Genomic DNA, 1,153,433 nt, shown 5'->3' on the forward strand with positions numbered 1-1,153,433 from the left:
ACCCTTCATAATTCAATCAATCCATTGCTAGTAAATATTTTATATAGTAGAAATACTTTCCACAGAATAGCTGTGGAACAAACAGCTGAAGACCCTTAATTTTTCCTGCTTTCCACATACATATCACTGATTTATGATTCACAGTTTGTTTCTGTTCAAGCATGGATAGATATCTCAAACAGAATATCTTCCCAAATAATTTAGTGGGTTACGTATTTAAGAGGTGACTGCAGTTTGTATAATGACTTTCATGGTATTTCGATAATTGCTGATTTTAACCAGTTGTCCAACTGTTAGGCATTATTCCTCAAATATGCAACAACCATTAAACATGTGCCAACAAGAATCTAAATAAGCAACCCAGAATTTTGAGGATATTTTAATATTTATCATTTAAACAAATTTATTCTGGAGTGATAATTATTTTGGGTTTATCCTGGGCACACACTGAGTTTAAAAATAAGTAATTACAATCTTACATTTAATGTACCATTACTGACAAAAATGGCAATTGCAATTGTGTTTTCAGATAAATTGCACTGTTTAGTTTTTTTTTGTGTGACACAGAAATGCCATGCTTTTGTATTCATTCTTTGGTTAGTCAGCACTAATTTTTACTTTCAGCATTCGATGTAATTTTAAATTACATATTTTACTTAAATTGTGATTTTTACAGTAGACTTGAATCCACTTGACAAGTTGTGCTTATGATGAGAAAAGTCAACATAAGTCCTTAATGACATTTTGATTCAAATAGTCTGTACATATCTACAGCCATTTGAAATCTGGTAGAAAAAAAAAAAAAAAGGTACGAAGTTAAAGTAAGCTTTCATATTGTAGACAGGATTCTCATATATAGGTGTGCTAATCAGAACACAAGTCATGTAAAAATTTCTATTTTATTTATGACATGATCAGATGCACATTTTATGGCTCCTGCCCCTAGACTATCAAATTTTTCATTTCCTACAGATGTTCCTCATTCCAGAATAATTACTCAGATTTCTCTGAACACACTTTTCATAATCTCACAGCATAAAGCAGTTTCTAACACTTCTCAGGACCCTCCTTAATTACAGAATTTAAAAAGCACACAACCATATACCATTTGCTATCAGCATATTACAGATGAATACTAGAGTTTTCAGTGAGTTTCAGCCCTTTTTATTGTTATGATTATTGCTCCATGAATGCAAATTTCTTTTATATTGTACAAAAAGTATAACAAAATGCCAAATGAGACAACTATACACCAGTGGCTCATTAGCCAAACTTTTACCGCTAGCACTACTGTCTCTGAGATAAAGTTAATCTATCAAATGAAACTGAATTACAGTTTCAAAATTGTGATCATCTTATCTCTTACAGCAATGTTTTTCACTTTATGATCTCCTGTAAAAGTTTCTAGAAAGAGATGCATTATTGGAACACATGTTCTAATGAACAGATATTCTGAAAAATGGGGGTCACACTCTTCAATGTGGTAAAGAAAAGGAGGCTTCAGTTTCCTTCTTTTTTTGTGTGATAACTAGTAAACAGGGCGGAACAGCAGCAATTCAGTCAAAATAGCAGAAATGCACATTATTATTATTAATAGGAAAGAACATGATCAAATACAAACTTATAGTGAATTTAAGGAGCAACACACAAACATAGGTACCGAAAAATGGTGACAACATTTATCATGTAGTATTCTTATGAAATCTGTTCTATGAAACTGGTTCTGCAGTGTGAGACTGACAACATTCACATTTTGAACGCCATTTTACATGCTTCTTTCACTGAGAAATGAGAACAATCAATCCCTGTATGTCCCTTGAATTTCTAAACCATTGCTGCTTAATATGCTTGTTGATCTTTCCTCAAATTTTAAGGTTCAAACTTCTCAATCAAGTGCCTAAAAAGCTGCATAATTCACATCACCAGTTCTCATAACTCACCTGGCAGAATGAGCAGAATATGTATTTCAGATTTAAATACTCAGAAATTCTCTTACACTGGCAGTGACTAAAAAACCACTTCACCCTATGGAGTTATTAATTGAATACTACATAAATTGTAAAATTTATTCGATGCCCATTTAGGAAATTGGGGATAATGCTGAAAGACTGCAAGTATTGAACAGCAACTTAAAATGAATGAATTCTAAGAATTTGAACACCTATTAACAGTCACAACTAGCTGAAAACAAATTTAACTGTATGAATTTAAAATACTGCCACAGGTAAGTCCTTTGAGGCTCAGTTTCACCTTTTCTCTTCCTGTAAGCACTTTAGAATAGTGGGAGAGGACCAGCACTCATTTTAATGTTTCCTAACTTATTTCATATGTACTCCCATAAGATTGGCACTATCAATTTTAATTTACATAGTGATTCCAAACTTTGATTTACTGAACAGTACCAGTCATTAAACAAAAGGTTACTACGAAAAAAACCTTGTTGAGTCTGTAGTTAAGTTTATTTAAACTATTGTTTTAACAAACAATTGTAATTTAGATTGGTAATTTAGCTGGGTATAAATGTGCAGCCAGTTGCTTTTTTGGATTTTAGATACAATTTATTGTACCATTAATTAGTTGTAAAGCCACAGCACGCTCATCAGATGGAGGTGTTACAGGAACAACATTGTATTTACACCTCATGTTTACATTCTGTGTGCAAGTGTGATACCAAGTGCAGCTAAACACTGTGTATATTTGTGTGCACTCAATAATGTACATTGTGGGTATAAATTTGCTATGGATACCACAACGCAGTGCACTGTAATTAGCAAAAATATAACATCATTTCTGTTTCATAAACATTTTGTTACCAGTTATTAAATTTCAGTCATTTCAGCCAGCCTCATCACCATACAGTCTAGCTACATTTGGTCCATGATGTGGTGCTCCTGTAACACCATCTGATCATGAGCTTCCAATGCCTTAAAAACTAGTTAATGGCACAACAAAACTTATCTAAAATCCAAAAAAGTGACTGGTTGCATATTTATGCACAAATAAATTGCCAGTTTAAATCACAGTTGCAGTTTGTCATCCATAATGGGTATACTGAAACTGTAATTTACTTTTACTATAGCTAAATTCTTAGGTACTGGGTAACAGTGCTTTTACATATTTCTTCTCTGTGGAAGTGCTATAATTCAGACATATCAGTAGAGGTTTTCTCTTGTCACATTGGTAAGAATATGACCAGTTCTAACAGTGATTCGTATATCAATGAAATTTATAATATGGTGAACTACTCTCATTGAGACTGATATAACAACATATCTTGTGCCGTAAGAGAGATAAAATTTGAGGAATTGGTCTTCTCATGTTTGTGACCTTGTAGGGAACAATCTCTGTAAACACTTATGTGGTCTCAGATTTCATATCCAATACTACATAACTTCTTTGAAAAATTTTGATATTCACGATAATAGCTCCTTCCTTCAGTGAAAAGCCCCATTCAGATAAAAAAAATTTGCATAATTTCAAATTAAGTGCATTATTAATTTTATTAAATCACTGAGCAAACAACTAATTTACTGGTTGAACTTTAACTGATTGTGTGCTTTTCAAATTTTCAGTAGTTTCTGTAATAATGATAAAAATGTGCAACAGTAAATGAATGACTAGTCAATGCTTACAAAAGAATGAAACAATGTGTAATGTAAACACTCATATCAAAAGGTTAACCTCACTTATCATGCACAATGAGATATGTATTCAAAAATTATTATTTTTTTCCAGTTTACATTATTTAAGGCACACTACATTTATCGAGAGCGCAATGTAAGAACAATGCTGAATCATTTTTTTCAGCTACATGTAACATTCAGACATAAAACTACAGATTTATGTTCCTGAATGTGACGAACAGAATGAGTTTTTAAGTATCCTTCGATGCGTAAGTGAGAACTTATTTAGCACCAATTACAGCAGTCTCTGATTCATAAGGAATTGGAAGCATCACCTGTAAGCCTCAACTTTGTTAGTGAATACCACAGACTCACTCTAAAGAAAACCACGCCTTATTAACAAAAACGAAGAAACCATTTCTTTAAACAGAATACACTCCTTAGACATGTTAATTTTCATTGAATATTTTGTTGCTTATTTTATGAAACTGAACACCAAGACTGTCACAATATCATGACTTGTTTGAATGGTGCGCATTCTTAATATGCATACAGATGAGAATAATTCTATTCCTGGACCTATAGCAGTGATACTCTTAATATAATTAACAACCTTGAAAAATCTGCACGTTCCATTATTGCTGTGGAAGCTGTATTCTCCAGGAGTATACAATTTTATTTTTGACACTCATTTTTAATGGAAATGAATTACATTTTTTGAACTAACGGAAATACTTTTAACCATTTCCAGCACCAGGACTGTATGCTGTTATGAAGTGTTAAAAAATGTGTGAAAACTATTATGGAATGTCAACTAATTGGATACAGTACAAAGTACCTACTCAGCAAAATAAGTTCACTACAATATTTACAAAAATACTATACTGCCATCGAAAGTTTAAAATTCAAACATTAAGCAACAGCCAAAAGAACTATAAAACTATAATTTTTCAGAATACCTAAAACTATATATAAAAGATAAATCAGGTCTCTAGTCAGTACATGCTACTAATCACTAACATATTCACACTTCTTCAGGAAGAACTACTACTATGCATATGCAATGAAACAACTCTTTGGCTTTACACAGTAACACCAACAACTTCCTCAGAACACAGGCTGCAACTGTTAAATAACCTGTCATTTAAACTTTATTCATTTAAAAAATAGTTTGTGGTGAGCATTTCCAGAAAAAAAAAAACACCTGCGTGTAAAGTATCAGAATATTTTAGTGAAACCAATATGAGATTCTTCAACTCTCAGAAATAAGATGTACGATGCGCGCACAATACGCATGACTTCTTACAATGGTATACATCAATCAAACACAATGGCTAGGAAATAAAAGCAGAACATTATGTAAATGGAAAAGATATGTATACGAAATAGTGTGTGACTGAATTGCAGTATATGTCAACAATAGTAAAGAGCTACTATTGTGTCTGATGAAATGGCAACCCTATTGTATGATTAGGTTTTCAGATAATTCAGTAAACATTACTACTATTCTTCTTCACTGAAAATCTTTTCTGCAAAGAAAAATCAAACAAAACTTCAAATGAATTCAGGTAATAAGTGTTTCACAGTAACTATCAAATTCATAACATTCTTCTGCAGGATGCGCTGTGCTTCTATATTTAAAAAAAATTGCTTTAATCATAAGGAAGCTTGACTTCTGTAGAAAATTTGTAGTTTCTCTAGCATGACGAATAATGAATGACTAGATATTTTATTAGAACTTCAGTGACGTGTAAATGCTCACCACTCTGTTTTTGTCCAATAGAATCAAGTTTTTAATGTACAGACGTGAAATAAAAACTACTACTTATCAGTGCAGCTCAACAACAGATAACAGGTATGTAACAGCAATAATAACGTATCCTGAGTAGTCAGTTTCAACATCATCACCCAACCATAAATACAAGTTATAAATTTAGTGTACATTCTATAATAGAATCTTTCACCAATGGTACCTTTTTCAATCCCCAGTACCAAAATACCTAGTCATTGTTTGCATGACCATCATTAACAGAAAACAAAGAGAAACTACCTCTCTCATTACGAGAGAGGGAAAAATGATACAATTCACAAGTGCAAAGCCATCTTAGGCACAATGCACATGTTTCACATTTTTCTCAACACCTCACAGGAATACTCAAATGCATTCTGATGTGGTATTACAAATAACATGTAACAAGTATTGCTATTTAAGTCCACAGGTAACAACAAGAGAACAGATAAACGTATGCAACAAAGTTACAAAAACCCATTTATATATAATTTCTTGTATTTTTAAAAAATAAAATACTGTATGCATTAGCCCAAAAGGTGTCTCACTGTACATAATGCATATATAACATTAACAATGTTTCTCAAATAGTAACAATAAAATCAGTAACATTTTACTGACTCCACATCACACACGCACACACAAACTAGGCCACTTTCAGTTACTTGCCCCTGGGCACTATTTGACAGCTGCAGAGGATTCCAGCACAACACAATGCTTTGCACTTGTGTTCTTGTATGGACAAACTATTTGTAACCCAGAAGAATGGTGTGCTGCAGCTTCTAGGAACACAGCTCCTAATAAATTTGTCACAGAGATACAAAAACAGAGCTGAGAGTTAACTCCTATGGCACTCTGGGATAAACTGAAAACTTACAGCTCTGGTGTACACTTGTCATTTTCCACAAAGGTATGTCAAGTACTGACAGTAGGCACACACTCACATCACTTATTTCACTCTTCGCTTTTTTCCCTTGCAGTTTTACACCTTTACCCTTGTCACTGGACTCTTAGTAATCTGCTCTGAAATCATTGCCCTTGTCTGTACACATGATGAATGCACTATGGCCTCACTAAGCCTTTTCAGCCTGTTTTCAACTTGATTTCACAACTTTTTTCTTTTCAGCATCTTTTATTACTTCTGAAAGAATCTCAGATTTTTCGTCCAAGAGTGCTGGAGAAGATTCCTTCAGCTGACGCTTCTCAATTTCAGCCTTGAAATTTTCGATGTCTTGCTGACTGCAAAAGAAATTGGGGCTATTACTAAGGAAATAAAGAACACACACCAGTAATGACAAAAAGAAGTACACATTGGGACATATAATAATCATCATATTATTAAGTAAACAAGTACAGAAAATCTTTACATTAACAGAGGATCACCCAATATCTGTAGTAACAAAAATAATAAGCAATAAAATATGCAAGGTTTGCATAAATAGTATACTTGTGATAGCAATAAACATTTAAGTACTGAAGACAAGCCATAGGTTAGTTATACAATTAATTTACATATCATAAACATAAATCATAACAATAATGAAGTTCCAAGACGTTAAAAATCATTATTAATACTGTAAAAGGTGATTTATTGCAGGCTAACATTAACAGATTGCTGCTAATCAAATTTATGATATACCCATCTAAATCTACATCTACATACATACTCTTCAAGCCACCACACAGCGCATGGTGTACAACTGCTGTTCCACTCAAAAATGGAGCAAGGCAAAAAAATGACTTTCTATATGCCTCAATATGAGCCCTGAATTCCCATATCTTGTCTTTGTGGTTCTTACGTGAAACACACATCAGCAGCAGCAGAATCAGTCCGCAGTCAGTCACAAAAGCAACTTATCTAAATTTTTCTCAACAGTGTTTTGTGACAAGAATTTCATCTTCCCTCCAGGGATTCCAATTTGAGTTCACGGATCATCTCTGAAGTACAATTTAAAGTCATATCTGCATGATACTCACATGCTGATCGAACCTACCATCACAACTCCAGCAGCACACCTCAGAATTGTTTTGATATCTTCCTTTAACATTACCTGGTGTGGCTCCCAAACACACTAGCAGTACTCAACAATTGGTCGCTCTAGTGTTCTGTATGGGGTGCCCATTGTAAGTGAACTAAACTTTCCTAGAATTCTTCCAATAAACTGAAGTCGATCATTTGCCTTTCCTATTACTGATCTCACTTGCTCATTCCATTTCATATTACTTTGCAGCACTATGCCTAGATATTTAAATGATGTGGCTGTGCCAACCAACACACCACTAATATTGTATTTGAATGTTACGGGATTGTTTATCCTACTCATCTCCATTAAAGTGTATTTTTTCTACATGTAGAGCAAACTGTCATGCATCACACAAATAGAAGTTTTGTCCAGATCATCCTGCAGTCACTCAAAAACAGTACTTTCCCATACACATCATCACTGAACAGTTGTAAATTGCTGCTCACCCTATCCATCAGGTCATTTATGTGCAGATAACAAGAGTGGTCCCAGCATGAGAGTTGGAAATATTAACATTTTCTGATTCCCGTTCAAATTTCACATATTGTCTGTCATATATGGAACATCATTTATGAATTTGTCAACTTTCTGCCGCATACCATATCATTTTTTGTAGTTCCTGTGCCTTTACACAAGGGGTATTAATTTCAACGACAAATTTTTACTGTCATTTTCAACTTGCTTACCATCAGTCACCATTCGAATAAGTACATATGAGATATATCTGAAAAGCAAACTCAGTTGGGCTATAAATGAAATACTGGACTGCTTAAAGCAAATTTATTAGAAAATGTCTTGTATTATTTCTCTACGTAATCACCATTCATATACAAGGGGTGGGCAAAGGTATGGAAACACGAAAAACACAACACATTACCATGCCTAATGTGGTGTAGAACAACTCTTGCCATTCAAAACATCTTCCAGCCATCTCAGAATGGGTAAATACAGGTCCTGTATGGTTTCTGAGAGCATCTTTTATCAGTTTTCCTGCAAACTAGTGCCAAATTCAGGTAATGATGATGGAGATGGATAGTGATCATACACCTTTCTCTCCTGTGGTTGCCAGAAGAGATGCGACAATTCATCCTAATGCTCACAAAACCAATCTTAGACGATGCGAGCTGTGTGAACAGAGGCCCTTGTTGTCTTAGAAAACAGCATCATCATTGGTGAACAAACACAGTAACATGGGATGGACCCGATCAGCCAAAGTGATCGCATAACTGTCGGCAGCAATGCTACCTCACAGAATAACCATGGGGATCATGGAATACCATGATGTGGCTGCCCAAATAATCACCAAACTTCCATCATGTTTCACACTTGGGACATAAACTCAGCCAGAAGTTGAAAACAGTGTGAAACAAGACTCATCCAATCAAATAGCGTCCTTCCGTTGCTACACAGTCAAGGTTTTATGGCTTTGGCACCATGTTATCCTGTTACATGTGTGTGCACCAGTAATGAGTGGTTTTGGAATTCCAGCTAACCCTGCAATTCCCTGCTTATGGAGCTCCCTTTATGTTGTTTTGGTGCTGACAGGGTTTATGAATGCAACATTCAGTTCTGTTGTGACCTTTTCAGCTATTATCCCTCTTGAATGACTGTCCATCATAATCACTCTTAACAGAGTTTTGTCTGTGTTGTGACTCAGTGGATGATGATTTTTTCCACCTTCCCTGTATGATGTATAAATCTTCAATATAGTGCATCTTGAAATAGCAAACCCTTCTGCTATCTTTGTTATGGAAGCATCCACCATAAGAGCATCAGAAATTTGCCCACCTTCGAATTCATTTAGCTCTGGCATAATGCACTCAACTACAGAGGAAACTCTTCAGACCATGAATGACAATATACTGAGAACATTGCACAGTTGATGTTTATGGGCAAATACGACACAGTGCAACCTGCAGGCTTAGCTAGCATCTGCATGTATGTTCAAGCAGGCACGAATGGCATACTCTGTGTATGCTTTTATTTCCTACTGAGTTGACAAATCCTTCTTTATAAAATTCTGCCACAGTAGATAGCAGCCACATCATGGCAATATGTAAGTTCTTTGTCAGAAGCAAAGCATTGGAACCTAAACCACTTTTTTACATGCTTGAAGAAGTAGAAATCTCTTTGAAGTAAGTGTGGGCTGTACAGCACAATATAAGGAGTGTATCATTGGAATCAACAATAATTCTTTGTTTGCCAGTGTAATGGATCTGGGAGATGTGTTATTTTATACCGGATTTGTCGATACCAAATTGTAAATGTTTTCTTATATTTTTTGTCAGAATTTTTTAAATTATAATTTGCCTTATTATATGTTAATTTACTTATATTTTTGAGAGTGAAAGCATATTGATTACTATTAGTAAATGTGTCGAAGAATAGCAAAGAGACTGATTACAAGTGGAAGCTTGTGTGTTGTGTAAAATGTCTTTGACGCTGGAGTCGTCTTTGACTATAGTCAGTCGGCAGTTAACTCTTGGTGTGTGTTGACAGTAGAACAATGTGCAGGTCACCGTCATAAATAATTTTGAATTATGTTACTATTTTTTTTATATAAACTTTAAGAAGAAACTACATTCGAAGAAATGGTATTTGAAGCACCAAAAATGAGGCAGACACATTGAACCAGGTCATTTCTGCAGCCGACAAAGATGCATTGTGGAATCATACTTCCACTGGACAACTGAAACCAAGACCAATATCGCCTTGTAAACATCTAATGGAGAAGGTACTGTCACGAAATATGCCAAATTTAAGTAAATAAAAAATAGTGAGCATATTTCAACTTCGTGTCTCAGCCGGGATACCATATTTCAACTGGGGACTGTAGCCGGGATATTGTGTTCACGAGATCTTCAACAGTGCTACGAGGAAGAAAATTTGTGTGTGTTAATACCAGTTTTTTCAGAATGTGTGTTACAGTATTAGTGTTCATCGGGAAGTAAAAGTTTTGGAGAAGTAGTGTTTCGGCAAAAAATGTAGTTCACGACAGAAGAAGTAATTTAAAGAATTTTGGTCAACAATCACATGGATGGAAAACGTGGATTTGCAACAGTAGAAGAGTGTTCCAGATAAGTCACAAAAACCTCGTATTTTGTTAAAACAATATTTTTATCTTGTTTTGTATTGTTGTGTATAAATTTTTTTCTTCACAATGACTTATGAGATTTTCGAGAGTATTGTGCCTACAGTAGAAAGTAGTAATTTAATAGACTTCGAAAATCAGGACAGGTCAAATGAAACAGAAAGAACCGATCAATTTGATTTAAAAAGTTTTCTTGTAAATTTCACATAAGAAATTAAACAATCAGTTGACGACAATAAGACTTACTGGGATGAAAAAATTGACAACATTTTGTTGCAAGTCCAAGCAGTCAATACCCAAGTGGGTGATCTTTCGAACAGAGTTGGCAGTGTTGAGGAAAAAATTGAATCTGTGGAAGCAAAAGTAAATGAAATTGATGTTAAATTGAGCGATGAAATTAATACTGTAAAAAATGAATTACTGGCAGATAGGGAAAGAAATTTAATTGATTTTAATGAGATAAAAGGGGAAATTAAAAATTTGGATGAGAACACAAAAGTTTTAGTAAAAAATGTACAACAAGAAACTGACAATCGTTTGGTTACTCTAGAAAAAAAAAGTAGAGTGCAATGATTTAGAAAACAAAAAATCTGTCAAAGAACTTAGCGAAAAAATTGAAAGTTTTGACATTGAATTTCAAAGCAAAAATCACAATGTCAACACATGCAATCTTGTATCTAATATTCCAGTGAAGCACTTTTCGGTAGATGGACCCTTACATCCCGTTGATTTTACACGGTATTGTAAGGATTGTTTTTTACCTCACTCACCAGATGATATGAAAATTAGATTTGTGAAAAAATTCTTGAAAGGGGAAGCTTTGACTTGGGCAAACCAGATTGTAACTTTGGGGATGACCTTTTCAGAATTTGAATCAAAATTTCTGGAAAATTTTTGGGATGATCTTAAACAAACTAGAATCAAAAGTGAATTTTTGAATGGGAGAAACTATAGAGAATCAGATGGGAACATGAAACAATTTTGCAAAAGTGAACTTCAAAAACTTATCCATTTAACAAAACCTTTGGATGACTTGATCAAAATTGATACCTTAAAGAGAAGATTGCCCTCAGCAATGCAGTTGAGTTTAGTTCATTGTCCTGATAGTAATGTAGAGCAGTTTCTCAATTATATTGAAAAGTTGGATAGGGTAACAGCAAGAACACACAGTGGGTTTACTCAGAAAGATAATGGTCAAAATTGGGGAAATGACAACTTTCAAAAAAGGGAACAAAACAATTATCATGGTGTCAGTCAAAATTCATGGGGTATAACAATTTTCAAAGGAAGGACCATAATTTTTATCCAAAACAAGAACAACATTTTCGCGGAAATAATCAACAAAATAGAGAACACTTTAGGGATCAAAATCACAGAAATTTTGCTAGAGATCAGTACAATAGAAACTACCAACTATCAGGTAATGTTTGGCATAGGAATGGGAACAGAAATGTTGATCAGGGACATTGGCAGAACCACAATCAGCAGTTCAAGCAGGAACAAGTTGTAATTCAGGAAATAAAAAACGAGACTAGTAGACGCCCCCTTGAAGGTCCGCAAGTTTGAGGCAGGAGGTGAGCATGATGAAAGGACCAATGGATGTGACTATCATAAACCCAAACATGACAGTTCCAAACCTAAGCTATCACACGAGGTCATTAGTTGTTACTTATTGAAGAAATTTCAAGAGGAAAATAATGATGATATTGATAAAGATAAAATTTTCAGTACACAAGAATATGCAATAGATAAAAGTAATTGTGATTCATTTAATTTAACAGAGTTTTACACTTGAGCAAAAAAGAACAACACTTTGTCAGACCGAGCGAGGTGGCGCAGTGGTTAGCACACTGGACTCGCATTCGGGAGGACGACGGTTCAATACCGGGTCCGGCCATCCTGATTTAAGTTTTCCGTGATTTCCCTAAATCGCTTCAGGCAAATGCCGGGATGGTTCCTTAGAAAGGGCACGGCCGATTTCCCCATCCTTCCCTACTCCGAGCTTGTGCTCCGTCTCTAATGACCTCGTTGTCGACGGGACGTTAAACAGTAATCTCCTCCTCCTCCATTTGTCAGATGATGTAATTTGTAGTAGTTAAGAGACGTGTGTGAATGAAAGAGAGAATGCATGCTGTGAGAATGAAAATATTGGTGAAAGGGATCTGGTAACTTTAGAAAGGGGAAATTATATTTTGGGGAATAATTTGAATGTGTATGACCTGAATATGTATAATGATGATGTTGATGATAAAGTTGATAATGATAGTAATGGTATTGATGATGATGTTGAGGAAAGGTATTTCATTAGTTTAAATAGGGAGTTGGGTATACACATGGTTGAAAATGGATTAAATAGTGAAAATGTTATAGAAATTCCCAGAGATGTTACCAGGATGAATAAGGCTCACAAGCTGGGTGTATGTAAAAGTGTGAATTTTGATGTTGTTGGTAAAGAATCTGACTACACAAATAATGATGACACATGTATAACTTGTAGGCTAAGTGAAACTTTTACAGATACTAATGACACACACACACACACACACACACACACACACACACACACACACACACACACACACACACACGTCTTATGAATCTATGGCTGAACAGTGAAACTATTTCTTTTGACAAGAACTTTAGAAAGATGCTTATTAATGTATGTGAAACTTATGTCCTGAGTGGTGGAAAAAGATGAGATATTTTATTTTTGAAAAGCTGAAGGATAAGTACTTCAATAGTATACAATGTGATTTGGATGAAAATTCTTGGCTATTTGAGATAATAGAGAGTACTAATGACAATTTTGTATCTTGGGCAAATTTTATAACTGTGACAAATAATACATGTAATGATATACCATATGATTCTGATAAGTATAGGTTTGGGGAAATTGATAGTGATTTATTACATGAGGATGCAGGTTCTGAGAAAAGTGATTAATTTTGCAGTCCTTATATAAAAGTTCAAATTGGGTCATGGATTGGTAAATGTTTAATTGATACAGGAAGTGGGATCTCGGGAATATCTGAAAGGTTAAGCAAGAAATTGAAAGTGGGGAAAGATTTTGTTGAAATGCCAGTTGTTGGGGTAAAGATAAAAGGTGCTACTGGGAAGAGCAGTAAATTGGTAAAAAGCCAAGCTTTAGTGACATTTTTAATTGAAGGCAAGTTGTTCACACATGGATGTTTTGTAATTCAGGAATTTAATGAGGATTTTCTTTTGGGTATGAATTGGATAGTAAAAGTAAATACAGCATTTGATTGGGTTGAAAGAAAACTTTTGATAGAAACTAGTGATAGAAACTAGTGAAAGGGAATACATTCAGGCAAATTTTGTGAACACACTTGGTGATCAGAGTAATGGAAATTTTGACAGTATCAATTTACTAAAAGAAAATAGATTGGAGAATATTGAAACTCATAGATTTGATACTGATGAAGTTGAATTTGGGAATTTAGTAAATTTGAAAAACACAAAATTTATCTGGGTAGCAAAAACAACAGTTAGACAATCTGCTGTGGGAATACAGTGATGTTTTCAGTGACATACCTGGTAGGGTAAAGGGTTATCAGTGTGAGCTTCAGGTAAAACCTCATGAACCATTTTTCATAAAACCATACAGTATTGCAATATCAAAAAGACCTGCTGTTGAGAAAGAGCTGAAAAAGATGGAAGGATATAATATAATAGAAAGGAGTATCAGTGCATATAATAATCCTCTAGTAATAGTTTCGAAAAAAGATGGTGGAGTAAGATTGGTTTTGGACTCTAGACACTTAAACAAAATTTTGTTCAGACAGACAGACCATCCCAAAAATATTGATGAGTTACTCTATAAATTTACAGATATAAAATATATGTCAAGTTTGGATCTAACTTCGGGTTTTCATCAGGTACCACTTTCGATTAATTCTAGGAAATATACTGCTTTCTTGTACAATGGTAAGAGTTACCAATATTGTGTTGTGCCATTTGGGTTAAATTCTTCTGTTTCCAAATTTATAAGAGCTTTGGATCATGTACTGGGGCAAGAACTTGTGTCGAAACTGATAATTTATGTAGATGACATTTTGGTTACAGGGCAAAATTGGGAGGAACATTTTTCGATTTTGAAGTCAGTTTGTGAAAAACTTAGAAAAGGGGGGATGACATTGAAATTAGGGAAGTGTAAATTTGCAGTTTCTGAATTAAAATTTTTGGGTCATGTTGTCATAGACAAGGGAATTTTGGTAGATCCAGAAAAAATTAAAGCAATTTCAGAAATTCCTATTCCTAAGAATAAAAAAACAATTAAAGTCGTTCTTTTGGTTATGCGGCTATTACCAAAAACATATAAGTGATCAGAGTCTGAATGCACCATGTTTAAGTCAGTTACTTAAGAAAAACACTGTTTGGGTTTGGGATAAAAGTTGTCAGGAAGAGCTTGATAAAATTAAGCAAGAGTTGAGGAAGCAACACTTATTACACAGACCTGATTTTAATTTACCATTTTGTTTGAACACTGATAGCAGTAATTATGGGATGGAGCAGAGTTATTTCAAGAAAGAGTAGAGAATGGAGTTAAGATACATTGTACCATAGCATTTGCAAGCAGAATGTTGCTCAAGCATGAAAAAAATTATACAGTCACAGAGAAGGAACTTTTGGCAATTCATTGGGCTTTTACAAAATTTAGAATTTACCTTATTGGACATAAACCATAGTATTTTCAGATCACAAAGCTTTGAGTTACTTACAAGAGTGCAAATTATACTACAGTAGATTGACCAGATGGGCAATATTTCTGCAACAGTTTGACTTTGAAATCAAACACATGAAAGGTTCTGAGAATGTAGTAGCTGATTCACTTTCAAGGTTACCAATTGGGGGAGAAAAGGAGATTTTTGAACAAGAGGAGGAAAAGCAATTTAAAATTAGATACTTGAAAGGGGTGGAAAATGAGAAAACAATTAGAGCTATGTGTAACAAAATTAGAAAAAAAAATCAAAATTTGGGTCAGAGTTGGAAATTAATCAAAGAATGTTTAGGCAAGAAGGGGTATGAGACACTTGAAAATTTTACAAATTACATAAGGAGATTTTATTTCGGAGAACAGATGTAGATTCTGATAATTGGAAACTGTGTTAGCCAGAGGCAGATGCTGATAAGCTGATCATTTACATACATGAAAGTTTTGGTCATTGTGGGATACAGAAGTGCATTCAAAAGATACAAGAAAATGTTTATTTTTACAATATTGGAAAGAAGGTAAGAAAAGAATTGGCAACCTGTGACAAATGTCAGAGAGTTAAAGTGAGCAATCAAAGATGTGGTGGAGAGATGCAAAACATTATTCCGGAAAAACCTTTAGATCTTATCGCAGTGGACTTATATGGAATGTTACCAAAGAGTGAAGGTAGTCACTGTTACATATTTGTTATGGTAGATGTATTTTCAAAATTAATTAAATTATATCCAGTGAAAAAAGCTACTAGCCATGAAATTATAATAAAAATTGAGAGAGATTATTTCACACAGGTGGGTAAACCAAAAGCTATATTATCAGATAATGGTTCACAGTTCACCTCTAAAATTTGGAAAAAGTTTATTGAAAGATCAAAACTGGAGCATATACTTATATCTGTTTATTCTCCATCCACCAATCCTGCAGAAAGATATATGAGGGAAATTAGGAGACTTTGTAGAACCTATTGTAGCCATAAACATCCAACCTGGTTTGAGCACAATCGAAATTTTGAAGATATTATGAATAGCCTACAACATAGTTCCACAGGATTTTCACCGTATGAGGTTATGTTTAATATTAGACCTCCAAATCTTATATCAGAACTTATTGAATTTCCTAAATGTACACCTTTAACTATGCAATAGAGAGAAGATATTGTCAGGGAAACTATGAGGAAACAAGGGGAAAAAAGAGGAATAAAAGACATAACAATAGGGTAAGATTAACCACTTTCAAAATTGGGGATCTTGTTCTGGTCAAATCTCATGAAAAATCAAAAATGTTAACTTCAGAAATTAAAAAATTCTTTGATATATATATTGGGCCTTTTGAAGTCATAGAAAATCCACACCCTAATGCTTATCGTTTGGTGTATCCTAAGTCAAAGAAATTATTTGGTCTCAGGAATGTTGTCTCTCTGAAACTATATAAACAGAAATCATAATTTCAAAATTTAAATAACCTATTATCATCTAAAACAAAAGTCCTCCACTGGACTACCTGTACAATCAAGTATGTATATTTGCATGTATAAATTAATAATTTGAAGTCACATGTTAATTGAAACTGATGAAAAAACACTGTTGTAACAGAGAATGAGAGAAAGATTTATTTTTACTTTTTTTACAAAAAAAGTCTCCCTAGTGAGCATTTCTGAATTTTTCTAATTTTTGGAAGCAAAGTCTGTGGGTGAAGGCATGCATGTGAGGACATGCATGCAAAGGTATAAGTTTCAAAAACAATTTTAGATAAAGCCTCATCATATATGAGCAATTTATTGTTGTTTATATTGATGTTGTGGGGAGCGAAAGTACTCTTCACAAGAATGTGACTTGTAGTAATATTGTAGTAGAGAGGCAAGTGTACATAAACAATTGAAAAAAATTTAGATAATACTGATGTATCTTTAGCTGTACTAAAAGAAGAAAATCATAAGCAAAAAAAATACAAAATAAAAAGAACATGAGTAAAAAAATTAAAAAAATTTAAAAAGAAAATTATAAGCAAAAAATATATACAAAACAAAAAAAACATGAGTAAAAACAATAAAAAAAATTTTTAAAAAGAAAATCATAAGCAAAAAAATATACAAAAAAACATGAGTAAAAAAATTTCAAAAAAAGAAAATCAGAAGTAAAAATATATGAAAGGCAAATATATAGAAAACAAAAACACTACACTATATATGTTCAGTATCATTTTTACTGTACAATATGTAAGCATAATGAAATTAACATTAATATAAAAAAAATTTAAATCTTATTCTATTATTATATTATTTTCAATCTGTATGCTGTATGTTAGAATATTTCTCATGTATGTTTTATACCATGTATATTTGTCATGTCAAATAATTTCTTTACTTGATTTTTTTGTGTATGAGATTGATGGGGAAGAATCATTGCAACAACAGCCAGTAACAAATCCACAGATTCAAAGAGTCCAAATTTGGAAGAGGTTATCAGACTGCATCATTAATGTACTAATTGTGTAATACAGATCCATTACTGAGAGTGGTCGGGATTTTGTCGTATATGTCCATAACAACAAAAGCCCTGGGGAGCAGTTGTAATGGATCTGGGAGATGTGTTATTTTATACCGGATTTGTCGATACCAAATTGTAAATGTTTTCTTATATTTTTTGTCAGAATTTTTTTAATTATAATTTGCCTTATTATATGTTAATTTACTTATATTTTTGAGAGTGAAAGCATATTGATTACTATTAGTAAATGTGTCGAAGAATAGCAAAGAGACTGATTACAAGTGGAAGCTTGTGTGTTGTGTAAAATGTCTTTGACGCTGGAGTCGTCTTTGACTATAGTCAGTCGGCAGTTAACTCTTGGTGTGTGTTGACAGTAGAACAATGTGCAGGTCACCGTCATAAATAATTTTGAATTATGTTACTATTTTTTTTATATAAACTTTAAGAAGAAACTACATTCGAAGAAATGGTATTTGAAGCACCAAAAATGAGGCAGACACATTGAACCAGGTCATTTCTGCAGCCGACAAAGATGCATTGTGGAATCATACTTCCACTAGACAACTGAAGCCAAGACCAATATCGCCTTGTAAACATATAATGGAGGAGGTACTGTCACGAAATATGCCAAATTTAGGTAAATAAAAAATAGTGAGCATACTTCAACTTTGTGTCTCAGCCGGGATACCATATTTCAACTTTGTGTCTCAGCCGGGATACCATATTTCACCAGGCAGTGCCAAGCAGTGTCATGCAAAAACACTACACTGGCAATAAAAAAACAGGGCCACTTTTTTGAATGATTGTCTTTTGAAAGTCTCACAGAAGCTTTTGAATTTTCTCATCCTTTGGTGTTACATAAAACTGAGATACACGAATCATTTAACAGAACAAAAAATTACAGCCACAATCTTCCTGGCTGACAGAGTCTGGCACATTTTTATTTGTTATTTGTTGGGTGAAGTGCAGTGACACCGTACCATGGATTGCTGTTTTAGCTTAGGAAACCTGTGTCTCATCCCATCAAATCTTTTTAGTTTATCATCTCTTTCTACACTGTAATGAAAAAGGAAGTCCAGGGAGTTGTTATCTGTTGAATTTTATAGTTCTCGGGAAGGAGCTTTGGAACTCCATAAACATATGGCTTGCGGTACACTTGTCATGTAGTCACAACAGTTTGCAACCTTCCCACTCTTAAATGACAAAATCAACACTTTACTTATTCACTCATCCTATTTCATCCATACACAGCGTAAATTTTGTCCTGAATTTAGTACTGTGCCTTTCTTACTATCACAGTTCTAAGCACACTTACCCTACAGCACAAGTCAGTGTGGCAGTTGTTGACTGCTTACCATATTACATGAAAACTAAGCTTACTTTTCGGTTTGCCATTACAAAATGGTTCAAATGGCTCTGAGCACTATCGGACTTAACTTATGAGGTCATCAGTCCCCTAGAACTTAGAACTACTTAAACCTAACTAACCTAAGGATATCACACACATCCATGCCCGAGGGAGGATTCAAACCTGCGACCGTAGCGGTCACACGGTTCCAGGCTGTAGTGCCTAGAACCGCTCGGCCACCCTGGCCGGCTTAACATTACATTTTTACCCAGTTTTGAAAGCAGGTTACTGGTTCCACTTCCACATTTTCGATATGTAGAGAAGAACCAAAGAGCAGATGTGAACTTTATAAAGCATACATACAGGGGTGGTGGAGGGGGAAGGGGAGAATTTCCAGTTTTACAAACCTGATCTGCACGAACAAAATTCCATTGATGACATTCAGCATATCAAGAACGCTGCCCATTGAAGGAGGTTGTATTTGTATTGGAGGCAATGTTGCCCCTGGTTTCCCCGTATAGATTTCGTTCATTTTTTTCTGTAACACCACAGCTTGAGATGTTAGGTGTCTAAGACAGTCCGAAGATTCTCGTGTCTTTTCATGCGATTCACCTAGCTGAAAGAAACAATTTTAAATTAAAATACATTGAAGGAAATTGGAGAAATTGAAAACTGGTTAACGAAAAAAGTATCGGTTGCATCACATAATTCAATAATACGGTATTCTGAATTTAGTGAAGAATTTACCTATGTCTGTGTTACAACAGGAGCATAGTGCTGGGGAAGCATTTACGCAGTTCAAAGCATATCACATTAAAACCAACCAGAGTGAAGAAGGAAATGTTCTTATACAGTGCAAAGAAACATGAAAAGCGCTCAACGTTTCTATGAAACTAAGTATTACATATTTAAAGTGAGTAATGCTGTAGGTATGAAACTTCCATTTCAATGCACTCCCCACCTCCCCTTTTTACCCCTATTTTCTAGGGGCCCTTGCAGACTGCACCTCTTCAGTTTTCTTCATATTTATAAGATTTGAAAGTCAGTGACTGGATTTCACTTGCCTAAATCAGTGTGATGTAATTCCCAAGGAAACTCTAAACAACTGCCTTTGAAGTTTAGAAGAATTCAGAGCACTTTTAAGAACAAAAATCTTTGTAATTGTAAAGTTGCTGGTTCAAATCTCATTAGCAGTAACCTTCTTGTAACTTCCAGTTAAATTCCATATCCATACCAAATAAAATTGTCAATTAACAAATATTGAATCAGAATTTTTTATAAAAATGATAGCTTTTGATTTTTAATTATTAATTCCATGAAAATGTGAGTGCGGAATCATCATACTGAAAATAAAATCTTTTTTTTTTATTTCCAGAGACTAAACAGTTCTACTGAAATCCCTTAAGTACAAACAAATTGAAAGAGTGTTGATCTGTAATGTCCCCTTCTTAGTTTCAATAATGTGAAAGTTTGCATCAGATATTAAGTCTTTTCATATGTAGGAAACAGTTTTGACGTTATGGGAGACCTATTGCAACAATGGTCAGAGCAGGACAGGGGACACATTAAATCAAGCAACATTCACCAAATAACCATAAGTTGCAAATGTTCCATTCTGCACACAAGAGCCATAAACAGCAGTCAGTCAACAACAACAAGTGAGAAGGCGTTTGTTCCATGGCAAGGGGGGAAACGAAGTTGGATGTGTCTGTTAGTGTACTTCTGCTACACTAATCAGCTATTACACAGTGCTATGCTAGTTGTCATTTATTGTATCACACTGCAATAATGAATCATGCACAGTTATGTAAACAGTGAGTTAGCCAACATTCATAATGCTTACAGAGCAGTAAGATGCTGCACTGTTGGTGCGAGAAGATGGTATGCTCAACATTTCCAAAACAGAAGACTACCAATACCCAAAAGGTTTGCAATTGTACTAACATCTGAGAGAAATGAGACCGCTTACATCCAGAAACCCCAATGCAGGATAGAAAACAATAGTGAGGACTTTGGATTTGATGATGATGATCTCTGCTATTTCAAAAAATAAAGCTTTCAATTAGCATTTGAATAATAGCCAACATTAATCTCTACCACAAACACAGGGTTAATGCATGTTTACTAAAATCCAGTATGCACCCTTAAAGAGTTCGTTACAACAATTTCTGAGACTGTGGGAAATATTCACAAAGGCAGGCTTGCCTTTTTTTTTTTTTTCCCCTTTCTTTTTCCTGTGAAAAATATGATTTGCAAAAGCGAAAGTTTCATTTTAAAAATAAGTTCTTGTTTCCTTTCCAAAAAGTGTCTCAATATTAGTTTGTAGTTATTAATCACCTTTTCAGGATGGAAGTTAATTTATTGTTCTCCGTTTATCAGCAAATATTAAAACACATGGGCTTTATGGCCATTAGATTTTTATTATTATTGACATTGCACCTTATGGCACCTCATCTCAGCTTTGACTGCAGTGTTGTTTTTGCAGCACAGTTTATTATCATAATGACAGTTATGGCATTGCCAAAACATCAACTATATCCATTATGGACTATGCTGTGAAAACCACCTGGCTGAACAGCTAATTAGTAATCAAGCTTCACTCAATAGACAAATCTAAAGTTGTAAAGTTTTGACATTGGAGCTTAAGCAATTAACTCGAGTTAATTCAACAGTATCTGTACTCTTTATCATAACACACACCTGTTAGTTAGCACACTTCTGTGCACTCATTGTTACTGCCCTGATTTTAGTGTTATAGCTTTCTACTGTGGTAGATTTTCAACCTATGATTATCTGACTAGCTGTGTTTAATTAGACATCCACTATCACATTGTTACACAACTATTGATGATAACAGAAAGGCTACTGGGTGCGGAAGTTTGCTCCTGGCTACAGTCTGGAAATGGTTTTTATTTTGGTGGACAGCAGCTTCAAGGTCATGCCTACATAAATAGTTGTGAAAAGCTTACAGCGGATTTGGTGTATGATATGACTGCTTTCACAGTTGACCCCGATCATGGTAGGGTGAGTTAGACATATGACAAGACCAGAATACCATACATTGGAGGAGTGTGTACGACAGGAATACCACCTGGGTCTTCCGCAGTGATACGATCCATTTGCCAAAGGCTTTGGAATAGGTGTGCATAAGGATGAATGATGATATTTCATAGATGTGTATATGGTTAAAAAAATTATTTTAATTCTATTTAATTAACGTGTTGGGCACCATCTGAATTCAGCACTATTTCTAGTGTGCTCTGAAACCAAAGGGATTTCTACCTTATGTTTCTCTTTTTGTCTGTGCTCATTGGGGCAACTGAGTAGTTTGCACCAAACTGTCTCTGTGTAAGTACTGTGATGTGACAGTAGTGTCATTCTGTACAGTATATGTGCACATTTATATGGATACGTTTATAAACAGTAATGATGTGTGTGTTTTAGTTCAACCACCTATCCTCATCCACATCTCAGTAACATAACACACTAACAAAAAGAAAGAATAAGTTTGAACTGAACTACAGTTTTATTAGTACTGGATCATCATACCTGTTGCTTGTAGATTGCATATGTCTCCTTTTCATTGTTTAGGGCAGATCGAAAGTCACCCATGCAGCTCTGTGTACGAGCCACCAAATGGTAACTAACAGCAACCTTTAGGGACTTCGGGCCATAGTACCGGATATTGAGTGCTAAAGCCTTCTCCAAGAATCGTAATGAAAGTTCATACTCCCCTACAGCATGCAAGATCAGGCTGATGTTGCTCTGCAAAAGAGACCGAGAACTAAATATCACAGCAGTTAATTACAATTTCTTACTGAATTTTAAATAGAACACTGATACATAAACAATTTGAATGAATGTATTTGTCTCAAATATTTTGATTTGTAAAATAAACTGTTAGAAAGCATTTCAGATATAAAACTTTAATGTGAAATTAAAAGAAAAATACATTGAAATATACTGACAAGTCCCACACTTATAATTCCTGAAACCAGAAATGGAATACCTTGTGTTTAATATCCCTATATTCTTTGCTTTCAGTTTTATTAAAATTTATGTTCTTTGCAAGTTTTGAACAGATTTTCTTCATATATTTTGATATATTATGTATCTTTGACACAGAAGATGAATTTTTATAACATATTTAGTTATTGCTGTCAACAGAAATGGAAATTTAATGATAGGAAATAAACAGCTGCTACAAAGGCAGACCGTAATTGTTGATTTAACGATAGCAGCACAGCAATGAGAACTAGATCCTCTATCCATACGATGTATCATTCTGCTTTTGACCTCTCTGACAGAGATATAACTGAAGACCTCTGAAATAGTTGATATGAATGTCTAACACTTGGTTTGTGCCATACAGTCTGAAGTTCATTTCTTTTAGCAATATACTTTTTATCCCCATGCCATAACATTATAACAAGGCATTCGTCTTCATGGATGACACTTTAATTGTGTGTGTCTGCAACTTAAATTGTCATCTTTATGTCAACTCACACTAACTTTTCCTACTCTCATGGTTAAATTTTATTTTGCATAATCTGAAAAATAAAAGGTCAGAAACTATTTCCTTTGTGATAAGTAATACATTTTCAACACAAAAAAATTGTAATCTGGCAGATTCTGTAAATTGGGTGGGACACATATAACCCATGAACCTAATTAGAGCCACATTTTCATGTAACCTAGGATTTTCAGAGAAAAGTTTTTAATTTCAGAAAAATTTTATCAGGGTGGAAATTATGGAAAAAAGTGTAACAAATCAGTAGCAAAACAGATTTGTTCTCTTGACAATGTAGAACATGAAATATCACACACAAGTTTTCAACATAACATTTGAAGATGGCTTTGACACATCTCGCACACCAGTTTTTCTACATTCTCCGACCCCTGGGGGCTTATGGTTCTTTCACGAGTTCAAGCATGGTGCACATGGAGCCCTCAGCTATTGCAGCCCATTCTTACTTCCCAGACTGCATTTTCTTCCCCATACCTCCCCTCCTTCCCCTCTGTCAGTGTTCTTACTTATTTCAACCTGGTTATCGACCTGGTTTCCTGTATTCCTTGTGGTTTTGTTCCCCTTGCTTTTCCTGTCATCCTTCCTTTTAGGCATTATTTGTCCCTCTTGGGGTTTGACCCCCCACTTCTAAATTCTCTTTCTGTAATGTGACCCATTTGGGGAAGAACTCCCTCTCTTGCATCTACAGTGTGAATTCCTCTCTCCCCTTCCTTCCCCTCTTCCTTCCCTCCCATAGCCTCCTCCACCCTGATAAGTCACCAGCATGTGTATGTAGCCAGTCTGTGTGGCGGGGCTGTTATGTACCCATTTGACTGAGCCCCCTAACAACACAGGGATCACCTGATACCTGAGCTGTTGCCTCCTCCATGTATGCCTAGGAGTGGTTGCTTGTCATTCCGGAATATCGGAACCCCACAGCAACGGCCGCCACGCCAGTCAGCCTTTGCTGTAGCTGGGTGGCACCCATGCGTAGAGCCCCTCATCGAATTGGGTGGTATCAGGATATATGCTTTGCAAATGAGGCATATCACACTCCAAAAATTTGGCTGTTCTCCTATGTCCATTTCTTCAAAGTGGTAAGTGATCATGGAGTGATGTTCTTATGACCCTGTGGCCTTCCTTTCCCTGGTTACACCCTGAGATGATGGGCAGGCTCCCTGGCTTGGGGGCAAAACGCTTTCCACATTACCTGATCTGTACTATGATGGACAGGGATACGTTCACCACCACAAAGCCATTATTTTTTGTTGAAAATATTGAAGGGGGACAAGTTTGATGAAATGGAAACTCTTAGTAAGATGCAGTCGGGTCCCCTATTGATCAGAACTTCTTTTCCCAACCAATCTGCAGCTCTTTGTTCTTGGGATCATCTTGGTGATATCCTGGAGTCCATTACATTTCATCATTCTTTGAATATGGTCCATGGAGTCATTTTTCAGAGAGACCGCATCCTTCAAAGTGATGATGAACTCTGGGCCAATCAGGAACAATGGGGCTTACATTTTGTTCAGCGTGTGCAGACAGGTCATAAAGGACAACTGCACCAATACTGGCACCTTCATTCTGACTTTCAAGGGAGATACCCTCACAGAGAAGATCTAGGTCATGTGTTATTGGTGTGATGTGAAGCCATCCATCCCGCCACCCATGAAATGCTTTTGGAGCTTGCGTTTCGGGCACATGTCTTTCAGATGTACGGCAGACCCTCTCTGTGGTGACTGTGTACGCCCACTCCAGGAGGGGATCCACCATGTTCCACCACCTGTGTGTGTAAATTGTCACGACTGTCACTCTCCATGCTCATCAGACTGCCCAGCTTATAAGAAAGAAAAGAAGATACAAGAATGTAACTCCCTGGATTGTTTATCTGACATTGAGGCTCCTCAGAAATAGACCAACTTCGTCCTGTTCGATGATTTCTAATTTTTCCTCTGTTATGTCCTTTCCCCCTCCTCCCTCTTCCTTACCACAGTCCTGTCCCTCTCTCCTCCCCCCTTCCCCTGCAGTTCCCATGTCGTCCTCTCCGGGGGCTGCTACCCCTCCTCAGCCGAAGAAGTGGCCCCCCTCTTCTTGAGTGACTGCTGGTGACTGGACTCCCCCCCCCCCCCCCCCCCAGGATTCCTTCCCCAGCATCTTTCAGCCCAGCAGCCTTCTACCCCAACTTGCTACGCACAACTCTCTTTCGGTTCTGGATCTTGCAAAACCATGCTCTCCCTCTGTTCCCTAACCTCCTCAACCTAGGAAAGAGAAGGAGAAACAACAGAGGTCCCAGGACAAGCTCCCCCACCCCAGTGCCCCCGGATATGCAACTTCTGCTGTCTCAACCTGAGCCTGAAACCCTGTTCTGGATGCTACCCCACTCTCGTCAGTGACAGATGGCAACCCAACGGCCTGAGTGGTTCTAGCCCATTTGGATATCCGCTCCACGATTCTCCAATGTAACTGTAATGGGGCACTGCCATCACCTCCCAGAGCTGCAATTCCTTATTGCCATTTACTAATCACCTTGAGTCATTGTCCAGGAACTTCATTTTACTGATGTTCACTCACTGACCCTTCAAGAGCCCCGTGCTTTCTGTCGGAACCGGGTTGGCTCTTTGAGGGCTACCAGTGACGTCTTCATGTTGCTCCATATGGATATTGTTAGTACATGGATTCCACTTCGTACTCCATCGGAAGCAGTTGCTGTTCAAGTCCATTTGGACTCTGCTGTCACAGTTTGCAAATTCTATTTCCTTCCTAACAGGTCACCTACATCTGCTGCCAAAGTGCCTTCCTTCAGCAACTCCCACTTCTCTCCTCCTCGGAGATATGCTCATCACCCTTTGTGCGGCAGTGCTGCTTCATCTAGTCAGGGGCTCCTCATTGACCACTTTCTTGTTGACTACAACTTGTGCCTTCTTAAGGATGGTTCCCCTACTCATTTTAGTGCCATATATGGTTCTTTTCCTGGCATTGAATCCTTCACTCACATCCCCTCCCCTTCTTCCTTCCTTACACTGGTCACCGCACAATGACTTCTGTGATAGTGACCACTTCCCATTCATTCTCTCATTCCCTTACCACCTCCCTCTGACCAGGTCACCTCGCTGGGCTCTCCATTATGCTGATTGGTCTCTAAATACCTCCAAGGTCATGTTTCCATCTTGTTTGCCTGGTTGTATTGATGAAGTCACATATATTTGTCTGATAAGATAATCCATGCTGCTAGCATTTCTGTTCCCTGCTCGACAGGCTCCATTCGCCATCGGCCATTCCCACGCTGGAGCATGGCCATTGCCACTGCTATCTGTGATCATCACCACAACTTGCAATTCTTAAGTGGTGCCTATCCTCCGCTGGTCTTATTACCTTTAATATCTTCATGCCAAAGCCCGTTCCTTAATCAAACAGAGCAAACGGGTATGTTGGCAACACTGTCTCCTCTCTAGGTTCTTCTGTCTCTTCATCACAAGTGTGATTTTCAGTGGCTGTCTTCCATTCCAGGCCTTAACCTTACAGGTGGCCTTTGTACCCATCTCCTCCAGGTGTTTAAGCATATTTGGTTCCAAGGCACTTTCCCCTCTCACTGTAGAGTGAGTATCGTGGTTCCTTTCCTTAAGCCTGGCAAGGATCCATCATCCCTTGATAGTTATCAGCCAGTCATCCTGACCAATTTCCCCTCCAAGTACCTAGAATGGATGGTGGCTTGCTGGCTTAATTGGGTCCTTGAATCTTAGGATCTTTTATCTCCTTACTAGTGTGGCTTCAGGAGGGACGGTGTCCGATCAATCATCTGCTTTGATTGGAAACTGTGGTTTGGCACGCCTTTTCTCAATGGCACCATCTTGCCGCAGTTTTCTTAGATCTTTGTAAGCCCTAAAACGTTGCTTGACACCATGATATCCTCCTTACGCTCCATGAGTGGGGTCTTCAGGGCCCTCTCCCAATTTTTATTCACCAGTTCCTGTTCCATCAGTCATTCACAGTTTGAGTTGGTACCACTCTCAGCTCTCTGCAGACCCAGGAGAATGGCGTTCCACAGGACTCCATACTGTGTGTCCTATTCTAATCGCTATTAATGGATGTTGGTCACCCCTGGTTCATATGGGGATGATTTCTGTATTTGAGCTAGCTCCCACTCACTGGCCTCTGCAGAACAACAGCTCCAGGATGTCATCTGGCATGCTTGCACATGGACCCCACTCACATGGTTTTCAGTTCTCTCCCTTTAAGTTGAGAGTGGTGCATTTCTGTTGCTGTACTGTGGTCCATCCAGACCCAGATCGCTGCCTCTATGCCCACTACCTTACTGTGATCCTCCAGTTTCGCTTCTTAGTTGTTCTTTTTGACAACAAGCTTATTTCTGTTGCTGTACTGTGGTCCATCCTGACCCAGGTCACTGCCTCAATGCCCAATAGCTTACTGTAGTCCTCAAGTTTGTTTCTCAGTTGTTCTTTTTGACAACAAGCTTACTTGGTTGCCCCCACATCTGTCATCTGAAGGTTGGCCGTTCTTGTAAACTCAATGTTCTTTGCTTCCTTGCCCACACCTCTTGGCGCGTGGACTGTGGACCGTTCGGCCATTCTCTGTCATTACTGAGCATTAGTTCTGTCTCATCTGGACTATGGTTGTCAAATTTATGGATCACCCACCCCTTCCATGCTGTACCTCTTGGACCCAGTTCACCATTGTGGTATCCATTTAGCCCTGTCAATAGTCTTCAGGTTGATGCTGGGATCCCTCCCCTTTTGATTCAGCAGTCCCAGCTCCTGGTTTCCTATGCAGTCACTATCTGCTCTTCCCCTGTTCATCCCTCCTATTCCATTCTTTTCACAGCTGCACACCATCATGCACCTCCTGCCCACCCTTCAATGGGTTTACCAGTTGGACTCCACCCCACTACTCTCCACTGTGACTTCCACCTTCTCTCCTTATCCTCTTCCCCACGTACCCTCCCCAAGTCTCTTACATTCAAATATTACTGTCTAATGAACACTTCTTTTCATGACAGTCCAGTAACTATACATTTTGTCATTATTCTATGTGTGTGTGTGTGTGTGTGTGTGTGTGTGTGTGTGTGCGCGCGCCTATGCTTGTGCCACTGTCATCCAATCTGCTACCACTCTGACACTCGGAGTCTTTGGAGACACTCATCACCTGTGTCCATTGTCATCTGCACTCTCACCATGCAATTACTCTTTATGAAGTGCTGTAGATATTCCATCTACACAGTTGTTCTTGAGATTGGTCTCAGAGTGATTTTGTTGTGTCACTGAGTGAGGGTGTTAGTCATCTTTCCTGTGACCATCAATAACAGTGTAGAAATGTGTGCTTAGGGATCTCCCCTCTCTCCAAAGCCACAACCAGCCTCCTGATCTAGGTTTATGTGCAGCAAATGCATGAGGTACAGGCCATGGCCAATTAAGAACTGAACTATTCCCTGGCTGGAATTGACATGTTTCATGCTTAATTGCTCCCTGATGTTGGAGCAAAACACATATACCCTACACGCCTTGTTGCAGTTGCCTCACTATCTTTGCCAGGAATTTACACTATGTTTCAAACTCTCTCAAGGTCTATATTTCCTTCCCCTAAGAAGTCTCTCACTGTCTGGTCTAGCCCTTTCCAGCAATTATGTTGCTGTACGATACTTAATAGTTAAGTCTATTGGGTATACCCGAAGCACCACATACAGGTTCTGTACTGATGTAGTGCTGAAAGCCCCCTATAGCTGCAGCACCACACTCCTCTGTCTGCACTTTACCGCCATGGTATTAGCCACACTACAGAGTCAATGTCCCTGTAAGCTGGCAGCAAAATATATTGTTGATGCAGCAGTATGCTGTTGTTATAGTCATGGATAATCTGTAGTTCACTGCATTGATCATGGCACTTGTTTTGCTGTTCTCTCTCTCTCTCTCTCTCTCTCTCTCTCTCTCTCTCTCTCTCTCTCTCACACACACACACACACACACACACACACACACACACACACACACACACTTTTCATCCTTGTATGCATGGTTAGCGGTTTGCCTGCTGATGTTATTGCTTATTCTGAAAAAACTTGTTCTCTCCAATATCCCTAATGTTTTCCATGGCATTATATCAATACCTGTAAATATTTATAAATCTCCAAAATCTGCACAACTGTCAGCCACTACAGTACAGTCATCCAAATAATTTTTCCAAAAACTGATGTAACAAGAACAGAGAAATCAAAGTGACATCTTAAAAAAAATATTGGGACCTCATTGATTGCGATAACAACATCTCCTCAGCATTGCAAAGATGTGATAGATAACAAACAGTGACAAGTTGTTTGCAGGCCTCTGCAATTTCAAGGAGATGTTATTGCTATTATCGACATCATTTTCGTGTGTACAAAAGCTTGAAAGCGGTTAGAAATGAAGTTACTGATGCTTCCAACAAACAAATTATTGAAAGTCCCAATGTATTTAGAAGATGTCATTTTGATTTCTCTGTTCTTATACTAAAATGTAGATTATGGTAAGCCCCCTAAGTCCCATAATTGCAAACTTCTTTATGGAGAAATTCGAAGAACAGGCCTTAGGTACTGCCAGCAAAAAACCAAATGTATGGTTCCAATACGTGGATGACACGTTTGTGCTGTGGAGACATGGTAGGGAGAAACTAAGCCAGTTCCACGAACATCTGAACAGTATAAACACGAGAATTCAGTTTACAATGGAGGAGGAGGTAGACGGCAAATTACATTTCATCGATGTGCTTGTTTTTAGAAACTAAAATGGTACTTTGGGCCACTCGGTATACCGCAAACCCACGCACACGGACCGTTATTTGCACCGGGATTCGAACCACCACCCACAACAGAAGCGGGGTGTTATCAAGACGTTAGCGGACAGAGCTAGAAACATTTGTGAACCCGAGTTGCTCGATGCTGAGATGGAACATCTCCACAATGCACTAATGAAGAACGGATATTCGTCCACCGAAATAAAACGTGCGTTGAGGCAGCCACGCAGAAATCATACTGACGTACAGGCTACTGCAAAATCTAAGGTTTTCCTGCCGTTTGTTAAAAATGTAACGGAAAGAATAGCGAGGATCTTGACGAAGCGAAATATTACCGTAATTTACAAGCCCACCAGGAAGATACAGGAATACCTTAAGCCTGCCAAGGACGTTCGCAAACCATTGGAAAAAGCTGGAGTGTATAGGATCCCATGCAGCTGTGGTGATGTTTATGTGGGTACCACTAAAAGAACGGTTTCTAAACGTTTGGAAGAGCACAAGGGAAATTGTAGAAGAGGAGAAACTGAACGATCAGCTGTTGTAGAGCATGCTTTCCAGCCAGGGAACCACAATATTCGTTTCAAGGAGACGCAAGTACTAGCTGCCACAAGCGGATATTACGAAAGGCTCTACAGGGAGGCAATCGAAATTGCTAACACCCAAATAGTTTCAATCGAAAGGAGGAGGGCGTGAAATTAAACAGTATATGGATGCCGGTGTTAAAGAAGATGTGTACCACCCGTCCACTACTGGGTGATGGCAACGGTGATCTACGGCAACGGACAGCGGCCAATTGCACTGACGTTTTCAAAACACGTGACGTCACGCCGCGGCGTGGGAGCGCGCGGACACGGAATTTAGCGGTAGTCAGTAGCGAACCAGTAGGTGTGTTGGACCTTCCGTCAAGCTACGGACACCCTTGAAGATGTCTCCCGCAGTCGGAGACGAAACGTTGGGAATCGACACAGAATTCATCAACCAACCACGGCATAACAGCCTGGATAATTATAATGGACATTCTCTGTTCTTGTTATGTCTGGTTCTGGAGGAAGTACTTGGATGACTGTATCTTTAGATGCTGGTAGGTATGCAGATTATGGAGGTTAGGAAGCATTTGCAGATACAGATTTATGGTGTGGAAAACCTCTGGGATTTCAGAGACAACAAGGTTATTTCAGAACCCATTCTACACCTTACTGGTTCTTTCTGCTCTAACACTTTTTCTGTTCCACCAGAAAAAGGATCCCTGTATCTGAAAGTTAGCAATTGCATCTTTCCACATGTTTCCATTTGTTGCCACTTTAAGGGGGATATTTTCTTAACAGTATTTATTTAATGAAAATCATTCCAGTGATCACTTTCAAAACCATTGCAGTCTGCATAGTCATAAATACAAAATAAATAAAAAATGTATAGTTTACTTACATCAAGTAGTGCTATTTCGGGGTGGTTCTCGCCACAAACAAGCAGTGCCAGGTATCGTGCTCTATATAGGAGTTTCAGTGCAGTGCTCACTTGACTGTTAGCAAAACAGTATAGAGCAAGATGTGTCTGGAACAAAAACAAATGGATCATTTACTGACACACACACACACACACACACAAAATAATTTTCCTCTATTTTTATTTTTTAGTGTATTTCGTAACTTTTTTTATTCATTACAGTGAAAATTTTGTTTACATGTTAAAAATAAATAGAAATGGAATATAAAACATATAATATGGCATCTCACTACTGATTACCAATTTTATTGTTCATTAATGAGACACCAGGCTTATGCAGTCACCGTCACAGTCACAGTCACAGTCACAGTCACAGTCACAGTCACAGTCACCGTCACAGTCACCGTCACAGTCACCGTCACAGTCACCGTCACAGTCACCGTCACAGTCACCGTCACAGTCACCGTCACAGTCACCGTCACAGTCACCGTCACAGTCACCGTCACAGTCACCGTCACAGTCACCGTCACAGTCACCGTCACAGTCACCGTCACAGTCACCGTCACAGTCACCGTCACAGTCACCGTCACAGTCACCGTCACAGTCACCGTCACAGTCACCGTCACAGTCACCGTCACAGTCACCGTCACAGTCACCGTCACAGTCACCGTCACAGTCACCGTCACAGTCACCGTCACAGTCACCGTCACAGTCACCGTCACAGTCACCGTCACAGTCACCGTCACAGTCACCGTCACAGTCACCGTCACAGTCACCGTCACAGTCACCGTCACAGTCACCGTCACAGTCACCGTCACAGTCACCGTCACAGTCACCGTCACAGTCACCGTCACAGTCACCGTCACAGTCACCGTCACAGTCACCGTCACAGTCACCGTCACAGTCACCGTCACAGTCACCGTCACCGTCACAGTCACCGTCACAGTCACCGTCACAGTCACCGTCACAGTCACCGTCACAGTCACCGTCACAGTCACCGTCACAGTCACCGTCACAGTCACCGTCACAGTCACCGTCACAGTCACCGTCACAGTCACCGTCACAGTCACAGTCACCGTCACAGTCACCGTCACAGTCACCGTCACAGTCACCGTCACAGTCACCGTCACAGTCACCGTCACAGTCACCGTCACAGTCGACCGTCACCGTCACAGTCACCGTCACAGTCACCGTCACAGTCACCGTCACAGTCACCGTCACAGTCACCGTCACAGTCACCGTCACAGTCACCGTCACAGTCACCGTCACAGTCACCGTCACAGTCACCGTCACAGTCACCGTCACAGTCACCGTCACAGTCACCGTCACAGTCACCGTCACAGTCACCGTCACAGTCACCGTCACAGTCACCGTCACAGTCACCGTCACAGTCACCGTCACAGTCACCGTCACAGTCACCGTCACAGTCACCGTCACAGTCACCGTCACAGTCACCGTCACAGTCACCGTCACAGTCACCGTCACAGTCACCGTCACAGTCACCGTCACAGTCACCGTCACAGTCACCGTCACAGTCACCGTCACAGTCACCGTCACAGTCACCGTCACAGTCACCGTCACAGTCACCGTCACAGTCACCGTCACAGTCACCGTCACAGTCACCGTCACAGTCACCGTCACAGTCACCGTCACAGTCACCGTCACAGTCACCGTCACAGTCACCGTCACAGTCACCGTCACAGTCACCGTCACAGTCACCGTCACAGTCACCGTCACAGTCACCGTCACAGTCACCGTCACAGTCACCGTCACAGTCACCGTCACAGTCACCGTCACAGTCACCGTCACAGTCACCGTCACAGTCACCGTCACAGTCACCGTCACAGTCACCGTCACAGTCACCGTCACAGTCACCGTCACAGTCACCGTCACAGTCACCGTCACAGTCACCGTCACAGTCACCGTCACAGTCACCGTCACAGTCACCGTCACAGTCACCGTCACAGTCACCGTCACAGTCACCGTCACAGTCATAGTCATAGTCATCATCATCATCATAGTCATCATCATCATAGTCATCATCATCATAGTCATCATCATCATTGTCATAGTTAGTGCTCTAAAGCATATTGTGGTAAATGGTAAACTGACAGCAACAAAAATACAGTCATCAGAGTTCTGCGATATGAAATAAGCATTCATTTCAAAGTTTGTGAAGATAATTGTATTTATAATGAAGATATTATTTTAATACTAATTTAACACTATTGCTGTATTACATTACTGTGAATAATTCAAAAAAATTAAAAATGACCAGGTCTTCTGAAAAGAGAAGCCTGTAAGGTTATCACAACCACTGAACAATCTTTAACATTGTAACATTCTCTAAAAGATAATATATCCCACAGATCTGCTATTGGAAAAAGCCAATGAAGCACTAGCAGATGTTTACAAATGGTTTACAGAGAACAGAGTAACTCTCAACATTAAGAAAACAAACAGCATGTGCTTTGGAATAAACAAGAAGTATGAGTCCATAAATTTAAAACCACACAACACTTCAATAGCAGATGTAGCTAACACTAAATTCCTAGGACTGTACATCGACAGCCAACTAAAATGGAATGAACATGTCATGATTATCTCAAACAGGGTCTCCACAGCATGCTACACGCTTAGAGTTCTTGCATCAGTATGCAGTGACATCTGTGTAATGTCAGCTTACTCTGGTTATGTGCATGCCATCCTTAGCTACAGAATAATCTTTTGGGGAAATAGTACCCAGAACCTACAAACAGTTTTCAGATTAAAAGAGAGAGAGCCGAAATAATAATGACTAAATGCAATAAATAGGCTCATTGCAAAGAATTATTTAAAAACCTGGGCATTTTGACTGTTCCTTGCGAGTTTATTTTTCAGACTATAATGTATATAAGAAAAAATCTTGACAATTATAGCTTTAATAACACTATTCATGATCATAACACAAGGTTGAGTCATTGCCTCCATTTAGATAGAAAAAAAGCTAAAAGCTCGGGAACAGTCCTGATTATTGAGGCACTATAATCAATAAGCTGCCACAGAATATAAAATAATTAGCAGTATGTATTATTTCTTACAAAAAACTTTGAAACAGTTTTTGCAAGACCATTATTTCTACACTTTGGATGAATATCTTAAATGAAAACCAAAGAATTGTTGGGAACACCTAACATAAGTTATGCCTGATGACATATTTTTTCTCCATTCATGTATTATGTATTTATGCCTATGTATTTATGTCTGCTGTATGCAGAGCTTTGTATTTGTGTATGTTAGTTCTAGGTCAAAATACCTATGCTTATTAAATAATGTATGTGGCATTTGTTAAGAAAATATTTAGACTTCATACCATAATTTGTACATTCACCAAAGACATCTATAGAATGTACATTGTCTAAGGATGGATAAATAACTAAATAAAAATCAACTACTGACACAAAAGTATCTCATGAAGGTCAGACAGACGATAAAACACCAAAAACAACAGGACAGAAACAAACTCAATAGAACAGAAACTGACCATGTCTTAAGTTTTACTTGATATTTCACACCAAACGTCAGTAGCAGTCATTTTGCCATCGCAGTAGAATGGACATTTATGCAATCTGACTATCAAGAGACAATATATTATTATATACAGATATATTTTATCATAAGAAGGTCTGCTGGACTAGACAACCTCTCATCTACCTGCAGATGATTAATGGATAGCTGCATTTTTCCTTTCTTTCTTTTTTTTATTTATTTACATTGGACCAAGAGTGTGGGCTGCTTTTTGTTGGTTGGCTGTCCTCAATTCATGTCTTTGCTTGTTTATTGTTTCCTATGGTGGAATCTCCATTATTACAAACTTTTTGCTAATTGGGCTCTTTTCCATTCTTGCACACAGTCTCTGTCCTCTCTTTGTTGCCATCCTCTATTTTGTCCATCAACTGTTCTTTTTTATTTCCATTTCTCCCCTCTCTGGCATTACATATTTTTCATGGTAATGCAAAGTCCTTGGTGGAATATAAATTTAAGGAGTAAAAACAACAAACTACTAAATAGTTGAGGAATTGAGTTGAGATTCCCTTGCTATGTGTGGTGTAAAACATATCCACTGTTCGTACTGCGAATCCTGACCCCTTATTGTGCACACTTACTTATGTCCATCTATTTCACTTTCATCTTTGCTTTATTAACAGTATGAATCTCTCCTCCTCCTCCTCCATCACCTTTCCAGTTTTGACCATGTGAGGAACATGTTAATTTGAATCAGTTCTTTTTCTTCTGCTCTCAATTCAGCATTCTTTTTTTCTCCACCTTCAGCACTCTTTTATCCATGCTGTTTCTGCACTTAGCACTTAGTCTAATTTTGTCCTGCAAACCTACAGCAAACTCTTATTTTGAATTGGGTACATTATTATTCTTTTAAGTTATGCCAAACCAACGTGCTGAGGATTAATGTAAGCAAGTTACTATCATTATTTTCATCATCTTAAAATACTATACATGTTTTATTGAATATTTATTATTAGTAAATCTTGGGCAGCTGTGGTATGTTAAAAGTAGAAGTGACAGGATATTATAAGAAGTGCTCAAATGGAAAGGTTTGAAATGTCATAACAACCAAGCTTGTTGAAATTTGCGGAAGAATGTGTCATCAACTCCCCCTAAAAAATAATTCGAAGCTGTGCCCTCAGCAGACAAGATATTTTCTACGTCTGAGGTACAATACTCATTGACTTCCTCAATTGAGGAAAACCCTTAACGCTCACAGTACCAGTGTAGGGGTACTTTATGTCCACCTTTAAAAATATTTTAATCCAGTCAGGTATTTTATATTTTAAAATTATGAAAAAATATTTATTGTTTTTAATGAATTCTTCTACCAGATTTCACACGTTTTAAATTATTCAGTTGAACTTAAAACAATTTAAGTCTCAATAGTAAGTATCACAGTCCCCAATGAAAGACATAGTCAATATTTCAAGGTTCAGGGTCCTCCTTACACATTAGTATGTCTTTGAAAAGTATGTCGAGAGTAAAAGTCAGCAACAGTAAATGAAACTTTTATTTTTAATTTTTCTTTTTGGGGTGGTAAAAGTCAATGGTACACAACATAGGAAGTGCATTAATATTGCTGTAAGTATGCTAAAAGGTATTTTTAGGTTCTGGATACCTCTTTTAAAAAGTATGTTGTCCATAGCCTACGTAAGTCCACGAAGGGCAAACGGCCTGTGTTGCTAATGGAGGGAGTGATTCTGCTGCACAATAACCCAAGTCTCCGAGGTTACACAACATGTAATGGCCAATTTCATGTGGGAGCAGCTTTGGCACCCATCCTGCAGCCCGAACATGTCACCCAGTGACTTCCATGTGTTAGGTCTGCTAAACACATCTAAAAGCTAAGCACTTCAACAATGGACTGAAGGACACAGCAGAGGACTGGCTCCTGTCAGAGCCACAGGAATTTAGGGAACAGGGACTAGTTCAGCTCGTGAAACAGTGGGATAGTTGTGCTCTGGCCTCTGGTGACTACTACAATTATACCCATAGCACTTCAATTATACTCACAGTGTTTCACACCTTTTCTTTTGAACACTGCTCATGTACCTGAGAGGGGCATTGGAAGAAAGTACGAACTGTGAAAAATTGCCCCCCGCCCCCCTCTCAAACAAATCCAATCATGGAAAGTGTGAAAGTTCTCCTAATGAATACAGTACATAAGAGTTTGAAAACCTAGAGTTCCATTTTCTGTTTCTCTTCTTAATTTATGACTGTATTTCTACATCCGCCAGCACTAGTACGTTTACTTCTGTTCCAGTGGAAGGTGTGGTTCTATCTCAAAAAAAGAGAATGTTCCATCTTTACTTTGTTTTATTATTGTATACTAGTGAAGGTTTTGATATTATGATGAATTCATAATCCTGACGAAGAGTAAAATCAATTAGCCAATCACAATCTAAATGGGGAGATACACTAATATAGTGTGATACTAACTTATCTGAAAACAAGCCTTAAATTAACACCACGTGGTGTTAGAATACTTGGACCTCTGACATTTCTCCCCCCATTCCCATACAAGAATTAACTTTGTCCTCAGACTGGTCAGCTGGTCTTAAGATGTTGTCAGTCTTAGTCTTACTAAATGCACATATGTAAAGAAAAACAATCTTTGTTGTACAAAGAAAGATAATTTCCATGATAATTCAGCCAATTTTGGCTGTTTCTAATGATCAGGTAAGAATACCCACTTTATAACTAAGTATACTCACATATTCTGTAATGGTGTAAGGGTGGTCAATGCCATTGACCCTCTCCGACATAAGAACAGCTTTCTGTTGGTAAGCCATTGCTTCAGCATGCTCACCCATTATGTAGTTCAGGCGTGCAAGCATACGTAAACACTGTGCAATTTCAGGGTGCATAGCTCCATACACATTATTGAGCAAATTGAGAGCCTCACTTATTAGTTCATACCCATCTTTTAAGTATCCTTGCTGAATCTTTGTCTGGCCAGTAGTGTAAAAGTTGTAAGCATCAGTTGCCTAAAAGATAAAAAGGATAAATAATGAATGGAAGGTATGTACAGTTCTCTCTCTCTCTCTTTAAGAGCAATGAGTGTGTGCATTTTTTAATACATAGTGGTCAATATTTAGGCAACATAAACCAAAGGAAAAGCTGATGTCAGAGCAGCACACATACCAAACTGCCAAACATACAAACTAGAAAGTTATCTAATACAAAATGTGTTAAAACAGTACTTCCTCGTAACACGTAGTTCCCACTCATCCTGGAGTCTGAGTGACCTGTACATTTTTAAACTACTTGAAAGTATCCTCCTCCTCCTCCTCCTCCTCCTCCTCCCCCCCCCTCCCCACCCAAAAAAAGTAGTTGTGGACTGTGTGTGTGTGTGTGTGTGTGTGTGTGTGTGTGTGTGTGTGTGTGTGTCAGCAGTACTAAATATTTTGCTTCCTTTAGGCAAATACTTCCTGCAATTCTCTCTCATAATGTTATAGTTTTCTCGTGTAAACTTTCCTTTTAATTTTAGATTATGGCATACTATGGTGCCAATGTGATTTATATCCAAATACATTACTCTGAGAATCTCTGAAGATATTGTTCAGTGCAACAGAACTGTGCAGACATTCTTTAATAAAGTAGGATTATTGGTTTAACAAAAAACTATTTAATTAATGGCTGTGTTGTTGTGGTCTTCAGTCTGAAGATTGATTCATTGCAGCTCTCCACACTAGTCTATCCTGTTCACATATCATCATGTCTGCATAAAACGGCAACCTTCCATATGAACCTGTCGACTGCTTTCAATCATCTGTTTCCCTTTACAATTTTTACTCTTCAGGCTATCCTCCATAACCAAGATGCTGATTATTTTAACAAAAAAAAAAATGGATGAGTAGGTGTACTGCAAAAAACTTGTCAAAACAATACATCAACAAAAATAATCAATTTTTGAAAATATAATTGGTTAGACAAAAGTTCTGCTCACCAAGTTGCAGCAAGAGAAAACACACAGAAGTTAATGAAATGTGCTAGCTTTGGGAACCTGTGGCTCCTCATTCTGGCAGAAGGATTGAGGGGACAGAAGAGGGATGAAGGAAAAGGACTGGCAAGGTTTAGAAAATGGGAAAATTACAGGAAATTTGTCCATAACCCCAGGTCAGTAGAGAGGCGCTGGATGGGATGAGAAGAAAAGACTTACTGTTGGGGAATGCACAGGATCAGATTTGAAAATCTGAAAGCTTAAACATTGAAGATGGGGCAATAAGCAAGATAGAGATTGCTGACAAAACAGTGCAAGAGCTAGTAAGAATGGAAAGCTAAGGGCATAATACATAGTGGAAGTGGAAAAATGGACAGGTCAGAAAATAAAAGATGTAGAAAACTAAAACAGAGGAATAGTTATTGAGAAGGAATGTTGAGACTGAAGATATTAACATAAATTAAGCACAAGTGGGCGGTAAGAAACAAGGACATATTGGATTGGAACACCAGTTCACACCTTCAGAATTCTGAGAAACTGTGTCAGAGGGAAGAACCCAGATGGGATGTGTGGGCCAATGTCCATTCAACCAAAATGAGAATTTGGCGGTAGTCATACCATTGAACATTGCAGAAAGTTGAACAGTGTTTACATACAGCTTTACAGCTACTACACAAGATGTGTCGTTTCGCATGTGGCTCTCCCCTTCATAGTATACGTGTCGTCAATTATACAACTGGTGTAAGTGGTGGTAGGAGGGTGCGTAGGGCAGATCTTAAAGCAGGAATGGTCACAGGGGTTGGAGCTATAGTGTAGGAGTGGGCAGACGGAATATAGGGTTCTGACAATATATCTGTGGGTGGGGGGGGACAAAGCCATATCCTCCCCCAAATCTCCACAATATCCTGGTCAGAACTCTATGCTCCTTCTGCACCCATTTCCCTTACATACACATTCTACCCCTGTGACTGCCCCACTGCAATACTTGCCCTACACGCCTTCCTACCACCACCACCTATACTAGCCCTGTAACTGACACATACACTATCAAAGGGAGTGCCACCTGTGAAACAACACGTCATGTACCAGCTGTTATGTAAACAGTTTGGCCTTCTACATTGTTATGTCTACCACCAAGTTATCAGTTAGGTTGAATAGGATAGTCATAAGATGTGTGCTAGCAACGCACAATACCCTGTTGCAGAGCATCCTCTACAACATGACAATAATCACCTCAGTGCTTCTTCAGTCTCAATATTTCTTCTCAGTATGTATGTATGTAAGTATGTATGTATGTAAACCGGGGGCCTAGAAACGATTGAGAGGCTCCAACCCCGCTGCAGCCGCAGTGGTCCACACCCCCACGACGACTACCACAGTCCACTTCACCCCTCCGCCGCCCCACACCGAACCCAAGGTTATTGTGCGGTTCGGCCCCCGGTGGACCTCCCAGAGAACGTCTCACACCAGACGGGTGTAACCCCTACGTTTGCGTGGTAGAGTAATGGCGGTGTACGTGTACGTGGAGAACTTGTTTGTGCAGCAATCGCCGACATAGTTTAACTGAGGCAGAATAAAGGGAACCAGCCTGCATTCGCCAAGGCAGATGGAAAACAACCTAAAAACCATCCACAGACTGGCCGGTTCACCAGACCTATACACAAATCCGCCGAGCGGGACGAGGCGCTCCTTCTCGCCTGGAAAGCCATGCGTTAGACCGCACAGCCAACCGGGCGGGCTCTTCTCAGTAACTATTCCTTTCTTCACTCCCCTTTAATTTTCTATATCTTTTAGTTTCTGACCCGTCTATTTTCCTCTGCCCCCACCTCTACCACGTATTACACAGTTAGCTTTCCACTATTATTAACTCTTGCACAATGTTTTGTCAATTATCTTTTTTTGCTAACTACTTGATCTTAAACCTTTAAGCTCTCAGATTTCAAATCTCATCCAGTGCAGTCCCCAGTCCGTCAGTCTTTCCTTCTTATCCTGTACAGCAACTCTCTCCTGACCAGGGGTTCTGGGTGACTTTTCTGTAATTCTTCCAATTTCATAAACCTCTTCAGTCCTTTTCCTCCATCATCTTCTGTCCCCTTCAATCCTTCCACCTGCAGGAGGAGCCACTGGCAGTTTTATCCATTTGTAATTTCAGAAACTTTGGACTATCTTACTTATATTTCATTATCTGAACGGATTACAGTTATGTAGATACTGTTACTCAATGACAAGTACTAAACTTTACGCATTGAGCCTTATCAGAAAGGTGAAAATCTGTTGGTGCTGTACCAGCTGTTGATATTGTCAAATATTTTGTGAATTAACATTTCAGTAAGAGGGCTAGCATTATCTAACAGAAAGTACCAAGTTTCCACATTTAACATGATCGTCCAGAATGATGTTATTTGAAACAGCTATGAGCAAGGACTTCTCTATCTTGAGGTATGATTAGTTTACAGACTGCAGCTACATTTTTATGTCTGTACACAAACATGAGCTAAGAGCAATTTTAAGGCTAGAATGATCCTGTACCGTACTCTGAACCATCTGACAGAGGCAATCTTATAGACACTACCTTATAAGCAATTCTGTTGTGAATGAGGAAATCGCTAAGGCCAATAGTCAGTTTGAAAAGATTCGAAAAGCATTCCAGAATTCACAATTATTGTCTGTAGATTCCCTGGAGAGAAAACATTTCACACAACACTTTTTACATCGAAGTAGCAAGGGAAAGTCAGTATCAGACTACAAAATTCAAGACTCCCATAATTCATTAAGCAGATGCAAGAATTGCAAATAATTTTAGACCAAGGACAACCACAGCTGAAGGACTCGTACATAGCTCAATTTTAACGACAACTGTAATTTCAATGTCATGAACATATTAGTAGCCCAAGGTCATATGTTACTTTATCCAATTTGGTCATCAACTACAACACTTTTAGTTGCTCTAATTGTATTGAATTTACTTTATTTAGTTAATTAACTGGGTTTAATTGCTTGTGTAGTGTATAGTGCCCTCCCAGACCACTCAATTACCATGGCTGATACCTGACATTACGTCACACAATAGACCACTAATTTGATGTGATCTATATATTGATATTATGAACAGCAGTCTCAGCTGTTTTCTTCAATTAAGGATGTGTATTGGGTTCTCACCACAGCACCGGTCATCTGTAAGTTCAGTCATGTATGTTTATGGTGGCTGTGATATTCGTCTTGATCTACGTTGCAGATAGACATTTTTCATTATAGTTACCACTTTACGGCATAAGTTTTATTATAGGGCCACTCTCATGATTTGGATTAAACATTTACAATTTACAACAGTAATGCTTTGACTGCAAAGGCTATCTGCATATTTGATATTGAACAGTATTGGCTTTAAGGTTAGTTGAACTAAATTTTGGGTGAATAAGCCATATGTTTACGGCTGAATGTAAGTCAATTTTATCACTTTCATTGGGGTTCCTGCCGGCGTGACACTAAAGGTGTGCATGTAGGTTTTAATTTTTGCAATTGCTGAGTATACTTCACGTTGGCATCTACCATTACACCTTTTCAATCATAAACTACATTAGCTACATGTAACAACAATGTTAGTCTGCAATATGCCACAATATGTTCAAAATCATTATGCAAAACTAGCCCCTTATCAGAGGGTTGTAATGCAACCACTTTATGTCTAACTTTAAGCAGGTTGGTACTCTGGTTAATCCAATTCCAATTTGATGTGTTTTCTAACTCATTCAATCCACAAATAACTTATCCTACGTAATTACTCACTCACTGCAGTAATAGTACTGGTAATTTTTTTTTTACATAGATGAATCAGAAGATGCAACTAAAAGTGTTGTGAAACGTGTAGTGTGCAACTACAAGGACTTCAATAAATACAGCTATAGTGGATTAATGTCTCCCCCTGTAGCTGAGTGGCCAGTGTGGCAAAATGCCATGCGAGGGGCCCAGGTTCGATTCTTGGTTGGTTTGTACATTTTCTCTGCTCAGCAGCAGGATGTTGTCTTCATCATCACTTCATCCTCATTAACATATAAGTCACGCAAGTGCCATCAGCTAAAAAGACTTGACCAGGCAACTGGTACACTGAACAGGAGGCCCTAGCCACATGCACACACATGGATTCAGCTGTATGTTCATCAGTTTTACTCATTCTGACATTTACATTTTACTGCTTGAAAGTTCCTAGAAATATATATAGATGCAAGTATAGTGAGCCCATTATTCTCTTGCCTCATGTAGCCCAGTCAGCAACATCATCTGCAGCACAGCAACCATCGTCTTCAAGCAGAAAAGCCTACACCCCCCTGGTACCATCAACAACAGTATCAGCTGAACTGTAAGAAGTAGTAAAAACCACCTGCCCCTTAAGCAAAGGAAGACGGTCACCACCAGGCCATTTCAAGAATTTTTTATTGCAGACAGGCAGCCATCAAATAATGAGATCAGCAATCTGATAGATCCTAAGGATATCATCATATTATTAGCCTTTTTTATTAAAACATTTAGGGTATAATAAATAAGATTTCTGAATTAGAAGTACTTTTGATTGATCATCTAAAGGATATTTCAACTTTATGTGTAAGTGAACAATGGTTAAACGAAAACAAAGTTTGTACTGCCAAAATAACAGGATTTGAAATGGGTAGCAGCTTTCATTGAGAAACTCTTAAAGGTGGATGAACAAGCATATGTCACACAAGGTACTGAATGCAAAGAAATTAGTTTTGGTGCGACAAAAAAGTTTGAGTGTTGTGTACGGAAACTTGTAGAATAAATCTCCCCTGAATTGGGCTTCTGGGTGACTTTTCCATAATTCTCTTCGTTTCCAAACATCACTAGTCATCCCTCTTCCTTCCCCTTCAACCCCTCTGCCAGGAGGAGGAGCCACTGGCTCCAAAAGCTTGCCCATTTCTGTAGCTTTCACATGTATTCTCCTGCCTCTGCTATGTGAGTAGATTTTTTATTTATACAGTTACATTAAATTACAGGGCAAGTGAGAAATACATCTACAGGAGATGACAACATTAAATCTTTTAACAAAGAATTGAAAATCCTAAACTGGGATACAGATAAACATGACACTGTAGATATGAAGTCTGAGTTATTTTTGAGTTGTTACAAACATAACTATAAAAAAATCACAGTCTCTCCTAAGAAAATTAAAGTAAAAAGCAAACTAACACATGGATAACACAGCAGATTACAAAACAAAGAGAGCAACTTAGAGAGTTAAGTAAATCAGCAAGGCTAAATCGAGCTCTGAAACAGTATGTCAATTGTTATCAGAAATTGTATATTAAAGTCATTGCCGTAACAAAAAATTAAACAATGGTTTATTCCTCAGTAGAAACAAGGGTAACAAAAATAATGAAATCAGTCTGAAAAGTGATAAATAAAAGCTTAGCCAGAAGCAGATTAAGAAACAACAACATTGTTATTAAAAGTAAGGACAAAACTATAAATGATCCTTTACCTATTGCCAACAGATTCAACTGTAATTTACATATAGCACAAAACGTTATAAAAACCCAAGGCCGTATAAAGATTAATCATAACATCACTATAAATCCTAATACTGCATTTTTGTATCCTGTAGTAATCCAAGAGCAAGAAAATGCCATCAGCAAACTAAAAAATTTGTTGTCCTGATACTGATGGAATTCCGGACAAAGTAATTGATCACAGCAAATATATTGGTTTTTTGCTTTTAGATGTAAGTAATGCTTCTTTCAGCACTGGTACTTTCCCTAAATAACTGAAGATAACAATAATAAAACCATTATATAAAAACTGTGATCCTTATGATTTAACATATTAAAGACCTGTGTGAACACTGTGTCATCAAGCAACATTGCTGCCAGTCAAATGGCACCTTGCGCAAAAAAACTATCAGTTTGTTTGATGTCTCTGTTGAATCCGGATGTTTCTGATGTGTAGGCCTGTTTTGTTAAAAAAATGTGCCACATCAATCAATGGAACATCCAGGATGGAATGTAACAATACTATGAAAATTATAGCTGCTAATCACCATATAGTGGAGATGCTGAGTCACAGGTAAGCACAGAAGCAGCACTGTCAGAAGGGCTTCGGCCAACCAGGCCTTTATCGGATAGGCAAAACACGCACACGATCACGACCACAGTCTCTGCCTACTGAGGCTACACTGCAAGCCATTGAAGCTTCAGCAGCAAGAGACTGTTGTGACATGTGCGAGGGTTTGTGTGTGTGTGTGTGTGTGTGTGTGTGTGTGTGTGTGTGTGTGGGGCGCGCGCGCGCACTTGCTTTCATTTTGTCTATTTCTGACAAAGGCCTTGTTCGTCGAAAATTCTTCTGACAGCCTTTTTGTTGTGCCTATCTGCAACTCAGCATATCTGCTATATGGTGAGTAATAACTGTCCTTTTCATAAGTTTGCTATATTGTACCTGGGTTGTGTGATTATTCATTGCCATCACAGTGTGTACACTGTAGCACTACATTGGTAACCCTGATGACCGTGTCTACACATAATTTAAATATTTATGACTATTGCACTGCAACTGTGTTGCCTTTGTCCCCTCATTGTGATGTGCAATTTATGGCGTTGGACAATGGTTCTCATGTCACATCATCAGATGCAATGGATAACATCTTGCATGAATCTTGTCTGTTAAAAAGTGACAGTGATATTCTTCTGGACAACGGATTGTATCAGACAGTGTACTATTTGATCTTACATGTGACCTTGTTTCACTCGCAGACCAGGCTATTCCATAGTTACAGCAATCTAACCAGTTGGATTTGTGACTACTCACATTTTAACAGGTATCAGTCGTGTCTTATGTGAATCTTACCTCTCTGGAACTCATTCAGCCAGTTTGCACTGTCTCCTACTTTGCCTACCGAACGTCATGACATGCTGCACATGGACAATACTTGCCCAACAGTTCTTCCACTATGAATGTCACCTTGGCAAACCATTGGCCACAAGACATCTCAAGCTACCTCCTTTTTTGGCCAGATCAATAATTTTGTGGTTTGCCACTGTGGACAGCATTTTGCTTCAAGTGATGTCATCAGTGCTTGTACAAAATTCATTGTTTTGCTTAGCCACTAGAGGGAACACATGAATACTGTAAGTATAAGTGATATCTTCCCCTCCAACCTCTGCACCCCCCCCCCCCCCCCCCCCCACTTCCCCTCCCGGGAAAGCTGCTGTACTCTGCAGCCTCACATGTTCCCCGGAGGAGGAAGAAATCTATGTAAATTGTGGCATTGCCTCCACCCACAGATTGATCTCCTCCTCATGCTCGACCACATGTTACAGACCTTTTGGGTTGTGAAGCTTCCCCCGTAAAACTAACTTGCTTGGTCACTCATGAACATGAATCTTAGCATGCACGTCTTGAACTTGCTGATAAAATATATTCTACCATAGAGCATGGACAACACATAAATAATGTTGACAGCAATGGCAGAGAGCATGAATTGTGACTACAGTTGTTGCACAACCAACCTCCTGCTTACCATGAGCTGTGCCAACCTCACTTGACTTCCATCAATTCTGATGTCAATGTATTCAGTCAGAGGGATGACCTTTGCATAGTCACAACATACCCCCACTATCTTGCTGCATCCACAACTGTGTAGAACACCACCAACTGCACTGCACCTGCAGATAATGCCACTGACTATGCCTGTGCAGAATGTTTTGACCACGCTGAGCCTGCACAGAATCTCTTTTGCTGGTACCATGCACGATATGCCGATTCTGCTTGCAACTGTCTTACGCCATGGAGTTTCCCAAACTTCATGCACAATTACCAAGAGGCACACTGGACCATGCAGGATATCCAAGTCACTTGGACACCCAAAATGACGACAGACTGTATCACCCTGCCTTTTTCCCAACACTACTCTCTCTGTATGTGACTGCATCATGGCCATGGCCGACTGTATTTCGCCAACACTAGTTCAGAGGTCTGCATAATGGTGTCCTTTTCACCATGTCAGATGCCAGCCTACACATCCATGCAACTCTGTGCAGCAAATGCTACAACAATCCAAGTCTAAGAATCACATGTCTAAACACTAGTCCTTGGCCTCAGTGACTTATTCACTTAGACATTCATCATCGCAGATGTAGCCGAACCAGTTATTGGTGCAGACTTTCTCTGTCGCTTCCATGTGGTTCCAGACCTGTCCAGCAGCTATGCTATCTCTCATAACCAACAGCCTCTCCACCACAGGTGTAATCAGCTGTGCCTTCTCAGTGCCCAACATACAGGCACAGCCCACTTCACAACATAATCCCCACCTGCAGTGGATATACATGAAAGTCATCAGGTCCTCGATCTCTGATCCATGAGACAGCACTCACATTTACTACCACCGTGGACTTAGGACTTCACAATTTTAAAGCATATGTAGGTTGACTTGACAAATTTAGGAATGAACACAATATCTCTTTTCCAACCATGTGTGGTGAATCCAGTTTGCGAACGAAAACATCATGTTAGAGTGGCAAAAAAGTGTAAGAGGAATTTGTGATGATTATGAAGAAGGAAACATTTTTAACTGTAATGAGACTGATCTTTTCTTCAGAAAAATTCCCAATAAAACAATGACCTTGAAAGATGAAAACTGTTCAAGAAGCAAAATTGCAAAAGAGTGACTCACCATACTACTATGAGTTAATATGACAGGCAAATTTGAAAAGCTCTTCATTATTGTTAAGGCTGCCAAGTCTAGATGTTTTAAGGATATTCATTCGAATAAATAGAACGTGGAGCGGAATGCTAATAAACCATCTGGAGTGATGAGGGCAATAATGACTAAATGGTTGCTGGCATCTGATATAACAATGAAAAGACAAAGGAGCAAGGTGATTTTGCTTGTGGCTAATGCCCTTTTCCTTTATGATGCTGCACTAAAAAATGCAAAAATAATCTTTTTGCTGCCAAATTCAACTTCACGTAACAAGCACTGGATCAGGGGATTATTCAACATTTCAGAGTGTTTTACGTGCAAAAAGTGTTGAGACATATTTTGTCTCGAATTTTGTCCGGATATGAACTCAGAAAATCTATCAGTGTACTGGATGTAATTCTATGGATTTCTCCAGTCTTAAGACAAGTAATATCCACTACAAACAGCAACTGTTTCAAGAATTCATGGTTCATTCTTAATGGCTGTACTTCAGTGATTGATAATGTGAAGAAAACAATTTCAGACTTAAGTAGAGGAATTTGGTGGACCTGAGGCATATGCCAATATTGATGATAAACTGCTCATAAAAAATACATCAACTGACATAAGTGAACTCATACAAGAGCTTCATCAAGAAGACTGTGGTGACTGTTGAGATTGGACAACAGAATGAAGTTGACAACGATTTAATTGAATTGGACTTTACTCCACATCCAAACAAGCAAGCAGTTGAAGAACTAAGAAAATTGAAACACAATTTTTTCAGTAAAATGTGACAAAGAGGGACCCAGTATAACTTCTGCAGCTGAAACACACATTGAGAAGTCATTTACATAAAATGAGTCTGGTTCACAAAAAAATTACATGATTATTTCAAACCAACCTTCCAGGATATATGAAAAAATTTTTAATACTTTATTATGCTAGTGCTTGAAATTTAGGCTTCTTAAAATTGTTTATCATTTTTCTGAGCATTTTAGAAGTCAACCACAGCAAAACTTCTATCATACCACATCTCAAAATTTGCAGTTCTGTTTTTTTTTTTTTTTTTTTTTAAATCAGATATGCTGGTACGACATACAGGTGCATTACCATCACAAATCCAGCAGTGACTGCATTTAAACAAACATAAATTTTCATTAATTTATTTATATAGTACATCTTAGTATAGTACTTTTCTATCCACAGTACATTGTACATACTGTATTCTATACTGTATTTTTATCCTTTATGAATAGTGGACACATTTTAAAAGCAGATATTTTGATTTTTCCCATAGATGTCCATAATTCAGAAGTTTTACTGTAATAATAATAATGTACAGAACTTTTAATATTTGTTCATTTTTTCTGCCCCAAAACATTTCTAGTGGTTTATTGGTAATTATACATACCCGAGGATTGATATGTTTTACAACAGGGAAAATATTAATAATGTCTTCTTCAAAAAATGTTAACCTGTTCTTATTATCAAAACTATATTCTCTCAACATAATTTGTATTCCTGTTTTTAAACAAAATGACCTGAAACAATTAAATTGCTATTAAATTTTTTTAAACATTACACAAATATATAATTTTTAAACATTGCACAAACACAAATATATAATTTTTAAACATTGCACAAACACAAATATATAATTTTTAAACATTGCACAAACACAAATATATAATTTTTAAACATTGCACAAAAACAAATATATAATTTTTAAACTTACACAAACACATATATATTCTGTGAACTCTGGATGTAATTTAGACCAATTTGTATGAACTACACAGCTGCACATTGAACAGACTTATAATGACCACAAACATGTTGTGTACATACCTAAGCAATGATATCTTTTGGAAAGAGAAATGTTCAACAGCTGTTTCAATAGAATCAGCTGGCAAGTCCCAGTCATAGTATGCTTTTAATTCACTCTTCAGTTGACTCCACAGAGACTTTGGAGTTAGATTAGCCCATTCATTATTGTCAGCATTCACAAGAGGATTAGAACGGCCCTTGCGTTTGTTTCGGCGCTTTGAGGTTTTTGTTTGTAGCTGCATGAACAATTGCAATCAATGAATCAGAAGAATGAAAATGATAAACTATTTTATGTAACTTTATTCTTTTTCTCATTGAACAAAATTTATTTTAATGCACTGTCTATTTTGCTTTTAATCATCAATGAAAGGCAAAGACCCTTCCTTATGACTGGTTATCATGCTCTAAGATTCCAGAGTATGAAACATGCCCTAGTTTTTCCAACACAATGCACTAGTATACCAACTTCTGCTTCTAAAAGTTTTATGGAGACTATTTTAACAGGGAGTGTCTCAAAATCCAGCTGCGATACACTTATTTGATTTTATTACATCATGCTCTACTGTCTCAATATTTAAATATTTAACTTTAAGGGGCAAAGGAGTTGCATTAAAAATTTGTTTCAAGCTGAAAAAGAAAAGCTGCAGATGAAATCTGTCAAATGCTAAAATAGGCTTTTGAACAAAAACCCTATAACATTGGAGTGTCAACCTTAGGGGAAATCTCCCAAGGATGAAAAATATTTGGATTGACCCATCATGCACAACTCCAGGAATGATCACAAAACTGTGAGTACTGCTCTGTAATGATAAAAAGCAGACCATCCACAGTGCTCATATCGTTCAGGCATATCATCATAAGCCAGTCACAGTGGCCGGGCGGTTCTAGGCGCTTCAGTCCGGAACTGCGCGACTGCTATGGTCGCAGGTTCGAATCCTGCCTCGGGGATGTATGTGTGTGCAGTCCTTAGGTTAGTTAGGTTTAAGTAGTTCTAAGTTGGAGGGGAATGATGACCTCAGATGTTAAGTACCATAGTTCTCAAAACCATTTGAACCACATCATCTTATTCCAGCATATCAGCTGGCCGTGAGACTAATGACAGTCAGCGAAATTATTGGATTCAAATGTTCATTGTGCAACAGTTCACAATTATAATCTTGACCTAAAGAGAAGACACCACCAATTCCTTTTCAAAAAGTTCAGAGTCATTAACACAATGCTGACACACAACTTCATTGGATTTATTGAATACAAACCTGAGCAGGCTATTCGGTGGTGACACTGGGGTAAGTATGTTGTGTACAGCTTATGATTTTTACTAGGCACTTTATGGAACTCTGAACAACACTTTACAAAGAAGTGGGTGAAATTTGTCAAGCATCTGTGTCCAAGACTATACATATGTGCAGCAGTGCAGCGAGGAAAAAAAAAAGGTAGACCCAGCGAAAGTATTCTGCACATCATCCAGACCATGGCAATGCTTTAGAGGTTTTGTGTACAAGACAGTTTCTAGAAAAAAGCCAGCTTTACATTTACACACAACTGAGCTGAACTTTGCTTAGATCTGCCATTTCACAAAATCAAATTGTCTGACAAATCAAAAGTTCTGCTGCAGTCTATACATGGGCACCTAACATGGTTGCCTGATCATTTGTAATGACATGCAAAATTAATTTGCATTTTTCATGGCAGTTTGTGGAAGTCTGAAAAGATGGTAGCAATTAGGTGCATAAAGTACCTCAAGTACATCATTCCTGCAATTTGTCTATACAATCTGTCTAAACTAAATTCACTTCTGAATGCAGGAGACAGAACTTTTAGAGGAAATGATCCAAATGATAACTAGAATATGGCAGAGATCTACTTCACTTTAAGTTGACAATATAATGGATAAAAATTACACATATGGTACAATCAAACATTCATATGCCCATTTTGTGCTCATTTTTTCTCATCGTTCATGGTATAGTGAACTATGATACAGAGACATACTGATATAACAAAGACCCCTGGAATTATTGTATTAGAAACAGACATTCTATAATTGCTAAATATTACACATTTCTAAATGCTCGGACAGGTTAAGTATTATGACATGACACTGACTGAAAGGCACTTTCAGACGTAGTGATATGGGTGGCTTTCTTGAACTCTGAGGTTTATGAACTATTGATAGTGTTCTCAGTTGCATCCAAAAGATATTCCACAGCCATGAATGTGTGTTCAGTTAAAGACGGCAGGAAATACATTGAACAGAATGCTGCAGATATTAATGTTAAAATATCTTAAGCAAGAAATTGCATAGTTAATGCAATAAGAATATTTTAATGTGCTCCATCAAATCTGCATTGAATTAATGTTAAGACAGTGTGAACACCTGATGAATTAAATTAAAATTATCTATCAGCCTGACTAGTGATTTAAGAAAGATTGAGTGCAACTTCTAGCAGTAATTCAAATGGGAAAAAATAATTTAACACAAGAGAATACACCGAGATCAAATGGCGTTTCTACTTGCTGTTACCAAGAACATTAAAATCATTAGTGGTGATACTGAAGTATTACTATGAGATAAAATGACCACGTTGTACTTTGACTGATTTTTTTATTTACTGCACACATTTTAATTGTCTTCTTTTTACAAAAATTAGGATACAGTATTACCTCATCAGCAACTTGCTGTGGATGAGGTACTTGACAGGCAGACAAGAAACAATTAAGGAAGTGACTTATTGCTGCAGACAGGTTCATCAGCTCTGTACTCTGCAACAAACAAGCGGACAAATGAATTTTTTTTAACATATAGTGTTCAGTCTTTATGTTATGATTTACTACCATTTTATAAAATCATTACTTTCATGCAACAGACTGAAAATTATGTACCTGCATGTAAGTCGTGAAGACGTGTTTTGCTGCCCTGGTCACTAGCTCTGAGGCAGCTATATTATATAAATACTCCAGCTGCTTCACTTTTGCCAGCATAGTTGCAATTTTTCCTAAATACCTAATGTTGATACCACGATTATGGATCATTTCAGAAAGGGTAGTTCCATCCAGTGGGGCTGTTGAATGATCAAGACAATCACGAATCTGCAAGGAGAGGAAAAGTTATATATTTCAGAAAGTGTCTGCAAATTAAGCAACAAAAAATTTTACAAATTATTCATAATACATTTGACCACCTCATTGTAACAGCACAGTTTTCCTAAGAAATCTGCTTGGACATGGGATATACAATGCTTAGATTACCTTGTAGCTACCTCTAAATGACAAGTAGTTCCCTTAACAAATGGCCCTACCATACTGATTCCTCCATATTTGTACAATTACAGCAAGTGCTGTAGCCCTGATGACATCAATGCTGAGAAGTTCTACTTACTAGTTAGAACCTGGGTGTTGCATGAAATATTTTTTGAAAATAATAAAAAAACCACAGGGGTATAATCTAAATCATCATGTTCATGAAAATTTGTAATGTTAGACTATGACAAAAGGAGTCTCAAACTCCCTGCCATTTAGTATGGTGAAGTGCATATTATGGGACTAAAACATGAACTGTGCTTCATCTGGTACATGCTATGCAAATCCAGTCAAGCAGGTCTACAAATTACATCTATAATTTTGGAACTTTACAAGATATTTGTTCTTATCACAGCTCACAGGACATCTATGTATCACTTTGAGGTGTTGGTAATGAATTGCTGATGTGGAATGTTGACACATTTCTGATAGTTATATTACAACCCAGAAAAAATGTTGACAAAATAACATGCAAAGTTTTATCAAAGCAAGACTGACATCTCCTTTTTATCAGACTGAAGGCAGCACTTCACATTCATACCATGTTATGTCATGTTAACAATAATAAAAATTAATTTGATACAAGACTCTCAATAAATATCTTAGGAAGTAAACTTTGAAGATACATATGTCTTCCACAATAACACAATTTTTATAAAAGTTTAAAAACTGAAATTGGAATAGGGACATTCAGTATAGGATATAATATTAATAAAGTTACGCTGACATAGGATTTTAAGGATATCTGTGCAAGAATGGCTCCAGTTTTTAGTAATCTGTGTTTAAATACATGTTGTGATCTGTAATTTGTTAAATGAGAAGCTTATTGTGCTACAAGAGCCAAATGGCGTGAATGATTAAACTTTTCATCTTGTGTCTAGTCACACATAAAGGGAGGGAAGGAAGAAGAGCATTTAACATCCTTCAACAATGAATTCATCGAAGAGATTGTGTACAAGCTAGGATTCACAAGGATAAGGAAGAGTATCAGCTGTTGTCTTGCTGAAAAAACCATTCTGGCATTTGCGGAAACAAGAACCTCTGGAAACTTAAACCTGATAATTTGAATCCTGCCCTCCTGGATAAGAGTTCACTGTGACATCTAGTTCAGTGGTTCTACACAAACTGTCCCAGTGATGCAGACAACTGTGATAGGAACATTTCATGATAATTTGACACAGCCATTATACGTATACTCACAAGTGTCGGTATTTGTACAGTAAGGAGGAACTCGCAAGCATCCTTGACTAGCTGACGCTCCTTTTTAAGCCTTTCCCCATCTGGATCAATGTGCTGAACTCCAGGAGAATAGACATCAGGGTTGAAGCGGATGTCAAACTCAGTTTCCTTTAGAGACCCAACAGCAAGTGCTGCCTTCCGAACTATCTCCTTTGTGCTCTCCTCCACTACAAAAATCAGAATTTTCACACATTACTACATAAAAAATGTTATTGAAAAAAATTGTAATTAGACGACAACAGTAGGAAACAATTAACCTATATTGTGCTACAATTACCTTTGCTTGTTTTAGATGTTATAACTTCCTTATTTGTATAACAGTAGCAAGCCAGAGAAGCAACTACTGCTAAGGACAATTGCCATGAGAAATGGCCTTTGACACAATTCAAATACCATAAAATTTCTTAATCTCTTTGCATTAATAACGGTTTTTCATTTTAATGACATTCACTATAAGCATTTATGGTTTAGTACAAGTATGTTTTTTAGTAACATGTTACAATTTTTTTTTAATTTATCGTTAACAGAAGCAGCAATAGAAATAAAAACTTAAAGCAGTGACATGAAACCAATTTTCCTTATTTTAAGGTATGTTGAAAATTATTAGTGACACCGATTTATTGCGTATAATTAGAATGCTAGATTACATGCATTTTTTAAATGTTTATAAACACATACATCAAAAAAATTTAATTACATACATTTCATATATTGGACTGATGAGTAAGTATAACTGAATGATAATGTGTGATAACAAAAAATGGTCTTTATTTCTTATTCACGTATTACTTACATTTTGCAATTAACTGTCCACAACTTTAATTTTTATTTTAGTATATTATTTGTGTGATGTGGTCTGCTGACTATACAGATAAATGTTGTACAACAAACCTCAAGATCCATCTTCAAATACAGGTCAGATCTAGGAAATCCAGTTTGGAAAAAGTGGCACTGTCATTTTGTCCTGTATTAAACTGAAGGTCACAAGAACGCTACTTCATTAAAGCCTTTCTGGTAGAGCATTGTGGTGGTCAAAGAAACACCCAGGTTTTAAGCAGCCTTACTTATCGTTTTTAATACCAACCAGTATATTTAATACTTGCCATGCCAACCATCCCCCGTAATGTTTTTTAATATTTCATATATGTCTATGCTGGCTCATTTCCTGCTACATATTAACACAACAGCTGTATATCTTTGAACACTATGAATATAAAAGTATAAATGGGAGAAGCAATATTTCTGAAATGATACTTTACATTACTGCCGTGCACTATGATACGTCAACTGTAAAATGCAGCCCAGCCTCCCTCCCTCCCTCCCCCCTGACTACCAATCCAGGGTTTGTAGCACCTTTCCTGTCCTTTTTTCCAACCTTCAGATGTCTTACCTTTCCTTTTCTGTTTCTGATCATTCTCAGTTTGATAAAATTTTTATAAGTTATGAAAGTTAAGAGTGTATCTGAGCTGCCAGAAACTCTGGTTCGTGGGCTGCGAGTAAATACTCCTCTTCTGATGCACCTACTACCTACCCCCCCCCCCCCCCCTCCCTCCATCCCTCTCCCTCGCTCTCTCAAGCTGAAAGACTTTCCAGTTTACAAGTCTTACTGAAAATATGAATCACTTTCTCCACCATGCTTTTGACTACCTCTGCTCATGCCCTGAAATGAGGAATGTCCTACCCACTATCCTTCTCACCCCACCCACAGTGATATTCTGTCTCCTACCGAACCTACACAATATCCTTGTCTATCCCCACACAGCCCCTGCTCCCAACCCCTTGCCTCATGGCTCATATCCCTGTAATAGACCTAGAAGGAGGACTTGTCACATACACCCTCCCACCACCTCCTACTTCAATCCAGTCACAATCATCATCTATCCCATCAAAGACAGGGCTGCCTATGAAACCAGTCACGTGATCTACAAGCTAAGCTGGCATCACTGTGCTGCATTCTATATGGGCATGACAAAGAACAAGCAGTCAGTCTGCATGAATGGCCACTGACAAACTGGACCACCCCATTGCTGAACAATCTGCCCAACGTGACGTCCTTCATTTCAGTGACTGCTTCACAGCCTGTGCCATCTGGATCCTTCACACCACACCAGCTTTTCTGAACTGCACAGATGGGAACTCTCCTTGCAATATATCGTACAGTCCCACAACCCTCCTGGCCTCAACCTTCTTTAACCATTGTCCTTACCCATCTAGTGTTCCCTGTTCCCATTCTAGCACTACACAGCCCTCTTTTCCACCATCACACCCACAGTCTTTTTACTTCTCTCCTTTTTGCTACACCCCCCACCCTGTGCCCTTCGTTTAACCTCCTGTCTGCACCTAGTTGCCCTACTCTCTTTCCACCATGTCCCAGTATGCTCCCACAAGCAGCACTTCAGTGTCCTCCAATGCTACCCTGCTATCTCTCTCCCCCTCCCCACCACACGGTTGCTTCTCTCATCATGTGCTCCCGCTAACAGTCTGGCCTCAGCAGACTGTGGTCTTGTGTGTGTGTGTGTGTGTGTGTGTGTGTGTGTGTGTGTGTGTGTGTGTGTGTCATATATATAATTCCAAGGCCTTGTTAGCCAAAAGCTCATTTTCTCACATTCTTTTTGTTGTACCTACCCACGACTTAGCATCACCACTATATAGTGAGTAGTAACCATCCTTTGCATAATATTGTTGAAAAAAAAAAATTAATTAAGCCGTTTGACTCCCATATTACACCAGAGCAGCATACTGAACTAGAATCAATTTTATTTACTTTTACTTCATCTACCCACCTCTAGCACATGTAAACAAAAACAGTATAAAAATTTGTCATTTATAAGTACAGTGTGAGCTTACATTCTTGTTTCTCTCCATTTGAGATAGAATCAGTAATACTCTCAACTATTTTCTTTGCTTCATCAGCTTCCATTTGATTCTCGGTTGAAGCCACTACATCAGTTTCTGGACTTTTCCTCGTACTTTCGGTTTTTGATTTGTCTACTGAGTCTTTATCCTGCACAAGAAAATCTTCATGTGAACACTAATCTTACATAGCTTTGAGCATGATATTTAGACATACACAAAAACATTTAAATTAAAAAGCTATTGAATGAAAGTATATATACATATTTAAAAATCCCGTTACATACTCAAAAAATACCTAAATCTCATCACAGGCTAAAACCATGAAAAAGGTGGTAGTTCTGGGGACTGTCTTAACTGCTGTTATGGGCAGATGCAGGTAAGGTACATAATACTATTATTTTATCTACTCTCACAGTACTTCATCAGTAATCAGAGAAAAATAATGCAAGAGACATGTTTAATCATGAATATTCATCAAGTGGTTAAGTGCAAAGAACCTGCAAAATAGCCATCGGAATACTTGGCTATGTTAACATTCTAGCTGTTGAGAATGTGCTAGTCATAGAATAGTGAGCTGTTGTTTTGACTCTCGCACAAAAAAATCACTAATATTATTAAATTTGTTTTATTTGTTTTAGTCATCATTGTTGTTGTCTTCAGTCCAGAAGACTGGTTTGATGCAGTTCCCCACGCTACTCTATCCTGTGAAAGATTCTTTATCTCTAAGTTACTTAGAGTATTCATCTCTTGGTCTCCCTCTACGATTTTTACTCCTCACACTTCTCTCCAGCAGTAAATCAGTGATCTCTTTATGTCTCAGAATATGTAATACCGACCAATCCTTTGCTCCGCAGGTCTATTCAGTACTGCCTCATTAGTTATGTGATCTACGCACCTAATTGTCAAACTTTCTTCTGTAGCACCACATTTCAAAAGATTATATTTTCTTTTTGTCTAATCTGTTTATCACCCATATTTCCCTCCCAGACATGGCTAAATTCCAACAAATATTTTCAGAAAAGGCTTCTTGATGCTTAAATCTATACTCAATGTTAACAAATTTCTCTTCTTCAGAAACGTTTTTGTTGCCATTGCCAGTCTACATTTTATATTCCCTCTACTTAATTCCTCATCAGTTGCTTGGCTCCCCAAATAGCAAAACTCGTCCAATACTTTTAGCGTCACATTTCCTAATCTAATTTCCTCAGCATTAACTTTTTACATTTGGCTACATTCCACTACCCTTGTTTTGCTTTTGTTGATGTTCATCTTATATCATCCTTTCAAGACACTGTCCCATTCAGTTCAATTGCTCTTAAAAATTCATTGTTCTCTCATAGAAAATTACAACGTCATCAGCCAACATCGAGGGTTTCATTTCTTCTCTCTGGACTTTAATTCCTACTCCAAATTTTTATTTTGTTTCCTTTACTTCTTGCTCAATGTACAGATAGGATTGTAGCCTATTACCCTATGTTACTCTATTTCACTTCCTTCTCAACCACTGCTTTCCTCTCATGCCCCTCAACTCTTATAACTGCTGTCTGGTTTCTGTACAAGTTGTAAACAACCTTTTGCTCCCTATATTTTGTCCCCGATACCCTCAGAATTCCAAAGAGAGCACTCCAGTCAACATTGTCCAAAGCTTTCTCAAAGTCTACAAATGCTATAAAGGTAGGTTTGCCTTTCCTTCATCTGTTTTCTACGATAAGTGTTAGGGTCAGAATTGCCTCTCATGTTCCTACATTTCTCCAGAACCCAAACTGATCTTCCCTGATGTTGGTTCCTGCCAGTTTCTCCATTCTTCTGTACAGAATTTGTGTTAGTATTTTGCAACCATGACTTATTAAACTAACAGTTTGGTAACAGTCACACCTTCCAGCACCTGCTTCCTTTGGAATTTGAACATATTCTGTTTGAAATCTGAGGTTATTATGCTTGTTTCATACATTTTGCTCACCAGATGGAAGAGTTTTGTCACGGCTGGCTCTCCAAAGGCTATCAGTAGTGCTAACAGGAAATTATTTACTCCCAGGGCCTTGTTTTGACTTGGGTCTTTCATTGCTCTGTCAAATTCTCCTTCCAGTTTCATATCTCCCACCTCATCTTCATATATGTTCTCTTCCATTTCTATAATACTGCCCTAAAGTACATCTTCCTTGTATAGACACCTTATGTACTCTTTCCACCTTTCAGTTTTACCTTCTGTGTTGAGGACTGGTTTTCCATCTGTGCTTTTGAGATTCATACAGGTAGTTTTCTCCAAAATCCTCTTTAATTTACCCGTAGGCTGTATTTCTCTTTCCCCTGTGGTATATGCTTCTAAATATTAAAATTTGTTCTTTAGCTATTCCTGCTTAGCCATTTTGCACTTCACGTCAATCTTATTTTGACATTTGTATTCCCTTTTGCCTGCTTCATTTACTGCATTTTTATATCGTCTCCTTTCATCAGTTAAATTCAATATCTGTTGTGTTACCCAAGGATTTCTACTACGCCTTGTCTTTTTACCCATTTGATCCAACACTGCCTTCACTATTTCATCTCTGAAATATACCCGATCTTCCTTCTACTATATTCCTTTTCCTGCTCTTGTCAATTGTACCCTAACACTCCCTTTGAAACACACTACGACCTCTGGTTGTTTCAGTTTATCCATGTCTCATCTCCTTAATATTCTACCTTTTTGCTGTTTATTTAGTTTTAATCTACAGTCTGTAACCAATAAATTGTGATCCAAGTCCACATCTGCCCTTTGAAATGTCTTACAATTTAAAATCTGGTTCTAAAATCTCTGTCTTGCTATTATATAATCACTCTAAAATCCTCTGGTGTCTCCAGGTGTCTTCCATGTATACAACCTTCTTTCATGGTTCTTAAACTGTTAGCTGTGATTAAATTACTCTCAGTGTAAAATTCTACCAGTTGGCTTTGTCTTTCATTCTTTTCCCCTACTTCATATTCACCTACTATTTTTCCTTCTCTTCCTTTTCCTACTATTGAATTTTAGACCCCATCACAAATTTTCATCTCCCTCAACTATTTGAATAATTTCTTTTATCTTGTCATGCATTTCATCAATCTCTTCATCTGTGGAGCTAGTTAGCATATAAACTTGTACTACTGTTGTGGGTGTGGGTTTTGTGTCAATATTGTATGAAAAAATGATTCTTTTAATCGTTTATTTGCATATATAATTTTTATTCATTGTTCGGCAGTTGTACCTCTGAATGTCTTGTAAACTGCAATGTTTGCAATGTAGTTTTCTTGTTATTAGTACAAACTAGGCTCTTTTTGGACATCATATTTCTTTAGGGGCCTATTTTAGCATTTGGCTTTAACTTAAAGTTCTTCTTTTTCTTGGGTTGCTTTACTACTGTGCCTAAACATTTATCCACAATACAGAAGACAATTTGTGACAATCTTACACTAATCTTTGCATTGTATTTACAGATCATTTGGTCACTCACCCCGTCCCCATATTTTGTGCTGTTATAGAAACGGACAGTTGCCTTTTTCTTCTCGTTTGCTTACTGCCACTTTTGAAAGCAAAGTGCTTAAGAAGAACAACATCCTTATTTTTCTTTCCTTAATATACAACCGAAATCAAGGTACAGGCCTTGTTACCAATCACTAGTCTTCATATCATCAAAAATCTCTCAATATTGTTTATTTTCCTCATTAAAGGCATTTACTTCTCCTGTAGCTTTTTAACTAGATCAAGAGCTGTAAAGAAACTGTTTGTAAGATCTGATACATCTATTATTTGTCTAGCTTTCATGTGCTGGAGTAACAGTTCAGGAGTGATGGTTATATTGTCTCCAGGGTGATAAAACTTAATTTCCAATAAGCTTCTCACAAGCTGTGTATCAGAGTCAACAGCTAGGGTTGATTTTTTGACAAAAATGAAGAAATTTGCAGAGATGATATTTCTCTCTTGGAACTGAGTCCTTGTTTAATTTAGCCCCCCCCCCCCCCCTCCCCCAACTGCATGACTGAATTCCATCTGCTTAAGTTTCTTTTGTACCAATGAGACCACAGACATACATGATGGTAAACCTTTCCCCAATCCCCCCCCCCCCCCCCCCAACTCTTGAGTGGCACAGTCCAAGCACTGTTCTTTAGTTCTCAATTAGTTGACTGCCCTTTTTTTTTTTTTTTTTTTTTTTTTTTTCTTCTTTTCTTCTAAAATCTAACAAGTCTTGATTCACTGAGAGTTCTGAAAGCACTGAAAATAGAGTTGTTGACTCATTAGCAGAGCTAAATACTGAGCCATTCTCACACTTTCAGGATGTTCATAACGAATTTACTTACAGACGACAAAAATTGTGTGTTCAAAACTTCTCTCGCTGTTCCAACTTCAGCTGCCTTTGATGCGGAAGCATTTGATTGAACCTTCTCAGAGGGCTGAGTTTTCCCTGAATTGGATCAGTAACTGCATCTTACTCTAAAATTCCATTCAAAATGTGATTTTAACCTCATTAGTAACCGACACAAAGTCTTTATCACCCCCAGATAACACAGGTCAGAACCAGCTGTAGAATTCTCTGGAAGGCTCAAGATTTCCTCATCAGAAAGTTTATGCTAGTAATGCATGACTGAGGAGTCCTCCTTAAACAAAGAAAATGAGAACAGTGAGATGGGAAGCTAAATTTGCATGCTTCAAGTAATAATGTTTCACGTTTTCTGACTCTCTGTGATTACTAAATGGCATATTCTCATAGATCATTTACTACAGCTGCCAACTGACAGTTGGGATATTCACCACAAAACCACATTCTGTACTGTAGAATTCACAGAAGAAATGAAAGCAAAGCCAAACTGACCCCTTTTGCTGTACATAGAAAGTTTTTGTAAAAACACTACAGAGTGTAAATTTTTAGAAATTGCAGTACATCATTGTGACTGTGTCAGAAAACATAGAACAGGTAAAAGCATTCAAGTATTTGGGAAGTTGGATTACAGAAGACATGGATTGCCAACAAGATATCAAAGTGAGAATGGCTCTGGCAAAAAGAGGCATTTCAAAAGCAGAAGAAGACTCCTAACTAGTTATTTAAACAAGGAATTAAGGAAGCAACTGGTTATGTGATTAATATGGAACGTGGCCTTGTTTGGAGCAGAAACAAGGACTTTGAGAAAGCAGGATGAGAAGAGAATTGAAGCTTGTGAAATGTAGATATGGCATAGAATGGAGAACATCAGTTGGACTGATAAGTCAGGAATGAAGAAGTACTGAGGAGAGTTGGAGAAGAACGGAGGATGCTGCTGATGGTGAAGAACAGGAAACTAAACTGGATACGCCACAATCTAATAAGAGATTGCCTTCGAGTAGAGGCAATTGAAGGCTTCATTCCAGGAAAAAGAGGGAAGGGCAGGAGAAGGATCCAGATGCTGGAAGATGTCAGCAGCCCACAAGAAGGGTTCCAAAAAAAGAAGAGGAATGCAGAACACAGAAGGATGGAGGTCTATGCATTCAAAACCTGCCGCAATGCAGATAATCCGATGAATGAATGACTGTGACAAGGGAAAAAGTTCTGATATTTATTTGGTGCATTTGTTTGACAGTGGGCCTAGGAGCTTCATCCAAAAAATAGCTGACAGACCTTAGGATCACAAGCTGAGACCTGGTCAGTAGCTCCAACCATTTAGTCCCATAAATTCTGAGAATGCTTCAGTGACCACTACGGGCCATTACTATAGAAAATCTTGTGTCTCAAACAGGGTGAGGTGGAGGGGTAGAGAAACTTTCAGTCTTATTTATGTCACTGTCAACAGCTCAGTGACTCTACTGTTTGGTGTGTTGTTACCTAAATTGTTTGCAGTCTATCACCACTTTCCATTACAATATTTAAAAGAAAATAAACTTTGCGAATACCCTCAAATGGTGGAAAAAATACACAACAGCCTTACTTCCTGTTGCAGAGTTGTATCATCCAAATGTAACAGGTGTATAGAGACCTAGTTTCTTTGTACATTCATTTGCACCAAGAATCAGCTTCTATGTAGAGATATTCAACTTTTTTCGCCTTCTGTCCACTTTGGATCTGTTATAGTAAAATTTTCTAACTGTCCGCCTTTTCCTCAGTAATGGTGATTCTTAAGTAGGAAGTCACTTTACTTTACAAAATCTACAAAGCAGGGTTACAGAAAGTGAAAACATAATCCTAATTACTTACAAAATATTTTATCTCAAAATTTTATGAAAACCTAATGAAAATGTTTTTGAAACCCCCATCATCTACCACAACAGTCTAAATGTCCACTAGTGGGTGGTAGGGATCAGGTTGACCATCATTTTTCTACCTTGTACACGACACATACTGCAAAACTGTGAACTGACATATCAACAGTATTACAAATGAACTTCATACGTTATTGTTACCAATACTGAACCAGAAGTATTACATACTGAATGAAGGCCCCTTGCAATAGTGGCTGAAATACTGGTTCATCATTTTGCAGTCTCATGTGGACTAAAACACAGATGAATTTTGTGGAAACCAACTCATTTATTTTTGCTATTCAGTTGTTCTACACTCCTGGAAATGGAAAAAAGAACACATTGACACCGGTGTGTCAGACCCACCATACTTGCTCCGGACACTGCGAGAGGGCTGTACAAGCAATGATCACACGCACAGCACAGCGGACACACCTGGAACCGCGGTGTTGGCCGTCGAATGGCGCTAGCTGCGCAGCATTTGTCCACCGCCGCCGTCAGTGTCAGCCAGTTTGCCGTTGCATACGGAGCTCCATCGCAGTCTTCAACACTGGTAGCGTGCCGCGACAGCGTGGACGTGAACCGTATGTGCAGTTGACGGACTTTGAGCGAGGGCGTATAGTGGGCATGCGGGAGGCCGGGTGGACGTACCGCCGAATTGCTCAACACGTGGGGCGTGAGGTCTCCACAGTACATCGATGTAGTCGCCAGTGGTCGGCGGAAGGTAAACGTGCCCGTCGACCTGGGACCGGACCGCAGCGACGCACGGATGCACGCCAAGACCGTAGGATCCTACGCAGTGCCGTAGGGGACCGCACCGCCACTTCCCAGTAAATTAGGGACACTGTTGGTCCTGGGGTATCGGCGAGGACCATTCGCAACCGTCTCCATGAAGCTGGGCTACGGTCCCGCACACCGTTAGGCCGTCTTCCGCTCACGCCCCAACATCGTGCAGCCCGCCTCCAGTGGTGTCGCGACAGGCGTGAATGGAGGGACGAATGGAGACGTGTCGTCTTCAGCGATGAGAGTCGCTTCTGCCTTGGTGCCAATGATGGTCGTATGCGTGTTTGGCGCCGTGCAGGTGAGCGCCACAATCAGGACTGCATACAACCGAGGCACACAGGGCCAACACCCAGCATCATGGTGTGGGGAGCGATCTCCTACACTGGCCGTACACCACTGGTGATCGTCGAGGGGACACTGAATAGTGCACAGTACATCCAAACCGTCATCGAACCCATCGTTCTACCATTCCTAGACCGGCAAGGGAACTTGCTGTTCCAACAGGACAATGCACGTCCGCATGTATCCCGTGCCACCCAACGTGCTCTAGAAGGTGTAAGTCAACTACCCTGGCCAGCAAGATCTCCGGATCTGTCCCCCATTGAGCATGTTTGGGACTGGATGAAGCGTCGTCTCACGCGGTCTGCACGTCCAGCACGAACGCTGGTCCAATTGAGGCGCCAGGTGGAAATGGCATGGCAAGCCGTTCCACAGGACTACATCCAGCATCTCTACTATCGTCTCCATGGCAGAATAGCAGCCTGCATTGCTGCGAAAGGTGGATATACACTGTACTAGTGCCGACATTGTGCACGCTCTGTTGCCTGTGTCTATGTGCCTGTGGTTCTGTCAGTGTGATCATGTGATGTATCTGACCCCAGGAATGTGTCAATAAAGTTTCCCCTTCCTGGGACAATGAATTCACGGTGTTCTTATTTCAATTTCCAGGAGTGTACTTAATTCAAACATATTGTTGATGGGATGATTTGCCTGGCAATATTCCTACACACACTAAATATTATGTGATATTTTAAGAGCCAGAAGTACAGTCACACCATTCTTACATGCAGAAGAGTATATTAGCGAAAAAAAATGTGGCCATCAAACACACTAAACTGGTCACCAAACACACTAAACATATAATTTATCTCCCTCCTGTCAGCACACGTATAATGACTGAAATAGCATATGGTTCATACTGATGTGTCTCTGGTACATTAATTTTTTAATTGAAATTCACACGTTACAAATAGTTCAACCACAATCTTCTCAAGTTCATTTAACTATTTAAAACTGTTCATTGCCATTGTGTCAAATTTGGTTTCATAAACTTCACAGCACTTACACGAAACAATCCACTGTTTGTCATTGTTGGAAAGGCAGCTTAGTGTATATAGCAGCGTATGTGAACCATGGAGATACTGGCAGGCAAAAATGTTGTACCAACAGGAAAACATGTCAGACTGTCCTCCTTGTACCCCTCCCTCCCACCTAATCCCCAATTTGTGGCAGTAACTGTCTAAATCACAACAATATGTGCATGAGACAGTACCCCTCCCTCCTACCCAATCCCCAATTTGTGGCAGTAACTATCTAAATCACAACAGTGTGTGCATGAGATAACGAACTATACCTGTTGCTGATAAGCTGCATCGTCACCATGAACAATTACATCTATCTATGATGAGGAATTGAATCATGGAAATATTGAAAGAATTTCGACAACTACATTTAATGAGTTACCCAAAATGCTTACGTGAAGTACAGACTTGGAAAAGATACAACACATCCCCATTAAATTGCTTACCAAATGCACATGATGGAATTTAAAATTTTTAAGTTGTTCTAACGTGCTTTGTAATATTCCTTGAATATTTTAGAATAAACAGGCAGGTATAAATCAGTTTCTGAGGGCATTATCTCTAAAAAAAGATCTTCAAAATAATGAACTGTATAAACATTATTCAGTTACATGCATTACACTACTTATCTGGAACATTAAGAGGAATGTAGTGTTAATTAGTAAATTAATAAGAAAGCTTCTCACTTTGCCTTCTTGTTCCACGGCATTATCCCTCTCCTGGCTGCTACGTAAAGCTTCACGCTCACGCTGTTTCTTTACACCTAGCTGCTGGAGGTGTAACGCAGCATACTTTATGAACATCATGTATCGTGACCTGCCAATAAAATTATTTTGTTTCAGTTATGCATATGGTTGAGATTAAAATATTTTGAGCCTACAGGACAGTTAATAGTAGAAAAATTTGTTACTTACTCTACAAACGAGTCAATCAGCTCCTGACGCAAGCAACATAACTTATGTTTGTGTTCAACTGGAAATCCCAAGGCTTGCACTTCCTTAGAAAGCTCCTCTCCTTCCACTAAAGTGAAGAAAAAGATAATGTATCTACTATTGCTTGCTTAGTACTTACTCTTTTACACACACACACACACACACACACACACACACACACACATACATTATTTCAAGCTATAGAAATGGATTCAGAAGAAAGGACCATTGGCGTAGGAAGGCACAATATATGGAGACTGTGAATCACTGTCCAGCAACATAACGTTCACTCACTTCAAGAGCAAACTATTGTTAAGGGGAGTACATAGGCACGGAAACCTTGCTAAAATATGGGAGCGGGAAAAGGAATGTAGAAAATTGTAAGGGAAAAGGAGTAATCCAGTGGAAGATGGATCCTTGCAGATTCATGCCAGAAGAATCAGGAACCAAATGATATGTCCAGTTCCCATTAACACAGTTCAGAACAGCAGAGGGGGCTGGGAGGGGTGGGATTCAGAATGAGCAGGTTGTGAAGCTACCATTGGAGTCCACAATAATTTAGCTGAACCAGCTTTCTTTGTAATTAGATGTCTTGAAGCCTCTTCCATAGAGATGACTAGTTATATCCTTCCCCACAATTACCTCTTCTTTTAAAGCAAGATATGCAAACAGATCTGTGGCACAATCATGATTAACTTACAATGTACCCTCAAGTGCTGCTTACAGGAATCATTCCTAATCAACTGAAAACCTAAACCCCTCAGACAGATTCAATTTGCTGACCACCAACTCCTTAACACCAAAATGTCTCTCCTGCACCAGCTTGGCACCACATTTGCATTGTGGAACATACTGGCAGAGGAACTGCTTGAGAGAGAAGGAGCAATGCAATGAAAAATGGGTCCTTGCAGATTCCGGCCGGGAGAATTAGAGAACCAAATGGTGTGTCCAGTTCCCACTAACCCAGTTCAGAAATGCAGAGGAGGCTGAGAGGGGAGCAGACAAGGGTGGGATTTCATTTAGCCTTCCACTACTTTTCATCCAACACTAAGCTATTTCAATATAGTGTGTACAAGTCACGATAGTAGAAAACAGAATATGTTTTATAAGCTTCTGTTAATCTGATGTCACAAGATCTGTGCAAAATACATCATGTTTTATCCTATGGAGGTATCTACTAATTGACCAGTGAGGTGTATATATATGTAACACGGTTATATTAAAGTTAAATCCATTTGGTGATTGCATGTTTCTATTGGCATGTTATTCTATTCAGTACCTGGGATGGAACACATACTTTTGTCTGATAGTTATGAATAACAATTGTAAATTTTGGACAATGTATGGGATTATCAAAAAATGAAATAAATAGGACTATGAGTAGATATAGAGAACTGATTGTCTGAAGGCAACTGGATGGAGAATTATTATTGTGTTCTAAGTGAGGGCTTATCTGCATGTTGTAATGAATTGATGCCTGTATAAAGGGATGCCCCCTCTAACATCACCTTTCTTTAGCAGAAGTTATCGATACCAAAAATACTTCCTATCTTTTAAACAGGTTAATATTATCTCAGCTGTTTAACTAAAAGAATGTCATATGATTCTGTAAACAATTTCAGACTAAAATGTGTAAAAGAAATATTTTATTACTTTACTACATTCGATATGTATTAACTCTGTACACACAGTTAAAATTACTTTTGTTTTGGAAACTTTTGATATTATGAAATATCTGGCATACTTAAAATTCCTATTATTAATTGCAAAATCTAATGCTAATTATTAAATTTATTTCTTGATTCATTTATAAAATAATGACATAACTTTGTGAAGATTCTTCTTTTGTCAAAAAAGTTTGTAAACTCTTGTTTTGTAAACTCTTTGGAATATTGTTAGTACTGCAGAATGAGAAATAGTGCGTATGCCTCTGATGTGATTGGACATGTTTTTAATTTTGGCAATAACAACGTAATTTTATGGAAGTGGAAATTGTAAAGACAGGGCGATAAAGAAGAATGTGACATCATAATAAAGAAAACAAAACAGTAATTACACAGCAGGCTTACTTGATAGTTATCATGTCATCTGGAACCTACAAAGTCAAAAATTTCAGCCTCAAGAATCTACCCCTAGACGTGATGAACTGCAGCCAACTATGAGAAAATGAACATAAGAAAAAAAATTTATTTGTACATCTTACTCCTCTCGCAGCTTATTAAAAGAAGTAAAATATTATGAAGAAGAGATGTGGGGGAGGGCAACACTACACCTGCCAATGAAGAATACATCTTGAAGAGATACTTAGCAAAGACAAATATTGCAGACATATGTCCTGGGGGGAAAAAATAAGAGGAATGGCTTTGACAATGTTCATTTGCCAAGAACAACTGTTATTCAATCAATGCAATGGATGGAAGTCACGGCTGACAGAAAAGTTTGGCAATCTAATTCCCAAAAGGAATAACCACCAGTTCTACATCCACATCGCTACTCTACAATTCACACTGAAACGTGTGGCAGATGATTCACAGAACTACATTCAGAGTATTTCTCTATCATTCCACACTCTAATAGCATATGGGAAACGTGAGCATCTACATCTTTCCATGATAGTTCTGTCTCCTCTTAATGCATTATTATAGTCATTTCTCCCTATGTACATGGAATTACACAAAACGTTACAGCATTTGGAGGAAAAAGATGGTTACAATGTGCTCCAAACTGCCAATAAAGCTTTTAAGAGATTTGGGCTTAAGATACGTTTTGATTATCTTGCAATTGTACTGATAGTGTCCCTGCAATAGTTCGTGATTCAGTACAATAGTCCATGAAAATGCAACAGAAGTAGAGATACAATCAGAAAATTCAATGGTTTTTCATTATGAACAAAACGTGTGTGCAACAGAGCAAATATATTAAATTCACAAGTATTATGAAATTTGTAGTTAAATTCAATGTTATGAAGTTATGTGCACATAATCACTGGCAATTTAAGTGGTATTTGGTATAACTAATTTCAGATCCCTAAGATGTGCCTTCTTAACGAAAAGTGAGGTGGTAGTGAGGATGTTAAAACAGATATTATCTTTGAAACAAATTCTCAGATTTTATTGACATAAAAGGAAATACAAATAAATCTATTTAAATTCTGTAGCAATCACTAAATATTTCAGTGAACTACACCTTAAACTGCAGCAATAACAGCAGCTGGTTCACGAAATGTACGGACAAAAAAAAAAAAAAAAAAAAAAATCATAACAAACTAAGTTTGTTGGAAAGAAATCCTTAACACACAACTTCAAAGTGTAAAATGTGTTTAACAGCATTTCCTGGTCAGCTTGTCAACATGCTGATTCTGTTTTAGCTTGTCATATTACTGGACAAAATGAAATTTAAATGTAGTTTATAACTATTAACACCTGTTTGATAATATCAAGTCTTTTTATCCATTTTCAACTGAATTACATTAGTCTCAGTTTGCCTGAGACAGACTGATTGCTTTTATCAGTTGCAGGCTGTAGAGAAGACAAAACACTCTACATGGTTACTATTGTTCAATTTTCAAGACTAACAGTGTCTATTTCCACCAACATAAAACTCAATCTCATTTAAAGATCTTGTTCATTGCGTTAATATAGGTCTGTGTAACAAACTTATGCCTTGTCCAAGTACAACAGAAACAAGAATGCAGAAAAATCTTAACACAATTACCTGCCGATACAGATTAACAAGCCTTCCACTATCTCACAAAACAGGGAGGTTAGCCAGGCCAGGATCAAATACACACAGCACATTAATGTCCTTTTGTCTGGTGCACTGGCCAGCCTAAGCTCTCCACCTCTGAAAATATGATGCGCTAATAATTAACATAAATGCTAGGAAAGAGACACTGATGATGGTGATAAATTTTGGTGTGTAGCAAAAAATCCAGTTATAGTACTTTGGAATATAATTATCAATAACCTACACTGGGTACTCCATGCTTATTATTACAAACTTCTAAATGTTGTGGAAGAGGTTTGCATAGGAACTTCAGTCCAGAAATTGTCTATTTCCATACTAAAAGAAAACAAAACTCACTTATATTCTTAAATTTAATGGTACTATTGAGGTTTCTGATACACCTGTCACGTTCGGTACGCTGCCACATTGCATGCCAACATGCTTGTTTAGAAGGTGTTTCACTGATTAAGTTGTAAGTTGCTAATGAAAGCAGTTCAGTACTGTAGTTAGTAAGCCTGAATACATTATCGGAATACAATGAGATGTTAATTTACAGTAAAGCATAAAATAATCAGATAGAAGTTCACTGTCCATAAAAAATGTTGTCTGTATTGCTTTAGACAATCTCTTAAAATTTTTTGCCAGAGTAGAACAACTATGTGAAGCAACTGAAGGGGGCATGTATTTGAGTACCTAAGACTGGCCATTGTGGGGCTTCATGAGCAGTGTTTTTCATAAGGCCTGTTCAATCTGAGAAAGATCCAGATGCAGAGATTATAGATGCAGAATAAATAATGCACCATGTACCGTATACCTGCACCCTTGGCTGAGTTCACTAATGAATACTTGTAGAATGCCATTTGGTTCTGAGGTTTGAATCCAGGTAGTAGATGAAATTTTCATAAGCAATATTTGGCCAGCTAGAGGAGAAGATGTAGATGTGCCACAGCATTCGATTAAATCTGTCACTGTATCTGCCATTTTCTCTCACTTTTACTCTGTGGAGTAATAAACTAATCACAGAATTTCATTTCAAAAGCCAAGTAGATTTTTCACACTATACTTCGAGAATGTAGCACTAAGACTACGTACAGACATTTATTGTTGGTTCAGTTACATTGATCTATGACTTAAGTGTGTGCCAAGTTTCACATTCATCATGTTTTGAATTATAAATTTTCCCGTAAGTGAAAGGAAGACGAGGATGACGACGATGATGATGAATACTGGTTTGTGGAGTGCTCAACTGCGCAGTCATTAGCACCTGTAGAAAAGTCTCAATTTTTACGCAATCCAATCTAGCCTGTCATGAATAATGATGACGATGATGATGATGATGATGATGATGAAATGATGATAACACAAACATCCAGTCTCTGGGCAGAGGAAATCCCCAACCCAGCCGGCATAAGTGAAAGGGGGGGGAGGTGGAGGAGGAGTGTTTGATGCACAAGAAAAACACAACTTTCATGGCATTTTCATTTTTCACACATTACAGAACAAGACAAACTGATCAGCCAGAACATCATGACCACCGACCTACTATCAATATAAATCCATCAAGGCCATAGCAGCATTACCTGGTGTGGAATGACTGCTAGTCAGACATGTACAGCGCATGTAGTATTGGTGACTGTACTGTCCATGTGTAGCAAGCTGTCCATGTGTAGAATGGGGAAAGTGGGCGATCTGAGTCTGAGTGATTGAGTGAGGGCAGACTGCTGTGGGATGGAGACAAGATGGCAGTGGCTGCATTATGCTCTGGAGAACATTCACATAGATATCCACGAGTGCAGTGGAGCCCAAGCAAGGGATCACGAAAGCCAAGTGGTATTGTACACTGGTTGCAGACCATGTACACCCGTTCATGGTAATATGTTTCCAGATGGCAATGGCATTTTTCAACAAGATAACGCACCGTGTCACAAAGCCAGGAGTGTCATGGAGTAGTTCGAGGAACACAGTGGTGAGTTTAATTCATGTTGTAGCCCCCCCCCCAACTTGCTACATCTGAACCCGATTGAGTTTATCTCGCATGTAATTGCATGTGGCATTAGAGCTCATTGCCCCCTCCCTGGAAATTACAGAAATGGGTAACTTTGTGTGCAGATGTGGTGCCAACTCCCTCCAGCGACCTACCAAGGCCTCATTGCTTCCATTCCATGACACGTCTCCGGTGTTATCCATGCCACAGGTAGACAGACGTACCAGCTATTAGATAGGTTGTCCTAATATTCTGGCTGATCAGTGTACACTAACATTTAACTGTTACATGAACCTTTTGCAATCTAATGTATAATTAATTATTGCATAAGATACGTTATAGCCAGTCAGATGAAACTAGAACAAATGAAGGGACATGCAATTTAGACTCACATTTGAGGAAGTTGACATCGGGAGGAAATGTTCGAAGGAGATCGAGAATGTAGTGACGTCCATCGTTGCCCACAATTCCTTTGCATTCCACTGAAGAGCACAGCTCTATTTCCTCATGCTTGTCATTGTATACTTTATGTGGCAGGATCTTCAATTGCTGTCCAGCCTTGTTTAGCTGCGAAACAAAAATACCAAATGATATTAACAGAATACAGTAATATAAATGGACAGCTAAGTCTTCAAGTCTCAATACAACTCTCCCTCTAATGAAAGCGTAACTTTGGTTTCTTGTATTATATGTACATTTGCATTGCAGATGCCTCTAAAATAACATTAATTTGAATAAGAAAAATTAAATAAAAAGTTGTTTATATGATAGTAAAGAAGGGTTTAATAATAGTCCGAATGACACTGTTGGCCACAAAATACCAGTAAACAAATTAGATGTACTATATATAAAATGAATAGCTAATGATTGGTTGAAATCATACCTAGAAAAATCTAGTGCAAAATGTAGGGAGAGCACACACTTCAGATTATGCTAAATTTTTTTGTTGAAAGAAATTTCTCAGGGTATTATATGAAAAGCAGTTGTTTTCTTAATATATATCAGTAACTCTCAAGAAAATATAAGACATGAAGAAAAAATTCTCTTTCTCAATCACTGCAGTATGGAGTCACTTATGAAACAGCAGAATTCTTAAAGAGATAGCAAATGAAATCCTGAATTATGTGTGGGCAGTATGTAATAAATTAATATTGAACATAAAGAAAACAAATTACATATACTTCAGCTTACAGTAGAAAAGTTACTCTTGTCACATTAAACATGAACAGAAGTCCACATACTGTGTAGCAATATTTTTAGAGCTGAATATTTATCATCAGTTGACATCGAATGAAAACATGAAGATACTGGCAAAGAGAATGTCCTCTGTGTGTTATGCTGGTGAAGGTACTATCATTAGTGTGGAAAAACCAGAGCCTTGTGGTGAGATACAATTACTATGTACACTCAGCTCTTAGCTATGAGATTCTTTTGTGACCAAATAAACAAAAATATATCTAAAGACAAAGATTCTGTAACTTACCAGACGAAAGCGTTGGTACATTGATAGAGACAAAAAACACAAAAACACACACACACAAATTTCAAGCTTTCGCAACCCACAGTTGCTTCATCAGGAAAGAGGGAAGGAGAGGGATAGACGAAAGGATGTGGGTTTTAAGGGAGAGGATATGGAGTCATTCCAATCCCGGGAGCGGAAAGACTTACCTTGGGGGGAGAAAGGGACAGGTACACACACACACACACACACACACACACACACACACACACACACACACACACACTATATATATATATATTTTTAAAAACAAAGATGATGTGACTTACCATACGAAAGCGCTGGCAGGTCGATAGAAACACAAACAGACACATACATACACACAAAATTCAAGCTTTCGCAACAAACTGTTGCCTCATCGGGAAAGAGGGAAGGAGAGGGAAAGACGAAAGGAAGTGGGTTTTAAGGGAGAGGGTAAGGAGTCATTCCAATCCCGGGAGCGGAAAGACTTACCTTAGGGGGAAAAAAGGACGGGTATACACTCGCGCACACACACACACATCCATCCACACATATACAGACACAAGCAGACATATTTAAAGACAAAGAGTTTGGGCAGAGATGTCAGTCGAGGCGGAAGTGCAGAGGCAAAGATGATGTTGAATGACAGGTGAGGTATGAGTGGCGGCAACTTGAAACTAGCGGAGATTGAGGCCTGGTGGGTAACGGGAAGAGAGGATATATTGAAGAGCAAGTTCCCATCTCCAGAGTTCGGATAAGTTGGTGTTGGTGGGAAGTATCCAGATAACCCGGACGGCGTAACACTGTGCCGAGATGTGCTAGCAGTGCACCAAGGCATGTTTAGCCACAGGGTGATCCTCATTACCAACAAACACTGTCTGCCTGTGTCCATTCATGCGAATGGACAGTTTGTTGCTGGTCATTCCCACACAGAAAGCTTCACAGTGTAGGCAGGTCAGTTGGTAAATCACGTGGGTGCTTTCACACGTGGCTCTGCCTTTGATCGTGTACACCTTCCGGGTTACAGGACTGGAGTAGGTGGTGGTGGGAGTGTGCATTGGACAGGTTTTACACCGGGGGCAGTTACAAGGGTAGGAGCCAGAGGGTAAGGAAGGTGGTTTGGGGATTTCACAGGGATGAACTAAGAGGTTACGAAGGTTAGGTGGACGGTGGAAAGACACTCTTGGTGGAGTGGGGAGGATTTCATGAAGGATGGATCTCATTTCAGGGCAGGATTTGAGGAAGTTGTATCCCAGCTGGAGAGTCACATTCAGAGTCTGGTCCAGTCCCGGAAAGTATCCTGTCACAAGTGGTGCACTTTTGTGGTTCTTCCGTGGGAGGTTCTGGGTTTGAGGGGATGAAGAAGTGGCTCTGGTTATTTGCTTCTGTACCAGGTCGGGAGGGTAGTTACGGGATGCAAAAGCTGTTGTCAGGTGGTTGGTGTAATGGTTTAGGGATTCCGGACTGGAGCAGATTCGTTTGCCACGAAGACCTAGGCTGTACGGAAGGGACCATTTGATGTAGAATGGGTGGCAGCTGTCATAATGGAGGTACTGTTGCTTGTTGGTGCGTTTGATGTGGACGGACGTGTGAAGCTGGCCATTGGACAGATGGAGGTCAACGTCAAGGAAAGTGGCATGGGATTTGGAGTAAGACCAGGTGAATCTGATGGAACCAAAGGAGTTGAGGTTGGAGAGGAAATTCTGGAGTTCTTCTTCACTGTGAGTCCAGATCGTGAAGATGTCATCAATAAATCTGTACCAAACTTTGGGTTGGCAGGCCTGGGTAACCAAGAAGGCTTCCTCTAAGCGGCCCATGAATAGGTTGGTGTACAAGGGGGCCATCCTGGTACCCATGGCTGTTCCCTTTAATTGTTGGTACGTCTGGCCTTCAAAAGTGAAGAAGTTGTGGGTCAGGATGAAGCTGGCTAAGGTGATGAGGAAAGAGGTTTTAGGTAGGGTGGCAGGTGATCGGCGTGAAAGGAAATGCTCCATCGCAGCGAAGCCCTGGACGTGCGGAATATTTGTGTATAGAGGGAAACATTCGACGTAGGAAAAATATATCTAAAAACAAAGATGATGTGACTTACCAAGTGCTGGCGCGCGCGAGTGTATACCCGTCCTTTTTTTCCCCCCTAAGGTAAGTCTTTCCGCTCCCGTGATTGGAATGACTGCTTACCCTCTCCCTTAAAACCCACATCCTTTCGTCTTTCCCTCTCCGTCCTTCTTTCCTGATGAGGCAACAGTTTGTTGCGAGAGCTTGAATTTTGTGTGTATGTTTGTGTTTGTTTGTGTGTCTGTCGACCTGCCAGCACTTGGTAAGTCACATCATCTTTGATGCACACACACACACACACACACACACACACACACACACACACACACACACACACACACACACACACACACCCCTGTTGCCTCATCAGGAAAGAGGCAACCGTTGGTTGCGAAAGCTAGAATTTTGTGTGTATGTTTGTGTGTCTATCGACCTGCCAGCGCTTTCGTTCGGTAAGTCACCTCATCTTTGTTTTTATATATATATTTTTTCCCATGTGGAATGCTTCCCTCTATTGGCAAAGAGTTTGGGCAGAGATGTCAGTCGAGGCGGAAGTGCAGAGGCAAAGATGTTATTGAATGACAGGTGAGGTATGAGTGGCGGCAACTTGAAATTAGCGGAGGTTGAGGCCTGGTGGGTAACGGGAAGAGAGGATATATTGAAGGGCAAGTTCCCATCTCCGGAGTTCTGATAGGTTGGTGTCAGTGGGAAGTATCCAGATAACCCGGACGGCGTAACACTGTGCCGAGATGTGCTAGCCGTGCACCAAGGCATGTTTAGCCACAGGGTGATTCTCATTACCAACAAACACTGTCTGCCTGTGTCCGTTCATGCGAATGGACAGTTTGTTGCTGGTCATTCCCACATAGAAAGCTTAACAGTGTAGACAGGTCAGTTGGTAAATCACATGGGTGCTTTCACACGTGGCTCTGCCTTTGATCGTGTACACCTTTCGGGTTACAGGACTGGAGTAGGTGGTGGTGGTGGTGGTGGTGGTGGTGGTGTTGGTGGTGGGAGGGTGCATGGGACAGGTTGTACACCGGGGGCGTTTACAAGGGTAGGAGCCAGAGGGTAGTGAAATTGGTTTGGGAATTTCATAGGGATGAACCAAGAGGTTACGAAGGTTAGGTGGACGGTGGAAAGACACTCTTGGCGGAGTGTGGAGGATTTCATGAAGGATGGATCTCATTTGAGAGCAGGATTTGAGAAAGTCGTATCCCTGCTGGAGAGCCACATTCAGAGTCTGATCCAGTCCCGGAAAGTATCCTGTACAAGTGGGGCACTTTCGGGGTTCTTCTGTGGGAGGTTCTGGGTTTGGGGGGGGATGAGGAAGTGGCTCTGGTTATTTGCTTTTGTATCAGGTCGGGAGGGTAGTTGCAGGATGTGAAAGCTTTGTGCCGCAGGGGGGGAGGGGGCGCAAGCTGTTAATTTATGGTACTATCGGGACATCTTGTGATGCCTGTGAGAAAATGTGAGAGGGAAATGGCGTGAAATGTGGTGAGAGAATTCATGGCTCTTTTAACACGATAATACAGCCGCACATCCATCCCTGTTGGTGTGTGACTACTGCACAAAAAATGAAGTCATTGCACTGCCTCATCCTACAGACCTGGCCTCTGCAGACTTTATTTTATTTTCAATATTGACAACCCCGTTGAAAGGACAAAGATTTGTAATGACAGACGAGATAAAAGAAGAGCTGCAGATTGTACTTTGCGGGATCCAGCAAGTGGCATACCGAAACTGCTTACAGAAGGGAAAACTGCGTCGAAGTGATGTATCAATTGTGGAGGACAGAATTCTGAAGGAGACCATGCAAAATAAGTAAAAGGTAGACAAAGAAAAATTTTGTGGCCCAAGTTCCAGAATTTTTTGAACAGACTTCATATACCGTGGTTGTAGCCCACGAATAAGGGTGCTGAGCATGGGCGTTCATAGTAGATTATCCAGGGTGGGACAAGACTAAAATTTCCATTATTTATTTTTTATCTGATATTCCTTTCTGGAGTTTCCATTGTTATAGTAATTCAATGAATTCTAAGAGAGTGCTTGTGATGTGGACCAGTAATATAACAGCCATAAAGTAATAAATGTATAAAAATGCAACCACTGTAGTATGTAACATGTTTTTTAAATATAATTTTTGTCATACTTACCATTTCAAGATATTTAGGATGAGAGATTACTGTCTTTCCAAAATCTATAGAGCCATATACAACCGACTGCTCTTGTTCACGCTCCAGAATACCTGGAATGATGGACTGAGCTGTCACCCTGTAGCCACGATAGTCAATCACCACTGTTCCCAACGTGTATAAGCCAGGAAGGTCTACAGCACTGTAGACCCTGACGCCTTGCAAGTCATTTCGCTAAAAAGTAATTGTAAATTTTTTATCAACTGAACATATTTCCTGAAATGAATAGATGCTAAGGAAAATTAATATATGCTAATATGAGATTATAAATAACACATCAAATTCAGAGTGGCAATCTCAGTTTCACTCCTGATTGATGGGCAGGAATGGGACACTCGTTTTTTCTTTAAAATATTGTATATTCTAGATTAAGAGCTTACGAAAAGTAGAGAAAGAAAAGTTGTAAATTCAGGAATTAGATTTTTAATTCTACAGTAATTTTTAATAAATCCGATACAACCTTTTATAGCTTGCACAAAGTAAATTGGCCACTGCACACAAACACACTTTCATACAGAATGCTGGGAGATTCCACCTTCGTTTGAAAGGGGCAAGTGCCCTCAGTTGACTGACACCTGCTGACCTGAACACTTTGAATGTTCTCATTGGTGTCTCTTTACTTCTTAGCCTGGCACCATAGAGTACACCCAACATAGATGTTCATACTCGGGCACACGTTATTATATAAAATTCCATTAAATTAATGTCATCAGACGCAGAGGAAGAAATAAAAAGATCTCATTATAAGGAGTACTTGACAGGATTGCAGCAACTACTAGCTATTCCAAACACACAATAAAGAGAGTAGGGGGGGGGGGGGGGGGGGGGTACATAGCTAGAAGTACTTCCTAAGGACTCATTACTCCAGGAAAAGACACGGAAGAAGAAGAAGAAGAAGAAGAAGAAGAAGAAGAAGGAGAAGAAGAAGAGAATTTTATATTTACATAATATTCACAAACCAGTTGTCAGGGGACTGACACATACCATTCATGCAATACCCTTTATATTATATTGTCAGACTTGTAGTAAACAACATTGTTGGCTACTGTAATGCGACAGAATTGGTATATACACACTGAATCTAGTGATACCATATCACTTTGGGTCAACCAGAGCTTGTGATATATCACAGTGTTTTTACTACTGACAAATACCTTTCAGCTTTATTTACCTGCTAGCATTTTCCCCACATTTTTGCCCACATATGCATTTGACACATAAATTGAAAACAACATCCCCTTTCCTGCCGCGCCCCCCCCCCCCCCCTCTGTGTCCACCTCATATCTATCACCTCCCCCCCCATTCTCTCTGTCTATTTATCTTCTCCTCCTCATCCCCCCTTTTGTCCATTTCCTCCATCCCCTCTCTCTGACCTCATCTGACTCCCCCCCCCTTCTCCCCCCCCCGTGTGTGTGTGTGTGTGTGTGTGTGTGTGTGTGTGTGTGTGTGTGTGTGTAGCCCCTGCAACACCGTTCAGTAAAGCAGACCAGTACTACTCCCACAACATGCCTGTCATGCTGAACAGGTTATACATCAAGAGCTTGAAAATCACTTATGTGCTCCTGACGCACAGGTTGCCATGCAAAGCAGGTCAATACTATGATAACACCTGTCATGCAGGACAGTCTACATCTCCATTTCTTGGCTCTGACATGTAGGCTGCCCTGCAAAGTAGGTTGCTATGGCAGATTATACTGGTCCCATAAAACCTGCCTGTTGTGAAGGGCAGTCTATTTGCGAAGGGTTGGAAAAAATACGGTTTTGTGCATATCTCCAGTGCTATTGGAGCTAGTAGATTATAAAACCCACAGTGCTGATACTTGTGAGATCTGTTGTTTCTGTGCCAAATTTAGTTGAAATCCATCTGGGGGTTTGGGAGGAGCTCCTGGAAACACACACACACACACACACACACACACACACACACACACACACACACACACACTCTCTCTCTCTCTCTCTCTCTCTCTCTCTCTCTCTGCTTTATAGCAGTTGCATTTGTTGAAGTCATAATGCCAACACTCCTGTTAACTGGCATTAAAGTAATTTTGAATTGAATGGTTTATACATTCATGACTTCACCAGACTGCAAAACATTTTGCCACTGTCAGTACATAAATGATTCCAGTATTTAGACATCGTTAACGTGTGAAGTTTAAGTTCTTGTTCCATAGAATCATTTCATGAGTCATTATAGAAAACGTGTGTAACAGACCTTCACCTCTTTTACCATGCAATGGCACATTCATAAGGGAAACCACACCACTACTATTCTCTCTACCTTGCAGTCTATACAGGAGCAAGCCAAGTGAATTTGTGCACATTCTACCAATAACCATATTCACGCACTACAAAAATGTTTCATTACACATTAAAAATACATTAATTATACCTGACTTATTTAAAATGTCTAGGGTCCCTTTGAACTACTGAAGAAAACAGTAAACATCAAATGTTTCTTTATATAAAGTGATACACAGTTTATATTTTGTTCATGGTATTCAAATGATCTATATAATCTGTTTAATAAAGTCTTTCTCTATATCTCTCTTTCTGCAGCATGGACCTGCAACAGCTCTAATACTACAACATAGCGCAATAGCAATATGTATGTACCCCTTTTTAATGACAAGTAGAAGAAAAATTATTTTATCAACAATTTTGTCAAAATTGCCATTTTAGTTTGTTATCAAAGATGCTTTCTATGCATCAACAAAGTAAAAAGATCACATTATTAGACAGCACAACATTGTCCTAAATGCTTTCTCCGAAAATTATTTCGAGCAGTTAGTCCACGAACCCACGCGAATTGTAAATGGTTGCGAAAACACACTTGACCTCTTTGCCACAAACAATCCAAAGCTAATAGAGAGCATCATGACTGATACAGGGATTAGTGATCACAAGGTCGTTGTAGCAAGGCTCAATACCATTTCTTCCAAATCCACCAGGAACAAACGCAAAATAATTTTATTTAAAAAAGCGGATAAAGTGTCACTAGAAGCCTTCCTAAGAGACAATCTCCATTCCTCCCGAACTGGCTATGCAAATGTAGGCGAGATGTGGCTCATTTTCAAAGATATAGTAGCAACAGCAATTGAGAGATTCATACCTCATAAATTGGTAAGAGATGGAACTGATCCCCCATGGTACACAAAACAGGTCCGAACGCTGTTGCAGAGGCAACGGAAAAAGCACGCGAAGTTCAGAAGAACGCGAAATCCCGAAGATTGGCTAAAATTTACAGACGCACGAAATTTGGCACGGACTTCAATGAGAGATGCCTTTAATAGGTTCCACAACGAAACATTGTCTCGAAATTTGGTGAATCACCTCGAAGGGAATGATCTATTGATACGCAATCAGCATGGTTTCAGAAAACATCGTTCTTGTGCAACGCAGCTAGCTCTTTATTCGCACAAAGTAAAGGCCTCTATAGACAGGGGATCTCAAGTTGATTCCGTATTTCTGGAATGCTTTTGACACCGCTCCTCACAAGCGACTTCTAATCAAGCTGCGGGCCTATGGGGTTTCGTCTCAGTTGTGTGACTGGATTCGTGATTTCCTGTCAGGAAGGTCGCAGTTTGTAGTAATAGACGGCAAATCGTCGAGTAAAACTGAAGTGATATCTGGTGTTCCCCAGGGAAGCATCCTGGGATCTCTGCTGTTCCTGATCTATATAAATGACCTGGGTGACAATCTGAGCAGTTCTCTTAGGTTGTTCGCAGGTGATGCTGTAATTTACCATCTGGTAAGGTCATCCGAAGACCAGTATCAGTTGCAAAGCGATTTAGAAAAAGATTGCTGTTTGGTGTGGCAGGTGGCAGTTGACGCTAAATAACGAAAAGTGTGAGGTGATCCACATGAGTTCCAAAAGAAATCCATTGGAATTCGATTACTCAATATATAGTACAATTCTCAAGGCTGTCAATTCATCTAAGTACCTGGGTGTTAAAATTACGAAGAACTTCAGTTGGAAAGACCACATAGATAATATTGTGGGGAAGGCGAGCCAAAGGTTGCGTTTCATTGGCAGGACACTTAGAAAATGCAACAAGTCCACTAAAGTGACAGCTTACACTACACTCGTTCGTCCTCTGTTAGAATATTGCTGCGCGGTGTGGGATCCTTATCAGGTGGGATTGACGGAGGACATCGAGAGGGTGCAAAAATAGGGCAGCTCGTTTTGTATTATCTCGTAATAGGGGAGACAGAGAGGCAGATATGACACGAGAGTTGGGATGGAAGTCATTAAAGCAAAGACGTTTTTCGTCGCGGCGAGATCTATTTACGAAAATTCAGTCACCAACTTCCTCTTCCGAATGCGAAAATATTTTGTTGAGCCCAACCTACATAGGTAGAAATGATCATCAAAATAAAGTAAGAGAAATCAGAGCTCTAACAGAAAGGCTTAGGTGTTCGTTTTTCCGGCGTGCTGTTCGGGAGTGGAATGGTAGAGAGATAGTATGATTTTGGTTCGATGAACCCTCTGCCAAGCACTTAAATGTGAATTGCAGAGTAATCATGTAGATGCAGATGTAGATGTAGACCACAGTCATAAATGTGTACACTAAATTGTTTATGAAAACAAAGTCATGGCTTACAATGCAATTTTTCAGATTAATGATGTAAAATATAATTGTGTGTTACAAACCATCACTGTTATTTTCACAGTTTGTAAAAAAATTTCCTATTAAATATTACATTTGGACAAATTTCTTGTCCAAGAATGGAAAAAGGCAACTTTAACCAAACATCAGACCTACCGGTGCAACAAAGGCTGCAGCATCTCCTCCTAATTCCTTATAGTGATCTCTGACATCAAATCCAAGTGAGAAGAATATATTGTTCCATATAAACATCTGCATTTTTGCTTCTTCACCAGGATTGATGGCCATTACGTTGCCATCTATAACAGCCATAGCCCCTCGAGTTGCAGCTGCGACAAAGTCACTGTGAACCTGAAACCATAGACCATTGTTCCATTATATCTCTCCTGTCTCAATATAAAATGTACTTCTACCGAAATATCAGCTGTCGGATAGTAAGTATTTTCCTTTGTTAACTCATTTGCATGTATACCTCTGCATTTGGATACATTCCAATAAAAATTCTTTCAACAAATCACGCTACAACCAAAAGTCAGGGAAAACTTTCCTATTAGGCACAAGAAGACAGATACACAAGAACCAGAATAGAAAATACAGGGTGGAGAAAAATTGTGTCATGAAATTTTAACCCTAGATAGCTGATGCCAGTAGGAACCGAAATTAGTAATGTTGTGTAGGCCGACAACGCACCATTTTTAAACTACAGAAACTTTGCGCCACATGCTCCAATTGGCTGCAGGATTGCCCTGTTGCCATTCATTGGTTGATGGGCAGCTCTATGGTTGTCAGTTCACACATACAAATGTCCCTCGCCCTGTCAGTGCCCCGACATGATACGGGCACGTGTGTTGTCTAGAGCAAAGGGGTCCGCAAGATGCTATTAGAATAAAAGATATATTAAATATATTTTTATAATAGAGGGAAACATTCCACATGGGAAAAATATATCTAAAAACAAAGATGCTGTGACTTACCAAACGAAAGCGCTGGCAGGTCGATAGACATACAAACACAAACATACACACAAAATTCAAGCTTTCGCAACAAACTGTTGCCTCATCAGGAAAGAGGGAAGGAGAGGGAAAGACGAAAGGATGTGGGTTTTAAGGGAGAGGGTAAGGAGTCATTCCAATCCCGGGAGTGGAAAGACTTACCTTAGGGGGAAAAAAAGGACGGGTATACAGTCGCGCGCACACACACACACACACACACACACACACACACACACATCCATCCACACATATACAGACACAAGCAGACATATTTAAAGAGAAACTTTGTTTTTAGATATATTAAATATATTTTGTATGATAACAGTATTTTTTTTTTTGCCACTTCCTGCATGAGCAGAGTTTTAGCAAACGCTAACTTCTGCATCTATCATCTTCCTAGAGCCAACTGACACATAGAAAACGTTTAAAAAGACTCTTAATTTGGCTTTTTTAGGTACTTGATCCTGTGATATGACAAAGCACCAATCATGCTCGACGAGTGGGGGTCCTCGAGAAAATTTTGTTGGGAACCCCTGGTCTAGAGCATCTGGCAACAGGGCAATCCCACAGCCAATCGGAGCACACAGTGCCAAGTTTCCATAGTTTAAAAATTGTGTGTTGTCAACTTACACAACATTAGTAATTTTGTTTTCTACTGGCATCAGCTATCCAGGGTTAAATATTGTGACAATTTTTGTCCACCCTGTATATTAGCAAACAGAATCTGGGATCGAGTCATTTAGGAAGTAAGGAAAGGCCTTGAGGAAACTGCTGCCATAAGCAAATATATTATGTGGATTTTGCAAACAAACAAGTTCAACATTTTGAAGTAAGTGATTGCCAATAATTTGGAGTTATTTACTATGGATGGTCACCTATTTCAACAGTAAGACTGTGTCACATATTTCTCTAGTAACATCATTTACATACTCTTTGTTTTATGATCGATACTTTGAAACTCCTAACACTACATCATCAGCATGTACATAGGTCATATCCACATGAAACTAGATGAGAAACATGTAGTCTGTAGCTAGTGATGGCAAACCATAAGCCTTAGGAGCAACGACAACTACTTAGTCATCACACGTATCAGTGTCAACTTTTTTAAAAAAGTTATATTACTAGGAAGCAACCATGTGAATTCTCAGAGTGAAAAAACTCAGATTTTCCTAGCATTTCAGCAATTCAGTCTCACTGTGAGCCAAATTGATGAGAATATTAATACTACACGAAAATAAGGTAATTAATGGATCTTCAGCTGCCTAGTCTCTCTGACGATTCAGTACATGCCAGACCTACCAACGAACAGTAATACCTACAGTTTGATGACAGTTGTCTTCTTTTCCACACCTGCTGCAACTTCAGTCCTGTCACTGGGAAGACAACCCTCATCAAAGTAATACACAAAACAGTAACCTCGCTATCTATGTCATTACATATGCAACTACAATTCCTCTTTATGTATTATTGCCCAGAAGGTTTAGATGCAGTTCCACATGCAGATCGTGTTCATAGTACAGAAAACCATTTAATAATGTTCCTCATTTTATTTGTTAAAGACATCAAAATGAAAAATATTCACTCAGCTGTGAACCTAGATCAAAGTTTTTTTTCATATCGTGTATTCTACCTATGAACAAAATCTTAATATTTCTTATAAACTTTATGTCACATCTATACAGCAAAGCTTCATTTCATTGAGAAATACCTTAGAGACAACCCAACTAAATTGAACTGAATGCTCACACCTATTTAATTACAGAACATTAAAGAAACAGGTTCATCTTAATAATTCTGGAAATGAATGTCCTGGTTGGAAAATACTGATGAAAATTATTTACAGAAGAATGGAGAAACTGGCAGGTTAACTAAGGAAAAATTAGTTTGGGTTCCAGAGAAATACAAGCACATGAGAGATCCTGTAACTTATCTTAGAAGCAAGGTTGAAGGACGGCAAACCAACATTTATTGTTTACAGCATCTGTAGATTTAGAGAACGCTTTTGACAATGTCAAGTTGAATACATCCTTTGAAATTCTGAAGATAGCAGGGATGAAAGACAGGGTGCAAATGTTATCTACAACTTGTGCGAAAGTAAGATTGAAGTTTTTCAACCATCATTCAATCTGTACATGGAACACATTATGAAGGAAACCAAGGAGAAATTCAGAGAGGTAATCAAATTTCAGGTGGCAGAAATAAAAACTTTCTAAGAGCATTTTAATTGTGTCAGAGACTTGGAAGAGTAGTGGACAGAAATGTGCTGGTGGGGGAGATAGTCTTCAAAGTTGTACAGGGAGATCGTGGCTAGGTTGTCAGTGAGTAGGTTCAAATAGACATAGGTTGCAGTACTTACGCAGAGTTTAAGAGGCTGTCACAGGGTAGGCTAGTGTGAAGAGCTGCATCAAACTAATGTTTGGACTGACCACAACATAACACACCCTTTCTCGAAAGGAAACAAACAATGGAATGGCCAGTATGGAATAACAACAATATTACGGAAAGGATAGATTGTTACTCACCATATAGAGGAGACATTGAGTCACGACGAAAAGAGTGCTACTCTTTTAAGCTTTCAACCGAAAGGCCTCGTCCTCAATTAGAAAATGTTCACACTGGTGTGTGTGTGTGTGTGTGTGTGTGTGTGTGTGTGTGTGTGTGTGTTCTAATTCAGAAGAGGTCCTGTTGGTTGAAGCGAACAGCTGTCTTTTCATTGTGCCTGTCTGCAACTCAAAATCTCATCTATATGGAGGACAGTAATTTATCCTTTTCACAATATTGTCACCATCTCTAAATCAGAACACAAGAAGATCTTAAGTCCACTTTATTTGTATACAGAGAGGGGAAACCATTTCTCCTCTGCTTGCCTCCCCTCTCAGAATTCAGAAGCAGAACACATGAGGGAGAACACAAATCATGGGTGGAATGAGGCCATCATTTTGGATTGAAGGAGCTTTTAATGTCTCCAACCAAGACATTTGAAATTTCAAAAGCAAACATAAAAAAAGGAAAGGCTAGACAGCAATTAATTCACTAGTAGTGAACACTGATTTGCACATCAGTTTTATTTCAATCTATAGAGAAAATTTATGTACCACTAAATTACATATATCCTTTCACTGTTGTTGCAATTACAAACAGAAAAAAATGAATAAAACTACTGTAGCAATAAAGAGAAATTGGGAAGTACAATCATATCACTTTAAAACCTTGGAAAATGTATGTACATTTTTAATGTTTTTTAGCTGTAAAGTACTGTAACATGCAACTTATAATTTTTTTTTGAAACAAAATTTCTTTCTCAAAATTACTTGTTTCTTAATAAATCTTGCTATTTTTCAGTACACACACTTCCTGAATTTTCTTGCCTTGAATATGGCCCGTTCTCTTAGCAGCCTCTCTGGCAGATTTTTTCTAGGCAATTCCCTCGTAGTCTGTAACTCCTCATTCCAGTCTCTTGTCTGCCCAGGAATATGTTCCTCATATCCCAGCTTTGATGAAAATGCTGTCAGTCAAAAGCAGAGAATTACATAAGGAAAAGCATTAGTTCTTCATAACAACACGTTTTAATTATCACTATATCTTTTGTGCTAAAAAACTTAAAAAGTGCAAACAAAATTTTAATATTATTTTCCAGAAAGAAATTGAACATCCATCACTAGACTATAAAAATAATTGGGCGTAAAGCAAATTTTTATATTCGCAAGCATAAGGATTCTTTTTTAAAAAATGTAAGAAGTCTGCTTTTTTTCCTTGCATGAATAGCTTTAACAGAACGGTAAAAATTTCTATTTTTTGAAAATTACACACAAAATCAAAACCGTCTTGCCACTGTAAATATTGGACACCAAGTAATAAAATAAGTTACTTCCTGCATTAAGGTGTTCGACACAGCAGGCTATTGGACAGGATGTATGAACGATACGGCACACAAAATTTTGAGTCAGGATCCTGATACCAAATCCAAGGAGAAACTGCCATATAAATAATTTATAATGCTTCATTTTGAAGTTGTTATTGAAATAACATTCTAGGCAATACTGTCAATAGAAGCTGATTGGGACATGATGATACAACAGCAAAGATTTGTTTTTATATTTGTGGTATGAGCACATTGGTGGCTAGTCAGTCTCCAATATTAGATTTGGTCCTCCACGCACAATTAACAGACAATGTCTCCAGAGGTTTTATTGGAATCATCATTCCAGGTATTCCACAGAATGCACACTGGCCTCTGAAAGCATTAGTTACACGGTCAGATTCACACTGATTGATATTTACCAAATGAATGGGTGAGTAAATGAGGATCAGTAACCAATTCCATGGCCTGCAAGTTTACTCTCCTGAGACTGAAATGCAATGGATACACTGCAGCGACTACTGAAGTATGCAAGGAAATGAGTGAAACTACTAAGTATATCTTGAGAGTCTTAAATGTGTATGAACCAAGAAGCAAAGCATGTCTGAAGGTAAAAAGGTACCTTTTGAACATTTTCTGTGTGTTCCTATTAGTTGTGATACTGTAAATAATTCATTTTAATAGAAAATGCTCTTGTATAATGTACTTAAGTGCAAATCGAACAATGCAGCATACTGGGTGGACATATTACCGCACAATATTCTGCCTTGTTTGATGCGAGGAACCTGACCCAAAATTTATCCAAGTATTTTTTTATATTCCCTGTATGGACAACTTTAGAACTCACTCTGCTGTATATTATAAATAACCCATTCTTCTATCGCAGTATCTAAAAAGATAATGACTGCAACAACATATAAATCTGCAATATTTCTGAACTGAGAGTTTAGTGTGGGAGTAATGACTCTAGTATTTCTATGGAAGATATTCAGAAGAGGCTGTAGGATATTCCTGTATTCACCCAGGAATTTTCTAAACAACTTTCTGCAAAACTACTACATGGTCTAAGAGAACTGCGACTATTCATACAGCATTTTTTGTACATGCTTCATGTCACCCATTAATCCACAATGATACACTTTCCACCATCTAAAGTGCCTTCCACTAAGAGCTGTCAATTTTTTTTTTATGTATTTAGAATGATTCCTTCACTGAAGTGCAGTGTGCACTGTTGTAAAAGTTCTTTACAGACTGAAATGTGGACCCATACTCTTGCCTTCTGCAAGCAAGGCTCTTACCAACCTGCCATCTATCCCTGCAACTCTTATTTTGTCATAATTCTTCATAAGCTCTCCTGCATACCTTTCTTGGGAGAAAGGATATTGCCAAAAATCTCCCATCCTTAGACTAGAATTTGTTTCTAAACTGGAATGAATAATATGGCATTTTTCTAATATTTATGTCCCTACCTCTTTCCCTCTCCTAGGATCAGAATGCCACATGTAGGTGTGTAACAGCTAATTAAAGACAGCAACTTGTGAGATTCCAACCATCACATGGTCAGATTAACAGCAATAACTGATGTCTAATAGGACACCTGTTTTCAAGCAGTATGCTAAACTGAAAAAACTGATATTGCTTCGAAATCCAAGTTTCCAAAACAGAAGAGATTAAAACTTAATAATAATAATAATAATAATAATAATGTAAAATAAACTTGAATGTTTTAATTATCAAGAAGTTATTTAAAACAATGTTCTTAATTTGTATTTATATGACAATAGCCCAAATATTCTGATAGTGAAGAAAGTCATACTAGAGGCATACATGATGTAGATGCAAGACTATGGCATCCACATCCATCTGTATGGTCTCTGCAGTTTCATTGCACAGCTGCTAGAAGTAGCATAACTGGCCCATTTGTGCATGTGGGGTAGTAGTGAATACTCCAATGTGTGTGTGTGTGTGTGTGTGTGTGTGACTACACTGTTATAGTTGGACTGTGACAATCAAGGGTTTGCCAAGCATTTGGGAATGTGCAGGTAGGTTCTGCATTATAAAATTTAAAAAGGTGTACCAACAAGCAAAGTGGTTCATTATCTTTTTTATTAAAATAAGAAAATTATAACAACAACGGTGTGTACCAGGTTAGCTGGTGAAGTAGTTATTTCTAAATCAACTACCTCAAACTGGACAAACTGATAAATATGTAGTTCTGTTGATTATTTCATGTTAACATTTGCTGAAAATTTGTTGTACAAGATAATTATTGTTGAACCGAATAGGTTTTTGGATCAGATAATGTAACTGCAACAGCTGGTATTATCAAAGCAGCTGACTGGGCTATTCAACTAACAAATGAACCACTTTCAGATATCTTTCACTAATTGTCGATTATTTCACTTCCATCATATTTGAGTTATACTATCCAGAGTCAACTTCAATGTGTGTTCCCTCAATATTTCCCGTAAAAAAATTGAAAACTGGTGTATTGACAAATGGCACATATTGTTGGAATATTTGGGGATACTCAGTAAACAAAGGATCAAATAAGTAAGAAGGGCAGGCCTAGCAGAAATCCTTAGGTAATAAAAGAGATAAGAAATGAGAATATATTATAAAAGTGCAGAAAATGAAGCAGGAGAGAACAGATGGAAAACCAGTCCCAAGCACAGAAGGTAAAGCTGAAAGGTGGAAGGAGTACATAGAGTGTCTATACAAGGGAGATATACTTTAGGGCAGTATTATAGAAATTGAAGAGGAAACAGATGATAAGATGGGAGATATGACACTGCAAGAAGAATTTGACAGAAGAAGAATGAAAGACCTATGCCAAAACAAGGCCCTGGGAGTATATAGTTTCCTCTTAGAACTACTGATAGCCTTGGGAGAGCCAGCCATGACAAAACTCTTCCACCGGTGAGCAAAATGTACGAAACAAGCATAATAACCTCAGACTTCAAACAGAATATAATAATTCCAGTTCCAAAGAAAGCAGGTGCTGGAAGGTGTGAATGTTACCAAACTGCTAGTTTAATAAGTCATGGTTGCAAAATACTACCACAAATTCTGTACAGAAGAATGGAGAAACTGGCAGGAACCAACCTCGGGGAAGATCAGTTTGGGGTCCTGGAGAAATGTAGGAACATGAGAGGCAATTCTGACCCTAACACTTATCGTAGAAAACAGATGAAGGAAAGACAAACCTACCTTTATAGCATTTGTAGACTTTGAGAAAGTCTTTGGACAATGTTGGCTGGAGTGCTCTCTTTGAAATTCTGAGGGTAGTGGGTGTAAAATACAGGGAACAAGAGGCTATTTACAACTTGTACAGAAACCAGACAGCAGTAATAAGAGTTGAGGGGCAGTGGTTGAGAAGGGAGTGAAATAGGATTGTAGCCTATTACCCTATGTTACTCAATCTGTATACTGAGCAAGCAGTAAAGGAAACAAAATATAAATTTGGAGTAGGAATTAAAATCCAGAGAGAAGAAATAAAAACTTTGATGTTGGCAGTTGACATTGTAATTATCTACAAGAGAACAAAGAATTTGGAAGGGCAATTGGACAGAATAGGACAGAGTCTTGAAAGGGTGATATAAGATGAACATCAACAAAAGCAAAACAAGGATAGTGGAATGTAGCCAAATTAAAAAAGTTAATGCTGAGGAAATTAGGTTAGGAAATGTGACACTAAAAGTATTAGACGAGTTTTGCTATTTGGGCAGCCAAGTAACTGATGAGGGATTAAGTAGAGGGAATATAAAATGTAGACTGGCAAGGACGACAAAAGCTTTTCTGAAGAAGAGAAATTTGTTAACACCGAGTATAGATTTAAGCATCAGAAAGAATTTCTGAAAATATTTGTTGGAATTTAGCCATGTCTGGGAGGGAAACATGGACGATAAACAGTTTAGACAAAAAGAATGTAGAAGTTTTTGAAATGTTGCTACATAAGAACGCGGAAGATTAGGTGGGTACATCATATAAGTGATCAGGCAGTATTGAATAGAACTAGGGAGCAAAGAAATTTGTGACACAATCTGACTGGAAGGAGGGATCGATCGGTACGACATATTCTGAGACATCAAGAGATCACAAATTTCTTACTGGAGAGGTGTGTGTGTGTGGGGGTGGGGGGGGGGGGGGGTAAAAATCAAACAGAGACCGAGAGATGAGTACTCTAAGCATATTCAAAGGGATGTTAGTTGCAGTAGTTACTCTGAGATGAACAGTCTTGCACAGGATAGAGTAGCATGGGGAGCTTCATCAAACCAGTCTTCGGACTGAAGATCACAAAGAGACAACTTATTGACTGCTCCTTGTATTATCTCAAATACTATATATTTTCTGGAAAGTTAAAGTGAAATTCCTCCAAGCAGCAAAATATGAGACTGGTATACTTTCTCTTACTATTAGACAACTTATTCCCGTTCTTTTAAAAATTCTGAGTGCATGCTTAATTAGTGGCAATGCCCAATTTAGTTTTATGTCTAAGAGAAATGTGAACTCACTATCCTCTGCTCTGATAGCATCAATTGTGTGTTCCAGTTGAGGTGCTCCCCATGTGTACACTTGGTATGGTGTGGCTACACGTTCAAATGGGTGTCGCTGTGTGCGCTTTTTCTGCAATACTGAGAAATTCCTCTTAAAAGCAGGGCTTATCTGGTTCAGTAGCTCTATTAATGAGTGACACAGATGGCTTGGGCTTGCTGGTTTTGGATTGAATTCATCCTCTGTAGACCTGGAACAGAAAAATAATGAAAAAATATATTGTAAAGGAGCATTTAAAAGTGAAGACAGGGAAAATTTGAAATTCAGAAGGGAACATTTTAAATTCTCTGAGACATAATACCACTGCTTACAATTACAGCAAGAAAAATTGACGAGACATACATGGCACATCGAAAAAGTAAGATTCTCTATTTTTTGAAGATAGACAACATACTTACATGAAAAACTTTATTAGCAACAGGTACAGCAATGTTTGAACTAATTTTCAACATAGTCACCAAAAGAATTGTGACAACTGTTATTATGGAGTCAACTTTTATGAATCTGTGTGACAGAAGTCTCCCGCCCATGAATGGAACCACCATGTGACAGCCGCTTCCACATTATTTCACCGTAACGGTCAGCGTTCACTGTTTCACCTCTGAGCAGAATGCCCTTTGTCACAGAACAGTGTGCACATCATTTTCCACACAGACACAATGTGTGTGAATTTAGCCTTTCAACGCATTTCGTTTTGTGCTCAGGTGTCAGGCTTTCTTTGCACCCATCTGGCACACAATTTCTTAAACAGCAGGTGCTTAGTGACAATTTCATGCAACAAGAATCGTGTTACCTGCAGAAAATGGCTTTTGAGTTCTCTAATCATGAAGCAACAGTTCCCCTGGATGCACTGCTGCACCAGCTCAACCAAGTGATCATTGATGAGGGACAGTCGCCCACTGCGCTCTACATCATGGACTGTTTGATGACCTCCAGAAAAAGCCTGCATCAGTGACCCACCATCTGTTTGCTCATTATGTTCTGCCCATAGACCTAACAGAGCTGACAATGAATTCCAATGGGCACTACATCTTGTGCATTAAGGAACCGCATCACTGACCGAACCTCGCAGGTAGTGAGAGAAAGAATAAAATGGCCACTTCCGGACACTGCTGCCACGGAGCTGGCATCAGGCAGAACTTATCTGGCCAGCATTCGATTGTCACGTCATAGATCTGTCGCGCATGCACAATTTTCCCAGGTAAATACATCTACTTTACTGGAAACAACATCAGGAAACTTATTTTGTGAATGCGCCTCCTATTCATGTAGGGTGCATGCCATTACAAATAGTGTGTACCAGTTTCTAATGACATCACAGCCTTTTTTTTTTATCTTGGGGCTAATTTGTCACTTTAAGCTGCAAATATTTTAACTTAAATATCTCTATTGTGGCAGTTTATGTCAAATAATGGTACTTTAATGGGAAAATTTGTGTTTGTTAAATAGCTGTGGACCCGTGGTCTATGGGTAGCAACTTTGTTTAGTAAACAAAGCATCCTCAATCCCAGGTTCAAAACCTGCCACTGCTTAAACTTTGATTAATAATCAGAATTGGCAGCCAAAGACTTCTGGCACAAGAAGTCACCCTAATTCTGCCAACAGCCTTGTCAAAGAGGGTGAAGGAGTGGACAGAGGTTCAGGGTACACTCTTCCCCTTGGGGTGGGAAACTGCATCTAAAGGCAGAAGAATCAGCAATGATTAATGGCATGAGGCTCCAGAAGGCAATGGAAACCACTGCATAAAAGACATGTAAAGTTTATCCACAGGACATGGGGCAGGGGGGGGGGGGGGGGGGGGACTGCGAAAGGGGAAGTAACCATGAGAGAAAGACTGAATAACCGATGAAGGGATAACGTTCTACGAGTTGGGGCATGGAATGTCAAGAGAGGGAAGCTAGGAAGCTATAAAATATGGAAAAGGAAGTGCAAAGGCTCAATCTAGACAGTATGGGTCAGTGAAGTGAAATGGAAAGAAGACTAAGATTTCTGGTCAGACAAGTGTAGGGTAATACCAAAAGCAGCACAGAAAATGGTATTACAGGAGCAGGATTCATTATGAATAGGAATGCAGGGCAGAGGGAGAGAGAGAGAGAGAGAGAGAGAGAGAGAGAGAGAGAGAGAGAGAGAGAGAGAGAGAGAGTGTGTGTGTGTGTGTGTGTGTGTGTGTGTGTGTGTGTGTGTGTGTTACTGTGAATAATTCAGTGATAGGGTTGTTCTTGTCAGAATCAACAGCAAACCACCACTGACAACAATAGTTCAGGTGTATGTGCTGACATTGCAAGCTGAAGATGAAGAGAGCAGATTACCGTGGTTGGCTGACTGTGAGAATAAAAAGAAGAAGACAGCCACTCTGCAACACATTAAAACCTCCACCCTAAAAGCACTACAGTGGAGGACATCTAAGGACAAAGGACACGTGCTAAAACTTAGATCAAAAGATAAAATCCACCCTCTCTAATTAAATGTAAAACTAAAGCTACTGCTGTGGCATTGCTGACCAACACTGAAGGTAGGGTGCTGGGAAAGTTAAAAGTCTGCCAGAGTGGCTAAAAGTGGGCAGTCGAGCAAGAGGTGGCCGACCATAATTTGTGAGCCACAGCGACACCGAGGTGGGTCCTCACGATGGAGGCCACATATGGCCAATGCAGAGCTGGCAGAGGACAACTGATTCCCTGCGAGAGAACCCCATGGAGGACTTCCAAACATCTGTAGTCTCCTTAATGACACACAGTTTGTTGTGCATACCGTTATGCCAATCCGTCTCCCAAAGTCGAAAAACCCTGCAGCATATGACAGAACACAGGTCAGTGGCCACCTCCAGAAGCAATTTCCACATAGCCTGTTTGGCCAGCTTGTTGGCAGGTTCGTTGCCTGGGATTCTGATGTGTCCTGGGGTCACACAAACACCACTGAACAATGTGACCATTCCATGGAATAGACAGACTCCTGAATGGACACTACCAAATGATGGCGAGGGTCGCACTGGTCGATAGCAGTGGAGTCAGTACACAGGAGAAATGACTCACCAGAGCACGAGCAGATGTGCTCAAGAGAACAAGATATGGCCACCAGCTCTGCAGTGAAAACACTGCAGCCATCTGGCAAGGAGTGCTGTTCAATGTGTCCTCCATGAACATGCACAAACCCTATGTGACCATCAACAATTGAGCCATCGGTGTAAACCATTTCACGGCCCCAGCACATGGCGAGAATCGAGAGGAAGTGATAGAGGAGAGCCGCAGGGTTAACGGAGTCCTTAGGGTCATGCAGAAGGTCCAGAAGAATCTACGGCCTAGGTGTACACTATGGAGGTGTACATGAATGAACCTCGAAGAGAGGTGGTAATGGGAAGGACTCTGATATGAACCGTAATTGTTAGCCCTGACCTGGGTCACCGATGCAGGAGATGAACCGCGATGGTTGGGAGAAGGATAAGGTAATTTGGATGTGCAGGAGAACTATGAACATGTGCAATGTAACTGACAAGCAGTTGTGCCCACCTAACCTTCATTGGAGGGACTCCGGCCTCCACCAGGACACTAGTCACCGGACTCCTTCTGAAACGAACGCCACAGTTGTGCACTGGGTTGAGTAAACGCAATGCTGAGGGTGCTACCGAACCATAAACCAGACTCCCATAGTCAAGATGGGATTGAACAAGGGCTCTGTAGAGCTGCAGCAGCATAGAGCGATCTGCACCCCAATTGGTGTTGCTCAGGCAATGGAGGGGATTGAGGTGCTGCCAGCACTTCCGCTTAAGCTGACGAAGGTGAAGTGGCCAAGTCAATCCGGCGTCGAAAACCAGTTCAAAGAATCAATACATCTCCACTACAGTGAGTGGATTGTCATTAAGATAAATTTCTGATTCCAGATGAACGATACGACACCAACAGAAGTGCACGACACATGACTTTGTGGCTGAAAACTGGAAGTCGTGAGCTACAGCCCATGTGGATGGCTCCCTGTAGGTGCCACTCGGCAACACCAGTACTTGAGGAGCAGTAAGAGATGCAGAATTCATCGTATACAAAGAAGGTGAGGCCGACGGCCCTACAGCAATAGAGGCACACTCAATACGGAGCCCTGCAGAACGCCGTTCTCCTGAATATGGGGGGAATTATGGGAGGCACCAACTTGGGGACATAGAAAGTACGCAGTGACAGGAAGTTCTGAATAAAAATCTGGAGCGGACCCCACTCTTACAATGTGGCAATGGTATGACATTGACACGTCATGTTGTATGCTTTACGTAAGTAAAAAAATACGGCAACCAGACGTTGGCATCTGGAAAAGGCAGTTCGGATGGCAGACTCAAGGGACACCAGATTATCAGTGGTAGAGCGACCCTGGCAGAAGCTGCCCTGACATGGAGCCAGTAGGCCACGTGACTCCAGGACCCAACAACTGCCAACACACCATACATTCTAGCAGGAATATGAGGAAGTGGTCACTACCACACAGTTTGTCATGTGCTCTCCAGTAGATAGATGGGACTGCAAACAGAGATCCATGGCTGAATATGTGCAATGTGCCACACTAAAATGTGTGGGGGCACCTGTATGGAAGAGGCAGAGGTTGAGTTACGACAGTAAATTTTCGACCTCCCTACCTCAGCCAGTAAGCATGGCACCACCCCACAAGGGGTTATGCACTTTAAAATCTCCCAAAAGTAGGAAAGGTTTAGGGAGTTTATCAGTCAGTGCAGCCAATATGTTCAGGGGTATGGCACCACCTGGAGGAAGACATACATTGCAGACAGTTATTTCCTGTGTCGTCCTTATTCTGACAGCCACAGCTTCATGAGGCACATGTTCACTACAAACCGAGTTTAGGACATAAACGCAAACTCCACCTGACACACTATTATAGTCGCTATGGTTCCTGTAATATCCCCAATAGCTGTGGAGGCCAGGGGTCTACATTGCTGAGAACCAGGTTTCCTGGAGGGCAATGCAGAAAGCAGGTATAAAGCTTAACAGTTGTCGTAGTTCAGCCAGTTGGTGGAATAAACCACCTTAATTCCACTGGAAGATTATGTGATCGTGAGATTGGGAAGGCATGAAACACTCAATGAGGCAGTTTATGCCTCAGGGTCACCTGCTGCCACCAGATGAGTATCTGTGCGATCAACATCCATTGTGTCCGAAGGCCCAGCGAGATCTAGGTCCTCAGCGGATGCCAGAATCTCCGTCTCATCCTCAGACACAGAGCTTGTAGGTAGCGGTGGTGTGGGGTGCCAACACAGTGCCTTGGTTCTTGGGGGTCTTTTTCTTTATACGTTTCTCTTGCTGCTCCTTAGGTTTGTCTGGCTGGGAGGGCTTCACTGATTCAGTCTCATGGACTGAGGATGACTGTGAAGCCTTACGACCAACTACCTGTGGCTGCTTCAGCCACTGGTGGGTGTCAGCTTTGCCACTGGTAGGAACCTGGGATGAGAGTGACCCAAGGGATCCCTTCCTGGTGAGAGGAGCCGAAGAAGACTTTCGCTTCTCTGGCTGAGAAGTGGGGACTGATGTCCCCGATGGTTTGGGAGGGGAGGGGAGGGGGGGGTGAGTGTTGCTCCTGAAGTAGGTTGCGCAGGATCAACAGGGAGGGAAGTACCCCCCACTATCAAGGGGGCAGGTGGAGTCTGATGGCTCTGAGAGCCAACTGTATACGGCAGAACAGAAGATGGTAGATTTGTTGTCGTAGCGGCGGTGTAGGTTGACGTTATATGCACAGGATGTAGCCTCTGTTATTTCCTCTTAGCTTCAGTATAGGTCAGTTGGTCCAGGGCCTTGTATTCCATTATTTTTCTTTCTTTCTGGAGAATCCTGCAGTCTGGTGAGCAAGGCGAATGGTGCTCTCTGCAGTCGACACAGATGGGAGGCATGGAATAAGGAGTATTGTGATGTGAAGGACGTCCACAATCCCGACTTGTGACGCAGGAAGTACTCTGGGAAGACATATGGCCGAAGTTCCAGCACTTAAAGCACCGCATCAGGGGAGGGATATATGGCTTTACATCACAGCAGTAGACTATCACCCTGACCTTCTCGGGTAATGTGTCACCCTGTAAGACCAAGATGATGGCACTGGTGACAACCTGACTTATCCCTTGGACCCCGGTGGATGCGCCAGACGAAATGGACACCTCACCGCTCTAAATTTGTGCACAGTTCATCGTCAGACTGCAAAAGAAGGTCCCTGTGAAATATGATAGCCTGGACCATATTTAAGCTCTTATGGGGCGAGATGGAAACAGAAACATCCCCATCTAGTCACAGGTGATTAGTGCCCTTGACTGGGCAGAGGATGCTGTTTTTATCAAAACTGACCCAGAGCGCATGTTGGACAAGCCCTCCACCTCCCCAAACTTGTTCTCCAAATGCTCCACAAAAAAACCCAAGCTTCATGGACATGAAAGATTCCCCATAAGCTCTCGAACATACAAGGTACTGGGGTGAATAAGCTTCACTGCCATCCTTAGCCTGGCATTCCTCCCATGGTGTGGCCAGGGGGAGTGGAGGGTGGGGCGATGATTTGGGGTCATATTTCTTAGCATTTAAGTTAGACCTTGACTGTTTAGAGACTGCTGGTGTTTTACCAACAGCAAAAGGTGATGTACTAAACTTCATGGCGTGTCATCCACCCTGATACCATCCACTCTGACCAGGGGCCCTCCCCACGGGCGCCACCCAGCCGCAGCAAAGGCCACCTAGCAGGATGGCCATTGCCGGGAGTCCCGATGCCCCAGGATGACAGGTATCTACTCCCTGGCATACGTGGGGAGTTAACGGTGCAGGCATCAGCAGAGCGATCCCTGTGTGGCCTGGGGACAACAACCAACAGGGTACATGGCAGCCCCAACACAATGGACTGGCTACTGTGCTGGATATCAGGTGCACACAAGTCCATTATCGTCAACAGTGCAGAAAGCAATACTGCAGCGAGGAGGGAGGAAAATGCACTCAGAAGGGTGACCTCGCCCAACAGCTGGAGAATGACCGGAAGTGCAGATCCACGTCAACGAAGGATTCGAGAGGTCTCAGTGCATCATGGATACTATGCACCATGTAAGGCACTCTGCCCCAATTGGCTTGCTCTTTGGGAAAATTTTGAAAAATGGAGGTCAAACCTTATAGGGGACCATCACATAAAGGCCAAAACACATGAGACTCCTTTTAGTTGCCTCTTACGACAGGCAGGAATACCTCGGGCCTATTCTAATCCCCGCCCCCCACCCAGACCTGCAGGGGGGAGTATGGCCTCATCAACGGTGGTGTGTAGCGGAGCAGTAGGAATGGTAGCCAAGGAAAAGGCATCCCAATCCACATTAGCAAAGACCCCACATAGGAGGGCATCAAGATGAGTAATGCTGGAGAAAAGATAAAACTATCAGAAAAGATCACTGTTACACTAATTGTCATGAACTCCCCAGTTCAACAGAGGGGAGGAATCCAGGGCTAAAGACAGAAAGATCATGGCTGAGGAAAAGAGTGTAGGGGCTCCAACATTGAGGCAGTGGAGGTCAAGCCCTGCCAGCAGGTAGAATCCTAAAGGAAAAGGAAGGGGTTGAGGGAGCTGTCAAAAGAGCACAAGAAGAGCAGGACGCATAGGAGGCCAGTCTGGCAGGAGATAAAGATTGCATATCACTACCACAGAGTCTAACAGCCACCACTTCCAGCTCAGGATGAATAAGAACCCATGAACTAACATCATCAATATGGGCCAATGTAGGCACACCACCGGAGGCTCACTAAGTGGCAATCCGGTTCCAACAAAAGGCCTGGGAACAATGAAGAGGAGTCAGTGAATGAGTATCCATAAAACAAGATTCCTGCAATACAACACGAGCTACAGAGTAAAGAGAGAGAAGATGCTGGTATTCTGGAAGGTGACAATTTTAACCATTACAGTTCCAATGGAGGACTAGTAAAAGAGGTCAGAAGAAGACTAGTCAAAGAGGCCAGAATTGGTCACTGTCCTGAGTCAGCTTCTGTTACCACTAAGGATGGAGTGGCCATCCATGAATGTAATATCAGACCATAATTGGGAGAGAGGAGGTGACACACCCTGGGATATTGGGGGGTGGGGGGTCTTGTCCTGGGATTTACACATCTTCTTCTTCTTCTTCTTCTTCTTCTTCTTCACGAGGAGAGAGTGTGGTTGGGAAGAGAGTAAGTCACAACAGTATCAGGATCTGAAAGAGATCAAGCAGCCTTGAGACCTGCAGAGCATGGGTCCTGTGTCCGACGAAGTAACAGGCTCCCTGTACTGGAAACAGCAGGGAGAGGGTTTCCTAGAGGGGTGCCGGATGCCAGAGGAGGGGGTTTCTTCTCAGGCCGAATAGAAGCAGCAGTTTCCTGAGGGCATGGATGACAACCACCAGGGAGGAGGAAAGGAAATGGACGGGACGGAGATTAGGAAGAGCAAGCAGGGGGAGGGGGAGGGGGGGGGAGGAGGAGGAGGAGGAGGAGGGGAGGAGGAAAGGATGCAACAAAAGCAAAGGTAGATGTTAAAGATACCAGGTGGAGATGGCCAACTTTCCACTGGGCCTCAGAGTAGGGCAGAGGGTGGAGAATTTTGAATTTATGAATCTTCCTTTCAGCATTTTACAGGTCAGGCAATCCGGTGAGTGAGCAGAGTGTGGTCTGGAACATATAACGCACGTGAGTGGTCAGATGCAAGGACTCTCCATGTGGAGAGGATGGCCACAGTCACCGCAAACAGGATTTTTCTCATATCACGAAGCCATGTGACCAAAACAGAGAGGCCAGAAACAGCAGATGAGAGGTGGGATATAGGACTTCACATCACAACTGTAAACCATAACTTTGACTTTTTCCACAAGGGTATCCTGCTCAAAAGAGAGAATGAAAGCACTAGTATCAATGCAATTGTCCTAAGGATCTCTCTGGATGAACTGAATTCCACCCTGTGCAAGAACAGTCTCGAGTTCCTTATCAGATAGAAGAAATATATCCCTGTGGAAAGCAATGTCCTGGGTCATATATGAGGACTGGCAAGCAGTAATGCTCACCAGAATGTCTCCTAAGTTCTCACAAGCACAAATGGAAGCTGATTGACTGGCAGAATACCTTTTAACCAGTAAGGAACCAGACATCTTACTAAGTCAGTCAACTTCACCAAACACATCTCCAATACATTCTATAAAAGATTGCTGTTTGGTGACAGCGAAAGTCTCCATGTCTGTCCTAGAATGAACTATGTAATGGGGAATGGGTTTCACCACAAGCCAGCATGCCTAGTCCTCCTCCCAGTGGTTGGCCACGGAGGGTGAAGCCAAGGAAGCGAATGTAATGTAGGAGCAGAGAGAGAACCATTCCTGTCTGAAAAGATGGTCGCCATTGTAGAGTGGCCAGAAGTATGGATCTTAGTGCACTCCATGTGTAGAGTGTCCACCCTTGTACCACCCACTCCAATCAGGAGCGCACCCTGCAGGCACTACCTAGCCATGGCAATAGCTATCTGGCACAGCTGTCATTGTCAGGAGTTACAATGTCTCAAAAAGATGAGCAACCACTCCTGGGCACACATGGGATGGTGACAGTTCATGTACTAGAAGTGCGAACCCTGTGTTTCAGGTGCGGGGGGTGGAGGGGGGAGGGGGGAGGGGGGAGGGGGGGAGGGGGGAGGGAGGGGGGGGGGCGTCAGCCAGAATGGTTCATAACAGTCCCTCTACATGGACTGGCTACATACTTGTATGCTGGTAATGTACCAAGGGGGGAGGAGGGGTGGGGGCTAAGGTGGGTGAAGGAGGGTGGCAGAGAGGAACCCACACTATGGAAACATGGAAACAGAATTTAGAAACAGAAGTCAAACCCAAAGGGCGACTAGAAAACGCTGGAGGGAGGGGGGGGGGGGGGGGGAGAGAGAGAGAGAGAGAGAGAGAGAGAGAGAGAGAGAGAGAGGGGGGGGGAGGCTGGAAGGAAAGAAGCTAGGATGCAAAGAAGTGGATATGGGGAAGAGAATGTAGCCTGGGGGAAAGGAGGAGGAGGAAGATTATCTTATCAGGTGGGAAAAGGTTGTTTTGGAGTTACAAGGAAGGGGGTACTGCTCTACAGGAACAGGGGACCAACCTTTCAATACATTCATCAAAAAGGCAGAATTAACTTTGAACAGTAACTGTTGTTTCAGCTTCCTTTCTGAAAATGTATTTAATTGCCTACAAATATTTCTATTTACAACATTGCCCAAAACTTTATTGCAATCACTGAAAGGAAAATGTTGGGCTCTGATCACATCAGGGCATTTCCCCAAACCAAAAGATGCCCCATATTTTAATTGTCAGTGTGGCACCTGCAGTGCTATTCATATAAAATATACTAGAAACTGAAACATTTGAATTGTATAACAAACAGTACTTTTGTGAAACATCCACTTCTTAAATATTTTTGTCAATATCAAACTTTTACAGTGGACTGTATGTGCTACACCTTAAAACAACTGAGAACATAATCTCTCATATACAAAACGCTATGTCCTGACTGACATTGACTGACTCATCACCACCCAGCCAAAACCACTAAGAACAGAAACTTTAAATTTGGAGAACGTGGGTTGGTGTTTAAGAAGGGATTTTTCGAAATTCCAAGCCTAAGAGGGTGAAACAGGCGATAGAGGGATTTTTTGAAAAATGTCACTATTAAGGTAATTTTGAAGACAGACCTACAAAAATTAGTATTTGTTTTCTTGGTTAGAAATAAAGACTTTGGGCTTCAGCATTTTTGGAAATTTACTCCTATGGGGGTGAAATAGTCGGCAAAAGCTTTTTGCAAAAATAATTCAACTCAATGTGAGTGAAATGGGGATAAAGTTTTTATGGAAATATTTCCATGTACAAGCATTTTTGAAGCTAAATCTATGAAAATTTGTCCTTTGCTTCTCTGTTAGAAATAATACATACACATGTCACTGTTTTTGGAGATATGGCCCCTAAGGGGATGAAGCATTTTATGAAAATGTTTCATTGCAAAAGCATTTTCAAAGCTAAATTTTGGAAAATTAGTATTTGGCTTCTTGGTTAGAGATGAAAAAATATGTGTTACACTGTTTTTGGAAATTAAACACTTAAGGGTGTGACGTATGGTTACACTGATTCACCGAGACTAATTCACCGACTCCATTTTGCCCAGCCCAAACCACTAAGAATAAAAATGGATGTTTGGAGAAGGTGTAGATGTTATACTGTAGGCTCATTTAAGAAGCGATCGTCCAAGATTTCACTGTGAGTGAAATAGGTGACGAAAGGCTTTATGAAACTATGTCGCCATTAAAGTAATTTTGAAGCTAGAACTAGGAAAACTGGTATTTGCGAGGTGGAAAGAAGACAAATTGGTACTTACTGTATACAGGATGTTACAAAAAGGTACAGCCAAACTTTCAGGAAACATTCCTCACACACAAAGAAAGAAAATATGTTATGAGGGCATGTGTCCGGAAACGCTTACTTTTTATGTTAGAGCTCATTTTATTACTTCTCTTCAAATCACATTAATCATGGACTGGAAACACACAGCAACAGAACGTACCAGCGTGACTTCAAACACTTTGTTACAGGAAATGTTCAAAATGTCCTCCGTTAGCGAGGATAACATGCATCCACCCTCCGTCGCATGGAATCCCTGATGCAGCCCTGGAGAATGGCGTATTGTATCACAGCCATCCACAATACGAGCACGTAGAGTCTCTACATTTGGTACTGGGGTTGTGTAGACAAGAGCTTTCAATGCCCCCATAAACGAAAGTCAAGAGGGTTGAGGTCAGGAGAGCGTGGAGGCCATGGAATTGGTCCGCCTCTACCAATCCATCGGTCACCGAATCTGTTGTTTAGAAGTGCACAAACGCTTCGACTGAAATGTGCCGGAGCTCCATCGTGCATGAACCACATGTTGTGTCGTACTTGTAAAGGCACATGTTCTAGCAGCACAGGTAGAGTACCCCGTATGAAATCATGATAACGTGCTCCATTAAGCGTAGGTGGAAGAACATGGGGCCCTATCAAGACATCACCAACAATGCCTGCCCAAATGTTCACAGAAAATCTGTGTTGATGACGTGATTGCACAATTGCGTGCGGATTCTCCTCAGCCCACAAATGTTGATTGTGAAAATTTACAATTTGATCACATTGGAATGAAGCCTCATCCGTAAAGAGAACATTTGCACTGAAATGAGGATTGACACATTGTTGGATGTACCATTCGCAGAAGTGTACCCGCGGAGGCCAATCAGCTGCTGATAGTGCCTGCACACGCTGTACATGGTACAGAAACAACTGGTTCTCCCGTAGCACTCTCCATACAGTGGCGTGGTCAACGTTACCTTGTACAGGAGCAACTTCTCTGATGCTGACATTAGGGTTATTGTCAACTGCACGAAGAATTGCCTCGTCCATTGCAGGTGTCCTCGTCATCAATTGCTTCAAATGTCTTCCTGTCAGGACACCTTCATTCTGGAAATCTGTCTCGATACAAATATACTGCGCCACAGCTATTGCCCCGTGCTAATCCATACATCAAATGGGCATCTGTAAACATTGCACTGACTGCAAAACCATGGTTGTGATGAACACTAACCTGTTGATGCTACGTACTGATGTGCTTGATGCTAGTACTGTAGAGCAATGAGTCTCATGTCAACACAAGCACCGAAGTCAACATGACCTTCCTTCAATTGGGCCAACTGGCGGTGAATCGAGGAAGTACAGTACATACTCACGAAACTAAAATGAGCTCTAACATGGAAATTAAGCGTTTCCGGACGCATGTCCACATAACATCTTTTCTTTATTTGTGTGTGAGGAATGTTTCCTGAAAGTTTGGCCGTACCTTTTTGTAACACCCTGTAGAAGACATGATAAGTTGTAGACAGGCACAATTAAAAGACATTTACATAAAGCTTTTGGTCACATCCTTCATCACACACACACACACACACACACACACACACACACACACACCTCATGCACTCATGACTCCCAACTCCAACATCTCGGGCTGAGATGCTGCATGAGGTGGTCATAGGGGTGCATGAGGTGTGCTTGCTCTTGTGTGTGTGTGTGTGTGTGTGTGTGTGTGTGTGTGTGTGTTTTACTGAGATAGGTATTTGTCTTTTTGGTTAAAAATAAAAAAATTGAAAAAAATATTAATGGGTGTTTCATTGTTTCCGGAAATTCAACATCTCAGGAAGTGCAATAGGGAATGAAAATTTTTTAAAAAATATTTCGTTACATTAAAAAAATTTAAAGCTAAATTCATGAAAAATTGGTATTTTGCTTCTCTGTTACATATAAAGAAATATTTGTTAGTGGATGAAAGTTGCTATGGAAATGTCTCCACAAGAGTACAGAAGCCTTGATAAAGAAAAACTTTGGACTCCAGCTACCAGAATCACTTTTTGGTCAGAAGTACATTTGGAAAATACCAAGCTTATATGGCCTTAATTAGTGTGAAAAGCTTAATTCAATTTAAAAAAAAAAAAAGGGGGGGGGGGGGGGGGGGGGGGGCGCAAGCAATCAAGCCAGATAATCTACTTGAATGAAGCACTGGACAATAAGTTAGTAAAAAATAAAGAGAAAATATTTTATGAAATTTTGATGACTTTAAATAATTTTTTTTTACACTATCAACAACTGTCAGTTATTAGGAAAAAAAAAGGAGGTAATATTGTATGACGGAATTACCTGTTTCAACAGTCAGTTACAAAGTGTAACAAACAAAACATTGAATCAAAATGTCAAAATAGTAGAAACTGTTCTTAAGTCACTTACTGGTTCACAAAGAAGCCACGTGAGCATGCTGTAATGTGATAATGTTTCTCTTCAAGGGTGACCACATGAAGGTACAAAAGATCACCATGCATCTTCCGGTAGCCTGGTGGAGGGTTCCAGCCAGATGTTGTGAGCACCTTTACACATTGGGGACCTTTTTGTTCCTTTGCTTGAGGTTGTAATGGAAGCAACGGACGTTCACGACTTCCTGGCATTATGTAGTCTGGTGGAGTACAGTCTACACTCTCTGGTCTCATCTTCTTCTTTTCTGACAAAGAAAAAGGTGCTGCTGGTTGAGAAGTATATTTGCCTTTCATACAAACTGGTGCTAAAAAAAATGTTACAGAAATGATTATAGTGCTTTACATACATAATGTTTTACTGTCACTAATATGTTACTGAGGACATTGCTTTTATCAAGTTAGAGAGTTTCACTCAGATCTGACGAAGTTCCAAGGTAATGGCCATAGCCCTAAAAAAATTGTCTTGTTGCGTACTTTGTTATGATCTAAGATAATTGAAAGAAATGTAACTAAGATAGTCAGAGAAGGAAAAAAGTCCACAGCTCCAGAAAGTGTCGAACAGTAACTTTTCACTTATTCCATTTTATTCACTGAAATCTGAGAGTGTGAACTTTTCGTTGGAAGAAGAAGAAGAAGAAGAAGTGGTGGTCATCACCTTCACCACCATCGCCAACACCTACACACTATCACAGTCTCAAATAATTACTCAAAAATTTATCTTTGCAGGCTAAACATCATTGTTAGAAGTCTCCTGTGGATATTCCCCATTCTCAATTCTTTCTGGCATATGTGTATGAACATTTCTCTAAAGGAGGTAGATTTAGTCATATTATCCCTATACTTTCACATCAGTTATGTTTCAATCTCTTTCCCCATTTTTGTTTCAGATGTGAATAACAGAAATTATATTTTTATATATAAAAACAAAGATGAGGTGACTTACCGAACAAAAGCGCTGGCAGGTCGATAGACACACAAACAAACACAAACACACACACAAAATTCAAGCTTTCGCAACAAACTGTTGCCTCATCAGGAAAGAGGGAAGGAGAGGGGAAGACGAAAGGAAGTGGGTTTTAAGGGAGAGGGTAAGGAGTCATTCCAATCCCGGGAGCGGAAAGACTTACCTTAGGGGGAAAAAAAGGACAGGTATACACTCGCACACACGCACATATCCATCCACACATACAGACACAAGCAGACCTATTGCAACAGCAACACTGCAGACAGAGCAGCAATGCAGGTTTCCAACTCCGCTGCGAAGTTTGGCCGACACAATAGTGTTTACAAGCAAGTACCACAGTTGACGACGAACATGTAGATGCTGCCAATGTCCATCAGAGGGCATCAACCATCAGCAGAGGAAGGGGGTGAGATGATCAATGAACTATTTCCTGGCAATCACGTGTGTGCAAATAGTCCTGGAAATATCCTTCTACCAGCTCAGTCATCTTCGACGTGGAACAGTTGTACGGGTACAGAGTCGAACGGCACTCTAATTGTAGGAATTAGTAGTCATTTGCTTGATCCGCAGAAGGAGTCCTTATTGTCTTGATTGCTTTGAAGAGTGTGTTACTGCTGGTGGTTTATTGTAGTTTTCATAATAAATAAGGTGGCAAAACAAGTTGGTTCTCGCTATGTAGACTTAGCAGTTTTAACATTTTGTTTCCCATAATTAAGGACATTACTGTGTCAGATTTTCTACTGCTTACTAGTAGTTTTTAGCACACATATCAGCTTTACTTACCCAATATATCACCCTGTGTTACAACATTGAGGAATGAGAGAGAACTGCAATCAACACCATTATAAGCATCTGCAGGATCTAGGGATTTTAGTAGATCCCTAACATGTCTTACATGTATCCTTGCTTCCCTCATAGTATATGGTTCTTCAACAACCTGTAGGAAGGATAGCAGAATCTGTTACACAGGTGAAGTGCTATTTTAGAAATATATCAGTTTTTATTATTTAATATTACTGCTTGAGCAGCTGTACTGGGCACATATGGTTCTATGTCCTTACACTCAGCAAGCATATTGGTGCACTGCAGAATTAAAATATCAATCAAAGGTGATCGTATACAATGCAAATATAATCCAGGAGGTCACTCTTAACAATAGAAGGAACATTAAGGTCATATTACACTATCTGTAAATGTATATTTTCCATTGAACATACCTATACTCTTATTCTCTCAATAGTACTAGTTTGTGTTGGACTAGCTTTGGAACAGATATAAGTCAAGTTCAGAAAATAATGCTCTGCTGTGTACATTCATGGTCAGAAAAAACAGAACACCTTTAACGACTAGAGAGAATGTTAATATTCACAGGACATGTACATTAGTATGTTGTGCACAAATGATTAGCATTTCAGTCACCTCAGTTCAGCATGTGTTCTGTTGCCTAGTAGGCACAGGATCCACCATAGTCCCTGATAACTTGTTCCATGCATAAAGGCATCAACTCATATGGCACTAACGGTGTCCTGTGGTGTGGCCATCACGCTTTATTCATCTGTTTCCAAAGTTCGCTTTTGATGGTTGGCATTGTCTCACAGCCCTGCACCCATCATTTCAATACTCCACATATTTTCGATTGGCAACTAGTCTGGTGATCTGGCAGGCCAGGGCAAAGGGCCAACATCTTGTGACACCAAGAAGGCACACGTTCATGCAGAAGCATGTGGTCGTGCACTGTCTTGCTGAAAAATGGCATCTGGGGCGTTGTGCAGAAAGGGTATGCTACAGGTTGCAGGGCGTCATTCACATAGGTCAAACTGGTCACAGTGCCCTGGACATGCACCACCTGTGATTTATGGTTGTATCCAATAGCGTCCCACAACATAAGGCCTTGAGCTGGTGCTGTATGTTTTGTGTGAATGCAGTCACTGTGATGCCACTCCTCCTGTCCGAGACTAACCAAAATGTGGCCATCATTTTCAAACAAAAAGAACCTGTATTCATCTGAAAACACTATCTGATGCCATTCCTATCCCCAGTATCATCGTTCCACACACCATTGCCATCTAGCATATTTCAGCACACTCATCAGAAGTAGGTGGGGAAGTGGATGATGCATACATAGCACACGGTTGGTTGATTTGGGGGAGGGGACCAAACAACAAGGTTATTGGTTCCATCAGATTACAGAAGGATGGGGAAGGAAGTCAGCCATGCCCTTTCACAGGAACCATTCAGGCAATTACTTTAAACAATTTAGGAAAACCTAAACCAGGATGGCTGGACACATGTTAGAAGCATCATCCTCCCGAATGAGAGTCCAGTGTGCTAACCAATGGGCCACCTCATTCTACAGAACCCATGCCGTAATAAATATAATAAATGGTGACGGACTTTCACCCCTGATAGTGTACTCTTACGACGTGTTATGAGGTGTTATGAGGTGTTGAGCTTCTGGGGAGGGGGGATGGTCTGGGTTGTGTGACCTGACCCATCTCGTGATGTTCTATGACCTTCTGTGAAGAATTCTGTACACACTTGTAGTACAAAACACTTCATCCCACACTAGCAACAATTTCCCACCGGTACAGTTCGCGAATATATCTGCAAGGCCTCCTGCAGGTCTGCTCAAGTCACTCTGATGCATTACCTTCAGATTATACTGACAACGAGAGCCACAGGCACATTTTACCAGTTGGTGGTGCCGCACGTACTAATGTACATATGTATATCCTCCTTATTTATGAACGACCTATCTAGTTGTTCAAGGTGTTCCGTTTTTTTTTCTGAACATGAATGTATTTCAGGAAGAATGTGAGATGAAAATGACAGTCACAAATGAAAATGTCAGGAAGTCATTTGGACTTTTTTAAATAATGTTACATGGGCATAACCAGTTAAATCATAAAACTTTTATAACCATATTTAGATGTTTATATAAATTAGAGTTCTTTGATCAAAGATTAGTCATAGGAGGGGGGCTGCAATTAAGTTAATACCACTGATACTTCAACAATATGTTCAGGTTTTCAACATTTTCATTTAAGACAGACAAGAACATCAAAAATAAATGAGTCAATCCACTATGGGGTGTGGCACTGCATTAACTGCACTGCTTCATGTAGAGATCACTTCAGACTCTTGTTGTAATAATGCCAGTTGGCAGGAAATAACATTTAATATATGCACTCCTGTAGAGACATGGTCTACATCTGGAGAAAAGTGGACACAGCCTCCTTTACCATATTTGCTGCCAGGAACAATCTCTGGAATTCATGTTTACAATTTTTACTCACTTTGTGCATTAGGTCAAAGAAGATATTTAATTTGCTCCACTTTATGTCATTCTCTATCTCGTAATGATCACAAAATACACTTGACTGCAATGTATTTTTATGGAAAAGCACTATCAACAGATTACAGTACTGCCATAAATGAGTAGTTCAGCACAGTACAACATATTACTGCTTGATGTTGCAAAATCTGTCTCGTTTGGTACAATCTCAAAGTTTTATAAACTTGGATACAAAACTGGTGTGCTAAAGTTGGTGCCCCTGTATAGGGTGGAGGGAGAGAGACTGAACAGTGTTGCATTGGTATAGCAACAGAATAACAACCAGAACCATGTGGAGTGATTTGCAAAGAACAGAAGGTTATTTAGGATCAACATCACACAAAAAAGACAAAAGTTGGTTCTATTAAGGAAAGTTACATAGATAAAATTTTAGTAATGTCATGCAATGAAATAATTCTAGTGACCACTGATAAAGAAATAAGAACATGTAAAATATGAAATGCTCACCCTAATAACAGACCCTTCTTTGAGACCCTCAACATTCTTCAGCTCAGCAAAATTGTCCAGTGCATTACCATCCAGTTGCAAGGAAAAGCAGGTACGGTGGCATGTATCCTCACGGTCCATGAGTAGCTGGTGAATCTCTTGAACCAGTTCCATACTTGATACCTGAATATCAAATGGCTCTGAGCCTGGACTTGCAATCTTAACTGTGAACCCCATATCCTGTAACATTAACAATTTATCACTGCCGTACAATTTTATGAATTTTATTTACAGATATAAATAGTCCCCTCTTGTCACAGTACTGTCATAATCAACAACAAATGAACTATGAATATCCTGAATAACCACTCACCTGTATAAAGACAACTTCTGGATCATCTTTGTCTTTATCCTTGTCCTTTTCGTTATCATCATCCTTTTCCTTCTCTTCATCATCCTTTTCTTTCTTTTCGTCATCTCGCTCTTTTTCCTTCTCCTTATCAGTTACTGTTTTCTCTTTGCTTTTATCCTTGTCCTTGGGTTTTGATTTCTCTTTGCTTTGTTCCTCATCTTTATTCTTATCTTTTTCTCTCTCTCTAGCAGCTTCATCTTTTTCCATCTTCTCATTATCTTTATCGTCGTCATTGTCTCTTACTTTCTGCCTGAATTTATCTACATCATCCTTTTCCTTCTCTTCACAGTTAGCCTTCACCTTCTCTTTGGTCACCTGTTCATCATTATTTTTCAGTTTCTCTTTGTCTTTCTCTTCACTGTGTGTCTCTGACACCCTACCACTAATAGTCTCATCAATTGATGGATGTCCATTGGATAATTTCTCTTTTTGTTGCTCCTCTGACAGCAACCCATTTTTGGTCACTGACTGTTTGTCCTTAGATTTTTCAGGCTCCTCATCTTCAGCATGCCCATTGGTGAGAACAGGCTCTGGTCCCCTTTCACCGTTCAGCTGTTGTTCTCTCATCTTGCTACCAGAACTCTGGGGTCCATTGGCAACATTTCCTTGTGCACCTGCAATTAGATAGATGATATATAACACTGAGTGACTGTTCACAACAAAGCAAATAAAAGATAGTTAACTTATTTTGCACTCTTACACACTAAGGATCTAACACAGGTGCGAAACATCCATCAGTTTTAGTTACTTAACTGAGAAAATGAATCCCTATCATTCTTTCCCCCTGCACATTCTAGAGGAACCTATACGTGTCATTTGCAATATGTATGTGCATGCAATATGGCTATAGTTTGTAGCTCTTATGCTTGAGTAAGCAATCATGAAATGAATATAGTTTATATTAACACTCATCATTTTTGAAATCATAATGAAAATGTGAGTGAAATAAAATAGAGAAAACCTAATTGGGATAGAATATTAGCATTAATCAGAATTCTAGAATAGCAAAGTGCTGCATTTCGGTTTGTCTTAATGATGAGCTTAAACAAACTCAGAGCAGAAAAATGATATACATTTAATGCTACGAGAGAGGCTTTGGTACATATGAATCTTAGTATCTGTACTGCACAAAGTGAAGTCGTATCACATTTCTGTCGGAATGATTACACTATAAGTCCGTGATTGAGAATGCTGTTGCGGAATATCTGGCACATAACAACAGAAAATTAAAGTTAAAGCAGAAGAGAATATGAATTACTAATAAGTCGATTAACCAAATTGGAGTAGCAGTAGATTTTCAGACAGAGAGCAGAGCAAAGTGCAGCAGCAGCAGCAGAAGAAGAAGAACATAGTTTGTGCACAGACTATACATAGTTTAGTGGTACGCTTACATGCTTCTGAGTAGACGCAAACAGCATCTGTTTACTTATCTGTGTTTAGTAGTGTTATTATTTTATTTTAACAATTTGTGTATCTTTCCACCGTCTGTGTAGTGCAAGTTAAATTTGTAGAGTTGTTTCCTCTTTCTCAATTAGTTTCTGAGTGGTCAGCAAATTTATTCATGATCATAAAGTATTTTCAACATCAAGAAATACATAGGGACTGTGCCTGTTGTGTGCAGACCCAAGCTAGAAGTTACACTGACCACTGTTGAAAGGCTTCAATGCCGTGCCAATATTGGAGCACCAGTGGAATAAGCTGCAACACCTTTAGTGATGTTGGAATCCTCTGGCAATCACAATATTACTGTGTTTTCCAATGTGCATCATGCAAATAGTTTGCGCTTACTCTAAGGTGAGTGGCAGACTATGGTAGTTTGCATATCTCTAGGCTGAAAGCAGAATTGGGAACTGGCTGTACAGCTGCCACTTTATGCCTTAGCAACACACATGAGGTGCAGCACAGGGTTGACAAAATATCTGGACACATTGGATGCCTCACAGCCGTACTTCTGCCAGTACCTCGTCTCCTACCTTCCAAACCTTACAGAAGCTCTCGTGAGAAGAAAGCTTCTGTAAAGTTTGGAAGGTAGGAGACGAGGTACTGGCAGAAGTACAGCTGTGAGGACGGGGCACGAGTCGTGCTTGGGTAGCTCAGTTGGTAGAGCACTTGCCCATGAAAGGCAAAGGTCCCGAGTTCGAGTCTCGGTCCGGCACACAGTTTTAATCTGCCAGGAAGTTTCATATCAGCACACACTTTGCTTCAGAATGAAAATCTCATTCTGCCACCTTTAAAACTGATGTCAGAAGAATATAGTACCTGTCGATGATTACTTTGAAGACCAGTATAGGTATTTTGTTTGTAACTCGTTTCCCTTTATTTTCTAGGACTGTTCACTGAACTTTGCTGACACCTTGTATTTCGAACAATACAAATGACAGTGATTAACTACAAACCAACATAAAGACATGTACATTAACTAGGGTGCTCAAAAATATTTTGTTGTATCTGACCCCATGAGCAATAAAAGTGCTTGGTATATCATTGCTGAATTGTAGTAAACTAAGACTGAAACTTCTCTATCAACTTTAATATGACACTCCCTAAAATTAACAGCTCCTGTAGTTTATCAGTTCATTAGATTTACATAATTGATCTTTAGAGCATAACAATGATCACGTCGAACTCCTATTATAGGTTTCTGATGTGCATTGTAGAGGGTAAAATGAAGTGAATAGCAAGTTGGCTAAATCATCAAAGGGGGAGGGGGTTGGGGGGGATATGCAGCGTTACCGGTGTGCAGAACAACGAAATTTTCGCGGTTGAAGGTTAACAGCGCAAACTGGGGTTAAAAATTTCAGGACAACAGAAATCTACCACAGTAAGGATGACAAATGGTAGACGAACGCGCAATGAAGGAGACCATGGAATTCTCCGTAACAGCGACAGGATGCAGTAGTCAAGAACCTTTTAGAAGGTTTTCACGTCTTCTGCGCTATCGCTGAGAATGGTGTAGAGAAGCGGAGGGCGCCACTTAAACGTGGGGACGCACCTGTCGCAGAGCGTCGGTTATCGGTTGTATAACACGGGCCGAGATAAAACTGTGAAAAGGCGGTTTGGTGGTGGTGACGGGTGAGGCGGGGAGGGAGGGGGCATCCAACACTATCAGCAGCATTCCCCGGCACGCACTATGGTCACCAAATCGAGTACGCAGTCCAAGTTCTAGAAATCCGGCCCCAGTGCAAAAGTCTTCATCTAAAATGCTTGGCGAGACTTATCAAAATTTTCAACGTAGAGCAAACGCTCCATCTCAATGGTGGATACACAAACCATAACAAAGACAAACCACATCACAAGTATTACCAACAAAGCGTGCCAGGTGAGCAATGGTCATTTGTTGATTATCCAAGAAAGTTTGGTTTCACGTCGCTACCTGCTTACTCTGAACTTCTCTACAACACTACCTTCTTACTTTTTTTCTTTCCTGGCTTTATATTTCCTTCGTTAACAGTTAAAAAGTTTAATTTCTGTTACTTTGGTACGAGACTAATTTCGGTACGTTATAGCCTCTATACATAGAACGTGTATGTTTTTTATCTTAATTAAAGCCTTCAAGTCCGTAGAATTCCAATTGTAAAATTTTAATCGAATTTTCCCATCAGTTTTCATAGTCTTCGTAATTAATCCACTTTTCCCGGTAATTTAGTCTAAAGGTCAGTACATACTGAGAAGTTACCGTCTCTGCCCTTTTTACATACGATATAAAAATAGATATATAGACTACAATTTTCATTGTATTTCTTATAGTTACACGGCAAATCAGAAATCTAACATCTAATCGCAAATATGTGATATTAATATAATATATTTACAATTTCTCCAAGCTGCAGAGCAGCAAATGTACAAGAACATCTAACAACAACAATTTCAAATACGTCGTCCCCCCTCCCCCGCTTGTATCCTTCCCATCTCGTTAAGGTTTCACTGATAAAGTAAATAATAATAATAATAGCAGTAATAACAGAAACAAAGATTCTACAACAGCCAGCCCTACTCATTTGGGCACGGAAAGAAGTTCACAGAACCATTACCTATGATAGTAGTTACTGACGAGGGATTGAGCCCCGAATAGAAATTTATGCTGCACGAGTGAATGACGTAAATGTCCGAAGAGGATGAACTTCCTCATTTCTAAAATTTGTAGAGACTGAAACGTCAGCAGTATGTACGTGTGCTGAATGGCTGGCAGCTGGCCAACTGGTCTTTTCCACGCCGTTCTCTAACAGCTTTGCAACGATCACAATGACTCTGCAACATAATTTGGAGATATATATCGATGTGGTCTTCACTATGGTTGTCATTCTCTGATGCAAAGAAATAAATGTTCGCCACTACTAATCATTTTCTCGTGAGTCAGCTACAGAAGTGATTTATCAGTAAAGAACTTTTATTGTTAATTTGAAGCACTCATTTATGTGTTAGGTGACATAAAACTACATGTTTCGTAGGCCAGAGTGACGCATCCCCGGGCCCGCACGTTATTGTGAAAGCAGTGGAGAGTGATACTTGGGTATAGAATACTATAGATACTGGTTGTCTTCTTACGTGCTTTCTTCTAGCTCAGTATCCGCCTGTTTGATTTTAAACCGATTTACCAAAGCCAAAGATATTGCTGTTGCTGTTCCTCGAAACGCATTACAGATTCTCCGAATACTCGCTGGGTGCTTTGTGTGTTATAAAATAGATGCTAGTTAACAAATTTTTTCACATTTGGAAGCAAGGGAGGGAGAGAGAGAGAGAGAGAGAGAGAGAGAGAGAGAGAGAGCTATCATTACAAGTTGTATACGTTACTGATATGAACATACTTATTACCTTTTCGGTTTCCTCCTAATCTAAAATAGATCCTGCATTGAAATGTTGTACGCGGTCACACTATAAAGTTACGGCTCTCGAAACAAATCCACGGATTTAGTTGAACTCCGTATTTCTCGACAAGAGTGTACCAAAGATGTGAGCTAGAGAGAGAGAGAGAGAGAGAGAGAGAGAGAGAGAGAGAGAGAGAGTGTGGGGGGGGGGCGCGTAGTTTCACGGTGAATGACGAAACATTTTAGATTTCGAGAAAAATGGTTCTGATGCACTTGTTACTAGCCAGTATCCATCAATTCCACCATTTTACAAACTGATAATGAACTAATAGGTTGTTTGTCTGTCTGTGGTGGGGGAGAATTTGAGTTCGGCTACGAAGATTTTTTTTCCCCTTTTCTTCTAGCTGCTCCCACCTTTCTGCGCTTGATTTTCTTCTAAATCTTGCCACTGTCACTACCACTACTGCATCCGTTTGCACTACGTATCTGCATGATTACCTGAAGTTCTTTCTCAATCTCATCCAACGGTAATTTCAAAACTACGTATATCATAGATTTGAAGAGGGTGGTGTCTTGTACCTTCAGGGATAACAATACTTAGCATTTACGATCACATTTGTTGGTTTTATACCTCCCGTTAGTTTCATTTTACGTAATTAGGAGATCTATAAAGCATACTTCTCTCTTGTTAGAGCTTCACAATAAACTTTACTATAGGGTACAGGACACTCACTTGTCGCCACCTTTATTTCATTGTAATTACTTCTATGTAATAAAATTTCACCCTAATATCTTCCACAACTCTTTATGTACGGGTAGAATTAATTTCCGGATCATTTATTTAAAAAAAAACTGCTATTGTTTTAGATAAATCCGTTGCAATATGAATACAGCACAAGAGAACCGTAAAATTGGTCAGCCTGTTCCATGTCTGCTTTTCGAAAACATAATGTTTCTACATTTCAAGCGTGGGACCAGTTATCATAATCTTGATAAGGCGTCTGTGGTACCAATAGCGAAGTTTAGTTAGAAAAAAGAAACTGGACGATTCTGCACATTTTAATGGCAACGAATGAAAGCTGTGTTTCTCGTGAAGAAACTTGTACAAGTAGAAATGAGCCATGGGCTGTTGTCAAGAGGTGCGTGGTACAGGTCGACGATGTACAGGTATGAAGTTAGTTGAGTGGCACAATCGAGACAATTAGTGGTATGTGGCTGCTTTAACCACATGTCATGTTTATTCAAGAGCTACTTCAAAAATTGATAAGGATCCCCTATAAGATTAACGAATGTTTACGATTCTTTGCACAACACTTCTCGACCTCACTCTCGTCGTAAAGGCATAACGAAACCTTCTCGAAAGGTTGGCGAGTTGTCAGGTAAAATCGAGATTTATTGAATTTACAGGGAATGTCCGGTAACTTTCAAAGAATTCTGAAAGACCCAAGGCTAGGGGGAGTTTAGCAGAAGTAGATTTTGTCGTTTTGTTACAAATCACCCTGAGAATCTGCTTAGGAAACAGTTGTGGAGTCGCGGAAGGAAATATGAAGCATATTGCATTGTTGTAATGTGTGTTGCTCTGAATGCCAGCGGACCTCTGCTATCTTCTTTGGCAACCCTAGGTTCTTTGATTCCAGGTTTTTTTCCCATTGAGTGATAGCGAGGACCATTGACTATAGTAAGCGTGATAATTTTGTCACAGGTGTTAAACCACGGAAATTTTTTTATGTAAAAATGTAAATACGTAGCCATATCTGAGTACGGATCCATATCTGAGTACATATGTTATGCAGATAAACATTAATTACCCAGGCTTCGGTTGTTTTCCACTAATTTCACTGCAAAGTTGATAATGTGTTACCAGTCCCATGCTTTCAGCCACCGATTGCAATAGTGTAATTAGATTAGGAAATGAGACACTTAAAGTAGTAAAGGAGTTTTGCTATTTGGGGAGCAAAATAACTGATGATGGTCGAAGTAGAGAGGATATAAAATGTAGGCTGGCAATGGCACGGAAAGCGTTTCTGAATAAGAAAAATTTGTTAACATCGAGTATAGATTTAAATGTCAGGAAGTTGTTTCTGAAAGTATTTGTATGGAGTGTAGCCATGTATGGAAGTGAAACATGGACGATAAATAGTTTGGACAAGAAGAGAATAGAAGCTTTCGAAATGTGGTGCTACAGAAGAATGCTGAAGATTAGATAGGTAGATCACATAACTAATGAGGAGGTATTGAATTGGGGAGAAGAGAGTTTGTGGCACAACTTGACTAGAAGAAGGGATCGGTTGATAGGACACGTTCTGAGACATCGAGGGATCACCAATTTAGTATTGGAGGGCAGCGTGGAGGGTAAAAATCGTAGAGACAGACCAAGAGATGAATACACTAAGCAGATTCAGAAGGATGTAGGCTGCAGCAGGTACTGGGAGATTAAGAAGCTTGCACAGGATAGAGTAGCATGGAGAGCTGCATCAAACCAGTCTCAGGACTGAAGACCACAACAACGACAACAGTAACAACAACAAGGAGTGTCTAGTTTTTAACACGATGTATTATTGTTATTGAAGTCTATTGGCATTTACACCCTGATAACAGTTCAATACGTGTTCCAGCGAATATTTCTCATATACTTGATGTCTTTCCGCAATGACAGGGCATGGCAGGGAGTAGTCACGAACAACGGTAACAAAGGAGTTTTCATGGGCAACAATAACTTACAACTTGCGGAATTTTTGATAAAATTGTAAATCCTAACCGAACTTTAATCACTAATAAATGAAGTGTTAACGCAAAAACTTTCATTTGCAACTGAATTGTGCAGAAACTACGTCGAGGAACCTCCATCTGCCAGATACTTTATAGTAAGGACAAACGAACACATACAACACAAAACTGCGCCAGGGAACTTTGGACTGCCAAACCTGAATACCCTAGAAATCTTAGGCAAATATCTCGATTATAATCTCTCTATAATAAAATCTACTTTCGACAAGTAACTGCAAGTTTTGTCTTCCTATCTGCCTCTTAATCTATTGTCCTACCACAGATAGCAGGTTGACTACTGCGCCCCACTTTCTGGCATTACACAGCAGAAATTCTGAAAAATGTCGCAACAGAAACCGCTTCAGTGAGTTGTGCCCGAGCGTCCGCTTGGGCGGCCAGCAGTCAACCGCGCCATTGTCCTTGGTCGTGTTCCTGTTCCGCGCACCCCACCTCCGCGCACTGTGCTTTCCTCTCGATGGCGCCAGGCGGCAGTGTGTATAGTCACTCCATGGGAAAACTGCAAAGATTTTATAGAAGGGGGCAATCAAATTCCTAATAGGAACAGACACCCAACGGGCCACCGAGTTTGCTCAGCTTCCGCAAGACTGCAGTACGAATGTATGTACGTTTACGTGACTGCTATGTATTTAACACTCAAGCGCTTGGCAGAGTGTTGATCGAACAACTTTCAGACTATTCCTCCACTGTGAGAAAAATGAACATCTAAAGCTTTCCGCGCGAGCTCTGATTTTATGACGGTCATTTCTCTCAGTGTATGTGGGAATCACCAGAATAATTTGGTGAATAAAATATCGTGAAAAGATTCCGTCACAACGAGGAACACCTTTGTTTTAATGACCGCCTTCCCAACTCAAGGATCATATTTGTGACAAACTCACTCTTTTTCGCGATAAAATGAAACGAGTTGCTTTTCGACATCCTTAGTCAGTCTGATCTGGTAAGGATCTCATACCGCGCAGCAATATTCTAGAACTGGACGGACAAATGTAATGTAGCCAGTCTCTTTAGGTGATCGTACTACAAGCTAAACAGTTTGTCCACACCTTTTATTGCACCCACCCAAATCACGCACGTTATGAGAATAAGTGGAAAGCGATCTGGTGTGGAAACCTGAGAGTCACTATAATGCTCCCGAATGTGTAAAGATGTCCAGGGAATATTTTGCAGCTAGCTACTGATAGTGTACAACAGCCTTTAACAATATAATGGTGGTTGTAGTAGGAATTTACACATTATGTAGAAGACGAGAAGGAGGAGATTGGTGTTAACGTCCCATCGACAACGAGGTCATTAGGAATGGAACACAAGCTCGGATTAGGGGAGGATGGGGAAGGAAAGGTCACAGACTGTCCGCACTATTGAACAGCACCGCAAAGAACATAAAAGGTGTTTCCGCCCACGCTATCCAGAAAAATCACCTGGAGCGGAGCATGCACAGGAAAACGGACACCGAACTGCATTCGACGATACTACTATTAATAAACGGACCCACGGCTTCTGGTATAGCGTAGTAAATGAGGCAATACAGATCAAAACAGCGGACAACACCCTCAATAAAGATGGTGGATTGCACCTGAGTAAGGCCTGGGATCTATGATTGGGGAGTTGAAGGAGGCAGGACTGGGCACCAGTGACGTCACTGCGGCTGTATAAGCAAGGAAGCAGCATTCAGATGAGTCAACCACCTGACACTGGTAGAGATCTCTGCCGAAAGCTCATGGGCGGATTGAAACGCGAGAATATTTTATTAATGGTGTGCCATAGATTGAAACAATTTTCCGAAAGTCTTCAAAACAATACTTCAGTTCCGGAAAATACTGAGAACTTACGAATCGATTGAGACGTGTGACGAAAAAAATGGCGGCGGAGCTTATCAGCCAACCAGTCTGGTGCGAATTTCACCAATGCCTTCTCTCTACGTCTATGCTCTCTAGCCGAGTGTACATGTAGATGTAGACGAAAGCAACATAACCCAATACGACTGAAATGCGGTGTTTACATGACAATACCGTGTGTGTAGGCTAAAAACCGAAACGAAACTCGTATTTCAGTGTCGATATTTGCGACAGGAGCTTGAGAAATCTGTTTGCGCAAAACCGGATTTGGAGACCGGTCAAATGGAGTGAGAACGTGCTCGGCAGTGTGTGGTGCCCGGCACTTCCTGGGCCGCGCGGTGCCGTACACCGTCCAGCACCGGCCGGAGTCAATTAACGCAGCGGAGCGCAGTGCGAGTCGTAAACACTGGCTCTGACGCAACAGGCGGGCCCCCGCTGCCCCACTGACGCGCTCCGTGACAAACGGAGACATTCGCGGACGCGATGCTTCGCCAGCTCACCTCGCGATTCTACTAGAAATACTGCAACCTGCAATGATACAAGGGTGTCCATGAAATAATGTCCCAGTTATAAATTTTAACAGTATCAACTGTAAACCATGGCAGAGTACTGGTTCAAGGTCACATTCAAAAAGTAACTCGGGCAGTTTTCGGTAAACGCATGCGCGAATACTGCTTCGTTTTTCCTCCTCTTCCAGCGCCACACACTCAGTGTGGTTTGCTACGAGTGAATCCGTAGTTTCCGTTCAACGTGCGTTCCGTTTATTATAATTTAACTAGCTGTGTAACGCGGCTACGATCGCATGTCAGTAAAATGAAATAACACGTGAGATGGCTTTATTGGCCGGGAGACCCCGTTCCGGGAGTTTTTTTTTCCTCTTCATTTTGTTCGGTATTGTTCGTTGCGTTTGGTCTAGGCGGACGTCACAAGGCACCCGTTCAAGTTGATCGTTGATTCCTTTGGTCAGTTTTTTTTACATAGGGCGAGCAGTCCTCTGACCGAACACGCTTTTTTTCATTTTGTTCGTTGTTGACCGTTGTGTTTGGTCGCGGACGTCACATGACATCCCTTCAAGTTCTTTGTTGATCCTTTCACTCAGTTTTTTTATTGCAAAGGCCAACCAGCTCTTCGACCGAACACGCTGAGCTACCGTGCCGGCAAGTAGTTCGGGCACTTGGCGCAAGTCTTTTTTATTGAATCCCACTTCAGCGACTTGCGAGTCGATGATGTTAGAATTATGACGAAGAGACACACACACACACACACACACACACACACACACACACACACACACACACAGCAGCCAGCCATGCTGACCACTCAAACGGTGGCGGACAATTAAAGTATAATACCAGTGAAACTTGGACCTTCTTTAACGGACACCCAACTAATATACTGTATTCTCAACCTCGTCATGTTTTTCGAGCAAGGAATTGTTACATCAGTGGCAGGCACTAAAACCTCGTAATTCCATTTTGTTAGTTTTGCACGTGAAGCAAATACAGTTTTTAAAAAATAAAATGATATTGGAAGTTGCTAAATGTGTAGCTGTATAGTAGAAGCTTAGTTATTGACAAATTAGAAAAATCCATACATTTTCAAACCTCTGATTATTGAGTTACAGGTTACTGGACTTATGGGTTTTCACAGAGACATGGGGTTACGAGGTTTTCATTGCCTACCATAGATATGGCACTGCCGTAGAGCTGATTCCTTTTATTTGCGCTCATTAGCACTTTACACGAAGCATGAGCTCTTCAAGAGTACGACTGTAGAGTAGGAATCTATATGTAGTAACCAGATGAGCAAAAAGAAATTTCGTCGCCAATGAACATTACCTCCAAAGTCAGGTGACTATTGTATGGCATGAAGTTCATAAGCACTCTGCACATTTTGTCAGTACACTGCTATTACAGAGACATATCATTCAAAGATACGGTTTTTACTTTTTGAGGGGGGGGGGGGGGGGGGGGGTGGATGATTTGGAGATCTGTATAAGCCGCAGGAAAGGACTCTGTCATATGTAAATCTTACCTGCACATGAAAGTACAATAGCACGAAAATTTTATACCTTCAACGGATTGACTGAAAACACAGTACCAAATTTATCTAGCTCTTGTCTCGTAAATACATGGCCTCAGACTCGCATAAATTAACCCTTCGATATTAACTCTCTATTACACAGAGTCTCTATGCTGTTCAATACACACACCGTCTCTAACATTTTAACTATAATTAGACCTTCGAGGTACTTAATCTATGACGAATAACTTTCCCTCCTTCGACGTACGAGGGTTGGAATTTTAACAGTGGCAACTAATTATTTACAATGTATACAAAATAGATACACGTCTCGAAGTTTTACAGTTCTTCAAAGCAGCCACCAGCATTGTATATAACTCACTGCCAGCGATGTTGAAGTCATAGATACTCTTAGCAGCGTCGGTTGCATTGATTGTTTGAGTGGAGCGGTCTATTGCCTGGCGAGTCTCTGGAACAGTTCTCAAGCGAATGCTATGAAATGCTTCCTCCAATTTAGGAATCAAAGTCACACGGGCTTAAGTCAGCGTGGTGGGTGATACAGCACTTCCCAGCCTCATCGCGAACAAATCAGTCACAGCCTGCGTCATAAGCGCCCGAACGTTGATTGGCGAGTCGTACAGAAAATGTCGCCGCTTCTTTCTCTTAGCTGGTCGCGGGCTGTGTTCCAAAAACGAACGACCCAGAGAAAGAAGCGGCGACATTTTCTGCAGGGCCCGCCAATCATTTTACAAGGAAATGCTCGGGCACATATGGAGCAGGTGGTGACTAATTTGTTGGATCAATGGGGCTGGGATGTGCTGTACCACCTCCGACATTCTCTGAACGTACGCCCTTGTGACTTCAACTTGATACCTAAGTCGAAGGACGCATTTCATAGCATTCGCTCCAGAATTGTTAGAGATTCGTCGGGCAATGGATCGCTCCACTTTAACTATCAACATAACTGGCAATACTGGGGGGATCACACTATTTCTACATCGCTGGCAAAGGGTTACACATATTAGTGGTGACTGCTTTGAAAGACAGTAAGACTTAAAAAATATATCTGTTTTGTATAAGATGTAAATAAATAGTTTTCAGTGTTAAAATTCCAATGCTCGTATTTTTCGTCCGCCTGAACAGCTGCGAGGTCAGCGCGGTGGGATTGCTAACCGTAAACGCCGGGTTTCGATTTCCGGCCGGGCCAGAGATTGTCTCCACTCGGGGACTGGGTAGTGTGTTATCCTTTCGTTCGAATTGTCACAACTGACATTCCACTATTCAGACAGCGCGGTCTTATGCGCCTCACCGCAGTTCGCGCGGCTCCCTCCCGTCACAGCTTCGACTCCTCCCCAGGCATGGGTGTATGTCTTGTCCTTAGCGTAATTTAGTTTAAGTTAGATTAAGTAGTATGTAAGCCTAGGGACCGATGACCTCAGCAGTTTGGTCCCACAGGAACTTGTCACAAATTTTCCACTATTCAGACGGCTGTGTGGGGCACTTCCCAAAAAGTCAATAAATTAAAAACATACGTATTTCTACTTGCACCAGTAACTCAGCTATTCACCATTGCTGTTACTTATAAATACATGTACAAGAATAGAGCAAACTTACATTGTATAAAAATAGCAAACAAATTTAATATGAAAGTTTCGGCCTTAGCGTAAAATGTGACACAGCATTATAATATTTCGGTTCGATTTCGACGCCATGCGCGGTACATTATGCGCATTTCACAGCTATTCCTACTCTATGGTCAGACTGAAAAGGCTAATTTGCGCATATTCGCACTGTCCTTTAGAAAGTACTAACTCCTCGTGAATATGGCAAAGGTGGCCGTCGAGCCTAACATTCCTATTGAGCACAAGCAAAATTACGGAACGCCGTCACAACATGAGTAACGGCGACCTCAGCGAAGACCGTAGAGGCACTTCGGACTATATATTTCTGTCTTCAGAAACTAGGTAAGAATAAAAATGCACGTAATTTATTGTGGAATGCGTAGGGGTTGTGAGACCGTGGGTAAATAAAATTCATACTTACGTAAAGTAGTGCACTTTTATTTTATGATATTAGCTTTACCACAAAGTAGCAGACGATGTCTGTAATATCGAGATGGCACGCTGATCAGAGAGAAAGAAGACGAACAAGCACATACGTACTATTTAAAATAGGGTGACCAAACGTCCCGGAAAACCGGGACTGTCCCGGTTTTCATCCCTGTGTGTCCGGTGTCCTGAAAATTTGTTTCGGGACGCTCGAAAGTCCCGGAATTCAGTTTGTAAATACATTTCGTGAAACTTTCTCAAGTTTTTGAGATTTCGCTATATTAAAGGAAATAAAACACAAGAAATTAATGTATTTTAGCTTATTTGTCTAAAACCTTCATTGTCCCATACTAGTAATCACAGTATCAGTATTGATACACTCAGGCAATAATTTACTTTGAGCGGTACTTTGGCCAACAAGTAGTAAGTTGTATTATTGTAACAGAGTTATGAAACCGTCCGGCCACTTACACACTCATTGTCAGAACATTGTAGTAGTTTATGTTTTGTCAGACAAACTGCAATAGTTTTTTCTCATATTTATCCTCATCGCCGGTGTTTGATTGGATGTTACTGAAGAGAGTGCCAAAATGAAAAAGTGTTGAAGAGACTGTTTCTTATTTGAAGAGTAAAGAGATTGAAATCGATTATTCCATTCTCTTTGATCAGTTCGGCATACTGACAAATTTTGTTGAAGAAAGTCTTCACAAGTGGAATGATGGAAAAAAAAGCACCATTGGAATGTCATGAGAAGTGGATGAGTTTTTTTAAAAGCTGTGACTGTCTTCAGCATTACTCTGAGTTGGTAATAATTGCAAGGTATTTATTTGCAATCCCAGCCCATAATGCCAATGTGGAAAGAATATTTTCGTTCATGAATATCCAGTGGACTGATGAAAGAAACAGAATGGAGGTGAACTCTCTTGAAGCAATCCTGCAGATCCTGAACAACTACAAAATGGATTGTGCCGAGTTTTATCACTGTTTCTCAAAGAACAAAGACATGATCAAGAAGGCTGGAGGCAGTGAAAAATACGCTTTTCTCCAAGGACAGTCAATTCCATCTACAAGTGCTCAGTAATATTAAAGCTTATGCTAATATTAATTGATTAAAAGTTGAATGGCTGTAAAATTTTGTAAAATCGTAATACATTTCTTTATTACTGTATAAGTTTATTAAAGGTAATTAATTATACAGATAATCTAGATTATATCAATCTTTTGTATCCTCTTATTAGTTATAATAATCGGGTTAACAAAATGTATCAACAAAACATTAATATTTAAAATTAAGAAACCTGGGTACATGTGGAATGAGGTGTCCGTTGGCACCCGGGTGAATGTGTCCCGGTTTTCACCAAAAATAATTTGGTCACCCTAGTTTAAAAGGTTCCACTCCGATTCTATGGAATCAAGTACAGAAGTAGAAATGCCAGCAAAAGCAGCTCTTACCTCCCTAAATTGGAAGTTACACGTCAAAAGCACAGTGTATCTATTATCCCACCTTGTGAAATTTTTAGTGTTCCTTAACTTACTAAACTACAGAGGGACACCTATGACTAAGTCTCTGAAGTCTTGGGAAACTGGTATAGAATGGTGATTGCTCTCAGTTATAAACAGTTTGTAGTATAATAATTTGATTTCACTTTTCTGAAGTAGAAAGCTTCGGTTGCATTTACCTATATTTTAATACCTCCTAGTGGAATGGTGTAACAGCCGAAACACTTTTCTCTAATGGCAAACTTTTATTTCTTGCCGTCAGAAGCTACCTTTAAACCTAGTTATCAGAACTACTATTCGACAAAGCGAACCACAGACTAGGCCGTACAGGAAACTGGAACATGTGACGGTACATAGCCACATTTAAGTTCGACGTTGCGCGCGTTAGAAACCTCGCGGTGCAAGCACACAAAGTGATTTCGGAAAATACGTTCGCGAAAAACAGCAATGACTTGCTGGCAACGTCATTAAATTTACTGTGATCTCCCAGGTTTTGTTGGCTTGATGCTTCCGGCTACTATACCCCCGAACTGATGTTTCCATTTTATGCACAACACTTCCGACGGCCGGCCGGCCAACACTTCGACAACCGACATAGTTGTTGTCTTCTGGTGCTCCGAGTTGTGATGTTATATGTACTAACTGCCTAGACTCCAACAGTCGGCACCCAAGATGTATCCTATTGATTGTATGGGTAAATCTGTAATTTGTTTGAATAAATGTCTAATTAGCCAGAAATTCAGAAATTTGCGAAAACTTGCCAGCTTTCATCGAACAGAATATTGTAGCGTTTCTCCTCTTTAAGATAAGAAGGCGTTCCAGCCGCGACGGGTACACTAACCACGCTCCTCGTTTGCGGAAGGTTGTATGTTGAATTAACCGCAAAGGTAAATACTAGCAAATTACACTTCATTCTTCCCTAGAAAATCTGTGGAGGCTTGCTTACCTCTCTCTTCTAAAGCTCTCTGTATGTTCCCTGCGAATTTCTTCGCTGTAGATAGTAGTTCTTAATAAGCGATTTGAATACAGTGATTTTCGTGTGGCTTTAAGGAATGCTACTACGATGCTACAATTAAGTCTCGATGCATGGGATGCCACCTTGTAGCGTTCGTACCACATTCCTACAGACATTTATTAAATTTTTGTTGCTATGCTTTATAGGAATATTTTATTACGGGAGAGTAGCAAGTAGGTAGGATCACAAGGCAGACACTCAGAACGACGCGACAGATGGTCACAAAGCGTGGGGAAGACCGGGCGAACAAGAGGCGTGTCTTACTGGAACTGAGAGACAGTAGGGATTCATCTAAAACGCTGGGCGTCAAGAAGCGGACCTTTTATTTATATTAGTGCTTTAATATTAATATACAGTTCCAATCGTGCTGATGACATTACTTGCAGTGGCAACTCGTTAACAATAATTTGTATATCAATCAATTCATCAGGAAATGCTAATTTGGTTTTCGAGGTAGCAACACGCGAGCTAGTGATTTAAGTGCAACTCCACGTAAAGACGGAATTGTTATAGTTTACTCGGAAAACATATTTGTTCTATCTCATACGGATTCTAAGATCGTGTGAAGCATTTTTGTGACTTTGGCAGTGTCCAGGAACTAATGATCACGGTACTCCCTGTTCTCTGTCGTCGCTTATGACAACTCAGCCTATCCTTATCGCTCCGCCACACACTGTCCATATAGCTACAACAGCGTAAGCTGTTTGATACGATATAATAAATCATGGGCCTGAAAGTGGCATAAACGCCACAACATGACTTCAACTCTGAGGAAAAACAATGTCTCGTTTCAAAAGGTGCCAGATTAATGAGTCACGTGCGATCGAAACAGCTGTTTTAAAAAAGTCGTGATACAACAAATTTTTACGGAAAATGAAGCATCCGATTTAATCCTACAGCACTAATGGGGGAAAACGTTACATTGTAACTAAACCATCGTCAATTTTATTCAACGGAAATCACAATTTATTGTTTATGCACTGTTGATTACAATTATAATGTCTCGAATAGTATTTACTAACAACACCAGATTGGCAGGAACCTGAAATTGGTACCATCTGCATCGTAAATTTTATGAAGGTTTAGTGATCTTGAGTTAAGGTAGTCAGAAGTGTGCTCAGACAAAACGTGATTCATACTCTTGCCGCAGTCATAGCGTGCCCGGAATATACTCGAAAGAAAGGTCGTGGTCAGTATTTAACTGTTGCGCTATGCAGCTCATAAGCGCGTTGACTCTCAGCATGCGACAGCTCTCCACTTGCAAGAATATCGGAACGTGCACTGTCACTATCTCTCCGTCCCTGGTCCCCTGGCGTAAACACAACGGTGTGGCCACCACCCTGGCCAGGTCTCAAGTTCGCTTCGCTGAATAAATAAATATAAGTAAAAGATGATCGATCGTTCCCTAACATCTGAAACATAGTTCTTTGTGAGGTTTCCCGCTATTTGCGGCCCTGTTGCGCTGTTGGCTGGTTCGTATCGCTCACATTGCGTCACCCGGCAGCGTGTTTATCCGTTGTAACGCTTGTAATCAGCCAGGGCCACCGAGGGCGGGGTGGGGGCAAAGCCTGCCGAGACGTCACTGGATATGATGTGTCTACACTGGGACGGCTGCAACGCACCGGTGGCGGGTCCTGGGTCGTGGGTCTCAATAGGATTACAACGAATATAGCAATGTTTCCACACTTCAGTTGATAACAGAGTGCGTTAAAACGATCCCAGTGTCAACATATTCGAAACGGCACCCGAGTCTCACTCGTGAACGGGCTTGACCAAGACCCAAGTGAGGACCGGGACGCAGTCTCGAAAGGGTTAACCCTATGATAGAACAAGTCACCCACAAGCATAAAATCACCTGCCACTTGGCACGTCTTTGCCTATCGATAGGGTGTGGCGGTCGATGGGTTGCTTGTCAAGCATTGCTGCGAGGACGGTGGCAGTAGCCGGGTTGTTTTCAACATTAGGGATCGTGGAGCGGTAGCAAGAAAGTGCGGGCTGTATGTGGGGCAGGAAGTAACGGCACGTGTGTGTGAGAAGTGGGGCTAGGGCAATCAGTGTTCAGTGACTGCCGCGGAAATTTGCAATGATTACTGTCGTTGAGTCGATGGAGATTTTGAGTCACTGCCATCACAGAAGAACGAAGCCCGTATAACATGGACATGATGGTATGTTTCAGATGGAGCGTTGTAGACAGGAGCAGCTCCGTGTTCAGTATTATGGATGGGCCGAGTCAAGGGACTTATGTCGTAAGCCTTCTGAGTAATTCCGTACTGAATGGAATTTCCTACTCTTAAGGTGATTATTCACTGCTTGTTGTCACTGTTTTGCCGCAAACTCTTGGGCAGATGGTCTCTGACCTGTGGCCTGCTAAGCATTACAGAACTCACATTACGCGATAGACGTTATTGGTGATTGTTTAGTTGTTAGGTTAGTGCGTATATTGTGGTGCGAGTATAAAATCCACAGTACGGTGATGTGGTGAAAAATGAAATGTGATTGTGTTACAGTGCATTTTTGGTACGAAATTTTTTTCCCTTGACTGCGGAGTGCTAACCGTCTCATCGGCCCTCACGTGGATTTTTCTGTATCTTGCTAGGTAGCACGAGCTATATTGTATGGTACCTGTGTTTCAGTCGAACTTTGTGTATGGTAACTACCAGTTATCTATGTGGACAGTGAACAGTAAGGCCCAAACAAAAACGGCTGTTAGATAAGTGGAAATGTACCACGCTGGTGACGAAAGAAGAAACTGAATGAGCCACTTTGCCGACGGTTGCAAGTTACGTAACTGTTTTGTTTCTGTATGTCCTAAATTAATGTGCTTTTAAATTTATTAATGAATGAATTACATTACAGTTTGGATTTTAGTACTGCTATTATTGGTAACAGATTGTAGTTATTATATTTCTGGTATCAAATGAAAATTTTCGAACAACAGTGCAGGGGCACCCTCTGTAGAAAATTGTAATATAGAGATGTATAGGCATAGAACGGCTGGCAGTACATGAAAGGTTCACACAAAAATCTGTTTTGGAATAATTCTCATCTGGGCTCGTTTTGGAACCATATATGTACCGTTAGTATTAAGGGACTGTTGTTTTGGCTACGATATGTGGGATAATTTGTGTGTCTGGAAATAAGCTTTACAGAAACTGTGTGGAGTTGCTTTCGAATTTAGATGGAGCTGAAACATCGTGAACTCTAACGTCTTTCTGTAACGCCTTGCTGCCCATAAACGTTTCTTGCTCCAGAATCTGATTTTATTATGTTTACTAAGAATGTTTTGGTAACATACTCGATAAATATAATATTGATGTTTTAATACATGTCATACTGTACTCATTTTCTGAGGTTAATTTAAATAGTTTAAGTTCCATGGTAGAATCGTTATTATTGCAATCACTTGAAAACACTGCCACATTACCCTCATTTACAGGTCTAATGATGTCATTGTCACTGAAATCGTCCTCAGAATAATACAAACATTTATTCACACTGTCATCCGGATCTTCTTTCTTTCTAGAAAGATCTGTATAATCATCGTCAATAGCCTCTCTAAGTATTTCAGATTGGTTCATTTCTTTTCGTTTTCTGAATAGGGCCATCTCTAATACCAGGGGGAACTTCAATGTGGAAGTAGTAACTACTTGAAATATAAAAATAGTCAAAACGCTAAACAAGCGAACAGTACATTTAGGCCGTCATGTCTGATGCATTGACTGGTATCTACTCTTAAACGAAGTAACTAAAATATATATCAACAGATGACATCTACAGACAGCGTGCAGAAAACAAGAATTATCTCGAGATCCATCCGTAACGGACGGCGCGCGAAACACGAATAATCTCGGGACCCGTCCTCAACGCCAAAAAGGCAGAATACCTTTCGCTAGTGACGTCAAAGGTGACGTCGTCTACGAAGATACGCGAGGGCTGAACGATGCTCGAAAGGCGGCTTAGAAGCTAAACCACCGACTTATATCAACCGATAGTTTTATTTCACACAGCGGTATACGAAACTGAAGTCCACATATGAAAGAATCGCTTCTCCGAGGAAAAAATATAGTTTGCTGCTGCTTCTTTTCTTCTTAGAATGAACGAAAGTGTCATGGTAGTGAATAAACATCAGAGAATAAGCAAGTTGTTACCACTGCTAGAACAAAACTGTGTGAAGGAGATCGTTAAACCATACTGTTTCTTTTCCGAAAGTATGAAATGTTTCCTAATGTTAAGGCACCGTTAAGACATTCTTAGATAATTAACGGACACGATCGCTACTGATAAGCAAAGCTTTTCGAAACAAGCTTCTGAAATATATTGTATCGGTGGCACAAGAACGACTGCACCTTGTTCACATTACAAGCACTCAAAACGATGTCTTACATAAAGTAGACGGCTCAAATAACTAGACAGTTTTTTTTTGTTGCGGAAATCGAGAAAGAGTATTAATAGATCTCTTTTTTTGGAGGGGGGGGGGGGGAGGAAGGTACTAATTTCTCATGACTATTGTCGCCTGCACATGATTTAATCTGGCGTTATTAAACTTAGAAGGAAACAACAACAACTTGATCCCACATTTTCAGGATAAACACCCCCCCCTCCCCCCCCCCCCCCAACCACACACACACACACACACACACACACACACACACACACACACACACACACACACGCGGTATCATCACGAGGAAATGATCCCGGGCGAAGATTGGTGCATAATTCTTGTAGTACGCAGTTAAAACCTGCTGGAAGTACAGCTTTTAAACTTCTGAGCGCACCGTTTGTTTGTCACTCTCTCCGACCCACTCCAGCCACCGAATGCCCGTTCGCGAAGATTGTACATTGAAGTGGCAACGAAAGATCTCCTACTCGTGGGATGTTGAAAGTCAGATATGACCAGTAGGAAGGTGAACACATCTGCCCAATGTGTTCTGAAATTTTGTTCGGAAACATTATTTTACGCAAAAATAGGAAGTAATATGAGTATGTAATTTGTAACGCACATATACATTCATTACTGGTTTAACAATATTCTCTTATTGACAATCTGTATATAGCTACCTAAGCAACTTAAAATTATTACGAAATGAAATCAATTGTGTGGCTAGAGCCTCCTGTCGGGTAGACCCGTCGCCTAGTGCAAGTTTTTTTTGAGTTGACGCCACTTTGGCGACTAGCGTGTCGATGGGGATGACTGATGATGAAGACAAGACAACACAACACCCAGTCCCTGAGCGGAGAAAATCAACCCAGCCGGGAATCGAACCCGGATCCCTTAGCATGGCATTCCGTCGCGCTGACCACTCAACTACCGAAGCGGACAGAAGTTAACGATTTTTGATTTACGATTTAATTATGCCAATCACGTTAAAGAACAGCGCACCTTGTGCAAGATGCAGTTCACTTTAACAATGTCAGCTTTAAAATACAAAGAAAATAACGCACAACAGTGATGTTAATATACAGTGCTATGCTAGAATGACATTTTGCTCTGCAGCGGAGTGTGTCCTGACATGAAACTTCCTGGCTGATTAAAACTTGATGTTGGACCGAGACTCGAAATCGGGACCTTTACCTTTTGCGGGGAAGTACTCTACTATCTGAGCTACCCAAGCACGACGCACGACCCGTCCTCACAGCGTTTCTGCGTGTCCCCTCTCCTACCTTCCAAACTTCACAGAAGCTCTCCTGCGAAACTTGGGAGTACTTGCCCGCGAAAGGCAAAGGTCCCGATTTCGACTATCGGTCCGGCACACAGTTTTAATCTACTGGGAAGTTTCAGTGCTACGTTACTTCTTTAATGACAAGTTCACTCGCTTCATTCAAACATTGCATTTTTCAATCCCAACATAAAAATGTTCCAAGTAAAGGAATCTGACACATCTACTGGTTAAAAACCACGCGATTTGACACATTAGAACAAAGCGTGTTACCAAGGTTAAAACAGATTTCACAAACTTCTCACTCCACTGTACAGTATTTCGCGCTCGGGTATTACGCGGCTGAGCGACTGACAAACAGTGCGCGCCAAAGTTTAAAATCTGTACTTTCAGAAGGTCGTAACTGCGTACTATCAGAATTACGGCCCAAATTTTCGGACGGGATCAACTGCTTCGGCTAATGTCTTGAGCAGTTTTTTCTTCTTAAAATATGTTTCCTTATCTGAAATTGACAAAAAAAAAAGCAGCCGTGAACACGTCCTGCAGTCAAACTATGGCGGTATGTTGACACACCCTGCCACTATCTCATCTCCCTCCCCTACCCACTCTCTGCCACACAGCTTCCCTTCCGATGATAAGGGTTTAACCATTGGGCTTTGGCAGATTTTACAGGAAGCATAGAATTTGTGTCTCAGGATGAGAGAACCGAATCATGTATGAAAATATTCTACCCTTACTCTCGAGGGCTCGATGAAACTATTTTTACAGAGTAAGGTGGCGCTGTGGTTATGACTCTGGATACAAATTCGAGAGTACCGTGTTTCAAATCGCTGTCTGGTTATTCAGATTTAGGTTTTCCGTGGCATCCCTAAATCGCTTATGCAAACGACAGGATGGTTCCTACGAAAAAGAGCAAAGCCAACATTCTTACTCAATTTGAACGTAGGCTCAGACAGTAATACCCTCGACGTATTCACTTGCAGAAAACAGACAGAGCTACAGTGTAGAGGGTCTGGTGTAGCGTATACCAACCGGGAAAAAATGTCTGGATCCACATCGTCAAGTTATCGCTTAATGTCGCTGTAATAGTGTATCACAATTTAAAGAAAAATATCTAGACAGCACATTAGTTACTGGCCGGTCTTCTTTCACGCCGAATTAGGGCAGTTTATCTGCGTACTTGGATCGTGCACATATGACTGCGGAAACAGAATGACGTAACATCGTGTTGATTATTTGCCCAGTGCAAGATATACAGCTGTTTCGCCTCATGATTGATTTACCCTAGTCGCTTCCACACATATCCAACCATATGGAACGCCAGTATTCTGCTAACGGAAAAGAAAGTTTTAGTGATACGTAGTTCAAGCATACACGGGTAATAGCAACAATGGCTTGCTAAGAGACCAGTGAAAAAAAAAAAGTCAGAAATGGAAACAGCAACAGTCGCATAAATAGAATTAAGGTACAGTAAATGCTAGAAGTTGAATAAAATCTGTGGTTTATGCCATTCGCTTAATTTTGCATTTAACAGAATTTTGAAACAAAAGCTTCATTGTAGAAGGTCATACGGTGAAAAGCCTTGACTCAGGTTCTAAGGATTAAGCCCTTAGTTCAGATTATACTAGCTTCAGAGATTTTTTTTATTGCGATTTGGTAGAACCAGCCTGAAACTTATTATTTTACTTCTACCGCTGTGGGGGTATATATAAATGTCATGATGATCTTAGGATGTTTTCCTCCGTTCTTTCCCTCTAGTGTACAGTTTCGTGCATGGAGGTAAACACACACACCAGTAAAAAATACCGTGGTGATATTCATCATTAGTGTAAGCGAAGAACTTAAAGCAAGATTTTTTCCTTATAAATATGGCTAGTCTTTTCTCTACTGATTTGATAGAATACAGTAAGGTAACTGTGGAGAACAAGTGAAATGTAATCCACGTGCCATCCTTTCACTGTATTATTAACAGTCAAATAAGCAGCCCAAACAAGTAACGAACAAATTTATGGAATTATTTGAGTACTATAAAGAAGTATAGTAATAATTTTTTCCTGATTTACAAAATTCTAGGTGTATTTCGAAATCGATGCCTCAACCATTGCGGATGATTGGGGGCGTAATAAAGAATGTAACGTTAATCCAATTCTGCCAACGCTGCAGGACCTTAAGACAATGTGAGTGTCTTTTCTTTTAATCCCAGAGGCTTTCGTACGACCAGAAATTCTTCAGCAGTCATAAAGAGTAAAGGCAACCGCGAACGGGTCCTAATAACAGATCCCAAATATCAGTATTTCAGGAAGTTTCGTGAGCTCATTTGCCAATACGGTTCTCCACAGAAAATATCGAAATATGCAGATACCTGTTACGAAGATGTGGAAATTTAATACCACTACTGCATTAACGCCATCGAAGTTCTGGAAGACAGCGGCAAATTGGTTTCATTTTCTGTAAAATACCTTAAAATCAGCGAAACTATTTCTCATACACATCCACCTCCGCTGCCATCACTGCCTGGCAAAAGATTTCCTCCTCCTCCTCCTCCTCCTCCTCCAGTTCTCTGTTCCTCTACCTCACTCCTTTTCCTTTCTCAACCTCACCCTTTTCCTCCCTTCTACCTTCCATTCCTCCTTCGCGAGGCTGAATGCCGCCTGGTGGGGTTGAGCACTTGATGCAGTCAGGGAGTGAGTGGATCAGAGACGAATGGGGTGGGGGTTGGGGGGGGGGGGGCGAGGATATCAGATGGGACGATAAGGACCACAAATGGGGAATTTCACTGACAAGCAACTTTAACAAAGGGCAGATTGATATGGCTCAGCGGCTGGGAACGAGCATCTCGTGTGTTACTGCCGTGAGCATCTGGAGGATGTTCCATTCACGGTACCTGCTGTTGAAACAATAATACTCTCTTTACTCTTAACTCTCCAGCTTGCGTTCAGTGCTGCTGGATCCTGTCGTGATGGACAGGTATTCTGCTGAACCTCGTGTTTGGTATCACTGAATGTAGTGGAAGAGCGACATATGACGTACATGAGCTGTACTTGTGTTGATCCCGCACCGAGGGCAAGCACGTCACAGTACTTTTTTATCTTAGTCAAGCGTTGTACGTTTTGGTGATTGCATACATACTTTTTACTGTTTTAAAGATATTTTCACAGAAACAAAGATAACTGGGTAAAACAGCAAATAAATCATAATTATATTACTACTCTGTAACTACGCGCCGCGTACCACCTTATCGCTACAGCGCGGAAGCGCTTTAACGAAGATGTTTGAGAATATAGCGCTCAGAATCGTTTTTGGGGTGGGGCGCTGTCTCTCTGCTCGGTTCCTATGCAGGAAAAAGTATTTGGTTTAGCTCGATTTTCTTTTATCCAATAATTCAGCCATCGTTCGAGATACGATGGTTTGAAGTGGACCTAAATGCGTGAACTCATCGTGCAGAAACGTTTTAATCTTTATATATATATTTCAAAATTATGAGAACTGGTTCAAAATTTGTAAGGAAGTACACAAATACATGTAATTAATGGTCGTCCTGTTTAAGCTTTATCCACTGCCACGATATAAGCAACATGGTTCGATAGACCATCCTATACCGAATCAGCAGTAGCCCGAGCCAAAGAAAGTCTACATCGGTTGTCGAGCTATGGCGGTCTATGGTCAAATTTATGATAGGCTAAAAGCTAGGAACCAGAATAAAAAATCCTCCTTGCATAGCACAGAAAAGCGAATATGTCCTGGCAGAGTTAGGGATGTAAAAGAAGGGAACTAGCTTTTGGACTGTCTGGTAGCTTCATGGAATTTAATTCAAAACCTCTTGATATATTTGCGCTTTTTTTACGAGTTAACCCTAGTTTCCCAACGCACACACTTAACTAAAGATGTTTGCACACCTACATCTTGCAATTTATAGGCTGAAGATTCGGGAGTCATAGTAAACAATGTTTAATATCATATGGCTAAAAGAGCGAACACGTAATAATAATTAAAGTTTCCTGGGAGGTAAAATTTCTGGGTTTGCATTTGTACCTGGGGGAATGACACGGTGTATCATGCTACTTTTTACTTGTCACGACGCATTATATTACACGAGTACTAATACTAACAAAAAAAGCGCAAATATGTCAAGATGTTTTGAAGTAAATGTCTTTGAAGCCGCCAGATACGTCGAAAAGCTACTGTAGTTCTCTTCTTTTACATCCTTAAATCTGTCCAGGACATTCTCACCTTTTTTGTGCTAGCACAAGAGCATTTTTCATTTTGGTGCCAAAATAACTCAGAAAATAACCCTGAACAACTTGCGAAATTTTGTCGTTAGTTTTCGGGTTGACTCTGTATGCTCTTAGAACTTCAATGTATAAATGTAACAGAGATCGCGATTTTGTAACGCAGTAGGAAGAAGACCAAGCGACGGTTATTAAGGGGAAAGTTGTCAGCTACACGCGAAGTTGCGTGAGAGCGGGTCTCCAGTGCCGCCATCTGCCACATCCAAATGAAGTACACATTCCGTGAGTCAGGTTACTGCTTCACTGGTCGAGAGGGAGCCGCCACAGTGCCAAGTTCGCCAACATTTGTACTCTCATCGGTCAATTAAAACATGGTCTGTGTTTAGCGGACGTTTTCCACGGACACGATATCCACGGCTTACGACATGAATCTACACGTGTACGTAGGTTACGCTGCAGCCTTTCAACTTCTCAAGGAATCGTACAAATATTCAAAGTGGGCGTTTTTATATTAACTCGTTTCGATTACACATCCATATGATAACATGTGTAAGGGCAGATACTGTTTTACCAAACGATTTTCGTCTCCGTGGTTTTAACATAGATTTCCACTGCTCGCTTCAAACGTTTTGTCTAAATATGCTTCAGTAACTCTTTACGCATCTTGCGCCAAATTCTGCCACTGAGCAAAAAAAAAAAAAAAAAACTAGAGTTGCAATATAATACTTGGCAGGCGGAAAACAAATTCATAGTTCATCTGTTCTGAGGTAACATAATTCGATAAGCAGAACATACGTCCGAGAGAGAGAGAGAGAGAGAGAGAGAGAGAGAGAGAGAGAGAGAGTTATGTATTCCGCATATACGTGAGACAAAGTTTTCCGCGTATTCACGTGGAAAAAACCTCCAAATGCATTGAAAACTGTTTATAAATTACGACTTTTTTTCCTTGCAGCTTCTTTTTAATGTAAGACAATACGTTTTCAAAAAGATATTTTTGACGATGAACCAACGTTTGGCAGTCGGCATCAAAGATATTTGATAAACGCGGCACATAAGTTTCACTCATGTCTCTTCTTGTGTATGTCAGACAAGAATTCAAAGAAAACTAATGCTTTATGGACACTGATGAAGAACAAGGTTTCCCTCTGTGGGCTGTGTAAGAACCATCTGTGTGTAATGCCGACCACGCTTTTACTGAATGGACTGTGGGTAGCATCTGAGATGCAGATGCACTTCACTAACTTGGTAGAATATGGCTATTTAGCGTTGGCCACTCTTGAGCAATAACTGGAGACGTCGCAATTAAACATTAGCGCATGTAACAGGATAATTTAGGGCGATTAAGAAGAGTTAGGGACCAGAACACGTCCCTCACGGGTGAAAGGTAAAATAGCATATATGGCCATATTTCCTGACTATGGGAATTCTGGCAGCGAGTTTCATTACAGCTACATTAAGTGTCTGCAGCACATATGCGGCGCGAATGAAGACAGCCATACTAGACGATACATCTGAGTATTCCTCATGGCAAGACTCGAAACGTCAATCTTGCAACACCTTTCTTCTTCTTCTTCTTCTTCTTCTTCTCCCAACTGTACAAAATCTGTACACACACTTTACGTTTAGCCGTAAATGACTTAGGTCCGGGTTCGAGGTGTCGTCCGCTTCACAATTTTCATCTGTCAGGAAGAAGAGTAACATGATGGCTCATTTTCTTTGGAAACATAGCAGCACTTTTCCGCTCCTAGACAGGGCTGTGCTGCAATTTATTGTCCCGTGACGGTCCCTTGTCCTCGCTTCTCGTAAACCCTAACGAGCAGGCCTTAGTTCTCTGCCACAAAGAGGGAACTGGCAATGAGACTGTCCGTCTAACGGCCGCTTGTCTTCTCCAAGTGGTGTCAGCACAGCGGCTGCCAAATGACATTTGCCACCACAGACTGCGCGGACTCTCTGTTTTATACCTGCTGTATGGAACTGTCACAAGTTTAACAAGAGCCCATTCTATGTGAGAAGAAGAAAAAGAAGGTGACACGACTGCTCGGGGGGCAAGTTGCTGTGTCTGAACAGCTGTACGCGTAATCACAGTGACCGATTCAAATAACAGCTGAGCGCCACTAATTGAGATCTTTCCATAGATCAGATACTGGATTCTTACTCGTGAAGAATCGGCCACAAGCCCTTTTCTGGCTATCCAAATTAAGTTATGCAACCGTTCCCTTCTATGACTTTGCGAAAGTAGCCACTATCTCCCTCACTTCGCCTACGTGAACTAGTGCACTATTTTTAACATCCTACAGCAAGGGTCACCACACGACGGCCCGCAGGCCGGATCCGGGCCGCGACGTGAGTTCATCCGGCCTGCTGACGGTAGTCAAATTTTTTTGATAAAACGTATGGAACACGAGAAGTGCCCGCTCTACTCCTGGTGTTGGTAGGGCTACGTGCAGCCGTTACTCCTGACTTTGGAGCTTCGGCAGCATAATTCGCGTATCGTGAACCATTCTGAATCCCCTCCTAATTTTGAAAGCAACAACATGGCCACCCGTCACGAGAACCTTCGTTCCTACTACAGCAAGCCACGAGTTGCATCTCTACATTTCGCCTGTTGCCGGCATCCGGAACCGGATATCTTTGTGCTCAAGGCTCCACAGATGTCACATATCATGTCGCATGCATATTCTGTCAAATCGCCCTTACAAATAGCGTACACGGGCCCTTTCCCCGCATTAATCTATATAAAATTCATTCAGCGACATGCCCAATCGCCTTCAGTTCTGGACTTTTTTCTTTTTTTATGAAGAAATTGGTAAGTTCCGTGACTTATCACGCAGCAGTGAGGTGACTCAGCTGCTGTAAAATCCTGTTTCGTTTTTACGACTCTGAAACGACATGTGTTTTTCTCGCTCAAGAAGAGAGCTGATCCACAGCTGTCAGATACTGCCTGGCTGTCAAAGTTTTCAATTTGGTCGACATCACATTCCACTTGAATGAACTGAATTTGAAACTTCAGGGAAAGGATAACCCCGGCCGCGATCTCTTCATAACCAACGCATTTCCGAGAAAGCTGGCCTTGTTTGAAGAACAGCTGGAAGGAGAATACCTTTTTCATCTTCATTTCCAAGGGTTTTGTGCTGCCATTTCTGAAGACGTCAAGCTTGATTTTGCGAAAAATAATTATTTGTTACTTAAGAAGCATTTTTTCGAGAGGTTTCTGTTCTAGAATCCATCTGATCGTAACCTTGAAGATGTACCAGTTGAACTACAATTGGAGCTCACTGATTTACAAGCAAATGCCTTGTCGAGAGAGAAGCACAGAAAAGGGAAATTTGTTCAGTTTTATGATTGCTTGCATGATACGGGGTTTCCGAAACTGAAGAAATGTTTCGCTAGTATGGCATCAGTAACTGGAACAACTTGTGTGTATGAGCAAACATTTTCAAACATGATCTGTAGTCAGCACATCGAACGAGATTGATTAATGTACATTTGAAACCAATTCTCTTGACTAGATGCAGCCATACCGAATCGAACACTGATGATACCTACAATGCCAAAAGTCAGTTTCACAAATCTCACGAAGGTTTTTTGCTTTTTAGTTTCAGAGATTCTGATATGTGCACAGTAGAGCATCTTTTTCCTAACGTCGCCTTCTTTGATAACTTTTGTAGTAACTAAATAAGTTGATTGTCCTTGCTTTTTATGCATTGCAACCACTAACTCAAGATTACTACGGAATTCTGAGGTTAGGTTCTTGTCCCCCCCCCCCCCCACCCCCCACCCGAGCTTTCGTTCTGAGAATGATGATGCGGTCCGCGCTCGTCATTTTGTCATTTATTCGGTCCGCTGTGGAAAACGTTCGGTGACATCTTTCCTGGAGAAAGCGTTAAACGCTAGTGTTCAACCACTGTGATTCTTAACACGAGTCAATAGCCAACAATCGTCGAAATAGCTTTTCTCTGCCTCTAATACTCCCGTTGTAAAAGAAATGTTAGCAGTAATTGAGGGAAACATTTAAAGAGGATTTCAAGCTAAATAAAATCGGATAAGGTACTGGAATCTCAGCTACGAAAAGAGGAAAATTCTGAGCTTATTGGAGACGTGCATAAAACAAGTTCTTTAAGAGTTAAAAGTATGGTCCGATAGAAGCAGGCACTGTATCTTGATAGAAACTTCACGTACACAGAGTTGCGAAGTCGAAAAAAAGACAAATATGGAGTGGTAAAGGGCTATGAACTGTGATAGGGAAACTTTTAGACGTTTATTGGAAAAAATCAGAACATGGAAAGACCTCTATCCTGATTGGACGAAAATTTGTGTCAAAAACGCAAGACTGATATCTGCCGTGAAGGGACAAAGAAAAATGATTTATAAGGAACTCCTAGAAAGTACTGCTGAAACAGATTTTATGCGATTGCGTGTTTGGTGACAAAACATAATCCGGTAGGTGACAGAAAACTCTTGTCTACAAAAGTCCCAAGACATATTTTCGAAGGTCAGTTTTCTTCTCGGCTCCTTGAAATATCGCAGACTGTTGTATTATAGACAAGGATCTCGCAAGGTCAAGTATATGATGAACACAGTAATTCTTTATTAGTCATCGGCAAGTTGTAAACCACCATCTCAACGTCAAGTCCTAGATTCGAGTCCCGGACTGGCCCACAGTTTTAATCTGCGGGAAGTTTCAACATGACAACTGACGGGCTCATCTAGTTATGGGGAAGCTTACAGTATGATATTAGGATCACAGTGTCTCTTGGCATATTTCATGCATGCAATGGACTTCTAAATGTGAAAGTCCTGTTCAGTGACAGAAAAATCTTATGCCCATCGCTATAAAATTGCGTTCTAGTAGTTCCCCAACGAATTATCAAATCACATTGTATAGACAATGAGGTGTCGGTGTGATGGGATATCTCCATACCCGTCCCAAAAGCGGAAGTGTTGCTGGTGTAGATTATATGCACGAACTGATCTCACGATTATGTCCTACAAACGTTCGATGGCGTTCATGTCGGGTCATTTGGGTCACCAAGTCATTCGCTCGAATTGTCCTGAATGTTCTGAGGTGCGCTTTGTCATCAATAAAAATACCATCATTGTTTGGTAACATGAAGTCCATGAACGGATGAAAATGGTCTCCAAGCAGCCGAACATAACCATTTCCAGTCAGTGATCGATTCATTCCAGGTAAAACAGTCCACACCATTTTGGAGCCGCCACCAGATGCACAGTGCCTTATTCACAACTTAGGTCCATGGCATCTTGGGGTGTGCGTCACACTAAGCCTATCATTAGCTCTTAAGAACGGAAATCGGATATCATCTGACCTGGCGACGGTTTTCCAATTGTCTAGGGTCCAAGTGAAATGGCCACGAGCCCAGGAGAGGAGCTGCAGGCGATGTCCTGCTGTCAGTAAAGCACTCGCGTCGGTCGTCTGCTGCCATTGCCCATTAGCGCCAAACTTCGCCGCACTGTCCTAACGGATACGTTCGTCGTACGTCCCACATTCATTCCTGTGATTATTTCACGCAGTGTTGCTTGTCTTCTAGCACTGACAACTCTATGCAAACGCAGGTGGTGAAGGCCGTTGGCCATTGCTTCGTCCGTGGTGAAAGGTACTGCCTGATATATAGTATTCTCGGCACGTCCTTGACACTGTGGATCTCTGAATACTGAATTCCCGAACTATTTCCGAAATGGAATGTCCTATGCGTGTAGCTGCAACTGCCATTCCGCATTCAATGTCTGTTAAATCCCGTCGTGAGGCCATAATCACCTGAGTACAAATCACAGTTCCACCAACGCACTGCCCTTTTATACATTCTGTACGCGATTCTACCGCCATCTGTTTACGTGCGTATCGCTATCACGTGGCAGTTGTCACCTCAATGTAATTTTGTCGTTTACATCTACATCCGTACTCCGCAAGCCACCTGACGGTGTGTGGCGGAGGGTACCTTGGTGCCTCTATCGGTTCTCCCTTCTATTCCAGTCTCGTACAATTCGTGGAAAGAAAGACGGTCGGTATGCCTCTGTGTGGGCTCTAATTGCTATGATTTTATCCTCATGGTCTCTTCGCGAGATATACGTAGGGGGGAGCAATGTACTGCTTGGCTCCTCGGTGAAGGTATGTTCTCGAAACTTCAACAAAAGCCCGTACCGAGCTACTGAGCGTCTCTCTTGCAGAATCTTCCACTGGAGTTTATCTATCATCTCCGTAACGCTATCGCAATTACTAAATGATCCTGTAACGAAGCGCGTTGCTCTCCGTTGGATCTTCTCTCTCTCTTCCATCAACCCTATCTGGTACGGATCCCACACCGGTGAGCAGTATTCAAACAGTGGGCGAACAAGTGTACTGTAACCTACTTCCTTTGTTTTCGCATTGCATTTCCTTAGGATTCTTCCAATGAATCTGTCTGGCATCTGCTTTACCGATGATCAACTTTATATGATCATTCCATTTTAAATCACTCCTAATGCCTACTCCCAGATAATTTATGGAATTAACTGCTTCCAGTTGCTGACCTGCTATATTGTAGCTAAATGATAAAGGATCTTTCTTTATATTTATTCGCAGCACATTACACTTGTCTACATTTAGATTCAATTGCCATTCCCTGCACCATGCGTCAATTCGTTGCAGATCCCTCCTGCTGTCAGTACAATTTTCCATTATTGTGACTGATCGCGGTATCTTAAGCTATAGCGAATACGAGTCTAATCTCTATACAAAAAAAGAAAGCATTTTTTTACACTCACTGGAAAAAATGCTTTAGCTGCCAGGAGTAGTCGCTCAGTGGAATCGTACATAGAGGCACATTTACACAAGCGATGGGGCTATGCATAGTTATACATGGTGTTACAAACAGGTACGGCCAAACTTTCAGGAAACATTCCTCACACACAAATAAAGAAAAGATATTATGTGGACATGTGTCCGGAAACGCTTAATTTCCATGTTAGAGCTCATTTTAGTTTCGTCGGTATGTACTATACTTCCTCGACTCACCGCCATGATTTCATACGGGATACTCTACCTGCGCTGCTAGAACATGTGCCTTTACAAGTACGACACAACATGTGGTTCATGCACGATGGAGCTCCTGCACATTTCAGTCGAAGTGTTCTCAACAACAGATTCGGTGACCGATGGGTTGGTAGAGGCGGACCAATTCCATGGCCTCCACGCTCTCCTGACCTCAACCCTCTTGACTTTCATTTATGGGGGCATTTGAAAGCTCTTGTCTACGCAACCCCGGTACCAAATGTAGAGACTCTTCGTGCTCGTATTGTGGACGGCTGTCATACAATACGCCATTCTCCAGGGCTGCATCAGCGCATCAGGGATTCCATGCGACGGAGGGAGGATGCATGTATCCTCGCTAACGGAGGACATTTTGAACATTTCCTGTAACAAAGTGTTTGAAGTCACGTTGGTACGTTCTGTTGCTGTGTGTTTCCATTCCATGATTAATGTGATTTGAAGAGAAGTAATAAAATGAGCTCTAACATGGAAAGTAAGGGTTTCCGGACACATGTCCACATAACATATTTTCTTTCTTTGTGTGTCAGGAATGTTTCCTGAAAGTTTGGCCGTACCTTTTTGTAACACCCTGTATTAGCAATGAGCTGGTACAATAATTAGAGATAATCTGGAGTCTCACGAATAGGACACACATTTATTGAGCATTTGTCGTATCATCAATCATCGGCGGCATGAACGTCGAGAGAGAGAGAGAGAGAGAGAGAGAGAGAGAGAGAAAATGAGTTCTGCAGTATTGCCACTTTCTGTGGGGCCAGGTATTCCTATCACAGGTACAAAGAACACGACCACCCAGTGTTTAAAGAAATAAATAACAATCTGATATCCCGCGAAGGTCGCAGCTATAGATAACACATTTCAACAACGGACACACACGGGAGACACTATTACATCCAGTGTCATCCAACAGTCAATGACGGCTGATGCTGATATAAAAGAGTAGCGTATCAAAGCCAATCTCATTATGCATTAAAACGTAAGAAAAGCTTATTGGCATACATCGGGATCGAAGGAAAGAGACAATGCCCCTCCATTAGCAAATTACCCATCGTAATGCTTCGTATCTCCATAATCCTCTTTTTAAGACTTCTCGAATGCCATTAAAACAGATCATTCGATGTTTCAGTAACTGGGTAGATGAATTAATATCGTTGCGCTGAACACAAAGGTATGCACTTCACTAATGACGCTACTAACACGTAACATGCAGCATCGTTTGGATCTCAAGGGAGCTATATGGAGCTCTAGCGACGCCGTGGGCGTGGGCGTGGTCGGCGGCCGGTGTCCATGGAAACCGCCGCGCTGCGTATATCGCACTGGCAAGGGTCTGAAGGTCGCGACACGACCGTGGCGCAGAAGGCAGACTTGGAAAAGAAGCGACCGGGCAAAACAATACGTCGCGCACCGATGCACGGAAAGCATACAGGCCATCAGTTATGGAAGTTGCGTGATCTGTTTACAGTCAGCAGCGCTTTTTCAAAATTGTCATATTTCAAAACTGATAAGAGCTGCCGATAAAATAATTCTTCATTTGCTGCCGGTTCCGATTTTCTTAAAAAATTCAGGTATTACCAAATTAATTATACTAGCCTAATTCACGATGTTCTTACTGTGGGGTTCCACTTTCTCGTGTGGAGACATTTTACTTTCTGACCCAGTATTTAAGTGGAGGCCAGGATGCGGATTAACTTCACACGAAAAGGTGGAAAACGTTACAGTATAAGATGCTTATTTAACTGTTTACGCAGGATAGTTTTTATTTTATTTGACGCCACAGCAAGAACGTCGCCATGTAGGCTATTATAAATAATTTTATGATACCTGAATATTTTACGAAAATGTAAACCAGTTGCAAATTAATTATTTCATCAGCAGTTTTTGTCGGTTCTGAAATACCATTTTTTTTTCAAATGTTTGCGAGATGTGGGGTATATATATATATATATATATATATATATATATATATATATATATATATATATATATATATATATATATATAACCTACCTGTTCAAAACTATCTCGACATCTATAAGTGAACATTAATATGGGGTGTGTCCATCTTTCACCTTTATGACGGCTTCAGCTCTGATGGGGACACGTTCAATGAAATGTCTGAATGTCTTTGAAGGAATGGCAGCCCACTCTTCCTCAAGAGCCGAAACCAGTGAAGGTACGTAGGACAGACGCTGGCGTCTGGAACAATGTCGACGTTCAGCTAAACCCACATTGGGCTCAGGTCGGGTCTCTGGACAATCCAGTCTCTTCAGAAACGTTATTTCTACAAAACATTTAGTCACAGATGCTGATTTATGAAAGGATGCATTGTCATGGGGGCACATTCAATCATCCTCTTGGAATCGTTCCTCAAACGCACAGTGCTATAAAATGTATTCATATCTTTCCGCATTTAGAGTTTTCGGAAGTGCTCTATGGTGACCTTACTTTATACCGTAACACCACTAGGTCTTTACTGCGTTTCCGGTACATCACATGATGGCAGATAATGTTCTCCACGCATTCGCCGTTCTTCCATCGGACTGCCACACAATAAAGGGTGACTCATCAGTCTACATCACTTGTTTCACTGTCCAGTAGCGACGTTATTTACACAACCTCTAGTGTCTTTTTTTTTTTTAAGCACTGAATACAGAACTATGTGGCTTACGAGGAGCTGCTGGATCGTTGTACCCATTCTTTTTAACTCCTAAAGTACAGTCACTGTGCTAGCTGGACTGCTGGTAGCATATTGGAACTCACGAGTGATTTCTTCTGCTGGTTTCATCTGGGATTTACAACCATCCTCCACAAATCTCTACCGTCCCTCTCTATCATTATTTGTCGTCAGCTGGGTCTTGGTTCATTGGTTCAGCTGTTCACACTTCATGGTCACATCACCAACAGTCGATGTGGGCAGCCTGATTAGTGTTCAGTCGTATCTGACGGATTTGTTACTCAGGTGACATTTCATGAAAGGACACGTTAGACCCACCCATTCTGCTATTATTGCTTCTCTACTGTCAACACAATACCCCCGACTCCTGTTTTAATGGCGGGTCCGCCTCACCTAACATGTAGTCAGTTCAGCATTGCATAGGGATCTGCAGAGAGTTTTGATCAGATAGTTTAAACCGTTACTTCCACTTTAGCTCTATACTTACTTACTCGTAAGGCATAGGTGGCAGGTGGCTCAACGTCATATTGATAATAGATCCATATGTTTTATTCGTAGATTTCAGCAATGGGAGCTATTTTCCCGCGTTTCCTTATGATGCTTACGTGTAATATACAATTCTGGTAGCATAATTGTATTCTCACCTGGTATGTTGCTCTAAATTAATGCAACGAGCTGTTACAAGAGCAACTCTCTCTTACTTTCAACGATCCCCATACAAATTACCTGAGCTGCTTCACAGTATCATCGTAATGACCAAAGATTGGTCACAGCGCTACCTCCATGCATCTGTCTTACTTAGATTTCTTTCTTCAACTCGACTTCGTAATTGTCTGGAACCTCTGAGCAGTACAAGAACCTATCTAGAGCGCTGGTTAGGATCGTCATATCTAGCTGCGTCCTCGTCACCCTGAGATGCGGTTGTGGAAATGAAGTCAAAAATTTATTTAATATATATTTTTTTTTTACTTAGAAGACAATTACACGGAACTTGTTGCGGCAAAAGCAGATGGTACATCATATTTTTCGGAACATTTCACCTTCTTTCACGAAGTCTTTTTTCCCTTTTACGTATTTATAACACCCCATGCAAGTCGGCTTGTAGTCAAACTGGCACTGTATTATTGATTCCGTAGTCCCTCGCAGCAGTCGAATTAATTCACCAGTCCACTGAACCGACATCAGCGAAAATACTATTTCCACAGTGGCATTGTGTGCGAGAATAAAAAACAAATACTAGCATAATTTTAGCAGTTGGCATTTACGCTCAGGATTTTCGGTTTCCTTAAGAAAATAAAACCACATTTCTCCCAATAGTGTGTTAAGGCTTTCATTCTTCCGATTCACGCTTAGTTTCCTACAAGCTCTTCAGATACATACACTTCTGAAAAAGATAGTCGTCTGAAATCTTCACACCAGTTTTAGTCACGTATATACCAGTGTTTTCAGTTATGATCCAATCGGAGGTTTCACACAGCGTCACCCAGTCAAATTTACTTCAGTACTTGAGCCAACCTCAACAGTATTTGGGCTCGCAGCAGTATTTTGCAAAATTGGGTCTCGTCGGGATGTCGAGACAAAAAGTCCATAACGATGACGGTCCCGATATATCGGGACAGATAGCCACCCTAGCGTTGGTGCCTGTGTGGCACGAACTACGTCTAAAGATCGCGATAAACAACGCCGGCCTGTTGGCAGTCGCGTATGCGATCTTACTGTATGAAGCATTAGAGACGCTGGGCCGCCAGATTCCGCTGGAACGCTTCTTATCTCGATAACAGTGTGGAACTGAAGAGACAGCAGCAGCAGATAAGAGTGCCTAGCGCGCTCCGCCATAAACCACACCGCAAATGTGAGGCCCGAGGCTGAGAAAGAGCCCCTTTGTCTGTGTTTCCCCCCGCGGCTTCGCCGTGCGAGACGCACCGAGGCCATCGATTTGGTCTGGTCGCATTCCTCGCCGCAGTCGCGCAGCGTTCGCAATTGCTCACGGCCAACTCCTGTTCGGCTCCCGATGCAAACAGTCCACTGTAATGTGTAACACAGAGCACATACTACATACCACATGCACGCACATAATACAGAAGAAACTCACTCCACTCATCAACAGACGTTTTTATTACTTTGTACGATTGATTTTGATATTGATCATAAAATTTTATATCAGATTTAATTACCCTGAAGTTTCAGTACCTTTCTTTTTTGCGTTTCCCAACTTTTCCTCCTCTTGTCTTACGTAATTTAACACTTTTCACAACTGGAGCTTGTAGTTGAAGAAGCTCGACTCAACATCTTACTCCGTAAGCCACCTAATAGCGTGTGGCGGAGGGTACTTTCGATACCACTATCTGACCCTCCAACACTGTTCCACTCGCGAAGAGTGCGTGGGAAGAATGGTTGTCGATAAGCCTCTGTATCGGCTCTTATTTCTCGAATTTTCTCCTGGTGGTCAATACGGGAGATTTAAGAGTATTTAAGGGGAAAGTAATATGTTGTCCGACTGCTCAACGCTTCTCCTGTAACGTCTGCCAGACGAGTTTGTTTAGCATCTCCGTACGCTCTCTCGCCAGCTACACGATCCCGTGACGAAACGCGCCTCTCTTTGTTGGATCTTCTCTATCTCCCCTATCAGTCCTACCTGATAGGGATCCCAGACAGATGAAAAATACTCAAGAATCGAGCGAACAAGCGCCTCATAAGCCACTTCCTTCGTGGATGAGTTATATTTCCTGAAGATTCTTACGATGAATCCGAGTCTGGTATCTGCTTTTCTCACTATGTTTTATATGGTCATTCCACTTGAGGTCGCTCTGAATAGTTACGCCTAGGTATTTTACGGCAGACGCTGTCTCCAGCTGTTGGTCATAAATAGTGTAGCTGTATAGTAGTGGATTTCTTTTCCTATGTATGCGCAAAGTGTTACATTCATTTTAGGGTCAACTGCCAGATCCTTCACCATTTATCAGTTCTCTGCAGGTCGTTCTGCAAATTCTTACTACCTTCTGGTGTTACTACTTTTGAATAGACAACTGCATCATCTGCGAGTATCCTTAAAGAGCATCCGACGCTTTCTACTAGATCATTTATGTACACTGATAACAGCAACGGTCCTATCACAGTTCTATGTGGTACTCCGGATATTAACTTTACGCCCGTCGATTTTGTTCCGTTACGACCGACGAGTTCTGCAAGAAAGTCTTGACCCAATCGCAAGTCTGCTCCAATACTCCGTAAGGTCGTATTTTATTTTTCTTCATTAAACAGCAGTGCAGAAATGTGTCAAATGCCTTACTGAAACCAAGGAACTCGGTATCAACCAGAGTACCGTTGTCCACTGCGCTGTGGATCTCGTGGAGAAACAGAGCGATCTAAGTTCCGAAGGGTCTCTGTTAGCGAAACCGTGGCCTTCCGCCGTCTTCGTGTATTGTTAGCCTCCATGGGCTGCTTACGCAACATCGGCCCGTTACTAATATGGCGGAAGTACGCACATCACACATGATTTTAAGTTTTACTTACATTGGTTTTATACGACTGGTGTCTACCGGATCCTGGCATATATCTTACGGGATGTTATCCGGTAAGCCGTTTTTCAGATCTCTTCCACTTTTGGAGTGTCTATTCCATACTAGAGTTTTTTTTTATATATTTTCCGTGCAGGTATAGTACTTTCCCTACAAGTTAGTTAATTTTTAGGAATTTCATCCCGTTCGCAGTAGTGTCCCACGCATGTTTTATTTTATCACAGCTTTTTTCTAAAAAATGGTTCAAATGGCTCTGAGCACTATGGGACTTTACATCTGAGGTCATCAGTCCCCTAGAACTTAGAACTACTTAAACTTGACTAACCTAAGGACGTCACACACATCCATGCCCGAGACAGGATTCGAACTTGCGACCGTAGCAGTCGCGCGGTTCCGGACTGAAGCGCCTAAAACCGCTCGGCCACCGCGGCGGGCGCATTTTTTTTTCCTAGGCCTGAGTCATTAATCAGTCACGCTTCGTATTCTCTGACAAGCATCTTTTAGGATACTCAATTTTATTGTGAGGACCCACCAATGTGGTTTGAACCATAACGTGGATTACTTTCCAAATGCTGAGACCTCGTAATTGTCTATATGCGTTATGAAAAACCAGCCCTTGAGAATACTTGGCATTGTGTTTTGTTGAATATCTGCACCATGATTTTGTATTTATACTATTTCAAAAATTCACACAGAGATTTGTATTCTTGACGGATAAATCTGAAGATGCGTCTATACTGTCGTGAAACACGTACTTGCGAGTAAAGCACCTCCAAACAGCTATTCGGTTTTTGGAAAACCGCATCATTCTTTACTTTTTAATTGTAGTAATTTTTATGATAATTTGAATGCTTATTAAGTGCTGAATGTTTTTTAATTGTTATTCACACTGTCTCTGAGCTATGGTTGCACTCCCCACCCAGAACGGTGTGTGTGTGTGTGTGTGTGTGTGTGTGTGTGTGTGTGTGTGTGTTTTCTAAACGTCGCCTGATTTAACATTCGATTACATTCCATTAACCTTGTTTCACTTTTGTTGCTGTTCATCTTACAATCTCTTTTCAAGACACCATCCATTCCGTTGAACTATTCTTCCAGATTTTTTGTTGTTTCTCACAGAAGTATAATGTCATCGGTAAACTAAGTATCAGCTTTTATTGGAAGGACGCCGACAGTGATGTTTTCGAGGGAACTATCCAGCCATTTATATTACGAGATTTTGGGAAACAATGGAAAACTTTAATCTGGATGTACTGACGAAGCTTCAACCACAAATCTCTTTCCAGTGGCTGAACAACTGTGCTGCCTCGCACGCGTGTAACTCAGTAAAAGACGAGTGTACGCTACTGGAGGAGCCGTATGACGAAGTATCAGCTCGCGTGCCATCGAGTCCATCGTTCCGCAATGTGCATGTCACAGAGCGTAGAGATCGCCATGTGAGCTAGGCACTGGACACACGAAGCAAGACAAATTCTCGACTGATGAAAAGAGGTACACGAACATCTAAAACATTAAACGATGTGTCTCTCTTGCATTAGCACAGACGAGGCCCGAGATGGTATATGCGTAGGGGGAAATTTAATGTGGGATTGAAAAACACTTCACGTCTGCATCATCCCCCACAGATGATATATACACCTGCTGGCAAGTAATGTGCTTCCATTTGTTCGTCCGTATGTGCCTGCTGTTGGTTCGTCTCCAGTATTTCGTCATAATGACTATGAACAGTCTACGGTTATTTGGATCTATGTATCGCCTCAGAGATCACAGAACATCAGTTCGTTGCACACAACGGCGATGGGCGATGCTGTGGAGTGAATGTATACACTTCGTATTCTGTCCAGAAGTATCTCCTCGAGTTGTGGGTGGCTTGTTGGGCGTTTGAGACAAGGGCACTGTCACTCGCAGGCTCCATTCTGGCGAGAACAAAGGGAGGGGAAAGGTGGGGGGAGGTGATGGGAACGTCGTAATCGTTACTGTGGATGCGTATAATTGAGTGATCCATTAATCTTGATTCGCTATAATAACAAGCCTATAGATAAGTGACAATGTCTACTTGACAGTAAAGTATGTGCGTGGCTGAAGGACAGGCTGGCTGTAGCAAGGTTCCAATGGCAGCTTTTCAGGCCTCCGCCTAAAGATCAGGCGTCCGACCGCGAGAAAAGGAGTACGCGTATAATCTTCAAAGGCGCACGCGGTGGGTTCCGCCAGTGGAGGTCAGCAACACGGACGCTCTTACACACTTCCTTCTCGCCAATAAGCGCCACTTGGCACTTCTAAATGCGGACGATGTATCATACTTCTACGGCATTTAATGTACTGGGCATGAAGCAACCTAAAGATAGGTTAAATGCGAGACGTCTACTGCTAGAAGGTGGAGCTTTGCAGGTGCAACACAAGCTTTAACTTTACGACACGTAAACCGATATAGTTTCAAGGAGAGCATAAGGGAACAACTGACAGGAATGGGGGAAAGAAATACAGTAGAAGAAGAATGGGTAGCTTTGAGGGATGAAGTAGTGGAGGCAGCAGAGGATAAAGTAGGTAAAAAGACGAGGGCTAGTAGAAATCCTTGGGTAACAGAAGAAATATTGAATTTAATTGATGAAAGGAGGAAACATAAAAATGCAGTAAATGAAGCAGGCAAAAAGGAATACAAACGTCTCAAAAATGAGATCGATAGGAAGTGCAAAATGGCTAAGCAGGGATGGCTAGAGGACAAATGTAAGGATGTAGAGGCTTATCTCACTAGGGGTAAGATAGATACTGCCTACAGGAAAATTAAAGAGACCTTTGGAGATAAGAGAACGACTTGTATCAATATCAAGAGCTCAGATGGAAACCCAGTTCTAAGCAAAGAAGGGAAAGCAGAAAGGTGGAAGGAATATATAGAGGGTCTATACAAGGGCGATGTACTTGAGGACAATATTATGGAAATGGAAGAGGATGCAGATGAAGATGAAATGGGAGATACGACACTGCGTGAAGAGTTTGACAGAGCACTGAAAGACCTGAGTCGAAACAAGGCCCCGGGAGTAGACAACATTCCATTAGAACTACTGACGGCCTTGGGAGAGCCAGTCCTGACAAAACTCTACCATCTGGTGAGCAAGATGTATGAAATAGGCAAAATACCCTCAGACTTCAAGAAGAATATACTAATTCCAATACCAAAGAAAGCAGGTGTTGACAGATGTGAAAATTACCGAACTATCAGTTTAATAAGTCACAGCTGCAAAATACTAACACGAATTCTTTACAGACGAATGGAAAAACTAGTAGAAGCCAACCTCGGGGAAGATCAGTTTGGATTGCGTAGAAATGTTGGAACACATGAGGCAATACTGACTCTACGACTTACCTTAAAAGATAGACTAAGGAAAGGCAAAAATACGTTTCTAGCATTTGTAGACTTAGAGAAAGCTTTTGACAATGTTCACTGGAATACTCTCTTTCAAATTCTGAAGGTGGCAGGGGTAAAATACAGGGTGCGAAAAGCTATTTACAATTTGTACAGAAACCAGATGGCAGTTATAAGAGTCGAGGGACATGAAAGGGAAGCAGTGGTTGGGAAGGGAGTAAGACAGGGTTGTAGCCTCTCCCCGATGTTGTTCAATCTGTATATTGAGCAAGCAGTAAAGGAAACAAAAGAAAATTCGGAGTAGGTACTAAAATCCATGGAGAAGAAATAAAAACTTTGAGGTTCGCCGATGAAATTGTAATTCTGTCAGAGACAGCAAAGGACTTGGAAGAGCAGTTGAATGGAATGGACAGTGTCTTGAAAGGAGGATATAAGATGAACATCAACAAAAGCAAAACGAGGATAATGGAATGTAGTCGAACAAAGTCGGGTGATACTGAGGGAATTGGATTAGGAAATGAGACACTTATGGTAGTAAAGGAGTTTTGCTATTTGGGGAGCAAAATAACTGATGATCGTCGAAGTAGAGAGGATATAAAATGTAGACTGGCAATGGCAAGGAAAGCGTTTCTGAAGAAGAGAAATTTGTTAACATCCAGTATAGATTTAACTGTCAGTAAGTCGTTTCTGAAAGTCTTTATATGGAGTGTAGCCATGTATGGAAGTGAAACATGGACGATAAATAGTTTGGACAAGAAGAGAATAGAAGCTTTCGAAATGTGGTGCTACAGAAGAATGCTGAAGATTATTAGATGGGTAGATCACATAACTAATGAGGAAGTACTGAATAGGATTGGGTAGAAGAGAAGTTTGTGGCACAACTTGACAAGAAGACGGGATCGGTTGGTAGGACATGTTCTGAGGCATCAAGCGATCACCAATTTAGTATTGGAGGGCAGCGTGGAGGGTAAAAATCGTAGAGGGAGACCAAGAGATGAATACACTAAGCAGATTCAGAAGGATGTAGGTTGCAGTAGGTACTGGGAGATGAAGAAGCTTGCACAGGATAGAGTAGCATGGAGAGCTGCATCAAACCAGTCTCAGGACTGAAGACCACAACAACAACAACAACAAACAAACCGATATACATCACAGTGCACTAGGTAACAGACGATTTCTTCAATATGCATGGTCTGTAAAAAATTAAGTAACTTCAATGTGCTACGAAGACTTAAACGAGCCAATTCTTGAGAAAGCAAGCTTAGACCAGTGGGGACTGGGAGAGGCAGCACGTCCCACTCGGGAAAGTCACTCTCCCTGTGCTGTGTGCCTGTATAGTACAGAGCTTTGGAAGTGTGCATAGTGAGCGTCCTACTCCGAGAAGTAGTAGTTTTGGCAGCGCGTAGCTGGAGTCGGCACAAACAAATAGTGCTCGCCACTTTTTTCATGCGACAGCCGGTGTCGACGGAAAGCCCCGGTTTATTTCCCGTAACCAACAAAATGATTTTTAAGGCGGAATTTTACGTGCCCATACAACTGACGGTCCGAAATTAGTCTAATACGATATTTGTTTTATTGATATGTATTTACAGCGACAATAAAACACGAAGTATGACCAGTAGTCCAGTAGCGTCTGCACCAACCAGGTCCGTGCTGACTGCTGCCGCCATGCAGTAGCGGTGTTCAGTCACTGCTGGAGTATTTGCAATTCTTCGTGTTTTATTGTCCCTCTAAATACACCCCGACAAAACTAATATCGCATTAGCCTAATCTCGAACCGTCAACTGATTGGGCATGTAAAATTCCGCCTTAAAAATAATTTTATTTCTAGCGCGAAACGAACCCTACGCTTTCCGTCCGCACTGGGCGTCGCATGAAAGAGTTGATGCTCAGTATTTGTTTGGGCTGATTCCAGATACACATCGCAAAAACGGAATTGCAAATACCTGTCGAAACACCAGAGAAGATACTCCTGACGACTCTCAGTAGAGACAGCCTATACAGGGTGGTCTATTGATAGTGACCGGGCCAAATATCTCACGAAATAAGCATCAAACGAAAAAACTACAAAGAACGAAACTCGTCTAGCTTGAAGGGGGAAACCAGATGGCGCTATGGTTGGCCCGCTAGATGGCGCTTCCATAGGTCAAACGGATATCTACTGCGTTTTTTTTTGTTTTTTTTTTAAATAGGAACCCCCATTTTTATTACATATTCGTGTAGTACGTAAAGAAATATGAATGTTTTAGTTAAACCACTTCTTTCGCTTTATGATAGATGGCGCTGTAATAGTCACAAACGTATAAGTACGTGGTATCACGTAACACACTGCCAGTGCGGAAGGTATTTGCTTCGTGATACATTAGCCGCGTTAAAATGGACCGTTTAGCAATTGTGGAAAAGGTCGACATCGTGTTGATGTATGGCTATTGTGATCAAAATGCCCAACAGGCGTGTGCTATGTATGCTGCTCGGTATCCTGGACGACATCATCCAAGTTTCCGGCCCGTGGCCGGATAGTTACCTTATTTAAGGAAAAAGGAAGTGTTCAGGAACATGTGAAACGTCAACCACGACCTGCAACAAATGAGGATGCCTAAGTAGGTGTTTTAGCTGCTGTCGCGGCAAATCATCAGAAGCAGACAAATTAATCGGGAATCGCAAAAACGTCGGTGTTGAGAATGCTACATCAACATCGATTGTACCCGTACCATATTTCTGTTGTTGTGGTCTTCAGTCCTGAGACTTGTTTGATGCAGCTCTCCATGCTACTCTATCCCGTGCAAGCTTCATCTCCCAGTACCTACCGCAACCTACATCCTTCTGAATCTGCTTAGTGTATTCATCTCTTGGTCTCCCTCTACGATTTTTACCCTCCACGCTGCCCTCAAAGACTAAATTGGTGATCCCTTGATGCCTCAGAACATGTCCTACCAACCGATCCCTTCTAGTCAAGTTGTGCCACAAACTTCTCTTCTCCCCAATCCTATTCAATACTTCCTCATTAGTTGTGTGATCTACCCATCTAATCTTCAGCATTCTTCTGTAGCACCACATTTCGAAAGCTTCTATTCTCTTCTTGTCCAAACTATTTATCGTCCATGTTTCACTTCCATACATGGCTACACTCCATACAAATACTTTCAGAAACGACTTCCTGACACTTAAATCTATACTCGATGTTAACAAATTTCTCTTCTTCAGAAACGCTTTCCTTCCCATTGCCAGTCTACATTTTATATCCTCTCTACTTCGACCATCATCAGTCATTTTGCTCCCCAAATAGCAAAACTTCTTTACTGTTTTAAATGTCTCATTTCCTAATCTAATTCCCTCAGCATCACCCGACTTAGTTCGACTACATTCCATTACCCTCGTTTTGCTGTTGTTGATGTTCATCTTATATCCTCCTTTCAAGACCATATCCATTCCGTTCAACTGCTCTTCCAAGTCCTTTGCTGTCTCTGACAGAATTACAATGTCATCGGCGAACCTCAAAGTTTTTATTTCTTCTGCATGGATTTTAATACCTACTCCGAATTTTTCTTTTGTTTCCTTCACTGCTTGCCAAATGTACAGATTGAATAACATCGGGGAGAGACTACAACCCTGTCTCACTCCCTTCCCAAACACTGCTTCCTTTTTATACCCCTTAACCCTTAGAACTGCCATCTGGTTTCTGTACAAATTGTAAATAGCCTTTCGCTCCCTGTATTTTACCCCTGCCATATTTCTATGCACCAGGAATTGCATGGCGACAACTTTGAACGCCGTGTACAGTTCTGCCACTGGGAACAAGAGAAATTACGGAATGGTGACATTTTTAGCACGCGTTTTATTTAGCGACGAAGCGTCATTCACCAACAGCGGTAACGTAAACCGGCATAATATGCACTATTGGGCAACGAATAATCGACGATGGCCGCGAAAAGTGGAACATCAGCGACCTTGGCGGGTTAATGTATGGTGCGGCGGCATTATGGGGGCAAGGATAATTGGCCTCATTTTATCGATGGCAGTCTAAATGGTGCAATGTATGCTAATACCATGGCCCGCACGTTCACCGGATCGGACGTCCCCGGATTTCTTTCTGTGGGCAAAGTTGAAGGATATTTGCTATCGTGATCCACCGACAACGCCTGACAACATGCGTCAACGCATTGTCAATGCATGTGCGAACATTACGGAAGGCGAACTACGCGCTGTTGAGAGGAATGTCGTTACACGAATTGCCAAATGCATTGAGGTTGACGGACATCATTTTGAGCATTTATTGCATTAATGTGGTATTTACAGGTAATCACGCTGTAACAGCATGCTTTCTCAGATATGATAAGTTCACAAAGGTACATGTATCACAGTGGAAGAACCGAAATAAAATGTTCAAACGTACCTACGTTCTGTATTTTAATTTAAAAACCTATCTGTTACCAACTGTCCGTCAAAATTTGAGAGCCATATGTCTGCGACTATTACAGCGCCATCTATCACAAAGCGAGAAAAGTGGTCCAACTAAAACATTCATATTTCTTTACGTACTACACCAATATGTAATAAAAAATGGGGCTCCTATTTAAAAAAAAACGCAGTTGATATCCGTTTGACCTATGGCAGCGCCATCTAGCGGGCCAACCATAGCACCATCTGGTTTCCCCCCTTCAGGCTACGCGAGTTTCGTTCTTTGTAGTGTTTTTCGTTTGACGCTTATTTCGTGAGATATTTGGCCCGGTCACAATGGACCGCCCTGTATAGTCGGGGTACTTGCGCGCTGTCAGTTACGCTGCCTGAAGACAAACTTGGCTGCTAACTTTAAAACTTGTCATAGCTTGTTAAAGGCCTACATGAGAGTAGACGACAGAAACTCAGATTTTTAAATTCCGTCAATAATTATATGAAATACTGAAAGCCAAATTTTTGCTGCGCCTGCAAGCCGTTAGAAAGGCAACCTGTAACTGGGACTGGTCTACTACCAGGGTTAGTCGCTTAATAATATACCGTACGTGAGTATTGCCCACGACAGGACAGGTTTCGAGTTGGTCCGTAAAACAGTTTAAATATGTCAGGAAGTTTCGAAACAGTGCACCCTCAGCTGCAAAGGAAAACGAACTCTTTTGTTCATAAGGTCACCAAACTGAATAGTCACCGCCTAATTAAGAGCATACTGGTCGCTTTCGAGCGCTGTAGATGATGTACTGCTATCAGCAGGAGGTCATATGACTGTCGGTCGTGTGCAATCTACGCACCGAGATTAATTCATGTGGAACAATGACAGCCAGTATCTATGCGTTTGTATGTGTCCGTGACCACACTCCAAAATCTCGCCGATCGAAAAAAACGGTTGAAAGGGCCCTGCCAGCTGACAGCACAGTCACTCGGGCTCCCTACCCTTTCCCTGTTCAAATGACTGAGCACTATGGGACTTAACTTCTGAGGTCATCAGTCCCCGAGACTTAGAACTACTTAAACCTAACTAACCTAAGGACATCACACATATCCATGCCCGAGGCAGGATTCGAACCTTTCCCTGTATCACCATTTGTCTCACGCGGAGCAAAAATTCAGTTAGTATTGGACGATTCCCTGTTAGCTGTATTTTACTGACAGACAGATGCAGCAGAAATATTCGACGAAGTCTAGCGGTGGTTCAAGATTTGTTGAAGATGGCTCTTATTATACCCTACTGAAAAAGAAGTGAAATGACGAAGATATCTTCAGTCCCTCTTCAAATGACATTCTCAGTCTCTTTCCGAAACGGTATTGAATATTACTTAATTATTTAAATAAAAGTTTTTAATATAAAGCGTTTTTATATAGGACTAAAAAGTATAAAATAATGTCTCCCCTCCCAAACAGATTCTTTACACCATGCGAATAGTTTGAAAAATTGTGATTGTGAGTTTTAATAGGTATGAAAATACGAGTCCTTGCAAGATTTGTAACGATCAAAGTGGGCAGCATGCAGTAGGTAATAGTTAGGAGGTGAACTATTTATGCATCAATTATGCATTGCATGCGTACCGCGGCTTTCGTTGTTAGTCTTATAGGCATTTTCATAGCTATAAAAAATTCACAATCGCCTTCCTGTCCATGCAGTCTTAAATGACACTCCTGCAGATCCCTTGTTATCACGCACCCCACTGTAGCATAATAGAAGAAACAAAAATAAGTTTGACATTAATGAAGAGTGGTGCACGAGACGAAATGCTGCAACAGTAAAACATCAAATTGTTCAAGATCCATCTACCAGGATTTGAACCGAAGAGAAGTGAGTGGACGAGACTAAACAGCCGCGTCAGGTGCACTGCTGCGATGCACAAATGGGGACGCTAAAACTCTCCAGCCTGTGATTGTACAGCCCAAGAAAAATCCGTTCAGCAAATTGTAAGAAAGTATTCAGGACCATTCACGGACTTTTATTAATGCTGCTCCCTCTGCTATCAATTGGGTTCATTCACTAGATGTTGATCACTGATTAAACAGTCCTGATTTTATAGTTTAAATCCTCTTTTAGAGTTACTGAATTACTAATTTTCATAATTTAAACATATTAGCTTTGTGCCTAAACCATTAAATGTGTTACTGTAAACTACATTACCTCCTAGTATTTACTGTCCAATGGCTGTAAGCACTATGGGATTTAACATCTGAGGTCATCAGTCCCCTAGACTTAGAACTACTTAAACCTAACTAACCTAAGGACATCACACACAGCCATGCCTGAGGCAGGATTCGAACCTGAGACCGTAGCAGCAGCGCGGTTCCGGACTGAACCGCCTAGAACCACTCGGCCACAGCGGCCGGAGTATTTACTGTTGTCGCCTCACAATAAATAAATAAATGAGTTACGCGTATGGGTTAGCGAATCATGGGACAAAGAAATTATTTTATACCTTTTATCTGATCAACGTGATATATTAAAAATTATTTTTATTTAAATAATTATTTTCTGCTTTTTAGTCATGTGTGTAAAATTTTTCAATCGATTTCAAACGCCTTGAGATTACAAATTTGTAAATTTAAGGTTTATTTCAGTTTCTCTTCACCAGAGTTTACGACAACCAATATATTGCTTCCTCCCGCATATACCTCGCGAAAAGAGTGAATGTAAAAATTAGAGATATTCGAGCTCAAATAGAAGCTTACCATCAACCGCAATTTTCGCACACCGTTCACGATGGAACAGGAAAATGGGGAAATGGCAGTGGTGCACAAAGCACCCTCCACAACACACCACGCAAGAAAGCGAGTTAATACTTCATTGTCGTCCAGTTCTGAGCTAGGTCGAAAGTCTAAAGATCTAGCTCATCGGGAAGTTACTTTAAAATAAAATGAACATTTTTACCGATCAGACAGACCGACCTAATAAAAGCGTGTTGAAAACCAGGCTGGCGTAACCACGCACGCATAATGAGATTACCAGCGCCATGGGAAATGATGGGAACGAGCAGACGGAGTCTGCGGCTCGGCGCGGCGCGTCGCGCTCGATAGCGGCGGTGGTGGCTCCGGCGCCCAGCGACCCCTGACCTTTCCCGTGCGCGGCGCCCGGGTCTGCCGGCGCCGGCGGCCCCACAGACCCACCGGACACACCACGCGGTCCGGCACGCACGGCGAGGAGCTGGCTAGCGACCGCACCTTCCTCCAGTCGCTCTTCACAATGACGCAATCTGCAACCTGCCACGACGAGAAAGTTTGGATTTTTTGTGGTCAGACTAAGGTATCGTGCAAACCACACCAACTATTTGGAGAAACAATGTTTATATTGCTGATGAATTTTCCAGGTTGTACGGCCGTGAACGAAGAAACTTTTCGGTTCCTGACCCTTAGTCCAAAGCTGCGCTGGACGTCTTCGGAGGTGCTCCTGGCGACGCAGTCTTGCCGACAGCAGACTAGACTCTGCGCCGCCAGGAACACCTCCGGAGACGTCCAGCGCAACTTTGGACGAAACTTCAGAAACCTAAACGTTTCTCCTACCACTGCCATACAACCCGCAAGATTCATCAGCAACTATGACAACGGTCGTGAAAGCCTTCACTGTATGACAATGTTTATGGCTTTCGAGGTCCAGTAGCAACTGGGTCACTTAATATACAGGGTGACCCAAACGTCCATTAACATTCGGAAATTTAATACTTCACTGATTGGTGCAGGTGTTGCGGTCTTCAGTCCTGAGACTGGTTTGATGCAGCTCTCCATGCTACTCTATCCTGTGCAAGCTTCTTCATCTCCCAGTACCTACTGCAACCAACATCCTTCTGAAGCTGCTTAGTGTATTCATCTCTTGGTCTCCCTCTACGATTTTTACCCTCCACGCTGCCCTCAAATACTAAATTGGTGATCCCTTGATGCCTCAGAACATGTCCTACTAACCGATCCCTTCTTCTAGTCAAGTTGTGCCACAAACTCCTCTTCTCCCCAATTCTATTCAATACCAACTCATTAGTTATGTGATCTACCCATCTAATCTTCAGCATTCTTCTGTAGCATCACATTTCGAAAGCTTCTATTCTCTTCTTGTCCAAACTATTTATCATCCATGTTTCGCTTCCATACATGGCTACACTTCATACAAATACTTTCAGTAATGACTTCCTGACACTTAAATCTATACTCTGTGTTAACAAATTTATCTTCTTGCCATTGCCAGTCTACATTTTATATCCTCTCTACTTCGACCATCATCAGTCATTTTGCTCCCCAAATAGCAAAACTCCTTTACTGTTTTAAGTGTCTCATTTCCTAATCTAATTCCCTCAGCATCACCCGACTTAATTCGACTACATTCCATTACCCTCATTTTGCTGTTGTTGATGTTCATCTTATATCCTCCTTTCAAGACACTGTCCATTCCGTTCAACTGTTCTTCCAAGTCCTTTGCTGTCTCTGACAGAATTACAATGTCATCGGCAAACCTCAAAGTTTTTATTCCTTCTCCGTGGATTTTAATACCTACTCCGAATTTTTCTTGTTTCTTTTACTGCTTGCTCAATATACAGATTGAATAACATGGGGGATAGGCTACAACCCTGTCTCACTCCCTTCCCAACCACTGCTTCCCTTTCATGCCCCTCGACTCTTATAATCGCCACCTGGTTTCCGTACAAATTGTAAATAGCCTTTCGCTCCCTGTAAACCCTGCCACCTTCAGAATTTGAAAGAGAGTATTCCAGTCAACATTGTCAAAAGCTTTCTCTAAGTCTACAAATGCTAGAAACGTAGGTATGCCTTTCCTTAGTCTATCTTTTACGGTAAGTCGTAGAGTCAGTATTGCCTCATGTGTTCCAACATTTCTACGGAATCCGAACTGATCTTCCCCGAGGTCGGCTTCTACCAGTTTTTGCATTCGTCTGCAAAGAAATTGCGTTATTATTTTGCACCTGTGGCTTATTACACTGAAAGTTCGGTAATTTTCACATCTGTCAACACCTGCTTTCTTTGGGATTGGAATTGTTATATTCTTCTTGAAGTCTGAGGGTATTTCGCCTGTCTCATACATCTTGCTCACCAGATGGTAGAGTTATCAGGACTGGCTCTCCCAAGGCTATCAGTAGTTCTAATGGAATGTTGTCTACTCCCGGGGCCTTGTTTCGACTCAGGTCTTTCAGTGCTTTGTTTGATTTTTCGCAAAGACGATGTTCTTTATAACAAATGCTAAACATGTCGGCCGTCATTCGTCATCGAGACCTACAGCTGACGGAACATGTTGTGAACAGTACTGTACAGCGTATCTGTAGTATGGTGAGAAGTTGCCGTCGGATGTTGTGTCTTGGCGTCCCTATGAGGTCGGACGATCGCGGTAAACTTGCGAGTTCAGGCAACCTCACAACCAATGATTACACCGGCTGATGTCTGGTGACCTGGGAGGCGAAGCGTGACAAGACTTTGCGGATCAGCACGGATCCTCGCCGAACGATGTGCCACAAGAGGTCTTTCACACGTGTAGCAGTATGGTGTGGAGCGCCATCGTGCATAGAAGTCTTACATTCCAGCAATTAACAAGTTAGTTTGCGTGGCCATCCTCCGCATCGAGCACAGAAATACTTGCTGCAACTTAATTTATTTTTCCCAGACGCGTTTCGCCTTTTTCTTTCTCTAATGCATCTTCAGTGCGATAGTTTGCTGTGATCTGCGTTTCCTCTCATCTGGTCTGAAGGTCGCAATACCACTTTATTTTCGAAACATAAGCGTAGTTTTGAATTCCGAACTTTGTCACACTGTTCATCAAGCTGCTTCTTTTTATGGTACTATTTCTCAGGACTGAAGACCACAACAACAACATTATTCTTTTGCCACTAGATACAGCTATTTGTTCGAACACTGCGCTTTTAACAACGTAAATATGAAGAAAGAAAACGCAGATCACTATCCCACTGAAGATGCCTTAGAGCAAGAAAAGGGCGAACTGCGTCTGGAAAAAAAAGCTGCAGCAAGAAAAGGCGGTTTTATTTACAAAGCAAGTATTCCAGCAATTGTTTATCAGCCAGGCTAGGAACGGTTCGGCTTCTTCTCGCATTACAGCTCATTTTACATACGATTTTCATGCAGCGTCACTGGCGTATTGCTATCCAGAACTATCTGTTTGGCCAATTTTTGCACTCGTTTTTTATTTCAAAAACACCATGTCATTTCAGATATGTATGTCAATTTTTACCTCTCTACCTACATTGCTCCGTGAATTCACTCTTTCTCAAATTTTACGGACTGTTCGATCACCCTGTATAGTTGACAGAAAAAGTGGGCGTGTTAGATACTTCCTACAGCTCTCATGATGAATGTTGTTCTGCGTGAGAATAAATTATTCTGGCGTTCCACAAAGTTCAATTCTCTGACCAATTCTTTTCTTGCTATATATAAACGATCTTACAATGATAAAGCGCCGGCCGCTGTGACAGAGCGGCTCTAGGGACTTCAGTCCGGAACCGCGCTGCTGCTACAGTCGCAGGTTCGAATCCTGCCTCGGGCATGGATGTGTGTGATGTCTTTAGGTTAGTTATGTTTAAGTAGTTCTAAGTCTAGGGGACTGATGACCTCAGATGTGAAGTCCAACAGTGCTTAGAGCCCGTTGAACCATTTGAATGATAAAGCGAGAATAGTACTCTTTGCTAATTAGATAAGGGTCACACTCTGGCCTAAGACGTTTGCAACAACTGGAGGAAGAATTAATGGGAAGTTCAGCAATTTAACAAAACAAAGTTCACTGAATTTTGTACAAAGCAAGATATATCGTCATCGACAACGACAGACCTCGACTAAGTATAATTACCAGAACATGAATTGGGAATCATGTATTATAGATATCAAACAATTGAGTTTATCAGCACTTTTTTTCTTGTGTTGATATGTGAAGGAAAGTGTGTTCATCTTCCTTTACTTCGTGAAACTCATGTAGTGAAGAACGAAATAACAGCCGCCACAACTTCTGTAAAAGCAGATACAGTGTGTAAAGTTTATGAAGCATTTAGCTATCGTCTAGATGATGTCCGTGCTGCTGCTGATGGACACACAGCATTTTTAATGGCATAGCTAAAACTAAGATTTTTTAATTTGCAATTTATCCAATGTTTGTAATATGTTTTATAGATAAATATGGAATTTTGAAATTAGGTCATTTTTTAAACAACCTGTACTACGGTGCATTCTTAAACCAATCTTTTGTCGACTGTAGAAGACTCGTTACTTCGTCTAATGGCTTTGGTTCAGGCGATCTGAGCAAAGGAACGTATGAACATAGGGATAATGAGGAATCTGGCAATGGGCGAAACAGGGAACAGCATCAGAAAGTTGCATAAAGACAATCTCTGCGAGAGCCTGTAAGACTTACAAGGAAGTGTCCGCGAATGGCAGAGTCCAGGCCAGCAGTGATTCTCACTTAAAGCGGATAGGTTTTGTGGGAAGAGGCGAGCCGCTAACGGCCCGGCGGGCGCGTTCCGTTGCGTAAGGTGTTATCGCTTATTTGCCGAGCTCCCGCGCCCGCCTTGGCAGACACATGTCTCCGTATCGCACACGGCCTTCGCCCGCGCCGCTAGAGTGACGCAGCACCGCGGCCACTCAAGTCCCACAGTGCTTTGCGACTGCTGGGGTAGACCGGCAGCGCTCGCTGATTATACTACCGGCTCCCTATAGCGTGCTGATCTCTGGGAACGGAACAAGCGCGAACGTTTCCTTATTTTATTTTATTAAAGCATTTTGCCCACACTCGCATTCTTAAACCAACATTATGTCGAGCGAGGGGAAGCCAGGGGAGAGATACGGATCAGGTGTCTGCCAGCGTGGGAGCGGGAATTCGGGCGAATTTCATCCTGCCGTTTCATCAGAGTCCTGATGAAATTTTAACTCTGCCTGGGTAAGAAGTACTCCGTCAGTCCATCAAGTTTCGAGACTGGATTAATAAAAATTAGAGGAAAGTTAAGATGGTGGTCTTAATCCTTCATGTATTGTATGTAGTCTCCTCTCACTTGAGAACAACACACAGAACGTTCTTACAACCATGTGAAACTGTTAGGAAAGTCTTGCTTTGGGACACTGTTCAACCCGTGCATCACAACTGTTTGCATGTCGCTAAAGCGTTGACTGTTCATGAGAGTTTCTGCACCTCGTAGATCGTATATTTAACACCAAAGCTCGTCACTTTTTAAGAACTGGCTGCGTTTTACATTTCAATGGAGTCACAGCAGGCATTCATGAGCCGTCATTTTTGTTCAGGAGTCAAGGCGTGTGGGATAACTTTGCACACACTTTTCGCTCCATCAAAACAGTCTGGAGAACGTCTTTAACACTTTATTTACAGATAGTGCTCCATTGCAGTTTTGAGACAACGTTTACAGACTACGGCCGCACGTCCGCCACTACTTAGCATTGCCTGTTCACAATTGACTGGTTGAATGCAGTTGTTAGTTCAAACTACCGTCGTTGTTACTGGCGTGACGTCGCTTATACACCACGATTAAAATCAGAAAATCAGTCGCGGAACTGTTTGTACGGACGGTGTATTCAGAAAATTGACGACAATCATTCAACTTTTTGTTGTGAAAATGGAACTGTTTTACATTTGTAATAGGGCAATCATTTCGTCTCATTTCTTCGCACTCACTCGTATCCTCCTCTTTTTAAAATTTTGCTTCCCAAAAGAATCTACGTTTAAAGGAAAAGTCGAGGAGTTCGTAAAACAAAATTTACTTCAATTTACAAACAGTACTCCATAAAAAATGAGCTTGTTGCGTTCGCCGTAAGTTGTAATCAGTTTCATTTTTTTACATTAGTGTGGTTTTCTTCCTTTATGCTGAATCTGACTTCCGCAGAGAGAGTGACAAGTGTAACTGACTGTCGTTTCGAGAAAAAGGACTGTCGCTGGCAACTGCCTAATCTCCGCTGTTTTACGCCATGTGATTCCAGAGAGGACGGGAAATTATCTGTGATGTTTTGCCTGGGGCCATGATCTTTGGCCCAGAAACATGCCGGAAAGCATACTACCTCGTAGCAGTACTCATTCTCGCGACCTAGTTGACGCACTGAACAACCCAAATAAGACCCATTGCGTTTCACACTTTTAATGCATTTTAAATAAAATATGACTTATTTTCGAACATTTTTAGGTCGCACCCTTCGTCATCCTCACCCGACCCCTAGAAGTACAGGAGTATCTTACACCCACAGCATTTTTATAGAAATGATTAATCAAGTATATAAACAAATTTGGTTGACATTGCTTCAGGCACACCGCACTTATGCTCCCTTTTCACTTTGGGAGGTAGATAGGTTTTACCTCCGCCTCCTCTTTCACCGCAGTGCTGCTTTCCAGATATTAACTGATGTATGTACCAATTTTGGTTGAAATGCTTTAGGAGATGCGGAACTACATAAATACATTCAGCGATTTTTATAAAAATATAACATGTAGAGCAGATAATCTGCGCACGGGATGCTCTTCAGTGTGAAAGAATAAGTCTCTCTTAGAGGAAAGTGGGATAAAATGAAAATTCTCCTGGAGCCGCGCGACCGCTACGGTCGCAGGTTCGAATCCTGCCTCGGGCACGGGTGTGTGTGATGTCCTTAGGTTAGTTAGGTTTAAGTAGTTCTAAGTTCCAGGGGACTGATGACCTCAGATGTTAAGTCCCATAGTGCTCAGAGCCATTTGAGCCACTTGAAAATTCTCTAATATTAGGAGCAACATTTTTTTTTTTTTTTTTTTTTGTAAAAGGGCAACTTATTTGTTAGAAGCGCTGAGTTTATAATGGAAAAAGGACATGCAATGCAATGTTCTGGGTGTCATAAAATTATATTACAACTACTCCAGATGCTAGGACCATGACCAAGACAAAAAGCAGCCTCGTTCTAAGCAACACATTGTTGTGTTACTTCGACCTGCTCGCCCGATCTTTCAATCACGGGACGACCGTCACTGTTACAGTTTCAGTTGTTTGACAGCGTTACGCATTTTCGTCGTCGTCTCGGTTATTTAAGTAAAGTAATCCATATCGCTGAGTTGGGGCATACTGTACCGAAGGTAGGTGACAACGCCTAACAGTAGTAAGATCGAACGCCAGTACAGCGAAAAAAAAAAAAAAAGTTCAAGTGATCTTCTAAAAGCTGATAAAATATACTTTATCCTTCTACAGCTACTCCACAATTCCTTTTACATACTTTTTTCCCCTCAAATACGTGAAGGACTCTTACTTTTCCAATCATTCCAATTGCTCTATCGGCACTGCTAAATTCCATTTATTCCTAGAATAAATGGAATTTAATAGATTTTCTGTGTCACGTGAACTTAGCCTTTGTATATGCAGCACATATCTATTACAGCGGCTGTTATTAAAACATGTGGACAAGTTGATAAGACTGAAAGAACTGTTACAGTTGTAAATGATTTATTTTTCGATATTGTCATGATGCTCTGTAGTATCTTTCAGCACAAGAGGCATTGTGTATAACCAAGTACAAAGCGGCTACATCAGAAATTTACAGTCGCTATTTCAACACCTTAAAGTCACAGAACGTGGTGTATTCGTTATAGAGTCAGCGGCACGGTAATAGTTGTACGGAGATGGACAGGCCCGCGCTGCTTTGACACGTGACGCGGCGCGGTGAAGCGCGAGTCCAGCCAGAGACAGGACAGCATAGCTCGCGAGGAGGTATAGCAGCATGCGTGGCTGTCGTCTGATCAGCAGACGACACTTCAGCTTCCGATTTTCGCGAAGTATGAGTGTCACTGAGTAAGCCGGCTGTCACGAGAGCAGGGGGGTAACATGCGAGTGATTCCCCTGGGGGGGGGGGGGGGGGGGGGGGGCGAGTAACCGTTGTTGGCCCGCGCTTGGTGTGAGCTCGGAATGGGCTACACTGTGACTTCTCGATATCAATAATTTTTGTGAGTGCTACTTTTCGGTAACTGTGATATTTACTTGCGAGTTGTCTCAGAGTAAAATACCAGTTAACGAATGTTCAACTTTTATCCCTCTGAAATGTTAAAAGGAAAGGCGATTTCTGTGATTCGTCACCGTAGATGTTACTCTGTGATGCAAGTAGCAACTACGGTGGTAAATTGTAGAAATAGCACTTTAACGCTTCGCAGGGATACTAGTATATCTGCTAATTGGTATTCTGGCCAGGTAAACTGTGTCAATGCAACGGAAGTTATATGTTCTCGCCCGTAAAGTGCGCCAACTGAATATTTCAAGCGTGTGTCATTGAAGTCATTATGCGATTTGAAGTGGTGATAAATGTATACTGAGAGTCAATAACGAAAAATCCATTCTCCCCTAGTTAAAGCTCTCCCGTACCCTGTATTGTCTGACATACAGGTATTTATAACAACTTGGTTGTGTGTTTTAAGATTGGTGATGTGCAAGTGAAAAGAGTGGGTAGTACGAATATTCCAGTTAAAAGCAGATATTGGGAATAGTTTAGGTACACACACAAGCTTACCTGTATATTGTTCTGTTGAAAATAATATACTAGTACATCTTGTAAATACTCTACCGGTACTTCTGAACTTTCGTTAGAAGTTATGTAGTGGGTCGCCCCCTTGCGTTTTTCGTAGTTGTACGACGTACGTGCACAATACGTATCGAAATACTCGTCAGAACTTTGTCCATTATCGAATATACGTTTTCTGTATTTACTTGAACAGTGCGTCAAGTGTGTTTAAATACAATGCGAACTTAGGCCTGCGCAAGAGGTTAATCTGTTATCATAACTTGATTTATTTGACATTCACATTCGTTGGCTTCACCAACTCTCAACCGAATCATTAAATTTCAACCTAACCTAGACCTCGAGCTTCGTGACAACCAAGATTCCATAGAGATATGGGGGGGGGGGGGGGCAACATCATACTCTAGGCAAACATACAGTGTTGCTGCCAGGTAAAGTGTAAAATTTTTCTCAGAGCAAATTAGCTTTTTGGTTCATTTCTTCGACCACGGGTAGGTACACGTACGTCCGTAGTGTCAAACATAATGCTCGTAGAACGAAGTACGAACTTCGGTCAACACAGGGCACATGGCGTTGAATGTTATGGTTAAATGCTACTTCTCGCTGCTGCTTGCGACTTCCAGTTCTGAGTGAAATATTGAAGTCGTTATTCTGGAAAGTCGTTATTCTGGAAACGGATTTCTCAATGACTGCGATTTGTGACATGCGATTTCTTGTCCAAGACTAGTGAGGGTGCTACCATGGCGCAAACTCAGAGCCGCAAATTATTTCGCGATCACCACGTAAGTAAAATTCATTATTCCCAACAATACATAATAGGGAATGGCGCCACATGGAAGAGAGAAACGAGACGAGGAAGCCCTTCTAAACACTCACTGTGTACACATAATATTACTTTAGGTATTGACGATGGAAGGTATGAAGGGACTGAATACCTTTGAAAATTAATAATCTCTAAACGCCTAAAAAAGAAAGCGTCGAAGCATAGTACTTACACAGCGCTATATGAAAACAGCTTCGGAGTTTCTATTTAAGCAACACATTTGAGCTATGAGCCGGAATGTTGATTCTGACGACTAGAGACGCATTTTAGTGCAAAATAAACTGCTAAACAATACATATAGGGGCAGTATTACATAATGAACGACAGTAACTATCTGCAGACGTTTGATTCTCATTGCGTTTAATACAGATAGTATAAGGGACAGTCAAAAGAAAACGAGAGTGTGAATAAAAGAAATTGAACTGTTTATTATTTCAAAAGTAATCGTTCTAACTGTTAATACATGTATCTCACTGAGAGATAAGACGGTGAACGCCTTCATGGAAAAATGTTCGCAGTTGCCTACAGAATCTTGATTGTACTCAGCAGTGAGGTGTGCACCTCTTCGCCTGAAGCAAATCGACGGCAACAAATGTCTTTCTTCTGTGCTCCAAAAATTTAGAAATCGCATGGGTAGCGATCGGAACTGTGTGGAGGATGTGTAAGGGCTTTCTAACGAAACTTCCGCAGCGTTATCGAAACAATATGCACGCCAGCTCTGGCCTCATTCTTTTGACTGCGAGGGCCCGCCGCCCATGTATTTCATGGAACACTGCGCCGTAATTAACGCACAGCAGTATGTGAAGCGTGCTATCAAATCTTAAGCCCATAAATAGTGGCGGGCGGCATCGTTGTGTTGCAGGATAGCACCCGCGCACTTGTTGCCAAGGTTGTTTCAGCTGCGCTGCAGAAGTTTCGCTGGGAAGCCCTTACACATCCATCATAGTCTCGGCCTCTCCCCACGCGATTTCCATATTTTTGGAGCCCAGAAGAAAGACGTCCTTGGCCATCCATTTACTTCGCACGAAGAGGTGCACGCCTTGTTACGATTACGATACCCTTTGCAACCGCACAAATTTTTCCATGTAGGCATTGGCCGTCTTATCTCGCGGTAGGATAAATGTATTAACAGTTATGGCAATTTCTTTCGAAATAGTTTAGTTACTTTTTCACCACGTGTCTAATTTTTACTTCACTGTCCATTGTAAATACTGCTAATGCTATCTACCTGAATAAGATGTAAATTATTCAAAAACTAAGGGCCACAGCAAAAACCGATATTTCCTACAGAAAAACTGGTGAAATTCTACCCTAATTCACTGGCGGCCGAACCTCACAATAACCATGGGTTCGGTGTGGCCTGTTGTGGGGTTGTGAACCACCGAGAGCTACGGCGGGACGGATCATCTCCGTCGTTTCTAGGTCCCCGGTTCAATACACAATGTACATTTTTGTGGGCACTGCAACGATCAATGGAGTTGAATAAGGGAATCGGCCACGTTGGCCTGGGACCAGTTCGTTGAGTAGTCTGTGAGTTCGAGCGTGTGCCGATGAGCGGCGGGTCAGTTGCGATTGGAGCGTTTAAAATTTTTCGGGTGACAGGTAGAAAAAATAAGCTTGTAAAGTTTCTGCGGGAGTTCGGGAACTTAAAGAAATTTTTGGCAGTTGCATTCTGAACAGTAGGGCGGTTAAGACTTGACAAGTTCCGTTATATATTCTTCGGAATTGTAGTGTCATGTTTACAGACTTGTGAAGTTTCTGAACAGGTCCGTGTCAGTAGCTCGTGGTCTTGTGGTTAGCATTGCCGACTCTCGATCACGGAGCCCCGCGTTCGATTCCCAGCCAGGTCGGTATTTTCCCCAACTGAGACTGTCACTGTCGTAGTCGTCATCGTCATCGTCATCGTCGGTGCGCTAGTCGCCAAAGTGGCGTCATATAAAAAGAAGACTTGCACCTGGCTGCCAAATGCCCCAGAATCGAATGCCCGGTCAAATATGCCATATGGACATTTTTTTTTTTTAATAGGTTCGTGAACTTCGGAAAGTTATCCACAACTGATTTTTCGCACTTTAACTATGAACAGGAAAGTGTGTTCCGGACTTAGTGCATTCTTAATTGATCTAGTTATTCGAGCTGTCGCTGTTGTTTCACGATATTAGACAACGGTTGAACACGCATTCTCGTAACTAAACGATACCCAGCTCATGTTAAGCACATTTATTCATTTCATTTCATCAGCCTCATCTTGCCTGCAATTTAATCAATTTAGAGAAAGTTTACAGAACAATAACAGCGTAATGCGAGAGGTGTATGGTCGATCCCCAAACACATAGGACGCCAATGAATTTTACAAATCGCTCACGCACCCTTTGGCAGGCAGCGCAGTGTGAGGAAAGACACAGTATGCTGCACTCTCCACCTGAGACAGTCCATATCGCGTCAACCGTCTAGTACTGCATCTCCGACGAGATATTAATAACGATCTGATGACATTCCTTAATGTGTGTCTGGAGCTCCATAACGGCGTCAGCACTATTCCCTTAGTGTAAGCTGAAGTGTTCACTTTTTAACAAGAATGAATTGAAGTCTGATTAGACACGGAGCATTATCGTCTTTTGATTAGAGGAGGGGGTTGGGTGGAAGTGAAGGTGGCCTATTTAAAGAATCGTCCTGGCACTCGCCTGAAATCTCAATTTAGCCTAACATGGGAGTCCAACACCTCTAGTTCTAAATACGAGTTTGGTGCGCGTCGCCGTTTGATGCGGCAGGAACACGTGCTGCATCAATTTTCTCTTACTCTATAAATTATAATTGATTCAGGGGCACGCCTGAATCTTTCGGAAAGAGGCACCTCATCAGATTCCGACAAATTTTTTTCCCTCATGAATGAACACGTCCATCAAACAACTCTTGGGACACAAACGCTACAGTCTTTGTGTGTGTTAAATAACAACCGGAAATACTGTATCTGAATCACCACTCGATGTCGAATTATTCAGCAATTTTAGCAGCAGCGTTTATCTTGCTTGAACAAACTTGCTTAAACTTCTCTGCATCCGTCTTTAGCAGCGTTCGGTGACGCGACTAGGAGGGCGTAGAAAATATATATTATTTTGTGCTGGGGAAAAACGTCAGCGATAACTTTCACCAACGTAAGGGAAGTGAGTGTTCTTCCACGATACACAATAAGAACCAGTGCAAGGAAGCGTATGAACACTTCGTGTGACTCCGTTCCGTATCGTCCAGAATTAAGATTTAAAATCGTTAACTGGTGGACCTCTCCGCCAAAGATAATGTGACATTTGTCTGTACATGACTGAGGGACGCGCCAGCGACTTTAAAACAATCTGAAGCAAGGCACGTCCTCTTACGAATTACAGATGAGTGCATGTAATTTTAGTCTATCAGAACTGTCAGTTTCAATTGATTCTTCCCAGTGTGGCATTCCTATAGACCGACATGACTTGTTGAATACTGTCCAGTGAAAAGTAACACCGCTTCTACGAAAACTGGGTAATATCTGACTTTTGGAATTAAGGCTGAAACATCAGAGTTTATCGTGCCGTCGAAGACAATGTCGTTATGGACGATTGTTTTTGGAACTAGGCTTACCTATGTTCCTGTATACAGAAAATAAACGTACAGGGAACAGTGTATGTACCACATACTGTACATAAAAACTGCATATTCTGAACTATGAAGAAACAAATTAATATACATATGTCAAATTCGTTTGAGGCGGTCTAATCTTGACGAAATGACTAATCGTAAAACTACGTGTTTCACACAATATTCCTTTACTACCCAACTACCTATCCTTTTTTGTTTTTTGAAGCAACTACAGTTTCAGTACTTCAGTGCTACGGTTAGTTCGTGTACACTTTATTAAGAAACCAATCCGGCATTTTTCCGAAGGTAATATTGCCCTGGGTTCCTCTAGCTGCGTGCCACGGTACTGTACCGCGCGGATTTCATTATGAATAAGAATTGCAGTTAACAGTTTGACTAACCATCGCATATTAGCTTCATAGTATCGAGTTTTGTGATGCTGTGAAATATGTTTAAAAAGATTGATTCTATAAAATCGTCTGCACGTGAACGAAGGTATATTTAGGAGGAGGATCTGAGGTTGGTATTCCGCCAACACATTTCCAATATGTCGCTGAACATGTTGCGTGTCATATGTAAGTAGGTACCGCCAAAAATGTGACTAAACTGATACCAGCCGCGGAATAAAAAAATTCAATAGCATATTTTCTTGTATTTTAGTATATTTTTCCTTAAACGTAATCTGTGATTTCAGACATTTATTACAATGTGCAAATCGCAATGTATTTAACTGCAATGCATTACGTACACGTAAAACAACAACATATGGGCCGTTTTTTCTTTCGTTCTTTCTCGGCAGAAAATTTCCACACTTTATTGTCTTCATTCGCATCACGAAATAGGAAGTTTGTGTGTCTGCGCCCTATATTTTCTTTGTACTTTTGTGTGATGTTCCGTATACTGCACGCGATTCAGCTACGAGTTTGTTCAACGACTAGTGGACACGGAGGTCGTTAGAGGTGGATTAAACGCACTTAGCAACAGCCTTACCCTACAGCAATGGTCGGTAAACTTTTTTGTTCAAGAGCCAACTCCAACTATGACCGAGCGAGGTGGGGCAGTGATTAGCACACTGGACTCTCATTCGGGAGGACGACGGTTCAATCCCGCGTCCGGCCATCCTGATTTAGGTTTTCCGTGATTTCCCTAAATCGCTCCAGGCAAATGCCGGGATATTTCCTTTGAAAGGATACGGCCGACTTCCTTCTCCGTCCTTCCCTAATCCGATGAGACCGATGACATCGCTGTTTGGTCTCTTACCGCAAACAACCCAACCCTCAAACTGTGTGACGACATCTCGGACTGCATATGTACCGATATTATTATAACTGGTAACTTGTATAAACTGGCTTGTTACGAGGCCGCAGTAGACTACCCTGTGGCTATAGTAAGGGCGCGGAAAGTCGGCCCCATTCGGAACACATCGTGTCAACTGTTCTCTGTTCCAGACTGCTGCCACCCTCAGAAACCTCACAGTTGTGACACTAATTGCTGACGAACTGTTCCTGTCTTGTGTGAGAAGGTAATTAATTGATTGATAACAGTAACTGATCTCCTATTTAAATGCATTATGCAACATACGACACCATCGCACACATGCACTAAATGTTTTGAATATCGCCTTTCTTCTGTTCATGGCGTGGTATTATAACAGCCTTAGTTTAATTTCGTGTTCCTTACAAACATGTAACGTACTTGAAGATGACCATCTCTATAATGCGCATTCACGATTCCATGTTATTTCCGCTTGAGTTTTAAACCGTAGCTGCTGATTGGTTGTAAGGCGCACACGGCTATGAGTTATAAGCATTGGAAGATAAATAATAAAGCATCATCCTCTCACGTTCTCTAGTCTTGCAGTGGCCGCTCTGCTTAGCCCCCTGCCCCAGAGATAAACGGCCGACTTTATATAGTTCACGGCCGAACACTAACGTCAATTAAAATTCATCGCATCTTAAATATTACTGTCTCTGTAAGCATTTTTATTTGTTAGAGGTTGTGAGCAGGAGAACTACACTCTTAAGAATCTCTTACGGTTAGCTGACCAGTTTGGATTCGGCTGTTGGTAGATTCACAGTGTTATATAATACACACGAGAACCGCGGGCCCCACGAATATAGGATTCGGGCTGTATACGACCCGCGGGCCGTAGTTTGTAGACCACTGCCGTGCAGGAACAACATTGAAGGCAAGTTATGTCGGCGTACCATGAAGCACGCCATACTACGTTTCTACAAGAACGCGTGACAAAATACATCGTTAGTGGGAAGAATTGTTCGTTGGAGGGACGGCGAGGGAGGGGGAGGGGGGGGGGGTGATATTTTCAGCATTCTAAGCCGTATCAGCAACAGCTTAAAACCTTCAGACCTCTCAAAAATTCGTTACCATATATCGAACCAGACCATTCCTCTTTAACTACTGAGCATCCATTAACAGAGACAACGAAGACCTATGGACTTAGCAAATCTGAACAAAAGGAAAGGAGTTGTCTTCAGCCTCGTTAAAGGATCCATCTAGGCACCCAACTGAACTGTTTTTAGCTTAAAACAGGAAACCAAGATACGAATTCTCGTCGTGCAACAGGCGAATTGAGAGAAGGTATAGATTTAGACAGTAACATTAGGAAAGAAAGAGTATACAGTCGGAGTTGGTCTAATGTCATCAACGCTCGATGAATAAGTTTGCTGATATGACAGGATGCAGGTGATGACTAACAAGACGTTCTATATAAGGGACAACCTCAAAAAATTCCGGTTTAGTCGTCAAGCAGTGGCTGAAGAGAAGTCGAGTGGAACCGCAATCAGAGGCACTTTTCTCGTCGGTCAGAGTCCGCGCCATAGCCGATTACGCATCGAGGTTAGCGAGATAAGCGTAGCGCGCGCGAGGACGTTGTTTCCAATACACACTTCGCATTGCTGCCCACTTCCACGGTTTTCCCACCTCAAACTGGATACCGGGGCTTTCGTATCACTAGTTTCCCTTTTGGGGTAGGAATATCTTATCTACTTAAAGAGCAACGTGTTCAAGATGTTGGATTACAAATCAGCTACGATCTTGCTCGACTATCGCTAAATGAGCGTATTAACCTCATTCGAAAACTAAAGTTTCTTCAATACACTAACTACAATGTTAGATAATATAAGGAAGCGAGGTGCACCACGGAAAACAATTCTCAAAGAAATTACAGAGAGCACGTTTCAAGAGGTGTCGACAACCATTTCACTTAGAAATTATCTCGTCTAGTAATAATAACAATTATAATGTTATTTCTGAAGTAAATATGCCTTTCTCGCAACACACAGTAATCATACAGAGATGAATGAAGGATCGTTAGAAAGGTTTTTCAAACGGCTTCTGACAATGCATACCAATCTTGCGCTTAATCTCACTATTTGCGGAAAATTTTAAAATACAAGAGGCTTGTGACTATCATGGGCAAAAGGGCATCAATGACGTTCCGCTTCATACCTGTAACTTATAACGAGGAAGAGACTTCCTATTCATAAAACAAATACCACTGTTTTAAAGTACTTATAAATTGGATAATTTGTCGTAGATAATAACCGCGAACACTACGGTAGTCCATTATCTCCGCCCGTCGTACAATTTGACTTTCTTAAACGGATATATTTTCCGAAACCAAAACATCTGTACAAGGATGTATTATGAATTCATTATTATTTCACGTCGTTCGGTCCATTTTTAAAGATATTCTGTCTTCATTCCCACAACTAACCTTACCCTGACGATTACGCTTATTCCAAATACTGTCATTATTTGAAACTATGAAAGTGCGAAAGTTTCGCATGGGTCGTCTGGTACTAATTATTTCAGATGCTGTATTAAATGAACTTATATCGCTCTCTTTCCGTAAAAGTGATGGTAAAGACGAAAATAATACCTATTAATGTATCCTCCGCCACAAGCTACCTTGCGGAGAGCAGACGTGAAAAACTGAGCTTGACAAGTTTCAACTGCTGATGTCTAGTAAGGACGAATCTTTGTAGCAGAGGACTAACAATGAAAATCCCCAGTGAAGGGATCGACTTTTTGAAATCATGTATATGATTATGCAGGTGTAGACCCTACGTATCACACACTGCAGCCATTCACCCTGGTGGGCCCCCATTTGCGAATAATTGACAAAAAAAACGGAATTTTTCATGACGTTAAGTTGCATTAAAAATGTTGTGTTAGTCCGGCTGGATGTGTGATGTAATGGGTACGGTAAGTGCTGTGTTCGTATCTCATCAGGTGCATTGGATTCTTTATTTTTAAATCTTTATCGAAATACCATTGATCATTTTTATTCAATTAATTGAGTTAAATGTATTTTTTTTTATTTCTCTTCCTTTCTCACACCATTTTAATCATAACTGCTTCATTTGCTCTCGTTTTTCTTCCTATCATTGTTTCTCCGCTTGCAAATTTTTTTTCATTTCTTTTTAATCAATTTTATGTATTAATTTCGATCTTAGATCTTATCATCCTATTTTTTCGTCCAGGTTACTGCATTCATACTATCTACGCCTCATTTCACTTAAATGTTGTTTTACTTATAAATCCTCCTTTCGTTTAAATCTTTATCTGCGTTATTCTGTCCATAGCGCAAAACATATTTAAGATATGTTTTAAATGTTTGTACGACGAAAACCGTCCAAAAGGCTTGCACATCTTGTAACGAAAAATACATTTTTCACGACACTGCACGGTGAAAGTTACGTAATGGAGCGCCCCCCCCCCCCCCCTCCACCGCCCCCGCTGCCTTTTTACACATGGTGTAGACGTAAACATTAGGCTTCGCCACCCAATTTGTTACCGCATTCAGATTTTCTGCTTTCACATTCGTTGGTTTCGCTAGCTCACAACCAAATTTTCACTTTCAAAAACTAGCCCTCGGACAGAGCTACAGAGAAACATGTCACATCCAATATTTCGGGGAAGAGGGGGGTCCAAATAAGTAACGTTAGCCCCATTGCACAGTCAATATAAATAGATTACTTTGTCTTTTGTTTTTTAACTAACAGATCGCCATCTTCAGATAACTGAATAATACAATAGATAAACGTAATTAAATTTACATTCACAAAAGTTACGAGTGGAAAAGAATGGTACCCTATGAAGAAAAAATGAAGTAAATGAAGTTGACATGGCGATTAAAATCGTGTTAAACAGAATAGAAAAAAAAAATTCAATTAAACCAGTAAACTGGATAAAAATAATGATGGGAGCCATTTTGGTGAAGATTTAAAAGAAATTGATGCACCTGACAAGATTCGATCCCAAGACCTGCTACATATGAAGTCTTTACCTCACCCACTACACCACACAAACAATCTGATTAATACAACTTTTTTAACGATACTGACTGTCACGCAAAATTCCGAACTTTTTTCGTCAGTTATTCGCAAACGAGGGACCCAGCAGGATGAATGTCTGCAATGTGTGATACCTGAGATCTTAACCTACATCACTGTATATTTGGTTTCAGAACGTCGATCCCACCGCTTGGGGACCTCTGCTTATAAGAAGTAACAACCTACTCTGACAGCACCAAGTGAGCTGCTAGACTGAACGTCGTCATGCAACGGCAAACAACACTACTGCATGAACCCACGCCCTAAGACAGAGCCGAAAGGATATGAAACAATGTTTAGTGACCAGGAAATGCCAACCAATCTACGGTGTTACAATTGCTTTCCGCCGCAGGAACTGATTCCGTTTGCTCTGCGTACCGCCACCGCATTGAAGGGACCTCGCTCACAGAGTCACTGTATATCTGTCGGAAACAAATACTATACCACTGGCTGTGCTACAAGATTAGCACGAACGCTCGGTGTCCGACCATATAAACTTATTCACTTCTTGTGCGCCTGTGTATTTTTCCTCTATTTACTATCCTCTTTTAAGTGCAATTGCCTCTATTTGGACCACACGATGTGAGAAAGGTTAGAAATTAACATTCGTCGGCGCCGATGGTATTAGCAGGACAGCCCCAACATATGGACAAGCTGGAGGAAACCTGTCGTCGTCGTAAGAACGATCTAGACAAGTGCCAGAAGTGTCTTACTGGAACCGCTGGAACAGAACTGTGTGGCTCTGTCATCTCATGAGGCATTCGCCTGCCGGTTCGCTCCCTCATCCACAGACTGAGGCGTTACTGGAAGCAGGTTGTAACGCCGGAAATGCATATCCTCCTATTTCCATCTATTGTACTATTATTTTTTTCCTTGTTTTGTTACCTCAAGATATGACATTTCTGTCTCTTTATATATTGTAATTGCTTTACTGTTTGGATATATATATATTTATGCATTTATGTCGATGTATAATTGGTTTGTTTCGTAAATAGTATTTGTATTTTTACGCTGGGTCTTGCCTAGGGAAAACTGCTATCGAACGATTACATCGATGGGTCATGTGAAGAATCAAAGTGTGTAGGATCTTTGGTAGTGTTAACTCTGCCGCGTGGAGCGCGGGCGGAGCGGTGGGAGTCGGAGTCTGGCGGGAGTAGCGAGTGGAGCAGGTGTTGTGTGACGCTCCCGCGAGTTGCCGCGCTTTCGGGGTTTGGCAGCATGTAATTGCGCTCGACTCGCGATGATAGTGTCTGACATGGTGTCGCGGACGGGAAGCATTAGCTGGCGCACATCAAGAGCCCGTTTCGCCTGGTGACCGTGTCGAGAAGAAGGCGCGCCAACATCCAGCTTCTGCAACAGCGACGGCCGACAATGAGTGACTGTCGCCACCTCCTCGATCGACGGCTTCAAACCTTCAATCAACCAACAAGGAAGACTAAAAGCACGTAAAGTTTCAGAACTGTATGGCAGACCTCAGCTTTTCAAATTGTTCCATTTGCCTCGCAAAATTACAGCAACTTAGCATGAACCTTTGTTGCTCATTGTCCCAATTGCATTGCCAAGCAGGGTCCCTTCCTTTTCCGAAATGAACCCGAGTGTCGTTGAAATTCAAACGCCAGCATTAAAATAATATAATTAGATTTCACTGCTTTAATTTCAAAGTTCAGTAGCTGGCTACAATATTTAGGTTACACGAGCACAAATTTAGAGTGCGAGTTTTGTTAGCATATTTTAGCTTACCTGTGACTGCAGCTCAGCTTGGTACGTACTAAATTTTACTATTGTTAATTGTTCAGAATCATTTAATTCAAGTTCAAAGTTAATTCTCTTATTTCTAAATTGCGTAGATTCAAGTAGCTTTTGAAATGATTGTTGAGGTAGTCCAAGACTAACCGTATTTTACTGGATTTCGATGTGCTTCAGAAAGAAAGCTCACTATTAACTTCAGTCACTAAATTAACTTTCGATTTTCCGGTTTTATTAATTCTTTTGCTAAATTAAGTCAGAGTGTAGCGAAATTTATTACTTCTGACAAACTTTCAGTTTTCACACTACACATGTCAACCTTCAGTTGCCACGCTTCTAGTGTTAATTATATGTGTAATAACCTTTCTTTTTCAGTTACTATAGTAATTGTCCTTAGGACTGGCGACCGTGATTTCCCCCAAATCTCAAATACCTAATTACCGCTAGTTAATTGTTAACGTAACGGCTGCACATTTTACCTTCTTTATTAACTTTACCCCTTTTCAAAATTAATTTCCACCAGTTTCATTAGCACTTTTCCTTTCATTTAGATGTAACCCTTTCCTCCCTCTTTACCGACAGGTTAACTTCGGTGACGATTGCTTTTCCAAAACTCCCATTAGGTACACGCGGTTTCATTTTTCACTGTCATTAACGCCGGTAAGTGAGGGGGAGGTTACAAGGTTTGGAAATTTGAGGCGCTTTGTGTCTTCTAAGCAGACTAATTCTCACGGTCAACATCCCTCTCTCCAACTATTGCTAACGAGGCTGAGCCAACACTATTCCTGTACTCCCAGCAATATGAACAACAATCATCGTAATAAAAAGAACTGCACCCAAAAGAACCTGACCGGTCCACAGCAAACTGGGTAGGTATGTCGTACACCATCAGCTACGCCGATGATTACTTTTCAGGTCTGCTGTGCACTAAGGGAGCTTGAGCTGGCCATGACGACGTGCTCATCGGTTGATACAACAGCCCCCTACGACAGCGGGTTGCATCAGTCTCTGAACGTGCACCATGTCCAGGCAACACGTCCGACAGGAGTTTCCCCAGCTAGGTGAGTTCGAGAGAACCGTATCATAGAGCTGAAGAAGGCTGGGTGGTCCTACCGCATTGCGCGCCAAACCGTTCGTGTGGACACCACCATTCCCAGCTGGTGGTGGCTAAGGATACAGGAAGGATCTGGGCGTCTGACGCGTACAACGAGGAGGGAGAACCGGCAGATTGCCTGCCAAATGCGAGCGGATCCAACGGCAACGATAGGGGCCATTCAGCGGGCTGTCCTGCCTTCTGTGCAACATACCGTTAAGTGCTAGTACCATTGGCAAGCGACTGTTGGCCGTTAGGACGCCTACCAATCACACCACCGTAGCATCGCGCGGGTCCTAAAGACTGGCAGCAGATCAAGTTTCGGACGAGTCTCGCTGCTGCCTTGGAGGCGAAAACGACCGAGTCCGTGCCTGGAGAGACAGTGGAGAGCGCCACGAAGAGTGTTTTTGTCGTCTCCCATTATTCAGCCAGCCAACCTCGTGTAATGGTTTCGTGTAATGGTTTGCTGTGTAATATTGTATGGTGCTTGGTCACCGATAGTGTTCCAATGGGATCTGTGACAGCTTCACTGAAGAATGGATGAGGACCTGCAGCCAGCAGCTCTGTTGTCCAGAACGCCCACGCCCATGCTCTTTTTCAACGGGACATCTCTCGTCCTCGTACCGCTGCCACTTTCGAACGCGTCGTGCGGCTGTTGATACTCTGGCATGGTTAGCCGCATCGTCCGATCTCTTCCAGATTGAGAAAGAGTCCCATGGAGCGTGTCATCAGGACTTCACCTCCACCCACGAAAATGCAGAACTGCGCGCCCAGGTGCAAACGGCATAGGGTTTTCACAGGACTACATCTGAAACTTGTAGAATAACATGCTGCGACGTCTGGACGCTTATATTCACAATCATATGAGCCCGACGCAACACTAACATGTAAGTTCTGGCGCCGTTTAGCGCAATACACGCTGGTCCTTCATAGCTGAAAGTGTAATCCTTTCATGTGGTGTGATACCACCGACCTGCCTGCCAAAAATGATCGCACTCTGCCTTGTCCCTCTGGGTGCAGCTCTTTTTATGAAGTTCAGTGTTAACTTGATGCGACGAGTGCTGTGTGGATCTTTCAGGTGGCAGTGGGAAGCAATGGTCGCTAAAGCCATACAAACTAACTTAGACTAACCATAGAAATCTAAATACCGACGACGGAGCAGGAAGTTCAGTTTTGTTATTTGGCATACGAGTCGAAAGCCGTAACTACTGCGCAACATCGCTCTGTGGACTAGGTCAGATGCGGGGTACAGTAATAATCGAATGAGCCGTTTCTGGTCTGAGTGGGACGCCTACTACTCTTCACTTAAAACTTCTTGTGATTACGATTGTCGCATGTATGCGACTACAGAATCAGCATGCCGAGTTATTACTGGGTACTCGAATCTCTGAAGGAAGCTCTCACTTTCCTGAGAATACTTTAGATTTACAGCAGTTCATCAAGTCTCTTCCACTGAAGTGTACTGTGATTTTCTTTGAAGAAATTATCTCGGTTGTAGCTATGTTTGCGGGCAAAGTGGCCCGTTACCTGTTTACATAACATTGCTCAACGCTCAGATCAGTAGAGTGTTGTCTTGTCCTGTTCATAGTGGTGTTGCTCACGGGCAGTTACGTACTATTTCAAGCGGCGCTTCTGACTTCAGATTTCGCGATCAAGGTTTAATGCTTTATCTGTTACTTCAATCGTAACTGTTCCATGAAAGTCTTTTTAACAGGCTAAACTTTTGCCTGTTGAGTTCAACCATTTCATGGGCGATAAGTGTTAGAGGAGACTACCGCATCTTTTGAACTCAAGGGGGAAGAACTCCGTATAAACGCTCACTGTTTTCTAGGACCGAATTGGACTTTGTTGTCTAAAAGGCAGAAAGTATCGTAATAATATAGAGAAGTTTATTACCTCCGACAGCTATAGGATTTAAAGAAACGGGCACCAAGTTTGTTTGAGTTAACACCATGAAAAAATAATACATGTAGTAAAACATTACACAATTAAGAACTATGACATAATTCTGTAATTTGTCTGTATGAACAATGTTGTTAGTGAAATACACACTTTACCGCGATTACAGCAAAGAAGAACACCGCCAATGAATATATCCACATATAAACTTAAGTTGTCCTCGTATGCCAACACCACTCGTGAAAATGTGAGTTTCCGCATTAATTGCTTGGGTTTATCTGTCTATCTACAGTATATGCTATTTAACTTTACGCCCAAGAATTACGTGACCATTTTGGATGATCAAGTCCATCCAATGGTACAATGTTTGTTCCCCAATGGTGATGCAGCATTTCAAGACGATATGGCCACTGTTCATACAACTCGCATCGCCCAAGACTGGTTTTGTGAGCACGTGGATGTATTGAAAATTCAGCATTATCGAACCTTTGAGCCCTACTTTGGGGAGAAGGGTGTATGATCACCTTTGCACCTCCATCATCGTCATTTGAAGTTTCCACTATTTTGCATGACAAATGGTGTAACAATCTTTTGAAAACCATACAGGGCCTGTATTTATCCATTTCGAGACGACTGGAAGCTGTTTCGAATGCAAACGGATTTCCAACGCCGTATTAGTCAATGTGTTGTGTTCATGGCGTTTCCATTTTTTTGTCCACCCCCTAAACAGGCGCTATCGTCGAGCCGCTGCTGTCATTTACAGTTTTCCTTAGTCGAAGGACGTTTGAAACTTGTCAGCTGAACATCCACGAAGAAACTATTGTCTTCGACTTAGCTCGACATTGTTCCCATTCCACTTCTTTCATTTTTCAAATGTGCAGGCAATACACCCCCCCCCCCCCCCGCCCTCCCCCTTTTCAACCCCGGGATGAACAAAGTAGCATGGTTATAATGCTCAGTGCCAGTGGATGTTGGATGAGTTCCAGGCGAAAGCGAAATCAAATACCAGAATAAAGCGATGTTTACTGTACTCAGTGTGTTGCTAACTAGTTTGAAAAGGCAATAAATTAAACGTAACACTGAAACGTCCATATCGTTTCCATCTGAATAAAAAAAAAACTCGGTAAAGTCCGTTTCCAATGTGATATCTACTTTATCTTTTAACGTACGTAAGATAATTCTAACGTCGTGTAACCAACTTTAATTTGTTCGTCGCGTCGGTCTTTCATTATCTACTAGAATCCAGAAAATTTACTTCCTTAGTCCTTGTACCTCCCATATGGCTAGGCCACGCCTACTTCTAATTCATTTTGATTAGTCGTAATTCCGTCTCTCACTCCAGTCTGTTCCCAATATTCGATTAGAATATAAGAAGGAACAAAACAGATGCAGATAAATAAAGACGCGTGAATGGACAAGTCTGGATGTAATCTTGTATGAATCGCGTACATTTCATGGTTAAGTCGTATCATGAACGGTTGTAGTGAGGAATGTCTACAATATACTAAGACTATTTGTAAACTTAGTTGCATCTTCTGTTAAAATTTCTGAATAATTCCAAGTAGTTCATCATTCATTCACTAGCATCAGCTCTCATCATTGAAGCATAAACTGCACTCCCACACTGCTATTCAAATATCTCTCCTAGTCATTCGCATATATTACATAATGGGAACGCATCATACTCAAGACTGAAGGACACTGATAGGTTCGACGTTAACAGTAATCGCACTCTCATTCTTTCCCAGCCGCCTGCGAGGTCGGCAAACCATCTTCGCGGGAGCAAATACAGCAGATACACAGTTACAAGTAAGCGAAATTTTATCCTATTCGCATGTTCTACCAATGTTCTCGTTTAAAATATAGTGGTTGCTTATGTTAAGCAAAAGCCTGCTGAAGATCAGATGGATTGACCGAACAAGGAACGAAGGCGGCCTACAATGAATCTACGTGGAAAAAAAAAATGGTTAATTATATTGAAGCGCCAAAGAGACTGGTATAGGCATGTGTATTCCAATACAGAGATATGTAAACAGACAACATGGCTCTGCGGTCGGCAACGCCTACATAACAAGACAAATTTCCGGTGCAGTAGTTAGATCGATTACTGCTGCAACAATAACAAGTTATCAAGATTTAAGTGAGTTTGAACGTGGTGTGATAGTCTGCGCACTAGCGATCGGACTCAGCACCTCAGAGGCGGCGATGGAGTGGGGATTTTCCCGTATGACCATTTCACGAACGTACCGTGAACATCAGAAATGCGGTAAAACATCACATCTCCGAAATCGCTGAGGCCGGAAAAAGGTCCTGCAAGAACGGGGCCAACGACGACTGAAGAGTGTTATTCAACGTGGCAAAAGTGCAGCCCTTCCCCAAATTGTTGCAGATTTCAAAGCTGGGCCATCAGCAAGTGCCAGCATGCGAACCATTCAATGAAACATCATTGATATGGACTTTCGGAGCCGAAGGCCCACTCGTGTACTCTTGATGACTGCACGGCACAAAGTTTTACGCCTCGCCAAGGCCCGTCAACAGCGACACTAAACTGCTGATGTCTGGAAACATGTTGCCTCGTCGGACGAGTCTCGTTTCAGATTTTATCTATCGGATGGACATGTGTGGGTATGGAGACAACCTCATGAATCCAATGGACCCTCTATGTCAGCAGGGGACTGTTCAAGCTGGTGGAGGCTCTGTAATGGCGTGGCGTGTGTGCAGTTGGAGTGATATGGGACCCCTGATACGTCTAGATACGATTGACAGGTGACAGGTACGTAAGCATCCTGTCTGATCACGTACATCCATTCATGTCCATTGTGCATTCCGACGAAGTTGGGCAATTTCAACACGACAATGCGACACCCGACATGTCCAGAACTGCTGCAGGTACACTTTACTGAGTTTAAACACTTACACTGGCCACCAACCTCCCTGACATGAACATTATGGAGCATATCTGATATGCCTCGCGACGTGTTGTTCAGAAGAGATCTCCACCCCCTCTTACTCTTACGGATGTATGGACAGCCCTATAGGATTCATGGTGTCAGTTCCCTACAGCACCAATTCAGACATTAACGGAGTCCATGTCACGTCGTGTCGCGGCACTTCTGCGTGCTCTCGGGGCCCCTACACTATATTAAGCAGTTGTATCGGAGTCTTTGGCTCTTCAGAGTGTGTGTGTGTGTGGGGGGGGGGGGGGGGGAGGGGGGGGGTAGAGAGAGAGAGAGAGAGAGAGAGAGAGAGAGAGAGAGAGAGAGAGAGAGAGAGAGAGAGAGATTGTTACCAAACATCTCTGAAAGTACTCAACTGATTTAGTTCAAGAGTTCTGGGGCGACTTACTACGAAGTTCTACATTCAGATGAAACAATGAAGAAAAACTGTTTAACAAACTAAATATCACGGTAAACTGACCATAATTCCTATCCCGACAAATTACAGCGGCTTTGCCCGCCTTGGAGCTCGTGCTATCAGATGTCACTAGATCGCGGAAGGAGCGAAAGTTCGACAATGATAAACATCACTGCAAACTCTTATTGATCGATTAGATGCGTTGCTATATATGACATGCCCTAGGAGATATTTTAGTCTGTGTTTGACAGTTATTTCTATTACTACAGTCCCCAAGGCACAGGATCAATCACTTTGTGTGGCAGATATTAAACACCCAGGGCAACGAGAGGCACTGCAGCTCGTTAACATTAAAGCTGTAACAAACGAAGCTGATTGATTGAGTATGAAGGAGCGAGGGTGGGAGGAGATGGGAGGACACGATAGAAGTGGAAGGAAAATGGGAAGCTGCTGCAGTATAATGACCTGATTCTAAAAACGAAACAACACGTGAAGGAGACAGGAATAAACCTGAAGTTCAGAGGCCCGCAATGTTCAGACGTTATCATAGCCGAACCATGTGAACGAGTGTGGACGTTACGGTTTCACAAGGGCTGGGCGCAGTCTAGAGACCGGGGTGCGAACCTGGACCGCGGCTGCTGGCGCGGCGCCAGACAGGCACGTGAGCCGCGGCGTCACGTGAGCGCCGCCAAGGCTATTCCTGTGCCCAGCCGCAGCTGATCGCGCCGCCCTCTGACTCACTCTGCTTTGTCCACACACCTCCAACTCGAAATCGCAATACCGCGTTTTCGAACTTGAGCGATCCACTCGCGGGACGAGTTAGCCACCGCTGACGTGGAGCTGTACGAATTTTGTGACGTCACTCCTTGCTATTTCACGATGAGGAGTCATTTCGTTACGCAAAACTCTACTTACGTTCCGCTATATTTCGGCAACGTGTCACATACAGCAGAACCAATAAGGAACAAGACCAATCTCTACGTCCCAAGCAGAACCCAGGAGACGTTGGACTGTGTTTTTTGCTTGCAGTTGAAGCCTGTATTTGGTGATTTTGTTGTTGTTACAACTTACCGCATGTGAATATGTTGTTGTTGTTGTTGTCTTTAGTCCATAGACTGGTTTGATGCAGCTCTCCATGCTACTCTATCCTGCGCAAGCTTCCTCATCTCCCAGTACCTACTGCAATCTACATCCTTCTGTATCTGCTTAGTGTATTCATCTCTTGGCCTCCCTCTACGACTTTTACCCTCCACGCTGCTCTCCAGTACTAAATTGGTGATCCTTTGATGCCTCAGAACAAGTCCTACCAACCGATCCCTTCTTCTGGCCAAGTTGTGCCACAAACTCCTCTTCTCGTCAATTCTGTTCAATACCTCCTCATTAGTTATGTGACCTACCCATGTCATCTTCAGCATTCTTCCGTAGCACCACATTTCGAAAGCTTCTATTCTCTTCTTGTCCAAACTATTTATCGTCCATGTTTCACTTCCATACAAGGCTACACTCCATACAAATACTTTCAGAAACGACTTCCTGACACTTAAATCTATACTCGATGTTAACAAATTTCTCTTCTTCAGAAACGCTTTCCTTGCCATTGTCAGTCTACATTTTATATCCTCTCTACTTCGACCATCATCAGTTATTTTGCTCCCCAAATAGCAGAACTCCTATACTACTTTAAGTGTCTCATTTCCTAATCTAATTCCCTCAGCATCACCCGACTTAATTTGACTACATTCCATTATCCTCGTTTTGCTTTTGTTGTGAATATATGCTGTGCGTAAGCACCAGCACATTGAGCTTCTTCGGATTTATTTATTATCGTGTTGTAACTCGCGTATTATGAAAGAACGCCGTTTTATGACAGCGGTACACTAAATATCCAAAATCGCGTCGTTCTTGACTGGATTTGTTACAATTAAATGCTATTTATAACATATCATTGATCGAAGCCTTCAGAAGATCGTAACATAAAATACGCGAGCAGGGTGTGGGGGAGGGGGGGAAGGAGCCCAATCGCTAACTTCTGCGACGGATATTCCGACCACGGGGCTTACGATACGGCAAAGTAGGTTTGAGTTATCAAACAAGTTTCTCCCCGCTAGGACAAAAACCCATTTTTGAAAACTTTTGTTCGTTCTCTGTTAGGTACAGTAAGCAAAGTTGGACAGAGGGTAAAGTCAGACAGAAGCGTTACTGTTTCGCAGATTCGGTAGCGCCCAAAGCTGACAGCTCTTCCTCCCATCGTCATAAGGCTCACTGCATTTGTTTCGTTTGCCCCTACAGTAGATTAATACGCAAAATTACGTTAACAATTCTTTTAAGGTACAAAGGAATTAATGACATTAGCTGCCAGGGGGCACTAATTTAAATCAATGGGGAAAGTTGGAAATTTGTTCGGGACCAAGCCTGAACCCGGGCCTCCTGCTTACTAGGCAGATCCGTTGACCACTTCCACACAGTGGTCATCGCAACTGCATGGACTATCCTAGCATGTCATCTGTCGGACTCAAATTATCAACTTACGGCGTCTGTTCTTTCGGACATGTCCCAAATAACTATTTTTTAAATTATATTGTAAATATCTGCAACCATTCTCCGTTAACTGCTACTTCGGTGCTGCTTGTTTTATAGACAAGAATAATTGTTACTCGCCTGTTTTAACTGAATTTTCATTTTTATTTAACCTATCTTGTTTCTCTCACCTGCTTCGTGTCTTCAGTGGTCTACAGGGTAACTTAAATACATTATTATTCGCGTAACTACAAATATTCTCTTTTGAGTTACATGTGGTGCTATGAACCACTGCGTATCTCTAAACAAAAGCCGGCTAGAGTGGCCGAGCGGTTCTAGGGGCTACAGTGTGGAACCGCGCGACCGCTATGGCCGCGGGTTCGAATCCTGCCTCGGGAATGGATGTGTGTAATGTCCTTAGGTTAGTCAGGTTTAAGTAGTTATAAGTTCTATGGGACTGATGACCTCATATGTTAAGTCCCATAGTGCTCAGACCCATTTGAACCATTTCTTAACAAAATATTTGTAGTTAGGCAATCAGTTATTACATTTGTTTTCTTGTAGAATACTAAAAATGCTGGAAACAGATGAAACATGTACGGATAAAAACAATAGAAAGCCAGTTGCAGGAGACGAGTAATACTTATACATCTAAGTATTACTCAAGCCATTGTACAGTACACAGCGGAGGATACATCGTACCAATATTACCGATTTTTTGTCGTATTCTATCCTTTTGTGGAGAGAGGGGTAAAATGACTGCCTACATGCCTCTTTACACCGCCCGATCTCTCTATTATTCCCACGAACCCTAAGCGAGTTTCCGATGTGACAGCAGAATGACAATCCATTTTAAGGTTTCTCTTTCTGTCAGTGCTATCTTCTAATTTTTCCTTCGTTACGACATTCTGCATACTCGAGAATGAATCCTACCATTTCTTTCCCGTTTTGTTTATTTTACACTATATATTGAGTCAATCTCGTCAGCAATCTTCATTTCAAAAGTTATTTTCCTTCGTTACATCTCAGGTGCCTGTCATTTAAGACGTCTACTGCGACCACGTGCGACTCGGTATCCCAGTTGTAAAATGCCACACTTTGTACAAAGAACTCGGGTTCGATTCCCGGTCAATCCCACGACTTCAATCTGTCACATGTCACTTCTTTCGCCTCTCGCAATTTCTGTTGACGGGAAAAATGCCGAGTTACACCGTGGTTCGGAATCCACATTTAACTGTAGTTTCCCCATTAACTGGTTGGGTAAGTCAATTCAAAGAAAAGAACGGCATACCACCTCCAACAAGACCATGCCTAGTGAAGCGCTGTGGTGTTCAAAATAATCTTCGATTTGAGGACAGCTTTACAGCTAAGGCTTTGTTTCTAAGGACCTCTACTCAACGGACATTCAAAAGCAATCTTCATTTTCTCTTTTCCTGCTACCTTTATTTAAGTTTCATAAGCGTACGAGACCGACGCATGATTTCTTCATAGAAACACCGATAAATGTGTTGCTTACGAGTGTTTCAGTTAGCTATTTGATAACTAACGGAAAAGAATAGAACGTTGCTTCCCTTCAAGATTGCGATGTATTAAAAATTCACAACAGATATCTGTGTTGGACACCTTGTCTGAAACAGTCCTTTGGTTCAGTCGTTTTACCACCACCTTGTCCCTGAAACAATGGTCAATTATGGGTCGTGTAGCAAAAAAGCTTAGGCAGCGGTAAGATTGTGGTACCCCCGCTTTGAGAAAGAGCGGGTAAATTTGTTATGGAATTTCGCGGCTCATTCTCGTTCGTCACAACATTGCGATAACTGCTCATGCTAGACAACCCAGATTATTCGCTGATCCCTGTTTAAGCCAGTCCAGCATATGTTTCTGATAACCTTACTCATGGGAGAAAAACACGTACGAAAGTAAAAATATTTCAAAATGCGCTTTTTTGTGTTTTGCTGAGTTATGGCCTGTCAGTGTTCCAACTATACCAACAATCTCATTAGAGAGTGTTCTTTGTTTTCTTTGTCTTATCTCGTGGTTATTTCTTAACAGTAGAAACGAGATGACGTTAGCTTCAACCGTCTCCTGAATGACTACTGGATACTTACTTAATATTAAGAAAATCTTAACTCTACAGCACGTTTAAGGAAACATGAAAAGTCTATTGCTTATATTATGCACAGTGACTGCACTGCCCTGATATAATCCGTAATAAAATCGGATGCATCCAAAGCGCAGGAAAGTTTATGAGCTCGGCTTTTGTTTTTATTGATCTATATTTGTCATTATTTTGAATAGTGTGATGCTACCTTTTCAGCCCTACAATTTCTCCCTTTTACCGGTTATTCCAGTGCGAGGTTTCTGATTCCTCCTTGTCTTATACATACGGAAGGAAAGAACCATTTTTGAGCTAATTTATTTTTGTAGTATTTCACTGTTTTTTCAATGTTATGTTGAAAATGAAAATATATCTATCCATCATCACCCTCATCAACCTTCACCTGACATGTACTAAATCTAATCAATTAGTGAACAAAACGACGGCAACTAAACATCGTTAGAAGTTTTCCAAAAGAGAGGTTTATCGAAACTATAGAATTCTCTGCTGAGATATTAAGCCCCAAACTATCAGCACTCCACTATAATATGACAACTGGCGCATCGAGTTTTTATTTCAACGTAGAAGCCAACTGGCTTAAGCATAACACGTCACATTCCCCAACGCGTTTTGGATAGATTTTTAATACGGAGCATCAGTTAAACTCCATATTTACGTAGTGCACAATTATAAAGATGAATACTGCCAATTACTTTAGCAACCACGAAATCAAAATGGCGTGTTCTTGGTTTGCTTCTTTAGGCCGATCACGGCACAGAACACACGTCACCCAAACATGTTTCTAGAGTGCAATATTTTTACTATTTTGTCTAGTAAGTCAGTAGTGATAGCCTGATCTGTACTTAAGTTCGATGTTTGGCTGGTAACAGTAAACTGCGCAGGCGCCATGTGGAGTTACGTGTCCGTAAAGCTTAAGTGCCGAAAAAAAAAAAAAAAAAAAAAAAAAAAAAAAAAAAAAAAAAAAAAAAAATTAATTTCAGTTGATGCACAGGATTAAAGACATCTGCAAATCGCATAGCTTTTGCCACCATTTGTTGTACATAATGGTCGGGAAGTTTGAAGTCGCGAGCTAGAGCTGTTACCAGCTAACATCACATCTAGGTATCAGTTCTTTATGAGGGAAATATATGGTCATTTAAAGGTTATATGCGTATCTCAGCTTGAAGAAAAAAAATGTCAAGATCAATCTGAATATTAAATAACCATCGTTTACCAATTCAAACACTCGCTGTCTTTAAATGTACGGCATTTATAGACGGGAAAGGAGAAAATACCGAATTCAGCAAGATTTTGTATAAACAGCTAGATTGGATTTATGTATGCAAAACCCGCCGATTCCGTGCTGTTTGTCGCGTTACCATTTACTGCAAATTTTCTACTCCCTATTTACACAACCCCTACAAACATCTACTCTTGCAATTTTAGTATAACCTTATGCTACTTCCTTTGCTTAGTTTTCCAGTGGCCCTCCAAGCAAATTTTAATTTTCTTTTGTACGAGTAAATTAAAAACCTTCTAATTTCTTCTTCTGTGATTTCGTCACCATCCACGTTTCACTTCCAGTTTTTGCTGCGCTAGAGACAATTTTCAGTAACTTCTTCCTCAAGACTAAAATTTCATACCTCTAGTAGTATGTGGGACTTCGATGAGATGGAAGCTCTTGTGCCTAACCCTGCTTCTTCAAGGTGTTTACTGTCCTAGGACAAACGTAATACTTGTCTCAGAAGATGTTCATTTATGTCATGTAAAGCCCCTGTAAATCAACGCATATGTGAGTAATTGTGAATGTGATTTCTGTATTATCTTGGCAAAGACGAAGGCGCCCATCTGAATCTTATCATTTTTCACAGAACTACAATCTCAGGAGTTTTAATACTGGAGTGCGGAACTTGACTGAGACACAAGAGTATTGTAGAACCCGAAATTAGCGGAGCTATTGCTGGTTTTTCCTAATAATATGTTTGTCGTCGTTTACTCTCTTCTTGTATTAATGTCATGTTTTTGTTCAGGCGACAGCTGCGCTTCTTTTGTACAACTCTTCCCTGCTGCTCTTATATGCAATAACGACGCTTACGCTACAAGCATGTCATCATTTACAAGCAGGTTAAAACTGCATCCAACCGAGAACAAAATGGTGTTTATGGAATTTTAATGACTGTTTGTGGTGTTAAACAATAACTAATATCGACAGCGAAGCTGTCCTTTGTACCAAGTACAACAGAGGAGGAATTTCCTTGCGTTACAAAACTGTGGAAAATGGCTCCACTGGAAATAAATAGCTGTAGTTGACACTTTCGCAGCAGGGCCACACGTCGCCGTGTAATGCATGCTGTTCTTGTACAAGTATTCATTTAGCTGTCTCCCAATATTTTTACAATATTGCGGAGATCTCTTAGAGAGAATGCAAATGACAATTTATACATACTGAGTTCGGTTCGACATGACTGTCATGTGGCAGCTCCAAACACACGAACGCCAGATAGAATCAACGCAATGACAACAGAGGGACATGCAGGCTGAAGCCGGTGTATTCACACACGTACCTGAAAGAGAGAAAAAAACATACTGCACTTGTGTAATGCACACATTACAAAATACATGTAGTTGCTTTATAACTAAAATTTCGTCCAGGGCACTGGCGCCTTTGCCCACTAAGTTTCCCGCCCACCTCTGATGACGCTCATAAAACGAAATTGGTCATGTATCACCTTCACCACTACCTGAGACATTACACAACTCAGTAAGCAATCAAAAACCGATACTATCGCCATCAAACCCGGAATTCAGTTGTAAAATTCTCTTAATGGGATCTGAACGTCTGAGATAAGCACCGTTTCTCGGCAGACTATGCTACACTAAATAGGCTGCCTGTATCACTCGACAGTTCTCTGACGACATCCTCCACAGACTCTGGCAGGTGAGCTATTTTTAGTGTATGCACTTTGCACTGCGATCTGTTCCCCTTGAGGATTTTCATTTCACTTTCTTAACAATTTCTTCGAAATACTAGTTCAACAGCGGTGATAAAATGCTGAAAGCTTGAATTACATACTTTCTAATATGCATCCGTTTTTCTCGCTTTTTCGTATTATAACTATTACTAATTTTTTGTGGATATTGTCGATTACGCATCTGTCTATATTTTATCCCCACTCTTCAGAAGCTATCACATATCTTATTCCAACTTGTACTGTCAAACGCTTCGCTTGTGTCTACAAATACTACGAAGGTTGCGATGAGCAACGTCACAACTGCTTCCATGGTCCTTTTAAGTCGACTTATCCGAAAGAACAGACACCATATCCACATAAAATTGTTCAAATGGTTCTGAGCACTATGGGCCTTAACATCTCAGGTCATCAGTCCCCTAGAGCTTAGAACTACTTAAACCTAACTAACCTAAGGATATCACACACATCCATGCCCGAGGCAGGATTCGAACCTGCGACCGTAGCGGTCGCGCGGTTCCAGACTGAAGCGCCTAGAACCGCTCGGCCACCAGAGGCCGGCCCACATCCACATAAGTATATAGTTCTGGCAATACCGGCCATGACCTTCCTCTTCTGTGCGGATGCACACACATTACCCGAACTCTTACGGGACTTGGTAAGAATGTGTTCCACGAGGAATAAGTACGTTACGTAGGGACACTACGAATGTAGTGTGTGGACATATAAGGTGAGAATGTGGGTCTCACGGAAGGCGTGAGCGAGATAGTCCCTGCAGTCGCACTATCCTCTGTGCCCTCGGTGGCTCAGATGGATAGAGCGTCTGCCATATAAGCAGGAGATTCCGGGTTCGAGTCCCGGTCGGAGCACACATTTTCACCTGTCCCCGTTTATATATATCAACGCCCGTCAGCAGCTGAAGGTATTAATATATAATTCTAATAACGATCAGTACGTGGGAGCATGTGGGAAACTTATTAAGCCCTTAATACAGCTGCTTTACTGGCTGCTTGTAAGATATTAATTTACGTAGATTACAAATTAATAATAGGATCGATATATATGCGGCTCGAGGTGCCGCCCCACAATGTCAATAATAGCTCTTGACCAATACGTTTGACAATCACTGATTTGAAGCATAGTTCGATCAGCTAAAGAAGGAAGGAGTAGTAAGACTAAACATTCCTTCGACAGTGATGTCATTAGAGACGAAAAGCCCAAGCAGAGGATTGTGGGAGAAGGACGGGGGTGCAGAAGGGGAGGAAATAGGAAAGGAAACTGACCGAGACCTTTCAAAAGATTTAGGGAAATAAAGCGAAAGCTGAGTCTAAATGATCAAACGTGTGTTTAAACAACAGTCTTTCCGAATTAAGTAATCTACGACGGCAGATTCGTTGCTAAACTGGTCAACAATAGTTTCCACGTGGATCAATGGCCCTAGTAGTCTCAAAAACACACAAGGCTACTCCCATCGCTTTGTGTTCTTCCAGCATTTTCCTTCCTTGACGGTTTTGGCTGTGGGGTCTCGCTGTCCATTTATTTACGTGGACGATAAGCGGAACAACCGAAGTTTTCATGAGGGCAACTCTCAAGGTACCCGTAGCTGTCAAGAGATCTTTACCAGTCTCAAAAACCGCTGTAATGTCTGCACTCCCTATGACCACAAAGATGAAAATCATCTTTTGCTGGTCTTATAAATGGTTTTCTTTTCCCCTGACAGCAGTTGCCGAAACGCAGGCCCACAGCCTTTCGGTCTCTTTCATATCTAATACGCCAGAGGCTATCGTACGGCATAACCATGTGTGTGACATACTCAGGTATCTGGCCACCGGCAACCTTCCAGATACGTGCGCGATGCGGTGCTCACATCGACTGCCTCCGGCGCCGCAGCTGCAGTATCGATCCCTGCGTGATCGACGCCGCCGCCACCGTCACGCGAGGCCCGCGATGAATTCCAGCCGCCATCTGGCCGATCGCCGGCAATTCCGCACCGTCAGGACATCGTTTCTCCTATCCACTCCGTCAGAAACGGATGTGGGAACAGACAGCTGCGAAACGCTCGGAGCGCCTCTTAACCTGGAATATTCGCACGGGGATAGTTCAAACAGAAGTCCGCTTTATTATATGACGCTCGGCGACTAGAAATTTTATTCATCCAAATGACATCATCAGTGGCTGTATAAAGACTGAACCTGAAACCTATCGAAAAGATTGAAGAGGTTCCTCAGGGAGTATTTTCGTGTAACTGTCTAGCCTCTTCGGTGGCTCGATACAGAGCAACAATGTAAATTGTCAGTTATGTTTGTTACACCAATGGTCTGCTTCTTCACAACAGCTTAAAATCTTGTTATAAGCAATCAATCACCAAAACGTACAACACAAAAAAGCGTATTGCAACAAAGCTCAGATGTAGAAGTACTGAGATGTGTCGTCGCTGTAAGAGTAGCATAGCATCGCAACGTGTGCCACACTAAATCCATATATGAGGTGCACATCGGTCATGTCTTCGTCACTAAACCTATCCAAAAATCTGTATATCGCTCTTAAGACACAACTAACCTGCCAAAGAAACAAACCTCCGACAGATCCGCGCAGTACGGAATGAAAACTGGAGTGTGAGGAGCGAAGTTGGTAGTTTTTGTTAACAGGAAGCGCCGTGAGTGAATGGACCAAGTTCGTCTTCGGACAATATACACAACGCAAGCAGTCGATACCTTCACTGTGGTGCAGGTATTTTCATTGCGATAGACACAATGATAAATGGGGGAAGAAATTAAACGATATGCAATTACTTTGGACCCTAGAAGGAGCCACCGAAGATCACGTGTACCTCGTACCAAAATGCTCAGAAAATATGCCGTAAGAAAGTAAGAAATCATGTCAGTGGAATATGGGTTCACCACGTCTGCCCATGTGGTCTCGTAACCAACAATGAAATAATTTGCCCAGCGCGAAATAGCGATGAGACAAGAGTTACACGAACAATGATGACACTGATTTTAAGCAATGACTATGTGTGTGCCTTTACATTTGTACTGCACACGCCATTCTGCAGCACGAACCTGGCCGTACAGCTTAATAGATATTGAGTACGGGATGTAAGCCAAGCTTTAACAGCGCCCACGTACTTTCAACTGTAAAACCAGTACTAGAGATAAATATTTGACTATAGATTTAGGTGGCTTTCTCTTCTTGATGAAACTACAGCTGGTTCGCAACCCCAAATGCGAAATGATATTCTCAACCATTTAAACAGAATTTCGACAGTTTACAGCTGGCTTTCACAGCACACAGAGCTACCAAAAGTGATCGCTGCCGGATCATGAGACTGAGACACTAACTCCTCCCAGGTTGCGCAGGCACTGCTCTACTGCAATTTCCGCGTGCCGCCGTGTACAGAGTGTACCTAATTAAGTCGACACTGGGACGACCATCGCCGGCACAAGACTGCCGGCACCACGTGCTGATGACAGGTGTTACCGTTAACCACCATAGATTCACCAGATTGTAATAGCGCGTAGTCGAGCAACACGTCAAGAACAGCGACATGTTTATGTGAAGCACGTATTTGAGGTGGCAGTTCCTAAGAGGTCACCTACACAGTGAAAATATTTCACGACCCTAGCGCGGCATCTCCCCCGTTACTGCAGCAGAACTGCAAGCCGCCCTTAGGCAGGTGGTACCGAACTGCAGGTGCTTAGGGCCACGGGCTTCCAAGAAGAAATCGCAAGTGTAGCGGCAGCAGGCCAGGCCGTTATCGAACGGTAGTACGTGTTGTCATGCTCTTTATTTTTCTGGGTTACTATGAAAGTCCTGGTGTGGGGGAGAGAGTTCCGATTTACCCCCTTAAGGTAAATTGGACTGCAGATATTACCAATGCCGCATTCGCCGTAATTAATATGCGCCATACCAGTATTCAGAAGTCATATCAACAGCAACAACTTCAGTCTTTTTATTTCCAATATTAGGAAAATCCTAGGATCGTTAAGTGTAGTACAAGTCTATTTCCGTAAAAACGATCTCACTGCCCGTTGACATACACCAAGTAATTCCAGTGCTTGCTAAAAAAAAAAAAAAAAAAAAAAATTGCCACCTTCGGTTGCAACTTTGCAAGTTGTCCTTATAAACCTCTACCCTTTGTCTTAGTTACAATTAATTTGACAAACATGATCATTCCGTTTAACTCCATTTAAGTAGGCTTCTTAAATTTATGAACGGCATGAATCGTTTAAGAAATACACCATTCATATACTGATTTTATTAACAATGTAATACGATTTTAGGCTCAATTTTTGAGGCACATACGCTCCGTCAGTTACAAAGCAAGATACGAGATGAGAAAAAGGAAACAGACAACTCTTTACAGAACCAGGTTTTAATTGGGATCTCTGGTAATACGTGGAGAACTGTTTGTCGTGATGAAAAGCAAAGATGTTCAACGATGTCGAAAAGAGAAGAAACGAACGAAGATCAGGGTTTAACTTCACGTCGACGACAACTTCATGGAGACGGAGCATAATGTCCGACTGCGTACTGATGGTACTGGAAATCGCCAATATCCTTTACAAAATGACCTGGCATTTGCCTTAACCGATTTACGGAAACAACGGAAAACGTTTATCAGGACGGCTGGATAAGAATTTGAATGACCAGCACCTTAATATGGCGCGTTCTCGTTGGGTGAATAGTGAAGAGGGCGTGCCAATGGCGATCCAATAGAGTAACTACCTTAGCTAACAAATTTCTTCACGCTTTGTAAGGCGAACAGCGATTACAAGATGAAAGTTCTTTAACTTCAGAGTGGCAGGAGCCCCAGTAACAGAACAGAGCCACATGCTTTACAGTGTGATCTGCAGCGTTTCCTGCACTAGACCCCCACCCCACCCCGCTAATAATAAAATTACGTAACTCACTCATATACGCTGCTTGTAGAACACCAATAATTACCAACAAACTGACACAGACACTTAAGTATGGAAACGTGGTGCAAACCTTATATGTCAAAAACACATTTAATTGCAATGTCTTTCGCCTAATAGTCTGTCGATATTGGGCTCAAATTCTCATAAAATCCTTGCTATTTCAGGAGAAGCAATTTTGGTAATCTCGTACTGTGATTACCAGACACCATGAAAAACGAAATTAGGATATTTGTACAGGAAAGTTACGACTTGTCTAATGCAAGTACACCGTTTCGAACCACGTCTCAGGCCGTGCCGGTAACAACAAAATTATTCCGCGGGAGATGCGGTGGAGATGATTCGCAGTACCTAAAATCGATATACTGGTTCCTTAACCTTTACTTTGTGCCATATTATCCCGCAATGAAATTACGTCCCGCCATCTACCCGTAACAGCACCCTTTCGCGATTAAACATACAGAAGTAATGCTGAAAGCGATTACTTTTTAGTGGTAATGTAATGTGTTATAATCTTTCGGGAGATAAGTGCTTCCAGCTTCCCATTTTTTGAAGCTATCAGGAAATTTCAAAGAGAAAAAAGTACCATTCTACTGCTTCATTTTTGACAGTATTGTCGCGTTTCGAAAACCCGAAGGATCTCACTTTGTGCACTGTACAAGCGCAACCAGCAGTGGATAGAACACCAACCGTTAAACAGTAACATATGCTTAGCAGCTGTAGGATTGTTCCATTGTCGATCTTTGTTATTTTACGTGCGCGATTAGTTCTTCTTTCTACAGTATACAATACGCGTTCCACTCATTTGCATAGTATCATTTTATATAATGGTACACAACGCAATAAAAATGTATTATTGGCGCGTCGTTAATGTATCGGCGGACAAGAACCATGCAACGCCATTCTGAGCTATAGCAATTTAAACGAAAAAGTTACTAATTTGTGCAGAACGGTCCGGTTTCTACCCAAAGTAGAAAGTGGGCTCGTTTTGCTGGCGTTCACCGTCTCTTATCGTGGTAAGGGACGTAATCGTCAGAGGCATCAAAAACAACTTCTAATTATATCTGTGTTTAACAGTAATAGTACAGAAACAGGAAAAAAAGAGGAAAAAATGTCGGCAGTACACAACTCAGATCAGTGGGAATAAGTAAAGGCGTTGCGCGTGAAGTGCGAAGAATTGATTTTATTTATTACAGATCTACTACTCGACCGGCAATTGTGCATCTTATTAAACTATATGGTTACAGAGACCTTTTCATGTCACAAACATCTACGCTGTAGATATACAGACTCAAGCGACGAATAAAAATTTGTACCGAGGTCAGGATTCGAATCTGGATCTCTTGCTCACTAGGCAGTTGGCTGACCACTGCATTACCCCCGTACAGTGGCTTTATACAACTGCACGGGCCACCCTACCATGCTTCTCTCTTCAATCCAAATTCCCATTCCCGCATCAGCTCATTTAATATGCCCCTAAACAGTTTTGCAAGAAACTCTCCAACTGTACTGGAAAAGCAGCTCAACATCGAACGAAATGGGGGAGACTTGGAAAGGTATCTGGAACCATATTGTTTCATCTGATTAAAGCATTTATGCCTGGATTTCACGCAGGATCCCCGTTTCGTTCGAAGCTGAGATCCTATTACAAAACTATTGGAGGGCCTCTTGAAATACTGTTTGATTTTAGGGGAATACTAAGTGGTATGAGGCGTGACTGGGAATTTGGATTGAGAAGATAGGTTTGCTAGGGTAGTCCATGCAGTTGTGCAAAACCATGCCAGGGAGGAATAGCGTTTAGCGAATGTGCCTAGTGAGTAGGAGACCCGTGTTCGAATCTCAACCTTGATACAAATTTTCATCCATCGCTTCAGTTTACACGGTGGGTGATATAAAAGTGGCCTGGACGAGTGGATACGACTGCACGTGAACATGTATAACCACACCACGTGCATGCCTGCCACGTGACCCACACCTGTACAGAACTTAGTGCGGGCTGTGTCAGCGAGTGGAGCAGTGCAGAGGGGACAATGGTACTCACAGTACAGCAGCAGTTGTTCGTTGTGGAAAGTTACATGACAACGAAATTGTAGAAACGATGTGGTCAGTAGTCTTTGCTGAGAAGTTTAACGGCATTAAAATGCCAGCAAAGAGTGCTTAGACTGAAAATGTCATCAGACAAGATCTGTTTTGAACAAGTCAAAAAACATTTCGAAACGTTGCTGCACACCAGAAAATGCTTCAGAGTCACACCAAATCAACACGATGCCTGTCGCAAGAGACCGGCATATCACGTCGATCATGTGGACGAATACTCCGCATGAACCTGCACATGCATCCCTACCGAGTGTGCGTTGTTCATGCATTAAAACAGCCGGATGCTCCTCAACGGTTCCACTTTTGTGAGTGGCTGTTCTCCGAGATAACAATGAATGGCTTGGACGTGGATCTGTTCTTTATGTCTGATGAAACCTGGTTTCGCCAGAGTGGTTATGTCAATTCACAGAGTCCTAGGTTTTGCACAACGGAAAATCCGTCTAGCTTCCAAGAAACACCATTGCATGATCAAAAGGCTGGGTATGGTTTGTAGTGTCTGCACGCCGCATTATTGGTCCCATCTTCTTTCATCACGAGCTAACTTCGTCGCGTTACATTGGCAACATTCTGAAACCATTTGTGGCAGCATTAACGGAGGAGGAAAAGACCTACAGTTTCTTCCGGCGGGATGGTGCAACTGCCCATACCGCCGGCCGAACCTTGGAGCACATTTACACAATCTTTACGTCTCACAGAGTTGTCAGCAGAGGGCTGTCTGGTGATCTGTTAGTGTGCCATTACTTTGTGTGGGGAGCGCTCAAGTGTAAGGTGTATCCCAACAACCTCCATAGTCTTCAAGAACAGTAACAGAATATTTAGGATAAGACTGCAGAAATTCCGGCACTCCAGCTTCGATCCGCCCTCAGCAAATTGCTGATAGGGCCAAAAAGTGCCACGAGATGAAGGGGGGGGAGTCACTTTTACCATCTGATATAGTCAGGTTAGTATTGTAGTTCCTTTCGTTTGCTGTGTTTCTTTGAATCCTGGTACTCTGTATCTGGGCCACTATGACTTGCCCCATCGTGTACATTATAATTGTGCATCTAGTGAATGTGTGGGTTTAGTAGACGCCCAAGAAGTGTTTTGTTGTTTTTCACTAATTCAGCACGTCTGGACCATAAACCTAAAATAAGTCATCTAAAATTTGTCTACTACAAACACCAAAAGAATTGTAAATGTATCATCAACCAGAAGGTTGGCTTGAAAGCCATAGCGCTCCATTACATAATATCTTACTGCAGATGGTGCACGCTCTTTTTATGGGAACTGGAGAAATGTCGCGAGTAATGAGGATAATGAGCAAGGGGCACTACATCCTTTGTGTGTAGGTAAGTTGACAATTTGGATCTGACGAGAGGGGGGGGGGGGGGGGGGTGCGCTAGGGTAGTTGAGTGCAGTTGTGTTGACCAGTGTGACCAGTTTGCGTAGTGATCAGCATATCTGCCCAGTAAGCAGGAAACTTGGGTTCGAAGCCCCAGTAAGCAGGAAACTTGGGTTCGAAGCCCAGTCCAGCACTAATTTTTCACCTTTTTCCATTGATAAAAATCAATGCCCACTTTCAGATAATGTTTTTGATTCCTTTGTGTCTTAACAGAACATTGCAATTGATCAGTGTACCCAGTGCCAGAAGTAATCCAAGGATCAACTAGTGGTCGCACCAGAGACTTTCAGTGTGTGGGCTGACACTAGCGGAGCTACGAGGCCCCGAGAGCATCCTATCACGAGACTACCCCTGTTCGGTTTGTATCACTAGTCACATCGTGTTGCATCACTAGAATTCACTTCGTGGCTGAACCTCAATGAAATTTGTTCCTTAAACATTGTATCCGATCATATATTTTCCGTCAGTCTGAGTTTACTGTTGCTCCTAGGTGACTATCACCCAACAAATTGTTAAAAATTAATTATGTAGCTCTAGTAACTTAACAATAGGCAGCCCGAGATGGCCAGGAAGTGGTGGTGACTCCGCGAGTCTTTGGTGCGTACTGCACGCCGGACATGTGCAAACAACCAAGTTCTTAGGAGTGCGCTAACTGACAAAATTAGCAGCAAACCAAGCACAGCCACGCATCCGTTAGGTCTGTTGCACATGTTCCACAGCGTCGCTCAATTCACGCACCTCTGCGGCCCACAAACCTAACCCTTTGAATACCAACAATATAAAAGAAAATTAAAATTTCTCGTTAAATTGACCTTTGTCGTCATAAAAGGAATGCATACAAGAAGAAATTGGCAAAAGCGAGCAATTAATTGTTTTTAAGGTGCGGTTTCATTTTGGAACCACTGGGACACACAGTTCTCAACCACACGTTATTTAATTAGATATAACTGAAAGCAATTTCGCATTTTTTGGCGACCAGACCCACATCTCGAACCTCCCAGGAACTCAATGTCTAAAACGGATTATTAGATATCAAGCAAAACTGGGCCTAAAATTTAATGAACTTGTATCTAGTGGATTGATTTGCGTCGGTGCCTTAATGCGAAAGACACTGAAAAAAATTAAATGGTTTCAGGCAACAACCACTGGTACGCAAAGGGTTAAAAAGCGTTCCTTGAATACTGACGACGACATATACTATCAGTATTTTATGTTCGTATCTCATAATCAACCAAGCTTCGAAACAACCCAACATTTACCTCCACTCCATAACGGAAACAATGGAAAACTATCAGTGTGTCCTCACAATGAATTGACATGGTAATCTACACTGAAGAGCCAAAGAAACTGCTACACCTGTCTAATATCGTTTAGGGTACCCGCGAGCACGCGTAAGTAGTGCTGGACACCATGAATCCTGCAGGTCTGTCCATAAATCCGTAAGAGTACGAGGGGTGGAGATCTCTTCTGAATAGCATGTTGCAAAGCATACCAGATATGCTCAATAATGTTCATGTCTAGACAGTTTGGTGGCCAGCGGAAGTTTTTAAACTCAGGAATGTTGCTGGAGCCACTGTAGCAATTCTGGACGTGTGGGGCGTCACACTGTCCTGCTGGAATTGCCTAAGTCCTAAGTCCATCGGAATGCACAATAGACATGAATGGATGCAGGTGATCTGGCAGGATGCTTACTTACGTGTCACCCGCCAGAGTCGTATCTAGACTTATCATGGGTCCCATATCACTCCAACTGCACACGCCCCACACCATTACAGAGCCTCCACACCAGCTTGAGCAGTCCGCTGCTGACATGCAGTGTCTATGTATTCATGAGGTTGTCTCCATACCCGTACACGTCCATCCGATAGATACAATTTGAAGTGAAACTCGTCAGACCAGGCAACATGTTTCAGTCATCAATAGTCCAACATATGTGCTGACGGCGCGAGGCGGAAAGCTTAGGGTCGTGCAGTCATCAAGTGTACACGAGTGGGCCTTCGGATCCGAAAGCCCATATCGATGATGTTTCGTTGAATGGTTCGCACGCGGACACTTCTTGATGGCCAGCACTGAAATCTGCAGCAATTTACGGAAGGGTTGCACTTCTGTTACGTTGAACATTCTCTTCAGTCGTCGTTGATCCCGTTCTTGCAGCAGCTTTTTCCGGCCGCAGCGATGTCGGAAATTTGATGTTTTACTGGATTCCTGATATTAACGGTACACTCTTGAAATGGTCGTGCGGGAAAATCCCCACTTCATCGCTACCTCGAAGATGCTCTGTCCCAACGCTCGTGTGCCCATTATACCACCACGTTCAAACTCAAATCTTGAGTCCCGAGTTCGAGACTCGGTCCGGCACAGTTTTAATCTGCCAGGAAGTTCACTTAAATCTTGATAACCTGCCATTGTAGCAGCAGTAACCGATCTAACAACTGTGCCAGACACTTCTTGTCTTGTATAGGCGTTTCCGACCACAGCGTTGTATTCAGCCTGTTTGAATACGCATGCCTGTACCACTTTCTTTGGCGCTTCAGTGTATATCCACCTGGTAAATGTTTTTGTTCGTTATCCGCTCGATAGTAGCGTATACTTAGATGAATCAAATGCTACTCTAGTACGGTTTGATTCTCAAGCGTTTCCGAGAAACCGAAGTTAAAAGTTTTACGAGCCTGAAACTTACTGACGGATTAAAACTGTGCGCCTGGTCCAGGAGCTTTGTCTTTCGCAGCCAAGTTCTCTACCAACTCAGCTTCCCAAGCATGAATCACGACCCACCTTCGCAGCTTCAGTTCTGCCATTACCTGATCTCCAGACTTTCATACTTCAAACGAGATTTTTTTCTTTACGAGTCTGTCCGCTAGCCGCCGAGCAGCAGTGTTAAGAGTAACGCATTATCGTGGCAGACGAAGTTTGACCCCAGTGCGTTTGAGTATCAACCTTTTCTTTTTCTAGCCAGCCACCAAACACTCCTCTGACGCCTCTTCAATCGTTATTGAAGGCCCTGGTAACGGCCCCACTTTCCAACATATATCTGCGGCGTACAGCGATACGAGTTGTTATGAACTGTTTGGCAATAACTCCATTAGTTCTGGTACCGAAATGAAGCGCTCTGTGCACAGCAGGTTGCAAAGCATGCAATTCCAGCACATTCCTAGAATAGGAGACACAGCTGCTTTCTATTAATGCTCCGATAGCAATACAGATACAGTGCACATTATTCGAAACACATAGTCCGGTACAAGTTCACTACAATACGCGCAGCAGTGTATCGGAGAAAATGAACCTAAGAAATACGGGCAGAATACTGTCTAAAGCAATCGGCACATGGGACGAGGCAATTAATGTTGACGTGCACGCAGAGGGGTTTTCCAATGTCACGAGAGACAGACCATTGGCACACGGGACGATCTGGTTAATGCGATTTTCCGAACTCGGCGCTCTCCAGTGCCAGTCGTCGGCTTCATTTGGTTCGCAAACAACGCAGTTTTTTTTCACGCAAATTGACGTTCGTAAAATTCCTATGTTAGCTCTATCAAAACGCACATTTCCTCATTGTCCATATGCTAGTAGTGTTATTCTTTCTATGGTATACATAAATAAAAATTTTATGTATCTGTGAACACGTAATAAGGCAAAAAGGAAAGATATGTCCAGAATGGACGTCAGCTTATAACAGTTCTCCAAATCGAACAAACTCGCTCCTGATAAAGAATATATTTACACAACATCAGGTATTACATAAATTATTTCTTTTAATTTCGCAAAAAAGTTCCACCATCTTTCAGAAAACGCGAAGGAGATAAATTTTAGTTACAGCAGGACTCGAACCCTTTAACTACGACCTAACTGCTTTGCAACATGGTGCCTCTTCCCATTACGTTAGGCTCTAACTTAAGTGAATTAATTTTAACATTAAAGCCTTTTATACGATTTAATCTTCGAAATGTTATTAGTTTAAATTTAATTACAACAAATCCCAACAACAGCGACTAGGGTGTCAATGATTTTCAACGTGCCGTTGCCTTAAAATGGCATACTCTTACAATACGCGAGTTGTAACGCGATAGTAATTAACTACGAAACTTTTTTCATTAACAAAAAAATGGTTCATTACAACAAATGGTAACAATAACGAGCCGTTCTCGAGACATTCAATGTTCTGTTGCTTAGGAAAGAGCATACATTCATGGGATAAGGCATAACACGAAACCCACCTAACTTTCTGCGGCCATCGAGCAATCTGCTTGTGACGTAGGGAGCGTTCTTGTTTCATATTGGTCCTACTTTAATTGGCCCGTAGCCGAAATATAGCAGAACTTATTTTGTGTTTCATGTGTTCCTCAACGTGAAACAGTAGGGAGGCACGTCGCGAAACTAATAGAGTGCCACGTCAACGTTAGATAACTAGTTCCGTGTGCCATGGCTTTAGCCAGTCCCGCTGACGCAGCTACTGGACAGCTGGCGCTCTCTAATGGTATTCAATTAGTTCGTGGAACTTCGAACCGAGATTTCTCGAAAACGCTTTAGAATCGAATCAACATTCTACAGCAGTATTTGTTACAGCTGGTTATATTCTACAATCCTACAAAAGATGAGCAAAATCGGTGACGCCTTGGGTTTGTGCTTCCATTATGTATTCGAAACATTCGGAGAAAGAGACTGCCTTTAAGAAAATCACATCAAGAGTAAACCGTGCAGGTACTTTCCTAATTAACAGCTGAGAGTTCCCACGTAAGTTTACTTAACAAAAGAAATTACAAATTAATAATTTTGGCGTAACAATCACGTTGTTCTAAAATAACTCGAAATAACTATCATCGTCCAGCACTTGCGCTAATAAACAAAGAGAAATTGGTCTTTTACAACTAAAGTAGGAATTGTTCGACGCCCATTGCAATCTGGGGGGGGGGGGAGGAGGGGGGGGGGGGGGAGAAATTAGCTCGTTATATGGGCGGATTCCTGTCTAGCAAAGTGCCACACAATAGAAATGAAACCTCTGAGTCCCAAAAGATTCAAAGTCGTTGGGTATGTTTTTCGATCTAAAGTGTTGCAACAGTTGACTGTCAACTTCTCAGTTCTCAAGAGACAACTTTCATGAACCAATTCGGTCCGCTAGCCACTGACGGCGTAAGTTCGGTATATTGACCAATCTGGCGGCGGCGGTAGCAGCAGCAGTACCACTACAGTAGTAGTAGTAGTAGTAGTAGTAGCAGTAGTAGTAGTCCGAGGAGCTTTCAATAAGTAATGCAACATTTTTTTCTGAAAGCAGGTTGGTTTCATTCAGGATCCCAATGCGCCATATTATTCTCATCTGTATTGGCTACAAAACCCTATTTTTTAAACATAATATCCTTTCATTGCGGCGGTCTTCCGCCACCTTTCTGGGACGGCCTGTGACGCCCGGCATGGTACCACTCCACTGATCGACGTCGGAGCCAACGTCTTGCTGCCTCAACAACCTTCCTATCATCCACGCCCTGTTTGCTGCGGCATGCATCCTTCATTGGGCCAAACGGATGGAAGTCTAAGTGCGAGATCCGGACTGTATCTTTGAGTACACTAACTGGTGGACGAGTGTGTCAGCACTACCAACTGAGACGTCCAGTTGAGCAGCGAGGTGTTTGTGATTCACCCATCACCTCGAATGAGAGTGTCCACACGTCCCAACATTGCAGGAACCACAGCTGTGAGCGGCCGGCCAGTACGCGTGAAGTCTGACAGGTTTGCGTGACTTTGTTGCGATAATGACCGTCGCTTCGCCCAACAACTCACCGTGCTTTTTTTCACTACCAGCTCTCCGTACACACTCTGGAAGCGCCTATGAACATCTGCGATGCTCTGGTTTTCCGACAAAAGAGACTGTGTCAGCTCTCTGCTTGCTAAGCACCTCCATTACAGATGCCACTTTGAATATTACGTACGGCGCGGTCACTCATCGGAAATTCATGAAACTAGAGGAGCTGAAGCGGGAATATTCAACGATGTCAAAAAAAAAAAAAAGTATCCGCATTTTTTCAATCAGAATTGGCCGAGCAAAAAAATGTGCTGCGTTACTTACTGAACGCCCCTCGTAGTAAAATTGTATCAAGCAACTATTCCTGATCATATCAGCCATAATACAACGTGAGCTGCAGATCTTACTGCAGGTCTGAAAACACAAAATCATCACTCTAAACAGTTAGTTAGAATAGCGGCTGATGAATGTGATTTAAGAAGAAACAATGCAAGGCTTGAAGGATACCTACGACAGCAGAAGCCCCGAAACGATGACATGACATCATTGAGAAGTACCGAAAACAAAGACCATCAAAGGCCCTAAGCGAGAAACAGACAGTGTATAGATACAAAGAATAATGTCTAACGCTAATGTCTGCCCAGATATCTGGATGCAGTGCAAGTAGAAACCGAAAGAAAAACAATACTCTAGTTTGAAAGAGGGAAGAAATTCCACCACACATTAAAGAGACCAAGGATTGGCGCAATATGGCATCCTTCAACATATATGTATGGTAATCAGACAGTACATATATAATAATACGGGAATCGGCGAAAAGCCGCGAGTAATGAGGGTAATGGGCAGTGGCACTACGTCAGTAGGTTGTTGAGAAGCTGGGTCTGACGGGAGGCTTGCAAGGGTAGTCCGTGCAGTTGGGATTACTACTGTGTCCGCATGGCCTAGTGGATTAGGCACGGTAGCTCAGTGTGTTCGGTTAGATCATTGGCTGCCTCTGTAATGAACAAATTGAGTTAAATATTCAACGATAAACATGAAAGGGTGTCATATGACGTCCGCCCAGACCAAACAACGGCTCAGATCATCTGCGTTGTGAGCAGAAGATCCGGATTAGAATCCCGATCCGGTACAAATATTCAACTTTGCCCATTGATGCAAATCAGTCACCACTCACAAAGCTGAATGTCGGTAATTCCTCTGTTTTGAACAACAGATATTACATTCGGGAATCCGCAGATGGCAATATTCAACATGTAACAAAGACGCTACTTGGATCAACGAAGAAAGAGCAGGCTGTGGTGAGTTGTGCGCTCCACCTTTTCAGCGTTTTACGTCAACGAAATGTATCTAATTGTAGATCACTAGGACCCGACAAAATGCAAAATTTATACGCAAGAAACTTATGTGTCACACACACGATCAGAAACACGCACAAAATGAAGACCCCTATTCATGTCGTCTATTATCTGTCTTTATACTCTGTACAAGATTATTAAATAACGCTTGTAATCACACACAGGGAAATACTGCGATGAACATACCAGTGCCGAACAACAAAGTGCTATAAGAAAGGCCTCAGAGGCTGTAAGTGAAACTAATCAGATTCCAAACAAGGAAACATCTATTAAATGCGATTCACTCAGCTCTCTATGGCTCATTATGCATGAGTACACTATCACACCTCGTTAGTTCCAATAGCACGGGTTCTCAATGAAAAAACTTTAGAATGTAAGCAACCATGTATGCAGCAATAACACACAAGGGAGCATGACGTAACTTATTGTAATTTTAGATAAAGACATCACGATAGAGTCTGGCGTGAAAAAGACTCTTATCGCCGCTAAGAGACCATTACAACATTTCTCATACACGATTGAACATTGTGGATCGGCTGAGACGATGCTGACACATCAAAAGCCTATTCGAATCTCGGGATTAGCCAAGCGGAACACAATTACACTGAGATGGCGATAGAACTTGCTTAGAAATTTACACGGTGTGTTCGAAAGACCCTGAAAACTGACAAATCCTAATATCTGTAGTGATGGCGAATCACCTGCGTGTTCATGTCCTAAGGAGGTCGACCAAGAAAAAGCAGACACAAAAGCGTCGTGCTACAGGCACACCTTCAGGCAGTTGTCCTCGGAAAATGAATGGCATCATCCAGGTTACACAAGACCAACTGAGTAACGCAAGAAACTATCTGAAGCATGTCCCACAAGTGTGTTCTGCAGTAAACAACAACTGCCTATGAGACTGGTATTTTCTATGAGATGATACAGCACAAAGGGTCGACTGCAAAAAGCTTGACGGGACTTAATTCAGGCAGCTCTCGATTCGTAAACACCCCGCAATATAAATACGAGCGTTAAGGAATACTAGAAAAGACATGGCAAATGTATTGGCATCGAACAGTACTAGCAGACGTACAATATTTATGAGAAACGTCCTCACATAGTGCTCCTCCATAAATGTAGCCAGAGTTCCAGTCACTAACAAGATAAATCTGAAGCGCACATAGTAACTGAGTAATATCGTGAACTGACTGAACCATTACAAAGGCAGTGACGAGGTGCACGTATTCGTACAATTTCAATAACAGTTTTAAACACGAGGAGTCATAATCCATGCACTGCATAGAAGTCCTACAATAACTGGGCAAGGATTCTGGTGGTTGACGCATAAAGTCGTGATATTTCCAACAACAAGAATATTTCAGAAATTATTGGTAAGCAAGGATTAAACTTGGGTACATCACAGTATTGTATCTTCGCTTTCAACATCTTAAACATAACTTGCCACTATGAAGTATAAAACTATTTTTACTATAGTAAACAACATAATAAATCATCATTTAGGTGGTTTCCACATCAAAAGCGAAGAAAACGCTTAGTTTCCATTCAAAGCTCAATCATATGATTCGCGGGCAAAACACGGCGAGTAACAAACATTTAAGTACACATGTACTTACACCACCTATTCAGCTAACATTAGATTAACTGAAGAAGAGGCACACAAGAGGGTTGTTTAAGAGGTTGACTGATTCACTGTCAGGTTATGCAGTCCCAGCTGACGTAATATTTTAGTTTTGTTGCTGACGCTGCATGTAACGTGATGCTGAGTTCCAGTAAAGAAAAAAAAAAAAAAAAACTTGAGTTTTACATCATACTGAGAGCGAGACGAGCACCAGTTCAGTTGCACAACGTTGACTGACAGAATTATGCTTGGGAACAGTTGGGAATCGTACCGTGATTCCAGATACATATTAATAAAATGTGCAACAGCTGTCATAATCGGAATGTCGGCTGGAACAATTCCAGAATAATTAACAGTTGAAAAGCCTTTCCGAGGCATATATGTAGGTACTCATGACTCAAGACACGTCTACATAAAAAAAGAATCCAGCAAGAAGTATTGGCATTTGAGTTAAAACAGGATGAATGAATGGAATGTTGTGTTGTGTTTAGATCTGTCGAATGGATAAAGAAGCATAACAAGTTTTTCCAAATATATTATGGTGGTTATTTGACTGATATGGTGGCCATCGGGAAACATTTCTTCACTGTATAGTTTGGCACCCATCTGGTTTCAGTAGTGGTCTTATTAACAGTTATTTTAAATGGCTTTGTGTATTGTCCATATGGTGGCAAACAGTAACCAAATTCACGATTAGATTGAAACACTATTGGCACCATTCGTGAAGCATGTATACTGAAGTTTCTTTAGTCTAGGAATAAAATATTAAAGTGATGCTAGCATTGCGTAGCGTACGTAACAATGTTAGCTTAAAGTCAGCTTGATGGTAATGACCAGTCGAATTGTGCACACTCTCTTAAGGCATGACTACTTTCATTGAGCGTCTTGTGAGTTTATAACGGTTGGTCCAAATGATCAATCGAGCGCGCTGCCTCTGGAATGGCTCGGAACGCTGGTACAATAAACAAGTAAATGGACTTTTTTCCAAGCCTTTTGGCGATCATGTTTGCCTCCTGAGCTTACTGGGCCACCCTAAGGAACTTTCTGGTTGGTTTGAAGAGCACTTTGATGAAATTTGACGTATGATTTGACCATCGCGTTATACAAATATGAACCAGTGAAACGCCTTCGAAATACGATCAGGCAAATCATCTTTTCGCACTATACCCTAATATTTACAACAATGCATATGTGGCAGTCTAACGATGACTGGTGAGCATTCATCGGTAGAACCGAAGCTAGCTGAAGGAATTTTTCTTCCACGGCGGGGTGTATTCGGAAGTAGTGACTCTCGGCCTTTTGCAGTTCAGTACTCGCGACAAGGAGTGGCTTAGTTGAGGCTCCGAGATGTTTCTATCGTTATGAAGCACTACGTTCTGTTGTTTAATCATAGAATCACAACACGAGAGAGCGGCAGGGGGAGACGCGTTCCGTTTCATCCTACTAATATCCGTCACTGCCCGCGAATTAGGATCTATTGGTCGCATCATTTCGACCAGAGGGCGAGAATCAAGAGGAATACGGGGAAAAAGTTAGAAGATGACGGCAGACACAATCAGGCGTCCCCCTTCCAACGCCCTACCGAGAACGCTGCCCTACCCAATCGACGACTGTGGAGCAATCAAAACCGCAATCACCACACGCCGGGTCTTTGTGGCCGCTAAGCAGGAAGCCAGCCGAGAGAGGGCCAGCGTGGCTCGCCAAACCACTAGCACGCCAGATTACAGTTCGCGGCTGCGGGGACTTTCCGAGCGGAGGGAGAGCGCCCAGAACGACGTGCGTCGCTTCGCTCAATCAAGCCCTCACTCCGTCCTCTCCCCACAGATCAGTCTTCTTAAGCTGGATTTTCGGACGAGACATAGCATTACCAAATTTCAAAAAACGGTGGAAGCAGGCAATGCCATGATATTTCGCGTCTAAGAGAAAACAGCAACAAATAACAATTACGATTCCACTTTATTTTCCGATTTTCCTGCAATTCATCATTCAGGACCTAAAAGCATCCTTCGTCCGGTTCTTGGTAAACAAAGCTGACAGAGAGATCTGATAATTACGTCAATACTATATAAAACTGAGTTAGCCATTAAACAGTGTTTAATGACTACTACTTGAAAAACACGGCATTGGCATTCATTTTGCCAATTTCCTGTTAGAAACGAAAACGAAAAATAGACCGTGTCTGTACTGTAATATCGAAAAAAGTTCATTTCCATGTATTCGTAAAAACACCTTCGAACGATTGTACACAGAAATATGTGTGCGTAATGTACAATATCACGGACAGTCTATCTTCTGGGCGCAGCTGCTTCGCGTTTCTACAACGTGATATTCTAAACGTCTCTATGGCAACGCCTCATCTTCGCTCTTTAGCTGCTGTCTTTGTCTACAGCAGTTTGCGCTTTTCCTGACTAGACTATACGTCTCAGTGGTAAAGAATTAATATATTAAAACTTCATGAATGATACGGCATTTTTTCACGCATGTCCGTGTTTATGACGTCGTGCCTCTTAAATTATGAGTCGTACAACGTAATATTTGTGCGGGTGCATTCAATAGCATGTGTGTGAATCCTATCTACGAAATATGTTGCAAATAGAATTGGTAGCAAACACCATGCAGGATGCGACAGTTTTTCACGCATCTCGTATCCCCTGAACCGGACCGAAAGGAACGTAGCGTAAGGTCTCATAATATGACAAAGTTAAAGACTTAATTGGGCATATTTTCATTGACGTATTTTTTTTCTGTCTGGCGCCGAACGTAGCCGAGCGTTCGCAACGTACGTCGGGCAGGCGACTCGAGGCCCACGAGAAAGACAGGCCGCGGCCCGTACGTCACGAAGGTAGGCCAGAGCTCGCTCGGTCGGTCGCTTAACTCAGCAGGCAAATTGCGTGTCTAAACCTGTTGTCTCGCAGCTGGGTGTGTACGTACTAACGAAAATTCCATCTTCTACTGGAATATGCTATTATGAAGTCTTACTGATTATCAGACGTACAACAAAATTCAAAATCAATTCTCGATGTAAATGGTAGAACGACTTGTTAATAGCATTTAGTCTCTTCTGAGTAACTGTCCTCATTTCATAGAACATGTGGTGCCTTATGCAAATGATCGTCATTTCGGTATGACTTTAATTGAATTGTACCCAGTACGGCCGCAACAAATTATTAGTCGGCCTATGGACTTCCTATCATTGTAGGATTAATAACAGTATGATTCCATACAAGTGGATTCCAGTAGAAGATTCAATTCTCGTTTGTACATAGACACCTAGTTACGGGTAAACAGGTGTAGAAACGTAGTTTGTCTGCGGCGTTGAGAGAGCTTGGCCTACCTTCATGACGTACGGGCCGCGGCCAGTCTTTATCGTAGGCCTCCAGGCGACTATTGTGACGTCAAAACTTCGTTGCAGAGCCCCAACTTCACTGGGTCCCTTCCTGAACTGTGTGTGGTACTATGATACAATTTCGTTGGTGCATTTAGCGGTATATTTGGACACGGACTGCGAAATTTATTGCAAATAGAGTTAGCAGCACAGAAGTAATAAATTTAAACGTCATGTGTGATATGGCAGCTTTTCATGCATCTCATTGTCTATTACGCCATATCTCCTGAACTGTGATGGTTCTTATCCCGACAGCGATTCTTGCTCTCACAGTAAGGGACATATGTACTAAGTTTGGTTGAAATGGATATAGTGGTTTAGGTGGAGATGTAGAACATACCCATATACAAACATTCATTTTTATAATTCGTATGTATTTGATCATTACTATTGCTACTGTTATTTAGTGGTTCTGGAGAAAAAGGAGATTAGGATTTAATGTCCTGCCGATGACAAGGTTAACAGAGAGCACAAGTCTCATTTGGGTAGGAAATCAGCCATGTCCTTTTTTAAAGGATACATAAAAGCATTTGTCTTAGGCTATGTAGGGACACTACAGAAAACTTAAATCTGGACAGTTACATGGCGATTTGAACCACCGTCATACCGAATGCGAGTTCAGTGTCTTGCCACCGTTCTACCTCGCTCGGTTTAAGGGTACTGAAGCGTAAGTCTTCCCTCCTAAAAATACTATGAATGTCGCTGCTTCACGAAGAGCAGCTTCGCGAGACAAACACATCCCCCACCATACTACAAAATTACAGGTAACATCAGAGTAATTGTAACATTAAATAAATGTCGTGTGACTAAGGCCTCCCGTCGGGTAGACCGTTCGCCGGGTGCAAGTCTTTCGATTTGACGCCACTTCGGCGCCTTGCGCGTCGATGGGGATGAACCGATGATGATTAGGACAACACAACACCCAGTCACTGAGCGGAGAAAATATCCGACCCAGCCCTTAGGATTGACATTCTGTCGCGCTGACCACTCAGCTACCGGGGGCGTTCAAGATACCATCCTTTTCGTCACCACTGTTGAAATTAAGTCTTCGTTGGGTGCTACAAACGCTGATAAGCATTTTTTTGTACTCTTGTATAACTAATGTGCCCAAGGTAGTTTCTAGGCGAGTGTACTCTAAGCTAAATTTGTAAAAATGAAAAGATGTGGTGCCTGTCGACGTCAGTGTCAACGATGCAAGAAAGGCAGTATCGAGTCGTAGCTTCTGTGGCTTCCACTTCGACATTTGACCGCAGTAGCACCTCGCACGCCGCTGCAGGCGTTAATCGACATCTACCGTGTTTGACAGTGTCCAAGCGCCGCTGGTTGCCGGACCTTTCACCGGAGCCTATCATGTAAATAATAAATAGTAATCCGCTAAACAGACGCAGTGCAACATAAGTACAGGCTTTTTCTGATAATCTGCATGGTCGATCCCAATCTGCGTGTATTTTTCAGGAAGCAAATGTCTTCTCAGCACACAAAAGAAATTACAGTTTAAATGTTTTCTTTACAAGCTAGGCAGCAATTAAGGCAGTGGAAGCTTTTCCTTGTTTTCATGTCGCTAGAAAGAACTAATGTTATACGCTATTAGGAAAGAGACGAACCGAGAAAACGAAGCGAGTGCCATCTGGCTGTGTGCGATGAAAATTTGAAAAAGGAGGAGAGAATAACCGACATTTTTTAATTATGCGACATCGTAAAAATATATTATTCTCTTCGATTTAATTCTGTAACCATGATATGTACAATTTCTGTTATTGTAAAAAGGCAGAGGTGGATAATAAAAAGTTGCTCGAGGTTTTAAAAGCAGATATTCTTTGTAGGTTGTCCTATACTGCAGTATAGGATATATTATTGAAAGAAGCTATTTTTTTATTTTCCAGACTGGAATTTTGAAAAAAATCTTTTGTAGAAATCTATAGGATTTTGAGTTTGCTGCGAAAGCGCTTTTAATTAATTTAGAGTCGGGCACAACGTTGAACTTACGTAGTGCACCTGTTCCAGATGGCAGACTGCTTTTTAAGTCACTATAGAAAAAGTCAGCTTCACGAGATTTGACTAAATGTAACCTCCGTTGTAGCTGTAGTGGTACAATATTTGTATGCAGTTACAAGAGTGTGGTTGGTTTGTTGGTTTCTGTTGCAAACAGCCGCGTTCTCTTCTGTGTATTTGGGGAAGTGATTGCTTCTTAGCGTGTGACGCTGGATATGCAGGGACATTTAAACTTTACTGCTTTTTTTTTTCTTTTTAAGCTGACCGAGCAGACTGGTTCTCCTTACAGATACTAGGGAAATATATTTATGGTGTTACACATCTCAGGAAAGATCACGAACTGATCATTTCAGGTTGGAATTTATACTTTCTACCAAGTAACTAGTTTTTTTTTTCGGATACAGGTATATTGGCCGTTAGTGTCCTGGCGATTCAGTTTTCAAAATAGCTTGTTTAAAACGGTACTTTGTTCGCTCCACGAACGATATCTTTGCTGAAATAGTATGCAATCGTGGGACTACCTACTTTAGTGTCATTTTATAATTACAGAAAACAGAAAAAGTATCGACCGTCACTATTTGATCTCCATTAGTGACAAAGACACATGCCAGTAAGCGCTGAGCCGAAGGTGCTGCGATGTCGGTTGGTGAGGATGCATGAGAAGCATTTGCAGTTGGCTCTCCATGCGAAATACAGCCGTTCGGCGATATTTAATGAAGGCAGTCGCACTTGGGCTCACAAAAACAGTACTTAACAGTTACGTCCAATTTCAAAGTCACTCACATCAGCAGTAAGTAAATCTTAATTTGTTGGCTCCACTTACTTGTAGGCATAGTCAAATAGCCCCTTACAGCATGAAGACGGAAATAACTAGGCTAAGTTCATGTGACGATGTCACTGATCGGCATTGGCTCCGACCCATACAGAAGCGGCGGGCGTCTGTAGGCAGCAGTACCTGCTGCGAGATGGAAGAATTCGGAAGCCAGCCTCGCTGGTGGATTATCCCAGGTAATTGCCCCCAACTGATCACCGGGAAATTGAAATCGGGGTTGGTTAAACAGTGTGAGTCCATCTCTTCTCGTGCCTTAAATACCGAGTTCCCTTCTTCGAAGACGTAAACTGTGAAATTTATGTTAGACTGAGTCTCTAGCAAATTATCCTCTAGCAGGTTTAGTTGCCTTAGACGAACTGCGATGTTTTGCTGTGACTCTCATAAAATGATGTGCAACGCATTGCGCGGTTAGTGAATAGTGTTTCAGTTGCTTGAAATCTTTGATAGCTAGTTAACAAACCACCAATCATATCAATAGCATTTCACAATAATGTTTTAACTGTATCTAGTTCGTTAGCATGTAGAAAAACTGGATTCCGTCCACATTTTTAAGCCGAGCCATTGGGTCATGGGCAGAAGTATAACTATCATTAGAGATTGCTCAAGACGAAACAAGCAGTTGATATTTGCTGTGTGCTACAAAATTGCCGCTACAGTCTGAAGTTTTATCGCGGTTCATAATCAGATCCAGAGTAAACAAACCACTGCAATGTTGCCGAATGACTTCCCAACTTGTAGCAACAGATTCCCAAGTTAATCGTCCGTATTACTATGATATCGGAAATCATTCTACTTACTGCAGCTCAGATTAGCACGCGGTTTTCAGAAATAATTTATTAATAGCAACTGTAAAATTTAGCAAGATAATGCGTATTAATATCACGAAGCGCACAAAAATGCGTTAGGTGTGTTTTCCACACCAACACCAACACTTCATCATCTGCTTCGTCTTGTATTTATGCCATGGTCATAATTTAAGCATATTGGCAAAGCTTTGCATATATTTGCCATATGTTGTGATTTTCCACTGTTCGTTTTCAATAGATAGTCATTGTACGTTGCTGATCGGTGATGTGTTACGGCTGTTGCATTATGCGCAAGCATCCAGATTACAGCGATGCGAGATGTTTGTAACAGTTTCCACAACGAAATTTTGTCTCGAAACCTGGCAGGAAATCCAAAGAGATTCTGGTCGTATGTGAAGTATGTTAGCGGCAAGAAACAATCAATGTCTTCTGTGCGCGATAGCAATGGAGATACTATCGAAGACAGTGCTGCCAAAGCAGAGTTACTAAACACAGGTTTCCGAAATGCCTTCACAAAAGAAGACGAAGTAAATATTCCAGAATTCGAATCGAAAACAGCTCACAACATGAGCAACGTAGAAATAAATATCCTCAGAATAGTGAAGCAACTTAACTCACTTCATAAAAGCAAGTCTTCTGGTCCAGACTGTATCCAATTAGGTTCCTTTCGGAGTATGCTGATGCATTAGGTCCGTACCCAAAGACTGGAAAGTTGAACAGGTCACACCAATATTCAAGAAAGGCAGTAGCAGTAATCCACTAAATTACAGGCCCATATCATTAACGTCGATATGCAGCACGGTTTTGGAATATGAATTACCTCAAAGAAAACTGTCTATTGACACACAGTCAACATGGGTTTAGAAAACACCGTTCCTGTGGAACACAACTAGCTCTTTATTCACATGAAGTGTTGAGTGCTATTGACAAGGGGTTTCAGATCGATTCCGTATTTCTGGATTTCCGGAAGGCTTTTGACACTGTACCACACAAGCGGCTTATAGTGAAATTGCATGCTTATGGAATATAGTCTCAGTTATGTGACTGGATTTGTGATTTCCTGTCAGAGAGGTCACAGTTCGTAGAAATTGACGGAAAGTCATCGAGTAAAACGGAAGTGTTTTCTGGCGTTCAAGGTAGTGTTATGGGCCCTTGGCTGTTCCTTATCTACATAAACGATTTGGGAGACAAACTGAGCAGCCGTCTTAGGTTGTTTGCAGATGACTCTGTCGTTTATCGAGTAATATAGTCATCAGAAGATCAAAACAAACTGCAAAACGATTTAGAAAAGATATCTGAATGGTGCGAAAATTGGCAGTTGACCCTAAATAAGGGAAAGTGTGAGATCATCCACATGAGTGCTAAAAGGATATAGTTAAACTTCGGTTACACGATAAATCATTCTGATCTAGAAGCCGTAAATTCAACTAAATACCTAGGTATTACAATTACGAACAACTTAAATTGGAAGGAACACACAGAAAATGTTGAGGGGAAGACTAACCAAAGACTGCGTTTTATTGGCAGGACACTTAGAAAATGTAACAGATGTACTAAGAAGACTGCTTACACTACTCTTGTCCGACCTCTTTTACAATACTGCTGCGCGGTGTGAGATCCTTACCAGATAGGACTGACGGAGTAAATCGAAAAAGTTCAAAGAAAGGCAGCACGAATGAGATTTTCACTCTGCAACGGTGTGTCCGCTGATATGAAACTTCCTGGCAGACTAAAACAGTGTGCCGGACCGAGACTCGAACTCGGGACCTTTGCCTTCGGGGGCACAAGTGCTCTACCAACTGAACTTCCCAAGCACGACTCACGCCCCGTCCTCACAGCTTTATTTCTGTCAGTACCTCGTCTCCTACCTTCCAAACTTTACAGAAGCTCTCCTGCGAACCCTGCAGAAGGTAGGAGACGAGGTACTGGAAGAAGTAAAGCTATGAGGGCGGGGCGTGAGTCGTGCTTGGGTAGCTCAGTTGGTAGAGCACTTGCCCCCGGAAGGCAAAAGTCCCGAGTTCGAGTCTCGGTCCGGCACACAGTTTTAATCTGCCAGGAAATTTCTAAGGCAGTACGATTTGTATTACGCGAAATATGGGAGAGACTGTCACAGAAATGATACAGGATTTGGGCTGGACATCATTAAAAGAAAGGCGTTTTTCTTTGCGACGGAATCTTCTCACGAAATTCCAATCACCAACTTTCTCCGCCGAATGCGAAAATATTTTGTTGACACCGACCTACGTAGGGAGAAACTATCAGCACGATAAAATAAGGGAAATCTGAGCTCGTACGGAAAGATATAGGTGTCCGTTCTTTCCACGCTATACACGAGATTGTAATAATAGAGAATTGTAAAAGAGGTCCGACGAACCCTCTGCCAGGCACTTAAATGTGATTTGCTGAGTATCGATGTAGATGATGTTCCTGGTTCTCGGTTATTCGAATCCTTCCAGTTACATCAATTGGGTTATATCTACATTTGCAGGGGCTGTCGATCACTGCGAATTTCAGACGGAGGGAACTCCGCTATCACCCGTGTATCCACAAGTAAATCTGTATGTTGAAGTACCAACATTTTTTACATACAGGGTGTTACAAAAAGGTACGGCCAAACTTTCAGGAAACATTCCTCACACACAAAGAAAGAAAATATGTTATGTGGACATGTGTCCGGAAACGCTTACTTTCCATGTTAGAGCTTATTTTATTACTTCTCTTCCAATCACATTAATCATGGAATGGAAACACACAGCAACAGAACGTACCAACGTGACTTCAAACACTTTGTTACAGGAAATGTTCAAAATGTCCTCCGTTAGCGAGGATACATGCATCCACCCTCCGTCGCATGGAATCCCTGATGCACTGATGCAGCCCTGGAGAACGGCGTATTGTATCACAGCCGTCCACAATACGAGCACGAAGAGTCTCTACATTTGGTACTGGGGTTGCGTAGACAAGAGCTTTCAATGCCCCCATAAATGAAAGTCAAGAGGGTTGAGGTCAGGAGAGCGTGGAGGCTATGGAATTGGTCCGCCTCTACCAATCAGTCGGTTACCGAATCTGTTGTTGAGAATCGTACGAACACTTCGACTGAAATGTGCAGGGCTCCATCGTGCATGAACCACATGTTGTGTCGTACTTGTAAAGGCACATGTTCTAGCAGCGCAGGTAGAGTATCCGGTATGAAATCATGATAACGTGCTGCATTGAGCGTAAGTGGAAGAACGAACTAAAATGAGCTGTAACATGGAAATTAAGCGTTTCCGGACACATGTCCACATAACATCTTTTCTTTATTTGTGTATGAGGAATGTTTCCTGAAAGTTTGGCCGTACCTTTTTGTAACATCCTGTATAATTCAGATGTCGACATGACTAAGGCATATTTTGTGGAGTTTTTCATTGGTCAAGAACTTGCCGTGAGGTGAGCAGAATCTCACCTGAATAAAACACGGTTTTGACACAGCAGAACTATGTACTCCCGGGAAACGCCTGATGCTGCGGATTCGACAGTACGTTAACGTCTCACCACAGAGAGGGAAACAAAGTGATTTGGGGGGAATGCATGTTGTTTGTCCGGTGCCAAAACAAACAGATGCTTCGAGAATGGCGCCTGGTGGGTCGGGCAGTAGACGTGGGAAGGAAGGTCTGGCGTTCCCCCCGACTTGGAAGCACGCCTGGGGGCTAATGGGCGCGAATGAACCGAATTCACAGCTCACGACCCGCCAGCTTTCTCTAGCGCCAAGTGCCACGTGTTCCGTTGCCTTCACACGTGTGTCTAGCACGTTGTGACCAGAACGAAACAAGGTAATACGGCAGCGATGCAAGTACTGCGTGTTGCAGACGCGGGCACCTAGTTCTGATGAATTCCTATCTAAAAAAGGATTTTGTATGACTATGTAATCACTGATGAAAGTAACTATAAAACGAGTTTCGTGGAGGATTGGATCACACACTTGTAACTGCATGCGAATATTGTACCACTACTGCTACAACGGAGGTTATATTTCCAATCAAATATCGTGAAGATGGATTTCCCTTTACTTACGTTAAAAGCAATCTGCCATCTGGAAGAGAAAGTCGTAGTTAGCACTACGTAAGTTTAGGTGTGCCCCGACTCTAAATATGCTTTCACAGCGAACCCGAAATCCTGTACTATTTTCCGGTAAATGATTTTTTCCAAAATTGCGGGCTGTAGTCTGGGTAGTAAAAAGTAGCTTCTGTCAATAATATTACAGTGTAGAACAAATTACAAAGCACATCTGCTTTTAGCCGGTCGCTGTGGCAGAGCGGTTCTAGGCGCTTCAGTCCGCAACCGCGCTGCTGCTCCGGTCGCAGGTTCGAATCCTGCCTCGGGCATGGATGTGTGTGATGTCCTTGGGTTAGTTAGGTTTAAGTAGTTCTAAGTTCTAGGGGACTGATGACCTCAGAAGTTAAGTCCCATAATGCTCAGGGCCATTTGAACCATCTGCTTTTAAAACCTCAAACAACTTGTTCCAGTCCGCATCTGCCTATTTAGAAGCCCAGAAATTATATATATCATCGTTACAGAATTAAATCGAAGAGAAGTATACATTTTTATAACGTCACCGATGCCGCATTGCACATCAGAACTGAATGGGATCAAGGCTGTATAAATCAGTTTCGAAGCCACTATGGAAGCACTAATTTACAGTAGTTGTTTATTTTTATTCATTGTCCACCACCAAGCTAACTAAATGGGCCTTTTTTTACATTACCTCTGGAATCCAGCTACACAAAAAATTCACACTTTCATGTTTATCTCTTGAAATACGTAGTGTATATTTGTGCCTTCGTTACGTGCCGACAGATGACCATTCCAGCAACGCGCATTCCTTTAGATTTGTTTCTTCGAACACCCATGCCTCCAGACGTCAAACACTCAGATCGGTACCGATCGTTGTGTGTCAATAGAGTATCAACCGAAAATCCGATTTAGTACGTACTATGAGCTGTCGCCCAACAGAACGGACGTAAATGGTAATTAAAACTAACACCAGAACTACCGAGCACAGGAAAAGAATAACTGCGGGTAAGTAGTACGCATAGCATCCGCGGAGAAGTTGGTAGAGCGCTGGATCATTGACCAAGGGGTACTGGGTTCGAACCTCAATGACGATTTTTTTGTTTATTGTATTATGCGCGAAAGTGTTATATGCAACAACATGTTTATGACATGTAAGAGGGCTTTCTGGAATTTACAGCAATTTTCTCTTGGCAGTCTGCTTTCGCCTCGTTTCTTTGAAAGTAGTAAACCTATGTAGCACATTTGTAGTTTCACAGAATATACAGTCAGAAAATAAAAATAAACAATTGCACCAAACGTGCGGAAGTAATGATAATAACAATGACTAATAGTAGTAGTAATAATAAATTATAATACCTGTAATAAGTACATAATGCTCAACAAACGAAGCTAAAAGAACATTGCTACAAACTCAGAAAAGTCCTTTTACATATCAGGAAAATGTTCTGCCAATAACAGTTTCACGCATACACAGGTACAAACAAAAAATTGTAACCAGTCGGGATTGAACGCGGGACCTTCGATACGAAGACCGTATACACTACCAACTCCCTCACGATAGACTTTCGTAACAAATTAGATACGTTTTCCTGTGTTCCGTAGTTCTTGCGTTACTTTTAATTACCGTTAATGCATGTTTTACTGGACAGCACATAGTATGAACTAAATCGGTGTTGCGGTTGACACTAACGACATCAACGATCGGTACCGATCTGAGTGTCTGACATCTGGAAGTTTGGGTGTAAGAAGTAACTAGAAGACAACTATTGCTATTTTATCCATTGCAACTGCACTCAGCTTATATTTTAAAAAAATGATAGTTCACTGGAGCTACTTCTCTTCATTCCTGTGCTGTTCTCTTCCTACACAGCACGTCACATCCTTCCGCCTTGAGCGCGAATATAAACCCAGAAGATGAAAAACTCTCGATCAAAGTCGCCCAAAACATTGTAACGCAAGATCGTCATGTGAGATTGCTCAAGACAGCTGGTACCGCATGCAACTCAAAAATAGAAAAGAAAGAGACGACTGTGTGAGTGTTTGGTACGGTACCGCCATTAAATAGTTGACAAAAACGTATGCAGAACAATGTTTCAATGCAGCGATTAGCGATATGTAAACTTTTTGGACGGATTCGTGACCGTGGTCTGTTGGTAAGATGCCGGTCAACAGTATTTGGGTTAACCAGGGTATATTACTCATGGATTACTTGTAGAAGCGCATAATCATAACTAGGGCCTTTAATTCTTCATTATTCATCGTTTGGTCCATGTAATGAATGAAAAGCGATGAACATTTGCTAGGCATGATGGTGTTCTTTCACCAGAACATGCGATACACTATGGAAAAGAGAGAAGAAATTTTCATCAAATTAAGTGATCGTAGTCGACAGTGTTTATTTCCGGAGTTGAACAAAACCAATTTGCTGTCGGAATGAAAAAGAAAATTGCTAGCTCGCTGGGCCAATGGACATAATGAAGAACGGTCAGAAAGTGAGGGATTTTCCGCACTTACTCCATGGCCCTCGTACAGACGTTCTGGTCCCATGAAAGCTCCCTTAAATGTCGTAAATTCATGTGAAGTGGCGCTGGCAATGGTGACACGTTCGCAGAACTCTTGACAAGAAGTAAGGGGGTGGGGGGTGGGGGGGGCGGGGGGGGGGGGGGACCGGGAAAAATAGTAGTCAATGATTCTAATCTGCATAGAGGCATGGTGCCTTACGCAATTGCAGAGGTACGTATATAATTTTCCCCCCCTGTTTATTTGGATTATAACAGGACCTCGACTCAGGATTTTCATTTGTTGCTTCCTTCTGTTCCTGTGGTCGTTCACGTTCTTCACCTTACCTTACTTCAAGACGGAATCGCACTTTTTCTGTCACTGTTCTTTCTGTAAAATCCTTTTAAACGTCAGATAATTACAGTGATAAAACTTGCTACTTTTTACGTTACTCTTTACGTCTTTTACATTCATCATCCAACTACCATCGCTTTCTTTTCCTAAAAATGTTTCAAAAATCGTTGCTGCCTGCTATACTCGTATATAAACGTCTAACAATTATTCAGCTATCTTCTTCTTGTTTTCGTTATCACCCTTTGCTCAAGTGTAATTATTAAATGATTCTGCATTTAAAGAATTCTATGTAGTTGGTGGACCTAATATTCTTCTACGTATCATCTTTGCTACTTCAACTGACTTCCCAATTTTATAATTTAGAAGTTAGATTTCACTTGTAAACAACTGTCCAAGTTTCATAATAAAGTTGCAATGATTTTTATTATTTTAATGATATTGACACATACTTTCCACTTAAAAGCTATTTTAGCTATTGCGTTTTTTTTACTAAACATTATGCTATGGATAATGCTTTAGCGGTATGTTAACTTCTCATACTTTGCAATCAAATAGTATCTATTGATAACATTTTCATTATAAAAGGTTCTAATAAACAATATGTTAAGATTGTAAGCGTGTTTCGGGGTAGGTTGCGCCGAGAAATAACTTAAGAAAAAATTCCATACATTGCGCTGTTTCCGAGTTAATTAGTTTAGAAGTCACTCAATCGAAACGTTGTTCGTGTAAATTGAAGAGGCCCGTCAGATACCAGTAGTGTCAGTTGTTCTATAGCATAAAAAATAGATGACAGCGCACGAGACTGCTCAGCCTTAGGCTCGGGTTCGATCCTTACTACCACACCACGTCAATATTTGTACCGTTCTCTTGCTCGGTTTTAGGAAACCAAAAATGAAACGTTTGGTGAGAACGCCTCTGGCGGGCTGCATGAATTTGTGCGCACAACGGCCTGACTGGCTAACTTCAATGCTGGTTAACTCTGAAACAGCCGGCCGAAGTGGCCGAGCGGTTAAAGGCGCTACCGTCTGGAACCGCACGACCGCTACGGTCGCAGGTTCGAATCCTGCCTCGGGCATGGATGTGTGTGATGTCCTTAGGTTAGTTAGGTTTAAGTAGTTCTAAGTTCTAGGGGACTTATGACCACAGCAGTTGAGTCCCATAGTGCTCAGAGCCATTTGAACTTTGAAACAGCGCAACGTATTGAATTTTTTCCTTAACTTGGAAGAGCAGTTGAACGGAATGGATAGTTTCTTGAAAGGAGGATATAAGACGAACATCAACGAAAGCAAAACGAGGATAATGGAATGTAGTCGAATTAAGTCGGGTGATGCTGAGGGAATTAGATTAGGAAATGAGACACTTAAAACAGTAAAGGAGTTTCGCTATCTGGGGAGCAAAATAACTGTGATGGTCGAAGTAGAGAGGATATAAAATGTAGACTGGCAATGGTAAGGAAAGCGTTTATGAAGAAGAGAAATTTGTTAACATCGAGTATAGATTTAAATGTCAGGAAGTCGTTTCTGAAAGTATTTGTATGGAGTGTAGCCATGTATGGAAGTGAAACATGGACGATAACCAGTTTGGACAAGAAGAGAATAGAACCTTTCGAAATGTGGTGCTACAGAAGAATGCTGAAGATTAGATGGGTAGATCACATAACTAATGAGGAATTATTGAATAGGATTGGGGAGAAGAGAAGTTTGTGGCACAACTTGACTAGAAGAAGGTATCGGTTGGTAGGACATGTTCTGAGACATCGACGGATCACCAATTTAGTATTGGAGGGCAGCGTGGAGGGTAAAAATCGTAGAGGGAGACCAAGAGATGAGTACACTAAGCAGATTCAGAAGGATGTAGGCTGCAGTAGGTACTGGGAGATGAAGAAGCTTGCACAGGATAGAGTAGCATGGAGAGCTGCATCAAACCAGTCTCAGGACTGAAGACACACAAACAACAACGATTATTACTCGGAGCACCCTACCCTGTCACAACACTCTTACAAGCTTTTCAACGTGTTTCTGAAGACCCTGTACATTTAAATGCCGGTATGACAAATTTAACCGCTACGATGATTTCAATACAGAAAATTATCTGAAGTAGTTAATCTGCTTACACAGAACATGTAATCTTTCTTCGCAATCTCGTTGGGTTACGTTTTGATTGCTTTTAAACTTTCAAATGTTCAAATGGCTCTGAGCACTATGGGACTCAGTCCCCTAGACTTAGCACTACTTAAACCGAACTAACCTATGGACATCACACACACCCATGCCCGAGGCAGGATTCGAACCTGCGACCGTAGCAACAGCGCGGTTATGGACTGAAGCGCCTAGAATCGCTCGGCCACACCGTCAGCTTTTAAACTTTCATTCAATATTTTGTTTAGTTTTTCTATGACATCGTTGAAAATGACTAAAGATGCACTATCATCCTGACACAAACCAGTTCTACACCTAATTTAAGTGCAAGTGTTTTTCATGGGGTATTGTTACTGGATCAAAGCTGTAATCTGTAGCTGAAAACGTTATTAATGGTATCACATGATTCGAAGTAATGATCCATTAGTATTAACTGGCCCTATCTGAGTCAAACTTACAGATCTCTCTCTCTCTCTCTCTCTCTCTCTCTCTCTCAAAACACTGTAATAGTTGCAATCATATTAATATGACGCACCGTCCAGATACATTTGTGCCATTACCTCGTAAAATTGTGTTCTTGAGGTTCACCAAATGACAATATCCACCAATAAGGAGCTACTTTTTGTAGTAATCGACGGACAGGCCATAAAAGCCGCCCGGAGTGGCCGTGCGGTTCTAGGCGCTACAGTCTGGAACCGAACGACCGCTACGGTGGCAGGTTCGAATCCTGCCTCGGGCATGGATGTGTGTGATGTCCTTAGGTTAGTTAGGTTTAATTAGTTCTAAGTTCTAGGCGACTGATGACCTCAGAAGTTAAGTCGCATAGTGCTCAGAGCCATTTGAACCTTTTTTGAACATGCCATAAAAGTCCGTCGCATCTGTGGTGGTCTCACCGATGGCGTTGTAACAGATTTGTTGAATGGAGCCGGGAGGAAGGGAAGTGAGTGTGTGTAGTTTAAGAGAGGGGTACCTGAGCGATTCGAAGTGTCCTGCTCAATATTCGTCACGGCATGTAGGTTCAACAAGAGGGAACACTGCCTCGCTTTGCATAAGGCGCCGGCGAATACCGTAACGAGACTTCATTTGAATAACGGCCGCGGTGTGGTGGCATATTTGTTACCTTTTAAAGGCCTCTGTTCTTCAGGCATTCGTTCATCTGCTACATTTCCCATCGAGTCGAGAGAAGAAGCTGAGCTACGTGTAACAGACGTAATCACTCTCACGTGACAAAGGTTATGGATCGTTTTGATGCCTATCTGGGAGCTGAATATATGTTTGTCAACTGATGCGAGCGCAACCCTTCTAAGTTGGTCTTTAATTTAAAAAATTAAACGTTTACCCTCCCATTGAGGGGGTCAATATAGGCGAAGCGCTGGCTCTGAGACGGTCTGTGGAGTGAAATGTTGGTGTACTGTTTAAAGAAACCATGCCCGCATTTATCTTAAGCTGCTTAGAGAAGTTGCGGAAAACCTGAACTAACGTGGCAGGGTGGACATTGGAATCCCGGTCCTACCGAAAGCCAGTTCAGTGTCTTAAACAATGCGATATTAAATTACCGAACTAAAATTTGTGACGAGAATGGCTTTTCACCATGCAGCGGAGTGTGTGCCAATTTACATCTTCCTGGCAGATTGTGTGCCGGATCGGGACGTCTGCCTTTCGCGACAAACTGCTCTACCTGCCGATATATCTAAGCGCGTCTCACGACCAATCTTCACAACTTTATTTCAGTTAGTATCACTCGCTCCAACTTTCGAAACTTCACTGGAATGTTAGTCCCGCAAGGTATGTAGAAGAACTTCTGTGAAGTTTTGAAAGCAGGGCGGAAATAATGGTGAAAATGAATTTGTGAGTCCAAGTCTCGAATTACTCTTGGATAGCTCAGTAGGTAGAGCACTTGCCCGCGAAAGGGAAAGGTCCCAGGTTCGAGTCCCGGTCCGTCACACAGTTAATCTGCTAGAATTTGTGAGCTTCTACAGAGCATTAAACCGTCTCTGAGGTGCCTTTCCTCTTATTATCCATTCTTCAAAGTACCCATAACGCAGCATGGAGATTACAAATTACTGAAGCGTTTTTCATGAAATGACCATCTTCTCAATGAAAGAACTCAACTCTCAATCTTTGCTTCTCACTGAAATGTTATCTAACGGGAAAAGTCTACCGTGTTTTTGATGAACGTGGCAACGTTACTGGCGTATCGCAGCTGGACTGCGAACTGAACATTCGAGAAGAAGCAGTGTTAACTGCAGCTCGACGAGCATTCATACAAATCTAGACATCGTAATGCTCCTGCGACGTCAATCCGAAGGTGATATAAGGTACTTCACGACAGAGGGCGCATGAGGAGACGAATAGAGACGTTTCTGTGTCCTGGCGGATGCAGTATAAGTGATATTCAGTTATCGACAGAGCACCTCAAATTCTGTCTCTATAATAGAAAAATAAAAATAGTCTACGTACGTATTACACGATCATCATCTGAATTGTGAAGCATTTTCCTCAAGTTTGGACGAATACTTCTAATCCCACTGTGCTTTATGAGAGCGTTTAAATTACTCTGTTTACAGTACCTGATGGACAGTAGCCAAACGGAACTCAGTTATACAGGTGACGTAATTCATTGCAAGAGGTGTACGAAACAGCGACTTTGGTCGTATCAACTCAACAGTACGAAACGATACATCAAAAATATTTTTGTATTTATTGAGAAAACACCACACACACACACACACACACACACACTCGATTAGTTTTATTAATAGAGGCATGAAGCTTATAAGGATACCGTCAATTATTAGGGCTGTTTACCATCTGTGTGCAGCTCCATCAGTATCGACTACAATAGTAACCTCCGCCGCCTGCCCCCCCCCCCCCCCCCCCGCCCTCCTCCCCAAACACAATCCTGTCAGTTGTCAGCACCAGTTCTTTAAAGTATCGACTTCCCAGTATAAAAGTTTCCTCCGATTACTTTACAAATGGTTTAACGTGTTTAATACTTCGTGTTAAACACTTAGAACCTTTATGGTTGAATATATAAAACACTAATTATGATAGTTTTATTAGTTTCGTATTATTTATCCCTACGGTAATGAAAAAGTCCAAACCAGATTTTATGATTATCGTCTGAACTATTTATCACAGAACGTTTTTATTTTGCAGGTATGTTCAGTCGTGTATTTTGAAACTGCATACAGAATTTGTTGCGAATGGGATTAGTAGTAAAAAAGTAATAAATTAGATGGACATGTATGTTGCTGAAGTTTTACTGCGTACACAACGAAAATGTAGTAAGCAATAAACTTTAGTTTCATTACTTTGTGGAGGTGTCAGCGATAAAAAGTTTCTATTCGTTTGAAATTACATATGAAGTTTGTTGGAAGTAGCTAAGAGCTCTCATTCTTAAATATTGGACGAATCTGGTCTGGGTTATCTGCACATCGTGAGAGGCTCCCTCAAAACAGAGGCACAGTTTCTAACTTTAATACGTAACTTATTGTGTTAAACCTTTAACTTAAGATTATACCTTTTAATGAGTAGATTATTACAGAATTTTAAATTTAGTTAGTAATTACTGTATATGTTGTTGTTGTCTTCAGTCCAGAGACTGGTTTGATGCAGCTCTCCATGCTACTCTACCCTGTGCAAGCTCCATCATCTCCCAGTACCTACTGCAACCTACATCCTTCGGAATCTGTTTAATGTATTCATCTCTGTCTCCCTCCACGATTTTTACCCTCCACGCTGCCCTCCGATGCTAAATTGGTGATCCCTTGATGCCTCAGAACATGTCCTACCAACCGGTCCCTTCTTCTTGTCACGTTGTGCCGCAAATTTCTCTTCTTCCTATTCTATTCAATACCTCCTCATTATTTATGTGATCTACCCATCTAAACTTCAGCATTCTTCTGTAGCATCACATTTCGAAAGCTTCTATTCTCTTCTTGTCCAAACTATTTATCGTCCATGTTTCACTTCCATACATGGCCACACTCCACACAAATACTTTCAGAAACGACTTCCTGACACTTAAATCTATATTCGATGTTAACAAATTTCTCTTCTTCAGAAACGCCATTGCCAGTCTACATTTTATATCCTCTCTACTTCGACCATCATCAGGGATTTTGCTCCCCAAATAGCAAAACTCCTTTACTACTTTAAGTGTCTCATTTCCTAATCTAATTCCCTCAGCATCACCCGACTTAATTCGACTACATTCCATTATCCTCGTTTTGATTTTGTTGATGTTCATCTTATATCCTCCTTTCAAGACACTATTCATTCCGTTCAACTGCTCTTCTAAGTCCTTTGCTGTCTGACAGAATTACAGTGTCATCAAAAGCAAATTTTTGTTGCCCCTGGAGGACAGACAATCTGCAGCTGCTTCCGGATGATTTTAGCTGTTAGTAATACAGACATTTTAACCTCTTTTTCGATTTGTACCGAAGGTCGCTTATCCTTCTAAATGAGAAGGAAACATGAAACGCTATGTGTACAAGGAAGCCTCCATGACTATATTGCTTGATAATGGGTTGCCATTTTGTTTTAGCATATCCTATATAATTATCGTTCTTCATCTAAATCTTATCCAGGCTTGCACAAAGGGACACGAGAGCAGCAGCTGAGTTATGTTATTGAGAGGGAATGGTCTTAAGGAAAGAAATCGGGCGTATAATGAATACAGGAACTTCTTGTGTATTTGAAGGAAGCTCTAGTACAGAGTTGCGGAGCCTACACGGCTCGTCACGGTGTATGAAAATACCTCTCTGATGCAACCACTTTAATGTTGAGATATGGAGTCCTTGTTTCCACGTATGAGAAATTATCTGGGTACAAAGACTATTGCGTGGAGTGACGGAACGATGCGCTTTGTACGCCGCACGGGTCTTGGTTACGTAAAGTCCTGCTTGCTGAAAATGAAAAAAGACGAGGGACGAAACAGCTTCAACATGTCAGCTTTCGCTCAGTTAGCGGAAATTCTGCTGGCCGCTGGGAGAAACCCGTATAGCGGGAACTAGTTCGTCTGTTTGTTGAGGTTAATTTAACAGTTGTGAGTGAAATTAAAATAATTCGAAAATGAAAGTTCTGTGTACTTCAGCAACTGTTGAAAGATATCATGCTAGTCATCTACAAGATTTGTAGACCTGGCATTCACATCAGCGAGAAGTATTTAACCCAATATGGTACGTCATACGGAGACTGTTCTAAAATTAGGGTTCCTCGCGTAAAATACAAACTAGGATTTCTGTACTATCGTCTTGTGCTGCTAGCGACTGCCTCGAAGTCCAGACTTAATGCCATCTATATAGCTGCTGGTATTCTTGTTTTCCGGGAAGAAGTCTGTTTAGAGCACGACCATAGACAAGTTATGAGAGCTGATAAAACGCAGTACCACTAGGTCTGACGAGAGATACATTTTCATGTGTTGAACGTACTGTGGACGGGAAAGCACATTATTACTTATGTCTAGAACATGAATTCGCAGTTGCCGAGAAACTGCACATTTATCTGAAACTTTTCTGCAACAACATTCTGCTCAGAAACAGTAATGCTGTCCATTTCGTCTTCATGATGGGCGGAATAGATTTACGCTGGAAAAAATTAATTCCAATTTTGGCCACAAGGTACAAATCTGGCGCTGCGAGTACAAGAAAGACGAAGGTACAGAAATGTTCCCGTGTGTGAGAAGATTCCGTCGCAACGAAAAACGCCTTTCTTTTAATGATGTCCAGCCCAAATCCTGTATCATTTTGTGACACTCTCTCCCAAATTTCGCGATAATACAAAACGTGCTGCCCATCTTTGAACTTTTTCGATGTACTCCGTCAGTCCTATCTGGTATGGATCCCACACCGCGCAGCAGTATTCTAAAAGAGGACGGGTAAACGTAGTGTAGGCAGTCTCCTTAGTAGATCTTTCTAAGTTTCCTGCCAGTAAAATGCAGTCTTTGCTTAGCCTCCCCCACAACATTTTTTATGTGTTCCTTCCAATTTAAGTTGTTCGTAATTGTAATATCAAGGAATTTAGTTGAATTTTCGTACATTCCGTTACTTAGGGTCAACTGCCAATTTTCGCACCATTCAGATATCCTTTCTAAATCGTTTTGCAGTTTGTTTTGATCTTCTGATGACTTTATTAGTCGATAAACGACAGCGTCATCTGCAAACAACCGAAGACAGCTGCTCAGGTTGTCTCCAAAACCGCTTATATAGATAAGGAACAGCAAAGGGCCTGTAACACTACCTTGGGGAACGCCAGAAATCACTTCTGTTTTACTCTATGACTTTTCGTCAATTACTACGACCTATGATCTCTCCGACAGGAAATCACATATCCAGTCACATAACTGAGACGATTTCCATAAGCACGCAATTTCACTACGAGCCGCTTGTGTGGTACAGTGTCAAAAGCCTTCCGGAAATCCAGGAATACGGAATCGATCTGAAATCCCTTGCCAATAGCACTCAACACCTCATGTGAATAAAGAGTTAGTTGTGTTTCACAGGAGCGATGTTTTCTAAACCTATGTTGACCGTGTGTCAATAGACAGTTTTCTTCAAGGTAATTCATAATGTTTGAACAATGTATGTTCCAAAATCCTGCTGCATATAGACGTTAACGATATGGGCCTGTAATTTAGTGGATTACTCCTACTACCTTTCTTGAATATTGGTGTGACCTGTTCAACTTTCCAGTCTTTGGGTACGGACCTTTGGTCGACAAACGGTTGTATAAGATTGTTAAGTATGGAGCTAATGCATCAGCATACTCCGAAAGGAACCTAATAGGATACAGTCTGGACCAGAAGACTTGCTTTTATGAAGTGAGTTAAGTTGCTTCACTACTCTGAGGATGTTTATTTCTACGTTACTCATGTTGTGAGCTGTTCTCGATTCGAATTCTGGAATATTTACTTCGTCTTCTTTTGTGAAGGCATTTCGGAAACCTGTGTTTAGTAACTCTGCTTTGGCAGCACTGTCTTCGATAGTATCTCCATTGCTATCGCGCACAGAAGGCATTGATTGTTTCTTGCCGCTAACATACTTCACACACGACCAGAATCTCTTTGGATTTTCTGCCAGGTTTCGAGACAACTTTTCGTTGAGGAAACTGTTATAAGCGTCTCGCATTGAATTCCACGCTAAATTTCGAGCTTCTGTAAAAGATTGCCAATCTTGGGGATTTTGCGTCTGTTTATATTTGGCATGTTTGTTTCGTTGTTTTTGCAACAGTGTTCTAACCCGTATTGTGTACCAAGGAGGATCAGCTCAGTCGTTTGTAAATTTATTTGGTAAAAATCTCTCGTTTGCTGCCGATACTATTTCTTTGAATTTAAGCCGCATCTGGTCTACACTTATATTATTAATTTGGAATGAGCGGAGATTCTCTCAGGACGGCGTCAAGTGAATTTTTATCTGCTTTTTTGAATAGGTATATTTCTTGCTTATTTTTCGAGGATTTGGGGATTACAATATTCAATCTAGCTACGACAACACTGTTTTCACTAATCCCTGAATCGGTTTTGATGCTCGTTATTAACTTAGGATTGCTAAGAGGTCAAGTGTGTTTTCACAACCGTTTACAATTCGCGTGGGCTCATGAACTAACTGCTCGAAATGATTTTCAGAGAATGCGTTTAGCACAATTTCGGATGATATTTTATGCGTACCTCGGGAATTGAACATGTATTTTCGGCAACAGATAAGGTCAAACAAGTGAGACAGGCATAATGTTGGCATTATTATTAACCCACGATTATACAATTTGTCCAGCGTGAGAACCGGAACGTCAATGAGATGCTGTGCAGCGCCAGGTTTGCACAGACTGGTCGAAATTGCAACTAATTTTTTTGAAGACTAAGTCAGTTTGGCATTGATGCATCAGCATATCTACTAAGATTCGCTTCCATACAATAATTACACCCCACACTAGAACTGCGTGAGCAGCTACACTTAATTGTTAACCACACAGTAAAGGTTACTTCTTAGCCAAAGCTACTGCCGGATAGCTGACAGTGTTTCTGCCAAATAACAGCTCGATGAGAAGACAGAAGTTTGAAATGGAAACAGATCCCATTTCTATTGTTACCTGTACGAGCAGGAAATCCTCGTCTTTTATGAACCCGTCAAGAATTTACGCGTTTTGGTTTGTTACGGGAGGAAGGTGTTAATTCACGCTAAAAACTGTGAATCTAGCGTATGTACGTTAAGATAGATAAGCGATATACTGGGCATACGTTATGACTTAACACCTAATGCCATTAGCAAGGAAGCTATTTATCAGAGTTGCTGAAGAGAATTTCACTGCCTAACGAGCTGAGAAGGCGGGATTTCGGACGCAGCAAAATTATGGAACTGTTCGCGAGTACCTGTGTGTGTTCTGAGGTTATGAGAGGGTGTGAAAGGGGTTAACGTCCGAAATGCGCGTGCACTACGTCGAGAAGAGAGCAACAGAGACATGTAAGACGGCAACAGCACTCAGCTCAAATGAGCCGTGGGTCACCCACACAAGTGTCTAGATCAATTGTTCAACGTACTCGACTGTGTTCCGAAGTTGGGCCGAAGCGTGCAGCTACGCTTATACGGCGCATCAACGAAAAATATCTGACTTTGCGCGTAGTATCTAAACTAGACTGCTGCTGATGGCAGACAGGTTGTGCCCTCCGGTGATTTAATTTTTGAAATATAGGATGAATGGACGTCCGCATATATACTGAGATACCGGGTGACCAAAAAGTCAGTATAAATTTGAAAACTGAATAAATCACGGAATAATGTAGATAGAGAGGTACAAATTGACACACATGCTTGGAATGACATAGGGTTTATTAGAACCAAAAAATACAAAAGTTCAAAAAATGTCTGACAGATGGCGCTTCATCTGATCAGAATAGCAATAAATAGCATAACAAAGCAAGACAAAGCAAAGACGATGTTCTTTACAGGAAATGCTCAATATGTCCACCATCATTCCTCAACAATAGCTGTAGTCGAGGAGTAATGTGAACAGCACTGTAAAGCATGTCCCGAGTTATGGTTAGGCATTGGCGTCGGATGTTGTCTTTCAGCATCCCTAGAGATGTCGGTCGATCACGATACACTTGCGACTTCAGGTAACCCCAAAGCCAATAATCGCACGGACTGAGGTCTCGGTCTCCTGGAGACCAAGCATGACGAAAGTGGCGGCCGAGCACACGATCACCACCAAACGACGCGCGCAAGAGATCTTTCACGCGTCTAGCAATATGGGGTGGACCGCCATCCTGCATAAACATCGTACGCTCCAGCAGGCCAGACTGGGGATGATGTGATTCTGTAACATATCGGCGTACCTCTCACCCGTCATGGTAGCAGTTACAAAACCAGAATCACGCATTTCCTCTAAGAAAAAAGGCCCGATAACGGTAGATGTGGTAAATCCAACCCATACCGTGACTTTCTCGTCGTGCAATGGAGTTTCCACGAGAGTTCTAGGATTTTCGGTAGCCCAAATTCTGCAGTTGTGGCCGTTGACAGACCCTCGGAGCGTGAAATGAGTTTCGTCGGTCCACAACACGTTACTCAGCCAATCGCCATCTTCCGCCATCTTTTGAAACGCCCACACCGCAAATGCCCTCCGCTTCACTAAATCGCCAGGTAAACGATTCATGATGCCGATGGATTTTGTACGGATAGCATCGGAGGGTACGCCTAGGTGCCAACCAAGCAGTAGTGTATGGAATGCTGGTGCGACGTGCGACTGCACGAGCGCTGACTTCCCCGTGCATAGACGAATCCGCTAAAGTCTGCATTTCTTCCTGAACTGTCTCAGCGGCATTACGGCTTGTGCTCGGTGGACCACTACGGGGTCTATCGTCTAAACAACCCGTGGCTTCGAACTTCGAAACCATTCTCGCCACAGCTGCATTTGTCAACGGGCCTTTACCCGTCCGAATCCCCTTCCTATGGAGATAGGATCGTAACGCTGAACTAGCACATTCCCCATTCTGATAATACAGCTTCACTAAAAGCGCCTTTTCAGCTAACGTAAACATGCTGCGACTGCTGGCGCATCTGATTCTCTCTCTAATTACAGCTCCTTTTATACACGATTGTCACGCACAGTCACCGACGTTTTGCTGTCCAGCGCTATCTGTCGGACATTTTGTGAACTTTGTTTTTTTTTGCTCTAATAAAACCCCATGTCACTCCAAGCATGTGTCAATTTGTACCTCTCTATCTACATTATTCCGTGATTTATTCAGTTTTCAAATTTATACTGACTTCTTGATCACCCGGTACAAAGGAGGACAGACAATACAAGCATTTCTGAATTAACACAAGATGGTAGCGGCATTGTTGACAAGCGAATGTTTGCATGCTCTTCTGCATGACCGTTAATTTATGTGAAGTATCCTTGGCCGATTCGCTTGCAAATCCATTCTCGGTAATCATGTTTACCCACCCATCATGCAGTCATCTACAGCTGATGGTGGGTTTGTTTTAGGACACCCAGCTAAAAAAAGTTGCTTAAAATAGGCAAGCAAGGATATCGAATCGTAAAAATCGTGATGTTCAACCATTCCAGGAACGAGGATATTGACTATTTCTACCTGTTACCGACATTGCTACTGGCAAGACATCGGTTCCAGGGTCCCAATACTTTCGAGAATGTTTTAATTTCGAGTTTGAAGTCGGATAGTAAATGACAAAAATATTTTTGGGTGTATGTGACTGTAGGATTTCCCGGCGCAAACTATCGAAGATTTCTCGGGTCTCCACCCGGCTGGAGATCCCAGAAATCCTCATCAATTCTTGTGTGTGTTATAATTAAAAATTAACAACTTCGGTTTGTCCCTCTATTTGTACAGTGAAACCTTGCTTCTTGCCAAATTTCATGATTCTAGTCAACGGGAAGTATCCTATATGTTGTGATGGGTGAGTTTTCGAGCATCAAAATATGCGACAAATGGCTGTAAGCTCAAAATTTTTTAGACCTTAGTATGTGACAAATTTGAACCTGATACACCAAACTGCACATATAAACAAGACAGACAAAGCGATGTTATAGGATTTCCGTTTGGAGAGATTTAGGGATGGAACTCTTAAAAAAAAAAAAACAGTAAAAAAGTGCTCTAAAATGCGTACATTAAAGAGCTGTGAGCACTTGTTCAATAGAAGAGACCTGTTTCATAGTAGCGAAGATGAAGAAGTGGTCATAGCTTTTAAGGTATGTATTTCAGAGCCCATGCTTATTGGACTCTTTCTTGGTATGATGGTTACCACTACCTCTCAAACTATTCGACACTTTTTTAACGCCCAATGTGGATGCCCGGCCGGAGACGCAGAATTTCCATCCCTGTTAATGTGGGTCCAGTGTTCACCATCACCGTATTTCCAACAGTAACAAGGAGGAAGACGTGGGGTGCAAACATTCGAATGTTGGGACAAACGTGGTGGTCGTACTTAGTGGAGGTGGGCAGGCTGTGCGGCAGGAGGGAGGGTGCTGCAGTGACTCACCGTGCACGAGACTTGGGCCCCCGCGGTGCGAGCAGCCGGAATAGCAGTGCGCGCGGACCCGGCCCGCCGACTGGCGGCGGCGCGGCTGCTGCCGTTGCGGCGGCCGCCGGCCTTGACCGGCAACTAACCCGCTTCCCTCAGCTGACCGACCGCGCGCGCATTGTCTCCGGCCTCATACATTAGCGCCGACTCTCACACCCGCTCCCGACTGCCGCTTGCTACACAATCTCGCACTACCCGGGTCGCCTTCTGGTTACTATCGGCAATACGCAGTGCGGCATAGACAGGGTCATTCAGCTGCCCCTACCTCCGCAACACCTTCAAATACCGCGCCCAAGGTTTTCACGTTCTCTCACTCGCTACGCGTCCTACAGAAAAAGAAAAGATCGGATACTTTTTGTACGAAATTTAATGCAACGTTCAAATAACTTGCGGGAATCCAGTCGGGCGACGTCGTCTTAACGGCCGATATTTCGACTGGAGGACACCCTGTCATTTTCAAGGCATAACTGCACCAGTAAATACTGTACAAGGGAATTTAAAACCTTGGTTTTCAGATGAATTCCAGAGAGATAATGCTCACACGCACTGTAAACATTAGCGCCATTACAAACCAAGGGCGACCGACACCGTAAATTAGAAATTAATACTCAACAGGTGGGGGAGCATTAACTCTGTCCTGCTTTTTGACCAGAGAAAGAGCAGGATTCCACGCAGAATTTAAACAAAATCCACCATCTCTATTTTGCAAATTTAATTTCAACATCTTCCTTAACAACACTATTCCAGCAGCTGGAAGTGCATGCCAGAATCTCTGTATTGTTACATTCCACAGTATGACCGATGCCAAGACGTCGCTCAGCAATGGTGGACTTGCTCGCCTGTTGTAAGTGTGTGTGTGTCACTTGCGCTCAGTACACCAGTCCTCAACAGTTCTGATAGTCTGATCAATATATGACATGGCGTAACTGCAAAGAATATGGTAGACACCCGACTTACACAAACCAAAATCATACTTTAAAGACCCTAAGACCACCCTGATTTTAGATGGTGGTCGCAAAACACATTTCACATCATATTTCCGCAAAATACTACCAATCCTATTCGAAATGCTTTACGCATAAGGCAAAAAGACCATGACTGGTGCCACCTCGGTATTATCATCTCTCAGCTGGCGCACTTTGTCGATAGCGTAACTCGGCCGACAAAAACTCAAAGTCCGAGATCACATGGGCCCTGTCAGACACGCTACGAAGTATCCCTTCACATTCAGCCAAATGGTGACAAATATCAGCCAGCAGATGCAGGTCAATGTGAGTGGACTTCTTGTAAATGGCACGTCCCAACCTAGCAACACGCTCTCCCTGACCAACACATCAAGGAAGAGAAGACATCCTTTTCCATTCCCATTGTGAAACAAATATTCAGGTGGATTGAATTCAAGTGTTCTAAAAAGACGTTCAAATTTTCACTACCATTGGGCCAAACAGCAAAGAAAAACAAAAAAATTAACGCAGTTAAATCTGGCACTGGGATATGTTTTCGCTGGAGGCCATGGTATTCGAATTACTCGATAAAAACGCGTTTGAAGGTCACTTTTGTACACTTCTCTTGACTAATTCGAGAACTGCAACCCCTAGCGAAAATGTATCCAGTACAAAATTTAACTACATTAAGCTTCCTACAAATGAAGTCCTGTCCATTTTTTCTGTACGATGTATAGCGAGTGAGAGTATATGAACATCTTGCTCATGGTATTTCAAGATACTGCGGGTTGCGTAAAACCCAACGGTAGGAGCACGTGAATCACCCTGTATACTGTTCACTGAACAGTGCATGGCGGCGGGTACTTCATACCAACATTACCGATTTTTTCTCCTACTCCATTCATATGTCGAGCGAGATAAAAATGACAGACTATATGGCTCCTCATGCAGCGAACTTCTATCGTCTGGTTCCTCATGATATCTACGTGAGATGTGCATTGGTGGCAGTATAGGCTTAAAGCTCAACCCAGCCAGAACTCAGGCGGTACTGGTTGGTCTTCTAGGCTCATTAGACCGAAATATGGGGAATCCCTACCATCTTTCTCTCTAAATGGTACAAATATCAACTTTTCTACTTCAGAAAAATAGTATGAGTAATAATATATGAAAATCTAAATTGGACTGAGCACGTTAACTACAATGTCCAATCAGGCATCAGTATCTCCCCATGCTCTACAAAAACAAAAAAAAGCTCTTCCCTCTTGACATGAAAAAGAAACTTGTACAAATGCTTCCAACTATTAATTACAGCAATGTTATTGTGTGTGGTATCGTCCAGAGATCGCGGTGCCACACCAAAGTCGGCAATACAAATCAATATCACAAACATTAGCGAGGGCTTACTGCAATCACCAACAACCAATGGGAGGTACTCCAAAAGATCACGCCTCCACCTCAAGATAGCAGAGCCCTCATGCTGAGGTCAATACACTTTCGAAGATGCAACAGCTCGACCCAATTTATGACATCTGAAGGAGTCAACATTATTGTGTAGAAACAAAAAGTTATTAAAGTTTCTGAAGAAATTCTACTTAAGTAAACGTTGAACATTATGCTGCAAGAGAACAGTTTGTTAATAAGTGCATCAAATGGTGCTTTGCTGGTCAATGACAGATGTAAATTATACAACAATCCTGTGGCAGAACAGTGTGTCAAAGTCCAGTAAATTTTTATGTTAGAAAGTGAACTAGTATTTCATGCGTTCTAGTTTGATGAGCCTTCTCCAAGAGCAATCAAAGAACCCACAGTTATGACCAGATGAAAGTAGTTTCGTCTGGTCATAACATCCTGCAAGAACTTTCTTAGGAGAGCTCATGGCGCCTGAAACTGGTTATGGACGCCTGTGTTCGTTATATCTGTGACGCTCGACTCTTTGATCATGTTTCACCATCATATGCACAGCTTTAGCCGTGTGAAGACAAGTGTAGAGACTTCTATACCCTCCGTCTTCTCTACTATCTTATCAACGTACGCTGTCCCTCATATTTCTCCTCGAATATCTCTCCTCGACCTCTTAACGCCTGTGTCTGAACAACATGACAACACCTAGTAGACCAAAATCCTTGCTGTCCTACTTCGTCGCTCAGTCACTTTCTGTAAGTCCTTTTCAGTAACAGGAACAAGACTCAAGTTAATTCCCTCATTGTATTAGAGAACTGAATAACATCTGCAGTTTCAAAAGACTATTATATATCTATCGGAGTAAAAATAATGACTACCACCCGTCAACTCTTACAAGCCTTTTTTCCCCAGCCAGATCCTCATTTCCCACTATTTTTACCTGGCCCCGTCCAGCCGGCCGAAGTGGCCGTACGGTTCTGGGCGCTACAGTCTGGAGCAGAGCGACCGCTACGGTCGCAGGTTCGAATCCTGCCTTGGGCATGGATGTGTATGATGTCCTTAGGTTAGTTAGGTTTAAGTAGTTCTAAGTTCTAGGCGACTGATGACCTCAGAAGTTAATTCGCATAGTGCTCAGAGCCATTTGAACCTGGCCCGGTCTACTTAAATTTCCCTTCCCCAGCACTCGCTATATCAGTAAATATTTAATCTGTACAACTACAAATTCCTTTATATTTGCTTCTATCATCATCATCATCATCATCATCATCATCATCATCAGAAGAAGAAGAAGAAGAAGAAGAAGTAATAGTAGGAGAAGTTCTGTCAAAAGTAAGTTTATTAGCTCTTGGTCGTACTATTTATTCGCAATGTCTCTAGACATTCAAATCGTTTAATTACCATAAGCCACATCAAAATTCTTATTTTTTAGGTAGCTAATATGTAAAAAAAAGGTACTGTATGTGTGAAAACATGGGCCCTTGTAAGAGAGGACCTCAAGGTCGTGATCTGACCCAATTAAATACATTAATTAAATAATTAGTATAGTGAACAGAACGTATTCTTCGAATATAGGTTCTTCAAATTTACCTAACAGTTTTACACGAACTACACTGTCTGCTCAGAAGTATCCTTACACCTTTTAACTGACATTAATACAGGCCGTGCTCACCTTCCTTCTTTATGGCTTGAATTCCGCTCTGAACGTTTTCAGTGAGGTGTCTGAATGTCTTTGAAGGAATGGCAGTCCACTCTTCAAGTAGCGAAACCAGAGAAGGTAGTTATTGTATATGACATTCTTCAGCTATTGGGGCGATCTAGATCAATATGGAAATAGAAGTAAGAAATTTCAAACAGTCACGATAGCTATTGTACAGCATTTTTGCTGTACTATTAGCGATCTTGGCTGTTTGCAGTTTTTATTCGCTCTCTTCTATTTTAAAAGTAGTCATGTTGGACACTGGGGTCTGGAGCGCAGTCAACGTTCTGCCTCATCTCAAACGTGTTTCATTGGGTTCAGGTCGGAACTCTGGGTAGGCCAGTCATTTCAAGAGTGATATTATCCACGAACTACCACCTTCCAGATGCTGCTATGTGACACGGTGCATTGTCATACTGACAAGGAATAATCATCTCCGAACCGCTGTACACAACCCAGTAAATTCTGCATTTAGGTTAGGCGCAATACGCGGACTACGAGAAACATCCCCCTCCCGTATTTCATTGTTGGTGCAATACCTATGGTAGCTAACGTTCTCCAGACATTCACCAAACCCAAACCCTTCCATCTGATTGCCATAGGATGTAGCGTGACTGATCACTCCAAATAACTTGTAGTCATCCATTGTCCAGCGATGCCACTCTTTACATCACCTTAAGTGTCGCATAGCAATGATTACAGAAATGTGGGGCTTCTGGACCATTGTACCCCATTCTTTGTAACTCCCCATGCACATTCACTGTGCTAGGGGAACTGTTGGTAGCACTTTAGAACTCTCGTGTTATTCCTTCCGCTGATTTCATGCGATTTTTCCCACAACCAGAGCAATGATCTATGATCACCGTCCGCGAGTACATGAGATCTGCTTGGTCTTATTTTAACTATGGTTTTTCTCAACGTTTTCACTTCAGAATGACTTCAGTGGAAAAAAGTGAGAGATTTGTTACTCAGATGACATCCAATGGCTAATCGACGATCGAAGTCACTGAGCTATCCTGATCGAACCACTCTGCTGTTTCTGCTTCTCTACTGGCAACACAATACTCGCCGCCACCTTTCATACTGGCGGATCCACCTCTCGTAACATCTAGCGGTCAATTCACGTTACATAGAGGTGCACGGATACTTTTGATCACAGTGTATATTGCCACCTTGCCAAGGATTCCCATTTCAATTCCTAGAGTATTTTCTATACACTTTATTACAGGCTACACCGACCTGTTACGATCCTAGTAACGCGTCTCTGAATTCGTGCGACATCTGTGACCACGCCCACTACCTATGGACTTCAAAACACTGGCTGCAAGTTCCTTCACAGAAAGCTTCCAACAAATATGTCTTGCACTCGCCTTCCCTAATACCGGTTGTCCGTGATCGTTCTATCTCACATCGCTTCATAGTATCACATCTAAATATTTACGTAATTCGACAAGCTCAATATAATCTCTACTAATCTTGTAATCAGATAGCATCTAGTTAGTTGTTTATCTTTCTTGCTGCCGTTATCTAACAATTATCCACTTTTTATTAGAGCTACCATTCATTACATCGAGTGAAGCGTACAGTCAGTTCTCAGTCTTTGAGAACGGTCGAATCATTGTCATGGGGGATAGGGGAGCAAAATACCGAGAGATTGCATGGAAAGTTGGCTGCAGTGCAATGACTGCAGAACGACTGGTGACGAGATAGACTGAGGACAGTGTAGCAAGAACAGTGGACACGGTGCCTTCCAGAAGGTCTAGACTACTAGGTGATTCCCGGCGGAGGTTCGAGTCCTCCCTCGGGCATGGGTGTGTGTGTTTGTCCTTAGGATAATTTAGGTTAAGTAGTGTGTAAGCTTAGGGACTGATGACCTTAGCAGTTAAGTCCTATAAGATTTCACACACATTTGAAAATACTAGGTGATTTATAAACTTGTTCGACTGGCTGTCCAACAGATGACATCCGAGCAGTGGTCACAGGCACTGTGCTCTTATAAACAGTCGGAAACGTATTATTGGAAGCTAGATGGAATCACAAACTGCCATACGCTGTTTACCGTTGACACCACACAACGGAGGACGACGACTTGCATGGTGTAGCGCCAGAACCACCTGGCGCAAAGTGGACTTCCTTGTTGTACAACGACGAGTCTCACTTCTGTTTGTGACGGTCATGTGGACGTAATTTTTTTCCACAGATAACATGGTGAAACGTCACAAGCAGCAGCAAATCTCTAGACTCACATCGCTCCAATCCCTGGAAGCATTGTGTGGGGACTGCTGAATATGTCAGTAGGTCTGATTTGCTAACTGTTGCAGGGAGGCTGAAAACTGTTCAGAATGAACAGAAGAATAATGTACCCCTTTGTCGTACCCTTTATGACGAAGGTACCAAGTGACACAGTCCAACAAGATAATGCAAGAGTTCAGACTGTAGTTATCATCCCGAATGTCTTGAGGAATGTGCGGATCCTCGACTTTCATGTCTGGTCCCCGACTTGTCGCCCACAGAGCATGTCATGGGGAAGAAGTATGCTTTCATACAGGCCTCCAACCAGCAATGTTCATGAACTGGCACAGGATGTGTTTCAGGTGTGGCGAAACCGCGTAAAAGATGACATTCGGAGGCTGTATACGTCAATGCCAAAACGAATACAAGTGTGTGTAATTGTGTGTCCACGGTGTCACACCTCATACTGATATGTATGATGGACATCAGTTCAAAATGGAATGAAAGTTTAATCATGTAATATTCGTTACGCAATTAGTATCTACACAATGTTTCATAAATCCTGGACCGGCGCTTCTTAGTGAAACACTTTCCATTTGCATCAGTGCAATGATGTTCCAAATGTAGCCACGAAAATGGGTCACGATCTTCGGGCGATAGAACTTGGGTAACGATCTTCGGGTTTAGTATGAGTACAGGAGAGTAAGTTTTGCTGCAGTAGACGACACCTAGCGCCCTATTTGGCTGGCTTGTCGGCTGGATGAGTCGGTTTGTGGGCGGGAAGCCCTAGAGAGCGGCGGCTGCAAAAGCTGGCGGTGGCGGTTCGATGCGAGGGCAACGGCCAGCGCGCGTGTCTCCGCCTCTGATCAATGGCCACAAGACGCGCCGCGCCGGCCGCCGCTACTGCCCTGGGGAGCAGCGGGCACCCGAGTCTGGTCCCACACCGCACACCGTGACCGCTGCTGGTATAACCATCTTCATAACTGAATCGTATGTTTTTAAAGGCACTCAAGTCAACAGACACACATTTGTGGGACACTGAGAAAACTGTGCAATTTGTATAACAATACAAGCACCTTTATTGGCATTATATTATACACAATCCAGTCACAATAATGTGACCATGGTCGATGTCACAGGTGGCAGGTGTCAGTGCAAACAGTGGAGGAAATATAAAGTATGTCCGGGGATGCGGAATAATAGTAATGCGAAAATGGAGCGATTTATCTGACTCCAAAAGGGCAAGATCATTGGCTTTCGAGTCAAGGGTGGAAGCATTTCCAAAACGGCGAAGTCCGTAAACTGTTCCCGTGTCTCAGTAGTTAAAGTAGGTATACCCGTTGATAGCGAAATTTCACCATCCAAAACCGGCGCCGATGCAACTATGGTGCACCACGGGCCGTAGACGACAGGGATCAACGGCGGCTACAGACATGTTTGCGGGCGAGTTGTCGCCCAACTGTTGAGCAACTGACCCATTAGATGAACCAAGGGGCCACCAACAGTGTCTCCGCAATGGTCATTCAGCGAACGATGCTGTGTATCGGCCTCAACAGTAGGCGCATGGTTCATGCACCCATGATGACTTGTTCATCGGCGACGAAGGCTAAAGTTTGGACGACGTAACTGAACGTCCAGTCAATGACGCTAGGTGGCTTTTTCAGGTGCATCACGTGTAAGTAGGCTGTTTAGGTTTTTTGTGTTGGTAACGTCACCCAGCGCTCTGCGTGAAAAATCACTGGCTGTGCTGTGTGCGCTCTGTGGCTGGTTAGCATTGTTGGAATATTCGCCATTGTAGTGTTGGGGAGTTGGATGTGAACAGCGCGTAGTGTTGCGCAGTTGGAGTTGAGCCGCCAGCAGTGGTGGATGTGGGGAGAGAAATGGCGAAATTTTGAGAGCGGACGATCTGGACGTGTGTCCATCAGAAAGAGTAAATTTGTAATACTGGATATCATGGACTGATATATATATTATGTCTTTTGAACACTATTAAGGTAAATACATTGTTTGTTCTCTATCAAAATCTTTCATTTGTTAACTATGCCTATCAGTAGTTAGTGCCTTCAGTAGTTAGAATCTTTTATTTAGCTGGCAGTATTGGCGCTCGCTGTATCGGAGTACTTCGAGTAACGAAGATTTCTGTGAGGTAAGTGATTCATGAAAGGTGTAGGTTATCGTTAGTCAGGGCCATTCTTCTGTAGAGATTATTGAAAGTCAGATTGCGTTGCGCTAAAAATATTGTGTGTCAGTTTAGTGTTGATCAGAACAAGTAAAGAGAGAAATGTCAGAGTACGTTCAGTTCTGCTCAGCTGTTTGAAAATCAAACAACGTAAGAGGTTTATCAGCACAGTCATTCATAAATTTTTCTAAGGGGACGTTTCACACGTTCTATGTTCCATCGGACAGATGGCTGTTGGTGCGTACAGCCCTGCAACAATCGTCGGAAGCGTTCAAGCTGGAGAAACGAATTGTTATGGTCTGAAAAACGTTTTCGTGGCATTCCCTGGGTGATATCTTCTTTCTGGAACGCACATTTAATCAACACAAGTATGCCTCTATTCTCGGGTACCATTTCTACTCCGACATGCAGTTTGATTTTCCTCGGCACTATGGCATCTACCAGCAGGACAACTGCTCACAGTTCACGTGCGTGGTTCGAAGAGTACCAGGATGAGATTACCGTACTCCCTAGGCCACCACACCTCCTGGAATCGAACCCAATAGAGAATCTGTGGGACTACTACGATCGGACTCTTCGCGCAATGGATCCTCAACGAAGAAGCCTAGCGCATCTGGCCAGGTACTAGGGTAGGCCTGGCTTCACATCCCTGTCGCTGCAACCTCACTGACGCACCTCCTGCACGCCCGCCCCGCGAAAGGTGGTGACAATGTGAGTGGACCGTGTATGGCGCAAATGTGCTTGTCAGACAAGTGATTGAGTTTCTAGTGTTATCTTTTGGTGATGGAACTAACCATTAAAAGCTGGAAACAAATGCCTTAAAATGTATGTGAAAGATACTGAAATCGCACACTCCATTTTATTTACATTAACATTACCTTGATTGCATACAACACATTTCAGAATACTAATGTGTCATTCTACAACAACAATCAGCCCGTCACAATCCATTCATTCGTCGTTCTGGATATAGTTCTTTACAGGTCCCTTCAAAATTTCTTCGCAGAAAGGTAGGTGTTTGTCAGGCAGTTTTTACAAGTCCTCGATTGGATTGGAATGAACTGGAACCTTTCCGGATGGACAGTTAATGTTTCTGGAGCAGTCAACAGATCACATAGGAGGTCCAGGCGTAAAGTGTGACTAATTAGTCCATTTATCGTTGACGAAGTTATAGTGCCACCCTTTCCTGTGTTACCATAAACAAAATGTGAAGAAGTGCTGATGAAGGATAATCTCGGAACACCGAGTTTCTTCAGAAATTCTAATTTTTCTCTAATAAACCTGCCACCATGGAGAAATTTATTTGATTTCGAACTTTGCAGTGTCATGCACAGTATAAAATCTGTCCTGTTTCCTCAGTTTCCTTTTTATAGTGCCCAAATACCTATCACAGGATACAACTGTGCCTTCTCCTTAAGAATTAGAATTGAATTTTGTTGAATTTCCCAGAATCGGTTAGGAACAACAGAAATTTCCTGGAAGTGTGATTCTTATTCTGAGCTGAGCAACTGTCAGAATAGTCGAAGTTCGGTGAATTCTTGCGTTATACTCTTGGAAGCACTCATTATATTACGCATAGTCGGCAAATATTACTGCCGACTTATAATGCAACGCACGTTTAATTGCGTGGGTAACTAAGATAACAACATACAACAGTCAAAACAATTACAGCATTTTTTGTCTTGTGGACACTACTGATAACGCTATCTAGGGTGCGAATGGAATACTGTGAGGAGTAGACAAACACCTGATGCAAGAAAGAAATACTATAACGGAAAAAAATCCTTGGCACTTCGGAATTCCTAACTCGTTAATATTAGAATCTGATACTAATGTATTCGTGATACACACACTTTCTCCGTCGGTGCGAGTTTGTACAGTGCGCAACTAACGTCCAGCAGCAGCAGCTGACAGCAGAGTAGCGGGTTGTCTTTTCCACCAACCAAACCTGTGCTTTCTATATACGAAGGGAGTTCCTCCCTGCTTCAAACAGTCGAGTGATTCAGAGGTAACTGAAAGGCAGTACATTACACCCAAGAAATCTTCAAGGGGGAGGTGGCAATTGTGTGACGATTTTGATGACTTTTGTACAGCTGTTAGTCGTCGGGAAAAGATTGGGAGTCCGCAGTTCCTGGAAAAATGGACATTTAAGATTTCAATCTCACTTAAGTCCTAATGACAACCTGACCGTGACCAAGTCGCTGTGGATCACAGGGGCTGATGCGTGATGCTCTGGATTTACGAACTCTGGCTCACGTCCGTCTCAAGTTTAAGACGAAGCTCAAGGCAGTATGTATAAGAGGCTATCAAAACGTTTCCGTTGGCAGTACTTTGCAAGTCATCCCAAAACTATCAAATAATGTTCATGCCTGGGGAGTTTGGTGGCCAGCGGAAGTGTTTGAACTCAGAAGGGTGTTCCTGGAGCCACTCTGTAGCAATTCTGGACGTGTGGGGGTGTCGCATTGTCCTGCTGGAATTACTCAATTCCTTCGGAATGCACAATGGACATGAATGGATGCAGGTGGTCAGACAGCATGCACTGACGTACGTGTCACCTGTCATAGTCGTATGTAGACGTATCAGGGGTCCAATATCACTCCAACTGAAAACGCCCCACACCCTTACAGAGCCTCCACCAGCTTGAATAGTATGCTGCTTACATGCAGGGTCCATGGATTCATGAGGTTGTCTCCATATCCGTACACGTTCATCCGCTCGATACTATTTGAAAGGAGACTCGTCCGACACGGGCAACATATTTGGCAGTCAACAGCAGCCCAATGTCTGTGTTGACGGGCCCAGACGAGGCATAAAGCTTTGTGTCTTGCAGTCATCAAGGGTACACGAGTGGGCCTTCGGCTCCGGAAGTCCATATCGATGTTTCGTTGAATGGTTCGCACGCTGACAATTGTTGACAGCCCAGCACTGAAATCTGCAGAAATTTGCGGAAGGGTTGCACTTCTGTCACGTTGAACAATTTTCTTCTATCGTCGTTCGTCCCGTTCTTACAGAATCTTTTGCCGGCCACAGCGAAGTCTAAGATTTGACGTTTTACCACATTTCTGATATTCACAGTTATTCGTGAAATGGCCGTACGGGAAAATCCCCACTTCATCGCTACCTTGGAGATGCTGGGTCCCATCGCTCGTGCGCCGACTATAGCACAACGTTCAAAGTCAAATCTTGATAACCTGCCATTGCAGCTGCAGTAACCGATCTAACACCTGCGCCAGATACTTGTCTTAAATAGGCGTTACCGACCGCAGCGCCGTATGCTGCCTGTTTACGTATCTCTATATTTGAATACGCATGCTTGTACAAGTTTCTTTGGCGCTTCAGTGTATATCCGCATCGTAGTCGCGCTATGTTGCATATAACCTGGAGCAAGGCCCTCAAACGGAAACAAAACTTACTTAAAATTTCTGTTCTAATTTAAACTTGTCCAAAACTGTACACTTGGCACTAAGATAAACCTATCATTGTTAAAATATATGTTAGAGGTTGAGGAGGCTAGTCAAAATTTCGCGCATGCCTGACAGCAACCAAACCTGGAAAGGTATGTGAAAGTGATGTGACCTGTTCTCGCAAAGGAGATGCTAACTGCACAAGTGACGGAAACCTGCCCGAACACTTACGGTACTCTGTCACTGAATACATATTTATTAACTTAAATGGTTCAAATGGCTCTAAGCACTATGGGACTTAACATCTGAGATCATCAGTCCCCTAGACTTAGAACTACTTAAACCTAACTAAACTACGGACATCACGCACATACATGCTCGAGGCAGGATTCGATCCTGCGACCGTAGCAGCAGCGTGGTTCCAGACGGAAGCGCCTAGAACCGCTCGGCCACAGTGGAAGGCTCATTTATTAATACACTACATTTTTTGCACGATCATGTAGCCAGATATGTAACGCTTAGCAATTATTCAGTCTACACGTAGTCTAGGACCTGTGGCGACAAGCGTGAAGTTTATCATAGAGTTTTCTTCAAGTATTTTTGTACTGTTTTTGATATCTGAAAGTCATAATGGGTACTTTAAACGATACTACGTCAAGTAGTCTTTGAAGCTATATTCCACTGTTTATCCCAAGCATATGCAAAATGATGCAACGAAGTCCTATTTTCTTCTCTAGAATAAGAGCAAAAAATATTTTAACTACCAGGTATTTGATGTGATGAACGGGGTTACAGAATATTTGGAAACTATATAGTAAATTGACGGCTTTGTGGACGGTCACGTCTTCGCACTTACTCAGCATGTCTCTGAGGCGGAGTTTTAAATCATGTCGATAATTTGAGGGTTGATTTCAGAAATCGTTTTTGGTTCTCGCGTTGAATGGTGGCCACACACTACACCTTAGTCGTCTACACGGATTTTCCTGGTCGGCTTCGACGCTGAATACACCATAAATGTCGCATGAGGAAGTCTGGTTGTGTTTTTCTGACATGTTTGAAAGGAAAGAACTTGTTCACACCGACTTCTCGTCGCGCGTTGCCTTGCTAACAGCTGCTGAGTCGGTGAATTCGCAGCAGCCTACAGCAAGATTCAGTGACAGGTTCCCAAAAAGCACCTGAGTGAAGCAACGAATATTACGACAATTCTTCGTCCTATTCATTGCCTTTGCTAATGGCACTTGATAAAACGCATTCGGCTTTTCCAAAATGCGGACATCTAACAGCACCGCTTGTCCGGAACATTTCAATACTGCATTTCGAACGGCAACAGCAAGTGACAAAGCCTCGTCGACAAATGGCGAACTAGCAACAGACCTTAACAGAGGTTGTCAATGGTGACGGCACGCTTCTGAAAAGGGTCACGGTTAGTGAAATCATATTTGTTCCCCTACTTACTGTGTATCACTCCTAAAGGATGTATGTACGAAATACAAAAAGTTCAAGAAACAGTTTCAGTCCACTACAACCCTCCAATCTCCCAACGATATTACTAAATAGCACGTCTAGTAACACGAGTTGTCGCCTCAGCAGTTTTAAACGTCCAGTTTGTACAATCTCCTCTCGAATGCTCCTTCACTACCAGCACAACCCAGATATAGTGTGTTTTGCGCTTTAGTACGTAGTTTACAAAATTATTACCGGATGACAAACTTACAACTTCGCAACACCGTTTACTTTCAACACAATCCCAGCAGCAAACAAACGACTGATCACTGCGTGTGGTGGAGCCATTGGCACTGAACCTCTAACTGCATATAATAGCTCTGCCAGAAGGTTAACAATGAGCCCGTGATAGACCGATCCGTGAGAAAGTATTCCTTCGCATACGAACTTCGTTATGCAAATGGTCTTCACACTATGCAACCGCAGACGATTGTTACATCAGAGTGGATTTTCCATTTAATGAGAGCTCACGATTGTTAACTTGCTAGGCTGGAAATGAGATACTCGGTCAGTGGTACATTAGCGTTAAATCCTTAAGATATTCTTAATCAACATTAACCTGTAACCTGTTACGGAAACACCCCAGGGAACAGTCAGCAACTTGTACATTTCATGATTACCACTGTTGTCCAAAAAACTGCGGACATATGGAACTGTTTGTTCTCTTTGTAATAGTCTTGCAATTGTAGGATTTAAAAACTAGTGACGATATTGAACATGTCTTTGATGTTGGTTGCGTATTTCTGAGCCTCAAGTCTTCATATCTATAAATATCCACGTCCTACAATGCAGTGAGCAATGCTAGAAAAAAAAAAGGAAAAATTAAATCTGCGACGAACAACAGGGCGATACTGCCATCTAAAGAGTGTCAACGCATCAGTAGCATTCAGAGCCGCCAAGATCGGCATTTCGCTATTAAAAAGCAAAGAAACAAGGCTAAATATTTCACTGGTAGTTGTGAATTACAGTAACAGTCTCTCAAATCCATGCACTATTGCGAAAACATTGTCAGTGGGCTTTTCGTAACGGAGGGCCTGAAACACAAATTCTTTGTCTCAGTAGTAATGCGTATTTCACTCTTCCTTCTGTATAGAATTAAGTGGTGTTTGTCATATCATGTACTTCGTAGTGAGCCATCACCTCTCATACAACTTAAGTGAAATTACCTAACAAAAACTTTTGAAGAAAGCTTGGAGTACCGTTTTACTGCCAAGAAATATTTTCAGTGATAGCATCGTAGAGGAATTGTTTGGCCAACATTATACGCTTCTGCAAGTACAATTCATTTTTACACAATATCTTTGCAAACTTTACGAAACTGCTTAGCAGCTTATCAACAAGTAGGACGTATACGTACCCAGTTACATGTTTGGTGGTCTGTGCACTTGGTAGGGATTCTCCCACAATGGTCAGGTTTCACGAACACAGAGAAATATTTGATCCTGCAAATTCACCGTACACGTACCTGAAAGAAGAAGAAGAAACCAAATTGAATTTGCGAATAATTCACATATTACAAACAAAAGGTAAAGCAACGACTGTAAAGTATCTTTTTAAGTTAATGTTGCGCCTAATTTATTTACGATGCAGGTACATTACGACAGCAAACATGGTACGGAGGGAGGGAGGGGGGGGGGGAGAGAGGGAGAGAGAGAGAGAGAGAGAGAGAGAGAGAGAGAGAGAGAGAGAGAGAGAGAGAGAGACTCTGTTGACAAATCTTCTAATTCTAAAAGTATCTGTAATCTACATTATTTTCTCGATTTCATTTGCTAAGTCATTCAGCGATGACGTCCCAGTAGAGGTGCTCGAAGCTGGCGCGATGCCAAACGAAACTGACATGCCAAGAGAACTGTAAACTGCACGCTGTGTACTATTAGGCGGAGAACAAATAGCTCACATTGTGCATGTCATCGTCACATTACTCAAATAAGGAGGATATCAAAACCAGAGAAATTTTTAAGATTCACCTTTTATGTGATGTGAAGAAAGTATATAGAATACTGCATGTATCGGGAAGTCCTCCCCATTACCATGGGGATATGTCAGTACGCGTAATTTGAAAGATTTTTCAGAATCTACACAAAGTAGTTCGTATAAAGGTACTAGAACTAAAGAACAGGATGGTCTTAAGGAAAAGTTGGGGAACTGCGACGTAATGCAGACAAACAGGGTCAGTTGCCCAAGTCGAAATTGAGGACTCTGAAGTCTTCGGAAAGGGTATGCATCAAAACTGTATGCGGCCGATGTGAGCATTGTGTTTCTGCATCTCACAGGTGTCTGCACTAAAGTGAGTGAGTAACCGAGGACTGAGTTTCGAGGCGAATTTCGAACGTGAGGAATTTTGAACGTAATAATTACACGGCACGCAGAGTCCGCAATTCAACAATATCATTCGCATACATTGTCGCCCAACGAAGTAGAGATGGTAAGTAACAAACTGCCGACGAGAAGTTCGAGCTTTGCATTACGATTATTACAGGCTGTATGAGACGAAACGGAGTGTTTTGCTTGAGCTGCGACCTGGCTGGCATCCAGACAGACGCGGACGTTGGCTCTGCACGGGATGCTGCGGGAGCCAAGCGCGAGACCTTTCCGATACTGCCGCTGCCGACACTAATAGTCTGGACAGGTATCAGGACACCTCTCGAAACCGCCTCTCTTACGGAAGTAAAGACGAAAAGCAAATTTATTTGTATCTGAAGCGTGTCCTATTAAGTACTAGACAAAAACACGGCTGAGTAGTATAAGAGGGAGAGACTGGCTGTTTGTGCAAAGTAGACTATCCACAGCTACCAGACACATTTGTCGATTTCAAACGTCTTCTGTTTAAAATGACAAAGTCTGAACAATGGAGTAAAGTTGCAGACTCATTCAACTAGCCACAGGGCGATATCCGGCAATACGGAAGAGGTACACAATCCTGGTAAAGCAGTTGTCCGGCAGATGTCATATTAAGCTCTACCTGAGGTATCTTCGACTTTAACGAGACCCAAGCGCAGATGCTATGTTTTTACAGTCCGTCTCCTGACCCCCAAGAAACTCAGTCCTAACGTACCTAGTGGGTTACCTGACGATTCAACTGTAACACAAGATCACCTTTGCCCCTGAGTAATCCGCCGTTGGGCGTGCACGTTAACATTACATCTGCCATGTGCCAAACTCCAGAAAACCGATATTTAGTAGCGGCGTCTATAATACTCGTTCAACACATTCTTGAGTACTGAACCTCTATGTGGGGATGCTAGAGTATTATAGGAGGAGCAAGTTGTATAACAAGATATGGATGTGCGATTCACCAGTTTTTGAGTATTACTTAAATAAATTTCCCAAGGAAAAATAAAGGCCAGGACGCATTGCTGTACTCGAGCCCTGGGTTCTATATTGTGATTATCTAAACAAATACGAAGAAAAGTCTTCAACAATTTTAAAGTCAGTGTGTGCTTACAACATGCTAATAGTAAATTTATCCTTCGTGCGAGTCATGTTATGTTTGATACTGTAATATATTTTTGTACCACTTGGAGGTATTACGTTGAAAAATGCCCTTTTAAGTCACAGAGATACTCCGAATTTTTACCCCGTATCTACATTTCATAGAAGATTTGTTTCACATGACACTGGTCGAACAGACTGCTAAAACTGAGTACGCTGTTATTTGCAATAGGTTGCAAAACTCCTGAGAACCCTTCCTACAGACCCCCATTAGAGGTTGTGAGGTTTTCCCTTGATTTCACAATCTAAGTCTCGCTCACACGGGAGCGAATTTATATGGATGCGAGCTTCTGCATGCTTGAGGCGACGGATGTGCCCACTGCCAGTAGACAATAACAATTAGCAGCTGGAATCAGCGAAGTAATTACTGTAATTTTAAAAGTTAACTACATGGTGCTGTACTGTGAATGATACATAATACTCTCTGTATACTGTCTCGGTGTCCCGTGGTGTACCGCTTAGTAATAAGACACAACGAGTGACTCGTGTCCCGCCGTAAGGAGAAAAGGCAAATTGTCAGGAAGCGCCGTTTTCTGTGGGACATGTACTCCATAGAATATCGACTAGTTGACGATGGCATTCCTTTTGTACTCTTTAGTTTACTAATGTTGAAATTACACGATGACCACTACCTTCTAAATTGGGGTGAACGTCATAATCGTGACAAGCTGACACCTTTTTATTCGAGTGCACAGAGTGAAGACTTTGGGGTCTTTGAGGTGAAAACATAGCGAGCTGGTGGGAACGGGAACAAGGAGGGGGGGGGGGGGGGAGGCGCTCCGTTGCTTGAATAATGCACAGCGGTGGCACAAAGGCAGGTTTCACTGGCTCTCAACACAGAAATAGATGCGACCAGAGGTTACAAAAGTTGAAAACCAGCTGGGCTACGCGCTATACCCACTTCAAATGAAATCCAGGTCCTGTGAAACGACCGACATATCCTAATCTTCAACAGTGAGCTTCATAATTACGAATAACTTAAATTGGAAGGAACACACAGAAAATGTTGTGGGGAAGGCTAACCAAAACCTGCGTTTTATTGGCAGGACACTTAGAAAATTTAGCTGATCTACTAAGGTGATAGCCTACACTACGCTTGTCCGTCCTCTTTTAGAATACTGCTGCGCTCATGTTGGATCCTTAACAGATATGACTGACGGAGTACATCGAAAAAGTTCAAAGAAAGACAGCACGTTTTGTATTATCGCGAAATATGGGAGAATGTGTCACAGAAATGATACAGGATTTGGGCTGGACATCATTGAAAGAAAGGCGTTTCTCGTTGCGACGGAATCTTCTCACTAAATTCCAATCACCAACTTTCTCCTCCGAATGCGAAAATATTTTTTTGACACCGACCCACATAGGGAGAAACGATCACCACGATAAAATAAGGGAAATCAGAGCTCGTACGGAAAGATATAGGTGTTCGTTATTTCCGCGCGCTATGCGAGATTGGAATAATAAAAAACTGTGAAGGAGGTTCGTTGAACCACGTGCCAGGCATTTAAATGTGATTTGCAGAGTATCCATGTAGATGTAGATAATCTTCAAAATTATATTCCGTGTAGTTATTTCGCAGAAACTGTCCACAGCTACCTTTGTTTGTTTCACGTTCAGTACTACAGTAATAATAAATGCAAAATAGGTTCATTAATCGACATCTTATCAGCGACATTTATGTACGTTCTCGACGGAAAATTACTGAGAGACGAAGCACTTAACGATTTAGTGTCAAGTCCAGTTACATCACTGCACAACTTCTGCTACTTTTTGATCAGTATTGTGACTTACTAGACTAGCCGTGTGGACAACACAGTGGTGTATGGATATTATCCCAAGCATGGAACTATCTCCCAAAATGACCGGCTGAAAACTGAAAGCCCTCGCCAGAGTGTTAGGTTTTCTATCTGTTTCAGGTAAAATGCCTGTGATACGCAAAACATGTTAATTCATGAACTGCTGTTCTGCACTGAAAACTTTGGTTTCATCGTAATACAATAACCAGCAATTTACTAACATCCCTTATTAAAATGAAGAATTTGATTTTCCATTTCGTGTTGTATGCAAAACGGGACGTATCACCAATGATGTTCGTTTGGAGGAAATTGACGTGATGTGTACTGAGGCTAAACGTTATAAGAGTAAGACTAGAATTCTCAATACACCCTAGACTGAGTTGCATGTCGTAATTGTGAAAATACCCAACAGGGGCCGGCCGAAGTGGCCGTGCGGTTCTAGGCGCTGCAGTCTAGAACCGTGAGACCGCTACAGTCGCAGGTTCGAATCCTGCCTCGGACATGGATGTGTGTGATGTCCTTAGGTTAGTTAGGTTTAAGTAGTTCTAAGTTCTAGGGGACTAATGACCTCAGAGCCATTTTGAACCCAACAGGTAACCTCAGTAGATATTCCAGGCACCACCTAGCTGTTATTCTCCACCAACCGATCTTACGGCTTTACATACATCACGAGCAAAATGAGGGCATTACGACGTCCCGCCGATAAGGATATGATTAATGACGAAGACGTGACTTAGACGAGGATACAAGGGAGACGGAAATATGTCGGATTCTTGTTGAGAGGCTGTAACGGCGTTGACGCGATTTATCAAAATATCACTGGGCACGTAACATATTTTTGCTTTTTCATAACTGAAACGAACGGTGGTGGCTTTGTATAGCACTCATTGTAAGCGGTCTTCTATTACAATTACTATAAGAACTAAATAAGTATCGAGAGGTAAGTAATATCCATTAGTGTCGTATCTAGCGCAGTATTTTGCAACTAGCGCTTTTTGTTATATTGCTGGCTGCTGAAAGAACATCGTAACTAATTCAAAATAAAATTACGAGCACTGTACACAACCATCACCATCCATGGTGGTATGACTACTGAAATTTATATAGTTTCTGCAGAAAAGGCGTAGACTATCGAATAAAATGTGACTGGAAGGGCTTTGTGTTTATGCATTAAAAGTTATTTACAAAACAGTATTTATGAAATTGCAAAACATTTCGTAGAAAGAAAGCTAAGATACTTTAGAAACCTGCAATCTGACTTTTTTTTCATTACTGGAATCAAGAGTTATTGATGAAAATGATCGAAAAGATAAGGGATTGTTGCTAGCGATTTTATGGAGAAAAATAAAGTAGGTTGTTGTTGTGGTCTTCAGTCCTGAGACTGGTTTGATGCAGCTCTCCATGCTACTCTACCCTGTGCAAGCTTCTTCATCTCCCAGTACCTACTGCAGCCTACATCCTTCTGAATCTGCTTAGTGTAATCATCTCTTGGTCTGTCTCTATGATTTTTACCCTCCACGCTGCCCTGCAACACTAAATTGGTGATCGCTCGATGTCTCAGAATATGTCCTTCCAACATATCCCTTCTTCTAGTCAAGTTGTGCCACAAGCTCTTCTTCTCCCCAATTCTACCTCCTCATTAGTTATGTGATCTACCCATCTAATCTTCAGCATTCTTCTGTAGCACCACATTTCGAAAGCTTCTATTCTCTTCTTGTCTAAACTATTTATCGTCCATGTTTCACTTCCATACATGGCTACACCCCATACAAATACTTTCAGAAACGACTTCCTGACGCTTCAGTCAATACTGGACGTTAACAAGTTTCTCTTCTTCAGAAACGCTTTCCTTGCCATTGCCAGTCTACATTTTATATCCCCTCTACTTCGACCACCATCAGTTATTTTGCTCCCCAAATAGCAAAACTCTTATACTACTTCAAGTGTCTCATTTCCTGATCTAATTCCCTCAGCATCACCCGACTTAATTCGACCACATTCCATTATCCTCGTTTTGCTTTTGTTGATGTTCATCATAAAGTAGGTAGAGGATGGTAAAGATGGACCAGATGAGAGACCATGGAGTCTTCGTCGGCTCGAATCCTATACAGGGCAGGCCGCCGTGTTTTTGGACAACGGCACGCTACTCCAGAGGTACGAACGGCGCCTTCGCAGCTGTAGCTGGTGGAGAGCAGCCGTCCCCGTCGGCTGATACCCCCATGGAAGCCGCGAAGAGCGCCACCGCTATGTTTAGCCGCCATGCACCGGCCACGCCACTCAGGCCCCTTCCTCGTTCAGAAATAACACACACTGCTCGCTATAGTTCTCTCTAGGGGAGAGAGTCACCCACAGCGTTCCAGGCTTCTCAGCACCTGCTGTTGCTCTGCTTCTGCCTGAAGGTTCTATTTGCCCCAGACGTTGTCCTCCTGGTTTCAAGAGATCACTCACAGGTGGAAAGAAACGTTGGGTAGTGTCATTTTGTTGTTCACGTCGAGCACCTGAATCAGTGATGCAGCTGATGTAATATACACGCGATTGCTGCGTTCGAAAACGAAACAAACACACACACACACACACACACACACACACACACACACACACACACACACACAGAGAGAGAGAGAGAGAGAGAGAGAGAGAGAGAGAGAGAGAGAGAGAGAGAGAGAGAGAGAGAGAGAGAGAGAGAGAGAGAGAATAGGGGGAAATTTGAACACTATGAATAGTACCAGCAGAAACATTCTATTTTACGAGGTACTGAGGAAGCTCTGTCGTTAAGATAATCTTCGCAGGTTTACAACCGAAGTTAACTGCTGTGAAACTGGTCATCTCCGAACTAGCCGCCTCCGTGTGCCCGTATACTCGACTCTCGCGTTTCTGCGCTGCAACCCACTCGTCACCTGAGTCTGTTGACGGATCAAGTGAACTCGGCTCACTGAGAAAGGAGAGCGAGTACACGAGTTCGCAACTTTTACCACGGACTCGCGGCATTCCCGCTACATACGCTACCGTTTTGAAAAAAATTCCGCCATTGAACTGTAAATTACTATTCGTTTATTTAATTTTTATGGTTTGAGTCTTATAGTCATTGCCAAGTGCAAGTTGAAATGTCGTAAAATGTCCGACCAGCCTAAATAACTGTAGCAAGTTATGTACCAATGCGAGAACTGGTCGGTTACCAGTGAATATTGATCTGTTTAAACATACATCTGTAGAGATAAAACTTTTTCGAGGACTGTTGCAAATTTACTTTAATATTAATATTTACTCAGAAAATGTTTAACACTTTGATATGTATACACGTTGCAGGTGTTGCGGGATCTGTAATGACAGTACCAGAAAACGTGACATGAGGATGAAGTGCAACTGCTAAAGGGGGATTAATTATTAAAATAAATTACAGAAACGAATGATAAGCTACGCAACTCACCGTTAGCCCCTAAATGCAAGTTGCCATGACCAAATTAATACAGAAATAGCGCACTTTTTTTGTTGCTAGTGTGTAGCAGTGACGTTTCTCTGCGCCCAGTTTTAGTTTGACCCAGCACAGATGTTTTCTCATGGTGGAGATGGAATAAACAACAATACACTAACTTTCTTTGCATCTGACCAAATTCGTATTTTTCCGTCTGAAGCATGGACTATAGCTTAAAATTTATTCCGGATATCACTCATCATCTAATGGAACACGTTTGCAACTGTTTACTTTGCATTAATTGATTTTCATCTTACACCCTCCACAGTCGAAAAAAAAAATTATCTTCGTTAAATGCCATGTGATCCCTGCAATCTATCATTTCGCCTTATCAGTGCTACATTCAAAAAATAGTTCAAATGGCTGGAAGCACTATGGGACTTAACACCCGAGGTCATCAGTCCCCTAGACTTAGAACTACTTAAACATAACTAACCTAAGGACATCACACACATCCATGCCCGAGGCAGGATTCGAACCTGCGACCGTAGCAGCAGCGCGGTTCCGGACTGAAGCGCCTAGAACTGTTAGGCCACAGCGGCCGGCAGTGCTACGTTACAGCAGCAAGTTCGTACACTGATATTCGGTACTAACAATTAGTCACGCGTAGCCTTAACGCTCCTGCATGCTTCAGCAAGAGAGGAGAAGGAAGCACGTCAGTACTGGTGTAACAGCAGTGCCTTGATTTATGAAGTATACAACCCGCTCCGTTTCTGATCTCTATTTTATCTGGGACGATACATGGGTCAGCAATAGTTTTAAATCTCTTCGTGTTCCAATTGAACGTTCTTTTTTCGTGTTCTTCCGTTTGTCAGGCATTACCTTTTGGATCTTCTCATTCTAGTTGAATTTTCAACTCTTCAAAGGTGTTTATATTGATGGGAAGAGAAAAAGTATTGGATATGACAAACTTTACACATGTGAGTGATCAAACGCCGAGACTTGATTTGCAGTGAGGGTTTTTATCTCCTTTAGTGTAAAGCAGCTAGCATAGTCGTCCAGGTTATAACTTAAAATGGGCCTTTTTTAAGGGGAAAGCACTCCTTGATTCTTTCAGTTAGTCGACACAGAGGAACATAAATGGCATTAGTGATTCGGCGAAACTATACTGAATAATGAAAGTTGTCCTGAAACGCTCTTTAAAGCGCAATAAACAAAGTAGGATGATAATATGAATATCATCGATCTCCCTTTTTGTTAAGAGGCTGTTCGTTAAAAGCTGCAAAGATAACCGTTGGCCGCGGTCGAAAATTAAATCTCCTTCGCTATGCTGCTACGGCGAATAAAAAGTAGAACGCATCCTACAGCCTGTGTTGTATCTGTTCAAACATGGGCTAGCTGAGATGACGAACGCACAATAAAGCGTAAGCGGTAAACCCCTTAATGCTGAATGTCGCGAAGTCGCATCGTAACAATGCTGTGTTAATAATTGGAAGGTTGAGCGCCTGTGCCGGTAGGTGCTGCATGAAGCTACCAACGCTTCTGATAAGTGCTGCATTTTCCTGAGGCCGGCCGCTGTGACCGAGCGGTTCTAGGCGCTGCTGCTGCTGCGGCCGCAAGTTCGAATCCTGCCTCTGGCATGGATGTGTGTCATGTCCTTAGGTTAGTTAGGCTTAAGTAGTTTTAAGTATACAGGACTGATGACCTCAGATGTTAAAAAAAGTTCCTTAAGTTTGGTTTAGGGTGCGAAATGATGTTTTTATCAAGACACAAATGAATTAAAGACATTAGCTGTCAGTGGGCACTGATTTACGAGGCTTTTTTTTCCTACAAGTAAGGTCCGTTTCAACATAAGTACACAACGAAAGGTTATTTCAAAAAAGTTAATTTATTTTCATAAAGTATATACTTTACTATTTTTCGGCATAATTGCCAAGTTTGTTCAAACACGTATCATACCTCTCAACCAAATTTAAAATACCCTCTTCATAAAAACTTTCCGCTTGCTCCGATAACCAAGAGTTCACTGCCGTTTTCACGTTGTCGTCATCTTTGTAACAGTTGCCACTGAGGTGCTGTTTGAGGTGGAGGAATAGATGGTAATCGCTCGGCGCAAGATCAGAGCTGTAGCGTGAGTGGTCTAATACTTTCCAGCCAAAACTGTCCAATAAATCGCGGGTCTGACCTGCAGTGTGAGGTCTTGCATTGTCATGGAGAAGAACAATTCCCTTTGTCAGCATGCCGCGTCTTTTGTTTTGAATCGCTCTGCGTAGCTTTCTCAGGATTTGGCAGTATGCTTCTGCATAGTCGACCAACAAACACCATGCCTATCCCAGAACACCGACGCCATGATTTTGCGCTGGGACGGAGTCTGTTTGGCCTTCACCTTTACAGGTGTGTGTGTGTGTGTGTGTGTGTGTGTGTGTGTGTGTGTGTGTGTGTGTGTGTCCATTCCATGCTCTGTTGCCTCGATTCGGACGTGATATGCGAAACCCATGTTTCGTCTCCAGTTACGATCTGACTCAATAAGCCGTCACCTTCTTCGTGATAACGAGTCAAGAACTTCATCGCACACTCAAATCTTTGGTTTTTGTGGTCTCTGTGAGGAGTTTCGGGTCCCAACGTGAGCATACTTGCTAAACTTTAGATGTTCAGAAACAATGTTGTAAAGCACTGTTCTCGACACGTCAGGAAATTCGTTTGTGAGACCTGTTATTGTGAAGCGCCTGTCCTCACGATTCCTCGCTTCAACTGAAGCCACTAAATCATCTGTAATCAAAGAAAGGCGACCGGAGCGGTCCTCATCATGGACGTTGTCACGGCCATCTTTGAATTCTCGTACCCACTTACTCACTTTGCTTTAACTCATAACAGTATCACCGTACACTTCGCAAAACTGTCGATGAATTTCTGCAGCAGACAGGTTCCTTGCTGACAAAAACCTTATCACTGATCGAACCTCACACGCGGCGGGCAAGTTGACAGTCTTAAAACATTTTGAAAGCACAGAACAGAACCGTACAGGTTAGCTACAGAGCTGAAACTGAGCACAGTTGTTCCCGAGGCATGACGGTACACGTCGCACGCGCTCGTTGCGGTATGCGCGCGAACACCTAGTGTCTACAACAAAATGGACCTTACTTAAAAATGGTTCAAATGGCTCTGAGCACTATGGGACTCAACTGATGAGGTTATTAGTCCCCTAGAACTTAGAACTAGTTAAACCTAACTAACCTAAGGACATCACAAACCTCCATGCCCGAGGCAGGATTCAAACCTGCGACCGTAGCGGTCTTGCGGTTCCAGACTGCAGCGCCTTTAACCGCACGGCCACTTCGGCCGGCGGACCTTACTTAAAAGATACGCCTCGTATATCAATGGGGCAAGTTGAAAATTTGTGCCGAACTGGGATTAAAACCTCAGTCTCCTGCTTACTAGGCAGATTCGCTGCCCACTGCGCCATCCGGACACCGATCATCGCTTGCGGCATTTCGCTGATTCCATTAAGTTCGAGCTTGATGAGCATCTGCCCTGAAGGGATCACTGGCCGTCATCGTCCTAATTATATATGTGGTGTCTGTTCCTTCGGAGGTGTCTGGTGGTGTAAGTTGAGTATTTGGATCTGACGGGAGGCGCGATAGGGCAGTCCGTCCGGTTGTGGTGTCTACTGGGTCCGGACGGCGTCGTGGTGAGCTCATCTGTCTAGTAAGCAGCAGAACCTGATTCGAATCCTGTTCTCGTACAAATTTTCAGGTTGCCTCATTGATTAAATCAATGCCCACTGGCGGATAATGTCTAATTCCTTTGTGTCTTGATTCGTAGAGGCTGCAGGATGAAATTAGTGTCTGTTCTTTTCGGTTATGTTCGAAAGAAGACAGCACACGAATATGATGTGCTTATTCTGTAAATGCTGTTTAAGTTTATACACTACTGGCTATTAAAATTACACCACGAAGATGACGTGCTACAGACGCGAAATTTAACCGACGGGAACAAGATGCTGTGATATGCAAATGATTAGCTTTTCAGAGCATTCACACAAGGTTGGCGCCGGTGGAGACACCTACAACGTGCTGACATGAGGAAAGTTTCCAACCGATTTCTCATACACAAGCAGCAGTTGACCGGCGTTGCCTGGTGAAACGCTGTGATGCCTCTGTGAGGAGGAGAAATGCGTACCATCACGTTTCCGACGTTGATAAAGGTCGAATTGTAGCCTATCGCGATTGCGGTTTACCGTATCGCGACATTGCTGTTCGCGTTGGTTGAGATTCAATGACTGTTAGCAGAATATGGAATCGGTGGGTTCAGGAGGGTAATAAGGAACGCCGTGCTCGATCCCAGCGGCCTCGTATCACTAGTAGTCGAGATGACAGACATCTTACTCGCATGGCTGTAACGGATCGTGCAGCCACGTCTCGATCCCTGAGTCAACAGATGGGGACGCTTGCAAGACAACAACCATCTGCACGAACAGTTCGACGACGTTTGCAGCAGCATGGACTATCGGCTCTGAGACCATGACTGTGGTTACCCTTAACGCTTCATCACAGGCAGGAGCGCCTGCGATGGTGTACTCAACGACGAACCTGGGTGCACGAATGGGAAAACGTCATTTTTTTCGGATGAATCCAGGTTCTGTTTACAGCATCGTGATGGTCGCATCCGTGTTTGGCGACATCGCGGTGAACGCACATTAGAAGCCTGTATTCGTCATCGCCATACTGGCGTATCACCCGGCATGATGGTATGGGGTGCCATTGGTTACACGTCTCTGTCACCTCTTGTTCACATTGACGGCACTTTGAACAGTGGACGTTACATTTCAGATTTGTTACGACCCGTGGCTCTAACCTTCATTCGATCCCTGCGAAACCCTACATTTCAGCGGGATAATGCACGACCGCATGTTGTAGGTCCTGTACGAGACTTTCTGGATACAGAAAATGTTCGACTGCTGCCCTGGCCAGCACATTCTCAAGATCTCTCACCAACTGAAAACGTCTGGTCAATGGTGGCCGAGCAACTGGCTTGTCACAATACGCCACTCACTACTCTTGATGAACTCTGGTATCGTGTTGAAGCTGCATTGGCAGCTGGACCTGTACACGCCATCCAAGCTCTGTTTGACTCAATGCCCAAGCGTATCAAGGCCGTTATTACAGCCAGAGGTGGTTGTTCTGGGTACTGATTTCTCAGGATCTATGCACCCAAATTGCGTGTAAATGTAATCACAGGTCAGTTCTAGTATAAAATACTTGTCCAATGAATACCCGTTTATCGTCTGCATTTCTTCTTGGTGTCGCAATTTTAATGGCCAGTAGTGTATATAAGAAAACTATTATACTCGATGCTGATTGTTTAATAAGGCAGTAATTCGCCATATCGAACTACATATTTCAACTTTTGAGAATTCTCACACGCAGTATGTGCCACCAATACGTTTCCTCAGAAATGGTCTGAAAATAAGAGATGAAAGTACGGAAAAGATAAACGGCCAAACAAGATGGTGAACCTCATGGGTTCAGTGCCCGGTTCAGCCTCACTCTGTAATTTTCGGACTTTGTATTAGGTTTCTGTATTTGTCACACGTCTTATGTTAACTAATCACAGTATTCTATTTACAATATATTACAATACATACTTCACTGAGTGTGTAGCATCTGATTAATCCTTCAAAATAATCTACGAAACCTACCATGACCTCTTGGTGTACAATATACTGCTATTACATCCATAGCAAATCATTCTGAAAACGGCGCTGTACCAGAGACCACATGTTCCTCACACCAGAGCCACTATCCGATACCTCTGAACGTCGTCGTAAGAGACTGATCCGGCGCCGCTGAAGACTATTTGCGGACGAATGGAGTTTGAAATGAATGGCCGCTTGTGTCACACCTGGCACGCCGCGTCCCTGAGGCGTCGGGGGCGGGGGCGTGGCCTTCCGCCGCTATCGGTGGAGATCGCGCGGCCCGCTTATGCAACTGGCGTGCTGCAAGAGCTGGCACGGCGCATGTGCAGCGGCTATCTGCCGCTAAAGTCAAGGGCGGCCGGGGGTCGCAACCTGCCGCAGCCGCTGACGTCACATCCACGCCGACGGATATCACTCCACCTTTTCCTCACAAATACCGAGCACTCTGTACGCTCACCAGTCTGGGTTACGTCGTGACGAGAGACAAGATACCCCGGAATCATCGTGGATCACAGATTCAACGTCCACCATCATGCTTAATACGTCTGGAATAAAGGCTCACTAACACGAGCCCTCTACCTATTTTTGATCAGCTCAAATGTCTACATCTACATTTATACTCCGCAAGCCACCCAAAGGTGTGTGGCGGAGGGCATTTTACGTGCCACTGTCATTACCTCCCTTTCCTGTTCCAGTCGCGTATGGTTCGCGGGAAGAACGACTGTCTGAAAGCCTCCGTGCGCGCTCTAATCTCTCTAATTTTACATTCGTGATCTCCTCGGGGGGTATAAGTAGGGGGAAGCAATATATTCGATACCTCATCCAGAAACGCAACCTCTCGAAACCTGGCGAGCAAGCTACACCGCGATGCAGAGCGCCTCTCTTGCAGAGTCTGCCACTTGAGTTTATTAAACATCTCCGTAACGCTATCACGGTTACCAAATAACCCTGTGACGAAACGCGCCGCTCTTCTTTGGATCTTCTCTATCTCCTCCGTCAAACCGATCTGGTACGGATCCCACACTGATGAGCAATACTCAAGTATAGGTCGAACGAGTGTTTTGTAAGTCACCTTTGTTGATGGACTACATTTTCTAAGGAGTCTCCCAATGAATTTCAACCTGGTACCCGCCTTACCAACAATTAATTTTATATGATCATTCCACTTCAAATCGTTCCGCACGCATACTCCCAGATATTTTAGACAAGTAACTGCTACCAGTGTTTGTTCCGCTATCATATCATCATACAATAAAGGATCCTTCTTTCTATGTATTCGCAATACATTACATTTGTCTATGTTAAGGGTCAGTTGCCACTCCCTGCACCAAGTGCCTATCCGCTGCAGATCTTCCTGCATTTCGCTACAATTTTCTAATGCTGCAACTTCTCTGTATACTACAGCATCATCCGCGAAAAGCCGCATGGAACTTCCGACACTATCTACTAGGTCATTTATATATATTGTGAAAAGCAATGGTCCCATAACACTCCCCTGTGGCACGCCAGAGGTTACTTTAACATCTGTAGACGTCTCTCCATTGATAACAACATGCTGTGTTCTGTTTGCTAAAAACTCTTCAATCCAGCCACACAGCTGGTCTGATATTCCGTAGGCTCTTACTTTGTTTATCAGGCGACAGTGCGGAACTGTATCGAACGCCTTCCGGAAGTCAAGAAAAATAGCATCTACCTGGGAGCCTGTATCTAATATTTTCTGGGTCTCATGAACAAATAAAGCGAGTTGGGTCTCACACGATCGCTGTTTCCGGAATCCATGTTGATTCCTACATAGTAGATTCTGGGTTTCCAGAATATGCGGACGGACACTAAATTACGCCTCATTAAGGCCATAGTATACCCAGCACTAGTGCACGGTTGCACAGCATAACAATTAGTAAAACCATAATGACTAGCCTAAACGTAGACAGAAAAAGTTCTCTGGTGGAATGAGACTTTCACTCTGCAGCGGAGTGAGAGCTAATATGAAACTTCCTGGCAGATTAAAACTGTGTTCCGGACAGAGACTCGAACTCGGGACCTTTGCCCTTCGCAGCCAAGTGCTCTACCGACTGAGCAACCCAAGCACGACTCACGCCCCGTCCTCAGAGCTTCAATTCTGCCAGTACCTCGTCTCCTACCTTCCAAATGGTAGAGAAATTGCCCGCAAAAGGCGAAGGCCCCGAGTTTGAGTTTCGGTCCGGCACACAGTTTTAATCTGCCAGAAAGTTTCTCTGGTGGAGCCTACAAGCTGCCCCCTCTCACTAGAAGCACCATTCGCCATGAGGAAACCGACATGCCATTACTAAAAACAACTATCAAAAACCCAGGCTGTCGCCTCTATACGAAAGTGGACACACTTCGCAAAGCAATCGTAGCCGAAAAACTGGTTTCGCTATACCGTCCCTCTCATCGTATTAGGAGACTGACAATGACCATCGTTAAGGAAAAAAACGATAATTATCTACCGTCGAACCTGAACGAATACCTCCACTGGATACAGACACCTGCACCCACACCCTCCAGATGAACAACAATAAACGAAACGGTACAGACAACGCCACCTCCCATAGGACTGGACTAACACCGTCGAAGGGTGGTAGGGGACTAAGTCCCACAGAAAGTATCTTCTAAGCAAAATTTTTTAATACATATTGAATCAAACTACCACCAACTCAGTCAGACTAGTTTCACTAGTGGAACTATACTTAACTTTGCAACACAAAAAAAGAGGAAAAAACAAGGCCCTGCTCGCTCCTGTTTCAAGGATCTGTGTCACACGCATACCTCCTAAAGAGTTGAGAAAAGTAATGAGACTTTTCTTATTTATCAAAATATTTTTGCAAACAACAATATTATCCCCTTCAAAATAGCTCCCTTCGGAAGCGGAGTCGTCGTTCCCAGTCTTGGTAGCAGTGCTGAAAGGCTTAAAATGGTAGGGCCTTTAACATGTCGGTAACGCTCCTTTGAATGTTCTCCATAGTCCCAAAATGACTTCATTTTAACACACTTTCAATTTTGGCAACATAAAATGTGACAAGGACTCAGATCAGGTGAATAGAGGGGCTGTGGAACATCAGGAATGCCTTTTAAGATAAAAAAAAATCCTTGATACTAGTAGCCACAAGATGCAGCATCCACTTGCCAAATGTCCGGTCTCACCCTTTTCCTGAGCCTTTCAAGGACATCTTTGTAAAACACTTATGTGACAGTTTGTCCTGGAGGAACAAATCCTTTATGCACGATACACCTATTGTCTCAGGATGGTACTCAAAAATCCAGGACCATCACCTGTGATCACACTACTGAACCATTTGTCGAATATGGCAGTCCTCTCAAGATGATCAACGCAGACCTTTCTTCGATTGTCCTCCCGCTCAGTTGTTAGGTTCCTCGGCAACATTTTGGGGCAAACCTTTCGCATGTGAAAAGCGACGGTCAGAATTTCATGTACGCTGAAAGTGTTTAACAGATCACTCATCATCCTTAAACGATTGTCTGAACGAACACGTTCGACGTCTTCGTCGGTTTCTGAAGTTAATAGTCTCCCTGAGCGAGGTTCATTTTCAAAGTGCTCTCGGCCTTCCAAAAATGATTTGTCTTGATAAGGAATGATCCCTATAGGCAAGTGTTAACCTTTCAAAGGCCACACTCGCCGATTCTCAACATTTAACATAAAATTTGATCGCATAACGTTGCTCTAAATTCCGCTGTTCAATTTTCGTAACACACACTTCTCTAATGGCGTCCTCAAAAATCACTTAATGGCTGTATGGAGCTACAACACCTGAGCGTCTGGAAGGGATGAACACAAGTAGAACAACATAGCGTTGCTAAAACGCTCACTGTATTTTAAGTCTCATTACTCTTCTCTCACCTCGTACTGAAGTTTTGCCACTACATTTTAACAAACAACGTGTTGTCGAGATACTTCCGTAAAAATTTTGATTGTAACCCCTGATTGTACAACCTATTGTTACAAATGAACGTAAAATGAAATGAAGGGAAGGCGAAGTCTACTCTCCTTGAAGGAGCACCAAGGTGTCCGCTGACTGTCACGGTAATGAGGTACTGACGACATGTGTAGGCTTTTACGCAAGAGACTGCCGCATAATCGGCTGATGGTGATCACGAACTGTACGTAGCTATCTTTAGTCTCAAGGCTGGCCGAATTCTGGAAACATTTTTCGAATATTAAGTTTCAAGAGCATCAGCTGTTAAGAACTAATATACCTCGGGAGTGGAGCAAGTTTTCACTGTTTCATGACAGGAGAAAAAGTGTATTATATGTATACGCCACGGAAAGACTAACTAGGGACAAATGGAAATTATAAATTACTGATAGGTGACTCCTGGAAAAAATATCACAAATCAATATGGCCCTAGTGTTAATATACAACATTTTCCGAAACTGCCACCTAACAGCTTCACCGCGCAGTGGTAACGAGTCAATGAAGTAATGATAATGACGGCCAGTGGACATAAATCTAGCTTTTAAATGTCTAAGATGCGTTTTGTGTTGTTCTGTGAAAACGACGTATATTTCTCATCGTCATGTGGTTCGACGATGTGTTGATGGAATGTAGCAGAAGGGCTGTGCAAAAGGTAGGATACGGGTATTACTTCCGACTTTTCAGCTTCCCTGACGTAGTGATTGCTGTTGAGAATAACCGAAGCTCGAAGGAGTCATGACAGGCACATATTAGGTTCACACCTGTTTGTTCATCCTGAATATTCCAAGACACATAATGGGACATGACCCTGAACTATCAGGCGCAACAGCTTAAGGATCAGTAAGAGGTTGCTTTCTCAAACGAGCCACATTGGTCTTGTTAGGCCGGTATTACACTGCCATATTTCTTCGGCAAAGAAATCTGATCAAATATTCGTCAAATTTCTTTGAGCAAGACCTTTGACGTGGCGCTAAAAAGGCGTATTACACTATCGTCATATTTATGGTCAAAGTTCAACATGGCGGACAACAACTGTTATGCGCTGCAGCTGCTTGTATCATAACTGCATTATGTGTGCATTTGGAACAAAAGTGGCGGAAAAAAGGGAAACATAATAGGATGAAACCATAGGTATTACGTCGAGATAAGAGTATTCAGCAAAATTTGTTACTGCAAGTGGAGGACGTCAAGTCTTACAGAGATTACTCACAATTGGATGACAGTCCATTTCAGTCTTTTCCCAGTAAAGTGGCTTCTCATATTACAAAACAGAACACTCACTTGAGAAATGCTACATGTGCAGAACACAGGCTCACCGTGACACTACGATTTCTTGATGCAGGAGAGAGCTACTCCAGTAGCACTCTAATACCACACTGCACATAACCAAAATAATTCCAGAAACGTGTAAAGCGATTTATAAAGCACTAAAGGGGGAATATCTGAAGGTAAGTAAATGTTTGGTACACTATATGGGCAACAAGAACTATTTTTATTATTGAATAATTTAATTGAAAGAACTAGTGTTTCAAGAACTACAAAATTAATAAAAAGTACGAAAGAGATGAAGTGTTTTTTAACTTGTGGCACCCAGAGTTGAAAAATACACAAAATAAAGTGGACAACTAAGACTTTTTTGTTATTTTAGAATATGATCACTTCTATTCCAGCTTGCTGAAAAGCTGCCTGGATGTTTTCAGATTTAGAGGGGGATGACTGTAGTTGTGGATATGAAGTCGCCTGCAATGCATTCCACCTGCCCATCAGCACACGATTAATAGCCTGCATTGTGGCCCTTGCTCAGCCCCCATCCCCAACCCATTCGAAGCAACGTTATTAAAAAAAAAGAGCCCCAACCATTACTGGCCCCAACCGCTGAAGCAATGTTCACAAACACACAACAGAAATGTGAAGTATTTGTTACGATGTCAGCGCTCCAAGTGGTTACATTTCACACTGTGGTGAAAAAACCAACAACTTTTATGATCAAATCTACGGCGAGGCTCTAGATTTGATCGTATTTCTTAGACGGAAGACCAAATTTGACAAAGTTCTCCATTACACTGTCAAATTTTTTGACGTCATTGACATATCAACTTTGACAAAGAAATATGATAGTGTAATACCGGCCTTACCAAATGTATGCTATTTCTGTGTACAATTTGCAGCGTTGCATCACCACTGTAGTTGACCTGATGACAGAGTTTGCCTTTAAATTCACTGTCAGTTACAATGAACTACAGATGCTTTCACCTTATTCAGGTAGAGCATGACATCGTGTCATTCTTCAGTATCATCTTAACAATTATACGGTGCGTTTCAAAGTATTTTTATTAAACGTCTAGAGGTGATAGATCACGCCATGGATAACAACTTTTGTTAGGGACGATGTGTTCGCTGACGCTTATCTGGAGGTGCTAGAGGTTATCCTGTATTGTTATGCCCCTAAGAGGGGTGGGGGCATTGGCACCCTGCAACATGCATGTGCCTCAGGTGTTGCCTATAACCCAGTCATCTGCTCCGTATGAAAGCGGCTGCCCCAGAAAATTTGAAGTACCTTGTTGGCTTCTAAAGTATCTTTCTCCACTTAGAGAAACTCATCCTTAAGGTTTTCCTGTTGAAAACCTCTACACGAGTTAACTGGGGTTAGGTAGTATGCAGCACGCTTGGTTAGTGGACCCTGCTAGTTTGGAGAAATCTCGTCGTCCCAGGACTGGCGAATACCAAATGATAACTAGCTCTGCCGAGAGGCATCAGTGAACATTCTGGCTCTAACTAAAGTTGTTCCCCGTGACGGAATCTATCACTCCTAGGGCGTTTGACGCAAAGACTTTGAAACATCCAGTACAGTATATTTCAGAAAGACAGTGGCACCTCGCTTCTGCTCCAGTAAGTTGAGAATCTCAAGTTAATCGCTTTTTTTTTCCTCACTCAGGTCGTCGGGAAATGTGAGCTAATATCGTAAATACCTTAGAGGTGCCCATAAAAAGTTAGTGGTTGTGAACGGCTGGCTCATTGAAAGAGTCCGTTAAAAAATAGCTCAATAGTGAAACGGCTTTCATGTTTGACGCACCACCGTAAAGGGGATATATTGTAGCTTTCAAGAACTTCACACGAACGTGCTATTATTAGTCAGAAAATCTATTCAGTAATTTTTATCATTAATCGCGGGTGGCGTAAGTTATATTCTTTGTATGGCGTTTAACTAATATGCTAGTTTAATCAGGAAAGAATCACGCCCAACAAATTGTAGAAACGAGTCCCAGACAGCACCAACTTCTATTAGATCACAGAAAAGACTAATCACGTCGAGAAACCGAGCACACACTAGCGTATGTTTTATTTTTCATTAGGCAGAATCGAGCCATCTTTCGTCGAACTAGGTCACATTGTTTTGATTTAATCGCCGATAATACGGAGCGGTGGTATTATACAAATAAGGACACAGTTTTTCAGTATAAATATGTCGAAAATGTTAAAGACGGCATGAAGTAAGATAGTTTAAAGACTAATTCATTGTTTGCGTTTGTGTCACGGTAAACGTAGCACAGGATGATCTTGGAGAAGATGGAGGAAATTGGCCGTGGTCATTGTAAGTAATCATGCAGGCGTACGCCCCAACTCAGTTCAGGAAAACGACAAAACAGTTTAACTAATATGAAGTAAGGGGGGGGGGGGGGGGGGGCTAGTACGGCGAACATAAGACCAGTGTCTAAACCACTGCACCACCTAAATCCTTTGGACAGGGTAATATGAAAACTGCAACTAATTAGCAGACTACATAAAGTCTGCTAACATAGTTTTCGAGGCACGGTCCCTCTTAAAGTAGTGCTTTCTTCGTTCTCCGGGAAACTAATTCCATTTCACATAATTCCGACAGCCTCTTACACAAAATCAGTGCAGACAGGAAAGTTTTAGTTTCTTCATTTTAAAAGCAGCACCATAGCTTGGATTGCCATAAACGTCTGCCGCATATGTCTGTAGTCTCTCTTGCCTTCCATGATACTAATCTTAAAAGTTGTGAAGGCCATATCGTGTTAAAACTCCACGTTTTCTCCAGAGAAGTTCTGCATCAAATACTTGTCGGGAGTGTGACCTGACGTACGACGAAACTTTCTCCAGTCGCAGCCCACGTAAAGTCACTCCAAAACCACAACGTTTCGGAAAGTGACATTCTTTCCAACTCTGACCAAGCATGTAATTTTTTTTCTTTCTGTCAGAACCGAGAAAAAGTTCTCTTTACATTCAGTCGTTCTCTCCGTTTCTCATTTTTATGCGAAGTTTTCGCCCTTGTACTAATTAATACCAGTTGGCCACAGGATATGTTCAGGCTGCACCGTCTGCCGTTGGATCCAAGATTTGCTTTAGTTCCAGAAATATCCAAGATTAGAAAAGATTGGCAATGCTGGGAAAATGACATTGACCAATGGATGTGATGCTGCGGTTAAGGCAGCAGAGTTAATAAACGTGAGTACGGTTCATCTCCTTGTGCGATCATCCTGGTTGAAGCTTTCCGTGATTTCCGTAAATCTATTGTGGCGGCCTTCGCGATAGTTTCTTGAAGATTGCTGTTCTGTTCGTGTCATCTGTGTAAGATTACGTCAACGCAAACGAGATGTAAAATATAGTCATTTTTCATTGCATCCACATTAATGTGGAATCATCAAAATTACAAACGTTGCTCAACCAGCTCACACAATATTTCACATTAACATAAACTATGATCTGTGTGTCTATCCAAGACCTCCATCAAAAACAAATGTGGCTTGTTGGATACCTAAAAAGAAGAGACCTAGAAGATGTCCTAATGGAAGATGGGTAGTAGAAGTCAGCAAGTCATGTATGCGTATAGCTGAAGACTGCAATGGATACAATAGTGTAGAGGAGGCCTTTCGATCAAAGCGAGAGTTCATGGAATGCGGAAGTGGACTTACGAGACCAAGTCGCAGACATGATATCATGAGCTACGACAAGAGTAAATTATCCACTGAAGGGTAAACTGGTAGCATCAACGTCATGTGGTTCCTTTACGGACACGCATGCCTCTTTTACGCGTCAGTACTATTCAAGAGGGTATTTCTAATTAGTTTCATTTCTCTCAGTTACTGGGACCATAGACTACAACTACTTTACTCAGAGTTCTGCGCTGTATTCTTGCGAAGACTGGTTTACAAATTCCATGTGAGGTTTCGCGGAGGTAACACTCTCGAACTGCATTCGGGCCATCAACTAATTCATGACGCTACTCCAATAATCGCAGCGTTGTTTAGGGCTTGTGGCTGTAGAATTGTCTTAGTTTAACTAATCTATATTCCACCGATTAGTGAAAGACTTCAGAAATAATACGGACCAAATTTTCAGCTTTCGTGATATCTTCAACAAAAACCAGTAGTTCAAAGCGTAATTGTCATAGTAGGCCGGTGAACATTTGGTAGCCTCATATCAAGTAACGTTGCGCAAATTTATTGTAAAATGTGGTTTATTGCAATACGATTACTCGTGTAATGTAAAGGCGAGCCAAATTCACCCGATGATATACCCTGTTTCCATTCTTCTAAGATCCAACCACAACTTACCAAGTCTCTTGAAATTTTAAGTAAAACGCCGCTGGATCAAGAGGGGCACACGTGATTGACGTGTGCTGCGGAATGAGGTGTGTTATGTGTAACTACGTGTTCTGAGATACCTGAGCCTCTTGCAGAACCGCACTATCATCAGCTGCGCCACAAGATTGGTGTTTAATTTGCTTTACACAGCTGGCACGCCTCCAATGTCCGCGTTGTTGAATGACGCAAGAACGTCCACGCATTGACCGGTAGCGGTTTCGTGACGGTCAGAGCTGGTTGCAACCACTAAACACGTTCTCTCAGAGCTTGTTACATAAGAAGCCGCTTTATACTCTGGACTGAACATGTATCCGACCGCATATACAGGGTGAGTCAGGAGGAAAAGTACATGCTTTGAGGGGCTGATAGTATTAGTGATTCTGAACAAAAAAAATACTTCATATGGACATATACCCTATTCCGAATGGTTTCCGAGATAGAACACGTTCTGTTACTATTTTCTGTATTGTTCCAACATTCTCATTGTTCACATCGTACCACAGTACAGTAGAGGAAGATGAGACGGAAAATTCGATGCAGGACACTTGTGGTCCAGCAGGTCGAGAAATAAATTCAAATTGGCCCACAAAAGGTACATACGATACAGCGCACGCTCTCTTCGCGCAAACTACACTGAAGAACCAAAGAAACTAGTATAGACATGCATATTCAAATAGACGTATGTAAACAGGCACATTACTGCGCTGCAGTCAGCAACGCCTATATAAGACAAGTATCTGGCGCAGTTCTTAGATCGGTTACTGCTGCTACAATGGCACGTTATCAAGAGTTAATTAAGTTTGTGTGTAGTGTTATAGTCTGTGGACGAGCGATGGGACACAGCATCTCCGAGGTAGCGATGAAGCGGGGATTTTCCCGTACGACCATTTCACGTATGTACCGTGAATATCAGGAATCCTGTAAAACATCAAATCGCCGACATCGCTGCGGCCGGAAAAAGATCCCGCAAGAACGGGACCAACTGCGCGACAAAGCTTTACGCCTCGCCCGGGCCCATCAACATCGGCGTTGAACTGTTGATGACTGGAAAGATATTGCTTGGTCGTAGGGGTCTAGTTTCAAATAGTATCGAGCGTATGTATGTGCACTGGTGTGGAGACAACCTCATGAATCCGTGGACCCCTGATACGTCTAGATACGACTGACAGATAACACGTACGTAAGCATCCTGTATGATCACCTGCATCCATTCATGTTCATTGTGCATGTCGACGGACTTTGGCAATTCCAGCAGGACAATGCGACACCCCGACATGTCCGGAATTGCTACAGCGTGGCTCCAGGAACACTCTTCTAAGTTTAAACACTTCCGCCGGCCATCAAACTCCCCAGACATGATTATTGAACATATTTGGGACGCCTTGCAACGTGCTGTTCAGAAGAGATCTATACTAGTTCTTTTGCCTCTTCAGTGTATTAGTCCCACAGAAAAATGAAAAGGACTTACTTGTAGGGAATTTAACGTAGTTTAATTTTGCACTACGATACGTTTTCGCTGGAGGGTGCCGTTTTCGAGTTATTCAAGAAAAACGCACAAAAGTGATGTTAAATGTGTTCTGTCTCGGAAACCATTCGGAACAGGTATGTCCATATGAAGTCTTTTTGTTCATAATAACTAATACTATCACCCCTCAAAAGATGTACGTTTCCTCCTGAATCACGCTGTATTGCATCAACGGAATACCTATCCTACTTCACAAGTAACTCTGTGCTGATAGGATGGTATCATTTCTAACAAAGTAGTAATCCATATCTGATAGATTCATCGTATATAACAGCGCACACGTACGTGTAATAGGCAAACTATACTATGTGCTACGTAGTATTGCTCCTTCTGTCGTGTTTCACCTAAGTGGAAACTATGTGAAGCATTTCTGCCAATCAAAAACATTTTTGAATGCCAAACCATTTTCAGAGCAACTATAGTTTATACGGTGACCACCTGCTGTGCATTTTGTGAGGACCTGTACAGGTATAGCGTAACTAATCTCCCGGAAGGAGCATATATACATCGGATTATGATGTATTAGTACATCATGGAAAGCGTAACTCTCAAAAATTGCAGTAAAGTGTTATAAATGAAAGACATATTCGACCACAGCAGCAGCCGCCAATGGACGTACATGCAATAAGGCCCCATCATTGTATCACCAAAAACTTGCACATGTCGATGTTGGGAGGCAGTCTTCTAGGCTTAATGAATACCGCGACGGTGGAACGATTTAGCTGTAACCTAGCTAATAAAATTAGTGTTGTAAATAATATTTAAATTATTTGTATGCTTTGGCGCTTCCAGACGAGAACTGGTGGCTCGAAACGCGTCGCTAATAAATGAACGTAAGATTAATAATCGATAAAAATTTTGACTATCTGCAGTACATACATATATTTTTCAATATATCTCAATCACGAAAAACTAAACTGCCAATATAATCATTACATAGGAGATTGCTTGGAGTGCAATTTTTTTTTAATGACATGGTTATCTGTACTGCAAACGAGTTTTGCACAGAGTTGGAAACAAATTTGGGAGAACAAAAATACCGGGTGATCAAAAAGTCAGTATAAATTTGAAAACTGAATAAATCACGGAATAATGTAGATACAGAGGTACAAATTGACACACATGCTTGGGATGACATTGGGTTTTATTAGAACCAAAAAAATACAAACTTTCTAGTAATGTCCGACAGATGGCGCTTCATCTGATCAGAATAGCAATAATTAGCATAACAAAGTAAGACAAAGCAAAGATGATGATCTTCACAGGAAATGCTCAATATGTCCACCATCATTCCTCAACAATAGCGGTAGTCGAGGAATAGTGTTGTGAACAGCACTGTAAAGCATGTCCGGAGTTATGGTGAGGCATTGGCGTCGGATGCTGTCTTTTAGCATCCCTAGAGATATCGGTCGACCACGATACACTTGCGACTTCAGGTAACCCCAAAGCCAACAATCGCACGGACTGAGGTCTGGGGACCTGGGAGGCCAAGCATGACGAAATGGGCGGCTGAGTACACGATTATCACCAAACGAACGCACAAGAGATCTTTCACGCGTCTAGCAATATGGGGTGTTTTTTTTTTTGTTCTAATAAAACCCCGTGTCATTCCAAGCATGTGTTTCAATTTTTGCCTCTCTATCTACATTATTCCGTGGTTTATTAAGTTTTCAAATTTATACTGACTTTTTGATCACCCGGTGTACGAATCTTGCTGGACCAGACGGATTGAGGTCAGCTTCACTATTTTCAAAAAGTAATTCCCGATTTCGCAAGGAACGAATGTTAACTTACCCATTGCGTTTGCTGATAACGCTATAGGCTCCAGGGGAAAAGGGACGCAGGCCGGATACATAGCTAAGAGGATGTAAGTAGTCCACGGTGTGACGGAGTGGAACAACAGCGAGAGTATTCAGGGCAGGTGTACGGGCCTGGTGTGTTCAGACTGCAGAGCAGGCTGCCAGGACAGAACAACGCTAATGACCGCGAGTAGACGGCAGACGGCAGACGGCTGCCGGCTGCCGGCACGTGCGGCAGTGAGAGGGAAGCGGCCACAGGCGCGGGGCAGACGACAACGGCGAGGAAATGCCGCGGTGAGGCAACGAGCTCATATCGACGGCTGCATTCTGCAGTAATTGCCTGCCGGCATTAGTCACTACCGTGAAGGAACTGCTGCTGCGTCACACTGTGCCAGCCTACTCGCACAGCGTCGATGCGCAACAGTAGTAGTAATGAGTCTGGGTCTCATTCACTACGTTTACTTGTGGCATCTTATGGAGGACGAAAACCGAATTTCGCTGTCGCGTTTCCATGTGAAGGTCTGAAGCGGATTTGCTAGACGTGTTAAATATGCAACTGGAAAACAGCTGATACAGTTTATTATTTAGTCAGCACACTCGCTATTCCTCTTCAATTAGACGAGGTGTAAACAGCTTGATTGTAATATTTCTGCTTATAATTCACTGTACAAACATCCTCACCGTCTATATTAACCGGAACTTTTTAAAAACAAGACGAAAACTTACAACCAAAGCAAGTTTCAAAACTGGTTGCTTTTACATGGGAGCGAAAATTGCAGAACTGGGAAACCGGCAACCGGAGGCGGTTACACAGAACCGATTTTGAAACTTTTTCGCGACTTCCCAGAAGCGGTCTTGGGAAATCGGTTCACGAAAGCTGGTTTTGGGAACAGCATAAGCACGGGGTGATTCTGTGCCGCCGTGAATTCGTTACAAGTGTAGTGTTTTCACGCATCGAGGATGGGATGAGCGGCTTTAAGCATTCAGTTAGGAACAGTCCCAGTAGTTCTCTGCAAGACGTGAAGCTGTTATTTATGAGGAGTCATAATTCTAACCACTGTCAGCACAAAGCGGCCAGTGATATTTACTGATGAGATACTTAAATACCCTCCTCCAATAAGGGGAGGGAGTGGGCGGGACGGCGGAGGAGGAAGTGGGGGGGTGGAAGACGAAAGGGCCTGCGTTTAAGACATTCTGCTGCTTGTACTGAGATTGTCATATAGGTGTAGCGATTGCATGTAACCTCATACACTCAAGCTACGATAACGTCAGTAAACAGCGAAAATCAGTCTTAAATAAATATTATTTAAGTTTTAATACAGGAGGAAAAGATAATTCCAGTTTAGGTTCCGATACAAAATACCACTTCCCAAGTCGTGTAGGCCTGCACGCTCCTGTTCAATGTTTTTCGCCAACATTGCTTCCTTCTGCGTGACACTGTTCGGGGCAATGTCGACGGGACGTTAAAGAGTGCGAACAGACACCTTGGTAGATCAGTCACTAATAAATTAAATTTATCGTTCTTCTGATAGTATTCTTGTGAGATATGTGTGTAGAGAGAGAGAGAGAGAGAGGAGAGAGAGAGAGAGAGAGAGAGAGAGAATTATTCTCAGGTCGACAAACAAGTAGAGCAAGCTTCTAAACCAGGCCCATTTTCTACACCTTCGCTAATGGTGAAGATCAGGCGATGACGATGGCTGCGTTGGTAACGATTTCCGGTTTTGTTGCTCCGTTAATTCAAATAGGCACTGGAAGAATTTGAAAATTTATAAGGTAAGGTATCAAACCGCGAAGCTTAATGTTTTCAAGGGAAGAAAATCATTCTGTTATGGAGGAACTCTATGAGACAGTAGGAAGAGGTTATTGTTGTAATCACATGGCGATTTAACACTATTTGACGGCAAGAGAAAGCTGCTGACACCTGTTCTCCCATCGTCGAATATATTGCCTGGCGAATGAGTGTCATCGAAACAAAGGGACTAATATCTCCGGACCACGTGCTCCTGAGATTCAGCGATCTTTGTCACAGAAAAGAAGGCACTAACAGTTCAGCGTCCCGTCGACTGCACTACAGAAGAGTCGAACCCTTGTCCCGATATGAACGCTGGAATGGGTGTGTGGAATATTCACAGCAGGTAGTAAACCCTCTGGGCACTTGTGACCGGAGCATCTTTGCAAGAACAATGATGTACACTTCATATGACGCTCATTTTCAGCAACATACATTCTTCTGTGTCCTCTATTGCTTCTCCATGTCATCACATACAGACTTTACTTGTACCGTAACAAAGAGATTTCAAACAAGGCCTATGTTCTAATACAAAATTGTCGACCTGATCCCTCCTTTCATGGAATGCTATTAGTTGTGCACGCTAGTCTAGTTTCATAATATCTGTATTTGAAATTTTTCTCCCTTTTAGTGTTCGGGTTTTGCAAACTACTACTACTTTTTCTTGTGGTTAGTCCTGTATCAATGCAGGATTGGCTTTGTTATTAACGGATGCGGGGTGGTCGGATACCCTTCCTGTTGTCACTCCGTTAACCCCTCAGACAGGTGTGTACACCTAACTGCCTGAGAGTAGTGCAATTCATGTGGAAGCAGAGAAACTTCTCTCAAAGTTTGCGTATAGTGTAACTGTGGCTGGAACTGGACGCCGACCATGGTATTCACTTAGTGTGATGGAGGAAACCGCCTAAAAACCACACCAGGCTGGCCGGCATACAACGCCTCGTCGTTAATCCGCCGGGCGGATTCGATCAGAGGCCGCGGCAACTGCACGTTCCGGAGCGGCGCTTTAACACGCACAGCTATCCGGGCAGATCTCGAGTTGCACGAACTAGTGTAGATATTACATCAGTTCAGTAGGAAGAAGATTATTTTGCCATGGAGATATGGTACGCTTTTTCTATCTAAGACGGCAAAGTGGTACAGAAAATGCATAACACGGTAGCAACGTTGCAACCACTTGTGCTGACGTAGCTACAGCTGAAGACGACGACCCACGACTGGCGCCAAACTCTACGACCAGCCACAGCTTCTCCATGCAGAAGGCGGCCGTTGCGTCATCAGCCAGCGCTCCAAATAACACTCACTCGAAACACGGCAAGCTTGTCCTACTGGCAGGTGGCGCTGCCGGGCCCCCGTCCTCTCTGCATCTTCCATGAACTTCTCCGTTGGCAAGGACCGGACGTGTGGCCTGTTTAAATGACTCCGAATATCATATTTAGCTTACGAAATCATTTAAAATTGTATTTCAGTTTTTACAATGACTTTTGTTCATGCTGGGTAGTTTTTGTGAATTCTTTCGAAATGTTCGATATCATACAGATTCAGATTAATAATTTCTTTCCTGCCTGTAATTTGCATATTCTGTCTGGCTTCCTTCTTAGTACGACAACTTTCTGCAGACATAATGGTAACCACATTAATTGGTCAAATGGACAACGATGGTGCCAGCTATCACGCGTGTCTTTGTTTAGCTAAGTATAGTGACATTCGCCTCAGATGTGATTTCAGGGAATCACGTAAACTTCATTCAAGACTGACGGTGATTTGAGAGTCTCGCCCCCCTCCCGACTACTGAAAAAAAAAAAAAACCAGCTAACTGCGGGCAGTTTGTGTCCGCGCCGTTGATTTTTCGTGAAATCGTCGGGACGAATTCATAACACGTGTTTCACATTTGTGTGTGTGTGTGTGTGTGTGTGTGTGTGTGTGTGTGTGAGAGAGAGAGAGAGAGAGAGAGAGAGAGAGAGAGAGAGAAATCTTATGGGACTTAACTGCTAAGGTCATCAGTCCCTAAGCTTACACACTACTTAACCTAAATTATCCTAAGGACAAGCACACACATCCATGCCCGAGGGAGGACTCTAACCTCCGCCAGGACCAGCCGCACAGCCCATGCCTGCAACGCCTTAGACCGCTCAGCTAATCCCGCGCCGTGTGTTTCACGTTGATGTGTAATTTAATTATCTATCTCTTTAAAACAATGGTTGCACAATGTAGTACAATGGTTACAAAATAGTTATATCACAGGTTTCGACTGTCGCTGCCCGCTGTAGCCTACAGGGTAACAACCATGCACATGCGCCTATACTGGTACGATAACGTCACAGGAAAAACAAATACTGCGCGAACACCGTGTACACACATGAGCTATCGGTTTTGGGCTCAACCATTGTTCCCGCATTATTCAGTCCCGTAGTAATCAGCGATTCGAATCAGTATTTCATCACATAATAACGTTCTATCGATGAGTGTATACGATCTCACGTCAGTAACTCGACGACCGCAGAGCTTTTCCCTTTCGCCACCACGTAGCCAGTCGAGGCTGCCGATATTCATCAGATGGAGGAACCTCGGCAATACTTCTATCTGAATGTCGACACTATGATTTTTGTGCACCTACACCATGTAATATAACTGACAACAGCTCTGAAGGGAAACCTAATCCATGGTCGGTAAATAAAATATACGTAATTTTATCGTAAGAATACTCATTTTACTAAGGTTTGAAGCTCCTCTTTACTTTCTTCCGTGTTTGCGATTTAAAAACTGTGTGGTTTTCGAAATCAGCCTTATGCAAACAATTAGTTTATTTTTATATTTACCCAGACATGTTTCGACACCAATGTGTTATCTAATGTAGGCCAAATTTTTTATTTCTTAAAATTACATCGCTAACTGAACTGTATTATTATATATCGATTTTATTACTCGTTTTCGTCGATTTTTTGACAGCATGTCATCTGTAAAATTTTCCGTCCAGTTTCGTGTCTCTGGTTGGTGTCTCAATCATCTGTCATTTAGTGCATTGCTTTCACTCAGTTTATCACAAATTTCACCTCACATGCACTTACACAAAATGTTGCGAAATGTGATCTCCACCAAAACCACCCAGCGTTTATTGCAAGAAACAAAAGTAATATCGCTTTGTGTTAGTCGCCAAATATTCACATCAAGTTACAATACGCTTTTCGAGTTGCCACAAGCAACCATGGAAATGAAAATGGAAGCAATGGAGTCTGAGAAACCTGGTGACGACACTGAAGTATTGCTGAACAGCGCCGAATAAACATCCACAACATTTAGCGGCGCTCTCTGATGTAGACCAACAATCCATGATAACATCACCTATCTGAAAAATGTTGAGTGGTTTGTGATTTAATCCAGGCGCTGGCACACAATCAGGTTATCAGGAACTCTGTGTCGTCATCTCTCCTACGCTTCTTGTATTACTCAGAATTCAGCTGGATATCTTCGGGTCGAAAGTCAACGCATATGCGTGTATTAGCTACGTCGACTACTACACCCGACATATATTAGCTCCTACTTAGCCTTCCGAACTATCCTCTTGTCATTAGTCAGATGACAAACAGATCAAAAAATGGCCCAAAGTCGCCGCTTCCAATATCTTAAAGCCTGCTTAACGGCAATGACGCCAAACGTCGCGATTTTTATCGAAACAATAAACATAAAGAAGGTAGATTTTCCACTTTTGCTGTACTAATTTTATTTGTTCACAACTAGTTTCAGTCTTGTAGGCCATTCTCAAGTGATTTTGTGGTTCTGTACAAAATAAAATATTATTATTACCTCCACGAATAGCAAAGTGAATGTAATCGTATTTTAAATACATTTACCTGCAGCAGAAAATACAAAAACACTGAAATACAAATATCTGTCCATTGTTTAGATTTTGTGCTGGCATAAATACCCTTCGGTAAAGTGAAAACTGAAGGTTAATTCTAAGAAAATTGCAGAAAGTAAGTGGTACAGCACTTCCAACTGGCTGCTAGCGAATACAGCAAGAACGTCTACACAGATTAAGTTCAAGTACGAAACTTCCTAATACCACAAGAAAAAAGAAAACCACGCATATTTAAGAAAAGTAGCCAGACAATTGCACGCTTTTTCTGGAGCAATTTTAAGTTACTTACATGTTAGTTAAAAAGTCCATGAGTGAAAGAGTTGGCGTCAGTTCCCTCACATTTCCTCGCAGTTTGCGAGCGGAACCTGCCAATTACGTCACACTTAGGCTTGTTGCCAAGAATGTTTGTGAACAGCCGGGACCAATCTCAGTTAAATTTGTGGAAACAAGACAAAGATGCCAGTACGGGCTACCGGTGTTGTGCGCACTGCACTACGCATCTTGTAGCTTCGAACAGAATCAAGTCAGGTCCCTGAGTGAACATAATGTGGTCCGTACCTCGGTACTCTGTCACATGAAACCACCCACTTTCACAATTGAGATCGATGGTTATTTTACCACCGTAGTAGGATAATTCTTTTTTTTTATGACGCAGGTAAATGCTTTCATGCTCCGTACCCATTTACGTAAGATAGGCTGTATGCGACCGAGACATCTTTCGCAAAAACGTCAGAGAGAAGCGCAAGTACTGTGGCAAATCATCAAGAAAGTATGCGATTTAATAAGGTGTGCTGAAACACTATTACACACAAGAAAATTTTATACAGGGTGGTCCGACCGGGCTAAATATCTCACGAAATAAGCATCAAACGAAAGAACTACAAAGAACGAAACTCGTCTAGCTTGAAGCCAGAAACCAGATGGCGCTATGGTTGGCCCGCTAGATGGCGCTGCCATAGGTCAAACGGATATCAACAGCGTTTTTTTAAAACAGGAACCTTTTTATTACATATTCGTGTAGTACGTAAAGAAATATGAATGTTTTAGTTGGACCACTTTTTTCGCTTTGTGATAGATGGTGCTGTAATAGTCACAAACGTGTAAGTACGTTGTATCACGTAACATTCCGCCAGTGCGGATGGTATTTGCTTCGTTATACATTACCCGTGTTAAAATGGACCGTTTACCAATTGCGGAAAAGGTCAATATCGTGTTGATGTATGGCTACAGTGATCAAAATACCCAACGGGCGTGTGCTATGTATGCTGCTCGGTATTATGGACGACATTATCCAAGTGTCCGGACCGTACGCCGGATAGTTACGTTATTTAAGGAAACAGGATGTGTTCAGCCAGATGTGAAACGTGAACCACCACCTGCGACATATGATGATACCCAAGTACAATCGGGAATCTCAAAAACGTCTGTGTTGAGAATGCTACATCAACATCGATTGCACCCTTACCATATTTCTATGCACTACGAATTGCATGGCGACGACTTTGAACATCGTGTACAGTTCTGCCACTGGGCACAAGAGAAATTACGGGACGATGACAGATTTTTTGCGCGCGTTCTATTTAGCGACGAAGTGTCATTCACCAACAGTGGTAACATAAACCGGCGTAATATGCACTATTGGGCAACGGAAAATCCACGATGGCTGCGACAAGTGGAACATCAGCGACTTTGGCTGGTTAATGCATGGTGCGGCATTATGGGAGGAAGGATAATTGGTCCCCATTTTATCGATGGCAATCTGAATGGTGCAATGTATGCTGATTTCCTACGTAATGTTCTACCGATGTTACTACAAGATGTTTCACTGCATGACAGAATGTCGATGTACTTCCAACATGATGGATGTCCGGCACATAGTTCGCGTGCGGTTGAAGCGGTACTGAATAGCATATTTCATGACAAGTGGATTGGTCGTCGAAGCACCATACCATGGCCCGCACGTTCACCGGATATGACGTCCCCGGATTTCTTTGTGGGTAAAGTGGAAGGGTATTTGCTATCGTGATACACCGACAACGCCTGACAACATGCGTCAGCGCACTGTCAATGCATGTGCGAACATTACGGAAGGCGAACTACTCGCTGTTGAGAGGAATATCGTTACGCATATTGCCAAATGCAATGAGGTTGACGGACATCATTTTGAGCATTTATTGCATTAATGTGATATTCACAGGTAATCACGCTGTAACAGCATGCGTTCTCAGAAATAAGTTCACAAAGGTGCATGTATCACATTGGAACAACCGAAATAAAATGTTCAAACGTACCTACGTTCTGTATTTTAATTTAAAAGCCTACCTGTTACCAACTGTTCGTCTAAAATTGTGAGCCATATGTTTGTGACTATTACAGCGCCATCTATCACAAAGCGAAAAAAGTGGTCCAACTAAAATATTCATATTTTTTACGTACTACACGAATATGTAATAAACAATGGGGGTTCATATTTAAAAAAAACGCTGTTGATATCCGTTTGACCTATGGCAGCGCCATCTAGCGGGCCAACCGTAGCGCCATCTGGTTTCCCCCTTCAAGCTAGACAAGTTTCGTTCTTTGTAGTTTTTTTGTTTGACGATTATTTCGTGAGATATTTGGCCCGGTCACGATAAATGGACCACCCTGTATATAAGACGCACCACAAAGGAGTTATGCCAACTGGTCACTTCGGCGGCCGATGGATGTATGTGCGTGAAGCTGAAACGCTGTTTCACCATGCAGCTTCCAAAAAAATAACCAGGGGACACGTCGATACTAGGCCATGCAGTGTTTACAAATTTCATTCCGTGTACTCAATTGGACAGTAACTGCCTACCACACAGGCGCGTGAACAACAGAGGTAGATATCAACATTTGAGAGAGGATGTGTCTCGAAGAAGCCTATTGCCGTAATCGGCGAATTGCTCTATATTTGAAGAGGAGTGATTACACTATCGGACGATGACGGCAGGATGAGTGACCCATGATCGAACAAAGCGTCAAGAAGAGAGCGGTAGACCTAGAGACGGGACAGAACTTGAAGACAGTAGTAGAGAAGCACTTAGAGGCCCGGATTCATCGTCGTCATCGACGCTAGATGCAACTGGTTCTCCAGTGACCGCAGGTACCATTGATAGGCGGCCCGCAGAAAGGGAGCTCAGCTCACTACTCTCCTTGCGCCGACTACCACTGACGTCTGTACACCAACAAGTTCATTTGCAGTGGTTTCGTGCTTATTTGGCCTGGAATCTTGTTGACTAGAGTAGACTTGTCTTTATTGAAGATTCCCGCTTCGAATTAAGCCGCGGTGATCACTAAAGATGCTTCTGGAGACGCCCTAGACAGCGGTGGGACACCTATATGACTGTCGCCCGACAACAAATGGGGGCGCCATTTCATTTCATAGCACGACCCCTTTTGTTGCCGTGCCTGGCAAGCCATCTTAGGTTTACATTTCAGCATTTCCTCTTGGCTTCGTGTTTCCCGAACACTACCTGGGCCTGCAAGGTTGCCGGACTTGTCCGCTACTGAGAAAGTTTGGAGCATTACGGGCAGGGCCCTCCAATGGCCTCGGTATTTTGACGAACCTAACGCACCAATTGGACAGGATCTGGAACGGTATCCGTCAGGAGGACATCCATCAACTGTCAATTTAATGTCAAATAATGGCTTAGATAAAGGGCAGATGTGGACCAACGCGTTACTGACTTGCTCAAACTGCGAAGCTCTCTCTATTAACCCATCCAATTTTTCTGAAACTGTTGGATAAATGTAATATAATGCCTGTAACAAACACGAAGAACCAGGTAGTAACTGATTACAAGATTACTGGAGAACATTTTGAGCACATCAAATCGTGTAAGTTTTTAGGGTAATACTACGGAGTGGTATGAAACGGGCATATCGCACAAAATCGATATTAGGGAGGGAGAAAGGAAGACGCAGATATGTTGGGAGGGTTCTGGGCAGATTCAGTTCGTCTGTGAAGAAAATCGCATACAAGACGCTAATGTAACGAATTCTAGAGTATTGTTCCAGTGATCGGAGTCCTTATCAAAAATGCGTGACGGACGGCATGCATCAAACGAATTCAGAGGCGCACTCCTAGGATGGTAAGATGGCGCTGCATCCCATACGAAAGTGTAAACAGAATTCTCGGGGAAATTGAATTGGAATGCTTCGAAGGAAAGACGACGTAATTCTTTCGAAACCATGTTGGGGCAAATCGACAAACACTATGGCGACCATTTGTCGTGTAGGGATCATGAGAATAAGAGGTACTTAAGGACGCGTCGCACGACTTCCGCATGAGACCCCGACAATCCAAGAGGCATAACAGTCCTTTTCGTCTTCTCCCTCCCCTCTCTAATCGACACTAGTGGTACAATGCACCCTCCACCACACACTGTTCAAATGTGTGCGAAATCTTATGGGACTTATCTGCAAAGATCATCAGTCCCTAAGCTTACACATTACTTAACCTAAATTATCCTAAGAACAAACACACACACACACACACACACACACACACACACACACACACACACACACACACACCCGAGGGAGGACTCTAACCTTCGCCGGGACCACACACTGCACAGTGGCTTGCGGACTACATATGTCCAAGGGGATTTCAAACATTAAGTTACACGTCATTACGGCATGCCAAGTAATTTTTAATGAATACTGCACAACGCTTCAAAGTGACAAAGATACAGGACATCGTTTTTTCGACCAGTCGCGAAGCATCTGCTAACAGTGGTCGGAACGTTTCACCAATCATTCAAAAAAAATATTCAAATCTGTGTGAATTCCTAAGGGACCAAACTGCGGAGCTCATCAGTCGCTAGACTTACACACTACTTAAACTAACTTATGCTAAGAACAACACACACACACACACACACACACACACACACACACACACACACACACACACGTGAGAGAGGATTCGAACCTCCGGCGTGAGGGGCCGTGCAATCCGTGACATGGCGCCTCTAACCGCACGGCCCCGTCAACTGGTTTCTCGGCTGTAGAAATCCTCTCTTTGGTTAAGAAGCCATTCGAGAATAGCTGCAAAAGCGTCGTCATCGCTGGAAAATCTCTTTCCTCCTCCCCAGATGTTATTTCAGCTTGCCCATAAGATGGAAATCGCACGGTGTAAGATCTTCCTTTCTTCCCTATTAGCATCACCCATGCCTGTGCGGTCCTGGTCAATCTGTTGGGACGGCTGGTCGCGGTGTTGCATTTGGTCCATAGACCGCAAGAATTTAACGGTGAGGGAGATGTACTATCTTGAGACGATGTATCACACTTGTTGCACAATGTCGTCGCGTTGGGACGACATGTGTAACTTATTTTCTGAACTCCATACGTAATTGCTGAGATCGACATATGCATCCTATAATCAGCTCGATTGATTCACAGTCATCTATGCAAGTATAAAGTATACAGCCAAGACCCGCATTGCAACGAAAAGTCGTTGTACAGAATGTGCAGTGTTAACGACCGTCACATCATATCTTCGTCCAGTTTATCAGTTTCGACGTGTCTCTTGAACCGGCGCATACAGTACTTCTGCGACGCTCGGAACAAAATCCACACGTGGCTGCGATAACTGCGTGCTGGCCAGCAAAGTCGGAGCCGGGCGGGGAAAGGATACCCCACCGCGGGCGATCGATTAAGCCGTTTTGCAGCTGGTTCGCGTCAAAAATAACGACTTTCTGCCGACACACTGTACTAGTTGTTGCAATCTGTACACATGAATCTCTCCACTACGTGCGCTTGTCGGTGCTGCCACATGCCCGCTTCTCAAATGACTGCTTGCATCGGATGTAGAAACAAACACGTCTTCCCTATCTCTGCCGCTTCATTCAGTATTGGAAGTAACAGTGTCAACACCATTCCGACGATACTGCACACGCTGGCTACGTGTTACCGCTACGCACTATTTTACGCGGCACAACACACTGAACAATAACTTTGGAACATGGAGAGAAAGCATTGCTGTAAACGTCCCAGTGAATAAAGACGGAAATGAAAACCGTTTAGAGCCGTGCAGCAGCTGTCAGTACAGTAGCGCGTGTCTGTAGCGCAAAAAACAAAACCTAGCGCACGATTCTCTCTCTCTCTGTCTCTGTCTCTCTCACACACACTCACTCACTCGAGCCCGGTCCAGTGAAAAGGTAATGTCTGCAGCCAAACAAAACAGAGATCGAGTTCCTGTTGCAGCCCGAACTAAAATAATAAACTAACCAAGGCCAATTTAACTGCCTCAATGGACAAACTGAGAACAGCTTAATCTTCCTTTAAACTCATTCTTACGTATTCTTCCTCTGGGTGCTTCCTAGAACTATTATGAAGAGAATGGAATATGTGGGTGAGGAGGACAATTTTCTCGTGGAAACGAATCTTCCTCATTAATGTTCGTGTCTTTCTCCTCTGACACAGAAACGCCGCCCCTATGTTACTGCAACTGCATTGACTTGTGCGTAACCTAGGGCGCTCACATTTAAGTAACGTTTGTTCCCGCTTGACACAGAACGTAAACGAGAATGGATAATATATATGTATTATGCCGTTTCAGAAACAAATCTTTCGGAGGAGTTACAGTACAAACGTTGGATTCCTTAATCCTCGAATGGCTATTATAATGAACATTTAATAGCAAGACTCAAATTTAACCACGGACATTTCCGTAAACATCTTCGTAGTTCGCATATCGTAGAGAGATCTTTCTGCTCGTATGGAGAAGAGAATGCAGATCACTTTTTCTTTCAGTGGACTAGACTACATGGAAGTACTACAATCCTTTTGCAAGAACCTGTGAAGCTTGGTCATTCGTTGTGAACTTGTGTGAAGGCTTTTATTACCAACACAGTTCATAGACTTTTCCACTCGATGTACAGAATCACTGGTGCAGCAGATATCCTAATCTAAAGGAAACTTATCACTGACAATGAGTTGCACAAAAGTGTTCTATAACACTTGATTTTACAATTATTATACGATATTACTCTATCTGTAACTATGTTCTGTAAAACGTGTGCAAACTGAGCAATTTTCTAACACCAGTTTTCCATCAGTACCTGGATATTTTATTTTCCTATGAGCTGGCTGAATGGTGTAAGCTGAAGGCCAATAATTTCAATAAAAACTGTTAGTGATTAAACGCCAATTTAAAGCGAAGTTGCTGGGAAGCATTGGTTTCATCAAATATCTCAAAAGATCGAAAGTTCCCTTGTTAAGGAATAGTCTCAGCATCTCATAACTACAGACTGGCCCAAGAAAAGTTTTGCACAGTTAACTCCCACACTGAGGGAATTCTCTCATTTTTGCTGGTTTAATAGTTCATTGTTCTGGCAATTGACACTTCAGCGTAGTTTTGTAGCGTGATAGTCACCACATAAGCGCTTTTGTTTTGTTCTCAATTGAGTAACTATGGCTGATGCATGGCTAACATTCGGTGAAAGGAAGGCATTTTTGAAGTTGTACCTTAATCAATGAGGTTCAAAGCCAATGACGAAATGAGTTTCAAGCAAAGCCTCGTAAGAACTGCGCGCACTCGAGACAAATTTGAAGTCTATGTCTTTGTCACAGATTTCCACAAACAAAGATGTGGACGACTATGGACGACCTGCAACAGTACCAAGCCAGCGAATTCTCAAGGTGTGTTCAATTCGCTCGCTCACCACAGAAGTCTGCGAGACAGTGTGGCGAGTCTCCAAGTATTCAGTGCATTTTGAAGATTGCGAAGTTTATGGGCTACACCCAAGACTACGAAAACACAATGAACGAGGACAACCCACATCGCTGAATGGAGTATTGCGATTGGTTTAATGGCATAGTGTGCAACAGTGAAGAGTTGATTGAGTAGTCTGATGAAGTGCAATTTTAACTAAGTGGTACAGTAAACCACCTCGACATCGTCTACTGGCCCGCTGCAAATCTGCACATCAATGTGAACAAAGCTGTGAATTCGAACCGTTCTTTTTTGACGGCACAGTTACCGGCGAGATCTACCTAGAAAAGGTTCGGACATCCGTTTTAGCTGTCGTTCCTGAGTTGTGCAGGGATGAAAGGTTTCACTGTCAGACAGATGGTGCCCCACCCCAGTAGCATAATCTTATCAGGAAGTACCTCAACGAAAATCTATCCGCATGGCAGGTAGGCAGAACAGGTGCTGTCTAGCATCCACCACGTTCTCCATACTTGCACATACGCGTTCTCTGGACTTTTACCTATGGGGGACCACTGAAGGACATCGTCTACCGACAAATACTACGCAAATTGGATGAACTTAGAGAATGTATCGAACATTCCTACGAGACATCCAACATGACATGTTACAGCAATTCAGCGGCATCACCTCTATATGGAGGTCAGTGGCGATCACTCCGCACACCTACATTGATTTCAACAACTTCACGCTTTACTTGCAACGAAAATGAAGACTTCCGTCAGTCGGTTTTGAAGTTATAAGCAATTAAACAGTGTATGCTTTTTTTGGGTCACGCTATTTGAGGCAACTTGTGGAAAATCTAAATAACCAAGTCGATCAGGTTTCAAGTGCACAAAAGGTGGAGATACAGACGACGACACGGTGCTTACTAACAATCACTATTCAGCCAAGTGTTCTTACATAGACGCTTCAAGCGTGATTCAGTGACTTCTACAATGAACTAAGAACGGTGTATACGTGAATAGTTTTTCAAATTTCAAGTAAGCTATTCAACAGAGTGTCACGTCCTTGCTTCCACTACGAGGAAGGAAAGTTTGAAATTTGTAAGTGGTATTTGCACGTAACGACAGCCGTTATCTCACCCGCTTAATTCGTATTACGCAACAGCTTCAGTCAAGGAGGTGTCTGGAAATCACAAATTCACTATCACGTAACTTCGGGAGGTGTGGCTCGCTTGTAAGAAAGCACTAACAACAGCAATCGTAAATTTCCAGGCACATAGCTGACAAACAAAACTAACACGTGGAACACTATCGAAATTACAATATCTCACACGTAGATAGCAGTGCCGTTCTTAATCATGAAGATAACGTTGGGCATACAGTAGGTGATGCAACAACGCGACGGTGACTTGTCATCGGGGAAATATAGTGGCCAATTCCGGTGCGCGCAAAGCAGCTAATCTTTTCCTATCCCTTCTCATGTGGATGCCGAATGGTTTCTTTATACTAGAGAAAGAGCGTGTCAAATAGCTTCTCTTACAATAGCGGATTAAATACGGATAACAAAATGCGTAGACAAATCAACACAGATGAGAACAGCGTTACAAGATGTTGACTCAATGTCAGTTACAGCTGATGTAAAACAGATTGTTCAGATTTCCTGAAATGGTAGCACCCAGTACCGTTAACGGCTCTTCTGGCACTTACACTGGGGAGGGAATCAGAAGCGACTCACACAAGGAAGCTGGACCACTGGTGCTTCCCCCGAGTGTTCCTGGAAGCTCGTCGGCCACTATGACGTTACGCACGAGGCTTTCTCAGACATCTTGGCCAGCTGCATGAACTATCAGCCACATTCCTCCACGTTATTAACGACTGCGCAACTATAATCACTGCGCATCTGAAAAAGTCGTAGAAAAATTTGGAAATATACCAGCAAACTCTGGCAAAACATTTCCTAACAGATAATTGTTTTGTGTACAGAGATCTTTGGTGCCAAACCTACAGCAAAGCTTTAAAGGCTACACTAATAATTTAATTTGTAAAGCTGTAACTGTTTAGTGTCTTTCGCCTTATTTTAGACAGTCTTTGGCTAACATGCACTAATAAACAGCCTATTTGAGGTTTTAGCGTGTATTCCCTGTATGCGAGGTAGTAAATGCTTGGTACTATACCCCGCTACAAAAATACAGGGTTGTATACGGGAGGGCGAGTTACGTCGTCGCCTCCTGGCTTCGAATGTTCCGTTTGGTCGCTTCGTTAGTTTGTAAGAAAATTGTTAACTTTCCTGCAATGTAAAATTGATATTTTCATTAGGATGCCACATTTTGTAAAACAAAATTGTCAACGTTTTCTGTAATGTAAATTTGATATTTCTTTACTTTTAATGGCTCTGAGCACTATGGGATTTAACTGCTGAGGTCATTAGTCCCTTAGAACTAAGAACTACTTAAACCTAAGGACATCACACACATCCATGCCCGAGGCAGGATTCGAACCTGCGACAGTAGCGGTATGGTGGTTCCAGACTGAAGTGCCTAGAACCGCTTGGCCACTCCGGCCGGCCTTTACTTTTAAAATCTTATCAATAAAAAGACCTTGGCTGCGGAAGCAACACTGATAACTAATAGGTAGCCATTTGCACATGCGCGTATGTATGAGGGCAACACCCACAAAGGTGTCCTGTTGACTACTGTAGGTAATATTTGTCAGTTTGGTTGTGTCAGTAAGTAGCGATGGACGCACACTAAGATCAGTGAGGGTACTTGTTGCCCACTGTGTACTTTGCTGTGCCTTTTAGCACCATATTGTACCAATAATCACGGTTAATTGTAATGTATGTCTATAAGCATGTGAGTCCCTATAATATGGACAGAGATCAGGGCCGGCCAGAAATTCTGCACGCGTGCGGTGCTCCTGCACACGTGCAACTTCCGTGTCACAGCGTGCACGCCGCAGTCGTCAGCGTTCATGTAGTGCATGTTTCTACGCACAGATGTCGCTTTATCCACTTGCTGGGATACTCTGTACCGGCGCATTCTAGTGCTCTTTCCACAGCTTGCAAGCCAACCATGGGAAGGTATTTCGCGTATTAAACATTTAAAATACTGTCACAGTCTACTCATTGAGACTTCTACTTTTATGTTAACAGTTTAACCCAGTAAGACATGTAATACAGTTAACAACTGTGGATTTTTATTAAGGCAGCTTGACTGACGGCACGTAAATACGCGTAATGTTTTTTGAGCTAGAATTTAAGAAAGAGAGCACTTAGTGACTTCCAACGAACCTTATTCATGATTTCAAATAACATTAAACTAATGCAAGGTTTCCTATAACTAATTCGCGGTGCCCTCAGTTACACCCACATAATTTCTGTTTCACTGACCTCTGAACAGAATGATAACCGCAGACCTCTCAATGATCACCTGTTATTTCAATACCATTATTGCTATATCTTTCATCAGTTCCGTCTGAAATCTGCATTATAACCGACGGTTAGATGAATGTTATATTTTATCGACTTCAGCTGAGCGTAGCACTTCACACAATAAAAAAAACCCTAAATGTAAGTATACATTGAAACAATCGGTTTAATGACCAATTTTCCTCTTGCTTGTACCACAAACAGGGAAGTGGAGCCACCGCCGTTCATTTAGGACATGTCTAATAACAGATGTCGCTGTCGCTCCCTGTCGCACACGTGCGCACATGAGCAGCACCTCCGCACGTCTGCACATTGTGCAGCGATTGGCCGGCCCTGACATAAATACTGTTTGTACACATTAATTTAAGATATGTTCTTTGTAATTTTTAAATGTGAGGTTTGAAAATGGTCGTGTCAGCTTGAAACCAGTAAACACATACTCAGAATTTGCGTACTCTGAGTGTAGTATGACCCCATGTGAAGGTGTGTTCACATTTTCGAATCGCATAACTGAGGCGGGACGTAGTACCACCCTCCTATTCACCTCGTCAGATGTGAGAAACCACCTAAAACCCACACCGGCCCGCTTCATTAAACCACCGGGCGGAGCTGATCCGGGGACGGAATGCCTCCCCGATCCCGGGAGTGGTGTACTCATGAACGCGGCTATCCGGGCGGGTCTCCCAAATCACCTAAAAAATTAATTAATTCTGACTTCTAAGCTGTAAAGAAACCACAAGTAATATTTCGATATTTGCTATTCTTCCCGATTTTGCAGCTTTAATGGCCAGTAGGGTAAACATACAAGGCAAATACGTTGGCCGATCTCAGAACATCGTCATCGTGAAATGTAGTTATAAAATGTGCGAGATCCAAGCGGTAATGGACAAATAATTGATAGCTGTCCCTGACGGTAAAATGATAGTTTCGAGGATGTTATTAAAAAAATACTAGCTGGAAGTGCGGGTGAATTACGCTTGTAGTTAACCATACGGCAGCTACTTTTAGCTGACACTTTTCGAGTACATTTACGCATGTCTTGCGCATGCGCGGAGTCGACAACCAGCGCAGCGAGGAGAAGTTACGAGAGCGTCGCGGCGGAGCGCGCCTCGTGTTGGCTTGTGCGTCCGCCTTTGTCGTCCAAAATTACAGGTCCGCGCGCTGGCCGACGCGGGTGTTATTTCCGGCATCCCTCCCCCTCCCACTCCCAGCCCCCTCCATTTCGGCATGTGCTGAGCTGGCGCCAAGACAATCAGATACGCGACCGTCCTTTGCGCACCTCTCCTGCGTTCAGCGTTCGAAGCCGGATGCCTGCGCCTCGGAGCAGTCCTCTCGGAGCCAATAAGCATATTCTAACACCACACGGATAACTCATAACTGGGACCGCGACGACGACCCTTCCCTCCACCCCCTTTTTTCGACGACCATTCTCTATTTATGAGATTATTTTGTGGTATCCAGTCCAAAGATACAGCTTGTAAGACACTGTCCTGTTCACACCTTCCCAACCCAGTGTAACCACACACACTTCCCTCCAGTACTAAACTGATGATTCCTCGATGTCCCAAAGGTATCCTATCACTTCTTTTAGTGAATTTGTGCAATATTTTTTTTTCTCTTCAGTTCGACTCGGTAGCACATTAGTTACACAACATACCCATCTACTCTTCAGCATTCTGCTTTAGCGCCACATTCCAAAAGCTTTTATTCTCTTCTTGTCTGAACTGCTTGTCGTCCACGTTTTACATCCGTACAAGGTTGCACTCCAAACGAATATCTTCGAAACAGACTTCCTAACACCTGAGTCTGTATTCGATGTTAAATTTCTTTTCTTCAGAAACTCTTTCCTTGCCACTGCCAGTCTGCAGTTTATATTCTCTTTGCTTCGGCCATCATCAGCTTGCCCAAACAACAAAACTCATCTACCACTACGTGTCATTTCCCCGTCAAATTCCCTCAAAATTGGCCGATTTAATTCCATTAAATGCTACTGACCTTGTTTTGCTTTTCTTGATGTGCGTCTTATATCTTCCTTTTGAGGCACTATCCATTCCGCTCAGCTGCTCTTCCAAGTCCTTTGCTGTCTCTCAAGAGAATTACAGTACACGGACAAATCGCTAACTTTTTATTTTTTCTGTCTGAACGTTAACTCCTCCTCTAAATTTTTGTTTGGTGTCATTTATGCCTTTCGCTCCTTGTATTTTGCCTCTGCTACCATCATAATTTGAAGGAGTGTATTGCATTCAACATTGTCGAAAGCTTTCTGTAAGTCTAAAAAAGCTACAGACGTAGGTTTGCCTGATTTATCAAACAGACAGTACAGGGATATTCACATCTGTCAGCATCAGTTTTCTTTGGAAATGGAATTCCTGCATTCTTCTTGAAGTCTGAGGGTACGTCACCTGTCTTATACATCTTTCACACAAAGTGAAACTCTGTGCCTTGGTTAGTACAAGGATGACAGACTACAGTCCTTCCAAAATATCGAAGACAGAGGATTCGCGTAAGCTGTAGGAATATAGAACAGCAGACCCTGTAAGACCCCACTAGTTGGCAATAAAAGTATCAACAGTCTGCTAATGTGCAGTTAACCGTCACTGTATTTACCCAGTATTTCATTTCGAAATCATTGTCTATATACCCGATATCTAGTATATATTGTTTTTTCTACAGAAAACAGTCAATATTTTTACCAGCCAGTATGACTAAACAATCGTTTAAACCATGGTTAGAATTTCAACAGGATAACGCGATGTCACTCCCTTTCTGAGACGTAGCGAATATAATGGCCATTTTAAAAGTATGATGATGTATCTAGCTGCAGTCCAAATAGTCAATTGCTCGTTGGTTGTGTAATAGAGGCTTTATGCCTCCAGGGTAAACGCCATACTATCTGCTGATGGGATAGAGCTTTTTCTTCGAAGTGGCTATACCACAGAAATACCGGATTCGAGCCAGTGTCAAAGAAATTCGAGGTATTACGTCAAAGGAAAGGCGGCACCTGAATCAATCTGCTCTAATACATTTGATCTTATGAAAAGGATGGACAGTGATGTGCAGCGTAATAGCCACAGAAGAACAAGGAAGAACAGAGCATGCGAGTTCAGTGTCTGAACCACAGCACAGTACTCGTAGAGGAAGTTGCAATTGGGATGCCCTAGACCAGGGCTTCCCAACCTTTTCAGCTGGCGGACCCCGTCTTCAGTCGAAAATCCATGGCGGACCCCTAATCAGTCAAGAGCACAGTAACTTTAACTTTCAGAGCGAAATCCATGGGAACTGAAAGCTTCTTAATGCAAGTGCCATGTTCCAAATGACATGACCCCCACCCCCCCACCCACCCGCCCAAAGTACGAATAGTCTTTGGTTTAGAGATAAATGAAAACAACTTTAAATTAACGCTCCAATTTGAATTTCCACTGTATCCAGACACTTGCTAGTGGATTTAATCTCTTTTTTTCAACACACTATAGCCTGATTAAAATTACTTTGTAAATGACATTTCACACGTTGGAGCTGCCTTCCTCCAAGAGCAATCAACGTCACGTCCAAACTGTTCGCTGACTGGTCGACAAAGCTCGCTCCGCGCACGCGTAAAAGGTTTCAGCGCATCTAGCGCCGTGAGCCGGCGCACAAACGGCCCCCCGTATTGCCGCGAAACAGTCGATCAGAGAAACCGCATTCTCCGGCACTAAACTGTGTATGCATTCTCGCTTAATAACCGCAAAGGCTGCTTGGGAATACGACCTGAAGTAAAAGTAAACATGTTTTCCACACACACACACACACACACACACACACACACACACACACACACACACAAAAGTGATGAATTTGATTTTCACATCTTTATTCAATAATTTTACTCGTTATTTTTACACGATTTGGTGAAATGTGACCGCGGACCCCCTAGAAAGAGTCGGCGGACCCATAAGGGGTCCGCGGACCATACGTTGGGAAGCCCTGCCCTAGACCATAGGGACACACACATGCAACGTAAGCTCCTGATACTCATTGCTTTAGCTAGATAAACTCTTACATAAGCATCAGTAAATGTGGCAGCCACGATACCGTCAACCAATCACATCTTATCGTGTAGCTTGTAAGAGCTGGGTTTATTTTCAAGTACAGCCTGTCCTTGGCTGAAATCTCGTAATTATCTGAATGTTGTGCGTGCGATATCAGTTCCCTCTACATAACAGATATTCACCAAGCAAATAACTCGGGAAAGCTAGTGGGACTAACACAATTTTTGTACACTATTATTCCTAAAAGAAGAAACGTTATACTATTAGTGCCCCAAGTTCTCTCTTAACTAAAATAGTTCTTTCAGAGTTTCGCAGCTTATCACGTTGTTTGCAAGACAATGAGAAAATAAATCACAACGAATTTCCGTGACAGAGTGGAATTACTATTCGGGCGACGGATCGTGTCCCGCGTGCTTTGCTGGAGTGATATCACTGGGAGTAACGGAGAGGAAAGGGTATCTGGCGTAGCTAAAACAGTATTCGATTCACCGCCCATCACACAATATTTTAATATCTCATGATTTTCATTTCCGTTTTAAAGTAGATTCGACCTGGAAAAAAGCACTGCTCTATTGCTAAGCTGTATCACATCTGCCAGGAATGCTAGTCCAGCAAGGTGGGCAGGAAAGATTCAGTGAAGAGTGGGACTGCAGAAGGAAGCGCTCTGAATCCGTAAGTGTGGCCATGTGGTCTGCTGGAATTGCACGACAGGCACTATGTCCGTGGAATTTTCCTGAGCAATTGTGGCAAATCCGGAGCGAGAGCGCGTTGCATTGTCTTTGAAGATGTAGGGCTCTGTAGGGAAACAAACTGGCGCACATATACAGTAAGTACTGTACGATTCGCTAGAGAGAGAATGGCAAACCTGTCAGATGCCAATCTGAACGGTGTTCTGTTCGCAGGCTGGATACATTGCCTCGTGAGAGTTTCTATCCCTCCATAGTCGCGAATGGTATATCTGCTTACTGGTGGTAGTCGTCCAACAATGGATTAGTGAACAATTTTCCATACTGTGTCCCGTCCATCCGCTATTACAATCCGCAACAGTCGACCCTTTTTCACTGCCAATAAGACGTTGTCCATAGCAGCTGGGTCAGGCGCAGCGATATTCCACGATTTGGGGTACTCGTTGAGCACCCTTCACACGGTAGCATGTGAAAACATTACTTTCATGTCACCTGAGACGGAGCATCCCATGCGTTGGTTATCACATGAGCAGATATCGCGCGTCTTTCCAGTCCAGCTCTGGACAGTCATCCGGACGACATTTATAAGGTGCTTAATCAGTGACTTTCTCCTTTTTTAAATGAAACTATATGGTTCAGAGACCTTTTCAAGCTCAGAAGTCTATCTAGACTGAAGTGATGAGTGGAAATTCGTACCAAGGCCGGGATTCGAACCCTGGTCTCTTGCTCACTAGGCAGATGCGCTAACCACTACGCCACACTGGCACAGTGGGTTTGCATAACAGCACGGACCACCCTAGCTTACCTCCCTCCTCGATCCAAATTACCATTCACGCCTCAGCCCACTTGGTATTACCCACATCTGTAATTTTTCTACGTTTTTGAGAGTACTATGCACATGTCATATTAAGCGACACGATTCTGTTACTAGTGACTCACCTAGAGATTCCAGTCTGCACCAAATGGCCAGGAGAGCAGTGTGCTGAGCACACGCCCCTGCAATGTTGTCGAACGACGACATCATAGGCAGAAGATGACGCAACTACCGACCAGCCGACAGGCCAAAATCCGACAAGACGACAGCACCGCCAACTTTCCTAACTTCATGGAGAAGTAACACTGAAGTATTGTTTTAAGTCACTTTAATATATACCCGCCCATCTTCCTCTTGTATTTGTCATTCTTACCCGAAATCGTCTCCCGACGTATTGGTAAGGAAGAAAAGAAGGAAGATTAGCGTTTAACGTCCAGTCCAAGACGAGGCCATTGGAAATTAAGAACAGACTGCGCCACAGGAGGTGCAAAGTGCGGTTGTGACGATCTTATACGCAATAAAAGCGTCCTATTTCGCAATTTTGAACGAGATCTAATTTGACGAAACATTTCTAATACCACTGTATTTTTACGGAACTGGAGCACTGTTTGATTCGTCGTCAGGGCTTACGACACATGTTTTTCGTGCGGGGATTATTCTGTATGCTGGTCTGCCAAACGTCTAGAAATTCAAAGCGAAATACACGAAGACCCATTATCTTCAAACTGCACACAGAACCGCAGTGAAAGTGCGGTATTTACATTGTAAGATATTCCTATCTTGACTCGACCCCTAATTACGAAAGCCTCTCCGCACTCGTTCGTTATCTTCCTGTCAGCGTCAAAGACCCTACGTTAAAAAGAGTGCCTGTTTATAAGTAATCACAAATCCGTGGGTTGTTAGAATCTAAAGTCGTTTGTAAAATAGCAGTTTTGCACATACCAGCTGATAAGGTCCTGACAATTTCAACAAATCTCAGCCTTCGAGAAACATGTAACTGATTCGAAACATGTTAGCATACAGAAGAGTACATATGGCAATATTGTAATTTCTGTCGGACTTCAACAGGGAAGTGAGAAATTCAAAATTGAAAACAGAATCAAGAAAGAATATTCCGCACCATCAAAGCTTCCACCCTAGAGGAAGCATTCAGATGCTTAAACTTGGAAAATAGAACAGGAACACGTGTTAGTGGAGCATATCTTGGTTTTCTGATGATAGTATACTGTTTCCCCTGGTGCAAGGAAAAGTAAACAGAGAGAGATTGAAACAGGCCTAAAAACATGGTAAGTGTAAAATAACGCAAGATCAACACATCAAAAAAACAATTATACATATTTAGAAACAAGTATTTGAAGCTTTAGATGAGTTTTTGTTGTTATGCGAGATGAAGATGATTAGATAGGCAAAAATAAAGAGGATAAAAATGCTTTGGAGAAATTTTGGTAAAACTAAATAGGATTTTCAAAAGTAAATTGCTGGTACATCTTAAAAAGAATATTTACAGACGGTTTGTGTTATCTATGTTGGTAGTATCCCCAAGATATGCAATACCATTGCGAAAAGCGTTCAAAAACTGATGGTTGTGCATAGAGCAATAGAAACATGCATGTGGAAATTTAGTAAGAGATACAGAAAGGGATGAAATAGATCAAACAATAGCTTGGAGTAGAGAACGTATGTATGACAAATGAAAACGAAACAGAGGTGGGCAGCTAAACGTGCAGCCAGGTGAATGGCAGTTAGATTCAAAGACATAAGACCGGCCATCCTGATTTAGGTTTTCCGTGATTTCCCTAGATCACTCCAGGCAAATGCCGGATGGTTCCTTTGAAAGGGCACGGCCGACTTCCTTCCCTAATCCGAGCTTGTGCTCCGTCTCTAATGACCTCGTTGTCGACGGGACGTTAAACACCAATATCCTCCTCCTCCTCTAAAGACATAAGAAAAATGCAGGAGTAACATGGATGCGTGTGAATGACAAATGATTGGAAGGGTCTAGAGGCGCCCTTTGTCCGTCAGAGAAGGGCAAGTGGTGGTGGTGGTCGTCGTCGTCGTCGTCGCTGCTAATGGTGGTGGTCAGTAACCAACCCCTTTGGTAATACTTTAGTTATAATTTGGATGTGGCAGGTTAGTGGATGTGTGGGAGTATAAACGCACACCTAAGGTACACGTTGATGAGAACATGCTGTAAAAATGTTCCGTACTAATGTTCTAAAATTGGCAGAAACATCATGCTGGGGATTGTGAACTTTCTGACGGGTTAAAACTGTTTATCGGGCAGCAACTGGAACCCAGGCAAATTATTAGTGCAGAACGAGCTGACTGTCGTAGCTCATCTAAACTGGCAAACAGAAAAAACATTTGAAACATTAATTGCGATGAAAGGCATACAAATTCTGCAATTAAACACTGGATCGGTGTACTCTTCTTTGTGACAATGTCACACTTCTTACAGACAAGTGCTATTTTGGAGCAATGCTCTCTCGAGGACGCACCACCGCCACATTGCATGCCGTATTAAGCTGCCTGTATCCCTTTTAAGTTTTCACTAAAGCTTTCCTTCATACCATGCCGGACAAGAACCCCTGACCAAAGAAAACGGCACGGAAAGACAACCCACGGAGTTCAAACAGCTCTGCCTTAAAAGCAACGCTGAAGTGCGCAAGCAGTAAGCTTAAAGCTCTTAAGACTCCATTAACTAGGTTTCCGTATTTTTATTTGCTGACGTTTTACGAGTTACAATAGATTCGGTGTTACCAGTCGAGCTGCATCCTGCTGTAACGGCTCGATTCTTCCCAGAACCAGTCCAAGAAACCAGAGTGTCACATCAGCTTGTCGCCTGAAGCTGACAGCAGTCGAAACTCGACGGCACTTCAAACGTACGAGAGAGTGGCATTCCGAAGAGCCCTTGAGAGTTCAGCGGAAACGACAGTCGGGAGCGCTTGAGAGCAGTGCCTGCTTCTGCGGTTGCGCGGAAGCAGAAACGGCAACGGGAGGTCTTACGTAGCCGCCGTGACGATAACGAGACACCGACAAAACAAGGACAGAAGCAGTGGCATGCCGCTAGCAGCAGCTCTTGCGTCTCTTTCGAAGCAGCGATAAGGATGCAGGCCACCGTACGGGCTGCTATTTCCCCGGCAAGCAATAGCTTACGCAATAGCAATTATTACTATGCACGACAATATAGCTGCTCCATTATTGTGAGTAGAGAGGAACTTTATTAGCGTGCTCCGTTGTCTTTATTCCTTTATTTACGGTTACTTATATTTTTATCTTCCGCTTGCTGAGAAACCTGCTGCAAACTTTGAACACTACTGTAGTCACTTCACGCACGTACACATTACGGGAATACTGTACACACACACACACACACACACACACACACACACACACACACACACACACTTCTTTCACAATCACTGACCACTGATGAAATGAGTCACGTTAACTGTCAGAAAAAAAACCTAGGCTCATCTTGGGGTCAAAACACACACATTTGAATCTGGCATCTCAGACATATGAAACACCGAAGCCTCTTAAAAAAATCATAACGGAAAACAAAGACTGTGGGCGATTTTGTTCATAGCAATTCATTTGTGGCGATACTCCAGCTAGTCCATTCACTGATTTACTTCTTACGCCACGCTCTTTGGTACTTCATTATGTAGTAAATTACGTCTGTAATTAAGCTTCTCGCACTTTTAGTGGCTAGGAAACTGCACACAAGGATTCCGTATTAGTCCGGCTATGGTTTCCGCAGTTTCTGTACAATTACTGTACAGTTATTTTAATACCAGTTGAAAAGACGGATTTTAAACACCTTCAGTAATTACACATGAAAGTTATAACCTTTTTCACATTCTCAGTGGCGTGCCCAAATATTTACTTACAGTTTAACAAGTGAAACGAAATATTCTTATCTCATGATTATATTTCCTGGCCTGCGAGTAAAGTCATCATTTAAGCCTGTTGTTTCATAGAACGGCTATTGTATTCAGAAATGTATTAACATTAACGAAAACGTAAATAAAATGCTTGATTAGGTGTACGCTCCTGTATGTGAAGACTAATTAGCAATACTGAATTATTTGTTAATCGCTGGTCCTTTATTTGCGGAAGTTATGTTACCTGCACGTTTTAACCTAGATTGTTAAACCCTCGTAAAATCTACGATTACAGTAGGATATAAAAATGGATTTTTTTTAAAATGAGCACTATGGGACTCAACTGCTGAGGTCATTAGTCCCCTAGAACTTAGAACTACTTAAACCTAACTAACCTAAGGACATCACACACATCCATGCCCGAGGCAGGATTCCAACCTGCGACCGTAGCGGTCGCGTGGTTCCAGACTGTAGCGCCTACAACCGCTCGGCCACCGCGGGCGGCTTTTGCAGCAATGTAACATTTTCCCCGTCTACTGTTCTAGAGTTAAGTTGAGCAAAAATACAGCAACTGACATAGCGCTTTTTAATGAATCTCCAACTCTTAAGAGCGTGGCCTGCAGCGAACTGAAACACTCTTCAGTTTACCTACTACTTTCACAATAATACTAATAATAATAAATTTAGAATGCTGGTGTTAGTACAGTCCATGTGGAGGAATGAGATACATCACAACAAGCAACTAGCGGCGTATTTATTTACGAAGAACCTGTTGAATTCATTTGCGGCCACTAAAAGCAAAGTCAGTGTACTGACTATGCAATTTCCTCATTCGAGTCCAGCGATTTAGTTCCTCGTCGTTTCTGGTCGTTGCGTCATAACCCAACCGTCAATAGGCACTGTTCAGCAGCTACGGCTTTATCTCAGATTACGCTCCGCTTCGTCGCTTTGCATTATTCATGCTGTATGAGTAATTAATTGAAAAGTTCCCTCACGCACTCCGTCGCTCTGCCGACGTCATCAGCCGCGCCTCGAAAGGGTCGCATTCTCGTTTACTCACAACAGTCTCAGACAGTCCATGCTCGGATGATGTCAGTCCACTTGCCTTTCGGTCGTACTTCCTCATGGTAGAATCTACTATTATCGCCTTTGCTAAGACAATGACAGCTGCTACACCTCAAAATGCACCCCACACTAAGTTCTTCCCCTTACCTTATTCCCATTTTACCCCGTCCGATATATCCAGCTGCAAACCCCAGCCTCATCATTTCGTACCGTATGTAGACTGTCAGGCACTGCAATGTACGAATAATATAAAGTGTGCAACATTTTAGTAACAGGCAGTCGCTACGGACAAGTATTAATGGAGACGCCGCAGTTGTAGGGAAAGGCTTCAGCAATGAGATACTCCTGTAAAATATACTTTAACCTTTCATCTGAGCCACGATGTGTAAGCTTACTCCTGCAAACGACCATACCACTTACTGCTGCAACATAGATAATAGTATCTTAATTACAGGATGATTCAGCTGTTCCTAGCAATATCATTACGCAACACGCAGTTCTGTATCTGGGTTTCAAAAACCACGCACGATATTTTCGTATTCTTTCGCTCGCTACATGCAAACTATTAGTCCTGCAGAAAAAATGAACAGGACATTTTTGTAGAAAAATTAATGTAATTTTGAGTTGGAATATGTTATCGCTAAAAGCCGTAATTTTCGTGTTATTCAAGCAAAACGTACGAAACTGACCTTTGCACTCTCCACTCCCACACACAGCCTCCACCGTTCGAAATTACTCGTATGTCGTTCATGGCACTCCCTCCTACCACTGTAAAAATGCTGCGGCCGCGCGGGGTAGTCGCGAGGTCTTAGGCGCCTTGCCACGGTTCGCGCGGCTCCCCTCGTCAGATGTTTGAGTCCTTCCTCGGGCATGTGCGTGTGCTGGTTTTGTCCTTGGCGTAAGTTAAAGTTAGATTAAGTGGTGTGTAAGCCTAGGGACTGACGACCTCAGCAGTTTTGTCCCATAGGAACGTACCACAAATTTCTAATTTCCAAAAATCCTGCGACTGCGCGAATTATTTCCCCGCGTTCGAACTTTTTTGGTCTTCACTGACTGGTCTTATTTTGCCACCGGCATAGCTGAACACTTACAAACTGTAAAACTGGTGTTTGTGTAAATTTTACCTATTGATTTTGTGACTTTTAACCGAATGAAATAAACAATTACATTGCTGTATTCGTCTGGACTTCTACGAAAAAACTGTGCTTGTAAGTCTGGATCGAACTGTCAAAGTAATCAGTTTTAGCGTAACGTTTAGTAAAGTCATTTTTCTTTCATTACCTTCAGGGGCACGTTTAAATTGATAATGTTAAAATATAGTCGATTACGCTGTTGGCGTAACAACCCAATCAACAGCGACCAGAAAGGTTGAATATCGGAATACGTCGCGTAGTCTGAAATCTTTGTACAGTGGTAGGAGGGAGTGCCACGAATTACGAGTAGAAATTCCGACTGGAGAGGGATGTGAACGGGGTAGAGGTGTGTAGGGAGGCAAGTTTTGCACGTTTTTCGAGATTAACTCAAAAACTGACCTCCAGCAAAAACGATTCCCCTACAAAAATTAACTACGTTAAATGTCCTACAAAGAGATCCCATTCATTTTTTCTGAAGGAATAGTAATTTGTGAGTAGCGATAGAGAGAATGTGAAAATCTCGCACGTGGTTTTTGAAGGCCGGTTATAGAATTCCAAGTTGCATAAAACATATGTAGGAGCAGCTCACTCACTCTGTAAGTACACGGGTTAGACAAATAATACAGTACAAACTACACGATGAACCAAAGTGTGCAATCTTCTGCAGCTTCCCACTGAACACATGTTGTGACGGCTTCCTAAACGCGGGAAACTATATTTGGTAAGTAGTTTGAAATAACGAAAAAAAATCGGTAAATAGAGCAACTACCACCTCCGATGTGTATGGCTGATGGTTTTAATATTTTCGTCTGTCGACATACTGTGGCAACTATAGCAATCTGAGGGGCCACGAAAAGAATAAAATAGCAATATACTGTCCCGTAACGCGATGTGGATGTGGCACACCCAATGGAAATACGTTGTGCAAACAGACAATTTCCCGTATACTTCTGCCAAAGGTTCACTGCAGTCCATGTCCGCCCCCGGTAGCTGAGTGGTAAGCGCGACAGGTCAATCCTAAGGGACCGGGTTCGATTCCCAGCTGGGTCGGAGATTTTTCTCCGCTCAGGAACTGGGTGTTGTGTTGTCCTAATCATCATTTCATCCCCATCGACGCGCAAGTCGCCGAAGTGGCGTCTAATCGAAAAGACTTGCACCCAGCGAACGGTCTACCCGACGGGAGGCCCCTGTCACACGACACATACATATTACGGTCCATTACATTATCATACCACTACGCTCCTCTTTTTCAGACACTCTAATGGCAATAAGAAACCATAGATTTCCGGAAATAAACCGCAGTAGTTTCAATAGCTCGGCAGAAAGTTATGAGTATTAATAATATGTGAGAGCAGTACTGTAACTTGTTGAGAAACCCGGTTTTGAAATTTTTAACTCATTGTGATACATTAACGCAACACACTGTGTTCCAGGATGTGCAGCTAGTCTGGACCTCCACAATGTCGATCCAGTGTCTAATGTGCTGCACCACCTCATTACATATCAACCCACAAAGCTGGAATAATATCATACGCATTATAACAGCTGCTTCGCTATTCATTATTGTTGATGTAATGACAGCTGTCGTAAAAGTGGATTTCGACTGTTTGTGTCTTCAGACACACAAGATAGTCAGCTGCCGGGTCTGTGATGGCTTTTAACCTCTGTACGAAGGACTGATCCCTGTCCCGCTTTATTTAGATAAAGTGATGATTCAACCTTGTTGTAACGTAAATCGGTGTACAGTAAGTGGGCGGACTTTCAGTCGCAGATCAGAGACCCTGTGCATCTAATATCCAACCTAACCTCCTCCCCCCCTCTCCTTTCACGGACGAGCAATTTTGACTGAGGCGACGAGAAGCAGTTTTATTTTTCAGTGGTATATAGGTTAGGTTAGGTTAATGAAATTTCGCGATGGAATATATGTAATGTGAATCTCTCTGTCCAGCTACTGTTTATGACGGTAGTTGCTAAGTGTGAGACAAAGAACGTCAATCATTCAACAGACTTCCTGTATTTCACTTATGAAAGGTGTCCATTGCACAATCCAGTAATTAACATTAATTTCATCCTGATGTGTGCTGAAACCTTTGTTGTGATTCGTTGTTACATAGAATTTTGGGTTTTATAGCGTTGCCTTCTGTAAAACACAAATGATACTATCTGTTACGAAGACACGTTTCGGTTCCGATCTACCATCTTTTCCGAGTCTTACATTTCTCTTTATACTCAATTTTAAATGGATCGCGTATATCGTTATAGGGATAAATTGTTACACTTTGCGAATTTTTGTAGCGGAATAAAGGCAGGAATATAGTATGTGACTGCATTGCCAATGCGTAAAATTCTCCAACGTTTCGGTCTCTGTTGCAAATAGCCTCCCTCATAATGTTGAGCTGACACCGGCCGAAACGTTGGAGAATTTTACGAACTGATAATGGGGTCACATACTCTGAAGAATTTTATTGATGGTGACAACGGCCGCAGTAGCCTTCGCTTACAGACCATAGTAGTTAGGACTAAAATTATAACTCAAAAGCAATTACATCTATGGCGCTTTCACGGAAATAAAGTGAGAACAGGATGTTCCGAATGGTCTGGATCTGGAGCATCCAAATGAGAAATCGCTGCCATTTTCAGAATGTTGAACTTCTAAAGTACAATACATGTGGGTACCACTATTCAAACTTTTAAGAAAAATAACATCCACATTATCTGATGAGATACACTGAACAGTCTCAATTCGAGAGTGTCAGTGGGACAAATATATACACCATTGGAAGAAAGTAACTTTTCTGTTCACAACTGAATCTATCTTTTGGAATGAAAGAAGTACACAGCTATAAAAATTTACTCATGGAGATAATTTTTCAAGCAGACAAGAAAAAATTTGGTAAGCACATTAAATTTGTTCCTGACTGAAAACTCATTTTAACGCTAAAGACAACTTCTCTTAAAAAAATCAAGAAGTCATTTACAATCTGTAAATGGCCAGCTTGTGATTTATGAAATCTAAGCACGTGTGGCTCTGGTGTACAAATTCTATACATATGTATATGTTCGACACACAAGCTTTACCATGGTTATATTATATCTAACATAAGACGAACCTAAGGAGAAAATGTAATTGCTGTATATTTTCATCCACACTACCAACAAGAATTACCGAATACACTAGATTTGTTTTCTACGCGTGTGTTGTCTTTGCTCCCAAAGACGGCACACAATTAAATATGCCCTCTTCTTGGGCAGTTGTTAAAGCCAGAGTGAAAGACGAGCGCCACAACATCGTTGGGCAAATTTAACGGTTTAACAGCGCCATAAATGTCGTAATGGCCCGTCGGGATGTAGTGTTCATTAGCTGACAACTAGCGACATTCTGCAGCGTTAGACACTACAGTCGTATCTACGACCGTTAAGTCAGTTAAGGTTCTATCGACCTTGGCTTTATCACAGCTGTCACCCAATGACGAAGACTTTTGCATACGTAACTTGACGAGATTAAATTCCTTCACATTCTCGAAGGAAAAATGCGTAGTAGGTGAATAATCCATTAGCGAAAGACAGCTTAGTGCAGTGCTGAGACAAGAGTAGAGTGGAGTGGAGTGTGCGTTAGTGAAGATGTGACCAATCCGCCTCGTTTTTCTCTTAATTACTTACTGCAGAGCGGTCGATATGAACCAAATCGGAAAACTTAAGTACTTCCTGCATAATTTTTCTCCAGTGAGAAAGGTATATGTATTGGCTTTTGAAGTTGCTGGACCATGTTTACAATCAATTCTGAAAACATAGCTTCTTTTTTTTTTTTTTTTTTTTTTTTTCAAAGTATAAGAAACATGTTAGTTTGGCACATTTCTGGCCCACCATGCATGTAACGTTCAGTATCTAGCAGTCTATTTTTTACTACTACTTTACTGCACGACATAACTACCACTTACGCTGTCCAGTGGCACATGATCTACATCAATACTCCTTTACTCATGCGTTATAGAACATTTTGAAACAGTTTCTGACGTTATTCACGCACAAATGAACTTCACACTTCATACACTGGACAAAAGATTTAGCTATCATTGCTTATAGAAATCAGCATCGCTCTCGATTTCCCCATATAAGTAGGTGTCCAATATTGTTTCATTTGTGTGTGAATAAGGACAAAAACTGTTTCAAAACGCTCCATACCGCATGAGTAAATGAGTATTTACGTAGTCTGTGTGCCACTGGACAATTAGCAAAGAAGTAGTAAAAACAAACTAAACTGCTAGATATTGTACCTTACATGGAAGATAGACCAGAAATGTTCCAAACCATTATTTTCCTATATTTTGGAAAATAAAACTTTCTATCAAAACTTCTTGTCTGTATGGTCTACTAACTTCAAAGGCCAATATACATAGATCCTATAACAACGTCCGGCCGTCTCCAAGTAGATTAAGGACATAGATTCCCCATACCTTCACTCACCGATAGAGAACCGTCATCCCCGCTGCGATTAAGAAAATACCGTTCTCCAGTTAGCTAATTACAAGCTCCCTATACACGCAAGTAGGATGCATGAAAGTGTCAAAGGAAGGCAGGTTACAATCAAACTCATCGTCGAAGTATCATTTGAGACTGTGACCTAGCTCTGTTCGCTAAGGAGGGAGGAGGATATGAAGGGTGGTATTTTAATAAAGAGGAACCACCCGTATACACGGCTGACGATTTAACGAAACTATGGGAAATAAATCAGAATGACCAGACCGAAATTTTAACCGCGCTGCTCCACAGTTTAGGGTGTTAACACTGTGCAATCTCACTCGGTAAAGTTCACAGGCATTTAAAAAAAGGCATTCTGCTACGATACGGAGTAGTCTAGAGCTTTTTCCTCGAAATGTTTCTGCCAGAAGAGCAGAGAAAGAGTTAATGAGAAGCAATCGAAACCTTAAAAAAAAACATTTTACAAGTAAACCATACCAGGAGAGTGCTCTCAAAATAATGAAACCGAGGACGTTTCGAACGAATTTCCTGATAATCAGCGTCACCATTTCAAATGTGAAGAACATTGAGAGACAAAACTCCAGTCCTTTACTGAGTTTCAGATTTCCGGTCAATAATGAGACTACTGGAGACATTGAGTCTCCTCCACCTACAAACACAATTTAGGAAGTAGGTAACTGCGAAACTAAACATGTTTAGTTTTCGTCACGGAGGTCTGAGGCACACGATATCAAGATTAATACGCGTCCTTTAGTAGTCTCGGGCAGATCAGATATCTTTTTTCTCTAACAGCCTGCCTGATTTTGCTGTGCTGAGCAACGACACTACTTCAGATGTCGTTCGTTAAAGTGTTGACGCAGAAGAAGACGGTCATGAAGGCGGCGCACTAAAAAGTAATTGAATCGGCTCCACAACTTACTTCAGACAATTGTTCTTGAAGCCTTGCCTTCCTCTGAAATGAGAATCGGCTCACTCGGCCTGTTGCAGGGGAATATTCAGTTTCACATGGAATCCGAATCACGGTACAACTTTACGTTTTCCAACTAAAAACAGACTAAAGTCTCGTCGAGAACTATAAAAATTTCCAGAATCGGTCAATCCCGACCCTAGTGTACTTGTATGTAAATTCATATTATCTTCACTTTCCACATTTGGAAAGTATATCAAAACATACCCTACTTAACATAAGATCTTTACGTGCTCAGTCAAGCGTATCTTAATCCATTATTTCCAGGCAGGAATATCATAGTTTTTCGTTATACTTTTTTCCAAGAAAAGTAAGCCGTGTATGAGTATCGCAACTATAACACAAGATACAACGGTCAGCCAAATTAAAACCTTAAATATTTTTTAAAAATATTTATTGTGCAGAAGTGGCACAAGGCTGTATCACTTTTCAACATAATCTCCCCCACACTCAATGCAAGTCTTCCAGCACTTACAAAGTGCATACATTCCTTTAGAAAAAATTCTTTTGGTAGTCCACGCAACCACTCATGCACCGCGTGGTGTACCTCTTCATCAGAACGGAAGTACTTTCCTTCCATTACGTCTGAGTGGTCCAAACATATTCAGATCACTTGGGGCAAGGTCTGGCGAGTATGGTGGATGAGGAAGACACTCAAAATGCAAGTCTGTGATTGTTGCAACTGTTGTACGGGGCAGTGTGGGGCCTTGCATTGTCATGTTGCAAAACGACACCTGCTGACAGCAATCCACGTCGCTTTGATTTGATTGCAGGCCGCAGATGATTTTTTAGGAGATCTGTGTATGATGCAGTGGTGACAGTGGTTCCTCTAGGCATGTAAAGCTCCAAAATGACGCCTTTTTCGTCCCAAAAGAGGGTCAGCATAACCTTCCCTGCTGATGGTTCTGTTCGAAACTTCTTTGGTTTTGGTGATGAGGAATGGCGCCATTCTTTGCTCGCTCTCTTCGTTTCCGGTTGGTGGCAGTGAACCCAGGTTTCGTCCCCAGTAACGATTCTTGCAAGGAAGACATCACCTTCTCGTTCAAAGCGCCGAAGAAGTTCTTCACAAGCATCAACACATCGTTCTCTCATTTCAGGAGTCAGCTGCCGTGGTACCCATCTTGCCGACACTTTGTGAAACTGGAGCACATCATGCACAATGTGGTGTGCTGACCCATGACTAATCTGTAAACGTGCTGCAGTGTCATTCAGTGTCACTCGGCGGTTTTCCTTCACTATGGCTTCAACTGCTGCAATGTTCTGTGGAGTCACAACTCGTTGCGCCTGACCTGGACGAGGAGCATCCTCCGCTGAAGTCACACCATCTGCGAACTTCCTACTCCATTCGTAGACTTGCTGCTGTGACAAACATGCATCACCGTACTGAACCTTCATTTGTCGATCTTCAGTAGGTTTCACACCTTCACTACGCAAAAACCGAATAACAGAACGCTGTTCTTCCCTGGTGCAAGTCGCAAGTGGGGCGGCCATCTTTATACTGATACTGTGACGGTGTGTGTGCATCTGAACTATGCTGCCACCTTCAGGCCATTCTGCACGCTGTAGCACGCTCACCAACTTTCAGGATAACGGCGCGAAATTTCGATTTCTTATTACAAATTTGAGGCTTTCATATGACTCGCCCTCGTAAATAAAGCGAGGTAGTCAGTATTTAACGTACTATGAGAAATAACGCCACTTTCTTTGTATTCCATGAATAAAGTTTTTGTTTGCGGATTTACTTTTTTTCAGTGGAAATATTTACCCGCTCGTATACAGTAATAGCTTTCGCGACCAGCAGTTACACGACATTCGAGTCTGCACACTGCGTAATCGATCTTTGGCTAGCGTTTTCAACCATTGCCATTTCACACCAGTCGGTTCCCACTTCTCGCCAGATCTATGCGAACAGCACAAAAAGAACAGAGACTGCACAATTCCAAGCGTATATGACTTACCAATCTCGGGTCAATGTATCGTCGCTACACATAGTACCGTCGATTACAGAAACAAATTCCAAATTCGTGATTGCTAGTGTTCTTAGGATACGACACTTGAAGTGTAGATAAGAACATATTCACTAACATTTTCATACACAGTTCGCAGCCTTGTTCGTTGGACAGCAACAATGTAACGAAGAATACCGCATGGACAACGAGTACTCAGCCACTGTCCGCCTGTTATGTGCACCACTTTCGAGTAACTCGCAGGCAGGAACTTGGGAAGTTCCCCCTCCCATATATTCGTGGCGTTGTGCACGCAGCAGACTCACCGGAAGCCGAGAGGCGATACACGCAAAGTGGTGTGGCGCCGAAGTGTCGCTTCGATCGGAAGGCGGTGGGGAGCAACAGGTGGGCGCGCGCAGGCGGTGTTTACTGGGTGCTGGCAGCTCCGCGCAGGCTGCAGCGACGTTCGGCAACTGGCCGTGTCGGAAGCCTCAGTCTAATGACGAAACTGAAGAGAACATTTTCTGGCGGGTGGAACGAGTGTTCTACATGCTGTACCTTCTAGCCAGTAAAAACGCTGTACGGTCATTATCAGGCGATTTTTTCTTAGTTTCAGGGAGTCACATCAAAGAGCTCAGTGTGAGTTTTTATCGTCCAACCAGGCTAGAGCCACGTGCCTAACTAGCTCAATGTCGTTGAGACGTTAGACCGTGACCCTCCCCTATCCTCCTCCTCCTCCTCCTCCTCTCCCCCCCCCCAAAAAAAAGAAATATTGTAGTAGTATAAAGGATGATTATTCTTACGCTACTGGTAAATGTATGGCAGAATAAGAAACGTTGCGATGTGGCTTATTAAAATAAATGGGAACTCCTCTCCATAAAATAGCTGGGAGAAAATGTTTCGTTCAGTCACCGAAACAAACATTCCTCACATCATAGTATCCACCGACAAATTATGTATTAATCTCTGTTGATCCATTGCGGATGAGGGACGGTCAAATATTTACCAAGGAAAATCGCGAAGCAACCGTATGTTTTGAGAAGTTATTTTCACAATCAGTTGTCCATAATGCAATCTTCAGGCCCCTACGCATCCTATGGATAGACAATCAGATATATCGATACTTGCATAAATGGAACCCTCAGTATCTGGATTCCGTAAATTTGTATTTGAGTGTGTACTTCGAAGACTTTACCATAACTGGGCATAGCTGCAGTCCGAGACCTGTACAAACTTCTCGGAACATAACTCAGTCTGGCGAATTTCCGTGCAACAAATTATATCCTAAGATGCCTCTAGAAGATTAATGTGGCTAGGTAGGCAGCATTTAGTATGTACAAGATGATGGTTTTTTGTCGTTATTTGATGTTGCTGATTTGGGATTAAGGAGACAACGACATTACGAATGTCGTTGTGGTAGTGGTGGTGGTGGTGGTGGTGGTGGTACAAAGGAGAGCTTCAGACAAGATTGTAATGCGCGCCTACTTCCTTGCTTCCTTCTTTCCTTCCTTCCAAACAGAACAAATTCGTACCATTTGTTTTGGACTTCTGGAAAATGTTTAAAATGGTTCAAATGGCTCTAAGCACTATGGGACTTAACATCTGAGGTCATCAGTCCCCTAGACTTAAGACTACTTAAACCTCACTAACTCAAGGACATCACACACATCCATGTCCGAGGCAGGATTCGAACCTGCGACCGTAGCGGTCGCGCGGTTTCGGACTGAAGCGCCTACAACCGCTCTTCCACAGCGGCCGGCTTGGACTTCTGGAGCACCGTTAGCTGCGTATTGCATCGTTACTGTCTAAGGTAATTGTGGCACTATTGACTTACCCCTGTATTTCGTAGATAATTTCATGATCATGAACTGTACATTGACACTTCATTTCTTACCCACATGTCACTCATTATTTCCCTAAGTGAGATTCCAAACGACTTTGCATCGGTTATTTAAAACGTTTTAACATTGATATACACGTGATACCCATTCAGACACACTCCGGTGTGCCTCCCGAGCAGTGCCGTGAAATGCGTATGCCTCAACTACAGCACCTTAAGCAACCTGCTACTTATTTCCATTCCTCTACCTGTACGAAAACGGCACGAAGACTTTACTGCAGATTGGCGGATGCTGGTATCAACAATTATTTTAGTGGTTTTGCTACCGGTTTCGTATTTCGAAATACAGCGGTATTAACTACGACGAATATACACTCCTGGAAATTGAAATAAGAACACCGTGAATTCATTGTCCCAGGAAGGGGAAACTTTATTGACACATTCCTGGGGTCAGATACATCACATGATCACACTGACAGAACCACAGGCACATAGACACAGGCAACAGAGCATGCACAATGTCGGCACTAGTACAGTGTATATCCACCTTTCGCAGCAATGCAGGCTGCTATTCTCCCATGGAGACGATCGTAGAGATGCTGGATGTAGTCCTGTGGAACGGCTTGCCACGCCATTTCCACCTGGCGCCTCAGTTGGACCAGCGTTCGTGCTGGACGTGCAGACCGCGTGAGACGACGCTTCATCCAGTCCCAAACATGCTCAATGGGGGACAGATCCGGAGATCTTGCTGGCCAGGGTAGTTGACTTACACCTTCTAGAGCACGTTGGGTGGCACGGGATACATGCGGACGTGCATTGTCCTGTTGGAACAGCAAGTTCCCTTGCCGGTCTAGGAATGGTAGAATGATGGGTTCGATGACGGTTTGGATGTACCGTGCACTATTCAGTGTCCCCTCGACGATCACCAGTGGTGTACGGCCAGTGTAGGAGATCGCTCCCCACACCATGATGCCGGGTGTTGGCCCTGTGTGCCTCGGTCGTATGCAGTCCTGATTGTGGCGCTCACCTGCACGGCGCCAAACACGCATACGACCATCATTGGCACCAAGGCAGAAGTGACTCATCGCTGAAGACGACACGTCTCCATTCGTCCCTCCATTCACGCCTGTCGCGACACCACTGGAGGCGGGCTGCACGATGTTGGGGCGTGAGCGGAAGACGGCCTAACGGTGTGCGGGACCGTAGCCCAGCTTCATGGAGACGGTTGCGAATGGTCCTCACCGATACCCCAGGAGCATCAGTGTCCCTAATTTGCTGGGAAGTGGCGGTGCGGTCCCCTACGGCACTGCGTAGGATCCTACGGTCTTGGCGTGCATCCGTGCGCCGCTGCGGTCCGGTCCCAGGTCGACGGGCACGTGCACCTTCCACCGACCACTGGCGACAACATCGATGTACTGTGGAGACCTCACGCCCCACGTGTTGAGCAATTCGGCGGTACGTCCACCCGGCCTCCCGCATGCCCACTATACGCCCTCGCTCAAAGTCCGTCAACTGCACATACGGTTCACGTCCACGCTGTCGCGGCATGCTACCAGTGTTAAAGCCTGCGATGGAGCTCCGTATGCCACGGCAAACTGGCTGACACTGACGGCGGCGGTGCACAAATGCTGCGCAGCTAGCGCCATTCGACGGCCAACACCGCGGTTCCTGGTGTGTCCGCTGTGCCGTGCGTGTGATCATTGCTTGTACAGCCCTCTCGCAGTGTCCGGAGCAAGTATGGTGGGTCTGACACACCGGTGTCAATGTGTTCTTTTTTCCATTTCCAGGAGTGTAGTTACTAGAAAGAAATAGGAATTCTGTCCTGAAGATATGCAGCAGCAACTGTTTTGATTTCTCTCAAATGGTCATGGCATAAAGAAAATCTGTTGACTAAAACTTATTGTTTATCAGATGCGGCAAATATTTCCAAGTATATACGAACATGTTTCGGCAAATACATTACCGACTTCACTTAGCAAACAGAGATAGTGAAACATTGTATCCTATCTGTAAAAGATATTCAAATGTCAGTGAAATCTGTTCATTATTGGCATCTGAATTTCAGAATGGAATGTTCAATCTTTACGGTTTGCAGTGTTAAGTAAGGCCAGCAGAAGCAGTCTTATGTGCGAGATGTTACACTGTTAAGTCGCTACAATGACAATTTTTTAATTATATCTTCAAGAAAAAGTATCTGTTCATTAACTTACTCCGTCATCAATTTGTTAAAATCGCAGAAATGATTCCTTGGATTTCGTCGTAGTTTCAATGCGAAGCAACGATTTCAGCTGACGAAATTCAACCTCTCTTCAGGGTGACGACAAAACAAACGTCTAGTGGCGTAGCTGAATTAGCTGTTCACAAGGCCATCAGCTCCACTCTGTTAGAGTATCACTGTCGTTTGCCTACCACATGGTAGAATGGTGGGCGAGATCTATCCATGAACAGCAACCAATTCTGGAACGCTGATCCCGGGTGTCAAACTCTACTGCACTGCAACAGAGGTACTCACAACAAGAAAACAGAAATGTTACGTTCTCCACAGAAATCCAGTAGTTTGTTTCTCAGAGCTCCTTCTGAATATTATTTGTGAAATATCTGCAATCTTTTACATTCGTCTTTATGTGACTTACGAAACTGCTTTGTGACTTTAAGAAACTTTGCGAACGTTTGCCTCATTGGGCCTCCACCTCCCCTCCCCGCTTTGAGCGACATTTCAAGATCGACTTCTTTCTTGGCAATACAGGACTGAAATACAAGTAATACATCCCAAGAATGGACATGCGACGTAAATAAAGCCTTGGGCCAAGCGCGCACAGCGCGTCACAGACCGGTTCAGCTGTCCAGTCCTATATGTCACGGCCCACTATAGAGTACGTGATATCCTTTGTCACCACATTTCTTAGCGGCAAGAAAAGTGTGGTCTGAATTACAGTCGAATTACGGCAGTTGGGTAATGTCGCCAGGTCGATTCACCGATACGATGTCGGTATACCTTTCACTCACTCCGTTTCGAAAGTATACTTTCCAGGTTACGACTAACGTGACTGCAATGTGATAGAACATCAGAATGCACTCAGTATTTACTTACACGTAACACGTAAACTAAACAAGAATATGGAATTAATATGTGTTAAGTAGTAAGGGCTAGTAGAAATCCTTGGGTAACAGAAGACATACTGAATTTAATTGATGAAAGGAGAAAATACAAAAATGCAGTAAGTGAAGCAGGCAAAAAGGAATACAAACGTCTCAAAAATGAGATCGGCAGGAAGTGCAAAATGGCTAAGCAGGGATGGCTAGAGGACAAATGTAAGGATGTAAAGGCTTATCTGACGAGGGGTAAGATAGATACTGCCTACAGGAAAATTAAAGAGACCTTTGGAGATAAGAGAACGACTTGTATGAATATCAAGAGCTCAGATGGAAACCCAGTTCTAAGCAAAGAAGGGAAAGCAGAAAGGTGGAAGGAGTATACAGAGGGTCTATACAAGGGCGATGTACAAGAGGACAATATTATGGAAATGGAAGAGGATGTAGATGAAGATGAAATGGGAGATACGATACTGCGTGAAGAGTTTGACAGAGCACTGAAAGACCTGAGTCGAAACAAGGCCCCCGGAGTAGACAACATTCCATTAGAACTACTGACGGCCTTGGGAGAGCCAGTCCTGACAAAACTCTACCATCTGGTGAGCAAGATGTATGAGACAGGCGAAATTCCCTCAGACTTCAAGAAGAATATAATAATTCCAATCCCAAAGAAAGCAGGTGTTGACAGATGTGAAAATTACCGAACTATCAGTTTAATAAGTCACGGCTGCAAAATACTAACGCGAGTTCTTTACAGACGAATGGAAAAACTGGTAGAAGCCGACCTCGGGGAAGATCAGTTTGGATTCCGTAGAAATGTTGGAACACGTGAGGCAATACTGACCCTACGACTTATCTTAGAAAATAGATTAAGGAAAGGCAAACCTACGTTTCTAGCATTTGTAGACTTAGAGAAAGCTTTTGACAATGTTGACTGGAATACTCTCTTTCAAATTCTGAAGGTGGCAGGGATAAAATACAGGGAGCGAAAGGCTATTTACAATTTGTACAGAAAGCAGATGGCAGTTATAACAGTCGAGGGACATGAAGGGGAAGCAGTGGTTGGGAAGGGAGTGAGACAGGGTTGTGGCCTCTCCCCGATGTTATTCAATCTGTATATTGAGCAAGCAGCAAAGGAGACAAAAGAAAAGTTCGGAGTAGGTATTAAAATCCATGGAGAAGAAATAAAAACTTTGAGGTTCGCCGATGACATTGTAATTCTGTCAGAAACAGCAAAGGACTTGGGAGAGCAGTTGAATGGAATGGACAGTGTCTTGAAAGGAGGATATAAGATGAACATCAACAACAGCAAAACAAGGATAATGGAATGTAGTCGAATTAAGTCGGGTGATGCTGTGGGAATTAGATTAGGAAATGAGACGCTTAAAGTAGTAAAGGAGTTTTGCTATTTGGGGAGCAAAATAACTGATGATGGTCGAAGTAGAGAGGATATAAAATGTAGACTGGCAATGGCAAGGAAAGCGTTTCTGAAGAAGAGAAATTTGTTAACATTGAGTATTGATTTAAGTGTTAGGAAGTCGTTTCTGGAAGTATTTGTATGGAGTGTAGCCATGTATGGAAGTGAAACGTGGACGATTAATAGTTTAGACAAGAAGAGAATAGAAGCTTTCGAAATGTTGTGCTACAGAAGAATGCTGAAGATTAGATGGGTAGATCACATAACTAATGAGGAGGTATTGAATAGAAGAGTTTGTGGCACGACTTGACTAGAAGAAGGGATCGGTTGGTAGGACATGTTCTGAGGCATCAAGGGATCACCAATTTAGTACTGGAGGGCAGCGTGGAGGGTAAAAATCGTAGAGGGAGACCAAGAGATGAGTACATTAAGCAGATTCAGAAGGATGTAGGCTGCAGTAAGTACTGGGAGATGAAGATGCTTGCACAGGATAGAGTAGCATGGAGAGCTGCATCAAACCAGTCTCAGGACTGAAGACCACAACAACAACAACAACAACAAAATGTGTTAATATGCCATTTTTTTTAATAAATCAATGCTGTATGATGTCAGTCGTTAGTGCAGTTTTTATTTTATCCAAGATGCGAAAAACTGAAGAAAAACGATTAGAAAGCAAAATCAGTAACTGTTCTGGTGTGGTCTAAATTTTGCATTTTGTTTCTCTGTGGATATTCACCCTGTAAGAGCAACGGTGTGGCGTGGTGACTTGGCTTTTTTTTCCTTACGTAGATCACCGCCATTGGTTGAAATCGTATTTTCTGCCCGTAGAATTTTACATACCACTGGGGATCGAACTCAAAGAATTTAACGTCTTATCAATATAGATACTATTAGAGACGTTGCTCTAGCTCGGATGGACGTGAATATGGATCTTTGCTTTATTGGAAGAAATGTGTCTAAATTTGCTTGGTGCGATTTAGTAACGTCAAGAATAACCGAAACAAGAGTGGTCGGACAGGTCTGAACTCCGCTTTTACCAAATATGAATCGATAACCACTGCGAAACCTCGATCGCATCTGTAGTAGGCTATACTCTTAGTTATCCCATTGATCCCTCACGCCCACATACTTGAGTGGCAGCAAAAAGTAAGAAGTGTTTACTATCTAACTACGTACAGTGATATCAACACTGGCTTTATATTCGGAGCAACTGGATTCAATTTCCTGAACGTCTATTCCGATATACGCGTCCCTGGGCTGGCAGGAATCATTTAATGCGCGTTCCAGAGATTGTTATCAAAGTAATGCCAGAGATGTCATCAAAGTAAAAGTCCTTACAAGACTTGCTTTCTTTTAGATCAAAGGGAGATTGTTGCATTGCAGGCGAGTTCACTGAAGACTCGTAGAGTAGGTATAAACGAGAAAGCTGCCCTGTTCGAGGTTGTTGCGAAACTTTCTAATGTAGCCAAAGTAAAATGTAATTTTGTGCTTGAGCTACAGTACAGAACCTCAAAAAAAAAAAAAAAAAAAAAAAAAAAAAAAAAAAAAAAAAAAAAAAAAAAAAAAAAAAATGGCTCTGAGCACTATGGGGTTAAACTTCTGAGGTCATGAGTGCCCTAGAACTTAGAAATACTTAAACCTAACTAACCTAAGGACATCACACACATCCATGCCCGAGGCAGGATTCGAACCTGCGACGGTAGCGGTCGCGCGGTTCCAGACTGTAGCGCCTAGAACCGGTCGAGGAGAGAACCTCACCCAGCATATACAGATTTTCAGTCGACGCAAATCCGACGGTAAGGACGGACCATAACTCTTGATGAAGTACTGCATAAAAAAAACAAAAAAGACTTATGAATAGTACTTCAGTTGTGTAGTTTTCATTTATACTCATTACAACACAATTTCTAAATCTGCGCTCCACAGCAGCGATTGAGTTGGAACGTAATTACCGTGAATGTACTGAACTGCTTGCGTAACACTTTGTTCGGTAAGATTAACACAAATGTTAGCGTACAGTTCCTTATCACCTGATAGTGTGCGGACTTACTGGATAAAACCCGAAATCTCTCCCCAGCGTCCATCAATCAAGGTATGCGACTGCTGATGGCGAGAATTGAATTTTATCTTACGGTGTTTCGGGTCCGTATTCATCCACAAAAACAGCACAGCAGAACATAACGCTATACTGCAATCGCTCTCATGGAAATAAACCATAGGACACAAATACCCCTTTCACACACCGTAACATGATGGAATGAGACATCGGCAAACCACGTCCACAACGAGCTGAAGTGGATTAGCACTGCTGGTTCTTGAATTGCTCAAATTGACCCTAAATAACGAAAAGTGTGAGGTCATCCACATGAGTGCTAAAAGGAATTCGTTTAACTTCGGTTACACGATAAATCAGTCTGATCTAGAAGCCGTAAATTCAACTAAATACCTAGGTATTACAATTACGAACAACTTAAACTGGAAGGAATACATAGAAACTGTTGTGGGGAAGGCTAAACAAAGACTGCCTTTTTTGGCAGGAAACTTAGAAAATGTGACAGATCTACTAAGGAGACTGCCTACACTACGCTTGTCCGTCCTCTTTTAGAATACTACTGCGCGGTGTGGGATCCTTAACAGATAGGACTGACGGAGTACATCGAAAAAGTTCAAAGAAGGGCAGCACGTTTTGTATTATCGCGATAAATGGGACAGAGTGTCACAGAAATGATACAGGATGTGGGCTGGACAACATTAAAATAAAGGCGTTTTTCGTTGCGACGGCATCTTCTCACGAAATTCCAATCACCAACTTTCTCTTCCGAATGCGAAAATATTTTGTTGACACCGACCTACATAGGGAGGAACGATCACCACGATAAAATCTCGTACGGAAAGATATAGGTGTTCATTCTTTCCGCACGCTATACGAGATTGGAATAATAGAGAATTGTGAAGGTGGTTCGATGAACCCTCTGCCAGGCACTTAAATGTGATTTGCAGAGTATCCGTGTAGATGTATAATGACAAGTAGGATATCGACAACGAGAGCTCTACTTCGTACCACCTCAGAACTTTCGAAGACATACCTAGAAATCTTAAAGAAAAAAAAAAAAGAAAAACTTATCGCGTCTTTTTTGTTCCTTAGTATAGGACCTGAAAGAAACGAAATCCGTAAATCATTAAACGGATAAAACGGTCACCCAATACAGGCTCAAAATCTCCACCCAATGGCTTCCAAGGGCAACAAAAATTTGATTTTCAGTATTCCATGTAATTGTTGATAGAATTTACAGATTTAACATGCTGTCAAACTATTAAGCGGTATGATCTTACGTTAAAGATGTACCACAATAAGTATTAAAGTGCACAGTCCGTGAGGCAACGCTAATCACGACGCACAGATTCTCCTGATTACATTAATCCAGTGTCAGATAATGAGAGCATTTGGCGACTTTCAATAAACTTGGAAATAACTTAATTTTCGAAACTTTTCCTGGCTTCCAGCCTCACACATTAATGAAAGGAAAACGCTTGTTAAATGTTCGTTGTCCGTGTGATATAACTTTAGCGTCAATATTACGTTTTATTATTTCTTTACTATTAAGTCCATTCGCTGTCGATTTTGCAGACAGTGTTCACATATACCACTGAAGATAACCACAATTGCTCAGAAACAAATACATTGATATACCACTAAAGATAACCACAATTTCTCAGAAACAAATACATTTGTGGACAGGAATAATCACAGGCAATGATGGACGACGTGATATATATATGTGTGTGTGTGTGTGTGTGTGTGTGTGTGTGTGTGTGTGTGTGTGTGTGTTTGAGAAGTGGAATGGTATATTTATAACGAAAATTGGTACAGATTTCACCACATGGGAAAGCAGCATAACAGACAAACAAATTTCATGTCTGAAACAGGTCAGACTCCGAACATAAGGGTGGTATCGGACTCTCAATAAGAAATATGCCTCCTCGAGCACAAATGCACGATTTGTACCTGTTATTTATGCTGGCTGCCAAACTGTTGAGCAGTCCTTGAGGGGTACAACATCTCAGCGGTCCCGTGTGGGCGGGTATTGTCGTGCATAAACAAAGTCGGGATCCATCGCACCCCTAAACGCAGAATAACCTCCCTGCAATACCGCAGTGCTGGAATGGTACCTAGTGCAAAGATATATGCAGCGGTGTTCGGCCACAATGCAAAATGCCTGCACACACCGTAACGCCTAGGCCGTACCGATGGCGTTCATGACCATTCTGTGGTGCGTAGCGTGTTTCCCTCTATCTCCACACTAACTTGATCACTTGCAACAGTGAAGCGGGATTCGTCGGAGAAAATCACTCTGGACCATTGCTGCTGACCCTCAACTAACCTACTCCCTACACAAAAAAACTTTCTTGACGATGGCGTGGCTGATGTGGGGTACATCTAATAGGTTTTCGAGCATACACAACGGCCTAATTTTATCGCCGCGAAACGGTTCTGGCAAACACAGCTGTACCGGTAGCGGCTGCAAGGTCTTCCGCCATCTGCTTAGCACTAGGGCTAAGCATCGATTCTCTTGCAGCGTGGTGGTCCGTCTACGAACAACGGCATGCTTTCGCATGGCATTCCCACCATCAGCGGCATTTTTTAACCGCGACATGACACTTTTGGACACTCCCATCATTGTGGCCACATTAGTGAAATTTTGACCGGCTTCGAGCCGTCGAACTGCTCGTCCGCATTCGTAAACACTCAAATCATGTCTTACAGACATGTTGCCGTACCACACGGAACGTCCCACTAATCGGCTCCACAACAACCTTCGTCGAACACTGTTCTGCATGAACTGTCGAATGCATACATAGCGCTCATGCACACACTTGCTGCAGTTAGCACGTCCGGCCCTCTACATTTCCTTTTATCATCAGTGATCGGTTGTTCCTTAGCAAGTGTCAGTTGTTCCTTGGTAATTGTCAAGCAGTGTAGTTTAGGAGAAAAACTAGCTTTTCAGTCGCATGTAAGCAGTTCCCAATATCGATTGTACAAATTTGTATAGATGTTAAAAGAAACTGTGTTGGAAGGCAGTTTTAGTTCTGACTACTACTTTAGTGTATGGGTGGACATGCCGAACTAATAAAGTCAACATAATTAAGGTTCTGCATCTTCAGCCATAAACATTTTACATGCTTCACCTCAAACACTTAACACATTAACTAATGGGTAATGTAATTTGACGTTTGAAGTTATAGGTCGATTCCTTAAAGAATCTTGGGTGGGGGCTTGTGTTACTGGGAACGTTCTATTTACTTTGTTACTGGCGCTGTTTAAGAGCACTGTCCGTCTTATATCGGAAGCATAAAGCCAAAGAAATTGCTTTCTTTCGTGTGAAAAAGGAATATTACTGATTAACCAGGGAACAGTGTCAGCATACACGTGAATCACCCTTTGGGTTATGACAATCGACTCACGGGTATGAGAGATTTCAAAAGGAGAGCGTCTCTACAGGACAGCATTCTAAACATTGTCCATGCGTTAATCAGATAATCTAATGCACAGTGTGCACCGATCTTTAAGGTTTTTTTTCGATTGAACAGGACTTTTCCAACGAACAAGTGCTCGTTTGGAAAGAAACCATCCAAGCTGAAAGTATTAATGCCAACAATGCTCAACTAGTTCGTAGCATTATGAGAGTCTGCGATGAAATTTGAAGCGGATGTATCTCGTAGGAAATGGCTCTGAGCACTATGGGACTTAACAGCGGAGGTCATCAGTCCCCTAGAACTTAGAACTACTTAAACCTAACTAACCTAAGGACATCACACACATCCATGCCCGAGGCAGGATTCGAACCTGCGACCCTAGCAGTCGCGCGGTTCCGGACTGAGCGCCTTAACCGCGAGACCACAGTGGCCGGCCGTAGGAAATGTGCTGGAAGTATCTTCTATTGGTCTCCGGGAGGCACTGAATCCAACACACCACTGTGCAGAAAGTCTATCAATATGTACGCTGTTGTCGATTGACCTACTTTCAGGGCTCGCACTGTCCGAGCCTTGTTAGCATGAAATGCCAACATCAGAAGTTTCAATAAAAACTGTCAGCTGCCATCAGAATGGGCGAGAGCGGTGGCCAAGTCTCCTGAAAATGTCGCTGAAAGCGTGATTCATGGAATGCCGCTCGATGTATACATTGAGGAGGTTCCTTGTAGCCCAGGAAGCTTGCAATTTTTTATTGGCTTTCGGAATGTGCTTATGCAGCCAACTCAACATTGAAAATATTATACTACTGTTCTCTGTTGCCAATTCAGAGTACACATTAGTTTAATTCGTGCCCTGGTAAGAAGTTACACATTTTTAACAAAGGACAGATGTCTGCTTAAAATACATTTTCACATGCACAGTACGCTGAAGCAGGTAAACAAGCAGAAAATTTAACGTGGAGTACACAGGTGTTTACAAAGTTGATAAAGTTTTTTACATATCCTGATGTCACAGCTGTGACGAAGACGATGGAGTCACTTACGCACTGTCCTAATATCTGATGAGAAACATCAGCCTTTTCTGATTATATTCTGTCTGAATGCACGTACCCGAGCACACTGTGTTCTGTACACACTTTCGACCTCAGAGAAAGGTAGGGTATCCCGTGTTGGCTGGTTGCCGGCGCTCCACTGCGCATCGCATTAATTAAACACGACAATGCGCAGAGTTTGTTCCTCACACAATGAATGGGCTCTTAGTTAACGTCAGTGTGGATAGAGAGCCGATTATTTATTTGCGTTGTACGTCTCACGGACATAATTGAGGGTGTTTCAAAATCATTCATACAATCACTAATTTCGGATGAATTGTAACTTACCGATATGTTACCTAGGCGCTAATTGTAAGTTGCCGCTAAGGATTTCCCTAGCGTAAGTTAGCTAGCAAGTTCATCACCCAGCGAGCGTCTATATGGTGATCTCACACGAACAAAAAGCGTCGAGTTTCCGTTTAAACAGAAGTTATTCAGTTACAGTTATGTGGCATTGTCTTCGTCATGATCAGTGCGCTGTACGTCCAGCAACTCAAAGGATTCCAACGACAGCCCAGCAGTTTCAAGACACTGTTTATGCAAGGGGAAATCCACAGGTTGCCTCCGTCTGCTCGTTCAAGAAAAGATGCATTCAACAGGGTTCAAGAAATCTACTCACCATGCCAGCTGACCGTTAGCTATTCCTCATATGTATGTGACGTGTTTTGCGGAGGCTTTTATCTTTCAAACCATACAAGATTCAAGTACCTGAAGGCCCGGTACGTGGTGAAAACGCGTAGAGCTTTTTGAATTTATTCTGGGCCTGGAGACTGAAGATACCAATTTTCCTTTACGTTGAATGGTTGGTGATGAGGCTACGTTCCGATGATGGATGTGGGGCGTTCAACAGCATGGTCGTCAACGCCCTTAGAAAGGGTCATAGCGTGCCGTTCGCTTGGGGCACGTAGGTTGGAAAGGGCGAGGGGGAGGGAGTGAAGGCTGTCATCACAGGCGGAGTTGCTCATAATGCATGAAAGCCCACCTATCACATTGGTGGCTGTGTGTTGTGCTGACTTTCTGGTAAGCAGTCTGCTTCTTGCCTCGATGATACGTTGGTTTTTGGCCCAGCGTCACATTTTGCCTCTTTAGTTACAGGCGCGTTCTTGCTACATGGCACAGGATGTTTGCTGTTGCCCAGCTTTTTGTTCACTGACTATCCACCCTACTGACATTATAGATATAACTAGCAAGATTGCGCCATCTATATTCCGCGTTTCGTTGTTCAACGTTTTTTTTTAGTTTTTGTAAGTACATTTGTGTTTTATCTATTTTCATAAGTGCTTATGATCCTGGTATTACACTGATGTATAGGGGTTCAATCACTATCATTGCTCATTTCTTGGTTAGATATGCACCTGATGATGGGGCTACAGGCTACGAAACCGGCTGTGCCTTAATAAAACTAGCTGAAGATACAGCTGTTTGACGAGTTGTTACTATAAAATGTACTACCATGGTTGCGGATGCCACAACAACAGGGTCGTTTGTACTTATTAAAAAACCGTCGTCGTGATGCAATGAACTACGACTGAAAATCGATTAATAAAAATTCTAAGCTTCCTGAGCAAGCTATCCATTCAGAGTACGCTGACCTGCCCTTCCCTGCACTCAACTTCATAATCCGTGTCACACTGGTGTCGGCGTCAGTGAAGATGGTGGGCAGATCTGCAAACTGAGGGTTGCACTTATTTCTGTACAGCCAAGATACTATGAACCAAAAGTGGCGCTCTGCAAACTTGACAAGATGACGGAGCCTGCCGGCGGAAGAGAAAACCGTGTGTTAGTGAGCAATGTCCTATGCACACTCTGGTGAGCAGCACCTCCTTCCATCGGTGTGGTTGGTACCAAATCTGTCATGCCTCTGCAGTCTATTTGGGCGATCGCAGTTTTTTGTTCGGCACTTGCAACCATCCGATTTCCCACTGGCGCTCGATTCTTCTGGCAGACAATGAGATTAAGGCTTGCAAGGAAACAGAACATCGACGCACAATATCATCCCTACAAGCTTCCTTGGCTGCTTTGTCAGATGTGGCATTTCCCTGTATCTCGACGTGTACAAGTATGCAGCAAAAGACCACGTCCTTGCCTCAGTGCTGGATCCGCTGTATCATGGACGATCTGGATCAACTGCTCTACTGGATACATTGGGTAGACCGCTTGTAGCGCACTGAACGAGTGATAGCAGACGAGAAACTATACTGTGACGCATTTGAATCCACTCCAGTGCCGTCGTAATGCCATGTGATGTTCAGAATGTTCAAATGTGTGTAAATTCCTAAGGGACCAAACAGCTGAGGTCATCTGTCCCTAGACTTACACACCCATGCAGGGAGGACTCGAACCTCCGGCGGGAGGGGCCGCGCAATCCGTGACATGGCGCCTCAAGCCACGTGGCCACTCCGCGCAGCAATGCCATGTGACTTCGCATCGTAATTTGTAAAGTGTTCTGGAAGGTGTACTTGGACAACCCTATCAGAGAAAACAACTGAACAGCCGAGCGCATTCCCTTGCCATCCATATATACAACGATAAAACCGCGAGACGTACTTAAAATTGAAGAAAACAGTTTTGGAAAACTTAATCAGCGTCAAGCTTAAGATCACATTGGGCCTCTGAAGACAAGGCTGAAATTCGCTCCATCGCTGGCTGCGTATTCAGAGGTCTGATATATCCAGATCCGTGAGACAGTCGGTTGCACATGAATGGCTTGGGTTACGTTCCAGCATATATATTACTTCTTGAGTCAACATCCCTTTTTCTCAACACATAATAATCGTAAAAGGATGAATGAAGTATCGTTAGAAAGGTTTTTTTTAACCGGGTGCTGACACCGCGCACCGATTTTGCGTTAAAACTTACTATTTGCGGAACTTAACTATTAGAGGCAAACGGGCAGCACGGATTCCCAGATTTTACGAAGTTAACTTATTAATCACGAATAAGAGACTCCCTTTTCATATTATCTTATTACAGATAGCATTTTATTTGTTTTAAGTTACCTATTAACCGGATAAACTGTATGTAGCGTTGTAATAGATAACATCACCACTGTGATAGTCCACGATGTCTGCCCGATGAAGTTTACTTCCGTGAACGAATATACGTATCTTCTGAAAGGACAAGCATATTTGTCACTGTCGCCTTGAAATGTAATATACGAATTGCTACTGCATCCTAACGTGCTTACTGTAACTGAAAATGTTTGTCGAGTTATAGATTATAAGACCCTACTGAAAGTCCCTGATCTCTGCCCGTCGTCCAAGACGGGACTAACATTCCGAATGTAAAACACACCTTTTTGAACACATGAAACATATACAAGGATGTATCATAAATTCATTATTATTATTTTATGCCGTTCAGTCCATTTTTAAGATGTGTTCTCTTCATTCATACAACTACTCTTATCCAAAAGACCACACTTATTCCAAATACTGTCACTATTTATTACTCAAAGAGTGCGAACGTTTCACACAGCCCCCCTTCCCCCCCTCTCCCGGTTTAAATGGAAAAGTGAACAACACCGACGTACGGATATAGAGAAGACAATATTTAAGAACGAGAAACAGTCTCGAAAGCATCATGTGTTTCGTGCCGCTTCCCGAGAAAATATTTATGGCTCGTTCCTTCTTGCGGAAATGGCAGTTACAGGAACCCCTTACCTTTTTCCAGAATAGTGAAAATATATCAAAAATTTAATTTTTAAACAGGGCGGAGCACGTCACGATGTATCAGCCATAAGGAGCGCGCGGGTCTCTCATAGCACCATTGGTCTCCAAGGTCCCCAGTCTGACGGTATGTGATGTTTTGTAGGAAAGAAAGGAATGAAGATTATGGTTTAACGTACCGTCGACGTCGAGGGCCTTAGAGACCGATTCCAAGCTCGGATTGTTCGAATGATGGGGAAGAAAACCGGCCGTACCCTTTCAAAGGAACCATTCTGACTTTTGCGTGGAGCTATTTAGGGAAATTGCGGAAAACTTAAATCTGGACTGTCGGACGCGAGTTTGAACCGTCGTCCTCCCGAATGCTAGTCCAGTGTGCTTAATCACTGCGCCATCTCGCTCCGTGTTTTGTGGGAGTGATACCAGCTGTATGCTTCACCTTCCAGCAACTATGGGGGATCTACGGCGCTGCATAACAACGGCTGTGAATGCTGTTAACTCCAGCGTTCCTCACAAAAGTATGGGACCAGTCTAATTATCGTCTGGACGTTTGGCGTGTGTCCAATGGAGAGCACATTGAACATTTGTAAAAAAAATAAATTGAAATTGATTAGAACATTATATATTTGGGGTTTTAGGGCGCAAAACATCTAAGGTCATAATCACCCATTATAGAACCACAGAATGCTGGCACCGCGAAGGTAAAAAAAGCCGTTGCGAGGTCCAATGCAGAAAGGAAGAAAAAAACAAATCTAAAACGTCAAGACGTTACGGAAGAGTATCTACAAGACGTGGACAAGACACTGGAGTCACCAGGTAGAAATCAAAACTCGTCATATTACTGCTTTTAAAAAAACTTAAAACGCGAGCCACAGCTCGCACGTCATCCGCTAAAATGTCCGGCAAAGCGGGCGGCATCCCGACCCTGAGACGTAAGTGGCTAAAATAGGGGCAGAGGATCAGGAAATGCTGGACTGTTAATAGCTGGCTACAGAATGGACAGCTGGGTGCAGGGTCGCCACTCAACAAGTGGCGGTGACTATAGCGGCAGTGCCTTATTCGCAACCGAGCTAACATTACGTCCTCATGGCGAGACGGCCGGGAGGAAGTCGACCAGGCTTTGGGAGAGGTTTGACTTCCGAGTTTGTTTCCATGAAGGGAGCACCAATGGTCATGTCAAAGTGACGTGATAAGCTGATAGAGAAAAGTACTAATATCTTGCGAGGGAACAGAGTAAGAGGCGGGCCGATGGATGGACTGCGTGCGGCCTTGGCTGCAGCATCAGCAGCGTCATTCCCAGGCACCCAATATGGCCAGGAACCCACATGAACATCACTTGGGCTCCCCCATCCTGGAACAAATGGAGGCAGTCCTGGATCCGTCGAACGATGGGGTGGACTGGATCGGTATCATCCAGACTCTGAAGGGCACTGAGGGAGTCAGAGCATGTCGCACAGCGAGTGAGCTGGTGCCTCCGGACATAGTGAACAGCCTGACAGAGGGCAAAAAGCTCTGCTGGAAAAATTGTGCACTGGTCGAGAAGCCGGTAGTGAAACTTACCAGCCGCGACGACAAAAACACAGCCAACACCGTGGGCGGACTTGGAACCATCAGTGTACAAAAATATGCTATCGGCAAGTTGTGAGCGAAGTTCGAGAAATCTGCAGCGATATGTCAGCTCGGGAGTCGAATCCTTCGGGAGCGAGCTGACGTCAAAACGAATACAAACCTCTGTCTGAAGTCAAGGGGGTGAAGGGCTCTCCCCCATTCGGAAAGTAGCAGGAAATGTGAACTGCAGCTGCTGAAGCAGGTGACGAAAAATGACGCCAGGAGGCCGCAGAGAAGAAACGTACATCTAGTATTGGCAATCAAGAATGTCATCAAAAAAGGGGTCAAAGGTTGGGTGGCCTGGCAAGGAAGAAAGCCGACACGCATACCTACCGAGCTGGATGTCACGCCGGTATGACAGTGGTAGTTCACCGGCTTCTGCGTAGATACTCTCAACTAGGCTTGTACGGAAGGCACCAGTGGCGAGACGGTTCCCCAAATGGTGTATTGTATTTAGACGGCGTAAGATAGACGGCCGTGAAGAGGAGTAGACAATGCATCCATAATCCAACTTGGAGCGGACAAGAGATCGATAGAGGCAGAGGAGGACAGTCCGGTCAGCTCCCCAAGAACGTTATTATAGAAAGCACCCCAAAGATATGCGTGGACGTATGTAAAAGATATACTCTTGTAACATAAGCAGGTTCGTATGAAAATATTGTAGTCCTGTGCGTAAGTTAAAATTTACCCAAAATTTCTGTCTTCATTCATGTAGAAGATGAAGAGTACTGAAATCGTTTGAATCTCTTTCGAACAATCTGTGTATCAACATAACAACCGCAGTACACTTTGCTTACGACTGGTGGGGCTCCATTGACGATAACAACGGTTGGGCAGTACAGCAGGTGCCGCCAAGGGCGTCCCAAACCGGCTGGAGCCGGAGAACCGAGGGACGCAAGTGCAACAAAGGCAAACAAGCCGACTCTTCTCTTTCCTGTTTTCGCACGAGACTCGGGGTATGTGGCACAAACCATTCACTCCACAACTGCTGACGACATTCCCTAGCAGTCAATCAGCCGAATCCGTTCAGACGACAAACCGGAATATTGTGCACATCGCCGGACGCCTTGCAGATATCTTCTTTTAGCGAGCTGTTAATACTGACAACAGCCGTACGGTAGACTTATTCCCTTACGAATTTGCCTGTCAACACAAAATCACTGTTTAGCAAGAACTGTGTCTCTCTTGACTAAGCTATCTGATTAAAAGTAACCGGACATTTATCAGCGTAAATTATTGTGTGCTGTGTTCACCGTTCACTTTTCTCACGGCTTGGACTGCTTGTGACACTGTCAACGAGGTGTCAACGTCTGTGGAGGAGTGGCGGGCCATTTTTCCTGAAAAATCGAAACCTGAGAAGCCAGTGCTGTTGGACGCTGGGGTATGCAGCGAAGTTAAGTTACCACTGCGTTCAAGTCGAGTCTCTGGACAAGCCAGTCCATTTCAGAAATGTTATCCACAAGGCCAACAAATCGCAGTCTTTGGTTAGCCTCCCCCGCAACATTAGCTGTGTGATCGCACCAATTTAAGTTGTTGGTAATTACAATGCCTAGGCATGTAGTTGAATCGACATGCCTATAGATTGTGATTTATTGTGTAACCGAAGTTTAACGGATTCCTTTTAGTACTCATGATGACAGCGTCGCACTCATTACACAGGGTCAACTGGCACTTTTCGTACCATACAGATACTGTATCTTCACTGAATCATTTTGTGGAATCAGCTCCGACGTCAATTTCATCTTGTGCCAGTACCCAGGGTACAAAGGGCCGGTTACAAGAGTTGTGGGGCCAGTTTGCCCCAGGAGAAGGTACAAAGGGCTTGCGATACCCTTCCCAACCTAATTAGTACAAGAACCCACGCCGGGAGTGGCGTGACATGGACTCATACTGTCAAATTCATTGTAAATTTTACTAGTTTCTAGTCACTGCAGTAAAGTCACATATATTCTCAATACGTGAAGTTTCATTTAGTTTCCTCCATCCTTCTGGAGGCGTTCTATTTGGTATAGCAGTATATTTGTCGATCGTCACTTTTATTACCCTAGTTTTCCTGCAGGCAACGTATATATCTTTTCTCTTGTGATATATGCTTCTACATCCTTACATTTGTCCTCTAACCATAAATAGTAAATGTTGCATAAAATTTCTACGCTGTAGGATAACAATACCAGTAGACAGTATCACCCGCAAAGATCTTCCCATCACCCTTTATGGTGGAATATATGAGCAGTTTAACAGAACAGATATAATGGTGCCCTATGGAAGACATGCTTGCAGTGTGAATTAGTGCGATAACCGTTGACAGTTGCTGTTGTTGAAATGGCACGCCGAATCAAGTGTGTGAAAGAACAGAGAGAAATGCGAGTGAATGACCAAAAATGAATTTGAAGGACGGCAAAAGAGAAACGCTGAGCACATGTACGAATCTGCAAGTCTACAGACAGAGGGTATTATGTGCCCCAGAGTAAAACTTGAGAACTTTGTTGGCTGGAAATTAGGCCGCCTCTGAAATTAAAATAGAACTGTCACCTTTGAAACATAAGAAGCGATATGACTACCTTCCTAGTATTAACTTCTTTGTCGAAATGCTAGCAACATCTAGGAGTATAAAATCGACCAGAAGCTTAGCGCTGTCACAGGAGCCTAGCCACTTCCTTGAGTGTGGCCTGGATGTCGAAGAGTGCGACCTCCATAGAAACTTATCACGTGTTCTCAGAGGCTAAATGAAGGTGATCGTTGTTCAAGTGACGGTGAGAAGAAATTTTCCAAGAATCCTGTCTTGCTCTCTCTGCCGCTACTGCAGAGCCATCTGTAACCTATTTTAGTCCAGATAATTTCCCGATACTACGAATCACACTTACTTAGCAATCACTTGAATAATTCCGTGATCTGTGTTACGAATTTAGTGGCTTCAGACGTCTACACTGCATAGAAAAAAATACGACAGTTCTCGAGTGGTTACAGCGCACAGGGGTGTAAATACTGATTGTATATGAAAGGTAAAATTCACTTTATAAGAAACATACATCTTTGAGGAAGGTCCACGAATAGATATTTACCATTTCATGCAGGGAAAGATGCTAAAAAATGGAATAAAATCCAAAAAAAGAGAGGAGTGTTCATTCAAATGGGTTGAAAATCCTAGAAACCGATAACAGGCCAAAATTTCTAATTGATGTATGAACTACAGCTAAAACTAAATGAAGAAAAAAATAAGTTAATGCAGATGAGTAGGGAAAAACAAACCCATAATTTTCTAGTACAGCATTAGCACTGCGCTGCTTGACAAAGTCAAGTCGATTAAATATATTGGCATAACGTTGCAAAGCAATATCGTATGAAATGAGCACGTACTGATTATGGTAGAGAAGGCAAATCGTCGACTTCCGTTTATTGGGAAAATTTTAGGGAAGTGTGGTTCATTTGTAAAGTAGAGCGCATATAGGATACTAGTGTAACCCAATGTTGAGAATTGTTCGGATGTTTAGAATTCGATCCAGTCGGGTAAAGAAATACAGCGAAGCAATGCAGTGGCTGCCTACTAGATTTGTTACCGGTATGTTCGTAAAACACGCAAGTATTATGGAGATTCTTCGGGAACTTAGATAGGGAATCATTGGAGAGAAGCCGACGTACTTTTTGAGGAACACTATTGAGAAAATTTAGACGGCATTTGAGACTGACCGTGGAACGATTCTACTGCCCCCAAAACAAACATTTCGCATAAGGACCATCAAGAAAAGCTTAGAAAGAGTAGGACTCGTATGGAGGAATACACACAGTCGTTTTTCTCTCGCTCTATTTGCGAGTGGAACAGGAAATAAAACTCCTAGTATTGGTACAGGGTACCTTCCGCCACGCAACAAAATGTGTATTGCGGAGTATGTGTGTAGATGCACATTTAACGGAAATTAATAAACGTCATGAAAAGTTTACATTACAGTTTTTGCATAAAATTTCAAAATATGAACTCTAAACAGTAAGCACTAACAGTTGAGTGTTTCTTCTGACAAGTGTGAACAGTTATCCAACGGTTGAGTGAACATTCCCTCCTGAAAATCCTTTCATTCAGCTCTGATATGTTTCCACTACAAATACTCGCTTGTGGCCTTTCACACTTTGCGACACACATATTTCACAAAATTCGAGCCGGTATTGACAGTTAAATTAAGGACTAAAAAGTGAAGTTTTATGACGTCGATAGTTGGGCGATCTCTGGCAGGAGGTTCACCAGTTTTGGCAGCACATTGCTTTACTCGCACGCAAATGTTTTATACTAGTAAAGTATTAATTCTTCGTGTCTTGGCGTAACTTGTGATGATACTGGACTTAACTCCTCTCTAATAGCATTACTAAGGCACAGAGCTTAGCATCCCCTTTTTTGTGGATACATCGCGTTTAATTCGGTCTCAGCCATCATTTCATAGGATCTACAAGAAAAGTTTGGAGTTGGATTCAGAACAATGGCGTAGAGTTTAGTGAATTGGAACTGTTCACTCGACCGCTTTTTTGTCACAGATGGATGACAAAATTTCTTCCGTCTCCATAATTCCTACTGTCTCGTTGAAGGCCACCACAGTACTGCGCTGGAGGCAGGTTTCGAACCGCACTCAATATCTACATCTACTTGGATACTCTACATATCACATTTAAGTGCCTGGCAGAGGGTTCATTCGAGCACCTTCACAATTCTCCATTATTCTAATCTCGTAAAGCGTGCAGAAAAAACGAACGCTATATCTTTCCGTGAGAGCTGATTCCCCTTATTTTATTATGATGATCGTTTCTCCCTATGTGGGTCGGCGTCAACAAAATGTTTTCACATACGGAGGAGAAAGTTGGTGACTGAAATTTCATGAAAAGATTCGGCCGCAACGGAAAACACCTTTGTTCTAATGATCCCGTATCATTTCAATGAGTCCGCAGCTCGTGGTCGTGTGGTAGCGTTCTCGCTTCCCGCGCCCGGGTTCGATTCCCGGCGGGGTCAGGGATTTTCTCCGCCTGGTGATGACTGGGTGTTGTGTGATGTCCTTAGGTCAGTTAGGTTTAAGTAGTTCTAAGTTCTAGGGGACTGATGACCATAGATGTTAAGTCCCATAGTGCTCAGAGCCATTTGAACCATTTCAATGATACTCTCTCCCCTATTTCGCGGGAATACAAAACGTGCGAACTTTTTCGATGTACTTCGTTAGTACTATCTGGTAAAGACCCCACACCGAGGAGCAGTATTCTAAAGGAGGGCGGACAAGCGTAGTGTAGGCAATCTCTTTAGTAGATCTGTTATATTTTCTAAGTGTCCTGCCAATAAAATGCATTCTTTGATTAGTCTTCCTCACAACATTGTGTGTTCTTTCAAATTTAAGTTGCTCGTAATTGTAATACCTAGGTATTTAGTCGAATTTACAGCCTTTAGATTTGACTGATTTATCGTGTAACCGAAATTTACCGGATTCCTTTTAGCACTCATGTGGATGACCTCTCACTTTTCGTTATTTAAGGTCAACTACCAGTTTTTGCACGGCTCATATCTTTTCTAAATCTGTTTTGCAATTTGTTTAGATCTCCTGATGACTTTACTGGTCGATAAACGACAGCATCATCTGCAAACAACCTAAGAGGGATGCTCAGTTGTCTTCTAGATCGTTTATATAGGTAAGGAACAGCAAAGGGCCTATAACACTACCTTGGAGAACGCCAGAAATCACTTATATTTTACTCAATGACTTTTCGTTAATTGCTACGAACTGTGACCTTTCTGACAGGAAATCATGAATCCAGTTAGATAACTGACACGAAATTACATAAGCACGCAATTTCACTGCAAACCGCTTGTGTGGTACAGCGTCAAACGCCTTCCGGAAATCTAGAAATACGGAATCAATGTGAAATCCCTTGTCAATAGCACTAGGCACTTGGTGCGAATTAAGGGCTGATGGTGTTTCACAAGAACGATGTCTTCTAAATCTGTACTGACTGTGTCAATAGACCGTTTCTTCCAGGTAATTCATAATGTTCGGACACAAATATGTTCAAAAATCCTGCTGCATATCAAAGTTAATGATATGGGCCTTTAATTTCGTGGTTAGTTCATACTACCTTTCTTGAATATTTGCGTCAGCACTGTGCAACTTTTCAGTCTTTGGGTACGGACATTTCGTCGAGCGAACGGGTTGTATATGATAAGTATGGAGCTACTGCATCAGCATACTCAAAGGAACCTAGCTGGTATACAATCGACCAGAAGACTTGCTACTACTGCGAGTATATCTACTTCTACGTTACTCACGTTGGCAGCTGTTTTTGATTCTAATTATGGAATATTTACTTCGTCTTCTTTGGTAAAGGACTTTCGGGAGGCTGTGTTTAGTAACTCTGCTTTGGCAGCACTGTCTTCGATATTATCTCCACTGCTATCGCGCAGAGAAGGCATTGTGTCTTGCCGCTAGTATACTTCTCATGCGAACATAATGTCTAATGGCCTTGCCTGATTCTACATCGTCATCTTTACTCCGCAAGCCACCTATCTTCTCCTCCTCCTCCCCCCTCTCCTATTCCTGTTATATTCACGAATGACGCGTGGAAAGAGTGAGCGTCGGTAAAGCTCAGTATGACAATTTCTGACCTCGTCATGCCCGTTTCGCGTGCCGTAACTGGGAGGAAGTAATATGTTCCCGACTTCTCTTGGAACGTACGCTTTCGAAATTTCAACAGTAAACATCTACGTGACGCACAGCGTCTCTCTTGTAACGACTACCAGTGGATCGAGTAAACTAGCCCATGACGAAATGTGCCGCTCTTTGTTCGATGCTCTCTCTCTCTCTCTCTCTCTCTCTCTCTCTCTCTCTCTCTCTCTCTCTCTCCTGTTAATCCTGCTTGGTAAGGGTCGTAGACTGATGGATAATAGAATGAGATTTTCACTCTGCAGCGGAGTGTGCGCTGATATGAAACTTCCTGTCAGATTAAAACTGTGTGCAGGACCGAGATTCGAACTTGAGACATTTGCCTTTCGCCGGCAAGTGCTCTACCAAGTGCTTGGACTTCGAATTGTGTTTGGTTTATTATTTTTTTCGAGAAGTATTCTCCGCTCTGAACTTTGTTCATCTTGGGGTTTTAGCTATTTTAAAAGAAACATTAAGTGAATAATTGCTGAATGATTGTGATTAATATTTGAGGGGTGCTGTTGAACTAACTCTGTAAATATCTGCGGTCGAATCAAGAACACTTAACAGCATTTCATTTCACTCGAATCTGTCCTGAACAAGTTAAAATAAACTCCAATTAGTTAGAACTGTGTTGTGTTCAACGAAAATTATTCCTGCCTGCTAACATTTGTTTTTATAAACTTGACATTAATTTAAAATTACTGGGGATAGTGCAGCGGATGTGGTTGGCACCCCCCCAGACCGAACGTAGCCAATTTAGTTAATGAGTCTAACCACATTTTACGGAACCCCAAGGGGATGCATGCTATGTAGGTGCCTAGATGATAATTTTTTTTGTTTTTTCGTCCAGAAGCACGTGGCGGGTCGAACCATCTAGTTTTACTAGATAACTGACTTTGAACTAAAATTATCGTGATCACCGAGTACAACCAGAGTGTTTCTCCCGATCTCGCGCATAGAGAGAAACCGTAGCAGGTCGCAAATTGTTTTCTCGACCCAGCGAAGCTCGTAAATGGGTATTTCTCGTCCGTAGTAGCTCGCAAACTTCAAAGTTTATGTGTGATGTGTTGGATGCTATTTGCGATACTCTAAAGACTAATTTAAAAGCTTTTTTCATCTTTCACACCAAATACTACGAAATATGAAACCTTGTTACTTCCTTTCTCAAATCCACTGGGCAAGTGTTTAAGGACCATTGAAGCTTCCAAGACTAGAATCTTATTTTCTGAATATAGTGCTAGTACTGAATTAATTTTCACCATTTTTAGAATAATAGTGAGCTGCTGTGAAACCACAAATCTACCTTCCATAAATTAAATAATTCTAGCTTGCTCTCACGCACATCTTATCGATGCATCATGTAATAGAAGCATCACCTACTTTCACCACGTAAATTAAAGATTGTGTGTTCATAACCTTATTGACAAAACCTTTATACACCGAAGTCGGACATCCTACCACTGTAACATCATAAACCGTACTCCCAACAACGAGTTTCCGAGAGATTCTTAATGTGGTGTAACACCGACGCTAATGGGTGATGGGAGGAGAGTGGCATCACAAAATCAAACCGTTTTTAACTTTTGAGAGACGGTGTTTTCCCTTTATCTCACATATCCAAAAAGACTTCTCTGGTAATTCCACTAACTGATGACAGAGTATTTGACACGTTCTTTTCGAGACAGATATACCTCATTTACTGTAGCACTCTTCTCCAAGCAGAGAGCCGTCGCAGTATCCACCTCGCTATTTCAGGTTGAAAACTAACCTATTTCATACGTAGAATACATTCTAACCTAATCTAATCGCCTTGACATTGCTAAAAACTGACGGAGATCGGACGCACCGCGACGAAGCTGTCAGCTAATGTTATCGGGCGACCTCTGGAGACGGCGTCTGATGACCATAGTCGGTGCCACTGTGAACGAACCTAACAGACGTACAAAAGTGGGCAGTAAGTAAAAACGGTTGACTACCCCTGCGCAAGATAATTAATATAAACTGTCAATAATAGCGGTGCTACAACACTTCCTTCGGCTATAACAGAAATCATCATTACGTTCGTCGATTTTGTTTCGTTAAACCCGACGTGTTGAGATCTACCTCCAAATAAGTCGCGTACTAAATCAGAACTCTGATCTGACAATCGGTAAGCTTTTATTTTTTTTCACTAAATGACACTTTGGAACTGTATCGGATGCCTTCCTAAAGTCAGCGGACATGGCATCGACCTGGTAGTCGATATCTACGGCACTCTTTGAACGCACTGACGAACAGAGCGATCTCAACTTTCGCTAGATCTCCGTAAACAGAGTGCATGTTTATTTTTAGAAGCCATTTTCCTTCTCTATGAACTTCATAAAGCTTGAACACAAAACATGCTCTGTAATTCTACAACAGATTGACATCAGGGATGTAGGCCTGTAACTAAGCGCTTCAGTCCGACGACCCTTCTTGAAAACCGGAATGACGTGCGCTCTTTTCCAGTCGCTAGGTACCTTTCTTTGACCCAGTGACCTAGAGTAAACTACGGCTACACAGGGAACAACTTCTTCCACACAGTTTCTGTAGCTCTGGTCCAGCTGCCTGTACACTGTTTTAGTTTATTTTCTATTCCCATTTCAGCATTAGTGCAGCGACTCAAATGCGGAATCGTATTATGAACTTCCGCGGTGAAACTATTTCAGAATACCAAATTTTCTCTTATCTTCAGTTTCGGTGCCATTACAGTCATTGGGCAGCTGAAGAGATGATTTCTATTCACTTACTGACAAAACGTAAGAGCAAATCTTGATAAGATTTGTAGTCAAATCGTTCGGCAAAATTTTATTTTGGAATTATCTCATGCTAACGTTTGTCTTTTCTGGACAATGCTATCCTCTAAAACCAGATAATTAATGGGAAAACTCGTGCAATAGATATAAGTGAAGCATCCACGAATTCTAAAAGTCTTTACTAGGTATGTTCATATGGCTAGGGTGCAGTATTCCTTCGCCTACCTGCGACTTCAGAAATTAACTTACCTAGCCAGTAGTAGGGAGAAGTGGGGGGATGAAGGATATTTGAACAGCGTAGCAGATCGAACGCCTATCATTTTGTATTTAGTACTGATACAAAGGAAAATAGTTGACTCAATTTGAGAGCAAATCTATTAAAGGTCTGTCTTCCTGGTGAAAGACTGGCAGACGTTAGCGAGTAACAATGTATTCATCTGAAGAAACTTTTTTGCACCACAGGAGACACTGAGTTATCGTAATTATAATGCTTCCAGCAAACGAGCATTAACAGTCTGATCTGAAAATATACGACGGAGAAACTCAATGAATAAAAAAGGAAGTGCGATTTTAGAAGAGGGATGGAGACGGTTGGTGGCGGCGGCGGCGGCGGCGGTGGTGGTGGTGGTGGTGGTGGTGGTGGTGGTGGTGGTGAAGGGGATACTCCAACTCGCTCGAATTTTATTAATACGCCAAGAGGGAGGAATTGGATAGGAGTAAATGATAAAATCCAGCAAACGGTTGCACGGTTCTGACAACGTCAAGCAAGCGAGTAATAGGAAGGAAAATGCATTGACGTGTCATGGGATACCGATATGCACAAATACAACTGGCGGTAGTGTCGCGTACACAAGGTACAAAAGGGCAGCGCACTGGGGGTAGCTGTAATTTGTAATCAGGTGATTCAGGTGAAATATTTCCGCCGTGATCAACGACGCACGACGGGAATTAACAGATTTTGAACGCGGAATGCTAGTTGGAGTTAGACGCGTGGGGCATCTCATTTCGGAAATCGTTAGGGAACTCAGTATTCCGAGATCCACAGTATCAGGAGTGTGAAGATAATACCAAATTTGAGGCATTACGTCTTACCATGTACAACGCAGTGGCCGACGGCCTTCACTTAACGACCGAGACGAGCGGCATTTGCGTAGAAATGTATCCGTTAGGACAGTGCGGCGAAATTTGCGTTATGTGGGTTGTGGCACCCGACGACCAACGCGAGTGCCTTTGCTAACAGCACGCTGTCGCTCGCAGCGCCTTTCCAAGGCTTGTGACCATATCAGTTGGACCCTAGACTACTGGGAAACTGGTCTGGTCAGATGAGTCCAGATTTCAGTTCGCAAGAACTGATGGTAGGGTTCGAGCACACCGCATGCTCCACGATTCCAAGTTGTCAAGAATGGACTGTGCAAGCTGGTGGTGGTTCCATAATGGTGTGGGCTGTGTCTACATGGAATGGACTAGGTCCTCGGGTTCAACGGAACCGATCATTGGTTATGTTTGGCTGCTTTGAGAACATTTGCAGCCACTCATGGACTTCATGTTCCCAAACACGTCACTGGACCACAATGGTTCGTGATTGGTTTGAAGAACATTCTGGACTATTAGAGAGGATCATTTGGCCACACAGTCCGACATGAATCCCATCGAATATTTAAGGGCCATGATCGAGAGGTCACTGCGTTCATAACATCCTGCACCTGCAACACTTTCGCAATTACGGACGGTTATAGAGGCAGCACGATTTATATCTGCAGGGGCTTCCAACGACTTCTTGAGTCCATGCCACGTTGAGCTGTTGCACTACGCCGGCAAAAAGAGGTCTGATACGACATTAGGAGGTATCCCACTACTTCTGTCATCTCACTGTACGCCAGCTGTGAGCAGTGGTGGTATTGCGAAGCATCTCCATATGCCTCTCCACACGGCAGGTAAGGATGACTAGCTGCAAATCTATATTCCTTGCTCATTACTTCTAAATAAAACTAGCATTCATCTTTATTGATATACTTGCCTTAGGCAGTATGACGCAGCACCGAGTCCTGTCGAGTGGATAAATTTCTAGAAAATTCTGGCGTATTCAGCTCCGCCAAAAACCGGCGGTGCGAGGCAACGCGTGGCGGAGCGATCGCTGCAGTGCCGCGAGTGGCCGGACCGGTCCCGCGGTGGAGCCCGTGGCTGGCGGGCGGACTCTGCCGGGCTAACGCCCTGCCGCGGACCGCCCAGACATGCCGGATGTGAGCCATTTCTCAAGGACGGCCCCAGTCGCATCAAACGGCCTGCGACTGACGTGCGCCAAGCTCGGCCCAGTTGTTAACAACACGAGGACGGAACCCAAAGTGTTTTATATATCGAGGGTTCTCGTCACTCAGTACATCGTAAAAAGTAAAAAGTGTTTGCCATCTGCTAACAGGAGATGTGGACATACACAAAGAAGGGCAGCTCCAATGGTGACAGGTTTGTCGGATGCATGGAAGAGTATCACAGAAATGCTGAAAAATCTGAATTGGTAAACGCTTGAAGATACGACGTCAAGTATCCCACGAACGCCTACTTATATAGCCTCCTGAAACCAGTAGAGAGAGAGAGAGAGAGAGAGAGAGAGAGAGAGAGAGAGAGAGAGAGAGGGGGGGGGGTAGTAATATACTACAACTTCCAGCTAATTACAGCACATACAGAAGCATTTAATAGATCGTTCTTCCCGCGCTCCATGCGCGAAGAAACAGAAGTCCTTTAGCAGTACAATGGAAACGACCACCCTGCCCAACACTGGTGGGCAGCGTGTAGACACGGAGGATACATAAATTCAGTGATTAATTCGTGCCAGATGGACGACGATGACAGTAAGAAGTCATTAATTCTTGTGACCTGACATCCACAGGGACAGTTTTAACTATAGAATGTTATTACCATCTGGACACGTCACTGGCATCTCTTCAAAAAGCTGGGCACACTCAAGTTGAAACATTACTAAGTATAGGTAGGGTACCGAATGGGCAATACAGGTACTGTTTATTGACGCCAGTACTGCAACCAACTATTACACACTGTTCGTAATATACATCTACATGAATACTTTGCAAACCACACGTCAGTGCCTGCCGGAGGGTTAGCCGAATCACCTTACAATAATTCTCAATTTTTCCACTCGAGCGGTTGATCTTAAAATGCCTTTCTTTTACAAATAGGTATGGCTGTTCTGAAAACCCTCATTAGCTACACCAAGAGCCTCTGTATGATACGAAAAAAGGAGTTTGTAAGCAGTTAATGCAGCAACAAAAATTGTTAAGACTAATCTGTTTTCCATCAAAATGTACTTATAGGTGTCTGAGCATTTTGTTATTTCATGCAGACAAAACAAGAGGAAACACCGTCAATTTGTCTATGACAGTACTACGATTGTTTCCGATCATACACTAGCACCTTTAATTTTGCCAGCTGCTGCACAGTTTCCGAGCAACGAACCAGAGTTTCATGCAATGATCGCGGCTTGCCTGCAATGTATTCGTTTTCATAGAATTTATATCCAATACTCCGCTGTGCGTTGTGCAACAGTAAAATTCGGCACTTTTAATAATGTTCGGTCGAGGCGTTGATGTCGAAGGCCACCTGCGTGTTTTTAGAGAAGAGAATGCTATGCGCCGGCACGGAAGTTTGCCTTCTCCCTATCACTGCAACAGTTATCCGGAACGGAACAAACAATTATACAAATACTCGTCACGTCATCCACTCGCGAAAGATGGATATTTGACATTATCCACCGGAGAAAGACAATAAGAAACTAGGGGGATTAGCGAACTGTCACGATTACAATATCAGGTGTGACACACAGCCGCTGCTCTCAGTCAGTACTTGATTCACTAGGTTACACTCGCACACGATTTGAGTTACTCTACGATAAGAACGAAAAGGTATCAGGCGTGTCAGTTGTGTGCACCGAGCGATACTTGACAATCAGGACGAAGTCTAATCAGAATGAAATTCTAAAAACACGGGAAAAAATACCGGAATTGAAATAATTATTACGTGTATCCAGAATAACTAACAAGTATTCACAGTATCTTGCTTTGCCAAGAGAAATAAGAAATTAATGCGAAGACAACTGCCTTCGTGATCTACAGCAATTGTTAATACGTTGTTTGGTTTAATTTCAGACATAGCTACGAGAACAGAGCAGTGATTATTATTGGGTTAGACAATTACAGACCATCTTCAGATCTATTTGGGTGGTTAGAAAGTAACATGTCGCCTTCATACCCATGAATGGCTGTGTCCAGGGATGTATCTATACAGGTTCTAACTTACATATAAGTGAAAAACGTATTCTCAGGAGGTGGGGGGGAAATTGGCACCACCACCACCACCACCACCACCACCACCACCACCACCACCACCACCACCACCAATGAGCGTACTGGAATTTTAAAGGCACACCTCCTGGAAGAATATCCAGTCCCATAGTCATTGCCGGCGTCTCGTTACGTCAATGTTGGTTGTATGTTTGTGGGGCTGCTGCTACAAGAGGAGTTCTAGCTCAGATATACAGAGTGTAAATTTTAAGTTGACAAACCAGAATAACTCGAAAAATAAGTTTCACACGAAAAATGTGTAGAATCCAAAGTTGATTATTTTCGTGGAGGACATCTGCTGGTGCTAAAATTAGCTCGCCACCTCAGCCCCTTGGGGGTGGAGCGGGCGGCAACTTTCAATTTTCAAATGGGGACCCCATTTTTATTGCAGAATAAGATTCTACATAAAAAACTACATACATTTTGTCTTAAACATTTGTTTTGATTCTTGGTAGTTGGCGCTGTAATTCAAGAAAATCCATGTTCTCATTTTTCCGTGGAAAATGGTTACAAATAAATAAAAAATATTTATTTACATCGTAAATTTTGTTTCGCTAAAACTCTCCCTCTCCCCTATAGGGTGGGGTTTGAGAGGAGGAATTAGTTTTATAAATGTTGACCCAAATATTTTTTCCGCAAATTCGGATTGGGTCAACATTTGTAAAACTAATTCCTCCTCTCAAACCCCACCCTATGGGGGAGAGGGAGAGTTTTAGCGAAACAAAATTTACGACGTAAATAAATATTTTTTATTTATTTGTAACCATTTTCCACGGAAAAATGAGAACATGGATTTTCTTGAATTACAGCGCCAACTACCAAGAAACAAAACAGATGTTTAAGACAAAATGTATGTAGTTTTTTATGTAGAATCTTATTCTGCAATAAAAATGGGGTCCCTATTTGAAAATTGAAAGTTGCCGCCCGCTCCACCCCCAAGGGGCTGGGGTGGCGGGCTAATTTCAGCACCAGCAGATGTCCGCCTCGAAAATAATCAACTTTTGATTCTACACATTTTTTCGTGTGAAGCTTATTTTTCGAGTTATTCTGGTACGTCAACTTAAAATTTACACCCTGTATAAATAGTACAGTAATGCTGCCATCAAACCGAAGACTGGTTTGAACTCCACAAGGCTGTACTAGGCAGGGGCCTGCCATTGCGTTTTTCAGCCCTTCGTACTAACTTACCTACAGTTTAGCGAAGACTCCGAACCACGACGCAGTCCGGCGTTTTTCACGTTAACCAACATTGCCAGAGGTGAAAGAAGTGATATGACAAAGTCCCAACACTGATCGGTGGTCGGAGTAGAGATTCTTGGAACTGAATTCTGGTTCATTACCACTGAGTCAATACCAAAACGGCTTTAATGATTTGTAGATGCATATAAAGCTCATGTATGTGAATCTGACGGTAGACTGGCATTTTCCACGCGCTGAACTGGGTCGTCCCACGCTCACGAAGTGAATGTGTACTTGCACTGCGCGAGCCATGAGGGGCCAAAGTGCACTCATCAGACAACTGCTTACGTAACGAACGCGACACGACATAGCGGGGACCGAGACCCTGTGTAATGCGATGCGTGGCCCCGCCACATGCGTCGACCCCCTGAGGGCAACCTTATACGCATGACAACAGCTCTCTTCTTCACACATCGGCCGCGTCCGTTCCCAGGTGCGTACGGATTTGGGGGAAGGGTCCAAGGAATAGGCCCTCAACAGGGTCATACTCTGTATCCATTAGATACTGCTAAGAGGGTTGTAGTTTTGGGATGGGAAATTTCACGCGATGCTCAACAAAGCCAGTGCAGAAGAAGGCCACTAACGCAGTTCTTTCCAGAGAGGTTCTCTACAGCCTTTATAACATGACGCACGTACGGGTGAACAGTCTGCAGACATCAGCTGGATGAGTATCTGAAATACAATCTGTCAAGTAGATCGCATGTCTACTGCTCAGTTTAAATGTCAGGTGTAGTACGACTGTGGTTTAGTTGACTTCACTTGTTTGACCGTTGTATGAAAGGTCTAGGACGTCATCACTGCCTTGCCGTTATTTCGATACAATTTAAATTACTAAGCCATTAGCAGCTTGGTGATCTTGTACAAGAACGTATCTTCACGACTGCACCGTTACAACCCCTTGAGGTTATAAACAGGACACTTGTTTGGTCTGGTGAAATGTTAATGAACTAACGAACAAAGAAAATCTTTTGGACCAATTTCCAGCTGATACTCTCGGTAATTTTACCATAAATAATGTAGTTTCCTTTCTGCACCAAGAAAAATTGAATAAGCGTAATAATTACGTAGTAGGCTTAATATTCAATGACAGCACATATCTCTCCCTCCCTATACATCCACAAACAAGTAGCTTTTTCGCCATGGCTACTATGTACAAGCAAATATTCTTTAGTGTACAACGAATAACATGTTAAGGACGTAACTAAACATCACAAACAATATTTAACATATAGCTATATTTATTGCAGTAATGAGAATATCTGAAGTTAAATCTGTAGGTTGTACTTTCAATGCAGTAACTTTTCATTTCTACCGTCCATATTAAGAATATAAGTGATAACGAACTACAGGAACATCGGTCGAATGTCTTTAATCGAACGCCAAAAAATGTGGAGACGAATCTGAGTGCCACTGAACTAGACCATTTAACTAGTCACGAGTAGATCAGCAGTGCATACTGTTTGAGAGCATGAACCACTACTACTCGGTCCCTTTATATGTGAGGAATTTGGTATTCGGCAGCACGCAGACGATATTCGTCACACGAGATTTCACCACTTTGCTCTATGCTCGGTTAAGACACTGATACGGGAAAACTACATAAACAAAGCAAAATTTGGGCTGTAGCAGCGAGCCCACATTTTGAGTTGGTCGTTGTGCCAATAACTATTTTGGCACGGGAATTACAGCTGGACAGTTTCCCAGCTTACTAATGTCACCTGTAACTGTTCGACAAAACGGAAGGAGGAATGATTTTAACAGGAATGTTGCAGACATGTTCATCTTTATGGTATGCAATGCAACGCTCCAAATATAATAAGGGTTTAACAGTTGAGGAACAAGGTGAATCACAGTACTGTTTCTGCAGTATTATTACAGGATAATTTAATGACTTAAAAAAAAGTTCAAATGTGTGTGAAATCTTATGGGACTTAACTGCTAAGGTCATCAGTCCCTAAGCTTACACACTACCTAACCTAAATATCCTAAGGACAAACACACACACCCATGCCCGAGGGAGGACTCGAACCTCCGCCGCGACCAGCCGCACAGTCCACGACTGCAGCGCCCTAGACCGCTCGGCTAATCCGGTGCGGCGACTTAACTCCATCTGGAACATAATCTGGCGTACGCAGATTTATAAGGGGCTATCAAAAATTCTCGTTCGAAAGCCGTACAATCCAAATTAGTATGTCAATTAGGCAAAACTGCCATGAGCGTTGTGGCATTCATCCAACGGACGCATCAGGTTGAAGATATGCTTTGGTAAAACAGTGTGTCCCGTTGCACATCCTCGTTCGACAGAAATCTTTCAGCCTTCAAGGCTTTTTTAAGGGGCTGAAGGCGTGATAATCACGTGGAGTGAGATTAGGGCAACAGAGCCGCCGATCGATTGTCTCGCACTAGAATCAGCATAACTTCTGCTTTACGACATTTGCTATATGAGAACGTGCATTGCCATGAAGCAGAAAGCACGCCCTGGCGCACCATTCCACAATGGAGGTTTTCAACAGACATGCTACCCTACACACATTCTTCATTCTCAGATGGATGTCTACCAGTTTATATCCTTCGGCAGCTAAGAAAAGAACACCGCCACGTTGATCATGTATGTACGCGTCTCCTAATGACGTCACCAAAGTTCATGTTTCCGCCTTTACCGAACGCACGACGGAAAGATACGAATGCCACAGTAATCTCTTGTCTCTATGTCAGTACTTATATACCCGCATCGGTGTGGGACTACGTTGCAGCAAAACCCTCAAGCGGAAACTTTCTTTGCGCCTTATACGACCGGCGTTCAATAACTACTGCAACATATTTCTTCCTGAATGCAGGTTTGTTTTATTCAGTATTCCAACACACCATATTATGCCCACTGTTTTGCCTACAAAACCTCATTTTTCAACACAATCTCCGTTCAGTGCGACAGTCTTACGCCACTTAGAGGGCCTGTTTGTTCGCATGGCAACGCATGGTCGACGTCGACGCCAACTTCTTTCTGCATTCCACGTACTGCTTCCCGCGGAGTGCGTCCTTCGCTGGTCCGTACGGATGGAAGCTGTTTATGGCCTTCTGCTAGCGGCAAAGAACCCAGCAGGCACACACCTTTGATGATGATGTTTGGTGTGCGGGGCGCTCAACTGCGCGGTTATCTTCTCAGTGCAATCTCGCCACGTGCACGAATGATGATGAAATGATGAGGACAACACAGTCATCTCGAGGCAGGCGAAAATCCCTGACCCTGCCGGGAATCGAACCCGAGACCCCGTGCTCGACACACCTTTGAGTACCCTAACAGGTGGACGAGTGTGTCAGCAGTACCAAAGGAAACGCCGAATTGAGCAGCGAAGTGTGTCAGATCCGTCTTTCACCTCCAATGAGTGAACCCACGTCCCAACAGTGCAGGGCTGACAGATGTATACGGCCAGCCGGCACACGGGAAATCTAATAGGTTTGCGCGACCTTGTTGCAATGATGAGATACGCCTCGCTCAACGACTCACCGTGCTTTTATTCACTGTCATGTTTCCGTAGACATTCTGAAAGCGTCTATTCATATCTGCGATGCTCCGGTTTTCGCCAAAAGAAACTCAATGACAGCTCTCTGCTTGGAATGCACCGCCGTTACAAACGCCATTTTTAAGGCTACGTATAGCGCCGTCACCTAACTTCATGAAATTATAAGTGCCGAAGTGGGCATATTCCACGACGTCCCACGACAAATTCTGCATCTTTTCAACCGAAACTGGCCGAGAAAAAAAGTGTTGCCCCTCGTATATCAAAATAAACAGCCTATCAATCAAATAGAGTGCGACCGGCGGTACCAGGAGCTTCATAAACAATACTAAGTAGTCTGTACGACTACACATATGTACCAATTTTAGAATTTCGAGGAAATATGATAGCTGCGAATTTTGCAAAACTACGTTCTGCATCTCTCATGCATCAATTTTCTCCAGTGATACTGGTCTCTCAAAAATTTAGAGATCAAGAAGTGTGCCCTTATGAATTGTAACTTTGTGCACGGCAAATGGGCACATTGTCGTAGTCATGAATAAAGTGACAGAACGGTACAGATTGGAAGCCCAAGACTTCTCTGATCCGTCGAACAGTATCAGCAATACACGTATCCTCTTCACACGCCAAATATTATTTCTGTTCCTCCTAAGGGCGAAAGGAACCCTCGGTGAGCATGGTTTTTAGGCGTAGCAAGCAGCATTGCTGGACACCATTTCGAAATCTTTATATGCACTCCTCAAGCCACTACATTGTAGTGGGAACTTTGTGCCAATATTAGCGATTTTTGTCCTACTCCACTTGTCTACAGTCTTCAGTAGTTTTCATCTCTCTTTTCTTGCTCTCGTGATTCCTATGCCAAATGTAAACGGAGGCAGCCTCGAATACAGGTTCTCTAAATTTAACCTGCCGGGTTTCGCAAGAAGACGTTGCCTTTCTTTCAGAAACTCTCATTCGCGTTCCCTGGACGTCACCGTTATAATCAACCTGTTACGGTCCCAGCAGCGCGTCTGAATATGTTCATGTTTGCTGTCATACCTACTAAATCAGTGGTTCCCAGTCTGGGGTAATTATCTCCTGAGGGGTGAAAATTATTTTCAAAAGATCATTACTATTATCACTTTTAGTCAGATTGTAATATTGGTTACACAAGTTAACAATAATTACACTACTTAGTACTACCATTAACACACGATACAATGCGGTGAAAGTTACAGCTTTTGAAATGCATGTGTGAGCGTCCTCTTGCTCCTCAAATAATCCACCCACTAGGCACACACACATATTTCGTACATTATCCCATGACATTAAGAAATTGAGACATATGATGGAAAAATCGCAACAACAAGGAGTTGTGTAACAAACTAAAGTTGGTGGGCGTGTTTCTACATCTCAAAGATGATGTGTCTTCACATTTCGCGCCAGTCGCATAAGAGTGGCGATAAGAGCGCCACTATGAGGATGAACAGCAGGTTTGTTTTAAATACACGCAGTAACAGTCGTGAGCTTTAGATACCTTCGAGACTGGACGTGGTGAGGTGAGTTGATGTTAGTCAAAACTGCCTTTAAGGCGACAGAGATGCCATTATTAACACCTCACTGACTGAACGACGTCTTGTAATAGGACTACGAGAAATTAGATATTCCTCATGTGATATTGAAGAAAGACTTGGCAGGAATGTAGCCACTGTACACGATTCCTACCAGCGATGGTCACGAGAATATTTGGTCGCAAGAAGACCGGGCTCCGAACGGCCACGTGGCACTACCGAGAGGGAAGGCCATAGTGTTCGGCGTATGGCTCCGACGCATCATACCGCATCTGCAACAGCAATCTGAGCAGCAGTTGCCACCTCAGTGACGTAACGCATTGCCACAAATCGGTTATTTCAAGGACAGCTCCGAGCCAGACACCCCGTATCGTGCAATTCCCTGACCCCAAAATGCCGCCATTTGCAACGTCAGTGATGTCAAGCAAGACCTCACTGGAGGACAGGGAGCAGGTCTTTTGTATTTTCTGATGAAAGCTGGTTCTGCCTCGGTGCCAGTGATGGTCGTGTGTTGGTTAGACGGCAGTTGAGGGCCTGTAGCCAACCTGTCTGCGGTCTAGACCAGTGGTCGTCAAACCTTTTTGCTCAAGAGCCAGTATTGACATTGAGGGACGACACCTCGGGCAGCATATGTACCAATCTTATTATTAATTGGTAAAATATACAAATTGGTATGTTGTAAGCGTCTAGTAGACTAGTTGTGGTAAGGGCGCGAAAAGTTGTCAGCTGGCCCCCACGTAGTGTTAAAAATAGGCACCATTCAGACCACTTCGCGACCCCAAAGTCGTATCACAGCTTTGCCTAAGTCTTGTGTTGTCTGTGCGAACGGATGGTTAATTAAAGTAACTGTACTTATTAATATTCCATCAGAACTACTGACGGTCTTGGGAGAGCCAGTCCTGACAAAACTCTACCATCTGGTGAGCAAGGCGAAATACCCTCAGACTTCAACAAGAATATAATAATTCAAATCCCAAAGAAAGCAGGTGTCGACAGATGTGAAAATTACCGAACTATCAGTTTAATAAGTCACGGCTGCAAAATACTAACGCGAATTCTTTACAGATGAATGGAAAAACTAGTAGAAGCCGACCTTGGGGAAGATCAGTTTGGATTCCGTAGAAATATTGGAACACGTGAGGCAATACTGACCCTACGGCTTATCTTAGAAGCTACATTAAGGAAAGGCAAACCTACGTTTCTAGCATTTGTGGACTTCGAGAAAGCTTTTGACAATGTTGACTGGAATACTCTCAAATTCTGAAGGTGGCAGGGGTAAAATACAGGGAGCGAAAGGCTATTTACAATTTGTATAGAAACCAAATGGCAGTTGTAAGAGTTGAGGGGCATGAAAGAGAAGCAGTGGTTGGAAAGGGAGTGAGACAGGGTTGTAGCCTCTCCCAGATGTTATTCAATCTGTATATTGAGCAACCAGTGAAGGAAACAAAAGAAAAATTCGGAGTAGGTATTAAAATCCATGGAGAAGAAATAAAAACTTTGAGGTTCGCCGATGACATTGTAATTCTGTCAGAGACAGCAACGGACTTGGAAGAGCAGTTGAACGGAATGGATAGTGCTTGAAGGGAGGATATAAGATGAACATCAACAAAAGCAAAACAAGGATAATGGAATGTAGTCGAATTAAGTCGGGTGATGTTGAGGGTATTAGATTAGGATATGAGACACTGAAAGCAGTGAAGGAATTTTGCTATTTGGGGAGCAAAATAGCTGATGATGGTCGAAGTAGAGAGGGTATAAAATGTAGACTGGCAATGGCAAGGAAAGCGTTTCTCAAGAAGAAAAATTTGTTAACATCGAGTATAGATTTAAGTGTCAGGAAGTCGTTTCTGAAAGTATTTGTATGGAGTGTAGCCATGTATGGAAGTGAAACGTGGACGGTAAATAGTTTAGACAAGAAGAGAATAGAAGCTTTCGAAATGTGGTGCTACAGAAGAATGCTGAAGATTAGATGGGTAGATCACATAACTAATAAGGAGGTATTGAATAGAATAGGAAGAAGAGAAGTTTGTGGCACAACTTGACTAGAAGAAGGGATCGGTTGATAGGACATGTCTGAGGCATCAAGGGATCACCAATTTAGTATTGGAGGGCAGCGTGGAGGGTAAAAATCGTAGGGGAGACCAAGAGATGAATACACCAAGCAGATTCAGAAGGGTGTAGGTTGCAGTAGGTACTGGGAGATGAAAATGGTTGCACAGGATAGAGTAACATGGAGAGCTGCATCAAACCAGCCTCAGGACTGAAGACCACAACAACGACAACAACTTATGTTTCAAAGCATTATTTAATATGAGACACTATTAAATATGATTTGAATGTCAGTTTTCTTCTACTCATTGCACTATATTGTAAGATCATTAGTGTGATGTTCCTTGCTGCAAATAAGTATCCCATTTGAAAATGACTGTCTCTGTAAAACACATTCACAAATCCGTGTTACTTCCGTCTCAAAATTCATACCGTAGCATCTGATCACTACTTGACAATCGCACACGTGAGTTGTCGGGACTGGAAGACAAAACAATGAGAGTTTCCCGCTGTAACACAGCAGTGGCCGCGCTACTTGACCCCTATACCCCTGAGGTAAGCGGCGAACTTTACTTAGCTCATGGTCAAATTCAACATCGATTAAAATTAAGCACATCTTAAAATCTTAACTCGCTGTGTAAGTATTTTTTTGTTTCTAAGCAGCAAATGAACAGCTGTTAACGTTAGTTGACGTTTTGGATTCGGCTGTTAGTTGTCAAGTGCATATTGTTATAAAACACGGCTGAGAATTGCGGGGTACACGAATACTTGATTCGGGCCGCAGTTTGACGACCACTGGTCTAGATGCACTGGGCCTTCACCTGCAGTTGTAATCTGGGATGTCATTTAGTATGACACCAGGAGCACTCTCGTGGTGATCCCACTCACCATGACTGCTATGGCGCCGTTCATGAACAACATTCCAGGGTGCGTTTTTCAAAACGACAACGCTCGTCCAAATACAACATGCTCTACAGATTGCTGGACATGTTACCTCGGCCTGCTCGATCGCCAGATCTGCCTCCAATTGAGAACATATGTGACATCATCGGACGGAAACTCCAGCGTCATCCACGAACGGCATTAACTGTCCCTGTATTGAACGACCGAGTGCAACAAACATGGAACTGCGCTCCATAAACAAACACCCAGCACCTGTACAACACAATGCATGCACGTTTGCATGCTTGCATTTAACATTCTGACGGTTACATCAGTTATTAAAGTACCAGCATTTCACACCTGCAATGGCTTATCTCATTCTTACATTAACCTGTGATCTAGCAATGTTAATGACGGAAACATGTTACCTAGAACCATGTATTACCGAAATTTCATTACTTTTTGTGTTGCGATTTTTTCCATCAGAATACATCACATATGCTGCAATATATCATAACATGTGTACTCCGATTCATAGGTAGATCTTGCAATGAACCACAATAAATAAATAAAGAAACTAATTGACAGGACAGCACAACAACAGTAACTATATAATGGCTACTACACTGTTGCACGGTCTACACATTATCATTATTATTATTAGTATTAGCATTAGTATTTGTAGTTGTAGTAGTAGTAGTAGTAGTAGTAGAGGGAGTGGTCATACGGAAAGCACTGGCAGCCAGGAGTTATCCAGTTTCTGATAATTCAGAAGTAACGAATAGCAATCAAATGATATAGAGGATATGGTTGAAGCAGGTGTCGCTAGGGAAAGAAATGGTGTCGAGGAACCCTATTTTGTACCAAGTTTCTACCTCATTGTGAACAGTTAGCATTCTTTCTGAGGAGTTGTAGGTAGCAATCGCGATGCACTAAGAACTACTCCATCATTCTATAAAAAGGAAGGTTTTTAACTAAGCACCACCAATTGCCTCATTAGTTCGTGGTTTTGTGAACACCTACAGAAACTAAATATCATTTACCTTTTCAAAACACAAGCGTTCAGAGAAAATAATTTTTTCTGAAGTTTAGTTAGGCGCTAATGATGATGGTCAGGGAGGGAGGGGTGGGGGCTCTACCTAATATGACAGCACTCAGGGGTAATGTCCGCAGGAAGACTCCAATCGCTAGAGTAGCATTCTACAGTTACGTCAAATGGTGTGTTATAGTGTATTCTACTGTTCCGTTCCTTCAAGAGACATAACTAAGTCTTCGAGTGCTATTAGAGGACAGAACGTCTATACAGAGTTTGAAGGGAGATACTTTGAGAAGATGTCAACGTGGCTATTCGGAAAAGATAATCGTAAAAATTTCTGAAAAAAGTTCCGGGTGACTTACGTCCTTGCGACCTACCGTATGTGTATTCTGTTATTAACGTTTAGTGTAACTTTTTTGCCGACAGTCTTTGGATAGCTTTGATTCGGCCAGCAACGATTTCCTGTTTCGCGACAATTTCTTCTTCCTAGAGGAACTGCTGCAACCAATATAACGTAAAACTGCATTTGGGGGCTTAAGTGGTAACCCAGTTGCAAATCATCTGGCTCTAAATGAATCCAATTACATTGTCAGGGCAGGCAGAGATACGTAAATGAAAGATAGCGTCGTGAGATAGTATATCGCTCGCCATCGGACACGACGGTAGCAAGTGGATAAGCAGATATATGGGCTAGAACATTCAGGAAGCTCCCTCTTTATAAACCACAAATCGGATGCTAACCATTTTACAAAGCGAAGAGTTAGTTTTTACGACTAATGTGTGTTTCATTATGTGGCAAACTATTTTACACGTTGTTCCACACAGAAACTCGTGTAAAGAGGATCTTCACTAGCAACGAAAACAAATACAATGTACTTCATGAATCTATGACGCGTGAATGATGTAACGACTATCGATCTCAGGACAGACGCTGTAAGTGAGTGAATGATTTTATTTATCTACTTCCACTTATATTAATTTTCTGGAACTACAGGCAAGTTTGTTTGAAATGTACAGTATCAGAATTATATGCTAATTTAACCCTATAGTGGTTAATGACACGTATACTGTAAATTTCCTCCAAAATCGACCACGCTGTTCTACAAAAGCGAATAACCTGGTTCGCGATGCAGTTTGCCTACTTAACGGCTTCCAGGGACAACGAAAATTTGATTTTCAGTGGTTCATATAATTACTGACCAAATTTAAAATTTTAAAATGCTGTCATGAAACCCTCATTAAGAGGCATAATCTTTTGTTTAAGGTCTAACACAATAAGACAAGTACTAGAATTAAAAACTGTGTATCTTGAGGAAGCGTAACTCTTGGGTACAAATTATCCGGACTTTATTCATCCAGTGTTTGATGAAGAGAGCACTTAGCGACTTCCAACAACCTTAAAGATCATTTCCAACCTCTTCAAAACGTTTTCCGGCTTACATGCTTAACATATTGACACATTAACTCGTCTGCAAAGTAATCAGACGTTTGAAGCTGTTTTGTACCTGGTAGATCGACTGTTTAAAGAATCAAAGGTTGGGGTTACTGTTAACAGTTACACCACTATTTCACACATCCGGCAATCAAGAGGAATTTTTTAAACGTAGGTCGCCACTTAACATATATACGAATAGCAGAACGGAATTCCAGCAATGAGTCTTCAAAATATTTGTTAAAGAGGTACGAATGCCGTAATAGTACAAAAAATACGCAGTTTGCAGGGAAAGTCGAAGCAGACCTTATCTTTCATTGAGACGCAGTAAGTCTGCGGGTGGTCTCAAGTTAAAAAACTACCAAGAAATTGCATTTCTTGTCGTTAACAACGATGATATGGTCCGAGTATTTATTTATTAGACGCTTTTGTGTTTTTATGTTTTAATGGTTAGTCGCTACCAAGAACATACGCATTTAAGCTCGTAAAAGGACGGAGTGAGTATATGGCCCTGGTGGTATATGCAATTATTCTTCCGTTGAACAAGCACGTTCCTGCATGGATGTTCGACAGCGTAAAAAATCATGAATGCAAGATCGCCTTCACACTTGTCCGTAAATATCTTTTAGTCAACAGCTCGAGACGCTCATATCCAGTATGAACTAGCAATTGAACAGTGGGTATCAAGAGAAAGCGTATGAAGGATAATGGCGAGCAGATAAGCGGTGCGATTTTCCGAAACCCTGAAGTGATTAATGCTCTGATGAAATTCCTTCCGTGTTTGGAAAAGTCTGACACCCAGAGAGTTTAACGAACATTACGGGCGTATCCCGTTCTGGGTGAACACTTTCATCAGTGATGAGAATATTACCGCAGCCGGAAAAAATTGGAGGGTGAGAGGTGTCTGACATCACCAAACAGATGAAACCATCGGGCTGCATGTGGCTACAAGTCACTATTCTTCACATCAGCATTACGTGATGAAGCTAACTCTGATCTGTAAGGAGGTTCGAATGACAAAGGCTTTTCGTGCAGAGAAATGGTACAGAATTCGCACAGCGTGTATTTTATTGAAGAAGAAATTAATACCTACATGCCAACTTCCTGGACAAGAAAGGACACAGAGTGAAAGCGTGAAAAGTACCATTTGTTTTAACATGAAAATCGCATCTTATCAAGAAAGAGTGTTGAATCTCTGGCACTTTTTTTTTTACTGGCAGCAGAACCTGGAAATCGGTGCACATAACAATACTTGCCTTGGGTCGCAACGGGATTAAAACTATTCTTACATACTCGAGATCTCACACCAACACCATGGATACAGATTTGTTCTAATCATTTAGCTGCTATAGGCGCAAAGTTCTTTTAATATAATTTATCGCCCGTTACCTTACGCCATGAAGCCAACACATAATTACATAAAATATACAGATACTGGTTGAAACAGTGTCAGAATATTTGTTTGTTTTCAAACACACACGCACACTTATGTACGGAGTGAAGAGGGAATTATTTTGAGGAAGTACAATAAATGGGTCTTCATTTCGAGATGTTTTATCACTCTTCGAATTTTATGAGATGAATTCAGCAGTAACCAAGCACTTCCCCTCACCTCTGAAATTCTCCCCTACAATGTTTGTTGATAATCTCACTACGTCGTCAAACACTCAAACTTACATGTGAGTCCGACGACAGAGAACAGCTCCCAAGATATACAGAATTGATACATCAAAACATGTACACACATGTTGCCACGACTTTTTTACACGACTGTTCATACCAACTCTGCACATGCCACATGCCACAAAAACACCGTGGGGGGGGGGGGGGGGGGGGGGGGGGGGGGGCGCGGAGACTGGAATTAGCTGTTCATTCAACAAGTATAGAACATAACACACTCTACACAATTAAAAACAGGCTACTACTAACAATAGGGAGATGTGTCTACTGCTATTTGTCCATCGGCGGACATACGAAACTCACATATACAGGGTCTTACATGTCAGAAAAAAGACAACTGATGGGACTGTTTCCAAGAAAATGTTCGTAGCTGTTTTCCGTATTTCTTCGAAATAATTCGCCGCCAGAGATATCCTCTGAAAAGTTTAATCAATTGCTCTTCCTTATTGTTGCTCAAGTGAAGCATTCATTCATGCGTTACCGATAGTTATAGCAATGTTTGCACTAAGCACGTAAATTTCGGACTTTAACAAACATTACCCTTAATACAATAAACGTAGAAACCATCCAATTACCAAAACAGTTGCTTAGTGCTCCCTAAAAAAACAAAAAACACGACTTTTTTACACGACTGTTCATACCAACTCTGCAAATTTGTTTAGAAAGACTACATAAGAAAAGTAATAGAAGATGACTAAATGTGTTAAAATCAAGTTTGTCTCTATAAAACTATCACGTCAGTCGTTAAGAGTGTGTCGCTGTATTTCGTACTACGACAATTGTAGACGAACTGCGAAACCGAGAGCATTAGTCCAGTCGCACACAAATCTACTAACCGTGAAGCAAGGACAGAGCAGTTGTGGATAACGAAAGTGAACACTGAAATTCAGAATTTACGGCGAGGGGCACTTGCGCTCAGTCGTGCTAGACTCATCTTTGTAATTCATTTGAAATGAAATATTCTCTTTTATAACTTCATTATTGCTGATATCTCCAACACTCGACACAGCAACGAATAAATCACTTCCAAACACCGTGTTCGTAAGGTACAGCACACAACAAAATTCGCAGCAAAGAATCACTCCACTACTTGAACGCAGTTTTAAACAGAACGTGTAACATTTCGATTAACTCGTGCCCTTTCGCCCAACACATTCGTTTTGGGACACCCAAACACACTCTCTGCCGTCAGCAGGCTAAATGACGGACACAAGAGGTTGCGAGAGGTACTTGTATAATCACACCGCTGTGTAACAATATAGCGGCCAGCCCGTGGACTTCGATCGCAGGGCACTCGGCGCATGCGCGACACAGTTGTCGTCACGATCTTTGGCGCAAAGCCAGAAATCTCGCTGTGTCCTCCGTGTAGGGCACAGGCGGAAAGACCGCAATTCGATAACCGCAACTGCATAAAGTGGCTGAAACTGTTCCACAGAGACTTCCGTACACACTCCCAAGCGAGTGAACTGACGGTACTTCGTTACGTAATCCAGTAGAAAGCCGCAATTCACAAATGACGCTAAAATAAAGTGTTTTATAAACGGAAAGGACGCTCTACGCAATTATTGCTAAAGGCACACAGCATCTCTTCAGTTTTTAAACTAACTCGTCCTCCAAGCTACAATGTTACTCCTGACGAAATGAAGTTTGACTAAACAATATATGAGGCGATCTCCTTTCCGTAATTTTTCGTTAATGCATTCCGCCGAAGGAAAAGTTTGTAGATCAGAACAGCTGTCCTTATGAGCCAGCATTTTTTGAACCAACGTACCAAAAAAAGAAAACAACTGCGGCATCGTACTGGCTCAGAACTAGTTATTTTAACTGATACTAGCGGATCATCGGTTTAAGTTTTGGCCATACATCCTCTCTGGCATATCAGATACGGTAATTACGGTTTTAGTTCTAATGTACTGGGTTGGGGGACTTTTGATATCACGTGATAAGGTGCAAATTACACATATTAACGCAGGTAGGATGGAGATATTAACAACAATCTCACATCAATATACCTTCTTTGTTTCTATATTGTAGTACTGAAACTATTAGACTAATGAGGCAAAATAACCTCTAAGAAAGCAGTACGAGGAGAAATAAACGAACATTAATGCCTCAGTTAAGAATGGGCAATAATATACAAGTCCAGCTTTGGTGCAAATTTTCATTTGCTTATCCTGATAGATTTCACCCACCTTGATTAATGGCCTTTACATCTCACATTATACTGATTATTCATTTATTTAAAACTAAACCGCAACATGAGTAAAACCTTAGCGTCAAAACAGAATTCGATGCGTAAAATACTCAGTTACATCATCAAGGTTGCCGCTGTACGTCGTCTGCGGCTACGGATAATTAAACTTTGACTGACCTTTGTGAGACGCCGAAGAACTCGAGTCAGTATCTTCTTTTTTACTGTTAACAGCGTTTCTGCTGGGTTCATCAATTCCATTTTCCGCCGCTGTTTCGACTTGGGAACCAAGAGCCATAATCACTCCGTGCTATAGGTTTTCGCCGACTGCACGTGTGTTCGAAACCTCGAAACCGAATGATTCTGATTGGCTGGCTTCTCTAGTACCATCTTAGCCAAAGATAGTTATAACGAAAAAAAAGACTGCCTCTACTATGTAACATTTAACCAAAAGTTTCCCTTCCTCTTTTTATGGAAACAAGAATACAAACGGAAAAAGTAATTTTTGCGTCTATCGTGATTAATATGTTAATAACAAGATGTGTGTTCTTTAAATCAACATTTTTGTCAGGAGCAACTTTCGCATCTCCTGGAAAGCAGAGTGATGACATTATGCCAAATACCGGTAACTTTATTGTTCTTGCATAACTATTTTGTCATTGTGTTTCTAAATAACGTCCTTCAAAACTCTGTCTTACTAAACGTATTACAAACAAAAAAATTTAATTTGCTTATTTTGTTACTAATAAAAATGAAGCTTATTAAATAAAGAGAACCTTAATTTTAATATTCCATTTCGCTTTCAGCTCTACATTCTGAAAAAAAAATCTATCTTTTCAACATAGTTTTCAGCACTGGTTTTTGTACTACTTCAAAGTATGAAGTCTTTGACCAAAGATTCTTAATACAATGCACTGTAGCATGTTAACTTTGACTGGCGGTGATTTCACTCGTTTATTTTGAAACATCAACAAAAATAAATGAGTGGTAGTGACTACAGACTATGAGTTTTGACATCATGACGATTCGTTTGCCTATTAGATGAATTTGTAAATTTGTGTGAGGCATGCCATTACTCCGTAGTACCTTGGTGATGTTATTGCAATTAGACCTTAAACTTCACTTTTCATAACAAGGATGTGTTATACTTCGACGAATTGACAGAAATAAAATTTGATTTGTTTGTGACAGTAATATTGTCATTAAATGCCAGTACCACGAAGTAGAAGTTTTAAATTTTACTCGTCGCAAGTAATTCGTTTGGGATTTTATGTCAATATACCACTCTTATTTGCACATGTTTACTGTTTATGATTCCATGTTATCTTGCTTGCAGAAAGCGGAAGACTCTGCCATGGAGCTCGAAAAATTTCGACATTCTGTTATTCACAAAGCGGCAGAGCTCAGTAAGGATATCGACACCATCACAATTGGCCCTAACTCGTACAGGAATGGTGTCGGAATTGAACATGAAACGGACACTTCAGAAATAGAAGATTCGCCTAAGGACAAGAGCCCTGAAAAACATAAGCAAACTACCATGAACAGTTCAAGTTTTAACACTGATGTGGATGATCTGACAACACGTACCTTGAAAATAAACAACTACCTTTTGGAGCAACAAAGATGGAAAGCCGTTCTGGTAAGGAAAGAAAAACTTTGTTTTACTTAAAGATTCTCCTTGTAGGTCTTTTCAAGTCATATTCAGGCAATTTTGATGAAAATAAAAAGGTCTTTGTCAATTATGATTGTAGAACTTAATATATCGTAAAGTAGTAGCTTAGCAAGCGAACAAGAAAGATTCTGGATGTTTATGTTTTGAAATGCTGCTATTCATTCAGTCCACTGAAAAGTTCCCTAAGTTTGTGCATTGGTATTAGTTGTAATCATGTTGCAAAACAACAGACTCAGGGATGATATTTAATAGGTAAGGAATTCTAGCTGTGAAAGAATTAGGAAAAAATTGCCAAAGCAAGTTGCTGGGAACAAGTACCATAGGTACAAACAAAAGTTGTCCCAAGCATTTATAATCTTTGATGCACACTTCAACGGGTATATCAAAGTGATGCAAAGGAAAATATATTGGAGATTGCAAATTGCAAGACAGCATTCATGATCCTGAGTAAAGATAAATACGATACTTGTTGGATAGACTGTACAGAGTTGCACGTCCTCACGCATTAGAGGGTTGTAACAGCTTGTTGTGAAACATAAATCTGAAAATTGCAAATTATTTCATAATTTTCAAATATCGGTATTATAGATACAAAATTTTTACAGTTTGTGGTTGAATTATTAGTTGTAAATGAACTAGGTACTCAGATTTTGGAAGGATACAAGTTATTGTTTAGACAGTGTCCCAGAAAAAATGGAGCAGGAGCAGTCCAGTTCAATGAAAAATATACTGTTTGTTTGGAGAAGACTGTTCAGTACTGTTTTTCCAACTTGCAACCTAATTGTCTCTCTTCAAACTTACTTAGATCTCAGGTTATATTACAGATTAGCATTTCATCACAGCCAACATTCCAAACATTGTATGTATGCAAAAAAAAGAAAAAAAGAGATTTTCAATGTTCCATTCTTTTTTATCGTTGTCTCACACCACACCATCAGGATGTTACATGACATAGCTGACATTTGGTATCGGTAGATTCATTTGACCCAAGAAAGTAATCTGTAGTAAGCTTAAGAAAGAAGTCCGAGTCATTTTGAGATTATTTACATTATATCGCATGGGCACCATAAATATCATCAAATCAAAATACGAACATACATGTCCATGAGGTTTGATATCTACTTCTAATCTTGAAGTGATTGTAGACAGCTTGCTTACATCTAATCTGCTAATGAATGCAACATTGCCACCTGATCTCAAAAATTATCACAATATATATTAACTTCTCAGTTCTGACAACTAAATTTTTTTTGTCCTTCTCTCCAAAAACAGCAATCACATTTTGTGGCCTGTTTGATTACTCATTGGTGGTTGGGGCATGCAGCAGTTGTTAGTTGTCCACTGTTTGTTGTCCATTGTTTGCAATGTCACTTGCAGTTTTACCTAAAATATGCAAAATGTGTAACTTTTAATTTTCAGTGTGAGTATAAACTTGAATTTCTTTTCCAGGCAGCATACTAACTTCAAAATTTTTTTACCCAAACATCTTCTAATTTATTTGATCATTGACAATAATGTCTGATGAAATCTGGAGAATAACTGTATCCAGCAGTTAATGTCAGATGGGTAATGACGTAAAGGGAACTTGATTTATTGCCTAACCATTCATATTTCAGTTTTCATGATTGTTCTTGATTGTTGTGGTTGTTGTCCCCCTTTATTCTCTAAACTGCATAATATGAATGCTATGATGATTCATTTGAAAAAGAGCGTGGCTACTTTCCCTAATATCCTTGTTCCATCTGAGCTTGGGCTTCATCTGTAATGAACTTGTCATCAATGTTATGTCAAACTTAAGAGTTCTTGCCTTCAAAATTTAATAAACCTTCTACTTCAAATTACTCAAACCTCTTTTTGTAATGCAATCAACATATCAGAGCTGTTATTTAAAATTTGGCACAAACTATGATGATATAGACTTAGGTACAGCCTACCTGCCATTTTACTCTCTGCTACGTACTCACAAAGATGGTGGTCAGAAGATCCAATGAGGCTTGTTTCCCTTGCCTCAAATGGCTGAAACAGAGGAGACAAAAATGACAGGATGTTGAAAGACATTGCGGAATGTGCCAAGCACTCGATCAAACAATTATAGTACAATGCTGGTGGTGTCATATCTTCCCTCCTACTAACACCTTCCCCTTATACATTGGATCCTAATGTACTCTAGATCAGCATATCTTAATTTCAGGATGCAGTAAAGCCACGCCTTCAGAAAATGAATACTTTAGCAAGTTTGAGTCAAAAGGAAATGGAGTTGCGGCGAGAATGTATAGAGAAGGAGGTGCAGGCGAGGGCATTATTAGGAGAGCATCAAATATGGCACCAGGTACAGCAAGAAGAACTTCAAGCAACAAAGAGGAAAGAACAACGCTTAGATGAGCACCGCCAGCATATTGTGGTAATAACACAAAATAAGAGATAACTAGTTTAATAACTTTTTGTAATTCAGTTATTGCTTTAATACCCACTATTCTAGGGTCAGTCAGTAGAACCTAACTAATGATAATTAATGTTTCTGTATGGTTCAGCTAATACATTTGTCTTTTTTGTGACGGGCTGTAAGCTGCTATTTTGTACTATAAGTCAAGAGGTGACTTCTTTCTTTCTGTGAGTTAGTCTGTTACTTGTCTCTTCATTTTCAAGTTGAATGATTTTCTTCCTCCCTCCCTCCTACCCTCCTTCTCTCTCTACATACACACACAGTGTGTTCAGAAACAGTCTGAAAAGCTTGTACAGGTGTTACAGATTAGGTTGAACTGAGAAATAATAGTTAAGGAATAAATTCTATATGTTGCATGATTTCAGAGTTAATTAGCATTGAAGTTAGCCAATCAGGCAGTTCAGTGCACAAATTCAGTTTCTTGTTCGGTTTTAGGAAGCCAAATGAAGAACACGTTTGGTGACACTGTCTCAGGCAGGGCGCTTGAATTTGCATATACAACAGCTTCATTGGCTAATTTGCTCAGAAATGACACAATATCTCATCTGTTTGTTCTTAACAATTCTTTCTCAGCATAACCTACCCTGCAATACTCTTACAAGCTTTTCAGATTGTTTTTGATCATTTTGCACCCCCCCCCCCCCCTCTCTCTCTCTCTCTCTCTCTCTCTCTCTCTCTCTCTCTCTCTCTCTCTCTCTGTGTGTGTGTGTGTGTGTGTGTGTGTGTGTGTGTGTGTGTGTGTGTGTGTGTGTGTGTGTGTGTGTGTATGTGTGTGTGTGTGTGTGTGTGTGTTTTTGGAAGAAATTCTGTTACTGAAAAAAGTAAAAGTGTGATACAATGTTTCTGCTAGCTGCCTGACTGCAGTGCAAAAATATACAGTGCCCAGGAACTTACTCAGCATTGAGATTTCTTATTTAACTTTTTTAATTGAATTTATTGGCCTTTATCTTACACCTTGTAGCCAGTTCATATACAGGGATTTGTTTGTTTGCACTCATACGCACATTGTAGGTAGAACACATACTTAGACAGACCTGGCTATTAGAGAGGGGAGTTGCCTAGGCATTGAATTTGTGTGAGATTTCATGGAATAGGGGACCAATAGGTGAATTATTGCATACATCTTGGCTTTATCTTTTTATTTCTTCCCATTCCCATTGCCAGTCTTCCATCGTGCATCTGTTTGTGGCGTATTGGTAATCCCTACTTGGTCTTGCAGTGCAGGTGGTATGCCTTGTCACAGCAGCTCATTTTTTTTCTCTCTCCCCCCCCCCCCCCCCCCCCCCCCCCCACCCCACTAAGTGGTCAACATCTTCATTGTTAGTAACCCAACAGTTTGATTTCATCCAAGTGAAATTAATGAAATGGCCCTCTTCACGCATCAGTTCCAACACTATGATAATGTTGTGTACAGTGAGGTTTCCAGTCAAACAGGTGCTAAAATTTGTAAGTACTGTTAGATGCTTCAAAAAGAGTCACTGGTTTTGGAGCCATTAGTACTGATACATATTGCCTCTGGATGCTGTCTTAAAAACTGTGCCAAAGTTATATTGTTAAAGTGAGCCTCATTGTCAGAGGTAATGCCAGTTGTTATGTTCACCTTAGGCAGTTTCACTGAGAGTGGGGTGCTAAAACTCTTTGGTGTAGGTACTCTAATGTCCTTCTTTTACATCTCCTTGGATACACTTGGACAAGAGGAGGGAGAGTTGTAGTGATCCAGACGCACCCAGTTAAGGCCTGTATAATTACATTTGAGGTGATCAGTGTGATTGTTGGATTCATATTGATTCTTTTTAAGAAGAAATTTGTTGCAGAGATAATGCTGGCATAGACGAGTTGGAGTTTCTTGTGCTTATAGATGAGTTGGAGGTTCATGTGCTTCAACCAAGAGTGCATTGGTAGGGGTGGAGAGCATTACTCCCAAAGAAGCTCTTGGTGCTTTATATTGGCATTTATTAATACTGTTCAGGTAACTGTCAGTTTCAGTTGCAGATCAATAACGACCACTCCAACAATCAATAATTGGATGTTGCATTATACAGTAAAGTGTTGGTGCTGTGCCAACATTCCAGCCCCTCCCAAGTGCTGTCGTAGCACTAATTATGTGGACAGCCATCTTACATTTATTAGCCACATATTTTGTGTCTGTATTCCAGTTTAGCTTATGGTCGATGAAGAGTACCAGGCTTTTGACTACCATCTTGGAAGGGGAGTGGTACATATCTAGTACTATTATTGCTGACAGATTTGCTCTGTGCCTCAAAAACAACACTGCATTTGATTTAGCTGTGGATGTATCCAGTCCATTGCTTGTAAGCCACTTCTTGAGTTTGTCAGTTGTGACTTGCAGTCTTCTATGGATATAATTTCCATGTAAATACATATATTTTATGCGTACGGCAAAACTTTCACGTTTTCCTGGATATATACCATGTAGGTCAGTGGTGTAGATATGAAATGGAAGGGGTGCCAAAACAAATTCTTGTAGCAACCCCATGCTTTGTAATTTGTGGTCCTATCACATGTCCTTTATGTACTGCAAGTAGAAACTGGTCAGAGAAAAAAGATAACAGGTGTTCTGCAGATGTTTTGGGTATGCATTGTTCCTTTAGTTTTATGGTTAGCACTAGTAGTTCTATGTTATTGTAGGCACTATTTTGGCCAGAAACAAAGCTTGGGGTCTGTTTCAGCTGAAGTATAGCTCTATGTAACTAACCACGTTGAACTGAAAATTAATGAAGTGAACATACCATACAGTGCAGGGCATAGGAACAAGAAGTCTTTCATATCTGAGAACATTACTTAAATGTTATAATATATCTGACCTATCTGTGTGACATGTCATCATTGAAAGAACATATTTCTGATCTTATAGCCTAGTTGTTGCATTACAGGTTGTTGTTGTTGTGGTCTTCAGTCCTGAGACTGGTTTGATGCAGCTCTCCATGCTATTCTATCCTGTGCAAGCTTTTTCATCTCCCAGTACCTACTGCAACCTACATCCTTCTGAATCTGCTTAGTGTATTCATCTCTTGGTCTCCCTCTACTATTTTTACCCTCCACGCTGCCCTCCAATACTAAATTGGTGATCCCTTGATGCCTCAGAACATGTCCTACCAACCGATCCCTTCTTCTGGTCAAGTTGTGCCACAAACTTCTCTTCTCCCCAATCCTATTCAATACTTCCTCATTAGTTATGTGATCTACCCATTTAATCTTCAGCATTATTCTGTAGCACCACATTTTGAAAGCTTCTATTCTCTTCTTGTCCAAACTATTTATCGTCCATGCTTCACTTCCATACATGGCTACACTCCATATGAATACTTTCAGAAATGACTTCCTGACGCTTAAATCAATACTGGATGTTAACAAATTTCTCTTCTTCAGAAACGCTTTCCTTGCCATTGCCAGCCTACATTTTATATCCTCTCTACTTCGACCATCATCAGTTATTTTGCTCCCCAAATAGCAAAACTCCTTTACTACTTTAAGTGCCTCATTTCCTAATCTAATTCCCTCAGCATCACCCGACTTAATTAGACTACATTCCATTATCCTTGTTTTGCTTTTGTTGATGTTCATCTTATATCCTCCCTTCAAGACACTGTCCAATCCGTTCAACTGCTCTTCCAAGTCCTTTGCTGTCTCTGACAGAATTACAATGTCATCGGCGAACCTCAAAGATTTTACTTCTTCTCCATGAATTTTAATACCTACTCCGAATTTTTCTTTTGTTTCCTTTACTGCTTGCTCAATATACAGATTGAACAACATCGGAGAGAGGCTACAACCCTGTCTTACTCCCTTCCCAACCACTGCTTCCCTTTCATGTCCCTCGACTCTTATAACTGCCATCTGGTTTCTGTACAAATTGTAAATAGCCTTTCGCTCCCTGTATTTTACCCCTGCCACCTTCAGAATTTGAAAGAGTGTATTCCAGTTAACATTGTCAAAAGCTTTCTCTAAGTCTACAAATGCTAGAAACATAGGTTTGCCTTTCCTTAATCTTTCTTCTAAGATAAGTCGTAAGGTCAGTATTGCCTCACGTGTTCCAGTGTTTCTACTGAATCCAAACTGGTCTTCCCCGAGGTTGGCTTCTACTAGTTTTTCCAATCGTCTGTAAAGAATTCGTGTTAGTATTTTGCAGCTATGACTTATTAAACTGATAGTTCGGTAATTTTCACATCTGTCAACACCTGCTTTCTTTGGGATTGGAATTATTATATTCTTCTTGAAGTCTGAGGGTATTTCGCCTGTTTCATACATCTTGCTCACCAGATGGTAGAGTTTTGTCAGGACTGGCTCTCCCACAGCCGTCAGTAGTTCAAGTGGAATATTGTCTACTCCGGGGGCCTTGTTTCGACTGAGGTCTTTCAGTGCTCTGTCAAACTCTTCACGCAGTATCATATCTCCCATTTCATCTTCATCTACATCCTCTTCCATTTCCATAATATTGTCCTCAAGTACATCGCTCTTGTATAGACCCTCTATATACTCCTTCCACCTTTCTGCTTTCCCTTCTTTGCTTAGAACTGGGTTTCCATCTGAGCTCTTGATAGTCATACAAGTCGTTCTCTTTTCTCCAAAGGTCTCTTTAATTTTCCTGTAGGCAGTATCTATCTTACCCCTAGTGAGATAGGCCTCTACATCCTTACATTTGTCCTCTAGCCATCCCTGCTTAGCCATTTTGCACTTCCTATCGATCTCATTTTTGAGACGTTTGTATTCCTTTTTGCCTGTTTCACTTACTGCATTTTTATATTTTCTCCTTTCATCAATTAAATTCAATATTTCTTCTGTTACCCAAGGATTTCTACTAGCCCTCGTCTTTTTACCTACTTGATCCTCTGCTGCCTTCGCTACTTCATCCCTCAAAGCTGCCCATTCTTCTTCTACTGTATTTCTTTCCCCCATTCCTGTCAATTGTTCCCTTATGCTCTCCCTGAAACTCTGTACAACCTCTGGTTCTTTCAGTTTATCCAGGTCCCATCTCCTTAAATTCCCACCTTTTTGCAGTTTCTTCAGTTTTAATCTACAGGTCATAACCAATAGATTGTGGTCAGAGTCCACATCTGCCCCTGGAAATGTCTTACAATTTAAAACCTGGTTCCTAAATCTCTGTCTTACCATTATATAATCTATCTGATACCTTTTAGTATCTCCAGGGTTCTTCCATGTATACAACCTTCTTTCATGATTCTTAAACCAAGTGTTAGTTATGATTATGTTGTGCTCTGTGCAAAATTCTACCAGGCGGCTTCCTCTTTCATTTCTTAGCCCCAATCCATATTCACCTACTATGTTTCCTTCTCTCCCTTTTCCTACACTCGAATTCCAGTCACCCATGACTATTAAATTTTTGTCTCCCTTCACAATCCGAATAATTTCTTTTATTTCATCATACATTTCTTCAATTTCTTCGTCATCTGCAGAGCTAGTTGGCATATAAACTTGTACTACTGTAGTAGGTGTGGGCTTCGTATCTATCTTGGCCACAATAATGCGTTCACTATGCTGTTTGTAGTAGCTTACCCGCATTCCTATTTTCCTATTCATTATTAAACCTACTCCTGCATTACCCCTATTTGACTTTGTGTTTATGACCCTGTAGTCACCTGACCAGAAGTCTTGTTCCTCCTGCCACCGAACTTCACTAATTCCCACTATATCTAACGTCAACCTATCCATTTCCCTTTTTAAATTTTCTAACCTACCTGCCCGATTAAGGGATCTGACATTCCACACTCCGATCCGTAGAACGCCAGTTTTCTTTCTCCTGATAACGACATCCTCTTGAGTAGTCCCCGCCCGGAGATCCGAATGGGGGACTATTTTACCTCCGGAATATTTTACCCAAGAGGACGCCATCATCATTTAATCATACAGTAAAGCTGCATGCCCTCGGGAAAAATTACGGCTGTAGTTTCCCCTTGCTTTCAGCCGTTCGCAGTACCAGCACAGCAAGGCCGTTTTGGTTATTGTTACAAGGCCAGGTCAGTCAATCATCCAGACTGTTGCCCTTGCAACTACTGAAAAGGCTGCTGCCCCTCTTCAGGAACCACACATTTGTCTGGCCTCCCAACAGATACCCCTCCGTTGTGGTTGCACCTACGGTATGGATATCTGTATCGCTGAGGCACGCAAGCCTCCCCACCAACGGCAAGGTCCATGGTTCATGGGGGGGGGGGGGTGCATTACAGGATATGAGTCTATATCGAAGGTACATAATATGGCTTACATCATGTGCAATGAATAACCATTAACACACAATAAGCCATACTGAAATCAGTACATTTATGTGACCTAAATTCATCGCATCTGTGCATCGTGTGATGTTAAAACATGTATATTCAATATGTACTCAGATCCTGTAATACAACAACTACTCTATAAGACCACAAATATGTTTTTTCGATAATGACAAGTATCATGTAGACAGGTCAGGTATATTGTAACATGTGAGTGATGTTTTCAAATACGTAGTAAGTTCTTGGTCCTGTGCCCTGCACAGTATGACATGTATACTTTATTAATTTTTTGTTCGACATGCACTTGAGAATGGCTTAAAGCCAAAAACATGATCATGTGAAATAAATGAACAGTCTATAGTCAAATGGCAAAAAATTCTATATGACTGTGGTCCCCCATGGAAGAAAAATCATTTGCAGTACTCTTTCCTTTGTGAAAATCCATGTGATTCCTAGGGTATGGTATTTAAACCACAATTCTAACCAGATTTGACCATTCTTTCCGAAACTTTGGAGGGACATTATAGTCATGTTACTGATCGGTACGATACCACCAAACCAAGATTTTTCCTGGGTTTGAGTACAGGTACCACCCTGCTTATTTTGGGTGCACTGTGTTGTAATGTTTCGACAACATTTTATGGTAAATATGGAGTAGGTATTGTCCTTCATATGACAGAAATGATGGCATATTGTAGTGGATATTACCTCGGTCAGGGTAGTATGTTTACCAGGGGTAGAAAGTTCTCTGCAGCTCAATCATTGAGAATTGCTTTTGAAGAGGGTGCCTGTCATCGGGGTTTGAATCCTCTATACTAGAAAAATGTTTGATAGATGGGGCTGTCTGCTTTGGTAACAACTGCTGCAACCCTTAGGGGCTCAGCTTTCATTTGCTGGGTATGGCTTTGGCGAGCCCAGGGTTCCTGAGCTGAGGACTGGTAAGTGCTGCCAGTCCTCAGTTACTGTAAGCTCTGGCACGCTTCAGTGACCACCGTGCGGTGTGATGGTGGAGCATTGTGTGTCACAGGGAACGAGGATCTTCGCTTGACTGTCCGGGTCACGAGGATGGTAAAAATCCCTTAATCTCAAAGTGTGCTGCGCATTGATGAGATACCTTTGGGGAACCTGCCACACTTCACTTGTATAAGGCTTACGTAGGCACGCAGGGCTGTGTGTAGAGGGACTTGTATTTCTCTAGCTGCTCGTGGGACCGAGATGGATCCTCCAAAATTTTCTCTTCCTCCTCCCAGCAGAAAATGGTGGGCTGCTGAAAAGTACAAACACCCAATCCAATAAGAGGGCTCATGTATCCAGTTCACCCAACTCAGAAGTCTTTCAGAATTCTAGTATTTGCAGTAATGGAAGACATGCTGCTAATCAAAATGTACTTTTGTTAGTTAAAAGGAAAGGGGGGAGCTCCAAAAAAGTCTCATCTTTTTACATACAAAAGATTTAGAGGGGGTTGCAGGTATGTTAAAATCTGTTTAGCAGTTGCGAAATGGGATGCTGTTGGTCGAACCTCAAGTTCTCAACAAGTGACAAACCTGCAGACGGCCAAAGCCCTTGGGGAATACGCCATTGAGACTGAGCTCCATACCACCTTAAACTACAGTAAAGGTGTTGCGATATGAAGAGTTCTTGTGGACATCCCCAAAAGAGACCTGAAAGTTTAGTGGGCACAAGAAGGCATTGTAGGCATGCAGAATATTATGAAAAGCGTTGAAGGTGATCTGATCACATCCAACTCTTTTTAATAGCACAGAATTCCTGGGGCATATTGAGACAGGTTTCCTTCAATTAAGCGTGCAGCCCTACATCCCCAACTCAAAGTGCTGTTTTAAATGCCAGTGCTTTGGTCACACCAGTCTTGGCTGTAATGGAGAAGCCACTTGTGGCAAATGGGGTAAGATCGTCCATGAAGGAATCGGATGTTCATCTCCTCCAAAGTGCGTGAATTGCTCTGGGGCTCGGCCTATCCGGAGTAGGGTCCCTTCCTTGAAAAATGGAAGATACAGTGATCAAAACAACAAAATGGATCCCATATGGTGAAGCCAAAAAGATATACAAGGCCATGCAGCCCCCATATTTGCTGCCTCCTTTTCTTTTGTTCTGAAACAGCCAGTCCAGAAAGCCAATGCTGCTACACAAATGGATGTTTCTAGTGCAAGCACTAGTATCTGCATTTGTCAATGCACTTGTGCTACAGCAATTATTTTGAAGCCTGTCCTTCCCCCCAGAACTTCAGAAAAGGCTGTGGTTGTCAGTGTTGTGAAACTATCTACCCCTCCAAAGATTGGTTCTGTCCAGTTCTGCCACTCATACTTCCACAGTTGTGGTTCGAAAGCCCCATCAGACCAAAAAATCAAAGTCAAAGGTGAGGGATTGCCCACTGACGGAGACGGGAAGTACACAGTCCGATGATGTTGATGTCGTGAAAGTGCTACCCCCTTGGGACGCATGATAGGTGGCTCCCATCCTACAGTGGAATATTAATGGTTTTAGGACATGTGTGGAGAAATGGAAACTTCTAACAAAAGAATGCACCCCATGCTTGTGTTTGCAGGAAACACATTTCAATGCCACTGAGACCCCTATGCTACAGGGCTGTGTCCTCCATTGAAAGGATAACTTGACTGGGGAAAGAGCCAAGGGAGGGTTGCTGTGTTTGTCAATAACACACACCACTCCTCTGTTATCTCCTTGGTTACTGACCTTTAAGTAACAGCCATTGCTTTCCATGGGACTCACAATATCACTATTTGCTTCCTGCTACATTTACCTCCACATGGTGCAATAGACTATGAGGCTCTCGGAGGCACAACTCCACCCGGCCGTTTCTCCTATTGGGTGATTTCAAGGCTGATAATATAGTTTAGGGCTCGAACCATTCTTGCCCCAGGGGCCGAATCTTGGAGAACATCATGATGTATCAGGTGCTGTGCATCCTCAACATAGGCAGTCCCACTCATTTCCTGGCTGCTACTGGGTCGTCCTCAGTCGTCGACATCTCTTTCTGCTCACCAGCCCTTGTAGACTCAGCACAGTGGGAAGCAACTGATGACATTCATTCCAGCGACCAGTTTCCACTGTTAGTCCACATACTGAATGGTGGATTGTTTGAACAGAAGCTACCAAAATGTATGATCAGCAAGGCTAACAGAAGGCTGTTCAGCATTGAACAGTGTGACAGTGTACAGAGATGGGTAGACCACATCACAAGAGTAATCCATCATGCCACTGAGTCATCCATTCCACAGTCTTTGGTCCTCGTAGGTGGCAACCTGTACCTTGGTGGAATGTTGAGAGCCAATTAGCAATCCGGGACAGACATGCGGCTCTTTGACAGCTTAAATGCTGCCCAATAGCAGACACCCTCACAGCCTGTAGAGTCACGAGAGCCAGTGTTTGACATGTAATTAGAGAGAGCAAAAAAAGGTCGTGGCAAGCATTCCACTTGTTCTACAAAAGTATAGGAAGTCACCCATAGGATTTCCAGTAAATACAGTCATTTACCAACAGCAGCAGTACTGAAACAGGTGTCTTGAAACAGTGCCTGGAGACATCGCTAATATGATGGCGGAGAATTTTGTAGTGACTACTGCTGATTCCGGCCAAGATCTAACATTTTGCCGCTACTGTGCAGTTGCAGAGAAGGGCAAATTGGACTTCAGATCCCATAATTCTGAGTATTAAAACTGCCCTTTCTCTCGAGGGGGGCTGGAATTGACACTATCTGAGACTCATGAGACTACACTTGGTCATGACCGTATCTGGTACTGTATGCTTCGACATTTGCCAGTAGCATCAAAGGGAATCCTTCTTGAATGTTTTATTTGATATGGCATACAGGCCAGTTTCTCAAGTCATGGAGAGAGGCAATATTGATACCTCTCCTCAAACCAGGAAAGGACTGCACATGTGTAGCCTTAAGGAGCTGTGTAGGAAAGACCCTGGGGCAAATGATAAATGTTATCTGCTCTATTTTTGTTAAAGAACAGGCAACTCCTTAGCCAATCTCAGTGCGGATTCCAGAGATTTCAGTCCACTGTTGACAACCTTATCCAGTTAGAGGCAGCTATTCGGCAGGTTCAGCAGGCTTTGCTACATAAACATCACTGTCTCAGCATATTCTTTGCTATCGGTAAGATGTTTGCTATTACTTGGAGATGCAGTAGTCTCCCGTAACTCCATCAGTGAGGCTTTCGTGGCCTCTTCCCCATCTTCATACAGTGTTTTTAGGTTCCAATTTGGAGACACACTGTCAGATCATTTTGAGCAGGAGAATAGTGTCCTGTGGGGCAGTGTTTTAACTGTTACCCTCTTTGCCATAGCTATAAACAGAATCACGTGTACGGTGCCTGAACCCAGAAGGCACTGAATATCTTAAAATGTATCAGCCTCAGGTCTTGGGGAGCAAGCAGTTTTGCATATTCATAACCAGCTTCGTAGGGAAACCAGGGCTTCTTGTAAACTGTACAAAACTAGTAAGATGGATAGGCAGTGTGCTTGCTGTGTGCATCTGCAGGATTAGCTGGCTGTGGGTTGAATATTTGAAGACATGCTGGCCATGTTAAAGTGATTGTCTTGGGATGTGGTGGAGAACTGTCATGACACGTGGTGCACCTCAGATGGCTCTGCTATCAAGGCACTCTGCAGAGCAAAATATGGTTGAATTGTGCTCATCTCTGGTTGAGAGGTAGGTTGTTGCCAATTTTCCTCGCAAGGAAACATGGACTGCTCTCTCAGCTAGGTCTGGGTAGGCACAAGAGTTCCAGTGTTAGGTGTCTTGCAGAGGATCCTGTTAAGTAGTGTTGAGTGAAATATATGTGCACTTGATTTGTCGACCAGAGGGTCTCATTTGAAATACAGAAGTGACTACTTGTGACTATTGAGGGTGCACAATACAGTCATCTGTAAGTGGTTTTTCATGACACCTATCATCTACATCTACTTCAGTACTCTGCAAGAACTCGATAGTGCATGGTGGATGGTACTTCCAATATCACTAACTAATGTGAGTGACATGCGGGAAGAATGATTGTTGGTAAGCTTTTGTATTAGCTCTAATTTCTCAAATTTTATCATAGTGGTCATTTCACGCGATGTATGTGGGAGGAAGTAATATCTTGTCCAACTCTTCTTGGAAAGTACTCTCTTGGAATTTGAATAGTAAACCTCTCCGTAATGCACAACGTCTCTTTTGGAGCATGTGCCACTGGAGCTTGTTGAGCATCTCTGTAATGCTCTCAAACCGATTAAGAATCCCATGACAAAATGTACCATTCTTTGTTGGATCTTCTGTATCTTTTCTATCAGTATTACCATGGAAGGGTCCAAAATTGATGAACAGTACTCGGGTATTGGTCAAACAAATGTTTTCCAAGCCACTTATTTTACAAATGGGTTATATTTCTTTAAAATTTTCATGTGAATCTTTCTGGCATCTGCTCTTCCTACTGTTTGTTTTATGTGGTCATTCCACTTAAGGTCGCTCTGGACAATTACTTCTAAATATTTTACAGTATATACTGTTTCCAACAATTTATCATCAGTTTTGTAGTTTTATAGTAGTAATTTCCTTTTGATATGTACGAGCAATATGTTACATTTATTTACAGTCGAGGTCACCTACTACAGACTGCAGCATACATCAATCCTCTGCAGGTCATTTTGCAAATCACTGTTGTCTTCTGGTGTTGCTACTTTCTAGACAACTGCATCATTTACACCCCCTGTGGTCCAGGGGTTAGAATAGGCCCCAGGTACTCCTGCCTGTCGTATGAGGTGACTAAAGGGAGTTTAACACGTTTCGCCCGTTATGTGATGGTCCCCTGTAGAGTTTGACCTCCATTCTTCAAAATTTTCCCGAAGAGCGAGCCAATTGGGCAAGGGCACCTTACAAGGTGCATTGTGTCCATCGTGCATTGAGGTCTTTAGCCCATTTTCTCGTCGTCGCATTGCAGTCCTGCCCGTTCTCCATCTCTTGGGCGAGGACACCTTCCTGGGTGCATTTTCCACCATGCACTATGCAGTGTTGATTTCTGCGTCGACGATGACCATGGGCTTCTTTGCACTCGATATTCAGCACAGTAGCCAGTTCGTACCCTGTTGGTTGTAGCCCTCTGACCACACAGGGATCGCTCTGCTGATGCCTGCACCGTTAACTCCCCTCGTATGCCAAGGGGTAGACGCCCATCCTCGCAATGAAGCATAGTCCATCATCTCTTGCTGGTGGTGAAACACCAACAGTCTCTAAGTGATCATGAGCTCAATTCAACGCACAGAAGTACGACCCCAAATCGTTCTCCTTCCTGGCCACACCATGGGAGGAACGTCAGGCTAAGGATGGCAGTGGATCGTATTCGCCCTGGTACCTTGTATGTTCGAGAGCTGATGGGGAGTCTTTCATGACGGTGAAGTCTCAGTTTTTTGTTGAGCATTTAGAGGACAAGTTTGGGGAGATGGAGGGCTTGTCTGAAATGAGATCTGGGTCAGTCTCGATCAAAACAGCATCCTCTGCCCAGTCATGGGAGTTACTCACTTGTGACAAGCTGGGGGATGTTTCTGTAACCATCACACCTCATAAGAGCTTAAATATGGTCCAGGGTATCATATTTTACAGAGACCTTCTTTTGCAGCTGATTTAGAGCGGCGAGGTGTACATTTTGTCCAGCGTGTCCACCAGGGTCCGAAGGATAGTCAGGTTGCCACCAGTGCCTTCATCTTGGCCTTTGAGGGTGATACATTGCCCGAGAAGGTCAAGGTGATGGTCTACCAGTGTGATGTAAAGCCCTATATCCCTCCCCCGATGCAGTGCTTTAAGTGGTGGAAGTTTGGCCATATGTCTTCCCGCTGTACTTCCGGCGCCACATGCCGAGATTGCAGACGCCCATCACATCCCAATACTCCATGTGCCCCGCATCCCATCTATGTCAACTTCGGAGAGCACCATTCACCTTGCTCGCCTGACTGCAGGTTTCTCCAGAAAGAAAGGAAAATCATGGAGTACAAGACGCTGGACAGACTGACCTACACTGAGGCTAAGCGAAAATTTGAATGTGCGTATGACATCATCTTACGCCGCCGCTACAACAGTTCTGGTGCCATCAGCTCCACCAACCCACGTCACCTCTCAGAGCCGGAAGACTACACCTGCCCCCTTGATGGTGGGGGACATTTCCCTCCGATGCTCCTGCACCACCTACTTTGAGAGTGACACCCCCCCCCCCCCCCCCCCCCCCTAACCATTAGGGCATCCATCCCCACTTCTAAGCCAAATGGTTCAAATGGCTCTGAGCACTATGGGACTCAACTGCTGTGGTCATAAGTCCCCTAGAACTTAGAACTACTTAAACCTAACTAACCTAAGGACAGGACACAACACCCAGCCATCACGAGGCAGAGAAAATCCCTGACCCCGCCGGGAATCGAACCCGGGCGTGGGAAGCGAGAACGCTACCGCACGACCACGAGATGCGGGCTTCTTCTAAGCCAGAGAAGCATAAGTCTTCTTCAGCATCTCTCACTAGGAAGGTTCACTCCATTCTCAGGTTTCTTCTAGTGGGAAAGACTACATCCGCCAGTGGCTGAAGAGCCCAAAAGCAGCTGGTCGTAGGGCTTCATGTTCGTCCTCAGTCCCAGAGACCGAGCCAGTGAAGTCCTCCCAGCCAGGGAAACCCAAGGAAATTGCGGTGGCACCCACTCCACCGCTACCTACAAGCTCTGTGGCTGAGGATGGGGTGGAGATTTTGGTGTCCGCTGAGCACCTAGATCTCGCCAGACCCTCAGACGCAATGGATATAGACTAGTCAGGCAATAAATTGGTGGAAGCAGGTGACTCTGAGGCGTAAACTGCCTCATAGAATGTTCCATGCCTTCCCAGTCTCACAATGTCATCCTCCAGTGGAATTGCGGCGGTTTTTTCCATCGCTTGGCTGAGCTACGGCAACTGGTAAGCTTTACACCTGCTATCTGCATTGCTGTCCAGGAAACCTGGTTCCCAACAATTCGGACCCCTGCCCTCTGCTGCTGCAAGGGATATTACAGGAACTGTAGCAACTATAATTGAATGTCAGATGGAGTTTGCGTTTATGTCCTAAACTCGGTTTGTAGTGAACATATGCCCCTTCAAACCCCTCTTGAAGCTGTGGATGTCAGAATAAGGATTGCAGTGTATATCTTCCTCCAGATGGTGCAGTAGCCCTGAATGTATTAGCTGCACTGATTGTTCAACTCCCTAAACCTTTCCTACTTCTGGGAGATTTTAATGCCCATAACCCCTTGTGGGGTGGTACCATGCTTACTGGCCGAGGCAGAGATGTCGAAACGTTACTTTCACAATTCGATCTCTGTCTCTTAAATACTGTGGCCGCCACACATTTCAGTGTGGCTCATGGTAGTTACTCAGCCATTGATTTATCAATTTGCAGCCCAGGCCTTCTCCCATCTATCCACTGGAGAGCACATGATGACCTCTATGGTAGTGACCACTTCCCCATCTTCCTGTCACTGCCCCAGCATAGGCACACGGATGCCTGCCCAGATGGGCTTTGAACAAGGCGGACTGGGGAACTTTCACCTTTGCTGTCACCACTGAATCTTCTCCACATGGTAACTTCAATGTGATGGTTGAGCAAGTGACTAGCGCAATTGTTTCTGCGACAGAAAAGGTGATCCCATGCTGTTTAGGGTGCTCGAGGTGTAAGGCAGACCCTTGGTGGTTGCCGGAAGTCGCTGAAGCAATTGAGGAGTGTTGGTGAGCTCTACGGCGGCATAAGCAGCACCCTTCCCTGGAGCACCTCGTAGCCTTTAAATGGCTCTGTGCCCATGTTCGCTACCTTATCAAACAACAGAAGAAGAAGTGTTAGGAGAGATAAGTCTCCACCATTGGGTGCCACATGTCACCTTCCCAAGTCTGGGCAAAGATCAGATGTCTTTTCGGGTACCAGGCCCCAACAGCTGTCCCTGGTGTTACCATAGATGGTGAGTTTTGTACCAACGCAAATGCGATTGCTGAGCATTTTTCTGAGCACTTTGCTCTAGCCTCTGCGTCGGAGAATTACCCCCAGCCTTTTGCACACTCAAACGGCTGCTGGAAGGGAATGTCCTCTCATTCACTGCACGCTGCAGTGAATTGTAAAACGCCCCATTTACAGAATGAGAGCTCCTCAGTGCCCTTGCACATTGCCCCAACACAGCTCCTGGGCGATCGCATCCACAGCCAGATGATTAAACATCTCTCATCTGACTACAAGCGACATCTTCTCGTCGTCTTCCACCGGCTCTGGTGCGATGGCATCTTTCCATTGCAATGGTGGGAGAGCACTATCATTCCGGAGCTCAAACCTGGTAAAAATCTGCTTGATGTGGATAGCTATTGGCCCATCAGCCTCACCAACGTTCTTTGTAAGCTGCTGGAACGTATGGTATGTCAATGGTTGGGTTGGGTCCTGGAGTCACATGGCTTGCTGGCTCCATGTCAGGGCGGCTCTACCACTGATAATCTTTTGTCCGTAGAGTGTGCCATCCGAACAGCTTTTACCAGATGGCAACATCTGATTGTGGTCTTTTTTGACTCATGTAAAGCTTACAGCAAGACTTGGCGACATCATATCCTTGCCACATTGTATGAGTGGGGTCTCTGGGGATCACTCCCGATTTTTATCCAAAACTTCCTGTCACTCCGTACTTTCTGTGTCCAACTTGGTGACTCCCATAGTTCCATCAATATCCAGGAGAATGGAGTACCGCAGGTGTGTGTCTGTTTTTAGTGGCCATTAACAGTGTAGCAGCAGCTGTCGGGCCCTCCGTCTCACCTTCTCTGTATGCAGACAACTTCTGCATTTCGTACTGCTTCTCCAGTACTGTTGTTGCCGAGCGGTGCCTCCAGGGAGCCATCCACAAGGCACTGTCATGGGCTCTAGCCCACAGCTTCCAGTTTTCAGCCTAAAAGTCATGTGGCATGAACTTCTGTCGGTGTCATACCATTCATCCGGAACCCGCACTTTACCTTAATGACGATCCACTCACTGTCGAGGAGGCATATCAATTCCTAGGAGTGGTTTTCAACGCCTAATTGACTTGGCTCCCTCATCTTTGTCAGCTTAAGCAGAAGTGCTGGCAGTACCTCAATGCTCTCTGTTCCCTGAGCAACACCAATTGGGGTTAAGATCGCTGTACACTGCTGCAGCTGTACAGAACCCTTGTCCAATAGTGAATTGACTATGGGAGAGTGGTTTATGGTTTGGTAGCGCCTTCAGCATTACATTTACTCAACCCTGTGCACCACTGTGGGGTTCGATTAGCAACAGGAGCTTTTAGGACGAGTTCGGTGACCAGCGTACTGGTGGAGGCTGGTGTCCCTCCACTGCAGATCAGATGTGCGCAAGTGCTTGCCAGTTACGCAGCACACATTCGCAGTTCCCCAGAGCATCCGAATTATCGTCTCCTTTTCCCGCCCGTGGCAGTCCATCTCCCAGATCGGGGCTAAAAATTGTGGTTCGCGTGCAGTCCCTTCTCTCCGAACTGGAGTCCTTCCCTTTACCAACTCTACTTGCAGTCTGTTCACGTATGCCTCCATGGTGTACACCTCGGCAGCAGCTTCATCTGGATCTTTTGCATGACCCTAAGAACTCCGTTAACCCCGCTGCTCTCCGCTGTCACTTCCTCTCAATTCTTGACGTGTTCCGGGGCTCTGAAGCAGTTTACACTGATGGCTCAGTGGCTGATGGTCACGTAGGCTTTGCATAGGTTCATGGAGGACATATTGAGCAGCACTCCTTGCCAGTTGGCTGCAGTGTTTTCACTGCAGAGCTGGCAGCCATATCTCTCTTGAGTGCATCCGCTCATACCCTGGCGAGTCATTTCTCCTGTGTACTGACTCATTGAGCAGCCTGCAAGCCATCTACCAGTGCTACCCTCACCACCCTCTGGTAGCGTCCATTCTGGAGTCCATCTATGCCCTGGAACAGTCCCACCGTTCCGTGGTGTTTTTGAGGACCCCAGGACAAGTCAGTATCCCTGGCAATGACCTTGCTGACAGGCTGGCCAAACAGGTGACGCAGAAACTGCTTCTGGAGATAGGAATCTCCGAAGCTGACCTGCAGTCTGTCTTACACCACAGGGTCTTCTAGCTTTGGGAGATGAAATGGTATAACATCAAGCACAACGAACTGCGTGTCATTACGGAGACTATGAATGTGTGAAAGTCTACCATGCAGGCCTCTCACAGGGAATCAGTTGTCCTCTGTCTGCTCCACATTGGCCATACATGGCTAATGCATGGTTATCTACTCCGCCATGATGACCCACCTCAGTGTTGCTGTGGCTCTCAAATGACAGTCGTCCACCTCTTGCTGGACTGCCCACTTTTAGCCACTCTGCGGCAGACTTTTAACTTTCCCAGCACCCTGCCTTCGATGTTGGCCGACAATGCCTCCACAGCAGCTTTTGTTTTACTTTTTATGTGTGAGAGTGAATTTTATTCTCTTATGTAGGTTTTAGTGCATGTCCTTTGTCCCTCTGTGTCCTCCACCCTAGTGCTTTTAGGGTGGAGGTTTTAATGTGTTGCAGAGTGGCTGGCTTTCCCTTTTTATTCTTGTGGTTGGCCAGCCACTATAATCTCCTTTCATGTTTTACTCTCTTCTGTTTCTAGCATCTCTGTGTTGTTTTCTTGTCCTCTTTTGTTCCTTTTAGTGTTCGTTGCCTTCCCTTCGTTCTTGTGGCTTTTCTTTTCTCTCCGTTTTGTGTTATATGTTTTGTCCATTTTATTCTCACACTTGTGGCATTGTTTTATTAGGAACAAGGGACCAATGACATCGTAGTTTTGTCCCTTCTTCCGCGTTTAAACCAACCAACCAACCAACTATCATCTACAAATGATCTTAAAGAGCTTCCAACTTTTTGTTCTAGATCATTTATATACATTGTAAACAGCAGTAGTCCTACCACACTTGCTTGGATACTTGGGTTCGTAGATGATCCTCATTTCCTACAGAAGGCTAGCAGTAGTAGTGAAGACTGGTGGCCTTGCTTCTGGGGTGCATGCATAACTTAACATTTCCAATACCACACCCAGGACTGATCAGCATCATCTGGTTTGGAGGTGGGTGGAGGCTCTCAGCCGGAGGCTCTGTCAAGGCTGGGATGGCCTTGGCTGCAGATTTCTGAGCATGCATTTTGGGATGGAGATCTGTATGGATTCTCCTTCATAGATCAAGAGTACACTAGTTTTTGATAGCAGCAACGTAAATTTGATGTTTACTTGTTTTTATTTTTTTATGACTTCATGAAATTTCAGTGCCCTCTGATGAACAGTTGAGTCCATAGACAAAGGCTGAATTTGGATCACAAAAAAGTACAGACACAGATGATGAAACCCAAAGTAGAAAGGTCTGAACATTTACTTGGATGTGGAATATATACTGTGCTTATGGCAATAGACAAGAAATAGTATGTCTAGCAATCTCGAAATTCAGTCCAAGTACAAACTTACATGGTGCAAGTAACTGGCTCGGGTGCCTTCATCTGACATGAAACTTGAGCTTATTCCAGCTTATCAAATGTTCTAATAACTTCCAGGAATGTAGCCAGACAATGTCAGTGACAACCCTCACTAGCAAGACAAGTGATCACTATAATTTTTATGGCACAAATGAAAAGAGAGCACTGTGCTTGGGGATTTAAACTCTCAGTGCATGGGCTATGCCAGCAGGGAAGTGAAAGCAAATGTATGCTGAAAGACAATGCGCACTGTTAACAGCTAATACCACTGAACAACTAGCAGTGACCAATGTTGGCTGTTATAATGTAACATTAATCAAAAGTTGGAGAGTATGTAACAGTAACTCTGACCCTCTGTTGTTAGACCAGGGAGAGTGGGGGATTCCAAGCAGAATTTAAGCAATAATCTCTGTATCCAGAATGAGATTTTTACTCTGCAGTTAGAGTTTCGGTCCGGCACACAGTTTTAGTCTGCCAGGAAGTTTCTATAATCTCTGTATCTGTGCTTAAGGTCACTTGCTAGTTTAAACTCAACAGCTTCCTTAGTAACACTATACCATCATAATAACTGAAAATGCGTATCATAGTCTCTTGGTTCTTATGTATGTTTCATTGGATAGTAGGTACCAAGGCAACATTCTGCAATCATAGATTTACTTGGTTGCTATAAGCATGTGTTGTACTTACACACTAAACAGTGGTCCACTGTGTTACAGATGGTCTGACGAATGTCTGAAATGCCACAACTGTGGGGCTGTGTTTAGAAGATCAGGTCACCCAGATGTCAGCCGTTTATGTTAACGTGTTGTTGTAGCTGGTCCTGAAAGCTCTTTTAGTATCATCAGTTATCATCTGATGTGGGAAAGCAATGATTTCCACCAGAATTGTAATCTTCTGGGCTGGCTTGTTAAAATATACTTGTGTCTTGAGATATCACGACAAAAAGAAGTCACATGAGCTTAGATAAGGGGAGTGAGGAAGCCAGTGAAGGTTGCCATATCTGGAAATAAGGTGGCCTGCAAATGAACCTGTAAGACAGCCATTGTTTTATGAGCTGTATGTGTAGTTGAATAGTTTTTGTTGAAACCATACTGTCCACATTGCCCATCTCTGATGCTGAAGTTCTGAGAGCAAGAAGGTGGCTCTGTCAAGGCTGGGATGGCCTTGGCTGCAGATTTCTGAGCATGCATTTTGGGATGGAGATCTGTATGGGTTCTCCTTCACCATTAAACATTATATTATGATCTGAATTAACAGTCATACTAATGTTGATTTTTCTCAAAGAAGTACAGGACAATAATTCCCTTCTTCCCAACTGCCCACCATAGTGTTATTAATCAACAATGGAAAATCCAGCATAATATGTAACAATATTATGAGAAGGAAAGTTGCTGTTCACCATATAGTGGAGGTGCTGAGTCGCAGATAGGCACAATGAAAAGATTTTCACACTTTCGGCCAGTGGCCTTTGTCAACAATTGACATATGTGTGTGCGTGCGCCGTTCACGTGGGCATGCCAACGTGCCCCCCCCCCCCCCCCCCCCCCCCCCCCTCCGCACACAGAGTTGTGTGTGTGTGTGTGTGTGTGTGTGTGTGTGTGTGTGTCAATTGTTGTTTAAGTGTGAACATCTTTTTGTTGTGCCTATCTGCGACTCAGCATCTCTGCTATATGGTGAGTAGCAACTTTCCTTCTCATAATATAGTCTTAATAGAGTTAGTTTTGGGCTGTGTGAAAGGGACTTGTAACATCAGAGGTTTCATGTTATACCAGTACCGACAATTTTGTTTGTTAACAAACCCATTTAAATGAAGATTGCCTTCATTACTCATGAGAAAAATCATATTTTCATGATTGACAATAGTTTCAAGCACTGTTGCACAAAAAAAGTCTTCATAATCACATTCACTAAGTAACTGACATACTTGAATTTTGTATGGGAGGTATGAAATCTTTGTGCAGAATCCTTGGCACTCCCTAAACATACAGCACATGAGCAAACTGACCATTTAGGGTCCTGGAATGCAGATACCTTAAATTGCTGGATGCTTTCAGCCTGTGAGACAGGGCTAGGTGGTTTTTTGTTCATTTCAGAGGTAGTTGTGTTGAAGTTTTCAACGCATCCCAAAGTGATGTTGCTGTCTGGAACAGGTCAACAGACCATTATATTAAAATGAGTGTGAAAATGACATTGTTTCTGTGTCACAGATGCATAGTTTATGAAAAATTGGCACGAGAGCAAATGTATGACTCTCCACATTCCACAACATTGCTAAAACTAAACTTCCCACTCTAACAGGCTATGGCCAACCCCCACCCAACACTATGAGGCCATTTGCTTGGCTGTACTATCCAATACAAAAACACACGGTTTCCATGATGGATCTGTATTACTTGTGTAAGACAAAAAAGCTATGGGCTTAGGCATCACCTGATATTCTCTTCACTGATCCAATTGGTCATTAGTACATGTGTGATCTGTTTCCCACTATGTCCGTTCAGGTGAAAGATAACTCGGAGGTGGGCTAAGTCAGCTGACATGTGCCGAATGGTGATAACTACCATCCTGTAGATACAATGGCTTCTTATAAATGGCGTGTACCTTCACACTTCCTACTAACCAGCTCATCAAGGAATTTAAGGAAGCTACCCTTTTCTACCTCTCTAGTGAAGCAAATATATGGTTGGATTGAATGGAGATGTTGTAAAACAGTGCAAATTTTCACTACTGTGAGGTCAAGTATAAAAGTATTGTCTGCATATCTTAAAAAGCATCCATATTCCAAGGCACATTCCTCAAAACTTTCCTTTAAAAAATGGCAACAGTATGTAACAAAGATCTCCACATCATAAAATAATCTGCTGCTTGCAGAACTGATCATTTAATAAAAAATAAGTAGAAGTTGCTACATGTAGAAACAGGATACTTAATTCAGAACCAAGTCTAATGTCAGTTAACCATATTGAATCTGCAGAGGAATACGAAAGAAGAAAGAGACCACATCAAAAATTGCTATCATCACTTGTGTTCCTCTGTTGGCTTCTTTATGGTTAACATAAGGTGGATGTCTACTGTATGCCTTGCAGTTGTGGCATTTCATATACAGGGTGTTACAAAAAGGTACGGCCAAATTTTCAGGAAACATTCCTCACACACAAAGAAACGCTTAATTTCCTTGTTAGAGCTCATTTTAGTTTCATTAGTATGTACTGTACTTCCTCGATTCACCGCCAGTTGGCCCAGTTGAAGGAAGGTAATGTTGACTTCGGTGCTTGTGTTGACATGCGACTCATTGCTCTGCAGTACTAGTATCAAGCACATCAGTACGTAGCATCAACAGGTTAGTGTTCATCACGAACGTGGTTTTGCAGTCAGTGCAATGTTTACAAATGCGGAGTTGGCAGATGCCCATTTGATGTATGGATTAGCATGGGGCAATAGCCGTGCCGCAGTACGTTTGTATCGAGACAGATTTCCAGAATGAAGGTGTCCCGACAGGAAGACGTTCGACGCAATTGATCGGGGTCTTGGGGAGCACGGAACATTCCAGCCTATGAGTCGCGACTGGGGAAGACCTAGAACAATGAGGACACCTGCAATGGACGAGGCAATTCTTCGTGCAGTTGACGATAACCCTAATGTCAGCGTCAGAGAAGTTGCTGTTGTACAAGGTAACGTTGACCACGTCACTGTATGGAGAGTGCTATGGGAGAACCAGTTGTTTCCGTACCATGTACAGCGTGTGCAGGCACTATCAGCAGCTGATTGGCCTCCACGGGTACACTTCTGCGAATGGTTCATCCAACAATGTGTCAATCCTCATTTCAGTGCAAATGTTCTCTTTACGGATGAGGCTTCATTCCAACGTGATCAAATTGTAAATTTTCACAATCAACATGTGTGGGCTGACGAGAATCCGCACGCAATTGTGCAATCACGTCATCAGCACAGATTTTCTGTGAACGTTTGGGCAGGCATTGTTGGTGATGTCTTGATTGGGCCCCATGTTCTTCCACCTACGCTCAATGGAGCACGTTGTTATGATTTCATACCTGTGCTGCTAGAACATGTGCCTTTACAAGTACGACACAACATGTGGTTCATGCACGATGGAGCTCCTGCACATTTCAGTCGAAGTGTTCGTACGCTTCTCAACAACAGATTCGGTGACTGATGGATTGGTAGAGGCAGACCAATTCCATGACCTCCACGCTCTCCTGACATCAACCCTCTTGACTTTCATTTATGGGGGCATTTGAAAGCTCTTGTCTACGCAACCCCGGTACCAAATGTAGAGACTCTTCGTGCTCGTATTGTGGACGGCTGTGATACAATACGCCATTCTCCAGGGCTGCATCAGCGCATCAGGGATTCCATGCGACGGAGGTTGGATGCATGTATCCTCGCTAACGGAGGACATTTTGAACATTTCCTGTAACAAAGTGTTTGAAATCACGCTGGTACGTTCTGTTGCTGTGTGTTTCCATTCCATGATTAATGTGATTTGAAGAGAAGTAATAAAATGAGCTCTAACATGAAAAGTAAGGGTTTCCGGACACATGTCCACATAACATATTTTCTTTCTTTGTGTGTGAGGAATGTTTCCTGAAAGTTTGGCCATACCTTTTTGTAACACCATGTATTGGTTAGACCATCAGGACTGTGGAGGACCAGCATATGGAATATCAGCATCACACACACCTACACCAGCCAAAATTGCAGTAGTAGAACATTGTTTCTGTACTGGTAATCCAGTGGAATACGACAACACAGACATAATGGTGTGCACTTCCAGTTATTGGGGTGGTGGTGTTAAGGAAGGTGTTGAGGTCAAACTAGCAAGTGGCCTTATTGAGACGGATGTTTATGCTTAAGTTCTCCTTGGTATTCCACAGTGCCTGTTCAAAGAAAGAAACAGACAGTGCTACTTGCTCACCCATTGTTCATTTCGCTATCAGTAATGTGTTACTTCAGTCACCATTGGCCGGATGGTAGTGCTAGTTGTTTACAGTGTGTATTGTCTTTCTGCATTTGCCGTGTTTTGTTTGTGTGTTGGCATTGCCCCATCCACTGAGTGTGTTTACTTGTTGAAGTATTGAGGTTGTTGAGGATGTTATCTGATTGTATTCCCATAAGTTATTTGAGTCATCAGAAATTACTTAGCCTTACTCTGCTACAATGATTATGGATCTATTCAAAAGTACCAGCACTTTGTACTGAAGTGCCCCAATCGTGCAGTGGCAGTAGGAGGAGTCTTTAACTTACCAAGTATAAAGTAGGAAGTGTATGCATTCACTGCCATTATAACAAACAGGAAGTCTTGCAAAGTTTGAAGGATTGTTCTTGTTCTCCACAAACATAAATGATCTGTCAGATATGGTGGGCAGCAAACTGAGATTGTTCACTGATGACACTGTTGGTTCGTTATTGGCTGGTGATTTAAGATGGTTTGGACATAATTTCTGCTTTGATGATGACTCACAGCTTCCTTTAAAAGCGGTTACATGCAAGTTAATGCAGATGGTTGGAGAAACAGTCTTGTAATGCTGAAACACAGCTTCATAGTATGCTGTTTGACTTAGTCACATTGATTAAATATGTAGGCATACTATTGCAAAACAAGATGAAAAGAATGAGCACTTGAGGTCAGTTGTAAAGAAGGTGAATGGTCAGTCTTGGTTATTGAGAGAGTTCTGGGAATGTGTACTGCACCCTTAAAGAAGACCTAGTTCAGAATACTTGTGCAACATATTTTTGGGCACTGCTGAATTGTTTGGGATTACTACCAAGTAGGATTAAAGGAAGACATTGATGCAAATCAGAAACATGTTTTATATTTGTTACTGGGCAGTTTCATCAGTAGACCAGTACGAGAATCTTACAGAACTGCTTCGTGAGCAAGATGGAAATCGTTTTTTGCAAAATGCTAGTGTGGAAATTTAGAAAACTTACAGTTTCAACGGACTGTAGAACCCTTCTACTACCACCATGAATGTTTGTCTCCAGTTAGAGCCATAAGGACAAAATAAGGGAGATAAGGGATTTTGGAAAGGGGGCTTAGATGCAATTATTTTTTCCTTGTTCCATTTGTGAGTAGAGCAGGAAAGTAAAAAGATTAACTGTGGATCAAAGTACCTTCTGTCATGCTCAGTGCAGTGGTTTGCAGGAAATATAAGTTCGGTGAATTTAGGAACAGAACACATTACACCAAATTGATCAGTTACATTACATTAATTACTGTAAATTTAATAATCACATTGTTTATCTTCTGATTTGGCTATCTTCATATTTCAGAGGATTCAAGAAAGGAACCTGTTAATAAAGAAGGCTGAACAAGAGGAAGCTGCAGCAAAAGAAGAACAGAAACGAAAGTTGAAAGAGAAACAGGAATGCTTGAACAAAATGTATTCACATCAAGTTGGGTTCAGAGATACGTACCAGCAAATGATTGATGTATTCAAGTATGTTGCTATATAGTTTCAGGAATGTAAATGTTATTTCCTTTTATATTTCACTTGTCACTGTTTGGTTACGAACATAGTTTAATTGTTCTACCATGCTTAATACAGCACTATGGTTTTAAGCTCAACTTCAGTTTTAACTATACCTAAAATTTTTGAAAACATAGTCAGTGATCTTAAAATTTGTTAAAATTAAAATTTAAAACAGTCTTGATCGCAATTTATTATTATTATTATTATTATTATTATTATTATTATTATTATTGGAGTGAGTGACCGGTTTTGACTCTTTCATAATCATCTTCAGACTCCAGAGCGGTGGATGGACACTACCAGATGAGTTCCGTTGACCCTCAATGCTCGTGTAACTGCTCAAAGCAATTACACGAGCACGTCTGGCAGTGTCCATCAACCACTCTGGAGACTGAAGATGACTCTATGAAAGAGTCGGAACCGGTCACTCACTCCAATAATATATGACTGTTTTAAACTTTAATTTTAACTTTACTTGTTACTTTCACAGATAGTCAATAGGGAAAGGATGGCTGTTAGTAAAATGACTGCAAATCACTCTTATCTTATGTGTTGATTTCAAGAGATGTTTTTGGGAGGAAGTAACTCTTTGCCAGAGCCTTTTTAGAACCTTATTTTTTCAGAATTTTAAATTTTTTATCTCTCTTTGATCCAGTTACTCGGAAAGTGAATATTTCTTTGGTATGTTACAGAAACAAGTCAAGGGACCTAAATATTAGTTACTATTACAGACTGCTGGCTAATTTTCTCCTTAATTGTTGATGTGCGTGTATCACATAATTTTGCTTTTAGCGGTCAAACCAGCGATGTTATTGTGTGGAGTGGCAACGGTATTCCAAAACACAGAGCTCTTCTTTTTAAAAAAAAAAAAAAAAAATCACAGCAGCAACTCCCCTCAGGGGGCTCAGAATTTAGTTGCCAGGTACGGGCTTGGCGACCCTGGGATCCCTGAGCTGGGGACTGGGAAGCACCACCAGTCCTCAATACCGTAAGCTCTGAGCGTGCTTCAGCGACCACCGTAAGGCGTGACGGTGGAACGTTGTACGGTACAGAGCCTGGGGATCTTGGCTTAACTGTCTGGGTCGCGAGGATGGTATAAACCTCTATAAAAAAAAACCTCAATCTCAAGATGTGCTGCGTGCCGAGGAGACGCATGGCTGTTGAGGTAGAACAGTTGCTAGCGGGCGACCTCTGGGGAACCTGCCGTCCTCCGGCTGTATTAGTCTTACCCAGGCAAGTGGGGCTCTGTCTGGGTGGACATTCCTTCCCTTAGATGCTCGTGGGACCACCATGAAACGAAATATGAATAGTGCGCAAGCACGAGTCTCTAAGAAAGGAAAGTTCAATGCTTTACAGTATGACCCCCAATTGTTCCCTTCCCTGTCCACACCAGGGGAGGAACGGTGGTCTAAATTACCTGGTGAGAAGTATTCTCCTCGATTTCTGTTGCAGCCGAACAGATGGGGACTCATTTCTGACCACAAAGCCTCAGTTTTTTGTAGAAACTTTAGAGGACAAGTTTGGAGAAGTTGAGGGCATGTCTAAAATGAGGTCTGGAGCAGTCCTCATACAGACAGCATCCCCAGCACAGTCACGGGCATTGCTTGTTTGTGACAAGCTCGGTGATGTTGCAGTCTCCATTACGCCTCATAAGAGCCTCAGTATGGTTCAGGGACTTATTTTTCATCGTGACCTGTTGTTGCAGTCAGACAACGAGCTCCATGCAAATCTGGAACGCCGTGGTGTCCACTTTGTACGAAGTGTCTTCAGGGGACCTAAAGATAGTAGGGTCACCACTGGCGCCTTCATCTTGGCTTTCGAGGGAGACACTCTTCCTGAGAAGGTTAAGGTGATGATATATCGATGTGATGTTAAGCCTTACGTCCCTCCTCCCATGCGCTGCTTTAAGTGCTGGAGGTTTGGGCATATGTCATCAAGATGTGACGTCAACCCTACCTGTCGGGATTGTGGACGTGCCTCCCACCCCAACGTCCCATGTTCGCCGCCCCTGTTTGTGTCAACTGTGGACAGAAACATTCACCTTGCTCATCAGACTGCGCCGTTTATCAAAAATAACGGAAGATTATGGAGTATAAGACCTTGGACAGGCTCGCTCACACAGAGGCTAAACACAAGTACAACCGACTTCACCCTGTGCGCATTTCATCGACGTTTGCTGCAGCAGCTTCGATGTCACCATCCCTGGCGACGAGCCCCCAAGCTCAGCTGCTTTTTGTGGGCCCTCCAGCCCAGCCGTCTATTCGTGCCCCCCAGATAGTTGGGGGAACACCCCCTGTTATCAACATCAGTAGTAACAACCCCTCCTTCTTTGGGGACTTCAGTCCTCACCTCTGAGCCGGAGAAGTGCCTTCCTCGTCCAGCTCCCCTCGCGCAGAACGAATCGCTTAGTGCCCTCCCTTCCACAGTTACTGCCCCTCCAGATGTCAGCCAGTGGCTAAAAAAGCCACCACCTGAGGGCCGTAGGGCTTCCAGGTCTTCCTTGGTCCGTGAGACTGGGTCGGAAAAGCCCACCCAGCCTGATAAACTGAAGGACAAATGGGACCCTACCAAAAAGAAGAAAAAGCAAAAGGAGAGGGACATAGAGACAGAAAAGTTCACCACTGCACCTGAAGATGATGTGGAGCATCTAGTGTCCCCTCAGGAGCTAGATGTTGCTTGACCTGCAGCTCCTATGGAAGTTGATCAGGCTACTTCGCAATTGGTGGTGGCGAGCGCTTCTAAGGCGTAACCTATCCCCCGTGGTTTTTTCCACCATCTTGCTGAGTTGAAACAGCTTTTGTGCCGCTTCCCTGCCACTTGTCCGGCCCTACAGGAAACCTGGTTTCCTGTTCGGCAGCCCCCCTCCCTCTGTGGCTACTGGGGTTACTACAAGAATCGTGTAGAATATGATAGGGCGTCTGGTGGTGTCTTGCCACTGTTCCCCACTTCACACGGCTCTCGAGGCTGTGGCTGTTAGAATCCGGGCAGGAATTGAGCTTACCATCTGTTCCCTCTACCTTCCCCTGGATAAGGTTGTCCCTCTTGCCAACCTAGCTGCTTTGTTCACCCATCTCCCCCCCGCCATCCCTCCTTTTGGGGGACTTTAATGCCCACCACCCTTTATGGGGTGGGGCCCAGATCTCGGGCCAGGGTAGGAACGTTGAGGCTCTCTTGGCACAGCAGGAAATTTGCCTCCTTAACACTGGTGCTCCCACATACTTTAGCTTGACTCATGGCGCATACTCAGCCATTGACTTCTCTCTTAGTAGCCCAGGTCTTCTTCTTCCATACCTCAGTTGGAGGATCCATGATGACCTCTGTGGTAGCAACCACTTTCCTATCCTGGTTTCTCTTCTTCAATCCCAACCCCCTGACCAGCTGCTCCGATGGTCTCTTCGTGGAGCTGATTGGGCAGCCTACACCTCAGCTACTGTGGCCATCTCTCTGCTTCCTGGTGACATTGGTTTGGCGGTGGACGAGGTCACTATGGCCATTGTTTCTGCTGCCGAGGCAACTGTCCCCTGCTCTTCCAGTACCCTAAGGCGTAAGTCAGTCCCTTGGTGGACACCAGAAATTGCAGAAGCTATCCGGGACCGCCGGCGAGCCCTGCAACGACTCTGGTAGCATCCTTCCTTAATGAATCTGGTTCCCTTCAAACAGCTGCAGGCCCGGGCTCGGCGGTTAATCCAGCGGAGCAAACGGGACTGCTAGGAACGATATGTTGCCACCATAGGTTCTCGCACTTCCCCATCTCGGGTGTGGTTGCAGGTTTTTGCGCATTTTTGGCTTTCGCCCTCATGTGTCTGTCCCTTGCCTTTCTCTTCGGGGTACACTTTGTACTGACCCAATCGCCATCGCTGAACAACTGGCAGAGTACTTTGCTCGTATTTCCGCGACAGCAGGCTACAGCGCAGAATTCCACACCATTAAAGAGCAGGCTGAGCATATGCAGTTATAGTTTTGTACGCACCGTTTAGTGAATGGGAGTTCCAAAGTGCCCTTACAGCTTGCCCCGATACCTCTCCAGGTCCAGACCGAATTCACAACCAGTTTCTTCGCCATCTCTCAGCGCACTGTCAGGGTGAATTACTCGCCCTGTTTAACCTCATCTGGATGGAGGGCGTTGTGCCAACTCGTTGGCAGGATAGCATTACCATCCCAGTGCTGAAACCTGGTGCAGATCCGCTGGTGGTTGATAGCTATCGCCGTATCAGCCTTACCAACGTTATGTGCAAACTCCTGGAACGGATGGTGAGTTGGCGGCTCATGTGGATCCTCGAAGCTCGGGGCCTCCTAGCCCAGCAACAGACGGGCTTCCATCAGGGCCGCTCAGCGATCGACAATTTAATCTCACTAGAGTCGGCTATTCCTGCAGCTTTTACTCAGCAAGAACATCTAGTTGCTGTTTTCTTTTATCTTCGGCAGTCGTACGATACCACCTGGCGCCATCGTATCATTGCTACGCTGCACGAATGGGGCTTACGGGGTCCACTTCTGATTTTTGTATGGAATTTTCTCTCCAATCGCTCCTTTCGGGTCAGAGTTGGCACATATTTTAGCTCTGCTCATATTCAGGAGAATGGTGCCACGCAGGGCTCGGTTCTCAGTGTTCCCCTCTTTTTGGTGGCGATTAATGGTCTTGCAGCTGCGGTGGGCTCATCGATCTGTTCCTCTCTATATGCCGATGACGTTTGTCTTTATTACAGTTCCCCAAGCATCAGTGTCGCTGAATGGTGGATGCAGGGAGCTATCCGTAAGGCACATTTTTGGGCATCCAACCATGGTTTTCAGTTCTCTGTTTCTAAAACCCGAGTGATGCATTTCTGTCGTTGTTGAACGGTCCAATTCCATCCAGAGCTCTACCTCGCCAATGAACTCCTTCGTAATGAGGAGACTCATTGCTTCCTTGGGATGTTGTTTGATGTTCAGCTCACTTGGACACCTCATCTTCGCGAGCTTAAACAACGGTGCTAGCGGCACCTCAACATCCTTCGCTGCCTCAGCCAAACCGTTTGGGGGGCTGCAAGAACAACCCTCCAACAGCTCTATAAGGCCTTAATCAAGTTCTGTCTCGACTATGGGAGTGTGGTGTACAACTCAGCAGCTCCTTCAATGTTGCAGATCCTCGACCCGATTCTCCATTGTGGCGTCAGACTGGCGACAGGTGCCTTCTGCACTAGTCCGGTGACTAGCCTTCTTGTAGAAGCTGGAATCCCTCGCCTACGATTCCACCAACAACAGTTGCTTGCGTCGTACATCGCCCGCGTCCATGCCTCGCCCGACCACCTAAACTGCAGGCTCCTTTTTCCATCTTCTGCACTCCCCTCCCTACGACGGCGGCCTAGGTCTGGTTTCCTGATCACGGTCTGCGTTCATTCCCTTCTCTCGTCACTAGAGTCCTTTCCCTTTCCTCCATCCTTCCGGCCCTCCTCTTCTACCCCTCCTTGGTCCTTCCCTCGCTTGTGGCTTTGCTTGGATTTGTCCTGCGACTCCAAGTCCTCCGTCCCACCTGCCAGTCTTCGTCTACAATTCCTGGCTCTTCTTGCCTCGTTTCACAATGCAGATATAGTTTACACCGGTGGTTCTGTGGTCGATGGATGCACTGAGTTTGCTTTCATCCACGGCGACTACGTTGAGCAGCATTCCCTGGCTTGTGGGAGCAGTGTTTTCACTGCGGAGCTGGTTGCTCTTTATCGTGCACTCGCTCACCTTTCCTCCTGCCCTGGGGAGTCATTTGTCATATGCAGTGACTTCCTGAGTGGATTGCAAGCACTCAACCAGTGTTTCTCTTGGGACCCTTTGGTGCACGGTATTCAAGATGCTGTTTCTGCTCTCGCTGAGTGTGGTTGTTCAGCGACGTTTGTGTAGACCCCAGGCAACATTGGCATTCCAAGAAACGAACATGTCGATCGGTTGGCCAAGCAGGCCACCACTTCGCCACCCCTGGAGCTTGGTCTCGTGGAAAGAGACCTCCGGTCAGCCCTACATCCCAAGGTTCGTGATGTCCGGAGCTCTCAATGGTCTGTCTTGAACTTGCCAAATAAGCTCCGCATGGTCAAGTCGTCCACAGCCGTATAGAACTCATCCTTGAGGGGCATGTGTAGGGACTCAGTTGTTCTCTGCCGTCTCCGAATTGGACATACGCGGTTGACCCACAGCTATCTCCTTCATCGTGAGAACCCGCCCAAGTGTCGCTGTGACGCAGGGCTGACAGTGGTCCATCTTCTGATGGACTGCCCACTTTTAGCCCCTTTGTGGCAGTCCTTTAATTTACCAGCTGCATTTCCTTTAATTCTCGGTGACGATACCTCTATATCTGACTCAGTTTTACGTTTTATCCATGCATCTGGCTTTTATAACTCGCTCTAGTGTGGGCACTCTCGCATGATTTCTCAGGCTACACCCACTCCAGCGACTTTTAATTGTGACGTGGATACCAAAATAGTGTCTTTTATGGTAAAAAGTTGTGTTGGTATCTCTATCAATGCTTTCCAGCTGGAGGTTCTTTGTTTGTAGTTGAGTGGTTGACCTTTTACCTGATCCATCAACCTCTGTAGTCTGTTTTACTCTAGTCAACTATTTGCTCTACTCCGTTTAAGTGTCCTCTATTTTGTGTTACTGTGGTGTTCATTTTAGCTCTGTACCTCTTGGTGTTCCCTCCCTCTGGGTGCAGAGGTTATGCTTTTACTGTATAGGCCTTTTACAAGTATGTCTGTTTTTAACTAGGGACTGATGACCTCGATGTTTAGCCCCCATCAGACCCAAAAACAAACAAACCAACCAACCAACCAACCAAAATCAGCAACTCTTGTCTAACTTTACTTTGCCATGCCCAACCATTTTTTAAAACTGAATCCACTCAGCCTGAAAAAAATAATGCATCTGATTGATTTTGTTGCTAGTATGTGAAGAAACTAAATTTGCTGCTAGAATGTGAAGTGTATTAGGAGATACTTTTCAGAGATCAATTTTTTATTATTCATATTGCATTTCACTAATAAATGCTGTAATTCATGAATATCAAGGCACATTCTCAGATATTAAATATTTTCTAGCACCACACTTTTTCTTTCTTCAAAATAAAACCAGTTTATAGTGGGCAAATTTAATTATGTTCTTTAACATGTAATACTACATAGGCTCGTAATGAAAATAATAGTAAATGCTTTTTTCTTTTATTTCAAATCAAATTATCACAACAAGGCAAAAAGACAATTACGAGCCCACATTGCTTAAGAAATTGGGGATAAAAATGGTTACTATCTCCTAATTGAAAGGTCAGCTTTTCTATTTTAAATAGAAAACACAAACTTCTTTCACCTACAACCATGGTGCAGTATAATAATTCTCTTCCCACTTTTATCTGTCACATTTGCTTCAAAGCTGCCACGCAAAACAATATAACGAAAATGACCTCTAATCAAAGGTGTCACTTTTCCCCTCACCAAATAAAATTTAACTTTTCCACTTCAGGTGTGATCTGTCTACTATAATACCATCCCAAAATTACACTACATAAGTTAATCAACCCAGATGCTACCCACTCAAACTTGGGATGGATCAAGCATTGTACCTTAAACACTGGATACTAGTTGTCACACAGTAGGCAACTCCAACTTTTAACTACAGCAAATAGGACAATGATTCAGTCCCCTTACAACAGTACAGCATAATGTGCTAATAGGTGTTAGTTAATTCATGATTTATATAGTATTTTAATCCAGATTTGCTTCTGTCAGGAGTTAAAGTAGCTGGCTCTTTATTGTCCTCCAGATACCACTACCTCTGTAGCTGACCAGCGTGGGTCTCCTGTCTGTGACAAGATGTCACTCTGTATACATTGAAATAGATAACAATTCTCTCTTAAACATTCATCATTATTATAAACAGCATTTACTATTTGTCAGTATATGCTTCGATGTATACTATGTTTGGCGCGAAAAAATTCTGTGTCAAATAAACAGAGGCTTGTGTACTGTTTCCATTGTAATGAACAACAATGGTTCTTCACGCCTATAAATGTGCAGTACTTCACATTTATTTATGTTGAGTCCACTGCCACTCCCTGCACGAGAAGTAGGTACTTCACAGGGCTTCCTGCATTATGCTTCAATTTTCTGGGCTATAGATATTCTTAAAAATGACAGCGTTATCTGTGAATGGCCTCATGAAGGTTCCAGTATTATTAACCAAGTCATCTATGTAATGGGTGTCTCTCCTAAGAGTCATCAGGCGCATTTTATCTTGTGTTTGACAGATGCCTGTAATTTAGTTTTTGCATTGTGTAGCTGGAGTCAGCCCAAACAATTAATGCTCGTCACTTCTTTCGTGCAACATCCAGTGTTAACAAAGTATTGGTTTGTCCATTATTTTAAAATCAGAATTATACGAGCCTATCTGATAGAGCACTATGAAATTAGTCTAGTCTGATATTTGTTTTATCAGTATGTATAAACAGGGACAGTAAAACATGAAGAATAAACAGTAATCCAGCAATGACTCAGTAGCACTTCACGCTAGGCAGTAGCATTCTTTGCAGACCAGCAAGGTGGTGGTGTTGCTGCTTGTGCACTGTTTATTCTTTGAGTTTTAATGTTCCTGTTAATACATATCGATAAAACAAATAGTGCACTAGACTAATCTCCCATCGAATGGGAACATAAGTTTCTGCTTTAAAAGTACACAAACAATGGAAAATTCAAGATTTTATATTGTTGTTGTTGTTGTTGTTGTTGTTGTGGTCTTCAGTCCTGAGACTGGTTTGATGCAGCTCTCCATGCCACTCTATCCTGTGCAAGCCTCTTCATCTCCCAGTACCTACTGCTACCTACATCCTTCTCAGTCTGCTTAGTGTATTGACCTCTTGGTCTCCCCTACGATTTTTACCCTCCACGCTGCCCTCCAATACTAAATTGGTGATCCCTTGATGCCTCAGACATGTCCTATCAACCGATCCCTTCTTCTAGTCAAGTTGTGCCACAAACTTCTCTTCTTCCTATTCTATTCAATACCTCCTTATTAGTTATGTGATCTACCCATCTAATCTTCAGCATTCTTCTGTAGCACCACATTTCGAAAGCTTCTATTCTCTTCTTGTCTAAACTATTTACCGTCCACGTTTCACTTCCATACATGGCTACACTCCATACAAATACTTTCAGAAACGACTTCCTGACACTTAAATCTATACTCGATGTTAACAAATTTTTCTTCTTGAGAAACGCTTTCCTTGCCATTGCCAGTCTACATTTTATACCCTCTCTACTTCGACCATCATCAGCTATTTTGCTCCCCAAATAGCAAAATTCCTTCACTGCTTTCAGTGTCTCATATCCTAATCTAATACCCTCAACATCACCCGACTTAATTCGACTACATTCCATTATCCTCGTTTTGCTTTTGTTGATGTTCATCTCATATCCTCCTTTCAAGACACTGTCCATTCTGTTCAACTGTTCTTCCAAGTCTTTTGCTGTCTCTGACAGAATTACAATGTCATCAGCGAACCTCAAAGTTTTTACTTCTTCTCCATGAATTTTATTACCTACTCCGAATTTTTCTTTTTTATTCCTTTACTGCTTGCTCAATATACAGATTGAATAACATCGGGGAGAGGCTACAACCCTGTCTCACTCCTTTTCCAACCACTGCTTCCCTTACATGCCCCTCGACTCTTATAACTGCCATCTGGTTTCTGTACAAATTGTAAATAGCCTTTCGCTCCCTGTATTTTACCCCTGCCACCTTCAGAATTTGAAAGAGTGTATTCCAGTTAACGTTGTCAAAAGCTTTCTCTAAGTCTACAAATGCTAGAAACGTAGGTTTGCCTTTTCTTAATCTTTCTTCCAAGATAAGTTGTAAGGTTAGTATTGCCTCACGTGTTCCAACATTTCTACGGAATCCAAACTGATCTTCCCCGAGGTCCGCTTCTACCAGATTTTCCATTCGTCTGTAAAGAATTCGCGTTAGTATTTTGGAGCTGTGACTTATTAAACTGATAGTTCGGTAATTTTCACATCTGTCAACACCTGCTTTCTTTGGGATTGGAATTATCATATTCTTCTTGAAGTCTGTGGGTATTTCACCTGTCTCATACATCTTGCTCACCAGATGGTAGAGTTTTGTCATGACTGGCTCTCCCAAGGCCATCAGTAGTTCTAATGGAATGTTGTCTACTCCCGGGGTCTTGTTTTATATTATGAAAAGGAAAGTTGTTACTCACCATATAATGCAGCAATTCATCATTTCCACTATATGCTATAAAAATAATATTTTTTTTGTAATGGAAATAAACCGACACCTTACATCAACACTGGGTGTCGCACGAAAGACATGATGAGCACTATTTGTTTGGGGTGACCTCAGCTACACCATGCAAAAACAAAATTGCAAATACCTGCTGAAAAACCAGAGAAAATCTGCCTGATGATTCTTAGGAGAGACACACTGTATATCATGAACACTAATTGTCATATAACACACTTTTCGGGTAAGTCCAGAGTTTTTGTCCAGTTAAGAATGAGTTACTGAGTTTTATCTGATAGGAAATCCCAAATCTAACCACGTATTCTGCCACCTATTCTTTAAACTCATTTCATTAACTAAGCGACTGTGTGGAACTGTATGAAGTGCTTGCCAAAACTTGGGGAAAACTTCATCAGTCTGGATATTGCTGTCCACTGTCATTTAGATGTTGTGGGGAAACAGAACATGGAAAATTTTGCAACATCAGTGTTTGTGGAATTCCTGTTGATCATGCACAGGGGAGTTTTCGTTACCAAACTATTAATTTAACATGTGTACACAATTCGGGAAATGTGGTAGCAAATGAATTATTTCCCACAGGCTAGCTAAAGCATTCAAAATGCAGTTGACAAAAAAATTTTATTGATGAAGTTTTCAAGGTATTAACCAAGTGAACATGGGTGAAAGCCCAAAACCCATCTTGATATAAATAAAATTTATATAAAAACCGTCTTTATGCTGCATTTGTTTGATTAAAGTTCTTCAGGCCCTGTTTCCTCACTTTAGACACCTTTTTCATTCCATTGTGCAGCATTTCATGACAAATAAAGTTCTCGTTCGCAGATGTAATGGAAACATTATCTGTACATAGGCCATTAAAACTGAACTGAACTGCACTGGTCACCTGCTAATCAGATTACAAGGCAGGCCTGTGTGGGGAATCCGCAACTTTTGAGGAGGAGTAAATGCCATGCAAGATGTGGGGTCTTCCCAAGGACAACAGAAGATTAAAGCAACGCATTCTTCAGCTGCTCCCTGTGCTAAACTATTCACCAGACAAAAAACCCATAGCTCAGGAATTTTTAGTATTCTTTTGTGCTGGGTGATGTTCCCCTAGAAGTGCATATTTTTCAGACTGTAAGACAAAAATTTACCAAATGTTATTTCCCTTTCTTCTCCATTACTTTTAGTGTTCTGCCATGTTGTTTTGGGGGAGATTACAAAGCCAGTTGTCAATAGTGCTTTCCTTCTCTGCACTTCAGCTGTGACAGACCTAGTTAACTTGCAATGGGGTTGTAAGACTCTTCATAGGGACTCACTTAGGAATGTTTTCCTTAAGACTTTCTAATTGGTTCGATGTGTTTGGATACATTGTTGATGTGTGGAGATGGTTAAAAGTAGTCTGTATCCACAAAGCATTTCTTTTAAGATTTACAGACAGAATTGAAACAGAGTGCACTGTAGTGCCACTGCTAAATAAACTGTCATTCTGCCTACCATCCCTTCTGCAATAATTTTCTTATTCAGTGGCTGTTCCCACATTACCTGTCAGTAAAATAAACCTTGTGCTTATTAGATTATATTTGCTCAGTACAAAAGCCATGAAATGCAGTCCTATCAGAAGGTATGCACCATGAACATCATAGAGATGGGCGAGGCACCACTTTCAGTAATGTAGTTGTGATTGCAATTGGAACCGTATTGATGCTGTCTCTACAAGTTGATGAAAGTGTTCAGCATTTGAAAATTTCTTAATTTGTCTCCTATCTGATCACTGGGTAAGGTCACTCAGTGGGTCAGACAATTAATTGTAACTCTAGGGAGGAGTGATGTCCAAACCCCCTCTCACCATTTCAGTTCAGTTTTTGAAAGCATTGTGTATGTTTCCAGTTCTGTTTCAGCACAAGAAGATTGCAATACTCGAAATAATAAACACAGATAGACATTAAGGGCAGGTGTTTGTGTTTTGATAGATTATAAATAGATTTTTTGGGTCATTTTATGTACATAATTTTTAATAGTTCTCGGTGATTGATCATGTGATTGTATATCATGTTTTTACCTTAACAATATCCAAAAATATTTTGATAACATTTGTGTCTTACTTTCTTTTCACATGTTTTGCAGACAGTCCAAAGACAGGCAAGCAGCAAATATTGCATTTACTGCACATTTGCCAAAGATCAAGAGTCTGAGTGATGCCTTAAGCCAGCTGATTAAACAGTGTATGGTATGTTTAACATGTTGAAAGTGTTATGGAATTCATGTTTTTCTTTGTTGTCATATACTCTCAAACGTTATGAGGCATTAAAGGAGGAGTGACAGAAAGATAGAGTGATTTCATGAATTTTCTGGAATAGATTGTAATGACTGTTCTTACTTACGCACTTTGGAGGAGCTTATACTGGAGGGGAGAGTTACAAGTGACAGTTACAGAAGCAGCTATTGAAATTATTATACAATGATGGGAAAAAAATCGCAACACAAAAAAATAATTAATGTAGAGTAATGAAAATTTGGGTATAAATTTGTCTAGGTAACATATGTAAATGATAAACATTGGAAGATCACAGGTGAGATAAGGCATTGCAAACATGAAATGCTGTTATATTAATAACTGGTGTATCTGCCAGAACGTTGAATGCAAGCATGCAGACTTGCATGCAATGTGTTGTACAGCTACTGGATGACAGTTTCATGTCTGTTGCACTTGCTCGGTCAATACAGAGACAGTTAGTGCTGATTCTGGATGATGCTGGAGTTGTCGTCCATTGATGTCCCATATGTGCTCGATTGGAGAAAGATCTCGTGATTGAGCAGGACAAGGTGACATGTCAACATTGTTGAGAATGTTGGGTTACAACAGCAGTATTTTGGTGAGCATTTTCGTGTTGGAAAATACCCCTGGAGTGCTGTTCATGAACGGCAGCACACCAGGTCAAATAACCAGGTTGACATACGAATTTGTAGTCAGGCTGCAACGGATAAGCACTAAAGCATTCCTGCTGTCATATGAAACTGCATGCAGAACATAACTCCAGGCATAGGTCCAGTGTGCCTAGCATGTGGAAAGGTTGGTTGCAGGCCCTTAACTGGCCTTTTAACCAACACATGCCATCATTGGCACTGAGGCAGAACCAGCTTTCATCAGAAAACACAACAGACCTCCACCCTACCCTCCAATGAGCTCTTGCTTGATACCATTGACGTTGTGGTGATTTGGGGTCTGTGGAATGTACAGTACAGGGCACCTGCTCAGTGCTGTCCTTCAAGTAACTGATTTGTAACAGTTTGTTGTGTCATTGTGGTGCCAACTGCTGGTCAGATTGCTGCTGCAGATGCAATACGATGCACCAGAGCTATGTACCAAACACAATATTCATCCCTCTCGGAGTGCCATATGGCCGACCGGAGCCTGGTCTTCTCGTGACTAAGTTCTCTTGGCCACCACTGCCAGCATTCGTGCACAGTGGCTACATTCCTGCCAAACCTTTTTGCAGTATCATAGAAGGAACATGCAGCTTGTTGTAGCCATATTAAATGACATCATTGAAGGTCACTGAGGTGTTGATAATGGTGTCTGTGTCACCTTGAAGGTGTTCTTGGCAAACATCAGTTCACCACGTCCAATCTCAGAGGTAGCTTACACTCATGACTGTTACAGCATATATTTAAAGTGAACCTGATTTTCATCCGTGTAGTGGTACTACTAGCACCACTCTTATGTGACTTGCGCAATATTTTAATAGTCATCATCTTTCAGATGTAGAAACTCACCTACCAACATTTGTTTACGTAGCACAACTTCTTTTTGGTGTTGCAATTTTTTTCCCCCCAATCAGTGTATATTGTGTTGTGTAGCATATTTATCAGCTGAGTAACTGAGTTTGGGTTGCCTCACATGAATTGTGTATTAATAAATGCTAATTTAGTTTTGAGTGGTGAACTTAGGCATATTGCTGACAGGGAAAATGCAAGCCAGTCTTTGTGTTACTGCAAGAGGGCTTTAGTGATCAATTCCAACAACAAAGTTTTGATGGTTCATCATGAACTTGGAAGAGCTTTTTAATCTGAAAGTACTCAGGATGATAGAGAAAGGCTATTGATAGCTCAGCCAACAACTGTCATATAGACAGCTTGAGTATCTGTATTATCACAAATGAAAGTACATACCAATGCGGATATTTGAAAATCAATGTTTACTAAAAAATATCTAACTTTTGCTGGAAATAAAGGGTTATAATTTTCTCTATTAGACAAATGAAATGCTGTCCTAGTTTAGGATAGTGAGTGACCTTCTGGAACACTTCTTACATCTTTTTCTTTCTTACTTTTCTTTTATTTCTCACTTTTCTTTTATTTCTCACCATGAAATACAGTATGATATTGTATTTTTTTGTGTTGCTTTTGGCTATACCTCAGTGTTTCTTTCAAAAGTAATGTTTTGCTGGATTTTACTTTTTGACTCTGACCATTGTTATCTCAATAATAGTAATAGTAATAATAAAATTAATCATGATTGTAGATTATCATGAGATATTAATACATAATTTATCATGTGTTTAAAACTTTGTATGATTTTTGCGTTTCTTTAACAGTTCAGATTAGATTAGATAATTTGATTCTTTATGAGACACTGAGACACACCTGTTCTTTAAAGTATGCACACAAAGAATTTATGTCTTCTTCTTAATCACATCATTCCCCCCCCCCCCCCTTCTGCATGCCCAAAACACACACACACACACACACACACACACACACACACACACACACACACACACACACACACACACGCGCGCGCGCGCCAGTCAGTCAGTCAGCTGTGCTTCTGTCACATGTTCAAGAAAATTCATAAAGTTGTCCTTGAAACCTGTCGATACCTCGTATCCATTCTTGAGACTTGAATCACATTCGAACAGTATCAGAATAATATCTTATGTAAGCTAACACTATAGTCATTAGTAGAGACTGGATTACATGCATTTGCATGTTGCATATGCATTTGCATATTTGGCTCCTTTTTGCCGGGTAATGTATATTTTAACTAAAAACTAGTGACAGTGCATATTTTCGCTCTATGTTTACAGTATTTTAAAAACTTAGATGGGCGGTCTCCAGCTCGATCTAGTTTTGATGTCTCACAGATTGATTGTGACCTAGAACTGCGTGCATTCGCTAACCGAGAGGCCACTGCCTAGCGAAATCATTACAGAAGAGGAACAGGAACAGGCAGACATAGTCAATGCCCCTGCACCCGCAGCTCCGGTTAATCCCCTCCAGTGACCTACCATTCGCATCGGCAACAATTAAATTAAACTACACAAGCTTTTAGTCGCATGTCCATTGTTTCAGTTAAGCTTTCTATTTACTTGTACATGGTTGAACGTGTTTACAATGTGTAGTGTATAATGTGTTGTGCGCCATGCTGCCCGAAAAATGAAATGTCATTTCATGGATAGCTGACCATCCTGGAACATTTATATATGACGGAATTGTTTTATGTTGCCGAGTTTGTGAGAAAAACATTTTGTGCAAGACAAGTCTTCATATCACAGGAATGCAGAAGAAATGACCACAACAACTTCTGACAACAGCAAGTTGCAGTAGCAGAGATTTGCCCAAAGGTAACCAAAAAAGTCAGTTTAATGTGGATCTAGGGGAAGCATTCATTGCAAGCAATATTCCTCTTCACAAACTTACAAACCCTATCCTCAGAGGCCTCCTGCGCAAACATTGCTTGAATCAAAATATACCAGATGAATCAACATTGCATAAAAAGTACATAACGACAATTTACGTAAATGTTCTGGAACAAATATGCAATGAACTCAAGGACAGCATTATCTGGATTTCAGTTGGAAAAACTGCAGACACTTGTTGATGTTACATTCCAAATTTAATTGTTGGTGCTTTAAAAGAAGAGCCTTCTTCTTCCTATTTAGCAGCCTGCAAATAACTTGAAAAAGTAAATCATTCTACAATCAACAGATTTGTGGATGAGAAAAATATTAGAAAAAATATTCCCAGATCTTCAGCAGATGAAAGGGTGTTTGTGTTTATTTCAGATGCTACTCCCTATATGGTCAAATTGCGAAAAGCCCTCTGAATATTTTATCCCAATTTGATTCATGTGACGCGATTTGCTCATGGAGTACATCGCCTAGCTGAAGTAGTACGTTCCACATTTGTGAATGTAAATAAACTGATTTCAGAATGTGTTTTTAAAGGCTCCTGCTCACATCAAGACCTACAAAGAAAAACTACCAAATGTGACTTTAGCTCCTGAAACAGTGGTAACTCATTGGTTACATGGGTTTGATGCTGTGTTGTTTCACAATGAACATTTCGAGGCCATTAGATGGGTAGTAAATGGCTTCAATAGTGCAGAGGCTCTGGCAGTTTTCCAGTGCAAGAAGTTTTTAATGATTCCAGTATTGAAAAAGACATTGCTGTGATTAGCACTCATTTTCCCATATACCTGCAAGTGTTAAAAAGCTTGAAACGCAACGTTTGGCATTGAATGAATCTATTCAGTTAATGAATAAAATTATTCTAGTGAACTCCTCATTGCCAGAGATATTCCCAAGAAAACTTAGAGAAGTTTGAAAACATTTTAAACGATAACCTGGGCCTTGAGTCCTTGTGCCAAATTGATAGTTTTATTAATGGGACGGGTGAACTTTTACCAGAAACAATAAGTGCTAACATCCAACGTACACCCAGATTCAAATACTGCCCAGGTACCTAAGTTGATGCAGAATGGTCCTTTTCTGCTTATAAAAATGTTTTGTGTGATCGAAGACACAATCTTACTACCGAACATTTGGAACAGTACTTGGTCATTTATGTTTACAATAGTAGAAAAATGTAAAATAAATGCTTTGGTCCTATAGTATTAATTAAAAGTTAACGCTGTTCAGAAAAGTTCATGATTATATGTTGTTTTTTAAATGAAATATTACAGAATTTTTTAGCATGCCCCTCTGCATGTGGTATATCTCGAAGTTGGTCCTATACATATTGATTGTTCCGCTGCAACTCACTCGCATCGCATGCGCTTGTTACTGACAACAATAGCAAAACAGGAACAATTCCTGAAACACAGTATGCATCCCCATTTTGTAGATTTTTAGGAAATAATTCCAGAAAGGCCCCCTTCCTAACCTCTACCAGAAAGGATTCAGAAAATGATATCAGCTATCTAAATGTACTGATTTTTCGTGTGGCCAGTGCTCTTCCTCATAATTGATATGCACGGGTTCCACTTTGAGATATATTACACGCAGTGACTGCCATGTTTTTTTATTATGTGATCTTGCATATTTGATACTTTTCATGCATTTTTAAGCATTTCTCACGCATATTTTAAGGTTTTCATGAGGCGTATATTCCAGTCTCTAGTCATAGGAACTCAATACTTTCTACATGCTTTATCCCCATTTCATTTTGGCTGCTCATCTGTTTATTGAATTATTTTGTCTTTTGTTTCATTTAACATATTCCAAACTATTTAGCTGTCCTTCATTTCCCATCTGTGTTGTTTAGACAGGCTGGTGGCGGAGGAAAGGATCCACATGGCCCGGGTTGTGAAACGGTCATGCGCTCAGCTGCATGTTGTGCCACTAGGTGGTCAGCTTTGTTCTTTGCAACAGTTTGGCAGTGGCTATTCATCCTGGTACACAGCTGGTTAGTAGTCACACCAACATGAAAAGCTGTGAAGTTTTTGCAATACAGTTGATCTATGATATGACTGTTTTCACAGGTGACCCGATATAGAGTAGGAAAAGCCTATAACAGGACTGGAGTGGGAGCTGCTGGGTTGGTTGATTGGGTAGTTCCTGCACCTTAGGCTCCACAAAGTGTCTGTCTCCTCCTCCTACAAGCTTGACCATAGTGATTCTATCCCAGAAGTCCAACATAACCTCCAGTCCCCACTGATAGCCATAGGCCCTTCCCGGAACTTCTCCCCAAAGTCCATCTCCCTCCTCACACCTAAAACACCCCACACACCCAACTTCTACAGGCTCCCAAAAAATCACAAACCCAACTACTTTGGACTCTCCATTCAGCAGGCTACTGTGCTCCCACTGAAAAAATTTCTACCCTGTTTCCAAAGCCTCCAACAAATTGCCCGAAACCTGGCATCCCACATCAAAGATAGCAACTACTTCCTTCATGAACTCTCCACCATCCCCACCCCTTTACCTCCTAGATCAGTACTTCTCAATATTAATGCCATCTCATATACATGAGCATCCCTCATGCCCGCAGCCTTGCCACTGTCAAACACTATCTCTCCTTCAGACCGCAAACCCACCACCTCTTTTCTATACACCTTACCAACTATATCCTGGCTCACAAACAGTTTTCCTTTGAACAGAAGGTATACAACCAAATCTGTGGCATAGCCACAGACACCCATATGGCACTCTTGTATGCCACCTGTTTATGGACGATGTGGAGGAAACTTTCCTAGCTTTTCAAAACTCCCAGCCTCTAATAAGGTTCAGGTTGTTTGATGATATCTTCATGATCTGAACTTATGGTCAAGATGCCCTATCCATACTCCTTCACAACCTCAAGACCTTCTCTTGCATCCACTTCACCTTATTCTCCTCTACCCAACAGGCAGCCATCTTGAATGTTAACCTCAACCTCTCTGATGGCTACATCCACACCTCTGTCCACATTAAATCCACTAACCACTAACAGTACCCACCTTTCGACAGCTGCTGTCCCTTCCACCAATGCTCCTCAAACCTAGTCCACAAACAGGCCTTCCATTGCATATCCTCAAACCCCCCCCCCTGCCCCCCCCCCCACTTTCCCAATCCTCCCACCATCCATTATCACCATGGACTGGAACAACTGAACCCTGTCAGTTGCCAGGGCTTTAATTATCTCTCATCATGCTGTGAAATGAGGGACATCCTACCCAAGATCCTTCCCAACCCTCTTAAAATACTGTTCCATTGCCTACCAAACTTACACATTGTACTAATCCATTCCTATCCTACTCCCACTCCCTTGCCACAATGATAATACCCTTGTGGCAGCCATGGTGTAAGACCAGCCCAATCAACCCAACTGACAACACCACCTCCAGTTCTGTCATAGGCTTAATCCTACCCAATCAGAGGCCACGCCACCTGTGATAGTAGCCATATCTTATACCAGCTCTACCGCAAACATTTCGCAGCTTTTTATGTCGATATGACTAGCTGTCCACCGGGATGAAACGCTGCTGCCAAACTGTCTCCAAGAACAAAGTTGACTCCCCAGCGACAGAATATGCAGCTGAGTGCAACATCCTCAATTTCAGTGGCTGCTTCACAACCCGACCAATCCGGATCATTCCCTCCATCATCAGACTCTCTGAACTACACAGATGGGAGTCATCCTTATAACATAGCCTCCACTACTGGCCTCAGTCTCCAGTAACCTGCTGTCCCCACATCCTCCACCCAACAGTTTCCCTCTCTTCCATCCTGTCACTGCCTCCCAATTCAATCACCACATCACTTTCAGCATGTACTTCTCTGGCAATTATGTGTCACATGCCTAGACCATGTACCTGCCACCCCTCCATCCTACATTCATAGCCAGCAAACTTGCTGCTCCCTCTGAACTGCTAGCCATCCACCACCAATACCTCTCTCTGACTTCTGCCTCCCACTCCCTTTACCCACCCCACCTGTCACACCCTCACCACAACCTAGTCCACCTGCCAAAATGCAGCACTGGCACCATATAGGAACAAAGATACCCATGCATGCACCGTTGTTTTTAAATTCTGTATAGTCACCATTACAAAAAATACACTGGTTCCTATATCATGACAATACTTCGAATAAATACTAGTCATGCCAGTAGGGCATTCAGATTCACTCCATTTTCTCACTCCACAGACTGTCCCATGTGCCTTTCTTATTGGCACCAAAAGATCCCCCCCTCCCCCCCCCCCCCCCCCCTCTCCTTTCGAGCTGAATGGGGAAACCTCACACCAACTGTGACCTTAAGTCCTGAGAGACATGTAAGGGTAAGATTCATGGTAATGGTATCAATATCTGTTCCCTTACAAATAATAACCATTACTATTGTGCTTTTCTCTAAAGTGTAATCTATGTGGTGCATAAATAAAGAATGGGTGATGCAGACTTTGTACTCAATGTGCTATATCAGCTGTGTAAATCGGTGAATGACCATTCAGATGCAGAAGGGTCTGCACAATTCTTTTCCAGTTTAGTAGCTAATTACAGAACACATCAGCTACTATTAGACACTAATTCATTTTCATTTGCTCGTGCTTTTTTTAAAACTGACTTAGTAATGCATCAATGCATCTGTACTAATAGGTTGGGGAAGTAAGCAGCTTGGATTTGCAGACTGCAGCAGCCATAACACAACAGATTAACTCAATCCTGAGTCAGTACAAGAGTGACGTAGGTAAGTAAATGATTTTGACATCATGACATAATATTTGTTAATAAAATATTTTGGCTTTTGCTAGTCATGGTCAGTTGGATTTCTTTACCTTCAAATTGTTTCATGGAGGAGATTTATTTTACAAATTCAGAGACGAGAAGTCTTATATGTTGTGCGCATCTGGTTGGCACTCATTCATAGTTCCATGAAGTTTCCTTCACAATGTTAAATTATGATTCCACTGGGTACTTTGACCTTGAAGCCTTGATTACTGTCACTGTCGATGAGAATACATGGAGGGGGTAACTGTTCTTCGTATTTACACCATTTTTCAATTTTTAATGCATTAGTTACATTGTTTTTCCTGTGTGATTATTTTTCCTTTATATACTGACAAAAAGCAATCAAAATGGGAGGAGGAAATGAAGTAGAACTTCGTGAATTAAGAGCTGTGTGTTGTTATTTCAGTAATTACAAAATAGTATCAAGTTTACAAGGCACTTGACAGTATGAATCCACTGATAAGTATGACGTTGCATCTCATCTGGCCTGGATGCATGCACTGATTTCGTTGGGAAGGGTGTTATAAAGCTATTGTGTCCCTTTCTGAGGCAAGCTGGCCCACAACTGTTGTAACAGATCCTTGATATCCAGGATACTGGCACTGGGACAGAGATGACATCTGAGCTGTTCCCACATGTATTCTACCAGGGACAGATCTGGGGATTGAAATATGCTCACTATTTTTATATATACTGTATTTAGCATATTTCGTGACAGTACCTTTTCCGTGAAATGTTTACAAGACAATATTTGTCTTTTTGTGTTGGCTTCAGTCGTCTAGTGAAAGTATAATTCCACAATGCAGTTCAGTCAGCTGCAGAAACGACCTGGTTCAATGCGTTTGCCTCATTTTTGGTGCTTCAAATACCATTTCTTCGAATGTGGTTCCTTCTTGATGTTTATATAAAAAAAGTAGTAACATAATTTATTTTTCCTGTTCACTAGCAAATTATTATTACGGCGACCTGCACATTGTTCCGCCTTCAACACACACCTAGAGTTCACTGCCGACTGACTACGGTCAAAGACGACTCCAGTGTCAAAGACATTTTACACAACACACAAGCTTCCACTTGTAACCAGTCTCTTTGATATTCTTTGTCACATCTACTAATATTAATCAATAGGCTGTCACTCTCAAAAATATAAGTAAATTAGCATAAAATAAGGCAAATTACAATTCACAAAAAAAAAAATATTCTGACAAAAATATAAGAAAACATTTACAACTTCCCTCATTAGATTTGGTATCGACAAATCTGGTAGAAAATAACACATCTCCCAGATCCATTACAGGATCTTTCTGGCCAAGTGAATACCTCAGCTCCATGCAGATAGCTCACAGACACACATGCCCTCTACGGACGAGCATTATCCTGTTGAAAAATGGAACCAAGATACTATCACATTAGAGTAACCCATCAGGACACCGGATGTTTGCTAGGTACTGTCACTAGTTTCCTCAGTCACTACTAGCTGTGACTTCAGATCATACCGGATGGGTTCGCACACAGTGACGCCAGGAGTAACACTACTGTGCCTCCCCAAAACATTAAAAAGATGGGACATATCCCCAGATCATTGTCATGCCCACTGGTGATGCTTATGTGGGATAGTACAGAACCACAATGTCCAATGCATTTTATCAGTAGTCTGTGCTTCCAGGTCATGGTACCACTTCAAACACAGCTGTTCATGTTGTGTTAATGGCAACCTGCTCCAAACACAGCTGTATCTGTTGCAGTGTTAACGGCAGTCTACACGTGAATGGTAATTCCTTAGATGGGCTGCTGCTAGTCTCTACCCAATGGGCAGGGTATCCAATACTTGTTCTCAGATGGCAGGTGCAGATGTGAAGGCTTTACACCTTGCTTGCACAGTACAGCGATCCTCCTGTGTGATGGTCAGACGTGATCAGCTGAAACCCTGACAACAAATATGCCTGCTGTCAAATTTCCATATCGTCCAATATTGGACAAACGTGCTCACAAATCTGGATTCTTCTGAATGCTTCACTTATTTTTTGCAGGCAGTACAGTTGTTGTTCTACTGTCTACACCCAAAATTGACTATATTAGTTTTTATCAAAGTGTTCATATTTATGTTTCTTTTAAGAGGCAATACTGAAAAATGACAACTTCCTGGTGAAATAGCTTTTGTGGAACATTTTCATTTTAAGAATGTATTTGCTTTCTCGCCATGCTCTCTTGAATAATTTCATTGATTATCATTTTACTTCATTGATAGTATCCTTTATAACTTTAGCTGCTGGCAACAAAATACACAATAGAATGATACTAGCTAGAACTGTGTACTGAATCTGGTGGTTGAAATGATGAAATACGTGGCAAAAAGCAGGTCAGATTCCTCGACATTGGTTACTAAATATACTTGGAGTTGCTTCTTCTTTCTTCATCACCACCACCACCACCACCACCTTCTTCATCTTCTCTTTTTTCTACTCTAGTAACTTGAATAATATACTTGAAGTAAGATCTAGTCTAAGTGGAAGAATAAACTCCTTCCATACTCCTAGAAATTTCTGCAGAGCGATTCTTCTTAGTATTTGATTTAAATCACCTGCTTAATTTTCTCTTGAAAAAATCACTCACAGCTATGCTTCACTTTAAGACTAACTATCTGAGTTCCAAATTTACATCTAATCTTGCAAATGGGTATGAAAGGCTGAAGCTCCTTTAATGATACAGTTTGCATGTTAAACAAAATTAGGATCTATGAGATGATGCTTTCATTGGTAAATGCAAGGTTAACTTAAATGAAAACAGAGATAAGCAATAACACACATTGCTGACCACTTCATTTTGAGTAAAGTGTGCTCACTTTTTATTGTCTGTGTTACGTCCACTCATCATCCGGGAGGAATAGAAATACTTCAATTCAATGGTTTCATTTCCTCTGACTGCTACCAACTTTTATGATAAAATAACATTTACATAAATAGAAACAATATGCACTGTTATTTAATATTCAGTGTATGAGGGAATTTCAGTTTTGATTCAGCCCTCCCCCCCCCTCCCCCTCCCCCTCCCTCCTAGGAGCTTACTTCTCTTTCATGAGTATGTGCTCGGCCACCACAGGGCCCCAGCCCTTGCAGCGCTGCTCCCCTTTCTGTACTGCAAGTCTATCTTTCTCATATTCTTTTTTTCCTGTGTACCATTCCATTCGATGGTCTTCTTGGTGCCGATTGCATTTGGATCTGGCTTGTGTTGTAGACATTGATTTTCTTACCCTTTACAGCTTTTCATTATTAATTATATGGCCCCAGTGTTGGGACTGACTCACTACTTCTTTTCTAAATTGTACAGAAGTGCGGAATGTGCAGGGACGATCACCCAATGTGGTGTATATTCCACCTTTCGTACCTTTATCTCTTTCCACCTTTCTTTCTTGCAGTGATACTATGCCCAGAATGCAGCATGGTAGCCATTCCATTGTGGGGTGGCGGTTCATCAAGTACCTGTGTGGTGGTAGCCTCCTGGCCATGTAGGGACCCAATCCAAGGATTATGTGCTCACCATGACTGAAGGCAATGGTTTACTGGCCAGGTAACCATTGCTGTGGTTGGGTGACACCTGTGGGGAGAGCCCCCATTTGGAGTGGGTGGTACCATTTGCAGAAGATTTGCACTTGAAAAGAATTAAACTTACTTCCGCTGGTGGCTCAGAGACAAGGGGAGAAATGCTCCCCCCCAATATACTGGGTTTGTTCTTGAAGCAATTTCAAAAATGGAAAATGGTGCCATTCTGCTGAAAATGGCCTCTCTTGCACAGCCACAGGTGCTGCTAATCTGCGACAAGCTGGGTGATGTTCCTGTCACTATAATGATCCCACAAGAGTCTGAATGTGGCAACAGGCATCATTTTCCACTAGGGTCTCCTTTTACAGACTGATGGCAAATTGCATGCTAATTTGTAACAACAAGGTGTGCATTTTGTCCGTCATGTCCAGTGGAAATTGTCTAAGAACAAAAAGAAATCCTCCAAAAAGAAGGAGATTCTGATGGCTCCCATGTGCCGCCAGACTCCAAATGTTCTGCCTCTGTATCCAAGGTAACATCCCAGGTGGCCACTATGGCCCTGGACACCCCCCGCCCCCCTCCCACACACACACACACACACACACACACACACACACACACACTCTTCACGTAACGAGATTCAGAACAAATATGTAGTGATGGTTTATCTTCTTCACTGGTGGCAGCAGGCGGCCCTGAGACATGACTTCCTTGGTCCCTTCATGCCCCTACAGGATAGTGATAACGTGATCCTCCAGTAGAACTGTCCCCTCAACGGTATCTTTATCTTGTCGTGGTGGTGGGGCTTGCATGGTGAAATGATCCTGAGAGCTATGCTGGTGGTAGCTTAGCTACCGGTAGGGCGTCCTGAACTAGGACAGGTCAAAGGTTATGATCCAGACTATATGCAATACCCTGGTCCTCCAGGTTGGGGGTTGGGCGTGGGGCTAACAACCCCACCTCGTAAAACCAGTCGTGTTACGAAAGCTAGAGAGAAGCCTAGGATATAGAACAGGCATCCAATACAATGAACTAAGCATAGAAAAGGACTATGATTTGGAACATGGAATGTACAGTCTCTGTACAAACCTGGGGTGGCAATAACTTTAGTTAGAGAATTGGAAAGCAGATAATGTCGGTGGTTACCCTGCAGGAAGTTCAATTGGAAGGTACAGGTACAATAGATGTAGAAAATTACACAATATTGTATGGGGAAGCAGTCAATCACAGTTTTGGAACTGGTTTTTGTATTAACAAAGACGTTATACCAATGGTAAATAATTTTACGACAGTGAACCCAAGAATCTCGGGCTTAACTTTATCAGTGAAAAATCACAACTTACCTTTGTGAACTGTCATGCACCAACAGAGGAAAGTGAAGATCAAGTAAAGGATATATTCTATGCAGAGCTGGAAGATGTTATGGATTCCATCTCTAAAAACAGCTGCAAAATTCTCATCGGCGATTTTAATGCGAAGATTGGAAAGGAGACTAACTTTACTCCCACTGTAGGCCTTCATAGTCTACATGAAAATAGTAACGACAATGGAATAATGCTAATTAGCTTTGCTATGTCCAAGGGCATGTTTATCAGTAGCACTAACTTCTGACATCGACAGGTGCACAAAGGAACATGGGTATCCCCAGATGGCAAAACAGTCAACCAAATAGACCACATAGCAATTAACACAGAAGCCAGGAATTGTATTATGGATGAAAGAAATTCGTGTGGGGCTGAGTGTGGTTCTGACCTTTTACAGTAGTGCCAGAAACAGAGGACTCAGATGTAAATCAGCAATGGGAAGAAATTAGAAATGTGGTTACAAAGGCTGCAGGAGCAGTCATTGGAAAAAGAGTGGCAAGGAAGAAGAAATGGTTCAATGAGGTCTGTAAAGAGGCAGTCAACAGAAGAAAAGAAGCCCGTGACAAGTGGTTACAGTCTGCATCTGATTAGAGCAGTAAGGCAGAATTTGACAGAGTCCAAAGAGAAACACAAGCAGTATTGCAGAGAGAAAAGAGGAAGTTAGTGAGTGGGGTTATTACAGGAGCAGAAGAAGACTTCCTGAGGAGGAGGATGAAGAACATGTACAGAAAGGTCAACTATCTGAGGAAAACCTATAAACCCACTGAGAAATTCACAAAAAATGCCAAAGGAGAGATGTTGACAAATGAATACCAAATTGCAAGGAGATGGGAAGAATATTTCAGTGACTTGTTAAGTTGTGAAGACCCAACAACTCTCTTTAACTTCCCCCTACCACAGACAGCAGACCCTGAATACCTACTGCCAACTGTAGAAGAAATCAGGAAGCAGATAAAATGGCTTAAAAAAGACAGAATCCCAGAAGAAGATGGCATCCGTGCTGAAATAATTCAGGAAGGGGGTGAATACTTTGTTGCAAGGATTCACAAATTAATAGAGACCATTTGGAACACTGAAAACATTCCAGAAGACTGTCCCATAATCAACAAGAATTACTGAATGGCATGTGAAAACTACCATGGTATTGCTCTGCTCAATATTTGTTACAAGATCTTCTCAAACTGTCTCCTAGATCGAATCCAGCTGTTGGCAGAAACCATTATTGGAGAATATCAAGGAGGATTTTGTCACGGGAGATCTACGATCGACCAAATCTTTGTCCTACGCCAGATCTAGGAAAAAAGGTGGCAGTTTGGTCAAGAACTACACATGCTGTTTGTCACCTTCAGAAAAACATATAATTGTATTCATCGGGAAAGTGCTATTGACAAGGGATTTCAGATTGATCCTGTATTTCTGGAAGACTTTTGACTCTTTACCACACAAGCGGCTTGTAGTGAAATTGCGTGCTTATGGAATATTGTCTCAGTTATGTGACTGGGTTTGTGATTTCCTGTCAGGGAGATCACAGTTTGTAGTAATTGGTGGAAAATCATCGAGTAAAACGGAATTCATTTTTGGCTTTCTGAAAGGTAGTGTTTATAGACTCTCTGTTCTTCCTTGTCTACATAAATGATGTAGAAGACAATCTGAGCAGCTGTCTTAGGTCCTTCACAGATGATGCTGTCATTTATCGTCCAGTAAAGTCATCATAAAATAAAAAAAAATTGCAAAATGATTTAGAAAAGATATCTGAATGGTGCCAAAATTGGCAGTTGACCCTAAATAATGAAAAGTGTGAGGTCATCCACATGAGTGCTAAAGGGAATTCATTAAACTTCGGTTACATGATAAATCAGCCAAATCTGAAGACCATAAACTCAACTAAATACCTAGGAATTATAATTGTGAACAACTTAAATTTGAAGGAACACACCGAAAATGTTGTGCGGAAGCCTAACCAAAGACTGTGTTTTATTGGTAGAACACTTAGAAAATGTAACAGATCTACTAAGGAGGCTGCCTACACTACACTTGTCTGTCCTCTGTTAGAATACTGCTGCGCAGTGTGGGATCCTTACCAGATAGGACTGACGGAGTAGGTCGAAAAAGTTCAAAGAAGGGCAGCACATTTTGTATTATTGCGAAATGTGGGCGAGAGTGTCACTGAAATGATACAGGATTTGGGCTGGACATCATTAAAAGAAAGGCATTTTTCGTTGCGATGTAATCTTCTTACGAAATTCCAATCACCAACTTTTTCCTCCGAATGCGAAAATATTTTGTTGACACCGACCTACATAGGGAGAAACGATCACCACAATAAAATAAGGGAAATTAGAGATATAGGAGTTCGTTCTTTCCATACGCTATACGAGATTGGGATAATAGAGAATTGTGAAGGTAGTTCAATGAACCCTCTGCCAGGCACTTAAATGTGATTTGCAGAGTATCCATGTAGATGTAGAAAGTATGCTGAGGTGTCTGGAAGAGTTCTGTTTTGCCAAAAAACTAGTAAGCCTCACGAAGGCCTGCCTGATGGTTACTACAGCGTAGGTAAAAATTGGAAGTAAGGTGACTGAAGCATTCAAAATAAAAACTGAGCTACAGCAGTTCTTTTCAATCTCGCATTAGAGAAGGTAATGCGAGAGATGTCATCTAATGAACTCAGGGGAGTCCAGACAGGGGATGTGAACATAAAGTACCTCGGATATGCCGATGATGTAATGCTACTATCTGGGTAGCAAGAAGAATTTGGGGAAATGGCTGACATTCTGGAAACAACAGCAAGGAAAACTGGACTTCAAATCAATCGTGACAAGGTGGAATACATGGTTCTACACAGTAGGCATAGAACCACTTCCACCCTTACAGACAACTGAAGGTTCTTATCGTCAAGTCAGGGAGTTCAAATATCTGGGTGCAGTATTCAGAGATGAGCCACACAGTAAAATGGAAATACAGCAAGACGACAGGCAGGTAATTGCTGTTACCATGGCCTTAATGCTCTCCTCAAAACCAGAAGTTTGTCAAGACAGTTCAAAATAAACATCTACAAAACACTCCAACAGCCAGTAGTACTATATGGATGTGCCACCTGGAGTACAACCAAGCAAGATCTGAACAGACTGACGATATTTGAAAGAAAAGTCCTTCTGAAGATTTTTGGACCAGTTTACGATAATGAGAGTGAAAAATGGAGGATTCATCACAATACAGAGTTGTATCATATTTACAAAGAGCCGAACATCATGGCTGTAATGAAGACACGACAACTCCAGTGGGCAGGGCATGTTACTCGAATGCAGGACAACCGATGGCCACAAGCCGTACTCAACACCAAGCCAACCGGCAGAAGGCCTGTAGGAAGACCTAGAACTTGATGGAGTGACTGTGTATCCAAAGACCTTCAGAGAGTGGGACTGCTGGAAGGGTAGCATAAAGAAGCTGAAGACAGGCTGAGGTGGAGGCAATCTCTCAAAGCAGCGTGTGATCCATTGGGCCTGATCGTGTAAAGTAAAGTAAGTAAGTGGAATTGCAGCAGATTTTTCCACCACATGTATGAGCTATGACGTATTTTGTGCATTTCCCCCTGTTGTTTGCATCGCCATCAGGAAACATGTTTCCCAGCAATGTGAAGCCTTACTCTCTGTGACTATTGAAGTCATTTTAAGAATCGCACTGTCTATGAAGGACCATTGGGTGCTGTTTGCACTTACAATTTGGACTCTGCCTGCTTCCTTCTGTAATGTGTATCTTCCTTCCCATGGTCCCCATGGTGAAGTGTCCCAGGACATGTTGTCTTCACTGTTTTCTGAGCTCCCATCGCCTTTCCTAATATTGGGTTAGTGCCCACAACCCTTAAGTGCAGTGGAACTACAATCATTGGCCGAGATAAAGCTGTCAAAAACTTACTCGCATAGCTTGCTCTTCGCCTATAGAATACTGGTGTTCCCGCACACTTCAGCGAGGCATATGGGTCTTATTTGGCCATTGATCTTTCCATTTGCAGCCTAGATTTTCTCCCATCCATCAATTCGAGAGTCCATGATGACCTGTGCAACAGTGATCATTTTCTGTTCATTTTGACCCTCCCTCAGCTTCATTAGCCTGGGTGTCCACACAGATGGGCTCTCCAAAAAGCTAACTGGGGTTCTTTCACCGCTGTGATTGCCCTTCACACCCCAGCACATGGAGGTATGAATGTGGTTGTCCAGAGAACAACTGTGGCCATTCTATCAGCATCTGACTTAGTGATCCCCTCTTCCTTGGGATCCCGTGTCAGAAGACAGCACTTTGGTGGACCCCTAAAATCACTGTGGCCGTTCAAGGTCATGGATGGGTTCTTCAATGCCATAAGTGACATCCGTCGGTGGAGCACCTTGTTGCTTTCAAATAGCACCTTTCCCAGGTCTGTCAACTCATGAAATGACAGAAACAAGAATACCATTGGATGACGTACCTTCCTTCGCAGGTTAGGGCGAAGATTTGTTGCTTCTGTAGATGCCAGTACTCCACGGGTGTATCTGGTATCCCTGTGAATGGTGATGTTTACAATGATCCAGATGCTTGTACCAAATATTTTGTTTTTCATTATGCCTGAGCCTCTCTGTCTGAGAATTACTATGACTGCATTTTGTGTCCTCAAACTGTGGATAGAGTGACTCCCTTTACCGTTTACTACATTTCACCTGGAACCTTCTAATGCTGCGTTCAGTGAGTGGTAATTCCTCAGTGCCCTAGCCCTTTATCGTGGTATGCCGCCAGGACCAGACTGCATCTACAGACAAATGCACAACCACTTATTACTGGATTATCAGTGTCACATTCTTACCATTTTCAACTGTATCAGAAGCTGGGATGAGTTCCCACCTCAGTGGCAAGAAAGCATGATCGTCCCTATACTGAAACCAGGTAAACGCCCCCTTGACGTAGACAGCTGTCGCTCAATTAGTATTATTAGTGTTTTCTGCAAGTTACTCGAACATATGGTGAGCCAAGAGCTGTGTTGGTACCTTGAGTCTCCGGGTCTATTAGCTCCATCATAGGGCGGTTTCCACCAACGCAATTTACTGCTAACAATTTGGTCTGTCTCGAGTCTGCTATTCAGTTAGGTTTTATCTGGTTTAAACATGTTATTGCTATCTTCTTTGATCTTATTGCTACTTTCTTTGTGTTGCCTAGGGCTTATAACACCACATGACATCACCATATCAAAATTATCATCCATGAGTAACGGCTCGGGAACAAACTCCTGAGTTTTGCCCAGAACTTCATGTCTTGCCATACTTTCCACAGTACTTCCATATACAAAAGAATCGTGTTCCACAAGGCTCTATATTGAGTGTGCCTCTTTTTCTAGTAGCAATAAATAAATGTTACAGCTGCAGCTGTGGGATCTACAGTGTCACCTTCCCTGTATGCTGATGATTTTTGCATATACTATTGTTCCTCAGTTCTGGATGTTGCTGAACGTGGCCTGCAGGGTGCCATACGAAATGCACAGTTCTGAGCTCTTGCTTATGGCTTCCAATTTTGCACTGCCAAGATGTCTCGTACACTTCTGTCAGTCATACTGTTTATCCCCAAGCAGCCTTCTATGTCTTTAACCAAACACTCAATGTGGTGGAGTCTTATGGTTTTTTTTTTTTTGGATTGGTCTGTAATGCCCGGTTGATGAAGCCTCACCATCTGCCAGCTTAAGCAAACATGCTGGCAACACCATAATACTCTTTGCTGTTTCACTAACAAAAACTGGGGTGCAGACTGCTCTACACTTTTGCAGCTCTACAATGCTCTGCTCTTGTTGTGCCTTGGCTGAGCATCATCTTCAGCACAACAGATGTTGGACCCAATATACCATTGTGGGGTTCAACTTGTGACAGGTGCCTATCGGACCAGCTCTGTGAACAGCCTGCTTGTAGAGGCTGGCTTTCGTCCCCTACAGATCAGGTGCAAATAACTGCCGCTCAGCTGTGCAGTACACATTTGCTGCTCACCTGAGCATCTGAACTATCATGTCCTTTTTCCTGGTTGGCAGATCAACCTCTTGCAGCAGAGGCCAAGATCTGGAGTCACTGTCACAGTTAGCATTCATGGTCTCTGCTCTGAACTCCCATCTTTTCCTACTGTCTCCTCTTGTCAGGGAAGAAGCATGTGTGCTCCCATGGTGTCTATCCCATCCTCGAATCTACCTTGATTTCTGCTTTAGACTGAAAGATTCAATAGAACCTATGGTTTTTAGCTGCCTGTTCCTGCGTGTCTTTGATGCATTTTCAGGCTCAGACTTGGTATGTACTGACAACTGTATGGTCAACTGATGAACTGGATATGTCTATCCACATACAAGAGAAAACATTGTGTTGTCACCCACCTACGTAGGGAGAAATAATCATCATGCTAAAATAAGAGAAATCAGGGCTCGCACAGAAAAACTTAAGTGCTCATTTTTCCAGTTCCCCGTTCAAAAGTGGAATGGTAGAGAGACAGCTTGAAAGTGTTTCATTGAACCCTTTGCCAGGCACTTTATTGTGAATAGCAGAGTAATCACGTAGATGTAGATGAAGAGATCAGTGAAGTATGCTCCCAGCCAAATGGATGCAGTGTATTTACTGTTGAGCCCTCAGCCACCTTTGTTCTTGCACTGGCATATTAGTCTGAGTCAGCAGTGACTCCTTGCTTAGTCTTCATGTCGTCTACCAATGCTAAACACCCATTGGTAGTGACTGTCCACGATCTCTTGTATGACTCCACCATGCTGGATGGTCCTTCATCTTTGTATGGTTCCCTGGTCACGTTGGGGTCCCGGAGGGAGGGGGGGGGGGGGGGGTGAACATGCTGACCGATTGGCGTGGGTGTATCGGAACTGGACCTTCAGTCGACTCTCTGCCAATAGTTGTTGAATGCGTGGAATGTGGATTTGTATGTTCTGGTTTCTCCAATTAAATTGAAAACCACAGGCCACACTCTTCAACATGAGTATCCATCCCACCGTTGGTGTGGTGTCTGTCTCGAGGAAGCCCACATCTAACTCGACTGTCTCAATTTGGCCACTTTATCGTGAAACCTTGAACTTACTGACACACTACCTTGGTGCTACTGGACAATGCGAAAGTGGCTGATTTGGTTTTATGTTTTATCTGTGAAAGTCGTTTTACTCCTCTCTGTGATGTAGGACACATTAGCTTCGTCGACCGCTTGAGGGATTGGAGAGGTGCTCCATTGGCTGCTCTGACCCGAGGGGCCCATGGCTGGCTTTGCTGAGTGGTCTGGCCCAGCTCCTGCCCTTCCTACCTTTTTAATTCTTCTTATTCTTTTATAGCTGTTGTTTGTTGACAGACTCATTGTCGTTCTCTTTCCTGAGATTTTTATCTTGTCAATATAGCTAGTTTTCTTATGATAATTTAGGGTGTGGAAACAACAGCCGAATGCACATAACGTGTGTCGCGAGGCTTCCAGCAGCTTTCTGGGTGGTATGACTCCTTCCTTGATTCTTTTACCCCTCTCTCACTTCTACTTGCGTCTATCTCTTGGTTTTCTTGATTCTTGGATACAGTTGAGTCCATTGGGATTTCTTTTATGCATCCTTCCTCTCTGGAGACTATTCCCAGCTTGACATACACAGGATTAAGGGACCAATGACCTCTTAGCTTGATCTCTTTAGTTCCATTATTCCACCCCTCAGTTTATTTTGATTCCGCAGTTAATCTGTGTGTCACCTTTATATTTGTAGAAGCTCACTATAAAGCACAAAGCTGTAGTCACATGTATGTTTTTGTTACATTGTCTGAGGTAAGTGAAGCTTACTCTTTTAGACACTGTCCTCTCTTTACGTCGGTCTGTGCATGGAACATATCATCCTCCTCCACAAGACAAAACTGTGTTTAAATCAGCTCAAGAAAAATGTGTACACCATATACAGTGTGCTTGAAATTGAGGTTAGCCTGAGACACGAGATGTTAGCTTATATTCTTCACTAGAATCATATCATCTCTTCGTTATTTTTCTAATTGAATAATATACAAACCATAACTTGCGGCTATCACTGACACCCACTGGTGTTTTCCAGTCAAGACCTTCTTTATGAGCTCCAAAACACAGAAGGTTGGTAGTAGTTCACTGGACCTCCAGGCACATTAGAATATCACAAAATGCTCTGTTGAATCATTTACTCCAGATAGCTACCAATAAGATATGTCTAAGAATGAAATATTCTGGGTATTGACTGTATGTCAGTGATCCCTGGTGTTGTGGAATAGAGGTGGTATGTTATAGTTATCACCAACAAGCTACACACACACGCGCGCGCGTGCGTGCGTGTATTTTGTTTAATTCGGATGAAGGCATTTCTGGACAAAGGCTTGCTTGTAGACTCTTTTTGTTGTGCCTATCAGCGTTTCAACATCTGTGCTATATGGCAAGTAGTTATCTATCCTTTTCATAATGTAGTCGTTATTCTGTCGTGGATTTTCGAGCATTTGTTTCGTTGCATCTGATAGTCAGCATTTTGTGTCTTCTTTTCTCTGCCTGTGAGTGAATGAAGCGCCTCAATGGTTGTAGTCCCTGGACTCCCATCCAGTTATCCTGATTTACTTTTTCCACAGTTTCTGTAATTCACTTCATATAAATATTGAGGTGCTTCCTTCAGCAATACCATGGCCTATTCCTGAACTCGTCCTTGTGAAATCTAACAATGTTCCGCCACTGATGTTGACAAGACATTAAACTTTTTTCTTTCAGATACCTTTTTATATTTTTATGCTTCTTTTTGCAATTTCCATCTCAGCCCCTCATTTGTGAAGACTCCTTGCTGACTATTACATTTTTCTCTTATCATTCACTGCATACAGTCCATTGCATGTAACTGTTTCCATCTTCTTCATTACATTCAGCCAGAAGAGCAACATTAGTTGCTAACCCCCTTCCTCCCCTCTTCCTTTGTTATCTTTTCAACAATTCTGCAATAACTGTGTTTAATGGTATGACTATTGCTTTTCATTTCTAATACCTACTTGACATGATGGTTTCTTTCTTTTTCTCCTGCTTGGGTTACACACACACATTCTACATCCTTTTCAGTTACTGACAGAGCTGGCGTAGTGGTGAAGACAAAGGACTCGAATTTGGGAGGAATGAGGTTTAGATCCCATGTAGGCATCCAAATTTAGGTTTTCCATAGTTCCCCTAAATTGCTTAAGGCTAAAGCCAGTATTATCAGTTTGCAAAGGAAATGACCAGATTTCTTCCTTAGTCCTCTCCAGTACACATTTATGCCTGATACACAATTATCTCATTGTCAGTGTGGCATTAAGCCCACATATCTCCCTTCCTTGAGTCATAATTACAAATACATCAACTGCAAAGGTAACTGTCACACAATTTAATTTGTGAAACACAACTGTTGTATGTTGCGTGGTGGGGTAATATACTGACAAAGTTAGTGTCCCCATTTAATTTAGCTAGTGTGGGGTGCAGGTTTGAAACAGTGTTGTTACAAATATTGTGACACTAATGGTGGTGACAATGAGGAGATGGAATAGGGGTTCATTGTTATTTTCATTGCAGCAAACTTTGACTACATTGTGAAGTAAAAGAGGTCGAACTTTAGCTCAGTATTTTACATATTGTTTAGGACGTAAAATCATGATTATTTGCTTCCACTTATTTATCTTTACCATGAGTAGCATAGTTTGATTACGATGGTGTTACTGTAAGACAGTATAGTTTACATGCAAAACACAGGCAAAATAAGTAAAAGCTTAGCATAAATATGCTCTTTACTTTCAGCAAAGATCAATGACCAGTGTGACAAGAACGCTGCAGAATTAGAAGCTAAGGAGAAGTTGGAACAGCAGCAGCAGTTTCAGCAGCAGCAGCAGCAGCAGCAACAACAACAACAACAACAACAACAACAACTGCAGCAGCAGCAGCTACAACAGCAGCATGAGCAGCTACAGCAACAGCAAAGTCAGAGACAGCAACAACAGTTGCAGCCGCTGCAACAGTTGCAGCCGCTGCAGCAGCAGCAGCAGCAGCAGCAAGCACAAGATACTCCATTAGATGTGACTGCAGGGATCACTGAATATGGAGACAAAGAATCAATAAATATGCACCAGACATTGATGCAGCATCTTCAGGAGCTTAAGACATCATATTCTGTTCTATTGAATGATGAAAAGCTGAAGAAATTCAAATTTGATTGTCAGGTGAGATGAAAATACAGAGTATCTTTCTCAGTTACCCAAAATAATATGACATTTTCTGGAGAACCGATATGGACTCCTGCTTTTTCTATATGCTTCTTCAAACTACACTGTCCTTAAACATTCTGAAAGATTCTATGTAGGTTTTCTTAATGCCATGACTTTTCAGCAGATTGTATGAAAGTCCATGTTCATCCTTGATCAGGTGCACCATTTTTCATAACACGAGTGGGTGCGCAGAATACTTTGTACACATATAAAGAATAGCTGTCGTGTTACCAAGGTAAACATGTATGAGCAAAATTACACTTTAATCTCAATTTAATGAAATAACAGGAAAGTAAACTTACATTATATGAGTTAAAGTACTGTTTAATTGAACAATAACAAAATAAACTTTCATTATATTACTCTGTTGCCATGGACACGTGTTACTCCACAGTAATGACCCACTCAAAGCATTAAACAGTGCAGTTGCATCAGATCCCAGCCAACCACTTATTCAGTTTCTAATTATCTTTTAAACGACTGTCTCATTGTGGGACTGAGCTGCTAACTCATAATCTGGGCCATTTTCCTGCACAAAACGTCCCCCCCCCCCCCCTCGTTACTGCTTACTTGGGTGTATGACACCACTGTTTATCACTGTGTTAGCTGAAGCAGTAATGAAAGTGTACATATGGACTGGTAGTTGTAAACCAACAATGGAATAGTGAAAAACAGTTTTATTTGTAGTATGAAAGCTTTCACGACCGGATGTTGCAACAACAAAAAGAAGCGTAAATACATGGTTAAAAGAACACAGAAGTCTTTGCCGCTTAGGAAAAACAGATAAATCGGCTTTAGAAGAACATGCTTTTCAGCCAGGAAATCATCAAGTGAAGTTTTCCGAAACAAAAATTTTATCTACGACGACGAACTATTACCCACGGCTTTGTAGAGAAGCAATTGAAATATATAATTTTAATCGGAAAGAAGAGACCATGAAACTTAGTGTTATTTGGACAGTAGCACTACAGAATTGCTAGACAGTTTTATCCGTGACGAGATTACGATCGATAGTTAAGTTCTAGCTCTGAGAAAGATTATCTCTGCATATCACGTGTAACTCTGGTCATGCCCACTTTCTACGATATATAAGTCGCTCTCAGACGTCTGACCCGTCAGTCGGCAAGACTCACCAGAGGAGAAACACCTCTCTGAAGATGTCCAGCGCAGCTCTGGACGAAACGTTAGGAGCTGAAGAGTTTCATGGACCACGACCTTACATCCCGGAAGGTTTACCAGAAGATAGTTTTATTTGTGATTGGCGCACTTTATACCCAGGCATACCCGCACGAGGGTTAATAAACATAAAATGCCTGTGTAACTGTTTTGGATTGACTTACTTCGGAGCAACAAATTTTTAAACTGTTTTATTTGAAATCATCTTGGTAATCTTAAATGCATGGTATCATGACAGTGGGATTTAGTTTCCTTCTTTGGTTAAAGTAAACAGGTTCAAGTGGCTTTGAGTTGTAATGGTTACTCTGAAATGAGCAGACTTGTACAGTGTAGACCAACATGGAGAGGTGCTTCAAACCAGACTTCAGGCTGAAGACAACAACTTCATTTGGCTCTAAAGTTTGACAGGATCACTAAAAATCAGCAGAATTTTTCATTTACCATTACCAGTAATGTTGATATGTTCACAAACGTTTTAATGCTATGAAAACAAAGGTTAATCTCAACTATATGAGGGTTTCGCTCACACTTTTCCAGTCTCTGTGTGATCCTAATATCGTGTAGGCCTACACTGCATCCACTTCACTTCGTCTTATATCTTTTGGGTGAAGTATTACCATCTGCTGTTTGTTGTACACTGTGATGTGCAGGTTATGGTTACGGGCCAGTGATGGCTGGGTCACCACTTCAAATGATTTCTGGGTGGTAATAAGACTATTGGAGTTTGCTAGAACATTATACACACACATCAGTGTGCAATTTCCATATATGCTCAGAAAAAAAACCTTCAAAATTTGATTATTGTTGATGACATTGCTCTTGTAACTGATACTCAATTCTGAATTCTATGTGATACTCTAATGAGGCTGCCCGAGACCCTCGGACATCAACGTGACCCTGGCTCCGACAAGGCTGTGTAAAAGCTGTTGCCTTCATGGGCAGTTACCTAAGAACAAACATGCCTTCTACACTCCAAATTGTCATGGTATCAACAAGTATAAAAGCATTGGCAAATCAGATGCTGGACAGGATCCAATGAAACGGCTAAAGAGACTGTGTCACCAAATACAGCAATGCCATGATGCATCTTACCAACATCTGTTTTTAATGAGACGATACAGACCAGCCGTAGTTTGCAAATGTGATGAAACTAAAGAGCTGAAAAAAATTTCAGGCAGAAATTAAAAAAACATTTGGAAACGACCAAATGTCAAACTCATAATAGCTGAAGAATAACTGAAGAACAGAGCCAAACGCCAGGTGGCAAACAACACTCATATGTAAAGTGTGTCACACTGTGAATTCGAATGTGATGGAAACTAACCTAGTTTCATTTCTAATTAAGGTTATTGCAGTGTATGTCTGTCGAATTCTCCTTTTAAAGGATGCCACCACAACAAAGGAACTTATCAAGTGATGTCAGCACATAAATGCAATGTGTCAGAAAAGAGTATGCTGAAAAGTATTAGACACATTTTAGATATTGTGTTGATGGCAGTCATGGAAGACCATTTAAGATGTTGCATTGCTAATATCTCATAGTAAAGGAAGAGGTGTAAGGATTTGTAACATCTGTTAACGTCAAATGCAGTCAGCCAGAAGTAATAGCCTTGAATATCAGAAACAGCCAGGAGGATGTTGCCTTACCAATGTAGGAAAAGGTCCATTGATCTTTGGCACCGATCTCGAAAAGACAGACCAGCAGTGAGCAGTAGACTTGGAAACCTCAGACTTAAACCACAACTGTTAGACACCATTCAAGATTCTCAACAACGCAATTCTAACCAGGTCTCTTGCCAGTTTGATCACTGTATAGAGAAACCAACATTTGGAGATTGGTGGACAATATTTTGGTTGTTTGCGTAGCAGATGCCTTGGTCACATTGTATACTACTCTAAAGAAATAAGAAAAAGATTTTGATGAAATTTACACCACAGTCAAACAGGGTGGATGTAGGCATGTGATACAATTCAAAATGACAGCTGACTTGCAAGATATAGCTTATCGCTGCATTCTGGTCATTGTCACCCTCCCGTGCAGTCACTCTTAGCCACCATAAGGAGGCTCCAGCTGCTCTGTCAGTTGCTAAAATGAGGAAAGCTAAATGAGGTGACCGTCTGTGGAGGTGAGGCCATTGCAGATGGAAAAAGTCTTCTGTGGACAACCATTGTCAACTCTCAAAAAATCACATTGATATCATCATTGCCAACCAACCTATCCAAGAAGTAGAGCACTGGAACAAAACGGTGAAGCTGCATGACCAGTGCACATTCCCCGTTACTCACTTCACAGTCGTCGTGGAAGCACAGAGGCGGCAGCTTCTGCACTTGCCATCCAGTAGGCGTACACTCACTGATCGAAGACCAAGAGGCCAGTGGCTCTGCCATATATCTAAGGAAACATGAAGTCTATACAACTCCATCATAATGTAGCGGCACTAATGGGCCCAGCAACTATCAGAATGCATTTAGATTAGAATTCCTTTTTAGCTGTCAATTTTACATGTTGTCTATGGAGAATAAGTATGCTGTTTATCTGAGATTCATCAAATGTTAGCACAGAAATTGAGTATGATTATGTATAACAAAGATTAAAGCAATAATTGAGTACTGAATTTTATTGGAGGTATGATTTAGCTGTAGAACTGTAAAATTGCGTGATGAGTTACTGATGAAGTGATGCTTGTGTTCAGTGTGCAACTAAAATTGCACTGACATTAAGACACACGAGACAGAACAATTGAAAAAGATTTATATTGAGGCACCTGCTAACTTATTATAATTTTCAACTTTCTTTATGATTAAAAAAGAACTTCAGCCCAGCTGCACTGACCGTTATTATGAGAAAATTGAAGAAATGAACATATAGGACTTGTTACAGTTGGTAATGTTAGCTGACTGACCAGAAAGAGGAAGGAAGCGTAAGGTGTAGTGGTAAGCAGAGTTGCATAAAAATACGTCATTGGCGAATGGCGTTAGCAGTTACACTACTGATATGACCTATTTCAACTGACTCCGTACTTGCCCAAACTTTCTCCATACCCTCCTAATGTGCAGAAGTACTCTATGTAAGTATCCAAAGATTAGAAGGTAGCAAATAGAAACTTTTAATGTGCAACACCTTTCTCTACTGTACCATGATCATAATGTTTCTGAATATGGATGTCTCATTGATAATTATGCAAGTTGTTTGTGTTTGTAGTGCTACAAAATGAGTGAACAAAGTAAGAACTCGGTGGTTACTAACGTCTAACATCAACAAACTTCAAATCTAAAGCCTCCTAAAATATTTGTGGAATGCTGCTGGATGTCCAGTCATCCAAAAGTGTTTCAGAATGAACTCTTGAGTAAGCTTTCTGTTAGAAGATGGAATAGTTTTTTTTTTATCATCTGACGTGCATCTATGCAGTTACATAGAGTTCTGAAATTGAGAAATTTCGGAGGAGACACTAGGTTTGAGTACAAGAATTAATACTGCAGCACACTGGCAAAATTTTTATTGGGAAAGTGTCAAAACATGATTGGAAGAATTTTTTTCAGCTGTCTACACCAACTGCACTCATTGCACCAGTGTCTTATCGATGATTTAAAAACAAATAGTTCACATGTGTTGCTGTCCATGACTGAGGGAGACTTACAACAAACTACAGACATATAATATCCGAGGAAGGTCAAAAACAACATAAAACAATTTATTTTGAATGTGATTTGGGAGGTGAAGCCAATTTGTAATCAAAACACAGCTATTTGCCAAAATAGATGATTCCTAAGTTTTTGCTGAAGAAGATTGTGATTTGAAAGTCTTATATTGTTATCCTGAAATAATGATGATTTCAGGAGATATAACCACATAGATTTTCTCTTTGAAGATGAAGAATGTGTGGTATTTAATTTGTCACAGTGGTAAATCTTTGAAAATCAAATAAACTTTGTGATGAGATGTTTGAAGAAAGAGTTGTTGAGAAAACTGTCATGTATAAATGTAAATATTGTGTGACTAGGGCCTGCCGTCAAGTAGACCGTTCGCCGGGTGTAAGTCTTTCGATTTGACGCCATTTTGGCGACTTGCGCATCAATGGGGGTGAGATGATGATGATGATGATGATGATGATGATTAGGACAACACAACAACCAGTCCCTGAGTGGAGAAAATCTCCGACCCAGCCGGGAATTGAACCCGGGCCCTTAGGGGACATTCTGTCGCGCTGACTAGTCAGCTACCGGGGGCGGACACTGTCATGTATAAAACAAATGTACCTTTTGTAGCTTATGAATTAAAAAATTGAAGCAATAACTGTCATTGGGTTTCAAATTTGTTTATTATTCGTAACTCCTTTTATTAACAGAAGATGAATAAATGAATAATGCTCAGCTAAATATTTTTAGTTGTTACACACACTCACTCTGCAGGCACATGTGGACCATTCGGATAGGCCACTCACTTGCAGGGCTCTGTCAAGCACTAATTGGTACAGATGTGTCATTTTCTATGATATCAGATGCTTATTGTCACCAACTGAAAAGATTATGTTGTGAGATTCAGTGGCCATTCCATTGAAAGGTTTTAAATGGAAAACACAACTATCTACTAGGAACCTGTTTTGTGGGACTATAATTGGAGCCACGAACCATGGCGGTCAAGTTTAGGAAAGTTCTGCGCACCTACATCAAGTGTTCTCCAACAACCAGTAAACGTTCAGTAGTTTTCTGAGCAGTGTGAATGTTGTATGATATGTGAGCATTATAAGTGATTGTAGCGAGTTATTTAGTGAATTTTTATTCCATTTGTTGCAAGTTGCCATGGCTGATGGTGGTGGTGAGTGACAGATTCTACACAAGCAAGCAAGAGACGTAATTTGCAGTAAATACACTTTCATCAGGCGCAAAGCACATGCATGTGCGTACCAAAACAGTTGCTTGGAACCGGCAGCAATGGTATCCCCATAATTGTCTTGACCTGTGTGAACTGCCATCATTTATGGATCGGACTATCACTGCTAACAACAGAAAACAACCTTTTGAATTTGGCATAAAATGTTGTCATTTTATCAGAATGCAGCCTTAATGTTATCGTCGGATGGGGCATTTGCAAGCATCACTAGCAGCCAGTGACTATGAAAGATTTAAGATACTAATTGAGGTATTTAATGCAACAAGTTGCTATCTAAAGCTATCTGCCATTGAAGGTGCACTTATCTACATCTACATCTACATTTATACTTCGCAAGCCACCCAACGGTGTGTGGCGGAGGGCACTTTACGTGCCACTGTCATTACCTCCCTTTCCTGTTCCAGTCGCGTATGGTTCGCGGGAAGAACGACTGTCTGAAAGCCTCCGTGCGCGCTCTAATCTCTCTAATTTTACATTCATGATCTCCTCGGGAGGTATAAGTAGGGGGAAGCAATATATTCGATACCTCATCCAGAAACGCACCCTCTCGAAACCTGGCGAGCAAGCTACACTGCGATGCAGAGCGCCTCTCTTGCAGAGTCTGCCACTTGAGTTTATTAAACATCTCCGTAACGCTATCACGGTTACCAAATAACCCTGTGACGAAATGCGCCGCTCTTCTTTGGATCTTCTCTATCTCCTCTGTCAGACCGATCTGGTACGGATCCCACACTGATGAGCAATACTCAAGTATAGGTCGAACGAGTGTTTTGTAAGCCACCTCCTTTGTTGATGGACTACATTTTCTAAGCACTCTCCCAATGAATCTCAACCTGGTACCCGCCTTACCAACAATTAATTTTATATGATCATTCCACTTCAAATCGTTCCGCATGCATACTCCCAGATATTTTACAGAAGTAACTGCTGCCAGTGTTTGTTCCGCTATCATATAATCATACAATAAAGGATCCTTCTTTCTATGTATTCGCAATACATTACATTTGTCTATGTTAAGGGTCAGTTGCCACTCCCTGCACCAAGTGCCTATCCGCTGCAGATCTTCCTGCATTTCGCTACAATTTTCTACTGCTGCAACTTCTCTGTATACTACAGCATCATCCGCGAAAAGCCGCATGGAACTTCCGACACTATCTACTAGGTCATTTATATATATTGTGAAAAGCAATGGTCCCATAACACTCCCCTGTGGCACGCCAGAGGTTACGTTAACGTCTGTAGACGTCTCTCCATTGATAACAACATGCTGTGTTCTGTTTGCTAAAAACTCTTCAATCCAGCCACACAGCTGGTCTGATATTCCGTAGGCTCTTACTTTGTTTATCAGGCGACAGTGCGGAACTGTATCGAACGCCTTCCGGAAGTCAAGAAAAATAGCATCTACCTGGGAGCCTGTATCTAATATTTTCTGGGTCTCATGAACAAATAAAGCGAGTTGGGTCTCACACGATCGCTGTTTCCGGAATCCATGTTGATTCCTACATAGTAGATTCTGGGTTTCCAAAAACGACATGATAGTCGAGCAAAAAACATGTTCTAAAATTCTACAACAGATCGACGTCAGAGATATAGGTCTATAGTTTTGCGCATCTGCTCGACGACCCTTCTTGAAGACTGGGACTATCTGTGCTCTTTCCCAATCATTTGGAACCCTCCGTTCCTCTAGAGACTTGCGGTACACGGCTGTTAGAAGGGGGGGCAAGTTCTTTCGCGTACTCTGTGTAGAATCGAATTGGTATCCCGTCAGGTCCAGTGGACTTTCCTCTATTGAGTGATTCCAGTTGCTTTTCTATTCCTTGGACACTTATTTCGATGTCAGCCATTTTTTCGTTTGTGCGAGGATTTAGAGAAGGAACTGCAGTGCGGTCTTCCTCTGTGAAACAGCTTTGGAAAAAGGTGTTTAGTATTTCAGCTTTACGCGTGTCAACCTCTGTTTCAATGCCATCATCATCCCGTAGTGTCTGGATATGCTGTTTCGAGCCACTTACTGATTTAACGTAAGACCAGAACTTCCTAGGATTTTCTGTCAAGTCGGTACATAGAATTTTACTTTCGAATTCACTGAACGCTTCACGCATAGCCCTCCTTACGCTAACTTTGACATCGTTTAGCTTCTGTTTGTCTGAGAGGTTTTGGCTGCGTTTAAACTTGGAGTGGAGCTCTCTTTGCTTTCGCAGTAGTTTCCTAACTTTGTTGTTGTACCACGGTGGGTTTTTCCCGTACCTCACAGTTTTACTCGGCACGTACCTGTCTAAAACGCATTTTACGATTGCCTTGAACTTTTTCCATAAACACTCAACATTGTCAGTGTCGGAACAGAAATTTTCGTTTTGATCTGTTAGGTAGTCTGAAATCTGCCTTCTATTACTCTTGCTAAACAGATAAACCTTCCTCCCTTTTTTTATATTCCTATTAACTTCCATATTCAGGGATGCTGCAACGGCCTTATGATCATTGATTCCCTGTTCTGTACATACAGAGTCGAAAAGTTCGGGCCTGTTTGTTATCAGTAGGTCCAAGATGTTATCTCCACGAGTCGGTTCTCTGTTTAATTGCTCGAGGTAATTTTCGGATAGTGCACTCAGTATAATGTCACTCGATGCTCTGTCCCTACCACCCGTCCTAAACATCTGAGTGTCCCAGTCTATATCTGGTAAATTGAAATCTCCACCTAAGACTATAACATGCTGAGAAAATTTATGTGAAATGTATTCCAAATTTTCTCTCAGTTGTTCTGCCACTAATGCTGCTGAGTCAGGAGGTCGGTAAAAGGAGCCAATTATTAACCTAGTTCGGTTGTTGAGTGTAACCTCCACCCATAATAATTCACACGAACTATCCACTTCTACTTCACTACAGGATAAACTACTACTAACAGCGACGAACACTCCACCACCGGTTGCATGCAATCTATCCTTTCTAAACACCGTCTGTACCTTTGTAAAAATTTCGGCAGAATTTATCTCTGGCTTAAGCCAGCTTTCTGTACCTATAACGATTTCAGCTTCGGTGCTTTCTATCAGCGCTTGAAGTTCTGGTACTTTACCAACGCAGCTTCGACAGTTGACAATTACAATACCGATTGCTGCTTGGTCCCCGCATGTCCTGACTTTGCCCTGCACCCGTTGAGGCTGTTGCCCTTTCTGTACTTGCCCAAGGCCATCTAACCTAAAAAACCGCCCAGCCCACGCCACACAACCCCTGCTACCCGTGTAGCCGCTTGTTGCGTGTAGTGGACTCCTGACCTATCCAGCGGAACCCGAAACCCCACCACCCTATGGCGCAAGTCGAGGAATCTGCAGCCCACACGGTCGCAGAACCGTCTCAGCCTCTGATTCCACTCGGCTCTGTACCAAAGGTCCGCAGTCAGTCCTGTCGACGATGCTGCAGATGGTGAGCTCTGCTTTCATTCCGCTAGCGAGACTGGCAGTCTTCACCAAATCAGATAGCCACCGGAAGCCAGAGAGGATTTCCTCCGATCCATAGCGACACACATCATTGGTGCCGACATGAGCGACCACCTGCAGATGGGTGCACCCTGTACCCTTCATGGCATCCAGAAGGACCCTTTCCACATCTGGAATGACTCCCCCTGGTATGCACACGGAGTGCACATTGGTTTTCTTCCCCTCTCTTGCTGCCATTTCCCTAAGGGGCCCCATTACGCGCCTGACGTTGGAGCTCCCAACTACCAGTAAGCCCACCCTCTGCGACTGCCCGGATCTTGCAGACTGAGTGGCAACCTCTGGAACAAGACAAGCAGCCATGTCAGGCCGAAGATCAGTATCAGCCTGAGACAGAGCCTGAAACCGGTTCGTCAGACAAACTGGAGAGGCTTTCCGTTCAGCCCTCCGGAATGTCTTTCGCCCCCTGCCACACCTTGAGACGACCTCCCACTCTACCACAGGTGAGGGATCAGCCTCAATGCGGGCAGTATCCCGGGCAACCACAGTCGTAGTCCGATCAGGGGATGCGTGGGACGAGCTGGCCGTCCCCGACAAACCCCCATCCGGACCCCCACAGTGATGCCCATTGGCAACAGCCTCAAGCTGTGTGACCGAAGCCAACACTGCCTGAAGCTGGGAGCGAAGGGATGCCAACTCAGCCTGCATCCAAACACAGCAGTTGCAGTCCCTATCCATGCTCAAAACTGTTTTGCAAAGAACGTCTGAACTAATCTACAGAGACCGCAAACAAATCAACAAAATTTAAACGGTTATTAAATTACAAGATTGCCTAGTAAATGCAGTAATGCTGCTACTTGCGCACTGCTGACACTGCTCGGCGGCGGAAGGAGACTACGCGAATTTACACTATTTGGGTACTAAAACGCGATGCTACAACTCTCAAATACTATAATACACCCGAAATTTATGAATTAAACAATGCAAGTACCAAAAAACACGCAAAGAAATTAAGAATTAAACTATGTAACAAATGAGTGAGCTAGGAGTATACGACTTGCTGCTGCAGCTGCTTATCCAACGGCGGCAGGGAGCACACTGTTATCAACAAGTTCTAATAAACAGTCTGATGCTCAGTTAATCTATGAAACTGTAGTAGAGTGCGAAGAGAACTCTTTCAGAAAAAGAGAGAGGCCAGCAAATATCATATTATCTTATATGGGCAATGAGAGATCTGTCACCAGTTGTCAAGAACACTTGCAACTCTTTTGTAAGGGTATATGAATACTGCAGATAACCAATGCTGGAAGGGCAGCTGAGTGCCTTCAATGGAGAATCTTGCTATGCTAGCATTACCAGCTATGCACCGGAGGAATCTACTATCCATCTACCTAAAAGTCCCAGCATGACTGAGGAAAAATGTTGATGAGTGCTATATGTAAATTCTTGGGTGCCTTCAAGTCTGGACCAGCAACAAGGAAGATTGGCTAACACATACATACGAACAATGTTGATCATTCCCCCAGTAGTGATACATGGTGTCCTAGCTGGACGATGGATATTTCAGAAGGAAGATGATGATGTCAGACGATGACTTTCAGCAGTCAGTGTCTGTGGCCTTTCCAAAGGAGAAAAATGGAACATGAAATTTCTACGTTGTTTGCCAGTGGCTGAAGAAAATCAGTGAAAAGGATGTGAACCCATTGTCATGAATTGATGAAATGTTGGACTCTGAGAAGGGACCAAAATATTTCTTCATTGTGAATATGTGGACTGGTATCTGGGAGATCGATGTTGATGAAACTGATCAGTAAAAGACTTTTTTCATATAACGTAACTTCTACGAGTGCAAAGTTATGCTGTTTTGTCTGTGCAATGCTCCTGCCACCTTCAAACACATGATACTAACGGATATTGCGGCTGAACAAAGGGAGAAACCAGTATTACTGAAGTGCATAGAAACCTTAGAGGAAAGAAGAAGCCATTAAAGGAGAATTCAGGTTAGCAGATGAACATTATATAAAAGGAATGAAAATGCAAGGCGTTATAAATGGCTGCACATCATTACAGCCCATTTACAACTAGCCCTGTTGAAGTATGTTCAAGACACTCTGATGTGTCAGATCAAAGCTTCAGGACATTTGGAATTTGCGAAGACCCTTGATAAAATCAGAATGCAGATTGACCACATCTCTGCCAATCTGTCAGACATTATATAAGCCACTGTAGGGAACATCAGTGATGAAAGTATGTGTCTCTCTTACCCTCAGGACAGCTGTAGCAATTCCTCCAGCAGGTGCTCCATTTCACCAGACTCCTGGAGAGGTTCCATAAGTCAATAAATGGATTATATTTAAAGAATAGCATTACAGAATCACTGAAGCTGTTGCAATAAAATTATAATAATTATTTACAGACAAGTAGTTTTGTTCTATTGACCATGTCCGAGACACAAAGATATACATAAAAATGCATAAGAAACATTACAAAGCAAAACATTGCAGTGAACTATTCTGTATAACAAATACTCATAGGTCAATACTAGACAGAGTTCAAGGAAGACTCCTTGGCTTCAAATACATAATTGTTCTTAGCTGCAGCATCTGAATGAAATAGTTAAAAATAATTCTGCATAATGACATTAAAATATATTGTATTCATGTTTGGTTGTTACACCTCCAGAGTACTCTCCAAGTCTGAGAAGAATTACTCTCTGATTAAATAAGATAGACTAGCAGTTGCTTGGGCAATCAGTAAGTTCCAACCCAATTTATATGGCAGACCATTACCTTGAGTATGTGTCATACTGATACATTATGTTACTGGTTTTTGATCAGTCCCTAGCGAAACACTCAGCAGTCCATTATAATGTTAACTATACTGACTGGCTGATTCTGTACTACAAACTTACAACTAAATCAGCTGTTGCTTCTTTTCATTATGAGTACAGTGATGTTGTTTACAGGTTAACATATCCAAAGTCATGTAGCTAACTGATAGTATCTCGGAGGTACTTAACTTAAAACATCTATGTTATGGATGATGTTAAAGAATACTGATAAAATAAGAGGAAACATGTACAATGTCAAGTGTAAAACAGCCCTTCAAAGCATATTATTCTTGTGTGTTTGGATACAGTGTGATTACCTCATAATATATGTTTTACATACAACAATTGAGTTTCCATGGAATCACAATATAAAGCTTTGGTATTTCATTCATGTAGTACAAAACTGCCAAGATTATATCACATTTTCAAGAATTAACTAAGCTAAAAACATGTTACATATTGGCAGCCTAGTTAAAAGCATTTGGATATTGCACAGTTTCATAAAAATTTGTACAGACTAAAGCAGGGCTTCCCAACTTTTTCAGCTGGTGGACCCCTAGTCAGTCAAGAGCACAGTAACTTTAAATTTCAGAGTGAAACCCATGGGAACTCAAAAATGGCCTGAGCACTATGGGACTTAACTTCTGAGGTCATCTGTTCCCTAGAACTTAGAACTACTTAAACCTAACTAATCTAAGGACATCACACACATCCATACCCGAGGCAGGATTCGAACCTGCGACCATAGCAGTCGCGCGGTTCTGGACTGAAGTGCCTAGAACCGCTCGGCCACCGTGGCCAGCCCATGGGAACTGAAAGCTTCTTAATGCAAGTGCCATGTTCCCAATGACCCCTCCCCCCCGAAAAATTAATAGTCTTTGGTTTAGAAATGAATGAAAACAACTTGAAATTAACGATCCAATTTGAATTCCCACTGTATCCAGGCACTTACTAATGGATTTACTCCCTTTGTTTAACACACTATAGCCTGATTAAATTTACTTGGTAATAGGCATTTCACACATTGGAGCTGCCTTCCTCCAAGAGCAATCGACGTCACGTCCAAACTGTTAGCTGTTGACAAGCTGCCGCTTGTGGTCTGTTCACTTCCACTGTTTGGCTACTGTTGTGTAAGGAGAATGCATATTTCGTAAGAGTCGTGTGTGTGTGTGTGTGTGTGTTTTATCGTGAAATCTGAAGAAAAATGCTCAAATGTATGTAAAGTCTATGGGACTTAACTGCTGAGGTCATCAGTCCCTAGTCTTACACACTATTAACCTAAGTTTAACTTCTGCTAAGGACAAAACACACACACACACACACACACACACACACACACACCCACACACACACACCGGAGGGAGGACTCGAACCTCCGGCGGGAGCGGCCGCGCAATCCACGACGACATGGCAGCCCAGACTGCGCGGCCATTCCGCGCGGCTGTGAAGAAAAGAGGCAGAGCCATGATTCAGGATAAAAACACATCATGAAAGAAAAGAGGCCAAGGAATTGCCTTTAAAGGACTATTGTGACATCTGTTGTGCAATGTGTGGGAATACATTCACCCAGTTTACATGCGTTTCCAAACCGGATTTTGTAAGCCGATGTCCCAGTTCCGCTTTTGGTTGGTCAAGTAAACGCTTCAAAATTGATTCTGCAAATCTGCTTTTATAAAGCCGTTTTCCAGTTTCACAATAGATTTTCGTGCCCATGTAAACAGCTTAGAAAGTCTAGTTACACTCCTGGAAATGGAAAAAAGAACACATTGGCACCGGTGTGTCAGACCCACCATACTTGCTCCGGACACTGCGAGAGGGCTGTACAAGTAATGATCACACGCACGGCACAGCGGACACACCAGGAACCGCGGTGTTGGCCGTCGAATGGCGCTAGCTGCGCAGCATTTGTGCACCGCCGCCGTCAGTGTCAGCCAGTTTGCCGTGGCATACGGAGCTCCATCGCAGTCTTTAACACTGGTAGCATGCCGCGACAGCGTGGACGTGAACCGTATGTGCAGTTGACGGACTTTGAGCGAGGGCGTATAGTGGGCATGCGGGAGGCCTGGTGGACGTACCGCCGAATTGCTCTACACGTGGGGCGTGAGGTCTCCACAGTACATCGATGTTGTCGCCAGTGGTCGACGGAAGGTGCACGTGCCCGTCGACCTGGGACCGGACCGCAGCGACGCACGGATGCACACCGAGACCGTAGGATCCTACGCAGTGCCATAGGGGACCGCACCGCCACTTCCCAGCAAATTAGGGACACTGTTGCTCCTGGGGTATCGGCGAGGACCATTCGCAACCGTCTCCATGAAGCTGGGCTACGGTCCTGCACACCATTAGGCCGTCTTCCGCTCACGCCCCAACATCGTGCAGCCCGCCTCCAGTGGTGTCGCGACAGGCGTGAATGGAGGGACGAATGGAGACGTGTCGTCTTCAGCGATGAGAGTCGCTTCTGCCTTGGTGCCAATGATGGTCGTATGCGTGTTTGGCGCCGTGCAGGTGAGCGTCACAATCAGGACTGCATACGACCGAGGCACACAGGGCCAACACCCGGCATCATGGTGTGGGGAGCGATCTCCTTCACTGGCCGTACACCACTGGTGATCGTCGAGGGGACACTGAATAGTGCACGGTACATCCAAACCGTCATCGAACCCATCGTTCTACCATTCCTAGACTGGCATGGGAACTTGCTGTTCCAACAGGACAATGCACGTCCGCATGTATTCCATGCCACCCAACGTGCTCTAGAAGGTGTAAGTCAACTACCCTGGCTGGCAAGATCTCCGGATCTGTCCCCCATTGAGCATGTTTGGGACTGGATGAAGCGTCGTCTCACGCGGTCTGCACGTCCAGCACGAACGCTGGTCCAACTGAGGCGCCAGGTGGAAATGGCATGGCAAGCCGTTCCACAGGACTACATCCAGCATCTCTACGATCGTCTCCATGGGAGAATAGCAGCCTGCATTGCTGCGAAAGGTGGATATACACTGTACTAGTGCCGACATTGTGCATGCTCTGTTGCCTGTGTCTATGTGCCTGTGGTTCTGTCAGTGTGATCATGTGATGTATCTGACCCCAGGAATGTGTCAATAAAGTTTCCCCTTCCTGGGACAATGAATTCACGGTGTTCTTATTTCAATTTCCAGGAGTGTATTTTTACGTCTTTGCGTATCTACTGAACGGCAGCTGTCAGTCCATAGCTGGCAGCTAGCAGGCGGCGTTGCAACAGTGTACTGTCAATCGGTAGCTGGCAACTGGCAGGTGGCGTGGCAACAATTTAGCCACAGTTGACAACTGCAACTATTACTTGGGCACTATATCGTGGCAGTCAGCCTCGACTGTATACAAATTAGGAAAATAAACAGACAGACTCTCTTATTTCTATATAAGAAGACAAAGCATTTCACAGAACATAAGACTTTTTTTCTCAAAGGAAACAATTCCGGCAGAGGAAGTTTACCTTTTAAAAGGTGGCACATGAAAAGTCTTAATTTGTTTACACTCGCAGCCAGCTGCCACAATATCGTGTCAGAGTAATAGCTAGTAATTGTAATTGAAGTATAGGCAGGCCATATTTTTAACTGAGAGGACGGAATATATTATAAAGAAAAGAAATTAGCTTTAGAGATCATTTTAATTTTCGTGACAAAAATATCAATGCAAACAGAATTCAATTAAGAATTATTTTGTAAACGATAGAAGACAGAAACAAAATTCCTACAGAGTTATAGTTCAGGTACGTTCACTGAGCATCTACGAAGAAAAATGCTTCCTTCTTTACTATAGATAAGTCTGTAGCAATAATAATGGAATCCTAATGTGATGGTTGAGGGTGCTTTTGCTGACACAATTTTGAAAAGTTGGGTTCAGTTCTTGACAACTGGAGATGGATGTCTGGTTCCGCATCTAGACAGCTTTGGTACGTAGTTTTGCGGGCAGCATAGCTCGAGAATCCAGATTCATACATGTATGTTGTGGCAAACGGAAGAAGTACACGTTTTGCCTTTTCAACAAGGGGATAGTATTTCTTGCTATCAGACGGATCCAAAAGTGTGAGTAACCGTCAATGTCAAAACTTGATATCAAGGTAGGGTCTGTGGCAATTTCTATCAACAACTCATATTCATTTGATGATAGAATGTTCAGCTTTTTGGATACAGTGAAGGGTTGACCACCCATTCGTATTTCTGCAGCTTCTCAGCTTCAGCTGTTGGGAAATAATGCTCCAACAATGACATCAAGCTTCGGAGATGTTCCAGGATTTGATGAAACAAGTTCTTTCCAAGCGCCAATGTTTTGTTTTTCAAAAACTCCTTGAGAAGAGGAAAATATTCGACCTCCCCCTCCTGGACACACTTTGCCCAAAAATTGATTTTCCTCTTGAATGCTCGACCTTTGTCGATATTAGTGACCTTTGTTTCACTTTGCCCTTGGAGTGAAATATTCATTTCGTTCATTTTGGAGAAAATATCTGACAAATAGGTAAGTATACACTGCCAATTTTCGTCATTAATAAGGTCTGCTAATTTGGTGTTATGCTCCAAAAGGAAAGCTAAGACTTCCAATCTTAATTCGTACAACCGAGAGAGTGCATTCCCAAGTGAGAGCCACCTCACTTCTGCGTGGAGAAGCAGGGAACGACGAAGGCTTCCCATATCGTCACACAGTATTGTGAAAAGTCTTGACTTCAACGACCTTGATTTTATGTAGTTAATGATTTGAATGGATTCGTCTAAAACTTTTTTGAAGGAAACAGGCATTTGTTTCGTAGCTAAAGTGTATCTGTGGAGAGCACAATGACTACTGCTGAAATTCTTGGCGTTTTCTTTTATTTTCGTTATTGCTCCGACTGTAGGACCCATCATGGCTTTTGGACCATCTGTGCAATTAGTCCATGAAACTTTGTTAGTACTTAAAAAATCATCCAATAGACAGAATATTTCAGCACCTGTTATGTTGGCAGGTAGTGGTCTGCACAATAAGAGGTCCTTCTCAAAACATCCAGAATTTTCATAACGGACAAAAGCCAGTAAAATCACTAATCCTGCAACATCAGTGGATTCATCTGTCTGCAGAGAAAATGAATTGTGTTGGATGCGAGAAACAAGGGTGTCTTTCACATCATTTGACATGTCAACAATGCGTCTCTTGACAGTATTATTTGATAATGGCACCGAAGATACAAGCCTTACTGCCTTTTCGTCTAGCATGCAAGAAACAATATCATTAACACATGGCTTTATGAGATTTTCTGCATTGGTATGAGCTTTGCCTGTTTTGCCACTCAACAACTAAGCAAGCAAGAAAGAAACTTTTAATGAATTTTCATTAATTGTTTTTGCATGGGTTTTCATGCAATGCTGAGAAGCAGCTAGTTCAGCACTCTTCCTTTTGAAAAAATCGATGTCTTTAGCCTGGAATCCGGGTGAGTACCTTCAAAATGATGGCGCAATTTAACAGTAACCACTGAACTGTTCGGAAGGACTCGTGCACAAATTACACACTGAGCTTTACCCTCTTTTGTCTCCATAAAGCCCATTTCTAAATAGCTTTCATTGTACTTACGCTTCTTGGTTGTTCCACAGGATATTGCAACCAATGGAGTACTTGCAGCGTTTTCACATATTAAATCCGGCTGTGGAGCTTCTTGTGATTGTTCTTCCTTTGGTCGTCCTCCCTCCTCATTCATTTCAACTGTAAACTTCCCTTGTTGTGAAGGCGATGGAGAAACTGCACCCTTCTTCAGTGATCCTGACTTCAGTCACCGATCCATGTTAGAAGTAATAAACTGGTCAAAAATCGACTTATGAAATAGGCAGTGCACTGACAAAGCAAGTTTAACATTTAATAATGCCTGGGGCCACATACATGCCAGCGAACGTGTGATTGGTCGACAAAGCTCTCTCCGTGCAAGCGTAAAAGGTTTCAGCACATCTAGCGCTGTGAGCCAGCGCACAAACGACCCCTCATATTGTTGGGAAACAGTTGATCAGAGAATTCACATTCTCCGGCACTAAACTGTGCATGCGTTCTCAGTTAGGAACCGCAAAGGCTGCTTGGGAATATGACCTGAAGTAAAAGTACACATGTTTTTCACACAAAAAGGAAGTGATGACTTTGATTTTCACATTTTTATTCAATAATTTTACTGATTATTTTACACAATTTGGTGAAAGGTGGCCGCGGACCCCCTAGAAAGAGCCGGCGGACCCCTAAGGGTTCTGCGGACCACACGTTGGGAAGCCCTGGTCTAAAGCAATCCACCTTAATTGAAATCACAGTCTAAAACATAGCGATTTTAATATACAATCTTTTTATCTTTCTGCACCACAATGACTTTACTTATCACTGATTAACATGTTATATAGTAGAGCTGTCCCTGCTAACTTTGTATACTCAATAAAAGTGCTTTCAGTGTTAAATGTTAGTTGTTGTTGACAGCCCTGGTGCACTGAGTTGTGGATTCTATATGTGAATATATTGGTTCAGTTATCTATATAAAACTAAAAACAAGTATTAATATGTTCCAGATAGGGCAGTTTGTTTAGGCCCTCCGCAGTGATATATCCTCCAGGCTTTCTAAATCTGAGTAGGGAATGTCATGTCTGTAATGTAACTTGAATAAATATCAGGTCGTTAAAAACATATGCAGTGGTGGACACAGATATACACCATTCTGATTACTGTCAGATGTAACATTATTTTGGGTCACCGTCATCAGTGTTACTGATGAGACAGTTAGAAAACCACTTTCGGCTGTGCTTCCATTCCTCTAAAATCTTTGTTTCTTTTCTCAGCCCCTTCAGAGATTCACAGCAATCCTGTCATTGTGATACATATGTAAGTTCATAGAGATGAGGAAAAAACACTTGTAAATGTAACTTGAACTCTTTTTAAAGAAAAGGAATTAAAATTAAGATATAAGAAAATTGAAGGGTTAAGTAACTGGTAGATATTGGGCTTCAGGCCAAAGTCAGACTCTCACAAATTTTACTTGTCTGGCACGATTACTGTGCTAACTTCTATCTATTCCTTTTGTTGCATTGTCTTTTAAAAGCTATGTTCTATCTCTATTGTTGTTTTGTATTCTGTACAGTTACTTAGTAGACAGTATACATAGTTCCATCACACTGATGTGTGTGAGCTGTATTAAAATGTAATGGGATTATTTCAGAAAGCTGTGAACGTTCCTGTAAATGCTATTTCACCAATCAGTGCAGCACATATGGAAGACAAGCTGAGGAAATTGAGTGCTCTCTTAAGTGGACAGGTAGTAGAAGCTGGGAGCAATCACATATCAGCCTCCATGCATCCACAGGGGATAGCGTACTGTAAGGATCTCCTTGCAAGGAAATTTGTGGTAAGTGTTTGTTTGACTTGCTATATAGTTTACGGATATTCTGTTTACTAGTCAGTTCATCAACTAACTGTACATATTTCCACTTTTCATCCAAATCATCTGACCAGTAAGGCATTTTAATGTCTCTGCCACACAGCTTCATTTTCCTTCCAATAAACTTTAATCTATTATCAAGTGTTCTCCAAATATATAAATCTGCAAACACACACACACACACACACACACACACACACACACACACTTGCATGAGCACAATTAAGGTCGAAGACACCAACAGTCAAAATGTAAAGCTGTAAAAGAGTGTATGTGTGTTCGTGTTCGCACATACATGTGTAGCAAGAGGAAGCATGGAGGTACAGTATAATCCTGCTTTTACGTTCCCAGAATTAACGTTTTTCCACCGTTTATGACATTTTTTATGACTTCCATCAAATTTCCTATGTCCACAATGTTAATTCGCACCCAATTTTGCATCAAAATATTTATAATTTTCCTGTGACATACACTTTATGAAAAAAAAGAAAACCTGGCATAAAATGACGCTGGCATCGTGTTGGCCATCAAATAGTGTTTACAAACATTATGTGGTTTAGTTTGTTGACACCAGGGTGCTCTACTTAGTGGATTTAAATCGGTAAAAGTGTAAACGTTGGAACAATTCGTGCTGTATCTCCTGCCGCTGCCAAACTACTCTGCGTGGTTGCTGGTACGAGTAACTAGGCTTGTACGATAAAGGTGGTATGACCAATCACAACCATTTACAAACTGTCTCTACAGCACATGCACAGTTTTGTGATTGTTGTAATCGTCGTCCCACCTCTGTCGAACCGTATTTAGCGTTTTTCATGTTTTGGTCGCTTGTAGCACTAGTTTACACCTTCATTCGATTTATGTTGCTCAAATGTTTTTGGTTTAAACACAGTGCGAATTATGTACATTCTCGTGCTTAGCAAAGCGTGTTTCAAGGATTTATTCTTCTTGTTAAGTGCAATATTTACATACATATTTTTTGTGATGTTACACAAAAAAATGTGAAGTTTGCGTGTGTGTGGTTTTCTAGATAACTGAGGAAGCACAGTACCGGATAACCTCAAAAAGATGACTGCAGTTCATGAGACACAGAACAACACGTATGCAAACACCTCACGAAATACTTACGTAAATATTTGCATTTGATACCGAAAAAAAATTCTCGAAATGCACTGTGCTAAGCATGAAAAAATATGTAACTGATGTAGTGTTTCATTATTTGAATAATAAATGACAGCTGCAGGCGTTCCAAAAAAATGATAATGACGTATGAAATTGAGTCAAACGTATCTGCTTCCCAATTATCAGCTCCCATTATATCAGTAGTTTTTATTAGATAATAAACAAGTCCCTGACGTAAGTATTTTAATGCATAGTAGGTGCACATACATAAAGTGTGAAAGTCCAAAGGGTATCCTATACATAACTTTTACAGCTTAAAACATTATTTCCGACATTTTACATTTTCTCGTATTTTACACCTTTTTTTTTGAAGCCCTTGAAAAGTGTGAGTGCGGGGTTTCATTGTGTATATGTACATACATAAAAAAAGTTTTTGCCACCTCAGTTCTGGTACCTGTAGAGAAAATTGGAATAGAGATCAACATAAACATCATTTCTGCCCTTTTTATTGCTCATGAAAATTACACATTGCATGTTGTACCACCATACAGCAAGACCTTCAGAGGTGGTGGTCCAGAGTGCTGTACACACCGATGCCTCTAATACCTAGTAGCATGTCCTCTTGCATTGATGCATGCCTGTATTTAAAGTGGCATGCTATCCACAAGTTCATCAAGGCACTGTTGGTCCAGATTGTCCCACTCCTTAACAGCGATTCGCTGTATATCCCTCTGAGTGGTTGGTGGGTCACGTCGCCCATAAACTGCCCTTTTCAGTCTAACCCAGGCATGTTCGATAGGGTTCATGTCTGGAGAACATGCTGGCTACTCTAGTCAAGCGATGTCGCTATCCCAAAGGAAGTCATTCACAAGATGTGCATGATGAGGGCACGAATTGTCGTCCATCAAGACGAATACCTCGCCAATATGCTGCGAATATGGTTGCTCTATCAGTCGGAGGATAGCATTCACGTATCGTACAGCCATTATGGCGCCTTCCATGACCACCAGTGGCGTACATCAGCCCCACATAATTCCACCCCAAAACAGCAGGGGAACTCCACCTTTCTGCACTCGCTGGACAGTGTGCCTAAGGCTTTCAGCCTGACTGGATTGCCTCCAAACAAGTCTCCGACGATTGTTTGGTTGAAGGCATATGCAACACTCATCGTTGAAGAGAATGTGAAGCCAATCCTGAGCGGTCCATTTGGCATGTTGTTGGGCCCATCTGTACCACGCTGCATGGTGTTGTGGTTGCAAACCTAGTGGTGGTGTTAGTCCGAGCCTTAATCTGTAGACAGCGGTTGTCCACTGCAGTAGTAGTAGTAGTAGTAGTAGTAGTAGACCCTGGGCGGCCTGAGCGAGGCATGTCATCGACAGTTCCTGCCTCTTTGTATTTCCTCCATGTCCCAACAACATTGCTTTGGTTCACTCTGAGACACTTGGACACTTTCCTTGCTGAGAGCCCTTCCTGGCACAAAGTAACAAAGCGGATGTGATCGAACCGCGGTATTGACTGTCTAGGCATGGTTGAACCAGAGACAACATGAGCCGTGTACCTCCTTTCTGGTGGAATGACTGGAACTGATCGGCTGTCAGACCCCCTCCGTCTAATAGGAGCTGCTCATGCGTGGTTGTTTACATCTTTGGGCGGGTTTAGTGATATCTCTGAACAGTCGAAGGGACTGTGTCTGTGATACAATATCCATAGTCAACATCTGTCTTAAGGAGTTCTGGGAACCGGGGTGATGCAAAACTTTTTTTGATCTGTGTATGTTGGGTTACTTTTTGGGTATGGTGAAGATTTTGTAGCTTTGGAGATTAAAATACCAAACATTTGTATTCATTGTAGTCTCTTAATTTCAACTGAATGTCTGGAGTTGCGACAATGTATTGTTTCTTGCAGAGGTGTATATTGTGCAGATTGTGGCATTGTGTTCACAATACACTTTTTTTTCTGCCTATTCTGTTTACCATAAAACCACTCTTAAAATCTGTCTGCATAATGGAAATTCCTAACTAATAAATCGACAGTTTTCCTGAAACATGATGTTTGTGGTGTAAGATGTTGGAATTATTAACGAAAAGATTTTGGAAATACACTTTCGAACAGGTTGTCAATCTTAATATAAGATTGGTAACCTGGAAATTCAGAATTGCTTCTTTGATTAGGCCTGTAATAGTTTTTGACACTTGATTTCATCTAATATTTCACCTTTTAAGTCTATTATTTTCTCCATATCCCCCCCTCCTCTGAAGGGCTCACAATCCTTTGTGAGTACATACATGGTGAGCTCAGAGCCCAGAGCCATTACAATACTTCTTTCTTTCATGTGCTGCAGTCTTACTCTCTGACATCTTTTCGTAGACTTCGTTTGTTGCTCAGATCCTCTGTTGACATCATTGCTTGTACATGGGACATTGATTGTGGCTCTTCCCATTTTGGTTAAATATTTTACTACACTATTTCAATTAACTCATATTTAATCCCTACAGCCAGGCATGCACCTTTCCAAAATGATTGACAGACATGTGGGCCAGTACCCAGCATAGCAGCCAGGTCATGTGGGGGCTAAACAGGTACCCATACTTTGATAGCATCATGACTGCGTAGGGATTGCACTGCGGATACCTGAACTGTTACCTCCTTGTGCATGCCAAGGAGTAGTTGCCTATCCGTTTGGGAGGTGTGATAACTCTTGGAAATGGGCTTAAAGTCATTGCTTTGGCTTTGTGATACCCACAGGGAGAGCCATCATTCAGGGGAGGTGGTGTCATTGCAGATATCTGAAACAGTGAAAAGATCAAAGTTATCAGTGAGTGGCTATGTGGCTTGAACAGTTTCTTCAGACAGACCTGAATGCTTCAGTGCTGATCATTATGATGCTAGAAGCTTGCCCTCCTTGCCCATATCTTAGGAGGAAAGCAAAATCAAACCAACTGGAGAGACTTAGTTCCTGGTTTGCACCTGGACTGATGGAGGGTCATCTCTGTGTACTAGGCTATTGTTATTTGTAGAGAATATGGAAAATGTTATTGATTGGCGACTCCATAGAGTGCTGTGTGCAGAACAACCATAATATAAATAAAATTAGAAGGAAGGTCAGCGTTGGCCGTAATTTTGATGATTTATTGACAGCAAAATTGATTTTCGATCACTTAATGATCATCTTCAGTGCTGGAAGTTAAAAATTTTCACATAGCGATCAGTGACTAAGAAACAAAAGACCACAAATATACCTGAGTATAAACTAACTGTTGGTAAGAACATACCTTTAGCGTTACAAATTAAAGCTTGTAGACACTGGTGTCTCGCCCCTGTCACACCGAGGTCTGCTGTATAGGTGAATGTAAACAGTGGCTTCAGTTATTTTGATCGTTTCATAGTTTCTGTTATTGCTAATAACTAGAGACTAGTGCCTATGAGATTTAATTTGTATGCTAAAGGTATGTTCTTACCAACAGTTGGTTTATACTCAGGTGTATTTGTGGTCTTTTGTTTCTTATTCACTGATTGCTACGTGAAAATTTTTAACTTCCAGCACTGAAGATGATCATTATGTGATCGAAAATCAATTTTGCTGTTAATAATTCATCAAAATTATGGTCAACACTGACCTTCCTTCTAATTTTATGGAAAATGAATTTGGAAAAAAAAAAAAAAAATATTTTCTTCTGTCATAATTAAAATAGTGAATCCTACCCAGTCCTGAGAATTGCTGTCCTGAAAAAATCCTTGGCGATGTGTCTGTTATCATAATACCCCATAAAAACCTGAAAATGGAACACAGTTTATGACGGGCATTTGAAAATCCGTGCAAAGTCCGAGAGATAGCACCACCGGCGCGTATCGAGGTCATGTTTAGTTAGTAGCATCTTTGGAAAGAACACACACCAAGTTTCAGCCATATTGGTCTATTTCTTTTTCTTTTTTTGGCATTCATGTGAATCAAGGAAGTCGAGTGATTGTCAGAAAATGGATGAAAACGAATTTAGTGTGGTGATTAAACATTACTTTATGAAAGGCAAAATGCCTCAGGAGACTAAAGAGAAACTTGATAAACATTACAGTGAATCTGCACCTTCGATTAGAACAGTTTATAAGTGATTTCAAAATTTTTGGAGCGGTCATATGGGCACAAGTGATGCTGAACGTTCCGGACGCCCTGTGGGGGTTATGACTCCAGAAATCATTGATAAAATCCATGATATGGTGATGGATGACAGGAGAGTTAGGGTGTATGAGATTGCTAGTGCTGTGGGCATCTCGAATGAATGGGTACATAATATTTTGCATAAACATTAGGACATGAGAAAGTTATCTGCAAGATGGGTTCTGCGATTGCTCACGCTTGACCAAAAATGGCATCGTGTGAAGTGTTGCAAGGATGGTTTGCAGCTGTTCAGGGAGAATCCGCAGGGCTTTAAGCGTAGTTTCGTCACTGAGGATGAAACTGTACTCCTGATACCAAAGAAAACTCTAAACAATGGGTAACCAAGGGAGAATATGCACCAAAAAAAGATGAAGACCATTCCTTCAGTCGAAAAGGTTATGGCGACTGTCTTTTGGGATTCGCAAGGGATAATCTTCATCGACTACCTGGAAAAGGGTAAAACTATTACAGGTGCATATTATGCATCATTATTGGACCATTTGAAAACCGAGCTGCAATAAAAATACCGGCGATTGGTCTGCAAAAAAGTCCTTTTCCGTCATAACAATGCACCAGCACACACATCAACAGTAGTGGTCGCAAAATTGATGGAAATAGGATTTCAACTCGTTTCACATCCCCCCTGTTCTCCAGACTTGGCTCCCTCAGACTGCTATTTGTTCCCCAATTTGAAGAAATGTCTGGTGGGACAAAGATTTTATTCAAACGAGGTGGTGATTGCAGCAACTAATAGCTATTTTGCAGACTTGGACAAATTCCTATTATTTGGAAGGCATCAACAAATTAGAACAGTGTTGGACAAAGTGTGTGAGTCTAAAAGGAGACTATGTTGAAAAATAAAAAAAGTTTAAGCCAAACGCATAAGTAGTTTTTATTTTTGCACGGACTTTTCAAACGCCCCTTGTAATTCTTCACCAGGCCTTTCATGCTACAAATGGGTGTGGAATTATGACGTGCTACACAAAAGTTTCCAAAATCTGAGACTAAATACCAGCATATCATAAAAGATTTTTATTCGCCACAGTCACCTTCAAAGTAGTTCCCTTGGAAGCTCTTGAAAGTCATTTTTAGTGTGTTCAGCACCCCATGCAATTCCAATTGAATCTCCTATATTGTGTCAAATCTTCATCCCTTCAACTTTGTTTTTAACATGATGATTTTTGGTTTGTAGGGCGCTCAGCTGCGCGGTCATCAGCACTTGTACAAAGTCCCAGATTTTACACAGTCCAATTTTTACACAATTCAATCTAGCCAATGCCACGGATGATAATGATGATGATGATGATTATGATGATGAAATGGTGAGGACAACACAAACACCCAATCCCTGGGCAGTTTTTAACATGGGAAAGAGAAAGAAATTTCATGTGGCCAAGTTAGGTGAGTATGATGTATAAGGAAGAACTGCCGGTGTTGCTTTTTATCAAAAACTGATAGATGAAAGCTGTATGTGGCCTCACACTGTGGTAGTGAAGGATCCAGTCAGTCCAGCACCACTTCTCTGAACTTTTCCTTGTTACACTTTCCTTTAGCCATCTTAGGACATCATGCTAGAATTGTCCCTTAATCATATGACAATGAGGTAGAAACTCCTTGTGGATAATGCCATCAATTTCAAAAAACAGGTCAATAAGGATCTGATGTTGGTCTGAACTTGATGGGATTCCTTTGACTACGGTGAAGATGGGCTGTTCCACTGGGATGATTGCTGTTTAGTTTCAGGTTCACATCCATAAAACCCAACTTTTGCCACCTGCAATGACATTAGGAACAAAATCTGAGTCAGCTCGAAGCAGATCACTCAGTTTCCTGCTGGCATTCTTGCAATACTCTTTCTGATCATCTCATATTCAGTTTTTTCCAACAAAATCCGCAGACATGTGCCATATGATGACCCCACAATGTTACACACGTCATGGATGGTCTGCCTACAATCTTTCAAAACCACATTCTGAACAGCACTGATATTTTTTTGGTGTAGCATTAGTAGATGGCTGTCTTGAACATGCATCAGCAGGAAGTTTGGAAGGTAAGAGACGAGGTACTGGTGGAATTAAGGCTGTGAGGCTGTGAGGATGGGTCGTGAGTCTTGCTTGGGTAGCTCAGTTGGTATAGCACTTGCCCGCGAAAGGCAAAGGTCCCAAGTTTGAGTCTCAGTCTGGCACACAGTTTTAATCTGCCAGGAAGTTTCAGGAAGTCGTATGTTTGTGTCTGGCCCAAAGTGTCATTACCAAATGCTTGCACTAACATTTTGTGCAATTCCGCAGCTTTTTTATGAAGTTAAAAACAGAATGTGATAAAACAATTCTGTTCTCTCATGTTGGTCATTGCAGATTTGCCAACACAAACAAATGTCACAATGGAAAACTGTCCGACAACAATAAACATGTCCAATCAAATCGAAGCTGCTAGGCATACCAATGCATAAAACATGTATTATGCCTTTCTAGAGGCATTTGTTTGTCCTACTGTTGTGGGTAGCACGTTTCGTGCAGAAACTTGGAGAAGAGAGGGGGTCAAGTATTTTGAGGGCCACCAGACAACAAAGTGATGCTAGAGCATTTATCCTGATTTTGAAGAGGATTCACTTCTTGACAAAGTTCAAATCATGGTCTGCCGCTGTTATGTAAAGTTGTATTTTTCACCCTTGACGTGGTGTTTTATGTGCCAGTGCCTTGGTAATATGTCTTCCCTTTCTAACAACATCCTTATTTGTGGACACTGTTGTTTGATCCGTTATGAAAACTCCCCTTGTAAATCGTGGAGAACTTCACCCTTCCTGTTGTACTACCAGAATTAAGGAATGTGCGATTCAGGAACTCATAATCTCTAATCACCTTCCATATTTTTGAAACTTGATAAAAGTATTGTCACTTAAGGCCCATCCCAATGATATTGCTTTTTTCCAATATTGTGGCCAGTTCATTGGCAGTACCCAGAGTACTTAATCCCTCCGTTCCTTCAATTTCAGCCTCTGATAGTTGTGCAAATAAATTAGTCTGGTGTGTGTGTGTGGGGGGGGGGGGGGGGGGCTGTGGACTCTCACCTGTTGTGGATTCTGCTGTCAGGGATCTCGACTCTTCATCTAACCAGAAAAGCCAATGACAGGGCTCCCATTAGGCAACCCCCTCCCTGGAAATCTACAGACCAGCTAGCCATTATCAAAAGGAGACACAGACTGCTGGTCCCATGGCTTCTCACTCTTCCACAGTACCAATCCCCACACTGAATAAGCTTTGACAAGAGTTCTTCACTTGTATAATAGTTGAGAGGGGAAAAAAGACATCTTGGGGAAGCTGCTTTTGTGATACCAGACACATCAGGTCCCCAAACGCATTGGACCCGGAGCCTATGTTCGTCAATGTTGTTCCAGCCCCAACCAGTGATGGACATGATCCTGGGGAGTGACCTGCCCCACTTAATAGTTTAATGGAACTTCAACAGAATTTAATGGAACTTAAGTGGTTATTGACTAGAGCCTGGATTTTTTTGTTATTACGTATTCTTTTCCTTCACTGTGACACAAGGGAAATGTGTAAATTTTTATGAACTTGTTGCCAGAATTTTTTTTTTATTTGTTTCGCTATAATTGCATGTGTTCACATATTTTAACTTTACGCCCCATAAAATTACGTATTACTGCATTTTTACCCTTCTTATTAATTCTCCCGCACCTCCAGTAGATAGCTTGCTCAGAAAAAAAGTCAAAATCTGATGTCCCTCAAAAGTTGAAGAAAGATGTTGAATTATCTCTAACAGTCACATTCTGGATCATAGATAAGTGCATTTTGAGCTTGATTATGAAGAAAGTGTTTTTGCGTAATTTTCTAAAATTTGGAGTTTTGGTTCTCAAAAGCAAAGCAGATACAATAACAGTACCATGTGTAACATTGTAGTACTCCATAAAATAAGACATAGTCTGCAGTAGGCTGTAAATTTATCTTTAATTTGTTGTGCTATTAGCCGGTTTTGATAAAGACATCATTATTAAGCACCTATAAAATCCTGTCTACTGCAGAAGACTGAAGTACATGACCTGTATAACAGTCTAAAAATCTTAAAAACACAATAAATGACAAAATCGTAATTTCTGCATTAGGTACTGTCTATTACTACAATATGCATTAACAGTAAAGAATCTGAATAAGGTATAGCCATAAAGTAATAGCATAGATCAGCGCTTCCCAACCTTTTCAGCTGGCGGACCCCTTCTTCAGTCGAAAATCCATTGCGGACTCCTAGTCAGTCAAGAGCACAGTAACTTTAAATTTCAGAGTGAAACTCATGGGAACTGAAAGCTTCTTAATGCAAGTGCCATGTTCCCAATGACTAACCCCCCACCACCACCACCACGAAGTATCAGCAGTCTTTGGTTTAGAGATGAATGAAAACAACTTGAAATTAACGATACAATATGAATTCCCACTGTATCCAGACACTTACTTATGGATTTACTCCCTTTGTTCAACACACTATAGCCTGATTAAAATTACTTGGTAACTGACATTTCACACGCTGGAGCTGCCTTACTCCAAGGGCAATCAACGTCACGTCCAAACTGTTCGCTGTTGACAAGCTGCCCCTTGTGGTCTTTTCAATTCCACTGTTTCGCTACTGTTGTGTAAGGAGCATGCATATTTCGTAACAGGCATGCGTGCGTGCGTCCGTATGGTTTCTTGTGAAATCCAAAGAAGTATGTTCAAATGTATGTAAAGTCTATGGGACTTAACTGCTGAGGTCATCAGTCCCTAGTCTTACACACTATTTACCTAAGTTGAACTTCCGCTTAGGACAAAACACACAAAAAACACACACACACACACACACACACACACACACACACACACACACACACACACGAGGAAGGACTCGAACCTCCGGCGGGAGTGGCCGCTCAATCCATGACGATATGGCGCCTTAGACTGCACGGCCATTCCATTCGGCTGTGAAGAAAAGAGGCAGACCCATGATTTGGGATACAAACACACCATGAAAGAAAAGAGGCCAAGGAATTGCTGTTAAAGGACTATTGTAACATCTGTTGTGCAATTTGTGGGAATACATTCACCCAGTTTACATGTGTTTCCAAAACCGGCCTTAGTAAGCCGATGGCCCAGTTCTGCTTTTGGTTGGAAATCGATTCTGGAAATCTGCTTTTATAAAGCCGTTTTCCAGTTCCACAAGCGATTTTCGTGCCCATGTAAGCAGCTCAGAAAGTCTAGTTATTTTTACATCTTTGCGTATCTACTGAACGGCAGCTGTAGTCCGTAGCTGGCGGCAGCTGGCAGGTGGCATTGCAACAGTGTACTGTCAGTCAGTAGCTGGCAACTGGCAGGCGGCGTGGCAACAGTTTAGCCACAGCTGACAACTTCTACTACTACTTGGACACTACATCGTGGCAGTCAGCCTCGACCGTAAACAAACTAGGAAAACAAGCAAAGAAGCTCTCTTATTTCTATATAAGAAGACAATGCATTTCATAGAATGTAAGACTTTTTTTCTCAAAGGAAACAATTCTGGCAGAGGTGGTTTACCTTTTACAAGGTGGCACGTGAAAAGTCCTCATTTGTTTACGCTTGCACCAGTTGCCACAATATAGTGTCAGAGTAATAGCAAGTAATTGTAATTAAAGTATAGGCAGGCCATATTTTTAACTGTGAGGACGGAATATATTATAAAGAAAATAAATTAGCTTTAGAGATCATTTTCATTTCCGTAACAAAAATATCAATGCCAACAGAATTCAATTAATAATTATTTTGTAAATGATAGACGACAGAAACAAAATTTCAACAGAGTTATAGTTCAGGTACGTTCAGTGAGCATCTACGAAGAGAAATGCTTCCTTCTTTTCTATAGTTGAGTCTGTAGGAATAATAATGGAATACTAATGTGATGGTTGAGGATGCTTCTGCTGACACAATTTTGAAAAGTTGGGTTCAATTCTTGACAACTGGAGACGAATGTCTGGTTCCGCATCGAGACAGCTTCGGTACTTAGTTTTGTGGGCAGCATAGATCGAGAATCGAGATTCACACATGTATGTTGTGGCAAACGGATGTAGTACACGTTTTGCCTTTTCAGCAAGGGGGGGGGGGGGGGGGTAGTATTTCTTGCCATCCAAACGGATCCAAAAGTGTGAGTAACTGTCAGTGTCAAAACTTGATTTCAAGGTAGGGTCTGTGGCAATTTCTATCAACAACTCATATTCATTTGATGATAGAATGTTCGGCTTTTTGGATACAGTGAATGGGTTGACCACCCATTCGTATTTCTGCAGCTTCTCAGCTTCAGCTGTTGGGAAATAATGCTCCAACAATGACATCAAGCTTCGGAGATGTTCCAGGATTTGATGAAACAAGTTCTTTCCAAGCGCCAATGTTTCGTTTTCCAAAAACTCCTTGAGAACAGGAAAACACTCAGCCTCCCCTCCTTGAAACACTCTGCCCAAAAATTGATTTTACTCTTGAATACTCGAACTTTGTCGATATTAGTGACCTTTGTTTCACTTTGCCCTTGGAGTGAAATATTCATTTCGTTCATTTTGGAGAAAATATCTGACAAATAGGCACGTATACACTGCCAATTTTCGTCATTAATAAGGTCTGCTAATTTGGTGTTATGCTCCAAAAGGAAAGCTAAGACTTCCAATCTTAATTTGTACAACCGAGAGAGTGCATTCCCACGTGATAGCCTCCTCACTTCTGTGTGGAGAAGCAGGGAACGATGAAGGTTTTCCATATCTTCACACAGCATTGTGAAAAGTCTTGACTTCAACAGTCTTGATTTTATGTAGCCAATGATTTGAATGAAATCCTCTAAGACTTTCTTGAACGAAACAGGCATTTGTTTCGTAGCTAAAGCGTATCTGTGGAGAGCACAATGACTACTGCTGAAATTCTTGGCGTTTTCTTTTATTTTCGTTATTGCTCCAACTGTAGGACCCGTCATAGCTTTTGCATCATCTATGCACACATCTCTGCAATTAGACCATGAAACTTTGTTAGTCCTTAAAAAATCATCCAATAGACAGAATATTTCAGCACCTGTTGTGTTCGAAGGTAGTGGTCTGCACAATAAGAGGTCCTCCTCAAAACATCCAGAATATTCATCACGGGCAAAAGCCAGTAAAATCGCTAATCCTGCAACATCAGTGGATTCATCCGTCTGCAGAGAAAACGAATTGTGTTGGATGCGAGAAACAAGAGTGTCTTTCACATTATTTGACATATCAACAATGCGTCTCTTGACAGTATTGTTTGGTAATGGCACTGAAGATACAAGCTTTACTGCCTTTTCGTCTAGCATTAAAGAAACAATATCATTAACACATGGCTTTATGAGGTTTTACTGCAATGGTGTGAGCTTTGCCTGTTTTTGTCACGCGGTAACTAATAAAGAAAGAAACTTTTAATGAATTTTCATTAATTGTTTTTGCATGAGGTTTTGTGCAATGCTGAGAAGAAGCTAGTTCAGAACTCTTCCTTTTGAAAAAATCAATGTCTGTAGCCTGGAAATCAGGGTGAGTACCTTCAAAATGACGGCACAATGTAACTGGAACCATTGAACTCTTTGGAAGGACTCGCAAAAAAATTACACCCTGAGCTTTACCCTCTTTTGTCTCCATTAAGCCCATTTCTAAATAGCTTTCGTTGTACTTACGCTTCTTGGTTATTCCACTTCCACAGGATATTGCAACCAATGGAGTACGTGCAGTGTTTTCACATAATAAATCCGGCTGTGGAGCTTCTTGTGATTGTTCTACCTCCCTCCTCATTCATTTCAACTGGAAACTTCCCTTATTGTGAAGGCGATGGAGAAACTGCACGCTTCTTCAATGATCCTGACTTCAGCCACCGGTCCATGTTAGAAGTAATTAACTGGTCAAAAATCAACTTATGAAATAGGTAGTGCACTGACAAAGAAAGTTTAACATTTAATGATGCCTGGGGCCTCATACGTGCATCTAGCGCCGTGAGCTGGCGCACAAACGACCCCCATATTGTTGTGAAACAGTTGATCAGAGAAGCTGCACTCTCCGGCACTAAACTGTGTATGCGTTCTCACTTAGGGACCACAAAGGCTGCTTGTGAATAATACCTGAAGTAAAAATACACTTGTTTTTCACATGAAGAAAAAGGTAGTGATGAATTTGTTTTTCACATTTTTATTCAATAATTTTACTCATTATTTTACACGATTTGGTGAAAGGTGGCTGCGGACCCCCTAGAAAGAGCCGGTGGACCCCTAAGGGGTCCCCGAACCACACGTTGGGAAGCCCTGGCATAGATTTTGATGTGATTCATAAACTCTAGTCAGGAAGAGGAGGAACAAAGGAGGATAAGTAGTAAACATCTGAACAATTAAATAAATTGTTCACCAGTGTTGTCTACTTGTTGGTCAACATAATATGTGTGTGAAATTCTCTAAGAAGTTTATCTTTTTAAAGTCTGTTTGTTCATTAAGAACACACACTCTGACTTTGTACTGAAAACAGTATAACTTTCAGTGTCTTCAAAAATATTGATAATCCTGTCTTTATTGAGCCTATATAGAATTTCCAATGTTTCACTATTAGTTGAGTTGCAGTTAGTGGTGCTTCCTCAATCTTGTGCTGGTGCTCCCGCCTATCAGTCCTATGTAGAATCTGTCATAGTCACTGCAGTTAATCTTGTAAATGCTGAATTGTTGAAGTAGGTTGAAGTTTTTTTTTTTTGTTTTAAGTTCATTATTAGTGTGAATGCCTATCTGTATCATAGTACTGTGAAATGTTTGTACTGTCTTACCAGATGTAGGTCCATAATATGGTAATACAGCATATTTACCTTTTTTGTTCAGTTGCTCCTTAGCTAATGTGATTTGATTATCAGATATCTTATTGTTGCTGTTAAATTTTTTAATTGTATATTGCCTCAGCTCTTTTATTTCCATTATTGTTCTTGACAGCTATTTCATTCAATATTTTCAAATACTGGTTAAGTTCATTGCTATCCAGTGGAACATTAATTACTCTACTAATCATGGACTGAAAAAAGGCACCCCTAATACGAATACGGATCACATGAATTACTGTGAATGACTGTATCAGTCGTTGTTGGTTTGCGGTAAACACCAACATTATGGGAACCCTCATTATTACTAATTTTCAATCTAAGAAGCTTATTGTGTGTTACTTTTCTAGTTCCAGCATGATGTTAATTTTGGGATGTATACTATTCAGTTGCATTAGCATGCAGTCTGTGTCATTTGTGATACCAGTGAATATCGTCAACATATTTCTTGTAGTATATTACCTTGTCAATTGTGTTTCTCTTTTTCTCAAAGAATTTATTTTCATAATTATTCACAGACATGTCTGCTTGTGTACTCACCATACTCCCCCATGGCCAAACTGTCAATTTGAGAGTGGAGTGAATCATTGAAATGCAAATAAATAAATGAAAATGTCAGCATAAAATCATCTATAATCTAATGCATTTGTTCAACTATAATTTTGCTATATTTCAGGAAATTATCCTCTATTAATTTGCCTTAGTTAGTGGTACATTCTTGTAAAGATTAATAATCTCAAATGAAACAAATTTACCTGTAATGGGCATCTGGATATTTCTGATGTATTCAGCAACCTTATCCCCCTTGTTTTACATTATAATATGGTTCATAAGTATAATATTTCATGATCATGGTGTTGAATTTTTTGTTCTCAATAGATGCTGGACAGGCCAGATGGGATAATTTGCCTTTTGAAATTTTGATTGGGCCATTAGTTGAGGTATCTTTATGAATGAGTGATCACATTGACATCTGTGTTGTTATTTTATGGTTATATCTTATTAAGAGATTTTTTTTTGACATAGCAGCTATGACAGAATAGAACCAGTAACATGCATGGACATTCAGAATTGATATCCATATACATTACCTTTGATATAAATCAAAACAGCTCATTATGTCTTCAGTTTGTATGTTGATGAAACCAATGCATTACTTGACATTTGCACATAAGTGTGGTTCTGTAGCAAATGGATGTTAAATTCAGCCTCAGGTTATGCTTTATGTAGATCTTCCATATATTTTACTGTCTTTTTTGATCATATTTGATACAGAGAATGCTAACAATGAAGTGTGCTTCTGCACATTGACTAATGAATTGATTTCCTTGTCATGTGTTGTGCAAGTTTATGCTTAGTGTTATCACATGTGTAAGTAATGGATGGTAAATGGATGGTACATAATGCTGAAATTACAACTTTGTCATTTATTATGTTTTTAAGATCTCTAGACTATTACACAAGTTATGTTTATCACTCTTCTGTAGTTAATGTTTTATACATGCTTGACAATGATGCCTTAGTCAAAATTGACCAACAGCACAACAAATAAAAGATAAATTTACAGCCTACAACAGGTAATTTTTTCTTTTGTGAAGTACATCAAATTTGTGGACCCACAAACAAACACGATTATTGTAGTAGCCACAATTAGGTATAGTTAAGGGCTTTTTGTGCTGCTAAGACTGGCAGTGGGACAAACAAAAAACTAGCAGACCAAAGTTGGTTAACTAATAGGACTTCTACCAATCCAGAAGTAGGGGGTATGTGTGCCAAGAGAAGTTCACCCAATAGGACTTCTTAAGAGTTCATAGCTTTTTGTGTTCATGAAGCTTCCTGTTACATCAAAGTTATCATCTGAATTAAGATCTTGGGTTGCGATGGACAAAACTTTCACTATTGATGGAAAAATTATTCTGTGTCCAGCACGTATAAAGCAGATTAGGTGCTCTATGAATTCCCAACTTCAGCAAAACATACATATTGATGTGCACTGAAGGAACAAAGCAGGGCAGCTATCTAAGAAGTAAATGTTATTAAGACAGTAAATAAAAGACTTCAAACTCCATAAATGAAGTTTTTTGTGATACGTGCTTTGCTATGGTTGCTGCCAACATTCAGTGGTACAGTCTTCAAATGCCCAAATGTTGCATGTTTCTACAAAAGTATTGTGGCGACACATTCCAGCTGAATTGAAATTACGGAAATGCTAAACATTTGTTATCAGGAGGCTCTGAAAAGTATGCAGTGCTTGCAGTGTTCTCTTTAAATATGTTTGTGTTTGGAGTAATTCTTGTGGTTTCTGGAAGTTCTGAAATGCTGCACCTGTAATTAAATTTTCTTCAGTCCATGCCAGTGCAGTCCAGTGGCCTTTGTTATCATTGCAGTTGTGCCTGTTCTGAAATTTGACAACTTTCACCAAATTTTCACTTTCAAGAAATGAATACAAAGTAATACTTCACTTAATAACCTCGTATATAATGTACCAATGTGTAACAAGATCTTGAGATCTTGACATTTGAATGAACGCTAGATAAGTGGCGGTGTTTACTTTTCATCTGACATCTCGTGTTCAGCTCTGATGTCATGCTGCATTTTTATTCGGTGCTGCACTGCACTGCACTACTCCAGATTAGGACACCAACTCGTGGACATTACATAAAGCCCATGCAGGTATCACATTTTGTGGTAATACTGTGATCACTGTCCTACCATGAAGATACACAGCATAAGTCCATGTATGTGTTGCAGACATACAGATGACAGAAATCCACAAAGAACTTTCTATTTCTAACAATTAAATTATTGTATGCCCTAACAGTCATGACCATACAAGACACAAAGAAACTGTGTGTGACATGTAGCTGCTAGTAGGTTTTGATTTACATCAGTGGGGACATACGTAATCGTGACAATCATTTGTCTTTGGGGTACACTCCACCAGAGTTATGTGTAATGCCATGTGCTACATAGGTAATACCACATATGGGTAACTGATGATGAAACAGTAGACATATGTTTCATTAGCACTCTCATTGTTGGAAAATTCAACAGAGAAGAATCCTCAATGCTATTATCGATTTTATGCATGATGTTCAAACACACATGCTGTAGTTAATCTAAACTTGTTCTCATAATGCCTACAGGATTAATATGTAGGGGATAGTGGTATATTCCTAGAGTTATCATTTACAGCTGGTTTGTGAAACTTTGTAAGTAGTTCCATTTTTGAATGACAGTCTTAAAGTGCTGTAACCTGAGGAAATTCAAGAAGAAAAATTTCTTGTTATGTGTTTGAATGTCTACATGCTGAATGTGGCAATTGATCTATGCATATTCTATCAACACTTACTCCAGCTCATCTGTCTGGTCCATGACTGTGATGTGTTGCTGAAGGAGTGCGTGGTAGCTACTCAGAGTATATAAAATAATTTCACACACCAAAAAAGCTCCATGTCGTATGTTATTGCACTTGGAACTGCTGCCAAACCTTGTGTTGTCATGAGAGCATGTCCTAATGAAAAGGGGTACATCAATTAAAGATATTGATTTTTGTAATGGACATTTTTAAGCCTTGAAATCTATATCTCTGAGTAAGTCTTCAGTTTCAGCATGAGAGGCACCCCCCTTGAACCCAAAATTGAAACTGCTGTGGTGTACATCCATAGCAACTTTGGCTACCTAGACAGCATCATTAAAGAATTAATCTGTTGGGTTAGCTTAGCAGAAATCATTAGAAATTGTTAAGAAAATCAAATGAAGACTGGCTTACATAAGAGGTGATACTGGTCACAGGGTAGTGAGTGTCTTTGACATTGTTTCATCAAGAAATTCAGACTACTTGGTTTTCGCTGCTATTTGCAATGTCCTCAGTTGGGCAGAGCAAGACACTCAAGTGGACATCCCTCCATGAATATTTAATCACCTAAAATTAGCAAAATCATTGTAGTATAATGTTGAGAGATCAGTTTCCTCCTGCAAAAACATTCTTTCTGTTCAGCAATACCCTATGACTGCAGAGAATTGGGAGAAGTGTCTGGTTGCTCCTTGTACTTCAAAATGAGTGGTGAGGTAGGCTATAGTAATTGTGCCCATCCAGTTTTCAGTGGAATTGTCTTGGAATTTAAGGGACTGTCCAAGATCCTGGGTAAATGGGCTTGGCACACACTTTCATCCCGCCTTGTGCCAAATTTGGGAATCGAGCAAAAGAATGTGTGAATTTTCTCCCTCAATCAGTGTATGTGATTCAAAATACACATTTCCCTTTAAAATTATGGATTATTGGGTAGTTAAGGTGCCACTTGTTTCATTTCCAGTTTGACCATATTAGAATTAGAAAGGATCAGCATTCCGAAAAGATGTTTCATTCTTCCTCTAATGTCTGAGACATTTCATCTGTTTCAAAAAAGAAAGTTAAAATGTCTTATTGCTTTCAACAAAGACTGGTTAAAAAAAAGAACACTTTTTGGTTTATGCGAAAAAAGACTTCACAGCAAAGTGTGTGATTTGATAAAATTTTAAGGAAGAAAAGCTGCAGTGGATCATCAGAAGACATAGAAACAGATTCTGGCACAGCAACAGTGTTTTAAAAATAAAAGAATTAGAACTTTTGTTGTGAAGAAATGTACATCTGAAGAAGATGGCAGGTTGCTTCTGTTTATCACAGTGTAAAATGTGCTTCAGCTACAAATCATTGGACTGCCAAATGAAACTGAATTATTCCTTGTTTCCAGACAGTAATATCGCATCTAAAATTTTGTGTGGAAGAACTAAGAAATGGCTCATACAGTTGAGATGCAGGCATAGACGAGCTTCATAAAGCCTTTTATTTTTCTGTGTTCTTGGATGCTTCAAACCAAGAAAGGATTGCTGGAACTTTATAGAGACTCCTGTGAGATCCACAAGACATTACACTTGCACTAAATACCATTAAAGAACAGAATCTGATGGTTTTCATTTGAATCAATACATCACTGACAATGCTCCAGTGAACTTGCGAAAAACAACTCGGTTTCTGTCTTGCTGAAAAACAAGAATCCACCCATTTTGAGAGCTGATTGCTATGCCATAAATAACACAGTAAAACATCATCTTAAAACATTTAATTGTGATGTAGAAGCATTAGTTCTCAAAATCTGCAGTGAATTTGGTTCCTCTGCGCCAAATGTTAGGTCACTGAGAGAATTTTCACAATTTACAGAGACAAAGTTTAAGGAAATATTACAAACTTCCATACACTGTGGCTCTCACTACTTCCTGCAATTGACAGAATTATGCACTGCTGGCCTCCCATCAAGTCATGATTTATTTCAAAGAACAAGGAAGGCTGTTAAAGATTGATCTGACAGTGTGATTGCTATCTATGTTTTCTGCAGTATATTTTGCTCCTGTTTGAAACTGCTGGTAAAAAAACAGCAAAACTTCTCAGATACTTCTGTTGAGCTGGACAGAATAATAAGGGACCTTAAGAGCAAGATAGAGAGCAGTAAATAAGATAAATTCCTAGGAAAGAAAGTTCATGAAGTTCTGCAAGAAATGCCAAAATCACAGTTGTTGAGTTTAGAAAATGATGCACAGTGTTTGTTGTCACATAGCATCGATTAGTTATCCAAAAACTGTGATCATCCTTAGAACAATCTGTTCAATCAGCTTACAAGTTTTTCATGTAAAGAACAATGCCATTATGTTTTAAAGGGTACCAACAAATTGAATCTAAACCTGGATGAAGACCAGTTGTACAGTGAATTCTGTGATTTTTGGAATGCATATGAATTCCCAGTTGTGTAGGCTTATATCATACATATTTTCAGTTCCTGCCGGTAGCTCATTTGATGACTCAGTCTTTAGTATGATGAGAACAAGTGTTCAGAAGAAAGTAATGCAATTTGCATTGCTTTAGCTAAAAGAGAACTTCAAATAAAGGTGAACTGTTCTGAAAGTTGTGGTGAATTCTTGAATTTGATGAAATAGAGGGGAGACACTTTAGGACTACTGAAAGCAGCAAAGAACAACACAAAATCTGTATTCAAAAATATAAACCAGTGATCATGTTTCTCTCTCTCTCTCTCTCTCTCTCTATCTTAACTTTGAATTGAACTCATTATATTGCTTGTAAATGTTCATTTAAAAATTCATTTCATGCTTGAATGTCAAGTCCATTCATTACAAATGAGAATGAAAAGAAGAATACATTTTTTTTCATTTTTGGCATTAACACAGCATTAAAATTAAATTTTGATATGTTTAGAAATTACAGATGCAACAAATTTGTTATTTTACTTATAGTATTTGCAGTAAACTATTAGCTTTTTCTTCATTACACATGATCAAGTAGTTATTCAGCCCAGGGCTCCCTAGTAGGATGCCTTAGCAATTTCAGTGAAGATTGACATTTTAAGTAAACATTAATTACTAAAAACAGTTTTCTTTCGTAAGCACAGTATAGACATTCAAAATACAAAATTAAGTAAGGTAAAATCTACCTTAATTTTTTTTATTGTGTCAGGTACATTTAAATGCTTATTAATATAATGTAGTAGGCTATAGTGTAAATCAGAAGGTGATTTCAGTTGAAATTACTGTCTTAGGTTTAACATTTAATAAAATATATTCATCTACACTCTGCAACCCAGTGTGCGATGCTTGACGGAGGGTACCCTGTACCACTACTCGTTGTTTTCTTTCCTGTTCCACTTGCAGATAGAGCAAGGGAAAATGATGGTCTATTCACCTCTGCATGAGCCCCAGTTTCTTGTATCTTATCTTTTGTGACCAATATGCAAAATGTATGTTGGTGGCAGTAGCATCTTTCTGCAGTCAGCTTCAAATGCCAGTTCTCTAAATTTTCTTAATAGTGTTCCTCGAAAAGAACATCACCTTTGCTTCAGCAATTCCCATTTGAGTTCCTGAAGCATCTCCATAACACTAGTGTGTTGATCAAACTTACTAGTAAGAAATCTAATAGCAGTCTGTCTCTGAATTACCTTAATGTCCTCCTTTAATCTATGCTGGTGCAGATCCCAAACATTTGAGCAGTACTCAAGAATATGTCACACCAGTGGTCCTATCTGTGGCCGCCTTTACAGATAAACCACACTTTCCTAAAATTTCCCCAATAAACTGAAGTCAACCATTTGCCTTCCGTACCACAATCCTCACATGCTCGTTCCATTTCATGTCGCTTCACAACATTATGCCCATATATTTAAATGACATGCCTGTCAAGCAGGACTCTACTAATTCTGTGTCCGAACATTACAGGTTTGTTTTTCCTACTCTTCTGCATTGATTTACATTTTTTCTACATTTAGAACCAGCTGCCATTCATCACAGCAACTAGAAGTTTTGTCCAAGTCATTTTGTATCAAACAACCACAGACTGCTAGCCATCCTGTGTGCCTGATCATTTTTGTGTATAGAAAATAACAGTATCCTATCACACTTGCCTGGGATACTCCTGGTGATACAGTTGTCTCAGATGAACACTCGCCGTCAAGGACAGTATGCTGTGTTCTATTACTTAAGAAGTCTTCAAGCCACTCATATATCTGGGAACCTATTCCATGTGCTTGTACCTTCATTAACAGTCTGCAATGGGGTACCATGTCAAATGCTTCTCAGAAGTCAAGAAATATGGAATGTGCTTGTTGCCCTTCATCCATAGTTTACATTTGAATGGAACTGAATTTCAGTTGATCCTGTAGGATAACATGGTGTACAGTGAACGTACATATAATATAGGACATGTCAAAAATAAAAACCTTCATTATCATATACTTCCTAACTATTCTAACATCCAGAATGAGATTTTCACTCTGCAGCAGAGAGTGCGGTGATATGAAACTTCCTGACAGATTAAAACTGTGTGCCTCACCGAGACTCGAACTCGGGAGCTTTGCCTTTCGTGGGCAAGTAGAGCACTTGTCCATGAAAGGCAAAGGTCCCGAGTTTGAGTCTCGGTCTGGCACACAGTTTTAATCTGCCAGGAAGTTTTATTCTAATAATAATTAACAATATTTACAAATTTAATGTGTGCATTACTCATCAACACTGTAAAATTCCTTTTCCACCAGATAGTCTTTTAGGTTCTTTGAAAACTTAGTGCCATGCACATTGTCACACAGTTTTTTAGGCAGACTTCTTAGTAATTTGATACCTGAGTACTGGGGTCCTTTTTCTGGAATGCTTGAGTTTCCCCACGCTACCGCTCCGTACTGCATGTATGGTTCAAAGAGTCCATGGTATACTGTGCACAGAAGCTGTTTGTGTGCATATTGTGCTAGCTGCCTCATTATAAATATTTCAGAGCTGAATTTCTTGCAGACAGAATTAATATGTTGTTTCCATTTCAACTTGTTGTCCACAGTAATATCTAAGAATCTAGTGGATTCTACTTTGTCTAATCTCGTTTCATCCACCTCTAAACCCATGTGCACAGCCTTCTCTTTATTTCTGAACACTGCATATGTAGTCTTTTTTAGGTTTATAAGAAATCCATTTTCCAGGAACCATTGAGCTGTGGTGTTTGCAGATATGTATGCTCTTCTCTCAAACAGTGCCACAGTTTGTTCATTGTTCAGTACTGTCGCATCATCTCCATACAATATTTTCTTCTCTGTCACTTCAACACCTGTATCATTAACAAACAGATTAAACAGCAATGGCCCTGTTACCGATCCTTGCGGCACTCTATATTTGATGGTTTTGGTTTCTGATTGGTATGCATCCCGTAGGTGGAAGCTTTTCCCTTTCAAGGAAATTTATTGTATTCGAGCTGAGAATATGTTCAGGAATTCTGCATCAAACTGATGTTAACATACTTTTGCGGATCCATACTTTTACCTTTCTTATATACAGGAGTCACCTTAATTTTTTTCAGTTTCTCGGGACTTAACACTAGGAGAGAGATTCATGATAAATGCAAGCTACATAAGGGGCCAATGCCATAGAGTACTCTTTGTAAAACTCAATTTGTTTCTCTATGCCAGGGATGCTTACTACTATGTTGTCCATATGGGACTCTGTGCAGTTGTCAAATGACAGTATGTTTGTATGATTCTTCTGCTTGAATGATTTGTCAAATGCAGAATTTGAAACTTTGACTTTCGTTTTGCTATCTTTGACTGCCACTCCAAATTGGTCAGTGATATACTTACATATTTTACTCATTTTAATCACATAAATATGAACATATTTTGCCTGTTGATGGAACTTAAAAATCCACTCTCCAAGCCTTCAAGGTTACCATGCCTTCTGTCAGAACTATACTGGCCATGAGAGAACATCTTTTGGGGTCTCTATTTTGGTTCACATACATGTCGTCAGTGAGTGAATTACCCTCTGCAGCATATTGGAAACAATAGCACTGCAAGTGTGAACAAAAACAACAATGATCATCTTTTGCATCATTTATTTACCCTGGCAAGCAACTTCCATACCAAGGTGTGACCACCTCAGTTCGACATCTGTCCTGTACATTTCTCCTGTTTGGAGATTTCAGTGCACATCACACCCTGTGGGGGAGTACCACACCATATGGCAGGAGCTTGCTGATTGATTGACTTCTTTTTAAATCCCGATCTGAGTTTTCTCATTAACAATACCCCTAGCCACTTTAGTTGTCTACCGTGGTGCACCTGTTCGGCTGTTGACCTCGTTATCTCTTCACCAAACTTCGTGACTGTCATGCAATGGTTGCTATACCATGATCTTTGTGGCAGTGACCATTTTCCAATGATCCTGTCACTTCCTTATCTCCAACTGAGAGACCATTTGTCACAATTGGCTCTCTGAAACAGTAGCTGGCAGTTGTATGTGTCTTCCATCACCTTCATCCCCTCTTCTGTCAGATTACATCACTGAAGTGGTTGGAGACAAATATGATATGGTCATCTAAATCACTGGAACAGGTATCCCCCTCTCTAAGACCTCCTTCCACCAGTGGATAATACCATGGTGGAGCAAAGACCACTGTAAAAGCTATTCAGGAACATCAAAGGACCCTGCAATGTCTCCAGTGACATCCATTTGAGACTGCCCACATAACTTTTAAGAGGCTCCAGGCAAAACCTCACTACCTAACTAAAATGCAGTTGGAAGGAATGCTTACATCTTCTCCTTGGTCATTTATGCCTCTCCATCCCAGGTGATGATGTTGGAGGGAGTGTGATGGGTAAAAATTATAGAGGGAAACCAGGAGATGAATACAGAAATATTCTTAAAAAAAGGAAAAAAAATTCTAAAAGGAATAAATAAATTGAAGAGTTACCATTGACTGCACTGCTAAAACAGTGAGAGATGGAACACTCCAAATATCTTAGAATATAACCAACAAGCAAGTCGAAAATCTTAAATTTGTATCAGCTTTATCGATAGCAGTTGACGAGACTCATGACATAAATGATATGACCTGAGTTTCACTTTTTATACACTATTTTTCATTACACATCCAAAGAAAAATTAGGATTGGTACCACTCAAAGGTCAACAATGTGGAAAGGGTATTGCAGTTGCTGTAATTGAGTGCAATGAAAAACATAATACTCTACTCGACAAAACTGTCTCATTTTCAACTGATGGGGTGGAAAGTATGATTGGCCTAAGAAACAGGTTTTTTGCTGTTGTGAAAGAAAAAATTAGTCTCAGGATACTTACTTACCATTGCATCATTCTTTAAGAAGTCCATTGTGTGTAGACATTCCCAGAAGAAACTTGCAAAGTTATGGAACATGTGATTAACATTATGAACTCCATTATAGCTAAAACTCTGTCATCAGCAATGTAAAGAATTTTTAGTTGAAATGGAGAGCGAATACACACATTTTCAGCTGGATAACGAGGTATGGTGGTTATCAAGAGGGAACATTCTGAAACGTTTTACTTCCTTATTAACAGAAAATAAAGCATTTCTCCCTGAGAAAGGTGTCTAGAACTAACAAACGCTCAATGGATCCAAAAGTTTTATTTCATGGTAAACATTACGTATCATCTAAATTAGCTTAATTGTAAACTACAGAGGAAAGTAAACAGTTTGTTAGAAAAATTATTTAATTCAGAAACAATTTTTTTCCTCAAGTTTTTGAAAGAGAACATTGTCAAGAAAATAATCGGATATTGAAATCTGCTATTTCAAAACAACACTTTTATTAAATATAAGGGGAGCCCTTCTCAACTGGTTTCAGGACTTACGAAACAGTAAAACGATGTTAGCCTTTGTTAAAAATGTCTTAATGCTACTGTAAAAGAATCACATTTTTCTTCCTTTAAGACCGACATTATTGACTTTGAGGTGCTATTGCTGGATTTTTTTTAAAAAAAAAAATCTGGTGCTCAAAATTTGAACATTGTTGTGCTGAGATAGAATTATTGGAGAAAAAGAAATGTGAATTTAGTCCACATCACAAGTGGTCTGCTTTGAAAGATTTAGTATTCCAAATTCATATAATCAGCTGGAACAACTATTGTTTGCTGTTTTTTCCTTTTTCAGGTTTACATATTAATGTGAACAATCATTTTCAAGAATGAACCTTATAGAATGTAAATTGGGATGTCTTTTTATTGATATGAACTTGGAATCGTAGCTAAAACTAGCAAGAAGAAGACAGACAGAGAGAGAGAGAGAGAGAGAGAGAGAGAGAGAGAGAGAGAGAGAGAGAGACAAGGCCATTGTTCACATTTGTGTTTGTCAGTCATTGCCACGATTTAATTTTGTGATTACCTTACAATTTAATTTTAATCACAGATAATATTGTTGCTAAGTATATCAAGTTTCGATGTACCTACGGCTTAACTAAGACTCGAAAAGTTTATTAAGTTAGCTTTGTGGAATGGAAGAAGTTGTAGTATCAAGTACTGAGAAAGTTATGTTGAGATGGTTTGGTCACACAGAGAGGATGAACGAAGGGATGTCGGTGAAACAAGTATGCAAGATGAGTGTGGGTGGCAGTGTTGGAACATACCTCAGTCAGATTGCATTATTATCAAAGGGCAGCCTCGCAGTACCTTAATTAATTTATTAATAGTATACATATCTACATAGAGTATAAAGTGTGTTATTGAACCATTTGACTCTCAAAAGAATTTTCAGTTGTTGGACTGTTGGTATTTAACTCTTTTGACTAATGTGTTTGCTGACCACTGCACTAGGCCATCAATCATAAATTCATTGTATGTTTCATGTTTACATTTCTATTATGAAAGCACACATTTAATGCATTCACACCATGAAACATAACAAATAAAGAAAAAAGATTTTTTTTTTTTTTTTATCTACAGGCAACGGTTCCTGTATACTGTAGTTATAAGAGATTGGGTCGTATACAAGTTGAGAAAACTATGCTCCTACAACACAATTCTGGTTTCAATTAATTTTTATTTGTGCTAATTTGTTAAGACAAAATTCCACAGCCAAAAGGCATGGATGTACTAGTTACCAGGTAGATACAGAAAATCCAACAAAGAGTGACGCATTTTGTCTTGGGATTGTATAGTCCACATGAGAGTGTTGGAGATGTTCAACGAGCTCCAGTGACAGATGCTGTAAGAGAGGTATTGTACATTATGAGGAAGGCTTTGCTGTTGACATTTCAAGAGGGTACTTTCTGGGAAGAGTTGGACAACATATTATTTCCTTCCACATACATCTTGCAAAATGACAACAATGAGAAAAATTCGAGAGTGAGAGCTATTACAGCAGCTCACCAACAATCATTTTTCCCACATGCTATTCACAAATAGAACAAGGGAGGGAGGATCAGTTAGTGGTACCAGAAGTACCCTCTGCCACACACCGTCAGATGGCTTATGGAGTGTTGATGTAGATATTCTTGCAGCAATATTTTTGTTGTTTTGTCATTCCACTTCTTATACCTATTACTAGGTCTGGAGTAGAGTTAAATTGTATTGTATTGTATTTATTTATTTATTTATCCTGTGGATCACATATTGTACAAAGTACACATGATATAGGACAAGTCATTTTTCTTAACAAATATGTAGTTTGGAGAAAAAAATAGGCAATGGACTGCCATTTAAAAAAATGTACACAAAATTGTTCATTGATGAATATAGTACCTTCACATACAGAGAATACAAACAATTTACATGGGGAACTAAGAAACATGTAGCAATGTAGTGCTACTTTAAATTTACTCAAATAATCACTGAGATTACAGAATAGTGAAAATGTCAACTGGAAACACAACAGAGGGACAATGTCATTTAAAAACTACATTAAACATGAAATTAACATTGAGATTTCACAGACAATTAAGTTTTAATACTAATAGAATGTGTACTTGTACATTCAAAAAGCGAGTTAAAAAATTTTGGGAAGTGAAACTGAAACATAGTTGTGTATAGTAGAAATTAGGTTATTATTTTGCCTACAGAATGTTTTACTCTAATCACAGTATTTCACAAAGGAACTTTATAATTTTTCATTTCCAGGAATTCTTGTACTGAATAGAAACAGTGCTTTGTCAGAAATGCCTTTAGTTTATTTTTAAATATTGGATCTGGAGCAGTTTTTATTTGTTCTGGAATTTTATTGTGTAATACGACACCCAGATGAGTTATATACTTTTGGTATGATGATGTCCTTGAAAAAATTTGATGGATATTAGATTGCCCTCTGGTATAATGAGTATGTATATCATTGTTTTGGATTAATTTGCCTGTTCTTGAGAGGTATTCCCTGGTGAATGGGATTGTTTCTTGAATGAATAGGGATGGGATGCTTAGAACATTAAGTTTTATAAATTGACATTTACAGGATTCCACCTTTTTGAGGCCACAGATTATCCTCAGTGCTCTTTTTTGTAGTTTAAATATATTTGTGCTGTGAGTTGAATTTCCCCAAAAGATGATTCCATGGTGGAGTAATGAGTGGAACTGCGCATGGTATGCTTGCATTAGTGTGGATTTACTTGTAGTAGATTTTAGTATTCTTAGTCCATAGCACAATGATGAGAGTTTCTTTGATAAGTTGTTTATATGTGTGTCCCATTTTAAATTTTGTTGGACCCATAGACCCAAAAATTTTGTTGCATTTACATTTTCAACTTTATCATTATTTAACTTTACTTGGATAGTTTTTTGATTGGATGTGGGAATTAGATGGAAGTTGATACATACAGTTTTCCCACTATTAACAATTAGGCCATTTTTGTTAAACCACTCAGAAAGTTTTTTCATAGAGTTATCAGATATTGTCTGAAGGGATTCAGGGCTAGATCCAGTCAACACTATGCTTGTATCATCAGCAAACAGGATAGTTTTTTGTGGGCTCATACGTTCAACAAGATCATCTATGTAAATGAGGAAAAGTAATGGCCCTAGAACAGAACCCTGGGGAACACCATATCTTGTTGATCTTTCCTCCGAGAGGAAAACTGTGTTATTTATTTTATTCTGTACATTGATATCGTATTGAAGTGATACCTTCTGTCTGCGGTTTTGTAGGTAAGAGCATAGCCGGTTGTGAGCCACACCTCTTATTCCTCTTCTTTCCAAATTAGCAAGCAGTATTTTATGATCTAGTACGTCAAAGGCTTTAGAGAGATCTAAGAAGATACCTGCAGCTATATTATGTTGGTCAATTGATTTCAGTATGTGGTCCAACAGTTCAAAAATTGCTGTCTGGGTGGATAAAGATTTACTAAAACCATGTTGTTGAATGCTGATTGGTGCGTGGTTTTTTATGAAATTTATAAGACTGTCATAAAAAAGTTTTTCCAAGATTTTTGAAAAGATGCTTAATATGGATAATGGTCTATAATTGGATACTAAATCAGGGGAACCTTTCTTTAGTAATGGTGAGACTTTAGCTATTTTGAGAGCATCTGGAAAAATGCCAGTTTTTAATGATTGGTTGTAGATGGTTGATAGTGGCTTTACTATATGGGGAACGCACACCTTTAATATGAGGTCAGGTACTTCATCATAGCCACTAGAGATTTTATTGGGTAACAATTTTATTATGTTCCTAATTTCATCAGGGTTTGTTTCATAAACAAACATTGTAGCATTAGTGCTGTTTGACGTATTGGTGGAATTGAAGAACAATACCTTGCAGTTTGCCTGAATGAGATCTTCTGCTAGTGAGGTGAAATATTCATTGAACTGGTTTACAACTGTGCATGGATCTGTGACCTTAGAGTCATTAAGTGTTAGAGAAATGTTTTCCTTTTTAGGTGTTGAACTACAAGTTTCTTTTTTAATAACTTTCCACATAGCTTTCATTTTGTTTGAAGAGTTTCTTATGAAATTGTCATTCCATAAAAGTTTTGCCTGTCTAATCACTCTAAGATAAGTTTTTTTGTAGGCTTTACAATAGTCAGAAAATTCTTCAGTGACTATGTATTTTTTGGAGCAATATTGGAGAAATCTGTTTCTCTCACTAGAAATTTTGATTCCTTTTGTTACCCACGACTTTCTATTTTGATTGCTTGAAGTTTTTGTTTCAAAAGGAAATGCTGTATTAAAGTAATAAAGGAAGGTGTTATGGAAGCTTAAGAACATATTATCAACAGTTGTTTGCATGTAAACACTGTCCCAATTTTCCTTAGCTAATAGGAAGTTAAAAATCCTAATATTGTCATCTGAAAAGTTTCTTCTTTGAAATACTTTTTTGGGGCTGATTTTACTATTTTCCATGTAACGCTCAGTAGCTGAGCATCATGGTCACTGTATCCCATGCTCAGTACTTCGCCAGTGAATTTGTACAGTATCAGTTATGAAGATTTGATCAATTATTGAATCAGTATGCTCTGTTGACCTTGTTGGAGAGTGTATTGTGGGGATCATATTAAAGGATTTGGTCATGTTTAACGAATCAAGATTAGCATTACTGTTTTTTGATAATCAATGTTAAAATCGCCACAAAGTATTATTCTCATATTTAATGAGCTGACACTATTCAGCAGAACTTCTAATTTGGTCATAAAATTTGGAATATTACTACTTGGTGCTCTATATACATTTATAATTATATAGTTTAGATCAGGCAGCTTAACCATAGAAAGCTCAAATTCCTTATCTTCAGATAATGCAATCTGTTCGTTTAGGCCTACCTCACTGAATTTTATCTGGTCCTTTACAAATATAGCAGTACCGCCATGTGTGGAGAAATTCCTACAATAAAAGCTTGTTAATGAATACCTTGGAATAGAGGTTGACTGAATTTCTTCTTTAGACAGCCAGTGTTCAGTAATACATATTACATCTGGATTTATTTGAGACTGAAGTAACACTTCCAGCATTTGAATCTTATTTCTGAATGACTGGACATTATGGTGTAATACAAGAAATGATGGACTTTGTGACTTTTCAGTTTAGGGTTTAATTAATTTCTTTTCTAAAGGTATTTCTGACACAGCACTTACCCTAAAAAATTGGCCGAGATTTTATTTTTGTGTGTGGCTTCTTGCACGCAATTTTCAGTAGCAGAGATGGTTTTGAGTGGTTGACACAGTTCTGCTTCCATCAAAGCTTCTGTTTTTGGCCTAAACCATTTTGTAATTTGTGGTTGTTTGGCGATCTTGATACTTGGGGCTGATTTCTTCAGGATATGATTTCGGAGTTTTTCTACTATTTGGTCTTTTCCTAACATATTTAAATGTAGTCCATGAGCTGTATGAAATCTTCTTCCTAAATTGTATGTATCAATTATCTCTACGTTATGAAATGTAGAACATTTGTTGATAATCATCAGAATGTTTGTAGTGATCATATCTTGTACTCAGTTCCAGGGAGAGCTGACAGTGTCCAGCAAGCCAGAGGCCGCTTTTCCTATCGCAGCTGTGATTGTTGCTTTATGGGTGGACTTTCCAGATGTTGGACAATTGTTGTTAGGTCACTTTTATTCTGAGTGCCCATATCTCGTTCCTATATATCCACCTCAATTAGAAGGACAATCAAATGAAGATTATTACAAGTAAGTACTTGTACTGTCTTTGTGTAAATGACTTTTGAGATGCATAACACACTTATTTGCGCCGTAATACATTAATGATTCAATAAAACCCTTTATACTTTAGCTATTTTCCCACCTCGTAACTTTGTGTGAAAATTTGTAAGTACGTTTGTTGTGGAGATTATAACATCTGCACTACAACAGTAACAATTTCAGTCCTGTTTGTTTACCAGCGATTGCTCTACACCTCATCTTATTTCTACTCCTTCCATTATTTGTATTGTGCCCAGAACATGCCAGTTTTGTGTTTGATTATACAGACTGTCAGCAAGCAAAGATAAAGTACTTGAGACCCGTAGTCCTCTTTACTCCTTCTTATTGATATTATTGAGCTGGGAGCTCAAGGGAAAAAAACACATAGTAATGATGCACACAGTAATTATATGAAATGACTCAATAAAATGAACAGAGTTAGCTTAATTTAGGATGTTATTGTGAAGCACGGAAATAAGGATATTTGTCATAAATAAGAAGATACATACAGCACTTAAATTGTTGAGCACAGTAACTTTACAATGTACATTATTAAATCACTTCACTGGTACTAGTGTTTGTTAAGTGTAAGTATGTTCATTTCAGCTGTAGCCTTCCCCCTTTTCGTGTGTGTGTGTGTGTGTGTGTGGGGGGGGGGGGGGGGGGGGGAGATATTTGTCTCTACATTTCTCCTCCTCAAATTTTCCATTATCTTATGAAATAACATAAGTATAAGGGGCAGTCAAATGAAAATGAGACGTATAGGGGAAAAACGGAAAACTGTTTATTATTTCAAAAGTAACTGCCATATCCATTGAAACTTTTATCCCACTGAGAGAGAGGATGTCATGCCTCTGTGGAAAAATGTTTGCAGCCGCCTACAGAATCATGATTTTACCCAGGTGTGCATCTCTTTTATGTGAAACAAATCGATGCCTATGAATGTCTTTCTTCAAGGTGCCAAACATATAGACATCACATGGGGAGAGATCAGGACTGTATGGAGATTGTGTAAGGGCTTCCCAGCGAAATGTCTGCAGTGTAATCAATACAACCTTGGCAAAGTATGAGCAGGCATTGTCCTGCAGCAAAATGATGCCATCCGACAATATTGCTGTGTGTTTGGACTTGACGGCCCACTTCAGTTCATGCAAAGTGTCTGTATTGTGCAGTGCATTAATTGTGGAACAGTATTCCAGAAAGTCGATGAGCAGCTGGCTCTCGCAGTCAAAGAGAAAGTCATCATGATTTTCCCAGAGCTGGCAAACCTGTTGTTTCTAATATGCTGCAGAAGTTTTGCTGGGAATTCCTTACACACCCGTCATACAGTCCTCATACCTCCCCATGCAAACTCTGTATTTTTGGAGCTCTAATGAAAGACATTCATTTCTGCCAGTTTGCTTTAGATGAAGAGTTGCATGCCTGGGTACAATCATTGTTCCATAGACAACTGAAAACATTTTTTCCATGAAGGCATTGACTGTTTTGTCTTCCATTGGGATACATATTTTACTAGTTGTAACAATTCGAGTCAAGATAGATGTAACGGAACTTGAATAGTGTATTTCCTCTATTGGTTATGGTAGGGAGATCAATCTTTCGGTCCTGTCTGCATATTTATATATAATATTGCATGAATAAAGGCTGGGCGAGTGTAAAGCTATCGTTAAAAACGCACGCCGCGCTATTTGTTAAGATTTGGACGGTCATAATAATAATAATAATAATAACAACAACGTGCTTTTGAAAACAATCAAAATATAACGGCGATAACTGTTTAGTGTTATTGGAAATAACATGTAGTACATTAATGAGTAAGGTAGCCGATCCTATAAGATCAGGTAAAATTGGGCATATTGAGGTGTTTTGCTTTATATCGACGAAGCTGATGATACGGCATCATTTTTTTTCGTTTACTCTTAGAAATAAACAAGTAAAGAAATGCTAATTGTGCATTGTGAAAAAATATAGGGGCGAGTTTTAAATAACTACGGTATATGATCAGAATAACAAAAGGACAATTAGTTACACGAAATCGCGGATAGCGAAGTGTGGTCATTAAATTGAGTACACCTACAGGGTGGTCAATTCTGGGATAAATCTGTACGCATCTCACGAGGGACGCGGTATTGAGACTTTACCCCCCCCCCCCCCCCCAATCCCCCATTATATCGCGGAGTGCGGGCTCCAAATATGAAAAGGAGAAAACATTAACTAAAGTGTGTAATTGTCTTACACCTAACAAACATTCGTGGAGGGCGGTGGCTAAACTAGAAGAGTCAATTACAAAATACTGTATCATTATCATTGACTGTTGGTGTCGAGCAACCAAAACTGTTCATCAAAGGGTTTCGATGAAACTTGGGAGTTAGGGTTTAGACACTCGCATACACTCCACATCAGAGTGTGAATGAGTGGTGAATGCGAAATAAAACTGTGAACAAAGTTACGTTAAATAAAACAGAAGAAACAAGACAGTTTGGCTGTATCTGTTATTATTTCATAAACTGTAACATTTCGTATCGTTGTACGAAGCCTTTATAGACGATCTTTATGACAATTTGCTTCGTAGGGATCTTGTTACGAGTGAAGTTTTGGGGACCTGGTCAAGAGGTGGTAGTTCGTAGATCCTAACTACTGCAGCTATTCTGGAATCAGGTGCTACCATGACCGTTGTGTGTTGTCAATGACTTAAGGTTACCATATCTCATGCTCTAAGATCGACGCTCCTTTCCACTTGGCATAACGGTGCCTCACGGCAACAACGACAACGCCGATGACAAAGGAAGATACGGTAGACAGTTACTTTTGAAATAATAAACAGTTTACTTACTTTTTTCCATGTATCTCATTTTCATTTGACTGTCCTTTATAGTATGGATAAGGAGGATGAAGAATTGTGCCTCAATTGTTGTGAGATAGTAAATAATTTAAATCACCCTGCTTTAGTGTACAGATTCTGACTTTGATTTATAGATGATAACTGAAAGAAATATATTGTAAAATGTTATTAAATGTATTAAATTGTAGAACAAGCATATAACAAACATTATTAACTGAATCCTTTCAGATTATTACAGCACAGTTTAATTTCAGTTTTTTCTGGTAAAGACACCAATGTTTTGACTGGGGCAATGCTCTGAGAATTTTGAGTCAGTCCTTTGTGTATATGGCTTTTACATAAAAGTTTGAGAAATTTTGTGTACAGTTTCAGAAAAAAGGACAAAGAAGACAGCATACACATAACAGAAAGTCACTCTTTTCAAATCAACTTAAAATTTCTGGATCATAACAAACCAAATTTTTAATCTTATTTGTTGTGAAGAAAGTCTGTTGCTGTTCAGTAATGTATCATGAAAAAATAATGTACAGGTAGTCTCCAATAAAAACATTGAAATCATTATGAAGAGTTCATACCTATGATTGACGAAAATTTAATAGTCATGGGTGACTGGAATTCGTCAGTAGGAAAAGGGAGAGAAGGAAACATAGTAGGTGAATATGGATTGGGGGGAAGGAATGAAAGAGGAAGCCGCCTTGTAGAATTTTGCACAGAGCATAACTTAATCATAGCTAACACTTGGTTCAAGACTCATAAAAGAAGGTTGTATACCTGGATGAATCCTGGAGATACTAAAAGGTATCAGATAGATTATATAATGGTAAGACAGAGATTTAGGAGCCAGGTTTTAAATTGTAAGACATTTCCAGGGGCAGATGTGGATTCTGACCACAATCTATTGGTTATGAACTGCAGATTGAAACTGAAGAAACTGCAAAAAGGTGGGAATTTAAGGAGATGGGACCTGGATAAACTGAAAGAACCAGAGGTTGTAGAGAGTTTCAGGGAGAGCATAAGGGAACAATTGACAGGAATGGGGGAAAGAAATATAGTAGAAGAAGAATGGGTAGCTCTGAGGGATGAAGTAGTGAAGGCAGCAGACGATCAAGTAGGTAAAAAGACGAGGGCTAATAGAAATCCTTGGGTAACAGAAGAAATATTGAATTTAATTGATGAAAGGAGAAAATATAAAAATGAGGTAAATGAAGTAGGCAAAAAGGAATACAAACGTCTCAAATATGATTTCAACAGGAAGTGCAAAATGGCTAAGCAGGGATGGCTAGAGGACAAATGTAAGGATGTAGAGGCTTGTCTCACTAGGGGTAAGATAGATACTGCCTACAGGAAAATTAAAGAGACCTTTGGAGAGAAGAGAACCACTTTTATGAATATCAAGAGCTCAGATGGCAACCCAGTTCTAAGCAAAGAAGGTATAGAGACAGGGAGTAGCAGAGGGGATAATAATTGTGAACTATATTTAGGCTTTGTGCAGTCAAGTGGTTTACGGAATCAAAAATTTGAGTGCTATCCAGCATATCCCATCACTTTGTCTTGTCTGCTAATAAATAACTTCACATGTATAGTATACACTTAGCTTCTTAACAAATTTCACCCATTCTTGCCCAGTCAAAATGGCATTCATCATATAAGTATATATCTCTCAGAGCAAAGCAGCTGATGTGTCACTAATGTAATTGCACCTAATTGATGTTGGGTAGACATACCGGAAACTAGTTACATTTTGAATAAAAAAGAAATTATGAAATAATGACTGATATTTTATTTCATCAGAATACAGAATGTGTTCTTCAATTAAGTCTAAACAGCATGATTAGTAGTGCCCAACTTTCAGTTGTATGTGAGCCATTTTACTTATCTTATTGTTGATATGTAAGCAAAAATCCAGTAGCAGTAAGCGTTTAATGATGGATGGATTGTAGAAATACAATAAGCATGGCCCCAAAGTAAATATATGGAATATATGAGCCATTCCGTCATTAACCAGGTGAATCCAAGGAAGCAGGTTATTATTGTAAAGAATCTACATCTACAGGGATACTCTGCAAATCACATTTATGTGCCTGACTGAGAAACAGTCAGCTATAAAAATGATGGAAGAATTGTGGAAATACAGTAATTACATGGAATATATGAGCAATTCCTTTATCAATTGGGGGATTAAAGGAAGTAGATTATTATTGCAAAGAATGATGATGATGATGATGATGATGACGATGAGCAGTCAATTATGGAATTGACTGGAAGCAGCTTTTTGACTCAGTACTAATGAAGTGTGATGCCCTGGAAAGTCCTGGAAGCTGTTGATAAAAGGGATCAGTCACTTACTTAATAGTGGAGTTAAAATATTGTATTTGAAGCTTTTTCAAAGATCTCATGTTGTTAGTAATGTTTAGAAAGCTGTTGCAGCTCACCTCCATTAAGATAGAAATACGTAGACCACTACCAAACGATACACATTTTGAACTTATAATTCACCATCATGAATTTAAGTTTCTATTATTTCTGTTGTTCTGCTTTATTATATTAATGTTTAGTGTAGAATTTTGTGTGTGTTAGCTTCCCTTTGTGCATTTAGCTCTGTAGAATAATTGATAATTTATTATGTTCATAGATCATTAGGTTATCACTACAGTGAAAATGGTGAAGTGGAGAAGCAAGACAAATTTTTGAAACGGATGTCAGGAATAATGCGGTTGTACACAGCCATCATGATTACCCCATTGAGGCAGCGACAGAAGGGGAAGTTACATCCACATGGTCTGACAAAAGCTTGGAGATGGATTGCATGCCTGCTCAATATGGGTAATTCAATGTTGCCTAATTATTTGTTGATTGGGGAATATCTCCGTAAAATATACACAGTGTTTGATGTAATATAGGCATTTTAGATGTTTCCAGCTGTCACTTTACTGTTATTCAGCTATGAATTACAGGTATTCATGTCATTACTACCTTCTGTCTCCCATTTTCATTTGAATTGCAATCTGTGGTCAGTTATTTTGTATGTCACTTTAATGCTACAATGATTAGTTGTTGCAGTCCTTTCACCTAACATTAAAAAAAATTGTTTCATTTACCTAAAATGTTTCATTATTCACTCACATCAGAAATGAACCATATGTCTTGTTGTTGTTGTTGTTGTGGTCTTCAGTCCTGAGACTGGTTTGATGCAGCTCTCCATGCTACTCTATCCTGTGCAAGCTTCTTCATCTCCCAGTACCTACTGCAACCTGCATCCTTCTGAATCTACTTAGTGTATTCATCTCTTGGTCTCCCTCTACGATTTTTACCCTCCACGCTGCCCTCCAATGCTAAATTTCTGATCCCTTGATGCCTCAGAACATATCCTACCAACCGATCCCTTCTTCTAGTCAAGTTGTGCCACAAACTTCTCTTCTCCCCAATCCTACTCAATACCTCCTCATTAGTTACGTGATCTACCCACCTTATCTTCAGCATTCTTCTGTAGCACCACATTTCGAAAGCTTCTATTCCCTTCTTGTCCAAACTAGTTATCGTCCATGTTTCACTTCCATACATGGCTACACTCCATACAAATACTTTCAGAAACGACTTCCTGACACTTAAATCTATACTCGATGTTAACAAATTTCTCTTCTTCAGAAACGATTTCCTTGCCATTGCCAGTCTACATTTTATATCCTCTCTACTTCGACCATCATCAGTTATTTTACTCCCTAAATAGCAAAACTCCTTTACTACTTTAAGTGTCTCATTTCCTAATCTAATTCCCTCAGCATCACCCGACTTAATTTGACTACATTCCATTATCCTCCTTTTGCTTTTGTTGATGTTCATCTTATATCCTCCTTTCAAGACACTGTCCATTCCATTCAACTGCTCTTCCAAGTCTTTTGCTGTCTCTGACAGAATTAACAATGTCATCGGCGAACCTCAAAGATTTTACTTCTTCTCCATGAATTTTAATACCTACTCCGAATTTTTCTTTTGTTTCCTTTACTGCTTGCTCAATATACAGATTGAATAACATTGGGGAGAGGCTACAACCCTGTCTCACTCAATTCCCAACCACTGCTTCCCTTTCATGCCCCTCGACTCTTACAACTGCCATCTGGTTTCTGTACAAATTGTAAATAGCCTTTCGCTCCCTGTATTTTACCCCTGCCACCTTCAGAAGTTGAAAGAGAGTATTCCAGTTAACATTGTCAAAAGCTTTCTCTAAGTCTACAAATGCTAGAAATGTAGGTTTGCCTTTTCTTAATCTTTCTTCTAAGATAAGTCGTAAGGTTAGTATTGCCTCACGTGTTCCAACATTTCTACGGAATCCAAACTGATCTTCCCCGAGGTCCGCTTCTACCAGTTTTTCCATTCGTCTGTAAAGAATTCGCGTTAGTATTTTGCAGCTGTGACTTATTAAACTGATAGTTCGGTAATTTTCACATCTGTCAACACCTGCTTTCTTTGGGATTGGAATTATTATATTCTTCTTGAAGTCTGAGGGTATTTCGCCTGTCTCATACATCGTGCTCACCAGGTGGTAGAGTTTTGTCATGACTGGCTCTCCCGAGGCCATCAGTAGTTCTAATGGAATGTTGTCTACTCCCGGGGCCTTGTTTTGACTCAGGTCTTTCAGTGCTCTGTCAAACTCTTCACACAGTATCTTATCTCCCATTTCGTCTTCATCTACATCCTCTTCCATTTCCATAATATTGTCCTCAAGTACATCGCCCTTGTATAAACCCTCTATATACTCCTTCCACCTTTCTGCCTCCCCTTCTTTGCTTAGAACTGGGTTGCCATCTGAGCTCTTGATATTCATAAAAGTGGTTCTCTTCTCTCCAAAGGTCTCTTTAATTTTCCTGTAGGCAGTATCTATCTTACCCCTAGTGAGACAAGCCTCTACATCCTTACATTTGTCCTCTAGCCATCCCTGCTTAGCCATTTTGCACTTCCTGTTGAAATCATATTTGAGACGTTTGTATTCCTTTTTGCCTACTTCATTTACCTCATTTTTATATTTTCTCCTTTCATCAATTAAATTCAATATTTCTTCTGTTACCCAAGGATTTCTATTAGCCCTCGTCTTTTTACCTACTTGATCGTCTGCTGCCTTCACTACTTCATCCCTCAGAGCTACCCATTCTTCTTCTACTATATTTCTTTCCCCCATTCCTGTCAATTGTTCCCTTATGCTCTCCCTGAAACTCTCTACAACCTCTGGTTCTTTCAGTTTATCCAGGTCCCATCTCCTTAAATTCCCACCTTTTTGCAGTTTCTTCAGTTTCAATCTGCAGTTCATAACCAATAGATTGTGGTCAGAATCCACATCTGCCCCTGGAAATGTCTTACAATTTAAAACCTGGCTCCTAAATCTCTGTCTTACCATTATATAATCTATCTGATACCTTTTAGTATCTCCAGGATTCATCCAGGTATACAACCTTCTTTTATGATTCTTGAACCAAGTGTTAGCTATGATTAAGTTATGCTCTGTGCAAAATTCTACAAGGCGGCTTCCTCTTTCATTCCTTCCCCCCAATCCATATTCACCTACTATGTTTCCTTCTCTCCCTTTTCCTACTGACGAATTCCAGTCACCCATGACTATTAAATTTTCGTCTCCCTTCACTACCTGAATAATTTCTTTTATCTCGTCATACATTTCATCTATTTCATCATCATCTGCAGAGCTAGTTGGCATATAAACTTGTACTACTGTAGTAGGCATGGGCTTTGTGTCTATCTTGGCCACAATAATGCGTTTACTATGCTGTTTGTAGTAGCTAACCCGCACTCCTATTTTTTTATTCGTTATTAAACCTACTCCTGCATTACCCCTATTTGATTTTGTATTTATAACCCTGTAATCACCTGACCAAAAGTCTTGTTCTGCCACCGAACTTCACTAATTCCCACTATATCTAACTTTAACCTATCCATTTCCCTTTTTAAATTTTCTAACCTACCTGCCCGATTAAGGGATCTAACATTCCACGCTCCGATCCGTAGAACACCAGTTTTCTTTCTCCTGATAGCGACGTCCTCATGAGTAGTCCCCGCCCGGAGATCCGAATGGGGGACTATTTTACCTCCGGAATATTTTACCCAAGAGGACACCATCATCATTTAATCATACAGTAAAGCTGCATGTCCTCGGGAAAAATTACGGCTGTAGTTTCCCCTTGCATTCAGCCGTTCGCAGTACCAGCACAGCAAGGCCGTTTTGGTTAATGTTACAAGGCCAGATCAGTCAATCATCCAGACTGTTGCCCCTGCAACTACTGAAAAGGCTGCTGCCCCTCTTCAGGAACCACATGTTTGTCTGGCCTCTCAACAGATACCCCTCCGTTGTGGTTGCACCTACGGTACGGCCATCTGTATCGCTGAGGCACGCAAGCCTCCCCACCAACGGCAAAGTCTATGGTTCATGTCTTAATATCAGGCAATGTTAATATTAGTAACAGCTTTGGGAAGGGCTTATGTGGGTGCAGAGTATTTTTTCATGTTCTAAAAATTGGGCTTAAAGCACATAAATAACCTCTATTTATCTCCTCCTGCTCCTCATTCCTTTTCTTCTTCATATTGAGTGCATTAGGGAAATGGGGAAATGGACCATCCGATTGCCACTATGAAAGGTGAAATTTTTCTAATGTTATCCATTATGATTCTCAAATGAAATTGATGAACGCAACAGAATGCAGATTATTCTCATTTTCATACTAGCTTATTGAATGTAAATGTTGGTCTTCTCCCAGTATTATCTTTGGAAATTGCTTAGCATTTAAGTGAACCTCCGATACTGAACAACTGAGTTGTGTGAATGTGTGCCTGCGCGTTTAAATCTTTTAGCTTCCTCCTCTTGCGCAACTTCGTCCAAGTAAAAACAAAAATTGGATAATCCAAGCTGCAATGTAACAATATTACGAAAAGGAAAGTTGCCTGAGACTACAGTTGCATTTGTGTGAGACAGACAGATAGAGAGAGAGAGAGAGAGAGAGAGAGAGAGAGAGCGTGGGCATCTGTCATCTATTTTTGACAAAGGCGTTACTGGCTGAAAGCTTTATTTGTGACAGGCTTTTTGTTGTGCCTGTCCGTGACTCAGCATCTCCGCTATATGTTGAGTAACAACTTTCCTTTTCATAATATTATTTGTATCAGTAAATATGCTTTGACAGAAATTTCTCATTTTTAGCTCTCTCCCTCACACACACACACACACACACACACACACACACACGGGAGGGAGGAGTGACAGGTGCATTGGCTAATCATAAGATAACATGGATACTGGAAGTCATGAGGTGCAGTGTACCATGATAGAGACTTGGAACCATGGACTGGAGGGAGGTGGGGATAGTGGGCTAGTGGAGATTGAGGCAAGGGGGTGGGGTGTTACAGGAGTTAAGTGTGTGTTGCAAGGGTAACTCTCATCTGCTGCTAAGTGAAACATTCTCGAGTTCAATTGCTGCTTCACAGCCGAGGACATTTTGAGCCTGCCCTCCAGCATCAGTCTTTCCAAACTGCACAGATGAAAGTAACCCTTGCAACACATCCTTCACTTCCGTAACCTTCCTGGCCTCAATCTCTGCTAACCCATTCCTCTCTCCCCCTCCCTCCAGTCCATGCTTCTGAGTCACCATTGTTGTGCACTGCACCCCACCATATCCAGTATCTGTGTCATCACAGGCATCTACCACTCCTCCACCCTGCATTTCTAGCCAGCAAGCCTGCTGCCTTTTTTGGACCCACTAGTTTGTGTGTGTGTGTGTGTGTGTGTGTGTGTGTGTGTGTGTGTGTGAGAGAGAGAGAGAGAGAGAGAGAGAGAGAGAGAGAGAGAGAGAGAGTGAGTTTTCTTTTTCTTTTGTGTGTGTGCCTGTCGGCTCCTTTAAGTCATTTAAAAAATTGTACATGTTTTTACTCAATGTTGCAAAGTTTAGAATTGTTTATTTTGTTTTCTTTCACAGATCCAAGGCCAGATATAAGTGCAACACTGTTGTATGATTTTCTTGAGGTCGCAGGCAATGCAATGTACTCGTACTATGGGAAGCAGTTCCAGAAATTACTGCATGTCATATGCAAGGAGTATTTCCCAAAAATTGAAAAGGTAACACCTTAAATAACCCATTATGCAGAAAGCTTCCAAGACAGTTGCACATTTGCGTATACGATTTCCATAAAGAGTGTTTACAAATAGATGTCTGTGGCACAGTAATTAGCAGCAGAAAACAAGCTGCTTGTTGAAGTAGACCACTTCCAGATCTTGAACAAAATTGTAAAACAGTTTAATGAGAACAAATTGATGCTTTGTTTAGGAATCATAGATTTTGAGAAGATTTTGACTTAACACCAGTTAGATCTATGATAATAGTCATTCAAAAACTAGGCATTGATTCAGCCTATATTAGCCATCACCACCACCTCCACATCCAGATTCATCATCATCCATTTGACATTATCTACCAGAAAAAGGACTCCTCTAGACTCAACATTGGGTATAGTGAACAATTTCAATGCTACAGCTTCCACTAGGCCTTATAATTCAAAAAGGAGCCAAGCAAGGAGATTTCATTTCACCAAAACTCAGCAGCATGAGAAGTTCATATCTCTGAACTGGGGAAACAAAGAAGGGATATGGGTTAATGAAGATATTTGACAAGGGGAACCATCTGTTGGTCACTCCAACACACTTGAAACTTTGCTGGGTGAATGAAGAGTGAAAATAATGCAACACCTATTTTGGCTAATAGTATCTGAGAAAATAACGATCAGTGTTCCTATGCAACTTTCATCAGTCTACTTGTGCAGCATTAAATCAAGTAAGTCAGTAGCACAGTGGTTAAGGGCACTGTTTCCAATCTTTGCGCTCCCTTTTCAAATCCTATCTTAAGTTTCTTTTTTCCCCCATGCAGAATTCTGTGACATCAATATTTTTTGCAACATCATAAAATAAAATGTAATTATTGGCATATGAAAGTAAAAAAATCAGATTTATCATCGGATATCTTATATAATTAACAGAATTGAAAATGAAACCTTTTATAAAGTCTGATTTTTCGATTTTTGCTTTGATTTGTGCCTTTACTGTTCAAGAGAACAAGTGAATCCCCCAGCATGAAATCTATCGCAAAAAACATTCTACATATAAACAGTCACTTTTTTAATGTGAGCATTGGGAAAGGCAACCTTGTTAACATTGCTATACACCTCATGTACTGCCTAGTAGAGATTGAAACTTTGGGAAAGTTGTTACCAACAGTTTTTGTTTGTCTCCAAGAAGTCAGTGGTAGATTTGGTCCACAAATACAAGAAGATGTAAACCAATTAGTGGAATGGCACAACTGCCACGAAATGTGCAAAGATCGTAGAAGAAACCTAGCATCAGTTTTTGATCAAAATTTTCTGACCTTATGGAAAAATGGAGCCATTCCTATATAATATTGACTCGCTGGGTGGACAGTGATCTCTACTTTACTACGTGCTGTGTGTCAGTGAAATCAGAATACCGACTTGTTAATTAAAGGTAATTTTGCCAAAGTGTATACTTTTCTATCAGCTCTGTGATGTATATTATTACCAACAGTTGAAGAATTATGTTTGCCGATTACAGACATACCCTGTTCTCCTTGCTCTGCAAAGGGAAGTCACAAGTAGAGTCAGTGCCGTGAAAATATGTGCTTGATCCATAAGCAGTTTCAGTTCCAGCTTTTAAGAAAATGCTTTGCAGTGTGTGGTTTTCTGTAAAATTAGTGCAAGACCGTGAGGTATTTAGCAACATTGACGACGTTGGTTTTGCTAATGATTAGGGACCGGAAGATGTAGCACCTATTCTTGACAAAATTCGCATCTGTTTTTGGCAAAATTCACATATTATTATTATTATTATTATTATTATTATTATTATTTCTTTCCTTTCTCAGACGTTATGTCTGGTTAAAAATGGAAAGTGACGCGGACCTTGATCAAGCGTGACTTCCTTTTAACTGTATGGTATGTGCTACGTTGCATTTAGGAACTTTCGGGTAATTGAACATGTATCAATAATTACAGATTTCTGTAGTTGTATATATACGTTTGGATGTAGCTGTATTGCGTTGATGTACTGGTGGATATTGTGTGGTATGACTCCTGTAGTTGATAGTATAATTGGTATAATGTCAACTTTATCCTGATGCCACATGTACTTGAGTTCCTCAGCCAGTTGGATGTATTTTGCAACTTTTTCTCCTGTTATCTTCTGCATATTCGTTGTATCGGGTATGGATATTTCAATTACTTGTATTAATTTCTTCTTTTTATTGGTGAGTATAATGTCAGGTTTGTTACGTGGTGTTGTTTTATCTGTTATAATGATTCTGTTCCCTTATAATTTGTATTCATCATTCTCCAGTACATTTTGTGGTGCATACTTGTATGTGTGAGCGTGTTGTTGTATTAGTTTATGTTGTATGGCAAGTTGTTGATGTATTATTTTTGCTACATTGGCATGTCTTCTGGTGTATTCTGTATTTGCTAGTATTGTACATCCACTTGTGATGTGATCTACTGTTTCTATTTGTTGTTTGCAAAGTCTGCATTTATCTGTTGTGGTATTGGGATCTTTTAATAATATGCTTGCTGTAATAGCTGGTTTTTATTGTTTGATCCTGTATTGCAATCATGAATCCTTCCGTCTCACTGTACATATTGCCTTTTCTTAGCCATGTGCTTAAGAAATTGCAATGGTGTAGCCGATGTATTTATATGAGCGATTGCTTTGTGTATTTTGCTAGTTTCTGCTCGTTCCATAAAGAATTTTCTTAAATTGTCTACTTGTCCACAATGTAGGTTTTTTATGTTGATAAATCCCCTTCCTCCTTCCTTTCTGCTTAATGTGAATCTTTCTTTTGCTGAGTGTATGTGATGTATTCTATATTTGTGGCATTGTGATTGTGTAAGTGTATTGAGTGCTTCTAGGTCTGTGTTACTCCATTTCACTACTCCAAATGAGTAGGTCAATATCGGTGTAGCATAAGTATTTATAGCTTCTATTTTGTTTCTTGCTGTCAATTCTGTTTTCAGTATTTTTGTTAGTCTTTGTCTATATTTTTCTTTTAGTTCTTCTTTAATATTTGTATTATCTATTCCTATTTTTTGCCTGTATCCTAGATATTTATAGGCATCTGTTTTTTCCATCGCTTATGCAGTCGCTGTGGTTATCCAATATGTAATCTTCCTGTTTAGTGTGCTTTCCCTTGGCTATGCTACCGTATTTACTCGAATCTAAGCCGCACTTTTTTTCCGATTTTTGTAATCAAAAAAACCGCCTGCGGCTTAGAATCGAGTGCAAAGCAAGCGGAAGTTCTGAAAAATGTTGGTAGGTGCCGCCACAACTAACTTCTGCCGCCGAATATATGTAGCGCTACACAGGCATGCTTCGTAGGCACAAAGATAAATACTGGCGCCAAAACCTCTGCGTCAGTAAATAAATTTTAAAAAAAGGTGGAAGACGAGCTTTTTTTCGACCACGGCATTTTCATACATTATCCAAAGAAGTAAATACAAATTCCGTATTGTTCATCTTCGAATGTAGCAGAATTTCAGTATACTACGAAAATCCGACTGGCAAGACTGTTTGGGATGTTTGTCAATATGGCCAACTCTGCGTTCTGAATTTTTTTCCGCCTGTGAGAAGAGATTGTTGCTAATAGGAACCTGATGAAATGTGAATCACATGCAGTATTCTCTTCAGCATAAGAATAATACGAATATAAACATTTTGCCATGTATTCTTTCGTGTTTGCTGCTGTCTCATTTAAATCCTGTCTGCCTAATAAACTACGAAACTAGAGTGACACAACAGCAAATGCGGAAGAATATACGTATCGTGTCATGTTTATATTCATATTATTCTTATGCGTAATAGTGATACAGTCAGAAATGAAGCACGGCAACTGACTAGATTTTTAAATCTAAGATGACTCTAATTACTCTGCAGAATTTGATGTACTAAAGAAGCGGTCGGAAAGATTTCCAAACGGAGAAAAAGTTTCACCTAACTCTCGTTCAGAACATGTTCTATCATACACAGTCTATTATTTGGTTCTTGTTGATCATTATCAAAGAAAGCAGCAGTGTAAGTAACAACAAATAGCAGTCTCTTGCCATTGTTTCGCTAACGAGACGATTCCTCTCTCTCTCTCTCTCTCTCTCTCTCTCTCTCTCTCTCTCTTTTTTTCTTTTTATTTTAATTGCAAGCGACGGTAGCGTGCTCAAAAGCAAGCCAAGCCGCGAGCGGCGACAGGCCGTAAACACGCACTATCAGAATGCGACAAACAATGCATGACACAGTACAGTAATGCATTTTCAGCTTAGAGTGACGTAAACACCTATAACAAAGAAAACGGCACTTATCAGATCAAAGCAAAATAAGCAATCGATTCAAACCAGACGAAGCACGTGAAAAAGGAAGGGTACCCATATAAATGCGGACGGAGCGCCTGACGCATAGCAATGGCTACCTGGTAAGGCTTAACTGCTAAGCTTAAGACTCGAACCAAACTACTGTAGCTGTATCGTCATTCATTCGACCTAAATTGTGTCTCATATTACAATGGACCAACTTTGTTTCGATTTGGAGGTGCGGCCTAAAACTTTTCTCCCCCCTTGAATTTCGAGTCTCAAATTTCAGGTGCGGCTTAGAGTCGAGGAATTTTTTTTTCCCTTTATTTCGAATCTCATTTTTCAGGTGCGGCTTAGATTCGAGTAAATACGGTATTTTTCTTACATTAGTCTGTTCCAAAAGCCATATTTGTATCATTGCTGAATACTTCTGCTATCTTTGGTAATTGGTTGAGTTGTTGATTTGTTGCTGCCAGTAGTTTTAGATCATCCATGTATAGCAAATGTGTGATTTTGTGTTGGTATGTTCCAGTAATATTGTATCCATAATTTGTATTATTTAGCATGTTGGATAGTGGGTTCAGAGCAAGGCAGAACCAGAAAGGACTTAATGAGTCTCCTTGGTATATTCCACACTTAATCTGTATTGGCTGTGATATGATATTATTTGAATTTGTTTGATATTAAGTGTGGTTTTCCAATTTTTCATTACCATGTTTAGGAACTGTATCAGTTTAGGATCTATTTTGTATATTTCCAATATTTGTAGTAACCATGAGTGGGGTACACTACGAAAAGCTTTTTGGTAATCAATGTATGCGTAGTGTAGCGACCTTTGTTTAGTTTTAGCTTGATATGTCACCTCTGCATCTATTATCAGTTGCTCTTTACATCCTCGTGCTCCTTTGCAGCAGCCTTTTTGTTCTTCATTTATAATTTTGTTCTGTGTTGTGTGTGTGATTAATTTCTGTGTAATGACTGAAGTTAATATTTTGTATATTGTTGGTAGGCATGTTATGGGGCGATATTTTGCTGGGTTTGCTGTGTCTGCTTGATCTTTAGGTTTCAGATGAGTTATTCCTTGTGTAAGTGTATCAGGGACTGTGCATGGGTATGTTAAATAATTTAGTTGGATGTGAATGTGTTGAGGTGAACTTCTTCATCCAGAAATTTCCTATTTTATCTTTTCCAGGGGCTTTCCAATTGTGCGTAGAATTAATTGCTCGGGTGACTTCATGTTGCAAAATTATCACTTCAGGCATTTGTGGTATCATCTTGTATGTGTTTGTTTCTGCTTGTATCCACCGTGCGCTTCTGTTATGTTGTACCGGGTTTGACCATATGTTGCTCCAGAAGTGTTCCATGTCTGTTTGATGGATTGTCTGTTTTAATGTGTGTGTTATCTATTGTCTGGTAAAATTTCTTTTGGTTTGTGTTGAATGTTTGGTTTTGTTTCCTTCTATTTTCACTTTTTGTATCTTCTATCTTATTATTTATATCTTCCATCTTATTATTATTATTATTATTTTGTGAGTGACTGGATGCGTTAATATAAAAGGTTATCACACTACACAAACAAAGCCTTAGTTGTTTGAAACTGACTGTTAAAGAGAAAGTACGGATTGGGAACATTTTGACTGGATTGTTTGCTTTTGCAAAAACTTCAACACTTTATGTTCCGAAATGGCCTTTGTTTTCCTGGTTTGGCAATATTTCAGCTTTCAAGAATGTATGTTCTGTTGAGAAGCAATAGCATTTTCCCACAAGTGAACTGAATGCCATGCCAAATTAAGATGTTTCTGGACATTGTCTTTTTCCGTCCAATTCGATGATTACAAAATCTGAAAACTATTAATTTTGCTATTTTGTGGACATTCATAGCAGTGTGATCCATGTGTGACAATGCTACAAATTGTACTGACAAGGTACTTAGCATAGAAGAAGAACTGAACGTACGGTAATTCAATTTTTACTTCAAGGGAAGGATTTCAGTACAGTCGAGAAAAGTTACAAATTTCGTTTTCCACCCACTATAGCGGAGAGTGCGGAAACTATTGGCTATAGTGGCAAATAGCTGCGAGTGTAAACAAAGTAGAATTTTGACCACCAGATGGCACTGAAGAGGTGCACAGAAACAAGCCCCACCTCCTTATAGCAGCACAGCAACCTACAATTGGACTGATACATTTTTACAGTGATTGCCAATCTCTCCTGGTGTTGTAAGGGTGGTATTCGAAATCCATGATAGACCAGGGTTAGTCTCTTCTCTTTTCAAAATAAGAAAACAACAAGCAACACACAACACAAGGCATTCAGGGATGGCTACTGCTCAATTGCTTGTTGAGGTTAGCAGAGTATTGTTAATGACGTAGTTCAGGCCTTACCTCTAGCAGTATTCGAAGCGACCCCAGTTCAAAACATTCACCATCTAATTTGCCACGTTAAAAGTTTCTGCATTTTCAAAACAGTCTTATTATGTGTGTTTCATTAATTGGCAGTGGGAAAACTTGCACATTTGAAGCATGAATTGTTAGAGCAAACGCTATATTCACCAGATTTGGAGCCCTCTGACTTCCACCTGTTGCCGCATGTAAAGAAATTTGATTGACCTAAAAAGTGATTATGTTTTTAGAAATAAATTCATCTTTTACTTAGGCTGTAACTATACCATATTTACACGAATATAGGCTGCACTTTTTCCCTTAAATTTTGGTTTGAAAAATCAGGGTATGGCTTAATAGAGATGTTCCCTCAGATTATAAGTCAATTTCGAAATGAAATGTACATGTATATTGTGAGTTAAAATTAATGACATCACAAGTTATAGCAGTGCAGTGCACGAACTCTTACATTAGTACCAGATAGGACACTTTCTCCCTTTGGGCAGGGCTTTCCTATTAAAAACAACATACAGTGACAATCTACATCCATCAGCCATGATGCTCAGCATCAGTGTGTACCGCTGATTTCCAGCACCACATGTATATATTTGCACATAGTACTTCCCTACATTAGGTCCTATTTACTGTACTGCTGTTTGGCATATCAAAATAGACCAGTAGTTAATCTACTTTCTGTATTTGGGAACACACACAAAAATTTTTGTGTCAAAGTTGGTTCACGTAATGTTGAAAAAGATATCAACCAGTTTTTGTAAGCTTTAGGCAGTTTTGTGCAATTGTAATTCTCTGCTGAACAGGTAAATTATTTCATTGCATAAATCTCCAAACCCACCCATACAAAACTTTAAATGCTGTTGGCGAAATGTTTCTTCTACATGCTATTCATTTCCAAATGGGCCCAAGACTGTTGTTACTCTATAGTGATTTTTTTCACATGTTCTCCTAAATCACTGGACTGATTTCAACCAAATATGATACACCTATACTTTACAGTCATGTGACAAACGCTGTGGGGGTAAGAACCATCCATCTATCGAAGAGGTGGGGGTGAAAAAGAAGCATATCCCATGACATGTAAATTCCCAGGCTTTATTCATCCAATATGCGAGGATGAGGACACTTAACGACTTGCAACAAACTATACACATAATTGCATATCCCTAAAAAAAAAAAATCTTCACGCTGACAACCCCTACAGAATGATGAAAGGAAAAAGGTCTATTGCTTACTACTTTTCCGCTGTTCATGCAGCAAAAATACTGCTATAATGCTATAATTTATTATTTCATTACTACTGACTGTATTCAAGGGAAATTTTACAGACAGTATGCACATATAACACTGAATGTAAGTGCAAAATTATATCACTGGACGGCACATAGTTCAGGATATCTGATACTCTAAATAATACGGTGCATGGCGGGTATGGGGCTGGATGCACAGCTATAAAAAAATTCGTGGGCAATGTCAGTTTCCTCATCTAGTGGGTTATAATTTGTGTGTGTGTGTGTTTAAGAAAGAAAACATGTATTGTAATATAAAAGTCTTGAGCGCACATTATTAGTTGCAATAATTTGTAGAATTTGGTCTTTACATTGAAGCTGCAAGAACTTAAAAGCTTTCTTGTGTTCTGTTTTTAGTTGTCAAGTTCTGGAGGACCTGTAGCCCGTTTGGAGTCATTCTTGCAGAAAATCCTCAAAGAAAACCGCATTCCACCTCCTGTGGGCCAGCTGCCACAAAACTTTTGGTAGATTTATATCCAGAAGACAATTATACTTATTTTTTTCATGAGTGTTTTCAATTTTTGCGATGTCATAATTATAAATTTCATAGTTTGGTCATGATGAGACTGATGATTGAGTGAAAGCATGTTGAGCAAGATCATTTTTACTGTGTACTCTACTGGCACATTTCTTTTATAATTCTGAATTGTACTTAAACCTGTGCTACAGACTGGCAATTGGAACGAATGTAAACACAATCAGTAGTATTACTTTGAACTTGTTTAATCAGTGATGGTATGATCTGATGTATTATGTAAATGAACGTTTTCTTTCTTGTATGTTGAACATTTACATATATTTTCCCGGAGTATTTGATGAACACATGTGATTTTGTACTGTTGATAAACATTTAACTTGAAAGGTATGTGCTATTTTGATGTTTCATTCTGTGTCTCAGTGTGACTTTCTTTTTAATTGTTAGTTGACTTTTGCCATTTATTTTGTATGATTGTACAATATGTAATGAAATTAATGTACTTTCAGAGTGTGGATTGTGTATGTGAGATGCAAGGGATTTTTTTACTATTTAATGTCAGAAATTAACTGTTGTATCACTTCACAAATGTTGTTTATTGCATTTAATTTAAGCCACAAGCCTTCTATCATCAAGTAATATACTTATGCTGAATCAAACAAAATCTGATTTGCACTTTGAACTTGCCTAGTAATCCTAGTAATTTTCTGGAGGCTGCACGGAAATATTGGATTCCACACTCCTGTCATTCTGCTGTATGAAGCAGGAGCTTATTAATTTTAACAGTGTAATCATCCAGTGTTAAGCCATGTGGGATTTCAGAATTTTCTTTTATTAGTATTTCTCTATGTAGGTATTATTTTATTGAGAAATTAATTTAATTATTTATGGTAATATAACACTATTCAAAGTGTATTTAGTTTTGAAAAAATTAACATTGAACACAAAGGTCTGGTTTTACAGTCCCAAATTAATTCCACATCATCTACATCTGGAGATACTGAAAAACCACATTTTTTTTCATGTTTATGATGTGGTTGCCTTTTTTGCTGTGATTGTGTTCTCTTCTTCTGCCACAGAATTCCTGAAAAATCAGAATTTAGAGCTTGTGCTAGAGCATCAGTTCTATTTCCTGCCAGGAAAACTTTCAATTGAATTATTTATTGTATTTGGCTTTCGAAACTGTGCTGTAGAAGATGGCTTTATCTGATAGGTGAGCACTTAAAAATGGGTCCTTTCATTGAAAGAAATGAACTGCAATCACAAAAATGCAAAGAAATAAAAGGCAGTCAAAATTTTACAGTTTTTGACTGTGTGCTGCTTCGTTGGGTTTCTTCTGCAGCTTGCCATGCAGAAGTTATGTGCGTTGAGGTACGTCCAATTAAACATACTAAGTCATATAGCTCAACTTCGGAGTGACAACATTGACGTGTTTTTAAATTATTAATTAAAATTCTCACTTGAATATTAATTATCAGCTCTTGATAGGCAGAACTTTCCTATTTGGGATTTAACACATACTGTAGCATGCTATTATATCCTCACATTTTTGATTATGTTATCAAATATGTACAAATGTTGTTGTAACGCATATTTGAGTTAATTGTGGTTTGTGAGCTATAACTTTGTAGTGCAATGTGTACAGTACTACAGCATTAATGATGAAGTCTGCTGTAGAAACTAATAAAGAGTCAATTGCACACTGATTACATTGTTCCTGAGACTATTCTCTGTGGTGAAAGGTTGAATGGTAACTAAAAGCAATACAGTTCTGTTGATTCATATTTAAAGTTCTCATACAAGAAAGAATTGGGTTGCTCTTAAGTTTTGTGTATAACGAGATAGCCAACAATGTACACAAGACAGAAATTTATTGTACATCTTTATATTATTACCAGTTTATATTATCATCAGTGTCAATTAAATAAATAAAAAAATACTGCTGTGAAATGAAGAGTACTTAGTGTAGAATATTTTATTTACTTAAGCATTGAAATTTCACCTTTTATCTAGAGTACACACAGCAATTTGTTGTATTTCACCTTAGATACTTCTGAGGTTTGTTATGATGTTATTTCAGTTGATGAAATGGCCTAAGAAATGTTCACTATATTTGTGTAACTGTTTGTACAGCCTGTGTGCATTGTAAATAATGGTTTTAAATGTAAATAATATTGAGGTAGATGATTTGTACAGTTCTAATAAAGCATTTGATGGTGAATAACTTATCATCCTTATTAAATCTGTTGTTTTAACAACTGTTCGTTACTTCCATAGTATGTGACTCCCAATTGGCCTATAGCCATGCAGCAGTGCAGCACTTCTATATAAGTACCGTATTTACTCGAATCTAAGTCGCACTCGAATCCAAGCCGCACCTGAAAAGTGAGACTCGAAATAAAGGGAAAAAAAATTTCCCGTAAGCCGCACCTGAAATCTGAGACTCGAAATTCAAGGGGAGAGAAAAGTTTTAAGCCGCACCTCCAAATCGAAACAAAGTTGGTCCATTCTAATATGAGACACAATTTAGGTATAATGAATGACGATACAGCTACAGTAGTTTGGTTCGAGTCGTAAGCTTAGCAGTTAAGCTTTACCACGTAGCCATTGCTATGTGTCAGGCGCTCCGTCCGTATTTATACGGGTACCCTTCCTTTTTCACGTGCTTCGTCTGGTTTGGATCGATTGCTTATTTTGCTTTGATCTGATAAGTGCCGTTTTCTTTGTTATAGGTGTTTACGTCACTCTAAGCTGAAAATGCAGTACTGCGCTGTGTCATACATTGTTTGTCGCATTCTGATAGTGCGTGTTTACGGCCTGTCGCCGCTCTCGGCATGGCTTACTTTTGTGCGCGCTACCGTCGCTTTCAATTAAAAACAAGAGAGAGGAATCATCTCATTAGCGAAACAATGGCAAGAGACTGCTATTTGTTGTTACTTACACTGCTGCTTTCTTTGATAATGATCAACAAGAACCAAATAATGGACTGCGTATGATAGAACGTGTTCTGAACGAGAGTTGGGCGAAAATTTTTCCCCGTTTGAAAATCTTTGCGGCCGCTTCTTTAGTACGTCAAATTCTGCACAGAAATTAGAGTCGTCTTAGATTTAAAAATCTAGTCAGTTGCCGTGCTTCATTTCTGACTGTATCACTATTACGCATAAGAATAATATATAAACATGACACGATACGTATATTCTTCCGCGTTTGCTGTTGTCTCTAGTTTCGTAGTTTATTAGGCAGACATGATTTAAATGAGATAGCAGGAAACACGAAAGAATACATGGTGAAATGTTTATATTCGTATTACTCTTATGGTGAAGAGAATACTGCATGTGATTCACATTTCATCAGGTTCCTATTAGCAACCATCTCTTCTCACAGGTAGGAAAAAATTCAGAACTTAGAGTTGGCCATATTGACAAACATTTCAAACAGTCTTGCCAGTCGGATTTTCGTAGTACATTGAAATTCTGCTACATTCGAAGATGAACAATTCGGAATTTGTATTATTTCGTTGGATAATGTATGAAAATGCAGTGGTCGAAACTCGGGGTGGAGAAAAAAAGCTCGTCTTCCATAATTTTTTTTTTTTTAATTTATTTACTGACGCATTGGTTTTGGCGCCAGTATTTACCTTTGTGCCTACAAAGCATGCCTGTGTAGCGCTACATATATTCGACGGCAGAAGTTGGTTGTGGTGGCACCTACCAACATTTTTCAGAACTTCCGCTTGCTTTGCACTCGATTCTAAGCCGCAGGCGGTTTTTTGGATTACAAAAACCGGAAAAAAAGTGCGGCTTAGATTCGAGTAAATACGGTACCATTTTTAATGGCTATTTATGAATTTTGTTAATATTGATTTACACAAAAAATTAGGATATAATTAAATGATTGAAACATGACAACAGTAGAAAACAATGCATAGAGTAATTGTATGATATGAAATACTTACACATCTTATACACAGTATCTATAGATAGATGGATCACATATAGTAAAGTGACAGAACCTAACATTTAATAGAAGTCCTCTCTTTTGGGTTGTCAGCAAGAGTGTAGCCGATTCTGGAAGAGGACCAGTTGCCTTAACCAATGCTCAGATTAAAATATTTTTGTGAATGAAAATAGTGTAGGGTATCAGAGAGGTCCCTGCACCCCTCTTGACTTTGTATGATTGGAGAAATAAATAGTTGTCTTACTGGTATCCTAGTTTCAAGCTGACCATAGGCATTTTTATCAGTGTCGTATTAAGTTGTGAAGTGATAGCTGATGTGAGCAGACAGTTATAGTGTTGAGGCGTGAGTAGTGGCATGTGTGTGGGTGCATGAAAATCCATAGACAGGGCAAATAATGACAGAGATAGTGGCTGCATTTAGAGATTTCCAGGCTGTGTCAGAGATAGTGGATGTAAGAAAACAGTAGAGAAAATGTGCCTCTGTTGCTCAACTGAATCTCTTGTTAAATCTATTTTCAAATTGAGTAGCTGATCTTAAGTGCCATGGTTAACAATACAATTCCATATTAAAAAAGATCTGACAGTGAAAAAAAGGTAGAACATTGTTTATGAATGAATTATTTTAAAATGATATGGAGCAGTGAGTTACAGCCTACTGTGCTTTCTGTCACTTTCCAAATGTCATGTCTTGTTTAAGAGAATAATTTCCTGATGAATTTGTGATATATCACAGCCCACACAGGGGGAAATATTGTTTTCTGGTCTAAAGGAAATCCCCATTATGCACAAGTGTTTCCACCAATACTGAAATAGCCATTGTGAAGCTTGATCCATATCATTCCAGGCAACTCAACATGGATGATATTAAGTCCCATGTCACTCAACATCAGTAAAATACTAATGAAGACATGCACAAAAATGTTGTCTTTTGAAGCACAACTTCTGAGATGTTCCCCAAGACATTGACGAGGACATGGAGATAGATCTCTCTGTAAGGCATGGTAACGCTCGAACAGATCCTCTGGGTACATAGCTTTTATATGCAGGTGCTCCAATATACATCATCATATTTTGATCTACAGATGTATGGACTTTTTGGACGCACTGTAGGTGATTCACATCATCTTTATTGCATACATCACACAATGAAAATTTCTCCAATCCTGTTCAGAACAGGTTGGTAGGAAATTCCCCATAATTTAAGCATATGCTTTTTTTGGTTTGCAGCCAGCCATAATGCAGTCCTTGTGAGATCCTATACTATAGTATCTGCCAATTGTTTCTTGCTTTTTCATTGAATAACGGTATTTTCTGGTAAGGAAGTCTATCATTTAATATTATGCTTAAGTCCGTTACTCATTTGTTTAAGCTGTCCACTATGTCATTTATGAAAGATGAAAGACACTATTGCACCCTGGTATCTGAAAAAAAATCATCACTACTCTTAATTTCTTATTCATAATTCATAGTGACTTTGTTAATAATGTCTAAAACTATAGGTTATTCAATTTTTGGATTTTTTGAAACTCTTTGGTGAACTTGAGGAATCAATTAATATCACCATACTGCTCCGTGTGTAAGATCTTCCATATATTACTGCTTTCCTACTTGTGATAGCTTCTGTATACTAGGTTGTTGCCTGCTTGGGTGGAGAGTATAGTGCTGTCAACAGGTTTTGATCTATCTGTATAGATCTGTGTCAAACCCAGGTAGATTATACTGAGCAAAACATTGTTTACAGCCTTCAAATTTGAAGAGGCTTGTCATATGATTTTCTTAAAAAGAATATATTTTATAGTGCTGTGTTTTATTTTCATACACGGTCCACCATGTAAGCAAATTCATAATCTGTGGCTTTCTTCCATTTCCACTGAAGTTGTTAAGGTCTGATGAATACTTTATTATCTGTTGATTACGGGGTATCTTGTCTGTGGGGTTTGTCTCAGTATGAATCTATTCACATTTCTTTTCTCCTTATAATTTTTGGTGGTTCTACTGTGTCAATAAGGATATCATTCACAGGTATGGATTGGATGGATCCTCATAATTAAACCAAATGTGTGACCACTTAGCTCGTGACATGTGAGTAGTGTGTTATGAGTTAGATTTAACTAAAATTATATTGTTTTAGTGACCTCTGACACAATTTTAGTGTGGAGGAGATAAAAGTATGTTCTTTTAATTGAAGTTTCAACAGTGCAGAAGTTTCCTGCATTCAGTAACACCATAAGAAAAAACGTTTTCACAAATATGCAATATATCATCTTAAGATTTTGTTGCTGTAAATACAACTAAAATGAAAATATAGTACAGTTCTTCCAGGATACATTGATTCCAGTTGCATCTTTGCATGCTGAATAGTTTGTGAGCTAAATGAAATGTAAGATTAGGGGTTGAAACATAGCAAAGTGGATTTACTCCACTTGCTAAACTACTACGCCTTGAAATAACTGAGTTTCTTTCTTGTCTTTAGCCTGATTCCAGTTATACATGCAGTGCACATAACATGTGTGCACAAAATTGCAAAATTGTTATTCATGCAGTATTTTATGTAATCTTATTATCCACCTTACATGGTGCAATCTGCTGATTATAATAGTACTGGTATATAGTTGGTTTTCACCAAAATTTTTTTTTTACAATAAATCGGTGATTGAAATTATTCCCAGGTCATGTGGTCAGGATAATTGTGTGAGCTGATAACAGTTTATACAGAAAAAGACCTAACTGAGTAGATAGCCCTAAACTGACTCTCTCTGATAATCAGTCTAGTTTGTCAGAAAATTCAGCAACTTAGAAATTATTTATAATTTAAAGTTCAGACACACCAAAAATACTTTCATCACTTGAGCCCTTAAGCTTGTTTATTTCCTAGATTTAACGTTACAATTTTGTTACCCTAATTTTTTTGAATTTTGGTTACCGAAATAATCCACAGATTAAGAAAGCGTGTAAATTAAAGAAATTATGAACCTCGAAATTTTGCGTGAAAATAAGTAATTCGCCATGTAGGTATACAATGTATCAGTCAAACAGCACCTTGAACTTCAATATTTCTCTTATCATTTAATGTAGAGTTAAGCAAGATTAATGGGCTAAATAGATTAACATTACTGTTAAATCTGTTTCTTGCATTATTTTAAACTTAACAAAATATTCATACGCCTGTTGTCATGTACCTCATCCAGACAATGAATCCTCAGTCCACATTAAGCTAGCATCCAGTCAACATCACTGCCAGTCAGCTGAAGTGTTAAAACCAATTTTAGTATAATTCAGCTGAGCAACAACTCAGTGTCATTCCTCTCATTGACAACACGTAGTTTTCACTTCACAGAGTCTCTCCTTGGGAACTGTCACAATAACACCAGACTGTAAAGTGTCTGTGTCTAGCTCTCAACCACTCAATGTTAAAGCCTGACTTAGTCATTTTATTAATTTTTCCATGTCAACAACATGAACATCTACATATTGCTATCTATAGCTACATACATACTCTGCAAGCCACCATACAGTGTGTGGCGAAGAGTACCCTGTATCACTACAAATCATTCCCTTCCTGTTCAGATTGCAAATAGAGTGGGGCAGAAATGACTGTCTGCCTTCGATTGAGACCTAATCTCATCTGATCTTATCTTCATGGTTCTTAGGTGAAATGTATGTTGGCGGCAGTAGAATCATTCCGCAGTCTTATAGAGGACAACAGTGGTCCTACCACACTTCCCTGAGGCACTCCTGATGATACCCTTGTCTCTGATGAACATTCACCTTTGAGGACAACATACTGAATTCTATTACTTAAGACTTCTTCGAGCCACTTACATATCTGGGAACCTATTCCATATGCTTGTACCATCATTAACAGTCTACAATGGAGCACCATGTCAAATGCTTTCTGGAAATCTAGAAGTATGGAATCTGCATGTTTCCCTTCATCCATAGTTCACTGTATATAATGTGAGTAAGGGCAAGCTCAGTTTTGCATGAGCAATGCTTTCTAAAGCCGTGCTGATTTGTGGACATAAGCTTCTTGGTCTCAAGAAAATTACTATGTTCGAACTGAGAATATTTTCAAGGATTCTGCAGCAAACGGATGTTAAGGATATTTGTCTGTAATTTTGTGTGTCCATTCTTTTTGTCTTCTTATGTACAGGAGTCACCCTCAGTTATCAGAAAATCTATGGTTTTCAATGACTCTACGATCATAACCAACTTCGTAATATTCATCTATCTAAACTCGCTTGTGAAAGCGTCCTGTGAAAATTTTGTCACTTTCCAAATGTTTCATAATTTATTGGAAGTGGCTGCTTATGCTTCATGTTCTGGATGACATCATGTTGCTATGAGTGATAATAAGTGTGAAAACCCATCAAATTAACTAAACACTGTGTTGCATACTTTATTTAAGAACTCATCAAACAACCAAATTACAGCAAGGCGATGGACATCTGGTGACTCGCTACCAAGGGCAATCAAGAAACCACAGGTAAGATACCTTCCAGGTTGTGTTCCATGTGTGATATGGCAATTTTGCTATGTGCCTCCATGTGCTCCTGTTGGTGTATTATTTTAAAGTAATTTTGAACAGAGTATAGTAATAGTAGTGGTGGTGATGGTGTTGGTGGTGGTGGTGGTGATTATATGGAAGTGAACTTGGTGCACAAGAAGACATTAGAACAGGCGATTGCCTTATGGGCCTACAATGCGATATATTTTACTCTTAATAAATTATTTTCAATAAATAAATTGTTCTTAACATTTAGTTTTAAGATGAAAATGAGCTGCAAGAGTTTGTGAAAGAGTTCAGTTACTGCAGGAGTAAGAAAGAAAGAGCTGTCATTGGTAACTGTGCAGCACATGGTTACTGAGACGAAGTGCGTGTTTGGAAACCAATAATGGGTGTGATCAGTTTGTTATCTTACGTGAAGACACTTATCCTTGAATTGAGGGGGGGAAATATTTGCACTTACGTGAACATAAATTAGTTAATGAAAAGTTATATTAAAATTATGTGAACCAAAGGGCAAATGGATGTATGATCAACTGTACAATAAGTGTAATAAATAGTTTTTCTTCTCCAAAAAAACTGCTCCTACAGTAAAAATAAAAAAGTCAATATACCGCACACTTGCAGGATCAAAAATATTCAAAATGAAAAACAGGTCTGATCAAGAAGAATCCTTACTTTCAAGTCATGGAATTTAGTATTTAACTTTTGAAATCTTAAAATTACAAATTAATTTTGTAGTAGATTTAACTGATTGCCAACTTGTTTTCACAGTGTCACAGTTTTCACAGTGTCACAATAATTACTTAAGTCAATGTAACTATGATTTTAATTCTGATCCTGTGTAGTAATACTAACAAGGGAAGGTGTGACATGTGAGTAATTGCTTTTGATCATGTTGTGCAAGGGCATTCTATATTGAGAATGAAGAGACATGTTTTGGTCTTTTTGCTAGACACTCCCTAGTTGTTTTTTTTTTTTTTTAAAAAAAAATTGATGTCAAAGTTGATGACAGAAAATCATATTTTCAATTTACACATCATAAGATGATTCAAAAACAAATATTTTATTAATATAATATGGGGTCCAAAGTTAATAATGTTCAACTTATTAATGTTTTTGTATTTTCAAGCTATAGCCTGGCCACCCATCATTCTATGCGTCAAGCAAAGCGAAGTCAGCAGTTGAGGCATTAGACTACCAAATCACTGGTCTGTGTTTGATTCTTGGTCACGGCTTTTGTTTCATCCAATACTTTTTTCGGTGTACGTGATAATATTTTGATAATTGCAATACTTTTCTCTGCCTGTTTTTTGAAGCATGATTAATAATCAAAAAAGTGTATGTAATGTATTTACAGTTATTTTCGTGGTGATACGTAGTACAAAAATACACCTGAAGTATATTATTGCATACTCCTAACTGATTGTCTATTTGTGAGTGTTCTAGCCACAAGTAGAGTGAAACTTATCACAGACACAGGCAAAACATAAATATTTCTTGCACATGTGCAACACAGGATAAAATCTTGCCACAGTGGCATACTTTCTGGTATATTGCTCATGGGAAACATAAATGATTCACACTGCTAAATACACTTCTATCAGATATCAACACATTCATGTACACACACACACACACACACACACACACACACACACACATGACCAGTCTCCAGCCTCAGAGGCTGGACAGTGAGCAACCACGCATGATGGAAGAAGCAATCTGGGTGGTGGCGGTAAGGAGGCTGTGGTGGGGTGGGGAGGGGAGGGGGAGGGATAGCAGGGTAGGGATGGGGGATGATAAAGTACTGCCTCTGGGAGCTTACAGGGATGTGGTGGGGCAGCTAGGACCATTTGGGTGGTTAGACAGTAGGAGGAGAAGCTTGGGAAAGGAGAGAAGCAGATGAGGGGAAACAAGACAGTTGGTGCATTGGTGGAATAGAAGGCTGTGTAGTGCTGGAGTTGGAACGAGGAAGGTGTTGCTGGATGAAGGACAGGGAATAACAAAGGCTGATGCCAGTGGGTTACAGGAGCATAGGATATATTGCAAGAAGAGTTCCCACTTCAGCAACTGGGTGGTCCACCTGTCTCTTGACCACAGTCAGTCAGTCGCCATTCATGCGGACAGACAACTTGTTAGGTGCCATGCCCACGTAAAATGCAGCACAGCGGTTAGCATTAGTTTGTAAATGTATTAACCACCAACACCTACACTCTGCCAGCTGCCACCCATTCCATACCAGGAAGTCCCTTCCACACAGTCTAGCCACCCATGACTGTTGCATCTACATCTATACTCTGAAACCACCATGAAATGCATGGCAGAGGGTACATTCCATTGTACCAGTTATTAGGGTTTCTTACTGTTCTATTTCCTTATGGAGTGGGGGAAGAATGAGTCTTTGAATGCCTCTGTACCTGCAGTAATTTTTCTTATCTTATCCTCGTGGATCCTACATGAGAGATATGTAGAGGGTTGTAGTATATTCCTAGAGTAGTCATTTAAAGCCAGTTCTTGAAACTTTTTTAATAGACTTTCTCGGTATAGTTTATGTCTATCTTCAAGGGTCTTCCAGTTCAGTTTCTTCAGTACCTTTGTGACACTCTCCCACAGATCAAACCAATCTCTGACCATTCATGCTGCCTTTCTCTGTATATGTTCAATATTCCCTGTTAGTCTTATTTGGTAAGGGTCTCACACATTTGAGCAATATTCAAGAACCCATCACGAGTGATTTGTAAGGTATCTGCTTTGTACACTGATTGCATTGCCCCAGTATTTTACCAATAAACCAAAACATACCACCTGCTTTACCCACAACTGAGCTTATGTGATCATTTCATTTCATGTTCCTATAAAGTATAACACCCAGGTATTTACATGGGCTGGCTGATTCCAGTAGTGACTCATAGTCATAAGATACTAGGTTTTTGCACTTTGTGATGTGCACAATTTTAAATTTCCGAACACTTAAAGCAAGTTGCCAATCTTTGCACCAATTTGAAATTGTATCAAGCTCTGACTGAATATTTATGCAGCTTCTTTCAGACAGTACTTCATCACAGACAAGTGCATCTGCAAAACATCTGAGGTTACTATTAATATTGTCTGCTAGGTCACTGGTGTAAAATTTGAGCAGCAAGGGTCCCAATACACTTCCATGGGACACACCTGAAGTTGCTTCTACATCTAATGGTGACTCTCCATCCAAGATAATTTGCTTCTTTCTCCATGCCAAGAAGTTTTCAATCCAGTCACAAATTTCACTTGATATGCCGTATGATTGTATTTTTGACAATAAGCGTAGGTTTTGTACTGAGCCAAACGCTTTTCAGAAATCAAGAAATACTGTATCTATTTGACTGCATTGATCCAAAGCTTTGAGTATGTCTTGTAAGAAATATGTGAGTAGGGTTTCACATGATCAGTGTTTTAGGAATCCATGCTGGTTAGAACTGAGGAGGTGATTCTGTTCACGATTCCTCATTATGTTTGAGCTCAAGATATGTTCTAAGATTCTACAGCATATCAATGTCTAGGGTATTAGATGGTAGTTGTGGATCTCTTCTAGTACCTTTTTTGTAATCGGGTGTGATCTCTGCTTCTTTTCCAACAACTGGGCATGAGTTTTTGTTCGAGGGATCTATGACAGATTATAATTAGAAGAGGGGCTAACTCAGCTGCGAATTCAGTAGAGAATCTGTTAGGGATTCCATAAGACCCTGGAGCTGTGATCAGTTTTAAAGAATTGGCTGTTTCTCAACACCCCTGACTCTTAACACCAATTTCAGTGGTACAAGGATTAAATTGGGGCAATTCTCCAGGTTTCCATTTGTAAAGGAACATTTGAAAATGGAGTTAAGCATTTCAGCTTTTGCTATGCTAGCCTCAATTTCAGTTCCTGTCTCATTCACTAGGCACTGGACACTAACTTTGGTGCCCCTAACAGCTTTTACAAACAACCAGAATTTCTTTGGTTTTTGTGAAATATCATTTGGCAATATTCAGCTACTTTAGTCACTGAAGGCATCAGCCATTGCTTGCTTGACAACCAAACAAGTTTCATTCAGCATCTCTCTATCTGTAGCCCTACACTTTGTTTTACACCTATTATGCAGTAATCTCTATGTCTACAGAAGTTTCTTTACAGTGTATACCATGGAGGGCCCTCCCATCATGAAATGTTCTACTGGGTACATATACACTAGGTGATCAGAAGTATTCGGACACCCCCCAAAAACCTATGTTTTCCATATTAGGTGCATTTTGATGCCACCTACTGCCAGGTACTCCATATCAGTGACCTCAGTAGTCTTTAGACATCGTGAGAGAGCGGAATGGGGCGCTCTGAGGAACTCACGGACTTCGAATGTGGTCAGGTGGTTGGGTGTCACTTGTGTCATATATCTGCATGCAAGATTTCCACACACTTAAACATCCCTAGGTCCACTGTTTCCGATGTGATAGTGAAGTGGAAATGTGAAGGGACACCTACAGTACAAAAGCGACTGACAGTTGAATAGGATTGTAATGTGTAATAGGCAGACATATATCCAGACCATCACACAGGAATTCCAAACTGCATCAGGACCCACTGCAAGTACTATGATAGGCAGGAGGTGAGAAAACATGGATTTCATGGTCGAGCAGCTGCTCATAAGCCACACATCATGCTGGTAAATGCCAGACAATGTCTTGGATGTAAGGACTGTAAACATTGGACGACTGAACAGTGGAAAAACATTGTGTTGAGTGACAAATCATGGTACACAATGTGGCGATCCAATGGCAGGGTGTGGGTATGGGGAATGCCTGGTGAACGTCATCTTCCACCGTGTGTATTGCCAACAGTAAAATTCGGAGGCGGTGGTGTTATGGTGTGGTCGTGTTTTTCATGGAGGGGACTTGCACCCCTTGTTGTTTCGCATGGCACAATCACAGCACAGGCCTATACTGATTCAGGAATGGCAACTGCATCTTTCAACATGATTGAGCGAGCACCTGTTCATAATGCACAGCCTGTGGCAGAGTGGTTACACGACAATAACATCCCTGTAATGGACTGGCCTGCACAGAGTCCTTACCTGAATCCTATAGGACAGCTTTGGGATGTTTTGGAAGGCCAACTTTGTGCCAGGCCTCACCAACTGACATCGATACCTCTCCTTAGTGCAGCACTCAGTGAAGTATGCTCTGTTATTCCCCAAGAAACCTTCCAGCACCTAACTGAATATATGCCTGCGAGAGTGGAAGCTGTCACTAAGGCTAAGGGTGGGTCAGCACTGTACTGAACTCCAGAATTACTGATGGAGGGTGCCACAAACTTGTACATCATTTTCAATCAGGCGTCTGGATAGTTCGATCACACAGTGTATACATCTTTCTGCTTTTAGCTGACCTTTGTACTTTGGTAACCATTGCTGCCACAACCACTTCATGGTCACTGATACCAGTCTTGATGCAGATATTCTCAAAGAGGTCAGGTCTAGTTGTCCTAGGGAGTTTTTAGAGAAGGCATTTAGTAATGTTTCACAGGAAGTCTTATGCCCACCACCAACAAAACTGTAATTTTCCCAGTTAACTGTTTGACAATAAAGTCTCCAAAGGTGATTACAGTATAATTGGGGAACTTAGGTACAACTGAGCTGAGGTTCTCTCTACAGTTTTTGGTTACATTATGAGATGAGTCTTGGGGGCAACTGAAGCATCCAATTACCATTTATGCCCAACCCTGACACTGAGTCTTGCCCAAACAGTCTCACATGCAGCTTCAATTTTTATCACAACATATTAGAGGTTCTTGTCTACTGCAATGAACACACCACCTGCGTTTCCCATATGCCTATCCTTTCGATATATACTCAAATTTTCCTCTAAAATCTCACTGCTATTGATTTAAGATTTCATCCAACTTGCTGTAATTAATATTATGTGAGCTTCTCTGCTTCTCAGGAATACTTCAAATTCTGGCACTTTCTTACAAATTCTTTGGCAATTAACCATTAGGATTCTAATACTCTCACCTGTGGAGGTATTTTTCTTTTTCAATCTTACACTGATACTTCTGTATTTCCTACAGCTATCATTATCTGGATTGCATGGAGAGTCGCCTAGTCTAAAACACCCTTGTGTGCACTGCACACAGGGTCAATTACCTGAGTAGCACCCTCTGATATGTACTGCACACCTGACTGATTTAGGGAGACCCTACAGTTCTCAACCCGATGGTGCATGTCCAGGAAGTCACAGCCTATCTTGTCACAGAACCTTTGAAGTATCTGGTTCAGTCCTTCCACTCGACTCAGATCACTTCTGGGAACAATGCTGCAAATTCTAAGCTTCATTGAAACTCCATGCACAAGGTTGGTCTTCTCAACCTTCTCTGCCAGTTGCTGGAGTGACACAAGTATGATCTCGGAGCCCAGACCACAAGCATCATTTGTTCCAACATGCGCCAGAATATGCAGTTGGTTGCACCCTGTTCCCTCAATGTCTGCCAGAATAGTTTCTTCAACATGCTGAATGAGGCCCCCTGGTACATAAACTGGGTGCACCTTGTGCCCTTTGTTGTCCTTTGCTGCCATTTCCCAAGGGGTACCATCATTTGCCATGCAGTTGAACTGCCGACAATTAATAGACCATTATTCTTTTGCATTTGCCTCCTCTTGACACCAGACAGAACAGGTTTCCCCAAAACAGGTGAAGTGAGTCCCACTGGCTCGATTCCAATTTCAGTGAAAGACAGTACCTCAAATTTGTCGGTTAGGGGGATCATTACAACACCCTGAGTCCTCCATAGTTCCTGTGCACCCTGTACAAGACACCTAGATCTACCATTGACATGCCGCTCACAGTCAAATGGATAAGTAATGATGGCTCCTGTACTTTCTGCAATGGAGATGGGATCTACGGGAGAGGATAGTACTTAAGGTACCTCTGATATCGGTATTGCAGGTACATGACTCTCAGGAGCTCTTTCGACAAATTGTCTCACAGCAACTGCCAGTCATTTGACAGTTGTCTGTGCAATTTACAGCTGCTTATGAACATTAACCAACTCATCTAGTGTTGAAGAACAGCTTCACAGTGGGGCTACATTTTGGTTGGTGCAATGTATTATAGGAAAGTGAACAAATAACTTTAAATTTAGTCCACTAATTGTCTTTTAATCCATTGAGCTAAAAATCTGCTAATTTCCTATAAAATTGAAACAGATACACAATACAAGATTTCTATTAAGGCAACACAAAAACTTGTGGTGAAAACAGCTTGTTTTCTAAAACATTTTGAGGTTAATTATCATTGTTAGAAAATTCAAAACCAGAGCTAATTTATGATAAAGGTATATAATATATAGGGCAACTACTCTTTAGGGGAAAACTGGATGTAACAAATATGTTTGTTAGAATACCTGCCAAACTAACTAAATCACAAGTGCCGAATTACTGCAAATTAACCATAGATTATGCAAAAGACAAGGGCAGCTTTCGAAAATTCTCAAAAATGCACTTTTATTAGTGCTGATATACAGTGGAACACGTGAGGCAATACTGACCTTATGACTTGTCTTAGAAGAAAGATTAAGGAAAGGCAAACCTACGTTTTTAGCATTTGTAGACTTAGAGAAAGCTTTTGACAATGTTGACTGGAATACTCTCTTTCAAATTCTAAAGGTGGCAGGGGTAAAATACAGGGAGTGAAAGGCTATTTAAAATTTGTACAGAAACCAGATGGTAGTTATAAGAGTCGAGGGACATGAAAGGGAAGCAGTGGTTGGGAAGGGAGTGAGACAGGGTTGTAGCCTCTCCCCGATGTTATTCAATCTGTATATTGAGCAAGCAGTAAAGGAATCAAAAGAAAAATTTGGAGTAGGTATTAAAACCCAGGGAGAAGAAACAAAAACTTTGAGGTTCGCCGATGACATTGTAATTCTGTCAGAGACAGCAAAGGACTTGGAAGAGCAGTTGAATGGAATGGACATTGTCTTGAAAGGAGGATATAAGATGAACATCAACAAAAGCAAAACGAGGATAATGGAATGTAGTCAAATTAAGTCGGGTAATGCTGAGGGGATTAGATTAGGAAATGAGACACTTAGAGTAGTAAAGGAGTTTTGCTATTTGGGGAGCAAAATAACTGATGATGGTCAAAGTAGAGAGGATATAAAATGTAGACTGGCAGTGGCAAGAAAAGTGTTTCTGAAGAAGAGGAATTTGTTAACATCGAGTATAGATTTAAGTGTCAGGAAGTCGTTTCTGAAAGTATTTGTATAGAGTGTAGCCATGTATGGAAGTGAAACATGGACAATAAATAGTTTGGGCAAGAAGAGAATAGAAGCTTTCAAAATGTGGTGCTACAGAAGAATGTTGAAGATTAGGTGGGTAGATCACGTAACTAATGAGGAGGTATTGAATAGGATTGGGGAGAAGAGAAGTTTGTTGCACAACTTGACTAGAAGAAGGTATCGGTTGGTAGGACATGTCCTGAGGCATCAAGGGATCACAAATTTAGCATTGGAGGGCAGCGTGGAGGGTAAAAATCGTAGAGGAAGACCAAGAGATGAATACACTAAGCAGATTCAGAAGGATGTAGGTTGCAGTAGGTACTGGGAGATGAAGAAGCCTGCACAGGATAGAGTAGCATGGAGAGCTGCATCAAACCAGTCTCAGGACTGAAGACCACAACAACAACAACAACAACAGTGAAATTCAGTGGTGATGTATTTTGTGCCAGTAACTGTGAGCCACAAACACTGATTTGCTTTGAAATGGGTTACATATCCAAATCACTCATATCACTGAATTTTATAACTGTCCAAGAATTCTCAAAAGTAACCTACTTCTCAAGTAGTTCACTATGAAGTTAGAGAATGATTATTTCGAACAATGATAGGCCTTGTAGATAGTTTTTACTGGCTTACTGTCGGATCATGTTGTGTAAATTATACAATATTTCCTCAGAGCAACTGTCCGACATCTTCAGGTGGTTCAACCTTGCTGGTGGGTAGGTACAACTGACGGTATCCACATGTTGATGCCCCATTTTCTAGAACATGCACGCAGAGAATTTGCAGGCATGGAAATTGTGCATGTGCAATAATTTGTAGATGGATGGTGCCATATTCAAACTCCCTGTGCTGAAAATTGCAGAGCGGCTCTCTTGCATGTGCACTGTACGCTGCGTTTGCAAACAGTGAGGCCAGACATTACTCACCAACAACCGTAGTAGACCAATGTTATGACAGGTCTGTTATTGATGAATCTTGATTTTTGCATCATGATTTAATAGCAGCCAGTGCAGGGTTCCACGCTGAGCTCAGTTGAAATCCCACATCCCTGTTGATGAGATTATCGGCTTGACTATTTACAACATTGAAGACTATTTACAACATATCCATCGGGAAAGCTTGAAAAGTCACAATGATAGGCCTACTGTTCTCAAAAATTTTAAAAGAGCACAATTAAGTTTAAGCATACAATTGACAATAACAATAAGAATTTATTACGGCACTAGCAAATGTTTGAAATTTCACAATATATCACAACACAAATGGGTATTGATACAATCAATGAAAGATTATGGAAGTGACATGAACAGTAAAATATGCTAATCTAGAACTTCAGGTCAGCACACAAATCTTGTACATGCAATTTCACACAAGGGAAAATTCCAATGTCGGCTTTCATATATGTAAATGAATGCACGTATTGCACGGATCTTTCACATAGCTGATTCCTTACACACTTCTACACGCGCGTGCAAAAGAAGAACACTGCAGCATGAGTTTATCTTGGTCGAAATTGCTAAAATGTGCAGCACCAACAAAACATGTCTTCTGCTTGTTGCAGACAGTGATGAGCAATCCCTCCAAATATTCCATAGGTCTCACTGAGGCCTCCACAGATTGAAAATACTGTCCAATCTCGTACAGAAACAGATCTCCCATGCCTTATTTCTCAAGCCACTCATCATTTCCCAGTCTCACTGTCCAGCCACAAAAGAGAATTCCCCTCATGTCTCAGTACCATTCACATCTGGAGCAACTGAAGCACATTCTCCATCACGCTTTCAGCCATGTCTTGTCGTGCTCTGAAACGAGGACTGTTCTACCGACTACCCTTCCCACCCCTCCCACAGTGGTATTTTGCCACCCACATACACAATATCTTCCTCCATCCCTATGTCAGTCCTGCTTCCAACCCCTTGCCTCATGGCTCATATCCCTGAAATAGATGTAGATGGAAGGCCTTCCCATTCATCCCCCTAACACCATCTACTGCAGTCTGGTCAAAAGTGTCAAATAACCCATTAAAGGCCGAGCTGCCTGTGAAAGCAGTCATGTGCTGCACAAACTAAGCTGCAACCACTGTGCTGCCTTCTATACTGTGCTGTCTGACCCCATGAATGGTCACCGACAAACTGTAACCAAGAGACAGCTGCACCACACAGTTTCCAAGCAGACTGCCCAACACAACGTTCTTCACTTCAGTGACTGCTTCACAGCATGTGCCATCTGGATTCTTCCTACCAACACCAGCTTTTCTGAACTACACAAGTGAGAGATCTTCCTGCAACACATCCTATGTTCCCGTAACCCCCCCCGGGCATCAACATTTATTTCTATAACCCTCCTGGCCTAAACCTTCGTTCCTGAAATCTCCTTGGCCTCAACCTTCATTAGACCCTGTCCTTCACCCACCATCCCCTTCCCCTCTCCCATTCCAGTGCTACACAGCTTTCTATTCCACTAATGTACCCACAGTCTTGCTATCCCTCCTCTACTTCTCTCCTTTTCTGCCCCCTGAGGGCCCTTCCCTCCCCCCCCCCCCCCCCCAATCGCCCGTCTAAGCCCCTAACAGCTCCTAGCTACCCTCACCACATTCCTGCATGATCTCACAGGCAGCATTTCACTGTCTCCCACTCCTACCCTGCTATCTCTTCCCCTCCCTGCCCCAGCCTCCTCCATAACCCCCTCCCCTTCCCCCACTACCCAGATTGCTACTCCCATCACATGCAATTGCTCACAGTCCAGCTTCAGTGGCCAGAGACTGTGGTCATGTGTGTGTGAGTTGTGGTTGCATGAATATATGTGTGTGTGTGTGTGTGTGTGTGTGTGTGTGTGTGTGTGTGTGTGTGTTCGGGGGGGGGGGGGGGGGGCGTCCTTTAGGAAAAGACATTTCAGCCAAAAGCGCATGTGTTTAGCAGTCTTTTTGTTGTGCCTGTCTGCAACTCAACATTTCCTCTACATGGTGATGGTGAGCAACAATCTCTCTTTTTCATAATAATGTCATTATTCCGCCCTGGATTTTCCATTATTAGATATCAATTTGGATGTGTACTGAGTGTATAAAAGCTTATCTTGAAAAACAGGTGTGGACCAATGAATGAATTTTGATAGCATTCACCCTATAAGAAATTCTCTCCACTGATGCAGTGTTGCATGATTTTGAAGATGTGTGATGAAATTCTTTACCTGTCTGAAAAATAAAGATCATGTGGTTGACGAAGAGAGTTAAATTTCAGTGGAATCCCTTTCATGGTGCAAGTGGTGAGCATAATCATCTATGAAAGGCCTATCACAGTGCATTATGTCAGTTTGGCAGCTACATGAATCAAGTGTAAGGAAAAATTTATGTTGCAGCACATGACATCTCACAATGTGATCCAAATATCATTGATACAGTTGGGAGTCAACTTCCCCAATTTTGAGCATGTGACAAAAATGTTTCCAATTCCATCTGGAGAGCATCAAGTTCTTGTGGGACCTGTGGACCAGACTTTCCATTGCGTTCTTGCCAACATAAGAAAACTGTCGGCAGTAGTTTTCCAGATGCTGTAATAGAATACTGCGCAATGTATGAGTGTCTCATTTTATTCACAGTACCAGCTGCCACAAACATTTTCTTCTTGCCTCGATGCATCAAACAAGTACATTTTAAATTGACACTATATTTACATCCTGTTTGGTTGGTGTTAATGACGAAATCTTGGTCGTAGGTTGCAATCCAGGCTTTTGTCTGGCACTGAAAGAGCTCAACAGCTTCGAGTGCTTTTTCAGTCGATGTCACTTCTTTCTTGGAAATGTATTTTGTGACGTGGCAGTGGCACATTCTGTCTCATTTTGAATCTCTTTGCCTGTGATGATGATGCTGTTAACTGAAAATTACTGTCCTCTGATTTATACTGCATACTTGTTGTTGTTGCCCTCTGCTGAAGAGTAATAGTAGTAGTAGTAGTAGTAGTAGTTATTGTTACATGTTCTCCACATTCCCTGGTTTCAACAAATCTTTTGATCATCCATTTATCAATTGCATTTAATTTATCAACTATGGATCCTTGTGTTTGGGAGACTGTTCCCATCTCTTCAATAAGTCCTTTCTCATCATCCTGGAAGCTGGTCCCTTGGTTTGGATTTCATTTTGCCAGCGTAAGTGCAGTTATTTTGACATCCAATGGTATCTGCTCCCACACCTTACATCTCTTTGATTCTGGTTCCTACCCTGAATCTTCATTTTCTCACCCTGATTTCACATGTGATGACATTGACACACTTGAATCGTCAGTGATATGGGTAACTTTGACAAAATCTGGAAGAGTGTCAGTTTCATTTCATAAACAATCTCTTTGACTTCTACATTTCTCAGTCAAAAGCATCAACACAATTCACTGCCGATTAAATGGAATCTTTCAGAAATGAATGTACTCACAACTGACACAAAGTCATTGTCACAAAACAAATACGAGAAAATTTGTTTGGCATCAGTGAGTTCTTGTTTGCTTATTTCGCTCATGTTTTTACCAACATCAGCAACATTTTCAACATTTTGAACTTCCATTCCACTGGAATACTTGTCGAAGGTTGTTGATGCGCCACCATTTTGATAGTTCACTTACAAACACACACACACACACACACACACACACACACACACACACACAAATTGACAGTGATATGAAACAATTTGATCAAGTCATGTTCACTTGCCAAGGAGCTCTCGATCTGGACACCCTGAATTTGTGAACAACATTTATGGATTAACTGGTGACCACTAACCTCACTCTGCTAGACCCCTAAACTCTCAGGCTACACCATGAAAATGCAAAAACATTAATAATTCAAACATCATTAACTTTGGACCCCATACTATATTAATAAAAAATATTTTTTAGATGATCTTTCAATGTATAACACTGAAAATACAATTTTCCATCATCAACTTTCTGGCAAAAAGAAGAAACACGTCTTAATTTTCAATGTAGAATGTCCTCGCAAAACTTGATCAAAATCAGTGACCTGCATTTCAGACGCTAACCTTGTAAGTAAAGTGGGGAAAATAATTTTTCTTATTCAGATTAGTGACATTAAAAAGGAGAAAATTTTAGAAAATGCCACTCATAAGTCATGGTCTTCTTGAATTAAGCTCTTAATGAGTAAAATTTCTATCTCATTTAGCAATTATAATATTAAAACTTTATCAGTTTATCTGTTTTCTGAAACCCTCTATAGGTAGGTGATAATCTTCCTCTATCATATAGGTCAACACTTAGGTTGTGGTGGGAATTTTGTGGATACAGACAAGGGTGCAGGAAGATTTATTATTTGTAAAACTGAGAGTGGATAGAATGACTGAAAAGTACTTACCTTCCGAAGGTTGGATCTCATACTGCCAGTAGAGAAATTTAATAGTAAAAAAGACTATTCATTGCATTTGGAACTGTTAGTTAGTTCTTCAGGATGGGAAGAGGAGTAGATTTCGAAAGATTGGGAGAAATATCCACCTGTCATGAAAATGAGGGGTGATGAAGATTTATTATTGAAACTTTACTTTTGAAAAGAAAATATTTGCAATACTGTTAAGTATCAGGAAATGTAAAATAATAATGTTACAAATATTAATAAAACTATGTTGTTTATTATTGTAACATTCATAAATAAAAAAATATATAAGTCATTACAAGACATATAAACACTTAAAGTAGGAAATTGGCTCATTTCCTCCTTTGCCAAACAAGCCAGCAAGATAATGAAAACTTGATATCAGTAATAACGTATGGCATGATTTAGATCTCTTATGTACTCTGTTACAGTTCGAAGCTCGTCATATGAATCCCCATGGTTTGTCACAAATTTCTGTATACCATATTGAGCAAATTTTGTTTGCCATATTTCACTCTTGTCAAAACTTTTCAGTGCTCTAACAATTGTTTCCTTAAGTTCACCTGTAAAAGGAAGGCAATTTTATCAGTACTTGTTTGCTGCTTCTATTTTGAGCAATTTATGTGGGTTGAATTTCTATATCGTAAAGCTGCGAACATTACATTAAATAAATAATATTCTATGGATCTTATGGAGAGGGGTCTCTCTAATTTGGAAAGAAGTCAAGCACATACATATTTAGATGCAATATAATGAAATGCTTTTATAAAATACAGTATTGTAGTGCTGAAATTAATTATAATATAACATAATACATTAATTTTAAGAGTTTCTGTGGATTTGCTGATCAGTTGAGTAGTAGCTGCCCAGCAGAAATCTCTTAAGTTGCACCTTTAATGCCACTACATTACCCACAAGGTATTCAATATGCTCTGAAAAATTGTTAAATATATGGATGCCCATGTATTTTGACTCCTTTCTATACTAATGAAATAGCCTGCATTGTGGTAATCAAGTGTGGCTTCTTTAAAGGACAATGCTTTGTACCAAACAGCATTGAGTGTGAGAGAATTTTTGGCTAAAACAAAAGGACAATTATTTCATGCCTACTCTGCCCACTGGGTCTGCTGGCCTGTGTCTTTTTCCTGATAGAAAGACATAAAACTTAAATATTTTCAAGATACAGAATAGGTGAAACAATAACTGTCAAGTCAATAACTTTAAAAACTGGACACCATTTTGAAGCTTATGAAATTTTGTTAATGTTCGGTGTGATTTGCAGTTGAATACTTCTGTTTACTTTTGGATTACCCCTTACAAATTAGCTCATGAGGAATCTGTTCAACATTTTTGCATGAATAATACAAATCTATCAAAGACTCAATGCATAAGAACAGTTTGTACCCATAAAATTTAATATCCAATTGCAATATACACTCAGAAATATAGATGGAGATATCATTTTGCCCACCCAATTCATGATTTAAGCAACTAGACTCTTCTTCCAAGTACAACAGAAGATGTGTTTACTTTCCACTAAGCAGTTGGCCTCAACCTAGTCTAATCTCTATTGTTCTTGCCTCTTTCTTTCTTATTTGTCTAATGAAGCTTTCAATAAAAAGAGAAACTTATAGTTTGAAAAGCTAGATAAAGAGCTCAGGAAAAACTTGGCTTAATGTTTTGTCTGGAGTGTGGCACTCTATGCAGCTGAAACAAAGACCTTGAGAAGAACAGACAAAAGGAGGCTGGAAGCACTTCGGATGTAAGTGTGGAGGTGTATGTGTTTAGCTAGGTGTGGAGGGTGGCTAAATAAATAGGAATAGGGGAGAGAAGTAGACTAGGAAAAATAAAGAAGAAATGCCTTGTGATGGGACGGTTTCGACGTTGATTAGTGTGTGGGAGAAGAATGATTCTGTCTGCCTCTCTGTTCAGCTTTGTACTTCTCTCTTTTTTCCCACACTGCCTGCAGTGTGTGTGCGTGTGTATTTTTGTCCAATTTTTTCTTCCATTTCACTTTCACAATTCATTTCCTTTGAACGTTGATTGTGGACAGTCTGTCTTCACTACACTTACTTTTCTGATTGCCATTCTTAATCTCTGACTTATTTACTGCCCCTTCTGCCACTTTCTTATTTCACATCTTTTAAAACAGTCCTTCCAAAATTTATTGTTAATCTTTCTTTCATTTTCTCTGCCTATAATTTTCTTAGAATAATTTTACTTGGTCTTTTAAAATACATTTTGCAACTGCTTTGTAGAATCTACATGTTTCATCATACAACAACTGAAAAGTGAAAATGAGGTAATAAAAATGTAGACCAATTCTATATCTCTTTATCTGTATCTCTTGTTAGCAAATCCATTACAACACACATCATATCTCTGATCAGAGGTTGCTGTAAAACACTATTTCATGAATCGACCTTCTGTTTCTAATGACGTAAACTCCTGTTGCCATTTGATTTCCCATTTCTTTTGATTTATTTCATTGCTCCTGCTCAACATATAGTGATCAAGGTAATAATTCATTGTCACATAAATAAAAATTGGAAAAAGCAACCACTCATATACAGCCAACTGATGTGTAGCACACAGACAAGTGACAGCACAAAGACGTAACTAGCTTTTGACATACCACTCATTCTCCAGTGTAAGTGCACACACACACACACACACACACACACACACACACACACACACACACATACAACTGGCTGTGTCTGCACCAACATGGTGAGCTTATCCTCAAATACACTTTTGTTCCCTAACTTAGAATTCACGCGACTGTAATCAGTGTTTCTACAAGGGGACTTTGAAAAGTAAGTTGCACATTATTATGGAAAGCCAAGTAACTTTTACTGAATGCTGGACCATGCTTCCAAATGACACAAATAGATGACACTATTTTTCAACATAATCCACCATGCCTTTGTAAACAACGATTGGAACACTCAAATTCGTTCAATTCCTCTTTGGTCACAGAGCCAGTTGAGAACCATTGTAGGAAAGCCCTCATCATCAGAAAATCTGCAACAGCTGTGAATTAGCTCCTCAAGTTATCTGGGTATCATTGTCTGTTGTCGATGTCAGTGACCTCACATCTTGGTCAGCATCGCCCCTGTGTGGGCGACGTTGGTCAGATTGTTGGTACTGATTAACTATGGATGGATGCATCGTCCATTTGGTCCATATGCTGCCAGAATTTCATGGTGAATCAGCATGCAATTTAGAGTTTTTGTCCACAAGAATCATACTGTCCCACATACTTCAACTATGAAATTCGTTGCCAGTTGCTGTGTCATTCCATTCCCACACAGTTTAAGTCTACATGTTTTATAATTGTAATCTAATTTTCCTCAAAATGACCTGCATGTTGTATACATATTCTTTGAAGACATAATTTGCACAGGAGAAAGTCACACAAAGTCTGACTGACAAATTGTATTGATTTGATGAAAGTCTTCTACTAGTTAGACAAATAACTCACCGTCCATACGCGAGTTGACAACAATGGGATATGGTGGTAATGGCCCTATGCTGTCCAATACAAGCACATCCTTTCCCTGATCCTGCAAGTATCTTTTATTGTAAGCAAGTGTATTTGAATCAACAGCTGCTGCATCTGCTTGTTTAGTCAACACCATCTGAATGGATTGGAGATGAGATCCAGATTCTGTAAAAAAGGAGAAAAAAAACTTTGTTTAGATCATCCTCATCTACCACCACCTTCATTCTATTATTGTACATCTCTCCACATTAATGACACCAGCTACTTCATCCAGTATCTTTCACAACTCCTGTCCCTTTACTAAGTGGGTCTCTGCTTATCACTGAACATCAATATTCCCAGTGTCCACGATCTTGCTGTCATAGTACATTACCTCTTATTTTCATGTTGACTCCAAATATGGTACTTCCTTTCTTATAAATACAATGTATTACACCAGTTTTCATAATTTCCCTTTTTGTTTGAAGATCAAGTGTTCAGATAATTTGTACCTAACAAAACTGTTTTGCGAACCACTTTCCAATGCTGCATCCATCTGTTTCCATTATATCTTTTAGCAACACTGTTAACTAATCATAAAAAAGCAGCCCCTTTATCATAGAGTACCATCATGGAGAGTAACAGCTCAAACCCCATTCTCTCATGTCTGTCACAGATTTTTACCATGATCTAAATTGAACAGCTTAGCCATGATTCTTCCTATAGCACCCAGAGCGGTATTCTGTCAACCACACATGCTATGTATGACTCTGGACCATTCATGTATAACATCTACCTCCAATTGATACCCCTATGAACAGCCGAGGTGTCCTGTGACATGCATGTCTCTTTCTAGCATATATGATGTGTACTAACTCTACTGTTTAAGAATGACATTAAAGTAGTTGTTTATTTGCATGAACAGCCTCCAGTGAACCAATACAAAGATCAAATTGTATCAGCCAGTTGTAGAGCACATAATGGATTTCATAAGCTGTCTTGAAATATCCCTAGCACTTCCTGAGCATTCAGTCTCACACACTATTCTTTGTCACTATCCTACATCTTGCCTTTTATTCTAGCCCTAGTCTTCCTCGTGCCTCTTCAGGCCCTGTTTGGCTTTATTTTCTTTAGTAATTTTTTTATCTCCCAATTTGTACAGATCTCCCTGTCCTCTACACAGTAACATCAAGCTACACTCTTGCATCACCGTATACATTGAAGAGAACTGTGACACACAGAGTAGTTTAGTAGTTTATATGACCAGTTTAGTCAAGCAAGAGTATCACAGATATGGCTTATTTTGTGTGTGTGTGTGTGTGTGTGTGTGTGTGTGTGTGTGTGTGTGTGTGTGTGTGCATGCGCACGCGCGTGTGTGCACACGTGTGTGTGCGTGCACATGTAATGGAAATGTTAGCATGTTTACTCCATCAAACGCTACAATAACAGCACAGTGCTGTCTCACACAATACAACATTTTCCATACAGGAGAGAGGCATGCTAGCAATAGCAATTGTGTTGCTCAACTTATGCTTATATGGTTACTGTAGGATCTATAACATGTGTATAAATTTAGCGGAATATTTACATTTTGAGAATAACTATTTATCATTTACATGTTTCATGGATCATAACTGCAAACTTTCACTATGATGTGGAATGAGTCGAGTTTACAATTACAGTACATCTTATCAGCAGAAGATACCCAACGTACTGAACACATCTCACACACACACACACACACACACAAAGAGAAAAAGAGAGAGAGAGAGAGTGTGAGTGAGTGAGTGAGTGAGTGTGTGTGTGTGTTGTTTTCAAACTGTGATGTATTGTTAACAATAAACTTTATAAAGGAGTAAATGCACTGTGAGACCATAGTCATTCTGCGTAATTGTTTAAACCATTGACAACCATGAGTCTGCCAGTGGCCACAGTGGAGTCCTATGCCTGACATCGTGTGCCTGCTAGTGGCCACTGGAGAGCTTCACAGCTGACATCATGGCCTGGTCTGTCCTGTTGGTGAAACATCCATCTCTTAGCATGTGGCAGTCAACATGTTAAAGAACTTTATATAAGTGTTTCTAGACTGGACAGTACACATTATCCTTATTACATGCTTCTGGGCAACAAACACTCTTCTTCCTCAATGATAAGTTACACCAGTATATAATGCCATATGATATTAGTGAATGTAAATAAGAAAATTAAGTCAACTTCTTTACATTTTCATCTTTCAAATCTCTAATGCAAAAGTTGCAGAGCTAAGATGTTTATGAAGATCTGCAACATGGGACTTCCAGTTTAGGTTCTTATCAACATAAGCACCTAATAATTTAGAATATTTTCTTTTATTTATTATTTGTAGTGGTTTGATCAGGCCATGTGCAGCATTGAATTGTGTGATTTATGTTTTATTTAAATTCAGCGACAGTCCATTTGAAACTTCCAAGCAAATATTTTCATTTGTCAAAGTTACTCCACTATGCTTAATTATAATAGTTGTGTCATCAGCAAAGAGAATTATTTTGGTTTCTTGCATATATGATGGAAGATCATTTATATATAAAAAGAACATAACAAAGACTCCTCTGGTACTCCTTTGGTGATTATTCCCCACTTCGAAGATGCTGTTTCATTAGCTACCTTTCCCGAGTTTGTTAATGCAACACTGCAGCCTTATAGTTAGATAAGATAAAACCAATTATCATCAAGACGTCTAATATCATGATACTTTAGTCTCTGTAGGAGAATACCGTGACCTGCAGAATCAAATGCTTTTGTCAAATCGCATACAATACCAGTTGGCAATAATTTATCATTCAAATTTTGTATTGCATGATTTGTGGATTGAATCTGTTTACATCTGCTTAAGTAACAGATGTACTGTTTCCCATATATGTTGTTGTTGTTGTTGTGGTCATCAGTCCTGAGACTGGTTTGACGCAGCTCTCCATGCTACTCTATCCTGTGCAAGCTTCTTCATCTCCCAGTACCTACCGCAACCTACATCCTTCTGAATCTGCTTAGTGTATTCATCTCTTGGTCTCCCTCTACGATTTTTACCATCCACGCTGCCCTCCAATACTAAATTGGTGATCCCTTGATGCCTCAGAACATGTCGTACCAACCGATCCCTTCTTCTAATCAAGTTGTGCCACAAACTTCTCTTCTCCCCAATCCTATTCAATACTTCCTCATTAGTTATGTGATCTAGGTCACAAATAATCATTTCAAAAAACACAAGTTTCAGCTTCTTGTCAGAAGCACATCATTGTAACTGTTTCAACCACAAAGGTAGAAGGATGTTCATGAGGAATAAAACAGATCCTCTATCTTAAAACAGATGCAGGCCAAAGAAAGAAATAATATGTTTTAGCTCTTCTGTAGTGTGTAACAATTTAATCTGTCAAAACAACAAATAACAGAATCATGAATTATTTACGATTTAAATCTGCTGTTCAGTATATAAAGTAAGTAATATTTCCATACGTGCACATAGAGACAAAAAGAAATTACGTCCACTGCTTAAGTATGAGTACATGTTATAAATTAACAGAAACACACAGAAAATCTGGAGTACTCACGCAATGTATTTCCAAAAAATGTAGAGTTTTCACCATGTTCTTTCAGTGTTTTCAATACTATTTTGTATCCACTTAATGATTCTTCAGTGCTGTACGCCCATGAAGAACCACGAAGATCCAACAGCTCCTTCACATGTTTCCTGAAATGACACATTGTAATAAAACAGTGTAATGCTTCATTGCCTTCTAGAATAATATGTTGCCCATTACCAAAGTATTTATACTTCACACTTAAAGAACTGTTTCAACAAACTTGTAAAGCTCTACACACAGCGTCAACACAGTGGCCAGTAAAGCTCCTTTTGAATAAACCCCACAAATTTATTGGCTTCCTGCATTTGCTTGGTGACTGAAAAAGTTTAAAATAACAAACATGTTCTATGATTTACTATCATAAATCATATTACACTTAATTTATTATAAATACAGTTCTTGTGAAAAACAATTTGCATTAAGACTATGAAAGCCCATAAGAAATAGTTATTTCCTGTTTTTTACAGCCATCCTCTCTTTGACAAAACATTTTTGAGAATAAAGATAAGCTGTGACATATTATCTGCTAACTGTTTTGTTATGTTATCACACTTACTGTTGTATATTCTTATCTCAGCATCTCCCCTATATGGTGAGTAGCAACTGCCCTTTTTATAATATTGTCATGGTAGTGACCAAGACAAATCCTTATTGTATTAAACATTTATCAATATTAACATAAATATATTTTTGCTGGTATTTCCACCTATGTACAAGCAGTGATTCCCACACTTGTAGTCTGCAGTGGGCTAATGACTTCAAAAATAATTTTTCTACTCTCCAAACCCCCCCCCCCCCCCCCCCCCCCCACACACACTTTTTACTATGTAATGTAAACTTGAGTGGAGAAGGTCTGTCTCCACTAACAGACAGTAGAGTCACTGAATGACTTTTTATTCGTCCAGTTTTATCATAAAGCACCAGTTGTACAAGTGATACTGAACAGGCCAAAATGAAGACACAGTTATATTTACTATCAGCAAAAAAGAAGTGAAAGTAAGTAGGTTCACGACACCCGCCCGGATAGCCACATAGTCCAACGCGCTGCTTCCCAAGCGGGAATGCATGCTTGTCCCTGGTACGAATCCGCCTGGCAGATTAGTGGTGAGGTCCGATGTGCAGGCCAGCCTGTGGATGGTTTTTAGGTGGTTTTCCATCTGCCTCGGCGAATGTAGGCTGGTTCCCCTTATTCTGCCTCAGTTACACTATGTTGTCGATTGCTGTGCAAACACTGTCTCCATGTATGTGTACACCATAATTACTCTACCACACAAACATTTGGGGTTATATTCATCTGGTATGAGATGTTCCCCAGAGGGGGGCGGGTTCACTGGGGGCCGAACTGCACAATAACCCTGGGTTCGGTGTGGGGCAGCGATGAGGTGGGTGGACTGCTGTGGGGTTGTGAACCGCTGAGGACTACAGGGGACAAAGCCTCTCCATCGTTTCTAGGTTCCCGGTTCAGTACACAATACCCAAGTAGGTTCATATGCTCAAAATCTAAGTTTATCAGTAACTGTTTAAGGACATATCAAAATAAGGATACCATAATACATAGTAACAGCATAATAAATTGGCATATTAAAATTGGGAACCTATTCTTAAAATTTATTTTTCATATTCAAAACTTCTTTTACAGAAATAATTTGTCAGTCCCCAAGAAGTAATCCTTACTAAATAAGATAGTTTCATAAATGGATAAGCATGAAACATTCAAAACACCAAGCACTGTAAAGCATAGCTTACAGGACTTCATTTTTTAAAGCCACAAATTATTCTTACAATTCATTTTTTTGTATTCTACAAACAGTTTTGCTATGAAATGAGTGTCCCAAGGAAATGGTCCTATATTGGAGCAGTGAGTGGAACTGTGCACAGTTGGTTTGCAGTACCTTGTTCTGCATGTTGTAGAATTTAATATTCTCATATTGTAGCACAAGGATGAGAGTATCTTTGACAAGTTATTTACATGCATGTCTCATTTAAGTCCTGCTGAACCCACATATCCAAAAGTTTTGACACATTTATATTTTCTAGAGAATCATATTTGATCTTACTTGAGTAGGTATGTGGCTAAAGGGCGGAAATAAATGAAAGTTGATGTACACAGATAGTTCTGCATTCACAGTGACTTATTTTTGGTGAACCACTCAGAGTTTTTTTCATAGAACTTCCTACTATTGACCACAATATATCTTGGCTGGATCCACTGCTAGTGTCATCAGCAGGTGGGATAAAGAACTCATACATTCAACAAAATCAAGATGATAAAAACAGTCCTATGAATGAGCTACCAGATACACCATGTTTTATTAATGGTTTACTGGAAAGGAAGAAGTTGTTTTCTTGTTTTATTCTGAGTGTTTAACTCATACTGAAGTGATACTTCTGCCTGCAGTTGCTTAGGTATGAACACATCCAGCAACATGCTACAATTCTTACACCTTGTCTTTGTAATTTTTTGACCCACAGTTTATGGCACAGTGTATTGAAGGCTTTTCAAAGGCCTAGGAAAATATCTGCAGCTATTTTATGTTAATCAAGGGATTTTAAGCACAGTCAAAGAATTCATAAACTACTGTTTGAGTAGATTTAGACTTTCCAAAGCAATGTGCCTCAGGTTACCCAAATGTCAAACATACAGCACACACATTCCTCATTATTGATATAAAGCCACCTGAAGATGAAGGTAGAATATCCAAAATACAGAGTGAAAGTATAGTATAATAAATGTGACTGGTTATAGCAATTTGTATTTTCAAGTGATATCAATAACAAAGTCAAGCCAAATTTAAAATGAAGATTTTGTGTCCTGTGAATATGTAAATAATAGTCTCCACCTATTGGAATCAATTAGCAAAATGCATAATTAATACATCCAAACATGTAGCAACATTCAAATATCCATTTGGGTGAATTTGTGCAGACCAAATTATGGTAACTATCACTATTACTTTGCATGCTATGCTCTTGAATCTAACAGAAGTGAATTTAGAATTAGTTCTTACAGATAAACAAACACATATTATGTATACACCATCTCACACATTTTAACAAACATTATTATTATGATGTGTTATGAGATTTAGGTTTTATTCAAACTATATTTATAAGCAGTCTTCTCCTTCAGTTTCAGCTGCTAAGAAATACGTGACTGCCATATTTCTTTTGATGAAGATCGACATGAAAACAAATACAAAAACAAAATCTTTAACAGAAACTGGACCATTTGGAAAAGAATTTAATAGATTTTTTCCACAATAAATGAGTCATTAGTCAACCAATCCACAACAGAAACAAAGCAATCAAGTAGTCAATGATTTAACACTAAGAAAGTGAAGTCAATTTAATCCATCAGAAAGATTATCGTCATGTTTTATGAGCTGCAAAAGGTATTCTTTTTGGTGATTACTCTACAAACTGTAAAGCAAGAACTGACAAATATATTCCTAGTCTTCTAGAGCAGGGGGCCAAAAATGTACAAGAGATGTTGCCTACATTGCAAAACAAAGAAAAAATTTCACCACACAATGTTCCTTTTCATAAAGGTCCTTTGGCAACAGAAAACTGTAGGATTTGAACTACACAGTATCAGGAGCAAATTTCTGCTATTAATCATATTTTGATGTGCTGACACCCACATATTCAAGGAAAGTGATACTTGAAATCTTTTAGAGTCCACTTTTAACAAAGCAAGCTAAAACAATTCTTTGTACTATTCTTCTTTTCCTCAGTTTTTATTTTGTGTCTTAGTTATACACAAGTACATATGTAGCATTTGACCACACCTGCCAAAAAGTTAATCAGACCATATATCATACAAATTCATTATTCAGCTGATAATGTTCAATATGCTGATTAGGACAATGAGTTCAGTTTTCTGCAAATGATACTGATTAAAAGTAAAGGATAACTAAAACTATCATAATGGCACGTAGAGGTAGTCTCTGACTGAGCTAAACAGTTGTTTTGGAAATATTAACACCTAGCATTAGAAAGCTTGGCATCCAAACTTTACAGTAACATATTTTAATTTTCTGGAAACTAATTAAGTTAATAGATAATTAGTACTGAAATTCATATACACCCAAAATTACAGTTGCCTTTTGTGATGTTATACTTGTTTATGTCACAGATTTGCCGCTATACTTTTTTTTCCCTAATTTTCTTGACTGAATGACACCCTTTATTAATCAATTAAGCTGCACATTAGGAATTTGAAGAAACTATCAGAATTTCAAATATTAGAACTGTACTCATAATCAGGTAATTTGTAGTGGACACATACAAAATAGTTCTGTAGCCTTTTATAATTTACCAATTAACCACCTACTTTGCAAACCAAGACATTCATGGAACACACAGTATGTATACTTCAATAAATTTCAACCATAGAGTTTTATAAACAAATACACAGTTGTTAAAATCCAAAAATATCATTACGCCAGTTTATAAATAACCCTCCCAATCCGAAGACCTTCAGTCTGCGTATCACAATCATCACCACACTAACATCTCTTTATCAGTACCCACAATCATGTAGTAAAGTCGGTGTCTAGAAAGTACTCTTAAGTTTACAATGCAAGTTTGTGTTCATTTGTATCAAGTTTTATATATGAACTGTGCTCCAACTAACTGTGCTGTATTAACTGTGATTTTAAAGATGAAGAGTTTCACGATGAATGTTGTCACTGATACGTGAAGAAACTGGTCAGTGTCCCAACCAAAAAGTCAATTCAAGCATAACTGTGTGAAATAAGTGAATCTAAAAACAGTGGTGTTGTGTCCATTTATGTTTAACAGCAGTCAATACCCAAAAAGAATTTTCAGTTTTGAGACTACAAACTTGCACATTACTGGGAAGAAGAAATGTAAGTGACTATTAACCAGATTAGTACCACCACACATTGTTGAAATTATAGCAATCACAGGGGAGTATTTTGCAGGTCTTTCAGAATCACATACATACAATATACTCAACAGATAGAATATACTGACTGAAAAAGGGTTGGGCAAAATGGATTGACTTAAAAGAAGACTACAATGAGAAAAAAAGAGTCAGGAAATGCAGGACTAATGGTAGCAGAGATGACTTAAAATATTTGCAGTATCTGTTGCTTGCATACTATTAGAAAGAGCAGGTGCCAAGAATATAGTTCTATCATTTCAAAGAAGATTGCTTTTAAAATTGAATGATTCACTATGGTATGTTCAATAGCCATCACACTTTGCCAAAAACCCTCTCAATGCTCTAATCTAACATGATTTCTTCTGGTAAACCAGAAAATTAGGACATGTTGAGCCATTTAAACTAAGTTTCATGGAACACAGATCCCATAAAAATTGCAAATAATATATCTATGGTGAGCATAAGTGAAAACCGGAGACGTTTTAGTGAGTGACCATTTGTGCTCCCATGCTTGCTCGTCATCACCTATAAAACGAACAATACAGAAATAAGAATCATGAAAGAAGGTTGTATACATGGAAGAACCCTGGAGATACTAAAAGGTATCAGATAGATTATATAATGGTAAGACAGGGATTTAGGAACCAGGTTTTAAATTGTAAGACATTTCGAGGGGCAGATGTGGACTCTGACCACAATCTATTGGTTATGACCTGTAGATTAAAACTGAAGAAACTGCAAAAAGGTGGGAATTTAAGGAGATGGGACCTGGATAAACTGAAAGAACCAGAGGTTGTACAGAGTTTCAGGGAGAGCATAAGGGAACAATTGACAGGAATGGGGGAAAGAAATACAGTAGAAGAAGAATGGGCAGCTTTGAGGGATGAAGTAGCGAAGGCAGCAGAGGATCAAGTAGGTAAAAAGACGAGGGCTAGTAGAAATCCTTGGGTAACAGAAGAAATATTGAATTTAATTGATGAAAGGAGAAAATATAAAAATACAGTAAATGAAGCAGGCAAAAAGGAATACAAACGTCTCAAAAATGAGATCGACAGGAAGTGCAAAATGGCTAAGCAGGGATGGCTAGAGGACAAATGTAAGCATGTAGAGGCCTATCTCACTAGGGGTAAGATAGATACTGCCTACAGGAAAATTAAAGAGACCTTTGGAGATAAGAGAACCACTTTTATGAATATCAAGAGCTCAGATGGAAACCCAGTTCTAAGCAAAGAAGGGAAAGCAGAAAGGTGGAAGGAGTATATAGAGGGTCTATACAAGGGCGATGTACTTGAGGACAATATTATGGAAATGGAAGAGGATGTAGATGAAGATGAAATGGGAGATATGATACTGCGTGAAGAGTTTGACAGAGCACTGAAAGACCTGAGTCGAAACAAGGCCCCGGGAGTAGACAACATTCCATTGGAACTACTGACAGCCTTGGGAGAGCCAGTCCTGACAAAACTCTACCATCTGGTGAGCAAGATGTATGAAACAGGCGAAATACCCTCAGACTTCAAGAAGAATATAATAATTCCAATCCCAAAGAAAGCAGGTGTTGACAGATGTGAAAATTACCGAACTATCAGTTTAATAAGTCACAGCTGCAAAATACTAACATGAATTCTTTACAGACGAATGGAAAAACTTGTAGAAGCCAACCTTGGGGAAGACCAGTTTGGATTCAGTAGAAACACTGGAACATGTGAGGCAATACTGACCTTACAACTTATCTTAGAAGAAAGATTAAGAAAAGGCAAACCTACGTTTCTAGCATTTGTAGACTTAGAGAAAGCTTTTGACAATGTTGACTGGAATACTCTCTTTCAAATTCTAAAGGTGGCAGGGGTAAAATACAGGGAGTGAAAGGCTATTTACAATTTGTACAGAAACCAGATGGCAGTTGTAAGAGTCGAGGGACATGAAAGGGAAGCAGTGGTTGGGAATTGAGTGAGACAGGGTTGTAGCCTCTCCCCAATGTTGTTCAATCTGTACATTGAGCAAGCAGTAAAGGAAATAAAAGAAAAATTCGGAGTAGGTATTAAAATTCATGGAGAAGAAATAAAAACTTTGAGGTTCGCCGATGACATTGTAATTCTGTCAGAGACAGCAAAGGACTTGGAAGAGCAGTTGAATGGAATGGACAGTGTCTTGAAAGGAGGATATAAGATGAATGTCAACAAAAGCAAAACAAGGGTAATGGAATGTAGTCTAATTAAGTCAGGTGATGCTGAGGGAATTAGATTAGGAAATGAGACACTTAAAGTAGTAAAGGAGTTTTGCTATTTGGGGAGCAAAATAACTGATGATGGTCGAAGTAGAGAGGATATAAAAGTAGACTGGCAATGGCAAGGAAAGCATTTCTGAACAAGAGAAATTTGTTAACATCGAGTATAGATTTAAGTGTCAGGAAGTCATTTCTGAAAGTATTTGTATGGAGTGTAGCCATGTATGGAAGTGAAACATGGACGATAAATAGTTTGGACAAGAAGAGAATAGAAGCTTTCGAAATGTGGTGCTACAGAAGAATGTTGAAGATTAGATGGGTAGATCACATAACTAATGAGGAAGTATTCAATAGGGTTGGGGAGAAGAGAAGTTTGTGGCACAACTTGACCAGAAGAAGGGATTGGTTGGTAGGACATGTCCTGAGGCATCAAGGGATCACCAATTTAGTACTGGAGGGCAGCGTGGAGGGTAAAAATCGTAGAGGGAGACCAAGAGATGAATACACTAAGCAGATTCAGAAGGATGTAGGTTGCAGTAGGTACTGGGAGATGAAAAAGCTTGCACTGGATAGAGTGGCATGGAGAGCTGCATCAAACCAGTCTCAGGACTGAAGACCACAACAACAACAGAAAACTCCTATCCAAGACTGTTGCATCTGCCAACAATTTATGCTTTATAAAAGATTATTCTGTTCCCTGATGCATTAATTCATTGTGTTCTGATGACCCCATCATGAAGGAAAAACTTCAGGAATGTTTAGCAGACCAAGGTACACATTAATAAAGCAAAACAGCTGTCAGAAGCTGCATTCTTAACAAATTGTGATTAAATCCCAAAGAACTGTAAGTATGTACAAAAATTAAAAATAAAACCACATTTTTATTGCCTATGAAGCCAGGTTTATTAATGTAACATTAAATACATCTGCTGCCTTTTCCAACTTTATAATATTATTTCATTAGTATCAGTATTCCATTCCATTGATTTTCAAGTTGTATGGACATCATGATATTGTTAACATCTATGCATCAAAAATTAGTAAGTTATTTATTTGTAGGTATAAATACCACACTATTCATCACTCTCTGCTTCATAAAATCTGATCAAAATGATGGTAACCATCAAGGCATTTGGGGCAATAAATATTAGATTCCGGTACACATTTTCATATACCAGTGCTATGTATTCAGCCGCATTAGTCTGGACACCTAACTCCTTGTCCATGTTTACTGCAATCTCGTAAATGTGATTTCAGATTTTCTCACAGGAAATAACCCAAAGAAGTGATGATGTGTGACTTGATGGACCAGGGAATGGAATCTCATTCTACACTCCAGCATCAAAGAACATAAGTTAAACATTTCCACACTGAAATGATACAATACTGCATCCTGCTGAACCAGTCAAAGTGCCTATGCTCTAACAACTAAAGCAGCAGATGATAATCAAGACAGAAACTTAATGCATTCTTTCATAAAATTAACAGTCTGCACTTATTCCAGACACATTCAAGACTCCATCTGTATACAGTTTCCCAACTGCTCATTTACCATCTGCATTTGTTCAGTAGAGAATTCCCTACTTTCCATTTAATTGTTACATCTTTTCAGAAAATAACCCTATACAGAACAAAAAACAGCAAAGTGTATCGAGATATCATATATAGCAGTCAGAGGAAGACATAAAAAATAATGCAAAAGCAGAAGCTTGAGGCTTGGTGGAAATAAGAACCATTCTCCAAATTTCATCAGAAATTTTGTAAGTCTGTACATAAAATACCAGTAGTGCATGATATAAAAAATTGAAGTAAAACAGCATGGGTGCAATGAATTCCTGGCATTTGTACATCTAAATAGTAAAACATCAATACACAAGGAGATGTAGATTACTCCATACCAGTGAACTTGCACATTTTCTGTAAATTATAAAAACCTGTAGTAACTTGGGAAGACATAACCCAATTGACATGAAAGCTGAGTACCACAATTATGTTGTTCCCACAGTAGTGAAACACAAAATTAACAAGCTAAACATTTATAAAAACCATAGGTTCTGCAGACCATTTTTGTCATCTGCACATAGCAGACAACTGGATGTCTGAGAGTAGGATCTCCACTCCCCAAGACCATCCACATCGCAACTCAACTTTGACAGCAAGAGGGAGGCCAACATGATCTTCATTCTATGAGAAATGGCCCAATTGTTCTTCACAAATAACCTGGCATCACAATACCTGGTCAGAAGAGGACAACGGAGAAAACGGTCCAGTCATGCTCTGCGTTGCTGTAGAATGACTGCTCATGCCCAGCTGTAGAATTATATCACCACTCACACTCTCACCTCCCAGTGCTCTGCACTGCAAGGGGGTAGGGGGGAGAGGGGAGGGGGACTGTTGTGACTTCACACCCAGACAGTGGTCAACAGTGTGCAATTACCTCTTAGTCACTGGTTCTTGGATTTGTGTTTTTTATCTTTGTAGTACAGCATGCTTTCACTTGGTTCTTTGTACCTACTCGTGTTAATGCTTTGTTCATTTGTTCAGTGATTTATTCAATAAAATACTGTACTTTCACTCTTCGACAACGCACTTGATAAAAGTGAGCTATGTTTAGGAGAGAGTGAAAGCATTTGCATCTGGTAACTTAAAAAAGAATATTTCTAGTTTCTTCCTTACAGTTTTTTTTAACTGAATTGTTTAAGGAATAATCCACATCACAATTCTAATGTTAAGTTTAACAAATATACAGGGTGTCCCAGCTATCTTGTCCACCCAAAATATCTCTGGAACAATAACAGCTATTGGAAAACGACTTTCAGGGGTATCAATGTAGGGCTGGGGCCCATGAATGTACATATTCGTAAACATTCTAAAACGAAAGCATATGTGTTTTTTAACACAAACTTATGTTTTTTTAAATGGACCTCCTATATTTTTTCTTAAGCAATCCATAGCGTAACAAAGCACGTACACAATGGCGTTGATTGCATCGCAATATTCCCATTACATCCCGAGATATTGAGACGCGAAGTTGACACTTGAAACACCCGACATGCGCTGCCAGCGCACGTCCTTAGGCTCAGGCGTGAACCGCATGCTGCCCGTAATCGCGATGTGATTGCCATGTGTAATCGCACCTCCATACTTATCAAGAGGGACACTTACTTGTCAATCACATCGCGATTACGGGCAGCATGGGGTTCACGCCTGAGCCTCAGGACGTGCACTGGCAGCACGTCAAGCATCAACTTCACGTCTCAATATCTCGGGATGTAATGGGAATATTGCGATGTAATCAATGCCATTGTGTATGTGCTTTGTCATGCTATGGATTGCTGAAGAAAAAATATAGGAGGTCCATTTAAAAAAACATAAGTTTGTGTTAAAAAACACATATGCTTTCGTTTTAGAATGTTTCCAAATATGCACATTCATGGGCCCCAGCCCTACATTGATACCGCTGAAAGTCGTTTTCCAATAGCTGTTATTGTTCCAGAGATATTTTGGGTGGACAAGATAGCTGGGACACCCTGTATATTATTCAGAGACAGAAGGTTTTGAAATCATATGCACCATTTACACTGGATAGCATTTATACAGTAGCCAATATACACTTATTTTAATACAATGACAAAATTAAAATGGATCACCAAAGGTATAAAAATCTCCAATGCTAAGAAAAGGCAGCTACATAAGGAACTAAGACATAATAATAAATTGAATTTATTGAATATGTTAAACAATACAAAAGTACATTTAAGAAAGTTGTCAAAGCAGCAAAGCAAATGACAAATAATAAATTAATCTTAAAGCATGAGAATAAATCAAAGGCAGTGTGGTCAGTTGTAAAACATGAATTAGGTATCAAAGCCTCGAGACACGGAATTAGTACAATTAAGCTTGAAGATGAGATCATTGTAGTTCCGGCTCAGATTTCAGAATGCTTCAATGAGTTCTTCTTTAATGTAGTGAAACCAGAGGTTAATGTTGCAGATTATGAGAACAATATATGTCCCTTTGGACTAAATCATAATTCTGAATGCCTCACAAAATTAAAAACAGCTTCAACAATAGATGTAGAAAAAAATATATTAAAACTAAAAAACAAAAATTTGCAGGTTGGGATGGAATACCAGCAAAAGTTCTTAAATTTGTGTGTAAAATAATAGGATACCCACTATCTAAAATAATAAACCAATCTTTTGAACAAGGAAGCTTCACAGAGGAAGTATGCAGAAGTAAAACCGTTGCTCAAAAAAGGGTCAAGAGAGGATGTGGGGAATTATTGTCCCATCTCCCTCCTTCCAGTCCTATCAAAAATCTTTGAAAATGCTGCTGCTATGCAGATTCGAAATTTTATGGAGAAATGTGATATTATTACAGAAAACCAATTTGGTTTCCAGCGTGGCAAAAGTACTATTTATGCAATTAACAAGTTTATCAACAAGATCAGCACATCATTAGACAACCATAATGAAGCTGCAGGAATCTTTTGTGATCTCACAAAAGCCTTTGACTCTGTAAATCATGCACTGCTCATCTATAAGCTTGACAAATATGGGATCAAGGGTAATGTTCTAAATTGGCTTACTTCATACTTATCAAATAGGAAACAAAGAGTGATTGTCTCATCAAATGCAGAAAATTACTATTCAAAATGGAAAACAGTAGCCCAAGGTGTCCCTCAAAGCTCAATTCTGGGACCTATTTTGTTTTTGTTCTATGTAAATGATTTACTGAACAATATAAATGCTCCATCGATTTTATTTGCATATGACACATCTGTATTATTTGGAAACCAGGAGTCAGAAAACATCCCTCTCTACATAACAAACAAAATGAACAAACTAGAAACATGATTCCAACTGAATGGATTAAGACTGAACAGCCCCAAAACCCACATGGTCCAATTCAGAACAAAACAGTCAAAGCCCCAAGAAATTAAAATAACTCATAAAAAGCAGGATATAGAAGAAGTGGATTCTGTGAAGTTTTTAGGGTTAAACCTAGATAAAAATTTAAATTGGAATAAACATGTTAAATTATGTAGCTTTGCATTTGCTATGCCATATTAGCTGGTGCAACAGACATGAATACAAGGAAAATTGCATACTACAGCTACTTTCAATCAGTTGTAAGGTATGGTATTATTTTTTGGGGAAATTCAAGCAATATATTGTGCATACTAAAGTTACAGAAAAGAATAATAAGGAACATGTGTACTGCCCATCCAAGGACATCACACGCCCACTATTTGAAAAACAACAGTTATTAACAGTTCCCTCCTTATACATCTATGATATTATTATCTTTCTACACAGCAATTTAGAGTTATTCGAGAAAAACTGTTTCAATCACACGTATAACATGAGAAACAAAGACAATTTTACGCTTCCCACTCATCGCTTAAACCTATATGTGCACTCTCCTCAGTAATGTCAATGAAAATTCATAACAAGCTAAAAGGAAAGAATGTTCTCAGTATGAACCTAGAGACACTGAAAACAAAGCTATATGATATACTTGTCAAACACTGCTACTACACTGTTGAGGAGTTCATGAAGGATGAACTGAACATTTGAGCAGGATAAATTTACATATAGTCTTGTGTGTAAATGTAGCTGTCCTTCACAAAAGGGAGGAAAGAAAAATAAAAGTTTATATTAATGTTAAAATTAGGCCTAAGTTGTGTTATCCATTTTTTTGACGTGTCTCCTGTACACTAATCATATGATTAGAAATTGTATGTTATGAGACGAATAAAACACTATTCACTATTCACTATGTGATCAAAAGTATTTGGACACCCACAAAAACATAGGTTTTTCATATTAGGTACATTGTGCAGCCACCTACTGCCAGGTACTCCATAACAGTGACCTCAGTAGTTATTAGACATTGTGAAAGAGCGGAATGGGGCACTCTGTGGAACTCACAGACTTCAAACGTTGTTAGGTGATTGGGTGTCACTTGAGTCATACATCTGTACGTGAGATTTCCACACTCGTAATCATCCTATGGTCCACTTTTTCCGATGTGATAGTGAAGTGGAAACGTGAAGGGACACGTACAGCACAAAAGCGTTCAGGCCGACCTCGTCTGCTGACTGACAGAAACTGTCGACAGTTGAAGATGTTTGTAATGTGTAATACGCAGACATCTATTCAGACCATCACACAGGAATTCCAAACTGCATCACGATCCCCTGCAAGTACTATGACAGTTAGGCGGAAGATCAGAAAACGTGGATTTCATGATGGAGCAGCTGCTCATAAGCCACACATCATGCCGGTAAATGCCAAACAGCACCTCGCTTGGTGTAAGGAGCATAAATTGAACTCTGGAAAAACGTTGTGTGGAGTGACAAATCATAGTACACACTGTGGCGATCTGATGGCAGGGTGTGGGTATGGCGAATGCCAAGTGAACATCATCTGCCAGCATGTGTAGTGCCAACAGTGAAATTCGAAGGCAGTGGCATTACGGTGTGGTCCTGTTTTTCATGGAGGGGCCTTGCACACATTGTGGTCTTGCACAGCACTATCACAGCTCAGGCCTACACTGATGTTTTAAGCACCTTCTTGCTTCCCATTGTTGGAGAGCAATTCAGGAATGGCAACTGTATCTTTCAACATGATTAAGCACCTGTTCATAATGCACGGCCTGTGGCAGAGTGGTTACACAACAATAACATCCCTCTAATGGACTGGCCTGTACAGAGTCCTGACCTGAATCCTATAGAACACCTTTGAGATGTTTTGGAACACCGACTTTGTGCCAGGCCTCACCAACTGACTTCGATGTCTCTCCTCAGTGCAGCACTCCATGAAGAATGGGCTGTCATTCCCAAGGAACCTTCCAGCATCTGATTGAACATATGCCTGCAAGAGTGGAAGCTGTCATCAAGGCTAAGGGTGGTTCAACACCATACTGAATTCCAGCATTACTGATGGAGGGTGATACGAACATGTAAGTCATAGTCAGCTAGATGTCCTGATACTTTTGATCACATAGTGTATGTATATAAACTAATCAATAGACAGAAATTTCCTCTTTACTTACTTGCCATCAATGTGAATGATGATGTCAGAATAATAACCTGCTACATCATCCTTGTTTTTTCTGTGCCTGAACACTGGTGTAACTGGCAACAGCTCTGCATATTTATTCTTGTCGTCTAGTAGCTCCAAGAATGATAACACACTCATGAATCCTGCAGAAATAAATTAAACACACATTATGTTAATAAATGAGAACAACAATTCATAACCGAAAATAATTCATAACTCAAATAATATGCATTGACAGAAGAAAAATCGTAACACTAAAAAATAATTAATATAGAGTAATGAAATTTTGGGAATACATTTGTCTAGATAACAATTTAAGCTATTAACATTGAACGATCACAGGTCAATATAAGTGCAAGATAAGCCATATGGTGGTACATTAAAAACTGGTGTATTCAGTAGAATGTTGAATGCAAGCACAAAAACATGCATGCATTGCATTGCATTGTACATGTGCCAGTTGTCAGTTTGTGGGATGGAGTTCTATACCAGTTGCATATAGTCAATACAGGGACTGTCAATGCTGGTTGCGAGTGGCACTGGAGTTGTCGTCTGACAATGTTCCATACGTGCTCAATTGGAAACACAGTTGGTGATGAGTGGATCAAGCCACCATGTTAACACTCTGTAGAGCATGTTGGGTTTCAACAATGGTATGTGGGTGAGCATTATCGTGTTGGAAAACACCCCCTGGAATACTGTTCATGAATTGCAGCACAACAGGTCAAATTGTCAGATCTGTGTACAAACTTGCAGTCAGGGTGCAAGGGATAACCACGACAAAGCTCCTGCTGTCATATGAAATGGCACCGCAGACCATAACTCCAGGTGTAGGTCCAGTCTATCCAGCATGCAGACAGGTTGCTTGCAGGTCCTCAACTGGCCTCTTCCTAACCAACAAATGGTCATCACTGGCACCAAGACTGAAGTAGCTTTCATCAGAAAACACAAAAGTAACTGATTTGCAACTGCTACTCAAACTGCTACTGCTGATGCAGTTCAATGTGTCAGAGCCATACCCCGTACATCACCGTCTTCCCTCTCAGTAGCACCAAGTGGCCATCTGGAGCCCGGTCTTCTTGCGATTCTATATTCTCGTGACCACTGCTGCCAGCAATCATGTACCATGGAAGAAGGGAACTTTCTGTTTCTCATAGCCCTATTACACAACCTCGTTCAAACTCAGTGAGGTGTTGATAATGGTGTCTTTGTCACCTTACAGGCATTCTTGACTAACATCAACTTACAACATCCAATCTCAAAGGTAAGTAATGGTAACAGCTGTTACAGCATGAATTTAAAGCAAACCCGATTTGCATCATCCTAGTGGCACTACTAGCACCAGCCTTGGGCGACTACCGTGCAATTTGAATAGATATCATTTTTCAGATGTAATACACACCTACCAACTTTCATTTATGTCACACAACTCCTTCTTTGTGTTGTGTTTTTTTCTATCAGTGTATCATACAATAAGGAAAGATACGCTTTTAATTCTGCAGTGTGGTTTCAGTTGTCTGAGACTGCAGACGTGTGTGAGTTGAGTTTGCATGTGTGTGTATGTGTGTGTATGCGTGTCTATTGTTGACAAAGGCCTTAATGACCAAAGGCTACAACTGTGTGAATCTTTTTGTTGTGCTTATCGCGACTCAGCATCTCCATTATACGGTGAGCAGCAACATTCCTTGTCTAATATTGTCAATATGAGTAGTGTGTATTGAGTTCCTCCATCTTATTGTTTCCAGGGAAACATGCTCCAGCTGATCTGTATTCTGCTTTCTGTTGTAGAAAGGTGTAAACAAGAGGCAACAATTACCCCTGGCCCTAGTTGCTCATTGATAACACCATCTTGACGTCCAAAAGATACCCATAATTTGAAAGTAAATCTATGGTCATTAAATTACATTTTATGATGTAATGGGGTGACTTTTTCTATTATATGTTAGCCTACCAACTCTCCATGCAACAGCATACAGTAATTACATTAATGATAAGAGTGCAATTGCATATTTATCAAAATGACCAGAAGCACAAAGCACTGCTATCACAATGCCCCAGCAACTGAGTGATGGCTTACAAATCAGCCTCAGGTTTATATGAATGGAATGCCCGTTATTCTATTTCTGTTTGTAAAACTGGTGGCCTTTTCTCAAATTACATCAGTATATCTTGACTGTTCTGCTTGTACTTGTTAACATGTGTAATTACAGAAAAAGATGTGTCAATGTACCGTGTAAACAAGAGGCAACAATTACCCCTGGCCCTAGTTGCTCATTGATAACACCATCTTGACCTCCAAAAGATACCCATAATTTGAAAGTAAATCTATGGTCATTAAATTACATTTTATGATGTAATGGGGTGACTTTTTCTATTATATGTTAGCCTACCAACTCTTCATGCAACAGCATACAGTAATTACATTAATGATAAGAGAGCAATTGCATATTTATCAAAATGACCAGAAGCACAAAGCACTGCTATCACAATGCCCCAGCAACTGAGTGATGGCTTACAAATCAGCCTCAGGTTTATATGAATGGAATGCCCGTTATTCTATTTCTGCTTGTAAAACTGGTGGCCTTTTCTCAAATTACATCAGTATATCTTGACTGTTCTGCTTGTACTTGTTAACATGTGTAATTACAGAAAAAGATGTGTCAATGTACCAATAGCTGTCTAATATCAACAAATATTTTATGAAGTATATAATTTTTATCATTTGGAGTACACCATGACCACTACAGTTAAAAAAGTGGTGTTTATTTCTAGACTAGTGAACCATCCTGAGGTAACACTAGATATCTACATCTGGATGACTTGTCTGACATAGCAGTAATTTTATTGACAGGCCACTGCATAGAGTTAAAAAAATTCAGAGAATGATATTAGGTAAGAGAATATAATAACTTTCATGTAACAAACATTTAAGCAGCGCACACAAAGAAAGTTCTCTGGAGGCACAAATGTTATCTATTCCACATTTAATTGGCATTTGAAATGACAATTCATAACTACGATGAGAGCTGCGAGATACCACACCTACCTGTCCGCCCAGCTGCAGTGTCAGCAAGGTGCAGTCTGCCTAACAAAACTGAGTTCAGCAGGAGCTACGGTCACCTTCTGGCAGTCCTATACAAGCACCACTCTTGCACAATCTACATTTTCTGTGTGAGCTTTTCCCACTGTTTCCAATGTAACGTCACTATGAAGCACCCTCTGCTATGCACAATTAGTACGAAGCACCGTCCAGCTTGAAACACATACCAACCACACTCTGGCACACTACATCAGTATACAGCACCCTCTGCCAAGTGACACTGGTACAAAGAATCCTCCGCCACATAACATCGTTACAAATCACCCTGTGCCACATAAACTTGGCAGGAAGCACCGTTCGCCACACAGCATTGGTACAAAAAGTGCCCTCTGCCAAGTAACATTGGTATGAAGTGCCTTCTGCCAAGTAACATTGGTATGAAATGCACTCTGCTGTGTAACATTGGTATGAAGTGCCCTCTGCCATGTAACATCAGTTGAAAGCAGCCGCTGCCATGTAACTTTGGTACAAAGCACCCTTTATCATGCAACACTGGTACGAAGCAATCTCTGCATACAACACTGGTATGAAGAACCCTCGCACACAACGTTAGTACAAAACACTCTCTGCATGTAACATCGGTACCAAGCACTCTCTTCAACATAACTTTGGTACCAAGTATTTTCTGCCACATAACGGTGCGTATAGAGTACTGTATGACCAACTGCAGTTCCAAGAAGTTCTGCCAGTCACCACTTGATGACAATGGCATCATTTTCACAGTGCCGAGAGACTTTAATTCATCATACTTCAGCCAACTGGCATGAAATATTTATAAATCATATACATAAAACTTCCTCACAAATCAACCTGTCTATTACTGAAAACCACATTAAAATCACTATGGTAGCTCTTGAGATTAGCCTGAACTGACAGAACCATGGCCGGGGACTTCAGTTGATATATGTATGGATAGAAGACAGAAGAAGGTAGATAGAAGACGACAGAATCATTTCTATATTTTCAGATCACTGCGTTGCACTGGATGGCCAGTGGCAATGCAAAGCACTTCTGGAAAACAGTGACCTGAAGATGGCCACTTGAAATGGTCAGAACTTGTAAACTGAACATACAGATGAGACTTTATCCAGAAATAAAAATTAGTTTCAAAGTGATGAGATATTGTACTGAATTCTAGCTATCTGAAGTCCCATACTCAACAAATTGTTTTCAGTATGTGCCTTTTGAAAACCATGTGTGAGTTGCATTAAGTGAACTAACACTTTCAGTGGGAAAGTAGATTCCTTGAAACATTTTCAGGAAAAAAAAAAATCAAACAACATTTTTTCTGGTATATTTAACTTAAAATAATCTCCAAGGAGGGTAATACTATATTTAAATGGCAGCTACCAGGAAACCTTTAGTCTGTTAACTAGTTCACAGTTCATACATTTCATTCTCAACTGAATCGTCAAATTGTCTCCTCTTGCTATTAGTTATTTATTTTAGTGTGACATAATGAAGGTATGCTATGGCTTCCCTGATTAAAAAATAAATAAGTAAAAGAATGAATAAAAATAAAATAAAATATATCCTTTGATTGATGGTGATTTGACTGTGCTTCCATGTTCAGTTGGCACATTTACTTTTGATATGTACTCATTGTTAACAATATATACATTTCTGCAATCGTCAGAGATGATGAGTGGGTGTAATCAACAATGAGAGTTGTTTCTATGTTGGAGTGATATTGATGTAATATGCATAAAATTGTGATATTGAAGACACTAATCTTATTCAGTTTTTCTTTTTTTCCTCAAACTCCATGACACCATGCGAGGCAAAGCTAATTCATCATCGAATCACTACATAATTCACAGAATAATGATAACAGATTTTTTAAAAGGAAAAAAACCACAAATACACGATTTGAAATGATATACAAGTAAATTATACATCAGACTACTATGAGGAGCTCTCGTACAGAATAGAAGCACTGGCACCCCAAAAAGCCCTTGCTTTAGGCTACAAAAACAGAATCTGCAGAACTTCTGTTCATTGTTTAAGGAAGTAATATCCAGGTGCAAATAGTTTTCATGAGCGGCTGCTGCAATTACTTTTGAATGAAACCACATTATCAACCAGAAATTGTCTAAGAGAATATATTTACAGGAATAGTAGAGTTAGAATTCTAAGATGCTCAAACATTATCTTGCGTGGATTTTGTGAAATGACATGTTACAGTTGTACCATGCTGGGAATGTTGGGGGATGAGAAAGTGATGGTGACAGGCCATGGGGCCCAGGGCAAACCCTTAACAGTCACATAGAATTTTTATTAACCTCGATACATTATGTAGTGAGGCCCATGTGCCTCTCTCCATTTTTCTGGCTGGTGCTGATGAATGGGCAGTGGCTTCCCCCCGTAACTGCTGAGCCAATGCCCTGTGTTGCTGAGACTGGGAGCCTTTGGAGACCATGGCCAATTATGTCAGCGGCACTATGTGTTGGGCTGTAATGGCGTTTTGCTCAGGCAATGGCTCCTCAGCCCTACACGCAGCCACACTGGAGGCAGATGGACTGTACTGTGCACACTGCCCTGGACAGGAGTCAGATTGTGGCTGCCACTGTGGCACCAGGTCCCACTATGAACTCAGCATCAGTAATAGCAGGCACGGGCAACAGGTCAGCACAGTCCAGTCTCGAATCCAGGGCTGCTACAAGTTGTGCCCAGTTGTCTCGCTGTCCAGCGTGGTTCTGGCTTTGTGGTAGTGCTCCTGATCCCTGCCTTAAAAATCCAGACTTCTTTATATGGCTCTGGTGCCCATTTGTTTCATTAAAATCTAGGACCTAGTCAAGTTTGCATAACAGGAGATTCACTCTGGTATGGGGACAGGAATGCTACACACTTAATGCTCAACTTGACAATCGTCGCTTCACAATTCAAGGTGCATATTTACTGTGACCCATATATTGCCACACTAACAGCTACCAACCCATAGCTGTTAATGCAAAGCTCTATGGCAGCTTCCACACTACTTCTCTGAACTATTGCTAAAGACTTATAATTTTTTGTCTGAAGACTGGGTAGTGGCCCTACACAGTGAAAGGCTCTAATACACAATGAGTACTTTGTGCATCCAGAACTTAGGTCCCAATTTATAATTAAATTGGAAGTATTGACAGGAGGCAGTACACTTTTTCTTCACAGAGAGATGAGTATAATTAAAATAATCAAGATGTTTAATAAAACAATTTTTGTGTGACAATGAAAACACTCAGTTTTTGACAATATAGTGTAATTGGATAGATGAAAAATCTACTCACCAAGCTGCAGCAGAACACACACATAAAAGAATGTTATAATTCAGCAAGCTTTGAGAGCCAGTGGCTCCTTCTTCCAAATGGTAAGAGGAGGGGTGAAGGAAAAGGAAATCCAAAAGCTAACCCTTTTCCTAGACCTCTCCAGTTTTTTTCCTTTATCACTCTTCCTTTCTCTTCAACCCTTCTGCTGCAAGGAGAAGCCATTGGCTCAGAAAGCTTTCCTAATTATAACCTTCTTTTCTGTGTGTTCTGCCGCCACTTGGTGAGTAGATTTTTTTGTCTATCCAGTTACATTACACAATTTGTGTGGTTACTCCAACCCCGGATGAGGACAATCCTGAATACAGAACAAGCTGCATACATTAGCTCCACACCAGCTGTTGAGCTACTGTGTGTGGCTTCCCTGTTCTCAGAAGGCAGATACAGTTATACAGAATAAGTCTCTCAATAACCTGTATCTGGGGCTTTAGGATGTAGCACCACTACACAACATGTACACAAAATAATAAATGAAAAGCACCAGTCTGATTTTGTTCTACAGTATTACTTTTATTGTGTTAACCAGTTTACAGCTTACAAGGCCATCTTCAGACATTTATTGAGTATTGTCATTAAAGAAGTTACAATGTTTGTAAACAACACTGGACGAGAAGTTACATGCCTAGATTGAAGCACAGACATACAGTAAGTAACATCTTTGACAGTGTGATAGTAATGCATTGAGAAAATTTTTTTAACAGTAAATAAATAAAAATGGAGTAGACAGGAAAAAACTAACACAAAACAGAAACAGCATGCATACATAACAGTTTCTATTAATAAACAAAAATAATAAAATAAAATAAAGTAAGTGCTTGACAGGGCTACTTCAGGAGGTATAAAACATGGAGAATGATACACAAACCAATTAAAAGAAGAAACAATTATCAATGTAACTACAATTAAAGATTGGTTAGGGTATTAGGGGTATAAGTGAATGTCCTGCGATATTCAAAACGAGATCATTGATCTACTTGATGAAACAAGTGATTCTTTGATTCATGAACAAGTGTCATTTTGTATTAGTACTGTTGATGATTCCTTAATCATCAAAGAAGACTTTATTGGCTTACACGAAACCCACAACACTGAATCACAACCTCTTTTTCATATTTTAAAAGATGTGTTTGCTCGTCTTGATTTGTGAATGGATAACTTAAGAAGACAGTGCTATGATGATGCCTCGAATATGAGAGGTAAGTTCAAAGGACTAAAAAAGTTAGTTTTGGATATACAACCAAAAGCATGTTATGTGCACTGCACTGCTCACAGTTTAGACTTGGCAGTTGTAGACAGTCTCCGCCATCTTACGTATATGATGGCTTTAGCCAAGGACTTAATAAACACTATAAGGGAATCCAACAAAAGGATGAGACTTTTCAGAAGCGTATGCTGTGAGAGCACCAACGACCAAGCTGGTCTATGACCCCTTTGCCTGATTCAATGGACTATGCGAGCTTCTAGTATCTTGAGAATATCGAAAAACTTTGAAGAACTTCTAGAGTTTTTGAAATATTTTCCGCAGAGGACAAAACAGAGGCAGGTTACAAATGTGCAGGCTACCTTGAGTCAATGTTACAATTCAAGACTTATTTCTTTTTACGTCTTTATAGCCATGTAGTGAACCCAGTAGAGGATGTCAATGAAAAAATTCCATGCCCTCAGCTAAGTGTTGCTGATCTGGAAAAAAAAAATTGAGGGCTTGATTTGTATATTGAATGGAAGGCACGATAGTTCTGAACAGTTTTGGGAATTGTGTTTAAAAGAAAAACCTTAACAAGTTGATGATCTTTCGCTTCCTCAGAATCTAAGCATCCCAAAGAAGCATGAAAACAATGAAGCCAGCTCACTGCACACTTTCAAAACCCCAAAGGAATGCTACAAAGCTATTTACACTGAAGTTTGTGAAATGGCACAATCTTGCATTACTGAGCGGTTTGCTTCAACAGGTCTCACACAGGTCATTGCAGGTGAACAAGAGTGCTTGCTTTTAGTAAACAGAGATGAAACAAATTTGGAAAAATCAACTGAGTTTTTCAAAAATGACCTAGACATTGAGAGACTGTGCTTACACTTGAATATGTTAGCTGATATTGCTATTAAAAAACAACTGGTCTTAAAAAACATGCATCATGTAAGAAAGTACATTACACAAGAGTCTGCAATTGGAGAAATGCTATGTGAAGGGCATTAAGCTTCTCCAAGTAGTTGGAATCATGACAGCAACAGAAGAATGATCATTTAGTGCCCTTAGATGTCTGAAGTCATATCTCCGATCAACAATGGGACAGAAGCGATTGAACAACTTGGCTGTTCTTCATGCCCACTGAGATGTTTTGAATGTATTGACTATCTGACCAGTAATCAATGATTTCATATTCAGTAATCCAGTCAGACAGTCGACATTTGCACCTTTCTAAAGACACTAGCCCTAATACTGGCATTTAGAGCAATATTAAAAATCTTTATAAAATAGAGAATTAAATACATACATAATGTTAAATTTTCAGTTTCAAAATATTAGTACTAGTTTAGTACTGTATTACTGTAGTACTGTTTTAGTTATTTCCAAATACTTAAATATTTTTAGGGTATAAGACCGAATTAAAACCCGCTATTTGCATATATTTTCACTGAAAATATTAAGTATACTGTATTAAAGCATTACCTTTGAGATATCATTTTTATTTAATGAACCCTGAGCCTTAATCAAAGTAAGCTTACGTTAGCTATTTCACTTATTAATCAAAGTGCTATTACTGTGCGACAGCAATATCTTATGTTTTATTCTTTTAATGATAGTTTAGGATTTATTTAAATATAATTTCAGTCTTTTCAGAGTTATATATTCACTGCTCTGTAGTAGTCTATAAACATGATTATTATTGTAAATTAAAGTAGCTTTTTATGAAAATACCATGTGTGTTTATGTTTTGTTTCTTTCTTCGAAGCCAAAAAATATGACAGGCTTGTAGAGTTTTTCGGAGTGTCAAGTTATCGATAGTCCAGTTTTCAGGGTTCTAATGTTGATCATATGACTAAAATGCTTAAAAAAAAAAAAACTTGAAAACTCACTATTTTTCATCTAAAATTTAGAAAATTTCCTGGGAGAAGGCCCCCAGTATGCCCTCCCCCTTCCCCAATATTTTTTTATAATATTTGATGTGCAAACATAAAAAAAAAAGTTTTTCATCACCTCAGTTCCAAGAGTTCCAGAATCTGCACAGAAAATTGTAATAGAGATCAACATAAACACAATTACCGCCCTTTTAATTTCTCATGAAAACCACACATCGCATGTTGTACCACCATACAACAAGACCTTCAGAGGTGGTGGTCCAGATTGCTCTACATGTCGGTACCTGTAATACCCAGTAGCACGTCCTCTTGCACTGATGCATGCCTGTATTCATCGTGGCATACTATCCACAAGTTCATCAAGGCAGTGTTGGTCTAGATTGTCCCACTCCTCAATGGTGAATGGTGTAGATCCCTCACAGTGGTTGATGGGTCACATCGTCTATAAACAGCCCTTTTCAATCTATCCCTGGCATATTTGATAGGGTTCATGTCTGGAGAACATGCTGGCCACTAGTCGAGTGATGTCATTATCCTGAAGGAAGTCATTCACAAGATGTGCACGATGGGAGCATGAATTGTCATCCACGAAGACGAATGCCTCACCAATATGCTGTCGATGTGGTTGCACTATTGGTCAGACAATGGTATTCATGTATCGTACAGCCATTACAGCACCTTCCATGACCACCAGCAGCATATGCCGGCCCCACGTAATGCTACCCCAAAACAGCAGGGAACCTCCCACCTTGCTGTGCTCACTGGACAGTATGTCCAAGGCGTTCAGTCTGACCAACTAGCTTCCAAACATGTCTCCGACAACTATCTGGTTGAAGGCATATGTGACACTCATCGGTGAAGAGAATGTGATGCCAATCCTGAGAAGTTTATTCAGCATGTTGTTGGGCCCATCTGTACCGTGCTGCATGGCGTCGTGATTGCAAAGATATACCTTGCCATGGACGTTGGGAGTGATGTTACACATCATGCAGCCTATTGCGCACAGTTTGAGTCTTAACACGACGTCCTGTGGCTGCACAAAAAGCATTATTCACCATGGTGGCATTGCTGTCAGGGTTCCTCCAACCCACAATCCATAGGTAACGTTCATCCACTGCAGTAGTAGCCCTTGGCAGCCTGAGAGAAGCATGTCATCAACAGTTCCTGCCCCTCTATCTCCTCCAAGTCCGAACAACATTGCTTTGCTTCACTCCGAGATGCCTGGACACTTCCCTTGTTGAGAACCCATCCTGGCACAAAGTAACAATGTGGATGCGATCGAACCGCAGTATTGACCAACTAGGCATGGTTGAACTACAGACAACAAGAGCCGTGTACCTCCTTCTTGGTGGAATGACTGGAACTGATCGGCTGTCGGACCCCCTATGTCTGACAGGCGCTGCTCGTGCATGGTTGTTTACATCTTTGGGCGGGTTTAGTGACATCTCTGAACAGTCAAAGGGACTGTGTCTTTGATACAATATCCACAGTCAATTTCTATCTTCAGGAGTTCTGGGAACTGGGGTGATGCAAAACTTTTTTTGATGTGTGTACAAATATTATTATTATTATTATTATTATTATTATTATTTTGTTTGTTTGTTTACATGGAAGTAAAATTAAAAAAAAAAAAAACGGAATGTTGTCCTTCGAAGAATGTTACTTGATTCTGAACCCAGAATAATATTTTATTTGATTATGAGAGACTGTAATGATTTGCTAAAGTGGGTTGCAAATGAGAAATTCAGTCACTGTTTGCATATTAGAACACCAGGTAAAAATATTTCCAGCTTTTAATGAGCTTTAGAACATGATGCTGACATTCAGATGAAACGAGAAGGAAAATTTATAGAGAATGAAATGTCTAACAAATGAAATAAATCATATATCATATTAAACTGACTGTAATTGCTGTCATGAGAATAAATTACAGCGTCCTGTCATGGAGCTAGTGGCAACAGATGTCAGTAGTTGGCAGGAAGAGTGCAAGTGTGAGAACTGGACTGAATCATGATTTCAGTCTTTTATTTATGTATGAGTTGCTGCTGTTAATGTGTGCTATGTGTTGCAATGTTGTCGACGCTCACCGTGACATGTGAGGGGAGTGCCCTGTTCTATGCCACCAATTAGAGAATGGTGAGCAGATGATATTTTTGGAAGCAAGTGCCATTGTAACATTCACACATCAGTACAGAAGTGAAATCCGACATGTATTCAGATAAAAACAGTGGTTTCGTCAAGTCCCACGGTTACCACAACCTGAGACATCACACCATATTCAGAACAAACAGCCAAATATTTGTGACAATGAAGATATCAATTTCATAGCTGGTGCTACGAGGATAATGATGAATAAAAATAGTGATACTACAGATGACAAGGTAGTAAGCAAAAAATGTAAGAAGAAAAAATGATCTGAAAATTAATGCAGACCACTTGTTTTCATTATTTTTCTTCTTCTTATATAATCAAAATGCAGACAATCAATAAATGACATAAATTTAGAATAGGTAAAATGCTAACTTTTTAGACAGATACTTTATGCAAATGAATCATTTTGTAATTTTTATTAATCTGAATATGTTAAAAATAAATTTGTCTCAAGAAGCCTCCTGGGAGAACGGGAGTCGTCTTATAATGAAGGTGGTCTTATACTTGGGTAAACATGATAAATCAATGGAGAATGGATGCTTGACGTCAAGACAGACAGATCTGATAGTTCTGTCAAGTCCACAAAATCTTACCTACTATCAGGGAAAGACTTCAGTGGCAACATGTCTCACACTCAAGGCGTGATTTACCTTTAAATGGTGCCCGGCCTTATCCTATGCACGTCCAATGGATCCAAAGCTGACAACAAGGAACATGTGACTCTGCTGTTAAACTTACTCCTGACCACACTGTGTTCAAAGGTCCATTGCACAGACACACAAAATCTGAAGTGCCCACTGACAGTCCTCTAACTACTATTGTGTTAGACCCAGAGCTGTAAGCGATGCTGCCTCTAGGCGATGAGGTGATATGCCATTTGGGTTATGTGTGAATGCATAGAATAGTAGTGAAGATTACAATGGCACTGCACGTGCCTGTACTTTTTGTGTGTGTTCAGCTGAAGTTATAGTAGTTAACGGACTCAACAGCAAAGGTTGTAGGTGCCAAGCAACTCCACCCCATCAATGTCATCTTCCACTACAGACACAGTTGCATGCTATATTGACATCTGAGAGAGGCAAACAGTGATGATCATCAGGAATGACTGCAAAAACATGTAGAAAACAGCCAATATTTCAGTTGTATTACGTCTTTGATAAGGTTTAGTAACATGTTCAAGTATAACATTATGAAAGTATATTTTGCCCCTCTGTTCAGATGGAATATGTTTTTAGTTTTTATAGACAATCTAAACCAGTAAATTAAGCTTTGCAGGGCAGCCACAAGTCACAGTCAGTGCGTTTTATTGACCGATTTTGCTCTTTAGCAAGAGCCTCATCAGAAACTCTGGATTTTATAGTCTGAAGTACAGTTTTTGGCTAATTACATAGTCGAAGTCAGAGATTACAGCCGACTTAATCTCTGACATCAGCGATGTAACCAACAAACTACTGTACTTTAAACTGTAAATTTCAGAGTTTCTGTTGATACTCTAGTTAAAGAGTGAAACACTTTAGTAAAATATACTGAGTGCTTTGTGGCTGTCCTAAAAGCTTAATTACAATAGTAACCAGACCAGCATTTTCTCCATCTATGCTCCATGAACACTTCTTGATGTGTGGCAGGACTTTATAGCTGGCAGCTAATTGGGGTGTTAATGGCATTCTCAGCCTGGGGTCAGGTAAGATATTTCTGTTTTGGCACATTCTCTTTTTTTCCTGGTGGAATCAAAATCCTACAGTCTACTTATTTGCCAGAGTGTTTGTTTATTTTGCAAAAATCTCATATTCAATGAAATTTGTAAGATATTTATATTTAGGACTTACACATTTAGTTAGTCATAATATGATTAAAATAGTCATTAAAGCAAATGCAATAAGTAAAATTAGGGAAAGGCAACAACTTACCTACAGAGGATTGGTGCACAGAAACACATAATAGAAACCACTAGCTTTCAGGCTCTTCTCCTTTTTCTTGTAAGAGTAAACACATCCACATGCAAAACCACTCAGACACCCAAACGTCATACATGATCCTTGTAGCAGCAAGACTCGAGCACGTACAGCTGGGTGTCTGGTATGTGAATGTGTGTACGCTTACTAGAAAAGGAGCAAGAGCTTGAAAGCTGGTGTTAACTGTTTTTATTACATGTTTCTGTGCGCCACACACCAATCCTGTATAGGTAAGTGGTCATCATTCTCTTATTTCATGTATTTTTCCATCCAGAAATTTCCATTAAAAGAAATACATAACTCCAGTTTCAGCAATACATGTCCCCAGCAACATACAATGAGGTGACCAAAGTCTTGGGATACCTCCTAATATCGGGCCAGATCTTCTTTCGCCCAGTGTAGTGCAGCTACTCGATGTGGCATGGACTCAATGAGTTGTTCGTAGTCCCTGCAGAAATACTGAACCATGCTGCCTCTACAGCCATCCATAATTGCTTAAGTGTTCCTGGTGCAGGATTTTCCTCATGAACTGACCTCTCGATTAGCTCACATAAATGTTCGATGGGATTCATGTCTTGTGATATGGGTGGCCAAACCACTCGCTCAGATTGTTGGTTGGTTGGTTGATTGATTGATTGGGGTTGAAAGGACCAAAAAGCAAGGTCATCAGTCCCTTGTTTCAAATGTGGTTCATTCAGTCCATTTGACATCTCAGGAAAGTCAGAACGATAAAAGGTAAAATGCTGAAAAAGATAAAAGTGCAGTCGGGTTGTCAATGGTAAAAACAAAATGACGGAAGTCAGCAAGAGAGCAACACCAAGGCTATGCTAGGGGCAGAAAATATCCCACCTCTCATGCAGTAGAGGCAAGACTACCTGCTATGTAAAAGTGTACAACCACTAGAATGTAGAAGTGCGTATTGTAAAAGGAGACTAACCAATTCTAAAGAATGATAAAAACAGAGTAAAAGGGATAGAAAAGAGGATCTTGGCCGGGGAGGAGGGGGGGGGGGGGGGGGGGGAGTTGGGAATCTCCAAACTCAGCTTACAGTAGGAGACACCCCAACCCTCACTGCCCTGCCCCAACACCAGAGTGAGATTAAAAACCTTAAAACTGAGAATAAAAATCACTTTCATAGAGGAAACTGAGAACCAGTTCGACCATCCGGGAATCGTCAGCCAACATTAAAGGTAAAGTGCGGGGAAGTCTTTACTTAGTACATAGAGCCAAAAGAAGGGGGCATTCCACCAAAATGTGGGCTACTGACTGGTAGGTTCCACAACCTAAAAGTGGGGGTGGCTCATTATGAAAAAGAAAACCACGTTTCAGCCGGGTATGGCCGATGCAGAGACGACACAGGGTGGTTGAGGCCTTTCGGGAGAGGTGGAAGGAAGAACACCATGGGATAGGTGTCACCTTAATCGCACGAAGTTTATTAGACAGGGAGGTAGCCTCCGAAGAGTTGGCCCATGACTGTGCGAAGTGGGATTTGATGTGAAGCCGTAAATCTGCTGCAGAAGGGTTTACAGAGAAGGGGGTAAGTGACTGCTCCCCCAGCCAAACGATCAGCAAGCTCATTCCCCCCCCCTCCGGATACACACATGGTCAGGGACCCAAAGGAAGTCAATTGAATAAGCAGCATGGTGAAGACCAGCGAGATGGTCATGGATGGCCGACACCAAGGGATGGTGGGAAAAACACCAGTCAACAGCCAGAAGGCCACTCATTGAGTCCGTACATAACAAAATGCTGTTGAGTTGGGACTGTTTAATAAAGGTAAGGGCCTGGGAAATAGCTATCAATTCCACAGTAAACATCCCACATGTAGGTGGCAGGAAATGATTTACCGTGCCAACAGAGGACGTGAAGGCATATCCCACATGATCAGTAGATTTAGAGCTATCGGTGTAAAAAACAACAGCATCCTGAAACTCCCATAAAATTCGGTGGAAAAGGAACGGATCACCATCGGGAGAATGGAATCTTTCGGACCTCGGCAGAGATCCATCCGAATTTGGGGCCGAGGAACCAACCAAGGGGGGGTGTTGGGGAGAGAACATGGGAAACAGTACAAAGAAGGAAGCTGAAAATCACGGCAGAGGGATGCAAGGCGGAGCCCAACCAGTAAACCTGCCCAAGGGCAAGAATCAGGTGGGTGACGTCCATGGTCTGCAAACAGGATAGAATAGGAAGGATGAGTGGGAGAGGAACGGACAGCGATTGAATAAGAAACCAGAAGCTGGGACCGCTGAACAGTAAGGGGGGGGGGAGGGGGGGATCCCAGCTTCAACTAGGAGACTATCAACAGGAGTAGTAGGGAAGGCACTGGTGGCCAAACGGATATCATGATGGTGGATTGGATCCAGGAGGTGCAATGTGGAAGGAGCAGCCGAGCCATAAACTTGACAACCACAGTCCACATGAGACAGCACTAAAGCCCGATAAAGGCGGAGAAGGGTGGAGCGGTCCGCATCCCAAGAGGTGTGGGCAAGGAAGCGAAGGACATTGAGTTTACGGAAACATCCTACCTTCAGAAGTCTGATATGAGGCAGCTAAGTGAGCTTGTTGTCAAAAAGAAGACCCAGGAAATGAAACTGTGGGACCACAGGTAATCGTTGCGCATCAAGATAGAGCTCCGGATCGGGGTGGATCGTACGGCGACAGAAGCGGACCACCCGCGATTTTAAAGGAGAGAACTGAAACCCATGTGAGAGGGTCCATGCAAAGGCATGCTGTATGGCTCCATGGAACTGCTGCTCTGCAGAGGCCATTGAAGAGAAACCAACCCAAATGCAGAAATCATCCACATACAGAGCAGGGGCGACCAAAGGACCGACAGAGGCCACAAGTCCATCTATATCAATGAGGAAAAGAAGTACACTCAATACAGAACCCTGTGGGATGCCATTCTCCTGGATCCATGGAGAACTAAAAACAGTACCAACCTGAACCCTGAATGACCGATGGAACAGGAACTGCCGGATAAACAGGAACTGCCGGATAAAAATCAGGAGTGGGCCCCGAAGATCCCTCTCATGAACTGTAAGTAAGATGTGATGGTGGCAAGCCGTGTCATGGGCCTTGTAAAGGTCGAAAAATACTGCAACCAAATGGCGGCACTGGGAAAAAGCCTGCCAAACTGCGGATTCCAAGCGAAGTGAATGATCTATCGGAGACGGTCCCTCTCAGAAGCCACACTGGTAAGGGGACAATATATCCCGAGATTTGAGGACCCAATTGAGCCGATGGGCTACCATCCGTTCAAGTAACTTGCAAACAACATTTGTCAGACTAATTGGCCAATAGCTTTCGATAAACAGGGGGGTCTTACCAGGCTTTAGTACAGGAACCATGATGCTATCTCTCCACTGAGAAGGGAAGTCACCCTGAAGCCAAATACGGTTAAAAACCCAGAGAAGATGTTGATGTTGTGGAGCACTGATATGCTGAAGCAGTTGGTTATGAATGGAGTCTGGGCCAGTGGCCGTATCATGAGAAGAAGAAAGTGCGGAAAGAAGTTCCCATTCAGTAAAAGGTTCGTTGTAAGATTCTAACTGACAAGGGGTAAAACATAAGGCAGAGGCTTCGGCCCGCTGTTTCTGGTGGAGGAAAGTAGCCTGATACGAGGCTGATGCTGATGATGTCGCAAGATGTTCTGCGAGAGTCAATGGGTCCGTGCAAGGGCCATCCAGGAGGTGAAGGTCCAGGAGGGCAGACTGCCGATGGCAACCTTGGAGAGAGCGAAGTGTAGCCCATACCCGTGACATAGGGACAGTAGAACCAAGGGAAGAAACAAAACTTTCCCAACACATCCGTTTGCTCTGTTTGATTAAGTAACGGGCTTTAGCGCAAAGGCATTTAAAGGTAATAAGGTTGGCAATGGATGGGTGCCTCATAAGGTGTTGCAAAGCTTGACGGCAATCACGGATGCCAATGGGAATGGCTGTACTCCACCACGGGACTTGCTGGTGGCGAAATGGTCCAGATGAGCACAGGACAGCACGGCTTGCAGTGTGAACAATCACGTCAGACACGTCACGTAGGACGTCATGAATACAACCCGACAAAGAGGGAGAAAAAACGACCTGTGCAGTATATAGAGGCCAATCAGCGCTTTGGAAAGACCAACGAGGTAACCTGTCCACCAGGGAGCGGGAAGGGAGCGACAGCACGGCTTCCAGTGTGAACAATCACGTCAGACACGTCACATAGGACGTCATCAATACAACCCGACAAAGAGGGAGAAAAAACGACCTGTGCAGTATATAGAGGCCAATCAGCGCTTTGGAAAGACCAACGAGGTAACCTGTCCACCGGGGAGCGGGAAGGGAGCGAGAGAATCAACGGGAAATGGTCACTATCACAAAGGTCGTCGTGTAGTGACCAGTGTAATGAAGGGAAGAGGGAGGGAGAAGAAAGAGAAAGATCAATGGCAGAAAAGGTACCATGACTGGCACTGAAATGAGTAGGGGAGCCATCACTAAGAAGGCACAAGTCGTGGTCTACAAGAAACTGGTCTATGAGAAGATCCAGACTAGATGTAAATGCACTACCCCAAAAGGGATGATGAGCATTAAAATCCCTGAGAAGGACGAAGGGAGGAGGAAGTTGCTGAAGAAGGGCAGTTAAGACAGCAGGTGTAAGCGTCGTGTCAGGACGGAGATAAAGATTGCAAACCGTGACCTCGGAGTCCAGGTGGACCCTAACAGCAACTGCTTCCAATGTAGTTTGAAGAGGAATCCACATGCTAGCAACGTCCATACGGACCAACGTACAAATGCCACCAGAGGCCCGCAGGGGTCCGTCCCGATTTCGACAGAAAACACGGAACCCACAGAGGGTCGGTGAGTGAGCATCAGTAAAATGAGACTCCTGTAGAACCACACAAACTGCAGAGTAAGACAAAATAAGTGATTTCAACTCCGGAAGGTGACAGTAATATCCATTACAATTCCATTGGATAACCACAGAATGATGATTCAAATGGGGGTTGAACAGGCTAAAGCCAGTCATGCCGCCGGGTCACCATCCGTCACCGACAAGGAGGGGTCGACATCCATCAACAACAGGTCAGGATCAGGGTGTGAAGGTGCAGATGGGACCTCTGGTGACACCAGAGGCTCCTTGTCCCAAGACTGTTTGAGATCGAGGAGAGCTGTGTGGCATAAAGGAGCCAGCTGCAGCTAGATCTGGAACAGAAAGAGATCGGGCGACCTGGGGGCCCACAGACCATGGTTCTCATGGTCGTCACGTGGCAGCAGACCATTGGCCTGGAAGGTGCCGGGAAGGGGTATCCCAAGAGGGGCGCCCTTGACCGGCAGACGCTGAAGAAGTGGGACACTTCTCCAGCTGTGGAGGGAAAGCGGCTCCCAGAGGGGAGGGTGTGGGAGCCACAGAGGAGGGGGGGAGGAGAGGGGATCAGGACTGGGGTAAGGGAGGGGGAGGAAGGGGCGAAGATGTAACTAAAGCGTAGCTAGATGCCATAGACACAGGGTGAAGAGGTGCATACTTCTTACGAGCCACAGTGTAGGTTAGACAATCAAGGGACTTATACTCCTGTATCTTCTTTTCCTTCTTATAAACTGGGCAATCTGGTGAACGTGGAGAATGATTGCCATGACAATTAACACACACAGGAGGGGGAACATGGAGTGGACGTCCACAGTCACCATAGAGAGGGGCCTGCGAACAGCGGGAAGACGTGTCCAAAAAGCAAACACATAAAACATCACATAGGTGGTGGGATGTACGGCTTCATGTCACAATGATAAACCATAATCTTTACTTTCTCAGGGAGGGAATCCCCTTTAAAGGCCAGGATAAAGGCACCAATGTCAATGCGATTGTCCTTTGGACCCTTTTGAACATGCCGAACAAAGTGAACACTCCGCTGTCAGAGATTGTCCCGAAGTTCCTCATCAGTTTGAAGGATGAGGTCCCTGTGAAAAATCATACCTTGAACCATATTCATGGACTGGTGGGGGGTAATGGACACAGGTATTGTGAAAAGATGGTTACAGGCACGAAGGGCCACAGACTGGGCAGCTGAAGCAGTTTTGATCAACAACGAACCCGATCGCATCTTGCTCAGAGAGTCCACTTCTCCAAACTTGTCTTCAATGTCTTCCACAAAAATTAAAGGTTTGGTATTGGTGAAAGTATCCCCGTCAGTCCTTGTGCAAACCAGATAGCGGGAGAAAGGTTTCGCACCTAGCTGACGAGCTTGACCCTCCAACCAAGGGGTAGCCATGAAAGGGAAGGCTGAAGGGGTAGGCCATTGCCGGGAGTTCCAATGCTCCAGGACGACAAGCAACCACTCCAAGTCTTACATGAGGAGGTCACAGCTCAGGTATCATAAGTGTGATCCCAGTGTTTTCAGGGGGCTCAACCAAAAGGGTACACAGTGAACCCACCACAAGGGCTGGCTACCATGCTAGCTATGCACCCTAGCATCAGACAATGACATGAAGGAAAAGGTGGAATGAACTAGAAGGGCAAACGTTGGAGACACTAGGTAAGGTGCTCTTCCCCTAATGGCTCATGCTACAGAAGAGAAATTTAGTAATGGAGGCCAAACCCCAGAGGGGGACCAGAGAATGCCAAAAGGATGAGGTTATTATGCAACAAAACCAAATTGCAAAGTCAACATAACCAGGAGCATAGTGAGGCCAACTTAAACATGGACACCAAGAGAGGAAGAGGAAGGGCAAAGGGGAAGGAGCAAGGAAAGGAAAGGAGGGGAAGGGCAAGGAAATGCAGCCCTGGAAAGAAGGAAGGCTGCAATAACTCAGGGCCCCATGCTCTCCACGCACATACTCACGAAAGGACCATGAGCCCCTGGGAGGCACTCAAATTGTCCTGAATGTTTTTCAAACCAGCTGCAAACAACTGTGGCCCAGTGACATGGTGCACTGTCATCCATAAAAATTCCATTGTTGTTTGGGAAAATGAAGGCCATGAATGGTTGCAAATAGTCTCCAAACATCTTTAGTCAATGATCAGTTCAGTTGGACCAGAGGACCCAGTCGATTCCATGTAAACACAGCACACACCATTATGGAGCTACCACCAGCATGTACAGTGCCTTGTTGACAACTTGGGTCTATAGCTTGATATGGTCTGCGACACACTTGAACCCTAGCAATAGCTCTTACCAACTGAAATCGTGACTCATCTAATCAGGCCATGATTTTCCAGTCATCAATATGGTCATGGGCCCAGGAGAGGTGCTGCACGTGATGTCGTGCTGTTAATAAAGACACCCATGTGGGCCATCTGCTGCCTGAGCCTATTAGTTTGCAGGAGGTTAGTGTTTAATGTTATATTGACAGAGCACAAGCTCGGATTAGGGAAGGACGGAAATAGAAAGTGGCTGAGCTCTTTCGCAGGAACTATCCCTTCATTTGCCTTAACCGATTTAGGGAAATCATGGAAGGCCTAAAACAGGAAGGCTGGACGCTGGTTTGAACCATCATCCTCTCGAATGCGAGTCCATTAATGACAAATTTTGCTGCACTTCCCTAATGGGTACATTTGTTGTGCATCCCACATTGGTTTCTGCAGTTATTTCATGTAGTTTTGAAGTCTGTTAATTCCTGTCGCGTGGCTACAATCACATCAGAAACCTTTTCACATGAATCACCTGAGTACAAATGACAGCTCCACCAATGCACTGCTATTTTATATTTTGTGTACGCGATACCACTGTCATCTGTATATGTGCATATTGCTATCCCACGACTTTTGTTACCTCTCAGCTTTGTACTTATTTAAGTAGAAATATGCCCCAGAAATGTTTAAAATAGGAAATTTGTCAATAATTGTGAATCCTTGCGGTGAAGACTCATTCAAATGATATGAAACACTTGCATTCATGAAATTCAGTAAACATCACATCTCAAAATTCCTAAACAAAGCCACAGGGAAATGGAGAATTTTTGGTTTCTTACCATTAAGACTAATGGTAGGCATCTCTGGAGTACCTAGTATTTATTACTACAAACAATTCTATCATCATCAGTGTTCTGACCTGACATTTTTAAAAACTTCTTATAAAAATATAAATCGTCTGCTTATCATTTAAATCATTATCATTTAAAAGTTACATCTGGAATTTGCATAACAACAGTCATCAGCAGGCAACCAAAGAAGCAGGAGGCCACTCCCTGCATACCTCTTGCTCATGCCCGCAACATCCTCGAAGTATGGCTTGCTTTCAGAGACATGTTACACCCATGCTGCATAACAAGAATTCACCTGCATGCTCCTTATACTTTGTGCTCTCTTATTTCTCAAGAAATCAAAAGAAACATTTTCAAAATGTTCATATGCAGCCTTCTCACTGCCATGTAACATTTCATCAAATTACTTGTCTCTCAAAAGCTCTCAAATCTGTACGCAAACACAGAAACCCTCTTTGACTTTTGATTCACTCGATCGTGGACATTTTCCCCTCAAGTACTTATAAACCTTGGCTTTATGATTCAGTTTCTTCACAAAAGTTTTCATGAGTTATATAAAAATCGCTTTACAGCAAAACTTCAGGACAAATTACAATTACTACCCCTTCAGTACTAACTGAAGTACAATAAAGTATTGAACATGTATGACCTGCACTTTGAATAACATTTTTATACTGTTCATTCTTCTGATATGTGACAATTATACATACAGTGACAATACATTTCTTCTATTTTTCTTTATTGATGAAAACCTCATAAATAACAAACCAAAATTCAATTTTCTTTCTGACATTCATTGTCAGTGTACTGGAACTGATAAAATTTAATTGGGTTTATGCATTTTACGTTTTCACTGTTGCACGGCGTTACCTATTTAACTATATACTTTGATACTCTGTAAGTTGTCTTTCTTTCTCATGCCGTCATTGTGTCTCATCTGACACAAGGTTCTGGGCAACTTTTCCATAACCCTCCCCATTTCCTAAACCTTGCCAGTCCTTTTCCTTCATCCCTCTTCCTTCCCCTTCAAGCCCTCTGCCAGGAGGAGGAACCAATGACTCTGAAAGCTTGACATTTTCTTAACTTTTATATGTGTTTTCTCCTGCCACCACTCGGTGAGTACAATTTTTATCCATCCATGTACAGGTTGATCAAAAAGGACTCTACAACTTTGGAATGATAGTAGAAATTTGTTTAGATAACTTACAGAATCGTTAAAAAACTCATTTTGTAGCAAACTACTGAAAGTTTCACATAAAAGTGTCAAGTGTCATTTTGATTCGATGTGACTACCATTTGTTATATGGCAAACATCCCACCAGTAATCAATTTCTTCCCACACTCGTTACAACAAATCAGGTGTAACTTGTTCAATGGCACTGTAGATTCGATTTTTCAGGTCGGCTAAATTGTTTGGTAGGGGAGAAACTTACACACAGTCTTTAATGAAACCCAAGAGAAAGAATACCAATGATGTCAAGTCCAGGGAGTGAGTTGGCCACGCAATTGGCCCTTCATAGCCAACCCACCAACCTGGGAATTGATTATCGAGGAAACCTTGAACTTCTGCGAGGAAATGTGGTGGTGGATCGTCTTGCTGGTAGTAAACCATCCCATCTCTGTCATCTTCATCGATCAGCAGAATTAAAATTTTTCAAACGTATCCAGACACACAATATCAATGATAGTTTTCTCCATGAGGAAGAAAGAGACAAGTACCTGGTGATTTATCATGCCGCAGTGAATGGCCCATCTCAACCAAGTTTTTGTATCAGGAATAAATTGTAGGCCTGCTTGCAGGCTCTTTAGCACATTTGGCGCAAAATTTATGCAGAAAAGTTAGTGCAGAGTTCGTTTCACGAAACCAAAACAAACAGCAAACAGGGTCCACACCATGGAAGCAGCCATTTTAACTGTTCACTATGCTGGCGCTCTTGGTGGCAGGATGGAGTACTGATGTACTAGGTGATTTAAACTTGAGGTTTTTTACTACAAAACAGCACATCCACTGATTCTATAAGTTATCTCAATAAATTTCTATATCATTCCAAAGTAGTAAATTCCTTTTGACTCATACTGTGTATTATATTTGTAAGTTGACTGTTTTACTAGCCTATGCATTATCTGTCATCATGAACTGTACCTATGCAAAATGGAGGAGAATGTTGAATATAGATTCACACATGAATATGAGGACAGATTTGGAGGGGGGGGGGGGGGGGCACTGTGAGAGCTAGATTCATTGTTTATTTCAATTTGTTAACTAATCATCACTGTTGATGCACTACATGTCACTACCAGAAATCTATGCTATTATAATGTGAAAAATATCTCCAGAATAGGGCTGGTGCCATTCAGCAGTACAACCGATGTCCGGCAACAACAGTGAGAAATTTCTGTACAGATCAGGTGTGGCAATTCTTGCTGCACATCACACTTATATGTGTCCTTCAGCCACAACACCGGCAATGAAGATATTATTGTCTCAGCAATATGCCTTGTGGTTGTTGCTTGTTTCTGTTAGGATTATACTTAAAATAGCACTTATCACTTTTCCCATTTTCTGTAATAATGCAATCTTCCAAACCATAGCAAATTTTACAAATAAACATTAATCCTTTTTTAAAAAATATTAAAAATGAATAATTTTAACACTGCTGCTATGGCTGATAGGTATTTCAGTCTTTTTACTCGGTTATGAGTAAAAAATAAGAAAAAACACCTGTTATAACCGATTCGAAACACATACCGAAAAATATTGGTTATTCGGAACTAAGTTACTGGTTTTAACAGGTTGGTTTTTTCCCCACCCCTACTCTGAACTACTGGTTTTAGACAGTTTTTCATGCTCCTTTAGGGAAATGCTGGAATGACCACCAGTTTTCATGTCAAAGAATACGATAAGCAAACATTTAAAATACGATTTCACACAGAACAAAGTTTATGCGATTCACAGACAGATACTGCATATGACTTCCCTCCCTTAGGTTACCTTGATAACTGTGGTGTCAGAGAGGCCATCCAGGCACAGATTCAAATTAATGGAATAAAATTTTCTAAGTTATGAAAAAGCAGAATCCTTAATGGACGGGATAAATGTTTGGGGAAAAATATGGGCATGTACAGAGACACACAGATCGTATGGTAATTTTTTCCTTACTTAATACACTAATAGAGCAGAGCAGAAAATCAATATACTCGTTACATTGTGCTGCATACTGTACAGTGTCCAGTGGAATATACGTGTAGGTGTAGTAGACCTTAACTGAGCACATCTGGGATTTCTTCGAGAGACATGCATGCCTTGTACCCAGCTCCAACCAGTCTTCATCTGTGGGCAGGGGTTGAGCACCTCCAAAGCTTTTGATGCCTTCTGGGAGCCACAGTGCAACTCGTCCAGGACATGACTTGGAAGATGTCTCAAAGTCAATTTCTCGTGAGTGTAAGTGTTATAAAGAAAGAACCCATTCGAAAGAACTGTCAACAATTTCAGACGGTGAGCACCGACCTACATACTAGGAAGGTACGTGTAATGATCTACATCTGCAGCTATACTTCATAAGCCATCTTATGGTGAGTGCCGGTGGGTACTTCTGGTCCAACTACCGTTTCCAGAAACCGATCTTACAAGTGTTTTGTAAAAGACTTGTTTCGTGGATAAATGTCTCCCAGCATGGACTCTGCTTTTCCTACAATTTGATTTATATAGTCATTCTAATTTAGGTTACTCCAGGCGGTTACTCCCAGGAATCTTATGATTGTTACTGTTTACAGTGGTTTATCACCAGTTGCACCTGCAAAGAGTCTGTTCAGCTGTTTATGCACAAATGTGTTACATTATTTACATTCAGGCTCAACTGACAGCCTCTACCAATCACCAGTCTTCCGCAAATCTTCCTGTATTACGCTAAAGTATTCTGGCATAGCAGTTTTGCATAAAGAATTGTATCTGCATCTACATCCTTACTCCGCAAGCCACCTGACGGTGTGTGGCTGAGGGTACCTTGAGTACCTCTATAAGTTCTCCCTTCTATTCCAGTCTCGTATTGTTCATGGAAAGAAAGTTGTCGGTATGCCTCTGTGTGAGCTCTAATCTCTCTGATTTTATCCTCATGGTCTCTCTGCGAGATGTACGTAGGAGGGAGCAATATACTGCTTGATTCCTAGGTGAAGGTATGCTCTCGAAACTTCAACAAAAGCCCGTACCGAGCTAATGAGCTTCTCTCTTGCAGAGTCTTCCACTGGAGTTTATCTATCATCTCCATAATGCTTTTGTAATTACTAAATGATCCTGTAACGAAGCGCGCTGCTCTCCGTTGGATCTTCTCTATCTCTTCTATCAACCCTATCTGGTACGGATCCCACACTGGTGAGCAGTATTCAAGCAGTGGGCAAACAAGTGTACTGTAACCTACTTCCTTTGTTTTTGGACTGCAATTCTTTAGGATTCTTCCAATGAATCTCAGTCTTGCATCTGCTTTACCGACGATTAATTTTATATGGTCATTCCATTTTAAATCACTCCTAATGCCTACTCCCAGATAATTTATGGAATTAACTGCTTCCAGTTGCTGACCTGCTATACTGTAGCTAAATGATAAAGGATCTTTCTTTCTATGTATTTGCAGCACATTACACTTGTCTACATTGAGATTCAATTGCCTTCCCTGCACCATGCGTCAATTCGTTGCACATCCTCCTGCATTTCAGTACAATTTTCCATCGTTACAACCTCTCGATATACACTACTGGCCGTTAAAATTGCTACACCGAGAAGAAATACAGATGATAAACGGGTATTCATTGGACAAATATATTATACTAGAACTGACATGTGATTACATTTGCACGCAGTTTGGGTGCATAGATCCTGAGAAATCAGTACCCAGAACAACCACCTCTGGCTGTAACAACGGCCTTGATACGCCTGGGCATTGAGTCAAACAGAGCTTGGATGGCGTGTACAGGTACAGCTGCCAATGCAGCTTCAACATGATACCACAGTTCATCAAGAGTAGTGACTGACGTATTGTGACGAGCCAGTTGCTCGGCCACCATTGGCCAGACTTTTTCAATTGGTGAGAGATCTGGAGAATGTGGTGGACAGGTCAGCAGTCGAACATTTTCTGTATCCAGAAAGCCCCGTACAGGACTGCAACATGCGGGGACGTGCATTATCCTGCTGAAATGTAGGGTTTCGCAGGGGTCGAATGAAGGGTAGAGCCACGGGTTGTAACACTTGTGAAATGTAACGTCCACTGCTCAAAGTGCCATCAATGCGAACAAGAGGTGACGGAGACGTGTAACAAATGGCACTCCATACCATCACGCCGGGTGACGCCACAGGTGCCAAGCTTGTGTGAATGCTCTGAAAAGCTAATCATTTGCGCATCACAGAATCTTCTTCCTGTCAGTTAAATTTCACGTCTGTAGCACGTCATCTTCGTGGTGTAGCAATTTTAATGGCCAGTAGTGTACTACAGCATCATCCGCAAAATGCCGTAGTGAACTTCCAATGTTATCCACAAGGTCATTTATATATATAGTGAATAGCAACGGTCCTACGACACTCCCCTGCGGCACACCTGAAATCACTCTTACTTCAGAAGACTTCTCTCCATTGAGAATGACATGCTGCGTTCTGTTATCTAGGAACTCTTCAATTCAATCACACAATTGTTCTGATAGTCCATATGCTCTTACTTTGTTCATTAAACGACTGAGGGGAACTGTGTCAAACGCTTTGCGGAAGTTAAGAAACACGGCATCTACCTGGGAACCCGTGTCTACGGCCATCTGATTCTCGTGGACGAATAGCGCGAGCTGGGTTTCACATGATCGTCTTTTTCGAAACCCATGCTGATTCCTACAGAGTAGATTTCTAGTCTCCAGAAAAGTCATTATACTCGAACATAATACGTGTTCCAAAATTCTACAACTGATCGACGTTAGAGATATAGGTCTATAGTTATGCATATCTGTTCGAGACGTCCCTTCTTAAAAACGGGGATAACCTCTGCCCTTTTCCAATCTTTTGGAACGCTACGCTCTTGTAGAGACATATGGTACACCGCTGCAAGAAGGGGGGCAAGTTCCTTCGCGTTCTCTGTGTAAAATCGAACTGGTATCCCATCAGGCCCAGCGACCTTTCCTCTTTTGAGCGATTTTAATTGTTTTTCTACCCCTCTGTCGTATATTTCGATATCTACCATTTTGTCATCTGTACGACAATCTAGAGAAGGAACTACAGTGCAGTCTTCTTCTGTGAAACAGCTTTGGAAAAAGACATTTAGTATTTCGGTCTTTAGTGCGTCATCCTCTGTTTCAGTACCATTTTGGTCACAGAGTGTCTGGACATTTTGTTTTGATCCACCTACCGCTTTGACATAAGACCAAAATATCTTAGGATTTTCTGCCAAGTCAGTACATAGAAATTTACTTTCGAATTCATTGAACGCCTCTCGCATAGCCCTCCTCACACTACATTTCATTTCGTGTAATTTTTGTTTGTCTGCAAGGCTTTGGCTATGTTTGTGTTTGCTGTGAATAGTCTTGTGGAAACCATCATTTATTGATATATGGAAACGATAACGACATTATACGAGGGTGGTTTCAAAGTTTTCGGAACGGAATAGAAAAAAAGGTATTTACATGACTGCAACTTTTTTTATTTACGATGTAGTCTCCTTGTAGGTTAATGCACTTGGTCCAACGATGTTCCAGTGCCTTGATCCCATCTCGAAAATGAGTTTCCTCCAGGCCTGCAAAATAGTTGTCAACTTCGGTCATCAATTCTTCGTTTGAAGTGAATCTTTGTCCACCAAGAAAAATTTTCAGTTTTGGGAAGAGATGGAAATCTGACGAAGCCATATCAGGTGAATAAGATAGGTGTGGCAACAATTCATACCTTAGTTCGTGCAATTTTGCCATTCGACGGCACATGTGTGCGGGGGTGCGTCAAGAGTCGCGGCACCCATCTTGTAGACAATTTTTTTCATTTCTAATTCTTCAGTTAAAATGTGATATACCCTTTCAGATGATGTCTGGCAAGCGTGAGCAATTTCACGCACTTTCAATCGGCGATCCTCCATGACCATTTTGCGCACTTTTGCAATGATTTCTGGAGTAGTGACACATCTTGGCCGACCACTGTGCGGATCATCATCTAAGCTCTCCCGACCAAATTTGAATTCATTTGTCCACTTGGCAACAGTTGAATATGAAGGAACATAGTCCCCCAGTGTATTCTGTAAATTGGCATGAATGTCCTTTCCTTTCATACCTTTCTTTACGAAGTACTCAATCACTGCTCGAATCTCGATTTTTTCAATCTTCGCAAATCACTACGCGGGAACAACAACAGAGCCACGTCACCGTCACAGCTCTCTTCCAAGAGCACTGACATAGCACGTGTTTACAGGCAACAGTCCAATGAATATCACGTGAACAACTCGTTCGATAGCGATGACCTCTCGTGATGATTCGTAGAAACTTTTCAAACCACCCTCGTACTTCAAACTTGTCAGTGCTTCCACTGTCAACGAATGAATCACATGTAATATGACTGTTTTAAAAACTTACATAATCAAAACTATTTCGCTTGACTTATTTCGTTGTCCAAAACATGGACAAAAAAATTGTTATCACAGATATTTCTGTGTCGAGGCAAAGAACTACACAACTAATTGTCACAGGTAATGTCCATATTGCAATGGTTATTCTCTGTTTGCTGAGGACGGATAATTTGACTTATCTTTGCACGTCATCATTATCATCAACATGTATGCCATCTTCTGTTGCAAATGCCTGTTGAATTTTCCATGCATTACAGTCCTCAGCTACGTTGACCCTTCATGTTTCCTAATGCCATTTATCCAGCTTCAATTAAGTCACTGTGACGTCTCTGTCTGTCACTATTCCCAACAAAGAACTTCCTCAGTCCATCTACCATGTATTCACCTGGCTACATGTCCGCCCCCGGTAGCTGAGTGATGCCGGCACGGTAGCTCAGCGTGTTCGGTCAGAGGGTTAGCTGCCCTCTGTAATAATAAAAAAAAAAAAACTGAGTTAATACATCGACAACGAATTAAACGGATGTCTTACGACGTCCGCCCCGAGCTGATGCAACGAACAAAAGTGAAAAAAAAAGTGGACAGCGCGACAGAATGTCAATCCTAAGGGCCCGGGTTCGATTCCCGGCTGGGCTGGAGATTTTTTCCTCTCAGGGACTGGGTGTTGTGTTGTCCAAATCATCCTCATTTCATCCCCATCGACGCGCAAGTCGCCGAAGTGGCGTCAAATCGAAAGACTTGCACCAAACGAACGGTCTACCCGACGGGAGGCCCTAGTCACACGCCATTATTATTACCTGGCTGCACGCTTCCATTTCCTTTTCATTAAAATCATTATTATGTCTTTCCTCCCATTTGGTACCTGATCCATTTGTTTATTTTCTGTCTCTCCTAATTATTCCCAGTAAGTGCCTCCTCATGATCAGTGAGCAACAGTCAGTTTTTTTTTTTTTTTTTTTTTTTTTTTTTTGTTTTTTTTTTTGTTTTAAAGGGTCACGTATCAGTGGCATAATTCAAAACAGTTAAACTTTTAGTTTGAGATACACTGGAAGCTTAAGTTCGAAATCTATTTAGTTTTACAAAAGGTTCCCAATCAATTTTTAATCTTCACTTCTTTGTTTGTCAATACAATTGTGGTCTTCAATAGCCCTAAATACAAAAACTTTGTCTTTTATGACTTAATAATTAATTTCTATAACTTTCTTATCAAAGTGCTGAATTTATGTTACTTTAGTCTCCTTATAACTGATTTTTCATTCTCACTTACAAACAAGTTCTATTAAGTTTTTCCATTCTGTGTTGGAAAGTGCATGTTATTACTACAGACATTACTTCCTCCCTCCCCAAGTCTCGCGAAATGACCGCAACGAGAAAATCCGAGAAGTTAAATCTAATATGGTGGTTTACCGACAACCATTCTATTCCCCCTAAGCACCATTCGCGAATGGAACAGGGAAGGTCGGGGGGCGGTGGGTTGTTGTTGGGGAGGGGGTGGGGATGGGACGTTGTGGTACCTTTAGTATCTTCCGCCACACTCTGTAAGGTAGCTTGCTGACTGCAGGCGTACAATCCGAGAGAAATACGTGCACACATTGAATAAGAGGATTGGAACTTAAATAGTGACAACTACACTCCTGGAAATTGAAATAAGAACACCGTGAATTCATTGTCCCAGGAAGGGGAAACTTTATTGACACATTCCTGGGGTCAGATACATCACATGATCACACTGACAGAACCACAGGCACATAGACACAGGCAACAGAGCATGCACAATGTCGGCACTAGTACAGTGTATATCCACCTTTCGCAGCAATGCAGGCTGCTATTCTCCCATGGAGACGATCGTAGAGATGCTGGATGTAGTCCTGTGGAACGGCTTGCCATGCTATTTCCACCTGGCGCCTCAGTTGGACCAGCGTTTGTGCTGGACGTGCAGACCGCGTGAGACGACGCTTCTTTTTTTTTTTTTTTTTTTTTTTTTTTTTGGTTGGGTTTAAGGGCGCTCAACTGCTGAGGTCATTAGCGCCCAGTCACTGTTGTTAGAGCACATGGAATCTGTTAAAACTCAAGGGGATGGGGGACACCAGAAGGACCTGACAAAGATGCAGATAAAATAAGTAAAAAGGTTAAATGTCTTTGGACAAGCCAGTTAAAGTTATAAAACGCAGAATACGAGCAGCTGCTCGAGCGTCATCAGCTAAAACATCCGGTAAAGTAGATGGCAGGGACAGGACAACACGAAATTGACTAAAACGGGGACACGACAATAAAACATGGCGCACTGTTAATTCCTGACCACCGGAGAGCAGGTAGCGGTGGCTAAACCGGCAATGCCCAATCCGCAACCTGGTCAGAAGGACCTCCTCGCGCCAAGATGGTCGGGAGGATGTTGTCCAAGCAGTTGGGAGCGGTTTGACTGCCCGGAGCTTGTTTCCTCGGAGGGATGACCAAGCATCCCACCACAACGACACAAGCCTCTTACATACATCCCCACAAACGTCAGATGACGGGACACAGTGGGAGGCTGGCCGAGGCAGGAGGACTGCAGCCTTGGCTGCAGCATCCGCAGCCTCATTCCCAGGCACTCCTACATGTCTGGGAACCCACAGAAAGCTGACAGAACCACCATTATCAGCGAAAGAATGGAGGGACTGCCGTATCCGTTGAATCAAGGGATGGACCGGATAGGGAGCTCCAAGGCTCTGAAGAGCACTGAGTGAGTCAGAGCAAAGTACGTACAATGAATGGCGGTGGCGGCGGGCATACTGAACGGCCTGATGGAGAGCAAAAAGCTCGGCCGTAAAGCTCGAACATTGGTCGAGGAGCCGGTATTTAAAGGTGGCGGCCCCGACGACAAAGGCACAGCCGACACCATCGTCAGTTTTGGAGCCATCGGTGTAAATAAAGGTGTGACCGGCAAGGCGAGCACCAAGTTCGACAAACCGTGAGCAATACACTGCAGCCGGAGTACCCTCCTTCGGGAGTGAGCTGAGGTCGAGATAAATATGACCCGGAGCCTGGAGCCAAGGTGGTGTCGGGCTCTCACCCTCTCTGAAGGTGGTAGGGAGGGCAAAATCCAATTGTCGAAGCAGGCGACGGAAGCGGACTCCGGGGGGCAGCAGGGCAGACACATACAACCCGTACTGACGGTCGAGAGAATCGGCGAAGAAGGACTTGTAAGAGGGGTGGTCGGGCATAGACAACAGCCAGCAGGCATACCAACACAGCAGTAAGTCGCGCCGGTAGGTCAATGGTAATTCGGCAGCTTCAGCATAAAGACTCTCGACAGGACTAGTGTAGAAGGCTCCGGTCGCAAGGCGTATCCCCCGATGGTGGATGGAGTTGAGCCGGCGTAAGAGGGATGGCCGAGCGGACGAGTAGATGAAGCTCCCATAATCCAGCTTCGACCGGACTATGGACCGATACAAGCGAAGCAGGACAGTGCGATCCGCTCCCCAAGATGAACCGCTAAGAACTCTGATGACATTAAGGGAACGTGTACAACGGGCCGCCAAATAAGAGACATGTGGAGACCAACACAGTTTCCTGTCCAACGTGAGCCCTAGAAACTTAGTTGTGTCCACGAATGGGAGAACAACGGGACCGAGATGTAAGGATGGCGGAAGGAACGCTTTATATCGCCAAAAGTTGATACAAACCGTCTTCTCTGCAGAGAACCGGAAGCCATTTGCCATGCTCCATGAGTAGAGGCTGTCTAGACAACGCTGAAGGCAGCGCTCCAGGAGGCATGTTCTCTGGGCACTGCAGTAGATCGCGAAGTCATCGACAAAGAGAGAGCCTGAGACATTAGGTGGAATACAATCCATAATTGGATTGATCGCGATGGCAAAAAGGGCTACGCTCAAGACGGAGCCCTGAGGCACTCCGTTCTCCTGGAGGAAGACGTCGGACAATACGGAACCCACACGTACCCTAAACTTTCGATCCGTTAAAAAGGAATCAATAAAAAGGGGCAGGCGACCACGTAGGCCCCACCTGTGCATAGTGCGGAGGATACCTCCTCTCCAACAGGTATCATAAGCCTTCTCCAAGTCGAAGAACACGGCTACCGTTTGGCGCCTTCGCAAAAGGTTGTTCATGATGAATGTCGACAAGGTCACAAGGTGGTCAACAGCGGAGCGGCGGCGACGAAAGCCGCATTGGACATTAGTAAGTAGTCGTCGAGATTCAAGAATCCAGACTAACCGAGCATTAACCATGCGCTCCATCACCTTACAGACACAGCTTGTAAGAGAAATGGGGCGGTAACTAGAAGGAAGGTGTCTATCCTTCCCGGGTTTGGGTATAGGAACAACAACAGCGTCACGCCAACGCCTGGGGACTTGACCGTCGGTCCAGACGCGATTGTAGGTACGAAGAAGGAAGCTTTTGCCCGCCGGAGAAAGGTGTGCCAGCATCTGAACGTGAATGGCATCTGGCCCTGGAGCAGAGGATCGGGACAGTGCAAGCGCACGTTCGAGTTCCCGCATAGTAAAGGGGGCATTATAAGTTTCAAGATTCAGCGAGTGGAAGGAAGGTCGCCGAGCCTCTTCTGCCTCTTTCCTGGGAAGGAAGACAGGGTGGTAATGGGCGGAGCTTGAAACCTCCGCGAAAAAGCGGCCAAAGGCGTTGGAGACAGCCACAGGATCAACAAGGACCTCATTACCTGAGGTCAGGCCAGGTACCGAGGAGTGGGCCTTAATGCCCGACAGCCGGCGCAGGCTACCCCAAACGACGGAAGAGGAGGTAAAACTGTTAAAGGAGCTGGTGAAAGAGGTCCAACAAGCTTTTTTGCTGTCTTTGATGATTCTACGGCATTGCGCTCGGAGTCGTTTGTGTTCAATACAATTCGCCAATGTAGGATGGCGGCGAAAGGTGCATAAAGCACGTCGTCGAGCACGGATAGCGTCCCTACAAGCCTCGTTCCACCAGGGGACGGAAACGCGACGTGAAGAAGAAGTAGTACGAGGAATGGAACGTTCGGCAGCATTGATAATAACAGCCGTGAGGTATTCGACCTGACTGTCACAACTGGGAAAATCGTGGCCCGGAAAGGTCGCCAGGGAGGAGTAAAGTCCCCAGTCAGCTTTCAGTATGTTCCAGCTCGAAGGACATGGGGATGGGGTGTGGTGCAGGAGACGAACGACACAGGGGAAGTGGTCGCTCGAATAGGTGTCAGAAAGGACATACCACTCGAACCGACGGGCAAGAGTGGTAGAACAGATCGAGAGGTCCAAGTGGGAGTAGGTATGAGTAGAGTCCGAGAGGAAAGTCGGGGCGCCGGTATTGAGGCAGACAAGATTGAGATGGTTGAAGACATCCGCCAAGAGTGAGCCTCTGACAGGATGCAGGAGAGCCCCAAAGGGGATGATGGGCATTGAAGTCGCCAAACAATAAGAACGGCGGGGGAAGCTGAACGATCAGGTGCATCATGTCAGCCCGACTAACAGCAGATGACGGTGGAGTGTAGATGGTACAAACTGAAAAAGTAAAAGCAGAAAGAGTAATGCGGACAGCTATTGCTTGGAGTGGGGTGGTCAATGGGATGGGATGGTAATAGACATTGTCCCGAACGAGCAACATGACCCCACCATGAGCTGGGATACCGTCCACAGGGATGAGGTCATACCGCTCCGAGGTATAGTGGGTAAAGGCAATGCAGTCGGTCGGGCGCAACTTGGTTTCCTGGAGACCAAGGACGAGCGGACAGTGCAGGCGGAGGAGCAGTTGTAATTCCTCCCGATTAGATCGAATACCTCTTATGTTCCAATGAAACAACGCCATCGCTAGTCAAAAAGTTGGGGGAACGAGACGGGGGAAGAGCTGGTCACCTCGACGGCCGCGGAGGGCCAGGTTGCGAGGGAACAACGCTACAACCGACGGGAGGCGGATCCGGTTCCATCGACTCGTCGCCAGCTGCGGCCGCTGTCCCTGATTGTGTAGGAGGGGCCGCATCATTTGCAGACGAAAGGCCGGCGGAGCGCCTGGCAGCAGAGCGTCCCGGCGAAACTGAGGACGGCCGGGAGCAGCGACTCACGGATGAAGCGTCAGACGAAACGCGCCGGGGTGGAAAGGGGGATAGATACTTCTTCTTTGAGGCCTTCTTGGAAGGCCGAGGAGGCACAGGGATGGTGGGCTGGACCCGAAGAAGGTCCTCACGCGCGGGGTCCGTTTTGGAACGCCGGACCTCGGAAGCTGGGGTCCGGAACGTTGCCCCGATGGACGCCTGAGAAGAGGATCGCTTCTCAAGTGGCGTGGGGGGAGGAGGAGGAGGAAGGGTGGCCCCTGGGGCAGAGGGGGTGGGGGCCATGGGGGAGGAGGATTTGGAAGGGAGGGATTTGGGAGGCGGAGGCAGAGCCCCCTGATGGGCGGAGGAGGCGGAGGGGGGACAGGATAGGGGTGAGGATACCGCAGAAGGAGTGGACACAACTGAGGCAAACGAAGTGGTCAATGGCACGGGATGAAGGCGGTCATATTTCTTCCTGGCCTCAGAATAAGAGAGCCGATCAAAAGTTTTAATTTCTTGTATCTTTTTCTCCTTCTGATAGGCGGGGCAGTCTGAGGATCTAGGCGAGTGGACGCCAGGACAATTAATGCACCGAGGTGGTGGGGTGCATGTATGTTCCTCACGAAGAGGACGTCCACAATCGCCACAAAGGGGCTCAGCCTCACACCGTGATGACATGTGCCCAAAGCGCAAACACCTAAAACAGCGCATAGGAGGCGGGACGTAAGGTCGCACGTTGCACCGGTAGCACATCACCTTTACCTTCTCCGGGAAAACGTCCCCCTCGAAGGCGAGGATAAAGGCCCCGGTGTCGATGCGACGGTCTTTGGGGCCGCGCTGGACTCGCCGGACGAAATACACGCCACGGCGCTCCAGGTTGGCCCTGAGCTCCTCATCAGATTGTAGCAGGAGGTCACGATGAAAAATAACCCCCTGCGTCCTATTTAGTGCCAGATGTGGGACAATGGATACTGGGATGTCCCCTAGGCGGTCGCACGCCTGGAGCGCCGCCGACTGTGTGGCGGAGGTGGTCTTGATAAGAACGGACCCGGATCGCATCTTGCTGAGAGCCTCGATTTCCCCGAAGACGTCCTCAATGTGCTGAACAAAGAACATGGGCTTGGAGGTGGCGAACGTCCCCCCATCGGTTCGAGAACAGACCAAATAGCGGGGGAAGTACTTTGCCCCAAGCCGGCGGGCCTGTCCCTCCTCCCATGGAGTGGCCAAGGGGGAAAGGGCAGGAGAACCAGAACTAGAAATGGTACCTTTTCTTTTGAAAGACTTGGCCGCAGAGCGACCTGATACGTGTTGATGTTTCATCTGCGAAACGTCCGCCCCGATACCACCCACTCCGACCAGGGCCTCTCCCCATGGGCGCCACCCAGCCGCAGCAAGGGCCACCTGGCAGGATGACCATTGCCGGGAGTCCTGATGCCCCAAGGAGACGGGCATCTACTCCTTGGCCGACGTGGGGAGGGTGCAGCTCAGGTATCGGCAGTACGATCCCTGTGTTGTCAGGGGGCTACAACTTAGAGGGTACATGACGACCCCACCACAACGGGCTGGCTACCGTGCTGGATTTCTGGTTCCATGGAAAGTCCATCATGATCGCTGGTGCAGATGGAGATGCATTATGGGCGTAACTTGGACAACCCATCAGGCGTTTAGGCCCAATTTGAGGAATAGTGGGTATGGTTACAACGCCGGTGCAAGGCTGAGTGCCAAGGTCTTAGTGCACTTAGGACCAGTGGTACACCATGTAAGGTGTCCTTCCCCAAAAGGCTCGTACTTCTGTAGACTTTTGAAAAATGGAGGTCAAACCCCAAGGGGGACCATAACATGGAAGGCCGAATCGGTTGAAACTCCTTTTAGTCGCCTCTTACGACAGGCAGGAATACCTCGGGCCTATTCTTACCCCGGACCCGCAGGGGGAAGAGACGACGCTTCATCCAGTCCCAAACATGCTCAATGGGGGACAGATCCGGAGATCTTGCTGGCCAGGGTAGTTGACTTACACCTTCTAGAGCACGTTGGGTGGCACGGGATACATGCGGACGTGCATTGTCCTGTTGGAACAGCAAGTTCCCTTGCCGTTCTAGGAATGGTAGAACGATGGGTTCGATGACGGTTTGGATGTACCGTGCACTATTCAGTGTGCCCTCGACGATCACCAGTGGTGTACGGCTAGCTTAGGAGATCGCTCCCCACACCATGATGCTGGGTGTTGGCCCTGTGTGCCTCGGTCGTATGCAGTCCTGATTGTGGCGCCCACCTGCACGGCGCCAAACACGCATACGACCATCATTGGCACCAAGGCAGAAGCGACTCTCATCGCTGAAGACGACACGTCTCCATTCGTCCCTCCATTCACGCCTGTCGCGACACCACTGGAGGCGGGCTGCACGATGTTGGGGCGTGAGCGGAAGACGGCCTAACGGTGTGCGGGACCGTAGCCCAGCTTCATGGAGACGGTTGCGAATGGCCCTCGCCGATACCCCAGGAGCAACAGTGTCCCTAATTTGCTGGGGAGTGGCGGTGCGGTCCCCTACGGCACTGCGTAGGATCCTACGGTCTTGGCGTGCATCCGTGCGTCGCTGCGGTCCGGTCCCAGGTCGACGGGCACGTGCACCTTCCGCCGACCACTGGCGTCAACATCGATGTACTGTGGAGACCTCACGCCCCACGTGTTGAGCAATTCGGCGGTACGTCCACCCGGCCTCCCGCATGCCCACTATACGCCCTCGCTCAAAGTCCGTCAACTGCACATACGGTTCACGTCCACGCTGTCGCGGCATGCTACCAGTGTTAAAGACTGCGATGGAGCTCCGTATGCCACGGCAAACTGGCTGACACTGACGGCGGCGGTGCACAAATGCTGTGCAGCTAGCGCCATTCGACGGCCAACACCGCGGTTCCTGGTGTGTCCGTTGTGCCGTGCGTGTGATCATTGCTTGTACAGCCCTCTCGCAGTGTCCGGAGCAAGTATGGTGGGTCTGACACGCCGGTGTCAATGTGTTCTTTTTTCCATTTCCAGGAGTGTATTTACTCACAACCTATACAAAGCAGTCACATGTTTGCACCTGTTGCTGTCCTTCAAAGTAGTCACCACCATTGTGTAGGATCCGTTGCCAGGGATGTGGAAGGCGCAGTATACCGTCAGCAGAGCCTGTTCTGTTGATGGTGCGAATGGAGCGGTCTAACGTTATGGCGATTCTCGTGTACGACTGTGATGGTGTTGTCCTAACGCATTACGCTCCTCCGCTGCAGACGGTCAATGCACACTATTAATGTTCGTTTTTGGAGCATCACCTGCGGCCAGCTATGCGAAAGAAGCGGCGACACTTTCTGCGCAACTCACCCATCATTTTGCACGACAACGCGCGGGCGCCTACAGCTGCTCTATTCGGTCTCTCCAGCTCATTGGCAACGGATTCTACACAACACTGGTGACTACTTTGAAGGACAGTTAACAGGTGCAAACATGTAAATCTTTTGTATCGGTTGTGAATACACAGTTGCCACTATTTAAGTTCCCAGCCTCGTACATTCTTCTGTGACAGTCCCCAGTAGTTTAGTTGTACGTCATGGCTGCGGTGGAGCTATTCCTCGAACACAAAAACAGGGCAGCAGGTGGTACTTACCTATGTCGACCGTGTCGTCTGTGAAGGGGTCAACTCTTCCCGGGAGGGGGCCAGCTCTTCTGGACTCATACTGGAGAGTGGCTTCCAGCCCAGTGTAGCGCTCCAGGTACGTCATGATCAGCTCGTACATTTCCACCGGGTGGCTGGGGCACATGTAAGTCACAAGCCGAAGCTTCTGCTTCTTCTGGTTGCTCATGTTGATCGCTGAAACACGAATTTCCCCATGAGCTGCTCCATAATAAATTACAACAGCGATCAAACATCACATAATTTACATTTCAACTTATGTCAGAAGAAAACCCCAACAGGCTTGCCGCAGTGGTACTACCGCTTCCCGTCAGATCACAGACGTTACGCGCTTCGGGTTTGGGTAGCACTTGGACGGGTGACCATATGGGTCCGCCGACCGTTGTTGGCAAGCGGAATGCACTCAGCCCTTGTGAGGCCAATAAGCTACCTGATTGAGAAGTAGCAACTCCGGTCACTAAAACTGACAACGGCTGGGAGAGCTGTGTGCTGATATCGTGCCTCTCCATATCCGCATACAGTGACGAACATATATTTGAGGATGACACGGCGGTCGGTCGGTACCGTTGGGCCTTCCGACGCCTTTTCGGACAAGAATTTAGAAGAAAATGATGAGTTGTAAGTTTGGCCTCTCAGTACATATATTAAAAAGGATTGTCAGCTGCTTATCTGCTGGAATAGAATAGTATCACAGTGTGACAGTACACAAACATCGCAGCATCAATATATTACAACGCAAATCAGCTTACCAGCAGGGAACAAATGTTGATTTTTACCTCGTTTAATTTTGATTTCTAAGAAGTGGCACCATACCCAGAACGATTTGACGCAATTAAAATAATTTCTCACATTTAATTCTTTATATACAGGGTCTTTAAATCGAAGAATCGATCCCTGCACGATAGTGAATAGTAGCAATATGTTCCAAAATGCTGCAGGCGAGAACGCAGTTTTTCAGAGGGTCATATCTCGGGTTCTATTGATCACAGAGGTAAGGGATCAAATGTTTTAGATAGTCCTTGGACTAGCGACCATTTGTATACCTATCGGAAGGAAAGTAATATCGTAGCTATCCTCCAGTATAGAGTCATAATTTAAACATTACACATTCTCTCCAGCCCAGGCAAACTGAGGAAATCGTTTGGTTCTTTTACATTACGGCCGACCGTTGTGGCCGTGCGGTTCTAGGCACTTCAGTCTGGAACCGCGTGACCGCTACGGTCGCAGGTTCGAATCCTGCCTCGGGCATGGATGTGTGTGATGTCCTTAGGTTAGTTAGGTTTAAGTAGTTCTAAGTTCTAGGGGACTGATGACCACAGATGTTAAGTCCCATAGTGCTCAGAGCCATTTGAACCATTTTTTTTTACATTACGTGCCCTCTGTGGTAGACTTTAGACAGCTTATGAAAGCGCCATTTGTTCGCGGTGGTTCCTGAGAAAACCCCGAAAAACCATGAGTTTTTGGGTACTTAAAGTTCCAAATGTGAATATGACCTCTTCTACAATATGTATTCATGCCAAATCGTTGAAATTTTTACCGTGTGTTATCGCAGAAGTTCGAAACATAAATAACCATAGGAAATGGCTCAAATTGTAACTGTACGTTGCTTAGACCTTTATCTAGAAGCACAGTCTTTCTGTTTTCTAAAATCTTTATCCGATATTGAGGTACATCCGAAAAACAATGATTTTTGGGTACCAAAATTACTAGTTGTGGGGATGGCAACTTCTCTATAATTTCTATTCATGACAAATAGTAAAAGTTTTTCCATATGTTTTGAATATTATGTTCTCAGGCATTGTCGAAACGATTTTGGATATCATTATCTGTCACGGAGTTCCACAAGTTCAAAGTCATCGCTCTTACCCGCGTAAAATATGCGCGTAATACCCGATCTGATGCATAGTTTCAACTGACGTGAAAGCGCTGCAAGGGTTCTGGGATCATCGCAAGGTTGGTTGGTTGCTCTCAAAGAGGGAGGCAAGTGACCAAACTGAATCGCAAGGATTCTGAGGCCACAAAACTATGTTTCTAGTCGCCATTTTTTCAGCAATAAAACTTTATGACACTCTGTCTCTGTACAATGGGCATTTCATGCCTATACAGTCTGTCTTGACTTGGAGATTATTCGACAGAGCCATCTAGCGGGGTAAAGACCTTACAAAAATTGTTTTGTCACAAGCAATTCTTTGTAGGTGTAAATCAAACACCGCATTTTTAGTATACAGTAGATGTCGCCTAAAAATGTGCATTTTTGTGTAAAGTAACTTGCGTTGGATTGGAGACGAGGTTGTGTTCACGTTATGTAGTACTTATTTGTTGTATACACGAGGGGCGCTCAATAAGTAATGCAACACATATCTTTGCTCGGCCAATTTTGCTTGAAAAAAAAAAGCGGAATTTGTCGTGGGACATCGTGGAGTATTCTCGCTTCAGCCTCTATATATCCTCATGAAGCTCTGATAGGTGGCGGCGCTACACGTAACCTTCAAAATGGAGTGTTTAACGGAGGTGCGTTCCAAGCAGAGACGTTTAACTGAGTTTCTTTTGTCGGAAAACCAGAGTACAGCACATATTCATAGACCCTGCAGAGTGCGTTCGTGCCCCTGACATTGAACAAAAGCACGGCAAGTCGCTGGGCGAGGCGTCACATCATTGCAACAAAGTCGCGCGGGCCGGCCGGCCGCACACGGTTGTGACTCCTGCAGTGTTGGAACGTGCGAACATTATCATTTGAAGTAATCGACGGATCACAATCAAACAGCTCTCTGCTCAGCTGGACGTTTCTGTTGCTAGTGCTGACACACTCATCCACCAGTTGGGGTACTCAAAGGTGTGTGCCCGCTGCGCACTAAAGAGAAACGAAGGACCATCTACGCCGAAATGCTTGCGCGTTACGAGGCTGATCGCAAAAATTTACTGTCGAAATTCGTCACAGGCTACGAAACATGGGTCCGTCACTTCGAACCGGCAACAAAACGGCAATCAGTGAAGTGGCGCCACACTAGCTCCCTTCCGAGGAAAAAGTTCAAAGTCGCACTCTGAGCCTTTAAAGTCATGGCGATGGTCTTCTGGGATTCAGAAAGGATTATTCTGTTTGATGTATTCCCTCACGGTGCAGTAATCGACAATGAAGTGAATTGTTCAACCCTCAGACAGCTGAAGAAACGACTTCTGCGTGTTCGTCCCCTTAGAAATGCAAATGAACTTCCTTCCCCATGACGATGCAAGGCCTCACACAAGTCTGCGCACACGAGAGGAGCTCACAAAACGTAACTGAACTGTTCTTCCTCATCCACTGTACAATCCGGATCTCGCGCCTTCCGACTTCCATCTATTTTACCCAATGAAGGACGCATTCCGTGGGAATGCAATACGTGAATGGCGGGGAGGTTATTGATGCAACAAGACGTTGACTCCGGCGTCGACGAGTAGAACGGTACCATGTGGGCATACAGGCCCGCCCAGTATGTTGAGAAATACAGTTTTGTAGCCAAAAGAGTGGGGAATAATATACTGTACTGGAATCCTGAATAAAATCAACCTGCTTTCAAAAATAAACGTGTTGCGTTACTTATTGAACGGCTCTCCTATGTTCCAAAATGTGTAAATGCGTTGAAGTGTATAAATAAACAGTTAAAACTTTACTGGCCTACAGAATTCGTTTTATACACTACTGGCCATTAAAATCGCTACACCACGAAGATGACGTGCTACAGACGCGAAATTTAACCGACACTAAGAAGATGCTATGATATGCAAATGATTAGCTTTTCAGAGCATTCAGTCAAGGTTGGCGCCGGTGGCGACACCTACAACGTGCTGACATGAGGAAAGTTTCCAACCGATTTCTCATACACAAACATCAGTTGACCGGCGTTGCCTGGTGAAACGTTGCTGTGATGCCTCGTGTAAGGAGGAGAAATGCGTACCATCACGTTTCCGACTTTGATCAAGGTCGGATTGTAGCCTATCGCGATTGCGGTTTATCATATCGCGACATTGCTGGTCGCGTTGGTCGAGATCCAATTACTGTTAGCAGAATATGGAATCGGTGGGTTCAGGAGGGTAATACGGAACGCCGTGCTGGATCCCAACGGCCTCGTATCACTAGCAGTCGAGATGACAGGCATCTTATCCGCATGGCTGTAACGGATCTTGCAGCCACGTCTCGATCCCTGAGTCAACATATGGGGACGTTTGCAAGAAAACAACCATCTGCGCGAACAGTTCGACGACGTTTGCAGCAGCATGGACTATCAGCTCGGAGACCGTGGCTGCGGTTACCCTTGACGCTGCGATGGTGTACTCAACGACGAACCTGGGTGCACAAATGGCAAAAAGTCATTTTTTCGGTTGTTTACAGTATCATGATGGTAGCATCCGTGTTTGGCGACATCGCGGTGAACGCACATTGGAAGCGTGTATTCGTAATCGCCATACTGGCGTATCACCCGGCGTGATGGTATGGGGTGCCATTGGTTACACGTCTCGGTCACCTCTTGTTTGCATTGATGGCACTTTGAACGTGGACGTTACATTTCACATGTGTTACGACCCGTGGCTCTAACCTTCATTCGATCTCTGCGAAATCCTACATTTCAGCAGGATAATGCACGACCGCATGTTGCAGGTCCTGTACGGTCCTTTCCGGATACAGAAATTGTTCGACTGCTGCCCTGGCCAGCATATTCTCCACATCTCTCACCAACTGAAAACGTCTGGTCAATGGTGACCGAGCAACTGGCTCGTCACAATACGACAGTCACTACTCTTGATGAACTGTGGTATCGTGTTGAAGCTGCATGGGCAGCTGTGCCTGAACACGCCATCCAAGCTGTTTGACTCAATGCCCAGGCGTATCGAGGCCGTTATTACGGCCAGAGGTGGTTGTTCTGGGTACTGATTTCTCAGGTCTATGCACCCAAATTGCGTGAAAATGTAATCACATGTCAGTTCTAGTATAATATATTTGTCCAATGAATACCCGTTTATCATCTGCATTTGTTGCTGGTGTAGCAACTTTAATGGCCAGTAGTGTAGTGTATAAGCAGCACGCCCTACTGTAACAGGGAAAAGAAGGGAACCAGCTGAAAAATGGTCCTGTTGGAGCCCAAATAATGCGATTATGTTACTCTTCAAGACTCTGACAGAAAAATGGGTAACCAGCTGTCTCTTTCCTCATTCTGCCTTTTGTGATGAAAGAGAATAGTAGAGACACAGTGACAGTGGAAGAGAGAAGAGAGAGTGCCAATGGCAGAGAAAGACTATGGGAGAGAGAATGTAGCAGTGAAAGATAAAGAGAGAGATTGATGAAGGCATTAGCAGTGCGAGCCATAGAGAGTGGAGATATTGATGGTCAGTGAGAGATAGTGGAAATAAAAGAGAAGGGGATAGATGGTTGGAGATAGCATTGAGAGCAAAAGAGAGAGCAGTGGAAATGAAAAAGAGAGATAAGTGGAGACCATACACAGATTTGAACGGTGGGAACGGGTCTTGACCCACCCAGACAGACAGACGACCTTTAACAAGAAAAAAAATTTGACCACTTTCCCCCATCCCCTTCAACCACGCACTAAAATTGCCCAGTGTTGTGGTCAAAAATCCGGACAATCAATTCCCAAGGACATGTGTGGAGAGGAGACGTTGGTGGATGAAGAGAAAGACAGCAAAATAAAAGTAAGAAAGAAAGAAACAGTGGTAGTGGAAGAGAAAATAGTACGGAACATAGATTATGCCAGTGGGACAGAGAGACAGTGAAAGAGACAGAGAAGAAGATGTGGTAAGGAAGAGCCAGCGAAAGGAATGAAGACAGTGTTAGTAGGAGAGACAGACAGGAGAAAGTGCCAGTGGGAGAAAAAGGAGAGGGAGAGCAACATATATAAACAATGCAGTGAGAGGGAGATGCTGAGTATGAAGGCTTCTCTACACAGAGAGACTGGGCAAAGGATTTAGAATGTTTTGTGTTAAAAAAGCGCATATATGTTCACATGCCAGTGTTTTTGGTGAGGAAGGCGACACGATAATTGAGGCAGTGGATTCCCCACTGTTATGTCAGACTTTTTTTTTTTTAAGGATAAGAACGTTCTCCTTTCCTATGCTACAACAAGAGCATTTTTCAGCTGGTGTGACTATACTTCAGAAAAAGTAATTTATTGAATAGGCAAACGTAAGTTAAAACTTATTATTTATGAAAGACTGCAGCAGTATTTCAACAGCAATAGAACAAAAATTAAATAAAAAACCCAACCTCCAACCAATGGTTTCTGGAGTTTTTCTTTGTTTGTAAGACAAATCCGAACGTGGAGACTCCTTCCGGTACATACACTTCTGGAAATTGAAATAAGAACACCGTGAATTCATTGTCCCAGGAAGGGGAAACTTTATTGACACATTCCTGGGGTCAGATACATCACATGATCACACTGACAGAACCACAGGAACATAGACACAGGCAACAGAGCATGCACAATGTCGGCACTAGTACAGTGTATATCCACCTTTCGCAGCAATGCAGGCTGCTATTCTCCCATGGAGACGATCGTAGAGATGCTGGATGTAGTCCTGTGGAACGGCTTGCCATGCCATTTCCACCTGGCGCCTCAGTTGGACCAGCGTTCGTGCTGGACGTGCAGACCGCGTGAGACGACGCTTCATCCAGTCCCAAACATGCTCAATGGGGGACAGATCCGGAGATCTTGCTGGCCAGGGTAGTTGACTTACACCTTCTAGAGCACGTTGGGTGGCACGGGATACATGCGGACGTGCATTGTCCTGTTGGAACAGCAAGTTCCCTTGCCGGTCTAGGAATGGTAGAACGATGGGTTCGATGACGGTTTGGATGTACCGTGCACTATTCAGTGTCCCCTCGACGATCACCAGTGGTGTACGGCCAGTGTAGGAGATCGCTCCCCACACCATGATGCCGGGTGTTGGCCCTGTGTGCCTCGGTCGTATGCAGTCCTGATTGTGGCGCTCACCCGCACGGCGCCAAACACGCATACGACCATCATTGGCACCAAGGCAGAAGCGACTCTCATCGCTGAAGACGACACGTCTCCATTCGTCCCTCCATTCACGCCTGTCGCGACACCACTGGAGGCGGGCTGCACGATGTTGGGGCGTGAGCGGAAGACGGCCTAACGGTGTGCGGGACCGTAGCCCAGCTTCATGGAGACGGTTGCGAATGGTCCTCGCCGATACCCCAGGAGCAACAGTGTCCCTAATTTGCTGGGAAGTGGCGGTGCGGTCCCCTACGGCACTGCGTAGGATCCTACGGTCTTGGCGTGCATCCGTGCGTCGCTGCGGTCCGGTCCCAGGTCGACGGGCACGTGCACCTTCCGCCGACCACTGGCGACAACATCGATGTACTGTGGAGACCTCACGCCCCACGTGTTGAGCAATTCGGCGGTACGTCCACCCGGCCTCCCGCATGCCCACTATACGCCCTCGCTCAAAGTCCGTCAACTGCACATACGGTTCACGTCCACGCTGTCGCGGCATGCTACCAGTGTTAAAGACTGCGATGGAGCTCCGTATGCCACGACAAACTGGCTGACACTGACGGCGGCGGTGTACAAATGCTGCGCAGCTAGCGCCATTCGACGGCCAACATCGCGGTTCCTGGTGTGTCCGCTGTGCCGTGCGTGTGATCATTGCTTGTACAGCCCTCTCGCAGTGTCCGGAGCAAGTATGGTGGGTCTGACACACCGGTGTCAATGTGTTCTTTTTTCCATTTCCAGGAGTGTATTTTCCAATTTTGAAACCCTCATCTCAATGCTAGTTCACAAACAAACCAGCATACTCCAACATCTCGTACTGTGCTCACTGGGTAAGGAATGAAAAATCTGATACGGAAAGTTACATATAAATTAATAAATAATATTGGTCTTTCCGAAAGAAAACCCAGTGTCTCACCTCGCTTGGTGGTGGCAACTGGAGGACACGTTGAGGAAATCGGCAGAATCCTTACAATAGTGGACAATCTGTGTAGTGTTTAGTGTATGAGCTTCAGAAGCAGTAAATCCATCACAGCGAGCGTTGTCAAAAAAAAAAAAACAGAGAGAATCATGTGGATGAAATGTCTTGGATGGGCCACATAAAACAATATAAAAATGAAGAAAACACCTCAGTACCGTAATCGGTAGGAATACGAGTCTGCGCAGCGTATCTGTTTAGGCTAGCACATTCAAAACACTCATCCGACGCACTTTTTAGCTTATGACTTAGCTTGAGGTCCTTACCGAGTAAGAAGAACCGATGACGTTGAAATGAGTCTAATAACAACAACATGATTTGTAGTGGGTTTGTTAAGAGATCGCAATGGAATTACAGAAGGGCTCGATAAACTCCAGTGAAGAGCATGCTAGAAAGCGTGATGAGCCTCACTCTAAGCAGTAACGAGAGATTTCACGATCCTGGTTTCGTGCAGGAGTTTACGGTGTTACTCCCTAATCACAAAGACATAAGTCATGCATATCTTGAAGTTTTTCCAACGTAATTAGTATTCCATAAACTGTCGGTATTGTAGCTGGATGGTGTTGACTCCTAGCCTCGATGTTTTTGGATGGCAACCAATCAGGCAATCATCTTCAGGAGAATTTTGTGGCTTTGGTTCAGCATCTCCATCTGCGTTGCGGGTGCTGGACCCAATCCTTCACAGCGGGATCCGACTTGCCACAGGTGCTTTCCGGACCAGCCCTGTGGATAGCATACTTGTGGAGGCAGGTGTCCCTCCACTGCGGTTACGGCGCCAACTTTTACTGGCCGCTTATGCTACGCATGTTTGTAGCTTGCCGGGGCATCCTAATTATCGTATTCTGTCCCCACAGTCGGTCGTCCGTCTCCCAGAACGTCGGCCCCGGTCGGGTTGTTCGATCGCGGTCCGCGTCAGAGAGCTTCTCTCCGGGCTTGGGGTTTTCCCTCTTCAACCTACTTTCCGGGCCCCTCTGCATACACCTCCGTGGTGTGTGCCTCGCCCTTGCCTTCGGCTCGAATTGGCACAGGGCCCGAAGGACTCAGTCCCTCCGGAGGCCTTCCGCCGCCGGTTTCTTTCCATCCTTGCCACGTATCAGGGCTCTGGCGTTGTTTACACTGACGGTTCGATGGCAGCTGGTCGTGTCGGTTATGCTCTCACTCTAGGGGACCATTACGAACAACATTCATTGCCGGCTGGCTGCAGCGTTTTCACTGTTGCGCTGGTCGCCATCTTTCGTGCCCTAGAGTATATCCGCTCCTGCCCAGGTGAGTCCTTCGTTATCTGTAGCGACTCCTTGAGCAGTTAACGAGCTATCGACCAGTGCTTCCGGGCTCTCGTCTGGTGATGCCTGTCCAGGAGTCCCTCCATACTCTTGCCCGTTGCGGCCGCTCTGTGGTCTTTGTGTGGATCCCAGGCCATGTTGGGATACCTGGCAATGAACACGATGACAGCCTGGCCAAACAGGCCACCAGTAAACCATCTCTGTAAATTGGCCTCCCGGAGACTGATTTGCGAGCGATCTTACGCCGCAAAGTTTTCCAACTTTGGGACACTGAATGGCGCAACCTGACCACGCCAAACAAACTCCGTCCTATCAAGGAGACGACGACTGTGTGGCGGTCATCCATGCGGGTCTCTCGCAAGGAGTCTGTTGTCCTCCGCCGGCTGCGCAGTGGGCACACTCGGCTTACGCACGGCCACTTATTGCGCCGTGAGGACCCACCTCTATGTCGCTGCGGATCCGTTTTGACGGTGGTCCACATTTTGGTGGAGTGTCCACTTTTAGCTGTGCCCAGGCAGACGTTTGCGCTGCCTGACACGCTCCCTGCGCTTTTAACAAATGACACTGCCATGGCAGGCTTAGTTTTGCGTTTTATTCGGGCAGTGGTTTTTTATCACGTAGATGAGGACTCTGACCACAATCTATTGGTTATGAACTGTAGAGTAAAACTGAAGAAATTGCAAAAAGGTGGGAATTTAAGGAGATGGGATCCGGATAAACTGACTAAACCAGAGGTTGTACAGAGTTTCAGGGAGAGCATAAGGGAGCAATTGACAGGAATGGGGGAAAGAAATACAGTAGAAGAAGAATGGGTAGCTCTGAGGGATGAAGTAGTGAAGGCAGCAGAGGATCAAGTAGGTAAAAAGACGAGGGCTAGTAGAAATTCTTGGGTAATAGAAGAAATATTGAATTTAATTGATGAAAGGAGGAAACATAAAAATGCAGTAAATGAAGCAGGCAAAAAGGAATACAAACGTCTAAAAAATGACATCGCCAGGAAGTGCAAAATGGCTAAGCAGGGATGGCTAGAGGACAAATGTAAGGATGTAGAGGCTTATCTCACTAGGGGTAAGATAGATACTGCCTACAGGAAAATTAAAGAGACCTTTGGAGAAAAGAGAGCCACTTGTATGAATATCAAAAGCTCAGATGTAAACCAAGTTCTAAGCAAAGAAGGGAAAGCAGAAAGGTGGAAGGAGTATATAGAGGGTCTATACAAGGGCGATGTACTTGAGGACAATATTATGGAAATGGAAGAGGATGTACATGAAGATGAAATGGGAGATACGATACTGCGTGAAGAGTTTGACAGAGCACTGAAAGACCTGAGTCGAAACAAGGCCCCGGGAGTAGACAACATTCCATTAGAACTACTGACGGCCTTGGGAGAGCCAGTCCTGACAAAACTCTACCATCTGGCGAGCAAGATGTACGAGACAGGCGAAATACCCTCAGACGTCAAGAAGAATATAATAATTTCAATCCCAAAGAAAGCAGGTGTTGACAGATGTGAAAATTACCGAACAATCAGTTTAATAAGTCACAGCTGCAAAATATTAACGCGAATTATTTACCGACGAATGGAAAAACTGGTAGAAGCCGACCTCGGGGAAGATCAGTTTGGATTCCGTAGAAATGTTGGAACACGTGAGGCAATACTGACCCTACGACTTATCTTAGAAGAAAGATTAAGGAAAGGCAAACCTACATTTCTAGCATTTGTAGACTTAGAGAAATCTTTTGACAATGTTGACTTGAATATTCTCTTTCAACTTCTAAAGGTGGCAGGGGAAAATACAGGGAGCGAAAGGCTATTTATAATTTGTACAGAAACCAGATGGCAGTTATGAGAGTCGGGGGGCACGAAAGGGAAGCAGTGGTTGAGAAGGGAGTGAGACAGGGTTGTAGCCTCTCCCCGATGTTATTCAATCTGTATATTGAGCATGCAGTAAAGGAATCAAAAGAAAAATTTGGAGTAGGTATTAAAACCCAGGGAGAAGAAATAAAAACTTTGAGGTTCGCCGATGACATTGTAATTCTGTCAGAGACAGCAAAGGACTTGGAAGAGCAGCTGAACGGAATGGACAGTGTCTTGAAAGGAGGATATAAGATGAACATCAACAAAAGCAAAACGAGGATAATGGACTGTAGTCGAATTAAGTCGGGTGATGCTGAGGGAATTAGATTAGGAAATGAACACTTAAAGTAGTAAAGGAGTTTTGCTATTTGGGGAGCAAAATAACTGATGATGGTCGAAGTAGAGAGGATATAAAATGTAGACTGGCAATGGCAAGGAAAGCCTTTCTGAAGAAGAGAAATTTGTTAACATCGAGTATTGATTTAAGTGTCAGGAAGTCGTTTCTGAAAGTATTTGTATGGAGTGTAGCCATGTATGAAAGTGAAACATGGACGATAAATAGTTTGGACAAGAAGAGAATAGAAGCTTTCGAAATGTGGTGCTACAGAAGAATGTTGAAAATTAGGTGGGTAGATCACGTAACTAATGAGGAGGTATTGAATAGGATTGGGGAGAAGAGAAGTTTGTGGCACAACTTGACTAGAAGAAGGGATCGGTTGGTAGGACATGTTCTGAGGCATCAAGGGATCATCAATTTAGTACTGGAGGGCAGGGTGGAGGGTAAGAATCGTAGAGGGAGACCAAGAGATGAATACACTAAGCAGATTCAGAAGGATGTAGGTTGCAATAGGTACTGGGAGATGAAGGAGCTTGCACAGGATAGAGTAGCATGGAGAGCTGCATCAAACCAGTCTCAGGACTGAAGACCACAACAAACAACACTGAGTGTTAGTTTTTTTTTTTAGTCTGGCCTTTGGCCTACGATTTTAGATTGAGTTTTAGTGTGTTTCTCGGTGGTTGGCTTTTCCTTTTTTTATCTCTATGGTCGGCCAACCACTGTCACACTCTGTGTGATTTTAATTCGTTTTGTCTGATCTAAGTCTTTCTTGTCCTGTGACGTCTGTCGTCTTTTCCATAATTCGTTTTTACTCTGTGTGGGTGTTTTCAAGTCATGGAACAAGGGACCGATGACCGTAGCAGTCTGGTCCCTTTAATCCCCCAAACCAGCCAACCAAGTAATGCATCTCTCGAAATCAATCATTACCACCGACCCCTCCCCTCCCCCCTCCTCCCCAGAAGGACGCACAGGAGGAGCAGTGTTGCTGTTCTTCAGGTAAAGATATTAAAATATTTACACACATGAAGGCATAAAACAGTGAACGGGTTGCAACAAAATTTTACTTTTACCAGGTTTCGACACCGACAAAGGGTGTCTTCATCAAAAAATACACGATTATTCCTAACTCTTCAAGATCAGTAATCTGATCATCACAAATCTCTTTTTTGAAAAGTCGTAATTTTTTCCACAGAAACCAAAGTTGTTTAGGCAGGTAAGTTCGTATAAAGAATTTTAATATCAAACGAAAATAACGCGCCTAGAACCGCTCGGCCACCCCGGCCATCGAAAAATTTGTTAACGTCGAATATAACTTTAAGGGTTAGGAAGTCTTTTCTGAAGGTATTTGTCTGGAATGAAGCCAAGTATGGAAGTGAAACACGGATGATGAACAGTTTGGACAAGAATAGAATAGAAGCGTTTGAAAAAATTAAATGATTGTATGGCATTGTTGGCTGGGAGGCACCATCCAGAGAAGTTCGGCCGCCGGTTTGCACGTTTTATTTCAAGTGACGCCACATTGGGGAATTCTGCGTCGGTGATGAAACGATGATGAAGACAACTCATCACCCAGTGCACGAGAGGAGAAAATCTCCAAGCCGGTCGGAAATCGAACGCAGGCCTGCTGCTTGGTAGGCAAACACGTTACCACCCAGCTAAGTAGTCCGACGAAAATCTGAGCCGGCCGAGGTGGCCGAGCGGTTGTAGGCGCTACAGTCTGGAACCGCGCGACCGCTACGGTCGCAGGTTCGAATCCTGCCAAGGGATTGGTGTGTGTGATGTCCTTAGGTAAGTTAGGTATAAGTAGTTCTAAGTTCTAGGGGACTGATGACCTCAGAAGTTAAGTCCCATAGTGCTCAGAGCCATTTGAACCATCTGAAACTTTTGAAACGTGGTGCCACAGAAGAATACTGAAGATTAGATGGGTAGACGACATAAATAATGAGGAAGTACTGAATAGAACTCATAAATTTGTGGCACAACTTGACCAAAAGAAGGGCTCAGTTGACAGGACGTGTTCTGAGATATCAAGGGCTCACCAATTTAGTATTGGAGGGAAGTGTAGGAGGCAAAAATCGTAGAGGGAGACCAAGAGATGATTACAGTAAGCAGATTCAGAAGGATGTAGGCTGCAGTAGTTATTCAGAGATGAAGAGGCTAGCATGGAGAGCTGCATCATACCAGTCTTCGGATTGAAGACGACAACAACAACAAATGGAAAAGTCAACAATTGAAGTTGCTTCGCGCTTGGTTCAGGGGGTAACAATGAAAGAAGCGAGCAGGTGAGTGGGGAGCGCAGACGGTGCCGACACTGTGGATTCCGCAGCGCCAGCAGCGGCTCCGGTATCTCGCGACGGCTGGCGGCGCGCGGCGACCTGTTCCAGCACACAATGGCGTGCCAAGGTCGCGGGCGGTAAGACATTAGCGCTCCCTCTGCCCTGCTCCAGCATCCACTTGTGCGTGTCACAGGTATGGACGCGGCTAAACTACAATGACGAAAGAGAATCGCAACCGCAAAAAATAATTAATGTAGTAGAGTAATGAAATTGCGGGAGTACATTTGTCGAGGTCACATATGTAAGTACGAGGGTCACTCCAAAAGAAATGCACACTATTTTTGTAAAAATACAGTTTTCATTCTGCATGTGTGAAAGTTTTACAGTGTGTAGGTACATCCTTCCCGCTTGTTTTCAAACTTAGTTCATCCTGTTCCCGTGAGTGACGCTGTCGGAGCATGTCTTCAAGATGGGTGCTGCACTTGACGTTCGTCAGAAGCAACGTGCTGTCATGGACTTCCTGTGCTGTGAAAACGAGACAGTGGGAAACATCCACAAGAGGTTGAAAAAGGTGTATGGAGATGCTGCTGTCGATCGCAGTACAGTTAGTCAGTGGGCAAGCAGGTTACGTGACGAAAGTGGGCACGACAATATTGAGGATTGTCATCGTAGCGGCAGGCCTCGTACTGCACACACTCCAGACAATGTGTAGAGAGTTAACGAATTGGTGGCTGCTGACAGACGCATCACAGTGAACGAATTGTCACGCTACGTTGGGATAGGGGAAGGAAGTGTTTGCAGAAGACTGAAAGTGTTGGCGTTAAAAAAGATTTGTGCCAGGTGGGTTGCCACGATGTTGACAGTGGCTCACTAAGAAACAAAGAAAACGGTATGCAACGAACTTCTGGAGCAGTACGAGAATGGTGGAGATGAATTTCTTGGAAGAATTGTGACAGGTGATGAAAACATGGCTCCATCATTTTTCACCAGAGACGAAGAGCCAATCAATGGAGTGGCATCATGCAAATTCACCCAAGAAAAAAAAAAATTCAAAACCACAGCTCCTGCTGGAAAAGTTATGGCTACAGTGTTTTTCGATTCCGAAGGACTCTTGCCTGAGGACATCATGCCAAGTGGAACCACCATAAATTCTGATGGATGCGTGACGACACTGAAGAAACTTCAAGTTCGACTGAGTCGTGTTCGACCACATCGACAAAAGTAGGAAGTTTTGCTGTTGCACGACAACGCACGGCCAAATGTCAGTCAAAAAACCATGGAAGCGATCACAAAACTCAGATGGGCAACACTGAAACACCCGCCTTACAGTCCTGACCTGGATCCAAGTGACTACCATCTCTTTGGGAAACTGAAAAACTCTCTTCGTGGAACAAGGTTTGAAGATGATGACTCCCTTGTGCATGCTGCCAAACAGTGGCTCCAACAGGTTGGTCCAAAATTTTAATGTGCGGGTATACGGGCGCTGGTTCCAAGATGGCGTGAGGCAGTTGAGAGGGATGTAAATCATGTGGAGAAATGAAAATATTGTTCCTAAAGGATGTACCTACACACTGTAAAACTTTCAAACATGTAGAATAAAAGATGGATTAAAAAAAAAAAAGTGTGCATTTCTTTTGGAGTGACCCTGGTAATTAACATTGAAAGATCACTGGTTAATGTAAGTGCGACACAACCATTTCGCATGTGAAATGCTGGTACATTTAATTACTCTCTGCACAATCGCCAGATGTTGAATGCAAGCATGCATATGTGCACGCATTGTGTTGTGTTGACAGTTTGTGGGATAGAGTTCCATGCCTTTTGTACTTGGTCGGTCAATTCAGGCACAGTTAATTCTGTTCGCACGTGACCTGGAGATGTCGTCTGATGAAGTCCCAAATGTGCTTGACTGGAGACAAATCTGTTGATTGAGCAGAGCATGCTGGATTAGAACAGCGGTATGTGGGCGAGCGTTATCCTGTTGGAAAACACTCTCTGGAATGTTGTTCATGAATAGCAGACTGGTGTACAGTTTCAGAGTCATGATGCGTGGGATAACCACGAGAATGCTTCTCAGCCCATAACTCCAGGTCTACGTCCAGTATGTCTAGCACACAGACAGGTTGTGCAGGTCGTCAATTGGCGTCCTTATTGCCAATACACGGCTATCACTGGCACGAGGCAGAAAAATTTTTCATCACAAAACACAATAGACATTTCACCCTGTTCTCCAATGAGCTCTCGTTTGACACCACTGAAGTCGCAAACAGTGGTGGCTTAGGGTCAGTGAATTGCACGCTACAGTGCGTCTGGCTCGGAGCTGTCCTTTACGTAACCGATTTGCATCAGTTCGTTGTGTCACTGTGGTGCCATCTGCTGCTCAGATTGCTCCTGCAGATGCATTACGGTGCGACAGAACTATACGCCGAACACGATACTCTTCCCTCAATAGCATTCCTGACCAAAATCAACTCGCCACGTCCAATCTCAAAGGTAACTACAGCTCAAGATCGTTAGACCGTTTCTTTAAAACAAACCTGATTTGCATCCTCAGCGCCACTTTCATGTGATTGACGCGAAATCTGAATACACATCATTTTCAGATGTAGATACACGCTTACCAACTTTAATTTTTGTCGCACAACTTCTTGATGGTGTGACTTTTTTCCGTCAGTGTATTAATTACGAGTCGCCGGTTATAGCTTTCCAGTCCTAGCTAAGTAACATCTTCCAGAAACCTATTAATTATTTGACAGTTCCGACAGAGTCAATGTAGCACATTATCTGTCCAAAAGCATCCGGACGTCTATTAGTGGACATCAATATGGCGTGTGTCCTCCCTCCGACTTATACCGGGTTGAAATCAGCTGAGGACACTTTCAATGAGATGCCTGAATGTTGTGGAAGAACTGCAGCTCGTTCTTCCTCAAGAACCGGAACGAGAGAAGGTGTTGGACGCTGGAATCTGGAGGGAAGTCGACGTTCTGACTCGTCACAAAGGTGTTCCATTGGGTTCAAGTTGAGACTCTGGGCAGGCCTGACCATTGCAGGAATGTTATCGTCTACAAACCATTGCCTCACAGATCTTGCTCTACGACAGGATGCATTACGCTGATACAAACAGTCATCATGTCCGAGCTGTTCCTTTACTGTACGCAGTGCACAATACTCTAAAACGCGTTCATATTCTTCCGTATTTAGTTTCCTCTTAAACGCAATACGTGGACCACACCCTAACCACGAAAAACACACCAATACCGCAACACCACCTCCTCCGCCCTTCACTGTTGGCACTACACACGACGGCAGGTAACGTACCCCATGTATTCACCCAACTCAAACCCTTCCGTCGAGTTGCCACATCGGATAGCGCGATTCATCACTCCAAAAAAAACAAACTTTTCCACTCTTCCACTGTCTACTTCTATATCTTCATACGCATTCCGCAAGCCACAGTACGGTGGGTGGCTGAGCGTACCATGTACCACTCCTGGACATTTCCTTTCCTATTACACTCGCATAAAGAGCGAGGGAAAAACGACTGTCTATATGATTCATGAGCCCCAATTTCTCCTATCTTATCTTCGTGGTCCTCATACGAAATGTCCGATGGCGGCAGTAGAATCGTTCTATAGTCAACTTCAAATGATGGTTCTCAAAATATTCTCAGCAATGTTCTCAAAAAGAACGTCGCCTTCCCTCCAGCTATTCGCCTTCGAGTTCCCAATGCATTTCTGTAACATTTACGTGTTATTCTAATCTACTGGTAACAAATTTAGCAGCCCGCCTCTGAGTTGTTTCGATGTCTTCCATTAACCCGACCCGGAATGGTTCCCAAACACTCGAGCACTACTCAAGAAAAGGTCGCGCTAGCGTCCTATATTGCGGTTCGTTTATAGATAACCACACTTTCTCAAAATTCTCCCTACAAATCGAAGTCGACCATTCGCCTTCCCTCCCACAATGCTCACATGCTCGTCCCATTCCATATCGTTTTGCAACATTACGTCCAAATATTTAAACGATGTGACCGTCTCAAACAGGATAATACTAATGCTGCATCTGAACATTACGCGTTTGTTTCCTTCTGATACACATTAACTTAAATTTTTCTACTTTTAGAGTTAGCTGCCATTCATAACACCAACTAGAAATTCTTACTAAGTCATCTTGTGTCATCTTACAGTCACTCAACAACGAGACCTTCCCGTACACACCATCAGTAAACAACCGCAGATTGCTAACCACCCTGTTCGTCAAATCATTTTTGTATATTATAGAAAATAATAGCGGTACCATCGCACTTCCGCAGGGCACTCCTGACGATACTCTTGTCTCTGATGAACACCGTCGTCGAGGACAACATACTGGATTCTATTAATTAAGAAGTGTTTGAGCCACTCGCATATCTGGCAACTTATTCCATATGCTTCGTTAACAGACTCTAACAGCCTGCAGTGCGGCACCGTGTCAAATGCTTTCCAGAAATGTAGGAAAAATTTGTGGTAAGTTCCTATGGGACCAAATTGCTGACGTCATCGCTCCCTAGGCTTACACACTACTTAATCTAACGTAAACTACATACGCTAAGGATACAACATACACCCATGCCAGAGGGAGGACTCGAACCTCCGACGGGTGGAGCCGCGCGAATCATGACAAGGCGCCCTAGACCGTGCGGCTACCCGGCGCCGCACAAATCTAGGAATACAGCGTGCAGTATGTCAAGTCAGAAAAGGGCAAGCTGAGTTTCGCATGAGCGATGCTTTCGCCGCGCGGGATTAGCCGAGCGATCTGAGACGCTGCAATCATGGACGGTGCGGCTGGTCCTGGCGGAGGTTCGAGTCCTCCCTTGGGCATGGGTGTGTGTGTTCGTCCTTAGGATAATTTAGGTTAAGTAGTGTGTAACCTTAGGGACTGATGACCTCAGCAGTTAAGTCCCGTAAGATTTCACACACATTTGAACATTTGATGCTTTCAAAAACCGTGCAGATTCGTGGACATAAGCTTCTCGGCCTCAACAAAATTTATTACCGTACTTTCTAAATGAGAATATGTTCAAGGATACTGCAGCACAAAGATGGTAGGGATATTGGTCTGTAATTTTGCGGGTCCGTTCTTTGGCCCTTCTTATACGCAGGAATCACTTGCTCTTTTCTATCAGTCGCTCGGGACTTCGCGCTGTATTAGAGATTCGCGATAAATGCAAGCTAAGTAAGCTGTCCAGTGGCGTCGCTCAGCCTTGACTGCAGAAATGAGTGGCTCATGAGGAACTGCTCGACTACTGTACCTCCATTCTCTTTAACTCCCCGCACACAGATATTGTGCCTTTGGAACGTTCGTACCACTATGAAACTCACTAGCCATTTCTTAGGCTGATTTTCTCTGATGTTTTACGACAACCTTCCGCAATGCTCGACAACTTTGTCCGTCAGCACATGATGTCTGCCTGGTCTTTGTGCAGCTGTGGTGGTTCCTTCGCGTTTCCACTTCCCAGTCACATCACCAACGGTCATCTTAAGCAGCTTTGGAAGCGTTTAAATGTGGATTTGCTACTCAGGTGACATCCAGTGAAGTCCTGGCTCTCCTGACTGCCTCATTCTGGTGTTTGCTGTATCTCTACTGACAACACAACACTGAAGGGGGGAGATTACTATTTAACGTCCTGTCGACAACAACGCCATTAGAGAGAGAGCACAGACTCGGATTACAGAGAAGGAAAACGGTCATGCCCTTTCGAAGGAACCATCTCGGCATTTGCCTCAAGCGATGTCGGGAAATCACAGATAATATAAATGAGGATGGCCGGGCGCGGGTTTGATCTCCCAAATGCGAGTCTAGTGTGTTAACCAGTGCGCTACTCCGCTCGGTAACAAGTCCCCCACCGTTCCCTTCCCTTTATACCGGCGGATGCGCCTCTTGTGACATCTAGTGCTCGTTTCTGCGTTAGACAGGGATGTCCGGATACTTTTGATCTGATAATGAGTATCATATTTACACAATACGCGGTTACAGGACTGCAGTCGAGAATGCTGTGAAAGCGTCACTCCTTCCGGGCCTGTACGTTGGAGCAGCTTGCACAGTGGGACGAATCTCCACTCTGCTCTCCCCCATCTGAACTGTTACCAAAGAACCGAATACATTTCAGCAGTAAATACGAGGGTAAGTCAACTAGTATCCGCAGAGTAGTTATAAAATTTCATTGTATTCAAATAGAAAACTCACAAGAACATCATTTTTCGACACAGTCTCCTTGCGTTCCAACGCACTTGGTCCATCGTTGTACAAACTTCCTGATGCCCTCATATAAGAAGGTTCTCGGTTGCGCTGCGAGCCAGGAATGCACCGCTTCATTCACTGCTCTTCGTCCGAGGCAAAGCGACGGCCCCTTAATGCCTGTTTGCGTGGACCAAACAAGTGATAGAGGGGGGCAAGATCGGGACTATATGGACGATGACCCAGTACTTCAAATTTGAGTTTCTGGAGCGTTTCAGCAGTGTGGGCAGCAGTATGCGGACGGGCATTGTCGTTCAACAACACAAAATCTTTTGACAGCAGTCCTCGGCGTTTGCTTCGAATTGCAGGCTTTAGCCTCTCACTGCAACGTTCACGGTTTATTGTTGTGCCACTTCCCCATAATGTTCCAGTACTAAACCTTGTGCGTCCAAAAAAAACCGTAAGCATTAGTTTTCCTGCGGACTGTTGGGCTTGAACTTTTCTTGCACGACGAATTTGGATGTTTCCGGCTCGTAATGATGGATCTATGTTTCGTCACCAGTAATGGTCCTGTCTAAGCCGGCCGGAGTGGCAGAGCGGTTCTAGGCGCTTCAGTCTGGAACCGGGTGACCGCAACGGTCGCAGGTTCGAATCCTGCCTCGGGCATGGATGTGTGTGATGTCCTTAGGTTAGTTAGGTTTAAGTAGTTCTAAGTTCTAGGGGACTGATGACCTCCGCTGTTAAGTCCCATAGTGCTCAGAGCCATTTGAACCACTTGATCCTGTCTAAGAAATTGTCCCCATCGTTACCACAGCGATCCAAATATGTTTTGCAGATGTCTAAGCGCGTTTGTTTATGCAATTGTGTGAGTTGTTTTGGGACCCATCTTGCACAAACTTCATGAAACCCAAGAATGTTTGGGATGATTTCGTAGGCAGAACTGTGACTAATTTGCAGACGATGTGCCACGTCGTCAATAGTTAATCCTCTGTCTGAGAGAATAATTTCACGTGTACGCTCCATGGTTTCTTCATTTGTGGCGGTAAACTGTCGTCCGGCTCCTTCATCGTGCATAACACTTGTGCGACCAATTCGGAATTTTTCAATCCAGTCGTAGACACTCCGTTGTGGCAAAACACTGTTCCCTTACTGTACCGAAAGTCTTCGATGAATTTCGGCCCCTGATATGCCTTCCGACCACAAAAAACGGTTCACTGAACGTTGCTCCTCTTTGGTGCAAATAGACAGCGGAGCTGCCATGATTAACAGTACGGCAGCGATAACGAAACTAACATAGCAGCTTGAAAATTGCAAAGAGATAACAACAAATAAACAAAGCATCCGTCATCAACGTAAAACGACAGTACTACAAAAATAAACAAAAATGTCACTAAATTGCGGATAATAATTGACTTACCCTCGTAAAACCCTGCCAAGATGGTCTTTCTACGAGTTACGGTTGCCGCACTGCACACTGCGATGGAACTTTCCGAAGGAGCTAACACACGTTGCAGTTGCGCGAGTCACCCTGACCACGCCGATCTATCTGTGACTAACAGGTTGCGGCTGTGCGGTTCTGGGCGCTACAGTCTGGAACCGAGCGACTGCTACGGCCGCAGGTTCGAATCCTGCCTCGGGCATGGATGTGTGTGATGTCCTTAGGTTAGTTAGGTTTAAGTAGTTCTAAGTTCTAGGGGACTGATGACCTCCGCTGTTAAGTCCCATAGTGCTCAGAGCCATTTGACCCATTTTGAACTAACAGGTTGCGAGACTCTGACGCAGCCTACTACAGTGGAAAAGTCACGAATGGTATTGATTTTTTTAAAACTACTGAAATGTTAACAGTAAGAAGAAAAGTACTGTGATAAAAATTGATACTTTTCTCACTGCTATCCAAAAACGAGGTGAACAGTGAAAACTCGCTGTCCTGTTGGCGAATTCTACTCTGTTAAAAATCTGCTAAGATCCAGTGTGGAATGTATTATTTGATTAACAGATACAGTTCAGTAACAGTTATTTTAACAGCCATGTTAAACATCGCCTATCCCTGTTGCTAAAAGCCCTCTGGCAGCGACACAAAAGAGGTTGCCAAGTAAGGCTACCATTTTTCCCACGGATGGAGTTATTGAATTATGAGTGTAATACTACGACTTCAGAAGCTTCATGGTCGTGCTTACTTTTGAATTCATCGCAAATACGAAGTATTTTGTGTATAAATCGAGTATGCGATTATTGGTCTTCTTATGGTAGGCCCTGTAAGCAGGCCTAACCTGTTAAAAATGTTTTGTATCACACTAATGACGTGTATAATTTGTGTTTTTCGATCGAAAATCTCTTTGTCACAAGGGGAGGTCACTACGTTCCGATCACGGATTTACTTCAAACTTTGTACACTCTTAGTAGTCCTTTAGGGCCGCGCCGGATTAGCCGAGCGGTCTATGGCGCTGCAGTCATGGACTGTGCGGCTGGTCCCAGCGGAGGTTCGAGTCCTCCGTCGGGCATGGGTGTGTGTGTTTGTCCTTAGGATAATTTAGGTTAAGTAGTGTGTAAGCTTAGAGACTGACGACCTTAGCAGTTAAGTCCCATAAGATTTCACACACATTTGAACATTTTTTGTAGTCCATTAGGACAACGTAACATGCAAGTAGTAAGCCGCACTACTTAGGCGATTTCGAGAAAATGGCCAACAGAAGTTTTACGAGTCAGTGATGTACCGGTGCGTTGGAACTCTGAGCACGAGCTGGAGGTGATGGTTCAAATGGCTCTGAGCACTATGGGACTTAACATCTATGGTCATCAGTCCCCTAGAACTTAGAACTACTTAAACCTAACTAACCTAAGGACAGCACACAACACCCAGCCATCACGAGGCAGAGAAAGTCCCTGACCCCGCCGGGAATCGAACCCGGGAACCCGGGCGTGGGAAGCAAGAACGCTACCGCACGACCACGAGATGCGGGCAGCTGGAGGTGATCATATGGTTAGCATTAACGCTTTGTAGTCGGTAGATCGCTGGTTCGAGTCCCGTTTACCTTTTCTTTAATTTTTTCAACACTAGTCATATTATTTCTTGCATATTACATCTGAAAGACAATATGATGAAAATGCACGTGTATTTGAATGAACTTTCATTGAATTTCCAAGGTGTAGAAACCTCCAGACGGTGTACCCCGGGCAATGGACTGCTAACGTTGGATGGCGAAAAGTTTATTTCTATAGGCAAGTTAAAAACTTCATCAAGCGTCTTCAAACTTGTTCATATTTTATTTATAACGGACGAAAAATTGCTTCCCGTGAAGGTGTTCTTAAAATACATTCAGTCGTACATCACCAGTTTTCGACACCGATATTTACGAAAATGATGCGTTACGCTTGGTTTGCACCGAAATTGTCGGAAGAAAGAGAAAGTTTCGAAACTGATTGTTTTTCCTTAGAAACTCTTACTACTCCTTGTGCATGCGGGTCTTCGATGAAGTAGGTGCTATTTTAATTTATGTTTTCCGTGTCTGTATGAAAAATATCATCCCGCAATTTGTACTGTCGAAAGTATATTCAACGATTAATCCTACATTACTCTCATATTCTGCCATATTGTAACTCATTGCAGTTTTAATAAACTTATTTACACCTTTACATATCGATGTTTGAATTGAGCTTTCCAGGCATGTCCCTCGTCCTTGAAACCTGTGTCTGCAGATCGAAGTGTCCACGTGCAAGACAGCTCTTGGTACCTCATCCGAATGCAGGTACGGGATTTTGGAAATCACGACTGACATACATTTTCAGGTAAACAGTATGTGTTTGATCGTTTTCTTGTATAGTTACACATATAACACTTGTTCCGATAGTAAAAATTAGCATATAACAAAATAACATTGGGAATTCAATAAAAGTCCATGCAAGTACACGTGCCTTTTCATCATATTGCCATTCAGACGTAATATGCATGAAATAATATCGCTAATGTTGAGAAAATATAAATTAAAAAAAAAGAACATGAGCGAGACCCGATCCAGCGATCAACCACTTACGGAGCTTGAACCCAAAGCTCACGACCTCTCCCATCACGTGCTCAGGGTCGCAACGGACAGTAAATCACTGACGCGTAATACTTCTCTTCCGATTTTCTCGAAATCACCTAATGTACGCCTTACTTCTTGTACATTATGTTGTCCCAATGGACAAATGACAAGTTACGAAGTTTGAAGTAAATCTGTGATCCGAACGTTGTGGCTTCCCTTGTCACTCTTTTCATCACAGAAAATCGCTAGAGTAATGCACGTAAAAGTAAACCCAAATTTTAGAAATTCATCGAAAAAAGGAAACAAGATTAGGAATTAACATTCTGTCGACAACGAGGTCATTAGAGACGGAATTCAGTCAAGCGCTCTGTGTCTCCAATCCTGAACGGTGCCGTACTACACGGCTTGGTACGCTGATGTACACGGTCTAAGTCTGAAAAGTTTAAGCGATCCTCACACGGGCCGTGTACTCTAACGTCAGTGTGCTCCGTGATGAATTTCCGACATCAGAGGGTGTAAAACGCACGTTTCGGAGTCTTTCCGAACAGCAAAATCAGCCACGTCAGATATTCTGAACCCGCAGTCGAACGCGGACCAATGAATTGTAAGAACACCAACGCGTTACATGGACGTCGCTTCGCGATGCTATATGGAGAGAGCAATATTACTGCCTAGACATGGGAAGAATTACATGTATCGATAGATGCTATTACAGAAGAGCAATGCCTACACAACGTCAAAAGTACAAACTACTGTAAGGAGCAGCATCTGGTAGAGATTGTGCCTCGTGTTTTTGTCAAAGTGAGAACCTAGCTCTTGACTGCCCATTTTTACAATTCTTGCGTTGTATGTGCTTGTCATCTGTAGCAGCAAATACCCGCTGGAGCTCGCTGAGGCCGCAAAAGATTGCTTTCCCGTAGTAGCGTTGCGAGGAAGTTAGATCGTTTCTGAGCGATCAGGAGCATGATGGATATCAAACCAGCGCGTTGCACGTTGAATGCCACAGCCCGTGTGAAGGCGGTTTCAGACCGGGTGTACATTGTCACTATGTGGTAAGAAGGTTTGTCAGAATGGAGATTTGACCGACGAGACAGCGTACGCCTCAGCGGCGCCTTTCGAACATTCTACCGCTATCGTGAAACATAAAATAACAGCTCTGTCGTGAAACATAAAATAATGAAGGTCTGCCTCGAAATGGTCGACCGCTGTCAATAACAGCTGATGACTGCTACCTACAAATAATGGCTCGCAGGTACCCTGAAAAGAATGCAACAGAAGTGGGAACTGACTTTTTGGAAGCAATTGGGAAAGCTGTGCCGACCCTGACAGTACACAACTTTTTTCTTACGATGTGTTTGTTCTCCATTAAAAACAGCAGAACAATCCCTTACTCTCCCCCGCCTCCCCCATCGGTTCTCTGGTAAAACATAAAATGTGGGCAAGGTACACATGGAATAGAAACTGGACCAGCGATGTCGGGTTCTGTTCACCGACAAGTGCAGGATTTGAAACTTCCCGACAGATTAAAACTGTGTTCAGGACCAGGACTCAAACCCAGGACCTTTGCCTTTCGCAGGCAAGTGCTCTGCCAACTGAGCTGGAAGTTTGAAAGGCATGGGATGAGGTACTTACAGAAGTACAGGTGTGAGAATGAGTCGTGAGCTGTACTTGGGTAGTTCAGCTGGTAGAGCACTTTCCTGCAATAGGAAAAGATCCTGGGTTCAAGTCCCATTTCGGCATACAGCTTTAATCTTCCACGAAATTTCATATCAGCGTACACAACTCCGCTGCAGAGTGAATATACATTCTGGAAACAATTCCTCAGGCTGTGCCTACAGCCATGTCTCCGCAATATCCTTTCGTCCAGGAGTGCTAGTCCTGCACGTTTCGCAGGGGAACTTCTGTGAAGTCTGTAAAGTAGAAAAAGACGTACTGGTTCAAGTAAAGCTGTGAGGATGGGTGGTGAGTCATGATTGGTTAGTTCAGTTGGTACAGTGCTTGCCAGCAAAGGGCAAAGGTCCTCTGTTGCAGTTCGGCACACAGTTTTAATCTGCCAGGAATGTTCATATCAGTGAAAATGCATTCTGGAAGTGTAGGATTTTTCTGCCACCTGACGCTAGTTGTATGAAATTGCGGAAGAGACCAGGTACCTATGAATGTCTCAGGCAAGCAGACCCACAGGTCCAGTACGAAGTTAGGTCAGTCATGTTTTGGGCTGGTATCACGTACGGTTGTTGGACGCCTATCTTCGATATAGAAGATAATTTAAGGGCTATACAGTATTTGGGCAGGGTCCACGAACATGTTGTCCAGCCACACAATCAACATTTCGCCGACAGGTTCGCCTTCTAAGACAGTAATGCGCAAGCACACAGCGTCCACCTCGTGAAGACCTTCTTCCAGGAGACAGCAATAAACCAAATGGAATGGTCTGCGGTAACCTCTGGCGTGAGCCCAGTTCAGACTTTCATTACAACACGTCGCAAGAATCCTCCTCACACACTGGTTGACCTCAGCAGGGCCGTTGTCGAACAGTGGAACAGACTTGAGCACCACGTCTCGACCAGCATTTGGGCAATAAGCCAAAGAGGATCTAATTACGTTATAATGCATGGGGCGGGGCGACACGGCATTTCAACGCAGTAGCAGCAGATTTTGATTTAATAGATACGCAAAATTTTGCACTTTTGAACAGGCTGTCCTTGTTATTGTTTTGATGTAGAAACGTTTGTTCGCTCGTCGGTCGAACTTACTTGTGTGGCAAAATAACGTCCGATATCAACCGCTAATAACTTCGACACCAATAATGTATTAACAATGTTTGAGCTCACAACACAACAGACAGATCATGTCTGTAGGTGTTTGTCGAGCAGTGTTCATTTTGCCTTTGACGTCATCATACCACTGTAGCGAATGCGCGCGTCTGTTACGAATTAACTTTGTCTAAAATTATAAATGGGGTAGCGTGGAAGCGCGTTTAAATGGGACATTGAGCCGGCTGTCATTGCGAACATTTAGCGAAGCACTACTACCCAAAGTGAGACAATAAAAATATTCGCCGAAATAAAAGTGAAAATTGGTATTAAACTGGAACTTACAAATTACTGAATGTCATCTCACATGTCTCTTAAAAATGCTCGGAATTAAAAGAAAACGCAAGTCAGAGGAAAGTTCGCAAGGAAAGGAATCCACGAGGCTTAAGACGTTCAGTGCCAAGCGAATGCGATAGTTACGAGTGTCGAAAAGAAAGGGCATATACCGGCCAGCGACAGTCCAGACTTCTGACTTATCCATTGCGTACCCATTATATGACACTGTGTAACCATTGATTGATAATTAAATAACATATTAATACGAAACATTTGTTATTTGTTACGATTTTATCCCTAAGTTTGCACGAAAAATCTATGACGCAGAACAGAACTGAGAACACCCCCTCCCCCTCCCTTCCCACAAAAAAAAAGTCAAATGTGTGTGAATCCCAAAGGGACCAAACTGCTGATGGCATCGGTCCCTAGACTTACACACTAATTAAACTAACTTAACCTACCTTATGCTAAGAACAACAAACACACCCATGCCCGAGGGAAGAGTCGAACCTCCGGCGGGAGGGGCCGCGCAATCCGTTACAAGTCGCCTCTAACCACGCGGTCACTCCGCGCTGCACCCCGTGAACGACGGACATTGCTGTCGATGGGGTGGCTTGGTGGCTTGTGCCTCAGTTACAGTTACACATACATCCGTATTAACTGACTGATCTGGCCTTGTAACATCCTGCCGCTGCTGGTACTGCGAACCGTTGAAAGCAAGGGGAAACTACAGACGCAATTTTTTCCGAGGGCATGCAGCTCTACTGTATGGTTAAACGATGATGGCTTCCTATTGGGTAAAATATTCTGGAGGCAAAATAGTCCCCCATTAGAAACTACTGGGGGAAACTAACGAGGAGGATGTCGTTATCAGGAGAAACAAAATTGGCGTTTTACGGATCGGAGCGAGGAATGTCTGATCCCTTAATCGGACAAGTATGTTAGAAAATTTAAAAGGGGAAATGGATTGGTTATGCCGGCCGCGGTGGTCTCGCGGTTCTAGGCGCTCAGTCCGGAACCGTGAGACTGTTACGGTCGCAGGTTCGAATCCTGCCTCGGGCATGGATGTGTGTGATGTCTTTGGGTTAGTTAGGTTTAAGTAGTTCTAAGTTCTAGGGGACTGATGACCTAAGATGTTAAGCCCCATAGTGCTCAGAACCATTTTTTTTGGATTGGTTACAGTTAGGTATAGTGGGAATTAGTGATGTTCGGAAAGCAGGACGTCTGGTCAGGTGAGTACAGGTTTATAAATACTAAGTCAATGGGGATCATGCAGGAGTGTTTCTAATAATGACTAAGAAAATAAGAACACGGGTAAGCTAATGTGAACAGCATGGCGAGCGCATTATCGTTGACAAGATAGACACGGAGCCCACACCTAACATGGTAATACAAGTTTATACGCCAACAAGCTCCGCAGATGAAGAAAAAATTGTAGAAATGTATATGAGATAAAAGGAATTATTTAGATAGTTAAGGGAGACAAAAATTTAGTTGTGAAGGGGGACTGCAATTCGATAGTAGGAAAAGGAAGAGAAGGAAAAATAGTAGGTGAGAATGGACTGGGGGAAAGGAATGAAAGGGGAAGCCACTTGGTAGAATTTTACACAGAGTATAATTTAATAATCGCAAACACTTGGTTTAAGAATCACCAAAGACCTGGAAGGTTTCATATTGATCATGTAATGGTAAAACACATACATCGGAACCAGATTTTAAATTGCAAGACATTTCCAGCCACAGATGTGGACTCTGACCACAATGTATTGGTTATGAACTGTAGATTAAAACTACAGAAATTGCAAAAAAGGTAGGAAATTAAACAGATGGGGCCTGGATAATTAGGAAGAATCAAGACTGTGAGTTTCAGAGGGAGTATTAGGAAACCGTAACTAGAACAGGGAAAAGAAAAACAGTAGGAGTGGGTAACTTTAAAGAGATGAAATAGTGATGACAAGAGAGGATCAAGTAGGTAAAAGGACAAGGGCTAGTAGAAATCCTTGGGTAACACAGAAGATATTGAGTACAAGTGGTGAAAGGAGAACATACAAAAATTCAACAATGAAGCAGGTGAAAGGGAAATCAAACGTCTAAAAAATAAGATTGATAGAAAGTGCAAATGTAAGGATTTAGAAGCATGGTTCACAGGGGGAAATATAGATAACGCGTACACGAAAATTAAAAAGGCCTTTGGAGAAAAGAGAAGCAACTGTAAGAATATCAACTGCTCAGATGGAAAGCCAGATCTAAGCAAAAAATGGAAAGCTGGAAGGTGGAAGAAGTATATAGAGGGTCTATATAATGCAGATAAACTTGAAGGAAATATTATAGAAATAGAAGAGAACGTATATGAAGATGAGATGGGAGATACCACACTGCGAGAAGAATTTGGCAGAGCAATGAAACACCGAAGTCGAAACTAGGTCCTGGGAGTAGACGAAATTTTGTCAGACCTTCTGATAGCCTTGGGAAAGCTAGCCGTGACAACACTCTTCCATCTGGTGTGCAAGATGTGTGAGACAGGCGAAATGCCCTCAGACTTCAAGAAGAGTGCAACGATTCCAATTCCAAAGAAAACACTTACCGGCAGATGTGAATATTATCGAACTATCAGTTTGATAAGTCATGGTTGTGAAATACTGACACGAATTCCTTACAGAAGAATGGAAAAACTAGCAGAAGCTGATCTTGGAGAAGAGCAGTTTGGATTCAGGAGAAATGTAGGAACACGGGAGGTAACACTGGTCCCACGACTTAGAAGATAGCTGAAAAAGGGCAAACCTAGGTTTACAGCATTTGTAGACTTAGAGGAAGCTTTTGACAAGGTTGACTGGAACAATCTCTTTGAAATTATGAAGGTACCAAATTACAGGGAGCGAAAAGCTATTTACAACTGGTACAGAAAACATACGGCAGTTATAAGAGTCGAGAGGCATAAAAGGAAGTAGTGGTTGAGAAGGGAGTGAGACAGTTTTTATAGCCTATCCCCGATATTATCCAATCCGTTCACAGAGCAAGCCGTAAAGGAAACCAAATAAAAATTTGGTGTGTGAATTAAGGTTCAGGGAGAAAAAATAAAGCTGAGATTTGCAGACGACAACGTAATTCTGTTGGAGTCAGCAAAGGACTTGCAAGAGCAGTTTCACGGAATAGACAATGACTTGAAAGGAGGATTTAAGACAAAAATCAACAAAAGCAAACAAACGATAATGTAATGTAGTGGAATTACATAAGGAGATGCAGAAGGAATTAGATTAGGAAATGAGACACTTAAAGTAGTAGATGAATTTGCTATTTGGACAGCAAAATAACTGATTATGGCCAAAGTAGAAAGGACATAAAATGTAGACTGGCAATGGCTACAAAAGCGTTTCTGAAGAAGAGAGATTTGTTAACATCGAATATAGATTTAAGTGTTAGGAAGTCTTTTCTGAGGGTATTTGTCTGGAGTGTAGCCATGTATGGAAGTGAAACATGGACGATAAACAGTTTAGAAAGAAGAGGATAGAAGGTTTTGAAATGTAGTTCTACAGAAGAATGCTGAAGATTAGATTGGTATATTACGTCACTAAATGTGGAGGTACTGAACAGAATTGGGGAAACAGGAAATTGCGGCCCAATTTGATCAAAAGAAGGGATAGATTGGTAGGACACATTCTGAAACATCAATACATCACCAATGTAATATTGGAGGGATGTGTAGGGGGCAAAAATCGTAGAGGGAGAACAAGAGATGAATACAGTATGACACAGCATATTTTTTGAATAGTTTAGATCCAAAGGGTGACAGCAAGGCCATCTTGGGAGCCACTGTGGAAACCGACATTTCATCATGGAACCTCTAGATTCTAGAGAACGTGAACAATAACAAAAACAGCAACCACAACGCGTTATAATAAATTCGGCCAACAACACAATGGGAAAATAAGATCACCAATCAGTTAGCTGGATTTTGGGGTTTTCATTTCGAGAATCCTTAACGGGTTGGAAGAATCAAAGAGAAACTATGCTGAACAAGCACAGTTGTTCATATACTGGAAAAAAGTATCACAGTCGCAAGTACATTTGCTAAACGTGATTCCTCACACACATTTTTTTACATGTAGTTTAATGTAGTCAGTATGATTTCATAGAAGTAGCTAGTCAGATTAACGATAACGCCTGAAGTTGAGTCAGTCATTTATTCTCCAGGATCAACGGCGGTATCAATTATGACCTTTATTTTCTTATTCAGCGGGTTTACTTTGAATAATATAGACCGGAATATATAGGGGACATTACCGAACGATTCCGCAACTGCTTTACCTGTGCATTTATTTTAATGTCATGATGGATATTTTCAGAGTTTAACGGTAGAAAGAAGTTTATTTCTATTTGTAGAGTAGTTTTCCATCCAGTTTGTCGCCTGCTGATTTCCAACACATCTACGAAGGCAACATGTTCAGATGGACAGCTTCAGGGTTAAATATTTGTTTTCTACCTTGATTAATTTTCGATACAGAGTTACGAAATTATTACGATGGTAAAAAAAATCTAGTTTATATACAGGATCTGATCGATAAATGATCATCCAGATAACAAGAACGGCCGAATTGTTATATTAATCGTGGTTATAAGAGTGGTTTCGAATCCACTAAATTTACAAAATGTTGGTTTTATAGCGTAAAAGAACAGATAGGGCTAGCAAACATTTGCAGCACGTATCCCACATCTTTGGTCATTTTAATTGTTCACTAGAGTTAACAGTTTTTAACCATTAACCAAAAAAGCAATCAACTCATAATGAAAACATCTAAACTGTCGCTAAGAAACGGATTAGGCTGTACAAGGCGGTGGATTTTACGCCCATATTAAAATACAAAAGAACAACACTTCTTTCTGAAATGTGAGACTATTTTCTGCGAGGGTTATTCGAAGTCACCAACTACTTTGTAAAGTAGTTGGTGACTACTCTTAGGGGAACTCTACAAAATAAAATTACAAAATGTTGGATGTCACTTTAACTTAATATTACGAGGGGACTTCAAAAAGTTAAGTTACACATTTTTATTGCAGGACTAGTAGCTTTTATTGAATGCTGCACTACACTTCAAAGTGATACAGATGCATGACTATTTTTCAACAACTGTCGGAAGGACCATCAAACAAGTAAGTTCTTCGGGAATAGAAACCCACTCTCCGTTGGAAAATCTCTTTCCTCCCCAGACTTCCCTTCAGTTTGTTGGAAAAAATGGTGCAAGATCTTCCTTTCTTCCCTAACTGCATCAGCCACGTTGGTGCGGCCTTTGTCAATTTGTTGGCAAATTTCACTACTACCGGACGCGACATTGTACGAGGGTCACTCCAAAAGAAATGCGCACTATTTTTTTAAAAATCTATCTTTTATTATACATATCTGAAAGTTTTACAGTGTGTAGATACATCCTTTAGGAACAATATTTTCATTTCTCCACATAATTTCCATTCCTCTCAACTGCCTTACACCATCTTGGAACCAGCGCCTGTATACCCGCACGGTAAAATTCTAGACCAACCTGTTGGAGCCACTGTTTGGCAGCGTGCACAAGGAAGTCATCATCTTCAAACCTTGTTCCACGAAGAGAGTCTTTCAGTTTCCCAAAGAGATGATAGTCACATGGAGCCGGGTCAGGATTGTAAGGCAGGTGTTTCAGTGTTGTCCATCCGAGTTTTGTGATCGCTTCCATGGTTTTTTGACTGACATTGTTGTGCAACAGCAAAACATCCTGCTTTTGCCAATGTGCTCGAACACGACTCAGTCGAGCTTCAAGTTTCTTCAGTGTCGTCACATATGCATCAGAATTTATGGTGGTTTCGCTTGGCATGATGTCCACAAGCAAGAGTCCTTCGGAATCGAAAAACACTGTAGCCATAACTTTTCCAGCAGAAGGTGTGGTTTTTAATTTTTTTCTTGGGTGAATTTGCATGATGCCATTCCATTGATTGCCTCTTCGTCTCTGGTGAAAAATGGAGCCATGTTTCATCACCTGTCAAAATTCTTCCAAGAAATTCACATCCACCATTCTTGTACTGTTCCAAACGTTTGCTGCACACCGTTTTTCTTGTTTCTTTGTGAGCCACTGTCAACATCCTGGGAACCCACCTTTTTTAACGCCAACACTTTCAGTATTCTGCAAACACTTCCTTCCCCTATCCCAACGTAGCGTGACAATTCGTTCACTGTGATGCGTGTGTCAGCATTCACCAATTCGTTAACTCTCTGCACATTGTCTGGAGTGTGCGCAGTACGAGGCCTGCCGCTGCGAGGACAATCCTCAATATTGCCGTGCCCGCTTTCATCACGTAACCTGCTTACTCACCGACTACCTGTACTGCAATCGACAGTAGCATCTCCAGAAACCTTTTTCAAGCTCTTGTGGATGTTTCCCCCTGTTTTCACAGCACAGGAATTCTATTACAGCACGTTGCTTCTGACGAACGTCAGCCATCTTGAAGACATGCTGTGATGGCGCCACTCACAGGAACAAGTTGAACTAAATTTGAAAACAAGCGGGAAGGATGTATCTACACAGTGTAAAACTTTCACACATGCAGTATGAAAACCGTATTTTTACAAAAATAGTGTGCATTTCTTTTGGAGTGACCCTTGTATTTGTTCGTATACCGCCACACTTTCATTGTCAGTCTGTGTGCAATTTAACTCACATACTGTAATGCACTTGTCATCCTTAATGCAACAGAACTGTGTCTGTAAAAAACCCGAAACGTGTACTCTCTTCAAACAATTGGCTACTTTTGTTGCTCAATGCTCTTAACGTGGGAAGACACGTGTAGCTTACTTTATGAAGTCCCTACGTGTATGCCCTTTAACAAAAGATTATTACTACAGAACAGCTGCATCTGCAAGCAGGTACACAAGCTGGTATTTCTGGAGGTAAATCAAGGTATTATGAACCATAAAGTACGCTGATATTACAGGTAACGTCTTCCACAGTTAAAAAGATTATATGAGGTACCGGCTGTGCGCTGGCAACAAGTAGCCTTTGTATAGTGTCGTGGAATATAGCTTGCCGCCAGACTTCATTTAAGAGCTAGCTTAAAGTACAACTACTGGTAAACGAAAGGATTCTCTTGCAGTTGGGATTATAGACCACCGACTTTGACAACATTTTATTTCAGTGCTCCTGACGTGAACATCACAAATAAAATTGTGGACAAGCGACGTTACGACGTAGCGTTTATTTTCGTGTACTCTTTGCAATGTGCCGCTCCACGCTGGCTCCTCGCTAGCGTCACACAGCAGTATAAAAATACTCGCGTCACTGAAGAGTGGAAATGTCAAATGTGTTAAGCGCCATTTTTTCACAAAAGGCGTTATCAGTGCTACTGTCTTCTCAATACTCTGTTACATGTCTCAGGGCTTGTTCCATTGAGTCAAATCATGGAGACAATGTTCCAAACATTCATTTCTAGGTGGCGTATGCTGTCTGTGGCAAGAAAGGCGTTCTTCTGACTTTCCAAATACCATGCGTCACATTTTCTTCCATTCAGTTGATGAACAGTTTCTGCGGTAACAGAGTGCATGAAAACTTTTGTTTGTATGAATAAAACATCTCTATAATGGAAGGAGGTAATCTGAGTCTCAAAATAGGAAAACTGTACAAAGGTGATCAAAGTGTCTCGTTTCACGTCAAACAGCTTTTAAAAATGTCAGTGCATTCAAAAGAGGAAAGACCATGTCTGATGTGTGCTATGGCGTACTTCATCTAAAAGACCAACTGGTTTTATCATCTGCAAAACGGAAACCCCTGTTGACAATGTTACTATTTCTTCGTCAAGAGCGCAGGGAGTTGTACGGTAAAGTTCGAAACATCTGATCCCAAGAGTAGAGTTGTGTAAGAAACAAAAATTGACACTGAAAGACTTTCTTTGTTAAATTTCTATTTTTACATTCTCTTGTAAAAATTTCATTGATATGAGAAACAGTTTTTTATTACATTTATACTAGCTAAAACATTACTGCTGTACTTCTAATATCAGAAATATAACTTAGTGCCTCAGCATTATTGGCACCTTAGACAAGTTCTTCCTTATTGGCACTTAGAACCAATCAGTTTCCTGATGCACCTCATCGAACTTTCTTAATAAATTGTTTACCTTATAATTCGTCTTAATTTTTTGCAGTGATGAGGTATCATAATTCTGTGCCATCAGAATAACTTCTCAGTTTTTTTAGGTAGAAATAAGTTATGTACACAGTCGAGAAATAGGGAAGAGAGTGCTATGTATATGATAAGCGAGTTGGTGCAGCAGTCATTAAAACAAAGAAATTTTTCATAGCTGTGAAGTATTTTCACATAATTTCAATCACCAACTTTTCCTCGGAATGTGGAAATAGTTTAATGTCACCAGTATACATGATGAGAAATGATCATTGCGGTAAACTAAGAGAAATCGAGCTTCTACAGAAAGATTTAAGTGTTCATTTTTCCCTCGCGCTGTTGGAGAGTGGAACGATAGAGGCATGGTCTGAAGTTGGTTCAAAGACCCTCTGCCAGGCACATAAGTGTCAATTGCAGAGTAATCAGGTGGATGTAGTTTGTTTTCTGACGAATATTGAATTTGGCACGGAGATCGTTTGACTTTTCTATCCTTCATTTGTTATCAGCACACCTACATTTGTGTGTAGTAGGAGGTGTTGGACGTGCTGTTGTTCTACATGTGAGCGCGTGGGTTTTCCTCCTACAGGTAGTGTTTGCCACGGCTGTAGATTCCATTTGCACTTTGACAATCCAGCACGAAGTCATCTGGGCGTCTTCACGTAGTAAAAGACAAATTGGTCACCAGTCAGCAGTTCTTTATTTAGTGGGACAATGGAACGGATGTTCTCCATATCTTAACTGCAGAATAACCATCGATGGGTGTCGTCAATGATAAGAAGCTATGGACTAAAGCGAGTCTGAGTGCAGCTCGTTGACGCAGTTGGCTTGAAAAGTTCAGCAGTGAGCTGCACCGTTTGACTGACGGCTGCATTACCATCTTTTGAGCAGGGTAATACACACCTTCCCGGAACAGCTTACTCGCTTGTTGTCTCCCAAGCACTGGGGCGTGTGCCACACACACTTTGCGAGTTGACTTTTGGAGGAGCCTGTTTCTGGCGAACATCTACCATTTGTCTTGAGGCGGTCTTGTTTGAATCTCAAAGAGCTTTCAAGGTTCTTTCTAGATGTATCAGATATAAAGTTGTGTTGCAGGTCATGAAACCGCCAAGATGTATTTGGCATTGTATCCACTGTCAGTCAGACATTAAATGAGGGAGCTCCTTGAGTTCCTGCTGGAGATAAGGCAGTAAACCATTCGTTTGTGAATTATTTTTACGAGCATCAAACAGGAGCGACTTATTTTCAGTTATCTGTGTGGTTACTTCTTCTAATTTCTTGTGTGCCTACTAGAAACAGTCCAGCGTTCTGATAACAGTGTAGTGTAGAGTTTTGCCGTCTTTGGTATGGATAGGGGCTGTGATTGCCATGCTCAGTTGCGAGCTGAGTTGGTAACCCCTCGCTCACAGCTCCAGGTGCTGTTGGTTTCGGTCACACAGCTGGAGGCTGTTGCCAACAGGCATCACTGTGGGGGACTGGACGTGGAGATCCGAGGGATGCCCGAAACGTCCCACATATCCCCTGATCAGTCCACTACTGTGGCCACTTCAGGTATTGCCCACACTGAGTATGACCTCTCACCCTTGGTCGCAAGGGAAGTGGTTCCAAGCTGTGGCAGGCAGCGAAAGACTTTCTGGGTGACTGATAGAAGGGCCTCTCTGATTTGCCTAACACACAGGTTTCGGGTGCTATCTATGGCTGATGACGTTCCTGAATCAGGTGAAGTCTCTCGCCCTATTCCAGAATAGGCCTCCCCCTGTGCAAGGTCGGGGAAATCACAGAGGGTGGGATTGCTGGCAGTAGAGGGCTCCAGTGTTACGTACGTAGTGAGAGCCTTACGGATATGGCTGTCAAGGTGCAGAAGGCATCCAGTGTGAACTCTGTGTGCGTACCAAGAGGTGTCATTCCACATGTGGAAAAGCACAGGGGTAGCCAAATGCAGACGGTGGCTCATGTCGGTACTAGCGACGTGTGTCGTTTTGGGCGACTTGATAAATTGGTAAAGACTGCCAGCATTGCTTGCGAGATGAAGGTGGAGCTCACCATCTGCAGCATCGTCGAAAGAATTGACAGTGATCCTTTGGTGCAGAGCCCAGCGGAGGGTCTGAATCTAAGGCTCAGACGGTTCTGCAACCTTGTGGGCTGCAGATTCCTGGACTTGGGCGCCATTAGATGGTGGGTTTCAGGGTTCCACTTAAAGGGTCAGGGGTCCACTACGCACAGGCAGCGGCTACACAGGTAGCCGGGGCTATGTGGAGGGGACTGCGCGGTTTTTTACGTTACAGTGTCTGGAGGAACTGCAGAAAGAGCGTCAGTCTAAAAGGGTACAGGCCAAACACAGGAAGGTAGACTCAGCAACAGTCAGTATTGCAGCTGTAAACTATCGTAGCTGTGTTGGAAAAAAAAAAAGTTCTAGCCGCTAACAGGAGGGCCTCACTGCTCACTCTACGCTGAAGCTCAAATCGTTATAACTACTGAAAGCTGGCTAAAGCCAGAAACCAATTCGGCCAAAATTTTTACAGGGGACCTAACTGTGTTCAAAAAGAATAGATTGAAAACCAGTTGGCGGTGGAGTGTTTATTGCTGTCAGAAGTACTTTATCATGTAGTGGAATGAAACAGATAGTTCCTGTGAGTTAGTGGGGAGGTTACACTTGTCAACCGGAATAAATAATAATTGGTCCCTTTACTGACCCGCCGACTCAGATGACACAGTTGTTGAACAGTTCCACTTGACTGTCGTATCATACAGGTACCCCTTTCATACAATTATAAGTGGTGGTGACTTTAATCTACCCTCAATGTGTTGGAGAAAATACATGTTTAAACTCGGTGATTGGCATAAAAATGTCGTCCGAAATCGTATTGAATGCGTTCTCAGTAAATTATTGTAAGCAATTTGTTTAGGCACACCCTCAGTGTAAATGATTGCAAAAACATACTTGACCTCTTAGCAGCAAATAATCCTGAGCAAATAGGGAGGATCATGACGGATACAGGGATTAGTTACCACAAGGTGATGTAGCGAGACTAAATACGCTAACATCCAAACCGATCAAAAATAAACGCAAAATACAGTTAAAAATTCGCTTATAATCTCCTTAAGAGATTATCTCCAGTCTTTCCAATTAGAGTATGTAAGTTTAGACCAGATGTCGTTTAAATTCAAAGAAATAGTATCGTCGTAAATTGGAGATATACAGCAAATACATTAATATGAGATGGCACTGACGCCCAAGGTACACAAAACAGGTCACAACAGTGTTGCAAAAGCAACGAAAAATGCCAAATTTAAAATAACGCAAAACCCCAATATTGGCGTAGTTTCACAGAAGCTCGAAATTTAGAGTGAACTTCAATGCGAGATGGTTTTCCACAACGGAACTCTGTCTCGAAATCTGGCAGGAAAATTAAAGAGATTCTCGTCGTATGTGAAGTACACCAGCGGAAAGAGGCAATCAATACTTTCACTGCGTGATAGCAACGGTGATGCTACTGATGACAATGTCACTAAAGCGGAGTTACTGCGTCACAAATTGTTGAAGAATTTACTGTTGCCATGGCTGAAAATGCTGGACGCTATGTGAGAGCTGTGTCACGACAGCGAATATTTCATGTCCATCTTTCGAAAATAGCTGCAGACAATACTGAGAAATGGTATCTCTACTGCGGTTCCAGGGTGGCATGGATGCATATGGTCGTCTATCGTGCAACGTTTACAACCTGCAAGGTAAACAAGCCACGCAAAAAAAAAAAAGGTTCAAATGGCTCTGAGCACTATGGGACTTAACATCTATGGTCATCAGTCCCCGAGAACTTAGAACTACTTAAACCTAACTAACCTACCTAAGGACATCACAAACACCCAGTCATCACGAGGCAGAGCTACGCAATTAACAAATGTTACTCACATGTGGAAATTCAAATGTGTTTCTTGCAAGCGTGTATTCGTTATTTTTCTTCCGCAAGTCCTTAGAAATGTTTACACTAAATGTCATTGTCCTACGATCACGTGATTTTCATTAGGGCCTCTAAAGTAGTGAAAGTTTAATTATAACCACTGTGTGTATACGAGCCCAGCCTGTTCAGCTTTTGTTAGGCTTTATAGCGATGAAGAAGAGGACGCACAACTAGTCCCGCTCCCGGCTAATGACGCAGGCGCGAGGGGGATATACCATAAGTATATGTAGATATACCAACCAGTGCTATTGTTATGTCTGCGCCCTACGTCTTTCTTCATAGGCCGAACGAGCCAAACACACATTGTCACGAACGAGCCACGCTAAGCCGTAAAGCGAGAGAGCCAGAGAAGAATGAACGTTCCGAACAGCCGATGCCAAACTGCCCCGCCACTCTCGCGCGTCGCTTCTACCAGTATTCTTGTAAGTCTAATTGAAATGACCATAGTTATTGAACAGTTTTTCGTTTTCCGTCCCATAACAATAGATAACTGTTTATTTTGTCTAATGAGGAACTTTCAGTTAATTTTGACATAATATACCTGAGAAAGAATACTGAGGAATTTAGAAAAGAGCACTTAGTTACTATCATAATTGGCAAATTATACAGCCTTTTACTGGCATTTCGTTAGTTTAAGCACGTTTTAAGCTTGGTCTAAGCAAATAACCAATTGATTATTTCTAAGTGATTAAAAATACCCATCTGATTTAATTTCTGTCTAAAACAGGTAGTCCGGCTTTAGGGCAAAATGTCCGGCTAAATATGACGAACTATTAAAAAATGTTCAAATGTGTGTGAAATCTTATGGGACTTAACTGCTAAGGTCGTCAGTCCCTAAGCTTACACACTACTTAGCCTAAATTATCCTAAGGTCAAACACACACACCCATGCCCGAGGGAGGACTCGTACCTCCGCCGGGACCAGCCACACAGTCTATGACTGCAGCGCCCTAGGCCGGCCGGAGTGGCCGTGCGGTTCCAGGCGCTACAGTCTGGAACCGAGCGACCGCTACGGTCGCAGGTTCGAGTCCTGCCTCGGGCATGGATGTGTGTGATGTCCTTAGGTTAGTTAGATTTAAGTAGTTTTAAGTTTTAGGCGACTGATGACCTCAGAAGTTAAGTCGCATAGTGCTCAGAGCCATTTGAACTCGCCCCAGACCGCTCGGCTAAGCCCGCGCGGCAGTTAACTATCAATAGAAACTAATTTTAATTTCACTGTAGTTGCAACAAGCATCTAGACCGAGTTAGGCGAACTTGTCTGTCTGTGCTACGCCATTTATATGGTGATAAATACACTGAGAAAATTTAAAATAAAATGTCGACCTCACAGGTTTTTGTTTCCATAATTTGAAGAGTGTTCCCAGATTCCACCCTATAGCTTTTAGTTCCTTGTGTTAGTTGTAGTATTATTCTATGGCACACATGTGAAATGTCGGCCGGTGGCCCCACTAACAGTTGCGACACTATAGTTGCTTGGTGAAGTGTGTCAAGTACTTTCTTTAATAACAGTATTTATAGTTATATTTAAATGCACTATTGAATATGAGATACCGTCACAAAAAATTTGATAAATACATAAATGCTTGTTTTCATCTACTCACTGCGTTGTATTACAACAGCTTTAACTATTCTAATGTTCCCTGATACATGTAAGTACTGCATTTGAAGATGATCATTTGTGTAATGCGCATTCACAGGTTACTGCATGTCAAAAATACCATAGTCGCAGATCGGTATGCCCGTGACTTGTCAGTATAGGAAGACAAATAATAAAACATTCCCCTTATCACGTGCCCTTAACGCCGCAGTAGGCGCCCTCTGGCCCCGAGGTAAGCGGATAACCTTACTTAGCTCACGGCCGAATTCAGTAATGTCAATTAAAATTAAGAACGTTTTGAAATATTACTGCCTTTGCAAGTATTTTCGTTTGTTACTAAACAGGAAAGGTACTCTCATGAGAAGCTCTTAACGTTAGTTGACTTCTTTTGATTCGGCTGTTAGCTGCCAGGTAGGGATTATTATAAACCGCGGCAGAGAACCACGTAACGCACAAGGAATCTGAAAGTTCTGCTTTTCCTAAATCCTGAGAAGTAATGAAAGACGATCTGAAAGACAAAAAAAAAAAAAAAAAAAAAAAAAAAAAAAAAAAAAAAAAAAAAAAAAAAGGCCATGTGTGAATAGGCCTCGCGCAGTGAAGGCTCCTTACAAACTTAATTATCAATTCCGGGAATCGAGAATCTCGACGATTTTTGCCTGATATCGACACTGATACCGGCAAGATAACGGTCTCAGGAATTCCAAGACTTTCGAAAGTGATTTAGTTTTAATTTTGTACTCGGATAACAAATGACAAAAGAAATACTTTTTTCGCTTGATATAATTACAAATTATCATCTCTTCTGATTTTTTCCCTTTACTTGTACTGTGAAATCTTGGTACTTGCCAATTTTCGTGATTGTAGGTCGACGGGAAGAACCCTATACGTAGTAATGAGTGAGTTTGCGAGTGTCAAATTATGTGACATAATTGCACAGACTTGGAAGCTCAACGTTTTTACACCACCGAGAAACTTTAGACCTATATATTGGTGCAAATTTCAACTTCATACGCCTATCCATTCCTGAGAAAAAGGGATCTTAACAGACGGACGGAGAGCAGTCGGACAAAAACGAGAAAAAAACATTTTTCGTTTGCTACAACTACAACTTAACATTTTTCGGATTTTTTCCCTTAGTTATACCATGAAACTTCGCTACTTACCGAATTTCATAATTCTAGGGCAACGAGAAGTATCCTATAGATTTTGATGTGTGAGATTGCGAGTATGAAAATATGTGAGATCGCACTGACTTAAATTTTTTACACCGCCAAGGGGCAGCAGAAATTAGTGTTTGACATAAATTTCAACTTGATACATCTACCCATTCCTGAGAAAATGAGCTTTTAAAAATCGCACAAACGGACAACAAAGTGACACTAGAAGGGTTCCATTTTTGCCGACGGATGTTCGCAACCACAAAAACTGCAAAATTTTCGCTGATTACTCACAGCCAGAGGTGTTTCACACGTAAACAGCCATGGCAGGCTGCCTGATGGTACCTTCGTGCATATTTGTCTTTTTCTAAGGATAAAACATCCCATTGACAGCGAATTCATGTAACGCCCACGCAAGTTGAATTGAGACAAAACTGAAACAGAACACGAAATGATTTTACTGCAGGATTGACTGAACCATCAACGAAGTGATTTAAAGTCGCTATGAAACCTTAACTCAGCGGGATCTTCAACATCTGAACAAGACTAGTCTGAAGAAGACACCAGCGGTTCCTACAACAGGGTGGCAGTCGGCTAGTTAAGGCAGTACAGCATCTGAAGTCGTATCAGCGAAACAAAAACCTGACAGGTAGAGTTTACAAAGTTGCTCTCATTGAAACAAGTTCTTCATCTGCATTTACATCACTAGCGGTGCGTGAACCGTCGACCGAGCGTGTGTGGTAACTGTGGCCTAATAAGAAGCCCATTTATCGCTGCCGATCAAGAAACCCGGTTTCTACTTCGCCTAGGCTGGTGAGATAACAGCTCCCGTCCTTGTGTGACTAATTGTAAGTTACTGCTCCGTCTCTTATGACCCCGATATCTACGAAAGACAGGGATGCAACAGAATAATCTGAAAAATAACACACAGCTATTCAAGTTTATAGGGAACTGTACGCTAGAAAAATACGTTGAAAAACGATTTCCGTAAATACGATGTTTAGGAGCAATGCAGTTGTAGTGAGTTACTTGTCGCATCAATTCTATAGAAGAAGAGAGGTACTGTGTTGCGGAAATACCATTCTTACCTTCCAATATCGATTATATTTTAAGAAAATTTTTGGAAGACAAACTATAATGATCTGCTTCTTCATAATGGAAACTATTAGGCAAGTTTTAAGTGCTGTTGCATCTACCGATTTGACAGTTCGTGGTTCGCCACCTCCGTGTATTGTAACAATTAGGAAAACACATGACATATTAAGTGGGAGAAAACTCTTCTTAAAAATAGACTTCGCGCAAATCAATTATGTGCCTCATGACATGAAACTAAATTCTGCCGTTAAGCAGGGTTGAAAGGTCTTTACTGGGGAGATAATAAGCTGCAATGTCCCTCATGTCAGATTGTCTAAACACTTGTTCCATATTTATTACAACATACTTCTAATAAAATGTAATTTGTATGCAACTGTTATTCACTTGTGGACAAACCACGCACATGTCTCACGAATTTTCTTTAACGAAAAATTACCCTCTGTACGTAATATACCATAATGTACCAAACTGTAAACTCACATGTAGACCTCAAACTAAGTATTCAAACAGCGTGGTAACAGGAGAGAGGAGGACATGGATGGAAGAGAGTACAAAAATGATGAAAGAGGACAGTCAGGGGAGTAAGGAAGTCCTGTATGGAACTGTTAAGTTTAATAAGAGAGGTATGATGGAAAATGTGAGTATGACCAACTCGAAAAAGTAAATCATAGTAGCAATATTTAAGAAGGTTTGCTGGAAACCATGTCAAAATTATAGGGAAGCTACTTTGATGTATCATGCTACAAAGAAAGTTGAGAAGATTCTAGAAAACAGAATACAGACGATAGTAGAAGGTTTTGACCAGGAAGGTCGACAGTGGATCAAACTTTTAACGAAAGACAGCCCCAGCGAGACGCCTGATAGTGAGAAGAATAAAGGAATTGTATCATTGAAGTGTAAGTTGTGTAAAAGTAGAAGGAAAAAAGACAGACTAGTTCTAAAAGAAAAATGGGCTGAGGCAAGAGAGTGTACTACCGCTCCATTTTTCAGCAACGTTATGGACGAGATGATGACAGGAGTGGCAGCGCGAATAGCAGATGAAAACAAGCTATTTGCAGATTACTTAATGGTGTGGGTAAATGGAGAAGAAAAAGTGCAAGAAAGGCCAAACGTATGTTTGGAAGCGGTGGAACAGTATGAACTGTTCAGGTACTTGGAAAGGATGATACACACAGTCACATTAGTATGACACCGCCTTTGTTCGACATCAACGTGCAATAATCACGCACAGACGGCAAGTGGCAGCATTAGCGGTGGAGGCTATATAAAGCGTGTCAGGGGGACGCGGGAAACAGTGCAGTCGTTGTCGTAATGCGAAAACAGAGCGATTTATTCGATGTCCAAAAGGGCATGATCATTGGCTTTTGGGCCAAGGATGGAAGCATTTCCAAACCGGCTAAGTTTGTAAACTCGTCACGTGCCGCGGTGATTAAAGTATACCGTGCATGGCAAAATGACGTTATCCATAAGCGGCGCCGAGGCAAATGCGGTGCACCACGGGCCACAGGTGACAGGGGCGAACGAAGGCTGCGGAGATGAGAACAGGCGAATAGACGCGCAACTTTTGATCAACTAACAGCTCAGATAAACCAAGGGGCTACCAATACTGTCTCTTCAACGACCATTCAGCGAACGTTGGTGCGTTTGGGCGTCCGCAGCAGGCACGTGTTTCTGGCACCCATGTTGAGTGCTGTTCAAGGGCGAAAAAGGCTGGGATTTACACGCCAGTATAGCAACTTATTATTCTTCTTCTTCTTGGTTTGCTCTACAGTCCTTGAAGAACCTTGGCCTCCTGTATCACCTGCCTCCATTCTTCTCTGTCCATCGCCTTCCTTCTCCAATTTCTTATTCCCGTCGCCTTTAGATCTTCTTCCATATCGTCCAGCCACCTTTCCCTGGGTCTACCTCTTCTCCTTCTCCCGCAGGTTTTCCCATGAAAACTTCTTGACACTCTGAGTTTCTGGCGTTCTCTTTACATGTCTTGCCCATCTTATTCTTCCCTGCTTAATTTTAACAACAATATCCATCTGTCCAAAAAGTGTTTGTAGTTCTACATTTGTCCTCACTCTCCGGCCATCTTCCTCTCCCACTGCTCCAAAAATCCTTCTCAGTATCTTTCTTTCCCATCTCAATAATCAGTTCTCCTCCTTTAATGTCAATACCCAGCCTTCTGATCCATATATTACTATAGGTCTTAATATGGTCGTGTATATTTTGATTTTTGTATTCCTACCAACATTCCTGGAATTAAATACATTCTGCAAGGCAAAATAGCAACGATTTCCACTCGCTATCCTTTCTTGAATTTCTACTGCTACTTTACTGTCCTCCGTTATTACAGAACCTAAATATCTAAATGTTTTCACTCTTTCATATTCTTTCCCATTCATTACTATTGAATTCTTTTGTCCGTTTATTTTGGGCTCCCCCATCACCACATACTTTGTTTTGTTTATGTTTACCTATAAACCTACTTCTCTTGCTGCTTCCTCTAACGCTTCGTAGTTCCCCTTTAGTGCCCTTACATTTCTTGCCATTAATGCTACGTCATCCGCATATGCTACCACTTGAAATTGCCGATTAAGTATTCTTCCTCCTGGGTGTATCGGCATTTGTCGCATCACCTTTTCTAAAACTAAATTAAATAGCAACTGGACGTTCACTAAGAGGTAACAGGTGGCAATTTGAGATGAATCACGTTTTATGCACCATCGCGCGTGAAACGTCTGAAAGCAAACACCCTGCTACAATCTTCGGAAGGATCCAGGTCAAAAAGAGAGTGTTACCGACTGGGGAGTGCTTCTGTGGCGTTCCCTGGGTGGTCGCGTCATTCTGGAGGGCATAATGGATCAACACAAGTATGTATCTGTACTTGGGGACGATGGATATCCCTAAATGTAGTTCGTTTTTCCTCGGCGCAGTGGCATCTACCAGCAGGACAATGCAACGTGTCACACAGTTCGCAATGTACATGTATGGTTCAACGAGCACCATGCTGATTTTACCGTACTCCCCTGGCCACAAAACTCCCCGGATTTAAACTCAATCCAATGTTTGTGGGACCGCCTCGATCGGGCCGGTCGCGCTGTGGATCCTCAACCGAGAAACCTAGCGCAGCTGCCCTCGACACTGGAGTCAGCATGTCTCCACATCACCGTCGGCATCTTTCAGAACCTCACTGACTCTCTTCCTGCACGTCACGCAGCCGTCTGCGCTGAGAAAGGTGTTTTTTATGAGGCTTTCGACAAGTGGTAGCATTAATGTGACTGGACAGTGTGAAAAAAAGGGGAAGAATGATACGGGGGTTACTGAACGGGGAAGGCAAGGCGGTGTTTTCCTGGTCTGGAGCAAAGGTGTACCACTAAAAGTAAGCTAATGTTATACCGAGCGTACTATGCTCCCATACTATTTGCGTCAGGAAAGTTGGTAATGAAGAAAAGGAAGGTTAGCATGACACGAGCTTGGGAAATGAATTTGAAAGAAGCAAATCAGAACTTACTAGAATTGACAGAGTGACGAATGAGACGCTGAGAGAAAAACAAAAGTGAAAGAGAAGCCCGTGCAAGAGAGCACAGAAATGACATGTATGGCATGTTAAAAGAATGGGAATCGGCAGGTTACCGAGAGAGGCCCTCGAGGCAAGAGACTGTCAGGAAACTGTGAGACGGATGGATCGTTGGAGTGAAGGACTGTGTGAAGGAGAGGAGAAGCCTGGGACAGAGTGGAGAGAGATACATCGTGGAAGGGCAGAGTAGGATGGAGAGGCTCATGTTCTAAACTGATCCAGCCAGGGGTTGGAAATTCGACATGACGATGATGAAGATGCTGATGATGCTGATGCTGATGAAGAAGTCTAACATGTATTTAATGATTTCACGAAATGACAAATGACAATTATTATCATAAAATGTATATGCTACATGTTGATTAAGAACTAAGAGAATTCAGATAAAGGCACCGTTGGTTCGTAAACTGCTATGGTTTATGCACGGATGTGCACCAGTATGCGCTGAACTCCCCTAAAACCTTTTTAACGAAATCGGCGGCTCAGGACTCCTTGACACCTAGATGAAGGTGCAGTCGCCCCTTGCGGTTCTACCTTTTCAAAAGCTTCCTAAGAATTGTACGGTCTCAACCACTTACTTGAAGTCAGCTTAGTTTATTGGACACAAGGCCAGAAAAGAATAACTGTGTTTACCAGTAGCTGAAGAACACTGACCTGCTCCCAATACTGCAGGACTTTTAAGTATTTTTCATATGAGGGGGTACAAAAAAAAATACGGAACAACATTGCCGTGGGCGGAGTTTGTGTACTATGTATCTCTGACGCAAGGCGTATAAAGCGCAACTCATTGCCAGTCCAGTGCCGTCTGGATTGTCGACTTACCTTGTTCTGTTCATCTTCAGTGATTGTTTTTACTAGCACAGTTTTGTTCCTGTTTCGTTTTTTATGATTGGCAAGCTTAAATGAACAACGCGCAGCTGTGAAATTTTGTTTTCTACTCTGTCAAAATGCTGCTGAAACTGTTTCAATGTCGCAAACAGCTTACGAAGATGACGCTATGAGAAAAACTCGAGTGCACGAGTGGTTTGCTTGATTTAAAATGCGACATATTGATTGATGACAAACCTCTTTCTGAACGTCCATCGAGGACGTAGTTCATCCAAAGTCTGTTCCCCCAGGTCAGACTGTCAAAGCAGGACTTTTATTTTGAGAAGATTACGCAACAGTGTCTACTGCCTTGCGTTCTGCTGCATTCCAACTAATCTATTTCCCCAGATATTTAAATTCTTTTACTGTTTCTGTTTTTGACTTTTAGGTACTTATTTAGGTATTTGTTGTCTGTCATGATTTTTTTTAAAGGAAATGTTAAGACCTCATATGGCTGCCTGTTTCTCTAGTTCAAGGATTTTCCCTTTGCTTCCCCCTTTGGTCAGCAAACACAGATAGATCATCCGCAAAGGCAATGTAGGTGATCTTGAGATTCTTCTTTTTGCAACCTAGTCTTGTCCCACTCTTTATATTTTCGTTCCATTCTCTGATTACTTTGTCAAGCGCACAATCAAACAATAACGGGAAAGCCATTCTCTGGTCTTACTCCTCTTTCTGTTTAAAATGGGTCTGATACTTCACCTACAAATTTAACTTTTGAAAAAGTATTTGTGATAGTCGCTTTTATTATGTTAGTTTATTTCTGATTCGAACCCAGTTCTTTTCTTGCTGGTATTAAGGCTTCTCTATCAATCGCATCATACGCCGTCTCGAAATCAATGAAGGAAATTACGCACCTCTTTGTCCTTGGTTTTTGCTGTGCCATAACGTTTTTGAGGTTCAATATTTGTTCAGAAAATGATCTTTCCTTTCTGAACCCTTTGTGGCACTCCCCCAGTTGTGAGTCCAATTGTCGCTCTGCTATATTTAAAAAGACTTTTGAAAGAATCTTACTAGCTACACCCAGCAATGATATTTCTCTGTAATTTTTGGGGTCTGTTTTGAAGCATTTTTTTTATGAAGAAGGTGGATGAGGACTGTTTTCTACTCGACTAGGATCTCTCGTTCTTCCAAAGCCTTATTGAAGACACATTAAATAAATTTAATGAAATTTTTATTAGCTCTTTTTCCCATAGTTCGGCCATTATCTGATTTTCATCCGACGGTTTATTACGTTTTTTTTATTCTGGACTGATTTTTTGTAATTCTTCAATTGCTGGTGGTTCTGAATCTGTTTATTCTATTTTATATTTATATGCTGAATGAGTGAGTGAATGCACGCATTGCCACGCCTGAGAGATTATAATTACTCATTTTACATCACCTCCTTTTATCACATATGAAGTCTGTGACACTGCATCGCATTAGTGTTAGCGAGAACGGTTTCGTTTTGTCGCTTGTCTTGTTTTGTTTCGTGTGGGGTACGAGCAATTTCACTGACACTGTTACTACTTTCAGGATGGGTCGATCGTTACTTGGAATTCACTGAGAAGCAGGACTATTTTAATTCAGTTATTCACTATCAGTACAGTGGGGATGAGTGTAGCATCCTACGTTGCTACAAACAATCTCTCATTTAGAACCCAGCAACTACCAGAATTAGGAATCGATGACTGCCTTCTAGTGAGGTTACTAGCTGAATATATATGAATTCATCGCTAAAGTTCTTTGCAGACACTCAGTGTTTTGTCACTTATCGTTTCTTTCACCTGTGGCAGGAGTATGAAAAATGACAAGTTGGATCTTTGTTTGGGGTCTGTATAAAGCTGTAGACGTGCCACTCACCCATTCGTAACTGGCTGGGGAAGTTATTTCAAAGGTTGGAGGAAAGTAAGGGCATGCCACTTCTAATACCACCACGATAGTGAAGCCCTGTGGCACTGAAACCAACCTTCCGGTTGAAACCAGCTTTGATTTTAACGACGTCCCTCGTCATAATGAATCGAGTTGTTGATTCAATTTTTCTGCACGATATTTCGTTGACCGCTCGTCTTCCTCAGGAGTCGCGAGCCATCTCATTACGCGCACACGCTGCCTGGTCTCCAACCAGTCTCCTGAAGAAGACTGGGTCGATCGTCGAATTACCGTGCAGAAAAGTGGAATGGATGTTGAGATAATTTTTTTCCATAATGGACAAATCGTAGTTCCTTTTATTCTGAAGAAGGTTGGGTTATCCCAACTGAAACCTAGGTAAATCTAGGTAAACATTGCAATTGAGGCTGTTGTTAATTTAAAATTAATATTTATACAGTTGCTGACAGGGCCGCGAAATGTTGAAAATATTGGAATCAATAATTCTGCTTAGATGGCACATTATTATTCAGCTACGCCCAGGAAAACCTGAGAGATCAAAGTTTTACTCTGATATGACCGAGACGGCATTAACTGCGCCATTTTGACTAAGATGCGTATTCAGTTTTCCCTGTTTCGAGATGGTAACTTTACTTGACTCTGGTGATATATCAGCTGCTTTGTGGTTCACTCGCCTGTAACTCACTGCGAAGGACTTCGGTCTCCTGTCGCCTGAACGTGACTACAAAGGAGTGTTTCGATGCGCCGGCTTTTTGTTGTGTTTGGCCACAACTCCACTATGCCGACGACTCTTCTTAGTTCCGAGGGAATACGTTTACCACAGCTCAGGGGAAGAACACCTGACACAGTGCATTGTGTTAAACGTAGACAACAGACGGAAACTGGCGCCATTGAGTGAGAAGCAAGCGAGCGAACGTCAAGCGCAGTATGAGATGGTCACCAGATGCTTTTGATGACGTTGAGTCATGGACTTTTACTGCAATAAGGCTTTTCCGGTAGATTTTTTTGTGAGTCTGCAGGTATATTACGACATTTCTGGGGACCGAAAATCTCCTCTGTAAGAACCAACGTGGATTCCGAAAACAACGATCGTATGACACCCTAATCGCTCTTTTCGTCCACGAGATACAGAAAACAGCACACACAGGCGCCGAGATAGATACCGCATTCCTTGATTTCCGTACGGCATTCGATACAGTTCAACACGGCCGCCTAATAAACAAAATTCTAATGACTAGACTGAAGACTTTCTAGCAGACAGAACATAGCATTTTGTTCTGAACGGAAAGAAATCTTCAACCGTAAAAGAATTTCGGGCGTGCTCCACGGGAGTCTCATAGGACCATTAGTCTTCACAATATATATATAAATGACTAGTAGCTAACGTCGGCATTCCATGAGGCTTTTCGCCGATGATGCTGTTGTATATAAAGAAATCGCGAAAGTAGAAAATTATAACGAAAGCAGGAAGACCTGCATAGGATCGGTGTTTGGTCCAGGGAGTGGCAATTGACCCGCAACATAAATAAATGTAACGTTTTGCTAATACACAGATCTAAAGACCCTTCAATATATGATTACAAAACTGCAGAACAATCGCTGGAAGCAGTTACCCCCATCAAATATCTAGGAATACGCGTACAGAGTGATACGAAGTGTAACGATCACATAAAATTAATTGCGAATAAGGCAGAGGCCAGAGTGAGATTCACTGGAAGAATCCACAGGAAATGTAGTCCATCAACAAAGGAAGTAACGTACAAAACACTCGTTCGACCAGTACTTGAACATTACAGGTCAGTTGGTTCAAATGGCTCTGAGCACTATGGAACTTAACATCTATGGTCATCAGTCCCCTAGAACTTAGAAGTACTTAAACCTAACTAACCTAAGGACATCACACAACACCCAGTCATCACGAGGCAGATAAAATCTCTGACCCCGCCGGGGATCGAACCCGGGAACTCGGGCGTGGGAAGCGAGAACGCTACCGCACGACCACGAGCTGCGGACTTACAGGTCAGCATGAGACCTGTACCAAATAGGGCTGATAGAGGAGACAGAGGTGATCTAAAGAAGAGCGGTGAGTTTCATTACAGGTTCATTCAGTAGGCGTGACACCATCGCGGAGATGCTCAGCCAACTCCATTGGCAGTCGTAGCAAGAGAGGAGTTCTGCATAACGTTATGGTCTACTATTAAAATTCCGAGATCTTACATTCCTAGGAGCTTCAACCAAAATATTGCTTCCTCCAATGTATATTTCACAAAAAGGCCATGAAGATAAAATTTGAGACCACACGGAGACTCACCAGCAATCTTTCTTCCCGCGAACCATTCGTAAGTGGAACAGGAAAAGGGGGAAGTGACACTGATACACAAAGTAACCTCCGCCACACACCCTAAGGTGGCTTGCGGAATGTAGATGTAGAAGTATGAAGGTGGAATGGTGGAATGGTGCCAACGGCCTTGCCGCAGTGGTAACACCGGCTGCCGTCAAATCACCGAAGTTAAGCGCTGCCGTTTTGAATAGCACTTGGATGGGTCACTGTCAAGGTCTGTCGAGTGAAGTTAGAAAGCGGGGTGAATTCAGCTCTTGTGAGGCCATCTGAGGATCTACTGGATTGAGAAAAATGACAATGGTTGGGAGAGTGGTGTGCTGAACGAATGCCCCTCCATACCTGCATCCGGTGACGCCTAAGGGCTGAGGGTGACATGGCGGCCAGTCGTTACCGTTGGGCCTTTAAGGCCAGTTTGGACCGTGCTTTTTTTTTCTTTTTTTTTTTTTTAAGGCGGAATAGTACAGCCCAACATCACGTCGACTTTGAGGTCTCCAGAGACCGAAAGTTAGTTCATGTAGGGAAGGAAACTTTCCTTGGTGTACTGACGAAACTCCCCTCAATTTGCAAGATACCACGTGTGGGAGGGAGAAAGAGGTGTGAATTTTATTTAGATTTTATAAATGAAATGCAAGGAGGGCTGTTCATGATGTAAGTGGTTTATTCAGTGAAACTGCATTAAACTGCATATGCAATAATTACTGAACTTTTATCAAATTCATTAAACATTCACTCACAAATTATTCAAATAATGATAAACAAAAATTAAAAAAATTGGGTAGCCAGATACTGTAGAAAGTATTAAAAAAAAAAGAAAAAGACAACAAATAGAATTGAATTGGCACCAAGAGCTCACAACAAGTGAATTATATAAGGTGCTTGCCCTGGTATTTGTCTTTTAACATGAGCATTGTATGACTTCATTCTAATTTAACATATAAATAAATTACACGAGACGGGTTGACCTGGTAAAATAAATGAGGAAGGAATAAAAATAACAGCTGAACATATGACTTTCTTAACTGGCAAACGGTGAATACTGTGCCTTGCGTCTTTATGAGCATCTAACACATTGCAAAGAAATTGAAGAAAGCGAAAGAAGAATGCGCAGCTAGGAAAGTTGGAGTTTTCTATATTACTATGTTCATAGCGTGGTCGGCGTGGCGGTGGAGTCGGCTGATTGCGTGCGGCTGCATCAAGACTCTGCCGGCGACGTAGCTGATAGCGTCTAACATGCCCTACGCTGAAAATAGTGACCGAAACCTGCTATCGGAACGGTATGTGTCCATCTGCAAGTGCAAACCTACGTGAAACTGCATTAAACAAAGCTCAAACCTGTTCTAACAGTACTACCGTCATTGGACATGTAGTAAATCAAAATGTGATCCTGAGTTAAGCTCTTGATAATGCGCACAGTGAGTGCAGCTCGCCTACTTGGATCTAACAAACTTTGCTCTCTACGCTGTTTGCGACGAATGCAAAGTCTCATGGCAAGCGATAAGAGAACCCTTGCGACTTATCGGAAGCAGTCAAGGGTGAACTCCTGCCTCCTCAGAAGCAATATTCGGAATGCAAATGCTAGTGCGCTCCTCGCACCTGGAGAGAGAGAGAGAGAGAGAGAGAGAGAGAGAGCGCCGCTCCCCTCAAGCGTCTTGTCTCCGCCCTTCCGCAAATTACGTAGCTCGTACTATTTTTCAAAGCGAACGTAAGATTCTTGCCAATGAAGTCCCTTTCAAAATTTCCTCCCTCTTTGCCGTCGCATTCCGCGAGGAAAAGAGATCCATACTCTGTGTGAGACAGAGAATACAAATAAACCAAGACTTCTCCCTTTGAGTATTGCCGCTACGTTCCCAGGTGTTCTGCTCGCGGGAAACGGCCAAAATTCCCCGGGCCACTTGAGATTCTTGGACACCCAAGTCGTACTGTTGCTATTCAACTCGCAGCTCTGTCCGCGTTACCCAGAATCGTGACAAAACTGTTTTTCGTTCTAAATTTGTAGTTTCCGCTGGGCCGGGCACACGTGCGAATGTCCACGGCTTCCCTTGGCAGCGTGTTGATGTATGCAGCGTCTTCGCCTGACGCCAATCCTCTCGGGGCCTGCCCTCTGTGAAGTGTTAAGTCCCATAGTGCTCAGGGCCTTTTGAACCATTTGAACCTCTGTGAAGCGTGCCGACATGGGCGCGCGACCGCCGCTCGCCCGTGGGCGCACTACCTGTGTCCACCTGGTCGCCGGGCTTCCCAGCTAGGAACGCATTAGAAGAATTCCTTTCATGCATAAAGTGTATCAAGTTTGCAAAGAGAAGAATTATAGTCCTTTACCGATGCTTAATGACACAATAATTCACCTCCATCACATTTCATATATTGCAATAAGCTAATGACTGATTTTAAAAGCAATTATCTCCTTTAATTATAAACATGAAAAGCTTTGACGCTTTTCAAATTGTTTCAGGTAAACCATAAGAAATTGAAATCGGAATGGCCGGAAGGGAATCTGAGCCTTGGTCCTCCTGTATAAGAGCTTTCGACAATCTAACTCAATGTATAAAACAGTTTGAAACGTGTGATTGCTTTATAAATGAGAAAGTGTTAAATATTTCACGTTAAACATGGAAACCGTACATGGCTGAAGACGCAAAAACCCTGATCATGTTGATTTTGTTTGCTCTGGATTATTCATTGAATGAGTGTACTCTGCCGGCCGAAGTGGCCGTGCGGTTAAAGGCGCTGCAGTCTGGAACCGCAAGACCGCTACGGTCGCAGGTTCGAATCCTGCCTCGGGCATGGATGTGTGTATTGTCCTTAGGTTAGTTAGGTTTAAGTAGTTCTAAGTTCTAGGGGACTTATGACCTCAGCAGTTGAGTCCCATAGTGCTCAGAGCCATTTTTTGAAACGTCACGGCTGACACTGAAGTTTTATTGCATGAACAACGAAGATGTAGCATGCGACGAACTCTTTTCTCCATTATTTTGTGTGTCTGTGTTGGGGTGGAAGGGGGGGGGGGAGCAGGAGAAGTTTCTAAAACGTTTGAAATGATGTGTAGAGTTTGTTGGAAGTTTCCAACTACTCTCATTCTGAAATGCTCGATGAATATGATCTGGGTAATTTGCGCGGCGTGACTTAGGCTACCTCAAGGCATATACGGTTTCTGACTTTAATACTTGACTTACTGTGTTAAAATTTTTACGCAAGATTATACTTCTTAAGGAGTAGATTATGACAGTACTTCAAATTTTTAAATTATTCCATTACTGTATAAAGTACGACAATCAAATTTTTGTTGCCCTGGCAGGTTATTAGATAGGCAACTGGCAGCTCTGAGAATGTGTTTCGCCATTCAGGAACATACGCTGTCCCTTTACATTAATGTGGCCACCTTTCAAAAGCCCGAATAACCACCTCTTGCAGCGCGGACCGTTGCGAGACGTGGAGGAAGAGATCCATGCCGACTCCACTGCTGTGGCCAGTTGTGCTAGGTTCCTCGCTTGACGATCCATGCTGCAAACAGCTCGATCGAGGTGGTCCCACAGATTCTCGACTGGATTTTAATCCGGGGAGTTTGTTGGGCAGGGGAGTGCGGCAAACTCATCATAGTGCTTTTCAAACCACGTACGACATTGCGAGCTGTGAGACATGTTGCATTGTCCTGCTGGCAGATGCCATCGTGCCAAGAGAAACCAAGCTGCATGGATAGGTGGACATGGTTTCCAAAGATAGATGCATACTTCGGTTGGTCCACTGTGCCTTCCAGAACGACGAGATCACCAGAGGAATGCCCTCCAGCCTGGACCCTATCGACGATTGTTGCAGGTTATTTGTTTTCAAACGTTTCACACTGTACACGCCAATAGCCATCTGTACGTCGGAGCATAAAATGTGATTCATCTGAAAAGGCCACCTGTCGGCATTCTGTGGACGTCCAGTTGACGATGAACGGCAGTTAGCATTGGTGCATGAACCAGACGCCTGTGGTGAAGGCCTATACGCAGCAACGTTCGCTGAACAGTCGTTGAGGAGATACTATTGGTACGGCCTTGGTTCATCTGGCCAGTCAGTTGCTCAACCGTTGGATCTCCGCGGCTGTCGTTTGCCCTGTCATTTGTGGTCCGTGGTGCATCTTAGCTGCCTCTGCGCCAGTTTTTGATAGCGCATTTTTGCGCTGCATGGTATACCTTAACCAAGCGAACAAAATGATTCAAATGGCTCTGAGCACTAAGGGACTTAACATCTGAGGTCATCAGTCCCCTAGAACTTAGAACTACTTAAACCAAACTAACCTAAGGACATCACACACAATCATGCCCGAGGCAGGATTCGAACCCGCGACCATAGCGGTCGCGCGGTTCCAAAATGAAGCGCCCAGAACCGCTCGGCTACTCCGGCCGGCACCAAGCGGACAGTTTACAAACTTAGTCATTTCGTAAATTCTTCCACCCTTGGCTAGAAAGCCAGGTAAGTCGCTCCATTTCCACATTACGACTACACTATTTCCCGTGCCCCCGCCCCCTCTCCGACACGCTTTAGACGCCCTCCACTGCTAGTGCTGCCAACTGCCACCTGTAAGTGATTACTGCACGTTGACGTCGAAAGTCGGCGGTGGTGACATTAATGCGTTCGTGGCATAATTCTAATGGCGGCACTAAACATGAACCACACCGCTGGCGAGAAGTCTGTCGACCTCTGAGCAGAACTCAATGAAGTCACGGCCAGCGACTTCTGTGTGAGGGGTGCAGGGAGCGAGAGGCAGTCGGCATTTTATTTCCACACACGGCAGACACTTGTGCAGCCGCTGCAGCGCCGGCGGGCTCACGTGTTGCAACCTAGCCTGCCTCCTTGAGATATCCAGGTCGGCCAGCGGAGCGGAGCGCCGGTCACCGTAACTAGCAGGTAGACTGGTAGAGGCAGCTCGCGCTCCATGGCTTGTGTTTGGGTCTGGTACGATACAGTTTTGATTAAAGCACCCGACTTCTGTGCGCGCCCGCAGACACACACACACACACACACACACACACACACACACACACACACAGTTGTGCGCGTTCTCGCTGTAATCCATGGAAAAGCCTTTAGTGTAGGAAAAGCAGGGTCACAAGTGATCAACCTGCGGCCACATTCGATCCCCATCTTGGTCACATGTGTGATTGTTGAATCCAATCGTACTATAATTGTGCTGAATTCCTTATTGTGGACTCCATTACACGTTGTTCTTTTCCATCTGCCTTGTGCATCTTGACGTGCTAGAAGCATAGGTATATTGTAATATTTTGAGATGTCTCTCAAAGACTTTTGTGTAGTTTTTTTTAAACGATATTTTTTGTTTTGTTTCAGGTATTAAATAATTACTAGCAATGACCAGAGAACCCAACGTGTGGTGTGGTCAGCGGAAACTATATCATCCATTGCTGTCTAAAGAAATTTCCGAAGTGAATTTCAGAGGGAGGCAAGAGACATTAAGACGTCTAACGCTTCGTATGACAAGTTTCTAGCCGGTGGGAGTGTAAACAGACAGACAGGTTCCGGCAGAAAATGCACACGATGACGAAATGGTGGAGGAGATCAAAGACACTTTCCAAAGAAGCCCATTAAAGTCAGTTCGCCGTGCATCGCGAGAGCTAAACATCCCTCATTCAACGGCGGATCACTAGGTGCTGCATAATTGACTTCACTTCCACGTTCACAGGTGCTGCATAATTGACTTCACTTCCACGTTCACAATGTTCAAACTGTGCAAGCATTGAAGAGATAAGACTTTCACCTTTGTCACCATTTCTCTATTGAGCCGGCGGACGGACCGGGCAAAACCCCAGCAATATAGGGACGAAATAACCTTCCACACGTGCGGGAAGGTTAATCAGCACAACATTCGGAACTGGCGTTCGGAAAACATCCTCTGTTTTCGGGAACATGACAGAGACAGCGAAAAGGTGCATGTGCGGTGTGTGCTGATGAAACACAGCACAGTTAAGTCATTTTTTTTTCATCGAGCAAACAATAGGTGGAACCGTTTATCTGGACAAGCTTGAGCAGTTTACTGTATCGCAGCTTCTACCACTTCAACCGAATGTGGTATTCAAGTAGCGTTAGGTGCCACCAACACTGGGATTCGCATGGTCCTGACTTCCTGGACAGCACATTTCCAGAGCGATGGATAGGACGTGACGGACCAACTATCGTGATATCCGGACATAATCCCTCTCAATTTCTTCCTATGGGGCTACGTGGAAGACTTTGTGTACGCCTTGCCTGTATGTGATGCTGTCGACTTTCGCAGAAGAAATGTGTATGTACACGGATTGAGATATACTATAGTCTACACATTTTACAGATTACGAAAGGAGCTCATGCAGAAATATATTTTTTTCTCGTACAAAACTTCTTGTGTTAATTTACATGATACTCAAAAACTGCAAGAATCTAAAGGGTGTCGACAAAAATTTGAAAACACCAAAAAAATATCACATTACGATACCTAACAGGGTGTGGGAAACCCGCTTCTACACTACTGGCCATTAAAATTGGTACACCACGAAGATGACGTGCTACAGACGCGAAATTTAACCGACAGGAAGGATGCTGTGATATGCAAACGATTAGCTTTTCAGAGCATTCACACAAGGTTGCCGCCGGTGGCGACACCTACAACGTGCTGAGATGAGGAAAGTTTCCAATCGATTTCTCATACACAAACGGCAGTTGACCGGCGTTGCCTGGTGAAACGTTGTTGTGATACCTCGTGTAAGGAGGAGAAATGCGTTCCATCACGTTTCCGACTTTGATAAAGGTCGGATTGTAGCCTATCGCGATTGCGGTTTATCGTATCGCGACATTGTTGCTCGCGTTGGTCGAGATCCAATGACCGTTAGCAGAGTATGGAATCGGTGGGTTCAGGAGGGTAATACGGAACGCCGTGCTGGATCCCAACGGCCTCGTATCACTAGCAGTCGAGATGACACCATCTTATCCGCATTGCTGTAACGGATCGTGCAGCCACGTCTTGATCCCTGAGTCAACAGATGGGGACGTTTGCAAGACAACAACCATCTGCACGAACAGTTCGACGAAGCTTGCAGCAGCGTGGCCTATCAGCTCGGAGACCGTGGCTGTGGTTACCCTTGACGCTGCTTTACAGACAGGAGCGCCTGCGATGGTGTAGTCAACGACGAACTTGGGTGCACGAATGGCAAAACGTCATTTTGTCGGATGAATCCAGGTTCTGTTTACAGCATCGTGATGGTCGCATCCGTGTTTGGCGACATCGCGGTGAACGCACATTGGAAGCGTGATGGGTGATGGTATGGGATGCCATTGGTTACACGTCTCGGTCACCTCTTATTCGCATTGACGGCACTTTGAACAGTGGACGCTACATTTCAGTTGTGTTACGACCCGTGGCTCTACCCTTCATTCGATCCCTGCGAAACCCTACATTTCAGCAGGATAATGCACGTCCGCATGTTGCAGTGTGCTTTGGAAATACAGAAAATGTTCGACTGCTGCCCTGGCCACCACATTCTCCAGATCTCTCACCAATTGAAAATGTCTGGTCAAGGGTAGCCGAGCAACTGGCTCGTCACAATACACCATCACTACTCTTGATGAACTGTGGTATCGTGTTGAAGCTGCATGGGCAGCTGTACCTGTACACGCCAAGCTCTGTTTGACTCTATGCCCAGGCGTATCAAGGCCGTTATTACGGCCAGAGGTGGTTGTTCTGGGTACTGATTTCTCAGGATCTATGCACCCAAATTGCGTGAAAATGTAATCACATGTCAGTTCTAGTATAATATATTTGTCCGATGAATACCCGCTTATCATCTCCATTTCTTCTTGGTGTAGCAATTTTAATGGCCAGTAGTGTAGTAATATCGCAAGGGATGAATATATGCCCTTTATGGTTTTCAAGGGAAACTTACGCCATTCTTGCCGGCCGCGTTGGGCGAGCGGTTCTAGGCGCTTCAGTCCGGAACCGCGCGACTGCTAAGGTCGCAGGTTCGAATCCTGCCTCGGGCATGCATGTGTGTGATGTCCTTAGATTAGTTAGTTTTAAGTAGTTCTAAGTTCTAGGATACTGATGACCTCAGATGTTAAGTCCCAGAGCCATGTGAACCATTGTTTTACGCCATTCTTCCAGCAAAATAGTCGCAAGTTCAGGTAGCGATGACGGAGGTGGATGACGATCAGGCACCCTTCTCTCCAAATTAAGCCACAAAGGCTCAATACTATTCAGATCTGGTGACTGTGGTGGCGAGGGGAGATGCGACAATGCATCCTCATGGTCACAAAACCAGACCTGGGCAGCTGGACAATGTTGTCTGCGTGACGGGAGCCCTGTCGTCTTGGAGCACAGCACCACTACTGGGAGCAAACACGGGATGGACCTGATCAACCGACACGCTCACAAAATCCTCGGCAGGAACGTTACGTAGTAGCCACTGGAATACCACGAGATGGCTGGTCAAATTATCACCAAACCCCCGCCTTGTTTCACCCTTGTGATGGAAACTGGGTCAGACGCTGAAAAGAGTGTGCAACAAGACTGATCCGACCAAAAGACTTTCTTTCATTGCTCCATAGTCCAGGATTTATGGCTCTGGCACCACGTTTTCCTGTTACGGGCATTTACGTCACTGTTTTTGGAATTCCAGTTCGCCCTGCAGTTCCAAGTTATGGAGCTCCCTTCGTGTTGTTTTGGTTCTAACAGGGTTCGCGAGTGCGATATTCAACTCTGCAGTATCTTTTGGAGCTGTCATCCCCTCATTTTTTATCAGAATCCTCCTCAATGGCCTGCTGCCACGATCACTCAACACACACTTTCGTCCGCCTTGTGACTCAGCGAGTAATGGTTTTACCGGTTTGCCTGTACGTGATATAAATCTTCGATACAGTGCCCCTTGACACACCAAACACTTCAGCTACCTAGGTTGTGGAAGCGCCCATCATACGAGCACCAACAATTCGCCCGCGTTCGGATTCAGTTGTCTTCGACATAATGCACCCACAGCTACTCAGGACACTGTTCTGGCCTCGACTGATACCTACAACGTATTTATTTATTTAATCGTGTCAGAAGCATCGTACATAAAATCAGAATGATTAACACATACATATCAAGTATATAACAAATACAAAAAGAGTATAAAAGTATACAGATATATAAGCAGGGTCAAGTAGTTTTTTTTATTTTTTTATTTATGGACCAGAACCTGGCCATGTCCAGCGCTTCCGGGGTGGCATTCATCAAATCCTTCATGGTGCAGGTGCTTGGGCACACCCCACACTGCGTGAGGTGGATGGTGGTTTGAGTGTGTCCACAGTCACACAGCGCTGGTTCATTTGAGAGGCCCCATTTGCGCATATTCTCTTTGGATCGTGTGACACCAGAGCGTAGCCTATTGAGAGATTTCCATGTCGTTAATCCTTTCATATGGCCGGGAGGGAGTTCTTCGTTTGGGACTAACCATTCCCCAAGGTGCGCGTTTTCTTCTCGCCACATTGCCAGCCTCACTTGCTGCGGTGTCCCGACGATGTTTTCTGCTGTGTGCAGGAAGCTTTTTCTAGATTTTAGTCGACGGCGGGCTGGCTGCTGTTTGTACAGCGGGTGGGCTGGTGAGGTCAACGCCTTTGTCTTTTCCTTCCTGGCTGCTACTTTCTCTCTAATATCTGGTGGGGCCACGCCTGCCAGGCAGTACAATTTATCAGTTGCGGTCGGTCTCAGACAGCCTGTGATGATGCGGCAGGATTCATTAAGCGGTATGTCTACTTGCTTGGCGTGGCTAGATTTGTAACACACTGGGCACGTGTACTCCGCTGTTGAATAGCACAAAGCAAGAGCTGTGGTTCTCACTATTCCAGGCTGTGCCCCCATGTAGTTCCCGTTAGCTTGGCAATGACTCGCGATTTTCTCCAGATTTTTGGAATTTTGCAGGATGTCATGCAGTTGTTCATCATATCGACTAGCCATTTCCTTGTTACAGGTCCAAAATGCTTTATTTGCTCGACGCATATATCATCAAGGCCGCATTTTGCACTTACTGATCGCCTTCTCCAGTTCCGCCAAGGTAAATGGCTTGGATAGTTTTTCGGTCTCACACCGGACGCATCACAGTAGAGTGCAACGTATTGAAGACATTGCATAGGTGGCGATCGTTGTCAAATACAGCAACGCTATCTGCAGGCTTGGCCAACACGTGCATTTGTGTTCAAGTATCTAATTTTCGCGGTGTTTCCATAATCTTTTCCAACCCCTGTATGTCTCATTGTTTCTTTTAATTGTACAGGGTGTCTAACTCAAACCTCCCTGATATGAAAGACCCAGGGGAAAAAAAACACAGTAGATACGACAATGAAAAATGCACCACATTTTAGAGCATCTCAAAGAATTTATTTATTTATCATCAATACTCCTCTACATGTGAACCATTTGTAGCACGAAGAATATCGAGTCATTATTAAATTTCTTGCCAAGTTCTTTGTAACATTTCTTGTTATTGTTGCAATCGCATTATTGATACGACGTCGCAATGTAGGAATATCGTCCACTTTGGTCGAACACACGCGGTCCTTCACGAATCCCCACATGAAAAGATCAAGTGGCGTAATATCGGGTGAACGTGGTGGCCAGGCAATGGGTCCTCTACATCCGATCCAACGACTGGGAAATTTCCTACCCAGGAACTTGCGAACAGCCGTTGACCAATGCTGCGGAGCTCCATCTTGTTGAAAACTTATGTTGGGTTGCAAGTCTTGTATCTGAGGGTATACAAACTGCTCCAACATGTCCAGATACACTGACCCATTCACCGTTCGTTCCACAAATAAGAACGGTCCAACAATCCTGTCGTGCATTATCCCGCACCAGACATTTAGTTTAGGGCTATCACGAACATGTTCAATGACAACATGCGGCTTTTGTGAACCCGAAATCCGAACATTATGCCTAGTAACGCTTCCTGATAGAGGAAAGGTTGCCTCATCTGAGAATAAACATCTTTCCAGGAAGCTGGTATCCATATCAATACACTGCATCAAATTGTTATCGGCGTGGTTTGTCGCTCGGCGCCAGATGTTGCACAATTTGCACTTTGTAAGCACACATACGAAGACGCTGGTGAACTACACGATGCAATGTTGATCGAGGTACATCAAGTTGCCTAGACGCTTGAAGAATTAACTTACGTGGGCTTCTGAGAAACGTTTGTCTGATGTCCTCAACTATCTCTTCTGAAACTGCGTAACGTGCACCGCCAGAATGTTTCAGAACACTTCCTGTTGCCAGAAACTTCCTATACTATTCTGAGCCGTGCGTGGCTCATGTTTGTGCCATCTCTTATTTAACATCCTGGCCCATGTACTGCCACCTCATTACGTTAGTTTCATTACTTGTGTCACTGAGTTGCTGCTTTGCCTGCCCGTGAGCGGCAGCAGCAGCGCTTATCGATATAAGCACTGCTGTATTATCTTTGCGGCACTGCTATGACTTCCCGGTCGTCTTGTGTCGTGAAGGGGGTTGGAACGCGCCATCAGGGCAGTTCGGGCCGGGTAATGAAGTCAGTTGGAACGCGCCAGCAGTGCAGTTCGGACCTGGCAGTGGGACGGTTGGGTCGCGGAAGAAGCTCGGTTCGGTTGGAGCGGCAGTGAGGTTCGGATAGCCATGACTCGCCCGACCGTTGCCGGCACACATGGCTGGGGACGGTCTTGGTTCAACGTCGGTTGGTCGTCTCACCGGACGACGTATTTGCTCGCCGATCGCTTATGGGTTGGCGGTGTGTGTCTCAACTTGTGGTTCGTTCTCGTGATTGCACAGTCACTGCTTTTAGCATTGGTCGCGTTCTTCGTCCAAGTGTTTGTGAAATTGTGTGTAGCCTGTGATGTTTACTGCCCAGTTATTTTAGTGCTATCTCCGTGCTCATGTCTTGCAGTTGGTCGGTTGGCGCAGTCGCGTTGTAACACCATTGGGGCATGCAGCGCCAGTGAGGCGCGGATAGCCATCACTCACCGATGACTGCCGACACACATGACTTGAGTGGGGACGACTTGGTTGATCGTCGATGGGTCGTCTTGTCGGACGACGTATATTTGATCAGCGATCGCTTATGGGTTGGCTGTCTGTGGCAACTCGTGATTCGTCCTTGTTTTGCTCCGTCACTGCCGTTAGCATTGCCTAGTTCTTGGTGCAAGTGTTCGTGAAACTATGCGTAGTTTATGTTGTTTGACAAGTTATTTGAAGGTTATCGGGGTACTGGCTCTGAATTGGTCGGTTGGCGTGGAGTAGCGAGGAAGGGCAGGATAGCCATGACTCGCCCGAAGATTGCCGACACACACATTTGAGTGGCAACGACCTTGCTTGGCCGTTTGGTCGGTCGTCTAATTAGATGACGTGTATTTGGGTCTTCCACCGCTTATGGGTTGTCTGTGATCCATTCTGGTTGTTCCAGTCTCCGCTGTTAGCATCGTTTGGGTGCAAGTATGGAGCGGAACTGATCTCGATCACTGGTCTTTTGGCTGTCTGTCGGTTGGGTTCCCAGTGGATTGAAAATGCTTGGGCCGACTGCCTGTCTCACCTAAGCGAGCGTTAGTGTTTGAATTCCAGGCCGACCCTCGGGCATCTCAGCGCCCTTGGGTGTAATGCCGTATTTTTTAAAATTTGTTCTTGTTTGTACTTGTATGGCTTCTGGCCGATTTTTTTAAGAATTGGAGTTCTTTTGCTCTTAAGGCCTTCAGCCTAAATTAAAGCACTGTTTCACGTAAGGCCTTTGGTAATTAAAAAAATTAATGTTACGGATTTTTAAGTGTTATTAAGTCTCAAGGAATAAAGCTGTGTGTTTTTAAACAAAGTTTTTTTGGGATCTTGTAATGTTTGATGAAACAATAAAGTTGTATGTTCGAGTGTAACTGACAGCCCCTTATTTTGGTCCCTTTCTACAATTTATTCTATCTGTCTTGTCCTGCTGGATTAACAGGGCATCTCACATTCCTTAATTGTTTTCACATCAGGTGGATCACATTCATACACACGACGATAATTTCTTTGCACAGTAATCGACGATTTTGTTTCTGCAAACCACACTATCGCTTGCATGCGCTGCTGTGGAATCGCCATTTTCACTTCATGCGACCATGCTGCACTCTGGCGACGATACTTGGCACTTCTGACGCGGGAATATAAATTCTATGAGATGCTCTACAACGTGGTGCATTTTTCACTATCGTATTCACTGTGGTTTGTGCACTTCATGACAATTAGACGTTAGTTGTATACCAATTCATTGGTGTTGCAGTTTCAATTGCCGTTAGTGTACAACAAAATAAACTGATCCCATACATGGGTTTTGTTACTGTGTCTGTATATACTACACACTGAAATGAACCAGAACATAACTTGCATAAAATGACACATGATGTGGTCAACGTCTCTTTTAGAACAACAAATTTAAAAGATATTTTTATAAAGAACGATAAAACAGGTCAGTATACCAAGAATACACAGGTGGCGAGGCCGACAGCTTAAAACCAAAACTTTACGAAAAATAAAAGACTTTTTAAAAATTTTAAAGTGAAGATCACGTAGTTTGTGTTTTTCTTCAAGAGATATGCTCACCTGCTTTAATTTCTTGTGGCGCAAAACACTCATACGGGCTGAAATTTTTTAGTTTTATATGTAGAACGTCACATTTGTGAACTGTGCTCTGTTTCTTATTACAGACTCATAACACGCTGTTCTTTCCACACTGCATGATGACATGCTGGAAACAGACAACATAATTCTGTGATATCGTCTGATAATGACCAAGAGGGCGACGTTTGCTAAAAGCAAATGAAATAATACGTTTATCTGAAGTAAAAACATCTTATCGACGAAGAGGTCATGGTGGACAGAGCGTAAGCTTGAAGGGGGAAAGGACGGGTACGGAAATCAACCATTCTCCTTCAAAGAAACCATTCCGGCATTTGCCTTAAGCGATTTAGGGAAATAACGCCGTCCTCCCTGATAACACTCTATATTGCCTGACAAGAAAAGTGATGCATCCAGGAAACATGATCAGATGCCAGTCTAACTTCATACACATACGCACTCTATTAGCGGGCACGTGAAATTGCATTTCTCTGTGACAGGTAGAGCGCCCACCAGAATGCAATGGTGTTTTCGTGTTTAGGATTGTTACTTGGCATAACAGGGTATACGTATAAGGGGCGTGAACGGTGCTGAGCGATCACTGGGGGCATGCAAAGTACTCTAGTGAAGGCGCGTAATCACTTCTGACAGAATCTGAAACGCTCACTGTGGGCCTCCATTTGGCCAGCTGGTCGAATCATGGAACATCCAGATTTGTGGGACATTCGGACATGGCAGTGGTCCGACGCCGGACTGCGTAGGAACTTGAGGGCGGACATACTCGTGAAGGTCTGAGTCGACCACATCTGGCTATCACACGGGAGGATCGCCGTGTTGTGCACCAAGCACACCGTAAAACCTTCCCATCTACAACTACCATACAAGAACAAGTAACAGATTACCTGCAACATTCTGTGTCATTCTGCACTACTGATTGGAGGCTAGCAGCACCCAGATTCACAAAATCTTGTTCCATACGTAGGTTGTCGTTAACGCCGTAACACTATTGACAGCGTTTCGAGTGGTGCCATGAACGGGAAGCATGGACTGCTGAAGAACGGCATCGCATTATGTTCAGCAGTAAATAGCAAATTCCGCACTACCTCAGACGACTATCGTCGACGAAGAAGGCGGCGACCCGAGGAGAGGTGGAATTCTTCCAAGTTTTGGAGAGGCACAGCAGTGTTACTCCTGGAGTCACGGTGTGGGCAGCCATCAGATAATACTTCAACTCACGGCTGGTAGTGACTGACAGCACAACGGTATGCCACGAACATCCCACATTCTCATACGCTATTTCTCATGTGACATCTACATCTACAGCCACATGGATACTCTGCAAATCACATTTAAGTGTCTGGTAGAGGGTTCATCCAACCACCTTCACAATTCTCTTTATTCCAATCTCGTATAGCGCCCGGAAAGAATGAACACCTATGTCTTACCGTACGATCTCAAATTTCCCTTATTTTATCCTTATGTAGGTCGGTGTCAACAAAATATTTTCGCATTCGAAGGAGAAAGTTGGTGATTGGAATTTCGTGAGAAGATTCCGTCGCAACGAAAAACGCCTTTCTTTTAATGATTTCCAGCCCAAATCTTGTATCATTTCTGTGACACTCTCTCCCATATTTCGCGATAATACAAAACGTGCTGCCTTTCTTTGAACTTTTTCGATGTACTCCGTCAGTCCTATTTGGGAAAGATCCCACACCGCGCAGCAGTATTCTAAAAGAGGACGGACAAGCGTAGTGTAGGCAGTATCCTTAGTAGGTCTGTTACATTTTCTAAGCGTCCTGTCAATAAAACGCAGCCTTTAGTTAGCCTTCCACACAACATTTTCTATGTGTTCTTTCCAATTTATGTTGTTCGTAATTCTAACACCTAGGTATTTAGTTCAATTTACGGCTTTTAGATTAGACTGATTTATCGTGTAACCGAAGTGTAACGAGTTCCTTTTAGCCCTCATGCGGATGACCTCACACTTTTCGTTACTTATGGTCAACTGCCCCTTTTCGCACCATTCAGATATTTTTTCTAAATCGTTTTGCAGTTTATTTCCATCTTCTGACGACTTTATTAGTCGATAAACGACAGCGTCATCTGCAAAAAACCGAAGACGGCTGCTCAAATTGTCTCCCAAATCGTTTACATAGATAAGGAACAGCAAAGGGCCTATAACAATACCTTGGGGAAAGCCTGAAATCACTTCTGTTTTACTCAATGACTTTCCGTCAATTACTACGAACTGTGACCTCTGACAGGAAATCGCAAATCAAGTCACATAACTGATACGATATTCCATAAGCACGCAATTTCACTACGAGCTGCTTGTGTGGTACAGTGCCAAAAGCCTTCCGGAAATCCTTGTCAATATTACTCAACACTTCATGCGAATAAAGAGCTATTTGTGTTTCACAGGAATGATGTTTTCTAAACCCATGTTGACTGTGTGTCAATAGACCATTTCCTTCGAGGTAATTCATAATGTTCGAACACAATATATGTTCTAAAATCCTGCTACATATCTACGTTAAGGATATGGGCCTGTAATTTAGTGGATTACTCCTACTACCTTTCTTGAATACTGGTGTGACCTGTGCAGCTTTCCAGTCTTTGGCTACGGATGTTTCCTCGAGCGAACGGTTGTATGTGATAAGTATGGAGCTAATGCATCAGCATACTCGGAAAGGAAGCTAATTGGTACACAGTCTGGACCAGAAGACTTGCTTTTATTAAGTGATTTGAGTTGCTTCACTACTCCCAGGATATTTACTTCTACGTTACCCGTGTTGGAAGCTGTTCCCGATTCGAATTCTGGAATATTTACTTCGTCTTTTGTGAAGGCATTTCTAAAGGCTGTGTTTAGTAACTCTGCTTTGACAGCACTGTCTTCGATAGTATCTCCATCGTTATCGCACAGAGAAAGCATTTATTGTTTCTTGCCACTAACATACTTCACATACGACCAGAATCCCTTTGGATTTTCTGCCAGGTTTTGAGACAAAGTTACGTTGTGGAAACTGTTATAGGCGTCTCGCATTGAACTCTGCGCTAAATTTCGAGCTTCTGTAAAGGATCGCCAATCTTGGGGATTTTGCAGTTGTTTAAATTTGGCATGTTTGTTTCGTTGTTTCTGCAACAGTGTTCTAACCCGTTTTGTGTACCAAGGAGGATCAGCTCCGTCGTTTGTTAGTTTATTTGGTATAAATCTCTCAATCGTTGCCGATACTATTTCTTTGAATTTAAGCCATATCTGGTCTACACTTATATTATTAATTTGGAAGGAGTGGATATTGTCTCTCGGGAAGGCGTCAAGTGAATTTTTATCTGCTTTTTTGAATAGGTATATTTTTCGCTATTTTTCGAGGATTTGGGGATTACAATATTCAATCTCGCTATGACAACCATGTGTTCAAAAATCTCTGAATCGGTTTTGATGCTCGTTATTAACTCCGGATTATTTGTTGCTAAGAGGTTAAGCGTGTTTTCACAACCGTTTACTATTCGCGTGGGCTCATGAACTAACTGCTCGAAATAATTTTCAGAGAATGCGCTTAGCATAATTTCGGATGATATTTTATGCGTACCTCCGGAATTAAACATGTATTTTCGCCAACATATCGAGGGTAAATTGAAGTCACCACCAACTATTATCGTATGAGTCGGGTACGTGTTGGAAATCAAACTCAAGTTTTCTTTGAACCTTTTAGCAACTGTATCAACTGAACTGGGAGGTCCGTAAAAGGATCCAATCATTATTTTATTCCGGTTGCCAACAATGACATCTGCCCATACTAACTCACAGGAAGTATCCACTTCAATTTTTGACAAGTTAAATTACTTCTGACAGCAACAAACACACCGCGGCCAACCGTGTTTGGCCTATGCTTTCGGAACACCGTTAGGTTCTTCGCAAAAATTTCGCTTGAGCTTATATCCGGCTTTAGCCAGATTTCAGTGTCTATAACGATTTGAGGATCAGTGTTTTCTATTAGTGCTTGGAGCTCTGGTACTTTCCCAACACAGCTACGACAATTTACAACTGTTATTCCAATGGTTCCTGTATCTACGTTCTTCCTGTGTTCAGCCTGCACCCTTTGTGACTGAAGCCCTTCTTGTGTTTCCCGAGACCCTCTAACCTAAAAAACCGCCGAGTCCACGCCACATAGCCCCTGCTACCCGTGTAGCGGCCTCCTGCGTATGGTGGACACCTGATCTATTCAGCGGGACCCGAAACCCAACCACCCTTTAGCGCAAGTCGAGGAATCTGCAGCCTAAACGGTTGCAAAACCGTCTGAGCCCCTGATTCAGACCCTCCACTCGACTCTGTACCAGAGGTCCGCAATCGGTCCTGTCGACTATGCTGCAAATGGTCAGCTCTGCTTTCATCTTGCAAGCAAGACTGGCAGCTTTTACCACTTCTGTTGCCGCTCGAAACCAGAGAGACTCTCTTCTGATCCAAAGTGAGACACATCATTGGTAGCGACGTGAGCAACCACCTGCAGTTGGCTGCACCATGTGCTCTTCATGGCATCCGGGAGGACCCTTTCCACATCTGGAATGACTCCAACAGGTATGTACATGGAGTGCACATAGGTTTTCTTACCCTCCTTGTCAGCCAAGTCCCTAAGGGGCCCCATAACGCGCCTAACGTTGGAGCTCCCAACTGCCAATAATCCCACCCTCTGCGATTGCTCGGATCTTGCAGGCTGAGTGGTTTCCTCTGAAACAGGACAGGCGACAGCATCTGGCTCAGCGACAGTGTCAGCCACAGGCAGCACCTAGAACCTGTTTGTCAGACAAACTGGGGAGGCCTTACGTGCGACCGCCTGGGAAGTCTTTCGCCGCCTGCTTCGCCCCTGGGCGACCTCCCACTCGACCACAGGTGAGGGGTCAGCGTCACAGTGCGAGCAGTAACTGGGTTTGCCACCGGTGAGGACCGATCAGAGGACTCGGACGTGCCGGACGTCCATTGGATCCCCACGGTCGGCCCCCAACAGTGGCGCCCATCCACTGCAGCCTCAAGCTGTGTATCCGAAGCCATCACAGCCTGAAGCTGAGAGCAAAGCGTCACCAACTCGGCTCGCATCCACACACAACAATCGCAGTCCCTGTCCATACTAAAGACCGTGGAAAACTAAACTATTCAGATAAACGGACTATCGCCATGTGCTGCGCAACTCTACTGTAGACCCTGACGTAAACGCACGAACTGTGTCTAGTAATACGCAGATATTCAAAAACCTAACTACCGAATCACTCAAATGGAACTACATAATTTGCCCCTGATTAGGAACTTTTAATATTTCACAAAATCGGTTTACTTTCCAACGCAAACGAAAACGCAAGAACTGTGGCTATTAGATGTTAAATTTACACGCAGAAACTTAAGAAACTAAACTATTAAAGCACACAGATGATACAATAAAATTCGACCCTGGTTAGGAACTCGTAAATGACACGAGTCAGTGTCGTGGCTCCATTTTTTAACAGGACAATGTTCGTCCACACAAGGCACTTGCTTCTAGGAACTGTTTGCATGATGTTCAGGTGCTCCAGTGGCCAGCAAGACTCACAGATCTGTTCCCGATAGAGCATGTGTGGGACCGGCTCAGATGTCAACTCCCTCTTTAGTGTCTGTATCCAGGGTCCCAAGGATCAGTTACAGTAGTTGTGGGACTGCTTGCCTCAGAAGAGAATACAACTGTTTTAAGACACCCTTCACAACCGAATAAGTGCGTGCCTCAAAACCTGAGGGGATGGAACATTATACTGATAAGTACTTCGCAAATTTGACGCTAGCTTATACTCACTGAAATGACATGACATATCCTCTCAGTCCGCGTAGTTTGATTTCTTTTGCTCATCCCCTACCGGGTGCTTCACTTTTTTGTCATGTAGTGTAGTATCTTACCACTTAAATATCTCAGGAATTACTGCACTATTCACATACTTTAAATAAGCTTGGTATACACAACTAAAAAGAATCTTAGGTTAATTCAGCCAGGGTGGAATTCACAGAATTTCTGTACTACTCTAGTTGAAGACCATAAACTTCATGTAAATTTCTACTCGAAAAATTTTGGCGTAATAACAGGCATAAATGCAGCAGCATTGCACCATGGTACAGTGGGATACAATGTCTCTGTATGGCCAGACGCTGCACATGGAAGGGAGCTTTATGTTCTCCCGAATGAACCTAAGAGTAACATGTAGGTATATTACATGCCTGCAATCCATCAGAAATATTTGATCACTTGACGTGTCATCATAATATTAATCGCAGAAACTACCAGGGAATTAAAAAAAGAAAAGACCAACTCACTGATTATTTCTCTGAGTCTCTGGTACATGATCTGACGATTCCTTATCGATTAGCTTCTGTTAGTCAACAGCAATAAGGTAACAAAAACCAGTTCCGAAATATATGGGCAAGTGTGGAGGATACAAAATGGTTCAGCAATAGATGAAGGTGTCCACGAAGTCACCCTATTATCCACTGATTGCATTTCACTTTAGGAAGCCATCTCCTCTTAGCCTCCCCCCCCCCCCCCCCCCCCCCACACACACACTTTTTCGTCCTGTGGCTAAGGTGGGTCAGTTGTGTGTTTTCTCCAAGATACATACACAATTTCCAGTCCCAGGCTATTTTTCTTGACTTTATAGTCCCTGTTTGGGATTGCAGGTTTAGTACTGAATGAATGCATGAAAGCCAGGAGGATTCTTTCACATCCGTTGACAAATAGTACCTACCCTAGTACAACATTTTATGCACCCTTTTTTTATAATATAACATATACATGTGTCGATTACACTGAATAAAAAAAGTAATTTTAACCTGTGTTAGTCCGTTTTTATGTATTACTCTGCTTCATTTGTAATATGCTAGTGAATTTTTGTGTGTTTTACATCACAATTTTGCACACTTGTTTCGCTTGTTTCTCTTTCGCTATTAGCAGGGAGTCTACAGATTTTCATAGGATCAAGTTCATGATCTTCTCATGGCTGTTTCATTACCTCTTTATTTATATTCATGATCTCTCGAAAATGAGAAAAACACTTTTTTTATGAGCCTGAAAGCTGGTTGAAATGAAACCTGAATGCAATAACTCTGATATCATTTAAAACTGTATGTCTGTATGAATAATGTAACTATGCATGACTTGTAGCATACCACTCATCAAATGCTATAACAATATTAAACTCTCACGTAGGATGGGTATGTCTATTTTCAGATATTTTATCACCACATCAATTAAAATGCAAATTGCCTTAACATAGCAATGTAGTGAAGCCTTACAATTTTCCTTGCGGCAATATAAAAAGCTGGAAAGTACAAAATTTACGTCAAATGTTAAACTTTACAGCAAAAGATTCAGCTAAAACTTGAAATTTCAACATTTAAAACTTCAGCTGCTTCTTTTGCGTTTTCAGTAATCATTCTGTTCTTCCTTTTGAGCGCTTTTATTTATTAAATTGTTTTTTTTTTAAGACTGGCCACTTCATTTTCATCAGATTTCTTTTTTTTTTTTTTAAGGATTCTACTCTTTTTGATAAAGCATTCTTCACAGCTAGTATAACTTTTGTAATTCCCACTTACTGTTAAGTAAAGCGCCTAACGATTGTATTGCATTGTAAACACTTCTCTCTGTAACAATTGTATGTTCTTCTAAGTTCTCAATTGAAACTTCTTTCTTAACAGAAAAGCGTCTTTTACCTGCAGTGTTTCCATGAAACATGCATAGCCGCTTCTGCGCGAACTCGATGAAGTCATGGTTCCGACTCTGCAGTAAAGTCATCAGAATGTATCAAGTTTGTCCTTCACAAAATACAGAATTTAATATTTTTTCTTTTCACTGTCAACTGTTGATGGTGTCATTTATTCTTTGACACAAATTCTTCCATTGCAATAGTCAGTCGAGAGTTTTTCCAAATGGAGCTCTGCATAGCTTTAGATGATAAACATATATCACCCTTGGCTTACTTTAATTTCAAAGGAATCCTCTCAGCAATTTTTACATATAGACTTTGCAAAATACCTGCTGTCTCATTTCTGAACATAAGGTAAAACTTGTCCATGTAGTTCTTCCAACCAGCGGTGGCACCACATCCAGTATCTACATAATGACTTGTTTCAGGAGTACATGCCTTGGTAACATCAATCGTAATTTGCCAGAATTCATCGCCATTTCAATAAGTTTTCTTTATGAACCGCGAAGCAATGCTATACATTAAACTGAACAAATATTTGTACAAAAAGGGGAAAATATACTAATTTGACTGATACTTAGTTAAAAACTCCAATTGATAATGATATAGGAAATTCAGGTTTTGTACACAGGAATTAGTCTTCTAAGTGAAGTTTAATTTTTTCAAGGTTTCAACCCCCAGGTGGTCTTTAATGTACTTCAGCAACATACTTCTTTGAATGTGGAATAAGTTCAAGTGCTCACTTCATGTAGTGAATAGAGCTTTGAAAAATACTCATTATAAAAATGGTTGGATTGTTCACATTGATGTCAGCTAGGAGATTCTGGAAATGAAGGCGATGCCCATAAGTAACTCTGTATAACAACTTTCCCTTTTGTAACCGTATTTTTTGGCAATCATGCTGTCAGAAAACATGCCTTCAATACTTCTAACCCATCTTATAGGATAAAACTTGAGAGGAAACTTGCAAAACCAAGTGATATTTGAGAAGGTTGTCCTCCTTGTAGGAAAATCCTTCATAAATTACCAGGTCGCCCTGAGAAATTCATGAACATTCCAACCACTTTTATTATGAGCAGTTTGCAAAGCTCCATTCACTACATGAAGTGAGCAAGTGCCACAATTAAACCTTTGTGGCCGATTGTCTTTTTCATTGATTAGAATTGCTTGCAAATTATGCAACGTCTTCAAGTTCACATTTGGCGCATCCATTGAAATTCGAATTATATTCTTAGGTGACGAATTCAAACCATTCCGATCTTCCAGGAAACTTGACTGTAAATCAGAAGATGTGGCAGAATTCAAAAACATAGATGTTAAATATCTTGTAGATACAGACAGATTTGTTGATCCCGGAAATGAACTACCAAATCCATCTGTCCCGTTTCGACAATTTTATTTAAACTCTCATCATATGACACACAAAAGAATCCAACTTCCCTGACTTGTTTTAGCTACGAGATTCTGGAACTCAGGGCGAAGTCCATAAGTAATTCTATATGACAACTTACCCTTGTGTGACAGTACTTTTTGGCAAACACACTGCCAGGAAACATAATTTTGAATATGTCTGTTGTGTTTCTAGAACTTCTTACTGAAGAATGACAGATGACTTTATTCATAGCCCATATTATTTCAGATTTTACTATCTCTCAACTGGAGTTATAGAGGTTGTAACAGAAGCAAGTGATGATAATTCGTCACTGTCATTCAAATTTTGTTCAGAAGAAACTTATGACTGTGCTGGCACTAATGTCAAACTCATATTTGCACAAAATGATCGACAGATGTCCACTTATGGCCTACGAGTAGTACTCAAATGGCATGGGAAACCTATTGGCTAGCGAGAAATCGATTTTACTCTTACTTTACTTTTAAAAGGCGATTAAAATTCCAAAAGCTTTATATCAATTATTTAAAACCTTTAAAGAAATTCTTTCCAAAAAAAGACACGGATTAAAGAGATTTAAACAGAAGTGGGAGTGGACAGAATTAAAGAAACAGTTGTTCTAATTGACAAACCTTCAGCAACACATGAGATGGCAGTACTGTCATGGATAGAGCTACAATTTATACGCCATTTCTACTCGGTGTATACACCACATACATCTCAACGAAGACACATCTCATTTCACCATCTGCACCTGCCCCTCAGGGTTGCAAACGGCAGTAGAAGAGGCTTTAATAACATGGCTTGCACAGATAGACACTTAAGTCACCTACACATTACAAAAACTTAAGAGTTCTGGTAAATCTTTACACATAATTTTTTTATTAAATGGACTGCTGGATACATTATTGGCAGTGGCTCTAACCTGCTACTCTGTTCTAGAATCGCGCCTGACTGACACCCAAAACAAAATTCATAAACACTGACTAAATTTCACAACCTTTTAATTACTTTCATGACCACCTGTACCTTATTATTACTTTTTCATGACTTTCGTGACTTTTAGACACCCTGATTAATTACACATTTTCTGTGAGTCTTCCGTATTCCATAAGTAATCTGTAGGAGGTTCTATTTGCAGCATTATCGATTTGTACCCTTGTGGGTAGATCACTTGATTGGCGTTCGTGTCTCCATGCTGATGCATCGAAGTTCGGGACTACCTGTTCTCTCCTCTCCGCAACGGTATACTCCTCTAAGAATTCATACACTCTTGCATGTGGATACAGGTGGTTTTCCAGTAGGAAGTGTACAACGCCCCAACTAGGTTTGTCGTGGACAATTTATAACAGATCCCTGATGTTGAGGGACAACGAGTACACTCTTCAGCCCTCATCACTTTCCCCCTCATCTATCCCACAGCCTTTTCGTCATTTACCCACCCGCCAGCTACTTAGATAGAGCTAGTAATTTATCCATGGTCTAGTTATCCTTGGTGATGCTGCAGAGTTTGTCTGGGTTGCTCTTCTTCAGTCAGGGTGCTTTATCTCCACACTTTCAAAGCTAGATCTACCAGTTGTACACCACACACAATAGCTCTTCTGGTGTCATAGATAACGTCCCAGATAGTCTCAGACATACATGTAAGTACATTTGAGAGGCCCGGATTACGGTTTGCTATTCTGGGTGGATGGATGGATTTAAAACCGCAAGGTCATAGACACCCTTTCAGAAAATAGTGGTACTGGTGAATAAACAGTACTCTTATTAAAACCACAAGCCAAGGCCACATAACGATAACCACAGCTAGAGAAAATGTCACATACAATTTCCAGAAGGTTGATTGATATAGGGGGGGGGAGGGGGGGGGGGGAAGCAGCGAGGTCATCGGTCCCATCAGGTTAGGGAAGGATGGGGAAGGAAGTCAGTCATGCCCGTTGAAATAAACCATCCTTACATTTGCCTGAAGTGATTTAGGGAAATCATGGAAAACCTAAATCAGGAAGGCCGGATACGGGTTTGAACTGTCGTCCTCTCCAATGCGAGTCCAGTGTGCTAACCACTACGCCACCTCATTTGGTATTTCCAGTAGATCCAGACATGTCATTGTTGTGGTCTTCAATCTGAAGACTGGTTTAGCGCACTCTCCATGCCACTCTATCCTGTGTAAGCCTCTTTATCTCTGAATAAGTACTAATTCCTTATGAATCTGCTTACTAAATTCATCTCTTGGTCTCCCTCTACGATTTTTACCCCCCCCCCCCTCCCCATACTAAATTTGTGATCCCTTCATGTCTCAGATTGCATCCTACCAACCGATCCCTTCTTTTAATGAAGTTGTGCAACAGATTTCTTGTCTCCCAAATTCTATTAAATATCTCCTCATTAATTACGTTATCTAACCGTCTAATCTTGAGCATTTGCCCGTAGCACCGCATTTCAACATCTCCTATTCACAAAATGTTCAAATGTATGTGAAATCTTATGGGACTTAACTGCTAAGGTCATCAGTCCCGAAGCTTACACACTACTTAACCTAAACTATCCTAAGCACAAACACACACACCCATGCCCAAGGGAGGACTCGAACCTCTGCCAGGACCAGTCGCACCGTCCATGACTGCAGCGCCCGCGACCGCTCGGCTAATCCCGCGCGGATCTCTTATTCTATTCTAGTCTAAATTGTTTATCGTCCACGTTTCTCTTCCATACATGGCTACGCTCCAGACAAATATCTTCAGAAAAGACTTGATAACACTTAAATCTATATTCGATATTAACAAATTTATCTTCTTCAGAAACGCTTTTCCTGCAATTGCCAATGTACATTTTATATTTCTCTGTACTTCGGCTCTCATATCATTTTGCTGCCCAAATAGCAAAACTCATCTACTACTTTTAAGTGTCTCATTTCCTAATACAGTTCCTTCAGCATCATCTGATTTAATTCGACTACATTCCATTATCCCTGTCTTTTTACTGTTAATGTTCTTCTTGTACCCGCCTTTCAAGACATTGTCCACACCATACAACTGCCCTTAAAAGTGCTTTGCTGTCTCTGACTAAATTACAATATCATCGGTAAACCTTAAGTTTTTATTTCTTCTCCCAGGACTTCAAATCCTACTACAAATTTTGGTTCGGTTTCCTTTACTGCTTGCTGAGTGTACAGATTGAATAACATTGGGCATAGGCTACAACCCCATCTCACTCTATTCTCAACCACTGATTCCCTTTCATGCTCCTCGGCTCTTAACTGCATTGTCATATTTCAAAAAGAATTACTAAAACGGTGGAAGTCAGAAGGCTGGTATATCGCGGAACTAAAACGATGAGCCAGACGCTAAGAAACACATTAAAACCTCCATCCAAGTAAATTGGGCAGTAGTCCTGCATTAGACAGAGGTCGTGTGCCCACGTGATAACTGCAATCAGATTCACTGCTCAGGTCAGCTTCAACAGTCACCCTACAAAATTACGGCGTGACAAGACTGCGCGGAGCAAGAACTGATCCTGGAAGATGCAGTGACTTAACAACTCCCTACTCCCTAGAGTGTGAACAAACGGTATATTTCTTTCTTTTTAAAGAAATTTCCGCCACTTGACTGTTAATTGTTCAATTATTTTACATAAACATGATCTCGGCTTTGTAGCTATTCTCGAGTGCAAGTTAAAATGTTAAACAGGTCTGTGACTTGTCATCATCGACAAAAAAAATTTCTGGTATTACAGTTGTTGTATTACAGCATACAAGTACATATCGAAGATAAATCATATGGCTGACACTGAACACAATGAGAAACCATTAACATACAGCATGGCGTATTTAACAGCTAATACATTTCTGTGACCTGCATTCATCACTGACATTCATCACCTTCCAAAAAATTCTATATGACTGTGGTCCCCCACAAAGGAAAGATCACAAGCGGTAGACGTTTTCACATTTCGCTGTGCCCAGAGACGGAAACTTAACGGGATTGGATTCATTTGCTGGCTGCTGCTTTATGGTGCAACATTTGCATTGTGGCTGTTAACTGCTACTTTAAACTGTTTCATCTCTCTGAGATCTGAATAGTACAAAACAGAGTAAAGTGCAATTAAAAGATTACGAGTCACAACGTCATTTCTCATAAAACACCAGTGGCATCTAGCCAAACGGGTAATAAACTTGGACGAAATTTTAAATGACAGGATTTTTCTTATAACCAAATTCTCAGTCCACTCAATGGTAAAGCAATGAATATTCGGTGGATGTAAAGTGATTCATTAAAGAGCATGAACTGAGTGAGTTATGGACGGCTACAACCAAAAATTGCATGATCTCCAAAATTAACCAAATAGAACGGAATAATGTGTCATTCCAGCATTACGAACATGTGGTTAAATCAGTCCAAAGATTCCCTCTCGTTCTTCCGTAGAGAACTGAAGGAACTGTAAAACTCTATTTGCACAATGAAAAAGGAGTCGAAAATCTTTACTACTTTCTTGCGGTAGGAACAAGATACTACAAAAAATATTAATCTGGACATCTGGTTAATGCAGAAAATCCTCTTCCAGCATGGGTTGAGGTCTTGCTGTCATCCTTTGGGAGTGCACTTTTTATTCCTCCATAATTAACCGAAGAGCTTTTTTTCGAAAATGTATTTTACCACTTAATTTTTCATTGAAATCGTATCATAACATCTGCACAATTCCTGGTGTTCATAAAAGAAAAAAAAAATTGTTCGTGCGCCTATCCTTCGCATAAAACAGCCGGGATCTTAGATAAAAACAAAAGCTATTTCCGCAAGAACCATTCACAAAAATACCAAGGCACATGTAAATTTCAGATTCATTCTGATAACGTGCGAAATCAGCGTAAAACACAAATTAAGAAATCATTGTAGACTGCATAAATTACACATAACTCTGCAATCACTTTTTTTTTTCACGTCAATTTCAGTCTACATCGATAGTTGATGTAACTGATTCCGGTTACATATTTGTTTCGTAATAAACCCATCATTGCTGACGAAAGTGCTCAGTAAATATTTTCACGGCAAAATCGGAACACTCGTGTCACGAACGATTAAATTATCACGGGGTGCACTTAACAGACTGGAGTCGATCCTTTAACATACAAGAGGATACAAATATTTTTAACAACCACGAAATGAGTGCTAACAAGTGGCGTGCGCATACTTGGAAATTTCAAGATGAAATTCTGTTGTCGGCACGAGCATTAGGATCAAGCTCTAACGTAAGGGAGAGAAAAAGATTCAAGCAATTTTCCCGACAGCGCATTAAGATTTCTAATTGTTACATCGGAGAGAGGCCCCACGAGACATTATTTTTAAGCAGTTCCTCACTTACGTGAGAGTATTCACAGGGAAGGTAAAGTAAAGAGAATTACGATGCGATTTTGCTCTTAGGTTTGTCAGGCATTTATTTTTGCTAGTTGAGAATGTCAGCTGCAGCCTCCTGCGCCACAGTGATTTTTCACTTGTGAAGAATGGAAAAAAAGGTTTAATGTCCAGTCGACAGCGACGTCATTAGAGACAGAGCACTGTTGGACAAGGATGACGAAGGCAATCGGCACTGAAAACGCGAAAAATGTAAAAACGGACGTATGCATTATCACATCACACTGTACATACACTAAAATTATTTGTCATCGGCAATCTGTTCGGATTAAAGAGTAACAATGAAATCTACAAATACAGAACTAGAAGGAAAATGAACCAACAATGACATCTAGTGAATACAATTCTTACTCGGAAGCAGCGAATTACATGGCTATGAGAATCTGTGACAATACACTCACAAAAATGAAGGGTCTGACAAACAACAATAGTTGTCTCAAATGCCGATTGAAACAGTTATCCTACACAGATGAATGCCGGACATAACGACGTCTGTATGAATCCACGAAAAAGTATGTTTAGTGGGTAGATTCTGTTAAATGTCAGATTTCATACCATGAAAATAAGCGAGAATGTGATGTAATGAACTGGAAACTATAGAAAACCTGAGTAATTAACGGCTTCTCATCGAAGCGCATCGCTGACACCCTATAGTTGCAGACAGTATTTGTCAAGCGGTGATTTGTAGAGAACTACAGCAAAACGTCAGTGGGAACGTAGTGCAAATCATGTTTAGTAGCAAGGTAAGTGTGCAACGCTACTTTGATTCTTAAGAAACAACTGCACTAATTTTCCTAACGCTGTTGGTTCCGTGTGCATTAACGCCAAAGGCAGTAGTTTACACTCTACACTGCTCACCTTAACTTAGGACGCCGAACGCGGGCTCACTTGCCGGCAGCAGACGCTCAACTGTCAAAACAGTTGCAGCACTACACGCTCTGCCGGCGTGCTCGCGGGCGCTGTTGCCGCGTTATCGACCGACGCTGTGCTCGCACTCACGAGTTCACTCCGAAGGGCTTCGCCGTGTTGCTCGTGTTGTCAGCGCCTGGCAACGTGGCTCGCACGTGCTTCACACGTGTAGGCGGGGCACAAGTCGCCGGCGGCCAATCGCAGCTGTTCGGGGCAAGGTCGACTGACGCACTGAGTCGTGAGTCGGTTTGATGTCAGGTCAACAATGCGATATGACGTCACGGCTCCGAAGTGATTACCGCTCGCGGAAAATTTGGATACTGCTAATTCTAGTGCGCCACAAAGGTAGAAAGGAAATCTTTTAAATTTACTATTTCCATTCCAAACTTCAAGAAGGTGTCCTGCAAGAAATGAAGTTGAGGTAGGAGTTTATGCTTTGGCAGAAGTAAACTCCTTTTCACACTATCGACTTTCTTGTCTCAGTTGACTATTCGAGGCAAGTGAGCCTATTACAGCGCTCCCAGCGTTTCATTCCTGTACTGAGTCTCGTCAGTTTCGAATGGTATTTTCTTTTACTGGTCGACGCGAAAATTACGTGTGTTTCAGAGCTGTCTATCGTGCAGTTTGACATGTGAACGGTGAAACTGAGGTTAAGAGGGAACGAAATACAATAATAAAATTCAGGAACAAGCAATGGCAGTACAGTTTAGTGATGACCAACACAGAATTCATGATGGAAGTTAATGTCAAACGTCGTGTGGTAAATTCTCTGAGAACTGAAAGAATAGGAAAAGTGTCATCCTAAAATTTCAAAAAGTATGCATTTATTTGCTCGACAAAATATCTACTTGCAAACACCTCAAACAATATCTGTTGCTGTTGTGATCTTCAGTCCTAAGACTGGTTTGATGCAGCTCTCCATGCTACTTTTTGTGCAAAGCCTCTTCATTTCCAAACAACTACTACAACCTACATATTTCTGAATCTGCTTACTGCATTCATCTCTTAGTCTTCCTCTACGATTTTTCCCACCCACACTTTCCTCCAATACTAAATTGGTGATCCCTTGATAAGTCAGAATGTGTCCTATCAACCAATCCCTTCTTTTGCTCAAGTTTTGCCACAAATTTCTTGTCTCGCAAATTCTATTCAGTACCTCCTCATTATTTACATGCTCCCCAAATGGGATATCCTGGCCAATAAATGCCCTACAATCATTTCATTTCAGTTAAATGATCGACCCATCTAATCTTCAGCATTCTTCTGTAGCTCCACATTTCGAACGCTTCTATTCTACTTTTATCCAAACTGTTTATCGTCCTATTTCACTTGCATACATGACTACATTCCAGACAAATACCGTCAGAAAAGACTTCCTAACACTTAAATCTAAATTCAATGCCCACAGATTTCTCTGCTTCAGAAATGATTTTCTTGCCATTGACAGTCTACATTTTATATCCCCTCCGCTTCGGCCATCATGAGTTATCTTGCTGCCCAGAAAACGGAACTCATGTACTACTTTAAATGTCTTGTTTCCTACTCCCTTAGCATCACCAGATATAATTCGACTACATTCCATTATCCTTGTCTTCCTTTTGTTGATGTTCTTCTTATACCCTTTCAAGACACTGTCCATTCCTTACAACTACTCTTCCAAGTTCTTTGCTGTCCCTGACAGAATTACAATGTGATCGGCAAACCTCAAAGTTTTTATTTCTTCTCCTCGAACTTTGGTTCCTGCTCCAAGTTTTGCCTTTCCTTGATTGCTTGTTCAATGTACAGATTGAATAACATTAGCGATAGGCTACAACCTTGTCTCAGTCCCTTCTCAACCACCGCTTTCCTTTCAAGCCCCTCGACTCCAATAACTGCCGACAGGTTTCTGTACAAGTTATAATTAGTGTTACACTCCCTGTATTTTACTCCTGTTACCTGCTACCTTCGGAATTTCAAAAGAGAGTATTCCACTCCAAACAATACCTAGAATGCAGTAAATACCGCATTTTTGCTTTATTCTTTCTATCTTGTTTTCTTGCTAAGTGGCAAATAATGTACAAATTATTTTTCTCAATAAGTAATTCTCACTATTTCACATAATTGTAACTGACATTAGCTGAATTTTCCGTCGGTGCTTGGCAGAATGTGATAATAATATTAATATTAGAAAATGTATTTCTTGTTAATATTAATTTTAGTTGAAACACGTTTGTCTACTTACGTAGTCATTTATGTGTAGTGCAAGCTTTTTCTATGTAAAATGTAGATATATTTTTGCTTTCGTATATTTTGTCTCTTTGGTTGGAGAACACTGATGGGAAAAATGCCAAGACAGTATACATTAAGAAGGCGTGAAAGCAGAATCCATTTCTGTAATACGACAGCTCGACCAGAGTAGGTCAGCTTCTGAACAACAAACGTTGCCATAGTCCCTTGTTTCTGGGCTTGCGCAGTGTGCAGAATACTCGGAACTTAAAGAACTTCACACTCGACGCACTCTATAGATTGGGGGATGGGAAGACGAATTCCGCCTTATGCAAGACACCTTTTTTCTGTTTTGTTTCACCCAGACACGTTTCAGTACATTTTGTGCTATCTTCAGCGGGTTCTTTTTTATTTTTTAACTATAAAACTGTTGTTACAAATTAACATTTAACGAAGCTTTTGGTACATAATATTTAAAATTGTGAATGAATAATTGTTTTAAAATATATACATCGTTTGTTCATATTTAACAGTTGAGATATTTATTAACGACCTGATGTATTACGTGTTGTTTATAACGTTATGTGAAAGTTCTGTTTATAGCTAAATGGCAGAAAGAGTGGATGTGTGCATTAGTTTATATCCCTTACATGATACTATTGGACATTTATTTTGGTAGCTAATCTGCTACACAAGCTACAGCTTCTCATCTGCAGAACAGCAAAACGTAATTTTTATTTTTCTGTTTATCATGCATTTACAAACGGAAATGAATATGTATTACGTTTTTCGTGTTTATCTTACGGTTTTGATATTGTGGTGCTTTCTCGTATGTTGTTGGCGAAGTGAATAGGCAGAATTCGTGACTTATGATCGCTTGACACTGCACTTTCTCCGATTTTTCAAAACATAGGCAGAGTTTTCGCCGCTATTATGTGTTGTTGTGGCTGTGTGGTGTTCATTTGTTTCATAGCGCGTTTGGCTGGATGAGACGCCCAAGTTTGAAGTGTATTTGGCATATGCGGTTTTCGGTTTGTTTGAGTGTGCGTATGTGTGTGAGTGTGTGTGTGTGTGTGTGTTCAGGAGTTGGGCAGAGAGAGAGAGAGAGAGAGAGAGAGAGAGAGAGAGAGAGAGAGAAAGGGAGGGAGAAAGATTTTTTTAATGATTTGCTTCGGTGTGGGTGTTATTTGTATAGTTCTTCTATTGTAGCGAAGATGGTTTTATTGCACAGTGATGTGTATTCGTTTCCCATTTCGTAGCAAGCACGGACATAACAAGAAGAACTGCAACACCACAAGATGATTAAATCTAAAGATTATTGGCGTCACAGACAAACTCGCGCCGTAGTTGATTGCTGATTGACACGCAGGCACGAAAAGTGCAGACGCTTCAAATAGTCGATTTCGACCAAAAAACAGCTCATATAAAACTGCCACAGAGCTATGAGTTTGGGTTGTATAGTCGTGCTTGGATAGTCCAGTTGGTATGCCGTCACAGTAGCACAGTCTGTTCGATCAGGGGCTGACCATCCTCTTGACCTGTCATGAGAAATCCGTTATGAACTGTTGACGATAAACGGCGAAGAAAAAAAAGAAACAAAGAAAGAAAAAGGAAAAAAATTGGACAGGTGCGACTAGGATTCGCGCACTAAGAGTTCCGCATGAACTTAATTATGTATATACACTCAGACTCATAAATTAAGGGTAGCTGCAGAATGTGGTGCCACACAACGTGGCACTACACAAAACTGGCGCTAATAGCATAGGCACATAGGGAACAGACACGACACAGATCTGTAAGTCCACGGTATTGGTGATAAGTTGAGAAAACCGTCCCAAAACAAATGTGCTACAAAACGCCACTGTTTCCTGCGCATGACCCCGACATCAGTATGGGATATAATCACCATGCACACGACGTACACAGGCCGCACTACGGGTTGGCATACTCTGGATCAGGTGGTCGAGCAGCTGCTGGGGTATAACCTCCCATTCTTGCACCAGTGCCTGTCGGAGCCTCTGAAGTGTCCTAGGAGTTTGAAGACGTTCAGCGATACGTCGACCGAGAGCATGCCAGACGTGCTCGATGGTGTTTAGGTCTGGAGAACAGGCAGGCCACTCCATTCGCCTGATATCTTCTGTTTCAAGGTACTCCTCCACGATGGCAGCTCGGTGGGACCGTGCGTTATCATCCATCAGGAGGATGGTGGGACCCACTGCATCCCTGAAAAGGCGGACATACTGGTGCAAAATGACGTCCCGATACACCTGACCTGTTACAGTTCCTGTGTCAAAGAGATGCAGGGATTTACATGCACCAATCATAATCCCACACCACACCATCAAACCACAACCTCCATACAGGTCCCTTTCAATGACATTAATGGGTTGGTATCTGGTTCCTCGTTCACGCCAGATGAAAACCCGGAGAGAATCACTGTTCAAACTATACCTGGACTCTTCTGTGAACATAACCTGGGACCACTATTCCAATGACCGTGTACTGTGTTCTTGACACCAGACTTTACAGGCTCTCCTGTGACCAGGGGTCAATGGAATGCACCTTGCAGGTCTCCAGGCGAATAAACCATGTCTGTTCAGTCGTCTGTAGACCGTGTGCCTTGAGACAACTGTTCCAGTGGCTGCAGAAAGGTCCCGAGCAAGGCTACCTGCAGTACTCTGTGGCCGTTTGTGGGCACTAATGGTGAGATATCGGTCTTCTTGTGGTTTTGTGCACTGTGAGCTTCCCGCACTGTAGCGCCTGGACACGTTTCCTGTCTGCTAGAATCGTTGCCTTAATCTTGAGATCACACTTTGTGGCACACGGAGGGCCCGTGCTACGACCTCCTGTGTTTGACCAGCCACCAATCGCCGTATTACTCTCCTCCCTATGACGTCATTCATATGTGTTCTTTGAGCCATTTTCAACACACAGTCACCATTAGCACGTCTGAAAACGTCTGCACACTTACTGGCTGTCCCGTACTCTGACATGCACCAACACACCTCTGCACATGTGTGGACTGCTGCCAACGCCACAGTGGGACAACCGCAGGTCAAATGCACCACATGGTCAAACCTCAAGGTGATTTAAACTGACAAACCGCCCACCAGAGCGTTGTTTCACCATGTATCACCGTTATCCTTAATTTATAGCATGAGTGTAGAAAGTTAATCCATTCTGGTAATCGAGAATCTCGACCATTTTTGCCTGTTATCGACGTTCATACTGGCAAGATATCGGTCTCAGGAATTCCGAGATTTTAGAGAATGTTTTAATTTCAATAATATAATTTTGACATACTGTCATAAAGAAGGCAGGCGACCCTTATTATTATAATTAATAGTTCTGTATTCAGGCTGACGGGATTGCAATGATAAAAGTCAAACATCAGGACGTGTTTCGGAATTTATCCACCATCAGATATCCAGGAGCGATTGCTGCGTGCAGATACAGCGTTTCAAGTTGCACGTTAAACAAACATCCGCAGACTAGTACGAGTATGAGCAATAAAGTAATTCCTTGCCGGAAGTTTAACTTTTACTGTTGCGACCCAGTCAGCCAGAATACAGAAGTGCTGATTGTTTTAATTTCAAGTTTGACGTCGAATAAAAAATAACAAATTAAATGCACCGCAGCCAGCCTGGCTAGTTGACCGTTTCTGCCTCATGCGAGTTCAGGTGCAGACACTATGAGCGCGTCGCCAGAAACGGATAAGTCCCAGAACTGGGCTTTTGGACGACTGATGCTCGCACTGCCTTTGTGCAGAACATGCTCCAGGAAGTGGCGAAGTGTCAGAGACTGTTGAAGATGGCCAAATTACAGCTCTTTGAGACTTGACAATAACTCGCATCAAATACACTGAGGCGCCAGAGAATCTGGTATAGGCATGCGTATTCAAATACAGAGATATTTAAAACAGGCAGAATACAGCGCTGCGGTCGGCAATGCCTAATAAGACAACAAATTTCTGGCGCAGTTGAACGGTTACTGCTGCTACAATGGCAGGTTATCAAGTTTTAAGTGAGTTTGAGCGTGACGTTATAATCGCCGCACGAGCAATGGGATGCAGCATCTCCGAGGTAGCAATGAAGATGGGATTTTCCGGTACGACCATTTCACGAGTGTACCGTGAATATCAGGAAAACGTCAAATCTCCGACGTGGCTGCGGCGGGAAAAAGACCATGAAAGAACGGGACCAATGACGACTGAAGAGAATCGATCAACGTGACAGAAGTGCAACCATTCCGCAAATTGCTGCAGGTTTCAGTGCTGGGCCATCAACAAGTGACAGCGTGCAACCCATTCAATGGAACACCGATATGGGCTTTTGGAGCCGAAGGCCCACTCGTATACCCTTGATGATTAATTTGAAACTTGTTTGTTTTGCCATACGCAGTGTCACAGGAAAGAAGTACACAGAGATGGAGCTGATGGTTTTGTGTATATATCAAGAGCCACAAGATAAATGTTGGTTGCAGAAGTGTGCAATGTATCATGGTGCTGAAGCGATTACTATTGAAGCATTACACATTCAGGATACTGACATTGACATAACCAACGCATTGTGTGAGGGACGAGAGTTGGTGAGAAAGACAGTAGAGTCAGAGAAGTTTGTTCTAGAGGTTAGGCATCGGGTCATGAAAGGAATAGCTGACCTTCACATCTGTAAAATTCAGAGACAGGCCATAGCAGAAGTAAAATCAGCCACATCCCAAAATACTGACACATTAGCTCTTCATTTGCTGAGAAGTGGTCTATAGCTTTGCAGAGCGAAATTCAAAGTTACCTCTGGCACACATCACAGGTATCAATATTCACATGTGTTGTTGACTTCCATGGGACATTACAATGTTTTGGTATTGTCAGTGATATCTCATTCATGACAGTACACATGCATGCTCTACTGTCAGCATGATAACTGATGACATAACATCTAGAAGCCATGCATTTCCTAAACATGTGTATGTGACTGATGACACAGCATCTCTTTTTAAAAATGCTTTCAGCTTTATGAGCTTGGTCAACACTGTAGTACAGGAATTCAGACAAAAAATGGATATTTTCAGCAACAGGTTATGGAAAAAGTGCATATTATGAAGTAAGAGGTCTCTGTAAACAGCTTGCAACAAGATTTAATCTCCAGCATGAAGCTGTTGATGCTATAAGAAATGCTACTGGGTCTGTACACACCATATCAACATTAGTAACAAACATGAAACTTTTAGTTCTAAATTAAGGTACATTAAGGAAATTCCATTTAAAAAAAGAGAGAAGAGTGGTCTGCTATCAAGCCTGTGGTATGAATTCAATCAAGTCACCACTGGGTTGCATCCCGGAGTGGCACATACATTGCAAGAATGGTTCTCCACAAAATGCAGCCTGTTGCTGTGTGTGAAATGCAGAGATGTCAGTGTATGTTAGAAACCTTTGCAGTGAGCCACTTCATTTCTCATTTCCTGTGTGCATGATAATCAGCAGTGGGTGGGAAACATAATAAGTGTCTCTCACGAGCTGCAGATGGCCATCATCAAAAGATGTGTGCAGTTCCCATGTCCCAAGTACTGCTCTTGTTGGATCATCCTTGTCCATGTGCAAATACAGCTGGGCTGTACAAGTTCAGTGAGAAGCAGATGAAAAAAACAAATGAACTCTTTTCAACAATGCGGTGTTGGTTGCTAGATTGTAGGAAATTTTAATTCATGGAAAGTCATGAAGAGGTAAAATCATATCAGAAGACAATAATAATACGTGCATAATATTATAAAAAGAAAAGTGGGTATAAATATTCTGTATCTCATCTTTGTTATAAAATGCTTTCAAAGAAAATTATGAATTGTTTTCCCACTCACTTATAATGTTGTAAAGTAATTATTTCAATTCAGAAAAACCTGTTTTGCATGACATTTACTCAAAATCAGCGATAAATTTAAATATTTAAGTGTCCATGATTTTATGACCTTGACGGTAGAGCTAGGTCTATTTAAAAATTTTCTAGCATTTTGTACAGACAGGTATTGCCACTCTGACTGTATGTTCCCTAAGTACAATGACCAACTAATATACCATGAAACTTTTGGAATGTTTAGGATGGGGGTTTTGGAGAAAATAATTTCTAAATAACCAAAAAATTTCAGACACTTTTGCCTTTATGTACAAATATTTCGACGATTTGAGAATTTCATGCGTTAATATCATAGCAGACAGATAGCAGTCCTTCCACTTTATCATTTCTCAAGACACAAGACAGTTAACATCCTGTGACTATTCATATTTTCAAAACATAATTTTGAAAAAAAAAAAAAAAAAAAAAAAAGAAAAAACCTGGGGGCTCAGAAGTGTATACGTATCAATCACATCTCATAGTATTGGGAACAAAGTCTTTATTGAAAATGAATTCATATCTCTATCTCTTTTGGTTTCTTTATTACAATTTTTCAGTTTTTGCTTTTGTTACAACATTGTCACGAATACTCTCATTTAGAGAGGTCTGTAACATTTTAACAAATCACCAGAAAATCAAAATATTGCAGTCTTGGAGAGGTATCATGTGGAACTTCAACATATATTTCTTTCAGCAAACTTTGAAATAATGATGTGACACATTCACTCTTTATCTGTATGACTTGGTATGAAATCCCCTAAAAATACAATAAAAATTATGATAAAATCATCTTGATTATGACTGTAATCTTGCTCATCCCTTGGTTGACATCTGCAAAAGATGACAAAACTCACCCTTGTAAACTGAAAGTTAGTTACATGTTCCTTGGATCATTTTGCATGAAAGATCATAGTGATGTGGAATGTGCAATTTTACATTCACATCACAAATTAATCTGTACATCTTTTACACATTACAGTAATAGAAATTCTTCTGCAGAATAGAAGGAGTTGTTAAGGATAAACTTTCTCAGTTTGTTATCGAATTTTACTTTGCTCAGACTACCTTATTGTGTAGTAATGATTATCATTTTAATGGTATTGTAATTATGTACTTCATTGTTCCTTTTGAACTGTAGTGGATTATTTACAACAAACTTCATGAGGGAATAAATGTATTGTGAATCAGTAGTCAGAATGTCTAACTCCTCAAACAGATGTCAACAAGATGATAATGGGTGAGCTCTACATATTTTTAAAGCAGGTTTTTGGACAGTGAAAATTTCTTTTTTTAAAGATGAGTTACCCCAGAACATTATCTGTATGACATGGAAGGAAAATATGCAAAACATGCCAACTTACTGATTTATCTCTTTGCAAGATATGCAATGATTCAATGATTCTAAGTGCAAATGTGGCTGAACTAAGTTGTTTCAGGAGTTCCAGTTTAAATTCTCATCAATATGGACACCTAAGAATTTTGAAATTTCCATCCTATTTATTATTTCCTCACCCTGTGTTTGCAGAATTGAATATGTTGTGTCTTTTTCAAAATTGAGGGTTAGACCATCCACAGAGAACCAGTCAACTGTACTTTTAAGAACTTTGTCTACCATTTCTTCTGTTTGTATATGTATGCTTGGATTGATTACAATACTAGTGTCATCTGCAAAAAGAACTAATCCTGCTGTTATGTACTAGAAAGAAGATTGTTTACATACAGAGTCTGCCACAAAAATGTATACACTCTTTGTCAGGCTCTATCGAGATATCAGTATTGTCGTTTGATTTGAATTACAAGCGTGTTGTAGTACGGTCCTCAGCTCAACAGATGTTAGTACTTTCATTTCAGTATTGAGGAAACAAGATAGCTGGAGCACGCTTAATATTCGAGCAACAAAAATGTGTTGTGAAGTGGTTTTTCAAGTTTGATAATGCCATTGAAGTGCAATGTCAGTGAAGGCAGGAGTTTGAAACAGAAACACCAACCCACGTAACAAGTAACTGCATCATTGAGAAGTTTGAATTGCATAGAACAATTTGTGATATTCACAAAGGAAGTTGTGGAAGACAGCGTACAGTTACAAGTTCTGCTTTGTTGGCTCTCATGTTGGAAACGTTTCTTAATTCTCCACAGAAATCTGCTACACAATTTGCATGTGAAGTGGGGGTTGGAATTACAAGTGTACGAAGAATTCTGAAAGTTGCAAAATGGAATGCTTACATTCCACAATGACTGATTGTGATTAATGATGACGATCCTGATTGCCAAATGCAATTTTGCAAATGGTATCAGCAAATGGTAACTGATGATGAACAATTTGTGACAAAGGTAGTGCAGAGTGATGAGGCACAATTTAAACTTAATGGTACTGTGAATTGGCATAACAGTATGGGCACTGGAAAATCCACATGTTTATGTGGATAAAGTGGTCAATCTACCAGGGGTTCGTGTGTTGAGTGGACTATCATCTAGGGGCTTGGTAGGACCCTTTTCCTTTGATGCTACTGTCACTGGAGAAGTGTACCTGGAAATGTTATGCACATCAGTTTTGCCAGGTATATGTGTTCTTTATGGAGCTGATGAAGAGGTCTTCTACCAACAAGACAGGGCACCACTACAATACCACCTAGCCATATGAGCTTTCCTGGATGACAATTTTCCAGAGCACTGGATTGGATGAAGAGGGCCCATTGAGTTCCTTCCATGGTCACCAGATCTAACTCCTATGGGCTTTTACTTGTGGGGAACTGCTGAAAGATAATGTCTATCGACGTAAGCCATGTGCAGTGGAGGAACTTTGCCAGGATATTACAGCAACATTTGCAGCAGTCTCCACTATAACATTGACTGACATAGTTGCGGCGACCACTCATCATTCTGTTATGTGTATAGCCACCAGTGGTGAACATTTTGAACATTTAAAGTAACCATGTGCTAAACCGAAGGTTGAAAGGTTGCACAACATATGTGATCAATTATTAAATGTAAAATAAACACATAAGTAATACTTTTCATTCCTTAAAGAGTGTATACATTTCTCTTGTGGACTCTGTATATGAGAAACAGTAGTGGACCTAAGATTGGACACTGGGGAACCCTATAAGTGATTTATTCCCACCATGAATTATGTCCCTGAACTGTATTATTTGAATTACTAAGTACAACTTCCTGCATTCTTTTGGTTAGATAAGGCATTATCCATTGCATGGCTATAAAATCAGTCCTATAAAAAGTCAATTTATCTAGGAGAATACTGTGCTTCAGGCAGTCAAATGCCTTAGACAAGATGAAAAAATACCAATTGGTGCTATTTGATTATTTAATACATGTACAATCTGGTAAGTGAACATGCAAATGGCATTCTAACAAGGGAACCTCCCCATCGCACCCCCCTCCGATTTAGTTATAAGTTGGCACAGTGGGTAGGCCTTGAAAAACTGAACACAGATCAATCAAGAAAACAGGAAGAAGTTGTGTCGAACTATGAAAAAAATAAGCAAAATATACAAACTGAGTACTCCATGTGTAAGATAGGCAACATCAAGGATAGTGTAGGCTCAAGAGCACCGTGGTCCCGTGGTTAGCGTGAGTAGCTGTGGAATGAGAGGTCCTTGGTTCTAGTCTTCCCTCAGATGAAAAGTTTACTTTCTTTATTTTCGCAAAGTTATTATCTGTCCATTCGTTCATTGACGTCTCTGTTCACTGTAATAAGTTTAGTATCTATTTTTTTGCGACCGCTCCGCAAAACTGTGCGATTAGTAGACGAAAGGACGTGCCTCTCCAATGGGAACCGAAAACATTTGATCGCAAGGTCATAGGTCCACCGAATCCTCCACAGGAAAACACGTATGATATATTCTATACGATACTGGTGACTGCATGTGCGTCACATGACAGGAATATGTTGTCAACGCACCTAACTTGTACACTTAGTGAATGGGTAAAAAGATTTTTCTACCTTGCCCGATTTAGGTTTTCTTGTGGATGTGATAATCACTGCCAAAAAAGTGATGACGAACAGATAATAATTGTCTGAAAATAAAAAATTAAACTTTTCACTCGAGGGAAGACTTGAATCAAGGACCTCTCGTTTCACAGCTGCTCACGCTAACCACGGGACCACAGTGACCTTGTGCCTACACCATTCTTGATGTTGCCTGTCTTGCATGTGGACTACTCAGTTTGTATATTTTGATTATTTTTTTCATAGTTCCACACAACTTCTTCCTGTTTTCTTGATTGATCTGTGTTCAGTTTTTCAAGGCCTATCCACTGTGCCAACTTATAACTAAATCTGAGGGGGGTGCGATGGGGAGGTTCCCTTGTAAGTAGAGCAATCCTTCTGAAATGCAATCTGTGATTTGCTAAGGATACTATTGTTGCTAAGGTGAGATACACTTCTAGAATACATCATCTTCTCAAAAATTTTGGAGAATAATGTCAGCAGTGAAACAGGTTGATAGTTATTGACATCTCTTTTATCACCTTTCTTAAAGAGAGGCTTAATAACAGCAAAGGTTATGACATTAGTGACACTCCGTGGTGTTTATCTTCATAGTAAAAAACAGAGGATGACATTGAGAAACTGGACCATTGGAATAAAATCAAACTCACAATGTGGTAATGTAGAACAGGGAACCTTGTAACATTCCATGTGCACTATGCTCATGTTTATAACCTTTGTAAGTAACTTTTCAATGACTTTAAATAGCCATTCAAAAATTATAATGTTTGATGAGGATTCTAGCATACTGATTACATCAGACACAATCTAAATAATAGCTTAACAGGCTCTTGGCTGGTTCACAGCAAACAAGTCCCTTAATCTCACAAACCCACATATCACAGCAGTTGAGAGGGTTGTCACAAGCTTCTTATCTTAGAATTTTATGACACACACATTTCCAGTTCTATGGAAAACAAATTTACCACACTTCAATTAAATTAGTTCTCCTCTACATCATGTAATGAAAACACTTTCTATTCAAATTGACTGTGCCTACTGTATAAATGGAAGAAGGAATAACGTTTAATGTCTATTAATTATAAGAGTATTAGAAATGAGACAGCAAACAAACCATTTGGGTATTCACTGTGATTGATGTAGGGAAGCCGTAAAACTTACATCTGGATAGTCAGATGGGGATTTGAACCTTGTTCCTCCAAAATGTGAGTACAGTGTCTTGATCAAAGAATCCTCACTCTATTTCATGCAAATGTGTACTCTAATTGTCCTTATATTCTGGCCAATAAGATGTACACACTTTGCTGGTATTATATATGCTATGCACCAATAAACTGCTTCATGTTATGTGCCAGAAGCTAAAAAATAGTTTTACGAACGTAATGTCGATTAACAGCACCAATACAATTATGGAAACTGAAATTCTGACAAACAATAGTCCAGTTGTGGGATTACATCCACCAGAAGTGTAGGTGGTGAATATGGAAAACTTGTTGAATGTTTGGAAAATGTGGAAGCAGTAATTTGACTTCTAGGCCATGACAACTCAAATAAATACCAAACCACGAAATATGCAAGTAGCAATATTTATGTACACAATTGGTAGAGAAGCCTTGGTTACATTCAGGGTATAATGGGTAGTAAGTGCAGATATTTTTATGTTTGGTACCTTAATATGTACACACATCAGCGGATTGGTTGTTTTTTCCTGCCTTGAGTTATCTTTCCACAAACACATCACAAACTTTATGACTTGATGTTTCCTATATGGTTGTAACTGCACCATTAAGTAGACTACGCCTGTCAGTTTGGATTAACCATTTTGCTGACATGTGTCCACACTTCAGTACCTGATTTGCTATCTGGGGGAAAAAGGGCATTAATGGCTTGCTCTTGCCAAATTTACTTGGAGATACTACCCAATATAAAAATATATGACTTGCAGCAGCTATAATTGTAAAACTGCAGTCATGTAAATACTAATGTAATGTTGTTCTGTACACTGTCCTCAGTCACCAATAGAAATACCTGTACTTATACCTGTTATACCCCATATAATACATTTGAACTTGGCACCAGTGAAGAATGAGATCTCCAAATGATTTCAAAACTGTTTGACAATTACTTTATCCCAAAAGTAAATATAATATTTGAAAGACACATATTTAACTCCTTACAATGAAAACCTGGTGAAACATTTGATGAATTTTACACTTCTGAGTACAATTTTGCAAGACAAAATTGTTATGGGTATTTACAGTGAAGAGATTAAAAAAGGGATGTTGACACAGACAGATCTCATATTAGATAAAGTAACTGATATTAGTAAAACAATCAACATGTGTATTAACCTCAATGCAGATGACTATTATTAACTCAGAAGTGGAGCATGGAGATGTAATAACAATTCTAAGTCCAGAAACAACAGAAAACAATACTCTAATGTAAAGGTAAATATAATAAAAGATTGTTTAAGGTGTGGTGGTAGTCATCCTGTTGAGAAATGGCCAGCCTTTAGAAGCAAATGTCATAATTACTACAAAATGGGCCATTTTACAAACAAATGTAAAAGTAAAGTAAAAACAACTATAAATATAGCTTTATAAATGAAATTCATTCTTCCAGTGAACAGTCTGAAATTTTTATAAGTGCTCTGTGGAATGACTAATTTTGACAAGGACTGGTGTGAAACTGTAATTTTTAAAAATAATATAAGAGTAGAAGCCAAACTTGACACAGAACAAAATGTAATGTCATAACCAGAAAAAATAGCAATGTAGCAGGTGCCAGTACATCAGATTCAGTGACAAAAAAACTACTTATCTGTAGTACAAGTAAGGTAGATATTCTGGGAGAAGCCACACTCTTCTGTAAGATTGGGAACTGTCTAGCAAATGTGAAGCTTTCAATGGTGGAACCTGATTTTCAGGTAATCTTAGGATGAGAAACATCTTCAAAACTGAATCTGACAAAAGAGTAGAGTAGATAAAAGTAAATGTGCCAGGAATCTGCCTTTGGGATGAGGAAATTTTTCAGTCTTCAAATGTGTTAAAGATTTTGTGTATGACATAGACCTCAAAGAGGATGCTGACTTGAAGATTCATTATCCGAAGAGACTACCACATAAATTGAGAAACTAAATATGAGATGAACTGGAGAAAATGGTTTAAATGTGAGTAATCCAGCTCATAGAAGAAAATACACTGCAGTTTCACTTTAGATAGTCGTACTCAGGAAAGGGAAACTTCATATTTGCTTGGATCCAAGTGAAATTAATAAAATCAGTCTTCAAGCTCACTATTGAATGAAGCTGCTGGAAGAAATTAGTACAATGGTGACAGAACCAAAATATTTCACATGTTTAGACTCTGAAAAATAGATTTTGCCAAATTAGAGTGTTAGAAATATTTAATGTTTAGCACACTGTGGGGAAGATACAGCTGCACAAGATTACCATTTTGCTTACCTGCAGTCCCAGAACTTTTTCAACAAGTCATATCTAAATTCCTAAATGAGATCAAGACTGTAGAATGTTTGATGGATGTTATTTTGATTTATGCAAAAAACAATAAAAAACTTAATGAAGGAATGAAGCAAGTTATACAGATATTGGAAAATGTATCCATTAAATGGAATAAAGGCAAATGCAAATTTGGCATAAAGGAAACAAAATTCTTAGGTCACATTTTAGCAGAAGGTGGACTTCACCCTAATCCTGATAAAGTAAGTGCCACTAACGAACTTCAAACTCCTCAAAATGAAAAATGGCTCCAATGTGTATTAGGGATGTGAATTACAATTATAAACCAAACTTTCTGAACTGAAACATCCATTGCCGCAGCTGATATGGAAAGAAGCTGAATGTAAATGGAATTTGACACAACAGGAAGCACTTACCAAAATAATGTCTCACAACATTTCTAGTGTTTCATTATTATGATGTAAGTGAAGATCTGAAATTATCAGTTGATTCCACAAAAGAACTATAGAGCTGTCCTACTGCAATGTGAGCAGCTGGTTACATACTCTAATCGTCACCAGCACAAAACTTATATCCACAAATAGAAAAAAGGCCAAGGCAATTAAATTTGCAGTCCAAATGTTTCATGAGTGTTTATTTATTTATTTTATTTTATTTATATTTATGGCAAAAAGATTATCATTGAAAGCGACTACAAACCACTGGAGACAATTTTTTTTTTTTTTTTTTTTTTTTTTTTTTTTATAAGAAAGGTGCACCTGCAAGATTAAAACTCATATTTTCTTAAAAAAAGTTTTGCTGTATTCTCCTACAGTAACTTATACTAAAGGGTCAAATGTACTAGTAAATGATATTCTAAGTATAGACTGCAAGGAACAAGAAGATAAAGCAGAAATGGAAGAACTAGAAGCACTGCTGGTTTTACTTACCATTGTAGAATTAGGACACAACTAATAGAAGATATACTTCAGGATAAAGAATTACAGTTACTTCTATCATCCATAATGCAAGGATTTACAGATACAGTTAAGGAAATGCCCCAAGATTTTGTTACATTTTTGGATCTTTAAAGAAATGATTGGTTATGCTGAAGGAATTTTCTCTAAAGGACAAGAGATAATTATTTCAGCACAGTTAATTTATAGGGCACTGAAATCAATCTATGAAGGACACCTTGACATAGAAAATTGTTGCATAAAAGCTGAAGAATATGTGTACTGGAAAACATAAGACATCAAGAATCACGTATCAAGATGTAACATACGTCAACAGTATTCAAGACATGAGATACATGAATCCATTATAGTGAAATCAGCATGAAGTTATCCAGGCAAATAATTGCTTCAGATTTATTTTATTTTGGAAAACACAAATATTTACTGATAGTGGACAGCTACTCTGGATTTTTTGAATTTTAGGACATACCCAACACTACTACTGAAGAAGTTTTGAGAACATTAGGTAACTGGATCAGCTTGTTTGGAATACCTGAAGTGCTAGTAATGGATAACTGACCACCCTTCAGTTCTAGGAAATTTTAGCATCAGCTAACTGTTTATATGATTCATCATCAGACTTCAAGTCCTGGGTTTCCCAGAAGCAATGGCCGTACTGAACGTTATTTTCAGACAGCCGGTGGTTTATTGTCAAAGTGCCCAATGGATAAAACAAACATATATTTAGCACTTCTCAATTACCAAAACACACCATGGAATAAAAAGTTGGGGTCATCTTATCAGCAAGCATTTTCAAGGATATACAGAACCCTGCTATCCATTGTATGAGAAGCTCTCTGTCTGCAGGCTAAAAAACAGCAAGTTAGCCAAGAATTAAAAAATCTGAGGTACCAGTAAAAAAGGTATTTGATTTTACTTATTCTGAGCAATATTATACATGCACTTTGATAGCATTATCTATACAACACACCAATAAACACTTCATGTTAAACCCTTTAGTGGTGGTGCGAGATGCTGTGGACACCCCACACATCAAAAACTGCTTGTATTATTAGTTCATGTTTCATAAATGTCTAATCTTCCTTGTGCACATAAATGATCTACCATCAAACATCAATTCCAGCACCAGTACACTCTTCGCAGATGATACCAGTATCCTCATAACAAGCAAAAATGAACATGAACTCCAAGAGGCCATAAATGGAAATACAGACGAAGTTGATGATTGGTTTGAGAAAAACAAGCTCATAGTTAACACAAAGAAAACCACTTACCTAAACTTCCACCTAAGATCAAATAAAATTATGCCTGATATGAAATTACACGGTTCCCAAATATCCCCAAATATAGAAATAAGATTTCTACGCCTATGGATTCAGGATAATCTAAAATGGCAAACACACATTAATAAAACCAATAGTAAGCTAAACCAAGTGTGCTATGCCCTACGAATCCTTGCATTCTGCACAAGCCCAGAAACTGTTCACACAGCCTACTATGCACAATTCCACAGTGTAGTGCAGTATGGTATTATATTCTGGGGAGACTCTACACATAGCCGAAACATTCTCCTCACCCAAAAGAGAGCTATAAGAATAATGAACAAGGCAAAGCCGACTGATGGCTGCAGACCTCTCTTCCAAAAGTTGCTCATCCTACCCCTTGGCAGCCTGTATATACTAGAACTATGCAAATTTGAAAAAAGTAATATTACAAAATTTAATAAAAATGTAAATGTCCATGACTATGGTACTAGACAGAAAATGGAACTCCATATTAAAGAAATGCACACCTCTGCCTTTAAAAACTCTCCCCTCAACAAAGGCATTAAAATATACAATAGCCTGTCATCAGAAATAAAAAACAGTAAGTCCCTGACTGTATTTAATAAAAAATTAAAATCATTCCTACTTGATCATTGTTTCTACGGTGCAAGTGAATTTCTGCTCCACATGGGCAGAAAGAAACATGAAACAAATTGCAGCAAAGAATTTTGTGAAGAGTAAAACATTAATGCAAGTATGTGCAAAAATCTTGCATCTATATCATCTGCTACTAAGCAAATTAAGTGCAGAAAGAATATCCAACCAGGTACTGTTGTGTATATGTGTTAGAGGAATATAGCACTAAAATACAAATGTGTAACTGAGTATGTAATTTGTGTGTCCATAAATTTGTGTGTCCATAACTTGTCAGAAAATATGTATGTAAGCTCATGTTCGTGTAAACTTTTGGCATATTACTTCATGCCAGCTAATTATCACAATGTCCAACATCAAATGTATGATTGTGCATCACCATGTCCATGTCATGTACAGTATTGATTCAGAGAAGATAAATAAAATAAATAAATAAAACTTTTGTCAACTTTCTGTCTAACATACACTCCTGGAAATTGAAATAAGAACACCGTGAATTCATTGTCCCAGGAAGGGGAAACTTTATTGACACATTCCTGGGGTCAGATACATCACATGATCACACTGACAGAACCACAGGCACATAGACACAGGCAACAGAGCATGCACAATGTCGGCACTAGTACAGTGTATATCTACCTTTCGCAGCAATGCAGGCTGCTATTCTCCCATGGAGACGATCGTAGAGATGCTGGATGTAGTCCTGTGGAACGGCTTGCCATGCCATTTCCACCTGGCACCTCAGTTGGACCAGCGTTCGTGCTGGACGTGCAGACCGCGTGAGACGACGCTTCATCCAGTCCCAAACATGCTCAATGCGGGACAGATCCGGAGATCTTGCTGGCCAGGGTAGTTGACTTACACCTTCTAGAGCACGTTGGGTGGCACGGGATACATGCGGACGTGCATTGTCCTGTTGGAACAGCAAGTTCCCTTGCCGGTCTAGGAATGGTAGAACGATGGGTTCGATGACGGTTTGGATGTACCGTGCACTATTCAGTGTCCCCTCGACGATCACCAGTGGTGTACGGCCAGTGTAGGAGATCGCTCCCCACACCATGATGCCGGGTGTTGGCCCTGTGTGCCTCGGTCGTATGCAGTCCTGATTGTGGCGCTCACCTGCACGGCGCCAAACACGCATACGACCATCATTGGCACCAAGGCAGAAGTGACTCTCATCGCTGAAGACGACACGTCTCCATTCGTCCCTCCATTCACGCCTGTCGCGACACCACTGGAGGTGGGCTGCACGATGTTGGGGCGTGAGCGGAAGACGGCCTAACGGTGTGCGGTACCGTAGCCCAGCTTCATGGAGACGGTTGCGAATGGTTCTCGCCGATACCCCAGGAGCAACAGTGTCCCTAATTTGCTGGGAAGTGGCGGTGCGGTCCCCTACGGCACTGCGTAGGATCCTACGGTCTTGGCGTGCATCCGTGCGTCGCTGCGGTCCGGTCCCAGGTCGACGGGCACGTGCACCTTCCGCCGACCACTGGCGACAACATCGATGTACTGTGGAGACCTCACGCCCCACGTGTTGAGCAATTCGGCGGTACGTCCACCCGGCCAGCCGCATGCCCACTATACGCCCTCACCCAAAGTCCGTCAACTGCACATACGGTTCACGTCCACGCTGTCGCGGCATGCTACCAGTGTTAAAGACTGCGATGGAGCTCCGTATGCCACGGCAAACTGGCCGACACTGACGGCGGCGGTGCACAAATTCTGCGCAGCTAGCACCATTCGACGGCCAACACCGCGGTTCCTGGTGTGTCCGCTGTGCCGTGCGTGTGATCATTGCTTGTACACCCCTCTCGCAGTGTCCGGAGTAAGTATGGTGGGTCTGACACACCGGTGTCAATGTGTTCTTTTTTCCATTTCCAGGAGTGTATATGTAAATAATTAAATTAGATCACACTAAATTTCAGTTGTCATTGATTTTCAGTTGTCAAAAACATACACTAGGGTACTCAGAACAGCCCACACTAGTATTAATGTAACGAAAAAACAAAATAATACCAACATTTAAAAATTTTATAGCTGTACCACTGTTGTTGCATTTCTTGTTATATTAAGTGACTCCATTGTTGTCTAGTAACTCCATTCTACCTTCTTTCCAAGAAAAATAAAATTATTGGAGTCAGTTTGCTTTCTGCCACTGTTTGGTGACAACTCGATCTACAGCATGTGTACGCATGAAGAAAATGAAAGAGGAATACTGAGACCACTTGAAGCAGAAGAAACATATGATAAATCAGACACAGATTAGTGTGAGGAACTGGAACATGAAGCTGATGTATAGATGGATGGTGATAGTGAATTTTTAGTTGGGAAAAGACATATCAATGAAATTGATGAAGAACTGTCAAATAAGCACTGTAAGGACATGACCTCAAAATACTATTATCACATCTACAAGATCTGAAAGATGCAGCCAAAATTGCTTAATTGATCTAAGAGTACTTCCTTCTGTTTTCTGTTGGAGCTATGTTCAAAACAAATATGTGTATATACCAATGTGTACGTAAGAAGCAATTTGAGGGATTATGTCCAGAAATGAAATGCCAAAGAGACAATGTGGCTGAAATTACAGTGTTGTTGGGTTATTTATCTTGCCCAGATTTTATCACTCTAGAAATATGAACCTAAAGGACCTGTACAACATGAACAACTTTAAAACTGAGATATTTCACACTACGATGAGTTTTTATGAGTTCCTGTTCAGATGCATAGTGTTTGATGACATTCAAAGCAGGCAAGAGAGAAAGAAAATATAGTAGATAAACTTGCACCTATTAGGGGAATATTTGAACTTTTATGAAAAACTATGATAAGAACTACAAAGTGTCTGAATATTCTAAAGTTGATGAACAGTTAGTTCCTGTCAGAGGAAAGTGTAGTGTATGTCAGTATGTACCATGCAAGTCATTGAATATGATCTTAAATTTCTAATGCTCTCTGACACCAGATCCTTGTTTGTCCTTGCCTTGAAGATACATGTTGGAAAAGTCAGATGGGTTAGATGAAGTTTCAAACTTACCACAAGATGTGGTAATTCATCTGAGCAAGACAACTAAGAGGACTGGCAATAATATAATGGCAGACAGTTGGTTCACTAGTTGGAGCTTATCTAAAGAGCTTTTGAAGAAGAAACTTAGTTTGAGTGGAATAATTTGCAAAAATAAAACTGAACTTCTTTCTAATTTGTGAATGTGAAGCAATATGAAGCAAAAAGTAGTTTATTTGGATTTCAAAAGGATGTGCCAGTCATCTTGTATGTGACAAAAAAGTGCAAGAATATGATATTTGTTTAACCTATTCACTTTGATAATAAAATAAATGATACCAAAGGAGAGAAAAGAAGCCTGAAATTATCAAAATGTACAATTTCGCAAAAACAAGAGACAATACATTGGATGAAATTTAGGCCAGCTACTCCAGGTCAAGAAAAACAAGACTTCAACCCTGTGCAATTTTTTTTTGTATCCTGTATATTGCTGGAATAAATGCTCAAATAGTATTTAACAAAAATAATGAGACCAATAATTTGGTCACAAGATTGTTCCTATGACAACTAGGAGTTTAGTTATTACAACCAGTTACACACAAGAGAGCAGTGACAAAATCCCTATCCAAATACACCAAACAGAAAGTGGTGAAGATCACAACACAAGAAGATGAAAACCAAGGACCTTCAACAGACCTTGTGAACAGAAATGAGGGCTATGAAAGAAACAAGAAAGGATGATATACAAAGCACCCAAGAACTGAATACATGAAAATAGAAGTTTCAGTATGAAGTTAATAAAAAATGAGACAAAGTCATATGGTAACAATAACAAATGATTGTTTTGATAAAGAACATGTTTCTGATTTTGAATGAAACATAAAATAATGTATAAAACATTGAAATTTGACAGAACTAATAGATATACTGTATATCAATTGAAAATGGAAAGAAAGATGCATCACTGTTTTTTTACTATTTGTGATGTTAATCTTTAAATTGATATTACTAATCCATACAAAGTGTATAAATCTTTTAAAGAGTTTAAGACTTCAATACAATAATACTACAAGATAGACTTTTTGGACTATAACATTATTTAGGCTCTTTCCAACAATCTGTGCCAGCATTAACATTATAATGCAATGCACTTGTCTGTAAGGGTTAATCAGTAAAAGGCAAAGAAATTGTCAAAGGCAACAACCCAATGAGACATTGTGAATGCCTCACAAAGTCTCAGTGTAACATCCTCGCCAGAAGAGAAACTGGAATCTTGATTTACTTTAGGTCATGGTGTATAAACCTCAGAATGTGAAAAAAAACTCTGTTTTGGTCAGATAAACCCAAAATCTTGTAACCATTCTTTACTTACTTTATAAGCGTTTACTGCTTAATGGCAAGGCAGCCTTTGAAAGTTTCCATGCTCTCATAAACAGGGTTCCTAGCTTGTGAAGGTGTTCTTAGCCAACTGTGTTGCTAGACATGATAGACACATCATTTAAATGCAATTATTTTTTTATCTTTCTTGAACATTCATTTGAGATAAAACTTTTCTCAATATGTGACCACATTGTCATGTTTTGTAGACCAGCATTTTGTCCTAAGTGACAAATGGGTTCATCAGAGTTATGAAGACCATTTGCAACATTGCCAAAAACTTTTGTCTATAAAACAACATGAATGGACAGTTGCACAGCCACAAAACTCCTATGAAAGACGGTAATATCCACAGAAGCCTGTGACATTACATTCCAAGAAAATCATCTTCATCATGAGCTCTGATGCACATGACACATCTAGAAAGGCACTGCTGGAGCAAATAGCATTTAAGTTCAAGATGATTACAGTCAGGGTTTGACCAGTAATAAATGTCTTTCTTCCCCCTGCAATTGTCACTGCCTGTCATTTGACTACCTGATCTCCAATGCTTCTTTCCCTTTCTTATAAGACATAGACATTTGTTTAACCACAAACTGTTTCACCAACAGAACTGATGGAAATGAAATAAACAGCTTCTTATACTCAGGAGTCCAACATAGCATTTTGGTCAACGCACCACAAAATTTACCAATGTATTCTGTACAGCTACAACCACATAACCAGTGTAGACATGCCAAAACACACAATAATATCCACTTAAACTAAACCATGGATGCTTAAAGTTCTAGCAACTCTTGTGTCAAAAATGAGCTAAATAATTACAATGTGCCGAAAGCTTTCTCGAGTGCCTCATTGTTGCTGTAGTTAGAAAAAATCTTCACATCCCCTAATGCTGTTGCCAAAGTGAACACCCTAACCTCTGCACAGCTTGTGAAATCTTAGTGATGGTTGCAACAACATAGTTGCTTTGGGGTCTCTCATATTATAGCTAATCCAAGTAAAAGTGGTATATGATTGAACCCTAGATAAAATCATTACTTGTCTGACAACCAAATGTTACTGCCTTAAAATCAATATGTTACATGGTGACTTTTCATTGCATTCATATGCAGAATCCATCTCATTATTAGGAAAATGAAAGAAACAGCTCAAATTCTCATCTTGTGCCATTCTCAACAAATCCCATTCCCATTTATAAAACATGACAAATGAAGAAATTGAAAAGAAGCAGAAGTTACAAGTAAATAAGATTAGGGTTTAACACCCCTTCAACAACTAGTTCACTGGGGATGGTGCACAATAAGGATAGGGAAGGAAATTGGGAGTGGTCTTTCAAAAGGCCAGCATTTATCTTAAGCCTGGTTGTGTGTTCTGAAGACTCACATCTGTAAACTTTCTTATCAATTTGCAGCCAGACAGTTTAATGTGTGGTATACATTCTTGAATTCAAATCTGACACAACACCATCAACAAAAACAACAACAACAACAGCATCAGAACGACCATCACCATCATCACCATCACCACCACCACCACCAGCACCACCAACACCACTCTAACAAAGCACAAGTCTCTGCATACAATTTTCTTCAGAGAAAAGAAATTAGTTCACTGTAATGCACACAAAATAGAAATGTAAAGACTTAGTTTCAAACAAATGGCTCAAAAGTAAAGTCTCTACACATCTCTTGTGAATATAAACATTTCACTTTATCATTCTCTTTCCAAGAGACTCAGTTTTGCATGTTTTGCTCTGAGAATTATTTCTAAAATTGCTCCTCAGACTGGGCCAGACTGTCTTATTTTAGTTACTTCCAGTCCTTTGTAGCTTATGATATAATTTTCTGGGGTAGAATTGTTAGCTGATTAATGGTTTTGTATGTTACAGAAAATATTTTTTTTATATTAGAGAAAAGGGGCATCCAAATTTTGTCACATAGCTCTGCTAGGGTTCACTGCGAGCCCCTATTTAAAAAGTTATGTTTGCTTACTGTACCCTCCTCTACATATGCAAATGCGTATTGATGACAAGGGCTAGACTTGATGACCTGCAAAGTGCAAACCAACTCTGATTATGATAGTTATAATACTCACAACTGTGGGTCCCTTCATATAGAACAAGTTAGAACAACTTGTACTCAAAGACTTGTGAGCCATTTTGGTGTCATTCTTTGTAATGCACTGCCACCATACATACAGATCTTGGAGATGGAAATGGTTTTTAGAGCAGAGTTAAAATCATTTCTTGTTGAGAAGTGTTTCTGCAATGTGAATGAATACATTAGCTCATAGCATTATTAGGCCCTCATTTACTGTTGAGTTCTTTTGATGCTGTTAACTGATATACCATCTATGCTGTGTTGGTATTTCCAAAAGAAAGTTTCTACTGCTTGTTTTCTGTTTCCTCTGTTGCAGATGCAGTGCAATACACTTCCTCTGAGAAGGGATCTGGTGCTAGCCTAGAGGAGATGAATATAGTGTTGACAGTTTTTTGTATGTTCACACATTATACTTTTCAGCTGTGTTATGTTGTGCGTTTTTGTAGTTTTATTTTTTTAAGTGTGTTTTATATCAAAGTTTCATGGTTTTGTTATATAATTGATTTACTTACTGTGTGTGTTGTACTTTTTAGCAGTGTTATGTAATGTGTTTCCACTTTTACAGTAGCGTTTTTATAATTTGATGTTCTTGTTGTATCACTGATTTATTTCTTGCGCATTTTGCAATCACATGTAGAGTATGTATCGAGTGAGGTGGCTATGCCAGTCTTAATGCACTGGATTTGCATTCTGGAGGAGTGGGGTTTATTTCTGATATGGCCATCCTGACTTGTGTGTTTCATTGTTTTCTCAAGTTGCTAAGGTGACTGCTGGGATGGCTCCTTTGATTAGGCCATGGATAACTTCCTTCCCTATCCTCTCCTAATATAATCCTAATCTGTTAATTTTTATATATGTATATGTTACTTCATTAATGTATTCTATATGTCCAGTTCTGTTCTACTGAATGGTCTATGGATGAATACATAAATAAAAAATTAGAAGATGGACCTACACACCAAATGGTATATTAGCCTGTGAAACAGTTCTCCTTTTGTACAGTTTTTCAAATATTGTGTTATGTGCTGATGACGTAAGTATATAGATGAAGATCCCGGACAAGCAGATATCTCTGTCATGGTGTAGACCAGCAAATGGAGTTACTGGCATACATCACTCAATACTGTCCTATGGCATAATTTTTTGGAGCAATGCAGTTAAGTTGAAAAAGTATTTATTGTACAGAAGTGTGCCGTGAGAATGTTGGGTAAAGATGATAACTGAACATCTTGCAGAAGCCTTTTTCATTTTTATGTTTCATGCCAAGACATATACACTGAAGAGCCAAAGAAACTGGCACACCTGCAGAGTCCCAGCAAGCATGCCGAAGTGTTGCAACATGATGTGGCATGGGCTGATGTAGTGCTAGAGGGAATTGACACCACGAATCCTGCAGGGCTGTCCATAAATCCATAAGAGTAAAGACACAAAAACATTTTTTGTGTAGATTTTGTCTCATTGCATATGGTTGAACAGAGTTATGAAAAGGAGAGTTGCTGCTCACCATATAGCAGAGATGCTGAGTCGCAGATAGACATGACAAAAAGGCTGTCACAAATAAGCTTTCTGCCAGTAGGACCTTCATCAAAAATAGACAACAGACATATCTACATCTACAACTATGTGATTACTGTGCTATTCACCATAACTGGCTGAGTGAGTTAGTTGATAGGTCAGAGGAAGGGAAAGATACTGTCGCCAATACCAGCATGCTTAACTAAATAAGTCTGTCAAACAATAACATTATTATGAGTAGGACTACACATATTACTTTATAGAAAATAATTAACAATTAACACTTAGACACTATGTTCATAAAATAATACATGTTTGATTCCACAAACTCCACCACAAAGAAGAGCCTTCAGGGATGTGGATCAAATAACAGGCAGAAGCAGACAATTTCTGTAAAGTATAGTAAAAAAAATTAATCTACTCACACTGATAATAACAGAAATTACTTTATATCTCCACCTGTACATTAGGAGAACTGAAACTGTTTCGAAAATTGACTTTGCTGCTCTGCTTACCTACTCAACAAATGTTTTTGTATCTAATACTTCGAACTAGACTTTTATGTAGCTTTACACACAATGCTATTTGCCATCTTAAATACAGACAAAGCCAAAACCTCTTCAGTCTGAAAACTAGATTTAAATGGTATTTACATACCTGGGTCCATACATTGTTATAAAAATAATAATTTACCCAGTGTCTGAATATCAGCGGTTTTCAGGTTTTTGCCTGATATCTGCCAACATCCTGTTATAGACTTTTGTATCAGATTACTAAACTCCATTCTGAACCCTCAACATGGATGCTTTGTCTACAAGGGAATTATTTTTACTTCTAGTACTTCTACTTTTGTGGCTGTGAAATTCACAATTCATCCTAAATTCATTCTTATTATCGACAGTTAATACTATTAGCGAGTAAATATCTTGGAACATAATATTCTTATTTCATGTTTCTGTAGAATAAATCCTCTTTTGAGCTTATCTACACTGTCTCATAAAGTTATACAACAAAATAGTACTGATGAAAGTGTGCCAGCAACACCATCTGAAGTCAGCACATTGAAAGTGATAAGTTTATCATCCACCTAGATGTCTGAGAACATCACACATGGAGCAGCATCCAGTGTGTACCCATTGATATTTACTTGTGATACCTATAAGCCACTTTTATTTGTCTGGCATTGCATAATATTAATCATTGTGATATTAAGGTTAAGCTGTTTGTTGTGAACCAGTTGAAAGCCTGTTCCATTACTGTCCTAGCAATGTCCAGTACGGATGTGTCCGGGATCTTCATCTATATACTTACGTCATCAGCACATAACACAATATTTGAAAAACTGTACAAAAGGAGTATGTTTAATACAACACCATTTGAGTTTCATGAGTAGAATTTCATTACCAAAACAACTGAAGGATTTGGAAAAATCACAGAAAAACCGAATAAGGTAATTTTTCTTGTATAGTTCTATCAGAAATGTATTTGTGAGAGCATACTTTACTTTCCTGGTGCAGGAATCTTTACAGAAGCCAAAGTAAGCTATTACATTTTACTACCTGTGATTGTGTAGAACAATGGTTTTCGGTAAAGTCAGATTAAAATCAGGTAAACCCAAATATTTGCAGAACTTTGTAAATTAACTAAACAGAAAAAAGAAAATGTTAGCATGCATCACTTAAACAGAGAAATGAAGTGATTTTAGCCAACTTTCTGTGAAGACAAGGACGTTGCTCTTGTAATTTTTTTGAGTCTTTTAAATTCAGAAACTGAGCAAACAGGTCCTTGAAATGAATGTCAAACTGAAAATGTTTCAAATCAAGTTGAAATCTGTGGGAAATGAAGTACATCAGCTGCCTAAAATGTGAAAGTTCTGAGAAATAGCTCGAAATTAGTGTTGCACAGTATGAAATCTTTGAAAACACACAATGTAATGTTCACATCACCGATCATAATCTTATTTAGTGCACCACTGCATGCGCTGAGTTCTAGGAACTTGTCCATGTCATAAACAAGATGATTATTTTTTCTGCTGATTTGCTCTTTGTTTAAAAACAATATTAATTGCCATATCAGTGATAGAACATTTATCCTCATGTATTGAAAGGTTTAAGAAATCAAAATAACTGGTGATGAAAAACATCAGGATCGTGGTAGTGTTTACCTCTTTTACCCCTTGTCTGTAGGAACACTGATTGCACTTGGAATGGTTTAAATAACGGGAGTTTCCTCAAGTTTAAAATATAAGTGCTGGTCAATGTTGTAGCTGTCTGTCAGAAAGTTTGTCTGTGAGATAGTTTACTTATTTGTTTATTTATACTTTCTTTGCATGAAGCCAACACAATGATGTCTTTTGCAAATGCCAAAAGTAATAATATAACAATAATTACATTTGTAAAATATGTTGCACACTACGATCATTGGATCATATTTATTTTACAAATTCATTATTTTACAACCTATGTCGTGTGGGGTGGCTGTGCGGTCTGAGGTGCCTTGTCATGGTCCGTGCGGCTCCCCTTGTCAAAGGTTTGAGTCCTCCCTTGGGCATGGGTGTGTGTGTTGTCTATGGTGTAAGTTAGTTTAAGTTAGATTAAGTAGTGTCTAGGCTTAGGGACAGATGACCTCAGCAGTTTGGTCCCGTAAGATCTTACCACAAATTTCCAAATTTCCAACCTATATGCTACTGGTCTGTATCACAAGTAGTGTCTTGGAAATCATTGAACAAATGTAAACAATTTTCTGTCAGAAATGATTTTAATTTTGTGTTGAAATCAATCCTCTTCCATGTTCACAAATAGTCTGTTAGTGTGTAAAACCAAATCAAATCACTGATTGATGGGTTTCTATCTGTCATTTTAATTGAATCAACTGTGTGTTCTTTGTGAAACATTGTAAATTAATTAAGGAAACACTATTTTTTGCCTTCTTTCACAAATTTTATTATGGTTATTGCACAACCTGAAATCTAAGTTGTGCAGTAACCATAATAAAATTTGTGAAATGAGGCAAAACACGATGTTTGTTTAGTTACTTATATTTTGTTCTGGCATTGTACTCATGTACAGCACTGAACTTTGTAACTTAGGTTGCATGACTCATGAAAATGTAATTTATAAAGAATATACTGTTTTGTGCCATTAGGTTGCATGACTCATGAAAATGTAATTTATAAATAATTCTGGCCTATTCCAGTCAGAAGTCTTTTTGTCTGTTTCTCTAAGAGCAGCATGTGGACATCAACTCCAGAGCCCCATAATTCAATTCCATGGTTAAGAAAGGGGTAAATTATTCAACACTAAATGTTTTTTAATGTTTGGCTAGGAACCATTTGTGTGAGCTGGCTAAGGAGATATGCCACTGTTGACTTCTCCACATACAAAGTTAAAGTGGTTTGTGCACTGCAGATTTTCATTGAAGTGCACAGCTGGAAATTTACAGCTGCAAGTTTCTGTTGCTGAGACGTTACTGTTGTGATGTGCCAATCATTCAAAGTGCCGCTGCACAATTACGCGTGTCCTCTACATGCGGCGCTGTCTGCCAGCCATGCAGCAGCCGCGCCACCTAAGCGGCCAGCTGGCCAGTGTCCACGTGACTTGGACTCAGTGCAGATTTGATCGTTACTGTGTACACATGCCTTACGTGGTCTACTCGCTCTGTGACTTACATGTATTGTGTCGTCTTCTGAAATATTTTGAAATATAAGTGTTCAACTTGATGTTATAACAGTTACATACATTGCTTACATTTGTGTGGTGAGAATGCCATGTTCTGTGTACCAGTAATTGAGATTTGGTGATATTCACCTTAAGGGACAGATTGTTGAAGTATTTTGTGAGTTCAGTTGCCACACTAGAAGCAGTTCTGTCTCCTTATATTCTCTGCCATAGAATCAGATTGAGATTTCATCTGTGTAGCTTATAAGAGAGAGTTAATGGGTTGTATATGAGGAAGAGTAAGGTCTGAGCTACACCTATTTCTGTTTCACTTGTGGAGTGAAAAATAATAGCTTTTTCATTTAATTGGTATGTTAGTTTAGTGCATTGCTCACAGTTCACCAGGTATGTTGCTATAAGATCCATTACTGCATCGCCAATCCAATATGACTTAAGTGGTTTTTTGGAAGTAACCTGCAATTTACTGTGTCAAATGCTTTTGTCAGGTCTAAAAATATACCTACAGTTTGCATCATGTTGTTCAACAGACAGTATACTTCATGGAAGAACTGTGTAATTGTTGTGGTCATGCTTAGCCCTTTTCTGAAAACATACTGAGGTTCTATAAGCAGTTGTGTTTTGTGAAAAAGGAACTAAGCCAAGACAGGAATTTTCAAATACCTTACTAACCATGGGAATTAGTGATACTGATCTATAGTTAGGCCCATCTTCCTTACTTCTGCTATTATACACTGATTTCATGACACTCTTTACTTTAATGCTGCAGTTAAACATGTAGGTATGAGGCTTTGAGATTTCTGTTGAGCAAACCTTGCCATTTCAATCAGGTAAATTTTTCACTTTAGGCTGCATATTGCCTTGTATACGTCCTGCTCATTCCTCTCCATAAATTCAAACTTGTCACATTGAGTGAGGTGACAAAGAGTCACAATCTGTGCATCTATGCTGATCAGTTGGGGTAGTGAAATAGTTATTAACAGTATTACATATAGTACTTGAGCTTTTCCACAAAGTTACCACCCTGTTTTATGCTGAATGGTTCCATGTTCATCTTGAGACCTTAACAGTATTTATTGATTAACTGCCAGGATGCTTTACTTGTATTATCAGACTGCTCTGTTGGTTTGCTGTTGATCTGCTTTCTCATGTTAGCAATTTCAATTTTAAAAGTTTTCTTTGCCTGATTTTATTTTGCCTTAAAACTATATAGAGTAGAATATTTATAAAGCAGGTTTAGATCCTGTATACTCTGCTTGAATTTAATCAGAGTTGGTGGGAGTTTGTTTAGGTTTACTTCCATCTAGGCAATGTTTAACTACCATCTGGGTTCCTCTGACAGAGCAGCAATAGTCATAATTTCTCAACAAGGTTGAACAGAAATCATTCAATTAGTTGTCAGATCCATTCACTTTATTCATAGAATTCCATTTCTCCTCTGCTAGTTTATATTTAAAGGCATTAATATTTGATGCATATAGTGTTTGTTTCTGCAGACCAACCTTTGTTATTTTTGGCAGAGCTGAAATTATGTCCTCTGTTACCTGACAAAATTCCAACAAAGGCAGCAATACACAGATGTCATCTCAGTGTCACTCAGCTGTGAAATCCCAGTTCAGATAGAAGCTTAGAATGATAAGTGAAAAGGTTTCCATATGGAAAGCCAAAGGAAGAGTTCCCTGCATGTATATCAGTGGAAACAGAAAAGCTCAGACAAAGACAATTCAGCACTGCAAATTGTACTCAGTTGGGGCAAAAAGGGTTAGTGGCACAAGTGTGCTGGCACAGCCTTCAATGTATATCTACCTTGGCAATGGCCTGTGTGAGGAGGAAAACTCATCAAAACTCATATTAGGGACTTACATGGAAGAGTTAAACTTGATATTATATAGATATTGAAATTCCACCCAGACACACTGAATAACTTATGAAAACACACCACATTATTTAAAATTGGGCATGTCTTTACCTTTATCCATTTTCACACCTGTGCAGAATTATTGTCTAATGCCTAGCTACATTTCTAAATTGAGAAAGTGGCACAGAGAAAATAAACAAACAGTGGTACTACACACTGTACCATAGTAGAAAGTTATTTGTTGAAGTGATGACAGTTTCAAAGTTATGCTTTTATATATTTTCTTTTTGTTCTCTATGTGTTTTTCTTCTTATGTCTATATTTTGTCTTCTTGGTGGTACTGTGGGTATAATTGTAATTATGATACATAACAAACTGACATTACTTATCTAAATACTTGATAATTTTTGGAATTAATGACAAGTTATGGGCCAAGGTGCCAGGTTTTACATTACCACAAATAAATGTGGAAATACTAATTAATTTAATACATAATCCACAGTTATGCCTCAGGAGATGGAGAAATACAGGATACCACTGTTTGATTGACATGAATGTTAGCAACTGGAAATTTAGGATTAAAACACTTAAGTGAGCTGGAATTATTGAATTTTGTGGAAAAGCACAACATGGAAATGATAGGGTCTTCTCAGTATGACACAGCTGAATTAGTAAAAATGATAAGAATTGTAAGTCACAAATAATCCAAAGAATTCCAGTTATATGGAATATGTCAAGGAAAAGGAAACTACATGTAATTTGTGGAATTAATTAATTCAAGCTTTTAAGCAGAAAGATATGCTAATCAACTTTTATTAAGAAAGACTGTTGAAAACGAAGTTTAATGCAAGTGATGATACTGTTGAAAATCATTTTTTGGAGTCTGCCAAGTTAATATATTATTTGAAAGCATTGGATGCTAATATTGAAGAAACTAATATAGTGTGCAGTTTATTACTAACAATGCCTGGAGAATATAAAGCTACATGAGCAATCGATACTGAGTTTTGTGAAGGGTAGCCTATTAGGTGAAAAAGAAAAGCATAATAATTCTAAAGGTAGCAACGGTTATTCAATGAATTGTCTTCATCGAGAGCATTTGTCTCACAACAGGGTAAAAGGAAGTACAAAGTGACAACCAAGTCTCAAGGTATGTATGATGCAGCCAAAGCTCAGTATAGAATTATTTGTTACAGATGTGGGAAACCAGGTCACATTAGGGTACAACACAAAGTTAAATTGTCACAAAAGCATAAAAGTAACAATTCTGTAAATGTAGTGAAAAGTGTACAAGGGATAGATGAAAGTGAAAATAAGTTTTCTTTCTCAGCTCATACTGGAAGTTTTGCAGACAGAAAAGTAGAGAGGTTTCTAGGCTGGGAAGCAACAGATCATTTATTTAATGAACCTGTTCCTTTAATGAATGTGAAGGAACTGGAAAATCTGATAAGAATAAAGGTTACCAGAACAGATACATTTTTATTTGCCAGAAAGGTTGGAGAAATTGATATTGAAAGCATTGTTTGGGGAAAGAATTTGCAAGCAAAAATACAACATGTTCTTGTTGCATTAGGTCTACTAAATAATTTATTGTCTGTGTGTCAGCTGGAACTGACTGGATACTTTACTGTTTTTTGAAAATTCAGTGGGTTCAGTTTCAAATGGAGATTGCATTAGGCTATGTATAGATGCTAATAAGAACACATTACTATTTGCTCACTGCAGCAGCTTTCTAAATATGTAGTAGCATTTACTCAACTTTTTGTTAAGGACTTCTTTATGTTTATGCCACTTTATATGCTGGTCTCACCAAATTCCTAAAAAATTTTGTATTTGAAGTTGTAATATCTTCTGTTCACTATCTTCACAGTTATACTGTGCTTTACATTATTAGATATCTGGCTGAAATTCATCCATAATGTTTTTTAACTTTATAGTTTTGTAAGTAATAGTTTATGATCAATAACATCGAATGTCTTGGATAAAACTAAAAATACCCCACACTTTACTTCATCATGATTTATGGGCTTCAGAACAAGTTTAAGGAAATTATGTATAGCTGTTTACCTTGATTCATTTTTTTCTAAAATCATTTTGTTCACTGACAGATATTCAGCTTTTGTTCAGGGAATCAGAGAGATTTTTGTACAATACTCTTTCAATAATTTTCGAAAGAACTTTGATAAAGGTTTGAAGTTTTTTACATCATAAGGATCACCGGTCTTATACAATTGTTTTTTTTACTTATAGCTTAACTTTTCTTGGGAAAAAATACCAGAGCCAAAAGAAGCATTAATTATGTCTACAAGCAGAAAGCAATCTATCTGCTGTGTTTAATTACTTTATCTAGAATGCCATCAATACCATTGAACAAACGGGAATGAGCTTTCATAGTTATGTCTGCAGCAAATTAAAAATGATCCAAACTTCATTTCTACATTGTCGTGTTTATCAAAGTTCCAGTTCAAACTTTTTAATACAGAATTTAAAATTCTGAAACATTCTAGCTGATTAGAAATGTGTGCTGAACCAAGACTCGAACTTGGAACTCTTGCCTTTCACAGGCAAGTGCTCCACCAACTGAGCTAACCAAGCACAACTCATGACCCATCTTCACAGCTTTAGTTCCACCAGTACCTCATCTCCTACCTTCCAGAAATAACAGAAGCAAAACTTACAATACTAGCACTCCTGGAACAAAGGATCTTGCGGAGACATTGCTTAGTCACAGCTTGGGGGATATTTTCAGAATGAAGTTTTCATTCTGCTGTGAAACTTTCAAGATGAGCACTCCTGGAAGAAACGATATTGTGGAGACATGGCTTAGCCACAGCTGGGGGGATGATTCCGGAATATCCAAGGGTGCCAGTCTTGCAAGTTTCACAGAAGAGCTTCTCTTATGTTTGGGACGTGAGAGGTGAGGTACTGATGAAAGTAAAGCTATGAGGATGGGTTATGAGACATACTTGGGTAGCTCAATCAGCAGAGCACTTGCCTGTGATAGGTAAAGGTCCAAAGTTCGAGTCTTGGTCTGGCACACTGTTTTAATGTGTCAGGAAGTTTTATATCACTATACTCTCTGCTGCAGAGTGAAAATCTCATTCTGGAATTAAAAATCCTATTGTTGTCCTGATTAATACATCTTCTGTAGATGTATTTCTCACTTATCCTAGAGTTTGTATGGAATACGTATTTACACTAAGATTTATTCCCTTGTGAACTGATAATCCAGTGTCAATCACTTTTGCACCATGATCCAGGGTATGGAAATCAGAAAAAACATTTTGATCAATTATAGTTTCAGAGCGTCTTCCAGGTCTAGTGCATTCATGAATAGATGGTGCTAAATTGTGTGAACTTAACAAATTGGTCAGCTGTGATACTTTTAGATAGTTGATTTTAACGTTGACATTAATGTGTTGAAGTACTGGTACAATAATGCTTTCTGTAAAACATCTGAATTCACTAAAAAGTCGTTCAACACTGTCCAAAAATGCCATAAAGTTACCTGTTGGGGAATGTTAGAGCACACAATTATTATTTTGAATTCTGTAAGTTTGTATGCACAAATTTTGAACACTATTTCTATGTTTTTGTTTTAATCTTACTGAACATAATTTCTTTATATCAGTTCCTTGTCTGACGTACATGCATATTCCTCCCAATTAAAAAGTCTCTCTATAAAAAGACACTAACCATTTCAAATCTTGTTTTCTCACAGCACGAGCTTGGTTTTCCTTTAGCCAGTTCACTTTCACATGAAGCTGAAGTATCCTTTAGCTGATCATGCAACAGTACGAGAGTTATTTGGAAAGTAATATCCGATTTCTTATAAAACATAAACCATCACAGATTTTCAAAAAACTGCTTTTATTTAATTTCTTATATGTTTCTCTCCTTTTTACAGAGATTCCATATTTGTTTAAACATTTGTTATAATGTTCTACAAACGTTTATTTCTATAAGTCATACAGATGTCTGCCGCCCATGGGGATAACCAGTCTTTAACTACTTCTTTCACCTCGTCATGTGTTGTGAAGCGCTAGCCAGCGAGACTCTCCTTTAGTTAGGGTAACAAGTGCTCGACGGTTGGAAAATCTGTTCCCATCCAAAAGATCTGATCAAATTATGGGTGTGAATGGCAGAATGGGTTCTGGCATTGTCATGCAACCACAAAACTCCAGACGTTGGAAGGCCACATAGCGTGTTCTTTTATTGAACGCCGAAATTGTTGTTGCCCCTTGTTGCATAAACTCGATTACCAGGACTCAACTGATTGATGAAAAGACACTGGTGTCATATGATAAACCCACGTCTCATCGCTTGTGGCAACGTTTTCTAAGAATTGATCACCTTCCTTGTGATATCAGTCCAAAATGTCAAGAGCACAAGCCATGCTTTTCGTTTTGTGTTTCTCATTAAGCAGATTGGAAACCCAACGTGTGGACAATTTCCAAAATTGCAACTGTTCAGAGTCAATTTTGTGCGCAGCTTTTCTACCGGCATTAGGAAATTCCAATGCTGAAGTTGGAATTGAAAATCGCCGGTCTTCACGAATTTTTTTATCCATGGCTTTGGCAAAATATTCTGAGATCTCTGATGGTCGGGCTGATTGTGGCTCATCTTGGATATTTTTCCGCTTGTTGTTCAAAGATCTCACCCACTTTACTGTCATCCATCGCACTGGGGCCACGCACAACTATCTGTCGACGAATTTCCACTGCTGCAACGTTCCTGATCACTGTCGAAGAGCCGATCAATAAACGTACTTCCGGTGTGTGCAACAGTATGTAACGTTTTCCAAACAGATCGAGAGTAAAAAGGACTAAAATGCTTTAAAAGAAGTAGATTTTGAATTTTTATTCGCAGGTGTAGAAATGATAATGAAACGCCATTAACTCGAGAAATAGACTACATAATGTTTTTGAATAACTTACCTAAAACTGGATAAGATTGTCGTCTTCATCATTATCGTCATCGTCCTCATGGGAAATAGAAGTAGAAGTTGATGGTCCCGATTTATTTGCTTCAACCGTTCCAGTTGTTTGAGAACTGACTCGGATAGTAGTTATGGTAGCACTGATTCTTTCTGCGAAGACTTGTACGAATCCCTAATTTCCTTCAGCATTTCCGCATGCATTCGACTCCTGACATCACCTTCATTTTCACGAGATCCAGTTCGCTGAATATTCTTTCTGCCTCACCGTTCGCCCAAGGAAGTAGGAGCCTAGAGAATATAAATCCTGCAAGTTCTTCGAAAGGATTTTCACTGCTGGCGTTATGGTAATTGAAAACCTTGCACAGGAAATCGACAGAATTGTTGCCGTAATCCCATATGATGATGGTCAGTTTTTGCCACTGTAATTCAATTCTTGTAATTGTATCATTATCCAATTGAGAGTTCTTTTATCACTACAAGGGCAACTGAAACTGTAAGAAGAGATAATTTCCTCAATATTCCATTGTTATCAGGCAATTTTTGCTGTAATTGTTTGACAAATCAACCAGCAAATTTCACACATCTTTCCTAATATTTTTTCTTCTTATTTTGTTGGTAATTTCTGAACTTTTTTTTCAAACAAAGTCCAAGACACGGCTTTGGATGTAGATGATTTTAGAAATCATTGTCAAGATATTTTCTCTGAGTAGGATAGGTGGGAATGACAGTTTTCCTAAGAAGAGATTGAATAAGAAGTACCAGGTTATCTAATAACTTGCATGGGTCCACACTATTTGACTCGAATTCCATATTGACTCTTTGAAGACATGAAAGGATAGGTTTCAAAAATAGCAAATATACTAAATTAAGTTCGTCACTGAACAATAATAGTGTTTCACCTGTGTAACATTTTTCACCTAGTCTAACTATTTCAAAATCAGTTTTTAACTCGAGCCATTGTGATCATTTATTCTACATACAATAGACAACCATCTGGTGACACAATCTTGGAGCGTTTTCAGTGGTTCCTCCACATCATTTAGGACTGAGAAAATCTGTCGGTGAAAGAGTCGTCGTGAAGAAGATCGAGAAAACCAATTGTAACCTTCTGCAATCAAGAAGTTCAAATTTCTTGGAAGACATTTTGCAGTTGCTGCAGAGGTTGCCAACTGAATGGAATGACAGACACACCTTGAAAGTATCAAATGTGGAACCTCCCCTTTAAATATGTCTCATACACTCCGTTATTTATACCGACCATCACACTAGCACTATCTGTCTACCTGTCCCTATTCCCTGCAGTTTCCTAATTTAACTTCTTTCAAGGCTTAGCTTACACAATAGAATCAACAACGCATTTTTCAAGTTCGACTAGTGTACGAAATGTAGACACAATCTTGTAAAATGTTTTACTATGATAAATGATAGGTATTGCTAGAGGTTAAACGACACTAGTGTCAACTGATTAAATTAAAATACAGTGCATAGTATCATCATCATCAGTCCTCAGATCTTTCGCACAATATGGCCCAAGAACATTCTTGATAATAGCATGCGGTGTAATTTAATCTAGCTTACCATAACCCTAACTTTGATCCTGTTTCTACACTTTTTTTTAGGTGATCACACGACATTATAGCACAATGCGCGGACGCAGAAAGGACAAGTGACACATCAGCTTGGCTACGTCCTACGCAATCCTCCACTGGTCTGAAAATAATTTTTGCCTGTCTTGGAGAGAAAAAAGAAGAAACTGCAGATTTTTTTCTGCGTCATTTTATATATCTTCTACACTAGCTCTTACAGTACAGTGGCACACTTCACAGAATCCGTTTGTGTTATCTCCTACAGCTTGTGATAACCAATGCACAGATTTCGTATTTTTTAACCACTCTTCCCTATACGTTTAGACGTACTGGGGTTTAACTTTACTCATTTTAATGGAACTGTAATGAGTTACTATGACGAGAAAGATATAGCATAGGTGCACGAAGCAGGTACCTTCTGCGGAAGCCAGAATGCAGCAACTTTTGTTGAATGGTCGTTGAGGAGAAACTGTTGGTACCCCTTGGTGCACCTGACTGGTCAGTTGCTGTTCGCCCGTACACGTCTTCGCAGCCGTCGTTCACCCCTGTCACCTGTGGCCTGTTGCGCACAACAGTTGCATCGGCGATGCATTTGGATAGGGCCAATTTGCCACGTATGGTATACTTTAACCATGTCGGCGCACGAACAGTTTACAAACTTAGGCGCTTCGGAACTGCTTCAACCCTTGGCCCGAAAGCCAACCATCATGTCCTTTTGGGCGTCAGATAAATCTCTCCGTTTCCGCATTACAAGGACTGCGTATTGTCCGCGTCTCCCACTACAATTTAAATAGCCTCAACTGCTAGTGCTGCTACCTACGTCTGTGAGTGGTCATTACACGTTGACGTCGTACATAGGCGGTGGTCACATTATTGTGAGATGACCACGTATACATAAAGTTCTTGTGTACACCTTGCAGTCCATCCCTGGAAATTTATTTACAGTTCCAAATTTTTATTTGTCTTCCCTTTTCATGCCTTTTATGGACAAGAGTAATAAATAAAATATATTGAGCATTGTTTCGGTTTATTTACAGTGTACTTAACATAAAAGAATTAAAAAAAACGTTCCGGCATAGGGTCTCGATTACGTTACTAGTAAATTCGTGATCGTCAACTAACATTTTCGGCTTGGACTCTTTTGAGCATCTGAGGATTCCGTGCCTCAATCGATACAAGGGGAATTCTTATAGGATTTCTTTGCTGTCCGTCCGTCTGTCTGTCTGTCAGGCTGTTGAGAGCCTTTTTCTCAGGAACAGGTAGACGTATCAAGGTGAAATTTACGTCACATACTAAGGTCTATGGCCTCTTTACGGTGTAATAAATGTAAGCTTCTAAGTTATACAATCTGAAGCTACGGCCATTTAGGTCACATATTTTCAAACTCACAGACTCACTCGTCGAACCCTATGGCGTTGGCTAGAATAAAGAAATTTGGCAAGAAGTACGGTTTCACAGAAAAACCAAAGAAAAAATCGAAAAATGTAAATCTGTAATTATGTTGTTGTTGTTGTTGTGGTCTTCAGTCCTGAGACTAGTTTGATGCAGCTCTCCATGCTACTCTATCCTGTGCAAGCTTCTTCATCTCCCAGTACCTACTGCAACCTACATCCTTCTGAATCTGCTTAGTGTATTCATCTCTTGGTCTCCCTCTACGGTTTTTACCCTCCACGCTGCCCTCCAATGCTAAATTTGTGATCCCTTGATGCCTCAAAACATGTCCTACCAACCGATCCCTTCTTCTAGTCAAGTTGTGCCACAAACTTCTCTTCTCCCCAATCCTATTCAATACCTCCTCATTAGTTACATGATCTACCTACCTTATCTTCAGCATTCTTCTGTAGCACCACATTTCGAAAGCTTCTATTCTCTTCTTGTCCAAACTGGTTATCGTCCATGTTTCACTTCCATACATGGCTACACTCCATACAAATACTTTCAGAAACGACTTCCTGACACTTAAATCTATACTCGATGTTAACAAATTTCTCTTCTTCAGAAACGATTTCCTTGCCATTGCCAGTCTACATTTTATATCCTCTCTACTTCGACCATCATCAGTTATTTTACTCCCTAAATAGCAAAACTCCTTTACTACTTTAAGTGTCTCATTTCCTAATCTAATTCCCTCAGCATCACCCGATTTAATTTGACTACATTCCATTATCCTCGTTTTGCTTTTGTTGATGTTCATCTTATATCCTCCTTTCAAGACACTGTCCATTCCGTTCAACTGCCCTTCCAAGTCCTTTGCTGTCTCTGACAGAATTACAGTGTCATCGGCAAACCTCAAAGTTTTTACTTCTTCTCCATGGATTTTAATACCTACTCCGAATTTTTCTTTTGTTTCCTTTACTGCTTGCTCAATATACAGATTGAATAACATCGGGGAGAGACTAAAACCCTGTCTCACTCCTTTCCCAACCACTGCTTCCCTTTCATGCCCCTCGACTCTTATAACTGCCATCTGGTTTCTGTACAAATTGTAAATAGCCTTTCGCTCCCTGTATTTTACCCCTGTCAACTTCAGAATTTGGAAGAGAGTATTCCAGTTAACGTTGTCAAAAGCTTTCTCTAAGTCTACAAATGCTAGAAACGTAGGTTTGCCTTTTTTAAATCTTTTTTCTTAGATAAGTCGTAAGGTTAGTATTGCCTCACGTGTTCCAACATTTCTACGGAATCCAAACTGATCTTCCCCGAGGTCCGCTTCTACCAGTTTTTCCATTCGTCTGTAAAGAATTCGCGTTAGTATTTTGCAGCTGTGACTTATTAATTTATATCTGTAATTATATCACACGAAAAACAATTTGTTTTGTCATTTGTTATCCGATTCTAAACTTGAAATTAAAACATTCACGAAAATGTTGGAATCCATGGGACCGATATCTTGTCAATATCAATGTCGGTAACAGGCAATAACCCGTCGAGATTCTCGATTTCCGGAATCGATAAACTGTCTATAATCATAATCAAGTTACGGAACCCCCAGCGCGTTAGTCCTATCGCACCCGGCCAATTTTTAGTTTCTAAAGTCAAGACAAAGCAAGCCTAGTTTCAATGGTAACTCGTTTCCACGAACTTGATGTGCACAAGCAACTATTTGAGCTTACATTAGGTCGTACATTAGGTTTTGAAGCGCACATACCATTAAAACAATCAGCAGTTCTTGCCTTTTACAGGTACAGCGCTATCCACAATGCGCAATCAGGTTAAGGTGGGAACTTGACAGATTACAAAGTATGGGAGTAATATCCTCAGTGTATCAACCGAGCACAGTGTTGCAGTTCTTATTATTAAACACTGAAATACACGGAACCGATGTTGCACAATAACATTTATCTTATGTTTTGTTGCGAACCGGCTTTCAGCTTCCTAGACCATCGTCAGACAAATTAAGATTGAACAGACAGTCCGCACAACATCAGCGAGAACTTCTAGCTCTACAAAGACTGTTACTTCCGAAGATATATGGCAAACATTATGCTTCCATGCGAGAACACAGAAATGGAATGCTTCACTCTGATTTGGGTATGAAACAAGAAATATTGTGTAGTGATGTACTGAATATTTTAGATGATAAACATATAAATCTGCGAGTCTGACGTTTGACTGATCTAAGAATATTGAAATACATCTGTTATATAAATATTTATTCAAATTTTAAACTATACACTAATAACTTTCTACACCAGGAACATTGTTGCTCACGCACTGTTCAACAATAAAGACAAGATACCACCTCTAGAAAAGAGTGGAATTTTCAGACTGGGATATAATTACTAGACTGACTGGAGATGTAAGAAGATGGAGGCGAAAAAGAGAATGATTGTTTATTTTATAAGCTTGCTCTGAATGATATTAAATGTCATGTTTTCCATAGATCAAATAAAGACAGAAAGCTAATATTACTGGATATTCTGACTATAGATAAATATCTGTCACAGAATCCTGGCTTAATTATTAGTAATTAAATACAGTCCAATTATTCGCCCTTTTTAAAGCAGCAACGCTCAATGAACATTGTTTTCACATTAAGATGATATCCTTGGAGTTTATTATACATTCCAATTCCCGTATGACACTGTCTCCTTCCTTCCCTGTAACCACCCTCTCCCCAATCATTCGTAGGTCTCCACATTCACCAACCTCTTTATTATTTCCATACACTTTAGTAGTCTGTGCCAGTACTCGTTTGCACTATATACTCATAGTCCGATACTTGTAATCTTTGAGTTTCAATGTAAAATAAGGTTTTTTTGATACTACTTACTATGTGTGTATTTCAGTAGCAGTTTTCGTGTTTAGAGATGTTACATAATATCTGCATAATTGGTTTGGGTTGATATGTTTAGATAAGTCAGACGTCAGGTTTACAAAGTTATTCGTATATTCATATCATTGGAGACTGAAATATTCAGTAAAGCATTAAAATTTTTTTTGTACTCATGTCAAATTAAAGCATTACAGTTTTGTGTTTTTCGTATGGCTGCATGATGTTTAATTTCAACTAGATTTGTAAATAAAAGTCTCAGTACAGCTAGAAGCTCTTTCAGATGTTGTGTAGACTGTCTGTTCAGTCTTAATATGGAGGTAAAAAAAGAAGGCAGGTACGTTGTCTTGAAGCCAGAGTGGGCGGGGCCTGGCGCCATCTTAAATAGCCCAAGACTACTATTTACGATTGCTTCTTGTTCACTATTTCTGTCGTGTGCATGTAACGACTCTTTTAAATACTAAAAATTACAGTGTTTGCATTAGTAACATTGCGTCAGCAAAACAATTTCGAACGCGTTTCTGTTCTTGAATGTTCGTTTCTTCGTTAATGTAAGTTGTTTTTTCTTAATGTATTTCGAGTAATCAAAAAGAGAAGGTTATGATGCGAAAAGGACGCTTTCGTAATCCACGTAATTCCACTTTCACTGTATTTGTATAGATAGCAAATGAAGCTGGAATTCTTAAACCAATGCTTGTTTGCTTGCTTCCTGTTCGTTACCTTTTCAGCTTTCAGCCCATATTTACAACATTTTTAATGTCCATGTTTGCAAAAACTGTACCTATGAGTTCTTTGTTAGCCATTTAGCGTGTGCAGTGAAGCAAGGCATGCTATCGTATCAACAAAGTGAACGATTATTGAAATGTCAAAGAAACAGAACTGCATGCAGGCTAGAGTTCTTTTTATATTAGTTTGTCAGTGCATTAATCTCACATTAGTTTACACATCTTCTGACTTTGAAATGATGTGACGCTCATTATGTGGCCAATACTAGTAATTTACAGGGTAAAAAAAACGACATAATTTTTTAAATCATATTTCAAAATTCTGAAATGCTACAGCTGTGATTAAGAGAATGGTCTCGAATGCTTGGACCCCATAAAATGCATATTTTGTTTTAACATGTATGTAAGTCATTTTTACTAATGATAGGCTAGCCTATGTAACATCTAGACCTACCTTTCCAGCGGTAGTCTGTTTGCTTCTTTCCCTGGAATATCCTCCGCCAGTAACTCTGTCAGTTTCTGAGGAACAACAAAATATGTCACAATTGGAATATATGTCTACTTTGATGATCTGTTTGGTTTTACTTTTGAATTTCATTTTGAGGTTTTCAAAATATTTGTGCCTGTACCAAGTTCTGTCATGTTCCAATAGTTAATTAGTTAGTTCTATGTTCTATGTATCATTTTCACGATAAATCATAATGCTGTGCCACGAGTCATTTTATATTAACATCAGTTTTTTGTGCATAAGCCTCCATGCTGATCGTTTATTAGTTTTTTGTTCTTAAATTAAAGACACACAAATGTTAAATCAGTAGTTCCTACCCATCGCAGATTACAATAATAGTCGGCTGCGCAACGGGAAGAGTTGTCGAAGGGAAATGTTTTCAGTTTATTTGCAAATTTTGCTTTCTGTCTCTCAGGTATTTTATATTACAGGGTAAGTAATCAAAAATTTTGGTTGCAGCATTGTAAACATTTGTTAGTGCTACAGACAACCATTTTATGGCGCAATGAATGTAATGTTTTTCTTCTGGTATTGTAATTATGTACATCGTTGTACCCGTTGAAGCGAAGTTGATTATTTACAACGAACTTCATAAGGGGGGTAACTATACTGTGAAGCGGAGACATTGCTACTCACAAGCCTAGCAGCAAGCAGGCTCGAGTGTTCACGCAAGTTTTCGGCCAAAGCCTTCTTCAGAAAGGAAACAAAGCACACACACACACATACACACACACACACACACACACACACACACACACACAATACACACACACAGATATTCATATAATCATACACACAAAAATCACATTCACATGACAGCTGTCTCCGGTTGTTCTAGCCAGAATATTTTCTTTAAAGGGGGAGGAAATGTGAACAATGAATAATTATGAGGGAGGAATTTTGGGCATGAGATGCTGCACCAGTCAGCGCTGTTACGTAGCAACGTGTTGTGTGGGGACGAGACCGTTGATACAGTGTAGATCGGATGTCGGGACGTTTCGGTGTGGAAGGCAATGAAAAACACAGGAAAGAAGAGCAAGAACGGACACTAAGTCAAGTACAACTTTAGAGGATACTAACAAAGGAAAACATCACTGGTTTGTGGACAGAAGAAAGACCGCTAGGCAAAATTAAACAGTGGGGTGTCCCGGTTGGAATATCAACAAAATGCGCCATTCCGGCTACAGCAGCAGGAGACAGCGGTCATGTGTGCGTGGTGAGTTTTGTGTGTAAGAGTGTGTGTGTGTGTTTTACATCCTTTCTGAAGAACGTTTTGGCCGAAAGTTTCTCTCTTTTCGTTGAGTCTGCCTGCTGCTCGGCGTGTCTTCTGTAAGGCGAGTAGCAAGCTATTCTTTTCGCAATATTGATTACATTCCTGCTTGTACTTTCCATTCCATTGTTTAATATCCTGCGAGACAATAGTCATAATGCTTAACACTTCATACAGCTGTCTGTAAGATGAGTGGGTGAGCACCACATCATTCTTACAGCACATTTTTCCGAGCAATGAATATTTCCTTTCTTAAAGATAAGTCATCCCATAACATTGCTCCACGTGCCAATACTGAATGGAACTATGCGAAATATGCCAACCTGCTGATTTGACTCACCAAGATTTGCAATGACTCGCAGTGCAAATGTGGCTGAACTAAGTTGTTTTAAGAGTTTCGAAATGTGCTTTTTTTAGTTTAAATTCTCATCAATAACAAACCTAAGAGTTTTGAAGTTTCCACCCTATTTGTTATTTTCTCTCCATATGTTACTCTTATCATTGGGGTAATATCTCTAGATGTACGGAACTGAATATCTTGTGAATTCTTAAAATCGAGTGAGACCATTTCCAGGAAAAGAACGCTGTTTATAATTTCTTCTGTTACTGTATGTATGCATGGTTTGATTACAATACTAGTGTTTCAAAAAGAACTAATCCTGCTGCAGACGTCTGCATTTGACTAAGTTTTGCAGTTCTCTGATGAACAAAATCCGTACAAATATATAAAAAGTGCTTTGTTGGACTCTATGTTATCAGTTCTAAGGGTGATCTCTGAAATTCCGTTTATATATGAAGTTTTTTCCCAAAATAAAATTCTAGAACATCCAACAGATTGAAATTACCCATAGTGTACTGCTATATGTGAAAGTGCACTGGCAACTTTTGTAACGATGTTTTACAATTATTATTAAAATTCAATATAATTCAGTTACTCTGCATAACTGAAAGCAAAGGCAAGAGCTCTTTATTAACTTCTTTTATCAAATTAATTAATTCCACATAAACACACTACGTAATCAAAAGTATCCGAACACTCCCCCGAAACATACGTCTTTCATATTATGTGCATTGTATTGCCACCTACTGCCAGGTACTCCACATCAGAGACCTCAGTAGTCGTTAGACATCGTTAGAGAGCAGAATGGGGCCTCCGCGGAATTCACGGACTTCGAACGTGGTCAGGCGATTGGATTGCGTCATACATGAAATTTCCATACTCCTAAACATCCCTAGGTCAACTGTTTTCGATGTGATAGTGAAGTGGAAACAGGAAGGGGCATCTGCAGCACAAAAGCGTACAGGTCGGCCTCGCCTGTTGACTGACAAGAGACCGCCGACAGTTGAAGAGGGTCGTAAAGTGTAATAGGCAGACATCTATCCAGACCAACACAAAGGAATTCCAAACTGCATCAGGATACAATGCATGTACTATGAAAGTTAAGCGGAAGGTGAGAAAACTTGGATTTCATGATCGAGCGACTGCTCATAAGCAACACATCACGCCGGTAAATGCCAAACGACGCCTCGATTGTTGTAAGGAGCGTAAACATTGGACGACTGAACAGTGGAAAAACGTTGTGTGGAGTGACGAATCACAGTACCCAATCTGGCGATCTGAAGGCAGGGTGTGGGTATGGCGAATTGCCGGTGTACGTCATCTGCCAGCGCGTGTAGTGCCAACAGTAAAATTCGGAGGCGGTGCTGTTATGGTGTGGTCGTGTTTTTCATGGAGGGCGCTTGCACCCCTTGTTGTTTTGTGTGGCACTATCACATCACAGACCTACACTGATGTTTTAAGCACCTTGTTGCTTCCCACTGTTGAAGAGCAATTCGGGGATGTTGATTGCATCTTTCAACACGACCGAGCACCTGTTCATAATACACTGCCTGTGGCGGAGTGATTACACGGCAATAACATCCCTGTAATGGACTGGCCTGCACAGAGTCCTGACCTGAATCTTATAGAACACCTTCGGGATGTTTTGGAACGCCGACTTCGTGCCAGGCCTTATTGACCGACATCGATACATCTCCTCAGTGCAGCACTCCGTGAAGAATGGGCTGCCATTCCCCAAGAAACCTTCCAGCACCTGACTGAACGTATGTCTGCGAGAGTGGAAGCTGTCATCGAGCCTAAGCGTGGGCCAACACCATACTGGATTCCACCATTACCGATGGAGGGAATTCTGATGACTTATATGTCATTTCCAGCCAGGTGTCCAGATACTTTTGATCACATAGTGTATAAATAAGAGACGACAAGGAAATGATGTCTCACATACCACAGTATATGGCGAATGAGGTCCTCTTACAGCATGTTCAGTTACAATCAAAACTTGAAATGCGTCTGTACTGTATGTAACAACATCAAAAGTGAGGTCAAATGAACAGACTTCTGGTTAGTATGTTTTTGGCATACTGACAGGGTAGCCTATACAGTCTGTCGTTCCAGCAACTCCTTATTCATTCCAGGTATGTTTTCCAGAACACTAAAGCCACTTTTTCACAGCTTTTGACTTTTCAAATGGCTTTTCTCTCAAAGCAGCAAGCGACGACACTTCACTGCCAGTTGCAACGGCACCAGGTTCGCGGGCAGTTCTTATAGCAGCCTTATGCTGCTATTGCAGTGGTGATGGTTCTCTCTTCCTCTAATTCTAAGGAAAATGAGAAAACTAAAACAAATGGAGTTAAATGAGCTGCATGCTATGAAACCTTCAAAAAAATTCTGATGTAATTGCACATCAATTCTGCATTAACTTACATAGCAACAAAATTAATGTCTGATACCTTACGGTGTAATTTTATAGGAGCTGAATTCAAAACTAATATTCTGCACTTCGCTTACCTTTTGTAAGTGAGGAGGAATAGCAGGAAAAATCAACGGCACAGCGTTATCCCTTGTACACACTGTCGAAAATCACGATCGATCTATGTCTTCTTATGCTGTGAACATATTGCGTTAAATCTGGTTGGTTCCCAAGCTTTCTTTTCCAAAGCGTTCACCCAGAGAACTTTGCAGGTTGGAATGATAGGAAATCTAAAGTCAAATGACAGAAATAAAAGAACTGCAACAAAAGTGAACAGCACAGCTGTAATTCATATACCCGAGTTCGATTCCCGGCGGGGTCAGGGATTTTCTCTGCCTCGTGATGACTGGGTGTTGTGTGCTGTCCTTAGGTTAGTTAGGTTTAAGTAGTTCTAAGTTCTAGGGGACTGATGACGATAGATGTTAAGTCCCATAGTGCTCAGAGCCATTTGAACCATGGATGTGTGTGATGTCCTTAGGTTAGTTAGGTTTAAGTAGTTCTAAGTTCTAGGGGACTGATGACCATAGATGTTAAGTCCCATAGTGCTCAGAGCCATTTTTTTGTAATTCATATATACAAAAGGAAACATTTCTTGAACAGCTCTGCTACGCGGGGTAGCCGTGCGGTCTAGGGGCGTCTTGTCACAGTCCGGGCGACTCCCCCCGTCGGAGGTTCGAGTCCTTCCTCTGGAATGGGTGTGTGTGTTGTTCTTAGCGTAAGTTAGTTTAACTTAGATTAAGTAGTGCATAAGCTTAGGGACCGATGACCTCAGCAGTCCCATGAGACCTTACCACAAATTTCCAAAAAATTTGAACAGCTCCACTTACGAATGAAACGTGAATGAAATGTGACTCTTTTGAACTTTAGATTAGAATCAGATCGATTAGTACACCCGTAGACGACGCAGACTGGCATTTTTTATGAAACAATTACGTCTCCTCAGAATCAAAGGACCAGATGTAATTTGGGATACGACCACGAAAGTCGATAGGTATTCCCAACGGTTGAAATTGGGGATAAGTGCAGCAGAGTGGCGTCAGGGGGAAGTATCACCTCGGTGGACCATTGAGGTATAAATGCGGTGAACCTAATGTTTTCGGGCTGTATAAGACGGTGGACTCGGCTTCAGATGTGTGACGTAATGGCAACTCGGTTCTTTTATTTACCTCCACGAGTCTCTAGTTGTCTGGCGATTCCCTAGAAAGCTTAAAGCCGATTCGCAACAATTTATAATAAAAAAAACATTGTTATGGAACAACGATACTGTTTATTTCAGTGCTCATATGTCTATATTCTTCCAAGTACCGACGGAATATTCCATAAATGCCATCAATTCCTATTAATTTGTGAAAGGATAGTTCCCTGCTGCTAAACATTACTCTGTAAGTTGTTACACATGGAGGGCTACGTTGGATAAACTGCGAGGGCAAGGCCTAAAAGAACACACACTGGATTGTTGGAAGAGAAGTCTGCGTTCTAAAGATGTCCGATTGTCCTATCGAAATTCCTCCCCGCAGGTCGCAGTTTACAACATATATATGTTCAACAGTGTAAGTAAGTGTGGTCGTGAGCACCGCTGCCATTGTCACTAATAGAATATTCAGTCTTTCGATTTAAGAAAACAGATGCTATCTTATGTGTTGATTTTGTGCAAATAAGAAAAACACCTTTTGCTGGCAATTTAGCAAAGTCAGTCCTGCGCGAGAGCTAGTAAAAATCCATAAGTCTACACCGTAATCACTATCTCTTATCACAGTAAGTAGATCCGAGTCTGTTATATATCGCTGTGTATTCTTGTTGGAAGTCACTTGGTATCGCATCAAGTATCGCCTGGGGCAATTAACACATTTTTAATCAGTTTTAAATAGAAAGCCTGTAACCTCCCCCTCCCTAATCGGCCTACTGGATTGCGATATATCTGACCGTGATCGCATATGCCTAATGATATTTTATAGTTAGTAAAGCTATAGTTACCGAAGGAAAATAGCACCAGTTGGAGAAAAGTGTACAACAGACCCTTCTAAAGAAGAATCTATTCTAAACCTAATCTAAATACTGATGATAATTTTGAAATAGGTGGAAAATTTAGAAAAAGGTAAGCAATTTACTTTTGATTATTGAAAGATTGAATTGAATTTACTTTAAGCAAATGAGTAAATGATTTTACTTTTAAAATAAGAACAATAAAATACATACCAAGCCAGCAGAACTGACTCCCTAAGCTAAATACAAAATAAATGAAATTTCACACCCTTAACTTGTGCTGTATCTTTAGTTAATAGTTTCGCCAGTGAAATTTTACGTTACTTTAAGTAAATGAAGTGAATACTCAATGTTGCAAGTTAGTTAAAACTCTGTTATGAAGTACAAGAATAAACTGTTACAGAGGTAGAAGATTTAGACCGAAACTGGTCATTAGCAAACAAACGAAACTGGAACCAAGCAGTTAATCAATTTTCATATTCTACGACACTCGGTGATTGCATTGAAAAGAAAGGGACCCTGCATGGTAACAAAGTCTGAGGACAATGACAACAAAAGTGTCCTACAAGTTTTAACTATTGCAGGTTATTATTCAAGTTAGTCATACTATGTGAAACAAACGTCACTGGGCAATGCATCTATTACAATACACCTGTCACTTTACGGTCTTACGATGTTGTAGGTGCGCGGACGACGAAGAATGTAGCCGACAACAATGCTGAGCTGCCTGCTGTTGCTGCTGCTGCTGGATGAGAACTCCGAGTCGTCTCCAGAGTCACGGATAATTACAATACAGAGAATAGTTAGAACTGCATCTTTCTCCGCGTGTCCACTCCTACCGTGCTCTCAATACTTGCGGGTTAACGAATCAGGCGCTTCTACACGGCGCGAGCATAGCTGCACACCACGTCTTTGGGAGCGCCCAATACTTTCGCACTCTTTCGTGGCTCAAGCTGCTCTGCTTCCTCTCTGCTGTCCATCTGCTTAGCTGCGTGGTAATGTGCTTGCCTCCCTTGCAGCAGGCCCGGGTTCGATTCCCGGTCGGGTTGGAGATTTTCTTCGCTCGTGGACTGGGTGTTGTGTTACCCTCATTACCGGCATGCGGGTCGCCCAATGTGGCCTCGACTGAAATAAGACCTCTACACTCGGCGGTCGAACTTCCTGGATGGGGCTTCCCTGCCGACAATGCCACACGCTCATTTCATTTTTTTCCTCTCTGCTCGCAATGCGATAAGGACTCTCCATACCCAAAGATAACCAACGGCACAGCTACTGCCATTTCTTCGTTGCTATCGATAAATTTAAGTTCCTTTGGATATTACCCAGCAATTTACAGTATTTTCATTATAATTACAATCAATTATATACAATCAGAAATAAATACGCTATTACATCGATTACGTATTAAATATAGTTCCTGTATTAAACATTACAATTTCAGACTCAGAAGTACGGTACAAGTTATCAACGGATATTAAATGGTGAAAAATTTTGGATGGTGCAGGTGGTATTTTGTCTGTATTTTCGGTGGTACAAGCCGTAACATGTTCATTCGATAAGAAACGACGAGTTAACATCACCGACCACCGAGCTAGACTGCTCAATGACCTCTTCCAACCGTTTCTCACTTGCCTGCACAAGACGCACTTCGTCAAAGACTGGCCATTTCCGCCGACGCTCGTCACGTTGTTTCTATTATAATTTCTTCGTCTCTATGAAGTTCTTTTTAATAATATTACAGACTGTAACGTCAGAATGAATAAGGATTGTAGTGCGGTCAGCTTGACTCTTTAATAAGTTATTTATTAATTATTAACATTCGAATTTTCTATTATTGAATTTATTAATTATTAACATTCGAATTTTCTATTATTGACGCCAATTTTTGTACGGGAGTTTTTACGGTCTGCCGTGGCGCAAGGACATAGTATGTTGCCAACCACACTCTTGGTTTACGTTTCTTGATCGTCTCTCATTGTGGAATGGGTGGACTGGCTATCTCTTTTGATATGTACAATTATAGCAATGAATTTAACTCTATATTCAAATAAAATTACGATGCTTGATGTGGCACGAACGCCACAATAGATCTGTGTCCATTCCCTAGCCCAAACGAATTGTTAGCTGAATTGGCTGCCACCCATTATTTCTCTAAAATAGATCTTGCTGATGAGTATTTGCATTTGCCTCTAGATAATAAAACCAAACAACTTTTAGTGATTAAATTGCCTTTCGGCTGTATTGGTGTAGCAGATTTCCATTTGGAGTCGTAAGCGTTCGCGCAATATTTTACAGTTACCTAAAACAACTGAGTCATTGTATTCCAAATTGGGGAACTTAATTAGACGAAACAATGGTGAGAAAGGCCCCTCGTGAGCAATATATGCAAAACGCACAGGCTTTATTTTTGCTGCTTCGAGCTTATGGTCTCGTTGCTGGCTCTGTAAGTGTAGGTTTCTTCGAGTCGAGCGTAAAATAGCTGGGACACATATTGAGTAAAGAAGGGTTAACACTCAATCAGGACTCTGTGGATGCAATTAATAACTCACCTGTCCGTATAAACCTTACGATGCTGCAGTCATTCTTGAGAAAAGTTAATAATTATTCAAATTTAGCATCAACAAGTGCTAAAATTTTCCACCATCTTAATCATTTAAGAGAAAAAGGAAGTTGGATTTGTATGTCCATAAGCATGTGAGAAAGCACCCGTTCAGCTTAAAAAGTACCTTAGAATACCTCAGATTTCACTACTGGTGAGGTACTGTCGCACAAAAATATACCACCAACACAAAGAACCTATTCCATGTTTTTGCGCCCAAAAAGTTCGTGATGGCTCAAAGAGAAGTGTCGCAAATTGAGGAGGAGGTATTAGCAGTCATAAATGGCACTAGGAAATATGTTTATTTATCTGTATGAGACAAAGTTTAATTTGGTTATCGATGGTAACCCCTAAATCAGTGTTTGGTCCCCACTCTAAGCTTTCTGGTAAAACACCACAACAGCTGGCAGTATTTCTTAGTAATCAATATTACAAGATCAACTATCGCTCCCCCCTCTCCCCCCCCTCCCCCCCCCCCCCCCCCCACACACACACACGCAGCAGGCACAGTGGGCTGTGTTTTGTCTTGAATTCCTATCACTGACCCGTCTTTATCGAAATTCCAATCATGATGCACGAAACAGAGACAAAACGTCCGTGACCCCACATATCGCAGAATGATGTATGCTGTGCAACAACGTTGGCTAGAGCAATTGCTTAAGGGCGCAGAAATGGCATGAAGGACATTTTTCTCACTGGACACTGGCTTGATGTAACCGATAATTTATTTTTGTAGCTACAGAAACCCCTGAATGCACGGTTGTCATTCTGTCCACAATCTGCCCCAAATGCTCCATCTTCTGCACACACTGCATAAGATATTGTGCTGACTGAAAGTCTTAACGCAGTGTGTCACATTTACACATTTACAGACTCACGTCAATGTTGACGCCGCTATTGAGAATGCAGTCCGAAATTGCCAGGCCTGCGCCGGAAACCAGACAGCCACGGTGCAGCGTTTCAGCCTCCTAACCCAATCTTCAGCTCCGCAGGTATAGTTTCGGCATCGGTTTTGTCAGTCCTAGGTAGCAATGTGGTTGCTAGTTGTTGATGTTCTGTCTAGCTTTCCGTTTGCGGCATGGTTGGTTACTACATCGTCGTCGATTACCGTTAGCGCCCTGTCCATCATATTCGCAATAGATGGTCCATCTGCTAAGATATTATCTCAAAGTGGCCATAAATTTACAGCACGAGTGTTTCAGAGCTTTTGCAAACGTAATAGAATAGAGGACCTACCACTGATCCATCCCACCCATCGATGGGTTTGGGTAAGGGCATTCAAAATGCTGTTGCACAAAATTGTAACGACAGCCACTTCCTGGGAACGTTTAAATAGCTTTCTCGCAACATGCAGGTCTGTAGTAGGGCAGGCTCGGTTCTGGGCACTAATCTGCTGACATCAGCACTTTCTTATGTGTTGTGTCTTATTACAGCTGAGAGAATTCCAAACGTCATATTTCGCTGATATCAACATCAGCACTTTGTTATCTCCAAGGTCTTTCCTGGAATCATGACATCCTGCCACTTGCCATGGTCAAGGTTAAGAGGGGGGGGGGGGGGGGAAATCGCTGGGAAAGGAGGGGCATGTAGTTGGATCTGTTATATTTCGTTGACGACAGCATCATCACTTTCGTATCTCCAGGGCCATTCCAGGAATCGTGACATCAGCAGCAGCACATCTGACCATACACCAAGGCCATGGAAGGGGTGCATACTGTAACACCACCTCGTCCATACTTCATTGTTGGCACTACACCTGATGGCAGGTAACGTTCTCTGGGCTTTCACCAAACCCTTCCTCAGACTGCTACATGGTACTGTGTGATTCATCACTCCCAATTACTCGTATCCAGTCATCCACTGCCCAGTGGCGTCGCTCTTCATGCCACCTCAAATGTTGCTTTGCATTGACTATGGAAAGCCAGTCGGAGTGACCAAGTGGCTCTAGGCGCTACAGTCTGGAACCGCGCGACCGCTACGGTCGCAGGTTCGAATCCTGCCTCGCGCATGAATGTGTGTAATGTCCTTAGGTTAGTTAGGTTTAAGTAGTTCTAAGTTCTACGGGATTGATGACCTCAGAAGTTAAGTCCCATAGTGCTCAGAGCCATTTGAACCCTTTTTTGACTGTGGAAATGTGTGACTTATGTGGAATTGCTCGACTATGGTGTCGCATTATTTTTAACTCTCTCTATCCATAGTTACTGTGCTAGATGAACTGCTGGTAGCATTGGAGTGATTCCTTCCGAAGCTTTCATGCGATTTTTTACAACCACCACCCACAACACTCGATGGTCCATGCCCATCGGTATGTGAGGTCGGCCTCGTTTGTTAGCTACAGCTATTCTTTCACATTTCCGCTTCACAACCCCATCAACAGTCGATTCTGACAGCCTTACAAGAGTGGAAATATCCCTGATGTATCTGTTACTCAGATAATATCGAATGATCATTCCAAATTGGAAGTCAGTGAGGTCTCCTGGTCGACCCACTCTGCTGTTACTGCTTGTCTACTAACACCCTACGTCCTTTAATACTGGCAAGACCACCAGCCGTGGTGGCCGAGAGGTTCTAGGCGCTTCAGTCTGGAACCGTGCGATCTCTATGGTCGTAGGTTGGAATCCTGCCTCGGGCATGGATGTGTGTGATGTCCTTAGGTTAGTTAGGTTTAAGTAGTTCTAAGTTCTAGGGGACTGATGACCTCAGATGTTAAGTTCCATAGTGCTCAGAGCCATTTGAACCATTTGAACTGGCAGGACCGCTCTTCGTGGTATCTAGTGTTCAATTCCGCATTGCAGTGGGGCGTCCGGATGCTGTTGATCAGATAACGTATTTTTCTAGTGTTAACCGAGCTACCAGTGGTTCGAAACGTGAGCTCTTGCACTGGAACGGCCGGTGTGGTGGTTCGTGGCTTCGCCTCTCGCTGTCACCTGTCCAATGATCATCTCACCCGGGGTGAGGGCGTGCTTCCCGCGGCGCTGCAGCCACGCCTAGCGCAGGTGTCCGGCGCGCCGCAGCCGCCGGGTTTTTCTGCCCGCCTAACGGGCTGGGCTGCTCTGCTGCCGCCTCCTAGCTGCTAGCAGCCCGGCAGTCGGTCAGCTGCAGGCGTTGCACTGCAACCCTTACATTCCTTGCTTGAGTACCGTCGATCAGCCACTGCTTGGCACTTTTCACGAACACTGCATCTGTTCGGGATTAGCAATTTCTATTAAAGAAAAAAGTGTTTTTGAAGAAATCCACCCTAATTTCGTAAATTAAACCGGCCTCTGTAAACAGAGAGCAACGATGAGGTCATTAGAGTCTGTAATATTAGTAATTTTCGCCTAACAAACATTAATATACGCTCAATGGTACACGCCTGATAGCCTAAAGTTATCGAACAATTGTAAAGTAAGAGAAATTAACCATCGCAGAATCTATTATTCTTTATCTTTGCCGTTCTTGCGCGGTGCCTGTAAATCTCTATGTACATGTATCAATTAATGATATTTTTATTTATTTATTTATTGTTACGTGGGACCAAGTTAAGGAGAAGTCTCCATGGTCATGGAACGAGTCAATACATGAAATTATAACACGATAGTAGAAACAGATAAAATGAAATATAAGAAACGTATTCAGGCGACAATTCGTAAGTTTAAATAAAGAAAATCAACAATGTAACACTGGAATTTGCTTAATTTTTCAGCTCTTCCAGGAGCTCCTCGACAGAATAGAAGGCGTGAGCCATGAGGAAACTCTTCAGTGTAGACTTAAAAGTGTTTGGGATACTGCTAAGATTTTTGAGTTCTTGTGGTAGCTTATCGAAAATGGATGCAGCAGAATAGTGCACTCCTTTCTGCACAAGAGTCAAGGAAGTACATTCCACATGCAGATTTGATTTCTGCCTAGTATATATAAAAAAGAATTCTGTTGTTTCAAGACAAATGAGGCATTGGGCGCCTCACCTTTTACTGTTTGTATTCCATGAAAGGCGGACGCGGACTTGCTGCGTTCCACAACGGTATTTTATATTTCATGTGAAAATATTGAGTGAATATGCTAATTGTTATTTTTCCAATCAGAAAACATGTAGTTTCTTGTAATTGATTACGAACAGACAGCATCAAGAGTATATTTTTACTGCTATGTATAAAGTATTTAACCACAATAGTCATCTATTGTAATTTAATTATGAAAAGGTACATAGCATTAAAAAACGTGTGTTAAAGATAAGTGTGCTTATTTTAGTAAATTAACCTTGATGAATTCCATCTCCTTATTTACTTGAATGATAATTATTTTGTGTTAGTTCATCACCAGATATTACGATCACGCTGATGGGCTGAATGCAGCATGAGGCACAAAGAACATTATCGTTTTCCTCTTATTTCTGAATCAACTCTTTTTTTTAATTGTGTAGTGTAACATTTCTTTTAAAGTCTATAAATCTTCCGGTCCCTTAGTGTTGTTCTGGGTACGACTACACCGCGGCTATAAAAATGCACAGAAATGATAATGTTTCTTCCGAACGATCTCAAATATATCAATATGCTGCTCTTATTCAGGTATTTAATGCTCAACGTATGTTATTATAATAGTGTAATCAATCCCTGATTCTGTTACCAAGTGACCCACCAAAATATTCACTTTTTCGACATATCTAGAAAAAATAAAAAAAAATAATTCTTTTTCTTTTCACTCCCCAAGAGCAACGCTACAAGTCGTAGCTAACGTTTGGATAGGACTGGAATTGGGTAGGAAATCGGTCGTGGTTATTTTATTTTTTTTTAAATGGTAAAGCAACCATCCATGAGTTCACCTTAATCGCTTTGGGGAAACCACGGAAAATCTTACCCTCTATGGTCGGACGTGGGTTGCAAACAGTCCTTCTGGAAGGATAATCTATATTGCAACCCGTTTGATTTTAAAATTGAAATACTGTTTGGTTTCCCTCTCCCTTCCACTATCTCGTATTTTTAAATATTTTAATTTATAAGCTAGTTTGTTGTCTTTATTGCCTAATAAATGCATCGGCAATCTATTCGCGTTTCGCCTTCTCCTGTTCTAAGGCATCATTAGTGGGTTCTATAACGATACAGTTTTGTTAGTTTCAGATTATTAAACATTTCACTTCGCGATTAAATAGGTAAACATACCAAAGAAGATGAAACACGGAATGTAGTCGCAATATTTACGTTGTGAGAAACAGTGTACGACGAAATAGTTGTATCGAGTGATAAAAGAACAATAGTCCACCACAAAAAAAGAGTAAGAAACGTGGTGAACAGTGTGTGGAAGGCGAGAACACAAGGATGTGATTATATGGCAGTGATAAAAGTGGTAGTGCGACCTCCAGACCAGATGTGAGGAAACGCAGATCAGCAAAACCGTAAGTAATTACGTTTTTTTTCAAAAAGTCACGAAGTGAACTGTTTAATAATCTAAAACTAACAAAACTGTATCGTTATAGATCTCACTGATGATGCCTTAGAACAGGAGAAGGCGAAACGCGTATGGGATAAATAAAGAAACTAGTAGCAGGAAAAAACAGTTTTATTTACAAAACAAGTATTTATATGCTTTCTGCGGAGGATGGCCGCACAAACAAACTTGTTAAAACATTGTAACTTTAAATTTACCAGTACCTTAGTGCCAGTTCACATACAAAATCCACCTACGAAAATGGAAGTGTTACACCATGAAGCACCAGTCCAATATCTGTCAGTTAATCATATAACGCGATTTTATGATTAATCTTTCATTCCATCTGGAACTAATGTCCACCATCAACACTAGTATGAAGCGGGAAAGCAAGCATCCTCATAATGTAATCTTGCGGAATTTCTTGCCCTTACTGAAACACATTCTATGTGAGTCCATAAAAATTTCTAGCTAGAGGCTGGGATGAAAATATGCGCCTTCCCATCGCATTGCACATGCTCTACGGGTGACAAATCAGGAAATCGGGCAGGCTTGCCTAGGACTCGTACATTCCTCAAAGCGTTCCTAGCGTGAACTGCAGCGTAGGGTCTTGTAGTAACCTGCTACAATATGCCATTTGGTACCTCCGCCAAAAAGGTTATGATAACAGGGTTAGTCATTCTTGCCACATACTGGCTAGCATTCGGTCTCCATTCAGCAGTTATCAGATCAAACTTGTCATATCCAATACGTCCCCATGTCATGATTCCAGAAACTGGAGAGGTATGGGTTTCAAGAATCGCTGCTTCTTTTGACCACTTATAAGGTGGTCTATGGACACGTGGGAGTCGATTTGACTGCCACAAACAGAAGCGAGAGTCATCACTGAACATCACAGAATGCCACTGAACGTCTCAGCTGACTCTGACGCTACAACATGCAAGCCTCTGCTGTCTTTGGTATCGTGCTTGTGTAAACGGCGCATGGTAAATCGAGATCGCAACACTGACTACAGTAATCTGTTCCCGACAGCTCTGTTGACACTCTGCCTGTAATCTCTGCTCCGATTTCAGCTGTTGTCATACGTCTTTTCGTCAGAACCAAACATTGCTATGATCTTCTGGTGAACTCATAAGGTAGTTTTCATCCAATAACAATGTGTGGTGGAGACAAGTTAAGTTTTCAAAATCTTCTTGTGGTGTAGTCTTTTGGAAGAACCTGTGCCTACTCTTCTCACAACCTTATTGTCGTTGTGGAAGGACTGTTGACTACTCGTCTTGCCACCACGTTGCCCTATCTCATCACCAGTCGCTGTACAGCCATTGCACATCTGTCTGCGAGATCTGTCGATATGATGCTCCCATGTCCCTCACGTCAACGATTCGACGTTTTTCAGACTCCAAAAGATATCCATAAGCTACGTGGGCAAGTCCTCTGGGCATGCTGTATAATGATCTCTTACTGAAAGGCTCCAGTAACGTTACACACACCCAGCAGTCATCATGTCCTACGTAAAATCTCTAAGGGGGTCTAAGGCTTCCATCCAGTCAACTCGTTGACCAGCCTGGTTTGGCGGTAGAAGATAGCAAAAGGAAGGCCAAAGTTTTAAATTTCACGTCTACGAAATCGATCACGCGGGACAAACGTACAAACGTACTGTCCTTTGACCACCGCACAGAGACCCGTATGGATGACATAGTAATAAACAGACCTGGCGCAGAGAAACAACTGAAGGAGTTGAAAACAAATAAGGCGCCAGATCAGGATGGAATCCAAATTCGGTTTTACAAAGAGTACTCTGCTTCATTGGCCTCTTACTTAGTTTGTATTTATCGCAAATCTCTCGACCAGTGCAACGTGCCAATCGACTGTACGTAAGAAGGGTAAAAGAACGAACCCGCAAAATTACAGACCAATATCCTTAACATCGGTTTGCTGCAGAATCCTAGAACATATCCTGAGTTCGAAATAATAAAATTCCTTGAGACCGAAAAGCTCATGCCCACTAATCAGCACGGCTTTAGAAAGCATCGCTCGCGCGAATCCCAGATTCCTCTTTTCTCACATGATATGCTGGGAACCATAGACAGATATTTCTAGATTTTGGAAAAGCATTCGACACGCTAACCCACTACAGACTGTTAACAAAGGTACGTGCATAGGCTCCCAGATTGGCTCGAAGACTTCTTAGGTAATAGAATACAGTATGTCCTCGACGGCGAGTGTTCATCGGAGACATGGGTAACATCAGAAGCGCCCCAGGGAAGTGTGATAGGACCGTTGCTACTTGCTATATACGTAAGTGGTCTGGCAGATAGGGTGAGCGGCAATCTGCGGTTGTTCGCTGATGATGCTGTGGTGTACAGGCAGGTGGCCAAGATAAGTGACTGTAGGTAGGTAGAAGACGACCTAGACAAAATTTCTGGTTGACATGATGAATCGCATCTGGCTCTTAATGCAGAAAAATGTAAGTTAATGCGGATGAATAGGGAAAACAAACACATACTGTTCGGATATAGTATTATTAGTGGCCTGCTTGTCACTGTCTCGTCGTTTAAATATCTGGGCTTAACGTTATGAAGCGATATGAAATGGAACGAGCATGTGATTGTGGTAAGGAAGGCAAATGGTCAATTTCGGATTATTGAGAGAATTTTAAGAAGGAGTGATTCATTTGTAAAGTCGACCTCATATAAGACGCTAGTGCGACTTATTCTTGAGTGCTGCTCGAGTGTTTGGGATCCGCAGCAGGTCGGACTGAAAGAAGACATCGAAGCAATTCAAAGGCGAATTGCTGGATTCGTTACCAGTAGGTTCTATCAACACGCAAGTGTTACGGATATGCTTCGGGAGCACAAGTGGGAGTTCCTGGAGGGTAGATGATATTCATTTCGAAGAACACTACTGAGGAAGTTTAGTGAACCGGCATATGAAACTGACTGCTTCCAACTTACATTTCGCGTAGGGACCACGAAGATAAGGTACAAGAAACTAGGGCTCATACGGAAGCATATAGATAGTCGTTTCTTCCTTGCTCTGTTAGCGACTGGAACAGGAAAAGTAACGACTAGTTGTGGTAATGGGTACACTCCGCTACGCACCGTCGAATGGCAGGCGGAGTATATAGATGTAGATGTGATCATATCATTCTTCATCTGTAGGAATAGCTTCTTCCATAAGATATGGAAAATACTCTCATATAAGGATGAATTTTAATCAACTTATGATAAAGGCATGCGAATACTGGAGAATCAGTTTGGCAGGATACGGTGGCTGTATTCGTGGTAAAACACTTCTTATTTTCGTTAGTGTAATTTACAGCAGCTTTCATCCGTAGTGTAAACAGAATATCGTATGCAAAAGAGGAAATCACGATCCATCATAGCTTCTAACCGGCGAGCGGAAATGAAATGCTTGTGAGAGAAAGGGTAACGAAAAAAGTCCTCTTTGGTACTTTTGAAGAAGTATTTGTCTCACCGGGTTGCACAGTTGTCCTCTCCCTCGTCTTCAACAACACAAATGCAGCACTTTATTCTACAAGCAGTTCACATAAAATAAAAATCACGTCTGAGAAAGTTCACACATTTTGCGAAAGAAAGGCGTCAACGCTTCCGAACAGCCGGTGTTTTTGTGTTTCTGGTGAAATATTTCGGTGAAAACTCACTGTGTTTAGTTTTGTTGAGTGTTCTAGCGGACGCTTGAATTTTTTGGATTTAGGCAAAGAATTGTGCGAAGATTTTGTAATATTGGTATTATTTGTGGTTTAGTACTCTTAATAGAAGTAGTTGCTTTCTTAGCAGAGAGCGAAATTCGAGATCACTGTTGTTACTTTTTTAAATTGTTCTACCATAGTAACTGAAATTATGTGCGTAGATGTTTAGTTTTTTCAGTGACTGTTAATGTTTTACCACGATTGAGAAGATGGACTTTGTCGTAGGTTTGTGCAAAGTGGGTTACGGTGTGAGACTTATTCAAAGTATTTTCATTGGGGGAACGCAATGGGGAAGCTAGTGGGCATTCCGGTGAGATCCTCTCCTGGAAATGCAAAATTTGCGGCAGAAAAAAGTTAATGGGCAGGAGCGGAAGATCGGTGCCCTGCAGGTGCAGATAGAAAAAGCAAAGGACGAACTAGATAGAATGAGGGGGGAGAAGGGTACTGGGGAATGAGAACTGGCAATTGGTAAGAAGGCTGCTAGGAGGAGGAGATATTCAGACAGTTGTGCTTTGCATATCACCAATAGACTTGACCAACCGTCAACGTTTAGTGGAGAGGAGCCTCTTGTAACAGTAGGTGTAGGAAACAGGCAGCAGACCTGAGTAGTTGAGGACCCTAAGACAGAAAGAAGAAGGTTTTGCTATTAGGTAGTTCACACGGTGGAAGCGTAAGCCAGCAGTTGCAGGAAGTGTTGGGGAGTGAGTACTAGGTCATCAGCATTGTGAAGCCTAGTGCACGGTTAGCTCAGGTGACAACTTAGAGAAGTTATGTAGGAATTTTACGAAAGAGTATCAGAAAGTGATTGTGAATGGCACTAATCTTGATAAGGTAAAACAATAAACTGGTACCAAGATCGCAGGAATTATTTTTATTCCATGGTTACCAGTTTCGGTGAAACTAAAGCCGCCATCATCGGATCTTAGGACACATACAGGTTACAACATCAAGGCAAACAATGGTGATACTCTAGGCAACTAATAATATCACTATTGTTTGCCTTGATGTTGTAACCTGTATGTGTCCTCAGATCCGATGATTGCGGCTTTAGTTTCGCCGAAACCGGTAATCATGGAATAAAAAGAATTCCTGCAATCTTGGCTACCAGTTTTTTGTTTTACAAGCATCTAGATTGCTCCCACATGGGCACAATGTGCTCTCTACAAAATCTTGATAAGGACTGGGAGTGCGATATAGGTGATGGCCTGGAAAAGACAGCTACTCGAACTGGTGGCGCAAACATCTACTTCGTGCAGCTGTTTCAGTGTAATGATCAGCCTCGTCTTAATGCTGCTGTCAGGCGTGTTAACATAGAGCATGGGAAGACACCGATGACAGAGGGTATGGCTCACACAGCAGAGGTGCCAGTTCAGTCTGACAAAATATCGGTTTTCACTAGGCATGGCCTGCACCTCAAAAGGTATGGGAAGGGGAGGTTGGCAAAGCTTATAGGTGAGAGGGTAGTGGGTGATGGTAGGATTACTTATGGGAAAATTTCTATAGTAGTTAGTGTTAGAGATGCACCTTTTGTAGACTGAAGTCAGCTGATAGGTATCCCTGCTTAAAGAAAGTCACATTAACAAAGGGACCACCTTCAAAGAATGTCAGTTATCCAAGTAGTGAAGGAATTAGCATATTTCATCAAAATATAAGAAGTATTAGAGATAGTTAGTGAGCTGAATATAGATGTTGACTCTGATATTATTGGTGTATCGCGAGCACTACTTAGATAATGTGACAATTCAGAGGCTTCCTTTACCAGGATACAGATTAGCTGGCTGTTATCAAAGGAGTTTTTTGCGGACCAGGGGAGTGGCCATGTATGTAAAAACAGTATTCCATCTGAGTCCGTAGATGTATCAAAGCACTGCACTGAACAGGTATTTGAATACTATGCAGGGGCAGTTGAATTTAGTGCAACTTAAGTTTTACCTATATTTAGTTACATGTCCCCTAGTTCTGACTTCAGAGCATTTCTGCTGAAGTAGAGAGGGTTCTTGGTTCACTTCTAAGTAGTGCCAAAAATTAGTTATGGTGACTTCTATATTAATTTTGTATGTGATTGTACAAGAGAGAAGATTTCAGATTCCTAAATTCATAGTATCTGATGCAAGAGTACAGTAGCACAACTATTGACAATATAATTATTAATTATTCATTGCTAGATGGGCTTTCTGTTAGTAAAAGGGTGAATGGCCTTTCAGATCGTAGTGCACAGATTTTACCACTAAGAGATTTTTGTACTCAAGCAAATGTTACTTATAATTACAAACAATGTAGAAAAGCTAATCCAATAGAAGTAGAGAGTTTTTTAAATCTCATTAAGAAACAAGAGTGACAGGATGTTTGTAGTGCTGATAACGTAGATGACAAATGTAATTCTTTGCATAACAGATTTCTCATGCTCTTTGAAAGTTGCTTTCCATTAGAACGTTAGAAACAGGGTACCAGCAGTAAGAGGCAGCCTGGGTGGCTGACTGGTGGGATAAGGATATCATGTGGAGCAAAGTGGGAATTATATCAAAATGTTAGAAATAGTCACAATCGATCTTCAGCAACCCATTACAAACAATACAGAAAGGTGCTTAAAATGTTATTGGAAAGGCAAAGAGTATGTGGTGCGCAAATAGAATGGCTAATACATAGGATGTAGTTACAACTATGTGGTCAGTTTTGAAGGAAGTGTCTGATCAGCAACACAAATTTGAGGATATGAAGTCAGTACGTAGTAAACATGTTTCTGTTACTGATAGGTCAAATATATATAAAGTATTTAATAATCACTTTCTGAACAAAGCTGGTGTATTAAATAAAAACTTAGTTTGTACAAGGAATCATATAACTCTCTTGGAAATGGTTTTCCGACACTTATATCTGAAACACTCCTCTGTGAAACTGACAAGGGGGAGATTGAGTCAATAATTAAATCACTGAAGACTAAGAACTATCATGGATATAATGGAGTGTCTAGCAGATTAGTAAAGTACTGTGCTGCACATGTTAGCCCTGCACTTATCCTTTTATAAAAAGGGAGGAAGGAATAATGTAGGCAATTTTAGATCTATTTCTAAGCCATTAGTGTTTGCTAAAGTTACTGAAAAGGCTGTGTACTAAGGATAATTGATGATTTCATTTCACATAATTTGTTGTCAAAAGTACAGTTTGGTTTTAGAAATGGTTTAACAACCGAAAGTGCTATCTTCTCTTTTCTGGGTGGGACACTGGATGGATTAAACAAAATGTTTCAGAAGCTAGGCATCTTTTTCGATTTAACTAAGGCGTTTGATTGCGTTGATAACATAATACTGCTCTATAAGTTGGACAAATGTGGAATATGGGAGTAGCTCACAACTCGTTCACCTCTTACAGAGAGCAAAAGATCACTCTCTACAGTACTGAGAATGGTTACGATATGGGGTCCGAGTGGGACACAGTTAAATGGGAGGTGCCCCACTGATCAGTGTTGGGGCCACTCCTGTTCCTTATTTATATAAATGATATGTCCTCTAGTATTACGGTTAATTATAAAATATTTGTGTTTCCTAATGACTTTACCTTTATAGTAAAGGACGTTGTATGAAACACTGGCACTGTTTCAAACAGTGTATTTCAAGACATTAGTTCATTGCTTGTAGAAAATAAAATAACGCTAAATCAAAGTAAGACTCAGTTTTTAGAGTTTCTAATTCACAACTCAACAAAACCTTAGAGTCCGATTAGACAGAATGGGCATATGATTAGTGAGACTGAACAATTCAAATTTTTAGGTGTTCAAATAGTAAACTGTCGTGGAAAGCCCATGTTCAGGATCTTGTCCAAAGAGTTAGTTCTGCCATTTTTACTATTAGAACAGTACGGTATCTGAAGTAAGTGATAGTTAGCCACGAAAAGTAGTCTACTTCGCTTATTTCCATTCGCTTATGACATATGGTATAATGCAATTTTGTCATATGTAGACATGATTGAAGACCGTGGCTGTTATATAAAATAAATTGTTAATGGTATACAGCTGGCTGGTTGCTGTACACCATCAATAATTTATTTTATATGGTATTTTATTTTGGAATAACTTTTCGCATTCTCAAAGAGTATTTTTGGCTCAGGAACAGGCGGTTAGGGCAATAAGTGGTGTAGGTTCGCAAACCTTTTTCGACCCCTGTTCATTAATCTGGGTATTCTGACATTGGTCTCTCAATACTTGCACTTTTTAATGTCGTTTCTTGTTTATAATATCAGCTTATACTCCGTTAATACTAGCCAGAAATCCAGTCCGCATTTGGATCGCACCTCCTCTATTCTTGTGCACAAAGGCGGGCTGTTTTCCGCTGCATCCATTTTCAATAAGCTATCACAAGAATTCAAAAACCTTAGCACTAATCCTCGCGCTTGCAAATCCAAATGAAGAGTTTACTCATGGGCCACTCCTTTTATTCTATCGAGAAGTTCCTTGCAAAATTAAGGTAATTCCTATGTTATGTTATTAACTGCGTTTATAGCTTGCCGTCTTTTTAGGATTCATAAACATTTTATTTGATCCATTATCACTTTTCTATTGTAATTTCATGTTATGACATGTTCCATGACCATGCAGATTTGCTTCTCATTTTGGTCCTACGGAACTAGACGTCTAAAATGAAAAAAAAAAAAAAAAAATATAAATTAATATCCTTTGTCGTCAAGTGAGTCTCCCTAGTCAACATTGCCACTCATCCTAACATTAATGTTAATGAGAGACGATAGAATCTGTTTCACTCTGTAAAAATAATTCACGCAGATTAGCAATCTAAGAATAAAACCAAAATACTCTCAATCATTAATGGAGCCTTTGTTGATACATTAGCCCACACTGAAAATTCAGTTGTGACAGTTTCATCTATAAATTATGTCCGCACAGAGTCAATGTCTTTATGTATATAGACTAAAGCTGCGAGTGAAAATTTGTACCAAGGACAGGAATCGAACCTGGATGACTTGCTTACTAGGCAGATGCTTTAGTCATTAGGCCACCTTTGCACAGCGGTTCACAAAACTGCACAGATTACCCAGGAACGTTATTCCAGAACATGAAGAACCTCAGCAATTCTGTTCGTGTAAGGGGGGATTTAAAGCAGACTGGGTCAGCAGTGAGAATTTGGATCGAGGAGGGACGGGTGCAGTCGTGTGGACTGTTTTGCCAGGGTGGCTTAGTGGCTAACGCGGCTGCCTACTAAGCAGAAGAGCCAGGTTGCTTGGACTTGCTTGGTGTTGTGTACATTCCAATACATGTCTCCTTGTGTACTGGGGATAGGAGGCTTGTATACTGAATGACACTGCCTGAGACTGGACCTGTAGAACAGCTGAAAACAGCTTTTATTTCCATTTCTTAAGGTATATTTCATTTTATTTTATTTTGTAACAAGATGTAGCCTCTGGAGCTGATTATTTACTTCGAGTGTCAGCGAAGATACGTGCTGACAGGTTAGGCTAATTTGTTTTCAATATTTCGGTCGAGTGTTTTCAATTTAGATGACGATTATTTTGCTAGCGATAAAGTAATTCGAGAACGGTTATTACTTTTGTACAGCAACCAGTGAATGTTTTATTTTTATGTCTGCGAATCAAGTAAGGCTGCAGGCTTTAAACTCTACTGCCGGACTGCCAGTTCGTCCATTTGCTGCTCATTATTTGGTTTTGAGAACAGAACAGTACTTCAAGATAGTCGTTTCCAAAATTTGACTCACCAAGAAATAAACTTTCTGTTTTACCATATAACAAGGAGATTCAGTTCACCCCAAGGGGCTATTGTCATGACACATGGACTACGAGGAACATTTACAATTTCACTTCATACCACTGATTTCGTTTCTGTTGCCGTGAAGGTGAGAAGATTGTGAATCGCACTTTTTAGGAATATGACATCTACGTTTTAATTTATCTAAAACAGTGAAGCTCTCCGATAAAGGTAACTTTGGAGAACGTAAAAGATAGGGCTGTGCGGGGAGAAAAGAGGCTCTAAAAAAATGATAAGCAGGAGACCCGCTTTCGATTCCCGGCTTTGGTACAAATTTTCACTCGCCACTTCAGTCTATATGCATAAAATCATATCTGTGTGATACCAGTAAAGTCTCTGAAATTGTGTCATTTATTTGAGTCTATATAGTCTTACTACTGTGTTTGATGTCTCTCACATTTTACCGGACAAAGAGAATCCCCCGGGTTTTTAGTGTACATGTGTGCTTAAGAATGCGTATTCCGTCCAGTATGTGCCATTTCCTCGAGATCCTGCAAGTTCACACCCAAATTTATTGACGTTATCTTCCAACTTTATCAGAAAGCATATTCTCTGTAACATTTTCCGCAAGCTGGTGGGACCAGAAAAGTAGAGACAGCTAGGGCAAATATAAGGCCTTCACTAGGGGCTTGTTCGCCTTGGTGTGTCAAAGTGGTAGCCATACAAGCTTACTTTAATGCCCTTATATAAGCACAAAATGATCCGCTGGTCTAATAATCGATAGACATGTTAGCAATTAAATAATAATAAAACAAATGTATAAACCCCGTAATCTCAATAATTTGACTAGAACAATAGAATTATAATTTAAATTAAATAAATTCTTATTATAATCAATAAGTAATCACTGTATGGTGGTCTCATATCAGTATGGATTCAAAACAAAAGCTGTTTATCAGACAATAAAGCATGAAGTACAGTAATATAATGTAAACACGGGACACGTGCGTCAAAAACTCCTCTCTTGAAACATTAAACTATTGAAAACTCGTGCGAGCTCTTAAAGCCTGGGAGCATTGTCCCTCCTCAAACCATAAAGTTAAATAATGTTCATAATTCTAGATAATCGATGCAAAACAAGTGATAAAGTCTGTCATGCGCAACAGCTAACACACATGGCAGCAAAATGATCTGTTCAACGCTGTCTCCAGTCTCACAGGTGCACAGTTAAATTCAGACAAGTGTTCCAAAGGCAATTTTCCAAAACTGTGTACAGAATATTCCAAGTACCTCACAAGTTTAACTGTGAACTTGAGCTCATTTGAAAGCAAGCTAAGTCTAACACTCTGCACAGGAAGGAAGTTCGAGTGTTAACTCGCACAGCCGACTTACCATCCATAGTCTATCTCCAGTCTCCTCCGACTGATACCTACCGTGAACGCGGAAGAATGAACGTGAAGCGACAGATTAAGGGTGCTTATACCCGCGCCCAGATATTGTGATTTTAATGCGACATGTCACATGTCTCATGTCACATACACACATGTTGAAATTTAATAATGATCACCATTGAAAATTAAAACTAGTTATACATCTCTCTACTCTTCAACGATTATTTTGACACCTCTCAAGACATTAATAGCGTAATATGACATTAAATACTATTTAAAATGTAAATCACGCTTGCACTTGCTTTTCGTACCAGAAAAAGACTATACTAAATAAATGTATTATTACAATAGAAGGGGCCAGATTAAATTAAGTTCCCTTCCACACGCTATCCACAGGCGCATTTACATTTACCGAGCGAGGTGGAGCAGTGGTTAACTGGACTCGCATTCGGGAGGACAACGGCTCAAATCCTTGTCCGGTCATACAGTTCAGGTTTTCTATGAAATCGCTTAAGACAAAAGCTATGACGGTTCCTGAGCCGAGCGCGGCTCGTCTTCCCGCCGTCATATATTTTACACCCTCTTTTTAACGTATTTCCACCTCACTACGTTAATTTAAATTATTACTGTCACTGAGTTGCTGCTTTGCCTGACCGTGACAGGCGCTAGCAGCGCATATCGGTATATCCCCTCTTGTAGTATCTTTGATCGACTGCTATTACTTCCCGGTCGTTTCCTCTCGTAAAGGGGAGAGTTCGCGTCGCGAGTTCGGGTCTGCCAGTCAGTTGGATCGTGTTGGAGCGCAGTCCGGACCTGCCAGTCGGGGAGTTGCAGTGCGGCACTGGTGCAGTCGGGTTGGAGCAGTGAGGTCAGCGTCGACATGGCTCGCCCGACCGTTGCCGCCACGCACCACTTGAGCCGGGCCACGGTCTTGCTGGATCGTCGGTCGGTCTTCCTACCGGACAACGCGTTTTGGCCGATCGTTCATGAGTCGTGTGTGTGTGTGTGTGTGTGTGTGTGTGCGCGCGCGCGCGCGCATCGACTCCCGATTTGTATTCGTGCGTGTGTAGTTACTGTTGGGTATCGTTCACGTCTTCATGCAAGTGTTTGTCAGGTTGTGCGTGTGTAGTTACCGTTATTTCCACTGACGACTATTTTTGATGTTGTCGGCGTTCTGAGAGCAGTGCTTCGTCTCACCGGGCGACGTGTAACTGGTCCTCTTAGCGCTTCTGGGCCCCTTCAGTTACCATCTTGGGGAACCTAGGTCGGTCCTTTTCTGGTGCAGGGATGTCGTTCATGTAGTGGGCGTGTTTCCTCTGCATGGTTGGGTCCGGGCCAGTATTTCCGCCGTTGTGTGTCTGGAAGTGAGTGGGAGACGCACCAGCAGTGTAGTCGCGACGGAGCAGCAGTCGCGACGAACCAGCAGGCAGTCGGTCGATTGTTGCGGACGAGGGAAGTTATCTCCTCTGGGACCGCTGGCAGCCCCTACGCAGTGTCGGAGCATGTGTGGAGCTGTCCCATCGCTACGAGCTTCGTGGTTCACCGACCCAGGACGTCAAAGTTGAGTAGTGAATTCAACTACCCAAGCCACGTCTACTCATGTTGCGGTGGTTCACTTCGGTGGTTTGCTGTTGGGGAGGTTTTCCTGTGAGCAACGCCGAGTGTTTCTATTGCTGAAATTTAGCCGCCATACGCTTCAATTTACTGTTTTGGTCGACTACAATTTGAGTGTAGCAGTGGAATTTTCTGTCTTGTGGCCGTTAGTGTTCTGGTTACCTGCCCTGAGCACTGACGTAAATTCAGGCAGTGTTCTTTTGAGTGAAGTTAACTATATTACCGATTTTCAAATTCAAGTGTACCAGCGGAATTTTCTGCCTAGTGACCATTAGTGTTCCGGTTAACTGTCCTGGCCACCAAGGTAATTTCAGGCAGCGTCCTTTCCTCACCTGTTGTCGCTCCTTTGACAGCTAATACATACTCCATTGTGGATTTCCACGTTTGTAAACTTTCGGTTTGAGTTCTCATGTACTGATTGACGGGAAGCAAGTCGTCGTGTCGGTCGGTCCATGGCTGTCCCCTGGTTGGGTTCTGATGGGTCAAGTATAGTTGGGCACACCGCCTGCCTCGCCTAAGTGAACGAGGGCAGACCGACCTCCCTGGAGGCTTCTGAGTGCCAACGGTGTTTAATTATCTGTTGTCAGCTACTTTAAATTCAAGGCTTATGCTTTTTCTATTTTCTTAAAAATTTTGCAAAATTAAAATTTAAATTTGTCTTTCAAGCTTTAACATTGCGACCTTCTGCCTTTATAAGATTATGGTAATATATTTTAAAATTTTGAAACTTAATTGTGGCCTTCAGCCATTGGTATTGCACCTTGCATGTGTATGTTCTATCTGCTTAGTCTTAAGGCTTTGCACGTAGCCGTGATAGGTTGTTTTATTTATTTGATTTACTTCTTTAATTGCATTTTAATCTTGTTGATTTTTAAGGTTTCTTGTTGTTAAACATTCTGGCCTTCTGCCTTTAAAAGATTACGGTAATATATTCTAAAATTTTGAAATTTAATTGTGGCCCCAGCCATTTGTATTGCATTTTGCATATTTTTGCTGTTTTTTTTAATTATTTTATCGCTATCTGAATTGGATTTTTATCTTGTTGATTTGTTAAGATTTCTTGTTTGGAGGCCTTCAGCCATGAAAGAGTTGCATTCGGTATAGGTCCGGTTATGTGCCGCTTTGGTTGTAAAGGTTATTAAATTACAATAAATGAAAATTAGAAGGAGAAACTGACCTCAACCTTTGGCCCTTTCCACAATCCTATTACCTGTTCTGCCCAGCGGGTTCAGCGGGCGTATCAGTTCCTTTGAAAGGGGGCAGCCCATTTCCACTTTAGTAATCATAGCTTGTGATCCGTTTCTAATGACCTCATTGTCGACGAGACGTTCCGTTCACTTACTTCGTTCATTCAAATTTTACATAGCTCACAACGTTTTCAAACTAATTAACATTTTTACCAAAGGTCATTTGCATAATCAGTAAGCTAACTACTAAATAAACTTAAACTTTAAATATTCGCATCCTACGATTATAAGGAATGGATGTGAACAACATATGGCTGCTTTCGTACTGGTTGTAACCGTGGAGGACAGAGTTGTTGTTGTTGTGGTCTTCAGTCCTGAGACTGGTTTGATGCAGCTCTCCATGCTACCCTAACCTGTGCAAGCTTCTTCATCTCCCAGTACCTACTGCAACCTACATTCTTCTGAATCTGCTTAGTATATTCATCTCTTGGTCTCCCTCTACGATTTTTACCCTCCACGCTGCCCTCCAATGCTAAATTTGTGATCCCTTGATGCCTCAGAACATGTTCTACCAACCGGGGAGGACAGAGTAACAGCATTACAAAATCGGCTTTTGCTGTGAATGATTCTTTGTGATGCGGACTGACGACTTCAGTTTTAATCTGACATGTCATATTCTTTGATCACTCAAAGCGTTTGGTAGTTACTAATTTCACATTGCATGTCGTAATACACTCTTTAAACTTCTGAAGGTATCAGGTGTAAAATGCACGAAGCGATAGGTACGGCAGTTAAAACAGTCGAAGGGCGTGGTGAAAGGGAAGCTTTGGTGGAGAATGAGTGAGACAGGGTTGTAGACTACCCCATTGTTATTCAGTCTGACGCTGGGGAAACTGTGAAGGAAAGCTATGAGGAATTTTGAAAGGGAATTGAAATTCAGGGAGAAGAAACAAAAACTTCGTGGTTTGCCGATGACATTGTAATTATCTCAGAGACAGCAAAGGAGTTGGAGGTGCAGCTGAACGGAATGGACAGTGTCTTGAAATGGGGATAGAAGATGAACATTAAGAAAAACAAAACAAGGATATGGAATGTAGTCCGCATTAAATCAACCGATGCTGAGGGAATTAGAGGAATTGAGACACCAGTAGTAGGAGATGTTGTTTGTTACAACTGATGACGGCTGAAGTAGAGATGATGTAAAATCTAGACTGGCAATGACAAGAAAATAGTTCCTAAAGGAGACAAATTAGTTAACATCGAATATACAGTTAAGCGTCAAGAATTCTTTTTCTGAAGGCATTTGTCTGAAGTCCAGCCTTGTACGAAAGTGAGACGTGGACGGTAAGCAGTTGCGACAATAAGAGAATAGAAGCTTCTGAAATGTTGTGCTATAGAAGAATGCTGAAGACTAGCGGGAAGGAATGAGGAAGAAAATTGTGCGTAATCTTGTCGACATCGAGGTCATTAGAGAGAGAGCACAAGTTTGGATTGTGTCAAGGATGGGGAAGGAAATCGGCCATGTCCTTTCAGAGGAACAATCCCGGCATTTGACTGGAGTGAGCTAGGGAAAACAAGGAAAACCTAAATCTGGATGGCCGGGCACGGGTTTGAACCGTCGTCCTTCCGAATGAACACTACAGCGATAGATAGCGTAACTAACGTGGAGACGCTGAGCAGAACTGGGGAGAACAGAAATTTGTGGCATAACTTGACTAAAGGAATAGATTGATAGAACACATTCTGAGGCATCAAAGGGTCTTCAGTTGGGTACTGGAGGGAAGTGTGGGGGTAAACATTGCAGGGGGGATGAGGAGACGAGTACAGTAAGCAGGCTCAAATGGATGTGGGTTGCAGTAGTTATTCGGAGATGGAAAGGCTTGCACAGGATGGAATAGTGTTGAAAGCTGCATCAAACCCGTCTTCGGATTGAAGACCACAACAATAACAACGTAATTCTCATAATTATAAATAGTCATAACTTTGGTAACAATTGTCACGGAATTATAATCTCAACTGTAAGGAACTCGTTTCAACGCTGTCGACCTCAGTGCTGACTTTACTTTTATTGTATTGCCGTAATATTTTGTTGTTGTTGTGGTCTTCAGTCCTGAGACTGGTTTGATGCAGCTCTCCATGCTACTCTATCCTGTGCAAGCCTCTTCATCTCCCAGTAACTACTGCAACCTACATCCCTCTGAATCTGCTTAGTGTATTCATCTCTTGGTCTCCCTCTACGATTTTTACCCTCCACGCTGCCCTCCAATACTAAATTGGCGATCCCTTGATGCCTCAGAACATGTCCTACCAACCGATCTCTTCTTCTAGTCAAGTTGTGCCACAAACTTCTCTTCTCCCCAATCCTATTCAATACCTCCTCATTAGTTACGTGATCTACCCATCTAATCTTCAGCATTCTTCTGTAGCACCACATTTCGAAAGCTTCTATTCTCTTCTTGTCCAAACTATTTATCGTCCATGTTTCACTTCCATACATGGCCACACTCCATACAAATACTTTCAGAAATGAGATCCTGATACTTAAATCTATACTTGATGTTAACAAATTTTTCTTCTTCAGAAACGTTTTCCTTGCCATTGCCAGTCCACATTTTATATCCTCTCTACTTCGACCATCATCACTTATTTTGCTGCCCAAATAGCAAAACTCCTTTACTACTTTAAGTGTCTCATTTCCTAATCTAATTCCCTCAGCATCACCCGACTAAATTCGACTACATTCCATTGTCCTCGTTTTGCTTCTGTTGATGTTCATCTTATATCCTCCTTTCAAGACGCTATCCAATCCGTTCAACTGCTCTTCCAAGTCCTCTGCTGTCTCTGACAGAATTACAATGTCATCGGCAAACCTCAAAGTTTTTATTACTTCTCCATGGATTTTAATACCTACTCCGAATTTTCTTTTGTTTCCTTCACTGCTTGCTCAATATAAAGATTGAATAACATGGGGGATAGGCTACAACCCTGTCTCACTCCCTTCCCAACCACTGCTTCCCTTTCATGTCCATCGACTCTTATAACTGCCATCTGGTTTCTGTACAAATTGTAAATAGCCTTTCGCTCCCTGTATTTTACCCCTGCCACCTTCAGAATTTGAAAGAGAGTATTCCAGTCAACATTGTCAAAAGCTTTCTCTAAGTCTACAAATGCTAGAAACGTAGGTTTGCCTTTCCTTAATCTAGCTTCTAAGATAAGTCGTAGGGTCAATATTGCTTCACGTGTTCCAATATTTCTACGAAATCGAAACTGATGCCGTGATATAAACGGTCCAATCACATTGATTTGACCACCTTCTAGATTAGACGTCAACATACAATAACCACTCATAGACTGGCAACACTAGCAGTGGATTGTTTAAAAAGCGTGTCAGTGGGACGCGGAAAAGAGAGCAGTCGTTTCATAAAGCATAAACGGAGCGATTTATCTGACATCCAAAGGGGCATGATCATTCCTTTCGGGCCAAGGATGGAAGCATTTCCGAAATGGTTAAGTTTGTGAACTATAAGCCACCGTGGTTTAATTGCACCGTGAATGGGAATATGGCGCTATCTAAAACCAGCGCCGAGGCAACTGTGGTGCACCATGGGCCATAGATAACAGGGTGAACGATGGCTGCAAAGATGTGTACGAACGAATAGTTGCGCAACTGTTGAGCAACTGACTACCCGGATGAACAAAATAATAACAAGGTCTCCTCAACGGCCGTTCAGCGAACGTTGCGCCATATGGGCCTCCACAGCAGGTTCCTGTTTCATGCACCGATGCTGATTGCTGTTCATCAGCGACGAAGGCTGGAATTTACAGGCAATACCGCAACCGGATGTCCGCTGAGTGGCGACAGGCTGCCTTTTCAGATGAATTACGTTCTGTGCTCCGTTGGTCAGATGGCCATTGGATTGTAAAGCAGACGCCCTGCATCTAGAAGGGAGTGTTATGGTCTGGGGAACGTTCCCGTAGCATTTCCTTGGTGATCTCGTCGTTCTGGAAGGCGCAATGGAATCAACACATGTGAGCATCTATCCTTGGGGACCATATTCATCCCTACGTGCAATTCATTTTTCCTCAGCATGGTGGCATATACCAGCAGGACAATGCAACATGTCAAACCAGTATTAGTGTAATTGCGTGATTCGAAGAACACCAGGATGTGAGACCATAACTTTTCCCGGCGAATTGAATGTTCAAATAACGTTTGCTGCCGGGTGGCGTCGTCGACCACAGTCGATATTTCGACGGGAGCACACCCTGCCATTCTCAAGGCACAAATGCAAGGGGGAAGCAATGTGCAAAGGAATTTCATACCTCGGTTCACAGAGGAGAAACAAGGAAGATACCACACACAGATCAAGTAATCGTTGAGGAACGTGCATTGGAGTCAGCTACCCTGAAACATGCGTGTTTTTTCAGATATGTAGACGATACTTTTGTTGTTAAACCGGTTTTTGGAACACCTGAATTCAATCCACCCGAATATACAGTTCACTATGGAGGTGGAAAAGAATGGATGCCTTCCCTTCTTTGATCTGTTTGTCAGAAGGAAGACTGATGGTACGTTGGGATATTCTGTTTATAGGAAGCGTACTCACACTGACTTGTATCTGCGAGCTGATAGTTGTCACCATCCAGCTCAGTGTGAAGGAGTGCTTCGTACCTTGGTTCACAGGGCCCACGTTATCTCAGACGCTGAGAGTTTGGCAGCTGAGCTATCACATCTCGAAGTCACCTTTCGTCAGAATGGTTATGGTGAGAGGCAGATCAAACGTGCGTTGCGCTATCAGCCTTCTGTGCAACGGGTGAGTGACGATAGCAACGAAATGGCACCTAAGTCTACGGCCTTTTTACCTTACGCAGGAAGCAACAGGACTGGCCGTATTTTGCGGAAATTTGATGTGAAATGTGTTTTTCGACCACCTTCTAAGATTAAGGCCCTGTTGGCGTCCGTAAAAGATGATCTTTGTTTGCGTAAGGCTGGTTTCTATCGTATTCCTTGCACTTGTGGCATGTTATATATTGGTCAGACAATCAGGACTGTGGAAGACCGGTGAATTGAACATAAACGTCATACACGCTTTCAACAGTCGAGGAAATCCGCTATTGTAGAACATTGCCTTGACTCCGGTCATCCTATGGAATACAACAACACGGAGATTCTGGCTTGCACGTCCAGCTGTTGGGATAGTGTTACTAAGGAAGCTGTTGAAATCAAACTATCAAGCAACCTTATAAACAGAGATGGTGGATTTTCTTTAAGTGCTGCCTGGAATCCGGCTCTGTCTCTCATAAAAAAACAGAGGGACAGAATTCGTGCTACCTCACCTGTTGATTAATTGTCACTATCGATATTTCTGATGTTGGTTATCTTTGGTTGTGTGTTGACTCTGCGGTTACTTATTCTGTGTGTGGTATCTTCCTTGTTTCTCCTCTGTGAACCGAGGTATTAAATTCTCTTGCACATTGTTTCCTCCTTGCATTTGTGCCTTGAGAATGGCAGGGTGTGCTCCTGTCGAAGTATCAACGGTGGTCGACGATGTCACCGGCAACAAACCCGTAAGTTATTTGAACAACAGGATGAGTTTACTGCACTCCACGGCCACTAGTCTTCCCCGACTGAAACCCAATTGAGAATCTGCGGGACCACCTCGATGGGGCTGTTCACGCTACGGGTCCTCACCCGATAAACCTGACGCAGCTGGCCGTAGCACTGGAGTCAGCATGGCTCCACATTTCTTTTGGTACCTTCCAGAACCTCACTGACTCTTCCTGCCCGCCTCGCACTGCGATAGGTGGTTATTCAGAGTTTTAACTGGTGGTCACGTTAATGTCTCTAGAGAGTGTAGTTAGTGTTCAGTGGCCGCCTTTATGGTCCTTTCCTGCTTGGTTCACGTCTGCTTAAACCATCGTACGCCCCTTTACAGGCCGCAATAAACAAACCGCCGAACTCCTATTTGTGCTGAGTGTCAGCCTACCTATCTGATACCCGGCAGCCTTTCCATTCCCGGCACTGTGAAAACAAATCCCTTCCACTTTTACCCTCTGAGCGAGAAGTCACCTTCAGTGTCACAATCCGTCAAAATTATTCTCAGGAAGAAACTCTTCAGTTTGAATGAGAGCTTTCTAGATTTAAAGCCTACTACTCGTACTTCAACACCATAGTATTAAAAAGGTGTTAAAATATTTGGTCTGTTAAGAGGAAGTGGTACTCACCTTTACAAGGAAAACAAGCTGGGTAAACATGAAGTCTTTCTGTATGACTTTACCCTAGACACACATTAGTCTGAACACTACATGGTTTCCAATCAGTTCACAACTGAGGGTGCTTGTGTCGTAATTTCAATTTATTCAGTCGTGTCAGTGTGTAGGAGTAAATTACTTGCAATTCTTACTACATACATAAAGGACACCACTTTTTCTGTACTTTTTAACGTTTTAAGGGTTAAGTATGTACAGTCCTAAGGAATCGACTGCACACCGACCAGCGCCGAGCCGCGAAACAGCATCAAGAAAGCTTTGACCCGCGCCCCAATGGAAAGAGCGGGCAGCACCACACCTCCAGAAGACAGAATTCAGTGGCCCCTGTCAACGCTGACTCAACTAGTCACCTATCGCTGGTCAGGCCAAGTTCGGTCGCAGACTTCGAGAGCATCAGTACTGAGTGACTGGAAGAAGATACTTAGCCTACGTTCTACAAGTAGTAATAGAGCATAAATGTACACACATCAAAAAAGTTTTGTATCACCCCCGTTCCCAGAACTCCTGAAGACAGACGTTGACAGTCCCTTTGACTGTTCAGAGATGTCAATAAACCCGCCCAAAGATGTAAAGAACCACACATGAGCAGCACCTATTAGACGGATGGTGTCCGACAGCCGATCAGTTCCAGTCATTCCATCAGGCAGGATGTACACGGCTCGTGTTATCTAGTTAAACCATGCCTGGACGGTCAATACCGCGGTTCGACCGCTTCCGCATTCTTACTTTGTGCCAGGAAGGGCTCTCAACAAGGGAAGTGTCCAGGCGTCTCGGAGTGAACCAAAGCGATGTTGTTCGGACATGGAGGAGATACAGAGAGACAGGAACTGTCGATGACATGCCTCGCTCATGCCTCCCAAGGGCTACTACTGCAGTGGATGACCGTTACCTAAGGATTACGGCTCGGTGGAACCCTGACAGCGACGTCACCATATTCAATAATGATCTTCGTACAGCCACAAGATGTCGTGTTACAACTCAAACTGTGCGCAATAGGTTGCATAATGCACAACTTCACTCCTGACGTCCATGGCAAGGTCCATCTTTGCAAGCACAACACATGCAGCGCGGTACAGATGGGCCCAACAACATGCCGAATGGATCGCTCAGGATTGGCATCAGGTTCTCTTCACCGATGAGTGTCGCATATGCCTTCAACCAGACAATCGTCGGAGACGTGTCTGGAGGCAACCCGGTCAGGCTGAACGCCTTAGAAACACTGTCCAGCGAGTGCAGCAAGGTGGAGGTTCCTTGATGTTTTGGGGTGGCATTATGAGGGGCCGACGTACGTCGCTGATGGTCGTTTAAGGCGCCATAACGGCTGTACGATACGTAAATCCCATCCTCCGACCGATAGTGCAACCATATCGGCAGCATATTGGACGACAATTCGCGACTCCATCGATCACACCATGCGAATGACTTTCTTCAGGATAACGACATCGCTCGACTAGAGTGGCCAGTACGTTCTCCAGACATGAACCCCATCGAACATGTCTGAGGTAGATTGAAAAGGGCTGTTTATGGACGGCGTAACCCACCAACCACTCTGAGGGATCTACGCCGGATCGCCGTTGAGAAATGGGAAAATCTGGACCAACAGTGCCTTGATGAATTTGTGGATAGTATGGCTCGACGAATACAGGCATGCTTCGATGCAAGAGGACATGTTACTGGGTATTAGAGGTACCGGTGTGTAGAGCAATCTGGACCACAACCTCTGAAAGTCTCGCTCTATGGTGGTACAACATGCAATGTGTGGTTTTCATGAGCAATAAAAGGGAGGAAATGATGTTTATGTTGATCTCTATTCCAATTTTCTGTACAGTTTCGGGAACTCTCGGAACCGAGGTGATGCAAAACTTTTTTGTTGTGTATAATTGCACGTAGGAGGCTTAGGAAGCACACCAACCCACTTCATACTGAGAAGTTAAGGTATGTTTCTTTCCTCTTTTGAAATAAAGGGCTCTATTAACCTGCATGTGCATGTACAGGTCAGTTTGGGTTCCTGCCACTGACCATCGCTACTTCTTTCCTTCCTTGTATGTGTTGGTGCCCGTTCCAACGGTAGCTGCACAACACAGTACATTTTCTTATTTCATTTTCACTGACGGTTTTATTGAAATGATTTCTGTTATGGTGTTGTAAACAAATGTAGTCTACGAGCCCGTGTTCTTTACGCTGAAAAAAAAAAAAAAAAAAAACATGTCGCGAGTAATTTCTGTTATACTGTTCGACCGATTTTCCACCGTCTTAGGGGCTCAGGTTCTGTGGCACCCCAAATGCACAGTAGAATTATTCACTCAGGCTACAAATCTGAGATTTGAGAGCGTTTTCTACCCTTAGTTGACGAAAGATCAGTGGCTGATGTTGTGTAAGAGCACAAGATCACGTGAACATCCGAACTTTTGACACATTGTGGATTTATTGGTTATTTATCTTTTAATGCTGTTAAACATAATGTAGATGCGGTAATCTGAAATACGCGGAATTATGCTACATGGCCAGTCCGTGAAACGTGGCATCAAGGTCGCGAGCACACCTCCAGTTGTGGGCGAAGGAGGTTTTGCGCACCCGGAATTGGCGTGACGTAAGTGCCTTACGGACGGGGCTCGCGAGATATACGGACCTCGCAACGAACTTGGGGCGTCACACTAGTTGGCTTGTCTGCCTCTTCGCGAAGGCTCGGTTCTGTGCTGGGTCCACGGGAAATTAATATCTGATCGAAAAGATACTCACTAAAATTCTTTAACTTTACAGTGTATGCTATGGAGAGCTTGCATGTATTTAAACGCGAAATCAAGAATTACTAAACACATCTAAAGTTACTGCTCCCCTCCGGAGACGGCTGCTGGATCTCATAAGACCTACAGTATCACTTGCTGTGACGTCCAAACATGGCCTTTCTATCTGGTGGGCCTGGCTTACGGGCGAGGCCCAAATTCATACAGATTTGATAAAATAACGTGCACGGTTCACGGCGTGCACAGCTAGCCCTTACCACTCAACTACTAGTTTACGTCAATGCTATCAGGTGATAGCACACTGCAGCAGACTTTTATACCAGTTCGCTTGGCAGAAATCCCGCTAGATGGTAGCACGCTTCTCACATGTGTCAGTTCACTCACTATATAGTAAAATTAGATCGGACATCAATATATGTTATAGCTATACTGACAAAAACCTGTTTTGTGGGATTGTGAATGAGATATAGGATACAAAATCTTTTGATTTTATCATACAGTAATCCATTTGAGGCGCTGAGAACCATAAAGCGCATCATCATCGATTGTGAGACTGTAGCATTTATTCATGCTTCCGACATTTGTTGACACAGCATTCGGGGATTGGATTCCCTCATTTCCTTATCAAGGACTCACACTGCCTGGGCTACACTCAGGGTGTATCTTCGATGTGGAGGAGCCCCAACCTTTCCTGTCGTGTTGTCTGCACGCGGTCACTACTGCCAGCCGTCCGGTCCTCGCCACCGCCGGCGCCGGCGCCGCCTGGTCGCCGCCGTCTTCGCCCCCCTCTCACGCGCCGCGACCATGTCCCAACCCACCACCACTATCGTTTTCACCTCTCCCTCCGCTGCTCCAACCACCATCACATGGAGCTCATCCTCCACCCCCATTCCTGTCCTTCCTTCCCTCCCTGTCCACCCCACTCCTGCGCCCTTTTCGGCAGTAACTACCCCCAACTCTCCCTCCCCTGTCACTGTCGCCCCATTGACATCTGCAGACTTTCCGCTGCTCCCTGCACCACCTCCGACAGGCTCCAAGCCAGCATGGATTTCGGCTCGCCCCCTCCCTCTGCGTCATCCACTCCTCAGGGTGGTACTGCCCCCCGCCATCTCCCCCTGCAACCCATCCCCCAGCCCCCTCTCCACCCTGTCGTGACCGCAAAACCTTCCAAGCGCCCTAATGTTGACCCTTCCCCCGAAATCTCCTCAAAGAAAGCCCCCGATCCCGGTCACCCACCCAGCCCCATGGACACGACCCCGACCCCACCCCCATGCCACGCCTGCCACCCACACCTTTGTCCTCTCCAATCGTGACCCTCAATTCTCTGATGCCCGCACCCTCACCCTAGCCATCTGGAAATATTACCCCAATGGCCTCGTCTCCCTTCTTATTCCTCACAAGGGCTCCTCATTAAATCCCCCAATGCTTCCTTCCACACCAATCTCCTTTCCCACATCCCACGTATCCAATTTGGCCAACATGCAACCCTCACCCCTACCACACCCTGTCCTGTCCCCGTCAACCTCAACCTCCCCGACTTCCACCAACTTTCACTGCTGTGATCACAAAACTTAGCCTCGTGGTCACAGAGGCTGAGGTGTTGGCGGAACTCAACTCCCGGCCCAACATCAAAATCCGCTCGGCCCTTCGCATCTTTAATGATGCCGGGCCGACTTATCTAATGCTGATATTCACCGAATCCTCCTCCTCCATTGACCGCCTCCTCACCAAGGGAGCCCTCATATACAATTGCCATCATAAGGTAGACCCCTCTCGTTCCCCAGTCCAATCCTACCGCTGCGAACGCTGCCTCACATACAGTGACCATGTTACCTCTGCCTGCAAGAACCCCCGTACCTGCCCCACTGCAAAGCTTCCCATTTTCTCAAGCACTGCCCCAGCCTCACCTCTCCCCCCTCCTGCAACACCTGTAATGAACCACATCCTACCTACTCCTCGAAGTGTAAAACGAAACCTCCTCCACTCATCCCTGAGCTCACTGTCCCTGTCTGTTCTGTTGATGACACCATCCACCCCAACAACTCGCTCTGCCCTCCGCCTACTGCAGAGGACATCATCCGCTTCATCACCATTGTGCTCCAAAACATCCACCCTTTCCACACTCACACACCCTTTCCCAGATCACCCTCGCTGCCCATTCCATCTTACCACCTATGCCACCTACTCCCACAACCAGCCCCACTTCACCTTCATCCCCCTCACCACCCTTGTCTAACTCTCCCCTCCCATGGTACAACAACCCTACCATATCCTGTACCACAATATTCACTCCCTGCCCACCCACAAACTCCTCTTCCTCCACACCCTCCATCAGCACCGCATGGATGCCTTCGTCCTAAATGAAACCTTCCTTCATCCCCATATCTCCATCTCCACAGCGCCTTACACCCTTCACTGCACCAATAACCTGTATCCTATGGCACGTGGCGGAGTTGGCATAGGCCACCTCAAGCACCTCCCTGTCAGGCCCCAACCTCTCCTTAACAATCCTGCCGAGCATCTCACCGTCAGCCTCTTCTTCCCCACCCTTACCGTCACCTGTGCCACCATTTATGTCCGCCTTCGCACCCCCATCCCATACTATTTCCTGGCCTACATTGACTGCACCTTCTCCGCCTACATTATTGCCACAGACTTCAGTATCTACAGCCGTGATCCTGCCGACCTCCAGTGGTGGCATCGGTTTATCACCACCCTCCAGGGAGATGTGGTTCCCCTCCCCCAGCACACCCAACCCGAATTCAACACCACTCCCAATGTGGTCCTTACCTCTCCCAGCCTCCTTGGTGCATCACAGCAGATGTCCTTGACCTGATTGGCTGTGACCATGCTCTTGTTGTCCTCACTATCTCTAGTGGTCACCATCCCCACCCAACTCCTCACCCCGACATTCCTCCTAAACTTGTTCATGATTACTCCCGTGCCAACTGGGATGCCTACCGGGACTCCATTCACACCCAGGTTGAAGGCCACTACCTTACCCTCCAATCTCCTGATGACATCTCTCGCACTGCTGCCTTCCTGCACTAGACCTTGTCTGACACCGTCGCCACCCATATCCCACCAAAGCCATCCACCCTCACCGCTCCACCCTGCCTCCACATGCCGTCCTTCTCCTTCAAGAGTCCTGGGACACACTTACCCGCCACCAGCAATTACAACGACACATTCGCAACCTGCTCACTGCGAAGAAATGCCGCGCCTGGCGCCAGACATGTACACAACTCAACACCATGCTCCCAATAAACTCTTCCAAGTATTGGTCTGCTTTCCACCGCCTTATTGGGAACCAACCCACCCCCCAGTATCCTCTCCTCCTTGATGATTGTCCCTTTCCTGACAACCCCAGTAAGGCCAACCACTTTGTCTCTCACCTCTCTGATGTTTTTTCCATCCCAGATGATCCCCACTTTGGTTATTCCCTCTTCCCTGATGTCATGGACCGTATGAATACCTCTGCTCCTCCCCTTGCTCCTGGCTTCCAGTACTTGGGCCACACACCACCATCTGAACTTAACACTCCCATCACTAGACAGGACACCAGCCCCACACTCCGCACTAAACGCAACACTGCTCCCGGCCATGAACGCGTTATCTACCGCCACCTCAAACACTGCCCTCCCTCCTTCCTTTCAGTCCTTGCCACCCTCTACAACGTCATCCTTGCCACCGGCTTGTACCCTGACCTGTGGAAAACCTCCCGTATTCTGATGTTCTCCAAACCCAACAAGCCTCCATCTGATGTCTCTCCCTATTGTCCTATCTTTCTCACATCGGTGTTCAGCAAGCTCTTGGAATCCATCCTTATCCGGCGCATCCATCACCACCTCCACCAAAACCCTCTCCTCCCCAACACCCAATGTGGCTTTCGACCTTCTTTCTCTGCTGATGACCAACTCCTATGCCTCACTCATCTCCTCTCCCTCCAGCTTAACTCCTGTTGCTCTGCCATTTTTGTCTCCCTCGACCTTGAAAAGGCCTATGACCATGTCTGGCATCCCGGTCTCCTGTTTAAACTCCAAACCTATGCCCTTCCTGTCAACTACATCCGTCTGATGGCCTCCTTCCTCTCCCACCGCCCCTCCTATGTTACCATCCATAATGCCAATTCTCACACCTTCTACCCCTCTGCAGGTGTGCCCCAGGGCTCTGTCCTCTCCACTCTCCTCTACCTCCTGTACATGACAGATACGCCCCAACACCCCCCCCCCCTCCAGTACACCTCTTGCAGTATGCTGATGACACCGCATTCCTCGCCCTCGCTCCTACCCTCCAACGGTCCCAACGCCTTCTCCAGAATCACCTTGACCTTTTGCCACTCGCTCCTTCCGGCTCCTGGATTTCTCTCTTTCCATCTGCACCCATCCTGTTTGCCTCTTCCCCACCCTCACCTACCTTGGCCTCACAATTGACCGTCACTTCACCTGGATCACTCATCTCTGCTCCATCCAATCCAAAGCCCACAACTGCCTCTGACTCCTTAAACTCCTCTCTGGCCGGACATTTGGGTTGCACCCGTCTACCTTCCTCCACACCTACAAATCCTTAATCTGTCCCATCCTCTGTTATGTCAGTCCCGCCTGGATATCTGCCCCCCCCAAATTCTGTAAGTCCCTCCAGATCCTTGAGTATCATGCACTTCGCCTTGCCTTCCGTATATGCCTCCCGTCCCCCATGCGGATCCTCTATGACCTTATTCCTTTCCCCCATCTACTCCTATTCCTCGAACATCTCTGCATACTCTACACCTCCCGCCACCTTGATCCCTCTCACCCCCTGGTTGCTCCTCTCCTCTCCTGTCCCCGTCACCTGCCACGCCTTCACTGTTGTGTCCCCCCTACCCTCCATCCCTACACCCTTCATCTCCTTTCCCAAGGTGGGTTCCATCAACTCCCCCTCCCGGATGATGCCTTCTCTCCCTCCATTTATCCCTCCTATCAACACTGATCCTCAACCCCCCTCGTGTCCTCCGTCCTTTCTCTGGGCTCCCTCTTCCCCCCTTCTATCCTGTGTTTCTCCCCACCTAATCTCTCCCTCCCTCCCTTCTCCGCCCTGAGTCCTTTTGTATTCCCCTCCTCTGCCTTCCCCACTCTCTGTCACGTCTGCCCAGCAGCCCCCACCCCTCTTATGGGTCCTCATCCACCATTGACTCCTTTCCCCCCTCCCCCCTTCGCTTTTCCTCTCCTTCTCACCTTTTTTATTTTCCAATCATCTGTCCAGTTTCCCCCCCACCTGCTCTCGGCTGTGGTATGTCATATTTGCCAACCTTTTAGTGCAGTGTTCCAGTGAATGTTCAGTGTTGTTTCGTCTTTCCAAGTGTTGCAAACAGAAACCCTGCTGTCGCTGGGTGTGAATTTTATGTCTTTTGCGAACAGAAACCAGACTGTCGCTGTGCTTTTTAATTGTCTGTCTATTATTTTACCTGTCTGCTTCGTATGTATTATATTAGCATCATCATCCCTTTGTTCTATGTTTTAAGTCCCACGATTTTTTCGCCATGTTAGCCGTGCGGTTAAAGGCGCTGCGGTCTGGAACCGCAAGCCCGCTACGGTCGCAGGTTCGAATCCTGCCTCGGGCATGGATGTTTGTGATGTCCTTAGGTTAGTTAGGTTTAACTAGTTCTAAGTTCTAGGGGACTAATAACCTCAGCAGTTGAGTCCCATAGTGCTCAGAGCCATTTTTTTCGCCATGTTACCATTTAAGCCTCCGATTTATCGCCTGTTTTTATTATATATTATCTTCACCTTTTTAAAACAAAGTCTGTAGGCTGAAGAGCGGCATACTAAGCTTCTGCCAGCCTGCCTCCTTCGAGGGAAATCGAAATTCAATAAAGAAAAAAAATTGTTGATATTATGGTTCAAATGGTTCAAATGGCTCTGAGCACTATGCGACTTAACTTCTGAGGTCATCAGTCGCCTAGAACTTAGAACTAATTACACCTAACTAACCTAAGAACATCACACACATCCATGCCCGAGGCAGGATTCGAACCTGTGACCGTAGCGGGCGCTCGGCTCCAGACTGTAGCGCCTAGAACCGCACGGTCACTCCGGGCGGCGTTGATATTATGGTTGGTCAGGTTTATCTGTGCCGCAGGTCCTCATTTTATAGGTGAACATTCACAGAAAACTGTCTCACTGGTTTCTCTGATATTCAATTCAATGCTGGAATGAAGATGGCGCGCTTTTGGCCCTTGTGGTTCTCAGCACCTCATTTGTATTCTTGTCAAGCGACTATTTAGAATTGGTTGTTTACTGTGCAGAAATCGGCTTTCGTCTGGAGTGTCAACATGAACTCTGTTCAATATGTTTTAAGTGCTAACAGAAAGAAAATTACCTGGAAAAGCTAGCCGCAAAGGAATTAAGGCATCCAAGATCAGATCCGTTGGCTGAGAAAGTGTCGAAATAAAATAAGCGTGACTACAAGCGAACATTTAACAAAGAAGTTTATAATAAGCGTAAGTTGTGTGGGTTCAACGTAAGAATGTCTGATTTTCAGCGCAGAAGTTAATTTGTTAACTAATAGATGTGTTATGGATTTTGTACATTTGTCAGAAAAAAACAAATAAAAAGAAGGAAAACTCCCACTTACACAAAAATGCGAAATGGAGCGAACCGAAAAATTAAACATTATTTCGTTCTTGCCCTAAACTGTACTTAATTATGTACAAAACAACTGAACACCACAAAAACAATTCTATCTTTTTTCAGACAAGTTATGCATATTATTATTGTTATTATTATTATTACTGGCAGTGGCTGTAGTTGTATAAATATGTTGATATGCGTAACTGCTGTACAGGAGACGCTGTTAATTTCACATTCTCATATTTATTTGAGCTAAAAATTTGTTAATATCCAGAATGGGTACTCACAAGCCGCCACTGCGAAAGACTATAGTACAACGCAACTCGAGTCACACAACTGACTAGTGCTGAGACTGTCCTCTACGTAGGGTGGCGTGACACAGGAATACATCGGAACACAGGCGACTGAGCGCCAACGCGACTGTGCTCATTGCCTTTCTTTTTTTTTTTTTTGCTTTATTGTAATTTTCAGCACCTCATACAAGGCGGGCTGGCAGCAGCTTAATACGCCGCTCTTCAGCCTTATGGGGTACAATAATATGAGATAGGTGACACAGAAAAGACAAAAAATGGCGGGCAAAGAAAGTAGTTACAAAAAAAACAAAAAACAAGAAGCCGTTCACGTTGGACGATAAAAACACTAACACTTGTTGACACGGCGCACAAAACACGGAGAACTGCGACGGCACATGTGAACAGTTGAGTTGTAACTGCACGAAACACAAAACGAAGCACACACACTAGACACTGACGGCGATGATCTCCGGCGCGCGAATGTTCACTATGTGTGTGCGAGTCCGGGGACCTGCCAACAGAGGAGGAGGAGGAAGGGGAGTGGGAGAGGGAGAGGGGAGAGCAGAGATGCCACGGGCAGGGGAGAAAGGGGGGGAGGGAGGAAGGGGGAGGGGAAGCCCGGGGGGAAGAGTAGTGGAGGGAGGGGACGGGGGAAAAGGAAAGAGAAGGGGAGGGAAGGGAAGAGAAGGGAGGGAAGGAGGGTGCCTAAAGGAAAGGACACCGGAAGTGGGTGGTGGGGCAGGGTCAAAGTTGATAGGAGGGGTAGATGGAGGGGAGGAGGACATCATCAGGGAGGGGGAGCTGGCGGAAGCCACCTTGGGAGAGAGTAAGGAGGGTGGAGAGATGGAGACCGTGCGGGACGTGGGAATACAGGCGCGGCAGCGGGCGGGGATGGGAGAGGATCGGGGATACGAGTGGGTGAGGAGGATCAAGTTTACGGGAGGTGTACAGGATCCGTATCCTTTCAAGGAAAAGGAGGAGGTGGGGGAAGGGATGAGATCATACAGGATCCGCGTGGGGGAGGGGAGACGGATGCGATAGGCAAGGCGGAGAGCATGGCGTTCAAGGATTTGGAGGGATTTATAGAAGGTAGGGGGGGGCGGAGATCCAGGCTGGATGGGCGTAACAAAGGATAGGGCGGATGAGGGATTTATAGGTGTGGAGGATTGTGGAGGGGTCCAGACCCCACGTGCGGCCGGAAAGGAGCTTGAGGAGACGGAGTCGGGAACGTGCCTTGGCTTGGATCGTCTGGAGATGGGGAGTCCAGGAGAGGCGACGGTCGAGGGTGACGCCAAGGTACTTAAGGGTGGGAGTGAGGGCGATAGGACGGCCATAGACGGTGAGATAGAAATCAAGGAGGCGGAAGGAAGGGGTGGTATTGCCTACAATGATCGCCTGGGTTTTGGAGGGATTGACCTTGAGCAACCACTGGTTGCACCAAGCGGTGAACCGGTCAAGATGGGATTGGAGAAGGCGTTGGGAGCGTTGCAGGGTGGGGGCAAGGGCGAGGAACGCGGTGTCATCGGCAAACTGGAGGAGGTGGACGGGGGGCGACGGCGGCGGCATGTCCGCCGTGTACAAAAGGTACAGAAGGGGGGAGAGGACGGAGCCTTGGGGCACACCGGCGGAGGGGGAAAAGGTGTAGGAATCGGTGTTATGGATGGTGACATAGGAAGGACGGCGGGAGAGAAAGGAACCGATCAGACGGACGTAGTTAATGGGAAGGGCAAAGGTTTGGAGCTTGAAGAGGAGACCGGAATGCCAGACGCGGTCATAAGCGCGTTCGAGGGCAAGGGAGAGGAAGATGGCGGAGCGACGGGAATTAAGCTGTTCGGAAAGGAGATGAGTGAGGTGAAGGAGAAGATCGTCGGAAGAGAAGGACTGCCGAAAGCCACACTGGGTGACGGGAAGGAGGTAGTGCTGGCGGAGATGCTGGTGGATGTGGCGGGTGAGGATAGATTCCAGGACCTTGCTGAAGACCGAGGTAAGGCTGATGGGACGGTAGGAGGAGACGGCGGACGGCGGTTTGCCAGGTTTAAGGAACATGAGGATACGGGAGGTTTTCCACAGGTCGGGGTAGTAACCGGTGGACAGGACTACATTGTAGAGCCTGGCCAGGGTGGAGAGGAAAGAGACAGGAGCTTCACGAAGGTGACGGTAGGTGGCACGATCGTGACCAGGAGCGGTGTTGCGTTTTGTGCGGAGTGTATCAATGAGATCCTGTGTAGTGATAGGGGCATTGAGTTCCGTGTGTGTAATGTTGTCCAAGTACTGGAAACCAGGAGCGAGGGGAGGGACAGAGGTGTCAGTGCGATTGCGGATATCCGGGAAGAGGGAGTAATCGAACTGGGGATCGTCGGGGATGGAGAAGACATCGGAGAGGTAGGAGGCAAAGTGATTGGCCTTACTAAGGGTGTCAGGGAAGGGGTGATCATCGTGGAGAAGAGGATAGTAGGGGGAGGGTTTAGTTCCGGTAAGGCGACGGAAGGCCGACCAGAACTTGGACGAGTTGATTGGTAGGGTTGCATTTAAACGGGTGCATGTCTGTCGCCAGTCCCGGCGTTTCTTAGCCGCGAGCAAATTACGAATGTGTCGCTGGAGTTGCCGGTGGCGTCGTAGTGTGTCCGGGTCACGCGTGCGGAGGAAGGCACGGTAGAGACGATGGGATTCACGGAGGAGGAGGACGGCCTGTGGGGGTAAGGTAGGACGGTGGGGGTGGACGGCGACAGTAAGGACGTGGGCCTCCACGGCCTCAGACAAGGTCTGCTGGAGAAAGGAGGCGGCATGGGTGACATCGTCAGGGCGGTGGTAGGTGAGAGGGTGGCTATCGACCTGGGTGGAAAGGGTATCCCGGTAGGCATTCCAGTCGGCTCGGGAATAGTCGTGGACATACTTAGGGGGAGGGTCAGTACGAGGGTCGGGGCGAGGGCGACGACCGTCTGAAACGGTGAGGAGGACAGGGAGATGGTCGCTACCAATAGGCTCCAGGACATCCACCGTTATGCGGCCAAGGAGGTTGGGGGAGGAGAGGATAACATCAGGAGTGGAGTTGGATTCAGGACGGGTATGCCGGGGGATGGGGACGAGGTCACCTTGAAGGGTGGAGAGGAACCGATGCCATCGCCGTAACTGGGCAGCGAAACGACTATGGATGTTGAGGTCGGCGGCGATCACGTAGGAGGAAAAGGTACGATCGACGTGGGAGAGGAAGTCGAAGGGGCTCATTGCCGCAACCAGACGTTCTTTCAGTCCCATTTAGCAACATATGTCAGAGAATACGCGTTTCCGACCGCACATTTATTTGACTTGTTTTTCTTATACTACCGCTTCCCAAAATATTCGACACATTTCACTGACACCCTAGATATCAGAAATGTTCAATTTAAGATATTTTTAAGTTGAATTATGATTTCCGGTACCGGCCGCCGTAGTTGTGCGCTCAGCGAGTTTGACCGACCGCCGTGTGGAAGACATGGATGGGCCCAGTTCCCTCTATTGCGTCATATTTGGCCTCGGCGGCAGGACTGGAACGCGATATACTCAACCTCGTCAGGTGGCCGGTAGAGGAGATATTTGAAGGGGAAGTAGCGGCTGCAGGAGCTGGAAAGCTGGCGGCAGCGGGAGAGTAGTTTGCTAGCCTTATGTCTCTCCGTAGCGCATGGAGAGTGACACAGCGACCGGTCGGCATCGTGTGGTCCTTCGGATCTGATTGTGAACTTACCCAAGGCACTCCCGTTCTTTCCCGAAGGAGAAACAAAAAGTATTTTAGTGCGCACCAGATGTTTCGAGGCCATTGTCTAACAACCCTGTCTGTCTCGTAATTTCAATTTATTCACAGTACCTTACGAGATATACATTATATGATGAAAAACATACACAAATTTCCCTTTGTAATACGGAACAGGCCACTAGGTGTCAAGAGAAGTGGACCGACCGGTATAAAAGATGGCGGGGGTATTGTGCTGTCAGTAAACAAGCAGTAAACAAACACTGAGATCGGCAGATCTCAGTGACTTCGTAGTCATTGGATGTCTCCTAAGTAGCAAATACGGCGAGGACATTTGAACCCTTCTAAAGCTGCCCACATCAACTGTTGGTGATGTGATTGTGAAGGGGAACGTTAAGGAACAACCAACACCAGGCTGACCTCATATACTGGCTGACAGAGACTGTCAAGCATTGCGGAAGTTGGCTGTAAAAACTCGCATGAAATCACCATGAGTAATCACTCGTGAGTTCCAAAGAACTACCAGCAGTCCAACTAACATAACGGCTGTTCGTAGGTAGTTAAAAGGCATGTGGTATAATAGCCGAAAGGCTTCTCACAAGCCGCACATTTTTGTAATCATCGCTATGCGGCTCTTGAAGAGGTGTAAAGAGCGTCACCAGTGGACAGTGGATGACTGGAAACGGGTGATGAATGACACAATGCTCTGTGGCAATCCCATGGAAAGGTTTGGGTTTGCCGAATGCCTGGAGAACGTCAGCTGCCATCACACGTAAATGAAGTATAGGGGAAGTGGTTTACACTGCGGGGGCGTTTTTCGTAGTTAGGTATGGTTCCCTGTTGCACTCAAGAAAGCGCTTCATTCAGGAGGATATGAACACATTTTACAGCGTTGTATACTGCGCACAGTATAGTATAAAGAAGCCCGCCGGGTTAGCCGTGCGGTCTAACGCACTGCTTTCCGGGCAGGAAGGCGTGCCGGTTTTCGGAACGAATTCACCCGGCGGATTAGTGTGGAGATACGGTGTGCCGGCCAGTCTGTGGATGATTCTTAAGGCGGTTTTCCATCTGCCTCGGAGAATGCCGGCTGGTTCCCCTTATACCGCCTCAGTTACACTATGAAATGATAAATTAAAGCAAGACACTAAGCTGTCGACAGGCGTTGATATATATCAACAGGGACTGTTGAAAATGTGTGCCCCACCGTTACTCCAAGCCAGGATCTCCTGCTTACATGGCAGACGCTCTATCCATCTGAGCCACCGAGGGCACAGAGGATAGTGCGACTGCAGGGATTTATCCCTTGCACGCTCCCCGTGAGACCCACATTCCCAACTTAAAGTCCACACACTACATTCGTAGTGCCCCTGCCCATTACACTCATTACTCGCAGTAGACAATCATACCGTCCTGTAAGAGTTCGGGCAACGCGTGTGCATCCAGCACAGAAGAAGAAGTTTAATGGCCGGTTAGCCTTAACTATGTGTGGGCATTAAGTTGGGAATGTGGGTCCGCCGGTACGGTCGCTCAGCGTGTTCGGTCAGAGGGTGAGCAGCACTCTGTAATAAAAAAAAAACTGAGTTAACCGATCAAAGACGAACTTAAGCGGATGTTTTACGACGTCCGCCCCGAGCACATACAACGAACTAAAACGAATAAAAAAAAAAAAAAAAGAGCGAAAGAGTGTCTGGTAAGCAGGAGGTCCCGGGTTCGAGTCCCGATGGGGGAACATATTTTCAACTGTCCCTGTTGATATATATCAACGCCTGTCGAACGCTTAGGGTCTTGATTTAGTTATTATTTCATTCTAAGAGAGCTGCATGGTCACAGATGGTATCTGTTCTTTCGGACTTGTGCGAAAGAACAGATCCCATCTTCATATATCAGTTACACTATGTTAGCGAGTGCTGCACAGACACTTTCTCGACGTACGCGTACACCATCATTACTCTACCACGCAAACATTGGGGCTACACTCATCTGGTGTGAGACATACCTTGAAAGGGGGGTGGGGGGCAACGCCACTGGAGGCCGGACCGCACAATAACCCTGGGTTCGGTATGGGGTATCGGTGGGGAGCGTGGACTGCTGTAGCCTGTTGTGAGTTTGTGAACCACTGAGGGCTATGGCGGGGACGAAGCCTCTCCGTCGTTTCTAGGTCCCCAGTTCCATACAATACAATAGTATAAAGAAACATCTGTGAGCCACCGGTTTATGGACGGTAATATTCCTGAACTTAGCTGCTCTGCCGAAAGTCACGATTTGAACCCAATGGAACACCATTGGGATCAAAACGTCGACTTCAGTCCAGACTCCGTCGTCCAACATCACTAACCTCTTTGGTGTCGGTTCTTGAGGCAGAATGGACTGCCGCTCCTCACAGACGTTTAGACACCTCACTGAATGTGTCCCAAGCAGAGATGATGCCGTCATAAAGGGGAAGCGTGGACACACCCCCACTAATAGGTGTCTTACTTTCAATCAGATAGTGCACTACTGTGACATCTGCCCTACTATCGAAGGTACCCTCTGCGACTAGTTCACTCACTATATTTCGCACGGTGTTATGAGAGCAGAAAATCTGTCATTCCGGTTGTATGTTGTATGACTATATAGCTTGAATTACAGTCATGATGCACCTTCAGTGATGCTGACGAAACGTTACTTCCAAACATTGCTTAACTCATCAACTTTCCGGCAATTTATTCATATGTGTGATGGACTGTCAGTGGTGTTTTAGAGATGTCCGAACGACGTAACGAATGTTTCCTCCATTTGCTCGTTAATCCAACGAGAAGTTTTGGAAATAGGGCAGCTACGTAGGCGACAGCTGCGGTAACGTTTAGAAATGGTCCATTGTGAGCTAGAGTTGTGTTGAGCCAGTGACGTAAATGTGTGTCGTCAGCCTGCATGCCGCGGCGGCGCGCACGACTTTTCCTAACACGGGGCCAGCGAGCGGAGGCACGCGTCCGTGCGAACGTGACCCCGCCTGCCGCACTTGCGTCACATCCGCGCGACGCAGTCAAACAGCTGGACGCTGCGTCCCGGCGCGCCGGAGCGTCGCATACTACCCAGCGGCGCCTTAACGTGTACTAAAACGTGCAAGAGTTTGCGTCGCAACAGTGGGAAACGTACTATGTTCTGATTACTGCAACGTCACATCGCGCAAGTCTACTACCACGTCGTACACACATCTAGAAGGAGGGGTACTGAGACTGGGAAGAAGAATATACACTACTGGCCCTTAAAATTGCTACACCACGAAGATGACGTGCTACAGACGCGAAATTTAACCGACAGGAAGAAGATGCCGTGATATGCAAATGACTAACTATTCAGAGCATTCACACAAGGTTGGCACCGGTGGCGACACCTACAACGTGCTGACATGAGGAAAGTTTCCAACCGATTTCTCATACACAAACAGCAGTTGACCGGCGTTGCCTGGTGAAACGTTGTTGTGATGCCGCGTGTAAGGAGGAGAAATCCGACTTTGATAAATGTCGGATTGTAGCCTATCACGATTGCGGTTTATCGTATCGCGACATTGCTGCTCGCGTTGGTCGTGATCCAATGACTGTTAGCAGAGTATGGAATCGGTGGGTTCAGCAGGGTAATATGGAACGCTGTGCTAGATCCCAACGGCCTCGTATCACTAGCAGTCGAGATGACAGGCATCTTATCCGCAAGGCTGTAACGGATCGTGCAGCCACGTCTCGATCCCTGAGTCAACAGATGGGGACGTTTGCAAGACAACAACTATATGCACGAACAGTTCGACGACTTTTGCAGCAGCACGGACCATCAGCTCGGTGACCATGGCTGCGGTTACCCTTGACACTGCATCATAGACAGGAGCGCCTGCGATGGTGCACTCAACGACGAACCTGGGTGCACGAATGGCAAAACGTCATTTTTTCGGATGAATCCAGGTTCCGTTTACAGCATCATGATGGTCGCATCCGTGTTTGGCGACATTGCGGTGAACACACATTGGAAGCGTGTATCCTTCATCGCCATACTGGCGTATCACCCGACGTGATGGTATGGGGTGCCATTGGTTACACCTCTCGGTCACCTCTTGTTCGCATTGACGGCACTTTGAACAGTGGACGTTACATTTCAGATGTGTTACGACCCGTGGCACTACCCTTCATTCGATCCCTGCGAAACCCTACATTTCAGCAGGATAATGCACGACCGCATGTTGCAGGTCCTGTACGGGCCTTTCTGGATACAGAAAATGTTCGACTGCTGCGCTGGCCAGCACATTCTCCAGATCTCTCACCAATTGAAAACGTCTGGTCAATGGTGGCCGAGCAACTGGCTCGTCACAATACCGCAGTCACTACTTTTGATGAACTGTGGTATCGTGTTGAAGCTGCATGGGCAGCTGTACCTATACACGCCATCCAAGCTCTGTTAGAGTCAATGCCCAGGCTTATCAAGGCCGTTATTACGGCCAGAGGTGGTTGTTCTGGGTACTGGTTTCTCAGGATCTATGCACCCAAATTGCGTGAAAATGTAACCACATGTCAGTTCTAGTATAATATATTTGTCCAATGAATACCCGTTTATCATCCGCATTTCTTTTTGGTGTAGCAATTTTAATGTCCAGTAGTGTATGAATGCCTTGTTTTAAATGAACAAGTAATACATTTATGGGCTTTAATAGGTACTACAAACCGACCCTATTGTGGTTGCATCACAGAACCTAGGTTTAGTCACCTCGGTGAGAAACATTTATTTAGACAAGCAGATATCATCGGACGTGTGTTACGTGAGTGTATTACCCTACAGTTGACAGACACTGAACTGACAGTGTTTGAACATGACTCGAACTGTTCGAACAGTTTACGTCGTAGTTCGGGAAATGTCAGGTTCTGTTCGACATTTCCATTGGCCTGCGGTCTAGTGACTTTCGTTCGTACTATCAGAAAGACGTGTCTTAGCGTTTTTAATGCAGTATGTATTTTAATAATAAAAATAACTGTGAAACACAGACTGAAATATCTTCTAGGGTGCGGATATATGCGTAACAAGGGGAACAAATACATAAATAAAATATTGCAATCATAATTCTGTCCCATTATGGAGCTTTCGCTTGTCACGCGATTTAGTGAGGTCTGATGGTACTATTTCCAACACTGATCTTGCTGCTGCAATTTATTCTCTAGATAAAAATTGCATTCACTTTATTACAATATGTTTTGTTTTTCCGACGTTGACTAATTTTCATTGATTCATCTGAATGGCGCCGTATTATATACAAACTGATTTAATTTTTTTTCCTTTTTTACAGGATAAATTTCAATCATCACTTTCAAATAAATTTTATTATGCTCTACCGGTTTCGCAAAATTAATTTGTCATCTTCTGAAGCTTAGTTTTGCAGACAGTCAATATCTTTTTCATAGAAGGATAATGCCATGATATGTTCAGAAATTCACGCATTGTATGCGATTATTTTAAACGCTTTTTGAAAATTTGCAATAACTGAATGACATCTTTGTATCTGTTGTGATTCAGTTACTGTAAACTGTCAAACAGTGGTTTAAAATAATCACATAAAATATGTAAATTTCTGAAAATACCATGGCATTATCATTCTGTAAAGAAGATATTGATTGTCTGCTAAACTAAGCTTCTGAAGGTGACAAACAAATTTGTCGAAACTGCTAAAGCATAATAAAATTTATTTGCAGCTGATGACTTACATCTATCCGGGAAAAATAATGCTACTTCTGCTGAAAATTACGGACATGAATAAAATAGTAATTTAAATGTGGTAATGTTTTTACTTCTTATTCTAGTATGTGAACAGAGATTGTATTTTATTTACATATACTGAAGTGGCGACTGAACATTTACGCCAAGGCCGGGAATCTATCCTGGGTCTCCGGCTTACTAGGCAGATGCGTTAACCACTAAGCCACCTTGGAAGAGCGGTTCACACCACTGTATGGATTATCACGGCACACCTCCCTCCTTGATGCAAATTACCCCTTACACACGTACAGAATTGCCAAGGCTCTCCACGTTCTGGAATAACACCTCACCATCAAATGTAAATGGAGGATCCAGCCTCAAATGCAAGCGGAGCTACCTTTACAAATGAAGTGACATAATTTCAGATACAAGAGACTGAACTGCTCACTTGAAACTTACTTTGTAAATCATTACCGTCTCTTATGAACAAAGAAAATATTGTAACTCTTCAGGTTTTCCTGGCGATCTAATGACATCTTATGTTGTCGGGTGTTCTGCTGGATACCAGCGTCGATATTTCGGCAATGTAGTGCGTAACCTTCATCAGGTGCGACCTGAGACTGCTCTTCGAGTGGACCTGGTCCAGTATTTGTCTGTGGCCTTCCCCTTACACCGGCGGTGGCAGGCGTTCCATCTGCGGTCCGCGCCCGCTCGCTGCGATCCACTGTTTTCCGTCTGCTGCAGTTCTGGGCGTTCCCTCTGCTGTTCGCGCCCACCATATCCGCTCCTGGGTGTTCCATCTTCTGCCTGGTGCATTTGGAGTTCTGTCTGGGTTGCCAGGCGTTCTCCCTGCGGTTCTCTCGCTCACTGCGATCTTCTGGAGCGCCGCCGCTCCATTTTCCGACCGCTGCGGTTTTGGGTGTTCCCTCTGCGGTCCACGCCCGTCGGACCCGCTCCTGGACGTTCCATCTTCGGTCCGCAGAGCCTGGCACTTTGTCTGGCGATCGTTTTCTATGTCCACACCTTCGGTTCTTCTATTCATGGAGCGCTGCAGCAGTCCCCTTTGCTCTATTAATTCCAGAGCAGGATCCCAGGCTCTGCTTAGCTGCTACCCCATGTTGCGGTTCATGAGTTTTGTCAGCTTCTTTTATCGATTCCCTTATAACACTGTCCCAAGATCTTGGTTTGATCATAATTCATGGCATGATCTAGTTCTAGATAGTGTTCAGCAGTGGATGATTTCGTCACCTGTCTTAATTGGGTGTGCCTTTGATGTTCCTTGCACCTGATATCCACTGTTCTTGTCGTCTGGCCAATGTAGGACATGTCACATAGACAAGGTATATTGTAAACGCCTGGTTTCCGTAACCCCAGGTCGTCTTTAACATTTCCCACCAGTCTTGCTGGATGGACAGAAAACACACTTGATGTTGTGTTTACGGAGGATCCTACTGATTCTGGCAGAAATAGAACCAGCATAGGGCAGATACGCCAATCCTTGCTTCATCTTGCTCTGCGTCTGGAACCTGTGGTGTAATGACTGGTTGGAGTGCCATCTCAGGTTGTTTGGTAGTACATCCATTTTTGCAGAACACTGTTTTAAGATTATTTCCGTTGGTAGACTCTCTTGGTCTCGCAGGATACGTGCTGTGTGGACCAATGTCTTAAGAATCCCTTTCTTATGCGCAGGGTGGTGACAGCAGCTGGCCTGCAGATATAAATCAGTGTGTGTGGGTTTTCGCTACATACTGTGGCCAATTGATCCATTTGCTTTTCTTTTAATTAGTAAATCCAGAAACAGCAGCTAGGCATTCTTCTCCAATACTATGGTGAACTTGATATTTGGGTGCCAGAAGTTAAGATGTTCCAGGAACTCATTAAACCTGTCTTTCCCATGACGCCAGATCCCGAAGGTATCGTCTACGTACCTGAAGAAGCATGTGGGTTTATATCTGGCTGTCTCTAATGCCCTCTCCATAAACCTGTTGGCAACCACAGGTGACAGTGGGATGTCCATAGCTACACCTTAAGTCTGCTTGTAATATTCGTTTCCATACAGCAAATACGTGGGTGTCAGTGTAAGCCTGAACAGCTCCAACAGAGCACCATCAATTTTTGTCCACCATCAGTTCTAGTGAGTCTTTCAGTGGGATACTAGTGAACAGTGATAGCACATCAAAACTAACTATGATGGCCGTATCTGTGATGCGTAGTTGCTTGAGGCGTTGCAGTAAGTCTTCTGAGTTTCGGATGTGATGAACACATTTCCTCACACCCAGGAGCGCGTCTGGTGGGCGCAGAGGGAACGCCCAGAACCGCAGCGGACGGGAAACAAAATGGCAGCGCTCCAGCAGGTCGCGGCGAACCGGCGCGGACCGCAGAGGGAACGCCTGCAACCGTCGGATGAAGGGATAGGCCACAGGCATAAATACCGGACCAGGTCCACTCGCGACGAGCCTGATGAAGCTGTACCAAGTCACTGACGACAAGGCGCAGCAGAGGGCGTAACAGCAACGCATGCGTTGCCGCGCCGAATTCCTTTGTTACAGGGAGGAAGCCCAGGAGGCTACAGATGAACCCAGCCGCAGCACCCGGACTGACCCAGTTAACGAATACGCAGCACATAGGTAAAGATGCACGATACCTCACACTAACCTTACCTCACCTTGCATGCTCTGTCGCAGCTAGCAAGCCGCTACTGGCCTTGCTATCCGTCCTACTGTCGCAGAGGTTTTTTTCCCTTGGCGCTTGCCTTGGCACTTTTTTTCCTCTGCCCTTACAACCGCTACCCTTCGATCGCTTTCGTCCACTTTCTATCTCCTGATGGACCATGTTAATGAGTAATCTTACCCAGACGCATGGATAACATCACAGCCCGCATCCCGTGACGCCTGATTAAAAAACTAACATGTTTACGGAGGTGACATAGAACTTTTGGTTTGGTGACCACGTTGGTGTGGGCGTGGAGGGGCCCCATCCCTTTTTAATAATAATAATAAAAAAAAAAAAAACCTCGAGGAGCAGACCCACGACGCACGCACTCCGCTGCTCGACTCGCTGCGGCTCACTTCGTTACCGTCGCTCGCGCACGCCTTTCGTTCAACCGCAAGTCATGGCAGGACGCAAGGGCAGCAAGTTGGCGGCCGCGCTGGATCTCTTCATCAATGCGTTGGGGAGCGCCCGCGGCCGCAGACGACAGCAGGAGCAGAAGCGCACGCAGCGGACGCCGGAAAGTGTCGAGTGCTACAAGTGCCAGCAGTTGGGGCACGTGGCGGGTGGCTTTCAGAACGCAGTCGCGTGTTTGAAATGCGCGTCGGCACACGACACCCGAAACTGCCCCGAGCCACGTGGAGTAGCCAGCAAATGCGCAAACTGCGGCGGTCCCCACGCCGCCAATTCGCGCAGCTGTAGCTATCGCAAAGAATTTCGCCGGCAGCACACCACAACTCGCCCTGAGGTGCCTGCCGCCCCGCCACCCCGCTCCGGCGAGGGCCGCGCGACGCGCCGCGTTGAAGCCGCCACTGACCAGAGCACCGACTTGCAAGCAGCCTTTGAGGCAGAAAGGGCCGCAATGAAAGAAGAGCTCGTGAGGAGCTGCGGGCTCTCAAGAAGGCGCAGCCTGTCCCTGCCCCCACCTCCCCTGTGAGGCGGCTGGTGGGGGTAGACGCCACCACCCAGACGTCCACCGCCTCGCCCCCTACAGTAATGCGGGCGGCGCCGCGCACGGATATCGACGTCGGGACGCCTGCGCTGCCTTCTCCTCTGGAGACAGACGTGGACGAAACATCTGGGGACGAGATGCCGACCGCTTCTTCGTAAGATGAGGAAGTGGCAACCGACGGAAGGCCTGCCCCTTCCGCTCCCAGACGAGCGCTTACAGCCCTTCCTGAAGAAGATCGTGGCGTCGCTGAAGGACGGGACGTACCCTCACGGGGACAACCCGTACCCCTTCACGCCAGTGCATGCGAAGCCACCCCTCCCTCATCGACCTGCGCCACACGCGTGGCATGTTGCACGAGGCGGTGACGAGGAAAGAGCTGCAGTTGCTGAATAGCCGCCCCATCTTCACCCTCTCGGACTGGGAGCACATCTACCAGGCCACAGAGAAGTGGGTGAAGGAAGAGTGGCGTGCCGGCAGACGCCAGCCTGCCTCAGAAGATCTTCCTGCATTCAGCTACTTCGCTAATTTAAACAAAACGAAGTAGCCTGAAGCCAATTGCACTGAGAGGCCACACACACCACCAGCGCAGATCAAGGAGGAACAGCAGCCATGCTGCTTAAACTCCTGCATCACCGGATTTAGGCAGTCCGTGAATTAGCGAGACGAGACGAGACTCGAGGAGCAGTCTCAGGTCGCACCTGACGAAGGTTACGAACTACGTAACCGAAATATCACGCAAGAACGGCGCTGATATCCGGCAGAACACCCGGTTATCAAGATGTCAATGAAAATATTGTTTGTCGTTCAGTTAAGTAATATTTTTTGGAGGACATTTTCGTTTTTGTCCGTTACCTTCATCAAAATCAGCATAAATGTTTATCCATACATGCTAGAACTGTATGAGGACTCGTACAATAAATTTGTTCTCAAAAGGAGTTTGTGAAGTGGTAGGAATTAGCGCTGTTTCCTCCAATATGTCTCGAAATTGTCAAATTTTCAATTTTATGCAGAGCCATAGCTTATTGTTGTGGCTAGTTCGCAGTATCCTGCTTGACCGATGTACTCACGCCGCGCGAGTCGATAGCCACATTGATATTCAAATAGCTCGATACTGTATCGTACGCTGCGGCGTATCGAAAAACCACGGGCTCGTTCGAACGCGAGTATCGTTTGCCCGGCCATAGTGGCAAGAATTTTGTTCTCTCTCCTTTTCGTTTTACTCTTTAACATCTTATCAGTGAAGGAATAGAAATTAGTACGGATATATTTAAGACTGCGAAACAAGGTTCTAAATCTTCTTTTTTTACATAATATTGAATGACGTGAGCCTGGCTTGTGAGATCTTTCCTCCAGGTTGTGCTGTGTGAACTATGAGACGAAAGGTAGAACAGGAAATAGTTAAAATATTTGCCAACTGAGCACAGCTCCCGCTCGAGAGACAATGAATGCTATTGGCGGACTTGGGGCGGACTCTCGTGTGGATTCTGAAAGAATTAGATGGAGCAATATAGTCACAGTGTGTTTCAATTCGAAGTGCAAGAAACTTTTGTGATAATGTTATCTGAAGAGAAATTTATTTTGAAAAGTAATTCAAGAATAGAAATATTCGGAAAAAAGCAATGGACTTACAGAATTGTCGGAAAAAAAGACAGTGGATCTTAGTGAGCTAATGAAAAAAATTATTGTCTGAAAAGGAGGTCCCTGCAGAATAAGTTAATATGTTTTTGATTTGAAACAAATGAAACATTACATAGTATAAGCTACGAACAAAAGAAAAAATAGAATTTAGGTTTAGTTATTTAATTACCAGCGAATTATTTCAGATACAGAAGCTAATATATCATGAATTTCTAATTCCATTTGAATAATTGTTTGAATATAGATCTATATCATCATCATAGTACTAATCAATCTGAAGCCTCTTTTTCGTTTTCTGTTCAGTAAGCGAGTCTGATAAATAAATATATTGTTCGATAGACACAATAGTTAAGTACACGTGGACTGCTAACGAACGTATGAAGTAAATATCAGTGTGGCTGTAATTACTTTCATAGCAAACACAGCAAGGGACAGTGTTCACTGGGAATAACAGCGACAGGCAGGTTACCGGAAAGTGCTGTCACACGTTTTAGACCGTGTTTTCCCCATGGACAATTGTAGGCCCGCTAGTTAATAAATGGTTCAAATGGTTCTGAGCACTATGGGACTTAACATCTATCGTCATCAGTCCCCTAGAACTTAGAACTCCTTAAACCTAACTAACCTATGGACATCACACAACACCCAGTCATCACGAGGTAGATAAAATCCCTGACCCCGCCGGGAATCGAACCCGGGCGCGGGAAGCGAGAACGCTATCGCACAGCTAGTTAATAGACAGGAGATATAATAATTCATGACGCCCGTAATAGCTAGCTGCATTGATTGAATTACTAAAATTAGACCATTATTCTCCATTTAATACGATTCAAATAAGAACTTCTGTTACATGTAGTGGACATACATTAATTTGTGTATTTATTTAGGCTCATCAATTCACATCGTCAGGTACTTACCTAACAGTGAACACGGAACTAGATGAATCCTACTTCTATAGCTGTGACACCACACAACATCTTATTTGTATTAAATCAACTTACGTTAAGCGACTGCAACAAGCATCATCATCACGAGTAATTTGACTTCCTCTGTTGGGTAAATGCCTCATCTAGACCATCCCATATGTTGCGATCGGCAACTGTACGTAAACATGGTGCACCGGCATGTTTTCTGACCTTATCTTTATCTCCTTCAGATGCCTCTAGGAATCCTATGAAACAGACTAGCTCCGTCATTCATTTGTATGGTTAGTCATTAAGGTCATAATTACATGTTCCACTCCAATATGTTTGTGATATTGTAATTATTTTTTACAGAATACGTACATATTATAAAAGTGGATGAATGTTTGTGTTTATGTAGAGGATGTTCCACGTCTCCTCCTAAACCATTGGATCGATTTCAGACAAATTTGGTACACATATCACTTACTGTCTGGAGAAGATCACTGTGGAGGTAAGAAGCACTTCTCTCTCAAAGGGATATGGGTGGGGGTGAAAAAGCATGGACCACGTTTCACAAACAGCCAAGGTATATTTACCCAGTTTTAGATAATGAGTGCTCTTAGTGACTTGCAACAAACTTTACTCATAATTTCAAACGTTTACGAGACTTTTTCTTGCTGACTCTTACCGCGAAATGATGAAAAGAAAAAAAGTTTATCACTTACTGCATTTTCGTTGTTCATGCAGTAAAACTGTGGCATCAGGTATGACGTTTCAATTTATTATTTCTTTACTACTGAATCTATTCGCAACACATTTTACTGACAGTATTCACATGCACGACTGAGAGTACCTGCAAAAATATACCACCGTATGACACATAGTCCAAACATGTCTTCGCTGCCATAGGATCTTAGTTCGAAGCGGGTCTCATCTACTCCATTCAATGAGATTCCAGGCCGAAAACATGTCTGGACACACCACGGACAATTGTGGGATCAACCTGACTGTCGCATCAACCTGACTGTCACTCGCCATTTATTTTTTTGGGTCATCAGTCTTCTGAGTGGTTTGATGCGGCCCTCCACGAAATCCTCTCCTGTGCTAACCTCTTCATCTCAGAGTAGCACTTGCAACCTACGTCCTCTATTATTTGCTGGATGTATTCCAATCTCTGCCTTCCTCTACAGTTTTTGCCTTCTACAGCTCCATCTACACTCCTGGAAATTGAAATAAGAACACCGTGAATTCATTGTCCCAGGAAGGGGAAACCTTATTGACACATTCCTGGGGTCAGATACATCACATGATCACACTGACAGAACCACAGGCACATAGACACAGGCAACAGAGCATGCACAATGTCGGCACTAGTACAGTGTATATCCACCTTTCGCAGCAATGCAGGCTGCTATTCTCCCATGGAGACGATCGTAGAGATGCTGGATGTAGTCCTGTGGAACGGCTTGCCATGCCATTTCCACCTGGCGCCTCAGTTGGACCAGCGTTCGTGCTGGACGTGCAGACCGCGTGAGACGACGCTTCATCCAGTCCCAAACATGCTCAATGGGGGACAGATCCGGAGATCTTGCTGGCCAGGGTAGTTGACTTACACCTTCTAGAGCACGTTGGGTGGCACGGGATACATGCGGACGTGCATTGTCCTGTTGGAACAGCAAGTTCCCTTGCCGGTCTAGGAATGGTAGAACGATGGGTTCGATGATGGTTTGGATGTACCGTGCACTATTCAGTGTCCCCTCGACGATCACCAGTGGTGTACGGCCAGTGTAGGAGATCGCTCCCCACACCATGATGCCGGGTGTTGGCCCTGTGTGCCTCGGTCGTATGCAGTCCTGATTGTGACGCTCACCTGCACGGCGCCAAACACGCATACGACCATCATTGGCACCAAGGCAGAGGCGACTCTCATCGCTGAAGACGACACGTCTCCATTCGTCCCTCCATTCACGCCTGTCGCGACACCACTGGAGGCGGGCTGCACGATGTTGGGGCGTGAGCGGAAGACGGCCTAATGGTGTGCGGGACCGTAGCCCAGCTTCATGGAGACGGTTGCGAATGGTCCTCGCCGATACCCCAGAAGCAACAGTGTCCCTAATTTGCTGGGAAGTGGCGGTGCGGTCCCCTACGGCACTGCGTAGGATCCTACGGTCTTGGCGTGCATCCGTGCGTCGCTGCGGTCCGGTCCCAGGTCGACGGGCACGTGCACCTTCCGCCGACCACTGGCGACAACATTGATGTACTGTGGAGACCTCACGCCCCACGTGTTGAGCAATTCGGCGGTACGTCCACCCGGCCTCCCGCATGCCCACTATACGCCCTCGCTCAAAGTCCGTCAACTGCACATACGGTTCACGTCCACGCTGTCGCGGCATGCTACCAGTGTTAAAGACTGCGATGGAGCTCCGTATGCCACGGCAAACTGGCTGACACTGACGGCGGCGGTGCACAAATGCTGCGCAGCTAGCGCCATTCGACGGCCAACACCGCGGTTCCTGGTGTGTCCGCTGTGCCGTGCGTGTGATCATTGCTTGTACAGCCCTCTCGCAGTGTCCGGAGCAGGTATGGTGGGTCTGACACACCGGTGTCAATGTGTTCTTTTTTCCATTTCCAGGAGTGTAGTACCATCTAGTACCTTATGTCTTAACAGAAGTCCTAACATCCTGTCCCTTCTCCTCATCAGTGTTTTCCACATATTCCTTTCCTCTCTGATTCTGCACAGAACCTCCTCATTCTTATCATTCCATGTAATTATTAACATTGGTCTGTAGCACCACATCTCAAATGCTTCGATTCTCTTCTGTTCCGGTTTTCCCACAGTCCATGTTTCACTACCATACTCGCCATTCGGACCGACAGCTGGTGATGATGGTCTGGGATGCCATTTCTTTCCATAGCAGGACCCCTTTGGCTGTCATCCACGGCACCCTTACAGCAGAGACGATATGTCGACGATATACTACGCCCCCTTTTGTTGTCCTTCATGGTCAGCCATCCTGGGCTCACATTTCACCGAGATAATTCCCTCCCGCTCACTTTTGAGTTTCTATTGCTTGTCTTCGTGCTTGACAAACTCTACCTTTCCCGGCAAGGCCGTCGGATCTGTCCTCAATTGCGAACGTTTGGAGCATTATGGGCGGAGGTCTTGCAACGATTTTACGATTTTGACGATCTAATGCTCCAATTGGACAGTATTTGGCACGATATCCCTCAGGAGGACATCCAAAAGTCTATCAATCATTGCTAATCCGAATAACAGCTTGCATAAGGGCCAGAGGAAGATGAACACGTTACTGACTTGCATAATTCGTGAAGCTCTTTCTCTTGAATTCATGATCCAATTTTTCTGACATTGTAATCATTTGTTTGTCTGTACATGTACATTACATCTACCGATTTCCGCCCCGTTCAGATAATTCCTTTGTGGTAAGTCGTTTTTCTTGTCGTAGTGTGTACATACCCAGGCAACGTCAGGTACTCAGGTACCGGAGCTACAAATAGAAAAATTTTCTCCCTCTATATTTTATGTCTCCCTGAAACGAGAGCGAGACGTAAATTACATGTTATCACTGCCTCTGTAGAGCAGTAACCGCTGGCCAGGTTAATTTTAGTTCAACGCCTTTCAGACTGTGATTATTGGTGGTCACCATGATGGCGCTGACTGCAGAGGGGCTCACTGGTTTGAAGGAGAACGCCAGGTGCGTATGGATACATTCCTCGCAAGAAATAGGCGGTTAGACCCTGCCAGGTAAAGGCAACTTCAGAGATCTGCAGGATTCATTGAGAATTCTCTTGTAAGACGGACGTAGATTTTTTTTTTTTTTTTTTTTTTTTTTTTTTGTAGGAACGAACGTTTAGGAAGGCAGTAGGAAACAATACCGACCCTGACAATCGTTGCTTCAAAATGTCCGAGCAGATGGTGCTACAGCTGTCTCAGGTGAAAGTTGTGTTCCAGGCTGTCCCTATGATCCGTGATGGGGAATTCCCTACACCAGTGGGGAGGAAGAGCAGCATTCCCACAAAGTTCTTATGAACCAATCTGGTATACGGCATGTTAGCAGGCGCTTTCACATAGCTTGGTGACGTTTTTGTCGCAGTATGTATTTATTTTGCTCTTATGTTTCATTACATCATCATCACTCCTTTCTTTTCAACCGCTGAGTAATACGTCTCAATGCATACATAAAAGCACCAGAGTTACATTATTTTGCAACGTCATGACCACATTACAAAGCACAAAACAGCTGACACCTATTTATCATCTCTTTTTCGGTACCACCATCTTTATTTTTACGAGAAAAATCTCTTTCTTCGCTGTTAGGTGAACCATCAATCTGCGATTTGCCATTGTATGGAAGCAAAATCAGGGAATGCGAAATTTAAGTATGTTATTTTCGGAGAGTTAAAGGATGTAACTCAGTAATATTGCTTTGAAAGACGACAGTCATTGTACGTTCAATAACAAACGCTTTCTCTGATCAAAGTGCACTATTAGTTAGGATATATACCTTGCTGAATAAATGTCCCTCAGAGTAAATCAATTCGAATAACTATTGATTTCAGGACAAATATTTTTAAAGCGGTCTATAAGAGACAACCTCGGATGAAATCTATAATCATCCAAATGCTGACACAAAATTTAATCTTTTCCATCATAAATTCACATCATTATTTGAAAATTGCTTTCTACGTAATGTTGTAAGAGGGGACGTTAAACAGCCGTATAAAGCCCAAGGATCACAGGAGGATTTGAAGTATCTTGTGAAAGGGAAAGGTGACTGTATCTGTTTGCAAGAACAACCAAAGGTCCTCCAGAAGTTGCACACTACCAAAACTACTCAAAATTACTAAGAAAAGTAATTTAAAATCAAGAAAAATGCACATCATGTCAGAAATCAGTAATCACGACGAACGACGTAGGGCTAAAACGAGAGACAGGATAACAAGTCACAGAACAGGATATAACTATCAACTTAAATGGATTTGCTATAAATGATTAGTTATAGGTAAGAGATATGTTTAACAATCATTTCTTGAATTTAGTAGAAAATGTAGGGATAAAACACTGAAAAGAAAAATCAAAAGTTTATGTTGAACAAGCAGCTTAGATAAATTTTAATCGTGTGGATGTTTCATCCACTTCTCGTTATGAAATTTAAAAAAATTATGTATTCTCTCAAAACAAAACGTCGTCTGCGTTTCCAACAGACTACTAAAGACTTTTTCCCTTATAATAAGCACTATTTTTTCTGAAATATGTAATGCACCACTAACTGAGGGCATTTTTCCAGAGGAATTGAAATATACCATTGTTAAACTGCTCATTTTCCGAAATGTTTGAGTAGGTTGTATTTTAGAATACGTGAGCAACAATAATATCCTTGGAAAATCACAGTTAGAATTCAGAAGAGAATGCCATTTACACGTTCACTCACAAAATGTTACAAGCTCTAAATAACAAAGTAGGACCAGCTGGCATTTTCTGTGACCCACATAAGGTATTTCACTTCTGTAATTATGTTACTTTGTAGGAAGCAATTTTTCTACTCCCCATTATTTTCATAACATTGAAAATATTTCTTTGGTAGACTACAAGATACATGGCAACCCAGCTTGTATTATGTGACTGGCCGGACGTACTTCATTCCGACTCGTGACGGTCGGCCACGTATGCTTTTTCCGTCCAAGACGATCCAAACGGAGCACCACTTGAATGGCAACAGCATGGACGATGTTACAGCGAAAATATCTCATTAACACATGTTCTATCTCAACCGGTTCCAACTAAAGATGTTTGTTACGTGTGCCAAAGATCATAGTGATTATGGTCATTGTCATCTGTCAACTAAAAACAGATGCAGCAATCTGTTAAAATATATTTGTATGGCTATATGCTAGTGACTGATAGGATTGATTACTGATTTCTGTTCAAAAGATCCTTTGCAACATAGAAGGAGCGTGTAAGTCGAGTGTGATGGTATCTGAAAATATACCTAATTGTAAGTTAAGGCGGGCACCAGTGTTATTGATACTGGTTTTGCGGCAAGTGCCACATTTGTACTCACAAACGCAATGACAGTACACCCCAATTCAAATACAACAAGTGCAGAGACTAGTACAAAAATGGTTCAAATGGCTCTGAGCACTATGGGACTTAACATCTGAGGTCATCAGTCCCCTAGAACTTAGAACTACTTAAACCTAAGTAACCTAATGACATCACCGTAGCGGTCGCGCGGTTCCAGACTGAAGCACCTAGAACTGCTCGGCCACACCGGCCGGCAGACTAGTACAGCATAATGTACCATTGCTGAAATTTTGTACAGATACTTAAAATGATCTATGACCGAAGTTGCACAACAGTACTACAAATAAACAAAAATGACAGCTGTAGATGGTATCAAATCATTGAAACCAGTGGTCGTCAATCCGAATCCAAAAACATCAACTGACGTTAAGAGGTTCTTAAGGGTACAGTTTTTCTGCCGAGTAACAAACATAAAAATTAAGATGTGCTCAATTTTAACTGACAATGGTGAAACCGGCATTGAGCTAAATAAAGTTCGCCACTTACCTCAGCGGCAGAGGCTGCGTAGCGCGCCCGCCGCAGGGTTAGAGGAAGCGAGAGAGGCAATGTCTTGTTATTTATCCTCCAGTACTCACATCTCACGAGCGTGCACGACTGTTACCGATCAGCTGCTACCGTATAAATTATGACACGGAACTAACATGGATTCGTGAATGCGTGTTACAGAGACGGTCATTTTCAAATGTGCTACTTATTTCAGCGAGAAACATTAAATTCAGGCAGTTGTAATAAAACGCAGTAAGCAGATGGAAATTGGCATGTAAGTCATTTATCATACTTTTATGATGTAAATGTAAATGTCGTGTGACTAGGGCCTCCCGTCGGTTAGACCGTTCGCCGGGTGCAAGTCTTTCGATTTGACGCCACTTCGGCGACTCGCGCGTCGATGGGGATGAAATGATGAGGATTAGGACAAGAAAACACCCAGTCCCTGTGCGGAGAAAATCTCCGACCCGCCCAGGAATCGAAACCACGCCCTTAGGATTGACATTCTGTCGCGCTGACCACTCAGTTACCGGGAGCGGACACTTTTATGATGGTGTCTCATATTAAATAGCATATGTAAATATACGAGGTGTGGCTAGAAAAAAACCGGACTAGTACTGGTGAAACAATAAAACGAATGCAATAAGGCTGAAAGTCGCGTGGCCTGTCACGTGACTCTCGCTCCGCCTACTGCTCGAGTTTCATCTGCCTCCTGCACTCAGTCTGCCCGTGGCGTCTGATTTAAGTAGTTGACGTTTTGTCTGTGCGTCGGAAAATGTTGAGTGTACAGAAAGAACAGCGTGTTAACATCAAATTTTGTTTCAAACTAGGAAAATCTGCAAGTGAAACGTTTGTAATGTTACAACAAGTGTACGGCGATGATTGTTTATCGCAAACACAAGTGTCTGAGTGGTTTAAACGATTTAAAGATGGCCGCGAAGACACCAGTGATGACACTCGCACTGGCAGACCATTGTCAGCAAAAACTGATGCAAACATTGAAAAAATCGGTAAACTTGTTCGACAAGATCGCCGTTTAACAATCAGAGCAGTGTCTGAGTTAACAGGAGTTGACAAGGAAAGTGTTAGGCAGATTCTTCATGAAAGTTTCAACATGAACAAAGTGTGTTCAAAAATGGTTCCAAAGTGTCTCACAATTTAACAGAAGGAACGCCGAAGAATGATTTGTTCTGACATCCTGGAAAACATTGAAAGTGATCCCACCTTCTTACAAAATGTTATTACTTGCGATGAATCGTGGTTTTTTACTTACGATCCCGAAACTAAACGCCAATCGATGCATTGGAAAACTCCTGGTTCTCCACGACAAAAAAAAGCACGAATGTCAAAATCGAAATTCGAGGCAATGATGATTGTTTTTTTTTGACATCAAAGGGATTGTGCACATTGATTGGGTACCAGAGGGACAAACAGTGAATCACCATTACTACATTAGCGTCCTGGCTACCCTACGTGAGCGAGTACGGAGAAAACGGAACGATTTGTGGAGAAAAAAGTCATGGATCCTTCACCAAGACAATGCCCCAGCTCACAGTGCGTTGTCAGTGAAGACGTTTTTGGCAAAACACAACATTCCCGTCTTAGATCATCCACCCTACTCACCTGATTTGGCCCCCTGTGACTTTTTTCTTTTCCCTAAAGTCAAGTCAGCTTTGAAAGGAACTAGATTTGAGACTGTTGAAGCAGTAAAAGAAAAAGCGACGGAAGTAATGTATGGACTTACCGAAAATGATCTGCAGCATTGCTATGAACAGTGGAAAATTCGTATGGAGCGGTGTAGAGACCGAGGAGGAGAGTACATTGAAGGAGATAACATGAAATTGTAAATAAATGTTTTTTCCAGCATCAGTCCGGTTTTTTTCTAGCCGCACCTCGTAAGTACGAGGAGCGTTCAACAGGTGATGCAAGTTGGTTGTATTCAGGAATCCAGTTCACCATATCATTCTCCACTCTTTTGGCTACAAAACCGTGTTTTTCAACTTATTCTCCGTTCAATGTGACGGCTTACGCCAGCTTACTGGGAAGGCTTGTATGTCCGTACGATACCAGTCTACTGTTCGATGTCGGAGCCAAAGTCTTGCTGCATTAATAACCTCCTCATCTTCCGAGTACTGCTTCCTTCGGATTGTATCCTTCACAGGACGAAACCGATGGAAAGTGCGAAATCCGGGTTGTAGGATGGATGAGGAAGAACAGTCCAATGAAGTTTTGTAAATTCCTCTCAGGTGGGTTGACTTCCTTGAGGCCTTGCGTTGTCAAAGAGATGGAGTTCGTTTGCATTTTTGTGACGACGTTCCAGCGTTGAGGGAGCTAGAGCTGTCTGCGGCCGGCCAGTACGTGGGAGATCGGGCAGGTCTGCGATGTTTTCTTGCGATGATGATAGACGATTCGCCCAACGACTCACCGTACTTTTGTTCACTGCCAGGTCTCCGTTCTGCACCTGCCTATGACTATCTGTGATGCTCCGCAAAAGAAACTCAGTGACAGCTCTCTGCGCGGAACGCACCTCCGTTACAGACGTCGTTTTGAAGGCCACGTATTGCGCCGCCACCTATCGGAACCTTCTGAAACTACAGAGGTTGAAGCAGGAATATTCCACGACTCTCCACATCAAATTCCGCAAATTTTTCAACAGAAATTGGCCGAGAAAAATTGTGTTGCATTTCTTAATAACCGCCCCTCGAACAATTACTATTGTTAGCCAGTCATTCGGACACACAACTCAACGAACAATAGTTCACCACGCAACTGTAATGTGGTTCAAATGGCTCTAAGCACTATAGGACTTAACATCTGAGGTCATCAGTCCCCTAGAACTTAGAACTACTTAAACCTAACTACGCTAAGGACATCACACACATCCATGCCCGAGGCAGGATTCGGACCTGCGACCGTAGCGTAGCGCTGTTCCAGTTTGAACCGCCTAGAACCACTTGGCCACACCGGCTGGCAACTGTAATGTGAATGTGTTAAGTGACTGAGATTGGAAGCAACCTAGAACAGAGAATAGGCCGGTCGGAGTGGCCGAGCGGTTCTAGGCGCTACAGTTTGGACCGCTACGGTCGCAGGTTCGAATCCTGCATCGGGCATGGATGTTTGCGATGTCCTTAGGTTAGTTAGATTTAAGTAGTTCTAGGTTCTAGGGGACTGATGACCTCAGAAGTTAAGTCCCATAGTGCTCAGAGCCCTCTCAACCATTTGAACAGAGAATAGTCAATACAGCGTGTACAGAATAGCGGCGACATTTAACGACCAATGCTTGGGAGCAGTCGGCCCACTTATCACGAGTTTAGTGTACTATAGCCAGTCTCATAACACACTAATTTATAACACACTAATTTATGTAAAGTCAACAATTAATAGAAAGATGGGTACATACGTATGCTCCATGAGGTGCCGCCCGGAAATGTCAGCACTCACTCATAAGCAAAAAAGTTTGACGACAACTGATTTAAACAGTATATGACTTATGAGATATGAAATACAGATGAAGAGTTTTTATAGCTGTTTACATCAGCTTTCTTCCTCAAAAGCAGCTTCGTTCTGGGGAATGATGTGATTCATTCTTCTAACTCGTTTTTGTCAATATCAATACTACTCTCAATTAATATGCTTTGAAACTATAGATAATAGCTCCAACTGGTTTAGAGATGCCATCAAGAAAATGATTTGTGTAACCCATTTTTAATTACAATAACTTTGTTGCGTTTAATAAATGTTTTTTGCCTAAGTGAAAAGTTTCCCCAAGGCAGAGTCTAGACAGAAAACAATGATTTACAACATGGAATAAAGTTATTTCCCGTTTTCGATGTTTCCAAATTTCACAATTCCTCTTATATATAAAAGAACTGCTCCTAAACTTTTATATGAAGTGTAGTATATGGTCTTTCCAATCTAATAAATTTAAAATTTTTTGTACATACGCTGATCGTTATTGTAATATTTTTGATAGTACAAATTTGACAGTTCTATGAAAGTTGAAAGCAAATCTGCATGTGCACGGGGTATATAAAAGCGTTGTTTTATTACTCGGCTGATCTTTTCTTCTCTGATATTGACTATAAATGTATCGTTAGCACAAGTTACTGTTTCTGCCTCATGCTTTAAGTTAACTGGTGGATCGTTCATGGAGAGCAACAACAGTACAGGACAGCTGACCTAACACTGTGGAGTACCTATGCAATTCATCTCTATGCAGACGATGTGTTGTCTCTCTATGAATTCTAGTATACTCAGATCTTCTGAATCATTTTTCTCAGATATGCAGTAAATAAGACATATGCACAACCACACAGATGTATGGCCTTCATACAATACTCTGTATGTCTTGCTATCTACGTGATTATGTAGCTCTTAATTCGTTCGAGCAATCAGTCGTTCATAATATGAAACACCGTCATAGCTCATTCACTCAAAATGATTCAGAAACCTTACTTGTTAGAATGAAATCAGGCGATGATTCTTCTTCTCTGCAGGCTCGTGCTTTGCGGCAGTCTGCCAATCTGCACAAATAAAATGCCTCGTAATTTTGGGAGCGTTGTATAATCAGTCGGGAAACCTCAGATCAAGCGGATATTTGGCTTTGATGAAGTTTAACCTTCCGAAGAAGTAATGGAGCTCTTGGATTATTAAATGCAGGTTCGTATCCAGTCTTTCGGAAGTTCCCTTCTGATTAACAACTACGCAATATATCGAGGAATATCATTAATTTTCAAATGTCAAATACACACCTTTTGTATGAAGGAGCAATATATATATATATATATATATATATATATATATATATATATATATATATATATTCCCTTTTAATCGTACAGTTCGTCTCAGTTATCTTTTTTCAGAAATCTCACTATTCAGATTACAATTCTTCAAACCAAGCTCAGGCTAATCGGCACGAAGACAATCTCGGAAGCTTTTTTTCTAACAACCCCCAGAGAGAGTACTACAAAGAATAATTATGCGCTCATGGCATAGCTATTGTATGAAACTATTTTGCGCATGGATTCTGCGAGTATGAAGATAGAAAATTTGTAAACGTCATTCAAGGGTAGAATTGTATCAGAATAATTCATCGAATATAAAAAGATATTACAATTGCCCTCGCAGCGAGCAAAGTCAATGATAATACACTTTGCGGGCTAACAGGAAAAAATTTGTTGGGTTGTTTATTCAAAAGAGGAATATTTTCAATTAGTAGAATTTTACTGTAGAGAGTATGGGTATCGTGTTTAGACAGTAAGTTACGAGAATACCTAAGCTGTAGCTTTTAGATGTACCGGGGTATACCCGCATCCCGAGTACATAACCAGGGAATATGTAGATTGGTGTAATTACGAAAAAGGTCTACCCATTTGGGAACTGACCTTCACAGGGAAACCCTGAAAAACCCGGAAGAATAGACCCCAGCTCAGGTATTAAAGAAGATAGGAAAGCCTAAATGCAGTAATTTTGAAATATATAGAAGCTCCATAGATTCGATCGAAGGAAAAGTGCCTCATAGCCAAAAAACATTTTACAATATTGCTCAAAAAATTTTTCAAAATTCTTCTTTCGACGATGTAGCCGGCGATCTCGTTGTGAAGTCGATGGAACAGGAACAGTGGGTACGGATAGCGGGTAGGCGACGTACAGCGTTTGGTTGTGGCGGTACGGAGGACAGGCGATGGCTTATGGTACAGGATAGAAGCTGGTAATGTGCCGTAGAAACAGCAAGATGATCTCAGGAACAGATGGTCAGGGACGTGAACATGGAACAGGTTTAAAGTGGAATAAGAAAAGGTTCTGACTGAATAAATCCCTGGAAGAGAGTGGATTAAGGCAACGAAGTCCATATTTCATCGTTGAACTCAAAATCGGAGTGGATTCTTATATTCTTCCATCTGTACTAGACTGGAACATTCATCAGTCCTGACAATCGCGAATTTTTTTTGTAGCCCTCAATACCAAAGTTATTTTGCATTACAACTGCTGATTGTCCAAAACATTGCCAAATAGACTGTGGCCATTTAAATTTTGTTGTAGCTCATATCGAATGTATTCCTCTGAAAAATTTTTTTAGATCTAATCTTCGTTTTGTTATAGTGCAGGTGGAAGTAGAGCATTGAATCTGTCCGAGGTTTGCTTTCAGTTACGAAATTATGGATAAAATTTAAGTTTACACCTGATGAAAAATTTTAAACATAGGCATATGACACTGATTCCACAAAAGGAATAATTTCTAGAAAAAATTCTCTAAAAATTTTTCATTATTCTGATAATTAATTGATTTATAGATCCACCTGCAAATAAATATCATTAATGATGACGTATGTTCATTTAACAAATCATCCACTCACAGAATCTTCTTGATTCTCTCATGAACATTTATGGATATATATTTCAACAATTATCTCCACAATATGAAACACACAAACTGCTATTCTTAAAATGTTAATTAAAGTTCTTAAATTAATTCTCCTGGTAAAAAAGGCATAATGAAAAAATCTAAAAATTATAATAATTTTCTCTCGCGCAACCAGAGAATTTCTTCAATTGTTTGCAACAGTGACATTGTCGACTGTTGCTTCATTTCACAGTTCATTTGTTTTCTTGCACGAACAGCGCACATCATACACACAGCGTATTTACCAACATATTCCGCACTGTTCAAGTTTCACACGCAATTCGCACATAAATGCCGTGTCTTGAGGAAATGTTGATGCACTTTCATTGTATATCACTGTGGCTTCTGCTCATAGTCCACACTTACAAACACTAGTAATTAACAATTTCTTCTACCTATCTTAAAATTTTGTGCTAAACTATCACAGGAGTAATCTCACTGTCTCTTAACTTATCACAGGAGTAATCGCACTGCCTCTTAACCTATCACAGGAGTAATCTCACTGTCTCTTACCCTCTAGACAACATAAACATCTTGATATTTATATACACATTCGACTCATAGTCAAATTCCACTCTAAATTCTTCTCCATCACATATCTAAGATCCTTCAAAAAATTTCTTAGTATCATTATGCGGGAATAATCCCTTTATTCTTTTCGATTCGGGATATGCCAACAAGTATGATCCAGGATTAGGTATATTTACAATAAAATATGGTCCGGTATAAATAAGATTCCATTTCTTTATGTTCTTCATCAGTTTCGAGGAATGGATGTGTCGCCTCAATAAAACCTTTTCTCCAAGATGAAATGTCTGAATCCGGTGAATCCGTTTATCACATGTCAATTTCCGTTGTATTGCCTTTTTAGTTAAATTGACAAGTGCGAATCGAATCTTTTCCTCCCATTTTAAATTCTGGTCTTCATACTTTTCTTACGTTGCCTCCAGGTTTTGGAACGACTTAGAGCGGAGAACAATATGGACTAGTTGATGGCTCAATCAAGTTCCATTCTAACATTCTATTTGTCTTCCTTTGAACAGATTATTTTAAACGCCAGGGGATCGGATAGTGCGTGTAACAGTAAGTCTGATGTGGCTTCACTTGTAGGTGACAAATCTACCCTTTAATAATTCCTGGTTTCTCATCAAAAATCTCTTCATATGCCTCTAACAAATAATGAAGCTGCTGCCTTTGTTCTGCGGTAAGCTGTTTTGGTTCACTAGCTTTTATCATTGTTGTTCGGTTAAAGTCCTCCTGTTGTATCAAATCCTTTGAAAGCTCCTTCCAACGAATGTTTGTAGTGTGAATTAATTGAATTATGGCACCACGACAATATTTCTCATGCACTGTTTCCTTTCTATTTAAATCCAGTGCTATCTCTTCTCCATTTAATCTAAATTTAACTATTCCTCTCAAAAAATCAATCTGACAATCGTACTCCTGCATACTCCCAATAACAAGAATACAGTCCACTAATAATTTCTCCACTACAAGGAACGTGCATTTTATTGCTAAATTTCCCATTTTCATCCCTAATTGTGTTTGTATTTTGACATTGGGAGAGCGTGCTCCAACAGCTCCGATGATTTTGCAGTTCTGTACCGGCAAAATTGGTACCTTCTTCTTTCTAATAATTCTCCTAAAAAGAGCGGCGGTGTCTAATATCACATTCGTTGGAACTTCCTCTATTTCAACAAATACTTCCGATACCGGAACACTCGATCTGTCATTATGACACGTTATTAAATCCTTTGTTAACTCTTCAGTCAACAGCTCACCGTCATTATATCTTAACAACTGTAATTTTACTGTTTCGCCCCTAACAGATCCCCTGACCGCTCCTCCGGGGCACGATGCGGTCATGTTTAGTTTGACTGATTGTTGGTCCGATTGGTATTTGTCTCTTCAGCTACTTCAGTGATTATCGGTTGTTGTGGTGAATTCGGTCTATATTGTCTTGCTTGATTCGTGTAATTATTGTTGTTGTTCTGCTGGTGTTGGTAGAACTATCCTGTGTTGCCATACATTGGATTATATCGATCAAAATTCCTATTGTTCCTAAAATAGCTCCTCGCTGCACCATTACTAAAGTTTCCATTATGGTAATAATTATTGTTTGCATTTTGTCCATTTTTAAGTCTCCTCGGAGAGTGTAGTTGGTTATGATTATTGTTACTGCTACCATTACTGCCATTCCCATGCGAGTTGCAGCTCGGATTCGCTTCTATTACTCTTCTTTGATATGACATTTCTCTTGCCCTTTTATTGTCCTCTTCAATTATATCAATATGATCAAGCGTAGTCATAAATGAGTCTATATCCTTATCATTTATATATAACAGCTGATTCCTTATACTGGTGGGTAGTCTGGACTTCAGTATCCTAAGTATATCCGGCAAAGGAATCGGTACGTCCCTATACAAAGATTCATTAATGTATTTCTAAAAATATCTCTTTGGAGATCCTCTAGAAAATGAGAAAGGCTCAGCATATAATACTTCCTGCCTAAGTCTTTCTTGTATTCCAGCTGACCAATATTTTGCTAGAAAAGCCTGCTCAAATTCTTTATAACATTTACAAGAAGATGTTTGTTCGGATGCCCACAATGCTCCTGATCCTTGTATATATCCAGATACAAAACTAATCTTTTGCCATTCTGTCCAAGATCGTGGAAATAGACCTCTGAAACTTCGTATAAAGACTACAGGATGAACATTCTTTTTGTCAGGATTAAAGATTTGAAATTGTCTCTGTTTAATCATCTTCTCCTCAGCGGTACTACGATTCCAAAAATCATCCTGTTCGTACTTTTCCCTGTGGCTATCCGTTATATCGAATCTAAATTGTGACGTTCCAGTTCTGTCTACATCGGATCTTGACGTGGACGGAATTTCACGCGCAGATTGAGAGTTTTGTTTCCTACTTCTCGCTGTTTCTAAATCCTCCTGCGAGAGGTTTAGTGATCTTTCCATATTTCCTTTCCAACGCGAGAATTCTTCGCCAAGTTGTTCACGAACTTCCTTTAACCCTTTGTTGAAAAAATTCTCCTTGGAACTCTCTGAAATTGACTGTAAAGCTACTTTCACAGTTTCTTCTATGGTTTCCGAAGGAAAATGTTGCCGCTCTAATGTCATTTTGAAAACTTTCCCGCAAGTACATTCATTCTATGTTCCACTGTCTCCTGTTTTTCCTTCACTTCGTCAAATTGCTTCTTTAGATTATCTTGGGATTCTATAATTTCTGGTATCATAGCTACAGAACACTGTATGTCCTCTTGAGCTTGTATTACTTGAGGAAACAGTTCTACTTGTTTTTGTATCGTGTCAATTTTGACGGATACATATTCGGTTAGTTCCGCTTTTAATTTACTATTGTTTTCTTGGCATTGTTGGCGGACCTGCTCAATTTGAGCAATAAGATTCTGTTCGGTCCTTACTGCCTGTTCTTTTATTTCCTGTGTCTGGGTATTTAATCTCTGATCTAATTTGGTAAAGGTTGCTCTTAATTGATTTTGTAATTCTGTTTGATTTTCAGCTAATTGATTTTGGAGTTCATTTTGTATAACGGATAAGTGGGATTAATTATATTGCTACCGCTAGCTACAACAGTCTCAGAATTGCTATCCGTGGCCTCTGCTTCTGTGCAAACAGCTGAAGGCTGTTACACGTCTCGTTGCTGATTCAATGACATTTTAAGTGCCGCTCTAGTCAATACTATTAAATAACTGTCAATATCAGGTTCTAATCACTAAATACAGTTTCAAATTTACTGTCGTAGACACACTTAACTTTCAAATTACTTCACAGATGGTATAAAGTTCAATGTCCAGATACGGAAATCACACAATATACAGTTCTAGAATCTAACTACTATCTGGAAGAAAGTTCTTTCTAAATTGATTTCAAACTATATTAACTACAGGATTAAAAAAAATTAGATTTCTCTGGCCTTGTTCTGTAGTCTCGGTGTTGTCCAATAGTTGAAATTGTTTCTTGGTATCAGCAATCTTTTACTATGGGCACCGAATCTCTCTTCAGATTAGTTACCTCTCGTTCTCGTTGGTTTTCATGAAACAAAAAAAGACATATATTATATAACAATTCAAGAGAGTCCTGTCACACTGGCGCCACTGTAATTTTTCCTCCTATCTACGTGATTATGTAGCTCTTAATTCGTTCGAGCAATCACTCATTCATAATATGAAACACCGTCATAGCGCATACACTCAAACTGGTTCAGAAATTTTACTTGTTAGAATGAAATCAGGCGATGATTCTTCTTCTCTGCAGGCTCGTGCTTTGCGGCAGTCTGCCAATCTGTACAAATAAAATGCCTCGTAATTTTGGGAGCGTTGTATAATCAGTCGGGAAACCTCAGATCAAGCGGATATTTGGCTTTGATGAAGTTTAACCTTCCGAAGAAGTAATGGAGCTCTTGGATTATTAAATGCAGGTTCGTATCCAGTCTTTCGGAAGTTCCCTTCTGATTAACAACTACGCAATATATCGAGGAATATCATTAATTTTCAAATGTCAAATACACACCTTTTGTATGAAGGAGCAATATATATATATATATATATATATATATATATATATATATATATATATTTCCCTTTTAATCGTACAGTTCGTCTCATTTATCTTTTTTCAGAAATCTCACCATTCAGATTACAATTCTTCAAACCAAGCTCAGGCTAATCGGCACGAAGACAATCTCGGAAGCTTTTTTTCTAACAACCCCCAGAGAGAGTACTACAAAGAATAATTATGCGCTCATGGCATAGCGATTATATGAAACTATTTTGCGCATGGATTCTGCGAGTATGAAGATAGAAAATTTGTAAACGTCATTCAAGGGTAGAATTGAATCAGAATAATTCATCGAATATAAAAAGATATTACAGTAGGAACCTCAGTAATGTATTTTAAAAATCTGCTTTGTCTCATCGTGTTGGGTAAAACGGCTCAAAAAAATTCTTTTGTAGTTTTAGTGAAACGGTGTACACTTAAACTGAATTGTCTGTCCGACACACAAAAATCACCTCATGATTCCATCAAGTGCACTGTAATAGGAAGGGATGTGACGAGTTATTCCTCTCACATCTACCTTTAAAAAAATCGTTAAAGTAACGTGAAATGGAATCTCGTGGCGCAATGGGGAAAATATTTCAAAATAATTGTTGAAGAAGAGAGACAAATAAATGGAATATGGAAAATCAAAACTCAATAACGTTCATTAATGGAAAGGACTAAAGCTTGTCCATAGTTGTTAAGTACATTGCAGCCGTACGTGCTTAGGCACTCAAAGCACTGTAAAAATAGCCAGTGACTCACGAACATCCTTCCTACGACGAAGGAAGATCCCTGACAGCTAGCAGCACGACGTGCAATACGGTAACACTGAGGCATTGCCATACAAAAGTAAACAAAATCGTATCACGTGATAGATCGTGGCAGACGTGCGAAGCAGTGGCGCCAGTCCACTTTAACTACCTGGACTCTTCCTCTTGCTGTACAGACGCCATCCAGTCCAGTGTGTTCTGCTAGGGCAGCCCCTGCGTTGTAGGCTGCCGGGAGAACAGCATGCGTTTGCTGACCTGTGTGCGCACGCTCTGGCGAGCGCAACGTTCAGGAAACCAGACTAACAGGGCGTGCTACTTGCTACGCCGATAGTTCGCCGCACTCATCTCTGTCAATTAATTTTCACATTTAAGATACTGATTTCACACTGTGGTCTATCTAATGGGGTGCGTCTGAAAAGTTGGCGAGTGGTCTCAGAAAGTTAAGGAAACAAACGTTACAAAAAAATACGATTACTGGCCTTCACAGTACACTGCTTTTCACAATATATTTAAATGACCTAGTAGATAGTGTCGGAAGTTCCATGCGACTTTTCGTGGATGATGCTGTAGTATACAGAGAAGTTGCAGCATTAGAAAGTTGCAGCGAAATGCAGGAAGATTTGCAGCGGATAGGCACTTGGTGCAGGGAGTGGCAACTGACCCTTAACATAGACAAATGTAATGTACTGCGAGTACATAGAAAGAAGGATCCTTTATTGCATGATTATATGATAGCAGAACAAACACTGGTAGCAGTTACTTCTGTAAAACATCTGGGAGTATGCGTACGGAAAGATTTGAAGGGGAATGATCATATAAAATTAACTGTAAGGTGGGTTCCAGGTTGAGATTAATTAGGAGAGTCCTTAGAAAATGTAGTCCATCAACAAAGGAGGTGGCTTACAAAACACTCGTTCGACCTATACTTGAGTATTGCTCATCAGTGTGGGATCCGTACCAGGTCGGGTTGACAGAGAAGATCCATAGAAGAGCGGCGCGTTCCGTCACAGGGTTATGTGGCAAGCGTGATAGCGTTACGGAGATGTTTAGGAAACTCAAGTGGCAGACTCTGCAAGAGAGGCGCTCTGCATCGCGGTGTAGCTTGCTGTCCAGGTTTCGAGAGGGTGCGTTTCTGGATGAGGTATCGAATATATTGCTTCCTCCTACTTATACCTCCCGAGGAGAATGTAAAATTAGAGAGATTCGAGGGCGCACGGAGGCTTTGCGGCAGTCGATCTTCCCGCGAACCGTACACGACTGGAGCGGGAAAGGAGGTAATGACAGTGACACGTGAAGTGCCCTCCGCCACACACCGTTGGGTGGCTTGTGGAGTATAAATGTAGATGTAGATGTATAAGTGACAAAAGTCATCAAATACCTCGTAATGTCGCGTCAGGTCACCTTTTACCCAGCGTAGTGCAGCAACTCGACTTATCGTGGACTCAACAAGTCTTTAGTAGTCTCCTGCTGAAATACTGAGCCGTGCTGCCTCTATAGCCCCCCCCCCCCCCCCTAAATTTCCAAAGTGTTGCCGGTGTAGAATTTTGTGCACCAGATGACCTTTCGCTTATGTCCCATAAATGTTCGACGGGATTCATGTTGTGAGATCTGGAACGACAAATAATTCGCCTGAATTGTCCAGAATGTTCTTCAAGCCAATCTCGAACAATTATGGCCACGGACACGGTGCATTCTCACCCACAAAAATTGCATCGTTTTATGAGAACATGAAGTCCATGAATGACTGCGAATGGTATCCAAGCTGCCGAAAATAACCATTTTCAGCCAATGATCTGTTCAGTTTCATGTAAACACAGCCCACGCCATTATGGAGCGACCAGCAGCTTGCACAGTGCGTTGGTGACAATTGGGTCTGTGGCTTCGTAACGTCTGCGTCACATTCGAACCGTACCATCAGCTCTTACCAACTGAAATCCAAATTCAATTGAACAGGCCAAGGTTTTTGAATCGTCTAGGGTCCACCCGAATGGCCATGAGCCAACGAGAGACGCTGAAGGCGACATCAAAGGAAATCGCGTAGGTTGTCTCCCGACATCGCCCATTAATAACAAATTTCGCCGCACTCTCCTAACGGATACGTTCTTCGTACTTCCCAGATTGATTTATGCGGCTATTCCACGTAGTGCTGCTTGTCTGTTAGCACTGACAAATCTACACAAACGTTTCTGTTCTCGGATGTTAAGTGAAGATCATCGACCACTGTGTATTCCTTGGTGAGAGGCAACGCCTGAAATTTGGTATCCTTGACACACTTTTGACATTGTGGAGCTCGGAATATTGAGTTGCCTGACGATTTCCGAAATGGAATGTCCCGGGCGTCTAGCTCCAACTGCGATTCCGCCTTCAGCGTCTGTTAATTAGCGTCGTGCGGCCATAATCACGTCGGAAACCTTTCCACATGAATCACCTGAGTACAAGTGACAGCTCGGGCAGTGCACTGTCTCTTTATACCTTTTGTACGTGATTCTGCCGCCATCAGTATACACTACTGGCCATTAAAATTGCTACACCAAGAAGAAATGCAAATGATAAACGGGTACTCATTGGACAAATATATTATACTAGAACTGACATGTGATTACATTTCACGCAATTTGGGTGCATAGATCCTGAGAAATAGTAGCCAGAACAACCTCCTCTGGCCGTAATAACGGCCTTGATACGCCTCGGCATTCAGTCAAACGGAGCTTGGATGGCGTGTACAGGTACAGCTGCCCATGCAGCTTCAACACGAAAAAAAAAAAAATGTTCAAATGGCTCTGAGCACTATGGGACTCAACTTCTGAGGTCATTAGTCCCCTAGAACTTAGAACTAGTTAAACCTAACCAACCTAAGGACATCACACACATCCATGCCAGAGGCAGGATTCAAACCTGCGACCGTAACTGTCTCGCGGTTCCAGACTGCAGCGCCTAGAACCGCACGGCCACTTCGGCCGGCAGCTCCAACACGATACCACAGTTCATCAAGAGTAGTGACTGGCGTATTGTGACGAGCCAGTTGCTCGGCCACCATTGACCAGACATTTTCAGTTGGTGAGAGATCTGCAGAATGTGCTGGCCAGAGCAGCAGTCGAACATTTTCTGTATCCAGAAAAGCCCGTACAGGACTGCAACATGCCGTCGTGCATTATCCTGCTGAAACGTAGGGTTTCGCAGGGATCGAATGAAAGGTAGAGCCACAGGTCGTAACACATCTGAAATGTAACGTCCACTGTTCAAAGTGCCGTCAATGCGAACAAGAGGTGACCGAGACGTGTAACCAATGACACCCCATACCATCACGCCGGGTGATACGCCAGTCTTTGGCGATGACGAATACACACTTCCAATGTGCGTTCACCGCGATATCGCCAAACACGGATGCTACCATCATGATGCTGTAAACAGTTCAGGCCATCGCGCACAATGCCAGTCAACACTGAACGAGAGCGAGGGCTACTCGCACATATCGGTGACAGCCTTTGAGAATGACAACAAAAGAACTGAAGATAATCAAAAACAGCGCAAGCACTATTGTTCACGGACATTTGCAGATGTTGTGGCACTTCAACGTATGAGCATGGTGGTCAACAGCTTCACAACCGATGTCAGAAGTGAACTGTAGCTAATGATGACTGCACTGAGGTGACAAAAGTAATGGGACATCGATATGAATATACACTACTGGCCATTAAAATTGCTACACCACGAAGATGACGCGCTACAGACGCGCAATTTAACCGACAGGAAGAAGATACTGTGATATGCAAATGATTAGCTTTTCAGAGCATTCACACAAGGTTGGCGCCGGTGGCGACACCTACAACGTGCTGACATGAGGACAGTTTCCAACTGATTTCTCATACACAAACAGCAGTTGACCGGCGTTGCCTGGTGAAACGTTGTTGTGATGCCTCGTGTAAGGAGAAGAAATGCGTACTATCACGTTTCCGACTTCGATAAAGGTCGGATTGTAGCCTATCGCGATTTCAGTTTATCGTATCGTGACATTGCTGCTCGCGTTGGTCGAGATCCAACGACTCTTAGCAGAATATGGAATCGGTGGGTTCAGGAGGATAATACGGAAGGCCGTGCTGGATCCAACGGCCTCGAATCACTAGCAGTCGAGATGACAGGCATCTTATTCGCATGGCTGTAGCGGATCGTGCAGCCACGTCTCGATCCCTGAGGCAACAGATGGGGACGTTTGCAAGACAACAACCATCTGCACGAACAGTTTGACGACGTTGGCAGCAGCATGGACTATCAGCTCGGAGACCATAGCTACGGTTACCCTTGATGCTGCATCACAGACAGGAGCGCCTGCGATGGTGTACTCAACGATTAACCTGGGTGCACGAATGGCAAAACGTCACTTTTTCGGATGAACATCTGCAAATGTCCGTGAACAATAGTGCTTGCGCTGTGTTTGATTATCTTCAGTTCTTTTGTTGTCATTCTCAAAGGCTGCCAACGATACGTGCGAGCAGCCCTCGCTCTCGTTTAGTGTTGACTGGCATTGTGCGTGATGACCTGAACTGTCATTCACGAACATTCGCTGATGTTGCAGGTATCCAGTAACGCGCGACCACGGAGCTACAAGCGATCTCACAACAAGCTTTTGCTGACGCCCTACAACAGCTTTACATCTGACATCCACTCCCTGCTTCAACACCGTACACTTACTCTAACATTCCATGGGTCTCCGTCACCATTTTCCCCACTTTGAAACAGAACTTCATGTTAACACATTGCTCCATTTTGCGCTCAATTTTGCAATGACATGGAGCGGGGACGGATGTTTGGTGGATGATCAGCGGGTGCCTTTGAGAATGAGAGCAGAAGAGTTGAAGATAAACAAAGACAGTGTAAGCATTATTATTAACGAACATTCGCAGTCTTTGCGGATAGTCAACAACGCGTGCCAAAAATTACGTGAAACTGAAAAAATTGCAAATGAAGAAAATATTTCTAATAACATTTTTCCGCTTTTAAGGCACAAATTATAAGCCAGGGGTTTTCGAAGAATTGCGTTCGACGAAGGAATTGTCCAGAAATATGTAAAACAAACGATGTGTTAACATTATATTACGCATGCCTTTTTGTTGTTTATATGTGTCAAAGTATGTAAATGTGTCGAAGGATACGAGTATAAATAAATTGTTAAAACTTTACTGACCTAGATATTTGTTTTACAAGCAGCACACCCTGCTGCAGCAGAGAAATGAAGGCAGCGAGCGGAAAAATGCTCTTGTCGGAGAACAAGAAGGAGAATATGTTCCTTTTCAAAAGAACCAGCTGTCTCAGTCCTCTTTCCGCCTTCCTCACCAAAACATTTTGTGTGCAAATGTATTCGTGCTTTATTGTGCTGAAAGAGAATAGCAGTGACATTGGAGGAGTGAGGAGACAGTGCAAGTGGGAGGGAGAGAGAGAGAGAGAGAGAGAGAGAGAGGGAGAGAGAGAGAGAGAGAGAGATAAAGAAGAGATAGTGATGGTGGGGGAGAAAAGTGGTAATGAAAGAGAGATGGATGAAGACAATGGGCGTGGGAGCCGAAGTGAGAGGAGGTATTAATTGTCAGTGAGAGACAGAGGCAGTAAAAGAGAAAGAGAGAGGCCTTGAAATAAGATAGTCTTGGCTGCATCTTGTTTTATCTATTTATTGACAGTAACCCATTTCGCCTTTGTGAAGATGCCCCACATGCGTCATTCCCAATAAATAGAGAAAATGATTTGCAGCCAAGACTGTCTTATTTCAAGGAATTCATATTCTGTTGCTGTAACTGGCGCCAAGCACGGAATGGAACCAATTTTACTTTTGGAAGGAGAGATGAGTGGAGATATAAGCAGTGAGAGCAAAAGAGAGAGGAGACAGTGGAAATGAAAATATACAGATGACTGGAGACCATACATAGGCCTGTGGGGTCTGCAGCCACCCAGACTGGCGAACTTTAATATGCAGGTATAGCGGAGGGCACATGTTGGATCGAAAATTTAAACGCATGGGTACAAGGAAAAAAATGAGTTGGACCGCAGAATTTTTGAGCTGCCGAGGTATGGTGGAGAAAGTGGCAGAGGGTAAATCAATGGGAGAAAAGTGAGACAGTTGGATACGGACATAAAGGGTGCCCATAACTTAAGTTCCAATTTCAAAACGCTGTAGAGAAACTATTGCTCACTATGGCCTCGAATTCGAACAGCATGTTATTAATGCAAGGGGAAACCTCATGGGAAAAATTGACAAACAGATGGCGCTGCAAGCGTCAGAATATGCTCACTAACAGACACGCGGCACGTGGTTGCTCCCCAGATTGGATCCGAGAATCCGTACACGACTGTCTCCGTGAAGGATCTCCCGCTGCAAGTAAAGCTCTTTTACAAGAACGGTGACTGTACGCCAGCAGTCCTGTAGAAGTCCCAAGCAAACAAGGCAATGAAAAAAGGCATTCATCCAGTGTCTGCTAAGAATGTGGAGGAAAAGATCACAAAATTCACAAAGATAGGTTCTTTTGAAGTGCAGTGTGGCAGATAGAGGAAAGGAGTTGATTCGAAGGCTGTCGAAGACGTGGCCACAGTGGTGTGCAAAACTGCAGTGCACAGGGAACTGTTCGAACGTTGCACATGCTTGCGAGCACGGGGGATAAAATCATACGATACATCCTGCATTGTTATGAATACAAACACCATGTTTAGAAGTGGCTTCCTGGTGGCCTGCCAGGAAGACAGACTTGCGCTCTGGAATCTCTTGCTCGCATGGAAGTGGACAGCGAATGGCCACGGAACATTCTGTGGACAGACAAAGCCCGTTTCCATCTTCAAGGACACGCCAGTACATAAAATTGCAGAATATGGGGAACGGCAAATCCGTACACACATCAACGGTCACCACTTCATTCTACAAAGGCGACTGTGTGGTGCGGGTTGTCGGTATCGTTTATCGTAGAGCCATATTTTTTGGAGGAGATGAGTGCTGCCCGTCCTGTTACCTACGAGGTGCGGCTAGAAAAAAACCGGACTGATGCTGGAAAAAACATTTATTTATAATTATTTACAATTTCATGTTATCTCCTTCAATGTACTCTCCTCCTCGGTCTCTACACCGCTCCATACGAATTTTCCACTGTTCATAGCAATGCTGCAGATCATTTTCGGTAAGTCCATACATTACTTCCGTCGCTTTTTCTTTTACTGCTTCAACAGTCACAAATCTAGTTCCTTTCAAATCTGACTCGACTTTAGGGAAAAGAAAAAAGTCACAGGGGGCCAAATCAGGTGAGTAGGGTGGATGATCTAAGATGGGAATGTTGTGTTTTGCCAAAAACGTCTTCACTGACAACGCACGGTGAGCTGGGGCATTGTCTTGGTGAAGGATCCATGACTTTTTTCTCCACAAATCGTTCCGTTTTCTCCGTAGTCGCTCACGTAGGGTAGCCAGGACGCTAATGTAGTAATGCTGATTCACTGTTTGTCCCTCTGGTACCCAATCAATGTGCACAATCCCTTTGACGTAAAAAAAAAAAAAACAATCATCATTGCCTTGAATTTCGATTTTGACATTCGTGCTTTTTTTTGTCGTGGAGAACCAGGAGTTTTCCAATGCATCGATTGGCGTTTAGTTTCGGGATCGTAAGTAAAAAACCACGATTCATCGCAAGTAATAACATTTTGTAAGAAGGTGGGATCACTTTCAATGTTTTCCAGGATGTCAGAACAAATCATTCTTCGGCGTTCCTTCTGTTCAATTGTGAGACACTTTGGAACCATTTTTGAACACACTTTGTTCATGTTGAAACTTTCATGAAGAATCTGCCTAACACTTTCCTTGTCAACTCTTGTTAACTCAGACACTGCTCTGATTGTTAAACGGCGATCTTGTCGAACAAGTTTACCGATTTTTTCAATGTTTGCATCAGTTTTTGCTGACAATGGTCTGCCAGTGCGAGTGTCATCACTGGTGTCTTCGCGGCCATCTTTAAATCGTTTAAACCACTCAAACACTTGTGTTCGCGATAAACAATCATCGCCGTACACTTGTTGTAACATTACAAACGTTTCACTTGCAGATTTTCCTAGTTTGAAACAAAATTTGATGTTAACACGCTGTTCTTTCTGTACACTCAACATTTTCCGACGCACAGACAAAACGTCAACTACTTAAAACAGACGCCACGGGCAGACTGAGTGCAGGAGGCAAATGAAACTCGAGCAGTAGGCGGAGCGAGAGTCACGTGACAGGCCCGCGACTTTCAGCCTTATTGCATTCGTTTTATTGTTTCACCAGTACTAGTCCGGTTTTTTTCTAGCCGCACCTCGGATATCCTCAGCGGCAAACGCTGTGAGAGTCTTTTGCGCGCCAACGTCATTTCAACCCTTCAACAGCGTGGATGTGAGGGTAGAATCATTTTTATGCAAGATGGCGCTCCTCCGCATATCGCACAGCCAGTGAAGCAGCTGTTGCAGTGGCATTTCGGAAATGCTAGAACTGTAAGCCGTCATTTCCCTATACCTGGCCGTCCATATCACCTGGTCTTAATCCGTGCGACTTCTCGCTGTGGGTGTATTTGAAAGATATTGTGTTCAGTGCTCCAAATACAAACGTAGCCGAATTGAAGGCACGCAATTCTCAACACATTCCGAATGTGATCCCCGAGACACTCTGTTGTGAAACATGCTGTTTCTCGATTTCAACTTATGGTAGAAAACGGTGGACAGCATACTGAACATGTCTCTCGCAAGTTGACGATGAGTGGAAACCTATGTCATTTTGATTTTTATGCATTTTGTCATAGTTTTTATGCGGTTTCTGGCCTCAAGATGATTAAAAACCATTTTTTCCCATCCAATGTAGTACGACCTTGCCGTGGTTGATGGTCTTACCTAACTAACAGCGCCACAACTGTTGACTGCCGACCTTATGCAATCAAGCCCATTGAACGGTATGGATGGTGTAATGTCCAGCTCAAATCATAGATTTACTAGAATCCATCGGTCGTTTGTAGCAGACCACATATACGTTAAGGGGCTCCGGAACGCCCTATACTTGCAATGTTAAAATAACGCTTATAAATTACATCTTTCCTCACAAAGTATTTGAGGTAGGAAGTTGAACTTTTTACAGATTATTTATTGGAATATGGGCTACAACTTAACACAGGGATTTTACAAAATTTTAGTTCAGTTATTGAAGATGATTTTTTTTAAAATTATAATGAAAATTCATAACATTTTTTTGCAATTTTTTATTTATGTATTCAAAAATATACAGTTTTTTGGAAAAAGGCTGTGTTAAATTATGCAGAAGGTACTGTGTAACATTTACTGAAAGTTTGAAACAAATATGTTTGGAAGATCCTTAGAAAACATGTAATTAGTATGAGAAAATAAAAGTTTTGGTAATCGAGCGACAAAGATTGGATTAACTTTTTAGTGCATTCCAGGTCCATAGGATGGATTATCTTCATCCTCTGCAAACTCCTCCTCCAGCTTCCTCTTGTTCCTCCTCCTGTTTACTCTTGCTTGTATTTCTAGACTCTTTACAGCCCTGTCTGCAGCCCGAAGGCGTTCCTTGTCTAAAGCAAGCATCGCTCGTACCATGTTAGAACCTATCTTCATTCCAAAATTTCTAAATACCTTGCACCTTACAATGGTCTCCTTTTCTTAAAAGCCTTCGGAGGATTTCTAATAACTTTACTTGTACTCATTATTATACTTCAACAAAACAGAGACTCAAGAAACAGAATTAATTACGAATATTTTCGAGATAAGGACAGAGTAAATAAACATGAAACAATCGACAATCACGCCAGCGATATATATTGAACCATCACAGGTTAGCCACAACACATACTTTATCTCACATCACTAAAATGTACCTGATGAACACGGACGTTAATAATAACACAATTTGACAGCAGTTTAACAGCGCCACAGTGGGTCACGCCCATGTAGAACACATTTCAAAAAAAATTTAAAAATAGTTGTAGTCTTCGGAATTGAATAAATTATATATCTATTAAAAGGGAATAGTCTGCAGATTCAGAAAACGCAAAAAAGTAAAAATTGAACTTTTCATGATTTTGAGCCTTTCCGGAGCCCCTTAAGGCGCTTACAGCGCCGTCAATTGATAAAATTTTAGTTAAGTCTTTCTGCTCCATTACTTCTGTACCTGCGACAGTAATATGCTGTTCAAACGTGAAGTCATTCTGAGCAGTGATTCTCTTTCTCCAACGTTTTGAAACTGGCACTCTGTATGCAGACAGAGGCAGTGAAAGGGAGACGCTGAGAATGAAGACTTAACTACAAAGAGAGACTGGCTAAAAGGATCTGTAATGTTTTGTGTTAGTTAGTCGCCTACCTAGAATTGGGATGAGGAGGATTTCCTTGTGCAGCTAAACGCTAGCCTGCATGGCCTACTGGCCGGCCCAGGACGGTCTTGGTTGGAGAGGCGTCAGCGAATGGCTGGATGTTGGTAAATCTCGGTTTGGGGAATTTGGCCAGTGTTAACTTACCTAAAATGACCGGCGATGCAACAGCAATGGCGCAGTGTCAGAGAAGCTGAAAGATGGGTTCTTACAGCTCTTAGAAGTTCGATGGTAAATCGCAGTCAAACAATAGCGCAAATTTTAATTCATCAGTGAACACAGATACACGAGGAACATCAAATGAAACTATAATATCTTCAATTCTTTAAGACTACAGAAGTTGACATTTTATAGTGACTACACATTTTCGGCTCTGAATTAGAACTTTTAAACGCTTCATTCAATTTGAACAAACAGAATATAAGATAGCGTTGCACTGTAGCTGGAAATTTGGAAATTTGTGGTAAGGTCTCATGGGACCAAACTGCTGAGGTCAGTCCCTAAGCCTACACACTGTGTAATCTAACTTTAACATCTACATATATACTCCGCTAGCCACCAAGCCGTGTGTGGCGGAGAGCACAATTCGCGCCAAAGTCATATTCCCCCCCCCCCCCCTTTCCCCTCTGTTCCACTCGCGGATCGCGCGAGGGAAAAACGACTGTCTGAACGCCTCAATACGAGCTCTAATTTCCCTTATCTTTGAATGGTGATCATTGCGCGATTTGAAAGTTACTCTACATCCTCGACGAAGATCGGATTTCGGAATTTAGTGAGCAGCCCCTTCCGTTTAGCGCATTCTTCATCTGCAAGTGTATCCCAGTTCAAACTTTCTATGGAACGCTCTCGCGATTGCTAAATGTGTCAGTCACGAATCTTGCTGCTCTTCTTTGGACCTTCTCAATCTCTTGATAAGACCCAATTGGTAAGGGTCCCATACAGATGAACAATCCTCCAAGACTGGTCGAACTAACGTATTGTAAGCAATTTCCTTTGTTGAAGGACTGCATCAGTTCAGGATTCTACCAATAAACCGCAATCTGGAGTTTACCTTGCCCGTTACTTGTGGAATCTGATCATTCCATTTGAGCTCATTTAGAATAGTCACACTCAGATACTTGACAGATGTTACCGCTTCCAAAGATTGGGAATTTATTTTGTACTCGCACATTAATGGGGATTTTCGCCTTGTTATACGCAGTATGTTACACTTACTAATACTGAGAGATAACTGCCAATCATTACACCAAGCATTTATTTTCTGCAAATCCTCATTGATTTGTTCACAACTATCGTGTGATACTACTTTCCTGTAGACTACAGCATCATCGGCAAACAGTCTCAGGCCGCTGTCAATACCATCAACCAGATCGTTTATGTAAATCGTAAAAAGCAGAGGACCTATTACGCTGCTCTGGGGCACACCTGAAGTTACGCTTGTTTCTGATAAAGTATTTACGCTATGCACAACACACACACCCATGCCCGAGGGAGGACTCGAACCACCGACGGGTGAGCCACACGGGCCGTGACAAGGCGCCCTAGACCACGGGGCTACCCCGCGCGGCTGCACTGTAGCTATCATCCCTGAAAGATACATATCCATTTCAATTTTATTTACTGATTTGTTACGTTTTTATATATTTTTCATTGTGTAAATGTCTGTCAGAAAGTCATATTCACCACAATAACACAGAAACTGAATGCAGCATGAATTCCTCATATCTTGTCACACTTGTGCAATTACTTAACAAATATGTTACTAATTTTGGTAAATATTTATTTAATCAATTATTGCAATTGCCAATACAAAATCATGTTAATTTGGGAAGTGGCAAATCGCATGTGTTAGCTGACACCAGTATTGTAAAGAGTACAAAAAGATGGTACTGTGAAGCAGACAAAAATATTTATTTAAACAATATTTATCGACGATCTATTACCATTTAACTTGCGCAAACTTGTGCAAGAATGCTGGTTTATTTATGAAAAGACCTATATTTAAGTTTATTGTTGTGTGACGAAATGTTTATAGTACGCCACTGAAGCCAAATGGAGAGAGGCATTACGAGTGGTGAGCTCAAGGGAGCGATTCTGGACATTTTTATGTTTTTCTCGAATCTGTGGTAATGTGTGTGATCCGATCATGTAGGTGATTGAGACTGGGCTGTGGACGGCCTCTACAATACTTTAACTTTTGAAGGGACTAAGTTTTTCGCAAGGTGTGCATGTGCTCCACTGTAGAACTCTAACTTTTTACGACTGCTCTACGGAATTGAGAATAAGCTTATACTCCTTGTCTCCCATGTTTCTTGTGCAAATTTTCATACTAAACTCAGAATTATTTTGAGTTAGTGAATATTTCATGTATTGTGATCACAAAATGGACTTAGTCTCTCGTACGTCTTGGATGACTGTTTAGCTTGGGGATTCTGCTATCATTCTCGTAACGCTCTCGACGCAACTTTATTGAATTTGATAGGTTTTTTTTCTGTTTGATTTTTCACTGGCTATCGTGGGAATCCTTTCCGTTAATTTGAGATGTACTTTCTTGAATAAACGTTATTCAACACAATGCTCTGTCGTCTACATCAAATACAGATGTTAGAATACAACCCATTTTATTAAATTATTCATTAATCTTTTATTTTATATTTCTGTGTAATTTATTAATTCGCAATTCTAGCCAATGCATAGATTATTTGACTGCTGCCAGTAGTTTTCTATGTCTTCTGCACTACCTTTCTTTATCAGAGGTACAACTCTGCCTGTTTTACATGCTCTTGAATTTGCCTGCAGCGAGTTAGCTGCTGGACGCGAAAACAGATGTGTGCGTCTCGACTGCACAATCTTATCGAGCTATTCTTTTTTAAACAGAGCAGTGCGTAGTCCACTTACCTAAAGTACGAGAAACATCAGGTAAATTCGGAGCTGGTTTTCATTAAAGGAGAACATATTAACCTTTTTTGTCCTCCAACAGAAGCATTTTTTTCCCTGGTTCTATACTAATGAAGCAAAGAGAAGGAATGAAATCATGCGACAGCTGTCCGGGCCAAGACATAGATAGTGTGTCAGCCAAGTGCAACATTATATTTAAAAGGACCAGAAGATCTGCCAAAAAGAGAACCTAATTCAGGAAAGGCGTAAGCTCAGCAAGGAAAACGGCGTAGGTTACAAAATAATTAAAAAACAAATCACCACCAAATGCAGAGAAGTAAAAGGGAAATGGGCCGAAAAAATTGTTGAAGAGAGAGAAGAAAAATGAAATTTTTACTCTGCAGCGGAGTGTGCATTGATATGAAACTTCTTGGCAGGGTAAAACGGTGTGCCAGACCGAGATGCGAACTCGGGACCTCTGTCTTTGCGGGCAAGTGCTTTGTCGACTGAGCTACCCAACCACGACTCAGTGCCCGTCCTCATAACTTTACTTCCGCCACTACCCCATTTCCTTACTTCAAAATTTAACAGCCGTTCCCCTGCGAATCTTTCGAGACTAGCAATCCTGGAAGAAAGGATACTGTGGCTTAGCCACAGCCTGGAGGATGTTTCCAGAATGAAATTTTCACTCTGCAACGGAGTGTTCAGTGATATGAAGTTACCTGGCAGATTAAAACAGTGTGCCGGACTGATGATCGAATTCGGGACCTTTGCTGGTAGAGCACTACTACTCTAGAGGCAAAGGTTTCTAGTTCGCTTTGATGGTTGTACTTATTCAAGTAATTCATTAATCTGTCCTTCATAATTGATTCTATTTTTCAGAGAAATTTGCCAATAATTTTCTCTGTCTTCTGGGCTATCTTTCTTTATTTGTGATACAACTGTCGCCTGCTTTAAATGATCTAGAAATTTCCCTGATGTGAATGACATCAAAAATGGTTCAAATGGCTCTGAGCACTATGGGACTCAACTGCTGAGGTCATTAGTCCCCTAGAACTTAGAACTAGTTAAACCTAACTAACCTAAGGACATCACAAACATCCATGCCCGAGGCAGGATTCGAACCTGCGACCGTAGCGGTCTTGCGGTTCCAGACTGCAGCGCCTTTAACCGCACGGCAACTTCGGCCGGCTGTGAATGACATCCTTATTATATTTGTGAAGGGAGCTTGTATGATCTGTATGCGTTGTTTCACCACACACGTCGGTACTGACATTTTATTTGGTAAGCTGTTTGCTGTTATACTGACTTCATGCTCTCTGATTGGTAATAACATCACTGTGTATAATTATTTGCAGATGTTATATTTGTTTTCGGTATTTTTTGTTGTAATGTCTCAGCAGTATTGTACCAGAAAAATGCTCGTTCACATAGTTTGCTAGGTGGTGTGAATCATTTATTGCCTTAGCGACTTCCACGCTATTGTGCCTTTGTTTATCTCTTTTCGTTTCCTTTTAATGACATCCAAGACTGCTTTCATTTATTTTCTGTATTGTATATTTTTATCCATTAAATAACTTTTTTGCAGCAATTCGATTTTTCCTATAAATCTTTTTGTACACTGAAGCACCAAAGAAACTGGTATACGCATGCGTATTGAAATACAGAGATTTGTAAGCCGGCAGATTACGGCGCTGCAGTCGGCAACGCCTATATAAGACAACAAGTGTCTGGCGCATTTTTGAGATCGGTTTCTGATGCTACAATGGCACAGTATCAAGATTTCAGAAAAATGGTTCAAATGGCTCTGAGCACTATGGGACTTAACTACTGAGGTCATCAGTCCCCTACAACTTAGAACTACTTAAACCTAACTAACCTATGGACATCACACTCATCCACGCCCAAGGGAGGATTCGAACCTGCGACCGTAGCGGTCACGCGGTTCCAGACTGTAGCGCCTAGAACCGCACGGCCACTCCGGCCGGCTATCAAGATTTAAGAGCGTTTGAACGTCGTGTTATATTCGACACACGAGCGATGGGACACAGGATTTTCCTGCACGACTATTTCACGAGTTTACCGTGAATATCAGGAATCCGGTAAAACATCAAATCTCCGGCATCGCTGTCGCCGAAAAAAGATCCTGTAAGAGTGGGACCAACGAAGACCGGAGAGTATGGTTCAACGTGACAGAAGTGCAACTCTTCCGCAGATTTCAATGCTGGGCCATCAACAAGTGTCAGTGTGCGAACCATTCAACAAAACATCATCGTTATGGGCTTTCGGAGCCGAGGGCCCATTCGTGTACACGACATAAAGCTTTACTCCTAGCCTTTGCCTTGTGAACACCGACATTCGACTGTTGATGACTGGGAACAAGTTGCCTGGTCGGACGAGTCTTGTTTCAAATTGTATCAAGTAGATGGATGTGCTCAACCTCAGCAATCTATGGAACCTGCATGTCAGCAGGGGACTGTTCAAGCTGATAGAGGCTGTGTAATGGTGCGGGACGTGTGCATCTGGAGTGATATGGGGCGCCTAATACGTCTGGATACGACTCTGACAGGTGATAAGTACGTAAGCGTGCTGTCTGATTACCTACATCCATTCATGTACATTGCTCATTCCGACGGACTTGGGGAATTCCAGCTAGACAATGCGACACCATACACGCCCAGAATTGCTACAGAGTGCCTCCAGCAACAGTCTTCTGCGTTTTAACACTTCCGTTGGACACCAAACACCCCAGACGTGAACATTATTGAGCTTCAAAATATCCACGGGTGTACTGCCGGTCTACAGTGTCCAACGGGCATAATATTTCGGCGATCATACATGTCACCATCATCAGGTGAACTGACGGACTGAGCTCCTGTGAACGTGCCGGTACGGAGATCCGTACGCTATGGCTGCTCAGGGGGAACTGGGTTCGGTCGTGGCGGCGGCCGATTTAAATACCCGCCGCCCGTGGCGCACTCCCTCCGCCGTCCGCGCCCCGCGCCACGGTCACGCGGTGGAATAGATTGCGACGGTGTCTCAGATGACGTCGGTGTGATGGCTCTGTCCGCCGTGGTCGTCACAACTATACGCTTGCTCGATTTATTCTTGAGTAACCCAATCGCTGGTTCCCAAGCCTTGCTAAGATTATAGCCACAGTCACGGTTTATGAGGTCGTCATTGGTGCGAATTTCGATGGCCTCTCTAACAACGCTGTCCCAGTATCTCGACGTCTGTACCAGAATCCTCGTGCGTTCATACTCCATGGCGTGATTTTCCGACAAACAATATTCAGCGACCGCCGACTTGCTCGGACACATCAGTCGAGTGTGCCTCTGGTGTTCACGGCATCGATCCTCGACGGTACGCATCGTCTGACCAATATACGACTTGCCACATTGACACGGAATCTGGTACACGCCGGCCTTCCTCAAACCGAGGTCATCTTTGGCGCTCCCCACCAGTGCACGAGTTTTATTCGGAGGACAAAACACCGTTCCGACCCGGTGTTTCTTCAAAATGCGGGCGATTTTCCCTGAGAGTGCGCCTGTATATGGAATAAACGCAGTGCCTACCTCCTCCACTGCGTTTACGGATTTATGGACAATCCTGCAGGATTCATGGTGTCAGTTTCCTCGAGCAGTACTTCAGACATTAGTCGAGTCCATGCCACGTCGTGCTGCGGCTCTTCTGGGTGCTCGCTGGGGCCGTATACGATATTAGTCAGGTGTATCTGTTTCTTTGGCTCTTCAATGTACCTATGATAGAAATTTAATAACTACGGCTCATTATGACTCTTTCTCATAGAACTATGGTACTTACAAGTTTGGGAAGACTTCCTAATATCTGCTCTTATACACTTGTTTTTGTGAGACACTGACACTGATCAAAATTTAAATAATGACGAGAATTTAAAGAATTTGTCATTTGCATAGGTATCTCTATACACTTTACCCCAACTTTGGGCCGGCCGCAGTGACCGAGCGGTTCTACGCGCTTCAGTCCGGAACCGCGCAACTCCTACGGTCGCAGGTTCGAATCCTGCCTCGGGCATGGATGTGTGTGATGTCCTTAGGTTAGTTAGGTTTAAGTAGTTCTAAGTTCTAGGGGACTGATGACCTCAGATGTTAAGTCCCATAGTGCAAATGCCGTGATGGTTCCTTTGAAAGGGCACGGCCGAATTTCTTCTACAGCATTCCCCAATCGGCTGGGACCTATGACCTCGCTGTTTGGTCCCCTCCCCCAAATAAACCAACCAACCATGCAGTTTAGGTATTTTTTCCACACCCAGTTTTACTGCTATTATTTGGCAGAAATGGTCAAAGAAAACCAAGATCTTTTACTGCAACATCACATTTTTCCCTGTCCATATCTGTGGTCACATGGTCGCTTACTGATGAAGTCATTGTAGTAACCCTTGTTGCACTATTGACTAACAGGGACATGCCAAAACTCTGAAGGATATTTATGAGCGTGCTACTAGTTTCATTTATAATATCTGTGTTTATTTCTATGCACAAAATGACGTTAACTTTTGTAGTTGACATTTTATCTAGGGCTTCTGTTAATTTATTGAAAACATTACCACTGGGTCATCGCTTCACACGCAAAATTATTAATTTCTTGGTGATACCAAGTCCTGTAAATTTACTAGCTGACTTTTCAAAGAGTTTGTCTTCAATTCCTGTAGTACGGTCGTGACTTTATTTAAACTCTGTCTCTACGTTAGTGCTCAGTAACACAAACTACTGTGCAATTTAAAAATTGGAGCTCGTCTTCAAATTGCTGTATTTTATTTTTTGTTGCCTGCATGTTTGGATTCAGGATTCGTAAATCTGTGGATTGTCCCATGTTACTTTTTCCAGTAGTTTCTTTTTCTTTATGACATGTAGTATATCTGTCTTATGAGTGGTTATTGCAGAATATTTTAAAGTGCTGGAGATACTCTTTAGATAGGGAACCTGATGTTTGTCTAAGACTGCCACGTTTTCTTCTTATTAATCAGCCTTATCAGGTTATGTGATGAAACCGTCTAGTTATTGTCAAGCAGCTCTTCGTAAGCCACATGTTTCAGTAGCCAGTTCCAAGCGACGCTTGAGGTGATGTAAAGAGCCATGCCGCTGGATCGTAGGTGACTGGAGTCAAAATGTTCAAATGTGTATTAATTCTTAAGGGACCAAACTGATGAGGTCATCGGTCTCAAGACTTACACACTACTTAAACTAACTTAGTTAAGAACAACACAAACACCAATGTCCATTTGGAGACATGAATCACGTTGTACCCTGTGGCAATCCGATGGAAGTATTTGGGTTTGGCGAATGCCTGGAGGACATTACCTGCCACCATGTGTAGTGTTGGGTTGGGTTGTTTGGGGGAAGAGACCAAACAGCGAGGTCATCGGTCTCATGGGATTAGGGAAGGACGGGGAAGGAAGTCGGCCGTGCCCTTTCAAGGGAACCATCCCTGCATTTGCCTGGAGAGATTTAGGGAAATCACGGAAAACCTAAATCAGAATGGCCGGACGCGGGATTGAACCATCGTTCTCCCGAATGCGAGTCCAGTGTGCTAACCACTGCGCCACCACGCTCGGTGTAGTGTGAACAATGAAGTACAAAGTAGATGGTGTTACGGTATGAAGGTGTATTCCGTGGTTATGCTGTAGTCTCTTATGTCGTTCAAGAAACCGCTGAATGCGGAAGGATACGAAAATCTCAAGGGTCGCGTCGTCCCCAGTATAGCCAAAAAAACAAGCCATAATTTTCTTCGAAGTTGCTAGGGTGTATATCATAGCTTATGTTGTTTTGTTTTCATCTTGGAACCCCGAGACAGTTGATTTCTGCATGTTATTTTCTAGCCAGCAAGAATGTAGCCAAATGTCGTCCCCTTTTGCGATGTTGTAAGCGAGTTTTGCGCGCCCTTGGTGGAATTTTTCGAACAGTTCCTTGCACAAATTGATACTAGCCTTCGATGAAATTGTGCGGATTCCATCAAGAACGGAACTGTCCCACAGCTAAACATTAATTTCAAACTGAGTTATATTCAGTCTTAGATATGCCAAAGTACACCTCTGTCTTACAGTACGTCACACGCTGACCCTCTTCGATCATGCAGCGCACAGCATTGGTTTTTTTGGAACAACAACAGATTTGAATTAAATTTATAGCTGACGGAAACACGACCTCAACGGAAATCTGAAAAACCAGATTCAAACAGTATTTTGTCAACGTGATTTAATCAAAAGTTGAACGAAGCATTTATTGGTGCCGTTATTGAGTTTGCCTTTCGCTAAAATCGTAAAAAACATCGTCCAGCGAAAACTTCCGCCTGAACCTTTTTTTTTGAAAAACGTTCAAGGCTACAATCGTAGCACGTAGCACATTTATGACGCAATCCCTTCGTACAGCGGAATAATTTACGTTGTTGAGCTTTCAGTATGATTTAAGTGTTTCACAACAGTAACTGGAAGGAAAGAGTGGAGGCAAAATACTGAGGCTTCAACAGAATGAATTTGCACTTGGAACTGCACCTGTAAGTAGAGGTTTATATCAACGATATTGGTTTTGCTTCTAGCAAAGCCTTTATTGCTGCTAAAAAATCACGGTAGTCTTACGTAGACTGGAAATATCAGACATTTTAAACGCCATTGTTCACAAAACTGTTTTCAGTACTATTGTTTTCTCGCTACTCTGTTGCTCGTCTCTAGACTTGTTCCAAGTGTCATATCATGGGGAAAATGTTTCACATATTGATTACCAGATGACCAAACAGTGCACCCTTCTGGAGCTCCAATTTCGAAGCGCTATGCGTCTAGGTCGTCACCGTTTACGATACTGCACTACCTTTGTTGGAAGGAAATTCGATGAAATTTTATTTCGGCCATGCATGCCCCGGATTTATCGCTTTAAGCGAGCGGTCACTTTAACCTCTTCGGCTATCCGAGCTCCACTCACTGCCAGACCTGAACTCCCACATGTCATCGTCCGTGTGTCTACAAGCTGTAGTCGTACACATCATGCAATTGTAAGAGGCGACATTTTAATTGAAAGCCGCTAGCCAGGTAATGACGGACCGTGGGTCGTGCTCGGATAGCCAAAGCAGTTAAGATGACCGTTCGCGCAAAGAGGAATATCCGGGTTCGAGTCCCAGTCCGGCACAAATTTTCACTGTCGTCATTCCATCATAGAGATGAAGGTTCTCCGTATTCGCCACAGCGATTACATTTAATGTATTCCTCCATTTAGCCTGGAATGATTTACGGAGATAACACCCAACACCAAAGTTTTTTGGTTGGTGGTCACAAAGTTTTGAGCTGTGACAGAGATTCTGCAGTTATACAGGAGGAATAGTCAGTATTCAGAGATAGAACAGGAACGACCATTTAAAGCAAAACGCTTCGTATGCTCAAATGCGCTTTTTCTGATTGGTTTCCGAGATTGAAGACATTTAATGTACCTTCTTTTTTGGGCTAGTGGCACGCACGTAAGTGTCTTACCCACCCATCCTGTTTTATTCCAGCCCAGCCTACCTCGTTGGTTTCGTGCTCTTTGCTTGGTACGCCTTCCTGTCTTTAAACTAGCCCATGCAACGAGCGGTAGTCCATGCTGTGAGTGAAGTTGTGGAAGGGACTGATACTGTATCAGAGAGAAGCTCTGGTCAACTGTGTTTGTAAACGCGCTGGCTAAAATGTCACACATCTACAGTAATGAAGAACATGCATATATGGTGTATGTTTACCACCTCTGCAATGGTACTGCTCCAGCTAGCACAGAAGAATACCGTCGGCGCTTTCCGACGTGGCAAATTCCTGGTCGTAGAGTTACCAGAGTTTTCAGCACATTGCGTAAAACATGTATTCTTCGAAGATCGCATTTTTCTTTAGAACGTGTACTTCAGCAGTGCAGGCAGGAACAATGACACGCTGTTGAGATGGTGCAGCGTAGCCCTACTGCCAACACACGCCGACTTTCTGCAGTTACCAATGTCTCACGAACACGCGCATGCCGAACATTACATGCGGTAAACCTGTTCCCATTTCATATAGAGCCCGACCACAAACTTTTCATTGGAGACAATGCCACACGAATTGAATATTGTCACTGGTTAAATGGCAATAGTCATTTGTTTCCATCAATACTGTTCACTGATGAATCTACGTTTACACGGAATGGAGTTAACAACACATCAATGACCGCAGAAAAATCCACGCGCTAATGCAGAAACAAATTTCCAAGTTTGCTTCTCGATCACTCTTTAGTCCAGCATGATTCGTAATTTATTGGTAGGTCCATTCATTTTAGAAGGACGACTGACGAGCAGAATTTCTTGTATTTTTTGGAAAATTCGTTTGTTGAACACTTTGAGAACGTACAACAGCTACAATGCGACGCGTACGATAATGCTTAGAGGCGAACGTGTTAAAAACACGCACTAGAGTAAGATATTTTTCAACTGATACTTTATAAAACGCACGTTGTAATGTATACTAACTGTTGTACACGGGTAAACCTAACAATCTATTGAATGATATATAAAATAAAGACTAATGTATATTAAATGTATTCGATCTCGGAAACGATTCGGAATAGGGCAAATATCCATATGAAGTTTTGTGCTTCAGATGATAGTTGCTGTTATATCCCTGGGCCGGTTGCAGTGGCCGTGCGGTTCTAGGCGCTACAGTCTGGAGCCGAGCGCTCGCTACGGTCGCAGGTTCGAATCCTACCTCGGGCATGGATGTGTGTGATGTCCTTAGGTTAGTTAGGTTTAATTAGTTCTAAGTTCTAGGCGACTGATGACCTCAGAAGTTAAGTCGCATAGTGCTCAGAGCCATTTGAACCTATATCCCTGAATATGGACCTTCCCACTTGGGATACCATGTAGAGAAGCAAAGAAAGCTAGGCGAGGCATTTGTTCCGCAAGATTTGCACAACACTGTTGAGTCACCTAAAACTGACCCCATTCCACGTAATTTCACTGCATAAAACTGAATGCTTTCATTTTAAAGATGCTGCTATGATGTGTGGATGGATATGTGTGTGTGTGCGAGTGTATACCCGTCCTTTTTTCCCCCTAAGGTAAGTCTTTCCGCTCCCTGGATTGGAATGACTCCTTACCCTCTCCCTTAAAACCCACTTCCTTTCGTCTTTCCCTCTCCTTCCCTCTTTCCTGATGAGGCAACATTGCTGTCAATGCATGCGTGAAAGATCTGCAAATCCATTAAATAAAAGTTTTTGATACTTATTCATCTCAAATAGCTATAAGAATTCCTACTCTGAAACAGAAGAATGGAAAAATGTGGATGTATTCAATAGACAAAAAATCATGGCTCGTACAGGCCATGAAATACTATATCTGAAAGACCAGCCATTTTTATCAGTTGCAAAACAATAGCTCCTGTTGATGTTTTTGCCATTCCTTCATTAATAGCACAGGGAGACCTACGGTGAACATTACGACATCTGACCACAAAAATTGATTTGTAAAAATTCAAAAGGTATGAGAAATGGTTTTTGTTGACTACAATTATATTCTCTAGAACATTGCTACTTTATTTCTGTCCCTGGGTTATCACAAATAAAACGAATTAATGACACATGGTAACAAAAGCTTTCTTATAGGCACTAAGAACAAGTCAGTTTCATGGTACGACACTAGACGTTCTTAACAAATTATTTAACTTTTAATTTGTCTCATTATTCTTGCAGTGGTCACGTCAGCAGTATACGGTATTTCTCAGTTTTTGGATCCAACTAAGCTACCTATGAAAAGAGGTACATTGTTTTTTTGATTCTCCTGGAAATTTGAAATTTGAAACTTAGAACTTTTGACGTTTCCTTTCTTCATATGTTTTACGATTCATTTAGGAATATTTTCAAGTGCTTCACTTTTTATTAAATGTACACTACGCAATGTGTAATTTAGCGCATCAGAAGAGCTAGAGAATTACAACTGTAAGCAAATGAAAACTCGAGCATCATATGTTCCATTTCTAATTATTTGCTTGCAGCACACAAAATAAGTACTTAATCCATAGCGCAATTACGATATACAAAAATCGTTCATTGTTAATAGAAAAATCTCAAAATTAGCACAAGACACATTAGTTAGATCTGTTGGTAAAACTGTAGCTTTGTATCTGCCCGTATTTTGTGGCGACATATTAACAATAGCCGATGGCAGCCCAGCAATAAAATATGCTCTGCATCTATCAAATAAAGTAAGACTATTTTGCAAGTCACCAGTTAAAAAAATCATGATTAATTTCTTGTGTAATTGCAGTGATGTCTAACATGATGCGAAGAATTTATGGTTGCTTGTAAGAGGGGTACCGGACAAACAAATCCTATCCGATTATAAAAACTAATAAAATTGTACATTCAAATTACTACGTTATCCGACCTATTACAGCAGCTCTTAAATTCCCTTGCCGAGGTGGGATGGCTTGAGTGCCACAGCGATACAGATAGCCGTGCCGTAGGTGCAACGACAACGGAGGAGTATCTGTTGAGAGGTCAGGCAGACGGGTGGTTCCTGCAGTTCGTCTCCTGGATTCGTGACGATATCGGTTGGAGCTTACACACCTGAAAAACCATGGCCTGTTTAGATGATTCCCGATTTAGGTTTGATAAGAAGTGACGACAGGTTTCGAATGTGCCGGCCGTTGCGGCTGAGCGGTTCTAGGCGCTTCAGTCCGGAACCGCGCTGCTACTACGGTCGCAGGTTCGAATCCTGCCTCGGGCATGGATGTGTGTGATGTCCTTAGGTTAGTTAGGTTTAAGTAGTTCTAAGTTCTAGGGGACTGATTACCTCAGTTGTTAAGTACCATAGTGCTTAGAACCATTTATTTGATTCGAGTGTGCCGGCCGGAGTGGCCGTGCGGTTCTAGGCGCTACAGTCTGGAGCCGAGCGACCGCTACGGTCGCAGGTTCGAATCCTGCCGACTGATGACCTCAGAAGGTAAGTCGCATAGTGCTCAGAGCCATTTGAACCATTTGATTCGGGTGTGCCGCAGACCCAACGAAGCCATGGATAAATGTTGTCAATAAGGCAGTGTGAAAGCTGGTGGTGGCTCCATAGTGGTGTGGGATGTGCTTACATGGAATGGACTGAGACCTCGACTATGTTCGGCTACTTGGAGACTATTTGCAGCCATTCAGGGACCTCATGTTCCCAAACAACGATGTCTTTTTTTTTTTTTTTGATGACAGTGCGCCACGTCACCGGGCCAAAATCACTCCCTACTGGTTTGAAGAACATTCTGGTGAGTTCTAGCGAATGTTTTGGTCACCCACCGAACATTTATGAGATATAATCGAGAGGTCAGTTAACGTACAAAATGCTGCAACGTCAGCTCAAATTATAGACGGCTACAGAGGCAGCATGGCTCAATATCTCTGCAGGTGACTTCCTACGACTTGTTGAGTCCATGCCACGTAGAGCTGCTGCACTAAGTCGGGTAAAAGGAGGTCCGACACGATGTTAGAAGGTATTCCAAGACTTTTGAGCGCTTAGAGTAGTCCCCCATACAGACCTCCGGATGTAGACCACTCAAACGTTATGGTCATTAGGAAAACTAGAACTGGCATCCTGTGTGTCGGAGAGTGGAATTGTAGATCCATTAATTGGGTAGGGACGTTAGAGAATTTGGGAAGAAATATGGATAGGTTGAAGTTAGTTACAATGCGAATCAGTGAAGTGCTGTGGCAGGAAGAACAGGACCTCTGGTCACGTGATTATATGTTTATAAATGCAAAATTAATCATGCCCAAGGCAGGATTCGAACCTGCGACCGTAGGAGCAGCGCGGTCCCGGTCTGAAGCGCCTAGAACCGCTCGCTTACAGCCGTCGGCCATTAAACAGGGGCAATACAAGATTAGGTCCAGTAATGAATGAGAAAATGGGAATGCGTATAAGCTGCTACGAACTGTATTCTAAACCGACTAGCGTGGGCAACACGGAGGTGAAGCTAACACCACCACGGTAGGTGAGTTGAAGCTAACAACGCCACGGTAATGAACATGAAGACAAAATCACCATGGTTGTACAAATTTATATTCCAACTAGTTTCGCAGATGATGAAGGGGTTGAAAGAAAAATAAATTACTCAGGTATTTAAGGGAGAGAAAAATTTAATTGGATGGGGGACTGGAATTCGATGACACGAAAAAGAAGAGAAGGAAAAATAGTAGGTGAATATGGACTGGGGAAAAGGAATGAAAGAGGTAGGCAACTGGTACAGTTCTTCACAGAGCATAATTTAATCATTGCTGACACTTGGTTTAAGAATCATGAAAGAAAGTTGTACTTGTAGGGGTGGAACGGAGCTGGTGAAATGGTAAGTTACAAATTTATATTGTAAAGGTAAGGCATATATTTCAAAATCAGATTTGAAACTGACTGTGAAAAAACGTTCGACCTTGCCAAAGGAGAAATATTTTCCAAATTCTGAGAAAAGCTATTGGGAGAAACGGGTAATATACAATATATACAAGAGCCAAGAGGGAATATTAAACGTGGACGACCAAGAATGAAACGCTCGAATTAAAAAGGGTGTAAGACAGGGATGCAGTTTTTCCCCACTGCTACTCAATCTGTATATCGAAGAAGCAATGATAGAAATTTAAGAAAGGTTTAGGAGTGAAATTAAAATTCTTGGCGAAAGGATATCGATGATACGATTCGCTGATGACATTGCTACCTTGAGTGAAAGTGAAGAAGAATTACATGATCTGCTGAATGGAATGAATGATCTAAGGAGTACAGAATATGGATTGAGAGTAAATCAAAGAAAGAGGAAAGTAATGAGAAGTATCAGAAATGAGAACAGTAAGAAACTTAACATCAGGATTGATGGTCACAAAGTAGATGAAGTTAAAGAATTCTGCTTTCTAGGCAGCAAAATAACCAATGACAGACGGAGCAGACTAGCACTGGTGAAAAGGGCATTCCTGGCCAAGAAAAGCCTATTAGTATCACACATAGGCCTTAATTTAAGGAAGAAATTTCTGAGAGTGTACATCTATAGCACACTATTGTACGGTAGTGAAACATGGACTGTGGGAAAACCGGAACAGAAGAGAATCGAAGCATTTGAGGTGTGGTCCTACAGACGAATGTTGAAAATTAGGTGGACTGATAAAGTAAGGAATGAGGAAGTCCTGCGCAGAATAGGAGAAGAAAGGAATATGTGGAAAACGCTGACAAGGAGAAGGGACTGGATGCTGTAAAGGCATCAGGAAATTGCTTCCATGGTACCAGAGGGAGCTGTAGAGGGCAAACTCTGTAGAGGAAGACAGAGACTGGAATACATCCAGCAATTAAATGAAGATCTAGGTTGAAAGTGCTACTCTGAGATGGAGAGGTTGGCACAGAAGAGGAATTTGTGGCGGGCCGCAGATGTGCATTCTGGCCGTAATTTTTTGGTTATGAACTTATAAACTGTAAGTTTGTAAGCTGACATACGGCCGGGAGAGCTGTGTGCTGACCATATGCTCCTCCATGTCCGCATCCGGTGACGCCTGTGGGCTGAGGATGACACGGCGGCCGGTCGCTACCGTTGTGCAATAATTATTAACCGTTCCAGAGAGAACATTAGGCAACATTTGACTGAAAGAGGGGAAGAAAATACACTACAAACCGAATAGGTAGTTGTGAGAGATGAAATGGTGAAGGCAGCAGTCGATCAAATAGATAAAAGTAGAAGGACTAATAGAAATCGTTGAGTAACACAGGAAATATTCAGTTTAATTGATGAAAGGGGAAAATTTAAAAATGCAGCAAATGAATCAGGCCAAAGGGAATACAAACGTTTAAAAAATAAATGAGATTCTCGGACTAGCGCGAAATGGTTGAACGGGAGTGGCTAGAGGACAAGTGGAAGGTATTAAAAGTATGTATAACTCGAATAGAGGGTGATACCGAATATAAGATGATGAAAGAGGCTTTCGGAAAAGAGCAGCAACTGTATGAATATCAAGAGCTCAGATGGTAAGCCGATGCAAAGGAAAGAAGGTAAAGCTGAAAGGTGGAAGGAAGGTACAGAGAGGCTCTACAGAGAAATGAAATTGAAGACAATATTATAGAAAGGGAATAGGAAGCAGAAGAAGATGAAATGAAAGATGTGGTACTTCGAGAAAAGTTTGACAGAGCACTGAAAGACCTAAGTTGAAACAGGGCTCCTGGGGTAGACGACATTTCCTCTGAATTATTGGGACCCTTGGGACTGGCAGACACGAGAAAATATTCCGCCTGGTGTGTAAGATGATGAGACAGGCAAAATACCCTCACAATTTAGGAAGAGTGTTGTGACTCCAATTCCTAAGAAAGCAACTGATGAGAGAAAGCTACTGAACTAAGAGTTTAGTAAGTAATGTTTGGAAAATACTGACACGATTTATTTACAGAAGGAAGGAAACACTGCTAGAACCTGACCTCGGAGAAGATCAGTAGGAGTTCAGGAGAAATATAACAGCACGGGAGGCAAATGTTGGCAGTACGACTCGTGTTAGAAATAGACATTGAAGCAATGCAATTTTACGTTTATAGCATTTGTAGATTTACACAAAACTTTTGACAGTGTTGACTGGGATAAACCTTTCTGAAATTCTGAAGGTAGTAGGGACATAGTAGGAGGGATCGAAAGGCTGTATATATTTCATATAGAAATCAGACATTAATGATAAAAGTCTAAGGACACGAAAGGAATGTTGTGGTTAAGAAAGGGGAGGGAGGTGGAGTTGCGACCTATCCCCGATGGTACTCCGTCTGTACATTGGAGTAAAGGACACCAAAGAAAAATTTGGAGAAAGAATTAAATTTTAAGGAGGAGGAGTGAAAAGTCTGCCCTATGGCTGTGACTGTAATTCTTTCAGAGACGACAAAGGATTGGGAAGCGCAGTTGAACGAAATGGACAGTGTCTTGAAAAGAGTTTATTTGATGAATGAAACTGAAACAAGAGTAGTGTTATGTTGCAGAGTTAAATCAGGCTATGTATTACATTAGGAATTAACACACTGAAAGTTTTGCTATTTGTGCAGCAAAATAAATGATGACCGCCGAAGCAGAGAGGATGTAAAATGTAGATTGGCAATGGCAAGAAAAGCATTTCTCAGAAAGAGGAGTTTGTTAACACCGAATATAAATTTAAGGGTTAGAAAGTCTTTTCCGATGAAATTTAACTTGAGTATACACTCGTAAACACAACGACCTTGCCGCAGCGGTAACACCGATACCCGTCAAGTCACCGTTGTTAAGCGCTTTCGGGCTTGGCTAACACTTGGGTGGGGCACCATTCGGGTCTGCTGAGCGCTGTTGGCAAGCGGGGTACAGTCAACCCTTGTGAGGCCAATTGAGGATCTACTTGACTAAGAAATAGTGGCTCCGGTCTCGTACACTGTCATACGGCCGAGAGAACGGTGTGCTGACCACATGGCCCTCCATGTCCGCTTCCAGTGAGGCCTATGGGCTGAGGATAACACGACGGTCAGTCGGCACGTATGAGCGTTCCGAGGTCTCTTTGGGCGGAGCTAAGAGTAGTACGAATGTGGAACGTGGACGATTAGCGGTTCAGCCAAGAAGAGAACAGAAGCTTTTGAAATTTGATGCTGTAGAAGAATGCTGAAGGTTAGAAGGGCAGATCGTGTATCTAATAAGGAGGCATTTAATCGAACTGGGTATAAATGGAATCTTGTGACACAGTTTCACTAAAACAAGAGAGGTGTTGATAGGACAAATTCTGAGACGTTCAGGAATCGTCAGTTCAGTATTGGAGGGAAGTATGGAATATAGAAATTGTAGAAGGCGACGAAGAGATGAATACAGTAAGATCGTTCAATCGGATGTAGGTTACAGCAGTTATTCGGAGGTGAAGAGATCTGCACAGGTTAGGCTAGTGTTGAGGGCTGCAATAAACGTGTTCGGACCGAAGACAACAGAAACACAAACCGTGGGCGCACATACACACAAAACGAGCAATGAGAAGTACATTAAAATTCACGAGAACTCACTCGATTTTCCTTCTGTCTCAGATAGAAGTATTTACTACTCTGTTTTTCCAGAAAGCGTCCCAGGAAGAAGGAAAGTTTCACTTTGTCGTACTGGCGGAAATTGAGCTTCGTAGAAGCGAAATTTCTGGGGAGATACGCACGGTACGGTTCCTGGTAGTACCGCTAGCTGAAAAGTGTATCTTTCGTAATACCGTGCCGAACGGTGGATGGCTGCATTCAGTCTCCTACCAAACATCCTGCATAAAGTTTGGAAGGTAGGAGACGAGGTACTGGCAGAAGTAAAGCTGTGAGTACCGGGCGTGAGTCGTGCTTCGGTAGCTCAGTTGGTAGAGCACTTGCCCGCGAAAGGCAAAGGTCCCGAGTTCGAGTCTCGGTCGGGCACACAGTTTTAATCTGCCAGGAAGTTTCATCCTGCATATGTCGTTATGCGAGCTGTAAGGAGATCTTCTAGATGTCGTGATTTTGAAAAGCGGAAGGACCAACGTTCCTTAAATATAACTCGCCACGCTGCTTTGATTGAAAGCAAAGAACTGATGTTACTGACTGCTGGAAGAAGCCGAGTCGTAGACTATAAATCTGATTCTCAAACAGAGATCGTGAGAGAAGTCGGTATTTCAGTCTACTGATCGCTTCTCACAGTTCTATGTGGAAGCAGCGGATGCTACGAACAGATTTAAGAAAAAAAAAATGTTTAAGCATCGCCAAGAGCTGCTTATGAAATAAATCTTTATTAATTTCTTGTTTCGAACCTGACGATCCTCATCAGGAATCATAAAATTATTTACAGCAGCCTTCTTATTACGGCATCAAAACGAATAAAAACCATGATGCGGCAGTTTAATCAGTAGTAATTTGCGATACAAAGACAAGAGTAAATTGCATTGCTAGAGTTAATTAATTTTCGAACACTGTTGTAATCACTTTCCAGTTTTTTTTGAAAATGGATAAATAATTGCAAATAATTGGTACTTACCGTATCGAAGGACGTGTAGTCGCCGACATGGACTTTGCGTCGTACCTCAGATGCAGTCATTAGAAGGAGAGGTGGTACATGCTTTTCTTAGAGACTCTCAGCCGCAGGGTCACGACATCAGACATTGCCGCTGCCTTGCAGAGACGGCGCGCAGCACTACATAGGCGATGCAAACGGACGAAAGTCCCACCGACCCATCAAACGCACAGCCGGCGAGGACGATCGCCCGGACGCATCGCCCGACCCTGGAGCGAGGACTGAGGACTGGCTGCGTTGTTCGGCGCGGAGCCACTCGTCTCGCAGCTTCTTATCTTCCATTAGCTTCCGTTTTCTCCCCGAGCCGTTCTACGTTTGCGTGCGACTGCGAACCAAGTCATGTACGAACGCGAACGTGTAAAATGGACGTATGACCTTTCCGTTATACTTGTTTTACTAAATACTTTTTCTGGTCTTGAAGTCTACTTGTCCGCAGCTGGTGGTCGTGCGATAGCGTTCTCGCTTCCTACGCCCGGGTTCCCGGGTTCGATTCCCGGCGGGGTCAGGGATTTTCTCTGTCTCGTGATGACTGGGTGTTGTGTGATGTCCTTAGGTTAGTTAGGTTTAAGTAGTTCTAAGTTCTAGGGGACTGATGACCATAGATGTTAAGTCCCATAGTGCTCACAAGGGAACCTCCCCATCGCACCACCCTCAGATTTAGTTATAAGTTGGCACAGTGGATAGGCCTTGAAAAACTGAACACAGATCAATCGAGAAAACCGGAAGAAGTTTTGTGGAACTATGAAAAAATAAGCAAAATTTACAAACTGAGTAGTCCACGCGCAACATAAGCAACATCAAGGAGAAGGTGAGCTGAGGAGCGCCGTGGTCCCGTGGTTAGCGTGAGCAGCTGCGGAACGAGAGGTCCTTGGTTCAAGTCTCCCCTCGTGTGAAAAGTTTACTTTCTTTATTTTCGCAAAGTTATTATCTGTCCGTTCGTTCATTGACGTCTCTGTAATAAGTTTAGTGTCTGTATTTTGCGACCGCACCGCAAAACCGTGCGATTAGTAGACGAAAGGACGTGCCTCTTCAATGGCAATCGAAAACATTTGATCGCAAGGTCATAGGTCAACCGATTCGATACGACACTGGTGACGGCATGTGCGTCACAGAATATGTTGTCGACCCACCTAACTTGTACACTTGGCGAATGGGTAAAAAGGTTCTTCTACCTTGCCCGATTTAGGTTTTCTTTTGGATGTGATAATCACTCCCAAAAAAGTGATCGCATCGGACGGACGAACGGACAGATAATAAGTGTCTGAAAGTAAAAAATTAAAATTTTCTCTGGAGGAAAGACTTGAACCAAGGACCTCTCGTTCCACAGCTGCTCACGCTAACCACGGGACCACGGCGCTCCTCAGCTCAATGTTGTCCTTGATGTTGGCTATGTTGCGCATGGACTACTCAGTTTGTATTTTACTTATTTTTTTCATACTTCCTCACAACTTCTTCCTGTTTTCTCGATTGACCTGTGTTCAGTTTTTCAAGGCCTATCCATTGTGCCAACTTATAACTAAATCTGAGGGGGGTGCGATGGGGAGGTTCCCTTGTCAGAGCCATTTGAACCATTTTTTTGAAGTCTACTTACGTGACTCATTAAATATTAAATATATAGCAGACGCTATGATGACGTTGACGTATTGCATAGTTACATTCTGGTAAGAGTAATATTCAGCATTAATGGAACATATTATTCTGAAATAAATTGCAGATATTATTTATTATTTTAATGCATGAGTCTCGTCAGTTATGTGCAGCATGCGACTTAGTTGGTTCGGAGGAAGGTATTGCACAAATAAACAATACGACAAAGGCTTGGGAGGAAGGTATTTCACAAATGAACAAAACGAAAAAAAAAAAAATGGTTCAAATGGCTCTGAGCACTATGGGACTTAACTTCTGAGGTCATCAGTCCCCTAGAACTTAGGACTACTTAAACCTAACTAAACTTAGGACATCACACACATCCATGCCCGAGGCAGAATTCGAACCTGCGACCGTAGTGGTCGCGCGGTTCCAGACTGTAGCGCCTAGAACCGCTCGGCCACCCCGGCCGGCAACAATAAGAAATAGGCAGATATTTCAACGTCTTTAGTTTATCTGCGGGGACCTGCTAACAATAATAATAATAATAATAATAATAATAATAATAATCAGGATAAAGTTGACATTATACCAATTATACTATCAACTACAGGAGTCATACCACACAATATCCACCAGTACATCAACGCAATACAGCTACATCCAAACGTATATATACAACTACAGAAATCTGTAATTATTGATGCATGTTCAATTACCCGAAAGTTCCTAAATGCAATGTAACATATACCGTACAGTTAAAAGGAAGTCACGCTTGATCAAGGTCCGCGTCACTTTCCATTTTTAACCAGACATAACGTCTGACAAAGGAAAGAAATAATAATAATAACAATAATAATAATAATAGTAATAATAATAATAATCTCCAAGGATTTGGCCTTTTGGTCTGTCCCGCCTCAGAATTATTCTGCCACAGAATTGTTCACATCATCTCTTTAAAGCCTATTTTACACTACGACATTGGGTTGCTCCACTCGTTGCGTGGAATGAGTTGCACGCAAGTGGTTTCACATACACTCCTGGAAATGGAAAAAAGAACACATTGACACCGGTGTGTCAGACCCACCATACTTGCTCCGGACACTGCGAGAGGGCTGTACAAGCAATGATCACACGCACGGCACAGCGGACACACCAAGAACCGCGGTGTTGGCCGTCGAATGGCGCTAGCTGCGCAGCATTTGTGCACCGCCGCCGTCAGTGTCAGCCAGTTTGCCGTGGCATACGGAGCTCCATCGCAGTCTTTAACACTGGTAGCATGCCGCGACAGCGTGGACGTGAGCCGTATGTGCAGTTGACGGACTTTGAGCGAGGGCGTATAGTGGGCATGCGGGAGGCCGGGTGGACGTACCGCCGAATTGCTCAACACGTGGGGCGTGAGGTCTCCACAGTACATCGATGTTGTCGCCAGTGGTCAGCGGAAGGTGTACGTGCCCGTCGACCTGGGACCGGACCGCAGCGACGCACAGATGCACGCCAAGACCGTAGGATCCTACGCAGTGCCGTAGGGGACCGCACCGCCACTTCCCAGCAAATTAGGGACACTGTTGCTCCTGGGGTATCGGCGAGGACCATTCGCAACCGTCTCCATGAAGCTGGGCTACGGTCCCGCACACCGTTAGGCCGTCTTCCGCTCACGCCCCAACATCGTGCAGCCCGCCTCCAGTGGTGTCGCGACAGGCGTGAATGGAGGGACGAATGGAGACGTGTCGTCTTCAGCGATGAGAGTCGCTTCTGCCTTGGTGCCAATGATGGTCGTATGCGTGTTTGGCGCCGTGCAGGTGAGCGCCACAATCAGGACTGCATACGACCGAGGCACACAGGGCCAACACCCGGCATCATGGTGTGGGGAGCGATCTCCTACACTGGCCGTACACCACTGGTGATCGTCGAGGGGACACTGAATAGTGCACGGTACATCCAAACCGTCATCGAACCCATCGTTCTACCATTCCTAGACCGGCAAGGGAACTTGCTGTTCCAACAGGACAATGCACGTCCGCATGTATCCCGTGCCACCCAACGTGCTCTAGAAGGTGTAAGTCAACTACCCTGGCCAGCAAGATCTCCGGATCTGTCCCCCATTGAGCATGTTTGGGACTGGATGAAGCGTCGTCTCACGCGGTCTGCACGTCCAGCACGAACGCTGGTCCAACTGAGGCGCCAGGTGGAAATGGCATGGCAAGCCGTTCCACAGGACTACATCCAGCATCTCTACGATCGTCTCCATGGGAGAATAGCAGCCTGCATTGCTGCGAAAGGTGGATATACACTGTACTAGTGCCGACATTGTGCATGCTCTGTTGCCTGTGTCTATGTGCCTGTGGGTCTGTCAGTGTGATCATGTGATGTATCTGACCCCAGGAATGTGTCAATAAAGTTTCCCCTTCCTGGGACAATGAATTCACGGTGTTCTTATTTCAATTTCCAGGAGTGTATGACCGTGGACACGGTAACACCACTACGCACTTCAGTTTCGACGTTTTGTGGGTCCCTGAGACGTGTCTGAAATGAAAGTTTTGGCAGGTACTCGTCGCACGAGTTGTGATGGAGTTAAAGCTTGTTGCGTGGAATCGCTGCTTGAGAAAAAAATAAGAAACGTGTTTCGATTCGTGAATGGGGGAAGAAAAGACGTCAGCTAGGTTGCTCAGCATCCTTGCTGAAATAATTTATAACGAAAGATCCAAGAAGTTCTCTCAATTATCTTGCAATGTCACCAGAACTGTTCCTATTTCTTCTAAATAGAGTTAATTTTGCGATAAGGAGTAAAGGTACTGTAATGCATGAAGCACTGTTGCCAGAACTGAAATTACATACCATAATGCGTGCTATATAATCGAGAGCACTCGGCATGCTATAAGATACGGTTTTAGTTGGTGATGACGCTGTTTCATTAACACCAATGGTTCAAATGGCTCTGAGCACTATGGGACTTAACATCTGTGGTCATCAATCCCCTAGAACTTAGAACTACTTAAACCTAACTAACCTAAGGACATCACACACATCCATGCCCGAGGCAGGATTCGAACCTGCGACCGTAGCAGTCGCGCGGTTCCGGACTGAGCGCCTAGAACCGCTGGACCACCGCGGCCGGCATTAACACCAATAATTATTAACATTAACAGTAATAATTATTAACATTAGCAACAATAATTACTCGCAGCAAGCTGCATTAAGAAGAGAATGGCTTGCAAACTACTCTCTTGAAGATAGACGTTTACAGTGGCAATATTTCAAAATTCTAACATATGTGAATGGGGAGCACTGCAGCGACGTTTTAAATAGATGAATATTGAATAAAGAATGCAGCCTCTTGAATTTGTGTAGCCTATCCTCCTGTCAACAATATTCCTTAACAAAGAGTTGGCCACCTCGAACGATGAGATTTTAGTCTTGTAGACGAGAGCATTGCCACAGCTAGAATTACACTTGCTTGTATTTTTCTCAATTCAATTGTATATGTGCTCCTAATTCAATAAAATTTGCCCTGCAGCTCAGATATTGTCAAACCATCTATGTTATGATCGCACATGACGGTCTCAGCGGCAGGAATATGCTGCTTATTTTTGTAATCAGCATCACTGAAATCCCACAAACACCTATGCAAAGCATAGATATCCAAAAAGTGAACATTATTCTCCGTTCCCCACTTCATATATCAGTTTTTCTACACTCTACGAACACACGTAATCTCAAAACCGTGCAACTAGTGTCGCCGAAGTTGGAGCATGCCGATAGTGTTTAGTTTCACCAACGAGTTGCGCAAATGCGCGGCGCGGATGCGCAGTGGACGGTAGCGCAGTTGCCTGCGACCTTGTGTCGTTGTGTAAACTAGGCTTAAGGGCCGTCCAACGTTTATCTTTCCTGCTCAGCTGAATCTTGCAAGTTAATAGTTTTATTATATTTCGTGCCAGAGACCTGTTTTGGCGTTATTGCCACTGTTATTTAAGAGTATTACAGTTTGTAAATTCCATTTACTTTAGTAATATTTGTATATGGAGTAAACTGTACATATATACTTAGGTTCTCCTGAGCGAGACCTGCGTACTGCATCATTGACGAGTGCTTTTGTCAATTGTTGCTGTTTTTTAGTGGTTATACAGTATTGCATAGTTTGGACATCGTCTTTTTAGTTAAATCTGTATTTTTAAATACAGCCGAAACGGGTTTTACATTTACTTATTGCCTTGTATCGGTGTTTGTTTTATGGTCCAGTAATGAATATCCCGCTCAAAGCGGAGGAATTTCATATCTGATGATTCGATTTGTCGTAATTGATCTGAAGTTAGAATCCAACACTTTTTATCATGTATCAGCAATGCCAAGGCTACTTATAAGGTTTCTTTCCGTTCGTTATATTTTGATAGTAGTAATAATAGTAACAATTGTAATACAGCCTTGGTCATTCCGAATTCTTCAACAATTAATGAATAAGCAGTTAAAAATGCACCAAGTTGCTATGATTTAATTGTTATCCAAGGGCACAAAATTTTTTGGCACCACAACAGCTCGCCGAATACACACAAACAGTTTCTTTAGTTTATAGTCCTTGGATTCGCACGTGTGCTGCTCCGAGTTTAGACACAATTCTTCGGATGTGAGTTTCAACTTGGCCTTTTTAAAATTAGTTTTAGTAGCGTGTCATCTTCTTTTGAAAATGACAAGGTTCTTTCCGTTTGGTTAAACTTCATTTCATTATTAACAGTAAATATTGACTCCAATAAAAGACGATCATAAACCGGTGATAGCACGTGCTGTCCAAGTTCTTTTTCAGATCCAATGAAATTATTTCACAGTAAAAGACTATGTGGGTTCTAAATAATGTCTATAACTTCACTGTAGAACTTTGTATTAGTAACATTTTGTAAACTGAATCGCAAACGTAATATTAAACTGCACCGTCCAAAATTAATAAAAACAGTTTTATTGTTTCCGACATTAGGTCGATCGTTCGGCTGATGATTCATCTGAACATAAAAGCTCCATTGTGCCACTGACCATTTCCTGCAGAGACGTAGCACATCGACAAGTGAGGCGTTCGCTAGTAACGTGATCGAGCTAGGTAAACGCAAATGTGGCGTGACATCGTTGGCTGCGATATCCCACGGGATGGATTCAGGCGCCTGACGCGGAGAGTGTTCTTCCTCGGCCCCATTTCACTGTGGATATGTGAGAGTTTTGTCGTACCTGTATAGTGTAAGTGATTGTAAAGGATGAGTGCGCAGGGTAGTGTTTGTTATCTTTATGCTGTATGATAGTGATGAGAGCGTGAAACCTGATGCTCCTCTCCAAAAGCGCCAAAGATGCCACCATGCTCAACGCCCCCTTTGACGGACCTGTCGCCATCAATAGGGTCACGTGCCCTCACTTCATGACACATCGGAGAGGCCTGGAATTTAATCGAGGACACTGGTGGAAAGGCTGGTGATGAGGAAGCTTACACTACCATCTCTCCTCCTCCCGCCGGCAAAATACAGGCAGTGAAAATGTCATGCACCACCAACACCCGCACAGGCTTACCTCCGAGTTGAATACCACCGCGACCGAGCGAAGTGGCGCAGCGATGGGGAACGCCGCGCTCGTATTCAGGAGCGAGGCATTTCAAACCGCCAACTTTGGGTGTTCTGTTGTAAGACGTGTATATTTCTATTGTCTAGTGTCAAACCACAATTTATGAAAGATGTTTTGAATTTTATTAATAGGATTAAGTGGGAATAATTAATATTTGTCATGTCGGAAAACTGTGGTAGCAGGGAATGTCTGCACCAAAGTATTGTTGGCAGGAGAGATCGCACATTGATATAATTTTAAAAAGGGCGGGAGAGACCACGTATGGATACATTTTAAGAAAAGAGCGGGAAAGACCGCGCATTGATAGATTTTGTAATGGTAGTAGGGATTGTCTGCACCAGAAAGCGTTGTTGGCGGGAGAGACTGCACTTAGCGTTCGTAGGAAGTCGGTAGTAAGCGAGAAGTGAATCGAGTTGGTAGCAGGTCTGAAGCGATAGGTTGAGAGGAGCGGTGTGCCTGCCAGCCTCCAGCTATGATTTACAAGAGATTATAAACGGGTGTACAGAGACATCAGCTAACTATTATCATAAGAGGAACTAATATTACTGAATTATTTTTTTGAGAAACTCAAGACTACTGAAGGTATGTTTCCGCAATGCTAGTTGTAAGATTATTGTAAAAAGTAAGCCCCATTTGAACGTCTGTAAAATCATTTCATTCAGAATATAATTAATTTTTGCCAGCAGTGTTGCTGATTATAATCCATCCCAAAAACCATCAACGTAAAACTTTGCAAAGTTTGGTTGTTCTCAAGAAAAAGTTTAGCTATGAATTACGTAACTTCAGTCAAATTAATTAAAGAATAAGGTCAGCTTTGCTATTAAAGAATAACGTCAGCTTTGGTAATAAATGCAGCCACTTAATATGACAGCCCACCAGCAGCTAATAGAGTATAGTAAAACAGAGTAAGAATATTCATGTCGCAGTTCGATGTAGCAGTCAGATGGCGATCCAGTAACAGTAAAAAAAGGTAAGGAACAGTTTTGGGTTATTGCAGGTAACGACTGAGGGCCACGACGACGACACATTCTAGGTTTCGTCGAAACAATCAGAAAATCACTTTTAATAAGCAGCATTTAAATTTGTATGCGAAGATTTAGGAAGAGAATTAATTTCAAAGGGAAGATTTCATTTGTTATTATTAAGCAAGAGATAGAAATCCTAAGGGAAGGTTTCATTGGTTATTGTGGAAGGGAAGGTTGCGTAACAAAAGAGATATAGAGGAAACGGGAAGGTTTTACTGTGATTTCCCTGATTAGGGCAAGGCGAATACCGGGGTGGTTCTTTTGAAGGGCCACCTCCGATTTCCTTCTCCATCCTTTTCCCAATTTGGCCTTGTGCTCCGTTCCAGCATCTTTTCGAATTCCGTATTTGGTGGACCAGTGTCTACGAAAGGCTTACGGCTCAGTAGTCCAAAGCTTCAATGTCTTCTTTTCAGCTAATGCAAGTCTGGAGAGCAGATAATTGCAATAATCAACCAGCCGAAACTTAACTGAAGAGTCTGTTCGCCAATTTATTGTACTAGATCTACGATGGAGACTACCTGGTATCGTGGAGGTGCCTGAAGGTGGTTTAATGTAACAATGATATCGTCTGCAAATAGAATACGACCTTTAAATCCACTGCAGTTGTTGTTCCTACTGCATAAAGACATAGTTCTGGGTACATATTTTGAATATGCGGGCACCTAGAATTTGAACGGCTGCGTCAAGCTGCAGGAAAAACAAACAGCTTATGCCGTCTGTCGGTTGCCTTAACATGAACAGGAGCACAGTCAGCCCCGTTTTTCAGTACGAGAATTTTCGCAACAACTACTAGACTAAAACGTTTTTCTTTTCATTTATTTACACGTCCAGTTCTGTAAAACTGAATTGAGGAGCCAATCTCCAAGGCCGTGGAATGAGTCAGTACACAAAACTATATCATCAAAAGTTAACAAGAAATAAAATAAAATGTACACGAATTCTACGCAGACAACAAGGTACTGAGTATATAAATATTAGCACAATCAACAATGTTAGGACAGAACTTTGCTCCAGTTTTTTGCAGAATAGGAGTAGTGTCCCTTTACGAAATACTTCAGTTTAGATTCGAAAGTGTGAGTATTACTGCTACAATTTTCTAATTCTGGTGCTAGCTTACTGAAAACTGACGCAGCAGTATGTACGCCTTTCTGCACAAGAGCCAAGGATGTTAGACCAAATGCAGATTGGATTTCTCCATAGTATTTACTGAGTGAAAGTTGCTAATTCTTGAGAATAAACTTTTATTCTTAGCAACAAACGCCTTTAAAGAAAATATATACAGGGTGGTCGGAAAAAGTCTGAAAAGCTTGTAGATTGTGCTAAGAAATAATATTTAAGAAAAAAATTCTATACGTTATCCAATTTCTGAGTTAATTAGGATCGAGGTTAACCAATGAGCGAACATCAAGCGGCCTGTCAGAGTCAGCGTTGCCACACGTGTTCGTCGTTTGGTCTCCTGCAGCTGAACAAAAGAGCGATACAAAAATTGGACATGGGCGGTAGTAAGTACCGAACTCGAGTCAACGGCTGAATAATCCCCTGCGCTATCATCCACGCTATGAGAACAACTGACACTGCCGCTTGGATTTGCGCGCAACGGCGTGATTGGCTAACTTCAATGATAATTAACGCGGAAACGACGCAACGTACCTAATTTTTTCTTAACAATTATTTCTCGGCACAACCTACCTTGCAACATCCTTACAAGCTTTTCATATTATTTCTGACCACCCTGTATTGAGAAGCCAATGTCAGAATTCCCGCATATTCGAATAGGAGACGACAAGATGTTCGTCAGTTTTCACCACATATTGCTCGAAATGCCCATTTCTGAGTCAAAAATGCCCTTTGTGAATGGGAAGGGTTACCTCAGAATATAATGCCGTATGTCATAAGCGGGAGAAAATAAACAAAGTAGACAGATTTTCATGTTGGACTATCAGCAATTGCGGACACTGTTCTAATGATAAATGTATCAACATACGTTTTTTGATCAAAAACTTGAACATGAGCTTTCTTTCTATGATAGCTTCCCGTCTATTTGATGACATAGGAATTTACACTCCTGGAAATGGAAAAAAGAACACATTGACACCGGTGTGTCAGACCCACCATACTTGCTCCGGACACTGCGAGAGGGCTGTACAAGCAATGATCACACGCACGGCACAGCGGACACACCAGGAACCGCGGTGTTGGCCGTCGAATGGCGCTAGCTGCGCAGCATTTGTGCACCGCCGCCGTCAGTGTCAGCCAGTTTGCCGTGGCATACGGAGCTCCATCGCATTCTTGAACACTGGTAGCATGCCGCGACAGCGTGGACGTGAACCGTATGTGCAGTTGACGGACTTTGAGCGAGGGCGTATAGTGGGCATGCGGGAGGCCGGGTGGACGTACCGCCGAATTGCTCAACACGTGGGGCGTGAGGTCTCCACAGTACATCGATGTTGTCGCCAGTGGTCGGCGGAAAGTGCACGTGCCAATCGACCTGGGGCCGGACCGCAGCGACGCACGGATGCACGCCAAGACCGTAGGATCCTACGCAGTGCCGTAGGGGACCGCACCGCCACTTCCCAGCAAATTAGGGACACTGTTGCTCCTGGGGTATCGACGAGGACCATTCGCAACCGTCTCCATGAAGCTGGGCTACGGTCCCGCACACCGTTAGGCCGTCTTCCGCTCACGCCCCAACATCGTGCAGCCCGCCTCCAGTGGTGTCGCGACAGGCGTGAATGGAGGGACGAATGGAGACGTGTCGTCTTCAGCGATGAGAGTCGCTTCTGCCTTGGTGCCAATGATGGTCGTATGCGTGTTTGGCGCCGTGCAGGTGAGCGCCTCAATCAGGACTGCATACGACCGAGGCACACAGGGCCAACACCCGGCATCATGGTGTGGGGAGCGATCTCCTACACTGGCCGTACACCACTGGTGATCGTCGAGGGGACACTGAATAGTTCACGGTACATCCAAACCGTCATCGAACCCATCGTTCTACCATTCCTAGACCGGCAAGGGAACTTGCTGTTCCAACAGGACAATGCACGTCCGCATGTATCCCGTGCCACCCAACGTGCTCTAGAAGGTGTAAGTCAACTAACCTGGCCAGCAAGATCTCCGGATCTGTCCCCCATTGAGCATGTTTGGGACTGGATGAAGCGTCGTCTCACGCGGTCTGCACGTCCAGCACGAACGCTGGTCCAACTGAGGCGCCAGGTGGAAATGGCATGGCAAGCCGTTCCACAGGACTACATCCAGCATCTCTACGATCGTCTCCATGGGAGAATAGCAGCCTGCATTGCTGCGAAAGGTGGATATACACTGTACTAGTGCCGACATTGTGCATGCTCTGTTGCCTGTGTCTATGTGCCTGTGGTTCTGTCAGTGTGATCATGTGATGTATCTGACCCCAGGAATGTGTCAATAAAGTTTCCCCTTCCTGGGACAATGAATTCACGGTGTTCTTATTTCAATTTCCAGGAGTGTAGATTGTTCAGACTCACTAACCATATACTCATTCTGAGTAATAATAATGTGGGGGTTAGCTTAATTTTGAGTTAAGAGCAGTAAAAACTGAGTCTCGTGCTGATTTAGCATCAACTAATTTTCTACATGCCATGAATTTATATCTTCGATTGCGCTGTTTGACACATTGCCTATGGAAACTCAGGATACTGAATCCTATAGCTACCCATGATCCAGTAGCGCCCTATCACGCCTAATGGTAAAAATAATGATGACGTAGACACGAACGTATGCTATTCCAGAAATGGCAGTCTTACTAATGTTCGATTAAGCAATGTCTTCGTTACATTGTTGTCGAAAGTGAGTAATGACGCCTAACAAAAATGTATAGGAGGAGTGCAGAAGGAATCAAATACCGGGAAACTGACTGGTCAGGAAAATATCGAGAAACAATAGCGTAAGGTTAGCTGATGTGCGAGAAGATGAAAACAGAAACAGTTGGAGATTAGAAAAGCATGGATAATTTACAATGTGACGGAGATACTGGTTCTCTGTTGGACAGAAAGAAAACAGCTCGGATATGCCGAAAGGGAAGCTACCCCGATGATAACACATACGGATGGTTCAAATGGTTCAAATGGCTCTGAGCACTATGGGACTCAACTGCTGTGGTCATAAGTCCCCTAGAACTTAGAACTACTTAAACCTAACTAACCTAAGGACAGCACACAACACCCAGCCATCACGAGGCAGAGAAAATCCCTGACCCCGCCGGGAATCGAACCCGGGACAGACGGATGTTCTCCTCTTGAATAGTGGGTGTGTTTCGTTAACGTGCAATTTACTGGGTAGTTTATTCGAGAACCGTATGGATGAAATGGAAGAGATGGGAAAAGATGAAGCGTTTTGCGTTGACCAAGATGCTAGAGGAGTCCAATCTTCTATTTCAGTTATGGATTGATGTTAGGTATCTGATATTTGAGGAGATGGTGTTTGAGCATATCAATGACTAATAAATCTATAAATAAAACAGAGTGTGGATAAAACCACGTCGAATGTCCGGTCGCGTCCACCCTAATTGAATAAAGGAGTGACTGGCGTAATCGAGCAACAGAATGTTACAGACATATCTTACGCAAGCATTCATGGCTATCTGGGGTCAACAGGAGATTTAACTATTTGTGCCTTGTTGAACTACATTACAGCAGTAAATGTTTGACACTAAATAACGAAATTATCTTTGTGACAACGGAGAGTAAAATAGTACTATATGTTTAATATGGTTGGTCTGTGTATACTTAGTTTATTTAATTATTAATTGATTTTTTCATTTCATAAGAAGGATGTGAAGAGTAGATGCGTACCATTATTAAATATCTACATTTTTATAGAAAATTATTCCTACCTAAACGAGTGTTCAAACGTCAGCTGTTTCGTCTGAACCCATACTGGTAATATCACATGATGTTATCAGATATTGGCAATATTGAATGCAACAGGTTTTTAATAGGATACAAGTGAAGGTTGACTCGGTGACAGACTTGTTGTTGGGTCATAATTCTCCAACGTTCGAAAAAATTACGATTGTTTTTAAGTCACATGAGAGCTTTGCTCCGTTTATATCTGTTTATTTAAGTTTCCGAACTCCTTTTTGCATTCTAGGTCACTATATTTCAATAATTCGGTTGCAGTTTGTTCTACCCACATACATTCTCTCTCTTCAATTTTCCAGTAACTTATCTCATCACCCGTAAATTGCTTATTAATCTCTGTCTTATGTCCTCTGTTGTATCTTTTGATGCCAATATTTCTGGAAAGTATTTCGGTGTTTACGTCCTTTTACCTTCTCGTTAGTTAATGCTTAAACATTTTGTTACAGTTTCGTTCAGATTTGTTTAACTTCTGGGTCATCTGTCGCACAGTTTAAACTAGCTGAAATTACATTCGCCTCCGTTAGGGTGGTTTATTGTTACACACGCGTTTATCTTGCCTCAGGAATGCAAGAGTTTCTTTTGTTGTCTGAAGAGAGTTTTTCATGTTATACGTCTTGCGTTATTTCTCTCGTCTCCTTTACGACAATGGTATTTTAAAGCATAATTCGCTACACCCTTTTCAGTTTCCTATAACTGGAGTACAACAAGGAATTGGAAGCCTTTTAAATGTACCATCAACGAATCTCTGGGCGGATAAGGTAAGAAATGAAGAATAATTGAAGTATTTGTACTCTTGGAAGCAGTACAGAGTGGATTCAGGAGAAGACGCTTCCATAACGATTATATTTTCAGCATTAGAAGAATTCTAGAAAAGTGTGACGAAGTCAATCTTGAAACACATGTTTTATTTACTTAGAAAAAGGTCTTGAGTCGGTCGCTAGAAACGGACTAGAGACAATACAAGAAGAAATCAGATATGCCATACATCTTGTACAGAGAATCATAAGTTTATATGAAGGATCAAAAACAACCATAAACTCAGGCAGCTCAAAAACAGAAGGAATAGAAATAAATCAAGGCAACAGGTAAGGATGTAGCGTGTCACCGACACTTGACTCATGCATATTGAGGCTCTCATAAGAAAATGGAAGAATGAATCACATAAAGGTATACCACTGCAAAGAAACTATCATCATAACGCTATGCTATATGCAGATGATGGTGTCTTAATACAGAGTAAGAAAGCAAACTTATAGCGTGCGGTGTACAGTTATATGAACTAGGAACACAAAGACTACAATCATAAAATATCCTAAAGTAAAACTAAAGTTATGGCGCATTATGCAGAACACTCAGTTAAACTGTTACTGAAGGTACTGGGCCAGCTCTCCAGTTTTACATATTTGGGGTGTGATACGAACTTAAATGATGGTAATGATGTACAGAATCAGTAAATTTCGGAACATATAAAACATAAAAGACCTTAAAGAACAAGACATCGAAAGACGCAAAATGAAAGTTTTACAAAACAACGGTTACTCTTGCTCTATGGCAGTGAATCTTGGATTGAGAAAACAGAAGGAAAAAATAAAGCAGCACACAACCTAATGAAACAAGATTCTTGAGGTCTGTCGAAGGTTGTTCAACGAGGGATCTTACTGGAAATGAGAATATACGAGAAGAATTAGAAACATCTATGTTAACAAGAAAGTGGAAAAAAATAGGGAGAAACGAAGGAAACATCTTGAACGCTTGAAAGAAAACTAAATTCCAGCAATGGTAAACAAGTATCCGCTCTCAGGAAAAAGACATGTTGAAACAATGAGAAAGAGACAAAAAGAGACGTTGGAAGAATGAGAAAAAATACAATATTAGAAATGTGAAGTCGGAATAGGCATATTGCCTAAACCTTGAAGAGGAATGAAAGATTTGGTGAAGAAAGGAGCCTACGGAAGGCCCTTGCTAGAAGGGGCAGGTTGGTGGGACTTTTTCTGTGGCATACAGGAATAGTTAGTTGGCGCTGCAAGGAGCAGCGGAGCAGACGTAGAGCAGGGACAGACAGGGACTAGAATATGGACAGCAGCTTACGGAGAATACGCAGGGAAGAAAAGATCATTACGAAATACGGAAGGTGGAGGACAGCATGGAACCCGTCCACGTAACTTCATTTATCTGCGCCCACATATGGTTTACAACTGTTTTGTTTTCGCCATTTGATTTTTTGATGCATTATAAAGAAAACTGCGAAAGTAAATATGGCTAATACGAATTATTGACCAACAAGTTACGAATTGTTGACATAAAAGTTCATTACAGAATTACATGCCAGCTGAAACGTTTACACCGAACAGTATGAATAAAGTGAATGAAATACTACGCAGAATAGCAAATGTATGACCTGAACATTGATTACGTTCAGTAAGTTTGATCGTAAACGTATTATAATATGAGGTGTTACTATCTAATGTTTTAACCTAAAGACTGTATTTGTATTATTTGCTTCTCCTCGAACGAGCCCAAAGCACAGCTATTCCCTTTTTCCCAATGCACAAATTCAAAAACCAGCCAGCTTTACAAGAATATTAAGAATTATTAATTTATGTAAATATACGAAATACCCACGGTTAGAGGAAAATCAGCGACAAATAATTGAGTGTACTTGGAGCTCTGATAAAAATAAGAGTTCACAGCGGTGTGTAAGTGAATGTGTTTCCGAACAAAGATCTGTAAATGGACGAAAATGGAAAAACATAACGCACAAGGAATCTCAAAGGAAAGTGCAGCTGATATATGAATTGCTTTGGTGAAGGTTCAAAAATGGCTCTGAGCACAATGGGACCCAACTGCTGAGGTCATTAGTCCCCTAGAACTTAGAACTAGTTAAACCTAACTAACCTAAGGACATCACAAACATCCATGCCCGAGGCAGGATTCGAACCTGCGACCGTAGCGGTCTTGCGGTCTTCGGCCGGCCTTTGGTGAAGGCTGAAATTTAGTCGAAGTGAAAATTAAAACGTCTGCAGAAAAACATCAGACTGTGCGTAGGTACGAGTAGAATTTCTGTTGCAGAGTATACCGTGCCGGCCAATAAAATTACAATACCACGAAGGGTGCACACGGCAAACGTACTACACGCATCGATATGAAAATGATTAACATTCCAGCGCAACCACACAACGTGGGTACGAGAGCGCCACGTACATTCTGTTTGTAAGGAAAGACACGCAGTGAGTTTCTCATTAAAAATCGCAATGGAATATAATTTGCTTATGAGTAGAGCGCGCGCTATGCGTCGTGTAAGAAGGATAAACGTACACCAGCAGAAGGATCGTGGCCTATCGAGACTGCAGTTTATCGTTCTGCGGTATTACGGGTCACGTTGGTCGAGATTCCATGACTATCATGCGAATATGGACTCGATAGATTCAGGGCAGCTATGCTCCATGCCACGCAGGAATTCAACGGCCTATGCGACTAGCGCTCGAAAGGAAAGACGTACTGTTGACTCGGTTGTACATGATCGTACAGTTACGCCACATAGGCTTATCTCGAGTCAGGAAATGGTGTTGTATGAAGCAAGAGAAATATATCTAATACCCTAATCAGCCAGAAAATTATGACCACCTATCCAACAGGCGGTATTTCCATCTTTGGCACCAATAACAGTGGCGACGCGGTGTGGCAGGGAAGCAATCAGCTCATGATGAGATGGGTCGTTCGCGCCATAGAGAGCCGGCCAAGGTTCCTCCAAAGACAAGTCTAACACCTGACTTTGAGGTGATAGTGTTGGATCGTATGGCCGATCACCCAGCAATAAGCACTCGTAAACTTCCCCGTGAAACGCACACTTCGAAGGATACTGTATGGAGTTCAAATGGTTCAAATGGCTCTAAGCACTATGTGATTTAACATCTGACGTCATCTGTCCACTAGACTTAGAACTACTTAAACCTAACTAACCAAGGACATCACACACATCCATGCCCGACGGAGGATTCGAACCTGTGACCGTAGCAGCAGCGCGGTTCCGGACTGAAGCGCCTAGAACCACTCGGCCACAGCGGCCGGCTGTTTGTGGAGTGTACTGTGGGAACAGGTATTACATCCCTCTCCCAAAGAACGCGTGCAAGCACTGGGACCAACAGATTTTGAGCTCCGCGCTCACTTCTGTCAATGTATTATCCACCGGAAATGCTGTACTGTGAACTTCACACAGATTTTTATTGTTCACGGATGGGGTCTCATTCACCGCGAAGGTGTCTGCAACAGCCTTAACAGCCATGTCTGGAGAGAGGAAATCCCCAAGGCACCCTCATCGGTGGTCACCAGTGACAACTCTCTGTCAACATAAGGGCAGGCATCGTCCAAGATCACCCAACAGAAACTTTTTTTGCTGCCTCTGCGTTTAACTTGTCGACATTACCTGATATTCCTGCCACGGTTCTTGGAGACTGCTTCCGTCGTTGTCTGTGAAAGGATATGGTCTCAACAAGACGGTGCACCAGCCCACTTCGATGCTAATGTCTGCGACCACCTGAGCAACAGGTACAATCATCACTGGATCGGAAGTGGAGATTCTGTCCCAAGGCCAGCGCGATCGTAACGTTTCACACCAAAGGACTTTTTCCTCTGTGGTTACGTGAAGATGTTGGTGTAGAGACCCATGAACTTCTGCTTACTACGGTCCAAGCTGATTGTCTCCTGGTACAAAAGACACCAGGGATCTTTCTGAAAATGCGGCAGAACTTCATCTACATCTACATCTACATCTACATCCATACTCCGCAAGCCACCTGACGGTGTGTGCGCAGGGTGCCTTGAGTACCTCAATCGGTTCTCCCTTCTATTACAGTCTCGTATTGTTCGTGGAAAGAAGGATTGTCGGTATGCCTCTGTGTGGGTTCTAATCTCTCTGATTTTATCCTCATGGTCTCTTCGCGAGATATACGTAGGAGGGAGAAATATACTGCTTGACTCCTCGGTGAAGATATGTTCTCGAAACTTCAACAAAAGCCCGTACCGAGCTACTGAGCGTCTCTCCACTGGAGTTTATCTATCATCTCCGTAACGCTTTCGCGATTACTAAATGATCCTGTAACGAAGCACGCTGCTCTCCGTTGGATCTTCTTTTTCTCTTCTATCAACCCTATCTGGTACGGATCCCACACTGCTGAGCAGTATTCAAGCAGTGGGCGAACAAGCGTACTGTAACCTACTTCCTTTGTTTTCGAATTGCATTTCCTTAGGATTCTTCCAAAGAATCTCAGTCTGGCATCTGCTTTACCGACGATCAACTTTATATGATCATTCCATTTTAAATCACTCCTAATGCGTACTCCCAGATAATTTATGGAATTAACTGCTTCCAGTTGCTGAGCTGCTATATTGTAGCTAAATGATAAGGGACCTTTCTTTCTATGTATTCGCAGGACATTACACTTGTCTACATTGAGATTCAATTGCCATTCCCTGCACTATGCGTCAATTCGGTGCAGATCCTCCTGCATTTCAGTACAATTTTCCGTTGCTACAACCTCTCGGTATACCACAGCATCATCCGCAAAAAGCCTCAGTGAACTTCCGATGTCATCCACAAGGTCATTTATGTATATTGTGAATAGCAACGGTCCTACGACACTTCTCTGCGGCACACCTGAAATGCGCTGTCGCCATATATGCACTGAGACTGACGTTCGTAACTTTTAAAAGTTACTGTAAGCTTCGTTGGTGTTAAGCGGCGCAGGCTGTGTATGTCCGTAGCACAATAAATATGCATTTCCGATCATTGGTCCCCTATCTCAACGTAATTAGTTGTGGTTCCACTACCACCTGTTTCAATTTGACACATAAGATTTGAGACAACCTGTTTGCATTAGAATGTATCAAGAAGTACATTAAAGAAGAAATATCTGACCAGTTTCATTTCAGATCCCGAGTATTTAAGCTGAGAACACCTCCGCACGATACCTGACTGAGGTAGCTTCCAGTTGTGTTTGTTAGAACACGATGATTAATACGTCGATACATGGGTGATGTAAGCAGTCGTATCAGGAGACCCCGTTGCTGCGCGTTCGTTCGGCATGCAGGCAGACCGTGGGAATGCAGGAGGCAGCGAACGTCGAACCGGGGACCGCTGGAATGCGGCCGCGCGTGGGCGGCTTGGCGCGGCTCGCTGACCCACATACCAGCCGTGCAGTCTGCAGGCGGGCGGCCGCTGCTGGCTGCTGGCTGCTGGCTGGCCGAACGGGAGCGTCTCGCTACGTACCGCGCGCTGAGGCCGGCTGCTGCAAGGCGAAGGCCGCCGCAAGGACTCGCCGGCGAGCGCTCCGGCCGCGGCCCTTCGCGGTTCCTCCCGGAACTCGACCCGCGCTGGCCTCCTTTCTCCTCCGCCTCCTCCTCCCGCTGCCCCGTCCTCTTCCTCTCACCCACCGCGCTGCGAATAGATCGAGAGCTGTCGCGGCGAGAAAACATCACCGCGCGGCCACATGTCCGAGCCGGATATCCAACTTTCACGTTTCTGGGCTCTCCACTGCCAGGCCGCACCATAAACGCTGCAGATCGAAGGAACCAGCTGCACCCCGATTTTCATTCTGCACTGCTACTGCACTTCACACGGAAAATACAGGCTGAACCGTAGCTCCGCCGACAAAATTTCACAGGGCTATTTTCTGAGCCATTATATAATCAAATGGCTCTGAGCACTATGGGACTTAACTTCTAAGGTCATCAGTCCCCTAGAACTTAGAACTACTTAAACCTAACTAACCTAAGGACATCACACACATCCATGCCCGAGGCAGGATTCGAACCTGCGACCGTAGCGGTCGCGCGGTTCCAGACTGTAGCGCCTAGAACCGCTCGGTCACCCCGGCCGGCCATTATATAATCCATTTTTAATCCATTTTTAAAAATGGAAGCCAACGCCACTGTGCAAATTGTAGAGAAATTAGTGTTACACGAATGCATGGTTTTGCCGCGAAATGTTCTGATAAAATTCTCTCGAGCTTCCATCTGTGTCAAATGGTTTAAAATCCACGAGCTTTCGGTCGAGTATCCCTTGGCCATTGTCAAGTGGGGACTGTGTTTTAGTTGCTGCTACCGCCCTTATACAGTGGCGCTGCCTTTCGTGACGTCAGTGGTGCTCACTCCAGCGCCATATAAGGTAATGTTTCGGTTGCGCGCTCGCCGCGTCCGCGTCAATCTCCCGATTAGCTGCGGGCAGCCATCTTTGCTGAGGGTGTTGTCAAAAATTTCTATTTCGGTCGCTTCTTCTTTGTCACCATCCCAGAAACTACCAGTCCGTATAATTTGTTCAAGCAACAACAAATCCTTAAAAAGAGGTTCTTTCTCTCATCTGTAATCTCCATTCATCACCTACACACAAAATTTAGTAGAATTGCCCTCTTTCTCTCTGAGTTACAGTGAGCAATGCAAGCACTGACTGAGACGGTGCTAAGGACTTTGAGTGACCGTCTTGCATAGCAGAACTCGCATTAGTCCTGATGGAAACTATTCCTTTCTTTCTTAATAATAAGATCGCTACTAATGGTTCAAATGGCTCTGAGCACTATGGGACTTAACATCGGTGGTCATCAGTCCGCTAGAACTTAGAACTACTTAAACCTAACTAACCTAAGGACATCACACACATCCATGCCCGAGGCAAGATTCGAACCTGCGACCGTAACAGTCGCGCGCTTCCAATAGTAACTCGTTCATATCATACCCATATATCGTTTATATTAATTTGTAACATAGTCGGTTTGAACGTAAGATGTACAAGGGCTATTCGGAAACTAAGGTCCGATTGGGCTCGAAGTGGAAACCTCAGTGGCCATCCGATGAAGCTTTGCGCAGATGTGTGGGGTAGTGTGTCTCTAGCGTGCCCACAGATAGCGTCACGTCTCTCTTTTCAGTTCTGAACACACAGTGAGCACGTAAAGATGCCCAGAAAGCAGTGTGTCCCGTCAAGTATGGTTCAAATGGCTCTGAGCACTATGGGACTTAACATCTGAGGTCCTCAGTCCCCTAGAACTTAGAACTACTTAAAACTAACCAACCTAAGGACAATACACACAGCCATGCCCGAGGTAGGATTCGAACCTGCGACCGTAGCAGTCTCGCGGTTCCGGACTGAAGCACCTAGAACCGCTCGGCCACACCGGCCGGCAAGATCGCTACTAAATTTAGATATTTTATATTCCGCTTTCTGCAAAAGACAGCGTACCTTTTAGTTCCATTCTTTACCTAAACATGTTCGACACCTATGTGCTTTTCTCAGTCGCTCTCGTTTATGTTTTTTTTAAATGTTTTATTCCAAGCTCTTGGTTGCTTTTCTCATTGTAGTCCTAAAAACTGTAACACATACTTTTCAATTTTTTTAATTAGTTGCTCACCTGAAACTAAATTAATTGTGAAAATGTATCTGTTAAGATTGCCTCGCGTTCATGCGTTTCATACCTTGGCAGCATGTCATCTGCAGAGTAGTAGGAATAAAACACTTAAGGAGTTACTCTTTTTAATACGTTTTCTGAGAGTATATGTGGTGAGTGTTCTGTACATACGTTTTCCGTCGCCATGTGCAGGGTGATTATAATTAAATTTTCTCTACTTGAGACAGTGCAGAGGGAAAGCTATTTACCGTGTGGGTACCCAACTTTATAGGAATGATGTGCAGATTGTGCACTGAACGATTTGCGTTGTTCGTAGTGTTAGTGTCATGACTTGTCGTTAGGCGCCGTTGCTGGTACGGCGACGCGGGGTTGTGACACCAGCATAAGTGTGCATTACAGCTGCAGGCAGTCAAGAGGGATCTGGAAAAGGAGAGCAGGGATTCACTCGTACATCTGTTTTGTCAAAACAATAGCAACAGTGCTGATATTTGATTCACTTCCCATAGTTGGGATTCACAGTCATATAATATTTCCTAAAAGACATCATATTCGCCGTTGACTGTATGAAATACTTATTATTACGACTGCAATTTCGGCCTTAGGGCCATTTTCAAGTTGTTGTTGTGGTCTTCAGTCCTGAGACTGGTTTGATGCAGCTCTCAATGATACTCTATCCTGTGCAAGCTCTTTCATCTTCCAGTACCTACTGCAACCTACATCCTTCTGAATCTGCTTAGTGTATTCATCTCTTGGTCTCCCCTACGATTTTTACCCTCCACGCTGCCCTCCAATACTAAATTGGTGATCCCTTGATGCCTCAGAACATGTCCTACCAACCGATCCCTTCTTCTGGTCAAGTTGTGCCACAAACTTCTCTTCTCCCCGATCCTATTCAATACTTCCTCATTAGTTATGTGATCTACCCATCTAATCTTCAGCATTCTTCTGTAGCATCACATTTCGAAAGCTTCTATTCTCTTCTTGTCCAAACTATTTATCGTCCATGTTTCACTTCCATACATGGCTACACTCCATACGAATACTTTCAGAAATGACTTCCTGACACTTAAATCAATACTCGATGTTAACAAATTTCTCTTCTTCAGAAACGCTTTCCTTGCCATTGCCAGCCTACATTTTATATCCTCTCTACTTCGACCATCATCAGTTATTTTGCTCCCCAAATAGCAAAACTCCTTTACTACTTTAAGTGCCTCATTTCCTAATCTAATTCCCTCAGCATCACCCGACTTAATTAGACTACATTCCATTATCCTTGTTTTGCTTTTCTTGATGTTCATCTTATATCCTCCTTTCAAGACACTGTCCATTCCATTCAACTCCTCTTCCAAGTCCTTTGCTGTCTCTGACAGAATTACAATGTCATCGGCGAACCTCAAAGTTTTTATTTCTTCTCCATGAATTTTAATACCTACTCCGAATTTTTCTTTTGTTTCCTTTACTGCTTGCTCAATATACAGATTGAACAACATCGGGGAGAGGCTACAACCCTGTCTTACTCCCTTCCCAACCACTGCTTCCCTTTCATGTCCCTCGACTCTTATAACTGCCATCTGGTTTCTGTACAAATTGTAAATAGCCTTTCGCTCCCTTTATTTTACCCCTGCCACCTTTAGAATTTGAAAGAGAGTATTCCAGTCAACATTGTCAAAAGCTTTCTCTAAGTCTACAAATGCTAGAAACGTAGGTTTGCCTTTCCTTAATCTTTCTTCTAAGATAAGTCGTAAGGTCAGTGTTGCCTCACGTGTTCCAGTGTTTCTACGGAATCCAAACTGATCTTCCCCGGGGTTGGCTTCTACTAGTTTTTCCATTCGTCTGTAAAGAATTCGTGTTAGTATTTTGCAGCTGTGACTTATTAAACTGATAGTTCGATAATTTTCACATCTGTCAACACCTGCTTTCTTTGGGATTGGAATTATTATATTCTTCTTGAAGACTGAGGGTATTTCGCCTGTTTCATACATCTTGCTCACCAGATGGTAGAGTTTTGTCAGGACTGGCTCTCTCACGGCCGTCAGTAGTTCCAATGGAATATTGTCTACTCCGGGGGCCTTGTTTCGACTCAGGTCTTTCAGTGCTCTGTCAAACTCTTCACGCAGTATCATATCTCCCATTTCATCTTCCTCTACATCCTCTTCCATTTCCATAATATTGTCCTCAAGTACATCGCCCTTGTATAGACCCTCTATATACTCCTTCCACCTTTCTGCTTTCCCTTCTTTGCTTAGAACTGGGTTTCCATCTGAGCTCTTGATATTCATACAACACTTTTTTTCAAGTAACACTGCAAAAGCTGCATTCTGTCAGAATATAAGACTATTTGACGACGACATTTGCTCAAGTCAGATAGTCTTATATTCTGACAGAATGTAGCTTTTGCAGTGTTACTTGAAAATGGCCCTAAGGACGCAACTGGAATCGTAGTAATAAATATTTCATACAGTCAACGGTGACTATGATGTCTTTTAAGAAGTGCTGATGTTCTTCGCGAGTATCCACACACTTCCGCACCGGGGTTGATGAACATGATTAGTAAGTTCGAATTAACTGACGATTTGGCACTCACTCCTGGCAGAGACCTACGGCCAACTACATAACAAATCGTTCAAGGAGTTACTGTGGCCATGATTGAGACGCAATATGTGATCTCCAAGCAGTACACGAGCTGTGTCACGGCAGCTGAACGTTCTAAGGTCCACCATTCGAGAAGTGCTGCGAACAATTGTGAAATGGTATCGAAACGGGGGTTCCAGACTCTTGTGGATTCAGATGGTCGTCACACTGAGCAACGTTTCTGATCCGGAACGTAAACGTATGCAATTAAGAAATGTTACCTTCTCGTGTGGGAAATAAAATGTCTTTCTTTCAGTGGGTTTATTCGTTATTTCTCTTGCGCATGCCATTACCAATGTTTCCAGAAAGTTCATTTTCCTACATTCACTCTTTTTTCATGGGAGCCCTCTCAAGTAGCGAAACCAGACCGTGTAACATCTTTGGCGAGTTTTTTTTGTTGATTGTAATTATATACTCTGTTTTCCCCACCTTTTTCGCTTCGCTCTCACCCGTGTAAAATTACAAGCAATAAAAATGCAAATGTTTTAGGCCTTAAAGAAACCAACCACGGCCACCGGATAATGTTTCTTACAGAAATGAAACGATTCACACTGAAGATGACGCATGTCGTAACACGTTTAGATGAGGAACAGAAAAATGACATACATTATGTTTGCAAAAGGTGGCGTGTTAGAGGCTCAAACATGTAGGCAAAAACGTTAACAGTAACTCCAGATTGCAGTAAGATCATTCAGTCACTACTACTACTTTTTTATTGGGGCTATCTTATTTATGACTGGAGAACGTGGCTTCATTGCGTGTTTAAATGACTTAGTAACCTGCAATAAATTATCTGAGCATATTGTACAATTTACGGTGGTGTTTACCAGTTATCATAAATCCAACATTATTTCCGTCTATTCATGTGAGCTCAGTTATAGGGAAATACATCAGGCATCGTAGCATTAAAAGGAAAAATATTGTTGCAAATTAAATCATAGTGCTTCACTTGAAAGACAGAAAAGTAAATGAACATAAATTTCTTCAGTAGGCTACAATAACAAAGAAGTAAGTATGTACTGACCGATAGTATTTTATCCATTAACAAAACAGCATATAAGCATAAGAGCCAAAGTGTTTCTATCCTATCAAAAGGACAAATTCATGCGTTACACCTTACCAGTGTCAACTCATACTGACAATGTCTTCTATTGGCTTACTTTTTCATTAGAGATGTAAATCATATTTGGGTGTGCTACATCGAATCAGAACTTTTGTAACATGCATCACGCAGACGAAATTCCAAAACTTATTTGCGAACGTCACAAGTGCGGTTTTAGCCACAGTAGTGCCTTCAACATCACTAACGACGACAAAATGGCCACGATGAAAGGATAATTTTACTTTATATATATATATATATATATATATATATATATATATATATATATATATATATATATATATAAAGTAAAATTATCCTTTCATCGTGGCCATTTTGTCGTCGTTAGTGATGTTGAAGGCACTACTGTGGCATATATATATATGCGACTGTGCAAGCAGCTGTAGCTACGTGTCTAAATACTGAAAACAGAAAAAAGAGCGGCCTGAATGAATATAATATTGGACAATGGTACAAAGTACCGCCAGTATGTGCTTCGCGCTACAAACAGATGCCATCCACACACGTAAATTGAGGAACGTCCTCTCTTGTTTGAGAGCCTATTGAGAATGAGATTTTCACTCTGCAGAGGAGTGTGTGCGCTGATATGAAACGTCCTGGCAGATTAAATCTGTGTGCCGGACCGAGTGCTCTACCATCTGAGCTACCCAAGCACGACTCACGCCCCGTCCTCACAGCTTCACTTCTGCCACTAACTCGTCTCCTACTTTCCAAACTTTACAGAAGCTCTCCTGCGAACCTTGCAGGACTAGCGCTCCTGAAAGACATTGCGGAGACATGGCTTAGCTACAGCCTGGGGGATGTTTCCAGAATGAGATTTTCACTCTGCAGCGGAGTGTGCACTGATATGAAACTTCCTGGCAGATTAAAACTGTGTGCCGGACCGAGACTCGAACTCGGGACCCTTGCCTTTCGCGGGCAAGTGCTCTACAATCTGAGCTACTCAAGCACGACTCACGCCCCGTCCTCACAGCTTCAATTCTGCCAGTACCTCATCTCCTACCTTCCAAACTTTACAGAAGCTCTCCTACGAACCTTGCAGAACTAGAACGCCTGAAAGAAAGGATATTGCGGAGATATGAGTTAGCCACAGCCTGGGGGATGTTTCCCGAATGAGATTTTCACTCCACAGCGGAGTGTGCGCTGATATGAAACTTCTTGGCAGATTAAAACTGTGTGCCTGGACCGAGACTCCTTTCTTTCAGGAGCGCTAGTTCTGCAATGTTTGGAAGGTAGGAGACGAGGTACTGGCAGAAGTAAAGCTGTGAGGACGGGGCGTGAGTCGTGCTTGGGTAGCTCAGATAGTAGAGCACTTGCCCGCGAAAGGCAAAGGTCCCCAGTTCAAGACTCGGTCCGACACACAGTTTTAATCTGCCAGGAAGTTTCAGCCTATATGAGTGTTGCGCTACTGTCATTCAGTGAAGATCCATCGAAGTAGAACCGGGGAAGCAAATCAGCACGTGCATGTGGTCAAGGCGACCGGACGCTGGAATGCAGCTACACTGTACCGTGGCATTTGTGGTCATAAAGCCCACCTGCTTAGCTGGATGATAACGTGTTCGCCTCCATGCAAGCGTGCCCGGGTTCGATTCCTGACCGGGTTGTAGATTTCTCCGCTCCAGGACTGGGTGCTGTGTTGCTGTCATCATCATTTCAACACCGGCGCGCAAGCCGCCCAATGTGTCGTCGACTGAAATAAGACTTGCACTTGGCGGCCGAACTTCCCCGGATGGGGCCTTCCGGCCAACGATGCCATACGCTCATTTCATTTTTTCTGTGGTCATAAAGCGCAGGCGTGTGCAGAACACACGGAAAAAAGAGAGTTAGACACCATGGCGAACGGCTACTAGCTGTAATGCAGCTGGCACATGAACGTCAAGCCGTCGATGGTCCAATGCGGAGTCAGCCAGTTCTACCAAGTCGTCGCATGGGTGTTAAGCAGTCGTGCATATTTAGGCGGAATAGCGGATAAACACTTTGGGCTCCATTTCCTACAACGCATGATCTCGAATTCCATGTATTGAGGGTATTCCAAGCAGCAAGTGATACAACAGGGAGGTCTTGTGCCTCGACGTGCCTGCAGTCATTCAGAAAACTCAGCACTCATTCCAGCAGGATCATGTCCGGACACACAATATCAGAAAAGAGGAAAGACGGCGAGCAGAACTGCTTCCGCAGGTTTCGCGTCTGTCCAGAGCGTCGCCAGTCGTATAGGCCGCAGACAGCGCTGGTTGGCGACCTGCTCGTGCCGCTCCTCCTCCAACGATCATCGATACTTTGTGGAATTCTATTCCTCAAAAACACATTGAATTTGCTTTCTCAGTAACATTTTCCGTTTGAAAGATGAGAATGGAAAACTGAGTGCTACAAATGAAGGGAATCTAAAGAACTGGAGGAGATACTGCATAAAACTGCTGAACAACTCGGTACACACCTACGACAGCGGAAACAGGGCCGAAAACATCCAGAACTTCCAATCGTTAGTCGAAGAACCAACTCTGACGGAGGTGAAGGAGGCAATAAAAAGACTGAAAAATGGGAAGTCCCCAGGCGTAAATACGATATCAGCAGAGCTCATCAAAGAAGAGGGAGACAAAGACGTATGAATTGTTAGCCGAACTGATAAAAGAGATGAGAAGGAAACAAGTAATGCCGGACGAATGGAAAACTGCTATTATATGTCCATTGTGTAAGAAGGGAGACAACTTGTTGACACAGAACTCTAAACATGTGGTATAAAATAACATCAGGAATTGTACTGAACAGGCTCAACCCATACATTGAAGAAGTACTAGACACAGCATAGTCGGGGTTAAGCAAGAGTAAGTCAACAACTGACCAAATATTAACACTAAGACAAATACTTGATAAGAACTGGGAGCCAAATCAGGATACCTTCTCTATGTTTCTAGGCTTCAACAAGGCATATGACAGAATAATGAGAGAGGAAATGTGGAGGATAATGGCAGAGTGTGGGATACTAGACAAGCTGATAAAGCTAACTAAAATGTGTGCGATGGAATCAAAGTGTAGAGAGTACAGGGGGAGTTCTCAGAAACGTTTGAGGTAAAAATAGGAGTCAGACAGGCATTTATTATGTCTCCCACCCTGTTCAGTTTGGCACTCCTCAACACCCTGAAGAGAGTAACACAGGAACGTGCAGGAGTCACCGCATGGAAAAAGACAAATGTTCTGGCTTTCACGGATGATATTGTGTTGACAGGGGAGACCATGGAAGACCTGGAGAAAATGGGAACTGTACTGATGGAAGAAGCTAAGAAAGTATGTCTAAGTAAAAATGAAAATAAAACGATGTTCATGGTAATAGGAAGGAGAACTCAGTTAGGACCAAAGCATCTAATAATCAGGAACCTAACAATAGGCAAGACGGAGACAGTCACGTACCTTGGTGTCAGCATCAACCAACAAAACCTTATAGAACAAGAAATAGTAACCAGGGTTCAAGCCGGGGGAAATGTGTAGGAGCTATACATAACATCATAAGATCTAACTTGTTATCCTGACAGGCAAAGATAAGAACATATCAGACCATCATCAAACCAATCGTGTGCTACGCAGGCGAGACATGGATCCAGAAAGAGAAACTACATCATCACTTTTTAAAATGATGGACCAGTGAAAGAAAATGAAGAGTGGAGAGTAAAGAAAAATAGAGAACTCAGATACTTATACACACTACCTGACATCGTAGCGAGTGTGACTCAGGTGGTATGGACATGTGAGGAGGAGAGAGGAGAACACGCTAATAAATGTAGTAATGCATGGAGAAGCCGAAGGAAGGAGACCACTAGGACGGTTGAGAACGAGATAGAAGGATAATACCATGGGAGACATGCTGGATCTGGGAGAAGAAGATGCAGCTTTCTAACAGGAAGGTGTGGAAGGCTGGACTGTGTGAGACCAAGGGCCGGCTGCGGTTTGTGTGGCCAGTATAACGCCGACACTAACACTTACATACCACGACGTTTCAAATTTTCTCATCACCACACGTGAGATTTTTAAGCAAACCGAAGCCTCAGATTCCGATCAAATACAGACATGGACAACTAATCGACTTTAATACTATTCCCACTTCATAAAATGTTTGCCGATCTATTGTAAGGGCTTTGTACATCTCGTCGCCCTGATGGCTTGTAGCCTTTTGGATGTTTGGGGAGCTGTCTTATCTCCTATTCAGGTCTTCTTCTGAACGATGCGATAGTTAATTATAAATTCAATTTTTTCTGCAGAGTAATCTCATGTTACTCACGAAAATCACATTCCGGCACTTTATGTTGTGTTTAAGTTTGTCTTCGTAGATAGTATTCACCTTCACAGTAAAGTGCTACGATAGAAGTGGTTTGGTGGTGTTATTTTTTTTAACCTGTTACGAAAAGTGACACAACTAATAGAAAACTGTCTACTTTTACTCCTAAAACTGTTTCTTAATTAGAGTCTCATGAAGCATTTTAGCTGTTGCACCTTTGACAAATCTTAATAAAGCATCACAAGTAACTCGTGAAATAAGGAATACACTTTTCCTTCAGACGTATAAGAAGAAAAGGTAAAATACGCGTAGATACAAGAGAGAGAGAGAGAGAGAGAGAGAGAGAGAGAGAGAGAGAGAGAGAGAGCACACTCGTATGCTTTCTGATCCTAAAGGCATGTTGTAAGATCCCCACAGTTGTGCCGCAGATTTCTCTCTTGGTTCCAGGCGTTATTAGGAAACGGAGTTAGGTCATCACAGATCCACAATAGAGTCAAATCACGCCTGGTCACAGCCAACCTTCGCAGAATCCGGCATTTTAGTTTAGTGACTTACTTTTCTTGGTTTTCTTTGCGTATATACTATTTCCTTACGTTCATTTTCCTTCTCCATGCGAATGAATTTCATAAAGCTTCCCAAAACACAGTTTACTTTTACAATAATTTTCACCTTTTACCTTTCACAAATATTTTTTAAAGTAGCATGGCAATCTTACACAGATGTTTTAAACACTTTGTGATTTCATGCGACGTTGTTCCACATATCAGATTCCAGTAAAATTTCTGAGAGTCGAGCGCGACAAGTTTGAATATTCCGCCCAAGGTGAAGAAATTATCTATCATTATCTAGTCGACAGACCACGATTTTTGGGCTACATGAGAGTCATTTTCAAATTATCATTTCTTATTTTTCGACTTGAAAGGGAGATAATTTTAGCAAAACTTACTATGGAGATGAAGAAGGGGTATTCGGTTACCGCGTCTCGATGTCTTACATGGAACCCCTTCAGTACGAGGTCGCAAAAGGCCAGTGATATTTACGGCCCTCAACGCACCGCATGTTGTCTACCGTGCAGCCACAGTATTGGCTGCTAATGACCACAGAGGGGCGGGACTGGACGTATCCGATGGTGAGAACAGCATGAGGCTATGGAGCGTAACTGAACTGCTTAAAAAATGGTTCAAATGGCTCTGAGCACTATGGGACTTAACATCTTAGGTCATCAATCCCCTGGAACTTAGAACTACTTAAACCTAACTAACCTAAGGACATCACACACATCCATGCCCGAGGAGGATTCGAACCTGCGACCGTCGCAGTCCCGCGGTTCCAGACTGAAGTGCCTAGAACCGCACGGCCCCCGCGGCCGGCTGAACTGCTTAGACGACCCGTAACTCACAACAGTGCTTCAGTGCTTCTGGTGTCGATGCAAAGCAGAGCAATGGCAACGATAAACAAAGCAAACATTGCATTATATCTACAACAACAATTGCCGAAGTTGGCTTGTCGTCAGGAAGGAACCCAAGGAATTTCGCAGAGTGAGAAAGAAGTGGCAGATGAAATATTAGCGTTTCTGCAAGATGAGTCAGTGGATGTGTAGTCTCTTATATACTCGACTGTGCGGTCGATGTACATGAGAAGTACGGTGATGACGATAATTACGTACAAAATCTTTCAAATGGCTCTGAGCACTATGGGACTTAACTTCTGAGATCATCAGGCCCTTAGAGCTTAGAACTACTTAAACCTAACTAACCTAAGGACATCCATGCCCGAGGCGGGATTCGAACCTGCGACCGTAGCGGTTGCGTGGTTCCACACTGAAGTGCCTAGAAACGCTCGGCCACTTCGGCCGGCAATTGCGTACAAGAAACATCACCCGCAGCTTAGTAAAAAAACAATTATGAACAAATTTCGAATAAGTCCGCTGCGATATGACCGTGTAGTTCATAAGGAAAACTACGGATATTCAGGGGAGGACAAGGCACACAGTGATATTTGTGCGTTTTAGGGATGGTCGATATAATTTACAGAATGTGCATAACATTAACCTACTACGTCATCCACATCAAGGTGCGCGGGACATTGATTACAGTGATTTCAAGGAAAGCAGTGGATGGATGTATAACCTCAATTAATGCTGCAGATTTACAAGACGTAATATAACGAAATTTCAAACAAAGTATCAACTTGTCGATGCACAATAAACTGCGGAATCGGCTCGAAAATTCTTAGATGAGATAAACAAACTTATCCCCTCGTTCAGTAAGAAATTTGTTTTCAACTCCAACCAATCGAGACAAAGAGAGCTGTATCAAGATCAGTTGACATCAATGTCTTAACGCATTCGTGTACGATTATGCCGCCTGTTAATCTGGATGATTAATTGGCTGGAAAGTTATTTATTGTTTTGCGAGAACTTGGACGTGCTCTGTCCCCTACGTTTCTTCCTCGTGTGCGTGATCTTGCAAGGGCAGTAGGGAATCTTTAAGTCACAGAAAGCAAGAGTGGGAAAATTGGCATAAAAAATTACAACTATGTTACGAGCACTGCTTTTGGCTAATAGCTGGTCAAACAGATTTGCTTTGCTTGATTCCTGGCTCTGAGTATAAAAATCATATTCCTTTAGAGCAAACTATCCCTCCTGAAAAGTGACGCAGTTCATACCACCTGGAACCACTGTACGAATTCAGCCTCTGGATGTTGTTTTTTCCTTCCCTATAAAACATAGATGGCACTAGCTGCAGCTGCGCCTTAAAGGATAGCCAGTTTCACGATAAGCTCCACGACAGACTTTTTTTCATTCTGTTGCATGCCATCACAGTCCATCAGTTTTTATCACCCCGTTACATCAGTGTGATTCTATATGCATTCCTTAAGAGTGGATAACTAACTGAACGTCCTGCACAGATTGTAACTCTCAAGGAATTCGCCTTCGATCTTGACGGTGCGAATCTTTGTGATCACTGTGGTGCGCCATTTTTCATTCGGTGTTCATGGTTCAAGTTAAGGGTTTGTTTTGAACATTTCTTGACTGTCGACGACACCCATTTTGTGAAGTGTAATACACACATCCCATAGAAGGCTGATCTCTGCACCTCCGGGACACTCATTTTCTGTCGCCCTCCTAATACACATGGTGAGTCATTAGCAGCTAATGTTTTTCGTGTCATACATATTAACGCTTTCAGTTGAGCCTTAATAAAGATTCAACTTGCCGCGCACTCAAGGGATTCCCTGTTAGTGCAAATTAACAGTGACGTCTCACTTGGACGTTCGATGTATCGAAATCTCACAACACACTACAAACCTGTATTAGTAGACTAACAGTTACCATCACCAGAACAGACGACGGGCGCACTCCAGGCTTGTTTTCATACCATCTCAGGTGGGTCTGCAGACGGAATTGAAACATCTGCAAAATATATTCCTAGAAAATGTACTCTGTACAGCCAAAGGAACTGGTACGCTTGCCTAATATTGTGTAGGGCCCGTGCGAACACGCAAAAGTTCCGCAGCGCGAAGTGGCATGGACTCGACTAATCTCTGAAGTTGCGCTAGAGGGATTTGACACCTTGAATCCTGCAGGGCTGTCCATCCGTTCGTAAGAGTACGAGGGAGAAGAGATCTCTTCTCAACAGCACGTTGCAAGGCAATCCAGATATGCTCAATAATGTTCATGTCTGGGGAGTTTGGTGGCCAGCGGAAGTGTTTGACTGAGAAGAATGTTCCTGGAGCCACTCTGTAGCACTTCTGGACGTGTGGGGTCTCCTGCTGGAATTGCCCAAGTCCATCAGAATGCACAATGGTCACGAATGGTTGCAGGTGATCAGACAGGATGCTTACGTACGAGTCACCTGTCAGAGTCGTATCTGGGGTCTCATATCACTCCAAATGCACACGCCCCACACCGTTACAGAGCCTCCACCTGCTTGAACAGTCAAATGCTGACATGCAGGGTCCATAAGTTCATGAGGTTGTCTCCTTACCCGTACGCGTCCATCCGCTCGATACAATTTGAAACGAGACTCGTCCGACCAGGCAACATGTTTCCAGTCATCAACAGTCCAGTGTAGGTATTGACGGGCCTAGGCGAGGCGTAATGCTTTGTGTCGTGTTGTCATCAAGTGCCCCAGAGTACGCCTTCCGCTCCGAAAGCCCGTATCGATGATGTTTCGTTGAATGGTTCGCAAGCTGACACTTGTTGATGGCCCAGCATTGAAATCTGTAGCAATTTGCGGAAGGGTTGCATTTCTATCACGTTGAACGATTCTCTTCAGTCGTCGTTGGTCCGGTTCTTGCAGAACCTTTTTCCGGCCGCAGTGATGCCGGAATTTTGATTTTTTACCGGATTCCTGATATTCACGGTACACTCGTGAAATGGTCGTAAGAGAAAATCCACACTTCATCGCTACCTCGGAGATGCTGTGTCTCATCGCTCGAGCGTCGACTATAACACCACGTTCAAACTCACTTAAATCTTGGTAACCCGCCATTGCAGCAGCAGTAACCGATGTAACAACTTCGCCTGACTCTTGTCACATACTGTATAGGCGTTGCCGCTGAATACGCATTCCTATACCAGTTTCTTCGGCGCAACAGTGTAAATCCGCTGATCAGCTACAGGGGGCATAATGTACGCGCAAACGACAGAAAAACGATAATGGTAAGTTCTTCAAGACATCGGTTTGTGTGCCATATATTGGGAATATTGCCGCCGAAATTACTAGCGAGAAAAAATTCAAGTGAAACTGGTCTCTCGCCCTCGCAAAATCTTGGCGTTTCGGGATCGGAAAAAGACAACGTTGCACTGCGTAAGGCAGGAGTTTATCGAACTCCTTGCGAATATGCCGAACCTTATGGTGAGCAAACTACACGCGTCGTTCGGGAACGCATTGTGGAGCATCAATGGCATACCAGTTTCCTCCAGTTTTGGGTCATAAGTCTTCACCTCAGAGTAACACTTGCACCCAACGTCCAGACTTATTTTCCGGAAGTGTTAAAACCTCTGTCTTTCTCTACAGCTCCTTCTGGTACCATGGAAGTATTTCCTTGACGTCTTAACGCTTCTCTTATCATCCTGTCCCTTGTTCTTGTCAGTGTATTCTACGTGTTCCTTTCCACACTGTTTTATGGAGGATCTCCACCAATATCCGATAATGACCAGGCGACTCTACGCCGAAATATTGTGGCAGGAAGTTACCTGCATCCGACATTCTCATAAAATTTCATAGTACGGGATTTAAATGTCACAGGAGCCGTATTTCTAACTTCATTATTGACGACGACTAGTGAAAATATTTTGTAAAATTGTACGTGCTCAGAATTTGTTTGGCCACACAAATGTTGCTTCACACCACCTCGTTTACGATCTGTCGTAGCAGTTGTCGAGTAAATCAGCCACAATGGTTTCTGAAAATCACGTGAAATGATAAACAATGAGCGAACACCAGGGAAAGTTGACGGAATGACAAATTTACAGTACTGAAGACGGAATGAAAACTACAGTATGTTGTTAATAATGTTTCCCCACTTATTTTAAAACTGCCATTTCACAAAAGTAACTGAGATCAAATTAAATGTATGTGAAAGAGCATGAGTTTCTCAAAGACCCAAAATCGTACTGAAAATTGATATCAAGGATATGGGACTGAAATTCAGCGGATTATTTCTGTTTCCCACTTTTTGTATTTGCGTGACTGGTCTCTAAGTACGGTTCTTCGAGCAAATGGTTCAAATGGCTCTGAGCACTATGGGACTTAACATCTGAGGTCATCAGTCCCCTAGAACTTAGAACTACTTAAACCTAACCAACCTAAGGACATCACACACATCCATGCCCGAGGCAGGATTCGGAACCTGCGACCGTAGCGGTCGCGCGGTTCCAGACTGAAGCGCCTAGAACCGCTCGGCCCCACTGGCCGGCGATCTTCGAGCAGATGAGTGAATATGATTGGTAAACATGGAGCTATGCATACTCCGAAAGGAACCTAATTAGTATCCAGTGTGTACCGGAAGACTTGCCTCTACTCAGTGTCTTAAGTTCTTTTGCTATGCCGAGGGTATCAGCTCGTACTTATAAGTTGCTCATGTTTTCAGCTGTTCTTGATGCGATTTCTAGAATACCTACCATATCTTATTTGCTGATGAAAATTGGGAAAACCGCTTTTAATAACGCCTATTTCATACGCTGTCATCGGTAACATTACAATTGGTACTGCACAGTGAAGGTATTTGCTTACTGTGTCTTGCCACTGGTGCACTATACATAAGACCAGAATCATTGAAATAAAAAGCAAATCTAGTATAGTCTTAGATGGATTAATAAAATCCGTGGACATTAATAAATGGTTCCTAGCCAATTCTTTGTCATGTAACGTTGGAAAAGAAAGACACCACATCAAATTCAGAATTTGTAAGAAGTTTCCACGAGTATGTGCTTAAAATATGGTGACAAACAGATAGAAGAAGTGCACGATGTTAAATTCTCGCTATTGTAGCCTGATGATAAATTCGGCTGTGAGGAACACACCACAGAACTTTTGAAGCGCCTAAACAGATTTCTATTTGCAGTACGAATGGAGACATAAAAATGAAAAAAGCTGACATACTATGCTTACGCTTGTTCTGCAATGTCGTATGAGATTATTTTTTGATATAACTCGTCAATCCTAGCTAAAGTTTTCCGGGTACAAAAATGTGTAATATGAATTTTTTGTGGTGTGAACTCAAGAAAAAACTGCGGAGACTCGTTTAGGGGACGAAGGATATTAACTATCGCTTCCCAGTAATTTTATTCCTTTATGACATTTGTCATCAAAAATATTTCATTTTGAAATCGACAGCTCAATTTATGGAATCCATACTAGAAATAAGAATAGTCTTCACAAGGACTGAAAGTCACTTACTCTGGTCCAAAAAGGTAGCCATTATTCATGAACACGCATTTTCAATAACCTGCCAGCAGCCATAAAAAGTAAATTTCAGTTTAAGAGGAGCGTAAAGGATTTATTGGTGGCCAACTCCTCTACTCCAGTGAAGAATTTCTTAGTAGAAAGAACTGATGTGTGTGTTCTGTGTGTGTGTGTGTGTGTGTGTGTGTGTGTGTGTGTGTGTGTTACTAATGATAGGATATAATGCGAACAATCTGACTTCTGTGCATATTCCGTTCAGTAATGTGATCATTGTAGGTCACTGTTGTATAATGATTGTTCTACTCAGAGTTTGTCTCATTTCACATTCATGATGATCATTCCACTTGGTATCTGCGGAAGATACATTAGCATACTTGTACTCTTTTTTTTCATTGCAAATAATTATTGTGTATTCTTGTTCCTCTGACACGCTCTACATCCTGGAGGATTTCCTCACTATGGATCAACTGGATGGAGTACATCTAATCTAGTCTAATCCAGTCAGCCAGCTGAAGAGAGGTTTTTGCCTGCTGCCAGTCCGCCCCTATGTGATGTGTTGAAATAACATTTTTGTCAAACAAAGCAAAGCAGGCATTAGGCACAAGAAGGCTTTGTCAACTGAGAACTCTTCCTGGCTCTTTCTGGCTTTCATAAATTTCAAGCTACTCCAAAAAATTGAGAACACGACCCATTGGCGCTCTGTGGACAACACTGATACAATTCTCAATGCCCCTTGCAGTACAGAAGGTCTCTGCTAAATACAACCTCTAGGCAGTTTTGTTATGTGCTTGTAAATTCTCCTTAAACCGTACATTAAATCAGTCACCACTTTCGCCAATATAGTACGTATTACAACTATTGCAGGCAATCGTTTATGTTTCAGAGCCATTGCATTTGTCACATGTGCTTCTCAACCTATTTTTTTAAACATGTTCATACTAAAAGGAATATCAGCAGAACGTCGCTTTGCTTAGCCCAATACCAAACGATGAAAGTGGTACGAGATGCAATTTGTTATACAAGAAGATGGGAATATAGTATCAAAATTAAGAAACTAACAACAACAAAGTTTATTTGTGACAACAGAAAAATTCATAAATTTTTCACACAGATGAAAAGTGAAATAACAGGAGTAAGTGTCCAAAACATTTCAAGGGATCGACATTCATTTTCTTGGGAAAATATATACCTACAAGTAAATCGAATAATATTTAGAAGCTAGTATGCAGAGGCATTTTACCTTATTCATTGTGTCTTTTTTTTTAAAGTACCAAATACATTTCTCCTCTAATAGAGCTGGCCTTTCACTGTTAAGAAAAGTTGATTTAATGGAAATTGGTTCACAAATTTATGGTCTTATTTACGCTTTGTCTCGATTTTTTCTTTGTCGCAATATTGTAGAATCTAAACAATAGTTTGCTTTCAATTACCTGGGCCCCTTTGTAGAAAAGCATTCAAAGAAAACAATTATAGTGCCCATGCGACCTTAGCAATGCGTCACGAAAAAAAAAAGCGAACGAATAAAGACTAAGAAGACACAAAAGCACAAAATGTAGTACTGTAACAGAGATAGATTTCCTTTATGGAAACAGTTGACAGCGACTCGCATTGATATCCGAGCTTAATTTCGAGCTTCTGTAAAACACCGTTAGTCTTGGAGATTTTGCATTCTTTTAAATTAGATTACTTCGTTTGTATAAGTTCTTTCACAAGTATAAATTACGTGTTTTTTGTGACACATTGGACATTCTCGGTGATGTCTTTACCATGGCACTTTGCATCGACCATCACGTCCAGACTTTCTATACTGGATGAGGCGCTTTGGAGAAAGCGTATGATTGAGAACAGCTTAGCCAGAGGAAATCTGGGTTCGAGTGCATGCCCAGCAGTGTATTAATTTTTGGGTGTCGGAGTTCCGCGGCCGTGGTGCTCGTGCAGGGCAGTGCAGCGCTGCACGCCGTCCACCACTTGCTGCTCAGCTGTGGCGCTGCGCCGCGTCACGTGACGGCGCGGTCGACAACCCGTCACCCCTGACCCCGCGCCTCGCCGCGCCGCCCGCTGACGTCAGCCGGCCTGGGCCGCCGCCGCCACAAACAGCTGGCCCGGCCTGGCCGCCTGGCGCCACCACGCGACGCGCCACGACACATCGATTGCCGCGCGCCTTTCTTCTGCCGCTGCCGGACTTCCCGGCCACTGCAGCCCCCTGCTGCGGCTTCCAGCCACACATACAGGGCTACGTATACCGGCCGAGGCACATCTGGTAGAACAAAACGTAACTGGATGGAACTTAATGTCAAAACATTCTACAATGCGTTAAAAATAGCGGCATTTAGATAAGCCGTCAACGCAGCAGGACATATTTCTCGGTAACATTGTTTTGACGTTGATGGTGGTGGGCGGAGACTGACGTCGTCTGCTAACATTGTACATTCATCTATCGTACCCGCATTCACTTACGTTACAGTACTACAATTTGTACTTTTGTGTCCTCTTAGGCTTTATTCGTTCGCTTTTTTTCGTGACACAGTGCAAAGGACCCATGAGCACTGTGATTGTTTTCTTTGAATGCTTTACATCAAAGGGACCCAGGTAATTGAAAGCGAACTATTATTTAGATTCTACAATATCATGACAAAAAAGGCGTAAATAAGACCATAAAATTTTGAACCAATTTTCATTAAATCGACATTTCTTAACACTGAAATGCCAGCTCTATTAGAGGAGAAATTTTATTTGACACTTAAAAAAAAAGAAAAAACGAATAACGTAAAATGTCTTGCATATTAGCTTCTAAAAATTATTTGATTTATTTGTAGGTCTACATTTTCCCAAGAAAATGAACGTCGATGCTTTGAAATGTTTTGAAGAGTTTCTCCTGTTATTTTACTTTTCATCTGTGTGCAAAATTTTTGAATTTTTCTGTGGCCAGTAATAAACTCTGTTGTTGTTAGTTTCTTAATTTTGATACTATATTCCACCTTCGCCGGCCGGAGTGGCCGAGCGGTTCTAGGTGCTACAGTCTGGAACCGCGCGACCGCGACGGTCGCAGGTTCGAATCCTGCCTCGGGCATGGATGTGTGTGATGTCCTCAAGTTATTTAGGTTTAAGTAGTTCTAAGTTCTAGGGGACTGATGACCTCAGAAGTTAAGTCCCATAGTGCTCAGAGCCATTTGAACCATATTCCACCTTCTTGTATAACAAATTACATCTCACACCACTTTCATCGTTTGGTATTGGGCTAAGAAATACGACGTTCTGCTGATATTCCTTCTAGTGGGGACATGTTTAAAACATATGTTGAGAAGCACATATGACAGATGGAATGGCTCTGAGATACAAACGATTGCCTGCAATAGTTGTAATACGTACTATATTGGCAAAAGCGGTCACTAATTTAACGTAAGTTTTAAGGAGAATTTACAAGCACATAACAAAATTGCCTAGAGGTTGTGTTTAGCAGAGACCTTCCGTACTGTATGGGGTGTTGAGAATAGTATCAGTGTTGACCACAGAGCGCCAAAAGGTCGTGTTCTCAATTTTTTGGAGGAGCTTGAAATTTATGAAAGCCAGAAAGAGCCAGGAAGAGTTCTCAGTGGACAAAGCGATCTTCTGCCTAGTGCCTGCTCTGCTTTGCTTTGTTTGACAAAAATGTTATTTCAACTCCCCACATAGGGGCGGACTGGCAGCAGGCAAAACCCGCTCTTCAGCCAAAGCTTAAACCAATTTGAAAGGAGTTTTGAAATACTTAAAAAAACAGATGACAATAAATTATGTTTAAAGAAAAACACACTTATGAACAATTTTTATGGAGTTTAAAACTTTTAGACGATTTCAAATTACAGTTAAAATTAAATTAACAGCAATAATGTTAATGATTCTATGATATAATGATGATGCTGGTGGTACATATAACAATCATTGACCTGATGGAGGTGTTACGATGAGTACGGCTACCGGGCGCCATGGAACCGTAGTTAGCGACTAAAAGTGAGTCTGGTGGACGAAGGGGGAGGCATTTAGTCATTTAATGCATCTGTCATGCATATTTTTCCTGGTCATGGCCTAGTATAGAGCGCATTAGATATGTGCTTTAACTTGTTATGCTGCTCGTGTCATCCCCCTTTTTGATTCTCTCTTCTCTGTTTGTATAATGTATTCCATTGGCTATCTGATCTTGCTACCTGACTGGCACAATAATTTGTACCCCTTTTCTTAACGCGAGATACGTGACGTCTTATTTTTCTCTTCACTGGCTGTTTTAACATTTTTATGTAATTTTGTTCGATATTTAAACTTGATGCTTAGGTATATTATTACTGGTTATCTAAAGCTAGAAGATAAGCGTTTCGGCATCACATATCACCACTTAACCATTTTCTTTGTAATACTTAAGAAAATCAATTTGATTTGCGTTTTAAATTTCTTAGTTTTTACTTAATTGTATGCTTTCACGTAATTGCTTATTTGTATATATGTCAGATACGTCTACAGTAGCGACCCCTGACGAACTTACGTCACAAACATTTTTTGTTGAAACTGCACGCCATTTTTCTGTGAACATTAACGTTGTTAACATTTTGGCTCTGCTTGTACTATGGCCTAGTTCGCATCATGTTTTTAGTCCTTTTCTACGATGCCTATCTGATTTTGGTTTTATCTCTTGACGCTGCCACTCTGACTTTATTATATTGGGACATGTTTTAAACAGGTAGGCTTCGTCACATTTTCAGGCTCGTGTATTCAAGATTTATAAAAGTAATACCTTCTCATTATGCCATATTTATTGTTTACAAGATTTAGATTGCCGTTAGTTATATTTGCTTCCCTATTTTGTTGTAGATCTGAAGATGACCATCACAGACTGAAAGCGATAATCTGGCGACAATTTTCATGATCATAGACTGGAATAAAAGAAACAAATTCTACGCCCGTCTACTGTCTGCTGATAGCTTTCGAGGTATCTTAACTGCTATTTTCCATAAAATGACGTTTTTAAAGATTTCGAAATAGCCCTGTGCACTATGGGACTCAACATATGAGGTCATCAGTCCCCTAGAACTACTTAAACCTAACTAACCTAAGGACATCACACACATCCATGCCCGAGGCAGGATTCGAACCTGCGACCGTGGCAGTCGCGCAGTTCCGGACTGAAGCGCCTAGAACCACTCGGCCACCGTGGCTTTTCATATCGTTACCAGATAAGTATAATTTTGGTTACAAGAAATTACAAGCTGTTAGTTAAAAATAAGCGTACTTGCGTATTATCCAGTATTCTGCTATTATCTCATAACGCTCGTCTTTCGTACATCCTTAGAGGATGAAAATTTGGCTCAGAAATTTCATGATGTCCCCATCAAAGTCAACAAAAGGTCTTCATCTGACCTGAACAGTGTCGCTGAATTAGTAGAGCTGGATATATGTCTTAGATATTTCTGCTACGAAATAAAAGCCTCGCACAGAAAACACAAGGTTCCACTGCTAGTTGGTTACAAGTATATTGATATCCACTGGCCTTACAGATAATTATCTATGCTTCCATCTCTAGCACAGCTAAAACGAGGATTTTTCTCACGCAACGACGTACAGTTCTGTGACAGCGGGATATATTAGGCTGCCTGGTGCCCTCGTGGAAGCGGCAGGCAGCCATGTGTCGCAGTCAGGGCACCTGCATGGCACCTGTGGAAACACCAGAGGTGCCGCCGTTTCGCACATTGCGCCGTGATACGTGGTATCTCGCCGTTTTAGGGCCAAACCATGTGAGGAAATCCGCATTTTGTCTTCAGTCTGCTAGACACGCCGATATTTGTAAACACTTCGTCTGCAACATGACCTCTACTACTATCTATGTGTGTAAGTTCGACGTTCTTCGGTCGTAACTCAAAAACAGAGCAAAATATATTTGCTCGTGGAGCAATCTTATTTATCGTTAGTGTTAAAAAGTTCTGCTGAGGCGTAAACAAGACGATTGTAAAATGAAACTGATCTGTTTGCGTTTCTTTGCTACTTTGACATCGTCCAACATTCATTTAGTAATGAAAGAAGGTAAAAATAAACGGTAAAAAACAAATTCTGGTGCATGTTGTTTGCTTGTGTCTGAAAATTACAAATATCCATCGTGTGTTGTTGTTGTGGTCGTCAGTCCGAAGACTGGTTTGATGCAGCTCCCCATGCTACTCTATCTTGTGCAAGCTTCTTCATCTTGAAGAACTACTGCAACTTACATCCTTCTGAATATGCTACTGTATCGATCTCTTGGCCCAGCATTTCCATCCAATACTAAATTGGTGACCTCTTGATGTCTAAGAATGTGTCCCATCAACCGATCTCTTCTTTTAGTCAAGTTGTGGTATAGATTTCTTGTCCCGCCAGTTCTGATCGGTATTTTCTCATTACTTACGCGATCTACCCATCAAATCTTCAACGTTCTTCTGTAGCACCACATTCCAAAAGTCTCTATTCTCTTCTTGTCTAAACTTCTTATCGTCCATGTATCACTTCCATACATGGCTACACTCAAGACAAATACTTCCAGAAAAGACTTCCTAACATTTAAATCTATATTCTGTTTTAATAAATTTCTCTTCTTCAGAAAAACTTTTGTTGTCATTGTCTGTCCACATTTTATATCCTCTCTACTTCGAGCATTATCCGTTATTTTGCTGCCCAAATAGCAAAGCTAACGTGCTACTTTAAGTGTCTCGTGGCCTAATTTAATTCCCTCTGCATCACCTGGTTTAATTAGACTAAATTCCATTATTCTTGTTTTGCTTTTTTTTTTAAGTTAATTTTATATCTTCATTTCAGTACGCTGTACATTCCATTCAGCTGCTCTTCCAAGCACTTTATTGTCTCTGACATAAATACAATCATCGGCAAATTTGAACTTTAATTCCTACTCCAGATTTTTCTGTGGTTTCCTTTACTTCTTACTCACTGTACAGACTGACTCATATCAGTGATAAGCTACAACCTTGTTTCACTGCTTTCTCAACCACTGCTTCCCTTTCATGCTTCTCGACCTTTATAACTGCCGGTGTGGCCGAGCGGTTCTAGGCGCTTCAGTCTGGAACCACGCTACCGCTACGGTCGCAGGTTCGAATCCTGCCTCGGGCATGGATGTGTGTGATGTCCTTAGGTTAGTTAGGTTTAAGAAGTTCTAAGTTCTAGGGGACTGATGACCTCAGATGTTAAGTCCCATAGTGCTCAGAGCCATCTGAGCCTTTGTAACTGTTACCTGGTTACTGTACAGGTTGTAAATAGCCTTTCGCTCCATGTATTTTACCCATGCTATCTTCATAATTTCAAAGAGGGTTTCCAGTCAACATTGTCAAAAGCTTTCTCTATGTCTACAAATGTTATAAACATAGGTTTCCCCTTCCTCAACCTATCCTTTAAGAGAAGCGGTAGGTCAGTATTGCCTCGCGCGTTCCTACACTTCTCCCGAATCCAAACTAATCTTCCCAGAGGTCGGCTTCTAGCAGTTTTTCCATTATTCTGTAAACAATTAGTTTTATTATTTTTATACCATGACTTACTAAACTAACAGTTCGATAACATTCACACCTGTTAACGCCACCTTTCTTTGGAATTGGAATTTTTACATTCTTCTTGAACTCCTAGGGTATTTCGCCTGCCTCATACGTCTTGAAAACCAGATAGTGGAAAATTGTGATAATGAGAACAGTGCTGCACATCAGACTCCTCAACACAGAACGCAGAGGTACAGAACATGAGTTGTGCAGGGCACATGGATGTAGGCAAAAGGTATCAAAATGGTGGGGGGGGGGGGGGGGGGGGGAGGCAATGGGGATAGGGAAAAGGTACGAAACGAATCACATTTCACTCGAGAATTGTCTGATAATAAGCTCCGGCGGAACTTTCTGGCAACCACATAGTTTAGTCGTTTAGATTACAGACATGTCCTCCCAACAGAACTCTGTTAGTAATGTCATAACACTACTGGACTTCATTTCACCTCCTGTTCACATGAGTTGCCCTACTTTATCTTTCAACGTACCATCAGTGAATCTCTGAGCAGCCGTGACACATATGGAACTATGTAATGCATTGTGGGTCAAGAGATACCGTCGTTAGATAAGCAGTTGTGCACCTACGTCGCAGTGCCTTTCTGTGATACTGAGTGGATGTTGAAGTGCTCTGTTCCTCTGCACACCGATATACCTGCAGAGTCAATGTTCTGAGCGGGATATACCTATGATGGTGAACCATTAATATTGCTCGTAGGTATTTACGCGCACTTCAGCACATCACAAAAGCTCTTTCTGGTCATGGTGGGTATTTTATGCGAAGTTCAAATGATATTGCCGTCATGGCATTCGTGCAGTAGCAAAGGCAACCTACGCAAGGGTGATGCCTTTACTGCCTACATTTAGATTACTACACCGCAAATCAACTGACGGCGTGTAGACGAGGGTATTTCTGGTACCACTATTTTCCACCCTTCCCTAACTATCTAAAATAATTAAACCGGTAACTTATATTGTACATGTTCGTCCTCAACTGACCTGAATATTTTGTTTATCTGCAACTTCTAAACTTCAGACTACTGATGAACGAACATTGAGTAACTTTGCAACGATAGCCAGTCTTTCTTCTGCTTCCAATACCGTAGCTGCAAGTTACGCAGTTCAGCCAAATAGCTCTATATATTTTTCGACTTTTCACTCTTCACTGCATTACATAGGCGCTCGTTTCCCAAATGCTAGCACCGCAGTACGCACGCGGTGTATGACTGTTATCGGATTTCAGAATTTCAAATGCGTTTATCATTCGTCCTCTTGTATTTGAGTTTATGACAGCTACATTTCTGTGAGACCTTTACGGTCACCACAACTTCCTTTTTCGTCTGTTAATGACGAGCAGCCGGCCGAAGTGGCCGTGCGGTTAAAGGCGCTGCAGTCTGGAACCGCAAGACCGCTACGGTCGCAGGTTCGAATCCTGCCTCGGGCATGGATGTTTGTGATGTCCTTAGGTTAGTTAGGTTTAACTAGTTCTAAGTTCTAGGGGACTAATGACCTCAGCAGTTGAGTCCCATAGTGCTCAGAGCCATTTTTGAATGACGAGCAACCAGTGTTTTATCTTCAATGTTAAAAATAATCGATACTTTTTAAACCAGGGACTACCCACGCGCACGCGCGGAGGAGGTGTAGAGAGAGAGAGAGAGAGAGAGAGAGACGCATTAATTTGTTTACAAATTCACGTGACATCACGCCGCGGGAATTTCTTTTCAATTGTTAACAGTGAGCTACAAGGTGCGCATCGGACTTCTGAAGGAGCTACAATCTGTCTTGCTGTCTTGAAGATGCCCTCTGGAGATGGAGACGAAACGTTGGTTTCAATATGAAATTCGTCAAACCACGGCATAATAGTTCAGAATTTAATATGAAAAAGATCATGATCTATTGTCGCAGCCCTGGAGAAGTGCAACTGTTATGCTAAAGAGGTTGTATATTTCGCGTGGTTCCTTATAGATAATTTTAGGGGATGTTCTGTTCTCTGGAGATTCGATTGATTAAGAAGATGGAAAGAAAAGATGCGCTACGCGATGTACATGTTGTTTCAGTACCTCTCCGACAAACTTTGAGTGATAGCAGATCGCGCAAATACTATACATTTTGGTTCGCTGCTTACGAGTTAATCGCAGGGCTTGTTTATGACCCAAGGGACACAAGCCGCCGATTGGGGCTCCGAGATGAGAGAGGCACCAGGGGCGTGGACGAGATTTCTATACAGAGCATAGCAGAATTAATAGAGGCCGTCTGCGTCACCACTATGAGAAGGGTGCCCAAATGTACGATATGTACGTGCGGCGTTTAATAAGTAACGCAACACAATTTTTTCTCAGCCAGTTTCGGTTGAAAAAATGCGGAATTTGTACTGAGACATCGTGGAATATTACCACTTCAGCGGCTATAGTTTCATGAAGTACCGATAGGTGGCGGCGCTATAAGCAGTCTTAAAAATGGCGTCTGTAAAGGGAGTGTCTTCCAAGCAGAGAGCTGTCACTGAGTTTTATTTTGGCGGAGAAGCAGAGCATCGCAATCCCAAGCCCCTTGCAGAATGTCTACTATAGTGAACAAAAGCATGGTGAGTCGCTGGGCGAGGCGTCTGTCATTATCACAGCGATATCGCGCAGACCTGTCCGATCCCCGCATGCCGGCTGGCCGCACACAGCTCTGTCTCCTGCAATGTTGGAACGTGCGGACACTCTCATTTGAGGCGATTGACGGATCATAATCGAACACCTCGCTGCAAAACTGCAAGTCTCTGTTGGTAGCGCTGATACACTCGTCCAACACGAACAGTTCTGTAGTGATTTGCGCTACTCTCAGGAAATCTGAGGAAACGACTTCAATGTGTTCGTTGCCATAAAAATGCGAACGATCTTTTCCATGACAACGCAAGGCCTTACACAAATCTCGGCACCGGAGAGGAGTCTTCCTCGTCCTCTCTACAGCCCTCATGTCGCACCTTCTGACTTCCATCTACATCTACACGGCCCAACGAAGGATGCACTTCGTGGGAAGCAGCATGCGGATGACGGGGAGGTTATTGATACAGGAAGACGCTACGTCGATCAGTAGAGTGGTAAGACCACACCTCAGGAACAGCTTGTAACGGAACATAATAAAGGCTTTACTTTAATGGAGTATGCGATACCCTCCAAATTCAACCAGTTTAACGAGTATTTATGATTATAGAAAAGTTATTGTGTATGTTAACAATGATTGCACAACATGTCTCCATAAAGAATCAACCCATTAAATTATACTGAATAAAAAGTTAATATCACTTGATCACTGATACAGCAAATGTCATCATGTAAAAACACTAAGTTTATCTTAAATAATTAATATGAAGTACGAAAAATGGTGGCCAACTTAGGTATTTTGGATCTCCTTAAATAAAAATCACCCAGTGAAACTTATTTGTTCATTAGGAGCGTTTTCACTCAGCATTCACGTAATCAATCCTATTTTAGACGAAAACCAATGTAATTCTTAATAATTCATGTTACTTACTTATTTATGCAAATTAGAGAAGTCAATTGACAAACTTCTAAAAAACGGCCTTTTTGTGACAAAGAATTATTCTGTCAAGTCAACAAATCTGTCTGTCATTTTAATAACATGTTAAATTATGTCACTCGATGCAAATTAATAACTTTTCTGCACAAATTATGATAACAGATGTACATGTGACTTATAAACTATATCTCTTTTTAGTAGTTCTTTGACAAGGTTATAAATACAAGCAGCAAGAAGGGTTGGGGGTGCAGTTGGAATGTCACTTTGGTAAAGTGTGTTTGTGTGTTATTGTTTGAGGTGGATAAACAATGCAAAGAACATGTAAAGGAAGTACTATTTTGTGTTGTGTCATGATCTTTGGTGGACAGTGGAATTAAGATGGCCACCAGAGTAATAAATATTTGAAGTTTACATATTTGTTGGTTTCGCTCGTTCTTTATCATCAAAAGCACATAAAAAACACGGGACCTCACGTTTTTACCCTAGACAACCAGATTTAGAGCCAGCATCAGCATTAAGACACAGCAGCGATCCAGCAAGCAGCAGCGATTACTACAATGCATTTTAATGGCGCCAACCTAACATCAAGTGCTAACAAGCTCCGTAAATTGGAGTGAAATAGTGCGATTATAGCAATTAGCAATATCTACGACTAGGCGACCATTACAAACTGAACAATCTACCGCTTACTGTGCGCATACGGCTCTGGTTGCAGGACGATATAATACTAGCACACTTCAATGTTAATGCGAGAAAATAGCTAACTGTCGATTTTGGTGATAATTGGATAGGCCGGGCAAGAACTTTGGCCTGGCTACACGCCCCTTGGTTACTTTCTTTGGGTGCATATCAAGACTATGGATTACACTGCTACAATTGCCACTACAGCTGTGCTGATATCCTGACACGCTCTCCAGAGTTGGGCGGTCACTGGTATGAAGGTATGCTGCGGGTACTGAGGCACAGGGCGGATTGTTTGACTCGTCCATGTAGATTAATGTCAAAACATGCCTAATAATAATAAATTGTAATTTTTTTGCGACTGTAGTTATTCATTATTATAACATTAAGGACACGTTTAAGACCATATGTTCCTTAATTAAGAAAAGATCCTCTTTGTGTGACCAATCATTCCTCAAAGTTTGTTCAAATGTGTGTGAAATCTCATGGGACTAAATTGCTAAGGTCACCAGTCCCTAAGCTTAGACACTACTTAACCTAATTTGTCCTAAGGACAGACACACACACCCATGTCCGAGGGAGGACTCGAACCTCCGCCGGGACCAGCCGCACAGTCCATGACTGCAGCGCCCAGACCGCTCGGCTAATCGCGCGCGGCTAGCCTCAATAAAAAAGATAAAGTAGTAGTGATATAATGATCTCACTGCAATCGGATGTTACTGTTAACGTTTTTGCTTCCTTGTTTGGGCCTCTAACACGCCACCTTTTGCAAACACCTTGTATGTCGGCGAGGTACTGAATGGAGACACATTATTATGCGCCGGCCGGTGTGGCCGAGCAATTCTAGGCGCTATAGTCTGGAACCGTGCGACCGCTACGGTCGCAGGTTCGAATGCTGCCTCGGGCATGAATGTGTGTGATGTTCTTAGGTTAGGTAGGATTAAGTAGTTCTACGTTCTAGGGGACTGATGACCTCAGATGTTAAGTCCCATAGTGCTCAGAGCCATTTGAGCCATTATTATGCTGCCGGCCGCGGTGGTCTAGCGGTTCTAGGCGCGCAGTCCGGAACCGCGCGGCTGCTACGGTCGCAGGTTCGAATCCTGCCTCGGGCATGGATGTGTGTGATGTCCTTAGGTTAGTTAGGTTTAAGTAGTTCTAAGTTCTAGGGGACTGATGACCACAGATGTTAAGTCCCATAGTGCTCAGAGCCCTTTTTGAGCCATTATTATGCTCACCATCTTCAGTTCACAATGCAAGCATATAGTTCAGTAACGGATTTTCTGTCATCACTATAGGCATAAAACATAGACAGTAACTGTCGATCACCTGTCCTACCACCAAGTCTAACGTACTGAAAGGAAATGTGTCGTAATTTGGATGATCGGAACGATTTTTCCATCCACATTAGTCTCTACCGGTTAGCAATTTCTGGTTACTTTTTGTCCGTTGTAACGACTTACTTCAACGAGCCGTGCGCAAAACTGTCCTCGAATGTCACAGTTAGTGCCTAGTAGCTGAAGAATCAAAAAAATTAAATTTAAATTTGGTATCTGTGCAAGAAAAAATTATAAAATAACCTACAACCCATTTCTGTGATTGTAAAAAATACTGTACACGTCATTTCTGAATTTTTTTGTATCAAATATTAAACATATGTATAATTTCATTGCACAAATAGCTATTGTTTTCAGCTCTAGAAATATTAAGTAGGTAAACAAATACGAAGTGCGATACCAACTCAGTATCGCCCAATCATTTCGCTCAACACTGGAAGGAGACTCGGTTACCTTCACATGGACGCAAGGCAACAAACCACACTGTCACGACACTTCACTAACCGTAGTAAGTCACGCTTTACGATGTAGTCCTACCGGCAGTTGAACGAGTATCGTATTCGTAACATACATGTAAAAGCAATTTAGCATGTTCTGAAAATGAAGGACAATGAGCAACATGTGGGGGCATCGACGACAAAATTTCTGAAAACGTACCGATTTTGAGTTGTGTCATCATCAATAACTGATGTTTATGTCAACATCCAATCTTGCCTGTTACGTTCTTCTATTACTTCTTAACTTCATTTGTACTTGAGACGAACAGTTGCAAATACTTTTGAATTGATCTCATACCGATTCTAAATTTACAGAATAACAACACTGTTGCATCTATGTTTGAATATACTTTTTATCACTTGAATTATGACTAATAACAGTGATACAGTAATTATCAAGTGATTATTGAAATGCACCAATAGAAGTCAAATTCACCGGAACATGACAGAAAAATGTAACACCCTCTACAAACAAACGTCATATAACCATAATACTAGGAAAGATGTGCACGTTTATTGTTCTCGTTCGAATCGCAGCAGGCCCTGAGGAAGAGACAGTCGTTCAGAAACATCTATGGAGAAGTATCAACTCAATATGTTCAAATTTTTGTGAAATCTTATGGGACTTAACTGCTAAGGTCATCAGTCCCTAAGCTTACACACTACTTAACCTAAATTATCCTAAGGACAAACACACACACCCATGCCCGAGGGAGGACTCGAACCTCCGCCGGGACCAGCCGCACAGTCCATGACTGCAGCGCCCGAGACCGCTCGGCTAATCCCGCGCGGCACAAGCACCAACTATTCATCCTTGTTCCAAGCCTTTCGTAAACAGTTATTCAAATGATGTTACGTAATTCCTTCTTCCAGATCATACATCACATCTTGATAAGATTTCAAAGTGGTGTAAAGAGTGGCAACTCGTTTTAAATGCACATAAATATAAAACGAAATTAGAATTATATTAACACCTTCAGCCCCTAATGGGAGTTGATATGTATCAATGGGGACAGGTGAAAATGTATGCCCCGACCGGGACTGGAACCCGGGATCTCCTGCTTTGATGGCAGACGCTCTATCCATTTTTTTTTTATTTGATGTATTTGGTCGAAGCAGACGTCACATGACATCCATTGAGGTTCGTTGTTGATCTTTTCACTCAGTTTTTTACAGACACGCCAGGTCTCTGACCGAACACGCTGAGCTACCGTGCCGGCATCCATCTGAGCCACCGAGGGCACAGAGGATAGCGCGACTACAGGCACTATTTCGCGCACGCCTCCCGCGAAAACCACGTTCTCACCTTGTATGTCCACATACTACATTCGTAGTGTCCCACCCTAACACACTCATTACTCGTTGTAGACATTCTTACCAAGTCCTGTAAGACTTCGGGGAATATGTGTGCATCCGCACAGAAGAAGAAGGTCATGGCCAGTGTTGCCAGAACTATATACTTATATGGATATGGTGTCTGTTCTTTCGGACACGTCCGAAATAACAGACACCATATCCATATAAGTATAAATATAAAACTGTTCACATCTCAAAATGAATAAAATAGCAGATGTCCTACGACTACATCATCAATGAGTCACAATATTGTAATAGTCCACTCATACCTTGGCATCGCAGTTTATCTGCTGTTCGCAGCCTTCCATTTGTTGACAGGATGCTGAGAAAATGCAGTCAACCTACAAAGGAGAATGCTTAAAGGCGGCGTGGATTGCGTGGCTCTCGGCAGCCACGACAGCCTGCCGTACACATTACTGAGTCACTGGCAGCTTTTCTAGCCGCGGCCCACTTGTTGTAACTGGTGCCGAAGTGTGCCGCCCGTGGCTGCAAATAAGGCCGGTTTGAATGCGGATAGCACGGAATAGGATGAGACGGGATGACACGGGTGGCCGCTGCGCAGGCCGTAGCGGAGAGAGCAGCGGCCGGCGTCCAGCTGCGGCCCACACACACACACACACACACGTGTCCGCGTCCAGAGAAAGTGGCCGCCGCGCCACCAGGAATGCCGGTGACACAACCGGACAACGTTTCTCTGCACATGCGGCCCCTGCTGGCCACACGGAACTGCCGCCCCCAACAGCAAGCGCCATAGCACAGTGGATATCTCGTACCATAATAGACATACAGAAATGAATGTTAAACGCAACGATCTTGGTGGGTCCTTGCGCTTAACGGTATGTTGACTGTAGGGCGATAGCAACAACGTATATGGTTCAAATGGCTCTGAGCACTATGGGACTTAACATCTGAGGTCATCAGTCCCCTAGAACTTAGAACTACTTAAACCTAACTAACCTAAGGACATCACACACATCCATGCCCGAGGCAGGATTCGAACCTGCGACCGTAGCGGTCACGCGGTTGCAGACTGTAGCGCCTAGAACCGCTCGGCCACTCCGGCCGGCAACAACGTATAGCTGATCATATACAATGTTGGTCTTTGGAACAGCAACACCAGGAAGAACAGCAAATGACGAAATTCTCCTCATTGTGCGTATACGGTGTATTAGGAAGAATACATGATCTGATATGCAGGGGATGGAGGAGGTTTACAGGCTGCAAGCTTTAGCACACAGAGGCTCTTAACCGGGCGTTCAACCGAGTGGAAGTGACCTTGGGTGATAGATACGGCTATATAATTCCATGCTCTATGCCAGAGTTCATAAATCTCAGATGCTGGCGAATGGCGCAACATGCGGTCTTCGTGTTATCTTGTTGAAAGATAATACACGGAGACATCGAAGATAGGGCTCAGCTATCGGCCTTAACGCAATGGCTGCTGTACAAATTATTGACTATGGAAACCAGACGTGATCTTGTGCACCCAATGGGGCGCCATACTATCACGTCTGCTGCTGGGCGTGTATGCGATGACGAACGCGATGTGGCAAGGTTAATTCTCCTCGTCTCCACACGTGGGTGTGTCCGTCGTGATTCTGTACTCAGAATAGGGACTCGCCTTTTCAGATGAAAAGATTACGTGATGTCACTCTTGTGCCCTTGTTTTTGGGCGTCACAATAGTCATCGTGCTGACAGCCCGAGGGGTTCGGGACTTCGTCGCACTGTCGGTGGCGATACTTGTTGTGCTGCAAAGAAACATAACGTGGCTATAGGATCCTGCCGAGCGAGGTGGCGCAGTGGCTAGCACAGTGGACTCGCATTCAGGAGGACCACAGTTCAAACCCGCGATCGGCCACCCGTGATTTCCCTAGATCGCTTAAGGCAAATGCCGGATGATTCCTTTGAAAAGGCACAGTCGGTTTCCTTCTCCCTCCTTCCCTATTCCGAGGTCCATCTCTAATGACCTCGTTATCGACGGGACGTTAAATACTAATCAACTTGTACGATCCTACAAGGCCGCATGAACAATGGTGGCTTTTTGGATGTGTTTGTCGTGCGGCCATTGACATCCTACGTGGCGCCGAGTGTGGCTCTCCTGAAACTGTCTATTTACGGGTATATTCCCACGAGACTAGTGGGATCTCTATTAACGCGAGCAGCAGTTTTGCAGGGTGGTAGAGTGCAGTCTGGACAGGCCACGAACCTGCCTTCCTTACGCAAGGCACAACACAGTCTTAGCTATTTGCACGTAAATATAAATCCGCATGCGCCGTTTCCCGGTATGCTGCATGTACCACAGTGACAGACGATGAGTGTTCTCAGAATTCTGGTACACAGAGCATTCCTCATTACTGACGAGAGCAGTCTGGAGGACGAGCTCCTACGCTTGAGAAGAGTTTTTGAAAGTAACGGGTATTCTCCACAGCAGATACGTAAGGCGCTACGAATGAAACCAACAGTGAACAAAAGGAATCCATGGATTTTCTGTCTTACGTGGGAAGCCTATCGTCAAAAATAGGCCGGAGCCTCAGCAAACACAAAGTGAAAGTGATTTTTCCCCTTTCACCAAGGACAGCAGCAGTTCTGAGTTCCGTTAAAGATGATTTGGTGCTTCGGATGCCTAGAGTACAAGATCTCTGTGAGTGCAGCCGTTCATACATCGGACAGATGACACGTACAGTCCATGAGAGATCCACGGAGCACCGTAGGTACAGCCGTCTCTTACAACCTAATAAAGCGGCAGTGGCAGAGAACAGTAATGACACTGAGCACTCTATGGCGTACGATAACGTCGAAATTTTAGCCTCAACTTCATCTGTCTGGGACTCAGTAGTGAGAGAAGCAACTGAAATTCGGTTGGCGACGAATTTAATTGATAGAGATGGCCGCTTCAGCTTGGACAAATCATGGAAACCGGCACTTTCTGTAATAAAATCACAAAGACGTCGGAACGGTGCAGCTCGCAGTGATACGTCGATATTACCGTGTGCATCAACTGTGCAACCATAGATCTAATTTCATGCATATGTTTTGCATCTTTGCCACCGATCAACGGCTTGTATATCTGTGGCCGCATGCGCAGTGGCGCGGTCCGCGGGTTTAAAAGAACAGAGCAAGTGGAGCGTCAGTTACGTCGCTCAGTCTGAAGATGGCTGGACGGCTTACAGCCGAAATATCAGAAGAAAAAGTGGAATTTATGAAATAATCACTGCGCCGCGAAAATATGAAGATGCACATTCAGATGAGATTTCTGAATGGGTTTTCGCACGCACAGGATGTAAATGGCGTTATTCGTACATAATTTGTGAGTTTACGTAGAAACGCTAATAATTCGCCTGTCGAAGCAGGGTGGTACACTTCATGCCAGTTTCATCTTTATTGCATGCCGCCTACATAGTGTTGCAATTTCAAATGTCAGCTGTATGTTGGTTGCCGTTAGCATTAAAAAAGAAAAGTGTCGGGCGTGAGACGGTGAATGGAAAGTATACCGGTCAACCATCACAGTTTTATCGTACGTATTTGTCACTGTACACACTCTGTAAAGCACAGACTAAGCGCATATCGAAGGGCATTTTGTAGTCGTGGTGCAGTTCCTGTGTAGATCCGGGTTCAATTCCCACTGCTGCTAGGGATCTTACCTTGCTGGGAAGTCTGGAATGAGGCAAATTCGCCGGCCGAAGTGGCCGTGCAGTTCTAGGCGCTGCAGTCTGGAACCGCGAGACCGCTACGGTCGCAGGTTCGAATCCTGCCTCGGGCACGGATGTGTGTGATGTCCTTAGTTTAGTTAGGGTTAACTAGTTCTAAGTTCTAGGGGACTAATGATCTCAGAAGTTGAGTCCCATAGTGCTCAGAGTCATTTTTTTGAGGCAAATTCATCTTCGTAATGGCAACTGAGGAACTACTTGAGTAAGACGTAGTGGCTCCAAATTCTGGAAAGCCGACAACGATCGGTAACGATGTGCTTCTCACATGTCTCGAATGATACCATATGGCGTATGGTGACATGGCGATCGGCGTCATCGCTCGGAACTGGCTCTGAGCACTATGGGACTTGACATCTATGGTCATAAGTCCCCTAGAACTTAGAACGACTTAAGCCTAACTAACCTAAGGACAGCACACAACACCCAGTCACCACGAGGCAGAGAAAATCCCTGACCCCGCCGGGAATCGAACCCGGGAACCCGGGCGCGGGAAGCGAGAACGCTACCGCACGACCACGAGCTGCGGACCGCTCGGAACTCTGCCCCTGATTGCGGAATTAAATCATTCTTGTTTTAAATGACTGGTAGAGGGCAGTTTAACTGACTGATTCAGCTCACCGTAATTTCAAAAACTGAATGTGGTTTAGAAAATACGTGCGTAATTAAAAAGCAGTTGATGAGTTTTGCTATTTGGACCGCAAAATAATTGGTGCTGGTAGAAGTAGATGGGTTATAAAATGCAGACTAGCAAAAATAAGCAAAGTGTTTTTGAAAAAGAGAAATTTGTTGATATGGAACATAAATTAAAGTTTAGGAAGCTTTTATTATGTAATTTTTTAATTTTTTTGTGTGGAGTGTAGCCTTTAACAGAAAGAAACGTGGATGAGAATTTCAGAGAAAACAATAATAGTAGCTTTTGAAATTTCGTGCGCGGTATTAGCCGAGTGGTCTAAGGCCCTGCAGTCATGGACTGTGCGGCTGGTCCCGGCGGAGGTTCGAGTCCTCCCTCGGACATGGGTGTGTGTGGTTGTCCTTGGGATAATTTAGGTTAAGTAGTGTGTAAGCTTAGGGACTGATGACCTTAGCAGTTAAGTCCCATAAGATTTCACACACATTTGAACAATTTTTTTTGAAATTTGATGATACAGAAGAACACTGAAAGTCAGAGGGGTAAATCGAGTACCTATAAGGATATAAAAGACAAAGTCTGTAGCGCAAGCCCGTGACCGCAATACTGGCCTGTCTGCAAGTAAACTGCAGCCTTTATTCGCCGCGTCACTAGGAGAGCAAGGATGGCGTCTCTATCGCCTTGGCCGCATGTTACCTCCGGAAAAAAATTCCCAGTACTCATGTTGATAGCAGGCTGAGTGAATCGCTTGCCTTCCTGGAGGGACTTGAAAGGGGGGAAACTGCCGCCCTTACCTGGGATTGAACCCGGGACTTTCGCTGTCGGAGTCTAGCGCTCCGTTAACTTTTTTTTTCAAAAATTGCAATTAATTCCAGCCTTTATGTTGATCTCATTTTTTTCGTTTGTTCTGGGCGGACGGCGTATGATACCCATTTAATTTCATTTTTCATGCATTAACTCAGTTTTTTTATTGCAGACAGCAACTAACCCTCTGACCGAACACGTGCAGGCTCCTCCACTAGACCACCACGGCTACAATTAAGAGCTATTGAATAGAACTGGAGAAAAAAAATTGTGGCTAAACTTCACTAAAAGAAGGAATTAGCTGATAGAACACATAGAAACCAAGGAATCACCAGTTTGGAAATGGAACAAAGTGTGTTTGTATGTGTATGTGTGTGACTGTGTGTGTGTGGGGGGGGGGGGGGGTTGTAGAGAGAGATGAGGGCTGGGGAACCCGGCAAGTAAGTTCAAATGAATGTAGGTTGTAGTAGCTATTCAGAAATGAAGAATGAAGAGGCTTGCACTGGATAGACTGGCGTCCAAAGTTGCATCCATCCAATTTTTGGAGTGAAGAACACAATAACATGCGAAACTAAGCCAAGCCTACAACAGTGTTAGCGTAGATTTAAGAGCAGCATGGAACGAAAGGATAAGTCTAGCTAACTGCAATACCTGCTGGACTTTTGCTTGGAGGATAACCCTTGTACTTGTGTGTATGACGATGATCCTCCATTAAATCCGTAAACTGATATCGGAGATGACGCGTTACCGCTAGGGATACAGAGCGTAAAATAAAATACTATCCAAGAGTTCCTTAACAGCCCTAAAGCATTCCGAGAAAATGAATGTGAAATAAAGCTGTATAGTACTTCCTTCGTTCAGATGTAGGAATGCAGTGTGAAGCATTACTGCAGATGGCCTTCTGACTGAGTACTGGAAACATTTGTTTCGAGCATGCCAGAGATATGAAATGTATTAAAAGAAATTTGTACTAAAATATGCAAGTTACGGTGGAATATACCGCAACGTTGTGGCACCGTGCAACTATTGGCCTCGTACATGACACCATGCAGACTTATTTTTTACAGACGCTTTGTTTTTCAAATGGTAAATATAACAAACTGACAGTCACAATTTCTATTGAGATGAATATGGTCCGAGACATTTGATGTATCGTCAACAATACGTAATATGACGGAGTGATTGCAAGAAAGTATTTACATGCAACCCAAACTTATCACCAATATGACCAGTTCACATCGAGAGAATCTAATAATGTACTGATAGATGCAGGTAAGAATTCCAGTCGATCGTGACACATCAGCGAGAAAATAAATGCAGTCGTATATCGAGTGACACCTGCATAGACCGGTTTGTTTTTGTTTATTGTTATTTCATTCCCCCATCGCTCATGGGCGACGGTCGGCTGGCAGCGGGAAAATATACCGCTCTCCAGGCACAGTTGTTTATACTACTACGAAATAGTGATGAAATATTTTGAAAACGTCTTTACATGACATTTAAAATTTTGAAAATCAATACGCGCTGAAGAGAATAAAACGTGCGTTTATCTTACCAAAGGAATCCTCTTGAAGCCCCAATCAGCCATTCTGTCATTTGTGAAATTCGACTCATGTCACTGAGCTGATTATGTACGAGCGACATGGGCGCGCGCGCTCACACTCACACTCACACACACACACACACACACACACACACACACACACACACACCACGTCAGCAGAGGAAGACCACGTGACGACCCAGTACCATTCCTTCAACAGCTACAGCGCTCCAAAATAAATCATGTGTTTTTTAAGTGGGTGACTAATATTCTTTCCGATATACGTATTTCCAAGGCTGTTTAACATGAAACGCATTGTAGCACAAAAAGCAACTTCACTGTGGCACAGATGTATCACGTGCTTTCCGGCACAGCTATAAACAAAAGGACAAGTAAAGAATTTAAGCATCATGGGCATGCCTTATTTCGGAGTATGAAACTTCGTCGCAATAGATGGAGATAAATGGCTTCTCCGGAAACGTTTCTATCGTATAACAGCTTTTCATACATTACTACTACGTCCACTGCGTTATTTCACGACTATGGACACGATTTTAAATGTCAGGTTCATGAGATATAGTACTAGGAAGAAGGAAGTTAATGGAGAAATGGTGAGATGTGTTCAAACAATTAGATTTAAATGACAAATGCGTCAAGCGAAATGTAAATTTCAGTGGAAAACTACTGCGTTACTGTAAAGAAGTAAATTATTGGTTGATACATCATGTAATGTGAGTTACGTGAAAGGAAAAGAAAATAAATCAAAAAGAAGCAAAGACAGAAGGACTAAAAGAGAAAGAGCGGTGGGGAGAACTGATACTGCCGCAGGAAAATTAAATGATGCTTCAAAGAATTGAGAAGCACAGGCATTAATGTGGGAAGAGTAGCGGGAGGGTAAACTGAAGAAAAGCAAAAGATAAAACGGTAGGTGAATTCCTGACGAAAAGATTAACTCCGTACTGAGAAAGCACTGATAAAAAGAAAACAAAGATTCCAGTATTGTGGTAAGAGTCTGAAAAACGGTAAATTATTCGAGTTTAAAACAGTAAAGTTATTGGTAAAATACCTTATCACGCCAGAATTAGTAGAATAAGTGGATGCGCGTGGGTGTCGGGAAAGTGGAGGGAGGGGGTTGCCCTTATTAGTCACTTGTCGATCTCAAGACAATCAAGATTATATCAGTTTGATAAAATGTCGACTAGGGTAAGATGCGGATAAGGAGAAAAAATATAAGGAGCTCCTTGATAATAATTAGTTATGCTTAGGGAGAGCAAAGGTATCTCACAATATTCCTTACAATAGCGTTGGCAACGGAAGAAAGACTTATTAAAACCATGGTGCTTTCGTGGAAATAAATATGTTCAATGTATGTCCGGACAAGGAGTTCTGGAACCACAGAGGAATAAATGTGAAGATAAAAGACAAAGCATAGAGAAACTTACAAGATATGCTGAATTGAAGTGGATGTAATAAAAGTTGAAAATTAACGCAAAAGAGGAAAAATTAAATAGGTTGCAAGACACTGTTGCAATTTATCCTGGTGGGATTGTACGAAGAAAAAGAGGAATGTACTGAAAGAAACGTTCTCAATGAAAGGAAAGATTCACAGATGTTGCTACTCTGACTAAAACCAAAGGAAAATTTGGGAAAACTATTGAATGAAATTGATAATTATTATGGTAATAAGTACCGTGTGTTGAGGGCAAAGAAAGAAAAATTGCTTCCTTCGACAAAGTAGCATACTTTTCACAAACTCTGGACTAAAAATTAAACTGTACCTTTTATTACGACACAATGGCAAAGTAAAATGTGATAGGTGGAAAAGAATACGGCTGAAGAAACTCAAAATGTATTTCTGTACAACTAAGGTAATAGTTGGGAGGAAGTTTGATACAGAAATAGGACGTATTAGAAAGAAATTGTGAGGAGAGAAAACTGTGCAGAAACGTTAGAAGCAGACAGCTTACTCTGGAGCGATATGTTCTAAGGTATTAGTCGTTTGGTAATTTGGAGGGGGAAGCAGAATACGAGAGATAGGGGACTAGAGAATGTGATGTTAGTTAGGGGGAATATGGAGAGCCCGAGACAGGTGAAGTCTTGCAAGAGATGGGGACTAGCATCTACAGTACTGGATTCCTTTGCGGTAAAACAAGTGACTTGTACATGTCTGAGAAATAGTTCTCAAAAAGTTAATTATTAACTCGAACAGTTCTTTGGTAATCACTGCTGTGAATGAACACATGATTAGTTTTGGCGAAGCGTTTGTTTCATACATAAAACAAAGTATCGAAGTGGTGAAACACAGGATTCGCATTCGGATTGACAGTGGTTCAGATTCCCGTTTGGCCATCCACATTTAGGATTTCGTGATTCTCCTAAATGTCTAAGGCGAAGGCCGGGACGGTTACTTCTAAACCTTCCATTTTTCCTTCTTGTTTTCGCATTTCTACTGGCAAATGATACATCTTTATGGTTCAGTCATCAAGTACTGCTCTCTGATCATTGACTTGAAAGTACAGACAGCAGTTTAAAAGAAATTCTAAAACTGTCTTCTGCAGAGTACTGAGTTTGGTCAGAAGTTCCTGAAGGAATTCGCCAGTAAAATCATCAATGTCGCGGACGAAATACGCTGAGGTGACAAAAGTCATGGGATATGTCTTAATATCGTGTCGGACTTACTTTTGCCCGGCGTAGTGCAATATCTCCACGTGGCATGGACTCAACAAGTCGTTGGAAGTCCCCTGCAGAAATACCGAGCCATGCTGCCTCTATAGCCGTCCATAGTTGCGAAAGTGTTGTCGGTGCAGGATTTTGTGCTCAAACTGACCTTTCAAATTATGTCCCGTAAACGTTCTATGGTACGCACATCGGGCTATCTGGGTGGTAAAATTATTCCCTTAATTTGTCTAGATAGTTTTTCAAACCAACCGCAAACATTTGTGGCCCTGGGACATGGTGCATTATCATCCATAAAAATTCCGTTGTTGTTTCGAAAAATGAAGTCCATAAATGACTGAAGTTGGTTCTCCAAATAGATGAACATAACCCTTTGCAGTCAATTAACGGTTCAGATGGGCCATAGGAGCCAATCATTTCCATGTAAACACAGCTCAGATCATTATGGAACCACAATCAGCTTGCACAGTGCGTCACTGACAACTTGGGATAATGGTTTCGTAGCGTTTGTGCCACGCTCGAACCCTACCATCAGCTCTTATCTACTGAAACCGGGACTAATCTGACCAGACCATCGTTTTACAGTCGTCTAGGGTCCGAGAGATGTCGTCACGAGACCAGGAGAGACTCTGCAGGCTATGTCGTTCTGTTAGCAGAGGCACTCGCGTCGGTCGACTGCTGCCGTAGCCCATTAACGCCAGATATCGCCGCAGTGTCGTAACGGATATGTTCTTCGTACGCGCCACATTGAGTTCTGCGGTTATTTCACGCAGTATTGCTTGTCTGCTAGCAATGACGACTGTACGGAAACGCCGCTGCTCTCGGTCGTTAAGTTAAGGTCGTCGGCCACTGCGTTGTCCGTGGTGAAAGGTAATGCCTGAATTTTGGTATTCTCAGGACATTCTTGACATTATGGATCTCGGAATAATGTATTTTCGAAATGGAATGTCCCATGTGTCTAGTTCCAACTACCATTGCGCGCCCATAATCACACCCGAAACCTTTTCACGTGAACCACTTGAGTAGAAATGACAGCTCCGCCAATGCATTGCCCTTTTATGGATTGTGTAATCAACACTACCGCCATCTGTACATGTGCATGGCGCTATGTCATGTTCTTGACATACTCTTAACACTGTGTATTTCGGAATACTGGATTCGCAATCGATTAATAAACAGGATGTCCCATGCATCTAGTTCCAACTACCGTTCCGCGTTGAAAGTCCGCAAATTCCTGTCGTGGGCAACAGTCATGTCGGAAACCTTTTCATATGAATCACCTGAGTAAAAATGACGACTCTGCCAATGGACTGCCCTATTATACCTTGTAAACGCGACACTACCGCCATGCGCATATCGCTATCTTATGAGCCTCAATGCATATCAAATGCTTGGATCACTGTAAGATAGCACGATTACACTGTACTGCGAAAGACAAATATTACTCTCGTAAATTCAATGCTGAGCAAGCAGTAAAGGAAACAAAAGAAAAATTCGGAGTAGGTATTAAAATCCATGGAGAAGAAATAAAAACTTTGAGGTTCGCCGATGACATTGTAATTCTATCAGAGACAGCAAAGGAATTGGAAGAGCAGTTGAAAGGAATGGACAGTGTCTTGAAAGGAGGATATAGGATGAACATCAACAAAAGCAAAACGAGGATAATGGAATGTAGTCAAATTAAGTCGGGTGATTCTGAGGGAATTAGATTAGGAAATGAGAGGCTTTAAGTAGTAAACGAGTTTTGCTATTTGGGGAGCAAAATAACTGATGATGGTCGAAGTGCAGAAGATATAAAATGTAGACTGGCAATGGCAAGGAAAGCGTTTCTGAAGAAGAGAAATTTGTTAACATCAAGTATAGATTTAAGTGTCAGGAAGTCTTTTCTGAAAGTATTTGTGTGGAGTGTAGCCATGTATGGAAGTGAAACATGGACGATAAATAGTTTAGACATGAAGAGAATAGAAGGTTTCGAAATGTGGTGTTACAGAAGAATGCTGAAGATTAGATGGGTAGATCACGTAACTAATGAGGAGGTATTGAATAGAACTGGGGAGAAGAGGAGTTTGTGGCACAACTTGACCAGAAGAAGGGATCGGTTGGTAGGACATGTTCTGAGGCATCAATGGATCACAAATTTAGCATTGGAGGGCAGCGTGGAGGGTAAAAATCGTAGAGGGAGACCAAGAGATGAATACACTAAGCAGATTCAGAAGGATGTAGGTTGCAGTAAGTACTGGGAGATGAAGAAGCTTGCACAGGATAGAGTAGCATGGAGAGCTGCATCAAACCAATCTCAGGACTGAAGACCACCACAACAACAACAACAATTTCAATGCACTATGCAGTCTGCTGTATTTGTCACAAAGTAGCGTGAAACAATATCCCATCATGTGTTAACTTCTAGCGTACCCTAGGAACGAGTCGAAACATTCAGCATCGGTGCAGTGGACAGTTTCACGATGTAGCCATTCACGAGTTGAGAGACGCATTTGAGAAAGAATGAACGTTCTTCGTGGCGCTGCTAATCGTGTGCGTGGCGAGGGTAGTAATGAGAAGCTGTGCACAGTACCTGGTGTAGCTGCCCCCGCGCTGGCGTGCTGCCGCGGCGGCGGCTGGCGGCTGACTGGCGGTTGCGGAATGCGACGTCGGCAGCGGCGGCGGCGGCCGAGTTCCCGTTGCGACGGCGGCGGCGGCGGCGGCGGCGGCGTCGGTAGCAATGAACCCGCAGATGTGGGCCGGCCTTGGCCCAGTTGCGGCGCCGCACCGCCAGCCGAGGAATGCAGCCGGCCGCCCGCACCGCGTCTGCCGGCTCCCGGGCCCAAGGACGCAGCTTCCGCCCGCCTGTCGGAACAGGGAAGGACGCGTCAACGGCCGCCGGCACAGCAACACTCGCCAGCTGATTCTAAGGCTCTACTTCCTCGTTATTTATGAATAAAAGGGCAGATGAGTGCGCTTAATATCTCGTTCGCCAAGTCGTTGACATACACGACAGTGTAACGTAATAGTCGCGACACTCCGTCGCGTTTTCGTTACCCATTACGATAGCAGCGCGTCAAGCGGCCAGCAAGCTACACATCTGAACACTACACTAAGGCCATTAAAATTGCTACACCACGAAGATGACGTGCTACAGATGCGAAATTTAACCGACAGGAAGAAGAAAATGGCTCTGAGCACTATGGGACTCAACTGCTGAGGTAATTAGTCCCCTAGAACTTAGAACTAGCTAAACCAAACTAACCTAAGGACATCACAAACATCCATGCCCGAGGCAGGATTCGAACCTGCGACCGTAGCGGACTTGCGGTTCCAGACTGCAGCGCCTTTAACCGCACGGCCACTTCGGCCGGCGACAGGAAGAAGATGCTGTGATATGCAAATCATTAACTTTTCAGAGCATTCACACAAGGTTGGCGCCGGTGGCGACACCTACAACGTGCTGACATGAAACTTTCCAACCGATTCTCATACACAAACAGCAGTTGACTGACGTTGTCTGGTGAAACGTTGTTGTGATGCCTCGTGTAAGGAGGAGAAATGCGTACCATCACGTTTCCAACTTTGATAAATTTCGGATTGTAGCCTATCGCGATTGCGGTTTATCGTATCGCGAGATTGCTGCTCGCGTTGGTCGAGATCCAATGACTGTTAGCAGAATATGGAATCGGTGGATTCAGGAGGGTAACACGGAACGCCGTGCTGGATCCCAACGGCCTCGTATCACTAGCAGTCGAGATGACAGGCATCTTATCCGCATGGCTGTAACGGATCGTGCAGCCCCGTCACGATCCGTGAGTCAACAGATGGGGACGTTTGCAAGGCAACAACCATCTGCACGAACAGTTCGACGACGTTTGCAGCAGCACGGACTATCAGCTCGAAGACCATGGCTGCGGTTACCCTTGACCCTGCATCACAGTACACGAATGGCAAAAGTCATTAATTCGGATGAATCCAGCTTCATGATCGTTGCATCCACGTTTCGCGACATCGCGGTGAACGCACATTGGAAGCGTGTATTCGTCATCGCCATACTCGCTTATCACCTGGCGTGAAGGTATGGGGTGCCATTAGTTACACGTCTCGGTCACCTCTTGTTCGAATTGACGGCACTTTGAACAGCGGACGTCACATTTCAGATGTGTTACGACCTGTGACTCTACTCTTTATTTGATCCCTGCGAAAGCCTACATTTCAGCAGGATAATGCAGGACCGCATGTTGGAGGTCCTCCACGGGCCTTTCTGGATACAGCAAATGTTCGACTGCTGCCCTGGCCAGCACATTCTCCATATCTCTCACCAACTGAAAACGTCTGGTCAATGGTGGCCGAGCAACTGGCTCTTCACAATACGCCAGTCACTGCTCTTGATGAACTGTGGTATCATGTTGAAGCTGCATGTCCAGCTGTACCTGTACACGCCATTCAAGCTCTGTTTGACTCAATACCCAGGCGTATCAAGGCCGTTATTATGGCCAGAGGTGGTTGTTATGGGTACTGATTTCTCAGGACCTATGCAACCAAATTGCGTGAAAATGTAATCACATGTCAGTTCTATTATAATATATTTTTCCAATGAATACCCGTTTATCATCTGTATTTCGTCTTGGTATAGCAATTTTAATGGCCAGTGTGTATATCGGATGAGCAAGAATAGTATATACATCTACGTCTATACTCTGCAAACCATCGTGTGGTGCATGGCAGGGGTGCCAGTTATTAGAGTTTCTTCCTGTTCCAGTCACGTGTGGGAGAGCGGGAAGTATGATTGTTTGAATGCCTCTGTGCGTGCACTAACTATTCTAATTTTAACCTCACGATCCCTGTGTGAGCGTTACTTAGGGGATTGTAGTATATTTCTAGAATCATCATTTAAAGCCGGTTATTGAAACTTTATTAATATTCTCGAAACAGTTCACATCTATCTTCGAGAGTCTCTCATTTCAGATCCTTAAGTATCTCTGTAACATTCCCCCACAGGTCAAACAAACCTTGACCATTCATTTTGCCCTTCTCTGAATGCGTTCAATATGCCCTGTTAGTATTATCTGGTACAGGCCCCACACACTTGAGCAATATTCTAGAACCGATCGCACGACTGATCTGTAACCAATCTCCTTTGCAAACTGATTGCACTTCTCTAGTATTCTACCAACAAACAGAAATCTACCACCTGCTTTACCCACTGCTGAACCTATGTGATCATTCTATTTCATATCCCTACAAAGTGTCACACCCAGGTATTTGTATCAATTGGACGCTTGCAACAGTAACTCGTTGATATTATAGCCATATGTCCTTTTTATTGATTTGTAACATGGTGGGTTTGAACGTAAGATGTACAAGGGCTATTCGGAAACTAAGGTACGATTGGGCGCGAAGTGGACAGATGTGTTGGGCAGTGTGGTTAGACATTACGCCTTGTGACAAGCAGCCCCCATAGTATAACTGTCATTCGTTTCCTTCTACATAACAATTCTTGATTGCACTCTGCAGGGGCAATGAAGACGCTCGTGTAGCGTTTTCGATGAGAGGTGTTTGATCACCCACTATACAGCCCGTAGTTGACTGCCTGAATTTCATCTCTGCTCACACAAACTGCTGGCTATGACGATACCATTTTAATAAAGGCAACGAGATGTAGACCATCGCAGGGATTTGGCGCAAAACACAGACGACTGTCTTCCGTGACGAGGGTATCGGAAAGTTGGTGCAACGCTACGGCAGTTGTCTAAGTCGGGACGGCGACTATCTAGAGAGGTAGGTGAAATGTGTAACTAACCGTTACAATTAAAACATTTATGATTTTCACAGTGGTTTCCATTTCGTGACCGATCGGATCTTACTTTCCCAATAGCCCTCGTTTAATAGTTCAGACACGAAATCACATAGGAGGCAGGCGACCAAGGTTACACTGTAATGTAATACTGTATTAGAGCTGAACAGGTCTCTTCAAAATGTCATACAGTCGGTGAGAAATGACTGTTAATCATATCGCTCACTTGACGCATTTCGGGTTTATTACCATCATTTACTAAAAAGTAAGGTAAGAACAAATTAGTACACAGAATATGAAAAAAAATATAACAGGTGTTGGCATACTACAAAATGATATAGATGAAAACCTACCCAAGTGCACAGAGTGTCATAGAATACGAGCGTTACTAGATGTATGTGCAACATAAGGTGACATATCGCTAACTATCGTAGGGAGACGGAGGGGGCCGGAAGACGAGGCTGCCCAACAAATGGCTGAGGTTATATGGTGGCGCCATGAGTGTAACATCTGACGTTTCATACACAAAAGTGTCAAACTATTTTTACCAAGTTTACACACTATATAGTAACAAGAAGTACGAAATGTACAAATATCAAATGAGCATGCCTTGCCTGATAAGGCGTACATGCCAACAGCGTTATCGCAGTGGTAACACCGGCTCCCGTCAGATCACCGAAGTTAAGCACTGTCAGGCTGGGCTGACACTTGAATGGGTGACAATCCAGGCCTGCCGAGCGCTGTTGGCAAGCGGGATGCACTTAGCGCTTGTGAGGCCAATTGAGGAGACATTTGATTTAGAAGTAGCGACTCCGGTAAGGAAAAGTGACAATGGCCGGGAGAGCGATGTGCTGACAACATGTCTCTCCATATCCGCATTCACGGGCGCCTATCGCCTGAGGGTGACACGGCGACCTGTCGGTACCGTCGGCCCTTCCGAGGCCTGTTCGGACGGTGAGATAAGGTGTATAAACCACACATAACAATCATGAACAAATACTAGGCTCCATGCAGCAGGGATGCAAGCAGCGTACAAATATTCATATACAAAAAAATAATGCAAAGACGACTGTGATTCATTGCTAACCGATGATGCAAATAAATCCGAAACGCATCAAGTGAGCTATTTGAGTAACAAAGTCATTTTTCACCAGCTATATGACTTTTTTAAAGCTACGTATTCAGTTCCAGTACAGTACTACATCATAATTCGTAAGATTTATCGACCTAAAAAAAGCTTTTGACGATGCAAAATGGTGCAAAATGTTCGAAGATTTCGGGAAATTGGGTGTTGCTATAGTGAAAGAGGGTAATACACAGTATGTACAAGAACCAACAGGAAAAATGAGAATGGAAGGACGAAATGCTCGGGTTGAAAATGGTTTAAGACGAGGATGCAGTCTCTCACCCCTATTGTTCATTCTATACATCGAAGAAGCAATGGCGGAAATAAATAAAGGTTCGAGAGTGGGATTAAAGTCCTTATCAATGATAAGACCATCTGATGTTGCTATCCTCAGTGAAAGTAGAGAAGAACTGCACGACGCGTTGAATGGAATAACAGTCTAAAACAAGAATGAAATAAAACAATAAACTTAACATAAAAACTGGGGACCAGGAAGTAGACAAGTGAAGGAATTGCTCTACCAGGAAAAGCAAGATTTTTCTTGGCGGAAGAAGGAAGGACATAAAAAGACGAGCACAAGCAAAGAGGTCATTCCCGACCAAAATAAATCTTATCGTATCAAACATCGGCCTTACATTTTTGGAAGAAAAATCTGGTAGTGAACGTTTGGAACACAGCATTATATGCAAGTGAATCATGGATTGTGAGAAAACCAGAAAAGCAGAGAACCGTAGAGTCTGCTACAAAGGACGTTGAAAATTTGGTGAACTAATAAAAAATGAGTAGGTTCCCCGCAGTATCGGCGGAACACGTGGAAAACATTTGACAAGAAGGTACAGGGTGGTAGGACTTTGGTTAAGTCATCGGAGAATAAATTCCATGGTACTAGAGGGAGGTGGACGGGGTAGAAAGTGTAGATGAAGGCAGAGATTGGAACAAAACCAACAAATAACTCAGGACATTGGGAGAAAATAATGCTATCAGATGAAGAGGAGAGGAATTCGTGGCAAGCTGCATAAAACCAATCAGCACAATGTTGAAATAATGAATAATACCCTGAGCTTGTATTTGGAGTTAGAACCACAGGAATTAACTACAAAAAATCAGACGTTGGATTGCGATTCGTTGGCAGAATGCAAAGGATATGGGATTCCTTCAGAAAACAAGTGGTTGACAAAACATACGTTGAACAAATTATCGACTATTGTCCGTGAGGTTGGGACCGTTATAAGGTACGTGAATTCCGTCACAGCTTTGTTTACGGAGATAGGCCTACTTACCAAACTGAAGCGCCAGATCCTACAAGAGGATTGTTGTGCATCACAGAGTGGTTTACTATTGAAATTCCGAAAGGTACGAGAAGAGACAGGGAACTTATTAGTTACAGGTTAATGTTCACAAAAAGTAAAACCACAAATAGCCACTCTTAGTAATGCTAATTATTAAATAGCGCTGTTATCTGTTTTGAGACGAAGAGTTCACAGCCAGAAAGCTGTTCACACATGTTATTTAATTTAAATTATGCTTTACATGAGATGTTGGCTGTTCTTTGTTGTGAAGAAATTGCCTTGGGATAGTGGTGTCCTATAGCAAACAATCGGTGTATGCTATGCTTTAATCTGATATAAAAATGACCTAAAACAAACAAAACAACTTGGCGCGATAGTTTCTTGCTACTTACATTGAAAAACCTTCATTTTATAGCACTGTTGATTGCTTCTGAAAAATATAATATTTCACGGGATAATAACCAACAACTTTCCTGAGCTTGGAATTACAGGCAATGTAGCACACCACACATATACCTTAAAGTTTCGGACGTGTGGATGCCTATGTACAAAGGCAATTTGCAAAGACAAAACACTGCCTAAGAACGTGTCCGCCAGAGAAATTATGGTTTGTACACAAACTGTACAGCAGATAGCTCACAAGGTATACACGTTTCAGTACATGCAATATACGATGACTGAGCATCTCACGAAATAACCGCGACGAGAAAATCAGAGAAATTAAAAATTATATGGACGCTAAGCGTAGTATTTGCGAAGGATACAACAAGTAGGGGAAATGACAGCGGAATCAGAGGTTCCCTCTATTACACACGGTAAGGCGACTTGCGTAGACGTAAATGGAGGCTGAACCTGTGTCTGTGGCCAGTGGATGTGTTGCCATACTGAGGCCTCTGGATGGTTCGACAGTATCACTACGCACTGAACAGGGGCCTAATCAGTCACGAGAAGACGAATGAGCAGACTTTTGAGAGGTATGTTGTGGCTCTGGACTTTTAAACTGATATTAACAATTAACTCACATTCCTGCATTAGTGACGTCCAGTGACGCATTAAGTTGGGGATGAACTTTTGTTCCCTTTCTGAAAGAGAATGGAGGAAATTTCTACTTAGTAACCCGTCGACGGCAAGTTCCTTAGAGGCGGAGTACGAGCTCCGAATGGGGAGAATGGAAATTGGCCACGCCCTCCCAAATCAACCATTCTTACGTTAGACGTAATAGATCTGGGCAAATTACGAAAGCTAAATTTGTGGAGCCGATCGGAGATTTGTGTAACTGGTCTACCGAATACAAGTGTATTTTCTACAACTGCGCCACATCGTTCGGTCTTTCTCTACGGCAACAGCGAAGTTCATGTGGAATATATGATAGGTATCTCTGCTGACCGCCCCTAGGGATGAGTTTAGTCTCGTTTAGGCGTGGGCATCAAAGCTGGAACACATGCTAGGTTCGGACAAAAAGAGGGACAAATTCTGTCTTGCTCCTGTCAAAGGAACATACGAGTATTCGCATTAATCGATAAAGGTAACCACAAAAAACCTATATCTGGGTGGCCACATAAGGATTTCAATCATGCTATTACGAAACCAGTGGCGTAACAACTGCGCCAGACCGCTCTGTATGATGATGATACATCCCTCATGAAGAACTGCATACCGCTTAAGGTGTAGGGGGAAAAGTTTGAAATAGACAATCTATCCTACATCAGATGTTGCCTGGTTTTCTTTAGTCATTTGAGGCAAATCCTGAGATGGTTTCAATACCAGGTCTCTGTCGACCGCTTTCCAGATGCGGCTCCAACTGAGCTATCTCTCAAAAAACTAAGCTCCACAGTTTCAAAATCAGGATGTAGAAAGTCTCTATAGGGTATTCACGAAAAGCGGAACTAAGACGGGAAAATGTATTTGTTTAAGGATTATGATCGTTGCCTCTTCTCCAACTCGTTTCACAGAGTTTGCTATATGGGCTACACTATCCAGTTCACTCGGATAAGCCCCTCGCTTTTGAGAAATTAAGCTACCCTGCCACATTCGTGCGTTGCTGTCAGAAGAGATGCAGTGTGGAGATATTGGTCTTACGAAAGGTTCACATGTGTTTCCAGTAATTCGTCCTTGGTTAATGAGTAACAAATATTCCTTTAGAAGTCAGCCCGGACCCCTTCACCCAACCAACCATAGGATTACAGACTTTTACTGCTCTCATGAACCTGAGGATTACGGAAATGTTTAGCTCAATTAAAAATGGTATCTTATGTAAGAGTGCCTGCCTCCTATTTCCCAACTTAGATTTTGTCCATTATTTAGTTGCAGATCAATAAGCGTGGCAACCTACGAAAAATACACGTCCTGATCATCGTTACCCAAACTGTATTGCCGAGACAGCGGAAAAACCAAAAGACCAAACATAGGTCCTATGATCAAAGTCTCTTGCATGACGCAATCCCGGATTCGATGAACATCTGTATTAAAGAAGCTCGACGAAGGTCAGAAATAGACTTAATATAGGGCTTTTGAAACTTCTCAGTCGTCTTCGTTAGGAAAATACAGAAGCACAGAAACCGATATGAGCTGCAGAGAAGCTGTGCGACTTTGTCACACAGTGTTCCATTTACGTGAGGAAGCTGCCAGATACTTTGAGACTAAAATGGATCAGAGTTGCTGTTGGGAAGTAATAAAGTTTCTCAATTGATCTCAGATGATCCCAGGTACAAGTCCTCGTAGTAACTAAGGAGTAACACAGTTTGTTACGTCATGACAGATCCAGCGGAAGGCGAGAACTCGGCAGCACTATGAATATTGAGAAGTATGCCTCAGAATTTTTTATGCGAAAGCTCTTAGCGATTTTCAGATAAAACAAACGTTATTATTGTTATAGATCTTTATTCTTCATGCCTGCATATTTATTTCTCGACATACGAGGTGCGGCTAGAAAAAAACCGGACTGATGCTGGAAAAAACATTTATTTACAATTATTTACAATTTCATGTTATCTCCTTCAATGTACTCTCCTCCTCGGTCTCTACACCGCTCCATACGAATTTTCCACTGTTCATAGCAATGCTGCAGATCATTTTCGGTAAGTCCATACCTTACTTCCGTCGCTTTTTCTTTTACTGCTTCAACAGTCTCAAATCTAGTTCCTTTCAAAGCTGACTTGACTTTAGGGAAAAGAAAAAAGTCACAGGGGGCCAAATCAGGTGAGTAGGGTGGATGATCTAAGATGGGAATGTTGTGTTTTGCCAAAAACGTCTTCACTGACAACGCACTCTGAGCTGGGGCATTGTCTTGGTGAAGGATCCATGACTTTTTTCTCCACAAATCGTTCCGTTTTCTCCGTACTCGCTCACGTAGGGTAGCCAGGACGCTAATGTAGTAATGCTGATTCACTGTTTGTCCCTCTGGTACCGAATCAATGTGCACAATCCCTTTGATGTCAAAAAAAACAATCATCATTGCCTTGAATTTCGATTTTGACATTCGTGCTTTTTTTTGTCGTGGAGAACCAGGAGTTTTCCAATGCATCGATTGGCGTTTAATTTCGGGATCGTAAGTAAAAAACCACGATTCATCGCAAGTAATAACATTTTGTAAGAAGGTGGGATCACTTTCAATGTTTTCCAGGATGTCAGAACAAATCATTCTTCGGCGTTCCTTCTGTTCAATTGTGAGACACTTTGGAACCATTTTTGAACACACTTTGTTCATGTTGAAACTTTCATGAAGAATCTGCCTAACACTTTCCTTGTCAACTCCTGTTAACTTAGACACTGCTCTGATTGTTAAACGGCGATCTTGTCGAACAAGTTTACCGATTTTTTCAATGTTTGCATCAGTTTTTGCTGACAATGGTCTGCCAGTGCGAGTGTCATCACTGGTGTCTTCGCGGCCATCTTTAAATCGTTTAAACCACTCAAACACTTGTGTTCGCGATAAACAATCATCACCGTACACTTGTTGTAACATTACAAACGTTTCACTTGCAGATTTTCCTAGTTTGAAACAAAATTTGATGTTAACACGCTGTTCTTTCAGTACACTCAACATTTTCCGACGCACAGACAAAACGTCAGCTACTTAAAACAGACGCCACGGGCAGACTGAGTGCAGGAGGCAGATGAAACTCGAGCAGTAGGCGGAGCGAGAGTCACGTGACAGGCCACGCGACTTTCAGCCTTATTGCATTCGTTTTATTGTTTCACCAGTACTAGTCCGGTTTTTTTCTAGCCACACCTCGTAGTCTCCCTGTCGACGAACACATTTTTCCAAACGAGAGACCCTCACTGAAGAAGGTTTGACTCTGTTGACGCAGTTACCACATCTTCTCAACTGGAACAGCTTCACCTCTATCAAAATGGAGTCCTTGAAGGTTTCCTTTAAGCTTGAGAAACATATGAAAATTGGGAGGGGTGAAGTAGGGAATGTGTGAAGGACTGAAACCAAGGGCGCCTGACTGTTATAGATATCGCAGCGCTCGTGTGTGCTCTGGGTTGTCATTCTAAAGGAGAGGGTGCTCCAAGTGTAGAAGAACTCTTTAAATCCGAAACTCGATTACAGCACGCTCTTTCTCAGTTACAGACGTAGTTACGTTACACACTGCCGTGTTACGAGCTACAATTCGGAGCCCTCTAGCTACAGACGGCTTCAAATATGAAGACGTGAAGAATAAATATGTAGAATTTTCGTAACGTTTGTTTTGTTTAAAAAGCTTTAACAATTTTCAAGTAAAACATTCCGAGTAATTAGTTTTCAGCACGACCTCGTACAGTGAATCCATAACCCGGAAGAGTAGGTCTCATATTTATTTAGTTGTTATTTTTCTACCCCTGTTTGGCCAAACTGACTTAGCTCAGTCTTTCCCCGAGTTCACTTAAATGCTCATTGAACAAGCCATTTGAACACTCTGGCTGAGCTAAATCTGTACCTTGGAGGATTTCCTTGTGGAAATGATGTTAAAGCCTGGCTTTCCTCCTTCCCTCCTCACGTTCTAAGCTTTTCCTTGTAGCCTACTCGTACTCAAGAAATGCGGATGGCCTCATTTAAGGACTAACAGTTGACTCTCAACACAATCGTATGAAATAAAAAATGCGTATCGAAAAGAAGAGATACATCATTTGGCTAGGACAACGAGGAGAAATCACCGAAATCAGACACAAGCACCATCCGTGTGAGAATATGTATGTTGAAACCAATATGTAAATTTAATGGAAGTTTCCAGAATAAGAGTCACGGGAAGAATCCTAAGAAAATGTAACTCATCCATGAATCAAGATCAATTATAAAACTTTCGTCTGTTTGATTTTTTGCGCTTGTCATTCAGAAGTAGGATTGAGAAGTTGGATTAATGGAAAAGATAAAAAATATTCAGAGGCTAGCTCCGTGATTCGTTATTAGTTTTTTTACTTAGTATGAGAGAGGGACAGAAATTCTCAACAGTATCCTCTGAAAGTCTATGGCAGAAAGACGAAGCGTATTGCGAAATGGCTTACTCGTAAGTGTTCGATGGATGCTAACGGAACACTCTCTTCTACTGACATACATATCGCGTTGTGACAACGACATCAAAACCCAGTCTTATACCGACCATACCGACAATCATTCTACCGGTGCAGTGCACCAACCGTAAACAAGATAGTAAGGAAGCGAAATCTGTCTAGTGTACACTACGACACGCTGCAAAGATTCATATTACTATATTTTTGCTGTAGTCTTCAGTCTGAAGAGCAATGGGATGCATCGGTCCACACAAATCTATTCTCCCCAAGTCCCCATCTACAATTATTACTCTTCCCTCCTTTCCACAAATTTTAGTTATTAACAAATAGACTATTCCTTGATGCCTCAGGATGCGTCGCATTAACCAATCAAGTTGAGCTACAAACGTCGTTTCTTCCCAATTCCATGCAATGCCTATTCACCCAACTGTAGTTCATGACTCTTCTGTAGGACCACAATTTAGCAGCTTCTATTCTGTTGTTGTCTTTACTGTTTATCGTCCACGTTTCACTTTCGTATAAGACTACCGTTCACACAAATACTCTTCCAGCCATTTAAACTTCAACATCAAGAACTATAGCGACAGATGAAATTTACTTCTTGTTCGTATACAGTTTAGTAGAAAGACTACAAGAATAAATTTGTAGATTACACTGAGACGACAAGTCACAGGATAGCGATATGTACATACACATATGGCAGTAGTTAGCGTACACCAAGTATTGAAGGGCAGTGAATTGCTGGAGCTGTCAGGCACTTAAATGTGATTTGCAGAGTATCGATGTAGATGTAGATTTGTACTTAGGTGACTCAAGTGAAAAGCTTCCTGACGTGAGTATCGCCGCTCGACGGGAATTAACAGACTTTGAACGTGTAATGGTAATTGGAGTTTGACACATGGGACATTCTATTCCGGAAATCGATAGGGCATTCAATATTCCGAGATCCACAGTGTCGAGGGTGTGCCGAAAATTTAAAATTTCAGTCATTACCTCTCGCCACGGATAGCGCAATGGTTGACGGCCTTCAACTAACGAACGAGAGTAGCGGCGTTTGCACAGAGTTGTCAGTAAAACAACCGGAGAAATCAATTTGGGAAGTACGACGAACTTATCCGTTAGGACAGTGTAGCAAAATCTGGCGTTAATGGGCTATGGCAGCAAAAGACCGACGCGAGTGCATTTGCTAACAGCACGAGATCGCCTGCAGTGACTCTGCTGATTTTTTGACTATATCGGTTGAAGTCTAGGTGGCTGGAAAACGGTGGCCTGGTCAGATGAGCCCGATTTCAGTCCAACAACGCACTACGAAAAACAGTGGTGAATCCGTAATGGTCTAGGCTGTGTTTACAGGGATTGGATTGGGTCCTCTGGTCCAACTGATCCGATCATTAGGGGCCATTTGCAGCCATTCATGGATTTCATGTTCCCAAACAACGATGCAGTTTTTATGGATGACAGTGCACCTTGTCACCAGGTCGCATTTGTTCACAATTGGTTTGATTATCAATCTGAAGAATTCTAGGGAATGATTAAGCCAACCAGATAGCCCGACTTGAATCCCATCGAACATTTATGGGATAAAATCGAGAGTCAAGTTCGTGCAAAAAAATCCTGAACCAGCAACTTTGGGCAGCTATAGAAACAGCATGGCTTAATATTTCTGCAGGGGACATCCAACAACTCGCTGAGTGCACGCCACGCCGAGTTTCTGCACTATGCCAGGCAGAAGGAGGTCCGTCACGACATCCCATGATTTTTGTCACCTCATTGTAATTGCAGGTATAAAGAGCTGCAGAGCTACCAATAAACTCCGCCTTGAGGTAGGCCAGTACAGCAAGGGGAACATGCGATCTTGCCTTATCTGTTTGAAAGATAACGTTCCTGCGACCTCGGAGATAGTGCACAGCCATCCGCCTTAACAGTCCAGAAAAGTGACGCCTGCTGTCCAAATTACCGGTTGTGCTGTACCGTAACGCAGGGCGCTGGGCATGTACGACGATGTCGGAAGCAAATTGGCAGCATTCGTTCTCCTTCAGCCATTTACAGCGTGCCTGGTTGATGTCATGTATAATTCAAGCACTAGGTTCTTTCCAGGTTGTGCAATACTCGTACGTAGCTAGCAACAGAAGACTGCACAGTGAACATGTCTCGCTCAGGCGCAGAGATCCAGGGTTCGGTTCTAGGGAATGTAGCGGTTTCTTACGTTAGTCTCTCTCTCTCTCTCTCTTTCTCGCTCCCTCTCTCTCTCCCTCTCTCTCTTTCCCTCTCTCTCTCTCTCTCTCTCTCTCTCTCTCTCTCTCTTTTTCTAGCTCCCTCTCTCTCTCTCTCTTTCCTTTCCTCCCTCCCTCTCTCTCTCTCTCTCTCTCTCTCTTTCCCTCTCTCACCCTTTCTCACTTTCTCTCTCTCTCTCTCTCTATCTATTGGTATATCTACCCCATACCCCTTTCCACCCACCGCCCGTCTGCCACAGACACTACAACACTACTAGCGATCACGTTACACTTTCAACGTTTCACAGATATCTACGATTTTAATAATAAATAACAACAAAACACATAAAATATAATAAAATATAAAAAATTTAAGGTAATAATAATAATAATAAAAATAATTTAGTTACATCAGCACTTAGTGCACTGTCTTGGCTCAATATCCAAGAAATTGTAATTCGGAGAAATATTACATTTAAAAGCATTCGTCTGAAACTTTAAGAAAACACGAGCCATGTAATTAAATTTAGAGCTATGATAGTAAAAAACTCACAATTTTGACAACGTCATAATTTACACAACACGAAATCTAAATGTGCGGTATTTCAGTTACTACTATGACAGCAAGCACAGTGTGAAGACTATGGTGATTTGAGCGTGTAAATGAGATTCAAATGGCTCTGAGCACTATGGGACTTAACAGCTGAGGTCATCAGTTCCCTATAACTCAGAACTACTTAAACCTAACTAACCTAAAGACATCACACACGTCCATGCCCGAGGCAGGATTCGAGCCTGCGACCGTAGCAGTCGCGCCGTTCCGGACTGAAGCGCCTAGAACCTCTCGGCCACAGCGGCAGGGTGTAAATGAGAAAAATGCCGTTTGTTTGAGCCGTTCCCACCGACGTTCGGAACATCAGTCTTTCAGCTAAATTTTTAGTAGTGAATGGTCTTTCCCTTTTTGTCTTCTCTACCGCAACTTCCTGTGGTTTGTTGGTTTTAGCAACGGTCTTACGAACAGTTTCGCATTTGTTGTTAGTAGCTGGTACAGTCAGCCTGGAAACGCATGTATTTTCCTTGCTTAAATGTTGCTGGCAAGTCATATCCCAACCACGTGGGGCCAACACCTACACAAACAACTGACAAGTATCCAGTGTTGAATGTACTTATAATTTATTAGTTGATTCCCAGAAAGTTAACTCTGAACTTTGGGAACTGATAAAAACTATGAACCTGTGGGGTCGAAACCGCGGCTCGCGAGCCGCATGCAGCCTAAAGCAATTATCGATGCATCACTAGAAATGGGCATGTATCACACGATCGGTAAAAAAAATAAAAATAAAAAAATAAAATAAAATAAAATAAAAAAATAAAGATAAAAGATATCGGTTAACACAAAGTTATGATAAGACGAATATTTTCACTCTGAAACTCTCGCCACACGATGCTATTCTCTCTCTTTCTCTCTTTCATTGTCGTCATTTGTTGTTAGTATTAATATGTTACGTGTGGCGCCCAAAAATACAAGTCTTCTTCCAACGTGTCCTAGATAAGCTAAAAGTTCGGACACCCCCGCTATAAAGGCTTGTGTTGCAATGTGTTTTGGGAGGTGTGTCATTACGGTATAACGCATCCCCAGCCTTGCAGACCGGCGGACGTGCAGCTGAGGTGAGAGGAATGAGGAAGTGGTGTCTCGCCCTGCTGCCTGCTCGCTAGGGGCTGGGTTCAGCAGCTCTGCTCGGCTGCAGCTTCCGGCGCCGGGCCGCCTGGAATGCGGGCGTGCGGTCACCCGCCCCGTCGCTCGCCGCGCCGTAGCAACAGCAGGCTGCTGCCTGCCGTCACCTGCAACGCCGCAGCTGCTTCTGCGTGCACCGCTACTCTGCCTACTTTTCGTCCACCTCAGCGTCTGGGAATTCTGTCGAGACGTTGGCGGCGTTTAGGGTGGGTAACCAAATAGGCAGAATACCACCACAAGTGGCACAACCAGGGCTGAGTTGAGGGGGTGATGAGACAGCCCGTCGCAAGGCCCTAGATATGGCTGGATCGAAAAAGTAAAAGAAAGAAAAACGCTTTAAGAATTGGCTGGGAGAGAAACCTGAGTTCCTAATGTTCCTATCTTCTGCCTACGATAAACGTTTCCCTCGGCCCGTGGCTGTATACGCATGCTGTGTCCTGTCTACAGAGTCATTTCATCCAAGTAGCTTTATAAGGAAACGACTGGATAATTTCCAAGAATGATTGCCTATGGAAGTTGCGGTGTCCAAACGATACATATCGAACCTGTGATCGTAAATCGATCATGCGACTCTGGTGGCGGGCGTTGTGATCAGTTATTTTTGATCGTCATTTTTATCCGTTTCCCGTCGTTACCTTAGTTGCTCTAAATTACATACCTCCGCCAATTATTTTTGAATTTCTAGAGAATCCCAGACGATTTATGTGGTTAGTGAGTGAGATGTCTGGTGCTCTGTGCTCTTGACGTTTCTTCGGCGGATTCTCTCACATGGAAAAATCTAATTCCATGTTTATCGAGCGTAGAAAATTGATCGACTTTTTGTCGCAAATATGGAATACTGCTGGACGAGGAAAGAAGAGACTGTGTAGACTGTGGTGGTGCGAAGTGTGTAATACTTTGTAAGAACAGTTTCGATGCTGAAATACCGTTTACAATTTCATTGTGGGCATTGCGGAAAACGAACGAGTTTCAGGAAGAATATATGGTTCGACTCTTCCAAATTATCCATCCAGACCACCGTAATGGAGTTTCACATGATTCCAATACCGACGACGAGTAAGGTAAGTCATCTTCTTTGCAATTACAAGTATTTTTGTAACGCTCTTCTTTTGTCGTTGCTGTAGCGACCACCATAAACACACTCACAACGCCCGCCACCAGAGTCGCATGATCGATTTACGATCGCACGTTCGATATACGTCGTTTGGACCCCACCACTTCGATAGGCAATCATTCTTGGAAACTACCAACGACTGTTACCAGACAGACGTCTACTGCAAGTGGAGCTGCCCTCTAACAAAACTACAGTTTGACACTTTTGGTACACTACATAAATGGCGTAGTAAATGGTAGGATTATATGTAGTATTGGTAGAATTGAGAGGGAAAGAAACATAAATGAATGTGTAAGACGGAGACTGAGAGCCGACGATTTCTCTATGTTTTATGTTTGTTTGTCTGGTTGTTTGTTTTGCACATAATTAGAACCGTACATCATCCAGTGTTAATTCATTGTGTATTTTATATCCTTACAGAATAACTTTTGATGCAAGCACATTTTACATACACAAACATAAAGAAACATGTGTACAGAGTGTTTATGAGGTGATGGTAAATATTCAGGAATATGACTGGAATGATCATTTGAAACAAAAACTTCGAGTAAACGTGGGCTCTGAAACACATGCCTTAAGAGATATGAGCTGGAAGAAACATAAATGAATGTGTAAGACGGAGACTGAGAGCCGACGATTTATCTTTGTTTTTTGTTTGTTTGTCTGGTTGTTTGTTTTGCACATAATTAGAACCGCACATCATTCAGTGTTAATTCATTGTGTATTTTATATCATTACAGAACAACTTTTGATGCAAGCGCAGTTTACATACACAAACATAAAGAAACATATGTACAGAGTGTTTATGAGGTGATGGTCAATATCTAGGAATATGACACGAATGATCATTTGAAACAAAAACTTCGAGTAAACGTGGGCTCTGAAACGCATACCTTAAGAGATATGAGCTATTCTTGATCTTCGATGCTGTGAAACAAATCTTCCACTGCAAGCTCTTTGCTTTCCAAATTTTGGGAAGTGATTATATGGACCAAAACAAGAAAAATTCCGAGTAAAAATGTGCTCTAACATGCATACCTGAAGAGTTATGCGCACTTGTTTACCTTCACTACTTTGAAATGCAACTCTTCTAATGAACAAGTGCTCATAACTTTTAAGGTATGCATTCTAAAGCACATGTTTACTGGACAATTTTTTCTTGTTTTGGTTCATACCATCACTTCTCAAAATACGGAAAGCAAAGAGCTTACAGTAGGACAGATTCGTTTCACAGTATCGAAAATATAGAATCGCTCAAAGCTCTTAAGGTATGCGTTTTAGAGTCCATGTTTGCTTGACGTTTTTGTTTCGAATCATCATTCCTGTCACATCCATGAATATTGTTGCTATTTCGCATTCAATAGAACGTTCTTCATCATGATCGAAGACAACAGTTTCCTGTTATAACTGATAGATATTAAAGTTGTTTATGAATAACAGGAATTGTTTTACATGTGTCAGACAAAGTATTGAAGCAATGTTTGATTTATTTTGTCTTGTGTTTTTTTATTTTACCTTTTTCTTGAGGAAATTATGTTATGTAGTATATACGATAAATCTGTAATATTTTGCTTTATTTTTACTACATCTTCCCTCTGTTTTCGAATAAAATCTGAATTAAACATTGACAAGTCCAATTTTGCAATAAATGCTGTTCATTTTTAAGTAATATCAGGAAGATAACTGCAGAAATGTAACGCAGATCGCACAGCTCTTTATGAACCTTCACACGGTTTCTAGATGGTTTACCGCTTCCAGATTTTAGGGGAACCTAGTAAGACATTGATTGAATACGTAAAAAAAGTGATCGTTATGAAGTAACGCCCAATAGCTATGCACTACACCTAACATAAAAGTAATGCCTGTTTCACCTTAACTGACAAAAGCTACCAGGAAAGCTACTCTATTCTAACACTTACCTTTGGTAATGTAATGTTGCCTCAGGTAGTTTTACGACTTTAATGGCACTTGTGGTTTATATATAAAAAGTACGCTTGGTTCACCCATGTGCCGTCTACACATATTGATAATGTTCAACAATGGCGTTCTTCTTGCCGCTTCACTACGTTGTTGTAGGACTGAGGGATATCGATGACGGATATTTACAAAATATCTATATTGTGAGCGTTGTCATTAACATTTTCATAACAGTAGTGACGTATTTAAACATCATAAAAGCGATGTTACAGACAAAGTATCGACCTCCAATGTTGGCAAAAAGTAAGGCTGCTTGATACCACTGTCAACAATTTTTTCGTAATTTAAACGAACTTATGCAATTTTCGCAGCATGTCTCATAACGCCATCAGTGCCAAGAATGTGTGAAGTTTCCGACGTGGCGCGGGGTGGGGGGGAGGGGGTTGGGTGGGCGGAGGGAGAGGGGGCTATTAGCCACAGCGAAACAGATAAAAGTGGTATTTCAGATTAAGTTCTAAAAACTCTCTCAAAGATTATTGAGTTCAAGCTATCGAAATAATTCAGATTGTTCTTCAGAAACTGGAACGGAAGAGTATAAAGCTGTTTTGTACATGATTTGTAAAGATGCACAGAATTTTCAAAAGTAGAAAGTTAATACTTTTCAAACCTGATGTAAGTATTTGCAGCTTTCTGCGAAGTACCATCGAGAGATACATTCAACAGGAAACTAGAAAACCAGGTTAAAGTTACTCGGAACTACCTCGAAGATAAAATTTGTAACATGGATAGATTAACACTCACGATAGATATTTGCACAGACTCAGTGCAGTATAGATGTTTTCTGGGAATTAAAATCGTTTTTTTGATGGCGATAAAACGCACACGACCACCCTGGGTACCGTCTAATTGACCAGATCACATATATATGCACAAATTTCGAGTATGTTATTAGAAACTTGTAACGATTGGGACATAAATACCAGCGAAATACTGGCAATGATGACTGATGCAGGAGCCACTATAGTTAAAAGATAAAATTCAACGTTTTACATAAGTGAATGGTGTTTGCAGTTGCGTAAAGTTATTAACAATATAATTAAATACCACGATAGTGCAACAGTCATTGTATCAGCAGCAGAAATTTTATATCTGGTAGCTGTTTGTGATGGTTTGCGATCTTAGAAGTAACTACTCGGGTAATTTACATAGAAACGTACGTTGCAAGCAGTTACGCAATGGCAATAATTAGTATGTTGAATATCAAAATACGAGGGCATGCTGAAAAGTAATGCTTCCGAATTTTTATATTAAAAATGAAGAAATTCCTCCAGCTGTATTTAAGGTGTGGATTTTATTTTGGCAACTAGTGTCAACGTTGTAACAATTTCATCTTCAGGCCCATACACTTGTTGACGTCAACTGCGTGCGACTGTTACTAGAAGTCAGTGGTGAGATACGAACGTCCGTATCTCACCACTGACTTCTAGTATCAGCCGCACGTAATTGAGGTCAACAAGTGTATGGGCCTGAAGATGACGTTGTTACAACGTTGAAACTAGTTGCCAAAATAAAATCGACATCTTAAATACAGCTGGAGGAATTTCTTCATTCTTAATATAAATTTATACCAACTGACGTCCCACTGTCCTCCATTTCAACTATGGATGTCCGAATTTTTAAGTGAAAAGTCTTAAAAGGTTTTTGAATAAGACAAACATTATTAACATTCTACATGGAAGAAGAAGGCCTCGTGAGGCGTGGTGAAGCCAGCCTTCCTACGGAAGCAAAACCTTAAGACAAAGCCTGGTCCTCCAAGTTGATGGTTATGCTATGAGACTGGTAACCCAATCATGTAAAAATTTACATACCAGTAAGCCTCGGATAAAAACCGGGAATGATGGACGACGACCAGGCAAAAAAAAAAAAAGGTTAAGAATTGTGGAATAAAAGATATACTCAAAGTTGTCACATGGAACGTACAAGGCCTGGGGACACAGGACACCGACCTTAACAAAATACTCAAAGATTATAATATCAATATAGTAGTCATTACAGAAATCAAAAAGAAGTTGAAAGGTACCCAATATCTAGAAGGTTACGTAATGTGATACAGTGGAATATCATCTAAGCAAAGAGCATGTAATGCAGTGGCAGTATTGATAGACAGAAAACTTGAAGATGATATACAGCAGCATGCACTAGTAAATGAAAGGATTAACTCGTTGAGACTGAAATTTCGTAGATAACATCGAACAGTTAAAGGAACCTACGCAACAGCTAAAGGAAAGAAGGAAGAAACGGATCTGTACTATGAAGATACAAATGAAATAAACAACACTGACCATGTTATCTTGGTGGGAGACCTATATTATGAGATCAAAAGTATCTGGACACCCCAAAAAACATACGTTTTTCATATTAGGTGCATTGTGCTACCAACTACTGACAGGTACTCCGTATCAGCGATTTAGACATCGTGAGAGAGCAGAATGGGTTGCTCCGCGGAACTCGCAGACTTCGAATGTGGTCAGGTGAATGGGTGTCATTTGTGTCATACGTCTGTACGGGGGATTGCCGCGGCCCTAAACATCCATAGGTCCACTGTTTCCGATGTGATAGTGAAGTGGAAACATGAAGGGACCCGTATAGCACAAAAGCGAACAGGCCGACCTCGTCTGTTGACTGACAGAGATCGTCGACAGTTGAAGAGGGTGGTAATGTGTAGACATCTATCCAGACCATCGCACAGGAGTTCCAAAGTGCATCAGGATCCACTGAAAGTACTATAACAGTTAGACAGGAGGTGAGAAAACTTGGATTTCATGGGCAAGCTCCTGCTCATAAGCCACACACCACTCCAGTAAATGCCAAATGACGCCTCGCTTGGTGTAAGGAGCGTAAACATTGGACGATTGAATGGTGGAAAAACGTTGTGTGGAGCGACAGTCACGGTACACAATGTGGCGATCCGATGGCAAGGTGTGGGTACGGCGAATGCCCGGTGAACGTCATCTGCCAGCGTGTGTAGTAGCAACAGTAAAATTCGGAGGCGATAGTGTTATGGTGTGGTCGTGTTTTTCATGGTGGGGGCTTGCACCCCTTTTTGTTTTGCGTGGCACTATCACAGGCCTAAATTGATGTTTTAATCATCTTCTTGCTTCCGACTGTTGAACAGCAATTCGGGGATGGCGATTGCATCTTTTAACACGATCAAGCTCCTGTTCATAAAGCACGGCCTGTGGTGGAGTGGTTACACGACAGTAACATCTGGCCTGCACAGAGTTCTGACCTGAATCCTGTAGAACATCTTTGGGATGTTTTGGAACGCCGACTTCGTGCCAAGGCTCACTGACCGACATCGATACCTGTCCTCAGTTCAGCACTACATGAAGAATGGGCTGCCATTCCCCAAGAAACCTTCCAGCACCTGATTAAACGTATGTGTGCGATAGTGGAACCTGTCATCAAGGCTAAGGGTGGGCCAACACCATACTGAATTCCAGAATTACCAATGGAGGGCGCCACGAACCTGTAAGTCATTTCCAGCCAGGTGTTCTGATACTTTTGATCACATAGTGTAAATGCAAGAACAGGTAAAGAACCCATCCACCAACTGATCGGCAACAGTGGAGAAGATACTCTTAATAACAATGGAATAAAATTGAGTTTGTCCCTTTGATGAACTGAAAGTAACCGCTTTTCAAGAAGAAAGACATATACAAACACATGGTATGCATGGAGCCGTTGATCTCTTACTGATTACACAATAATAAATAAAAATCTAGCCTCAAGGGTGATAGACGCATAGGTGTATAGAGGTAGAAATGTCAGACCGGATCACTGTCTTGTTACATCATATATACAGCTTTGGGAAAGATAGAAGAAACAGAAGAGACAGAAAAATGAAAGAAACCGAAATTAAATTTTTAAGATGCATCCAAGAAGAGAGTTTAAGGAATCTATATCAGTGGAGCCTAATGCAGCTAATCCAATAAATGCCTTCAAGTGAAGACCTAACAGAAGAATGGATAAACATTATACTATAATACAAATCGCTAAAGACGTAATAGGTGAAAAACCTAAAAGGACTCGAAAAAGAGGACTTAAGATTTGGAACGAAGAGATAGAAGGAACCATAGAAAAGAAAAATAAAGCATAAAGTATCTGACTGCGGAAGATGAAAAAAAATATAATGAGATCAGAAATGAAACCAAAAGATGGCGAGACAGGCAAATAGATGCTCAAGGGTCATATTTATAAGCAGAATTAAACATGATATGCACTTCAGACAGGAAATAGCATATACATTGATCAGAAAACTAAAAATAACAAAGATACTGCAAATGTAAATTTTATTTCTTCAGAAGACTGGATAAATACTACATCGAATTATACTACAATCCGGATGCAGAAGAGCCTAAGGAAAACAAAGCCCAGGAAGGGACAAATCTTATAGATTTGACAGAATTAAAACAAGAAAACGAAAAAAACGGGAAAGCACCTGAATTATATGGAGTTAAATGAGAGCTGATAATTTGTGCTGCAACATTTCTAGAATTCAGATGCTCCATTTGTACAACATGTCTTGGCATACAGGTGCGACGATGTCGCAGCTTCTGAAAATACTAGAAGAATGGAGAAACGCTAAAGTTATGCCACTTTTTAAAAAAGGAAAAAAATGTGGTAAGACCTTATGGGACCAAACTGCTTAGGTCATCGGTCGCTAAGATTACACACTACTTAATCTAACTTACGCTATGGACCACACATACACCCACTCACGAGGGAGGACTCGAACCTCCGACGGGGGCTGCCGCGCGGACCGTGACAAGACACCGTGGCTACCCCACGCGGCTTTGAAAAAGGAGACAGAAGTAGCCACTGATTACGGGAGAATCAGTCTCCTGAATGCTTCTTATAAAATTTACAGCAAATTAATTACTGAAAGGCTTTCGAAACGTCTCTGATTCAGTTTTATTAGAACAGCAAGCAGACTTCCGTAAAGAAAGTTATTGTGCTGACGAGATTTTCACTCAGAAACAAATTATATAGATAAGATGAGATTTCAATATGGAGATATACCTAGTATTCATCGACTTCGAGAAGACATTTGACAGCACTTACAGAAAAAACTTTTGCTTAGTTATGGAGAAAAGAGGTTTCCCCAGACACCTCATAAAAGTAAGCCAAGGTTTATACAAAAACAGCAAAATGAGAATAGATACTGGCAAAGAGTTGACACCAAAAATAGAGATAAACCAGGGAGTAAGGAGGGCTGTAATATGTCACCAACACTGTTCATCGGCTACATTGACGATCTGGTCAGGGAATGGATGACGGCCAGGGTATAAGAATTGGGATAGGCAAATTTCGAAATACAATGCTTTTTGCCGAAGACTAGGTAATCATGCAGGACAGTGAAAAGAAATTTTAAATAGTGTTACATAGATTAAACAATATAATCCTAAATTACAATTTCAAGACATCAAAAACAAAAACAATTAAGTTTTTTGGAAAGTACACTATAACGACTTAGATAGTATTCAATGACATAATAATAGAACAGGTGTCCCACTTCCAGTATTAAGGATGTAACATAACTTTTGAAGAAGAGAAAGACACAAATATGAAAATGGTCGTGGTCAGAAAAGATAAAATTAGTGACAAATAAATAACGTTGATTTTATTACTAACCGCCGCTTACGCTGTTTATTAGATATGAGCACCAGAGTTGTCGACGAGATGCTGTACAGTGCCAGATTTGCACCTGGTGACCAAATATGGAACTAATTTTTTTTTCCAGCGTAAATCTGTTCCGTATACCTTGCAAGTTCCGGTGTCCTACGGTACTTGCAGTCCACAGTGAACTTCTGTGAGTAGCTGCACTTTAGTTATAACCACCCATCGTTTGTATTTGAAGCGTTATTTTTATTGTAAAGTACACATGCATCGTTTGTTTGTAAGTCTAGTTGGGGCAAGTGTCAGTAACAAAATGTGTCACTCCTTTGTTAACTAGTAAAATTCTCGCATTCGGGAGGACGACGGTTCAATCCCGTCTCCAGCCATCCTGATTTAGGTTTTCCGTGATATCCCTAAATCGTTTCAGGCAAATGCCGGGATGGTTCCTTTGAAAGGGCACGGCCGATTTCCTTCCCAATCCTTCCCTAAGCCGAGCTTGCGCTCCGTCTCTAATGACCTCGTTGTCGACGGGACGTTAAACACTAACCACCACCACCACTAGTAAAATTAACTATGTGTAATTCAGCCACATTTGATTTGTAATATTCACTGCTGATTCTGAAGCAGAAATGACCATGAATGAAGTGCTTTAAAGAAAATCATAGGACGCATACAGGTTATGCCCAATCGACAATAATGCCATCAGAGACGAAGAACAGACACGTTTAGCGGAAGAATTGGTAAGGATATTAATTCCACAGTTTTCAAAGCAAACGCCCTGCCCTTCACAACATTATTTCTAGAAGTCACTACCGATAGAAATTCTATGTGAAACATGTGTCTCCGATAGCTATGTTAAGTCACATGACCAGTCCAATGTAGCTATGCTAAGTCACAAGCATAGTCCACTGTCTCCACACGAGGCAACTGATGTTCTTTTATAACATGTAGAGAGTGACACATGCCTCTGTCTGAACCATACCCGGCTGCCCATCACATTGTGCAAGCAAGGGGGGAGGGGGAGTCATCATTCTCTTTATCATTAAGTCATCGTCTATTCTCACAAGATATGGAAATTTTCTCTTGTTCTTAATACTCACTTTATAAATCACTCCACTTCATATGACTCGCCTTTAATTTAGCGCAAGGGAACATGTAGCATCAGATAGGTTATAATAGGCTCTGATCGTAGCTATTGTTTCCTCTCCCGAAATCAGGCATCCTGGTATCAATCGACACTGATTTCGATTACCATCTTTAAATTCTTCTTTCTCAATGAAATCCAGTCATGCATCTTTCAGTTTCTTCTACGTCAGGCGGCACTGCCCTGTACGATATTCTGTCGTCTTCTTTAGGCGTTGACTGCAGAGATATCTCCATCTTCCACGCTGTCAATAATTTATATAAATAGGGACTCATAGTACCTGACTGATGTACTGGTTTCCGCACGTGAAATTCGGTCGAGGCATATACAAAAAAGACGAACGAGAAACCCAGTGGCTCTAGTGCAAAACCTGCATCTGACGCTCGGTTTACAATCACAAATGGACTTCGGCACAAGGACGTGAATCTAGGGCAGTTACGTGAATAAACGGCACGGCTATGCCATTTGCAATTCTGAAATTAGGGAAGTGCCTTATGTAATGCGAGGCTTTTGGGTTGCACTGACGACATGCATTCATTTTCATTGCTTCAGACAGTCAGCGGTTCTAGATGCACGTATACAGCACTATCGCCTAACCTTGTGGAAACGGCAAAACAGTCCATAGCGACAGAAGCGGAAATCTGTCACTCTTCCACAATCGGTGGTGACCCGGCCAAGTGAGGTAAGTGAACAACTCTTTGATTATGAGGCCATCTTCACGCTTCCTTTTCTTAAACACATATGCTTTTCAGCAAAAGTCATCCATTGCCAGGCTTTTAATAGACTGAGATGACAAAAGTCATGGAATACCTATTTTTGCCCGGCATAATGCACCAGTTCGATGTGGTAAGCACTCAACAGGACATTGGAAGTCCCCTGCAGAAACATTGAACCCTTTTGCCTGTTTAGCCGTCCGTAACTGCAAAAGTGCTGAGGTAAAGGAATTTGTGCAAATGGCTCTGAGCACTATGGGACTTAACATCTGAGGTCATCACTCCCCTTGACTTAGAACTACTTAAACCTAACTAACCTAAGGACGTCACACACATCCATGCCCGAGGCAGGATTCGAACCTGCGACCGTAGCAGCAGTGCGGTTCCGGACTGAAGCGCCTAGAACCGCTCGGCCACAGCGGCCGGCTGCACGAACTGACCTCTCGATTATGTCCCAGAGATGTTCAATGGGATTCATTTCGGGCGAGCTGGGTGTCTAAGTCGTTCGCTTAAATTTTCCAGAATGTTCTCCAAAGCAATTGCGGCAGTTGGCCCGGTGACATGGCGCATTGTCATCCAGGACATTCCATTTTTGCGGGAACATGAAGCCCACGAATGGCTGCAGATGGTTGCAAGCAGCCGAACATAACCTGAGAACCCATTCCATCCCATGCAAACAGAGCCCAAACTATCATGGAGCCATCCCAGCTTGCACACGGCCTTGTTCACAACTTGGAACGATGGTTCCGTGGGGTCTGCTCCACATTCGAACCCTACCATCAGCTCTTACCAGCTAAAATCTGGACTAAATCTGACTGGGCCACGGTTTTCCAGTCTTCTAGGGTCCAACCGGTTTGGTCACGAGCTACAGGCGATGTCGTGCTGTTAGCAAAGGCACTCACGTCGGTCGTCTGTTTCGTAGTCCATTCACGCCAAAGTCGCCGCACTGTCCTAACGAATACGTCTTACGTTGATTTCTGCGATTATTTCACGCAGTGTTGCTTGTCTGTGACCACTGATAACTCTTACAAATGCCACTGCTCTTGGTCGTTACGTGAAGACCGACGGCCACTGCGTTGTCCGTGGTGAGGGGTCAAGCATGAAATCTGGTGTTCTCAGGACACTCTTGACATTGTGGATCTCGGAATAATATATTCCCTAACGATTTACGAAATGGAATGTCCCATGCGTCTAGTTCCAACTACCATTGCGCGTCCATAATCACATCCGCAACCTTTTCACGTGAAACACTTCAGTACAGATGACAGCTCCGCCCATGCACAGCCCTTTTATAGATCGTGTAACCGATACTACCGCCATCTGTACATGTGCATGGCGCTATACCACGACTTTTTGTCACCTCAGTGTGTATAATGATTCAAATGGCTCTGAGCACTATGGGACTTAACATCTGGGGTCATCAGTCCCCTAGAACTTAGAACTACTTAAACCTGACTAACCTAAGGACATCACACACGTCCATGCACGAGGCAGAATTCGAACCTGCGACCGTAGAGGTATCGCGGTTCCAGACTGAAGCGCCTAGAACCGCTCGGCCACTCCGGCCGGCTCAGTGTGTATAAGCGGCAGTCAAATTGAAACGAGGTACACGGGAAAAAATAATAACTACACTTTTCATTATAGCAAAAGTAATCACAATTACAGTTAACAGATTTTTACCACTGTAAGACAAAACTGTTAATGCCTTCATGGAAAAAAGTTCGAGGTTCCTCCTATACTGTGCATCAAAACATAGCAACAAAAGCGTAATAAATGTGGACAGGGATGTGGCATAAACGTCACAAAGACAACTGGAGAAACGATATCCCAAACGCACGATGGCTTTATTTACCGGTCACAAACATGCCAGACCTTTGGTTACCATCTATTATGCAATGAAGCAAACGCCAGCTTGACACGGGCATCATTCTGGGTAAGAGGGACTGATGAATAATGGGAAACTCGCTTTACGAAATACGTCATGGCACGATATCACAATGCGAGGACAACTTTTTCAAACAAAAATGATGTAAGGCACTTGCAGATGGATGGCGCATAGACTCACGAGTAAATCACCCCACACTTTCTTTAACTCTTTTTCTAGATCAAGTATGCTTCTCTACCTTTCTCCTCCTCATCACTCAGTTTTTCACCCACGTTCGTCTCTACTCATTCTGTCTCCCCCCCTCACCACCGAGTCTCTCTCCCGCAACACTCTCTTCACCCCCCCCCCTCGCTCCTACTTATCGCCTCCCTCACCCCTCGCTCTCTCTGTCTCTCCTCTCTCTCTCTCTCTCTCTCTCTCTCTCTCTCTCTCACACACACACACACACACACACACACACACACATCACAAGACTGTATGCCGCCTGGTGGCAATGCAGTCGCGTGACACGGTAACGAAAGTACATAAGCGCAGAGGAGAGACGTATCGGGAATCAATCTATCGACAATAAGGGCCACGAACGGGGATATCTACTGACATAAGCAACTTTGACAACGGGCGGATTGTTCTCGAACCAGCTACTGCGAAACAGTATATCGAAACAGAGAAACTGGTGGAACAGGGAAACTGGCCGGTTATTTGAGTGCTTCGTTCGAGAGCACCTGTGAGAAGTTGTACAAATAAGGAATACGAACAGCCGTGCTTTTTACGAAATATATTAATTACGAGACCATTTTCGACACTACATTACTATCATATTGAAAAATCTGTGATACTAGTGAACATACATGGTACCTGTCCTAGTGCACCGACGGCTGGATATCACCATTCAGTTTGCATAGGGGCCTGAAGATGACAATAGAGTTGTCTTGCATCTGGTCGTATAATTAATATATTTTACAAAGAAGTACGGCTGTTGGTATTGTTAATATCTACAACTTTATGAGAAGCCGCGGTCCCACGTCCAATCATGGATCATTTAAAATCTGTGGAAAGTCGTTGAAGGACAGTGAAACAACGAGTAGGCGATGAGATGTTGGACACCCACACCTCAGCACAGAACGTGAAGGTCGGTGACGTGGTCGATCTGTAAAGTGGGACAGGCGGCGACCTGTGGCAGGTCTGACGGCAGGGTACAGCGCTGGTGCAGCACGAGTGTTTGCGAGCTCACAGTTCAGCGTACACTGTTGAACGTGGGACTCGGCAGCAGACGAGCCGTACGTGTTCGCATGTTGGCCCCACTTCATCATCTATTACGATTGCATTTGGTACGGGGTCATTAAGATTGGCTTGCGCATCAATGAAAACGTGTCGTCTGGTCGGTTAATCGCGTTCATTGTTATAACAGGTCAACGCTCGTGTCCAGATACGCCGATATCCAGGAGAAGTACGCACCACACCGTGGACCCGAAGTGGTGGGGGCGGTATACGCTGTGGTGGATATTCAACTGACTTCCTTGGGAGCTGTGGTAGCAACCGAATACACCGTGACAGCTGTGGACTACATGTACAATACTGCGGACCATTTGAATCCCTTCATGCTTGATATTTTCATAGACGGCGCTGGCATCTTCCAGATGTCATTGTCCATGTCGCTAGACCAGAATCGCGCTACAGTGGTTTGAGGAGCATGATAGTGAACTCACATTGATGTCTTGGCCGCAAAATTGCTTGATCTCTGCCCCTATGGAACACGCCTGGGGCGCTATCGAGCGCCAGCTCCACGGCCACAAACTACCAGCCCGTTATTTACAGGAATTGCTTGACTATTGCGCAGATATCTGGTGCCGCATACCTTGGAAACTCACCAAAGACTTTTCGAATTAATGCCACGTATAGTCACTTTTGTATTCCGTTCCAGATGTGGCCCAACACACTATTAAGCAGGTGGTCACAATGTTTTTGTTCACCACTATATTTATCCGCGGATACGGATAGTTGTTTTACTGCAGAAACAAATATCGGGTCACTGTCGTTGTTTAAATGAAGTCCTCACGTCTTAGCTATATAAAGGAGAAGATCTGCGAAGCATGATCGCCGGGAAAGCGAGTGAGGTAGGACGCTCAATTACATAATCAAAAATATATTTTTTCTCTCGCAGAGAGACGTCTTTCCTTTTCGGAGCCTGCACTGATTCTTACGTGCAACGGTTCAGTGTAAGAGGTTTGATCATTTGGTAATGTTGACGATGATCAGAGTTGAAGGGAGAAGGTTACATTGCTCGTTTCTTCTCAGTAGCAACATTAAAACCGTCGATATTTCCCACGTTTTTTGTCTACCGGACGTTTCCTCAACAACAGTATCACATGCCCTCATCCCCGAAACACTGCACATAAGTTGGTAATTTATCCTTGGTAATTGATCCCTTGACATTGGTGACATGGTCTGGTGTAGTAACCGTCTCGTTGCCCTTCAGGCCGAAGCTATTGGCAAATTATCTTCCTCTGCGAAGATTCGAACCAACTATGGAACCTGATATTGAGCTGTAAAACTACAAACTTTCTGTATATCCACGCAGCGTAGACACCGGATCGTCGTATTGTAGGACATCAGTGGCAGATCGTTCAGCCGCCACAGCATAGATAAGAATGCCCACCCGCGTCCACAAGAACTCTTGCGAACCGATTATTAGCAATGGAACTACAGGCACCCACACCTCTAGCTTGTCTTCCACTCCAGCCACAAGTATCGACGTCCATGGCTCGACTGGTGTCGTCAGAGGATCACTTGGAAAATGGAATGGCTCGCAGTGGTCTTCAGCGTTGAAAGCAAATTATGCCCGCACGCAATAGATGGTCGATTAGCGCATACAACGTCGATCATGTGAGCGCTGTCTCGTAGACTGCATTCCTCCAAGACACGCTGTCCCCACCCCAGGACTTATGGTGTATGGTACGATAAGCTACAATTCTCGTTCAACTTTGGCGTTTCTCCAGGGGACGCTAATCAGCCCTCGGTACGTGCAGAAAGTTGTCAGACCCGTTCTTCTGCCGTTCCTGCAACAAGAAGGTTAAGGGTTGTTCCAACAGGATAATGATTGTCCACACACTGCTCGTGAAGCTCAACCTGTTCTGCAAGGAGTGCAGCAGCTTCCCTGGCCAGCACGATCTCCGGACCTGTCTCTACTCGATCGTGTGTGTTATGTGACGGGAGGAGCAGTGACCAGTGCGACTCGTCAACCAAATTCCTCTTCAGAACTACTTGAACAGGTTGAATAGGCGTGGAACAACGTATCCCAGGACTGTATTCGCCACAGTCAACGCCTGCAACGCTGACCGTAGAGGCTACACTACGTACTCAAAAATGGTTCAAATGGCTCTGAGCACTATGGGACTCAACTGCTGAGGTCATTAGTCCCCTAGAACTTAGAACTAGTTAAACCTAACTAACCTAAGGACAACACAAACATCCATGCCCGAGGCAGGATTCGAACCTGCGACCGTAGCGGTCTTGCGGTTCCAGACTGCAGCGCCTTTAACCGCACGGCCACTTCGGCCGGCTCACTACGTACTAATATGGGTGTTTCGGTATGAGTCGATACCTGGTATCTCAGAACTGCTTCTGCTGTTGATCTGTAAACGTAGTCATTTCACGTACTCCATATGCAGTGATCCAAAAAAAAAAAAATAAATAAAATAAAAAAAAAAAAAAAAAAAAAGTGTTCAGTAAATTGGTAGTATATACGAGGGTTGGAACTTTAATAGTGGCAATTATTTATTTACAGCTCGTAGAAAATAGACAAATGTTTCAAAGCTTTACTGACCTTCAAAGTAGTCACCAGCATTGTGTGTAACCCGTTGCCAAAGATGTGGAAGTCGTAGGATACGCTTAGCAGTGCCACTTGCATTGACAGTTCGTGCGGCGCGGTCTATTGCCTAACGAATTTGTAGCAGTTCTGAAGTGAAGGCTGTGAAGTGTTTCCTTCAGTTTAGAAATCGATTTTAACTCACGAGGGCTTAAGTCAGGGAAATGCAGTAGGTGGAATAGCACTTAGCAGCCACATCAGTCAAACAAATCAATAACAACTTTCCTTGTATGTGCTTGAGCATTGTCCTGCAAAATGATGGTCAAGTTCTGCAGAAAGTGATATCACTTCTGTCTCTATGCTGTTCATTTTTGGAACACAACCTACGACCAGCCCCAGGTGGGCAACATTTGGCCTGATGACGGAGTGCTTATTGTCGTTGGCTAGTCACTGTTGGTTTCCTGATTGCATTATAAGCGTCACAGATAAAGACAAAGTGCTTCCAGAATGAGATTTTCACTCTGCAGCGGAGTGTGCGCTGATATGAAACTTCCTGGCAGATTAAAACTGTGTGCCCGACCGAGACTCGAATTCGGGACCTTTGCCTTTCAGGGGCAAGTGCTCTACCATCTGAGCTACCGAAGCACGACACACGCCCGGTCCTCACAGCTTTACTTCTGCCAGTATCTCGTCTCCTACCTTCCAAACTTTACAGAAGCTCTCCTGCGAACCTTGCAGAACTAGCACTCCTGAAAGAAAGGATACTGCGGAGACATGGCTTAGCCACAGCCTGGGGGATGTTTCCAGAACGAGATTTTCACTCTGCGGCGGAGTGTGCGCTGATATGAAACTTCTTGGCAGATTAAAACTGTTTGCCGGACCGAGACTCGAACTCGGGACCTTTGCCTTTCGCGGGCAAGTGCTCTACCATCTGAGCTACCGAAGCTAAGCCATGTCTCCGCAGTATCCTTTCTTTCAGGAGTCCTAGTTCTGCAAGGTTTGCAGGAGAGCTTCTGTAAAGTTTGGAAGGTAGGAGACGAGATACTGGCAGAAGTAAAGCTGTGAGGACCAGGCGTGAGTCGTGCTTCGGTAGCGCAGATGGTAGAGCACTTGCCCGCGAAAGCCAAAGGTCCCGAGTTCGAATCTGGGTCGGGCACACAGTTTTAATCTGCCAGGAAGTTTCAAAGACAAAGTGGTCGGTCGGTCGGTTGGTTGGTTGGTTGATTTAGGGAAGGGGACCAAACAGCGAGGTCATCGGTCTCATCGGATGAGAGAAAAATTGGGAACGAAATTGGCTGTGCCATTTCAAAGCAACCATCCCGGCATCGCCTTGAAGCGATTTAGGGAAATCAAAGAATATCTAAATCAGGATGGCCGGACGCGGGTTTGAACCGTCGTCCTCCCGAATGCGAGTCTATTGCTAACCACTGCGCCACGTCGCTCGGTGACGTGGTTGGGCGTTCTCATTTGGCCACAGAGACAGATGTCACTGTCTTTCCCGTTAAACCTGTACAGGTAGACGATGTAATGTCAGTGTCCCATTAGGTACTGTACTATGCCCTGTCTGATGTTTACACGGTCAAGAGCTAGGCGTTCTCGATCACGCGGAGAACGCTCGTGGACTCTTCGGCTCGATTCTCTGTTATCCTATTCGATCTGCAATGTGCTCACTTGTCAGCTCAGGAGTTGAGCCTCCATTAGTGCTCTCTGGTTTCATATTTGTTGGGCTTTCGTTATATCAGAACGGTTGAGCGCAGACAGGCAGCACAAGCTTTCCTCTACGGGTTATCTCGAATATGGATTTCAGCATGGGGTGCGGACTTGTGTGTGTCTAAGATGCGTCACAGCCTGCTGAGAGCAGAACTGGGCGGACGTACGCCCGCACATCGACCTTCACTGCTTGTAAACCACAAACAGCTCAGACCGCAAGAGACGCACGAACACCGTCACCGCCGCGACGAGTGGCAAGAAGAACTGATTTTCACTGGATTCCACTTCAACTTGTCCAGCAGCTATTTCCGCAAAACTGGTAGATGCCATTATGGTGACGCAATCTGTATTATTAGGTGAGAAAGCGGACACACGGCACGCATTTCACGCGAAAAAATGCCTTTGAGAGTATCCCAAGGGGGTGTTCCGTGGAACGATGCTGTTGTCCACAGGAATTTTGGAATGCCGGAACCTGCTTGTGACTGACGATTGAGACAGGGACTGTCAGTCAGCTAGGAACGTCGATAAAAGTTGCGAAGGTACGAAAGGCTGTCCTCAAGAAGAAGCTTGAACACCACAGTCATTTACAATGGACAGTCATTTTGGATATGATGTAACAGCCAGTTATAAGGGTACTCACAATTTAACACGGTGTGGCGCAGTACTTCTTTGCAGTAAGAAAAAATGTTCAAATGCGTGTGAAATCTTATGGGAATTAATTGCTAAGGTCATCAGTCCCTAAGCTTACACATTACTTAACCTAAATTATCCTAAGGACAAACACACACACCCATGCCCGAGGGAGGACTCGAACCTCCGCCGGGACCAGCCGCACAGTCCATGAGTGCAGCGCCTAAGACCTCTCGGCTAATCCCGCGCGGCTTTTGCAGTAAGACACCATGACAAAAAAAAGTTGGAAGAAGCGAAAGGTGACAAAAATTTCTAGAAACAACCGAAAATCTAGTGCCGAACCTTTGGATTAATAGAGTGGCTCTGAGTCACCGTCTTGTGCATAAATAAACGGAGAAATTCTTAACCTTAGATGAATCAGTGTTAACAGTGGAAACCACGAAGTACCTAAGCAGCGATCTTAAGTAGAATGACTTCGGATGAAATGTTTACAAAACTCTCTCTTTCGCTCTTGATGATGGCTCTTCAGGTCTTTGTAGATGAGGCAGAGATGATCCAACGAAGATCTGAGCGCTTCGCCACGTGTTCGTTCAGTAAGAACGAGAGCATTCCGGAGATGCTCATCCAACTTCTTCGGCAGACACTACAGCAGAGGCGTTGACCTACACAGAGACTGTTACTGCTCAAATTCCGAAAGCGTACTTTCCAAGGAGAATCAGCCAACACACCTCTCTTCCCATACTGCTCGTGAAATGACCATGACGAGAAAATCAGAAAATTTAGAGGTCATAGGTCATACGGAGGCCTTTCGACAATAGGTCTTCCCACGCACTATTTGCGAACGAAACAGCAATCTGAAGGGGAGGGGGAGAGGGATGGCGAGGGGAGGTCAGAGGCGTAGTAATAGTACACACATTCCTCTTGACGGAACATCAACAACTGTTGATATTAATAATCAATGATAAGGTCCGCTAGAGTTGTAAATTCTCTTTTATTTCGTATGAGGAAAGCAAAGCCCGGTTTCGAGACCTGCATTCCATCTTCAGCTGCATCTGCAAAAATATAGCTTTGCAGATGTACATGAAGATCCAGAGGTCCAGAAACCAGGTTGTTCTTTCCTTTTAGGAAATAAAAAAAATACAGCTGTAGAGAATCTCATAACTGATGGGCTGTAATTGCGGTACAAGAAGTATCCTCCTCCACAGGCCGTAATATGACTTGCGCAGTGTAGATATAGATATGTAGAACATGCGATCTCAAGTACTGCTCATTGCGGGTTATCTCAGAAGCAGCTGTTACACCAGAGAGGCTTCCGGCAGGCAGTTCTGAGGCTTACATTACAGCAAGGCAAAGGCTGGCAGCACCCCGAATGGTTTCCTTGGCTACGCGTCACTGTACGTATTCACTGTCGAACAAGGCGAGCAGTACATTCGCGACATATAGTTCGAATTGTCCTCCAGAAAACACTCTCAATGACTGGTTGATTGGTGCTACAACAGTGTGAAGGACTATTGCCTAGTAACATATCCATGGTGCCTTATGTACCGCTGCCGCTTGTGCGGGAAGAACGACTGTTGGTATCTCTCCGTATGACAGGTGTATGTAAAAGGAAGCTACTTTTTGGTTTACTCTTCTTGGCACTTACACCCTCGGAGCATCAACAGTAGACCACTCTGTGCTGCATAACGCCTCTCATGTAATGTCTGCCACAGGAGTTGTTTGAGCATATCCTTGTCACTTTTGTAGTTACAGCCTGGTAATCCTCAAAGGGGAAGAAATGTCTCATGTAACAGAAGAAGAAACAGGAGTCGATTTAGAAGAGATAGAGATCCAGTATTAAATAAGAATTCAAGAGAGCTTTGGAGGACTTAAGATCAAATGAGATAAAAGGTATAGATAATATTCCAGGAGAATTTCTGAAATAATAGGGGGAAGTGGCTACGAAATTACTATTCACGTTGATGTGTAGGGTGTATGAGTCTGGCCACATACCATCTGACTTTCGGAAAAGTATTATTCACACAATTCCGAGGACTGCTAGAGCTGACAAATACGAGAATTGAGCTTAACAGCTCATGCATTCAAGTTACTTAGAAGAATAATATACAGAAGAATGGAAAAGAAAATTGAGGATATAATAGATGACGATCAGTTTGGCTTTAGGAAAGATAAAGGCAGCAGAGAAGCAAGACTAAAGAAAAATCAAGACATGTTCATAGGATTTGTCGACCTGGAAAAAGCGTTCGGCAATGTAAAATCTTGCAAGATGTTCGAAATTCTGAGAAAAATAGGGGTAAGCTATAGGAAGAGACGGATAATATACAATATGTACAAGAGCCAAGAGCGATAAGAGTGCAAGGCCAAGAACGAAGTGCTCGGATTAGGAAGAATGTAAGGCAGGGATGTAGTCCTTCGCCCCTGTTGTTCAATCTGTACATCGAAGAAGCAATGATGCAAATAAAAGAAAGGTTCAGAAGCGGGATTAAAATTCAGGATGAAAGCATATCAATGATACGATTCGCTGATGACATTGTTTTTCCTGAGTGAAAGTGAAGAAGAATTATATAATATGGTCAATGGAATGAACAGTTTAATGAGTACAGAATATGGACTGAGAATAAATCGAAGAAAGATGAAAGTAATGAGAAGCAGCAGAAATGAAAACAGCGAGAAACTTAACATCAAGATTGATGGTGACGAAGTTACGAAATTCTGCTATCTAGGCAGCAAAATAACCAGTGCCGGACAGAGCTTGGGGGATATCACTAGCAGACTAGCACCGGTGAAAGGGATTTTCTGGCCAAGAGAAGGCTGCTAGTATCAAACATAGGCTTTAATTTGAGGAATAAATTTCTGAGAATGTGCGTCTGGAGCACAGCATTGTATGGTAAGGAAACATGGACTGTGGGAAAACCTGAACAGAAGAGAACCGAAGCAATTCAGATATGGTGCTAAAGATGAATGTTGAAAATTAGATGGAGTAATAAGGCACGAAATGAGAAGGTTCTGCACAGAATAGGAGAGGAAAAGGATATGTGGAAAACACTGAAGGAGAAGGGACAGGACGATAGGACATCTACGAGGGTCACTCCAAAAGAAATGCACACTACTATTGTAAAAATACAGTTTTCATTCTGCATGTGTGAAAGTTTTACATTTTGTAGATACATCCTTCCCGCTTGTTTTCAAACTTAATTCAACCTGTTCCCGTGAGTGGCGCCGTCACACCATGTCTTCAAGATGGCTGCGACACTTGACGTTCGTCAGAAGCAACGTGCAGTCATGGATTTCCTGTGCTGTGAAAACGAGACAGTGGGAAACATCCACAAGAGTATCAGACGGATGCCATATTCCTTGACTTCCGGAAAGCGTTTGACTCGGTGCCCCCACTGCAGACTCCTAACTAAGGTACGAGCATATGGGATTGGTTCCCAAATATGTGAGTGGCTCGAAGACTTCTTAAGTAATAGAACCCAGTACAATGTCCTCCATGGTGAGTGTTCATCGGAGGTGAGGGTATCATCTGGAGTGCCCCAGGGAAGTGTGGTAGGTCCGCTGTTGTTTTCTATCTACATAAATGATCATTTGGATAGGGTGATAGTAATGTGCGGCTGTTTGCTGATGATGCTGTGGTGTACGGGAAGGTGTCGTCGTTGCGTGACTGTAGGAGGATACAAGATGACTTGGACAGGATTTGTGATTGGTGTAAAGAATGGCAGCTAACTCTAAATATTGATAAATGTAAATTAATGCAGATGAATAGGAAAAAGAATCCCGTAATGTTTGAATATTCTATTAGTAGTGTAGCGCTTGACACAGTCACGTCGATTAAATATTTGGGCGTAGCATTGCAGAGCGATATGAAGTGGGACAAGCATGTAATGGCAGTTGTGGGGAAGGCGGATAGTCGTCTTCGGTTCATTGGTAGAATTTTGGGAAGATGTGGTAAAGGATACCACTTATAAAACACTAATACGACCTATTCTTGAGTACTGCTCGAGCGTTTGGGATCCCTATCAGGTCGGATTGAGGGAGGACATAGAAGAAATTCAGAAGCCGGCTGCTAGATTTGTTGTTACTGGTAGGTTTGATCATCACGCGAGTGTCACGGAAATGCTTCAGGAACTCGGGTGGGAGTCTCTGGAGGAAAGGAGGCGTTCTTTTCGTGAATTGCTACTGAGGAAATTTAGAGAACCAGCATTTGAGGCTGACTGCAGTACAATTTTACTGCCGCCAACTTATATGTCGCGGAAAGACCACAAAGATAATATAGGAGAGATTAGGGCTCGTACAGAGGCATATAGGCAGGCATTTTTCCCTCGTTCTGTTTGGGAGTGGAACAGGGAGAGAAGATGCTAGTTGTGGTACGAGGTACCCTCCGCCACGCACCGTATGGTGGATTGCGGAGCACGTATGTAGATGTAGATGAAGAGGTTGAAAATGGTGTATAGAGATGCTGCTGTCGATAGCAGTACAGTTAGTCGGTGGGCAAGCAGGTTACGTGACGAAAGCGGGCACGGCAATATTGAGGATTGTCCTCGCAGCGGCAGGCCTCGTACTGCACACACTTCAGACAATGTGCAGAGAGTTAACGAATTGGTGACCGCTGACAGACGCATCACAGTGAACGAATTGTCACGCTACGTTGGGATAGAGGAAGGAAGTGTTTGCAGAATACTGGAAGTGTTGGCGTTAAAAAAGGTTTGTGCCAGGTGGGTTCCCAGGATGTTGACAGTAGCTCACAAAGAAACAAGGAAAACGGTATGCAGCGAACTTTTGGAAGAGTACGAGAATGGTGGAGATGAATTTCTTGGAAGAATTGTGACTGGTGATGAAACATGGCTCCATCATTTTTCACCAGAGACGAAGAGGCAATCAGTGGAGTGGCATCATGCAAATTCACCAAGGAAAAAAAATTCAAAACCACACCTTCTGCTGGAAAAGATATGGCTATAGTGTTTTTCGATTCCGAAGGACTCTAGCTTGTGGACATCATGCCAAGTGGAACCACCATAAATTCTGATGCATGTGTGACGACACTGAAGAAACTTTAAGCTCGACTGAGTCGTGTTCGCCCTCATCGGCAAAAGCAGGATGTTGCTGTTGCACGACAATGCACGGCCACATGTCAGTCAAAAAACCATGGAAGCGATCACAAAACTCGGATGGACAACGCTGAAACACCCGCCTTACAATTCTGACCTGGCTCCATGTGACTATCATCTCTTTGGGAAACTGAAAGACTCTCTTCGTGGAACAAGGTTTGAAGATGATGACTCTCTTGTGCACGCTGCCAAACAGTGGCTCCAACAGGTTGGTCCAGAATTTTTGCGTGCGGGTATACAGACACTGGTTCCAAGATGGCGTAAGTCAGTTGAGAGGGATGGAAATTATGTGAAGAAATGAAAATATTGTTCCTAAAGGATGTATCTACATACTGTAAAACTTTCAAAAATGTAGAATAAAAGATGGATTTAAAAAAACAGTGTGCATTTCTTTTCGAGTGACCCTCGTTTTAAGACATCACAGAATGACTTCCATGGTGCTAGAGAGAGATGTAGAGGGCAAAATTTGTAGAGGAAGACAGAGATTGGAGTACATTCAGAAAGTAATTGAGGACTAGGTTTGAAGCACTACTCTGAGAAGAAGAGGTTGACAGAGGAGAGGAATTTGTAGCGCGCCGCATCAAAAAAGTCGTAAGACTGATGACTCAAAACAAAGAAAAAAACCCTCATAAGCCCTTAAAAACTCTTTTGTTGTCCGAGAAAAACATAGCATAGAGGATGCCCAGTTTCAGTTGCACAATGCAATAGCCTTTGAGCGTGTTCTCATGTGCATAATGTGAGGTACAACAACAGTTCCTACAAATGTACCGCTTCTGGGCCAGCAGTTTCCACAAACGGTAACGTCTTTTCCAGTGCAGTTATCCTAAACGGTGATCCTTATGAACAAGACTTAACAATTGGCCTTCTCAGAACAACATATGTGCAAAGGGAAGCGTTGGTGGAAGTTGCTGCTGAGACCGCGATGAATAACCGAGCTGCGAGGGTCATTTACGTCGATAAGCGTATCGCTGTTTGCGCGGCGTATCTCGCGCGAGCGATAGCAGCCGGTTTCCGGGGCCCCTGCGGTGCAGGCAACCCGCGGCGCGCACCAGCCGCCACTCCTGAGCACTGACAGGTCGGCTTCTTGCGTCACCCACAAGCCGGTTTCACGGAATGCGCTCCAGACACTATTTCGCGTTCCGTTTGCCTGCACCGAACGGACACTTGCAAGCAGTGACACCACGGCGTGCCAGTGTTTCGGATCTGCTAACCAGTGCTGTGAACTAAGCTCACTTCGTATGCAAACGAGGCAGTTCTCGGGAACATTATATTAATTTATCTGTAGAAATGTATCAGATATAGAGAATAATCTACTTCAGTGTTGTCGGCGGCACGTGGTATAGACGACAATTCGGTTAGCGGAACACGGTGATCTTATCTCGTACATTAAATTACAGCGGGAAAATACGCGTCAACCAGTATTCGTTTGTTGTTTACAGATGTAATCTGTTCAGCATTCTTTTTTTTTTTTAACTCTGCTTTCTCACGCGTTGTGATATAGAATTCACAAACGCCAACAGATATCTACTCTACACGAATTACAAAGAAGAAAGTGTTAAAAAGAGCGTAAATTGTTCCTGTTACCGTGGCTATCACAAAGAAGCGTAGCTCTACAGTAACTACACGCCAGTGTGGCACCTACTTTAACTTAGCATCATGCAATACGATCTACATCTACATCTATATCCACACATACATTGCACAAGCCTCGTTATGGTGTGTGGTTGAGGGTACTTTGCGTAACACTCTGTCGGCCACTGTGGCCGAGCGGTTCTAGGTTCTTCAGTCTGGAACCGTAACACTCTCATTTCCTTTCCACCCCTCTCCCCCTTTCCTTTTCCAGTCTTGAATGGTGGGCTAGAAGAACGATTGTTGTAACATCTGTCACTGGAGATTGATGTCACGTGATGCTTTCTCGGTGCCTAAATGAACCTGCAACGAAGGACGTTGCTCTTCTTTGGATGTTTTCTATTTGGCCAGTCAATGCTATCTGGTGAGGGTCTAAAAAAATTGACGAGCAGTGCAGACGTGTCGCTCGAGCGACTCCTTCGTGGGCGCTCTTCATTCCCGGGTGATTCTCCGGATAAATCTCAGCCTAGCATCTGCATTTCCTGCAGTTAGAGTTCGTTCCACTCTAAATCGTACATTATGGATACTCCCAGCTATTTAATGGATCCGGCTACATTCAGCGTTAGACAGTTGTTCTGTGATTCAATAATGGGTCTTTAAGCCACTTTATACGTAACATATTACATTTATCTATGCCTAGATCTTCATCTACATTCCTCAAGTCACCTCACGTATGTGGCGGAGGGAACTTGTGTACCAGTGTCAATTCCCCCATTTTCTGTTCCAGTTTTTCGGAAAGAATAATTGCTGGTAAGCCTCAAAGTAAGATTGAAATCTAAAATTTTAGTGTCATGGGTTTTTCGCGAGATATACGTAGGAAGAAGCAATAAATTTGTTGGCTCTTCTACCAACGTACGCTATCGGCACTTAAGCAGTAGACCACACCACGAAGCAGAACGCATCTCTTGCAACGTCTCATACAGGGGTTGTCTGCGCATCTCGGTGACGCTTTCACACTTACTAAATGAAACTGTAATGTAACGTGTTCCTCTGTCAACCATACCAGGTACGTAACCAGCAAACGGAGCAATGCCGAGACAGGCCAAACCTCGGCACGCACGCGGCCCACAAACCCAGCTCGTGAGCAGTTTGGCATACCGTGGCCGGCCCTGTTCTAAGAACTTGTTCCTACACTACTGGCCATTAAAATTGCTACACCACGAAGATGACGTGCTACAGACTCGAAATTAAACCGACAGGAAGAAGATGCTGTGATATGCAAATGCTTAGCTTTTCAGAGCATTCACACAAGGTTGGCGCCGGTGGCGACACCTACAACGTGCTGAAATGAGGGAAGTTTCCAACCGATTTCTCATACACAAACAGCAGTTGACCGGCGTTGCCTGGTGAAACGTTGTTGTCATGCCTCGTGTAAGGAGGAGAAATGCGTACCATCACGTTTCCGACTTTGATAAAGGTCGGATTGTAGCTTATCGCAATTGCGGTTTATCGTATCGCGACATTGCTGCTCGCGCTTGTCGAGATTTAATGACTGTTAACAGAATATGGAATCGGTGGGTTCATGAGGGTAATACGGAACGCCTTGCTGGATCCCAACGGACTCGTATCACTAACAGTCGAGGTAACAGGCATCTTATCCGCATGGCTGTAACGGATCGTGCAGCCACGTCTCGATCCCTGACTCAACAGATGGGGACGTTTGCAAGACAGCAACCATCTGCACGAACAGTTCGACGACGTTTGCAGCAGCATGGACTATCAGCTCGGAGACCATGGCTGCGGTTACCCTTGACGCTGCATCGCAGACAAGAGCGCCTGCGATGGTGCACTCAACGAGGAACCTGGGTGAACGAATGGCGAGACGTCATTTTCTCGTATGAATCAAGGTTCTGTTTACAGCATTATGATGGTCGCATCCGTGTTTGGCGACATCGCGGTGAACGCACATTGGAAACGTGTATGCATCATCGCCATACTGGCGTATCACCCGGCGTGATGATATGGGGTGCCATTGGTTACACGTCTCGGTCACCTCTTGTTCGCATTGACGCCACTTTGAACAGTGGACGTTACATTTCAGATGTGTTACTACCCGTGGCACTACCTTTCATTCGATCCCTGCAGAACCCTACATTTTAGCAGGTTAATGCACGACCGCATGTTGCAGGTCTTGTACGGGCCTTTCTGGATACAGAAAATGTTCGACTGCTGCCCTGCCCAGCACATTCTCCAGATCTCTCACCAACTGAAAACGTCTGGTCAATGATGGCCGAGCAACTAGCTCGTCACAATACGCCAGTCACTACTCGTGATGAACTGTGGTACCATATTGAAGCTACATGCGCAGCTGTACCTGCACACGCCGTCCAAGCTCTGTTTGTCTCAATGTCCAGGCGTATCAAGGCCGATATTTCGGCCAGAGGTGGTTGTTCTGGGTACTGATTTCTCAGGATCTATGCACCCAAATTGCGTGAAAATGTAACCACATGTCAGTTCTAGTATAATATGTTTGTCCAATGAATACCTGTTTATCATCTGCTTTTCTTCTTGGTGTAGCAATTTTAATGGGCAGTAGTGTAGTTTCCTAACAGATGTCCCAGAAAACTTACGCTAGTCGTTTTTTGTTACAAAACACATTTCTGTTATTAACCAAATCAGAAATTAAATTCCATTTTGCTCTCAAAATCCATTACAATCGCTTCTGATGTTCTGACAGATGAAGTATTAGCAGAATAAAGCTGTCCTATAAGAGACACGGAAAAGGATGACTCATGTATATTGGATACTTACCGACTGACCAGTCCTTCCTCGCCGTATTTTGTATAATCGGAGCCCTTCTCTCACTAAAGCACGTTGGAGTCATTATATCTGTAACAAAGAAAGGAGGCAATTTTTCAGAAAAGAGGAATTTGTGACTATTCGGACATCACGTACGTATGTGAGTGTGTGCTTGTTTGTCAAAGATATGCTGAGATGAACTGTTGATAGATTTTTCCATTACATGGTTTATGGTATCTGACTGAGAAATCTAGAGGTTATTCTACCATCAAATTTTATCTGACAATTAGATGTGCGAACTCCACATAAGAACGCCTGACAAATTACAAAATGATATAAGATTGTGAGCAGTTAGACCTACTGTTTAAAAAGGAACGTAATGCTTTGTAAGCTAACAAAAATGTAACCAGAAGAAGGAATAAATATCTTAAACTGGTCACAGTAAAAATAAATTTTCAAATGGTTCAAATGGCTCTGAGCACTATGGGACTTAACATCTGAGGTCATCAGTCCCCTAGACTTAGAACTACTTAAAGCTAACTAACCTAAGTACATCACACACATCCATGCCCAAGGCAGGATTCAAACCTGCGACCGTAGGAGCTGCGCGGTTCGGACTGAGCGCCTAGAACCGCTCGGCCACCGCTGCCGGCAATAAATTTTTGTAAGCAGTTATGGTACGTTTTTGTTGCTATTACAAATTAGGTAATCGTATCACGTTTCCCTGGGACAATTTCACAACTTTGTAAGCTGCTGTTCGCTTTTCGCAGTTTCCTCCTTCCAGCATACCACCTGAATATGAGTACGTAGTAAATTTCTCCTCCTGCAGATACCGCTCACCTTTGCAGTCTTCATTAACTTCTGGCCATGTGTAAGAATCACAGTAGCAAAACGAGTGTTTGTTCTATTTTATTGATACAGTCAGCATTAAACTCGAACTGTGCCTAATAAGTAGCCAGTACAAGTTTGTCAGCATTAAGTCGTAAACTCCATCGAGTTTGATCGAGATTTCTGTTTTCCTAGGGCGTTCCCATGTAACCTGGAAACCTGGTCGCAGAAGAGCACCACCTTTTGTTTCCACGATCACGTCCTGTCAGAATTTCGAAATTTTTCAGCGGTGCCATAATGATATCTACAAAGATCGCCTTCCAGGTAAGGGAAAATGTGAAAATCAGAGAACGCTTGTAGATGCCATTGCGCCGAGGAAAAACGAACTGTATATAGGAGTGGACACGGTCCACAAGGATAGATGCACATTTGTGTTGATCCAGTGAGCCTTCCAGAATGACGAGATCACACAGGAAATTCCACGAATACATTCCACAGACCATAACAATCCTTCCTCCGGCCTGGACCCTTCTGACGAAGAGTGTTTTCTTTCAGATGTTTCACGCCGTACATGACAGTGGCCATCTGTCCGGTGGAGTACAAAACGTGATTCAACTGAAAAGGCCACCTGTCGCCAATGCACGTCCAGTTGCGGCATCGGCGTGAAAATTCCAGCCTTCGTCACCGATTAACAGAAGTCAGCATGAGTGGACGAAACAGGATCCTACTGCAGAAATCCATACGCAGCAACGTTCGTTGAACGGTCATTCAGGAGACCCTGTGGGCTGCCCTTGGTCATATGGGCGGTCTGTTGCTCAAGAGCTGCACGTCTGTTGGCCCATACACATCTCTGCAGCCGTCGTTCACCCCTGTCATCTATGGCCCCGGGTTAATTTTGGATAGCGCCATTTTTCCATGCACGGTGTAATTTAACCATCCTGGTACGCGAATTGTTTACAAAGTTATCCCGAAAGTCAATGATCATGCCATTCTGGATGTCACATAAATCGTTCCGTTTCCACATTACGACAACCACCGCATTTTTTCTGCGCTACCAATATTCCAGTCTTTTACTTTATTGGCCTTTGGATTTGCTGTATTCCGAAAACATATATTCCAGATATTAGTCTGCTTTCAAATAAGACTTTGATTATTTTTTCTTGTAATAGTTTGGCGACAAAAGAGAACTCGGATACTGACTTTTTCAGTTTAAAACTGTTTTCTTTATTTCCTTCAATTAAATCAACTTCAGGTCAGCGTTTTATTTACGAGTGCTGGTTCACTATTCAGAACCCACCAAGCGGAAGTGCACCGCAACTTTTCAGCTATCTGAACTTCAAATAATCACAGGGAGCTCAAACACTTCAAGCGTTGACTTCCGCGACCAGTTAATATCTAAAATTCAAAACACAGCACTCGATGATCTCTTTCAGAAAGAACTAGCGTGTTCTCTTTTGAATGATTCTTGATTTGTTGTTTAGGACCAAAGGTAGAAGCTATCACATTCTCAACAAACTTGCGATTGTTTCTCACTAAATAACTATTGCGTAGGATGATAGTTCTCTTTAATGTACTTTAGACATTCAATGCATAGAACGAGATTTCCGGAATTTACTATATCGCGTCGCTCACACCGAAGTCACATAATAAATCCTAACCCAAATATCGCCAAGTCACTACTCCTTGGTGCTTGCGTACATCAGTACAACCACAAAAATACAACGCAACACTACTATCCCGCCGCGCGGTCCAAGGACCTGGTGATACATGCACCTATAGATCTGGATTTTTCCTGTAGCCATTCCTACTTAGACGTTTTGCACTTTCTGTCAGTCTCATTTTTAGTCGTCTGTATTCCCTACATTAAGGCACTTTTATATTTTCTCCTTTTATCAATTAAATTCATTACCTCCTGTGGTATGAAAGGATTTCTGCTAGGCTTTGTCTTTTTACCTATATGAGCCTCTGCTGTTTTCACTGTTTTATCTCTGAAAGCTATCCATGAGTCTTCTACCATATGTGTTCCTTTCCCCTGTTTCAGTCAATTGTTTCCTAATGCTCCATTTGAAACTCTTTGCAACCTCTAGTTATTTCAACTTATCAGGGCCCCATCTCCTTAATTTCGTACCTTTTTGCAATTTCTTCAGTTTTAGTAGGAGAAGGGGGAGGAGATTACTGCTTAACGTCCCGTCGACAACGAGGTCATTAGAGACGGAGCACAAGCTCGGATTAGAGAAGGATGGGGAAGGAAATCGGCCGTGCCCTTTCTAAGGAACCATCCCGGCATTTGCCTGAAGCGATTGAGGGAAATCACGGAAAACCTAAATCAGGATGGCCGGACGCGGGATTGAACCGTCGTCCTCCCGAATGCGAGTCCAGTGTGCTAACCACTGCGCCACCTCGCTCGGTCTTCAGTTTTAGTCTACAGTTCATAATCGATAAATTGGGTCAGAGTCCACATCAGCCCCTGGTTCTGAAATCTCTGTTTTACCATTATGTAATCAAACTGACACATTCCCATGTCTTCAGGTCATATATGTAATTGTTTTTTCATGATTCTTAAACAAAATGTCAGCAGTGATGAAATTATGCTCTGTACAAAATTCTATCAGCTAGCTTCCTCTTTCATTTCTTTCGCCCATTCCATATTTACCTACTATTTTTCTTTCTCTTCTTTTTTTCCTACTATCGAACTGCAGTCGCCCTCCACAATTAAATTTTTCTCTCCCTTAACCATTCGGTTAATTTCTTTTAGCTCCTCATACATTCTCACAATTTCTTCACCATAGTTGGCATATGAAATTTGTGTGGTTGGTGTTGGTTTCGTGTCTATCTTGGCTACAACAGTGGGTTCACTGTGCTGTTCATAAGCTTAATTCATAGGATAAATCAGTCAGTTGTTTCCTCAAACAATCTCAAAATCATAATTTTACATATTTAACTTTTACATATAAAAATTTAAACATATACAAGAGATTTCCTTTTTTATCATTTTCCTTGCTCACAAATCTTATATGAACAGATTTCTGTAGCTTTGGCGTCCGTTAATGAAGCGTAGCCGTGTCGCTAAAATCTTGGTATAAGAAGCAAAAAAATGTGTATTGCATTTCCAATGCACTATACTACTGCAGTTCGATAGTAGGAAAAAAGAAGAGAAAGGAAAATAGTAGGTAAATATGGAATGGGCGAAAGAAATGAAAGAGGAAGCTAGCTGATAGAATTTTGCACAGAGCATAATTTAAACACCGCTGACATTTTGTTTAAGAATAATGAAAAAACGATTATATATATGACCTGGAGACACGGGAATGTTTCAGTTTGATTACATAATGGTAAAACAGAGATTTCAGAACCAGGGGCTGATGTGGACTCTGACCCATGCTACTTTCAAAATATTCATTTAAGTTTTCACTGTCTGTTGGCATTTTTATAACGTTAGTGTCCTGAGCAAACGCTATACGTTCACGAGATGAAAGTGAAACAACCAGGTGATGGTATCTTTGTTGTCCGAAACTCAATGTATACACTTCTCCCCACGGGTGTTGGTGCACGCGTAACGATGGATTCACAGAGCCAACATTTAAATTGAGTGGTGACACTGATGTTCAGTTGCATTAAAATCCTAGCATCTGGGAGCAATGAAATTTCTGTGAAGTCTGGGACTTACTCTCACAGCTATTCGCTGGCATTTCTAGCGGCATGGCATCATACTTTCTGTCGCTGTATGTTTCCACCCTCCCGTGGGAAGGTAATCATTATGTACGGGTGAGACTGGATTAGTAACAAAATCGGTCTAGAATTAGCGAATTAGCGGTCCTAGAGAACGCCACAAAGACCTTTATCGGCACATCTAGTGAATTTGTTCTCCGCTGTTGAGATGCCGATGTTGATCATGCCGGTAGAAGAAAACTTAATTCAAAGCACAACGTGCCATTGACCCAGATGAGAAAATTCATGGCCTTTCCGTCGATACGCCGTCGTTTGCTTCGGCGTAGGTACTACATGTATGTTCGGGAAAGCCATCCGTACTTATTTGTGCTAAAGTAGTTTATTTAGACGCTGGTATGTTCCCTTGAACTCGTCGGCTTCTACTGTCTCCTTCTCTTCGCTTATGCGCGAAGCTATGACGTTGATTGTTTCTGACATTATTCCCTGGTTTTTAATAGCGCAAGTCGTTAGGTAAAAAGTTATAGATGGAAGACAAGGCCCCGTAGTCTGCGTAACTTTACAGCGTAATAGACTCAAAACAGTTCTACGGACAGAAGCTGTATCTTCATCTCATGCTATCTTTCAACGCTTTCTCTAGTAGTTTAAATGTTTTGGCGTGAGAACATTTCTATTCTTTCCACATTTAAATGAAAATTACATAATCTTAAGTTTCGTCTTTATAATTGCCGACTACCTCACAAATGAAATTCAAAGATATCAGTCACTGCTCGTGGGAGCATTTAATATTGAAAACTCAAAAACACTTCGTTGTAAGGCCTTTCGAATACTTTTCATCCCGAAATATTAACACATTTCGCAGTGGATCATATTTTAAACACTGTGCGCCCTTTATCTAGCTAGCAATGTCTTAATCATCACTGGACAGCGGATTCTCTCCCTTTTCTTCGTATATTTTATTACTATAAGGAAATAGTTATTGATATCTTGAATCTTCGTCTTTCAACCCCTATGCAAAGTTTTCCCTAACTGCTTGAAGGAAAGGTCGCTTGTTTTCAAAACTCTATTTTTTTTTTAATACAGACAGGACACCAGATACAAAACACAGGACGCAAGAATTCAGAGACAAGGGACAAGAAGCAAGAAGGGCTGAAAGAATGCCTTGCGTCAGTGCATACACTGCTGAAAAGCAATACAGTATTGACAGCTTCAGGTTCTTCAGATCTTCAGACACTTCTTATTTCAATATTAATTTTATGAAGACTAATAAAAGCTTGTCTCATGAAATATGCTAATTTTTCAGAGTCGTATTTTTTTGCTGAAATAAAAGAGTGGTTACAAGATGACATCCACACACTGCGATGCTTAACGTTCATCTTTGTCATGAATGGCACATGTAATTCCGCAGTCAACAAGAAGTGTCTTCATAATGGTACTCGGACAGAGGCACGGGAGCCATCAGCTAATTAATGCACTGAGCAAGTACTACACCACTTGTCCCATAAGCCGAAGATCGTCCCGTTCTGCTAAACTGATTGTTCGTTTCCTTTACCAGCAACAATAATAAAACGCTTACAATTTTCCAGCCACCTGATACACGTACTCCTCACAACATATCTGCCTTGTATCTGATAGATTCAGCAGCTAATCAGTCTGATTCTATAGAAATTTTTGAGCCTTCTTTGCAGCGACTCAATTTCAGTCGTAAGCAATCCGTGCTGTGAACGGTTACGTAATTCGGCAACACTGAGCAATTAATCCGGAGAGAGCCACGCCCAAACGGAACTCTGGCGCGGTAGCGCCTCCCTTGCATCCGAAAACGAGATGTTTATGCAACAGGGCGCGTTTCTGGGAACGCGTGGGCGTGTCCTGCCGTGGGAGTTCCCGAGAGACAGGTGGCAGGTGTCGGCCCCACGCCGATCCTATCTGTCCCCAGAGACAATAGATGTTTATCACGGCCACCAAGGGTGCTCGAGCCCTGTCAAACACGATACATCTAATTAAATTCAGGTTCACCACCGTTCGGAAGCAGTCGTATTTGTTTTATCGGAGGCCACTTGTTTTGCCAAGTACCGACTGCATTCTCGGAACGGGAACTTATACCGTTATTCTTTCGAAGCAAATTTTTTTAGTGGACTCATAAATGTCACTGCATGCTTTTGTGATTGACGTCAAAAAGCCATTAACGTCTTACAGATACGAGGGGCGTTCAAAATGGTTCAAATGGCTCTAAGCACTATGGGACTTAACATCTGTCATCAGTCCCCTAGACTTAGAACTACTTAATCCTAACTAACCTAAGGACTTCACACACATCCATGCCCGAGGCAGGATTCGAACCTGCGATCGTAGCAGCAGCGCGGTTCCGGACTGAAGCGCCTAGAACCGCTACGCCACAGCGGTCGGCGAGGGGCGTTCGATAAGAAGTACTACACCATATTTATTTTTCTGAATGAAGGTTGGTTTTATTGAGGACTCCAATTCGCTATATTGTTCTCCACTATTATGGCTACAAAACCTTATTTTTATATATAATCTCCTTTCAATGCGACGGTGTTATGCCACCTCACTGGAAGCGCCTGTACGCCCACATATACCACTCTACTGGTCGACGTCGCAGTCAACGTCTTGCTGCATCAATAACCACGTCATCATCCACGCACTGCTTCCCGCTGAAACAGATGGAAATCAGGAGGTGCGAGATCCGGACTATAGCATGGATGAGGAAGAACAGTCCAATGTAGTTTTGTGAGATCCTCTGGGATGCGCAGACGTGTGGAGCCTTCCATTGTACTAGAGAAGGAGAAATTCGTTTGCATTTTTGAGGCGACGAACAGTTTCCTGAAGATAGCACAACACACTTCAGAGTTGATAATTGCACTACGAGGGAGGACGTCGAACAGAGTAGCACTTCAGAGTCCAAGGGGACCGTCACCATGGCTTTACCAGCTGAGGGTGCGCTTTTGAACTTTTTCTTCGGAAGAGAGATGGTGTGGCACCACTCCATGGACTGTCTTTTTGTTTCCCGTTCGAAGTGATGAACCTATATTTCATCTCCTGAGGCGGTGTTCGACAAAAAATTGTCGCCATCAGCCTCGTAACGCGCAAGCAATTCCGCACACATGGTCCTTCGTCGCTCTCTATGGCCTTCTGTTAGGCAGCGAGGGATCTAGCGTGCACACACCTTTGAGTACCCCAGCTGGTGGATGAGTATGTCAGCACTACCATCGGAGACGTCCAGTTGTGCAGAGAAGCATTTGCTTGAGAGCCGTCGATCAGATCGATTGAGAGTGTCCGCAAGTTCCAATATTGCCGGAGTCACCTATGAATGTCGTCGATGCTCTCGTTTTCCACCAAAAGAAGATGAATGATAGCTCTCTGCTTGGAACGCACCTCTGTTGCAGACGCCATTTTGAAGGCTTCGTATAGCGCCACTACCTATCGGAACTTCGTGAAACTATAGGGTCTGAAGTATAAACACTCCGGAACATCCTACAAAAAAATTCCGCAATTTTTCAATCAAAGTTGGCCGAGAAAAAGAAATGTATTGCATTACTTATTGAACACACCTCGTAAATAATTTTCCAAAGCGTATAAAATCAACCAGTTGCCTTTTTTTCCCTTCTAAATTCACCTTCGCACAAAACACCCAGTAAACCTGTTAGAAATTTTTCTAATCCATATTTGGCATACAGCAAACCAGTTCTTAACAGTAGTGGTTAAAAACAGTCTTGGTTGCAATTTTAGTGTTTTATTTTTCAACTACGCGTTTCACCTTATTTGGCCATCTTCAGGTCATCTTAATTTGATATTTCTTAGAAGAATCCTCTAGTCAGTGTAGCCAGAGGGCATCGTCGAATATATCAGGCCAACATCGCCTTCGTTAGTAAGCATAATGCTTACTACCTGGGCCCCCATCTTATTCTGTTACTCGCTCCTGTGAACGGGAACGCGTTATGCAGATATTGGTGTCCATCTAGAAACGTTTTTACTGAGTTTAGCGAAGACGATGTTGGTCAGATACATTCGACGATGCCCTTTTGCTACACTGACTAAAGGATTCTTCTAAGAAATACCAAATTAAGATATCCTGAAGATGACTAAATAAAGCGAAACGCGTAGTTGAAAAATAAAAAACTAAAATTGCAACCAAGACTGTTTTTAAAGAATACAGTAAACCTGTTGTAATCAACGTGAGTCCAGGTGATGTTAGCCGGACAATTAAGTGACGATATTCCCGTCACGTTCATTTAAGAAGCAGTGACAACAACAGTTTCCTTATCGATCAGCATATTCCTTCACTGTTTACGTTCATTTCCCCAAAAACTCAAAATCAAATTAATTTCTGCCGTAGGAGTAAAAACTGAGCAACAAATACAAGAAAAGAACTACGGTCACAAACTCTCTACCCTTCACGGTTCTTGTGAGACACAAAAAATTTTCCGGACTAAACTGCACGAGAAAGAACAGTTCATGCGTATTACTCCAGAAAATTTAAGGGAATAACAAGACTATTAAAAACGAAGTGTTCTCAGATAGAGACACAGGTGCAGGAGACTTCACATGTGTCGAAAATTAGACTGTTTGTTACAAACTGTGCAACACTGTTAGTGAAAGTCTGCTACGTTTCGAATAAACCTTTTTCTGCAATTTCTCTAACTACGGTTTCGTTTTACTGTGTGACTAAATAGTTGAAGCAGAGACGTTGGTTGCTACATAGGTTTGGACAGGCTTTATCTCTTCAGATCGAACATTTACATTTCAACACAAATGAGTAACCCAGCGGCACATTCTGGAAAATCACCGACAAAACTTTCCAGATCTTCAAACACTCTCATAATATCCCTCGTCGATAGTGTTTGATAGCTAAGACATGAACTTGTCTGCATCCTTTGCACTTACTTTCGGGTCGAAAGAGCGGTCACGTGATGAGAAAAACTGACGTAAATCGTTAAGTCTGAAACAAGGTTAACCCCACATTTGAACTCCAAACCGACTGTTGAAGTACTGTATTAACGTTTGTTACCGCCCATGAGTATCAACATGGAGAAACCACTGGTTAAACTAATATTTGGCTTTAAAGGATCAAATGTGGCTCTTATTAAATACCATTTCTTTGGTACAAGCTAGTTGAAAACTGCGAAACATGTATCACTCTTTCATTGGCTTTGCCTCAGTGACTCACGCATGAAACGCCTTATTTAAGGATGATATAAGTTGGAGTTCCCGAACTCCATCAAATCGTGAATCTATACTGGGTAGTGACGTGTAAATATCACTGTACATCAGCGCGGAGTCAGCTGAAGGTTAACGGACAGGCACAACAGCAAGGTGAATACAAAAGGTCTACGTTGTCTCTACGGCTTTAAGGTTGGTAATAACGCCGACTAGGCAGCAAAACCGTAGGCATACAGCAGCGACTGTGGGAGTCTACCGTCCAGCTCTTTGTCAGCAGTGAAGCAAGCAGTAAAGCTGATTCCCCATCAGGTACGAGATACACTGAGGTGGAAAAAGTCATAGGTTGCCACCTAATATCGCGACGGGTCTCGTTTTGCCCGGCTTAGTGCAGCATCTCAACATAGCATGGACTGAACAACGTGTTGGAAGTCCCCTGCATAAATATTCAGGCATGCTGCCTCTACAGCCGTCCATAAGTGCGGAACTGTTGCCGGTGCAGGATTTTGTGCACGAACTGACCTCTCGATTATGTCGCACAAATGTTCAATGGGATTGATGACGGGCGATGTGAGTGGCCCAGACTTTCGCCCGAACTGTCCAGAAATCAGTCGCGAACAATTGTGGAGCGGTGACTTGGCATAAACTCAAAATTCCGTCGTTGTTTGGGAACGTGAAGTCCATGAATGGTTGCAAATGGTCTCGAAGTAGCTGAACATAATTGTTTGCAGTCCATTATCGATTCAGGTGGAACAGATGACCCAGTAAACACAACCCACACCATTATGGCGTCACCACTAGCTTGTTGACAGCCTGGGTCCATGGCTTCTTGGGGTCTGCGCCACACTCGAACCCTACCATCAGTTCTTACCAACTGAAGTAGGGACTCATCTGACGGTTTTAGTCGTCTTGGCTCCAACCGATATGGTCACGAGCCCAGAAGAGGCACTGCAGGCGATGTCGTTCTGTTAACAAAGGCACTGGAGTCTGTCGTCTACTGCCCTAGCCCACCCAATAACACCAAATTTCGCCGCACTGTCCTAACGGATACGTTCGTCGAACGACCCGCACGGATTTCTCCGGTTATTTCACTCAGAATTTCTTGTCTGTTTGCTCTGACGACCCTACGCAAACGCCGCTGCTCTCAGTCGTTAAGTGAAGGCCGTCCGCCACCACCGCGTTGTCCTTGGTGTGAGATAATGCCTGAAATTTCACTCCAAGTTTAAACGCAGCCAAAACATCTCAGACAAACAGAAGCTAAACGATGTCGAAGTCAGCGTAAGGAGGGCTATGCGTGAAGCGTTCAGTGAATTCGAAAGTAAAATTCTATGTACCGACTTGACAGAAAATCCTAGGAAGTTCTGGTCTTACGTTAAATCAGTAAGTGGCTCGAAACAGCATATCCAGACACTCCGGGATGATGATGGCATTGAAACAGAGGATGACACGCGTAAAGCTGAAATACTAAACACCTTTTTCCAAAGCTGTTTCACAGAGGAAGACCGCACTGCAGTTCCTTGTCTAAATCCTCGTACAAACGAAAAAATGGCTGACATCGAAATAAGTGTCCAAGGAATAGAAAAGCAACTGGAATCACTCAATAGAGGAAAGTCCACTGGACCTGACGGGATACCAATTCGATTCTACACAGAGTACGCGAAAGGACTTGCCCCCCTTCTAACAGCCGTGTACCGCAAGTCTCTAGAGGAACGGAAGGTTCCAAATGACTGGAAAAGAGCACATGTAGTCCCAGTCGTCAAGAAGGGTCGTCGAGCAGATGCGCAAAAGTATAGACCTATATCTCTGACGTCGATCTGTTGTAGAATTTTAGAACATGTTTTTTGCTCGAGTATCATGTCGTTTTTGGAAACCCAGAATCTACTGTGTAGGAATCAACGTGGATTCCGGAAACAGCGATCGTGTGAGACCCAACTCGCTTTATTTGTTCATGAGACCCAGAAAATATTAGATACAGGCTCCCAGGTAGATGCTATTTTTCTTGACTTCCGGAAGGCGTTCGATACAGTTCCGCACTGTCGCCTGATAAACAAAGTAAGAGCCTACGGAATATCAGACCAGCTGTGTGGCTGGATTGAAGAGTTTTTAGCAAACAGAACACAGCATGTTGTTATCAATGGAGAGACGTCTACAGACGTTAAAGTAACCTCTGGCGTGCCACAGGGGAGTGTTATGGGACCATTGCCTTTCACAATATATATAAATGACCTAGTTCCATGCGGCTTTTCGCGGATGATGCTGTAGTATACAGAGAAGTTGCAGCATTAGAAAATTGTAGCGAAATGCAGGAAGATCTGCAGCGGATAGGCACTTGGTGCAGGGAGTGGCAACTGTCCCTTAACATAGACAAATGTAATGTATTGCGAATACATAGAAAGAAGGATCCTTTATTGTATGATTATATGATAGCGGAACAAACACTGGTAGCAGTTACTTCTGTAAAATATCTGGGAGTATGCGTGCGGAACGATTTGAAGTGGAATGATCATATAAAATTAATTGTTGGTAAGGCGGGTACCAGGTTGAGATTCATTGGGAGAGTGCTTAGAAAATGTAGTCCATCAACAAAGGAGGTGGCTTACAAAACACTCGTTCGACCTATACTTGAGTATTGCTCATCAGTGTGGGATCCGTACCAGATCGGTTTGACGGAGGAGATAGAGAAGATCCAAAGGAGAGCGGCGCGTTTCGTCACAGGGTTATTTGGTAACCGTGATAGCGTTACGGAGATGTTTAATAAACTCAAGTGGCAGACTCTGCAAGAGAGGCGCTCTGCATCGCGGTGTAGCTTGCTCGCCAGGTTTCGAGAGGGTGCGTTTCTGGATGAGGTATCGAATATATTGCTTCCCCCTACTTATACCTCCCGAGGAGATCACGAATGTAAAATTAGAGAGACTAGAGCGCGCACGGAGGGTTTCAGACACTCGTTCTTCCCGCAAACCATACGCGACTGGAACAGGAAAGGGAGGTAATGACAGTGGCACGTAAAGTTCCCTCCGCCACACACCGTTGTGTGGCTTGCGGAGTATAAATGTAGATGTAGATGTAGATTCTCGGCACACTTTTGACACTGTGAACATCGAATACTGAATTTCCTAACGATTACCTAAATGGAATGTCCACTGCTTACTATTCGGCGTTCACAGTCTGTTAAATCCCGTCGTGAACCATAATCACGTCGGTAACCTTTTCACATGAATTAAATAAAATGTGTGTGAAATCTTATGGGACTTAACTGCTAAGGTCATCAGTCCCTAATCTTACACACTAGTTAACCTAAATTATCCTAAGGACAAACACACACACCCGAGGGAGGACTCGAACCTCCGCCGGGACGAGCCGCACAGTCCACGACTGCAGCGCCTCAAGACCGCTCGGCTAATCCCGCGCTGCTCACATGAATTACCTGAGTACAAGTGAGTGCTCCGCCATGACACTTCCCTTTTATAACTTGTATGCGCGATACTTCCGCCATCTGTATATGTGCTTATCGCTATCCCATGACTTTTATCACCTCAGTGTATTATCGTCTTGAAGTATGACCTCTACCGGTTTACCCAAAGCCGTGGTATAACGAAAAAAATGTATTTTATTCGGTTATAAGTAAAACAGTTAGTACATGTTCATTATTATGCTGTCAGCAATGGACATAATCACGAAAAGCGGACTCGAAACGGATAACTCGCCTGAAGACGATGTTGAGCGCCGTCTTACTCGTGTTGTTCATTGTCAAGTATCATACTCTGGTAAAATAATTAATGCAGCGTACACTTAAACACGGCTGAGTGAAATGAGCCCCTGTGATGGTTTACCATCACTCGCCACAGGCCTGTTCCTTGGGTCATGCATGCATGTCCGAAGGGACTTTCCATCGTAATTCTTAATAACACAGACACTGTAATATCGTATTTAGCCGCCGACCCCGGGCAAGCGACCCTTAAGTAAAATGTCTCACCTGCACAGGAATATACATAATGGATGTACGATTACAGGATGTCGACACTTGGTTGACGACATATGGAAGGGGTGTTCCCAGAATGAAATTTTCACTCTGCAGCGGAGTGTGCGCTGGTATGAAACTGCCTGGCAGTTTAAAATTGAGTGCTGGACCGAGACTCGAACTCGGGACCTTGACATATGGAAGTTTGAGCCTGGCCGTAAGTCGTGCTCGGATAGTCAAATGGAAAAGCGACCGCTCACGATAGGGGGGAAATCCGGGTTCGAGTCCCGATAGGGCACAATTTTCATTGGAGTCATTCCATATACCGCTGATGGTCGTCCACATTCGCAACTGCGAATACATTTAATGTATGTAGTGATTCGTTCATGGTAGAAAGTCTGAAAGCCCGTGCTTGTCCAGCGTCTGCTTGTCATTTCACTTGTTTTTTTTTTATACGAGGTAAAACGCGAGTGCTTGAAAATGTCAAACAAAAGTGATTATACGGATATAAAAGGTAGAAAAGGTAATCTCAGTCATGCAGAAAACGCTTCGATTAGTGCGCGGAGGCCAGTTAAACGACATAATTTCGTTAAAATGAGACCGTTTCGACATCGGCGAACTGTATGGTACTGGCTTCAGTGATAAAAAACCCAAGGTGAAACTTTAAACGCTTGTTTTTTTTCAAACAACATTTTTTTCAAATTGGAGGAAACTATAACTCATGAAATATACGTACAATTACATTATACCATTTTGTAATCGTTGTTTTACTGTAGTACGTAGCATTTTTGCGGTATATTTTAATCTTGATTTATCGTGCATGCTTTTATAACCACTTCTTTGTCGAAAAACTTGCCTTTTATTTCAGATTGCCGCCATTTTATTAAAATAATTTTTTTAAAAAAGTATCCCTACGTACTGCGTTAGACAACGCCATCAGTTTCGAAGCAGTTTTTGAAATTTTGTTCTAGGTGGTGTTCAGAGTTCCCATCAAGCGCTCTCGTGCTGAGCGAAGGACTTTCGTCGATGTCGTGTAATGCCCTTTGGGTGCCGGTTTTTTACTTAAATATCATCATACAGTCTTAAAGGTGTAAAGTCATTTTAGTGATTTGTTTGCGAAAAAATCATTTGAGAAAAAATTTTCTCTGACTCTTATACTGCTGTCAACTTCCACCCTGTGTACCATCAGGTACTGCGGAAAAATAACGCTTGAAATCGCTTTCTAGGGACGTTCATGTTTAAATGTTGCAGATGGTTCATTAGCAGCAACACATGCATACCGAACAGTTACAATGCCACGACAGCTGAGTCTCTGACGTTGTCAGCAGTGGAAAAAGCCTTCGGAGACAATAGGGACTGTACGGAAAGCTGGTTTTACGCAAACGACTTTCTGGTCGAAATAGACTACTCGAAGTGCGTTCGTCTTTCCTGTGTATGTGCAAATCAGCAGTTAACACTACGAAAGTGTAGAGTTCTAAATTTCCGAGTATGCTGCACACAGCGCTTGTGCAGAAACAGGGGTGTATGGCGGCGTCTGCTAACGTCTGAAATTGGCCTATTCTGTCTGAGATTGCTCCTAATCGTTATTGTCCCGTTTGTTTTCTTTTCGTGATACACTGAAAAATTACACCCGGTCCTGGTTTCTTTCCTATTAGTGTTCGTCTACATTCGAGACGAAATATCTGCGTTTTACACGGAAAAAGCCCACTTTATATGGTTCAAATGGCTCTGAGCACTATGGGACTCAACTGCTGAGGTCATTAGTCCCCTAGAACTTAGAACTAGTTAAACCTAACTAACCTAAGGACATCACAAAAATCCAAGCCCGAGGCAGGATTCGAACCTGCGACCGTAGCGGTCTTGCGGTTCCAGACTGCAGCGCCTTTAACCGCACGGCCACTTCGGCCGGCAGCCCACTTTATACATAAATATGAACGTAAAAAGAGAAATAGGTTTTAATGAAAGCCGGCCGCGGTGGCCGTGCGGTTCTGGCGCTGCAGTCCGGAACCGCGGGACTGCTACGGTCGCAGGTTCGAATCCTGCCTCGGGCATGGGTGTGTGTGATGTCCTTAGGTTAGTTAGGTTTAAGTAGTTCTAAGTTCTAGGGGACTTATGACCTAAGATGTTGAGTACCATAGTGCTCAGAGCCATTTTTAATGAAATTGGTTCAGCAGTGAAAAAATCAGAATTATTCGACAAGAAATGTAATTTTCGATGTTATTTAGCACTTAGTAAAACAACAAGATACAAAGGATAGGGCAAAATGGAGCTATTTGCTGCCTTCTAGATATTGTTTGATGTGTTTACACGGATCTATTTTCTTGAGAAAATAAATTTATATGTTCTGAAGTGTTTGGATGATACTTTTCCCATTCTTTTAGGCCTCAGGAGTGTAGAGAATTTTGAACAGTTTTTGACACGAACTATGAATTTTACTTTGGTCGTTAATGAACTCTGTTACTGATTCCTCCTGTATTTTGTTACCATATTTCGATTTTTTTTGTAAAACTGATAGTGCCTCATAAACTCAATTTCCCCGTTCAGTGTCAAAGTGCACAGCAGACAGTTCTCAAATCACATGCAGTTCTGGCGGTGACATGTAAACGAGAATGATCACTCTAAACTACAACAAAACATCAGGTCCTGCAGGAAGTGTCATCACTTCTGTCTCTAAGCTGGTCGTAGGTTGTGTTCCAAAAATGAACAGCATAGAGACAGAACTGATGACACTTTCTGCATGACCTGACTATCATTTTGCAGGACAATGCTCAAGCACATACAGTGCAAGCTGATTTGTTTGACTGATATGGCTGCTAAGTGCTGTACCACCTACTGCACTCCCTTGACGTAAACCCTCGTGAGTTCAACTCGATTTATAAACTGAAGGAAACACTTGATGGCATTCGCTTCAGAACTGCTACAAATTCGTCGGGCAATAGACCGCGGCGCTCGAACTGTCAACGCAAGTGGCACTGCTAAGAGTATCCTACGACTTCCACATCGCTGGCAACGGGTTATACACAATGCTGGTGACCACGTTGAAGGTCAGTAAAACTTTGAAACGCGTATCTATTTTGTACGAGCTGTAAATAATTAGTTGCCACTATTAAAGTTCCAACCCTCGTACATTTGAATATCTTAAAGTTTCATGTAACGTAACTTGGTAATAATATATCTAAACATTAGTACGACCTACTTCCAAGAGTGTAACAACACCACTGCACGTGTGCTATGGCTTCTGACCAATCATCGCGTTTGCGTTTGCTTACATCAGGTTTATTCTTATGATGACGCGGTTATATTACCAGCGAGCCCTCTCGCCTGTACTTACGAGTCCACCGCGGCGCTCGGGGTCACAGCACGATCTAATAACACCTGAAGGTGGACGTATAAGAGCCCGATACCGGTCATGTTCTACATAAAAGAACCTTACAACTGTAGCGGTATTTTCAACCTCTGATCTATCGACACAGTTAGTCGAGTTTCGACCACAGGCGATACTTCTCCAGATCAACGTGACGACCCAGTGAAGGTATGGGAAAAGGCCAGAAAAAAGATAGGTCAACAGATGTGAAACGATTCTGCAGTGGCTGTGTGGTTCAGAACTACGATGCAGTGTACCTTCGGACATGCATGCATGTTGTCTCAACAGCCCAGACACTGCAGTATCGTATTTATTCACCGACACAAGGCATATGACTTTCAATTAAAATGTCTCCCCTCTACAGGAACTGCGCAATGGATGTACGATTTTGGTTTGTATACCACATGGTTGACGACGTATGGAAGTTTGGGTCTTGTCGTGGAGCGTGCTCGGATAGCGTAATAGTAAGGCGACCTCTCGCAATAAGCGGGAAATCCGGGTTCGATTCCCGTTCCGGTACAAATTTTCACTGTCGTTATTCCATGAAAATGAAATGTCGTGTGGCGAGGGCCTCTCGCCATGTAGACCTGAGCGCCTTGTGCAAGTCTTTTGAGTCTTTGACGACTTGCGCGTCGATGAGGATGAAATGATGATGATGATGAAGACGACACAAACACCCAGTCCCTGAGCGGTGACGATCTTCAACCCAGCCGGGAGTCGAACCCGGGCCCCCCGGCATGACACGCCAGCGCGCTGTCCAGTCAGTTATGGTGGCGGACGTTATTCCATTATACAGCTGATGGTTGTCCATATTCGCAACTGCGAATACATTTCACGTATATCACACATATGTCTTCACGTGCTAAAGAGAAATGTTGGAACCCAACGAGTTGATACGTTAATCACGAGCAAGTTCAGCGTTTCGTCGTGTGGGACGTCTCTTTATCTTTAGACTACACGGGGCGCCATAGCATCGGCGATCCTCTGCACTGGCGTTACGCACAGCTTCCTGCAAAATGCAGTACAGACCTGACATAGCCGAACAAAGAAGTTTCCGTGTCGGAACACGAGCCGCGACCGCTGGCTCGCCACGTCTACGCACGGCTAGTCCTCCACCGGGATGAGCAGCGCGCTCGTTAAGTGAGGAGCCGCGGTGAGATTGTTGGCGGGCGTCTGGTGCGGCTGACCGGCGCGCGAGGAATGCGTCAGCCGTGATTCAGCCGCGCTGACTCAGACGAGCAGCAAATGTCAGCGAGCCGCCACCTGGCCCAAACACAGCGCCCGCTGCCGCCGCCGCTCCCACGGCCCCTCTCAACACGTGTGCTCCCGCTTGCGCTACCATTCATTATCTGACAACTGACGGGCTGTTCCACTTGCTGTCGACGATCGCTCACGCCTACAACCTGCTTAACACTTCAAAGTTTCCCCACTACACGACGCAGTACAGGTCTGGTATGAGAAAATGAATTAATGTGTTCAACATCTTTCTTTCTTTTGCTGGTGCCTTGTCCCCCGCTTTCGCAGGGTCCGATTTGGCAAGGTTAAATTTAAGGGGTGGCCGGATGCCCTTCCTTCGGCTACCCCGTTCCTATTTTACTTGCAAATGTTAACAATGCCACTTAACGTAACATACCTCACGAAATAGTACTTGATTCGTTGTCAATGATGTAATGCTGTATGCGATGGGTGGGGCTCACAATATATATTCTCGAGTAAAAAACAAAAACAAAAAAAAAAAAAAAAATGGCTCTGAGCATTATGGGACTTAACTGCTGAGGGCATCAGTCCCCTAGAATTTAGAACTACTTAAACCTAACTAACCGAAGGACATCACACACATCCATGACAGAGACAGGATTCGAATCTGCGACCGTAGCGGTCGCGCGGTTCCAGACTGTAGCGCCTAGAACCGCTCGACCGGCTTCTCGAGTAAAGCTGCCTTATTTTAGACCGGCGGTAAGCCTTCAGTCGCGCGCGCGCGCGCGCACACACACACACACACACACACACACACACACACAAAGAAAAAGCCTTATTCAGCAGCTGATGTTTTTGTTCTTACCGATCTTATTTCGCTCACAGCCACCAGCCGTCATCATACCATTTTATTCTGTTATTACTGTTGCTTATATTCTAGATATTTTCAGTCATGTTAGCATCTCTTTTTATAGAGATCCCTCTGAGTACGTATTCCTATTGTACTGCAGTGCCTACAGCCTGAAGATTGACCAAATCATAGATCGAAACTTGTTGCGAAACAAGCATCTGTTGCGGTCAGGGTTGATGTACTGAATGTTAATATTTTACACCGATCGCTGTTCCCTCTCCACTGAAAGAATGCTTACCTAAGTTGTAAACACATTTAATGTGAGTAATAACGCTAGACGTACACCCTTGCAGATGACCTGTGTAAGTTCTGTTGATGGAGGAAATTTCGTTCTTTTATATTTCATCAGGAGAGATCCTGCCCTGGCATTCATTATCCACACTGCCCTTAGCTAAATTACAAAGCTGGCAGCAGCATTTCATAGTGGTAGCGTGCGCGTGGCACTGCCCTGGGATGGTGGCCTCAGGCCCGTCTTCCCCTTGGTGCTGCACACATCAAAAAAAGTTTTTCATCACCTCGATTCCGGAACCTGTACATAAAATTGGAACAGAGGTTAACATAAACATCATCTCCACTCATTTTATTGGTCATGAAAATCACACATTGAGTGTTGTACCACAATATAGCGAGACCTTCAGAGGTGGTTGTCCAGATTGCTGTACACACCGGTACCTCTAATACCCACTAACATGTCCTCTTGCGTTGACGCATGCCTATATTCGGCGCGGCATACTATTCACAAGTTCATCAAGGCACTGTTGGTCCAAGTTGTCCCACCCCTCAACGGTGATTCGGAGTAGATCCCTCAGAGTGGTTGGTGCGTCACGCCGTCCAGGAACAACCCTTTTCAATCTATCCCAGGCATGTTCGATAGGGTTCATGTCTGGAGAACATGCTGACCACTCTAGTCCAGCGATGTCATTATCCTGTAGGAAGTTATTCACAAGATGTGCACGATGGGGGCGCGAATTGTCGTCCATGAAGACGAATGCTTCGCCAATATGCTGCCGATATGGTTGCACTATCGGTCGGAGGATGGCATTCACGTATTGTACAGTAATTACGGCGCCTTCCATGACCACCAGCGGCGTACGTCGGCCCCACATAATGCCACACCAAAACAGCAGGGACCCTCCACATTGCTACACTCAGTGGACAGTGCGTCTAAGGCGTTCAGCCTGACCAGGGTGCCTCCAAACACGTCTCCGATGATTACCTGGTTGAAGGCATATGGAACACACATCGGTGAAGAGAACGTGATGCCAATCCTGAGTGGTCCTTTCAGCATGTTGTTGGGCCCATCTGTACCGCGCTGCATGGTGTCTTGGTTGCAAAGATGGACCTCGCCATGGACGTCGGGAGTGAAGTTGCACATCATGCAACCTATTGTTCACAGTTTGTGGCTGCACGAAAAGCATTATTCAACATGGTGGCTTTGCTGGGAGGGTTCCTCCGAGCCATAATCCGTAGGTAGCGGTCATCCGCTGCAGTAGTAGCCTGTATCTCCTCCATATCCGAACCACATCACTTTGGTTCACTCAGAGACGCCTGGACATTTCTCTTGTTGAGAGCCCTTCCTGGCACAAATTAACAATGCGGACGCAATCGACCCGTGGTATTGACCGTTAGGCATGATTGAACTACAGACAACAAGAGCCGTCTACCTCTTGCTTCGTGAAATGACTGCAACTGATTCGCTGTCGGAGCCTCTCCGTCTAATAGGCGCCACTCATGCATAGTTGTTTACATCTTTGGTCGGGTTTAGTGACATCACTGAACAGTCAAAGGGACTGTATCTGTGATACAATATCCACAGTCAACGTCTATCTTCAGGAGTTCTGTGAACCGGGACGATGCAAAACTTTTTTTGATGTGTGTATTTCGTGCAGTGGGCTACATGGTCGCCCTTCTCTCTCTCTCTCTCTCTCTCTCTCTCTCTCTCTCTCTATCCACCAACCAATTGGCATGACCATCTATATGCTCTCATCACAGTCGACTGCACTAATTACACTTAAGAGACAACTGTTTCTTTGCGAAGAAAGGTGTTAATGAGCACAGAGGCAGAAAATCTGTCCATTTAGGCAACTTGAAACTATCATTTACTGTCTTCAAGTCTGTGATGTCTACGACTGTGCGTATTCCCAGACTGTGCTTAATAAAGGACGGTATTACCCGAAAAACTCTTATTGGTATCGGAGACGCAGACCGGTACTGAGTTTCAGCTTATCTCATACAGGCGGTGGACTAAAATATGGAAACACTGAAAACACAACACACTAACTTTCCTAATACGGGATAGGAAACCAGTTAGCATTCTAAAAAGCTGCCAGTCGTCTGGAAACAGATAAATACAGGTTCAAATGGCTCTGAGCACTATGGGACTTAACCTCTAAGGTCATCAGTCCCCTAGAACTTAGAACTACTTAAACCTAACTAACCTAAGGACATCACACACATCCATGCCCGAGGCAGGATTCGAACCTGCGACCGCAGCGGCCGCGCAGTTCCAGACTGTAGCGCCTAGAACCGCTCGGCCACCGTGGCCGGCGATAAATACAGGTCCAGTATCGTTTTCAAGGGAATCTTCTACCATTCATTCCTGCGAAATAATGGCTAGTTAGGGTTACTACGTGGTTGATAGCCACCACGCACCATTCTCTCCAAAGTAGACCGCAAAGGCTAAGTAATGTTGAGATATGGCGATTGTGGTGGCCATGTTAAGTGCGACAATCCATCTTCGTGTTCACAAAGACAGACCAGGGCAAGTGAGTGGTGTGAACAGGAGTCCTGTCGTGTTGGAGCATAGGATCGCCACTGGGGAACTAACATTGTACTACGGAATGACGTACTACGTTCACTTATTGCAAGCTGTGCAAGCTGCAGCACTTGATACTGCTCTTCCCGAATAACGTCTCATTGATTTGAAGAATACTCCACGAACAAGAAGGTGAGATGCCTACCAGATCACATGACTTCAATCCTAATGAGGGCATCCGGGATGCCTCCGAGAGAGTCGTGCATGCCTTAGGCCCAGTTTCGTGACTTGTGGGAGACAGTTTGTCAGTCCTAAATCAGGAAAGTTGTCCATGTCGCTAATTCTGTTCTCAACAATCACAGAATTTGTGTTGTCTAATAATTTGCTCTCAGTGAATGTTGTTTCAATGACCCGCTGTAATGCACAGAGATATGTGTCAGGGGAGTGTTACAATTTTCTAATCGTCTACCAAGAAAATAATTTAGTTAAATGTTGACTAATGTTTGTTTCATAACTGTAATATCCCGTGCTCAGCCCGGCGCAGCCAGAATTGGTCTAGTGGAGCGAGTACTAGTCAGCGGGCCTTAAAAGGGGGAAGCATTGTGTATTAGAAGACAGCAGTGAGCCACTTAGTTACTAACAAATCCATCTTCACATATAGGGAAAGGGAATTCATATTGCATCACATGTAACGAACCGCATGTCGGGGGACGTTTAACTTTGCTTCATCGGTTGTACATCCTTTGTACTCTGCTTACTCAATTGGTCAAGGACAGGAAAAGTAATCGTCTTGGCCAGTTTCAAGGAAATAACCGTGAAGAGTGAATTATGTGTCAAAATAATGTCGTCAGATTTCGACTCAAAGAAATCAGGGTTAGTTACGTATTTTCACTTCCTGCTTATCGCGTGCAGTTTTCTAAACCAGTAGGCAATTGAACTCGCCTCCATACAGACTTTCACGTCACTGATGTTTCCACTTACAGTTTCCAAACACTAGCGCCAGACTTCTTCCGCTGTCATACAGTCATAGACTGAGGTGACAAAAGTCACGGGACAGTGATATGCACATTATACAGATGGCGGTACAAAAGGGCAATACATTGGCGGAGCATACGATTTGTTTTCAGGTGACTCATGGAAAAAGGGTTCTGAAGTGATTATGGCCGCACGACGGAAATAAAAATACTATGAATGCGGAATGGTGGTCGGAGCTAGATGCATGGGACATTTCATTTCGGAAATAGGGAATTCAATATTCAGAGACCCACAGTGTGAGAGGTGTGCCGAGAATACCAGATTTGAGGCATTACCTCTCACCACGGACAACGCTGTGGACGACGTCCTTCATTTAATGACCGAGAGCAGCAGCGTTTGCCTAGAGTTGTCAGTGCTAGTAGGCAAGCAACACTGCGGAAATAACCGCAGAAATCAATGTAGTAAGTACGAAGAACGTATCCGTTAGACGGTGCGGCGAATTTCGCGTTAATGGGCTATGGTAGCAGACGACCGATGCGAGTGCCTTCCTCAACGTCACGGTATCGCCTGCAGCGGCCATCCTGGGCTCGTGGTCATATCAGTTGGGTTCTAGACTATTGGAAAACCGTTGCCTGGTCTGATGACTCCAGATTTCTGTTGTACCACGGAGCCCACGAGGCCATGGACCCAGGTTGTCCACAAGCGGCTGTGCAAGATGGCCCGCATAATCGTGTGGATTCTTTTTATATGGAGTGGACTGCGTCTTCTGATGCAATTGAACCGATCATTGCCGGCCGGAGTGACCGAGCGGTTCTAGGCGCTACAGTCTGGAACCGCGCGACCTCTACGGTCGCAGGTTCGAATCCTGCCTCGGGCATGGATGTGTGTGGTGTCCTTAGCTTAGTTAGGTATAAGTAGTTCTAAGTTCTAGAGGACTGATGACCTCAGAAGTTAAGTCCCACAGTGCTCAGAGCCATTTGCAACCATTTTTTTTAACCGATCATTGACTTGAAACTATTGTATTCGGCTGCTAGGAGACCATTTCCAGCCGTTCATTGTCGTCATGGTTCCAAACAACGATGGAATTTTATGGATGACAAAGCGCCATGTCACCGGGTTGCAGTTGTTTGCGATTAATTTGAAGAACATTCTGGACAATTTGAGCGAACGATATGGCCACCCAGACCGCCCGACATGAGTCCCATTGAACATTTGTGGGACATAATCGAGCACAAGATCCCGCACTAGCAACACTTTCATAATTATGCACGGCTATAGAAGCAGCACGCCTCAGTATTTCTGCAAGGGACTTCTAGCGAGTTGTTGAGTCCACGCCATGTCGGGTTGCTGCACTACGCCGCCAAAAGGAGGTCCGACAGGATACCAGGAGGCATGCCATGGCTTTTGTCTCCTCAGTGTAATCGACATGGGCTTTTCGCATGCTCGTAAGGTGACCATTCAGATTTAGATTTTATGTAGTTTTTGTAAATGCCTTGTGTGGTTCGTTTAAAAAGCGTACTGCCCATTTTCCTGCCCATCTTCGTCCAACGCTAGCTTATACTCCGCCTCTACTGACATCGTCGTTGTCGCACAAGTCAATTTTAATCTTCTTTTTTTTCCCACGAAAAGTACATGCGTAAAGCTTAGTTCGTACCAGAACTATCGGTTCTCTTAGTTAACAGGAGCGATGTGAGAGTGAACTACACTTGCTGGTGCATACTTTCTACGATGAAACCTGTTCCACTAGGGAGGGAATGCACAACTCTATGGGTCCTCTCGCAGCTTCCTGTACGTTTGATCTGCGTGACAGTTGATGCGAGACGTCGGATACGGCTTGCTAAGCCACCTCGTGCTGCGGCACCCTCCGGCGCCACCGTGTCCAAGTGCACGTGATGGACTGTGCAAGTCGGGATACGCGGCCCGCCAGCGCGTGTGCCATATGTGGGCAGGAGCGGAGTATGCGGCGAGACGCGAGGCGTGGGCGGGCGCCATTTTAGGCGGTGATTTCACTGGGCGCCTTACTCAGAGGCAGAGCCGCCGCCGCACACCAGCCAACGCCCGGCCCCGTCGACAGCTGAGCTCATAGGTGAAGCGCTGACCCACTCAGCTCAGCTGTGTGTTTCCAGCGAGGCCGCTAGAGAACAATGCACAGCGCGCAAGTGTTCGGCGAGCACATTGTTGCAGAGACGGTGAACTGATCAGACTTCTTGGTATGTCGTCAGCCGTTGCCTCACAATGTTGCTTTGTGACTCTACAGTCACCTGCCTGACAATTCACCTGCTTCGAATATTATGTCCCGCCCCCGTCAAAACCTCCTCCCCTTCTCCCCTCTCTCTCAACGCACAAACAGCACACACACACCCGAGCGCGACCACCCACCCACCCTCTTATCCGTTCTCTCTCTCTCTCTCTCTCTCTCTCACGCACACACACACACACACACACACACACACACACACACACACACACACACACACAGGGTGAGAGAGAGAGAGAGAGAGAGAGAGAGAGAGAGAGATAGAGAGGGAAGGGGGGAGATTCCCACACGAACTCTCTAAGATGTAAATTTTTACTGTCACAGAGTGATCAAAGGAATTGTGAAGTTGAAATTATAATTCTTAGATCTGCTAAAAAAAATATAGTCGTATGGGACATCTGGCAGGGAGGCCATGAAGGTCTCTTTCAGTCGCCTAATTGCAGGGGTTTCTTTCTGTCTTTGCAGACAATAACTCCTTCCCTTCGCGAACTGTGAGAGTTGTGTGTCTAAGCGTGTCTGATAAGTGTAGGTGACTGCAATGTGTGTGTGTAGTGTGGTGTAGTGTCGTGTTGGACGTTGACGAGACAAGGGAGAGCGTGGAACTCGGTGCCGACACAGAGCCCACTCCTCTTCAGTAGCACCAAGGGGGGCATCGAGCTTAACGTGCCCGTTCAAAGGACGGATCACTTACATACCCTCACTTCAGAGGTCAGGTATTGATGCTAAAATATGTTGATGAGGAATTTTACGCCAGCAGTCGTCTCCCCGTTCCGACAAAAGTAAAGGAAAAACAGTCAACAGGACGTGGCGTTGAGAGGCGATTAACCAACCAAGTACTGGCCTCGCCCCATGTTGCTTAACTTCGGCGGTCTGACGAGAATTAGTGTATTCAACGAATCGACGTCGTTGGGAGGGTTGATAATAAATGGAAAAATTTGATTGGGCCTGACATTTTGAGGATTTTGTGTAGGAAGCGTCACTGATATGTAAACGAGAGATTTTGTTTACATTGCTTACTTTTGCTCTGTTGTCTCTCATGGTATAATATTACGGGACAGCTCTGAGCATTCGTAAAGAATGTTTTTAAACTGCGAAAGGTCAGTGAGATCTATCTGTAGTATCTATTTCCGAATTTTCTGGAGGCCATTGTTCAAGTGTCCCGCAATTCAGAATTTACTACCCCTGTATAAACTTGTCCTTAGTTCTATGGAACACTCATTAAAAACCAACTGCTACAGTCCGTGAGCACTCAACACAGATACGATTTGTGGTCGGCTAACACTACTATAGCTATTGGACTGAATGGTGTACACTGTCCTGGAGGATCCATTTTTAATAGGCTTTTAGCACATTTCCTCAATTTTAGAGGTATAAACGCCACATTTAAAATTTGACATGCTTCCGTATGGCACGCTAGTTCTCTTCTGTTTAGGAGTTTCTTTCAGTGCTTGGAAACAGTTCATTGTGATGTGTTATTATTTATACAGGGTGGTACATTGATCGTGACCGCGCCAAATATCTCACTAAATAAGCGTCAAACGAAGAAACTACAAAGAACGAAACTTGTCTAGCTTGAAGGGGGAAACCAGATGGCGCTATGATTGGCCCGCTAGATGGCGCTGCCATAGGTCAAACGGATATCAACTGCGCTTTTTAAAATAGGAACCCACATTTTTATCGCATATTCGTTTAGTACGTAAAGAAATATGAATGTTTTAGTTGGCCCACTTTTTTCGCTTTGTGATAGATGGCGCTGTAATTGTTACAAACATATGGCTCACAATTTTAGACGAACAGTTGGTAACAGGCAGATTTTTTAAATTAAAATACAGAACGTAGATACGTTTGAACACTTTATTTCGGTTGTTCCAATGTAATACACTCCTGGAAATTGAAATAAGAACACCGTGAATTCATTGTCCCAGGAAGGGGAATCTTTATTGACACATTCCTGGGGTCAGATACATCACATGATCACACTGACAGAACCACAGGCACATAGACACAGGCAACAGAGCATGCACAATGTCGGCACTAGTACAGTGTATATCCACCTTTCGCAGTAATGCAGGCTGCTATTCTCCCATGGAGACGATCGTAGAGATGCTGGATGTAGTCCTGTGGAACGGCTTGCCATGCCATTTCCACCTGGCGCCTCAGTTGGACCAGCGTTCGTGCTGGACGTGCAGACCGCGTGAGACAACGCTTCATCCAGTCCCAAACATGCTCAATGGGGGACAGATCCGGAGATCTTGCTGGCCAGGGCAGTTGACTTACACCTTCTAGAGCACGCTGGGTGGCACGGGATACATGCGGACGTGCATTGTCCTGTTGGAACAGCAAGTTCCCTTGCCAGTCTAGGAATGGTAGAACGATGGGTTCGATGACGGTTTGGATGTACCGTACACTATTCAGTGTCCCCTCGACGATCACCAGTGGTGTATGGCCAGTGTAGGAGATCGCTCCCCACACCATGATGCCGGGTGTTGGCCCTGTGTGCCTCGGTCGTATGCAGTCCTGATTGTGGCGCTCACCTGCACGGCGCCAAACACGCATACGACCATCATTGGCACCAAGGCAGAAGCGACTCTCATCGCTGAAGACGACACGTCTCCATTCGTCCCTCCATTCACGCCTGTCGCGACACCACTGGAGGCGGGCTGCACGATGTTGGGGCGTGAGCGGAAGACGGCCTAACGGTGTGCGGGACCGTAGCCCAGCTTCATGGAGACGGTTGCGAATGGTCCTCGCCGATACCCCAGGAGCAACAGTATCCCTAATTTGCTGGGAAGTGGCGGTGCGGTCCCCTACGGCACTGCGTAGGATCCTACGGTCTTGGCGTGCATCCGTGCGTCGCTGCGGTCCGCTCCCAGGTCGACGGGCGCGTGCACCTTCCGCCGACCACTGGCGACAACATCGATGTACTGTGGAGATCTCACGCCCCACGTGTTGAGCAATTCGGCGGTACGTCCACCCGACCTCCCGCATGCCCACTATACGCCCTCGCTCAAAGTCCGTCAACTGCACATACGGTTCACGTCCACGCTGTCGCGGCATGCTACCAGTGTTAAAGACTGCGATGGAGCTCCGTATGCCACGGCAAACTGGCTGACACTGACGGCGGCGGTGCACAAATGCTGCGCAGCTAGCGCCATTCGACGGCCAACACCGCGGTTCCTGGTGTGTCCGCTGTGCCGTGCGTGTGATCATTGCTTGTACAGCCCTCTCGCAGTGTCCGGAGCAAGTATGGTGGGTCTGACACACCGGTGTCAATGTGTTCTTTTTTCCATTTCCAGGAGTGTACATATACCTTTGTGGATTTATCATTTCTGAGAACGCATGCTGTTACAGCGTGATTATCTGTAAATACCACATTAATGCAATAAATGCTCAAAATGATGTCTGTCAACCTCAATGCATTTGGCAATACGTGTAACGACATTCCTCTCAAGAGCGAGTAGTTTGCCTTCCGTAATGTTGGAACATGCATTGACAATGCGCTGACGCATGTTGTCAGGTGTTGTCGGTGGATCACGATACCAAATATCCTTCAACTTTCCCCATAGAAAGAAATCCGGGGACATCAGATACGGTGAACGTGCGGGCCATGGTATGGTGCTTCGACGACCAATCCACCTGTCATGAAATATGCTATTCAATACCGCTTCACCGCACGCGATCTATGTGCCGGACATCCATCATGTTGGAAGTACATCGCCATTCTGTCGTGCAGTGAAACATCTTGTAGTAACATCGGCAGAACATTACGTAGGAAATCAGCATACATTGCACCATTTAGATTGCCATCGATAAAATGGGGGCCAATTATCCTTCCTCCCATAATGCCGCACCATACATTAACCCACCAAGATCGCTGATGTTCCACTTGTTGCAGCCATTGCGGATTTTCCATTGCCCAATAGTGCATATTATGCGGGTTTACGATACCGCTTTTGGTGAATGACGCTTCGTCGCTAAATAGAAGGCGGGCAAAACATCTGTCATCGTCCCGTAATTTCTCTTGTGCTCAGTGGCAGAACTGCATACGACGTTCGAAGTCGTCACCATGCAATTCCTGGTGCATAGAAATATGGTACGGGTGCAGTCGATGTTGATGTAGCATTCTCAACAACGACGTTCTTGAGATTCCTGATTCGCGCGCAATTTGTCTGCTACTGATGTGCGAATTAGCCGCGACAGCAGCTAAAACACCTACTTGGGCATCATCATTTGTTGCAGGTCGTGGTTGACGTTTCACATGTGGCTGAACACTTCCTCTTTCCTTAAATAACGCAACTATCCGTCGAAGGGTTCGGACACTTGGATGATGTCATCCAGGATACCGAGCAGCATACGTAGCAAACCTCCGTTGGCATTTTGATCACAATAGCCATACATCAACCCGATGTCGACCTTTTCCGCAATTGGTAAACGGTCCATTTTAACACGGGTAATGTATCACGAAGCAAATACCGTCCGCCGGCCGCAGCGGCCGAGCGGTTGTAGGCGAATCAGTCCGGAACCGCGCGACGGCTACGGTCGCAGGTTCGAATCCTGCCTCGGGCATGGATGTGTGTGATGTCCTTAGGTTAGTTAGGTTTAAGTAGTTCTAAGTTCTAGGGGACTGATGACCTTAGATGTTAAGTCCCATAGTGCTCAGAGCCATTTGAACCATTTTTGAAATACCGTCCGCACTGGCGGAATGTTAAGCGAAACCATGTACTTATACGTTTGTGGCTATTACAGCGACATCTATCACAAAACGAAAAAGTGGTCTAACTAAAACATTCATATTTCTTTACATACTACACGAATATGTAGTAATAAATGGGGATTGCTACTTAAAAAAACGCAGTTGATATCCGTTTCACCTATGGCAGCGCCATCTAGCGGGCCAACCATAGCACCATCTGGTTTCCCCCTTCAAGCTAGACGAGTTTCGTTCAATGTAGTTTTTTCGTTTGACGCTTATTTCGCGAGATATTTGGCCCGGTCACTATCAACGGACCACCCTGTATATCCTATCTTTATTTTAGTTCTTAAAATTCCACCAGCAGTCCGTAAATTATGTAGAGATTTGTTCGTTAACTTACATGGTCCCACAGACGAGAGAGAAAGAAATAAACAGTAAGTTTAGTGCATTGTGGCGAACGGATATCCGTCCGCCGAAATAAAATGTGCGTTGAGACAGCCACGCAGAAACCACAGTGACGTACAGGCTACTGCAAAATCGAAGGTTTTCCTGTCGTTTGTTAAAAATGTAACGGAAAGAATAGGGAGGATATTGACGAAGTGGAATATTACCGTGATTTACAAGCCCACCGGGAAGATACAGGAATACCTTAAACCTGCCAAGGACGCTCGCAAACCATTGGAAAAAGCTTGAGGTATATGATCCCATGCAGCTGTGGAGATGTTTATGTGGGTACCACTAAAAGAACTGTTTCAAAACGTTTGGAAGAGCACAAGGGCAATTGTAGAAGAGGAGAAACGGAACGATCAGCTGTTGCGGAGCATGCTTTCCAGCCAGGTAACCACCATATTCGTTTCGAGGAGACGCAAGTACTAGCGGCCACAAGCGGATATTACGAAAGGCTCTACAGGGAGGCAATCGAAATCGCCAAACACCCTAACAATTTCAATCGAAAGGAGGGGGGCGTGAAATTAAACGGTATATGGATGCCAGTGTGAAGAAGATGTGTACCACCCGTCCACCACTGGGTGATGGCAACGGCGATCGACGGCAGCGGACAGCCGCCAATTGCACGGACGTTTTCAAAACACGCGAAGTCACGGCTCGGCGCTAGAGCGCGCGGACACGGGATTTAGCGGCAGTCAGTAGCGAGCCAGTGGGTGCGTTGGACCTTCCATCGAGCTACACACCCCCTTGAAGATGTCCTCCGCAGACGGGGACGAAACGTTGGGAATTGATACAGAATTCATCAACCGACCACGGCATAACAGCCCGGATAATTATAATGGACTTGACATTTCCGGCCGTGAAAGTCTACATTTTAGTAGAAAGCAATGTGCCCCTCACCACAGCCAACACACTTGGGCAGTGCGGCTGTCTTCTCTCCGGTGCAATCGCGGCTTGCATGTGAATGCACATTTGAGACAATGCGGAGGCATTGTACAGAACTGTGCCACGCGTCCAATTGAAGCACTGTGGTCCCCCACGCTTCGCCTGTAGCTTCTCCATGGTAACGGTAGACGTTACAATCTTCGTGACCTCAGAGACCATAATTGAGTAGGATGTCACTCATGATTACTAACTAGTATTGGCGGCGTCTGGTCTTGCGTGAGGGCAGATGGATCACGGAATGCAGGCGACAGCCGTAGCTCATGTTCTTCAGTTTTTTCGGGTGTTGTCCAGGATGTACTTGTGAGAGACGCCTCGAAAAACACATCTTGTCTGCTGAAGATGGATACGCGTAATAGGACAACCGTAGCTTCCCGAACTAGGCAGTGGCTTTCCTGTAATCCTCCACCGTCTTCTGTGTCACCATGTAAAGTACAGCTCCGGCAGGTCTGATGACGCTGCATGACCAACAAGTTGTACTAACATGTGATAGAGACCATGATAATGCGCTGTGAACTCTATGACGATTGGTGATGAATTAGGGTTCTCCCTTGCAGTGTTCGTTCTCCTCCTACTCCTCCCCAAGCTCTTCAGAAGTGTTAGTCATCACTAACGGTGGTGTCAACGAAAGCTGTACTCGACGAGCAAGGTGTTTAACGAGTTGGAAGCCACGAAATCTACTTTCGCCATCTGTATCGCCCTTTTCCCCCCTATGCGAGATCCGCAGCTGTCGACTTCCTCGGTGACTTAGAAGTCTGGTACCTTGCTGCAGATTCGTCGTCCGATTCTGGCAGTGGAAGTTGCGCAGGACCCACGTCGCAGCCCGTAGCCGTGTGCGCATTCCTCGCCTTGTCCGCTATAGCGAGGCGGTCGACTGCGACAGCCGACGAGTCTGAGCACCCGGGCTGCAGAGCGACCGTTGCCCGGGCGCGCGGGGCCGCAGCGCCGGCGATAACCTCCTTCCCGAACGGCGTGCCATCTACGAACTGGGCTCGTTGTGAACTGTCCATTATAAGTCGCGGCCCATTGACTTCTTAAACTGCCCGCTGTGCTGCTCCCCCAGTGACGCGGTACTTGCGGCTGGGGAAGAGGGCACTGCCTGTTGCTTGATGAGCGGACAGCGATGCGCTGGCAAGAGCGCGACTGTGTGTCTGGCCGGAGTATTGATACCTTGCAGGTGGAGAACTCTCTTGGTCTGGGCCGAGTAAGCCGCGACGACGCAGCTGACGACCGGGGCGTTCCGAGTCTCTGCGTGTGGAAGGGCGTGCGGAGTGCAAGCGAGCGGTTCCTGGCCCGTATAGTGTATTTGGCCCGTCGCTTATGAATTGTTACTGTGGCTGAATAGACTGACACTAGCCGTCGTTCGCACAGTGCTGCTGCTATAACCGATTTGTTTTTTTTAAAAATATGTTGATTTGTGGTTTTCTTTCAAGATCCCTTCTGGTGCCATTTAATTTTATTGCTTCCCCAAAAGTTGCTGATGTTACAACGCGGCGTACATTCTTAAGGCTGCCTATTGCAAGACAGATGAGAGGTGATTTATTAGTTTTTATGAAGTCAGTTATAGTTAGTTTCTGTTTCCAAACAGTTAGAGTCCCCTTTTAAATAAAAATTCCGCCATTTTTATAGACTGTATATTATATTGCACAGTCATGATTTTGGCCCTTGGCTATTTTCAACTACCACAATGTTAAGTACACTGCTGGCCACCGTAAATGCAACACCAAGAAAGACAAGAGGTAGCACAACAAAATTTATTTTGTAGATAACATGTTGACCAAGTATCAAATGATTACGTTTACAGACGTCTGTGACATGTGGTTCCTGCCAGAATCAGTAGCCAGAGTAGCCGCCAATGTTGGAGATCACCGCTGCCACACGTCTCGGCATTGAGTCAAAGAGACGTTGGATGTGTTCCTGGGGTACAGCAGCCCAAGCAGCTTCCACACGTTGCCAAAGATCATCTGGTGTGGCAGCTGGGGATGTAATATGGGTCACTCGTTGAGCAACCATGGACCACATGTTTTCTATCGGCGAAAGATCCGGAAAGCGAGCCGGCCAGGGAAGCAATTCAATCTGGTTATTGACGAAGAACCTTTGGACAATGCGTGCCACGTATGGTCGCGCATTATCCTGTTGAAATATGGCTGTGGCCGAGCCCTGAAGGTAAGGAAGGACAACTGGCTCCAGCACCTCGGATATGTAGCGCCGGCTATTTAAAGTACCGGCAATGCGTACTAGAGGCGTGCGAGAGTAATATCCAATAACGCCCCATACCATAATACCCGGTGCAAGACCAGTGTGGCGGTGCATAATGCAGCTGTCCAGCATCCTCTCTCCACGGTGTCTCCACACTCGAATCCGACCATCGTGGTGCTGCAGACAGAAGCGTGCCTCGTCAGTAAAGACAACGTCATTCCATTCTGCCGTCCACATCCGTCTGTCATCACACCATTGGCGACGGAGACATCTGTGGTTCTGCGTCAATGGTAGACGAAGCAATGGACGTCTTGCGGACAGACCACTCTGCTGTAAACGGCGTCGAATGGTACGCGCAGACACTGGATGATGCGTTACAGACGCAATGTGCTGTGCTATGGTTCGGGATGTCACTGAGCGATCCGTCACTGCCATGCGCACAATTTGCCTATCAGCACGTGCAGTGGTGCACCGAGGTGAATGCGATTGACCACGTCGGTCCGTCGTACCCTCCTGCATCAAACGGTCACGTATCCGCATTACAGTTGTTTGGTTTCGTCCAACACGACTAGCGATTTCTCTGTATGATAATCCACAATCTCGGTAAGCCACTATCCTTCCTCTGTCGAACTCGGATACTTGATCAAACGATGTTCGCTGTTGTCTACGAGGCATAACTGATCGTCTTTTGAAACAACCACAAGGTAAACACACGTGCCGAACGTACACTCGTCGAAATCGACAAGCCTTAAATGGCGCTTTGAGGTGGCGCCACAGGCGCGCGTGATGTGCGTCTGCGCTGAAATTCTAATCAATTGCATATCTCATCGCTGCAAACCCATGGTGTAAATTTCACTTGATTCGGATGCTTCCTTCAGGGTGTTGGATTTACGGTGGCCAGCAGTGTATGATCAGACTTAGAAATAATCATAGAAATATATTAAACCTGAATAAAACCGCAAACAGCTGTTGATTGAGGATTTATTCACGGCAGGTTTCGCTGCATTAAAGCAGCATCTTCCGGTGATTCTGCGTAGGAAGCAAAGCATCCTTGTAATCTAGATTAATTAAGGACAGTAGCGTCAGATAGGTTAGCAAGTGGAGACACGTCCAACTTTCGAATCATCGTATCCAGCCCTGTGGAGAGGGGAAGTAGTCAACAAATATTAACTGGCAGAGGATTGGGGCGAATATTGCAGAGGATGAGCCACTACAGCAAAAAGAATCGTACTTGACGTAAAAAATGTGATTAAAATGTAATAAAAGAAGCATACATAATTTATTTACCTAATGGTACCATCAATAGAGCGTCTCTCTGAGAAACGGAACTCGTTAGCCAGTCCAGTCGCTACAAGGATAAAAGCCCCAGAAGAAAGAAGTTATGCAAGTTTAAAGTAAAGATTTGTACTAACGGGGTTGGTTAATGGGTTCCGTTTCTCAGACAGACGCTCTGTTGATGGCATCTAATTTTCGTCCCAACCCTGCGCCGGTTATTACTTGTCGACTATTTCCCCTTTGTGTGGCGTTGGACTCTGTGACTACTAAAGTTGGTGGCGTCTCCGCGCGATAATCTATCTCACACTACTGAATGTGCTTTTTATTTTCATTCATTTTTATTGGCTGTACTTAATTAATTTTTTCTGAAATACACAGAGTACATCGATGCTTTCCCTTCAATGTTGAACCACCATTAGACGCTGCTTTAAACATCGATTGACAGCGATTTGCGGTTTTATTCATTTTAATATGAATTCCAACTGCTGTGGCTGCCCATATTATAAAGTTTTATTCAAGTTTAATATATTGTGACGATGATTTTGTTTGCAGAAATATATAACCAAGCTTAATATATTGCGACGATGACTTGATTTAAAGAACACTTTACATATCAAGCTGAACGTCGTGGTATTTGAAAATACCCGAAGGCCGAAATCGTAATTGTACTATACAATAAACAATCTATACAGCCAAATGGCGAAATGTTCATTTGAATAGTATTAGATGACTATGACCCCAAGGTGTGAAAAGATAAGCATCCCTTAGAGTTCCGATTGCGAGGCAGTCTTATAAATAATGCTCCCTAATGGTTCCCAGTCTTCCATTACCTATGTAAATAGTTGATCTGTTAAATACGGCAAATGTATTTGATAAATTTGTATGGCGGTTTCAGTAGTGGTGGGACAAGAGAAGTATTAGAAAGCTAAGACTGATTACTTTCAGCCAAACCTCTGGTCTGATTCTTTGGCCGTCACCTTATGGCAGTACGAAGATGCCGTGCCTTCCTTTGTGAATGCCAGTTTAGTACAGAATAATTTCTATCACCAGTGCCTCTACAACTACATGTACATGGATATTCTGCAGATCACACTCAAGTGCCTGGCAGAGGGTTCATCGAACCACCTTCACAATAATTCTCTGTTATTCCAATCTTGAAGAGCGTGCGGAAAGAACGAACACCTGTATCTTTCTATGAGAGCTCTGATTTCCCTTACTTTATTACGATGATCGTTCCTCCATATGCGCGTCAGAGTAAAAAAATATTTTCGCATTCGGAGGAGAAATTTGGTGATTGAAATTTCGTGAGAAGATACTACCGCAACGAGAAACGCCTTTGTTTTAATGATGTTCATCCCAAGTCGTGTATCATTTCAGTGACACTCTCTCCCCTTATTTCTCGATAATACAAAACGTGTTGCTCTTCTTTGAACTTTCTAGATGTACTCCATTAATCCTATGCAGTGAGGATCCCACACCACGCATCAGTACTTCAAAAGAGCACGGACAAGCGTAATGTGAGTAGTCACTCTAGCAAATCTGTCGCGTCTTCTAAGTGTTCTGCCAATAAATCGCAATCTTTAGTCCGCCTTCCCCACCACATTTTCTATGCGTTCTTTCGAATTGAAGTTGTTCGTAATTGTAATTTCTAAGTATTTAGTTGCACCTACGGCCTTTAGATTTGACTGATTTATCGTGTAACCAACTTTAACGGGGTCCTTTTAGCACTCATGCGGATGACCTCACACTTTTCATCACTTATGGTCAATTGCCAATTTTCGCACCGTACAGATAGCTTTTCTAAATCGTTTTACAATTTGTTTTCATCATCTCATGAGTAGACGATAAAAGGCAGCATCGTCTGCAAACAAGCTAAGACGGCTGCTCAGATTGTCTCCTTCATCGTTTAGATAGATTAGGAACAGCAGAGGGCCTATAACACTACCTTGGGAAACGCCAGAAATTGCTTCTGTTTTAGTCGCTGACTTTCCGTCAGTTACTACGAACCGTGTCCTCTCTGACAGGAAATCACGAGTCCAGATACGTAACTGAGACGATATTGCATAAGCACGCAGTTTGACTAAGAGTTTCTTGTGAGGCACGGAGTTAAAAGCCCTCTGGAAATCTATAAATACGGAATTAATTTGAAATCCCTTGCCAATAGCACTCTACACTTGGTGTGAGTACAGCGCAAGCTGCGTTTTACAAGAACAATGTTTCCTAAATCCCTGTTGACTCTGTGGCAGTAGACCGTTCTCTTCGAGGTAATTCATAATGTTCGAACACAGTATATGTTCCGAAGTCCTGTTGCATATCGACTTTAATGATATGGGCCTTTGATTTAGTGCATTCCTCCTACTGCCCTTCTTGTATATTGGTGTGACCTGTGCAACTTTCCACTCTTTAGGCACGGATCTGTCGTCGAGCGAGCGGTTGTATATGATTGTTAAGTATGGAGCTATTGCATCAGCATACTCTGAAAGGAATTGAATTAGTATAGAGTCTGGACCGGAAGGCTTGTTTTTATCAAGTGAATTAAGTTGCATCACTACTCCGGGGATATTTACTCATGCTGGCAGCTGTTCTTGATTCGAATTCTGGAATATTTACTTCTTCTCTTGTGAAGGAATTTCGAAAGGCTGTGTTTAGTAACTGCTTTGTCAGCAGTGTCATCGATAGTATCGCACAGTGAGGCATTGATTGTGTCTTGTCGTTAGCATAAGTCTGTAAGACTTTATAGATAATTTCGTACACTAATGTGCATTATGTTACTACCAGCTGCCCCGCATTACCCACACCACATTTACCTGCCGTCAGCATGCAGTTAATAGTTACGGGTTGTTACACAACAAAGGCGACGCAAGACGGTGCCCCGTTTTTGGCATTACAGTTCCCAGAATGAGTTTCGAGACTAGTTCTGTAACACACTGACAGATGCAACTTGTGTGCAAGGATCGTCGGAGAAGCATCGAAAACTTCGTTGTCACTGTCGGTGTCTCGTACCGAACAGTACGGCCAATATTCAAGCGTGATTTCAACATGTGGCGTGCTGCTGCCAAGTTGATCGCCAGGCTGCTGACCCGGGAGCAGAGGAAACACCGCGTCGTATCGTGCCAAGAACTCCGTCAGCGTGCCGTAGATGACCCATCCGATTGCGGGTGACGAAAAGTCAAACGTCCTTCTTTTATCACCACTGCGAAGATCCAGCACGAAGTGCTGAAAGTGCTTAACAGGCTTCGAAAAGAAGACATCCAGGCCATATTTCAGTAGTGGCACAAACAGTGGAGGCGCTATATGGCAGTACAAGGTGACTATTTTGACGGTAAAGTATGTAAATGTAGATGTTTAAAGTGCTTTCTTGTATAGGCAGATACAGATCTAGATAAAATTGCTACACCGCAGTTGACCGGCGTTGCCTGGTGAAACGTTGTTGTCATGCCTCGTGTAAGGAGGAGAAATGCGTACCATTACGTTTCCGACTTTGGTAAAGGTCGGATTGTAGCCTATCCCGATTGCGGCTTATCGTATCGCGACATTGCTGCTCGCGTTGGTCGAGATCCAATGACTGTTAGCAGAATATGGAATCGGTGGGTTCGGGAGGGTAATACAAAACGCCGTGCAGGATCCCAACGGCCTCGTATCACTAGCAGTCGAGATGACAGGCATCTTATCCGCATGGCTGTAACGGATCGTGCAACCACGTCTCTATCCCTGAGTCAACAGATGGGGACGTTTTCAAGACAACAACCATCTGCACGAACAGTTCGACGACGTTTGCAGCAGCATGGACTATCAGCTCGGAGACCATGGCTGCGGTTACCATTGACGCTGCATCACAGACAGGAGCGCCTGGGATGGTATAGTCAACGACCAACCTGGGTGCACGAATGGCAAAACGTCATATTTTCGGATGAATCCAGGTTCTGTTTACATCATCATGATGGTCGCATCCGTGTTTGGCGACAGCGCGATCAACACAATTGGAAGCGTGTATTCGTCATCGCCATACTGGCGTATCACCCGTCGTGATGGTATGGGGTGCCATTGGTTACACGTCTCGGTCACCTCTTATTCGAACTGAAGGCACTTTGAACAGTGGATGTTTCATTTCAGATGTGTTACGACCCGTGGCTCTACCCTTCATTCGATCCCTGCGAAACCCTACATCTCAGCAGCATAATGCACGACCGCATGTTGCAGGTCCTGTACGGGCCTTTCTGGATACAGAAAATGTTCTACTGCTGCCCTGGCCAGCACATTCTCCAGATCTCTCACCACTTGAAAACGTCTGGTCAATGGTGGCCGAGCAACTGGCTCGTCACAATACGCCAGTCACTACTCTTGATGAACTGTGGTATCGTGTTGAAGCTGCATGAGCAGCTGTACCTGTACATGCCATCCAAGCTCTGTTTGACTCAATGCCCAGGCTATCAAGGCCGTCATTACGGCCAGAGGTGGTTGTTCTGGGTACTGATTTCTCAGGATCTATGCACCCAAATTGCGTGAAAATGTAATCACATGTCATTTCTAGTATAATATATCTGTCCAATGAATACCCGTTTATCATCTGCATTTCTTCTTGGTGTAGCAATTTTAATGGACGATAGTGTATGATTATTTGTAATACATGTAATCCTATCTCAGTGTCAAACTCAGCTACTCCTTCGTGAATTACTCGCTCTGGTGTTACTGCTTAAAGTCAGATGAAGTTTCACTTTCTTTAAAATGTACTCATGCATTTCGAAATTACGTTTGTGGCTCTTCCGAAGATTAACCAAAAGTTCCTCATTGGCGGGCTTTTCTTTTTTGAAACAAAAGGAAGCTCTATTTTATTGCAAATGCGCTTCTCGTGTTTACTACTGGATAGTGTGGTGCAAGTTCCACAAAATTTCAGCGAAATCACTGTTCGGCATCTTCTAGTGATTGTAATTGCCAGCGTCACTGCTGCATGGCGCGACGTGGTTAATACGATGCGACGTCGAACATTATCTGGCCTGGAGCAGTAATTACGCAAACGCAGAGAGGCGCTTGCAGTTTCATGGAAGTGGCTCTGATAATGCCCCCTACTGGAAGCCGAAGAGAGGCCTTCCGCGCGTGCGCAGTGCGCAACGATGGTGCTCCCGGACTCTTATTAGAGATCATGAAGGGAGAGCGTACGAGGCCAATGTTGCGGGTTGCATTCTTTCAAATCAAGGCGCCGCTGTTACGTCAGTGCTAACGGGCTCCCTTCGTTCCCGCTGTAGTCCCGCGAGTATGACGAGTCTGAGAACTGTGACAACACGGTCGCTTCATAGTCGTCGACTCGTTCTCTCTTACTCGAGCACGGAGACTTTTAAAGTTAGTTGTGACTTACTGTTAGTAAGGAAGATGAGTACTCTATCTTGTGGCTGTAAAGTTGCTCTCACAAGGTGAAATGACCGATTGTCGGGATCAGATGGCCTTTAACGAAGCCTGTGCAAGAGGAAAATAGAATTGTGTAGTTTACACAGTTGCAAAGGAGTTCCATTGGAGGAGTAGTGATATCTGGAATAAGTTTCAGGCTAAACTGCACGCTTCAGCCGAAAACCACACAAATTTGGTCCAATGCAAGCAAAATGGATGTATTATCGCCTATTCCTTCTCCACCATTAGAAAAAAAAACTGCTGCCTAAGACAAAAACTGGGTACAGGGCAACGTCACTGCTACATAGCTTATACCAAAAAGCGTGTTATTTCTCTTTTCATTTGGTCATGGCAACTTGCGTTTATAGGCTGGTAGCGATTTGTATGGCTTTTTATCAACCATTTCTGTAACTTTTTCGAAGACTGCTATATATTTATTTTTATAATTAATCACCATTTAGAGATTGCACTTCGTCCTCATGTCATGTTTTCTCGTACTGTTTTTAGAGAGTCGATAACGCCTCGGAAGTGTGTGTATGTTAACGCAATCGTTAAAACACTCTCAGAATAGATACTGAATATTGAAATAAACTTACGGCAATCTTCGAGAAAGTTATATATATTAGTGTTACATAATAACAGTTATGCCCAAAGTTTGCTTGTGTCATTTAGGCACGTCGGACACTTCGTGACATTTCACCTTGCATTTGACAGTGACCATGAGGCCGAAATCATGCTTGTGAGAAATAAATGAATAATAATTTACTGTCTAGTGGCGGAAATTTCTTTCAAAAAAGTTGCGTACTTAGTGGGGATGCCGTCAATCTGCCGTTGTACTTGCAAATTCCCGTACTCGTTCTTCTTTCTGAGCGAATCGAGTCCACTTTACCCGACATCACACTCACATAACAAGTGGGCAGCGGCAGAGACTCACGAGTCGTGTCTAAGAGCACACGGGACGGCGAGTTCGGAGATGACGTCATAGGACTCACCGACGAGCTCAATTCTGATCACTATCGGACTACAAGCTGACTTAATTCTTTGCAGTGCACTCTGTAGGGTCTTATCATGCTTAGAAGAAGAGCTGACGGAGCCCTAGGACTTACTGTCTGCCGCAAACTGACTCACTGTTGTTATCACGCTGCAAACTGTCGTAGTGTCTCACGTTCCCTGGTGCATGGAGGCCATATGGTCTCAGATCCCGACAGCCTGCCACGGGAGCTGCAACACCTAAGAACGGTGCTCCAACAGAACGGTTATTCTGATAAATACACTGAAGCGCCATAGAAACTAGTATAGATAGGCGTATTCAAATACAGGGATATGTAAGCAGTCCGAATACGATGCTGCTGTCGGCAACGACCATATGAGACAACAAGTGTTCCTGCTGCAGCTGTTAGATTGGTTACTGCTGCTACAATAGCAGGTTATCGATATTTAAATGAGTTTGAACGTGGTGTTATAGGCGGCGCACGAGCGAGGCAGCGATGAAGTCGGTATTTTCCCGTACGACCATTTCACGAGTGTACGGTGAATACCAGGAATCCGGTGAAACATCAAATCTCCGACATCGCTGCGGCTGAAAAAAGATCCTGCAAGAAAGGGACAAACGACGACTGAAGAGAATCGTTCAACGTGACACAAGTGCAACCATTCCGCAGATTGCTGCAGATTTCAATGCTGGGCCATCAACAAGTGTCAGCGTACGAACCATTCAACGAAAGATCATCAACATGGACTTTAGAAGCCGAAGGCCCAGTCGTGTGCACTTGATGACCGCACGACACAAAGCATTACGCCTCGCCTGAGCCCGTCAACACTGGTATCGGACTGTTGATGATTGGAAACATGTCGCCTGGTCGGACGAGTCTCGTTTCAAATTGTATCGAGCGGATGGGCGTGTAGAGGTATGGAGACCACCTCATGAATCCATGGACCCTGGATGTCAGCAGGGGACTGTTCAAGATGGTGGAGACACTACAATGGTGTGGGACGTCTGCAGTTGGAGTGATATGGGACACCTGATACATCTAGGTGCGATTCTGAGAGGTGACACGTACTTAAGCACCCCGTCTGATCATCTGCATCCATTCATGTCCATTTTGCATTCCGACGGTTGTGTGCAATTCCAGCAGGACAATGCGACATACCACACGTGTAGAATTGCTAAAGAGTGGCTCCAGGAACATTCTTCTGAGTTTAAACACTTGCGCTGGCCACCAAACTCCCCAGACATGAATATTATTGAGCACATCTGGGATGCCTTGCAACGTGCTGTTCAGAAGAGATCAACACGCCTTCGTACTCTTACGTAGTTATGGACAGTCCTGGAGGATTCATGGCGTCAGTTCCATCCAGCACTATTTCAGACATTAGTCGAGCCCATGGCACGTCGTGTTGTGGCACTTCTATGTGTTCGCGGGGACCCTACACGATATTAGGTAGGTGCACCACTTTCTTTAGCTCTTCAGTGTAGATATTCAATGCGTTCCGCGCATAGCGAGTTCAGTGCAGAGAGAGGCACCCACTGCAACGGCATTCTTACTGTATCTTGGCGGCGTGTCTTCAGGAATAGAAAGAATCCTCGAGAGACACGACAGTAAGAACATTTTCCGTCCACTAGCAAAACTGAGGTGATTGTTATGTTCTATTAGAGATGATCTTGGCCCTAGAAAACGCAGCGTATGTGAGATCCCATACTAGTGTGGGAAATCGTCTATTGGGCAGATATGTCGTACCGTGCAAGAACCTTGTGTTTAACAGCGTCATCCTACCGGCCTGGGCCAACCTGATGAACCGTATGTTGCGGAGCCCTACGTAAACACGGGGCATCGCATGTTTTGCGATAAGACAGAAGTTTTATCCTCAGCATCATCGTTCTGGGACTATGTTTTTAAGGAGACTGTACATACCTGTACGGCAGACAATCTTGTCAATATGAATGTGTGATTTTAATTAAGCACTGCCTGGAATCCAGCATTGGCTGCCATGAATTTAAACCAAGAGGAACAAGAACTTCCGTTTTACGACCCGACGCAGCGCGTTCCAGAGAGTTAATTTAGCTTTCATCCACAAGAACGTCCAGCACCACAGTTACTGTCCACTGCGCATGGGCGGAAGGGCTCTAACCGGTTCTCTGCAGGTTCACTATGAGTCACTATGTTAGAAATAAAAAAAAAGTGTTTCACTGCTTTTTGAAATTCGATCCCTAAGGGGATGAAAATCTTTAGGGAAATATTTCGTTATATTTAAAAAAATAAAAAGCTAACCCTATGAAAATTGGTATTTCACTTCTGGGTTGTATATAAAGAAATATTTGTCAGAAGGAGACAGTTTATATGGAAATATTCCCCACAAGAAAGTGAAAGGCACTATTAATAAAATCCACGGACTCCAGGTACATTCGGAAAAGACCATGTTTCTGTAGGCTTAATTAGCATGGAGAGTTTAGAAGTTGTTGCAATTTGTGAACAACATAAAAATTCGATTAAGGGAAAACAAAAACAGTCTGTGCCAATCATACCGTCTGCGCGACTGAGGCAGCGGACGTTAAGCTAGTGTAGATACAGGGTGTTTCAAAAATGACCGGTATATTTGAAACGGCAATAAACACTAAACAAGCAGCGATAGAAATACACCGTTTGTTGCAATATGCTTGGGACAACAGTACATTTTCAGGCGGACAAACTTTCTAAATTACAGTAGTTACAATTTTCAACAACAGATGGCGCTGCAAGCGATGTGAAAGATATAGAAGACAACGCAGTCTGTGGGTGCGCCATTCTGTACGTCGTCTTTCTGCTGTAAGCGTGTGCTGTTCACAACGTGCAAGTGTGCTGTAGACAACATGGTTTATTCCTTAGAACAGAGGATTTTTCTGGTGTTGGAATTCCACCGCCTAGAACACAGTGTTGTTGCAACAAGACGAAGTTTTCAACGGAGGTTTAATGTAACCAAAGGACCGAAAAGCGATACAATAAAGGATCTGTTTGAAAAATTTCAACGGACTGGGAACGTGACGGATGAACGTGCTGGAAAGGTAGGGCGACCGCGTACGGCAACCACAGAGGGCAACGCGCAGCTAGTGCAGCAGGTGATCCAACAGCGACCTCGGGTTTCCGTTCGCCGTGTTGCAGCTGCGGTCCAAATGACGCCAACGTCCACGTATCGTCTCATGTGCCAGAGTTTACACCTCTATCCATACAAAATTCAAACGCGGCAACCCCTCAGCGCCGCTACCATTGCTGCACGAGAGACATTCGCTAACGATATAGTGCACAGGATTGATGACGGCGATATGCATGTGGGCAGCATTTGGTTTACTGACGAAGCTTATTTTTACCTGGACGCCTTCGTCAATAAACAGAACTGGCGCATATGGGGAACCGAAAAGCCCCATGTTGCAGTCCCATCGTCCCTGCATCCTCAAAAAGTACTGGTCTGGGCCGCCATTTCTTCCAAAGGAATCATTGGCCCATTTTTCAGATCCGAAACGATTACTGCATCACGCTATCTGGACATTCTTCGTGAATTTGTGGCGGTACAAACTGCCTTAGACGACACTGCGAACACCTCGTGGTTTATGCAAGATGGTGCCCAGCCACATCGCACGGCCGACGTCTTTAATTTCCTGAATGAATATTTCGATGATCGTGTGATTGCTTTGGGCTATCCGAAACATTCAGGAGGTGGCGTGGATTGGCCTCCATATTCGCCAGACATGAACCCCTGTGACTTCTTTCTGTGGGGACACTTGAAAGACCAGGTGTACCGCCAGAATCCAGAAACAATTGAACAGCTGAAGCAGTACATCTCATCTGCATGTGAAGCCATTCCGCCAGACACGTTGTCAAAGGCTTCGGGTAATTTCATTCAGAGACTACGCCATATTATTGCTACGCATGGTGGATATGTGGGAAATATCGTACTATAGAGTTTCCCAGACGCAGCGCCATCTGTTGTTGAAAATTGTAACTACTGTAATTTCGAAAGTTTGTCTGCCTGAAAATGTACTGTTGTCCCAAGCACATTGCAACAAACGGTGTATTTCTATCGCTGCTCGTTTAATTTTTATTGCCGTTTCAAATATACCGGTCATTTTTGAAACACCCTGTATAAGCACACTATTAGGAATGTGTTGTTCGATTCTGCGAACTTTTACAAACTGATATCTCTATTGACTGAAGATGGGATTTCCCTTTCTGCCTTAAACATCTTCACGGATGTTGAAGTTTTCAGTTGTGCATGCTACAAACAGAATAACGTAGCTAATGGAGAAGGGAAGAAATGCGCATTTTTGATAAAGTAACGTAGGAATTTTTCGAGTGTCCATTTTCGTAAGCAAACTGTGTTGTTTGTGGACCAAATGCAGGCAACGACTGCCTCTGGGGAGCGCTGCAGCCGCAAATCACGTTAGCCGGCATGTCCCATATGATACCTGCGCTGTGTTTTACATGGTTGGATTTCGCGTCCGCGTCGACGTCAGTGTGCGTTACCGCGTCCTGCGTTAACACGGTTTCGAATGTTGCTGGTTTAAATAAATAATACATTATATCGATAAGAGGAAGGCATGTATTAGGTTGGTGCATACGTTCGTAGTGTTTTTGTTTTGCATATTGGTATCCCGGTTGCTACGGGTTTATTTATCGATTGTTATTTTTTATTTGTAGTTCACTGTTGCTATTTGAGTGTACATATTGTCATTTGAAGATAGTGAATGCAGCCGTGGACGCTAGAAAATGGATTGCCAAGTGAAGAAGTTGGAAGATCTCCGACGTATTCTTATGTTTGGATTCAGTAGAGGGATGACAGCAGCGAGGTAGCCAGAAAGATTTATGCCATGTTTGGGGATAATGCCATTGGACAAAAGCATGGCAAGAAAACGGTTTTCTCTTTTTAGGTAGGATCGTTTTGACATTAGTAACTCTCCACGTTCAGGAAGACCTTTCGGTTTAATGAAGATCGTTTAAAGGCATTGATCTACAACGATCCAGAATAGCGATCGGGAGGTGGCAAAGGTGATGGATGACCTGTGGCCATTCCATCATCGTTCGACATTTGCATGCAATGGAGAAGGTTCAAAACTAGGGTGTATGGGTACCGCATGGTCTAAGCCAAAATAAAAAAAAATCAGTGGCTGACCATGGATGTGTATCTATGCTTGCTAGTCATCAATCGGCCCGTGAACAACACCAGTCATCCTGTATCGCTATTTGTGACGAGAAATGATGTTTTTAAGCTGATATAAGGAAAAGAAAGGAATGGCAGAGTCCAAACAACTCAGCAGTTCCCTGTACAAAGGGCTGCGCTCATCCACGAAAGATAATGTTGTGGTTCTGGTGGAACGACGATGGTGTGGTGTGCTATGAATTGCTTCGCGGAGGTGTAACCATGACTGACGACATTTATTGTCAACAAATAAAACAGCTTGCAGACGCGGTCTTAGAACAACGACCAGTAACACCAACTGCGACATAATCGCGTATACAAACAGTGATCGAGTACTGTAAAATGCTTTTTTATTCCAGTCACTGATCACAATATGTCCGCCCCCGGTAGCTGAGTGGTCAGCGCGACAGACTGTCAATCCTAAGGGCCCGGGTTCGATTCCCGCCTGGGTCGGAGATTTTCTCCGCTCAGGGAGTGGGTGTTAAGTTGTCCTAATCATCATCATTTCATCCCCATCGACTTGCAAGTCGCCGAAGTGGCGTCAAATAGAAAGATTTTTTTTGGGGGTAGGGTTTAAGGGCGCTCAACTGCTGAGGTCATTAGCGCCCAGTCACTGGTGTTAGAGCACAAGGAACCTGCTAAAACTCAAGGGGATGGGGGGACATCAGAAGGACCTGACAAAGATGCAGATAAAATAAGTAAAAAGGTTAAATGTCTTTGGACAAGCCAGTTAAAGTTATAAAACGCAGAATACGAGCAGCTGCTCGAGCGTCATCAGCTAAAACATCCGGTAAAGTAGATGGCAGGGACAGGACAACACGAAATTGACTAAAACGGGGACACGACAATAAAACATGGCGCACTGTTAATGCCTGACCACAAGGGCACTGCGGGGCTGGGTCACCGGAGAGCAGGTAGCGGTGGCTAAACCGGCAATGCCCAATCCGCAACCTGGTCAGAAGGACCTCCTCGCGCCGAGATGGTCGGGAGGATGTTGTCCAAGCAGTTGGGAGCAGTTTTACTGCCCGGAGCTTGTTTCCTTGGAGGGATGACCAAGCATCCCACCACAACGACACAAGCCTCTTACATACATCCCCACGAACGTCAGATGACGGGACACAATGGGAGGCTGGCCGAGGCAGGAGGACTGCAGCCTTGGCTGCAGCATCCGCAGCCTCATTCCCAGGCACTCCTACATGTTCGGGAACCCACAGAAAGCTGACAGAACCACCATTATCAGCGAAAGAATGGAGGGACTGCTGTATCCGTTGAATCAAGGGATGGACCGGATTGGGAGCTCCAAGGCTCTGAAGAGCACTGAGTGAGTCAGAGCAGAGTACATACGATGAATGGCGGTGGCGGCGGGCATACTGAACGGCCCGATGGAGAGCAAAAAGCTCGGCCGTAAAGCTGGAACATTGGTCGAGGAGCCGGTATTTAAAGGTGGCGGCCCCGACGACAAAGGCACAGCCGACACCGTCGTCAGTTTTGGAGCCATCGGTGTAAATAAAGGTGTGACAGGCAAGTCGAGCACGAAGTTCGACAAACCGTGAGCAATACACTGCAGCCGGAGTACCCTCCTTCGGGAGAGAGCTGAGGTCGAGATAAATAGGAACCGGAGCCTGGAGCCAAGGTGGTGTCGGGCTCTCACCCTCTCTGAAGGTGGTAGGGAGGGCAAAATCCAATTGTCGAAGCAGGCGACGGAGGCGGACTCCGGGGGGCAGCAGGGCAGACACATACAACCCGTACTGACGGTCGAGAGAATCGGCGAAGAAGGACTCGTAAGAGGGGTGGTCGGGCATAGACAACAGCCGGCAGGCATACCGACACAGCAGTACGTCGCGCCGGTAGGTCAATGGTAACTCGGCAGCTTCAGCATAAAGACTCTCGACTGGACTAGTGTAGAAGGCTCCGGTCGCAAGACGTATCCCCCGATGGTGGATGGAGTTGAGCCGGCGTAAGAGGGATGGCCGAGCGGACGAGTAGACGAAGCTCCCATAATCCAGCTTCGATCGGACTATGGACCGATACAAGCGAAGCAGGACAGTGCGATCCGCTCCCCAAGATGAACCGCTAAGAACTTCAAATAGAAAGACTTGCTCCAGGCGAGAGGTCTATCCGACGGGAGGCCCTCGTCACACGCCATTATTATTTATTATCACAATATGAATCCTCAGATCACTTTAGGACATGGTGTACAAAAGATCTGAGGTTGGTCATTACAGACTGAAGCCGGTCATCGTCTTAAGAATGCATATTGTGATCAGTGAGTGGAATAAAAGAGCATTTAACAACCAGTAAGACTGCATGAAGTGATGCTACTCCACGATAACACCAGCCTGCAATCTGCTAGACTGCCAAAGGACACTCTACAAGAACTGGGTTGGGAATTCATTCCTCACCCACCTTATTCACCTGATTTTGCGCCCCCGGATATCCATCTCTTCTGCTCTCTATCGAAAAACCTTCAAGGAAGTTCCTTTCCGGATGAAAATGCGCTCCTAACGCGTATCTACGAGTACGTCATGAAAACCACGTGATTTCTACAGTCACCGAATCTAAAGGTTACCCCAGCGTTGACAGGCTGTTGGAAATAGTTAAGGAGAATATGTTATTGATGACTGAAGTCTCCGCTGTTATGTGTAGTGAACTTATGGAAAGACCCTACGTACTTATGCACCACCCTAATAATAGCAGAGAAATTAGAGCTGGTACGGAAGCTTACTGTCAGTCGTTCTGCCACCACGCAGTTGTCGTATGGAAAGGAGGTGAAACGATAATGTTACCAGAACAACCATTTGAGTCAACTGGCTTACGGAGGGCAGGTGTAGAAGTAGGGAATAATTTGTCAAAATGGGCGCCGTTAGCTGCGTAAAAGCCACACTGAGACGAGCGGACGTAACATGCGCGGACCGTTACTTTAAGCACCTGCTGGCTGCCCTCCACGGCAGCCGGCCAAGCAGTTGCGCATGGCGGAGTGGCCTGCAAGTGCGCAGCGCAGCGCCGGAAGTGAGTGGCGGCTGGCGCGCCGGCGCTGGAACGTGGAAGGCGGCGTGGAATCGAGAGGGGTGGAGGGGGGGGGGGGAGGAGGAGGAGGGAGGGAGGGAGGAGTCTGCAAGCCGTGACCGCCGCCGTGGCTGCGGATTCCTGCGCGGGGTCGACGCCCGTCCCGGCCCGCCGCTGCGCTGCACTGCCCGCAACAGCAGCCACTGTGCAGCTCCACTTGCCTCCAGCTGCACCTGCGGGGCGTGTCCCCACTTACTGGCTCACCTCCATTACTGCTGGCTCCTATGTGCGATGAGGACTGTAACGGAAGTGAAGCAAAAGTAGCCCCATAGGGTTTCTTAATTATGTACAATATCTCATCGAACGTATTCGGACACACCTGTGTAATGCGTAATTGACTCCTAGATGTCTCGAGAGGTTTTTTCCCCATATGAACGGTAGCTGGCCTGTTAGCGATACGATACAACATTCTTCAGCCACGAGCATTCATGAAGATAGAACAAAGAAAAAAAAATGGGGCTGTTTACATTTGACCGGCCTGGGTGGCCGAGCAGTTCTAGGCGCTACAGTCTGGAGCCGCGCAACCGCTACGGTCGCAGGTTCGAATCGTGCCTCGGGCACGGGTGTGTGTGATGTCCTTAGGTTAGTTAGGTTTAAGTAGTTGTAAGTCTAGGGGACTGATGACCTCAGAAGTTAAGTCCCATAGTCCTCAGAGCCATTTGAACCATTTTTGTTTACATTTTACAGCTAAAAGGACCACAAATATGTACCATTTAAAAAGCACAGTTGTGATGAGGCGATGTTCTTCTATCAAAAAAGCACTGGAGCACTGCACTTTCACTTAATATCTGAAGGATCTGAGAGAAGTATTGTGGGAGGAGCGAATGTGTTCCATAGGGATTGAGAGGAGTGGGTAAAGAGATAGGAGTCTGGTAGGTGGGGAAACTATGAAGACGATAGGTAGGAGGTTAAGTGGATAGTGGGAATGCAGTTGGTGGGAAGGACAAAGGGTGAGAAGGAGTAAAGGTGTGTGGAGAAGGTAGTGGTACAAGAAGAAAGGGATAGAGGTGGGTAAAGGAGGAAAGGAAAGAAGAACCGTGATGTGGAGTGGGATAGGTAGGGAAGGGTTTAAAGTTGGCAAGGAGGAAAATATCATGGCGGATCTCATTGGGATAGGAAGTTGGTTGAAGTTGCTTTGTGGTAGGATATGGAGTGTGTCTAGGTGTTGGAATAGAGGAATGTGTGAAGTCGCAGCAGCAGCAGGTGGTGATGAGAGGCGAGACAATGGGGTTATTGGAATTTAGTTTGCAGGTAGTATAGGAGATGCAGAGGTATTTGATGTGGGTGAAGAGGGATGAGAATTTGGTAAGATGGTAGAGGATCCATGTGGGAGAAGGTAAACGGATGCAGAAATCAAGGTAAAGTGCAAGGCCTTTGGTGATCTGGAGGGACTTATAGTTCGTTGGTGGGACAGATATCCATACAACATTTGCATACCAGAGGGTAGGTCACATAGAGAGGTTTTATAGATGTGGAGAATTATGGAGGGGCGTAATCCCCAAATTCAGCCTGTCAGCAGCTGTAGTACATTTAGTCTATTGTGGCCTTTCTTCTGGACAGTTAGTAGGTGAGGTTTCCACATTAGTTGCCATTTGAGGGTTACTCCAAAATATTTTACTGTGTTAGTTAACTGGATAGGATGATGGTAAATGGGAAGGTAGAAGTCATAGAGGTGGAAGGTGTGGGTGGTTCATCCTATACCTTTTTGTCTGGGATTTGGAGGGGTCCGCCGACCAGAGTGGCCGAGCAGTTCTAGGCGCTACAGTCTGGCACCGCGCGACCGCTACGGTCGCAGGTTCGAATCCTGCCTCGGGCATGGATGTGAGTGATGTTCTTAGGTTAGTTAGGTTTAAGTAGTTCTAAGTTCTAGGGGACTGATGACCTCAGAAGTTAAGTCCCATAGTGCTCAGAGCCATTTGAACCATTTTGGAGGGGTCCTTGAGGAGCTATTGGTTGCATCAGGAGGTAAATTGATTGATCTGGATTTGGAGGGATCGTCGGGATTTCTGGAGTGTAGGGTAGAGGGTGAGGAAAGCTGCATCATGTACTGAAGTGGGTGGACTGGTGGAGGTGGTTTGAAAATATGAGCAATGCAGAGGAGATAGAGGAGACAGGAGGAGGCCTCGGGGCACTCCTGCTGTCGGATGAAGGAACTGCTGTTATTAATAGTGACAAAGGATGGTTGACTAGATAGGAATGCTGCAATAAGGCGGACATGGTTATCTGGAAGTGCATACGTCTGGACTTTGAAAAGGCGACTGGAATGCCATACATGGTTGTAGCCTTCCTCTGGGTCGAGGGACCCAAAAAATATCAAATTTATGGGAGTTGAGTTGGTGGCATAGGAGATGGATGAGGTGCAGCAGCAAGTGATCAAAGAAGAAACTGGGACAGACGCCACTCTTATTAGTTGGAAAATGGTGTTGGTGGTTCAAGTGTTGACTGATGCCTTGGGAGAGGATGGATTCAAAAATCTTGCTGAACACTGAGGTGAGGTAGAAGGGGCGATAGGAGGCGGCATCACCAGTAGGGGTTTAGCAGTTTGAGGAAAACTAGGATTTTGGAGGTTTTCCAGGGTGTAGGGTAGTAACATTTGGGTTACACTCGTCTGGCATGAGACGTTCCCGGGGAGGGGGGGGGGGGGGTCCACTGGGGGATGAACCGCACAATAACCCTAGGTTCGGTGGGGCGGGTTTCTCTGTTGTGGGGTTGTGAACCACTGAGGCTACGGCGGGACGAAGACTCTCCGTCGTTTCTAGGTCCCCGGGCTCCATACATACGTATCAAGTCAATAACGACCTCGACTTATAAAAGTTCCAATACAAATTTACAATAGTTCTCCACATACGATAAAAATTATTTCATCATTCTCAATTTTTAGTAAAATCCTAAGGTAATTCCTACTGGATCGCTGTTCCTATTCAGACACAGAAACTTTACAACATGTGAAATTCAAAACTTAAAACAAGAAGTAAGAATTACTGCAAGTAATGCTGGCAGTCTTGTGGGTTAAAACAATCGAACAAACTCACTTTTTACGATGAGCGCACTTCTATTTATATAACATGTCCTTTTATTAAACTAACAACGGAGTATTAGAACCTATCAGAAAAAGCGAAGGTTAACATAAAAAGAAAAATCTAGTGAGACGCAAACCAGCAACGCTTCACCCGATATCTTACAATTTTCCGATTCTATTCATTGCACTATACCGAGTTTGAGTGCTATTAGACCATACAATGCATGTTACCGTCTCCTGAAAGCTTTAATCATAAAGAAGATATTCACTGACATTTAATTATAACGCACTGTACCAAGAACATCGCATTTCTTGTCGATCATCAGTTCATATTGAACAAGATACAATAATTCTTTAACCGGCAATATGACGCTCGCGTCAATTTATTACGACAAACCATACAATTAACGACTGCTTTTCGAGATGTCTCAATTCACTGATGCTTAGAAATGGTATACGTACATATGGGCCTCAACTGATGGCCGAACGGTTCTAGGCGCTTCAGTCCGGAACCGCGCTGCTGCTACGGTAGCAGGTTCGAATCCTGCCTCGGGCATGGGTGTGTATGATGTCCTTAGGTTAGTTAGGCTTAAGTAGTTCAAAGTCTAGGGGACTGATGACCTCAGATGTTAAGTTACAAAGTGCTTAGAGCCATTTGAACCTCAGCTGAAAGACAGTATGGAATCTCGCGACTCTGTACTGAAGAGAGATGGCGTGCATGTGACGTGGTTGGCTCTTTTCCATCTCACTAGTCAACGTTAAAACGTACGTTCAAAACGACTGATATGCTAGATATCGCTCTGCACATTCGGAAAGACTGTCCAATGTCCTTTTTGCACGCTCTGATGTCAGAAATACTGCTCGCTCGACGTTCGAGTGCACGCTCAGTGTGCCGACGACTTTAGGGTTCTCCCCTGGGAGTTTTGTTGCGTCTTTTGCGCAGTTGTCAGGTTTTGTGGTCGTCGTGATTGCGCCTGACAGATATGCATAATGCGATATTGGGGTTAACACTCGCAGATATGCTGGCGAGTGCGCAGGCTGCTGCCGGAATTTGTGCAGGTGACATGATCGCTTATTATCCAAATTGTCCCAGTTATATATTCAAGGACACATGATAAGCATGACTGATTCGTTCCTGCCGGGGAGGCAGCACACCGTTACGTACGACAAACATGTTAGTACGATCATCAGTGCTGTGGCCTGGGTTCTGGGGCTCGTGCTTTACACGCTCTACACCAATGCAGTGACAAAATTGGCAGGAGGTGAAATTTCCCTCTACGTGGACGATACGGTGGCGTATAAAGGCAGCAGCAACCTGAACTTCATTGCACAAAAACTGCAGCAACACCTACATATCGTCACCCAATGGTGCACCATCTGGAAAATTATAAGAAAACCAGAAAAGAGTTTTATTGTAATGTTCACAAGCAAGTCAATTCCTCCAAGCAGGAAAATCTGTGTGGCTGGTAAAGAGTTAGAATGGAGTGACTCCGCTGGGTCTACATTTCGACATGCGTCTGACGTTCTTGAAACAAACTAATAGAGCAAGAAGCAAAGGTTGTGCTGCTTCTTAGAATTGTCCCGCTGCTAAAGGCTGCGGGGTTATCGATAGGTAGAAAGCTTGGGTCGTACGGGAGTGTTATCCTGCCAATGATTCTGTACGGCTCAGAATTATGATCAATAGCAGCAACAGCACATCTGAAGAAGCTACAATCATTGTAACGCAAAATTTTCCGCATCATCACAGACGAAGACGGACAGGCGCCAAACACTCATTAGCCGAACCATCCTTCTCCACATACATACATAGAAGTGTGTTAGATACACGTTACCCTGACGCTTCAGATGAGAAACCTGTACCCACACTCAAGAGACACTTCAGACTGTAACAGACTGCAGAAAATTAGCATACATGCACACAATCATTCAGATGCATAATGACCGCAATTTTTCATAAATCATTAAAGCCATTCTGGAATTCAGACGGGCATAGCCACTTGTGCTTCCAGGAGACGAATACAGAGACGTCTCAGTGGAGAAGCAGTAACAGCGGACTTCTGACGTGGACTGGTCACTGGCTGTCACCAGAGTAACAAATCCATCAGGGACATTTCAGTCCTCTGAAGCTGCCAGGGTAGACTGTTGCTGATTTGATAGTGAAGGGGAAACAACCACGGCTAAATCAAGACCAAGCAGATCTCAAGCACTGACGGACAGGACCGTGGAGCACTGCGGAAAGTGGTTATAAAGAACCACATGACATCAGCGGAAAGAGTCACTCGTGAATTTCAAAGGCTATCAGAAGTCCAGCTAGTAGGGAGCTACAAGGAATGGGGTCGGTGGTCGAGCAGCCCGTCATAAACCCAACATTTCTGTAGTCAGTCCTCAGCCACTCTTTAAGTGGTGTAAAGGGCGACGCTATTGGACAGCAGATGGCTGGAAACGAGTGAACTGATGTGGTGGACCACGCTTAACCCTGTGGCAATCCGATGGAAAGGTTTGGGTTCCGGGGTTGCCTGGAGAACGCTATCTCAGCTCCATGAACGTATAGTGCCGAAGCTGAAATACAGAGGAGGTGGTGCTACAGTATGGGGGTGTTTTTCGTGGTTTGCGAGTGATCCCCTTATTACGCGTAAGAAAATGCTAAACGCAGAATGAAATGAACACATTATGCAGCATTGTGTTATACGAGCAGTTCAGAAACGACGATTTTTAGCATCGGCATGACGTTGCATCCTGTCTTAAGCCAGCGTATGCGAAGCAACGGTTCATCAACGTTAACATGAAATGAAATGAGCGTTTGGCGTCATTGGCCGGGAGGCCCCTGGCGAGGCTGGTCCGGCCGCCTTTGTGCAGGTCTTATTACATTCGACGCCACATTGGGCGACCTGAGCGACGGATGAAATGATGATGCAGCGGAGGAAGGCGCCGACCCAGCCGGGAATCGAGCCCGGGCCCCTTAGGGCGGCAGTCCGTCACGCTGACCATTCAGCTATCGGGACGGACAACGTTAACATAAGGAAGTAGAGTGACCTTATGTAGCACCTTTGCGATGAATTCGGAGGTCGACTTCTGTCAAAAGCCCTACACCTCTCCGTAATAAGCCAGCGTGCATCAAGCAACGGTTTATCAACGTTAACATTTACTTAGTAGAGTGACCCAATGCAACACCTTTACGAACAATACAAAGGCCAATTACCGACAGACGCCCTACCATTAAAGAACCCTTACAATGAGCGCAAATGACGACTTCCCATAAAGCCTAACGCCTTGATATAAACGTTCTCAACAAACTCAAAAATTGATGTTCCTACTTAATGTAGTATTATTGTAATATTGCGGCTGCGAGTACCAGCGATGATGAGCTACTGCAATTGAGACGACAACGCTCTTTGCTGTAAAAAAAAAGAGCATCTATGCTTTTTGCAATTGTTGGAAATAAGGAATGCTGATTGGACCTTATGATTTTTTTGAGGTCAGGTAAGTTTGCATATAGACGTAATTTGAAGCGCAGAGGAGATACAACTTGTAATCGCAATCATCAAGAATAAAAACTTTAATTTGTGAAAAAGAAGGTAAATATTTTCTATGAAATTTTATTCAGTGTTGGATCCCCGGACCTTCATAAAACGATTAGTGCGTTTAGCAATACAGTGCACAATGATTACTTCGTGAATTAACAATACTGGGTGAATATGCTACTATCACGGTCCGAACGACACGCAATATTTCGCTGCAGCTTGTGAGTTGAAGACGTTCCCTAAGCGACCAATTTGTTAGCCAGAAGATATCACGCTGCCACAGTTGTTCAACGTTCTCATTCAGAAAATCGAACGTTAACTGTGAGTACTTTAGGTGCCAAGAGAAACGGAGTCTTCATCGCGAGTTGTAGCAGTTTTCTCCGACTTTGCCTGGCGTTCTCTGAGAGCCGGAGAAACGGAAACCTCCGACCGCCAACTCATCCTGTACCTAACCCGTTCTCTCCTTATAGCAGCCACGAAGAAAACATATTCATCTATAGTCAATTTTTTTCACAGATTTTTATATTAGGCAGGTAAAAATAAATTTTAAAATGTATGCATCTAGGCAAAAAAATCATAAGAGAGTTTAAATGCAGTACTTGTCTTATATGTGTCAAAGTCAAAGGTCAAGTTAATTAATTTTTTCTTTATGACGTAGCAGTTCATTATAAGGCGACGGATGGACAAACCCCATATTAATGTTCAGTAATAAGTAACGGTTCTAGAGGGGCAATTCTGACGACGCGCTTGATAACGGAAGCAAGACTGAAGAAAAACCAAGACAAGTTCTTCGGATTTGTCGACCTGGAAAAAGCGTTCGACAATGTCAAATGGTGCCAGATGTTCGATTGTCTCACAAAAATACGTGTATGCTAGAGGGAAAGACGGGTAATGTACCACATGTACAAGAACCAAGAGGGAATAATAAGAGTGGGAGATAAAGAATGAAGCTTTCCGATTAAAAATGGTGTAAGACGCGGATGTAGTCTCTCACCTATAATGCTCAATCTACACATCGAAGAGGCAATGACGGCAATAAAAGGAAGGTTCAAGAGTGGAATTGAAATTCAAAGTGAAAGGATATCAATGATAACATTCGCTGATGACATTCCTATCCTCAGTGGACGCGTGAAAGTCTTACAAAATCCACTGAATGGAATGAACCGTCTAATTAGTACAGAATATGGATTGAGAGTAAATCGAAGAAAGACGAAAGTAATGAGAAGTAGCAGAAATGAGAACAGCGAGAAACTTAACATCAGGGTTGGTAAATACGAAGTAGATGAAGTCAAGGAATTCTGCTACCTAGGCAGCAAAATAACCCATGACGGACGGAGCAAGGAGGATATCAAAAGCAGATTAGCACTGTCAAGAAGGGCATTCCTGGCCAAGAGAAGTCTACTGGTCTCAAACAGAGGCCTTAATTTGAGGAAGAAATTTCTGATAATGCGCGTCTGGAGCACAGCATTGTACGATAGTAAAACATGGACCGTGGGAAAACCGGAAAAGGAGAGAATCGAAGCGTTTGAGATTGCATGTTACAGAAGGATGTTGAAAATTAGGTGGACTGATAACGTAAGCAATGAGGAGGTTCTCCGGAAAATCGGCGAGGAAAAGAACATATGGTTCAAATGACTCTGAGCACTATGGGACTTAACATCTGAGGTCATCAGTCCCCTAGAACTTAGAACTACTTAAACCTAACTAACCTAAGGACATCACACACATCCATGCCCGAGGCAGGATTTGAACCTGCGACCGTAGCGGTCGCGCAGTTCCAGACTGTAGCGCCTAGTACCGCTCGGCCACCCTGGCCGGCAGAACACATGGAAAACACTAACGAGAAAAAGGACAATATGGTACGACATCTGTTAAGAAATCACGGAATAACTTCCATGGTACTCGAAGAAGCCGTAGAAGGTAAGAACTGTAGAGGAAAACAGAGACTGAAACACAGCTAGCAAATAATTGAGGACGTACGTTGCAAGCGCTACTCTGAGATGGAGAAGCTGGCACAGGAGAGTAGCTCGTGGCGAGACGAATCAAACCAGTCAGAAGACTCGTGTCCTTATGCTTCTGATCAGAGAGTGTAAATTTCTCAAATTGCACGTGCAGCTTGAATGACCCTCTCTCTACAAAACTTATTACTTAACTTAAAAACCTCGGACAAAAAATGTTTCACTGTCACTGCCCATGATAAGTCACGCTAACAGCGTTTAACACTGCCTCTAGCGTTGGTAATGACCGTACTACTGAGAGGAAGATAATCGGAAAAGTTCTTCTGGTGTGCTAGGTGTCGATTTCAAGTAATAGAGCGAACTTACAGAACAGACAGCTCAAGACACAGAAAACTAAGGACAGTTGAAACCAAGACGGACAAACGCAATACACGTGGTATTTATAAGATCACATACCAAGGCCGCAATTCAAATTATATTGGGAGAGCAAGGAGAAATTTCAATATTGGGTATACAGAACACAGAAGTGCACTGAAAAGTAACAGCTGTCATTAGACATTCGCAAAACATCTTATGGATATTGTCCACAGACCGATAGACATTAACACTGACCCAAAAATTTTCAAATGCAGCAACAGTTTCCACCAGAAATTAATAACTGAAGAAAACTGCTAAATGCAGAAGACCATAGTATAATGAAAATAAGTAATAAACGAATACACAGCTCTCTACAATGGAATTAACAGTCAATTCTCAGCACCCAAAGAAACATCAAACGTCACAAACCCACAAAAAATACACACACGCGCGTGCGCGCACACACACACACACACACACACAAACACAAACACACACACACACACACACACACACACACACACACACAAAGTAAAATAATGAAAATCATACATTCAAGGCGTAATTTTCTATGAAAATAACTTTTCTGTATTACGTTAACTATGGTAGCAGATGACAAAATACGAAAGAATGTTCAGAAAGCTACAGCAACAACAGCAATTGTTACGAAGATACAAAATATTTTCTGTTTTCAATTTGTGAATATTTTACTTAAAAAGTGAAATTCTAAATGAATAGAAACAAGTAAAGCAATTTTCCCTGATAGCTGACAGGAAATACAAACCTAGTGAGGCTGCTGTAATTTTATCAAAACATGTGTTTTCTCAGGACGGAACTTAAGCAAAACTTAATTCTTTCCTCTTCGAATTTTTCTTTACGATTCAGATACCTTTAATTCTGTATTTTTCTTATGTTAATATCTTCGTACCAATAGAACTATTACAGCTAGTGTTCAACTGTCATCTTTGATTGAGTCATCAAGTGTCCAAAAGAACAGACACCACGTATTCATATAATTGATTCGCCTAGATGCGCAATAGATTCACCTTCTTCAATGCGGGTACACAGATACGTCCGACTTCATTCCACGTAACGTCCCGATGCAGCTGACATCAGTAACTTCTTCCCATTCCTTTCTTTTCTCCCCGTCCACCTTCAATTTACATACAATTTCCTAGTCGTACTAGCACTACACCAAGAGGTGGTATTAAACCGGTCGTTCCGGCGGAAGCTGGGAGCCATTAGACACCTTGGAATACAATGCCTACTGCTAACTAGACGGTCTCATCAGCGAAACCGTGTGAAACATTCATTTATTTCTTTTGCTACCGGAAATAAGTTGAATGAGATGCGAGTGAGAGCTCTCAAACTTCTAATCAGTTCCATTAGCAATCCATATTTTTCTCCATGGTTATGGAGCAGCCTTGCGCTACTCTGTATTTGCGCTATACGCTTGTAAATGTAAAAGACGTTTAACTTGTTTCCTGTCTCCCAAACTTCTTTTACACAATTTTATGTCGTTTTCAAGCTCTAATTTATAGTTTATCTATCTTGTAATTTTGTTACATTTGTCGGTATTTTAAGGTTGCTGCAATTCACATTACATTCCGGTGCAAAAGAAAACTTTGGAAGGAAAAAAAGTAAGACACTACTGTTTGTTGGCGTGGTTATTAACATGCGGAAAAGAATACACAGAGGTAAACAAGGAAAATTGTACAGTTCGAAAAAATTCTTCCACCATCAGTCATCTGAGATGCACTCCTTTCACCCTTGAGCTACCAGGTTGCACTCTAAGCTTGTGTCCAGGTGAACTTCGCTATGCTTCAAGCGTTCAGTGTCGCTACTCCCTGTGTCCAACATCTGTCTGTCACCAAGTTTCTGGTCTAGAGCGGCAGCCCTCACTCTCCGTTGAGACGGTCAAGGGCCGCACGGTTGCTCTACGCCAAGGATTGTGTGGGGTGTAACACTTAGGACGTGTACTGCCGAGGTTGCGTATCACAGAGTACCAAGATGGCTCTTATTTGGCACTACGTTAAGATTTTTCTTGTTTTTATTGGGCCACCCGCCAATTTGGTTTCGTTTCATGCAAAAATGAGCTGTGTGAAATTGCGGCTCAGTAGCGTAAGGAGAACGGGTACCCATTGGCCTCCACAATCGGTAAATCCATTAAAATAAAACCACAAACTTTGCAAAATTATTATTTCCGTACTATACATTAATTCATACCCCTGTGTAGCCAGATCTATTAGCGCAATCTCATTAACTGAATTCCATCGTGTCTCAGACCGCCTTGACGCGCGACATGACAGATCTGTGACGCCAACACAGGTGGGGGGAGTGCAGGGCAAGATGATCCGTTTCCTATTACCCGTAAGACTCCGCTAGTCTATCACTTATGAGAGAAGGTAACAGTCGTAACAATGTCTTGCTCGTCAGCTCGCTTAAGGCTTATTTCCTCTGGTATTACTCTGAAATAACTGTAAGCAAACTGACAAACTGCCATTTGTCAAATTAACGTTATAGGTTTTCTCCTACGATTTGCGGGAGTGTAAATCATATATCCGACAACGAGCCCCACTATATGTGAATGAATTGATGATTTACTGGGAAAAGGAAAGAATTCCAACACAGAAGCTGAGAAATTGCGTACCGGAGTTTGAAGTTCCGTATCTACAACAGAGAAAAATACAAGAACATGCAGGAAGGTCTGTCGGACATTGATAACCGAAAAGAAACAGATTTTGTTCAAAAAGTCGACACAATTTTGACATAGCTCATGGTAATGCTTTAAATGCCGTTACTATTGAAGAAGATAAAAAGTTTTCGATCAACCAGCGCTTGAAATGACAGCGAGGGTCGCGTAATCGGTCACCAGCTACTTGAGGAAAGAGACCAGCTGAGTGACCGGAGCAAAGCAAATGCGAAATTCATCAGTTCGATAAAAGAAAGATCCACAACTCATTCGGTGTTATTAATTTTACTCAAAATTTCAGTCGTTTAATTTCCTATGTTTAGATATCTCTTATTTTTTCTTTGATCAACTTGCTAAATTGATGACATGAAGTTCGACTAGTATTGAATCAGAGATACCTGATTTCGAGGAAGCTTCAGGCAGATCAACCGATAACGCTGTCTCAACTCGCCACAAGGGACAAAAAGGGAAGAGGATATCAGCGTGAATAACTCCCGAGTATCTATGCGTTCCAGGGGCTATGCATTACTCAATAAGGACGGCGAAAGCCGTTTGTTGCTTGAAAATATTCATGCTCCGTGGTGAATTCGAATTATTACATCAAGAATAACATGCACATAGTAATATTTGTATTCTCCTTGTCAGAGCGTACATTGAAGCTATGTTCGCTGCCTCTTCTGCAGCCAAAGCATTGTATACGGATTTCAGCGTTCTTTAGAAGCTTCACGAGTATCAGATTGTCGATTGTAATTGCTCTCATGTGGCTATACATAAACTGAAAACTTATTTATGATACTTGTATCTCAATATGTTGTCTCTGCATTCCTTTCTCTTCTGATTCAAAAATGAAAGTGGTCAATAGACTGAATCATCAGGCGGAGCCATCAGACGAAAACATTAAATGGCTTCAAATAGGATTCTATTAAATTCGGAAAAGAAAGGAACGACGGAAGATTAGAGTTTAGCGTCGCGTCGACAGCGCGTTCATAAGACACGAATCGCAGGCTCGGATGGTTTCAACGTCGGGGAATTAACTCTGCCGTGCCCTTTTCAAAGGAACCATTCTGGCATCTGCCCGTAGCGATTTAGGGTAATCACGGAAAAACCTCATCTCGATCGTCGGACCGGTGTCTAAACCGTCGCCCTCCCGAATGCGTCTCAAGTGTGCCAACCACTGCACCACCTAGCTCAGTGATTAAATTCCAGAACTCATTAATAACTATTACAAAAATAATAATAATAGTGACTTTTTGTGTCATCAGTCTTCTGACTGCTATGACGTGGTCCACCACGAGTTCCTCTCCTGTGCGATCCGTTTCATCTCAGAGTAGCACTTGCAGCCTACGTCCCCAATTATTTGGTCGATGTTTTCCAGTCTCTGTCTTCCTCTACAGTTTTTACGCTCTACAACTCACTCTAGTACCACGGGAGTTATTTCCTGATGTCTGAACAGATCGTCCTGTTCTTTCTTCTTGTCAGTGTTTTCAATATACTCGTATACCTTTCGTCGCCTATTCTGTGGAGAACCTCCTCATTCCTTACCTTATCGGTCCACTTAATTTGCAGCATTCTTCTGCGGCAATGCATCTCAAATACCTCGATTGTCTTCTGTTCCGGTTTTCCTAAAGTCCATGTTTCACCACCATGCAATATTCTGCTCCAAACGTACATACTTTTCTTGGCCAGGAATGCCCTCTTTGCCTGTGCTAGTCTGATCTTTACGTCCTCCTTGCTCCTTCCATCATTAATTATTTTCCTGCCCAGGTATCAGAATTCCTTAACTTCCTCTATTTCGTGATCTTCAATTCTGATATTAAATTTCTGGATGTTCTCTTTTCTGCTACTTGTCATTACTTTCGTCTTTCTTCGACTTCCTTTCAATCCATGTTCTGTACTCAGTAGGCTGTTAATTCAGGTCATCAGATCCTGTAATTCTTTTTCACTTTTACGCGGGACTGTAATGTCATCAGCGAATGTTATAATTCATAGTATCTCACCCTGAATTTTGGTCCGTCTCTTGAACTTTTTTTTTTTTATTTCTGTCATTGCTTCTTCGCGGGCCGCCGTGGCCGAGCGGTTCTAGACGCTTCCGTCCGGAACCGCGCTGCTGCTACGGTCACAGGTTCGAATCATGCCTCGGGCATACATGTGTGTGATGTCCTTAGGTCAGTTAGGTTTAAGTAGTTAATTCCCATAGTGCTTAGAACCATTTTAACCATTTTTCATTGGTTCTTCGATGTACAGTCTGAACAGCAGGAAGAAAGACTACATCCTCGCCTTACACCCTTTTTAATCCGAGCACTTCGTTCTTGGTCTTCCAGTCTTAATATTTCCTCTTAACAATAGTACAAAACTGAAGCGACAAAGAAACTTTTATAGGCATGCATCGTCAAATACAGAAACATGTCAACATCCAGAATACGGCGCCGCGGTCGGCAAAGCCTATATAAGACAACAAGTGTCTGCCGCTGGTGTTAGATCGGTTACTGCAGCTACAATGACAGGTTATCAAGATTTAAGTGGGTCTGAACGTGGTGTTATAGTCGGCGCATGAGCAATGGGACATAGCATCTCCGAGGTAGCGATGGTATGGGGATTTTCCTGTGCGACCATTTCACGAGTGTACCGTATCAGGAATCTGGTAAAACCACAAATCTCCGACATCGCTGCGGCCTGGAGAAAGCACGTGCAAAATGATTCAAATGGTTCTGAGCACTATGGGGCTTAACATCTGAGGTCATCAGTCCCCTACAACTTAGAACTACTTAAACCTAACTAACCTAAGGACATCACACATATCCATGCCCGAGGCAGGATTCGAACCTGTGAGCGTAGCGGTCGCGCGGCTCCAGACTGAAGCGACTAGAATCGCTCGGCCACAGAGGCCGGCAAAAAGGATGTGACAGAAGTGCAACCCTTTCACAAACTGCTGCAGATGTCAGCTCTGGGCCATCAATAAGCGTCAGCCTGCGAATCATTCAACGAAACATCATCGATGTGGGCTATCGAAGCCGATGGCGCACTCGCGTACCCTTGATGACTGCACGACACAAAGCTTTACGTCTCACCTGGAGCCGTCGATACAGACATTGGAGTGCTGATGACTGGAAACATGTTGCCTGGTGGGACGAGTCTCGTTTCAAACTGTATCGAGCGGATGGTCGTGTACGGTTATGGAGACAACTTCATGAATCCATGGACCCTGCATGCCAGCAGGGTGCTGTTAAACCTGGTGGAGGCTCTGTAATGGTGTGGAGCGCTTGCAGTTGGAGTGATGTGGGACCCCTGATATATCTAGATACGACTCTGGCAGGTGACACGTACGGAAGCATCCTGTCTGATCACCTGCATCCATTCATGTCCATTGTGCATTCCGACGGACTTGGGCAATTCTAGCAGGACAATGCGACACCCCACACGTCCAGAATTGATACAGATTGGCTTCAGGAACATTCTTCCGAGTTTAAATACTTGCGCTGGTCACCAAACTCGCCAGACATGAACATTATTGAGCATACCTGGAATGCCTTGAACCATGCTGTTTAGAAGAGATCTCCACCCGCTCGTACTCTTACGGATTTATGGACAGCTCTGCAGGATTCATGGTGTTAGTTCCCTCCAGCACTACTTCAGACATTAGTCATTCTCCATGCCACGTCGTGTTGCGGCACTTTTTCGTGCTCGGGGGCCGTACACGATATTAGGTAGGTGTACCAGTTTGTTTGGATCTTTAGTGTAAATGCAATAATAATAATAATAATAATAATAAACATTAATAATGATGTTGTACTGCGCAACGGCCTGGCACAAGTCACTCAATTGGACACCACTTCGGCAATTTGCGTGTCCCTGAGCCAACGGCAGCAGGTGTTCCGAGGCGCTCACCCAGCCAAGTACTAACGGAGCCAGACGTTGCGTAACTTCGGTGAGAGGGCGAGAACTGGTGTATCCAACGTGGCAAGGTCGTTGTCGAAACCATCTGTAATGCCAGAGAATTATTTGCTTCGAACAAAATTATTAACCTGATTGGAGCTGAGTATGTGCTAGACGATAAGATGACGTCCGTAATCTTGACGCATACATTTTTGAAGTTTTGGTCCAACATCTTCCTATTTCTTTTTAAAAAAGTATTTCGACTGGTTTGATACTGCCTTCTGTCTGTTCTGCCTTGTGCTAATCTTTTGATTTCTACCTTACCTCTTCGCCCGAGATTCTGTAACGTCTGTTTTGTATATTTGGTTGTTTCTTCCGGCGTGAAAGCTAGTCTGTGTATGTTTCGTATTCTACTTTCGGTTGCCTCTAGTATTTTTCCCCTTTATTGCTCCTTCCAGCATGGAGTTAGCTATTCCCGGATGCAGTATCGGATGTCTCGTTGACGTTTTACTTCTTCTAGAAAGTGATTTTGAAAGACTTCTACCCTCATCTACTTTTTCATATCATATTTTGTCAGTCCACTTAATTTTTAACGTTTTTCCACAGTTCGATGTTTCAAATGCGTCCAATTTCTTCTTGATTTCCAGTGGCCCAAGTTTCACTTCCGTACAAGGTTAAACTACAGACTTAAACTTTTAGGAACTTCTTCCTCTGTTTCATATCAACGTATAAGATCAGTAGAGATCTTTTACTGGATACAACTTTTCTCGCCTGTGTCAGTATGCCTCTGATATCTTCCTTGCTTCAGACAACCTGTTTATTTGAGTCTTTCATTGCTTTCACTATTGTGTCGTTCCCAATTTAAATGTTAACCAAGCCGTTTTTCTCATATTCACTGAAAATTTGTCCTGTTTATTCTTAATCGATATCATGTCTGAAGTATATTGTCTGTGCCTTTCCACAGTTTTCCAAAACTTCCTTAGATCCGGCTACGAGAGCTATGTCGTCTGCAAATCTTATCATCGCTATCTGTTCCCCTTCAACTTTTATTCTTCGTAACAAATTTTCGTTCCCTTTCTTTATCACTTCTTCGATGTGAAATGTCAATATTGGGTACATGTTAACTTCCTGTCACTTACGGAGAGTGACACTAAACTTTACATCAGGGAGGATATTGAGCCGCAGGTAATGCCTCTTCCTGAGATAACTTTACGTTATGATCGTTCGTATGTGGCAAGGAACTGGTGAGCCACTCTGCCGTCCGATGTGGCCGAGCATTTCTAGGCGCTTCAGTCTGGAACCGCGCGACAGCTACGGTCGCAGGTTCGAATCCTGCCTCGGGCATGGATGTGTGTGATGCCCTTAGGTTAGTTAGGTTTAAGTAGTTCTAAGTCTAGGGGACTGATGATCTCAGATGTTAAGTCCCATAGTGTTCGGAGCCATTTGAACCATTTTTTGAGACACTTTCACAGATAGGCGTGTACCACTTCTTATGTAGACAACCATTAACTTCCACAATATATGGAACACCCACTTCAATAGATCCTGATGATGACTTCACTTAACAAAGCCTAATTATACCCAAGATTGTTGTACTTGGTAAAGGCTTAAGGCCGAAATCATGATAATAATATAAAATAAAGAAGTTTGTACAGTCAAATGATTGAAATATCATTCAAAAAAACTAATGCAGCCGTCGCGTTCGCCTGACGTGCCGTACACAGAACCTGCCTGGTGCGTGTTGTTCACTCAGGAAGTTTCTCGGGAAAACATCCAAGGCCTTTCTTACTCTAAGTCACGGCATTTCCAGCGCTTGATTGGAATGCTAAAAAGGGGGTAGGGGGCGGTATTCGCACAATACTGAAATCTCAAGTTAGTTCTGTAACCTTAATCATTATTGTAATACATACAGGGTGTTACAAAAAGATACGGCCAAACTTTCAGGAAACATTCCCCATACACAAAGAAAGAAAATATGTTATGTGGACATGTGTCCAGAAACGCTTACTTTCCATGTTAGAGCTCATTTTAGTTTCGTCAGTACTTCTTCGATTCACCGCCAGTTGGCCCAGTCGAAGAAAGGTAATGTTGACTTCGGTGCTTCTGTTGACATGCGACTCATTGCTCTAGAAAAAGATGATAGTCACTTTTATCATTCTTGAAGTTGCAAAAGCTTTTTTTTTAAAAAAAAATCTAGCGCTGAATCGGCGAGGAATCTATTGGTACGTTGTTCGTCTCCCCGCCGGTGTAGTCAGAATGTTGAACACGACTTCCACAGTACTCACAGATATTTCTATTTCAATTACGTCGACAAGGTAAAGCTAGAAATTTGATACGGCAGCAAGCTACTTCGGATGTGAAATACCTTATGCGTGTGGCCTCTGTGATCTATCAAAGATCGGACAGCTTTATCTCTTGTGTCTAAGAGGGCAGTACCTCCAGTGTCCTAGACTAAGATAATTCGTCAATCCCTCTCTCTTGCTGAACGGCATGTACCACTTCTTATGTTGTCAACCAGGTAACTTCCACAGTAAGCAGCCAGTAAGGGATCTGGAAATTCAAACTACTTCATCCACACGGAAACCAGCATGTTCTGTTTCTCCTTCAAGTTTACATCGGTGTAAATAACACAATTAAAAATGGGATATGCTGTTCTAGAAAATAAATACTGAACTCACCAGAGCAACTAGGGTTTCTGTGCGCAGCTGAGACTTCGTACGGTTATTAGTCCCGGACAGCTGAAACAGAAACACAAACGTGTTTTTATTATATTTATTTATATTACTTCTCTCTCTTGCCTTCAGTAAATTACGCACAGTTTTAATTCGACTACTTAGTTGGTCGTTGTTGGAAATGGCAGTGAGTATCTGAGGCAAAGAGAACCATAAGAGCCGGAAGCACACAAAGATTTGAGAAAAATAGACGTTTGTAAAAATCAAATTTATAGACAAACCACCAATCTGATTAGTATAAACTCATTTTTAACCAAGTCTTAACATCCTACATTCGCAATGAAAAAATAATGTACCCACTTTGTTATGAAAGATTTGTTAATATTGAAGATAATATTACTTATTAATGTTATTTACAAAATTCCCATATTTAGGCTATTAGCAATAGTATATTTTGACTCATAAATTTTATAATTAAAGTGATGTTAGAATCAGAATATTCTCCACGAGGAATGTACTCAAAAATACTAACAAACAACACGTATTAAATGCACCACAAACACAATTATGACCTAGTCCAACACTTCATGATCCTCGTTATCATAATTTTCATTAAGCGCATTCTGTGGCTTGGAGTTCAGAGAAAACTGCCGATACACCTCCGATTATGAAGTATTACTATTACACTCATGATGTAGACACTAAACTATGTTGTCAACTGTAGACAACAACTGAGGAGCGCAGAGAAACAAATTTATACGCTGTGCTGTGCGCCCGTACGGAAATGAATGTGCGAGAAATCAGTGAAATAGGTTTTCATGAATGTTCATATGTAGAGTGTGGGGCTACATACACAGACAAAGCTGGTTTACCATGAGACCAACGGACGTCAAAAGGACGCATACATGCCATAATCACAAAATAGAGGACGGTTTGCTTTAGGCCCTTATGGTTCGCAGCGCCTCAGTTATTTGCAATTTTAGAACTATGGAAAGTTGAGCTGCTTAAATTAATCCAATTACTTGTGGTCCTTCCGAAAGAACAGAATTTAGAACCTTTCGAAGCAAGTGTATTTGTACTTTTACAACTTCTGCTGAGCACCAGTTCTCTCTCTCCTCATCAGTCATTACGCACACTGTATGCGCCTATGCACTGAGTTGACAAACGTCATGAGATAGCGATATGCGCATATAAAGATGGCGGTAGTATCGCGTACAGAAGGTGTAAAGCGTCGGTGAACTGGCGCAGACGTCATTTGTTCTCAGGTGATTCATGTGAAATTGTTTCCTATGCGATTATGGCCATACGACGGGAATTAACAGACCATGGACGAGAAAAGGTAATTGGAGCTAACGCATGGCACATTCCATTTCTGAGACCCACAGTGTGAAGAGTGTACCGAGAATACGACATTTAGCCGGTCTGTGTGGCTGAGCGGTTCTAGGCGCTTCAGTCTGGAACCGCGCGACCGCTACGGTCGCAGGTTCGAATCCTGCCTCGAGCATGGATGTGTGTGATGTCGTTAGGTTTAAGTAGTTCTAAGTTCTAGGGGACTGATGACCTCAGATGTTAAGTCCCATAGTACTCAGAGCCATACAATACGACATTTAAGACATAACCTTTCACCATGGACAACGCAGTGGTCGACGGCCTTCACTTAATGACCGAGCGCAGTAGCGTTTGCGTAGAATTGTCAGTGCTAACAGACAAGGAACACTGCGTGAAATAACCATAGAAACCAATGCGGGAAGCTCAAAGAATTTATCCGTTAGGAGAGTACTACGAAATTTGGCGTTAATGGTCTATGGCAGCAGACGATCGACAAGAGTGACTTTGCTAACAGCATGACACCGATTGCAGCGCCTCTCCTGGGTTCGTGGCCATATCGGTTCGACCCTAGACGCCTGGAAAACCGTGGTATGATCAAATGAGTCCCAATTTCAGTTGCTAGGTGCTGATGGTAGCGTTTATGTGAGTCGCAGACCCCACGAAGCCATGGTCCCAAGTTGTCAACGAGGCACTGTGCAGGCTGGTGGTGACTTCATAAAGGTGTGGGCTGTGGTTACATGGAACGGAATAGGATGTCTGGTTATGTTCAGCAACTTAGAGACAATCTGCTGCCATTCATGAACTTCATGTTCCTAAACAACGATGGAACTTTTATCAATGACAGTGCGCTACGTCACCGGGTCACAATTGTTCGCGATTGGTTTGAAGATCATTCTGGAAAATTCGAGCGAATGATTTGACCGTCCACATCGCCCGACATGAATCTCATCGAATATTCATGGTAAATAATCGAGAGGTCAGATGTATCCCGTCAGTGTACTTCGGCATTGTCACACTGAATCGGGCAGAGATATGCTGGAATGTGGTCAGTCTATCCGCTCTTACAATACGGCATGTATTTTGTTTTACTCAAAGCAGAAACCGGATGTACGTCAACCACACATTTCTATTCAGCAGGAATTCTGGGAAAGATCGACTCAAAGAAGGAATATCCACAGTTCTGACTTGACGCCACAACTAGTTGCCGCATGGGATAACATCACAAGATCCAAATTATTAGCAAAATTACGTTTTTGTTGCAAGTACTATTCTTTATTACTTGTACTACCATTATTTATGTGCAGAATAAATTTTACTCTGTTGTGATAATACTGTCACCTTGAAATTATTATTTTTTGCCGGCATGGATACGTTCTGTGTAGCGGAATTTGCTGCCAACGAAGATTGTTTTACATATGGCAAATATTTCGTGGTTATATATATATATATATGAGGCTGTTCCCGTATATATGGAAGAGCTTAGTTTCTTTCTCTGCTTGGTATTGCTGCTCTGTTGGATAGCTCGCGTCTAATGCCTCTGCTCAGTGCGCAGCTGACACTGTTTCTGTCACTGGACGTCCTTCCTGACCCCAGAACGTTCCTTGCTGACATCGCAATGTCCCTTTCACCGAAGAGGGAGGAGTAAATGAGACGGATGCCACCCGTCTGATACTAGTGTAAATTCAGTTTTAGGTTTTTTGTGCTATGTTCGAGAGATTGAGACGACAACCAATTTAAATAGGTGTGGCAAAACACTGGGGAAGGTCACTGAGTGCGATGTCGCTGCCAGAGGGAGGACGTAGTGAAGTTTGCGTCTTGCCTTCCAGTCATTACTCTAACTGTAGAGTCAAGCATAAGTGGTCAAGGATCTGGTAGGAAAATATACTACCTATTTGTTGACACTAAATGGGTGTTTACCATAGAATGTCTGGTATACACTAGCTACCGAAAAGTTTCATTACCCTGGTCGGGTGGAGACCTGAACCATGTTGTCCCCAAAGAGAAGTCCACTGCCTTAACGACTGGTCGCAGTTTAACAAGCAGTCGTTTGCCTGTCTCAGTAGTTAACTCAAGCATTTCGCAATGCGAGCAGATCACATAGTCCATTAAGATACAAGTGCGAAAGTGCATTGTTTTCTATAAATAAAGAAAACTTAACAAAAATAATGTTAAATGAAGAGCTGAAACGTTGAATGTGATTTAACAAAATAGCGAAGAACACGTGGTATACAGCTACGGTCGCAGGTTCGAATCCTGCCTCGGGCATGGAGGTGTGTGTTGTCCTTAGGCTAGTTAGGTTTAAGTAGTTCTGAGTCTAGGGGAATGATGACCTCAGATGTTAAGTCCCAAAGTGCTTACAGCCATTTTGAATAACACTGTGGCGATAACCGACCACCAGAAACAGCACCTCCTCGAACTTAAAAAATGGTTCAAATGGCTCTGAGCACTATGGGACTTAACTTCTGAGGTAATCAGTCCCCTAGAACTTAGAACTACTTAAACCTAATTAACCTAAGGACATCACACACACCCATGCCCGAGGCAGGATTCGAACCTGCAACCGTAGGGTAGCGCGGTTCCAGACTGTAGCGCCTAGAACCGCTCGGCCACTCTGGCCGGCCTCCTCGAACTTCGACTGATCTACAACCGATCGTGTTCAATTACTTATAGTGACAACACCCTGATACGTCTCCACTAAATTTACTGCTTTGTTAACTGGATCCATGAATATCATACTGTTCTTCAATGTAGCTGAACATTACATTTACACGTGCTAGTAATAGCGAAAAACTATAACATTACTTGTGATCACCCATTATCTCAAATCAAACATATTACCACTGATAAAATATTCTCCCAGCTGAAGAACTAGTGAAGTGTTTCTGCCGAATAACGCAATGATGGATAACGCATGGCGCACAAAATCCATCGGCAGAGCAACGCAATTCTCATGAGATCAAATGGGGAACAAAACATGCAAATGTATGTGAACATTTACAGACAATTAAATAATGATTGACAATTAGAAGCAAATGAAAAGAAACCAAAACTGTTTAACTCTTATCTCATTAGTATTAGTAACTATTGTCTGCAAAAGTGACTGTGTCGGAAATTAATAGGTTTACAAAGGTATTATGGTTATGCAAAGAAATAATTAAATGGATGCAATCAAGTTTTAACTAGTGTCCTGAATGTCATAGAAAATAAAGCTGAATAATATTACAATATGACAGTTATAATCACGTAAAATGAATGAGCACGAAAAGCTAAAGAGTTTTTACACCACTGATTAGAGCGATGTAGTTGACGGAGTCTCTTAGCCAATGTTTCTTCATGACATCCCCGTGTAATCCAATAATTGCTGAGGCCCTTGATCGCTGGCGCCTGTTACGAATCTACCAGGGACGCTTGATGTTTGCAGAATTCATTCCAGTCTGCGTATCTACATGCGACGACGAACATAAAACACGCTTCTTTCATTAACACGTGACGTATCTTGAAGTCATAATGTTTGTTACACAGTTTTGCCTCAATTTTTAGATTTATGCTTTACGATCGCGGTTCAGAGCTTTCCACAGTACATTCCTCCGCACTACGAGAGTAAATGAAGTCAACTGTACTGTAAATCATTAGTTCGCACATTAAACCGAACAGTGAGTGCCATGCAGAATTGTCTACGTAGTCACTTCAATCACGTGGCAATCAGCACGCTGTATATTCGCAGTTAAAATTCTTTGTGTCAGTATACGACACGAAAATACATTACTTTATTTTCTATTTCATTCAACAGTACGCGATACGCACTAAACAGTTTGTGCTGTCTACAACTGAAATGACCAACCCGACACATAAAGTCACTAGTTGTTTAATCCCTATACACACCGAGATTTTATATGTAGCACTGTCCAAACACTGATATTTTTCACCGGCCACCAACACAATGTTTAGCAGTACATAGGCGGCACGACAGTTGCCTCCTCCCTCCTTCTTCTCACTCCAGACCCTTTGTTGACGCCTTCTCTATCGATCTCTCGTTATGACTTTACATCGCCCATCCACATCGCTTCACATAACACATTCAAAAATTCTGATTAGCCTGATTTACAGTTTTATATAAAATCACAATTTCACATTACTCTCTCCATAGAAAATGGCTTCCAATATAAGTCAGCACGGATTTAGAAAGCATGGATTGTGCGAAACTCAGCTTTCCCTTTCCTCACATGATATGATGTGACCCATGGATAACGGGCAAAGTCAGATTCCATATTCCAAGACTTCCGAAAAACAGGCTACTAACGAGGGTTCGAAGGTGCGGAGTTCCTAGATATGTGAGTGACTCGAAGACTTCTTAATTAATAGAACCCAGTACGTTATACTCGACGGCGAGTGTTCATCAGAGACCAGGGTAACGTTAGGAGCGCTCCAGGGAAGTGTGACATGACCGCTGTTATTCTCTAAATACATAAACGATCTGACGGGCACTGTGAGCAGCAATCTGTGGCTGTTTGCTGATGACGCTGTGATGCAGGCGAAGGTGTCTTCATTGAGTGACTGCAGGAGGATACTAGATGACTTAGATAAATTTCTAGCTGTAAATGTAGAAAAATTTGAGTTAATGCCGATGAGTAGGCAAAACAATCCCGTAATGTTAGAATACAGTATTAGGAATGTGCCGTTTGAGTTTGACACGACCACTTAGATTAAATATCTAGGCGTAACGTTGCAGTGCACTCCGTGTGCATACCGGGGGGAGTCATTCCAGATGTGGAAAGGGTCCTTCCGGATGCCATGAAGGATACAGGGTGCACCCATCTGCAGGTGGTCGCTCATGCCGGCACCAATGATGTGTGTCGCTATGGATCGGAGGAAATCCTCTCTGGCTTCCGGCGGCTATCTGATTTGGTGAAGACTGCCAGTCTCGCTAGCGGGATGAAAGGAGAGCTCACCATCTGCAGCATCGTCGACAGGACTGACTGCGGACCTTTGGTACAGAGCCGAGTGGAGGGTCTGAATCAGAGGCTGAGACGGTTCTGCGACCGTGTGGGCTGCAGATTCCTCGACTTGCGCCATAGGGTGGTGGGGTTTCGGGTTCCGCTGGATAGGTCAGGAGTCCACTACACGCAACAAGCGGCTACACGGGTAGCAGGGGTTGTATGGCGTGGGCTGGGCGGTTTTTTAGGTTAGATGGCCTTGGGCGAGTACAGAAAGGGCAACAGCCTCAACGGGTGCGGGGCAAAGTCAGGACATGCGGGGACCAAGCAGCAATCGGTATTGTAATTGTCAACTGTCGAAGCTGCGTTGGTAAAGTACCAGAACTTCAAGCGCTGATAGAAAGCACCGAACCTGAAATCGTTATAGGTACAGAAATCTGGCTTAAGCCAGAGATAAATTCTGCCGAAATTTTTACAAAGGTACAGACGGTGTTTAGAAAGGATAGATTGCATGCAACCGGTGGTGGAGTGTTCGTCGCTGTTAGTAGTAGTTTATCCTGTAGTGAAGTAGAAGTGGATAGTTCCCGTGAATTATTATGGGTGGAGGTTACACTCAACAACCGAGCTAGGTTAATAATTGGCTCCTTTTACCGACCTCCCGACTCAGCAGCATTAGTGGCAGAACAACTGAGAGAAAATTTGAAATACATTTCACATAAATTTTCTCAGCATGTTATAGTCTTAGGTGGAGATTTCAATTTACCAGATATAGACTGGGACACTCAGATGTTTAGGACGGGTGGTAGGGACAGAGCATCGAGTGACATTATACTGAGTGCACTATCCGAAAATTACCTCGAGCAATTAAACAGAGAACCGACTCGTGGAGATAACATCTTGGACCTACTGATAACAAACAGACCCGAACTTTTCGACTCTGTATGTACAGAACAGGGAATCAGTGATCATAAGGCCGTTGCAGCATCCCTGAATATGGAAGTTAACAGGAATATAAAAAAAAGGGAGGAAGGTTTATCTGTTTAGCAAGAGTAATAGAAGGCAGATTTCAGACTACCTAACAGATCAAAACGAAAATTTCTGTTCCGACACTGACAATGTTGAGTGTTTATGGAAAAAGTTCAAGGCAATCGTAAAATTCGTTTTAGACAGGTACGTGCCGAGTAAAACTGTGAGGGACGGGAAAAACCCACCGTGGTACAACAACAAAGTTAGGAAACTACTGCGAAAGCAGAGAGAGCTTCACTCCAAGTTTAAACGCAGCCAAAACCTCTCAGACAAATAGAAGCTAAACGATGTCAAAGTTAGCGTAAGGAAGGCTATGCGTGAAGCGTTCAGTGAATTCGAAAGTAAAATTCTATGTACCGACTTGACAGAAAATCCTAGGAAGTTCTGGTCTTACGTTAAATCAGTAAGTGGCTCGAAACAGCATATCCAGACACTCCGGGATGATGATGGCATTGAAAAAGAGGATGACACGCGTAAAGCTGAAATACTAAACACCTTTTTCCAAAGCTGTTTCACAGAGGAAGACCCCACTGGAGTTCCTTCTCTAAATCCTCGCACAAACGAAAAAATGGCTGACATCGAAATAAGTGTCCAAGGAATAGAAAAGCAACTGGAATCACTCAATAGAGGAAAGTCCACTGGACCTGACGGGATACCAATTCGATTCTACACAGAGTACGCGAAAGAACTTGCCCCCCTTCTAACAGCCGTGTACCGCAAGTCTCTAGAGGAACGGAGGGTTCCAAATGATTGGAAAAGAGCACAGGTAGTCCCAGTCTTCAAGAAGGGTCGTCGAGCAGATGCGCAAAACTATATACCTATATCTCTGACGTCGATCTGTTGTAGAATTTTAGAACATGTTTTTTGCTCGAGTATCATGTCGTTTTTGGAAACCCAGAATCTACTATGTAGGAATCAACATGGATTCCGGAAACAGCGATCGTGTGAGACCCAACTCGCTTTATTTGTTCATGAGACCCAGAAAATATTAGATACAGGCTCCCAGGTAGATGCCATTTTTCTTGACTTCCGGAAGGCGTTCGATACAGTTCCGCACTGTCGCCTGATAAACAAAGTAAGAGCCTACGGAATATCAGACCAGCTGTGTGTCTGGATTGAAGAGTTTTTAGCAAACAGAACACAGCATGTTGTTATCAATGGAGAGACGTCTACAGACGTTAAAGTAACCTCTGGCGTGCCACAGGGGAGTGTTATGGGACCATTGCTTTTCACAATATATATAAATGACCTAGTAGATAGTGTCGGAAGTTCCAAGCGGCATTTCGCGGATGATGCTGTAGTATACAGAGAAGTTGCAGCATTAGAAAATTGTGGCGAAATGCAGGAAGATCTGCAGCGGATAGGCACTTGGTGCAGGGAGTGGCAACTGTCCCTTAACATAGACAAATGTAATGTATTGCGAATACATAGAAAGAAGGATCCTTTATTGTATGATTATATGATAGCGGAACAAACACTGGTAGCAGTTACTTCTGTAAAATATCTGGGAGTATGCGTGCGGAACGATTTGAAGTGGAATGATCATATAAAATTAATTGTTGGTAAGGCGGGTACCAGGTTGAGATTCATTGGGAGAGTGCTTAGAAAATGTAGTCCATCAACAAAGGAGGTGGCTTACAAAACACTCGTTCGACCTATACTTGAGTATTGCTCATCAGTGTGGGATCCGTACCAGATCGGTTTGACGGAGGAGATAGAGAAGATCCAAAGAAGAGCGGCGCGTTTCGTCACAGGGTTATTTGGTAACCGTGATAGCGTTACGGAGATGTTTAATAAACTCAAGTGGCAGACTCTGCAAGAGAGGCGCTCTGCATCGCGGTGTAGCTTGCTCGCCAGGTTTCGAGAGGGTGCGTTTCTGGATGAGGTATCGAATATATTGCTTCCCCCTACTTATACCTCCCGAGGAGATCACGAATGTAAAATTAGAGAGATTAGAGCGCGCACGGAGGCTTTCAGACAGTCGTTCTTCCCGCGAACCATACGCGACTGGAACAGGAAAGGGAGGTAATGATAGTGGCACGTAAAGTGCCCTCCGCCACACACCGTTGTGTGGCTTGCGGAGTATAAATGTAGATGTACATGTAGATATATGGAACGGAATGGAATTAGGATGCGAGGACTGTGATAAGGATGGCGAATGGTCGACTTCGAGTTATTGAGAAAAGTTTAGGGAAGTGTGGGTCATCTGTAAAGGAGACCGCGAACAGGAATCTAGTGCGACTCATTCTTGAGTACTGCTAGAGTGTTTGGGATCCGCACCAGGTCGAATTAAAGGAAGACATCGAAGCAGTTCAGAGGCGGGCTGCAAGATTTGTTAGTGGCTGGTTCAGTCAACACTCAGGTCTTACGGAGATGATTTGGGGGCACAAATGGGAATCCCTGGAGGGAAGTCAACATTCTTTTCCAGGAACACTGTCGAGAAAATTTAGAGAATTGGAATCTAAAACTGACTGCAGAAGTATTCTACTTCCGCCATTTCGCGAAAGGAGCACGAATAACGTACGAGAAATTTGGGCTCTTATGAAGGCATACAGACAATCGTTTTCCGTTGCTCTGTTTGTGAGTGGAATAGGAAGTGAAATGACTAGTAGTGCTATTAGGTAGCCTCAACCAAGAAGCGTACAGTAGCTGCAGAGTATGTATGTAGATGCAGAAACATTTACAGGTCGCTCAATTGGGAGAGGAGGGCCCATTTCTTAGCCCCCGAGGTCTCTAAAGATAACCTGCTTAGATTTTCCTCTTTGTGACTTTTTGAAGGATGCTGTCTACCAGACGCTGCTGCTAGACCTGCAAGCTTGGAAGCTCGCGTCAGAGAAACAGTTGCACAAGTTAATAAAATTCCTCTGAGTTTGAGGCCGCATTGTCATCTGTAAAATCCCCACGGTTCGGCGACTGTTGCAAGGCGCCTTCCTCAGGGTGTATGGCTCTGTAAGCAATACACCCTGAGGAAGGCGTCTTACAACAGTCGCCGAAACGTCGGAATTTTACAGATGACAATGCGGCCTCAAACCCAGAAGAATTTTATTGACTGTGACAACGGCCGCGGAAGCCTACGTTTACAGTTGCAGAAGTTGATAAGAACATGCTAGGCCCAGCATGGGAGAACTAAAGCATCGCTTAGAGATGCTCCATGCTACGGATGGCCAACACATTTATTTTGCTAGACGACTACTAAAACTTTAGGTGTGCGTGAATATTATGCCACAGACCACAACTTTCTGCCTATTCCCATTTCTGAAATACGTGCGATCAAAGTGTAAACATCATTTTTGAATAAATGGAGAGTGTGAAATGACGTGATGGTTGCAGTAACTCTAGACTGTAGTTTCAGTGCGGCCGCAGTTCTACAGCTTCGAATGCGGCACAGCAAGATCAGCCGTCTGGCCCTCGCGTAGCCTTTGCCTGCTCTTGGCTGAACTTTTCTGTGTGCCGAACCTTTGGTTAGAAATTGTAGCCAGTGCCGCAGAACAACATACAGATCACATGGCCATCTCGAGCGATCTAATCACCATCCCCCTGAATCTGTACGAACAAGTTAATTTGAGATTACTGCCATACAGTTAGAAAAGGCACATCAGAATTAATGAACATTATGGAGACAAAGTGGCGTACTGCTCATAGTCGTATATTTAAATGTTATGAAATTAATACCTGTGTTCATCGAAGAGAGAAAAACCGGTATGTTTCACTGGAAATGTTCCGAATTACATATCGATTGTGGCAGTATCGCATCAGTAAAGGAAGATTGCCCATCACTCACGGACTATCAGAGAGATAATTTAGGTGGTACTGATACGGTAGTTTAGGATGAGTTCCTTTTCCCTATTTCTGCGCCTTACTTTTGTTTGATATATTTTGTTTTGATACTATTTTATTTTAGAGGTTGTAAAAGAGACTTAGTAGATAAAACTTTACATACAAATCTACCCCCAGAAACGCCATCCGACGCTGCAGAGCGTCAAAGTTATAGGCACCGGCACCGATTAAGGTATATACAAACTGGGTGATTCCGTGATGACGTTAAAAACTTTCAAGGATGATGAAACAGGTTAAATTTATCAATTTTAGGTAAGGATCCATGTACCGGAAATAAACGAGGCGAAAGTTATAAGCGAAAACTGTTGTAATATCTCTGACAGTGGAACACATGCAACAGTACTGCTGTTGCTAACAATGTAGCGTATGCAGCTTTCAGAGGTGGTAGTATGGACCAAAACCAAAAGAATTCCCAATAAACATGGGCTCTAAAATGTACACGTGAGGAGCCATAAGCACTTGTTCATCTTTGCTAGGGGGAAACAAACCTCCTCTATTCAACAAGTCCCCATAGCTATGAAGGTATGGGTGTCGTGTTTACTAGACATTTTTTCTTGTTATGGTTCACACTACGACCTCTGAAAGGTGCTTATTGTACAATCTTAGCAACAACAGTTCCGGTGTATGATTTCACTGTCAGAGGTATCACAACTGTTTTCGCTTATAACTTTCGACTCGTTCGTTTCCAGTACAGGGCCCCTTATTTCAAATTGACACATTTATCCTTCTGCATCATCCTTTAAAGTCTGCAAAATCATCTCAGAATCACCGTGTATACGGGGTGGACCATTTTAATCCATAAAGGGAAACAAATCGGGGTGGAAATAAGATACAGCAAAATGTTTTAGATAAAAGTTATGTGTGGCGACTACTAATTGTCGTGGCCTTGAACATGATTTTTAAGGTGATTTGCAGATTAAAGTGATTTTTTTTAAAATGGGAATCCTAACATTTGATTTAAGATTTGAAAATAGCTGCACATTTTATGTACAAAATCCTTATTCAAGGCCATGGCAAGGTTGAATCAAGGCCGAATAAGCAAATATGTTTTAATTCTAGTTGGAGTGAACTCAAAAAGGAGGAGGGATACAGAAAAATACAAAGTTTACAAAGTTAGACGTAGGTCGGAACGGGCAAAAGGGTCACACATCATTACCATTAACCATGATTTTAAAGGTTCTTATCGAAGGTCATTCGAAGATTGTGTTTTGTTTCATTGAAATCCCTATTTGTGACGTCGGATTTAGAAAGAGCAAACAGAGGTTTGAACTTTAAGTTTTAATTAACGTGTTTATTGGCAAAACTAAATATATCATAGGGTATAAATGCTATTGTGGCATTTGCAAGGCAGAACAGACATAACTAAAACGTACATCATTAACTTACATTTTGACTACATTGTGGGAGCAACCAGTGATCAGTGTTATTACTAATATTTACTGTCAAAAACAGTCTTGATCACAAATTATTTATTCCGGTGACCAGTTTCGCCCACAACTGTGGTAATCTTCAGACCTACAAGACAAATACGAAGTTTGATCAGACGGCAATGAGCAAGACCCTCCTTCTGGCGGTAAATCACTATGGCCCTCAGATCAAACTTTGTATTTGACTTGTAGGTCTGAAGATGACCACAGTTGTGGTCTAAACCGCTCACCGGAATAAATAATTTGTGATCAAGACTGTTTTTGATAGTAAACATTAATTTACAATTCGTTAATGAGTCCCACCGCCTCTCATTCCTCGGGATTCCCTTCCAGTTTGTATCTATCATTGCATTTTGCTATATTCGTCCTCCATTCTAAATTAGTCCCTACCAGAACTGAAAACATATTTGCTTATTTGACCTTGACTGAACTAGCCATGACCTCGAATCCTACTTTAACCTCCAAATGATCTTGAAAATTACGTTCAAGGTCACGGTCATTAGTAGTAATGCGTGACCCTCTTTGCCACCTACAACTTTTACCTAAAACATTGTGCTATACCTCATCTCCACTCCAAGTTGTTTCCCCTTATGGACTTAAATGGTCCACCCTGTATTCAATCCTTTACAGGCACCGGCGCCTATAGCTTTGATGGTCTTTTGCGCCATTGGACGATGTTCACGGACACGGATTCCTATGTAAAATTTGCACCCCGTACATTCACAACCTGCACAGCTGTCCAGAAGCCCATAAATTTTAAAAATGTTTTTGTATGAATCTGAACAATGGCATCACAGATTAGTTAGTCTAGTAAACGATGGAGCGACATCATTAACCCAAGTGGTCTGTCCCATTTGTCTTCTGTTACTCAGACACAGCCGACAGACATGTTCTCTAATACGCAGCTGTCTGCTACGGACAGATAACTGGAGCGGTTTGCAGCGCTGCTGATTTACAGCTGTGTGCAGCACTATTGGGATAGGAACACAGGCTACTCAAGTTTTGCGGCAGTTGCTCTGTTTCCTTTAGTTACTGTTGTTTCTACAGTTTCCTTCGTGTTAATGTGGAAACTACTGACGTGTCTCCCGTGAGCTTGATGTGTTCTTGCACACTACCCGGTACAGGAATTTTGCTCCCGCGCGCTTGCAGGGGGGTTCCAGGTGAGGACTCGCGCAGCGCGCAGCGAGCGGTGTGTCTGCTGGAACGGGGCCGAGGGCAGGGCAGCGAGGCGCGGCCAGGTCGTTGTCTGGAGCCAGACAGCAGGCGGCTGTGTCTCGCTCGCTGCCGCTCTGTCTCATTCATAATTGAACAAGCTACAGTTGTTGTTGTTGTTGTTGTGGTCTTCAGTCCTGAGACTGGTTTGATGCAGCTCTCCATGCTACTCTATTCTGTACGAGCTTCATCTCCCAGTACCTACTGCAACCTACATTCTTCTGAATATGCTTAGTGTATTCATCTCTTGGTCTCCCTCTACGATTTTTACCCTCCACGCTGCCCTCCAATACGAAACTGGTGATCCCTTGATGCCTCAGAACATGTCCTGCCAGCCGATCCCTTCTTCTAGTCAAGTTGTGCCACAAACTCCTCTTCTCCCCAATTCTATTCAAAACCTCCTCATTAGTTATGTGATCTACCCATCTAATAATCTTCAGCATTCTTCTGTAGCACCATATTTCGAAAGCTTCTATTCTCTTCTTGTCCAAACTATTTATCGTCCTCGTTTCACTTCCATACATGGCTACACACCATACAAATACTTCCAGATACGACTTCCTGATATTTAAATCTATACTCGATGTCAACAAATTTTTCTTCTTCAGAAACGCTTTCCTTGCCATTGCCAGTCTACATTTTATATCCTCTCTACTTCGACCATCATCAGTTATTTTGCTCCCCAAACAGCATAACTCATTTACTACTTTAAGTATCTCATTCCCTAATCTAATTCTCTCACTGTCACCTGTAATTCGACTACATTCCCTTATCCTCGCTTTGCTTTTGTTGATGTTCATCTTATATCCTCCTTTCAAGACACTGTCCATTCCGTTCAACTGCTCTTCCAAGTCCATTGCTGTCTCTGACAGAATTACAATGTCATCGGCGAACCTCAACGTTTTTATTTCTTCTCCATGGATTTTAACACCTACTCCGAATTTTTCTTTTGTTTCCTTCACTGCTTGCTCAATATACAGATTGAATAACATCGGGGACAGGCTACAACCCGTAACACTTAAAAGTCTGCTCTCCCTGACGAGATCAGTAGAGACGCAGCACGAGGACGGGTGAGCAAACCTCCCGACTCCTTTTTGAAGGAATCATTCCAGCACACGCTTTAACCAAGTGGTTCTCAAACTTTCCGATAGCGCGGACCCCCTGTTTATAAGGGAAAGTGATCTGCGGACCTCTCCTTGCAATTCTATCTCAACTTTCACATGTTACTAAAACTGTACTAATAATGCAACAAGTAATTTATTCATAAGATAGACGACTGCTGCCTAGTGAACGAAATTTCAATTGAAAAAAAAGTAACTTAGAGAAGTATAGCAACAGTACAGTAATATAAAAAATGCGATAATACGATGCAGTGTATTGAGAACTGTAAATGAAAATAAATGTCTTTTTTTTATTCCATTGAAATCTGAAATAAGTTCTTTCTCCATCAGTCTCAGGTAAGATTCCACATTAAGACGACTTCAGTTTAAGGTTTAATACTGCAGAGAGCAGAAAAGGTCTGCTCACATACGTAAGTAGTAGGAAAAGGCGAAAATATTGCAATGTCTTTCTAAACAACTTTTCACACTCGCAGCGCACACGCAGCCAAAAGGTACAAAGTTCATTTTCTTTAAAAACGTTTATCCATGAAGTATCGCAAGGCAGTTCCAGTAGCACTTCCTGTTCTTTCGTGGATTTCTATATTAGTGAAAAAAAATTCAATCCAACGATTACCAGGTTCTGGGACAGGAAAATATTCTCGAAAACTTGCAACTAATATCCTCAAGTGTCCTACAAATGTATTGTGTACTTCAGCAGAGAGTTTTTCACATGAAGAATTAGTGAAGTTCTCGGGCACTGGAAATGATGACTAGTTATTGTTTTGAAATAGTAGTGCACACAGCTGCGGTTTCTTAATTGTAGCTTCAACTTTACTCTCAACCTGCAAGATATTGACATTTCTTCCTTGCAGGTCTAAGCTAAGTTCATTGAGAAAGGAGAAAGTATTTACCAAATAGGCCACTTTACACCAGTTAAAATCACACAATTTCTCGTTTCAAAAGAATGTTGCTTTTCTAAAAGTAACAAGTGAACTTCATCGCGCAGCTCAAAGAAACAGCATAGAACTTTCCTTCTTGTCAAACGACGCAGCTCAGTACTTAAGAAAAGTTGAGTGTGTTGACTGCCAGTTTCTTCTCAGAAAACTGTGAAAAGACTGTTATTTTGAGAACCAGATTTACTAAAATTAACAAGTTTTGTAACTTCACCAAGAACACATTTCAAATTCTCATGCGTCTTTCTCGCTGCCAAAGTTTCTCTGTGTATGAGGCAATGAGTACTCTTTACTTCTGGTGCCATGGGTTTCATTCGAGCCATTAGGCCTGCCTTTAAAAAAAAAAAAAAAAAAAAAAAAAAAAAAAAGAGGAATTTCACTTATTTGAAGTGGTCCCATACTCGTATAAGGTTGACCAGCTTCATGGGATAGATTTAGTAGAGGGGGAAAACATTTAAATTTGTAAGCGTAGTTGTAATTTTTAATTGCTATGTTTTTAGTAACTGAAAATATACTTCCCACATTACAGTTTTGAGTTCCATATCATTACAAGACACTTCAGTTTTTAGGCGTTGCGGATACCCTGGCTACATTCCTACTTTGAAAAACAATACTTTAACCCACTTAGGAAAAGCATGACATCCAAGATCTATATAGCGAGATAAATTTTGAACACCACTCCTCCTGAATATGGTTTCGGTGCCTAAACCACTGTGCTTCCACACTCTGTTGGTGCTACGATGGGTGAGATAGGACAGTCAGTCTGTGGTACACCTTGTATACACGAGAGAACAATCGCCCAAACATCCGCTTAGTTACGAATACTAGCGGTAGTCATAAAATATTAAGTATCACACAGAAAAAAAAAATCAGGCCACGACCTTGAGGCTTGCTGTTTCTGCCTCTCTACATATTCACCCTTCAGTGTTACACATTTCCCATCGATGGATGACTTTGTGGAGACCTTGCTTGTGGAAGTCTGCATTCTGGCTGATCAGGAAAAGGTGCATCTGGAAACCTCGTCGACATTCTGGAAATCCCTGCCACGCACGCTGGTGCAAGATATCGAGCAGACAGGATCAGTAGATTCTATTCAGTGTCTAAATGTTTGTGTAGAGTTCCTACGATTCTGATCACATGATCCACAATGGCAGCTTTCTAATTATGTATGATTTCAATAGCTTTAATTTCACACCCAAAGTTTAGTTAAGGACTTCACTTCATGTTATTTATCATTAACGGACTGAACCGACCAATAATAAGCGGACCCTGAGCAGACAGGGGCGAAACGGTTGGGCTACCTCACCACTGAGTTCAGAACTTTGTTTCACACCAGCAACATGTTCGTGATGCGAGTGGATATTGTGTCTCATTCAGATTAAGTTGAATTTAAAACTAGCCGCGGGAACCATTTGTAAACACACTCTGCGTCTAGTTTACCTCGAGGCGATACGTATCTGAGGAGGATGTTACGTTATCTAGTGCAACAGTGAATTGTTATTTAAAATTGCCTCAGGGATCTTTATCTACCTTTTATATGTCAACAAACTCGGGCGTTGACAGTTGTTCCAAATTATTATGATGCTCGATAAGTGATAATTAGATTTCGCTATCTTTGATACAAACCTTAGTATTAGACTGGCTCTTAGAAAATGTTTCTTACGACATATTGTTTCCTGACTTGGAGACGGAAGTAATAAAAAAATCAGGTGGCATCTCTGTATTTTGAAATTTTATTTCTGTGGTGCTTAAATATTCCCAAACGCTACTCCAAAGATGTTTAGTGCATCCATGTTAGGGTCTGCCACCGACAAGAACAAATCCAGTGAGGACATCTTGTCTAAAATTGAAGTGTCTTGGGGAACTCAAAGCTGTTATGCGGGAAGTACATTTTTATTTACTAAAAAGAAGACACGATGTAAGCATAGCTCATTCAAATTACGCTAAGAGGTGGTCTGGGGAAAATTTTGCAGTGGTTTCCCGCGAAATAGCCAACGTAACCCTCCACAGGCAACTATTCCCAAAGAAGAACTTACGCTGAAGGCAGTAATATATCACAGCTGGAACATTTCATATTTCATCCTAATTAATTAATTAGTTAGAAAGGGGTAGGAACCGCTATAATTTCTTCATTAGAGGAAGACGAAATAAGTCAGGGACTCTGTCAGAAGAAATGTGGGGAACGTCAAAATTTGAAAACCCAAAGATGTTGCTAGTGGGGTTGTATCCTGTGCATAACGAGCTGGGGTGTTGTCATGGAGAAAAACATCCACTTGAGGTTATCTTCCCCCGACGCTTCATCTTGCAAGCCTCCTGTAACTCGTCAGGAGATTTCGGTAGTACGCTGTTGCAATACTTCGTAGCGATACATTGAGCACTCGCCCATGGTGATTAGGCGGTTAGAGAAATCTGAAGTGGCCTGACACAGCTGCAACATCACCGCCGCCGACTCACTCCGGCGAGTTCTCTGAATGGGTGTGAGCAGCCATGTTCAACATGTCATGCAAGATGGTGAAAATTGACCCATGACTCGCCTCGACTGCGGCACGCCGGTCTTCGAGCAACAGCAGCTTCTCTTGCGATTCCCCAAGTCTTCGCAGAGATATGGTCTGTCATTTCGGCGTTTATCATTCTGACTTGTTTCACCACACCGCAAGCGTCTGCGCCACCTAACCGCTGTCACAAAATAATGAATTTTCGTTGTTCACCTCCATCAACTCAACACGGATTATTGGGTCTGAGCTCTGTCCCATATGGGACGTAACATCTGAGGTCATCAGTCCCCTAGAACTTAAATTACTTAAACCTAACTAACCTAAGGACATCACACACAACCATGCCAGAGGCAGGATTCGAACCTGCTACCAGTTCCAGACTGAAGCGCCTAGAACCGCTCGGCCACACCGGCCGGCAAACACGGATTATCACAGCGTTTCTACCCTCCAGGTACAGAAAACTAGTTGCCGCACACTATTTCATTTTTTTTTTTGGCCACGGTTCTGCGGCTAGGAGTTTCAGTATGTGCCAAGATTAAAGGCATGTTGATGCATATATATAAAAAATTAGATACGTAGCTATTTTTTGATATGGTTGTTAAAACTTTACGATTGCCCTGCGAACATCGTTCGTGTGCTGGCCAATAGGTGCGCAGAGCCATAAATTAATCTGCATGTCTGCTGAGCACGCCATGTATACCTTTCGTTGTCAGCTGCGTGCTAGACAAATTTTTCTCGCTAGTGCGCACTGTAACCCAGGCATAACTAACACGATCCCGCTACTGCAGTCCTGAAGAAAATGTTGGCTGCACTGCTTTGAACTGATATTACTTCATACTATGGATTGCAGGGATTTCAGTATGTACGTGCTACAACTGAATTGACTTGTAGAAATAGCACTTCCCACTTTTTGACACTACACGAGTTATTCATATCTTCGTGAGTATAGAGGTAATATTTACAGTTTTACGCAAAAAGAACACGTCTACCATGTATGCCTGGTCTATACACAGGGTGAAAAATTTTGGTTTAGTGAAGACACGGCACATCGCTTGCAGAGGTGCTGTTTCTGTTCTAAATGTGTGCGCAGGATACTAACACAGCGAACGTTCTGTGCAGGCAACTCACAATTAGTGCGGTTAACATTCACAACACAAGGGACAGTACTGCAAAATTTTGTATACAACATGCGGGGGGTGCTAAGAAAAGTCCAGATGAAGTTAGTTGTTTTATCTTAGACGACATTAATAATGAGTTACCAAGTTCTACTAAGTACCTACACGTATTTTCTTATGGGTGTCCCGGTCAGACAAAAGTAAAACTGCCCTTAGATTTCTTCAAACCCTCATTACTACTGGAAGACAGAATGTACACCATTATTTTCCCGTACTTGGGAATTATTTCATGCTATGTGATCGTAATTTTGGTGTTATAAAGAGGAAAATTCCCACATCAGGCAGAATCTATTCATTGAGTTAACAGAACAAGAACAACTGCTTTAGTGTTCAAATGGTACAGACAGCAGACATTTTTGGTTTTCGTAATTAGGGGTCCAGTACTTCAATGATAAATATTTTTTCAGTGAAGTCTATGAGAAGTAGAGTGAAAAAGTTGAAAAAGCAACATCCATGTAAGTGAATTTATGGACTTGCAATATGAGAAGGATCGTGTCATAGGAAAGAACTTCTTTCAAGGACTGCTTGTTCATAATTTTAAACTATTACTTTCTGCAATCAACCGTCCTTTGATGCCATGTATTCATTCTCATCCGCAGTGCTATGTGGGAGTAAATGAGAAGAAACTAGTAAACATAAGGGAACTTCAATCATATATAGCAACAAAACATCGTGACTTTTATGATGAACTATTAGCTAGACCCACTACAACAGCTCGTAACAAATTTTGGAAATTTTGTGTTACGGTCTTATGGGACCAAACTGCTGAGGTCATCGGTCCCTAAGCCTACACACTACTTACTCTACCTTAAACTAACTTACGCTATGGACAACGCTCATACCCATGCCCAAGGGAGGACTCGAACCTCCGACGGGGGGGAGCCGCGCGGACTGTGACAAGGCACCGGGGACCGAGCGGCTACCCCGTGCGGCGGCTCGTAACAATTTATGTTGATAAATAGCTTTATAATTAAATCGAAATGTCGTAAAATTATTTTCTTTTTATTTTAAAAATCATCTTCTGTGTCGAAATTTGTGAGACATGAACATTGTAATTTTTTGTTATTAGGAACACTTGGTATGTGATAGGAAGAATGGATCCTATAATTTGTTATCATTTAAAAACTTTTCTGTAGTAAGAAATAAAGTTTCTAATTTCATTATAGACTATTAAAGCCGATTTACTGCTTTGTGGTTTCTAAGTTATTACCGTTTATTTTAGAAAAAGCACTTCTCCATCACTTTTAAAAAATTCTCTTGGCTTTTGTACTGCTCTCATTTTATCGAACACAGTGTAAATATATTTGCACTCAGTGGCAGATGAAAAAACAAGCTCATTGCTCTGCTCGCTAGATTTTCCCTTATAGAACGTTTTTCTCATTTCCTGGGAAATTTCATTGAGTGGAGAAGTGTTGTTTCAGAAATAAACGATTCGACTGATTTCATGACTGGCTCAACAATAATCTTTCGTCTTTCCAAAAATATTTCAAAATATTAAATCAGGTCGTTCACACATCCATTTCTTTCGCCAAGCGGGGAATTAGCCGAGCGGTCTGAGGCGCTGCAGTCATGGACTGTGCGGCTGATCCCGGCGGAGGTTCGAGTCCTCCCTCAGGCATGGGTCTGTGTATCTGTCCTTAGGATAATTTAAGTTAAGTAGTGTGTAAGCTTAGGGACTGATGACCTTAGCAGTTAAGTCCCATAAGACTTATTTGAACATTACTTTCGCCAATTTTCTCAACCCTGCCCACTTATGCAGGTGAGGTAACCAGCATAGCGAGTCTATCACTAATGCTTGGCTGTCAAGGTGAAGATATGAAGGTGCAATATAATATCGGAACACAGAACTGTGCATCAACGTCTTGACGTAAATCCCATATGTCTCTGGCACTGTTGTTGCTAGTGGGCTCTCCGAAGGGTGGGTACTTTTTAAGTTCAGCGATTTCCGTAATGCTATTTCACACGAGTAGCGTATGTGATGGAATCATATTTCCCTCTCTCTTCCTTTCATTCCATACTCATCCATAACAACACAAGACAAACATAATTTTGCGTAAGCACTTATCACACTCCGCACATCACACAAACACACGCTTGACTCTTCATGAACACATCAGATAGGACCTTTACAACAATCAGATTTTCCCATCCTCATCAACGCTAATTCACAAACATGGAACTGATCTTTTTACTTTTTGCATGTTTTATACACTCATAACGTCATGTTAACTGGCTCTTCCATCGCTGGTTTGTTCCCTTTATATTTATTATTGTTCCGCTTCTTAACTTTTTAATTTCACATCACTACACTGCCAAAAATGCATTTACTGCGTGTTCCTGCCTCAGTCTAAACGAGTAACCTCTTTTCCACTCTTCGCAAATATTCTAACTTCTTTGACGGTGATAGACAAAGTCTGATTGTGGTCTTGTAAGCCAAAAATCGGTTAACTAAATAAATTAATCCTGTACAGCACACACAATATCGTGCTTTTCATTTATAACACGAAATATGGACAGAAGGGTACAACTTCTTTCAACTGTGAAGTACGGTCAAGTTTCTCCAACGCTTTGGGCGGTCATGTCGTAGTGTAGAGCCTCCTATGGTCAGACAAAGCAAAGATTTACGAAAGTCTTTACACTGGGGTGAACATTTTCATTCAAAGACGCACGTTGTCTTCCAACATTACCTGTCGTTTACTAAAGTGATAATAATTCCTCCATGATGATGGATATATTCGACGCTAGTTCCACAGTCATGAGACCAAAATAAACTGTCTTGGTTCTCTTAGTTCCACAACTGCTGGATTTGGATACTATTTATTCATCGTGCTCTTTTCTGAAAAAGCAGTTGAGTATAGCCCTTATTTACTATTTCACATAGAATTTGACCGCTTTACATTCGAAGAATGGCTTAAAAATCCATCTCCCTCCACTCAGGATTTATAAGTATCTATTCTCAGCGAGATTCAGCATGTTCTGGAAGTAAAAGTGGCTCTGATTTGTATTAGGCGGGTTTCTATTAACGCACATAAAAAAAAGGAGTGGACAAAGAACAGATTCTTGGGGACGGTTCCACCTTAGACTGCCTCAGTCAGATTAGTGCTTGTTGCCTGGTGACAGTGAAAAAGTGCTTCTGATTTTTGAATACTAGACACAAAAGTATCTCCATAGGGAGTATAGAACGGTCTACACCATGAAAATATTTTGTTAGAGACCCAACATCCCCAAGATTTAATCAAATACAGCGTAGTATACATTATATTTTACGCCGTTGATCATTTCCTGAAGTTGAAATGCGAGTCTGTCAGAAAGTTATAGGGCATGAAATGTCTTATTAATCTTGTACATACCCATTTTCCATCGTCTTCAGAACACCGCTTTATGTATTTACCTCATTTTGAAGTCCAATTTCGATAACGGGCATTTAATTGTGTCGGGATAATCACTCTCATGGACCTGCTACACACATGACCCAGCACATTAACATTTGCAAAATATGTTCCAACAATATTCGTTTTGTAAATAAAAATCGCCTTTTCTTACTGCAATGTATTTTATTTCTTTCAGGCGTGTTTCGTCTTTTACTTTAAGGCATCTTCAGTGAAATCTAGAGTGATGCAGTTTTGTTTTGATATGCGATATTTGTAGATTATAAAACTGTTTTATAATCTGCAAATATCGCATATAAAAAAAACTGTATCATTCTCGATTCCACGGAAATACCTTAAAATAAATGACAAAACGCTTCTGGAAGAACTAAAATACATCGCAGCAAGATAAAGTGCTTTTTACGTACAAATCGAATATTTCTGTTCTTGATCTGTTGTGATGATGCCCACGCAAACATACTTGTTGCGCAACAACAGCTTGTACAGAATCGAGTCAATCGAGAGAACTACACTGCCATTTATCACAAATGTGGAGAATTTTCTGTGTAGTATCCATGGTGGTGGTGGTGGTTAGTGTTTAACGTCCCGTCGACAACGAGGTCATTAGAGACGGAGCGCATGCTCGGGTTAGGGAAGGATTGGGAAGGAAATCGGCCGTGCCCTTTCAAGGGAACCATCCCGGCATTTGCCTGAAACGATTTAGGGAAATCACGGAAAACCTAAATCAGGATGGCTGGAGACGGGATTGAACCGTCGTCCTCCCGAATGCGAGTCCAGTGTGCTAACCACTGCGCCACCTCGCTCGGTTAGTATCCATGGTGTTAGTAATAAAGAGTAGTTGTTATCGTCTAATGACAACAAAAGAAAACACAATGTGAAAAAGAAACACCAAAAACAAAACAATTTTTACCCATTAAGTTATGCTTTATGGCTGTCAGACTAAGCAAAGTCTGGCGATGTGGACAACATTAGAGATGAAATGCTTAAACATTGAACTAGAAAAAAAAGGAACAAATTCAACAATTGTTCTTCGCTAGTTTGCATGCAGAGCTCGGAAAAGACACACTGCTTCTCAAGTCTCAGCAAGCAAACAATAAAAATGGCGTGTTGTAGTGAAACGATAGAAAACATGATGTCTGTTTACTTCCCCGTGTGCCGGATGTGAAGATGACTTATGGCAGTTGTACGATATTTAAAAGGCATCAAATTAAAATTCTCGAGGAACGTCGCGATACGATGGTTTGACACATCATTTATTGTGACATCCGGAAACGACAGTTAAGCGCTCTGCCGCGGCAGGGAGTGGATCGTAGCCCCGCCTGTGCCACAGTTGCTGGCCGACGAACAAGACGTTAATCAGAAGCCGTCAGCAGACAGGACAACAAGTTGGAGAGCTGTTGCGTAACGTGTGCTGTGGGAGGGACGCGTGACGCAAGGTGTGCACAGGTGTGTTCTGTGCTGGTGTGCAGCGCCAGCCGCCCGCCCCAGACAAACTATCACGTCAGCACCCGCCACTGGGCACACGTGTGGATCACGTCACCCTCGCCGGGACAAACAGCAACGACTCTGAAAAAGGTGGTCGTGAAGTTAACAATGAATAAGGGCATAATTAAAGTCTCAGTTTATTTCATAGATTTGATGGGTCTGTTCAATAACACTCAGGAAGGAAGGAAGACTGGGTTTAACGTACCGTCGACATCGAGGTCATTAAAGACGGAGCACAAGCTCAAGGGTGTCAAGGATGGGAAACGGAATAGGCCGTGCCCTTTCAAAGGAACTAAACCGGCATTTGCCTGATGCGATTTAGGGAAATCACGGAAAACCTAAATCTGGACGGCAACACTCAGGTTTGAACCATCGTCCTCCAGAATACGAGTACAGTGTGCTAACCACTGCGCCACCTAGCTCGGTAACACATGTTTGCGTCAAGTGCATAACTTTCTTTTCATGAGAACTTATTTTCTGACATTTACCATGGCTTTTCAATGCCGCAAATAGTCGAATATGTAAATAAAAAAGTTCTAGATCAAGTATAAGTCCCTCCGTAACAGTCAGGGCTAAACTGTTCTCAAATTAATATCACACATCTACTACCTGCAGTGAGACCATGTTTCGTAAACCACTTTGAGACTTAACTTTACCTCCAGGGTTGATGCCTAACGTAGAACTTAGGACAAAAATAACTTTTCCATGATGTGTCACTGCTAAATACACTCATGCTCATAAATTAAGGATAATGCTGATACATCGTGAAACAGTGCTCTGGTGGGCGGTTTGCAGGTATGACCTGCGGGGTATGACCTGCGGGGTATGACCATGCGGTGCATTTGACCTGCGGTGGTCGCACGATGGCGCTGGCAGGAGTCCACATACGCAGAGATGTGTTGGTGCATGTGAAGAGTACGGTGCAGCGAGTAAGTGTGCAGACGTTTTCAGAAGTGCTAATGGTGACTGTGTGTTGGAGATGGTTCAAAGAACACATACTGATGACGCTATGAGGGGCAGAATACTAGGGCGACTGGAGGCTGGTCAAACACAGCAGGTCGTAGCACGGGCCCTCCGTGTGCCACAAAGTGTGATCTCAAGATTATGGCAACGATTCCAGCAGACAGGAAACGTGTCCAGGCGCTACAATACGGGACGTCCACAGTGTACAACACCACAAGAAGAACAATATCTCACCATCAGTGCCCGCAGACGGCCACGGAGTACTGCAGGTAGCCTTGTTTGGGACGTTACCGCAGCCACTAGAACAGTTGTCTCCTGACACACAGTCTACAGACGACTGAACAGACATGGTTTATTCGCCCGGCGACCTGCAAGGTGCATTACACTGACCCCTGGTCACAGGAGAGCTCGTAAAGCCTGGTGTCAAGAACACAATACATGGTCATTGGAACAGTGGTCCCAGGTTTTGTTCACGGACGAGTCCATGTGTAGTCTGAACAGTGATTCTCGCCGGGTTTTCATCTGGCGTGAACCAGGAACCAGGTGCCAACCCTTTAAAATCCTTGAACGGGACCTGTATGGAGGTCGTGATTTGATGGTGTGGTGTGGGATTATGATTGGTGCACGTACACCCCTGCATGTCTTTGACAGCGGAACTGTTACAGGTCAAGTGTATCGGAGTGCAGGGGGTCCCACCTTCCTCGTGATGGATGATAACGCACGGCCCCACAGAGATGCCATCGTGGAGGAGTACCTTGCTAGAGAAGATATCAGGCGAATGGAGTAGCTTGCCTGTTCTCCAGACCTAAACCCCATAGAGAACGTCTGAGATGCTCTCTGTCGACGTATCGCTGCACGTCTTCAAACCCCTAAGACACTTCAGGAGTGCCGGCCGGGGTGGCCTAGCGGTTCTAGGCGCTACAGTGTGGAACCGCGCGACAGCTACGGTCCCAGGTTCGAATCTTGCCTCGGGCATGGATGTGTTTGATGTCCTTAGGTTAGTTAGGTTTAAGTAGTTCTAAGTTCTCGGGGACTGATGACGTCAGCAGTTAAGTCCCATAGTGCTCAGAGCCATTTGAACCATTTGAACACTTCAGGAGCTCCGACAGGCACTAGTGCAAGAATGGGAGGCTATACCCCAGTAGCTGCTCGACCACCTGATCCAGAGTATGCCAACCCGTTGTGCGGCCTGTGTACGTGTGCATGGTGATCGTATCCCATAATGATGTCGGGGTACATGCGCAGGAAACGGTGGAGTTTTGTAGCACATGTGTTTTGGGACGTTTTTCTCAACTTATCACCAATACAGTGGACTTACAGATTTGTACATGCGCAGGAAACAGTGGAGTTTTGTAGCACATGTGTTTCGGGACGTTTTTCACAACTTATCACCAATACAGTGGACTTATAGATCTGTGTCGTGTGTGTTCCCTATGTGACTATGCTACTGGCGTGAGTTTTGTGTAGTGCTACGTTCTGTGGAACCACGTTCTGCAATTATCCTTAATTTATGAGAATGAGAGTATAACAGTACGATGAAACTTGGACCATATAGAGAAAGCACTGCTACAGCATAGTACAGTAGGTAAGTGAAAGAAATACCAATGCGACGAACAGAAATGACACTATTATTTAAAGACTATAATAACATTGAAGTCATCGTGATTCTTGTTGGTCCACTGGGTATTACTAAAGTCCTGTATGGGAACACCTTACAGATCCGGAACTGCCGTCCGAGGTTGTTACACATCCTATTAAGAGTGGGATCACCACGGATGTCAGTTCAGGCTCTGTTAAGGTGCTTTCACGCTGGCCACAAGGTTGGTAAAGGGGTCTTGTGGTAAGGGGCTCCATTCCTCCACCAGCGCGGTTGACAGACGCTGGGTGGTCGCTGGAGCAAGTGGACTTGATGCAGTAGTCTCCCCGACGCACGCTACGCGTGCTCTGAGGAACGGGGAGGCCACTCCATTCGCCAAATATCCTCTCGCCCCCAAGAATGCCTTCATCTGCGCTATGAGCTGGTGTCGGCATTGTCATCCACAAAAATGAAGTCAAGGCCGAATGATTCCTTGAAACACGCACATTGGGAAGTGCCACAATGACGTTGATCTGTGACTGTACCGTGTTAAAAAATCTGGAGGTCAGTACGCCCATGAAACACTATACTTCCCCACACCAGAACACCTAGATCACCAAAACCTTAATGTTCGACAGTGCTGGATTAACGCTCATGTGGAGAGAATACGTAATGCACCCAGGAACATCGTCAAACATACGAGGGGCGTTTGAAAAGTCCGTGGAAAGTCCGAGAGATGGCACCACCGGCGCGTGTCGAAGTCATGTTTAGTTAGTAGCATCTTTGGAAAGAACGCACACCAAGTTTCAGCCATATTGGTCTCTTTCTTTGTGTTTGGCATTCGTGTGAATCAAGGAAGTCGAGTGATTGTCAAAAAATGGACGAAGAAGAATTTCTTGTGGTGATTAAACATTAGTTTACGAAAGGCAAAACGCCTCAGGAGACTAAAGAGTAGCTTGATAAACATTACGTTGACTCTGTTCCTTCGATTATAAGACTTTATAAGTGGTTTCAAAATTTTAGGAGTGGCCATATGGGAAAAAATGATGCTGAACGTTCTGGACGCCCTGTGCAGGTTACGACTCTATAAATCATTGATAACATCCATGATATGGTGATGGATGATAGAAGAGTTAAGGTTCGTGAGATTGCTAGTGCTGTGGGCATCTCGAATTAATGGGTACATAATATTTTGCATAATCATTTGATCATGAGAATGCCATCCGCAAGATGGGTTTCGCGATTGCTCACACTTGACAAAAAACGGAATCGTGTGAAATGTTACAAGGATGGTTTGCAGCTGTTCAGGAAGAATCCGCAGGACTTTAAGTGTCGTTTCGTCACTGTGGATGAAACATGGATCCATTACTATACTCCTGTGACCAAACAACAATCTAAACAATGAGTTACCAAGGGAGAATCTGCACCAAAAAAGGCTAAGACCAGTCCTTCGGCCGGAAAGGTTATGGCGACTGTCTTTTGGGATTCGCAAGAAATAATCCTCATCGACTATCTGGAAAAGGGTAAAACTATTACAGGCGCATATTATTCATCGTTATTAGACCGTTTAAAAACCGAGCTGCAAGAAAGACGCCGGCAATTGGACCGCAAAAAAGTTCATTACCATCACGACAATGCACCAGCACACACCTCAGCAGTTGTGGTCACAAAATTAATGGAAATAGGATTCCAACTCATTTCACATCCCCCCATATTCGACAGTCTTGGCTCCATCGGACTATTATTTGTTCCCCAATTTGAAGAAATGGCTGGCGGGACAAAGATTTTATTCAAACGAGGAGGTATTTGCAGCAACTAATAGCTATTTTGCAGACTTGGAGGCTCTGAGCACTATGGGACTTAACATCTATGGTCATCAGTCCCCTAGAACTTAGAACTGCTTAAACCTAACTAACCTAAGGACATCACACGACACCCAGTCATCACGAGGCAGAGAAAATCGCTGACCCCGCCGGGAATCGAACCCGGGAACCCGGGCGTGGGAAGCGGGAACGCTACCGCACGACCACGAGCTGCGGACGCAGACTTGGACAATTGCTATTATTCGAAAGGATCAACAAATTAGAACAGCGTTGGACGAAGTGTACAAGTCTCAAAGGAGACTATGTCGAAAAATAAAAAAAGGTTTACCCCAAACACGTAAGTAGTTTTTATTTTTGCATGGACTTTTCAAACGCCCCTCGTACTCGTTTTGGTTGTTCAGGTGTTATGGTGTGTGGAGACATGTTGTTGCAGGGGAGCACTGGCTTCCAAATCTCTGAACAGGACATTGTCACGAGTCAACGTTAATGGGACCCTGCACTCCTTCCCCATGTGTGTCTTTTCAAGGGTGCTTTAGGCCATCATTTTTATGAATGACCATGCACGACTGCATCAAAGAGCGCAGGTGGAGGGGCTCGTCGTTGGGCTCATAGCGTATTTCTTTCAGTTACCTTCTGTACTATACTACGGCAGCTCTTTCTGTTTGTGGCCCAAGTTTCATCGAGCTGTGTTACTGGCAATCACATATTATGAGATATTTACTTTCATCTTTAAGTTTTGCACATCAGAGTAGTTTCCGTCCTTTGATGGGAGTCCATTAACTTTCTTCAGAGATGACACAAAAATGTCTTTCTTTTTGTGTCTCGTTTAAATCTTACAGCTGCGGCGCCCTAGACATCAGTCGCTGACGGCACCCTGCACGACTCATACGTCGTGCGGGTTGCCGCGGCCTCAGCCCCTACAGTGAAGACGACATGGAACTTCGCAACCACGTAACTTCTCGGCCAGAGCAGCAGAGGGCGTCAAGGTCACTGCGTCCAGGCCACCAGGCGGTGTGCACGACGTCGTTAGAGTTCGTTGGTAAACGGCTTATCTTCATCCATCCACATGTCACCTGCCAAAAATAGACCCGCAAGTATGCGTCCGCGAGTCATAACGAACCTAGTTAAGATTCACCATGTGTTCGGGGAGATGTTTATCAATAAATGTTCCATCTTAAAATGTACCAAATAGTTGTGCAATGAGCAGTAGCATCGATTGCGCTATTCAAATTACATTTCCGTCTCCATACAGCTACAGGACGAAAGGTAATGATATTACAAGCTGTTTCTCGATAAAGAAAAAAAAAAACAACTGAACGCAGCATGGAAACAAAGTTCACGGAGCAAGCAGATCGCTTGCAGGGCAGTAAACAGGTGCACAGCCAGTGTACAGATTTGATTTAAATACGTAAGTGAAATATAATAAAAAGGTATATTACAAGGCAATCATCGAAAACTTGGAAGTTTTTCCGAATTTGACGCGTTTATAAAACCTATTTTTTATCCAAAAGAATTAAATGATTTCTATGCTTTTGGTCATGCGCTGTTGCCATTTTTCTGGGTGCACTCAGCCTCGTGATGCCACTTGAGGAGCTACTCGACCGAATAGTAGCGGCTTCGGTCACAGAAAACCATCACAACGACCGGGAGAGCGGTATGCTGACTCCACGCCCCTCCTATCCGCATCCTCAACTGTGGATGACACGGCGGTCGGGTGGTCCCAATGGGCCACTTGTGGCCTGGAGACGGAGTGCGGAAGGGGGGGGGGGTGCATGCTTTTGGTCTCTACAGGTCCCACTTTGATTTTTGCAGTTATTTCACCCTGTACTGCTTGTCTGTTAGCTGTGAAAACTCTACGCAAACTCCGTTGCGTCTCTGTCGTTAAGTGAAGGCCGTCGGCCACTGCATTGTCCGTGGTGAGAGGTAATGCCTGAAATTTGATATCCTCAGCACACTGATGATGCTGTGGATATCGGTATATTGAATTCCCTAACGATTTCCGAAACAGTTTGTCCCAAGCGTCTAGTTCCAACTACAATTCCGCTTTCAAAGTCTGTTAATTCTCGTCGCGCGTCCATAATCACGTCGGAAACCTTTTCACATGAATCATCTGCGTACATATGGCAGCTCCGCCAATAATGCTCTGCCCTTTTATACTTCGTGTACGCGATACTACTGCCATCTGCGTATGTGCATATCGCTATCTCAGGACTATGATGATGGATAAACTCCGAAACGTATCACAAGAGCAATAAAGTCAATCCTTGCCTGACGTTTGACGTTTACAATTGCGATTCAGTTATCCTGTATGCAAGACAGGTGATTGAATTAGTGCAGACGACTGCAGAAATAGGTCTGAGTGCATTTAATCGTAGTATCGAGTAACAGCGGCAACTATAGTATTGAAAGTAGTACTGGTAGTACAGGATGAGGTTTATAATAGTTATATAGTAGTTTGAACATATTATTGTTAATAGTAGTTTGTAGACAGACATCAATAAGATACCATGTTGTAACAGATTCCATGGCCTATTTTAGTTTCTAAGCTAAAAGGATACGGTTACGCAAGTATAAGTAAAAAAATGCCTGTGGGAGACGGAAATAATTGAGGCATTTTGGCATTCCTTCCGCGAATATAAAGACACAACTGAGACAGATATGTTCATTCACAGTGTACCATATAGAGAAAGTCTTGTGTCGTTATATCACTACGATGCCTCACGTTATTCGCTGAGTTGACTTTCCAGTCACGTGTTGTCCTTCCGCAGGGTTATAAGGACGCATCGGGTTAGCAGCGGTGTGACGTCTCTGTTTTCCTCCTTCTGAGGAGACACTGCGCGAGTAGCCACGTGCTGATCCGTCCGTCCATTACGAAAGTAGGGACGCCTTGGCCGGCGTGACGTCACCGCAAGCTCTCCACACCGCACGTACACTTTCGGCGTCAACACGTCATTCTGAACGAGCGCCGTGTACAGGCGTCCGCTAATCCGTGGGAACACCACCGACGTTCACATTCAGCACAGAACGCAAAAATAATTTCTTACCTCATCAAACTGTACGGGCTGACGTGTAGCTCAGACAGGGCCATCCGATTCGACTCAGATTTGGCAGGTCACTTGTGTACAACCTAAAATAAAGAATTATAAGATATTTAGGGTCAACATACCCCGTTATTGAGAAAACCACCCCTAAAAGTCATGACACGCAATAGAATTGAAGGGATCGATAGATAATTGAAAATTGAGCAGTTTTCATCGTCATACACCGCCTAAATAAAAGAAATAGTACCCCTTGAAAGACGACGTTGATTTTGTTCTGATGACGGCATATTCCACCTGGGGGGATAGTAGATGTACCGATAGTCGCTTCAACCTCGTCCACCAAGAGATAGCGTAGTGACGTAGCTACCAGAGCGCCATCTATGTCTATCCTCTAAGATGGAATGCTCACAGCCAGGAGGCTCGGTCTGGTGCAAACGTGTGAAGCAAGCAGGCAACCATGCTACGGAGACACACTTGTGCTTCCTACAGCCAACTGAGCAAGTTTGAAAGGGGTCAAACTGTGGCCTTCCGAGTGGCGGGATGGTCATTTCGGAGAACTGCCACACAAGCTCGACCTGCTACGTCATCTGTGCAGCTATGCTGGTATCACTGGTCACGTGAACATTCTCATACCTGTAGACGAGATTCTGGACGTCCACGCAGCACAGACGCCCAACAGTATCATTGTATTGTAAGGGCAGCATCCACAGCAAGCATAAGAGGACTTGTGGTTCCACACGTACCAAAACGAACTCTTGAGAACTGGTTGTTAGCTGTGGACTATGGGCACGCACATGCCTAGCCTGTCTGGCACTCACGCCACAATGTTGACGTGCACGGCATGACTGGTACCGTCAAAGGATCACTTGGAAGATGGAATTCCGAGCCATGGTCTTCAGCGAAAAAGGCAGATTCTGTCTGCAAGCAAGCGATGGTCGTTTGCGCGTACGACGTAGACCTGGTGAGCGCTGTCTAGTAAAGCGCATTCGTCCAAGACACACTGGCGTCACTCCAGGCCTTATGACCTGGGGCGCGATAAGCTACAGCTCTCGTTCACTTTTTGCGTTACTGGAGGAAATGTACAGAATGTTGTTAGACCCGTCTTTCTGTCGTTCTTGCGACAGGAAGGTGTTTTCCAACAAGATAATACTAGCCCACTCACTGCCCGTGAAACTCAAAGTGCTGTGCAAGACGCGCGGCAACGTCCCTAGCCAGCACGATCTCGAGACTTGCCCCCAATCGAGCACGTATGGAATGTGATGGGTCGAGAAGTGACCCGTGTGAGTCGTCAACCAAAAACTCTTATAGAACTACGTATGCAGCAGGCGTGGCATGAAGTATCCCAGACAGTATTCAGCACTTAAGCTATCGACTGGATGCCAGAGTCTGCGCCTGCATTGCTGCCCGTGGAGGTTACACCACGTACTAATATGGGCGTTTCAACATGGGTCGATACCTGGTCCTCAGAACCGCTTGCGCTGCTGGTACGTTTATGCAATCATATCATGCATTCGATACACACTGCTGCAATAATAAATCATCAGTGAACTGGAAACCTTAAAACTTCTTTATTTAAGTGAGTGTGTCTGTACTTAAATTGCAGAAAGACTGAGAAGATGAAACTTTTACGTTATTTGATTCTGAAACAGCTGAGTAAAACTAAACGCACTGAGCCTGTTTTCTCTTTACTTTTTCTTATCATGTCAACACTGACCCACAATATTCCTGCGCAACGCAATCTGACTACTCAAAAAAATTACAACCTGACTTCAAATAATTAATTCGAACGAATGGCCCTGACTAAAAAGAAATCTTAACAATAACCTATACATTTCAGTAAGCATTTACTTTACAAAAATCTTCATTGCGCGAACTACTGCAATACAGCGAGTGTCAATACTGCCAGCTAAATAAAAGATTCTAACTACTAAAGCCACTAACTACTAATAGGAATGTGGTTAACAAAGGAAAGATTTTGTTGCAAACCAAATAATGTATTTTTATCTTAATTATGTGACATCCAGTTCAAACACGAATATAAATCGTCATTGACATCTGGTACAAAGATGTATAACCATGAATAATTTTCAGTCTCCAAATCGGATACTTCCAGATCGTCCGCCTACGCTAACACATCAGATCTTACCATCAACGCTTACTTCTCACATCTAACATCCACCACTGCTGGCTGTTCACCTCCAGCTGCCCAACAGTACTTCCATCACTGCTGGCGACCAACTTCCAACTGCCCAACACTACTGGCGATTAACTTCCAACAACGAGTCCAACCAGCCGTAGAGTCTCTTACAAGGAAAGCGCAGTCAGAGATCCAATGCAAAGCGCTACACAGCGCTGCCAACACAGAAGCAACCTCCTTACAACCTGTAAAATGGTATACAATTTTTGTTTTGCCGACAGTGTATCTGGGGTCCGGAAACATATTTTCCTAGTAATCAATTAATTCAACGAACTTCCGTTGGCGTAGCGACCAAGGCATCTGGCTGGAGAACAGATAAGGTGAGTTCGATTCTGAAATGCAGTTTTATTTTTTCCCATTTGTATTTCCTTTCTTTTAGTGTCGAAATTGGCAGAAGTATGGAAGGAAAAATTTTATTCCTGGGCACCTTACAATGAATCTTTCACTGGCTGCGTTGCATGCCTCACTACCCTTTGAACAACTAGTGTGTGTGTGTGTGTGTGTGTGTGTGTGTGTGTGTGTGTGTGTGTGTTTGGAGTTTTTGCGAGCTCAACGGCGAGGTTTATTTGCACCCTTGAACAGCTGGATGGTATTTTTCATATAAAGATTCGAAACAAACGTACTTGCTGTATCAAGAACATATAATGAATGCAATCTTCGCGCAACTACATCGTTCCTTCGAAAGATTCCGCGGAAAACAGACTTCGTTCACATTTAAAAATATTTAATTTTTCGGAATTCATTTTGACATACGATAACATCGGCTGGAAAATTGGTGCTGAAAGTTGATCATAAATTACACAATGTACCGTTGTAGCAACCGAGCAGTTGTGCACTTCCCGCTGGCTTTCCGCAAGCACATTGCAATTTTGAAGCCTCGCAATAAAGTTCTGTCTCGCGTCTCACCGTACACGTGCATCACGCCGTCAGCTATGTGTGTTCCCACACGAAGATACGCAGCAATGTTATTCGGAATTGTTTTCACACAGCCAGGCGACCATGACTTAATTTTAATTTTCTGCTTATCCAAGTTGTTTGTGAAATTTATTTGCCTACCTTGTTATTATTTCTTGTTCATTTACTTATCTTACTAACCTAACCTAGTTTCGGCCCCTCCCGCCGGAGGTTCGAGTCCTCCGTCGGGCACGGGTGTGTGTGTGTGTGTGTGTGTGTGTGTGTGTGTGTGTGTGTGTGTGTGTCTGTGTGTGTGTTGTTCTTAGTGTAAGTCAGTTTAAGTAGTGTGTAAGTCTATGGGACGATGACCTAAGCAATTTGGTCCCTTAGATATCACACACATTTGAACATCTTCGTACCAGTTTCGATACGGAAAAGATAATAAAAAAAACAATCAAGACTTTTTTTTCTTGGTCGTTACGCCGGCTACTCTTTCGTTTAACAGCGTGTATTCAACAGTACCTTTGTGGGTGTATAAGTAGCATTCGTAATAGTTTCGTTCCTCGATTTCTAGAAAAAAGCGTTTGCGGACCCAATATATCATGATAAAAATGCTCGGTTTTCAATTACCTTTCGATACCTCTAATTTTGAGTCGATTGCACGTCATGAACTTTGGGGGTGGTCTTCTGACAAGCGGGGTGCGTGGGGTTTGGGGTTGGGTGTTGAGCCAAAAACGTACAGTTTTTCTTTCCAGGATCTACAAAAGCGACCTGCCAACTATGAGGCCGTGGCTGGAGCGTTCCCCTTGTGAATGGTGACCGAGGTATCGAACACTGCTTTCCGCTACAAGACCTTTGAAAGGGCACGGCCGACTTCCTTCCCCATCCTTCCCTAACCCAACCCTACCTCTACGCATCCCCTTTCGGCGCCATATATTTTTTCTTAGCTGTGGATGACTTGACAGAGACCTTCCGCAATGTTGTGTTTTCAGGCAACGTTCCTCATGAAAATCACCTCGTAGTCATTTTCAATGTGTCTAGTGCGCAACATGTCCCCTTACCAGGGAAAATAAAGAAATCACTGGGCCCCATGTGAGGAGAATACGGGGTGAGACAAAATTTGGTAGCCCAAATAAGCAGCATATCTTATTGTGTCCTGTGCAGAATGAGCAAAGTCGTTGTCGCCGGGCAAGAACAAATCCTTGGACAACTTCTTGCGACGCTTCGTCTTTACAACCGGTACTCACAAGGGGAAAGTACGAACTTCCCTTCAACGATTTGATTCACACTGACAGAGTGCGTGGGGAGCGACTAGTGTTTCAACATATGTGAACAAGAAGACGCATCTCAACCGTTTTCGAGAAAATCGGGTTCGAAAATTTTAGACGTATTTACTTTGTATGGTCGCTATTAACCACGGTGTCCAAAGTCGAGCGGTTAAACGCCTATTTTCGTATGCACGAGAGCCTTGGAGCGAATCTCACTGCTGGTACTATTTTTCTTTTAATCCGCACGTAGTTTTTAGAAGATGAAACATTTGCACACTGCACAATATGCTGCCAGCTTATCCGGAAAATTACTACCAACGGACTCGGTTCCTTGCAGGAGACCCCAGGCTCATTAGGACCAAGGCTCAAAAAATCAGTTGATGAGTGCACACGCAAGTATAAAAATGGTACGACAGCATCTTCAAAGTCCAACAACTCACAACAGCGTTATACGAGAATTTTCTGACATCTTGAAATCATACTTGAGAGAAGAGGAATAAAATTTTCCTCCTCGAATCATAGGGGGAGCAAATGTATACGCATTTGTACGACGAAACTTTTCGAAATGGTGACGGCCTGCCAACGCGCACTGTTAAAGTAATTCCTCCAAAATGCACCCCGCTAGTGAAGACTTGCGACGTTTATTTTTACGGTCAGTTGAAAAACCTTGCCGGCCGAAGTGGCCGTGCGGTTAAAGGCGCTGCAGTCTGGAACCGCAAGACCGCTACGGTCGCAGGTTCGAATCCTGCCTCGGGCATGGATGTTTGTGATGTCCTTAGGTTAGTTAGGTTTAACTAGTTCTAAGTTCTAGGGGACTAATGACCTCAGCAGTTGAGTCCCATAGTGCTCAGAGCCATTTGAAAAACCTTATAAAGCGCCTATAAAATTGCGCGTACATCATCGAACAGAACAGAGAGATAGCTTCCAGAGAAGACTGCGTAAAAATTCAAGCAATCGTACACCATCGGTTCTCTGCACCGATATTTGGTGGTACGCTTCTATATGCGCGGTAAGATGGGAAATGGTGTGATGACCGAAAATAGTTTATCGATGTAAACCAAATTTGTTTTGTAATAAATGCAATGATAGAACCATGCACATGCAAAAATTGGAGTTCATTAAATGTCCTGTATCTCGGAATAATTACTGTTTTCCATGTTTCTACGAACAGTACCATGCAGCGCTCCACAGGTTACACATTACACGTGTCCTAAGTGTAGTTGATATAATATAAATAAAAATGCTATACTGATTTCAGTGTATCCTATTTCTACGAGGGGGAGTTGGAAAATAAGTTTCCCCTGTCGACTGTGGGCAGAGTTGTGTGATATGGGCGAAAGACGACACGGCAGGTGAACGCGCACGTGCAAGACACAGATACACCATTGGGTAGAGGTCGACAGCGATCAAGCAGATGGCGCTGTCGCAGTGACTGTGCAAAGCGGAGGCCAGCCGCTCGGTCTTTTCCCGGAGCTATGGAGAGAAGGTGCGTTTTGGAGTCGTGGTCAAAGGCGGAAGTGAGAGCTGTTATCCGCTATGACTGGGCACGTGGAGTATCAGGCACAAAAAGTCATAACCGCCTTGTTGAGGTGTATGGGTCAGGTGTGATGTCGAGGCAAGTAGTGTCGAGATGGTGCCAGCAATTCAGTGATGGACGTCGGCACACGCAGGAAATACCGAGACCTGGATGGATATGCACGGCCACTACAGATGCAAATGTCAGGAAGCTGGATGACATGATTAAAGCGAACTGGCGTATCACCACCGATGGAGTAGCGGCAGAACTTGGAATCGGACATGAGTGAGCTCACAAGATCGTCCACGACATTTTTCGATACAGGAACGTGTCAGCATGATGGATGCCCCCCCCCCCCCCCAACTGACTTCGAAACACATGGAACAACGCGTGGCGTTCAGCCTGGAACAGCTCGTGCGTTACCATGAATCTGGCAATGACCTTCTGTTTCGGATGGTGACAGGGGACGAAACGTGTGTCCACCATTACACGCCCGAATCGAAGGCCGCATCCATGGAGTGGAAACATCCGTCATCACCTGACTGAAAGAAGTTCAAAAGCACTCCGTCTGCAGGTAAAGTGCTAATCACCGTTTTCTGGGACGCCAAAGGAGTTTTGCTGCTGGACTTTCTGGTGGATGCAACCATCAATGCTGCGCAGTACAGTGCCACTCTGTCGAAACTGAAAGGGGTGATTCGGAAAAAGCGGCCTGGCCTTCTCAGATCTGGCGTTCTGATGTTGGATGACAATGCGAGACCTCAAACGGCGACGGCAACGCAAAACCATATTTCAACTCTTGGTTGGGAACGCCTACACCATCCACCTACAGTCCGGATCTCGCACCAAGTGACTTCCATCTCCCTGCTTTGAAGAAGACTCTCGGCGGAAGGCGCTTTGGCAGCAGTTCTGACGTCAAACAAGCCGTTCAACGCTTCTTCCGTATGCAACGCCCTGATTTTTTTCCTGGAAGGCTTTTTGCAGCTTATAAAGCGGTATGACAAATGTCTCAATGTATTTGGAAATTATGTAGAAAAATAAAGATATGTCTCATCTTTAATGTCTCATTCTCCTTTTTTCCCTTTCGCACACAACTCTGACCACAGTCGACAGGGAAAACTTATTTTCCAAGTCTCCCACGTATTTCCTGTCTCCTCACGAAAATTATTTTTCTTCTTTTTCCGGGATAAAGATTATTAAAATGATAAATGAATTTTCAAATACTGATAATTTTTACTGCCATAATACACTTAGGTGACAAAAGTCATGGAGTAGCGATATCCACCTATGCAGATTGCAGTAGTATCGTACACAAGCTGTGAAAGGGCAGTACATTGGCGGGGCTGTCGTTTGTACTCAGGTGATTCATGTGAGAAAGTTTCCGACGTGATTATGGCCGCAAGACGGGAATTAACACAGAATGGGTTGGAGCTAAACGCAAGGGACATTCCATTTCGAAAATCGTTAGGGATTTCAAATTCTGAGATCCACATTGTCATGTCACCACTGACAATGTAGTGGCCGGCGGCATTCACTTAACAACCGAGAGCAGCGGCGTTTGCGTATAGTCGGCAGTGCTAACAGTCAAGCAACACTGTGTGAAAAAAAACCCGCAGAAATCAATGTGGGATGAATGACGAACATATCCGTTAGGACAGTGCTGCGAATGTAGGCGTTAATCGGCTATGGCAGCAGAAGATCGGCCGGAGTGCCTTTGCTAACAGCACGGCATCGCCTGCAGCGCCTCTCCTACGCTCGAGACGATATCGGTTGGACCATAAACTACTGGGAAATCGTGGCCTGGTCAGATGAGTCCCAATTTCAGTTGGTAAGAGCTGATAGTAGCATTACAGTGTGGCACAGACCCCACAAAGTCATGGACCCAATTTGTCAGCAAGACACTGTGCAATCTGGTGGTGACTCCATAATGGAGTGGGCTGTTTTTGCATGGAATGAACTGGATCCTCGAAATGTTCGCCTGCTTTGCAGCCCTTCCTGGACTGATGTTCCCAAACAACAATGGAATTTTTGTGGTGATGATGCATCATGTCACCGGGCCACAGTTGTTCACGATTGGCTTGAGGAACATGCTGGACAATTCGAACGAATGATTTCGTCGCCCAGATCGCTCGGCATCAATCCCTTCGAACATTCATGGGGCATAAGCGAGAGGTGAGCTCGTGCACAAAATCCTGCACCGGTAACACTTTCTCAATTATGGACGGCTATAAAGGCAGCTTGTTCAGTACATCTGTAAGGGAATCCAGGCCCGCTCGGTTAGCCGAGCGGGCCTGGATATACCATAGCGGTATACGTGGCTAAAGAAATGGTCTGTACTTGCCTTACACAAGCGACAGCGTCAACGCTGATACGTCACTTTGGCGAGAATGTTGAGTCTGAGCAGTTGGGAAACCCAACGGAAGATGGTCTCCCTCATGAATACATAGAATACATGAATACATAGAAAGAAGGATCCTTTATTGTATGATTATATGATAGCGGAACAAACACTGGTAGCAGTTACTTCTGTAAAATATCTGGGAGTATGCGTGCGGAACGATTTGAAGTGGAATGATCATATAAAATTAATTGTTGGTAAGGCGGGTACCAGGTTGAGATTCATTGGGAGAGTGCTTAGAAAATGTAGTCCATCAACAAAGGAGGTGGCTTACAAAACACTCGTTCGACCTATACTTGAGTATTGCTCATCAGTGTGGGATCCGTACCAGATCGGTCTGACGGAGGAGATAGAGAAGATCCAAAGAAGAGCGGCGCGTTTCGTCACAGGGTTATTTGGTAACCGTGATAGCGTTACGGAGATGTTTAATAAACTCAAGTGGCAGACTCTGCAAGAGAGGCGCTCTGCATCGCGGTGTAGCTTGCTCGCCAGGTTTCGAGAGGGTGCGTTTCTGGATGAGGTATCGAATATATTGCTTCCCCCTACTTATACCTCCCGAGGAGATCACGAATGTAGAATTAGAGAGATTAGAGCGCGCACGGAGGCTTTCAGACAGTCGTTCTTCCCGCGAACCATACGTGACTGGAACAGGAAAGGGAGGTAATGACAGTGGCACGTAAAGTGCCCTCCGCCACACGCCGTTGGGTGGCTTGCGGAGTAGATGTAGATGTAGATGTAGATGTAGATGTTCAACATATCGTGCAATATGTTGAATACCGGTCAGTGGTTTTACGTTACTGCCTCGACTGCGATAAGCCGGGCCTCCATTTCTCTTGTGATTTAGAAAACTTTTTTTTTAATTTTTCACACAGCGATAGTCTGTCACTTCGTTCTCATTCATACGGACTTGTTTGACCACAACGGAAAAGTTTGCGCCATCTAACTCTTCTGTCATATGACCTGATGGTACAGTGGCGCAGTGGATCGGCAAAATCCCGAACTAGTTGCAGGCCACTTCATTGCCCACAATGCTCCAAACGTTCTCAATGGGGGAGAGATCCGGCGACCTTGGCGGCCAAGGTAGGATTTGGCAAGCATGACTACAAGCAGTAGAAACTCTCTCCGTAGCGAGCGACGGTCAGACTGGTATCCCACAGCTTTCCGAGGCGTCTCCAGACACGTCGTCGCCGGCCATCGGGGCTCATTACGAAGCAGGACTCATAAATGAAGACAACTGTAATCCAGTCAATGAGATTCCAGATCGAACACGTAAACTATTCACGTCTCACACCGTAAACTCGGCGAACTTCTTCCACACATGGTTCTCAATCTGTTCTAATACCACGACAAAAAAATGGTTCAAATGCGACTTAACTTCTGAGGTCATCAGTCGCCTAGAACTTAGAACTAATTAAACCTAACTAACCTAAGGACATCACACACATCCATGCCCGAGGCAGGATTCGAACCTGCGACCTTAGCGGTCGCTCGGTTCCAGACTGTAGCTTCTAAAACCGCACGGCCGGCCGGCTACTACCACGACAGCGCTTGACATTAGTCACTGTTATCATATGGTTGATAACAAATCACCAGTTACAGTGATCAACCGTCGCTTTTCCACCTAGCAGTCACGGAGGAGTGCAATACATTACATTTCATATGTGTACTCGCAATCATATGTCTAGGCGTAAATTACCGTTCAGAATTGCAAGACCTCGAATTTATAAATAAGAACTTCAATAAAGAACTCAGCATTTGATAACGATCAATGGGTAACTATAAAATAATGTGAAAAATAGTGTTTACCAAAATGAGAAACCGTTAAAAACATACATAGCTTTGGAACCTAGTAGTCAAGGAAAGCTGGATTCGGTTACGATTGTGGACGAGGCCGTAATCAGTTACTATTGGTTCCCTTTTGCAATTACACACATTTATTTTTTAAACGGTAATTCCACACTCAGCAATAAATAAAGAGATCACTCGTTATTAATGCAGGAATAAACAACCGTGTAATTAATAGTGCTTTCAGTGCATTAAAATTTACCACATGAGCATAAAATACAGACACAGCAAACAATGTTTTAAAAACAAGTCATTGTGATCCCAATTCGAATTTTGAGGCAAGCGACCATAGTCACGGCTGAAGACCTTTAACGCCAAGAACGGCAATTATAAAAAAAGTTAAACATACTGTAAAAGAGCAATGCAATAAAAAGACAGACAGCTGACCACCAAACGGGTGAGACAAAATGATGGTAAACTTGGTAACACAATCATTTAAACCTGCTGTAACGCCAAGAATGGCAATTATATAAAAAATTTATAAACATGCAATAAAACAGCAAATACAATAATAAAACAAAAGGGCCAGTCACAGACGGTGCACCAGGAATCGACCCCGAGTAGGTCCGGCAAAATATACTTTTGTGAGTGATGAGATAGGCAGCCAAGAGTTGCATTCACTTCAGAAGACAGTAGCTCAGACTAGTGGCAGTCTAACGAATGACTAATAATAATCTTGCTGAGGCTACCCTAAGTCCAGTAAACCAAATGCAGAGATGTAAAAATACGCCAAAGTCGGAACCGGCGGTCTGGACTCTGTCTGCAGAAAATACTGTGCTTAGAGCGCCTGGAACGAGAAAGAAATCACTACCACCAGAGTAGAAGAATCGCCAACGAACCTACAATCAAGAAAGCTGTCAACACTACACACCTCACTGGACAGCAGCGGCAAGGCGAGGAAACGTACACTGCCGTTACATACACTAATCCCCAGGGCAGGTAACTGGGGCGTTAGCGGCCACGAGGCAGGAAAAATACCGCTGGCTGAACTTAACAAATAGTAACAAACTGAACGTAAAAAATAGAAATTAGAAGTCCAGGAAAGCTAATCAGATCCGCCTTCCGTTAGCACTGCACTCACTGCTCCTGGCTCAGCAACACTACGAGCAGCAACACGAACCCAAGTCACTGGAGAATCACAAGATCTCCCAATGCTGGAGGTTTATCTACTTGAATACAAATGCACTCAACTTAAAGCTTGCAGGATCCGGTTTACTACGAGGTCGTGAACCCTCCTGACCACAGGCCTCCGATCCGGCAGTCCATGAGCGCCACCAGTGGTCCCGGCTTCTGCTCACACTGCCCGGACCTGGCTCCTCCTGAGTCCCCAACCGAACTGCACACTGACACGATCCGGAAGAACAACAACGTCGCCCCAGAGATAGGGCCACAGTTACTACATATTGTTAACCGCCACTGCTGCCACTAGGGGACAGGCAACGCTTGTGAAACCAAGTGGCACCAGTCAACACGAGAAGAAGACGATACGGTCTGGCCTCCAACACTGGACGGAAACCTACAAACAGCACCAACGGGAGCCACAGCACGGCTCAAGCTTGAATTTAAATTGAGAGTTATCAGGCTAGTTCCATATAGGAACGTATAAATAAAATTTGGATTAGAACGCCCATAGGGTGTCAACTACAACAGTGAAACGTGGTGCGGCCGATTTTGCTCCAGCTCTGATCGGGGTTCGACATCTCGCCTCAAATCGCATCTTCGATATAAGATAGATTCTGGTGCGGCTCGCCTTAAAAGTACGCGCACCGTGGCGCTGGAGGAAAGACAGAACTAGCCGTATGTGGTGTGCTGCGTGGACAGGCGGTTGCATGTGATCGGAGTACGTAGTGCTGCAGTTTCTGCACGCGGCGCTGGTTAGCCTGGCTCAGTTCCACGAAGGGATTGCACTTGCAGCAAAGCAGTTGCTGTTTACTTCCCGCTGAGGCACCGTTCCGCAGATAGCTCGAGGAACAAGTTATTGGCGCTAGTGTGTTCAATGAGTTCAGCTTCAAATGGGTCGCGTAGTGTGGCTGATGTGCATGAGGATGGTATTCTAGCACTAACGGCGAAGTACGCAGTGAAAGTTTTACATTTGGTAAGCACTAATCCTGCTTTAAAAAATTCGTACTAAATCAAACCTGTGTGAAGTTCGCCATACTGGTTACAAGACACAGATTTAGTTCCAGAGCCCCATCGTAATACGTCGGAAAGCCCTCCTTAAATTTAAAGAGCGCAGTGCACCAAACAAGTGAGGTGCTGTTTATTCATATTCAAATTTGTAAGTTGAGTTTGTAAGTGAGTTGAGTAATTATTTTGGTAAATTAAACTCTTTGCTTTAAACTGCACCAAGAAGCTGAGGTGCTGTATTTGTTTGGTTTGGCAATTAACTTCTCTAGCTCCTTCTCTTGTTAATAGCATTTCTGGGTAAATTAAAACCCTAGTCTTTAAATCAGTTGACTACAGCAAGCAATGATATTATTAAGAGCTAAGATATCTCATTCACGTTGCTTGTTTATTGTAAGCGCTTAACAGTTGTGCTGTTGCAGGAGGTATTGTTATTATGTGCGGAAATTGTGTTGATGTAAGATCAAACTAACAACCATAGAGGTGGCATATGCGAGTAGTCCGAGCCGATTGCCCACCCTAAAGGCAATCCGACATGTAAACGGAGTTGGAAACGAGGCGCTTGTTGTTCACTAACTGAAAAATGAAAAAGAGATTGTCCAACTTGCCATTGCGGTGCATACCTTTCAAGTAATTTAATTAGCTGATGATTCTGAATATTTGTTTTCTCTAAATTTAATGTAATTTAATGTACCTAAAGAAATTTTAAAATTCACGAAAGCTTTGAATGGTTTAAGTAAATATTTTAATCTGTTGTAAAGTTCTTTAATGTTTTTGAGATTTGGTTATACTGCAAGGTCTTGCGAAAGTATGAATTTAAACTGTCATGGTTTTGCAAGTAAAAGAAAGTTTTGCCTAGAATCCAATACATGTAACTAACTGTGAATTGAAATTGCCAGCCTTACGGTATTAACTAAAACAAATATCTTTTTTAAACAGTGATTAACATTTCTTGTCCCAGTGCCCCTGCTGCTCCACAAGCTTCGAACTACGCGTTGGTCCAAAATTAATACGTATTTGTCTCAATAAAGCTGTGTGGAATTGTCTGAAATATAATATTTCTTAAAGTACCTGACTTACCAGCCGGCAGAGCACTTACATTAATTCTGAGTACGCAATAAATTACGGGACCAGTTCAAACAATATTCATAGGTGATTAATACGGCTCAGTGCCGATAGAAAGAAATCACTGTGCGATAAGGAATTTTACCCATACAAGTTAGTCCACGAGCGAACACTTAAAATAATCCAGAGGTTAACTCAAGCCTAAAGCACCTGGTACAAAAGACCTTACGGCACAGCGCATAACTCAAAATAGCAGCTCATACAATCTACACATTAAGGTGCTCACGTTAAAGTGCACCAGACGCTTAACAGTCCCATTATAATTACACAGGCTTAGGCATTTAAAACTGTTTTAGGAAATAACTGGAAAACAACTCATCGGACTAAAAAACGATTGTAATACAAGTAGTTCAAACCCGAAAGGGGACATATACTACTGGCCATTAAAATTGCTACACCCAGAAGAAATGCAGATGGTAAACGGGTATTCGTTGGACAAATAGATTATACTAGAACTGACATGTGATTACATTTTCAAGCAATTTGGGTGCATAGATCCTGAGAAATCAGTACCCAGAACAACCACCCTTGGCCGTAATAACGGCCTTGATACGCATGGGCATTGAGTCAAACGGAGCTTGGATGGCGTGTGCAGGTACAGATGCCCATGCAGCTTCAACACGATACCACAGTTCATCACGAGTAGTGACTGGCGTATTATGACGAGGCAGTTGCTCGCCCACCATTGACCAGACGTTTTCAACTGGTGAGAGATCTGGAGAATGTGCTGGCCAGGGTAGCAGTCGAACATTTTCCGTATCCAGGAAGGCCCGTATAGGACCTGCAACATGCGGTCGTGCATTATCCTGCTGAAATGTAGGGTTTCGCGGGGATCGAACGAAGGGTAGAGCCACGGGTCGTAACACATCTGAAATGTAACGTCCACTGTTCAAAGTGCCGTTAATGCGAACATTAGGTGACCGAGACGTGTAACCAGTGGCACCCCATACCATCACGCCGGGTGATACGCCAGTATGGCGATGACGAATACACGCCTCCAATGTGCGTGCACCGCGATGTCGTCAAACACAGATGCGACTATCATGATGCTGTAAACAGAACCTGGATTCATCCGAAAAAATAAAGTTTTGCTATTCGTGCACCCAGGTTCGTCGTTGAGTACACCATCGCAGGCGCTCCAGTCTGTTATGCAGTGTCAAGGGTAGCCGCAGCCATGGTCTCCGAGCTGATAGTCCATGCTGCTGCAAACGTCGTCGAACTGTTCGTGCAGATGGTTGTTGACTTGCAAACGTCCCCATCTGTTGACTCAGGGATTGAGACGTGGCTGGACGATCCGTTACAGCCATGCGGATAAGATGCCTGTCATCTCGACTGCTAGTGATACGAGGCCGTTGGGATCCATTCTTTCATCTTTATGATTTCCTGTCGCCATCTCTAGAATTCACGTCCTGTATAATAATACAGTATACTATATGAACGTTGATCAGTGACTAATTATAGCTTTCAGAATGAGATTTTCACTCTGCAGCGGAGTGTGCGCTAATATGAAAGTTCCTGGCAGATTAAAACTGTGTGCCGGACCAAGAATCGGACTCTGGACCATTGCCTTTCGCGGGAAAGTGCTCTACAATCTGAGCTACCCAAGCATGACTCACGCCCTGTCCTCACAGCTTTACTTCTGCCAGTACCTCGTCTCCTACTTTCTAAACTTTACAGAAGCCCTCCTGCGAACCTTGCAGAACTAGCGCTCCTGAAAGAAGGAAATTGCGGAGACATGGCATAGCCACAGCCTGGGGGATGTTTCCAGAATGAGATTTTCACTTTGCAGCGGAGTGTTGAAATGAAACTTCGTGGCAGATTAAACTGTGTACCGGACCGAGACTCGAATTCGGGACCTTTGATTTTCGCGGGCAAGTGCCCTACCATCTGAGCTACCCAGGCTTATTTAGGACCTCGATTAACTTTAAATGGTTCCATCAACTTAAACGATATGGCGCTAGATTCGCCATTTGATTGACAAAATACCAAAAATATGAAGGATGATTTTTTAACTTCTTGTCGGTCGCAAAATGGAAATCGCAGTGACAAGCATTTTTTTTGGCAAAATTCAACTACACCTTCCAGACACTTCTCTGCATACTCGCTCGCAATCCGACTTAGACATTTCTCGTAGGGTAGTACCAGCTTTCCAATATCCACGTGTTAGAAGGCAGCCGTGTGTGATATCCGCCAATTACGTACGGTGGACTGCAGCTCATTGTCTGCACCAAAATGCCGTTCTCATAGCGAGTGGTTCACGTTAGTGAAGAGATGAAAGTCCGAGGGAGCCAAGCTCGGGCTGTATGGTGGGTGATCAAAAACTTCCCATCGAAATCGCTGCTAGAGCCCCTGAGGTGTGTGGCCGAGAATTTTCACGAAGAAGGAAATGCATGACAGTTATGTGGACTGCATAAAATCACGCGAACCTCAGGACTTCACACTTGGCGGGAGACACTAATTTCTAGGCAGTTTTATGTGATTAATATGCACTCACAACTGCAAAGTACAGTGTGGCCTGCTTGACGGGCATTCTAGCGTCACTGTGCAATACATCTGCGCAGAGCTTCACTGCGGAGATTGGGGAAAAAAATAGCCCTCTTACTTTATACGAACCTGCATGCACAACACAGATAATAATCAAAAATAGTTTCATATGAAAATAGTGCTACCACCGATCGGCCTGTGTACGGTTCCATGATATCTGGAGTCGGTAGAATAGGCACCCCTACAAAAAATACATTAACAGAACGGGAGAATGCCTTAATAAAGTATACAATGGGCTGGACCCTCTGCCATGCATTTCACAGTGGTTTGCAGGCTATGGATGTAGATGTGCACAACGTTCTTTAACAGAAAAATATCAGACATCTTGAAACACACACTGAAAACTGTGTCCACTTCGCGCGAAAATATGAAGCCAAGTGACCGCGTCCGCTTCGTCACATCGCGCGTCGTACCATGCCCCGAGCGTGTGCGTCCACGTAGGATTTGGCTGTCAACAGAGGCCTATCGCATGAGTCTTGTTGCTAGCCTGTATGCACAGGCTGGTGAGCCTCCACTGTCTCTTCGACGACTTGTTCTCGTGACACGTTAAGCATGTAGAGCTTCGTCCGTTCCTACGTGGCCACCATTCAGCTACTTCGCGCAGCCGCCATTCTAAAGGCTTTTCCGTCACTGTCCACAGGCAACTAGGCTTTTTGGGGTCCATGTAAGGGCGTGCGTTCAGTTACTAGAGACAGAGTGTGTTAACATACGAAGCCGGGGGTGGAGTAGGGCATCCCCCTGGTTACTAAAGAAGACCAGATTACTTTTAGAATTGACTGGTTACAAGAAGAACTGTATCCCAGACTATATTTTTAAAATTAAACTTAACGAGATTTTACATAGCCACAAATCGCACGTGAAGTGTTCTATGGAAACCAGGAATAGATATTGGTTCCCTGTTATATACTTGTACGAGTGGATGCTTTTTCTTCTTCATGCTACAGGGCCTGAAGGTGACGCTGTTCAGGAGTCGCAACTGGTAGCCTGAATAAAAAGCTATTTTTACAAATCATCGACCTGCCCCTTCCCACAGTCCATAATCGCCAGATGGAGTTATGTTGGCTGAAGAAGAAGCCCTTACGCGGGTTAGAGTGGAACACAGAATATTACAATTTTTATTGTATTTTGTAGACAATATTAACACTTATTCTTGGTTTACAAACGGTGTACTGAAATGTTCAATGAAACTAAACTCGTCTTGTGTGTGTTTTGTCGCGTGGTAATATGTTGGCAAAGATCTGTGGCAGGGTATTCATTGGATGCTCTTGCGTCCGTTGAAAGTCGCCTTGTTTATTTGCACGTTCGTTCGCCAATCTCCCCGGCGTCTCTCCAATTCCTTGTCACGTGGTCTAGCTGAAACTTTCTATAATAATTAGAAAGACTAGAAACAGTAGTATTTACGTTCGAGTGTCACCTAATTATTTATCAGACATGAGCACACATTTATTTCTTCCATGAAAACAACTCTCACACTTAGTATCGAGTGGTAATACGTAATATTCACAATAGTGAGCTCCCTTCGTTTTTATCAGAGCAAGAACAAAATCGGACTCATTAACATTACATTCAACAGCAGAGATAATAAAAATCAGAGATAATTCAATGATAATGTTCGCTTTTCATGCACAAGGAGTAACATTTTTGGTTCCTACACACAGCACAGTATCTGACGTAGTTATTTCCGCAATAAAGTGTGACTTTGTAACAACCACCAATAACATACATTTGAATTGAATGTGTTTTATATGACGACCTGAGAGGTGGTTTGGATCCCCAGTAGGACCTGCCTTCTGTTTTGACTGATAGTGAGGCGAGTGTAGTTCGAGTTTTAAGATTTTGCATTATGTACGGAATTCTTCCCAAAATATCGGTTGTGAAATTTTAATGCGGCACAAAGTGACTCGGTCACCCATTATTTCTAAACAGTCATCCAGCCACAACCATCTGTCCCCCTTTTTAGCCGGACTTTACTGGTATTTCATTCCCTATTTTATCTCGTTATTCTGCTCTGTTTCGCCGGAATTTTGTTAAGGGCTCTTCTGATGCTCACCTTATCAGGGTTGGCTTTCAGTTGTACTGGGAGAATGAAATTTACTTAAGTACTTTTAAATACATTTTCACCACTCTCATTAGCACATCATTCAGGCAAGAGCAGTGATGACCTTTTTGTTCAGCGCTCTCACCTATAAATCATCACCCTCATCCAATTAGGACAATTCAACCACTGGAGACTGTTTCATTTTTTCGCTCGGTCGTCAGCGGCGCAGCGTTCAAAACAAATGGTTCAAATGGCTCTGAGCACTATGCGACTTAACTTCTGAGGGCATCAGTCGCCTAGAACTTAGAACTAATTAAACCTAACTAACCTAAGGACTTCACACACATCCACGTCCGAGGCAGGATTTGAACCTGCGACCGTAGTGGTCGCTCGGCCCCAGACTGCAGCGCCTAGGACCGTACGGCCACTCCGGCCGGCCGTTCAAAACAGTTCGCCCTCGTAGCGCGATGCCTTACTGCTTGTTCGGATATCTGTTCATGTGTGCATGGCTGTAAGGTCGACGACTCGCTCGACATCTGCACCGATCCAGTACGGCAGATGAACGAGGCGGCAACAAGTGGCATTGTTTGCGGAGAGCACGGAATCCGTCGAGAGAGCCCGCGCGGCCCGTGGGCAGTGCGGGCGGCGAGCCGAACCTCGCCGGGCCCCGCCGGGCCGCACCGTTAGTCCGTTACGGGCGCATTCCGCTCGCGAGCCCGGGATGAATGGAACGCGCGTCACCGCATACTCGAGTGACGTCACGGCCTCGCTGCGCCTGCGTGGTGCGGCCGCACGGCCAGCCGGCCAGCTCCGCGTATGGCTCTCCCTAGCGCAACCGAGCGGCATGCGAGCGACACGGAATGATGTCACGCTCTCCACTCTAGTCAACAGACTTTGTATTCAACAGGTCTTATGCATCTCCAAAAGCACGCACTCTGGCAGTCCAAAATTCGTGGAAATAGGATGGTTAACGTGGAATGACAATGTGAATGTATTTTGTTGTTGTCAACTTCAGTCTCAAGACTGGTTTGATACGGATCTAACCCAATCTGCGCAAATATTCATACCTGTTGTTTTGCTATTGCAACGTCCATGCACTAGAATGTAGTCAAGCCTTGGTCTAGCAATACAATTTTTACTCCACACACACACATCTTTCCTCGAGTACCGTATTACCTAAGGTGGAGTTAGGAGAAGTGTTGCCAGGTTGAGAGGTGTGCAGTAACTCTTAATCAACATCTTCATTAACCAGATGAAAAGAGACAATCCAAAATCCTGAGGCGAGCTCTCACTAAACATTTACAATACAGTACACAAATTAGTGACCCCATATCACGGCCATTTGGCAACAGCCTTGCCGCAGTGGATACACCGGGTCCCGTCAGATCGCCGAAGTTAAGCGCTGTCGGGCGTGGCCGGCACTTGGATGGGTGATCATCCGGGCCGCCATGTGCTGTTGCCATTTTTCGGGGTGCACTCAGCCTCGTGATGCTAATTGTGAAGCTACTCCACCGAATAGTAGCGGCTCCGGTCACAGAAAGCCATCATAACGACCGGGAGAGCGGTGTGCTGACCACACGCCCCTCCTCCGCATCCTCCATCGAGGATGACACGGCGGTCGGATGGTCCCGATGGCCACTTGTGGCCTGAAGACGGAGCGCATATCACGGCCATTACAGGAAATACAGAACAGCATGACTTCAAATTTAATTCTCACGCTAGCCCTTTGGCAATGCCACAAAACCCTATAACTGGCAGCAATTAAAGTAATTACAAAACACTCATTATCGTTTCAAAAGCGAGCGAGATGGAGCAGTGGTTAGCGCCCTGGACTCGGGAGGATGACGGTTCAAACCCGCGTCCGGCCATCCTGATTTAGGTTTTCCGTGGTTTCCCTAAATCGCTTCAGGCAAATGCCAGGATTGTTCTTCTGATAGGGCACGGCCGACTTCCCATCCTTCCCTGATCCGATGGGACCGATGACCTCGCTGTTTGGTCCCCTCCCCCAAACGAAGCAACCAATCATTTCAAATCCTGAGTGGTTCTTCCCAAACTCCACCCAAACAATAAGCACCAGACGTTTAAAAAAACGCTATGGTCTTAATGAGACCACCACAAAATAAGAAGTAAGCAAACCATGGCAAACCACGGGGAAAACAGCAAGCACTGGCATTCAAACAGCAATGTTAGCCAACATGGAGCCTACGGCTATTAGTCAGTACTGAATAGAAAACATGTGTACGGATTAAAGAAAACGCATTTACACTCAGCCCAGTCAAATGGTTCAAATTGCTCTGAGCACTATGGGACTTAACTTCTGAGGACATCAGTCCCCTAGAAGTACTTAAACCTAACTAACCTAAGGACATCACACACATTCATGCCCGAGGGAGGATTCGAACCTGCGACCGTAGCGGTTGCGCGGTTCCAGACTGTAGCGCCTAGAACCGCTCGGCCACCCCGGCCGGCTCAGCCCAGTCAATAGCACCCGCGTGGGCAGACATCACTTACTAGCTGACTATACAATTCGCTTCAACTACATTTTAACCATGTTTACAAAATGTCCGTAACCAAATTCCACTGCCACATAACAGATAGGTCCCTATAGCCCTGGAATAGGAAGTTCGTTGTATACAATGAATCTCACCTTCATACAAGACTAACGTCTGAGTCGATATCAACCCAGGGTAATGCGCCGACGGCGAATCCGGTTGATGATTCCAATTTCCTGCCAGACCGAGGCACGTGGCGCGCTAAACCCACGCACCGCCGGTATGATGGCAGATCGCGTCTCCTCGTAAATGGTTCGACAGAGAAGGCTGGCCACGGTGAAACTAGGTCCGCAGGCCCACAGCAGTTGGCGGCGCTCGTAGGGTGAGCCAGAGCTGCACTGCGTGTGTTAAAAATACGCGGCCACGTGACGCAATTGAACCATCACAATAACTACTGCTCTTTGCCTTAAGATGTGTCCTAACACTCTATCACCTCTCTTACCAAATTTCAGTCATCAATTTCTTTTCTCTCCAATTCGATTGAGTATCATACCCCTCCACTAGTTGCGATTTATTGGTGGAATGCTACGTAAATGCAGTCAGTCTACAAAGGACACTCCATACAAAACGATCGTGCGACCCATCCTAGAAAATAGCCCTAGTATATAGAACATGTACCAGATAGGAGTGCAATGGGATATTGCATCCACTTAGAAAGTTTTTAGAACCAACTTTAAGTGATGATCATATGACTGTCCTCTATGCAAAGTTGTCATGGGGATCACGAAGGCAAGAATGGACTAATTACAGCATGAACGGAGACGCCTAACTAATCACTCCTCCCGCGATCCATATGTGTATGGAATGGGAAAAAGCCATGATGACTAGAACAATGTGACGTACCCTCTGCCATGCACTTCACGGTGATTTGCAGAATGTTGATGTAGATGGTGTCCTATATACCCATCTAATCTTTAGCATTCTTCTGTAACCCCATATTTCTAAAGCTTTTTTTCTCTCCTTGTTGGAGCTGTTTTCCACAGACGTTTCACTCAGTCGCTCCAGACAACTACTTCCAGAAAAGGCTTACTAACACTTAAATTTATATTGGGTGCTAACATATGTCTCTATGTCACAAACATTTTTCTTGTAATTGACGGTGTGAATGTCATATGCTTATCCATGCACATGTTGTAAGCGGATTGTCATATCGCTGGCTTAGTTGCGGAGTATCTTTGCGGGCAGCGCGTTTGCAGAGTCGAGCACGGGACACGGAGCTGTTATGTTGTGCTGTGGGTAGCTCTACATGTGAAAGGTAGCATCATGGACGTTCAAGTGTTGCTACAAGTGCTATTACAATGAAGTAATGAGACATGGAGGTAAATCGACTGAAAAGGGTCGCAAAGTAGTAATGAAATATGGGCAGGCCGCCGATAAAGTGTTTGAGTATCCGCTCGTTGCGTGTCGTACCGTACAGCATCAATCATCCGCGCCGTGTTCGGTCTCCCAGAATGAACTAATGTGAATCAGTAAAAATTAGTTACCACAGAAGAGTGCAGTCAAGTGCCAGTGTCTTGTAGCGAGCGTGAGAACATGCATTCGGTCATCGCGTTTCCGCATCATCAACAATCAGCCGCGCCGCGTCGGTTACGTGGACGCTCGTACAAGTGAGAACTGAGAACTGAAAAATTAACTCTGTGAACTACGTTATGTCAGTACTAGTGTCAAGGAGGACTGGTACCAAATATCTGTGTATGCGTGACGAGCGTAAGAACTTTCGTTCGATCATTCGGCTTCCGCATCATCAACAATCACCCGCGTCGCGTTGGTTACGCGTACGCTCGTCCAAGTGATACTGTGGACAGAAATCATCAAGAATGTTAATTGAGATAAGCAGTTATGTCTTAGAATGTAAACAGTGCAACCTGTGATTTCTTATCGTCTCAGAACATAGATGTTCATACCAGACGTAGGACAGTGTTGTGCTTAACGTTGAGTGGCTCCCCTAAACCCCTTTGCATATTTCGATAGATAATTTCAGGTAAGCCAGCAGCAGTGTGGAGCAGAACAGTACGACCGCCGCGGGATTATCAGGTACGTGGTGTGGACAGGGCGCACGGTCAAGAAACGAGAAGCGGCAAGGAGCAACAACCAGTTAAAGGGACCCCCACCATTACAATGTATGACACGTATACACCTTTAAGCCGTTCACAATTATACATCTACATCCACAATACTCCGCAAGCCACCTGGCGGTGCGTGGCCGAGGGCACTTCAGGTATCACTAACTGCTCTCCCCTGTCTGTTCCACTCGCGAATGGCGCGTGGAAAGGATGATTCTCGACAAGCCCCTGTATTGGCTTCAATTTCTCGAATTTTTTCGTCGTATTCATTTCGCAAGATGTGCTCGGGAGGGAGTAATATATTGTCAAACTCTTCCCGGAAAGTACTCCTTGGAAATTTCAGTAATAAACCTCTCTTGTAGCGTTTTCGACTGGAGTTTGTTGAGCATCGCTGCAACGCTCTCGCGTCGGCTAAACGATCCCGTGACGAAACGCGCCGCTCTTCGTCGGATCTTTTCTATCTCTTCTATCAGTCCTACCTGCTTAGGATCACAGACTGATGAACAATACTCAAGAATCGGTCAAACAAGCGACTTGTAAGCCACTTCCTTCGTGTAGAAGGTACATTTCCTTAAGATTTTTCATATGATTCTCAGTCTGGCGTCTGCTTTCCCTACTACTTGTTTTATGTAGCCATTCCACCTAACGACGCTCTGGGTAATTAGTCCTAGATGTTTTACGGTGCATGCTGTTTGCAATTTCTCAAACATTCGCCAACAACTTATCTACCTAAACAAAGCAGTAGTGCGACTTAAATCCCGTCAACGTAGAGGTCATTGGAAAATTAACACAGTTATCGTTGACGAAGGCCGATGAACGAATTTGGCAGTGCTTCTGTTTAATGTACCATGGCTGGTACTGACCTCGCACTCTTCTCGTATACAACTTCAGCGCCGTAATCACTGCTCCACTTCCCTTGCTTCTATTTAGGCAGACAAACATGATTACGAGAAGATGAAATAAACTTAATGAGTCTGAACTGCATACAGTCATCATCATTTCCTTGGGCCTTTGTCCCACTTCAACGAGGGGTCGGCCCTGTTACTATGTATTTGGCAATATTAGTGTCAGAGGGTGGCCGGATGCGCTTCTTGTCGCCCCCCGTATCCCCCAGGACGGAAGTACTGTACCCCAGCTGTCTGCGTCTAGTGTAAGCCATGAAATGTTCCGAACGTTTTCAAATGTCTGCGCTTCGTGTAACTGAGGCGGGACGTGGGGACCAGCACAGTATACGCCTAGCGGGATGTGGGAAACCACCTAAAAACCACGTCCAGGCTGGCCGGCACACCGACCGTCGTCGGTAACCCGCCGGGCGGATTCGATCCGGCGTCCGCACGTACCCGAGTCCAGGAAGCAGCGGATTAGCGTTCTCGGCTAACCTGGCAGGTTGAACTTCATAGAGTAATGATAGTAATTTGATCTCTAGCGTATATTAGAAGAAAGTACGTGACATATGAAGATTAAATCATGAAAGACAAAAAAAAAACAAAAAAAACCACAGAAACAAGTCTTTTAAAATTATTATTTATATATGCACTTTTACGTTCATGACAACTTGGTAGTATCGTGAAAGGCATTTACTTACACAAGCTTACACATATCTGTGGAATGAAATGAAATGATCTTATGGCATTAATGGCCGAGAGTCCCCAACTGGGGAAGTTCAGTCGCCGAGTTGGTAGTCTTCAGTACCAACTTGGAAAGCATGTACTTGTCGAGGGAAGATTCAAGTACCTTTGAACGCATTTAGCTGCGTGAAACGTTCGTTTTATCTTTGTGATTCGTCCTTGGAGAGTAAAAGCAGGACCAACAGACATCTTCACGCGTTGACTAACACCACTACAAAAAAAAAAAAAAAAAAAAAAAAATGGTTCAAATGGCTCTGAGCACTATGGGACTCAACTGCTGAGGTCATTAGTCCCCTAGAACTTAGAACTAGTTAAACCTAACTAACCTAAGGACATCACAAACATCCATACCCGGGGCAGGATTCGAACCTGCGACCGTAGCGGTCTTGCGGTTCCAGACTGCAGTGCCTTTAACCGCACGGCCACTTCGGCCGGCTTAACACCACTACAAGCTTAGAAACAATGTAAAAGCAGTACACCTAAGACAAAGCCAACTCCTTACATAAAACTGAAAACAGCAAGATTCTGTCGTCTTCTGCATGATAAGGACTGGCCTGATATTTTAGATAAGACAAACACTTGAATTACAAATAATTTAAACTAGAACGATCACGTAGATAATGTTTTGGGTAAAGCAAAGACTGCGATTTATCGGCAGAACACTTAGAAAATGCAGCGGGTCTACTAAAGAGACTGCATACTCTACGCTTGTCCGCCCTTTTCTAAAAGGGTTATTGTGCGGCGTGGGATGCGCACCGGATAGCACTAACGGAGAACATCGAAAAAGTTCACAGAAGGACAGCGCGTTTTGTGTTACTTGAAATAGGAGAGATAGTGCCACGGATATGATACGCGCATTGGGGTGGCAATCGTTAAAGCAAAGGCGATTTTCGTTGTTGTAGGATGTCCTCAAGAAATTTCAACCACCATCTTTGTCCTCAGAGCGCTAAAATATTTTGCTGTCTTACATCTATACATGGAGGCACGATCGTCATAATAATACCATTGGAAAGATTTAAGTGCTCGTTTTTCACGTGCGCTGCTCGAGAGTGTAACGGTAGAGAAATATTCTGAATGCTGTTCGACGAACCCTCAACGATGGACTTAATTGTGCACTGCACAGTAATCATGTAGATGCAGAAGCCGTGAGACAGTTTATTGCCCGGTACAGTTATTGTTACGGAAGATTGGAAGATACTGGAAAAGTCTGAATCGTACAAGAGCCACACCTTGGTGCGCTAAGATTCTTACTAAAGTAGTAGATCCATACGTAATTCCTAAGGATAAACAAAAAGAATTCTTGACGAAGTTAGTGATCTAATCCCTTGTTTCACATGTCCTGTTCACGTGGCACTATACGTATATTTTAATTATCCTGATAAGTCATTGCACTTCGCTATCTGCCGCTGGGAGAGGGAATAATTGTACGATGTGGCCCAGACAATAAAATGATAGAAGGGTGGGAAGGATAAGAAATAGAATCCTGCCCACAGCGAGGTCATTAAAGACGAAGCGCACGCTCGGAATGGGCAAGGATAGGTAAGGAAAGCGTCCGTGACCCCATTCGGTGCACCATTCCGTCATTCGCGTTAATTGATTGGTGGATCAACGGAAGACCTTGATCTACACAGGAAGGCGGAGAACTTAAAGTGTCCGCCTTATGAGCGCGCGTCAAGTGCTTTAATCACTGAGTCATCTCGCGCGATTTAGTGGATTGAAGGACATAGTTCCTGAATTACCAACAGAGCAGTTCAACCAATCATTTACAAACACAGGAGAAAACCAGCGGTTATTACCTATTGTCTGGAGTTGTACGATAGCAAAAAAGGACATTCTTGTTAATGATACGCAACTCTTTCCATGTCAAGCAAAATTTACTAGCTTGTGCGGAACGAACTAAGAAATGTTGCGTTCTTAGATGTTTGGTGCAGATCATCGTATGCAAAGCAAAACATATTTACTACGTGTAACAGTCACAGCAGCATACACAACCGGATGAGAAGCGTGCGTACGCAGCGGCCTCGATTCTGGTGAAGGCAAACAGCCGAGGCGAGGATAGCGTTGCAGGGGGAGGGAGAGAGTGATTGATACCGGCGCTCATAGATTCGCGGCAGGTAGAGGAATATTTGTTGAGCTGTTGACAAACATCCGGTACGCGAGCGCGCCGTTTGGAGTGGCGGCCCTGGAGTTTCCAACACCAGGCTCGCCTGCAGAGTGCGTAACGCAACACGAGTGGCGCAACCACCATTGGCCTCGGGCCGCTGGTGCCTAATTTTACTACACAGCTCTCGTTCTTGGGTTTCCTGCTGCCTGCGAAAGCCTTTTCGTGTAATCTTCCGGAAAAATACTACGTATCCGTGACAGTGCGTGACCCCGATTCTTCCTTCTTTTCATTCGGCCCGTCTCTCCAGCGTGCGGTTTCTTTTGGCAGGTTTCTCATTCTGACTCCCCATCGGGTCTCAACATCTCTTTCTATTGATGCATAGCTACTGAAACAGACAGTATTCGTATTAAGAGACTGTCCTAGAATATGGAAGGAATTATGACTAACATGTCCATCCAAATATCCTAATTTAGAGGAGTACAAGATTACTTCATCCCTCTCAACCCGAGATACTTATCCGTCTCTAAAACCTTCGATATTGACGAGAACTTCAGTGCTCTTTCTTCCCCCCATCAGTTTGTTCCACGGAGAGAAAAGAATGATTGAAACTGAGTTGTTTAGCTGAGAAGAGTAATATTTCAAAATTAAAATTATATAGTTGCGAGCGGTCAAGAATAATTGAGAAACGCACCTAAATAGTTCGTGCAATTACTCATTACCAGAAATTTGCTTAGTAAGGTAAAGCTGGAATCTCAAAATGATTGTAAATCCGTGGTTCCCAACCTGGGGGCGTCTTGCCACTGATCGCGCGGCTCCCCCCATTAGGAGGTTCGAGTTCTCCCTCGGGCAGGGGTGTGTGTGTTATCCTTAGCGTAATTTAGCTTAAGTTCGATTAAGTAGTGTCTAAGCCTAGGGCTTGATGACCTCAGCAGTTTGGTCCCATAAGAACTTACCACAAATTTTCAAAATTTCCCAACCTGAGGATAATTACCCCCTAAGGGCTAAAATGAAATATTCTAGAGAGGCAAAAACTAAACGATTCGCTTCTGTTTCAGTCACGAAACTAAATTATTTTCAAAAGATCATTACTATTGTCACAAATTTTTAAGAGTCGATAACTGATTATATAACTTATCAATTATTACTTTTTATTAATTATTAGCATTAATGCGGTGGAGGTCACAGGTTGCTCACATAGTCCACTAACTACACACATATATTGTGCTTTGACCTGTACATAGCTAATGATAGAAGCGAGACATATGCCTAACAAATGCTACATATCTCAAGAAAATATCCTCTACAAGTTGTAGACAATACCCGCAGTAGTCTATAAATTGCTTCATTACACGCTTCCAAACAGGTAAATGAATTACTTGACAGCACGACGCAGCACTAACTAGATAAGGGCTACTATGGTGCTCTGCACACTATTATTATTATTATTATTATTATTATTAGTGGCTGCAGCCAGACACAAAGTATTAAAAGCCTGTAATCTTCCAATTTCTGCCACAGCAATGAAGTGATTTACGAACAGTAGGTATAGTGCGCACATTCTAACTTGGTTAATTCTAAATGGGGTTGCAGTGCTCAGGTCAAGCAAGTGCCGCAATGGTGAGGCACTCCCTCACTGCAGATAGTTAGCTTTCTTCTCTGAGAAGGAGTTGTGGGTAGCACTTGCGATGAACCTCGTATTCCTTCATCATTCATTCTAACACACACACACACACACACACAAACACACACATACACACAAACTAAAAATTATCATTCGTCTTTCAATATTTTAAAAATAAAAGTGTTCTAAGAGAAGTGTCTCATTCTACAGTTTAGTTGGGTGCTAAAGTTGGTGATCGTGTGTGCCTGTTGGGGGGGGGGGGGGGAAGAGGCGGGGGGGGGGGGGTAACAGACGGCAGAGAGGGAGGAAGACGGAGATACAAACTAATATCTAGTCTGGGAACCAGTGTTGTAAAATTATCAAGTTGTGTTCATAGTGATACAAATTACGCCGAGCCAAACATTACGGCCACGACCAACAATGCTGTAGAATGCCGTCTGGTGCTGTTACGGGCACGCAGTAACGCAATTACACAAGTGGAGATGAGACGGCTGAGGAATCATTTTAGCGACGGTGCTGGCTACAAATGAGGAAACCCACTGCCTTAATCCAGATTGTCCTGTCCCGGCGCCTAGGAAGAGTCTCTAGGGAACGGCGAAGCTGATCGCATTCGAGCGTTACTGCCGTGAGCAAATACAACAAGTGAAAGACAATGAAACCAGGAGTAGCCAACGGGATGTTGGACGTCCATGCTTGAGCACAGAACATAGAGGCTGGAGGCTTGCCCACACTTTAAGACAGGGCAGGCCTCGATATGTGGGAAATCAGGTGGCAGATTATGATGCAGGCACAAGCGTTTCGGAGGGCACTGTTCAGAGCACATTGCTCAACATGTGTCTACGCAGAAAACGATCGCTAGGTCTTCCTATGTTGACCGAACGACATCATCAATTAGGATTGTTTTGGGCACGTGACTATCGAGATTGGACCGTGAATCGATGGAATCGTCTCATCTAGTCGGATGAATCACTTTTCCTGTTACAGCAGGTCGAAGGCTGTGTCCGGATACACTGTCATCCAGGCGAACGACTTCTCGAAACATGCACAGCGCCAAGACTCAGGTCCAGTGGAACTTCCGGACACGTTATAGGAGCACACCACCATCATGCCCGACGATCAGACAGCGGCACGCGAGGTTCAAGGAATCCAGAAGTGTCATGAAGTGGACGAGTTCTGTTTCGTCGGAGCACGAGTGATGCAGGTGTGGAACGGGTCTAACCAAATCAATCCGACCAGCGTCTCTACCGTTGCAGCTATCACCAACCACGGTGCACAGGGTACTGCACAAGAGACTGAAGCTTCAAGCGTAGAAAGTGCAGCTGCTGCATACGCTTCAGACTGATGGCAGGCCAAAGCGCAGAGCTTTTGCAATTGAGAGTCTGAGTCGCATCGACGATGACCAAGACTATCTGGAAAAGGTTATGTTCACAGATGAAGCTTCTTTTCATGCGTCCGTCAAGCTAAATCGACACAGCGTGAGGTCTGGGGCTCTGAGAACCTAACAACCGTATGGCCATTCGTCCTATCCTCCTGAGAATAACTTCAACATCTTACATGTTATAGCTCCCCTGCACTGGAACCAAGTTGCAAGATGGATCGCAGAGATATGTGGTGAGCAAACTCCTTTGTAGACGCTTTGCTTTTTCCTACCAATGAACTGGCTTCGGCCACCTGCTTCACCTGTGGTTGCATCTATCTCAGCATTCCATTTCATATCAGTACAAATTGCCACACCCAAGTATAAGCTGACTGATTACGGTTGTGACTTACTGATATTGTAATCAAAGGATAGTATATTCTTCCGATTTTTCAAGAGATCATTTAAAGCACGTTGCCTCCACTTATAAATCTTATCAAGATCTGACTGAATATTTATGCAGTATTTCAGATAGTGTTTGTTTACAGATAAGTAGATTATTTTCATAGACTGTGAAGCTTACATACAACAAGGACAGTTAGTGTCCAGATACACTGCCCTGGGGCACGTTTGGACTTACATATACATCTGTCGATGATTGTCTACCTCTTCTGCAACTCTAGGCAGGTGTAAAGTGCGCCTTCTTCCAAGATTCACACTATACGGCGTGAACCCGAACTCCACCGACGAAATTTCTGAAGTTGCTCAGTTACGTTTTCTATTTTGGTATACGGGACCCTTTGTCGTAGGCGACTCGTTACAGGGTAAATGCATTTTGCTTGATTTTTTACCTCCATTAATCTTTATATTTGCATTTCAAGTAAAACATCTGCTTAGCAGCGAAAACGTCGACGGTGTGCATTGTCTGCCTCATTCCACCAGAAACTTGTCCCTTACATTCACGATACTTTCTATTAGGATCGCAGTTACAGAGGATTTGTCGTGTGGGTCCTCTTCCACGACCAAGTCAATCACTAGACATGAGAGCGATGCAGTTTTTCTTCTGATTGCACGTGAAGAGCCTACTTTCCGAGACTCCGGTCGATACTCACACGGACCCGGTTTCTAGGATTGTTGCAGCCTTGGAGGTAGTACGTCAGACTCCTGGGAGCATGTAGGACGGTCGATGGTGCGTTGCAGTACACAGTGACTCGACGATGGCAGTCAGAATTTTGAACAATATCGATAAGGGAATAGCAGTACATTTGCTACGTACTGTTCTACCCACTGACAGAACAAATGGCTCTGAGCACTGTGGGACTTAACTGATGAGGGCATCAGTCCCCTAGAACTTAGAACTACTTAAACCTAACTAACCTAAAGACATCACACACATCGATGTCAGAGGCAGGCTTCGAACCTGCGACCGTAGCGGTCGCGCGGTTCCAGACCTGGAACCGTTCGACCACCCCGGCCGGCACTGACAGAACAGATTGCCCACTGTGATAAAAGTCTACGTGTATAGTCTGGGTATTGGTGAATTACTGCGTGTCTGATGATTACATATTACAATGTTTTCTGCACTGTGATCGAGGTGTTTTCATAAAAATAGAGGTAATTGAGGCAATAAACCAAACACAGAGATCACTCGTTCGAATCCACCTCGTATTTATGTCTCAGAGACGGGGTAATAAGGCTGCAAATTCTGAATATAATCCGACAGGTATTTGATCGTGCCCTGGAGCCATGAAGGTATAATAAGAGGATGTGGCGCTACATCTTGAAGCTTGTATGGTAGTTTCTTCCGTAACCAAGGTTGCCGAAGTGTTTGGTGTTTCGGGAGGCATCGTATCGAATATTTATAGTGCACACAGGGAAAGCAGAAAAATGTCATCCGCAAAGTCACAACGCGGACGAAAGCTTGTGTTGAGCGATCCTGACAGACGGTCAATGAAGAGGAGTGTGACGAGAAATAGGAGGACGACAGCTGCAAAAGTCACTGCAGAGCTGATTGTCGCACTCGCGAGCCCTGTCAGCACCAAAACAACGCGAAGGGAGCTCCATAAGCAGGGAATATCAGGGCGAGCCGGACATAAGTCAGTGATGCCCGTAACAGGCAAATGCGCTCCCGAAGCTATAAAACCAAGTCTATGGAGCAATGGAAGAAAGTCCTGTGGCTGGATAAGTCTTGTTCCACACTTTTTCCAGCTTCTGGATGAGTTTACAGTCCAAGGGTGGAATTTTGTGGGGGTTCAATTCTGGTTGTGTTTTGGTGATTCCATATTTTTCTCCACCCCCTGTATGTCGTCTTCCTGAAAATGCTGAGAACATACACTGTCGTGTCACAACAATGTGATCACTTCTCAGAAGCCTGAATAACCACCTACTGAAGCTCAGAGCGCTGCTAGACGTGCAGAAAGGTACCGACAGGGATGTGGGGCCGTGCCGACTCCAGTGCTGTGAGCAGCTGTGCTAGGATTCTCGGCTGAGAGTCCACGGTACAAGCAGGCCGATCTAGGTGGTCCCACAGATTCCCCACTAGGTTTAAATTTGGAGAGTTTGGTGGTCAGGGGAGTACGGTAAACTCATCCTGGTGCTCTTCGAACCAAGGGCGGACACTGTGAGCTGTGTGACACACTGCATAGTCCTGCTGGTAGGCCGGCCTGGGTGGCCGAGCGGTTCTAGGCGCTACAGTCTGGAACCGCGCAACCGCTACGGTCGCAGGTTCGAATCCTGCCTAGGGCATGGATGTGTGTGATGTCCTTAGGTTAGTTAGGTTCAAGTAGTTCTGAGTTCTAGGGGACTGATGACCTTAGAAGTTAAGTCCCATAGTGCTCAGAGCCATTTGAAGCTGTTGGTAGGTGCCATCGTGCCAAGAAAAAACAAATTTCATCTGAAAAACCCCGGGCTAGGAGGACAGAGCGGATGCGGTTATATATGCGGAAAGGGGCCAAATAAGTTAAGTTACTGTCAGTTGCACTCAACATATAGACTTTATTTCTTAAAACACAAAATCACACAAACAAGAAACTCTCAAGTTTTAACGAAAGACCTCCTTTGATTTAATTTAGATCGGCTGAAGGCCACATCGCAAATCCAAGGCACAAAGCCTAAGCACAGGAGTTCTTCTGGAGGTTTCACTTCTTTAGAAAAAATTTTTTATCTTCAATATAAATAGGCTGAAAGCCTTAACTTATATTTTTTCCGTAGAACTCGGCTGAAGGCCACATATTAATCAAGAACAGTGCTACGGCTTAAGGCCGAGACAGAGAATTACAATGTTTAATATAAATAGGTTGAAAACTCGGCTGAAGGCCACATACCAACTTGGAACCAATTTGCGGCTTAAGGCCTTGGCACAAGGAATTTTCAATTTTAATTTTGAAAGGCTGAAACTCGGCTGAAGGCCGCACCCCAAACAAGAAACATTTTTTTTTTTACGGCTTAAGGCCTATGAAGAAAAGCCTTGCAATTTTAATAAGCTAAAACTCAGCTGAAGGCCACATGGAGTACTTAAAACTAAAAAGGAAATCATTATGTAAAACACAAGGAGCGGCGCTCAGAAGGTTCCAAGGATCGGCCTGGGACGGTAATACAAACGCACATTTAGGTGAGACAGGTAACCGGACCGACAACCTCTTAATCGGAAGGTAACCTAACCAAAATCCAGCCGACGAACCAACCAACAAGATCAGTTGTTCTCCACCCAACCAGCACAACTACAACTAGATGTCAATAGCACAACGTTCTGTATACTGGTGCCCAATCCAGCCAAGTCAGAACAAACGCCTAAAACTACCAACAACACCTGAGCTGTCGAACTAGACAGCGTGCTGGACAGCATCAACACGGTGAGGAAAATACATTGCCAAAAACTACGTCAACGACCAGGGCAGGTCACTGGAATGTCAACGGCCACAAGGCAGAAGATACCGCTGGTACACTTCATTAATGAAGGAATGAATTAAATTAAACACCACTCAGGAAGATGGCTGCAAATCTAGCCGACTTCAATGCACACACTTTGTTGCTCGCGGGAAACTCCCAGAAATCGACAAATAGCACCAAACGAAGAGATGTGATAGCAGTTGAAGCTTGATAGTAGGTTATGTGAGCACTCAACTTTACTGTCAGGATCGGTGGGCGACGAACTTCGTAACCCTCGCAAGAAGCGACTCACGACACCAACCGCGCATGCACGCCGCCAGCGGCACCGACCCGTCTATGCGCCACGGAGATTTCCTCGCTGCTCTGCCACAACCGACCGACTGCCACCACCCGGAAACGGTCAAAGGATCGAACAGAGGTCGGCTGATGGCACGACCGACCGAACGACCAACCGACGGTCGTTGCCGCTCCAGTCAGTCGGACAGTGCATGTGTGTCGCCAGCGGCGGCAAGTACTGGCTGTCTGCACATCACCGGTGCTCCGGCCGGCCGGGGTGGCCGAGCGGTTCTAGGCGCTACAGTCTAGAACCGCGCGACCGCTACGGTCGCAGGTTCGAATCCTGCCTCGGGCATGGATGTGTGTGATGTCCTTAGGTTAGTTAGGTTTAAGTAGTTCTAAGTTCTAGGGGACTGATGACCTCAGCAGTTAAGTCCCATAGTGCTCAGAGCCATCTGAACCATTTGAACCGGTGCTCCGTCCCCGATGCTCCTTCGTCGCCGACCGCGGCTCCGTCCCCAACTGCACTACTGGTCCGTCTCCCACTGCTCCTCCGTGCCCGCCTGAGCTCCCAACTCCACTCTCGACACACGACGATCCGGAAATACTATTGGTCGCTCCAGATATAGTACGATAGTGCACTTATCGATAAGCGCTGTTGCTGTCACTCACGAGCAGGTAAGGCAGGAAGTTAGTGACGCCAATAAATGGAATAAGGAAACGAGGCGGCAGTACCGTAAGAGAAGATGACAAACAATAAACGGCATGAACACGAGCCGGGTTCAGCACAGTATCTAAGGGTGGACACGGTTCTCAAAGACAGATGCATACCTGTGTTGATTCATTATGCCTCCCTGATTGACAAGATCACCCAGAGAATGCCCTTCTACCTGGACCCTTCCGATAATTGTTGGAGGGAGTTTGCTTTCGGACAATTCACTCTGTACACGCCAATAGCCATCTGTCTGATGGAACATAAAACGGGATTCGTCTGAAAAGAGCACGCAGTGGACGTCCAGTTGCGGTACTGGAGCGCAGATACCAGCCTTCGTCGCCCATGAACAACAGTCAGCATGAGTGTCTGAGCCAGACACCAGCTGCGGAGGCCGATATGTAGCAACGTTCGCTGAACGATCGTCGAGGAGACATTGTTGTTAGCCCCTTCGTGGATCTGGGCAATCAGCTGCTCAACAGCTTCACGTCTGTTCGCTCGTACTCGTCTCCGCGGCCGTCGTTCACCGCTGTCACCTATGGCCCGTGGTACATCACAGCTGACTCGGAGCCGGTTTGAAATCCACGGTATACTATAACCACGGCAGCACGTAAACAGTTAACTAACTTAACCGTTTCGGAAATGCCTCCACCCTTGGCCAGAAACCCAATAATCGATGGCCTGGGTGGCCGAGCAGTTCTAGGAGCTACAATCGGGAACAGCGCGACGGCTACGGTAGCAGGTTCGAATCCTGCCTCGGGCATGGATGTGTGTGATGTCCTTAGGTTAGGTTTAAGTACTTCTAAGTTCTAGGGGACTGATGACCTCAGAAGTTAAGTCCCACAGCCATTTAAACCATTTGAACCCAATAATCAAACCCGTTTGGACGTCATATAAATAGCTTCGTTTCCGCATTACCACAACGACTGTATTGTTTACGCGTACCCCCGACACACTTGACATACCCTCTATTGGAACTGCTGCTATCTGCCGTAATCGAGAGGTTATTGCACGTTGACGTCGAAAATAGGCGGTGGTCATATTAATGTAACTGGGCCGTGTATTTTGTTACGTTCAGTCGGTTTCCAGTCCTTGTCACAAACCGAGCGAGGTGGCGCAGTGATCCACTGGACTCGCTTCACATTTTTCGTGATTTCTCTGAATCGCTTCAGGCAAGTGCCAGGATGGTTCCTTTGAAAGGGCACGGCCGACTCCCATCCTTTCCTAATCCGAAGGGATCGATGACCTCGCTGTTTGGTCCTCTCCCTCCAAGCCAACCAACCAGCCTTCTCACAGCGTTCAGTCAAAGGAAATGGCTCTGAGCACTATGGGACTTAACTGCTAAGGACATCACACACATCCATGCCCGAGGCAGGATTCGAACCTGCGGCCGTAGCGGTCGCGCGGTTCCAGACTGTAGTGCCTTGCATTGCTCGGTCGCACTGGCCGGCCTCAAAGGAAATCTATATCTTAAGAATGAACAGTGGTTACTTCACATTTAAGACACCCATAAATAAGGCATGCTTGCATTTTTGTCAAAACAGTTCCTACAGAACCTAATGCTTGGACCAAATGACATTGCGGATGCTGGTTTCAAGGTTGTTACGTCATGATACCTCCATTCCTGGAACCTTGTACAGTTTTAGCGATTTCAGCTGTTTCTTAAGGTTGTTGTTGTTGTGGTCTTCAGTCCAAGGACTGGTTTGATGCAGCTAGTCTATCCTGTGCAAGCTTCTTCATCTCCCAGTACCTACTGCAACCTACATCCTTCTGTATCTGTTTAGTGCATCATCTCTTGGTCTCCCTCTACGATTTTTACTCTCCACGCTGCCCTCGAATGCTAAATTTGTGATTCCTTGATGCCTCAGAAGATGTCCTACCAACCGGTCCCTTCTTCTTGTCAAGTTGTGCCACAAACTCCTCTTCTCCCCAATTGTATTCAATACTTCATCATTAGTTATGTGATCTACCCATCTAATCTTCACCATTCTTCTGTAGCACCGCATTTCAAAAGCTTCTATTCTCTTCTTGTCCAAACTATTTATCGTCCATCTTTCACTTCCATACATGGCTACACTCCATACAAATACTTTGAGAAACGACTTCCTGAAACTTAAATAAATACTCGATGTTAACAAATTTCTCTTCTTCACAAACGCTTTCCTTGCCATTGCCAGTGTACATTTTATATTCTCTCTACTTCGACCATCATCAGTTATTTTGCTCCCCAAACAGGAAAACTCCTTTACTGCTTTAAGTGTCTCATTTCCTAATCTAATTCCCTCAGCATCACCCGACTTAATTCGACTACATTCCATTATCCTCGTTTTGCTTTTGTTGATGTTCATCTTATATCCTCGTTTCAAGACAATGTCCATTCAGTTCAACTGCTCTTCCAAGTCCTTTGCTGTCTCTGACAGAATTACAATGTCATCGGCGAACCTCAAAGTTTTTATTTCTTCTCCATGGATTTTAATACCTACTCCGAATTTTTCTTTTGTTTCCTTTACTGCTTGCTCAATATACAGATTGAATAACATCTAGGAGAGGCTACAACCCTGTCTCACTCCCTTCCCAACCACTGCTTCCCTTTCATGCCCCTCTTATAACTGCAATCTGGCTTCTGCACAAATTGTAAATAGCCTTTCGCTCCCTGTATTTTTATCCCTGCCACCTTTAGAATTTGAAAGAGAGTATTGCAGTCAACATTGTCAAAAGCTTTCTCTAAGTCTACAAATGCTAGAAACCTAGGTTTGCCTTTCCTTAATCTATCTTCTAAGATAAGTCGTAAGGTCCTTATTGCCTCACGTGTTCCAATATTTCTACGGAATCCAAACGGATCTTCCCCGAGGTCGGCTTCTACTAGTTTTTCCATTCGTCTGTAAAGAATTCGCGTTAATATTTTGCAGCTGTGACTTATTAAACTGATAGTTCGGTAATTTTTACATCTGTCAACACCTGCTTTCTTTGGGATTTGAATTATTATATTCTTCTTGAAGTCTGACGGTATTTCGCCTGTCTCATACATCTTGCTCACCAGATGGTAGAGTTTTGTCAGGACTGGCTCTCCCAAGGCCGTCAGTAGTTCTAATGGAATGTTGTCTACTCCCGGGGCCTTAAGGTTACTGTCACGAGTATCTACGTGACACATCTCCGCAGTGATGCGGAAGTTAAATTACCTAAGCAATACTGGACCCCGTTTTGCAAAGTAGCATTTCAGAGCAGGATAACACCGCGCCCAAAGTTAAATGACAGCAAAGTGCTCCCTCGGAAAGCGCAATGTAAAGAGAGCGCGGCGCCGGCAGGCAGGCGGCGAGCGCTATCGAGGCAACAACAGCTGAGTGCCGCAGCGGCAAGGTGGCCGGGGTGAACGGCCGGCCCATTGCCCGCAGCGAGCCGTCTGCCGTCTCAGGCCGAGGGCCGGACACGTGTCGTCTCAACGCGAAACGCCTTCTGCACCACTTGGCTGCGGCCAGGACCATATCGTGGTCATCCAAGCAGAAATCACAATTAAATTAATACAATGAAGTGAATACCCTTAGCTGCATACAGGCGTTGATATATGTCAACGGTGACAGTTGAAAGCCGCGCGGGATTAGCCGAGCGGTCTCAGGCGCTGCAGTCATGGACGGTGCGGCTGGTCCAGGCGGAGGTTCGAGTCCTCCCTGGGGCATGGGTGTGTGTGTTTGTCCTTAGGATAATTTAGGTTAAGTAGTGTGTTGGCTTAGGGACTGACGACCTTAGCAGTTAAGTCCCATAAGATTTCACACACATTTGAACATTTTTTGACAGTTGAAAATGTGTGCCCTGACCGGGACTCGATCCCAGGATCTCCTGCTTACATCGTAGACGCTCTATCCTTCTTAGCCACTGAGGACACGAAATATAGTGCGGCTGCAGGGCCTTATCTCTGGCACTCCTCCCGTGAGACCCACATTCCGAACTTATTGTCCCACATCATATCCGTAGTGTCCCTGCCCATTACACTCATTACTCGCGGCTTTACCGATTCCCGTAAGAGTTCGGGCAATGCACCGCACAGAAGATGGTCAAATGGCTGGTGAGCCTTAAGTATATGTATGCAGCTGGTATCTGTTCTTTCGGACATTGCCCGAACTCTTACGGGAATCGGCAAAGCCGCGAGTAATCAGTGGGGAATGTGGGTCTCACGGGAGGCGTGCCAGAGATAAATCCCTGCAGTCGCACTATCCTCTGTGTCCTCGGTGGCTCAAATGCCGGCACGGTAGCTCAGCGTGTTCGGTCAGAGGGTTAGCTGCCCTCTGTAATAAAAAAACTGAGTTAATCGATCAACAATGAACTTAAACGGATGTCTTACGACGTCCGCCCCGAGCAGATGCAATGAACAGAAGTGAACAATATGTGATTTTGCAAAAAAAAAAAAAAAAAAAAAAAAAACGATGGATGGAGCGTCTGTCATGTAAGCAGGAGATCCTGGGTTCAGGTCCAGGTCGGGGCACACATTTTCAACTGTCCCCGTTGACGTATATCAACGACTATATGCAGCTAAGGGCATTCATTTCTTCTTCTTCTTCTTCGTTTCACCCAACTTTGGGGTACGTTGAATCAATCACTTCTGTGTGTTCTGTGCCTTTCTTTTCGCCCAGTACTGCTTCATTCTTTCTGATCTTGCTTTTCTTTCCTCATCAGAGATGACAATCGTTCTTTTCTTTCTATTTTGGAGCTGGAATCCCTCTCTTCTGTCTTTGCTTATCATTTTTGCGGTCCTGTCTGTGAGCATTTTTTCTGTGATGTGTAGTTCTCTTAAGTCTTTCTCTGTTTGGATAAACCAATTTGGTTTCATTGCATTAATTTAATTATTATTTCATTCTAACGAGCTGCACGGTCACCGATGGTATCTCTTCTTTTGGACATGTCCGAAAGAACAATACCATCTTCTTATACATCCAAGCAGACTCTCGGAACAGAAAACTACTCACCCCCAGCAGACACCACTCTAACACCGTGATACACTGCCTCTAGTCTTGATAATAGCCTCAGCTCGGCGAGGACGAGAGTCCACAAATTTCTTCAGGTGAGCAACATCCAGCTGAAGCCACTCATTGACGGTTAGATCTCGTACAGCTACATAATTGTGAATTTGCTTATTGCTCCTCGATGTTGCGAATAGTCTAGATGTTTTATATTGGATTAATATTGTGTGATTTAGTAGATCAGTCTAATTGCTGTAACACGCCCGAGTGCACTTGAAATCAGGAACGTATGCATACAGTACCGTGAACACGGCTGGCGTCATCTTGGATCAGAGGTATGTCCACAGTATACTCATCGTGAATCTGTAGAAGATGAGTCAACATTACTATACCTACATATACGCTCCGTAAGCCAGCCTACGGGTGGCAGAGAATCGGGGATTACCCTGTACCACTACTTGTCATTTCCTCTCCTGTTCTACACGCAAGGAGAACAAAGTAAGAACGACTGTCTATACGCCTCTGAATGTGCCCTAATTTCTGGTACCTTATCCTCGCGGTCCTTAAGGGGACGTTTACTATCCTTTGGTTCAAAAAATCGATTTTTCTTAAATTGAGTTTTTGGATCCATACCAGCGTTAAGAATCCAGCCTCCAGCCTTGAAACGGTTTTTCCGAATACGGAACGGAAATGTTTGTTATTCGCGGTTGAACAAAAAAAAAAAAAATGCACCTGCCTGTAATTGGCCTTTTTCACGCACCGCATTTTTCTTTCGGAGGACGAGTTATTGTACCGGTGCTTGGGAGGAAATACAAAATTCATGAGACCCAGAAAATATTAGATACAGGCTCCCAGGTAGATGCTATTTTTCTTGACTTCCGGAAGGCATTCGATACAGTTCCGCACTGTCGCCTGATAAACAAAGTAAGAGCCTACGGAATATCAGACCAGCTGTGTGGCTGGATTGAAGAGTTTTTAGCAAACAGAACACAGCATGTTGTTATCAATGGAGAGACGTCTACAGACGTTAAAGTAACCTCTGGCGTGCCACAGGGGAGTGTTATGGGACCATTGCTTTTCACAATATATATAAATGACTTAGTAGATAGTGTCGGAAGTTCCATGCGGCTTTTCGCGGATGATGCTGTAGTATACAGAGAAGTTGCTGCATTAGAAAATTGTAGCGAAATACAGGAAGATCTGCAGCGGATAGGCACTTGGTGCAGGGAGTGGCAACTGACCCTTAACATAGACAAATGTAATGTATTGCGAATACATAGAAAGAAGGATCCTTTATTGTATGATTATATGATAGCGGAACAAACACTGGTAGCAGTTACTTCTGTAAAATATCTGGGAGTATGCGTACGGAACGATTTGAAGTGGAATGATCATATAAAACTAATTGTTGGTAAGGCGGGTACCAGGTTGAGATTCATTGGGAGAGTGCTTAGAAAATGTAGTCCATCAACAAAGGAGGTGGCTTACAAAACACTCGTTCGACCTATACTTGAGTATTGCTCATCAGTGTGGGATCCGTACCAGGTCGGGTTGACGGAGGAGATAGAGAAGATCCAAAGAAGAGCGGCGCGTTTCGTCACTGGGTTATTTGGTAACCGTGATAGCGTTACGGAGATGTTTAATAAACTCAAGTGGCAGACTCTGCAAGAGAGGCGCTCTGCATCGCGGTGTAGCTTGCTCGCCAGGTTTCGAGAGGGTGCGTTTCTGGATGAGGTATCGAATATATTGCTTCCCCCTACTTATACTTCCCGAGGAGATCACGAATGTAAAATTAGAGAGATTAGAGCGCGCACGGAGGCTTTCAGACAGTCGTTCTTCCCGCGAACCATACGCGACTGGAACAGGAAAGGGAGGTAATGACAGTGGCACGTAAAGTGCCCTCCGCCACACACCGTTGGGTGGCTTGCGGAGTATCAATGTAGATGTAGATGTAGAATTCAAATGAAAGTTTGAATACGTGTGTTTGGAAGTTAGCCCCCAAGCATTTGCATTCTGGTGCGAAGACTGTGGAAATTGCGACTTTCCTGGCAATGAGCAGCTTCATCGAAGGGTATTCAGCAATTTTGAAGACCATGACAACGATGGACGTCACCCTGGGACTCTATTCGACGCAGTTCGCCAAGCATTCGGACGACCACCGCATTCAAGCGGCCGAAAACCGCTTGTCACCGGCCGTACGAGCGGCTCTGGAGCAGCACAGGATGGCCCAGATCGAGCAGAACGCCCTCTATGAGGAAGAGGAACGACTAGTTTATGGACCGGAATAGCCGCGCGGGCTCGGGCATGGGTGTGTGTGTTTGTTCTTAGGATAATTTAGGTGAAGTAGTGTGTAAGCTTATGGACTGATGACCTTAGCAGTTAAGTCCCATACAATTTCACACACATTTGAACATTTTGGAGCGGAATAGCAGAATGCATAAATTGCATTTATATGTAGTCAAAACTTCAAACGCGTTTTTCTCGAAATGACTGTTTTTATCTCGCGGTATGGTAACTTCAAATTTACTGATCCGATTGGCATGAGTCTTTGTTTCCGACGAATCTAACTAAATAGTCTAGGAGTTGTACCACTTTTATTCCGATCTATCAACTATAAATATTTTTACTTCGCCGACGAAGTCGAAAAATCGATGCAAAAAACCCCTTTTTTTTCAAATGGCCGCCATTTTGTTTCTATGGTCAAAATAACTTAAGCGAGGTACAACTCCTAAAGAATTTTACATACTTCGCTAACGTCAACTCAATTTTGATTTCAGACAAGCCGGTTGACCTGCGACATACCGCGCGTGGAGGTCTACATCGAAATTTTGTTTCGTTCCGACGGCACTTCCCTCTTTGCTCTCCGACATTTCTGGTCGAAAAAATTCCTTTTTGTAGAGGAAATATCAATAAACTTTTTGACCAAATTTGACACTGATATCTACAACACATCCCTAGAAAAAAAACTCTCGAAGAACATACTTTTTTCGGGGCAAAGGTAGTAAACCTCCCCTTAACCGAAATATATGTTCGTGGCAATAGCATCGTTCTGCAGTTAGTTTGAAATGCCTGTTCTCTAAATTTTCTGCGTGGTGCTCCTCGAAAACAACGTCGCCTTCCCTGCATCTCCGTAATACTTCCGTGTTGTTCGAACATACCGGTAAAAACTCTACCAGCCCGCCTCTGGAAATCTTCTATCTCTTCCTTTAATCCTTCCTGGTAAGGATCCCAAACACTCCAGCAGTACTCAAGGATAGATCGCACTAGCGTTGTAGGGAAGCAGCCTACTCACGCCGTATAAAACTCACATCAGTCTTTCCATTGTGTGCCAGCCAGTCCGCTGTAACTAGCTCTGACGTCATAAATGCTGCGCAATACTTTAAAAATCAAGTAAATAACCTGAAACGTTTCTAGCATGTCAGGAATAACACTAAATCAATATGTGTTGAATATCAGTTCAATAACGTTAACCATTTTCGAAATTTGGACGTTTTTCTGTAAAAATCATTGGCGCAACAGAAAAGAGCTAGAAACTTAAAAATTTATATTTAGATTCCTTTTGCATAATAATTTAGTAGAAACAGTATTCTGGATCTCACAAATTAAAATTTTAGTTGAAATTCATGATTTTCTGGTGTTTGTCTTAAAAATTAAGGAAGCAAGATAGATTAAGTAGGCGAATAAATAAAGCTAGGATGTTTAAATTTAAGTAGAAGGGAGGTCCGCTATAGTCATAAAGATGTGAGAAGTTTCAACTGAATAACTATAAAACTATAGCGATAGCGTATCTCCAAAGGGTAAGTTCAGAGCTCGTCTACTGCGTGTAGTGTAATTAAATTAATTCTCTCGCCCAAAATATTTGACTTAGCCACGTCAGACTTTTATTATGATTACTTACCCGTGTGCTGATTGCACATTTAAATTGAGAGCTTCATCGGCCATCAGCAAAGGAAGCAATGATTTATTCGATAACTTAAAGTGGTGCATTACTAGCCCAGCGGCTAGTCGGGAGAGCAGATTTGATCATACATTCCCTTAGCCGTTCGCACCGCGGCTTTATATATAAGAACGCTGCGTGAGAAAGAAAGGCCCCAGTTCTCTCCAGACGCTGATTAGCGCACCACCTATGCCGGGAGTCGTGTCGCGTCGGTATCATTGCTATGAACAGCCTCGGATGCCGTAATAAGTTACTCGGGATACGCGTAACCATGAAATCGTTTTCGAGTGATGTGTTAATTCTGGGATGACTTTAATGATCTGTCTTCAGTTTGCGTACGTCGTATTTTCACGTGCCGCCGCGGGACAGACATTCTACCATTGTTTAGCGTGGCATTTGATGAACATTATCATCAAATTATGGCGAGCATTCACTTAAACATTTAATTTGAACAATTATAGTTGCATCAGCGCATTAGACTCTGAACTGCTCTGGTAGTTGGATTGTGTGGATTCTTTTTGGTCTGTGACTTTCGGAATATAGTGAACATTTTAGAAAAAATGGTTTTTGATTATGAATCCTAGACAATCTCCTAATTCCTCAGAGCTATAAGCTGTAGCTATAAATGTATTTCTCAGATGAAGTGGGCACTATAAATTCTAATTACAGGCTTCACGTTTTGCTAATCACTTTCTGGTTGCCAATATTGTAATTAGAGAGCCAGTGATGAGAACGGCAAACAACAGCAATAAATAAATAATAGGAACAATTAATTACAATTAATCCACCCACTGCCCCACAGCGTCCTACATGCCGTCCCCTTTATGCATGAACCAAAATTCTCCCAATAAACGGTAGTCGACCATTCTCCTTCACTACTATAATACTCACATGCTCATATCGCTCTGCAACGTTACGCCTAGGTATTTAACCGATGTTGCTGTTCCACGCAGCACACTACTAATGCTGCATCCGAACATAGCCATTTGTTTTTCCTACACATCCACATTATTTTACATTTTTCAACATTGAGAGCTAGATGCCATTCATCACAACAGCTAGTAACTTTTTCCAAGGCATCTTGAATCCTCCTACAGTCCCTCAACGATCACACCTTCCCGCACACCACAGTATCATCAGCAAACGACTGCAAATTGCTGCCCACCCTGTCCGACGTATCATTTGCGTATACAGTAAATAACAGTGGTTCTATAACACTTCCCTGGGCCACTGCTGACGATACCCTGTTCTCTGATCAACACTCGCCGTCGAGGACAACATACTGGGTTCTATTACTTAAGAATCCTTCGAGCCATTGGAAACCTTATCCGCATGCTCGTACCTTCGTTAACAGGCTGCAGTGGCACGTCATATTAAATGTTCTCCGTAAATCTAGAAACATGGAATCTGCCTGTTGCCCTTCATCTATAGTTCGCAGTATATCATTTGAGAAAACGGTAAGCTAAGTTTAGCACGAGCGATGCTTTCTAAAATCGTGCTGATTTGCGCATATAAGCTTTTCATTCTCAAGAAAATTTATTATATTGTAACTGAGAATACGCTTGAGGATTTTGCAGCAAACCGATGTGGGGGATATTGATACGTAATTCTGCGGGGCCGTTCTTTTACCTTTCTTATACACAGGAGTGACCTACTCACCGAGTATCGTGAAATAAGCTTTCTGGTTTAGAATGAGTCAGGAGGATACATGCTTTGACGGATGATAGTGTTAGTGACTCTGAGCAAAAAACGTCATATGAACATATGTTCTGTCCTGTTTCTGAGGAAACTAATGAAAACAATGGGGAACAGGACAATTGCAGCTGATAGTAATGAAATACTGTGATCTAATGTTTTTTTGAACTGCATACTTTTCCTCACAAAAGATGTTCAAAACTCCACCGACAACTGGAACGCATTTTGCACCTCTTCTAGATGGCTGCTGTGTCGCTGATCTGAGCTCATTCGTACGGGACGGTGTATTCCACGTTTTCTGTTCACTGCTCAGTCAATATTTTTCCACATCGGTATCAATAACACGCCCAAGTCTCATGTGTGGAAGAATAGATGCTACATATATATGAAGAAAGAAAAAAGGTTGAGCCCAACCAAAGCAGCAAATCGCCATACAAAGACGTGCACGCCTCTGCGAGAGATTAATCTACGCACCTGGTGGAATAGCGACGGTTTGATGCACTACAAATTGTTTCCCCGATGTGTAACCATCACTGCCGGCCGAAGTGGCCGTGCGGTTCTAGGCGCCGCAGTCTGGAACCGCGAGACCGTTACGGTCGCAGGTTCGAATCCTGCCTCGGGCATGGATGTGTATGATGTCCTTAGGTTCGTTAGGTTTAAGTAGTTCTAAGTTCTAGGGGACTAATGACCTCAGCAGTTGAGTCCCATAGTGCTCAGAGCCATTTTTTGTAACCATCACTGACGACATTTACTGTCGACAACTGAAACGTCTTACAACGCAATCCAAGTACAACGACCAGAAAGACTGCGTGAAGTGATGCTACTCAACGACAATATCCGCCCGCATTCTACTAGGCTGACAAAACCACCGTACAGAGTTGGGTCGGAGAGTTATTCCGCGCCCACCTTATTCAACTGATCTTGTGTCCTCATCTTTTCCCCTCTCTGTCAAACAACCTTCAAGGAACTTTCTTACCGGATGGAAATGAGCTCCGAACTTTTATCGACGTGTTCTTCGCCTCAAAACCAGTTGATTTCTACAGTCGCGGAATCGAAAAGTTATCCCTGCGTTGGCAGACTTTTGTAAATAGTGAAGAAGAATATGTTATTGGTGAATAAAGTCTCCGTTATGTATATCTGTACGGAAAAACGCTACGTAATTATGCAGAAACCACATAGTTCGTAATTTATCGATGCACAGCTTCCCATTACCGATGGCAGACTGCTCGTTTAGAATGTGTTGTCTCTCGTACACCCTTCCCTCATTTTATGGTCATCGCTCGTGGAATTCTTCCATTTTATTCGGTTTTGTTGCCGGCCACTGTGGCCGAGCGGTTCTAGACGCTTCAGTCCGGAACCACGCGGCTGCTACGGTCGCAGGTTCGATATTAGGAGGTGTCCCATGAGTTTTGTCACCTCAGTTTACAATATACGTAATATGTTAAGTTCGCCATATTTGTGCAGAAAATATCTGTGGTAACGTAATTAGTGTATATGGAAATGTAACCACTATTACTTTTTACTTCCATGCACTTCAAAATGTCTATGATATACGAGTAACTATGTTTACCTGCAAGGCTGCCGTCGTAGACACTAAGCGGAAGGCTATGGTGGTGTGTTGAGGCAACACTCAGTTGCCCCTCTCTGATTCGTAGCGTCGTTTTCCTCACCGCGTGACGTCAGCGAAAGCTCGGCCCGCCTACAGGTTCCGAAAATGCCGACCAGATTAGCTTACTTACGCAGTGTCCTCGTTGAGCAACTGCGGTAGAGGACACTGCCGATAGCCAAAAGCTGTAATCTACTGTCAACGACACAAAGGCGTTCCTTGCTTCACTCGCAGTCTGAAGTTAGTGATTCAGTCGTTTTCAAAGTTCTACATTTTCCAAGGTATTACATGCACAAATGTGATTGATGCAGGAATAGAATCGTAAACTCACCGAGTTGACATTGTGCCCTCTAGTGCAGCTCCGTGATAAAACGTCGATTAAGCAAGAAAAGAGTTTTTTGTGTTCCAATACTCGAGATGTCTATCTGTTACGACAGTGGAGCGTGCATTCAGAGGGAATTATGGAAAGAACCGCCACGTAAACAGAGCACTGTGCGTTGATATCGACAGTTTAGGGACACTCGTTTTCTCTGCAAAGAGAAAAGTACTGGTTACCTGATGTTACCATAGGACGGCGAGGACATGTTTCTTATGCAGTCCAAAAAATCAACGGTCCACCCAAGCTGCGAACTTGGAAACTATGTGGAAAATTTTTCGACGGAAGTTACACTTCAAACCGTACCGTCTGCAGCTCGAGCAACAGGTAAAGCTGAAAGATTATTGCTGGTGCCTTCAATTTTGCACCACAATGCAGGAAGCACATAAGGATGAACATTTCGTCTCCAAGCTGATATTCAGCGACGAAGAAACCTTCTATATATCTGGAAAGGTGAGAATGCAGGACACTGAAAATTCTTATGAAATTGTGGCGCATGAACGACATTCGCCGGAGGGTAATTTTTTTTGTGCAGTGTCACAGACGAAGCTGTATGGGCCGTTTTTCTACTGTGACAGCACTGCGACAGGTACCTTTTATCTTGATATGTTGCAGTTGTGATTGTCTCTATAACAGACTGCAAACTACGAGAATTTCATCATCCAAGAAGACGGGGCACCCCTCATTCGAGCTTTGATATTCGTCGCTACCTAAACAACGAACGTCCGCATCGCTGGATTGGGTGTAGTGGTGAACTTGATGTGTCCCTGTTCCCTTTGGCTCCCCAGGTCGCTTTTGTGTCTTTTTCTTTGGGAGTGCATTAAGGACCTTGTTTACGTATTCCTGCTGCCAAGAACTCTAGAACCGCTCAGAGAATACATCAGTGCTACCGTGATGACCAATGACAGGATGTTGCTATATAATGTGCGGAACGATCTTGAATACCAGTTTGAAGTGTATCATGTGACCAGAGGAGCACTCAAAAACCATTTTTGTAGAGTGCCAGATGAAAACTTGTTGAGTTTACGGTTTATTCACGCATCGAACATATTTGTACAAGTAATATTTTGGAAAATATAAAGCTCTGAGAACGAATGAATCATTTTTAGTGACACCGTACAAGTAGAAACTAAGTGCTTCGTTGGCTATTTAATGACCACTAAGCGAATTAGAACTGACGTAGTAGATCTGTGAAATTGGGTTTTCTAAATCACTGCATTACGGAAAGCGTCCCGAGTATATTTTAGCAGTAGTTCGGTGTAAGTGCCCTGAGAGCCGGACTTCCGTGATGAGCGCTTGACTTTCTCGAGTTCAGTCATGCTACATGAGTAACGCATGTGAACCTGTGAAAGCAAATTCTAACGTTAGTGGAATATCGTCGTAGCCTTGTCAGCAATGACCTCGTGTTGAACATATATGTTACACGGCTGCTATCTTCTCGTCATATAACCAGCTATTTTTGTTTATATAACTCACTATACAAGACGAAGGAAAAATGCTGTACTTGGCAGACGGTATGCGATTCCAATTCAATACAAAAGCGTATCGAAAAATAACTAGTCCCGCCAATAGTTATAGAAGAAATACGATTTAGAAAACGAGGCTCTGGCAACGCTGTAACTGCGCGCAGTGCGGCCAGGAACGGGTACAATGAACTCTACACCGTGCCGGAGTTGTCCCATTAGCTCAGTGAGACGAGGCAGTACAGTGCGGAACGATATACAGACTCGCCGATGTTCAAGCCACGTTCGCGTCAATTTTTTTATTTCATTAACGTATCAAATTGCATCCAATTGATGCCTCTACAATGCGGTATTTGCGCATTTCTTTCTGCTACTGTTATTTTATTTAAACATTAAGATATAACGTGACCCGCCAGGATAGCCGAGAGCGCTAACGCGCTGTTCCCTGGACTCGGGTAGGCGCGCCAGGCCCCGGATCGAATCCGCCTGGCGGATTAACGACGACGGCCGGTGTGCCGGCCAGCCTGGATGTGGTTTTTAGGCGGTTTCCCACATCCTAATAGGTGAATACGGGGCTGGTCCTCACGTCCCATCTCAGTTACACGACTCACAGACATTTGAAATACATTCACACTATTTCACGATTTACACTAGACACAGACAGCTGGGGTACACTAATTCCGTCCCGGGAGGGGGAGGGGGGGGGGATGGGGTGGCGGCAGAAAGGGCATCCGGCCACCCCTTACAATTAACCATGCCAAATCCGGTTAACCATGGCCGACCCTGTGTAGCTGCGGGACAAGGCGCAAGAGATAGAATTAAGATATAGCATGAACTCCTTACAGACTACTTTGTTTAGACCGTGATACAAATACAGCCAACAAAAAATAATGGAGGGTATAGTAATATCGTGTGTATGAGTAATGAGGTACAATAAACACAACATGTGAGCTACACTGGATTGCAAATTATGATATGCACAATAATTCCATTCTGCACATCCGCAATTGCCGAAGCGGCTTCTACGCGAGCTGTAAAGTGACGCACATCCATGGGTGAAGTACTAAACATTGAGTTGACAGATGTCATCGGATAGCGGTATGCACGTATACAGTTAGCGGTAGTGTCACGTACACAAGGTATATAAGGGCAGTGCATTAGCGGAGCTGTCACTTGTACTCAGGTGATTCACGTGAAAAGGTTTCCGACGTGATTATGGCCTCACGACGGTAATTAACAGGCTTTGAATGCCGAATGGTAATTAGAGTGGGGAGCATGGGACATTCAATTTCAGAAACTATGGACTTCAATATTCCGATATCCACAGTGTCAAGAGTGTGCAGAGAATACAAGATATCATTTGTAACCTCTAACTTCGGACAACGCAGTGGCCCACGGCCTTTACCGAACGACCGACAGCAGCGGTGTTTGCGTCGAGTTGTCAGTGCTAACAGACAAGCAAACAGTGCGTGAAATAACCATAGAAATCAAGATGGGATGTACGACTAATGAATCCGCTAGGACAGTGCAGCGAAATCTGGCGCTGATGCGCTATGGTAGCAGACGACTTACGCGAGTACCTTTGCCATCAGCACGACATCGCCTGCAGCGCCTCTCCTGGACTTGTGGACAAACCGGCTGAACCCTAGACGACTGGAAAACCGTGGCCTGCTCAGGTGAGGCCCGATTTCAGTCAGTAGGGTTCGAGTGTGGCATAGACCCCACGAAGCCATGGACCCAAGTTGTCAACAAGGCACTGTGCAAGCTGGTGGTGGCTCCAAAATTATGTGGGCTGTGTCCTCTGGTCCAACTGAACTTAACACTGACTGGAAATGTGTATGTTCGGCTACTTGGAGACCATCTGCTTTCATTCATGGACTTCATGTTCCCAAACAACGACCGAATTTTTATGGATAGCAATGGACCATGTCACCGGGCCACAGTTGTTCGCGGCAGGCTTGAATATTCTGGGCAGTTCGAGAGAATAATTTGGCCACCAGATAGCCCGACATGAATCCCATCGAAAATTTGTGGGATATAATAGATAGGTCAGTTCGTGCACGAAAGCCTGCATTGGCAACACTTCCGCAATTACTGATGGCTACAGGAGCAGCTGGGCTCAGTATTTCAGAAGGGGACTTCCATCGACTTGTTGAGTGCGTATGACGTCGAGGTGCTGCAATACGCCTGACAAAAGAAACCCGACACGATATTAGGAGGCATCCCTTGATTTCTGTCACATCAGTGTTAACTTGTTTCTTTAAGCGTCTCCACATGTAAAAATCTAATGGATTAAGTTCCGTGGAACCTGGAGACTAGAACTTTGGACCTCCACGACCGATCAATTTCTTTGGAAATTCGTCGTTTAAATAGTTAAGCACATTCATTCCAAAATGTGGCGGTGCATCATCACGCCGAACACAGAGTGGAATGTTTTCTAATGCATCAGGCAAAGTATTGTAAAGAAAAGTACGATATACTGGCGCATTCAACCTTTCTGGCAATAGGTATGGACCCAAAAGTATTCCTTCCAAGGTTCCACCCGACAGGTTTATGCCAAAGCGTGTCTGAAAGCCATGTTCACGAGTTATATGTGTGTGTGTCTGAACAATAATGGCTGTTGTGAATTTGAAAATACCTTCATGATTGAAGCTAAAGTTGTTGGTCCATATCACGTTATTTATAAAACGTTCGTTATCTTCCACTTACGCAAAAGCCATTCACGAATCTGTACTCGTCGAATGTGATCATCTGGCCGCTGGTTGGTTCAAATGGCTCTGAGCACTATGGGACTTAACATCTGTGGTCATCAGTCACCTAGAACTTAGAACTACTTAAACCTAACTAACCTAAGGACATCACACACATCCATGCCCGAGGCAGGATTCGAACCTGCGACCGTAGCAGTCGCCCGGTTCCGGACTGAGCGCCTAGAACCGCTAGACCACCGCGGCCGGCTCTGGCCGCTGGTATTGAATTAACTTGCAAGGATATGGATGCAGTTCTTAATCGCGCAGCACTTCAGCAACCAGTCGTGGCCACCCCTTGTCAGTGGAGTATGTCAGGCGCCCAAAGTCACTTTCTCTTAATTCTTTTGAGTATTTTAAATTACTAACTACTGTGAGTATGGCTTTCGTCTAAGCTAATCTATTGTAGTCAAAAATGTCTAAGAACCGTAACCATTTAATAAAGCAAAAGCGCTAATACCCATGGTGCGTTTATTGAAACATTTCTTAAAACACTAGCCTCTGACAACTATGACGCATCGACACGGGCCACACACAGCGCATGCTAGTTTCGTATAACGAACACTTCTTGCCTAATGTTTCTGATGATAACACGTTTCCAGAGAATGGTGTAACCGCTTTCTAATTACCTTGCCTCTTAGACCGTTCAGACAAAGGTAATCGCTTAGGCATTAAGAGGACTGTGAGGTCTACGGAGCGGAAATTTTTAATTATTCCCCCGCTGGTGCGGTCGCTACAAGTTCCCGACGGCGGGTCACTTCCGCTACAGGCGTCCTGCAGAGGCTGGCGGCGAATCTCTGAGAAGATTTCTTCACGACTTTTCATCACCTAACGGTACACGCACTGCAGACATTTAAGTCACAGTCTTCGCAACAACAGTCCCTAATTGTACCTTCCAAATAACCAAAAGCGAAGCAGCTGTTTCCTAAACGCACGGTTTCGGGAACTCTCATTACATCAGTTACTGTGTCCACCTATTATGCAAACTGTTGTTTATTATATATATATATATATATATATATATATATATATATCAAAAGTTTGCATAATAGGTGGACACGAAACACAGTAACTGATGTAATGAGAGTTCCCGAAACCGTGCGTTTATGAAACAGCTGCTTCGCTTTTGGTTATACACACACACACACACACACACACACACACACACACACACACAAACACCATATATATATATATATATATATATATATATATATATATATATATATATATATATACCAATGGTGACCATGCAGCTCGTTAGAATGAAATTACAGTGAAATGAATACCCATAGCTGCTTGCAGGCGTTGATGTAAATCAACGGGGACAGTTGAAAATGTGTGCCCCAACCAGGACTCGAACCCGGGATCTCCTGCTTACATGGCAGACGCTCTATCCATCTGAACCACCGAAGACACAGCGGATAGTGCAACGGCAGGGACTTATCTCTGCCACGCCTCCCGTGATATCCACATTCGGAACTTATTGTCCCGCACTATATTCATAGTGCCCCAGCCCATTATACTCATTACTCGCGGCTTTGCTGCCAATTCCCGTAAGAGTTCGGGTACTGTTTGTGCATCCGCTCTGAAGATGATGGTCAAATGGCCGGAGAGCCTTAACTATATGTACCGAGTGATCAAAAAGTCAGTATAAATTTGAAAACGGAATAAATCACGCAATAATGTAGATAGAGAGGTACAAATTGACACACATGATTAGAATGGCATGGGGTTTTATTAGAACCAAAAAATACAAACGTTCAAAAAATGTCCGACAGATGGCGCTTCATCTGATCAGAATCGCAATAATTAGCATAACAAAGTAAGACAAAGCAAAAACGATGTTCTTTACAGGAAATGCTCAATATGTCCACCATCGTTCCTCAACAATAGCTGTAGTCAAGGAATAATGTTGTGAACAGCACTGTAAAGCATATCCAGAATTATGGAGAGGCATTGGCGTCGGATGTTGTCTTTCAGCATCACTAGAGGTGTCGGTCGATCATGATACACTTGCGACTGCAGGTAACCCCAAAGCCAATAATCGCACGGACTGAGGTCTGGGGACCTTGGAGGCCAAGCATGACGAAAGTGGAGGCTGAGCACACGATCATCACCAAACGCGCAAGAGATCTTTCACGCGTCCAGCAATACTTTGTATTTTTTTTTTTGATCTAATAAAACCCCATGTCATTCCAAGCATGTGTGTCAATTTTTACCTCTCTATCTACATTATTCCGTGGTTTATTATGTTTTCAAATTTATACTTACTTTTTGATCACTCGATATATGTGCTCGAACTCTTTACGGGAATCGGCAGTAAAGCCGCGAGTAATGAGTATAACGGGCGGGGGCACTATGAATATAGTACGAGACAATAAGTTGCGAATGTGGGTCTCACGGGAGGCGCGCCAGAGATAAATCCCTGCAGTCGCGCTCTTCCTCTGTGTCGTCGGTGGCTCAGATGTGCCGGCACGGTAACTCAGCGTGTTCGGTCAGAGGGTTAGCTGCCCTCTGTAATAAAAAAACTGAGTTAATGGATCAACGACGAACTGAAACGGGTGTCTTGCGACGTCCGCCACGAGCAGATGCAACGAACGAAAACGAACAAAATGAGATTAAAAAAAATGGATAGAATGTCTGCCCTCTAAGCAGGAGATCCCGGTTTCGAGTCCCGGTCGGGGCACACATTTTCAACTGTCCCCGTTGACTTATATCAACGCCCGTAAGCAGCTAGGGGTATTCATATCATTGTAATTTCATACTTAAAATGAGTTTACATTTTATAGAAATGAACAAAAGAAGCCACTGTAACAATAATAATTTCTTGTGGCTCACTGGTCTGGTGCAAGCTTTTGAGCTGGTCGCCACATCGACAACTTGCGTGTCTCTAATCTGCCGTAATTATCCAATGGCTCGAACGAGACCTACAATTTATTGTATAATCCAAACCGCGTGTCGTTTCCGGCTACTACTCACGTAGTTGAGAGGTGAAGACTAGGTTAACGTGCAGACCGAAAAATCCAAGGTCGGATCGGGGTAAAAACCCGCCAACTCTTAGTTTCCAGTCGAGCATTTTACCGCGAGACCATCAGGCCCGAAAAAGTATCCACTGATTGACCAGAGCTACTGAAACATTGACTTTTATAAACGACGGTTGTTTTCATAATAGGCGGACCTGAAATCCTGAAACTTTTGTCTGAAAATACGGCTATTGCAAAAGCTCCATAAATCAAGAGATTGATGTCATTACATCATACCACTTTACTGAATGCAGGTAGATTGCTGGAGGGAATTTATACTTGGCGCTGACGTTGCGACTCTGTTAGCCCTGTTTCCTGGTGTAAGTAGGCTGTTTAGGTTTTTATGTTGGTAACGCCAGGTAGCGCTCAATATGAAAATCACTGACTGTGCTGTGTGAAGTCAGTGGCTGGTTGGCATTGTTGGAATATTTGGTACTGTAGTGGTGGGCAGTTGGATGTGAACAGCGCGTAGCGTTGCGCGGGTGGAGGTGAGGCTCCAGCAGTGGTGGATGTGGGGAGAGAGATGGCAGAATTTTGAGAGTGAACGATCTGGACGTGTGTCCATCAGAAAGCGTAAATTTGTAAGACTGGATGTCATGAACTGATATATATATTATGCCTTTTGAACACTATTAAGGTAAATACATTGTTTGTTCTCTATCAAAATCTTTCCTTTTGCTAACTATGCCTATCAGTAGTTAGCGCCTTCAGTAGTTAGAATCTTTTATTTAGATGGCAGTATTGGCGCTAGCTGTATTGCAGTAGTTCGAGTAACGAAGATTTTTGTGAGGTAAGTGATTCATGAAAGGTATAGGTTATTGTTAGTCAGGGCCATTCTTTTGTAGGGATTATTGAAAGGCAGATTGCGTTGCCCTAAAAATATTGTGTGTCAGTTTAGTGTTGATCAGAACAAGTAAAGAGAGAAATGTCTGAGTACGTTCAGTTCTGCTCAGCTGTTTGAAAAACAAATAACGTAAGGGGTATACCAGCACAGTAATTCATTAATTTTTCTAAGGGGATGTTACACTGGGCCCAAGCGAGTCTGGCGACTCTTACAAACGTAGCACTGCCGATGGTAGATCCGTATCTGCCGATAAATGTTTCCTTTTCTAATCAACGACGAAAATACCCAGCTTACTTTAGCTCACGAATAGCATATTGCTGGAAGCACGTAGATTTTAGCCGAACGTGGCTTCGCACGACGTCACGGCACCACGGGGGAGGAGTGAAGGAACGATTCATGTACAGTGGACAGTTTGAGAAAACCAGTACACCGAATTCGTACGTATTGGGATAGTGATATGCACACAAACAGATTACGGTCGTATGGCGTACACAAAGTATAAATGGGAAGTGGATTGGCGGTGTTGTCATTTGTATTCAGACGATTCGTGTGAAAAGTTTCCGACATCATTGTGGGCGCACGACGGAAACAACGGACTTTGAACGCGGACTAGTAGCTGGAGCTAGACGCATGGGACATTCCATTTCGGAATTCAGTATTTCGGGATCCACAATGCCGACGGCCTTCACTTAACGATCGAGAGCAGCGACGTTTGCGTAGTGCTAACAGATAAGCAAAACTGAGTGAAATAATGGCAGAGATCGATGAGGGACGTACGAAGAACGTATCCGTTAAGACTGTGTGGCAACATTTGGCGTTAATGGGCTATTACAGGAGACGACCGACGCAAGCGCCATTGATAACAGCACGACATCGCATTTAGCGCCTCTTATTGGCTCTTGGCAATATTGGTTGGACCCTAGATGACTGGAAAACCGTGCTCTGGTCAGGTGCTTCCCGATTTCAGTTGGTAAGAGCTAATCGTAGAATTCGATAGTGGTGTGGACACCACGAAGCGTGAATCCGAGTTGTCCATAATAGTGTCGGCAGTCTTTACATGGAATAGATCATTGACTGGAAATGGATATGTTAGGCTACTTGGAGACGAGTTGCTTTCATTTTTGGACTTCACATTCCCAAACAATGACCAAATTTTTACGGTCGACAATACTCCACATCATATTTGTTCGCGGCTGGTTTGAAGAACACTCTGGACAATTCGAGCGAATGGCTTGGCCACCCACATAGCCCGACATGAATACCATCGAGTATTTGTGGGACAGAAAACCCTGCACCAGCAACACTGCCGCCATTATGGACGGCTACAGAGGTAACATGGCACAATATTTCTGAGAGGCGTTTGCAACGACTTGTTGAATCCATGTCGCGTCGAGTTGCTGCACTAGCCTGGCAAAAGGAGGTCCGACACCATAGCGGGAGGTATCCAATGACGTTTGTCATCTTAGTATATACACTACTGGCCATTAAAATTGCTACACCAAGAAGAAATGCAAATGATAAACGGGTATTCATTGGACCAATATATTATACTAGAACTGACATGTGATTACATTTTCACGCAATTTGGGTGCATAGATTCTGAGAAATCAGTACCCAGAACAACCACCTCTGGCCGTAATGACGGCCTTGGTACGCCTGGGCATTGAGTCAAACAGAGCTTGGATGGCGTGTACAGGTACAGATGCCTATGCAGCTTCAACACGATACCACAGTTCATCAAGAGTAGTGACTTGCGTATTGTGACGAGCCAGTTGCTCGGCCACCATTGACCAGACGTTTTCAAGTGGTGAAAGATCTGGAGAATGTGCAGGCCAGGGCAGCAGTCGAACATTTTCTGTGTCCAGAAAGGCCGGTACAGGACCTGCAACATGCGGGCATGCATTATCCTGCTGAAATGTAGGGTTTCGCAGGGATCGAATGGAGGGTAGAGCCACGGGTCGTAACACATCTGAAATGTAACATCCACTGTTCAAAGTGCCGTCAATGCGAACAAGAGGTGACCGAGACGTGTAACCAATGGCACCCCATACGCTAGGTGATACGTCAGTATGACGATGACGAATACACGTTCCCAATATGCGTTCACCGCGATGTCGCCAAACACAGATGCGACCATCATGATGCTGTAAACAGAACCTGGATTCATACTAAAAAATGACGCTTTGCCATTCGTGCACGCAGGTTCGCCGTTGAGTACACCATCGCAGGCCCTCCTGTCTATGATGCAGCGTTAAGGGTAACCGCAGCCATGGTCTCCAAGCTGATAGTCCGTGCTGGTGCAACTGTCGTCGAACTGTTCGTGCAGATGTTTGTTGTCTTGGAAACGTCGCCATCCGTTGACTCAGGGATCGAGACGTGCCGCACGATCCGTTACAGCCATGCTGATAAGATGCCTGTCATCTCGACTGCTAGTGATACGAGGCCGTTGGAATTCAGCACGGCGTCCCGTATTACCCTCCTGAACCCACCGATTGCATATTCTGCTAACAGTCATTGGATCTCGAACAACGCGAGCAGCAATGTCGCGATACAATAAACCGCAATCGCGATAGGCTACAATCCGACCTTTATCAAAGTCGGAAACGTGATGGTACGCATTTCTCCTCCTTACACGAGGTATCACAACAACGTTTCACCAGGCAACACCGGTGAACTGCTGTTTGTGTACGAGAAATCGGTTGGAAACTTTCCTCAAGTCAGCACGTTGTAGGTGTCTCCACCGGCGCCAACCTTGTGTGAATGCTCTGAAAAGCTAATAATTTCCATATCACAACATCTTCTTCCTGTCGGTTTAATTTCGCGTCTGTAGTACGTCATCTTCGTGGTGCAGCTATTTTAATGGCCAGTAGTATAGTTCGTATTTATGTAGTCAAATAAAGAGATATAAAACATATGTACAACTGGAATGATCTTGCAGTTTGGAGAGAAGTGTCCTCCGTTTTAAAACTTCGGATAAATGTTTTCCTGCAAACCTTGGTCAAGACTGGAAAATAGGGGTAGGGGATAGGCACTAGGAAATGTGAAACCGTGAGGACGAGGCGCAACTCGTGCCTGGATAGCTCAGCCGGTAAGAGCATTGCCTACAGAATGCAAGATTCCGGGTTGAGCCCCAATCCAGCACACAGTTTTTGTCCACCAGTTAGTTTCTATGCTCAAATGCTCGACTCATCGATGTGCAGATTTCCCCTAAACAGTATTATCAAGACAGAACACAGAAAGGTGACATGCAAAAGCAAATATTCACATCGTCTCTTCTCGAAATGTCAAACTGTTCTTGTTTCCTAAGAATCGGAACAAATCGCTTTCCGGCTTCTCTACTGCCAAACCTGGCGAGTTAATACTGTGGTAGTCCGGATGAGAGGTGCTCGATGCCATTGTCTTCCGCGAGTATTTGGGCAGAGGCCGTTCGCGAGGCGGCCAGCTGTGACGCCTGGAATGTGCCGCCGCGCCGCTGACTCCAGCCAGCCAGCTCGCGCGGCACGTGCTCTGCCCGGCGGTCGCTCCTGCGGCACGCACCTCGTCTGCGACAACACTCCGACAAGGGAGGCGCCGTACATTATGCACGCACTCCATTAAACTGTAACGAACCACTGCGGCTACAGCCGAGAGGCATAGGAAATCGTTCAGCATCAATATGCAAATGCGACGCTCGTTTGAAGGGCTCGTGCCACTCAATGCTAGAATTATCTCCTTTGTATCCATAAACTATCTGCAGTCACCCCGCTTGCGAAATACGACCTTACAGCCCTTTGGCTTACGCTTCAATCATTACAGAAGCATCTTGGCTCTGAGCACTATTGGACTTAACTGCTGAGGTCATCAGTCCCCTAGAACTTTAACTAACCTAAGGGCATCACACACATCCATGCCCGAGGCAGGATTCGAACCTGCGACCGTAGCGGTCGCGCAGTTCCAGACTGTTGCGCCTAGAACCGCTCGGCCACTCCAGCCGGCCACAGAAGCATTTTCAAACCCGCAAAAGCTGAATCTAAATTCTTGATGCAATAATTTACCAACGGCCGTATGATTTCTAGAAGTTTATTTTATTTTATGAACTTCTATGTGCTACCAGTTTCGGCATTACATTGATGCTATCTTCAGGCCCCACTCGTCATAGTCGTAGAATCGCTATATACGGAAGGAGACATATAACTGGATCCGTGAATCAGTCTGTGTCATCTGGCCACCAAGAGCTGTTGCAGGACGATTGATTCACGGATCCAGTTATATGGCTCCTTCCGTGTATAGCGATTTTACGACTATGACGAGTGGGGCCTGAAAATGGCATCAATGTAATGCCGAAACTGGTAGCACATAAGTTCGTAAAATAAAATAAACTTCTACAGATCATACGGCTGATGGTAAATTATTGCATCAAGAAGTTCATGCCAGCCGTCGTCCCACGATCCATAATGGATCAACGAAGAATCTAAAGTCGGTCAGTTGATAAACTGCTGGTCACCATAATTACGACGGAAGGCGTCTAATTGGTACGAAGTGTAGTGCATGCTTGGATAGGCAAATTATTAACCATTTCATCACGATGGTCATCTAGGTTCTGCATACAGGGGAATTCAGCTGCCCCTACCTATGGGTCTTATGCAGCCCACAACACCTTCAAAAAGTAGATGCGAAATTTTCACATTCTCTCACCCGCTCTGCACAAACTGTTAATCCTACAGAAAACTGAACGAAACCTTTTGGCAAAAAAATAAATGGAGTTTTTGCTGGAAGCAACAGTTTTCGAATTACTCAAGAAAAGCCACTTTGTAAGCGTATTGTCATATCGCTGGCTTAGCTGTGGAGTATCTTTGCGGGCAGCCGCCTATGTAAAGTAGAGCGCAGGACACGCAACTGATATGTTGTGTAGTGTGTACCTCTGCATGCGACAGGCATTGTTAGTATGGAAGTTGAAGTGTTGCTACAAGTGCTATTACAGTAAAGTGATGATATAAGGGAGTGGTTCAGAGGAAAGTGCCTCAAGAAGTAATTTAAAAATGAGCAGCGCCGTCAATAACGTACGAGGTGCATTCAAGTTCTAAGGCCTCCGATTTTTTTTTCAAATTAACTACTACCCGAAATCGATGAAACTGGCGTTACTTCTCGACGTAATCGCCCTGCAGACGTACACATTTTTCACAACGCTGACGCCATGATTCCATGGCAGCGGCGAAGGCTTCTTTAGGAGTCTGTTTTGACCACTGGAAAATCGCTGAAGCAATAGCAGCACGGCTGGTGAATGTGCGGCCACGGAGAGTGTCTTTCATTGTTGGAAAAAGCCAAAAGTCACTAGGAGCCAGGTCAGGTGAGTAGGGAGCATGAGGAATCACTTCAAAGTTGTTATTACGAAGAAACAGTTGCGTAACGTTTGCTCGATGTGCGGGTGCGTTGTCTTGGTGAAACAGTACACGCGCAGCCCTTCCCAGACGTTTTTGTTGCAGTGCAGGAAGGAATTTGTTCTTCAAAACATTTTCGTAGGATGCACCTGTTACCGTAGTGCCCTTTGGAACGCAATGGGTAAGGATTACGCCATCGATGTGCCAGAACATGGACACCATCATTTTTTCAGCACTGGCGGTTACCCGAAATTTTTTTGGTGGCTGTGAATCTGTGTGCTTCCATTGAGCTGACTGGCGCTTTGTTTCTGAATTGAAAAATGGCATCCACGTCTCATCCATTGTCACAACCGACGAAAAGAAAGTCCCATTCATGCTGTCGTTGCCCGTCAACATTGCTTGGCAACATGCCACACGGGCAGCCATGTGGTCGTCCGTCAGCATTCGTGGCACCCACCTGGATGACACTTTTCGCATTTTCAGGTCGTCATGCAGGATTGTGTGCACAGAACCCACAGAAATGCCAACTCTGGAGGCGATCTGTTCAACAGTCATTCGGCGATCCCCCAAAACAATTCTCTCCACTTTCTCGATCATGTCGTCAGACCGGCTTGTGCGAGCCCGAGGTTGTTTCGGTTTGTTGTCACATGATGTTCTGCCTTCATTAAACTGTCGCACCCACGAACGCACTTTCGACACATCCATCACTCCATCACCACATGTCTCCTTCAACTGTCGATGAATTTCAATTGGTTTCACACCACGCAAATTCAGAAAACGAATGATTGTACGCTGTTCAAGTAAGGAAAACGTCGCCATTTTAAGTATTTAAAACAGTTCTCATTCTCGCCGCTGGCGGTAAAATTCCATCTGCCGTACGGTGCTGCCATCTCTGGAACGTATTGACAATGAACGCGGCCTCATTTTAAAACAATGCGCATGTTTCTATCTCTTTCCAGTCCGGAGAAAAAAAATCGGAGGCCTTAGAACTTGAATGCACCTCGTATTTATCTACCCTCTCATTGCGTGTCGCATAGCATCTATCATCCGCGCCGTGTTCGGTCTCCCGGAATGAGCTAATGTGAATCAGTAAAAATTAGTGCACTCAAGTGCCAGTGTCTTGTAGCGAGCGTGCGGATGTGCGTTCGGTCATCGCGTTCCGCATTTATCAACAATCAGCCGCGCCGCGACGGTTACGCGCACGCTCGTACAAGTGAGAACTAAGAAACCGAAAAATTAACTTTACGAACAGTGTTATATCATTACTAGTGTCAAGGAGGACTATTACCAGATATCTGTATGTGTGGCGAGCGTAAGAACTTCCGTCGGGTTCCCGGGTTCGATTCCCGGTGGGGTCAAGGATTTTCTCTGCCTCGTGATGACTGGGTGTTGTGTGATGTCCTTAGGTTAGTTAGGTTTAAGTAGTTCTAAGTTCTAGGGGACTGATGACCATAGATGTTAAGTCCCATAGTGCTCAGAGCCATTTGAACCATTTTCAAGAACTTTCGTTCGATCATTCGGCATCCGTATCATCAACAATCACCCGCGTCGTGTCGGTTACGCGTACGCTCGTCTTGAGTGATATTGTGGACAGATAATCTTCGAGATTGTTAATTGGGATACAGATTTATGAATTAGAATCTGAGCAGTGCAACCTGCGATTTCCTTTAATCGTCTTTGAATACAGTTGTTCATACCAGACGTAGAACAGCGTTGTGTTCTGGCGATGAGTGGCTCCCCTGACTCGCTTGCATATTTCGATAGATAATTTCAGGTAAGCCAGGAGCAGTGTGGAGCAGAACAGTACGACCGCCGCGGGATTATCAGGTACGTGGTGGGGATAGGGCACACGGTCTAGAAAAGCAGAAACAACAACCAGTTTAAATGGTACCCCACCCATTTGTACCCCGGGCGTGTTACAACTTTTGTACGTTTTTCTTGAATAACTTTAAAACCATGGCTTCCAGCGAAGACATATCCCAGAACAAACTTTAACTACATCAAATTTTCTACCATAAGGTCCTGCCCATATTTTTTCTGTAGGACAAGTGGTTCGTACGTAGCGAGCAAGAGAATCTGAAAATCTCGCGCCTGGTTTTTGCAGGCATTGCAGGTTGCATAAAAACCCCTAGGTAGGGACAATAGAGTCACTCTATGTAAAGGAAGGCTATGAAGTGCGTTTGTCATCCAGAAATCCCATTTCAATGTCGGTTTTTTTCTTAGAACACCGTGTTACGTCCCATGTAAGCAAGAGCAATGTGTAGTAGCAGGTGTCCAGTAGCAATATCAGGACCTATCAGGGCTGTGGTTTGTAGTTCTCGAGTATTCTACATCAACATCGAGTAAGGTTACGAGGCGCGTTTCTCATTCAGAAATCAAGTTTCAGTGCTGGTTCTCCCTCAGAAGACCGTGTTACGCTCCATGAAAGCAGGAGAAGCGGCAGTGTTATGACCAGTCAAGAATGTGGCTTATACTTCCTGTGTATTCTACGTCAACATCTACATCTGTACATCCTATCTTTCCTGCTCTACACGTGAATGGTTCATGGAACGTCGGATTTTTCGTAACCCTCCGTGTGGGCTCAGATCCCTCTAACTTTACCTCCATGGTCTTTTCCCGAGATATGCTTATGAGCAAGCAATATATCGGTTAACTCCTCTAGAAACATAACCTCTCGGAATGTTAATAATAAACCACACAATGATGCAGAACGGCTCCCCATGAAGCATTTCACCTGCTACATGAACCTCTAACGGAACGCGCTGCTCTTCTTTGGAAATTCTATGTTTCCTCTATCAGTCATGTCTAGTGGGGATCCCAGACTGACGAGCAGTATTCAAGTATTGGTCGCACGGAGGTTTGTAAGCTACGTGTTTTGTGGGTGCACTACCCTTCCTGGGGATTCTTCCAATAAATCTCAGTCTAGCACGCGCCTAACCCGCCATTAGTTGTAAGCTGTTGTTGTATCTTAAATCGTTCTGTACGTATTCTCCTACATATTTTACGGATGTGGCCGCTACCGCTTATTGTCATCCAATCTCGTAATCACACAATAGTGGGTCTTTCCGCCTGTTTATGAGCAATACGTGATACTGTTTGTGTTAAGGTTCAGTTTCCACTCTATGCACAAAAAAGAATGGCTCAAATGGCTCTGAGCACTATGGGACTTAACTTCTAAGGTCATCAGTCCCCTAGAACTTAGAACTACTTAAACCTAACTAACCTAAGGACATCACACACATCCATGCCCGAGGCAGGATTCGAACCTGCGACCGTAGCGGTTGCGCGGTTCCAGACTGTAGCGCCTAGAACCGCTCGGCCACCCCGGCCGGCACTCTATGCATCAAGCTTGGGGGTATTTTCGTTCTGCCGTTGCAACTACAAAAAACTGCGTGTTTTTTTTCACCAGACCCGTTTCGCTTTATTGAGGTAAAGCATCATCTGTGTTCAGTAATTAACTTATTTACATTTTGATTTAAGAACGAAAAACAGTTCGGTAACAATATGTTGGTTTTTACTTACAGTGATTTCCGCTTGATTTCTCGCCTACATCGGGAAATCCCGTCTTCTAGCACATCGTTGATGTTTATCTTCTTTAGACACTGATAGTTGTAGTCTAATGTTTAGTTGCTCTGCAGCACTATGCGTTTCTTACGATTTTCACAGCACACACTTTTGCGCACACCACTGTTTTCTGTTTCTTTTTATACTTCTGTGTATTTTGGTTTGTGTTTTGTAGTGTAGCCAACACAACCTTGCCACTAGTTTGTCTTTGAACTATACTCCTTTTTTCTTTTTTTAAATTTATTTTGTGTGTGTAATTCTATTTAATTATGTTTTATGTTGCTGTGTATTTATATACTGTGTAAGACTAGGAAAGGAATGGTAATGGAGTTTTTTTGGGTGGATGAGGACGAAGCCATGGTGAGTGGACGTAAGTGTATAGTGTGATGGAGTGTGAGTTGGAGGAGAAGGTGAGGAGCAGGAAGTGAAATGAAATTGGGAAGGGTGGTGTTGAGTGGGAGAGGATGAAGGATGGAAAAGCCTCTTTTCTTTTTCATGTAATTTCATCAATTATTTTATATAGAATCATGTTTCCAATATTTATTTAGTCGTTGAATAACTTATCTCCACAAAAGAAAACCTTCCATCACTATTCCTTCCTTCCTTCCTTCGAAGCGGAATTTTGTGACTTGTGAAATAAATGAGGAAGGACGAAAGAAAAGGGAAAGAGTAAGGGCGAAGCAGGGAGGGGAAGAAGGAATAGCGAAGAAAGAAAGAAGAAGGGAAAAAAGTAGAAGAAAACAAAATGGAAACGTAGCGGAGATGTATTGAAAGAAATCATGAAGTTGGACTATTTTGAGCGACAGTTCCTAATGAGAACAATATCTTGTGTAAACACGTTCACGTCTCGTTTTCGGCTGCTAGATCTAGCCACTCTCGTTATACCAAGAGAACCAGTCGACTGAGAGTTCTAGAGTGTACTTTGGAATTCTTTCTTTTTCCGTTTGTTTGTTACGGTTTTGTATTGAAGACAATGAAACAATATAGAAGATATCGTTTTACTGTTGCAAGGGATACGACTCTGGATTGTGTATTTTCCATGTTTTGAAAAAGAATTTTAAGTATAAGTACCTTTAACTTCACTCTGAAGTAGTGATCTCAATAAAGGAGCCGGCCACTGTGACCGAGTGGTTCTAGGTGCTTCAGTCCGGAACCTCGCTGCTGCTACGGCCGCAGGCTCGAATCCTGCCTCGTGAATGGATGTATGTGATGTCCTTAGGTTGGTTAGGTTTAAATAGTTCTAAGTCTAGGGGACTGATGACCTCAGATGTTAAGTCCCGTAGTGCTTAGAGCCGTTTGAAACATCAATAAAGGAATAAACAGCCCAGTCAGCAATGTACATTAAATATAATGCGAGGAGTGATGGAAAAATAAATTTCGATGACGGTGGCGGGGGTGGCCGGATGGGGGGGGGGGGGGGAAGTTAAAGCTTTCCCTGCCACAGCTTCCTGAAACAGCGCAACAATGAGGGGTTACCACAGAAACTTAAACAAAATGAGGTTACCTGACTGGTAGCGGTGAATATGCGAAACAGGCATGCAAAACTGTCGCCGGAAGAGCAGTGTGGCTGTTCTTTAAATCAGGCGTCGGTTACCTTTAGCGGCCTGCGCGCCTGGCTCACATTTTTACCTAAACACGGGGGCCATCTGGTCACGCGAAAGCAGCGCTCCTAGTGTATAATGTCAGTACTGTAGAGTCCGTGAGCTTCATGCTTATGGGTAACGGACCGATATGAATGGCACCGCTTTCCCGACACCCACGTCACACAGTTACGCCAGATTATACGCATTTTTGAGTGTTCATTAATCTTCTGTTCACCCGGAATTTATACCGCGCGCCGGATTGAAACCGATCACAGGCCGGATGCGGCGCGTGGGCCGCCAGTTGCCCTTCCGTGCTCTAATAGAATCGACACCAGCGGGATTTAAGCTCACTTATCCTCATATCTCTTGTCTCTGGAGTACCACTGAGGCACAAAATGACTCTGTTTTATCAATGTGATTGGGCTCTTTTTTTAACTTTCTTCTCTAATAACCTAATTTGATCGATATGGCAATGTATGCATGTGGGCCCTTGAAATAAAATCAGCACCCAAGCTCAATGTATTTCACCAACGATACTTGACACGAATTTTGAAGATCTTTTATCGTGACCACGTTTCTTCCAATAATGAAGCGCTGAGAAGATGTGACTATGCAGCGTGAAGTCGCTGCCAAAAGATGACTTACAGGCTTGCGGGCATGATCTGCAAGTGAAAGATGGAAGAATGCTCCAATTAGAACTACTGTGGAAACCAAAGGATGGGAACAGATGTAGATGAAGATCTCGTAACATCTGGAAACGAACTTCTGCAAAAGATCTTCAGAGCGTGGACATGATCTGAAAGGAACCCTAAAAGCTGGCAGCTGATGTCCTCCAAGCGCCAGAGAAGGCATCTGTATTCAAATACAGAGATATGTAAACAGGCAGAATACGGCGCTGCTGTTGGCAACGCCTATATAAGACAACAATTGTCTGATACAGTTGTTAGATCGGTTACTGCTGCTACAATGGCAGGTTACCAAGATTTAAGTGAGTTTCAATGTGGTGTTATAATGGGCGCAATAGCGATGGGACACAGTGTCACCGAGGTAGCGATGAAGTGGGGATTTTCCCGTACCACCATTTCACGAGTGTACCGTGAATATCAGGAATTCGGTAAAACATCAAATCCTCGACAACGCTATGGCTGGAGAAAGATCCTGGAAGAACGCAACCAACGACGACTGAAGAGAATCGTTCAACGGATAGAAGCGCAACCCTTCCGCAAACTGCTGCAGATTTCAATGCTGGACAATTAACAAGTGTCAGCGTGCGAAACATTCAACGAAACATCATCGATATGGGCTTTCGGAGCCGAAGGGTCACTCGTGTACCCTTGATGACCGCACCTCACGAAGCTTTACGCCTCGCCTGGGTCCGTCAACACCGACATTGGGCTGTTGATGACTGGAAACATGTTGCCTGTTCGGACGAGTCTCGTTTAAAATTGTATCGAGCGGATGGACGTGTATGGGTATGGAGACAACCTCATGAATTCCCTGTATGTCAGCAGGGAACTGTTCAAGCTGGCGGAGGCTCTGTAATGGTGTGGGATGTGTGCAGTTACGACTGAATGGTGACACGTCCGTAAGCATCCTGTCTGATCACCTGCATCCATTCATGTCCATTGTGCATTCCGACGGACTTTGGCAATTCCAGCAGGACAATGCGACACCACATTCGTCCATAATTGTTACAGAGTGGGTCCAGAAACAGTCCTCTGGGTTTAAACACTTCCGCTGGCCACCAGACATCCAGACATGAACATTGTTGAACATATCTGGGATGCCTTGCAACGTGCTATTCAGAAGATATCTCCACCCCTTCGTACTCTTGCGAGTTCATGGACAGCCCTGGGGGATTCATGGCGTCAGTTCCCTCCAGAACCACTTCAGACGGTAGTCGTGTCCATGCCGCGTCGTGTTGCGACACTTCTGCGTGCTTGTGGAGGCGCTACACTACATTAGGTATGTGTACCAGTTTCTTTGTCTCTTCAGCGTAAAAAAAAGAACGTTAGGATGTAACGTACCATCAACGGCGCTTACGTCAGTGACATTAATGACGGAACACCTGCTAAGCTGGACAGTAAAAAGAAAATAAATATTCCGCGCCCGTTTTCTAGATCTACATCTACATTTATACTCTGCAAGCCACCCAACGGTGTGTGGCGGAGGTAACTTTACGTGCAACTGTCATTACCTCCCTTTCCTGCTCGAGTCGCGTATGGTTCGCGGGAAGAACGACTGCCGGAAAGCCTCCGTGCGCGCTCGAATCACTCTAATTTTACATTCGTGATCTCCTCGGGAGGTATAAGTAGGGGGAGGCAATATATTCGATACCTCATCCAGAAACGCAGCCTCTCGAAACCTGGACCGCAAGAAACATCGCGATGCAGAGCGCCTCTCTTGCACAGTCTGCCACTTGAGTATCGCTATCACGCTTACCAAATAAACCTGTGACGAAACGCGCCGCTCTTCTTTGGATCTTCTCTATCTCCCTGTCAACCCGACCTGGTACCGATCCCACACTGATGAGCAATACTCAAGTATAGGTCGAACGAGTGTTATTTAAGCCACCACCTTTTTTGATGGACTAAATTTTCTAAGGAGTCTCCCAATGAATCAACCTGGCACCCGCCTTACCAACAATTAATTTTATATGATCATTCCACTTCAAATCGTTCCGTACGCATACTCCCAGATATTTTGCAGAAGTAACTGCTACCAGTGTTTGATCCGCCATCATATACAATAAAGGATCCTTCTTTCTATGTATTCGCAATACATCACCTTTGGGCGGCCGGTGTGGCCGTGCGATTCTAGGGGCTTCAGTGTGGAACCGCGTGACCGCTACGGTCGCAGGTTCGAATCCTGTCTCGGGCATGGATGTGTGTGATATCCTTAGGTTAGTTAGGTTTAAGTAGTTCTAAGTAATAGTGGACTGATGACCTTAGAAGTTAAGTCCCATAGTGCTCAGAGCCATTTGAACCATACATTACATTTGTATGTTAAGGGTCAGTTGCCACTCCCTGCACCAAGTGTCTATCCGCTGCAGATCTTCCTGCATTTCGCTGCAATTTTCTAATGCTGCAACTTCTCTGTATACTACAGCATCATCCGCGGAAAGCCGCATGGAACTTCCGACACTATCTACTAGGTCATTTATATATATTGTGAAAAGCAATGGTCCCTTAACGCTCCCCTGTGGCACACCAGAGGTTACTTTAACGTCTGTAGACGTCTCTCCATTGAGAACAACATGTTGTGTTCTGTTTGCTAAAAACTCTTCAATCCAGCCACACAGCTGGTCTGATATTCCGTAGGCTCTTACTTTGTTTATCAGGCGACAGTGCGGAACTGTATCGAACGTCTTCTGGAAGTCAAGGAAAATGGCATCTACCTGGGAGCCTGTATCTAATATTTTCTGGGTCTCATGAACAATTAAAGCGAGTTGGGTCTCACACGATCGCTGTTTCCGGAATCCATGTTGATTCCTACAGAGCAGATTCTTGGTTTCCAGAAATGACCAAAAAACATGTTCTAAAATTCTACAACAGATCGATGTCAGAGATATAGGCCTATAGTTTTGCGCATCTGCTGGACGATCCTTCTTTGGGACTACCTTTGCTCTTTTCCAATCATTTGGAACCTTCCGTTCCTCTAGAGACTTGCGGTACACTGCTGTTAGAAGGGAGGAAGCATTCCGGAATTCGACCTAAGAGATAAGGGGATATATACGGAAGCCTAAATCTTGGCAATAAGATGGAGTTTTGAAGTCCACTGGCAACTTCAGAGCGTTAAGTGCTGCACCGCCTCACTTGGTAAATACGAATGTGTAATGGTTCCACGTGAATCCCTTGTTGGAGGGGCGGAGTGCTGGGCCGTTAGGCCGACCTCTAAGTATAGCATAGGAGGCGGCGCGACCAGCCAGAGCGCACTTTGCCTTTCGGACGTTCGCCCGCGCCCCGGTGTCGTATTCCGGACGCGGCACTGGCCGGCCGCGGCGACCTTGTATGGCTGGGACGCACGGTGGCCACACGGCAGCCGCTGGCTCTCCGGCCACGCGACGCTACGCAGTGGGGCTGGCTGTTGCCTAATGACGCAGCTCCTTTTTCCGCACACAAACGGTAGGAAAGCTCACATCTCGGACTCGGTCCCGAGTGACAACCACAGGCAGCGGACCGTGGTTCACATTTACAGTGGGAGGCGGCGTTTTTTCGTGTCTGGAGGCGCACATCCTGATTTCTCCGCATAGCTTCTTCAGAAACAGCTGCCGAGGAGCCACTCAGTCTGAGCACCACAATTAACGACGCGTCCCACGTACTTCGATAAATGCTGTAATAGACTTCAGCGACGGGATATGTCAAAAATGAAACCAAACTTATCGTTTAAAAACTAATCATGAGACATTTCTGAAATGGTTCCCGGACGTATGTTGGCTAGGATTACTTGTTTGCTTCAGCACAAATATTAGCAACAAAAGAAAAATCGATACGTCGCGCCGTTTCCGAGTTACTTAGCTTTGAATTTAGCCAATCAGACCATTGCGCCCACAAACTCAAGCTGTCCGCGAGATACAATGAGTGTCATAGACTATAGTGCACTAGAAATCTCAGTCTTTGGCCCGGGTTGGATCTTTACTACCGACCCATGTTCAGTTATTGCATCTCGAAGTACAAATTTGGTAACACTGTCTTTGGTGGTCCGCTGGAATTTGTTCGCATAACGGACTGATTGGCTAACTTCAATGCTGATTAACCCGCGGAACGGTGCAATGTGTCGATTTTTTTTTCTTAACAATTATTTCCCAGCACAACCTCCCCAGCAATACGGTTACTGTTTACGAATATCCTGTATATCTCTCTTGTGATGGTTTTTTAACTGTAATAATGGCTGACATTGGCCAGACATATTACAGTTGAAGGGCCGGCCGCGGTCGCCGTGTGGCTGTAGGGACTTCAGTCCGGAACCACGCGGCTGCTGCGGTCGCAGGTTCGAATCCTGCCTCGGGCATGGATGTGTGTGATGTCCTTAAATTAGATAGGTTTAAGTAGTTCTAAGCTTAGGGGACTGATGTCCTCAGCTGTTAAGTCCCATAGTGCCTCGACCCATTTTTTTTTTACAGTTGAAGGTAGGAAATTATGTCAGTCAGAAATTTTGTTCAACTGTGGTGGCTTCCCGGATAAAAGTAGTCCTGAGACAGTTCACGTCGCTTTTTCTCCTTACAGTATTCCTAGCGACTGGTAACGGTTAAGTCGTCTTCAAAACGTATGTTGAGGCGACAGTAATGGCTTCTTTGAAGAACAAAGACCAGTCAACTGAGAAAAGAAAGACCCTTTTGACTTAGATGTATTGAAATTTGTTCTGGATCGGGACTACAACTCATCTGTAAAAAATGTTCTCACAGAATGAGCTATGCGAGCACGCCCCACAGCCTCACCTGAAGGTCCAGTCTGGCAGCGCCTCTGACCCACAGGCAAACGCAGGATTCGTGCTCGTGCCCTTTCCAGCACACGGTTTCCTTCTGTCATCAAGTGTAACCACACTTAGTTGCGAAGACTTATTTCGTATTGAAACTCGATTTTCCTGCCACGTGGTGTCTGCTATTTTGAAAGTAGCTATGTTTCATGATTAGGTGACGATCTTTTCAGGACATAAAAGTGATCCCTCTGGAACAGCAACGTGATTGTATGTCAGACTGGTAAATATTGGCAGAAACTTACTATGAGCTACATAAAGCTTACGAAAAGAAACGCACGAAGCGGATTTAGTTCGGGAGTGGAATGAAAGTCTCATGCGGCAGAATATAAATTGATGGCTGTAGAAACCATATAGGCTATCACCGTCATTTAGATAACGTCGATGCCATGATATGCCTTATGCACATAAACAGTTTTATTTGGGAGTAGTATAACGTCTGTGTGTGGAGGAGGAGACCTCATCTCGTGAATGCTTCACTACAGAAAAGTTCTAGCGCTTTTAGCTCAGTTGTTCTTCGTTATGGAGAATAAAAGTTATTCCGCTACTATTGCTTTTCCTTCACACAACGGTGTTTACAATTTTTTAATAATTGCTATCGATTTCGAAGCACTTACGTGTTCAGCTTCAGGCAGCTTAGCACTGTGATGGGTATGATATACGACAGCAAGCATATCCTGTTAACGCACACCGAATCGTCTAGTGTGATTACCATATTAGAGGATACTGAAGTGCTTTCAACGGATATGCTCGCAGAGTTGTATCACATTCATTAAGCTTGCACTGGTGTGGCAATTATAACAGAAGTCACGTGAGTACGTTATCAGATACACAAGCTCCAGTCACATTAATACGACTACCGCTAAAGTTCGACGTCAACGGGCCGTAACCACTCACAGACGACAGGTGTCAGCACTAGCAATGGAGGGTATATAAAGCGTCTTGAGGGACGCGAACAACAGTGCAGTCGTTGTTGTCGTGATGCGGAAACGGATCGGTTTATCTGAAGTCCAAGAGGACATGATCATTGGCTTTCGGGCAGGCAACTGTGGTGCACCACGGCCCTAGATGACGGGGTTGAACGACGGCTGTAGATACGCGTATGGGCCAGTAGACATGCACCTGTTGAGCAACTGACCGCCCAGATGAACCAAGGGACTACCAACTGTGTGTCTTCGAGGACCATTCAATGAACGTTATTACATATGGGCCTCTGCAGAGGGCGCTTGGTTCGTGCACTAAATTTGAATGCTCTTCATCGACGACAAAGACTGGAATTTGTACACGTGTACCGCAACTGGACGAGAGAGGCGAGAGGTGGCGTTTTCACACGAAACAAGTTATATGCTCCATCGGGCAGATGGCCGATGGTCTGAACGGCGTAAAACGTCCTGTGGAAGTTTTCGTGGTATTTCCCGGGTGATCTTGTCATTCTGGAAGGCACAATGTATGAACACAATTTATAAGTATGTATTATGTCAATCTCTACATGCAGTTTGTTATCAATCGAAACGATGGCATCTACCAGCAGGACAAAGCCACGTGTCCGACAGCTCGCAATGTACGTACTTGGTTGGAAGAGCGCCAGGATGAATTACCGTACTCTCCTGACCACTAAACTGAACGGATTTGAACCCAATAGAGAATCTGTGGGACCACCTCAATTGGGCTGTTCGGCGCATGGATCCTCAACCGAGAAACCTTGCGCAGCTGGACACGACACTGGCTGTCGGTTCTGGAACTCTTCTTGTACATCGCGCAGTAGTAAATCAGGCTTTTTGTTGGTGGTTACAGTAATGCGAATGGACCGTGTACTCGTGTCGGCATTTAAAAATCGACCACTGTGCTAACGTGCTTGAAGGGAAAGCTGTAGTTGCTTCGAAATCGATAGCAAATAAGTAAACAACGATAAATATAGCTGAGTAGAAAACAATAAGAGAGCAGCCATTGTTCTTCGTACCAAAATACGAGGGTTGGAACTTTAATAATGGCAACTATTTATTTGTAGCTCGTAAAAAATAGATACGTGTTTCAAAGGTTTACGAATCTTCAGAGTAGTCACCAGCATTGTGTATAACCCGTTGCCAGCGATGTGAAAGTCGTAGGATACTCTTAGCAGTGCCAGTTGTGTTGACAGTTCGAGCGGCGCGGTCTATTGCCCGACGAATTTTTAGCAGTTCTGAAGCGAATGCCGTGAAGTGTTTCCTTCAGTTTAGAAATCGAGTTGAACTTACAACGGTTTAAGTCAGGGGAGTGCAGGAGGTGGTATAGCACTTAGCAGCCCGACAAGTCAAACAAATCAGTAACAGCTTGCATTGTACGTGCTTCAGCATTGTCCTGCAAAATGATGATCAGGTCCTACAGAAAGTGTCATCACTTCTGTGTCTGTGCTGTTCATTTTTGGAACACAACTTACGACAGCCGTACGTGGATGCTACAAAACACGAAGCTCGCCATCAAGTCCAAACGCCCAGGAATGTTGACAGACGGCATCATTCTGTTGCAGGATATAGCCCGCCCCCACGCAGCTAAGCTGGGAAGCCTTTACACATCCTCCATCCCCCTTACAGTTCCGTTTGGGTTAACCTGTATTTTATTTTAAGAGCTTACTGGTTTCAACTTGGCTAATTTACAAAAATTGTTTGTGCCACTGTGATTCCTATCTAGGAGGTTTCAAGTCTGTTGGTAATTTATATAAATATTATTCTTACTGGTTTTGTGTAATTTATCTGGTATTCAGAATTAATGTGAGTTCAGTTTTACTACGCACTGTTTTAGTAGAAGCTATATGGGCGCTCTTTAAATTTTATTTATTCACTGTTTTATAGTTCTACCCAGAGTTGTTGCAACATACATTAGTACATTGGCTCAAATTTGCATTCTACTTAATACATGTTTGGCTATTTAATGAGATAACCTCTACCTATATACGAGACTTCAAACAATATTTTTCCGGTTTGCACGAAGATTCATATTGTTTTATAGTTGATCATTGTCTCTTTTGATCGGCTATGCTACAGAATTGCTGTGTCAATTAAATTTTTATTGATACTTGGTTGTTTTTTTTTTTTTGGTTGGCGGAGAGGGGGGGGGGAGAGGGAACTGCCTTACTGTCTGTCTGTTGTAGTAGAGTACCTCAGTTTATACTATGCTTTATTGAATTTATAAGGGGCTTTGGTTCAAAAATGGCTCTGAGCACTATGGGACTTGACATCTGACCGTAGCGTAGCGGTCGCGCGGTTCCAGACTGAAGCGCCTAGAACCGCTCGGCCACACCGGCCATATAAGGGGCATTCAAAAGAAAACGAGAGAGATGGAAAAAAGTAAGCACACTGTTTATTATTTAAAAACTGTTAACAGATTTACCTCACGGTGAGATTTACCTCCTCGTTGGAAGCAAATTCACGGCCACGAATGTCTTTCTTCTGGGCTCCAAAGTACGGAAATCGCATGGGGAGAGATCGAGGCTGTATGGAGGGCTCCCCGGCAAAACTTTTTACAACGTAGTCGACACAACAGGCTCGCCGGCTTAGAGAAAGTCATGATGACCTTTCTCTTTGCCTGGAAGGGGCCACATTGACTCTACGAAACACGGTGCCACAACGAACGCACAGCGGTACGTGGACACTGCAATACATGAAGCTCGCCATCAAGCACAAACGCCCAGGAATGTTGACAGACGGCATCTCTCTGTTGCAGGATGGTGCTCGCCCCTTTCAGCCAAGGCTGTTTCGTCTACGCTCATAAGCCTTTACACATCCTACATCCTCCACCCAGTCCCGATGTGTCTCCATGCGATTTGCGTATTTATAGGGTCCTGAAGAAAGACATTCATGGCCTCCATTTGCTTTGGATAGAGAACTGCATGCCTGGGTACAATCAGGGTTCCGTAGACAACTGCAAACATTTTTCCATGAATGCATTGACCGCCTTCGCTTACAGTGAGATAAATGTGTTAACAGGTATGGCGATTTCTTTTGAAATAGTAAACAATTAGTTACTTGGCTTCCATATGTCTCGTATTCGTTTGACGTGTTTGAGGTGTTAATTGACGTGTTAACTAAATGTTAATTGACGCTTGAGAGTTTTTTTGTAACATTTGTTGACTGAACTACCTTGCTGCGTGTTTTTTTCTAGAAGTACTTAAATATGTGCTGTATTTTGCTGAATTTATTTTTAAAACAGAAATTCTACGCATTGTCATGATTTCAAACCTGAAAATTTTTCGTATTTCAAATAGTAAACGCCTACAGCCGATTTTCGTGTATTAATTTGAGTTCACTTTTTAACAGAAATTCAAGTAACTGTTCCAGTAAATAAATTTGTCTTGTTTGGGCGAAGTGCTAGTTTTGTTGTGGCATGTCACCTTACGACTCAAAGCTCCTTGCTTGGTAACGATTTCAGAGACTCTAAGTGAGGCAGCTATGTTGGAAATGTGAGTTCTGCTATCAATGCATTTGCGGTACTCGCTATGCGGCGACGTCCGCCGGACGTGCAGGCGTGTACTGTAGTCGTACACACGGGAAAGGCGTGTCGCAGCGGTGGCCGCGGCGCCCACGCCCGCCTGCCGCCTGCGCCCTTATCGCGTCGCGACACAGCGCCGCGTCCCACATCGGCGGCCGTGTGGCGGGCGTTGCGCAAGCGCGGAGCAGCCGACCGGGGGGGGGGGGGGGCAGTGGTGCGAGGGGGGCGCTCCTATCGCACATCGCACGTCCGCGCGCCGAGTTCCGCCCACCGCCGAATGTCCACCGGCGCGGGCGGAAATGTGCGCCAAGCCGCTCTTACGTCAGAAGGCGCTCAGAGCAACCGTTTCCTCGAACGGGCAGGTTAACCGAGGGTCAGCCAGCCCCATCTAGACAGGCGACTGACATCTCAACACCGTCAGTACACTATACTGAATTTAGACAAGGAGTGGTTGCAAGATATGGTAGTGTTTATGAGACACACTAAGATCACAAAACTCATGAGATAGCCATATGCAGAATGAGATTTTCACTGTGCAGCGGAGTGTGCGCTGATATGAAACTTCCCGGCAGATTAAAACTGTGTGCCGGACCGAGACTTGAACTCGGGACCTTTGCCTTTCGCGGGCAAGTGCTCTACCAAATGAGCTACCGAAGCACGACTCACGCCTCGTCCTCACAGCTTTACTTCCACCAGTACCTCGTCTCCAACTTTCCAAACTTCACAGAAGCTCTCCTGCGAACCTTGCAGAAATAGCACTCCTGGAAGAAAGGAGTCGGTCCGGCACACATTAATCTACCAGGAAGTTTCATATCAGCGCACACTCCGCTGCAGAGTGAAAGTCTCATTCTGGAAACATCCCCCAGGCTGTGGCTAAGCCATGTCTCCGCAATATCATTTCTTCCAGGAGTGCTAGTTCTGCAAGGTTCGCAGGAGAGCTTCTGTGAAGTTTGGAAAGTAGGAGACGAGGTACTGGCGACAACCAACACCTGCAGCGCTTCTCCTGGGCTCTTGAACGCATCGGTTCGACCCTATACGACCGGAAATCCGTGGTGTGGTCAGACGACACCCCATTTTAAGGTGCTAACAATTGATGGTAGAGTTCGAGTGTGGTGCAGACTCCATGCAACCATCGACTGAAGTTGTTAACAAGGCACTGTGCAATCTGGTGTAGCTCCATAATGGTGTGGGCGTGTTTACATAGAGTAGACTGGGTTCTCTGGTCCAGCTGAACCAATCATTGACTGTGAAAACTGTTATTTTCCACTATTTCGAGAGCTTTTGCAGCCATTCAAGGACTTTACGTTCCTAATGATGATGCGCTATGTCACCTGGCCACAGTTGTTCGCGATACGTTTGAAGAACATTCTGGACAATTCGAGCGAATAATTTGGCACTCAAATGGCCCATTTACGGGATGTAATCGAGAGGTCAGCGGTGCATAAAATCCTGCACCGGAAACAGTTCACAATTGTGGACGGCCATGGGTATAGCATGGCTTAATATTCCTGCAGGGTACTTCCATTGACTTGTTGAGTCCATGGAGTTGCTGAACTAGGCCGGGAGGACGGGGCGTGAGTCGTGCTTGGGTAGCTCAGTTGGTAGAGCACTTGCCCGCGAAAGGCAAAGGTCCCGAGTTCGAGTATCGGACTGGCACACAGTTTTAATCTGCCAGGAAGTTTCATATCAGCGCACACTCCGCTGCACAGTGAAAATCTCATTCTGGAAACATCCCCAGGCTGTGGCTAAGCCATATCTCCGCAATATCCTTTCTTCCAGGAGTGCTAGTTCTGCAAGGTTCGCAGGAGAGCTTCTGTGAAGTTTGGAAAGCAGGAGACGAGGTACTGGCGGAAGTAAAGCTGTGAGGACGGGGCGTGAGTCGAGCTTGGGTAGCTCAGTTGGTAGAGCACTTGCCCGCGAAAGGCAAAGGTTCCGAGTTCGAGTCTCGGTCCGGCACACAATTTTAATCTGCCAGGAAGTTTCATAGCCATATGCATTTATACAGATGGCGATAGTGTGTACGAGAGATATGACAGGCACTGCATTGGTGGAGCTGTCTTTTGTACTCAGTTGAGTCTTGTTAAAAGGTTTCCGACGTGATTGTGGCCGTACAACGGATTCTGGACGCGGAATGGAGTTAAACGCTTGGCACATTTCATTTCGGAAATCGTCAGGGAATTCAATATTACGAGATGCAAAGTGTCAAGAATGTGCGAGAATAGCAAGTTTCAGGCATTACCTATCACCACGGACAACGCGGTGGCCGAAGGCCATCACTTAACGACCGAGAGCAGAGTCGTTGTGTATAGTTGTCAGGGCTAACAGATAAGCAGTACTACGCGAAATAACCGCAGAAATCAATGTGGAACGTACGACGAACATATCCGTTGGAACAGTGCGGCTAATTTTGGAGTTAATAAGGTAGGGCAGCAGACGACCGGCGCGAGTGTTTTTGGTGATAACACGACAACCAACACCTGCAGCGCTTCTCCTGGGCTCTTGAACGTATCGGTTCGACCCTATACGACCGGAAATCCGTGGTGTGGTCAGACGACACCCCATTTTAAGGTGCTAACAATTGATGGTAGGGTTCGAGTGTGGTGCAGACTCCATGAAACCATCGACTGAAGTTGTTAACAAGGCACTGTGCTATCTGGTGTAGCTCCATAATGGTGTGGGCGTGTTTACATAGAGTAAACTGGGTCCTCTGGTCCAGCTGAACCAATCATTGACTGTGGAAACTGTTATTTTCCACTATTTCGAGAGCTTTTGCAGCCATTCCAGGACTTCACGTTCCTAATGACGATGCGCTATGTCACCTGGCCACAGTTGTTCGTGATACGTTTGAAGAACATTCTGGACAATTCGAGCGAATAATTTGGCACTCAAATCGCCCATTTACGGGATGTAATCGAGAGGTCAGTGGTGCATAAAATCCTGCACCGGAAACAGTTCACAATTGTGGACGGCCATGGGTATAGCATGGCTTAATATTCCTGCAGGGTACTTCCATTGACTTGTTGAGTCCATGGAGTTGTTGAACTACGCCGGGAAAAGGAGGTACGACGCTATATGAGAGGTTCTCTCATCATTTTTGTCACCGTAGTCAGGTGTGTGATGATGTGAAGCTATATCTACTTGAAGCTGTAGCGAATAAGATATGCAATGTGAAGCCGGGTAAGGATCGGAACACGAGAGTTCCCGAGTAAGCAAGTACATAACAGTGAAGAAACTTCATTAAAAAATACAGACCGGCAAGTTTTAACGACCGCTGCAGATGTAGAAACATCAGTACGAGCTATGATAGTATCAAGATTATGGCGTGGCCCTTCCAGCGAGGAATTGAAGTTAGTGGCCAAGACTTCAACGTGGGTTCACCATTATGCTCTGCAAACCAGTGCAGCAAGATTCTAACAGTCTGTCACGGAGAGATACTCTGCTGGGAGATGCCATCTCCGTCGGGGAAGACCAGAGGTCCTGCGAAGCTCAGATGAATACCCTCATAACACTGCCTTTGGCGGCCTGTGTCCATGGGCGCTCACCTGTATTGACGATTTATCGGGACACGACCAGCGATATAGCATAACAAGAAACGTAACTCATCCTATCAGGCGACATATTTCCATTGATCCACACTCCTGTCTTACTAATCTCGTGCCCACTGCAGTCATTGCAGATTACATTGGTTAAAAATGGCAACACGTAGAGGTCGTATGTTGTGGAGATCAATGTGCGCTGTACGGTGTGCTCCATAACACTTGTCCCTGCACCAACATTGAACTCTGTCGTCATTTCCGCCACGTATCACCGCCTATCCTGCCTTACAGAGCGGGCAAGCCTCCGATCTAGATGTTCAGTGATAACGTGTGGGTGTCCAATACCTTATTGCCTATTCGTGGATTCCACAACTACTCACGAACGTAGCACGCGAACAGCCGACCAGCTAAACCGCTTCCGTGATGCTCCTTCCTTAGTGCCGAATCATAACATTACGTCAGCCGGTGGTAGCCGGCACGGTAGCTCAGTGTGTTCAGTTAGAGGGCTTAGCTACCCTCTGTAACAAAAAAACTGAGTGAACGGATCAACTAACAACCTAAACGAGTGTCGTCGGACGTCCGCCACGAACAAAGTCAACGAACAACGCAGAATAAAATGAGATAAGAAGAGAAAAGTGGTTAGCGCGACGGAATGTCATACGTGACGGCCCGGGTTCGATTCCCGACGGGGGCGCAGATTTTTTTCCGCTCAGGGACTGGGTCTCGTGTCGTCCTTATCATCATCATTTCATCCCCATCGACACGCAAGTCGTCGAAGTGCCACAAGGCGAACGGTCTATCCGACGGGAAGCCCTAGCCACACGGCATTTCTATTTCCGTAACATTACGCCCTTGGTCAAAGTCGTTTATCTCAGTGGATTTCCCCATTTGTGGCTCGTAGCGTCGCTAGAATGATTCCTCATTCGCCTATGCTCCGCATATACATTTTTCTTATGCGTCACGTGCCCGCATTGCCACTATGAGCATTCAGTATCACGGTGGGCAGTGATCATGTTTTGGCTCATCAGCAGATATACAAATTGTGTCATTATTTTACAACTGCACTGTTTTAATAATTACCTGAAATACCATATGTATTAAACAGCCTGCACAGGATAACAACACTGCAGGTTTAATTTGTTGCAGCAATAAATACATAATAACTAGGTAAGTAGCGTCTACGACATTTTATTAATAAATGCATTATTTTTGAAAGGTGAAAATTGGTTGCATTTACTTCGTAGAAAATTACATATTTGCTGTGATAACGTAATAAAATAAATATTATAGTCACTTTTGTCCTGCCCCTCACGAATTAAAACAGTGAACACGGCCGGGACCTATTATACACTGGCCAGTAATATTAGTACGATGACCTATCGAAACCCTTAACAACCATCTTTTGCACCAAGGACCACTGTGAATGTGCAGAAAGACGGTCAGTGAGGTTCTGGAACGTCCAGACAGGGATGCGAAGCCGTGCCGACTCCCGACTCCAGTGTCGTGGCCAGCTGCTTTAGGTTTCTCTGTTAAGAATCCATGGCGTGAACAACCCGATAGAAGTGGTCCCACAGATCCTCGATCGGGTTTAAATCCGGAGAGTTTGGTGGCAAGGAAGTACGGTACACCCATCCTGGAGTTCTTCGAGCCACGCACGTACATTGCGAGCTATGTGATACGTTGCATTGTCCTCTTGAGAAATCCCATTGTGCCAAGGAAAAACAAGCTGCACGTAGGGATGAACATGGTCTCCAGGGATAAAGGCATACTTGTGATGATCCATTGTACCTTCAAGAATGACGCGATCACCCAGGGAATGCCACGAAAACATTCTCTAGACATTAAGGTTCCCTCCTCCGGCCTGGATGTTTTCGACGATTGTTCCAGAATATTTGCTTTCAAACATTTCCCGTCGTACACGCCCACAGTCGTCTACGCGATGGAGCATAAAACGGGATTCGTGTCAAGAGGCCACCTATCGCCACTCTGTGGATGTCCGGGTTGCAGTATTGGCGCAGAAATACCAGTAGCAGTCAGCTTGGGTGCATGAACGAGGCACCTGCTACGGAAGCCAATACGCAGCAATGTTCGTTGCACAGTCGTTAAGGAGACACTGGTGGTACCCGCTTGCTTCATCTGGTCGGTCATTTTCTAACAGTTGCACGGCTTTTCGACCGTGAACATCACATCCGTCGTTCACCCGTGTTATCTATGGCCCGTGGTGCACCACTGTTGCCTCAGCGCCGGTTTTGATTAGCGGCATTTTGCCATGACACGGTGTACTTTAACCACGGCGGCACGCCAACAGTTGACAGACTTACGGAAGTGCTTCCACCCTTGGCACGAAAACCAATGCTCATGCCCTTTCGGACGTCAGATAAATCGCTTCGTTTCCGCATTGCGACAACGACTGCACTGTTTCCCGCGTCCTCCCGACACGCTTCATACAGGGTGTTTCAAAAATGACCGGTATATTTGAAACGGCAATAAAAACTAAACGAGCAGCGATAGAAATACACCGTTTGTTGCAATATGCTTGGGACAACAGTACATTTTCAGGCAGACAAACTTTCGAAATTACAGTAGTTACAATTTTCAACAACAGATGGCACTGCGGTCTGGGAAACTCTATAGTACGATATTTTCCACATATCCACCATGCGTAGCAATAATATGGCGTAGTCTCTGAATGAAATTACCCGAAACCTTTGACAACGTGTCTGGCGGAATGGCTTCATATGCAGATGAGATATACTGCTTCAGCTGTTCAATTGTTTCTGGATTCTGGCGGTACACCTGGTCTTTCAAGTGTCCCCACAGAAAGAAGTCACAGGGGTTCATGTCTGGCGAATAGGGAGGCCAATCCACGCCGCCTCCTGTATGTTTCGGATAGCCCAAAGCAATCACACGATCATCGAAATATACATTCAGGAAATTAAAGACGTCGGCCGTGCGATGTGGCCGGGCACCATCTTGCATAAACCACGAGGTGTTCGCAGTGTCGTCTAAGGCAGTTTGTACCGCCACAAATTCACGAAGAATGTCCAGATAGCGTGATGCAGTAATCGTTTCGGATCTGAAAAATGGGCCAATGATTCCTTTGGAAGAAATGGCGGCCCAGACCAGTACTTTTTGAGGATGCAGGGACGATGGGACTGCAACATGGGGCTTTTCGGTTCCCCATATGCGCCAGTTCTGTTTATTGACGAAGCCGTCCAGGTAAAAATAAGCTTCGTCAGTAAACCAAATGCTGCCCACATGCATATCGCCGTCATCAATCCTGTGCACTATATCGTTAGCGAATGTCTCTCGTGCAGCAATGGTAGCGGCGCTGAGGGGTTCCCGCGTTTGAGTTTTGTATGGATAGAGGTGTAAACTCTGGCGCATGAGACGATACGTGGTCGTTGGCGTCATTTGGACCGCAGCTGCAACACGGTGAACGGAAACCCGAGGCCGCTGTTGGATCACCTGCTGCACTAGCTGCGCGTTGCCCTCTGTGGTTGCCGTACGCGGTCGCCCTACCTTTCCAGCACGTTCATCCGTCACGTTCCCAGTCCGTTGAAATTTTTCAAACAGATCCTTTATTGTATCGCTTTTCGGTCCTTTGGTTACATTAAACCTCCGTTGAAAACTTCGTCTTGTTGCAACAACACTGTGTTCTAGGCGGTGGAATTCCAACACCAGAAAAATCCTCTGTTCTAAGGAATAAACCATGTTGTCTACAGCACACTTGCACGTTGTGAACAGCACACGCTTACAGCAGAAAGACGACGTACAGAATGGCGCACCCACAGACTGCGTTGTCTTCTATATCTTTCACATCACTTGCAGCGCCATCTGTTGTTGAAAATTGTAACTACTGTAATTTCGAAAGTTTGTCTTCCTGAAAATGTACTGTTGTCCCAAGCATATTGCAACAAACGGTGTATTTCTATCGCTGCTCGTTTAGTTTTTGTTGCCGTTTCAAATATACCGGTCATTTTTGAAACACCCTGTATATCCTCAATTGCTACCACTGCCACCTGTCGTTTGTGAATGCTTACTCCCCGTTAACGCCCAACATATGCGGCGGTCACCTTAAAGTGAGCGTACCACATGTAAGTGGTGGGGTTTCACATGATAGCCTGGTGCAAGTTTTACACCACCTACAGTGCTCAAAATTCACCACTATGCTGTTTTAAGGGAGTGATTAATATTTTCTCTAGTTAGCTTATCAGTTTCGTTTAAGAGTTGTTAATGTTTGTTTACCGATGCAAATGATCTTGAATATTTAACAATGTTGCAATGTAATGCACTAAAGACTCTTCACAGTATTGACGTGCTTGAATCTGTTGTTGACGTACGTTAACATTTCATTTTCCCTTGCTCAAATGCGCAGCGACCGTCTAGAAACTTTCTGATATTTAACAAATGTTCTGAGGTCTGATAAACACAGATCGAGACTACTCGCTTCGCTAAAGTATTTGTATTGGCATATTTGTGCCGCGTTTAATCAAGAGTCATCTAGTCAGTGACAGCGGACAAGCAATTTATTGCATTTGTGTTCTCGTAATTCGACCGAAAACAGTGTGTGCGCGATCTAGCACAAAAGCAACACTAAAGCGAAAGTAGACTTCTGTGTTCCTCCGTTCCTTTCATTGCTACAAATGTGTCACCATGTGCTTTCCCCAGAGGCAGGGCTACACTGTTCGTATCTTCTCTCTTCTCGTGAAGGGCATGAACTTTTTGCACTAGACTCGTTGACCACTGCCGGCGAATCGATCGATGGCGAGGAAACTTTACACATTTCTGGGTTGAAACTGATAGGCCACATAGTAGCGCGAGTAGTCCTTTATAAGTATACAGGGAGTCTCAATTTTACAAAACAGTGAGTTAAATGAATATTTAGAGGCATAACCGTAAGAAACTTTACCCTTCCTGACGAGATAAACATGGTTTATTTGATTACATCCCAGATGATTACTGCAACGTTTTATAATTTTTTAGATGGGACGTTATCTTCTAGCTTACGTATTTAATTTAATAGTGTAAAAATCAATTTAAGTCAAATTTCTATCAGTTTCAATTAATCAGCTAAAAACTTTCGAAGTTTTAGGTATGGATGCAACGTGCCATACATAACTGGATATCTTCAGATGAATATTATTGTGACGAAATGATCATTTAAGCGAAGTGTTCAGCTGTTCTGTTGCTAAATGCACATTTCAATGCACCTTCTGAACGACCTGCGGACGAGAAGTAAAAATGGTGTCACAGACCTACAAGTTTCCTCGATACGCTGTTTGAAGGCATCTGTGGTTGTGTGTTCAATGACAAACTCGATTCTTTAGAAATCCCCAAATAAAGAAATTGCTGGTTTTAAATAGGACGACTGTTTGGATCTATCTAACCGTACTTTAAACAGCGCATCAAGGTAGCGTAAACTCACTGTATGTGTGTTTAGGGGGTGACACTGACACAATAAAAGCTACTGATAAGAATCTGCAAAATTTCGGTTCAGGAAACTGTGCACATTTCCGCTGGTGCAATGACTAAGTAGGAGCAACAATGGGCTGTCTGCATTCCCTCCAGCAACCAGGACTGTATATGCTATTTTTATGTACCGGGTGGTTACAATTAAGAGTGTCTGTGGTCCGAGTGGTGCAGTGCGGGCTGTATACATCGCAGGACGCTGAAACGTCGTAGTTACGTTCATTAATCGGTGCACTCGCAGAGTATACTGAAAAAGTATTTCCACCTTCTGCCACCGAGTGAAAAAATGGCGCTGTAAGCAGTCAGAATGAGACATGTGTCCTGTTTTGGCGTCAGTATGCTGTTTGCCGCTCTTGGTGACGCGTGTTGATTTCTTTTGTGAAGTGATTGTTGATGTAAAGGGTTAAGAAGGTTGGATAGTTTCGTATGAATCACAATGGTTACTGAGAAGAAAGACCGAGCACTGCTGGTAAAGCTGTTTTGTCAGAACGGCAGCAATAGCAGCGCTGCAGTGCAGAAGGGAGGAGGAAGAGGACATTAGTGTTCAACGTCCCGTTGACAACGAGGTCGTCAGAGGCGGAGCACAAACTTGGAGTAGGGATGGACGGAGAAGGAAATCGGCCGTGACCTTTCAAAAGAACCATCCTGGCATTTGCCTTAAGCGATTTAGGCAAATCACGGAAAACCTAAATTTGGACGGCCGGATGCGGGTTTGAACAGTCGTCCTCCCGAATGTGAGCTGCATTGTAGGAATATGCCTAATGTTAGTGTTGTTTCACGGGAATTATCTATCTGTTGGTCAACAGTTCAAAAGATTTTCCGACGCATTTTACACTGGCATCCCTACAAGAATATGCAATAAATGAAGCCCCAAGATGTTTTTGTTGTTATGGTTTGAAGCATCTCTCCATGCTTCTCTATCTTGTGCAAGCTTCTTCATCTCCCAGTACCTACTGCAACCTACACCCTTCTGAATCTGCTTAGTGCATTCATCTCTTGGTCTCCCTCTACGATTTTTACCCTCCACGCTGCCCACCAATGCTAAATTTTGATCCCTTGATGCCTCAGAACATGTCCTACCAACTGGTCCCTTCTTCTTGTCAAGCTGTATCACAAACTCCTCTTCTCCCCAATTCTATTCAATACCTCCTCATTAGTCATGTGATCTACCCATTTAATCTTCAGCATTCTTCTGTAGCACCACATTTCGAAAGCTCCTGTTCTCTTCTTGTCCAAACTGTTTATCGTCCATGTTTCACTTCCATACATGACCACACTCCATACAAATACTTTCAGAAACGACTTCCTGACACTTAAATTTAGCCGCGCGTGATTAGCTGAGCGGTTTTGGGCGCTGCAGTCATGGACTGTGCGGTGGAGGTTCGAGTCCTCCCTCGGGCATGGGTGTGTATGTTTTTCCTTAGGATAATTTCGGTTAAGTAGTGTGTATGCTTAGGGACTGATGACCTTAGCAGTTAAGTACCATAACATTTCACACACATTTGAATATTTTTGAACTTAAATCTATACTCAATGTTAACAAATTTCTCTTCTTCAGAAACGTTTTCCTTGCCATTGCCAGTCTACATTTTGTATCCTCACTACTTCGACCATCATCAGTTATTTTGCTCCCCAAGTAGCAAAACTGCTTTATTACTTTAAGTGTCTCATTTCCTAGTCTAATTTCCTCAGCATCACCCGACTTAATTCGACTACATTCCATTATCCTCGTTTTGCTTTTGTTGATGTTCGTCTTACATCCTCCTTCCCTAAGATAAGGTACTGAAAGACTATCGTTAATAAAGTAAGAGATCCTGGAAGGGGACGCCAAACGAAAAGCTTCTACTTATGTTTCTAATCTAGAGTGTAATAATAAAATGGGAAGGAACTGTTAATCAGAACTCAGGGAGAAGTTGTGATCCAAATGACACTAGATTTATTCATTCTTAACATTACAAGGCAAGAAAAATGACGGAAGAAACATTACACAAACATTTTTTATTTAACAAATGCTTGGACTAACATGGGGTCTATGGTGTACAAAGTGATCACCTGGGGATCGACACACGACACTAACCAAACACTAATCGCTTTATCTGACTTCATACACGTGAATCCGTGTTATGGCACAAAACTACGCCACTACCAATCATCTACACTCTACTATTCAAACAGGATGCTGAGAGACATACACTCCTGGAAATTGAAATAAGAACACCGTGAATTCATTGTCCCAGGATGGGGAAACTTTATTGACACATTCCTGGGGTCAGATACATCACATGATCACACTGACAGAACCACAGGCACATAGACACAGGCAACAGAGCATGCACAATGTCGGCACTAGTACAGTGTATATCCACCTTTCGCAGCAATGCAGGCTGCTATTCTCCCATGGAGACGATCGTAGAGATGCTGGATGTAGTCCTGTGGAACGGCTTGCCATGCCATTTCCACCTGGCGCCTCAGTTGGACCAGCGTTCGTGCTGGACGTGCAGACCGCGTGAGACGACGCTTCATCCAGTCCCAAACATGCTCAATGGGGGACAGATCCGGAGATCTTGCTGGCCAGGGTAGTTGACTTACACCTTCTAGAGCACGTTGGGTGGCACGGGATACATGCGGACGTGCATTGTCCTGTTGGAACAGCAAGTTCCCTTGCCGGTCTAGGAATGGTAGAACGATGGGTTCGATGACGGTTTGGATGTACCGTGCACTATTCAGTGTCCCCTCGACGATCACCAGTGGTGTATGGCCAGTGTAGGAGATCGCTCCCCACACCATGATGCCGGGTGTTGGCCCTGTGTGCCTCCGTCGTATGCAGTCCTGATTGTGGCGCTCACCTGCACGGCGCCAAACACGCATACGACCATCATTGGCACCAAGGCAGAAGCGACTCTCATCGCTGAAGACGACACGTCTCCATTCGTCCCTCCATTCACGCCTGTCGCGACACCACTGGAGGCGGGCTGCACGATGTTGGGGCGTGAGCGGAAGACGGCCTAACGGTGTGCGGGACCGTAGCCCAGCTTCATGGAGATGGTTGCGAATGGTCCTCGCCGATACCCCAGGAGCAACAGTGTCCCTAATTTGCTGGGAAGTGGCGGTGCGGTCCCCTACGGCACTGCGTAGGATCCTACGGTCTTGGCGTGCATCCGTGCGTCGCTGCGGTCCGGTCCCAGGTCGACGGGCACGTGCACCTTCCGCCAACCACTGGCGACAACATCGATGTACTGTGGAGACCTCACGCCCCACGTGTTGAGGAATTCGGCGGTACGTCCACCCGACCTCCCGCATGCCCACTATACGCCCTCGCTCAAAGTCCGTCAGCTGCACATACGGTTCACGTCCACGCTGTCGCGGCATGCTACCAGTGTTAAAGACTGCGATGGAGCTCCGTATGCCACGGCAAACTGGCTGACACTGACGGCGGCGGTGCACAAATGCTGCGCAGCTAGCGCCATTCGACGGCCAACACCGCGGTTCCTGGTGTGTCCGCTGTGCCGTGCGTGTGATCATTGCTTGTACAGCCCTCTCGCAGTGTCCGGAGCAAGTATGGTAGGTCTGACACACCGGTATCAATGTGTTCTTTTTTCCATTTCCAGGAGTGTATATTAGAGCCCTACGCCGCAGCAGCGAATACTTTACCCTCCTGTTGGTCAAGGAACCACACCACGATGCGTTCGGCGACTGAAGTCGTGGACGGCGGCAATCTGTCACTAATGGCGCGTTCCCAAAAAATGTAAGTACGCGGTCTCGAGTTCGGTTAATTCGGAACGCACGTACTTTCCTATGAGCCTCTGAAACCCCGGTGGATTCCAGTGTGTGTTTCTTTCGTAATTTTTGTTGTCTTATAATGTTAAGAATGAATAAATCTAGTGTCATTTAGATCACAACTTCTCCCTGAGTTCTGATTAACAGTTCCTTCCCATTTTATTCTTACATATAGATTAGAAACATAAGTAGAAGCTTTTCATTTGGCGTCCCCTGCCAGGATCTCTTACTTTATTAACGATAGTCTTTCAGTACAACGCCGCGACTTTGTGTTTCACTTTTTGGCAACCGTGAAAATGGATGACATGGGGACGGAAATATTCTTAGGACTTAGGAGGCATATTTTACTGTACCCGGTGCCGTGAATGCAGAGAACTATGGCCTATGGGGTTCTACTCCGCCACATATTATCCGGGAACATCCCCTACACTCATTTTATGTGACTGTGTTGTGCGGTTTCACAAGCTCCTTCATTCCCGGTCCAGTTTTCTTCATAGTCCTAATAGTTGGACGGTGACGTCTACACTTTAATAAGAGCTACTTGCGCAATGCGTGATTCCAGCTTTGTAAGAACCAACCGTGTCCACACCACTATTTTCATGCAAGATAGGGTCACAGCACATTTTGCTTACCAGGTGAAAGAGTTGTTCCGAGAAACTTTCTGTGACGATCGCATCATCTCTAAGTAATTTTAAGATCCTCCCACATCCCCCGAGCCAAGTCAGTGTGACTTGTGGTTGTGAGGATATCTGAAAGGCCGTGTCTATCAGGGATGTATCCAGACTCTTCCTGATCTGAAGAATAGCATACGACGACATATTGTTCTGATTACACCGGATGTGCTTCGAGCGAGTGGTGACAAAGCCATACTGGGACGGAAGATTTTTTTGAACACATGTCGTAACTTGTGACTATATCCGAATAAACCACTGTTATTGTGCGTTTGATCGTTCCTCACCTTTTCCCTCAGCTGCTGCACGTTCTTACTGTTTACAGCGCCATATTTTCACCTGATGGAAGAAGGTGGAACTACTATTTTTTGGCATGCTGCACGAGCGCACCGATTAATGGAATACCTACAATGTTATAGCTTCCTGAGATGTATACAACCTGTACAGCAGCACTCGTAACACCGTCAGTTTATTTGCAAGCGCCCGGTATCAGCGACCTTACACATTTTACAGGAGCACGCGTCATTGTAAGTTGCAGTCGACATCATTAACAATACTGAGGATCCACAACAGTACGTGATGCAACGCGCAGGCGCACACAGGTATCTTTCAGCTGGGCGAGTCAAAGTCACCTTGGCGCTCACGAAACGGGAATCTGTATGCGTCTGCGAGTAGTAGAGTGTTCTGACGACAACCAACCTGACACTGCTTACCTAACTTCGTGCGGCATCTCTCAGATACTAACATGAGATTCGCTTCACTTTAGCTTGCTGTCATTAGAGTTTCATGTAGAGACAAAGAGCCTGTAAGCCAAAATAGTGGACACGCCTGAATCGTGCAATGAGTCTTTACATCGGCTGCACCATAATTTAAGCTCTTTCACATCTTCTCCTCTGAAACCTCGGTGACGTCCCATATTAAAGTCAAAAACACGAAGAGAGAATTTCATACAGTTTTGTGACAGATATGGGAAATTACGTGTACGCTGTGGAACGTCGCATTAAGTTTCACGTTGGTTTTACATTCTCGGAAAACCTCTTGCTAATGTTAGTTTCGTATTGGTCTATACTGTATGATACGAGTTAACAATTCCTTCGAAAACAGGCGTATTCTCGTGGTTACCAGAAAAAACAAAAATACTGTGCGTTAATATGTGTATACGCTGGAGAGCTTCAGTTTCTTAAGGGGCTCCGGAACGCCCTATACTTGGAATGTTAAAATAACGCTTATAAATCACATCTTTCCTCACAAAGTATTTGAGGTAGGAAGTTGAACTTTTTACACATTATTTATTGGAATATGGGCTACAACTTACCACAGGGATTTTACAAAATTTTAGTTAAGTTATTAAAGATGATTTTTTTCAATTGTAATGAAAATTCACAACATTTTTTTGCAGTTTTTTATTTATATATTCAAAAATATACAGTTTTTTGGAAAAAGGCTGTGTTAAATTATGCAGAAGGTACTGTGTAACATTTACTGAAAGTTTGAAACAAATATGTTTGGAAGATCCTTAGAAAACATGTTATTAGTATGAGAAAATAAAAGTTTTGGGAATCGAGCGACAAAGATTGGATTAACTTTTTAGTGCATTCCAGGTCCATAGGATGGATTATCTTCATCCTCTGCAAACTCCTCCTCCAGCTTCCTCTTGTTCCTCCTCCTGTTTACTCTTGCTTGTATTTCTAGACTCTTTACAGCCCTGTCTGCAGCCCGAAGGCGTTCCTTGTCTAAAGCAAGCATCGCTCGTTGTTGTGTTCGTAGATTTTGCTACCATTTTCTTCAGTTGCAGTTACTGCAACACTGTTCCAAAAGGTGGTCATGTATGAACACTTATTACATTTCAGTTGTATTTCACTAGCAAGTCCTATGTGCTTTATTATGGAGAGTTCCAGACCAACTTCACTACAATGAATACATCTTACACAGTTTGAAAAAATTCCTTTGAGAACCGACATATCAAATATTTCATTCACATCCGATTCGCCCATAAAACATTCATAGTTTTCACTCATTGAACCAAGCTTCTTCTGTGAAGTATTTTCTTTCCCACTTTGACTGCTATGGGCAGGTGTACTTGAGAGGTTAGGTTCACTCACTTGGTTATCGTCTTTATTGTTTACAGTAATAACACATACCTTTGGCTTTCCAACATTTCTCCTTTTCTTAAAAGCCTTCAGAGGATTTCTAATAACTTTACTTTTACTCATTATTATACTTCAACAAAACAGAGACTCAAGAAACAGAATTAATTACGAATATTTTCGAGATAACGACAGAGTAAATAAACATGAAACAATCGACAATCACACCAGCGATATATATTGAACCATCACAGGTTAGCTACAACACATACTTTATCTCACATCGCTAAAATGTACCTGATGAACACGGACGTTAATAATAACACCATTTGACAGCAGTTTAACAGCGCCACAGTGGGTCACGACATGTAGAACACATTTCAAAAAAAATTTAAAAATAGTTGTAGTCTTCGGAATTGAATAAATTATATATCTATTAAAAGGTAATAGTCTGCAGATTCAGAAAAAGCAAAAAAGTAAAAATTGAACTTTTCATGATTTTGAGCCTTTCCGGAGCCCCTTAAGGACTGAAACATAAATCAAATGCCGCGCGGGATTAGCCGAGCGGTCTGAGGCGCTGCAGTCATGGACTGTGCGGCTGGTCCCGGCGGAGGTTCGAGTCCTCCCTTGGGCATGGATGTGTGTGTTTGTCCTTAGGATAATTTACGTTAAGTAGTGTGTACGCTTAGAGACTGGTGACCTTAGCAATCAAGTCCCATAAGATTTCACACACATTTGAACATTTTTGAATATAAATCAAATGATCCATAGTACTCGATTATTTACAACTACAGTCGAAATTAGTCCGTGGGTCTGTCTGATTTAGTGGCACCAAAATCAAATTGGTTCACGGTCGATATTTATGACGGTATTTGTAATTGCGGACAAAATTACTTATCATGTGCTGATGTAGGCCCATTCTTCTGGGAAACTGCAGCGGTAGCAACTAGAGGTGCGTGTCGTCGTCATCTGATGTCGAGGTGAAGAAGCACAGAGAAATATGTCCGCTGAACAGATCACTATGAATGTCCGTCCTAACAGGTTGAGTTAATGTCCTCATAATGGCGTCAACAGTTTTGTACCGTAGAGCAGCAAAGGCGAACCAGATCGCATCGTAAGGTATCACTTGTACACGGGGTGCAGCCGCAGGAGATGCTCAGATCAAGCAGCTCACCTGGCACGTGGTTAAACACCACGTAACGTGATACACAGCTTTATAAAACGTCTCTCTTCTGCTCCGTAGTCCAGTAGCATCGTTTCACAAACAGCGCGACACGTCGCCGCGAGATGGTGAACAGGGACAGCTTCCCAAGCATGGAAACTAGTCTCTCATTTCGCGCCGTGTATTCATCGCAATATAAATAAGCCCTTAAACACAATAAATTCTCGAGGTCGTGTGAACGATGTGCTTCAGCAGTTGACATTCGCTGGATGCAAAAAATTGAGACTGGCCACATCGCTTTGTCCGTTGCGTTCGGCATTCGCTTTAAAATGAACACAAAATTGTGGCATTTGTATGTTACTATGACCTCAAATTTTTCTTCTTGCCGTGTTGCAGCTACAACATCCAGACCACGGCTATTTGCAGATGACACGGTTGTCTACAAGAAAGTAGCAACATCAGAAGACTCGTACGTACTCCAGGAGGACCTGCAGAGGATTAATGCATGGTGCGACAGCTGGCAGCTTTCCCTAAACGTAGATAAATGTAATATAATGCGCATACATAGGGGCAGAAATCCATTCCAGTACGATTATGCCATAGGTGGTAAATCATTGGAAGCGGTAACGACCGTAAAATACTTAGGAGTTACTATCCGGAGCGATCTGAAGTGGAATGATCACATAAAACAAATAGTGGGAAAAGCAGGCGCCAGGTTGAGATTCATAGGAAGAATTCTAAGAAAATGTGACTCATCGACGAAAGAAGTAGCTTACAAAACGCTTGTTCGTCCGATTCTTGAGTATTGCTCATCAGTATGGGACCCTTACCAGGTTGGATTAATAGAAGAGATAGACATGATCCAGCGAAAAGCAGCGCGATTCGTCATGGGGACATTTAGTCAGCGCGAGAGCGTTACGGAGGTGCTGAACAAGCTCCAGTGGCGGACACTTCAAGAAAGGCGTTACGCAATACGGAGAGGTTTATTATCGAAATTACGAGAGAGCACATTCCGGGAAGAGATGGCCAACATATTACTACCGCCCACATATACCTCGCGTAATGATCACAACGAAAAGATCCGAGAAATTAGAGCAAATACGGAGACTTACAAGCAGTCGTTCTTCCCACGCACAATTCGTGAATGGAACAGGGAAGGGGGGATCAGATAGTGGTACAATAAGTACCCTCCGCCACACACCGTAAGGTGGCTCGCGGAGTATAGATGTAGATGTAGACTACACTGAGGATCTGTGAGCTGCTTATGTAGGCCCGTCCTCCTACTCCGTTCAGAAACGTGCGATCGACGGGGTAGATGACGTCGGTTAGCCTCCAGAGCTATTACACTTCGCCAGCCGTTGTGGCCGAGCGGTTCTAGGCGCTTCAGTTAGAACCGCGCGACAGCTAAGGTCGCAGCTTCGAATCCTGCCTCGGGCAAGGATTTGTGTGATGTCCTTAGGTTAGCTGAGTTTAAGTAGTTCTAAGTTCTAGGGGACTGATGACCTCGGATGTTAAGTCCCATAGTGCTCAGAGCCAATTGAACCATTTTAACTAATACACTTCACATCATACGAAGGGACTTCAAAAAGTGAGTTACACATTGTTTAGGCAGGCGAAGTAACTTTCACTGAATACTGCGCTACACTTCAAAGTGACACAGGTACATGACACTATTTTTAAATGTAATTGCCAAGTCTCTACAAACAGCGATCGTAACGTTCTACTTATCGATCATTTCCTCGACGATAGAAATCCGCTAGATCACGGAGCCATTGGAGAATCACTGAACGTCCTAATTGTTGAAAAATTTTAATTTCCACAGATGTTCTTTCAGCTTCCTAAAAAGATCTTCCTTCCGCAGAGATCAGTATCACCCATGTGTGTGCGACCTTGCTCGAATTGTCGTCACCACTTTACTAGGCCTGTACGCGATATTGCATTTGGTCAATATACCGCCACAATTTAATCTATGCGCAGTATAGACGTATTGTCCTCGAGAACCGTATCGTTCCGCGTACTCTGAGGTGCGTTTCCAGTTGCCGCGCCACTTCTCTCCTTCAATGTGATGCGCCTGTTATCCGTACCGCAGCACAACTATGTATGCAGGAAACTTGGAACATGTACTCTCTTCTGACAATGCGCCACTCTAGTTGGGCAACAGTCTTTGCATGGGATGACGTGTGTAACTTATTTTTTGAATTGCCTACGTTATAAATAAAGGAATCGGGACAAGCTGCTTTACTCCATTGGGCAACAGAATTGTCTCTATCGCCGTTCGGTACTTAACAACATTTTAGGACTGCATTTGAATTTATCTAGCGAGACTGCCTGGACTTCTTTCGGAAACTGCCTAAAAACCATTACTCGCATGTCAGAAGCATCAAACCAACAGTTCGTACACGATTCGAGGCAGTGTAGCTCACTCCTCTATTTGAACATTTAAGACTCTGGCGACTGCGGACATTATCGATACTCTTCTCAGATTTTTATTAGAAGATCGCTACTTCTACATTTGATCCATTCAGAAAAATTGCGACATTTTTCCATTCAAACACAATGGTCGAACTTATACAGGTGTTTCACAATTCATGATATATATATATATAACTTTGATGCTCTGTAGCGTCATCGGGCGTGGGTTCCTAGGTAAAACTTGCTCTACTAAGTCCTCTCTACAACCTCTAGAAGCGCTTATCATGTGAACATTATTAAAACCGACAATCTGTAAGGACAGAGTCCTCACTAGAAATTGAGGAAGGAAGGTCCTATGAACATGTGTCCGGAAATGGACAGTATGCCTGCAACGACAACAAATCGTCGCGAACACAGTACAGAGCTGCATCGCATCCACGTCGCAGCAGATGCTCAAAATGGCCCTCATGTCAGTGCAGGTGATAAGGATAGTAGCGGTTGTCAAGCAGGACACACATAATCCTACTTTGGCTTAAACCATGTGGGCAGGCCACTTGCCTGGACCTCGTACTAGAGTTCGTCTCCATATCCTGTACAATCCCAGACTTCCAAATTTTCTGTACGCACAGTCCGCCACCTCCGTGCACGTTCGTCCGTTTGAAGTGACTCATGATCACGCAAACGCCCAAAAAGGGCTTGAAGTGTTGTGTAACGTGGTTGGTGTGTGTGTGTGTGTGTGTGTGTGTGTGTGTGTGTGTGTGAGGGTACTTGTTTTTGGTATAGCCGTGCTGCCTCTCGACCGTTTCCATTCGCTTAGCCGTATACAAACACTATCTCGGCTAGTTCCCGACACGAATACCGCACTATTCTGCTGCTTACAGTACGCTGCGTCAATCACCGAGCCTGCAGCTCTCCTCTTGCCGCCAGTTATTTCGCTGATCACGATGCAAATTGCCGGCCGCGGTGGCCGAGCGGTTCTAGGCGCTCAGTCCGGAACCGCGTTGCTGCTATGGTCGCAGGTTCGAATCCTGCCTCGGGCATGGATGTGTGTGATGTCCTTAGGTTTAAGTAGTTCTAAGTCTAGGGGACTCATGACCTCAGATGTTGAGTCCCATAGTGCTTTGAGCCATTTGAACCATTTTTGAACGAAGCAAATTATTCTTCTTGAATATTTTCTTCGAGGACATAAAAACCAATCGATAGCACACGAGACAATATACGTAAACCAACTCGAAATGAATGGTTGCAGCGTTTCCATGTGTTGCATTAAACCGCACAACAGCGTACGTAGCTGACTGTTCGTAAGAACGTGGTGACGTCACGTATAGAAACCTACACACACTTTCCAACGGAGAACCTATTACCGATTTGCAGGAAGAGGATTGGGAACGAGTGAGGCAAAGAATAGCTAAAAGAAAGTAAAACGTGCAAATAACACGAGTATTACGAACCAGCCCTTGGTTCCATGAACTCAAGCATACAAACAAATTTGCTGTTTTTACAGCGCGGTTTAAGTTCAATCACTTCCGCTTTGCACAGCACCGACACCGCATAAGCTTAGCACCAAGTGTACTTTATGTCTATGGCGAAGTGAGACATTGCTTCTAAGTTGGTAAGGAATATTGAGAGTAAGAAATACAGGTACCATTTAGCAACTGACGTGCCAACATTAATAGCAACCACAGACGTCGTAATGTATGAAGAACTGTACTTCTTTCTAAATGAAACGAAAAGAGGGATCGGTGGCAACTCACGTGTTAAACATCGGTTACACAATAAATCAATCTAATACACAAGTGGACTTTCAGGCTGGCAATTATGGTCAGTATGTTCTCCATCGATTTGTGGTTGACCGCAAAAATAATTTTCAGGCTCTTGCAGCCGGCGAAAGTAAGTGTAAAGCACGCACAGACAATTTAAGTATCTCTTCGTAACGACATAACTACACACCGCCTCACAGCCTGACGTTTCTTAGACACCCCGTGTATGGAATAGGGGAAATAACTCCAGAGTCCAAGGAGTGTGTGCAACAATCCAGTACCAAAGAAAGGAGATGCTGACAGGTGAATTTCCGAGCCATCTGTCTAACAAGTCATAAATTTTAAGCCTATATAATTAACGCCGATATGCAGCAGGATTTTTGAGGGTATATTCTGTTCGAACATCATGAATTACCTCTAAGAGAACGGTCTATTGATACTCAGTCAATACGGATTTAGAAAACATCATACTTGTGAAACACAACAAGCTCTTTACACACACGAAGTGCTGAGTGCTACCGACAGGGGATTTCAAATTGATGCCGTATTTCTAGACCTTCAGAAGGCTTTTGACACTGTACAACACAAATGACTTGTAGTGAAATTGCGTGCTTGTGGAATATCGCCGCGCGGAATGGCCGTGCGGTTTGAGGCGCCATTTCACAGACTGCGCGGCCCCTCCCGCCGGAGGTTCGAGTCCTCCCTCGGGCATGAGTGTGTGTGTTGGTCTTAGTATACGTTAGTTTAAGTAGTGCGTAAGTGTAGGGACCGATGACCTCAGCAGTTATGTCCCTTAAGAACTCACACACTTTTTTTGTGGAATAGCGTCTCAGGTATCTCACTGGATTCATGATTTCCTGTCAGAGAAACCACAAGTCGTAGTAATTGACAGAAAGTGATCGAGTAAAACAGAAGCGATTTTTGGCGTTCTCCAAGGTAGTGTTATAGGTCCTCTGCTATTCCTTACCCATACAAATGGTTTAGGAGACAATCTGAGCAGCCGTCTTAGGTTGTTTCCAGATGATGCTGTAGTTTACCGTCTAGTACAGTCATCAGAAAACCAAAAAATATTGCAAAACGATTTACACAAGATATCTGTGTGGTGTGAAAATTGGCAATTGACTCAAAAAAATGAAAAGTGTGAGGTGATGAGGGCTAAAAGAAATCCGTAAAGCCGGCCGGTGTGGCCGAGCAGTTCTAAGCGCTTCAGTCTGTACCACGCGACCGCTACGGTCGCAGGTTCGAATCCTGCCTCGGGCATGGATGTGTGTAGTGTCCTTAGGTTAGCTAGGTTTAATTAGTTCTAAGTTCTAGGGGACTGATGACCTCAGGTGTTAAGTCCCATAGTGTTCAGAGCCATTTGAACGATTTGAAATCCGTAAAACTTCGGTTAGAAGATAAATTAGTCAAATCTAAAGGCCGTACATTCAACTAAATACCTAGGAATTACAATTACGAACAACTTAAATTGGAAAGAACACATAGAAAATGTTGTGGGGAAGGCGAACCGAAGACTGCTTTCATTGGCAGAGAAGAGACTGCCTACACTACGCTTGTCCGTTCAAATGGTTCAAATGGCTCTGAGCACTATGCGACTTAACTTCTGAGGTCATCAGTCGCCTAGAAGTTAGAACTACTTAAACCTAACTAACCTAAGGACATCAGACACATCCATGCCCGAGGCATGATTCGAACCTGCGACCGTAGCGGTCGCTCGGTTCCAGACTGTAGTGCCTAGAACCGCACGGCCACTCCGGCCGGCTTGTCGGTCCTCTTTTAGAATACTATTGGGCGGTGTGGGATTCTTACCAGATAGGATTAACGGAGTACATGAGAAAGTTCAAAGAAGAGTAGCACGTTTTGTATTATCGCGAAATATGGGGAGAGAGTGTCACTGACGTGATACAGGGTTTGGGGTAGACATCATTAAAGGAAAGGCGTTTTACGTGGCGGATGGGTATTATCATGAAATTTCAGTCAGCAACTTCCTCCTGCGAATGAAAAAATATTTTATTGACGTCGACGTACAAAGGGAGAAACGATCGTCTTAATAAAATAAGGTAAATCAGAGCACGCATGGAAAGATATAGATGCTCGTTTCTTCCGCGCGCTGTTCGAGATTGATAATAGAAATTTTTTGCGAAGGTGTTTCGATGAACCGTTTGCCAGGTACTTGAGCGTGATTTGCAGCGTATCCATTTAGATACAGGAAGAAAACTATCTACAGAAGAACGGTACGATTGGTAGACGCCGACCAGGGGGAAGACCAGTTTGGTACTACCGACCGCGCAGTATTCGGAAGACGAAGCTTTTTGAAAGCGAGCGTTTCTGCATGGGACGTATCGCGGAGGCCGGCAGCCGTGCGAAAAGTGAGACAAGTTGAGCTCGCAGAAGGGCCGGTCGGTGGCTGGGAAAGCGCCGCTGCCGCTGGCTGCCCCGCGGACACGGCGGGCCACGCCCGCATTCCGCCAGCGGAGTCGTGCACCGGCACACTACTGCACTGCCCTGCACTGCACTGGCAGGCCAACTCACCTGTAAGGCGGAGCGGGCCGCTGCCCAGCCTCACACACACACGGAGTCAAGAGACTGGACTCGCAAGAGGCGCGGCCCGCGAATTCGACCAGTATCTACGAGCACCAAAGACAGGCAACGGCAACTGGGGGTACTACACAGGTCATAAAAGCAGATAAGCGCTACGCTCTCCCGGTTAGACAACTCCTGCAGCTGGTTTTAAAGAAGAGGCTCCGACGTGTTCCGGGATTGACGCAGCTGTTTTCAGTCGAGTCATCCACACTCGGCGCATTTCTGCCTGATAATGTTTCAGACAGTTCACCGAAGACGAGATATCTCACCATTCACCAGAAGTAAATGCGGGTGGCAGTGACGCGGTCAGCTAAGGACGCTAACGAGGGGGACACGGTACGTGCCACCAGCTGATTTCTCAGAAACTTCGCACAGTGGAAGAGGAGTCAAAATAAGCGAACACGTATCTCGCCTTATCTGCAAGTACTCGGCCGTTTCTGTCACAGTTTTCAAGGTATTTTCGAGGCACTTTATGTGACTTATCGCGGGAGAATGTTGGACGACACGATGGCGCAGTGGTTAGTGTTGCGGCTTCTCAATTCTACGCCCGTGTTCGAAATCCGATTATTGCTTTTATTTATTTGTTTCATTCTTTTTATTTATCTACGCATGTCCGTAGAAGGTTAGTACCCAAATGTATCTTAACATATTAGGGTATACAACAAAATTATATTAACTATAAAATTACAACTGAATTTCACAATAAGTGTCACACATTTATTATATAATATGTGTATGGTACGTTGAGGGGTTATAATCTTTTTAAATTGTCATACTCTGATATTTCATTCTCATATCAGTTCTTACATTAATTTTTAAATTTTGTTCATATATTAATTCTTCACCAAGATTTGGTGCATTCCTTTGGATGATACCGATCGTAGAAACATTCGAAACGCAGATATTCCGAACACCACAAGCATCGTGCGAAGGCAGATTTGTCATAATGACATTTCTTCCTATGAATTTCAGTCGAGACAGAAACGTCGTCAACGTTGATGAAGATGTTCGCGGCAAATCATGCGTAACGGACCACTTTTCCGAAAACTAGGGCTTACAATTAGTTATGAATCAAGATACACTACAGGAATTTCGTCGAAAACAATTTTAAATAACTTTCTCATTTTTTAAGTTCATTCATCTGACGTGCAATTAGTAAACAAATAAGGACAACTTTATATCAATATACATTGTAAAACGTACGTGTAGTGATCTTTTACAGACATGTGTATATAAATGGAAAATAAAAATAAAAGTAATGATCGGGGTCCGAACACGGGGCGCAAAATTAAAAAAAAAAAGGCGCAGCCCTAACCAATGAGTCACGATTTCGTTTGAGGCTATCGCGCGGTCTAGGTACATAAAGCACATCGGAAACTTTGACCATGGTTTTTTCAGAAACGATGTAGCGTCTAAAGATAAGCCGAAACACGTGTTCCGTTATTTTGTCCCCTCTTCCACTGAGCGAAGTGTCTGGTATACCGGGTTATGGCATTTCCCGAGTTCTCCTCGTGAGCAGTATGTTTGCAGCCTAATTGGTTCAAAATGGTTCAAATGGTTCTGAGCACTGTGGGAGTTAACATCTGAGGTCATCAGTCCCCTAGAACGCAGAACTACTTCAACCAAAGTAACCTAGGACATCATACACATCCATGCCCGAGGGAGGATTCGAACCTGTGACCGTAGCGATCGCGCGGTTCCAGACTGGAGCGCCTAGAACCGCTCGACCACACCGGCCGGCTGCAGCCTAATTTCCCTGAAAAATAAGCGACAAAATCATGTCATATTTTTGAGTCGTCTCACAAGAGACGATGACATATGATCAACAAAATTCCCTTTAAAGACACCTGTTCTCGACCAATAAACTTCTGATTGGCCAGTCTTGTTACTTGGCGCGGAACCACACCTACGCTTTACACTCACTAACGTCACAAAATTGCTCGAAAGTTCCATAAATGGTAACGAAGAGAGGAATATGAAATCCTTAACCAAGGGAGAACCGGGACGGAGGGAAAAGGGGGGGGGGGGGGGGGGGACTTTGTGTACTGATGGAGATTTGTCACTACTTTCAAGTATAGAGCTTACACAAAAAAGTTTTCATACTTTGGCGCATTTTACAAAGAAAAAAAAAATCTCGTAACTAAATATACATACAGCCAAAAGGAATGGAAAACAGTTTTGTGTGAAGAGAAGGTTTGTAGTTCGCAATACATGTTCTCAGATAAGCAGCTGACTGTCATCGTCAGAGAGTGTAAATACTGAAACTTCGGTATGTGGAAGGAAATTTCATATTAGAATTTACTGCTGCGGAAAAAAGACAGTTTAGTAACCAGGTGCATCACTACTGATCGTATGTTTTGTAGAGATTGGCTTTATTTCGCAATGAACCTCAGTGTGGAATTTTCTGGAATATTTACGTATTTTAAAACGAAGGCTTTCACGACCGAATGTCATAGTTGCTGATGCGCAGCTGTGGACGGAACGTAAGGAAACGGAAAATTTCTTTGACGACTGCCATACATCTCGTAAGTCTCATGAGCAACTAGATTTACAGATTATTTTAGTTTTCTGTTGCGGGTCCGTCATGAGACCAGTCTTATAACGGAGAATGACTATGTAAGCGAGTAATAGTGTTTGGAAAGTGAATTAAGTGGGGAATGTGTACAAATGAGTGTTAATTTCTTCAGTGTGTAATTGTTGTAACATAGCGCCACGAAAAAGTACTAAGGTGTAGAAAGTTCATTAATGACAAGGATTTTGAACATAATAACACAACTCGTGTAGAGTCTCGACAGTTATAATCCAGGCGAGAGACGACGTCCTTTTTCGTAACGGACTCTGTAAACAGTAATATTAGCCATAAAGAGGGAAAATTCGGGTATTCACCGTCTTGATCGCACACCGTCACCGTCCGTCACCTCACTCACGGCTTGGCGACGTTTTATGCCGGCGACGTTGTACCGTCACAGCTGCCATTATCTGCGGGCGATGTACTCACCGGCAGTTCTCGACAGCGGCTGCGTCACAAACGTCGCTACGCAGGTGGCGGCGGCGGCGGCAGCAGCAGCAGCAGCTGTGTCGCCGCATTCGGCTCGCCACGGCGCGACGCGTCCGCCCGCGAGCGCTGTCGCAGCGCGACTGACGCGTCCGGCGCCGCGGCCGGCCAATCGGCGGGCCGGGCCGCCGCTGCGGGCCAATGGGATGGCGCCGCAGGGCGCTCCGGCGCCGCACCGCGCAGCGCCGTCTCGCCTCGCCGGCGAGCTTCGAACCCGCGACCGCCTTTCGCACGATCCAGAAGTAAATGTAGCACATCCGGACCTTGCTCGGTATTTGTATTACGGTCGATAAACCAAGAGGGCCGTTCGGAGCGAAACACGCGAAACCGTCGCGTTTGCGACGGAAATCGCCGTGTCGCTACCCGTGAAGGAAAAAGCAGAATCAAAGTCTCGGAGTTAACACAGTGGTGTGCACGTAACTTAACAAAAGCGTAGTTACCTAGAAGCAGGTGTCCTCTGTGTGGTAATGGTAATATTGACACGATGTACTACTGTTCGAATTGATTTACAAGATTTACTGATGTTGACTGTTTGACAGATGTCCAGTGTATACACAGTGGGAAAAATGTGCAAATGTCTAAAACTGACAAAGCAATGGAACTGACGACAAACTAATAATTTCAAATGTCTATGCATGTATGCATGTAAGCACTGAAAGACCTAAGTCGAAACAAGGCCCCGGCGTGGACAACTTTCCATTAAAACTACTGACAGCCTTGGGGGAGCCAGGCCTAACAAAACTCTACCATCTGGTGAGCAAGATGTATGAGACAGGCGAAATACCCTCAGACTTCAAGAGGAATATAATAGTCCCAATCCCAAAGAAAGCGGGTGTTAACAGATGTGAAAATTACCGAACTATCAGTTTAATAAGCCACGGCTGCAAAATACTAACACGAATTCTTTACAGACGAATGAAAAAACTGGTAGAAGGCGACCTCGGGTATGATCAGTTTTGATTCAGTAGAAATATGGAACACGTGAGGCAGTACTGACCTTACGACTTATCTTAGAAAATAGATTAAGGAAAGGCAAACCTACGTATCTACCATTTGTAGACTCAGAGAAAGCTTTTGACGATGTTGACTGGAATACTCTCTTTCAAATTCTGAAGGTGGCAGGGGTAAAATACAGGGAGCGAAAGGCTATTTACAATTTGTACAGAAACCAGATGGCAGTTATAAGAGTCGAGGGACATGAAAGGGAAGCAGTGGTTGGTAAGGGAGTGAGACAGGGTTGTAGCCTCTCCCCGATTTTATTCAATCTGTATATTGAGCAAGCAGTAAAAGAAACAGAAGAAAATATTGGGGTAGGAATTAAAATCCATGGACTAGAAATAAAAACTTTGAGATTCGCCGATGACATTGTAATTCTGTCATAGACAGCAAAGGACCTGGAAGAGTAGCTGAACGGAATGGACAGTGTCTTGAAAGGGGGATATAAGATGAACATCAACAAAAGCAAAACGAGCATAATGGAATGTAGTCGAATTAAATAGGGTGATGCTGAGGGAATTAGACTAGGAAATGAGACGCTTAAAGTACTAAATGAGTTTTGCTATTTGGGGAGCAAAATAACTGATGATGGTAGACGTAGAGAGGATATAAAATGTAGACTGGCAATGGCAAGGAAAGCGTTTGTGAAGAAGAGAAATTTGTTAACATCGAGTATAGATTTAAGTGTCAGGAAGTCGTTTCTGAAAGTATTTGTATCGAGTGTAGCCATGTATGGAAGTGAAACGTGGACGATAAATAGTTTAGACAAGAGGAGAATAGAAGCTTTCGAAGTGTGGTGCTACGGAAGAATGCTAAACATTAGATGGGTAGATCACATAACTAACGAGGAGGTATTGAATAGAATTGAAGAGAAGAGAAATTTGTGGCACAACTTGACTAGAAGAAGGGATAGGGTGGTACGGCATATTCTGAGGCATTAACGGATCAACAATTTAGTATTGGAGGGCAACATGGAGGGTAAAAATCGTAGAGGGAGACCAAGAGATGAATACACTAAGCAGATTCAGAAGGATGTAGGTTGCAGTAGCTACTGGGAGATGAAGAAGCTTGCACAGGATAGAGTAGGATGGAGAGCTGCATTAAACCTGTCTCTAAACTGACGACCACAATAACAACAATGCATGTATAATGAAGCATACATCTATAGAAAAGCTAATAAAAATAATAAGAAATAAAAATATATTATTAAGATATGGTGTAGCAAAACGGAAAAATCCAAAAATATACAAATTCACTTAATACCAGATTATTAAAAAACAAAGAACATATTTCAGTTGATAATTACAGACAAAGTACGAAAGGCAGAACACACTGCGCATGTCACTGGATAGAGGATAATTCCAAGTTATGACACACTTGCGCTGTTGTTTGTTTGATGCATCATGGCGACGACCCACAACACTGTACTGGAAGAGATGGTCAACCAGATCTTGTTCATTGCTATTGGCCTCCCAGGTCACCATACTTTACGCCTTACGACTTTTTCCTGTGTGGGTTCATAAAAGACTGTCATTGTCCCATCTTTGGCAGATACTTCCAAGAGCTGGGAAATGGACTACTGTTTCGATATTTGTCGAGCAACGCATGGTTCTCATGTTAAGTGTGTGATATAGAGTACGTGTGAACACAGAACTTTGAAACTTCCTCTATCCAGTGACATGGATAATTTGTTTCTGACTTTCATAATTTGTCTGTAATATACAACTGAAATCTGTTCCTTCTTTCTGAATCACTCTTTACCGTATACAGGGTGTTACAAAAAGGTACGGCCAAACTTTCAGGAAACATTCCTTACACAGAAAGAAAGAAAATATGTTATGTGGACATGTGTCAGGAAACGCTTACTTTCCATGTTAGAGCTCATTTTATTATTTCTCTTCAAATCACATTAATCATGGAATGGAAACACACAGCAACAGAACGTACCAGCGTGACTTCAAACACTTTGTTACAGGAAATGTTCAAAATGTCCTCCGTTAGCGAGGATACATGCAGCCACCCTCCGTCGCATGGAATCCCTGATGCGCTGATGCAGCCCTGGAGAATGGCGTATTGTACCACAGCCGTCCACAATACGAGCACGAAGAAAAAAAATGGTTCAAATGGCTCTGAGCACTATGGGACTCAACTGCTGAGGTCATTAGTCCCCTAGAACTTAGAACTACTTAAACCTAACTAACCTAAGGACATCACAAACATCCATGCCCGAGGCAGGATTCGAACCTGCGACCGTAGCGGTCTTGCGGTTCCAGACTGCAGCGCCTTTAACCGCACGGCCACTTCGGCCGGCACGAGCACGAAGAGTCTCTAACATTTGGTACCGGGGTTGCGTAGACAAGAGCTTTCAAATTCCCCCATAAATGAAAGTCAAGAGGGTGGAGGTCAGGAGAGTGTGGAGGCCATGGAGTTGGTCCGCCTCTACCAATCCATCGGTCACCGAATCTGTAGTTGAGAAGCGTACGAACACTTCGACTGAAATGTGCAGGAGCTCCATCGTGCATGAACCACATGTTGTGTCGCACTTGTAAAGGCAGCACAGGTAGAGTATCCCGTACGAAATCATGGCGGTGAATCGAGGAAGTACAGTACATACTGTCGAAACTAAAATGAGCTCTAACATGGAAATTAAGCGTTTCCGGATACATGTCCACATAACATCTTTTCTTTATTTATGAGTGAGGAATGTTTCCTGAAAGTTTGGCCGTACCTTTTTGTAACACCCTGTATACATGATAGTCTGTTTATCACTGTGTGAACCAGGAGTGGGATTGCTACTTTGGTTTTTACTAGATGTAAGCATAATGTGCTAAAAATAGAGGGATACCTTTTGTCTTGTTGTTCAATTTGTTCGTTGAAGAATATTACAGATAAGCTTGAAATTTTGAGTTGTTTTGAAAATAAACCAAGAGCACTCATCAACGAACAAACAGAAGGTGTCTCGATAGCTCCAGTGACACTCTGCTTACGGCTAATCGAAACCAAAGTAGTAATTCCATTCGCAGTGTCCAGCGGTAAGAAGGATTATTTTTGTCGTCGATAGACATAGTGTAATTTTTAAATTTATGTGTTTTATCATTTGCTGCACCACATCTGTTTAGTAATTTTATTTTTGTTTTTAATGTTTTAGTAATTTATCTTACGATTCGAGGTGGTTTTTAGAATAACGAGCAGATTTATTATTTAGTGTGAAGTTCGCAGTACCTAGAATGCTCTGCTTTCTGAGACAGACGAAAGTGATTGCGAAAGAAGTTCTGTTAACATTATAACGCCTGTGAATATTGAATTTGTGGTTGAAACTTTCTTCTTGCCCAAGTGTGTTCAAACTGAGCCGTGTCGGCTCTGTTTCCTTTTAAAAATTGCTCTCCTCGTCCGCATGAGTTAGCGGCCGCTGCATAGAGTGCGCTGTTCATTTAGTGGGCGTGATGGTGGTGTCACTCTGGGACTGGGACGTTTGTGTGTGTAAAACGGCTTTCCAAACTTCTGCATCTACATCTACATCCATACTCCGAATGCCACCGGACGGTGTGTGGCGGAGGGTACTTTGAGCACCTCTATCGGTTCTCCCTTCTATTCCAGTCTCGTATTGTTCGTGGAAAGAAGGATTGTCGGTATGCCTCTGTGTGGGCTCTAATCTCTCTGATTTTATCCTCATGGTCCCTTCACGAGATATACGTAGGAGGGAGCAATATGCTGCCTGACTCCTCGGTGAAAGTATGTTCTCGAAACTTCAACAAAAGCCCGTATCGAGCTACTGAGCAGAGTCTTCCACTGGAGTTTATCTATCATCTCCATAACGTTTTCGCGATTACTAAATGACTCTGTAACGAAGCGCGCTGCTCTCCGTTGGATCTTCTCTATCTCTTCTATCAACCCTATCTGGTACGGATCCCACACTGCTGAGCAACATTCAAGCAGTGGGCGAACAAGGGTACTGTAGCCTACTTCCTTTGTTTTCGGATTGCATTTCCTTAGGATTCTTCCAATGAATTTCAGTCTGGCATCTGCTTTACCGACGATCAACTTTATATGATCATTCCATTTTAAATCACTGCTAATGCCTACTCCCAGATAATTTATGGAATTAACTGCTTCCAGTTGCTGACCTGCTATATTGTACCTAAATGATAAGGGATCTTTCTATCTATGTATTCGCAGCACATTACACTTGTCTACATTGAGATTCAGTTGCCATTCCCTGCACCATGCGTCAATTCGTTGCAGATCCTCCAGCATTTCAGTACAATTTTCCATTGTTACAACCTCTCATCATCTGCAAAAAGCCTCAGTGAACTTCCGATGTTATCCACAAGGTCATTTATGTATATTGTGAATAGCAACGGTCCTACGACACTCCCCTGCGGCACACCTGAAATCACTCTTACTTCGGAAGACTTTTCAGGCTCTTTCTTAGTGTAGAGCTCACTCAAGTATTCCTGGATTGATTAATTTGCAGTATGGTAAACTAGTTGGGCGTGGTAGCTGACTCGTGGCCGTGAAAGTAAACCTCTTGTTGCTTGTTCGCCTAGTACGAATTTAGGCGCAGAGAAACCCACTTGCCGGCCGAAGTGGCCGTGCGGTTAAAGGCGCTGCAGTCTGGAACCGCAAGACCGCTACGGTCGCAGGTTCGAATCCTGCCTCGGGCATGGATGTTTGTGATGTCCTTAGGTTAGTTAGGTTTAACTAGTTCTAAGTTCTAGGGGACTAATGACCTCAGCAGTTGAGTCCCATAGTGCTCAGAGCCATTTGAACCAAGAAACCCACTTCTTCTGAAAGCTTACATCGAACGTTTGCAAGTGAGCGTGATTATTCCGGCTGTACAAGAGTCTCAGTGCCTCGCCTCTCTTGTTCCTGGTTCCTTTGTAAACCGGAAAAGAGCCGAGTTGAGTTACAAATTTATGGCTGTTTAGATTTCTTAGTTCATGCGCAGCAGTACCTGTGGAATTATTTTTCTATTTGACCACCATGTTTTGGGATAACCACAGTGCGTGTGTACTAGAATTCAGCTTTAGCCATCTCCCTGAGCGGTGTAACTGCGGCAGTGTTGAGCGTGCAATGGTGGCCCTGATTTAGACGCGCCTTTACTCTGTTGCAGCGTCATGGACAGTGTGCTGTGCCACCTTATGGGACTCTTAGGGCGTAGTGCTTTTGCAGCTGTGCTTTTACACGCCACAACGGCCCGCACCATCTTCGCTGAGGAGGTTGCCGCTCGCTAAATTATGTAATTGTAATCCATTAACTGCTTTGTAATCCATTAACTGTTTACCTCATTCGAAAATCCTAAGCGGTCCGAGGAGGTCGCCGCTCGCTAACTTCTGTAATTGTAATCTAGTAACTCTTTCATGTAGCTGCTGGTTTTCTCAATCTAAGGGCCTAAAGGGCCAATTATTATATGCTGGTGTGATACTCGTTGTTTTAACAGTGTAATATGTTTTTGAACGGAGCCAAGTTTTTGTTTTAATTAGTATGGGAAACTACTCCTATTGTAGACTTCCCTTTCTTTTTATTTAATAGTTTATTTAATGTAGCAGTCCACTCCCCTCCGCCCACTGCCCCCTTTCTTTTAATGTCGGAGGCTGTAACGACACACGCTTTGGGCACCTCGCCCTTGATTTGGCCACAGTTGACTGTAATTCGTAGTCGCGGTGCCAAGATGCAAACAGATTGTTTTTAGTTGTTCCTTATTTTTGTCAGGTCATCGCCCAGTTGGGTTCTATGCGTTGTGGATGTTGTTACCAGTAAAATCTTGTAAGAGGAAAAGCATATAATCTGCATTGCGTGGCTCGTGCTTAAGGACTTTCTCTCGGCCGAACATTCTGGCTGCGCGTTGTTAACTGTGTCAGTCTTGTGCTGGGTAGAGTTCCTTAATACTGAGCTTTTTTTTAATAAAAAGTAAAAAAAAAAGGCAGAGAAAAGGGGGATTCTAAGGTTAGCTACGGCACCGGAATTTGTTTCTCTGACATTTCTTATATATGAATAATCTGCATTGCGTGGCTTGTTCTTCATATTCATCGTGAACCTTAGTTTGGTGATTGTTTAAATGTTTGCCGGCCGGTGTGGCAGAGCGGTTCTAGGCGCTACAGTCTGGAACCGCGCGACAGCTACGGTCGTAGGTTCGAATCCTGCCTCGGGCATGGGTGTGTGTGTGATTGGTTGGTTGGTTGTTTTTGAGGAAGGAGACCAGACAGCTTGGTCATTGGTCTCATCGGATTAGGGAAGGATGGAGAAGGAAGTCAGCCGTGCCCTTTCAGAGGAACCATCCCGGCATTTGCCTGAAGTGATTTAGGGAAATCACGGAAAACCTAAATCAGGATGGCCGGACGTGGGATTGAACCGTCGTCCTCCCGAATGCGAGTCCAGTGTCTAACCACTGCGCCACCTCGCTCGGTGTGTGTGTGTGATGTCCTTAGGTTAGTTAGGTGTAAGTAGTTCTATGTTGTAGGGGACTGATGACCTCAGAAGTTAAGTCCCATAGTGCTCAGAGCCATTTTTTGTTTACATGTTTGTGTCTCCCGTCACGGAAATAGAACCGCATAATATTGCGCAACGGTATGCCATTTCTTTTTGCGTGAAATTGGGTGTAAACGCGACGACAACTTACGGTAAGCTTCAGAAGGCTTTCGGAGAGGAGGTTGTGTCAGGAGCTCAAGTTTTTCGTTGGAATAAAATGTTTAGTGAAGGCAGAACGAATGTTGAAGATGAAGACCGCAGTGGACGTCCATCAACCTCACAGACGGATGTCAACTTGGCCAGGGTGCGTGAACTCGTACGATCTGATCGAAGATTGTCCGTGAAAATGGTTGCAGAAGAACTGAACATCAATCGAGAAACGTAAAAGAGTTCTTCGAGTCCGTGCCAACATTGCTGATAATTTGATTATGCATCACGATAATGTGCCATCCCATACTGCTCCGTCAGTACAGCAATTTTCAACCTCAAAACAAATTTCAATACTACCACAGCCACCTTATTCGCCGGATATCACTCCGTGCGACTGTTTTGTATTCCAAGAGTCAAAACGGCTGTCAAGGGACACCATTTTCAAACACCACAAGATGTCCAAAAAGCTGTGACGAGGGTCTTGGAGGATATTACAGAAGATGAGTTCCAGAAATGTTACCATCAATGGCAGAAGCGCTGGAAAAAGTGCGTGGAATTAGAAGGGAACTACTTTGAAGGAGACAACACTAAACTTGACTAAAACAGTAAGCAACATTTTTTTTCACATCAGTCTCATTACTTTACTATCGCACATCTTATGCCACAGAAGCAGCGTATTTTCATATGAAAGTGATGGAGGACTGTGAGAAAGTGAGAAAAAGTGCCGTGCTGTGAACAGAGAAAACGTTTTGAGATTGAAGCCACTCACCCCATTACGAGTGTACCTGACTCCCGAGACAAGTCGTTGCTTTGTGTCGAGTGTTGTACTGGATAAGTAGACTCTGTGGATAAGTCAAATTTGCATCGGCAAGCATCACTCGTGGATTAATGGGATGAAATCATGGTCGTATTGTAGGCCCTGGAAAGAGGGGATGATGCTGTTGTGAGATCAAAGTGTGTTATTGGCTCTGAGCACTATGGGACTTAACTTCTGAGGTCTTCAGTCCCCTAGAACTTATAACTACTTAAACATAACTAACCTAAGGACATCACACACAGCCTTGCACGAGGCAGGATTCGAACCTGCGACCGTAGCGGTTTCACGGTCCTCGACTGAAGCGCCTAGAACCGCACGGCCACACCAGCCGGTAAAGTCTGTTATTAGCTGGCGCTTCACGAGAATCACTTTGTGTCGGGCAGCGGCCATGTCTCCCATCTGTCAACCTGCCACGGCGCGAGGGCCACTGACACCTGCCCGCATCTCGTGGTCGTGAGGTAGCGTTCTCGCTTCCCACGCCCGGGTTCCCGGGTTCAATTCCCGGCGGGGTCAGGGATTTTCTCTGCCTCGTGATGGCTGGGTGTTGTGTGCTGTCCTTAGGTTAGTTAGGTTTAAGTAGTTCTAAGTTATAGGGGACTGATGACCATAGATGTTAAGTCCCATAGTGCTCAGAGCCATTTGAACCATTGACACCTCTTCCTGGGCATGCAGAGCTGACTCGACGGATGTCGGCTGGCGTCCATCCCGCAGCTGAATGAGCAACAACCGCGGCTAGTGCGGAAGAACGTCGACTTGTATACATTGTGAATAAATGACTGAGCTCTAATAATGTTTTAGTAGCGTCGAAGACGCTTGACGCTGACCCAATAAACATCACGACTTCAGAAAGTGGTGTCTCCGCCCAGTCTCCATTAGCTGTCTACTCGCATTATCGCTAACCTTCAAGCTCATTTAATTGTCACCTGCCACAGCCGGTCCCATAAATGGAGTACCAGCGTTAAGCGAAGCGTAACCGGCAGACGATGTGGCAACGCCCTAGCGCCACGCGACAAACATCATACAAGTCGTTTTAATCTGAGTGCAGTAGTCAGTAGCGTGAGAGTGCTGATGTCGGTGGTCCGAGTAAGTTGTATGTGCTCGGCTAGTAACAGCATGCACCTTCAGCTCTCCGCTAGCACATCGGACGACCGGAACACAAATTAGGACTAATGTTGCGCCCAGGGTCTCAGCTAGGAACACGCAGCACGGCATAGATGGACGTTTCCTACGAAGTGGTAGAAGCCGCTAACTCACCTACCAAAGCTGTCACAGGGTCTGCGGCGATTTGTCTGTTTTGAGAACCGATATTCAGAAGAAATTCGCATTTGAAGCAAAGCGCTCCAATGAAACTTCTTCTACTGTTCTCTCAGTTTCAAGCATCGTTTTAATAAGTTCCATATTTCATAACGAGTTGATCGCATCACGAGAGTAAGATGTATTTAACGATCAACACATTCTGACCAAACATATTTGGACATGCATTAGTGGACAGTAATGGGTGCTGTATCCATCCTTGGCCTTGTGACGTCTTGATCTATCACGTTCAAAGAGGTGTTTGAATGTCTTGGGAAGAACGGCAGCTAATTCTTCCTCAAGAACGGAAATCAGAGAAGGTAGCAGCGTCTGGAGCGCCGTCGGCGTTCTAATTCATTCCAAAGGTGTTCCATTGGATTCAACCTGCCTCTGGGCAGGACAGTCCATTTTAGGAACGTTGTCCACAAACCATGCCTCACAGATGCTGCTTTATAACAGGATGCATTGACAAGCTGACACAACCATCGTCTCTGAACTGTTCCTCTGCTGTACGATGTATACAATGCTGTAAAATGTGTTCACACACTTCCGCATTTAGCATTTTCTTAAACGCAAAAAGCGGTCCACAACCTAACCACACCACCACCTCCATACCGTGACACCCCTTTCTCCATTCTTCACTGTGGACATTACACAGCCGGCCGAGGTGGCCGAGCGGTTCTAGGCGCTACAGTCTGGAACCGCGCGACCGCAACGGTCGCAGGTTCGAATCCTGCCTCGGGCATGGATGTGTGTGCTGTCTTTAGGTTAGTTAGCTTTAAGTAGTTCTAAGTTCTAGGGGACTGATGACCTTAGAAGTTAAGTCGCATAGTGCTCAGAGCCATTTGAACCATTTTTTTGACATACACATAATGGCAGAAAGACTTCCCCATGCACTCGCCAAACACAAAAACTTCCTTCAAATTTCCACAGTGTATGGCGCAATACATCACACAAAACCGTTAGTTTTTCAGTCATCCGCTGTCCAGTGGCGGCATTCTTTATACGTCCTCAAGTGACGCTTAGCAATGAGTACAGAAATGTGAAGCTTATGAGGACCTGCCCGACCATTGTACCCCATTGTTTTTAATCTACTACGCATAGTCACTGTGCTACCTGTTCGGCTGTTAGCACTTTGAAACTCACGAGAGCGTCCTAAGAGCAATAAAATGATTCCTCGCCTGATGTTCGACTTTTACCATTGCGACCCAGTCAGCCTGAATGCAGAACTTCTGATTATTATAATAATGGACGCCTGCCTTCTGCATGACTTTGTCACATTTGTGTTATTGCAGTTAAAGCATTCTCTAAAATCGTGGAATCCCTGGGACCGACATCTTGCCAGTGTCATTGTCGGCAACAGGCAGAAATGCTCGCTATTCTCGATTCCCGCTATGGATGAGCTGTCTGTATACATAAGTAAGTTTGTACGGAACCCTCAGTGTTCGAGTTCTACTCATACCTGACCATTGTTTTTATCATTTTCAACTTATGTTCAGAAAGTGCGATCTTACTGATACCTCATTTGCTTTCCTAGCGACTTCTGTTCTCGAAATGTCCCGAATTTAGTTCCTGGTTGGAAGCAAACAATTTTTACAGTTAAATATCACGCTATTGTAAGTTTCTATGCGTAAAATAGCTAGACCTGAAAAAGATTTCTTGACATCTCATTTTTCTTCCTAGTGCTTGCTGCTCTCGAAATGACCCAAATTTAGTACTTAATTCGAAGAAGTTCTTTCGTACATTTAAACATCAGACCAAAGCAATTTTATACGAGCAAAATTGCTAGATTTTGACTGACATTACATAGCTAGCAGCTGCTGTTCCTAAAGTATTTCAGTTTTTCCACAAGTCACTAATTAAGTTTTATCCTAATCATCCGGATTACTTTCAAAAAATTAAATATGTATTGCAAAACTAGACCCCACGCTCATCAATTTGACACCTCATTTGTCCATTTCCTACTCTTCGTTTGGCCATGAAAAGTCGGACAAACATCCGTTCTGTAATTTTTAGTGAGTCTTGCGCTTTTTCCGCTCAAACATTTGACCAATAAGAACGACTCTCCCATATATGCATCATTAATGCAATAATGCTTTCTTTATTCCGCTGGTAGTCATTCGCGTTAACTGAAAGGCATTGTGAATTTAAGAGCAAAACCAAATGGCTTACCAGCCTGTCTGCGCCACGCTGACTGGCCACCATAGATAACATTCAAAGGATGTCACTCGGGAAATAGCAACGCAGTTGTTGCTCAAAAACCGCGAATCTCGGTAGTCGTCGTGCGATCCATGACACGGCCACTGACACAGTAAATCGCACATCTTGTGACACGGGCAAGAGTCCAATCAATTGGTGTTCAAAACAGACGTTTTCGTAACAATATCGTGAAAGTTTTTTTCTCAGTAGTCTTCGTTTCTTTTGGCCGCTGAATCCGAATTTCATGTTTGACGCCTTGTAGCACGTCGCAAAAAACGTCGAAATTCTCGCAATGTTTCCAGTTCTTCTCTTACATCTCAAATGTGGGCGTTTTTAGAAGATGACCATCTGTACAAAATTAAAGCAGAATAAATTTCTTACAAAATTTAAGCGTCAGGTATGTGTTTAAGATAAGCGGTAACGACGCTAGGGCGCCCTCAAAAGAAGCAATTTTTGGGCCTTCTGCGAAAACGTCAAAAAGGCCCACTACGGCACGACGCATCTCAAAAAATATACATGTCACCAACAAAAGCCCTGCTCCACGTGAAAACACATTAAATTTTCTACCAGAGACGTCCGCGGCATTCAGTTTTCTTATAAGGGGCAGGGAGCAAAACGAAAATAACGAAAACTGCCTCCTGCGCCCTACACCTCCCATCTATCTCTCATCGGCGCTCTACTTCCAGTGTATTACACTTAAAAGATTGGATTGGGTTAATTGGTTACCTAGCTAATACATGGTGTTCATAACACCATAGTAAGACTGATTATTTGCATGAATGTCATGCTGTCACCAATTACTCCCTCTTAGCAATTCTTTAAAGATGGCATGCATCATGTAATGCTTCTTGTTGTCCATCTTTCTAACTCTAATTTGCTTTATATTCTGGTTTTCTTAATGTGCTGCATCTGTCCATTCTCTCCTTTACTGCACATGTGACTCCATAGTGCTATTACCGATTTTTGTTTGGCCATCTTTATTTCATTTTGTAGCATAGATCTCGTCGTACGCTGCACCTGTGAACATTGCTTTTCCAAACACAAAATAATGTATCATACATTGCCCACGAAATTAAATGGTCTGTGTGTTACCTTAGGCACAGGGCTTGTGAAGCTCATTCTAAAAAAATGTCTTATGTACCTTCTTGCCAAATGTACTCATCACCTTTCTTTCTTAGTTCGTTTATCTTCGACATATGTAAAGTCGTCAGCGCTCCTGATGTCTGTTCATCCTTTGGTCCACAGCATGTAAGTCTTTCTCCCATCTTCATACTGCTGAATTCTATGAACATATGCAATTATAAAGTACAGTTTGCACATCCTCAATTCAAGTTGTTATCCCATTGTTCGATTTCAGCGTAAACCCATACTTCTGTGAAGTTATAACGTCCTCTGCATTCCTCACAAGGCGAAATTTGCTTATCCCAGAGAGACCCGGCTCCTTTCATTATCCCAAATAAAACAAAAAAATGTTACCAGCACTAAATCAATTTGTTCTTATGCTTTCTGGCGCCAAACGCAACAACATTCGTCCAACTTTCATGAGGACCATATGCTCAATAACTTGTCGCCCCAGAAATGCTCTACCGGTGTGAACAAACTACTACCTACCTTCTAAGAAGACAATATCAACATATGAAATACAGAACTACATCAAGGAGTCAGCTGGTAATTCTTTCACAATAGTCAACCCAATAAGAGGTACATCTCACTGCTTCTTTGACCAGGAGAAAACCTTTGTGTCACTCACGTCTTTGTGATACTCTTACTACATGAACACTACATCTTACGTCGGTGTGTTATACAAACATAATTAACTCTCAGTCATTTCTCTGAAATGTTCCCTTATTTTACTACAGGAAACAAAAATTTACCCACATAACTAGTACAATGCAGTCAGATTTACATCACTCAGCTCATGATGCTTCCTTTTACGTGCAGAAATGGACAGTAATTGATTCAAAATATGAATTTACATCAAGTGAACTTGCATATAACATAAATAGAAATACACTATTCCCATCATACATCTCAGACTCTGAAATTCTCCCTTATTTTATTACAGAAAACAGAAAACTTACCCATGTAATTGGTACTGTGCAGTCAGATTTACATGACTCAACTCATGATACTTCCTTTTACATACAGAGATGGATAGTAACTGATTCAGAATAATAATTTACATCAAGTGAACTTTCATATAACATAAACAGAAATACACTATTCCCATTATACAGGGTGATTCAAAAAGAATACCACAACTTTAAAAATGTGTATTTAATGAAAGAAACATAATATAACCTTCTGTTATACATCATTACAAAGAGTATTTAAAAAGGTTTTTTTTTCACTCAAAAACAAGTTCAGAGATGTTCAATATGGCCCCCTCCAGACACACGAGCAATATCAACCCGATACTCCAACTCGTTCCACACTCTCTGTAGCATATCAGGCGTAACAGTTTGGATAGCTGCTGTTATTTCTCGTTTCAAATCATCAATGGTGGCTGGGAGAGGTGGCCGAAACACCATATCCTTAACATACCCCCATGAGAAAAAATCGCAGGGGGTAAGATCAGGGCTTCTTGGAGGCCAGTGATGAAGTGCTCTGTCACGGGCTGCCTGGCGGCCGATCCATCGCCTCGGGTAGTTGACGTTCAGGTTTCATAACTAACCTTTTTCGTAGGACCCTCCATACAGTTGATTGTGGAATTTGCAGCTCTCTGCTAGCTCTGCGAGTCGATTTTCCTGGGCTGCGAACAAATGCTTGCTGGATGCGTGCTACATTTTCATCACTCGTTCTCGGCCGTCCAGAAATTTTCCCTTTGCACAAACACCAATTCTCTGTAAACTGTTAATACCAACGTTTAATACACCACCTATCAGGAGGTTTAACACCATATTTCGTTCGAAATGCACGCTGAACAACTGCCGTCGATTCACTTCTGCCGTACTCAATAACACAAAAAGCTTTCTGTCGAGCGGTCGCCATCTTAGCATCAACTGACGCTGACGCCTAGTCAACAGCTCCTCAAGCGAACAAATGTACAACTAAATGAAACTTTATAGCTCCCTTAATTCGCCGACAGATAGTGCTTAGCTCTGCCTTTTGTCGTTGCAGAGTTTTAAATTCCTAAAGTTGTGGTATTCTTTTTGAATCACCCTGTACATATCAGACTGGTATATTATTCAAGGAATGGCTTAATGGGCCTGATGTGGTGGATACCGACACACATATTTAGATGTAAGCTCCACCAGCACCGTTATATAACAGACTGTGTCAAGTACGAAGAAGAGGTCTTATTAAATCTGTGGCCGAGATTCCTCGCAATTTCTGAGTTATAATCGGATACAGTGGTGCCTACATTGCTCACGTTGACAGTATAGCCTCCTGACAAGCCTTGCATATGGACAATCCTTTTCTGATCCTCTTCTTCACGTTATTGTTCACGTTATTGAAATATAACAGATGACCTTACTAATTAATTCTTCAGGACCGCAGACAATCCAAAGCGAATGCATGACCTTCCTTCTGTAGAATGAAATCCGTTTCTCAATAGATAAAAATGTCTGATCCCCACTTGGTTTTAAGCGTTTTCATCGGTGTGGTAATGAAGGAAGGCAACCTTACGCATGTAGAATAGACTAAAATTGCTCTTCCAGGTCTTCATTTAAATCTTCAGGTCCCATAGGTGATCTTGAGAGTGCATCTGCTATGATGATTGTTTATCCTGGTACATTTGTTACTGAAAAATCGATTGCCGGAGGAATAGCACCCACCTACTAGCCCTCTCGTAGTTTAACTTAGCTGCTAATAATAACTCTTGAGCTTTTTGATCTGTATAGACTCACATATTCCAACTCCACAGAAAGTACTTAATTTTTTTTAAACGGTAGACTACCGCCAGTGCTTCCTGTTCCATGACTGAGTAATTCTTCTCACTTAATTTGTGTATATGTCTCCCGTCTCGTTGAAACCCTTGAGAAGAATGACATTCAACCCATCTTTCCACTGTCCACTGCTATACAGAGATTCTCTGTGAGGCTAGGGTGCAACAGTGCTTGTGCCCTGACAAGCGCTGCCTTTAGCATCTGCAATTCTCGCTGTCATTTCTTCCTACAATCGTGATGTTTTCTTACCGGTTATGTCACAGTGCCGTGGAGTTGCCACTGTATCTATCATTGTAAATTTTTCATAAATTTATGACATAAATAAACCCCATAAGGCGTTTTCTGGTCCTTAGTAATAGGAATTCTACTACAACCTCAATTTTGTCCACACACAGTGCTATGCCTCTTCCTGTTATGATGTGGGCTTGAATCTGAACTTTATAATTTCAGAATTGTGACTTTTTATTTTAGCTGTTACACCATGGTCCTTTCAACATTGATCAGTGCATTCAGAAGTCTATGCTTTTCCTATGTTCTTTCTGCTACTAATATATCATCAATGTCTCTCTCTAAGTGCTTTATCGAGGATGCCTTATAGTCCATGAATAAGACTGAGGACGAGATATTTAATCTGAAAGGTAGACAATGGAACTGGCAGCAGCGGCTAAATGTGAGGAAGGGTGTGTACTGACTGCAGGACGGATGTAATTCGATTTGCCAGAGGCTAGAATGTAGCTCTACTGATGAGAAAACTCTTGACGCTGTGGCACCACTGTAACAACTCCTCAAGTTTCTCAAGGCCTATCTGTTTCTGGTGTAATGATAGTATTTATTAAGCATGAATCAAGTATGGGTCAAATAGATCTGTCCTGTTTCTCCATAACTAGTTATGAGATGTTGTAGGTTGATGCAGCTTGTTCGATCACAGCATCCTTCAGCAGATTGTGGACCTCTTGTCTGTTTTTACGCTTTGTGTCTATTTGTAAGTGGAATCGAGTACCGAGGAAAAGTGAATTTCGTATGCCCCTTTACTTTGAAAGCATAATTTAATTTCTTTATAGTTACCGGCGTCAGTAGGAAGACTTCACTTTTGGTATGTGAAACGGTTCTAAATTGTTCCCTATCCTGTGATATTATGCCACCCAGCTGATTCACTCGTTCACCGATCCTACTTCTGACTTCATGCTTGGTCTCCTCCCCCTCTACCTGATGTCATCAGTGAAGATAACACTACAGACTCATAGAGATTTTTTCTTTTTGTCCATATTTTCTTTTACTTATTTTCATCATACACTGAAAAGGTATTTCCACAATAAATTTTGTAAATTTAATTCTTGATGTAATTAGGTCTCTGTTTACATAATGTAGCTGCTATGAATGTGATTGTCATTTTCATTTATTCTGATGTTGTGTGCTTTCTTATTTGTTAACATGTTATTTGAATTCATTTTCTACGAACGGAATAATATGAAGACGTAGTTCGTATAAAACCGTAAATCGATGTAATCAGATTTTTCAAAAGTGGTATGTGAAGAGGGGCTTGTTCTGTCACATATTTAGTGTTATTGCGCTGTGTTTATGGCCGGTGGAAAAGTGTGTTTGAACAGTCTTACATTTTATTATTTTGATTTGTACCGCTGCTGAAGTACTACTGACTTTACGTGTTGCGTTGCTCATTAGCCAGAACTACGTTTTGACCTATTAAACGTAAATTATTGTTCTCCAAACTGGTAAACTACGTATTTTCCTCTGTAGGCAGCATAGAATGTTTAGTGTGTTCCATGGACTGTGAAATCAAATAGAAATAATAACGCATTTTCTTGTCATTTATTGATAGAAAAAAGTAACTTGTTCCAACCACAGAAGTGAAAACGCCTTATATAGAAACAATGCTAACTTTCCTTGGTCGTTCCTTTTACATAGTTGTAAACTGTAGCGTTGTAATGTTATTCTGACGTCTTTTCTAAATCATTCAGAACCATAGTTAAAACTTGGTTTCGTCCACTGAATTCTTTCTCTCCATAATCATACTAACTTTGCAAATCCATTAACTTAAGACTCAGTTCTCATTATTACAAACATTTGCTATCAATACTAATCAGATAAAACTTTAAGTTTTATTACTTTTCTTCCACTTTTAATTGCCAATGTTTCCTTATTTGTGTAGTTTGTAAGTGTTCATCAGCATCTACATTTAATCTTGCGCGAATTACTGTGCTGTGCTATGAGTTACTCGTCATTACATTAGCAGCCTGTAGCACACCACGAGTTGTACAGTTTGTCCACGAGTTGAACAGTTTGTTTCCGACAATATCTTATCAGTGGTAATCTGTTCCATTTGGACTAATGTTGATCGCTTGTAATGTCAGTTTTTGGGTAAGTACTTGCATGAGTGAGTGTGATGTTCAGTTAAATTGAGGAAAAAGCAGGATATTAGTGGGTTGAGTTATCTTAAAATTTCCAGGTGCGAGAAATTAGGGGAGACGGACTGAGGTATTGTAAATCAAAGTAGTTGAACACAGTCGTCTCTAGCTCAGTTGATTTTCAAGAAAATTCTCAGACAAGATGTGTCCCTGACACTCAAATTCGAGTCTCGTTGCACGCTTAACTTCTGTTACCTTTCCCCCGAGGGCGTCTTTAATTCTCATCTTTTTTGCTGATAGCACGGGCCAACCAAAGTCCTGAACACATATCTCGAATGCCGTGTCTGCTGTGTCCACTGTCCCAGTATTTCTCTGAGTTGTACACTTCCTGTTGCCACACTGATCTCTGGATGCAGATCCTGTGTTGTGTTTGGATCCTTTTCTTTTGCCAATAACTCTGACACACCCTCATATTTTAACGCGTCAATTTCGCTTGTTCCGTGTCGTAACAGTAGCCTCTCCCGAAGATATGTAAAGTCATTGTCGAGTTGCATCACTGTCATGTTCATTATTTCATGGATTAGGTGACTGTAACTATAATTTCAGATTGTGACCTACTCTGATCCAGAATGAAACCGTTCTGCATGTATCTGTGTGTTATCGTTCAACCTATCCATTAAACACAACTTCTGAATCACGGAGGACACCCTTATAGGCTTCCACGTCCTCTCCACAACTTCCTGTTAACACTTGTTGGTTCTTCAATGGTAGTTTCTGGCAACAGAAACGTATTATCTCTTCCAGGCTGCACGGAGCATCCAGAAATCGTTTTTTATTTATAATAGCTTCTATGAATTTGAATACTCAGGCAACCAGACGCTATCTTGTCTTAAGATAACTTAAGGGGCTCCGGAAAGGCTCAAAATCATGAAAAGTTCAATTTTTACTTTTTTGCGTTTTCTGAATCTGCAGACTATTAACTTTTAATAGATATATGATTTATTCAATTTCGAAGACTACAACTATTTTTAAATTTTTTTTGAAATGTGTTCTACATGGGCGTGACCCACTGTGGCGCTGTTAAACTGCTGTCAAATGGTGTTATTATTAACGTCCGTGTTCATCAGGTACATTTTAGTGATGTGAGATAAAGTATGTGTTGTGGCTAACCTGTGATGGTTCAATATATATCGCTGGTGTGATTGTCGATTGTTTCATGTTTATTTACTCTGTCGTTATATCGAAAATATTCGTAATTAATTCTGTTTCTTGAGTCTCTGTTTTGTTGAAGTATAATAATGAGTAAAAGTAAAGTTATTAGAAATCCTCTGAAGGCTTTTAAGAAAAGGAGAAATGTTGGAAAGCCAAAGGTATATGTTATTACTGTAAACAATAAAGACGATAACCAAGTGAGTGAACCTAACCTCTCAAGTACACCTGCCCATAGCAGTCAAAGTGGGAAAGAAAATACTTCACAGAAGAAGCTTGGTTGAATGAGTGAAAACTATGAATGTTCTATGGGCGAATCGGATGTGAATGAAATATTTGATATGTCGGTTCTCAAAGGAATTTTTTCAAACTGTCTAAGATGTATTCATTGTAGTGAAGTTGGTCTGGAACTCTCCATAATAAAGCACGTAGGACTTGCTAGTGAAATACAACTGAAATGTGATAAGTGTTCATACATGACCACCTTTTGGAATAGTGTTGCACTAACTGCAACTGAAGAAAATGGTAGCAAAATCTACGAACACAACAACGAGCGATGCTTGCTTTAGACAAGGAACGCCTTCGGGCTGCAGACAGGGCTGTAAAGAGTCTAGAAATACAAGCAAGAGTAAACAGGAGGAGGAACAAGAGGAAGCTGGAGGATGAGTTTGCAGAGGATGAAGATAATCCATCCTATGGACCTGGAATGCACTAAAAAGTTAATCCAATCTTTGTCGCTCGATTCCCAAAACTTTTATTTTCTCATACTAATTACATGTTTTCTAAGTATCTTCCAAACATATTTGTTTCAAACTTTCAGTAAATGTTACACAGTACCTTCTGCATAATTTAACACAGCCTTTTTCCAAAAAACTGTATATTTTTGAATATATAAATAAAAAATTGCAAAAAAATGTTGTGAATTTTCATTACAATTGAAAAAAATCATCTTTTTACAACTGAACTAAAATTTTGTAAAATCCCTGTGTTAAGTTGTAGCCCATATTCCAATAAATAATCTGTAAAAAGTTCAACTTCCTCCCTCAAATACTTTCTGAGGAAAGATGTAATTTATAAGCGTTATTTTAACATTGCAAGTATAGGGCGTTCCGGAGCCCCTTGATCTCCTGCTTGATCCTCACCTGTGTTTCCTTGAACTACAGATCCCTGAATTCTCTGTACGACGTGCACATTGCTGCGGTGCCCCATTTTTTCCGAGATGAACACAGACGAGTTCTAATTTATATACAAGAAGCCATGATGATGGTATGAGAAGGTTAAATTGGGCTGTCCATGTCTTTGAATGAAGCGATTTACCACTGTCCCTGTAGTTTTGGAATTTCTGCAACGAAAGGAAATGATTAATGTCAAACATCGTTTCATCTCTCGTGCAAAATCTGATTTCTGATTGTTAACATCGTGACAAGTCTTCAATTCTTATCCCAGTTGGCAAGTCATTTTACTCACTGTATGTCGGACTCGGCATTGTTCTTAGATGATTGTCAGAGTTACGTAGAATGCATTATTACGTTTTCCATCCAAGGGTGCAACTCCTTCCAACGTTTTCCTGTTCATGTCTGCAGTCTCTTGCGATCTCGGTGAGCCTCGGGTCATATTTTCAGCTATCGTTGTGTTAAGTTGCCACGTATCCTCTTGAACTCCAACACTGATCGAACTACCGCCATCTCACCAACTGCGCCGGCCGCGGTGGCCGTGCAGTTCTAGGCACTTCAGTCCGGAACCGCGTGACTGCTACTGTCGCAGGTTCGAATCCTGCCTCGGGCATGGATGTGTGTGATGTCCTTAGGTTAGTTAGGTTTAAGTAGTTCTAAGTTCTAGGGGACTGATGACCTCAGATGTTGAGTCCCATAGTGCTCAGAGCCATTTGAACATCTCACCAACTGCAATTGCAATGATGACGTCCAAACCCATGCTTGCTTTGTGTAACTCTTCTTTTGCGAGCTTACAGTTTGATAAGTGCTCTGTCACATCTCCAATTTGCCGTCCGTTTTTTTTTCTTTTCTTGCGTTATCGACACCCTCACAGAATTCCACCTAATCTTGTTGTTGGCCTTCAACCTGTTCTTTTTGTTGCTCAACGTGATTGTTTAGTTCCTCCACTTCCTTATGGCATTCCTCTGTCATTCTCTTCATTTCATTGGTCATTGTTTTTGCTGTATTAATGGCATCTTCTGCTGCTTTTAAGGGTTGTTCCACCATCGTCCAGATTTCTTCTTTTCATTTTTACTTCTTTTATGTCATTCTGTTGGTTGATGTCTTGTTTACATCTCCTTCTTCATTTCTGATGTGCGATGCACTGTTTGTTTTGTCTTAGAGTGCACGTTTCACTTCTGTTTCACTGACACATGCCCTATGCCTAACTCCAGTCTTAAAGATGTATTGATGTAAAAAGGTCATATGAGTGTGATAAGTGATAATAAGACCATCATGCATCAATAAAATTGTGAAGGAGGTTGACCGTGTCTAAAAGTGCAAGCTGGTGAATGAAAAGGAGGGTGGGAGCGCTTGAAAATTACGAACGGGGTGGCGAGATTCCTGAAACTGGACCTGGTGATCATCGATAGGAATCAATCAGTCAATGAATTCGAGAAACCACTATAGCGATATGGTGAGTGCAACATATACTGTATTTGCAATAGTGGCGCATCATGTAGAGTTGAGTGCAACGTAGTCTAGGAATAAATAGGAAAGAAATGTGAGCCTTGTAAACAGTTTTCAATTCCTTCAGGAAATTTTTAAATTACTTATAGATGTGAGGTGTAACAAATGATGACTATAGTGAACATTATTCAGATTGCTGTTACAGAGCAACAGTAGCTACATTGTTAGTGAATAAGGACAGTAAACATTTCAGGCAATACAGAACAGATGTTTAAGTTTGCTAATCCGAAAAATGTGAAACTGAAGACAGTGGCATGTGAGATTTAGTTTCAGAAACACAAAGCTCATCACTGACAGCTAGTCAGAAAGCGCTAATTAACATTGTCAACAGTGAATTAATGTTCCAATTATTGCAAGAAATTAAAAACTCTCATCGGAAAATAAGCCAAAAAAGTCAAGAAATTAAAAAACCTCGACAGAAAATGAATCAAGAAATAAGACAGTTCTCAAGAAAATAAAATGAAATACGGGGTGGTTAAACAAATAAGGGATTTAATTGGTAGTCTGCAAACGGGGCTCACTACTACATTTAATAGAAACCTTAATGAGCTCCGAAATGAATTTCAGGCCAAACATTATGGAATCAACACCGAAATTCAAGATGTTAAGACACAGGTTACCGGACAAGACAATGTAACAAGACGTTGATTAATGATGTTCAGGATAAAATTGATGCCCAAGATACTGAAATTTCACACATAAACAACCCCCCCCCCCCCCCCCCGACACACACACACACATTCAGAGTGTTTGTGACAATAACAAAGAGATAATTATTAAATTAACTGCCGGCGTTCAGCCGCACTGCAATTAGTAGTTGGGCAGCGAAGTAGACAAAATATACCATAAAGTTTCAGAATGCGAAAAGGAACTGAACAAAGTAAACAAAAAGTTTCGACGGGAAGAGATTGATACAACACTATGTGTAATAGATCATAACATTGTTAATGTGCTCAAGTAATTGCAAACAATAGGATGAGCACTCTAAACTTCCAGAATATGAACCCGAGGAAGGTATCGATGCTTCAACTTCGACCAAACAGTTGAAACATGCATTTCCGAACTAGAAGGGAATAACGTAAGTGCGTGATCGACCACAGCAATCAGTGTGTATGCAAATTGTTCTACGTTCAAAGAATTTGAACCAGCATTTTTAAGCAAATTTCGGTATCGAGAAGAACAATGACACATAAAACCTTACACTGCCGAATTACGCAGGACATCATGATTCTATGTGAGAATGCAGAAATATTAAAATGACAATGCCTGCCTCAGTGATCGGGTTGAAGAGCAATAATTACTGTGAATTCTAACATAAAAGTTACCACTATTTATAAAAGAAAAGATAGTACATCAGTTTTCTGCCTGGTTCGATGAGGCCCGCCACTAATTCCTCTCTTGCGCCACGCTCTTCGTCGCAGAGTAGCACTTGCCCACTACATCCTCAGTTATTTGTTAGACGTCTTCCAGTCTCTTTCTTTCTCGGCAGCTTTTACTCTCTCAGCTCCCTCTAGTATCATCGACGTTGTACCCTGATGTCTCAGTACACGTCCTATCATCCTATTCCTTCTTCTTTCGGAGAACCTCCTTATCCCTCACCTTATATGTTCACCTAATTTTCAATATCCTTCTATAGTGCCACATCTCAAACGCTTCGATTCTCTTTGCGTTCTGCTGTTCTCACAGTCCGTGATTCACTACTAATGCTGAACTTCAACAGTACGTTCTGGGAAATTTTTTCCTCGAATTAAGTCCTATGTTTGATGCCAGTACACTCTATTGGCCAGGAATGCCCTCTTTGTCTGTGCTAGTCTGCTTTCTACGTCATCTGTGCTTCACCCTTCATGTGTTACTATGTTTCAAGGTAGCAAAATTCCCCAATTTTGATGTTAAGATTACCACTAACCCCATTTCTGCTACTCCTCATTACTTTCGACTGTCTCTGGTTTATTCTCAGTCCATACTGTGCATTCATTTGACTGTTCTTTCAATCCAACGCGGCTTCCTTTTCATTCAGAATACCAAAGTTATCAGCGAACCTTATCACTTCATCTTTCACTGTGAATTTTAGTCCCACCCTTGAAAATTACTCTTATTTCCGTCATTTCTTCTTCGATGTACGACGATCATTCAATAAGCAATGCACCACATATTTTCCCCAGAACATATTTATTGTTAAGCGTGACAATATGGTGACAATATACATCAACATCTCTTGTCTATGTCCTATGTTTCTACGTAGTCTCCATCAAGTTCTATGGCCGTACGCCAACTTTGTGGAAGAACATGTATTCACTGCAGGTAAAAGCTCTCGTCCTGTAGGCGTAGCCATGTTTTCACTGCATGACTGACATTCTCGTCATCTTCAATGCTGATCGACAACTGTAGAGCCAATTGTCGAGTTTTGATGCACCGGTCGGCACGAATAATGACATCCGCGCGATTCAGCATGTCTGGAGCATAGGCTGTGACAGGATGTCCCGAGCGTGGCTGATCATGGAGCTCTGTTTCTGCATTTCCGGAGACTGTAACTTTCTTCATCCATCGCCCAAGTGTACTCGTATCAACTCCAGCATCGCCGTACACTGTACACAAACGTTTATGGATATTCACCACGGTTTCTTTTTCTGCACACAAGAAATCAAAACAGTACACTGCTTGTAACGTAAATCGTGTATAAACGCCATTTTGACGCATTGCTACGGCTCTACCATCTGCCAGAACGGTTCGAAACTTCACCGGCATACAGAACATACATCAAATGTGAAACAGTAACAAGGGCGTTTGTCTATGTATATTAATGTTTTTTTTTTTGTTGAGTGGGTCATTACTGATTGAACTATACCCGCTTATATGTTGAACAGTAGGGGGCGGAAGAGAATGTCCCTGCCTTACCCTTTTTAGTCCGAGAATTTCATTCTTCGTCTTCGAGTCTGATTGTTCCCTCTTGGTTCTTGTAAATAATGTATATTACCCATCTTTCGCTACAGCTTACTCGTTTTTTTCCAATATTTGGAGCATCTTGCACCATTTTACATCGTCTAACATTTTTACGGATCGACAAATCCTATGAATATATCTTAATTTTCCTAAGCCTTGCTTTTATTACGAATCGCAACGCCAGAACTGCTTCTTTGTGCCCTTATCTTTCCGAAAGCCAAATTGGTTGTCATATGACAGATCCTCGATTTTTTCCACTCTTCTGTATATCATTCTTCTCAGCAACTTGGAGGCACGAGTCATTAAGCTGATTGTGCGATAAATCTCGTACTTTCCTGTCCTTGCTATCTACGAGACAGCTCGGGATGATTCCATAAGATTTGTGGAGAATTTCAGGATGTCTGCAGTTCGCTGTGGTAGCAAGTTGGATACATCCCGCAGTTCTCCTGAAATTTTATGGAGCAATCTGTACGGCGGGAAAGTTTTAAATCTTATATGTATACATTACATTTTTCCAAAGTTGGGTGGTACTGATTCAACACACCAACAAGAATAGTCGCTTGGTTGCCGCTTTCCCTAATAATTTCGTAAATTCCGGAGGAATGTTATCAATCTCTTTCGTCTTATTTGATAACAAGTCTTCCAGAGCTCTGTTTGACTCTAGCGCTGTATCCCCTATGTCTTCCATATCGACTCCCATTTCTTCCTCAGTCACGTAATCAGACAAGTGCTCTCCCTTGTAGAGGCCTTCATTTTGCTCTTTCCACCTATCCGCTCTCTCCTCTGCGCTTAACTGTGAAATTCCCATTGTTGTCTTAGTGTTGATGCCTTTGTTTTTTAATTTCACCAAAGGTTGTTTTGACTTCTCTATATGCCGAATCAGTCCTTCCCAGGACTATTTGTTTTTCGATTTCTTTAGATTTTTCCTGCAGCCAATTCGCCACGGTTTCCATGTATTGCCTCTTATTTCGTTCCTAAGTGACTTACGTTTCTGTATTCCTGAATTTCCCTCAACATTTTTCTGATTTCCTTCTTTCGTCGATCAGCTGAAGTATTAGTTCTGTTGAACAACGTTTCTTTGCAGTTACCTTCCTTGTACCTATGACTGTATATACAACTTCTGTAATCGCCAGCCGGCCGGAGTGGCCGAGCGGTTAAAGGCGCTACAGTCTGGAACCGCACGACCGCTACGGTCGCAGGTTCGAATCCTGCCTCGGGCATGGATGTGTGTGATGTCCTTAGGTTAGTTAGGTTTAAGTAGTTCTAAGTTCTAGGGGACTTATGACCACAGCAGTTGAGTCCCATAGTGCTCAGAGCCATTTGAACCATTTTTGTAATCGCCATTTCTGGATATATCTACCAATCTGGAGCTGAACTGCCTACTGTGCTGTTCACTACCGCAGTATTACAGCCTTAGAGACAATATTGAGGATACTCAGCACAGCTGTCAAATGGTTCAAATGGCTCTAAGCACTATGAGACTTAACATCTGAGGTTGTCAGTCTCCTAGACATAGAACTACTTAAACCTAACTAACCTAAGGACAGCACACACATCCATGCCCGAGGCAGGAATCGAACCTGCGACTGTAGCAGCAGCGCGGTTCCGGACTGAAGCGCCGAGAACCGCTCGGCCACAGCGGCCGGTCCCAGCTGTCACTCGTGTGATTATTGCCACAATGTATTTTGGGAGAACATTATCCCATTTTCAGGCGCTTAAAACTAGATAAAAAAATCCTCCTCACCGACAGACATATGAGGATTATAGGCATCCTGAGTTATAAACGCCGCAACGCTCCTTGGTGTAGCCGCGCGGTCTCGAGCGCCATGTCACGGTTCGCGTGGCTGCCTCCGTCGGAGGTTCGAGTCCTCCCTCGGGCACCGGCATGTGTGTGTGTGTGTGTGTGTGTGTGTGTGTGTGTGTGTGTGTGTGTGTTATCTGTTGTCCTTAGCGTAAGTTACTTTAAATTAGATTAAGTAGTGTGAAAGCTTAGGGACCGAAGACCTCAGCGGTTTGGTCGTGTAGACCTTACCACGAATTTCCAATTTGAGTTACAAACTGCCTTAAAAAATTTTTTGCCATTAAACCACGTCAAAACTTAAAAACAAGCTGCACACGCGCATTGTCAGCTCAAACCATAAAACACCACAAGCCGATGCACCCACCGTTCCCGAGATACAGTTGCAAACTGAAAGCACTGCCATCACCTACCAACGATGATGTTTACTTCAAGTCTAAATCTCAGCACCAACGATACTACTGTCTGTTATAAAACCTTTGAGAAATATCTGTCTGGTCCTAGACCACTCTAACTTAAATATTACTTCTACGCTGCAATCTGAACGGAAACAGCATGCGTAAATCGTAAATCACCAGGTAAAATATATTGGTGGCTGCTTCTTAAGGAGGATATCGCTAAAAAGTGCCGAGAAATGCCCTTTAGACGCTTCCGTCCTCTCATTTAAAACGCCGACGCACTCCTCTTTCAAGGCACAATAAATCTCTACTTCCTCTAAATTTGATAGCAACCACCTTTTTCTTCAACGTGAAATACCCTCATGCTTTCCGTTAGTCCCCCAACGAAAGCTGCTTATTTTGAGATGCTTTGCAACAGCTGACGAGCCGTTCTCTCTATTATTATGCTCTTTAAACTGAACTTCAGTATTCCGTGCTGTCTGCCCCACATATCTTGCTTGACAGTCGTGACATTTTACTTCGCACACTTCCGATTTTCTCATCCAGGTCTCATCTATGTTGACCGTATGCCTCAGCCTTTGTCATAATTTGTTGTCCGTCTTGAAGGCAATTCTAAGCACTTCCTTGTTAAACAACCTCACTAATTTATGTGAGATGGTTCCTCATTATGGCATGATTCTAAATTTGTCTGAATTTTTATCAGTTTGCTGTTACAATGTCTAATTGCAACATCCAACCGATCTATCAAACCCGGGCCAAAACCATTTTGTACCGCTATTTGTCTAAGGGTTTTCATTTCTACATTTCTCTATTCCGGACTTAGAGGTATGGAATAATCCCTGGGCACCGCATTTTTGAAAAATGCTGATTTATGATGATGGGATGGTATGAGGATTTATCAGTAACCGTCCTTGTGAACGTAGTTTCCTAAAAATTCCTATCTCGAGCTTATCATTCTTATTCTCGATCCTTACGTACAGATAATTTAAGACTCCATGCTATATTGTAAAAACTATGCCCCTACGCATCTTATTGAAATCATTCACCAAGTCGTTTATTTCTTCCTCGTGCCCCTGATATAATATGAAAATATCATCAACAAATCTTCTGTAGACCTGTATTTTGTCACTGCACTTAACATTTGCCTTTAAAAAAGCTGTTTCGCACTTATTGAAGACGTCTGCCATCTGCCCTGCTAATGTACGTCCCATTGCTAAGCCTTTATACTGTATAAAAAACTTACCATTAAACTTAACACAGTTGAACGATAAAAAAAATTTAAATAGCCTTATAATTTCATTAGTTTCCACAGCAGATACTTCTACCTTGCTCACGTAAGTTGTTTTCTATAATGTCTATCGTTTCCTCCATTGGCACAGACGTATACAGATTAGCAACATCTAACGGGTCCAACTTTGCACCATCATGTAAGTTGCTTTCTTGAATCAATTGTGCTATCTCCTTACTATTTTTAACAGAAAAGGTTTCATTATAAGTACACCATTTCCGAAGAACTCAGTTAATCGTTTCATTAATCTTGCTCCTATTCACCATGGGCCGTACCGATCCCCATCTTTATGAGTCTTTATCCTACCGTCCAAATATGGAGCCTCAGGATTTATTACTATAAAGATGTGTATTTCTTTCTTGGTACACAAAAACTGTGTTTCTTTTAAAAGTCTCTTAAGCCCTGCTTGAAATCTACTAATCTACTAATAAAGTCATAGTTAGCTTCTACTACACCATTTTCTACAAAGAAACTATTTACTTTACCCACGTAATCATCTTTTTTCGTAATAGTGGCTGTATTGAACTTGTCCCCTTTCATCACCAACGAATCATTTTCTTCCAACAACCGAGTTACTTGTTTTAATTCCTTAGATACTCTCCTCTCCCTCCCAACGGATAATTCCTTTTGAATTATTTTATTTGCCTTATATGCCAAACTACACTGTTTCTCCCTCGACATTTTGACGCTGTCGACAATAGTTTTAGTTTCCGCCACTAGTTTATGGATGTTTTTCGTAGTTGTTGTTGGCGGAACGTTGTAACATTTTGCGACAATGATCACACGAGTGACAAGTAAGCTGAATATCCTCAACATTGCTTGAATAACAGTTAGACAGCCTTAGAGATTTCAAATACATCTCTTCATTCCTCAGCACCTCACTATCCGTCTATTTTGCACTGTACAATCCAGTTCAGTCGTGGCGCCTTATATCGCTCCTGTCTAGAGCCTGTGTATCGGGAGTGACTCATGCGGCCGGCCGAAGTGGCCGTGCGGTTAAAGGCGCTGCAGTCTGGAACCGCAAGACCGCTACGGTCGCAGGTTCGAATCCTGCCTCGGGCATGGATGTTTGTGATGTCCTTAGGTTAGTTAGGTTTAACTAGTTCTAAGTTCTAGGGGACTAATGACCTCAGCAGTTGAGTCCCATAGTGCTCAGAGCCATTTGAACCATTTTTTGACTCATGCGTGCACAGTGACAGATAGTCTGAAGCGGGTTCAGTCGAGTACGTAGTTCTAATTTTCATCTACTAGAGGACAGTAGTGCACAGAGACATTCAAGAAACAGGTCAAGAGAATGTTTTTGTGAATTGTTCTGTTTATTTCTTGAAGACATTTTTGTTTATTTATTTTTGTACAGTTTTGTGTATGCTTTTAGTAGTGTGAATGATGCGTGAATGTGGTCTAAAGTAAATATGTAGATCATTGTTCTACTGATGAACGTTGCATTTTGTATCATAGTATATTCAGTAAGTTAATGGTAAAAGGAAAGCAAATTCGAGTGCAGGTGAAAATAGTTAATAACGTAAAGTATAAACAAAATATCAGAATGTTAAATATTTATTTCGGGAAAAAGTACAGTTAGAAAGTGTGTTCCTTGTTGATTTGTTGGTCATGAAAAGCGCGGACTAACGCGGGAGAATGTTTTTCTCTTGGCCTTAAAGAAAACTGACCAATTAGAACGAAGTATTCTTCGTGCGTATTTTCTTTTAGTGACAGAGAATGCTTACAGAGGTCTAAGGAGTCGGAGCCCAAATCTTTCAATAGTACGGTCGTGTGTAGTACGAGCTCCGAAGCAAGTCATAATTTGCCGGTTTTAGATGTTATTCATGCTCCAAAGTTGTTTTAAAGTGAAGGCATATTTATTTGGGTGTGTTTTTTTCAGAAATTATGGATTTTTAATTAATTTTGTGTATGAGATGAATACACTAAGCAGATTCAGAAGGATGTAGGTTGCAGTAGGTACTGGGAGATGAAAAAGCTTGCACAGGATAGAGTAGCATGGAGAGCTGCATCAAACCAGTCTCAGGACTGAAGACCACAATAACAACATGAGAAAAGACACTAATTCCGCGTGGCATATTGACCAGATCGGTGACTTAAAACTTGAGTGCCTTAGACACCGATAAACTTAATAGTATCGCGAGCATTTTCTTTTAAGAACAATCTGTGCTTAGTAGTGTTCAGATTGCGGGAAATACGTTACCATAAACTTGCTTACATGAAAGAAAGGGTTTGTGCATGACTGTGTTAAGAATAGCACGGGCATGGCAAGGTTCGAAATATATCGAAGTTTTGCCAGTATTTCCATCTTACATTCAAAATTAAGACCTCTTCCTGATTCTTGGAATAGTTACGTTGTATGCAAGCTGGTGCGATCTGCAGTACGGCAGGTTTCTGCTCGGCCTTCCTACCGTCGATCTGCTACAAGGAGTTCATAGGTAGGTGCAGGTAATGGACGAAAGGAAACCGCGCCGCCGCACAGTATGCGATTTCGGAATTTCTCACTGACTATAATGTAATCCAACTGGAATCTTTCGGTTTCTCCTGGCCTTTTCCAAGTGTACCATCTTCTCGTGTTATTTTTGAATAGTGTATTCGCTATTACTAGCTGATATTTATAGCAGAATTCAATTAGTCTTCTGCTTTCTCATTCCTACTAGCAAACACTCAATCTCTTGCAGCTTACTTTCCCTATTACTGTCTTTTAATCCCCCATGATTATTAGATTTTCACCTCTCTTTACATACTGAATCACCTGTTCAATAACCTCAAATACTTCTTGTATCTTTTCATCTTCTACTTGCGACGTGTGCATGTATACCTTAACTACTGTTTTTGGCGTTGGTTTACTGTCGATTCCGATGAGAGCTGAACTAAACTGTTCGTAGTAACTCGCTCTCTACCCCACTTTCCTGTTCCCCGTTACACCGTTTTCTGCTGCTGTTGGTATTACCCTATATTCGTCTGACCAGAAATCATTTCTTCTTTGTGTTTCACCTCACTGACCCTCACTACATCTACACTGAGCCTTTATATTTCCCTTTTCAGATTTTCTGGCTTCCCTAGCACATTCAAACTTCTGACATTCGCGGTATGTGAAAATTTTGCACTCATGTCGCATTTGAATATGGCACAGGCGTGTTTAGTGATTGATCAAATTAAAATCCTGGTAGCTGAACGAGAACAGAGGGAAAGAAATAACATCAATCATCAAAATCGTAATAATGCACGACGTAGACAATTTTAATATTATGGACGACCAAGTGGATTCGAAAGACGGGATGAGGAACGCAAAGAAGGGACCAATACAGCACACTTAACGAAATTAATAGAAACCATCAACTAAATCCATACCACGTGCAGTAGATACAGCACAGAATCGACCGCCATAACGTGCAGGAAGTAGCGATGGTAATCCACGAGACTTTGTGTCAGTAAACTAAATAAATCCGAAACTAACGTTACGCGAAACGGGTCAGAAATCTAGATGAATGTCAACAAATATGAACCTGATGAAATAATTATACAGAAAAGAAAGAGAGGTAAATAAAGACATTTTACTGCCAACTGCAAAAGTGGGATGTATGGATGCCTTAATTGGTTTAGCGAGTGCTACCTCGTAAAATCTATTTTCGCAGCTGGGCAGTCCGGCGTACGTTGCGACTTTAGTGGTGTGTGCTGCTACTTGCATCACCATATCATTACCTAATTTGTTAATCAGTAAAATAAAACACATAAAAATTAAAATGGTGGCCCTACACAGAAGCTTTTCAAAATAACAGTATTAATTAGTTGCAATAAAGATTATATGCATACGTATTTAGGTGGTAGTTGATTCTCCAAATACTACTTAAACGTCTCTAGTTCATGAAAATCAAAGTCGTATTCCGTTAAACTATTCGCAAAATAATCGCCGACTCACAAATAAATAACTTTCAATGTAGTGATTATCAAAACGAAACTACTGTAATCATGGTAACTGTGGTAGATGCCAACAGGTTAAGCAGCAATAATTTCAAAATGCAGTCGGACTAAATCAGAGTTGAAAGC

General features: G+C 42.5%; 3 protein-coding genes, 2 non-coding genes and 1 pseudogene across 7 annotated transcripts; 3 read left to right on the forward strand and 3 right to left on the reverse strand.

The window, feature by feature from the left end:
- Window positions 1-883: 883 nt before the first annotated feature.
- LOC124613967 (clustered mitochondria protein homolog) lies at window positions 884-363,823 on the reverse strand. Its single transcript, XM_047142757.1, has 23 exons — window positions 363,662-363,823; window positions 110,896-111,548; window positions 110,544-110,762; window positions 107,525-107,678; window positions 105,755-106,022; window positions 91,938-92,167; window positions 86,933-87,069; window positions 82,726-82,920; window positions 77,921-78,133; window positions 72,622-72,796; window positions 66,502-66,607; window positions 66,274-66,403; window positions 57,212-57,368; window positions 54,326-54,531; window positions 52,709-52,915; window positions 52,490-52,588; window positions 49,847-50,061; window positions 49,410-49,539; window positions 38,081-38,353; window positions 31,803-31,928; window positions 22,640-22,855; window positions 19,498-19,706; window positions 884-6,651 (listed from the first exon to the last, which is right to left on the reverse strand). The coding sequence occupies exons 1-23, from the start codon at window positions 363,777-363,779 to the stop codon at window positions 6,507-6,509; spliced, it is 4,581 nt and encodes a 1,526-aa protein (XP_046998713.1). The 5' UTR covers window positions 363,780-363,823; the 3' UTR covers window positions 884-6,506.
- Trnai-uau lies at window positions 195,614-195,688 on the forward strand. Its single transcript has one exon. It is a non-coding gene; the product is annotated as a tRNA-Ile (tRNA).
- On the reverse strand, window positions 302,331-302,402 carry Trnat-agu. The gene has a single exon. It is a non-coding gene; the product is annotated as a tRNA-Thr (tRNA).
- A 572-nt stretch (window positions 363,824-364,395) lies between the features above and the next one.
- LOC124613976 (mRNA export factor Gle1-like) lies at window positions 364,396-501,119 on the forward strand. Of its 3 annotated transcripts, none has more exons than XM_047142784.1 (12): window positions 364,396-364,468; window positions 364,818-365,123; window positions 367,348-367,557; window positions 392,646-392,812; window positions 405,218-405,320; window positions 413,449-413,539; window positions 428,270-428,688; window positions 448,239-448,424; window positions 479,323-479,513; window positions 485,000-485,190; window positions 490,335-490,474; window positions 498,791-501,119. In XM_047142784.1, the coding sequence occupies exons 2-12, from the start codon at window positions 364,836-364,838 to the stop codon at window positions 498,899-498,901; spliced, it is 2,097 nt and encodes a 698-aa protein (XP_046998740.1). In that variant the 5' UTR covers window positions 364,396-364,468; window positions 364,818-364,835; the 3' UTR covers window positions 498,902-501,119. The 3 variants fall into 3 exon arrangements, with proteins under 3 accessions (XP_046998740.1, XP_046998723.1, XP_046998731.1); XM_047142767.1 differs by having other exon boundaries at window positions 364,404-364,732; XM_047142775.1 differs by having other exon boundaries at window positions 364,404-364,728.
- A 20,149-nt stretch (window positions 501,120-521,268) lies between these two features.
- On the reverse strand, window positions 521,269-661,909 carry LOC124613995. Its single transcript, XM_047142796.1, has 6 exons — window positions 661,760-661,909; window positions 581,109-581,312; window positions 542,335-542,485; window positions 528,104-528,243; window positions 524,520-524,705; window positions 521,269-521,595 (listed from the first exon to the last, which is right to left on the reverse strand). Exons 2-6 carry the CDS (start codon window positions 581,302-581,304, stop codon window positions 521,414-521,416), a joined length of 855 nt encoding a protein of 284 aa, XP_046998752.1. The 5' UTR covers window positions 581,305-581,312; window positions 661,760-661,909; the 3' UTR covers window positions 521,269-521,413.
- Window positions 661,910-1,038,432: 376,523 nt separating this feature from the next.
- LOC124559393 lies at window positions 1,038,433-1,038,550 on the forward strand (annotated as a pseudogene).
- Window positions 1,038,551-1,153,433: the final 114,883 nt, after the last annotated feature.

Source organism: Schistocerca americana, chromosome 1, assembly GCF_021461395.2.
Source record: "Schistocerca americana isolate TAMUIC-IGC-003095 chromosome 1, iqSchAmer2.1, whole genome shotgun sequence".
Taxonomy (NCBI): domain Eukaryota; kingdom Metazoa; phylum Arthropoda; class Insecta; order Orthoptera; family Acrididae; genus Schistocerca; species Schistocerca americana.

Coding starts and splice junctions, on each gene's coding strand:
- LOC124613967 (XM_047142757.1), bottom strand. CDS start 363,779: ATGGCTCTTGGTTCCCAAGTCGAAACAGCGGCGGAAAATGGAATTGAT. Junction 66,404..66,501: donor CTGATTGACTCGTTTGTAGA/GTAAGTAACAAA, acceptor TTTTATTGGCAG/GTCACGATACATGATGTTCA. Junction 52,589..52,708: donor TCTTCACGACTTACATGCAG/GTACATAATTTT, acceptor TGTTTGTTGCAG/AGTACAGAGCTGATGAACCT.
- LOC124613995 (XM_047142796.1), bottom strand. CDS start 581,304: ATGAGCAACCAGAAGAAGCAGAAGCTTCGGCTTGTGACTTACATGTGC. Junction 524,706..528,103: donor ATTTTTTGGAAATACATTGC/GTGAGTACTCCA, acceptor CCTTTTTTACAG/AATCTGGATCTCATCTCCAA. Junction 521,596..524,519: donor TGTCAACTCGCGTATGGACG/GTGAGTTATTTG, acceptor TTCCTTTTACAG/GTGAACTTAAGGAAACAATT.
- LOC124613976 (XM_047142767.1), top strand. CDS start 364,688: ATGCCAGTACCACGAAGTAGAAGTTTTAAATTTTACTCGTCGCAA. Junction 367,558..392,645: donor AGCACCGCCAGCATATTGTG/GTAATAACACAA, acceptor TTCATATTTCAG/AGGATTCAAGAAAGGAACCT. Junction 392,813..405,217: donor CAAATGATTGATGTATTCAA/GTATGTTGCTAT, acceptor CATGTTTTGCAG/ACAGTCCAAAGACAGGCAAG.